This window comes from Pristis pectinata, chromosome 20, assembly GCF_009764475.1.
Source record: "Pristis pectinata isolate sPriPec2 chromosome 20, sPriPec2.1.pri, whole genome shotgun sequence".
Lineage (NCBI taxonomy): Eukaryota > Metazoa > Chordata > Chondrichthyes > Rhinopristiformes > Pristidae > Pristis > Pristis pectinata.
The window spans coordinates 27,239,004-28,235,346 of NC_067424.1; the positions used below are offsets into that span (position 1 = coordinate 27,239,004).

Consider the following 996,343-nt stretch of genomic DNA (forward strand, 5'->3'; position numbering starts at 1 on the left):
TCTCTAACAGAGTCCAACCACCACCTTTGTTATTCTCTTAGGTGATGTCATCCAGGTTTTGTGTATTGTTATTATCACAGTTTGAACTCCCTTCAGATGCTGGTGGAATGAAATGGAAAGCTGGAGAGTGGGTCTTTTTTCTTTGGATCAATCTACTGGCATGAGGTTCAGGATTCAGTGAATTGCAATGTCATTCTCTTTCATGGTAATTGTTTTTTTTCCGTTTCTAAGATTGGTTTTAAGGTATTCAAGCACCTGCAGAAAAATGGTTGTAACCATGATTAAGGGAGATATAATAGAAGTGCATTACCTGTTCCTTTTGGGAAAAGTGTTGACCTGCTGTTTTTCCTTAGTTGCATCAAGCTTGAGTCTTACGGTTTTTTAGCTTTGTGCTTATATCTTTTTTTCTTTGTAAAACATGGAGTCTTGTTCCTGTTCATATTAACACATTCTAGACACTTTTGTAGTTGCTCTATACCTGGAGGTTTGTGAGTTTCTCAGTGTACACATTTATGCAAGGGGCAGGGAAGTGATTGTTCTCCACTATTTCAGACTCTTAATTATTTTATAGTATCTGCAATGTTGAATAGTTAATGAAACGTGACTATGGAGACCCAGGAGGGAGTGGACAGGATCTGACACAATGACAAAAGAAGAGCATCTGCTAGTATGCCTTGAAGAAGCAAATACATTTTTTGTGCTTCCCATGCTGCGTTAGATCATAAGTTTCAGTGATATATTATTGCTGAGGAGAGTGCAAGACCCAGACAAGGAGATGGTGTGCTACTTATGCACACTATTCTGGGAAATAATACGCAGTGTGAAGGAAGAAATTATTTCCTTTTTCATTTAATCTGATACATTTCTCAGTGTTGTCAGCACAGTTGTGAAATGGTCACAAAGCAGCAAGTAAACAATTTCTCGGGAAAAGCTACAAAGTGGTAATGCAACAGAAGGCTAGCACTGACGACACTTGTCTGTCAAATGTTCTTTCCTTTTTGCAGGGAGTGACTTAGCAGCAATATCTTCTCCTGAACCATTTGTCCTCAGGAGGGATCTCTCTAGCCTTTTTGAATCAATTTCAAGGCAGCTATATTGCATTCATTGAAACACCTTCCAAAGTGCAGAAACACCTTAATGGTAGTATCAGAGGATCAAGAAAAGAGCCACCTACTGTATGTGCTTGTTCTAATTCCACCTATTTTCATAGGCAGAATACCCAAAACATTCACCACTCAATTCTCCTTATTACTGAAGAAGAAAAGAAAAACAACAGGAGAATGAGGTGAGCAGCTAGTGATGAAGATTCTTTAGTCTGGAATAAAAATCCCTTGATATCTGATATGAGCTGGCCTGCTTCAGAGTAATTGTTATCATCACCTATTTTTATCCCCCCCCCCCCCCATTAAGTTGCAGCAAACATTCTATCAATCAGAAACTTGCTAAAAGTTGTTATTGGTCACTCACCATCCATTTATCTGGAGCATAATTTGCATGAATTATTTGTGGGACCATTGACTGGAGAAGGCAAATATGGAATGGCAGTCATTATGATGCAGCTGTGATCTTCACATATCTCTGCATTCTGCTAATGAGATCCAGTCTGCCGCAGAAGAGAAGAGATTTTACTTCTGGACACTTGTCTTGGCAAATATAATGGAATCCTCCCTCCTCACAAGGGAAGCATCAGTGATCCGATGTGGATAGCATTGCACAGCATATTATAAATCAGCTCTGCATGACCTTGACAGAACCAATCATTTAGAAGATGGAAGTGGGCTAAGAATTTCCAGTCCAGGATGAGATTTCTGAGGACAAGACATGGGGCATCTCTGAAACGTGAATCTCCCAGTCAGAATAATTCAACTAATCTTTGAATATTCCTGAGCCATTATACACTGCCTGTTTACTTAGATCAAAGCAGATCTTTTGAGCCTAGACTTGATGCAGAATTTTCAGCTAAATCTTGATCTTCTTCCTCTGTCAACTCAGACCAATAATTCCCAAAGAAATATCTCCAGTTCTCCAGGGGAACAATCCAAATACCAGCAGGTGATAATAAAACAAAGACACAGGTAAATTCTTCACTTAATTCTCTGAGTCCTTAATGCACCAGTGTAAATGTATACTGATTCTTGGTATCAAATCAAATGAAAGCAGGTGAAAAGTCAATTTCATCTACTGGGTAACTTGCAACTTTTATGAAGCTAAGTTCTAAAGGCTAGGTGCTCAGTTTGGAAAGTCATTTACTTTATACAGGCTCACGGAAATGAAACAAATTGTTGGATCCATCAGTTGGAAAGCAAACAGGAGGGAATCTGCAGTAATTCCATTGAGACCTTTAAGAAGATTACCATGACACAGCAGAATAAGTTTGCTGAGCTCCTAGCACAACCTACCAAAACATGCCAAGAATGCTCATTTATTGTATTTTCATATTCAGCGCCCAATTTCCCTTTGTTCCCCTGCCCACCTCATTCCCTTCATATTGGTTCATCAAAAAAAGTTTTTTGTCATCTGCTCCCTTTTCCTACTTCAGACGTTTCAAAGTTAAGCCACAGGTTAAGAGAGTATATCTGAGGTCCCTTGTGTTTGTTTTCCTTAGAGCAGAGGAGGCTATAGGAAGACTTGACAGAGGTATCTAAGAGCAGAGGGCATACATTTAAGGTAAGGAGGTTCAGAGGGGATCTGAGGAAGAATTTTGGGGTCTGGAAGTGACTGCCTGAGAAGGTAGTGCAAGGAGGCACTTTCATAACATTTGAGAAGCATCTGGACGAGCATTCGAATTACTAAGGCATGGTAGACTACAGATTAAGTGCAAGTAAATTGCATTAGTACAGATAGGTAGTTGATGGTGGGCCAAAGATCCTGCTTTTGTGCTGTATGGCTAATAGAATTATAATAAATAATAATTATAATATAATAAAGATGAACTCTTGATTTCTCAACCTCCCTCGTCATGGCCCTTGCAACTTATTTGTCTACGAGCATTGCAATTTCTCTGTAACTGTAATACTATTTTCTGCATTCTGTTATTGCTTTTCCCTTTGTACTACCTCAGTATACTTATGTTTGGAATGATCTGTCTGAATAGCAAACAAAATAAAGTTTTTTTACTGTATCTTGGTACATGTGACAATAATAAACAAATTACCAATTTAATCCACAAGATAAAGCATCATTGAGGATTTGATGTGCCAAGCATCAGATTTTTCAATGCAGCAAGCAAAGTGTTACCAAGGCTAAACAGAATGTTGTAAATTCAAAAGACAGCATTTTATTCATGATTCTGCAGCTTCAGGAAAGGATCTGTCAACAAGATCACTTCACTGAACATCTTGACGCAACATGTTTAATCAATATTGGCACGTAAAGTAAGTACTGAACAAAAAAGTGACTTCACTAATGCAGTTTGCAGCTTGAAAGAACATTCCTCTTTGAGCCAGTTTAGTAATAGCTCCAAATATTGCAAAAACAGTTTCTCATAATGCAATGGGCAATACTTACAATAATAAGAGCGATATCACACTAATGAAATAATTTAGTATAGTTCTGAGATGCAGTGACATCACTCAACAGCAAATGTGACCGCAACAAAACATAATTATAGGGAAATTAATTTTAAAGATTGAAGTGACCCCAAGCAAAATGTTCAAACTTTACAAATTTGCTTTTCTTTCTTTTCATCACTAAAATCCAAAGTTTCTCTCAATCTTCATTCTTGATGGATTTTGAATATCTCAAACATCAGAACTTGCCTTTTCCATAGATGCTTCCAGACCAATTGTGCATTTCTGCTTCATTCAAGTTTTATTCCAGACTTGCAGTACTTCCCTTTCTTATTCACAAATGCTGAGATCTGTGTGCTTTTGTTACTAAAGAGACACCTAGAATGGAGGTCTGTGGTGATCTGCTCTCCAATAAAGTGTCATCCATGGTCATCCCATTCTTCCTTACTGTTTAAGAACCAATGCTGTTGCATCAGATGGATTGTAGAACCATAGAACAATACAGCACAAAACAGGCCCTTCGGCCCACCATGTTGTGCCGACCTTCAAACCACAGCGAAGACTATCTAACGCCTTCCTCCTACATATTCTTCTATTTTAAATTCCTCCATATGCTTATCTAACAATCTCTTGAACTTGACCAACGTATCGGCCTCTACCACCACCCCAGGCAACGCATTCTATGCACCAACCACTCTCTGGGTGAAAAACATCCTTCTGACACCTCCCTTGAACATCCCACCCATTACCTTAAAGCCATGCCCTCTTGTATTGAGCATAGGTGCCCTGGAAAAGAGGCACTGGCTGTCTATTCTATCTATTCCCCTTAATATTTTGTATACCTCTATCATGTCTCCTCTCATCCTCCTTCTCTCCAATGAGTAAAGCCCTAGCTCCTTTAGTCTCTCCTCATAATCCATACTCTCTAATCCAGGCAACAACCTGGTAAATCTCCTCTGCACCCTTTCCAATGCCTCCACATCCTTCTTATAATGAGGCGACCAGAACTGCACACAGTTTTCTAGGTGTGGCCTAACCTGAGTTTTGTAAAGCTGCATCATCACTTTGCGGCTCTTAAACTCGATCCCACGACTTATGAAAGCTAACATCCCATAAGCTTTCTTATCTACCCTATCCACCTGTGAGGCAACTTTCAGTGATCTGTGGATATGAACCACCAGATCCCTCTGCTCCTCCACACTACTCAAAATCCTGCCTTTAACTTTGTATTCTGCCTTGGAGTTTGTCCTTCCAAAGTGTACCACCTCACACTTCTCCAGATTGAACTCCATCTGCCACTTGTCAGCCCAGCTCAGCATCCTATCAATCTCCCACTGTAAGCTTTGACAGCCCTCCACACTATCCACAACACCACCGATCTTTGTGTTGTCTGCAAACTTGCTAACCCACCCTTCCACCCCCTCAGCTAAGTCATTAATAAACATCACAAAAAGTAGAGGTCCCAGAACTGGTCCCTGTGGGACACCACTAGTCACAGCCCTCTAATCCGAATGCACTCCCTGCACCACAACCGTCTGCTTTCTACAGACAAGCCAATTCTGTATCCACATGGCCAAGTCTCCCTGGATCCCTTGGCATCTGACCTTCTGAAGAAGCCTACCATGTGGAACATTGTCAAACGCCTTACTAAATCCATGTAGATCACAACTACTACACTACCCTCATCAATCTTCCTAGTCACGTCCTCAAAGAACCTTATCAGGCTTGTAAGGCAAGATCTTGCCTTCACAAAGCCATGCTGGCTGTCCCTAATTGGTCCATGATTCTCCAAATGCTCATAGATCCTATCCCTTAGAATCCTTTCTAACAGCTTGCCCACCACAGATGTAAGGCTCACTGGTCTGTAATTCCCTGGACTATCCCTACTACCTTTTTAGAATAACGGGACAACGTTTGCCAACCTCCAATCCTCCGGTACCATTCCTGTGGACAACGAGGACTCAAAGATCCTAGCCAACAGTTCAGCAATCTCCTCCATCGCCTTGCGAAGCAGCCTGGGGAATATTCCCTCAGGCCCCGGGGACTTATCTGTCCTAATATTTTCTAACAGCTCCAACACATCCTCTCTCTTGATATCTACATGCTCAAGAACATTAACCTTACCAACACTGTCCTCAGCGTCATGAAGACCCCTCTCCTTGGTGAATACTGAAGAGAAGTGTTCATTGAGAACCTCACCCACTTCCTCAGCTTCCAGACACATCTTCGCACCTTTGTCTCTAATCGGACCTACCTTTACTCTCGCCATCCTTCTGTTCTTCACGTACGAGAAGAAAGCCTTGGGATTCTCCTTAACCCTACTCACCAAAGCCTTTTCATGTCCCCTTCTCGCTCTCCTCAGCCCCTTCTTAAGTTCCTTCCTTGCTACTCTATATTCCTCACGAGCCCTATCAGATCTTTGCTGCTTACATCTTATGTATGCTGCCTCCTTCTTCCTAACTAGTTGTTCCACCTCTCTTGTCACCCATGGTTCCTTCACCCTGCCTTTCTTTCTCTGCCTCACTGGGAAAAATTTATCCCTAACATCTGCAAGAGATCCCTGAACATCGACCACATCTCCATAGTACATTTCCCTTCAAAAATGTCATCCCAATTTACACTCTCAAGTTCTAGCCTTATAGCCTCATAATTTGCCCTTCCCCAATTAAATATCTTCTTGTCCTCTTTGCTCCTATCCTTGTCCATGACAATGCTAAAGGTTATGGAGCAGTGGTCACTATCCCCCAAATGCTCACCCACTGAGAGATCTGTCACCTGACCCAGTTCATTACCTGAAACTGGATCTAATATGGCATTCATTCTAGTCGGCCTGTCCACATACTGTGACAGGAGTCTGTCCTGGACACACTTAACAAACTCTGCCCCGTCTAAACCTTTGGCACTAAGCAGGTGTCAATCAATATTTGGGAAGCTGAAGTCTCCCATGATAACAACCCTGTTATTTTTGCATCTTTCCAAAATCTGCCACCCAATCTGCTCTTCAGTATCCCTACTGCTACCGGGGGGCCTATAGAATACTCCCAGTAGAGTAACTGCTCCTTTCTTGTTCCTAACTTCCACCCATATTGACTCTAGAGAGGATCCTTCTACATTATCCACCCTTCCTGCAGCTATAATAGTATCCCTGACCAGTATCGCCACCCCTCCTCCTCTTCTGCCCCCCTCCCTATCCTTTTTAAAACACTGAAAACCAGGAATATTCAATATCCATTCCTGCCCTGGTGTCATCCAAGTCTCTGCAAGAGCCAGAATATCGTAGTCCCATTTACTTATCCAAGCTCTCAGTTCATCTCCCTTATTCCTGATGCTTCTTGCATTTAAGTAAATGCACTTTGGCCCATCCGCCTTTCTACTTTTATAACCTGTACTCTGCTTCTCCTTCTTCAAAGCCTCTCTACCTGTCAGATCTGACTTTTCCCCATCCCTTTCTTCCTCTGACCTACCCTTCTGGTTCCCATCCCCCTCACAAACTAGTTTAAACCCTCCCGAACCACCCTAGCAAACCTGCCTGCAAGGATGTTGGCCCCCCTCAGGTTTGGGTGTAACCCGTCCTCTCTGTACAGATCCCACCTTCCCTAGAAGAGATCCCAATGATCCAAAAATCTAAAACCTTCCCTCCTGCACCAACTTCTCAGCCACACATTTATTTGCCATCTCCTCCTATTCCTACCTTCACTATCGTGTGGCACTGGCAGCAATCCCGAGATTGCTACCCTTGAGGTCCTGTTCCTCAGCCTTCTGTCTAGCTCCCTAAACTCACTTTTCAGGACCTCATCTCCCTTCCTACCTATGTCCCTGGTACCAACATGAACCACGACTTCTGACTGTGTTCCCTCCCGCTCAAGAATCCTGTGGACCCTATCAGAGACATCCCGGACCCTGGCACCTGGGAGGCAACATACCATCTGGGATTCATGCTCACTGCCACAGAACCTCCTCTCTGTTTCCATGACTATCGAGTCCCCTATCACTACTGCCTTCCCCTTCTCCTCGCTTCCCTTCTGAGCAGCAGGACCAGTCCCAGTGCCAGAGACCTGGCTACTGCTGCTAGGCCCCGGTAGGTCATCTCTCTCAACAGCTTCCAAAGCGGAAAGCCTGTTATTGAGGGGAACAGCCTTCGGGGTCTTCTGCTCTATCTGCCTGTTCGTTTTCATTTTCCTTTTCTCTGCCCTGACAGTCACCCTTCTATCTATTTCCTGGACCCCAGAAGTACCTGCTCTAAGGGATGGTGACAGTCTCCTGATGTACAGTATCTACATAACTCTCTCCCTCCTTGATGCTTCGCAGTGTTTGAAGCTGCAACTCCAGCTCATCAATTCTGACCCGAAGTTCCTCCAGCCTCAAGCACTTACTGCAGGAGTGGTCACTGTGCACCCCAGCAGGGTCCACTAGCTCCCACATCAAGCAGCAGCAGCACACCACCATGTCCTCCATCTTAACTAATTCTTACCTAGTTTTCTACTAATTCCTACCTAGTTTTATTCTACTTAAAAATTTATAACAGATAACAGGTAAACCTTCCCTTTACATACCAGCTACTCGCCCACCTCGCCCCTTTACGCCGTAGCCCCTTGAGCCAAAGCCCAAAAACACTCTGCTCCCTCTCACTCAGCTGCACACTCTGACGCTACCCGCTGGTTATGGCAGTCTTCCTTTTAAACTGTTTGCGCGCTACCAACTAACGTCACGCGCCTGCGCAGTTACTCCCCGCTATCCCCGAACCGTTAGAAAAAAAACGTATCTTTTTGGTTCTCCTCGGCTGTTTCCACTCGCTTGCCTCTTGCTCTTGATTGAAAGCACCAAAGACTACCCTTCTCTTTTTATACTGTTTGTGCACTACCAACTGTCATCACGCGCCTGCGCAGTTACTCCCCACTATCCCTGAATTCAAGTCTCATACATTGGGGACATTAGTTTTTGATGTATTCTCACCTAAAATCCTTTAACTTGCACAATGCAATCTGTAAACACTTGGTACTCATATTTTACTAAATTTCTCTAACACTCATGAGCTAAACTGCCCTGGAATAATTGACCCATCTTTTCCAATGCAGAAAGTACTCTTCTGGGAATTTGGACAGAAACGAACAAGAGGACAAAATGGGGTAACATGTGGTATGTAATTTCAAAGCAAAGGAAGGTAATTCACCTTTTCTTCATCATTTAGGCCTTCTGTCTTTGACAATGAACACATTTAGCATTGACCCTTAAGCTGGAGAGGATCAAGACTCAATGTGCTGTCCAAATTCTACAGATAGAAGGCACAGCACATGGCTCACACTGCCAAGCACTGAAGTTTGAGAATAAATGGAGAAGACAGGAGTCTATTTCAAACACTTTACTGGGCCTAAGTGGAGACAGAGGAATGCTGGTCATTGTGACTGCATGATTAGAGAAGTGAAGCGGGTCTTGAACATAGCAGGACCCAATGAAAAAGCATAAATGGGTTTGGTTGAGTATAAAGCAAAGATAATTGGTTCTGAGCAGTTTGCTGGAACAGGCATTTGACACTGACAAGCTGCAACGGGTTTGCGCACAGAGTAAGGATAGCAAAACTCACTTCATGCATGTTCAGTTGTACAAATACAAGATACAGTATAATTATAGGGAAGTAGGGAAGTTGCAGGGAGGATGAAACAAGCATGGCTAAGGATACAGAGATCCTGTTGAATTTAATATTAGGACCTCATCAAATCTTTCCCATTATTCTTGTCAAAACTGTTTCATTTCTATCCATATCTGAAAGAAAATTATGACTGATCAGAAATTTTCTCCTTCTCAGTCCCAGGCCCTTCTGTGTTTATCTGTATCTTTCTCTCCATATTATTATCTTCATACACTGCTTTAATCCTGAATGTTACTACCGTGATCTTTTACCATAGCTTCACCTAATCTTCAGAGGTCAAGCAATTAAGCAGCACACTAAGGTTGATAGGTTAAATGCTGAAAGGTTATTTCCCCTGCTGTGATATCTAAATTGGGTCAAGCCCTTAAGATAAATGATTAATTATTTAGGACTAAAATGAGGGCACAATCCTTTGGATAAATAATCACAAAGCACTGGAATTTTTACTCTCTAATGGAACTGTAGTACCAAGCTGTTGACTGTTTAGATTTTTGAACACCAAGGAAATTGAGGGATAAGAGGGTTGGTTGATCCTGAATTGACCATGACGTTATTGCAGGATGTAACAGGTTCTTATGGCTGTATGGACAACTCCTGCTCCTATTTCTTATGTTGCTAGATTCCAGTGCAATACGTGGCTTGAGCACAAAACTAATACCCCACTGGATATTTTTACTAAAATAGATTATCTGATCATTATACCCCTCTATGTAAAAAGCAAATAACTGCTGATGCTAGAAATTAAAGTGCTTGAATCATTCAACAGGCTAGGCAGCATCTGTGGAAAAAGAAACAGTGTTAATGTTTCAGGTGGAGGAGCCTTTGATCTGAAACATTAACTCAGTTCCCCTTTGTTCATGGATACTGTCTGATCTGTTGTGCGTTTCCAACATTTTCTGTTTTGTTATCATACTTCCACCTGTAAGAGCTTGTTGTACGTAATTGTCTTCTGCATTTCCTATACTACATCAGGGACTACACTTACAAAATGCATTATTGGCTGGAAAGCACTTTGAAACTTCCTAAAAATAAGAAATTATGCAAATAAATATGCATCTCTTCTTCCCTTCTATCCCATGCCTGGAGTAGATGCTTTAGCACTGATGAACATCAGTCAGCAGAGTTTTATTCTAGCCTGAAGTTATATTACAGAAGAAATATTTGTCAATGAACTAAATGTAATGCTACTCTGTATACTTCAGTAATAAGTACTTAAGACCATAAGATAGTGGAGGATCACTTGAGAAGTCTTAAGCACAATGATTTAGTTGTATTTTCCAGCATGCCTCTTATATCTGCTATGAAGCTAACACAATCATGTGTCCATTTGATTGCATTTTCTCTTATCTCTTTTATTTTTTTAAATATATATTTATTTGCACTTGCAGATTTCTGCAATGTGCTTCTGTCACATTAAGGATATGAATAGATATACTGCTTCTGAGCCTTTATTGAATAATATGTTCGAGGATTCCAAAAGTTTTATTTGCAGATTGTTTTTTTTTTACTTCCTACTGCCTATGAGAAAATATCTGGATTCCAACCAGACTCCTCAATGGCAAAGTGACACATGGAAACATGCACTATGCATCAGATAAGCAGGGATGAGAGCATGTGGGATAAAATAATAACAGATAAATGTAGAAGACTGAAGATACAAGAACACATAACTAGAAAAACAAATTTATTACCTGCACAATATGGATCCTGGATATGTCAATGTTCCTTTTAATTGACATATTCTTCAGCTGTTCTACCAAGTCTTAGAAGACAAATTCTAAGATTATGTTGTATCCACACATGGACAATTAGCTCCCCATTATTGGTCATATCCTTAATAGTTTTTTTGCTATATTTATATTTGATTTTGTTCATACCTTCTCAGGGTCACATCAATCATTGAATTTTCAGTTCTCTTGAATCATCTGGATTACTCCCTCAATCAACTAAATATTCACAATTGTGGTAACTATATCCCAAGCCTATCATTATCATTACAACAGCTTTGCTGCATTATCAAAGCCTGCAATTTATCTGTCACATATTAATTAATTATATAAATGACCCCCACACACACACACACACACACACCCCTAAAAAAAAGATTGGTCAACTTCGGTTACGGTTAAATTGCTTTTGTTCCTCGTATAAATATATAAGATCCAGATGGCTCTTAATCCGGTGGATGTGGAGGGGATGTTTCCTCTTGTGGGAGGATTTGGAAATAGGGATCACTTTAACAATATTATTGCCCATTTAAGACAGAAGTGTGTTGGCATTTTTCCTCAGAGGATAGTGAGTATTTGGAACTCTCTTCTTTAAAGGCTTGTGCAAGCAGAATCTTTTGAAAAGTAAAAGAGTGAAAGGTTGTTGCTGTTACACTGAATTGCGGGAAGGTTGCAATGACATCAATCATGACCTTCCTAAATGAAAGAGCAGGGGAGGGGCTAAGTGGTCTCCACCAGCCCCTAATTTAAATGTTCACATGTAAACAATTCTAATCTTTCAAATCTTAAATAGTACATCTTTTACTGTGTTTCTTCTGCCTCAGATTCCAATGCTCATTAAGGAAATATAACCAAAGTTCTAAAAATTGGTCTCTTATTATACTGTAATGATTGGCATGACCACAAACACAAATGCATTTAATTTTTACCATTTTTTCAACTCAAATGTCTAAGAATTGCACTAGTTTGTTAATTTTGTATCTAAGTTCAAACCATTAAAATATAAAATGTAAATTGCTGGAGCTACTCAGCAAGTCATGCAGCATCAGTGGAGTAAGAAACAAAGTTAATGTTTGAAGCTGATACCATTCATGAGAGGAAAGTAGTGAGCAGGGGTCAGAATTATTTTTTATAATGTAAAGGTTACTGCAAAGGTTCGGTTGTTGATCTCTCACTCACACTTTCCAGAAACAACATTACTGTAAGCAATATAATATCACTCTAACCAGTACAGAGAAAGGTTAAAGCTTGCATTCCTCTGAGCAAGTAATAACAGAGGAAAGGAAAGAATTACTGAATGGTAGGGCAGAAGCACCTGAAAAGGACTACAAAATATACAGAAGAAGAAAAAGCATTAGAAGACCTTAGTAACTAAGTAAATATTTAGCAAGGAAAGTAGTTGGAATCCTAATATAAAGAAGCCGATACAAATAAGTGGAAGAGCAGCCTTTGGAGAAATCAGTTAAATGGTTTGATAGTAAAGAGAGGACAGAGAGGCTGTACTGGAAATTGAGCTGAATAATCTAAAATCAACATAATGAGTGGGTTCCTGAAATTAAAGGAAAATAAATCAATGAAATTGATGGCACAGGATCAATAATATTCAACGTATGCCGTACAAGCTAAAATCAGGTGCTAATAAAACTTGAAAGGAAAATATTTAGATTATTGGTAAAGAATAGCTGCCTGTAAGACAACAGATTCATTACTATGAGACTGAAATTAATGAAAGCAGACCAACAATGACACCACTCAATGATTTGAAGGTTAGACTGTTGTAAAGAGGTGGCTGGGTCTGAAGTATACAATGGCATCAACCACATTTGGAAAAAAATTGCAAAGCATCAGCCATAAATTACTGAAGTCGGTATTTTTCAATTGGTTTCCAGAGAGTCATTCTCCTTGTATTGTTCCTATCTGGGAAGGGAAAATGATTAGCAATCTGTTATGCCAGTTGTGCAACTCTATAATGCATGATGTGCACTTCAAAGAATGTTAAGGATGTGATCAGGGCACAGTGCTAGAGGTAGACACAGCCAACAGAATTTGCTTCTGTCACAAACTATGATATTTATCTATTTCTGTGCTTGCATGAGGTAGAGATTGTAAATTAAATTCACATAAAATTGATACTAAATGTTCAAAGTAAATTCTTTTGACGAAAGAGGAACTGCAGTGGTTTTAATTCCATGCTATACCTATTTTTGAAACTGCTGCTCAGTTTTCCAGTTTTGCCTGAAGCTTTATTCAGTATGCAAGGAGAAGGTACACTGCAAAGTGATTTGGAGCTCCATTTATTATTTGTTTTCACTTCTCTTGCACAGAGTATGTTCCCTTTGGATACCATTGAATTCCCACCACTAGGTGGGAAAGGTCGAGTAGGAAATTCTGGAAAACGACATGAGAGGTTGGCTCATGTCCAGAGGTTGCAAAGCAACTGGAGTAAATTAAATTTCTATTTTTTTCCCCTTTCTTTCAGGTAATAAAACACCATGGAGCCAGCCATTGGCTATTGTGGCAATTTGCTGTAAAATTTATTTACACACAAATTTTAGTGGAAGTTTTGTGGTGCCAGCAACCATACAGGCACCAGCTTTTCTCAAAAGACCTGCCTCAGATTCTAGGGAGTCTATAGCAACATCAATCAACTTGTAGCTCTTTGCTATAAAACAGAGACTGGTCCATTCTGTACTCAATTTAATAGCCTTATCATTTTCCCAATAGTCAAAGAGATAGGGAACTGCATACATGGTTTTTTTCCAGATTGGAGAACCCCTCAAAGATTTGAGTGCCACTGAGTGGACGCATCTAGCTGTACACATTTGAATCTATAGTGACACTTTGCAAATGAATTGTTTAATTAATGCTCAGTTTGCGTCTGATCATCAGAAGAGGATTTTGTACATGAAGGCCCACTTCCATGGCAGTAGCAAAGATATTTCCAGTTTATATCACTTTACCATGGATTCACATTCTGGGGTTGGCAGCTGCTAACCCCCTGTTACCTCTACATATGACCACACAGCAACAACCTGTTAGATCAGTAGAGAAGTAAAATGAAGTATATTTCTCGATAAAGTGCATGATCAAGAGCGGTAGAAGTATGTTTACATATAATTCCATTCATTAGATTATGAAGGGCTTCCTTCAGCACAATCCAATTCAAACAGTTTCAAGGATTATTACAATTCTCAGAATTTTTCTATAATCCTTTTGTTCAAAGAGTGATCCATAACTATAGAACAATACAGCACAATACAGGCCCTTCGGCCCACCATGTTGTGCCAAACTTCAAACCACACCCAAGACTACTTAACTCCTTCCTCCCACATATCCCTCTATCTTAAATTCCTCCATATGCTTATCTAACAATCTCTTGAACTTGACCAATGTATCAGCCTCCACCACCACCCCAGGCAGCGCATTCGATGCACCAACCACTCTTTAGGTGAAAAACCTCCCTCTGACATCTCCCTTGAACTTCCCACCCACTACCTTAAAGCCATGTCCTCTTGTTTTGAGCATTGGTGCCCTGGGAAAGAGGCGCTGGCTGTCCACTCTATCTATTCCTCTTAATATCTTGTATACCTCTATCATGTCTCCCCTCATCCTCCTTCCCTCCAATGAGTAAAGCCCTAGTTCCTTTAGTCTGTCCTCATAATCCATACTCTCTAATCCAGGCAGCATCCTGGTAAATCTCCTCTGCACCCTTTCCAATGCCTCCACATCTTTCCTATAATGAGGCGACCAGAACTGCACACAGTTTTCTAGGTGTGGCCTAAACTGAGTTTTGTAAAGCTGCATCATCACTTTGCGGCTCTTAAACTCGATCCCACGACTTATGAAAGCTAACATCCCATAAGCTTTCTTAACTACCCTATCCACCTGTGAGGCAACTTTCAGTGTTCTCTGGATATGAACCCCCAGATCCCTCTGCTCCTCTACACTACCCAGAATCCTGCCATTTATCTTGTACTCCTCCTTGGAGCTTGTCCTTCCAAAGTGTACCACCTCACACTTCTCCGGATTGAACTCCATCTACCACTTGTCAGCCCAGCTCTACATCCTATCAATATCCCTCCACACTATCCACAACACCACCAACCTTTGTCTCATCTGCAAACTTGCTAACCCAGCCTTCCACCCCCTCATCTAAGTTATTAATAAATATCACAAAACGTAGAGGTCCCAGAACTGATCCCTGTGGGACACCGCTAGTCACAGCCCTCCAATCCCAATGCACTCCCTCCACCACAGCCCTCTGCTTTCTACAGGCAAGCCAATTCTGAATCCACACTGCCAAGCCTCCCTGGATGCCTTGGCCTCTGACCTTCTGAAGAAGCCTACCATGCGGAACCTTATCAAACGCCTTACTAAAATCCATGTAGACCACATCCACTGCACTACCCTCATCAGTCTTCCTGGACAACTCCTCAAAGAACTTATCAAGCTTGTGAGGCAAGATCTTCCCTTCACAAAACCATGCTGGCTGTCCCTAATCAGTCCATGATTCTCTAAATGCTCATAGAACCTATCTCTTAGAATCCTTTCTAACAGTTTACCCACCACAGATGTAAGGCTGACTGGTCTGTAATTCCCTGGACAATCCCTACTACCTTTTTTGAATAAGGGGACAACATTTGTCACCCTCCAATCCTCCGGTACCATCCCTGTGGACAACGAGGACTCAAAGATCCTAACCAATGGTTCAGCAATCTCCTCCCTCGCCTCACGAAGCAGCCTGGGGAATATTCCATCAGGCCCTGGGGACTTATCTGTCCTAATATTTTCTAACAACTCCAACACATCCTCTCTCTCTATATCTACATACTCCAGAACATTACCCTTACCAACACTGTCCTCAGCATCATGAAGACCCCTGTCCTTGGTGAATACTGAAGAGAAGTATTCATTGAGAACCTCACCCATTTCCACAGCTTCCAGGCACATCCTCCCACTTTGTCTTTAATCGGACATTCTTCTGCTCTTTATGTACGAGAAAAAAGCCTTGGAATTCTCCTTAACCCTACTCGCCAAAGCCTTTTCATGTCCCCTTCTCACTCTCCTCAGCCCTTTCTTAAGTTCCTTCCTAGCTACTCTATATTCCTCACAAGCCCTGTCTGATCCTTGCTGCTTACACCTTATGTATGCTGCCTTCTTCTCCCTAACTAGTTATTCCATCTCTCTCGTCACCCACAGTTCATTCACCCTGCCATTCCTTCTCTGCCTCACCGGGACAAATTTATCCCTAACATCTGCAAGAGATCCTTGAACATCGACCACATCTCCATAGTACATTCCCCTTCAAAAATGTCATTTCAATTTACACTCTCAAGTTCTCGCCTTATAGCCTCATAATTCGCCTTTCCCCAATTAAATATCTTCCCGTCCTCTTTGCTCCTATCCCTGTCCATGACAATTCTAAAGGTTATGGAGCAATGGTCACTGTCCCCCAAATGCTCACCCACAGAGAGATCTGTCACCTGTCCCAGTTCACTACCTAAAACTAGATCTAACATGGCACTCCCTCTAGTCGGCCTGTCAACATACTGTTTCAGGAATCCGTCCTGGACACACTTAACAAACTGCGCCCCATCTAAACCTTTGGCACCAAGTAGGTGCCAATCAATATTTGGAAATTTGATGTCTCCTATTATAATAACCCTGTTATTTTTGCATCTTTCCAAAAACTGCCTCCCAGTCTACTCCTCAGTATCCTACTGCTACCGGGGGGCCTACAGAATACTCCCAGGAGGGTAACTGCTCCTTTCTTCTTCCTAACTTCCACCCATATTGACTCTAGAGAGGATCCTTCTACATTATCTACCCTTTCTGCAGCTGTAACAGTGTCCCTGACCAGTATCGCCACCCCTCCTCCTCTTCTCCCCCCCCCATCCTTTTTAAAACACTGAAAACCAGGAATATTCAATATCCATTCCTGCCCTGATGTCAGCCATGTCTCTGTAATAGTCACAATATCCTAGTACCATGTACTTATCAAAGCTCTCAGTTCATCTCCCTTATTCCTGATGCTTCTCGCATTTAAGTAAATGCACTTTAGCCCATCCAGCTTACTACTTTTATAGCCTGTATTCTGCTTCTCCTTCCTCAAAGTCTCTCTGCCTGTCAGATCTGACTTTTCCCCATCCCCTTCTTCCTCTGACCTACTCCTCTGGTTCCCTTCCCCCTCACAATCTAGTTTATACCCTCCTGAACCACCTTAGCAAACTTGGCTGCAAGGATATTGGCCCCCCTCAGGTTCGGGTGTAACCCATCCTCTCTGTACAGGTTCCACCTTCCCCAGAAGAGATCCCAATGATCCAAAAATCTAAAACCCTCCCTCCTGCACCAACTTCTCAGCCACACATTTATTTGCCATCTCCTCCTATTCCTACCTTTACTATCGTGTGGCACTGGCAGCAATCCCAAGATCGCTACCCTCGAGGTCCTGTTCTTCAGCCTTCTGCCTAGCTCCCTAAACTCACTTTTCAGGACCTCATCCCTCTTCCTACCTATGTCGTTGGTACCAAAATGAACCATGACTTCTGGTTGTTCTCCCTCCCGCTCTAGAATCCTGTGGACCCGATCAGTGACATCCCGGACCCTGGCACCTGGGAGGCAACATACCATCCGGGATTCATGCTCACTGCCACAGAACCTCCTATCTGATTCCCTGACTATCGAGTCCCCTATCACTACTGCCTTCCTCTTCTCCTCCCTTCCCTTCTGAGCAGCAGGTCTGGTCCCAGTGCCATAGACCTGGCTACTGCTGCTAGGCCCTGGCAGGTCATCTCCCTCAACAGATTCTAAAGCGGAAAAGCTGTTACTGAGGGGAACGGCCTCCGGGGTCCTCTGCTCTATCTGCCTGTTCATTTTCTTTTTCCTTTTCCCTCCCCTAACAGTCACCCTTCTATCTACTTCCTGGACTCCAGAAGTACCTACTCTAAGGGGAGGTGACTGTCTCCTGATGTACAGTATCTACCTAACTCTTCCCCCCCCCCCCCCCCAGATGCTTCGCAGTGTTTGAAGCTGCAACTCCAGCTCATCAATTCTGACCCAAAGTTCCTCCAGCCTCAAGCACTTACTGCAGATGTGGCCATTGTGGACCACAGCAAGGTCCACTAGCTCCCACATCAAGCAGCTGCAGCACACCACCATGTCCTCTATCTGAACTAATTCTTTTTCTTTCCCCCTAGTTTTTCCTAGCAAAAACCTTCTTATCAGGATATTACTGTGTCACCCTTGTCTTCAAATCTCTCCATTGTGTTGCCCTTCCTTTTCTCTGTAATTTCATCCAGCCATTTTATCTCCCAGTGAAAGTTGCTACTGTAATGTTTGACAGACAAACAATAGGCATGAATTCATCGTCTTAATCATCCTGGAATGCTTTTCTCCACACTGCATTTAGATGCTCGATGTACTGGCATTTACTGCAGCCACTACCTTCAGTCAGGCTTGTCAACATTGGACTTCCTCATTCTTTTGCCATCCTGAGGGAAAATAGAAACATCTGGGCAGGTCTTTCGGATATAACTGGCTGCTAGTCACTAGTCCGTTCTGTTTCCTTCAACCACTCTCAAACTCACCAGCTGTCATAGCTGTCACTGTTATATAATATCCTTAATATCTGCAAACATTCAAAATCACCTTGGACCTGCCAAATTATAAAAAAAATGTTCAAATTAAAGACTATTCTTTAATGATTTTAAAAGGGATGGATGACTTCATAGAGATAAGGAAGGGATTTGAAGACAAGGATGAGAGATTTTAAAATAGAGATAGCAGGCAAGCACTGGGCGATAGAACATAGAAGAGTACAACACAGGAACAGGCCCTTCAGATCAAAATATTGTGCCGAACTATTTAAACTAATGATTTAACTAATCCCTTCTGCCTGCTCATGGTCCATATCTCTCCATTCTCTGCATATTCATGTGCCTAAGAGCCTCTTAAGCATCTCTCTCGTATCTGCCTCCACCACCATCCCCAGCAGTGCATTCCAGGCACCCACCACCCTCTGCATACAAAAACTTGCCCTGCACATCTCCCTTGAACTTTCCCCCTTTCACCTTACATGCACGCCCTCTAGTACGAGACATTTTGCCTTGGGAAAAAGACACTGTATCTATGCTTCTCATAATATCAGGTTCCCCCCTCAGCCTCCACCACTCCAGTGAAAACACCCCTCGTTTATCCAACCTCTCATTATAGCACCTGCCCTTTAATCCAGGCAACATTCTGGTAAATTTCTGCACCACTTCCAAAGCCTCCACCTCCTTCCAATAATGGGGTGACCAGAACTGAATGCAATACTCCAGATGTGGCCTAACCAGAGTTTTATATAGTTGCAACATTATTTCCTGACTCTTGAACTCAATGCCTCAACTAATAAAGCTATACATGCCATACACCTTCTTTATCAGTTGATCAACAGTGTGCTAGAAACCAGACAGCAGAGTTTTGAATAAATTAAGTTTACAGAGAATTTTAAATGGATCAGCCAGTTGTATGTTGCAACAGTCTATTCTCGCAAAGGAGCAAGTGCTTCAGCAGCAGATGGGCTGAAGCAGGGACAGAGTCTGGTGATGCAACTGAGGTAGGCAGTTAAATTGATGGTGCAGATGCCTGTTTTAAACTTACCTTGCAGGTCATATATGACACCAGGGTCACAAATAATCTTGGTCAAACTCAAACAGTTATCAGAGGGAGGATTGCAGTTGCTGGCCAGGGAATACAGATTGTGGTAGGGACCAACGTCAATAAGGTTTGCTCTTCCAAATACTTAGTCAGAAAAGAATTTTGCTCAAGTAGATCATAAGATATGGGAGCAGAATTAGGCCATTTGGCCCACTGAGTCTGCTCCGCCATTCAATCATGGCTGATGTTTTTCAACCCCATTCTCCCACCATCTCTCTGTACCTCTTTACCCCCTTACCAATCAAGAACCTATCAAACTCTGCCTTAAATACATCCAATGACTTGGTCTCCACAGCCTTCTGTGACAACGAATTTCACAGATTCACTACCCTCTGTGAAGAAATTCCTCCTCATCTCAATTTTAAAGGGATGCTCCCTTATTCTGACGCCGTGCCCTTGGATCTTAGATTCTCCTACTAATGGAACCATCCTCTCCATGTCCATGTCTAAGCAGCATTTAATGTTAGATAAACAGTGATAACAACATAGATGCTGGAGAGGTGGAGTTGGATGTCACCAGCGAATACGTAGAACTGATGTTGGGCTTTCAGAAGATGTCATTGCGAGGCACCAGTGAAATAGTTAGAGGCAAGGATAACTCCCTAGATGGCAAGACACAGGTGCAGAAAGAAAAAATATTGCTGGTGATCCTCTAGATGTATTGGATAAACAAAAATAGAGCTAGGGAGTATGCAGAGGTACATACTACCTTTTTCACACAAAGAACGTTATCAGTGATGTTGATAAGAGCCATTTCAAGAGCTAATTTTATATTGATTCTTTATCTTCTGATAAATCCACTCATGACACATGACCAAATCCAAAAAACGTCTTTAAGTATAATCACTTGACCACAATGGCCAAGTGATTCTTGGAAGAGTACAGGAGGGGTACATTCTTTTACTTACAATATCACAAGCAATGGAAACAGTTAATTAGTATCTGCAGATCTGTGCACCTACCTTGAACTGCCTTGCATTACAGAGTACTGTAGTTTAATATTAAAGCCCAAGAGAAAGTGGTTTCCCTGAATTATACTAAAATCTATCTGGTATTACACATTCAAGGCCTCTTAAAGCGAATTGACCTTCTAGTTTCTCAGGGAAGTATTATCACAGTATCATTAGTTGAGTTTCTTCCAAAATCCTCTGTTCCTTTAGCATGTGTGGCTATCTAATTTGTTCATTATTTTCTTATTTTGGCCTAATTAGTTATCAGGGGTGTTTCTTTTCATTTTCCTGCTCTGTGCCAAAGCTCATAAAAAAAACTCATAAGCATGAAATTAACTCTGGCAGCAATCTATTAGCTGATTGAATATGGATACAATTAAACTTACAATCTCAGATCCAAAGCACCCTGTGATTACATATCTGGCTTCCTGAACCAAACTTGAGCTGCTTCAGTTTACTCTATCCTTAATTGTTATGCGTGAGCATCAGCCATCACGTCTGATTTTGGCTGAAGTACCTCTGTCCCCAGTGGGGTGAAATTAAGTTCTACTGTGATGATTTTTGTTGTGTAACAAGCCTTATTAACTTATGAAACTGTGTCTGTGGCATGAACACTCCTTGGATGGAAAGTACACCAGAGACAGTCATCATTAATTGGATGTTTCACACACATACTGACTGCCAGCAGCATTCAGATCATAATGTCAATCCTGTTTTGACAGCAGGAATGTCATTTTAACACTGCATGTTTTACTTTACATCATGTCTTAACTTCTCACAGGTGATTATAAATTCAACAGCCTGAAGAAAGCTTTTCCTTTCCCAACCCATCCAGCCTACTTAAAAGGAACATGAATTACTTATAGGTTAATTCATGAATTATTTCTCCTGTCTATCATTATAATTCTATAAATATATTGGGTTATTTTCCATATTTTTTGCTAGAAGCTCCAACAATGTACAAAATAAGGTCTAAGGGTCTTGATTTATAGGTTTCAACAGATGCTAGTTACTTGCAGCCGAGGATGGCTTCTTGTCCTGGATCATGACCCAAGGAATGTTTGGAGCGCATGCAGAGCAGAAAATGGTGCCAGAATAGAGAAGGTGAGGAGGAAAGTGACCAAGTGAAGTCCTAACTATTGAGATGCTTGGGGAACAATTCTCTTACTTGAATTTCAGAGGCAATTAATGTTTGAAATGTCTATCTTTCACTAAGGAGGTTGTAACCAAAATCTGTCAGTTGGTGCAGCCTGCACATTAAAATCAGAGCAAGGCAAGGAACACATTTCCTTTCTTGAAGGTGACTGTGTGGTGATGCACTTTATGCATCTGACTCCTTCCAGGTTATTACTAGATACATAAGCAACATCTGATAGCTTACATAAGAGTGCACATTAATGCTGAGTGTGCAGAGAAAACCTCATCTCATTTCCTTTTGCCGAAGGCAAGCAGGCAGAGTGAACACTAGGATTTGCAATGATTGCAGACTTGCCAAAGGAGTGGGATGTGGTTGACTTGCATACAATTCATGTGAACTTGGACATTTACCTGCAAAGTGGGGTAGAAATTCCTCAATGTGCAACTAGTGTAATGACAAAACACAGCACATCATATCACTCAGTGTCTAGTGTCCTGATTCATTAATTCTGCAACAGTCCTCTGTTTGAGGCAGGCATGGTAGCATAGTAGTTAGCATAATGCTTTACAGCACCAGCGACCTGGGTTCAAATCCGGCCACTGTCTGTAAGGAGTTTGTACATTCTCCCCGTGTCTGTGTGGGTTTCCTCCGGGCGCTCTGGTTTCCTCCCACATTCCAAAGATGTACAGGTTAGGAAGTTATGGGCATGCTATGTTGGCGCTGGAAGCGTGGCGACACTTACGAGCTGCCCCCTAAAAATCACTACGCAAAAGATGTATTTCGCTGTGTGTTTCGATGTACATGTGACTAATAAGGATCTTATCTTATCTTTAGTCAACAACAGACATGCTGCCTCAGGGAATCTTAATGAGCAAACCATTATTATTCTCCAACAATGCTACTGCTGCCTGTCCCTTTCTGAGGCAGCCTTACTGCAAGCACTCAGCTGAGCTAAATCTCAAATTTTGTATTGATATGGTGCATAATGTACAACCCTGCCATTATGAGAGAACTGGTCTTGCTACCTCCTATCAGGCAAAAGGAGCAAGCATGACTCAGAAGAGCTGATGAGAAATCAGAAGAGGAGAAGGAGGAATGGTCATTGAAACCTAGGTAACCCTTTATGCCTATGCTTACATGACCAAATAATTCACTAACAATATTGGTAACCTCAATCCTAGTTCACGATTCACCAGCAGTCCCACAGTCCTTGCCGTTGACAAGCACACCTTCTCTTTCCTCAAAGCAGATATAGCATCTAATACAAAATACACATTCCAACTTTAATGTATAAATTAAATAATTCCAGAGTCTAGAATTAAATGTACAGAAATAATCACACTTTGAATCCCCTAATGCCTTATGCAAATAGTATACCTTGAACCTAACTTCTAAGTTTAACCTGAATCCATCCAGGTGAGGAAAACTAGTTCAGGTTTACATAGCAGCACAATCCAGAACTCTTTTAAAAGTGCCACAAATCAAATAGTATAAAATACACAAGAACGAATGCTACAAGTAATGTTATATGAAATCACTGAAATGCTGCAAACTCTTATACACTGATATGACCTCTATATTCTGTACCTTACATAGTTTGAACCTTTAATTGTAGCTCATGCATATAATTCACATGCACCTCTCTCTAATTCTGTACAGGTGGTTAATTCTATCCATAGCTACCTTGCAAGCCATTCTTTAGTTTTAAATATTACTCACTCTTTAACTCTGCATGATTTTGGATAGAACTCACTCTGGCAATCACTTAGAATATTGGAAGGTTCTGGGTCCCGCTTCCAGCAAGTTGTCCAAGTCTTCCCCAAGCCCTGCTTACTTTATAATAAAAAAAACTCCCACCCATAAAATTTGATTGTTGTTCCAGTTGTTCCAGCACAACCTGGAATTGAAATTGGTTTATTATCATCACATGTACTGAGATACAGAGAAAAACTTAGTTTTGCAAGCCATCCATACAGATTGTTTCAAAACATAAGTATATTGAGGTAGAACAAGGGAAAAGCAATAACAGAATCCAGAATATATAGTTACAGTTACAGAGAAGGTAGACAATAAGGTGCAAGGGTCATGACAAGATAGATTATGAGGTTAAGAGTTCATAGCATACAAGAGGTCCATTGAAGAGTCTTATAACAGCAGAGTATAAGCTGTCCTTAAGCTTGGTGGTGCACATTTTCAAGCTTTTGTATCTTCTGCCCAGTGGAAGGGGGGAGAATAGAAAACATCCAGGTTGGGAGGGGTCTTTGATTATGCTGGCTGCTTTTCCGAGGCAGCAAGCGGTGTTGACAGAGTCCGTGGAAGGGAGGCTGGATTTTGTGATGGACTGAACTCTGTCCACAACTCTCTGCAATTTCTTGCAGTCTTGGTCAAAGCAGTTACCATACCAAGCTGTGATATCAACCTTCCCCTTAGGCCATACCATTTCCATCCTGTTTGCCTGCTACAAGACCTTGAATTCTTTGATGTAGAAATGTTGGGTGTCCAAGCATTAACATAAAAAGATGCTTTGATGGAGAAAAAAGGTTTGAGTTTATCTGCATTCCAAAAAGGTCATTAGTGAATGTTTTCCCCTTACGTTGAACTTTCAAAGCCTCTTGAGGACTGACCCAACTACACTGGAGCCATCTTGTCATTCACACTGTGACTTATAACTTTTAATGGCATTGTCTCAAAGCGTGGGTCTGGAAGAAAAGGTTGTGCTTATGTAAACAAATATTCCAGGATTTCCTTTCCAGCTTACAATTAAGTTCAGCACTGGCATTGGGTTCCCGATAGCAACTTGGCTTGGGAATTCTGTACAATTTTTGATCAATTTTGGTTCACCATGCTGATTGTGAGATGCATTCTTGCTGATGGCATCTGATTATACTTGTCTATGTGAGTTTGACTGTCCTTATGAACGTCACAGTGCTGCCTAATATCTGCACTGTCAATGGTGGAATGCAGCCGACTTTCAATGAAGGAGATTGACCCTTGGCTGGGCAACCACAAGAAGACCTAGGAGCAGTTTTGGATTATAACTGCTCAGAATGAGTGACAGCAACCTGAACTGGTTGGTTGATAAGGTGAAAACACATTATTGACCATATATAGTCGTTGTAGTCATGGTGGTTATTGTATTTCTATTATTTTATTTGTCAGAATTTTATTTGTCAAATTTTTAAAAGAGTTCTGGATTGTATTGTAGTGTGAACCTTAGCTAGTTTTCCCCAATTGGATGGATTCAGGTTAAGTTCAAAGGTTTGGTTTAAGGGAAACTACTTACTTAAGACAAATCTCTTTAAGCTTTTCAAGGTAAGTAAATAAATGCTCAAGTTAAATGTTGTAATTCATGATTATTGCACATAAGTGTAACACTTATGAATGGTTCTAATGCTATGCTTTTAAGCATTCATGTAAAATGGGCAATTGCTTTTGATTTGAGGCACACTGGTTTTCAGAAGCATACTAATAGCTGTCTCAGCTACCACAAGTCAAGGTGGCTGAAAATGAGTGACAGATGCACACTGATAATAACCAGCCTGGAAAATAAGCATCTTATCTGCTTTCCATTCACTGAGCAAGCTACTTATTTGTTTTTCCCTTCTTTTTCAAAACAAGTTTGAACAAGAGGTGAGGTATTCTATCAAACAGGTTTGACAGCATCCTAGGCCATCAATTGTCCAGTTCTGAAGTGAGAAGGATAAGGATTTGTGGTTCTTGTTAGATTTTTCATTGTCATTCTGCATCCATAGCAATATTGCACAAATCAGTTCCCTCCTTCTAGATCCAAGCATCCAACAGCTTAGTCCACATCATGCTCCAAGAACACTATTCCATTACTGAGCAGCAGCTTGGTTGATAGTGAAGAGATGTTACTGGAATAAGATCCAAAAATACTGTTAGTTACTTGGTTCCAGTATTACTTATCTTATTATGGCCAACAGGTATTTCTTTTCGGATTCTCATATGGCATCCCCCGGATCTGTCTTTGACATTATTCTCTTCCTAATCTAAATGTCATCGGCAGGTATGGTGACAGCTTCCACGTGTACACAGATGGCATCCAGCTTTACCTTTCTGCTGAAGATGTCACTGCTTCTGTGCTATCAGATTGTTTGTTTAACATCCAGTCATACATGGGGCTATTAATTTCCTCCGGATAGTCATTGTAAAAAAGAAAGCCATTGTCTTTGAGCAATGTTTATTTGCAACTATGCTATGGTCCCATTCGTAACTTCTTTCCCTTCTTCCCTTCTTCTTGTGTATGTAGCAGGAAGCTGCAAATTGATGCACATGCCATATATCAGGTGCCTTCACCTGGAATGATCCAGACACTAAGATCAGGTGAGTGTAACAAGGACCTCCATAAGCAGAATTCACAGTGGAGGCTTGGGTGTATGTCTGCAGCTATGCCTGTGCAAGGTGGCAAATCTCTGTTGCCACTGTCATGGTAAATCTCAGCTATCAGATGGGTTACTCACCCTGGTTGGCGGTCAGAGCATTACTCCCAGCAGATACTTTGGTAATAGGCTGTCCTACTGAAAGCCCTCTTCATTTTCCTCCCTTGACCACCTTTGTGAAGCAGGTCTAACTTTCCATCTCACTCCTCCTGCTCTGACCTGAAAAGGTAGAGTTAATTTTCTTGAAAAATCAGCTAAACTGTTCAGTCCTTTACTCTAAACTGCTATTGAAATAGGAACTAAGAATTTAAAAAGAGAACTGGATAAGTTTTCAAAAAGGAGAAATATAAGGGCATTGAGTATAAAAGTTGGGAGATCATGGTTCAGTTGTACAGGATATTGGTGAGGCCACTCTTGAAATATTGTGTTCAATTTTGGTCACCCTGTTATAGGAAAGATGTTATTAAACTGGAAAGAGTGCAGAAAAGATTTACAGGGATGCTGCCAGGACTTGAGGGACTGAGTTATAGGAGAGGTTGGACAGGCTCAAACTTTATTCCTTAGAGCATAGGAGACTGAGAGATGATCTTATAGAGGTGTATAAAGTCATGAGGGGCATAGACAGGGTGAATGCCCTCAGTCTTTCCCTCCCCCTCCCCCCCCCCCCCCCCCCCCCCCCCCCCAGAGTTGAGGTACCAAGAACTACAGGGCATAGATTTAAGGTGAGAGGGGAAAGATTTAAGAGGAACTTGAGGGGCAACATTATTGTTTTACACAAAGGGTGGCGTTTATGTGGAATCAGCTGCCAGAGGAAGTGGTTGAGGCAGGTAGAATAACAACTTTTAAAAGACAGTTGGACAGGTACATGGATTGGAAAGGTTTAGAAGGTTACAGGCCAAACACTGGCAAATGGGACTCACTTGGATTTGGCATGTTGCTCGACATGGACCAGTTGGGCTGAAGGGCCTGTTTCCACGCTGTATGATTCTATGACTCTATAACAGGCTGTGGACAAGGGCTTGTGTTACAGGAGAGAAGGCTCTCAGTCATCTCCTTCTATGCTATAATTTGTACATCTAAAAAGAACACAAAGCAGGATAGTAGATCGTTAAACATATAGTTCATCTTTGAGGTAATTATGTAAGCCATCAAATGAACTGTGAATGACATTAATTACCAAGTATGTAGCATTAAATTGAATCTGGATGCACGGTAGTAGGATATCCTTGCATGCAATTTCAAATTCAATCCAATTCTTACAACCTTTGCCCTGACCAGTAATGAGTAAAGATATTTAGCTGGAGGGAGCTTGTATTACATTAAAAAAAAACAAAATATATAATATAGTTCATTAAAAAGAGTGACATTATGTGTTTATTTGCATATCTATTAAAATCATTAGCAAGGATCTGATATTCTACCTTATCCACTGAAATCCAAAAAACACAGGGTTCAATTTGTCTTCATTTCAACAGCATTAAATGTAAGGCTTGACATTATACATCTCTTGTTTCGTAAAATAAATTAACCTAGGCTGTAAGGGTTAAAGTACATAGCAGCACAGTAATCAATTACACATAGCTGTGGTGAACTCTGATACAGTGTCTGCATTTAAAATGAAAGTGAACTCAAGCCGTCTCTCCTGTAAAGTATATGGAAGGTATTCCTGACATAATGAAGTTGTCTTCTGTTCACAGTGAAAATCTAATATGACTTTCGATAGTTGTGGAAAAATTCCTACACCATTAAAAATGATGATGGACAGCATAATAGTTTTTTGCTCATTAACTACATTGAAGATCACTTACCTTCAATTTGTATTCTAGAGGATTCCCACCCTTGTGTAAATTGTCTAATGATCCAAAGCAGCAAGTTGAGAAAAGCTGGAGTCTCATTCAGGTCATTGCAGTAAGGGTATTATGGGGCTTTCCATTGCTCTGAAAAAAAAGGTACTTCTGTTTTGTTGCAAGTCAAACTGGCATTAGTAGCTTTAACAAAAGGATCTTTCTATAGTTATTTCCTCCTTTCTCAGCATATCTGTTAATCTAAAACATTTTCCATTTCTGACAGGAGGTCAGTGACCTGAAGTAATGCTGCGGATCTTTGGCTTAAAAGCAAGCAAATCTGTTCAAGTCTGTTGGCTGTTAAGCACTTAAGCAAGCAGATCCCTGTGACTCCTGAACACAGACTGAAGAGCAGCCTTTGGCTGGTCCTGGGTCACATAGCCTATGTTGCTGCACTTCACATGGAGCAGTGCTCAGATATTTTTTTAGAACTTCCTGCTTTCAGGCTGGGAAATCTGCCCTCTGACCTTGCAATAGTAAGTACAGCAGCCCCATCAAAAGCAATGGGAGAAAATGCTGCCAAGAGAACATAGACCTTTTCATATGATCTTATTCAGTTAATTTAGCTATATTTAATTATCTTTAAGAATGTGTGCATGTTTTATAATGTTGTTTATGAAATAAAAATTAAACAATTCCCTCCTTCCATCACAAGGTCAGAAGTGGTGATGTTTGCTGATGATAGCACAATGTTCAATTCCATGTTTGCACAATGTTCAATTCCATGTTTGCAGCTCCTAAGCAAATTTACCAGTCCATGTGTGCATGCAACAAGAGCAGGATAACATTCAAGCAAGTAACATATGCACCACTAAGTGCTTGACAATGACCATCTCCAGGAGAGAGTCTAACTACAAACTCCTGACATTCAATGGCATTACAATCATCAGTTCCCCCACCATCAACATCCTGGGGGTCACCATTCACCAGAAACTTAACTCAACCAGTCATAAAAATACTGTAGTTACAATAGCATTAGAGGCTGGGTGACTGTGGTGAAGGTAATTGATAAAGCAGCTGAAGATTGTTGGGCTGAGGACACTGCCCTGAGGAACACTTTGGGATGAATTTATTGGCTTTCAACAAACCAGACAAAAATCTTCCTTTGTGTGAGGTATGAGTCTTGTCATTGGAGTGGTTTCCCTTTGATGCCTTCCAAGGGCTCTTTGATTCAAGGTCAGTCACTTTCACCTCCAGATACCCCAAAATGTTTGCCCTCTTTAAAGTTACAAGCTTCCCTAGGCTATTTCAATAGCCCCTCCCAAACCTGCTGGGACCACCAAGAAGAACAGGGACTTTAGGTTCATGAGAACACCTGCATGTTTCCCTCCAAATCATGCTGCATTGAACTTGGAAATATATCTTTGTTCATTCAGCATTAATGGGTCTACATCTGGGATTGTGGGAGTAACTTCACCTACAAGCCAGTCACTCATCATCACACCCTCAAGAACAATTGGGGATGGGCAATAAATGCTGCTTTACCAATGATTCCCGGACTGTGAAAAATGAATAAATACAGAAAGAACTTAGTGGCTCTGCAGAAAGCCAAACATATTCTATTTGCAGAGATAAAATAGAGGTTAAAAGAATATTTCAACCCACAGGCATTTGAAACAAGATAGAGCTAGGCATCTGGCACATATTACCAGAAAATGGGGGGGAACAACAAGCACTCACAGTGTTGAGATCAAAGACCTATCAAGGCAAGGCAACTTTCAAGAGATTTTAGATCATGCACTTAAAGCCAGATTTACGTGTGGGTCTAAGGGATGAAACTATTGAGTCTAAGCTGTTAGGCACAAAAAGCCCTGATTTGTAGATTAAGATTTCCACGGAAATGGTAAATAAAAACACCATGGGAAGCCTCCTTTGCCTATCATAAATGTAATATTAGCCCGCAGCCAAAATATGACTTCCAAAGATTTGGTACAGAAACAAGGACCACATCTTGTGACCCTCAGTGGCTTGAAACTGTGTAACCATTGCAACAGTAGTCACCTGGCTTGCTCCACCACCACCCCACCAACACACACACACACACACACACACACACACACACACACACACACACACAATTGCTCTTTTAAAGGAAATGAGTGCCACACATGCCAGAAGAAAGGATACATAGCAGCAGTTTATAAATCTAAACCAAAAGCAAAGGCGAACATGGTAGTGTCACGGTTAACGTAACGCTATTACAACCCCAGTGATCGGGGTTCATTTCCCGCTGCTGTCTGTAAGGAGTTTGTACGTTCTCCCCGTGAGTCTGCGTGTGTTTTCTCCGGGTGCTCCGGTTTCCTCCCACATTCCAAAGACGTACGAATTAATAGATTAACATGGGTGTAATTGGGCAGCATGGGCTCATTGGGCCAGAAGGACCTGTTACTGTGCTGTATAAATAATGTTTATAAAATTTTATTTATATTAGAGTACTGGCAGAAGGTGAATAGTTTTCTCATTAGAAGTTACCAAGAGGGAATCTGCCCAATATTGCCTGCTACAGATGACAAAATTCACTTTACATAACATATAAGATACAAGCAACCAGAGTGTGACATAACAGAACTTTAAGGTTGTTGTCCAAACTAATACCAATCTTTAGTGATGCAATTTGGCACACTATAAATTACTGCATTATGCAAAGGCAATTCAGTCAGCTACCCTTATCGAAGAGAACGGTCAGTGTCAAGACTTATTCAGGGCAAATTTTGGAAGAGTCAGGCAGATGCAATAAACAGTATGCCACAATAGTCAGAGTCTTGAGTTACCAATACCTGTGGCAAACTATGTTGGGCAAAGATTGGCTTTTTGAAAGTCAATTGGAGGAACATATTCAGCATTCACACTAATGCACCAAAGTCATGTTTAGGGACGTGGTTGTCCTAATACAATTACATCTTCAAAAGGATAAGCAGGTACAAAGCACATACACAGATTAAAACTGGTGTCAAATCAGTTTACTGCAAACCACAAGGTCAGTTTCTTATTCCTCAAAGATGAGAGTGAGAGAAGAGTTTGAGAAATTGAAAAGAAATGGTGTTTTGGTCAAAGTGGTCAACAGACATACCTAAGGCACGTTAAAAAGTTATAATACATGACGACAAGGCAAATTTAAATCAGTCAATCATGAACAAATGTCCTTTGCCAACTTCCCACATCTATACACACAGTTGCAGGATTCAAGACTTTCATTGAAATCAAAACTAGATCTGTCTCAGACCTGTGCTTCGATGGACCTGGACAAGGACAAGGACAGCCCATGATGTTGTGACAAACTACTCAGACTAATGACACCTAATCCCTTCTATCTGCACATGGTCCATATTCCTCCATCCTCTGTATATTTATGTGCCTATCTAAGAGCTTCTTAAACACCTCTATCATATCTGCCTCCACCACCACCCCTGGCCACGCATTCCAGGCACCTACAATTCTCTGTGCAAAAAAACTTGCCTCGCACATCTCCTTTGAACTTTCCCCCTCTCACCTTAAATGCATGCGCTCTAGTATTAGACATTTTGGCCCAAGGAAAAAGATACCAGCTGTCTACGCTATCTATGCCTCTCATAATTTTATAAACTTCTATTAGGTCTCTCCTCAGCCTTTGCCGCTCCAGAGAAAAAAAACAAGTTTATCCAACTTCCCTTGTAGCGCCTTCCCTCTGATCCAGGCAGCATCTTAGTAAACCTCTTCTGAACCCTCTGCATAGCCTCCACATCCTTCCTATAATGGGGTGACAAGAATTGAATGCAATACTTCAGATACGGCCTAAGCTGCAACATAACTTCCTGACTTTTGAACTCAATGCCTCAACGAATAAAGGCAAGCATGGCATACACCTTCTTTACTATCCTATCCACTTGTGCAGCCACTTCTATGAACCTATGGACTTGGACCCCAAGATCCTTCTGTACATCAACACTGTTAAGGGTCCTGCCATTAGCTGTATACTTTCCCTTTACATTTGATCTCCCAAAGTGCAACACCTCACGTTTGCCAGGATTAAACGCCACATGCCATTTCTCCGGCTATATCTGCAACTGTTTCCCCACCCATATCTGCAACTAAATTTCTTCTTGGAGTCAAATCCCCACCAGGTATCATCCAATCCACCGTGGACAAACATTTGCAGGATATTGACAATTATCTGTGCAGCCAAGATGGTTTTCTTATTGCCACAGCTTGTGCAAAGGATAATCTACACTATTTGAAGGGAGTACTGAAGTGACTCCATCGTGACAATGTAAAATTGCAAAGGTCTACAGCCGGGTGTGGTGTCCCTCGGTCTGAAGGCAGTCCCTAACATGGTGAAACCTGATAAAGACGAGGATGATGCCATCTCAAACGCTAGACATCCAGACAATGTAACAATCTTGATACCTTTCTGCAAGTGATGCAATATTATTTCAGCATCTGCCTAACTTAATGATAGTACAATGGTGTAAGCACTATTTCCTTAAGAAGAACAAGAAATGAAACTGGATAACTGAAAACATTTGATCAACACAAGCACAGTTTCAGCAGTAAATTTCTACACTTACACTACGATATGAACAGAAACCTAAAGCTGAAATGCGATGCTTCTTGTTCTATTGTAGGCACTGTCACAAGCTACATTATGAATGCTGGTCAAGAACAATAGCAAACAATATCTGCATGCAAATTGAGGAAGAGGGCTGGCAATTATCTTCAGTGCAAAGAAATTCATTCAGTTCTTGCATGGAAAACCCATTGTTCTTGTAGCTGATCACAAACTGGTATTGATGATCCTCAGTCCTAAAGCAGCAATTCCAACAATGGCAACTTCTGGGATGCACATTTGGCAATTTTGCTCTCACAGCATGATTATAAAATAAAGCATCATTCGCCAATGCAAAATTGTAAGTGCTGATACTCTGCACAGATCCTCACATGAATCATCTGATACAGATAATGAAAACACAGCTTTCACACTGCGTCCTGCAGATGAGGATTTTCTACTCACTGACACAGAGAATATTCAAGGCAACACAACACCAAGGAATCTTGAAGTCTACAAATACTCCCTCAGAGGTTGAAGCAAATTAAACAAATTAGTTGCCAAAATTAAAGCCTATAGCCATTCCTGTCCAAATGCAACACCATCTGGCATGGCAACTGCTCTGCCCGTGACCACAAGAAACTGCAGAGAGTTGTGGACACAGCTCAGCACATCACAGAAACCAACCTCCCCTCCACGGACTCTGTCTACAATTTTCACTGCCTTGGTAAAGCAGCCAACATAATCAAGGATCCCACCCACCCTGGATATTCTATCTTCTCCCCGCTCCCATCAAGCAGAAGATACAAAAGCCTGAAAGCACATACCGCCAGGCTCAAGGACAGTTTCTATCCCGCTGTTATAAGACTATTCAATGGACCTCTTGTACAATAAGATGGACTCTTGATCTCACAATCTATCTTGTCATGGTCTTGCATCTTATTGTCTGCCTGCACTTTCTCTGTAGCTGTAATGCTTTATTTTGCATTCTGTTATTGTTTTTCCCTTGTACTATCTCAATGCACTGGTGTGATGAAATGTTCAGTATGGATGGCATGCAAAACAAAGTTTTTCACTATACCTCGCTACATGTGACAATAGTAAACAAATTTACCAATTCTAGAACTGTGGATCTGAATACCCAAAGACCATGGTTGTTTGAGACAGGGATTTCAAGCAGTTATTTTAAATGTTATCACAAAGCAGATTTTAGATGAGCTTCACATGGAACATACTGGCATTGACAATGTGAAAGCCATTACCAGGAATTTTGTGTATTATTAAATATTGTTAAAGATTTGGAAAAGGTCATATCAATGTTCACAGATTGCCAGAATTGCAAAGCAATAACCCTCAAGACATTATTGCGACCATGGAAGTGGCTGACTTAACTATTCCAACAATCTCATATGAACTTTTGTAAAAAGGGAAACAACAACTCCCTTGTTCCCATTGACACAGACTTAAAATAGATTGAAGTCAGATTAGGAGGTATTCACCTGACTGCAAATGTTACTGTTGAGAAGCTGAAGTGGATCTTTCCAAGAAATGACTAACAACAATATTAGTATCCAACAATGGATTATCTTTCATCTCACTTTCACTCGAGATTGTTTTTCCCCCACAGTAAAATAGCATCTAAAGTTGATTGATGCTGCTGTTTCATCCATCTTCCACGAGGTAACAGTGAGATCTGTATATGTGTTAAAAGAAGCCTCAAAAATGCAAGTACTGTATCTCAAGGCTATTCTACCTTCACTATGCATTATTAATTGACTAGTCTTTTGCTTAAATAAGGTATGACTCCATGCTCTACAAGTTGTTTTGCTTTGGCAGAGCTGATACTGCATCCTTGATTGATGTATGCAATTGAACTTGATACAACAGAGGGGCGAATTAGACAGGTGTCAATTGAAGTAAAAGGCAATGACTCAAGGAAAAGACAAACAATTTAATTTGAGTGGAAGAGGCACCAGAACGTATATGAGCCTCAGCAATGGATCTCAGTGAAATAATTCAGGTTTGTAGAATGTAAAGTTATTTATTATGCATTGGAAATAATGGCAAAAATCTCCATGTTCATCAAATGATCACAGCAACTGGCACACTGAAGTGATGTGTGATGATGAATCTATTCCTGATTACAACATAGGATGAACTACTACTGAAGAGTCAAGGAACAACAGTAGGTTAAGTCCAGAGGTTGCAAGTTCTTCAAAAGCTAATACAACATCAAAGACAGGTGCATAACTGAGAAGGTCAAAATAACTAAGGAAGCTTGTCAACAGACTGAATCTGTAATTACTGTCTATGTTTATTGCATTTACATGACACTGATATTTGGTTATTAGTATACAGAGAACAAAGGTGTTGATAGACATGTGTGAAGGACTATGTGGGCTAGGATTGTTAATTTTTTTCCAAGGAGGGAGAACAGTGTGATATATATATCTCATAAAGGTAGCACCAAATGTTGTGCTATGCTAATAGACTACTTTAAAGTATACATCCTAGTTTAGAAGTTCCTGATGTTCTGTGGATATTATTGTGATGAGAACTTACCAACACTCCCAGCAAGATCCAAGGATAACCACAAATACATTAGAGTTAATAGTTTTCATTTCAATTCATGCTGTCTTTTTTGTAGAAGGCAGCAGGAAGCTTCATTTAAATTCATTTCAACTCATTTACTTCCACCAAAGAGGTCTCAGGTGGATAATTCCTTTCACTCTCCACTGCTGAGCTATGCATTGGTTCATTCCAAATTCTGTCCATTTTATGAACATTGTTTTTAAATGTCTTTGTTTTAACAAGGCTTTCTTGGGCAGAGTTATTGACTAATTGATTTGGATTTTGCAAGTGAGAGTACCAAATGATAATTACATTGAATTCCACTGTATGACTTTGTTGAAGTGTATATTAACACAACAGGCTCTGAAGGAAAATCTGATTAGGTTTATTACTTATGAATTGATTGGTTTGTGATTTGATCAGAAAATGTACTGAATCACGGGTAATAAAAAGGATGCTTTGAGGGGAAGATCTGAACCAAAGTGAAATCTTCAATTATTCTGTTACCTCTTTTGAATATGGTTTGGTCAGTTTTAACATAATCCACTCCTTTAAATGGCATTATATGTCAAATAGTTGGCAGTGTGTGAATGAGGGCAGAATAATCTCAGTATGTTATTATTGCATGCACTTCTGTTCCCACATTACAGAAAAGATGTGATTGCATTGGAGAGGGCTTGGAGGAGATTTACAAAGATGATTCTAGGACTGGAAAATTGTAGCAAAGAAGGAAGATTGAATAGGCTGGAGTTCTTTCCTTTGGAATAGAGGAGGCTGAAGGGAGACTTAATTTGAAGCATATAAAAGTATGAGGGGTCTAGACAGACTAAATAGGAAGGACCCATTTCCCACTGCAGAGAGGTGAAAAACCAAGTTCAAGTTTATATAGTCCAAAATGGTGTTAGGGTATTTCAGGTCAGTTCAAGAACCAGATGGCAGTGGAGAAGAAGGTGTTGTTAAACCTCGAGGTGTGGATCTTCAGGCTCCTGTACCTCCTGCTTGATGGTGGGGATCCCTGATGGGGATGTTGTCTTCTTGAGACATCACTTCTTGTAGATGTCCTTCATGGTGGGGAGAGCTGTTCCCATGATGGAACTGGCTTGAGTCCACTACTCTCTGTAGCCTCTTGTGTTCCTGTGCATTGGAGTTTCCATACCAGGCTGTGATGCAACCAGGCAAAATGCTTTCCACTTTACATCTGTGGAACTTTTTCCAGAGTCTTCGACTGCATGCCAAATCTCCTTAAACTTCCAAGAAAATAGAGACGCTGATGCACCTTCTTCATGGTTGCACTTAAAGGAGAAGGATCAGAGGAGAGATAAGGAAACTATTTTTTTCACCCAAAGCATGGTAGGGATCTGGAACTCATTGGCTGAAAGGATTGTGGAGCCAGAAATCCTCATCACATCTAAGAAAGTATGTGTCCTTCAGGGTCATAGTCCTTATGCAGGAAAAGGGGATAAGGTTGGGTAGTTCTTTATCGACAAGCTCAGATAAAATGTGTTGAATGGCTTCTTCTGTGTTGTAAACTTTCTATGATTCTGAGACTGACCACGAAATAAACAAAACACATAAATAGCTGCAATAATGTTGTATTCAGAGAGCATTGAGCTGGCATTTACCCAAACCAACAGCCATACTAAATATCAATGTAAACAATTTCAAAATCAAATATTCATTTTAAGTAACAGGAAGGATAGTCAAGTAATAAAAAGAATACATTTTTAACAACTATGTCTACGATCCTGGTCTACATGGTTCCATTTATATTTGTCCACACATCTGTTTTCTATCTGCTGGAGGTGAAATAATAAGATAGTTCCTCAAAAATTCTACAGCTATACAGGCAGGTAAAGCCCACTAGAAGATAGTCTAAGTTTCCCTATGCGCTATATCTGCTCACCTCACTGCTGCAAGAATAGTCATGGCACCTGACTTTAGCAAACATCACAACCTGTTTTATGGAATGTCACATCTTAAGCTGACTAATGAAGAGTGACAATATCCAAAGTGTTTTCAGTATTTGCTATTTGGAAGCAATTAGTGTGTGCAGTACAATATGAAACTGCCAGCTACAGCGTGAAAATGGATAGTGAAATATGCAGTTGCCTTTAAGAAGGTGAAAGCAGCTGTAAATAATGTTCAGAAAGGAGGTAAAAATTAATGGAAAAAACAGCAGCAGTGGAAGGAGAGTAAATTATCACTTGTGAAACAGCAGAGTAAAAGTGAAAATGTTTTTTGTCCTCTGAGTTAAGGCATATAGTCATTATTCACATCAGAATAGATGTGGTTAAGTGGGAAGAGGTCTTCCAATTCTGTGCTGTTTTACAACTCATGCTATTGGTGACACAACGATTGGACATTTTGCTCCTTATGAATCTAATGGGAACTAAAAGGCCAAACAGTGCAATTTGGAAAAAGGATAGAGTTCAAATGTAATATTAAACCATTTAATAGTTAATAGGTCTTCATGAGGTTATTTTTGACTTTATGTATTTAGTGAATCAACAGCCCATTTACTGTCTTTCATGATTTTTATTTCTACTGAAGTGCAAGTTAAACACAAAGACAAAATTACTTCCAATGTCATCAAAGTGCTAAACTTTGTTTATATACAGACCAAGTACAATGTAACGATCAAACTCCTTATAAAACTAGGTATTCAATTAATTATTGTGATGGAATGTCATTGACCTGAGATGTGAACTGTTTCTCTGTTTACAGATGCTTCCTAACTTGCTGAGTATTCATATTATTTTCTTTCTTTTTTTTAATATTGCAAAATTATACATTGCTGGAGCTTTCTGTTACTTTTGTTAACCAACTTAGGTACAGGAGCCATTGACAAATATCACGTTAGTATTTACAGCCAAGTTATGTGATCAGAATGATCTATTTATGTGTTTGTAAATATATTAGTGTGCATAAAGCTGTACTTTGTTTTACTTCATATTTTATCACACAGCCAGAAGGACAGACACAAACATATACAGAAATATTCAAGGGCAAGCCTTAAATATTTCATTCCCCTTCCAAGTGAGACAAGATGAAAGTATTGCACAGCCTTTGATGGGATAATCCAAGGCATCAACAGCTGTTGAAAATACCAAACTCTTCAATTGCCACACGCTTCTTGGAATTATTTCCTTTGTTACAGCTCTCTAAACCAGTGATTTATTGTCAATCCAATTCAATTCTTAATTATTTATCAAATCTGTTAAAATGTTAAAGAGAAATTACTTAAGGATGATAGCTGAGGGGAAGGCAGTTTTGTTTATGTTTCATTTTGCCAAGAAGACAAGGGAAAATCAAAAACAGTGGATAAATTATGGGAAATTCTAGTTTCAAAACCCTTTAAGTGGTAGGAAAGACTAAAGAATGAAAGAAACTTTTACAGTTTTTGGATTTTTAGAAATGAGCCTAAACCACAAGACAAGAGTTTAAATCAGCTTTTCAATATTATTTACTTTTCTTTGGCTTTTTTTCCCAAATATTTTTCCTTATCCTCCCAATGACATAATTTTCTTATTGGCAAATGGCTCCATGTCTGCTGGGTGCTCGACAGTATCTCAACCTAGCAGCCTTTACTTACAGGATCAGTGGTAAGTTTCTTGGGCCTTTCTACTGAGAGGATGATGTAAAATATCCAGCCCTTTATTTGCTGCATACTCAAATGTCCTGAGGTAGGATTTTCTGAAGAGTAATCAGGAGCATGAGCTCAAGATGACTCTCTACCCATTTAAAGCAAAACTGTAATTGGAGGTGAAAGATGCTACCAAGGTGAAAATAGATAGTCTTAGCTTTGGATGAGATACAGGGTTTAAAACCCTGATCAGGTTGAAGATAGGATAATAGCCCTAAGGAAGAAAGTCAGGACAGAGTTTCCCGAGGATTATCTGCAGCTTCAGAGTGTATTTGGGGTCTCATTTATTCCTTTGAAACAATACAACTATATATTTCCTAGTGATTTCCCTTGAACTTTATACATTGCATTGTTCCAAGTCAAAGAATGGAAACAGTTCTACAGAATGTGTCTTTTTTTCCATCATATCCAGGCTGAACATTAAGTTAGAGAAAAGAATAATTGTCATATTGTGCTAAATTACAAAAGCAGAAATCAGCTTGCCAAATATTCAAAACCATAGATTAAATCTTAACTTCTAATTGAGCTATAGACATTTGTAAGATTTCTGGGTGTTGCTGTCATTGTACCAGTCTTGGATTTCTGCATTTGTCTGACATTTGGGCTTCAAGAATAACCCTAGTATCTGTTATTATGTGCTATGAGTTCTCACATTTATGAGTCTTGGGTATCTACACTAACACATAGATATCACCAAGGGTTTAATACCAGCATGGCTTTGATTTCAGGAAATCAGATAATTTGCTGCTTTGGAAGGGCTAAAATATTGTACCATCCAATAAACAAGGTATATCTGCTGTTAAAATATCAGATTTTTATAGGATATGTGTAATGCTGGAAAGAACCATCCCTGGCATTCCTGAAGAACCAAGCTGCTGAAGTCCTTTAGGTGAAAGTACTACCACAGGTTAGTGTTCAGTAAGTACTTCCTTGACGCAATGAAGCAATGGTGATATATTTTGAGTCAATATAGCATATGACCTGGAGAGGCAGATGGTGACATTCTAGTGCTCCCATTGCTCCTTATTGGTCTGGGTGGTAGAGGTACACACGTTTAAAAAGAGCTATGGGAAAAGCCTTGTGATAAATTACAGTACATTTTATAGAAGATACATATTATGCTCCTATATCCTAAATCTGCATCTGCTCCTATATCTTATGGTTTTATGATGCATAGTCAAACAGGCACCTAGCATCCAATATAGTGGAAGGGCATGCTCTATGCACCACAGATGTACAACCCACCATTCTAGTGCAGAAAGAAACATTCAGGACATTACTTGATACAGATGTTTGAACTTTTTCACATTTACGTACAGGACAAAACACATGCTTGAGACCTTTCTAAGCAAAATTGGTCTCCCAAATGTAGTTGACATCATATTGGCTGTGGTCAGAAATGTATAATCTTCTTATGGCCCAAACTATTTTTTTTAAACCAAAAAGGCACTTTTTAAAAAAAAACCTATTTGGCTGTGAAGCACCAAAATCCAAGGATAATCCTTGTGTTTGCCTTTCAGTTTGGTAGATTCTGCTATTTCTTAATTGGTTTCTGCCAGCACTCTCTCTCTCTGCCAAGGACAAATTCACATACAGCCAATTGAAGCAATATCGAAACTCAGTTGTTCTGCCACAGTCTTTTAAAAAAAAGTTAGCAAGAGTTCAAGGACAGCAACTTCCATTAAGGGTGAAAGGAAAAGATGGCAAGATTAATTAACCTTGGATGACAAAGATTATTGAAGGTCTGATCAGGAAAAAAGGAAGCACAGACAACTACAATCAAATAAGTCCTTTGAGTGCATATAAAGAGTGTATATGTTAATCATCTGGAACATATCTGTATTGAGAAGGTAGAGGTCTTAGATGGCTTTTATAGTAACATAATGGTGGATAAATCCCCAGAGCCGGACCTTAACTATCCAGCAGTCATCTGGTAACTTGACACAGATACTTGACATTGCAGGATAACTAATGTTTTTCAGTTATCTAAGAAGGGCAGCTGGGATAAGCCAGCTAAATACTAGCCAGTAAGCCTTACATCAGTGGGAGGAAAATTATTGGAGAAGATTTGAAGGGGTAGGATTTAATTACATTTGGAAAGGCAGGAATTGATTAGAATCAGAATCAGGTTTATTATAAGTGACATATGTCATGAAATTTGTTGTTTTGCAGCAGCAGTACAACGCAAGACATAAAAATTACTCTGTTACCAAAAAATAAAATGAAATAGTGCAAAAGAAGAATAATAAGTTAGAATTCATGGGTTCATGGACCTTCCAGAAATCTGATGGCAAGGGGAAGAAGCTATTCCTGAAACATTGAATGTGGGTCTACAGGCTCCTGTACCTTCTCCCTGAGGGTAGTAACATGAAGAGGGCATGTCCCGGATGATGAGGGTCCTTAATGATGGATGCTGCCTTCTTGAGGCTCCGCCTCTTGAAGATGTTCTTGACGGTGGGGATGGTTGTGCCTGTGATGGAGCTGGCTGAGTTTGTAGCCTCTTTTGATCCTGCACATTGGAGCCTCCATACCAGGCAGCGATGCAACCAGTCAGAATGCTCTCCATCGTACATCTCTAGAAAATTGCAAGAGCCTTTGGTGACATACAAAATCTCCTCAAACTCCTAATGAAGTTGAGCCGCTGGTGCTCCTTCTTCATGATTGCATCAATGTGTTGGGCTCAGGATAGATCCTCTGAGATATTGGCACCCAGGAACTTGAAGCTACTCACCCTTTCTACCAATGGTGACTGGTCTGTGTTGTCCAGACTTCCCCTTCCTGAAGTCCACAATCAATTCCTTGGTCTTGCTGACGTGGAGTAGAGAGAGTCAGCATGCCTTTGTTAGAGGGAAATCCTGTCTCAATTATTTGATTGGGTATTTTTTTTTGAGGTGGTAACAACAGAGATTAATGAAGGCAGGGCAGTAGATTTTGCCTATATGGAGCATTTGGCAAGGCCCCACATGATAGGCTGTTCCAAAAGATTACAGGACATGGGATCCAAGGCAAGCAAATGAATTGAAACCAAGATTGGCTTGGTAGAAGGATATTTTTCTGATCAGGAGTCCGTAACTAGTGGTGAACCCCAAGAATTAGTGTTGGGACCCTTGCTGTTTGTCATATAGACAACATCTACTGCCCTGCCTTCATTAATCCCCATTGTTAACACCTCAAAAAAAAATCCCAATCAAATAATTGAGACAGGATTTCCCCCTGACAAAGGCATGCTGACGCTCTCTCTAGTCAACATCAGCAAGACCAAGGAATTGATTGTGGACTTCAGGAAGGGGAAGTTGGGAGAACACACACCAGTCCTCATTGAGGGGGTCATTGGTGGAAAAGGATGAGCAGCTTCAAGTTCCTGGTATGATTACTGATCATTTTAACAAAATAGGTGAAGCACATGCACTAAATAATTTCCAGCAACAAGTATGAAATTTCAAATTTGTCTGACTACCTCTCCACAAATCCTCTTTTGATGATTTGACACAGATAAAAAGCAATATTCTCATATAATTAACATTCTTGATCCCAGTACTTCCTTGGTTTTATGTGAATCTTATTTCTCTAAACTACAGGTTGCACATAAAGTCTCAATAAATAAAAAATATCAGTCTCAGCTGTTGTTCTCTCTTCCTGTCTACCCTACACTGAAGAGGCTTGCTGACAACCACAGTCAAGGGTCTTATACAAGCAATAGTTATTTTATAAGCTGCGGAGGGCTTCAACAGTAGTGAATCATATCTTAACAATGAGCAGCAAAATCTAGATACAGTAAAAATAAATAATTGCTTTCTAAACCTCATTACGGAAGGGCCACATAATATTAAAAACCTTAAAGAGCTTCAGATGCAATACTGACTCTAAATAAGGCAGACTTGTTTGGGATAGCTTATTTTGCATTACCACTAATATAGAATTTTATGTGCTCTGAATAGTTGAAGAACCCTTATGTTCCTTTACAAACAGAATACTTAAACAATACAAGTTCCAAGAAATTTTAAATCAGCAAAGTGGACATTCACACCTAGAAAGTAATAACAGTCAGTAACACAGTGTGGTTCTTCAGGTATTCATTGAATTGTTAGGTAATGGAGCATTGAGATGTCATTGGAGAATAAAACCTCATTCCATCATTTCACATAGAAAATCACGCTTTGAAACATTCAAGATAGCCAATTTCCAGAAAATAGACCAAGAATGAGCTTGAAACTAAATACTCTCTGGATGTGGTAAGCAACAGAAGTCATTACAGAGATTGCTGAAATTCTGAAACAAAAACAGAAAATGCTGCAAGTATTCAGCAAATCAGCAGCAACAGATGTAATTTCTTCATAAGCAGGATACAATCCACTCACCAGTATTGATTAGGATCAGCATTATTTACCAATTATTCCATTGCTGTCTGAGGAGAGCAGCTCATTTAAATTGCATTTACTTCAGCATTTCTGTAATAATACAACGAATTTCTGATGTTATCTTCATTATCTACACAGCTTTCATTTCCAATACAATGCTCAGCTCATGAATTATGGCAGCTTGCATTTATATAGCACCTCTAATGTACCATAGTGTTCCAAGGTGTTTCCTAAGAGCATTATCAATCAAATTCCCCTATAAGGAGCTATTAAAACATTGAAATCAGAAATTATGAAGAGACATCATAAAAGAAACAAAGGTGACAGCAACATACGCAGGTGACTCACAATTAAACTCTTCACCATCTGGCACAAAGTTTTTGGAGGTCAAGCAACTCAGGTCCACAAATGTACGAGTTCCTCATGGCAGTGTTTAAGGCCCAACTATTTTCAAGTAGCTTCATCAACAGTCTTCGCTCCAGCCAGATCGGAAGTGCAGATGTTTGCTGATGTCTGAACAACATTCAATTATATTCACAAGCCCTCCGATAATGAAGCAGCCCATGTCAGAATGCAGCAAGAGCTTATCAGCATTCGAGGCTGATAGAAGGCAAGGATTCATGCTGGCAATAACCATCTCCAACAAGACTCTTGGTATTCAAGGGTGTTGTCATCATTGAAGCCCTCACTACCTACATCCCAGGAGTCACCAGTGACCAGAACCTCAACTTAACCAACATAACTTCTGTGGCAACAAGAGCAGGGCAAAGACTGGGGATCCTGCACTGAAGGACTCACCTTGTGACATCCCAAAGCCATTCCATTATCTACAAGGTACATCAGGGGTGCAGTAGAATGTTCTGCACTTGGAAAATGCAGAATCCTCAAGAAGCTCAACACAAGATAAAGAGTGTATTTGATAGGCACCACACCCACTGACCTCAGTGTTCATTCCCTCTATCAGTGACACACTGTGGCCATAGTATGTATCATTTACAATCTGTAGATGGTCCTTTGGTTTTGTCAACAGCACATCTCAACTCAAAGACGTCTACCAGGGCAGTAAGCACATGAAAACCATCATCTCTAATTTTCCCTTCAAGTTGTTCATTGCCATTCAGATTTAATCCTGGGTGGTACCTACACAAGAACTGCAGTAGTTCAAAAGGATGGCTCACTATCGCCTTCTCAGATGTAGTTAGGGAATAGCAATGTGCTCACCTTGCCTGCACACATCTCTAATGAATACTATAAAGTGCAAGACAGTTTTAATTGGACCAGGGCAGGCTGACAGAACTGGCCAGCCAACAGCTCAATTAGCCTGGCTGGAGACTGTAATCATGGAAATGAACAGATAACAAGAGTCTGGTATGTTGATTGCATTTCCCTCCATGGTAAGGGGTGAATCATGCATTGTGATCCCTATGACTATTATTGTGGACTGTTGAATTCAGCCTCATCTGTAATTGATGCAGATATAAGCCCAGGTATTGATAAGCACTGTAAAAAGCATTCTATACCCACATTATGTGATTTGCCAGTGACCATTTTGATCATAGATCCACAACATTAAACTTTAGCAGCAGTGGGACCCACGAACTTGCAAAGCCAAACATGTTGCCTGGAACTAATGCAAGTTCTGGGGAATGCGGAGCAAAATTGTTCAGCTTTGGTATAATCAATTTGGATCTTTGGGAGTGGGTGCAGACATCAGTGGCTCATTCAGGACTTGGAGAGTGGGCGGGTTTCAAGTTATCAGAGATCTCCACCTTATTGAAGGAAGAGAAAGCCTGGTGAATACTGGGGCCTCAGTCCCAGAATTTGAAGCATTGGCGATCAGAGGAGGAAAGAGTTGGAAGATCAGAGAATTCAGAGCGTGGGCTAATTTTTCAGCAGAGTGTGAGCCAGGAGTAATCAAAGCAATAATGAGTCAGTGACTGAGGCCAAGGACACTCTGGGAAAGAAACCACTAGAAGAAGGATTGTCACTAACCCCAGCCCGGACACTGGTAATAAAACCTAATTGTTCAGGGAATTCCCAAATGAAGGATTCTTCAGAATACAGTGATATAATTTCCCTAGCAAAGCTTTGGACGTTTTCATGGGAAATGGTATCTTTTGATATGTGCCTGAGACAAACTTTGGCTCAGGTGGACAAGTACCAAGTTGAAATTCTGGAGTGATACGAACTGACCTAGAAATAGCTATTATCACATTTTATTCAATGAGAATCCGTTTTCAATTGTGTTGTTCCAAGATAAACACAGCTGGTTTTCTGGACATCCAAAAAAATTCCTGATCAGACTTGTACAAAATCATTTCACTTTCTATGCAGATAACATAAAGGACAGGCTGATTTTGCTCTCAGCTTCACCACACATGGGATATTAGTAGTTAATAATTCCAAAATTGCTTGTTTACATCCTTTCAAAATCTCTTTTTTATTTTACTGTAATCATTAAAAGTTCAAGCCAACAGTTCAGGAAGGCTGAAGTAGAAGTACACTGGATCATCCACCCTACAGGTGAACATTCTGTATTGTACACCTTTTCTGTTAAGTCTACCTGCTGGAACAGCTCCCCCAGCAATTGCTCCTGGCCTTTGCCACCGTCCTCTCTTCAAGTACCCCTGTCCCCATGATTAATGCTCTCCTTCATACCGAGCCTACTTTTCCCAGCTCCCTCTGTTTATCCGAGAGAAGCTGAAGACTGAGTACCAGGTGATCTTGGGCCTACTCCCAAAGGCCCAGCTAGAGAAGTACCAATTAGTCCCAAATCCACATACCTGAGGTTACCAGACAGAACAAGCATTTTTCATGAGTTTTTCCTCAGATAATTTTATAGATTTTACATTAATTTTGGAATGAGCTTCCCTTTCTATTATTTAAAAACAAATATGACCATCTCCCTTCATGAACAAGAGAAACACCTACCAAAAGATAAAAGTAAGGGAACTAAGTGAAGACAAGAAGACTGCATTCAACACATGGCCCTTATCATTACACGAGGGCTGCTATGCAAAAGGTCACCCCATCCTTGAAGGGGTAGTGGGGGGTGGGGGGGGGGTAAAATCGATAATCAACATGACTTGTAGATGGAAAAAGAACGTACTCAAAAACAATTCAAAAGCCTTTGATAACAATAGAGTTTTCAAAGTGTGTGTGGGCATTCTGAAAAAAGCTTCAGATTGACACCCGAAGTACTTGGATCCTTCTCCACATCATCAGATACCTGGTATGTGCTGATGATTAAGTTGTCCAGGCTTCTGCATCAGTACATACAATGTCCTAGAAATTTCCTTCTCCAGTGCAACATCTTACTTGTGTTTCACTCAGTTACCTCAAGCAATATTTCTGAACACCTACAGGAATCTACAAAGTATCACCACCAATAATGATTCACTGGTTTCTAGCCACTGCCTTTACTTGAACTGCAAGCTCAGCATTAAGCAATGAACTCATTTGCAGTTCTTCATCTTAGAAAGGGCCCATTATTATAACTTCTGTAAAATGTTAAGGTGTCTCTTATAAGTTATTATATCAAGTGGTAAAATCATCAATTCTTGTTTAAACCAAAACTGCTATCGGATCAGAACATTGGTCAGGCCACACAGCGAATACTGCGTATAGTTCTGGTCGCCACACCACAGGAAGGATGTGGCAACATTAGAAAGAGTGCAGAAGAAATTCACCAGGGTGTTGCCTGCAATAGAAATCTTTACTTGCAAGGAGAGATTGCATAGGCTGGGTTCATTCTCACTAGAACGTAGGGGGCTCGGGGCTGACCTTATGAGAGGTTAATAGATGAGGGGCATAGATAGGGTAAATAGTCAGAGTCATTTTTCAAGGGTAGGAGAGTCTAAAAGTAGAGGGAACAGGTTTAATAAGAGAAGGGAGAAATTTAAAGGTGATCTGAGGGGCAAGTTTTTCCACACAGAGGGTAGTAGTTAATATGAACAAGCTGCCAGAATAAGTGGTAGAGGCAGATACAATTACAGCATTTAAAAGGTATTTGGACTAGTACTTGGATAGGAAAGAAGTAGAGGGATACAGATCTAATGCGGGTAAGTGAGATAAGTGTAACATCACGGTCAGCATGGACAAGTTGGGCGGAAGGGCCTATTTCTGTGCTGTACAACTCTATGACTCTCCAGATCCCATATACATGCATCTGGCCTTAACTACACTAGCATTCCAGGGTGACCTCTGGCCAAATCAGGAAGTGTGAATCCTTGGTGCAATTCCTGAGTTCAGATTATTCTTTATACCTATGCCTTTACCCAAACCACTCATTCAACCTGTACAATGTGATATCCTATTGTTTCAAACTCTGCCCCCAAAGCTCTTGTGTCAGAGTGTCATCTTTCAAAGACGGACATCAAATAGCTTCCCGCCCCCCACTCAATATATGAAAATAGGAAAATGAAAGGAAGATATAGTTACTCAGATGGCATTCATTACATATCTAGTTTGGTATCTTATAAAATAAAACAGAAGCATCTTTAACCATCATTTGGCAAGTAAGCAAGAAATAGTTGTGGCACATATACAACAGCATTTAGCATCTGTAACTTTAAAACACTTTAGGAAGATATAATCAGACAAAAGGCAAGAAGTCAAAGAGGCAAGTGATGATATATCCAAACCAAAGGTCAAGGAGTCTTACAAAATGGGAAAGAAAGAGAAAGAGAGAGAGAAAGAGAAAGACAGAGAGAGGGAAAGGGAAAGAGAAGGTGAGAGAGAGGTTAAAATTCAAGAACTTATGATGAGAGCATGGAATCCAGGTGGCTGCAGATTCACCAACAGCAGGTAAGATGGGGGAACCAAGAAGGTGATCTTTGGTGAATATTTCAAGTATAGGAAGGGGCCTGAAAGAGAAGCCATTGTCAAATTTGGTCAAGTGCAACAAGATAGAGACTAGTCAGGGCAACACCTATAAACAACATAAGAACATGATATGCAAGCATGTGTGAAAGGTAGCACAGAGTGTAGAAAGGATGAGGAGAGATTATGCACCATGGTTAAAGCCACCCAAAGTTTTACTCATTTGCAACTTTGATGAGGATCAATTTGTTGCAGTGGCAGGAGAAGAAACAGAACTAAAAAATACAAACACGAGACCATAGTGGAAATGGCCATGGATTAGGGAGAACATCTAAGGATGCTGGGAGAAACAGGAGGATTGAGGTGAGTCAGCAGTTTGCAGAAGCAGAAAGATCAAGGCTAAATTTTCAGAGGAGTGACCATTGATAGCAGCTTTGAAAGAGATTAAGTTAAACTTGTGGAAATGAAGCCACTTACAATGTCACACAGCAAAGAGAATGAGAGGGGGAAACAACTGCAGCACAAACGCAGAGAATCAGAGGAATTCACAATTAAGAAAGGAGGCCATTTGATCCATACTGTCCATGCTAGATGAGAAGACCAAGCACCTATATTTGCTTATCAGAATGATTCTGGAGAGTGCTAGGTTTTGCTGAGGACAATGATAGTACATGAAGTTGTCCAGGCATATTGGTAATGGCCAGCTAAACCATCTGGGCATCAGATACATTCAAATCTGCATTCTTCGGAGGAGGATGTGAGCATGGGAATTATGTGGAGGAGATGACCAGGATAGAGTGGAGTAAAGGAGGAAAGAAAATTATTTAGTAGCATGACGATTTCAGAAACAAGGCCAAAGGCTAAACAATTGGCAACATGGTGTAAATAAAGTAACTTGGAAGAGGTGTTGGACAAGTCAGGGAATGGAATTAAAAAGGGATAGAGGATGACAAGCAATGTGACAAATTAGGCAGAAATGGCTTTCTATAAAATGGAGATTGGCAAAGTATGTGTTTATATAAGACCCTTTGGAATTCTTCTTTTGTGCCACAAGGAAAGAATAATAAATATAATGTCAACTTTTCCTCTCTTTACTGAAAACAAATGTACCCTTTGATAAACAAAATTTCAACTGACCTTAGGGTCAGTATGATGGGTGATAATAGATCTAAAGTTCTATTGTGCTGTACATTAATTTTTCAGTTGTTGAAAATGGAATCCTACATTGAAAAATGATATTCATGTGACAGATTATCACTTTATTTCCCATGTAATTTCTTGGAACACAATATCAGCCATTTGTAAAACATGACTTGGAATGAATTCAAATTATAATTTATTTGAAGGCAATCCCTATTGAGAAAATACTAACTGATCTTAAAAAGATCAGCTCAAAATCAAGATAAATTAAAATTTGTAGTATATATTCCTCATTCTTCCACATATATTTTGCTATTTGTTTAATTTAAGGAAAAACAATGTAAGCAATGTAAGAGGATCAATTTTATTTGTAGAAACTAGGACCATTTATTCAATGATAAGTTATTTAGATTCTTCATTTGGATCCTTGCTTTGAATTGTACAACTGCAAGGGGCAACTCAAATTACTCTACAGTCAGCCTCAAATAAGCCTTTACCATTGATGTTCTCCCCAGTATCTTATCCAATATTTATCTCTCAGCCAACACCACTAGAAAACAATTACCTGGTCATCATCAATTTGTTGTTTGTGGGATCTTGCTGTGCACAAGTCAATTTCCAGATGCCTTACAGCACGATAATATCGACACTTCAAAAAGTACAAAGTTGATCATTAAGCATGTTGGGCACACCGCTATCATAAAAAATGCAATACAAGTCTAAGTACTTGTTTTTTATTTCTGACAACCGTTTTCATTTTGGTATAGTGGCACTGAATCATTCGCATCAGCTGCCACTCCTTTGATTTTGTAGGTGATGAATGTCTTTGGACATTCCATTCCAAGTCCCACTTAATATTTGTGGTGATAAACAAGTTGATCTTTCAACATTTACGTCATTCCCCAAGTCACAGTGAAGCACAAAATATTAGTCAACAAAAATCAGTTAATTAAAGATACACAAGTACAACGAATAATTTAAACTGTCAACCAAAGTTGCAAGAAGTAAATCGTGCAAGGCATGTTAACTAACCAATCACATGTGAAGCACTTTGCTAACTTTAGTTAAATATAATGGATTCTCTGAAGCATCTAACAATTGAATTATCTTATCAGATCCTGGGTCTAAAGAAGTAAAGATAAGACAGTCAATGACATGACTAATACCTTCTTTTAGGATCACTTCCTAGGGGAATATTACCTCCAACTATAACAGATGGTCTAGGAACACAGGTAGGCCAAAATCAGAGAGTTAAAACAGCCTCGTCTATCACACTGGTGATAGTTTCAAAGATTGCAAGCAATCATGAACTTCAATTCCGATCCTTGTGCAACACCATAGGTGATTTCTTTCTCCCATACTGACTACCTTGTACTTCAACTGTTGCCTACTGTTACAAACATCCATTGCATTGCAGTGTACAGAGCTGCCAGCGCTTATCAATGTATCTGCCACCTTGGGGCACCAGTGCTCAAAGGACAATCCACATAGATCACAGTTACAACTTGTTAAATGGCAGAGGCAGAAGAGGAGAGGGAATCGGAAGATTTTAGTGGACAAAAATCAACTCAATGAGGAAGGTCCCTTGTGCTAAAGGGGCAAGGAGGTTGTCCAAGGCAGCAGCTAGGCTCTACTGGCAGGAGGTGGTGTGAGAGCTCACTTCTGGGAGCGACTTATCCCAAAATATGGTCTTTTAGAAAGAACCACGAGATATGTGCAGGATGTGACAGTCACTCCTTCACTTGTTACTGTCTTACTGCGCTGCCTTCAAACCAAGGTGCTAAAAACCAACTCATCATAGAGCTGAAGTTTGCTTCAGCCACAGTCATTAGTCATAGAGTCATAAAGTCATATGGCACAGAAAGTGATCCTTCAGCCCACTGAGTCTGCACCAGCCATCAAATATAGATTTATACTAATCCTACATAAATCCCATTTTATTCACCCCACATGTCTATCAACTCCCCCCCCCCCCCCCGATTCTACCACTTGCCAATACTGTCAGAGAAATTTACACTGGCTAATTATCCTATCAACCCACATGTCTTTGGAAAGTAGGAGGACACATGTGCATTCATAGGAGAAGGGGAGTACTGGAGGTCAGGACTGAATCCAGCCCATGGCAAAACAGCAGCTCGACCAGTTGTGTCATTGTGCCACCTCTTCGACAGCCACGCGGTGATGTTCACTCCAGTCTTCCTTCCCTCCCCTTCAGAATCCAACAGAGAGTAATGCTGACTCCTTTATTCTTCCCCTCCCCTACGCACCTTGACAGTCAGACAACAACATTTACTCACCTATTCCCCCACCATGCCCCCAATGCTCTGACAAACAGGACATCTTCATTAGGTAAGGCAAACCTTGCCATGGGTTCACTTCATTAATTTGACTTGTTTTACAGACCAAAATGACATTGAATCAACAACAATCACAGCACATCAGAGGTAGGGCAGAGATCTTCCTCAGCCTATGAGTCTGTGCAAAAAAAATGCCGTTCTTCTCCAGGACACCAAACCCCATTCCTCAAGGGCAGCAGGGCAGCCATAGGAGCTTCCATGTCGACATGTACTGTATGCATGTTCAACAACACTCTTCTTTATTGAAATTAAATCTCAATCTGAAGCGTATCTTACAGACTTTGTGAAGAAATCATGCATGTCTCATACCCTACTATTGTTTATATCTTTATCAATGAAGGCTCCCCAGAGAGAACCCATTCCATCCCCAATGGGTTATGAACAGGAGGAAGAGGAGAAGGCAGAGGAGAAGTATAAACAAGAGGAGGATTTTGCTGAGAAAGAGCTTCACTATCCCCACTGATAACCAGCTCAGATACCAGCACCAATAGGGCATAACATTAACCAAGGGGCCCTTGTGACCTGTAGAAGTACCTGGCACTCTTGCACTGCAGGCAGGCAGTAACGGAAGGAAAAACACAAGAAATTCTTCAGATGCTGGATGTATCTTTGCTTTCCCAGACGGTGGCCCCAAGGACTGGTAATGCCCCAGTGGAATCAGATGAAGACCATAAGAGTGAACAATTCAGAAGTAATCGAGCGGAGATTCGCTGTTGAATTCTTGTTGTGTCACTTGGCTGTATTGGCCAAATGTTGGAGATGGCTAGGAGCATGAAGATGTCCATTTCAAATGACTTGCAGAGCTCACATAGAACCTGTGGAGCATCACTCTGTTCTGGAGGTAATGCACACATTTGTGCATCCTGGAAACAGAGCAGCCATAGAGTCATAGAGCTACACAGCATGGAAAACAGGCCCATTGACCCAACTCGTCCAGGCTAACCAAGTTGCTTAACCAAGCTAGTCTCATTTGCCTGTGTTTGGCCTACATCCCTCTAAAGCTTTCCTATCCACATACCTGTCCAAACATCTCTTAAGTGCTGTTATTGCAACTGCCTCAATCACTTTCTCTAGCATCTCATTCCAAATACAGACTACCCTCTGTGTGAAGAGGTTGCCCCTCAGGTCCTTTTTAAATCTCTCCCCTCTCACTTTAAGCATATGCCCCTTAGTTTTGGACCTCCCTACCCTGGGGAATAGACTATGGCCATTCACCTTATCTATGCCCCTCATGATTTTATAAACCTCTATAAGGTCACCGCTCAGCCTCCTACACTCCAGAAAAAAAAGTCTAAACTGATCCAGCCTCTCCTTATAACTCAAACCCTCCAGTCCTGGTAATATTCTTGTAAATCTTTTTTTGCACCCTTTCCAGTTTAATGACATCTGCCCTGTAGCAGAGTGACCAGAATTGATTAGATTTTTACTTCAATGGAAGCACAGATCAATACAATTCAAATTCTTTGTTCTACCTTGGAATCTCTGTTTATGTGAGCCTATGGTAGGTCAATTTCCAACCTCTGTGGGAAAAGAAAGAGAAAACTCATTGAACCTCACTTCAGCTACCAAGAAGAAGATAGCTGCTCTGTGGGAGTTGTTCACTAGAGGTTATTGCAACAATAGCATGATCTGGGTCACACTGTACTCTGCCTGGTCTCATGAAAGTCCCAGTGACATTGCAGTGTTTAAAACTCCTGTCATCCCGCAGGATGTCAGAATTCCTCCTTCCACCACATCCTCTCAGGCAACCCCCTCACCATTCCTCACTAAAAGCTTTCCCAGATCGCAGACACTCCTCTTGGAACACACTGGTCAGAAGTTGGTCTTCCCATGGCAATAGCTCATCAGGAGTGACTGATATGGAAAACTGCTTCAGAAATTGGTAGCTCTCCAGCAACCAAAATGAAACATTGAAACATAGTGGAGAGACAATTAAGCTGTGTAGGAAATTAGACAATTAGAAGCCACTAGGATTTGTTAAATAAGTAGAGAAGTATTTCATTGAAATATAATTTTGCCTTTTACTTAGCATAAAGCCAAGATCTTTAAATTCAGCAAATAATAAGTTTCAATTAATATTTGATGATTTATATTCAACATGAAAGGGAAATGGTTGGTAGAGCACTGAGCAGAGAAACTCAAAGGAAGTAGACTGCTGCATTGAATTGTTCCCTTCCAACAGAAAGTGAGATGACAACTCACTAAAACATAGGTACCAATTTTTTCCTCATCATAATAAAAGATAAAGCAGTGGATCAACCTTGGGGACAGCACTGCAACAATTATATTCACAGTGACCATTGTAGGAAGAAGGTACTATTGTTTCCTATTGCACAATGATATATGGCATTATCATCACTCATAGGAACTCTATTTCCAATAGTCACAGACAGTCCTGTAAGGAATCGTCAATTTATTCTATATATTAAATCATTGACTGGGATGAGGGCCTCACTTACTAGGCCCAGAATGATTATCCCTGAGAATGTGATGTTGAGCCACTTTCATGAACCACTTCAGCCTTTCTAGTGACTGTAATCCCACAGAGCTTTTGAGAAAGGTGTTTCAGAATCCAGGGTTTAGACCATTCAGTATCTAGAATAATTATATTCAGTGTATTTGGCTATGAAAATAGAAGGTAAGATGTCATGACATGAATGATCACCAGACAAACAGAAGTTGTTTGTAGCTAGGCCTTGACATAATTTCAGAAGGAGATGATTCACGTCATGACATCTTACTTTCCATTTGAATCGCCACTTATCCTTGGTGCAAGATAGTAACAGAGGTCCAAGCATCAGAATTAATGGTCCATGATTCACCACTGTGGCTTCATTCCCAGCTTTAACTGATCATTATGGCCTTCTGCTTAGAGAAAGAGCAGGTCCTCAAATGTACTTGTTATTTCTCTAAGCAGAAGGCCATAATGATCATTGTAAGACCTACTGAGAGATCAGGTGGTCTCCTTCAAACGCACCCTTGATGAGCACAATGGTCATCTCCCTTTCCCCTTGGTTGGCTTAGAGCACAATGGCCTTGGTGTCTGCCTCTCTGGCACTGGCATTCAAATCAAGGTGGTGGCATGCAATACCGACATTTCATTAAGACTAAGGACTTTTAAATAATCCTATGGAGTTATTGAGGTTATGCATTTTACTGTTTAAGGGATCAATATTCATCCATTATTCCTCTTAATCTAAATAAGAATCAAGAGTACCATCAATTCACATCTTATTGGCTGCCACTACTACTGATCTATTAAGCTAATTTATAACAAGGCTCCTTAAATATTCCATTTGATCGACGTCTGCAGTGTTTGTTAATGGAGACCTATGATGAGTTGACCCTGAATGGACATTAATTACACATACAGCAGGCACCATGGACCAACTGAAATGAATGCAGCCTGACATTTTAATCAGCTCTGAACGAAGGAGTCAAATAAAGTATAACAAGAATGAACTGAATGTGCAAGTTTCTCACCATTCCTGACAAAGGGATTTCAAAAAACTATTGCTAGAACCTACACACTGAGAAAGATAAACCCCATGTTAAGATGATGATCACCTCTGAATTCAATAATATACTTCAGACAATAATGCATGAGCTGTTATTAACAAGTTAAAAGAAGGAACACTGCTGACTCCTTGAATTATGGTACCTTCCTCTTATCCGTATCGTAAAAATGTATTTTTGTAGTGAAGCAAGTGGACTGGAAATAATGATATTCAATATATCATGAGGATCGGTGGTCCATTAACCAGTCTCTCATTGCATATCCCTGCAATATTCCCTTCTCTATCCTTGTCATTGGGCTCTTTCTCTTGCAGTTGCTATGGGTCTGTTGATGGTGACCCAGATCTCTTTCATCCTCCTCCTGCTCCTCTTCCTGCTGAAGGATTCAGGCAAAGGCTCTGCATGTCTGTTCGCTAAGTAGTTCAGTATGCAACAAATAAATATGAAGCAGAAGTCCCTGTCTAGTGTATCGTAAAAGGGGACACCCAGAATTGATTTAAAGGTAAAACTTAAGGAGATCAGTAGTGTTCCCCACCAAGCTCTTGAGGTCCATAACTTTTATTTGGGGAAACCAAGTTGCAGTGATTTGAAAGCACATTTTAGTGAGAAGTGAGGTGAGGACAGAACAGCATTTATCCCCCCAATATCTATTAATCAGGGCAATAAACTGCCTGAAAGATGATAGGCAGCTATGACTTCTTTTGAAGGAAGGAGATGCTGATCTCCCACTTACCTGACAATGATTGTGAAGATGGTCCTTTGATATCCATTTACAACAGAACATTGACTGTGTGGAAAACCTTGCAATTTAGGAGGAATTTCAAATGCTGAAGTGAAGCCCAGGGAACTCCATGAGTACAGCCTTTAAAGGCCTGAGCCATGGGGAAGCTACCAATGCTGGTTAATCCTCAACTTCTGGACTAGTTGAAACATAGAAGAAGCCACCTCTCCTAGACAAGAGAGTGTCAGTGACCTCGATAATGCATGGAGAGTACCCAACTTTGGGCTTTGGCATAGATAAACTGCAGCTGCTTGAAACAGTCATGAAACTAAGGAGGTTGGATATGGCAGTGACCTCAATATCAAAGATGTCTAAACAGAGATAAAACCCTGTAGCTGAGAGACACAGGGTGCAGATCTCAGTAAGGACTGTCTTGGTAATTCTTGTCTCCAAAAACACTATTCCTCAGAAAGGTTGGGATAAGAATGCAGGCCCTGTAGACCCTAGAGGGATTAGGTCTTCAGAAGTGCCTTTCTATTACTCCTCCCACAAGAATTCACAAGGCTCCATTAAGCACTTAGTCCAGGTCCAATCCTTTCAGCAGTAGCTGAACAAAAGCACCAAGGTGGCTTTCAAGTTGCCTTTCAAGGTGGGAAATATAGTTGAGCAGAAACCAGAGGATGATTGGGAACAGGTCTCAGAATGAATTGACAGCTTTCAGGATTTTGTGGAACAGATTGCAGAAGTGGCAGGTGAAAATGTGTGCGCTGCTTTAGACTGTGAAGCTTGAGAGGAAACAGTGTATGCAAACCTGGTTGGTCTGCAAATGAACAATGAAATGTGTGTTTCGAGATTAAGTGACTGAATTTCATTTGAAGATTGATCTCGTTAAGGGCTAATCCAGTTTTGGAAATGCAACATTGATGTAAGCATGACTCACTCCATGAAATGCCCAGTTTGGGCCATATTCTACACGAATACAGTACAACCAAACTGGTGGTTATCACATTCACTCTGAGAAAGACTTTCAATCATTTTACTTTGAAATTAAACAACATGGTGTGATACCTTTCCCGATTTCTCTCAAATCAGTCAGACAGCTATGCATTTACTAATAAATTGATGGAGATTTTTTGATTTGAATCTATCATTTGCAGAAACAAGCATGTCCAATTTGTATTCATTGAAAGTATCCTCACACACTAATCAACTTTAAGCAAATTATAGGGATAATCTGTAGAAGAATTGCATATCAAGGGGACTTCACACTTAGACTCTGAAAAAATGGCTACAACCAAAAGTGGTGATTACAAAGAAAAGCAGATCTGTTATCAATTTGACTCTATATATGGAAGAAACTCTATGTATAAACGATATACGAGGCTGCTTCAGTGAAAACATACAGCTGTTAAAAATGGTGCTTTAGCCAAAAGTACAAACAAATGATGTCATGATTCCATTTTGATTGCTGAGGATATAATGATTCCTATGCAGAGAATGGTTCTTATTATTTTACCTTGAGGCATGAAGCACAATGGAACATTTCCTCAACATGCAGCTATTTATTAACAATTCAAAGTGAAAAAAATTATGCCAAGTCAAAAAAAATTAGAGACTACAGAAACCATCCACTTTGTAGTAACAATTGAAAACATTCCAAAAGTGTATATAAACTAAAACATACCTTCAACTCTCACAACCATTGCTGTCCATTCAAATAAATGAAGTTGGTTTTCCCATTCATGTCTAACTTGGTGTAAGGTGTTCAAAAGGATTTCTCAACGTAGGCAGTGGGGAAATCCTTAACATTATGTTCAACCGCTAGATTCCATGAGTAGACACACTGAAGCACAATCAAATATAAGCTTGCAAACAGACGCGAGGAAATTTGGAACTTCCACTTATGCATGCTCGGTACTCCAAATTTCCTTACAAAATCCAGGCCATTTCTGCTTACCTAAGTCACTGAAAGAACTGATCCTCACACGTTTCAACATTTAGAAAATATGTAAATTAAATGGATGGATTTCCAAATGAACAGATTTCATGGGAAATAAATATTCTGTTTACTGAATTCAAAGTATCCTTTTGGCACGCAAAGTAACTAGATTGCTGTGTCTTATTGATAGGGTCAAACTTTTAAGAAATTTTCAATAAAGTGTAACCTAATAGGAAAATATTCTGTTATATTATATTATATATCCCTTTATCCTTTCACATGTCAGGTTGGTATTTCTAAGTAATTCAGGGAAAAGAATGAATCAACTTACACAGAATTTTTAAATTAAAGTAAGTCACTATATTACTAAGGGTCTGGTGTTCTGAAAATGACAATTAAGTCACTGAAACTTTCACTTGCAGGCATCAAAGCCAAGTGCAAATTCTCAGTGGTGAAATTAACAGCGGGTTGCAGAAAATATAATTTAAGATCAACCTCCAGCAGGATAATCCCCAACAGCTGCTGACTGAGGAATTTTGTCATCAAAATAAATGTCAAAGAAATATTTTCTTGTATTATGTTCAAGAGTTATTTATTTATTCCATCAAAAGATACAACTAACCTTTTGTTGTTTCTTCCTAATTCACTTTAAAAAGGAGCTAATGTGTCACCTTCTTAAATCGGAATGGTGGGTGACTTGGAAATTTTCTTGGGACTTTCAGGGGATGGAGGTCATGGATTTGGTAGACACTGTCAAAGAAACCTTGGCAATTTTCTGTAGACAATTATATTGTAACCCCTTGATATTGGTGATGGAGGAATAGAATGTTTAAGATAATAAATGGCCAGTCAAGTGGGCTGTTTTATCTCGGATGATACTCAGTTTCTTTTTGATGGAGCTGCACTAACCCAGGTGAGTGTTTCATCACATTTTTGATTTGTTCCTTGTATATGATGGCAAAGGTTTGGGTGGAAAGCAGGTGACTCAGTTGCCACAAAAACTCCAGCCTTTTGACTGATATTGTAGCCACTGATATTGTGGTCCAGTTAAGTTTCTGGTCAAGTAAACTGATTTAGATAAACTTCTTGTCAATGGCGATACCTGTAATGTTGCTGGAGAGGAGTTCAACAATGGTAATGTAAATAAAATTAGCAGTAGGCTCTCTCTTATCGGAAATAGCCATTGCAGGCTCTTCAAATGAGCCCATGGCTGGATGTTGTCCCAATGTTGGTACATATGGGTGCAGTCTTCAATATCTGAGGAATTGCCAATGGAACTGAACAACGCAATCATCAGCAGTCAACACTCCCCTGGTCTTACGAAGGAAAGAAGTACACTGATGAAAAGGCTACAGATGGTTGGACCTGAGATAAGGTACGAGGAACATCTGGAGAAAAGTGCTGAGATGGAAAACACTGGCCCACAGCTACCACAAACTTATTTCACTGTGCCACATATTACTCCAGCAAGTAGAGAGATTCCCTCCTAAATTCAGTTTTACACTGAGTTGAAAGCTGTCTTGACCCATTTAATCTTTGTAATTCAGCTCTTTTGTCCATGTTTAGACTTAAGCTTTCATGAAGTCTGAGATTAAGTGATCTTGAGAATTCTCAAACTGAGCATTAGTGAACAGTTTTTGGTGAGAAGTACCACTGAGGACACTTTGCAACAATGGAGTTGAATGTTGTATAATCAGCAGTGAACCTTCCCAAGTAATGGACGGGAGGTCACAGATTAAACAGCTGAAGATTGTTAAGCTTTGGACACAGTCCTGACGAACACCTTCAGTACTGCTCTGGGGCTTTGAGGATTGACATCCACCAATCACATTTGTGCAAGATAAACATCCAGCCAGCAGAGCCTTTTTTATCCTTGATGCCCAATGGCCTTTTTTTAAACAAAGGTTCCTTAATTCCATTAATGTAGCTTTAATGTTAAAGGCAATCACTCTCATAAGAACATAGGAAATAGGAGCCTGAGTAGCCTACCCAGCCCTTTGAACCAGCTCCACCACTGATCAAGATCATGACTGATTTTAGCATCATTTTTTTCCATGATCCCCATATAACTTGACCTGCTTAATATCCAGAAACCCATCATTTCCGTTCTGAAAGAACTCAACAACTCAACCCCCAAAACCTCCGGGGTAGAGAACTTCAAAGATTCACCACACTCTGAGTGAAGAGATTTCTCCTGATCTCAGTCTTACATAGTCTATTCCTTATTCTGTGACCATGATCCCTGAGTCTAAACTCCTCAGCCCAGGAAAACATTCTCTCTGCATCCAGCCTGTTGAGCCCCACAGGTATTGCCTAAGTTTCAATGATCTCCCATTCTTCTAAATTCTAGAGAATACAGGCTTAGTCTACTCAATCTCTTCTCGTACTACAAACTCACCATCTCTGGAATCAGACCCTCATCCCACTTCTGGAATTCATTTCTTTGGTCCATGATTAGACTAAGACTGATGAGTTCTAGCTAAGTTGTCATAGGGAGATACAATATGGAAATAGGCCCTTTGACCCACCAAGTCCGCATGGACCATCAAGCACCCATTTACACTAATCCTACATTAATCCCATTTTTTATTCCCTGTAGTCCTGGTAAAACCCAAACTGAGCAGATTACTAGACATAAGAGACTGCTGGAATCTGGTGCAATAAACAATCTGCTGGAGGAACTCAGCGGGTCGAGCACCATCTGCGGCCGGAAAGAAATTGCCAAAGTTTCGGGTCGAAACCCTTCATCAGGGCTTCGACCTAAAGTGTTAACAATTCCTCCCCCCCTCCCCCTCACAGATGCTGCTTGACCCGCTGAGTTCCTCCAACAGATCGTTTGTTGCTGAGCAGGTTATTGTTCAGTAGGTGTCTCTTGATAGAATTGTCACCAACTTCTTCCATCGCTTGGCTGATGATTGGGCCTCAATTGAACACGCAGTAATTAGCCAATTTGAATTTGTCCCTCTTCTCAAGGACAGCAGCACTCTGGACAAAGTTCTGCATTGTCAAGTAGGTGGTAGTGTTGTAACTGTACTGGAAACTGGAGGTTTTCCTTGTTCTGGAGAGTACTACAACTGGGATGTCACCTGATCTTATAGACATTGCTGATTTCAGTGCTTTCTGGCATATTTTCACATCATGTAATCAAATTAGTCCAAAAATAATTTTTCTGAAGGTGGGAACCTCAGGAGAAAGCTAAAGTGGAATCATCCACGTGGCAATTCTGATTGAACATGGTTCTAAGTGCTTTAACCTTTTCTTGGCACTCACATGCTAGGTTCCAATAACTTTGAGAATGGAAATATTCTTGAGGCCTTCTCTGCCCTTAATTTTCCAACACCATTCAAGTTTGTATGTGGCAGCTTTGCGGGTCTTGGTTCTGAACTACAGGCAGTCCCTAGGTTACCGAGAACTGTTCATAACTTGAACTGTTCATAAGTCAGAAATGAACCAAAACATTGTGTGGGAGAAGATCACAGAAACGGCTGTGATGGAAGAGCGAGCAGGCACAAGGAAGAGCAGCCGCCAGCAGGTCTCAGTGGCTCAGTGAGTGAGTGAGTGAGTCTGCTCAGTGCTCCCAGCTCTACTCTGTTCAACCCAGCCCCCAGCTGTTGCAGCTCAGGGGAGGGGGAGGCTGGTGGGGAGAGAATACTCACAGCAATTCCTTGTTCCCACCCAGCAGAAGATGCCTGCAGCACATCAGCAGGCAGCAAATCCATCTCCATCCATCCCACCAGTCTCCCAACACTGTCTATAATCTGGGGAGGACCTGTATTGGTTGTGGGATTCCTCAGCTTTTTCCATTAACCGTTGTTTTTGCTCCCAAGTTCCTACGTATGCAACTTGGGAGGAAAAGGGAGAAGTGATCAGGGGACCAATTAACAAAATATGTCAATAAAAATGAAGTAGCTGAATGTAGTTGGACAATATCAGCTCTTGAATAGGCATACCGCAGTAAAGGAGAATTGTATCATTCAGTCGTAATCATGGGAGTCTGGTGAGAGAATAGTCTTGGGGGACAGAGGGACCTGGAAAGCCTGGTGAAGACAGTGGCTCAGTAGGCATGATCTTTATGTATGGGAGCCATAGAGACCTGGCAAGAGATCATCAGGAAATCCCCTGTAGAGGCATAAGTGTAGACAATAAATCTCTGCATATTTAGGGAAGCCTAGAAAGTAAATCAAGTCTTCTTTGCTTGAGATATGGAGCTTGAGTGACATCCCCAATGTAACAATGAGTGGCAATCTGTGGCATACAGCAGAAATCAGTGGTAACAGTGGGTAGGGAGCCAAGATTAACTCTGGACAAAGCAATCTAGGCATGTGAAGTTTTACTGGAAGAAGTCGTAGACCTCAGTGAGGACAAAGAATGAAACTTGAGTGCTTGCCTTTTAAATAGCACCATTTCAGGAAGAATGGTGTGAGAATAGCACCTAGATGGTCTGTGAGTACTAGAGGTTGAGAACTCCACAGCAAGTGAAGTTTGTGTGTTGTCATACTATTGACTTCATTTAGGGGAGTTTGATGTTGGCAAAGGTGGGACAAGTTCAAACAAAAGTTGTGCTCAGTTTCCCCATGGGACACCAACTCACTCAAAGTCAGCAAAATAATTCTATTCCAGATTCAACTCATTTTGAACTGCAGAGCATCGTTGTGCAAATTAAACTCTAGACCCTGGATGGCATGTCTGGCATATTTTTTTATTTGTTTGCAATAAATTTTGCCTTCAAGGTCAGTCAATTGAAATCTGTAGCTTGAGTAGAAGGATTCCAATACAACAGGAAAAGTCACAAATCACCCGCTAAAAGCCGACCATTCACGTTGCTTGCACAGGGAGCTGCTTCTTTTTGAATTGTTCATCAGTTTGCTGCCATCAAGTGGTGACATTTAGTAACAGTTACAAAATGGAAAAAAACGCTAATAACTCTCAACAATGCCTCAGTGTAAATTAATTTCATGTAGGGATGACTAGAGTTTTGGTATTAAACTGCAGCCATGAAATTATAGGCAGGTAAGGGTTGACAAGGATGTGTCTTTTATTCTTTGCCAATTGAACTGCAACTCAAATGCAAAGTATGCTTTTGTAGTTCATTCTAAGCTCTGTTGAAATCAGTATCTGATTCAGGTGTGCAGTTCCAACATGGCCTTCTCAGTTTTCTTCCAATTGGCTGCCTTTTTTCATGCATGAGCAGTTATGTAATCATGGTAGAATCACCTTCACTTTGGCAAAATTTATACAGTATGCAGTCGTTTACCAAGGGGAACTATGCAATGTATGTAGAATCTCTACCTTGGAATTTATTCCATGCAGAATGTACGCATCAGTGTCAATTATAGTTAGCAAGCACCGAATCCAACACAAGTCCTGCTCCAAAGCCTCAGCTCTAACTGCCACAATAACTATAATTGTTGTTCACACATTTCCACTGAGATGCTGTTAGCATCAGCAAAATGAAAGGTGATCACAAACCCAAAAATTCATTAACTGTTATGAGTCCCTAGTGCAGTGCTCACATTACAGATGAATCTTGTAAACCAACCCATCTGCATATTACACCTTTCAATCAAGAGGAGTGGTTGAATTGAGGAGAAAAGAGAGCAGCAATTATATGTCACCGTAGCAGTTTCTTCAGCTTGCAGAATCTCAGGACTACTATTCCACTTGCAGTACAGGATGGTGCATTTTAAATATAGTTACAACAATTATAAGGTAGCAAACCAAGATACCTTCAGGGTACAACAATTTGAAGTGCCAGAACTGCCAGAAAGTGTTTCTTTCTAACAGCATGGCTCTGTAGTCTTCAATCAAGAAAATACATCACTATGTACACAGCCTGGGCTTCAGGAAATTGAGATGAGAAAGAAGTTAGCAACTGAACTTGGCCAAGAAGTTTAGGGTGGTTGTAATTCCCAGAAACCATGATTTCATAGGGTGAACTAATTAAAGTAAATTGACTAAACTTTCTCCAATTTACTGAGAAATGATCTCATTAAATCAAACTAAATTCTTATGGGTCTTTTCAATGCATAGCAATGATGGTTCCCCTTGTTGGGGCATTAAGCAGCAGAGATCAGAGTCTCAGAATAAAGGGTCAGCCAATCAAGATGACTATGAGAAGATATTGCTTCACCCGGAGGGTAATGAATCTTGGAAATTTTCTATGTAAGAGCACACAGACTTATTTATTCAAGACAAGGTTCAATACATTTTTGAATATTAAGAAAATCAAGGGAGATGGGATTCATACAGAAAAGTATGATCTACTGGTATATGATTAACCAAGATATTATTGACTGGTGAAGGAGGTGTAAGAGACTGAATTGCCTGCTTCTGCTTCAAGTACTTGTGTTCCTCTGTTGATTTGTCCAAGATTTACAAGCGTGATAACAGAACTGAGGTTTATACCTCGCAGGAGTTCTACTTTCTTGAAAAGAGAAAGTTGGCTGGTGGCTTAAGTTCTCAATGGAATCACAATAAAGATTACCTACTCATTATCAAACTGCTGCTTGTGAGCTCATTGACTGCTGTGTTACTTCAGAAGTACTTAATTGACCATAAAGAGCTTTGTTTAACTTCATGTCACAAAAGATGCTCAGGCCATTTTTTGTTCTAACTCTGTCACCGACTTTCCTGACATCTCCAGCTACCTGCTAATCTCCCATTCCTAAATCTTCATCTGTATCCAAACATATGTCTCAAACTTGTTTGTAGATTCCTGCCAGTGATCTGTCCAGTAGGTCCTTTGGAGCATAAACTTGATGGAATTCCTCAGTATTATTCCACTTCATGAGAGAGGTTTTACAGTTGTGAGGAAGAAAATAAAAAGTAACACAGTTTATGTTGCTTTAATAGCTATTTATAGTAATGTTTTGAATAATTTCAAGGTATTGATAACTGTTTTAGAAGATCTGATGTTTAATCAGGTTACTAATGAAAGATAATTAATACATGCATTGATCACACTTATTAATGTCAAAAAGCACACATTTTCTAAAACATAAATTACAATAGCATACTGCTCAAGTTCTTCAGCCGGAAGCCATCTGATTGCAACTCTGACTGTATCTAAAGACTAGGCCCCAAAATTCACTCACTGGGGGAAACTCTTGCTTGAACAAGTTTCCATGTGGTTCTTATTCCATCCCTCTAAATTTCTAATTTCATTAACTTGCTCTAATGCATTGCTCTTACATAAAAATTACTTGTTACTCACTATGAATGCATGTGATTAATGCAAATGTGTTAATGGTGCTTATTAATATTAAAAAGGGCAAAAGATTAAAATTCAAAATAAAAGCTCCTCCTGCAGCAACACACACAAAATGCTGGAGGAACTCAGCAGGTCAGGCAGCATCTATGGAGGGAAACAAACAGTCGACGTTTCTGGTCGAGACCCTTCATCAGGACTGGACTGATGAAGGGTCTCGACGAGCCCCTCGACCCCTGAAGGGTCTCGACAAATCCCGGACGAGCCCCCAATTTTGTCACAAACCAGCAACAAAAGAAACACACTGAGCATGATTCAGTGTTAAAAACTATTTTATTAATCACTACTTATGATAATACGTAAAATAAAAGTAAAAAAAAAGTTAGTATGTTAGAATTCAAGAATGTTAAACCTCGAACGTTAACCCCAAAACTAAACTCTTCGTGTGTGTGTGTGACAAAGTCCAAAACTCCCAGTTCCGGAATGGTTCTTAAAGTTCAGTTCCGCAAGCCATAAGGTGAAACATGAGCAAGGGCTTCTTCAACAACCACCGTTGTCTGAAGATAAGATGTAGATGTAAAAAAACATAGAGAGAGTACATACGAAATCCAAATGTTCCACGATGGAACCCAAACGACACTTCAGTGTTTACTTGGTAGTGACTTCCTCACCCCGAAAAGCATCCGAACCGTGGTCGTCCACACACAAATACCTGTTTCCTTCTACAGGTCAGCAACAAAGTGAACTCCACCGGATTACTTCCAACTTCCATACATGGATTTCAGTGGCAAACACAGTTATTATTTCTCATCCATCGATAGAGAAAACAAGCAGGCTGGTGTCTCTCTCCCTTCTCTCTCTCTCCTTCTTCTTCTTCTGACCTTCAACAACGTCATTACGTCCTTTATCTTCTATTGACGTAAGCACGCCCCACACACACATACACACACACTCTCTATCTTAAAGGGACTTTCACTGAGTCCATAACACCTCCCACCTAAAAAAAAATTTTTCCCAAGAAAAATTCAACCGCGCATACAGTTAGTAATGTTAATAATTATCATGCTACACAACTACAGACTATCAGATTAGTACAGATACATGTTTCCCATTTAACATCGGGAAAGACAATCAGCAATCACATTATCTTTGCCTTTAATGTGAGTTATCATGAGATCAAACTCTTGCAAAATTAAACTCCAGTTTAACAGCCTTCTGTTCTTGTTTTTGACTCGGCTCAGAAACACCAATGGGTTATGATCTGTATACACAGTCAATGGTTTCTGAGCGGTGCAAACATATACACTGAAATGTTGCAAGGCTAAAACAAGCGACAGTAATTCTTTCTCTATGGTGGAATAATTCTTTTGATGCTCATTAAATTTCTTTGAAAAGTAAGCTACAGGATGGTCAATATCATCAAGGTCACCCTTCTGCAACAACACAGCTCCTGCAGCTTCATCACTGGCATCTACTGCTAATGAAAATGGCTTTTCAAAGTCGGGTGTTTTGAGCACAGGATGGTAGCATAAAATGGCTTTCAGCTTCTTAAATGCTTCTTGACAAGAATCTGTCCAAACAAACTTTACTCCCTTCTTCAGAAGATTATTTAGGGGAAGAACAATATCAGCAAAATTTTTACAAAATTTTCGATAATATCCAACCATTCCCAAAAATCTTCTAACAGTCCTCGTACCTGTGGGAATAGGGAACTCAGATATTGCTTGAACTTTTGCCTGAACAGGAGCTTGCTGGCCTTGACCTACAACATAACCAAGATACGTCACAGTGGCATGGCCAAATTCACTTTTAGCCAAGTTAACTGTAAGGTTAGCCTTGGAAAGTCTTTCAAACAACCTTTCTAACGCAGAGATGTGATCCTCCCATGTATCATTCCCAGTCACTAAGTCGTCAATGTAGGCATCTGTATGTTTTAACCCATGAATCACTGAATTAATCATTCTTTGAAATGTTGCCGGAGCATTTTTCATTCCAAATGGTAAAACATTGTATTCATACAATCCAGAAGGGGTTACAAAGGCTGAAATCTCCCGTCCTCTATCTGTTAATGGAACACACCAGTACCCTTTTAATAGGTCAATCTTTGTAAGAAATTTTGCCTTTCCCACTCTGTCTATGCAATCATCCACCCTAGGAATAGGGTAAGCATCTGACTTTGTTACAGCATTCACTTTCCTGTAATCTGTGCAAAATCTAACAGTTCCATCAGGTTTAGGTACAATAACACAGGGCGAACTCCAATTTGAAGTAGAATGTCTAATAATATCATTTTCCAACATGTATTTTATTTCCTGATCAACAAGTTTACTTTTTTCCACATTCATTCGATATGGGTGTTGTTTGATTGGTTTTGCATCCCCAACATCAACATCATGGGTAATTATCGATGTTCTGTTTGGAACATCTGGGAACAGATTTTTAAATTTTAAAATTAATTCTCTCATCTGTTGTTTTTGTGAAACTTGTAAATGGTCCAACTTCGTTTCAAGGTTCTCCAGGATATTTTGGTTTTTTAGTTTCGATGGAACAATATTTGGTCTAAATTGGCCTTCCTCAACATCAACATCAGGCATTCTAGAAACAACCTTTACACCATCCACCAAGGCCACCACTGAATCCCTCTCATAATAAGGTTTTAGCATGTTTACATGACAGAGTTGTGTTTTCTTGAGTCTATCTGGTGTTTTGATTATATATGTTAGATCAGTCACTCGAGATTCAATAACATAGGGTCCAGAAAAATGAGCTTGCAAGGGATTATTTTGGCTAGGGAAAAATACCAACACCTTTTGCCCCACTGCGAATGTCCTAGGCCGAGCACGTCTATCAAAATATGTCTTCATTCTTATCTGGCTTGTTTTCAGATTCTCTCTCGCTAGCTGGCAGACTCTCTCCAACTGAGTTTTAAATTTTTGGACATAGTCCAACAGACTCAAGTGAACTTCCTCATTAACCCATTGCTCTCTTAACAACTCCAAAGGTCCTCTCACCCTATGTCCAAACACAAGCTCAAACGGACTAAATCCTATTGACTCCTGGATCGATTCTCTAACGGCAAACAAAAGTAAATGGATACCTTCGTCCCAATCCTTGGTGTTTTCAAAGCAATAAGTCTTCAGCATATTTTTGAGAGTAGAATGAAATCTCTCCAGAGCTCCTTGAGATTCTGGGTGATATGCAGATGATACAATCTGCTTTGCTCCCAGCTCATAGACTATTTGTTGAAAAATTTTTGACATAAAATTACTACCTTGATCAGATTGGATTTCTTTTGGCAAACCAAACAAGGTAAAAAATTTTACAAGAGCCTTTGACACCGTCTTGGCCTTAATATTTCTAAGGGGTATTGCCTCTGGAAATCTAGAAGTGGCACACATGATGGTTAACAAATACTGATTTCCAGTCTTAGACTTTGGTAATGGACCAACACAGTCCACAATCACCTTCGAAAAGGGTTCACCAAAAGCAGGAATTGGTTTCAAAGGAGCCACAGGGGGTTTTTGATTTGGTTTACCTACCATCTGACATGTGTGGCAGGTTCGACAAAACATCACCACATCTTTTCTCAAACCAGGCCAATAGAATTGTTTCAAGATCTTCCCTACAGTTTTATTCACACCAAAATGACCACCCAAAGGCATACTATGGGCCAGGTTTAAAATCTCATCCCTATAAACTTTTGGAACAACAACCTGATGAATAACTTCCCATTCCTCATTAACAGGAACATGAGGAGGTCTCCATTTCCTCATTAACACTCCATTTTTGACATAGTATCCAGTTGGCACCTTTTCAATCTCCTCACATGAGAGTGCTTTTTCTTTCAATTCTGTCAACTCAGGGTCCTTTGTCTGTTCCACCATAAAATCCTTCCTTGACAAAGACAAATCTTTAAATTCAGGCTCACTATAAGGATGTTGATCCTCCAGTGAAGACAGAAAAGTCTCAGATAAGGCATCATAATTTTCTTCCTGTTTAGGACTGTCACAAGGAACCACATCAGACTGCACCGGACTGTCTGTCTTGGCTAATTCTCTAGCTCTAGCTCGAGTCACCGCACATGATGGGTAAACATCTGGATCATTCTCAGACTCATCAATCCTTGGTTTGGTTGTTAACCGTACCACAGGATCACTTTCTCCATTTGCAAGGTCATTTCCCAATAACAAAGAAACTCCTTCCACTGGCAAACTAGGTCTTATCCCTATCTCAACTGGTCCTTCTACGAATTTTGACTTTAAAATCACCCTGTGAAAAGGGACAGACATGGTCTCACCTGTAACACCTCGTACTAGATTTACTTCACCAGTGTCACTTTCTTCACCAAAATTTAAAACACTGTCCAGCAAGAGAGATTGACTAGCCCCAGTATCTCTATGAATTTTCACTGGCACCTGGGGTGACCCATCATTCAGTGAAACAAAACCCTCTGATACATACGAACGGAATTCCTTTCTCACCTCCTCCAACTTTTCCGCTTTTCCCTCTTGCAAGGACTGATCTTTAACAGCATCTCCTAAACCTTTTTGATTTTTAATTGCCTGAAAGCAAGCATTGGGCCCAGCTTCCTTCTTTTTCTTCAAAAGGGCACAATTAGATATCACGTGGCCAGGTTTCCTACAGTAATAACAAGTACGCTCAACAGGTTTCTCCAGCCCTGGCTTCTTTTCATCTTTTCCTTTTTGATTACCTCCCAATTTAATCTCCGGTTTACCTGGATTGTCCTTGTAACTCTTTTGAAAGGTTTTAGGTTGTCCCCATTTGGATTTATGGGTTAAAGCATAATCATCTGCCAACCTAGCAGTTTCTTGTAAAATTTCCACTGCCTTTTCATTTAAATATGTTGTTAATTCAGCTGGAACACATCTTTTAAAGTCTTCCACTAGTATCAATTCTGTCAATTTATCATAATCCCCATCTACATTTTTAGCCAGGCACCATCGTTCAAAACATATTCTCTTTCCATTGGCAAATTCCATATAAGTCTGATCTGCAGATTTCCTCAAGTCTCTGAATTTTTGTCTATAAGCCTCAGGGACCAATTCATAGGCCTTCAATATAGCTTGTTTTACCTTGGTATAATCAGCTGCATCCTCAGCAGACAAAGCAGAATAAGCTTTTTGAGCTTTACCTTTAATCACACTCTGTACCATAAGAGCCCATCCTTTCCTTGGCCAGTTTGAACTCACAGCAACCTTTTCAAAATGTTGGAAATACTGATCAACCTGATCTTCTTCAAACGGAGGGACTAATCGAACCTCCCCGCTGGCTGAAAAACCATCATCAGAATCAGATTCCAAACTCCTACTCTTCATTTGTAACTCATGCTGCCTCTTTTTCTCCTCGTTATCCAGCTCCATCCTCCTCAATTCCATCTGCTTCATTGCTAGATCAGCCTCTATCTTCATCTGAGTTATCTTTTGTTCAGTCTCTAATTTCTTTTGTTCGGCCTCTAATTTCTCTCGTTCGGCCTCTATCTTTAACTGGGTTTGTTCTCGTTCGGCCTCTAATCTCTTTTGCTCTCGTTCAGCTTCTAATTTATTTTGCTCTCGTTCAGCCTCTATCTTTGCCAGCTGCACCTGTGCCTCAGAAATTGCTATTTCACTGCCAGGAAACTGTTTTAACACTTCCTTCTCAAACACCTTCTTTTCCACATAATGGCCAGCTATCAGTCTCTGAATATCTGCCTTTCTCATAGACTGCTTTACTTCTGTAAGGTTTAGCCTTGTAGCAATCTTTATCAAATCATCCTTTTTCGCCACCTCCAATCCCTTTTGGGTTGGTGACTCCAAAAATGCCTTAATATCCATTGCTGCTGGTTTCCACACACACAAGCCAATTAAAAAGAATTTATCAGACCTCCCTCAAAAATCTTTGGATTGAATCCCGAACAAATCTCGTCAATCTGGGGTACAATCCCAGACGACACTCGTTAACCTTGGGAACTATCCCGGACGAGCCCCCAATTTTGTCACAAACCAGCAACAAAAGAAACACACTGAGCATGATTCAGTGTTAAAAACTATTTTATTAATCACTACTTATGATAATACGTAAAATAAAAGTAAAAAAAAATGTTAGTATGTTAGAATTCAAGAATGTTAAACCTCGAACGTTAACCCCAAAACTAAACTCTTCGTGTGTGTGTGTGACAAAGTCCAAAACTCCCAGTTCCGGAATGGTTCTTAAAGTTCAGTTCCGCAAGCCATAAGGTGAAACATGAGCAAGGGCTTCTTCAACAGCCACCGTTGTCTGAAGATAAGATGTAGATGTAAAAAAACATAGAGAGAGTACATACGAAATCCAAATGTTCCACGATGGAACCCAAACGACACTTCAGTGTTTACTCGGTAGTGACTTCCTCACCCCGAAAAGCATCCGAACCGTGGTCGTCCACACACAAATACCTGTTTCCTTCTACAGGTCAGCAACAAAGTGAACTCCACCGGATTACTTCCAACTTCCATACATGGATTTCAGTGGCAAACACAGTTATTATTTCTCATCCATCGATAGAGAAAACAAGCAGGCTGGTGTCTCTCTCCCTTCTCTCTCTCTCCTTCTTCTTCTTCTGACTTCTTCAACAACGTCATTACGTCCTTTATCTTCTATTGACGTAAGCACGCCCCACACACACATACACACACACTCTCTATCTTAAAGGAACTTTCACTGAGTCCATAACATTAGGAAGATGTGGGTTGTGTGGAGAGAGGCAAAGAGAAATAGGCAGAGGTTCTGCATGAAGCTTGAATTCTTTGTAATGTGAGGAATGAGAGGTAAGGGCTTCATGAGATGATTTCAGTCTTTGACTTTGTTACTGGCTTTGCAGCTCTTCCCCTACTTCCCAAGGCTATGCCTAAATGGACCTTTCCCAGTAAAGGCAACCTATTGTTATGAAAGTCAGCCCTACAAAGAAATTAAGGTAGTGACAGTACAATTATTCAGTATTCAGAACAGAAGCAAACTACAAAAACATAATGCACACTGTCTTGATGCAAGTTTGAGGGACAGCATCTCATCTTTTGTCTGGGTACGTTAGGCCTTCCTGACTCTGTATCAAATTCTACAACTTCAGGTTAAATCACTTGATCTGTCTATTTCAGAACTGACTGTTGCTGCCGTAAGAGATCCATCTGTGATATTGGCTCAGTTTCTCTCTTCTACATCAGCACAGTCTGACTTGCTGGGCATGTCCTACACCCCCGCATTTCACATCTTTTCATGCCTGTATTCTCACAGTCTAACTGCCTTCATCTCATAGTTTTTGAGATTTTTTTTTTCTCTAACCACTCCCATTAACTGGAAGACATCTACAACTTGCCCCACAGCAACCCTGGCCTCACCCTATTCCAAGATATTCTTCTTTCCATCTCGCCACTACTTGCTCTGCAACATAAAACTAGCTTGTTTTGTCCATTTACAAGTTCTGATGAAGGGCATTAAACCCGAAATATTAAATCTGTTTCTCCCTCCTCAGATGCTGTCTGACCTGTTTTTATTTTACATAAAGCAAGTAATGTTCACAGTGCCAATGTCACTTAGTAACTGGGCAAACAAATATTGAGCAACAGAGCAGGAAAGGGTGGAAGTGAGAAGAAGAGAGAGAGAGATGGGGGAAATAGAGAGTGAGAGAAAGGATTGTACAGAGGGCTGGAGAGATGGAGTAAAGGCTCAAGTCAGAATCAGACTCCTGCATAGGATTCCTCTGGCTGTCGTTTCAGTTTACTGTCCACCCACGGGACACCAACTCAAAACAGCACTGGGACTGTGGCATCTGGTTTCACTCTGACTTTACAGTCTTGACTAGATCTGGATCCGATGAAGAGGTCAATCATGTCTTTCGCCTCACACTTAAATCAATCCTGGATCAGTCATCAATATGCAGAGCAGGTGGAGAGCAAAGGTGGTCAAACCCAGACCTGCCCATCAAGAAACTTTACTGCTCTCCCCTTGGCCTTTTTCCCGAGTTCCTTTCCTCTTGCAGTACCTCATTGAAAACTTAGTGGTGAGTGCAACATAGCTATTTTATTGTGGATCACAATCACCAGTGGTAGGCAAAGAAATTTTGGAATGTGAAGAAGTAAGAAATAAAAGAATTCAGAGTCCTGACGCCAGATATGGCTTCACTAGGATCTGATCACAGGTAATGGCTCTGTCCTTCATGGTAGACAACATAATGAAATTCTCAAAAGTCTGTCAGTTTGATCCCTGGACATCATCACCTCACCCTCCACTGAGGAATGAGAAGGCAGGGAATGCTGTGAAGATGGCTTAGGAACTGCTGAATGGGGCCCAGACCCCTATTTGAGTATCCTAGCCTTCTGCAGTATACCGGCTCAAGGGATGCTGAGGAGACCTGTGGAGAGTATATAAATATACAGACTAGCAATGTGGTCCCAACCACAGAAAGGCTGCTGGAGCTAAAGTGGGGGAAGATCTCTGGAGGCAGCCAAAAGAAGACAGGTATATTACAATAAAAGCAGTGCAAAAGACCTGTCACTACTAAGATAGAGACACAGGGAGGAGCAAACCTACATCAGGCTGGCTGTGCCAACTTGACAGCAGCACACCTCAGATCACATAAGGTCATGATGAAGAAGTGCATCCCTTATCAGAGAAGTAGGTGTCATCCCAGGAAGACTATTGAAGAGGCTTGTTTTACAAAAACAGGCATGAAGATATCAGAGGCTGAACCCTGCAGAGTAAGAATATCACTGCTCAACATTAGGTTCCACATAAACCACAACCAGATGGGACCAGAATGTGAAGGACAGTCAGTCAACCCAAATATCTGGAAGACTTTGTGACAAAGGACACAGACATTAGAAAGTTATTTGGATGTATTTGTTCTTATGTAAAAGATCACAAGTTTGTCTCTATCAGGATGTAAAAGAGGTATATAACAAATGTGGCATTTGTAAAACTGATTGGTAGCACCTTAATAATTGTATCTTGTTACCAATGGCTTTATTATTGCAATATTGTGCAGTATGGAGCATATTAGAGTCTGTGTCACTGGACATATGCCACAGTATGAAAAAATGTTGTCCTGACTCTGTCAGCATTTCTTTTATTTAATAAAGTGCCTTCATTGGTAGTTTGAATTACTGACAATTTTCCAGTACCTTAGAGTTTGGAAAATTTTCAGACTGGGCACCTTGTACTGTGATGTGCAGCAATAGAATTGATGCCAGAAATAATTAAGAGAACTAAACTGATGTGCATGAGATAAGTCATTCATCAACTATTTCTCAGCTGTAATCTCAACGGAGGTAGTAGATAAAGTGGAATCTATCAATTCAATTTGCTCTACAATTACAGTACACTTCAACAAACCACTGGAAGGGCCTGAGCTGGCCTTTTCCCAATCCGGTTTTCCACTTCCCATGGCATGCCTTCAAAACTTATTTTGATAGATCAAGAATTCTTGAAATAAGTACTGGGTATTTTGTTTTATCTCCTCGTTACTGAGGTAATTGCCCAAAGGATTATATCACTTGGGAGTAAGGGTGCCAGATCAAGCAAATCAACAATTGTAGGTCACTTCCTAATCCTTCAGTCTTTAATACAAAAATATATTGCATTAGTGATTTGCACCTGCTGCCCAGGATACAAGCAATAAAACCTGAATAATGTTTCACCATCACGGATTTAGAGAATTCCATTTAAAATTGCTGTTTCCTTAAAAGCAATTCAGCACACTGTAATTGTTTTATTTTAAGTTCACTAGTTTTCTCTTGACTTTTATTTTAAACCAAAAATAACACCTCAATATCCTACAGTTTTTAAACTTATTTTTGTTGACCAAGGTTCTCTCTTTCTGCCTCTCTTGTAGGTGCTGATGTGGTGATAATTAAGTTTCGATAGAACAATGTCTGCCCATTTACCTCACCTGCATTGTTTACATGTGACATAGTGCATTGACAGTGAATATTCACAAGCTGGCCATCTACATCAGCACTTTTGTTTTACTCTGAGCTACCTATTTTCTCCCTGACCAAGTATTGTTGGGGCATCATTGCAGGAGTTCTTTCATCAACGCAGGAGTTCTTCAGCTGTTTCATCAACGGTCTTATCTGCAAAATAAGGTCAACAGTGGGGACTTTGATGGTCGATTGTATCATTTTGAGTTGTATCCACAGTTCCTCCGATCATAGAAACATTCATATCCATATGCAGAAAGACCTCGGCAACATCCAGGTTTGAGCTGGTAAGTAGCAAGTGCTATTTGTGGTAAAGAAGTGTCAGACAATGGCCATCTCCAAAAGAAAGGGTTCAAGTTGGGAAATTGGTTTATTATTGTCACATGTACAGAGGTACAGTGAAAAACCTTTGCTTTGCATGCCATCGATACAGATCATTTCATAACAACAGGGCATTAAGGTAGTGCAAGGGAAAACAATAGCAGAATGCACTTCCCTATGACAATTGCTAGCATTACCTTTGTCAAATCCATAATCAACATCTCTTGGAATACATTGAGGAAAAATGTAACTGGACCAACGACAGAAGTTCTGTTGCCACAACAGCAAGCCAGATTTTGGGTATTCTGCAGTGCCAGATCTTGCATTGTCTTGTTCACCATCTACCAGAGCACTGTAACAACTCATTTTGACAACACTTTCCAAACCATTGACTTCCACCACTAGAAGTCTGATTTTAGTAGATGCCTAGGACATCATCAGCTGCAGATTTCTGTCCAAGTTACACATCATCCAGATTTGACAATATATTCGCATTCCTTCACTGTCACTGGGTCAACATTCTAGAACTCCCTACCCAATATAATCTGAGGAGTATCTTCATCACAAAGACTACATTGAGATAGATAAAATATCCCAATCTGCAGGCCTGCAATGTACAGGAACTTCATGAGCAGGATTTCCACTTGACTTTCAGTCCCTCATGACACCAGATGAAATCTTCAGTTTTAAAGAATGTGCAAGTGAACAAGTGTCTCCTCAACTGTGAGAATGTCCAAAACCAGGAATTATAAATATAGAATGGCTACCAATAAGTTCAATAAAACATTCAGAAAATACTTCTTTACTTAAGACAGTGTTTTGAAAAGAGAGCTTGCTATCAATTGAAATAGTTCAACTGAAGAAAAATATAAGAGCAGGAAAAATAAGCACTGGGGAAGAAATGAATATTAAAAAAAGATGAAATCTAGGAAGAAGTTTTTGCTGTTCTGCTGTAAAAATAATGGAGTGCTGCGTAATTTGATAATCAAGTGCAGCATATCAATTATAAAACAAAATGTACAAGGTTTACAATGGATTTCTAATTTTATTGCTGAATACTTTTAATGTAATTTAATTCACAAGTAATCTCATAAATTTACCTGACATAAATTACTAGCTTGATCATTCCCAAGATTATGGCAGATAATCAGCTGTTTGAAAATAACTTCATCATTAGTGCAATATCCATAATTTTAGTTACAAAACCTTCCTTTTATTGATCTTCATTAAATGGACTACTCCTGTCCATTTGTGTAATGGGATTCTGGCTCACATCTTCATTGCCAGATGAGCCATGAAGCCTTATTATTATTTAGTTTAAATCAAATGTTTGGCAAAGTTAGAAAACAAGCAATGTGCATTACTACATGCACAAAACAGGCAGAATGCTGTACATATGTACAGACAGTACTTGTAATTCTCTCAAGAGTCACAAACAATTTGTTTTAATGTCTGCATCTACTGAACATTTTGAATAAGAGATTCAAGCAGGGAACTTAAATTACCATGCTATGTGTATCAATTCCTCATGCAAAACTGAAAATATTACAATTATCCTCAAATTTATCCAATTGAACTATAAGCAAATCATGAAAGGAATGTGACACATTTCAAAATACTCCGAGAGAGTCAAGGCATTAGTAGATTAAACAACTATTTCTCGTCGTTGGAACTATTCATTTATGGAGTAGCATTGTTAACTCACAATCAAACCTGGTTCAGGAGGTTCATTTGGCATGTAATTAAGTGATCATTTGGATTATATTATCACTGTGCTATAAAAGTTAAATAATCTTAAGAGATTGCAACAACAGCAGTACTGTTTACAAGTGTCCTCAGTTATTATTGCCAAATTTTGTACAACAAAAGAGAATGGATATGACAATGGATAATTTTTTATGTATACTGCACAAAGGTACAAGTTAGGATCATCCATGGACAGTGTGCACACATTAGTGATTTACTCATCCATACCCAACATTGGGTTTAATACAGAAATCTGAGAAATTTAACTGATCTGTTTGGTATGGGGGAGGAGAAGACGACAAAAACAGGGTTTGTTAAAAAATGTTCTTAAGGGTGATGCTGTCCTTCAGAATTCATTACATTGTAAAGATTTAATTTTCTATTAGGTAGAGTGTAAAAGAAACCAAAATGAACCAATCTGGCATCACTAAGGAATGTGCTGATCTTGCAGCAAGGTGTGTAGACAATTGTAGCTGCTATAACAAAAATGGTGTAGTCCAGATCTATAGGGACTTGTTTAACAAATGTGTGATGCTACATTCTTGTACTCAATCCTTATCCTCCACAAAAAAGCATGTCAGAGTTTCAGAGTTACAGCTGCAGTGCCCCAACAGATCCAGTATAATAATATCTCCACAGCAATGATGTTATGCTTTGAGTGGTTGAGAAGATGCAGGTTGAAATTTTTCTTTATGTAACATCAGGCAGGAGAGTTTTCAAATAATTCAATACCAAAACTCAACCCACATTCAGTGAACCTGTCTTTGTTTTAATGTGTGCAAGTAATTCCCTTCAGAGAGATGAATACTGATTATAATATTCAAATACATTTTTTATTCCCCCCCCCCACCTCCGAGTTCGAAAAAACCCATTAAAATAGAAACAAAATGAATCAGTATTTCATTGGCTAGTTAAATGCAGAGGTGTCAGCTCCATACATACAGTTGATTTCTTGGTTTTCCCCTGATTAACATTGCAAAATAGAACTCTCCAAGATTAACTATTTGCTCAAGGCATTGGTTCAATAGTGTGGTTGAAATACACTGAATTATTTGCAAATAATGTTCATATTTGACAAAAATGCTCATTGTGGATGTTAGAAAAATATTTCCCCCCCCCCCCCCCCCCCCCCCCCCCCGAGTAGCAACCGTGGAACAAGCTGGAGCTGGACAACAGAAAGCTGAAAGTTGCTGGAGACACGAACCAATGAGAAGGTACTCAGGCAGAACTACTGTTTTCTTGGCTTTACAGGTGAGTGTTCTGGGGGCAGCCCGCAAGTGTCGCCACGCTTCTGGCGCCAACATAGCATGCCAACAATTTCCTACCGGTGGGAGGAAACCAGACCACCCGGAGGAAACCCACGCAGACACGGGGAGAACGTACAAACTCTTTACAGACAGCAGCCAGAATTGAACCTGGGTCGCTGGCACTGTAATAGCATTACGCTAACCGCTACACTGCAAATAGCGTACTGTGGCAGTCTATCATTCCCAAGCTTTTTGAAGCTGGAATAACCCAAAAGGGATGGCCATTGGGAAACAAAGAGCACCTGGTTCAAACCTAACCGATGGGAGCTCTGAGAGATTCAACAGGCTACAACAGCAGCCACTGATGCCTAGACAAAGGCAAACAAGCCACTGGTGTATTACAATGCCCTTCAGGTGCCTAGCATTTGCCAGCAAGGATCTCCAGGATAATCAACATATGGTTCAGGAAGAACAATCTGCTTATAATTCATCATCTTATGTGGTATCAAATAAAAAGGAGTAGGAAGAAGGAAGGGAGGGCACCCAGCATCAGGCTGGTTGTGCAGAATGTTGCTAGGAATATCTATAAATCCATAAATGTTTGTAGGTTCATAGTCACTTGCACACTGTGTCTAACTCTCATATCCTAGAGGAGCTGGCAATGGATTTAAACCAGTGAGAAGCTGGGAGAGATCCACACGAAAAATATACAGCTCAACTAAAATAAAACAGGAATAGAAACCATGAGATAGAGTATTGTAGGATATTGACAACAGGGGAGTAGGTAGAATTATAGAACAGGATCCTGAAAATTGCTTAAGCATAAAATAAAAGGAAATCCTATTATGAAATAAATTAAATTATCTGCACTGCTGTGTCCATAATAACACAGGGAGGTTGAAGGCAATTGTGCATTGAAAAAAACGAGAAATAGTAAAGATAACCAAGACATGTCTACAGAAACATTAGTGCCAGGAATTTAACTTCGCAGGATATAATGTATTGAAAAAAAAGGAAAGAAGGGGAGATGGTGTCATGGTATATATTAAGAGTCATATAACAGCAACAGAAATAAAATAATGGGCATTTGTATAAGGAAGACAAGAATAGAATCCACGTGGATTAACATAAAATGTAATGAAGGATCAATAGCTGCAGCCTCCAGACTGCCCAACAGTGGAAGAGATGTGCTGGTAGATATATGCAGATTAATAAAGATGATGAGTAAAACCATAAAATAATAAGCAGGGGAGTCCAAGTGAATTGGAGAGATGGGTAAAGATGAAAATGGAATGGAGATCATACAATTGGAGTAGGATTCCTTTCTAAACTAAAGTGTACAGAAAAACAGTTAGGAGGATTAGGTAACAGGGAATAAACCAGGTCAGCTGGGAGAAGGTGGGCAATATCTAAGCAATAGTGGCCATAATATTGATCATGGTTACCTCATGGCATGGAAGAAGGTCATTTTAACCCATGGAGTCAATGTCTGCTCACAAGACAATCTCATTCCCCTACTAATTTTCTCTTTAATCTCAGTTTCACCCCCACCCCCAGATCCTACCACGCTTCTACACCCACAGGTTCTGTCACCCACTCACCGTTGGCCAATTAACCTACCAACACCCAGGTCTTTGGAATGTGGGAGGAAACTTGATTACCTGGGGGAATATCACAGGGAGTATGTGCAAAACTTCAGACAGACAGCGCCCAAGATTAGGTTTGAACCCAGGTGGCTGGAATTGAGAGGCAGCAGCTCTGTGCCACCCATATAATATGCTTTAACATGATAATACAGAAGGACATTAAAACAGAAATTGCTCGAAATATCAACAGATCAGGCAGCATCTGTGGAAAGATAAACAAAGTAGCATTGTGCTGTTTCTCTATCCACAGGTGCTGCCTGATATGTTGAGTACAGCACTTACTGTTTTTAATTTTAAATTTTCAACATCTGCAGTTTTTTTTCGATTTTGACTAGAGAACACAAGTACACTGGAAACTAGTTTAACAGATTGGTAAAAATTTGATTTTGAACCGTGAGCATAAAACTAGGGAAGAAAAAATGGGCAACAATTTTGACAGAAAAACAGGTGGAATAGCAATGGGAATATTTTCAATAGAGTGCAGAAAATCTATATTCTGATAAAATGAGAGAACAAAACACTTATGAGACTACGTGGATTAAAAAAAGTACAGAAGAAAAAATAATTGAGGGTAAGGAAAAAGGCTGTGATTAAGTACATAGTGGAGGAGTCCATGATCAGAAAGAACATAAAGGGTGGAGAAGTCAATATTAATCAGTAAGTAGAGGACCACAAGAAATAAGTAAAGTGCAAAATATTTTATGGACACATCAATAAAAAAGGTTGTGATGAGAAAGGATCATCAAAGAATAGATGGGACACAGATGAATACAATAAGAATCAAGAACATAAGAAACAGAGGGAGAATAGGCCAATCAGCCCTTTCAGTCTGCTCTGCTGTTCAATAAGATCATGGCTAATTCAGTCTTAGTCTCTGTGCCACTCTCTTACTTTCTCCTCATACCCCAGACTCCTTAATTGTTCAGATCTCTGTCAGTCTTTGTTTTTAATATATATTCATTGGCTCTGCTCCACAGCTCCTGTGGGTAGCGAATTCCAGAGGTTTACAACCCTCTGAGGGAAGAAATTCCCTATCACTAATTTGAATCACTGCCCTAGTTTAGAGAAACAAAACTCTTTTACTCACCAATCACCTCCCTCAACATCTCTTTCCCCCACTTCACCAAAATTCCATACTCACCAAATTCCCAGGTTCCATATTCATGGGAGCCATATTCCATGTGTTAGCAAAAGTTTTCTCACTAACTCAAATTCTAAATTTCATAGTCAGCCCTGCTGACAGCAATTACCATGAAAGGTGTTCTAACTGACGACATAATTAAGTGTGAAACTGCCACCAGTAATCAGCTTGTTTACCAGATACAATGAAATAAACTACCTGTTAATATTAAAATTAATTTAAATGCTCTGTGCTAATTGTTTAATTTATCTAAATTCTAGAAGGAGACACCCTTATTCATCAAAATCCAGTGCCCTCCTCTGTAGAAATGCCACTTCTGTACATTATCAAATATCTCCCTGTTTTTCAAACAGAAGTTCTCACAATTTGACCCAGCCCCTGCTGACAGTAATTACTAATTAACTAGTTCTATCTCAATGCTTACTTCACAACTTAACTGGGTTCTAGAAAGAAAGAAAATGTTTAAAGTACCCCCACTCACCAATATCTTGAGTTTCATTCCATGTGGAGGTAGGACTCAATGAAGTTGACTACCTCCTTGCATGAGCAAAAACCGCTATATTTATCTTCAGGTATCTGCTTTCAGTTAGATACTCTTGAATATTTAGGTTCTTAAATTCTTTTCTGCTACAATTTGCTGAAAACAAGAACCAATAATAAAGAAAACAGAGTATCTTGAAACGGAACAAAATAAGCAATAGTATTTTTGCTTAACCAATCAGAAGGACTGTGAGATCAACAACAGAAGAAATGAAGAAGTGTAAATGAGCGTGGGTGAATTTAATGTTTTGTCATGTTCAGAAAGATGGGTTGGATTAAGAGGAGAAAAAGAGTCTAAAATTTTTTTTTAAAAATCATATTTTTAAATTTTCACACTACAGTCAGTACCTGGGTTAATGAGATTCACTGTCAGAAAGAAGTAATTAATACATTTCTAAAGCTAACCAGGTACTTGGACAAGATGCAACCTTCTGCGATAAGTTTAGTTTATAACTATCCTGCATGTAATGTGCTTTAATGGTGAAGCAGTCACCATGTTTGTAAATCAACTTTCAGATATTTGAATTTAACTACATACCTTCTCCACACCTGAATCTGATCTTTCTTTTCTGGTTAAAATACCATTAGTCTCTCTGTTACTTCTAAGAACAAATTATAAAATAAAATTTAGTCAGAACATAGTGCCTGCATTCTTAATTCACCAATAATACCACTTACATGTTGTCTATGTGTCAGTGTTTATATTTTTTAATCTTCTGTACTGCATGGATATGTCATAATCTTTAATAAGATAGTTAGTTCAAGTTGCATCTGAATTTATATTGAGTGCTTTCTGGAAAGCCACCATTTCCAAGTTATTGAATACCATCTCAGCTATAAGAACCGGTTACTCGATAGGTAAAACATTTACACTGAATCAATAGAATCAATGTTATTATTTATTCATTAATTAGATATGGCTATTGTTAAGGCCATTTATCATCTACCTCTAATTGCCCTGGTGGCAAAATACATCAATAGAATTTTCTATTCATCAACATATCTGTACTTGTTACAACTTAAAAACTGTGCCATATAATTAGATTATATCCAGGATAGTTAATTTTCTATGAATTCAACAATAACATTCAGCTGAATTTTAGCAGTCAACATTTCAGGTCAGGACCCTTCTTCAGGACTGAAGATAGGAGGAAAAAACAGAGCAGTGATAGGTTGACAAAAGAGGAGAGGCAGGGTGGGCACAGGGTGGTGATAGGTAGATGCAGGTAAGAGCTAGTGATAGGCAGGTGTGGGGGGGGGGGAAGGGTGTGAGGAAGGGGGATGGGGATAACCTAAAGTGGGAGAATTCAATGTGCCTATCACAATCTCTTACCTGCATCTACCTATCACCACCTTGTGGCAACCCCGTCTCCCCTCTTTTGTCCACCTATCACTGCTCTGCTTTTCCCTCCTATATATTGGGCTTCCCCTTTTCCTATCTTCAGTCCTGAAGAAAGGTCCTGACCCGAAACGTTGACTGCTTGTTTTTCTCCATGGATGCTGCCTGGCCTGCTGAGTTCCTCCAGCATCATCCTGTTTTTCATCTAGATTCCAACATCTGCAGTCCTTTGTTTCTCAACTCATTTTTAGCATCCATTATTGATTCGATAACTTTTGTGGTGCCATCCTACTACTTTTAGGCATGTTTTCCAAAATGAGATGGTATTTTCTACAAAAAAAATCAAAGTTGATAAGGCCAAATCCATTTTCTTTGCTTTGTGGCAAAAATGTAGTACTTCTCTTTCTTTTTCCAAATCTGTCCCTGGCTGCTGCTTAGGAAATATTTACTACCTACATCTCCTCATCTGAGCTGCAACCCCCATTCCCAAGAAAACTTTATTGCATCCTCACTTGAAAAAAATTGAAATCTTCATTTACGCTCATGACTTGATTTGTTTCAGTAACCTGCCAATCAACTTTTCAATACCTCAACTTGGCTCAGTGGAAGCTTCCTCATCAGTCAAGTCGAGTCAAGTCAAATTTCTTGTCATATGCACAAGTACAAATATGCAAAGGTGCAATGAAAAACTTACTTGCAGCAGCATTACAGGCACATGGCATGAGAGGTACAACATTCAGAAGAAAAAAAACATAAATTAAGTATAAATTATACAAGGAAGAACATAATTAGAACCAGAAAAACAAAGCTTATCAAGTGGTCAAAGTGTTACTATATCTAGGTAGTGATTAGGGTTGTGCAGGTTGATTCAAGAAATGAATGGCTGAAGGGAAGGAGATGTTCTTGAACTTGGTGGTGTGGGGCTTCAGGCTTCTGTACCTTCTGCCTAATGGTAGATCAGAAGGGGGCAAAAAGTTCAAGCACTTATATTGGATCTAACCATACAAACCTGAGACAGACTCATATCTCTGAGTGAAGTATCTTCACAAGGTTCAAACCTGCAAATGCAACCAATTCACATTATAACCACCTCTTTATTGCAGGAAGCTTGATTTTAAGCTGTGGATTTTGCAAGGGACTTTATCAAATTCAACCTGATATTCCAGATAAAGACCAACTAGTTTGTCAAGCTTTCTCTACTCTCCTAGTGACTGGAAAGCCACAACAGTTGTCCAGAAATAATGAGCAGCATTATTAATCTTTCCTTTCAACATCTCTCAGAAATGAAATATTTGGTGGATTACCCCTGTTCTCCACTAGGTGGTAGTCCGTATTCATTCAAAGATGCTCATAAACCATTCAACTGGCTTCTTCCTTCTTTTTCTTTTAAAGTTTTTGGTGGTTCTAATAAATAATGGTGCTTCAGACCATAATGAGCTTTTTGCTACCTTCTCTTCAACCATTCCAATAAAACTTAAACAAAAGCACGCAGATGGTTTCAGTGACTTATATCAACTGAAATAGAAGGAAGTTTTTGTTCTGAAGTAGTTTTTGAACCTTCCTACACTCCAAGGGTCACCATTATGATTCATTATTATATCAAATGTTCTTTCATTTCAATAACATTAATTCACATTTCACATGGTCCCACAGTACTTAACATGAACATTATCAAACAGGTTTTTGCACAATTGTAAAGATATTAGAACATATTACTACAGGCGTCAGAGAGCTTAAAAACTAAAGCAAAATACTATAAAAGATGTCTAAAGCTAGACCAGCCAACAAAAATGAAGGGAAACATAGACAGGTGTCTATACTGCAACCCTAGACTTTGTTAAATTTATCAATGGCTCATTGTTTCTGAATATCCCAAAGATATTTAAAATTATTCAGAATCAATTAATAACTATCCAAAATTTAATTTAAATAATTTGTTTTTAATTAATGATATTAAAACACATTAAAGCAAATATTTTAAAGCTTACTAAAATACTGTAAAAATACATTGACAAATACTGAAGTCACTCATGTCCATGTTCCTCCATTGAAAAGAGATCTGTCAGAAGTATACAATATTAAGACAGGTTTACACCAGGTAAGTAAGAGGTTTGCTCTTCCATTCAGGAGATGGTTCAAGGACCAAGAGATAGTGATTTAAGGCTTTGGGCAAAGTTAAGAAAAGCTAGTCAGATACTTAAACAGGCAAACAGACCTAATACGGTCAAATGGGATTTGTGTAGATGGGCAAAAAAGGTCAGCATGGATATGGAGGGCTGAAGGGCCCATTTCTGTGCTGTTCTGTTTTGTGACTCTGTGACTTGAATGTGAGGGAAAACTTTATTACACAGAGTGGTGATAATCTGTAATTCACTCCCTGTGTGGTGAATCAATCAAAGGAATTGGATGGGTGCTTGAGCCCAAATAATTAGCAGGGTAATGCAGAGAATGGAACCTATGGGACTGCTAGGAACTGGCACAGAAATGATGAGAGAAATAGCTTCTTTCTGTGTCATTACAATTCTCTGGTTCTGCGAACTTCCAGTTTTCCATGTACACTTGCATAAATGTGGAGATGCAGTCCTTGAGTAGACCAATGTCAGCAAACTCTGACACTTTCATCAATGTTTCCTTGGAAAATTCGGTCATTGGCTTCAGTCTTCCCAATAATTGAAGGAAATTTCTGCTCATCCGGAATTGGAAGTTTGAAGTGCTGTTCTACCATTCCCTAGTTTTGTAGTGACTGCATTAATATCAAATGTGTAAGCGTGTGGAGATCAGGTGAAGAATAAAGTAGGGATGGCTGGATGGTGAACTTTCACATCCCAAAGTCCATGATGGGTGGTCATTTCAGCAAGATTCTAGTCAGTGAGCAAAGGACCATGGAACACTACCCTACCTTTAGTAAAGAGGGAGGTAAACAAGCACAGAACAATCAAAACCCAATAAAAATAAAGCCTATGAAGTTCTGATGAAAAATGATCTGCCTGAATTACTTTCTTCACAGACTTGCTGAATTTTCTGCTTTATATTGGTGAGAGAGACATGAAATAGATCCAACTCACCACTTGACTGAAATAAATGAGTAGAAAGTAGGGAAATTAGATTTGCTTTACATCTGAAACATTAAAAATAACTTGATTTTTGACAGGCTTGTGTCTGATGTACTGTAGACTCTTAAATAAGTTTCTCTCTAAATATAAATTATAACAAATTTTATGCAATTGGTCCACAACTGAGGTTCTCCAGAATGGTATTCATACCTTCATTGCTGTAATATCTTGTCAACACCCACTGGTAACTGTAAAACACTAATCTGTCTAATTGGGTGGTCTATTAATGGATACAATACTTGGTGTCCTTAAACTGACCTGTAATTTAAATGTGTAAATAGAAAATGCTAGAAACATTCAACAGGTCATGCAGCATCTGTGGTAAGAAAAACAGTTAACATTTCAGGTCAAAGTCCCTTCATCTATTCTGATGAAATGTCTTTGACATTCTCTTTCCACAGGTAGAGCCTGACCTACTGAATATTTCCAGCATTTTCTGTTTATACTTCAGATTTCCAGCAGCTGTAGTTTTTTTTTACTTTGAAATTAAAACCTCCATTTTTGACCTGTAACAGACTGTAAAGCATGCAAAAGCTGCAATCCACTTTGAACGGAATACCTAAAAGTGACTGCATGTATATAAGCAAATGTGATGCCTATGGGGTAATTCATATAAAATTACATAAAGGTATATGTATATTCCACACATGAATGTGAACAAATATAAGACAACATGATACAGAAAATGCATTCTGGAGTGCATACAAGACCAGGCGATGTGTACATAAGGATATTTTTTAACGTATTCATTCACAGGGAGGTATTTATTGTCAATCAGTAATTGCTCTCTGAACTCAGTGCCTTGCAGTAGGTAAGAGTTAACCTTATTCTTAGGTCTGTAGGCAGACGTAGGCTAGTTGATAAAGATGGCTGACTTCCTCTCCTGAAGGATGTTCGAGCAACAGGTGTTTTTTTTAGGACAATTCAATGTTTTCATGACAATTATTTCAGTTTCTTGAATTTAATTTGCTCCACTGTCACAGTGAGGTTAAAACTCATCTCTGGATCAATAGTGCAGCCTCTGGACATGGTTGCCCCCTAATGTATACTAATTTAAGGAAATATAGCATATATAATGAACCAATATGATTAACATATAATGCAAATCAGTTCACATATGGCATAATGATGCTTATATACTATATCATAGATTTGGGAAAGCGTGTTATACATAAGACCATGTGAAGCTATTAAAGGGAGCTTCACATGTAAAAGTCAATGTAATCTTTGTAAAGGCGATGTAAGGCAATGTAATGAATAGAAAGAGATTATTGAAGGAAATGTACTGCATATGCAGGACAGTGGTATGTCAATGGTGTATTTAAGAAGATGTAATATCAAATAATACAGGATTTATACTTTCATACACTTCCTTTTGCAGTCTGAGTAGAATGTCAGACCCTATGCTACGGGGAAGGAATCTTTCCCTAAGGTTCTTAAGAATGTGAAGCAAATTATATTAAATAAGGTGCATGTCTTATCATTGTATTTTAGTGGGACACACACTAAGATTGATTTGTTCTAATATAAATATAATGATGTAATGTAAATCAGCAAGAAATGTTTCAGTTTAAATAATAAAAGAAAACATGTTCTTACATGTACCAAGATGTCTTAACCAAAGGAAGGTTACAAATACCTACTCTTAAGCTTCATGTTTTTATTGCTGTCTGATTAATACTCGAATGTTTTCAAGAGGAAGAAGGAAGCATACACAAGGTTAAGGAAGCAAAAATCAGACAGGGCTCTTCAGAGTTATAAGGTAGCCAGGAAGGATCTTAAGAAGGGACTTAAGAGAGCTAGAAGGGGACATGAGAAGGCCTTGGTGAGTAGGATTAAGGAATACCCCAATGTGTTCTACATGTATGTGAAGAGTAGAAGGATGACTAGAGAGAGGGCAGGACCATTCAGAGATAAAGGGGAAAACATGTGCCTGGAGGCAGAGGAGGTAGGGGAGGTCTTCAATGAATACTTTGCTTCAGTGTTCACCAAGGAGAGGGACTTTGACGAATGTGAGGTCAGTGTAGAACAGGCTAATGTGTTGGAGCATGTTGAAGTTAAGGAAGAAGCAGTGTTGGAGCTTCTGAAAAACATTAGGGTAGTTAAGTCCCCGGGGCCGGATGGGATATACCCCAGGTTACTACGGGAAGCAAGGGAAAAGATTGCTGGGGCATTGACGATGATTTTTGCACCTTCCCTGGCCACAGGAGTGGTACCAGAGGATTGGAGGATGGCAAATGTTGTTCAGCTGGTCAAGAAAGGTAATAGGGATAATCCTGTGAATTATACACCAGTGAGTCTTATGTCAGTGGTGGGCAAGCTATTGGGGAGGATTCTTAGGGAGAGGATTTACAAGCATTTGGAGAAGCACAGTCTTATTAAGGATAGTCAACATGGCTTTGTGAGAGGCAGGTTGTGCCTCACAAGCCTAATTGAGTTTTTTGAGGAGCTAACAAAATAAATTGATAAAGGTAGAGCGGTGGATGTGGTGTATATGGATTTTAGTAAGGTGTTTGACAAGGTTCCCCATAGTAGGCTCATCCAGAAAGTCATGAGACTTGGGATCCATGGAAACTTGGCTGCGTGGATTCAGAATTGGCTTGCCACAGAAGGCAGAAGGTGGTAGCAGATGGAGCATATTCTGCCTGGAGGTCAGTGACTATTTCCACAGAGTTCTGTTCTGGGACCCCTGCTCCTTGTGATTTTTATAAATGACTTGGATGAGGAAGTGGAGAGATGGGTTAGTAAGTTTGCAAATGACACAAAGGTTGGAGGTGTTGTGGATGGTGTAGAAGGTTGTCGTAGGTTACAATGGAATATAGATAGGATGCAGAGTTGGGCAGAGAAGTGGCAGATGGAGTTCAATCCGGAAAATTGTGAAGTGATACACTTTGGAAGGTCAAATTTGAAGGCAGAGTACAAAGTTAATGACAGGATTCTGAGCAGTGTGGAGGAACAGAGAGATCTTGGGATCCAAGTCCATAGATCCCTCAAAGCTGCCACACAAGTTGATAGGGTGGTTAAGAAGGCGTATGGTGTGCTGGCCTTCATTAGTCAGAGAATTGAGTTCAAGAGCCATGAGGTAATGTTGCAGCTCTGTAAAACTCTAGTTAGACCACACTTAGAGTATTGTGTTCAGTTCTGCTTGCCTCATTATAGGAAGGATGTGGAAGCTTTGGAAAGGGTGCAAAGAAGATTTACCAAGATGCTGCCTGGATTAGAGAACATGTCTTATGAGGAAAGGTTGAGTGAGCTGGGGCTTTTCTCTTTGGAGCATAGGAGGATGAGAGATGACTTGATAAAGGTGTATAAGATTATGAGAGGCATAGATAGAGTGGACAGCCAGCACCTTTTTCCCAGGGTGGCAATAGCCAATGCAGAAGACGTTTGTTTAAGGTGAGTGGAGGAAAGTTTAAGCGAGATGTCAGAAGTAGGTTTTTTACACAGAGAGTTGTGGGTGAGTAGAGGCGAATACAATGGGGATATTTAAAAGACTTTTAGATAGGCATATAGAAGTAAGAAAAATGGAGGGTTATGGACTGTGTAGGAGGGAAGGGTTAGATTAATCATGGAGTAGGTTTATATAGGTCAGCACAACATTGTGGGCTGAAGGGCCCGTACTGTGTTCTCTGTTTTCATATAAGCTGAATACATTATTGAAAGAAGCGGTAGGAGGATTCAACAACCCCCCCCCAACATTGTTTGTGAACTCAAAATATTAATTAATTCAGGAACGACTATCAAGAAGTTCCCAATGTAGAAATCCGGATTGTTGGCCACGTGCTCTTTTAAACAAGAACTTCTGATAATGATACTGTGATAGCAGATTACTTACACTTCTGTTCAGAGTGGATTTTCTTCTGGAACAAAATAAACCTCAAATATTAATAAATAATGATCTTGTTAATTTATAACTGTAAATTTCAAATCACAGTCAGTTACCGGTTGGAAAGGACTTGCAAACTGCCTGTGTTTTTTAACATATATACCATTTTATCGGTTAAAGGACTACTGGCTGATTTCAGAGGTAAAATGCTCTCATACAAATATTTCAAGTTACTCCCTCTGCCCATCAATCTGGTGCTGGAAAATGTTTTGTAATAACCACAGCAAGGAAGAATTTGATCAGTGAGTGTACTAGAAATTCAGCCTCCTGCGGAGTGTTGCTGCATTTCGCTCAGTTACTGAGTGCTTTGGATGACAGCCTTTATGGAGATGAGCAGATCACAATATGTTCAGTGATTTTAAATGTATTTTCTATTATACCAAGTGACTCACAGACAATTTAACACTGTTATTTTTCTATTAAGAAATAAAAATTGTTCTATTTCAAAATCAAGATAAATCTCAAAAGAAAGGAAGCTATCTGTGCACTGGTAGTAAATCAGTCATTTGATTATTAATATATGTAGGTCAAGAGTAAGGAACCTCTGTCAATTGTACATTGAGTGGGTGGATATGTTGCAATATCTTTTCACTGATATGCAAAGGACATTGGATGGCATTTAGTTGCCTTGTATGGCCATCTGACTGATTTAACATGATGATACTCATATTAAATTAGGAATTAATATGGAGTTAATACATCCAATTAAAACTGCTTCAGTAACATAGCACTGAAGCTATCAGCATTATGCAAGAGATAAGCAATTTGACCAACCACATCAATTTGTAAACCCACACAAGACCTACCAGCTAGTGAGGATCCTTAATGGAACTATGCACAGCCCAACCCTTCTTCGCAGAGTCTTTAAGCCCTGGCAGTTGCTTGTTAGTTGTATTACCTCATTGTTTAGGAGCTTCAGTAATGAGTAAACCATATGTCCCTGTTGCCTGCTTAGAGTGAATAGCTGACGTTTTCCACATTCTCAAAATTAAGGACATGCTTTTTTCATCTTCTTTATTAAGAATATCATTCTGAACTACTCCCTTCTTGGTACATTCACTTCTGAATATTATTCCTAAATTTGAAAGAATTCTGTCCACTATCAATGCAAAAGTAATTGACTATAATATTTGCAGCTGTCCATACATATAATGATTGTGCAAGGACAAATATGTCTTAAATTTTCAACACATTGTGTAAACATTTGATACAGGACTTGCATCCAGAAAGCAGGAAGTAAGTTGTAACCATCAGGAAGAGGAAACTCTGCAATCACATTTAGCAAAAGTGTGTTCTGGGAAGAAGTGAGTACCGGATGGGAATGTTTCATGTAGTCTTCCCATTTTGAATTGTTTGCATGATTGTCATAGTTGTAGACAAAGCATATGAGAGAGAGCAGTGAAAATTGCAGGATTAAGTTTTTAAGACAAAGGGAAACTAATTTGTCTTGCCAAAAGTTTATACCCATTGAGATGTATGAAAATATTAAATGCTAGTTAAAGAAGGAAACCTGACATCCTTTCTCAGTTGGGTTTAAGAGTGGTGTGATTAACTTTTAACAGATCAGAATTGGGTTGGCCAAGCCAGTTAGCTGTTTCAAGGTGCTACAAAAAACACAAAAAAAAACATTTGACTAAGGTAGCAGAAAGAATAAGTGCACACCCAGCTCCCCACAACCTATAGGCTTGCTCACAGACAAATGAGGACTTATACCAAGATTGTGACTGCTATCCCACAGACGGGTTAGGTAAAAAGCTGACATTGTCATACACAGAGGATCTAACCTTTCAGCCAACAGTCCTGAATTGGCTTTCACAGACCCTGAGTAAGTTTTGTTCCTCTGGCGGGATAGGCCTATCTCAGATGGCAAAACAGGATTGTAAACATGGGAGGAATGTCCCATTGATTCCAGAGCTCGTGAAGTCTCACTTGATTGAATTATTTAAAAGGTAACAGGAGGGTCGATGAGGGCAGTGCATTTGATGTTGATTACATAGATGTTAAGCAAGGTTTTTGACAAGTTCCCAAGTGATAAGCCTATAGGATCCAAAGGAAAAGTGGCAAATTGGATTCAAAATTACCTAAGTGACAGAAAACTAAATGAGGTGGTTGGTCATTGCTTTTGTAACTAGAAGGCTATTACAAGTGCTACTCAGTCACTATATAAATTAGTGACTTAAATGTAGGGGACAAGAAGTTTGCAGATGATACAAAAATAGCTTTGTGATTGACAATGAAGAGAAAAGCTTTAGATCGCAGGAAAATTTAGATAATTTGGTGAGCTGCGTAGAAAAGTTTCAAATGGAATTTAATCCAGAGAAGTGTGAGGTAAAGCACTTGGTGAAGTGCAACAAGGGAGGAAAATAAATGGCTGGATATTGACAAGTGTGGAGAAACAAAGGGATCTTGGAATGTACAGCCACAGGTCCTTAAAGATAGCAGCACTTTAAATGGTCTGTGGACATATAGTCCAAGGTCCTTTGATCCTCCACCCTTGTCAATATCCTGCCATTTATTGTCTTGCCTTGTTAAACCTCAACCCAAAAGTATTATCTCACATGCCTCTGGTTAAATGCCTTTTTTGCCCAACTGATTAGATCATCCATATCTTCCTCCAACGTACTTATTTCCTCCCCCTGTCAACTACGCAGCTAAATTTTGTAACATCTGCAAACTCCATTTCAATAAGATGGCTAGAAAACCATATGAGATGTTTTTCTTTATTGACCAAAGAACAGGAAGGTCATGCTAGAACTGTGTACAACACTAGATGTGCACAGCTTGAGTTCTGCATTCATTTCGAGTTACCACATTACAGAAAAGATGTGATTTCACTGAGTAGTGACTTAGGAGGATGTGTAAGATAGAGTAAAAAGGAAGGACTTATTCCCCTTAGAGGGGTAAAATCTGGGGGGTATTGGTATTGGTATTGGTGTTGGTTTATTATTGTCACTTGTACTGAGGTACAGTGAAAAGCTTGTCTTACAAATCAGTTGTACAGGTCAATTTATTACACAGTGCAGTTACATTGAGTTAGTACAGAGTGGATTGAAGTAGTACAGGTAAAGACAATAACAGTCCAGAGTAAAGTCTCACAGCTACAGAGAAAGTGCAGTGCAAGAAGGTGCAAGGTAACAACAAGGTAGATCATGAGGTCATAGTCCATCTCATTGTATAAGGGAACCGTTCAATAGTCTTATCACAGTGGGGTAGAAGCTGTCCCTAAGTCTGGTGGTACGTGCCCTCAGACTCCTGTATCTTCTACCTGATGGAAGAGGAAAGAAGAGAGAATGACCCGGGTGGGTGGGGTCTTTGATTATGCTGGCTGCTACACCAAAACAACGAGAGGTAAAGGCACGGTAGCATAGAGGTTAACGCGACGCTATTACAGCGCCAGCGATCAGGGTTCGATTCCCGTCGCTGTTTGTAAGGAGTTTGTACGTTCTCCCGTGTCTGCGTGGGTTTCCTCCTGGTGGTCCAGTTTCCTCCCACATTGAAAAGACGTACGGGTATGTTTATCTGGGTTTAAAATGGGCGGCGTGGACTCGTTGGGCCGGAAGGGCCTGTTACCACGCTGTAAATAAAATTTTTTTAAAAATTTTTTAAAAAGACATAGTCCAAGTAGGGGAGGCTGGTGTCCGTGATGCGCTGGGCTGTGTCCACAACTCTCTGCAGTTTCTTGCGGTCCTGGGTGGAGCAGATAGGATGTTTAGTGGGTATAGATTTAAAGTAGTTAGTAGGAGAATTACAGGGGAGATGAGGAATCTACTTTTCATCCAGATTGTTTCAGGGATCTGGAATTCATTACTTAAAAGAATAGTGGAGATGGAGGACTAGTTCCATTTAAAAATATTTGGATGTGTACTTGAAGAGGTATGACTTTTAAGGTTATGGGCCTACTGTTGAAAAATGGGATTAAATTAGGTAACTTTTTCTTTAACCTGAGCAGACAGCATAGGCCAAATGACCTTCCTCTCTGTCACAAATTTTCTGATTCTATAATTTGACGTTCAGGTTCGATACAAGTAAGGAAATTGACTGTTGGTTACCATCTGCCTCATGCCTTCATCAGGTGAATCAGTACACTCCTACGTGCAAAACCAATTAGAAAAACACTGAGGGTCACAGGAATACAGGATGTATTCAGGGTGGGATCTCTAATCCATCAGCAAGAGTGGTTCAATTACACCACCAGTGATTGAGCTGACTGAGTCCTGAAGAACATGGATAATGGACAGTACCTACAGAATGCAAAGAAGGAACCAATATCAACAATCTATCTGTTGCGGATATATCTTTCCATGCAGGCATGACCACTGCATTGACCTGGCATAGACAAAACCTGGTCTTCAAGGTTAAGCATACCCACCAGCAGGTTGTGTGGCACTACCATAATGCTAAATGAGATGGACTCAGAATATATCGAGTGGCTCAAAAGTGAGCATTCAAAAAGCACCACCACAATCTGTATCCACCACCCAGTACAGTGCCCAATCTGATATTCCCATTCATCCAGGAGACCAATCCAAAGAGCAGTTGAGTATGCCAGGAGCAGCACTGAGCATCTCTAAGAACAAAATGTCAACATGCTCCAGCTGAAACGTGGAACCATGAGCAATTAAGTAATAGAGGGAACATTTGTAGTGCAAAATAATCCCACAAATGACAGATCAGACCAATGTTCTGCAGTCCCACCACTTTCAGTTAGAAAGAGTGGCAGACAATTAAATAAGCACATCATTTATGAACAGTGGCTGTCTTGGGTGGCACAGCACAGTTTAACCATGTGACATTATAGCTCCAGAGACCTGGGTTCTGACCTAGGATGCTGTCTATGCGGAACTTGCACATTCTCCCTGTGACTGCGTGGGTTTCCCCAATTACTCCCATTTCCAAAGATTACTAGGTGGTAGCTTAATTGGCTCTTGTAAATTGTTGGTGCAGGAGAATGGGGGCCAGTTGAAAGCAATGCAAGAGGGAAAATAGGATTAGTGTAAATAGTCAACATGGGTGGGATGGGCCGAACGGACTGTTTCCATGCTGCATTATTCTTCAAGTCTAACTGTTGGGAGTAGGAGGCTCTATGATCATTCCCATCCTCAATGATGACAGAGCCCCACTCAAAAGTAAAAAAGACAAGGTAATTGTTTGCTGACATCTTCAGCCACAGATTCTGAAGAATCAACTGGATAGACCATCAGACATAGGAGCAGAACTAGGCCATTCAGCCCATCAAGTCTGTTCCACCATTCGATCATGGCTGATTTATATTTCCCTCTCAACCCCATTCTCCTGCCTCTCCCTGTAACCTTTGACACCCTTACTAATCAAGAACCTATCAACCTCTGCTTTAAATATACCCAACGACTTGGCCTCCTCAGCCATCTGTGGCAAAGTATTCCACAGATTCACCACCCTCTGGTTAAAGAACTTCTTCCTCATCTCAGTCTTAAAGGGACATCCTTTTATTCTGAGGCTGTGCCCTCTGGTCCTAGACTCTCCCATTACTGGAAACATCCTCTCCACATTCACTCTATACAGGCCTTTCAATATTTGGTAGATTTCAATGAGATCCATGGCTTAAGATTAAGAGCTGCATCTTCTGGCTTTCTCACCAGATCGGTGACTTAACTATTCCTACTTACTGTGTAAAAAGCATACCAATCTAACGATATGTTATTGACATGTTTTGTTCACAAGTTTTCTGGAGATCAAAACAAGAAGATTGTACACTGTAAATTGTTCTATTGGCTGCTTGTCATACAACATGCCTATTGTTTGGTATAACTGCAATGTGTAGAAGTCAGCTGTAAAGGTTAATGCACACGGCCCAGGAAAAAATTCTCCTTATCATTTTATGAGTAATATTGCAATTTTAAGAATATTGAATATTAATATATTTCAGTACTGAAACTATCCAAAAAGTGCTCAAACTTTGCTTTGATAAGTGACATGAAATCACCAACATCATATAATAATAGTAAAATCATAAAATCTATACAAATATTTCTCAGACTTTTATTCCAATGAGTATTCTAATTGCTGAAGGGCAGTTGAGGAAATTTTAAAGCTATAAAGATATAAATAAATTATTACTAGTTTAGTTCAGTATATTTTGTTCTCAATTATTTTAATCTCTAATTTATATATTATATTTCTCATTGATCTAATTGAACCTGGACATGCAGTGTAAGACAATATTTAATTCCAAAGAAAATTCTGTAAGTAGAATAATTGCTAACCCTGGATCCATACATAATTGAGAAACAATAAGCCACAGATTTTAACTGTTAAAGATATGGCTCATGGACAGGAACAGTCAGCAGTCAGGGCAACAGTGTATAGAAGCCATAAACCAAGACATAAAATGAAAGCATCCAGTATTACAATTATTTCCCTTTATATTATTCTGTCATGTTACTAAATATTTCTGGCTGGTCCTGACTTTCCATTCCAACAGATCAATGGGCTCAATTTGCCAAGTCCATACTTCATGTCATATGTTTGGTTGATGAGCAATGTTTGGCTGACCCGAGGGATATTCCTGATGTGCATCATCTGCTTCTAATGTACCAAAGGCATGCTGTGGTGCTCAGTGGAGGCAAAAAAACACAGCTCCAAATAATTGTACCTCTTTGACGCACTGAAAATCTTTTAGAGGGATCAAGATCTTTACATTCTTCAACATCAGCAAAGTTTATTTTTGTCCTATTAAATGAAATGTTACAATCAGAGAGGGACAAATACAATATGAAAGATTGCTACAGATTTGAACATAAATACTACTACTGCATCTAAATGAAATTAATAAGATATATAATACATCAAGAACATAATAAATTATAAGCAATTTAATTATGTTAAATGGAGAAAGAGTATATAAGGAGGAACCAAAGGGCCTACAAAGAGATATGCCCATTTTGATCTCCCAAACAACCCTTCTTCACCACTTACCTGATCGCCTTCCCCAATCCATGGGTCTTATACCTGGGCCCCTTCCTAACTCTTGTCCCTGACACTAAGCCATGTTTGGCACAGTTTTTCCCACCCACAACTCAAAGTTTAGATCATTCAAGACTTCCCACCCCTCCCTTGCCCATGACTCCGGGTCTAGATTTAAACAATCAATCAATATGTAGAAAGATAGACATAATTTAGTCAATTTACCACTATTCATAGCTTATTTCTGACAAAGAATATATGGAAATGAGAAACTTGATACATTGACAGTTCTTTTAGAGTGCATGCATGAAAAGCAAGGAGCATAGAACTGTCCTGGTTCAGCCTTGCACTAAGCTCAGTTACTGAAATGGACACCATGTTTCCCAGACTAGAAGTAGTGGCCAGCACCATTTCAACAACTGCACACCTAATCATCATGTAGGTCTGATAATTAATGGTACAGTGTCTATTGCAGAAACCATCCAAAGTCTTTCTGGACTAGAGACTCAGATTTCTGCTAGTTTGGCTGTAGATTAGGTTGCACAGGTCTGTAGGATGTAATCTAGTAATCCATCCTCCAGGAAGTTATCATCATTTAAGACATCACGATGGGGGCATGATGATGGTCCTGTGGATCATGATCTGTTCTCTCTCAGAATGACAGCATTTGTGATCCCACCAATGCTACTCAACCCATAGGCCTATTGTGCCTCACAGCCAGGCAACCCACAGAGCAGTCTTAAACTGAGCCTTTTAGGTCTAACGCTATGCATTACCATCCTCCAAGGCCATGCTGCGACTACTTTCATATCAAGTCAGTGGCAACCCACCAGTTAAGCTACAGCCCATGAGGGAGCACTCTTTTGGAGAAGTGGAACAGGTAAAGGGCAAGAGTAATTAGTTGATGTTTGTATGGTTTTTGATATGATTGGATATGTGAATGTGCTCTGGAATGTTGTTATTGTGTTGCCTTTTATTCTGTCTTTGGGAACAAGTGCATGCTGTGATGATCAGATTCGGACATGATCTATTTAAGCAATGTGTACAAGGAAGCCATTCACCCCATTGAGTCCATAGCTGGTCCTAGGAGGAAAGCAGTCCCATCCATTCCATCTCCAGCTCTTTCCCCTGATCACTCCAAACTATTCTCTCTCAGCTTCCAATCCAGTTCCCTACCAATTGATTCAGTTTTTACCATCCCTACCAATAGTGAATTCTAGGTCATAATTCATTTAAATTTTACTTACTTCTTTGGAACAATGGCCAATGCTTCTGAATATGAGCACAGCAACTTAACCAGTCTATCACCGTACCTTACACTGTTGTAGTATTAGTGTACTGATTATACATTAAAATTAACTGTGCCAACAATGTAATCTGTCCCAATCCAGACCTTCCCTGCTTCAACTTCCAGGTCCATTACTGTAGTTCACCACAATACACACGTCCATGGAGGTCAATTTACTGCTCTACCCCATTCCCTTCCTTCTTTGTAACCACCTTCACTCCTGCCTGTTGTGCTAAACCCCAATCTCTTGCAATGTCCCAAATCAAATGAAAGAAGAACAAGGAGTTAATCGTCCAATAAAAATCTTCCAAGGGCACGTGGAAGCAATCATATCCAGAATAATCAGGTGGCAAATGCTGTTAATTAAAGAAGTGGCAAATAAATGAAATTGCTCAATATGATTTTTCAGTTTCAATTACTTTCTTCATTAAACTAGGTACTAACTAATGGAAAGAAATTAGTATCATATTAATAGCATCAAAAATCACATTTTCCAGGTAGATTAAATCTAAAGAACCAAAGAAAAAAATTCTTCCTCAGTCATTTGCTCTAAATATACAATATGGTAGAGCCTCTATCTTTTACTCCACCTCTGAAATTCAGTACTCAGTACTATATTGCACTAGAATTAATTTCTACCTCTTAGATTTGCCACAGGAATTATGTGGATTGCAGCCCAACTCCACCAAATATATCTGTGCAAGCATTTGAAAAATAATCTTCAATGAGGCTTCCTCTCAGTAATCCATTTCTTCAAAGAGAACCTTTTATAGCATAAGTGAAAAGTTTTCCTGATTTTATATTACTAAACATGCTGTGCCAAGGATCAGATGGTTGCCTGATTTACGCTCATTTTAAGATAGAGATAGAGATAGAGGATAAATGAGATTAGGTGATATTTGGACATAGCAATGTCAACAAAATGGGTGCATTTTAGGCTACTTTTTGGGTGTAACTTCTGAGGTTAGTTAATCTGCTCTCTCATTTATCATAGATCTTCAGATACTGCATGCACTTCAAATCAATAAAGGTGAAAGGAAAGAATAAAGCCTTGTTTGTTTCTGCCTTTCTTTCATCTTTAAATATTCAATGAACCACAACAATGTTTTATTTAAAGCCAAGTTCTAAAATAAAATTGAATATTTTCCGACAACCCAACCCACAGAGTGTACAGTTGCATTGATTCCAGCAGCATTCACAAGGCTATATATAACCACTACAGGCTTGGGCAAGTTTTAGTTTTTGTAGTCAGCAACTGGCTATAAAAAGTCTCTGAATGTGAGCAGAACAGCAATGTTTATCACCCTCTGCTGAAAATATTCTATAAGAGGTCACTGTTTGCATGTTTTTCATTGTGCTCAAAGCTCGAACAGATAAAAAGTGCCTTCCTGCTTATTCAGAGGCAAGATCCTATAGTTTGGTTTTGTGGAACACAGGATTGGGGGTTGTCAAGTCTCCCAGACGTCTAGGACTTCCAAAGGTTTATGAAATACTTCCGAATTCTTGCTGTGGAGAAACCAGGAGAAAAGTACTTTGTATGCTCAGCATAGCCCATTCCCTTAATTCCTGACTTATTTATGCAGAGGTGTCACATGCAGCATGGTGATATGGTGTCTGTTTGTAGCCTTGCAATTGTGCAGTAATGGTGAGATGCCCAATCCAAGAAACCATAACCTTAAAATAACAACAGAGGTGAGAACAAGAATCACCTTCAGACAAAAGTAGAGTAAATCTAAAGTATGGCACCCCCCCCCCCCCCCAAAAATACGGTTTAGGTGAGGAGACAATTAAACATTTCAAAACTGAGATTATTGTTGGGCCAAGATATTAAAGGTTACAGAACCAAAGTGTTCTCTCAGCAGGCATATGCCTAGAAGTAGGTAAGTCCAGGGCCAGGGCAAGGACAGGGAGTCAGGGTGGGCCTGAGTCCCTCTGGTGAAGAGGGTAGGTTGGGGATTTGGTTGGTGCCACCTGATAAAGAAGAGGAGCTGGATGATGGTTGGTGGGTGGCGATCAGGGCAAGGATTGTCTACTGGAAATTTTGAATTTTAAGGGGGCATGGCAGTAGACACTAAGTGAGGGTTAGAGTTGGGGGATTGATTGGTAGTCATGAAATGGAGGTAGTTGAGTCAAGCAGTCGGCAGGAGGAAGAGTGGGGGTGAGGACAGGAATGATTGAGGGGCCATCAGCGGAGAGGGATTCAATGTCAAAACCATCCTGACAAAAGGTCATCAGCCTGAAACATTCAGTCTGCTTCTCACTTTTTGATGGGCATGACCTGCTGAATATTTCCAGCTTACTTGTCATTTGTTTCTGAATTAAAATAAGGTGTCCTCTGATCCCAATTAGTTGAGTGATTTAAATTTCAAATAGTTACTTCAAAGTAAATATAGAATTTTCTGTAACTGCTCCTTCCCTTGAAAAATTATTCTGGTATTCAGATAATAAATGAATATCAAATTTCTGAAATGAATTGGTGATATATATGTATTGTTTTTTCATCCATTGTATTTAATTTAATGTAAATAACCTATTATCTCTATGTTCTGGGCTCATTTATAAGCATCAGAAAAACAATTAAATAGGATAAAATATCTGATATATTTGCATTAGGTTAAAAACTAATACATTTTCTAGCAAATAGTGTGATAATAATGTTGGTCTGGGAATCAATTCATCATCAATTGCATGATAACTTCTTGGGTTATACAAACCTGCCAAAGGCAGACTGCAGTTTTTGAATTTTAAGAACAAAGCATTTTGATTTTTGTCCACTGCATAAATATGCACCAACTATGTCTCGAGGTCACATGAAGAATCTGCCTCAGTTGAATTCACAGTGTGTTTTGCTCTTGTGTAAGCGGAGAGGCACTGTGGTCAAAAGATGCAGTAAGTCAAATAGTTTCTGCTTTCTACGAATGTCAACTTCTCAAACCCAGTCATATCACCCATCAAAACCCTTGATGAAACTGAATACCAGGCATACGTATGCAAAAATACATTTCCAATATTTGTGCAAATGTAGACAAAGGCTGCAGCTAATCCATCCACTTTCTCATCCAACTCCCATATCCCTTAGTTACTTAAAGTACCCAATGTTTTTTGGATCTTAGATTTGTATATACTTAATAGCTAGTCATTGACACCTGAAAATTCCAATGATTTAGCAAACTCTGAGTAAGGAGGTTATTCCTAAATGGCCAGCTGCACAACCTGAGACAATGAGCTCTATTCTCGTCTCTCATATCATGGAAAATAACTTCTCAACATTTACTCTGTCAAGGCCCCTAAACTCTAACAAAGGATACGGTGGTTCAACCCAGTCTTCTCCTGACCCTGTCAGCCTTGACTCTAGCATGACATTGGAAGAGCACAGCAGGATGGGTTTAAGATAAAAAGCCTATGTCAGCTCCCAGGTGCCCTGCATTAATCATCAAGGATCTTCTGAGTATTGTTATAAGCCAATAGAACAATAGTGCAATGAAATCTTAAGTCTTGAGGCTGTGGAACATTTCCGCATTGGTATTGGTAGTGGTATTGGTTTATTATTGTCACTTGTACAGTGAAAAACTTGTCTTGCACACCGATCGTACAGGTCAATTCATTATGCAGTGCCGTTACATTGAGTTAGTACGGAGTCCATTGACGTAGTACAGGTAAAAACAATAACAGTACAGAGTAAAGTGTCACAGCAACAGAGAAAGTGCAGTGCAGGTAGGCAATAAGGTGCAAGGTCACAACAAGGTAGATTATGAGGTCAGAGTCCATCTCATCATATAAGGGAACCATTCAATAGTCTTATCACAGTGGGATAGAAGCTGTCCTTAAGCCTGGTGGTACGTGCCCTGTATCTTCTACCTGATGGAAGAGGAGAGAAGAGAGAATGACCCGAGTGGGTGGAGTCTTTGATTGTGCTGGCTGCTTCACCAAGGCAGCGAGAGGTAAAGAGTCCAAGGAGGGGAGGCTGATTTCTGTGACGCGCTGGGCTGTGTCCACAACTCTCTGCAGTTTCTTGCAATCCTGGGCAGAGCAGTTGCCATACCAAGCCATAATGCATCCAGATAGGATGCTTTCTATGGTGCATCAATTATGTGGTAAGGGCATAGCCAGCTAAAATGCTGCACTGCCATGAAGCCCATGATGTTAGCTAATCTCAGAGCAGGTGCTGTCCACTATATTTTACTAAAAGAGATGCTTTTACTTATCCTTATGTAAAAAAAAGCCTCCTCTAACTCTCTAATGCAGTAGAATATCCTATGCTGTGACGTTGCTGATCTCCAGCCTGGAAGAACCCTAAGGAAAATAAACTGGGGACCACAGTCTCCTTGGTGGCTTAACTGGCCACTGGAGATTATTCCTTAGTGCAAGTGAATAACCAAAAGAATTAAAGGAGTGCTGGTGGGCACATGAGAGTGAATAAGTTGTAGGGTCTGAGGGACATAGGGGAGAAAGAATGGTTATGAGGACAGAGAGACTGATAGGATTGTTCGGGTGTGAGCTGGCATGAACCCAATTGGTTGAATAGCCTAATTCTGTGTCATAATAAGTAAGCTTGCAGTCACAAACAAAGCAGCTCCCTCTGTGGCTGTAGTTGAGGCTGGAGCTTCTGAGAGATCTTGGTCACCATCTCCTTGTTGAAGTGAAGTCTCTGCAGGCATTTCTTCTCACTTTGGTAGATGTAGGGCAAACGCAGCCTACGGATGCATTAAGGAAACACCCTCCTGTTCTGTGTCCCTTTGTCCTCCTCCTCCTTCCTCTTCTCAGACACTGCTCTGCTCTGCAGACCCTTCCCTTTAATGTTGGAAGCCCAGACGAATGGTCACTATTGCCCCACTGTTGCCAGGTATAGCAAGGGGTTCAATTTAAGTTAGTAATTTCACTCTGACTAAAGCATTTATCCTTTTAAATAATGCAGGTGGATGAGAAAATAGGTGGGGAGGTATTTTCCTAATCTCTCTGAATTGGCTTCAAATCAGCATTGCACCAGATATGATGTCACCATGTGGCTACTCAGCATTCACCCAGTGTTTGTGAGTAACGAATATGCTTCCTAATTTCCTAGAAGAACGTTATGCTGAAAATATACACTGACCATTCATAAACAACACTGATTACAAAATGACAAATGACTTGTTTAAGAAAAATGATGCTATGGAGCCTAATTTTGCAGCCACAACATTTGGGCCCCAATCATGGATCTGCTCAAATGGAAAATATTTTCATTTTCAACCTGTTGTAAATTTTGATATGAGCTTTTTGGCAGCTCCATCTCATTTAATTACCAGAGAAGACTGATTTCAGATGTTTGTGAATGATTATCCAGTCAAGGATAGCATATAACGATCAAATCAATTCCCAACCAGATATTCATCCAGTTCTCTTCTTAAAGCTTGAAAATTTAATTTTGTGACATTAATTTTATTCTGTATCATAGAGAATTCAATGGGCACGTCCTGAACTGAGTTATGCTTGTGACCTTGATGGGATTTCCATTTTAGGGATTCAAGCCCAATGCAGAGCTCCATTTGGAGGAATTGTGGGGGAACTTTAATTATGTTACCCCAGGAGGTGCCTGTTATTGTGTAAACCAATGTGGTCTTACCTGTGTGGCACCAAATGGAGAGTTCTTCAAGGTACGTAAATTGTTTGTCTTCATCCTTTGACACCAGCAATATTAAAACTACCCAATACAGAAAGTACCCTGACCCCTCATCTATATCTCCCACTCTTTCTGCAAGCTCTCCTCCCCCAACCCTAGAACTCGCAATCCTCCACCCTTCCCAGGCTTTCTCCTCACCTTTAATGTAGTGGGTGAAAGATCAAAACTCTCATTGGTCCATTCGATCTAAGCTATTCTCATACACCCTTCAGAGTGTACTACAGTTTCAAGACAAGTTTTCTCCCAACTTTTCAATGCGAATATTTCCCCCTGTTTCACTGAGATAGGATTTTGTTCTCCTTCTTTATCTTTGCAGTAAAATTACGTGGCCATTACATGGTTGGTATGGCCTTGAGATCATGCTTTCCAGTTGCATTTTGATGATAGCACAGATGGTGAACTAGCTGGTGAGTTCTTGTTCATCAGTTTTGTAAACTGCTTCTGTCAATGGTATTCAAGAAGCTGAGGACAATCCCTGTCAGAGGTAGATTAACGCAATTACATTCCCCCACATATACATAAGCAGTAAGAATATAAGCCTTTGAGGAGTAGGCCATGAAATCATAATGTTTTTTATCTCTAAACTAAATGTGTTACCTGTGAAAGTTCAGAATTTTATTTGTGCGATTAGATTATTGCCTCTTAGTTTAACCTCTGGTGCCCAGTATCCTAATATTTTCCTCAATTTCCTTGGAGCAAGTAATTATAATCACTATATATATTTAAACAATATTAAATTATGAGGTACATTATTAAAAGCCAAGGAATTGCAATTTCCAGTATCTGTATTTTATATTTCTATAACATTTAATAATTAAAGTGGACAGTCAGAGACTTTTTCCCAGGGCAACAATGGCTAACATGAGGGGACATAATTTTAAAGTGATTGGAGGAAGATATAAGGGGGATGTCAGGGGTAAGTTCTTAACACAGAGAGTGGTGGGTGCGTGGAACGCACTGCCGGCAGAGGTTGTGGGGGCAGATACATTAGGGACATTTAAGAGACTCTTAGATAGACATATGAATGATAGAGAAATGGGGGGCTATGAGGGAGGGAAGGGTGAGATAGATCTTAGAGCAGGATAAAATGTCAGCACAACATTGTGGGCTGAAGGGCCTGTACTGTACTGTAGTGTCCTATGTTTTAAAAATTAGCTTTAGGTGACATTGGGTGAACAAACATAAAAAAGGATATCAAGGCCAATAATATCGAAGTAGTGACATATATGACTGATATTGTATGACTCTGAAGCCCATCCACCAGTCCTTGAATGAACGACAAAACCTCTGCCCATGTCAGTTCAACTGCTTCACATCAAGCATGAGCAGTAACTCCTGAGGCCAGCTCAGCTATAGCAGCAGCATAGACAGATTAAGCAAAACTTGTAATGGAAAGACGTAAACAAAAGGGTGTTAATGCCTCCGATTAATTTCAGCTAACTTTTCTAAATTAAGGGATAAGAATGCCTGCACATTTTCTTTCAAAGAGTACCAACTTAAATCATATGGCTTTTATCAAACTCTTTCCTTTGATTATTTCCATCCATATTGTGTACTAAAATCATGTTGAAGTACATATATGTGATGTAATAACAATAAATGCACAACTTTTCCTAACCTTCCCTTCTCCCAAAAAGTAAGCCCAAACAAGAGATGGGTGAACAGTCTTTGAAGACAGTGCATGTCCTTTTCAGTGTATTTTCCAGCCCAGTTTAATTACAGCCGTATTTAGCAGAGCTCATTGGGGTGGGCATGCATTAATTTGCACAATGGTAAGTGACTAATTAATCACTGTGATTCTAACTGTTGCCAAGTCCTGTGAGTGCCAAACCTCCCCTTGTGCATCTGTTGCCTGTTGGGTGATTTTAAGCACCATGTGTGACATGCTGCACCTGTGTTGGCAGTTCAGCAGGCAAAGACCTTCTGAGGTAACCCTATGTAACAAGGTTGGTTGCCTGTATGTCATCTGGATTGTCTGCAGCTGTTCAAAAATTCACTGAAGCTAACAGGAGATTTCTGGGGGAGGGGGAGAGGGTATAGGGAAAGGGGGAAGGTAGTGGGTGGGGAACCCAGGCTGAACATTAAGAGGACCACTTCCCTTTTGCTGATTTCTGTGAGAAGTTATATTTGAATAGTTAGGCATTTCCTTCTTTAGATTCACAAATCAAAAATATTAAAACTAGGGATAGTTTAAGGCTTTGAAACGTATCCTTAAGGGAATAAAAAAAATCGTTTCTCTTTGCATTGAATAATCAAACCAGGAGGTCCAATTGTCTTATAGTCTGCCATCTATTAGAGGTAGTTCATGGTATTGAAGATCATGATCTCCAGCTGCAGTTTGCTGATAGAACAGACAGTTTAATCATCAGTCAGTACTGATTTGGTACTAGATGTTCTGCCCCTCAATCTTTCCTTCCTTACCTATTGACCTTTACAAAGCAAACTTGGTGTCTGATAATCACTGTATTTGATTTATCCCATCTTCTCTTCTACCTTTTTCAATCTTGTCCCATTATCAAAGGTTTGAAATTCTAACCATCGATGTGTCTAAGAAGTCAACTGTCCAGCCACAGTGAACTAGAAGAATCCAATGGTTTACAAATAACATAATGAATCCTCCCCGTTTTGGCACTTTCATTCCTCCCTACTCTGTAGAACTTCTGAATTTTCTGTGGCTAATGTTGAAGAAATGAACAATGATGAAGAGATTGATTAAATCATTGTAACACTACCAGTGCTATGATGTTTTATTATGAAGCATTTGGTTTGTGCCATCAATAACTATAATAGAAAATTACCAGTCTGATCTTGAAATCAATTTCAAAAATTTTCCCCAAGGGAAGAATGAGTAGAGAACATGCAGAGCAAGACAAGTTGCTCTTCAAGTAGGAGGAGGTCAGGGAGAAATAGCTCTCATAGAGTGATTACTTGACCAAGGTGCTCACAAGCAAATTTCCATTGTGAGTCTCAGCAAGGAACATTGTACAAACTGCTTGCAATATCTTGTAGTATGATTTCTACTGTTGCATAAGGGAGTTGTTGAAGCTCTCTACTTGCAGGGAGTAGACTATATTTAAATCTCTCTTGCCAGAGACTAGTAGCTGGAGGGAGCTAAGGTTACAAGCTCCCATGTGGTGCAGGTTGCCCTCAGCTTCACAAACATCCCGCTGCTAGCACCAAATATCAACTGCCATTGCTGCTGCCTGACAGCTCTAGAGACCCTGGTTCAATCCTAACCTTGAGTGCTACCTGTGCTGAGTTTGCACATTCTCCCCACGTGTTTCCTCCCACATCCCAAAGACATGCAGATTGGTAGGTTAATTGACCACTGTGTAGGTGAGTGGTAAAATCTGGCGGGTGTTGATGAGACTGTGGGGAAAATAAAAAGAAAATGGGATTAATGCAGGATGGTTGATGGTGTGCATGGACTCAGAGGGCCGATGTGTCTCTCTCTCTATAACATAAGAATGCAGGATTATGTAGGATGAACAGCACTGAAACAGGTCATTGGTCATACTGGCATTATGCTCCACTTGAACTCCTCCCACTTTTCAACAGTTAAATCTATCAATGTAACCCTCTGTTCCTCTATTCCCTTTTCCTTGACATGCATGCTCTCTATCCATCCTTGCCATTCAAGGAGAAAACATACAATTGCACCCATTCAGAGAGTGGACTTGCAATGAAGTCTTGAAGACAGCAAGTGTCTTACTGCATACGCCACACTACTTCCTGGAGGCTTTTATAGTTTAGAAGAAATATAGTAACACACACATGTACAACCATAGCAACAGCCAGAAGAAATTAACCAACAGCTAATTGGATAATCCCATTAAGAGCGCTATGGGGTGCTCCATTCTGCTACTGAGCAAGTGTTCTAGTGTGTGCAGTTAAGATGGGGCACTCATTGTATCACTGAGCTGCAAAATGGCAATTCTCCATGATCCGCCTGCTTTACATACTTTCAGCAGATGTTCACTGCATGAACTCAAATGCACTCACCAATATCACGCAGGGCAATATACTCCACATATGTGCCTGCTTGCCGGAGTTACCACTATGGAGCCCTATGACTATTTGTCGTACCCAAAACACAGCTGCTCTTGAGCCCAACTTCACCCCATTTGGGAAGAAACCAACTGCTTTCAATCCAAGTGAATATTAACTTCAAAACCCAATAACATAATTAACCATTTAGTTTCTCACTGCTCCTCTTTCTAGCTTACAAGCTGTGATCTGCATTACTGCTGGGTTTCACTTATTAATTATGCATCTTTACTTGTTACCAAGAATTGCATCAATTATAATGCAAGCTTGAGAAGAGAATCATACTCTGTGTTAATTTTTAGCAAGCAGTCAACATGATGACTGGTCAGGCATGTATTCATTGTACTGATATACCTAGTGTCCTACCCAACCTCCAGAAGGTTGAGAAGTCTCCACATTCTCTAATTACCAAATGAGGTTCAGATCTGGATGCAGATATGATAGTGAAAACATACCTCTTGTTCACTCCAATTTGCCTGCTCTCCATTTGTTGTTCCCCTTTTCTTCCAGTCATCTCAGGCAGAGATTTGCTTAAGATTGGGAATAGTAATGGCAGTAAGGAAGGTAAACTGACAGCAACCAGAGCAAAGGTTTAGGATTTTTTTTTATATAAAGTGTGATGTAAACTCATGACTCACCTGGAGGAATGAACAAATGCTCCTTCTGTCATTAGAATTTCCCTCCCAAGGCGTTCCATACAGCCACCAATCAAACTCGGATACCTTTGGATGTGATTGATTATCCCGTGCCCCAGACATTGGGAAATTGTTGCAGAATTTTGTTTTTACTTATTAATTATGACACTTAATGAGGCCATTCACCCTATTGGGTCGATGCCAGCTCCCAGCAGAGCAATCCCATCAGTCCCATTCCCTCGCTCTTTATATCCCTTAACCCTGCAATTCATTCTCTCTCATCTGTCCATCAACTCCCATTTGGTTTGTTTACCACTTCTCTACTCTGAGGGGTAACCTATAGTAACAGATAAACCTGCCAGAAGGTTTCTGGGAAGTAGGAGGAAACCAGAGCATCCAAAGAAAGCTCATGCGGTCATGAGAAAACATGCAAACTCCATGCAGACGAGGGATGTTCCCATTTACAAATGAAGCACTTACCTCCAAGGGATAGATACCTTCACCCCTGTTTCAATGTTCTCATAAACTGCATCAGCAATAAAACAAGTAAGGTCACAGCAACAAACTCTTACCTCCCCATTCCATCACTGTACTCCTCAGAGTTCAATAGTTTGAAAACAGGTAGGACGCCCAAGATGCACAGTTAACCTGCACCCTTTGATTATGTTGCAGGCTGCACACCAGCTTCATGCTGCCTGCTCATATTAATAATCTCCACCTATAGCCTGCACCATTGTGCCGTGATTATCCAGACCCATCAGTATGGGGCCAATGGTGTACACGACTAGTTCCACTTACAGCAGAAAGACAAGGTGGTTGAAACAGGCACTGGCAGTCATTTCACAAGTGAATCTGACCTAAGAAATACCAAAGAATGAGCCAACATGGGAGAAAGCCTCCTCCACAGTTTGCAGATTCTGCATTAGATGTCTTAGAGGCTAAGGTCCTAATTATAAGAGGTGCCCTGTAGACCAATGCAGCAGAAGAGAGTGGGAATAGATAATGGAGTCAAAGCCCTAAGGCTTCTGAATCCAGTGCAGCAATAAATTCAGTGACCTCACATCTTCAAAAGCCATTTCCTATCAAATGTACCACAATCCTCAGATGCAACTCAACTTGTCACACACCCATCATTCAGCTACGAGCAATCTCTGTTAATCAGGACTCTCACCTAACATTCGTAGGCTTTACCTTCCCTCACACACAGTGCTGCTGCAAGCCTCACATCTGTGTTCATCGAGTACACATACTGCTGGCAATGGCCACTTCATCCAGGATGCACAGAACTCTTCCCTCTCTCTTGCAGGACAAGCTGGTACAAAACAAGAGGCAGGATGAACTAACTGGAGGTTCATGCATGCATGTCCAAGCCCTATGGAGGAGCCAATGGTGATCATTATTGCAACAGCCATTGATAAGGCAGTAGCCAAAGATAGGTCAAAAACCTTTGAAAATAACAGTACTTTTCTAGCTAATCCTCCTCACATCCCATCTACCCCTCAACTCACACTCTCTCAAGTCAAATCAAGTCGAGTTTATTGTCATATGCACAAGTACATTGAGATTAAGGTACAATGAAAAACTTGCTTGCAGCAGCATCACAGGCAAGTAGTCCCTTCTGAGTTATAAGCTGCAGGTGGTATAAAAATGTGCCTCTTACTTTCCCTTCCGCCACTGCAACATTATCGTTTTTTTCTTTTTCCAGTTCAGATCTCCAAGTACTCAACTGAGCTAAGCAGTAAGGGAGCAGCAAGAAGGTTGAGATGATGATTACACCCAGTTTCATGTTTAATCACCCTCTCAGATGTTGACACTGTCTGTACTTTGGAGGATAGCATTGAGGCAGAATCTGCATGTAGTGAGAGATACTAATGGGTCAAGGATAGCACTGGTGTCAGCTCTTCAAAGGCTGAGGTCACACGAGTTCTGATGCTGAGAACTCAGGTTAGTTCATGATTATGGTTGGAACCATAATGCTCATTTTCCCAGTGGCAGAACAGCGGTGCAGCTATGGAACCCTTGCCTTACAGGGACAGTGACCTCATTTCCATCTTAACCTCTTGGGCTGTCTGAGTGGAGTTTCTACCTTCTTCCCGTGACTGCGTGAGTTGTCCCGGAGTGCCTCAGTTTCCTTCCATATGCAAGGGTGTGCAGGTAGGTTAATTGATTACTGTAAATTGTCCCTAGTATGTAGATGAATGGCAGAATTTGGGGTGGAGTGGATGGGAATGGAGGAGAATAAAGTAGGTTAGGGTTGGATTAGTGTAAATGTGGGTGCTTGATGGTCTGCATGAACTCAATGGGCCAAAGAGCCTTTCTCCACATTGTATCTCTCTCTGATTCATGACGAGAGCATCCAGCTCAATTTTTGAGCCATCCTTGACTTAATTTAGAGTCTGTAGCTATATCACCTCAGTCTAAAAGAAATTTTCCTCAGAATCATGATCAATATGAGACAATCATTGGAGAATTTAATCTTAATGAGCTCTCTTATTGATAAAAGTCATGGGAAGGTCAAATTGGCAGAAGTGTTTAAATGAATACTGAACATGCAAGTTGTCAGGAAACCAAAAAATTGTTAGTTTTCATTGCAAGATGGTTGGGTACATGAAAAAGAAAGTCTTTCTGCAATAGTATTGGGCTTTGGTGCATCCAAATATAGTTTTTGTCTCCATACTGAAGATAGAAAATATTTGCTTTGGCGATAGCACTACACAGATTGACTAAACTGATTCCTGATATGAAGGGGTTGTTAACTAAAGAGATATTGAGTACCTCAAACTCTACTTACCAGAATTTAAAAGAAGAAGTGATCTGATTCTGAGATGGAGTGCCGAGATAAATTCAGAATGGCCTTTTCCTCTGGTTGGAATATCTAGAATGAAGGCATGTGGCCTGTGTATAAGGATTTGGTCATTTAGGGGAAATACGATAAGGAGTTCCTTTACTTAGAGGTTCTTAGGACATTCCAGACCAAGGTAAGTTTATAGACACAAGGGGAATCAATGGAGATTGAGATCATGCAGGATAACTGGCTGGTATGTTAATGAATGGTGGAAGATACTCTAGGAGCCCCATGGCACACCTCTGGTCCTATTTCATAGTTTCTTCTGTTCTTATGAGTATTGTGATAGCTTACTGAATAAAGTGCACTGCGTAGGCCTCAGCTATAGAGATCTGGACTGTCCAGGTCCAATCCTGGTTCGTGTTGGGTTAATCAATTTTAACTGCAAATTGTGACAGTATTCCCATGCCAGAGAAGGAAAAAAAACACTGCACTCTCAGTTCCGATCGCAATTCTGTGATGATGATTTATTCATTCATAGGATGTGGGCATCATTGGCGAGACTAACTTTAATTGACGATCCTTAATTTCCTTTGAGACAATGAATTTCTGCAGTCTGCATTGGGAAGGTACTCCAACTGTTAAATCAGGATTGAAAGGATTTAGACAATGGAGAAACACCAGTGTATGTCCAAGTCATGTGGTGTGTGGCTTAAAGGACAATGTGCCAATGGTGGTGTTCCCATGTGACTGTGTCCTTATCCATGGGTTAAGGCGGTGGGATCAGGGAGGTCTTGGCAATTCATACTATGCATATGGGTGTTAATGGCAGGTGAATAGAGGATCACCTTGAGACCTGCTTGAATAGCTCGAGATTCATTCACATTTTGAAAGCTGGAGAAGTATATTACAATACTTTGCCTTTTAATTTAGGCATTTCTACCAAAGCTTCTCATATTATCCAGTTGATTTAAGAATGTGATGTACAATGAAACCTGATAGATGGCAGAAATGAATGGCAGGCACACTATGCTTAAGATTCAAGCCAACTTTAATCAGCCATAGCAACACATACCCTGCAACTAGCAGCTGTCGTTCTGTCACAAGAAATTATACAGGGATCACAGAAGTGTCATATCACATCTCATAACAGTCCAGAGGCTGTAAACCCTGAATAACTGGAGCCCAAATAAATACTAACACAGTACCTTTTACACTTAATTCATTCTGTTATGTAGCTTCTGTTTCCCTAGAATGATTGTAATTTACAATACAGAGGCCATTCTACCCATCAAGTCCATTCTTCACAGAGAATCATAGAATCATACAGCATGGAAACAGGCCATTCAGCCCAACTCATCCCCACTGATCAATGGGCACCTTGCCATATTAATCCCAATGCTCACCATTTGATCCATAGCCCTCTCTGCTGAAGCATTTCATCTAACACTTCTTAAATAGTGCCAACAACCCAGCTTCCAACACTCTCTCAGGCAGTTCATTCCAGGTATTTACCGCTCTCTGGGTGAAGAGGGTCCCCCTCAGATCCCCTCTAAATCTCTTACCTTAAACCTATGTCCTCTAGTTTTATCTACCTCTGATATGGGGGAAAAGTTTCCTGCAGTCTATATTGTCTCCAGCCCTCATAATATTGAATAGCACGACCATGTCCTCTTTTAATGTCCTCTGCTCCAGGGAAAACAGACCCAAGCTCTCCATTCTCTCTTCATAACTGAAATGCTCCATCCCTGGCATCATCCTGGTCAATCACCTCTGCACCCTCTCCATCACTATCACATCCTTCCAATACCTTGGTGACCAGAACTGCAAGCAGTACTCCACCTGTGGTCTGACCAAGGTTTTATAAAGTTTGAGCACAACCTCATTACTTCTGTATTCAATGCCCCACCTAATGAAGGCCAGAATTCCACAAGCCTTCCTAACCACGTTATCTACCCGTGTTGTCACCTTTGAGGATCTATGGACTTGTACTCTGAGGTCACTCCGTTCTTCAATAATCCCCAAGACCCCACCATTCATGGTGCATATCCTAGCCTCATTGGTGTTCCCAAAATGTATCACCTCACATTTGTCTGAATTACACTCACATCTGTCATTTTTCAGCCCATTTCAACAACACATTGATATCTCTCTGCAGACTAGGACTAACTTTCACACTACCAACAACTCTGCCAATCTTTGTGTCATCTGTGAACTTGCTGATCATGCCTCCCATATCCACATCTAAATTATTTACATATATTACAAAGAACAAGGGTCCCAGCACCAATCCTCATGGGACGGCACTAGTCACAAGCATCCAATTGCAAAAACAACCCTCTACCATCATCTTCTGTCTCCTATTGCCAAACCAGTTTGCCAACTTCCCTGGATCCCATGACCCCTAACCTTATAAACCATTCTTCCATGTGGGACCATATCAAACACTTTACTAAAGTCCATATAAATCACATCAACTACTCTTCCCTCATCGATACACTTTGTTACCTCTTCAAAGAATTCAGTTAAATTGGTCAGACAGGATCTGGCTTTGACAAAGCCATGGTGGCTATCTCTGATTAGTCCCTGCCTTTCCAAGTGATCATTAATCCTCTCCCCCAGAATTGTTCCAGTATCTTCCCTACCACTGATGTTAGGCTCACTGGTCTATAGTTACCTGTCATCTATCTAAAACCAAAGGAAAACAGCAGCTGGGCAACAGAGGGGAGCAGGAGGCATTGACGATGACCAAAGGACTGGGTCTTGGGTCTCTGGTAATTTGGGCTAAGCAAATTTCAGAAAGGCTACATAACTGGGAAATGACAAGGGAGCACACGCTAAGAAAAGCCTAACGCTTTCCCCAAGGAAGCTGGAGAAGCAGTTAATAGCTCAAGATCTCACAAAGAAAGTATAACAAAAGATCATCTTTCCAGTTTGGTGAAGCGGATTGTAGAACGTAAATTGAAGATAGTTGAAGGTACCACTCCCAGTGGTGGAGGTGTTAAAACTAGAGAGCCGAAGAGGTCAAAATTTGAGGATGCAAAAGGTTGTAGGGCAGGAAAAGGTTATGGAAATGGTATAGGCAAAGCCATTCATGGACAAATGGTCATCAACCTCAAACGTTAATTCTTTTTCTCTTTCCAAAAATGCTGCTTGACCCAATTCCAGGTTTTATTTCAGATTTCCAGCATCTGGCATTTTTTTTTTGATTTTTGAAGACATTCAGAGAGTTGAAAAGAAAGATGAGAATGTTTAGATTGAGCAATAATATAGGTCACCAAGCATAAGAGTGAAGGGTTGTTAGGAAAGAGGCAGCAGAATTTGGTTGAGAGGTGGAATAAGACAGGCTTGCCAGGAGTGCTGTAGAATAATCAAGTCTGGAGGTGCCGGGCTGGACATGGGGTTCAGCAGCAGATGAGCTGAAGCTGAGTTGGAGATAGACAATGTTACAAAGGAAGAAATAGGAAATATGTCACTGGGAAGGAGTTAATTTCTCAGCATCAAGCCTTTCATTTTAATGAGTACTATGCTTGCAAACAAAACTATACTTTTAAATCCAGCTCTAGTTTTTAATGAAGTCTCATTTTGTTGAAGTTGGTGAAAGTATACGTTTTGATCATTTGGATTTTATTTCAGAGAATCAAAACAATTATGTTGTTCTAATTGGAATTAGTCTAATCAAGCTCAAATCTGGGTAACTGACTAATAATTCACATTGCCATTATTTTATATATTTCCAAATTGACATTTGGAGCAGATTTTACATTAATCATAACAGTGAGGCAGACAGTTCTAATCAGTTTTAAGGACCGAATCATTCATTAACTTGCAATTTGAAGCAGAGATCTAAAGGTTACTGTTCATTTAATGCTGTTATTCCATAGGTTGTATGATAACAGTATTCTGGCATTGAAATCAATGTAAAGAGATAAAATTGTGGTTTTTACCAATTGGTTATCTACTAAGTACACTAGAAAAACTTATAATTGGTCCATTCAGACTTATGTGAACTGTAAACAAAAAAGCACGATAATTGCTCCTGAGCAATCTCTCTGATTCTAAAAGTTAAATTTTACTAATGTGGAGTCTTTAGAAGTTAAATAGAATTAGATTTTTTTAATTGTTACTTATTCTGTTTGTCTCTCTTTATCTCTTTCATAGTTCCATCTTATTTTCTGACTTTATTTTGCTTTCTGTCTATGATTTAATCTAATTAATGATCCTTGCTTCAATCTTACTGATTTAAACATTTTATACCTCAGTAAGGACTCTACAATATGAATGGTACAGAGACACAAGAGACTGCAGATGCTGGAATCTGGAGCAACAAACAATCTGCTGGAGGAGCTCAATGGATCGAACAGCATCTGTGTGGGGAAAGGAACTGTTGACGTTTTGGGTTGCAACCCTGCATCAGGACTGAGAGCGGAGAGGGAAGATAGCCAATATAAAGAGGAGAGGGGGAGTGGTGAGATAGGGGCTAGTAGGTGATCAGTGGACCAAGGAAGGATGAAGGATGATAGGCAGATGAGGAAATGGAGACAAAAACACACATCTGGTCCTCCCATTTTGTCCCCCTTCCCATACCCCCTCCAGCCCCCCATCACACATTTTCATCCCCCTCCCCCTCCTGTTTCTATCTACCTACTACCCATACATTTTACCCACCAGATCCCATCCCCTATTCCCTCCCCCCTCCCCATCTGATTCCATCTGTCCTTCACCTCTCCCCTGACGGTTTCCATTATCACATTCCTTACTCATCAGATTCCAGCACTGGTAACCTTTGTGTTCCCACTTATCACCCTCCCAGTTATCTCCACCTGCACCCTCCCTTCCCCCACCTGGCTGCATCTGCCTTCTTCTTTGTCTGCCTCCACCTATCATCCATCTGCCTCTGTCCCCCAACTCCACCCCCTCCCCTCCTCTACCTGGCTCCATCTGCCTGTCATCCTTCACCCCTCCTTGGTCCACCGATCACCTACTGGCCCTAGTTCTCACCACTCCCACTGTCCTCTTTATACAGCCTACCTTCCTTGTCCGCACCCAGACCTGATGCAGGTTTTGACCTGAAACGTCAACAATTCTTTTCACCCCACAAATGCCGCTTGGCTCCCTGAGTTCCTCCAGCTAATTGTTTGGTTGGTTACAGAACCTGATTGTTACTTGTCCTGCTTCCCCATGCCACTGCTCCCCTGTAGAATGAATTGCACTGATTTGGATGACAACGTCCCCCGACTCAGAAGGTTTATGAGCAGCTGACAGTGAAGTGTTTGGGAGCTCCCATTCCTTCTCAGCTGACCTCAAAATCCAGGCCATTGACAAATAGTCATTAAAAACCAAAAGTCATAAATTACATTCCAGCAGAATACAACAAAATGATTTAGTAAAGTCTGTGCCCATAAAAAATTTAAATATGGGTCATCAGCTGTGTAAGAAATACTTCTTGGAGTTTAATCCTTCCTATGTCTGATATATAATAATAAAAGCAACCAAAAATTCACAAGTATTCGGTCTCATAGTGAACTTGATGCCATTTCGCCAAATTCTTCCTTCGCTCAAGATTATGTTTAGGATACCAAGTAATTCAAACCCTATTTGTTTTTACCCTCTTTTTTTTACTATCTTTGTATTCTAATTTAAATAACTCAGTGAATATAAATCATTGAATATTATTGCATGTGGCAATAATTTTCAGTGGAACCTTTTGAGAAAAGAACAAATCAATCTTGTGTGGAAAGGTTTGGCTATCCGATGCAACAACCCTTCAAACAGAGGCATTACAGTGAAAGTGTAAAAACTTCTGTCCATTCCCTTCTAAAGTTACACAAGTCTGTGTGGTACAGAACATGAGCTGGATTATTTGTTAAACTTCCAGGGTTATAGAGTCCAACCTCAGCATGACACCACTTGTTCAGTAGCTTGAGCATTGTGACAGCTGGGAAAATCTCTACTATTTTGTTTATGAAACTGATTGTTAAATCACAATTTTTCCAGAAAAGCTTCAGACAACTGCTGTTTATATTAGCCATATATTTAAAACCCAATAATGTGCCAAGATAACAAAGATTTTATCGATCATTTGTGTAATGTGCCCCAGTCAGGTACAGCAGGAAAGTCTGAAGTGGTCAAAAATAACCAAAGAGATGCTGAGGTTCTAACGTCTGGTCATCTAGTTTTCCTTCTGTTATGTGTCTGGCAGCTGGTCAAACTGATGGGCTAAGTCATGTGGAGAAGGGGAAGAGCAACAACAGGAGGCTACAGGGGTTTCTTAGGGATAGTCACCAGCAGTGTGCGGCATGGTGGTGGAAAAAGGTCAGTCAGATCAAGTTATGGAGTGTTGGGTATTTCCTGAGAGTCAGGGTGGAAAAGGGCCATTACAGGAAGGGTGAGAAGTTTCTCAACTCCAAATAAACCACAGAATAGCTGTAAAGTTTGAACTGGGCTCCTAATTGCAAAGCAGAAGCCTTAGTTAATGAGCTGAATGAAGTCATGGAGGCATAAAGTCATAGAGTTGTACAGAACAGAAATGGACCCTTCAGCACATCACATCCATGCCAACCATTTTTTTCATCTACACCACTCCTGTCTGCCTGCATTAGGACCATATCCTTCTATGCCTTGCCCATTTAAAAGTCTGGCTAAGTGCCTCTTAAACATAGTAATTGTATCTGATTCCACCACCTCCTCTGGCGACGCATTCCAAATATCTTCCACTCTCCACTTACCCCTCAGATCCCCTTTAAAACTCCTTCTTCTCACCTTTTTGATGTCCCTACCTTGGAGAAAACAGATTTTGTCTATCTACTCTATCTGTGCCTCTCATAATCGTATATACTTCTATCAGATCATCCATCAGCCTCCTTCACTCCAAGGAAAACAAGCCCAACCTATCTAATCTCTTCCCAGAGCTAAAGTTCTCCAATCCCAGCAATATCTTGATGACTCTCCTGTGTGCTCTTTCCAGTACAATCAAATCTTTCCAGTAGAGTGACATCCAGAGCAGTGTCCTGCCATTTCACAGGAAGTCCCTTGGATCCCACAAAACTCACAACCATAAAGCCCACAATGGCCTTGTATGCAGTGGGTTAGGGCAAATTCCTCATCATTGATTTTAAATCTGCCTCCCCCTAATCCAAGTTATCATGAGGTGGGTGGGTTAAGAGAGTTATAATTTTTTTATGTGCATGCTGAGTTCATCTAAGCCGTTGATTTAGGGATCCTCAAACACTTGAGATCTAAAATGCAGCCAAACCCCCAGACAGAATAGTCAGTTCCTGGCTTTGTGCATGCATAGCAGATCTCAACCAGTATTGGCAAGAGGATCTTCAATTCTACACCTCATGTTAGTGAGGGGAAAATCATTCAAGTTCTACCTCCTGATCATTATCAACCTATTCCAATATATGCGGATGTTGGATAACAATAGTATCCATCCCCCACCTTCAAATGTCTTGCAAGCATTCACCATGAAGCATCAGATATGAATAAAGACCACAACAGTGATGAACCACAAGGTTACATATGCCCATGCACAATTTCTTCAGGAGAGCTGGGCTGCAGAAAACAAAAACAAGCCCTTAGCAGATGGCATCATATATTGATATTGCATTAAAATCTTCATCTTTGGACTACTGAGAAATTGGTGTGATGGCAAGTCATACAGTCATCCCATCAGGGTTAATTTCCTGATTGTTAATTTTCTCAGCCAAGATAGTAATAAAGGTATTGCAATTTTCCTTCTTCCCTGGGAGGCAGGAACCTCAGGCAAACTCCCTAACTTGATCTACATGCAGAGGGTGATGATGGGGCTGAAGACAGCTATAAACCTAGCACAGGGGAACTATCTCAGTAGTCAATATTGGATTATCCAAATCAGGTTTCTTGTCTGATAGAAATAAATTATATGAAAATATCTGAAAATTTATTTGGAGATGTTGTGCTTCTGAATGGTGTAGCTTTAACATCTGGCATGGAAGTAAATTATCACAGTGGATAGTCACATATTACACAATGATCATGGGGGTCAGCTGCTGCTGTCCAATGATCGTTCTGTTTGTCTGCAATGGAGTATTATGATGACAGGGGATGGTTGAACATGGCACAGTGATCGAAGTAGTGAGTTGTTTGTTGCACAATAACTTACCATCCTCTCTGTCATGCCATCCAACAGCAGAAATCTTTCCCAGGAGAAATTCCAGACATATAGGGGAAGCACCATGGTCAAGCTGCCTCATAGTTCCATCAGCCTGTCTCAATCCTGACTTCTGCTGTTGTCTGTGCAACGTTTGCACATTCTCCCTGTAACCGTGTGGTTTTCCTTTGGGTGCTCCAGGAATGTGCTGGTTGGTAGTCTAATTGGCCATTGTACATTGCCCTTACCGCACTCTGTGGTTTGAAGTGCCAGTTTCCATGCTGTATGACTATGACTGTAAAATGTCAATACAACTTTAGTTCTAATAACAAACATACGTGGTTTGGATTTTGTGCTTATTAATATTGTCTTTCTTATTATTGCCTATGTGGTTATTTCATTGGCATGAAGAATATACAGGGAGAAGTTTAGTTGTCGTACAATAACAGAAAATGAAAACAAGATAAAAATTTGTAAGATTTTGCACTATTGTAAAACCATCATTTACAGATTCAAAGTTCATGTAACACCATATTCAGATGGAAAGTATGTGGAATGACCAAGGCATCAAATAGGAATACTTAAAAGCAAATTGCAAAGCTATTTGGTTGCAACCTGGAAAATAAGTAACATGAGTCCAGTCTTTGAAAAGGTCAAACACATGGCCCTGGATACTACAAGCTGGTTAGTTTAATATTTGTACTGTGAGAAACAGGAGCAGATAATAATAGAAACAATTCAAGTGCATCTTTGAAAATCAATCTCAATATATCAAAGTTAACAGGATTTGTGAAGAAGTCACATTGAAACAAATGTGTTTATTGGAATAGTTTGAGGATATAATAAGCAGGTGAAGAGAATAATTTGAATGAACATGGACACTGCGGATTTCATAATCACCTGATAAAAGTCCAATATCAGACATGTAGATATAAAATGATACCTTGTGATATCAAGGAAGATGATTAGAATTTTCTAGAGAGCAAAAAGCAAAGAATGATCACAGACTGTTGCAGGAAGTGAGAATAAAGAAGAAACAGTTTTTAAAATATTCTTAGTAAAATGCTGAAGCCCCATAGTTCAGGGTGTTAAAGTTGTAAAGATCAGGAAAGCAATTGGACTGATTTAAAGGAACTAATCAGGTGCATGAGGGGAACTGTAAAAGATTGATCAGCTCAAACACCGATGTCCTTTCTCACCATGGAGACTGACTGCCTTCTCTGTGTTTACCGGCAGCTTTTATTGATTTCAAGAACTTCAAAGTTGTTTTCCTCCTCTGTTTGTTGGATCTCCCGATATTATGAAGAGAATGTTAAGTCCACCTCTGCAGGGCAGCTGGCAAAGGACAGATCAGTCCAAAGTTATGGTTCAATTTATCTTTGATCTTGGTTTGTCAGCCAGCCTTACAACTTGCATCCAAAACATCTTGTAATCTGTCCACTCTTTAAAGTTAATGTTGAGGAAAGCAATCTTTTAATACGGAGTTAACTTTAGGAAAAATGTTAGGGTCAGTTTATTTCAGGGTTTATTTGAAGGCCTCCTTGTGGTGAATGGATATGTTGGAGTGAGGGTATAGGGAAGTGGTTTTTCCAGTGAACACCTTTGTGAACATTTGTGTGAATTTCATGTACACAGTGGTTTTAGTGACAATCTGGCCAACCATGTTGCCAATACCCCACCTAAGTGTACAGGAGCACGGGAGGCTCATTGAATTTTTATTCCTTGCCAGAGAAAAAAGAGGATGAGGACAAGAGGAGGGCAGAGGGCAAGAGAGAAGAGAAGGTGCTGAGAACGAGAGATGGGAGGGTAGAATGGAAGGGTGAGAAGGAATGTTGGGGGAAGAGAGGAATGAATAGAAGTGAAGGGAGTGGGAGAGGAGAAAATGGGGGCAGGAGTGGAGGAAAGGCAGAGAGGAGTAGTAATGAAATGGGAAGAAGAGGCGTGAGAGCAGAGGGGACAAGAAGAGGTGAAATGGAAGGAGAAAGCAAGGGGAGGAAGAAAAAGCAGGGGAAGACAATGGGGAAAGAACAATGTTCACCCTCATCCCACAAGGAACAGTTCAGAAGGATGTTCAGTGAGATTCAGGGAAAGGTGGTGGTGGAAAAGTCATACTTATTCAAATCTCGTCAGGTGGGACAGGAAAAAAGCCTCTAGGAGTCCCTCTCCCTGTTCTTCTCCACAGCAACACCTGTTTCCAAAACTCTCTCCCAGGACTGACCAAGTGTTGGGCCCATTTCCTTAGGTCCCCAGTAGCATCTGTCTTGCATCATTCCCAACAGTTGGCTTACACGTACAAAACCCACCCTCCCACCCCTAGGAAAAGATGCAATGATTCAGGCCTCTCTCCCCTCTTGTATGAATGTAATAGAATCCATAGAACTTCCTTTGCTTCGGCTGTCTATCTACCCTGTTTTGAAATGTTAGACATTGGCATGTTTTATCTTCTGGTCTCGGATTCTGGCCAAGAATTCTTCAGCCCCACAAATCTACTACAAAAATACTTTTCTTCCTCTTTCTTAAATCTTGTGCCAGCCATAGATCAGTTGGTTGCACTTCATTATAGATATGGTTATGTGTAGTGAACTTGGACTAATTTAGAATCTTATAATAAAGGATCTTCTGGGGAAGAGTGATCATAATATAATTGAATTTAACTTTACTTTTGAGAGTATGAAATGTAGGTCTAAAGCTATTGTCTTAAAATTAAATCAAGACAATTATATATACAAGAAGCCAAGTCTGGCTAAAGTGAACTGTGAAAATAAATTAAAAGGTAAGGACAAGGCAGTAGAAGGCAGTAGATATTTAAGGAGATATTTCATAATTTTTATTGAAGAATTGTATTGTATCAAATTGTATTGTATAAGAGTCGTGTCAAATTGAAAACAAAAGGCATATAATATAGCAAAGACTTGGGAAATAATGAGAAAAATGAAATTGACAGACTTTGAACAAATATTTTGTATCTTCCTTCGGAGTGGAGGTCACTAAAATCATCCCAATAATAGAAGAAAATCGGGGGGGGGGGGGGGTGGGGAAGCAAAGGGTGCACTTAAAAACATTATCATAAGAGTAAAAAGTACTTGGCAAATTAATGGGATTCAAGACTGTCAAGCCCCATGAACTGGTGGCCTATATCCTAGGTCTGAAAAGAAGTGGCTGCAGAGAAAGTGGATTCATTAGTTGTAATTTTCCAAAGATCCCTAGATTCTAGAAAGTGCCGGCAGATTGGAAAACTGCAAATGTAATGCCTTTATTTAAGAAAGAAGGGAAACCAAAATTAGGAAACCAAAGACCAGTTACCTTAATATCTGTCATGGGGAAGTCTTGCTACAGCTGTACAGGACATTAACAAGAAACCAAAAATCAAACAAAGAACAGCGGATGCTAGAAAATCTGAAATAAAAACACAAAATGCTGAAAACCTTCAGCAGGTCAGGCCTCAGAAATATTAACATGAATGAGAGATAATCTGGAATATTGCATATAGTTTTGGTCTCCTACTTGGAATGAGAGATATATTTGCATTGGAGACAATTCGGAGAAGGTTCACAAGGGTAATTCTTGAGATGTAATATTTAAGATTCTACAGAGGTCTGACAGGGTAAATGTTGAGAGGATGTTTCTTCTCATGGGAAGTCTAGAACGAGAGGGCATGGTCTCAGAATAAGGGGTCACCAATTTAAGATGAGGATACATTTCTTCTCTCAGAGTTTGTGAATCTTAAGAATTCTCTACACTAGAAAGCTTCAAAAGCTGAGTTATTGCACAGTTTCAACACCAGGATGAACAGATTTTTGGACATAGGGAGTCAATGGTTATGAGTGATAGTGGAATTGAGGCCAAAAAGAAATCAGCCATTATCATACTAAATGGCAAAGCAGGCTTCAGCTCCTGCTCCTGTTACTTATGTTCTCATGCTCTTAAATCTTTCATTGATGAGCCCTATTGTCTTATCATAAGGATCTCAAATGACAGAATAATAGCAAATTTGGTTTAAGCCTCATTCCAGCAAACAATGTAGAAGAGGTATCTGAAAATCAATTTATTGCTTTAAACCATGCAATTAATAAGCAGTGGATATGCTGGTGTGAATTTTAATGTTCTGCTCCTGACATGCCCCCAGTACAATACCATATAAATGAAATTATATCTTTTTCTATGCAGGACGGATCTTCTGTTAATCTGACAACAAGATATCCTCAGAGTGTTTCTGTGTTGATTTATTGAAGGTAAATGCATTGATTTGTTATACATTATTCACTACAGGAACTAAATCTGTCCATTTTCTCTTTCCTAATATATTTATCCCTGTTATGCTGATGGTTTGTGAACTAAAGAGGTCAAATGTTATGGATATTACCAGTTCTAGTTAGGTCCTTCAAATCCTAGTGTTTTAGTGCTTTCAACACCATCTAGTAGACAAAAATTAATAGCTTAAATAACAACATTGGGCTGGCCAAGTTGTTCACATGCCCGGCACCAGACCCCCGAAACAGACACTATTCTGAGCTATCTCATAGGATAACATTACAACATTACTGAGGAAAAGATTCAAGCACATGGCCTAAGTCTCCTTTGAAGAAAAGCAACATTCCCTCTGACTCCTGGAAACCTCTTACCCATGACTGACCAAAATGAACGAGGACCATTTGGGATTTTATTGACAACGTCAAGGCCTTGCACCTGAAGCACACATAAGCCCTGTTTAAGTGGCAGAAGCAACGCATCACCTCACAAACCACCCACCCACCCCATTCCCCACCACCTGCCCAGTCTGCAGTTCCCACATGAGCCTCGTTTAGCCATCTCAGAACCAACAAAAGTAGAGTGAAGGTAAGTCATCCTCAATCTCAAAGGACTGTCTCAGAAGATGCAAGAAGGAATGTGTTAACAATGGGCAGCCATACTGTTTCTACCTCAATGTTTCTGAATAATTGAACAGAGGAGGACTATCTTCACCAGTCAAAAGAAATAGAAGCTTGGAAAGTGTGGGGTCTGGATGACCCTGTAGTTTCAACAAACAGGACAACATCATCATTACTTAGTGCCAAAGGCTGTTTGTAATTAAAGGAAAGCATTCACGTTAAAATACTCTTACTTTGTAGATTAAAGGATTAAAATCAATCAGCCCCAAGAATAAAACATTGAAGGAATGCTTTGTGTGCTGGAGTAAAACATTTAGAATGTATGATTCAACACAGTGCGCACCCTGTTGCAGCATTCTAAGATTGCAAAGAGCTAGAACAATGAAATACAAGATTCCATCAATATAGCAAATGAATCATCAGCATGTTCATTACTAATGTGTATAAATATTATATCACGTGCTTTTCTAGCTTGATGCTGTATCTACATTAATATAAAGGCATATAAAGAAAACTGCTGGTAACACCCAGCATATTCGATAATATCTGAAGAGATTTTGAAAGCAGACCTTTAATCAACATTGAAAAGGTGGGAAGCTGCAATAATGCCATGAATAACTCACTTTACCAGCCTGACAAATTATCATGCAGCCACAGCATTAAAATAACACTTTTTCCTTTCATATATCAGCTGATCTGTTATACAGTTCCAGTATTTTTGATCTTTTCTAAATTCCAGGTTTCTTGCATTTTCAGTTTTTTCTTTCTACTTATCAATGTACATAACTTTAGAAGAAAAATCATCAGCATTTATTAATGCAGTTACTAACTGACAAAATATTAGTTCAATGAGTTACCATCACTAAGATCAGAGGAGCCAAAGACTGGGACAAAAGATGTGGCATTGTTAAAATTTGGTAATATAACCTAAAAACTTCTTTAAATAGGTCTTTAGAGTGTCTCCCTGGTGAAATCATTAAACTCAGAGTTCAATTGCTTGCACACTCCAAGTGCCAAATTGCACATGGCTTTCTAAATCTCTTCCTGGGAGCTGAGATCTCATCAAAAGATTAATTCACTATCAGAGTAAAAGTTTAGAAGTGCTGCTCAAAAAGAACTAAGGCTGTCTTGCTGAAGGCAGCACCTGTCCCATGGAACAAATACAGAAGCTCATTCTGGTACTTAGTAAGTGGAGAAACTGTTATTATTCTAGGCATTAAGGGCAAAGTGGGATATGGAAGCAATGCATTCCTTGGCTAATGTGGCCACGTTCTAGACATTTCTTCACAATAAGTTATTCAGTGCACAGCTGCTCGAAGTCTGCTGCTGTATGTCACTGGCAGGGATTTAAATGGTGCAATTAAAGACCCAGCAGCAGGAAGAACTCACAACATTTTCCCTGCTCCTCAAAATAAGTTTCTTGGTGTAGCGCTTTATTCTTTTTCCTTTAATTCACCACTCAGGTGCATCATGAGTGAAGATCCAATAACGTCCTAAGATCTACCAATACTGGAAAATAACCTTGTTTTTAGCCATTCATTACTCCCCAGAGAAAATTATTACATTAATTCAACAACAAATTCATGTTGTGAGCAAAATGTCACAGAGTGCTTCATGCGAGTTGTATTAACCAGAACTTTCTCAAAAAGCACCAAGAAGATATTAAGGCAGATGACGGCACTTGGTCATTGTGGAAGATTTTAAAAGAGGAAAGAGAGGCAAGGGTCAGAGTTAAGCACCTTGGCAGATGAAGACACCAAAGGTGGAGCATTTAAATTCAGGGAGGATGAAGAGCTGATACAATTACAATGTTTAAAGGGCATTTAAACAGGTACTTGCTTAGAAAAGGGGCCTAACGTGGGCAAATAGGATTAGCATAGCTAGGCATCACAGTTGGCATGGACGAAGGGAGCTGAAGGGACCAATTTCTGTGCTGTTTGTTTCTGTGATTCTATGAGCACAGAGATTCTCCATCTTATTTCTTCAGAGCAATGAGTTTACCAATCTAGCCTTGAAGGAAGCCATCAGGAAAGATTTCTGCTAGAATTTTTTGGCTAACTTGATAGACAGATAACAGGAGACTAAAGCCAGAAAAAATAGACAATATTTTAAAAAGAATTTAAGCTGTACTTAGGGGTAGCCTTGCCAAAACACCAGGGTGCTGACGAGCAGCTTTCACAGTCAGAGATTCTCAAAGAATGTTGCTCAGGTTCTGTCCATTGAAGTCAATGAATGGGAATATCTGGGTCATGCACCTGCTATCTTTCATCATGTGCTGGCTGCCTGTAAGGCTCCATTGATGGCACTGGGTGTCAGGGAATCTACCTTATGCATGCTGCAAAACTGCTCCTGATTAAATTGTAACCAAGAAGTTAGTTAAGACAGTAAAAACAGTTCAAGCTTCAAACAATAATTGACAATGCATTTTTCTGTGTTTCACAAACCTATTTAGTGAGGAGAATCACTGTATTAAATCTATCAGAGCTTGGAACTTTTATGAATTTGCTCATTGCACAAGATGTTCTGAATCTTTGTACTTTGTAGCTTGGGCCATTGCAGTTTTTAGAGTTTTGGAAAAGAAAATAGAAAAGGCTGGAAATTCGTCAATTTTTCCATTGAAAACGCAGTTTTATCTTTTATCGCAAGACAGTAATAATTTAAATGATACCTGCAGCAATGTAGAAAAGGACTTAAAGTGCCAGGATAGAGAGGAGAAAGCAGGCTAGGATCCCATTCCTAATTATATTCAATGACATCTGTGTTGCCATTAGGATAGAAACAGCAAGAATATCCCCTGTAATCAAATGGCCCAATGCCTTTGAATGCTTCTACCTCAACATGAGTGACTATAGAGTGGCACTACTGCCTGGAAATCATACTGCCACAAGATGCTAATGTTTCCAAGGAGGAGAAACTTAGGAGTAGCAGAATTTAATAGAATACTGAGATGCTTTATAATAAGAGTTTACATTTTATTGTAATTGGAGACTTACATTTATAATATATGCAGTAATTTTGGTTCTGATGGGACATTAAAAAGCTAAAAATATGAACACAACCCATCGCAAAGATGGTGTTAAGAGAGATGGGATGGGGGTGGCTAATAAATTCACCCTTATGATTCAGGTTGATAATTTAAATGAGAGTTCACAAATTAATATAACAATGATATTAATTTTAAACATAGATGGTTTCCCTGAGCTCAGGTAAAGCAGTAAGTGAAAGGAGGTGAGAATGGTTAAATCACCGGCACTGATTATTATTCATGAAGGGCTGTGATAGGATGATGGAGCTTCAATCTGATTCATTGGTTGTTAGATTGGTTAATGCTGTCTGTTACATGATACCTTTGCTGATTAGCATGCATGTAGTCCTGTATTGCAGCTTCAATAGGCCAGCACTTCATTGTCTTAAGGTACTGTATGTCTATGTTGCCTCTGGCATGCCTTTGTGCACTCATTGAACTGAAGTTGACCCCTGGCTCAATTTACAGTTCCAATATACCAATCAAATTCCAGTTATTCCCATTTTACAATATGCAATTTCCTAAACACTTTGCAATGATTCTGATTATGCATAAGTAGCCTGGAATGTAAAAACAATATCCTACTCTAACTATTATGGGGTTGCAAAATTCTTCAATGTCAATGCAGTTAGTGGAATCTGCCCTGAAAAAGCAGAACCTCTTGGAATCAAGTCCATGAAAATATATCCTTTCTTAAGTAGTGATTAGTTATATTTTTAATAAATGTTGTATTACAAAGGGGAATTGTTAAAATCAGAGTTTATAGAATGACAAATCTCAAATCGTACTGATCTCAGAATGAAAAGTTCCAATTTTTTGTTAATCCAAACAGAATGAAGATGTGCACATAAGTACAGAGGCTATCCTTGCACCTCTCTGTATAATACAATGCACAAAGCCCAAAAACAGTCAGTTTGCTTTTCCAAATATCCAAACACAATCATCAATAATCGGGGATTGATGATGCAGTGGCTGGGTGACTGGACTGCTAATTAAGAGACCTTGACTAACAATACAATTTAAATTAACTTAAATCATCTCTAACTTGTAATTTAGGCAATCATTTAAGTGGAAAGCTGGTATTAATGAATTACTACAGAACCCAATTGGTTCACTAATGTTCTTGAGGGAAGAACCTGCTAACCTTACTTACTGTGGGCTGGATATGATGCCAGTGACTCACAAGCTCTTGGCTTTTAACAGTCCTCTGAAAGAGCCAAGCAGTTGTTTCAAATGACTACATGGAATAATCACAGTGATTCTAGAAGGAAGTTCACCAACATCTTCTCAAAGTCAAATAGAAATGGGAAATAAGTGGCTGGTCTTGCTACCAATGCCTACCTCCTAATAATCAATAAAAATAACATACCGTGATCATTTAGCAGGCCACATAGAAATATATCCATTCATGTTGATAAGTAATGTTTACAACTTTTAATCAAAAATACAACAGAAGTAATTTAGCACAACTTAGGGAAAACTTGAGCAAAGGCACATTAACACTTGGGCTGCATATCAAGGGTTGCTAAAAATCATCTTATTCTCTCTCACATATGCCCATCACCCTTTTGATTCTTTTTGCCATCAATCCACACTCAGGGGCAATTTGCAGGGGAATTAATCTTTTATGGTTCAGTGTCAAATTTTAACTGATAATGCTCCAATAAAGTACTTTGATACATGATCAACAATGAAAGTGCTGCATTATTATAAATCGCTGTTGTGTGATCAAAACAGATTTATAAAAGACAAAAATAGTATAAATGTATTTATAGGTACAGACAGCACACAATTATACCATAGCATTGTGTGAAAATAAATTAATATGAATCTTGGGAACAAAAAAAATGGCTTTAGAGTGAACCTTATTATGCTGCAACTGGAACAGACTGTTCATTAAACTAAATATAAAAAGATAGATTTAGCCAGTCTTATTTAGTAAGATGCCATAAGGAGTATCAAGACAATTAATAAAAGTAGGAGTGTATTTCAAGATAGTAATACATTTTAATATTCAGAAGACAGTAATAAACCTCTCAGAATTGTGTTTTATAGCATAATCTGAATTTAGTGATATTTTACTGTCACACAACTAACCCCAGGCTATTTCTCATATTTTATGTATTTGAAAGATGGCTGGAAATAAATAGAAAGGGTCAATCTATTCAACACATTCAGATGGTAATGCAAATCATCTTGGACAGATTTGCAACTATCAGTCAATATATAATTAGGATAAGAGGCATCTTTGCCTTGACAAACAATATATAGTACGTCTATTAAAGAAAGCCTGTTGTGATGAAAATTTTGATTTATTATATAACCACTGGCTACAGTGCAAAATAGTCTGATAATATGCTGAAAATAAAACACAAATACCAGTCAAAAACATCCTGTGTTAATGGAATTGTTTATCAGGTTGAACACTCTGTGAATTCCAATCTTAGTAGCAGAAAAATGTGGAAGAAATCTGAAGACATGGAAACTTAATCTTCTGTTTACTTTTTCATCTTTCTTTCCTTCTCATTTGGTAGTCTCTGCTATTACATGACCTTCTAACTCTTGAGAGAACATGAATAGCTGATCTGCCCTTGTCTCTCTATAACTGTAGATCTACAAACTATTGACATCAAGCTGATTCTCCACCTTCCATGGGGGTGAAAAGAAACAAGTGATTCTCCATGACCTAACTAAAGTTGGAAAGCATCTGCACAGAAAAGTTCTCTTCATATTGTCCTGTAACCTGTTTCTACAACACACCCATATTATTCTGTCTGTATCCCTGAGCTGCCAATGAAATTTTGCTGATTCTTTTACAGTGTAGTTGGTTTTGCAGAGCCCTGTAGATTTACTTACCTGTAACAAACAGTAGAAGACTACATCTAAACACCTACCTAAACATAATGTTTAAGGGGTCAGATGTACTTGGCATCATTCAGATGAGTTTCAGATCAGCCTTGAATTTTATCCTTTTTATAAATGTCATGTCATTTTACCGATATCATTCACCACAATCCATAGAACAGAATTCAGTAAGAGTGAAAAACAAATGATTTCAAAATCATTTGCATACAAAGCAAAATGAAACACCTGTACCTTTATAATAAGGTTTTATTATGTTATCTACCATACAAAGTATAACTTCTACAATACATCCCACAAAATGACATGAACATAAATGTATAACTCCTTAATAGCACATAATCCTTTCACTGTCCTATAAACACATTTATTTCAATGTAAAAGTTCAATGGCACATATATTCAGAACAAGAGTGATGATTACATTGAATTGCAATCAGGTTCCCTTCTGATTTGTATGAAAACATAAAACCTTTTGCAAGTTCAAAACAGTTTCGAGAGAATAGAAAGGACTTGTCATTAAATGATATCTTTAATGACATGAGTGTCATAACCTGGAAACAACACAGAGATGCAAGTAAAAGTTAAAAAAGCTGCAGATGTTGGAAATCTGAAATAACAGAAAATGTGGGAAACACTCAGAAGGTCAAGTAACATCCATGAAAAGAGAAAGATAGTCAACATTTTAGTTGTTGTCTTAACTATAAAAAGCTATCTCTCAATGGCAATACAGTTGTGGTCCTGCTCTGTAGTTACAGTTGTTACTGCAACATGTGACATATCTTGGTCAGCATCTATTTATAGAAATAGAGACTCCTCGAGTATTACTTCTTGCTGAACTGCATCCAGGAAAACTGCACCCAGACATTTGGAGGGGAGGGCCTTCTGCTGAGTCCTTTCATTCCCTTCCTCAGCCTCTTTTCTCTTCCAACAGATAGGTCTGTTCCACAGGCCATCTCATCATAGATTCACAAAAGGAGACTATTCATTGAGTCCAGGTCGATTAATGTAGCAGTCTATTCAATCCTATTTTCTTACACTTTCTCCATAGCACTGCAAGTTATTTTAACTCTGGTACCTATCCAATACTCTTTTAAAATCCCTGATTTACTCTGCTTCCACCACCTCTTTAGGAATGAGTTGCAGATCAAAGACACTCTCTGCAGAAAAAGACTTTCCTCACGTCCATTCTGTGGATTTCTCCATTGCTTTGAATCCATATCCCATTATCTTTGAATCATCCACTAATGGAAACAACTTCTCTCTATTTACATGATCTAAACTTGTTGTCCTCTTCTACACCACAATCAAATCTCCTCTCAACTCTCATTGTCCTAAGGAGGAGAAACCCAGATTTTTTGGTTTAACCTTCTACTTGAAATTCTCTTGTCCCTGGAACTATGCCAGCAGATTTTTTTTCTGTACCATCACTCATAAAGTGTGATAACTACAACTGGGTACCAATTGTGGCCCAATCACCATTTTATAGAAGTTCACCTTAAGCTTACTTGCTTTGTACTTTATCCCTCTTTTTATGAAGCCTAGGATCCCATATGCCTTACTAAGCTTTGAACAGGTCATGTAAACTTTCAAAGTCATATGCACTGTTCCTTCTTTCTGTACACCTTGCAGTACTGTATCATTTAACCAACATTGTCACTCCTCAGTCTTTCTGCCAAAAATACTGCTTCACTCTTTTATTTTGTAAATTTTATCTGCCATTTGTCTGTTGAATCTGCCAGCCCATCTTTGGTATTGGTATTGGTGTATTATTGTCACTTGTACTGAGGTACAGTGAAAAGCTTGTCTTACAAACCGATCGTACAGGTCAATTCATTACACAGTGCAGTTACAATGAGTTAGTACATCTACGTCCTCTTGCAGTCTATCACTATTCTGTTATACAACACATAAACTTGGCATCTACAGATCATGAAATCTTACTTAACTACCAACAACTAACATAGGTGGAAGTGCAGTAGTCCTGGCGTTGACCCCTGGAGGATACCTCCAACCCTTCAGAATGGACAACAATACTCTGCCACAACTCTGTTACTGAGCCGATCTTTTATCTTACTAACATTGATTTTTTTTCATTCCCTGCACCTCAACAGTACTATCCTGTGTTTCATATGGAATTTTTATAAATTCTCCTTTTCATTTTGAAGACCAAGAGAAATGGCTGCTAAAGCTCTTGTGTCTAGAGCTAACTGGGTTTGGCTGGTGTCTAGTTTTTGACAATATAGTCTTAACTTCAACCCACCATTCCCAGTGGACAAATCAAGCTGTGATAAATTCTTCGAACAACCAATTCCATCAAATCAATGACAATCAAATCTGCAAGCAACTGATGATCCATTAAAGAAGTTAATGTAGGGGTCTTCTTGACACTAAATACATTGAAAATGTTGCATTAGCTGAGATCCAATCTAACAATATCGGTGTCAAATCAGTGTTTCACCTTGAATGATGTCATGATTTGAGTGCCCTTCATTACAGAGTTTGAAATAGTTGCACATGCTGACAATCTTACCAAAATGGCAATCACTGCTAGACACTCTACAAATGTGTATAACAAAGTTGTGTAAAAAGTTCATGCCACATTGGCAGCTGTAACAATCAAAACAGCAAGCACTACTACAATTAATATCAGGGCCAAATGATCTGACAGTGGTTTTTCAAAGAAACATGCTATTCTCCCAGTATCCAAGCCGACAGATGTTCCTTGCTCCACACCAGTGAAAATGGAATAACTGGTCATTCATCTTAAGGTTGTTGTGATATCTTTCTCTGTGCAAATTGCATAAAAGCAACTCCATTTCGAAAATAATTTATCAGCAGCAAAGCTCTTCGTGAAAGCTTAAGCATGTGAAAGACTTTATAAAAACTGACATAACCTTTATGATTAGATTAAATTAAATTTCATGGATCATATAACTCAGAAATTGGTCATTTGGTCCAAGGTCACTATTGTTACTTATGCTGCACTGATGATTTATTGTAGCCTTCCTCATCACAAAAGTTCTCACTTCCTTTTTTTCTCATGTACTAATCAGTCTTCTGTGTAAATGCTACTTGCCTCAAGGATTCCACAGGCAGGTGAGTTCCACATTCTCAACTCTCTGTGGATAAAGAGATTTCTTGCAAATTCCCAATTTGACTTTTTATTCAATCAACATAAACCTCTCATTAATTGGGTGATTGTTACTTAGTGGTTGGTTTATTATTGTCACATTTACTGAAATACAGTGACAAGCTTATGTTTGCATGCCATCCAGACAGATCATCCCATACACAAGTACGTTGAGGTAGTACAAAAGGATAAAAAAAGAATGTAGAATATAGTGTTATAGTTACAGAGAAAGTGCAAGGCAGGTAAACAAATAAAGTGCAAGTCCCATGACAAAGTGGACTGAGAGATCAAGAGTTCATCTTTAGTGCATGAGGGGTCTATTCAAGATTCTTATAAAAGTGGGGTAGAAGCTGTCCTTAAGCCTGGTGGTATGTGTTCTCAAGCTTTTGTAGCTTCTGCACGATGTAAAGGGAAGAAGAAAGAATGGCCAGAGTGGGAGGGGTCCTTGATTATGTTGGCTGCTTTCCCAAGGCAGTGGGAAACGTAGACATAGTCAACGGAGGGGGGGGGCTGGTTTTTGTGATAGACTGGGCAATGTTCACAACTCTCTGCAATTTCTTGCAGTTTTGGGCAGAGCAGTTGCCATACCAAGTTGTGATGTTTCTGTAAAATTTGGTGAGAATCATTGGGGACATGCCAAACTTTCTTAGAATTCTGAGAAAGTAGGGGTGTTGGTGTGCATTCTTGACCATAGCATCCATGTGGCTGGACCAGGACAAATTGTTGGTGATATTTACACCTAGGAACTTGAATCTCTCAAGCATCTCCACCTCAGCACAATTGCTACATATGGGGGGGTGGGGGGTGTACTCTGCCTTGCTTCTTGATGTCAATGACTAGCTCTTTTGTTTTGCTGACAAAAAATACTTTAGAGGTCACCATTTTTTTTCCAAGAGGAAAAATATTTAGGCTGCCGATCATTTCCTGACAAGTATAACCTTCCAATTTTGGTATCGTTCTTGGGATATATTATTTCATTCCATGTGGTTCTGTTGTGTTCTTTTTTTATAATATGGCAACCAGGAACATACACTGTAATTAAGTGTGGCTTAATCAGGAATGATATAAGTTCAGCTATCTATTGGAATGGATAAGTAACTGTTAGTCAGGAGCAAGGGAAGGTAGAGAAAAGTGGTCCTTGCTATCGTTAACAATTAATTACAAAGAATAATTTACAAAATTGTTCTGTTGGAATTACATCTAAATATATTTCTACCCACTACCACAATGACCTCCTCAATAAATTCAGTTAGTTCTGTTGGACATTACAGTTCCATGAGCTCCTTGTAATCAGCTGTTACAGTTTTGTATTCCTTCTCAGTAAAATTTTTCTTATCTTGCAGATTAAAAACTGAATAATCCCCAGGACCAGATGTTTTCCATCCAAGGGTTTCAAGAGTGGAGATGGGGAAATTGCAATAACTTTAACAATAAAATGTAAATTACAATGCCTCCCTTGCAACAGATGTTAAACTAATAGGTCTGGTTTTCTGGTTTCTCTCTCTTGCCTATCTTAATTACTAAAGCAACAACTGGAACTTTTGAATCTAAAGAGAGTCTGCCTGCATTTAATACGCTTTGTCCAAAAGGTCCTGAAATTTTCAAACACACATTCTTTAAACCCTCAGGTGGAAAACATCTGGTCCTGGGGATTTGTCACTTTCGGTCTGCTGGGAAAAATAATCTTATGAAGAGGGAAAATATACTATTATAGACTGTTTCAACTATTTCAGTTTCTAATTAATGTTGCATAATTCTTTTAAAGTTATAAACTTTGCAAAAAAAATGAATGACTCCAGACAGCAGTGCCTGGCTTTATGGGGGAAAGGTGTGGAAGGACTAACTAGAGAAATGGATTTGAGCTTTAGTTATTTACAAACGCGACGTGTGGTCTTCTGTACTGCATATAAAGTATGGGTTTAGTGTTGTCAGATGGCGTGCAAAGTACACATTATGTGTTCGGGACAACGCCTGCCCCATGCCCCAGTAACAGGGGACCGCTGTTGGCGTGAGCCGACTCTGACTGATTCCAACACGTTCATTATAAATCGTGGCTACAATGGAGGCTTTGTGTTATTTTAACATTCGCCATCATCCATCACTGTTTAACTCGACACCAGGCATCACAGGGATCTAATCCTCGGGCAGGAATGAAACGCAAAGGCTTTGAAAAAAAAATTCTTGATTGGTGTGTATGAAGACCATCCTGGGTACGGCAGTAATGTTGAAATTCGATGCTGCCTCCGGAATAGTTGGGGACTTTCTGTGAACGTTTACAAGGTGCGAAGGCTGTCGGTGAAAGTGAAAACGGGTTTGGTTTGACCTTTCGCTGCCCGCATCCAGAGACACACGTGTGGCCAACATGTCAACGCACATCAACATAAAGAGCATTTCAAACTTCGCCGCATCCGTGCCCAGCTATGTCATTCATTTACCCCTTACATTGCCCCAAGTGTGCTGGTTACAAAATCCATCCCCAATATGTCAAGGGTGACGTTATACTTGGATCTTGAAACAGTGATGGCACAGTTAGCTGAACAACTTATGGTGCCGAGTCTCTGAAAGAAAATGTAAGCGACTATCGCTTTGAGCGTTGCATTATTATTCTCGAGAATTAAATATTTCTTTACCGAGTTAACACAATGAGTCAGGTTTTCCCGCCTGATCCTATGCAGCCTCCAGTATCAGACCCTACAGGAACTACTCCCCTTATTTACAGGTCCAATACATGAGACCTTTGCGGAAATTTGCAGAGCAGATTGACAATTTTATTCGCCATTTCACACCAAAGAAGCCGGGCGAGTTTCCAAAGCTGCCCTGGCTGGGTGGAGTAACTTTTCAGTTGGAAAACATCTAAAACAATATAATTTGGGTCTAAGTTTCGGTGAGTTCGTCCGCGCAACCAACACTCCTGGGAATCGGTGGAATCAGACTGAAATTTTGATGCACGTCGACAGCTAAGAGTTGGATAGAATTTCTGCGCCTTCTATATATATCCCAGTGATTTCATGCCAGCGGAGACTTTAAATGCCGCCTAACAGTTGGCGCTGCCATACTCTTGTGCAGTTGGCGCTTGGGATAACTCGAGAGCAAAAAAAAAGCCTCATTGATAATGGAGGTATTCGAAACCAACCCTTACTACTTCACAGACCAGCGGTTCTTCGACAATGAGAACCTCTTCCCTTCGCGCCTGCAAGGGTTTGAGCAGCCGGTGTACCAAGACCGACTGGGGACGGGTCTGGGCGCGGATGCCAGGTCGCTGGAAGCTGGTTTGGAGGAACACGTGTACCCAGTGGCGGAGCTACCGCAGCGGCAACTCCAGCAGCAGCAGCAGCAGGACTGCCACGGCCAGTGCTTGCTGTGGGCGTGCAAGACCTGCAAGAGGAAATCCGTGACCTTGGACAGGAGAAAGGCAGCGACCCTGAGGGAGAAGAGGAGGCTGAAGAAAGTGAACGAGGCGTTCGAGGCTCTGAAGCGAAGTACTTTGCTGAATCCCAATCAGAGACTGCCCAAAGTGGAAATCCTTCGCAGCGCCATTCAGTACATCGAGAGGCTCCAGGCTCTGCTCAGCACTTTGAACCAACAAGACAAGTTGCACTACAGTGGCAGCAACACGCGTCAAGGGGCAAGTATCCCGCGCGGCATGGGCAAACAACCCAGTGCGAACACCACTTCAGCTAACGTGGGTGACCTCACAGCCCCGGAGAGCCGACCAGAGGAACCCCATCAGCTGATGGCCTGGATACGGGCCGATGGTGTGGGCATTTGCGCCCCCATCGCCCATCTTTGCTCTGGCACTTTCTCCAGGATTGGGAAGGGGGAGGGGGGGGGGAAGGAATTGTGCTTCCCCCCCCCCCCCCCATGAAAAAGTTTTTGTCTCGCTGGTCGTTGTGGTTCTTTCAGTGGCTGGTACAGCTTGTTTGGTGAGGTTGGAACGAATTTCGTGCTCATAGCGGCCCCAGGGTCCCCTGGCGCATGACAACTTGTGTAGTCTTGTTTAAAGCGTTTTCGTTGTTTGAATGGGGGATTCCTCTGCAGAAACGTCCAGTGTTATCGTTCGCCAATGATAGTAGAAACTGGCGGACACTCTATTTACCTTCAATCACTGTTCTTTAGAAAGGAGACGTTAATATTAATATCAAGGTGATATTCTGGGGAGGTGTTAATCGAGGGCTGGATAGGTTTCAATCAAGAATTGAACATTATCGCCACACGTTAATGGGGCCAAATTAAATAGTTTAAACAGAAGTGGGACAAAAACTCTAGCTTGAAAAAATAGTGTAAAATGATGTTTTGGTTTAAGGACGCGGAGGGTCACAAGATCACAAGACAAGGGAGCAGAAGTAGGCCATTCGGCCCAACGAGTCTGCTCCAAAGAAAAGGGAAAAAAGAAAAAGAATGAGAAATGGTCCATGAACTTCGGGACTTACCAAAATGCTCTTCATTCATTTTACTGAAAAAAAACAAATGTACAAAGCTCGGCGCGGAATGTGCCAGTGATTTTTCTGGCAGATGGTAAATGGCCACTGCGCCCTTGAAGCCAGATACAGGCGCGGGGGAGGGGGGGGGGGGAGATCCCGAGTTAAATCCTCATCTATGCGAGGGATGTCGCGGGAGGAATAGGTGCTTTGCGGAGTTTTAGGAACAACTATAGAGACAGAAAATAAGGAACTTGAATTGTAATCGTTCTGCATGTGCGGAAGACAGTTGAAGCAGAGGCGGCTTGGACTCTTACTATAAATACCCTCTGTTAATCCATTCTTGCTCATTTTTTCCATTGTAATTGTAGGTAGGCGTAGCCAGTGAGTGTGGATCAAGCAGCGCCTCCTGTAGCCCCGAATGGAGCAGCTCCTCTGATCAGTGCAACACTCCGTACAACACTTCCAGCGGTAGGTACCCGCCTGTCTGCAGCAACAGGGCGACTTATTTCAACAGCGAGGAAACATTTCACCTTCAGTACCATGAAGCGAATTAGATGCAACCTTCCAAGTGGAAATGCAGCACCTTTGGAGGGAGAACCACGGTTGATGTTTCGGGCCAAACAGAGGATCTGGGACCTGAAACGTTCCCCCGTTCCTCTTTCCACAGGTGCTGCCTGACCCCCTGAGTGTTTCCACCATTTTCTTTTCTAATTTCAGATTTCCAGCTTTGGCATTTAAAAAAAAATTCAGTGGAACTCTCAGTCATAAGCCTTATTTTGTTTATATCTGTTCACTTATTTAAAACATATCAGCAAGGGAGTTAAGACAATCAATGAAACTGAAATATATTTTCTACTTCTACAGTTGTAACTAAGGTGGGCCCTAGAAGATTGGTTTCCCCAGTGACCTGTCATCTCACTGTTTTATCCAATGTTGTACTTTTAACCTTTCCAAGACCACAGATGCCTTTCACCAACTCCATTTAAAAATGGGCATAACACAATGTTTGATAGGCAATGACAAAACTCTTGAAAAGGAGCCACAGAACCTTGTTCAGCCAGGAACAGAATACAATCCAGTTTCTGGCCACCTGCACAGATTGCATCATTCCTGGGCTTGCCCATCAGGAAGTAAACTTCAGTGGAATGGGAAGTGAGCAGCTTCCATGCCAGATATCATTCCTTCACCCAATCACCCTGCTCGGGCCATTAAAACTAACCCACTCCAGGGAATTCTGGTAAAGCCCATCATTACCCCAGGGGGTTTTAGACATGAAATACAACATGTTTTAATATTAGTCCTTAAGAAAAGCACAGATAAATAACACAGACAAGTTTGCCTGGAAAATAACATGGATATGATTGGCTAAAGAAAATTCAATTTATGAACTAACTGCTTATATTTAGCAGAAATATAGAACATAGAACAGAACAGGCCCTTCGGCCCACAATGTTGTGCCGACATAGCTATTCCCTCCTATCTATAGAATGCCCATGTACCTCTATTTTCCTCTCATTCATGTGCCCATCCAAGTCCCTCTTAAAAGCCCCCAATGAATTTGCCTCCACCACCCTATCAGGCAACGCAGATTTGCTGTATTTGTTTATGTAGGCTGAACATAATGATATAATTCACAGGGCAATGTCAGGCATAAGAGTGATATACTGAGAAATAAACAAGTGTGCAAAAGAAACATATTGAAAATTATTTTGCAGGTGGCAGATGTAGTGAAGGAATAGTTTAGGAATATGCCCCTGCTATCAGTGGTGGAGCAGAGGATTTCAGTCAACTCTCAGAAGATGAGAGCTATGAGTGGGGACAAAGAAACCTGCAGAGGTTGGGAGCTGGAAACAACAGAGAAATTGAAAGAAGTACACCAAGGATTGGGGATCCAGTGGAGCATGAAGAGCAAACAGGATTTTTTATGCAATGAGGAATGGGCAGTAGAGAACTGAACGTTGAAGGGTGGGAGGCACACTAGATCATTGAAAAAGTTGAGCCTAGATGTGATGGAAATATGGGAAGATGTTCTCGATGCAGGTCACAGGATTTATTTTGGCTGTTGAAATGTGTAGCACTGGATATGAGGTTTAAGATTGAGCTTGGGTGATGAGGGCACTTTACTAGTGGGTTATAACAGGGTGAGTAATCATCATTATATTCCTGTTAGTGGCCATCTATGGTAAGATGATCCAGGTTGGATCTAAAAGGTATGGTTTTGGGATCTAGCTGGAGGAACATTTGTACCATCCAACGCAAAGATAGACAACTAGCCGTCATGGGAAAAGTTAGTTAAAGGATGGCAGAAAAAGACTACATTATTTTTGCTCCAGATCCCAGCATCTGCAGTCTCCATATTCAATGACTATCATCCAGTTGGCAATAAGTATGTGACCTCTGGGACAGCCTTTAGTCTCATACTCTCAAAGCCAGACATTCAAGATTAATGATCTATCATTTCAAACTTTGAATCTTAAATGTGGTGTGACATTGATTCATTATCTGTGTTGTTTCCTTTTAGATCACTTACTATCTGTGAATAAGGGCCAGTCCACTGGAAGTGCCAGCTTACGCTCGCTCTCCTCTATAGTGGATAACATCACTCCAGAGAATTCACCAAGCAGCTATTTGGAGAGCAACACCCAAAACTGACTGGAAATTGCTGTTCTTTCCATGCATCTTTTTATAATTGGAAGCTTTTTTTTATTTTTATACACTTTGGTGTGTGTTGTGCATAAGGTTTGTTGACTCAAAGGGTTGTTTTATTAGAAAAAAAATCATTCCTAATTCTTAAAAATGTTAAAAATGGCCAATGCTTTTTATAGAGCTTTATGACCAATGTGTGTTTTTGCAACTAAAGAGTCAGAAGTAATCGATGTAAATATAAATCCTTTTTACTGTTCATTTTTTGAGTGAGTTTGTTATTTGGATTTTTTTGCTAAATTATTTTGCTTTTTACAATAAAGTTATTATAAAATAAATCAATAGTTGCATTAATGGGAGAAACAATGCAAATGAATATATAGACATTTATTACAGTCAGTTTTTCTACAAGCTGAGAAGTTGTAGATGCAGATAACTTCTTTTTTGTCTATCATCAAATACAGAAAATGGTTTAAAACAAACATCAAGTCCCTTCACATCTGCCCTAATAAGAAGACCCGTACACTTCATGTGTCATTCCCCTTATAAACATTCTGATCACACTACACAGATAATTTATTGCAAATCCTAAATACTTACAGCAACATAGCACGTTGAGGCTGAGTAGGTATCTCATTATATTGATCATCACGATGCCTACAACATTTCTTTAAGTTTTAACTGGCATATAATGATGTTCTTTGAACTTTGTTTCAGTGAGTGTCTGGAAGAGAGATTCTATCAATTCACAACTATCTCTACACAGATGCATTTTATCATTAAGAGATTTAGATATAAACAATTTAAAATGTTTTCTTTATTAAATACTGAAACCTTTGATAAATTAATTTAGATTTCAATTTCTTCCATATAATAAAGACTAATTTCCAACATTAAGTCACTGTTTAATATATCCTGAAAACTCCTAAACCTCCTCTGGTCTTAATTTCCTCCTACAATCTATAAGGTTTAAAGATATCTTAACTCTTAGTAATATTGATAGTGTCTTGACAATAGGCCTTGACCTTCACCTTGGTTACTCAGTTTTATAAAAGGGGTTGTGTATTGGGAATGATAAGCCTCTATTCAATGAGAAACATTCTACTGTCATTTAAAGTGCACAAGGAACAATGCAGCATTAAGAATGTCAAGATTTCTCCTCTTATTAGAAGCTCTCAGGAAATGGCCTAACCTGTATCCCACAGCGAGCTCTCCCAGACCTCAGCCACTCCTGGTGGAATACATCAATCAAAAGCTGGTCTTTCGGGCGCAGGATTTCATTGTGGGTGCCCAGCACAGACTCCTCCTCCTTTTACCATATTCCTGTAGTCAGCTGACAGCCAAGGTATAACCTAATAGCAGGAGCCAACATGGAAAGCAGGCACAAGAAATAGACACTAATGGTTTCAAAATAGAGAATCAATTCTCCAGTAAGTTTAATGTTTGCACTCTGTGGTATCCTAATGTCATGCCATGTGCATTGTCCAATCCTAACCATTCTTCAGTTTTCAGGTGATCTCCAAAACAACAGAGTCTGAAGCTTGAGTTTTTTCTCTCCATGCTTCAGGTCAGTTTATCAAAGGCAGTTATTTAAACATAACTAAGGGCACAAACTTTTCCAAGAAAATGTAATTAATTAGCTGTTCTTAAGTATTCTGTTGCTGAGTTTGCCTTAAAAACTAGTGAAATATCTGTTGGTGAATTAGATCCAGGTAACTTAATCCCATTAAAAAACATTGGAAAATTTCCTATTTGTTATAGTAGCTTCTTCATTTGTGATTGAGAAAATATGATTAAAATTAATATTTCTTCTTATGCAGCTGCTCTGGAAAAGCTTTACTATTTAATACTTTTAAGACATAAAATATTTAAGACTTTAATCAGATATTCCCACAAGGTTTAAGTTACTTTCTTGTGATTAAGTCCCAAAAAATCAAATGTTTTACTATTGTCCTTATCAAAAATTAGTAACAAAATAATTTTATCTTCCAAGATACCAAATAAAATTATTCAACAGCTGCCAATTGTTAATATGTGGCAATCACATCCAGAATTAGATATTTTCACAAAATGCACAAAATTAATAAGTATTAGGCATGACCATTCTGGAATCCAGATCCTTATTTCCTCTTATGTTAACTCAAATAACAAGTATCATTCATTAAAATACAATGGTTTTAAAATGAGGCAGAAGGTAAAGGAATAAAAGAGCATGTGTTTGAAACAAGGAAAAAAATTAAAATCTTCAGCAACTTTTTGTAAATAACTGTAAAATATAAAAAAGTTAATTTGCACTGTAAAATAAAAGCATAACCATATGCTAAGGAATAAAGGAGAAAATAAAATAGGTGGAGCCAAACATTGTCCTCACATTCACACAGCTTCTTAAAGCAACACTGCCTCTTAAATATCAGAGAAGCATGTGTTCGCTGACCCATGATACTGGGGATGGAAGCAGGACCAAGACTGAAGTCACGCTTTCCAATTTAAAGAAAAATATTTTGTTGTTTATTCATAGAATGTTGATCACCAATATTTATTTCCCATCCTTAGTTAAGATGGAAGTGAGGTGCAAACTTGAACTGCATGATCTGTGTGGGCAGAGTACCACTTGGTGTTTTTGGGTACAGAATTACAAAATCTTAAACAACTACTAATGAATACATTGGAATGTATTTCCAAGTTAGAATAGTGTGTGATTCAGAAGGGAACACACAGTTGTCTGCGCTTAATCCTCTAGATGGTAGAGGTTGGTGATATGGAAGGTGCTATTTAGAAAGCTTTGGTGAATTGCTGCAGTCAATAATGTAGCTAGTACACACCAATGTCTATTGATTCACTCCAACAGAATTGAATTTCAGATGCAGTTTAATGCACATTCATTTCTATATCGGACATGTAGTTCTTCAAACATCCACATCTTTTACAAGTGAATGCTGAAGGACAAAATATATGTTAATTAGATGAAATCAGATATGAACTGTCAAGCTGCTTTATTTTACAGGCCAATGGTTAACATTGACTTACTCCACTTGGTTCCAAACTCTTTCTTTTTAAATAGAAAAGTAAAGGCTATTTCTCACTACAGTAAATTAACCAGGCTTTTCCAGTTAACTTGCTGATTCAGACCAGGTTTGAAGACAAACGAAATGTATTATCATTTATCAGGCTGGAAGCTGGGCTTACTCCCAAATCTAAATGAATATGAGCTTTCCTCTTTTTAATCACCTATGGCTGCAGCAATTAAGTGGATTATCAGCAACTTTTCTATTCAGTAATTTGGCAATAAAACTGTTAATTAGCTCAGCAACTCACAATGACCTGGAGTAGATGGCCAGCAATCGACACATTCATCCATCATTAAGATATTTTGATGTATATTGAAAATTCAAGACAAGAAAAGAAACTATTGTTCCTCCTCTTATTGGCCTTTTCTAATTAATGCTTATATTCTTTGTCTCGGTAGCTTCAGAGTATTAACGTAGGAGAATTCTACTTCTGGCAGGATAATTTAAATAAATCATGGTGTTTAATTGCAATTGATTTCTAAATAATTTCTGTAGGAAAAGAGAATCATGAAATTTGAGCAGCTGCTTTGGATTCGGTGAATCCATTAAACCAGCTTGGATGATAGCTGGATACTTATCTATGCTTCCCTTGGGATTTTAAAAAAATAGCTTTAGTGGACCAAGAAAAATATTCTTATCAAAAGTAATTCTAATTAAGTCAATAGTTATATTACCATTACTTAATCTTCTTCCTGTAATAAACATTATGAAATGTTCACTCATACTTTACCCACAAAACTCTTCCAATTTAAAGCAGTGTCATCTATTCACTTGACCTCATTAACAATCTGGGTCATGGAGAAATACTGCAGTGTGGAATACACAGTTCATGCTTCTTTCAGAATTTATGCAGCTGAAACAGCTGTTTGTTCATATTGCTGTGACTCCTTGGCCCATGATATGAAATCCAAGGGAGCTCACCTTAAATATTATACATAGGAAGATGCTTACTCAGTATACCTGGCTGACACATTGTCAAGAAGTAGCTGAATTACAAGCAGCATGCTACATACAAATCTCTGCACCAGAGCATCAAGCAATTCCAAATCTCCACCAGTATTTTTTAATATTTATTGTTGGTATAAGTGGCACAGATTTTGATACTGGATTACATTTCTGTACAGATTAATCATTGTCAAAGTAATGTTCATTCAACTTAATCCATCTTTGTTGTAACTCATTATTGATGAAAGTGTGCTTTGACCAAGTCATTAGTCTGGGTTTTGATGTCACTGACAGTAATAATCATATCGACTTGCCAATTATCAAGCAGCAATTTGATAGCAACTTCTAGCACCCAGATGCACACCCAAATGCAAAAATCCAGAAGCAACTGCTAAAGGTGCCCTGATCCTCCACAGGCACGTTATTCCTATCTGAAAGACTCAGCACTGAAACCAATGAAATTAAGGAAATTAGCCACTGGTTGCCCATAAAAAACAGTTAGAAATGTAAGGGTTAATGCATTCATAAGTGAGGGAGCTTTTAACAGTGTAGTTAGCATTAATTACTGCTGAACAATCTTCCTGGCATGAAAAATTAATTTGTAATTGTTGGGTTTTATTCTCTCAGAAGAAAATTGATATTGTAGCTTTTTTAAAAAAGTAGCTTTTGTTTTCATTTTTTATCTCATTCTTTCAATAATTGAGATAAATAAGTTGGATTATCTTGTTTTTTCCCATGATGATTTAAATGTAAGTAATATTTTAATTTCTTACTTTCTGAATTGATTCTTTTGTGCTGTAGTGAGGGTTCTTTGGTCTGATTTACTAGGCCTTCCTACTGCTGGGGCTGCTCACAGACCTCCTGTGGAGGGACAACATTAAATCATGTGCTGTATCAGTAGAAATCTCACCAGCAAACCAACCAAGTCTCTGGGCAATGGTCAACAAGTTGCTTTGTGAAAGCTATCTCTGCTATGAAAGCCAAATCTGGAACATTCCTTTAAGAAAATCCTATTTTTTATTTCTCTCAGTAATTCAGGGCTGGTGACTGTCAGTCAGCTCATAAAGCTACCTAAAGACTCTACATGGTTATCAGCAGAGATTTCCACCATTCCATCTTTTCTTTTAACCGCAGCACCCTCTGCAGGGAATGTGTGGTAAATGTGAGCAGGAACGCAGCAGAGTTTGTTAAATGCAACTTCTATTTCCACTTGTATCTTAGCTTAACAAAGGGTAGTTAAAAGCTCAGTAGTAATAATTTGCCACAATCAGGTTGACTCCTGAGTAATCTCTCCAATGGTCTGGATTCATCTAGTGAATTCTTTAAATACGCAAATGCAACCAGACCATTGTGTACCATGAAAAGCCAGGACCTTGGGGTTTGAAGCCTGATATGGAGTTCGCCTTTAAGAGCAGTCAGTCCAGCAGATCTGGAGCTAATACAGACCTGCAAATTAAATGGAGCAGATGTAGTGTTGATGCTGACTTGGAAATGAACATAAAGTTTGAAAGACAGTAGTGTTGACAGTTCAAAGCACACTTAAGGCGAGATAATAAGAGACACGCTTGGAACAATATCTACATTCCCTGAACAACCAAGAAAGAAAATCATATTACAAAAGCTAACCTGTCAAACCCAGGTACCAGTGATAAAATTAGCTCTGCCAAGTTATTTTTACACAGTGCCTGTGCTCTATGATTACACTGGTTATCAGTGCAAAAGGGGCTCCATGAGATCTGGGTAAATCAGGACCCGTAACGAAATCTGTATTCATCTTTACATCATCTCAAAGGTCAAGCCAACTTTGCTTCTGGGTTTGTCAGCTCCATCTTCTTTTACACTTCACATTTATTTCCAAGTCAGCTTGAAGAGGGAACACTAACATTTCACATTTAAACATTCTTCAGATTTTTTGTTGCATGTGTCAGGAAACTGGTAAAAATCAGTACTAGTTCAGACACATTTTTAACATGTATGACTGTCTGTTGATTCAGTATTAAATCTTAAAACAAATAAAATCAATCTCTTACCACAAATTGTAATGTGTATTATTTTGATCAAAACATTTCTAAATGTCTAACCACAAGCAGAAAAGCAAATGTGAAGAATACTAATATTTATGAGTTGTTAGGCAAGCAACATTATTTTACTTCAGTGCCTGCTTGTAAATCATCATTTCAAAGATAAAGACCATCTTTACCCTATAGTGTTAAGGTGAATGCTTTGGCAATTGAACAGTGAAAAGTTTCACTTTGACATACTGGGAGATATCTTGAATTGCTAAATTATCTCTTCAGTACACAGGGGGATTTATATTTTATCAAACTGAGACTTAATCTAAAAGCTAAATAACATATTCAACATTAATAGGTAAAAGAACATTACTTTATTGTGTACTTAGAGCATTTATAGTTCTTATTATTTGCATTGAAATACCAAAACAAGAAACACACATCTCCACACAATAAAATTGACTTCAACAACAGTCACTTACTTTCCATATAGCAGAAGGCATACTGATCTTGTTCAGTTTTCCCAATGGCTTCAGAATAACTGACAACTGAAATAAAGTCATACACAGAAATACAATTCAACATCTTTTGAAGATAGATTGAATCAAAGGAGGCAAAACATTCAAATCTCCTTTAATTACAAAGAGGTGATGAGTCGTTCACTGTTTGTCAATTGGTTGGAGCATTTATTCACACAGGTAGATCGGACATTTAAAGAAGATTTCAAAGACATTCACTCAGCCAGTCTGCAATTACCTACAATGTCAAACTAACTGAATTTACTCCAACAGAATAGAAATTTCAAATAAACATTTAGATGCCTCTTACATTCTATAGTGAAATAGCTGAAACTGCACCAGGGGCGAACTCAAATAAGTAAACTTGCTTCTGCTTTTTCAGAAATGTGGCGCAGTGGCACAGCTGGTAGAGCTGCTGTCTCACAGCTCCAGTGACCTGGGATTGATCCTGACATCTGGTGCTGTATGTGTGGAATCTGCACGTTCTCCCTGTAACCCTCTAGGTCCTCTGGACTACTCCCACAATCCCAAAGAGGTACAGGTTGGTGGGTTAATTGACCACTGAAAATTGCCCCTAGTGTGTGGGCGAATAGTAGAATCTGGGGGTGGGGAGGAGGGGGTAGAGTTCGTGGGCACGTGGGGAGAATAAACTGGGATTAATGTAGGATTGGTGTAAATGGGTGCCTAATGGTTGGCACGGACTCAGTGGGCCATACAGCCTGTTTCTATGCTGTATGACTATGACTCCAATTAATGATGCCACACAGTTTGAAACCTAATGGCCATGCTAAAACTATTAACAATAGAAATCAAAGGAAAACACTTGTACTACTTGGAGCCATACCTTACACAAAGGAACCTTGTTGTGGTCATTGATAATTAATCATTTCAACCTCAGTACGTCACGGCAGCAATACATCAGACCCAACATCCTCAGCTACTTCATCACTAACCTTCCTTCTCACATAAAATCGAAAGTGGAGATATTTACTGATGACTATACAATGTTCAATTCTATTTTCAACTTCTCAAAAAATGCCTGCAGACAAGGCCTAGGCAATATTCAGACTTGGACTGATAAGTGGCAAATAAATTTTGTGCTCAATGTGCCAGATAATCGCCATCTCTAATAGAAATGTGTCTGGCCACCCACCCTTGACACTTAATGGCATTTCCATCAACAAGTCATCAACATCCTGGGCGTCACCAGTGAAGAGAAAAAATAACTGGAGCAGCTACATAAAGACAGTGGCTATAATTGAAGGTCAGAGATAACATACAGCCAGTGGCTCACCTCCTGACATCCCAAGTTCTTTCTACCATTTACAAGGCACAAGTCAGTTGCCTGGATGAGCACAACTCCACAATGCTCAATAAACTTGTGACCATCCAGGACAAAGAAGCCAATTTGATTGGTGTCAAATTCACATCCTAAACATTACTTCCCTCCACCACCACTGCACAGTGACCACAATGCATCGATTTATTTTTCTTCTCAACTCTGGCAGCACTTCCCAAATCTGGAACCTCTACTGCCAAGGAGGACAAGGGCTACAAATGCATTCAAATATCCTAAGCTTCCAAGTCATGCACCATCCTGACTTGATAATATTTCACTATTCTTTCATCAATGTTTGGTCAAGATCCTTAAACACATCATGGCCTGGCAGAAGTAACATCATCTGCAGCAGCTTAAGGCAGTGGTTTACATCGGCACCTCAGGAGCAATGATGAGCTGGCAATAAATGCTGCCTTCTATTTAGACCTCTGTTAATGAATAAACACACAAAGACCACAGATCCCAACCCTGGGAGAAATTGTACATCTCTCCAATTTAAATACAGCATGTCATTATTCTGGTCCAGAGTTGGAGAACAAATCTGAAATATCATTTTGATTTTCACACATCTTTTGCTGATGTTCAACTTCTCATCCCTCTCCAGTAACTTAAGTTTGAATGCCACATATCATATTAATATTTATTTTGTTCAGCACCGAAATGTAAAATTCTGGCCATTAACACTGGAAATCAAAATTTATGCACAAGTTATAAATGTATAATTTTCACAGAAGAAACTCTCTCAAATGCAAAAGCACTTTTATTTAACTGCCTCCAAACTAGCAATATCTACTAGCAGGTATCCAATGTGCTTCTGTCCAATTTCTGAATTTAAATCACTTTAAAATGGTCAGTGTTCAAATAATTAAGTTGTAACTTCATTTATATAGTTTTGACAAGATGAAAAGAAACCTGGATGTAACAAACTATATAAAAACTGAAAACCTGGAAACTGAAATAAAAGCAAAAGAAATTCTGGAAGCACTATGTAGCTCAGGCAGTATCTGCAGAAGGAGAAACAGAGTTAATGTTTCAGGGCGAAGACACTTCTGACAAGGAGTCTTTCCTGCATTTTATTTTTATTATGTAACACACTGTTGTGTCACCATGTAATTCACGTAACTCTTAGCTCTTGTGATGAGAATGCTGAAGCAAATAAGTCAACGCATTTAATGGATAAGTATTCAATGTGACAAAAGTGTACCTTCATTTTCATTGGAAGTTGAATTTTATGGTCACTCTCAAGGATGATAGGTTGAAGACTGAGATGTTCATCAACTTTTGGTACCTGCTGTTATTAGCAAAATCCAGGCACTGAGAAAACACAACACAAAATCAGCAAAAAGCACCTTTGTTCTTTGAGGAACAACCACCACTGGATTAAATATACTTGTAAATAAGATTGGTGATTGTGGACACTTTTGCATTAGAACTCACCCAAGTCACAGGTAAATATGTTTCTGAAATCTTAGAATTATTAATCTAAGATAGATTCAAGACAAGATCCATGAAGTAAGAGTGTCAATTTATTGAGCCAGCTAGTCCAATAAAAATAATTAAGCAATGCAGTTACATTGCCTGCTACTGTGAACAGCACTGGACTGCACACTGAAATATCCACCATGATACCATTGTATAAAGTAGATACACCCTCAACGCTTAATAGGCTTGACTCCTCTGAGGACTTTCATCCTCTTCAAGACACTTTCAGATTTTGCTTTAGGTCTCACACTGCTGGTAGATCGATGACAAAGATTCTGACTGTTCAGGTAATTAAGAAGGAGAATTTATGAAATGGATAATGCAGGACGCCAGCCAGATCAGTATAGAAGTAGATATAGCTCAGTGCTGATAAATTTTGAAAGTGTTTTATTGAGTGTTAAGACTTAAGCAATGCATGTTTTAAGCACTCACTCAGGGTGAATAAAGGATGGGTTCCATAAAGTTAGCAATGGGACCAAAGTCCTAAGAGATTGAGTGGTGCCCAGCTTACTGTTAAATGGATATATGCTCTGTACCTATTTTACAAATGAAAAATGGGCATCATATATGACAATTTACCCCATCCTCTAAAGGGTCTATCATTCCCATAATCCAACTAATCATCCTGTGGAAAATGAGAACAAACCTTCCAATGCATGGGAATGCTTCTTAAACAATAGTTATGATTAGTTTTCTCATGGTTTGAAAGTTGCTTTTTTAAAAACATAATTAATATTGGATTGTTCATGAATCAGAAAAACACTTGAATATTTATAATAAAGGTCTTGAGTGATGACAGGCTAACCAGAGACTAAAGTTTGAATGACAATGAAATATTACAAACCCTGTTATACAGTTCATCTGATCTTGTGTAGCCACAACAAGCTGAACTCAGGCAATAGCAAAAACACAATAATTTGTGCTAGTGCCAATGGCATGTACTCACAATTATATTAGGTTCTAATCCCCTTTAAATAAACCAGTCAACTTGTAGGAGAGCATCAGAAAAAGAGACACTGATTAGAATAAAAAATAACTGGTTCACAAATAAGTTTTAGGGAAATACTATTGCTGGAAACTAATCCATAGCTCAACCACACTATGCAACATATAGCTGAAATGCAAACCATTACTTTGCCTCTTTCTGTCCTTGCTGAACTTACAGCAAGTACAGCTGAGAGATTAGCTTTGGCACACAACGCAATGCTTACCCTCACTCACAGTGATCTATGCTTTGGTTTAAGCGGCAATAAATCATCCCCATAGTAGATTCTACACTTTCCATGTCTTGAGGCACCGACTGAGCCAAAGACCCTGTTCTTTTCCAGGGTCTCCTTCAGTGAGAGGCTGTCTACCACCCAACTATCCAGGTGCACTGAAATATGTTGGTGTCAGCTGGATTGCAGATACAGAGGCTGTCTGCTGATACAAAGTCCAGGAGATTCCTTGTTCAACGGGAGCTCAGTGTGATGGCGAGAGATCTATATCTGGGAAAAAGGCAGTTCAGTGATGGGCATGCACCTCCACTGAGCCTCCACCCACTGACCCAAGCATTGATATGTTCCAGCAGCAATTGTCAGTCAGTGAGTCCGATAACCCAACCCTATGCGTTTGACCTTTAATTCTTTGTAGTTGCCTTGGAAGTCACCCAACCGCACGAGAATGTAACTCATTACCACCTTCTGAAAAAAAAATTGATTGGGCCAACTGATCAACACCCCATCACATCAGATCAACAGAATGAATTAATTTATAGATATTGCAAATTAATTTGTTCACGTATGTTAAACCAATGCAAAAGAGCAGCAGTGAGAGCAGCTATGGGACTATGCTCTCTCTCCATTTCTCTCTCTTTCCGTTGAGTCTAGGCAATCAAAGTTACAAGACTTGGTTAGCAGGGTTGCAGAGCAAAAGTTTATTTTTCTCGCCCCAACTTTTTATGCTCAATACCCTCCTGAAGAATTTCCCTATTTGGAGTGTACAGTTGCCACTCATTCCTGAAATGGCTGGGTGTGTGGATGATTGAGTGGTGGGCAGTGGTATGAGGTCATGGCCTGATTTAAATACACATATTTTTGGTTCTATGCAATATCAGAAATATATCAAATAATGCACTAATATCTTTACCTTCAGACTTCTAGTGTTTTTTTCCAAATATATCTCTGCAGAACATTTAAACATTCCAGTCAGGTTCAAAACTGACTGGTGGGAACCTTGAGGAAACTGACTGGTGGAAAGCTAGATACTTGTTTCGGCATTTAAACTCCCACTGCCATTTGAAATCATGAACTGTACCAAGTGTACCAATGGAGAGTTCCACAATGCTGGAGTGGATTTCCCATTCACTCTAAGTTGTTGGCTTCAAATGGAATATCAGAGGGAGTTGCTGAAATAATGAAAATCTCATAGGGAAGAAACATGGACTCCTGGTGGAAAATAGATCATGACTGTATTAGATAGATTCAATTGGGCTTCCTTGTGATGTTCAGCTTGGTTGAACAGTTTTGCCCAGGTTAACTATTTGAGATTCCACTTGAAGAATGGTAATCTAACTGCAGTATCAGAGGACAATTGTCCATGTAACTAAATCCAAGGAAAGAGTCAATATTTTAAGAAGAGAAGAAATGCTCTTGTTCCATTATAATAAGCTGGTTGCATCAGAACTTCTACTAATGCAAGTTTTTATAAAAGGCCAAGGAGGAAAATGAACAAAAGAAAACAGGATTTGTGGCGTCATTGCTGCAGTTTCAAGATTTGATTGAAATAATTCAACATTGTACACAAAAGTAAAAGGATGAAACTGGACACACATCATTTTTAGGATTTTTTTTATTGGCAGTGGAAAATAATTGTTTCAGTTCTAATGTCAACTGAAAGCAGGCAACAAATAATACCATGACAAAAGAAACAGAAGGTCTGAATATACTGTACAAAACAAGAGCATTTCAAGTGCAAAGACCACAATGTTATGTTCTTGGTCAGTTACTGAAACCAGCAAATAATTACACTTAATTATTATAAGCAACAGAAAGGAAGACTCTACTGTCAGGCACAGATGAACATGTCATTCCAAGTGTGCAGCAACTCCAGATCTAATCATCTGGTCTTTCGCTGAAAATCCTATAAACTTTTCTAAAATTAGTTCAGTCTTTCATCCCCCAAATTCCAAAAACATTCTGACTTTATAAAATGATGCAGGAACTATTCATGGTGCATAGAAGTGAAGTATTTAGAGCTATGCACCATCAAAACTGACTATTAATCATTTCCTATTAAATGTGGAACACATAATAAAGCCTTAAAACAGTATATAGATTGCAATAAGTTATGTACAGTGATGCAAAAGATAACAAATTATTGCATGAAATAAAACAGCTGGAATTTTGCTTCTGGAAACAGAATGTTTAAGACTGCACATCAAGTTCAGGATTTTATAGATTCCAAAACAAACACCACTGCACTGCACAGATTAGATATTATTTGCACTTTATCAGCACAGATTACTTTAAATTGCTAATTAATCGCATCAGTTCCACATTTCTTTTGGACTGTATTACCAATCTACCATAATTTTTGGAGGTTATCAATGTCATAAAAGTGTAGGATTCAATTTTTAATTTATCAGTGAATACTTCATCTGCAACTCAAACATTATGCATAATAATGAGCTCTCAAAATTACTCTGGCCTGAAACACTACTGTCTACAAATACTTGTCATTCACTGCATGCATAAATTGTTAAGATTAAATCTACACCAAGCCCAGCTCATCATCGTCTTTGGATCTCAGTGCAAGCCAATTGTTAATCCTTCCTTCTAACAGCATAATGTTAGATTGTGTGAATTGACTCTTCATAGCTATCAGCATTAGACAGCTCAGAGATCACAGCTGCACACTGAGACAAGTTGGCCATTGCATTAGTATTGCTCACATATAGATGATAAAGATATTTGTATTTTGAATGGGAACTGTCAACTGATGACTGCATAACAGTTCGCCAGATATGGAAATAAATGTTTTGCTAAAGACCATAACTCAACTTACTTCACCATGAGGAGGTAACCTATGAATTGAATTTACAAATGTTTATCCAAACACTGATTACACCTGTTCTGACATGTTTAAACATTAATCAAACCAACATCTTCCCCAGCTTCACTATTCCCCAACATAGTGTTTGTGGCTATACATATAAACACAAGGCAAAGGTGTTTTTTTAAATTGAGTTTTTAGATCAACACATTCCTGCCTATGTAAAACCTAGCATGGCACACATTGCTCCTTCAAGTGAGTTAAAGGTCTAAACAGCACTGTTAAACATCGGTTTTATTATTCCACCTATACATGCTGCAAAAACTATAAATTGCAGATCTGCATATGTCAAATAAGTTGGTTCTCAATCTAAAACTTGCAAGGTATATCCCTTCTTTCATCTACTTTAAAAAGGTGAAAATCAAATAGACAAGGAGGAGGAGAGTGGCAGCAAGGAGCTGAAAATGTATCATCAAGATAAGTGACTATGGAAACATGCACCCACAAAACACTTCAACATTGGGTATAAAAACTGAGAAAAATAGTCATGTTTTTTGGCCAAGCCAGTCACAGAAGGATTTATACGCATCTTTATAAGGGTGGGACTCCCCAAGAGTCTGCTTTATGTTTTGGCTGATAAGATCAGATATTTCAAAATAATGTGTCCTGAGCTGAGGATAATGCTCCTCAGATGTTAATACACCTTAAGCACGGTCGTGTAATGGTTAGCGTAACGCTATTACAGCGCCAGCAACTCGGGTTCAATTCCCACTGCTGTCTGTAAGGAGTTTGTACATTCTTCCTGTGTCTGCGTGGGCTTCCTCCGGGTGCTCCGGTTTCCTCCCACATTCCAAAGATATACGGGTTAGGAAGTTGTGGGCATACTATGTTGGCGCCAGAAGCGTGGCGACACTTGCGGGCTACCCCCAGCACAGTAACGCTAAAAGAGGCACGTCACTGTGTGTTTCGATGTACATGTGACTAATAAATAAATATCTATCTATCTATCTAAAATGTGGGCACTTGTGTTTAATAGCTTTAACATAATTTATTTAGTCTCCTCAAAAGTAGCTCATGTATTACAGTATGACGTTGTGAACCATCCTAGTTACATGGACACCAACATTTTTACATTCAGTGCAAAGCAGATCTCCAAGTATTCTTGGTACATCTCCAAGTTTAATCCAAAAATCACCTTAACGTGTTAAACAATATTTAAAGTGCATTGGTATTTGAAGCTCACAACCCAGCCTTTTTTAAGCACTATGTACTTGCTGAATGGTTTTGTGATAGATACAAAGGGGAACTGACTAACAAAGCTGCCAGAGTTGCAGAATTGGTCCATGTAAACTAATGGATATGCTTCTTTTCAAAAAGTTTCTTTGTTGACACTAATAAAAAGTGAATAATCTCGAAACAGATCCCCTTAATTTATGTTGAGTTCATCTTACTATGTCACAGTTTAATGAAATAGATGGTGTACAAGCATTCAATGATGAATCCCAGGAATTCAGATGTTTTAAAACTTACATTTATAATTTAAATACACATCCACCTGATTCAAAGGTAAGTAGACAACATTTTCTTTCAAGAAATCAAATTCCATGAATGTTCAACCATTTATAGTGTATTTATTTTGAGTACTACCATCACACTCCCTCCTCGTCCCAGCCTGACCTCTGTTCGTGTTAAATTAAAAAAAGAACTAGTAGATATGTGTCAACGAGGATCTGTACTATCACCACAGCACACTCAGAAGATATGTTCATTGTCAAAAAACAGGCAATAAGTTACAGAATGCTGTACAGTCAAATGATATCACTCACTTATCTCTTCATATGCAGGAATTTCTTTTTCTTTGAATTAGTACATTTGGTAAAAAGACAATTACCATATGACAAGGCAAACTTGGCATAAATAAAGGGTAAAATCAAGGACTGAGTACCAGAAAGAAAAGGGCAGGGATGATCTGGGGGGAAGTGATGATGGAAAGAGAGTGTTAAATAGAAGCATTAGATAGAATGGTGATTTTATTACAGAAATGAAGGAAAGGTGTTTCATTTTTTTCAAATGTATGATTAAATATGGTCATAATTTATGGACAGGAGTATGATGCAAATTCACATTAAATGATGTATTGTGTTATCAAAGAGATTTTAAACTGAATTATGGTATTTGTGTGTTAGTAAGAACAAAATTGGACTTTGGTGAGACACAATAGACCCACTCCAGTTTTTCTGGTTAACTACTTAAAACTTTGATCAACATGCTTCCTGAGCTGTTTATTCATAATCCACCTACCTGAAAATATTATATTTTAACAAAATGCTGCAATGTTATACTTCAAACAAAAGCAGCTGGGTAAATTGTACTGAATTGCCACAAGAAACCAAGTATCTCTTAAAATTAGTGTGCCTGTTAATAAAACAAGTATTATGTAAACTCAGTGCACTGCGTTAACAATAAATTTCATTAACTTGAGCACAGATACTTCTCAAAGATTGCCAATATATTCAGAGGGAAAATGTTTAAAAACAAACACCATGTTCAATTAACATAAAATAACATGATTTTCATATATTTTACTAAGAACATTTAAATCTAGCTATTAAATTATTTTGAATATGAAATATGGAGGAAAAAAGTTATTCAATGCTTTCCCATAATTAGAATAAGTTATTTTTAGGCATTTTTATTAAGTATGCTTTCTCTCATGAACTGGGAAAGGAACTGGAGACAATTTTCAAATTTACTAGTCAGGCGAAAATTGGATTTAGAAGATTCTGGTGACATTGTCCAAAATGCATTGGATAAATTCAATAAAACCTTGGGCTACAATATCACAGCTGTTACTAAGATAAGTATTTATGACTTCCTATTCTTTTTGGACTTCAACAAATAATTTTGTCCTTCACAGGCTGAAAATTATAACCAGAGCTTGGTGTCAGATCATTCTGTGGTCCTGTACATTCTCTGCACGTCACCTAATGCTGAACTCATTAAATAGGAAGAAGTCGTTACTTTATTTTTGCGGCACTTGGGAATTAAAATGCTAAAGTGAGTACAATTAAGTATTGTACTTGTAAAACACTCATGTCTGAGAAACATTTTGACTGCTTTCCACAAAGTGCTGAATTAAAAAGATGCACACTTCAACAGCTTTGAAGGACTGTATATAATATATATATTTATCAATTTATTAAAATGAATTTTATAAAATAGGATTAACATTTTGTTAACCTTCATAAAAGTTATCAATGGTCAACAATTTTCAAGGGATAGTCACAAAGACTCATGGAACAGAAAGTGCCAGTGCTTAGCCACTTTAAAGGAGCATGTCTAAATTCCTCCTGAAATATCTGGTATGGTAAAGTGTTACTTTGTTTTCCTATTTTGGGAAATCGTTTCCCTGTGTCCCAGGTAGTCTGGGTGTAATCAGTTTAACAGCACTCATCTGTCACATTTCATCAACTATTAGCTCGTTATATCCACTTAAAATAGGGAAAAAGACAAAATGCTTTGATTCTGGTTTTAGAAGTATATATTTAAAAGTGGGAATCACAACAGGAAATACTTAGTTTAAACAATACAAGGCATCTTTTGAGAAAATGCTAATAACTTTCCTTTGATCCTAAACTTTCTCAATATTTGAAGGCTTTGCAGTAGAAACCACCCATTTCAAAATATTGTGAATAGTTGAATTAACATCAGAGCTCATTATTGTATCTGAAATCAGAATGATCAGCACTGGAGGTTAAAAACGTGCGAATGCTGTGCTGCTTTGCTGCCTCAGAAGTAATATTCTAAAAAGGATGCTTTGCAATCAGGTCTGTACATTCAATAATGAATGAGGGGAAATAAGGAAGAGAGAAAACTATTCAAATCTGCAGTTTAAGAAAGTAAATTGAAATGAATACAGCAAATGATGTGCAAGACTCAGGAGTCCTAAAAACAAAGGGAACAAACCTTGTGTAACCAACCACAAGGCTAATTTGAAAACCAGTTGTATTCGTATCAGGAGTCAAAAAATATGTTTTTCAATGATCAGTGGAACAAGAGATTTTGGGAGCCTGGAACTGCTGCCAATTGGAAAATCAATGCATTACTTATAGGAGGACTCAGTTTAACAGTTGCCATTTCCACAATAAACGAAAAATAATGAATAAAGCTATCCAGTCATCATATCATGTGCTACAATTGGCATGGTAGACACATATTTGCACACATGATTTGTTGAAAATGAACAAATGCTCATCAAATAGAACAAGATGTCTTTGAAATATAGCAAGATAAAAATGGCAGCAACATCAATAATTAAGACAGCATTTAGGTAGAATCTATATTCTTCAAATTCCATTAAATTATCTAAAAAATGCTGTTACAGTCAGCCATATTTATATACATTTACATAAAAAACTTGCATTACTTCATGGCCATACGTTTACATACAGCAGATATGATACACTTGAAAAAAAATACAACCAATGAAACTACAACTGTACTTGAGGTTAAAAGTTGACAGAATTACTACATAATACTTGGATTATAACAATATTACAGTGAAACATCTCAAAAATGAAACCCTAAAATTCTCTACCAGCATTGTAAAGGATAATCCAATGAAGAAAGTCATTACCAGATAAATAAAATGATAGTGTTAAGTATTTTGTTGAACGTAAGTAAAACTATTGCCCATTTATATTCAACATACATTCAAACCATCTATGCCTTTCTAAGTTTTGTGCAACAGCATTTGACCTCCATTGTTGATCTCACAGAGATGTAGTGGATTATTCCCGAAAGGCAGCGAGCATGTGTCCATACAAGTAGTGGGAATGCACTGGAGGAAACAAGTGATCAATCATTAATTATATTCTTTCACAGCAGGCTTTCTCCTTTCCCCACCTGAAGGTGTTATTCCTTACTAGGAGATGTTTTACCACAGCAGTCTCCTATGCTTTTCTCAGATGGCCATGCTACCTTGACATGAAAACATCTGGAGTTTATTCAGTAGTTGCAGGCTTACTCAGTTCTGCTCTCACCTGACAAGAATGCACTAACATTGTGCAGAGGGAGAATCAATGGATAATGAACAGAAGTAAGAACATTGGATACTTGTAAGTTCTCTCCACAGTCCCACCGTTGATGGAGCAACTCACCAAAGGTCAAAATGCTGCAAACAAAATAGACAACACAGGACATCTATGCTCTTTTTTTATGGGCAAGAGGGATAGGATGGACCTGATCAAAAAGATTTATACATTAACTTCAAATAAAATTCAATTTAATGTTGAAACGTTAAAGTCATCAGGAGGTCTAATTCATGTTTACTGGTGGAGTTGCAAACCAGTAAACTAGTAGAGCTTTTTAATTGGTCACAGCAAAAGAACTTCAGCTTTCTAAGCTTGTCCAAATAACAAATTTGAGAGAGTGCAAGAGATCAGCATTACACAATCTTATTCTAGCAAATTCAGACAATGTGCCAGAACAAAACGGGTGGGTCAAGGAGATGGACTGGTAGGAAAGAATGGGAGAGGATCTGTAATCCTGATGGTGAACGAGAGACAGGTTTACAGTACACGTTACTCGTTGGATACTTAGTCAGTGCAGGCTGTGGCCCAGTGTAATTCCAGATTTATCCTCAAGTGAGAGTTACAATGGCTCTGTCACACTAAATGGCCCATGCTAGTTGCATTGCAAGCCTAATTTTTTTCAATTACATACGGATAAAGTCAAGAAGATTAAAAATAATATACTTAGAGTTGGAAACAGGCAGCTCTGTGACAAGCCCTTACAATATCATTCCCACACGTTCAATTTAAAGATAAGGATTATCTTTCTGGAACAAAAATCTTGCCACAAATTCTACCTGCAACTGCATTTAACTTTCCATGCAACTTTCCATGCACTGCATCGAAGTTCCCTTACTTCACTGTTCTATCCAATAGCCATGGGAAACAAAGAGAAAGTTACATACTCACCGGTAATCACCGCTGACTCCCTGACTGATCTAGATGTCAGCAGGAGTATGTGCGTACTGTTGATGTGTCTAACCTCTGTGTCCCTGATGTACCAACTGTGTTTCCATCAAGACAACAACAAAAAAAATCACACAACATGCAGTAAGTATGGCAAGCGATTCCTGCAGATTAGCACAAAGATAAGTAGCCACACTTCAAACGTTGGCAAAGGATCTCTGACCTGTAAAGTCAACTCTGTTTCTCATTCTACCTTCTGGTATCTGTGTTTTCTTTCCTTTCCAAGCTTACTCAGTCACCAAGTTTTTGTATGCAAGTGGGAAATGATGAAACAGGTTGTCCTGGAATGCAGACCTTCTGTGGTCAGCCCACTCCAAGTCCTTTGTACCTGCTTTCACTAATTCCCCACAATATCATTACAGGACTTGACACAGTTATTGCAGAGTTGGTACTTCCCTGGCCAAGGTGTCCAGAACCAGGGGTCACAGTCTAAATAGAAAGAGTTGTCCATTCAGGATGAGAAGAAATTTCTTCACCTAGGTGTAGTGAATGTTTGGATTTTCCCAACCAAGGTGGGAGTGGAGACTCAGTTACTGAGTATATTCATGTCAGGGATCAATAGGCTTTTAGATATTAAGGTCCTTGCCACTGACCTTGGCGAAAGAAAGCTGCCCATAGAGATCTAGGGAACTCTGTGGTGCGGACTTCCTCATTGCCTTTGTCACTGGCTGTCAGGTGTCAACTCAAAGCAATCCCTGGAGTCAACAGTTGTGATGGCATCAAGTTCAAAGGGTGATAGATTTGTTGATGTTAAGGAAAGCAATGGAAATGGGGTTAGTGCAGGAAAGTGGCACAGAGGTAAAAGATCATCCATGATCTGACCGAATTTTGTAGCAGGCATGAAGGGCCAAATAACCTATTCCTGTTTCTATTTCCCATGTTCTTATGCTCATCCGATTCAATGTCCAACTGTACAGTAGAAATTACATGAAGCTTCACAGACTGAGGTACTGGCACTTAATATCTACAAGCATAGTATCTGTTCTGAAGTCTTGAAACAGACAGTGATGTAAAACATTGGAGACCAGCACTATATTAAAAAAAAATCCCCCATATCCAGTCCAACTAGGTAGGATGCAAATTATTTGGCCAACAACTTTCTAGGACAAGCTACTGGAAATTACACTCAAATAAGTTCAGCTTTAAACATTATCCACCTTCATCCTTTCACAACTGTGCAGGACAATTTCCATGATTCCTCCTACTTGTTTTTAAAGGACCTTCCATTTAGATGGTGTGCTCAAAGAACCAACTGTCACTACTTAATTCTGGGATGGGAAAAGTAGATGAGTAAAGAGTATTAATAGCTCTCCACCACCAGCTGGCTCAGAGGAATGACTTTAGATAGTTCCACTCTGACCTAACCAATCACAGTCCAAGGCCAAGAAAGTACATCTGATACAGCAATATTTTTGTGTTAGGCAATGGAGTTTTATCTGCTTCAATGAAGTAAAAAGGACTTTTTTTTTTATAAATTCTTCAAAACCAAACTAGAAACTATTCACTTTCCTCAATAAGAAAAGAGCAAGTGAATGAGCTCCATATCTTTTAGTGTTCAGAATTTTATTTGATCATAAATATTTCACAGTGTTCAACAAAATGTTTTGTTTTTGAGCAAGATACAAATTTCTCTTGGTTAGCTGCACCATGTGAAGTCTTAATTTATGGTATACAATCAGGGTTAGATATTAATATCTTGTCATGATTGTCAATTAGTTCTGTACAGTACAACACTCAAGCAAAGGTTTCATATATCTGTTGCCAATGACATTCAGCCATACAACAAGGACTGTTGTACTTTGAATCTGACAAATGTTCCATTTGGCACTGAGAGAAGTCTGGTCCTATCCTGTTTCATGCAAGTCAGTGTTATGTTGATGCAACACAGCTAACAGACAAGTTAGACATATTACGGATACATTCAGATGCACTATTACTGGCTGTGACCTTTGTTTTTGCAATGACACTGTGTGGAACTGACTGCAAAGCATGTAACCAGTTACAACATGAATTAATGATGTTCCCTTTGTGAATTGATAACTGCCAATGTGATTGAAAATGACTGAGAGTTGGTAAGAATTTACCTTCTGGTTGAATTTTCTTCGGCTGCACTGACGGAGCTGGGGTGGACATTGCTGTAACCCTGAACCCTGGAGGTAGTGTTTCTGTAGACCCCGCCATCATTGTTATACCATGGACCTCTCGTGGCCGAAAGCGCTTTCGCCATGATGGTGCACGCCTGAAACTTTTGTCATCACCCTGTAATAACAGGAGAATGAAACACTGACACTACTAGAACAGATTTAGGAACAAGACTACTTTATGAACTTTAACAGTTAACACATGACTGTGGGGAAATTGCTACCCTACCGCTCTTTCTCTGACTTTGTATTCACCTGCCAGTTCCCAAGACTGGATCTCACTTGATTAAGTCTTCAGTTATTCTCTGGGTATCTTGTGTCATTTTCTAATGACACAATTTAGATGCCTCTGTTATCATCATCTACTAAGCTATATCTATATTAGGCCATCAACTGCTATAAGCCTAAATCTGCTTTTCTCTCTCAAGTTTTTCTTCCTTTTCCCCTCATGCCCTCTTTAAGCTTATATTGCCAATGAGATCCACTAGCTGCACACAACACTATGTCCATTAAACTGCTGCCCACCCAGTCATTGGCATTACAAATGGTATCCTCTTCTCAGTGACTTTCCTCATTGCTTTCAAAAATGTCAGCATCACCAGCTCTCAAAATATTCACTTATGATTCTTTTAATCCTACAAACTAAGGAAAAACGAGAGAAAAACAAAGGACTGCAGATGCTGGAATCTAGATGAAAAACATGATGATGTTGGAGGAACTCGGCAGGCCAGGCAGCATCCATCATCATTGTGTTTTTCTCCTACAAACTAAGGTCTTATTTCTAATTTACCTTCCCCCTCTAAAATTGCCAGCTCTTGTTGTTTTCTGTCCAGGTGTCCATCTTTCCTTCATTTCCATCTTTGAATACACACATCAGCTTTTCCCTCTCCCACAACACTGAAAAGGCTTGAACCAAAACGTATTCTCTGTGACTACTCTGCTCCATCATTCCACAGCCCACAGTCTTTGGCAAGGCCAACCATGCTATTCTTCTCAAATAGCTGTGCATCACTAGCCAGCTCAGCGGGAGTAAGTTCAGGTAGTTCCACTCTGACCCAAGGCAAGAAATTATATCCTGTGGGGCAACAATTTTATCTGGTCTGCAATAAAATTTAATCTAAAATTGAATTGTGAGGCCTGTGCCTGCATAGCGCACTGCCTGAAATCATAGCTTGCTATTCCAAGCATTTGGCACACGTATCCACAAAGGCAGCTGGACATGGGTGGTGCTGGAGTAGGCTTGCAATGTACAGGTGCAATTTTCTACCATGAGTACATAATTTGTGGTTGGCCAAGTTCTCAAGGTGCAGGAGAGGGACTTACCAAGAGGACAAAGAATTGTTGCTGCACTAGCCAAATAGCCAGAACTTATTTGGTTACTGCTGGGGAAGTTGGATGTGAAGATACAACTGATTCCTCTAAATGGTCCTGAGGCCTTCCATCATCAAGGCAAGTTCCTATCTCTGGCTAGGGGAGGGCGGGGAAGAGGGCACCACAGATGCCCACCACCAGCAACAAAAGTCCAATAGACCAGAGTTGATCCGTGGTATCCATCCCCATAACAAGCAGCCATTCAAAGATAAATCTACTGCACTCTAGTCCCACTATTTCAAGTTGGGAATCATTGTTGATTTGATGTCAAGGGCAGTCACTTTCACATGGAACTCTGATTTTTGTTCATGTTTGAACTAAGGCTGTAATGAGATCTGGAGCTGAGTGTTTCTAGAGAACCCAAACTGGGGATCAGTGTGTAGTCTATTAATATGTTCTGATTGGTAGAACTGTCACAATACTTTCCATATGTTGCTGATCATTGAAAATTGATTGGGTGGTAATCAGCTGGAATGGACTTGTCCTGTTTTTTTTTGTGGACGGGACCACCTTCCACATTGTTGGGTAGGTGCCAGTGCTGTAATTGTGCTGAAACAGTTTAGCTGGAAATGCTGTTACTTCGAGAGCACATGTCAGCAGCATGACAGCCGGGACGTTGTTTGGTCTCATTGCTTTTGCTGCCTTCAGTTTTTTTTTCCCCAGCTGTTTCCTCATATCAATGGAGTGGCTGAATGCTAGTCTGTGTGAGAGTATTGGCCTCAGGAAGAATTTGAGCCGGATCATGTAATCAGCACTTTTTCCGAAGATGGCTAGAAATGATTCGGCCTTGTCTTTCACAACTTCATTGCATTACGCATTATGTTTATTTTTTAGGATATCTCTCCCTGCATTCTCAGTCAAGACTTGCACAGGTCACCTGCACAGCACTAATTCAACTTGCATTTTATAAGCTGAAGTATTTTTAGCCTGGAGTATCTGCAGGAATAGTTTACCTTCCTTCCACCTGTGCAATCATTCTTTAATCTTTTTTCCTCTCTTTTTAATTCATTTTGGGATTTTAGCTTCACCAATAAGGTCAACATTTATTGCCCATCTCTAATTCTCTGCTCCACACATCCACTTGGAAATGTTATTTGAGTTGAACTTCCACACTAATGCTGACAGCATCAAACTCTGCCCTGATCCTTCCACAGGCTATGTACTGTCAGAATACCTGTCCAGCATTATCTCTTATAAGGTTTCCAGACTTCAAATGCTTTTCCAGGCTGTCTACTACTAAAAATCCTCATGCACATCTTTGTCAGTGAATTACACAACAGACCAAATGCTCTCTTTGTTGGTTTCCTTTCTTTTACCCTGCATAAACTCACCTAATCCAAAATTCTTTTCCCTATGTTGTGTCATGTTACAGGTACTGCACATGTATCACTCATCACCTCTCCTTGCTGACTTGTATATGCTCCTGGCCCCTCAAATTAGAACTCCCAGCATTATAGTTAAGCTTTCTTTGTGAGCTCAGCAGTTCCTAACAGCTCTCACTGTACAAACTCCATAAAATTCTGGTTATTTTGTGCTGGCCTGTTGTGTAGTCTCACTTTTTTTACTGCCAACTTTCATCTTTAGAATACCATCCAAAAACCCCTTGGCCGTTCATCCCATTTCCTCCTTTAAGGCTGTACATAACAAACATCTCTTGGCCCACTGTCCTTTTATTTAAGGCACTTGTCTGAATTAGTTGCAATTTGCCTTTGTTAGATTACACTTCCGTGAAACACAATGGGATAATGTAAATGCAGTTTTTTGTTTGGGCTATTGTTCCAGGAACAGCAAATGCCAACTTATGTGTGCATGTATATCAACTGTAAGATTTCAACAAGCAAATGCCTCTGATTGAAAATAAAGTCTAAAGTTCTAGCCTATTCTTCTCAATTCAAAACTCAAATAAGATGACTGCTTCTAAACAAACAAAGAACTTCTTCTGAAATCTATAAAATATTCATTGCAATCTCAATGTCAGTATGTGTGACAGTTCTTTTATAATAAAACAAAAGCTTGACTTCAAACATGTTTCCTGAGTGCTTATATTCGTATTTATTATTGTTGAGTTGGCTCAGTATTTTCACTCCAACTGCCATCTCTCTCACACATCAAATTCGGGAATTTATCCCAGAGCAAAGGTTTACTTCAGGCACTGGGTAGAAACTTCACGACTTTTCATCTTCGTAAAAGTTTTACCAGTGGTCAGTCATCTATCAGAATAAAACACATTAGCAGCAGTGCAGTCTCCTTCATTGGATTAAAGCATAAAATGGGTTTTAGATTTTAAAATACATTGATTTTTACTCATCAGCTTAGAATCTCGGGAAAAAATAAACTGCTGGAAGAACTCAGCGGGTCAAGCAGCAGCTGTGGAGGCAAAGGGGAGGCCAATGTTTCAGGCTGAGACCATGCATAAGTCCAGCAGGGTGTCCACACGAAATGTTGACCATCCCTTTGCCTCCATAGATGCTGCTTTACTGAGTTCTTCCAGCAGTTTGACCCACTGAATTCTTCCAGCAGTTTATTTTTGCCCCAGATTCCTGCATCTGTAGTCTCTTGTGTTGCCTTAAAAGCTGTAATTTGCTAATACAGATGTAACTACGTTTGATCAAAGAATTAACACTGACAGTGAGCTGAGGAGGACAAGGAGGGACAATGCAGCAGATATTCAAATGCAGCCCCTGCTGATGGGATGAACTGTCCCCCTCTCCGTTGAATCCAGCTCTTGGCAACTGTAGGCTAACAGCTTAACATAACCAGACAACACAAACTTGACATCTAACTTTCCCCTCAGGGAATTCTGAATGAATCCCTAATACTCACATCATCCAACTTCCGCTCAGTTCCTAAGGCCAACAGGTTGTTGAATTCACGCTCCAAGACCTGCCTTGCCTACAAGAGAGTTATACTTAAAATTTAATTTTCAGTTCAACAGTGGTGCAATTACTCAGAAATTCAGGAAATTAAGGAAGCCAAGGCATCATTGCATAGGTTACCTGAGTATTTTGTGTAGGAATTTGTAGTAGTAATGCCAGACTGCTGTAATCAAAATTTTCATCGAGGGCTATCAAGGCTCCATGTACTCCACTTTCAACTATGTTGTTTGCATACTCACGAAGTCCAATAGATTGCACCCAGTGAATGACTTGGTCGTTAGTCCACACCAACACATCTAGCCAAAGTCAAACACAGGTAATTGATTCACAGTAAAAGAAATGTAATTTGCACCATCCAGGATTTGTTTTAGAGGCAATTACATCAGTTCTAGAAATAGCCATTATTACATGCACAGTTGTGCATTCAGTACCACAGAAAATTTCTGAATAACACACAGTGAATGGCTTTGCTGAGGATTATTTCAGACTGATATACATTGTTTTTTTAAGAAATATAATTCAGTAATGCAACAGTACAAATTAGATGAATCGTGCCTCAGTAGACATAGCACAGTATACTAATTCCTCTAATTGGATGGGCACACCAGGAAGTAGCATCAGATGCCACAGGTGAATTAACAACACAGAAGAAAGTACATCCAATGGGAGCACAACTCCTCTGTCTGCATTTCAAAGTAGCTTTAATTAAAATTACCTTTAAAGAACAAAAACATATTGTCTCCCTGTGGAAACCCTTTTTTCGGTCTCTATATTCAAATAGAGCAGCTGAACCTATTATACAGATGACTTAGTGGTTTGGTATTCAAATTCAATATCAATGCTAGCTACAGTTACTTCAATGCAACAGTTCACCCTGTGACCAGAACTTGACTGTGCAGTTAAAGATCTAAAAGATTCATCCAGGAATGGAAAAACCTCACTAATTTGACAGTTTCTGTGAGAGCCAAGAAATAAACAAATTATTTTTTGAATACACACAAGGAATGCTTCAAACTGAAAGCACTGCTGCAAAACCTAATTATTTCACTATGTTCACCCAATCAGTTAATTAAAAATGGTTATACGACTAATTGATCACTATCTTACATTTTATGTACACTGCAGATCCCAATATACTGCTGCATTAAGTGGCATCAAATAACTGAGTAAAATGGCACTTGGATCATAAAAATGCCATAAAAATGTTTTTACGAAAGAAAGATTCTGAAAGTACAGCTCAGATGTGTAAAGTATTTAGCAAGGCAGTCTTCCTTTAGATTCTCTATAGTTCATCAATTGATCCAAGCTGAAGACAGCTCACAAAGTATGGCTGACCTTGCAAGTGCGCAGATCCACAGACAGAAAGTCAGTAGATAAAAAGGACTTCATTTAAGTAAGTGCACACTCAACTGTGTGTGTGTGTGTGTGTGTGTGTGTGTGCGCGCGCGCGTGCACGCATGTAAGCATGTGTGTGAGAGAGAGAGAGAGAGAGAGAGACTTGAGGTTTTGCTGACTAACCTAACAAACTATCCATTCAATGAAAAGCAGTGACATGTGTCCATACATGTGTGGTGCATGTTCATGTGTCTGCATCTCCACACATATCACATTTAATTACAAGCAATCTACAAAGAGAAAACCAAATAATATCATGCACTTGAAGGCTTGAAAGAAAAATTTGTAAATCTTTCCTGCTCAAAAGACTTGCGGCTCAATTTCCTTCACAAAAATTGAGCCAATTTATCTTCAAAAAACACATTTCCATTCAGCAAATTAGCTGAAACACCATCAGAAGAATTGGCAATATGAAAGTGACTCTCCAGTCCAAAACGATTCACTTAATTAAGTTTCTAGAAATTCTAAATAATCTATTAGTCTGGTCCAAATTCAAACCATCACCCTGTCATAGGAGGGCAGTGCTGAATAATTCCCTTGCACCCATCCAACTTCACTTGTGAGATCAGCTGGTCAATCTTTGAGTAGCACTCAGATGTTCTGTACCATAGGCAATCTGAGTGTCCATAATAAAATGGGATTCATCCTCATCATTACATGAAAGGGAACCGAAGAGAATACTGAAATAAACAGTGGCACGGACTTGTACAAACAATGTAGAGAAAATTACACTGACACTTTAGTACTCAGAATCCCTTCAAATACAATTTTGTATTTCAACAGGGAAACTGAACGACAGCAATATTTCTTACAAACTAACCTTTAATTTCATGTTGGCTTTCTTCTCTCCTCCGCTCTAGATCCTTTCTGTCATAGTTTAATCTCTTTAGACACATTATACCGTAATGTAAACATGTGCTGGGAACAAAACATACATCATTCAGTAAAACTGATAAGCAGGCCTTTGATTAATAACATTATGCCTCGGCTCTGTGGTAGCAGCCTCACTCTTGAGCCAAGAGATTGCAGGTTGAAGCCATCCTTCAGATGCATTAGGAGACAATCTACGTAAGTAAAAGTGAAGGAGTACGATGTTTTCAAAGGTAGCATGATTTGAATCAGATGGCATACCTCTGCCCTCAGAGGTAAATATGAAATCCCCTGGTGCTGCTTAGAGAGCAGAGGCATTCATACAGTGCCTGGCCAACATTTATTTCTTAAACATTGTCAATAAAACACATTATTTGATAATTAATCTCATTGATGTGAGTGGGATTTTGTATAGTGCAAATTGGTTGTCTCATTTGAACTGTATTTCAGAGGTACATCATTAGCTGGGACATACAATAGTTATCACAGTAGCTAATAAAAAAAATCTTCCTTTACTGGGATGAGTGTATTTCTGGCATCAAAGAGCACAAATCAATTAATTCAAAAGCAAACATTTCATTCAATACCCATAATGTATAAAATAGTGAAAAAGCAACATATTTAAACTTTGACCCCTTGGCTGTAATGTAGATCTAAAGGAAGGGTATAGTTTATATTTGCACAAGAATTTCTGAACACTACTAGTTTGAGAAATCTGACGTTGTTGAGCAGGACAACAATCTCCGTAATAAATGGTGACAATATCGTCTCAACAATAAAGCACAGTGTGATGTGAATAATTTCAATACAACACATCTTTTGATGGAAATATCAGTATATTCATTAGCTATCCCTAAAATAGGCTGTAAAAAAAGTCATGATTTTTAAGATTCAAATGCATTACGGTCTCTACCCTCTCATATGTTGCTTACAATTCACCCATTGAACTCCCCATCCCCTTTCACAATGCTTCATTTATCTCATTTCCCCCTTCTCATGGTCTGTCAAAGAGATGCTGCTTCAAGTGGCACTGTGACTGAAACTACCAACTGGACTCAGTTGGTATTTATATTTATTTAAAAGGGTGTACCCAAGGAATAGTTGGAGAAAAATAATTGTCAAATACTTGGACAGAGCAGCACTTAAAACATATTTGCAAGAAAACAAAATCACTATTTTCCCTTAATTTTTGTGGTCACCTCTTCAATTAAAGTAAACATAATCCAACAGACAAGTAGAAAGTTCCACTTGTCTGTGGTCGAAACAGAACTAGGATGATACACAGATCAGACTTTTTCTCTCTACCATTACTGACTTCATATTGGTAACAGGTTACACCAGTGTTTGAATGGAAAACTGCAACACACTAAGTCATGTGGAAAAGAAATATACCTGGCTTCATTATATAAAGGGATTCAATTGGAAGAAGAAAATAGCATGCATATGGACAGCCAAGTTTGAAACAAGGTCAATACTCCCTTTTACAAGATCTTTTTGCCTTCCCACATTTAAACTTACTTACTACAGGTTGTCCAGGAGATAACTCAACTGGAAGGCTCCTTTCTGGGGAGTACTGAGGAACAAAGGGAAACTTGCCTAGAGGTTCAAAGATCCCTGAAGGTGACAACAAAGGTAGATTGGGTAGTGAAGAAGGCATATGGGATGCTTGACTTCATTAGCCAGGACATGGAATATAAGAAAAAGGAGCTCTTGAAACAGCTTTATATAACATTGGTTAGGACACAGCAGGAATATTGTATGCAGTTCTGTTTGCTACACTATAAAATGGGAATGATGGTGCTGGAGAAGGTGCAGAGGAGATTCACCAGGATGTTGCCTGAGATGGAACATTTCAGTTATGATGAGAGACTGGATAAGCTGGGATTGTTTCCCTGGGAGCAGAGGAGGCTGAGGGAGGATCTGATAGAGAAATACAAAATTACAAGGGGCATAGATGGGAAGAAACTTTTCCCCATGGCAAAATATCGAAAGCCAGAGAACATAGCTTTAAGGTACAGAGTAGGAAGTTTAGAGGGGATCTGAGGGAGAATACTTTCACTCAGAGGATGGTTGAAGTCTGGAATGCACTACCTGAGAGGGGGGTGGTGGTAAAAAGTTACTCTCACAACTTTTAGGAAGTACCTGAATGAACATTTGAATCACCTCAGACCAAGTACTGTTAAATAGCATTACTATAGATAGCATTAACATGTTGAAGGGCCTGTTTCTGTGCTCTTTGACTCTATGACTGTGACCTCTTCTAATGAGTAAGCTGGCAATTATAAGTAAAGAACAACAGTTTACCGATGAAAGCTATCAACCATCTTCAGATGCATTCGCAGGTCTTTCTTGGTCAGATGGTCAAGCATCCGTGCATCCACCAAGCACTCCATGAAATAGCTGCGATACTGGGGCAATCCAAGGCTGGGAAGCCATTCATTACCAATCCACTCGTGGTTCATATCTCCATAAGCCAGGGTCTGGAAAGAGGTACAGTACAGAAGCAGTCATTTATGATGGAACCATATTGGGCTTTTCATCTGAGAATGGGGGATGAACTCTCTCAGCCACACACACAAATTCATATTATGAAACTGTTAACAGCAATACATAAAAAAGTAACCAGATTAAAGATGGGTTCTGGTTCAAGTATCTATTTATAGGCAGGTTTTGGAAATAGCCAGCCTCTGGATATCTCATATTTGTATAAGATGATCTAAGATCATAATCCAAAAATCTTGGGGTAAAAGTTTACAAAGAGAAATATACCCGGTTATTGAACCAACATGCAGAAGCATCAAGCATTTGCCTGTATAGACAAACATCCTAACAACTCTAATGTTTCATGTCATATTAAGACCATCTACTCTCCCCACAATCAGAAGGGCCTGAGCTGTGGCTTTAAACCTACATGCAATTAATTGGTTAAAAATTACAACCATGCTCAAAACCACATACGAAGTATGGAGATCAGCTTGCCTTCTAGAAGCCTCTTAATGGATGCCTTTAAAGTTAATGAAACCAACAAGTGAAATTTTCTAGTAGAATGGAAAAGCACAACACTGACAATGATAACTTGTGTGTAGTAACTTCTGTTGGCTTTAGTCAAAAAAGAAAACTGAATGTAACAGGCAAGCAGATTAGTGGTCTGACTGTGAGCACATAAATTCAGTCTGAAAGCCAGGCTGTAACAGCTGCTCTCATCCTTTTGGATTCCCTCCAAAAGTTTAACGCAGAATTTTATTAAGGTAAATGGCTCAAATATTTGAAGTCTTGAAGCTCTAGTTACGGATATTAGTGTAATAGTTAGAGAAGGCATTGTAGTATATTAGATTTTTATACAAAGGATTCAAAAATTATTGGTAATAGACTTGCTCTGTTTAAAAGAGGTTGTGGATGCTGGAATCTGGGACAAAAAAACAATGGAAGAACTCAGCAGGTCAAGCAGCATCTGTGGAAGCAAAAGGTGCAAGTTGATGTTTCGGGTCGAGACCCTGTATTATATCGGGACTATGAACAGGGTCCTAATGAAGGGTCTCAACCTGAAATGTCAGCTCACACCTTTTGCCTCCACAGATACTGCTTTACCCACTGAGTTCTGCCAGCATTCTGCTTTTTGCTGTGTTTGTGTGTGTGTGTGTGTGTGTGTGTGTGTGTGTGTGTGTGTGTGTGTGTGTGTGTGTGTGTGTGTGTGTGTGTGTGTGTGTGTGTACTTTGTGGGGGTCACCTTTCAGTGTTTTACATACATCCACACATAAACACACCTGCCCCTCCCACTCTTCTATTTCATCTCTCCTGAAGTTCTCTCTTTGAAGTTTGATCCACAGATTCTAGCTCACCAACAGTAATCCAACTACCCATCCTTCATATTTAAGGTTCGAAGCCAAGTGTCAGCAAGATGTTCTATTATATATATTTCACTTAATGTGCAATATTTCATCCTTGTCAGCATCACAACTTAATTTGCTAGTAGAATTCAAGTATAAATATAAGTGACTTTTCTGTTTTCCCTATTTACTTGACAATTCTATTATGAAAATCAAATAAATCTAAGAGGTTTCCAGAACCCTGTTGTGCATTTGGGCTCCATATACTTTAATACTTCAAGACCTGAAGGCTATGACTTTTAGGTTGTAGCTACAAGGTGCATTTAAAGATCTAAGTATTGGGATCTTGCAGTTGGATTTAAGGATGATGGGGGGAGGGATGGGGGATGGAATTGTCAGGTTACTGAAGGGACAAGGTGACAGTTCAGAAGGATTTGCTTAATAAACAATATAATAGTTACAAATAAAATTCAATTTATTTAAATATTTAATACACTCACCTGAGCCCAACTGCCCTCCTCATTCTCCTAATAGGTTAGCAAGTTAGTAAAAGCATTAACAGAAAAAGAGAGTGAAAAAGAATCTGATTAGTTCAATCAAAAATACCTAAATTCTTAGGCTAGAACATTATTTCACCTCATGAGCACTTCTTGCATAACAGATCACAAAGTCAATGTAGAATGCAAGGTTCAGCAGTTTGGGTTTTCAAACTTCATTACAATAAAGGAATGTGTTCTGCACACATAGCACATGGAGTGACTGGACAACCACAGCCCTAAAACTGCTATTCTTCCATTATATGGCAAACATAATACAAACAGGCAAGAAAACGGAATCTTGCTCCGGCAGACATAATTGTCTACATTTCAATAAAGGAAACATAATCAGGCTAATCACTGGAACTCCATGGGTTGTAAGGACAGCATTCTTTCACTACCGTATCAGAGTATTGCCCTTGAAAAAGTACGAAATATTCAGCATTTGTAAAATTGAACCATGTGGGATTAAAGAGGTAGTTGTTATATAGATAGAACATAGGCTGAGGAACAGAAAGCAGAGTGTGCTGGTGTCTGCTATTTATCAATATGTGGTAGTGTCTCCAGGGGTCACAATCACTTAACTATACAAAATATCTAATTATACAATCTGACTTATTAGGATGCAGCAATAATAATTGCAAAATAAGTTCACGTCAGTGCAGATAATTGCAGTTAAATTTATATTATTAAAACTCATCTGATTCACAATACAGATGAGTTGTACAATAGAGACCCTTACTCAGGCAATATAATCAGAAGCTTGGTTTACTATGGATATTAGAACCTCAAAAAGAATATGTGTTAGTTAAATATATTAAATGATTTTCTGTGCTGGAAATTTGCATCAAGTATTAAGTGCTTTGTTTAAAGTAACACTCACTAAAAATGTCCCTTTTTTTCTTAATCTATAACATTTATTTATCCAGAAACCACTGAGCCTGTAAATAAATATGCATAGCAAGTAGTAAAACTACTTGTGCAATCACAGTAAAATAAATAACAACTCCAAACAGCCAAGTGCTGCACGGAAGGCTATAATGTTAGAAAGCTTGTAGTAATAAGTTTCACTTCCATCTTGTTTTGAAGAAAAATCATTTTTAATTATTTAATTGTGGTCACTTAGGTAATGAACTAAAACAATCAACCCTGTTATAATCAATAACACCTGAACGAAATAGACGCTTAGGTTTGATAAAGAACACACATCCTTTCACTCTGCTACTGCAACTCCCAATTTCACAACAGCATCTATAATATAACAATCCAGTTTCCTATACCTCTCCTCCTTGACTGATGGTCAACTGGCCTGCAGTCTATCATAGAGGTTTACAGCGACTGCTAAGATCACCCTTACATCGGGCAGGTTGGAAAGATGTGTTAGTACTGGAGAGGGTGCAAAGGAGATTCACCGGGATGTTCTCTGGGATAGAGTATTTCAGTTATGCAGAGAGATTGGTGAGGCTAGGTCTGTTTTCCCTGGAGTGAAGGACGTTAAGAGGGGACATGATTGAGTTATATAAAATGATTAGGAATATAGATAAGAGTAGATAGCAGGAAACTTTTCCGCTTATCAGGTGTAGATAAAACTAGAGGACATAAATTTAAGATCAGGGGTAAGACATTCAGAAGGGGTCTAAGGGGCACTTTTTTCACCCAGAGGGTGGTGAGTACCTGGAATGCACTGCTTGAGAGAGTGATGGAAGTAGAATAACTGACAACATTTAAGAAGTGTCTGGATGAGTATTTGAATTGTCTGGAAGGCTACAGGCCAAGTGCTAGAAGGTGGGATTAATACAGAAGAGTGCCCAATGGTTGGCATGGACATCGTGGGCTGAATGGCCTTTTTCCATGCCTATGACTCTATTGCAATTGTTAAACCCATCATCCAGAGTTATATTTATTCTTAAATTCATGGATATTACTTGACACATGAGAGCAAATGGGATTATCCAGACATAAAGTGAAAGAGATGGTGTCCAACCCATTGAGTCACCAAGTCTTTCACTGTCCACCACAACTTAACAAAAAAATACATGAATTATTTGGGGACTTTGGTGTTAAACAATTCAATTAATTTTATTCATGGAAAATCTGGGGAAATAATTCACTCATTAATCTTTGCGTGTGCTGTTGTTATCTATTTCTCCATATATCGTACCATATCCCTGCACCATTCTACGATAAAAGGCAGATGACATCCTCCCCAACTCCACCAAACTCCACTCCTCAACCAATAACTATCGACGATGCTTTTAGTGAGATGTTTCACTGTGTGAGAAAAACATCTGGCTTTTGCTCACCGGCAAAAAGTGTTAATGCTAAAAACTTCTATCACACCATCAACATGCTATTTGCAGACATTTTCATTCAATCAGTGGTGCTTACCATATTTCTAAAATTCATTCCGCTCCCACTGTGAATATCAGGACTTTTAATTCACAGGATACTTCACAAATGGGAGTAGATGCCTCATCATAAAATCCATGTTAGCAAGAAGTATTTATTCATTCCTTGTTGGTGATACATTTCAAGTAGATAAAAGATGAGAGCTTGAAAAAGAGTTAAATGAAAATGATCACAAAGACACAGTTATACAATGCAGTGCATCAAAGCTGGATAGGGATAGACTAACCGTTTTTGCTGAAGCCGCCAGGTTTTCCATTTCCTCATGAGTCACCCAGACATTTCCAGAAGACTATGTAAAAGGCCCAGACAGCACAAGGACAGTCCAGTAAGCAGTTTAGAGGAGAAAAGCATTACACAAAAGGATGAAGTAAAGTAAGAGAAAGTTCATTGAAAACACACTTTCCACACATGGTCACTACCATAATAAATACCAAAAAACTATGTAGATTAAGCATTTTGGAGACCATACTCAGTCCTTTCTGCAATAGGGAAAAAAATACTTGAGAATTTGGACTGCAGACTTCATCAGTGAGAATCCTTCATGATCTACCTGCTGAAGATGTGCTTTCCTGGGCCTGGAATGATCAGCTCCCTCACCTCTTTCCCCAAAGGACATCTCGATAGCTCCAAATCCACCACAGCAGCACAATGGAGGTTCCCCAAAGCAATTTGGTAAGATGAGCAATTATTGGGGTTTGTATTTATATCCAGATTGACAGGAATGAGAAAAACCATACTCAATCATGAGCCAGTTAGGAAAGACAGGTTAAAAGGCTGTCACAATGTTCAGCATTGAAAGGAAAAGGAATCTTGGGTATTAGTTTTAGGATAACGTATGTTTTTTTAATATATGTAGAATATATATGTAGAAGTCAGCAGAAGTGCCTCCCTTTGAAGCCTGCCTTAACCTTACTGGCAATATATCAGTTCCCCAAGTGTAAACTGCACTTTCCTCTGCCTATTTTCAAGTATCAGCTTTAATTAGGTTTTAAGATTACATTGGAAGTCAGATTTCATAAAAATGTATTAATACGTAATAGCAATACTTCCTTCAAATGGAACTATACTGGTAAAATTTTTTTTTTACTTTGTATATCTGGTTGCCAAGTAATAAGTAATTGATCAAATCATCAGAAGGTACCACAACAGTTCTGCCCCGGTGCCATTTTCTGATAGCACAACCTAATTCAGAATTTTGTAGCATAGGCTTGTCTAAAGAGTAAACCTTCTGCCAATGTGTACTTCAGAACTCGTAGCTCAAGTAGAGCTTATATTGACAAGCAAATCCATGCAACCCATAGCAGTGAAATGGTGCACAAGACTTTAAAACTACCCTTCTGACTATATTATACAGCAAGAGGACTGGATATATACATAATCACATTTCAGAACTCCTTTCAAGGACTCCTTTAAAACTGCTGATGTCCTTTTAATTTATCATTTATATTTCTTCTCAGGGATAAAGCTTTTCAATATATCATAAACTGAAGCATATTGAGCACCTGTATGCATTATAAATTCAGTGCAATGGGAGGATGACATCATGAACCATAAGCTGAATGTAGTACTTGACATCATCTTGCCAAGATGAGTTTGTAGCTATGAAATCATTCCATTAATTCCATATTTATCAATACTAGAACTGTAAATTTCAATTGGGAGTGTTATTCAGTTTTATTTCAATTTATTAAGAAATAACATATCCATCATATAATAATAGATGATTCTATCTATAAAAATATTGATAATGAAACAGCTGCATCTCCCTAAAGCATTTTGAATATAGTTAAAAATGTGTGAAAGAATTAAAGTCACTCCATTGACGTACACTTAGCAATTACTATTTTTTATTTAATGGATAGTTTGGTGAATGATAAGGAAGCTGAACAAGTGTGTTGATTAAAACTTCTCTGAAGTCATCAGTATACTCACTTCGTAACCTTTCCTTAGTTATCTCAGTTGCATTTACTATTTCCTTGTCTATTAAGATCACTATTCAAATATTTGGTATATTTTGAACTACCATGTATTTATAACACGACATTGTGTTACATTCAATAATTCTATCAACAGTGGACTGAAAGTCTGTGGGATCTTGGAGTTCATTATTAATACACTTTCAGTTTATGTCAGCCAACACTCTTTATTTCTACACTGCCACTATCTCCGTGCAAGCAGATCCATTCATCACTGTCAAATGTACAATGAGAAGACCAGTACAGGTCACCATCACCATTTCCACATCACCGTGGTATATTGCTTTCCAGTCACATGTGGTTAATTAATGAGAAGTACTTCCAATAAAGAACAGCAATTCAATACTAGTAAATGGGAAGCTACAGAATGCTATTTAGAGCCCTATCAGCTAGCAGCTGGATTTGTTAACCTCCTATCTGCTATTGCAAACCTTAAAATCTTTAAAGCACACATATCTTGCTCTTCTCCTTATGTCAGCACAGACTTTTTTAAATAGGATTCCAATGTCCCTGTTCAGGTCGGGAACATGCAGAATATTTTAACTCTCCCCACTCCATTTTATCCAAGCGTGCTTCCAAACATTTGCACAGATATATTCAAAATATATATATATATAATGCTATTATGTTACCGTTCTTGATGTTGGTGGAGCTGATGGACTCGTTAATGACACCATCTCCTGTATTGCCAGTCGGAGCTTCAATCGATGAAGTGGATTGCTGATTCCAATCTCCCTCTGTATCTCTGTGTCAGACAAAGCTGACATGATAGCGCCACTCTTCACATTGGCTCGGCAGGCTGCAACATACCAGGCTGGCATTCCTACCCACAGCTGTTTAGTGTAACAGCAAACAGAGAAAATGAAAATTATTTATCATTTGTAAATGCTGTGTTCTATTCTATTGCAACCCAATTATGGTGAAAACTTGGTGGAACGCTTTGGTGGAGGATAGCTTCATTTTAAATGATGCAGAAAATCAAATTGCATGAAACTGGGTACCAAGGACAGCACTTCCCAGAAGACTTTCTGTCCAAGCAATTCTGTTCAGTTGAGTTTCTGGCACAGTGCTAAGTTGTCCAATGGTGCACTGCAGTAGCAGAGGGTTTACCTAGTCGACAGGCAACAGAGGAAACTTGTCAGACAAGAAGTCTACAAATTCCAGACTGCACAGTAGAAAATGGATACATGGCTGTGTTTCCTAAGAAATGTTTTTTATATATTCTCTAACCTGAGTGAGGTTATGTCAGTAGAACACGACTTTACAAAGGGAAAAACAGTAGTGTAACGGTTAGCGTAATGCTATTCCAGCACCAGCGAGTCGGGTTCAATTCCGGCTGCTGTCTGTAAGGAGTTGCACGTTCTCCCTGTGTCTGCATGAGTTTCCTCCGGGTGCTCCAGTTTCCTCCCACATTCCAAAAGATGAATGGGTTAGGAGGTTGTGGGCATGCTATGTTGGCGCCGGAAGCGTGGCAACACTTGCGGGCTGCCCCCAGAAAACTCTACTCAAAAGATGCATTTCACTGTGTGTTTCGATGTACATGTGACTAATAAAGATGTCTTATCTCTTATCTTCATCCTACCTCAATGAAGGGTTTGTCAAATACTTCTAAATGTAAATTTCTCTCTCTAGCAACATAAAGTGAAAACATGAGCTTCAGAAATGCCATGTTATGGAACTGGAGTGACTGCTGCAGCCTTCAAATTCCAAATGGTGAGCAAAAAAACTCAAAAGTTGCAATAATACTTCTGCAATTCATCTTTATTGCAGAAAAAAAAGGAAGGTGCAGGGAAGCACGTAGAAAATGGGCAAAAGATGGATTTGGAGGGCTGACAAGAAGCTTGGTTACAGAGGTGACTTTTAAGGAGCATTTTAAAGAAAGAAAGAAGTGATCTCCATGTTTGCAGATTATGCCAACACGGAGCAACATTTAAATAAGGAAGACATAATATCAAAGATAGGTCCTTGGAGAAAACAAAAGGATTGATTACAAGTAGAAAGAGTAGCTATTGCTGTAGATGTCCAGGCCATGGTTATTTCAGAAAACATAAATATCCTACAGTGGTTTAGAAAACAAGGCCAGATTTAACAATTTTTTTCTTGCTACTTTCCAAATCTAATATAGTTTTCAGGATGCTGGCCACAATCTTGACTAGAAAGTGCCATCAAGGAAAATCGACTTTTCCAAATAATTAAAGATCTGTACTACATGATTAGGATAATTACTGTAAAATTTGAGGCTAAGTATATGAGGGTTGAGAGATGGGGGAAAAGATATGAAGCACTAACACATTTGTGTTCTTAATTTTAATAGTCAGATGACTTTGTTTGTATTTACCTCTAGCCATGACACAACCGTTGGTCCATCCCATTGTGCAAAGGGCATACCTTTCCGCCGAGCGTCCTCCAGCAATTCATGCCTGGAAATAATTGTAATTAAGTTCAGCTTTTGTGTTTCTTTGCTTAATGCCTCAGCAAATGCAAAGTGCTGAATTTAATTCAGGGTGGAAATATCCAAACAGAGTGAAAAGATAACAATAATTAATTTCTAAAGGGAAAGCTCAGTTTTGATCTCTGGACTATTCTACCTGAAGGTCACCCTCCATGTAAAAGGCGCCGATTGTGCTCAACTAGATTAGCCATCTGCACTTGCGCCTCATTCTAGCAGCAACTTTTTGCAACTGTGCAACTTTCAACAAAGCCTTAGCTGCACAAGCATCTTGTGAGCTAATTGGGCCATGAGAGATGACCAGACTTCCAGGCTTCTTCTGCCCCAATACAGCCCCGATGGGCTTTGATGATTTATACTTCCAAAGACCTTCCCAGTTGACTTTTAAATGTCTCTAGTTGATTAAGATAATTTAAAAATTATCTTAATCAACTAGAGACATTTTAAAAATTAAAAAGTAATACATTGATTTAAAATCATTAAAATTATGGTAATTAACTAAAACACAAATATAAAATGAGATTAAGAAAAATAAACAGAATAAATCCTTTTCATGAACATCAGCAACCGCAGTCAAATGGGGGTGGTGTTAGATACACCAGCTATGGCTGTGGAAACTGAAGGGGCCAGATGTGGAGTGCATCCAGCTCCTCAGTTCACAGAAGAGCTATGGATTAAACGGAGCATCCAGCATGGAGCGAGCGGTCACGTGCACTCTCATTGGACCTCCAAGATTGTCTGTACTTTCACCCTACAGCGCACAGGAATGGAGATCTGCTGATTAGCTGCCAGTACAATCCAGCCTATGATATATTTATCCTCCATTCTGCATTTGTCTCATCAGTTGACATAAGCCAGCAATAAACTTACCCCTCCACCTTTCCCTATACCCATGCACTCTTTAACACTGGACCAAAGCATAGGTTGCTTGGAGATGAATGCCTGCTTTGCCCACAAATGCAATGGGGTTGAATTAGTTGAGTATTGCTAATATTCTTCTCTGAGATGATGAGAAAAACATCTCATCAAAATACATTAAAAATACACATGGCACTAAAATGCAAATTGTTGCTCACTGAAACAGCAAAGAATTTTGTAAATGAAGAAAAAGCCCTAAATCTCCAGATGTTCTGATAAGTGTACTTCAGTGCAATAAGTAATGTACAAGCTTACATTATGGTTTACTTTTGCTTATTACAAACAGGAATCTTAATTCTGATGATTATTTAAGAACTGTGAACAATAGCCCAAGATATTTAGGAACGCTCCATGGGAATGGGATTTGGAGAGCAAACTCAACTCCAACCATTAGAAAAAAACGCAGCACTTGAATCCGTCAGTATAATCCATAAAAACAACCTGAAATTCACCTGAGCCAAGAAGCAATGGAGGCAGAACTTCCCACTCAAATTACATTTTGTATGCATATATCAATTTCTATGCAGGTAACATTCAAGTGACAAGGACTCAGCTACTGGCAGCCTGCTACTTCCATTCCTCTACTGCTGAATGTGCAGAACTCCAAATCTGAAATATCAGTAGTGTGACTCCAACAGTCTTTTACTTCTATAAATGGCACAAGTACAATTTCCCCCTGTTCAGTTTTTTGATGTTCTTTTCTCAAAATACATGTTAGGTTTAGAGAAGCATCAAATTTACATACCAGCACAGCATGAAATCCTAATATAGATTAGATGACATTCTCAAGTAAAATTTCAAACAACTATTAAGAGGCGAGGTGTTGCATAAAACCTATACTGTGGTGCTATTCAAAGGTCAAAACAGATTTGAGGACGTCCAATTCTGTGAGAAGCAATTGGCTTCAAGGCAGGCTTGTAACAGTGAAGGAAAGAGAAATTACCTTCCAAATTACCTTACCTTTCTAGTACTGATTCATACTGGTAACTTTGGACCATCTTTTCTCTTTGTAGATGTTGATAGGTCATGTGTGTTTTTATTAGGTCAGAACACTTTTCTATTTTAAGAATTGAAAACTGGAGTAAAATCCTCTGTGAATTAATGTTGATACTCACTGTCATAGGTTATTTAAAATAGGAAATGCAAGTCATCCTGAACACCTCGTCAACTGAAGTTAAACATGTAGCATATTTGACATGAGTGGTGCATGATCCAAACTGTGAAGCAGAATCAAGACACAAGTACATAGTTATGTCAGACTGGAGGAAGTTAACCTGTCAACAATTCCCAGTCAATGTCCTCCAATCTGAACTACTGGCTGTGCAGAAATAACTCTTATCGAACAATGTTCTGACCTACTAAAAACACACATGACCTGTTGACATCTACAAAGAGAAAAGTACTAGGAAGGTAAGGTAACCAGGAAGTCAGTCAAATCTGTATCTGCATTGTCAATGGCAACAGATAAATTGGGTAATTTATGATCACTTTAATGACCCTGTGAGCTGCTACAAAGTAAGGCACTGTTAGCACTCTTCAAACTTCACTTCCAAGAGGCTAATAGAATTTGTCAACATTACTGCTTAGACATCACAGAACAGTAGCAACTAGATTTCATTTCATTTAACAGCAAATTTCCAATTTTTATTCTGTCATTGCTGAAATTTTCATAACTGGAGGTGAAGTACAAATAGAGGGATCAGGTCATATTAGACTTATATTGAGAGAATGCTCCCTGAGACAAGGTTAGACTCATAGTAATCTACAAAGGAAATGTAAAATCATTCCTTTTATTGCTGATGATTTAAAACAGACTGCAGAATTTGTGCGTATTCAGCAAGAATCAGCCATCAGGACGCAGTTTTTGATTTCTAAGCCACAATGAAATTCATCATAGAAAATGCTTGTTTATCAATAAGACAAAAGAAAAATCACACTCAAACTAAAATCAAAGTTCTACAGTCAACAAAGAAAGGAAGAAAAATGTACAAGGACAAATGGAATTGGTGAACAGAATTTCCCAGAAATTCATATGTAGAAAAGAATGAATGAAGAGGGAATTATATAAATATACTTATTAACATGTGACCTTGGGCTACTAGTTGACATGAACAATACACAAGCAACTTAAAATAAAATGGTGACAGCAAAATTATGAAAAAAAAACTAACATTTGGATTTCAAAAAGAAACATTAAAGCATCAAAATTTCTCATTTCATGTTGATTAATTCCCTTGGGTTGCATCTTAGGTACAGAGTAATGAAAGTCATTCAAGTTCCTGCAGTACACTAAATACCAGGCCACAACTCAAAAATTAAAGGGATTTTTGAAAAAATATTTAACTATGATAAAGTTGCGTAGCCCCAATCAAGTTTAAGTCTCAGTTAAGCTGCACTGACAACATGACCTCTCTTGGTCATGTTGTCAGTGCAAGGTGGTGAGTAGTGATCTGAAAGCAAAATAAGATGGCTGTAGCACGTGACCCATGCCATTTCACACCTCTTGCAGATGACTTCTGAGTGACATTGGCAGTGATTTGGCACTAGGCTGAGTGGATTGTTTCATACTTAGATGTACAATGTGTGCAGGAAGACAGGAACAAAATAGAGACTTACAAAGGAAAGAATCAAATTGTCTAGAATTTAGAAGCAGGCCTTCAGGAGTGAAGTTAGGATGATGGAAATCTGAAACTCTCTTCCAAAAATGGCAACTGGTTCTTGGAGAATTGGTAATGTAAAATAATCCCTGGACTGAATGAATGTTTGAATGGGCCAAAGGGGCTGAATGGCCAACTCTGCCCCTGCATTCCTAAGTCCTGGTACAATGGAGGCAGTAACTAATGGAAAAATGCTTTGAAACAGCAATATCACTGGGCTACAAAGAGGAACAGACAGTGCCTTAGCTCATAGCTGCAAGAAAACAATGAGGCATTCGGACCCAATCACTTGGATGAAAGGGGCAATGATGGATGACTATCAGCTGGAGCATTGACAGGGATGCTGAGAACTCTTGTATCATAGCGCAGATAGGCATTAGCTTAGAGTGAATAGCCGGCTATCTAACTACCCTACTACATGTGGAATTCAGTAAGGTGGGGAGGGAATACTAATGCCTGAACAAGAAGTGCTTTGCTTTAATGGAAAATAAATAATTGACTCAAGACTTACTTTTTCTTTAACCTTCGATCTCTCTCTGCTTGTGTTCCAAGTTTACCCAGAGTAAGGGAGTCCTGAATAGTCATTTCTGCATCCAATATGCCACCTAGTAACAATAAGTGAACATTGAGAAGTTTACTGTCACTTTAATCCAAGTTCCCACAGTTGAAAATAAATGAAACTGGGATTCTTAAATCTACTGGTTGCTTGAAGCACAAGGATATCACTGTAGCCAGAAAGTTACAAAAGCACTTGGGCTGCAGCAGTGGAAGATACTGATGCGCCGATGTTGCCTTGACATGATGGTGATACATGTTCACAACTTTCCATTTGGTGTGTTCCCTTTCTTGGTCATAGTGTTACAGTGCAAGATGGTGAGCAGTGGTGAGAAAGCAAAATAACATGCCTATGGCATGTGACCCATGCCATTTCACACCACTTGCAGATGACTCTGGAGTGACATTGGCAGTGACCCAGCACCAGGCTGTGTGGATGTTTTTCATACTTAGATGTGCAATGTGTGCAGGAAGACAGGAAGAATCAATCTAGGGCTCAAACAGTTTCCTAAGTAAAGATTTCATGTGGATTAACTGGAAGTAATATAAGTGGACCATTTTTCCACTAAACCATACTGTTCCTGGGCATTGTAAGTTCTTGTGAAATGATCATCCAATCCCAATTGTAAAAATAAAGCTTTCCATGAATTTTTATGCAATCCCATAATATTTCCCCATTTCTGTTCCAAAAGAGGAATCTAAATATACAGTTTAATTAAAAATGTCTCTCTTCCTCCATGGGACATTTAACATTTAAATTATTAATAAATAAATACAGAAAATACTGGAAAAGTTGAGTGATTTAAATTGGTACTATCGTACTTACCAAAATATCCATAACCTGTGAGAAGTGAGAGAAGTAAACAATATATGGATTTATTTGTATGCAAAGTAAGTAACATTTTTTAAAAATGTTTTAGTAAATACTTTAAAATGCCATTTTCGTAATCAGATATGTTACCTGCAATAGATCAACAGCAAAATAGGTAAAATTGCATGTCAGAGAAACACTTCATTCATTTTTTTTAAACAATTTTCCCAATAATTTCCTTTTCCCTATTACTAAAATGCTGCCTCTCACTAACTGCAGAATATTCCACTGTTAGTTGAAAACTTTTAATAACATTCCCAAGTGAGGGCCTGTACTGTGAGTACTGGTGATCCAATCAATCATGAAAGGTATCAAAATTTAACATATTTCACCCCATGCATACATATTTCCCAATGATTCACAATCAGTTCTGTGTAGCCAAGTTGAGGAGCAAAAAAGAAAAACTATAAATTCAGAGTATCACCTAGTCTGGAATCAGATAATCTGCACAATGAGAGTGAGCTGGAGAATCCTTGCTCTGTAACATTTATAATGACAGTTGGCAAACACCCAAGACTGTAGCCCTTAATCCAGTAGTCAACAAAGTAATGTGATTTGTTTATACATATATTTTGATGCAGATACAATTCTTACCTCAAAACCTAGACACTGAAAAGAGCCAAGTCATTTTAGATGTAGTATCTCCCAACTCCACACATAAAAAAAGGTCTATTTCTCTGGCAGCCCAGAACAGGTGTAGAAAATCACAAGTGTCATACATTCCATAAAGGGCAGAGGTTTCAGCTATGGGCAGCTTAACATGAATGAGGTGAAAAGCCACATTTGTGAGTGTTCCATCATGTCAGTTACCCCTGTCTTCCACCACAACCCACATCTGCCACTTCAATGTTCAGTCAGGTTGCTCAACATAGAAACATATAAATATAGCAAAATAGGAGTAGGCCATTTGATCCTTTGAGCCTGCTCCCCTAGTCAATACAATCATGGCTGATCCTCTACCTCAGGACCATATTCTCTCCCTTGCCCCATGCCCCTTGAAGCCTTTTGCATCCAGGTCCTTCTTAAATGTATTCAGTGACACGCATTATTTACTTTGAGGCCCTACTGGTCACCTCCTGTCACCATAAAAAGAGACCAATTTATTCATACTCTCATCCAATTTTCCATCCATCCCAGTATATTAGCACCAAACTAATGAGATTTCATCAAAGGCATTCTGAAAATCCAAATACGCCACAGCCACTGGTTCTCCCTCAGCTAATCTACCAGTTACATCGTCAAAAAAATCCATTAGGTTTGTTAAACATACTTTTCCTTTCATAAATCCATATAGAATTTGACTAATTCCATCAACTTTCCATGTTCTCTGATCCCTGTCACAGGTACCCCAGGCGCTTTAATCCAGCTCTTAATTTCAGATCACAAGGCACTGTAAGCAAACCTGAACCAATGAACAACATAAATACTATGGCCAACATCTTATCCATTTCTGTGATATTGTCACCAAAGGCCAAATAGAAAAGTAAAACTAAAGATATCAGCATGTCAAAGCAAAGAACAGCGTATTAGTAGAGGGTGGATAGAAATGCAAAGTTGAAACAGTGTGCTGTGCAATTTAATTAGCAATCTGGTTAGCTGCCAAAAATCACTTAATTTATGGCTGTGCGGGTAAAGTTAATCTATGCTGAGTTTTTCGCGATTTCCATTTTCCCTCAGTTTATTGGTGTTCATGGAATTTCTTCTTTGTGATTTCTAGTCTGCCTGTGTTAATTATATAGGAAACCCAACAAAAAATCAATCACCCTCCATTTTTTTTCTTGTTACACTGACTTGACAACATTATGCATTGTGGTTGCATATCTGTGGATTAACTGGAAGGATTAGTATTTCATTTAATCGACCTTAGCTTTCTTAAGTTATTACATCAGAGAAGGGAGCAGAAACAAGACCCCTCCTAATGATCAGTAAACCAATTGACAAGATGTGTGTATGTCTAAATTCTCTCTCCAACAGCAGTCAAATTTAGATTTCTGCCCACATCCATGCCTCATGAACCTTGAGAATTGACAGGCTTTGCATTGCTAACAGAACCTGATATCTTACATACACTTCCAACAAAAGCACAAAATCTGGCTGATCTCTCCTTTGAGCACTCAGCAGGCAGAACACCACTGCCACCTCGCTAACTTGCCCATTAATCAGACTTGCTGGCCTTTGTGGCATTAAATAAACTGAGTATATCTCAAGAGTTAATTCAAGTTTTGAAATCCAGCTGTACGTACCATGAACTGATGCCATTTCCTTACTGAGCTGGCCTAGCCGTCCCTTCTCCTTTTTGCCAAACAGACGGCCTATAGATGATTTGATGCCTTTCTTCTTTGAAGCCTTATGCAATGAGTCCTGGCTGCTGTTGTTGCTGCTGGGATTGCTAGCCAGCTCCTCTGCTGTCAATGTGCTGAAAATCAACCAATACAATAGCAATCAAACAAGCAAGTTAATCACAAGAGGCCAGTTAATGCATCTAAAGGACCTTGAAATCAATCATTAATAATCTGCTTCATTTTCCTGTAAATTATGTGTCCAGAATTTACCATTAAGTAATATTAACTCTGCTTGCAAGATGCATTACCATTATCTGGAATCGTATGGAAACAGAAGATACTTTAAATCTGCTATGTTTTTAAGAGACATGTTGATATATCGGGTACCCACTTCAGTACACATAACAAGTTGTGGAGAATCAATATCACACTTCAGGAAAAATCGATTGGCTTTGAGGGGAAAGAGCAGAATCATTAGAAAGATGCTAGGGCTAAAAGAATTAAATTATGAGGGCAGATTTCACTGAGAAGTCCTATAGTACCTCGAATATAGAAGCATAAGCAGTGATTTAATTTAAGTTCTTTAAGATGAATATAATGGATTTATTTGATAGTGAAGATGTCAGGAAACCGCTCTGATGGGGAGATCAGAACAAAGGGGCACAACATTAAAATTAGGGCCAAGCAGTTCACAGGCGAATTGGGAATAATTTCTTTACACAAGGACAGTGGAAATCTGAAACTTAACACCAAAAATTATTGAAGTTGTGTTAATTAATAATTTAAAAACTGTAAGTTATCTGACTAAATGGGAGAATCGTTACTCCTGTGCTTCTGCTCCTATGTAACAAATTCAGTTTCCATATCCACCTTCTATATCGTTCTTTGCTCGGCAGCAATGAATTCAATTCTCTGCAATCTTGAAGGAACTGGCTGGTAATGTTGTTGGGTTTTGGCAAAAGAATCAAAGACTTCAAACATTTGCAATCCAGGAATGATGCGGGAGCGAAACCACCACAGGAGGGCAAAGAGGGCACGTTTCACACAATCAAAAGCTCAATTCAAAATTGATGTCACATAGTGCTTCACACATACAACAGGTGATAACACATGAACTTCATGTGTTGTCCATGGATGATACTTGTATGTGAATAGCTTGTTATAACTTATTGGCCTCTTCCAACTCATAAAACTACTTGAGTGTTTAGAACAAAAACTAAAGTTCTCTCTTAAAGGCCCTGTGACATTTCACTATGTTAAAGGTGCAAGATGTTTTGGACACTTCCTTTTTAAAATGCTGATTTTAAAACTTATTTATGGTACAAATTAGTCATGAAAATACATGTGGTAAATTGTGAAAAACACCATTTTAACATTCAGAAGCAGTTCCTAGGGCCAACTGAAGGGAAAAATGTTTCCTGTTCTCACACCACTTTATTCAGGTGAGTTATTTTTGAATGGGAAACTAATAACTGTGTGTTGTGTAAAGGAAGCAGAATTTCTTCAGGTCTTAATGGGATACCGGTGCCAATCAGAATTGTGTTTCCCAAATCTATCAGAGCACATTATTGGTTTAACTTCTCATGACATCTGGATTCTTTATTTAATAACATGTCCAGTAACAACTTTATTTAAGAGAAATCAGAAACATTATTTTCTTTGCTACCAATGTTCAGGATTACTCTGTACTTTGAAACTCATTGACATTTAAGATATATCTTTTAAAACCTTAATATGGAAATTCTCCTCACCTTCGTCCTTCTTCTTGACTTGTTTGCTGCAGTGAGTGGGCAAGCTTTTCCAGCCTCATGGTCCGCGGAGACGAAGGAGGCGATGTTTCACATCTGATTGTCGTTTTATCTTCACGGTTGTCCTCCCTTGTCACTGGAGACTAAAGCACATGTTGTGAGGTGAACAAAGTGCATAGGTAGAATTGTTATACTGTAGAAAAATATTTGTTGATTCAACAGCAACTGCATAGATGTCAATTGAAACTCTTTTAAAACAGCCCTCTGTTATCTTCTCCCAAAGCAGTGTTGAATCCTGTAATGAGGGATTTCTGGGGAAGTGCAGAGAAAACAAAAACTTGTATCCTGGATGCAATTTTAAATTAGAAACCCTAACCCTAACCTCAAACTACATTGTCTAGTAGAAAACTTAGGACAGGAGTATACACAGCAAAAACAAGGAGGAAAGATCATTTAGGGAAAGGAGAGGGGCCAACACAACAGAGTAGCTGAATATAGGAGAGAAGATGCCTGGGAATAGAGAATAAGTTAGAACAGACTTAGCGCATTGCCACAAGTGCTGGTGGAGCCAGGGTGATGTGAGAACAAGGATAGATTTATAACCAGTAATGAGACTTCACATTTTGTAACTCAAGGCAAAAGGGATGCAATGGAAGTTAGTACAGATGGCAGTCAAATACGAATCATGATGCAGTAAAGTGTCAATAGAGCTTATGAGTTGGCGTATAGGTTGAGTGGAGCTTGGTATACTCATGAAGGAGTATGAGAGAATTTTGGAGACAATGAAGGTTTAGGTCATGTTTTCAAGGATGGTGGAACTAATATCAAACAATCCAGCATTCTTTCCAGTCCTGTGTGAGCAAAGAGTCCTGGACGGAGATGGAGTTGTGTGGAAAGGGGTGTGGGGCATGCAAGTGTACAGAAGCTGTGAAAGGCTAAACTGGATGCTTTGGTCTTCTCAATGTCCAACTCATTGACAATTTGACAACTCAATGGTAGATAAAAGATGTGGAAGAGAAATGATCCCTCACATTTTTATTTTTGTATAGGCAACAAGATTAAATAATGAGTTGATCTAATCAGACTGATAAAGTCCAGCACTGATTCACGGTTTCAGCTGGGATTAAGCAAGTGGCCTCAGTATCTCTGTTCAAGCAAGGAAAATAATTAAAAAATAATCTTACCAATGACTCCATTCACACTTGCTGGAAAGGTGCATCAGTGCACATTGCATGAGTATAGCAAGGACTCAGCTGTGTAGTCCACAATTTTGGAACAGCTCTCCCAATGTTCAAAGGTTCACAGATCAAGAACAATTGACTTGGATTTTATGGCCAGAAAAGTAGAGGTCCTTGCTGCTAACCTTGTAGAAAGAAAGCTGTCCAAGGTGTTGCCTGCCCTTTCCCTTTGCCACTTGCTGTCAATTGAAAATAATCCCTGTTGCTCTGCAGCTGTGATGCCTTCAAGCTCAGGGAGTGATACATTTTTAGATTTTAAAGGAACCAAGGGGTATGGAATTACTTCAAGAAAGTAGTGCTAAAGTAAAAAATCCATCAAAACCATATTGAATGAAGAGCAACTATGAGGGGCTGAATGGCTGACTCCCTGTATTTATGATCTTGTATCCTTATGGTAAATTGGCTGACCAGCTAATTGCACTAAAGGATTCTCAGTCAGCAAACCAGGAAGGAAAAAAGACACAATTTTCAGCTGATAATTTAAACATTTTACTGTGCTAGTAAAGTCTGGAATGCATTCATTAGATTAAGATAGAGGCTGATGTGGCATAACTAGACATATAAAACTAAAATAAATATTTTGAAAATTTTATGTTTCTGGCCAGAGAGTTAAGCAATAATATTGCTTAAAAAACATTTCAAATACATTTATATCTCATGCAGTAAAATGTAACATTACTGATGCATTTAACTACAAGACTTATTCATAAATATCAGGAATTTTCATCAATTCAGCCAATTTCCCTCAACTGTGCGGAGGTTGCAGAGCAGCACAGCCTGTGGAACAGGACTGGAAAATGGACAGGAACTTCAGGATTTCTGCACGAAACAATACAAGCATGGAAGTCACAAGGTTGCTGTCAGTTTCACAGTGAATGATAATAGATACTGATGGCTTCACTATCATCACAATTGCAAAATCCAGGCCACTGACTAGATAAAATACAAGTGCAAATAGTATCCATAAACGAAAATGTAGTGATAAGCAAACTGATTCAGACAGGAGGGAAAGAATTAACACGAGGCAGAGGCTAATTTGATACAAGATTGTATGAGGGCAAGGATTTCAACCTTGGCACAATTTGTAAATTTGTTCATTTAAATAGTATTTGCTACCCCATACATTTATAGTGAATGAAAATTACAAATTCCGGGCATTTCCAGCTGTAAACAGAAAGTTGAGAAATGCAGTGCATGTTAGCATCTGAAAAACAAAATATTAAAACCTTTGGATCCAATTACATCTGATGTTAATAATGATACCTGCAACTTTTATATAGCCAGATGAAGATCTGAAATAAAGAATGATTTGTATGCCTACATATGTAGATTAGAAATGTATGTCGGTATGAAAGTGCAGCTAAGAACAGATTAAGGGACATCTACCCCACAATAACCGTTTTCCACTGCACCACGACATAACCATGCCTGTGTGCTGTTACAAACAATTTGGACTTATTACTATGATCAACTGTACTATTGAGGTGATGCTGACAAGCAGTGAAACTCTGAACATTAAAAGTGCACTTTAGTTTGGATTTACAAAGCGTGAGTGATATTAACACAGAAAGAATGGAAAATAGAATCCTAACTATTCAAAATAATTTGTACATTTCAACAGCCGAAACAGAGAGGAAATAAAAGGAAGTTCTCCACAATTTTCAGCCACCCGCCAGACATATTGCCTCTTGCTATCTGGCAAGATTAAGGTAGAAGCTTACTGTATGTGACTAGGCAAAGATTTTATCAGAAGACAAGAACACAACTGCACAAAGAATGGGAATAACAATTTTCCCTTCAATTTGCAAGGCGACGAGACACAAGATGAGAAATTGCAGGAAAGGCAAGGGTTGGAATGGTTTGTTTACTGAGCCCCAGTCATGCAAGGGCATGATTACAGGGAACACTGACCAACCCATGACCTCCTGTTCAACAATGCTAATCCAGTTGGTCAGACTAATATTCTGTGATAGTTTCCAGAGATTTCTGCCTGTTAACTTGTTACAAACATATAAACAATAAAGGAAAATGATTTGGGAAATCAGAGTAATTAAAAAAGGAAGTGACTTGCTACTGGCTAATTCAGGCAATCCGCCAACTTTGTCAATGTATCTTGCTCTTTTGAGCTTCCCAGTGGCTCTTACCTAGGCTTGTCCATTTGAAGAAAGAAGGAATATTGATTTACATGTAGAGGGGGTTAAATAAAGGGACAACACCAAACAGAAACAAAATTAAGGGGGTGAGGAAAGTACCCTCCTAAATGTGGCATAAGCAGTCAGCTTTACTTAGCAAGGAAGAGAGCCATCGCCTCAGCAAGGTGACATATATGATCCGTCAACCAACCTGAGTTAGCTAACCTCAGTGAGCATCATAATGGGGTACTGCACCTGGCTGCAGGTTCCCAAGCCAAGGAAAGGCAGAGACATCAGCAATGGTTTGTACTTGTAGCTATTGACTCTTGGAATGTGTGCTGCTGGATGAGGATGGGATCAGACATTGTCTTGTGCTAATGAAGGATCAACACCTGAGTAATGTACAAGTTACTGATGCTTTCTACAAAACCACAGCCACGTCATAGGTAACCAGAAATGAATATAGCAAAGTAGAAATAAATTATGAAAGAAGTAGCACTTTAAAAACACCACTGCTAATAATCATGCCCATCAGTTCTATTTACCTTCCGACGGTGCTTCCTTAAGTCACTAGGCTGAACAGCAGTTGCAGGAAAGAGAGAAAGACAAGCAATAAGGTCAGAGAGGCAAATCACATAAGTACATTTGCTCATATAGTACAGATCTAATTTGAAGGAAGCTCGATAACCTGAGGGCTTTCTACAAGTACGATGGAAATACTGTCACAAAGCGTGACAGTACCTAGGAAATCAATTATTGAGGATGCATCAAAATCCATAAGACCATAAAATACAGGAGCAGGATTAGGCCATTTGGTCCATCAAGTCTGCTCTGCCATTATTTTTCAACCCCATCCTCCAACCATCTCCCCGTAACTCTTAGCCCCCTTACCAATCAAGAACCTTTCAATCTCTGCCTTAAGTACACTCAATAACTTGGCCTTCACAGCCCTCTGTGGCAATGAATTCCACAGATTCACCACCCTTTAGCTGAAGAAATTCCTCCTCATCTCAGTTTTAAAGGGACATCTCTTTATTCTGAGGCTCTGCCCTCAGATCCTAGACTCTCCTACTAAAGGAAACATCCTCTCCATGTCTACCCTATCCAGACCTTTCAGTATCCAGTAGGTTTCAATGAGATTCACCCCCCCCATCCTTCTGAACTCCATCGAGTACAGGCCCAGAGACTCATATGTTAAACCTTTCATTCCTACAATTATTCTTGTACACACATCACATCATTCAGACATTTTCTGATCAGTAAAGTTGCTTAGTTAATCAACGGTGATCCCTTAAGTTTTCAGTTGTTCTCTCTTACACTGAGCATTCAGCTTTTAACCCCACAGCACAAAATATTAGGTAGGAAAAGCAAGGACTAAACCTTAAAACAGTTGTTACCTGCAGCTGCTTCAAACATCTTGCCACGTTTTTGATTTCTAATTATTTACAAGTTACCTCTGTGTTTCAGTTAGAATACTTCTAAAATGTTGCTTTTACAAGCAGTGAATGTTCATCATATCAGCAAGGAAGCTGACTTGGACACATCAGAAGATCTGATGTACTCTGCATTTATGAGCAGCACATGGGAACCAGGTATAGGATTTGACGCCGATCAATGAACAAATGTGGGATTTGATAGAATGCTTCCCTGAAAAGTCTATTGCTTTCATGTGGACTCCTAACAATTGGATTACCATTTAAAAATACAGTTCAAGATATTTAGATTAGATGCTTATTTAATTGGTAAAAATTAACCACAAAAATTGATGGAAATCTGTACTTCAGCACAATCTTATAGCTTCCTTATGTGACTGCATCAAGATCTGTGAATATGTTTTCTAATTCCAGGGCAATTATTGAAATGGCAAGTATTTGCTCCTTTTCACATTCTATCTGGTACCCAGCAACATGATTGCACATGGGGAGGTTGCTGCTTCCTACAGAACTTGAGTTAGACATCTGCAGGAAGCACAACTCCTGGGAAGAACTAATTTGATGTTTGCAAGCATCGGGATCATATTCACTTGCAGTTCAACACGGCTTTAGAACCAACTTGTTTGTTCTTGTATCTATCCTCAGATCTCAGGTCTGCCTTTCCCATTCAACATGATGCTCACCAGTGTCATGATGCCCATACGGTCCAGGTCATGGGACGAACTGCGAGGAGTAAGCTTGGGTGTGGAGCGTCCACTAACGGGTGGAGAAGAACTGGTGAGAGATAGGGCAGTGAGAGAAGTTGGAATGGAAGTCCCCGTTCGAATGCGAGTTAAATTTAGCCCATCCATGCTTCCACTCCCCACACGGCATTCAATCTCCTCAGCTCGTTGCTCAGTGGACTCCTTCTCCTCTTGGATCATCCTGGCATGGAAAAGACTTGGTCATGTTAGTCTTAGCAAGTCAATGATTATTATAAAACTCACAACAATTATACAAATACAGCAGATTATAATTAAAAAGTAGGATAAAAGGTCTTATCTCGTTACTGCAACAACAACATTATGTAAATGGCAACAAGTTAAAACAGACAAATAAGTTACAAAGCACACTGAAAGAAGTTTTTAATGATAGAGAACAGTTTCAGGAAGCAAACTGTTTGCCATTGTAATGTCATCCCTACAACTGTCTTAAGAAGTTTCCTTGCACAGTATTTCACCCTACCTGATTTCTTTATTGATAGCATCAAGTTGTTCTTGTAACATCATAGCCAGAGTCTGAGCATCTGAGTGCCCACTCGGTGAAAGCAGATCAGCTGAACTGAACATCGTCTCTCCATCCTCATCGTCAATGTCGGACATTTCTGTGTCACTTTCAAAAGCGTGTGTGGCACTGGTCAGAACATTTGCTTGCTGAGCGCATTCCCAGTCCTGTTCATTTAGTGTTTGAATCTAAGTGGTCGAAAAAAAATGGCCAGTCACCAAATGCCATCGCTTGGTATACATCTTCAGTTATTATACTGTAATTCTTACACAGTTAGAATTCAGATGTGCATTAAATTCAACATGACCAGCTTGCTCTGTGAAACTGCAAAATTTACAATTGCCTTTGTCCAAATGCAGGGGCCTTGCTTTGGCCTCGATGCCAGGGGAAAATACAGGAGTACTGTTCACATTTACAGATAATATGAAAATGAATTAAATGATTCTGAAGATCAACAAGTACCTCCAAGGAGATCTAGATAAGTCAATGGAATGACTTAAATGACATGGTACACTTTGGGGAAAAGTAAATTAAAGTACTGAATATCAGTACAAGATTGAGTAATGCAGAAGACACATGGATTAGGCAATTCAGGCTCTCCATATGCTAAAAGCAGCATTGCAGATGAACAAAGCTATAAAAAAAAGCTCATAAAATACTGAGATTAATAGCAGGAGGTATGAAGTATAAAACTGAAGATGATGGTGAATCAAGTTATATCAAAGTTTGATAACTTTTGCAGTTTTGCAAGAAATGCTGTTGACGCAAGAGTAGAAGTGCAGATTCATTAGGATGCTGCCTGGTACAAGGTGTCATAAATACAGCATCAGGAGAAACATTATTGTTTGCATTAGAATCCAAGGTACTTTGGTAAATATTATTTTAGATTAGGAAGGGGACCACATGGACTGGTTATGCAACTTGGCCTATTACACAGTTGCAAATACTGCACAAAACAGTATTAAAAGCTGGATTTTTTCTGTAATAAAATACTCATTCAAGACTCCCTCACATTAGCATTCTGCCTGCCAAAATCCATCTTCCCAAAATATTACACACTAAAATAGAAAAATAAAATGGAACACCTGAAATAAAAGTTAATTATAAAATTGTAGAAGGACATTTGGCAAGATCTTAAAATTGTCTCAGCAAAAGTTGACAGTTATTAATCTGATCGTTGAGGAATTGCCTTATGGCACCTTCAGTAGTCAGATTGAATGCCAAGTAAGAAAAAGGCCAAAAGTAATTAAACCATAAATGCTGATATAAATGCTGCATTCTTTATTAATAACAGAACATAGGCCACCAAGGCAATCATGGCCAATTAACAGGGGCATAAAGTGTACTGTTTACTTGCACCAATGCATTATCCAAAGATGATCAAAGATCCAAGAAGTCAGAGTGACTTCATGCCTGGGTTTGCAGAGACGTTTCATTAGTTTGTCGATTACAGGTGGCAACAGGGCTTGAGGTGATCGACAGCAGAAACACTTAATCATCAAACATCAGTCAGATTGGTCAGTGGAATTCAAGAAATTATGGTTAAGTAAAGTCCCAGTTATGGTTCTAGCTCTTGTAGTGTCCTTTCAAGGTATAGGAGTTGTGTTTTAATGATATGTAGAAAGGCATAACAGTAAAATCAAAATCTGAATCTCTTGACAGACAGTAAGATTCTGCACTGGCATCACCTTATGCCAGTCTGTCACTTAAATGTGCAAGTTTCCCTGAGATCAAGGTAGGTAATAAATAAGCTAGCTATTCCAGTAACAGTTGCCAGAATGAAGGTGAATTTATTTAGGAAGAAAAGTTCTACCAAACAAGAAGGCACAGAGCTTCCCAACATGCTTTTCTTTGGTCACAGTAAAAAACAACATTGTTTTCCCATGTCTGACAAAAAAGGAATTAATTCACAGAAACAATTCCTACTGAAAGGACTTCTCTCCATCACTTTAAGACATTACCACTCAAGTAATCAGATTGAGGCTCCCAAGAAAACAAAATAACAAAATGTTGGTAAATGAAATAACAAACTCTTTGCTGGTTTCTTTGTACAAATGAAATACAAGAGTTATGTCAAAAACGAACAGAAGGAATTTACTGCAACACACACAAAATGCTGGAGGAACTCAGTGAGTCAGGCAGTATCTGTGGAGGGAAATGAACAGTCGATGTTTTGGGCCGAGACCCTTTATCAGGACTGGGAAGGAAGAGGGCAGAAGCCAGAATAAAAGAGTAGGGGCAGGGAGAGGAGCATGAGCTGGTGGGTGACAGGCAAGTCCAGGTAAGAGGGGGAAGGTAGGTAGGTGGGAGAGGGACTGATAAAAGAAGCTGGGAGGTGATAGGTAGAAGAGGCAAAGGGCTGAAGAAGAAAAAATCTTATAAGAGAGGACAGTAGACCACGGCAAGAGTAAAGGAGGTGGGCATGTTGTGAGGGCAGGGAAGGGGAATGAGAAGGGGTGAAGGGGTCACAGGAATGAGGGAAAACAAAGGGGGGGGGGAAGACAAAGGGGAATGGTTACCAGATGTTAGGCATCAGATTCTTTCTTCTTCAGCCCTTTGCTTCTCACATCACTCCCTTTTACCCCTTCTCCTCCACCTACCTACCTTCCCCCCGTCACCTGGATTTACCTATCACCTGCCAGCTCATGCTTCTCCCCACCACCCCCCCTTCCCTTTTATTCTGGCTTCTCCCTTTTTTTCCAGTCTTGATGAAGGGACTCAGCTGAACCATTGACTGTTCATTTCCCTCCATAGATGCTGCCTGACCAGCTGAGTTCCTTCAGTATTTTGTGTGCATTGCTCCAGATTTCCAGCATCTGCAGAATCTCTTGGGTCTTGGCAGGAATTTATTTATGCTTATCTAGCAACCTTCTTGCTATAGATTCTTGTTTGGAACATCACTTGCTTTTTTCCCTCCGTTTTCAATAAGCAGCAGCAAACTTTTAATTCATTCATGGGATGTGGTATTGCTGCCAACACCAGCATTTATTGCCTGTCCCTAATTGCCCTTGAGATACAGAATGGCTTTCTTGAACTGTTGCAGTCTGTGTGAAAAAGGTATTCAATACTGTTTGAGAGTAATTTTCAGGATTTAGACCCAGGGACCATGAAAAAGTGCCACATATTTCCAAGAAAGAATTGCATGCGATTTAGTGAGAAACTTGGAAATGGTGGCAATCCAATGCACCTGCTGTTTGTCGTTTTGGGTCGGAAGGTTTGCAAGTTTGGGAGATACTTCCAAAGCCTGGTGAGTTGCTGCAATGTATCATAACACACCAATGGTGGAGGAATGATTATGGTTATGGATGGGACACCAGTCAAGTAAACTGCTTTATTTTGGATGGTGTTAGGTAACTTGGTGAAGCTGCATTCATCTAATATTACATCACGTTTCTGATTTGTTCCTTGCAGAGAGTGGAAAGACTTTTAGGTGTCACTCATCTCAGAGTAGCCAGCTCTTGACTTGGTCTGCCCCTGGTAAATTTATTATTCATGTTATGGAATTTGAGCATTATTGACAGGGTTAGCATTCAAAGTCCATCCCTAATTGACCTCAAAAAGTAATAGGGTACTTTTTTCTTGAACCACTGCAATTTATGATCTGAAGGTATTCTGCAGTACTGTTGAATACCGAGTCTAGTATTTATAGTCAGCAATAAAAAAGGAATAGTAACATGCTTTTGAGTCAGGATAGTGTATAACTTGGATTGCAGATGCTGGCATTTCCAGGCATCTGCTGTTCTTTTGTTTCTAGATGGTTGAAGTTGTGGATTTTGGAGATGCTTTCAAAGAAGCAGCGAATAGATGCTGCAATGCATCTGTAGATGGTGCACCCTGAACCACAACATGCCAGTGTAGGAAGGATTGAATATTTAAGGTGAAGAATGGTGCTAATGAAACAAGTTGCTTTATCCTGGTATTGAGTTTCAAGCATACAAAAGCTACACTTAACCAGTGCAGAGCTGAGTGGTGGTTAAGGGAAGAGGTGGGCAAGAAATCAGGGGTTAGACAGATGATGGTATATCCTGGGGAGACTGTAGTAGAAAAGTGGTTTAGTTGGAGACAAGTAGAAGACTGGTGGGCTTCAGTAGGTAAAGAGAGTGAAATCCAATTGCAGGGGTAGAGGTGGGGAGGGTTGCGTGAGAAAAGCAGAAATGAATGAAGGATGTTAAGAAGAAACAGGAACAAGAAAGATCGGTTCAATCTGGAAAAAAGTGTACTTTTGCTCTTCCCCTTACTTAATGCAGGAACTACTTCTGCAGTCAAGACTTGCTTCAAATGTAAGCTGTGTACATGTGGTAAAAATTGCACAAGACATGCTCATCCTAGGCTCTCATCACCTCTTTCATGCATATTAGCATCCCTGGATGCACACCTAATCTAGTTGCCCTGGTGACACTTAATTGCTTGAGCTTCTTTCCAAAACGTTTTTACATAACTCCAAAAGCTGGAAAACCTGAGGACACACAAATGGATCACGTGCGGCTGTACATCTTTCAAATGTAAAGATTAAAATGAGGATTTCATATAATTAACTATCTTGAAGACCTAAGCAGGTCAGACAGCATTTATGAAGGGAGAGCTCATGTTTCAAGTTGATGACCCTTCAGTACAACTCTGATAAAGGATCACTGATGTGAAACTGACCCACTCCATACAGATGCTGTCTGACCTGTAGAGCTTTTATTTTGGATTTACAGCATCCACTGCATTTTGCTTTATTTGAATTAATTAACTTGCTGTTTCTCAACTCATCATAATATTTCTACCCAAGTGGAATCTTAAAGGACAAATACGGTTTCCAGAACAAGCTCTGCTATTGGATTGCTACAGAATATTGAACCTCTAAATGTTTTGCAGGTGCAGATAAAATAGCCTCCTATCTTTGCAGAACTTTTAATCAGCCATCCTTTGATGTCAGCCACTCTCTGCATTTTTATTTATCCCAGAAAAATACTATAAGGATACCATTTGCACTCTGCTCCTTAATACTTCTTCCTTCATCCTTCAAAGCTCTCATCCTGATGTAATTTTTGCTCTCATGTAACAGCACAGTCTCACTCACTCTAAATGATCATACTTGTAAATGCGATATTCTCATTGCAGACATCTGTAAACTTATTTTGTTTTGCACAAGTCATGTCTTGTTATTGGCTCCCCAATTACCAATGGTATGTTTAGCTCACCCATCAATTCCACCTCCTTAACTGCTGCAACACCTTTCTTTTTCCAGCTATATTTACTTCACTTACCTACGCTTTATTTTGATGTCATTCTGCAGATATGCAAGAAATTGATCCTCTTTTTCAAAGAACTTGGTGACAAAATCTGTAGCATGCAGAGCCTGTTACTTTGCGAGATATAGAGCTTCAATGTTATCCTTGGCATAATGGTAAAAAAAAACTCACCACAACACGTACAACAGCTGTTCCTAAACAAACTTGTTATTTTAACCAAGATGCCAGCATGGCAGTAACTTTTTCAGACCAAGTTATTGCTGGATATCTCAGTAACAGTCTGAGCCTGAGAATTCCATAAAGGAAATACCCACATCTTTAAAGAACACTTTGCACAGTGTTATGAGAGTTCTACCGATCTGTTGAAATGTCAGTCATAATAAGCTATCTTCTTACCTTAGGTTCATCCCGCAGGGAGGTGAAACGCCCTTTCTGAGGTCGCCTTAGCACTGCTGGGGTCCCATAGTGTTCAGGCTGTGCCTCCACCACAGAACTAAGTGTGTATCGCAAATCTGTTGCACTGCCCAAATGAGTTCTACAAGAAAGCACTGGGTTACTTTCATTAAAGTTAGATCATATCTAATTCAATACTGTCAAACATATGTACAAGAATGTGATTTGGCTTCTGGCTTATGAGTATAAATAGCTAGTGGCCTTTTTCTCAAATATTCTAACTTCATAAGAGGTCAATTCCAATGATTCTGAAATAACGTAATAGGAGTGAGTCTTGTCCACTTTATTAATGTCATCATAACTTCATGTACCTTGTTCGTCTTGAAAGGCCATTCAAAATTCTGCTGTTGAATAGACGTATTGGGAATATACATTCTATTAATTGGGGTATTTGAACTCCCAACTAGAATTGAAGAGTTGGTTGAATTCTAGACACTCAGCCATAGTTTATGTTTTATATATTCTGCTGTTTTTCCCTTTCTAAAATCATGGTGGCTACAACAACAATATTCAATGACTCTGAGGTTTGAAGAACTATACCCTTCCAAGTGCGGAAGAGAACCTGTAAAAAATGAGTTATTAACTAAGATATGCTTATTTTGTTTCATTATAAATGGGGTGACTGTTTAAAACTTTCCTCCTTTCAGCACTCACAATCTATAGCACTGGCAACTGTTGACAGGTTGCAATAAATCCAAGTCCTTTAAGTTTGTTTTTGTCTTCTGTTTTTCTTAATGCAATGCACTGAGTCTTCTGGTTACCAAAAGAACTAATTCACTACTGTGTATTAAGTAGAATGGAGCATAGATATTAACAATGGAAATAGCAACACCTGGTGTTGAATACATTAGCTCATCCTACCTTAGTCAGTAAAGGAAATAAACCAACAAGAAAATGACTTGAGAACGAGGTTGATGGAATTACCGTGGATGGACACTTTCTGCAAATGCCCCTGTCTTTAATTTCAGCTGCTCCACTTCTGTCCTTAACTTTCCTATTTCATTCGCCAGCCTCTCCTGTGTGAAATGGGACATCCAGTCAGAAACAGGAGAATTTATAATAGAGAACAAAAAAATTTGGCAGAATAACTAAACAAATGCTTCAGTCTGGTCATTCTCTCTTTTCCCCCATTCCATCGGGCAGAAGATACAAAAGCTTTAAAACACGCACCACCAAGCTCAAGGACAGCTTTTATCCAACTGCTATTACACTGTTAGACTGTTGAACAGACCTTTTGTATGATAAAGATGAAGTCTTGATCTCTTAATCTACCTTGCCGTGGCCTTGCACCTTATTAATCTATCTTCATTGCACTTTCTCTGTAATTGTAACAGTATATTCTGCATTCTGTTATTGCTTTTCCCTTTATACTATCTTGATGTACTTATGTTTGGAATGATCTGTAAGGACAGCATGCAAAACAAAGTTTTTCATGGTATCTCAGTATATGTGACAATAATAAACCAATTACCAACCTTTGTGTCCATAAATAACTTTCCACAAGTTCCCTCACAGTTATGTATACAAATAACTTTCTATAAATTCTAGGGAACCAAGATTCCACTGAATAAGAGGAATTAAAGGGTATTGGGAATAGGAAAATAATAGTTCTAGAGAACTTAATGGCATGAAAAGGTAATAAATGGATGAGCCCTCACAATGTGCACCAGGGCCCAGCCACTTATATTTACTATCTTTTTTTAATCTAGATTTCCATTACAATAATCCCCAAGGGAAAATAATTTGTGCAGTTCAGTGAATATGCAGGGGTGCTGTTATGTTAATGCCAGAACTAAAACAGCACAGAAGAAGTAAACTACATGAAGGATGGGGCATTTCCTAAAAATGACTTCACAAGGTGGTCAGGGATCCAGGCTAAATTCTGATAAACTCTGGATGCTCCAAATTTGTCTGAATGGCATTATAAAGCCCAAGTAAAAGGGGACTGTATTGGGAACAGCAGTTCTCAGTGCAGTCAATATGCAATTACAAATCAATCTGTAACTAAGAATCTAAAGCACCTTCAGGCTGTTAGACTGCACTAGCTATGTCAGCACAATAACATTTAATGGCTTTCGAGAGCAAGCCACATACTTCTATGTTGATTTAATATTCAAATAATGTGCACATTTAAAACAGGAGTTTTAACATTTTGTAAAACAAAAGATACAGATCTAAAGCAGCAAAATATTTTATTCTATCCAACTGAATATAAGAAAAAATATTTTACATTGAAAGTTAAAGTAACACATGTCAAAAGGTTCCGAAAGAGCTTCTGAAAATGGTGCAAGGTTCAGGAACTGCTAATGTTGGTTATTCTGTTCAATCATCTCCTTGGACTGGCTATCATTAAGTTATTAAAATCATGATGCTGAGAATATGCAGAAAATAACTCGCTCAGTGAACTCTCAGCCCTGCTGGCACTTGCCATCACTGTGGCCACACTGCTAGGCAGTGTTTATTACAACTCTACTTCTACAAGTCAAACTCCAGAAAATACACATTGAGAACAAGACGTAAACACTGATATAACACACACTGTTGCCTGAAGTATCATTGACAGTCATACCTTGTCCTGATGATATTCTTCAAGTTGTTTTCTTGTATTTTCAACTTCTTGTATTAATGTATTCTGGGAAGGGAAAGAATGTTTTAATGAGATAGCCATTTGCTATCAATGTGAATATTTTGGGCTGTTTTAAATATATTTCTTTGACTAGACAGTTAACATTCTGGGATAATGATATCTAAAGGTATCCTGAATGCAGCAATGAATGCTGCAGTATTGCAGAGTGTGATCAGTTCATATAAATTAGTTGGAAGTCATGACATGTAAAAATGTAGTTAATACTACAGGCTAATCTAGCAGAGCAATGCTACTCATCCATCCCCTCCAACAGTGAATACGAGAGGCCCATAGACATCTTTGTCATCGTTGAACTATCCAACTAACTTTTTCAAACACTATCCCTTCCCAATGGCCCCTTTGTCAAACTTTCCTCAAAATGCTTCTTTCTACAAAGTAAAGGCAACAATGCATTCTATTTTTCTCTCCCACCCTCCTCTGAGTCCATCTTAGCAACAGCTTAAGAAAGTGCTTGTCTAACATCTAGCCCTGGATGAGCTCCAGCTTTTCAAGTTAAACACTAGATTGCCAGCAGCTATCTTCTGTTGAAAGGTCTGTACCCTTGGCACAAGTTCCATCCCCTCCCCTATCAATGTGTCATGTTGACCTTCACAACTTGCAATCTTATTTGACTGAGTGGGTGGCTGCATGTCCTCACCTTCATAATGATCACCTTATTCCACTCTGTCACGTCATTCAGTTCTGCCCCTGCTTGAGCCCATTTGCTCCCAAAATCCTCATTTGTGCAATTTTTGCACTGAGACTTTACCACTCCAATGACTGCCACTAGTGTCTTCTCATCCCCCATCTTCCTTAGCATCTCTCTCCAAACTCTCTAAGCTCTATCATGCACCTTATAAACTTGACCATCAATCTGTGCTCTCTGATGTTCATTTAACTTTGAGTCTCTCAACACAACAACTTTAAATGTTTCATCCCCCTGTTTGAATACCTACAGGGCTTCAAACTTTATCTGTTTCAAGAACCCACCAGTTCAACGAGCCTCAGAGAACTCTGTTCTCCTCCAAATTCTGACCTATTATGCATCCTGAAATCTCCCTGTCCCACCACTGGTGTGCCTGCCTTCAACTGTCTAATCGACCCGGGTTCAATTCCTACCTAACACCTCTTTGCTGCTTTCCTCCCCATTAAGTTTCTCCTTAAGACTAACACTTTGACTAAAGTTTAAGTTACTCTTTTAAAATCTCCATCTTTGGTTCTGCAATAGTATTTTTCTGATAACTGTGGTGAGACATTCTCCTTTCTTTCTGTTAATCGTTTTATAAACTATACCAAATGTCTATATCATTGAATAAGATAACTTTAGCTTTATTTAGCTTGTGCAAAGTCAGAGGTTAGAGCAGATGGAATCAAACTGAGTAAAGGTTGGCTTGGGCTGAGAACAAGGCAGGGCAATGTTGGATGAGGAGAAGGAAGGAAGTGAAGCATAAAGAAAGAAATGAGGAGATTTGGAGTAGGAACTGGAGTAATGGCAAAAGAAGAGACAGAGGAAGGCAGGGAGGAAATAGATCAAGAGGAAGTGAATAAAGGAAAATGAATGGATATAGAGTAGGGATAAAAAGATGCTCCTCAGTTTTGGAGAAAACTCGTGTGGGGAAGAAATGCAATCAGGTGGTGGTGGGTAATGGGTAGTTGTAAAAGGATGCGTATTGTGTGTGAAAGGCAATTCAGGCAATAGAGAGCAGCAAAAGGGGATAGCCAGATGTGAATACTGGAAGATGAAATATAACTGTTTGGACAGAGGGAGACGACTTGAAATCCTGTTCATTTGTGGGGGGGGGGGGGGGGGGTGAAGATAGGGCAATGGGACAGGATTTTAGTGTTGTTCATCAGAGAGAAGGCCAAAACCTGCTCAATGAATGGGGTTGGGCGAGTAAAGGTTTGGACAGACATTATTTTATCAACATATTAGGTGTTAACGGGCATTAATGTCAAAGGGGTTGTTGTCAGGACAGCACTGATCAATGTCTTGCTTGAGGAAATGGGAGAAAGGGGACGGTTCAAAGATTTTATTGTCTATGGTGGCTGAACACTCAGTCATTGTCTGGGTTGAGTCATGGGTTGGAGGTTGGAAAGGGAAGACGAGGACTGAAATGTTACCACAGTTTGGAGGGTAAGTGTGCAGGATACAGGATAAGGACCTCAGAGAATAGTTATCAACTCTGAAATCCATCATTGTATATTAAATCTTTTATGTGGTTTACTTATGCAGACACAGTATCTTCACCTACTCTTAATCTCTTGAGATTGCTCTGCTGTTGTCAGATTACAATTTCTAACATTATTATAATCACTTGCAATAGTTGTCATTTATAAATGGAGCCATTCGTTGAACAATAAGAGCAAGCCTTAAAATTGTTTTGCATTACTTTTCTATTACTTGCATGTCACAATTCCTTTCAAACAGAAACTAAATAGTAGACAATCCTATGTTATGCCTGATAGGAAATGGCTGAAGTCCATTCTGCATTAAACAGTGATCAAATGCAAGATGTATACAGACAACCCTACTTCAGAGGACCAGATGGTCTTGTTTTTTAACATTCCTCCAATATTTAGGTGATAGAGAAGAAAGTACAAAGTCAATTTTGCTTGTTTCATATATCTTAAGTCCTTGGTTATCATAATTTGGCCCTACTATATAGATTTGCACACGCATTTTATAGAATTGCCATATTTATAATGTGAGGAACACTGGGAGTCAATGATGCTTTTTGTTAAATTCTTTGGATATGCAACCAGATGAACATGAGAATGAATACTCCATGCAGGTACTAAATGATAAGATTAGACAATTGGATTGTAAACACACTTGATAAATGGAAAGGAAAATTAGCAGTTAATAAGGAAAATAAACTGCTAAGCAGAGGAGGCAATAATCAAAGACAATTAGAGTTTCACATTTCTTTTCACTCTTCATAAATTAATTAGATGACAGCATCTCTTTCAACATATGGTGCTATTCAGGCTTACCTTGTGGCCAACTGATAGGAAGGTGAACAACATTCCAAGTGACTTGCAGCAATGAAGCACAGGGGCCACAAAATGTGAGATAGATTTTGACTTTAAATACAATCTTGTAAAACCTAAAATGGGAGACATTCACCGTTTTGGGTTCAAGATAGCCTACTGTTGAGGTTAAAGCAAATTCCTTTCCATGCCTTTGAAAGGGAATAAACAAGGAGTGCTTTTAAAATCCCACTTGACAGTTGTTGATCCCATTCCCCTTTTAAAGCTGTTAATACATCTTCACTTGGAGCCTGTACCATATGCAGCATTTGCTGTCATGAGAAGTTCTTTACTCCAAATCTCTCCCCTTCTCTACACAAGGCTCACAATATTTTTTTTACACATGTTCCTTCATCTGGTTGATGCTTATTGCTAAAATACCTCAATCACTTCAACCCTACTTTTTCTTAATTAGAAAGCCTGATTCATATGTCTTCCATCTTCTCTGAATTTTATGCATTTCAATCCTCTGAGGTATGCTGACCAAACTGTCCATCAAGAACAGCTACTTCCCTTCAACCACTCGGTTCTTGGGCCAACCTGCACAACCCTAATCACTATATCAGTATAGCAACACCACAACTACTTTGACCACTTGCACTACAATGGACTTTGGTTTTTTTGCTCTAATTATGTCCTTTCTAGTAAAAATTATGTAAAATTTATGTTTTTCTTGTGAATGCTGCTTATTTGATGCTATGTACTCCTGTTGCTGCTGCAAGTAAGTTTTTCAATGCACCTGTACATACATGTACTTGTGCATATGACAATAATCTCTACTTTTTATAATATTCCACAATCTATTTCACCCATATTTGATGCTGTATTAATAACCCATTTTCTATTTTTTAAATTAAATTGGGAATAGATTATACACATCAATGAGAATTCCAGTGATGGCAAGAAGGCATGAAGCAGATGGTGCCTAATTAACAGATGCTGTCCAATGTAAATAATTGCCAGAGTTAAACAGTTGTGATTTTTGTTGGAAAACTTTGTTGTGAAACTCCAATTCTAATCAAAAATGGTATATTTTGATGGAGTTATAGAGTCATACAGCACGGAAACAGGTTCTTTGGCCTGACTCATCCCTGCTGACCGAGATGCCTATCTACGCTAATTCCACGTTTCTCCATTGGCCCATACCCCTCTATTCCTTTCCTATCAATGTACCTGTCCAAATGCTGCTTTGAACCTGCCTCTACCACCTCCTCTGGCAGCTTGTTCCATATACTCACCACCATCTGTGTGAAAAACTTGCTCCTCAGATCTCCTTTAAATAGTTCCCCTCTCACCTTAAACCTATGTCCTCTAGTTTTAGACTTACTTACATTTGGAGAAAAACAGTGACTATCTACCCTATCTATGCCTCTCATAATTTTATAAACCTCTATAAGGTCACCCCTCAGTTTCCTGCACTCCAGTGAGAACAATCTCAACCTATCCAATCTCTCTGTGTAACTAAAGCCCTCCATTCCAGGCAACATCCTTGTGAATCTCTTCTGCACTTTTTCTAGTGCTACCATATCTCTTCGAACATGTGGTGACCAGAACTGCACACAATATTCCAAGTGTGGCCTAACCAATGTCTTGGACGTCTGTAACGTGATGTCCCAACTCTTATACTTAGTAATGCTGCATATGAAGGCATGCAAGCTAAATGCCTTCTCCACTACCCTATCCACCTGCGCCACCATTTTCAGGGAGCAATGAACTTGTACCCCAAGATCCCCCTGTACATCAATGCTTCTAAGGTCCTTTCCATTTACTATATATGTCTGGCCAGTATTAGATGATCCAAAATGGATTGCCTCCCGCTTGTCTGGATTAAATTCTATCTGCCAGCACTCCGACCAACTTTCTAGATGATCTATGTCCCTCTGTATCGTTAGGTGACCATCCTCAGTAACCATAACTACACCAATCTTCATGTCATTAGTAAACTTACTTATCAGAACATGGATATTCCCATCCAAGTCATTTAGATATAATGACAAATAACAAAGGTCTCAGCACTGAACCCTGCTGTACACCACTGGTTACAGACTTCCAGTCAGAATAACTCTTCACCACTACCACTATCACTAAGCCAATTTTGGATCCAGTTTGCCAAAACACCTTGGACCCCATGTGTCCAGCGTACTATGCAGGACCTTGTCCATTTATACCACATCTATCACCCTACTTTCATCAGTTTTACTAGCAACCTCCTCAAAAAACTCAGTCAGATTTGTGAGGCAGGATTTCCAGTGCACAAAGCCACGCTGACTTCCTCTAATCAGTCCCTGCCTTTCCAAATGATCATAAATCCTATCCCTAAAATTTTTTTCTTATAGCTTCCTTACTACTGATATAAGGTTCTCTGGCCTGTAGTTTCCCAGCTTATCCTTACCACCCTTCTTGAATATGGGAACAACACTTACAAACCTACAAGCATAATACACCACTAGATGCTATGTATCATCACTGCTGTAGGAAGTGGAAGTGATATGTTCAAACAAATCATGAATTCATGTCAATTACTCTGCCTGCGTTTGTTTCCAGAGCTAAAATAGTATTATTGCACTGTAGCATTTTCCCATGATTCACTCCAAACTCTGAGATCAATGAAAGGATGAAATGAGCATAATGTGGTTTACTTTTCCTTTTACATTTACGTCAGGATTGTGTTAAGATTAGTCAGGGACCAATTTTAAAATGCAGGCTCCTTGCTGATCACACTATTCACTTCAGAATAACGTTCACCAAACACTTAACAGTGTGTATATAGAGCATTCCTCCACGTACTTTCTCTTCCAGAGCAGCCATTCGTTCCTTCAGGTGAAGCTGGAGTCGTTCATTTGATTCTGACAACAGTCGATCCACAGTGTCCGACAAACGCTTGTTATGCTCTTCGTTCATCTTTTCTCGTTGTCGAGCCTGCAATCGGAAAAGGGGTTGTCATTAGTTAAATTCCCTTGGATGTATGGCTATTTTGGTTTAAACCAACCGCTCACATCTTGCCCCATCAGCTATATCCTCTAGTGACAGCCCACAAATAATTGATTTATCAGAATCAGTTTCACAACTTACCAGGCATGGATCCAAACACTATCTTTGGGTTGTTGGGAAGGGACAATTGTATAATCACCATGCTACTATACTCATAATAAATACCATTGCAATAATAATGTTCTAAATTTACCTGCAGTTTTAGCTCTACATAATTACTACTTTAAGACACTTAAAAATGAATGGTCATCTTGCCATACATATTTGCATTATTTGCTTTTCTTTATACCTCAAGCCTACATTTTTTTCTTAATGTAATCTCTTCTATTAAACTGGGGTAGTTATAAAGCTTTGTCCCTTTGATCTTTTCCTTGGCTGGCACTTTTAAGTTGCACAATATGAAAACAGTTTGTTTGAGTATATCCGAAATCTGGATATTATAAGTTGATATAGCTGCATTAAGATTGTGGCATCCAAATGTTTAAGAGCCTGTGAAATATGTTAAGCAACAACCAGTTGAATAAACTAGTCTGTATTGCTCCAATGTTCATTTTTATTTTGAATTGGAAAGTGCTTATAATTATTCACTTTTGAAAATTGATGTAATCACGGTGTTCTCACAAACCAAGCTTTGCAGGAAGCCAAGCATAATAGTTCATTTTTGATGTACATTGAGAATAGCTCATTGCCTCCATCTGTTTGGTAACTCAATTGTGAACAACTTACTGAGCAAACAAGGCCGGGAATAGATGAAAAGGAAAACACCATAGATGCTGAAAGTTTGAAACAAAAGCTGAAAAGTTCGGGAAGTGCTCAGGTACCAATTATGGAGAGAGGTTATGCTACCTAAAGTAGAATGAGTCCCTGCACTTTTATAACCAGTCCTTCAACCCCATCACCTAACGTTATGGGATTTTCGCCACTAAATTTGTTTCAATTTAAGGAACTAACCATTCTCTGCTTTGGCATTTTGTATTTTATCATTGAAAACCTGTCATCCAACCTTTGTCCTGTAGAACATTTTTGTTAATTATATTTTTGGGTTATACATCTCTCTGTCTCAAAAGACTCCAAAAAGAATATGGAATGGAAATTCATCCTCTTTATGGGTTGAACATTTAATATACTAACATTTGTGTGTTGAGCTATGCTTCCGAAATTTGGTTCCTGAGAAGTCACTATAACAAATTTTTAGTACATACAACAGAGGAAAAACTTTATGTTTGGTATCCTCCCAAATTCCTTCATTTTTATTTCAGTTTTCACTCCTTTTGCCCCCATGTCTTCTCCCAACAAAGTTTTGAGATAAAAGAAATTATTAACTGTATTAACTATAAATTAATATGGATGAAGACATAAGGCTTGCAAAATGATTTCCACCTAATGTAATAACAACATATTGGCTGCTGATTTCATATGGAAGCTGCTCAGTGTTCCAGTTTATGAAATAGTGAAATTCTTGTTCATTTATTCTGTTGTTCAATTTTTGTAAGCCGTCATCAATAAGATTCTTCAAGACCCTGTGCTTTACAACTCATTGTTGCTGACTGCCTACCAATATTACCTTCATTCCCCTTTTCTCTTTGCAAAACTACATATTAATCACTACTTTCTCAAGATGTAGGTTCAATAAAAGTACAGCAAATTGGTCCACTTGTGACAAACTTGTGCCAAATACCACAGACTGTGTTGACTTACGAGCTGTTTTATGAAACTCAGAAAGGCATCTTCATATCTCATATGATGCCCTTGAAGTAGGATGTCTGTTTTATTTTTAATGCATTAGTATATTTACTTAATACTTTTTCACAATCAGCTAAGGTGATTGAGTAATGAAAAGCTGACCTCAGCAGGGGGCCAAATGATTACCATGTAAGATAGCATCATAATTTAAATACAAATTTCTGCAAGGCATTTTCAGTTAAACAATGGGCCCAATTTTCATTCAGTAACAATATACAACCTACTCGTCCAAGTTCTTGATTTTTTTCTTCTAGCTGACTCTCCAGTTGTCTTAAGCGTTCTTCTATGCTCCCATGCCTTTCTTCTGCCTAACACAAAAAGAGGCAAAAGTTATCCTGCATTCACAAGGCTATTTTATCTGGTCAGAGGTGCATGAGGCAGAGTTTGCAGAGGTCAGAGGTACTTCATGACCTCTACTGATACTGGGTTCATGACACCACTCTTGAATCGAAACCATGCACTGAACAGAAATATTCCCATAAATATTATGGCTTTTCAGAGAACACATCCTCAAAATCAGTGTTTCTAAATCAAAGTACTTACATAACTTCGCTGACATAAATTTTGTCACTTCAAGCTGAATAGTAATATAACAAGATGAAACCTGAATAACCTCTGCACTCTTTCAACATTATCTATACAATTGAATATTCGTTTAACTTGAAAATGAGTCAAAATTATTGGCGGAAAGACACCTATTTCTGCACACTTTAAACGTTATTCGGGTATCAGATCTCCTCCTCTTCAGCTATATTTGTTTGCTTCACATTTCCCACTTGCTATGGAGCTGTTCCAAGCTACAACTGTACATCAGTGCAGGAAGTCTGATTTACTGCACAACAGAATATGTAACAGGGGCTGACTGATTCTAAGTGGGTGTTGTGCAAAGTGTTGTGGGACTGCAGCAAGAAATTAACACTGCAGATAATGCAATAAAAATATTTACATCATCACTTGCTCCATGCTCAGTTTCTATGTGTTCTGGAGAAAATTTGGCTTCCTTGAGGATGGTGGGAATTGGCAAACAAAAATCCTACAGTCTGTCTAATTCAATATTTGCCATTATCTTTACTGTTCTGTTAGTTACATGATAGAATAGTAATGAAAGTGTTCACTAATTATCAGTCTCTGATGTTAACAACAATCCCAAATGTATGATAAGGTAAACTCCCAGCATTGAAAAACTTTGGGAACTGCTGGGTCAATGTAATCTCTTCCTTTCATGCCATGCCTACCTCATGTTCTGCCTCAAATTATTAACGCACTGCATCTCAACACTTCTGAAACACAAGTTTTATATCTACATCATAAAATCAGTCATCATATAATCTAGTATATAGAATCATAGAACAGTACAGCACAATACAGGCCCTTCGGCCCACAATGTAGTGCCGACCTTTATATCTGTGATATAAAATCCTCTCTTTGTTAGTAAGGAGAAGTGATGATTATTTAATATCATATATGACTACATCCACTACAAATCTGACATGGAGCAAAGCAAGATTTAAACTATTACAGGACTTTGTAAGATTTGTACGCTGAAGAAGATTCATCAAAAACTGAACAATCTCGAATAATAATTTCGGATCTCCACAGAAACTATTCATTTCTAGTTTAACATCTAAACTCCTAATGCTGAATCAAAATCACATACTCAAAGCAAACACCAGGCAGGTGTCAACTTTTGGCATGCTTCTTTACAATGTCTGGCATCCATCCAGTTATACAATTCCCTTAAATTCAAACAATGTCAAAAGAAGAAATGTATATGAAAACTGAAGCAGAGGAACATAATCCAAACACAAGTTTAAATTAGCCAACAGTAATTACTAAGAAGTGCTGAGGAAAAGAGATAGAGAGATAGATAGTTTATCAAGATGTTATTATTAGAAACATAGAAATATTGTGGAATAGAGGAAAGGGAAAGGGTGGGGTGAAGAGTCCTTTCTTTCAATCATCTCTGTGCCATTTTTTGAAATAACTTATTGGTACAGTGACAAAAATTTAATTAATGTCCCCCAATACCAAATGGTACGTCATCAGCACCAAAGTGCCATGTTTTTTGATGAAGATATTCCAGTGAATAAACATGCAATAGAAAATATTCTAAAAATAAATTCAAAAGGCATAAATAAATATAATCCAGAAGCTGAATTTCACAATAACACACAATAAATGTTCCAAATTTTAGGCATTGCACCTTTACAAAATACAATTAACAGAGATCTTAGAAAACCTATCAAGCTTTGTGTTGTGGGTAAGCTGTGAATCTGACATGGTACAGAGTTGAATTTATCCTGCAGGATGATACTATTAAAATATTAGTTCTCAGGATATGGGCATCACTAGCTAGCCCATGATTCACCTCCTGACCTTGGTTGCCCTTAATAAAATAAGTACAAGCTTATTGAAAATTTGCAGCCCGTGTGTGGGAGCTGTGGTCATAACTCTGTCAAGATTGTAATGCAGAGACAATAAAGAAACGACAATATACTGTATGTTTGAGCTAGAAGTGTGTGTACTTGGAGAGGACATTGCAGGTGACAGCATTCGCACACAGTTGTTGATTTGTCTTTCAAATAGTGGGTGTTGTGGGTCTGGGAAGAGTTGTCAAAGAAGCCTTTGCAAATCACTACAGTTTTAACCAGTACTACTAATCAGACCACTCATACGCGGCAATCATTTCCTCCTTCAAAGAGGGTCTTGGCAATGTGACCTACCTTTGTGTAATAGTTTGTCCAATGCTGGGAAAAAAAAGACATTAAAATTGATTTCCTTCATCTATTTTTTATATATACTTTACGCTTCTTTCTCTTCCACATCCATCTTGGAATTCAAATGAAAATGAGGAAATTGCATTAAACACATCAAGCTTAAAGAAAGAGAGAAAAGGGTTAAGGATGTGAAATACAAGTGGAAATAGAGTGGGGATATAAACAATTTAAATACAGGAAAAGAGAAGGGACGAAATGAAGAGGTTTAATTCTCAGGGTAAGGGCACTATCGTTTTATTTAGTAGTTTTGGGTTAACTTTGCAATATGTCAATTGGCAGCTAGAAGAGCTGTTGTTTCACAGTGTCAGAGACCTGGGTTCAATCCTAACTTCAGCTACTGTCTGTGTGGAGTTTACATGTTCTCCCCGTGACAGTGTGGATTTCCTCTGGGACTTAATGGGGCGAGGGACCTGTTTCCATGCTGCTTCTCTCTAGGACTCTATTGTTTACTGCTCATCATAACATTCATAGCTTTTTGTGATTCTCACAAACAAAGAACTGACCAACCTTCTGTGTTACAGTTGTTTCTCTAATGCTTGCGTCTTACCAATACATTACAATTCAACATGCAATTTATAGCTTTCCCACTCAGGGAAACTCAGTAGTCTATCCTTTGAGATAAAATCAATTGCAAGACTGCTGCAAATTTTTCAGAGAATCAAGGAAGGCGTACAGCTTCAGAAAATTTGAGCCATCACATTTGGGAACAGAACTCTTGCCTTAATATTAAAAGCTGAAGATGAAATAAATTCAGTGCATGACCACAACACCAGCACCCACCACTGCTCCATTTTGCAGGTCTCAATGGCATTTGCACCATGAATTGCGTAAGTTAACAAAAAAATTGTGAACTATTATATCTATGTCATTTTTTATGAAGTCAATTGAAAAATCAATGAGAAAATAGCGGATTTATTTCTAAAATGATCAACCAATTATTTTTCAGCATGCAAATAAAAGTTTTTTTGCTCAGGAGCTCTGCAAGAACATGTACCTACTTCATATGCTTGGACTTGCAAATTTGTGCCATGTTCAAAATGATATCAGCTTAAATCTCATTTGATTGAAACAGTTCTTCTGAGCCAGAATTGTTACTAGAATCCATTGATGTGGCAAATTAGCAGTGAAAAGTGCTAACTTAAATAAAAATATCCAGTAAGGTGCCATTGTAAAAACCATTAGATGTCACATCTCCAGTTGTGCAGAAATATTCACAATCAGTTTTAAACAGGTGGTTTAAGGCTCATCCTAATAACAATGCTTTTAAAGATTTGACTGAAAGAAAGGTGCACGAGTCACAAATAATTAGTTAAGTGTTAAAGGGGAGCTTGTTTTGAGGTCATTGGTGAATATTGTCCCTTAACACTTAATGCAAAATCCAGGCCCACATAAAACAGCCACAACTCTGCATCCGCTTTATACGTCCATTCTGTAACATGAACTTCACTAGATTTTTGCATTACAGGTCCAAATATAAGGAACAAAAATTCAAAAATCTTTTGAAGGTATGGTAAATGTGCAGCTGATGAATCAAGATGCTCAATGGATACATTTAAAAAGTTAATTATAGTGTTTCCCTTCCATTTTGAAGACCAGTGAGAAGACACACCTTTGTCAGTGCTGCGACCCGTTGAGCAAGTTCAGCCTCCACCTCAGGCAAGGTCTCAGCCTTCCTCATTGTCTGTTGCAGCTTTTGCTCAGCCAGCTCCAGCAGTTCCTGGATATGTCGATTCTTCTCTTCACTCTTCATAAAAGGAAAGAGCATCATGTTGTAAATTGTGAGTGGTGCAGTAACATTCTTTCTGCTGAATGACGTTCTGACACGTCACATCTCTTCTACAATACTAGAGATAACACATCATATCTCACATTCTGTATGCAATCAAAATGAGCTGTGAAACAATTAATCATTTGTATCAGTCCGCTCTGAACTAACTGATTTTAATTTATAAAAGCTGCTCTATGTACTTAATACTACTCCACAATATAAAGATTTAGATTACCATACTTAAAATGTATACATGGAACTAAAATATTTACTTCAGAGTCACACAAGAGTCAAAGAGCACTGAAACAGGACCTTCTGCCCACTATCTGCACCCACCCTCAAGCACCTATTTAGACTAATAACATTTAGTCTAATTTTATTTCGACTAATCCCATTTTATTCACCCCACATTTCCAAAAACTCCCCTCCAGTTCCAACACTCACCTACCTACTAGGAACAATTCACATTGGAACCTGCACATCTCTGGAATATGGGAGGAAACTCACGCAGTCACAGGGAGAATGTGTAAACTCCACACAGACAGCATTGAAGGTTAGGATTGAATGCAGCTCACTGGAGCTGTGAGGCAGCAGCTGTACTATTAAATCCTTTATTCCTTATTTCTTTTCTCCCTTAGACTCCCTGCAATATTCATCTCTTCAGTGCACAGTGTGTGCCAAGAAAACTCATCTTCAGGAGGTTGTCAATATCAGTATTTAGTCATATGTATTGACCTGTTAGCACCTTGGCAAATTGACTTCGATATTTCTTTTGCCCTCCAGAGAAGCACCTTCCATCACCTTTGCTCCAAAATCAGAGTGAGCTCTTGATCCTTGGCATAAAAAATTATTACAAAGGTAAACTCTCGACATATGGCTTGTTAAACCAGCCTGGTCCACCTCCTTGAAGAAAAACACTATAACGCTGGAGGAACTCAGCAGGCCAGGCAGCATCCATGGAGAAAAGCAGGCAGTCAACATTGACCACCTGCTTTTCTCCACAGATGCTGCCTGGCCTGCTGAGTTCCTCCAGCATCATAGTGTTTTTCATCTAGATTCCAGCATCTGCAGTCCTTTGTTTCTCCGGTCCACCTCCTTCCTTCATATCTCACCATTTTTCTCAACATTTCAAGTTGTAAACAAAATTGACACTTCGTATAATAGCCCCTGAGGGAAACAATGGATTAGTGTTCTCACTGCATTCATCATAAGCACTCAGGCCTGGTCAGTACCGAAATGGAAAACCACTTGGGAACACCAGCTGCAATCAGCTCGCTGCCTAAGGAAATAAATGACCCAACCAGCAAACAGAATTCACGTCAACACTGCATAAGCTTAAAAACTGAACAGTCTACGTAATATAAACAGAATTTGAGTAAAAAATAAGTCAGCATTAAAAGAGTGGACTTGTGATATTCATAAACAATTAGCATCTATGCTTAAGCTGCACTTCATCACCATTAATAAAAGTTGCATTCATTTAAGCTAACTAATTCATCTATTACACATCGAGAAACAACAAACATTAAATCCTACAGTGCAACTCAATGTTGCTATGTTCTGCATTTTGTCTTTTAAGTTGGAATAAATGATGCTGATGGAGCCCTGAGCTGTGAAGCAAAGCACAACACATCATGTTTACTTTTTCAACTAACATTAGCATTCAGAGAAAAGCACATCCAGATGATTTTAAAAGTGCAGACCTATTTTGTCATATGCTTCATACTTGCTCATCATCTATTGTTGTAACCTTTAATGTTTGACCTTATGGTATAATAGCTACTAATTGCTATCTACATGCAGGATAACTAAAGGTTCATAGGTGTTTAAACCTTCTATGTATCAAACAACTTTTGATTTTTGTCTGAAGTTTAAGAAAATTGAAAGCAGTCTGGAAACAGAAGGTTGTCCGCTTTCCTGGAGATTGCAAATAGTGAGAGCATCAACAAAACAAGGCACAGCATTGGTTTCATTTTCAGAAAGAGCACAACAATGACTTGAATAAATAAGATGAGAGGGTTTCCTCATCCCCCACTAAATGCTAAGGACAACCACTGGAACTCAAACATAACTCCAAGCAAGCACAATCATATATCAATGCACTTCCTTACTTCACATCATATAAAAACGGACAATAATTCAGAAAATATTTTTGTCAATATTCAAAAGAAAATCAGCTGCATGATATGGTAACTGAATGATTTTGGGTGAATTAAAGTCATATCGTGGGTTGAATTCTGTGCAACTGACTCAACATTTCCAAGCTGGCTGTTCTATTCATCATACAGATTTAAGTAGAACAGTCCTGATATGCAGGATTTTATTTTAAATTAAAAGTGCTGCTGACTAGTCACCTTAGTGTCACAGAAGCTGAAGCCACTAATTTGCTGTGGTAGGCTATAGGTTCACACGGTGAATTACCATGCAGACAATTGGCAGTTATTAGGGAACAGACATGCATTTTCTCCCAGGGGATGGAATTAAGCCAACCCACTCCTGTGCACAGTCATCGATGAGGACTGTCAACCAACCACTCGCTCAGTATTTATCAGGATGTGGGTAAACAAGCAAGGCCAGCATTTATTACCCATCCTTAACTGCCTTTGAAAAAATGGTAGTGAACTGTCTTCTTGAACTGGTGAAGATAGTCTCATGATGAAGGAATGATGATATATTTCCAGGTTAGGATTGGGGAACCTGTGGTTGATGTTTTTCCTGTCCACTTGCTGTCCTTGAACTTTTTGGTGATAGTGGTCGCAAGTCTGGGACGTCATGTCAGAATAATCTACCTGAGCAATTGCAGTGCATCTTATAATGGTGGAGGGAATGAATATTTACAATACTTAATGGGATGCAAATCAGGTAAGCTGCTTTGTCCTGGATGGCGTCAGGCTTCTTGAGCGTTAGAACATAAAACAGTACAGCATGAGAACAGCCCCTTCTGCCCAGGATGTCTTGCCGAACTAATTAAATTAGTAATTAAACACCTAACTAAACTAATCCCTTCTGCCTACACAGTGTCCATATCCCATTCATGTGCCTATCTAAGAGCCTCTTAAACATCTCTGTTGTATTTGCCTCCACCCGGCAGCGCATTCTAGCGTCTCCGTGTTTTTGGAGCTGCACTCATCATACTCCTGGCTTGTGCCTAGCAGGTGGTGGAAAGGTGTCAGGTGTCAAGAGGTGAGTTGCTTGTTAACGGATACCAAGCTTCTGACCTGGTCTTGTAGCCACAGTGTACATTTGGCTGCCTTGCTTGAGTTTCTGATAAATAGTGACCCCAGGATGTGGATCATGCGGGAGCTGGCAAAAATATTGTAATTGATTGTTAAGAATAGGCAGTAAGACCTTCTCTGATTGAAGATGGAAAATGCCTGCCACAGTGTAAGAAACAGAATAGTGTACAGAAAACAGAGAAGGCAGTAAACAAAAATAAAAGACTGGTCTTGATACGCAATGATCTCCAACTTCTCATTGAGTACATGCAGAGTTCAATAGCACTTAACAATCCACTTTTATCTGTAAAGCTATCTTTGTTGATTCACTGAAGATGGTTAAAATGTCTATCGAAGTCAAAGTTGAATTTATAGTCATATGCACAAGTACATGTATATCAACAAGCTAAATAAATAGTTTACTCATCTGCATTAGCATATTTATCAACTGCAAACAGGTTACCTGGCGGTGCAAAGAATCCTTATTTGCAAGCTCATTTTCAAGTTTGTCATTAAGATCATGTACTGACGTGGACTCTCTTTGTGCAGCTAGATAACGCTTTTCAAGTGTTGTAATCCTCTCCTCCATGTCTTCCTTCTGTGCCATTGCCTAAAGCCAACAAAACAAGAGAGTTAAATGTAACAGTGGAATATAGAGTTCAACTCGAAGTAGCCTTTGCTTGGTTGGTGACATTCTTAGTGAGGAAGTTGTCATTTTAAGCCCCTTGATAAAGCTAGCACTTCAATGGATTACAGAAGGTACTTGAATGATCTGAACTGCTTTTCTGGTAGAGATAAGACTTTCTAAGGCACCATTTAAAGAAGAGCTTGAATGTTCCTCCTGAGCTAATGCTTAATCTTTAATCAGCATCCAGAGTACCGAAAGAGGTAGCCATGGAAATAGATGCATTGGTTGGTCATCTTCCAAAATTCTGTAGATTATGAAATGGTTCCTGTTGATTGGGGAGTGTCAAATGTAAACCCACTGTTTAGAAAAGCAAGGAGAGAGAAAACAGAGCATCACAAACCAGTTAGCTAAGTATCAGTGACAGGGAAGATACCTGAGTAGATAATAAAAAACGTGATAGCAAGACCCTTAGAAAATATCAATGGGATTAGACAAAGCCAAAATGGATCTATGAAAAGGAAATTATGTTTGATAAACACACCTGAAGATTTTTTAACGATGTAACTGATTTATTAGATAAGAGAGAACCAGTGGATATAGTTAATGGATTTTCATAAGGCCTTTGATAACATTTGACATGGGAGGTTAGTGTGCAAAACTGAAGCACATGGGAATGGAGGTAACATACAGGCATGGGTTGAAAATTAGTTGACAGACAGGAAACAGAGAGTAGAAATAAATGAAACTTTCCCAGGATGGCTAGTGTGATATGTGGTGTACTATGGGGATTAGTGCATGGGCCCCAGCTATTCATAGTATATATCAATGATTTGGAAGAAGCAACCAAATGCAGCATTTTTACATTTGCCAATGGCATGGAAGTGGGCACGGTTGTGAGGAGAATGCAAAGAGGCTTAAAGGCAACTTAGATAAGTTGAGTGAGTAGGCAAATAGCTGATGCAGTGTGTTGTGCACTTTGCTAGGCAAAATAGAAAAGCAGAGTATTATTTAAATGGTGATAGACTGGGAAATGTTGATGTACAAAGGGACCTGAATGTCCTTGCACACCACTCATTGAAAGCAAACATACACGTGCAGCCAGCAGTTAAAAAGGAAAATGGAATGTTAGTCTTCCTAGGTAAGAGGTTCTGAATACAGGAGCAAAGATGTCTCAGTATAATTATACAGGGACCCGACTTGGAGTATTATGTACAGTTTCGGTCTCCTTATCTAAGAAAGCATACAGTATACCTGTCATACGTGATGTAAAGATTCATCCCACTGATTCCTAGGATGATGGGACTGTTGTATGAGGAGAGATCTTATCAACCGGGCCTATATTCAGGTGAGTTGAGAGCACGAGAGGGGTCCAATTGGAAAGCACAAAATTCTAACATAGCTTGACAGGCAGAATATAAGGAGGATGTTTCTCTTGACTTGGTGGGTCTAGAACCAGGGTCAAAATCTCAAGATGCAAGTTAAGGACTCAGATGAAGAGAAATGTCTTCACTCCAAGGGTGGTGAGCCTATGGAGTTCTCTACATAGAAGAGATGGAGTTCTCTACATAGAAGAGACTGGTAGTCAATTCATTGAATATATTTAAGAAGGTCATAAATAGATTTCTAGACACAAAAGGCATCACTGGGTCGGGGGGGAGGGGGAATATAGCTAGAGGATCAGCGGTGATTGTACTGAATGATGGAGCAGGCTTGAAGCACCAAATGGCCTGGTCCTGCTTCGTTTTTCTTTGTTTCTATATTTCTAACACAGATTAACTGGTAATTTACCCTATTTCTCTCTGTGTGATTTTGCTACATGCTGGTCTGGATCAACAACTCTGAAAGCACATGAGTAAAAGAAAAGCCTACAAAGTCCTTGGAAATTTCCAATATCAGTTCCTTCGGTCAGACAAGAACTTTGACTTGATCAAAAATGTTCCCCAAAAGAACTGACTTGTTCAATTGATACCTTTTGTTACTTAAGCTCTGATGTGTGTTATTTTCATTTTGTGGTTAGCCTCAGAAAATTTAAGATAAATGTTCAAGCACAAAATACTAATATATTACACAATTAGTGAATTTGCACAATTCAATTCAAATCCAACAATCAGCTTGTTTTCATTTTTTGTTAAAGGGAGCTCATTGGTGTCTCATTGTACCAATGTCAGCTTTAGCCCTCGTATTTGAACGGTGGATGCAAGTTCAATCCAGACACTGGAGCGACAAGTTCATGTTTTGATCACATTGACATAGTTTGGAATATGATCAGAGCTGAAAAGCCAAGGTGCACAAAGCCATGGAAACATTTGAATACAAGGTATTCAAATGTTTCCATGAAGATAGGCATATTTCTGATAGATATGGAAAGACTGCAAATAGATTTGAAAAGAAAATTTCCACAATGGAGCATCCAGATGTTTACAAAAAAGCAACAGAATTTCTATTTGAAAAATTGCAAACCATTGTGCAACCTGTATAGATTTCAGATAAAAATATTTACTATTGTATATTGCAGGGATAAAGATAAGAATATTTGTAAATGATAGAATTTTAAATGATTACAATTTGGTCACATCTTACCTCCCTGATGTCTCTCTGGTACTTATTGTTCATCTCCTCAGATCTGATCAGATCCTTCCTGGCTGTATCCAGGTCTTCCTCCAGTTCTGCCACGCGTGCTGATAATGCAGACAGGCGGTCTTTCATCTGCGTCATTTCAAAGTTCTGTTTCTCCAGCAAATCCTGCATCTCCACAACCCGACTAACCTCATCATTGGGATCAATGGAACCATTTGAAAGTCTCTGCAAGGTTAACGGCAAAACAGCAGGCATTACAGTCACAATGTTCCACATGTATTCATAATAGGGAATCTGTCATGATTAGAAGTTACCACTTTGAAAATTAAAGTGAAATATAAACTATTAAAACAGCTTCATTTTAGAAAATGCTTACAGTAATCTGCTCAGGCATATTTAAATGGTCCTTATTGAGATGGGTTCCAATATAAGTGTGGATTCAAGTTGATCTGTACTGCTGGATGCAAATTACTGCTATAAAAGGGCTAATAAATTGTAACATTCATAACATGTAAATGTCCCACATAATTCTGCACTAATCAAGCACCTCAATTCCAAGAGCTGATGGGGTAAATAATAGATGTCAATGCCACTGCATACAGTGCAATCAGAAGTCTGTATAATTTTATTCAAAAGCATAATGTATAAATATAATTTGCAACTAATGACCTGTCCTCTTCTGTAATAGAACTCAATTAGTCAATTTGGAAGAAATTAATATGGAGAAACACAAGAATATATGTGAAATTATTTTTTGATAAATATAAATGTCAAGCATCTTAACAGGACACTCATGGTAAATGCTTCTGGGTACTGTGTGACACTGTCATATTTTGAGGCAATTTTCAATTCATCTACTCGACATGGCTGGTGATAGACAAAGTTACTGAAGCATTTGTGCCCGTCATGCAAAAGGCCAGCAAAGCAATTTTGCTCCTTCTGCCCATTAGGGATGTTTTTCAGTCAGTACAGATGAAAGGTACATTGTCATTGAAACAGAAAACATCTCAGCTTACTGGCAAAGGCCAACAGTAGTTGTTCAGAGCAATGATCTGGTCTAAACATCCTAACCAGGAAAGGTACTATATATGCTATCAAAGCCACTAATGTAAATGGACAACCCTGTTCTGTATTACAAGTAGAATAGATTCAGGACAGTAATAAATCATTATTAAACCATTTTAGGTTAATGGCTTTATTAGTCCAGGCACTGCTCAGGATAGGGTTGTTCTCTGATCCAATCTCTTGGCTGCCTAACTGGTGATTTCATAATAATGCTTCTGAGCAATTTCTCAACGTAGTTGCAGCTGAAGAATTAATAATAAGCATTCCATACACAGTTATAAAATGTTGCTAATCGGTCAACCCTGAAGAAGAACCAAAGCTCTCAGTGCGGAAAAATCGAGGAAAACTGTTACAGGGGAATCGAGTGTTCTGATGAGCTGCGACCAACCCTGGTTTCAGGTTTCAAATGCCTGAGAAGTTACCTTTGAAACTTGAAGAGTCCAAGGATCTAAATCTACTGATGGAACACGGATCAACTTAAAATAGGAGTGAGTGAGAAATTAATATAATACAATAACCACAATTTTAGATGAAAACCAATATATTTTCTTAATTAATTATATTAGTGTAATCAAACACTTTCACAAGGACTGCTTATTAACCTTTAAGCATTTATGAAAATCAGCAGCTAAAGATGTACAAGTCCAAAATGAAATAATAACCAATTTGCCACCTACATAGCCCTCATGTGGAGACACATGAGAAAGAATTAATGAAGTTACTTTGCATTTAATGTCAAAATTATACTATGAGTAATTATGTCTTCTTCAAATATAATTTGATCTATATATGAGAGGCAGTTGCAGATCAATAACAGTCTAATAGAAATTAACTAAGAAATAAAATTAGGATGAGGTGCTAATTAGAGTCAACTTCAAAGAAAGAAATTTAAAATCAGACTATTTAGAACCACTCATAGTTCAAACAACAGGTTAATTCTAACTCTTGGGGCTATACAATTAGTCTATAAATAGATGATTTCAGATTTCCAGCATCCGCAGTATTTTGCTTCAATACATAAATAGATCTCTGAATGACAAAAGGTGAGCATGATGCATGCAATAGGTTTGTATAGAGTTGATGTTAAATTAAGATAAAAACATACAATTCTAGCTTTGTGTTGGCAAATTACTGTGAAGACATTTTTGTAAGTTTCTTTTCACATTCCATAAAAATCTATTTTAGCCAGCTGATGTGCATGAATTTTCCATTTATAGTGAAATCAACATGAAGTATAAGAAATAGAATCAGCATTGCTTTCCCTAGCTTTTCTCTGCATTTTTATTACTTCAGTTGAGAGGGAAATGAACAGAGTCAAAATGAACATTAAAAGTTGCAAATTTTATTAAGGAGAACTGATAAGGTAGAAATGAAGTAATATGCATTTCTATAGTACATTACCTTATTTCACCAGATATGCAAAGGGTTTTTATTGAATCAATTATTTTTAAAGTGTGGTCACTTAGCATGGGAAAGATGGCAGACATTTTGTATGCAGTGTGGAGATAAATCATCAGTTATTGGCAGTTTGGGCAGAGGGAAGAATTTTGACCAGAAGTCCAGTTCTCCTTTGAATTGTGCCATGGCATCACTGAAGTGGATGAAGTCAAGGGCTGGCTTACTGTCTCATTCATACAGCTACAGCTCCAACAAATTCTGTGTTCAAGTCTGAAATGGGGTTTGAGTTCAAAACTGTGGGCTGAAAACTGGAGGCAAGGGTATATTGTCTGTGTTTCCCTAAAATTTCATCAACTGAACCCACCTATAAATGATATTGTCAAAAGTCATATAAATGCTGTTAATACTGATAAATGACCATTTTTAGGGATGGGCTGTAGCTTATTTTGCCCATCAAGGCCAAAAACATTAGTGCTGGGGAATGAATATTCTTCAAATTAATGACACCCCCTGTCATTAGCTTAACTAGTTTGGCACAACATGGTGGGCTGAAGGGCCTATTCCTGTGCTGTACTGCTCTATGTTCCACGTCAATAAATTCTCTCAAATCAGGCACCACACAATGAACTGCAATGTAAGACTTTCTCACTGACATTTCTGCATTAGAACTTTGACCAAATATTAATGTGAAAACCAGGCAAACATTTTACATCAATCAAGGTTGATTTTGTTACATTTGGTATTCAAAGATATTTTATCTAGGTATCTTTATGATAGCAGAAAAAGGAGACATTCACTCCATCCTTCAAATGGTATCCAAATTCAGCTTCAGAAGGTCAGTGTCAACCTAACCAAGCTAGATTCCAGAAACCCATATTACCCTTCGTTCTTAAAGCATCCTTCAATGGACATTTACATTTGATGCCAGCTGTGCATCAAGCTATGGAGGGAGTGAAGAGAAGGTTCACAGACTGATTTCTGGGTGGCACAGTTATTAGAACTACTGCCTCACAGCTCCAGCAATCAAAATTAGGAACAGGAGTAGGCCATTTGGCCCTGCAGGTCTGATGGTGCTGTCCATGAGGAGTTTGCTCTTTCTCCCTGTGATTATGTGGGTTTCCTCCAGGTGCTCCCATTTCCTCCCACTAGCCAAAGACATGGGATTAGTGTAAATGGGTGCTAGATGTTCAGCGAAGATTCAGTCAGCTTGAGGGCCTGTTTCCATGATGTTTGACTCTATGACCAATGTATGGAGATACCTTGACAAATGGGCTTAAATTCACAAGAGTTTGGAAGAATGAGAAGGTATTTCATTGAAACTTATAAAATCCTGATGGGATAAGATGCAGGAAAGATATTCCCAATAGTGGAGAAATTCAGAAGCAGCCGATGAATAAATAGTAAGCAACTTAAGACCAAGATAAGGAGAAATTTCTTCACTTACAGAGAAGTGAGCCTGTGAAATTCACTACCACAGAATACAGTTAAGGCCCAATATATTGAAGAAGGAGTTAGTTATAGGACTAATGCTAAAGGGATCAAAGGACATATGGAGAAAGCAGGGATAAGGTACCGAATTTAGATGATCAGACATGATCTTATTGGAGACACATAAGACTCTTGATGCTGGAATCTGGAGCAAAAAACAATCTGCTAGAGGAACTCAGCGGGTCGAGCAGCATCTGTGGAGGCAGATGGATAGTTGTTATTCAGGACTGTCACATTGAATGACGGAGGAGGCTCGCAGGCCAAATGGCCTACTCCTGTTCCTAAATTTGATGTTCTGTGAAGACTGACTTGGTGCATTTGGATCCCAAAGTCCATTTGGTTAGGCAAAATCTTGATGGCCTGGTCCCAACATCCAGAATCACAATCCATGGATGCTCCATGCCTATACCTAGCCAGTCTGTCTTGTGGACCAAAGCAACCTGGGCTTCAACCTCGATAACTACAGGGTCTCTGCTAATAGTGTGGAAGATTCACCCCCAAAATGGCCCTGAGAGCTTTGACAGCTGGCAAAGACAACTAAAAATACATAAATAATTAAAAAGGGAACTTCTCATTTTCCTCCAAATCTGAAGTTCAATACACCTCATCCAATGTACAGGGTCTTAGGTTCTGCACCCAGTTAGAGAAGGCACAGGATCCAAAAGTTGATTCCGCTGCACAATACTGCAGATTCTTAGCAAAGACTGGGTTCTGCCAAACCGAACATGTCAGAAAGTCTGGGACTTGCACACTTGACTATGCATGCAGGCACACACTACTGATTAAAGGCTAAATGCTGGTGATTTTGTTCGGAATAAAGTTCCAGCCTGGCCAACCTCTCCCTATAACTCAGGCCCTCGAGTCCTGGCAACATTCTCCTAAATCTTCTTTGGACTCTTTCCAGCTTAATGACGCCTTTTGACATCTTAAACTCACAATGATGTGGAGGGAAGCCATTTGAACTGTCGAGTTCATGTTAGCTCCTGGGGAGCCAGTCCTATTGGTTGCATCCCCCTCTCCTTCTCTGTGCCCCTTTTGTTATAAGTCTATGATGTAATTTTTTTTCCTCTTGTACAAGTGGAGCTATTATCCCAAGTCTCTCCTCATAATTATATTTTCCTATCTGATGAACATATATTGAAGAGGTCTATGATCTATTTTTAATAACAGAGTGTTTGATCTGCATAGAATGCTGCAAATGTCTACCAACCACTGTTCTATGATGAGAACCCTGACAGGTTGGCAGAAGCAATTTCACAATAAATTTTAGTTTGTCACTTCATCAGGATTTGAAAATGAATAAGGTGCTATGAATTAATTTAAAAGCAGAACAAATTCACCAGAGTGGAGAAGGAAAGGAAAAAAAAATCCAATCATGGAAAAGCATACTAAAGGAAATCAAATAGAACGAGCTGTGTGTGAAACTTTGTGAAAGCATGGCTAAATCTGTAGGAAGAACAGAAAGGATTTTCAATGCTCTAGCTGTTTCTACAACTTGAACTTGCTGTCTGGTTTGCTTTATTGTTAACATCATTGAATACATCACAAGAAAGTTTGTAATCCCCTGACTGCCTCCATAGTGCAACTGACCAGAAGTGCTCCAAGCACTGCGGGAGAATTTACTCACTGAGGCAGCATTGGGCTGTGGTAGAATTGACAAAATGCACATTGGCAGCTGCTCTTCTGTGTTAAAAAACATTTGAACACATCAAAAATTAACCTCATTATTCCTGTGAAGTCAGCACAGAGGTTTCCAGATTCCATGGGTTTTAGTGGGTGGTAAACCAGCCTATATGTAAGTGGAAATATGGTAAAAATCCATCAATATTTGTATATCTATACAATTATATCAATATACAGTCCCCCATATCTGAAAAATGGATGCTGGTAGTTGCAAAGGAATAAAGCAGTGAAATTGTGAAACCATGTAAACCATATAAAATGGCTAAATACATATTTGGATGGTGCAGAAAATTAATATGAAGAACTAAATAAAAATTAATGCAGAAGAGGGAATACAGAGGAGAAAATCAAAGAGGCAAAATTTATAAATATTTGCTTATAATGTAGCATTTTGCTTCGGGTATTTTAATAGCTTAATATTAATTGGATGAATGTAGTTCAAGTCACTTTAAGCCCAAATATTATTGTTAATTTCAATGTGAAAGAGTATAAAACTTAACAAAAAAATTAGTTCCTTGAACCATTCAGCATTTGAAAGAATAAAGATTTTAAAATATTTAATGAACATCATTTCAGCATCTCACTGCATATTAGTAGCCTTTAGAGGCTCTGGAAACACCAATACATTGATAACCACAATAGCAGCATGTATTCTTTACCCATGGAGGAACAACATGTAAATTTTCAGTGTAATTGGTTAATAATTTCATTTCAAATGTGTGAAATGGAGTGAATTAAAATCACTGGCTATTGAGTTTTATCAGGTGGAATCTTCACAGAGTGAAGGCCATCCTTAGAATATTCTGACATTTGTTAACAACAGTCACTCTTGATTTTAGCCTTGCAACACTAAAGGATAAGTACACAAGATTATGTGAAAATGTTTTATAAGGAATTACAAGAGAAAATGATCAAATATACCACATATTTATCACAAAAAATTAGTTTAATATCTGTGGGAATTAAATAAAATAAACTTTTATTTGTAACAATTCTGCCTATCCGAACCCTTCTTTTCATTACATCTAATAACTGATGTAATTTCAAAGTATTTTATTATTGACTTCAAACAGTGTTCTTTTCTATCATATATTTCTATTCAGCACTTCTTTTGCTCTTCCTGACCTATTGCATAAGAAGAGCTCCATGGATCTCATAAAACAGCAGCTTTCAAATATTGAAATTGTTAGTGCTGTCTTGGGAAATTAAGAAATAAACTACACCAGTCCATTTTTCTTGTCATAATAAGATGTAACTGACAGTGTTAAACTTCATTTCCCACCTACGCTGTCTAAGGAGACATATGGTTCAGTTCTGTTCTATTGTGGCTGGTTTGGTACGTTATTGCATTATGTACCACTTAAAAATAGCTCCATGAACACATAAGGTAATTTTAATGAGCCATCTGGTATTTTTTTCTGGTGTTATTTGACCTACCGATTTATTTTGTGTATGAACAACTAAACAAATGTCCAAGAGTTTCTAGTATACAAGGGCAGGGAAGAATACATTGCTGCAAAAGGAATTACCAAGAATCCCTTTCGCTTTATCTTTTCATTGAGACCTGTTTCAACTCCCATCAAAATAAGAGATTTTGAAGCATCCCTAAACCAGGAGGATAAGACAAAGTATTTTGATCTGCTTCCTCAATCTCCATGTTATTGAACTATAAGACAAATAAAGGAAGGAAGTCATGAATTGGGGATTATTTGGAAAGTGATACTAATGCTTTTCCCATTACAACCTCTCCATATATTCACCAATTAAAGTAAAATGACTATGATATTCATTGCTACTTTCCAGGTCCTTCTATAAACTAACATTTTACTTTAAGCCTAAAATGTTTTATTCTGCATATTACCACATTATTTATGGCTAAATTGATTACTACTAATAAAATCATTGAAACTGAACAGTGCTGATATGTCCATAGAAACAGTGAGATGGCTTCCATAGAACCCAAAGTTGGGAGTTCTTAACATTGATAATTAAGTTTCATGGGTTCATTCAGAATCAGAATCAGAATCAGAATCAGGTTTATTATCACTGTCCATTTTTAAATTAGTTTCTCTTGGGACTTGCTTTTAAATGATTGATGCAATTCATTGCATGGCAAACTAATTACAAATTAACCTGAACATGCCTGTGATACTTGGCATAGTTTTACAACCACTTGGAGAAACAAGAGCAAAAGTACATACCTTGTATATTTGGTCAAAACAGGAAAATCATAAATTATACAAAGTTCCTACAGCTAAAATAAGCTACCTTCCACGTTGTCTTCAGAGCAGCTTCTGTGCTCTCTGAGATTTGCAAATCTTCTGGACCCTCACCAACAGCTGTTTTCCTGTGTGTGTGTGCAGTTTGTTGCCTCAGTAGAGTCATCTGTTAAAAATAAAATACAATGGCAGCCTTGCAACAAAAGACAATTAATAGTAAATGCACAATGCAAATCTCATATTGCACCTTTTTCAGGCACAAAACTACAATGTGAGAAACCATCAACTCAGTTTTGCTAAAAGGGCTATGGTAAAATCGAATGTTACACATAATTATCAGATCAGAATGATCTCCTGGACAATGAGAAGGTAAAGATACCAAGAGATGAAGTGTACTCATTTTTTAGTATCATTGTTTGAAAGATTAGTCAAAAATGTTGAAAGTAGGTATCAAGTTATCTGCCTGACCCAGGGAAAATTAAAGGAGTCCAGCAGTGGCTGTTGAAAGATCAAAATGTTGCCACTTTCTGTCTTTCCTTTTGTGCTGCTTCCATCTCCAGAGTATGCAGCTCACATATCTCCTGATTACCACTTCAAGTTACAAAGATAATACTGAGTTGAAGGAAAGGTAAGAAGAATACAAAAGCATTTGTCCTTTCCCATTCTGGTTATACAATTAATCAATATTTTTATTGGCAAAAGCCAAGTACCCTTGCAGAGCTGCTACAATGGTCCCTGCAGGGATTGTTCTCAACAAATGTGCACCCAACACCATCCATTAAGTTGATGGATGACATTTCAACCCACAGGCTAACTTGTTCATATAAAATAAGAAAAAAATAATATTATCATACTAGAGATGAGAAAAGCTTGCACTTTTATGACCTCGGGTTGTCTCAAATCAGCCAATGAACCATTGTTTAAGTGTAATCAGTGAAGTAATGTAGGAAAAATTATATTCACAGTAAGGATTCCACCGATATCAATGTAATAATGACCAGATAATCTGGTTTTTGAAAAGCTCTGATTGAGGTATAAGTATTGCCGGGACACCAGAGATAATTCCCAGCTCTTCTTCCAAATAGTGCTGTGAGATCTTGCTCGTGCCACCAAGAGGGCAAACTGGCCCTGGCTCAATGTTGCACCTGGTAAGTTAGGTGCTGACAGTGCAGCATTGCGTCAGTACTGCACTTAATTATCTCCTTAGATTTTACACTCAAGTTTCTGGAGTGAAGTTTGAGTCGACATCTGTGTGACTCAGAGCAATGGCAGGATAAAAACTCATGTTTTACGGCATTTTTATGAACATCATTTGGAGAATAGTAAGTGGGCTAAATATAACAGAACTGAAAACAAAAGGCACCAAAGACAATAAAATAGATGACTGCTTCTTCACTGCAAAGTTTGAAAATGAAGATTGGCAGCCAACTCAACAGTGAATGCTGTTGCATCCAAGCCTAATTGTGGCATCCATAGACAATGATTCATGCACTCTTCCAAATGTTGCCAGAGCTGAACACCAAATGATCATTCCCACATAATCCAATGGTGCTGAGGCCTAGTTCAGTATCAACTCCCTAATGAAATTACAATATTCAGAACAGATAATCTGACTACTAGCTTCCCTATATCCAAGCTTTACCAGTGTGCCATTGTTTGGCTTCCATCCACCTTCCAATGGTCTCTTGAAGTTAATGCAGAATAAACACATGCTTAAGATATATATTATTCACATCTAGATTGAGATATAGATTTGAAAGGAGACAACTTCAGGGCTTTCATGGGGAAAGAGAATGGGGTGGGACTAAATGGATTGCTCATAAAGAGAGCTAGCACAGATTTACTGGACCACATACCTTCCTCCTTTCATGCCAAATGAATCTGAGATTCTATAATTTACAGAAAGACACTAATTTTTGTAAGAGAATCCTATTTTACAGTGTTATGTTAAAATCCAAGTCTTTTTTCTTCCTTTATTACCAAAACACACTTTATATCATTTTAATATTCTGTTTAGATTTAGAGTCACCATGGTCTCTTTTAGAACTGCAAATCACACTGAATCAAATAGGTAATGAATATGATTAAATCTCAGGAGTAATTGTTGACAACACCATTTTGTCAGAAATTAATGTTAACATAAATGATAGAAACTGCTGCTCAATGCTTTATCACAAGCAAATAATTGTGGCCAAGTGCTTGACTGGAGTTGGAAGATGGTTCAGGAAAACAATAAAGGTGTAACAGTGGAGATACTTTAACTCATTGTAGTAATATTTAGAAAACTGGTACTATGCAGTATCAGGTGATGCTTGACAGTGAGAAATAAACACAACCAGAGTTCCGGTGTTGCATCAACTTCATTACTTAAGAAAACAAGTTTAGCTTTCAGCTATCCATCTGGCAGCCTCCAAGACGCTTCTCCTAATTGAGAAAAGCAAAGGTAATAAAGTGCTGTCCAAAATCATGTGAGGCAATGAATTAGTACTCCAATCTGGGCCAGGATTGCAGTATTACATATTTTCAAATACATTATAGAGCATGCAAAATTGTCCATGAGTGAATTATTAAATGCAAGAAAACTCTATCATCAGAAATGAAAAATATTTGTTCCTTTCATTTGATCCATTTAGATCACAAAGTGAATCAAAATATTGCAGGATCAGTGTTAGGAGCTCAATAGTGGTATCTTCTGCACTTAAACCGTTAGTTTTTGCATGAAGGAAGTTTATTTAAGACACATATTGGAAACTATTTGAAATTCACAGAACAATATCCCAAAACAAAGCAGCTTGACAGGCCCAACTTTGTGCTGGTATTAATCTGTTACGTACTTTAGAGGACAGGCAATTCTCAGGCATTGGGTACATTCAAGGCTCAGGTGCATTTTTTTAAAACAAAAGGGGAAATCAGAGAATATTGGAATTGTGGAAACATGACAATTGGGATAAGGATCAGCTCTGACCTTTCTGAATGATGGAGTCAGCTTGAAAGGCTGCATGGCTTACTTCTTTACCTTTTGTTTCCTTGAATAGTATTTAAGTTGATCTTGAATAACCAATCAACAGTACAGATAGAATAGCTTACATTGTACCATATGACATTGTAAGAATATTTCATTGACAGCCTAATACTTCACATTTATAACTACTTAAACACCAGTTTGTATTAAATAATATGTTTGTAATTATTTTTTTCACCAAAGTAAATATGGTGAAAGTATTCTATTTAAGTGCTTTGAAGAATATTCTAATGGGCTGAAGGTGACTGAATGTGAAAACTGTGACAATTAAACTTTGTATCTCACAAAAATCTATTGGTTCTGTTCCACATTATTTAATTTTAGTTCACCAAAAATTATTTTTATGAGCTTTACAAATATCCTTCTTAAAATCAAGGAAGCATCCTGCCCATCATTTTAAAGCATCATTTCCACAGTAAGAAGACATTTAGCCTAATTAATATCTTTAGCATTAGCCCTCATTGCATACTAATGTTAAAATCCACAATGTATTAAATAATTTAAAAATGTTAATGAATATTAAATAGTTACACGTTAGAGAAATAAGCAAAACTAACCTTTATTTAGTATCACAGGGTAGAAATCATATATTTTTGGTTGAAGTTATATGATTCAAAATACTATCTAGAAAGTGAACTTATTCTGACTTCCTGAAATCTATTGTGCTTCATGATTTTACCTGCAGAAATAAAGTGTGGTATTGTGCCAAATACTAAAAAAGCATTTGCACCCTCTCCTTAATTTGTTAAGTGCTATAAAGCCAAATAATTACCAATAGTTCCTTTGGTGGGATTTGAATGCATTACCAATGATTCCCATTTTTGTCACCGACATGGAACAATTCAAAAATAACAACTTGCACAGATCAAGATTTCCCAGGAACTAATGTTACAGCACTTCATCTTCAATGAGCTTGGCCAGAAGCAACAAGATTAGAATTGTTTTATTACTTTGACATTGTAGTGGTTGCTACCGCGGAATAAAACAAGACTCTACTCGGAGGATTGCCAAACAGAACTGGTTTATTTTCCCGCCTTGCGCGGGCCCTTTAAGGGAGAAAACTCCCGCCCAAAAAAAACAGCAATGACGTAAGTCCTATGTCATCAGGACTTTCCCGCGCGCGGGTTCTCCCTGTCGCTCGGAAAGACGAGGCCCGCCGCCATCTTGGGCCTCGTCGCTCCGACGCCACGCGACCTGACTGCCGAGCCGGTTCGCCCGACTAGACGGTGAGTCGCCACACAACCCCCCCCCAGAACCGGCGAGACAGTCCCCAAGGTCCGTGAGCTGTGCTAGCTGCCGCTTAGGGGGGCGGCCTCTGCGTCGCGGCGTGGCAACCTCGACAGGCTGTTGCAGATCCAAATGGGCCGGTTTGAGGCGGTCCGCCGTGAAAACCTGTTCCCTGCCTCCAATGTCCAAAATAAAAGTGGATCCGTTATTCTGTATGACTCGGAACGGTCCCTCATATGGTTGTTGCAATGGCGTCCGAGGTGTGCCCTTGTGAACGAAAACAAACTTACAGTCCCGTATTTCCTTGGGCTGGCAGGATGGGGCTTGACCGTGCCATGAGGTGGGAATCGGGGCCAAGGCGCCAAGCCTCTCGCGCAGTCTTTGTAGGACTGCTGGGGGTTGTTCCCCTTGGTCCCGAAGGGCAGGTATGAAATCCCCGGGGACAACTAGCGGCGCCCCGTATACAAGCTCAGCTGACAAAGTGCGGAGGTCTTCTTTGGGGGCAGTGCGTATGCTGAGCAGGACCCAAGGCAGCTCGTCAACCCAGTTAGGACCCTTCAGGCGGGCCATCAAGGCCGATTTTAGATGGCGGTGAAAACGTTCCACCAACCCGTTTGATTGAGGATGGTAGGCCGTGGTGGTGTGCAGCTGCGTCCCTAGCAGGTTCGCTAATGCAGCCCAGAGACTGGAAGTGAATTGGGTGCCTCTGTCTGAAGTGATGTGGGCCGGAACGCCAAAACGTGAGACCCAAGTTGTGAGCAGCGCTCGGGCGCAGGAATCAGTTGTGATGTCAGTCAGGGGGGTTGCCTCAGGCCACCTCGTGAACCGGTCCACAATGGTAAGGAGGTACCGGGCTCCTCTTGAAACCGGCAGAGGGCCCACGAGGTCGACGTGTATGTGGTCGAACCTCCTACGGGTAGGCTGGAACTGCTGTGGTGGGACCTTGGTGTGTCGCTGGATTTTTGACGTCTGGCAGTGCGGACAAGTCCTGGCCCACTCACTGACCTGTTTGCGCAGGCCATGCCAGACAAACTTGCTGGCGACCAGTCGGACAGTAGATCTGATGGACAGGTGCGCCAACCCATGTACCGAGTCAAAAACACGTCTCCGCCAGGCTGCAGGGACTATAGGGCGGGGCTGACCAGTCGCAACGTTGCAAAGTAGGGTCCGCTGACCTGGACCAACCAAGAAATCTCGGAGCTGCAGACCCAAGACTGCGGTTCTGTAGCTGGGCAGTTCGTCGTCGGCTTGCTGTGCGTCAGCCAGGGCCATGTAGTCGACACCCAAGGATAGGTTGTGGATGGTTGGTCTGGAAAGTGCATCAGCAACAACATTATCCTTTCCGGAGACATGTTGGATGTCAGTTGTGAACTCGGAAATGTAGGATAATTGTCTCTGCTGACGAGCTGACCAGGGATCGGAGACTTTGGAGAAGGCAAAGGACAGAGGCTTATGATCGGTGAAAGCTGTGAAAGGCCTGCCTTCTAGAAAGTATCGGAAATGCCGGACCGCCAGATACAGCGCTAGAAGTTCCCGATCAAAAGTGCTGTACTTCAGTTCGGGCAGTCTAAGGTGTTTGCTGAAAAATGCCAAGGGTTGCCAGCGGCCTTCGAGTAGCTGTTCCAGTACCCCACCCACCGCGGTGTTGGACGCGTCTACCGTGAGGGCAGTCGGGATGTCAGTCCTGGGGTGTACCAGCATCGTGGCGTCTGCCAGGGCATCTTTGGCCTTAACGAAAGCAGCCGCAGCCTCGTCAGTCCAGGTGATGTCCTTGCCCTTACCAGCCAGCAGCGAGAACAGACGGCGCATGATACGGGCTGTTGCAGGGATGAAACGATGGTAAAAGTTGACCATCCCAAGGAATTCCTGTAGGCTTTTGACTGTGTCGGGGCGGGCAAAATGGCGGATAGCATCCACCTTGGCGGGTAGGGGTGTTGCCCCGTCGCTGGTGATTTTGTGGCCGAAGAAATCGATAGAGTCAAGTCCGAATTGGCACTTGGACGGGTTAATCGTGAGGCCGAAATCGCGGAGGCGGGAATACAGCTGGCGGAGGTGGGAAAGGTGTTCCTGGCGGTTACGGCTGGCGATCAGTATGTCGTCCAAGTAAATGAACACAAACTCCAGGTCTCGGCCTACCGCGTCCATCAGCCGCTGGAAGGTCTGCGTGGCGTTCTTAAGGCCGAACGGCATCCGAAGGAATTCGAACAGGCCGAATGGGGTGATAATCGCAGTTTTGGGGACGTCATCCAGATGGACCGGGATTTGGTGGTATCCCCTAACGAGGTCCACTTTGGAAAAGATGCGGGCCCCGTGTAAGTTCGCTGCGAAGTCCTGGATGTGAGGGATGGGATAGCGGTCTGGGGTGGTGGCGTCATTCAGCCTGCGGTAGTCGCCGCAGGGCCTCCACCCTCCGGTGGCTTTGGGGACCATGTGCAGGGGGGAGGCCCAGGGGCTGTCTGACCTGCGAACAATCCCCAGCTCCTCCATGTGACGGAACTCTTCCTTTGCCAGACGGAGCTTGTCTGGAGGTAATCGTCATGCTCGGGCATGAAGGGGTGGCCCTGTGGTAATGATGTGGTGTCGTACCCCATGTGTGGGCCTAGAATTTGTAAACGAAGGTGCCAAAATCGATGGGAATTTGGCTAGGAGCCTGGCGAAATCATCGCCAGAAAGGGAAATGGAGTCCAGGCGCGGGGCTGGTGGGCTGATTTCTCCCAGGGGATAGGTCCGGAGAGTGCTAGAGTGAACTAACTGCTTCCTTCGCAGGTCGACTAACAGGTTGTGGGCCCGAAGGAAATCGGCTCCTAGGAGTGGTCGGGCGACGGTGGCAAGGGTAAAGGTCCAGGTAAAACGGCTGCCGCCAAAGTGTAATTGAAGCGTACGGGTGCCGAAAGACCGTATCGTTGTACCGTTGGCGGCATTGAGTAGAGGACCTGGTGGCCTGTCACGAGTGTCGCGGCCTGTCGGGGGCAAAATACTGACCTCCACTCCAGTATCAACGAGGAAACGCCATCCAGATTTCTTGTCCTGAACGAAGAGGAGGCTCTGTCAGCGGCCAGCCGCCGTAGCCATCAGCGGCGGCTGGCCCTGGCGTTTCCCTGAAACTTGCAGGGTGGGCGGCATCGACGGGCCTCCGCACCCCACCTCTGATGGTAGAAGCACAGCTGGTCACCCGTGTCGTCGTCTGCGTTCCTGGGGCGTGGCTGTTCGGTTGCTGGGGCCGGGCGAGGCGGGCGTTGGGCTCGCGGCCTGGTGATTTGACTGACGGACGAACCGCTCTCGCGCTTGGCCCTCCACAGGACATCTGCCCGGGCGGCCACCTCACGGGGGTTGCTGAAGTCGGCGTCAGCTAACAACAAGTGGATGTCATCGGGGAGCTGTTCGAGGAAGGCCTGTTCGAACATCAGGCATGGCTTGTGTCCCTCGGCCAATGCCAGCATCTCATTCATTAGGGCAGATGGGGATCTGTCCCCCAGGCCGTCCAGATGAAGCAGGCGGGCGGCGCGCTCACGACGGGAGAGGCCGAAGGTCCGGATCAAAAGGTCTTTGAAAGCCGGGTACTTATCTTCCTCCGGAGGCGACTGGATGAAGTCTCCAACCTGGGCGGCTGTCTCCTGGTCCAGAGAGCTAACCACATGGTAGTACTTCGTGGAGTCGGAGGTGATCTGCCGAAGGTGGAATTGCGCTTCGGCCTGGTCAAACCAGACGCTGGGCCGAAGTGTCCAAAAGGTGGGCAGCTTGAGGGCCACTGCGTTGGCTGCTGCGCTGTTGTCCATTTTGCGGGTCCAAAAGCCGTTTGGACCGTCGGGGTCACCAATGTAGCGGTTGCTACCGCGGAATAAAAGAAGACTCTACTCGGAGGATTGCCAAACAGAACTGGTTTATTTTCCCGCCTTGCGCGGGCCCTTTAAGGGAGAAAACTCCCGCCCAAAAAAACCGGCAATGACGTAAGTCCTACGTCATCAGGACTTTCCCGCGCGCGGGTTCTCCCCGTCGCTCGGAAAGACGAGGCCCGCCGCCATCTTGGGCCTCGTCGCTCCGACGCCGCGCGACCCGACTGCCGAGCCGGTTCGCCCGACTAGACGGTGAGTCGCCACAACATTTTCATTTTCTAACCACTTAACACATTATACATACATGTTAGGTTATTATTGTTTTGTGTTGGTAATGTACAAAAAATACTGCACCTTTGAAGCACTTCTAATTCACATGACAATGCCTCAAAACATCTTATTTATTGAACGGTAGCCAGGTCCCAGAAGAGGGATATTCACCAGATTATTACTACCTTGAATCAAACCTCTGTCTAATCAATCACCTTTCCTTATTCATTAAATAGTGATACTTGACATTTTCCTTCTTTCAAAATGAGCTTCACTGTTTCATGCCTTGACTGACAATGTGACGGACATCATCAAACAAAAACAACAAAGAAATTAAAGACCAACTGCAACCAAATTGTCATGAGGAGATACACATTGAAATGGGCAGTGGCAGTCAGTGGCTTAATTTTAGCATAGAAAATTTAAGTCAATAACTCTGAATTGTGATCCACAGCATTAAATGCTTATACCTACTCAATGGGGACTGTAAATCTCTCAAGAAGGATAGATAATCTGAACAGCTACGAACATCAACTTTGTGTCTCAGCAGTGATGTTTCAAATATGCTAGGGTAAACAAGTGATAAAGATGTCAGCAAACACAGAAAGACACCTTCAGCACTCTACAATTATCAAAATATTCTGCAATGATAAAGCGAACAAGGAAAACTATTCCCACGATCTAGTGAATCAATGAGTATAAATTTGAGAAAGTCATCAAAAACATACAGGGCTGAAGATTAATTTGTTTAATCAGTGGTTTGTTAGGATAGGCAATAGCATACTGGAAACAATTATGAAAACAGAACAATAGCTTTTAGTAGAAACATTGATACATTATTTTATCAATAAAGCATTTTAAAGCATTAAAATATGAATGGAAACCACAAAGAAGAATGGGACCGAGTGGATGGCAATTTCAGAGTTGTCACAGGTGCTATCAGCTAACTGACCATCACAACTTCATGATTCTTTAATTGACTCCTGAGTCAAGGAATACTTTGGTCCAGCATAAGAGGCATTAGAGGAACTCAGCAGGTCAGGCAGCATTTATGGAGGGAAATGGACAGTCGATGTCCAGACACGAAACGTCAACTGTCCATTTCACCCATAGTTGCTGCCTGAGCTGCTGAGTTCATCTGGAGCCTCTTATGTTGCTCCAGATTCCAGCATCTGCAGTCTCGTGTCACTATACTTTGGTCTAAACTTGTAAAAAACAATAGCTTCAGCCATACAGTCTAAACCATTAAAGCCAATAATATAATTTAAAAGCTGATTCCGTCCTACAGTTTATCTTCACCACCACTCAGGAGTATGATGGGGCTAGTACCATAGTAACTTATCATTCTTAGGCAGAGTTTCCACTTCTAAGTTGTATGGTGTGGCTGTAGTATGTTTCACATTCCTGTAACCTACACTATATCTCATCACCTGGAACCATATTAACATCGTCATCAGCTGCAATTCCTTTCAGTTTGACTTGATTGTTAATACTCATCAGTGAGTTACTAACTCATGCTCCATCTGACTTCAGGGTGGGTCAGAACCCATGACAAGCCATTCAAACCTGTTGCTGACACAGGTATCAACTATGGATCAACCATTTCTGATGTCATTTTCTACCTGAACCTGTCCTGACAGCAGAGCCAAAATAAGGAAAAGTTATATTGTGGGAAGAGGGGATTCAGGGCAGCAATATAGTTGGAAAACAAACATTTTCATAGCCAGCTTAGCAATGAACCCAGACTTTGTTTGCAAACTATCAAACCTGTCAAGGTACATGGATGTTCTCAAAGTCTCTAATATTCAGAAGCATTAAAAAGTATTAAAAATCAATTAAACATTATTACAATCAATTAAAACATTCATTTTTTTAAAAAATAAAAATAACAAAAAAACATAAAAGTTCGAAAAACTCCTATCACTTACCAACACAGAAACACTTTTCAGTAATTCAAGCATTAAAGCAAATTCAAGTGATAGATACAAATGTAAATTTGCTTATTGCATCTTATGGTAATCTGCTCCTTCTAAATCAACACATTCACCATTCCTGCTTCAGATGTAAGATGGTTCATTGGGCAGACTTATCAGTGTGATTGGTGAGGAAATGCAGCACTCAGTTTCTGCTACTGGGTTCCATCAGGAGATCAAAATCAGAGTGTAGTCAGGTAAATCATCGGCAAAGCTTGACCAGCAAGTCTGACTATTTGATACTCACTAAAGAACTTCAAAAGTGGTGATACACTGAGAAGCTTGAAGCTGCAGGCACTTCCCAGAATCTTCCACTTCATAATTTTCTCTAAGTGTTTCGTCCAATGTTAAGGGAATGCCATATTGTCAGTATTATTGGTTTGTAAATAAGATGCCAAATCCATGTTACTTACAATTCAGCTGGATGTGAAAGAATTCTCCAAGCTTATTTCAAGAGTCAGATTATCTCACTGTTCTCTATTAAACCACCTCCTTCACCCAACACCATCACAAGTTATTATCTGGCAATCCATCTCTTTACTGTTTATGGCAATTTGCTTTGCACCAAAATAACCACCACATTGAACCACTCACAGTAACCATACAGTCCCTTCCATAAATCCTCAAAATGACACATTGCATATGGATGATGCAATTCCCAGTTCTCCCAAATCAGAAACAAAAATGAATTAGGGTTTTTAAGTGTAAGGGTTAGTTTTTGTTAGGGTTTTTAGTGTAAGGGTTAGATTTTTATAAGTTTTTTCTAACTAGTCGAGTGGGGGCTGGACTGCGCAGGCGCGGTGTGGGCAGCTTAAAAAGGAAACAGCCTACAGAGCGGGCTGCGTCGGAGCAGGCAGCGGAGTGAGTGGGAGCAGAGTGTTCTGGGCTTTGGCTCAAGGGGCTTCAGCGTGAAGGGGCAAGGAGGGTAAGTAGCTGGTAAGTAGGTAAAGGCAAGGTTTACCTGTTGTTCATTATAGATTTGTAGGACTAACTAGGGAAAAAAGAAAGGTAGTCATATGGAGGACATGGTCATATGCTGCAGCTGTTTGATGTGGGAAATCATGGACCTTGCTGCGGTCCAAGATGGCCACATCTGCAGTAAGTGCTTGAGGCTGGATGAACTTCGGCTCAGAGTTGATGAGCTGGAGTCGCAGCTACAAACACTGCGCAGCATAAGGGAGGGAGAGAGTTATGTAGACACGGTCCATCAGGTGGCAGTCACCCCCCTCAGAGCAGGTACATCTGAGGTTCAGGAGGCCGATAGAGTGGTGACTGTCAGGGGAGGGAAGAGGAAGAAGAAGTCAGGCAGGCAGACAGAGCAGGGAACCCCGGAGGCTGTTCCCCTCAGTATCAAGTTTTCTGCCTTGGAAGCTGTTGAGGGGGAAGACCTGCAGGGGCCTAGCTGCAGTTACCAGGTCTCTGGCACTGGGACTGGTACTGCTGCTCAGAAGGGAAGGGTGGGAAAGAGACATGCGGTAGTGATAGGGGACTTGATAGTCAGGGAAACAGATAGGAGGTTCTGTGGCAGTGAGCATGAATCCCAGATGGTATGTTGCCTCCCAGGTGCCAGGGTCCGGGATGTCACTGCTCGGGTCCACAGGATTCTTGAGCGGGAGGGAGAGCAGCCAGAAGTTGTGGTCCATGTTGGCACCAACGACATAGGTAGGAAGGGGGATGAGGTCCTGAAGAGTGAGTTCAGGGAGCTAGGCAGAAAATTGAGGAACAGGACCTCAAGGGTAGCAATCACGGGATTGCTGCCAGTGCCACGCGATAGTGAAGGCAGGAATAGGAGGAGGTGGCAGATAAATGCGTGGCTGAGAAGCTGGTGCAGGAGGGAGGGTTTTAGATTTCTGGATCATTGGGATCTCTTCTCGGGAAGGTGGGACCTGTACAGAGAGGACGGGTTACACCCGAACCAGAAGGGGGCCAATATCCTTGCGGCGAGATTTGCTAGGGTGGTTCGGGAGGGTTTAAACTAGTTCGTGAGGGGGAAGGGAACCGGAGGAGTAGGTCAGAGGAAGAAGGGGATGGGGAAAAGTTAGCTCAAACAGGTAGAGAGGCTTTGGGGAAGGAGAAGCAGAATACAGGCTATAAAAGTAGTAAGGTAGATGGACTGAAGTGTGTTTACTTAAATGCAAGAAGTGTCAGGAATGAGGGGGATGAACTGAGGGCTTGGATAAGTATGGGGGACTATGATATCGTGGCTATTACTGAGACGTGGCTGATGTCAGGAAAGGAGTGGATATTGAATATTCCTGGTTTTCGGTGTTTTAAGAGGGATAGAGAAGGGGGGAGAAGAGGAAGAGGGGTGGTGATACTGGTCAGGGACATGGTTACGGCTGTGGAAAAGATGGATGTTGTAGAAGGATCATCTCTAGAGTCCGTATGGGTGGAATTAAGGAACAAGAAAGGAGCAGTTACTCTACTACGAGTATTCTATAGGCCCCCCGGTAGCAGTAGAGATATAGAGGAGCAGATTGGCAGGCAGTGTTTGGAGAGAAGCAAAAATAACAGGGTTGTTATAATGGGAGGCTTCAACTTCTCAAATATAGACTGGAACCTGCTTAGTGCCAAAGGTTTAGATGGGACTGAATTTGTTAAATGTGTCCAGGAGGGATTCCTGACGCAGTATGTTGACAGGCCGACTAGAGGGAATGCCGTGCTAGATCTAGTTTTAGGAAATGAACCGGGACAGGTGAAGGATCTATTGGTGGGTGAGCATTTGGGGGACAGTGACCATTGCTCCATAACCTTTAAAATTGTCATGGACAGGGACAGGTGCAGAGAGGACAAGAGGATTTTTAATTGGGGAAGGGCGAACTATGAGGCTATAAGGAGAGAACTTGGGAGTGTAAATTGGGATGTCCTTTTTGAAGGAAAATGTACCATGGAGATGTGGTTGATGTTCAGGGATCTTATGCAGGATGTTAGGGATAAATATGTCCCGGTGAGGCAGAGAAGGAATGGCAGGGTGAAGGAACCGTGGGTGACGAGAGAGGTGGAACGACTTGTTAGGGAGAAGAAGGTAGTGTACATGAGGTATAAGCAGCAAAGTTCAGACAGGGCCCGTGAGGAATATAGGGTAGCGAGGAAGGAACTTAAGAAAGGGCTGAGGAGAGCTAGAAGGGGACATGAAAAGGCTTTGGCTAGTAGGGTTAAGGAAAATCCCAAGGCCTTTTTCAAGTACGTGAAGGGTAGGAGGATGGCTAAGGTAAAGGTAGGTCCGATTAAGGACAAAGGTGGGAGAATATGCCTGGAGGCGGCGGAAGTGGGAGAAGTTCTCAATGAATACTTCTCTTCGGTATTCACCAGGGAGAGGGGTCTTGATGACGTGGAAGGGAGTGCTGGTGGGGGTAATGTTCTCGAGGTTGTAGATATCAAGAGAGAGGATGTGTTGAAGTTGTTAAATAATATTAAGACAGATAAATCTCCGGGGCCTGACGGGATTTTCCCCAGGCTGCTTCGAGAGGCTAGGGAGGAGATTGTTGAACCGCTGGTAAGGATCTTTGAGTCCTCGTTGTCTACGGGGATGGTGCCAGAGGATTGGAGGGTTGCGAATGTTGTACCCATGTTCAAAAAAGGTAATAGGGATAGGCCAGGGAATTATAGACCGGTGAGTCTCATGTCTGCGGTGGGTAAGCTGTTAGAAAGGATTCTGAGGGATTGTACCCATGTTCAAAAAAGGTAATAGGGATAGGCCAGGGAATTATAGACCGGTGAGTCTCATGTCTGCGGTGGGTAAGCTGTTAGAAAGGATTCTGAGGGATAGGATTTATGAACACCTAGAGAATCATGGACTGATTAGGGACAGCCAGCATGGCTTTGTGAAGGGAAGATCTTGCCTCACAAGCCTGATAGAGTTCTTTGAGGAGGTGACCAGGAAGATTGATGAGGGCAGTGCGGTGGATGTGGTTTACATGGATTATAGTAAGGCGTTTGATAAGGTTCCTCATGGTAGGCTTCTTCAGAAGGTCAGGGGCCAAAGGATCCAGGGAAGCTTGGCTGTGTGGATTAGGAATTGGCTTGCATGTAGAAAGCTGAGGGTTGTGGTTGAAGGAGTGCCCTCGGATTGGAGGGCAGTGACTAGTGGTGTCCCGCAGGGATCGGTTCTGGGACCTCTACTTTTTGTGATATTTACAGATGACTTAGATGAGGGGTTGGAGGGCTGGGTTAGTAAGTTTGCGGATGACACTAAGATTGGCGGTGTTGTGGATAGTGTGGAGGGCTGTCGGAGCTTACAGAGGGATATTGATAGGATGCAGAGCTGGGCTGACAAGTGGCAGATGGAGTTCAATCCGGAGAAGTGTGAGGTGGTACACTTTGGAAGGACAAACTCCAGGGCAGAGTACTGGGTAAATGGCAAGGTACTTGGCAGTGTGGAGGAGCAGCGGGATCTGGGGGTTCATATTCACAGTTCATTGAAAGTTGCCTCACAGGTGGAAAGAGCAGTTAAGAAGGCCAATGGGATGTTGGCTTTCATAAATCGCGGGATTGAGTTTAAGAGCCGCGAGGTGATGATGCAGCTTTACAAAACTCTAGTTAGGCCACACTTAGAGTACTGTGTTCAGTTCTGGTCGCCTCATTATAGGAAGGATGTGGAGACGTTGGAGAGGGTGCAGAGGAGATTTACCAGGATGCTGCCTGGATTAGAGAGTATTGAATATGAGCAGAGGCTTAAGGTGCTAGGGCTTTATTCACTGGAAAGGAGGAGGATGAGAGGAGACATGATAGAGGTATATAAAATATTGAGAGGAATAGATAGAGTAGACAGTCAGCGCCTCCTTCCCAGGGCACCAATGCTCAAGACGAGAGGGCATGGCTTTAAGGTTATGGGTGGGAGGTTCAGGGGAGATGTCAGGGGGAGGTTTTTCACCCAGAGAGTGGTTGGTACATGGAATGCACTGCCTGGGGTGGTGATGGAGGCAGATACATTGGACAGGTTCAAGAGCTTGTTGGATAGGCACATGGAGGAATGTGAGATGGAGGGATATGCGGGAGGAAGGGGTTAGGTAGTGTGAGGGTGGTTTGATGGACGGCACAACATGGTGGGCCGAAGGGCCTGTTTTGTGCTGTATGGTTCTATGGTTCTATGGAATGGTGAAAACAGCATCATTACTACAAAATTGCTTAAGGTTAAAAGCAATTATATATGAACCAAAGTGAAAGGTTGGCAGGACTGTAGAGATGACATGTTCTGCCTGGCCATTCCAATTTCCCAAGTTCTATTTTCATCCAGATCAGTTTTCATAACTTGTAGGGAATGCTCCTCATAACACAATAATCATTGAACATCTACTGCACTGCTTGTCCATCTTCACACACTGGTAAATCAAAAAAAGTGTTCTTGTCAATAAAATTTCCATTAACTCCTGTTTTGACAGATTGGCATTGTCCCACAGATACATTAGACTCTGTTTCCGTTGCCTTCTTCAAAACCTTCAGTACAACCCATGTGACTTGGGTACATCATAGAACCATAGAAATGTAAATCTTAGAAAGGAGCCATTCCACAGGTTGTGGCCATGCCGGGTGATTAAAAGCTCAATATTTTATTTTCATTGTTTTTCTGTCTGCATCCTTAAGTTCTTTATCCTCAAATAATTTTAGAAGGAAGCTGGACTAATTTTATGAAATCAACTTCCATCATCTTTTCATGTAGATTGTTCCTGCTGTGAAAAAGTTTTTAGCTTTCCTCTAGATCTTCTGTTAATGATTTTGAAGCAAAGATCTCTAGTTATTGCCCCCACATTCCTGACAGAGTAATTCCTCTGTATCTACTATCACCCCTTGAACCTCTAACAGGATGCCCATCAGCATTCTCCATTCCAAGTAAAATAATGCCAACTCACCTTGTAACTGAATTCCCTTACCTCTGGTAATACCTTGGCATTTCTCCAAACCCTTCTCTATACTCCTCAAGTGTGCTGCCCAAAATTGTCCACAAAACTAAGTGCACCCAACTATTGAATTCACTTCTATTGTGTCTGTGCCATCTTGAAGACATTGGGCCACTATGCTGGCCAGGTGTCTCTGCTTACAATCACTGAAAGTGGTCCCTCCACCCCAGTGGGGATGGTACTTTGTCGGCTGTAAAAGTTGTAATTGACAAATAATGTTTAAATTACATTAAAGAATTTGAAATCTATTAAAATTGAAATCAAAAGGAAATCAAGAAAAATTTAAGATTTTGAAACAAAAATGTAAAGCTAACAAAACATATAAACTATTAAAAATATTGAAGCAAGATAAAATAACAAAATAATTTGAAAAAAAAATCTCACCCTCCCTCTTGTCTGAGGTTTTACCCTTCAATCCCATTAGAATCAATGGGATCTCCGACCCTACAGCAGATCTGACCCGGTGCAGGATCTAACAGCCGATTTCACAGCACAATGCTGGGGAGTCCCAGCAAGATTTGCTCTGCCTTTCAAATCTGTCAGTGTGTCTGGACATGTACATTGAAATCCAGGACTTACTTCCTTTTGAAAAGCTGAACACCAACAGTCCCAACTGGACCTGAAAGCACAATTTGACTCTTTACTATGGTCATAAAATCTAATACTCTGTCAAATTTTATAACATTTTTAAACAGGATAACAAAGTATTTTTATATAGTTTATGAAACGTAAATGACTTTAAGTTGAAATTGAATTGAAAAGGTTCCAAAAAACAGAACAACTTTGAATTGTTTTATTGATTTAACCAAATTGGAACACCTTTTTCATTGTTCTTTAACCAAATTGGAAAGCTTCTTTGCTGTTTGAGCTCAATTCAAATGTAGACATATTGAATAGCTTTTTTTGAAAACCAGTTTTGTAGGGGTGGCATAGTGATGCAGTTAGTTGAACTGCTGTCTCACAGTTCCAGTGACTGGGGTTCAACTCTGACCTTCAGTGCAGCCTGTGTACTGTTTTTACATGTTCCCCATTGTCTGCTTATGTCTCCTCTGGGTGCTCTGGTTTCCTCCTACATCACAAAAATGTGAGGGTGAGTCAGTTAATTTCCCCTAAGTAGTAGAATCAGGACAGATTGATAGGAATGTTGAAAGAATAAGAAAAAGGATTATTGTAAGTGGGTGCTTGATGCTTGGCACAGAATCAATGGACTGATGGGCCAGTTTCCATGTTGTATGACTCTGAAGTACTTCATGCAAAATGTTTACATGTTTAGGTGGAATTCTTTAATTATCTGATAATTACAGATATTTTGATTTATGCACCTCTCTGGGTGCGATTGCAGCTGAGAAACTTGTTCAGCCTATTTCATCCTTTGTTTATACTTGAAACAATCTTCACAGACACTAAGAAATATGGTGGAAATTCAGCTCACAGCAATACTCTTATCACTGGTGCAGAGCAGGAGATCACTTACAGCAGTTTGAAACTACTCAGGCTGATATTTTTCATTAAGATAAATATCTCTACAAATGTATAATATCTGCTGAGGTGGCACAATTCCTTTCTTTTTAATATATCTCTGCCTCACCTCTTTTATTGCTTTGTTACTTATGAAAAATAGCACAGTTTCTTTCGAAGAAAGATGACACTATATCTAAAATTCCAAGTACCAACAATTGAAATGGAACTTTATTCTGCTCCATCAGTTAAAGCCCATCGAAACATTATTAGTGGGATGACGTGAAGTATTTATTCTGCATTATGTGGGTAAATTTTCAAAAAGTGATTTGATTCACAAAGATACAATTAAATTGATCATATGACTTTCTCTTTCATATCAATTATAAAGATAAGTTTGGTCTGTTGCAGCACTCTCATTGCAATCTGAAGATTGTGGTTCAATATCTCGTTCCAGGCCACAAGGCCAAAAATCTTGTTAACACTTGAGTAAGGTCTGAGGCATTATCAAATGCAGCGTCTGTTAGATGAGCCAAATTTAGGTAGAAGGAGATTGCCATATGCTATTTAAATTAGAACAAACATTTATCCTGTTGTCCTGATGAGTAGTCATCTCTCAGTTAACACTGTGAAAACAGATTAATTGATCATTCACCTCACTTGCTGTTTGTGAAGCCATGGTGTGTACTATTAGTTTCCACATTTATAAAACAATTATAACTGTGATAAAAACTGAAAATGCTGCAAATACTCAGCAGGTCAGGCAGCATCTGGAGAGAGAAGAAGAGTTAACATTTCAAGTTGAATATCTTCCATCACAACTTGGAAAGATTTGAATAAAAACATGTTTTAAATTGCAGAGAAGAGAAAGGGATAGAGACAGGGAATATCTGTGATAGTGTGGAGACCTGTGGACACCGGATTATGCAAATGATGGTGGTCCCAGCTGAGAAAGGATAGTGGATGCTTGCTAGGTGTTGGAAAATGTGATGGCTGATAGGATAGTAGGTGAGGATGTGGGGAACTATATTATTGCTTCAGGAGGGAAAAGAAGGTACGAGAACACGTGCTTGAAATGGAACAGAAGCAAATGAGGGCTCTGCCAACTATGGTGGAGGGGAAGCCACTATTAAGGAAAAAGGAAGACATTTTGGAAATACTAGTGTGGAGATAGTCAGCATCAGAGCAGATACTAGAGAGCCAGAGAAACTGGGAGAATGGAATGGGTCCATACCGGAAGGGATACAGTCAAGATAGCTATGAGAACCTGTGCACTTGGAATAAATATTGGTCACTAATCTGTCCCCGCCAATTTCCAGCAACTACAGTGATATGCATCTCACAGTTCCAGTACTATTCTTCTCCCTCTCCACCGCTCTCATTCATTTCCTTCCATCAACATCTCTTCTAGCTTTTCAAACCTTTACCACACTCTCATAGCTGGCACCTCCACAACTTGCATCATTTAGACTTTCTTAATCTCTATCCTATTACAGAGATTCTCTTTCCCCATCACTCTTCCTCCTTTGCAACTTAAAACCCCATCAAAGTTACCATGGGTAAAAATGCTCAGTTTCATTGTTCTTGCTTTAAAAAAAAGCTCTCTTTGACTGTTCTGTGGCTAATAATAACTTTGTCATGTTTAGTACTGTCATGACCTTTGTTTTCAACAACTGGAGAGTGATGGGGCTAATAAAGAGTAATATCTTGCTGTCTGTTATTAAAAAAAATACCCTGGATATGCAACCTCCATCCTCAGAAGGAGCTTGGAATTTAGCCTGAGATTGAATTCTGGGAAATTATTGTCCACAATAGACATTGGTATATTCTTGGGAACTGTAGAATGTTATTTGGTTGAATCTCTCCAATAAAGGTTAGGATAATAAAGAAGTGATGAAGGACTCAAACTCAAGTATCTACTAAAAATGTAGCCCTCCAGACAAAAATGTTGCTGGAGATATTCCATCCGAGAGAGCCTACTGGTCACATTAATCTTTTTATTGTGAAGATAATTTCATATGTTTTATGATGTTACAATCCTTATTTTTCAGTCTATGCCCTCAGTTAACAGAAAAACCTTCCAATCATTGTCCCTTTTCTTATACAGCATCAATGATCACCACACTGCAAAGATCATACAGATGAAAAATACTGTCATTATTAAGTTAAAAAAAGATATGGCCTTGGTCTTCACAGAGGCTGCTAATAATAGTGGAAAGACTAATACAGCTAAATTGAAATAAGAAAAATGATGTTTCTAAAATGTTCAACATTTTTTTAAAAACATTCTAGAGGGTTGCAAGATCACATAAACTTACAGCACAGGAGGAGGCTATCCAATCCATTGTGCCCATATTGGCTAACAAAGAGCTTTTCCTTCCTTATCCCACAGCACCTGGTCTGTAGCCTTCTGGGTTACAACACTTCGAGTGCTCCCTCAGTATTTCTTGCCAGGAGGGCTCCTTTCAGGCAGAGATTTCCAGGTACAGTAATAACTGCACATTTTGCTCTTACTTCAAAACTAAATGTCAGAAGCAATGGAACCAAATTTTGTACAGGAGTACAATACGCAGGTGATACTATATTGCACAAGTGACTGAAACCAAATTTCAATTTCTCGGTTGCTTCATCCTGGAAAGGAGACATTAAGGAGTGGATTTTACTTGCAACTAAAGCACTAAGCAAAATGGAAAAAAGTTAATCTGGAATATTTCTTTGATGCAATTTTAGAGTTGAACAAGGTTTAGAGACGTGAAATTAAGGCTGATATCCACAGAGAACAATTAACACATGGAAAGGTCTATTATAGCTTGAGTGGTCACTGAGAAAAAGACAATAGTGAATAAACCAAAATCAATGACATAGACATAGAGACATACAAGATGGAAACAGGCCTGTCTGTCCACCGAGCCCACACTGACCATCACTACCCATTTACACTAATCCTACGTTAATCCCACTTTAATCTCCCCACATTCTCATCAACTTCCCCAGATTCTCTCTCATTTACATAGTAGAAGCAATTTATAGTGGACAACTAACCTACCAACCCCTATCTCGAGATGTGGGAGGAAACCGGCGCAACTGGGGAAAACCCATGTGGTTACTGGGAAAATTCCACACAGACATAGCGTGTTAAAATGTTCAATATGTATTAATTTAAGGTGGATAAACCAAAAATAAAGTTTTCCAACTCTATCTTTAAACACTAAAGGCAAACAATGTGATTGAAATGTTAGGGCACATTATATGCTGCTCTCCAAAATTCAGCAACACCACCAATATTGACACTGGGTGCATAAAAGGGAAATGCTGGATCTCCACACTGAGCACCAAGTTCACTTCACTAATACATTTATAAGGTCATTTTAACATCCAGAACAGTTGACCACTGAGCTCTATTCAATGACATTTGTATTTTCATTCTGAGGCACCTCTTCAGGTCTCAGCCCTTATTATTTTCTACTTGAAATACTGGGCTGAATCATGCTGGCTTTAGCTGGCATTCAGCCATTCAATCTGAAAGCTCAGACTCATGCACCAGTCCTGGTAAATACACATCCATGATTTATTCAGAGATTCAAGGTTCGACTCTTGGTGGGATTCTCTTGCACCATCCAAAACTCATTGATGGGATTTACAAGGTAAAGACTTGAGAGGCAAAATTATTTTGCTATTGTTTAATTTTTTTAAAAACAAAAGTTTTACTTTTTTAAAGTTTTCATTAACTTTTTAAAAAAATTATTTCAGTTTTAAGTATTTAACTGTCTCTGAATGTCAAAGATATTATATAACAATTAAAATATCTAGTATAACAATTACAGCTGACGAAGTCCCACCAACTTCACTGGCTAACAAAGCATTTTGGAAATGGGGCTTCTGTACTTCCCCACCCAAGGCCTGGTCACCATTCGTACACCACAGCTGGACTTCAAGCTGCAGACAGTCACCTAGACAAGGCCTTCACATACACCCAGGCAATTATTGATGTTCCAGAGATGTAGCCAGCAATTCTGAGCAGCAGGCTTGGTGCAGCATATTCCAGTACTGTTATGAAATTGGAATCAAATAGCATTTTCAACAACTGATGAAAGGAACTGGTCTCAATGGAAGTGTGACAGATGTCAGGGAACATGTGAGCCATTACAGATGATGAAGCCTTCTTGAACAAAGAACAGTACAGCCCACCACGTTCACCCCAACCTTGATGACAACCTAACTAATCCCATCTACCTGTACATGGTCTGTATTCCTCTATTTCCTGCCTGTTCATGTGTCTGCCTAAATGCCTCTTAAACATTTCTTTCATATCTGCTTCTACCACCTCTCCTAGCAGCACATTCCAGCCACCTACCACTCTCTGTGTAAAAACACTTGCCTCACAAATCTCCTTTAAACATTCCCCCTCTCACATTAAACCTATGCTCTAGGGAAAAGACTGACTACCTGCCTTATCTATGCCTCACATAATTTTACGTACTTTTAAGAGGTCACCTCTCAGCCTCCGATGCTCCAGAGAAAACAATCCAAGTTTGTTCAACTTCTCCTGATAACTAATATTCTCTAATCCAGGCAACATCCTGGTGAACCTCTTCTGCACCCTCCGCAAAGACTCCACATCCTTCTTGTAAGGTGGCGACCAGAACTGCACAGAAAATACTCCATATGTGGCCTAATTAAGGTTTTATACAGATGCAACATGACTTCTCGACTTTTATACTCAAGGCCCTGGCCGTTGAAGGCAAGTGTGTTCTTGATACATGGGCCTTCAAGGACTTCCTGCCTGGTGTAGATACAATCATCAAAAAATCCTCGCAGCAATGAGAATGCTGAATAGCATGATCTCAAAGGCAATTTTTCTCATTTTGTTTCTGAATAATACATCTAGATCCTGCTGCAATGTGCCTCAATGGACTGTTCCTTGCTGTCAGGAAAGCTTGAGGAATGGCACTTCATCTTCCATCAAGGCATGTTGCAGCCTCGGGGAGTGAAAACTAAATTCAAAATTTCAGATAACCAGCCTTTCCTGTTTGTATCAAAAACGGCCAATTCAGATGGAAGGTCATTGACCTGCAATACTAACTGAGTTTTTCTTTCTCCTCAAATGTTATCTGATCATCTAATTTGCTGAGTATTTCAGCATTCTCTTTTATTTCGGACTTCTAACAAGTGCAGTGCTCTGCGTCTCACAGTTCCCATGTTGTTTTCTTTTCTACTGCTCTTATTTATCTTTCTTTAGTAACACTGAATAAACAGGATAAAGATACCTGGTTTTCTTCCCTGAAGACTATCAGTGATTCCTTTTCCCCCCATTGACACTGATATCACCTTTTTATTTCTATGTTTTTTAAAAACTAAATCTATTTTTCCAAATAGCCCATGAAGCTTTCAACTAATAGGTTATTAGTCCAGTATTGTAATGGCAACACCATTGTACACATCACTCAGTGAAGAGTTACCAAATTAGGATAAAGTACTAAACCCCAGGATATTTGTGGGAAAATAAATTCAGGCCACATACAGATCTTAAATTCCATTAAGATACTGGATTGCAATTATCCAAATCATTTCTTAACTTAGCAATTGAATTTGTCCATGAACAATGCCATAGGGAATTAATTAGAATATTAGGAAGTTGAACTCATTAATTTGAACGTGAGATTAATTGGAATATCTTGAGTCCAACTCATTTACTTCCTCATACAATATTCAAGGGGAAGAGTTCTACCTTCACAACATAAATCTTCACTTTATAAGTGCATTTTGTTACAAGTCGTACACAAGAAAATCTTTCCTTGTGAACATACTGGAATAGTACCACAGGAATCATTGGCATTAATCCAGAATTATAAATACACTGATGATTCTTTGTTCCTAATGAGTTACTTAAATTTAGAAAAAAATGCATTGAAAATAAGTACTTTAATCTGAACCAATATAATCAATTTAAATGCTTTGTCTCGCAAATGACACAAAGATAATAAAAATAGGTGATTAATAATCCTATTGTTGACTCATTGGCCACAAATTCAACCTGATATGTCCAGGATTTCATTCTGCAACACAGACAAAAAACCTTTAATAGAATCATCCTGATGCTTTGGAACTACACTGCCATGCACTTGTAGCAGAAGCATCTAATATTATGGTCACAGGCTCTGCTCAATATGTGCACAGATCAACAACCCGAGAACTGAATCATTGGCCTGCAAATAATGCCCCCACAGGAGACAATCTGTCAGATTGTTTGCTGTTGACTTTGCGATGTCACTTGCAATACTGTAAAATGGACCTCAAGACAGCACCAAAAGCAGTCAAAAACCGAGTATGGATCACCAGCAGTGCTAGCAGCTCCATAATTATTACATATTAACAATTGCTTAAATATTAATCTTTGAAATTGATTGATTTTAGAGCCTCAGCTCATTTGTGCCAAGACTCTAATCCATGGCTTTCTCAACCCAAAGGAAATGAAGTCTTTCTAAACTTAGTTGCTCACACATACCAAGTCTTTTTCATCCAAAACTCCTTCACCCACCTGACCTGGTGCCAGCAGTGGCTCAGTTGGTAGTGTTCATGTCTGAGTGAGGCTGCTGGTTCAAGCCCGTTCCAGAGACCTGAGCACAAATATTATGATTGCTAACCCAGAACATTCTTAGGGGAAGCTGCTTTGTAGGAGGTCACATATTTTGGATTTGACATTAAATCAAGGCTCCATCAGCTTCTCTCAGGTGATTTTTGTTTATTTTAAAAATAGACCTATTCATAATAAAAAAATATATACAAAGGAAGAAACAGTGCAAAAAACTTCTACGTTCATGGCCGTTACATTCAGTAGCATAAACTTTCAAAGAAAAAACACAAACAAACATAGCACCATTGCCACTCATGTGGCTCCCTGAGGTGATACTCCTTTCATTGTTCGAGGGGCTTCCTCACCCAACTGCCCCTCCATGTGCAGTAGCGGAAGGAGCCTAGACTAGTCCTTCCCCAGAGAGATTTAGCATTAGCTGCACTGAGCATCAGTGCGTCCCTCAGCACGTACTCCTGCAGCCGGGACTGTGCCAGTCGGCAGCATTCCCTTACGGACACCTCACTGTGCTGGAAGACCAACAGGTTTCGGGCAGACCAAAGGGTGTCTTTCACTGAGTTGATGACATTCCAGCAGCACTTGATGCCTGTCTTGGTGTGTGTCCCTTGGAATAGCCCATAGATCAGAAAGTCCTCTGTTACACAGCTGCTGGGGATGAACCAGGACACAGACCCTTGTATCCAGCTCCACACCTTCTTTGGAAATCTACAATCTACAAAGAGGTGGTTGACCGTTTCTTCCCCACCGCAGCCGTCCCAAGGGTTGCGTGCATTGGAGATGATATGTCGTCTGTGCAGGAAGGATCTGAATGTGAAGACCCCTTTCACCACCAGCCAATTGAGGTCTTGGTGCCTGTTGGTGAGATCTGGCAATGAGGCGTTCTGCCAGATGGTTTGGACAGTCTGTTCAGGGAAACACCCCACCGTATCCATCGTGTCTCTGACCCACAGTATCTGCAGGACATTCCGCGCTGACCACTGCCTGATGGACTTGCGGTCAAAGGTGTTTACTTGGAAGTACTCTTTCATAAAGGACAGGTAGTGCGGCAACATCCAGCTTACAGGGATGTTGCGTGGTAGAGGGGCCAGGCCTTTCTTCCGCAACACCGGGGACAGGTAGAACCTCAGCACATAGTGACACTTGGTGCCCACGTACTTTGGGTCCACACATTGGCATATACAGCCACACATGAAGGTGGTCATCAGGATGAGGGCAACGTTGAGTATATTTTTGACCCATTCTCTGTGGACTTGTGCAACGTGACCCATTGGACTCGCTCCATTTTGGACCCCCAGATAAACTGAAAGATATCTCAGGTGATTACAGAGGCAGAGGAGTGGGGAGTGAGGAGCGTCAAGTACAGCAGCCCTGAGAGCATATTGCACCTGATAACCAAATTCTTCCCAGTTATTGACAGAGAACGCCATTTCCACAGACCCAATTTTTGTTTGACCTTCCCAATTTGCTCCAACCAATTCTTGTTACATGCCTCAGCACCTCCAAAACAGATCCCCAGCACCTTCAGGTAGTTGGGCCTGACAGTAAGGGGGACATTGGATCAGTCAGGCCAGTTAAGTCAAGCGAAGAGCATAGCCTCGTTCTTCTTAGGGTTGACTCTGGCCCCTGATGCCAACTCAAACTGGTCACAGATGCTGATCAATCTGCGAACTAACCATGGATTCAAGCAGAAGACGGCAACATCGTCTATGTACAGGGAGGTTTCCACTTGTGTGATTCCATTGCCTGGCAATGTCACCCCTCTTGTGCTCTCGTCCTTCCTGATGGATTCGGCAAAGGGTTCAATGCAGCACACAGACAAGACAGGGGAGAGTGGACAACCCTGACTGACTCCAGACTTGATGGGGAAACTATCTGTCTCCCACTCATTGATTTGGACTGCACTACAGATACCTGTGTAGAGCAGTTGGATCCAATTTCAGATTCCCCCCCCAAGATCCATTTTGGAAAGCATGTCCATCATATACGTGTGTGAGATCCTGTCAAAGATCTTCTCCTGATCCAAGCTGACCAGGCAGCCATCCACCCCCTGTCCTGCACCTAGGCGATGGTATCCCTGAGGAGCGCAAGGCTGTCAGAGATTTTCCTGCTTGGTACAGCACAGGTTTGAAACAACCTTTGAAGTCATGCTGTAGAAGAGCAAGAGCTTATAATTCTCCCTCTCCAAGACATATTCTCCAATCACTTTTAATATAGCTGAATATGGAAGATTATGTCGTGCAAACCAGCTGCCACATTTGCTACATTAAAATATTAACTATTCAAAAAGTATTTAATTGGACATAAAGCTTGTTGGGAGAATGTGAAAGCAAATATATAAATGCAAGTATATTTGTTATTAAAATTCTTTCATGTGCTATGATATGCATCCCAAATATCACTCTCCATCCCTACCAAAGCCTGTGTCTTCAGTTGCTCATTTCTTAAACTATAGGATTCTCCCAATGACAGTTCTAACTGAGTCTGGAGCCATGGATGGGACTAGTATTGGCCACACTACAGGATTCCCCTTTTATGCCATTTGGGATATTACTGCAAGGTTTTGCTGCAGGGAATCTCCCTGAAAGATCATGTTGGGAGGATCACTAAAGGCAGTGAAGAAAGTAGCAAGTGTTGCCAGATCACTGCTACACAACAAATTTTGGGCCAAGATGTCTTCACCTGTTGGAAATTTCAAAATTAAGGAAATTAACTATTAAAAAAATCAATAATAAAGAAATTAGTCACTGTGGTGAGAATGAATTAAATTCACATAGATGAAATTAAGGGCTATCTGGATCATAGAAAAATTATAGTAAAGAGGAAGGGGAGCTGGCCATCTCTATGTAAGACTAATCCAGTCAGTCCCATTCCCTAGAGTATTTCTGTAGTATTATAATTCTGTTCTCCTCGAGTATTCCCATGTGAAAGCGACAGTTGTAGCTGTGCCCCTTGTGCTTTAGGGAATTGAATTCCAGATAATGACAATTCACTGAGTGAAAGGGCATTTCTTCATCACTCTGATAAATAGTGCTCAACTAACTTGGTCTTTGATGACTTAGCAGAGTGGTTTGATGAGGGCAATGTGGTTCATGTTGCAGAAGTGGGCTTTCAAAAGGCATTTAATAATCAGCTTGTCGAAAAGTTGAAGTCCATAGAACAAAGTGTCACTAACAACATGGATTAGCAATTGCCCTTCCCTTTAAATTTATCTCCTCTAGCTCTTCATCCTTCCATCAAAGGGAACAATTTCTCTTCATTTTTGTCAAGATTCTTTGTAATATTGCACACCCCTATCAAATCACTTCTCAACCTCTAAGAAGAGCAATTTGCTTCTCCATATTTTCCATACAACTCAAACCACCCATTCTCAAGACCATGCAACAAAATCCTTTCTGCACCTTTTCTAGTGTCTTCGTGTCTTTCAAAATACAGTGACCATAATTGCACGTAATATTCCAGTTGTGAAACAATGTTTACAGAGGTGCAACAAAATCTTCCTTTTTTCCTCTCTACCTGGGCAGCACAGTAGCGTAGCAGTTAGCATAGTGTTATTACAGTGCCAGCAATTGGGGTTCAGTTCCCACCACTGTCTGTGAGGAGCTTGTATGTTCTCCCCGTGACTGCGTGGGTTTCCTCCCACATTCCAAAGATATATGGGTTAGTAGCTTAACGTGGGTGTAATTCGGCGGCGCGGGCTCATTGGGCTGGAAGGGCCTGTTACTGTGCTGTATAAAAGTTTTAAAAAGTTTTATATTTCTCTTGTATCCTTTTAAAAATACCACCTAAACCTGTCCTATCACCTTCAATATACAGTATGTGCTCTTCTACATTCTGACTCTGTTATTTTATCCCCTTCAGAATTGTAGCCTTTACGCTTCCCTTTATTTTTTCTATTCCTACTCTATCAATGTGCATTTCTTTGCATTAAATGTCACCTGTTTCTTATTCGCACATTTGACCACCTTGAAGAGATAGTCACATTGTAATTTCATACTGAACCTGGTGTAAGTCTTACAACTCCTCTATATTTTATATCATTGCAAAAAAATCCAAATGACAGCCAAGTCATTAATGCATTTTGAGAAAAGCATTGGACCTGTGATCCTTGGGCATAATTACTGCATGCCTTCCTCCAACCCAAGAATAGACTAAACCACTGCTCTTTTTTCCCCAATTTCACATCAATGCTGCCCATGCATTATTCCATGGGTTTATTACAGGTCACTTCAACAAAAGCCTTTTAGAAGTTCAAAATAACAACATAACATTGTCATCCCATCAAAAAGATCAATCAGGCAGCACTGTGGCACTGTGTGAAGTTTGCATGTTCTTCTTGTGACTGCATGGGTTTCTCCCAGGTGCTCCAATTTTCCCCCACATCCCAAAGATATGCTGGTTGTTACAATAGAGGCATTGAGTCATACAGCATGGAAAAGGGCCCTTCGGCCCAACTGGTCCCTGCCAACCAATGTGCCCCATCCAAGCTAGTCCCATTTGCCAGTGTTTGGCCCATAACCTTCCAAACCTTTCCAATCCATGTACCTGTCCAACTGTCTTTTAAAAGTTGTTATTGTATCTGCCTCAACCACTTCCTCTGGCAGCTGATTCCACATAGATACCACCCTTTGTGTAAAAAAGTTGGCCCTCCAGTTCCTCTCAACTCTTTCCCCTCCCACCTTAAACCTATGCCCTCTAGTTCTTGATTCCCCAACTTTGGGAAAAAGACCGAGTGCATTCACCCTATCTATGCCCCTCATGATTTCATACACCTCTATAAGATCACCCCTCTGTCTCCTATGCTCCAAGGAATGAAGTCCTAGCCCGTCCAACCTCTCCCTACAACTCAGTCCCTCAAGGCCTGGCAGCACCTTGTAGATCTTTTTTTCACTCTTTCCAGTTTAATAACACCTTTCCTATAGCAGGGTGACCAAAATGGAACACAATACTCCAAGAGCAGCCTCACCAGCATCCTGTACAACCGCACCATGACCTCCCAACTTTTGTACTCGACGCCCTGACTGATGAAGGTCAGCATGCCAAAAGCCTTCTTCACCACCCTGTCTACCTGTGATTTCACTTTCAGTGAACCATGCAATTGTACTCAGAGGTCCCCCTGTGCTACAACACTCCCCGGGGCCCTGCCGTTCACTGTGAAAGTCCTACCTGGATTTGACTTTCCAAAATGCAACACCTCACACTTAGCAGAATTAAAGTTCATTTGCCATTCCTCAGCCCACTGATCAAGATCCCCCTCTAATTTTTGATAACATTCTTCATTGCCCACTATACCACCTATTTTAGTGTCATCTGCAAACTTACTAACCATGCCTTGTACATTCATAACCAAATCGTTGATATAGATAACAAACAATAGGCCCAGCACCAACCCGAGGCACACCATGAGTCACAGGCCTCCAGTCCGAGAAACAACCTTCCACCACCACCCTCTGCTTTCTACCGTCAAGCCAACTGTGTATCCAATTTGCCAGCTCTCCCTGGATCCCATGTGATCTAACCTTCCAGAGCAGCCTACCATGTGGAACTTTATCAAAGGCCATATAAACCATGCCTACTGCCCTGCCCTCATCAACTTTTTTGGTCACCTCGTCAAAAAATTCAATCAAGTTCATGAGACATGATCTCCCATGCACAAAGCCATGCTGACTACCCCTAATCAACCCTTATCCCTTAGAGTCCTCTCCAGTAACCTACCCACCAAAGATGTTAGGACTTATTGGCCTATAGTTCCCAGGCTTTTCCTAGCCATCCTTCTTAAATAAAGGCACAACATTCACTACACTCCAGTTCACCAGCACCTCACCCATGGCTAATGATGATGCAAATATTTCAGCCAGGGCTCCCGCAATTTCTTCTCTAGCCTCCCAGTCTTCTTGGATGTACTGTAACTGGTCAGGCCATGGAGATTTATCTACCTTCATACCTATTAAGACATCCAGCACCTCCTCTACTGTAATGCAGACTATCTCCAAGACCTCCCCATTTACTTTTCCTAGCTCTGAAGTCTTTGTGTCTTACTGTACAGTAAAAACAGAGGAGAACTATTCATTAAGGACTTTGCCCACCTCCTGCGGTTCCACACAAAGGTGTCCCCTTTGGTCTTTGAGGGCTTCCCACTTGCCTGTGGTCACTTTGCCCACAAAAAACCTACTCCAATCAACCTATTTTAAAACTAATAGAACTATGGTCACTAGTCCCACAGTTACTTGCCCCACCCTATTACCCAAGAGTAGGTCCAGCTTTTCCCTCTCCCTATTTGGGCCCTGTATATATTGCCCAAGGAAAGTTTCCTGAATGCACATCAATTTCCATCCCATCTAAGCCCTTAACAGTATGGCAGTCCCAGTCGATGTTAGGAAAGTTAAAATCCCCTACTATGACAACCTTATTATTCTCACAACTCTGCACAATCTCCCTGTATCCCACCCATGAAGCCTCAACTGGATGATCCTTCAGTAATTTCATCTCTGACTACTGTTGTGACATTCCCCTTAATCAAAAATGCAACTCCCCCTTCTCTCCTTCCTTCGCCTCTACCCTGAAACATTTAGCTGCCAGTCCCGTCCCCCCCTTAGCCACGTTTCCATAATGGCTATAATGTCCAAGTCCCATGTAGCAATCCAAGCCCTAAGTTCATCCGCTTTACCTGGCAGACCTCTTGCATTTAAATAAATGCAATTTAAACCAATAGGCTTTCCTCACTCCCTGCCATTTTCCTGCCTGTCATACCTATTCAACTTGCTGTCACTGACTTCTGCATCACTTTCAAGCCTTTCATTTGGCTCCCTTTTGCTAGGGATCCCACCCCCTGCCAATCTAATTTATCTAGGATCCCACCCTAGCAGCACTAGCAAATCTGTCTGCCAGGATATTAGTCCCCCTCGAGTTCAGGTGTAATCCGTCCCTCTTGTACAGGTCACCTCTGCCCCAGAATAGGTCCCCATGGTCCAAAAATCTGAATCCTTGCCCCCTACACCAATTTTTTCAGCCACGCATTATTTGCCATATCCTCCTATTCTTTCCATTAATTGGCAACCACTGCCCCTATTGTAGATGGCAGATCAGAGAATCAAAGGGGTGTTCATGGGCGTACATGAGGGAAGAGGTTACAAGGAAATAGGTGAGGAATGGGATTGATGGGATTGCTCTGAGAGCCAGCATGGACTTAATGGCTTCTTTCTATGTCATAAGAAAAGGTAAGTTAGTTAGGCACAAATTGCCTTTAAAAAAATATGCTGGCTTTCCTTTAGCAATCTTCCGAAAATGACTATCAATATCATTTTCAGCAAAAATCCCCACATTATTCAAATTAAAATGACTGGTATGTGGTTGTTGAATTTATCTGGAATGAATACCTTAGGATAGCTGGGAAAAGCACGAGGGAGAAAAAGTACAAAGAGGCTTATGTGGAGCACAAATGCTAGCATGGATCTGTTGATCCAAATTGCTTTCTTTATTTTGTAAGACTGTGTAATCTTACGACTCCACTAATATTGGTCTCAAGGTAGTAGTTATTCCAGACTGTTAATGCATAAACATTCAGTGCACATATTTCTGGAGCATAAGCTTAGCTTGAATGACCAGCATCTTTTGCTGAGGGTACAGTCTGTAGAATATTTTAAACTTCATTTAGATCTTCAAAAATGCATTGGGATTCAAGAATTTTCAGCCCTCTGTGAAGATGTATGGGCAAATTTTGTTTATGACAGATCAACTCTCTGATTAGTCATATATTGGGAAATAGGCTGCTTTTCAAGGTTATATTGGCTATAGGAATTTCTGCAGGTGATAAATTAAATTGAAGGACTGCCTGAGAGTATATATACAGAAAGGATATAAAAACCTAACACTCTGCAAGCACATCACCACTGAATGCTAATTCACATGATGAACAGTTCATCTGGTGTATTTGGGGAAGATAAAATTTTATTTGAATACAAATGAGCATATTTTACTTTGAGTTACAACATAATATTCAGGTTTTAGCATAAGAAATGCTTTCATATCACACAGTGTTGAGTTGGCTACTAAATCTTCACTAACGCAGTGAAATGACTATGGTTGTGCACCAATACAAACCACATTGCATAATCGTGAAGGGAGTTTGTTCATGATTAGACAAATGCTCAGAACCTATCCTAGAGAGACAGTCAAATCCTCCTGTAGTTTCAAACTGCAACTGCTACAAGGCTTCAAGGTTTTGCATTATAGTGTTAGCATTGTTCCAAGTCGTTCCTCAGCTCTTCTCTGAAATGAAATCTCAACCAGTATCCTGTTGCAGTTGAATGAAGGCATGTAAATGAAAGCAGCTTTGTTCTCCTTAGGCATAAAGCAATGTGAACCTTTAAGTATAGCTCATATCCACCATTTAAAATACCAGTCTCAAAGCAGCAGCTGCAGAATAAATGCAGCCTTATGCAGTTAGCATGAATATGGCTGCACAATATTAATCCCCTCCACTTCTTTTTGACCAATGCTATCACTCATTGATAGGCAAAACTAATGCTTAGCCTAGAACGTAACACAAATAAACAGGAATAAGTCATAAAGCTCCTCAACCTCACCCCACCTTTCAATAAGACCTGATCTGATCCTGCCCCAGCTGCACTTCCCAGCTATTCCCTAGAAGACTCCACTTCCCTGCAGCCCAAAAATCAATTTCAGCTTTCAGTACATTCAATGACTCAGTCACGTTTCTTGTGGAGTGCGGGATTCCAAGGATTTACAACCGTCAGAGAAGAAATTCCTCTTAGGTCCAGCGTAAATGGGTAAATTCCTTACACTGGAACAACGCCCTGGCATTCTGAATTCCCTCATGAGAGGAAACATCCTCTCAGCATTTAACTTGTCAAACACACTCATAATATTATACTTCCATGTGATTAGCTCTCATTCTTTTAAACCTAATTGACTTTAGGCCCAACTGACTTCATTTTTCCTTGAAAGACAACTCTTTTATCTCGGGAATCAGTCTCATGAACTTTTTCTGGAATGCCTTAAATGCAGGAGAACATGAGTTCGAGGTGAGGTAACTTGCAGGAAGCAGTTTGTGCAGCCAATATTGAAGAATATCTTTCAGTTCTTCCAAACTAAGTGTAATGAGTCCATTCATCACACTGTCAACAGCATGCAAAAACTGAACACAGAAGCTGTTGCATTTCCTGTTCCAATGACTACATGCCAAACACTGCAGGAAAAAAACAACCAAAGGATATTAGTCAATGCAATGTTGAAACTACTTCAACTGACAAAATTGGATCAACCATACAAATACATTTCTGGCTGCCTTTCGTAGAGACAACATCAGACAGCCTCACACTGTTAATTTCTGGCGTGCAAGGCATCTATGATTTTGTTTTTAAAATATGGCTAGGAAGTGTTTTTGTTCTGAATGTCCTGCTGGTTTGGCATATTTACATTGGCATGATTGTTATGCTGTTGTTTGTTTGATGTCTGACACTTGGGACTGGACCAATTAAAAGAGTCTACTTAATTCCATAAGACTAATCAATCGAGTGAAGATTCATGTTGTACGTCCAGGTCCTGTACTTTGTCAGAGTTTGGTTTTTGGCTTTCTACAAATAGAGGGAAATCTGACCATCGTCCCTGGATTAACCAGAGTGAGAAAGTCACCAAGACAAAAAAGAAATGTTACCTTGTAATACTTGAACTACATTTGCTCTTCAGGTTGAATACATTGACATTACTAAGTTAGGTCCAAGCAAGTCATGTTGCATTTAGAAATCATACTTTCACCCTCTTTGTTGATGTTAATGCTAAACCAACTGGTGAGATCATTCCCCAACACTCATATCTTGTAAACTACAAATCATTGTCCTAATATTAGCTCACAATGAACATTACACAATGATTAAAATAGTTATTTCTTTAAAAGCTATGGGCTCTGGATAAAGGTACATGCTTAAAAGATTCAATTAATATCTTTATCTGATGCTTAGCCACACTGGCTAAGAACAATTCTTTACCTATGCTGGTCAGAAGTATCTGTTAAACTTTTGCTAAAAGCAAATCTTGACCACTGCGATGCGTTAAGTTACCTTCAGGTTTTGGTATCAAATTCTGAATCAGGATGCCAATTTCATCCATCATGTCACATCGAAATATAAACTGACAATGTAATGATACACTGATCAACAATCCTAGGTTATGTCATCTGAAACTGAGAATGAATTCCTAATTTTGCTTCATCAGAGACCAACAAACTATCATTATCATTTAATCCTGAACCATGCAGTGAGATTAATGTCATAATGTCCATAGTTACTGTTCAATGATAAAGACAAGCTATCAAAAAGAATTTATCACACTTCAAGCTTCTCAAGTACAAGAGACAGTTACCATTTACTTCGAGAAGAGAAAGACCAAATCCATTACTACAGTAAGAAAAACTGTAATTATAGAAATCTCCATAAAAGTACCCAAGATGCCAAAAATAATAAGCAAATATGATGTGTAATGAAAACCCATAAAACCCAAAATTCAGCAGCAATTAAAAATTATTATACCTCAATATATCTGGACCCTGTGCAGCTCTTTAGATGTTATAACAGCTTAATCCCAGTTGAAATCCATTCCAGACTGATTAAATGTTATAAATTAGAAAATAAGTAGTATTAGGAATGATGTACAATTCTGCCATTTAATATCCTTTGCTAAAATGGACAATTTTCGTTTGAAGCTCAGGCTTATTTATAAGTAAGGAGATGAGAGGACTCCTTTGAGGCAGCAGGGACAGCTTGACTCAATTCAGCCAAGCAGGGAAGTGCCTGCTGCAAATATGAAGAAAGCTGTCAACCAGGTTTATTTCACTTGAGTTTTGAAGAATGAGAGAGGATCTATGCAAGGGCGGCATGGTAGCGTGGGGCGGCACGGTGGCGTAGCGGTTAGCGCGACGCTATTACAGCGCCAGTGATCGGGGTTCGATTCTTGGCGCTGTCTGTAAGGAGTTTGTACGTTCTCCCATGTCTGCGTGGGTTTCCTCCGGGTGTTCCGGTTTCCTCCCACATTCTAAAGACGTACGGGTAGGTTAATTTGGGTTTAAAATGGGCGGCGCAGACTCGTTGGGCCGGAAGGGCCTGTTACCACACTGTAAAAAAAATAAATAAAATTTTTGTAAATTTTAATTTTTTAAATTTTAAAAAAATTTAAGGTGTTCCCAAGGCTGAGAGTCCAAAGCGAGGGGCCACAGTCTCTGTATACAGGGTGAAACATTTAGGGACTAAAATGAGGAGAAATGTCTTCACTCAAAAGGTGGTGTACTAGTAGACTACACTACCACAGAGGGCTGGCGGCCAAGTCACAACACATGAAGGAGACAGATAAATTTCTAGATGCAAAAGATATCAAGAGTTTAGGGAGAGGGAGTTAATATGGTATTGAGAGAGATGATCAGCCATGATTGTATTGAATGGCAGAGCAGGCTTGAAGTGCTGAATGACCTACTCTGCTCCCATTTATTTATATTTCTAATGCTCAACATGTTCTAAACTATCGCAAATTAAATTTCTCCTCCATGCAAATCAAACTGAATGGAGCATTGGATGGAATGAGGGAGTTCCTAATTTTCAGGATTGTCCTGAGTTCCCAGGGATCAGAAAGTAATATCCTAGGCGCTGCAGAAAGTTGCTAAGGAGAATATTCATCAGGGTATTAAAATAACTGTATGCATTACTTCCTTGGCACAATTTTGTTTTAGTTATTGAAAAATAACAGAGGTTGGGAAAAAATAACCAACCAATTGGCATAGTTGGAAAGAGGACTTAATGTGGTGAAATCAAGAATTTCTAGCAAGCCATAAGAAATAATTGCTTAGCTTCAGATTCTTCCTTTGATGCTGATGGAAATGTTATACCTTGCTGTATGAAGTGTAACTGAGTTTTAAATTATGTTTAAAGGCATAATTTCTTTAGCTCTAAAAGAAAACTGATTGTCTACGAATACCATGTGTTACATAAAAAATGTTTTGTATTATATTTTAAAACCTAATAATGATATTGCGGCTTATTCCATAATTTCATCTGGATATCCTAACTTTAATTTAATTCTCTGTTTATTAAAACAATGTGCTTTTTATTTTCTTGTTTGTTGGTTGAGAAAAATACTGGTTGCTTAGTCAGTCTGATGACAGATACTCTTTAGTTGACACGACTTCAGAAGAGATATCCACATTGCCAAGATCGTTCAATCTTTGTAGGCAGCTTGTTTTTTTTGAGTCAATGATGACTGGTGTTATGTTCCTGCCAATTGCAAAATCCAGGCCGATATGTTTAATTATTACCATTCCAAGACAGGTAAATAAAATCTGATAAAGTAGACTATTAACTGGGAATACAGAATCATCTGCACAGCTCACTCAATAGCTAATCAAGATTGCCAATCTACAATGCAAGAGAATCCCAGTAAACTTACTTTCACTTGTAGTACATTAAGTTCTATTTGCTACTTTATGGGGAAGAATTTAATCCATTAATACATAACTACATCATTTGAAAAAAACACATGCACAGCAAGATGTTCACAGCTAATAATATGATTGTTGGATCCATTTGATAGAGAGAAGAGGAAATGTGAGGCAGATAAATATGACAGTCGATCCTTTCCTAACCAACCAATGCAGAAATCAAAGAGAGGACCTCAACAAATTTCAAGTGTTTCACCAAAACTCAAATGTAGAGTTGAACTCAAGTAAGTTTGTAACAACAGGCAACAAACAACCTTGCAGAAATTTGGTCTTACCTCCTGGTTGGCTGAAGACAACTGCTCTTCCAGCGTTGATACTCTCTCAAGAGCAACTCGGAGTCGCTCACGAACCTTGAGGAATTAAGAATAGGAAATGCATTCAAGCACGTTGTAGTTCATCACCTTGGGTGAAATTAATAAAATTGGGCACATGGAAAGAGCTAGAATTAAAGTAAGAGTGCAGGAGCAACAACTTGTGCTGAGGAATATCAGGACCCAACTTCACACCAACCACCACCAACAATAGCAATTTACCTAACTCACCTGAATGCTGTTAAGGAGCAACTAAGTGGGTTTTTGGTTAGAAACACATTCTTTGTGCTCAGTTAGTCATTAACTTGCACAAATATGGGGTACCAATGTGTCCAGATACGGCTCTACTGAAAATCACAATGAATGGACTTAATAAGTACACAAAGCAGAATAGATATGGTACCTCCTGTCACTCAGAGATTTAGTTGGTGATTCCTCAGTTAACTTCCAGACTCTGAATAAGTGCACAACTGATACTTATATTTTATCACACCAGAGAACAAATACCATCACAGGAAAGTGTGCTTGATACAAATCTGACTGTGAATCAAAGCATAAGAAACTCTATTTCCGATGCTGTCACAAACTTGAACTTGATCTGAGAACTAAACCTGCTGGGAATTTTATATCAGCCTAAATCAAGAGCTATAGGACGGAATAGTGATGCAGTGGAGTTCATGAATTTCAGAGGGGTTAGTGAGGTTAAATCCACTGCAAATGACCGCATTCAGGAAACCACTCCAAAAATGTCAACTCTTGCATTCAATCCAAGCACATAGTTGGAAAGAGCAGACTCTGAGGTTTGGTGCTCTGCCTAACATTTCTCAGATGCAGGATGTCATCCATTACCCCTACAGCAAATAAGGCACTACCACATCAACCTGGTGCATAATAAACCACAAGGGTTTCCACTCCATCAAAATGTAGTGGTGAGCAACCACAGTAAGATCGTTCTGTATGTGTGTGCAAGAATCCTGCACAGCTACCATAAGTCCAAACCCCAGAAGCAGTCCACCCTCCCTTATACCTCTGCATCTTGAAGTAGACTTAGCAGCCAGTCACCAAAGAAAGAAGGGTTACTTCTTCAAATAGTGACTGAAGACACCTAATCAATTAGACCCAACAGCAATTCAGCAAAGCCCTTCACAAAGCTATGTAGATACGTATGAGCAAACCATCATCAAACTGAAGATATGATGCCTGGAGGCACTGTCTAAAGTACACCAGTCAGTGTTCCCAGAATGGTGGAACTGCGCTTTACTTCAGTGGTGAGGTCTAGACCTATAGCATGCATTTTATATAATCAGACAACTGAGAGAAAGAGAAGTGACCTGATCCACTTAATGCAGCGCATGTTGCTGGCTGGGATCTCCGCAGCATGTTAAGGTTCACCGAAGATCTATTAATCCAAGCAGCTCTTTCACAGTTCCCACCCACCTCCCCACTCACCAATCTTCACCCCCGACCCCCCAAAACCCTTGGGCATCAATTTATGTCTTACCATTTAATCTCATGGGGGATAAAAACTGGATATGAACCAAACATGGCAGAAAGTGGTGGAAAATAAATAACATTTTTGCCGGTCAAAACTGTGACTGAAACTTAACAATTGTGGAAAATACTCGTGTTCTTTATTCTTTCTCTTCCTAGGATTTCAGTGGAGGCCACCCCCAAAGCTTTAGAAACAGAAGGCAGGCTGTTCATGTCTCTGTGAAAAAGCACAAGATGCTTCAAGCAAGACTACGTGAGGACTCTGCCAAAGTCTGCTCCATTTACACCAGTGTAGGGGCAAACTCATCCATCAGGGAATATAGGAAAATAATGACTGAAAGTGGAGAGGTCAGTACTGAATGTTAGTTAGTGTGGGAGGCAATGGATTAGTAATGGGAGTCCTTCAATCAAAGCTTCACATGGCCCTTTCATCCTTTCCTTCTGACAAAGAGTTGTCAAACACTTTGCTGCAACTCATTTAATTGCTGCATTTACTCCATAAGGTAGCCATTTTTCATGGATGAAGTCGTACACAATTACTAATGTCTGCAACTTAATACCCCACATGCTGGAACAAAATTCTTCCAATCTTGCTAAGCTATACACAAGAGCAGCTGGGGATGCCTGCCAATCCATCACACATTCCCTGCTGCTCCATTCAGAAAGTATCCTGTTTTTCAGAAGTTCGAAATGTAGCATCTGTGCCCAGCTGAGCAGAGCTTGGAGCATCCTCCACCCCCTGATGCAAAGTTGGCATTGATGTCCCTAGCTCCACTATCCTTACTTGTGATATGTGAGTCACCAGTTGAAAACCCACCTTACTGTCCCCATCAGAGTGTGGCTGTCTGTGCTAATTCATGGTTTGTGACAGTGCATCCTTAGGGAGTGAGTGACCTGCTCTGAAGAGTTGTCATATTCATTTGTCACGTGCATTGAAATGCATGAAGCACCTGTGGGAGATTAAGAACAAGAATTACGTTTATTCAGATTAAAATTTGGTGTCATTATTCACATGTCGTATTTTACTAGATGCTGATCAAATCTTTGTGAGTGAATGTTAAATGCAATGGGTGGAATTGAATTCTGTCACCAGATCGCCAGGACCCTCTCATCTTCAGTTATTCCCTCCAATTTTGCTCTTAATTCCAGTGCCTCTTCCTCTGCCACGTTGAGTTAAGGTGGCTGGAAAGTCATCACTTCTGCTTCTTTTTCTCTCCCTAAAGCTCTCTTCAATTTGGGGCAGAAGCAAAGTATTTGAAATTAATGATATACAAATGTTTAGGTAGACGGACATTTTAATTGGTGGCAACCGTGAAGGAGAGGCATAACTTTACATCAAGATGAGGCCAATTATGAGTGGAGCTGGAGAGATGTGGAAGTGCAGTCAGGCAAGGATAAGTGTAAGATGAGTTGATGTGAGAAATGATGTGATGGAGCAGACGTTATAAGGCAAAATGATAGGTTTAGGTCAATGTACTCATCAGAATGATGTATACACCATATTCAGATGTCCTGCTCTGCTGAGATCACTGAATTGTCTTCAGCAATGAATCCAGCAGTACGGTAGCACAGTCCTGTTGCTTGCTTCCTCCAGACAGGCCTTCTTGAACACACTTAGTACCTATTTCCTTATCATATGTCTGTGTGCCCATCTGGCTACAGCATCACCAAGAGCAACACTAAAGAGGGACAGGCTTGGAACATAAAAAAACCCATTCTTTCAGTTCTGAGGAAGAATCTTCAAACTGAAATGTCAACTCCGTTTCCCTTTCCACCGAAGCGGCCTGACCTGCTATGCGTTCTGGATTTATTCTTTCAATTGTTTGCTTACTTTTTGCAATTCCATCAACTACCATGTCTACGAAGTCCTATTATACAGTGGAGTTGCAATGGATTCATACAATTCATCATCACACCCACTCAAGCTAACTGGTCAAGATATCTAAAAATAATGTATTACTGAAGTGACTCAAATCACCACCAACAGACATGCTGAAGAATATTCCAGATTTCCCACACACTGCAGGCAACACTGGAAGTATAAAATTCGGCCCATAATTCAAGTCATGCATGAGAAAGAAGTTGTTTTTTTTGTGATACAAAGATGACTGAATAACTGTAGGCATGGTAGCCATGATACTGGAAGACCAGAGATAAGGAATGGAGAAAACAAACTGTGCTGATCTTTAATGCAACACTATGAATGGTCTGCTTATTAAAAAGTCAGTGTGATAGCTCAACACACTTCAAAAGAAGCAGTCAATAAGGGCTTGTGACAATGAAAGCTTTGGGGATAATTCCAACACTATAAATATCGATAAGGGTATGAACTCTGAATATCTTTCTGGAGATAAAAGGACCACAAAGCAAGTGAAGAATCTGAAATAACACCATCAATGTAGGAAAGTAATGTTAATTGCAATCACAAATTCAGAACAAAGCAAGTTGCATTTTACAAATCATTGTTTGTTCTTTTCATCAATAAACTGATCAGTTCTGTTAAATAAAATGGATAATAATATAATCAATTGCTATGAAACAAAATACTGTGACAAGCAACAAAGAGCCTTGATTTCAATTCATGCTGTGCTCTCAAGCTCTATGGCAATGCTTCAGGAAGCTCCATGTGACGTTAACAGTTGGAGATCAATGGCAGTTCGTGTTAAGAACATAGCCTGCTACAAATGGCTGAGCACAGCCTCGATACATAGCTATCAGTCACATTTTATATTACCTCTTCTGTGGCGCATTTCAATTTTCTTGTATCATTACCTTTTAGGTTGCTGATATTCAGACAGGCTGAGTGCTCATTGACTAGGAACTTTCTCTGGAATATCTTTATGTGGGTAGATAAATAAGCCATTAATTTAAGCAGAATGCTGATGTTCTTTGTATGAGTCATGCTACCAGAGGAGTTACTCCAAAAATGTGGGAATTCATCTTTCTGGGAAGTGTAGACAGAACCTGACACTTCAGTATTCAACATCAGAATGCATCACTACACCAGCTCACCAGATCACAATTTGGTAACTGCCATGGGAACATTCCCACTGATCCTACGTTACATGAGCCAGTTCATTAGGCCACAGCTGAATCTGAAATTTGTCAATCTTCGTTGAAGAATTTATTTCAACATTCTAATTTATTACTCCTATTCTGTTTAATTAATGGAAAATAGCTCAGCAGCTGAACAGACATTCAGTTTAATTAAACTTTATGTACATATTTATGAACTTTCTTTAGTTCTATAAAATGCACAAAGATAGGCGTTACATTGCGTTCTTAAATCTTTGAATTTGGGAATTCATTTTAAAGACTGGCAGAAATAGAGGTCTATCTAAATGAAGTTATTCAGTCCATTGCAACACAATTACAGAACTTTGCACTGCAGAAAATAGGCCATTTGATATTGTGTCCTATAGACTCACTAAATAGGCCGTCTAGTCGTAATGGTCTCTTCCAAACTCCCCATTCATTGCAGTATTTGTCTTTTACAAATTATTACTCCCCGTTATGGGCCATGCTTCAATAGTAGTCTGTGGCTGAAAAATCTGCCATTTAATTATTGTTGTGGCTTGTGTTAAACTGGTGCCATTTGACTGAACAATGGAAACAATATTTACCCATTCATGGCACCTTAAATCTTGAAGGTCTCCCAAAGACTATTCCTAAGCTTCTGCAACTCTTGTAGAAATATCCTGATATCAAATCTTTTGTACAACTGTAAATCATATCTGATAAAGCCATAGTGAACCTATGTCTGTATTGCTTTTATATCCCTCACATAAATTGGGTGCAAAGCTGTTGGCAATGTTCCATCTGCAGCCTTTGTGATTCCCCAGTCTCTGATGCTAAAGGCAAAACTGAGAATTCAGTTTACTTCTTTTACAGCCTTATATAATTATGCTGTCACATTGACCAATCAACACCCTTCCAAACCCACTGTTTCTCTGCTCCTTAAAGATATTATTTAATGTACGTTCTGAATCGATTGAATGTTACCTGTCGCACTTACAACCCAATTATCAGAATGATGGCACGGCCTATACAAGAATAGTCTTTTTAATCTAGTAAATGAAAAGACATTAGCAGTATTCACTAAACCAAATACACAATTTAATGCAAAACCAATTTTGAATGGAAATGTTGACTTGGGGAAACTAGTCTATTAGAAATAGTTGGACATCAAAAGGTGTGGATAAATGGTGGATCGGAAGTTCACAGAGCAACATTAAACAGAGAATTGTGTGCAAGATGATAAAACCATTAATAAGGTCCAATAACATTTGGGTCTTAGAAATAGGGATACAAATGTAAAGAAGTAATGATAAATCACCACCAAACATTAGAGCATACTATGCAGTTTCTTGTATTTGGCCTTGGTCACAAAAGCTACATGGATAATACTGCAGTGTAGGCATGTTGTACCCCACTTATGAGATTCAGTTTCAGAGAAATCAATAAAATCCATTGAGTTTCCACAGTAAAATTTACCAGGATGATGCTGAGAATGAAACATCATAGTTACGAGCAGAGACTAAAGATATGAGGATCATTTCCACTGGAGCAGAGAAGACCAGAAGAAAATTTCTTACAGTTTTTTTTTATTAAGTTACAGAAGGTTTTAATAAAGTGATGAGAGAATGAGAAATCATGTGATATAGGGTCACCAATTTAAAAATATTAGGATAAATGTCTTTACACGGCCATGTAAAGCTTTGCAAGAGTAAACTACAGATGAGGAAACCATGTCAAGTTTGAGGGTAAAACAGGATAAATTATTTGAAACCAAAAGAATGGGGGTATGACGAGAGTCTGAAAGTAGGTTTAGTCTTGGTTACTTTAGTTAGCAAAGGACTAGCCAGACATAATAAACCAAAACTTTATGTGGCATGAATTGTAATGAAAGTAAATATAGTTACTTCAGCGATTTGTGTATAAATTTACTTTGACTTATAAACAAGGCTTCCATCATGGCCATGCTTCAAATTAGGGAGGAGAAAACGCTTGCTTTGGAGTTACACTGAGCTTTCCACATTTGTTTGCACAAATGCAAATTCAAAATGCATCACTCTCAACATAATGTAAGGGTGAATAATTTAAAGCTCTGCTCATAAACAAACTACGAAAACTAATCCCCTTATCAGTGAAGGTGAACAGATCGTATCATTTAAGAGATTAGATGAGTTTGGATTGACACAAATTCCCAGTAGATTGGTGACATCCCTCACAAAACTCATCATTGTGACTTGGGATTCATCTTTAACAGGAATTAGCCACAGGGCAGATTGGGAGGAAAATCAAAGTGTCACAGTTGTCAACCACTGAGATTTTGACAGACAGAAATTTGTGTCCACTGTAAGTGGGTGAAGAGTTTTTAAAAAAGCATCAGCCAAAGTGTTTCTATTATAGTTTACAATGCTACAACTATGTTATCTTATCAAGAAATGTCCCCAAATATATGATAAGGCAATCAGAACACCTAATTATTAAAATTCCTTACTTTAGGCCAAACACTAAGTGCAAACATTTTAATTAAATGCAACACAATTTATTCTTGTTCTTATGTAGAAAAGTATTCACTGAGCCACAGTACGTCAGAAGCAAAATGTATTAACAATGCATCGTGTTAAATGAAAACTGGAGAAAAGAAATAAACACAATGCCTCTTGGCATCTGTCAAATAGCAAATAATCAATTTCTCAATCTTCATAATTACAATGGCGCATTCAGAACTGCAAGTGAAGACATCTTCACATAACATCAAGTGTTTTCATCCAAGCATTTGAACAGATTTACTAAAAAGCAAATGCACATGCAGCAACTGTCAATCATTCTGTGTCTCTGCGGGCCAGTAGCAATTTTTTGGTTCAAGACCATGGTAAATAGTCATCAGTAATCTAAACTGTATACTCAGAGGACCATCAACCAAAGTATTTTGAACACAGTTCTTCATTTCCAGAACCAAAATACAGTTTCTAAATTTAGAGACATTTCCTAGCAGATCTCTAATTGTGATTTTAAACAATTGGAGGCTCATCCTGATATTTCTATTAATCAAACAGCTTGAATGGATTGACAATGGAAACAACCTTGATCTTCGGACATGATTCTTTTTTCCCAGACCGCCACAAACTCCTCACCTTTTCATCCAAAGCTTTATGATGTTCAAATAATGATTTCAATGCCTTTAAAACTTCAACTTCACTGGAAACTCCTGATGGAGACTGTGATTGTCGCTTGACCACAGTCATTCGCAATGACCTCTCATGTCTTGACACAAGGCACTCCAGATGTTCAAGTAACAGCTGTCAAATAATCATAAATTAGTAGGGCTTTATTTTGATCAGTATTTTATGAGGCTTAACTAAATGATTCTACATGTACAATTAATAATTCAGCTCCACTCTACATGTTGGGACACCCTTGTCAAAAATCCAAGTTGTAAAACACTGTTTCACAAGAATATTGTTGAACAAGCTATCAGAGACATGTGTTGGTCATCTCCCCATTAAGTCCATTCTTACCTGGGAGCAGGTCTCCTGGCACAAACTTCCAAGGGGAAGACAGCTGCAAATGAAGCTTAAGGCCTTTCTAACTGTAAATTACAAACCTATCCACTGAATTGACAACACTATCTATGAATGTCTATCTAGAAACTATTAAAAATTAAACAGATTATTAAAACACTTAAAATGATTAAGTACCTAGAAATGAACTCATTTAAATTAACTTATTTCACTATTCCTGTGCCAAGTTGCATCTGGTGGAGAAAAAGCAAGTAAATATTCCAGATAAGTGCAGGAAAATCAATGGAAGTTTGCACTTGATCTCTGGCCTCAAGGACTCAATGTTAAGAATAAGGAGGAAGGGTCGCTGGCCTGAATTTGGATAATTTCTCTTTCCACAGAAGTTGCTTAACTGGCTGAGTTCTTCCAGCATTTCTGTTTTTGTTAAGAATGTTATTGGGAAATGCCTGGTGATCAATTATGCAGAAGTTTAGGACCTAAATATTTGCATGGGAGTCCTAAACTTCAGGACACTTGAGGAAAATGTCACCGGTTCCATCTGGATTCATAACATTAAAATAAATTATCAAAAAGTTGGTCAAATAGGTGGACTTTATGGAACCCCTAGAAAGCAGAGGGGAAGGTAACAGCCCTGAGGAGGAATTCCAGAATTTAGAGCATTGACATCTACAGGTACTGCCAACAATATGGAGTGATTAAAACTGGAGACATAAAAGGCAGAGTGGGTGATCGGAGGGAGGCAGGCAGTAGTGGTGGGGAGGAAGGCCTTATGAGGGTGAGTGCAACAGTGAGGGGACAGTGCAAAGCAGGGAGGAGGCAACACAAGGAGGAAGTTAAATAGGAAGAGATGAAGCAGTGAGAAGGGTGGGCAGTGAAGGAGAGCAAGTGCACCAACCAGAGTCCCAGTGATGGAAAAGTATAGAATAGAATACATAACAGGAAGCTAAGTGGAGACTATCACCTCTCTGGATGTACTCCAAAGTTCTCTTTACTTGCACAGAGAAATAAACTGATTTAACTTCCTCTCTCCATTGCTCTTTTCTTTCTTTTTAATCCTGATCAAGCTTTAACTTCTGCCTGATTCCAATTTAATTTCCCTAATATATAATACAATAGAGCTTCTGATGCAATGAATTGTAATGTGGTGAACTAAATGACAAACAAAGTCCTTATTTTCAGAAAGAATTTAATTTTTTGGAAAACAAGCCTAGGGAACAGTAAAAGGCCATGAGTGACATCTTTTTAAATGGAATAGCTAAAAAAGAAAAGTGAAAATGCTTACATAAACTATTTGAGTGTAGAGGGTGAAACAAATGAAACTGAAAATTGGAGTGGTTGATTAGTGTCTTGCTGCAGTACACCAGTGCCTTAATACATTGCACCATGGAATGGCAGAATCATGGCTACTTCTTTACATACTGGCTCTCACCTTATTAAAATACCTTCACTGAAGTCAGTGAGAAGAGGAGGGGAGTGAAGAACAAAAAAGAATGGAAATTGACTCACTGTCAGTCTAAAACATCCAGCAGTCGAGTCAGAAATAATAAGGCCTAAGGCATGACAGATGGCAGCAGTCTTTTTCCTTTGACTGGGAATAAGGCCAGAGACATCCAAAGAGAGAAGGAAATGAGCTTAAAACTTTGAATGGTCAGTCATAAGACCTTATTTCTCCCAACTTTCTAAAACAAACGGAACATATATAAAGGAGCTAAAATAGAAATTGGTATATTTCACAAAGTAAAGGCTCTGTTAAATTAAAAAAAAGTCTTGAACAAAGGATCAACATAATGGGTGAACTTTGTTGTTATACCAATTAGTGAATCATGCAAAGCTTACACTGGTGAATTAGTCACTGGAATATGAAATGTTTAAATGGCAGAATGAAAATATAATGGGAGCTCAGAAGTGAACCAAGTTTTATGTAACATCATTTGAAATTTAAAAGAGAAGCAAATAAAGGTGGATGAACCTAACGTACAGGTATATCAAAGCCAGCATGTGTACAAATGCCTATTCTGCATTTTCTGATGATGATATATTGCAACAACTGTGTCTATAACATTGTCCAACCACTTCAATGCATCAATTCCACTAGTTGACAATTAGTGTTGAAACCAGATCCTTTATTCTTCCTTTCATCAACTGAGTTACCTTAGATGAAGCAAAATTCAACTCAATTTGGGTAGATGACAGAAAGAACAAATTGTCCTTACCATTTTATTGAAAGTAATGACATATTCATTTTGGATTATTAGCTGACATTACTTGGTAACATCTTCAAGCTTGTATCTCATGTAAAAATTGGGTTAATGCACTAAAAAGCCCACACAAACTAAAAGACAGGAAGAAATAGCTTATTTAAAAGATGCAGGGGCTCCAAACTTAATAATAGAAATGGAACTGTACAACAGATCAGTAAAATTTGAAAATGATTCTTCTACTCTAAGTTCCAGTTCTAGAAAGCAATAATTAGTAAGTAATAATTAGAAAGTAATAAAGATTTTTTTCCCTCAAATTCTACACTTAACATTTAAAAATAGTGTGTGAAAGCAGAGATCTGCATTGCATGCCTGGTGTGAGTGGGTCCCATCAACTTTTCCCCTTTTTTTGCTTCAAGGCATTGCTTTGCACTGGATACAATGTCACCAGTAGGATTCCACTACTTTCAGCTGCTGGCCTGGATCTGCACAAGCCACACTGTAATTACCCTTGAGCTGGATTTCGTAGGGAACCTCCTTATAACTGGCAGCGGTTTTTGCAGTTCCACACACAAAAATGTACTCAAAGGCGGAAATTCCAAAGATTTGGTTGAGTGGTGTCACAACAACAACCTCACACTCAATGTCAGCAAGACCAAGGAATTGATTGTGGACTTCAGGAAGGGGAAGTTGGGAGAACACACACCAGTCCTCGTTGAGGGGTCAGCGGTGGAAAGGGTGAGCAGCTTCAAGTTCCTGGGTGTCAACATCTCAGAGGATCTATCCTGGGCCCAACACATTGATGCAATCATGAAGAAGGCACACCAGCGGCTCTACCTCGTTAGGAGTTTGAGGAAATTTGGTATGTCGCCAAAGACCCTTATAAATTTCTACAGATGTACAGTGGAGAGCATTCTGACTGGTTGCATCACCGCCTGGTATGGAGGGCTCTAATGCACAGGATCAGAAGAGGCTGCAGAGGGTTGTAGACTCAGCCAGTTCCATCATGGGCACAACTCTCCCCATCATCAAGGACATCTTCAAGAGGCAGTACCTCAAGAAGGCAACATCCATCATGAAGGACCCTCACCATCCAGGACATGCCCTCTTCTTGTTACTACCATCAGGGAGAAGGTACAGGAGTCTGAAGACCCACACTCAATGATTCAAGAACAGCTTCTTCTCCTCCACCATCAGATTTCTGAACGGTCCACAAACCCATGATGACCTCATTATTCCTTTTTTTGCACTATTTATTTTGTAATTTATATAGTTTTTGTGTCTTGCACTGTACAGCTGCCACAAAACAACAAATTTCATGTCAAGTAAGTCAGTGATAATAAACTTGATTCTGATTCACTGCTGAAACCTTCATCTGTGCCTTTAGTTCTAGACTTGACTGCTCAAACACACTCCTGGCCAGCTTCTCTCGTTCTACCCTCTGCAGAATTGAAATCTTCCAACTTTCTGCACCCGTGCATATCCTAATTCAAGTTCACTTATCCGTCTTTACCAGTCCCTTGGGATCGAGGTGGATTGCTACTTCCACTGTTTATGCTGGGCTGCAGTGTGCTCCAGATGCACTAACTCAAAGTCTTTGACACCACCTTGAACGTTCCTTCTCAACTTTGAGTGGTCATAGGCTGGTTTTTCCCAAGGGTCTGGAGATGTTGCAGTTTTTCCGAGGTGGTTTTGAGCACAACCTTTAATCCTTTCCTCTTTCCGCATGGTAATCACTTTCCATGACAAAACTGGGAAAGTGTTTGTTTTGGGAACCTGGCATCAAGAATGCAAATAAAGTGGTCTGGCAGACAGAGATGACTGAACGTACTCATGGCATTATTGATGGGATTTTAAGCCTAAAACAGGACACTGACCTTGATTTGCTTATCTTTCCAGTGAATGTGGAGGATTTTGCCAAGAGGGCATTGGTGGTATAACTTATTTCCCCTGGCCTTGGTCACCATTCTTGACTCTCTGGGAAGTAACACCTTGACTCTAAAGTTCATAGCCCTGTTTTCAGATCTTCCATTACTTGACCACTTCTCTTCTCTGTCATTTTCCTCTGAGGTCTTTGCACTCCTCTGATTCTGGAGTTCTGATCTCTTCTGAACTTAAGTCCATCATTGGCAACCATGCTTTTAATTTCAAGGCTATAGGCCAAGGAATTCCCTAAATCTCTAGGCCTCTCTTTTGCCCTTCAAGATACTCCTTTTCCATCACCTGCCCAAATATCTCCTTGTGGCCTGATGTGCAATTCTGTTTGAAAACACACATATAATGCACTTTAGTTGTATTGTTACATTAAAGCACTTGATAAATGTAAGATATGGAGGAACAGAGGGATCTTGGGGTCCACGTCCATAGACCCCTCAAGGTTGCCATGTATGTCGATAGGGTTGTTAAGAAGGCGAATGGTGTGTTGGCCTTCATTAGTCGGGGTATTGAGTTCAAGAGCGTGAGGTAATGTTGCAGCTCTATAGAACTCTGGTTAGACCACACCTGGAGTATTGTGTTCAGTTCTGGTCGCCTCATTATAGTAAGGATGTGGAAGCTTTAGAGAGCATGCAGAGGAGATTTACCAGGATGCTGCCTGGATTGGAGAGCATGTCTTATGAGGATAGGTTAAGTGAGCAAGGGCTTTTCTCTTTGGAGAGAAGGAGGTTGAGAGGTGACTTGATAGAGGTGTACAAGATGATAAGAGGCATAGATCGAGTGGATAGTCAGAGACTTTTTCCCAGGGTGAAAATGGCTAACATGAGGGGGCATAATTTTAAGGTGATTGGAGGAAGATATAAGGGGGATGTCAGGGGTAAGTTTTTTTTACACAGAAAGTGGTGGGTGTGTGGAACGCACTGCCAGCAGAGGTTGTGGGGACAGATACATTAGGGACATTTAGGAGACTCTTAGATAGATACATGAATGATAGAGAAATGGAGGGCTATGTGGGAGGGAAGGGTTAGATAGATTTTAGAGCAGGATAAAATGTCGGCACAATGTTGTGGGCCGAAGGGCCTGTACTGTGCTGTAATGTCCTATGTTCTATGTTCTTGTTAATGTTTTGCTGTGCCCAGCAGTAGCACTCTGCCTCTGACTCAGCAGCAACTCCTCCCCAGATTCCTGACAGAGAATCTTGGCTCACCCTGAAAGATTTACTGATGGTATTGGTATTGGTTTATTATTGTCACTTGTACCGAGGTACAGTGAAAAACTTGCCTTACAAACCGATCGTACAGGTCAATTCATTACACAGTGCAGTTACATCAAGTTAGTACAGAGTGCATTGATGTAGTACAGGTAAAAAAAAACAGTACAGAGTAAAGTGTCACAGCTACAGAGAAAGTGCAGTGCAATAAGGTGCAAGGTCACAACAAGGTAGATCGTGAGGTCATGAGGTCATAGGTCATAGTCCATCTCATTGTAAAAGGGAACTGTTCAATAGTCTTATCACAGTGGGGTAGAAGCTGTCCTTAAGTCTGGAGGTACGTGCCCTCAGGCTCCTGTATCTTCTACCCGATGGAAGAGGAGAGAAGAAAGAATGTCCTGGGTAGGTGGGGTCTTTGATTATGCTGCCTGCTTCACCAAGACAACGAGAGGTAAAGACAGAGTCCAAGGAGGGGAGACTGGTGTCCGTGATGCACTGGGCTGTGTCCACAACTCTCTGCAGCTTCTTGTGGTCTTGGGCAGAGCAGTTGCCATACCAAGCCGTGATACATCCTGATAGGATGCTTTCTATGGTGCATCGGTAAAAGTTGGTGAGAGTCAAAGGGGACAAACCAAATTTCTTTAGCCTCCTGAGGAAGTAGAGGTGCTGATGAGCTTTCTTGGCCATGGCATCCACGTGGTTTGTCCAGGACAGGTTGTTGGTGATGTTCACTCCCCGGAACCTGAAGCTGTCAGCCCTCTCGACCTCAGCACCATTGATGTAGACAGGTGTATGTACACCACCCCCTTTCCTGAAGTCAATGACCAGCTCTTTAGTTTTGTTGACATTGAGGGAAAGGTTATTGTCATGTCACCATTCCACTAAACTCTCTAGGAGTGCCACTGTGTTGAACGTGGTATCTTTCAAATAAAAACTTAAGCTGAGGCTGACTTAAGTCATATAAAAAGACCAGAGAGCATTATTTAAAGAAGTAGGAGATTTGTACCTGGTGTTGTGGATGATACTTAACATCAGTGGTAAAATACTTGATTTAATAATTATCTCAATGCTACTTGTGGGATCTTACTGTGCATAATTTCCCTACACATTACACTGTGACACATTGCACACTACAGTCTAGATTACTTCTTTGAATTTAAACTATTTTCAGTGCTGAGGTTATAAATGTTCCTATGCAAATGTTCCTTTTCTTTCTATTAAAGTGGCATATTTTAAGTTCAGTGGGCCCCTCTTTTTCAATTAAACTGTTTGCTGATTATTACATTCTTTAACATCTTTCTTGTTATTGATGAACTATTATCTGCCCATATCTGCTCAATTGTGCTCTTCCAGCCAACACAGAGCTTTGGTCATCTTTCATTTTCTGTGCCTTAGAGAGAGTCTTGCACTTATATCGTGAACTGCTTTTTCAGTAGATTATTTAACCAGCCGCTCATTTCCAGAAATTTCTGCTTTTGATTTATATTTTAAGGATTTAAAGTAACTCCTTTATTTTTTGGCAGTGTGCATACTTGACTCTTAATGAGGCATTCAGGATAAAGAAAATGAGAAGCGAAGTGTCAAGGTGTCAGCAACTGTGAACAGAACCAATTTGTGCCAAGGGCCAGAAAACAAAATCAGAATAAGGAATACAATTGCATTTGGAACACCTAATTTTAATGAAGGAAAATTGGGGAAATAAAATATACTAGAAGAGGACATAAAATAAGGATTTATACCAACTGTGAATGAGCTACCACCGATATAATTAAGATACCTCTGTGTCCTAGAACAAACAATTTAATTGGGTATTCATCTGCTGGATTGTATAAATTTTAACCATGTCAAATGATTAAATGGCTCCTCCTTGACCTTCACTGTCACCATTGGTGCTACATTGCAAAAAAAGGTGTTTCATTTAAAGCTAAGTTCCTGAACAACGAGCTTTATAAGATCCCTCTGTTTTAGGTGCCAGAGTCAAACTAAGCCATGCTGCAAATTTCCCAAAGCATCTAAAGAGACTTCTTATAACTATATTTTAACCAAGAGATCAGTAGATAAATTCATTGCCTGTGTTGAACAGTATGGAATAGTAAGAATTTGTGCTCAGGCTGGGGAGTTATTAGGGGCTGGGGAAGAAGCAGAAAAGTCTCCATTTTCAGTAAGTATTCTAAGCCTTCTGGAAGTTATAATGTCGAGCAAGGATTGTATTAAGATTGACTGTGTTTTGCCTCACACACAGAGTGACTGCTGAAGAAAATGCCAAAGAATTATTGATATCCACAGACCCTTACTGCAACATGAGACAACATCAGCAACTATACAGCACCAGAAAACTCTGGAGCACTAACACATCAGCCCCAAATGCTTGATCCCAGCTGCTCAGACATGTTATATGCCTGGCATAAACTTAAAGTATTGGAAGAGAAGGGGAAAACTGAAAAATAAGTGGGACAGACCTCTACTAGCCTACTGACTAAAGCCTAGTTTCTTTGCAGGAGAAATAACATTGCTCGACTTTAATGAACTACTCGTGACAACTACCACAAATAGTCATTGACATGGTAAACAATGGTACAAAGTGACCAGTTATCATGCTGGTTTTCTTCTCTCTGCATAAATGCAGTGTTATTCATGTCCTTTAGTTGAACCTTGCAACAACTATTCTTTCAGTTGATCCAGTGGTGGGATTTTCATACTCACTCTGGTGTTGTTCCTCTCTGCTTTCAGTTCAGAAATCTCTTCCTCTTTCTCCAAAAGTTGTTCTCTGCAGGCATTCAGTTCCTTTGTCAGTGCGGCAAACTCCTGGAATACAGATAAATAATAGGCTCTTAGTTTGATAATAATTCAAGAAATGAACTGCTGTAGGTGGAGTACTATATTCAATGATTTAGGAATTAACTGCTGCGGGTCAGTGTCATAACTCAGCCCACTTTTTAATAACTGTTAAAGTTGTATGCTCCAAACTACCAGGGGAAAAGGATGTTATTTCGCTCCAAGTGAAAATGTTCCTGCCTTAATAATCCACTCCTGTTTTTGCAGTTTTAAGCTCTTTGAAATAGTTAGCTTCCACTCCCAGATCACTGACATCCATTTGATCTTAGCAAAACGGAAAGCACATGGTTAAAATCTTCATGGTAAGAGTGTATGTAACTGTTGAAGCATATGGAAAAGGAGTACATAAAAGCATCAAAGGCAGGGCTTTTTGAAAAAAATAATTGGCCTGCTTTTGCTGCTGCTTGTTTCTGAAAAAGAATGTGGAAACTGTTAGGATTGGAGCTCTAAAAGGAAATCACGAAAGTCAGACTTCAAAAGTACCACAGTGATTTTTACCATTGATGGTTACTGTCACCATGGACAGAACACCAACTGAAACAGGGAATTGGAATTGAGGACACAGTTTGAAGAGCTGGTAAAAAAAAGCTTTGTTTCTCTTTTAAGACTTTTAAAATCACTAGGAGGGTTGCAAAGTGAAGGCATTTTGGGATTGGTGCACCAGAGTGTGGGAGGGATGATGGCAGAAAGAATACCCACCCACGGTGATGTGAAGAGGGTAGAGTACGAATTGATCACTGTTATTATCACTGTCAGGAAGGAAAGACAGCAAAATGAAACACAAGGCTGCAGAAACCCAAAATGTCAGCCCATCAATGAGTAAATGCACCATTTGCTGCTGAATGATGAGACCAAGGGATATCCAGCTTTAGTTTCTGTTCTATATTGTAGAAATACAGCATTTTGAGTAAGTGTTCTTAAATTATCAGAGGAGGGGAAAAACCATGGGAAAGTCCATCTGAAATCTAATGTGATTTTGATCTTTGATGAGAGTTGAGTGTGAAGGGTTTTACATTTAGATTTTTTTTCTGCAGCCTAAGCAGCCTTCTGCAATTCACTAACCGAGCCCAAATATAAGCAGACCAGAAAGCTTCCAGCTTTGAAAGGATCAATTCTCCAGTGTAAATCACCAAGAGAAAGGGTGACAGCTAAAGAGGATTTAAAACAAAAGATCACCCCATTAACCAACCATCTTTCATAGAATACTCACTGTCAAACCAGTAATCCAATGCAGTTGAATACTGTTGGTCTGAAAAACTTAATTGAGCTTCTCAATGACTTTGAACATGTTAACTACATCAAATGCAAGTAAAGCAGGAAGAGATAATGCAAAGGGCATCTTAAACATATGGTAAGGCTGCCAAAAAATAAATAAGTTCCCTCAAATAAAATGAAAAGTTACTACTTATATTGGAATGCATTCTGAATACCTACAACAAAATGTTGGCAATCTTCTATGGATCCAAAAATGCCAAGGCCGATAAGAAACATGTCTGTGATATGCCAAAGGGTCAAGTAGCACAATTTTCCTTGCAATATTAATTATTCCAATGTGATGTATTTGCTACCATTCAGAACCAAATGATTCTAGAGAATATAAATTCTAGAATGCAAAGACCAGTCCTGACAATGGTCTCTAAGAACCACTGTTTTCATTTTTTAAAAAAAAGAGTCGTTGCTGTAGAATCTGGAAAATGCAGTGAGAAATTCTAGGTCAGCTTCACATTCAGTACCTCCAGCTGCATGACTAAGGTGACAATGTTTCACCAAACCATCCCAGTTGCCTTGGTTTTAGCTGAAGACTGTGCAAATGGTGAAGGAACTGACGCAAAAAGCCACAGTATGATGAACTTTAAAATCTCCATTCTAATGTTCTGTTGCACAGCTAGTAAAGGAACTTCACACAGAGAAGGTCAAAAGAATCAGTGGGGTTTAGTCACCCTGCACAGAGCGATTTCTGAACTCTAATTCAAAAACATCTTAGCCATACAAAACATTTCACTGCATGGCATTACATGGAACAAGGAATATTGGAATAAAACAAGTTGAAGAGAAATTACTTTCCACAACAAGAAACAGTTTCTAAACGATTCCCCAAAAAAACATTATAGGAGAAACTAAATGCTAATGACAGAGAAATGACTTGCATTTCCAATTGTACAACATTATAAAGGGCTAGGCATATTTTGCCAAGTTCATCAAATGGGATGACCTACTGTTCTCTTTCTACAATGAATATATTTTGAACTTCATTTAACCAACCCTAAAATCAAACACAAAATGCTGGACAAGAGCAGCAGGTTCCTTTCTTTATCATTCTTATTTTTCTCATACTAGGATACTAACTAGATGTATTAAATTTAATTTCACAGTCTGTCAGTTATGGTCAGGTTTGAACCAAAACTTTTATGTTGTTTGCTAATATCATAATCTCAAAGCTAACATAACCCAGTCCATTCATGAAAAGGAATGTACAGATTTCTTAAAACTTGCTTCATTTTCAATTATTTCTCCTTTATTAACTAACTACTACATGTGATTATTGATTTAGAGTATTGTAATCCTAAGTACGATTGAACACAATGTTTTCAGTAGTATTTTTACTCTCTTTCTTGATGCATGTACTCTTTATTTTTTTTCATGGATTTAATAAAAATATTGTAAAGAAAACTTGCTTCATTTCCATTCTTCACTACCTAACAGCCGGATGCAAAAGTCATGGCAAGATAGCCAAGATTGGATGATAGCATTTCAGACAGTCCACTGAAGCCCCATCCTTGAAACCTTCCAAAAATGTTTATACCTGGCAAAGCAGCATTCAAGGTTTGCTGGTTGTCATACCTGCCAAGATTTTTAAATAATTCTGAATAACTGAAAATAAAATCAGCTAAAAACAGCTAAATAATTTAAAAATATGAACAAAACTGAAGTCATTATAAGGAAACTTCCTTCCTCTTTCTTTCCTGCAACTCTGCGATCCCCACTGAAATCAGCAAGTTGTGAATCCTATGTCAATCTTAGGGCGCATGATCTGAGAGCAGGCTACACAAAATAGCCCTGTTCTCAACAATGGAGGAGCCCAGCGCTACAGTGCAAAGGAGAAAGCTGAAATATTTGCAAGAATATTCAGCCAGAAGTGGTGAGTGGATGATCCATCTCAATGTCCTCCAGTGGTCCCCAGCATGATAGATGCTAGTCTTCGGTAAATTTGATTTACTTCACATGATATCAAGAAACAGCGGTAGGCACTGGATACAGAAAAGGCTGTAGGCCCTGACAACATTCCAACACTGAAGTACTGAAGACTTGTGCTCCAGAACTTGTCGTGCCCTTGGCCAAGCTGTTCCAGTACAGTTACAACAATGACATCTACCCAACAATGTGGAAAGTTGCCCTGGTATATCCTGTCCACAAGAAGTGGGATAACTCCAGTCTGGCCAATTACCACCCATTAATCTACTCTTGATCATCAGCAAGGTTATGGAAGGGATAATCGATAATGCTATCAAGTGGCACTTGCTTAGCAACAACTTGCTCATAGAAGCTCAGTTTGGGTTCCGTCAAAGTCACTCAGCTCCAGACCTCATTACAGCTTTAGTCCAAACATGGACAAAAGAGCTGAACTCCAGAATTGAAGTGAGAGTAACTGCCCTTGACATCAGGGCAACATTTGATTGAGAATGGCATCAAGGAGCCCTGGCTGAATTGGAGTTAATGTGAAACGAGGGGAAAACCATCTGCCAGTTGGAATCATACCTAGTGCAAAGGCAGATGATTGTGGTGGTTGGAGGTCAATCACCTCAGCCACAGATCATCTCTGCAGGAGTTCCTCAGGGTCATGTCCTGGGCCGAACCACCTTCAGTTGCTTCATCAATAACTCTCCTTCAATCATAAGGTCAGAAGTATGGATGTTCGCTGATGATTGCACAATGTTCAGCACCAGTCATGACCTCTCAGATAACAAAGCAGTCCATAACCAAATTCCACAAGACCTGTACAATATCCAGGCCTGGGCTGATAGGTGTGGTGCGAATGTTACCTGCCACAAGTGTCAGGCAATGATGATATCCAACAAGAGAAAATCCAGCAAACACCCCCTTACATTCAATGGCATTACCATCACTAAATCTCCCACTGCCAATATCCTGGGGATTACCACTGGCCAGAAACTGAACTGAAGCAGCCACATACACAATGTGGGTATAGGACACCATGCAGGACTTAGCAGTGTGCTTGATAGGCACCCCATCCACAATCATTCACTCACTCCACTACCGACACAGGGAAGCAGCAGTTTATACCATCTATAGTTTGCACTAGAGCAACTCACCAAGACTTCTTAGACAGTACCTTCCAAACATATGTCCTCTACCATCTAGAAGGACAAGGGCAGCAAAAGCATAGGAACACCACTACCTGGAAGTTGCCCTCCAAGCCATGCACCATCCTGACTTGGAAATATATCACCACTCCTTCACTGTCACTGGGTCAAAATCCTGGAACTCTCTCCCTAACAGCATTGTGGGTATATCCACAACTCAAAGACTATAGCAGTTTAAGAAGGCAACTCACCACTACCTTCTCAAGGGCGACTGAATGCTTGCTCAGCCTACGAAGCCTTCATCCCTTGAATAAATATATTAAAAAAAAACTCTTCAGTGGTGAATGTATACCCAGTATCATTCAGTAGGTTTAGATTTCTATGTTTTACCATGCTTGGAAGTTCCAGACTTGCCGACATTGAAATGGGTGAATATAAGAGTTCTGTTCTGTTAGACATTTGTCAACAATATTCATGCCAGCGACATTTTCAAGGCTCAATCTTAAACCTATTATTCATCATTTGACACTTAGTTTGCACAGAGGGGGAAGAGGAGAAATGCAATATGGTGACAATACACACATGAAGCCACAACAGATGATACAATTATGCTGGGGACCACGATTCAGAGTGGGTGATTGCTGGACTGAAGCTTGCATTATGAACATCTCTTCATTAGTTCAACAGCTGGCCACAGAACACATCAAACAAAAACAAGAGGCACATTGGAGTAGATCAGCATCAAACATAAAAGGCATGTCAAAATTTATCAAATCTCAAGAGCCACCTCAGGATAGATGAAAATGAGAAAACGAGAAACATCAGAGAAAACTGACATCAAAATTGAAGCACAGTGTTGATCCACATATATACAAGCTGCAAGATCAGAAATAGACTTGATTCTTGTATAGTCAGTCAGCAATGTAACTGCGTTTTTAAATAATGCTCATTCCATCTACCAGTCTGCCAACATTACTCATCAAATGATAGCTAAGGTCTTTCACAAACTGTGCAGGTCAATATCATGCAGAATTAGAACAATGAGATAAATGTATCTTTCATGGCAAGATACCTCAAAATGTGATTTGACAATTTGATAAACTTCCTTGACCTGCAGAGTAATGTAGCACTTCACTTCAGCGCTGCCAGTAAGATGAGCATTTATCTCACTATTGGCTGATTATTTTTAGATTTGTCAAAGTTTCTAAATACAGACATTCACCAGTCCAAAAATAATCAAGGTACAGGTAAACAAACCCAAGGCTGGTAGTTACTAGACAGATACTGATCAGGCTATCTGAGTAACATTGCTGAACAGATATTCCCCATATCATTCAGCCACCTGACAAAAAAACACATGTAATGGCCATAATATAATTATTCTTGCTCTTTTGAGATGCAAGGTTCATTAAAAAAAAGACAGTGGAAATGAAGACAACATGATGAATACCAAGTACAAATTTCAAATCATAGCCATATTGTACTGAATACTGTGCACCAATATTAATATAAATTCATCTACTCCCACTCACAGCTATAATTATGATTAATTAAGCATGCTGTTCCACAGAAAACAATAAGATAGAAGACTCCATGAATGAGTCTTAAGGAGTAAGGATAGCAAGGTTTGCCAAGAGACGTGACATTAATTATTGATACAATCTTCTTTCTCTTTACTTGCTCTGCCTTGTTAAAGGACCTGGTTATGAACAAGATGCAGTTCCATGGATTTTGGAACTTCTCTGGTGTACTGTTGAAATATCCATTTATTTTCTTTGTGTACATAAGAACAATTCACAGGTCATTTCACTAAACCTAATTGAGTCCCACAAACATGCTAACTTGGCTCATCTATAACATAGCATCTCTCTTGAGGTACTAAGAACTCACACAGAAAAAAATCATTTTTTTAAATATGTAATTAATTTTATGGCAGATCAGGTTCTTTTCATGTGCTTGATTTTTCTAATTCACCAGTGTCTGCCCATTGGAGTGAACAAATCAATATTTTTTTAAGTTGTAGGATAATATAGTCGGTGTACAAGAATAGTTCCAAACAAAAGACCACACTGAAGATCAGAATTGTAATCCAGACACATTTTAATTTGAAATCCAGAGTTTACCTCCTGCAAAAATGCTTATTGAGGGAGAGTAGTGAAAGTTAAGACAACAGCAGTCAATATTGATTTCAAGAAAATGATCGATTAGCATCTAGCACTTCATATACAGACACAAATTGTAACCATAAATATTAATAGGGAAGACAATCCTCAATCAGTACATATAATTTATGTTTCAATATGTACTGGAGGCAGGCAAACAGAATTATCAAACATTGAAACACTGATACCAGAAACACTACAAATGACTTTTAAAAGGTTTCATGAATAGTAAGTTAAAAATAAATACTTGTTCCCCAACATAGGTTCTGTTTCCAATCACAAAAAAAATAACCAAGTAGAGGAAATCCATATGGCAGAATTTCAATTTTCACAAACAAATGCGTGTAATAATTGATATTGGGGTTAAAGACTCCCTCAAACTCCTTGCAAAAAAAAAGGTCCAATTGCAACAATTTTCATTCAAGTTTTTTGTTCACATCATGAGAGATTTTGGTTCAATTTCACTCCACGAGGAATGTATCTGAGATACAAAAAGATAAAATGCATTTCCCTTCTGTCTTCAATTCGAAGTTGACAACGATGCCATATTCAAGATTGACACAGATAAAAGTTTCAGAATCCACAGAAAGCAGTGTGAAAACAGATTTAAAGTGCACCCCTGATATAATTTGAACCTCCTGGACATCAGAGTTAAATGTTCACAGAACATGTTGCACACACTTTCTGAATCATTAAGCTGGTGGGAGAGGAGTTTTGTTTAGATTGTGTAATCACAGATCGATGAAGCTCTCCCCAGCTCAGAAGAACTAGCATTGTATGCAGGGTGTAGCATGACTTGAATGAACAAATGAATTCAAGAAAAGAAACTTGGATAGTATTTCAAAATACAGGCCATCCCTGGGTAACGAATGGGTTCCGTTTTTACAGATGTCCATAAGTCGATTTTCCGTCTGTAGGTCGGAAAATACACAAAAATCACTCGATGTAGTAACCACAGAGATTGAAATGAATGGTATCAAAAGCACATAAGACTGATAAGAAGAACAATTACTAAAAGTGGAAAGTGAGAGGAAACTAGTTCCACCCTTCAAAGGAATGGATATGTGTACGTACCTCAGACTTTTGAATAATATTATGGGAGCTCGTACCAATGTACAGGTTGTCCAAAAGTCAGGCGTTCTTGACCTAGGGACAGCCTGTACTCTTCACATAAGGAACTAAATTTGGACATTTCTTTTGTTACATCAAATGAAAGACTCCACTGCACTAAATTATGCTGATTATAACAAATGCCAGGGAATTTTTATTATTGATTAGAAGTATTTCCAGGTTTTTGCTTTATACTCTAATCTTTATGAAAAATAATTTGTCAGAAACTAGAGAAAACTGAACAAGATAAAGTTAACAAGAGTTTCATGGAAAAATACATCCATTCATGGAAACATAGTCACTAACATTTAAGAGATGTCTAACAGCTCTCCTGGTGAATTGTTGAAGGGTCACTGACTTGCTTCAGCAGTTTTCTTTTGCTGTTCAGCTACCTTGAAAACATTAAGGTGCTTTATGAAATAGCAAAGTACATGCAAGGTATTTGTTGCTGCAGACAGGCCAGAAAAGCTGGCAACTACAGAGAGGTTACATGCACAAAAACATGCCATCCTGTTCAACCAATTCACACCGAAGTTTATCTTCCATTCAAGCCTTCTCCTGTCCTCATGTAAAGCTGTTAGTGTTTTTGTCAATTCCCTTTTCCCTCATTTGCTTGACCAGCCTTCTTTCTGATGTATCTATACAATTTGCTCTAACTACTCTCAGTAATTGCATAAAGAAATTTCCTATGAATTCCTACGAAAGCAAGGTATGACCTTCGTAAAGCTATAAGGGATGCCAAGAGGCAATACCAACTCAAAATAGAGTCCCTGACCAGCCGCCAGTTATGGCAGGGCTTACATGCCATAACAGGCTACAAGACGAAGTCAGGCTGCATAGCTAACAACAGCGCATCCCTTCCTGATGAACATAACGCATTCTATGCACGTTTTGAACAAAAAGGAAGTGGATTGTCACCATCCACTCTGACAGCCACCAACGCAGCTGAACCTGTGATCACAGTGGAGGACGTAAGATCAGTCTTTCGAAGAGTGAACACGAGGAAAGCACCTGGCCCAGATGGTGTCCCGGGCCGCATGCTCAGATCTTGTGCTGATCAGCTGGCAGAAGTATTTGCAGACATACTCAACCTCTCCCTGCTTCAATCTCAGGTTCCCTCCTGTTTTAAGAAGACCACTATCATCCCGATACCAAAGAAAAGCAAGGTAACATGCCTCAATGACTACCGACCAGTGGCTCTGACATCCACCATCATGAAGTGCTTTGAGAGGGTGCTCATGGCACGCATCAACTCCAGCCTACCAGACAACCCGGACCCATTGCAATTGGCCTATCGCCAAAACAGGTCTACAGCGGATGCCATCTCCCTGGCCCTTCACTCAGCTCTGGAGCATCTGGACAGGAAGGACACTTACGTTAGACTATTGTTTATTGACTACAGCTCTGCCTTCAATACAATAATACCAAGCAAGCCTGTCACCAAACTCCGAGACCTAGGACTCAACACCTCCCTCTGTAACTGGATCCTTGACTTTCTAACAAACAGACCGCAATCAGTGAGGATAGGCAGCAATTCCTCCGGCACGATTATTCCCAACACTGGTTGCGTCCTTAGCCCTCTACTCTACTCCCTATACACTCATGACTGTGTGGCCAGATTCTGCTCTAATTCCATCTACAAGTTTGCAGATGATACCAGTGTTGTAGGCCGTATCTCAAACAGTGATGAATCGGAGTACAGGAAGGAGATAGAGAGCTTAAGTGGAATGGTGTCATGACAACAACCTTTCCCTCAATGTCAACAAAACTAAAGAGCTGGTCATTGACTTCAGGAAAGGGGGTGGTGTACATACACCTGTCTACATCAATGGTGCTGAGGTCGAGAGGGTTGACAGCTTTAAGTTCCTGGGAGTGAACATCACCAACAACCTGTCCTGGACAAACCACGTGGATGCCATGGCCAAGAAAGCTCACCAGCACCTCTACTTCCTCAGGAGGCTAAAGAAATTTGGTTTGTCCCCTTTGACTCTCACCAACTTTTACCGATGCACCACAGAAAGCATCCTATCAGGATGTATCACGGCTTGGTATGGCAACTGCTCTGCCCAAGATCGCAAGAAGCTGCAGAGAGTTGTGGACACAGCCCAGCACATTACGGACACCAGTCTCCCCTCCTTGGACTCTGTCTTTACCTCTCGTTGTCTTGGTGTAGCAGCCAGCATAATCAAAGACCCCACCCACCCAGGACATTCTTTCTTCTCTCCTCTTCCATCGGGTAGAAGATACAGGAGCCTGAGGGCATGTACCACCAGACTTAAGGACAGCTTCTACCCCACAGTGATAAGACTATTGAACAATGAGATGGACCATGATCTATTACCTCATGACCTCACGATCTACCTTGTTGTTACCTTGCACTTTATTGCACTAGACTTTCTCTGTAGCTGTGACACTTTACTCTGTACTGTTATTGTTTTTACTTACCTGTACTACATCAATGCACTCTGTACTAACTTGATGTTACTGCACTGTGTAATGAATTGACCTGTACGATCGGTTTGTAAGACAAGTTTTTCACTGTACCTTGGTACAAATCACAATAATAAACCAATACCAATACCAATTATTGGATTACTTTGAGACTACCTTGTATTGATGGCTTCCAGTATATCATTCCCACAAGTAGAAAGAATCTCTCCGTATCTATTCTGTCATAACCTTCCATCATTTTAAAGATCACTCTCCAAGGCCTATTTTTCTCAAGAACAGGGATGTATCCCGGGGTAAACAAGGGAAGGGACATTCTCCTGTTAATTGTTATGATTGAGCTGTCATCTGTCACAAAGGAATGTACATTTATCAATTTCTTTCAAAAAGTAAGCAGTTCAAGAGAAGATAATTTCTGATATCTGTTATTTTACAATAAAAACTGAACAATATAAAAACTGATTTCCTGTCAACAATCTCCCTTGTACATGGACTGCGATTGTTTGCACAAAAGGGTAACACTCATATTCTTTGAGCCCTTCGCTTCTCTCGGTTCAGGAGCTTGTTCTGATCTGTCCTTGTGTTCTCTTATGCAGTAGCTAAGAACAAACTTAATCAGGCCTCCAGCTATTGTTTATCAATTGTTTACGCAGTTGAGGTCGTAAAATGTGCTTATAACAATGATCCAATGTTTAATTCCATGTCAATAGAGCCAAATATCAGGAAGCAATTGTACATTTAGTACTAGTGGTCAAGCCTGAATTTCTCCCCTTCAATATCTGAACAAAGCAATGAAGATAAACAAGGTGTGATCTCTGGCAGATAACCTGAGATTAAGGCATTTCTCAGAATCTGAAAAACTATCTAATCAAAGCAAGGGCCAATTTTCAATTTCAGTGTCAACAGACATGTCAAACATGCAGTTTTACACAGATTACTGATTGGAACCTCAAGTCAGTGAAGTTCAAATGTTATTCTTTATCCTGCTTCTGTCACATGGCTACTGCACTCTGCCTCTGTACTTGGAAAATATGAACACCAAGTGAGGAATGAATTAAATGGATTATGGACCAGACTCAGTGTTTTTTGAAATGTTTTTTGCAAGATTTTTTTAACGCATGAATGAAGAAAGCTTGGCAAAGGTCATTGGCAAAAGAATATCAGAAAGAACAATGAACCATAGGGGGAATGAGAACTAAACTTGATCAGGAGAGCAAAAACTGAGAACTAGGATGGCAGTTGCAGAGATACAGTGATGCAGTACTGTTAAAAGTTTCTAAAATTGGTTCCTTAAAACACGGAGCAAGACAACCTGCCAAAGAACAGAATAATGCAAGTCCTGGCTTTAGCTGGGCAAAAGCTCAAAATGTTATGCAACAGAACGGAAGCATGAGCAAACCATTTGATAAGCTTATTACACATTGCATATAAATTGGAGTCTGAGCATTATGAGGAAGGATAAGTGGGTATAAAGAAAAGCAACCTCCAAATGGTAAAAGAATGCAGATTTGTGGAAGAGGAATTAGCTCCGAACAAGCACATTGACATAAAGCCTCATTAGTGTCTGTGAAATTAAGTTGAGGTTGCAGTGCTTGAGTTAAGAGTTTATGGGGCTGCTTGTAATCCTTCAGATATCATTCTGGGAGAATTAACAAATGGAGGGAGAATATGCACATTTATGGAACCAGATTCTACACCCGCAGAAGGGATGTCCCCAAGGAAAAGTCAGAAGACAAAGAAAATGATGGCTCAACAGAGCCTGGGAGCAGGGTCATCTTTAAAGAGAGACATGGGAGAAAACACACTTGAGGTGACAGAAACAATGGAATTAACAGAGCAAGGTGACAATTGTACATTAACGATTTGCATGATGGAGTAAATGGTTTTGTGGCGAAGTTTGCGGATGACACCAAGATAGGTGGAGGAGTAGGGAGTATTGAGGAGACAGGAATGTTGCAGAGAGACCTAGATAGTTTAGGAGAATGGGCAAGGAAATGGCAGATGAGATTCAATGTTGAGAAATGTGCAGTTGTACGCTTTGGAAACAGAAATAAATGGGCAGATTATTATCTAGAAGGAGAAAAAATTCAAAGTAAAGAAGAACAAAGGGACTTGGGGGTACTCGTGCAGGATACCTTAAAGGTTAACCACCAGGTCAGATCGGTGGTAAAGAAGGCGAATGCTATGTTGGCATTCATTTCGAGAGATATAGTGTATAAAAGTAAGAAAGTGTTGATGAGGCTCTACGGGGCACTGGTGAGGCCCCATTTGGAATACTGTGCACAGTTTTGGGCCCCATATCTTAGGAAAGATGTGCTGATATTGGAGAGGGTTCAGAGGAGATTTACGAGGATGATACCCGGAATGAAAGGGCTTACGTATGATGAGCGTTTGTTGGCTCTTGGCCTGTACTCACTGGAGTACAGAAGAATGAGAGGGGACCTCATAGAGACATTTAAAATGTTGAAAGGACTGGACAGAGTAGATGTGGCTAGGCTGTTTCCCTTGGTGGAGGACCAGAGGGCACAATCTTAGAATTAGAGGGTACAGGTTTAAAACAGAGATGAGGAGAAATTTCTTTAGCCAGAGGGTGGTGAATTTGTGGAATTCCTTGCCATGTACAGCAGTGGAGGCCAGATCATTGGAGGCGTTTAAGGAAGAGATAGATAGATATCTAAGTAGTTGGGGTATCAAGGGATATGGGGATAAGGCCAGAAATTGGGGTTAGAATAGTGTGTTATTTTTTGCGCCCCCCCCCCCAATTTCTCATTTCTTTTTCTTTTTTCCCTTTTCTTTGGAGCAGACTCAATGGGCTGAATGGCCTACTTCTGCTCCCTTGTCTTGTGATCTTGTGACAAAGATGGATTATTAAGAAGAGATGGACTCTACAGTAAATAACGCCATCAGCAACATTAAGAAGATGTAAGAGGATAAGGATGTGCAGGTATCTAGAACATCATCAACAAAGAGCAGTGCTAGCAAGTTGCAGGCAATGATCAAGATACATGGTTTACTGGCCAGCACTGATCTCTGCCCTCCCATATGCTACTGAGACCTGGACTACCTAGAGCAGATGCCTCAAGGCTCTGGAAAGATACTATCCACATCGCCACTGTAAAATCCTCCAAAATCACCAAAAGGATAAGCAAACCAATGTCAGCATCCTCACCCAGACCAACAGCCCCAACATGAGCAAAAAACAAACTGCTGAAGGAACCAGATTCCAGCATTTGCAGTTTCTTCTATCCCTAACCTAGTTAGAGTCAATTGGCTGCCCAAAGCAGACCATGGCATTCGTATGGAGGACACAAGACTCCTGAAACAGACATTCTATTCTGAGCTCTGTCACATGAAGGAATTACCAGAAGGGCAGAGGAAAAGATTCAAGGTTAAGCTCAAAGCCTCCTTGAAAAAATGCAACATTCCCACTGACTCCTGGGATAACCTGGTCCAGGATAACACAATGTGGATAGAGAGCATTTGAGATGGTACTGAGAACCTCAAGTCCAGGCATCAGGATCACAACGAAACCCTACGTAAACAGCAGAGGGAGTCTGCCATCTCACAATCTATCCACCCATCTGCAATGTCAAACACCTCTTATCATATCTGCCTTATCTGTAGAAGAGTCTATGGTTCCCACACTGGCCTCAGAATCCACAAGACCAGAAAGGAAGCAGGTCACCATTGACACTGAGCAAGAAGAAGATGAAGTGGAGGATGATGGGCAGGGCGTCCAAAATGATGGGCAGGGTGTCCAAAAGTAAACTTAGGGAACAAGGAGGGAAAAGAATAAAAGACACAATTTTAGAAAAAGGTGGATCAGGTAATTGACATGTAGGACTCCTAATGCTAGTTTTAACCACAGCTTCCAATAAAACCATCACAACAATGCACTTTCGTCTAAAATTGTATTTCTGCTAGATTAGTAGTCTGTGACACACAAGCAAGAGCTCAATTTTTGTCCCACATTAGACAAAAATTTCAAACAAAAAAATAAGCAGCAGCTGATTCTATATAAAATTTTCTGTGGGGGCTTGAAAGATCCATTTGAAAGTAAATTAAGAAACAAAATGGAGGGGAAATCTGTTGATATTGAACATAAAACTTTTTACAGTAACCATTATGCTGCACGATAAGAATTTTTCCAATTACTTTGACAGTTGAGCTGTGGGAACCATAACCTAGCTCTCTTCTTGATAGAAATAATTTTGATTGATGCTTTTAAATTGGAGGGGGCTTATGATGAGATACATTTTAAAGACTCATGCTTTAAGTATAATTGACCTCGAAGAGAGAGGTTAATAATTCTGTCCTGCATGGTCAAACACAAATGCCATCGGGTGCTGAAGACAAGAGCAAGTATCTTGCAAACCGTCAACTTCTGTGCCAAGGTACAGACAAACAACTGCAAAACACACTCAAGCCATTGACTTATAACTGCCCTCTGAAATAGCTGAGCAGACTATTCAGTTGTATCAAAACAACGACATTAAAACAGAATAGATTAAGGGACAGGAACAGAATTCAGACAATGCATCACATTGGTAGCATGATTTGAGGATTTTACAGCCGAACAGGAAGTACAAGCCAACAAACTAAATCATACTGGAGCTACAATTCAGCAAGTATTTCACTTTTCATCAGCAAATGCTCAGGTTCTTTGATTTTCTGTTACAGTAGTGCAGTGCCAGTGTCAGATTTAAGAAGAGTAAGTCACTTCTTATAGAAGACAGATTATATGATCCTAGAGCTCATTTCATTTGACAAGACTTGTGAAGGAGCACATTGTTCAGTCGAAGTGACCACCATGAAATGAGGATTTTATAGCCACACTCACTTTCAGGAACAATCTGCTTCAAATTCATCATGTACACCTTAAACCTACTGATAGCTGATAACATGCTGGGAATTCAGATTTTCTTATGCAAAACTGGAACTGTCTTTAGTAATAAATTAAAATTAATATTAATATTAATACACAGGCTGCCTCCACTTGTGCACGTGCATATATTGCATTGCATAATGCTGGGCAAAATGAGGATTTGAAGGACTCAGACATTTTAATGCATCAGTTTTAGAAATGGAGAGGTTATACCAATGTATTTGGCAAAAGGCAAGTACATAGAATTGGTGTTTAAGTGGGAATTAGTATTAGAATTAATATATTAGAATATTAGAAATATTAGTATATTTATTAGTACAGTATATTATAAAATTAGAATATTAGTGTATTTGAAATAGAATTAATATTTCAGTGGGATTTCCTTTCATATAGGAATATTTTCTGATCAGTAACTGTATCAAGAAATAAAATTGGAAGGCTGCACATGAGAAATTAAGCAACATTAGTTCATAATCGTGATTTGTGTGTTTCACTTCCCAAACATATGTGTGGTTACTGGTCAAAAGCTAACAATCCTGGGAAGTCCATCTCACTCAAGTTGTCCATTTATAAATTTTCATCCAAGCTTTGAATGTTAAACAGGGCACAATTTTGCAAGCTTTCCTAAAAACATTCCACTACTGGATTTAAAATAACTTGCAATAGTTAAATCATTCTTGCCACAATCATTTTAACAGGAATAGTAAATCTTCTAATCATGAAGGGGGATGGTCAAAACTACTCAAAGATGATGGTATTTCAACAAACTTTACAAGTTACACATATGAGTACATAATATTTAAAATTGTCAGATAAAGAGTATTATTTTTCTTCTTGCAGATCATTTGGGTGAGAATTTAAACCAAATCCATGGCTGCATCCAGTAGATACATTCTTACCTCTTCTTTGGCAGTCCCTTTGGATTGAGGATGACTTGCTTCCACCCCAGTTCTGTGGATTCTAAGATAACTGGTGAAGCCAATAAGGGACCCAAAACTCCACCACAGGTAGGCAGGTGACGCTTGACAAGGTAAACAGGAGGGTAGTTTAGGAGGTTGTACTCTCCTTCTGCTGTTTACACAGAGCTTCTGTGAACTCCCAAGCAAGGCACCTGAGTTCTCAGTGTCATCCCAAATGCTCCTCCATGTTGAACTATTATGAGCCAGGGATTCACAAGGAATTGATGAGGATGTTGCACTTTCTGTGAGCACCATTGAATCTTTTGTTCACCTGGCAATCTCTTACTCTGACAGAATTTGAAATAGAGTGTCCATTTCAGTGATGTTAGGCATTGTGGTCTGCCGAATGAGTTGACCGATTGCAATTACAGCCTTGACACAGGGAATGCTGGTGTGGGAGAGAAAGCTGATATTGGTTCCTGTATTCTGCCTGCATATTTGGAAGATTTTGCAGAGACAGTGATGGTGTTGTCTTTCCAATGCCTGTTGTGAGTGGTCCAAGTCTCAGAAGCATGTATGAAGGAAAGGATCACTGCTGCCAATTCATCCATGAATTTTGATCTCTTTTCCTCAGAGAGCCAACGAATGCACTTGTGCACTGGAAGTATGATCTTCCCTGAGAATCGACTCTCAAGACATGGAAAGTGCTTCATGTTCTCTAGGGTCCTGCAGTGGACTATTTTGAGGGAGGGTGGTACTGTACAGTGGGTGCAGGGTGGTAAAGTACCTCTGTTTTGCAGGTGCCAAGTGTAAAGTACTTTCCTTCAAAAAAAGTCAATGATGACTTCGAGCTCAACCTCTGAACATGCACATATGCAAACATCATGTGCATTCTGCAGTTCGACTATTGTGGTTGGGCTGACCTTGGTTCCAGTGTGGACATGGCATAGCTTAAACAGATTTGCATTTGTCCTGTAGCTCAGTTTCACTCCAGTGGAAACTTGTTGGAATTGGGGTGCAATATTGTGATGAAAACACGTGTAAAAAGCGTTGGTGTGATGGCATGATACCAGTCTGCACTCAGATTGGATCTATTGCTAAACTATTAGTTGGGATCACAGCTTGCATGACGTCATGCACTACATGTAAAATAGAGACACATTTGTGAGGGAAGTCAAATTTGAGGAGAATGCTTCACAGTCCCTCCCAGCTGATGGAGTCAAAGATTTTAGTCAACTCAAAACAAAGCCACATATAGTGGTTCATGTTGCTCCCTGCATTTTGAAGTTGCATGCACAGATCTCCTGTCACAATTCAAAGAGCAAGGTCGACAATGTTAAACCAAGGTTAACAAAAACAAATAAACAGACTAATCCCCTTTTCTGTTTGTGCTTCTGTTATGCAAAAGTAACTGCACTTCGGTAAATGAAAGGTAGCGGTAGGATTGCAGAAGAAAGGAAATGAGACTTTAAGAATTTTGCACCTGGAGAATGCTGTTAAAAAAATGTAATCAAACTGCAGTTAATTCCACCAGCCCGCCTTCTGCAGTAAACTACTTCAGAATTGTGGGATGGGAATTCTCACCTTCGGTACTTTGTCCATTGAGAAAAACTTCAACTTCCAAAGCTTTATTCAACACAAAAGGAAAAGATCTCATCTTGTTACCTCATTGTTAGCAACCTGCAAATAAGACCAGACAACAATTGCAGACTATGGAGCATTTTTTAAGGTGCTTCATTATAAAAAAGTACAGCTCACACTTAGTAAAATCAAGAGGGACCAATAGCATGGTTATTGTGAAATGTTGCTCAGAAATAATAAAATATTAAATTATTTTTTTAAGATTCTGTAAAAGTGTGACCCGTGCTAGGATGAGAGAGGTGATTCCCAATGTGTGATGATGGGGAACTCCAATCTGACAGGACTCCAGCAATGGAATTCATGAGGTATCCAGCATAGTGACAAATTTGGTCCTCCAGACTGTCAGTAAGCTCTAGACACTCAGTGCATGCACTGGCCACGGCCAGTATGTCTCGGCCCATTACCTTCTCACCCACTGAATTGACAGATATTTGAAAATGAAAGACTGCTGCTTATCCTTGGAAGTACATACAGAGAACTAACTCATATTAGGATGATTTTTACAGCACTATGCAATTGAAAACAGGTGCATCCCAGAATGGAATGCAATCACAGCCATTACCAGGCTGCCTTACGGCACTCTGGATTTTCAACAGGGCACTTCTGAGAGGGACACATGCTTGCGCATCCAACACATTTTCAGTATTAAGTAAGCACCTTGTGACATCAACACTCATAAAAGAGAATTTATCAACATTGCTGGTACCCCCACCATCCAGACCATGGCCTCAATGCTGCCATCAGGCAGGAGGTACCCTGAAGACCTGCACCTCAAGGTTCAACAACAGCTTCTTCCCCACTGCCATCAGGTTCTTGAACCCACCCTGAAAACCACTAATACTAACTCAGACTATATTTCTTTTTTTCTCTCATCTTGCACTGAAATTGTTATGTATATTTTAGTTTATTTTGATGTGTAAGTCACGTATAATTTATATTAACTTAAGTCTATGTTGACTTATATTTATAATGTACTGTGCTGCTGCAAAACAAAATTCATGGCATTTATACCCTGGGTGTATATGTCCATGGCAATAAACTTAAACTTAAAAACTAAGAAAAGTTAAAAACTTAAATAAATTTGATGACACTCATCCAAGTTACAACCGTTGTGTGGCAGTCACAAGTCAAGCAGTGTATCCATAGCACAATGTGAAAATTCACTCTGAATCAACTGCAGGATCTGTTTTTTTAATTCTGAACAGGATGTGGAAATAGCCAATAACTATTGACCATCCGTAACTGCCCTTGAGAAGATGATAGCAAGCCACATTCTTGAACTGTTGTTGTCCTTCTGGTGAAAGCACTCCCACAACACTGTTGAGAAGGAGGAATAGTTTTGTATTTCCAGGTTAGATGTTATGTGACATGGAAGGGAGCCTTCAAATGGTAGTGTTTCCATGTGCTTGCTGCCCTTGTCCTTCTTGGTGGTGGAGGTAACATTGCAAACTCTCTCCAATAGTCAATGCAGTGCAGCAGAAACACTGCACAGTCAAATTTCAGAAACTTATCTCCAAACTGCAAGAACTGAGCAATTCCACTTCAGTATAATGCAGAATTCCAATTGGAGTCCTTTTGAACATGAACTTTATATCCAGGGCCCTAACAGGATTACATAGCAACTCAATATTTCATTACTAATTTATGTAATTAGGGCAGAGGAAGGCAATGGAAGACTCTTTCATGCCAACACAGCTTTTCCAAACAAGCAATCCCTTTGCTCAAAGATATTAAATTTTTCATGCCACAGCAAGTCCCAGGGAAGCAACATCTCAGCCCATGTGTGTGTAGCTCTTGGCTACTGAAATGAACACTATATGACCATGACAAATTACGGCATCCAATCAAATCAACACCTGCATTTACACCTGATGCTAATGCACCAGGCTACAACTTTTCCAACATGCCAATTAAAGCAAAATCCACTCAATATTAAATCCTGAATTTACTGCTCAGGGGCCCATAAGGATTTCTGAGAGAACCTTGCCCCCAAATAAATAAATTACATTCTAATTAATACCAACAATGGGATCTGAAAACCAACTTACCCACACTGTGAAATATACTTCCACAGGGAGTTCAGAATCATCAGTTAAGCACTTGAATGCTTGCTGCCTCAAGGTTCTGATGGTGTCCAAAAACCTACAGGAATTTATTCGAGGTTTCTATTTCAGTTCCTAGCTTTCAACTCACCATTAGCCAAAAGCGCACTTCTATCCAGGCTGAAAAATCAGTATCTGGGAAGAGCAACAACAACTCTTCACTCCACGTGAAAGCAGTAATTGAAAAGCAAAGAACAGCACAAGCTGGAAATCTGAAATAAAAACAAGTGCTGGAGATATTCAGAAAGCCTCCACTCGACTTCCCGCACTTCTGCTCTTACTTCCTCTCTTCTCACCCAGAGCAGGGATGGGGTTCCCGTTATTTTCACCTTCCACCCCACCAGCATCTGTATTCCAAGAATGATTCTTTACTACTTCTTCAATGAGATGCAGATCTCTTCCCCTCTCCTCCCAGCTTTCCAGAGGGACAGTTCCTGCCATGAATCACTGTTTGATCTTCTAGCTCTACCGACACTTACCCTGCAACCAGAGGAGTTGCAACACCTACCCTCTTACCTCTTCCCTCCCCACCATCTGGGGACCCAAACCTTTCTTCCAGGTGAAGTAATGATTCACTTGCACTTCTTCCAATTTAGTACACTGCACTTGATGCTCACAATGTGGTTTCCTCTACACCAGAGGAATCAAATGCAGATTGGTGACCACTTGGTAGAACACAATTTACAAGTGTCACCCTAAGCTTCCAGTTGCCTGCCACTTCAGTTCTCCACCCCATTCTGTCCTCTCTGTTTTTGGCCTCCTACTATCTTCAATTCAAGCACCTCATATTGTGTCCAGGCACATCTTGACCTTGGGACTCAATATTAAATTCAACAAAGTCTGTGTCAGGACTGGCCAGTTTTGACGCAACGTCATCCACTTGTAACATTAACATTACTTTCTCTCTTGCTACAGTTGTTACCAAGATCTGCTCAGGATTTTATTTTTTTTACTTCAGATTTCCATTGGCAACTGCTGGGTTTTGTATCTCATAGCTCCAACAGTTTTGTTTCTTCTTCGGCTCTCATTCAGATCCCTCAATTTACATCTCCTCCAGACTGATAAGATATGATTAACAAGCATTCGTCATTCTACCTTGGATAGCACCAATGGCATTTGAGCCAACAGCTTATCACATACATTTTCTTTGTTCTCTATATACCTTCCCCTTTTCTGCAATTTAAAACTGCTTGCTTTCTCACTTTTCCAGTTCTGGAAGGCCATCAACATGAAATGCTTTACTCTCCACAGGGGTTGACTGACCTGAGCCAAATGAGTCTAAAGTTCTAATACCTGAAACATAACAATCTAATTGGAGAGTATCTAGCCCAAGATAGTATCAGGGCAGAGGGAGCTTCCAGCTACTGCCAAGGGATAAGCTTTAAATGTCAAGTTTATGGCCAGAATTTACAGATGAGTTATTCATTAGTCATTCCCCTTCTTGCTATTTGCATTTCTTTTACTTTAGTCCTTTCTCCCATTTGCTCTTGCATCAGGCTTCAATCATACTTTGTATTATTTGACAGTTCCACAGATACATTGCTATCATCTGTGTTATTATCATATGCCAGAACGTAAGCTAGAGTAATGTCATAAAAGTAATGGAATTTTGTTGTTTGTGCAATCAATGTGCAATTGACTCACTAGAATCTGAAACTGGTATTGAGTGCAAGTAAAAAGAAATATTCATTCTACCTTCAGTATTCCACAGAAGTTTCAGAACACTGCCCAGACAGGTCTCAGCAGTAACAGAAACAATCATTCTGCTTAACAATTTCCTAATGATACAAGGAAATATTCAAAACTAATCTGCATACCGTCCTCGGCACAATCACTTCATTCTATGCATTAAACACGAGTACTAAGCAAGTTAGTGACCGGTCCAGCAGAATCAACGGCTTCTGTAAGCATTAATCCATTTTAATGATAGATCTGTCTGCTGTGAAGTACCACCATACATCATAAACACCTGAAGACATCATCTTGCCACTGATTTCTAGACCACAGGATAATCTATCCTTGTATGGAACTAAATACAACTTTGGGCACACCGTCAAATACAAAAAGTGCCTCTGAAGGTGATCAGTTTTGATATATGTTAATATGAAACTGACAACTTAGCTTCAGTATTACTTTGTACAATCCCTAGGCCTGCAGTCTTTAGAAATTCCCTAATACCTCTGCTCATTACCATTCACTGCACACAGTTAATGAATCAGTATTTCACTATGTTGAACACAATATGGAAGTAGCATTAAGAATAGCAAGAGCATGTATTCTGAAAGGGGGACATCAAAGCCATCTTCAAAAATGCCTTGCTTACACTACTATTGACTGAATCTTCAAGGACCAACCCTTTGATAGGCATTAAGACAATCAAAATATGGAAAAATAAACTTCCTAACATTGGCATCCATCTGTTACAGATACAAATGTCAACAATTGAAATGCTTGAAATGACACTGAACCATGTTTGTGGAGGCAAACTCCCAGATTTAAATTGAAAACACCCTTCATCATGTTTGAGGCACAACCACATTGCTAAATGTGGCAGAATAAGGACAGATCTATCAGTTCCATGGGATATCAGCAAAAGCAGACTGCTTTCCTATAAATTCAATACACATTTAAAATACTGCAGAAACACAGAAAATGCCACAAATTTAGAGAGAGAAGTAGAGTTAATGGTTCAGTTCAATAATCTTTCATATAAACATTAGACCTTGTCAATTAAAAATACCTCTCTGCAAAGATGCAGTTGACAGTATCTATTAGCATCACAGATTAACCTCCACCATCACTATGAGCCAAAAGACTAAGACTGCAGACCGAATCCCCAATCTCCCACTCCAAACATCCCTCATACCCCCACCTCTCATCACTTCAATATGCAATAAAACCCTGATAATCTGGCATCCTTGGTGATGCTGGACTAACAGATGTTCCAGACTACTGGGTATTACTTCTATCAATACACCAACACACTTTTAACACGTTTTACAGGTTACATAGCAGTATAATACATTTTCACGGCTGATATGTTGCCTCCCTGGTGCTATGATCAAGGATATCTTGGAGCAGCTGCAGGACATTCTGAAAGGGGAGGGTGAACAGCTAGGGGTCATGGTACATGTTGGTACTGATGACATACTGTAGGTACGAGAAGGAATGGGGTTCTGCAACAGGAGTTTAGGGAGCTGGGTAGCCATATAAAAAGCAGGACATTATAGGTTTTAATCTCTAGATTGCTTCTGGTGCCACCAGCTAGTGAGTATAGGAATAGAAAGGACAAATGTGTGGATGAAGAAATGGTGCAGGAGGATGGGCTTTAATTCTCTGGATCATTGGGATCATTTCTGGGAGAGGTGGGACCCGTACAAGCGGGGCAGATGGGACCAACATTCTTGCTGGGAGGTTTGCTAATGCTGTTGAGGAAGATTTACACTGAGTTGGCAGGAAAAGGGGTCTCAGAGTAGTTGTTCATTTGGAGAGATACAATCACCCAGAGGAGAAATAGTAAGTCCATTAGGCAAAACAAGCGAGCAAGTACAACTAATAAAGTAGATGAAGTCAAAGCTTTAATTAACACAGGTGTCTATAATATTGTTGTAATCACTAAGACATGGTCAAAGGATGGGCAGGACTGGCAACTCAGTGTCCCAGGGTAGAGAATTTTTCAGGGTGAGACAGTGAGGGGAGTAAAAAGGCAGGAAGTAATGCACTGTTAGTCAAAGATTGCATGACTTCAGTATTGAGGATATCCGAGAAGGCTCTTCAAATGAGGCCATATGAGTAGAGATTAGAAACAAAAAGGGTGTTGTCACTTATCTGGGGGTGTATTACAGACCTCCCAACAGTCAAAAGGATATAGAGGAACAGATATGTACGCAGATATCAGAGAGATGTAATAAAAATAGGATTATTGTACTGGGGGATTTTAATTTCACAAATATTAACTGGAATTGCCTTAGTGTTAAAGGCTCAGAGGGGTGAAATTTTTGAGGTGTGTTCAGGACAGCTTTTTGATGCAGAAGGTAGAGAGACTAACAAGGGAAGGAGCATTACTGGACATTATCATGGGGAATGTAGCTGGTCAAATGGAGGGAGTGTCAGTGGGAGATCATTTTGGAGATAGTGACCATAACGCCATATATTTTAAAGTGGTTATGGAATAGGATAGGGATGGACTAGTAATAAGGGTCTTAAATTGGAGAAAGGCAACATAACAAGACCGGGCAAAGGTAGACTGGGAGCATCTACTTGCAAGTAAGTCATGTTTGCACAGTGGGAAGCATTCAAAGGAGAAACAACAAGAATTCAAGACCAACATGTTCCCATAAGGGTTAATACCAGGAATTACAAGTATAAAGAATGCGGGATATCGAGGGATACTAAGGATTGGATAAAAAGAAAAAGGAAGGGACAGGAACTAATGACAAAGGACATCTGTCATGAGTATAAGAAGTGTAGGGAAGTGCTTAAAAAGGAAATTATGAAGGCTAAGAGGGGTCATGAGAAATCACTGGCAGACAGAATTAAGGCAAATCTCAAGGCCTACTGTAAGTATATTAAAGGAAAAAGAATAACCAGGGCAAAAGTAGGGCCCATTACGGGCAACAGGGTCAACTTGTGCGTGGAGCCAGAGGGTAGGGTGAGGTCCTAAATGAATAGTTTTCATCGGTATTCACAAAGGGAACAGACTTTATAGTTGAAGAATTCCATGAAGGGGTAGGTGAAAGACTAGTACAGGTGTCCATAAATAAAGAGGAGGTACTGAATGCTTTGGCAGGCTTAAAAGTGGATAAACTCCCAGGGTCAGATGGGATTTATCCCATGCTACTCCAGGAAGCCAGGAAAGAGGGCTCTGGCTGAGATTTTTAAACCTTCACTGGACATATGTGAAGTACCAAATGACTGGAGGACAGCAAATGTAGTGCTCCTTTTCAAGAGAGGCAGCAGGGAAAAATCCTGGTAACTATAGATCAGTAAGCCTGACATCAGAGGTGGGGAAGTTTCTGGAAGAAATTCTAAGGGTGTGGATCAATGATCTCTTGGAAAGGGATCAGAGACAGCCATAGGGCTTTGTCAAGGGAAGATCCTCTTTGAACCAATTTGATTACATTCTTTTAAGAGGTAACAAGGTGTATTGATTAGGACAGGATAGTATACATGATTTACATGGACTTTAGTAAGGACTTTGACAGTGTCGCACATGGGAGACTGGTTCAAAAGGTTAGGGCCATGGGATCCAGGGCAAGTTTGCAAACTGGATTCAATATTGCCTTGGAAGTAGGAGACAGAGGGTGATGATTGAGTGTTGTTTTTTGCAATTAGATGCCTGTGATCCCTCAAGGATCAGTGCTGGGGCCCTAGCTGTTTGTAATATACATGAATGGGTTGGATGTGGATGTGGGAGGCAGGTGAACAGATGCTGAACCAATGGGATTTCTGAATAACAGAATAGTGGATTTTTGGAGTTTTACTGCAAAAGGCTTTCTGGAAACAGATCTGGGTATGAATGAGGTGCTAATCTGATGAATCTGAAATACATAACCACAGGCATGCTGAAAATCAGAAGCAGCACACAACAGAGCTAAGCAACTCCAGAATCAGGGGTTAAATCAAAGCTCCATGGTCCTGCCATGTCCAGTCATGAATTCTGGTGGACGATAATTTGGGGATGGGGGGAGGTGCACCATCGCGTCTTCATTACCAATGATACAAGATAATGTTGGAGAAGCCTGAAGAATTTGCAGCCAACTTCAGCACATAAACTGAATGGATGACACACCCCAGCCTCTTCCTGTAGTTCCCAGCAACACTTGAAAGCAGGATTGCGCCAATGCGTTTCACTTCATGGGATACCTAGAAATATCTAATTGTACTGGATAGATCAAAGACTTGGTCCTCAACAATTTCTAAGCTGCAATAAAATCAACAAATGTTACAAAATCATCAGCTGGTGGGCCAATATCTATGGAGATGGAGAAACTGAGTTAAATTTTCAGGTGGTGGACTTTTTAACAGAGATGGAAAAAAAATTAGGGATGACATGTTCCAAGTTACAGAAAAAGGTGGTGGTGGAGGGTGAGGGGGGAGGGGAGGGGAATGAAATCTAATTTACTGGTAGAGGAGAGAAGATTGGAAAAAATTGAGATACAAGCTGAGAGTTCTCCTGATTATCTGAAATTATTAGATTAAATTCTGAGTCCAGAAGTCTGTTTTCTGTCACATCACACGATGGGGTTTAAATCCTTATCTTAAGCTGAGCTTCATTGGTGCATTGTAGGAGGCTAAAGACGAAGGTCAGAGTCCTTGCTGGGTGAAAATCCTATAAGTTACTACAAATCCACAGTTTGGGAGTATTTCATCATGAGGACAACAGAGATTCAAGAAGGCCTCTCACCATTAAGCTTCAAAAGTAATCAGGATTGAGCAAATGCTGCCTTTGCCAGTGCCACAAGTGAATAGGTTACAAAAAAACTACACACAGAAAGCTGCTATCATCCACTGCAAATTTGAACACACATAAACCCCCTCAGGATTTGTACAATCACGTTGTGTTACAAGATTAGAAATACTTTCATTAAGCAATGCAGTTTAAGGACAGGGTCTCAAATTAAACTGCCCTATGAAGCTGCATTCATACTCCCGGGCAGCAGTTCTAATACAGTGCTAAGACAAGCAGATAGGAGCCTCATAGATTAATCTATTCTGCAGATTGTCAAACTGTTACAAGTTAATAAAAGGAAATTTAGTGATTTGGCACAATGTAAATGTAATATAAGTAGACAGGCAGAACAAAATAAAGGATTTATCTTTAGTGCACTTTCTGAGATTAAAGTAACATCAGCTTTTGTCCTTGAAATGATTGCACAAGTTTCATCCTGTGGCTTTGTGGAAATCCAGAGAAGCAGATCATGAATGCAACCCTGAATCATTTTCACACCACAGAGCGTAGTCTTCAGGATCAAGTTGAGAGATTTATCATATATTATCTTACAGACAATATTTTTACCAGTTTTTACGGTTAATGGTAGATTCTAAAAGGCACAAGAACAGAGATATCTTGGAGCTGTATCTGCTTTGTAGAGGTGTGAGGTATTCACAATGAACCTCTTGAAACACTGGTTTGGCTACAGCTGCTGTATTGTGTCCAGTTCTGGAAGTCACACCAGGTTAGATGTAAAGGCTTTGGAGAGGGCGCAGGGGATGAGGGGACCTCAGTTTTGTGGATAAACTGGAGAGGCTGGGGTTGCTTTTCTTGGGACATGGGAGGTTGAGAGGGGATCTGATGAAGGAATTCAAAATTAATAAGGATATACGGAGAAACTGTTCAGGAACCAGAGGACAAAGGTGATTGGTTATAGGACCAAAAGTGACATGAGAAGATCTTTATTGCACAGTGAATGGCTAGGATCTGGATTGCATTGATAGGGATACCATTAAGTTACAGAATAATAGTCGTAGAATTGTACAGCACAGAACTGGGCCCTTTCAATCCATCTCGTTCCATGCCAACTGTGATTCCTAATTACATGACTCCCATTTGCCTGGGTTAGGCCCGTATCCCTCTATGCCTTTCCTATCCAAGTACCTGTCCAAATGCCTTTTAAATGTTGGAAACAGTTTAAATTGTGCACTCAAGAGGTAGCCAGATGGGTATCTGAAAGGAAGGTACTTACAGGGCCTTGGGAAGTTGGACTAACTATATTGCTCTTACAAGGAGATGGCATGCACTCAATGGGCTGAACAACCTCTTTCTGTGCTGTAACCACTTCTGTGATCCTGTGCACTGATGGATGTAGCAAACCAGCAGGAAAACAGTTAAGAGGGAAAGTAATGGGGGCAGAGGGCAGGTGGCATTAGGGGATTATGAATAGGTCAAGTGGTTGATTATAGCCACTTGGTTTAATTGGAGATGCAGGGGGGGAAAAAATCTTACTTCTCACAGGCTGCAGGACTCTTTGAGCAAAATCCAGCTTTGCCAGTGGGAAATCTTGGAAACATCTGGTTAGGTTTTCAGTGAGGCTCATGTATATTAATAATTTGAGGAATCAGATGAAAGTGTAAATCTCAGCTAATCTCCAGTTTGAATCTGGGTGTTTGGGGTTTCAATTGTTTCCTGAACACATTGGAGTGCGGAAGCTGTAGGAAGTAATAGTGGTTACTCAGAGTTCAACACAGACTCTGGCTGACACTTTGTGGCTGTAGAACAAGATCGATTGTTCATATAGCAAAAATTAACTAAATCGCTGTGACCCTTCTCGCAACATAAGCCCCTCCCTCTCATCTTCTGTCTGCATGCTTCTTCCAACTGAACTGTGCTTTCTGTTGAAATAATCCATTAAACCTCTGGCTCTTAGTTTTGTGCTGGAAAGTTATCTGTAACTTTAGTTATTTTATTCTTCCTTCATCTAAAGAGCCCCCCTCTCCACAGACAAGCCTTTGGCAAACCTTGTTTTCCATAAAAATGAAATGGTGCAATGGGTCAGTGTATCACTGCATCCCTCAAAAGGCCTGTAATGTTTTAGGGAGTTGTGGAATGTAATCCCAAAATATTGACAAAGGTAATGCAGTATTGGGCACTGGATTTGGTCATCCAGGAGCTGGGTTTATTAAAAATCGGGCACTCTCTGTCCTGCACTTTGTATGGAGCACAGATCCCTATTCAGTTTTGGTTAGCTGTGACTGATCTGAATGCAAGAGTGCCAGTTTAACGCTATTGGTGCAAGAGCGTTGCATGGTTGAAGCTGGGGGAGACAATCCTCTGGCGAGGTTTTGTTAGGATCTCTGTGCGTTTTACCGCATAGATAGAGTAGACACTCAGAATCTTTTCCCTAGGGTAGAAATGTCAAACACCAGAGGACATGCTTTTAAAGTTTGGGGGGGTGGGTGGAGTATAAAGGTGACATAAGAGACAAGTGTTTTTTTTACAGAGAATGGTGGGTACCTGGAATGAGTTACCAGGTAGTAGTGGAAGCAGGCAGTTTGGAGTTGAAGAGGCTCTTGGATGGACACGTGAATATGAAGGGAATGGTGGGGATATATATGATACACAGGAGGAGGACATTTAGTATAAATTGGCATCAAGATTGGCACAACATCATGGGCTGAATGGCCTGTCCGGTGCTGTACTGTTCTATGTATGTAAACCCTTATTGTACTGCAGTTTGAATGCAATGTGTGCTAGGATACACATAAAATATATTCTGGAAATAGTGTAGCAACAGTGCAACAGAAAAATGTTATTCAGTGCAAACATCCATTATTAGCTATTTTGTCTTTAAGGAGATTATGAGAATTACAGATACGTAAAATACTTTAATTCACAGAATGAGCATGGGTACGGTAAATGTTTGAAATTTATTTAAGAATTAAATTGAATGACATTAAAAAGGATGTACATCACAGCAAAAGTACATACAGCACAAATAATGGAAAGTGCATCCAGGGTGATGAAAATAAGATCTTCTTTCAAAGAGCTGGCATGGAACAATTGGCTGAATATATGCAAAGAATTTGTGAAGGTATCTTAAGAATACCCACAGCTCATTATAAAATGAATCTAATACATAAAATTCCAAATATCTGTTCCTGTTGTCATGCAACAGAAGTATACGTGAACTGCAGTCATCAAAAATATTACCCAATGGATTTCCATTATCATACAAGTTAGTTAAATGAAGTAGATAATAACGGCATTCAACTTGAAGTTGCATATCAGAGAGTTAGGTTTGTGTGAAATAAACTGAATGGAACCAATCACATTTCTGGAACTCAACAGCTACTAGTTTGTGAAGGGACTTTTGAGTGCATTTTGAGAATATCCTACAATATATTTCTATATTAGGATTAAAATGAAGAGTTAAAAACATTTACAGTTTACTTAATAGCTGAGTTTGGTACAATAGTTAACTCTGTAAATATTCTGTCTATATTTTAATGTAAGAATGTTCTTTATTCATAGAAGATATGGCTAAATTAGACTTCCAAGATGGTCACAAGATATCTTACCCACACATCTGAAAGACGCTAATATTGTGTGCAAACTGAGCTTTTTCAATAGCAATTGCTTAAGTAGTCTACAATGCATCACACAACCATTAAATTTCCATACATCAGAATATATATATTAAGAAAAGGATCCTTAGTCAAGAAAATTAGCCCTCCTTAAACAAACAGCCTTGAATACCAACTGAAGCATTCATTATGGTGCCACTACTGCATTCTCAATGATAAGCTAAAAACACAAGAACAGACTGCATTGTTCAAGTGCACCGTGTTGACGTCAATGCAAGCCATTTCAAAACAATATTTACATACTCTATCCACGAATGAAGTCTTGTTTGCGACTATATTTCTTTTTTTAAATGGTGACAAAAAAATGAAGGCAACAGAGAATGCCACTAAAGTTCAAAAGAGTTAAGGAAATGAGAGAACGGTTTTGCTTGAAATAAACTGTGTTAGGTAATGATAAAGTCAAGATCATTTACTTCTCATCTTAAATAAACTATATGTGTGGGACAACAGTTGCAGAATGGCTTTACAATACAGAACAGCTTTACAATACAGAACATGTTGAATTTTATCACAATATCCCAGATGTTACATTTTGTGGGAAACATCAGAAACCACAAACAAAAGCTACATGGGTTATGTCATCAATGGTAGCAACACTGATCAAAATAAGCTTTGAAATCCATCTACCAACTGCATCTGTCAGAATGATAATTAAATATCAAATCATTGAATATCAAGAAGATTCAGAGAGTGTTCCAGAGAAATGATTCTATGCCAGCTCCCTCATTTTTGCCCCACCTGCCTTGGAATATTTCCCTTTTCAAGAACATATTCAATTCCCTTTTGAATATTCCAGTATGTTTTCAGACAGTATGTTACAGATTACAACACATACCCTTGATCTCCCTTTTGATTCTTTTGTAAATTAACTGAACACTTTCCTCCTCTCCTCCCAACCCATCCATCTGTGGAAACAGCATAATTAAGCAGAAACTATCAACATTCTTAAATGTTAAATACCATTATATTTCCTCTTCTGCTTTTGTTATCATCTCAAATTTGGAATTCCATAACATTGAAAGTGAGCTGCTTCTGCATCAATTATCCATCTAGAGACAAATACTAATGAATACACACTGAAATACAAGTTCTTAAGTAGACATAGCAAGTTTTTTTCTACTTGCTTTACATGTTTCCTTTTAATTCTTCCATTCTGTCAAGGTGGAACTTGGAGACTATCTTCAACGAAACTGTGAATTTAGTCCAGTACGTACAACTTTAGGAAGAGAAAAGGTCACCATGCTGATATCAAGAAAATAAAGAGAAATGGATTGGTTTAAATGTTTAAAGTGCTATCATGGATAAAACAATAACATAGAACAGTACAGCATAGTATGGGCCCTTCAGTCCATGATGTTGTGCTGACCTATATAAACCTACTCCACGATCAATCTAACCCTTCCTGATACTCAGCCTATAACTCTCCATTTTTTCTTACTTCCATGTGCCTATCTAATTGTCTCTTAAATGTCCTTATTGAATCAGCCTCTACCACCACCCCTGGCAGTGCGTTCCAGGCACCCACCACTCTCTGTACAAAAAATCTACCTTTGACATCTTGCTTAAACTTTCCTCCACTCACCTTAAACGGATGTCCTCTGGTATTGGCCATTGCTGCCCTGGGGAAAGTGTGCTGGCTGTCCACTCTGTCTATCCCCCTCATAATATTATACACCTCTATCAAGTCGCCTCTCATCCTGCGTCGCTCCAAAGAGAAAAGCCCTAGCTCGCTCAACCTTTCCTCATAAGATATGTTCTTTAATCCAGGCAGCATCCTGGTAAATCTCCTCTGCACCCTCTCTAAAGCTTCCACATTCTTCCTATAATTTGGCAACCAGAACTGAACACAGCACTCTAAATGTGGTCTAACCAGAGCTTCATAGAGCTGCAACATTAAGGACAACACACCATACACCTTCTTAACCACCTTATCAACTTGCATGACAACTTTGAGGGATGTATGGACTTGGAATAAAAAACCACCCTACCAACTTGCGCAGCAACTTTGAGTGAACTATGGACTTGGATAAAAGATAATACATTAACAAATTTGTAAAGCAACCTGTAAAAACTTCAAAATCATTTAGCGATGATCCTAAAATAAAAAAGCCCTTTATACTGCATCTAGAAAATGCTCAAAATATCTCTGGAGTCAATTCTAAACCATATTTGTGCAAATTAACAATTTATAATTTCGGATACTTTGATTTGCTGCACACAAAATTATTCAGCAGGCTGTGAATATGCAATAAACGTACTTCTCCCAACATTTCCTAAAGTTGCAATAGTTTATTTCTGTTGTTCTTCCAATATATTCCACTTTTGTACAAAATGGGACTGGCTTTGTTTTTGAGCGCTCACAGCAAAATCAAGATACAAAGGATGCCTCAAATGAAATTTTAGAATATTACATCATACTCATTAAAGGTCATTGACTTGCAAGTTTTAACTCTATCTCCGTCAATATAGATGCAGCTGACCTACTGAATATTTGGACCATTTCCTGTTTTCATTTACCTTTCACTGCTGCTTGCTGCACAAACACACACATACAAGCAGCAAGCTGGGTGCGAGCAGGAATCAATTGGTGAAAAGAGTGAAGTCTTTTGATGTGTTGAATACAGGAAAATAAACATTGCACCAAAAATTGATTAAGATGTGAACTATTCAGCTTGTCTGGGTCCCAAAACCTGGATATTCTATCCTAATAATAATCTATTGATCATTGCTTTTAAATGTTCAATTACCCCAGCCTCAACACAAACCTAGAAACATCCCAGATATTGTACCAGTGCCCAAGAAGAGCGTGGTGACCTGTCTCAATGACTACCATCCAGTAGTGCTTACATTAATCATAATGAGGTGCTTTGAAAGGCTGGTTATGGCGTAAGGCAACTCCTGCCTCAGAGATAACCGGGGTCCACTTCAATTTGCCTGTCGCTGCAACAGGCCAACAGCAGGTGCACTTTCTCTGGCTCTTCACTCTGCTCTGGACCATCTGAACAACAGGAACAGACACACCTGGCTGCTGTTCTTTGATTACAGCTCAGTGTTCAACACAATCATCCCATCCAAACACATCAGCAAGCTTCAAGACCTGGGCCTCTGTACCTCCCTCTGCAACTGGATCCTCATCTTCCTCATCGGCAGACTTCAATCAATGAGGATTGGCAACAACATCTCCTCCTCACTTACGATTAACACAGGTACACCTCAAGGCTGCGTGCTTAGCCCCCTGCTCTACTCTCTATACACGCATGACTGTGTAGCTAAGTGCAGGTCCAATGCCATCTTCAAATTCACCAATAACATGTTGGATGAATCACAGGTGGCGATGAGTCAGCTTACCGGAGCGAGATAGGACACCTGGTTGAGTGGTGCCACAACAACAACCTCTCGCTCAATGTCAGTAAAACTGAAGAGCTGTTTGTTGACTTCAGGAAGGGGAAGGAGGGTGAACGTACACCAGTCTACATAGGGAGATTGGCAGTGGAGAGAGTCAGCAGCTTTAAATTCCTGGGCGTTAACATTTCCGATGACCTGTCCTGGGCCTAGCACATAGATGCAATCATAAGGAAAGCGTGTCAGTGTCTTTATTTTCTTAGAAGGTTAAGGAGGTTCGATATGTCACCGAACACACTAACAAACTTCCACAGATGTACAGTTGAAAGTATCCTGACTGGTTACATCATGGTCTGGGATAGCAATTCGAATGCACAGGAATGCAAGAAGCTGCAGAGAGTAGTGGACTCAGTCCAATACAACACGGGCACATCCCTCCCCTTCATTGGTAGTACCTACACGAGGGACTGCCTCAACAAGGCAACATCTGTCATCAAAGATCCCCACCATCTGGGCCATGCCATCTTCTCACAGCTACCAGGAGTTAGGAGGTACAGAAGCCTGAAGTCCTACACCACCAGGTTCAAGAACAGCTACTTCCCTTCAAACATTCGGTTCCGGAACCAACCAGCACAACCCTAATTATTACCTCAGTATAGCAACACTATGATCACTTTGCACTACAATAGATTTTTTTTGTTCTAATTGTGTTCTTTCTTGTAAAAATTGTGTACAATTTATGCCTAATTTATGTTTTTCTCGTGAATGCTGCTTGTATGACACTATGTGCCTCTGATGCTGCTGCAAGTAAGTCTTTCATTGCACCTGTGCATATATGTACTTGTGCACATGACAGTAAAATCTACGTTGACTTTTTTTATTATTTTACAGACACTTCTGTACAAAGAAGCTGCTATAGAATGCAACTTTTCAATATTCTCTTGGTCAATTAAATCCAAACATTCCTTTCTTGGAAGGGGAAAGAAGAATATAAAAGTTTCAGATTTCCACGAGCTTTGTGTGAAGAGTATCAGAGCAGGAGTTGCTTGTTGAGCCCTTGAGCCTCTTCGGTCATTCAATGAAATAATGCCTGTTCTACATCCATCCATTAATCACGTTCACCAAAAAATTATCATGTTCACATTTAAAATGATTGAACTAGCACCAAAAGTTCTTTGTGGGAAGAAGCTCCACACTTTTACCATCCTCACTTTCCAGCTAAATGACTGTGAATTTAAGGTTATGCCTCTATCTTAGACCACCAGCAAAGTTTCCATTCACCCTATTATTATGGGTCAAAATTTTAAACTGCTCAATAAAATCACTCACAACTTACATCTCAGGGTTTTTAAGTCCAGTGTTTAAAATTGCTCCTTACCTTTTAGCTGTCAAAGTCCTGGTAACATTCTGGTGAATTTGTGCTGCTCTCCTTCCATGGCCAAATATGCCCAAGTCCAGGGTCCAGAATTATACACAACACCTCATGCAGTCTAATTTGGGCTTGTTTAGTGGCAGCAAAATTTCTTCTTCCTTATATTCTGGTCCTCTGGTTAAATAGATTATCATTCCAATTGCCTTGCTGATTAGATGTTTTACCAAACTACAGTTGTTTTTTTTAAATTATGTATACAAGGATTCCCAAATCTCTTCAAACCTCCAATGGTCTTAACTTTCAAGTATTTACAAAATATTTGGATTTATCCCTTTTTTGATGAAAAAGGTTGAACTCAGCCTTAAAAGTGTTGAAATCCATCTACCTCACCCTTGCCCCTTTGCTTAACCTATCAATATATACTTGCAGCTTTATATGCTCATTTACACATGTTATTATGCCATCAATATCTGTGTCATTGGCAAAATTTCACAACTTGGTAATGTGTCATGTATCTACATCATTAAAAAGTTTGGTTGAGGCCAGCACAGATCTTCACTATGTTCCCTCCAATTCGAGTATATACTCATTGTCTTCAACCATCAAGGAACTTTTACGCTGATCAATAATTACCCTTCAAAGGTAATTCGGTAGTAAGGAAAGCAAATGCAATGAGTATTCACTTCAAGAGGACTAGAATATAAAAGCAAGCATGCAATGCTGAGGCTTCATAAGGCATTGGTCAGACCACATTTGGAGTATTGTGAAGGGTTTTGGGCCCCATATCTAAGGAAGGCTGTGCTGGCATTGCAGAGGGTCCAGAGGAGGTTTACAAGAATGATCCTGGGAATGAAAGGGTTAATGTATGAGGAACATTTGATGGCTCTGCGCCTGTACTCGCTGGAGTTTCAAAGGATGAAGGGGGATCTCATTGAAACCCACCGAATATTGAAAGGCCTGGATAGAGTGGACATGGAGAGGATGTTTCCAGTAGTGGGAGAGTCTAGGAGCAGAGGGCACAGTCTCAGAATGGAAGGACGTCCCTTTGGAACAGAGATGAGGAGGAATTTCTTTAGCCAGAGGGTGGTGAACTTGTGAAATTCATTGCCACAGACGGCTGTGGAGGCCAAGTCATTGGGTATATTTAAAGTGGAGGGTGAAAGGTCTTTGATTAGTAAGGGTGTCAAAGGTTACGGGGAGAAGGCAAGAGAATAGGGTTGAGGGGGAAAAGTAAATCAGTCATGATCGAATGGCAGAGCAGACTCGATGGGCCGAATGGCCTAGTTCTGCTCCCATGTCTTATGGTGTGAGCTTTAATTTTACCTAACGGTTGATCATGTGGAAGCTTGCTGAATGCCTCCAAGAGGGCATTCAATAAGTTACATCCATAGACATTTCCTTGCCTTCCTTAAAAAATTCTATTAGCCTTATTTTGAAGTATTGGGGCAAATTGGGCACACAAGGATCTTTAGGTCATGTGTGTCAAACTGGATATTCATATTTATTTTCATATTTCATTTTGCAGCAGTTATTACTTTTTTAATTTTCTTTTTATTGCTCTTTACGTCTCCTTCATTTCTCTGGATTCACTCTCGTATTGTCTTTTTGATTTTATGGTAAACTCTTTTATTGACAAAGTTAAATCCTTTATTGCACACCACCCAAGCTTCATGTGTAGTTTTACCCAGTTTGCTTTCAACAGTATCCGTCTTATCCTCTTAAAGTTGGACAATAAGATCTGAGAACTTCATAACTGTGTTCTGTTAGTGCTCCTTTTCAAAGCCACAATTGAATGTAATTACATCATGATCACTGTTAAATAAATGCTCCCTTACAGTTAGATTCTTGAATGTCTGGCTCATTACTCATTAAACCTGGTATGTCCTGCCTTCTTATCAGTTCTGGAACACAGAAATATTCAGAAAGCGCACAAGTAAATTATTTTCTTTCTGAGAACTTATTCTATTCTTCCCAATTTGTATGAAAGTTCAAGTATTTCATTAAAACAACTCCATTTCGGTAATAATTTTTAATTGCTAACTTTATACACTCTTTACTCTCGCTGCTGTCATAAACCTTTTCATAATAGCCATTACATACATTTTTACATCCTCTCTGATTATTGAATTTTGTTTTTTTGATCTCCACTGTTTGGTGCTTTTTTACACATCTTCTCTAATGCCAAGACATGCTGCTTGACATCACTGAAAGCTTAGCACTAATTCCAAGGTTATGCTCCTTGTTCTCAATGCCATACTGCAGGAAATATCTAGCCTATCACATCCTTGACTCATCATAAACATTTTTCTCCTTAATCATCCATATTCAAGGAAAAGCAAAGCAATTCAATGCAACTTTCCCTCTTAATTTAATCCTTTCAGCCTTTGTTCATTTTGATGAATCTGTGCTGCCCCCACTTTTAGGCTAAGCAGTTAACTCTACGGCAATGTTATTTTACACATTTTATTTAACACAATGTTATTTTACACATACTATTCACACATTTATTCTGCAAACACTGGAGGAATCATGAGCGTTTCTAGTTTACAGGGTCTGTACATATTCTAAATGGCTTGATGCAAATTTTTGCAGATAATTGTAAATGCAGTTGATCAATCTTTTACACCAAACTATAAAATAGAGGATTCAGAAGTATGACCAGATGTAAAATTACAGCACACGTTTGGACGATTTACAACACTGATAGCTACCAGATACCCATAGGATAACAGCTTAATGTTAGTTGCAGTATCTGCCTAAAGTAGCATTGGCATTAGGATAGTTGTGCACTAGCTATAAAGTAATGGTCATTGTGGTTCCAACTGAGAAAATCCACTATTCCATTACCAAAAGTACAGCATGAGATAAAACCAGGTCAGGTGTGCAAAATGGACTTTGGATTCTGGAAGATACAAAGCCATTATATCACTTGGGATAGTGGGTCTTCTCTCCATCACGGAAATGATATTTGTCTCCTTCGCCATCCCTAAATTTATGAAGCCACATTTCTAAGCTTCCTTTCCCAGCTGAGAGAGCAGAACAGTTTCATTGTAACTGCCTTCAATTGATGGTCACAGAAGTCAGAAATGTTTTTGCAAAGAAGTCCTGAAGGGTCCCAGACCTGAAATGGTAACCGCTTCTCTTTCCCCAGATGCTGACTGACCTGCTGAGTGCTTCCAGCATATTCTGTTTTTATTATTAATGTTTTTACAAAGTTTGATTCCCTGATTTCTTTTTCTCCTTTGAGATGGACCACAGCAAGACACCATCTGGGAAACCTGGCCAAGCAACCAAATAGGACAGAAAGCAGGCCCCAGCTGTTAGCCAAACCTCTGATTTCAATGCCCAATGCTTACTGCTAACTTTGCTAAAACTCACCAGAGAGCAAGACATGCTTGACTGAAAGTACAAAGCAATATTTTTCTGGATTGGACAATGATATAGAATTACTGGCAAAGACTTCAATTCTCAGATATTTTGTGGTTTTCCTTTTCCCTTCTCCCTTATATCACACCATCACAAACCAACCTAATATCTCAAGTAAAAAAAAACTCATACCTCAACAATCTTGTTTATTGGCCTTTGTGGTCAGCACTGGAAGCTGAAACATCATTACCAGATAATTTAAAAGCTAATTTGATGTAAAGTAACTGTGTGCTAGGCAGTCATTAGAGACATTGAGACTGAACAGTTTAATTTTGTTACTGCTCATCACAAGGGAAAGGAAAACCCAGTCTTATAAAAAGTACACAGTCAAACCATTTGGAAAATTACTGGACAGTATTTGTGTAGTGTCTCATTTTTTACAGGACAACAGTTATTCTCTGTGACAGTCAGTCTGGAGAAAAAGCTTTCATCGCCCTAAGACAGCAATTCCTTACATTTACTCTTTTATGACATCTGTATGACCCATTTGTCATACTTAATGCAGCTATCAATCATTGCTTATTAGACAGCAGTGAACTTAAAAACCAGGAATTAATGGGCATAAAGATTGGAAATCTACAATTGAATGCACAAGAAAATGATATCATGGCCTTTAAAATGGTAGTAATAAAGGGAAATTAGGTCTACCTGAATTCTACAATAGAGCAATGTTATGCTTATGAGAAAAAGGGAGCTCAACATAAGTAGCCATCAGAGATTAGAAAATACAGTGAGCAGAGGGATGTGGGATGTGGAGGAGGAGAAGGGAGATATTTCTAGCAGCCAAATTAGAAGTTAATTTAAAAAAACTTTCTACCTCTATTTAATATTTAGTCTAAGCATGTGGTCTACTCGCTCTATTTGTAGGATATGATTATACAGGATAACAGGATTCAAGGCTATCTGTTATTTGAACATGTGTGCATCAGTCGGATAAGTTAATCACCTCTCATTTAGGCTGCCAAGGATGAGTACTAAATGGAATTTAACTTTTGAAGATTTTAGGGTGCTTTAATCTTCATTCAGATCAACCATTTGCCTTTTCAACCAATGATCATTCTGCTATTATTCTGTTTGAGGGGATAATATATTGAATTATTGGTAACCTGAGTGAAAGTCTCAAAGGTCCAGAGGAAACACTGCCCAATGACAACGCAGTGCATTTGGTTCCTTGTCAGGTAATGATGAGTGACAAATATATTGTGTTCCTGAACAACAGAAACACTGACTAAACAATGTTGCATCTTGAGGAGAAGCGAACCAACATCAGCTGGCATACTCTAATTCAACTGTACTTCCTGTCCGTTAATTGCAAGCAGCAACTTACTGGGAAATCCTACCACCCAATCCTCCTTATAGAAATATTCCCAACACTCAACTAGTGTCCCTAGAGCTCAGCATAGCTGCAATGCAGTCTCAGTTTAGGTGACGATATTTCCTCACATATTAAATTAAATCTATGGGATATGTTGGAATTTAAATTTGCTGACTTTGGGAAGGGAACATCCTTGTGTCCTTAATGTTCTGGCAAATGCGAGCAAGCACATCTCTAAATTCAGGCTATTACATGGGGATGCTGAGATGATTAGCAACATTCGTATTTTAAAAAAGAATCTTGCTAAATAGACATAACAGATTATCTTGAGAGGGTATGTTGAAGCAGCATTAAAGGAGACTCATGAGTACAAGAACTAGAGGAAGGATGTGAAGGCTTTGGAGATGGTGCAGAAGAGGTTCACCAGGATGTTTCCTGGATTAAAGAGTATTAGCTATACGGAGAGGTTGGACACATTTGGATTGTTTTCTCTGGAATGCTGGATGCTGAGGAGTGACCTAATTAAATTATTTTAAATTATGAGAGGCACAGACAGTGTTGACAAAGTCTTTTTCCCCAGCATGGAAATGACACATACTAGGGTGCATAGCTTTAAGGCGAGAGGGGGGAAATTTAAATGAGATTTACATGGCAAGTTTTATTTTACACAGAGCGTGGTAGATGCTTGGAATGTGCTGCCAGAGAGGTGGTGGAAGCAGATAACAAAATGTTTCTAAATGTTTAAGAAACATTTGGACAAACATATGAACAGGCAGGGAGTAGAGGGATACAGACCATGTGCAAGCAGATGGTATCATGGCCGGCATGGATATGGTGGGCCGAAGGGCTTGTTCCTGTGCTGTACTGTTCTATGTTCACAGGGATGGTGAAAGCAAAGGCCTTACTCCTGTGGTAATTCCTCAATTGTTCATCCACAAGAACAATCATTGATTACAGTGTGCTGCACAAAGAACTGAAACAAGAAACAATGGTTTTATAACTGTATGTCACTGACCAACATCACTGCTGTCATACGAAAGACCTGTACTCCATAACTAGCATCACCTCAAGCCAAGCTCTTCCAGTGAGCTGGAACACTGGCATCCACCCGCCAATGTGGAAAACTGGCCAGACATGTCCTGTTCACAAATAAAGCTAATTACCACCCAATCTTCTACTCCCAATTTTCAGCAAAGCATTGAAAACTGTCATCAACAGTGCTATAAAACAGCATCCACTCACCAATAACCCACTGATGCCCAGTTTGAGCAAGAGGAGGTCAGACACTGAGCATGCTGTAGCTACTGACTTGCCTCCTAACATTCCAAGGTCTTCCTGCTATTTACAAGGCCCAAGTCAGAGGTGTGATGGAATCCACTTGCTTGGAGGAGTGTACCGGTAACAACACTCAACATCAACACCATGAAGGACAAAGCAGACTACTACACTGGCATCACATCATCCACCCTAAACAAACATTCATCCCCTGAACCACCAAGCACAGTGGCTGCAGTGTGCACCATCTACAAATTGCACTGCAACTACTCACCTAGCCTACTCTGGTAACACCTCCCAAACCTGTGACCTCTACCACCAAGGAGGACATGGGCAGCAAGTGCATGGAAACAACACCAACTTGTATTCAATCGCCTCCAAGTCATGCACCACCCTGACTTGAAAATACATTGCCTGTTCTTCATCATCTTCACCAGAAGGACTGTAGTGGTTCAAGAAGGCAGTCCATCACCACCTTCACAAAGCCAATTACAGATGGCCTTGCTGGCAATGACCACATCCCAAAAATGAAAAAAGAAAAGTTCAAGAAAAAATGACTAACTAGGTAGAAAGAGGAAACATTTCTATGACTGGGGAAATTTTTTACAACATCCACATTATATGGAAGTGACAGTGCAATAGTTTGTCAGACTAAATTGAATTAATAAATAATCACAAAATTGAATGCTATTGGTCTAAAGTAGAGGGCAGTAAGATCCACTTCAGTGTTTTGAAAGTGTGTTGGAGGAAGATGAAAGCAAAAATTTACAATTACCGGTGCATACAAATCAATATTAAGAAAACACTTGGGAAGATTCCTCAAAAATACAGTTTCAATTTAATTCAATACAAGAATAAAACACGCGAAAAGTAACATATTCCACTCTTTTTATTCCTTTTCTGTGCATATGCACTCCTTGCATGACTGAGGTAATTACCAATGCATTTATTATCAGGATCTTTGAATTTAAAACAATAGCTTTGTGTCAGTGCACTCTTCTGAAAATTTTGCCTTTAGTATTGGGCTACAAAGCCCCTGGCTCTCCCTGTTTCAAATTATGAGATCCAATGATCCTGACCACTGAGTACCATTGACTATATAACCTTCTATTGAGTGAAGTGAATATATGGGAGATGCTTAGCTAGATGGACTGCTGAGGTAATAACTTAGAGTTATCTGTGCATTCGCTACCTTCAGACATTAGAGCTGAGAGCAAGAAGTTTATAAACAGCACAAAGCACATGCAAAGACTTTGAGACAGCTTTGATTTTCTTGTTTTGCATTCTTTTGAAGAGTCACAACCAGAACATTAACAAGTCTTTCCCTTTCAGACATTCACCAACCTGCTGTGATATTCAGCTCTTTTGCTGATTGTTACAGTGTTCACCATTATAAAGTGGAAAATCAGACTGCAGCATCTGAACTGTGTATATGTGTAATTCAGTGTGGAAACCCAGAAATTGCTGTTGCATTCTCTATTCTGCCAACCAGTGTGCTGTATTGCAATCTTCTGCAATGAAATTTTCAGGAATCAGTAAACTGATGAGAACAGGAATGGTGGTGACGCAGCAGTTAAATTACTGCGCTGGTACTTCAGAGACCTGAAGTTAGAATTCAGAGACCAAGTTCAAATCAACCCCACCCCCACCATGGCAGCCACAGAATTTAAATTTAGTTAATAATATGGAATTAAAAAAAAACAAATTAGCCATTATAAAACCATCAAACTTCAATAAACTTCCCACAGCTAATCTTCTGAACCAATGGGATGCTGTTCAACTGCAGCGACTACACTCCAGAACCAAGGTCATCCCAATCTCAGTAGTCGAGCTGCAGGATTCAGGCAATGCTTCAGCTCCAAGTTATCGTTGACTCGTTCACTTAAGCTCACAATAGGACAAGCTTTATACTAAACATCCACAAGACAAAGGTTCTCTACTAACCTGCCACCTCTTCAAAAAATTGCCCTGCGACAATAAAAGGCTCAAGGGAAGAGTGGATCACTTCCCATGTGTCGGAAGCCAGTTCTCAGGGTAGGTGGACATCAACAATGAAATTAACCAAGACCTTCAATGTGTCAGCTGTGGAAAAGGGTATCTGAAGATCAAAAACTCAGTCCTGGATCAAAACTTGGTACTGGGTAGCAAAGATCCCTGCCCTCCTATATCTTTCTAAGACCTGGACTGCTTACAGCAGGCAGATTCTAGAAAGGTATCATCAACACTGTCTTTGCAAAGTATCTAAATCCACCAGAAGCATAAGCAAACCAATGTCAGTTTCCTCTCACACGCCAACAACCCCAGCATTGAAGCCCAAATTACACTCAGCTGCTCCAAACATTGCCATCATTAGACTCCCATAACTAACACTCCGTTCCAAGCTCAGTCACTGGAAGAGAACACTGAGAGAGAGGAAATGAGAGAGGAAATGATTCAGGGATGTACTCAAAACCTCCCTGAAGCAATGTCACATCGCCATTCACTCTTGAGAACTTCTGGCCCATGAACACTCAAAGTGGAGAAGGAGCATTCAGGATGGTACAGAGAAACTTGAGTCTGTGCATCAAGAGTACACTGAAACACTGCGCAGAGAGCAGAAGGAATGCACTACCTCGCAGTCTATAAACCCTCCATGTCAGACACCCATGGAAGACTCTGCAGTTTCCATATTGGACTCATCAGTCACTTTCGAATCCACAAAACCAGTCATCCTCAATTCCAGGTCAAAGGAGAAGAGAAGAACAAATCTACCAGATAATGTCCTTCATGGGAGGAAATCTGCAATCCTTACCTGGTCTGGCTCTTAAGTGACTCCAAATGTAAGCAGTTTATTCTGAAGTATTCTCTAAAAAGGCCTAGCAAGTTACTCAGCTATGACAGTAGGAGGATGCAAATCAAACTCTGCCTTATTGCACCATGTCCTGGGCAGTCCACAGGCCTGCTCTACTTTGGAAAAACAAAACACTAATCAGGTGATCGCTTTTCAGAGCAACTGTGCAGAAATGACCCTGATCTTTCTATTGCCTGCCAAATGAATTCTCCATCCCACTCATATTCTGACCTATCTGATGGTGACTTTTGCATTGCTGTTATTGGCCCAATGTAAGCTTGAGGAAAAACACCTCCTATTCTTTCTGAGTGCACTGCAATCTTCTGGACTAAACTTCAGGTAACTTGCTTTCTCTATCTGTATCAGAACTGGCCACTCCACCTGAGATACAGTATGGTAGCTGTTCCAAAGAATCTTTGCTTAGTTCTACTGGAATGCCAGCTTGTGACAAAAACTTGGTTTCATGATGCTGATGTACCATAGATCATATTGGTTCAGGTTTTTTCCCTCCATTAGCACAGCTGAGCACATCCTACACTTCGCAACTTCATTTGCGGTCCTACTCTCTACCTACCCTCATTCCATAGTTTCTATGTTTCTTTGTTGGGGTCCCCCCTCTCTCTCTCTAACTGCCGTATTAACCCCTGGGCCAGATGACCTTGTTTACAGCCTATCCCCACAGTGACCCTGGCCTTGTCAGAGATACCTCCTTTATGTTATCCATCCCTCCTCTACTTTCCCTGCAAACTTAAAATCAACTTTTTTTCTTTCCAAGAAGGGTCTTTCACTTGAAAGGTTAACTCGTTTTCTTTCTCTGCAGATGCTGCCTGACCTCCTGAGTGTTTCCAGCATTTTTGCTTTTATTTCAGATTCACAGCACCTGCAGTTTATTATGGTTTTCATCCCAGTGGCCATTTTAGTTATTAAAAGAATGTCCAACTAACATTTGTAAATATCTCCAAACATGAAAGTGGGACAACAGCTGTTCACAGAGCCCAGCCAGCAGTTACATTGCTGCTGGCAAATCTTCAGTCTGTTTGAAGACCACAGCTTGAAGGTGGCTTCTTTTGGAACTATTCCAACATTTTAAGGATGGCTTCCAAACTCCATTGCACTTTTGGGATTGGCTTTATGAAGAGAGTGGCAGAATGCCATTCCCCAAAGTACGGTACATCAGCGTCATGAAACCAAGTTTTTGTCACAAAACGGCATGCCAGTAGAACTAAGCAAAGATTCTTTGGAACAGCCACCATACTGCACCTCATTGTAGTGCAGCATTAAAATCATAGAAAATAAAAGTTAATTTTCTGAGGAGGACCTTAAAAATAATAAAAAGGATTTAATCAGCATTAGCCCTGCACAAACAAATCCTGACAGACAAGATCAAAACAACCTACTTAAACAGTGATCACCGTAAAGCTGCTCTCATCCTACCTTTGAACTCACGTTCAGCTTGTTGGAAAAAAGAGAGGCAGAAATATTGAAAGCAGCAGCATCAGGTAAATAAATACAGACGAGAAACTGATGTTTAACTAAAGCCATTGGAGAACTTCCTTACCTCCAAGAAACCAAAAAAAAAAATCTTGCAAAGCTCAAAAACATACTGAAGAAAAGAAGAAATTCCAATAAACAAGACAATCATTTGAAATTTTTTTCACATTTTAATAAAGAATGAACTTGCATTTATAAACTACCTTCCACTACCTGAGGGCATCCTACAGACAATGAAGTATATTGAAGTGGCATTACTATTGCACGAAAGCAAACTTGACAATCAATTTGCACATGGCAAGAATCATTGAATAGACTTTCATGATGTTGACATACAGTACTTCAGGGAATGGCATTTGTTAACTGACATGAATCAAATAAATATTGACAGGAATATGAAATAAAACCTCTCAAATAGTGCCACGGGTTCTTATACATTCAAATGAGTGAGCAGACAGAGTCTTGGTTTAAATCTTTATCTGAACATTAGTATCCTGACAGTGCAGCACTCACTCAGTTCTGCACTCGAATACCTTCCTGGATTATTTGCTCAGGATTGAGTGGAACTTGCATCTGCAACCTTGTGAGAGTACCCCAAACCAGAGTGAAACTGGCTAAAAAGACAGTACTAGCAGTACTAACATTAAATCAAGTAATCTATAGAAAACACTGTTGTTTCTCTACAATAATACCACAAAATATCTTTCTCTGTTACTTTGAATCAAAATAAAGAAAATGAAAGGTTTTGGATTGTGATTTTTTTTATCACTAAGAAGCATGAATTAAGGAGATTTCTGTAACAGTTGTGGCATTTACCAAAAAAAAACATTTCTATGATTCCAAGTTATGAATTGCAAACACTACAAGTTGGAATGATTAAAATCAGCCAAAAAGGATGTGTTCCAGTTGGCCCATATTAGGTTGATGCAGCATGAAAAAGAAGGTTGAATCTTCTTCTCCTTTGCCTTCCATTTACACAGTGCTTCCTGGACCTTTAAAAATAACTTCCACACTTCAAAGAAAGTCATAGACTCGTACAGCATGGAAACAAGCCCTTTGGCCCAATTCGTCCATGCCGACCAAGATGTCTACATGAGCTAGTCCCATTTGCCTGCATTTGGCTCATGTCCTCTAGGCCTTTTCTATCCATGTACCTATCCAAATGTCTTTTAAGCATTGTTATTGTATCCACCTCTACCACTTCTTCTGGCAGCAACAAGTACTTGTCCGAATTCAATTCCACATACCATTCCTTGGCCCACTTGCCCAGTTCATCTCGATCCTGTCGTAATCTTAGATAACCTACTTCACTGTCCACTACACCACCAACTTTGGTGTCATCCTTAAACTTACTAACTGTGTTAACAATATTGTCATCCAAATCATTAATATAGATAATTTGCAGAAAATACTAAAATAGATGGTATCATAGACAGAGGGATCTTGATCAGCTCGGTAAGTGGGCCAAGGATTGGCAAATGGCATTCTATCCAGATATGTGCGAGGCATTGCATTTTGGGAAGTCAAACCAGGATAGGACTTGTACAGTGAATAGTAGAGCCCTGAGGAGTATTGTAGAACAGAGGGACCTAGGAGTATAGGTACATAGTTCACTGAAAGTGGCATCACTGGTAGACAGGGTGATGAAGGTGGTGTTTGGCATGCTGGCTTTCATCAGCCAGGGCATTGAGTATAAGAGTTGGAATGTTATGTTGCAGTTGTACAAGATGTTGGTGAGACTGTACTGGAGTACTGTGTCCAGTTTTGGTCACTCTGTTATAGGAGAGATGTCAATAAGCTGCTAAGAGTGCAAAGAAGATTTACAAGAATGTTGCCAGGACTCAGGGCCCTAAGTTATAGGGAGAGGCTGGGCAAGCTAGGACTTTATTCCTTGGAATGTAGGAGACTGAGGGGTGACCTTATAGAGGTATATATAATCATGAGGGACAGAGATAGGGTGAATGCACACAATCTTTTTCCCAGGGAAAGGGAACAAAATACTTGATGGCATAGGTTTAAGGTGAGAGGGGATAGATTTAAAAGGGACCTGAAGGGCAACTTCTTCACACATAGGGTGGTGCATATATGGAACAAGCTGCCAGGGAAAGTAGTTGAGGCAAGTACAATAATGATAGTTAAAAGACATTCAGATAAGTATACAAATAGAAGTTTAGAAGGATATGGGCCAAACGCAGACAAATGGGACCAGCTTAGGTGGGCACTTCGGTCAGCGTGGATAAGTTGGGGGGAAGGGCCTGTTTCCATGCTGCATAACTCTGTGACTCGATGACAAACAACAGTGGACCCGGCACCGATCCCTGCAGCAGGCCACTGGTCACAAGCCTGCAATCTGAATAACAGGCCTCCACAACCACCCTCTGACTCCTTCCACTAAGTCAATTTTGTATCCAGTTGTCTAACTCACCCTGGATCCCATGTGATCTAACCTTCCAGACGTCTACCATGCAGGACTTCGTCAAAGGCCTTGCTAAAGTCCATGTGGACAACATCTACTACCCTTCCCTCTTGATCACCTCTTCAAAAAAGTCAGTTAAATTTGTGAGACACAATTCCCCACACACAAAGCCATGCCGACTATGCCTAGTCCTTACCTTTCCAAATGCAGATAGATCTTGTCTGTCAGAATCCCCTACAGTAATTTCCCACCACTGATATTAGGCTCACTAGTATGTCGTTCTTTGGTTTGTCTTTGCAGCCCTTAAATTTAAAGGTGCAATGTTTTGTCCAGAAAAGGTGGTGGAACATGACCTGATTTTTATGATAGTAGTATGGACCACACATGACAAAATGGCCGACTTTGGAAGCAAATGCCATTGCTTGTTTGCAAACAAAAGTTATTTTAATACCACCTGCACTGGGCTACATTTAGTCAGTATACCGTCAGGTGGGGTAAAGAAATGTAACTCCAACTTAACGGTATATTTTTGGGAGGTTATTAGATGGTCATTACATGCAGCACCATAGGATCAGCCTTGACAGTAACAATATAAACTACTCATATTGTTAATAATGAAATCTGACATATTTTCAAAACGACAATCTGTTAAATAACAATAACAGCTCTATTTTCCAAGTCACCTAAATCAGGCTTGCTATAACCGCTCTTCCCTCGGATAAACTATTCCCAGTACCACTGGTACTGCACTTCACTTTGTGTTCCGAGTGCATTCATAGAAATAAGAGTGCTAATGGAATCAGCACCAAAAGGGGTCATTATAGGACTATATATAGAGAGATGTGTTCTTGACAGCAGTACTGTGCCAGGAACCTGGTGTTAACCTCTGTTCCCTCTCCAACTGCTGCTTACTGCTAAGCTGAGAACCTAGCATAAATCCAGCAATGAATTGTCCCACGGCTCAGTACGGAGAGGCTGCATCTAAGGACAAGTGGAGAGGGGACTGAGGTGGGAAATGCAGCTCCTGAGCACTGAGTTGTGGGGACCAGCGGCTGCACACTGGCCTGCAGTGAGTGTGGGCCGTTGCTGAGTTCTAGCAGCACCTGTTCCATGGGTTGACAGACTGCACTGATCCTACGGTCTCCCTCATTACCTCCTCTTGGATGTGATGGAAGCTGCTGCCTCCCCCTCTTTGTTTGCTTTCACAGCTCTCAGCAGCCAAGAGATTCATCTATGATAACAGGATCTATTGACAACAACCAGCATTGAGTAGAGGGAGACAGAGTACTCAATAGGTTGTGATCAGAGACTATAGGATCAGGGCAGTCTATCAATAGGTGGAGCAAATGCTGCCCAGCAATAATTAAAGTCACCTTGCCAGCCAGGGTGTGGTGTGTCCGACATCTCAGTGCTCAGAACTGTACAGCCCGCCTCTTCCCCACCAAGACGTGGGCAATCATTGCTGGATTTGGGCCAGGTTCCCAGCACAGCAACCTCCCAACATTGAGCTACGGGACAATTCATTGCTGGGGATGTGGCACCAAAGGGCAAGTGTTAACATCAGGTTCCTAGCACAACAGAGTGCAGCAGTGAAGAGGGCAAAGGTTTGTGCCAGGTTCCTGGCATAGCAGAACATAGCACACAGCCTGAGTGAATGTCTTCTTAAAGTATAAGAGGGTATGTACCACTGAGTATTCGGACTGGTGGATCAAGGACACCATAAAGCATCAGCACTCTGCTGGGTAGCACTGAACAGGATGCTGGTGTAGCAATTACTGAGTGATTTCATAGACAAGTCATGTTTTATTGACTGAGATCAATGTGTTTTGGTTAAACTACAAATAGGTTACTGCCCTTTGTAAAAACAAAGCAACTACTCTTGGGAAAAAAGGAAGAAAATCATTCACTTCAGCCTTTAAGTAAATCATAAATATATAAATCCCACTGCCGCTGGGAAGCTTCACAAGGTGCCCCTCCCAAAAAATCAATTCAGTCAATCTGCTTCTCAAAACAGAGCTCCAAAGTGAAATTCAAGAAACATGAATGCACCAGATATGAGAGTGGAGACTAGAATCAAAGTCAAAACTAGCACCAGATTCTACAATAATGTACTGAATTTAACTAGCTCACCTCACATCAGAAAATAATCAAACCTTTTCTAACTAATGTGCTGAGCTATGATGAAAGTAACACACTTTTCAATTCTTTCCCCAATTACCAAAGCAATCAAGTCAAAGTGCCTCTGGTTTGGTTTAATTTACTTATTTCAACAGACGTTGTTCATAAATAAGTTAAAAAAAGCAATCAGCACACTTAAGTATATCAGGAATGCATAAATAAATCATACAGAACTTTTGTATTAAAAGTGAACAGTTTAACTCCTTTACCAGACATCAAACACATAAAGGAATAGCCGCAGTCATGGTATTATTAAGCCAAGGTATAATTCTGTTTCAAAATACGTAGCTTTTATATACAGTGACAAGAAATTCTGCAGATGCTGGAATCTGGAGCAATACACAAAAAGTGCTGGAGGAACTCAGTAGGTCAGGCAGCACCTATGAAGGGAAATTAACAGTCGATGTTTCAGGCAGAGACCCTTCATCAGGACTGGAAAGGAAGAGGGCAGAAGCCAGAACAAGAAGCTGTGGGGAGGGGGAGGAGCACATGTAGGCAGGGGATGGATGAGATCCTGTGAGAGGGGGAAGGTAGGTGGGTTGGGGGAGGGGGAGAAGATGTAATAAGCTGAGAGGTGATAGGTAGAAGAGACAAAGGGCTGAAGAAGAAGGAATCCGGTGGGAGAGGGCAGTAGACCATGGAATAAAGGATGGAGGAGGGGAGGAAGGAGGAGTGTATTACTTTTTATATACATACAGGTACAGCAAGCATTTAGAAAACCAAGAGAATTTGAGTATTAGGGTAAAGAAGTCTTCCTCCAGTTATATAGATTCTTGGTGAGTGTCTTGCCGGAAACATTCTGTACAGGTCTGGGCTCTGCATTTAAGGAAGGATATGTTTGTGATGGATGGAGTGCAGTGAAGGTTGATCAGATTGATTACTGGCATGGGGGATTGCTCTACAAAAAGAAATAAAGCAGACTGGACCTATATCCACCTGGGTTTAGAAGAATGAGAGGTAATCTCATTGAAATTCTTATGTGTCTTGATAGCATAGGAGCGGTGATATATTCCCCTGGTCTGGGTGTCAAAGGTCACAGTCTGAAAATAAAGAGTTGTCCATTCAGGACAGAGAAGAAGTTTCTTCACTCAGAGTACAGTTAATTTTTGGAATTATCTACCTAAAAGGGCTGTGGGGGATCAGTCATTGAATGTAATTCAGAAACACATTAACACATTTTTTGAATGTTAAGGAAATCAAGGGATATGGGTTTATTGCAGGAAAGTGGCCAAGTTAAAATATCAGCTATCGAATGGCAGATCAGGCACTTGGGGTCAAATTGCCTGCTCATGCTATTGTCTTGTACAATGATTGGAGGAATTCCTAGTGTGCTAAATTTTATTTTTCTCATGTAATAAGCTTAATTTTGGTCCAATCCCTCTGTGCCCGACTTTCTGGCTCACCAACAACAAGCAGAAATCAAAATTCATTCTAAAAATGTCTTAATTTAAAATATTAGAATAATAATATGAAGAATGAAAGGCAGAAGAAAAGTCATCAAGAACAATCTATGATGATACCTGTCAAAAGACAGAGATACTGGTCCAATTATGATTAGTTTCTGTTTCTAAAAAAAATTCAAAAGCCTCAAGAAACTAGACATCTCTCTCAATCCTCCATTTTATCTTAACTTGTGCTGCAGACAAGCACAGTAACTGCTCTTTCCCTCTTTCGTCTTACCCCAGACATTATCATACTTGAAAGTTACTATGATAGCCAAGTGACCAAGACGAAAAATAAATTGCTATTCTCTGCATTAACTTCCATATCCAAGTTTCAAACCTTGAGATCTCACAGTATACTAGGAAGAAACCAAAACAATTTCTACTTAAGAAAGCCAGGAGGAATACCACTGAGTATGGATTGCTTACCACTAAGTTTGAAAGTTAAAGTGAGAAAAGATAAATTAAAGTGAGAAGTATTCACAAGATGACAGTCTCATCATTATTTCTACTGTCAAAAAACATGGTCATTAATTCCTACTTCACTCTTAAAAATAGACTCTTGGATTAATAATACATAACAGATAATTTTGGAAGTTGGTGGTTGGAAATTAAATAGGTATAATCAGTACATCTTACATGAAACTTGCAGAAATAAACATCACCAAAAGCAAGCTATTTAGTCAAGATACACTACTTTCACATCTCATCGGGTCTAAGAAGAATTGGTATTTTAATATGTGAAGTTAACCAACATACCAACTCCCTGAACAGGAATACATCAGCAAATATCTTTTCCTGTTGTGGACTGCTTGACATTAGCACACTTGCAGATCAAGGAAGTGTCAGTGCGAATGGTCTCTATGAACATGCCCTATGCTATTTTCAGCACCATTTGGGAATTGCTGCTTGTGTAAAACAAATCCGATACACCAGGAAGACAGTCCCAGCTGGTGCATTATTCTTTTTGATCTTTCAATACATTAATATTAAAAATCAAGACTTAAAAATACCCGACTTCACTCCAGCTTCTACTAAATCTGCACAGATGTTTGGCAATCTGTAGTCTCATGTTTCATTAAAAGAATTTTTAATCAAAAATCATTCTTTGTTTAAAAACAAAGTATGCTTAAAATACTGTACATAACATTTATTGTTTAGCTATTAAACACTACCTTGGACTAACATATGACATTAGTAGGAACCCTTCAGAAAGCCCAGAGTTTAACCACAAGGAGAAAGAGGTCAGTGAGACAGTTAACACTTGCGGAGCCATTTATCTTAAAAAATTATGCACCTTTATTTTAAAAAAAGTTGTTAAAATCCCTTCTATAATGATTGAACTTTAATATTTCAAAATGTTCTGTTGAAAAAGAAGTATTAGGTTGAAATAGAAAGAGTCTGCTTTTGTTAATTATTAACCATGGGGTACCTCCACATGAATTGAGGAGAAGCATTAGAATCAGAGTCAGAATCAGGTTTATTATCACTGACATATGTCGTGAAATTTTTTGTTTTACGGCAACAGTACAGTGCAAGACATAAAAATTACTATGTTATAAAAATAAATAAATAGTGCAAAAAAAGGAATAATGAGGTAGTGTTCATAGGCCATGGACCGTTCAGGTATCTGATGGCGGAAGGCAAGCAGCTGTTCCTAAAACATTGAGTGTGGGTCTTCCTCCTCGCTGGTAGTAATGCAAAGAGGGCATGTCCCAGATGCTGAGGGTCCTTAATGATGGATGCCGCCTTCTTGAGGCAACACTTCTTGAAGATGTCCTCGATGGCAGAGGGTTGTGCCCGTGATGGAGCTGGCTGAGTCTACAACCCTCTGCAGCCTCTTTCGATCCTGCACATTGGAGCCTTCATACCAGGCGGTGATGCAACCAGTCAAGAGTTCTCTCTACCGTGCACTTGTAGAAATTTGCAAGAGTCTTTGATGACATACCAAATCTCCTTAAACTCCTAATGAAGTAGAGCTGCTGGTTGTATCAAAATATTGGGCCCAAGATAGATCCTCTGAGATGTTGACGCCCAGGAACTTGAAGCTGCTCATCCTTTCCACCGCTGACCCCTCAATGAATACTGGTTTGTGTTCTCCCGACCTCCCCTTCCTGAAGTCCACAATCAATTCCTTGGTCTTGATGACGTTGAGTGAGAGGTTGTTGTTGTGACACCACTCAACTAGCCGATCTATCTCACTCCTGTATGCCTCCTCATCGCCATCTGATATTCTGCCAACAATAGCAGTGGCATCACTGAATTTATAGATGGTGTTTGAGCTGTGCCTAGCCACACAGTCATGAGTGTGGAGAGAGTAGAGCAGTGGGCCAAGCATGCATCCTTGAGATGCGCCTGTGTTGATAGTCAGTGCAGATGAGATGTTATTACTGATCCGCACTGACATTAATGGTTGGACATCAATTTTAGTGCACATAAAATGACTTGGCTGTGGCAAGACAATGCAGATTAAAGTGTACTGCATAGCAAATACATGAAAAGAGTCTTTGCCAAAGGCTGTTCTGAGCAGTGGTGCTGCAGATCCAGCTGAGTTTTCCATACCCTCACAGTAAACTGATATTTTTCCACTGCTCCCACTTTTGTATTGAAATTGCCCTGGGATGATATGAGTGAGAAAATATTTTATATAAAGATTCACAGCAGGTTTATTAAGAGGTCTCACTCCAGTGACAACGTCACTGTCTCATGCTCAATGAATCCACATACGAGAAACAAGGAGACACAAGCAATAAGTTACGCACACCAATAGAAGTATCTCACTTAGTAACTTCAGAGTCATTGGACAACTTGATAGGATGCCAGCCTCCTTTATATTCCCAATGACTGCTAAAAGACAGAAGAGTGGCATAATTACTGATGCACATATAATGGCAATTGATGCTTCACCACCCATGAAGTAACTTCAGGTGGATTCCTACATTCCTGGATGGTCAGCTTTTTCCCCACTAAGTATGAGCAGATAAAATCCTAAAAGCACAGATCACGCCAGCATGTTACAACACAACAATAAGTAAAGGAAAACAAATTAGCTTTCTATTGAAAAATACTTGTCGCAAAGATAGTGTTTAATCCACACATTGATAGCAACAATTCCACTGCATGAGACCTTTTTTAAGTTCATAGTACTTTTTGTACCAATCCAGCAGTACTCCTCAAATGTCCAATGTAAATTTTAATTACAATCTGATGGCAAAAGAATACTCTGATAATTCATAGAGCAGATAATCATAACAGAACCACATATTTTGGAACACAGCATACTTCGATTATAAACATCCCACTGAAGTAAAAACAGGGGTATGTTCAGGACATTAAACTTACCAACTTATGGAGGTGTACACTATCGATTCTTATGAAACAAGTTTGTGTGCACACTTCCATAACCACATGTTTGAAATTTTTGTTGAGTGATTATGATGGGGATAGGGTGGGGTAATGTGTGTCTGCTTCCGTTCCCCCCCTCCCCAATCCTGCTATTGCACACAACCCTGGCAGATTCTAATAGATGCATTTTGAAAGCTTTAACTTTTATTGTGTTTGTGTGTCAGTCATTAAAAAGGGACTTCCTTCTTAAGGTTCTCAATACATTTTATTGCCTGACAAATTTGTATCCATCATTCCTACAGCTCCATGTTTCTTGACTAATTTGCACAGTGCACACTCATTCAGGTTCTAACAGCTGAACAGTATTCAGGGATAGAGGGGAGTAGGGCTGGAGAAATCACATTAAAATTATTTTGACATTAATTATTTCACATTAGGTGATAGGTACTCATGATCTTACAGTAAAATTAAAGCTGATCTTTTCTTCACAAATTAGATAGGATTTTGAATTTTCATAAGAAAGTTAAAATTGAATGAGAACCGGTAGAATCTCCACTATTCAAGCACTGCTATCAAGGTTTATCATTGGCTATTTAATTCAAATTGCTTTAGTCAGGGACATATTTGAAAATAAGTGTCAAATGTTAATTTATTGAACAGTGAACACTGCCTCGAAGCTAATAAATAGCCAATTTAGCTTTATATATATTCTTCAATTAGGCAGCCTGACAAAAATGGTACAAAGTCACATTACTTAAAAGTACAAAATGCATTTGTCATCATCATCCACTTATCCTTTATCCACCTTGTCTACCTATCCCTGTCCTATTAAAAGACATTTATTTCAATCTTTTGGAGGAGATATAGGCCCAGATTTGTAGGGAAATGTGATCAAATTCAGCTGAGAACTGGCATCAGGATTTTCATACAGAAGTCCCAACATGCTGACCAGTTTTTGCCAGTCTTTTCCCGAATACATAGAAATGTTGGAGAACAGACTTGAGGCAGGGGAATTATAAATGCTGGGGAATCCAGCTACGGAATCTGTGCCAGGTTGGACTTGGCACAGTAACAACATCTCCTTTCACTTGATAGAAAGGAATGGCTTTAAAGAACAAAAGTCTATCTTAGATACTTAACATTTTTATCAATTAATTTATTTTACTTTTTTTAATCATCTTCAAATATTATGTCATTTGTTTTAATTTAATTTTTGGTAACAATTTTTATTTGATTTTTAAATCATTTTTGAATTTTGCTGACATTCAGAGACGACTGGCTAATACTGTTGGTATGATTTAGGCAGCCAATGTATTGCCTTAAGCTGTTCCTTTGGTAGAGCATGTTCTGCTCCCACCCCCAAGACAGCATTACAGTATTTGTGTACTTGGAGTCTTGCCACTGAGTACCTAGATGGCTTTGGGCATCAGATGTCCAAAAGGCAAGTTCATGCTTATCACTGATGTCAGTGAGTGCTCCATCTACACCCCCCGCCCCCCAGAAGATGCAAAAGATCCCACAGCACTACTTAAAAGAGAGCAGAATCCTTGCAAGCTTACTCCCTAAATCTGATTTGCTGTTGTCCTCTTGAAGATGTTAACACTGACATTTCTGGAGTTCCTCTAAAACTGATAAATGAAAGTAACCAGAATTGGGAAAGGGAAAATCCACAACACAGATGAGTAGATCTCTGGGGGCAGAGTTCTTTGAGGTTAGCTTTTGAAGACTACCTTTTCACCACTGACCACACATTAGGACCATGGCTGTATTTTGTTTTATAGGACCTTGCTGTGCTACCATGCAATTTATTTTCTCATGCCAATCATGTCTCAATTGTATTCAAAGGACTGCAACTCCTACAGATATTCTGAAGATACTATTTAAAGGCAAGCTTGATTTTCGCTTCTAACCCACTCAACTAACCCTCCACTTTCAAGGCTGTGAATTCTCCTTTCCATCTCCACCTGCTTAGTGCACTTTCCTTTCCAACTCCAACATTAATATCTTGGATTGCCATGTTCAAATATTGTACAGGGGGAACCAACATGCTTGAAATTGTCTATAGCTACAGTTTTGAGGCTACAGTCATGGCCATTACCACGAGGTGATAGATCACTGGATTAAGGATGAGTGGGACACGTGAAATGGGATTTAGTGCTCCACAAATAACATTAAGAAAAAAGTTTATATTAAGCACCACCGGTTCCACTTTCTTCAGAGCTTTAGAAGTTACATTTTTTCATCCTCTCTGTGGCCAAAGTGTTAATGATCACCACTAACCCATTTACATGTTTCAATTTTATTGTTTTTCCTTACAGAAGAACAGAATTACATTTCACTTCATGTTCAAGGAATTATTTTTAGGATATTGTCATTGTTATTAAAAAATGTAGAAATCAATAGGCGCAGTAAGATCCCCCAACTTCAAATAAGCAAAGGGAGCTAGAAATCAGTGTTAATGGTGTTGGTTGAAGTATGAATGTTGCCCATGAGAATGGCCTAATCATTTGGGACTCATGAAAAAGATGCTTCCTATCCATCTGAACAGGCAGGCAGAATTACAGCTCAATATCTACGATGGCAACAACAATATTACATCCCTCAATACTATACAAAATCATTAGCTTGAATTAGGTGCTCAAGTCTTATGACTGAGGCTTGAAGGATTGTGATTACCACAACAAAGCTTAATGAAATCATTGAATGATGGCATGGAGCCCCTAGACATTCTTAATTAGAGAGTTTCATCACCTTAAATCATTTGTGCTAACATATGACTTGAATTCCAAGCAGACCTTATCCATCCCTATTTTCTTGCCACAAGGACCATTATGGCAATATCTCCTGTTCACTCTTCTGTAACTTCACTCCCGTCTAATTTTCTCCAGGCACTTTACTTGGCAACTACAGCAGATGCAACATCTGTCCATTCATGTTTTCCCAAATCATTACCAAAGGCCTCAAGCATACTTTCCATGTGACATGGCAAACTGCATGCAATTCCTCTAATCCACATTGCTGCATTCACTGCCCACAGTGCATAGTAAACCACAGGCTTCCACTTCTACTTTACTACCATCTACTATGTGTTTATTCTGACAAGTAATTGCAGTTTGCATAAACTGAATGAATCAATAAACTAAAACTTCTGTTTTCTCTCTGGACTATTTGCAGGTTTAATAAACTCTGAAACACATATCTTATTCGCAATGTCTTTTATCACCAAAGAAGCCAAAGAACTCTGTAGGATGAACTGCCTGCTCAAATTTATTGTATTTTTGGAAAGAAATGAAGCAAAAAGATACAAGATCAACAAACACACTCCAATACCAACACTTCCTCCATCTATAAACATATTTGACTCCCAGGCCTAAACAGACTGTAATCCAAAATCCTTGCAGCTCCTCAGCAAATACATGGCAACAATCTCTGATTATGATTCTCTTAAAATGATTGGTCACTGCAGTTGTGTTCTGTATTATATGTGAAGGCACGTGAATAAAAGATTAATTATGAGCTGAATTGGAAAGGGTCTTTTTTCATGCAGAATTTCAACTGCAGTTGTTTTCGCTGTAATTAATCAATAGTGATCTAGTCACGAGATGGGCTTGCATCTAATATTTGCTTTCCAATCATCACCATCAAGATTTAAAATCTAGTTCAAAAATTAAAGGAATCAGATAGATAGATCAATCTACCTCATTATGCTCTTATTGTCTGCCTACACTGCACTTCCTCTGTAACTGTTACACTTTATTCTGCATTCCATTTTTGTTTTACTTTGTACTATCTTAATACACTGTTGTAATGAATTGATCTGTATGAATGGTACGCAAGACAGGGTTTTCACTGTACCCCGGTACATACAACAATAATAAACTAATTTAGATTCCATTTATGTGATTGTTCTAGACCATTTTGCAGAACAGCTATGCTCTGTTTGCACTTGCCCTCCTGAGCTCACAGTTGCATGCCATTTCTACTTCCCTTCCCATTCCCACACTGACCTGTCTGTCCTCAGCCTTCTCCCCTGCCAGGGTGAGGCCCAATGCAAACTTAAAGAACAGCACCTCATATTCCTCAATTTCAGGTAACCCACACTCCCCGTGCTCCTTTTTCTTCCCTTCTGGTTTCACTTCAACCTACCTATCACCTGCACACTATACATACTGGTTCTCCTAATCCCTTCCCAACGTGTTTCATCAGCCCATTATCCCTCCCTTATCTGGTTCCACTTATCACCTTCCTGATTTACAGCTACCGTCTCCTCCCCCACATGACTCATCTGTCCATCGTCTCCCTCCTCACCTGGTTCCACCTATTGTCTGCCAACCCCAGCCTCACCCCTCCCTCTCACCTTTTTATATTGGCTATCTCTCCTCTACACTCTTAGTCCTAATGCAGGGTCTTGACCCAAAACATCTACTATCCCTTTGCCTCCATAGATGCTGCTCGACCTGCTGAGTTCCTCCAGCAGTTTGTTTTTTGCTCCAGATTCCAGCATCTCCAGTCTCTCTTGTAATTCCATTTATCACTTGTTTGCCCCCTTGGAAGATAAAACTGAAATTTTGATCATATGTATTTTGAACATTTATAGAATGCATATATTTCTATTTCTCGCTGTAAACCAGTTACAGCAATTGCATCATTGCTCTTCATGTCCAGCTGTACAATCTTAACTTTGTTTTGTCTGGCTATTTGTATTCCTCTTGTCAACATTTCAAACCTTACAGCTTTGGGTTTTCTATGTGTCTACAATAAAGCGTCAAAAAAAGGCTGGTTAGGAATGAAGGCAAAGTGCTCACCACTATTTTCAAAAGATACTTAAACACAAAGATTCACTGCTGTAAAAAATGAGGTTTCCCCATTTTTCTTCAGGCTAACCTTACAGCTGAAATCCATCATCCCTGGGACATTTCCAGTAAATCTTTCCTGCACCCTCTCTAGGACCTTGACATCTCTACTAATTGGATGAAAGAGTCCAGCCGTGGCCTAATCATTTATTTTATATAAACGTTCAAAATAACTTTCCTGCTTTTAAACTTGACCTCTCTAATTTATGTCTCCCTGGATTCATATCCTTTACCATCCACTCTCTCAACATGCTCTTCAAACTTCAAAGGTTTATGCACACATACATTCAGGTGCCTCTGTTCCTGCACTCCCTTTAGAAGCGTGTAATTTAATCAATATTGTCTCTCTCTGTTCTTTTTGCTGAAGTGTATTGCTTCACATGTCTCTGTATTAGATACCATCTCCCTCTGGTCTCCTCATTCAGCTCTCTATGGCCCTCTGCTATCTTCCTCTCTGTTTACCACACTTTTAAGATTTCTGTCATCTGTAAATTTGGACATTTTTCTCACCATAGTCTTACTCGAGTCATGAGTAAAAATATATTTATGCATAACAAAAACAGAAAATGCTGGAAGCACTCAACAGGTTATGCAGAAACAGATTCAGCACTTTAGGTCAATTTCACTGGAAAAGTGAGAAACAAGTCTATTTTTAGTTGCAAGAAACAAGAAGGGTAGAGAAAACAGGGAATACCTGGGATAGGGTGAAGTCCCAAGTAGTCAAAGTCAACATTATTTTAAATACCAGCAGTTAGGGAGAGAAAAGAAACAAAGGAACAAATTGAAACTGAAATACCCAGCAAAAACAACTGTCTGGCTACCTGAAATAGTCAATTCAATGTAAATCCTATGGACTGTAATGTGTCCAGATGGAAGATGAGGTGCTATTACTCAAGTTGAGCAATATTGGAACAGTGTAGGAGACTGAAGACTGAGAGGTCCAAGGGAGATGGAGAATCAAAGTGACACGCTTTAAAGCAGTTCAGGGTCATCCTTATGGACTGAGCAGAAGTGTTCACTCAATTTGCACCTGGTTTCTTCAATGCAGAGAAGAATACATTGTGAGCACAAAATGTATTACACTGAATTGGAAGAAGTGCAAGGGAATTGTTGCTTCACCTAGAAGGGCTGCTAGGTCCCTTAATGGAAGAGGTAAAAGGGAAAGTATTGCATTTCCCATGATTGCATAGGAAAATACCAGGAGAAGGGGAACAGCTGGTGAGGTTGGAAGGGCAAACCAGGGAAACACAAAATGAATAATTCCTTCAGAATGCTGAAAGGGGAAGGGACGGAAGACATGATTGATGGTGGAACCTTGTTGAATGTGGTGGAAGAATGGCCCATTGACTGCAGAGGTTGGGGGCTGGAAGATGAAGACAAGAAGAACTCAATCTCTGTTCAGGCCTGGAAAAGAGGGTGCGAGGCCAGAAATGCAGAAATAGAGGAGATGCAGTTGATAGCACTGCCAATTGTGGGGGAAGGGAAGCCATGGTTAAAGAAAAAGGAATACATCTCAAAAGGCACTGGTTTGGAAAGTCTTTTCATAAGAATAGATACAAATGACCATGGTAGACAGTGGTGAAACTGAAAAAATGGAATAGAGTCCTTACAGAAAGCAGGGCAAGAGGAGATGTAGTCCCAATAGCTAGAGGAGTCTTCGGGCTGACAATGGATATTGGTCATTAATCTATCTCCTGAAATGAAAATAAAGTAGTCAAGAAGGCAAAGGAGAGTCAAATATGGACAATGTAAAAGTGAGAACAAGATGGAAATTGGCATACAAGGTTTGTGTATGAGTGCAGGAAGCAGCACTTTAAAAGCCATCAATGTACAATTCCAAAACAAATAATGTTCCACATATCCCACAAAGAGACAGATATAGCTTGGGGCCATGCAAATTTCCATGGATACATACTTAACTTTGAAAAAAGTGAGTATAACTGAAAGAAAAGTTATTCGATGTAAGAACAAGTTCAACCAGACAAATGAGTGTGGTAGTGAAGGTGTACTTGTTGGGTCTTCTGGTCATGGAAGTGAAGGACCCTGAAACCATCCTGGTATGGAATGGTAGTGTGGAGGGATTGAATGTCCTGGTGAAGATATGGAACCAGAAAACTGTCAAACTGGAAAGATCAAATACGTTGCAGATGTAAATGGGATGGGAGCCCAGGGAACACCACTGTCAACCTTCCAGAGTGGAAAAGCTACCATTTAATGTGACTTTCTGCCTTTAAGCCAATTGCCTATCCATGCTGCAAATTACCCTTTAATTCCATGAGCCTCAGATTTGCTAGGACAAATATCTTGAGTTCCGAAAGACGAATTGGACATATGTATTTGGGGGATGTTTTGTGTATTAATTATTTGCCCCGTTTTCCTACATTACTGCATTTCTACAGTGGCTGCTCTTCAAATGCCTGTGAAGTATTTGATATGCACTTTGACGATAAAGGTCGTCAATAGGAGATGATTATTTTGCATTCTCTGATGGCTTACCAAATTGGAGAACTTGTGAATTCCCATTGCATTACCTATCCTTGCACGTTGCAGCCAAGCTTAATTTGTGCTTTATCCATCAATGTCTCCACACACTTGAAATAGATGATCTTGATGCAATTTACGTTAATAACTTCTAGTTCTTGAATCTCATTTCCAGCCCACATAATCCATTTCTGAAGGTCTAGTTTATTTGAAATTCTAACATGTCTTTTGTTCTGCCCTCTCTTCACCTCTGATTCATCATTCAGCTTCTTAGTAAGAGTACTAATGAAGGATCTCAGCCCAAGCACAAAATTGATAAGTCTCCTATGAAACTACTTTAATAATATGGGGTGAGAGAAAAATGAATGCACCACAAAGAAAATAGCAAACACCTACCTTTATACTCAAGATGTAATACAGTGAAAATTTTAGAAACTATATATTATTAAGAGAATATTCAAAAGTTGCTTTTGAAGAACTATATTCAGAATTCCTTGGACAGATTTCTTATCTTTCTCCCCAAGGTTAGAAAACAATGGAACAAATGATCACGGATGTTATTACAGTATAAATAGCCCACATTCAAATATTAGTTGAACAGTGTTTGATTGTGTGATAATGCAACTTAAACACAGTTTTCTTCTAGGAGCACACATTCTTCTAAAGTTACAACATCACTGCATCATTGTTACAATGTGCAACTGTTAAAATAGTGGTAGAGCTTGCAATATGATACACTATGGCAAAATATCCCTGAACATTCTTGGGTTAAATATAAAACTCTTTCATTCTCTTAATACTTTGCCCCTTTATTCAAAACTAGATCTACAATGAAATAGCTTAAATCCAATTATGGGCTTCAATCTGAAACAAAGTTGGCAGAGAATTCTTGAAAAGGCCTCACTGGAGTCTGCTTCAATGGTCTTTTGGGTCTTGGTACACTCTTCACACTTTTGACCATAAACCAATTAAAATAAAATTAAATAATCAACCTATAGTTGGAAGTGGGCAATCCCCACTTACGCTAACAAAGAAAATTAAATGACCAAAAATACATATTTATGCTTTTCTCTCAATATTAAAGAGACATGTCAAATTTGGCCTGGTTTTCTTCTCTAAACATGAGCATTACTTACATCAATGATGCTATATAAAAAAGAACTTAACATTTCAACAGGGGGACATGGTTGATTGTAAAAACTACCATGTTGATTACCTCAGGAAAGTAGGTCTCTCAATATTGGAGAAATTAAGAATAAAATGCCTTAACACTGTAACTGCTAGTATCTAAAACGTAATGGATTTCCCTAATGGATTTCCATTCCCCATAAAACATAGTAGCCATGTTCAGGATATCAGGGCCCCCATTCTCCACACTACCAAGCACATTAAATATATTAGCAAAAAATAAAAATCTATGTTTTAAGGAATATCAATTCACCTTGGACAACTGTCACTGGACCTAATCTTCCCAACCACTAAACTAATATTATAATTTAAGTGCATTGATTGGGATCGATTTCAGTGGATATCTCATACTTTATTTCAAGTCACAAGGAAACAGGGACTTGAAGACTGTGCACAAAATTGAAGGAGATTGGCTTAAAATTTCATCTTCCTTGATACACATTTTTTTTCCCAAGAACTGTCTTTTGGAATAGGAGAACTATTAACAATTGTCTTTAGTTTTACTATAAACTGCATCACAATAATCACAATATTTTTTTCCATTCAGTGCACATGGAGAATCTTGGAACTATGCTACAAAACATTCATAATTCCCTCCATCAGTTTAGTGAATTGTCAAAAAAAATAACAGCCCTTTCCCTATACAAATAAAGTATGTGTACTCTGCCAATACCAGTAAAATTCCGTTAAATTTCTTTCTCCCCATGCCTCATGTGGAACTGATTTGCGCAGAATGTTTCTTAAATCTTTTAGAATCCAATATTTAAATCAACCAACAGGACTTGTTTCAATGTTATCACTAGATATTATGCAAAATAAATTGGCAATATTCTGAACCAAAAGAAATAACTTCATTCATCAGGAAACATAAGTGCTGCATTAAATTAACAATAATTTGCCAAGTTAAATACTTTTGAATAGGTTTCCTTTTATGGCTAAATACAGATTAAGCCATCAACTGCTGCTTCTGAGCACAGTTGGGGATTGTCTGTGGTTGCCAAGCTCTTCAATATAGTAGCAAAGGCAGCGGCTTTATTTCCTTTTCTTTTGCACTTGTGCTTTTAGAATTGGCAATGACTTGTTAGTAAACCATCTCAGAAGAGAGACTTGGTTTCAAATTAAAACAAGGGAAATTCTTCATAAAGAGAAATAAGGGCTCTCTTTCATATCGTTTTTCAATAAATCTACTTGCTGAATCAGATTTGAAGACCAAGAAATAAATACAGGAAGCATCGAGAAAGCAGTGAAATAAAAGAGGGAAAATTCAACATTAAATCAGGCACAGGAAGAATAGTTAAAAATGTTAAGAAGCAATGGTTTCAGGAATAAACAAAAAGACAAGTAGTAGAAATAAAATAAATTTGTTTAAAATGTTACATTTTAAAAACTCCAACAATTAATTACTTGAAGGATGGATTTTCCACATGTTTTAATCGTTTCTTGCTGAGCTGGAGCAGTTGATGATTAATAATTCCCCGTGGTCCGTCTCTGATGTTGATATTGATTCATCCATGGCCTTGTGCATGACTCAGAAATCCAAATCCCAATATATGGAGTTGGTTGTGTTTTCAGCATGAGAATTCAATAACCACAACATTTGATGCTGCATCTTTTTTGCTGCTTTTCACTTGCAACCTAGAGACGATCTTCTCAATCTCACAGGAAACTATTGAATGCTGTTTTCAGCCAAAAACTGCCCGGGAGTCCTACCATGAACTATGAATCTTAGATTCCAAAAACATGCACCCAATTACTCAGTCAGTCCCATTCAAATAAAAAATCTTTTGGCTATCCTTACTCTCATCTGAAAATCAAAACTGCATACAGGATTCCAGATGTCATAATTGGAGAATGACTTATTTTTTTCTTATATTCAAACCCTTGCTATAATGACTTACAAATAATCGAATCCTAAAGATGACAGGTCCCGGACCTCAAACATTAACTTTGCTTCCCTCTCTGTAGATGTTGCCTGATTTGCTGGGTACGTCGAGCATTTTCTATTTTCAATTCAGATTTTCAGCCTTAGCAGTACTTGCAATTTGGATCAAGACTAGCAAATCTATTCAAATTGCTTCATGCATATTCAGCTGAGCTTTCCTGGAGACACCATCACTGAATGGATATAAAATATTTTGGGACATCAAGGTCATGGAAGGTAGATTAAATAGAAATATCTCTTATCCCTTTGTTGAGAAGGCACAATAGAAGAACCATTTATCCTGATAATTCAGACTTATTAGGTCAACCAGAAAAGAAGCTGACAATTTTGTTAAAAAGTAAATTAATTTTTTCCTGGAAACTCAAGTAAAGAGCCATTTTTGCTTCATATAAGTGGTAACAGGAATTAATAAAAGAATATAAATGGAAAGCATCATGGGAAAAATAACAAAAGTCAAGATAATAAAAATCATTAAAATTCTACTCTGCACATGCAGACATAAAAGCATAAAGATAGTTAAATTAAACACAATACAACCTCATTACTTTAGATCTGTGAAGGGGAATGGACAGTAGTTATTAGATAAAGTTTTTAAACACAAGACCCAAAGTTGAATCATATACTGACAAAGATAAAGATCATCTTCCTCCAACTGTTGAAAGGCTGTAAGGCAAAATTAATTTGAGAATTTTTAATCTGGTTGTCAGAGAGCATGGGCCCATAACACAAAATCAACTCAATTTCACACCAATTTGCAGTAAGTTGACTTTATCACTCAAATGTACTTGATACATGAAAACAAAATGAAACATCTGTTTCAGCCAGTGGGTAGAATACAAGAGCTTTCTATATGGATCTCATATGGACTGATTCTCCAACACTACTTTTCAGGTTACCTTCTGACCAATTAAAATTCCTGTTTCTTCCTGTTAGTGAATATGTCTTCAGGATCTTTACATCTGCAAATAACTTTATATCAACCTGAGCCCTGTGACTCAAGAAATGCCTATTGATAAAAACCCAGAAAGAATAGTAATGAACAGAATATACATGTAAAAAAGTGAGATGTTGTTACTCTAATAACAAGATCAAAAAGAAGCTTTAAAAAATTCAGCCTGTGCTTACACACAGCCAGTTAAATGGCTGAGGAAACAAGCATAAAATGGAAATAAAATCTGTAACTGAAACAATGGAAATAAAGAATTCAATTATTTGCAACTGTCATCGAGTGGATTATATTTAAGATGGGCATTATTTGTTCACACTCACCTAGGACCAATTTGATATTAATACAGTATTCTTAAGGCAGTCTAAGTTGTTGCTAATCCAGAAAGCTATGTAACTGATAATGGGCAGAAATTCCAAATCAGCCTTCTTTTTGTTCAGGGGATAGGTCAAAGTCAAAGTCGAGTTTATTGTCATATGCACATGTATGCAGAGGGGCAATGAAAAACTTACTTGCAGCAGCATCTCAGGCACATAGCATCATATAAGAGCATTCAAAGGAAAAACATAAATCAAACATAAATTATACACAATTTTTACAAGTAAAAACATTGCTGCAGTGCAAAGTGGTCATAGTGTTGCTATACTGAGGTAGTGATTAAGGTTGAGCAGGTTAGTTCAAGAACTGAATGTTGAAGGCAAGTAGCTGTTCTTGAATCTGGTGGTATGGGACTGGTAGCTGAGAGAAGATGGCACGGCCCAGATGGTGGCGATCTTTGATGATGAATGTTGCTTTCTTAAGGCAGAGTGCCTCCTATAGATACTACTAATGGTGGGGAGGGATCTGTCCGTGATGTATTGGGCTGAGTCTACTACTCTCTGCAGCTTCTTACATTCCTGCGCATTCGAGTTGCTGTACCAGACCATGATGCAACCGGTCAGGATAATTTCAACAGTACATCTGTGGAGGTTTGTTGGAGTGTTCGGTGACAAGCCAAACCTTCTTAACATCACTAGCAATGCGGTTATTTATTGGCCATCCCAAATTAACCTTGAACTGGGGAATGCTGTTCCAATCACAGGTTCACACTGGTGAACCTGAAGTCAGAACAGACTTGGCAGCTCAAAGCTATGAGGCTCTGTCGACCATCAGCAGCAGCAGGAATGTACAGCTGCGTAACCTGCAACCTTGTCTTCTCACAGTCTACCATTATTACTTTCTCCAATAAAAGAAATTCTCATCACCTATACCATTATCATCACTGAGTCCCCCATTATCAACAGCCTGGCAGCTCATCATTGATCAGACAAGCCACACAGATACTGCCTCAGTGAAAGCAAACTGACCCACCTCTACCATCTACAAGGTACAAGTAAGGAGTGTAAATGAGAACCTGTCCAGTGCCTGGATGATTGCAGTTCCAACAGCATTCAAGAAGATTGACTTCATCCAGGAATAGTTGCCGTAATTAGTTCCTCATCCATCATCCAAACATTCATTCCCTCCATCACTGGTACACCATGTTTTTGTATGCAAAATCCATAAAATGCAACTTGCTACTTCAACACCAACACCCCCAAACCTGGACACCGCTACAGCCAAGAAAGACAAGGAGTGCAGGTGCAAGGGAACACCCTTGCCTGCCTGTCACCTTCCAAACTGCATTTCATCCTGAGTTGTAAATATATTGCCATTCCTTCACTGTTGCTGGGTATAAATCGTGGAATTTCTCCCTGCACTCCCCACCCCTCCCTAAAACATTCTGTGGAAGTATCTTCACCAGGAGTTCAGAGAGTGACTGATGGGATGATCTTCAAGGATAATATCACAACTCACTCTAACATGCAAAATTTCAGCATTTGTGTTGGGAAATCCACTTGAACAACCTTCATCCGATTAGCCCTCACACAGAGATTTGCAAAGGACTAAGCACTTTTCTTTGTAGTTATTTTTGAGTCTAATTATTCTTAAATGTTTTACATGTTTTTTAACATTCATTTTTTTTTACTGATTCATTCATTATGTTTAACCTTAAGTACCTGAATAACTTTTGACAGCACTTAAATAATTTTTGTACATTTCTAACCTTCAGTAATATTCAAAAACTGAGGGGTGCCCAGATGGCTGGTGGTGTTTTTTCAGCATTTCTGTGGACTGGCTGGTCAAGAACCAGCCACGTCTACCACATGACAAGATTTAGGAGTACGAAGACTCAACTTCCTAGCAACTTCACAGCAGCGCAGACTATACTGAATGAGTGTAATCTTTATTCACTCGTCAGTACAAAACTGGGCCATTCGGTTAGCCAAAGGTATTGAAGCATTTGGTTTAAAGGACTGCATGAAGTCAGCCATGAGCTCTTTGCATAGCAGAAGCTTGAGGAACTAAATGACTAATTCCCCTTTCTGTGAAGCTGCATAGGATCCAGCTGATAGAATAGGGTTGGATTTGAAAACAATGATCAGAATTTTGAAATCATTTCACTGAGGCAATATGAAACAGCAGATGCTAAAGAAAATAGTGGAGGTGGGTGTACCATTATTATTATCTTTTTAAAATGGAGTTGAGTATTGCGTGAGGTTGATACTTAGTGCCTACCCTTGTTTTTTTTCAAGAAGCATGTGGAGGGTTTTCCTCAAGAATTTCAACAGTCCTGAGCATGTGCAATGCATTGAAGAGTCCTGGAGGTTTTCCTGGCCACATTAGAAAACAGACATGTGTCAATTACTTTGGTGTGGGCCAGAGTCACATATAGGCCCACACCAAAGGACAACATGTTTCATTTCTTTAAGAAAGTTAGTGAATAAATTGAGCTTTTTTGACAACCAAGCAAAATCATGGCTCATTTTACTGAGAACAATGCAGGTTATTGTTTACACTGTCAAGAACTGAGCTGAAGAGGATTGAAGTGACAGGCTGCATGGCAGAGATAGAAATGAAAGAGAATGATGAGGGAGGAGAGTGGAACATTGGCAAAACTTGCATTCACCACAGAACAAAAATTGAGAGACAATCAAAGCACCTGTGTGAATGGCCTTGACCTTGAAAATTAGGTCATCCATGGTAACAGGGACAATGGATTTTAAAGGCCAGCACTGAAGCTGTTGGGGGAGGGTGGTATGATCCAAGCCAAGCAGTCCTACTAGCTCCTAGATCAAATAATAACTTGAGGAAGAACAATAACACTTCTATATATCTTATTTTCAATCTTAATACACCTCTTAATTATATGTTCAAAAATATTATCAATTCCATTCTTGTGCTTTCCATTTTACAAATCAGTCAGCTGAATTAATTCTAATGTTTTACAACCAGCCAGTGAGAGATTCCTGCTTCTCTCTGATTGTCTACTGTCGGTGGCAGAGAGAACAAATGGGATGGGGGCAGGGAGTGGTAGGAGGAGGGGGTAGGAGGAGGGGGGGGGGAAGATGATAGACAGGTGTACAAAGTGAAATGAAGACACAGTGAGAGTAAAAGGTGGGGTATAGGTAAGGGGAGAAAATGCAAAGAGAGCATGAAGGGAAACAGAGGAAGAGAGTGTGATGGAGTGATAGTGGGAAGGGTAGTGAATGTGGAGAATGGGCCAGCCTAGGAAAGAGATAGAGAGGAAGAAAAACATTGTAAAAATAGAATAGAAAACTGACATAGGGCCAAAAAAAATCTACTGTGCAGTCAGTACATTTTTGTACTACATGAACTATATTTGCATCTGATTGGTGAAGAAGCAGTGTAACATACTTAAAACAACTTAGATTTTGATTAATTTAATCACTGGAACTAGATCAGTAGAAATATAATGTGTGTAAAGCCAAACAAATCAAGCACACATTCATGCAAGAAATCATGCTGTTACAATGGAAGTGAATATTTCTTGTCTCATTGTCCCTTTAAATTCCCACCAGAAGAATAACATGCATACAACGAACTAAGTACAATTAAATTTAAAATTCAAGGATTTTGGCATTTTGAAGTGAACAGTTTATGAAAGATCTAGAATTCTATGTTGTGGCTACCCAACAATTTCAAGCCCAGCAGTCAAGTGAAAATATTGGTGTGATCCACTTTTCCAGGAGGGAATATGTTAAGTCATGAGTATCAATGGTGCAAAGGCTAAGTTACTCCACAAATACATGTATTCAGGTTCAACAACAAAGCTAAGTGCAAGAAGTGTAAACAGGAGGTTCCGGAAGGCAGCACTACCACATTCCCAAGGACAATTAAACTTGGGCAATTAAAGCATGCTTTACTAGCAACACACATGTTCAATATATTAATGAAGACCTCCTTAGCAAATGCTTCAGACAGTTTTGTCAATTTCCTTTGCAAGGTGGAAGATTTTAAATTCCACCTTCTCCAAACAAAATCTCCATAATCAAAACAATCATCTGTATTTGCTACTGTTCCTCTTACAAATACATCAATATACTTCCAAAATTATTTGTGGCAAGGGTACTGTCCTACTATTTTCTATTTATTGGAAAGTTTGTAAAGAAGGATGCACACTTCACCTGCATTCAAGCTTTTCATAAAATTGGACAGGGCACATGGCAAGTAGAATTGGGCATAAGGATAAATTGATCTATCAACATGCATCAACATGAGGAATCTACTAATAAGTCATATAAGGTTTAGATCTAGTTTAAAATTTCTAAATGTGTTCAAACTTTCTATAGTTTCATGGTCTTAAATAATTCATTGCGACTTTTATTATGGTATGAAGAGATACCATGCTTAATTTCACACATCTCTGCTAAAAATAGAGTTGCTCTACCACTTTAGGAGAAAAAAACGAGATTCTACCAAATTAAAATATTTTCAGCTGAGCCATTACTGCACATAATCACATGAAATCTTTAATTCCTTTATAACCATGCTCTGGAACTAAAACAAAATTCCCTTATTATACTTCCCTGTGAAATGAGTCTGCTGTAATGAGATCACGTTAGCTTTTCAATGTTGCTGCATTTCTGAGTTCAGCTGTTCATTTCTCAATAAGATAAGAACAAGATATCTTTATTAGTCACATGTATATGGAAACACACAGTGAAATGCATCTTTTTCAAAAGAGTGTTCTGGGGGCAGCCTGCAAGTGTTGCCACGCTTCCGGCACCAACATAGCACGCCCACAACTCCCTAACCCGTACATCTTTGGAATGTGGGAGGAAACCGGAGCACCTGGAGGAACCCCACACAGACACGGGGAGAACGTACAAACTCCTTACAGACAGTGGCAGGGGCTTATACAACTTATACATCCATCTGTAGAAAATATAACTACTCGTTGACGCTGAATGGCATAAAATATTGCATAAAGTCTGGTCCTCCATTCCAATGATTTCTTAATTTGATCTCTTAATCTGTGTTAACTGGCAAACACTGCAGGGCAAAAGTATAAGAGGCAAAGAAAATTTATTTTATACAACTTATCAGTTGTGCTTGGTGTAACAACCAGGGGAAGGACAGAAAATATCTGAAATGCACAGTAAATTGATCAGGATCTGTAAAAGAACAATGGAGTAACAGCTTAGGAATGGCATATCTCACCAGAGCAACACCTGTTATATCAGAAATTGCCAGCTGCGGGATTTTTTATTAATTCACTTCCCTTTCTTAAAAAAGATTAAACAAAAGCATCATTGATAGTGAAATGAGGGTTGTGTTTGCAATTTAATTTCAGGATTCAAAGACACCTGTAAATCAATCATAGCCTAGAACTATACCAACAACTAGTGGTGTAATATCTTTTGTTTTGCATGTCCAATGTTGTGGTAATTTCTGCCACTTCAACCTTAATGATGTAGAGCAGTAACCATACGCTGATTGCCTAAATTTCCCAATTAACAGAACAAAATATAGAGTTGACCTTTGCTGTAGTTAAGGATCGGAGGATTGGGTGATGAAGAAAGTGCAGGATTGGGTATCTCATTTATGCAAAATTATGAGCTGGTGTTTTATTCTTTTTTTAAGATACCATAATATATAATCAATAAAATACCATAATTTATAAGAACATAAGAAATAGGAGCAGGAGTAGGCCATCTGGCCCGTCGAGCCTGCTCCACCATTCAATAAGATCATGGCTGATCTGGCCGTGGACTCAACTCCACCTACCTGCCTTTTCCCCATAACCCTTAATTCCCCTACTGGCAAAAATCTATCTAACTGTGTCTTAAATATATTTAATGGGGTAGCCTCTACTGCTTCCCTGGGCAGAGAATTTCACAGATTCACGACTCTCTGGGAAAAGCAGTTTCTCCTCACCTCCATCCTAAATCTATTCCGAATCTTAAGGCTATGTCCCCTAGTTCTAGTCTCACCTACCAGTGGAAACAACCTTCCTGCCTCTATCTTATGTATCCCTTTCATAATTTTATATGTTTCTATAAGATTCCTCCTCATACTTCTGAATTCCAGCGAGCATAATCCCAGGCGACTCAATCTCTCCTCATAGGCTGAGCCCCTCATCTCCGGAATCAATCTGGTGAACCTTCTCTCACCGCCTTCAAAGCCACTAAATCCTTCTGCAAGTAAGGAGACCCAGAACTGCACTCAGTAATCCAGGTGTGGCCTCACCAGTACCCTGTACAGTTGCAGCATAACCTCCCTGCTCTTAAATTCAATCCCTCCAGCAATGAAGGTCAACATTCCATTTGCCTTCTTGATAACCTGTTGCACTTGCAAACCAGACTTTTGTGATTCATGCACAAGCACTCCCAAGTCCCTCTGCACAACAGCATGCTGCAGTCTTTCACCATTTAAGTAATAATCTGATCTTCTATTTTTCCTTCCAAAGTGGATGACTTTGCATTTACCAACATTGTACTCCATCTGCCAGACCCTTGCCCACTCACTTAACCTATCTATATCTCTCTGCAGACTCTCCGCATCCTCTGCACAATTTGTTTTCCCATTTATAATCAATAAATACTTTGATCTAAAGAATGATAATGAAAAGGAGATTAGTATTTAAAGTAATGAAGAAGACAAGAAATGTTGAAATCTGCAGTGCTCAACATATGGTAATGTAAATATTTTAATAAATTGCCAAGTGATGTGAAAATTAAGTTCAAGTTTATGTTCATTTCTCTAAGTCTGTGGATCTTCCATCGAATTGGAGAATGGGTCCTTTATTGTTCTCCCCCAGCAGTATGTGCATGTCAAACGCAAGAAGTCAGTGCAGCGGAAAACTTTCTTCATACGTCCTTTTTTTCTGCTATACATCCTTTAGGAGTGATCCCATTCAGCTCAAGTAAAAGTCGTACTTCAGAGGGATGGCACAAGAAGCCCGTAATTTACTTGGAGCTTCTTCAATATTCTCATGCTCCATTATTGAAAACAAATCCATATCTCTCAACATGAATGCTAATCAGTTGACTGGTTTCAAGCATCCAAAGAAAATATGGTATCTTAGTACTGAAAGCTCATTGAAATATCATCTGCAAACCTATTAATCAAACCTCCTACATTCATATCCAAATTATTAATATATATGACAAGCAGTAAGAGTCCCACCACCAATCTCTATGTTACACTATGGGGCACAGGCTTCCATTCACAATTTTTAGTTTGCTTCACCCAAGTTTTCTACAGCAGATTTTAAAAAAATATTTACTGACGTATATTCAAAACAACTCTGTAGATTTATCATCACAACTGAATCATGGAATTAACAAGTATCCCCAATTCAAGACAGTTGATGTGATTTCACACCCTCCATCAGTCCTTTAAAATAAGTGTCCTTCCCCCAGCCCACATCACCAGCATTAGATCTGCTTTCACAGCAAAGCAGTGGCAGTGGCAGAGTGGAACAGCTAGTAGAGCTGCTGCCTCACAGCGCCAGACATCTACCCGGGTTCAATCCTGACCTTGGGTGCTGTCTGTGTGGAGCTTGCACATTCTGTGGGTTTGCACATTCTTTGCACATCATGTGGGTTTCCTCCAGTTCCTCCCACATCCCAAAGATTAGGTAGGTTAATTGTCCCTGGTGTGTAACTGAGTGGTAGAGTCTGGGGAGAGTTGACAAGAATATGGGGAGAATAAAAATGGATTAATGTAGGACTAGTGTAAATGGGTGGTTGATGGTTGGTGTGGGCTCAGTTAGCCAAAGGGTCTGCTTCTGTATTATATCTTTCTATGACTCTATGAAGCTGTGACAAGTACATTCATTCAGTAGACAACTCACTCTACCATACATATTGGCAACAAACACTATTAAAATTTCTTACCAGCCTTACAAGACCAGCAAAATTTCTTTCTTAGATGGGTAATTTTATGCCTCAGTAGGTGAAACAATAGTCATTAAAACGTAAATACCAGAGTTCTGAATATCTGCAGATATTTTCCGACAAATATCAAATATCATCATTATGGAAAACTATTAAGAAATGCATCTATTTAAAGCAGAGAAAAATTAGTGTTCATGGCTTCTCATTTACCTCTTAATTGGACATATTTCATCCCACCTACAGAAAAAAATACAAACTATCAACTTGTTACCAAAGTCTCTGAAATATCATGATGCAAATCTGAAAAGACTCTTGAGATTCTCTTAGTCTGCAGTCTACATTACACCTATTATTAAGTTACAGATTACTCCAATTTCCCCCATGTTACACCTTAACCAAGTTCTAATAGACTTATAAAATTCTTTTATGGTTCTTGAAGTCAGGGTTACAAGTGGCCTTTAAAATCTGAATTTTCTTATCAAAAATCAGCTCAATTGATGTCATTGACATTCCTTCAATTGAAGGGATTTTACACTATTTTTTTAAAAATGTATCTTTACCAAAGGCATTATTTTGCATAACTTGAACTTTGTGTGACTGGCACCTTGCAATGGTCATGAAAATAATGACAGAATTTTTGGAACAATTGACAGCTTTTGGTGGTTGGAAATCCTTATGGCTGGACAACTTCATAAAGCCAGAATCAATCAACAGATCCGAAAACTGTATCCTCCTATATAGAGAGTGAATCTGTCCTCTGACTTTGCAGAAATTACAGTATAATCTTCCAAGTGTATACTGCACTTCTATTTTGCCACAATCTCTCCAAATGCGGGCTAATGGGGGTAGCGTAGATTTGCAAAATGTCCACATGGACGTGGTGGGCTGAAGAGCCCTTTTCTGTTCTGTACAACTCAATGACTTTACAAAAGATCGAATAGCAGTAATGAAGCAAGCTAAAAATTGTGAATGGAAGCCTGTGCCCTGTAGTGTAACACAGGGATTGGTGGTGGGACTCTTACTGTTTGTCGTATACATTAATAATTTGGACATGAATGTAGGAGGTATAATTAATAGGTTTGCAGGTGATATGAAAATTGGTGGTGTGACTGATAGTGAGGATAACCTTAGCTCACGGAATGATATTCATCAGATGGTGAATAGGGCAGAGCAAGGGCAGATGGAATTTAATCCTGATAAATGTGAGGTTATGCATTTGGGAGGTCTAATATGGGTAAAACAAACACCATGAATGGCAAGACTCTAGGAGTACTGAAGGACAGCTGGGCTTTTGTGTACAAGTCCATAGATCTCTGAAGACGGTGAAGGAGGCATGTAGGATGCTGGCTTTCATTAGATGAGGCATAGAAAATAAGAGCATGAAGGTTATGGTACAACTTTATAAAGTTTTGAAGCAGACAGTGCTGGCTGCAACACTACAGGAGTGATGTGATTGCACTGGAGAGGGTGCAGAGGAGATTTAGCAGGACGTTACCTGGGATGGCACGTTTCAGTGATGAGGAGAAACTGGATAGGCTGGGTTTGTTTTCCTTGGAATGGAGGCGAGTGAGGAGGAACCTGATTGAGAAATACAAAATGATGAAGACCATAGATAGGGAGGAGAGTGAGAAACTTTTCCCCTTTAATGGAAACCAGAGGGCATAGGTTTAAAATGAGGAGTAAGAGGGTTAAGAGGTGATCTGGGGATTTTTTTTTCCTGACCAGACAGCAGTTTCAATCTGGAATGCATTGGAATGCTACTGTACATGTTTCTCCTGGATGCTTCCATTTCATCCCATATGCCAGAGATGTGCTGGTTAGTAGGTTAATTGTCCCAAGATTTTCAGCATTTGCAGCTTGTTGATTTTCGATTACTGTGTATTTGCATATAAGTGACACAACTATGCCAGTTATGCCATGAATTTAATCCTTCTAAGTGCACCTTATTACTAGATTGTAGAAATATGAAGCAGATCACTGTAATTTGATCGCTGCAACACAAAACAATTTCCATCCCTGATAATGCTGCTTGATTTTTTGTTGAAGTAATTTGACGGTTTGAAATCAATAATTTCCTTGAATGATAACAATTGAAAAATTTCAGCTTTATTGCTGCATTCTCTTTTTTTTTGTTTACAGCTGCTACCTCCCCGACCAGGGTAAGCAACAAAGAACATGGGAAATAAAATTCCATTTGATTAGCTTTGACCTCATTTTAAAATATAATTATTACAGTAGAGATTACAGACTTATTAGGCATATCAGTCTGATTAAATTTAAAAATCTGCTGTAATCATGCACAAAAATTATAATTTATTTTTAAATTGAGCAGTAGTGCATTACATGGCACCACATGGCTTGGTGATAAGAGGCAGAGGATAGTGGCGGAGGGTTGTTTTTCTGACTGGGAGTTTGTAACCAGTGGTGTACTGCAGGGATTGGTGCTGGAAACTTCATTTACGACTTGGATAAGAATGTCTGTGGGCTGATAAGTAAGCTTGCTAAAGACACAAAGATTGGTGAAGTTGCAGATGGTTGATTAAGGATACAGAAGGACATAGATCAGCTGAAAAGTTGGGTAGAACCATGGCAGATGCGAGGCAATACATTTTGGGTCAACTAATATTGGCTGGACATATACAGTAAACAGCATTGATATACAGAGACACCTTGGGGTGCAAGTTCATAGCTCCCTGAAAATGGAAACACAGTGTATAGGGCAGTGAAGAAGGCATTTACCTTGCTTACCTTCATAGGCAGGGGTACTGAGTATAAGAGTTAGGACATCATGTTGCAGCTAGCTGTACAAGACATTGGTTAGGCTACACTTGGAATATTGTGTGCAGATCTGGTCATCACACTACAGAAAGTTTGTAGTAGTGCTAGAAAGAGTGCAGAAGAGATTCACCAGCATGTTGCCTGGAATGGAGGGCTTTAGTTACAAGGAGAGATTGGATGGGCTGGTATTGTTCTCAGTGGAGTGCAGGAGACTGAGCTTATAGAGGTTCATAAAATTATGAGGGGCATAGATAGGGTAGATAAAGTCTTTTTCCAAAGGTAGAGAGGTCTAAAACTAGAGGACAGAGGTTTAAGTTGAGAGGGGAAAGATTTAAAGGGGTTCTGAGAGGCAAGTTTTTCACACAGAGGATGGTGGGTATATGGAACAAGCTGCCAGAGGAGGGAGGTGTAGAGGCATGTTCAATCACAGTGTTTAAAGAGCATTTGGATAGGTATATGGATAAGAAAGGAATAGAGTGATATGGGTCAAATAGAGGAAAATGGGATTCACATTAATAGACATCTCCATCTCTGATGGACATTCACTGCCTAAGCCCAAGGTGCTTATTGCTAACCTCAGCTTTTTAGCACAGCACAAGAAATTGTCCAACATTCAAGATGCTTATTGATAGACTCAGCTTTTTAGCACATCCGTAATAAGGCTACCCAAGTTCCAAGATGCTTATTGCTAACTCAATAGTTTAAACTTCTAACGAGAACCCTTTGACAATCTGCTTGACATGATTAAAAGGAGTAATACTATCCACGTTGACTTGATTAAGAAAATGCTAACCAAGACTAATTATACCACGAAACACAGCAGCAGTTGCTAAACATAATATAGTGATGAGGTCATTACTAGATAACTACTAAAGACAACTGCAGTTGCAGAATATCACATACAGATGATGTTGTTATGAGATGACCAGTAATGTAAAAGACAGTATAAGGCATTAAGGATTGTTAGGAGTTACAGAGAAGAAGACATAGAGTTTACTTGTCAGCTTTGATCCAAGAAGGATCTCTTCTCAGAGCCTTCTCTCTGCAATGGACAACTTGTCCATAAACACAGTGGTATGTTTTTGTAGTTTGTAAGAATTATACTTGTATTTTGAAAATTCTTCATAAAATTATAATCTCCATGTGAATTTTCTATTCAAAATAAAACGTGTTTTATTTAAAATAACATAACTGTGTTTAATCTGTTTTGTTAACTGGAGGTATCTCCTCCTTGGTCAGGAGGATAGACTCACCACTTGAAATAGTGATTATTGACTGCTAAACCCCTTCATAAAGGAGACTAAAGGAGTTAAGTAAATTAGTCTGTGAAACATAGCTTGATATAGTATAATCCCCCTAAAATGAGGGTACTAATGGATACATGACAGAAAAGACAAAGTCTTGATCAAAGTTTAGGACTCTCTAATGGGTAAATATCATCACACTTCAGCATGGATGAGTTGGGCCGAAGGGCCTGTTTCCATGCTATACGATTCTATGAACATATGACCAGGTCATATCTAGCCCATGTTATATTTCCAACTCCCATCAAGGGTCTATGCTTGCTGTTCCCTAATTCACTTGCAATGGCAACTTGATCCCCAAAGTCAGCCCCTGATCAGCAAAGCCCTCTGGAATGTAAGGCCTTTACACCATAAATGACCAAACCCAAACGTGCTCTGAGAGTCAGTGAAGCTACATCCCGTGGTTACTAGCTGTCAAAACTATGAAAGGAATTTGAACATCTGTCATTATCTCTAACACTGAAACAATGCAAGATATTCATAATGTATTAAAAATAATTATCAAGGTATACTGACACTATAGAACGTTGATAAATATAGAGGGCAGCGGTGAAGTTAAAGAGGAATTTAAGAAGTCAAAATGTGAACACAGAAAAATACCTTGTCCTGTAAAATTAAGGAAAACTCAAAGAAGAAAAAGGGCAAGAAGATAACAAAGGAAACAGTAAGGCCTATAGGAGACCCAAAAATAGTAACTCAAATGTGGAGACATGAGAATGATTCTAATTCAATACTTTGTGCCTGTCTTCACAAAACAGGGGTATAATACAGACACTGCAATTAGGGAGGAAGAGTGTGGGATATCTAATATTATTAACATAGTAGAGGAAATATTAAGGGGGTTAGCATCTTCAAAAGTAAGTACATTCTCTGGCTCAGAAAGAATTTCCCCAGGCTGCTAAGAAAAGCAAGGAATAAAATGTGCAGACAAAGACCATATTTTACTACCCTCTTTGTTTGCTGGTTTGGTGCTGGAGGACTGGAAGACTGTTAATGTGGTATTGTTGTTTAATAAGGTGTTCAGGAAGGAATGGACAGATTAATAACAGGCCAGTCAGCCTTACAACACTTGTGGGCAAGTTACTGGAAAAAGTTCCAAGAGCCAGTATCAATCACTGTCCTTGATCAATAGGTGTCCTTCATTTAAAATGGCATAGTTTAATCAATGTCAATAAGTGTGGATTCGTTAAGGGAAGGTTGAATTGTTTTGAAGAGTGTTGGTGAGTCTAAGGCCTCTGATGTTATCTGTATGGATTTTAGTGAGATGGGTCAGAAATACAAAAGCCCTTGGGGACTAAGGAAGCATCAAGTTGGATCCAAAACCATTTCAGCAGCTGGTGTTTAAGTGACTGGTAGACTGCCTTCCATGATGTCCCCAGGGTTCAGTATTGTTTTTGTTTGTCCAGGTATATCAATGATCAAGAGTTATGTGTTGGAACCATGATTAGTATTTTTGCAGATGATACAAAAACTAACCATGTAAGTGATGGTGAGGAGCAAAATGTGGGAAGAACAGTGGACAATGGAATTCACCCCCAGAAAAATGCAAATAAATCATCTCAACAGGGCAAACAAGACTAAAATGATAGGATGTAGAGAGCGCAGACACAGGAGCACCTTGAAATGCAAGTGCAGGTCTCTGAACGCAGCAGGAGAGGTTCCACAAAAGCATATGAATTGCTTTTATTGGCTACGACAAAGAATGTAAGAGCAGGGAGGCCATGCTGGAACTGTAGAAAGCACCAGTTAGACAGCACTGAGAGTACTGTGTGCACTTCTGATCATTAAATTAAGGCAAGGATATGTTAACACTTCAGAGGCTACAGATGAAATATTAGGACATTATCAATAGAAGACTGATTGAACATAAAATTAAAAAACCAACCCAAGCCAATCAATTGAAACTTGACCTGAATTCATTTGCAGACAAGACGACAGGTAGGCAGCTGTGAACGGGTCAACTTTTCATTTTGAAACCCTGCTGATGTTTTAGCCTGAAGATACATAAAATTACATGAATGAGCAGGGTGGTTAAGTGGTATTTCTTTTACTTGGTAGAGGGATCAATACCAGGGACAGATTTAAGTTACTTACAGTGAAAATTAGGAGCTAAGGACAAATATTTTCACACAGAGGGAGCCAAGGTCTGGAATTCACTCCTTGAATGGGTGCTAGATACCATTATACCATTTCAAAGGTTGTTGAAGGATCATAAATGGCTAGGGACTAAGCATTGGCATGTGGGCTAAAAGTTTTTAGTTCTTTTCCAACCAATATGAATATGATGGGCTGAACGGCCTCCTTTAGTACCACTAATTTCAATGATGGTATAACTATATGAATCCAAAAGTATATTTGTAAAGTCAAATAACATTTTATTAAGCAAAGAGATTAAAGGTAAACTTGTCTTAATTAGCAGAATTTTGTTTGTTTTCCGCATCATTTCACGTCTCCATCATCATTTCTTGACGAATGTTCAGCCTGCAATACTCCCTTTATCTTTATGCTCAAAGTAATCATTCTGCCTTCATAATTTTTTTAAATTTCATCTTAGTAGTTAATAATATGTCTGTATTTAAATCATTTATTTTAGCAAAAGCATAAATTGTGAATAAATTAGAGTATTTTTAAGCAATCTGCCAGATTTTTGATGGAAAGACATGGGACAGAACTGAACTAGTGCAGTCTGCAAATTGTGGGGATCAGGATGGTGTAAACGATAAATAAGAAACTGAAGTAGGGACAGGGATGGAAAGAGGCACAGAATTGAGGAAAATGGAAGGAAAGGTTAACATCAAGATTCTCATGAGGAGTGACAGCAGGTTCAACCGATCTTCCATTTCAGAAGAACAAGCTTGGGAAAATTAATTATTAAAGACTGGAGTGCTGCAGGGAGGGAGATGCAGAAGAACTGAGACAAATAAAACAAAGAACATGAAAGACCAAGGTCTGATGTTGCAGTACTGAATTTCTTGAATCGAGTTTTCACCCCAAGCATCATACTGAAGAAGCTCTTATTAAAGTTAAATTTGCACTATATGTGGCTTACAGTGGCAAACATTTTTTAAAATAAAAATGGAGGTTATGAGAAAGGTTTCGTGAAATGGTTTGAAGGAATCTTCTTACATAGAATTCTTGGTGGAATATAATTGAGTTGGATTCATTTGGCAGTAGAATTTAAATTGAGAAAAAAATTACAAATAGGTTTATATAACCGATAAGCAATCAAAATGATAAAAATAACCAATTGAAAAGGAGTAAAGCACAAAAACTTAAATACTTATCCACTGAGGAAGAAAACTTAAACAAAATCCAGGCAGACAACTAGACTATCGGTCAAATCTAGTTAAACAACAGGTAGACTCACCTTCTTTTACCTTATGTTAGCTGTGTGATTTGTCACCCAAATTATGGATTTTGAGCAAACTACTTTGTATCTGACAGCCTCAAAACTCCATGGGAGTTCTGACAGCTTCCTACTGTGATTCCAGGGATAGAAATGTAATTAGCAGAAGATCTCATCAGGTCTCTAACATCCATTATAATTCCTTTAGTACCTTCCAAAGAACAAAAATTGTACCATATTTCAAATGATGACTGGGAGGCTGGGATGGAAACTCCTTTAAGTCAGAAATTCCTCTACCTCAGCTCAATGGAGAGCTGGTATTTTAATGCTTACCAGTGCATGAATCAATCGAAGACCCAGCAACCAACATGAGGGAATAAAGTCAAAGTCACAATTATTGTCACATGCACAAGTACATGTATGCACAGGTGCAATAAAATTTACTTGCAGCAGCATCACAGGCACATAGTGTAGGCATATAGGCAGGCACGGTAATGTAGCTGTTAGCGTAACACTATTACAGCACCAGGGACCCAGGGTTCAATTCCGGCCACTGTCTGTAAGGAGTTTGTACGTTTTCCCTGTGTCTGCGTGGGTTTCCTCCGGGTGCTCCAGTTTCCTCCCACATTCCAAAGACGTACGGGTTAGGAAGTTGTGGGTATGCTAATGTTGGCGCCGGAAGCTTGGCGACACTTGCGGGCTGCCCCCAGAACACTCTACGCAAAAGATGCATTTCACTGTGTGTTTCAATTTACATGTGGCTAATAGATATCTTATAGCATCAGATAAGCAGCATTCACAAGAATATAAATTAAACATAAATTATACACAATTTTTACAAGAAAGAACACAATTGGAACAAAATAACCCTAAATCCATTGCAGTATAAAGTGATCATAGTGTTGCTGTACTGATGAGGGTTGTGCAGGTTGGTTCAAGAACTGAACGGTTGAAGGAAAGTAGCTGTTCTTGAACCTGATAGCGTGGGACTTCAGGCTTCTGCACCTCCTGGCCCATGGTAGCTGCAAGTAGATGGCATGGCCCAGATAGTGGGGATCTTTGATGATAAATGTTGCCTTCTTGAGGCAGCACCTCAGGTAGATACTTTCGATGGTGGGGAGGGATGTGATGTGTCCATGATTGGAAAACTACAATAACCTAGCACCCAAGGAACTGTGGTGATGCCAGACCAGCAGATTTTCCAGGCTACTGGATGTTACTATTAATACCCAAACACACTTTGATTTCACTTCTCTTAACATGTAGACAGTGAACCCAGTGAGTTTAAAAGGAGCAGGAAATACACAAGCACTCCAGACCCCAATCCTGGCCACAAACCTACCCATGTTCTTGACCCCTGGTGTTCCGGACCCAACCTCAGTTCCGGCCGCATACACGGCCCACATCCCAGATCCCAGCCCTGGTCACACACACCATTTGCACGCTGGACCCGGCTTACATTCCAGACCAATGAGAGGGTTAGATGCCAAACTGTCAGAATTTCCAAACAATTGATTGTTGGACTATTGCTGTATGTGGTCCAACCAGGCCACAGTTTTTTTGGAAGGAAAAATCTGGAATATTCTCACTTGTTTCTCAAGGACAATCATTTCACCTCCATATCACTACTGGTCCAAAGTTCAATGCCAAGGTAACAATTTATGAATTAGGCACTACAAGTGCAACTTCAACGTACCTCATTCCCATCTGCTTCATACTGATGGCTCCCCACCTACGGGCCAAACTCTGGCAGGTCAGTGTCAGAGATCACCATGTCACACAATCTCAGCAGAAGCACCAAGGAATCCAATCCAAGGGGTTTCAGGATTCTGAGGAAAATTAGTGCTAAAAAAAGGAGGGAAAAAAAACACACCAAGGCTTTAACATGGTAGCCCTCAGACTGTCAGCTTTGGTAAGAGAGAGGAAAGTAAATGTTATTTTGTTTGAAGTTTAAGGGAGACATAGTGCCGTAAGTAGTAGAGCTCCAGTGATCTGGTTCAATCTTAGATTCCAGTGCCATCGATGTGGAATTTGCACAATCTCCTTGCGACCACGTGGATTTCCTCCAGTTCGTCTGCTTTCCTCCCCTAGTTCAAATGCAGGTTGGCAGGTTAACTGGCCACTGTAAATAGACCCTACAGCGCAGGTGAGTAGTAGAATCTGGGGGCAGTTGATGGAATGTGGGGTATTACTGGGAGATTCAAATCTGGAAAATATCTGAAAATAACAGCTAAATACAAGCTGTCCTCACCTATCTACCAAGGGCCACAGGATATTCATCAGGTACAAGAATTAATCCAAATAGCTTCATAGCTTGGCAATGCCTCAAATAACACTTTAAACCTCCCCTCTATCTAAAGTTAACTTACCCAACAAGAAACCAGAAGAAAAACACAAGACCTGTTTTTCTACAGTGCCTTTTATGACCTCAGGGCTTCCCAGAACACTTTACAGCCAGTGAAGTACTTCTTAAGTTTAATATTTACACTGCAATGTACAAAAAACAAAATCTAATCTGCACAAACAGCATTGTGATATTGACCAAGGCACCAAAGAGAACCATGCTGATCTAACAAACAGTGTGTCATGATTTTTCATATCCCCAAAAGAGCAGACAAGACCTTGATTAAATGTCTCATCAAAAGGGTAACACCTCCACAGTACAGTAGCAATATGTCAGTCTTGATTTTATGCTTAAGTGTCTGAAGTGGGACTTGAAGCCAAGCTTTAAATGTAACTGCTATCAGCCAAGTTACGGCTGACACATGGGGTCAAAAACTAGTCCTGGGTCTGTACAGCTCAGCGTTACAACAGACAGTGCATTTATCAACTGAGCATTTGGTAAACTCCCTTTGTAGCAGAGTTCCATGATTCATGTAATAATTTCTCTACTTCTATCAGTATTTCTACATTTTCCCTTTCACCCAGTCCAATTTATAATTGGCTTACTGGTAATTTTCTAAAGTTCCTCCATAATGTGCTTCTTCTTCATTCTCACAGAGTGGTAGCTTAAAAATCTTTGACACAGTCTAGAACATTTAATTTTCACAAGAAAATTGGCATCTGTACATTCTTAAGGTTCTCTGCATGAAATGCAGAATCCAAATCTCAACCAATATTGTTGATTCCAATTTATAGACAAAATAGGCAATTTGTACTGAATCACGCCAGCAGGCACTAAGCTCACCATTGACCGCAGTACATTGTGAACAGGCCCTGTGCAACACAATAAACACAAAATGGTCAGATGCGGAACTCTTCACAATAATTCTCAAGAAAAATGTTCAATCTGACATTTTGCATATGTTGAACACTGAGGCTGAATGAACAAAGAACAGCACCACCCCTATTAACTAAAGCAAACTACAATTATACTTTATACAAGAAAGTGTCAGTGAGTTAAAGGATCAACAATGGCTTTATTTGATGGCATAGCAGGCATGAGTGGCTTGTGTTCTTCTTAATTAAGATGCATAATTTAGTGGTAAAGGCTTTGGGCTGTGGATGCAGACTTGTAGAAACACATTGGTTGATGGGTTAATTCACCACTATAAGTTATGCCTAGATGCAGATGAATGGCAGAATTTGGTAGGGGGTGATGGAGAGAAACGTTTATGGAATTTGGGGAGTATAAATTGGTTAAGGTTGGATTAGTGTAAATGTGTGCTTAATAGTGGGAATGGACTCATTGGGCCAAATGGCCTGTTTCCATTTTACAACTGCTAACTGCTCATGCCAATTGTTAAGATAATTAGTGGCACTGAGCACAACTGGAGTTTATACGGTTCCACCTACTGACCAAGCTCGTAAGGGACAATAGGTGAGAAGAGTAGTGTGGTCTGCAAGAGGTTAAGTGATAGAGAAATGGGACTTTAAAATGTCATCATAACAAATTACAATTTCTGACCTAGCCTTGTAACAACAATGTTCTCATCATTCATCCTTCCATTATTTATGTTAATCATGCTCACTTTCTATAAACTGTTCAAAATATTGCATGCATTGTGGGAGGTTGGAGTTTGGAGGGGGATGGTGGGGAAGAGAAGAGAATATAATGCCCTAGATTTTGTAGTCAGCATGAAAGACAATCTTCCACAGACTGAGCCTTTAGGCAACAACTTAACCACACAGCAGCCTCTATTATGCCGCAGCATTTAAAAGCAGGTCAAGCAATAGAATAACTTTTCAACCAGAGTGAAGAATCCTCACTTAGACACAGAGTCTGAACCAAGAAGTATAAACTAGAATATTTCAATCATTAACACGTGTTTGAAAAATGAAATAAAGAGAAGGGAAAGAGGGAAAAAAGATAGGAATAAGACACAAAGTGAAAGAATTTTTTTTTTGATTTTTGTGCAAATACAATTAAATTCCAGTTAAAGATTATACATTTGCTAAATTAAACTTTGAGTACCAGAGAGCTGTTTGACTACAATTAAAATTGCACAAATATACTTAAAGCTGAATGTACATACTTTTTTTATAGTGTGTTTTGTAGATGAATGAAACAAATTTACAGCAAATAATGGCCCAGAAATGAAGACCAAATCAGACAAAAGCTTCTTGGTATCTCAGTTCAACTGCACCCATGTGGACCTCAGGAGCTGCTGACAGATTTACCTCACAGGTATGGTCAGCACCAATTGCCTTGCCATTTTCCCAACATAAAATTCTAGCTAATCACTGTGACGTGTTTCTGTTTGGGATGATGTTCTGCAACATAAATGAATTTAAGAATTGCTATAATTTTTTAAAAATCGACATCTTTAATGTTTTTACGAGCAATCCAAAGGGGAAAAAGACATTACCACATGTTAAATTCTCAAAACTGTTATAATAAAATATGTAAAGCATTCTCAGCAATAAATAAACAAAATTACAATGCCCTGGAGAATAAAATTTTCAGAGTTTCTATGCATACTGATGATCCTTCTTTCCCAACCATACACTGTCTCCACTCCAATCTAGTTTTAGACTGGCTGATTATTAAGTAAAAAGTTTCTATGTGGTGAAAAATATATTATGAACATTTTATTTATTATAACCAAGAAAAGAACATTAAATTATAGTTGACCAGATATAAACTTGAAAGATGAAAAATACATTGTTAAACGTTTAGGGTCCACTGGTAAAATGAGAGCCATTGGTAGTCAGCATCATATAAAGAGTACCTTAGCCTTCGAGCTGTGCCCATACTGATCAATTTCTAACCATTCTAAATGTAATCGAGCTGTGTAATTGTAAATTGTACACTCTTGTAATCTGAAAATGATGGAAGATTTTGCCTTTAACATTCCAATTTTTTCCCTCAGATGAAAAGGAAAAAACAATCACACAGTGGCATACATAAAGTATTAGGCTGCTTGATTTCATAGCAAATGAACACAATTATTGTCAGACTCGTACTATTCAATTACTGCTTTTTTTGTAATATTTAATAATGAATACATGAAGTTAATGAGTCATCTTGCTTGACTTAAAACTACCAACTAGATTTGAAGAATCAAAAAAGCTGCCAGATGCTGGCAATCTGAAAAACAGAAAATGCTGGAAACACTCAGCAGGTCAGGCAGCATCTATAGAAAGAGTGAAAAAAAGTAACAGAAACACTCAGCAGGTCCGGGAAGGAGAAGCAGAGCTGATTTGTTACATTCATTCTGTTACTCTTTCCATAGATGCTGCCTGACCTACTGAGTGTTTCCAGCATTTTCTGTTATCACCTAATTAGATTTCTCCAATTAAAATCTTTTTATCCCCACAAAATCCTCCATTTAAAAATGACCTACTCGCACTTATATGTACAGCACTGTCTTTTATTATGATTATTGTTTTTCTTCCATCTCAATACTTTTTATTTTACACACTGTGTTCAATTCATAACAACTCAATACAGGAAGGATGTGAAGGCAGCAGAGGTCAAAAAACAATCGTGAGGATGGTTCCTGGGAGAAGGTCCACACTTAAAAGGTGATTGGTGAGACTGGAATTGTTTTCTTTAAATAATTAAAAGCTGAGAGAAGATTTCAAAGAAGTATTTTAAATGATGAGTGGTCTGGACAGAGTGGAAAGTGGGAGGCTGTTTCAGTTGGTGAAGGGGTCAAGGATTAAAAGTCATGCTTATAAAACAAAGGGGAAAATAATTAAGAGTAACATGAGGAAAGACCTTTTCGTGCTTTGTGTGGTTGAAATCTGGAATGCACTGCCTAGAGGCAGGTTCCATTCTGGTATTCAAGAGTGAATTGGATAAATATAGGGTGAGGAAAAGTTTGTAAGGCTAAATAAAAGGGGTCATGGGTTGAAACCAGTAAGTTGCTCTGGATATGATGGGCTGAATCACCTCCTTCTGTTTAGAGATTCCATTGATTTTGTTACTACCTATGTTAATCTATCTGATTTATAATTCCCTGAATGTGTTCTATTATCCTTTTAAAAATAGATATTACATTACTTATCTATCAGTCTTTTTGAGTTTGATTAATTTATTTAGTACATCCACCTTTTCTGATTTAATTCATTTAGCTCTTTAGTCATATGATCTAATGTCATGACCACCTGGTCAAATTCCATAATAAATATCAAAACAAAATTATAATTTAATATCTCTGCCACCTCATATTGCGGTATTGCCCACATTACTCCTGAATAATCTAATTCTTATTCTAATCTTGCCTTTTTATTGATGTGGCTGTAAAATATTTGCCTTCATAACTTAATTTAATTGTTCCTCTTGGATTACTTGATTCCTCTCCTAATCCCTTCATGTACTCTTCAAATATACACTTGCAGTTTAAAGCGAAACTTGTACATTTTCAGATGTGTACAAGATGGCTCTGAAGTACAAGGGCATGGTCCTAAGCAACAAGACAATTATTGCTCATTTGCCAAGGCTGCAAGGGCCTTGGATCTGCTCCATTATTCTGCCAGAATATTAAAAAGTACTAAATGCCCTTCAATTATTGCACTTCATCAAAGTACATTGATCCTTTTTTTTGTAAGGAAACGATTTTGTGATTGACGTGGGCAAACACAGCAGCTATACAATACCAGAAAGTTCACAAGTCTCAAATGAAATAATCACTTTCTGTCTTGGGGCAAAGAGAACAAGAGAAATTCAATCATCTCCACTGCAACAACTGTTCCCTATACCTCAAATGAGGACAGAATTTATCACCTAGACAGGCATTTGGAACTTCAAGTTTCACAACTAATCTCTACATAGTAGATCCAATCTCACAGCATTTCCTGTGACAAACTGCCTTTCAGATTCTCCACAAGAGTCTTGATATGTTAATCATAACTTCTGATTAGTATGCATTTTACCTCATTTTTGAAATTTATAGGAGGTACCAACTAGATTCTTCCTGGTAGCCATTTTAAGTTTGTGATTCTAGTCAATAATTGATTAGAAAACTATTCACAACAATAAACAACTTTGCCAATAAAAGTGACAATAGTATGAGGAAGGTGCTATCAGATATTTAAATATAATTGACAGAAATAGATTTCCTTTCTTTAAGCCATTGTACTTTGGTGCTGACTGACTGACTCTCATCCAACTGTGGAAAAGAGAGTGACAAACAACCTGCTGAAGGAACTCAGCGAGTCAAGCAGCATCGGTGGGAGGAAAAAGAATTGTCAACATAGGAAAAGAGAGATTCGCTCTTTTTGGTGCAACAGAGGCTGCCCTGGATCTTGCAAAAACAAGAAGAGATGACATTTAAATAGGAGTACCATTAATGTTGATTTGGCTATCAGTACACCAATATTAAACATGAATATTTATTCATGTTCATGAATCGTTTATTTATGAAGGGCTGTGAGGACAAGCCAGGGAATTACAGACCGGTGAGCCTAACGTCAGTGGTGGGTAAGTGACTGGAGGGGATTCTGACAGACAGAACCTATCTGCATTTGGAAAAGCAAGGACTAGGGATAGTCGGTATGGCTTTGTGCGTGGGAAATTGTGATGCACAAATTTAACTGAGTTTTTTGAAGAGGTGACCAAGAGGATTAACAAGGGCAGTATGGTAGACATTATCTATGTGGACTTTAGCACAGCTTTTGACAAGGTTCCGCATGGTAAATTGATCTGGAAGGCAAGATCACATGGGATCCAGGGTGAGCTGTCCAATTGGATACAAAATTGGCTTGAGGAAAGGAGATAGACTGTGGTAGTGGAGGGTTGTTTCTCAGATCGGAGGCCTGTGACCAGTGCTGTGCCATAGTGATCAGTTGTGGCTTCCCTGTTGTCTGTCATATATATTAATGATTTGGATGACAGTGTAGATGGCAAAGTGATGAAGTTTGGAAAGTTAAACCAGGGCAAGGAAGTGCTGTAGAACAGAAAGACCTAGGGGTACAAATACATAGTTCCCTGAAAGTGGCAACACAGGTAGACAAATTGGTAAAGAAGGTGTATGGCATGCTTACCTTCTTCAGACAGGGCACTAGTACAAGAGCTCGGACATCATGTTACATCAGTAAAGGATGATGGTGACACCACACATGGGATATTCTATGCAGCTCTGGTCACCAGACTATAGGAAGGATGTAATTAAGCTAGAGAAGGTGCAGGATGTTGCCAGGACTGGAGCACTTGAGTTATAAGAGACTGGATAGGCTGGGACTGCTTTCCTTGGAGTGGATGCTAAGAGGTGACCATATAGAGATTTATAAAGTCATGAGGGACATAGATAAGGTAGATGGTCACAGTCTGTTTCCCAGGATAGGGTAGTGTAAAACTAGAGGGCATAGATTTACTGTGAGAGGGGAAAGATTTAAAGCAGACCTGAGTGGCATGTTTTTTCAAACAGAGGGTGGTGGGTATATGGAACGAGCTGCCAGAGGAAATGGTAGAGGCAGGTACAATTACAATGCTTAAAAGACATTTGGACAGGTCCATGGATTGGAAAGATCTGGAGGGATATAGGCCAAATGGGATTAGCTCAGGAAGGCAACTTGGTCAGCATGGACAAGTTGGGCCGAAGGACCTGTTTCCATGCGTAATAGCTCTATGACTCCATGACTTGAACTGCAGGGACTGAAGGCAACATTTTTGATATGTGGAATGGGGTTTGACCTGGTAGCAGAAGGCACCAGTCTCTCTTCAGGAAGTACTGCCTTCCTTCTGCAAAGAAATCCAGCAATAATCTGGTAAAGATGGAATGACACAATTTCAAGGGTTACATGAACACAACATAATTTTTCCTCAGAGATAAATTTGAGGTGAACTACTTTCCAATAAATTCCTTATGAAAACCAGTCAAGTATTCATATAACACAGTTGCCGCAGCAGTTTAACAGAAGTGATGATTTAATGACCATTTTGCACCAGCATCTGCTGATGTGAAGCAATCATACAAGCAAAATAAAATGAAGACAGATGGGAATTCACAGGACCATCCAGGAAATTCTCTAAGAGCCTCCAGGAGCAAACTGGCAAATGAGCAGGAAGGGCGAGATAACCGACATAAAGTGGCAGCCACAGCATAGTTATTTATTTGTTTGATTCGTCATCATGGATTTTGGGTGATGCTCCCGTTCGGCAACTGCAGTTGCTAACTGCATTCATCTCATTCCCGTTGACAGCATAACTGCTGGACTTATTCTAATGCGAGCGTGCAGAAGGCAGTTTCCTGTCGATTCAATATTGCAATGCCTTCTGATGAAGAGCACAAAATATTGTCAGAGACAATAGCAATAAATGCCTGCCTTTGATTTCTAACCTCGTGCATCTCCTGTCTAACCCAATTATTAAGACTGGCTGTCTGCACTACTGTTTCAGCATCCAATGTTCTACATCAGCTTTAATCTGTCAAAAATGCAGCACAGTTTATTTAATTTGATCGTAACTCTAAAATGTTGCACATTTTGGTATTATTGTTCCTATAGGCAGATACTATTGGCTCATAATTGGCTTAACTATGACTATTCCCTTTAAACTGGAAAAGGATTCATTACGCTCTATATATTTCACACCCAGTAAAATGGTCGTGCCTTGGAAGAACTAAGAATTTTTATTAAACTAATTGCCAAGTAGATGCCAGTTTAAACCAGTATGTACCCGAAGGCCATGATGCACTTCCTCTGCATCTCCTCCTTGTGCAAAGCACTTTAGCAAAAGCACTATTACCCACTGTTACACTGTTAAAAATACCACAGTATACCTGGTATATCAGTACTGTCAGTATAGTTTTTCAAAAATAGAATTAATTCTTAATGTGACAGAAGTCAGTTAAGCCAAGAACAGATAAATCCCACCAATCAGTTTAGTAACCAAACAAAATGATTCCCTGAAACTTCAGTAAAATCCTCTTAACATTGAATCAATCAGACCCTTTCTTCTGATTTCTATTGGGAGAATTCAATGTGTTGTCCCACTTTAAGTAATCTCTACCCCGCTTCCCCACAACACTCCCCCCCCCCCCACCAATGCTTCTTCACTTCTTCCTTTTCCTAGCCTTTCTCTTTTTCCTCTACCCCATTTTTTCCCTACCTTTGACCTATCCCCCGGTGGATGTGCTCTCCCCTCTTCCCCCGCACCTGCCTATCAGTATCTCTTACCTGCATCTACCTATCACCACCCTGTGCCCACCCTGTCTCCCCTCTTTTGTCCACCCATCACTGCTCTGCTTTTCCCTCCTATATATTGGGTTTCCTCTTTCCTATCTTCAGTCCTGAAGAAGTGTCCTGACTTGAAACGTTGACCACCTGCTTTTCTCTACAGATGCTGCCTGGCCTGCTGAGTTCCTCCAGCATCATAGTGTTTCTCAGCCAAATTTAATGCAGTTAAACATATCATATTTCATTGGCACACAGTGAACATATAACCAGCATTTTTTCTGGAGCTGGTTTTAATGTACGAAAATGAAGGAAGGAGCTAATCATGCACTGTGTATGCAATCTGTTCAAAAAAAACCTACCTAGCACTTTACTGCATATCTTAGAAACACAAACAAGCACATCACCATCAAATCAACAAATGCAACTGTTTTTCCACAAGAAGTGCTCAATGCAACAATAACAATGAGCTATTCATCTGCTTATGAAGCTGTTGCCTCCAAAGTCAAATGATGACTGGAACTTCCTGCTCTTCCTCAAATAGTGACACTATTTTAAGGTTAATCTGAACTAGAGGAGCAATTTGACTCTCATCCTTTCATCTCTTAGGATGGCATTGACACTAACCTAGATCACCTACCTAGATTAGGGGTTAAACCCAACCTTCACCATTTAATGATAATTTGCTACTTTTTTTTCTAGGAGGGGTTAGGATTTGAAAAAAATAAAGTTATTTGTCATCTTGTCTTCGATTTCACTTAAAATTCATTTCACACAAGGCTCCTTGATGCAGCTTGGTCTAAAGGATTTTGGTTGCTATCAGTGTGACAATTTAATTATAGACTGCTGCCTCAGCCTAGAATTTCAAATTATGACTGGGTCATTATAGTAATTTCTGTTATTCTAAGTATATAATTTCCTTTGCTGTATGTTAAAGTATTGATTTAATTTATGAAAATAAACATTAAATCCTGTGATGGCAGCAAGAGTGTAGGAAAGCAAAGGGGGCGGGGGTGGCAGTGGATTGGGAATTAAGGGAAGAAATGAGAGATACTCTGATTGTTATAAAGAGGTGGAGAAAGGAGAAGTGGGATGCTATTGACTCCAGTTTCATTCATTTGTCATTCATTCGCCCTTTCTGCCACTTCTTTTGACCTTCATCCTTCAGCAAACTCTTGCCCAACATTTAGTCTTCGGTAAGCTGCAAATTGTTCTGATCAAATATCAAAAGGACTGATCTCAATATCACCATTCCTGAACACAAAAATGACACCTTTGCCATCAACCCATGCCCTTCTCGAACTAAGTCTCAGGTTGAATGAGATAATCTGTAATGTTGGCTTTCCATTCAGTTGACTTTCAAACCCCATATCTTTTCTATCATTAAATAAATGTGTGAATTTTACTCACCTTCACTATGTGTACAGTAATGTCATTGTTGGGAGCTTTTTGAGATTCGTTTATTGTCTTGCATTCGAGAAAATCAATATGTATTATACAAACTTCACTTACATCAGAATAGTTGGGTATAGTCAAGACTTCAGGGAAACCAAATGTACACGTCTCAACTTATGTGGCATTGGACGTTAACCACATGGAATCACTTTTTCTTCCAAATCCAATAATTATCCATGAGATATGGTCACTCTTCTCTATAGGGGCCCTGCTATCCTCAAGTTTGAGATTACAAAAGCAATTAGTTCTGAACTTCCATCACCAGCTGGACTTCCAATGAAAATCCTCAAAACTCCAGCTTCATCCTGTCAAGGGTACTGCCAAGATGATCAATTCTACTACGCAGGGCTATAGCAAAAATGATACATCAGCTGCCCTATCAAGATAATCAGTAAAGATTGGTTTAAAACCAAGCCATTCCTCCTTGTGACAGTGCCCTCTACATGCAAATCCCCATCTCACATTAATTGATAACTCAAAGCTCAACCAAGAGGGAGAAATGTTAAATGCTATATATGCCATAAGCTTGAATAGCTTGGTCCCTATCATGTTCAAAACTTACAATACTAATTCTGACTCAGGAATTGAAAGAACAATTTCAAAACTGACATACAACACAAACTTGTCTGTGGTTAATGCAAGGAAAGAATGCCAAGAAATACAGGAAGTTATGAATATGTCAATAAATGAATTTTGACATTTTATTACTTATTCGTATTCCAAAATCTGAGCATCACTGGCAAGGCCAACATTTATTGTCCATCCCTAATTTCCCTTCAGCTGATAGGCTCATTAGACCATTTGAGAGTGCATTGAGGAATGAACAATATTACTGATCCAGCCAGAGAAGCACAGCAGATTTCCTTTCCTCACCTCACAAACATTAATGAACCAGATGGGTTTCTACATCATTACTACTGCCCAGTTTTCTTTTAACTTTTTAACTATAATTAAATTCCACAGTAAGTATGACAGTATTTGAATTCAGATATCTGCATTGTTAGTCCAGGCCTCTGGATTATCAGTCTGCCAATCTAACCACTGCACCACCACCACACCCTCTAATATGGGTTTTGAGGTAAGAATTAGCCATCTTCAGTGCTGCCTCAACTTCCTGAAGCTCGCCTTCAGCAGTTAGTGAAATGAATTATTTTGTGTTCTTTTATTTATTTCCATAATCTGCTCCAAATATATACATTGTACAACAGCTTTAGTTATAAATTACTAATATCGATGTTTTATGAAAAAATATTATTTTGCATTACACATTGCAGAAACATAGAAACATTATTTCTAGAAATACACAATTAGCTTTGATTTAAACATACCTTTACATCATTGTTTTTTTTGTATGCTTTGATTTAGAAATTGTGATTCATCACTAAATACAAAAGGTCAAATATGTTACTTGTGAGGTAAAGGTACTCAACTAACTTAGATGAGATAATATTTGCAAAGTGGAGTAATGTCACATCATTAAATGTCATGCAATTAAGCAGGGCAAGTGGTGTCAGGGGATCAAATGTTACAATGATGAAATCACCAAGGATACATCAAAGCAGAGTTGACAACAATAACATATGTACTTTACTCCCACTGTCCATGATCTGTATTTTTATCACCAGAATGGCACTAGTAGAAACCTCAACAATGTAGTAAGGGAAACCAGATGCTGCTGCTTCAAACTACTACTTTAAACAGTTCCTGTTATCACTACTGTGAAACTTCCATTTTTATACTAATCTGATGTTTTCCAATGTTCAAAGCTACCCGCAAAATAATTCCTCAACTCTTCAACAATAAAAACACAATTTGACATCCTCCTTAAGAAGCCAGATGGCTTACAATTGTCTTTTTCATTCCAGCATGGTTCGCTGTTATTAGGGAACTGAAATTAGGATTAGGGTTTGGGACTTGTCAAGAATCCAAAAACTGTCAGATTTCTGGAAGTATTTTGTTAGATCAAGAGTTGCTTAAAGGTTTTGATAGTGCTCTCAGCTGAAGGAGGAAACAAAAGCTTATTTGTGCCCCTTGATAGCACATAACTTCAGAATCAGATTGTATTAATAGCAGATCTTGCCAGCAGTCAACCTTCACCAGAAGGCTAAAAGCAGAAGCCTAGAAATAGCAAACATGCCATGAATAAACAGCACATCACCACCAAAAAAGGACGAACCACGAACAAGGGAACAGATATGTTTTGACAGCACAGATTTTTGCCCGGAGTTTGCGCTCAGATATGTTGCTATTTTTGCGACAGACCAAGCACAAATTTTTGAGGAATTTTAAGTGTGTATCAAGTTTCTCTGATTCCATGCACTGGTTTATCAAAAAACTGCACTAAAAGCAGGACCTGCCCGTGAAACTAGCTATGTTCCCAAAACAAATTAATCACTAATCACAATTTTCTGCTAATTGAGCGAAGTTACAGTCCTTGAGGATGCTCTAAAAAATAAAGTTTCTGTAATATGCTCATGAATAGGAATGCTTCTGAGAGATGAGCACAAGCCTGAGGATAGCGGATGGCCACATTGCAGGCTTGTTAGTACCTCAGATGTTATAACGTCTCACTAAGAACCCAGAGAACATGAAAAGTAAAACTTTAAACAGAGAAAATCTGCTGAACATGGCAAAGCACAACAAATGTCAGAAAGTGGTTTCATATGTTATGTAGACTTTAAGTTTGGTTTTGTTAAGGGCAATGAGTTTTGAGAAATACTTCACAGATACATATGTGCTGGAGAAGAAAGATCTCTGAAAGCCACAGTTTTTCGATTTGTCTATCCGAATGAGGTACTAACAGCCACATGACCAGTAGTAGATAGATTTAAATCCCATTGAGGTAGTACATAGTAGACCTGGGAATGAATGACTACAAATTTTTCAATTAGATAGTATACAGATATAGCCGATACAACTTGTACAGATACAACTGTGTGTTGCAGATATAGCCTAAGCGGCTGAATTTTGAAACAGGTAATTTGCTGGAGGAGGTTCTCAAAGCCTTTGAGAATTACGGCAATCCTCCACACAATAATTAATTAGATAGATTCAAGATTTTCAGAAGATGGCTGGCAAATGGAGGAATATTCAACACATACTCAACTGAAGAGAAGCTTCTGGCTTTAAATTGTGACATTGGAGATCTGAGGGAGTCATTCATCAACAATGGGATTGTCTGCTGAATTCAAGATGCAAGTTTAAGGGAATATATGTTGTGAAAAACAGATTTCGACCTGCTACAGTGTAACAAATCCTGCAGAGGCTTAAAGCTGTCCAAAGCCAAAAGTGATGAGTTGAATAGAGGATAACATAATTCTGTCCATTTAAGCAAATAGAAGCAAAAAAGGAAGGAAAAGTGACAATGTAATATATGCAAATGATAGAAAGCAGAAATGGCAGGAGAGGTACCAGTTTAAGAGAAGGAATGTCACAAATACAGTAAGATGAATCACTTTTTATGCAAAGGGAGGAAGACTGGTAGCAAGCAGAAGAGAATAGTAAAGGGACGGAGCCAGTTCACAATGTCACAGAAAACAACTAGTTTCTAGGAGTTGTAGTCAGAGGGAAAGTACAACAAAACCCAAATCATGACATTGAATCCAGGTAGTGGGGAAAGGGAATGCTAACAGACTTGGGGAGGGCAAATGCCAAACACAGTTCCTTATTACTATGTAAAAGGAAGTGAGGTATAGTTCCCAGTAGACAGTGGTGCAACATGTAACATCATTCCTAACAAGTTTGCAAGGATGCTTGAAGAGACCAGACATTGCTAACGATATACACCATCACAACAGTAGAACAACTGGGTAAATGCAAGCTGAAAATGAGATAGCCAAAAGAATAACAAGTACAAAGCAGAGTTCGTCAAACTTGAACAGAACTGTCTGCCAATTTTTAATAGCCATGTAGCCTAGCAAATGGAACTGATCACAGTACAAACAGAGAACCTAATGAAAGGAAAAGCTACTGAACATGCTTGTTCTACACTAAATACAAAGCAACTGCTAAATAAATCTGAGTGTTTGAAAATAAAACTGAAAAGCTTGAGGGAAAGAACAACTAGCACATGTTCCATGCAATATTTTAAGGTAACATCAAAAATTCTAAGACCCATGGGCAGTGAGCAAGACTGACTAAAATCTGTATTTTTTTGTCATAAACCTTTTCCACTTGCATTAATCAAACATTTTTAAAAGTTAAATTCTAAAGTGCTGCAGGATTTTGCTGGTACAAGGCAGATTTTATGTTTGGTGATATACAAAATGATTCTGAGTAGAAATTCAAAAAAGGATTTTTAAAACTGATGAAATTTTGGGGGAAAATCACACTTTTCTTGCCAAATATGCCCAAACTTTGAAGCCAACTCTTCTTCTGTTAAGACAAACATAGAAAATTTATAACTAAGAAAATATTCTTTTCTTGGTTCAGAATAGAAATTAGAGGATTGCAACCATGAGCAATGGTATCTGGATAACCTGGCAATTTTATGAGGAATGTAGGTGTGGTATAAATAATTACACTTAACCTCGGTTCATTGTAGTTCTTCTTCATCTAAATATTTTCATACTGATGATGAGTTTTGTTGATAAAAGTAAGGAAATATCCTAGAAATTAGTGGATTTGGTTAAGAACAGAAAAAATAGCAGGAGAACATCCAAAACACTAAGTGCATAATTAAGTACATATAAAATGTAGTCCCTGTTGTAATCAAAAAAAAACACAGCACCTAATTTGTGTAGGGCAAGGTTCTACAGACTTAACATGATAATAACCACAGAATCTATAATTAGATGTTAGTTGAGAGACAAATATTAGGAAGGTCAACAGGCAGAACTCCCCACTACCTTTTGAATAGTCCCTTGGAGACTTGCATTGTTGTGCAGTCTCAGTTGTATTACTCATCAGAAAGACAGCATCTCCAACTGCGCAGTGTTGCTTAGGATTGCACCGGAGCTTAGTCAGCCCAGACTATGTGCTCATGTAAATGGAGTGTGATTCTGACTCAGGAGAGGCTGACTGTACTAACAACCGAAACACTGCTGGCACCATATGAACATCTGTCTTACTGTTATTGCAAGATTTGGGATCTTGTATGCCACAATCCTTGATGCACTTTTCGCAATGAAAAGAAAGTGGAAAATTTCGTATGACAAAGAAATCTATGAGTGTTTCATCAGGAGTCTTAAGGTTCAATGGCCAAATTGTTACAACACACTGGAATTGATTTGCTGATGTTTATCAGTTTGGTCTGTGACCCCCTCCCGAATGGGAACAGTTTCTTTATCTTTCTACATCCGTCAAAATTTTACACCAAAATCTATCAGGCGTTTTACATAAAACAGCAGAGACAGAATGATTTTAAAAAACTTCCACATTGAATAGCAAGGGAAAATGCCTTAGAGACTTTTAAAGGACATGAGGCAGTGAACATTTTTATCAGGAATTAGAGGGATCTTGATCACCTGGGTAAGTGGGCTGAGGAATGGCAAATGGAGTCTAAGTCAGATAAGTGAGAGGTGTTGCCTTTTGGGAAGACAAATGAGGGCAAGACTTTCATGGGAAGGTAAACAGGCAGAACTCCCCACACTTCTTAAATACTATTTATTGGTATTCAATAATTAACAAGAATCAATTACGACAGGTTTATCATTCCAACAAATGTTTAATTCCAGTTGTTCCTTAAGTGAATTACTGCTGCAAAGATTTTTGTATAAGGAATCAATTGTTCAAGCAAATGCAATTGATCTTTGGTACTCTAGAAGTCAGAGGAACCATCCTAATAGAAAACTGCATACTTGGATTAAACCAGTTCTCAGATACCTTGAGGTTGCATATTTGAAGTCCATCAAAAAAGCTTCTAGCTAGAAATCAAACTGCATGTGTTGTGGTTTAATGTCCTTGAAACTACCAAACTACACAACAAGCTTTGTGCCCTTTTAAGATGAAAATCTAAACTTTATTTGCCCATCAAGTTTTATGCATCAACATCTTTGCTCTTTTGAACTGAATAACACATGTTTGAACTACATCGTAAAAACTAAGAAAATATTCTTTCGATGTGAAATACAATCATAATGTACGTTCTCAAAATTGACATCCCAGCTGGATGTTCAAGCACGGAAAGTTCAAACTAAACTTCTATTCATATGCAAATGTTTATTTTTGCTACTTTGTCAGATTTGGGTACACAGGAAAAAATCCTCCAACTATTAAAACAGTTTTATTTATAATGCATGTGATGAGAATTCTGTTTTATTTTGAAGTGTCAACATTTAATGTTCATGTCCAGAAATTTTAACAATTGTGAAGTGCCTAGAAGCTCTACATATCCAGATAAGAGATGCCTTTGTACTTCAACTCTATCCTACTGGCATTTTCAACATATACAGGCCGATGGGTAAATAAATTCCTTAATTTTCAGCAATTTTTTGCATGAATGCTAATAACTATACAACTCGCAATGAAGGAAATTTAAATATCCTCTAAGCAAAAATGATGTGCTTACTCACTAGATATTGTGGGGCATCTATGGATTGTTGCAGCCATGTTCTGTGGGTTCATGAGTTTCAGTAATGATACTTGCTGTTCTAAATCTTAACATTCTACGTCAAATGACCGGATCAGCCTTCACTGACAAGGTTTTCAATTTGCTAAAAGCCATACAAAATCCATTTTTTCTTCGTATGGAAAATTTATTTCCATACGAAGAAAAAATGGATTTTATATGGCTTTTAGCAAATAAATTTTCCATGTCAAATGCTAAGTGAGAGCAACTAGGCAGGAATAATTCAAATAAAATCCTTCCATGTCAGAACAAGTTAGATATTATTTTAAAAGGATTTAAAAAAGCAGACAGTTGAACAATATGTAGAAGTTTTCAATATTTGTTTACATTTTGTGTTATTAACTGACAGTGTAGTTCTATAATATACCCCCAACACATCCACACTGAATTGAAGTTACAACACACATCTCATCAATATGGGATTTTGACCCAGATTAGCAGATCGTGTGTGTTTAGTTTTAAGAAAGATTTGCCCACAAATTTACTGGAAGTGGCAACAGACTGGGCAGCAGGGACCTTGGAGTAAAACAAGTATAAAGTTTTAACCAATGAGAAGTCAACAGAAGGACTAAGTTTTAGATGAATGTTGATTAAGTAGAAGGCCAAATAGGAAAATTGGGAAATAGGAACAATAAACTATACTTTCCGATGAGATATGTTGGTTGGCAGTTATTAATAATTATCAGGTTGTTAAAAAGGGGGGTTTATACTGTTAATTAACAGACAATTTCCTGTGCTATTTAATGTAGAAATTAATGTGAAAATGCAGTAACTTCATACTTGAAGGGAGCTTCAGGGTGAGATGCCACTTTTGTATAGCAGATGGCAGGGTGCCTGAAGTTAGCCAGCAGCTCATAGCAGTTTGTAACTTATGGGATGCTCTTTCTTACCTTAGACTGCACACTAATGATGGCAAGCAGCATTCAAACTCCTTCAAAGTTCAAACCATAGAAATAATGACAAACTGTACACTGGTAGCTCATAAGCAAAGAAAATTAAAAGCATTTCCCAGTGTTTAATAGGAAATTAATTATTTATTGGTTGCTGAATTAAACTGATGATACTCATGGACTTTTCCGCATTACAAAAAGTGATACGTTGCCTCACTAAAATAACAACACCCACTGGGAACAAGTGAACCTCAGTTTCCTAATCATCCTCTCAGCTCAAACAATGAATTATCCTAAGCTAGGCTGGCATTCAGATTTAACTGTGTAGATACAGGTGCAATGTAGTGAATTGAAGCATTGTGCATCTCATCTAAAACAAAATAAAATTTACTCTGGAATCTACAGAGAACACAGTCGATGTTTTTAAGAAACTAATCAAAATCACAGGCACAACATGAGCAAGGCAAACAGAAAAATGCACATGTGTGAAGGCAGTGGCCTCAAGATTCCAAATTGTTAATTTTGGAAACCTCACAACTTTACACCCTACAATTCAATTTTGGGATAGATTTCCTTCCCGATTTCCTGGAAGCTTCAAATCTTACAGGGGTATATGTTTCTATAACTGCCTGCAATTTTTCACTGCAATAACAACCATCTGTTCTAATACAGTGCCTACTAGTGTCATCTCATGACAATGATTGTAAGCATTGAACATGGAGGTTACAGATGCAGCTAAGATGGAGGATGGCCAAATTATGGGCTTATAAAAAGCTCAGACATCTTACAGCCTGACTTACTGAGAACACACAAAATGTGATAAGGATAATGCAACCATTTTCAAACAACAGTCTGAGCATTTTATATCCAGTTGAAGTGTTTTCACTTAGAATGCTGAATCACTTTTGAAAAGTACCACACAGTTTGCTATAGGAGAAAGAGGTATACAGTGAAGTTGATAGAGATGGACTTTGAATTCATCTGCTACAAAGATGTGCTAACAGAATTGTGACCAGACACTACTTAGATACAACTCCAAGAGAACATGGATAACATGCAGCCAATTGACCAGATGCAACATACGACCTTATGACTGTGGGATCACTGAGCAAGTGCAAGCTGAAAATGAAAAATGTAAAGAATGAAAAGAAGTACAAAGCAGAATTTGTTTTATTTGAAGAGGACTGCTGCCCAGCAAGTATGCAGGAACAGAGAATCTGATAAAAGTGTAGGCTACTACAATTGCAAGTTCTACGCTCGACAGGAAGCAGCTGCGAGACGAATTGTAAGATATGTTGAAGGGAACTGGAAAACGAGAAGGAAAATACCATCTACAGCTTGATGAGAGTACACAGTCAGAGCCTCTAGGACACATTCCTTTTGCTATCAAAGAACAGCTGAAAGCAAAGCTAGAAAGACTGAAGCAGGCAGAAATCAGAGCAGCAGCAGATATTTCTTACCCTCGAGTTTCATGCTTAGTGTATGTAGATAGGCTAAACAACCTGAGGATCTGTTTGGGTTCACACTATTGGACAAGGATTCCTTTTCTTTGCCTTATTCACATCAAGGTAATTGAAGATATCTTTCCAGATCTAAGCAATACAAAATTCTTCAGTCCACGGAATTCCAAACATTTATTTTTTCCATGCAGAGCTCAACAGGAGGAGTCCATTTCTAATGACATTTGATCTACAATTTGGAAGTTTTAGAAGAGTGGTTGAGGACGTCTTTTACGATCAGAATCACATTAGAGAGTTTCTCTTGAAAGGCTTTCCGACATAAAAGGCGCAACAGATGATGGTTGTTGCTAAGGAGAAGGATGAACTTTTCCAGAGGCAGAGCCAGAGCCAGACCATGACAAAAAATGGAAGCCATTGAGAACAGATGAAAGGAGAATCAATTAAAGCAAAACATGCAGAAACTAAAGTACAAACTGCAATAGAATTATTTACGGGTTATATGGCTACCACAGAGAAATTCAAACCAGATCTGGCAAAGACAAAGGCAGTAATGGAAATTCCAAAGACAACAGATGTCGCTGAGATCCAGCATTTCCTTGGATTTGTCAAGTAAACAAAACTCCTGGTCCAGCTGAGTGAGGAATATTAACCACCAGAACAACTGACAAGGAATGATGTTGAATGGTGTGAGATGAACATCCAAGAGCAAACAAACTAATAAATCACAGTACTGCTAGAATTACACTACTTCAATGGTAAAAAGGAACCAAACACAACAAGCTACTTGGCGACCTGAAACGTTGACCGCCTGCTTTTCTCCATGGATGCTGCCTGGCCTGCTGAGTTCCTCCAGCATCATCGAGTTTTTCATCTAGATTCCAGCAGCTGCAATCCTTTATTTCTCTACAACAAGCTACTTACTTCCCTGTCCCTCTTTAACTTATTTGCTCTCCTATGTTCATGAACTCCCCCTTTGAGTCTTTTGCCTGAACGAGTGTAATTTATAATGGTAGTTAACCAGTCAGCATACCTTTGGGATGTGAGAGGAAACTGGAGCGCCCAGGGATAACACATGGTGTCACAGGGAGAAGGTGCAAACTTCACAGTGAGGTTTGACACAGGGGTGCATGGATACTTCATCAAGATTTCAGGCTCTTGCTGGTGGTCACATTCAGAGAATGGTTTATTTTGTTGATAGCATTTCATTCATCAAGGTTCCTCTAGCTGGCATTTTCTAGAGATGCTCAAGAATATGCACTATCTACTGTTATTAAGGAAACAGATTTTACCATCTGATTAGCCAAAGAAAACTATATACTTTTGTTATTATAAATTTAGAATTGAAGTTGTAAAATATTGAATTATACAGACATATTGATTGTACTTGCTTGCTTGATTTCTTGAGGGACTGCCACCAAAAGATGGGGCAGTCCAATGAGCACTGGCCCTGATTAGACATGGTCAAGATCAGTTTCCCTTTAAATTCGATAAATAGGGCTAATAGAGATACAAATTTAAACAAAAATGGATAAAGTGAGGTGGAATTCACCAATGTAAGAAAAAAAGTCAAAGCCACACACAAGTATTCTTACAATCTACATAATGGTAGGCAGATCACTGATGCAGGAAATCCAAACTAAGACAGAAAAATCACAGAAATATACAGCAGGGCAGGCAACATATATGGTGACAGAAACAGAGTTTCAGATCGTTGACTTTTCATCAGAACTGAAATATTATCTCTGTTCTCCCTCCACAGAGTTGTCTGACCAGATTATTTCTATCTTTTCCCATTATTATTAAGTAGAGTACAACAGGAAGAGACAAGGAGCTTACACGTAATAATGAAACAGCGAATAAATAAGAAAAAAGGCAAATGAGTTCATACTAAAGGCACCTTGTCTGAATGTACAAATCATTCGCAACAAAACAAAGAATGTTCAATGGGTCTGATTTGATCGCCATCACAGAAACATGATGGCACTGTGACCAAAGCTGCAAACTGAACATTCCAGTGTTGGAAGGATGTGCAAAATAGAAAAGGGTGAACAGTAAGGGAGAAAAAAGGCCTAATAACAGTAGGGACAGTGGTAAGGAAGGATACTAGAAATAATATGGATTAAGTTAAGAGTTAAACTGACATTAAAAGACAAATGGTTCACAGGTGTACCGGTCATAACATGTTAAACTGATAATGTATTAATCACAAAATAAGAGCTGCTTGTAAAAATGACAATACAATAATTCTAGGGGATTTTTATCTTCATATAATCTGAACAAATCTATTTTACAAAATTAACTTGGGAGATGAATTCATAGAAATTGTTTTGAAACAATTTGCCACAGAACCAAGGAACATGAAATATGACAAAGTTAAGAAGGAACCTCATGGCAAAGATCCTCCAAGGAAAAGAGATCATAATATGATAGATTTTTGCACTGAGTTAGAGAACACCATACATCTGTCCAAAACTAGAGTCTTAAACATCCCTGCGTTCAAAAAAGGTATTTACAAAGATAGTGGATGCATAAGCATCGATATTCCAAAATTTCCTCAATTTTGCAAAGTTCTCAGCATCAAAAGTAACACCACTATTCAAAAAGAAAGGAAACAAAATAAACTACAGGTTAGTTTGCCTGACATTGAATTAATTATTAAGGAAGTTATCACAGGGTATGTATAAAATCATAACATGAGTAAACAGAGAAAACAGCTTTTATCCCACTGTTATCAGACTCTTGAATGGACCTCTCATCTGCTAAAGGTGAATTCTTGGTCTCCCAATCTACCTCACCATGGCCTTTGCACTTTCTCTGTAGCTGCTATACTACATTCTGCATTCTGTTTTGTTTTCATTACCTCAGTGTACTTATGTATGGTATGATCTGCCTGGATGGCATGCAAACAAAAAGTTTTTCACTGTATCTCAGTGCACATGTCCATAATAAACCAATAATAATAAATGCCCTTACTACGCTTCATGTGCAGGGAATCCCCAGATCCCTGTGAATACCAAACAAAACAAAATGCTAAAAAATGTTGGGAGGAAAAATAGAAATACTATATTATTTTTAGGGATTCACAGTTATCTAGGTATTCCTTGCACATGAAATGCAGTAATTTAACAAAGATGTACGAGTTACTCGGGAGATGCATGATACATTGGCCTTAATTGCAAAGAAAATGGTACAAATGGTCAGGTATGCAAGTTTTGTGGTAGTATTGAAGGACTTTGGTTGAAGCACATCCAGTATATGGAATACACCTTTGGTCCCAGTAGGCATAAAAAAATAAACTTGCCTTGAAATCAGCACAGCATAAATTCACTAGATTGTTCCTGGAGAGGTTGTTTAATGAAAAGCAATTGAGGAAGCTTGGCCAAAGCTCAAGAGAGTTTAGAAAAATGACAGGTCTTATTGAAGCAAGATTTTGAGAGGAATGATAAGGGAAGTGCTCATAAATGCTCTGTCTGGTTGGAGAATCTAAGAAAATGGATTTGAAGTCTATCAACCATTATCTAATCGAAAGGAGCACACAGGAGGTGCCATTTGCTCACTCCTGTTTCTTATTTTCTTGTTGAGTACAGAAGAGTAAGGGTTGAAATCAAGGTATTTAAAGTAATTAAAAGATATGATAGGATATGATAGGGCAAGAAAAAACATTTGGTCTTACAAGACAATCCAGAACAAAGGAGTAGAACTTTAAACTTAGAGCTTAGGATGCCAGGAAGCACTTTCTGCACAGTGGAAATCTGATGCACTGTCAAAAAGCTGTTGAAGCAGAGAGTCAATTGAAAATTTCCAAATTAAGATTGATAGTCTTTTCAATCAGCTCAAGGATATTATTCAGAGATCAAATATTCATTGAACAAGAGTGGCTAAATGTTGATTTGGACAAAATTTCCAAAGTTAGGCAGTAGTTTTACACATTTGAAAATATTTAATCAGAAGGCCACCCAAGCCATGCATACAAATTGAGAGATCTTCATCTGAAGTCAATTGGCAATCCACTCTTATAAAACTTAATGTGCAAGGGCAAAATTTGCATAACTAATATTTGACTATATACAAGAGCAATATAATTAGATTTGGTTCCCTAAATGTTGCAAATAAAAGTGAAAATAAAAATCTAATCAGTATGAAAATGACAAATGAATGTAGCTAGGCCCAGGGAATTGGACACCACACATGGACTTGAAATGATATGAAACAGCACTTGTAAAAGGCAATTTGAGCAGGAGTATGCATTCCATTTCCCTCATCTACAGTTGTAAAAGAATATGGAGCCTCAGTTGGATAGCTCCCAAGGTCAGGTGCTTGGATCACAATGTTTGATTAAACCACATCAATTTCTTCCAATGCAGGCAATATACCAAGTTTTTACAGTTTGTTAATTAAATGAGAGTTGCACGTAGCCAGCATTTACTTCAATGTTCAATGCACCTCTTAGCAGAGGGCCAACATTGTGAATAGTGAGCACAAGTTAAAGCTAGACTACAACTGAAGTCAGTCTACACTTCAGCGGAGGTATGCTTTGTAGCTGTTGCTGGCAGTCAAGACACCACCACCTCACAAACTACCCACCCACCCATCCTATGAGACATATCCTGCCCCGTCAGAAGAAGAGTCTGCAGTTTCCACAATGGCTTCGTCAGCCACCCCAAAACCAACGGAGTATAAATCATCCTTTATCCTAAGGGATTGCCTAGGAAGAAGAAGGAGATTATGTGGAGAAGGGCACTTTTCTTGTTCAATTCAATACCAAAAACAATTAAACACCCCACAATTGTTATATATTGATGATTCAATACCACACCTTGTCTTGAACATAGATGCTTCGCAGTTTGATTCCGGAGATTAAAAATAAAGTTATGAAGTTTATTATTTCACAGTGACACACTTTAAATGTTTGTGTGCTATGCAACAAATCTGCATGCTGAGGAAGTGAAAGAAAAACTTTCCAAGTCTGGTTTTTAACCTAATATACAATTTTTAAAACCCGTCAGGTGGCAGATTTGTGCTCATGGATGGGTGGAAAAAGAAGGGAGATCTCCCATCAACCCTTTCAAAGAGAACCAGTCTCAAGGGATTAGGCAGAAATGAATCTAGTAAAATGATCCTTTATTTTCATCAAAGCTGTTACAAAGACGTGCCTTAAATCTATCCCGAATCAGAAAAGAAATTTTTTTAAAAAATCACACTCTACACACTGGTAATAATCACATCAATTAAAAATAATGACAGCTTCTTTCAAAGACTCATTATCAAGCCTGGAATAAAAGAAACACTTTGTGGTAGCCAATTTGAAACACTGTCTTGTGCCCAGGGGAAACCCTCCTGAGACTAGACCAGGCCAAGATACCCATTAGTGACAAATAGGTATGTGATCAGTATTGAAAGTCACAGAAGAAAGCAATTATCTTTCAATCAATCCTACTCTTACTTGTTGATGTTTCTGAACCCAGTTAACTACCTTCTGTACTAGAAGCTCCCAATTTGAAAACTTCATCCACATGACTAGCATTGACAATTATTCTGACTGAGTTTTTCTCGGAATTCTAATAATCTTCTCCGAAGTAATTCAGAGCATAAATCACTGGCCTTGTTTCGTAAATATGACCCATAAAAGTGACCTTCATGTTGGTGTGCATGCACAGAACACCAGTGTGTTGGATTGTTTACAATTCTTTCAGAAGTGTCCTTCAGTCAGATTGAAAGTGTCTCTTATATAAAATGGAATTTACAGAAGTTGCCTTATTTAAAAAAAAACAGGGGGACTTGAGCTTTAAAATTTTAAAGTAGTTAAATTTTACTGACATAGGTTTTGTCCTTCTTAACTTGAATTTTTACATACTTGTCTCTCTGCATCTTAAAACTTTGCTTCTAATCATTCAGTTCTGACAAGATTAGTTAACTTCGGTTTTTCCTCCTCTGATGCTGCCTGAACTGCAAAGTATTTCCAGAATGTTGTGCTTTATTTGAGATTTCAAGCATTTGCAGTATTTTGATTTTTATTTTTTATACTTTTGTTTAAGGAAGACACAAAGAAAAGAAGTGAATCAGATGTTTGTCTAAAATATATGCTATGTGAACGGTATTGAGGTGTACAGAATTAAATGTCAAATGCCACAAGTTACACCTTCCTAAATAAAGAATTAAGGGATATGCTGTAACCAGACCAGGAAGGTTTTTAATGCAGCACGGTAGTGACAGTACAGCATCCTATAACAAGATTGTCCTGAAAAGTATGCATGTTTGACAAAAATAAAACCTAATCATGAGTATATTGCTAACATCAGAGATGCTCATGATGTAACTTGGAGTCCACCTTGCCAACTTAGCCCATTGAACCCATGCAATTCAGTCATTTACACATATTTTAAAACTGAAGGTGCTTACAGAAAAGAGTAAGGTTATTCACTACATCTGTATTAACTCGTTACTTGCCCAATGTAAAGCAAACTACAGAGGGACCTGGGAGTACAAGTATATTGTACCCTGAAAGTGGCGCCACAGGTAGACAGGGTGCTGAAGCGGCTTTTGGCATTCTGGTCTTCATCAGTCAGGGCATTGAGTCGTGAAGTTATGCTCAATGTTAAAGTGGATGTTATGTTGCAGTTGTACAAGACGTTGGTGAGGCCACACATAGAAAATTATGTTCAGTTTTGGTCACCCTGCTATGGGAAAGTTGCCATTGAGCTGGAAAGAGTGCAGAAAAGGTTTATGAGGATGTTGCCAGGACTTGAGGGACTGAGTTATAGGGAGAGGTTGCCCAGGCTAGGACTTTAATCCTTGGAGTGTAGGACACCGAGGCATGATCTTACAGAGGTATATAAAATCATGAGGGGCATAGATAAGATGGATGAACTTTTTCCCAGGATTAGGAAATCAAGAATTAGAGGGCATAGGTTTAAGGTGAGAGGGGAAAAATTTAATAGGAACCTGAGGGACAAATTTTTCACACAGAGGTTAGTATGTATGGAATGAGCTACCAGAGGAAGTGGTTGAGGCAGATACAACAACAACATTTAAAAGACAAAAAAACATTTGGTACATGGGTAGGAAAGGTTCAGAGGAATATGGGTGAAATGCAAGTGGGAATAGCATAGATGGGCATCTTGGTCGGCATGGACCAGTTGGGCTGGAGGGCCTGCTTCTGTGTTGTATGGCACTATGACTCTACATCGTGTTCTTCCATATAAATAACTATCTGATCACAATTAGATCTTTATCCATTTTTCTTTTTAATACACAATGGTCTCTGCATCAAACACTCCCTGTGACAAGGTGTGTCATGCTCCAGTGTTCATCTTGTAAAAGATATTTTTCAGTGTCTCACTGTTCTTCATGCTATTTCTGAATTGATAACCCTTTTTATTCATGACTGCCCTACTACAGGAAACATCTTGAATACTAATTATCCAATCAAAACCACATTTATACCATCTCCAAACTTTCACCTTCTCAATTCCAATGGAATTAGTCCTAATATCATATATCAGCAAAAGTTATTACATTTGCTCTAACAGAGAATAATTTGATAATGTCAGATCATCTGTTATATTGTTTAAATATAAATATTGGCTTGGACATTGCTGGGAACTCCTCTACTCTCCTTTGCCTTGTGCCATGGATTTATTACCAACTAATGACAACAAATTCTCAAGGATCAGATTCTGTCCATCAGCGCCAACTAGCACTGGCCTTTCCTATTGACTTTCATTTCATACACAGTTTTCAGAACCCAAGCTTGTACAGTGTAAAGAGGTGTACAACATGGGCATTTAAAGTGTTAATGAAAACTCACATACTGCTGCTTTCAGCTCTTTGATTGACCTTGCTCATATAGTTTTAACTTTCCATTTATAAATGCTTGATTGCATACAGCTCACAACAAAGTCCCTACAGTTCACATATGATTATATCGTTGGAGCCAAGATGTGATTTAAAATGGACATGAGGATTCTTTTATTTTTCTCAATTTGAAAAAGGGAAGCTGAATCTTCTTTTATTGTTCTATTATGTAAATCCATTTCAACTGATCCTAAATGCCTCTTATCATGTTAGAAACAGCATAAAAGCCATTGGATAACATAAGGTGTCAGACAGCCATCAGATGCCTCCAGGACATTGGAGTCAAACAGCCACAGAAGGTTAGTATGGTTATTGTGATCCTGTAAAAGGCAAATGCAAGAAGCAGACTGGGTGAAGCACAATCTAACCCAGGATTTATAGCCACTACATTATGCAAGATATGCAGGAAAATTTTTCTAAAAAGACTTGAAAAAAAGATAAAATTCTACACATTCACCTTCAGATATTTCACATTATAATTCAGCCATTAGGAAATAATTTTGCACACAACATGATCAAGGGATTATCTGGCATATGGGAGAAATTACTTATAGATTTTCAGTTGATTTTGTTGAATTTTTTTAAAACTATTGAATGGTGGAGTGTGAGATACTCACAGACTAAATATTAAAAAATAAGTGCAGATGAGGTGTAGCTTAAACTGAATCTGGGGAAAGAACAGAATAGTCAACCCTTTGGTTGTGGACCCTTCAATTGAAAGGTAACCAGCAAGAGGATTTAAGTTCATTTTGAATACAGTATTGATATAGTTGGAGTTACTTTTATTACATGACAATCTACCTTCAACATGCTCATCCAAAGAACCTTCTTGCCTTTCTCCAATATTTTTAAATTTAACATGAGCTTAAAGGAAATGAAAAAATGTATTGTTTAAAGTCCCCTTGACTTGTTTTCTTTGCTGTGATGTCCTGAAGATTAATCTTTGATTCATGCAATCTCTGGGACACTCCCGAAACTCTAGAAATGGTATTTATTCTATTCTATGTAAAGTTCAATACAATTTCCTCACCAGTAATACACTGCTGGAACACTTGCAGAATTATACCGTGCCATCACCAAAGACCTGTACGATTTGAAATCAAATCATTATAGGACTCTCTTTAGGTCACAAAGTATTGAAAATGAAACATACTTCTGTGACCAATAAAAGTGACACCACAACCTCGAAATCACAATTATCAACCATGTTCTCTGGTCATATTTATATTGTGCTTTTGCCATTTGAAAAACCCAGAATATAATTCACAACTTTTTATTTCAGTTCAATTGACTTGAGTTAAGTTATCTCACAAAGGAGAACACCAAATATAGCTTATAGCCATATCAAAATACAACTTTACTCGTTATACACCAAAAGACAAAGTACTATTGTTCAAATCACTAACAGGAGTAGTGAAGGTCTGATTTAAATAACTACATTCATGATTGCCAGAGAAGGGAAGCTGAGACCTCACCATGGGATCATGACTGCAGTATACACTTCAGACCTGCAATCTCCTCAGGCGATAGCTTATAAATCATTCACTCATCTTCTTTGATATCTTAGCTACTATTGAGGAAAAACAGAATTAATCTGCAATGTCCCGTAAAGGGAACTGAATGTAATGAGGAAAAGCATTACATGGTCAAGTTCATTGGCCTCCACAGAAACAGTATCATCCCCAGGCCATTGAGCTTCTTGTTTTACAATTGGCTTGAACCAGAGCATCAGCAGTAACAGTTCTGTACCCAATACTCTGTCCCCACTGTTCAATTTTGGTTTGTGTCTCCTTTATTAAGTAAGACAAAGATAAAACTAAGGGAGGAAAGTACTATACGCATGACCGGATCACTGATTTATAAGCATAAGCTGACCTCAGCTTGGTGCCTCACTTTAACAGATCGGTTGAGAATGGAATCCTGCTGTAAAGTTGTAAATCACAGCTTGGAGCTCTGTTCAAACACACAACACAATTGCAATTTTGCATGTTATAAACTTAACTACGTCACTCGTGGTGCTGTCACTCTACGTAGAGGTGACATCAGCTAGTATCAAACTGCAGAACTGATGAGGGTGAGATGTGCTCCATTTCCAAGCCTTTTCAGGTATCTAAATAACAACCTGCATTTAGAAACCTTTTTAAATATGACAAAACCTTAAGATGGAGGTCAATGTTACAACGTAGCATTTATTTAATATAAGCTCCAAAACATTTTGCTTCCTGCTTTGCAAACAAAATGCTGATTTAAATTGCACTTTTTCAATAAATTTTAAGAACATAGATCTCTACAGCAGCTTGATGAGGGAAGTGGATTTCAAACTTTATAGTTACCATGCATGGTCTTTACAAAACACGAGAATATTGTGAGAAGGGAAAAGTACATTTGAATTGAAAGCCAGATCAAGTCAAAGCAAGTATGGTTATAATGAAAATCTGGAGATATACACAAATATATCTCCAGATTTCTTTTCTTTTGTGCTTCATCATTAAGCCACTAAACCAGTGGCAATATCAACAACAAAAGGCTAAACTAATTAATGAAACTAATAATGGTCCTTTTAACAGATTTTGATCAAAATCTGTTAAAAGGACCATTATTTTCTGTTTTTGTTCTTTGTAAATGATGATAATCATAAAAAAGTCAAGTTTTGTAATGTAGACATTTTGTTTTTTTTACTAATACTCTTGTCACTGACCATCAGACTATCTGGATGAATTGGTTTTTTTGGCATTGCAACAGTCAAATATTTATTGTTTTTTTTGGCATTGTAACAGTCAAATATTTATTGGGTTTTTTTGGCATTGTAACAGTCAAATATTTATTCCCAGTGTTATCCTGGGATTTTCCTCTCAAAACAAACTGGGCCACAATAAAAAAAAGCTAATGTTTACAAATTACTAATGATCAAGTCATTCTCAAAAACTCCCAAGCTGAGAAACAAAGATATGAAACAGAATTTAAAACAAAACCACCCCTTCAGTATCTCAAGAAAAACACCAAACCTTGAAAGAAAACAAGCATATGAACACCTTTTGATTTATTTTAACCAGTAAGTGTTGAATCCCTGAGAAAGTTAACTTGCTGCACAGAGACCACGGCACATCTCTGCCCAGTAACGACAACTGGTTAAATTGATTCTTCAGCATAGCAACAGGAGATCACAAGGCTTTTCTCAGCAGCAATAGATAATATTTGACATCAAGTCTAAAAATTAAATATTATGACAAATGATAAAAAGCTTGGTCAAACGGCTAGTATCAGGAAACGTTGCAGAAAGTCTCAGAGAAGTGAGGGAACTTAGGGAAAGAATTCCAGAACTTAGGGCCTAAGCAAATAAAAACAGTTGTCAATGATGTAGTACTGGAAATGAGAGATGGCTTTGAGGTTAAATGGCCTAGTGGAGCACATTTTTAATTTGGTATTGGAGGCAATGTTGGAAACTACAGAGATTGGGAATGGATTACAGGGCCATGATCATGTGGGAATTTTAAATAAGGAGTTGTCAGACCGGAATGCATTGTAGGGGAGTGAACCAGGCAGGCGACTCATATGGAATTAGGTTCTAGCAATAACACAGAAACCCAATTTACTTTCAATTTACCCACCAAAATCAATTAGACATTTTGGTTCACCAGCAAAGGCCCTGGGGAACAGTAGACAAGGATGAAAGGGGCAGTAAGTTCAGCACCTTCATTTTCAGTTTGCCCTCACCAGGCAATTAGAATCCCTCATGGAGAAGCAACATACGTAGTCTCTTCCAGAGTGCAATTCAGTTTCAGAGGTATGAGTGCTCCACTCTGCCAGCCAACAGTCAGACAAGACCAATAAATGTAAGACTGTGTCCGCTGACCCCAAGTTCTAACTCATTACTATAAAATTGCAATCATCTTTCCACTGACCTTGTGTCAAATCCAATAGACAGGCATCTGACTTGGCTTCAGTGGGAGCAGTGGAAACCACCACATGGATAGATACATGATAATAAAGTCTGCAACAATCAAGGGTGACTGTGATAACGAGCACCATCACAATGATAACTTTCAAATGACTGTCTTTTATTTTCCAAAGTGTAATCAAATATCCAACAGCTGATAACCTTGCTTCAATATAGACCTTATTATTTACTGACTATTACTTTGCACATTAAACAAAGATAACTAAGATCTGTGGCATTCAATCTATTCACCTTTAAACAAATTCAATTAAAATTTGCCCAGAAAAGCTGCCCTGATAACAGAATGCTGATAGATGATATGATACAGCATTTAGTCATCCTAAAAACACTTGACCATGAAGTAGGATTTAGCAGACATCTCGCAGTAATTCCCAGTGCTTCCTGCCTTATTATATTTTCCATTGTTTTTCCTCTTAAGCAATGAAAACAAACAAAAATTGCTGCAACAAACCTCATTACCCATTTCAATCAACTCTCTGCAGAGATACGTTTTAAAGTCAGTATCACATTAAAACAGAAGGATGTCCCCATCACATCTTGGGAAATAAAGTTAAGCTCAGAGACTTGAGCAATTTAAAGATTGGAATAAACAATGTGAAACAATGCACACCCATCAAATTTACAAGTACCTAGGTTTTGGTGGCCTAATGGATTTAAAACAAGTAAAACATACCGTCATAGAATGCACAGAACCATTGAGTCTGACCTTGTGGCTTAAACATGTGGCACTACATGTGAAGGCCTCAGGATCATTACAGCATAGGATACCATTCTACTTTAGCCCTGCAAGTTTATTTGCCTCAAGTGACTATTTAATTTTATTCCAAATCAATGGTTGTCTCTGCTTCCACACCCTTGTAGGTTGAGAGTACCAGGTTTGTGGTCACTGTGGACATACACCAATAAATCTCCCAAAAGTCAAAGACTTTTGCATCCTTCCTCAGGTGTGGTGATGAGGAGACCTAACTAGAACTCCATAGAGGTCAACTTAACCTCCCTATTTTTGTACTCAGTATTTTAACTTATGAAGTCAAAGATCTCATATACTGTATCATCCACTTTTCCGGCAGACTCAATGTTGATGAAATCATTTTACACAAGGGAAGAGCTGGATCTACAAACAATCTAGCTGATATTCAACCACTCTAATTTTGAAGTAAGATTTTCCCATAAACTTCACTCTTAAGTTCTAGATCATAAGGTGCTGCTTATTTTCCAAAGAAACAAACAGCAAGTTTTGTTTTAATATAATCAGTGACAAGTGACTGGGCCCAAGCAAGGGCTCCATCCTGATAAAATATTAAATGAACATTTAATATTATAATGATTTTTCTGGCGTTCCTGTATCATTCACATCCAAATCAACCATATCTAACACAGTAAAGCCATCACCATTCAATTGGTAATCACCAAAGTTTTAGGCAATTAAAAATCATCTATACTGTACATAAATTACTAATTGACTCTGTTTAATATCACAATATCATCACAATAATGACAATCCAGAAGCCACTTTATCCCCCCGCCACAGTATACAAACGATAGAGTAAATTTATTAATGGAGTAAGTGTTACTGATGATACAACTTACTTATTCACAGGTTAATTGAGCATTTATAGCACCAAGGTTCATTTTTGCCACAAGGTAGGTGCCGCATGTTGTGCCAGCCAAGCTGATTGCTGTATTGTATAAAAGAGTAACTGTCACAAATCCAAGATGTTGAAATGCAAAAACAAACGAGTTTCCTCCCTTGAGAGTATTTCACACACTAAACCACATGCTTTAACCTCAATCCACACAGAAAGTCATTCATTCTTCTAAACTAATATGGCTGTGTTGCTTGCACACCTCATAAATGAATAAATTCCAAAGCTATATGGAGAAATCCAGTTTGCAGAGATTAATATCTGTTTCATCCCTCCATTTCAATGTCACTATGTTTTGTAGTTTCATTTCCTGGAGAATACACAGCAATTCAGCAGTCTAAGCAGGCTGAAAAAAGTGTATTTTTAAACATTATTTCTTTAAATATCACTAATAATGGATTGTGCTCATCAGTTACTACAGCACTTTGTAGAGTTAAATTAAAGGAACTGCCAAAAGGTACTTTAAAAACTCCATCAAATGTTATCAGGATTTGAAAGTATTTTTAGAATATTTAAGCTTCCAACATCATTAAGACAGCACTAACTCTACTAATTGCAGTAGGGCGGTAGGGCATACTGCACGCAGAGTATTATCTGAACCTAACCAGGTTGACTAATGAGTTTCATTTGATACACTCACGCTTATCTAATAAACTCGACAGAGTAGGTGGAATCTTTGAGTCAACTATTGCAAGACCTGTCCAAGCAGCCAACTTATGTGTGAAAAATAACTAAAAGTAACTATTAAAATGAAACACCATGAACATAGCTCCTTTTCCTACATTCACACGAAATATCTAAAGGGCTAAAATTCTGCAACATTTTAAAAAGTTACTGGTTAATTATCCACATATGGGAAGAGAATTTTGGATTATATGTGTCATTCCTGAATTAAGTTTAAAAACTTACTATTTTAAATTCAAAGCTTTTTCCATTTGCTCTAGCAAATTAATCAACAGTAGACTGGAAAGATTAATTACAGATCACAACTCTCAAAGAGACTCTACCAATAATTATTCCCTTGCTCTTATGTGCTTTAGAAGGTCTGATGGTACTCCTCTGGTCTATTGCAGATGATTCAATTAAGTTCTATTCCATTGAGCTAATGGAGGAACAGAATGGTTTTAATTCATTCAGTACAATGGACAGCTCATAAACAGTAGCTAGAGGCTCAAAAGACTGGTAACCAAACAAAGTAGAATTCCAATTAGGCCAAATCCTTTTTATACAGTTTTACTTCTGCCCAGCTGCAATTTTAGATGGCACCCTTCACATGCACCTTACGTGACATGTAGAGACAAGATATCCTACATTCTCTGTACATTTAAAATAAGGTCAGAAGGTCTATTCAGTGCCTCAATATATTCCTCACATTTTTCAAATGTGGTTCAGCGTGCATTGGATTTGCACTCCTGGTGATGGTGAACTAAAGGGGTTTGAAACTACCTCTTCCATAACTTCTTACTCTTCTTTGCATTCAGGTCAAGTCACGAATCTATGTGTACACTGTTAGTTTAGTGCAATACAAAGAAGAAATTACTTTGTACTAAGACATAGTATCATAATTAATTGTTCCTTTTATTTTGGAGCATTCCACCATTCACCATTCACCAAACAGTAAGTACTGATGACAAAAGTAGTCTGAAAAAAGCTTAAAGATGTGCATCATTTGAAGTTTCAACTATATTCCCATCGGCGGTTCAATTTTGATACCAAATATGGTTTACAATTATATACTTTAATGCATTTAACCAAGTTAGGACCCATACAATATTCTGAGTAGTGCATATACAGAGAAATAATATTAGCATCTTCTCTGTGTGGAAATATTTCCTTCCATCCTTTGCATTCAGCTGTATTTACAATTTTTAAAGAAAAGCTCAGGATTATTCTGATCTGTTTCCCACTGTCAGTGATAGTTAATTATGGCATATTAAATAAAACATGCTTGTGAACAAGATCCCAGAGAAGATCAACTGTTGCTGAGCTGCCCTGTTATCTCTCTTATCTCATAGCTGCCTGAGCTACCTGATTCACAATGTGACCATAAAATTACATGAATCAAAGCTGATATTGTTTCAGCAAACACTTAAACTACAACATCAACTAAATTGCACAAAGATGCAAAAAAACCCTAGAGGCATGAGCACTGAACTACTTAACATTTTTATTAAATAAAAATCTAAACTTTTAACTATACAAGATTATACTAAACCTCAGCCTTGTACACAACAAGGTTATTTTACAATAGGATAAAGAGATTTTCCTATTTTTCACCTTTGAATATTCAAATCCCATATCAAACCAATCTCAGAACAATCTTGAATGTAGACTAAGATCATTTATTCAATCTGATATCACAGATACCATATCAGACACAAACCTTCTAGTCATCAGTTTCTTTGCCAAATATTAGCACTTTACAAAATTTTACAAAAATTTATGGTCAGACGATGATATTTCCTGGCTGTTGGTATTCATGATGCCCTGTGACTTTCCACTCAAAAATACAATGGACCATTTCAAAAAACAATGGGATAGGTGTACGTTTTCAGAACACATGATAAATGCATGTTTTGTAGCACACCATATTGAAATACACTTACAAAAAATCTTTGAAGTTTTTGGATCCTAAGAACTTTTCTGCCAAGGTTAATGCATTTCATAACTTTAATCCAAACCATAAGCATTTTGTTGTATAATTCCACACCTTCCAATGTTATAAGTTCTTCAGTTGCTTTTTACAAACAGTTTGGCAAAACATCCTACCGTCTGTTCAATCAATCTTTAAAAGAACTGTACACAATAGCTTGTATTTACATAATGTTTGGCACAGTAAACTTCCGCATGGTGCGACTATCAAACAACATTTGAAACTGAACCACACAATGAGGGTTTAAGGTCATAGCCATGTAATTTATCTTGTGTCCTCACAAAAGCTTTATGGAACAAAAAAGGAGAGAAGAACATGCATCCCAGAGTTGTGTGCATTTCAATAGAAGCCTGATCTTCAGAGCAGCCTAAATCAATCCTGACTTAGCTCAGAGAGACTAGGGTGATCCCAAATAATCTTCTTTACTGGCCCATATCTAAATACATCTGAACTGTTCCTTATTGAGCATCACAAAAGGGTTAACAAGAAGGCAATCCAGAATAGTCGCTTCACATTTTACACAAAAAAGTACTATATAGAATCCTAAAATTATTTTCATGGAAGAACTGCGGGTTTCATTCTTTATCAAATTTCAGAAATTCTAACATAAATGTAAAATTATATGATGAGTCAATGTACAGTAATTTTAGGATTATTTCTATTTCATATAAACCTCTGGACATATGTCAACTTAAATGATGTGTGCTAGATAACTATCTTAGAAAGAGACCATGTGTAAACTAGTGGTTCAGAGAGTCTGAATGAAGGTCTAAATGCTGGGTTTGCAATAACTGCTGCACTACCATAGTTCTAAACTGTCAAATACTACATAGCTGTCAGTACTAGCAAAAGAGGGTGTCAAGAGGGAAACAGTGAAATCTGAGAGGTTCCTGGATGATACCAGCACAGTTCCCTCAGAGAAAAGTGTACAGGTATAGGAATAAGAAAGGCCCAATGATTGCAGTTGTGAGACAGTTGCACTAAAGGAGCTGGTGAAGTTAGAGATTGTAGTCAATGAATTAAAAAGGGAATCTTTGTGCATTCTGACATGACATTATCAGTTTTGACAGATTTTTGCAGGTGTGGAATTCGGCCAAAGTAATACCATTGAATGTCAAAAGTAGATGATTAGATTTGCTTTTGTTGGAGATGGTCATTGCCTGACATTTTTGTGGGCATGACTGTTTCTTGCCACCTATCAGCCTATGCCTGACTGTTGTCTGGGCCGTGCTGCATACAAACGTTAATTGCTTCTTTTGTTGAAGAGTTGCGACTGGAATTGAACATTGTGAAATCATCAGCATAAATCTCTTACAGTGGAAGGAAGTTCATGAAGCTGCTGAAGATGGTTGGGCCTAGGACATTGCACCAAGGAACTCCTGCAGTGACATCCTGGGGCTGGGATTGATTCTAGACAACCAGAATCATCTTCCTTTGTACAAGGTAGGACCCCAGCCATTGGCTCACTGTATCAATTTTAGACAACATGCAGAAGATACAAAAGCCTGAAAGCACATACTACCAGGCTCAAGTACAGCTCTATCCCGCTGTTATAGACTATTAAATGGACCTCTTGTACACTAAGATGGACTCTTGACCTCACAATCTATCTCATCATAACATTGCACCTTATTGTCTGCCTGCACTGCACACTCTCTGTAACTGTAACACTATATTCTGCATGCTGTTATTGCTTTTCCCTTGTACTATCTCGATGTACTGATGTGATGAAATGATCTGTACGGATGGCATGCACAGCGAAGTTTTTCACTGTACATCGGTACATGACAATAATAAATCAATTTACCAAGTTTGTTTTGTGGAGTGAATTCAATTTTTTTAAGCACCCAGAATCTAACATTTGATCTTCCGTGTAAAATTGTGCTGATAATGGAAATGGCATCGAGCAACATTAAACAATTTTGTCTAACACAAGGTACAAATATGACCATGGCAGAAGCTGAAACACAAAACAACAAAATGCTTTAATGATGGAAAAAAGGGATAAATGCATGCAAGTAATGTGACTTCTTCAGAGATGGAAGTTGACACTGCAAAGAAGTCACATAATATTGAAACTAATAAGGACTTTGGAGAAATGGGTTTACATTGTAGCGGTTGCTACCGCGGAATAAAACAAGACGTTAGTCGGAGGATTGCCGAACAAGAACTGGTTTATTTTCCCACCTTGCGCGGGCCCTTTAAGGGAGACTGTTCCCGCCCAATGAAACCGGCAATGACGTAAGTATTACATCATCAAGACTTGCCCGCGCGCGGGTTCTCCCCGTCGCTCGGAAAGACGAGGCCCGCCGCCATCTTGGGCCTCGTCGCTCCGACGCCGCGCGACCCGACTGCCGAGCTGGTTCGCCCGACTACACGGTGAGTCGCCACACAACCCCCCCCCCCAGAACCGGCGATACAGTCCCCAAGGTCCGTGGGCTGTGCCAGCTGCCGCTTAGGGGGCCGGCCTCTGCGTCGCGGCGTTGCAACCTCGACAGGTTGTTGCAGATCCAAATGGGCCGGTTTGAGGCGGTCCGCCATGAAAACCTGTTCCCTGCCTCCAATGTCCAAAATAAAGGTGGATCCGTTATTCCGTATGACTCGGAACGGTCCCTCATATGGTCGTTGCAATGGCGCCCGAGGTGTGCCCCTGCGAACGAAAACAAACTTACAGTCCCGTAGTTCCTTGGGCTGGCAGGATGGGGCTTGACCGTGCCGTGAGGTGGGAATCAGGGCCAAGTTGACAAGCTTCTCGCGCAGTCTTGGCAGGACTGCTGGGGGTTGTTCCCCTTGGTCCCGAAGGGCAGGTATGAAATCCCCAGGGACAACTAGGGGCGCCCCGTACACAAGCTCAGCTGATGAAGTGCAGAGGTCTTCTTTGGGGGCAGTGCGTATGCCGAGCAGGACCCAAGGCAGCTCGTCAACCCAGTTAGGACCCTTCAGGCGGGCCATCAAGGCTGATTTCAGATGGCGGTGAAAACGTTCCACCAACCCGTTTGATTGAGGATGGTAGGCCGTGGTGGTGTGCAGCTGCGTCCCTAGCAGGTTCGCTAATGCAGCCCAGAGACTGGAAGTGAATTGGGTGCCTCTGTCTGAAGTGATGTGGGCCGGAACGCCAAAACGTGAGACCCAAGTTGTGAGCAGCGCCCGGGCGCAGGAATCAGTTGTGATGTCAGTCAGGGGGGTTGCCTCAGGCCACCTCGTGAACCGGTCCACGATGGTAAGGAGGTACCGGACTCCTCTTGAAACCGGCAGAGGGCCCACGAGGTCGACGTGTATGTGGTCGAACCTCCTACGGGTAGGCTGGAACTGCTGTGGTGGGACCTTGGTGTGTCGCTGGATTTTTGACATCTGGCAGTGCGGACAAGTCCTGGCCCACTCACTGACCTGTTTGCGCAGGCCATGCCAGACAAACTTGCTGGCGACCAGTCGGACGGTATATCTGATGGACGGGTGTGCCAACCCATGTACCGAGTCAAAAACGCCTCTCCACCAGGCTGCAGGGACTATAGGGCGGGGCTGACCAGTCGCAACGTCGCAAAGTAGGGTCCGCTGACCTGGACCAACCAAGAAATCTCGGAGCTGCAGACCCAAGACTGCGGTTCTGTAGCTGGGCAGTTCGTCGTCGGCTTGCTGTGCGTCAGCTAGGGCCGTGTAGTCGACACCCAAGGATAGGTTGTGGATGGTTGGTCTGGAAAGTGCATCAGCAACGACATTATCCTTTCCGGAGACATGTTGGATGTCAGTTGTGAATTCGGAAATGTAGGATAAATGTCTCTGCTGACGAGCTGACCAGGGATCGGAGACTTTGGAGAAGGCAAAGGACAGAGGCTTATGATCGGTGAAAGCCGTGAAAGGCCTGCCTTCTAGAAAGTATCGGAAATGCCGGACCGCCAGATACAGTGCTAGAAGTTCCCGATCAAGAGCACTGTACTTCAGTTCGGGCGGTCTAAGGTGCTTGCTGAAAAATGCCAAGGGTTGCCAGCGGCCTTCGAGTAGCTGTTCCAGTACCCCACCCACCGCGGTGTTGGACGCATCTACCGTGAGGGCAGTCGGGACGTCAGTCCTAGGGTGTACAAGCATCGTGGCGTCTGCCAGGGCGTCTTTGGCCTTAACGAAAGCAGCCGCAGCCTCGTCAGTCCAGGTGATGTCCTTGCCCTTACCAGCCAGCAGCGAGAACAGACGGCGCATGATACGGGCTGCTGCAGGGGTGAACCGATGGTAAAAGTTGACCATCCCAAGGAATTCCTGTAGGCCTTTGACTGTGTCGGGGCGGGCAAAATGGCGGATAGCGTCCACCTTGGCGGGTAGAGGTGTTGCCCCGTCGCTGATGATTTTGTGGCCAAGGAAATCGATAGAGTCAAGTCCGAGTTGGCACTTGGACGGGTTGATCGTGAGGCCGAAATCGCGGATGCTGAAATACAGCTGGCGGAGGTGGGAAAGGTGTTCCTGGCGGTTACGGCTGGCGATCAGTATGTCGTCTAAGTAAATGAACACGAAGTCCAGGTCTCGGCCTACCGCGTCCATCAGCCGCTGGAAGGTCTGCGCGGCGTTCTTAAGGCCGAACGGCATCCGAAGGAATTCGAACAGGCCGAATGGGGTGATAATCGCAGTTTTGGGGACGTCATCCGGATGGACCGGGATTTGGTGGTATCCCCTAACGAGGTCCACTTTGGAAAAGATGCGGGCCCCGTGTAAGTTCGCTGCGAAGTCCTGGATGTGAGGGATGGGATAGCGGTCCGGGGTGGTGGCGTCATTCAGCCTGCGGTAGTCGCCGCAGGGCCTCCACCCTCCGGTGGCTTTGGGGACCATGTGCAGGGGGGAGGCCCAGGGGCTGTCTGACCTGCGAACAATCCCCAGCTCCTCCATGTGACGGAACTCTTCCTTTGCCAGACGGAGCTTGTCTGGAGGTAATCGTCGTGCTCGGGCATGAAGGGGTGGCCCTGTAGTAATGATGTGGTGTCGTACCCTGTGTTTGGGCCTAGAATTTGTAAACGAAGGTGCCAAAATTGATGGGAATTCGGCTAGGAGCTTGGCGAAATCATCGCCAGAAAGGGAAATGGAGTCTAGGCACAGGGCTGGTGGGGTGATTTCTCCCAGGGGATAGGTCTGGAGAGTGCTAGAGTGGACTAACCGCTTCCTTCGCAGGTCGACTAACAGGTTGTGGGCCCGAAGGAAATCGGCTCCTAGGAGTGGTCGGGCGACGGTGGCAAGGGTAAAGGTCCAGGTAAAACGGCTGCCGCCAAATTGTAATTGAAGTGTACGGGTGCCGAAAGACCGTATCGTTGTACCGTTGGCGGCATTGAGTAGAGGACCTGGTGGCCTGGCACAAGTGTCGCGGCTGGTAGGGGGCAAAATACTGACCTCCGCTCCAGTATCAACGAGGAAACACCGTCCAGATTTTTTGTCCTGAACGAAGAGGAGGCTCTGTCAGCGGCCAGCCGCTGTAGCCATCAGCGGCGGCTGGCCCTGGCGTTTCCCTGAAACTTGCAGGGTGCGCGGCATCGACGAGCCTCCGCACCCCACCTCTGATGGTAGAAGCACAGCTGGTCACCCGTGTCGTCGTCTGCGTTCCTGGGGTGTGGCTGCTCGGTTGCTGGGGCTGGGCAAGGCGGGCGTTAGGCTCGCGGCCTGGTGATTTGACTGACGGACGAACCGCTCTCGCGCTTGGCCCTCCACAGGACATCTGCCTGGGCGGCCACCTCACGGGGGTTGCTGAAGTCGGCGTCAGCTAACAAGTGGATGTCATCGGGGAGTTGTTCGAGGAAGGCCTATTCGAACATCAGGCATGGCTTGTGTCCCTCGGCCAATGCCAGCATCTCATTCATTAGGGCGGATGGGGATCTGTCCCCCAGGCCGTCCAGATGAAGCAGGCGGGCGGCGCGCTCATGACGGGAGAGGTCGAATGTCCTAGTCAAAAGGTCTTTGAAAGGCGGGTACTTATCTTCCTCTGGAGGCGACTGGATGAAGTCTCCAACCTGGGCAGCTGTCTCTTGGTCCAGAGAGCTAACCACATGGTAGTACTTCGTGGAGTCGGAGGTGATCTGCAAAAGGTGGAATTGCGCTTCGGCCTGGTCAAACCAGACGCTGGGCCGAAGTGTCCAAAAGATGGGCAGCTTGAGGGCCACTGCGTTGGCTGCTGCGCTGTCGTCCATTGCGCGGGTCCAAAAGCCGTTTGGACCGTCGGGGTCACCAATGTAGCGGTTGCTACCGCGGAATAAAACAAGACGCTAGTCGGAGGATTGCCGAACAAGAACTGGTTTATTTTCCCGCCTTGCGCAGGCCCTTTAAGGGAGACTGTTCCCGCCCAATGAAACCGGCAATGACGTAAGTATTACGTCATCAAGACTTTCCCGCGCGCGGGTTCTCCCCGTCGCTTGGAAAGATGAGGCCCGCCGCCATCTTGGGCCTCGTCGCTCCGACGCCGCGCGACCCGACTGCCGAGCCGGTTCGCCCGACTAAACGGTGAGTCGCCACAACATCATATTTACACCTCCAGTAGCAATGGTGGCAATTAGAACAATATCAAGGCAAAGGTATGGTTAAATGGTCAGTACATCAACATGAGCAACAACAGAATAGCAGATTGCTCAATGATGGGTCAGAACTGGTATCTAACTCAGTTCATCTAGGTACTATGAACAAAGAGCAGAGTGAACTTGAAAATATGTTCAAGTGAAATATTGAACACCTTAGTTCAGATGGATCAAATAAAAACAAAGTGATTGCTTATGATTACACCAACAGGCCATCATCCTAAATTTTGTAAATCTCTATTTATATTTTTTAATGTTAGGAAGCACAAAGGGAGATGAAGAGTTTCAATTATTTATTGGGGTAGGATTGTGTTTTTTGGGAGACCAAAGGAACAACTGTAGCAACTGTGCTCAGAATATAAATTGCAGCTCGCACAGGGCCACACAGCCAAAATGCTGTAATGTGCTTTCCATACCACACAAGTGTGAATGATCCAATAAAGGTGGTGCCTATGAACAATATATAAAATTGTGAACTGTCATTTAATTGAATTGCATATTTCTAAGACTTTATATTGCTCCAGCTTAAAAGAAAAGAATTTTCAGGGTCCAATAATGATTCACAATCATATTTATAATAATATTAAATCATGTAAAGATAATAAGTTTGTACACTAATATACTACAATAGTCTTTCAAATGTGCTTAGACAGGAGTTCCTGGAACTATATATGAAAAAAAAACCTAACACTAAAGAAAACAGACTGAAGCATTAAAGAACAGTGGATTCTTTTGAAAGTTTTCTTTATTGTACTGGCTGACTGCAATTTCCTCCAATTCCATTAAGGAAAGTGAGTTGTCCCACAGAGAGCTCTTTCTGTGATTGATAGCAGTGTGGTTGGTTAAAATATTGCACTGTTCATAATGCTTTCACTAAATACAACTTTCCAGGATGTGATTCCAACCTTTTTTCATATACAAAAATATTACATTTGAGACTACACTCATCCAGAATGCAGCCACAAATAAAACTAAACTTTCTTGTGGGATTGCCTATTTTCATATATGTATTTTTTTTTGTGTAATTTTGCCAGTTTTTTTAAAATGAAAACTAAACGAAATACTGTGAAGTTAAATGGAACTTTCTCAACTGCTCTCTATAGCCTTGAGGTCTAGCTCAATATTGCTTTTTGCTAAACAAATAAAGAATAGCATGCAAGTTCACAAGAAATAATTCTTTGCCACATGTGTTTTGTTAGATGTTTTGACTTGTCATGAATATCCAGTGAGGTTGACAATTTATTAACTGCAAAGGGGATCCATAACAAAGATTGAAAGAATGCAAAACACAAAGAAATAAAGTTGCAGGCTCAAAATAAACTAAGATACAAGGAAATAGAATGGCGAAGTAGGGAACAGAGATTAAAGGCCATACAGCTGGGAGACAAATGCTAAAAGAGGACTAGAAATGAAACATATGAAAACTACTCAAATGTCTGCTGGTCTATTCAGTCTGCTCATGTAAATTGTTTTCCAATTTGACAATACTGCCTGCAATGCATTATATCACCAGCCCCAAATCTTCCAGAAGGTAAGGAAGTAAATAGGAAAAAAATGTCAGGGGGTTCAGGGTAAAAGAAACTCAAATTTCACTCTGACCCAGAAGAATAGTTAAAAAGGTCAAAACTGGCCACGATTCCTTTGGCCAAGAGGACAAAATCAGCTTGAATTTCCACTCCTACATTAAATAAATTCCCCTTGATAGAGACACAATAAAACTCAGATAATGCACTATTTGAGAAATCTCAATGGTTTGGTATTTGGCTCACCAGGTGATGTTTGCCGCCTTCTCTTCCACTCACTGGGGCCCTGGTTTCTGCACTCCCATTCACCAGACCCCACTTCCCAGTGTTTCTCTAAACTGATGAGCATCTCATTTCCCATGTTCCCTTTAAACTTGCTGGGTTCACAGGAAATTTATTATAACCCTGTGCAACGTTTAAAAAAGTTTATTAAAAAATGGTGCCGATGTATTAATGGGAATAGCATCCAATAGTCCAGAGAATCTGGTATTCCCGCACCACCAAATCCCAAGTATGCTGGATTAGCAGATTTCCAACAATGATGGAGTTTAAAGCTACACTTTGTGAATTTAGCAAATGTATAGTCCTTGGTGTTACAGTACTTCCTTCTGATTCAGCATCTCATGCGAGGAAAGGTTGGACAATATTTCAATCATTGGATAACAAACAAATATCCCTGCACAACTGAATGTCAGTAATAAGATACAATGGAGATCATTCTGTGTGCTTACTTAATGGTGTGTAGACTGTTTTTCCACTTTTAGAAAAAAAACAAATTATTGCAATCATGGCATTTTTTCCTGACGTTCCAACCCTTGTCAGTGAGTGTTCAATAATTACACAGCCCTCCTAGCCGTAAATGTGAATTTGATTGGTACATGGAATTTTTTGTTTACACTGGTCTTCATTTCATATTCAGGTGATGGTAACTCATGCTGATGTACAGTTTCACACCTGTTCCCCAGCACCTTAAATATGTATCCATCTTTCAAGCTCATTCAAACAAGAAGTGGGAGAATATTTGAATGTGAAGGACTTGATCAGTAGATTAAATACATCTTTCAATAGGAGTTATGTAAGTAGTATTAAGAGTGGCAATCCAAGCTGATGTCACCCTTCTGTGGCCCTGGGGCATTAGGGTTAATTTGTTATCCTGGCTTAAATAAGACAGGTTAATGCAAGTTGGATTTAAGCAAGGAAAGTTCCTTCTCCATTGCACACAGTGGCACATCGGAGTCAGAGCATTCGCTGGCTCATTCTCCTTGTGAATGATGGCAAATGACATCAATTGATCCAAATAATGTACTGAAGAAAAATAAGTCCCTGTGCACTGCGTCAGATCACCAACAGTTAGCACAAAACAGGCAACTGACAGAGGCAACTTCTATTCTTAGTTCTTGTACTAAGCTTGTTTTCTCACTTTGTCACCTTTTGTGAAAGAAAACTTAGCACATTTTGTGACAGGTCTAACCATATAAAACCTCCAGAAATGGCACCACAAATACCCAAGACCAGAACATGATTTATGTATAACATTATTTGGCTGTTTCATTGTTCTCCTCTATCAAATTAAACATGATTTTATCCAGGATCTGAAACTTTAATAAAGATTCTTGACCAGTGAATAATGAGGCAGAGGGAAGGGAAAGGGAAAGTTTTTTTATTATTTTACTTCCGTTTCATGTAGATATTTCTAAGCATGTGTTTTAATTGCCTTTATCTTCTACATTAAATAATTTTCACCTACCAATTTAAAACAGTATTTTGTTTTTGGATTTAAAGATTCTGCTATCCTTCTCTGGGTTATCAATATGTGGGAGCATAGGTCATGGAGGTCACCAAAACCTTATAAAAGTATAGAAATCATTTACACTTGTGAGTACAACTTAAAATCTATTAATCCAACTGCTTGCCTGTGCTGTTTAACACTTCAAGTTAAAGAACATTTTTCTGCTCCCAAAAAGGTAGTCAGAGAAAAGGAAATCACAAGATCACAAGACAAGGGAGCAGAAGTAGGCCATTCGGCCCATCGAGTCAGCTCCAAGGAAAGGGAAATAGAAATGAGAAATGGGGAATGGGGGAAGAAAAAAAAACTATTCTAATCCCAATTTCCGGCCTTATCCCCATATCCCTTGATATCCTGACTATCTAGATATCTATCTATCCCCTCCTTGAACACCCCCACTGATCTGGCCTCCACTGCTGTACGTGGCAAGGAGTTCCACAAATTCACCACCCTCTGGCTAAAGAAATTTTTCCTCATCTCTGTTTTGAAACTGTACCCTCTAATTCTAAGATTGTGCCCTCTGGTCCTGGACTCACCCACCAAGGGAAACAGCCTAGCCACATTTACTCTGTCCTTTCCTATCAATATTTTAAATGTTGCTATGAGGTCCCCTCTCATTCTTCTGTACTCCAGTGAGTACAGTCCAAGAGCCGACAAACGCTCCTCATACGTAAGCCCTTTCATTTCTGGAATCATCCTCGTAAATCTCCTCTGAACCCTCTCCAACGTCAACACATCCTTCCTAAGATGTGGGGCCCAAAACTTCGCACAATATTCCAAATGAGGCCTCATTAGTGCCCCGTAGAGCCTCATCAACACTTCCTTACTTTTATACACTATACCTCTCAAAATGAATGCCAACATAGCATTCGCTTTCTTTACCACCGATCCGACCTGGTGGTTAACCTTTAAGGTATCCTGCACGAGTACCCCCAAGTCCCTTTGTACTTCCGTGCTTTGGATTTTCTCTCCTCCTAGATAATAATCTGCCCGCTTATTTCTGCTTCCAAAGTGTACAACTGCACATTTCTCTACATTGAATCTCATCTGCCATTTCCTTGCCCATTCTCCTAAACTGTCTAGGTCCCTCTGCAACCTTCCTATCTCTTCAATACTCCCTACTCCTCCCCCTATCTTGGTGTCATCCGCAAATTTAGCCACGAAACCATTTATTCCATCATCCAAATCGTTAATGTACAAGGTAAAAAGGAGCGGTCCCAACACCGACCCCTGCGGCACACCACTAGTAACCGGTAACTGATCAGAACGAGATCCTTTTATTTCCACTCTTTGCTTCCTGTCAACCAGCCAATGCTCCACCCATTCTGTTATCCTACCTGTAATTCCATGACCTCTCATCTTATTAATCAGTCTCTTGTGAGGCACCTTATCAAAGGCCTTTTGAAAGTCTAAATACACAACATCTACCGCCTCTCCCTTATCCACCCTACCTGTGATTTCTTCAAAAAACTCCAATAGGTTGGTCAGGCAGGATCTTCCCTTCACAAAACCATGTTGGCTAGGACCTATCTTACCTTGTGCCTCTAGGTATTCCGTAACCCCATCCTTGAGGATAGATTCCAATAACTTTCCCACCACTGACATCAGACTAATAGGTCTGTAATTTCCTTTATGCTGCCTCCCACCTTTCTTATACAACGGAACTACATTTGCGACCCTCCAGTCCTCCGGAACCACGCCAGAATCTATCGATTTCTGGAAAATTATCGCCAATGCCTCCGCTATCTCTAAAGCCACCTCCTTCAGAACGCGGGGATGCACCTCATCCGGTCCGGGAGACCTATCAGTCTTTAGCCCATTTAGTTTTCCTAGCACCTTCTCCCTAGTAATCTTAACTGAACTCAATTCCATTTCGTGAGACTCCTGACTAACCGGCACATTGCTGATGTCCTCCACGGTGAAGACCGATGCAAAATATTCATTCAATTCCTCTGCCATCTCTCTATCATCCATTATAATAGCTCCTGCACCGTTATCAATTGGTCCTATATCAACCCATGTCTCTCTTTTACACCTTATGTATTTAAAAAAACTCTTAGTATCCTTTCGAATGTTATCCGCCAACTTCCTTTCATAATTCATCTTTTCTTTCCTCATGTCCTTCTTAGTTTCTCTCTGCAGGTTTTTAAAAGCTTCCCAGTCTTCTGTTTTCCCACTAATTTTTGCTTCTTTGTACGCCACCCCTTTTGCTTTTATTTTAGCCTTCACCTCTCTCGTTATCCACATTTGTGCCTTTTTTCCATTCAAAACCTTTTTTCTTGTAATATATCTATCCTGCATTTTCCTTATTTCCTGTAGAAATTCCTTCCATTTCTCCTCTGCCGTCCCTCCAGCCAGCTTACTCTTCCAATCAATTAGGGCCAACTCCTCTCTCATACCATTGTAATTTCCTTTGTTCCACTGAAATATTGATACACCAGTTATCAGCTTCTCCTTCTCAAACTTGAAATTGAACTCAATCATATTGTGATCACTGGTTCCCAGTGGTTCCTTTACCTTTAGTTCCCTAATCACCTCCGGTTCATTACACAGCACCCAATCCAAAACAGCCGATCCCCTGGTGGGCTCTTCAACAAGTTGCTCTAGAAAAACGTCCCTTAGACATTCCACAAACTCCCTCTCCAGAGTACTACCGCCATTCTGGATTTCCCAGTCCACCTTCATGTTAAAATCCCCCATAATTATCTTCACATTGTCACTCTGGCATGCTTTTTCTATCTCAAACTGCAACTTATCGTCCACTTGCTGACTGCTATTAGGGGGCCTATATATGACTGCTACTATTGTCCTTTTACCCTTGCTATTTCTTAGCTCCACCCACAAGGATTCCACCTCCTCTGACCCAATATCCTTCCTTTCTATTGATTTTATATCACCACTAACCATCATGGCCACACCTCCCCCTCTGCCTACCCGCCTATTCTTCCTATACACTGTGTACCCCTGGACATTCAGTTCCCAATCACATCCATCATAAAGCCATGACTCAGTGATTGCCACAATGTCATATTTATTAACCTGTAGTTGTGCCACTAGGTTATCTACTTTATTCCTAATGCTATGTGCATTTAAATATAGTACGTTTAGTCCGGTATCTGCTATTAATTTTGTTGTACTTCTATTGTTCAGCAGATTATCCTGGCTTTCCACCTGTCTATCCTTCTTACCATCTTCACTACATACTACCTTAGACATGTTCCTATATACCTCATCCCCTATCCTAACATTCTGTATCCTAACATCCTGACTTGTTGTACTTCTATTATTCAGCAAATTATCCTGACTTCTCACCTGCCTGTCCTTCTTGCCATCCTCATTGGACTTGTTTCTATAAACTTCCTCCTTTACCTTAGCATCTTGTAACCTAACATCCTGGTTTCCATCCCCCTGCCAGATCAGTTTAAACCGTCCCCTACAACTAAATTAAACATTCCCGCCAAGATATTGGAACCTTTGGAGTTCAGGTGAAACCCATCCTTAGTGAATAGGTCATGCCTCCCCCAAAAAAGGTCTAAAGGTAGGAATTTCAAAGTGATTCTCCTGATTCCTCAACAAAATAAGGGAAGAAAGAATCATAGCCGTGTTCCCTGATGTTTCATCCAATCTTTGTATTATAGCATGAGATTAGGGAAATACCGAGGCAAATTCCATCCTCATTCACATGGAAGCTGAAATAGCATCAATATCTTTATAGTATATTTACAGCAAAGTGGACTCAAAGGCACTAAAGCTGGAGATTATTCTGCACCTGGAATACCCTGGCAAATGAATGATGGTACAGAATTATATAGATTAAACTTTCTCTCTTTTGACTGTCTTTTTGCTCAATGGATTGACCTGGTGATGATAATATTACTTAAATGGACTATGCCATCTTCATAAAGTCCATAGAGTTATTTGCAACAAGTCTGAAAGATGTCTGTGTAGCAAAATGGTGAACGGTTACGACTGGCTGCTCCATAAACCAACTAGCCAAAAAAAAGGAAAAAAAACCTCTTCAATATGCTTCACATGTCAGGATTTATACTAATGGCTACCCTGTTGGTTAGAGGCACCTACGTAACCATGTAATGGATCAACCCTATTTAAACAATGGGAAAAAGAATGCTGTCAGGTTCATGGATGGAGTAAATAATTACCACTTACAATTATATATTACTTAAATTTAATAAAGGCTACATTATAAAAAGACCCCAGCCATGCTCAGAATTATAGTATTTACACCATACAAACAGACCATTCTGTCTGTATGACCTATGTTTGCACTTATGCTCCAAATGGGCCATGCACTCTCGTTAATATAAGCATTTCTTTCTATTTGGTTTAGCCTTAGCTAGGTTCAGTTGGAGGAAAAAAAATCATAGGTGACATTCCTAGGGAAAAGAAACTTCTAAAACAAAATGGAAATATAGAACTGCATAAGGAGATAATGGTAATCTTAAAATTCTAGTACAATAACTCTTTCTAAAAAAAATTCTCCCTGAATTTGATTGAACAAATAACTTCTGCCAACATTAATAAGAGTAAAAAGAATGCTTTGAAAAACAGCAAGTGAAAGATCAAGCCCACAGAACACCACAAAGATTAAATTAGTGCACAAAACTGCTAAGGTGAATCTGGTCGGTGAAATGCTTGCCAATCAAAAGCCTGCTGATTGCAGAAAAGAAGTCTAAGAGGGAAGTAAACTGGGATCTTGGATAAAGTGCAATGAGTCCCAGTGTCAATTTCAAACTATTTCCAGTTTTAATGTAATTTAAATGTATTACTTAGCTGCACAGGGATTCTCAGACAATGACTCTCTTGGGAACCAAGACGATACTTGTATTTTCTTCTCTCCAGCTCCACTCTCATTGCCACTTTTTACATGCACTGATGAGTCCCAATAAGAAAATACTTTGCTGAACCAAACTGAAAACATCGTCATGGCTTGCAAACAAATCCCTCAGCTCAGCTGCATGCTGCTCTGCCTAATGATGAGGATATTATTAATAATTCATGCGTTTCATCTCATGTTCAACAATATTAAACCCTGTCTGCGACAGAGGGAGGGTGGTAATGCTCTCAAACACAATTACAAATCTTCTCTAGGGTTATATATATGATAGAGAATCGTGCCAACTTCTGGAATATCCTTCCTTAGTCCCATGTAATAGATGATTTCATCCCCAGAATTACAATTATTTTGTACATTCTAGTCATCAATTAAAGGACTACAAGTATTAGTTACTAGTATGCAGAAATGAAAACTTCTGCATGGCATCACTACACTTTGAAAGGGAAAGCAACTGTAGCTCAACATAGCAAACAATTTGAGTCTTTGCTGGTTTTAACTTTACTAATCTGGTCAATCTTTTCTGATATAGGTTTAAATGTTCAGCATACAAAAAAGAAACACTACAATCTTTGCCGATGGAATAAATGGAGCAGCTTCATATCAAGCAATATAAATTGCACCACACACATTAAAAGTGAACTTTGAGCTGTTGATGAGAATCATCAAATTACAACACAGACTTCAAATAGTTTACAGATTTTATTTAATATTACATAAACTCAGTCACCCATAGGCTGATATTTCACAACTTTGGTCCTTTATGGCTGATGATTGCTCTGGCAGATGACGGGCTCAACCAATACACAACACACTGTTGACTGAACAACTTGAATAATTATTTGGTTTACCAGTCCAGAGTCACAATCAATTCGTCACTAGGACTCAATATAATCAATAAACACACAAAATATAATTAAACTTTGTGTTATGTTCCAGGACAGCAGGGAGATCGCATGTTCCAACATATACTACCATAGTGATCCTAAAATCAATATTTTTCTCTGAAAATCATCTCATAGATTGCATAATTCCCAATGAGCATAATGGAAATAGTTGAGTTAAAGACAGGGCTCACTTTGCTTAGCTCAGCATTAATTTATTTTTCCTTCTGATTCACTAATTGTTTTGAACTGTTGTACGGGTAACAGAGATTGCCTCAATCTGCTTCTCTGACAATCACACTCGCTGAATTAGTACCAGCTGGATAGGTAAGGGAAATGTACTGTGTATGAATTTTCAGAAAAGTTCAAAAGGCTTTTAAAATGATTCATATGTATAGTACAAAAGAGAATACAGCACATCAGATACAACGTTGGTTAACTGTCAAATGGTTGGAGAAGGGTTTGAAGTGGGCCAGTGCTGGGAGCATCGATTGTCCAGATATGATAATATGGACTTTGGTAAAGAGAACATGACATGACATTATTTTTTTCATATTTACTTATGACATAAAAGAAATACATTTTAGCCCATCAAGTATAGCCCAAAGCACCCAGGTAAAAGCCATGCTGTCACAGGGAGAATATGCAAACTCCACACAGACAGTACCAGAAATCAGGATTGAACCCACATCGCTGTGGTGAGGCAGGAGCCCAGCTAGCTGTGCCGCTGTACCAACAGAACGGCTGCCTCCACTAGCAGCTTTGTTAGGATAATGCAGAAATAAGTGATCTGACAAGAAATTAAGAGGATGGGGAAAGTCGGAAAATCCTTTCGAAGACAGAAATGCTGGAACAATGAACGGACAGATGGAAGGTACAATTTAATGGTGATATGAACAATGTCTCTAATCTTAACTTAGTCTCAATGTTTATCTGATTACGGTCCTGTGAATCATCTTAAGGAGTTTCCCACAATAAGGATGCAATACAAACACAAGCTGTTGTAGATAAATACAAAGTAATATTTTGAGAAAAAAATAGAGAAATTAAGTGTACATTCAATGAAAGAATACTGAAGGCATAAAATTAACAAAGAGCCCAAAAGATTTAAAACAGGTTCATGAAAAAGTGAGCACAGTTAAATAAAACAAAATACAAATTGATAGCATTTCAGATTTTGTAGAAGGAATCAATTAATGAAGAGTAGCAAAGTTGTACTTGTATCACACATTTCACATCTCTAAAGCACAATATACCTAATCAAATACAAATTCAACCAACTTCCAAGCAGCAAGGAAACTAATGTCCAGCTTATTTATTTTGGTGGCATTGATTGCCCTTATTCTTTATATTGTCAATGAGATCTTTTACTTCCATTTTAAAACAGGTGGCCCCATGTTACAGCTGTTTGGGAAACAGAAAGTCGCCCTTACAGAATTCACAAATCACTACCCAAAAATTTGAGATATGGAATACAATTTGCTCTCACGGAATTTCCGTGAAAGTAACTAAATAAACACAAAATGTAATTTTTTTCAACTCACATTTCTTGACGCATGCGCAGATGACATGGCTTCATATTACAGAAAATCATGATATGGACTGTTTCCCAGCCCATGTGTCCTTAATGACACAGGGTGAACATTTGAACATATCTTCATAACCTTATACACACTGTCTGGATGATTGTGGGAGGAGTGAGGAGGAAAGGCATGTCTCTGCTCATCCTAATCCCCATTTTGCATATTATCCTGCTGAGCAGATGCAGGATTATTTTTCTTTTTAATTTCCAAAGTTTAGCATCTTCTGGCAATACTCTCAATATATAATTACTGAATGATACCACGCAGAAAGAGACCATTCAGCCATCATGCCTCTTTAGCACTTTGGTAGGGTCAGCAATTAATTCCAATCCCCTTTTTTTTCTCCCCCATAGCTCTTTATGTTTCTCCCCCATTATGAACAACCATGTCAGGTTAGAGCACATGTTCAACTCCTGGGGTGGGATTACACCATTTCAACTTTTCAGTCAAAAGCAAGCACGTGAAGCAGATGGGGAGTATGTGGAGGAGTGGGATTGGTTTCCGATTGCTTCAGCAAGACATAATTCTATGCCATAATCTTCTAAGGTCCATCTGAAAGCATCCCTTATCAATAATGATTCAGCAGTTTGTAGATATTTATTCAAAGTTGACCATGAATTTTTGTGATGGAATTTCTCACTTAACTGCTCTAATAAAATATTCTAACTTTAAAGTAAAAGCACCAGATTAAACAAAATGCCTACTCAATTCAGATCAGTTGTGAAACTACTGCTTATATACTAAAGGAGTTTAAGGTGATAGAACACAGAACAGTACAGCACAGGAACAGGCCCTTCTGCCCACAATGTTGTGCTGAACCAATTACATTAGTAATAAAATGCCCAAATAAACTAATCCCTTCTGCCAACACAATCTCCATATCCTACCATTTCCCTCACATTCATGTGCCTATCTAAAAGCTTCTTGAATGCCCCTATAGTATTTGCCTCCACCACCACCCAGGCAGTGCATTCCATGCAACCACCACTCTTTGTGTAAAAAACTTACCCTACACATCTCCTTTGAACTTATCCCCTTTCACCTTAAATGCATGCCCTCTGGTATTAGACATTTCAACCCTGGGGAAAAGGATACTAGCTGTCTACTCTATCTATGCCTCTCATAATCTTATAAACCTCAATCAGATCTCCCCTCAGCCTCCACCACTCCAGAGAAAACAACCCAAGTTTGTCCAACCTATCCTCATAGCGCATGCCCTCTAATCCAGGCAGCATTTGGTAAACCACTTCTGCACCCCCTCCAAAGCCTCCACATCCTTCCTATAATGGGGCGACCAGAACTGAATGCAATACTTCAGATGCGGCCTAACTAAAGTTTTATAAAGCTGCTGCATAACTTCCTGACACTTGAACTCGATGCCTCGACAAATGAAGGCAACCATGCCACGTGCCTCCTTTACCGCCCTATCAACCTGTGTAGCCACTTTCAGGGAGCTATGAATTTGGACCCCAAGACCCCTCTGCTCATCAACACTGTTAAGGGTCTTGCCATTAACAGTGTACTGCCTCTTTACATTTGATCTCCCAAGGTACAACACTTCACATTTGGCTGGGTTGAACTCCATGTGCCATTTCTCCGCCCATATCTGCAACTGATCTATATCGCGCTGTATCCTTTGCCAGTCTTCTACACTATCCACACACCACCAATCTTTGTATCATCTGCAAACTTACTAACCCACCATGTACATTTTCATCCAGGTCATTTCTATACATCACAAACAGCAGAGGTTCCAATACAGATCCCTGAGAAACGCCACTAGTCACAGACCTCCAGCTAGAATAAGTCCCATCGACCACTACCCTCTGTGTCCTATGGACAAGCCAGTTCTGAATCCAAACAGCCAAATCACCTTGGATCCCATGCATCTTAATCTTCTGGAGGAGCCTCCCATGAGGGACCTTGTCAAACAACTTACTAAAATCCATGTAGACAACATCCACAGCTCTACCTTCATCAATAACCTTTGTCACCTCGTCAAAAAACTCAAAAAGCAAAACTCTCAATCAAGTTCATAATACTTCAGTGAAATAATTTAAATAATAATGGCCAAAATAAGGCTTTGATTTATTAAGGCAGTTCTGGATCTTTACAAAGAGCAGTTAAATGGATTAAGAATATTAAGGGAGATACGCTGAGATTCAGCAATAAAGATACTTCATGCAGTTGTCATTATGGCTTGGCGTGCCAGGACTAATTGACATTTCAATCAGGTACTCCCTGTATAATTTGCTATCTAACATTCAGGAGTTGGAGGGGTTAATGAAGTGAAAAGACAGACATTGTAAACCTTCTGTGCATATCTCTCACCAGCTGAGCAATGAGTGAGCTAGCTGCCCACTTCACTGAGGCTTCAATATGTACTCTCTGCTTTCTGCATAAAGTTCATAATTAAAGCCATTGGATCATACAAAGAGAAATAGAACTGTTAAATGAAGGAGAATTGGAGAGAATAAAATGTGTATTTAGTACTCCGGTTTTATTTCTTAATTAAAATTTATAACACATTCCAGTTTTCTCCATCTCTTCATTTTTTTAATCAACTTTGAACAGATGTACCTCAGTGGATATGCTTTTGGCAATTTTGGATAAGAGTAGAACACAAGTTTGTTGAAATATTCCTGTCATATACAACTTTATTACTGCAGAGAGATTCTCCATACTGTGCCCAATGGAGTCAACAAAATAATTTTCTTTGATAACTTGTCAACTTGCAAATAAGTGCGAGATATATATAGAAACACATTTGATTCACTGGTGACACAAGAAAAATTGCAGGGGATGCTGGAAATATGGAGCAATGAACACAAAATGTTGGAAGAACTCACCAGGTCAGGCAGCATCTATGGAGGGAAATGATTTGTTTGAATTTGATTCACTGGTGCCTGAATGGAAAATGACTACCTGCCTTCTACCCTTCTCCAGTCTAACCTACACCTGATCCAATCCTATAAGAAATGGGTGGCTCTTAATTCCCCTCTCAGCTGGTAAACCAAGTCGCAATTGGAACCGATTATCAAGTTCAAAATAAGGGTAATAAAAATAAGGGAAATAAAGAAAGGTCAATTAACAATGACCCAGACATCACATCCAACATTCAAGTAAGCTCAATACAGATGAGTCAACAAAATCCACCATAACATTCAGAGATAAATGCTCAAGTTGTGAGAAGCCCCACAGACAAGTTAAAAAGAACATTTTGAATCAATAGTAATAAAGCTTTGACTTTTAGCCAACAATCAACCAACCAGAGTGCAGCCCGCCCCAGCAAGGCAAATAAACTGGAGGTGACCACAGTAGTTTATAGTGAGGTGATAAGAGCCAGCAGAGCCCTCAGCCTTGACAATGGTCCACAGAAAGCCTCATGAATCAGGTTAACATCAAGGAAACCTTCAAATCATCACCTGCTATACATACTCCCAAATGATAAATCAGTACTCTTCTTGCTGATCACTGAGGATTTTTGGAAAGTAAGCTCAAACAATTCACTTAAGGTAAGGGACTTCAAAACCTACAACCAAGTGACACCTATTATTAATGAAAATCTCAAGACCGTAAGTGCCACACTGGGTTTGTCTTGGAAGATAGGGGCACCATGGTGTTGAGGTAGAGCTTCTGCCTTACAGCTCCAGTAACTCAGGTTTAATCCTGAACCCTGATGCCGTCTGGTTGGAGTCTGCACATTCTCCCTGTGACCATGTGGGTTTCCTCCAGGTGAAAATTAAAAAAAAAACCTGCAGATGCTGGAAACCTAAAATAAAATCAGAAAATGCTAGAAATACTTAGCAGGTCAGGATGCATATGTGGGAAGAGAAACAGAGCTAACGTTTCAAGTACTTGATATAATTTCCCAGTACCCACAAAACAAAAATAATTCATTTTAACCCACAGCAAAAAAGATGTTAAACAGATACTCTGCCAAATTTTAGCCTCTCTTTCACTAATTAAGTGGCAGCTCAATAGATGAGTTCATTCCCATCAGGATGATTCAATTCTCCCCAAGGGAAAAATACCAGGTCCTTCACCAGAAGCTCATTAAGGAGGAACTTAAGAGGCATGAACAAAACAGCAGAGTCTTTGTATATAAAAAAAACTATGTTAAAAACTAGTCTCTATTAGGTAATGATGGAAAATAGGTGGAAGCACAAAAACTTGGAGGCTGCATATAGTCGCAACACTATCATTAACCAGATTGGAGATGATTCAGTAACTCCTTTGTCAATCAAGCATGATAAATGACAGAATGATTTTAGCATATAATTTATATAGAACAATCCCTGCTTCATTTTCTGTAGAAATTGTCTTGCTTTTACTGGGAGAAGTTGTTCTAGTTAATTTCCTCTGCTCTTTGAACAGACTGTTTCCTGAGTAAATTATGTTTGCTGTACATTTGTCATCACATCTCCAATTCATTGCTAGACATTGCATTCCCAATGAATTCAAAATAAAATGAAAGTTTTATTTTCTCATGCCCTTATCATGCATCTCTGCTATTGCCATCAGATAGAGCAGGAGAAAAATGAAATGTGTATTATGTACCAGGATATTCCACCACAAACATTGCCAGTTTATGGGTTTGTGTCTGTGCTTTACCACTTAGCAAGCTCATTCTTTCAGATATTGTTGACTATTAAATAAGAAAGCTCCTCATTGAGATGAATATTGTCACTTGCATGGAAACATTGGGTTTGAACCAGTGATATCATATATACTGTATGTATTATTTAGAACAAAGAATAAATTCCTACATGGGAAATAATTTTTTGTTTTGAAAACCCTACAATTACCAGCACTTTGTATAAAAAGACTGCAGATCATGTAAATCTGAAATAAAAGCAGAAAATATATCAGATGAAAGGAAGGTTATTGATCTGAAACATTAATTATGTTTCTCCACAGATGCTGTCTGATCTGTTAGGTATTTCCAGCGTTTTCTGTTTTTCTTTATTTTAACTCCTTGTGTTGAGACTCTTTTGTAATATTAAGCTGTGATTATTCTAAAACAGTTAACTATCAGAATCACAAGTACATAAGTCACTGTACTCCACCAGCTCCACAGAATGATCATGAATATGAACATAGTGTCATCCCCTCCTCTTTTTGCCACCCAGCACCCCCACCAGCCACACCTCACTTATACAGCATGTTATTTCATTGATTAACATCTGGTCACCACACCAATTAAAAATAGGAACCATTATTGCAAATCCTTAACCTTTAAGAGCAATTGCATGCAGCCCCATTTATGTTTTCTCAACAAATTTAAAGTGTACAAAGAGACAACATTTCAATTTAGACCCTGGATTTATGATCATTATTTCCAGAATTATTTATAACCTTTAATCTAAATCTCCAGATAGCCTGATCATTTTCAATGGAATTCAGAACTATCTTTGCATTCAGTTTAAATTTCAATGTGATCAACAATCAAGCTTTCTTCTCCCTAGTCTCTATTTTTTATTTCAATGAGTCATGAAATTAAGGTCAAAAATATCAGCAAAAACAGACTTCCAGGCTACATGATTGACAACAACACTGGAGTTACTTGCTCCAAAGAAAAAAAAATCTATTAGAGATGAATCACATCTCATGTGTAATGCTTCTTAGATTCCACAATCATTGGAAAATCTCCACAAAATTCATTCTGCTAAGGGCCTCCAATACAAGTTGTATAGATTTGCACTAGATTGTTAAACTATAGTTTCAGTTCAATCTTTTTATCCAGCCTTCTAACATATACCAAAAAGTTACTCTTACAGTAATGAATCAGACTATTAATTATATTTTATTGGCCTTTAGGATTAAAATATACCTTTTAAAAAAGGAACTGAAAATATGTCACAATAAATTAAGTACATCCTTGATCAAATTTGAGGATTACATTTTATGTTGATTCAGCTGATATTCTTTTAGAAACATATTGGATCGTTGCATTCCAATATTATATAAAATGTACTCAATTCACTCATTTTGTTTTCATTCACAGAAACCAGTGATAATTTTTTATAATGGTTACAACTACTTTTTCCCCAGAGAAATGGTCCCTCCTACAGTGAAGTATATAATAAAATCATATTGTATTCAGTTGACAGTATCTTCCCTCTCATAAACTGCTGCACTTTTGTAGTCTAAACCCTTCAACTGGTCTTAGACAAGGATAAAGACAAACAAAAATTTCCAGTTGTCATGTTTATCCAACTGATTCTTCAACTGATTACTGGTCCAGAAAATATTGCAGATGAGTTAACCATGCACAGTGCATCAGCAATGCCATTTCATCAAGGATGCCATTTAAATGGATGGCACATGAGCATTATGGCAACCCTGGGTAATTAGCATAGCAGAACTCAAGAGTTTAATAAGTGTACAGGACACCTACCCTGTCCCTTCAGTACCACATCAACCAATTCAGTAACAGGTAAACGTCATTAAGTTCCTATTCTGTCCTGTTTGAAAATCACCAGTAGAATAACTCATTTTTGATAGTCAACAAGTTTATTATATAAATTATATGCCATGTCATGAACAAGTATTTCAATTTTTATAATTCTATGACTTTATTCTCATTTAATCTGGTCAGATCGTAAAACCAAACTTGATAACAGCATTTATGTTAACCTCATCTGCCAGATATTTTCAGAAAGAAAATTGTTTTTACGGTGTGGAGATGATCCTTAGTTTAAGCATGCTCTTAACTGAAATAGAAGCATCCTTGCACTGTAAATCACCGCTGAAGCAATGCTGCCACCAAATCCACTTCAGCAGTGAACTGCAGGAGCTCCTGACTCTCTCTCCTGAGAACACACACTCTGGAGGGCTTACATGGAGACTTCAGATAACAAATATATAGATAAAGGAAGCCTTTGTAAAAAAAAGATAAAAATCATATGAATCAATTGAGAAAGATTAAAGTACCCCAGTTGTCAAATATTTAGCAATTCTTCTGAGTACTGCATCCAAATAACTATACCTCAAATATATCTTTTGTTTTGACAATCCAAAATAATCAAATGAATCGATTCAATTTTGTGCCAAAACTATTACTATTGAAGAATTTTAAAACTGTGGAACAATCCTCTCTTGTGACCATACCTATACTGTAGCTCCTCTGTGCTTTTATTTACAGTACAGGAATTAGAGTTTTAATTATTCATCTTTATTCATGGAATTCCTAATAGCAGAGCTCTGGTGGGTTTGGTACGACGACTCACTAGTTTTAAGTCCGACACTCTGAATGAATATGAATCAGTTATATGACATACTGCATTACAAAATCTCTTCTGCAAGTACAAAGCTGGCTATGCGACAAAGATTTCTAATATTGTAAAATAATGAAAACCTGCCCTTTAAAATAGCCTAGCATATGGAATCCAGCTATTTAGAATTCCTAAGATGAAAAACTGCTCAGTGCTATTTTCATAGCTTTGTCACCCAAGTCTGCAATGTATCATGAAACCCACAATCAAGCCTTTCTAACAAAGCACTTTGTTTGATATATTCTCTCCACTAAATCCTCCTCCAAACACCCTGCTGAAGGAGAACAGTGATTTACCTGGTACGTGCTAAAGCGAATTCCATTCTGCAGCTGAATCTTTATGGAGTTAGTCCCCGAGTTCATGTCGCAAAAAATCATACTTAGGCACCACAGCAATCAAATCCACAAATGGCAGAGAGTTGCAAAGCTTAATTCCTTCTTCCTGTAATACGTGGGGGATCTCACAGAAACTGCTCTGTATTCTCTAACTTGGAGCAGGATAACCAAGGGAAATTTGAACTCCCACAAGCGTGGGTTAGCTTCAGCTGGAGCCAGCCAATAAGCTGCCTTGTCGTTGAAAAACAGTTCCTCACTGAATGGACGGCTGATGTAAAACATGAGGAAATTATAGCTGGGACAGAGATCATGAGAGAGCATGTCACAGTGAAGCAGTCAAAGAGCATAGGAGCTGCCCATCTGCTCCCACTGATAATCACATGCCTTTATAACAGCCAGGTGACTGATTACACCCTCCTGTCAGAAGCCAAACAGACCAACAACCAACGTGGGCGCAAGTGAGCACAATGTCAGACGGTACTTCAGGTCGTCAATACTGTTTTAGTCCCTATTATCAGGCCTCTAGTTAAACCCAGGATATGCTGTATGACAACTGATTTCAAAATTAATCATAAAGCGCTCTGTGGTTAACTGCTCCCATTATATTGTGAATTTTATAGGATTATATTGGCAGTGAAAAACATCGTTCTGGTTGTTGCACATTAGATCACAGCTTTAAATGTTCAAAGGCTTCGCTGAGAAAGCAGGTTTCCATCATTTTAAAGAAACTAATACTCTACCACAGTAACAACACTATCTACATTACGCATGAACTTCTAACACTAAAAATACAAACACTGCACTAAATCAATGGTATAATAAACCATTGAATATGCAAGCCACAAGAGATGATTTACTCCTTCAACATATGTTCATTTAACAATCTCAAAGTACTGATGCAGCTCTGCGCTATATTGTACAGAGAAGGATCTTGAACAATGAGATTTAAAATCCTACGCACATCCACAAGAAAAAAATAGCACAAGATTACTGCAGACTTAGACAATGACTGATGCATCCTCACAGCCTTTGAGTATTTACTTCCCTCTTCAAGAGTTCTGGAAAGTTTGCTTATAAATCTAGTGATAAAGGAAACCTCCTCTGTCAAGGCTGAGAAGAGAACATGGTGTGATTCTTTCAGTATTCCTGCTGAGCCAGGATTCTTTCAACCGAGCAACTATTGTTTACATCAGCAACAAAATGTGGGTCAGGCATGACTTGGGTTTGTAGCAGTCACGGGCTCTGAATTTGTTGCTGGGCCAATTTGCCTCAATCTAACCCACAACCAGACCACTAAATGTGCAGTATGGGCAAATAATAATACTTGCAAACGGTAAAACCAGAAGCCTCATCACGAGAAACAACTAATAGTCTTTCACAGGATACAAACAGTATTTGCTCATTATATCTACGAGGGATACAATAATGACTAACAGTAACCTATTATGTGAAAACAGCAGTCATACAATGACAGATCTAAAACTGAATTCTAAATTTTCACCTGTGTTTCAATTTCTAGTTACATTTTTTAAAATCATTCTACTTTAGTGTTGTTATCCATTAAATGTATGCTGTAAAATTCTCCATCTGCTACTAAGCAGCATGAATGTATTGTAACTTAACCATTTCACTGACAGCTGTGCTCCAGGTTAATGGCAATACAACTGTGTGTCCAATTTAGCTCTGATAGTAACCTTGTTGGCTCTGAATGAGAAGGTTGCGAGGTCAAAACCCACTCCAGAGACTCAAACACAAGTATATAGGTTGCTATTCTAGTACGGTGGTGGTGCTAAACCAGAGGTCCATTCTTCAGGTGAAACATTAAATGAAGGCCCATTCTGCTCTCACAAATGAACACAAAAGATCCCATTACATTATACTGAAGAGCATTAGGGGAGTTATTCCTCATGTCCCAACCAATACTTAGTCATCAATATTTTAAAAGTCTGGCGATTAGCACAAATTGGTTGTCACATTTCCCAAATTGCAACAGTGACCATATAACTTTGTGGATGACAAAGAATTCTGGGACATCCTAAGGTTTCGAAAGGCCCTGTATAAATGTAAGCCATTCATTCTAATTTCATTTAATGGAAGCTGCTAATCTAGCTGTAGCTCTCTATGACTCTATAATTAATAACACCTAGCTATGAATGGATTTATTTATTTAACTAGTATGTATTTAGAAACTAACTGTGGACTCAAGATACATCAATGACTAGTTTGCTATTCATTCACACATTAACAGAACGAAAAGGCTATTCAGCACATCATACCTGTATTGGTTCTTTGAAAGAGCTACCCTGCTATAATTAGTACTACCTTGCTCTTACCCCTAGTCCTGCACATTTCTACTTTATATGTATTTGTCTACTTCCGTTTTGAAAGGTTGTTGCATTTGATCCAACCACTCTTTTAGGTAGCGCATTCTGGATGATGATAACTCACTGTAAATTGTTCACTCGTGTCATCCCGGTTCTCTTGCAAATTACTTTAAATCTGTCTGCTTTGATAACTAAACCTGCTGCCATAGATAGACAGTTGTTACCTAGTCCATCAAAATGAATCAAGGTTTTGAAAACCCACCAAATCTTAGATTACTTAAGCTTTAGGTAATATTAAGCTGGTATACAATGCTCAAATAGCTTATAGTAAACATCAAAACAAATTTGCTCTTTTTTATTTGATAACAGTATTGTAGGCTTTCAGAGTTAAGAAGGATGTTGTCTTGCTGTGGTGACAGTGATGACATGTGGGCTTTAATACAAAGCAAGAGATGGGCCTTAAACTGGACGACAGAGGTTCTCAGCCAACCTGTCACACTACACACTGCCCCCACCCACAGCCACGGACTCTGTCACTGCACCCACACAACACACAGAGATCTTGTGAAAAGTGGATCACTTTCCATATCTTGGAAGCAACTCATTAGCAAAGGCAGATATTGAAGACAAAATTCATCATTGCCTCTAATGTGCCAGAATAACCTTCGGCCGACTGAAAAAAAAGCAATGGAAGATCAAAGCCTCAAAGCCATGGTCTGCTGAGCTGCAGTGATCCCTGACCTCCTGTCCGCTTTGGAGACATGGACAATTGACAATATGGAGCATAAAGCACTGGAAATGCAACCAAAGCTGTCTCAACAAAATCCTCCAACTCCACTGGCAGAAAAGATGAAACAAGGTCAGGATCCTCTCCCTAGACATCAGTCACATGCCTAATCCAGACTCCCATAACAAATACTCCACTCTGAGATCCATCACAGCAAGACACTTCCAGGATGGCAGACAAGATGCCTTGAGGATGTCTCAAAGGGATAAAACATAATACCTTCACTGACTTATGGGACATAACTACTCAAAATGGAGAAGGAGCTTCTCGGAGGCACCAAGCACCTCAAGGCTGCACAAGCACACAAAGGTCAAGTGCCAACAGTGAAAGGACCAAATAACCCACTTCACCCCCTATAAAGTACCATCCATGCACCTTTGGAAGAGTTTGAAGCTACCACACAGGACTTTTCAGTCACTGCAGAATCCACAGAACTGGAGTTGAAGCAAGCTATCCTGGACCCCTAGGGAATACCCAAGATGATTAGGCTTCATGCCAGTGCATATTTATAAGAGGTTTGTTAGCTGCATTATTTCAGTGAATTTATTACGTTTCAATCTGTGGGTAAATACCAATAAATTCAATATTCTTTCCAGTTTGCAAAGGCTGCAGTGCCTTTTAACCATGAACACATTTGATTGGCAACTGATAATAATTTTTCCCCTGGCCTGTCTGCTTATGTATCCACGTGTGATCACTGACTTCATATTAGTGTTTATGGACACTGAAGATGCCAATTCCAAACAGCTGGCACTGTGTGGAAATCCCTGGAAAATCTCTCCTGTAAATGGGAACGTTTGAATGCATTGGATTTTGAATATTTTATCAAATCTCTTTAACTATTTTGACTCCGAGGAAAGTAATCTCAGTTTCTCAGTCCTTTCCACTGGAAGGACTTCTCGGCCCTTTCCAAAATAATCTCGGCATCTCGCGTATCTCCCTGACAACCTTCTTACAGTGTGGCGCCCAGCAGTAAATGGGGTCTCAATGATGTTTTATGGCTAACTAACGACGACCATGCTCCACTAAGTGGCACTTCAAAGGGAATGCCCAGGCCAGAGCGACAGTGCTGAAAGAGAGCCTGGGCCAACATTGGGATAGTGCTCAAGAAGTATCCAAGCGAACACTGGATTAAATGGTACATTTTATTCAGCATCTGTCAAGTCTGACACTTGCTGGACCGAAGAGCTTTTGGAGCATTAAATTTCAGCATAACCTCCTTGAAACTTCTCTCAAGTCTTTATTAACCAAGTATCCTGCATAGCTTGCTAAACACCTTTAAGTGGGTGCAGGTGGGTAGCTGGGGTACGGTGGGTGGGAAATTTGGGCAATGAGCTTAGTTTAGCCACAATCCATCCCATGAGGTATTAAAGAGAGCATTACTCCCAAAGCCAACCTCCAGAGAATGCCACCAACAACTTTCCTCCAGTCTGAAAAAGAAACAAGAATTCTGGCTATCTTTTTGCCAATTTCAGTGATGTTTGTAAAGGAATGAGAAATGCAAACATGAACAATACCAACTATTCTTCCTGTCCTCATGTTCCATTGCTTTAATTTCTCTTGCTTCTCTTTGTGTGTAAGTTGTGCAAAGGCAAAAGTAGACAACTGAGATATCTTGACTATCACAGAATCCAAGAAAGGTGTTCTTTCTTCTTTTCCTCCTCAGCCTACAAGATTTCCTGCTTCAAACTGTCTTGTTAAATTTAGATATGATTTGGCCAAAGTTCCTTGCAGATGTCAATGGCAGGCTAGAGAAACCAAAGCACAGGTGGAGAGGAGGAATCTTCAGATGGCCAACCATATTGTTCAAAGTGCTGGGAATTTGGCAGTGGAACCCATCTGTTAAACTTCCTGGCTGGTCTCCAGACATCTGAAATATCACAAATCTGAGATGGTGTCTTATTCAATTTCAATGCCCTGCAGCCAATACAGAAATGACTAATTTGAATGGGAAATTTCAAAGGTGGTGACGTTGGACTGCATTTATGGATGTGACCTAGCAAATCCAGAGAAAAGGTTCTAATCATGAGGTGCCCAGTGATTAAATCGATGGAATAGATACAGCAGATGCCAAGGCTAATGGAAAAATATCAGACAGAGGTAAAAGTTGGAAAAGATTCAATTGGGGAAAAGCTTCTAAATGAATCACACAGCTACAAGTGGGGTGGATATCAGGGGCAAGACTTAGTCTATCCCTGCTGGCTCTACTAAGTAGAGCACAGCTTGGATGGATTACAAAAGAAGGTATTGAGAGGCACAATTATGAACAATATTATAACATTAAAGGTAATTATATATATTTTTAAGAAACAAATAACAATGTCCCTTTTGGAAGGCTTGAGGAAGTACTTGTAAAGGGAGAAGGAGGAGGGAACATTCAATGCTCAACAAAGCAGAGGCAGCTATTAAGAAAAATCTTTACATTTTAAAATAAAAACACTCAATCTCACATGGCAGATGGAGCTGCACAGAAGCCTTGGCTTTGGACCAGCGGGCTTACAACATCACGTGGTGCCATTGAATTAAGGATTAAAACAATTAAATAGTTTTTGCAAAATACATAGGGAAGCATCAACTTTCGCCATCTGCTGGGTCACAATGTTAAATCGCTGCTATTAAAAGTTCACTCTAGCTGTTATGGTCAGTGGACCAAAGCATAAATTTCAAGAAACTATTCAAAATAACTGAAAAAGTTAATTGATATATTTTAATGATAAGTCAAATTACACAAGGGAAAATACTTCGGGATAGATTTGAATATGCACGTTTACACTAAATTACAACAATAAAACAAAATTTGCTGCAAATCATGCACTGGAAGTTTATAAATTGAACAGAATATCACATTGAAAGTTGTATGAACAATCCATATCCAAATCTTGTTGCCCATCAATAACTGCCAATCAACCACATATTTATACTGTTCATTAAATTTCAATTCAGCTCATAAAATGTCTCCTACACTCAGTGGGATTCTATAATCATTCGAAGTGTAGTGTCTGAAGGCTCGTATTATTGATTGCATTAGTAAATATCAGAAGCAGACATGTCATTTAAGCTGCAGTGTCTGGTATATCAATGTATCAAGGTCATGCTATGTGGTACACTCATTCCTTAAAAACGGTACCCTTGCAATTTATCCACACCACACGATGTTGCTTGTGAATAAATGAACACAAATATTATCACTCTCTGCAAAATAGTTCATCAAAATTTTCAACACTCACATAGAAACTTTGACAATTTCTCCCTCATTTTAGTACACCATAGAACACTCTCCATGAATTTTCTCCCTCTTTTCTGCTTCTCCAAGCTATACTACGTGGTGCATTGTGAACTCTTACATTCTGCCCCAGCTTCTCCAAGTATTTTTTTGCTTTCTAATTGTGCTTCTGATTTTCTTATGCTGGAAACTTAAGCAAAAAACAATTCCAGTTGCTCAAGTTATTAAATGCTAATTTCAACAAAAAGTTTTTAAATGCTTTTTTCTCAAGTATGTTTTGGAATGAGTTCTATGTGCATATATATGGCAGTATAGGTTGCTTAATAGCAAATATGCCACAAAATGGAAATAAGAAATTCACCAAAATGCCCTTCCCTGGGTGTACACAGTAAGCATACAAGCAAATGGGGGCATATTATTGAAAATGCTGCAGAACTTGTAAATCTAAAATAAGAACAAAACATCTTGAAAATGCTCAGCAGGTAAAGCAGCAACATGGGAGAAAAAAATGACTGATCAACCTAAAACAACCCTTTCTCCATTGATGCTGCCTGATGTGCCAGGTATTTTCAATATTTTCTCATGTTCTGTTTGTTTTATTCAGAGAGGGTTACATTTAACAGGGAGAGAAAAATTGGGTGGATTATATCCAGATTCTTTGTGGTGCCTCCTGATGATCAGAATAGCTAGCCACCCTGGTCTGATTGCAAGTCTACTTCTGTCAGTGGCAAAGTTTTCAGCTCATGAATACTGTGCATCAGATGTGTTGGCAGGATTCTGATGTTAGAGGTTCAGAAGGCAAAGGCACAGTTGTAGTACGGAGATTAACAGCAAGAAAAACATATAATTGCGACATGCTGCGATCTAATCTGTTGGAGTGCCAACTAATGCAATGTGCATCCAATTTCTATTTATTGAGCACATTCATGACTCAAAAGAAAACACAAAATACATTGGCAATTCAGCCCATCAAGTCCAATGCACAGAGCATGTATTATCTCTATTCTCTGTTATGATCTCAGTATTACAGAACTTGGCTCCTACAATCCTCCTCATCTCCTGCCATCTTCAGGTTTTGAAGACCTCAGTTGATGTCAATGAATCACTTATCATTATCTATCCATTCTTTAGGTCACACTTTGTGAGGCAATGTGTTCCTTCCACCACTTGTACAAGGCTTCTGTGTACTTTCAGTGCATTACCTCAAGGTCTCAATACCACCCCATGATCCTTCTCTACTTTGAAAAGTCATGGGCCATAGGTTCCCAGGAGTCATTGGATATGTTGCATCTTTTCAAGGAAGCTATGAGCACATTTGAATTGTTTTTTTATCTGCCTCATAATCTCCTCCCATAACAGAGCTCAGTTTAGAATATCGCTTTACAAATTCTAGTGTTAGGCATGTGAATAACATGCCCTGCCCAGTGTAGCCAAATGAGTAACTAGGGCCTCAGTGCTGGGGATGTTAGCTTGGGAGAGGACACCAATGTTATTTCTCTTAATCTTCCAGGAATTTGGAGGACTTTGCAGTGACAGCATTAGTGGTATTTTTCCAAAAGCTGCTGTAAGTTATCCACCAGGTCTCAGAATCAGAGATTAACATTGCCCTGTAGACCATGAATTTTGTGCTGGATCTGAGGTCTTGATATAAAATACCATCTTCCCCAATCAACCAAAGTAAGCACTATCCACAAAACATTATGAATAATATGAGCTCAGTGATCAAAGCTTGGTGAAGTAATAAACTAACATAACCTGAATACTCAAGCTGGATTTCTGTCCTATTACTCAATAAATGGCATTTGCTTGTTTTGAGGATTCACAATCTTGATAAGTTTTTTTATCCTTTAGGCACATTGAATGCTTTTGGAGAAATCATACATTTCACAGGAAAACATCACCCCAATGCTTTGTCACTTAATAATCTAAAAACTGTTGACTTTGCATGACTGAGAAGGATATTACAAAGTCACTTTGTACACAAGTGGATGAGCAGTAACAAATTAGGTTTACATTATACATTTTACATAAGGAGTTTGTCCCAAGGCATCTGGAATCAAACAAGTATTGACAAGAGGATAAAAGTGGCATTAGGTTTTTATTTTAGATTTCCAACATCTACACTTCTTTTGATTTTCAAGGTATTAGGTTTGGTAATGCCTAATCAAGGTTAAGTATGGTCAGAAAGATTAATTTTAAGAAGGATCTTAAAAGAGAAAGGGGTTTTGGAAGAGATTTTCAGAACTTAAGGCTGAGGGAACAGATGAGACTACAAGAAACTGCAGAGATTTGTGCACTCAGCTCAGCTCATCACAAAAACCAATCTCCCCTCCATCGACTGTCTATACTTCTTGCTGCCTTGGTAAAGCAGCCAACGTAATCAAAGACCCCACCCACCCCAGACATTCTCTCTTCTCCCCTCTCCCATCAGGCAGAATATATAAAAGCCTGAAAGCACATACCACCAGGCTCAAGGAGAGTTTCTATCCGGCTGTTATAAGGCTATTGAACGGTCTCCTAGTACAATAAGATGAACTCCTGACCTCAAAATATACCTTGTCATGGCCATGCACCTTACTGTCTGCCTGCACTGCACTCTCTGTAACTGTAACACTTCATTCCGCATTTTGTTCTTGTTTTTCCCTTGTACTACTTCAATGCACTGATGTGATTGAATGATCTGTATGGCTGGCATGCAAAACAAAGTTTTTCACTGTACCTGGGTACATGTGACAATAATAAACCAATTAACTATCAGTGATGCTTAACTAGAAAGTGCTGAACGAGCATAATTTTTGAACAGATGCAGAGCACAATAAGGTGAAAGACTTTTACAATTATTACTTCCTAGGTTCTGACAACACTACAGTGGTGCAGTTAATATTACGGACACTTTGTTGGCTTCTTTCCCCATAGTTTTAAGTTTAATTAATTGTGTTCAATTGGCAATCAGAGATAATTGCTGAGTAGATGTCAATATAGCTAAAAAGTGTGCACCAAAAGATGGTGTGCATTCTAATCAAGTCTGCTTGTCAATGATCAAGTGCCTCAAATTCTTTGTATCAGCGACTACAGACTTGCTTCCACCATTACAAACAATACGACCAGGTCAGAACAGCTCAATGTTTTTCTTCCTCTACATTGAGATTCCAAGATGACCTCCATGGCTGATATTTTTTTTCGGACTACAAGTGACAAATGGAGAAATTGCTGTAAAAGTCTGGAGATCGAAGGAAAAATGGAAAGCTTCTCTTCAAACAACATGAATTTCAGTAGATGAAGCTTAAAGACTAACTGGTGCAGTATTTCCACACATCCACCGCAAGCTGAGTTACACGCATCCTCTACTTTTACAGCATGTGACAGGAAGTTATCACTTAAATGGCAAAAATAGATTATTCACTCAGGAATGGTTTGATAGACAAACCATTAGACAAGAAGTAAATACTTCAGGTAAATGTAGAATACTGTTGCTCTCTCAAAGTAATGAAGTAGCATTGTGGGTTCTATTCCATAAAGCAATTTTTTTTTAAAATATCAATTGAAAGATAAAGGTTCCTGTCAGTCCTTTCAGGGTGATGAATTAAAATCAGCACAGTCATTGGATTGTATCTGAGCAATACTGCTGGCTCCTAACTTTTGCTGCTGATGCAAAAATTGTTAGGGGAAGATGCCATAGTGATTATGTCAGCATTTTGAAGAAAACCATTGAACCATAGAAACATACAGCACAGAAACGGGCCCTTACGGTCCACCTCATGATGCCTATCTATGTTAGTCCCAATCTCACGCATTAGGCCTGTATCCCTCTGCTTCTTTCCTATCCAAGTACTTTTCCAAATGCCTTTTAAATGTTGCAATAATATCTGCCTCCATTATCTCCTCTGGCAGTTCATTCATTCCAAATATTCACCACCCTCTGTGTCAAAAACATACCCCTCAAATCTCCTTTATATTTCTCTCCTCTCACCTTAAACCTATGCCCTCTAATTTTAGACTCCGCTGCTCTGGGAAAAAGACTCTGACTGTCTATTCTATCTATGCTCCTCATAATTTTGTACAACTTTATAAGGTCACCCCTTAGCCTCCTACATTCCAGTGAGAATAATCCCAGCCTATCCAATCTCTCCTTATAACTACAGCTCTCCATTCCAGGCGACATCCTGGTGAATCTCTTCTGTACTCTCCCTATTACTACCAGATCCTTTCTGTAGTGTGGTAACCAGAGCTGTACACAATAAGTGCAGTCAAATCAATATTTCGTACAACATGACATCGCAACTCTCATACTCAATGCCTTGGCCAGTGATGGCAAACCTACCAAATTCCATTTTCACTATCCTCTCCACCTGTGTCACTACTTCCAGGTAGCTATGGATTTGCACCCCAAGGTCCCTCTGTACAACAATGCTCCTAATATCCCTGCCATTTACTCCATATGTCCTATCAGACTTCGACCTCCCAAAGCGCATTACCTCACACTTGTCTGGATTGAATTCCATCTGCCACTGTTCTGCCCAACTTTCCAAATGATCTATATTCTGCTGCATCTTTAAACAACCTTCTTTGTTATCTATGATTCCACCAATTTTTGTCTCATCTGCAAACTTACTAATCATACTCTCTACATTCTCATCCAAGTCACATATACAAGTCACTTGTATATCACCAATCCCTGTGGTACACCTCTTGTCACAGATTTCCAGTCAGAAAAACACCCGACCACCGAACCATTCCCTTTGCAATGTCCTGCTGTCTCCATCAACCACTCCACTTTGCATTGCATTTTCCCATGCAATTGCAAGAGATGCAACACCCATACTTTTACCTCATCTTCTCACCCTCTTGGGACCCAAACAGTCCTTTCAGGTGAAGCAACAATTCACTTATACTTCTTCCACAGGTAACTTGCTTTCTCTGTATCAGAACTGGCTCAGTCTTGAACATGCCAAAATCACCCTACTCCAGACCTCATTGAACGTAGTCCACACTTGGATAAAAGAGCTGAATCTGAAAGATGAGGTGAGAGTGCCAGACCTCAACATCAATGTAGCAATGTGGCATCAATGAGCACTCAAAAAACATACTCAGTGGGAATCAGGGATGAACTCTACATATCCAGTCTAAAGGAACTAAGCTGTGGCAGTTGGAGACCAGTCATCTCAATCAAGTCACTGAAGAAGCTTCCCATGGTTCACTTCCAAGACAATTGTCCAAAAATGCTGGTCCAAACAGCACCCCAGCATCCCTTGAATGATCAAAAATATGTTGGAAATGCTTTACAGCACACCTCAAAAAAAGATATTTTAATACATTTTGAAATGGATAGAAGGAACTTAGCAGGTCAATGTTATTATCAGGAAGACTTCTTATGATGTAAGTAACCATACTACCAGTAAATAGTCTGCTGCAAAATTAAAAGCATTGCATATGGATTTATTTCTCAATTTAGAAACAATGGAAGATAACAGAAGGCTAATTTGAAAGTTAAGGGAATAACAGTGTCCAAAAATATTATGTGATTTTGTGTTTATGATTCCACCAATTTGTACTTACGTTTAATGATTGTGCTATCGAGTAATCTACAGTTTAGATGAGAGAGGGAGCTAAATGAGACTGTTGACTGAGGTCAGAAAGCTCAGTGAACAAGAGCATAACTGCCAGGAATAAATAACTATAGACAGAGTCAGTCAATAAATCAAAAAAAAATACAGTCCTGCAAACAGAACAGAGAGAATACCCCGTTTAAATGTAGGCTTTGACCAGTCTTCAAGACCTAAAAGCTGCTTACTAACTTAATGTCACATCAATAATGCAAATCTTGTGCCAGATAATGATGGTTATTAAATACAATGTCTGTTTCTTCTTCGATTATTCTCAGAGTGTTTTCTCTCCAATAATTTTGCAGTGCCGAACAATTTTCAGCACTGTTTAACAAGCTCGGTTCATTGAGCTAAGCCAGAACAAGACATGATATAGGTTTAAAAAAAGGTAGAATTTCATGGCCATGTTGGTCTCTTTTTCAGCTTTTTAAAGTCTTCGGTCAAAGGCTCCTTGAAAACAGTACTTCACCCAGTCATACTCTTACAAATGATTACAATGACAATATGCCATGGAGGCTGGAACTAAATGGAAAACATTATAAGCGACCCCAATGGTACAGGTAACCCCTGCATGACAGGGGGTGAGGGGGTGGGTTGTGTTCCTAGAAAACTGTCCATTTCACAATTTTCTGTAACGCAAAGCCCCATCATCTGCGCATGAGTCAAGAAATGCAAGCTGAAAATGAAATAAAAATCAACACATAAATTCCATGAGAGTGAATGATTATTCCATATCTCAGATTCTTTGCTAGTGATTCATGAATTTCATTACCTGATACATGGGGGTCGCCTGTACTCAGCACTACAGGACGACTTGAGACTTAACTCTTCCAATGCATTCCCAACTGGCATTCATCATTCTGCTCTCTGTACCCTTGGTCATCCACAGCCTTGACCATGTCTTCCTGTTTGCTCAGACACAGTGCCTGTAAGCTTCTTTGAATTATCACCCCTGTCACAACCTCCTTCTCAGATATGTGTACATGAACTTGAGGGATTCCCAGATGGATCTGATTCTGTGAAGTACAGTTATCAAGGTTGAACAGTGCTGTTCATATGTTCTGGGCATATATTGGCCATCGGCTGAATACACTAGTATTCCACTTCACTATAACATTCTTGGTCCTCCAGTCCAAACATTAACAGCTATATACCCCCACAATTGCTTAGATTGCACACTGCTGTGTTGAGAGCCTGACATGAACCCCTGCCCTCACTGTTCCTGCATTCTGCTGTGTTGGGAAGATGGTACAAAACCCTACAATCCACTGCCCCTCTCAGAGCAATGAATCACCCAAAGCTCAGTGCAGAGAGGCTGGTACAAGGCAGGCCATGGCGAGGAGTGTGGCTGCTCTGCACTGAGATCTTGACAACAGAAGAGCCTCAAAGTAGTATCGTACCCTGAAACTGTGGACATTGTAGAAAATGATTACTAAGCAAAAGAGAGAAAAAAAACTTAATTAGTCTACCAATACTGATTTATGCTTTCAGCTGCTAACGAAGTTCTAGAATTTCCTCCCTTCAGCCACTGTCCACCCAAGTTTCAAGACTCTCCATAATTTCTTAAACCATAATCTTTATATTTTTTGAAGTATTGTCATAATCAATATGAATGCTATTAAATTCAGAGGTAAGGTCCAATTGCAATATTTCCAGCCATTCAGAAAGCATACAAAAAAGGTGCATTTTCTTTAAGCTACTGTCCATTTCTTCCACCTAAAGGCTAAACATTTCCCACTCCACTAATGCAGGAAGGATGGCATATTTCGTCCCTGTCCAACCTTAATAACTGTACTTCACAGAATCAGATTCATCTGGGAATCCCTCAAGTTCACATGCACATGTCTGGGGAGGAGGCTGTGACAGGGCTGATAATTCAAAGAGTCTTATAGCCCACTGTGGCTGAGCCAGCTCTTAATAAAAGCTCTGAAATTATAGTTAGTGCCAGTGAAAGACCTGCACCCTCTGTACTACATGCCAGTTTCATACAATGACAGACCCATATCAATGATTACTGTATGCACATAATAATGACAGACCTATGCACAGAAGTATGATGCCCTGAGTCTCTGGTTCCCAGCACCAGGCCAGTCCTTGAATCCAGGTCTGCAGTGGGTGGGCCCTGGGCTGACCAGATGGATCCCAGATACTGGGCAGATAGCTTGCCTGTAGCTACAGCCTCCAACAGCACCCCTCCTGGGCACCAGACACCTCTACCTGCATAACGTTGCAGGGTGCATGTTTGAAAGGTTAGAACTGTCTCAGGCATTCCCAGCCCTAACCCCTCAACCACTATTTGATAAGAGGAAACCTAGGCATCCAGAACCATATTGAGCTCCGAGGCCACTGTCCCTTCAGTTCCTAGGGCAGACCTCCCATGTTCTCAGGCATCTCTGGGCCCAGGTCCCAGGTATTAACCCATCTTTGCTAACCTTGGCTCGTTGATGAAGCAGGTCAATTAGATCCAGCAAATAGGTGGAAGGCTGATCCACTGAACCCAGAAATCTCTGCTTTCCTTTTGCTATGAATTTCCTTTGGCCCCATTTGGCCAGGGGTAAATTCTGAGTCACATAGATTCAGTATATGAATAAAGCAACCTGCCTCTCCCAACTTGTAACCACATTAAGCCACTTCATACTTTCTCTGGATTAAATTTCATCTGCCCCTTGTCTGGCCACTCAACCAACCTGCCACTCCTCACTGTTGCCACTCTTCCAAGTTTTGTGTCATCCACAAAAATGGAAATTTTGCACTGCTCACCCATATCTAACATTAAAATTCCAAAGAAAAAGCTGTGGTTACAGCAATGCCCTCTGGGCCATACCACTGCCTAATGTCTTCAGATCTAAGACAAAAAAACTTGACATGGCTTTCCATTTTCTGCCTTTAAGCCACTTTCTTGTTTCTGTTGCCAATGACCCTTTAATTCCATGGACCACAGTTTAGCTAACCACCCTTTTATGTGTGATTTTATCAAATGCCCCTCCATTGACAATGTGAAATCTTCATTGATGTTGCAACACTATTGGCATTTAACAAAGTACAAATATAAGACAGGAACAGCTGAAGTGACCTGATGCTTGCAGTCTCTGACTGTAAATACTTTCTAAACCATGACTAATATCCAAGAACAGCTTCACAATGATAAGAACATCCGATGGTTTTCTAGCCAACATTACATAGGAGTATAACTAGCTTAACTGAATGGTCAGTTTCCATGCTGTATGATTCTATGAAGCATTGCCAAATTTACTGAAAGGGAGCACATCTGTTCTGAATGTTTGATTTGAGATCTACTAGAAACAGCTTTGGATAGGAGTCTTCTGGTATAGATCACAACAAAAGGAATATTTAACAAATGAAATTTCTGCCTTCTCATAAGATATGTTATGGAGGCTGTGTGTGGGAGGGGGGAACAAGGAATTATAGGTAAATTATGTAATCTGCAAGGTCCTAAAAGTCCATCACTTTAGATACTTAAGCAATTATTTTGAAATGATGGGTTGATTCGTACTGACTGGTACCTTGCCTCAGCTGTTCGTGCCACAGGAGGTCTCAGACTTCCTCATTTGCAGAGCCAAACCTGGAAGTCTGTGAACTCTTGAAGGTCAGAAGCCAGCACGTCTGACTATTTGCTCTGTCACTGAGTTCACCATTCAGCGCAGCAGCAGAGCAGTGACTCGCTGAAGACATGATCTAGATGCATATCACACCTGGCCCTCAGCTTTACACTAGGGAGGGACTGGATTTGGATTGGTGACCTCATTCAGTTGAATGGAAAATGTTATGTATAGGTAAGTGCTTCACATATTTGACTTTGTTTTAATACTTTAAGTATTTGTTCATGTCTTAATTTGTTTTAACTACTTTTTTATATTTTATTTTAAGTCATATCTATTTGAATAGTTTCTCAATGTCTGAGAAGACATTAAAAACTGCTTAAAAGCCATTTAGAAGCGCAGATCCTCAGGATACAATGCCTGAGGGCTACGTGTCACTCAGAGCCTGCTTTGCCTTGCCAGAAGCCAATCAGGTGAGGAAGATCAATTCATTTAGCCCTCCATTTCTGGGAACACTGTAGATGTGCAGTGATCCACCTGATAAGTTCATAAGGTATGTTCCAGGGTTTTCTTCCTATACATTTTCTTGTCATGTGGATTTGTTACATAAAAGTGTTCAGGGTCATGTTTTTGTTAAAACAAAAATGCCTTCCCCATGCACCATTCCCAGACCAGCAAAACATCCAAGAAAATTATTATATTTCTATCCTTCCACAAACTAGAGTAAAAAAAGAATAAACTATGAAAAACATTTTTGCTCTGAACTGTCACAGCAATGGTCCCTGGGTCACACTACTGCCTACTATCCTTCAGTCTGAAGATTTGACACAATCTCTGCTTTCTACCTTCAGACTAATTTCCTATACACAGTGCTAATGACCCTTTAATTTCATTGGCTGCAATTTTGCTAACCAACCTTTTATGTGCAACTTTACCAAAAGCCTCTAACATTATACAATGCAAAATCTCCTTTGATGGTCCTACACTATTTAGTGTTTAACAAAATACAACATAAGGCAGCAACAGCTGAAGCTACCTGATGCCTATGAATAGTTTCTAAACCATGACGGATATCCAAGAACAGCTTCAACAATTACAAGAACATCCAAGGGTTTTCTGGCCACCATTATACATGAAACATTGCCAAATTTACTAAAAGGGAGCATGTCCCTTCCTAATGTTTTGCTAATGTTAACAGTGAGGTGATCCAATGGTCTTTGGCCTATCCTTCCATCAGAGAGAACATATGATTCCTCTTATGTACAGAAATTTATTGATCACTGTTTTGATTCAACAACTGAATCTCCAAAGTTGTCTGAGGTGGAGAAGTCTGAACATTCAAGCCTATGCGGATAAAATAAAAATTCTGCTTGATTCAGTACTAAATTGTCTATCCTTTTATCCTAAAGCCATGACCCAAAGGTCTAGACTTCTTAGCCAGGGAAAACATCCTCCCAGCATGTACCCTGTTGAGCTCGCTAAGTATTTTATACATTTCAATGAGGCCACCTCTGTTTCTTCTTAGCTCTTGAAAACAGAGGCCTAGCCAACTCAAACTCTCCTCACGTGACAGACCCACTGACCCAGAAACTAGTCCAGTGAATCTTCACATATTTCCTTCTTTTGATAAGGATATTTATATTGGTTGTGGTTTTACCAAGGCCCAATATAGCTGCAGTAAGGCCACAGCAATTCTAAGACCGTACATGCCTTGTAGTATGGTGATCCTGCTTTTACTGAACACAATCTATGATTCCAGTTACCACATGATATATTGAGAATAACCCAAGTATTTTACTAACAACATGAAAGTAGCTTCAGTGACTCTGCCATTCTTAGAATAATCAATGCTATAGCCAAACAATTTTTCAGAATATTCAGTCTTATTGCATTTTTGAGCAATTCCCACTTAAGACTTCCATTCTGTGCTCAAGACCCTCCTTTAATCACATGTTTTCATATCACATAGGAAGAAAGCATGTCGTTTCAAGAGTACTAAGCCCATACATCTCTAGTACTATAAAATGCTACATGTACCTTTGTGATTCACTTGGTTGAACAAAATTTGGCATTAGGCCACAAAAAGAGATACAGCAGATAAACAAAGGCTTGGTTGGAATTAGATGTTATGAGTTTCCTAAACAGAGGATAAAGAGTTATAAAGGCATAAAGATATAGGACAGAATTCATTGCTTAGGATATTGGCAGCTGAAGCCCCAGCTAGCAACAGCAGAGCAGAATCTGAGGACAGCAGGTTTCTGGGAATGTTTTGAGGCCAAAAGAGACTACAGAGAAAGGCTACTATCTGCTTCAACTAAGTGAATCAAAACTGCAGACACAGTTTTGCTGATGCAATCAGCCAATTATAAATTCAAGTGACTCTTTCCAACACCAGGTATAGAGATTCCAATCAGACAGCATTATCTTATCTATCTTAAAACAAATTGCAACCTCCATGTTACTGGCTCAGTGCTCAGTTTAGCAGCCTACAGACCTTTTCTCCACAGATGCCAGTTAAATTATATATTTTTAATATGCTATGTATAGCTCAGATTTATTGTGATAAGTGGATGTTGGGGAAGAAATCAGCAGCTCTATAAATACAGCAACATCGGGTGAGTGAGCTCTCAGATTTTAAGGTTGTTTCCAATTCTCTCAGCAACCTCTTGGGTAGCTGATGCCTTCCATTCCATTGCACAAAACAAAATGCCAAGACCTCATTTTGGAAACAAAGAATTTCAGCAATATATGTTATTAACTTGTATTTAAGCAATTCCACTAAATTATTTTCAAATCCCTTCATTAACAGCAACCATTTTCAGTCTTCCATGAACTGATATTGTATTTTTGGTGATGCGTGATTAAAGTCACCTCGAAAGACAATACCATGTTCCAACTATATTGAATTCTTCAAATGTAGAGAGAGATCCAGGCAAAATGTGCAGGGGAATGAGTTAATGTGCAGAAAGGATGTTGAGAAGTAGAATTTCATGAACACCAATAAATGTGCTTATTACGAAAAGAGCAAAGCTGGAAACACTCAGCAGGTCAGCTAGAACCCATAGAAAGAAAAGCAGAGTGAATGTTTCAGGTTGAAGATCTTTCATCAGAACAGTTTAGACAAAGGTCTTTGGCCTGAAATGTTAATCCTGTTTCTCCTTCCTCAGATGCTACCTGAAATGCAGAATGTTTCCCACATTTTCTGTTTTTGTTTGAAATACCTTTATTAACAGCAACCAGTTTCAGTCATTCATGATAAAAGTCAACTTGGACTTAATTTCTCTGCAGAAGCAACATCCAGTCTAAGCAGTGGGGATAACACCTACAAACATCCTCCAGGTTTAAATATGTAACTCCTGAAATTATATTACTCTAGAACCTGAAATGTTGACTTGGAGGGAAATATTTCTATTTGGGTATGGCTTCCTTGGCTTGAACAGCTGTCATTATGTAAATTAGAACATCAAAAAATATGTAGTGCCTTTCCAATCTCAAAAGGTCAGAAAGCTCTCTACAGGCAATTAAGAATCTTTGATGTGTAATCACTTCTGTAATATAGGAAATGCAGCAGCCTGTTGGTACATGTTACCACTTGTTGAAGTTTGCTTGTTATACAAATTGGCCCAGAGCCTCCAAGAATTCCACAAGGATCACATTGTATGATTCTCCTCCATGTGCTCTCTAAGTAAATAAAACCATCATCAGACAGCACAGACAATCAGCAGCCATCTTGCTGTCCATCTCTTGTTTGGTTGTCCTGTGAGGGTTTGATTCTGCATGATTTGTTTAGATGGAACAGACTTGGGCTGATAACGAAATAGGTAACCCAGGCAGTGTGCAGATAACAGCAAAATCCTCAACTTATGGCCATGAGGAACTGCTACAAATGTAAGAAAGAGGGTCTAGTAGTATTATGATCTGAGTGCTTTGTTGGTCACACATGTTGGAATGAGTCTGGGATCAAAGTCCTCAGCTGGAGTGGGCAGAGTGCATGCATTCGTAGCCAGGTTAATACCCTATCCATCCTTCATTGAAAATCATGTCATAGTCCAAAAACTTATCGACCAGCTCACCAGGAGAGTTGCAACAGAACCTTGGGCAACTGGTATCCCCAAAGGACGATTAATCGATATTCACAGACCTGGGTTCACTGTTGCCTTGGTAGTACAGACATACATTATAGCAAGATCCCATGTTTGGTTTCCTGGATTCGATTATGAGGCTCCTGAGTTAAGTCTGCATAGCATAATTAGTATAGACAGGGGAGTGAGGCAGATGGGTTGGGGAATGGGGTGGGATGAAAGTGGGGTGACTGGGTGGATGGTAGTGGGGCAAAGCTGGTAAATCAGCTACCAGAACCAAACCAAACCCACATCCTACATTGGCACATAGTTAATTGAGTATATTGATGAAGAAATGAAACCAACAGCGTTCACTTCAGTTGATCATGGAGCCCAGGGAAGTGAAATAGATGTTGCAACAAAATGAAAACTTGTATCAAAGTCTGTATTTTAGCCATTCAGATGGTAGATTTGTACTCTTTTAATTTTTTTTAAATTTAATTTGAAAGTGGGTAAGTAATTTAAAATCAATAATGAGATGCTGGCTGGATCAAAAATCTAGACTGTAATAAAGCCTCCAGGGCTGAAAAAGGCTTTAAAGATGATCAAACAAATTATGCCATCGTACACTTAAAAACATCAATCATATTTCCTGCATTTTAAAGTGACTGGAGTTAACATTTCAGGCTGAAGACGTTTATTAAAGCTTGGAAAGAGATTAAAACAAGTAAGGTTCAACTTGTAGAGAGAATAGGGGCTAGATCAGGCAAAGGGAATATCTCTGATAGGCTGAGCCTCAGGATGCTTTGTGATAAGCTATTGATAAAGCCATCTGGTCAATAAATCTACATGGCTTAATCAACAGCTTTTTCAACTCAAGACATTAAATCTGTTTCTCCTTCTGCGATGCTGCCTGAACTGCTGAGTGTTTCCAGCATTTTTTGTCTTTATTTCAGATTTCCAGTAGACTTTATGTATTTGGTCTTCCAGAATGCATTCAATAATATGTCAAATAAAAGATTACTGAACAAGGTCTGAGTGCATGGTGTATGGGTAATATAGTGGCATTGATAGAGGCATAGCTAACTAAGGGAAAACCAAGCAGGGATAAATGAGTCATTTTCAAAATGGTAATCAATAATCAGTGCAATGCTACAAGGATAAGAGTTGAGGCCTCAACTATCCTTATTAATGACCTGGATGGAGGGGATGAGTACACTGTAGCCAAATTTATAATGATACAGTTCTGCTCTCTCCACCCCAAGTAAGGATATTGTTGTCATGCTGGAGTACAGTGAAGGTTCACCAAGTTAACTCCTGGGATTGGGTGGGATTTATCCAACAAGAAGAGATCAAGCGGACAGGGCCTATACTCTTCAGATAGGAAGAATTAGAGGTGACCCTCCAATCTCTGCAGTGGAGAATCCAAAGATTCACAACCCTCTGAAAATTCCTGCAGGGCTTGATAGGTAAATACAGGGATGATTTTTTTCCCTGGCTGTGGTCTCTAAAACCAGTCCTTTTTTTTTTAATCAAAATAAACTTTATTCATAATAAAAAGACAAACTATATACAATTATAAAACAGTGCAAGCCTTACATTCTTGTACAAATCATTCATTAGTGTTACATTTTTATATTAAAAAACAGCACCGATGCCACATGTGTGGCTCCCTGGGGGCTACCCAGTCCAGTATTTACAATATTTAGGGGCTTTCTCCACCTGACCCCGCCCCTCCCTCTCTAGTGGCAGAAGAAACCCTAACTGTAGTCCTTCCCCACCGAGCCTTTGCGTTGGCTGTACCCAGCTTCAGTGTGTCCCTCAGCACGTACTTCTGCAGCCTGGAATGTGCCAGTCAGCAGCATTCCCCTATGGACATCTCGCAGTACTGGAAGACTAACAAGTTCAAGCCAACCAAAGGGCATCTTTCACCAAGTTGATTACCTTCCAGCAGCAGTTGATGTCCGTCTCTGTGTGTGTCCCCGGGAACAGCCCATAGATCAGAGAATCCTCTGTTATGCAGCTGCTAGGGATGAACCGTGAAAAGGACCCTTGCATCTTTCGCCACACCCTCCTCACAAACCCACAGCCCGCAAAGAGGTGGGCAACTGTCTCATCCCCAGCGCAGTCCTCCCTGGGGCAGCGCGCGCTGGGAGTGAGGTTCCGACCATACAGGAAGGATCTAACTGGGAGAGCCCCTCTTACCACCAGCCAAGCGAGGTCTTGGTGCTTGTTGGTGAGTTCTGGCGATGAGGCATTCTGCCAGATGGTCTGGACAGTCTGCTCAGGGAACCACCCCACAGTATCCATTGAGTCCTTCTCCTGCATTGTCTGCAGGATGTTCCGTGCTGACCACTGCCTGATGGACTTGTGGTCAGGGGTGTTGGTCTGGAAGAACCTTTCCACGAAGGACAGGTAGTGCGGCAGCATCCAGCTGACTGGGACGTTGTGTGGCCATGGGGCCAGGCCTATCCTTTGCAACAGCAGGGACAGGTAGAACCTCGGTACGTAGTGACACTTAGTGCCCATGTACTTGGGTTCCATGCACAGCCTGATGCAATCACAGACAAAAGTGGTCATCAGGATGAGGGCAACATTGGGGACACCTTTACCCCCATTGTCCAGGGACTTGTGCATGGTGACCCATCGGACCTGCTCCATCTTGGATCCCCAGATGAACTGAAAGGTGGCACGGGTGATTTCCAAGCCGGAGGAGCGAGGAACAGGCCACACCTGCGCCAAGTACAGCAGCCCTGAGAGCACCCCACACCTGATGACCAAGTTCTTCCCAGTTATCGATAGGGAGCGCCGTTCCCACAGACCCAGTTTCTGCTTCACCTTCCCAATCCACTGCCGCCAATTTTTCTTTCTTTTTCAATCTTTTTATTAGTTTTCAAATTAATACACATTGATATATAGCATCAATATTTATACATGTAATACAAAGAGATCAGGATAACAATCATAGCATATACAATCATAAAGAACAACAAAATATAAAAAAAATCTGTTGATCCAACGATCTCTTAGTAAATAAATATAATATAAAAGAAAGGAAAGAGATTTATTATATAAATTTTAAAAAAAGACCCAAATCAATAAAAAAAATTATAAACAATATAATCTAAACAAAAAAAAACTTTTCAAAAGAAAAACAAACAACAAAAAGGGAAAGAAAAACTGGGCTAAAATTTCTCAGTAGAAACAGAGCAATATTATGACGTCAAGTCCGTTTCTCCAAGTTGGAAAGTTATTGAAAGGGGATCTACATCATGTGAAAATATGAATAAATGGACTCCAAATATCTTCAAATTAAGCGAAGGATCAACAGTACCACTCCTAATTTTTTCCAAGTTTAAACATGATATAGTTGAGAAAACCATTGAAAAGTAGTAGGGGGTAATGGATCCTTCCATTTAAGCAAAATGGATCGTTTGGCCATTAATGTAACAAAAGCAATCATACGGTTAGCGGAAGGAGATAAATGGCCAGACTCTATCCTTGGTAATCCAAAAATTGCAGTGATAGGGTGAGGTTGTAAATCAATCTTCAATACGTTTGAAATAATGTTAAAAATGTCTTTCCAATATTTTTCCAGAAGAGGACAGGACCAAAACATATGTGTCAAAGAAGCCACATTTGATTTACAACTATCACATATAGGATTTATATGGTTATAGAAATGAGCTAAGTTATCTTTGGACATATGGGTCCAGTGGACTACCTTAAACTGTATCAACGAGTGTCTGGCACACATTGAAGATGTATTGACTAAATGAAGAATTTTCTTCCAAGTCTCTATAGGTAAAGATGTCTGGAGTTCACTTTCCCATTCATTCTTAATTTTGTCTAATGATTCTAGACGTATTTTCATAATTAAATCATAAATTATCGCTATCAAGCCCTTCTGATAAGGATTAAGACCTAAAATTTTTTCCGTAGTTTCAATTTGTAAGGTGTCAGAAAAGAGGGTATAGTAGTTTTTTAAAAATTCTAATCTGCAAATATCGAAAAAAGTGTGATCTAGGCAAATTATATTTATTAGACAATTGTTCAAAAGATGAAAAACAGTTATCAATAAATAGATCCTGAAAACATACTATTCCTTCCTTTTCCATATGGAAAAAAGCTGAGTCAGCTCTAGATGGATGAAAGAAAAAATTAGATTGAATGGGACTTGACAAATTAAATTTATTCAATCCAAAAAAATTTACGAAATGAAACCATATTCGTATTGTATGTTTTAACAATTGGGTTAGTCGTATGTTTACTTAACTTGGTAAGTACAAAAGGGAGAGAAGCACCTAAATAGAAGCTAATGAAAAGTCAGGAACTGATTGGTGCTCAAGGCATACCCATTTGGGGCATTGAATTACATCAGAATCTTGTATCCAAAAAATTAAATATCTAATATTAATTGCCCAATAGTATAATCTAGCCGCCAATTTTTGTTGCATGCCCCAGCTCCTCCAAACCAGATCCCCAGCACCTTCAGGTAGTCAGGCCTGATGGTGAAGGGGATATTGGATCGGTCAGGCCAGTTGCCGAAGAGCATGGCCTCGCTCATTGCGCGGTTAACTCTGGCCCTTGATGCCAATTTATACTGGTCGCAGATGCTGATCAATCTGCAAACTGACCTTGGGTCCGAGCAGAAGACGGCGACATCGTCCATGCACAGGGAGGTTTTCACCTGGGTGACCTCACTGCCTGGCAACATCACGTTTCTTCTTCCAAAAGGTGCACAGGGGGAGCTCTGTGATTCACAGCCTTAAGGAAGAGGACGGCTCAGTAGCATCCTCATAGACGGACATATTAAGGACCTGCAGATCCTTCTATGCCAGTCTGTACGACAAAAAGGCCACAGACAGCACCGCCTCCCAGAACTTCCTCTCCTCTATCACGGAGGTCTTAGATGACAGCAAGCAGGAGAGTCTGGACCAACCACTGACCCTGGAGGAGCTGAGTGGCTCCGTCCGTTCCTTTGATTCGAATAAAACTCCCAGAAGCAATGGCTTACCGGTGGAGTTGTACTCGGTTCTGTGGGACTGGCTGGGCCCGGACCTGCTTGAAGTGTACAACACTATGCTTCTGTCTGGAAGCATGTCAGAATCCATGAGGAAGAGCATCATAACCCTCATCTACAAGCAGAAGGGGGAGAGGGCAGACATCAGAAATTGGAGACTCATCTAGCTATTGAATGTGGATTATAAGATCCTATCCAAGGCCATCACCAACAGGGTCAAGTCTGCTCTGGGACAGGTGACCCACCTGGACCAAACCTGTGCTGTACCTGGCAGGAAGATCTTTGACAGCCTTGTGCTGCTCAGGGATACCATCGCCTACGTGCAGGACAGAGGGCTGAACACCTGCCTGGTCACCTTGGACCAGGAGAAGGCCTTCGACAGGATATCAAACATGTACATGTTGGACATGCTCTCCAAAATGGGGTTTGGGGAGGGAATCAGGAATTGGATCCAACTGCTCTACACAGACATCCGTAGCGCAGTCCAAATCAATGGATCGGAAACAGACAGCTTCCCCATCAAGTCTGGAGTCAGACAGGGCCGCCCTCTCTCCTCTGTCTTGTTTGTGTGTTGTATAGAACCCTTTGTCTCTAAAACCAGTCTTGAATAAGGTATCCGCCATCCAGGACAGAGATTACAAGAAATTTCTTCAACCAGAGAGTTGTCAGTTTCTGGAATTCACTTCTCAGCTGTGGAGACTCAGTTACGAAGTACATTCAAGATTGAGTTGGATGGATTTTTGGATATCATAGGAATCAGGGGATATGGGGTTAGTGCAGAAAAGTGACACTGAGCGAAAATATCAGTCTATCTTATTGAGTGTTGGAACAGGCATGAGGTACCAAATGACCCATTCCTGTTCATGTTCTTGTATTACCATCAACAGTTTATACCCTATATATTAAATGTCTTAAAAAATAATACTGCTGATCAACTTCTTAAGTAAATCAAGCAATACTATTGACTATTCTTCAATTATTATTATTCTACTATGAACTGATTTACTACACCATTCCTACCCACAACCTTTCCTGTCATAGATAACATTATATCCAATGAGGTATTCTATTATTTCAGTCCATAAATTATATCAAATCTCAATTTTATTTGCAGAATCTTTTGTTCTTCAATTACAAAACTAAAAGCTTGCATTAAACAGTAATCCAACAAATTCACTGCACGCCTACAAATCCACTCATCTTTTCAACCTTTTCACCCTCTTGGTTTATAATGCAGATTGAACCATTCCAAAAGCAACTCAAAACCTTCAGCCAGCTAAAAATGCTTAATGCACAAAAATAAAATGAAAATAAGTCATTTGTTCTGTCTCTAGCTACCAATGAAGTCATAAATGTCAAAAGTAAATAACATTAAAGTAACTCAGCTTGATTTTCATCTCACAAGTTAATTGAAGAATGGTTTCTCACTGATAGCCATTTATAATTGTTCAAGCTCTTCAGACCACATATAAATGCTGAAAATGAACTTCCACTGTATGTATTTTACTGTCAAGAAGTCATTGCTGTTGAACTCCAACAAACTCCAAAGAAATATGAATATTGTTCTTAGTAGCATTTTCAATCTAGAAAGTCATTATTCCTAGGAAGCAATTTTAACAACTTTCCATTTCATATCATTAAAGTACTTGAATCTTCCCAGCCAAAATTACTATATGCAAGGTAACCTTAAACTTAGGAATATATGTCAATGCTCAGTTCACCTAAAATGATGCATTATTGTGATCAATATATTTCATGAAACATGTTGAATAATAAAGCTCTGTGCAATATGTAAATGTACCACAATAAACTTCAGCATCAATCTTTGGAACTGTTCGGTAATTTGAATCCAGTACCAGGATAAAGCTTGGAAAAAATAAACACCCCCTACTGTGTTGCCAATCGTAATAATTTTCTCACAACTGATTGCTGGTGACCTTTAGAAATCATTTCATGCAGAGAAAATTCATTATAAATTGCAGTTTTAACTTCCTAGTAATTGCTTGCAACATGGAAGCTGTAAGGTTCAGAAGAGAGTGCAGATCATTTCTCTGGGTTGATGTCAGATCCCCCTGCATTCTTTCACGTGTTAAATACATAATTACCATTTCTTTCACAAATATGGCTGTATCAACTATTGAACAAAATGAATACGTATTTTGGCAGTAGTCTTGTGCTTGCGTAATTTTCAAATTAATGTCTTTCAATAATATTCTAGTGAAACAACTCACATTATTTCCACAGATGTACACAATTATGCACAAAAATTATCTTAAACAGTTCCTAACCGACTTTATATTTCTTCTATTTTCTCTGTCTTGCCAGCTATGGCTGAATTGCTAGCACAAGAGCTGATATCAGACAATTTTAGATTCATATCACATTCCAGAATTTAAGCATAAAAATTCAAGCAAAACTCCCTCATACTAATATATGTCAAAGGCTTTGTCTTTCTGATTAGGCATTAAACCAAAGCCTCACTTGCTCTCTTACAAGGATGTAAAAGATCCCTTGGTACATTTCTGATGAGCAGAGGGCTTATCTCAAGGGCCCTGGTCAATAGTTATTCCAGCCAACATTACAATGGTAGATTATTTGGTCACTAGCACATTGTTGTTTTTGGAGCCAAGTCATGCACAATTGGCTATGGCATTTCTGATATTGCACCAGCAGGTATACTTCAAAAGTGCTTCATAGGTTGTAGATTGCTTTGGGGTGTTCAGAAAAGCATGTGAAAAATCCTAACCCAGGGTAAACAGAGACCAAAGGAAAATACATTTACTTCAACACAAATTGAGACCAATACTTGAACCCTGGTCTCTCGTGAACTGTGAAACTTGTACTCTAACCAGCATAACAACTGAGCATTAAGTCCTTAGCTATATATTTATCTATCACAACAACTACATTATAATTATCCAGAGCTCATGGTCAACCATTCAGGAAGGAGATGAGAAGAAATTTCTTTCGCCAAAGAGTAGTGAATCTTTGGAATTCTCTACCCAAGAGGCCACAGAGGCTCAACTATTCAGTATATTCAAGATGGAGATTGAGAGACTTTTTAAATATTAAGGGAATCATAGGATTTGGGATTTGTGCAGGAAAATGACACTAAGATAAAAGTTCAGCTATGAACTTACTGAATTTTAGTGCACAATGGGCCTAATGACCAAGTCATGCTTCTATTCCATTTCTTGTATATTCTGCTAATGACCCCCTATATTCAACAGTCTGTCCTCAATTTTGCTGAGCAGCCTTTTGTCAAGTCTTCTTAAAGCCTAGAGACACAAGAGACTGCAGATGCCGGAATCTGAAGCAAAAATTGAGCTGCTTCGGTTCAATTTGTAGCGGGAAATGGACAGTCGACGCTTCAGTTCTTCATCTGGACTCGCTGTAGTCCCTTCATCAATCATTTTTGTTACTTCTTCAAAAAATTCAATAAGGTTAAGCAAATAGAATTTGCCTTTAACAAATCTTGGCTATTATTTATTAATTCAAAATGAGTAACTGTTATTTTTGCCCCTTTTGTTTCTCTTTTTCTCTTTTTTTCCAGTTAGCAGGGGCCGTGACTTGGAGTGAGAAGCAGGATTCTTGGTGTGAGAAGTGGGAGCCATGTAAAGAGGTGAGTGTCAGGATCCAGTTCTTTTCCAGGTATTTCCAGACAATACAAGAGGCACAGCTGCGAATTGTTAGGTGATAATTGAAATTAGCCAATTGGCAACAACCAATAAAAAGAAGGTAGGGTCAAGTAGAACAGCCATTGTTGGAGTGGACTAGTGTTAGAGTAGGGAGTTGAGGCTAAGGTAAGTTTCTTTCTTTGTTGATCACTACCTAGCTAAAGTAGTGACAATAAATCCAAGATCAGTGGTGTGTTCTCCCTGCCAGATGTGGGAGATCTCAAGTCTCCCTGATAGCTACTTCTGTGGGAGGTGCATCCAGCTACAGCTCCTTACAGACTGTTAGGGAACTGAAGCTGCAGCTGGATGACCTTCAGCTCATCTAGGAGAATGAGGAGGTGATAGATAAAAGCTATAGGGAGGTAGCCACACCTAAGTGCTGGGTGATTGTCGGGAGAGGGAAAGGGAATAGGCAGATAGTACAGAATATGCCTGTGGCTGTTGCCTTCAATACTGGGGATACTGGTGGGGGGGAAACTACAAGGGGAAAGTTGCAGCAGTCAGGTCACTGGCACTGAGTCTGGCTCTGTGGTTTGGAAGGGAAGGTGGGGTGGGGGGGGGGGGAGAAGAAGAGGAGAGCAATAGTGATAGGGGACTCGATAGTACGGGGAGTGAACAGGAGATTCTGTGGCTGTGAAAGACTCTTTGAATGGTATGTTGTCTCCCAGGTGCCAGAGTCAGGGACATCTTGGATTGCGTCCACAGTATTCTAAAGGGGGTGGGTAAGCAGCCAGAAGTTCTGGTACACATTGGTACCTGATGTAGGTGGGAAAAAGGATGAGGCCCTGAAAAGTGAATATGGGGAACTAGGTAGGAAGCTGAAAAGCAGGACCTCAAATTGCTGCCCGTGCCATGTGCCAGTGAGGGTAAGAATAGCTTACTTTAGCAGGTGACTGTGTGGCTGAGAAGTTAAGTAGGGTTTCAGATTTGTGGATCATTGGGATCTCTTCTGGGGAAAAGTGTGACCTGCACAAAAAGGACTGGTTACACCTGAACTGGAGGGGGAGAAATATCCTTGCAGGCAGGTTTGTTAGAGCTTTGCAGAGGGCTTAAACTAGTTTGTCAGGGGGATGGGAACCTGAGTGATAGGTCAGAGGATGGGGCATTTGGTGTACAGGTTGATGCAGCGCGTAGAGAGACTGAAGAAGGATAGGCAGTTGATAGAGCAAAATTGCACTCAGTTGGATGGGTTGAAGTGTATTTTAATGCAAGTATCAGGAACAAGGGTGATTAACTTGGAGCATAGGTCAGTACATTGGACTACAATATTGTGGCTATTACAGAGACTTGGCTATCACAAGGGCAGGAATAGCTGCTGGATGTTCTGGGTTTAGATGTTTCAAAAGGGATGGGAGGTGGGGTAGTGACATTGCTAATTGGGGATAATATCACAGCTGCAGAAAGAGAAGTCCTGGAGGGATTGACTACTGAGTCAGTGTGGGTGGAGGACTCCTTGGGAGGATTTTGGGAAGGTGCGAAAAAATAAGTGTTGTTGTCATGGGTAATTTCAACTTCTCTAATGTTCATTGGTACCTCCTTAGTGCAAAAGGTTTGGATGGGGCAGAATTTGTTAGGTGTATCCAGGAAGGATTCCTGACACAATACCTGGACAGGCTGACTAGAGGAGAGACCATTCTGGATCTGGTACTAGACAATGAACCTTGTCAGGTGTCAGATCTCTTAGTGGGTGAGCATTTCAGAGATGGTGACCACAACTCCCTGACCTTTACCCTTGCCTTGAAGGGATAGGAGCAGATTGTATGGAAAAGTATTTAATTGGGAGAATTATGATGCTATTAGGCAGGAACTTGGGAGTGCAAGTTGGAAGAAGATGTACTCAGAAATGCAAAATGGAAATGTGGAAGTTTAGAGATCACTTGCATGGGGTTCTGGATAGGTTTGTCCCATTGAGGCAGGGTAAGGATGGTAGAGTGAAGGAACCATGGTTGACAAGACATGTGGAATATCTAGTGAAGAAGAAAGAAGCTTGCTTAAGGTTTAGGAAGCAATGATCAGACAGGGCTCTAGAGTTACAAGGTAGCTAGGAAAGAGATTAAGCAGGGACTTTGGAGAGCTAGAAGGGAGCATGAAATCCTTTGCAAGTAGGATTAAGGAAACCCCAAGGTGTTCTACACCTTTGAAGAATAGGAGGATGACTAGAGTGAAGATAGGACTGATTAGTAATAGAGGAGGAACCGTGCCTGGAGTCAGGGGAGGTCATTAATGAATATTTTTCTTCAGTATTTCCCTGCGAGAGACCTTGACATTTGTGAGGACAGTGTAAAACTGGCTGAAAAGCTGGAACATCTTGATGTTAAGGAGGATGTGCTGGAACTTTTGAAAAACATTAGGACAGACAAGTCCCCAGGGCCAGACAAGATGTAAGTAAAGACACTTGTTTTAGACTATTGTTTATTGACTACAGCTTTGCCTTCAATACAATAATCCCAAGCAAACTTGTCACCAAACTAAGACTTAGGACTCAACACCTTCCTTTGTAACTGGATCCTTGACTTTCTAACCAACAGACTGCAATCAGTGAGGATAGGCAGCAATACCTCCGGCATGATTATTCTCAACACTGGTGCCCCACAAGGCTGCATCTCAGCCCTCTACTCCCTATACACTCATGACTGAGTGGCAGATTCTGCTCTAACTCCATCTACAAGTTGCAGATAATACCACTGGTAGGCTGTTATATCAAAGAATCCTGAGTTGGAGTACAGGAAGGAGAGCTTAGTGGAATAGTGTCATGACAACCATTTCCCTCAATGTCAACAAAGAGCTGGTCATTCCCTTCAGAAAGGGGGCAGTGGTACATGCACCTGTCTTACATCAACAGTGCTGGGGTTGAGGATTGAGAGCTTCAAGTTCCTGGCAGTGAACCATCACCAACAGCATGTCCTGGTCAAATTGGTAGATGCCAAGGCCAAGAAAGCTCACCAGCACCTCTACTTCCTCAGGAGGCTAAAGAAATTCGGTTTGTCCCTTTGACACTCAACTTTTATTGCTGCACCATAGAAAGCATTCTATCTGGATGTATCACTGCTTGGTAAGGCAACTGCTCTGCCCAGGACAGCACGAAACTGCAGAGTTGTGGACACAGCCAGCGCATCACAGACACCAGCCTGCCCTCGGACTTTGATCTTTACCCCTTGCTGTTCTGGTGTAGCAGCCAGCATAATCAAAGACCCCACCCACCTGGGTCATTCTCTCTCCTCTCCTCTTCTGTCAGGTAGAAGATACAAGAGCCTGAGGGCACTACCACCGTGCTTAAGGACAGCTTCTACCACATAAGACTCAAACAGTTCCCTTATGATGATATGGACAATGATGTCATGATCTACCTTGTTGTAACCTTGCACCTATTGCACTTTCTCTGTAGCTGTAACACTACTCTGTACTGTTATTGTTTTTACCTGTACTACATCAATGCACTCTGTACTAACCCAATGTAACTGCACTGTGTAATGACTTGACCTGTATGATTGGTATGCAAGACAAGTTTTTCACTGTACCTTGGTACAACTGACAATAATATACCAATACTAATCCCAGGATACTACAGGAAGAGATTTGAGCCCTTGGCAATGATCTTTGCATCCTCACTGGCCACAGGAGTAGTACCAGATGATTGGAGGGTGGTAAATCTTATTCCTTTAAGAAAGGGAGTAGGGATAATGCTGGGAATTATAGACCAGTGAGTCTTTCTTCAGTGGTGGGCAAATTATTGGAAAAGATTCTTAAGAACAGGATTTGTGAGCATTTGGAGGAGTATAGTCTGATTAGGGTTAGTCAGCATAGCTTTGAGGGGTAGGTCATGCCTCAAGCCTGACTTTTTTCTTTTTGTCATACCCTCAATGAATTCTTTGAGGGTTAAAGCAGTGGATGTGGTGTATATGGACTTTAAGGCATTTGATAAGGTTCTCCATGATAAGCTCATTCAGAGGTTGGGAGGCATGGGATCTAGGGAAACTGGCTGTGTGGATTTGGAATTGGCTGACCCACAGAAGGCAGAGGATGGTTGTAGATGGAGTGTATTCTGCCTGGAGGTCTGTAACCAGTGGTGTTCTGCAGAGATCTGTTCTGCTCTTTGTGGTTTTTGTTTTTTTGGTGTTGTGTATATGTATATATTCTTCACACACTTGAATGAGGAAGTGGAAGGATGGGTTAGTAACTCTGCAGATGACAAAGGTTGGTGCAAAGCTGGGCTGAGAAGTAGCAGATGGAGTTCAACTCAGAAGTGTAAAGTGATTCACTTTGGAAGGTTGAATTGAAGACAGAATACAGGGTTAATGGCAGGATTCTTAGCAGTGTGGAGGGAAGAGGGGGACCTTGGGGTCCAAGTCCATAAATCCCTCAGTTGCCATGCAAGTTGATAGGGTTGTTGACCTTCATAGTTGGGGGACTGACTTTGAGCATGAGGTAATGTTGCAGCTCTGTAAAACCCCGGTTAGACCACACTTGGAGTATTATGTTCAGTTCTGGTTGCCTTGCTATAGGAAGGATATGGCAGCTTAGAAAGGGTGCAAAGGAGATTTACCAGACTGCTACCTGGATGGAGAGTATGTCCTATGAGGATAGGTTGAATGCAGGAGGATGAGGGGTGACCTGATAGGTGTATACAACATAAGAGGTATAGATCAAGTGGATAACCAGAGACTTTTTGCCCCCAGGGTGGAAATGGCTAACAAGGGGGTGTAATTTTAAAGTGATTGAAGGAAAGTACGTTGTGAGGAAATCCACATGGCTGTCACGTGACAGTAACAACACTGACCCTGCTGACCAGAGGACAGCAATTGCTCCTCTGATCAGAAGTGATACTACTGTCAATCAAGGTGCAGCTCCACCCACCCCTCAGGTGTCGAGAGTACCCTTTGTCTCTGAACCTGCCTGACCACTGGCTGTGGCAGGAACCTTTGTCTTTGACTCCCACTCCATCGGCTTGTTTAAATCACAAGTTGAGGCTCCACAGCCTCCTAGCACCATAAAAAGGGCTGCATCCACTAGCCCTTCCTCTTTGACAACCCCAGGAGTAGTGAGACAACACTGCAGAGATCACTGGTAAGAGTGCATCACCACATGGTCTGGAGTGTTTCACTCAGACTCCTGGGTAGTATTAGAGCCAATGCTAGTGTGGGTCAGGCATTGAAGTGTTATATCCTGAAGTTGTACATTGTTGTTGTGTACTTTGTGAGTGGTATCCTAAACTAGTTGCAATCCCCTCTCATGTTTGTGGTATCCTGTGCATGAGTGAGCATGTGTCCCTTCCCATCCATTCTGTCCCGCGTTTGCCTTCGTGATTAAACTAGTTTTGGTCTACAAAGCTTGTGTTCAGAGTTCTTGATCCTTAAGACAAGAAAAGAATGATTTTACACAAGTACTAGGGATATCAGAGGTAAGTTTTTTTTAGTGCTGGGTGTGGAATGCAATGCCAGGGGTGCTGGTAGAGGCAAATGCATTAGGGACATTAAAAAGACTCTTGGATAGGCACACAGATAATAAACAAGATAGAGGGGTATGTGGAGAGAATGGTTAGATTGATATTTAAAGTAGGTTAAAGGTCAGCACAACATTCATGGGCCAAAGGGTCTGTGCTGTGCTGCAATGTTCTGTTCTAAAGCTTCCCCATCATAGGAGATGCAACACATTCTTGTACATCTTCCTTCCCACCATCCAGGGACCCAAGCAGACATTTCAGATGTTATGGCAATTTACTTGCACTTCCAATCTAATGTACTGCATTCAGTGCTCACAACTTTCAATCTGCAAGGATGATCCTGAGCTTCAGTTGTCTATCACCTTAATTCTCCTCCCATTCCAACCCATTTATCTGTGGCTGCCTATGCTGTTCTATTGAGGCCCACTGCAAGCTTGAGGAACAGCACCTCATCTTCAGTATGGGTGTGTAGCAGGTCTTCTAAACTCTATCAAATGTAACCATTTCAGATAACTTCTCTGGTAATCAACTGACTAGTTCAACCTTAGTTATCAACTTGTAATGTTAACTGTTTCTTTCTATGACACTAGTCTGATCTGGGTATTTCAAATGGCTGACCTGCATATCACATTTGTATAGTCCTCATTAACCCATCAACTAGATAGTTTCGTAAACAGGTTGTAACAGCATTGTCACTGATGATAAACTATCAGACATTCCCTTTGTCCTATTCACCTCTCACGCACTGTCAGTGCAACTTTCACTTTCCTAGTTCTGATGAAAGGTCTATGACCTAAAATATTAACTGTTTCCACAAATGCTAGCTAATCTGCCAATATGGAAATTCCAGCATTTTGTTCTCTGTAAACTGATTAGTATGTAGTAGTCTGCCACATCCTTAACACTGTTTTGAACAGGGTTGTCATATTTGCTGTTCTCTAGTCCTCTGGGACCTCCCACTTCTGGTTGAGGATTGGAAACCCCTTTGCAATATCCACCCTCCAAATTCAGACACCTCCCACCTGGATCAGGAAAGTGAGCAATTTCATATCACCCATTAACTCTATTTTCTCTGCTTCTACTGAGATATTAGCTGCATCCTTGTCACAGTACTAAGTGTTCCAGTCTTGCCTTCTGCTTCTGTATGGAAATTCCCTTCATCTCTAATTGGACCCATCCTTTCTGTTGCTACTGTCTTTTGCATTGTCTCACTTGGTCTGCTCCAATCCAAAATAATACTACTACCATCTCTAGTACTATTGTACTAAGAGAGTACTATATGGATAGTACTCTCTCTAGTACTACTCCCATTCCTGTGTACCTAATTCTTGCATGCTAGTGACTGTCCCACTGGCAATTTAATTGAAACTTTTCAACTACAGTAGTGACGACCACCACCACAAAGACATTCATCCCAGTCCTGTTCAGGTGCAATTCATCCATCATGGACATTGCCTCCTGCATTTAACTGGTCTCAGATTTCTAGCTTTCTCATACGATGACTCTATCTACACACAGAGCTGACTTATTTTTTCTATTTCTGCTGTTGCTGACTTGTGTCACTGGAAGTAATCCATAAATTACCCAAAGTAATAATTACCCATGGTAAGCATTCTTAACTTCCTGGTATACCACATTTTCTTTACAGCAGTGAAGGCTCAGGGGGGACTTTGATGGAGGTATACAAAATTGAGGGTCATAGTTAAGATGGATAGTAGTAACTTTTCTCCATAGCAGAGATGACTATAACCAGAGGGCATTGGTTTAAGGTAAGAAGTAAGGTTTAGAGGGGATAAAAGGAAGATTCTTTTTGAGCTACAGAGGTTAGAACACACTGCCTGAGAGTGGTGGAGCAGACTCACAACATTTAAATTTCTAGACCAGGCATAGAAAGATCAAGCACTGGAAGTGGGATTAGCATAAATGAGTATTTGATGGCTGGACATGCACAGGGTGGGTTTAAGGTCTGTTTCTGTGCTGTGTAACTTTTGCTCTGTAGTGAGACTAACAGATCCTTGAAGAATATAGGGAATTATGACACTACTTATTTTGAATACAAAGCAGAATTTCTTTCCCCCATTTACCAATTCCTTACCACTGAAGTGGCACTCTGCAACCACTCAACTTGGAACTGTCAAATAAAATGCAACTGTTGGGTTTCTAAATGATGACACAATAGTATAACTGCCAAATCATTGCTTCCAGAAAGGTTGGAGGATGGGAGAGGAGTTGGGTGGGGAGGAGGGTTGTAAGTGGAGTACAAAAGCAGAGGCTTTCTATTTGAATTCAAATGCTCAACATTACAAAGGAAATTTATAAATTATGCAAACCAAAATTGAGGGACAGGTTGATTGATGTCAGCACTAGCAAACAAAGTGGTGCTGCTTTTTTTTTTGTGTATTGCCAATGTGGGTCAGGCAATTGCCAACCATTTAGTGCAGATTTCTAACACTACATTCTTGACTCTAATGACTGCTGCACCATGCATTAGGGCATAATCCAAACATCTGATTCCTAGCAAGGATGTGCTAGATGACTTTTACGCCATTTTCTTTCAGATTTGATCAGAATGGGAAGTCAAGGTTGAGATAGTTTAAATGATTCACAAAGCACATGTAGATGGTTTTAAAAGGGGGGGGGGAATTGCAGTATTATATATTTAAATGGAGTAGGATTAATAGAACAGCTCATTAAAGATTTGACATAGTTACAATGAGTCAGTCTCTTTTCCAAGTTGTATGTTTATGGTTATTCTCTTCCAGTTTATGCTACCAGAATATTACCATGAGATGTGGGAGAACTTGATTGTCACTTTCCTTCTCTATACTTCTACCTTTGCAGGGTTCTACCAACTCTTCATGGAAAGTTATGCCCCAAGCCTTTTACATAATGAGACTTGAGAAAAGTACCATTGTATGAAGAAACCAATTTCAAAACACTTCCATTACTTGGTGTGAAGAGCTGAGATGGGCATACCTCGCTTACAATCAAGCCATTAATGAGTCTAAGGAACAGTCCTCCCATGGGTGAGTCCAGCAAAATGCATGTTGATAATACTCCAACTAAAGTTTATCATTTTGGTGCTATGAAGCTTGTGATGAACAGTGATTTAGTTTGGAGAAGGTAAAAAGACTGATGGAAAATCTTACCTACCATGTGATCTTTCAACTCCACCCATTACTATATCTACCATATGATCCTTAATTGCTAAAACAGTGCTGGTAAAAACAAAGTGACACATCTGTCTCATTTCATTGCATTATTAATGGCACAAGTACAACCTGAATCTCCTGACTTGTACAGTGGCTTCTGAATGAATGGAAAGGCAAATTAGAAACCAAAATTGGTTTTAACCCAGTAACTCTTCCCCTTATTACCAAATACAAATTGCCTGTGAGAAGAAAATTTAGATTTTAAGCAGAAAAAGATTTGCCATCAAATCTCTGAAAACTATCATTTCTAGATGTCAGTACACGGCAATAAGCTTCAGGATTGTGCATCGCACACTGGGCCAAGCATAAATTGAGGCACACACCAATGGAGTCAGCAGCTGCAAATCTGTTCCCTGTACAGGGTTTACGCTGCAATGCATAGATAGGTCACTGCAATATCAGCCTTTATGTTAACAATGATTTTAAAATGGGTCCTTGCAGCATATACATAAAAAAAACTGTTTGCAATTAACTATCCAATAGTTGTTTCTTTGAACTTGCAATATGTGTTTATTTCCCACACTAACAAAACAATTATTACTGGTAAAATACACCAAGTAGATATCAAAAGGGAAGCTCTCCAGAAATTTCAATAAATGATTCATAACACTGATTCAATGTGATTATCAATACATTGATGACTGAGGAGGGTTTGGAGGGAAGAGGTGAAGAAAATGTTTCATTGGCCAGTTATAGCAACAAGAAGTTGAACATGTTCATTAATCAGGTGATCATTTCACAATGACACTGTCGCCATCCTCATCTTACTGCAGGCAGGTTAAAGAGTAGTTCAGGAGTCTTTTGGAATAGTTCCTAAAATTCTATAATCTTTATTAGTCATATGTACATTTAAACACAGTGAAATGCATCTTTTTGCGTAGTGTTCTGGGGCAGCACACAAGTGTCACCACTCTTCTGGCACCAATGTAGCATGTCCACAACTCCTAACCTGTATGTCTTTGGAACGTGGAAAGAAACTGAAGCACCTGGAGGAAACCCATGCAGACACTAGGAGAACATACAAACTCCTTACAGACAGTGGCTGGAATTGAACCCAGGTCGCTGGTGCTGCAATAGTGTTACGCGAACTGCTAAACTATCATGCTGCCCCAAACAATCAGCCAATACTTGTATTGGTCACTTGAAAAAGAGCAGAAATCTAAGATTGCAAGTGTCAAAGAGAAACATGGGGGAAAATGGAGATGCATTAATTCTACTTGACCATTCCCTCTGGACTATTAGGTCTTGGCTTGATGAGTTTGACTACATTACAGTGCAGCTGAAAATCCTTACAACTTGTCTGCTGATGGATGCAACTCAATATCTGATGTGTGAGCAGAACCTTGAAGACAATTCACAGCCTTGCACAAGGGCCCTACATTAGCAGCACTTAAGTAACCAATTCATTAGTTTGAGATTTTTGTTCCAGCCATCAAAAATTGTTAATTTGACTTGAGATATCAAAACTTCACATCTGCTCTCCCTTTCAATAAAATTGTGATTAATTCTTCCTCTCATAACTCTCCCCACATCCTTCAATCCTATTAACCTGAAAATATCTATCCATCTCTGCATTGAATATTCCCAGCAAGTGAGTATCTGGAGCCCTCTGGGCTGGAAAATCCCAAAGCATCACTACTTTTTCTTTTTTAAAAAAAAATGACATTTCATTTGAGTCATGAGTGATCAGCCCTTTATTCAGTAACCAAGATCCTAGTGCTTGCTTTCACAGCACTGTGTCTCAACATCTGCCCTGTTATTCTTACAAGCTCTCAATATAGAAATACAGATCTACTCTTGTTCAATTCCAGCATCCCTACCCAATCTGTCCATCAAACCTTTGTTGCACTCCATTCCTTTCTTGGAAAAGAGATTAGAATTGTACTTGATTCTCCAGCAGAGTATAAGCAAGGCTGTATATAATTATAATAAGACCACTCAATTCTTGTACTTTAATTCTTTTGTTTTGAAGGTTGGTATACAATTTATTTTCCTAGTTGCCTATTTGCTGTTCTGAAATTTGTGAACCAAGATACCCAGGTAACACTGAAAACTGGTAATTCCTTATTATTCAATTAAAACTACAAACTTCACATTTCTCTACAATAAATCCTATCTGCTACATTCTTCATTTAACAAGCTTGTATCTCTGCATCCAACTCAGTTTACTTCATATTTACATCATCAGCAACTTGCATACATTACTCTATTCCATCTGAATGGAGAGTATAAAACCATCGATCCCCTAGCACCTATCCTGCCAGCACTCCGTTACAACCTGCCAATGAGGAAGTAACCTGTTGGTTTTTTGTCCATTAATTAATCTTCAATCCATGACATTAGGTTAGACATCATTCCACAGCAGTAATTTTGTGAAATGACTCATGGAGTTTCTTCACACACATTGTTTCATTTAAGGGTTTGAGAAAATAATTTTAACCTTTAGTTCTCCAAACAGATAGCAAGCTGTGAAAGTGAGAACAAAGTTTGAGAGAATTTTGTAGAGTAGACAGAAGGATAATGCAGATGACATAGGTGTCCAAAAGCAACCAAAAAATGGGAGTGATCAATGTGAATAAGTGGAAAAGCAGATGCATAATGTTCTGAATGTGCTTGTAGATAAAGCCTCCAAATATAGCTAAAATTACCACTTTAGAATGTATTGCTATATTAATCAATGTAAAGGCTCAATATTGTAACAGAATTGAGTTTTATAAACATGAGCAAATTTGAGTTTCTACAAAGAATTGGACTTGGTATTGTTGGAGCACTATGTAATTTTGACTGCATAGTTCAATCAGGATGATTCCAGGGTCAAGACTCCATGATTATAAGAGACTTCAGATAGTCTATTCTGCTCCAGCAGAAATGGAACTAAGGGAAGATTGTTTTTGATTTCTTTAAGTAAAGGAAAAATAGATTGGGAACATTTCTTTCACTTCCCCTTTTCAGGGTCAAAAGCTGCATATGAATCTATTAAATCTTAAACTTTTTGTTAAAGTTCTTTCAGTTGAAACATTCATTGAGCTAAGATATCTAACCAACTCAGTTCCAATTCACCTATGCTTTCATACTGACATCAAAGTACAAAGTGCATCACTGACATATGCTGTGAAATTTGTTTTGTGCCAGCAGTACAGTGCAAGATAAAGACATAAATTACAAAGTTACAAAAATAAATAGTGCAAAGAGGAATAATGAGGTAGTGTTCGTGGACTGTTCAGAAATCTGATGGCGGAGGGGAAGAAGCTGTTCCTGAAATGTTGAGTGTGGGTCTTCAGGCTCCTGTACCTCCTTTCTGATGTAGGGTAGTGAGGATTCTTAATGATGGATACTGCCTTCTTGAGGCACCACCTCTTGAAGATGTCCTTGATGGAGCTGGCTGAGTCTACAACCCTCTGCAGCCTCCTTCCATTCTGCACATGTCATTGGAGTAGGAGGAGTATACAGCAGCATATTTCTGATCCAATAAAGGACTCTGCTGCTGTGAGTAACTGCAAAAATCAATGCTACTTTGCACTGGATTAGGCCAAGGAAACCAGTTTGTGACATGGCAAAGGACATTTTATACTTTAGTACTACTGCTTGCTACAAATATCAGGAAAAACTGAACAGGCTGGTTGGTGCAGATTCCTCAAGAAGCTGAGGGATGGTCTGAGAGGATGGATATAGGTGTTTACATTTGTCAGGCTCGTAAATAAAGGAGTGCATCCATTAAGGACCTTGGGAGAAATGTGTTAAACTGGTGAGTAACTACAATGTGCTATTACAAGGAATAGTTGAATTCATTGGTATAAATGCAGTCAAGGAAAAGATGGGGTCATTGCATGAGCATTCATGTTACAATCCTGGGGATCTTCCTGACTGCCAATCCTGTTATCACCATTTGCTGACTAAACTATTGCCAACCAAGCATGCCTGAACACCAACAGATATTATGGTCAGCACTGACTGTTATATCTGCCAACTTTGAAGGCCTCTTCTCCCAATCAAAATCTATTTGGAAAGTTGTGTTCTCCAAACAAATGTCAGGTTCAAGCTTATTGTCTGCAGTAGAATACAACCAACCACAAATAATTGGGATATAGCTGGCAGTGTACAAGTGTGGCAGTGTTCTTCAGAACCTGCCTTTTCAAGATGTGGTTTCTCACAATAAAGTTCTTGGACAAGAGAGGTACATCACATTTTAGCCAGCAGTTTCAGTTCCCAGGAGAGTTGAGATCCTAATTGAGAAAGGTTGTGCAATAAATCTGCAGCAATAATGTGGAAAGATAATTTTTGCAATAGAGAGCAAAATACAAGTTAAATTTGTTTGCCATCTATAGATGACATTGATTTAACAGTTCTGAGCATTGCAGTGCAATGAGTGCACTGAATACTTCATGATTACTGAATGTGGGATCATTAAGACTATAACCAGACAACAGTTATTGGCCATGGTTCTAAAGGAATAGAAAAGTATATCAACAGGGTTGGATGAAATATGGTGAGAAGAGATTTGTGCAAACATTAGCATTGGCCTGCTGGGCCAAATGTCCTGTTTTAGTGCTGCAATTTGCATGCAATTCTACATAAGTTGCACGTGTAAATATTTCATAGCAGCAGCTTTCCTTTTTGAAATCCTTTTAAAAGAAATAATTACACAACAGGTAATACATTACCATTACTGCTGGTGATTTGTTTTATAACTACAGTAAAGGATTTACCATGGTTGAAAGGAGAATAAATCCTCAGTTCTAAAATTTACACCTGGGGGACTTAAAAGCTTATTCAAAGATTTTGCCCATCTAGACCATTACTTTATAATCAATGCATTAACGACAGGGTATGACGGATAAATTTCAACCACTGAAATTACATTCTCAATGCTCTTTGGCAGCACAATGATGCAGCAGGTAGTTCTGCTGCCTCACTGTTCCAGCACTCTAAGCTCAATTCAGACCTCCGCACAATCTGTGTGGCGATTGCACATTCTCCATCACTCTGACTTCCTCCTATATCCCAAAGATGAGGTCATAGCTCAACTGGCTAATGTAAATTACCCCTAATAGAGGTGGAGGATAGGTGGTTTGAGGGACATGTGAGAATTGGTTGCAGAGTTCAGGTGACCCCTGCATTATACCATTTTGGGTAACAGAATTCACAAATCACTACCCAAAAATCTGAGATATGGAATAAAAATTCATTTTCACAAAATTCATGTGGGGGAAAAAAAAACACTTTTTTAAGACGCTCATTTCTTGACACGTGCGTAGATGATGTGGCTCAGCATAACAGAAAGTTGTGATACAGATGGTTTACTCGAATAGCAAACACCCCCCCCACCCCCCCCCCCCCCGTGCAGGGGTTGCCTATAAATAAGTGGGAGAATGAGATAGATGGGATTTCTCTTAGAACAGCATAGACCCAGTGAGCAGAGTAGTTTCCTTTTATGTTGCAAGTAGCTATTAAGTAATATAAAAATAAAAACCATGAGATCTTTATTTAAAATTACTTAGTGATAAATCTAGGCAAGGGATACACATAGTGGCAGCCCCCCCTCACCTAGATTTGTCACTGGGTAGTGGTTGTTGGAAGCCAATTGTCTCTGCCTCAAAACACTCTTACAGGAGTTACTCAGGACAGAGTCCCAGGCCCAAGCATCAATCATATTCCATCTATCATCAGTGGGGATGCTCACTTTCATTCACAACTCATGAGAGAGAGGACATGCTCAATGCTGAGGCTTGAGTTGACAGATGGCAAGTGGTATTCTTATTGCAGAGGTACCAAACAATCAACATGAGTAGCAAGAGGGACTAACTACCATCCACAAAACCCAACTTAGATATTTAATAGAATGCAATCAGCTTGACATCATTCAAGATAAAGCAACCTGCTTGACTGGAACCTAATCCACCAATCTGAACTTTGACCCCATCCACCATTGGCACACTCCAAAATGCACTGCAATTAATCAAGGCTTTTTTGACAGCTTCTAAACATGATTTCTATCACTTTGTAGACTGGCAGCAGGAATATAGGAACACCACCGACCCAGGTCACACACTTAGAAATGCATCATCATTCCTTCAAAGCCATTGAATCAACATCCTAGAACTCACCAGCTAATATCATTGTAGGAGTACCTTCAACACTCAGACTGTGCTACACAAGGTAGCAGCTCAACACCACCTCAAGGGCAATTATGAATGGGGAATAAATAACCTGCAGCAAGTGAAAGAACATTTAAACAATGCTGACAAGTCCAAGACACTCTTCCTTTGTGGAAACTAGGGAACCTCTGTGAAAACCAGGATCCTGACTAACCAACCTCTTGGTCCACCAATGCAACTACAATCACAGGGCTCCACCCCCATCAACTTTAACTCTTAGATCTGTGACCCTATTTGCTTTTTCTTAAAACATATGGTACTTGAAGATTTCACAAACATTTTTTAATTTCCCAGCTAGAGAATGGTCCAAAATAAAATTTAAAACAGTTTGCACCGAACTGCAGTTCTTATGAAAATGAGGGAAGGTGGTTTCTTAAAAGTTGGTCAAAACTATTTGGCTTCAGAATACAGCGACCCAAGTTATATTGTGTGGCTTCTGGATGCAGTGGGAAGTGATAATATATTGTGAAGCATAATGCATCATATTTGCATAGGTCAGGCAAGAGTCTTCTCTTGTCCATTCTTAAATTTTCTCGAAATGAAGTCTTAAGGTTGTAACTAGAATGCAAAATCTTTATTAAAGAACATTAATAACCACTGCTCAATGGACAATAAGCAGTATTTGCACAGCCAACATCATCTGCATTGTATATTTGTTGTTAAATATCTCAATGATATATTAAGGTGTTGGGGGCTAAAAGAGTCAGAATGTGAACATGATGCACTCAAACCTGGGAGTACCTGGTCATACAATTTGGTGTTTAAAATGGAACATCCTATTGCCCAGGACAAACCTATATAACTCATTGCAATAATGATCAAAAGTGTCCATCTAGCATCCAAAACATGGAGTTGGAACTGTGCAGAGAGAAAGAGAAAAAAATTAATTGTCAGGGTTCCATTTCCTGTATCAGTTCAATCCAATATTTGATTCCCACATTTTGGCTCTGAAATTGCCAAATGTTAAATTACAGAAATTTCATAGACTAACATACATGAATATGGAGAATGGCTTTATACCTGGTGTCTGAGGTGTAATTGTATTGTATTACTGCTGTGACATAAGCAGTCCCTCTAAAGTACAGCCGTTCCTTCATCTATAAAAGGAAAAACGTTTCGTCAGGTAAAATTTTATAAATCGAAGAGACTGAGTGAAATGTATCAGGGGTATTATGATGCAATGCATTTCTGAGGGCAGAGAGGCACACTATTTGTTACAGCAAGATTAGTAAATCAAAGACATACTCCCAAAGGGTCAATGGCATCATAACAAAAAAATCATGAACTGAGTGTTCATAAATGGAGAAAGAGTTACATTTGATGTGAAAGATTCAGTTATTTATTTCCACTTACTCCCAAAACTTGCTGACAATTTTTTATACTTATTTAATATAATGAATAACTTGTGCATGTAACACAAGTTGATTTTTTTTAAAGCATAACAAATGCTACTTGACTTGTGTATTTCAGCCTTTAAGATTCCACTTCTATTCTTGAATAAGTATAGTTTTGGCTTCTGACTAAAACTGGGAAAAGTGCATTACTGGAAGCAAAATTGAAGTAGACATAGATGATTGGTGAGGAGTTTTATCTTCAACTCATTAAATTCCTGGAAAATGAAATGAAGTTCATTCTTTTAGCATTCAAAAGTCACAACAACGAACTACAGTGTACATCAGTGCAATGAAAATAGATTTTCTTTGTCCAAAACTGATATTGAAGTGGATCCCCTGTTGGAAAAATGTGTCATTTTAAGTCATGCAGTTATTATTTTATTAATTGGCTAGCAAGTTTGGGGGATTAATATAAAAAAATGCAAGCTGCAAGACACTGGAACTTGCTGATCAATTAACACTACTACAGAGGCAGAAGCAGGCTGGATTTGGCTAAAATAAAAGGGAGCTATACTGATGACCCATTAATCAAAGAGCTAGGTACAGATGTGGAAAATGACATTACAGACGGACAAGGAGGTCAAGGTGGAATAGATTATTTTTGTCACAGTTGCACAGAATGTCATTTCTAACTTTGAACAGAACTTTTCAGTTGCTGTGGTGGGGTAAAAACCTCATTGGAGATGGCACCAACAGGCAAAGATTTAATTAGTTCTGTTAGTTTAAGAACTTTTTGGATTTGCTCATTCGTTGTTTGCTAAAGTCAATGCAGGAAGTCATCTGGAATATCAGTACAAGCAACTCGTGAACACCATGATGATCATAAATTATAATGCCAACCTCTTTATCACAGTAAGGAATAATTTAAACAGGAGTCACTTTCTTCCCTCTCTTCATGGATGTGATTTCACTAATTCATGCTCCGCAGTTGTTCTTCTGTTTTTTTTTGTCCTCAGTTCTTTATTGTTAAGGGGGGAATTGGTTCTGCTGTTAACTGAGGTCTCAGATGGCCTATTTCACACACATCCAATAAATGAGAGAGTGTAAAAATAATTTTCAGCTGAAGGATGCAAGAAGTGTAACAGGAGATGCCTTGCTCCAACAAGATACTGCCCAAGACTGCTGATGTAAATTCAGTCAGAGTTAAGATCACCTCTGATGTTCAAATGTCACAGAAATTATTCCACATTTTTTTAAATCAGTTTACTGAACAAATGATCATATATGACCTCTAATTAATTGAGATTGAACACACATATTGCTTAGTAAAATGGAGTCAATGTGACTGCTTTGTTATTGCCTTGTACACGACTGCACATGCAAATAATCTACACAATATTATTTAAAAGGAAGAACAAATATTTCTTAAAGCAGATGTCATAAAATAACATCACAACAACATAACTAAAGAAATTTCAGAGTATATGGTCTTCATAATGTGGGCTTCAGTCAATTAGAGTTCTTGAGAGGTTAAACCAAGATGATATTTCCTCTACTGGGAGAATTTAGAACTAAGGATCACTGCTTAAAATTAAGTGATTTAATACAAAAATTGATGGAATTTATTCTCTCAGAACATAAGTCATTGTAAGTAATATTTCTTAAGACAGAGGAGGACAGGTCCTTGATAAGCAAGGGAATGAAAAGTCACTGTGGGTAGATGAGAATGTCGATTTGAGGTTACATTAAGGTTTGCCATGATCTCATTAAATGACAGAACAGGCTTGAGGGGCTGAATGGCCTACTCCTGCTCCCAATTCATACGTGCATATACATAACACCATAAAGGAGAACCCAATGATGGTTGCAGCCACCAGCTGCCCTTATCCTTCTCAATGGTAGGGACTTACTGTGGGAGTCGCCTTGGTGGGTAACCACAGTGCATTTTACATACTGCAACTGCGATACAATGGTAACAAAGAGTGAATGTCTGCAGTTTCAGAAGAGGTGTCAAGCAAGCAGGCTGCTTTGTCCTATGTGATGTCATGATTTGAGTGTTGCTGGAGCTGCATTCATCCAGGCAAGCAGGCAGAGTTCCATTATACTCCTGATTTGTCCTCATGGAAAGGCTTTGGGATGTCAGGAGTTGGGTCACTCGCCATGAGCCTTCATGAGCTGAAAAGCATCAGCTCACTGTGCCATTCAAGAAAGAACAATTCAGACTCAACTTTTGGTCTGGATTTTTGACCTCTAGTCTCCAGAGTGGATCTTGAATGGACTTCATTGTGAGATCTTTGCCATTGATCCCCATGGATGAGATTCAGTGCCTTGATCCTTATGAACTTAGGTGGTAGATTTTCTTCTAGGATTCCATCATTTCTTGCAGAACATATCTGCCCAGCTGATCGTTTGATCAAATTTCAACTCTGAGCTTAGCCCTCCACCCTTCCCATTATAGAAATGTATGGCACAGAATGCTCTGAGGCTCATTGCATTCATGCAGCCTGGAGTGGACTGGTTAAGTTAACCCCACAACACTTCCAGTGAGTGAGTTCTAGACTGTCACTACTTACTGGGTGAAAAACAAATTCCTCAACTCCCCCGTAATCCTTCTATGAACTAACTTAGTCAATACCTCATATTATTAGTCAATACCTCACATTAGGCTTGCTCAGGGAAATTGGTCCTTTCTGCTTCTCCTGTCTAGACCTTTCATAATTCTGTACACTTTTAATTAAATATCCCTTCAGTGTCCGTAGTTCAAAGAAAACTATGGCAGCCTAGCCAGTCTTACTTTATTGCTGTATGTCTCCAGCCCTGGAAGCATTCTTGTGAATTTCCTCTGCACTCTTTCCAAAGCTATCACATCTTTTCCAGGAATGTGGTGACCAGAACTGTACATAGTACTCTAGCTGTGGCCTAACTAGTGTCTAATTTATTTCAAGCATGACCAGAATCATCTCTGGAATTTGCAGAATTACCCAGATCATTACAGGAAAACTTATTAGGGGTCTCTTCCTTCCTGTATCGCGTCAGAACTTAAAATACTTAGCCAAATTAAAATGACGATAGACTGAATCATTCTATCTTTCTGAACTTGAACAAGAATGACTTTTGTTTAGTCAAGCATTACACAGGTGAGAATAGTGCAATTATATTACACTGCTTACTTCACCACAGTGTACAAACATTACAGGACTGTTTTTGACTGAGATTAGGCTGGAGGCCAATTAACTCCACAGCATCTACACTGAATTTTCTCACATTATTCTTAATCACTGCAAAGAAAAAGAGGATTAATCAAAACCTTTAAATGTTTCATTTAATATTGAACAACTAGATCAACAATTTTATAATATTTCTTCAGCTGAGAATAAGTGACATTAAATATTTTTAAAATTAATTTTACAGAGCAGCTTTCATGCTCACAGGACATCCTAAAATACTCCATAGCTGATCAACTGCTTCTGAAATGAAGTTTATTTATTTTTGCAGAGGCAAAAGCAATGATTAATTTGCAAACAGCAAAATCCTACAAACAACATCGATATGAATGACCACATCAGCTTTGGTGCACTGGTTGGCGGAGACAGATAGAACCCCACTCTTTGCATTACCCAAGGGCCTTGGTTTAAACTTTTCACTCAACAGCATCTGCAACAACACTGTTCTCTCAGACAATACCTTCATGTATCAGTCTAAATTTTGTGTGCAGGTGACCAAAATGAGCTTTGAACCCACAGCCCTTGATAGCAATGACAGAGCTATCACTCTAAGAATCAACTGTGATACTTTCCTGGGTGCAGAACAATCTACACTAAGTATTTCATTTCAGCAACAGCTGTTTCATCAGACCATTTGAAGTGTCCTTAGTCTCTAGTCATTGCCTCTCTGCAAAAGCCACTGCAGAGAACGAAGAAGCCATATTAGCACAGGGAAAATGCCACTCTTTTTTGGTGCATCAAATGCTTCATTTCTAAGGACGTATTTATAGGCAGCCACATAGAAATCCATTTTTATAGAAACATTAAATGCATAAGATGTGCACAAGTTACAGGCCAAAGTTACATTAGGGCATTTTTTGAGCATTAAAGTCGCAAATTAGAGATATCCTTCTAGGTTAAAAACAAGATGTGCATTTCCCACTTTTAAAAGAAAAAAAGAACTACAAACTTGATCTTAAATCAAAATTAGTTAAAACAAAGAAACGTTGGGGAAAAGCAATTTCCAGCATAATAACAATCTCATAAGCAACAGATAATGTGGATAGAGGGGAAATAAACCATAGAAACGAATCATACAACACATGCAGGGTATTATACAGTGCTGGCTCTTCAAAAGAGCCATTCAATTAGACAGATCTCCTTACTGCAGGTACTGATCAGGAGAACTGACACTGAGAGGGAGGGATTAATCCTGATGGCAATGACTCAGGTGATTCTTTAAGATCCCTAAAGGTTCCAATTAAACTGGTTGATCTAATGCTTTAAAACAGCAACAGATGAAATTCAGTAAGTGTATAGAAGCATTTAAAGCACTGGAGACAGGAAATACTGATCAGCTAAGAACCCATGAAGAGTATTAAAACAGTTCAGTGAGTTTAAAGAGACTCTTTGTTGTACCAGACTCTATGTCTCACAAGTGAACAGAGATACTTAAGACAAACAGAACACTGTGTGAGGTACTGAAATAAGTAAAGCACAAATGGAAGGAAATAACTCTTAAGATATACTGTACTCTGGTCAGACTACATCTTCAGTGCTGTGCCCAGTATCAGTTTCCTGTATTCATTCATGGGATATTACTGGCATTGCCCATCCCTAACTGCCTTCAAAAAGTGAAAGTAATTCCACAACCATATCGCGTCCAGCTTCATAGATTCAGCAACAATGAAAGGATGGCAATACATTTCCACTTTTCGGACATGTGGACTAATGGAGGGGTTTGCAGATGGGTGCCTTCCCTTGGTGTTCTTGTCCTTCTCGGTGGCAGAAGTCTTGTACTTAGGAAATTCAGATGAAGTATCCTTGAAATTGCTACAATGCATTCTGCACGTGTCATACACTGTAACCAGTGTGCCATGAGTGGAGAGTGTGAATGTTTAGAGTAAAGGATTGGGTGCTTAATGCATCGAACCAAGTCTTTTTGGAGCTGCACTAAGTCAGCAAAGTGAAGAGTATTGCATTATATTCGTCACTGATGCTTTACTGATGGTGAAAAGACATTGGTGAGTCAAGTAGATAGTTACACACCAAAGGACACCCAGCCTCTGACCTCCTCTTGTTGCCTATATTTATTTGATAATTTATTTATCAAAGGTGGGACCCAATACATTCTTGGTGGGAGACTTGATGCAGCAATACTGATGAATTCCAAGGCAAGGTGATTAAATGATTTTTGAAAGTGTGCACATGTCATTCAACTATGTTGAAAGCGTTTTTTTGCCATTCATCAGCCATACCTGAATGCTGTCAAGATCTTGCCACATGCAGACAAAAACTGTGTCATTATCCAAGGCGTAGCAAATGGAGCTGAACACCAGAATCAGCAAATATTCCTACCAGTAATATTATGATAGAACAAAAGCCATTGATGTAGCTATGGTTGGGCCTAGAACACTGCCCTAGGGTGGTCCAACAGCAATGTCCTACAAATAACCTCCAATAGTTATCTTCCTTTGTGCAAGGTAGGTCTCCAGCCAGTGCAGAGTGTTTCCTTTGATTTCTATTCATACTGTAGCAGGGATTCTCAATGCCAAGGCACAGAGGGACCAAGTGCAGGTAAATAGGATGAGTATAGATAAGTACTTGATGGTCAACACGGACAGGGGCCAAAGGGCATGCTTCTTTGCTGGGTGACTATATGACAAATGAATATCACCTTACCCCATTTCACCCCTGGTATTTAGTTTTTTTCCATCCAGCAAGGCTGCAGCGAGGTCTGGAACCGCGTGGTGTCACCCAGTGGTGCACAAGCTGACAATCAGAGAAATTATTTGTTACAAGTGCAAGGTCATGAAGTCATTGAGCTAATTTTTACCATCAGAAAACCTATCCTACAAATACAGGCCAGACTACAAGATTACATTATAGCGCTTCACTGAGACAGCAAAAAACTCTGCAAATAATTCAAATTAAAACACTTGGTCAGGAAACCACAGATTCAAATTTGAGTAAAATTGGTAAGTTGGAGACACAAGAGATTCTGCAGATGCTGGAAATCTGGAACAACACACAAAATGCTGGAGGAACTCAGCAGGCCAGGCAGTATCTATGGAAGGAAATAAATAGTTGATGTTTTGGGCTGAGATCCTTCATCAGGACTGGGTAAATTGGTAAGTTAATGTCAACAGAAATAAGGTGTTTTATATATATAAAAAACAGCTTTCACGAGGTAACTGTGGCCTGAAAAGCTTTAATGAAGTACATAACAAGAGGCAAAGCATGACATGGATATCTAGGCAGGACCACGAAGCAACAACTCCAAAACTCGTGCTGGAAGCAGAGATGGGTTGAGCACTGGAAGTCTCATTGCTGTGGATGAACGAGGATGGGCTGACCTTCCCAGCACCACCCTGTGCCAGGAATTTGGCAACAAACGATAGCCAAACGAGAGTTCCATATAAACACTGCTGCAGAATCCCACAGAGTGGCCTTTTTTTAAAAATTGCCTCAATATACAAGAAAAATAACCCATGTCCCTTTGTGTCAAGCTTGCATTATCAGCTTGCCTCAAGACCCTGCAATCCATAGAGAGCATGAGACCAGGCACCAACACAGTATGCTGATTAGTTTCATTTTGAGCTCCAGCAGCTTTTGTGTTTTTCAGTCAATTCTTATATTGAAGCAAGCTCACGGCAAATATCTAGTCCTTCAGCACCAGCTGCTGGTGAAATCAAAAACAGCTCAACACATGAAAAAACAACTGACTGTTTGACTCAAAATTCACAGTAAAAGTTAACCACTGGTGCTTATCATTATTAAAATCGAAATCAGACCACAACTGCAACTGTATAGCTAAACACAAAAATCAGGAGGTTGCTGTCAGATAAGGTTCACTCCTGTGTCTTGGAAACCATCTCTTGGGGAAGACAGACAGTGATGATGAAATTCATAATACCTTCTGTGTACCAGAACAGACTTTGGCCATCAGAGGAAAAGTAGACTTGAAGAACAAGACTCCAATACTGACCCAAAGCTCATGTTCTACCAGGCTGCAATAACCCCTACCTTCCTTTACGTTTCTGAGACACAGACCATCTGCAACAGGCACTTCAACACACCAGAGAAATACCAGCGCTGTCTCCACAAAGTCCTCCAATTCTATTGACAAGATAAACAAACTAATGTCAGCATCCTCTCCCTGCCATGGTGAAGTTCTAATTGCACTCAGTTCACTGTGTTGTGAAGGCAATTCTGCTCACTTGCCTGGCATTAGGCTCCCATAATTGACACTCGATTCCTAGCTTTGTCACAGCAAGTGATTACTAGATGAACAGAAGATTCCAGGATATTGTCAAGGCCTTGCTAAACTGTAACATTGTGGGAATCCCTCACCCATTCTCACTCAAGATGGAGAAGGTGCATTCAGAAGCACACAAAGCATAGTGTAAATGACAGATGAAGCGCTCCACCTCCCAAACTGCCCGCTTATATGCCCTCCTGTTCCATCTGTTGCAGAATCCGTGAGCCACCCAGAACCCAATGAACTAGAGTTGAAATAAATTCTCCTCAATCTTAAGAGGTTAAAAGGCAACTTCTGTGCCAAGTCTGCTTTGAATTAACTTCCTAACACACTAATATTTCATGTTTCAGACTCAGCCTCAGCAAAAGTTAAAAGTTGATTTCTCTGTCTAGAAAATCCTAGGTTCCCAGTAGAGGGCACTGTGGTGCATTGTTTTTATCATCATTGGACGATCCAATGAAAACTCCTACAGAAAGTCTGTCATCAAGGATAAATGTAAAGTACAGCAGGTGCTGTATTCACCATTGTCTGCAAAATCATGCCCATTGTAATTATGAATAAAAACTATCTTTGGGTCAATTTTCACACACAGAATAAAATTAGATTTAGTTCACTTAATTCCCACCCCTGTATCTGTTGGCTACTGGCTAAATACAAACACCTTAAAACTAAGAGATTTCTCCATTGAGCCTGGTTGCCCAGCAAAATACTTTGGGTTCATGTGGGTCGAGTACATCTACTGATAAATCATTTGGGTTTAAGATTGGACCAGGTCATTCTGATCTGGCTTAGTACTTTATCCATGCCAGATTAATTTGCTTAGTTTAACCGCATTGTCCTCCGTTTTTGATCAATGTTTGGGTTTCATCTTCAAACAAATCAATAGCATCCTTGAGAATAGTTATATCTAAAGAGATGATCCAGTCAGGTAGGCACTCAGGCTGAGGTCACTTTCAAGTTGGCCATGGCAGGGTCAATTAAGTTTATCCTGAGCAGATTCCTATTTTATCAAATAAATAAATGCCACTGAAGGTTAAACTATATTTGTAATTTTTTTGTCATTAAAAAAGCAAATTCCAAGATAACAAATAATATAGTAGAACAGTCTGAAAAATATAGGAAACTCTGATCATGAATTCCAAAAAACTAAAACATCCACCCCAATGTGAATGTTCTTGTCTATGTGGCCATTACCCCTAAATTTCTGAAAAGTGGAGAGCAGTCACTACAAGGTGAAAGATCTATCAAATGGTACAAATCTAAGTACACTAATTCCATTACCATGAAAGGAGCACTGCAACTATGAACCTACAATTTTCCAAATCCTGTGTGAAATGATTCAATACCCACCCACTTCCTTCTCAGCTTTGACAAATCCTATTTCACTGCCTTCAAATATTGTCTGCAGTCTTCAACATTGCATAAGAGGTCTTTACAATTTTTGTCCCATAACTGAGCTTGCACTTTTGCCAAAATTAACAGTTTAAGTCAAAAAACTAACAATGTCACAATTCATCCAAACAACTATTTTGGAGAAGGAAGAAATTTCTGGTACTTTCTCACCCTCATTTCCTCAGATTTTTCCCAGAAAGTCTGTCGTCAAGTATAAATGTAAAGAACAGCAGGTTCTGCTGCAACTATTCACAGAAAAATGGAAATTCAGGAGAAACATCTTTAAGATAAGATATCTTTATTAGTCACATGTACATCAAAACACACAGTGAAATGCATCTTTTGCATAGAGTGTTCTAAGGGCAGCCCGCAAGTGTCGCCACGCTTCCGGCGCGAACATAGCATGCCCCACAAGTTCCTAATGGTTCATCTTTTGGAATGTGGGAGGAAACCGGAGCACCCAGAGGAAACCTACACCGACACAGGGAGAACGTACAAACTCCTTACAGACAGTGGCCGGAATTGAACCCAGGTCACTGGCACTGTAATAGCATTACGTTAACTGCTACACTACCGTGAATGCCATCCAGAAAGCAATTAGAATATGGAACTTACGGCCACAAAGTGAAGTTGAGGCAAGCAGCAGAGAAGCCTTAAAGGGGAAGGTAAAATCCCAAGGGAGAAATTATCTTAAATATATAAAGGCAGCCTATGAGAAATGATTGGAAGAAATTTGTGTGAAGCATTGGCAGTTGGACTAAAAGACCTGTTTGAGCTCTGTAAACTCTATGTAACTGCAAAATGAATCACCAATTGATTAGTTATTTAACTAATTTCAAGTGCAACATTCTGGTCTATTAGGCAGATTGCAATAAGTGATTAATGTTCCATTTATAGAACAGTGGCACTTTCATCCTCCTCTTTCTTCCATTACCCTGCTTATGCTGCTAAGGTTGTTTACCCAGTCTGTTAGGAAGGAAGAGAAGAGTGAAACAGAAACTGCAGTCTCACTGCACCTCAACTCTCTATACATTAGCGAGTTCTTTCCGATAGGAATTGAATGGAGCATGGCTCCCCTGTATCAAATGATACAACAAGATGATACTGACCAGATTGTACTTTTTTAAATGACGTGACAATCATTCTGCACGTGCGTCACAAGGTTTACACATGCAGACTCATACTCTTATTTACATCTTCACACTACGGTGTAGTGAGAGAGACAGCTCGACGACAGGTCACATCATACGGAAGCAGCGCAGGAACTGAAGAATGACAGTTGTCATCAATTCCACTTTCAACATCACAACAATTTATAGCAGTGAGAGAACACAGTCAAGATCACAGTTACTGCTGACTTCCTGCAATGCACAATATTAGGTTTCACCAGAGCATCCTTTTACATGGGAAATGGAAAGACGCAGGATCAGCCAGTGATTCAGTTCACATTTCCATTCAAGGGGCTTACTGTTCAATAATCTTTAAACATTAGGAAGTTAATGCAACTCCAACATTTCAAATGCCAGAAATCTATAAGCATTGGTTGTAGATAAAGCATAATCTTTTCTGTGTTATGCCTTCTCTCTCCCTCCTGCGCCAAATCACTAATTCAGAAGGAATGACTTTATCCAGAAAGTAAAAACAGATTCACACTGAACTTTAAAATGTCATTACCTTTACTGCCATTTTCCACCCTATCCTCACTTTCACATGGCTCATATCTGATCCTTCCCTTCCGCTCCTTGACTTTTCTATCTCATCTCATGGGATAGATTAAGAAGCCAGTATCCATTACAAGTTCACAGATTCCCAATGAGATCTCCTCCCACCACCCTTTGTGTAAAGGTACTGTTACATTTTCCCAGCTTCTCTGACTCAATTATATCCGTTCTGATGACGAAACTTTCCACACCAGTGCTTCTGAGATGTCTTCCTTTCTCCTTAAATGTGGCTTCCCCTTCAATACAACTGACAGGGTTCTTAACTGTGTCTGTCTTATTTTGCTGCACTTCTGCTCTTTTTCCCTCTTCTCCCAACCAAAGGATAGGGTTCTCCTCATCTTCATCTTCCCACCAGCTGCAATATTCATCAAATCTTCCTCCATAATTCCCACCACCAACAGGTCCATGTTTCCCTTCCCTCTCTGCATTCTGAAGGATGCTTCCCTCCACAACTCCTTGGTTTGTTTTTCCCTCTCCACCAATCCCCTTGCTATTCTGCCAATTTAGCATAAGGCATTCAGTGTTCATGATGTGATCTTCTTTACATTGAAGAAACTAAACACAGATTAGTGACTGCTTTGCAGTACCCCTACTATCAGTCTATAAAGATGATCCTGAGTTTCCAGCTGTCTGCCACTTTGATTCTCCGTTTTCAACCCCCCCCCCCCCCCCCCCCCCCCGACCCCACCCTGCCCACTGCCAAACTCTTGTCTTTGGCCTCCTACGTTATTCCAAAGTACCACCTCATCTTCCATGCAGGCATACTCCCTCATGACTCAATACTAAATTCAACAATTTCAGTTAACCAACTTTTCCTGTTTGTGTCAGAAGTGGCTAGTACCAATGGAAGGTCATCCAGCTATAACATTAACCAGATCTGCTGAGTATTTCCAGCATTTTCTTTTGTTACAGACTTCCAGCAGCTGTGGGGTTCTGCACCTCAGTTCAAGCACTTATTTTGCACTCATTACTGCCCTCATTCATCTCCCTGTATTTACACCTCCCCTGGCACCGTGAGCATTTGGATCAATCGGACAATCTTGATCTTCACCCTAACACAGGCATCTTTGTTCTCCCTATCCATGCACCTCTCTGCAACTTAAAACATGCTTGATTTCTCACCTTTCCAGTTCTGATGAAATGTTAAATCAACCCAAAACATTTAATCTGCTTTTCTCTATCCATAGATGGGCCCTCTGCTTCGCAAAACCAACATCTTCTGGTTTTATTTCAGAGCTCCAGGATACGCATTTTTGGTTTTGTCCAGAGTGGTTGGAAATCTGGCACATACTTCCACGAAGAGTAGTTGAGGCTAACAGTATAGGTACCTTAAATAGGAAGCAAAAGAATCACGTAATCATGTTTTGATCCAGGAATTCTCCAACAACCATTAACACAAAGTCAGCAGCAATGCAAGCGGATGGATCACCACCACCTGTTCAATGGCAATAAATGTGGCTTTAGAAGAGAAACCAGAGAAAACAAAACCTGCATAATCCCTTCAGATTAAAGCAATTATCCACATAACTATGACAAGAAAATACAGTATGAAGCCCAACTTGGCACCACATTTATTCACTGGACCAAGCAGCATTGCCCATGAGAAAGGCAAAAGATTAAAAAGTATATAAAGTTGATAACATTACGATCGCTTTCACTGTACTGTCTCTGATGCCCTCTAGTGAATCTATAATGTAAATACATCAAAACAGAGGCAGATTCATTAGCCTTGGTTTTTATCGTGCCTCAATGTTTATAACCCAGTAAAACTAAAAATTTTCTTTTTAAGAAAAAATTATTTACTGAAGTACCAAACCAAAGTATGACAGCAGTAATTCACAAACTTGAATGGCTTTTTTACAAACAATCACAAAGCAGGTTGACGAGCAAGCAATTGGTCATGACTGGTTAAGTAATTTGGCCTAATTCTGAGAAAATGTCAACATTAGTGTTATCTAAATACAATCTGCAGCTGAATATCAATTACAAGTGAACACATTTTTAACATATGTTTGAGAATATCCCGGTTGTTATGGAATGGACAGAAGCCATTTGGCCCATTGAAACTATGTTTGTTCTAAAGTAGAACAGTACTCTCTGTCCCATTGCCTACCCATTCCTCTTGCAATTCTCTCTCAGGACTGCTAAATCCCTTTAAAACAAAAGCTGTTTCTGTTTCTACCACCACTGTAGGCAGCCAGTTTCCAATCAATGAGGTGCCTTAGAGTCAGGTGGAGCAACTAATCCCCACACCCCATTGACTAAACTGATAGAATTGAGTGCTGGTTTCATTGCAACAAACCAATCCATTGCACTGACCCAGGATCTGCACAGAATTCAATGCACAAGATCTGGGCTCACATCAGATTCCTTCACCGGACTGAGCTAGGCTTAGTGCCACCTTCATTCATTGGACTCTGCCAGGCTTGGCCAGAATGTCTGATCAACCCGGAGCATCTCTCATCTTTGCACTGAGATGAGAGGTTTGCTGCCAAGGAGATGCAGCAAGGCAAGTATTGCTGATCCTGTCAATGCTGCACCAGGCTGGCAGTTTTACTACTGGCTTTACAGTTGGTGGCCCCATTCCCAGGGCACTCTCAATACTTGTCCTACCAAACTTAGAGCTGCTTTTCAGCTCTCAAATGCACAGAACACCCTGGATATACTATACAATATTCCATATTCAGATTCCTGTGTGTCCAGCTCATAGCACAGTGTCACCACTGAAACCCAGGACTCTGAACATGTCAAACTTGTACCCACTCTGAGCCCAAGTCAGTGCCATGGCTTCCACCTTAAGTCCCCTACATTTTGCCAACTCCAGCCCAGCCAGGCATACCCTGCCCTGGTGGTCTTGTGATTGGCATCAGCTTGACCATTCAACATTATCGCTCAACTCAACGAACATATGGGCTTGAGTTGTGATTTGGGGACAGATCCTCTGCCTGTACCAAGTTGGGTTGTATAAGATCTTCTGGGTGTAGTGGGAGAGAGATTGGGGGTATGTGACCAGAGGAAGCAACACTACCACTTGAGGCCTTTGTCACATTTGTGTATTTACTTATAAGGAGCTGGCCTAGCCTGATCTGACCCAAGCCCGAGGATTTTTACAAAGCACACCCAGACTGACATACACAAGAGGGTCAAGTTAAGCTTGTGTAAGGTAGTCAGGTCATGACCACACCCACACTCACACTCATAAGTTCCACTGCATTGGTTCCTTTCACTTTCTGTCTGCTAAACCCAACATTTCCAATCTTTCATCAATATTTTTCAATTCATAGAGCCATAGCATCATAGAGAGAGACAGCACAGAAACAGGCACTTTAGCCCACTGAATCCTAACAAACAATTAACCACCAATTTATACTATTCCAAAATTAATCCCATTTTTTTTAATCTCCCTACACTTTCACCAACTCTCCTCAGATTCTAGCACTCATCGATAATTTACCATGGCCAATTAACCTACCAGCCAGTGTGTCTTTGGGGTGTAGGAGAAAACTGGAGCAGGGTTTACAGAGGATGCAGAGGAGGTTTACTTGGATGCTGCCTGGATTACAGCGCATGTGCCATCAGGAGAGGCTGGACAAACTTGGGCTCTTTTCTCTGGAGCAGCGGATGCTGAGAGGTGATCTGTTGGAAGTGTATAAAATTATGAGGGGCATAGATAGGGTGGACAAGCAATATCTTTTTCCCATTATTGAGCAATCCAATACCAGAGGGCAAGCATTTAAGGTGGGAGGGGGTAGGTTCAGAACAGACATGAGGGGTACGTTTTTTACTGAGAGAGTAGTGGATGCCTGGAATGCGTTGCTTGATAGGGTGGTGGAGGCAAATACATTGGGGGCTTTTAAGAGGGGCTTGGATGGGCACATAAATGAGAGGAAAATAGAGGGATATGGGCATTCTGTAGGTAGGAGGGATTAGCTACGTCAGCACAACATTTTGTGCTGTACTGTTCTATATTCTATGTTCACCCGAAGGAAACCCACATGATCACAGGGAGAATGTGCAAGCTCCATGCAGGCAGCACCTGTGGTCAGCATTAAACCCGGGTCTCTGGCACTGGGAGGCAGCAGCTCTACTGTGCCGCTCACATGCCCAAGTCTATGGTATGTCATCACTTGACTGACAATTTGACCATAGAGACTTTCATAGTCAAGTTCCATGAAGTTAAAAATGCATCAGGTTACCACTTAACAAATAGCAACACAGTTCCTGAGTGATTTTTGCCAGAGGCTGTCCTTTGAGGACAGAGAAAAGCAGAGGCAAGACAAAACAAAACAAAATGTTCTTTGAGGATAATTGGTTTTTGGAACCTTCTTCCTCAAAGGGTGATGGAAGCAGCCTTTGAATACTTTTAAGGCAGAGGAGGATAAATACTTGATAAACAAGAGGGTGAAAGGTTACCAGAGTAGACAGGAATGCAGAGTTGTGTCAGAAATGCGAACATTAATGAATAATTGATTGAATTCTTTCTCTGGAATTCAATAAACGGGGGTTAATTCAATCACCAGCATGAAGGAATTGTGAATTTAATGAAAGATTAAGATAATGTTGAACTGGCTAGCATAAAAATCTCTGGATAAGCCAAATTCCTGATCTTCCTCCTTCTGTGGCAGTCCCTCTGGGTCAAGGATGAGTTGCTCTAACTACATTTTGAGGGGTGGATGATGCACATGTGTGAATTCTTTTAACATTTGGTGGCTGTTGCACACCAGCTTGCTTGACAGAGTGAGGCCTTAGTTCAATGGCAAGATCCAAGACATTTGGGGATCAGGCTCTTCTGCAAAGACTTAGCACACATGCAGACATGGATATACACACACTCTAAGCGCAAGCAACTGCACTTTGACTACACATTCACACATGATCTTGTTCGCACTCTTTCCTGCCCCCCCCCAACAACTACTAACCCTTCATCTCCAATCCCCTTCCTCTCAGATCCCTCCTCTTTTTCTACCTTCATCAACTTCTCTGTTACTCTTTTCACAAATGCTGCCTGAATTGCTGAGTTTCTAGCACTTTGTTTTATTTCATTTAACTAGAGTTCGAAACAATGAAAACAGTAGTCATTTCTTTTGAATTTTAACAAGAAGCAAATGACCCTCACACCACCCGTAAGGACTGAAAAATCCAGAATAGAAGACAACAAACTAAGCTTGGTTGGTACATCAGTGTCTTGACATAATTTGAAAACAATTCTGAAACTACACTATTTAGATAAGTTCCCAATATCGTCAACCTCAATTGTAGCCCATTTTCTCCCTGTGCTACCTACTATTCCTAGAAAAGAGAACAATCAGAATTTGCTCCTAGATTCCATATCCCTAAATTAGAAATGCCTGTACCACTTGAGTTGCTCATACTTTTATCCCCCGTGTAGCCAGCACGTACATGTAGCTCAGCTTTTGCCCACAACTCATTACCGAGGTAAGGATCTCCGAGGGTTGCATGCACAAGCATTTCACTCTGGCCAATATGGAGTACAAAGTCCACATTCCGAAGAGGATGAGTTCACAAGGATAAGTCTCTTTTTGTACTTGCAACTTTTCAGTGGGAAATGGACCTGAGAAAAGCCTGAATTTGGTCCAGTCACATCAGAAGAAAGTTCAATGGTCAAGCAGGATAAAGGTGTATTTGGTAAAGAAATTGCATCAGCAGTTCACAAATATGGCAAAAATATTTTTCACCTGTCTGTCTAATGCCTATTTTCTGACAAAAAAAATGCCAATTATTGGAATCACACTATTTGCCTGAGATGGATAACATTCTGCAAAGAAATATAATGACAGTCAAGCACAACTCAATTTCTGATATTGACTTTACTGTTTATCAAAAGAAGTGACACCTTTGTAGGTATAAAATGAAATTATTCCCAATCATGGTAATGGATTCCCAATGGATGCTGATTCAGCATTACCTGATTCCACCTTAGAAATTTTCAGCTTAGACAAAGAGCTGTCAATAATACCTACGAGGAGAAGTGGAAAATTTAAGAATGAGCACAGACGTTTGCAACCAGATTCTGGCTGCAGCAAATTTTGTGGGAATTTTTGTTCTCCCAATTAACCCCCATTCCTTCTGCTAACTAAACTCTTTAATCAGGCATGGGGCACAAGATTAGTGTGAACTGAGGCATTCAGCAGTGAGCATAAGTTGCATTGTTGGAGGAAAAGGATCCGTAGGGGGACCAAAACCTCTTCTACCTCCAATCCTTGATCCGAAAAGGGCCTGCAGCTCAGCAGAGGCCTTTATATTAAACTGTTGATTTTTTTTTAGATGTGCCCTCTTTCTTTGTGTCTTGTGCTTTTTAACACACAGACAGGTGCATAACTGAGGTTTGCTCTCCATGGTAGCAGGTAGTCATTGGGACGTTGCTGTGTATCTGTAATGAAGCCCCTCTTCTGAGGGTACTTTGTACTCGTGTTGGTGTTGAGGCAGCAGGTATAAGTATCAGCCCAGCACATTTATGGTAATAGGTCTAGCCCCGCTGCCACCCAACAACCTGGTCAGTAGGACATTGCCGCATGACCTGTCCTTTGTGGAAGAGTTCTTCCAAAAAAATGTTGCAGATATAGGCAGAGAAATAGCAGATGAAGTTTAACAGTCAAATGTGAAGTATTGCACCTTGGGAGATCAAACGTAAAGAGACAGTGCACTGTCAATGGAAAGACCCTCAACAGTGTTGATGAGCAGAGGGATTTTGGGATCCACTTTCATAGATTCTTGAAAGTGGCAGCACAGGTTGATGCGGTGGTAAAGGCGGCATATTGCATGCTTGCCTTTTTTAGTCGAGGCACTGAGTTCAAGAGTCAGGAAGTTTTGCTGCAGCTTTATAAAACTCTAGTTAGGCCGTATCTGGAGTATTGCATTCAGTTCTGGTCACCCCATTATAGGAAAGATGTGGAGGCTTTGGAGAGGGTGCGGGAGAGGTTTACCAGAATGCTGCTTGGATTAAAGGGCATGTGCTATAAGGAGAGGCTGGACAAACTTGGGTTGTTTTCTCTGGTGTGGCAGAGGCTGAGGGGAGATCTGACAGAGGTTTACAAGATTATGAGAAGCATAGATAGAGTAAACAGCCAGTATCCTTTTCCGCAGGGTTGAAATGTCTAATACCAGAGGGCATGAATTTAAGGTGAGAGGGGGTAAATTCAAAGGAGATGGCCATGGCAAGTATTTTTTTATTATACACAGAGAGTGGTGGGTGCCTGGAATACGCTGCCTGGGGTGGTGGTAGAGGCAAATACAAAAGGGGCGTTCAAGGGACTCTTAGATAGGCACATGAATGTGAGGGAAATGGAAGGATATAGATATTGTGTAGGCAGAAGGGATTAGTTTAGTTGGGCATTTGATTACTAATTTGTTTGGCCCAACATTATGGGCTGAAGGGCCTGTTCCTGTGGTGTACTGTTCTATATTCTAAAACACCTTTGTCACAAATCCATCAGGCAGTGGTCTGCACGGAATGTACTGCAGACACTGCGGGACAAGGACTCCATGGATACTGTGGGGTGGTTCCCTGTGCAAACTGTCCAAATCATCTGGCAGAATGCCTCATCACCAGAACACACCAACAAGCACCAAGACCTCACTTGGCTGGTGGTAGGTGGTACCTTCACAGTCAGATCCTTCCTGTACAGATGACATATCACCCCCAATGCATGCTGCCCTCAGGACCGCTGTGGTGGGTAACAGACAGTTACCCACCTCGTTGCAGACTGTAGATTTGTTAAGGGGGTATGGAGATGGATGCAAGGGTTCATGTCCCGGTTCAGCCCCAGCAGCTGCGTAACAGAGGACTCTGATCTACGGGCTGTTCCCAGGGACACACACCGAGACAGACATCAAGTGCCACTGGAAAGTTAACTCGGTGACGGACACCCTTGGTCTGCCCGAAACTTGTTGGTCTTCCAGCACAGTGAGATGTCCGTAAGGGAATGCTGCCGACTGGCACAGTCCCGGCTGCAGGAGTACGTGCTGAGGGATGCACTGAAGCTCAGTGCAGCCAATGCAAAGGCTCTGTGGGGAAGGACCCTTCTACTACTACATATGGATAGGCTGAGTTGGGTGGGGAAGCTCCTGAAACAATGAAAGGGTGTATCACCCCAGGGGGGTGGGGCCACATGTGGTAATGTTGCTATGGTTTTTAAAAAAGTTAACGCTACTGAACTTAATGACTAACAATGTAAAAGTTTTGCACTGTTTCTTCTTTTGTATGTAATTATTAAGAATAAAGTTTATTTTTGAGATATAAAAATAATTTTTAAAAAGCACATTTATGGTGACAACACGAATCCTGAGCAAAATTCAGCCTTGTATTTTATAAGCCACAACACATTTGTACTTCTACTAAATGAAGTTATTCATTGCAAGTATAAACTTCCATTAAAGAAATAATAGATGGATCTGAATGAGTTAATATTTAAAGTGGAAAGAAGGCAAGGAATCCTCCACAATTTACCATGAACTGCAACTTAATCGACCCAATTTGGTATCATAGTGCTGACCATTGAAGAACCTCATAATCAATGACATCATTGAAGCAGCAATTTTCAGCAGAGCTGGGATGTCACAGATTTAACATTCTGCTTCCAAATGTGCTGTCAGCACAGGATATCTTCATGCATTAGTAACAATCTGTCACCACGCTGCAAGGACATCATCTGTGTGTCGAACAGGAAAAGGGGCTCAGCAATTCCTTCCACATCATTAACCAGGGCAAATCTATTGCATGCATTGCCAAGGTCAGAAAAGTCCCAGGGATGTCACCTTTGCATACAACCTAACACCATTTTAACTCAAAAATTGTTCTGGCAGCAGGCAATTTTATATCCAATTTAATAAAAAACGTTTTCAACTAAAATCAGTTCATTGGTGTTCTTCCTCAGTGCATGAATGGTCACATATGATCAGCTTTACACAATACACACAAAATGCAAATGCATGAATGTCAAATTTCATCCACGTTCTCTACTTCTTTCACAATAGCAGTGACTTCTAATTTTGAACTACCAAGGAATCAAAAAAGCTACTAATTGTAAAAGATGTAGCACCAAACAATATCACAACAGACAACCACACTGCAGGTTTGCAATCAGCTCAGAATCCTATAACATGACCCACCAAGGACATAAAATAAATGTGACGAAGAATACATTTAAAGAAAAAAAACAGGTTGTGAGGACAGCATAATGTAACACCGTCAGGAAGTAATTTGAGCATGCTAGTGTAGCTCTAAGAGTAGCTTTGCTTGGAACATTGACTAGTGGTTGAGAAATGCGACATGGATTGCAATAGGAGAAAGATGGTGCACGCAAGACTTGAAAGAGAAAGATTTGAGATCTGCAAGTACAACATGCCATGCAACCTGATACTAGATAGGCATAAACCCAATCAAGATAGCACATGACCAACAAGTAGCCACGTGAACGAAAATTCTAGACTTTATCTTATTCTATTATATAGGACATCTGTACATTGGGGGATACAGGCTGATAAAGCAGTCTCAACATCTGGACTTTGAGGCAAGCAACTCACCAAATGAATAAAACCAAAGGAGAAGGTATTTTCTCTCTTTATTGTTTTGGCTCTGACTAACAAGGAGAAAACAATAACTGGCTGGTCAGCAAGAGAATGCTATGGATCTATCAAGCGTCCAACAAGACATTGGAAGAAATTCTCAATGCTTTTGGAAATTTCTGCTTTCCAAAAGGTTTAAACGGGGCAGAGTTTGTTAAGTGTGTCCGGGGCAGAGTTTGTTAAGTGTGTCCAGAACAGCTTCCTGTCACAATACGTTGACAGGCTGACTAGAGGGAATGCCATATTAGATCTAGTATTAGGTAATGAACCAGGTCAGGTGACAGATCTCTCAGTGGGTGAGCATTTGGGGGACAGTGACCACCACTCCATAACCTTTAGCATTGTCATGGACAAGAAAATATTTAATTGGGGAAGGGCAAATTATGAGGCTATAAGGCGAGAACTTGAGAGTGTAAATTGGGATGACATTTTTGAAGGGAAATGTACTATGCAGATGTGGTCGTTGTTCAGGGATCTCTTGCAGGATGTTAGGGATAAATTTGTCCGGGTGAGGCAGATAAAGAATGGCAGGGTGAAGGAACCATGGGTGACAAGCGAGGTGGAACAACTAGTTAGGAAGAAGGCGGCAGCATACATAAGGTGTAAGCAGCAAGGATCAGATAGGGCTCATGAGGAATATAGGGTAGCAAGGAGGGAACTTAAGAAGGGGCTGAGGAGAGCAAGAAGGGGACATGAAAAGACTTTGGCGAGTAGGGTTAAGGAGAATCCCAAGGCTTTTTTCACGTACGTGAAGAGCAGAGGGATGACGAGAGTAAAGGTAGGACCAATTAGAGACAAAGGTGGGAAGACGTGCCTGGAAGCTGTGGAAGTGGGTGAGGTCCTCAATGAATACTTCTCTTCAGTATTCACCAAAGAGAGGGGCCTTAATGACACTGAAGACAGCGTTGGTAAGGTTAATGGTCTGAAGCATGTAGATATCAAGAGGGAGGATGTGTTGGAGTTGTTAGAAAACATTAGGACAGATAAATCCCCAGGGCCTGACGGAATATTCCCCAGACTGCTCCGCGAGGCAAGGGAGGAGATTGCTGAACCGTTGGCTAGGATCTTTGAGTCCTCATTGTCCACGGGAATGGTACCAGAGGATTGGAGGGTGGCAAATGTTGTCCCCTTATTCGAAAAAGGTAATAGGGATAGTCCAGGGAATTACAGACCAGTGAGCCTTACGTCCGTGGTGGGCAAGCTGTTGGAAAGGATTCTAAGAGATAGGATCTATGAGCATTTAGAGAATCATGGACTGACTGGGGACAGCCAGCATGGCTTTGTGAAGGGAAGATCATGTCTCACAAGCCTGATAGGGTTCTTTGAGGAGGTGACCACAAAGATTGATGAGGGTAGTGCAGTTGATGTGGTCTACATGGATTTTAGTAAGGCATTTGACAAGGTTCCACATGGAAGGCTTCTTCAGAAGATCAGAGGGCATGGGATCCAGGGAGGCTTGGCCATGTGGATTCAGAATTGGTTTGTCTGTAGAAAGTAGAGGTTTGTGGTGGAGGGAGTGCATTCAGATTGGGAGGGGTGTGACTAGTGATGTCCCACAAGGATCGGTTCCGGGACCTCTACTTTTCATGATATTTATTAATGACTTGGATGAGGGGGTAGAAGGGTGGGTTAGCAAGTTTTCAGACGACACAAAGGTCGGTGGTGGTGTGGATAGTGTGGAGGACCGTCAAAGCTTGCAGAGGGATATTGATAGGATGCAGAGCTGGGCTGAGAAGTGGCAGATGGAGTTCAATCCGGAGAAATGTGAGGTGGTACACTTTGGAAGGACAAACTCCAAGGCGGAGTACAAGGTTAATGGCAGGATACTGGGTAGTGTGGAGGAGCAGAGGGATCTAGGGGTTCATATCCACAGATCCCTGAAAGTTGCCTCACAGGTGGATAGGGTAGTTAAGAAAGCTTACGGGATGTTAGCTTTCATAAATCGTGGGATCGAGTTTAAGAGCCGCGAGGTAATGATGCAGCTCTACAAAACTCTGGTTAGACCACACTTGGAGTACTGTGTCCAGTTCTGGTCGCCTCATTATAGGAAGGATGTGGAAGCGTTGGAAAGGGTGCAGAGGAGATTTACCAGGATGCTGCCTGGTTTAGAGATTGGGTATTATGAGGAGAGACTAAGGGAGCTAGGGCTTTACTCTTTGGAGAGGAGGAGGATGAGAGGAGACTTGATAGAGGTATACAAAATATTAAGAGGAATAGATAGAGTAGACAGCCAGCGCCTCTTTCCCAGGGCACCAATGCTCAATACAAGAGGGTATGGCTTTAAAGTAATGGGTGGGAAGTTCAAGGGAGATATCAGAGGAAGGTTTTTCACCCAGAGAGTTGTTGGAGCATGGAATGCGCTGCCTGGGGTAGTGGTGGAGGCAGATATGTTGGTCAAGTTCAAGAGATTGTTAGATAAGCATATGGAAGAACTTAAAATAGGGGGATATGTGGGAGGAAGGGGTTAGATAGTCTTAGGCATGGTTTAAAGGTCGGCACAACATGGTGGGCCGAAGGGCCTGTATTGTTCTATGGTTCTACGGTTCTGTGTCTAATGAAACAGAAGGCAGCTTCCAGATTTTAAGGAATTTATGAGCAAATAGGGAGACGTTTGACACACACATGACAAAACTGGAAGTTGCTAGCTGCAAATTATAATTTGGAGATCTGAAAGACTTGATGATCCATGACAGGATTGCAGGTAGAATTTGAGATGTAGAATTGACAGTCTATTGCAAGAAACAGTCTTAAACCTGGAAAAGAGTATCAGATCCTGCAGGAACTCAATGTCCAAAGCCCAAATTGATGAGCTGGACACCAGGTAATGCAATTTTGTTCTTAAAGTTGAACAGAAGCACACAGGGAAAGAACAGAATCAATAGCAAATGAAATGCTCACCTTATACTAAGTAAGGTCACAAATACAATAAGATGAATCATGTGCGGAGGTAAGAAGACAAGATGCACACAGAAACAGACTGCTGATGAGACAATGCCATTCACAATGTCTCACACGCTGACTTAAATAGCAATAGTATCTGAGCGAGAACAGAACGAGATCAAAGTCTTGATGTTAAATCCAAACAGAGAAGAAATGCAACAAGTGAGCAGAGTAGAAGAGGCCAAGCAACCAAAATTCTTTGTTACCATGGATGTGTATGAAGCAGACAACTCAAAGTTCTGGAGAGATACCACCACTGATGCATCCATAAGATCCATAAATCAACCGGCAGGATAAGCAAGATTAGTCAGCATCTTCTCCAAAATCAACATCACCAGCATTAAGGCTCTAATTATACTCAGTTGGCTCTGATGGACAGGTCACATCATTCATTTGCTTGACACCAAACTCCCAAATGAGACACTCTGTTCTAAGCTCATCATGGTAAGGGATTACCAGGTGGACAGAGGAAGATTCTAGATTGTTCTTAAATCCTCCTTGAAAAAAATATAATATCCCAAACAATTTGCGGGAATGCCTGACTCATGACTAATCAAAATAGATTATAACCATTCAGGTTGGCATTGAGAATCTCGTGGCCTTTCATCAGCAGCAAACAGAATCCCAAGTAGGAGCGCACCACCTGCCAAACTACCCACCCACATACCATGTCAAGGACTTCCTGCCCCACCTGTGGCAGAGTCTGTGGATCCCACATTGGCTCCAGCAGCCACCTCAGAACCTACAGAATTGGAGTGAAAGCAAGTCATCCTTGATCCCAAGAGACAGGCAAAGAAAATAGAAGAGAAAGAACAGAGGTAAAGCTCCAGTAACATGAAATATTATTCCTAAGTTTACAAGAAAGCTTGAAAAGACAGAACAAGTGCTAACAAAATACCAACTATATGACTGTGGGAGCATTGTGGAATGCAAGCTGCAAAGAACAATTCAAAGAATGGAAAGAGGTACAAGTCAGAGTTTGTTGTACTTGGCGAACAGTTTGTTAATTCTTGATAACTGTGCAGCTCAGCAAATGGAACTCATTACAGTACAAACAGGGAACCTGATGAGAATGCAGGCTACTGCTGATGCAAGTTCTACACTTAAAAAGCAGCAGCTGTGAGACGAATTTGTGCATGTGATTAAAGAACAGAAAGCTACAGTGAAAGTACTGTCTAGTGCTAAACGAGTGTCTGAGAAACAAAGCTAAGCTTAGAAGTCTGACAGGGCAGAGATCATCTCACCAGTAACCACTTTTACCAGTTACATACAAGCCTAGTGTACGTGGATAAGCCAGACAAGCTGAGCATCTATTTGAATCCACATGATCTGAACAAGACATTGAAGAGGAACCATTATCCAATTAAGACATTGAAGGAGTCCTGCAGATCTGAGCAGAGTAAATCTCTTCAGTGTGCTGGATGCAGGAAGAATGTATTTTGGCCCATGGAGCTCTACAGTGAGAGTTTGTTTCTTCAACACATTGACAATGTCTTTTGGGATCAACCCCATACTTGAAGAGTTTCAACAAAGATTTGCAGCACAGTGATGCATTAAGTAGAGCTGCTGCCTCACAGCTCCTGTGACCTAGGTTCAATGCTGACCTCCAGTGCTGAATGTGTGGAGTTTGCATGTTCTCCGTGATTGCGCGAGTTATCTCCAGGGTGCTCTGGTATGGTAGGTTAACTGTCCACAAGTAAATCGCCAAGTGCATAGGCATATGGCAGAATTTAGGGGGGTAGTTAATGGGAACGTGGGGAGAATAAAATGGGATTAGTGTAAGTATTAGTTAATTGAGTGCTTGATGATCAGTGTGGACTCAGTGGGCCAAACAGCCTGTTGCAGTACTGTATAACTCTGTATGCTTGAAGATGTGTAAAGATCATGGCAGACAGCACTCTTGTCTTGGAGAAGGATAGACTGTTACAGAGGCAGAACTAGATTGGGATAGGAAAATGCAAACCTTAATGAACAGATGCAGGGAGCAGAAGTACAACATGCAGAAGTTAGCGTTCAAACTGAAGGAGGTTTCCTTCCAGGGTCATGTGGTCACGAGAGGCTCAAACCAGACCCCTAGCAAAGGTGAAGGATGAAGCATAACATGTGGAATTATTCACACGGTGGGAGAGTCAAAAGAATAGAATATGTTGTTGAGTGGAAAGTGGCTGCAAATGCTGCGTATACAAAGGGGATTTTGGTATCCTGGCACACGAAGTAGTTGTATACTAACTTTCTGCCTTTCAAGTGATTAGAAAGGCAAATAAAATGATGGGAAGGCAAACTGAATGTTCAACCTTTTTTTTCCCAAAAGGGTGTGGTACAAGTTGACAACTCTTGTTATAACCATAAAGGGTGTTGGTGAGACCACGCTTTGAATTCTGTGCACAGTTTTAACCTTCTTATTTATGCTGTACATACCTGCATTGGAGTAGATTCAGAGAAGGTTCTCTGGGTTGATTCCTGGGATGAAGGGGTTGACGCAAGGAAAGATTGATCATGCTGGGCCAATACTCAATGGAGTTCAGAAGATTGAAAGGAGACCTTTGTGAAACAGACGAGATTCTGAGGTTTGACAGTAAGGATGCTGACAGGATGCTTCCTTCATAGGAAGGATGGAGAACCAGGGGTATAGATTCAGAATAAGTTAGTTGGAGATACTCAGATTTTTGATCTGGGAGTCAAGGATTATGGGGCACAGTGTAGATAGGAAAGTGGAGAGGAGGCTAAAATCAGCTATTATTGAATGGTGAAACAGGCTGAAGCTACCAATAGCCTTCTCTTGCTCCTATTTATTACGTTTTCCTCCATGAGGTAATAATTGAAAATGCAAGCCCAACCAACCCATGCAAGATATTGCCTAGAAGAGATAGCATATCCAGGATGCATATACTTGTGAATGTCTGGGCAGCAGAAGATCTGCTCCATAATTGTTAATTTTTTTAAACTTCTTCCTTATTATTGAAACCCATCTTGACTACTTTTTAAGATACCTCTAGTTACTGGAAACATTTAGAAACTGTTGGAAAGGCCCAAGGCCTATTTGCTACTTGCCAACTGCTCAATTGGTGCACAAATTGCAGCCACGGGAATAGTGTGGACAGGGGAATGGGCTGGATCGAGCACTATACAGCCCCATCTCTCTTTCTTATCTGTTGATCTCATGTGGAGCATTTTCTGGTATTAGTGTTTTACTGAACTTGGCTTCATTAGTGGAGTAAAATTAGAGGACTGACCATATAGAAATGTATAAAATTATGAGGGGCATTGATAGGATAGGTAGTCAGAGTCTTTCTCCCCAGAGCAGTGGAATCTAGTACAAGAGGGCACAGGTTTAAGGTGTGAGGGGAGAAATTTAAAAGGAGATATGAGGGGAAAGTTGTTCACACAAAACATGGTGGTTATCTGGAACAAACTGCCAGAGGAAATGCTAGAGTCAGATATAATTACAACATTTAAAATGCATTTGGACAGGTATTTGGATAGGAAAGGCATAGTGGGATACAGGCCTAATTCAGGCAAATGGGATTAGTGTAGATAGGCATCAAGAGGTGGGCTGAAAGGGCCCATTTCTATGCAGTATGATTGTTTCCAAGATCCAAAGTAGTCAACTATTTAAACAAATTCTCAGGCAACTGAATGAGATATGTGAACTACTGAGGCAATTGACAGAGATTGATGTTCAATGGTGTTGGAAAGATATTCATAAGCACTCAATCCAATCAAAGAAATGGTAATAGCAGACCCAGAGCAATGTTATGTCAATGATATAAAAATGCTAACCCTACAAGCAGACGGCTGAGGAAAGGGTCATGGATCAGATATTATGCAAGACTCTTGATCAAACAAGTGGCCAACCAGTAGTATATGCAGGCAGAGCTCTGACAGAAGTCAAGATATGCTTTGGTCGCACTGAAAAGGAGCTATTGCCTGTGACATCTAAGCTTGACAGGTTCTCCCAGTACACATAGGAGTGATGTGCATCCCAATCACAAACTCTGTTTAATGAAAACACAAAATGCTGGAAATATTCAGTAAGTCAGGCAATATCAGAGGAGAGAGAGATTGAGTTAACATTTCAGTTCAATGAACTTTCAGATTTATAGTACCCACGGTCTTTTTACTTTTTTGCTCCAGAAACTGTGATGAAGAATCTCTACCAAGCCTTTAAGAGACAACAATGACTGATTCTGTGCTTACAAATGTGTGATACACAAATTATTTACCATCAGCTGACAAGATCCACATCATAGATGTACAGAGTCATGCACATCTGATGGGTCCCAAAATTAGAGGAAGGACCTACTGATACAAAAGCCATTAAAGAAGCAAAGGAAAAGAGACAGTAATTCAAGAATTGCATGAAATTGTTATGAAAGAATGAACATAGAGACAGCAGGACCTCTCTCACAGCCTTGCCCTGTTCTTCCAAATTCAAGATGAGCTCTGAATTTGGAGGTTTGTGCAGATCTATAGAACAAAGTAACAGAATCAACTAATATTTCAACATAAGATGCTAAACAAACCTTGGGCTTAGGCAGTAATGGATCTCTTCATATTTGAGGTCAAACCTAGCTGGCTGATTATTTTGCCAACACTGGGAATAGTCTATCTGGATTCAGTCACATCTTCAGCTGTCATTCTCAAGCTGAAGGCTCAGTTTGCCAGAAATATAATATTCTCAACATTTGTGACAGACACCACCCCTAATTTGCTGCAGACTCACCTGCAAAATTTGAGGCCACAGAGGAATTCACTCACACAACATTGTCAGCACACTATCCACAATTAAACAGAAAGTCGAAGAATGCCATGAAACAGCAAGCTGTCTTTGAGAAAGAAAAAAATCAGCATGCAGAGATGCACACCCCAGTACCGTGGGGCATAGAAATATACCAACGCCAAGGTTCAATAAGTGATCCAGTCCGGGGACTGGTGAACAGCTGAACCAGAGCAATGCTGGCAACAGCTGCAAAGCTACTGAGGCCTAAAATTCCACTAAGAATAAGATGATGAAGGAAGAGAGAAAAGGAAAAGCAAGCTTCCTGCTATAACAGGACAACTAAAGAGATGTTAACCCAAATATAAGTGACACAAGTTCAACCACAGCACCAAAAAGCAGGAAGTTACAGCCATCAGACAGTTGTCAAGGCCTGGATCTTATGGGATGAAGACTGAGCAAAGTGTGACATACCATAGGAATAGGCGTTATCTGAAGAAGACTGTAAAAGACATTCCATGGTCTAAAACCAATAACAAGATAACACAGGAGGCATCACAACACTTCCCACAAAATAAGAACACTGCAGCTCAACTGAGCCAAGATGAACATAAACTAGTGAGGATTGGATCCAGGAGGACTCTTCTCCAATTGAAGCATTTCACAGATTTATTGTATATTTATAAATATACTGTACACAAAGTGTATATATATTTTTGTATTGGAAGTTCTGAAATTTTATGCAGTTCGTGTTAAGAAGCAGTTTAAATTGTATGCACCCTAATTTATGTAAAGTTATCTGGGTTCATTGAATTCTGAGTATGGGCACTCTGTTGAAAGCCACAGTTAAGCCAAAATAAAAAGAATGTCACATACGTTGTGCTGTTCAGCATCATCTCATGGCAATAATACAGTAATAAGCATCAAACATTTCTAGATCAGATGGTTTTGCCAGAATGGCGCACAACCAATCTGCAGGCAGCTCAGAAATGACTCACCAAGAACCCACTGAGTGTGATATGGAGTTTTTAATATTTTAGAAAAAAACTGCAACTGGGAACAGCAAAACGTAACACATTTTGGTTGTGAGATTTATTCTTCACCGATATGCATAGCCAATGAGCACCATCAGTCTATTCAGCTATAGAAAGCCTCAACTGAACAAAACCTAATCCCATTACATAAAAACACACAGAACAGAGGAGTAGGCCATTCAACCCCTTTTGCTCATGGATGATCTTTTTCCTGCACTAATCATATATTCTTTGGTTCCCTTTATGTACAAATATCTGTTTTGAACACAGTCAGTGACTGGGCCTCTGCAGCCTTCTTGGGTGGTGAATTTCAAAATTCATCACTTTATGTGTGAAGGAATTTCTTCTCATCTCTGGCCTGAACCCCTACCTTGAAACCTGATCCCACGTTCTCAATATCCAAGTCAGAGAAAATATTGACTCCATATCTACCCCTGTGAAGCCCCTTAAAAATTTAGCATGCTTCATTGTTCTTTTCACTTTGGCCAATAGAATGCACCACAACCCATTCTCCTCCAATATATTCAACCAGGTTGTCTATTTATTAATATAACAATCTTTTTTGGATCACCCCAGCTGTTCTGGGTTATCTTCTATTCATTTTATTATCTCGGTTGTTTATTGACACCAAATACACATTACGCCAGTTCAGAAATTTTCAACCCTAATTGTGCTAATGTTTCTTAAACTGCATTCAGTCCATCAGCAAGAGACTCAGATAATTTCTGTCAGAGAATGATGAGCTGTGAGCCTGAGTGCCGGTTACCATAGCAACTGGCAGCCAGCCAACAATGATGTCACTTTTTGCCACAAGAATTCTGAATTCGAACTCTGTCCGTCTCAGCGATTTCACTTTCATTAAGAATTGCATTTCACTGTCCAGACATCATTCTCTGCCATACACCATACTGAGCCACACACTGTATTGTTCACTCCTATATAATACTTCAAGCTTCAAATCTTGCAGATAAAGCACATCAACTCTCAAAGCATTGTTTACTGGGAAAAGCTGCACCAAATTAATTCAGAATTTTAAAGTACTTTATTTAATTTTTATCTCATTACCCATGAAGATCCCTGGATTACATTTGTATATTGCAGACATTAAAAAAAATCAAATATTGGGAAAATGAAAAAATTTAAAACATTTTTTTAAATTAAAATGAATGACAGGCAATGAAAATGCAATGTACACAAGCTTCCAGATCTGTTCATGACATAGGCAAATCAGACGGGGGCATTCTGCCTAAATAGTACCTCATGTTTCAAAGGCCAGTTTAAAGTAAAATGCATGCATTTAACTTAAGTCTGACCAGAAAGACTGAGAGAAGCTCCCAAAAAGAAGGCATAATTTTGTAGTACTTAATTTCACCCACAAGAGGCTGATAAAACATTGGGGTAATCAACTTGGCTGTAGCTGGCAGTTCCCAATGTAGAATTCAAACATCCCTGGGGAATACGTCCTGGACTCACACAATCTCATTCGAAGACCAGGACGTGTTGTATGGTAGTTGCTGGTGGACTTCTCATTCTGTTCTGTTGTATGTAGAGTCGAGCATCGCATCCTGATTGTGACAATAACACCAGGGAATCCACCTGTCCCACCCTATACCAATCAATGATCTCATTCATTTTAATAACATTTCCCAGCCCTGAGAATTAAATGATGCAAGGTAAGCGAGGCCAGTGCAATTAAGTGTTTTAAACTTACTTTACTTTGTTTTAGTGCTTTAATCATGTATTAGTATTTTAATGTTTCCTTAATTGTTGTACATTTAAATAAGGTAATCATTTCCATTTTTATAAATATGGCTTTGAATATCGGAAAGCAAGGCCCCACCCTCAGCTTTGCCTCCAGTCAAATGCTGGTAGACTGTTCTGGGGGCAGTGCCTCAGAGATAAGTGAGCAGAGGACTACTCGCTATTGAGACTTTGCTGTGCCTCCCTTGATCTTGTGGGTCAGCTCGTTCAGTTGTGCCATTAAGAGTATGTGAATAGGGGCTGCAGGTAGAATCTGGGCAATAGGCCAAATCCAGATTGATTGGACCCATTGTGATAGTTTCCCACAGTAACCTCATCATTACACAAAGATTATTGCAATCTGCCAAAATACCATAATTATATGACTACTATCTCATATGCATTATCTCCATTGCATAAATATATAAAATTTAAAATGAGTGCTGCAATGAATAAACCTATTGCAAGGCACATTACAAAAAGGTAATCAGATAAAAACCCAAGCCAGATGAGCAAATTGTACAGGGGTTTAAAGCAGGGTCAGAGATATGGGACAAAAATACCTGGGAAGAGTAAGTGCTTAAAGAATGGAGGAGAGAATCCATCTAGCAATATACTGCAGTGTCAGAAGTGTAATCTTTCGGATAAAACATTAAACTGAAGCATCACCTGTTCAGTCATATGAACATGGAAGATCCTATGGAACTATGACAAAGAAAAGCAGACGGTTTTCTGTCAACATTTATCTCCCACTCAACATCAGAAAAGGAGATTGTCTGTTTGGTAAGTAGCACACTGCTGCTTGAGGGAGTTTGCTTCATGCAAATTATCTAAAAATTGTGCTTGAGTTAGGTTCTACCCATGAAACTATTCTGATGAAAGGACATAGATCTTCCCCTACCTAATCTGGTGAGTATTTCCAGGATTTTCTGCTTTTATTTCAATTCCTATTCAGCTCTCCCTCCTCTACCCATCTAAGTTTGATATCTTTTATGGATATCTTGTTCCCCAACAGAAAGCCTGTAAGAATGTGGAGGTGTTAGTCAACAGCTAACATCAAACCATCTGTGGTAACAAATTAAAAGGGGGAATAAAAACAAATAACATCTAAGCGACACTTCACTGGATAGTTAGAGAGGACAACACTGAATTGTTTTATAATCACAAACATAAATAGGTGACAGACAAATAAAAAGCATGGTAATTGCCTTTTACAAGCTGCTTGACAGCCCATTCACCTTGTCTGCCTCCATCTAATGTGTCTCCCAACCCTCTACCCCTCCCCTACTTGGCTTGATGTGCCCATCAGCCTTCTACAACCCCTCCCCTGCCATCAGTCCATCAATCACCTCTGGCCTCAGCCGCACTAATCCCCATCTCCCTTTATTATGGCTATTTCCCCTCTCCACTCTAGTCCTGATGCAGGGTTTCAACCTGAAACATCGATAATTGTCCCCCCCCCCCCACAAAAATTCAACTGAGCATATAGTTTGTTAGCCCATTCACCTTCTCTGGTAAGGAAGGCAAACAAGAATGAGCATTACAGGCAGTCCCCGAGTTACAACAGGGTTTTTCCTGAGAACTGTTCATAACCCGAGCTGTTCATAAGACAGAAATGAACCAAAACAGTGCGTGGGAAAGGATCACAGAGACAGCTGTGATGGGAGACTGGGCAGGAGCGGGAAGAGCGGCCACCAACTTGTCTCACTGACTCAGCAAACGGGAGGGTGAAACTGCTCAGTGCTCCCAACTCTGCTTGGCTTGGTTGGACCCAGCCCCCAATTGTTGCAGCTCGAGTGCAGGGGGGAGAAAAGGCAGGCAGAAATGCCCCATTCCCACGCAGCAGCAGATGCCTGAAGCTCCACAGCAGCTGGCAAATCCATCCCCATCCATCCTGGCGGTCTCCCAAACACTCGTTCATATGTACGGGGTGTCCATAAGTTGGGTGCCTGTAACCCGGGGAGGACCTGTGGTCCAAAGTAGTAAAGTGGGGAAGTGACACTTAACAACAAGTTTGTACTCTACTCTGTTGTCAACTAAAATTCTTGCATGCTCTTGGGGACATTATAGATGACAGTATGTTGGAAATGGCCCCAAAGCACCCAATGTCACAAGAGAAATTTGAAGCAGGTTTACCTTTCAGAAACTAGAAAGAACAGAAGCTGTTACTGTTTTTCTCACTGATACCACTAACCAAGGTGGAGAAATTAAGACACATTTTACACTTGTTGCTTTATTTTCACCAAGCAGTATGTTCAAGCCAATATTTCTCATGCAAAACAAATGCACACACAGACCAAAGTAGGTTTTTACATCTCTGAACATGGCTGTCCCCGCTTTATGCACCATTCTGTTGACTTACTTGGTTGCCATCTATGATGTGTGATTTTCTCTGAAGTTCACCTTTTTCATGCCACTTTGCGATGTTACACACTAGGTTACTATTAATGAATGTCCCTTTAAGATATAGCACTGTGTGTGTGTGTGTGTGTGTACACGTCCCTTTAAGATATAGCACAGTGTGTGTGTGTGTGTGTGTGTGGCATGATGACGACAACAGAAGATAAGGACGTAATGAGGTTTTTGGAGCAGACAGTCCGAGTCAGTCAGAAGAGAGAGAAAGAGAGACACCAGCCTGCTAGTCTCTATCGATGGATGAAAAACAATAACTGTGCCTGTCACTACAATCCACGTATGGAATTTTTGGAATAATCCAGTGGAGTCCACTTTGTTGTTAACCTGTAGAAGGAAACAGGTCTTTGTGTGGACGGCCACATCTCAGGTGCCTTTCGGGGTGGCAGATACTTCGGAACAAAACAGTGGAGTCCACTTTGTTGTTAACCTGTAGTGGGAAACAGGTATTTGTGTGGACAGCCATGATTCGAATGCCTTTTGGGGTGGCAGATGCTTCGGAGCAAAGCGGTGGAGTAGTCACTGCTGAGTAGACACTGGGGTGTCGTATGGGTTCCATCGTGGAACATTTGGATTTCGTAATATCTCTATTTTCTCTCTACATTTTGTCTTCAGTCAACGGTGATTTTGCAGAAGCCTTTGCTCACGTTCCACCTTACGGCTTGCTGAACTGAACTTCGAGAACTATTCCTGGACTTGGAGTTTGGGAATTTGCCACACACACACTTTGGGTTTAGTTTTGGGGTTAATGTTTAAGATCTACCGTTTTTACTTCTAACATTCTAACATTTTTACTTTTATTTTTCTTATTATCATAAGTAGTTATTAATAAAATAGTTTTTTAACACTTATACAAGTGTGTTTCTTTTGTTGCTGGTTCATAACAGTGAACCGCTCTCTCTGCAAAACTCTCAATTTGTGTCATAGCCAATAAATGTTCCCTCAAGTCCAGCTACCCCTGAGGTTTATCTGCACTTCATTGTTCCTGCCTGTGGGCTTCCTTCACTACCTATTAAAGTCAGTTCCTTTTAGCGGCATTACCTTTCCTTTACATAGTGTCTGGATAGTGACAAAACATCCCAAGGAGTATCCCAGGAGCAATATCAACAAATATTGAATGTAAACTACAGAGAGATTGGGATGATGACCTAAAGGTTTGCTCAAACTTAGGGTCTTGGGTGCCAAAGGCACAGCTTCAAAAGAAAATCAAAGGGTAATTAAATTCAAGGATGAACAAGATTTTGAGGAACACTGATATCTCAGATGGTTACAGGGCTAGAGGAGATTACTTAGAAGAGGAAGAGGGAAGGTGGTAAAGGAATCCAAAATCAAGACAAACATTTTAAACAATCTGTGCAGTGCTTGACTGGATGTTTTGGAGGTAACAAGAAAAATTGCTGAAACAAAGGAACTGAGACAGGATGATTTTACAATGTGGAAACAGGCAGTTTTAGCAATGATTCCATTATGGCATCTAAAGCTGACATCTGGGTTAAATAGTCCTGTTCCATTTCAAGCAATAGCCAGGGAGAAGGACTTAATTGGCAACAAGCAAAACGTGTTTGTGACGAAGACCAAAGTTAATGACTTCTCTCATTCCAAAATCTCCTTCAATTCAAGAGAGTGTATCTGACTGTCCCCTTTACATTCTTCACTATCTTTGCTTATTTTTCAGCCTATATTTCTGGGATTTCCCTTTACTCGACAGCAAAGTCAATTGAACAAAATATACATGCTTAAGAAACACACTAACATCTCTTCTGACTTATCATTAATTAAGTACCATTGAAAGGAACGTGCTTTGCATTAGGGAGGATTTATATGGAATAATTAGATTACTAGGAGGATGAGGTTAATGATTTCCATATCCAAGGTAATCTAAATTTCAAACTGTATTTATCCGACAGACAGAGAGGTCACATAGTGAAAATAGTGCAGAATTGAACTGAAGTATTCCAGCATGTGGTACATACAGGCAGAAATCAAATATTAAATATGAAAGCAATGTAATGTAGGTTCTGAAGAAGGGACATTGACTGAAGTGCTAACTCTGTACATCTCTCCACTGATGTTAACTGACCTGCTAAGAATTTTCATTTTCTGTTCTTATTTCAAAGATGAATAATTCTTATCTTTGTATTCTGCTGAGTGGCTAACATACTATTTTATTCTCCATAAAAAAATAAACAAAAACAAAACCAAAACCATACAGAACTCTGGCTGAGACTTGCTACATATCGTAACCTTTAGTTAACATTTATTTACACTGTCAGTATTCAGTAACTTATTATTTATAGTCGGGACTGAGGTGCTAAATAGCACCGCACAGCAGGACATACAAGAATCAGGACCAAGTTTCCATGTGATTTCAATTGGCCAGATCTTGCTGGCTTAGGCCACTGTCCACAACAGCCATTAAAGACCCCCCCTCCTTCCCCCCCCCCCCACTTTATTCCTTTATTTACCTGAACCAGATACAAGGGACCAAACCTTGTTGGCCCAAAGCATCTCAGATTCCAGTGGCACAGCCTAGACAATAGCAGGGCTTTAAGGAGGCGGTGAAATGCTGAAAAGGATTGTCAGCTGGTAAGATGCTGCTGTAAAAGCAGAGAGCAACATTTTGTTTTGTCTCTCACAGAAACATTTAAAATCTACAAAAATTAAGGTAATTAAAATGCTTTTCTTTTTTAAAAATGTTAACATCTAAAAACATTTACAAATATGTAGCAATTTTAAACTAAAGCAAAGTAATTATGCACAATTCCTTATGTCTTGTAGTTCCCAGCTCCACAAACCCTTTTGAAATCTGTAAGGTATCAGATCCTGCACCAGGTATAACGAGGTACAGAATCTGGAAAGATTTGGCACTGCTAATCTTTAATGAAGTCTGGAACTAATATCCCTGACACACACAAATGGATGTCTTGGACTTACTGATGGCTAAAACTAAATACCACTGGGTCTGTTCTAGAGCCAGCAAAATCTAGCTCCATGCCCATGCACAATCTTTCAAAATGAGTTGGCACCTACAGTTGTAATTTTAATTGAATAACAAACTCATACCAAACTGTGACAGGACTCCAACCCTGTCTAATCTTTTATTAAAGTCAGCTAATGTTCAAAATCCTATACTTGTTGCACAGCCAACACATGGGTTACATTAGCTAAGACTGATGAACATATTTAATTAACCAGAACATTGTGGATATAAAATTAAAATAACCACCAATATAATCAGATGCCAGTACAGAAAGGCCCATCTCCTCTACTGGGACAAGGTCTAGAATCATGCAACACCATCCATTGCTGAGCCAATTGCATAATCAACAGTTTCACACCACCAACTGATGGGCTTGTTTTTGCAGTACAAACATTTCACTGAAGTATGTCCTTTAACTATTAAACATAGCTAATTTCTGTACTAAGTTCCACTCAAGCATGATGTTCACAAATGGAATTCCAGCCTGTTCACTTCTAAGACACTATCTTCCAAATAAGAAAGCAATTCCCTTAAACTTTGAGACACAAGAGACTGCAGATGGTGGAATCTGGAGCAACAAACAATCTGCTGGAGGAACTCAACTCTCCTCTTTATACTGGCTATCTTTCCTCTCCACTCTTAGTGCTAATGCAGGGTTTTGACCCAAAACATCAACAATTCCTTCTCTCCCTCCCCCCCCCACCCAAAGATTCTACTTGACCTGCTGAATTCCTCCAGATCGATTGTTGCCCCTTAACTGTGATTTCTCTTTCATTGTTCATTCCTCATTCACTTATAGTCATCAGCAGCCTTATACCCCTGATGCTCTGCAATGTTTCCTTGTTCATTACCTTTAAATAGTTTCTGTTTCCATTTGGAAGAATGTTGCCAGAGACTTCTTGCTTGATAAGAGCACAGGAAATGGGAGCAAGAGTGGGCCATTTAGCTCTCGGAACCTGTGCCGCTATTCATGGCTGATCTAACTAAATGCCATTTTCTTGCACTATTCCCATTTCCCTTGATTCCCTTAATACCCTTATCAATTTAGTCAAAATAGAGTTGCTTCTCTAGTCTGACATGGACTTTACCTACTACTGCAAGTATGGTAAGGTTTAGGACAAATCATTGCTCTTAAATACAAGTAGCTGACTTCTGACCTATTCACCATTAACAAGGTTTTTTTTCCAATAATGGTAATATTCATTTCTGATGGAGAAAATAATTCTGTTTAAAGGGCAAAGTGCTCTTCTAAGGAAAAAAAAATCTGTATCATCATTTCATCACTCAATCTCCAACCAATTCCTTTGTCATTGACATTGTGCAAGTAAATGGAACTGCCAGTTCATGTATTTCTTGAAGTCACAGCAGCTCTAGACAGTAATTAATACTATGAACATGCAGCTTCATCATACTGCAGTTGCCAGTAAAGAGCAGAATTAAATTGTCATTTACAATCTCCTCCCACCCCATTATTAACAAGCTGCCTCTCAGTGAACATGTTGCATACTGTCAGCAGCACTAGAGAAATGAGATCACTTACAGAAATAACATGCCATCCTCATTTTTATATATATATATATATATATATATATATATATATATATATATACTGTGCTATTTTTGAGTGCTGAGCCACTGATGCAGAATGCAGTGATTGGTGTGCATGATTTCATCATGTAGAAACAGATGGTGTACAGTACCAAGATCTCTCTGTGGTCTCACCAGTGAAACTTTGCATTTAAAAGATCCCACATCTTCACTAGCCACAATTGGAAATACTCTACTACATTTTTCTATTTCAGTCACCACATCATGTGCTCATAATTTCGTTGAGTAGATCTCCTGCTGTCCCAGATATCATAACCTGACAGGTATCAAAATCTTTTGAGTTTCACATGCTGGTTAGAGCTTGGTTATATTGCTGGCTCCACATTGTTCTCTCATTAAGTAAACAGAACATCATACTGTCAGTTAAAAATGTTAAATTGAGGAGTTAGCAATTTACATTTCTGCAGCTCTTCCTTTCTTCTAATCAGTGTTCTTTCAGAGGAAGTACAAAGTACAGATCTTTGCTTAAAGAGGAGACAGGGAAGGCGGCAGAGGAAACTATTGAGGTTTATAGGGAACAGGTACATTATGATTGGCTGAAATAAATGATACAGAAGGAGGGCAATGACAAGCCCAACACAACAAGAAAGAATGGTATGTGTTATATAAAGCTGCAGGAGATTAGAAGAAAGTAAAGCAAAACAAAAACAAGTTTTAAAATGAGGACAAGAATTTTGAAATAAACTTGATGGCCAATGGGAGTAAGTGGAGATGAGGCTGGCTACCTGTGGGTATGGTGAGCATGAGGATTGCAGCATTCCAATGAAATCTGAAGCTGCTCAAAGTACGTTAACTGAGAAATGGATAGGAAAACCAAACTAACAAAGGATGGATTAAAAATTTGACTGTTGTGTTGGCTGAGGTGGAGGACAGGAGGGGAGGGAAGGCAAAGGAGAGGTCAGTGCTCCAACAGTCACTCAGCTTTCCAAAGTGGTGGAGGTAGTTGAGGTGTTGATGGATATTTTGCTTCTACAAATGCAAAATTCATGATATATCAGGATCTTCACCTTCGAACTTCATTTCACATTGCAGTTAACACAGAGCACATACAGTAGCATAGATCCAAATGGTGACCTAAATTTGATGCCGGTAACATTTAGTTATATTTAAAAAAATTGTTAGTGCAAATTCAAATGTGTTTCACATTTACAGAATCTTTCAAATGACATCTTTCCATGTACTTGCACAATGTCAATAACATGGGAATTGAATTGGTTGGAGATTGAGAATGGTTGAGCTATGAACTATATAATATAATGCCAGCAATTTAGCTTCATCTCAAGTTACATTGAAATACATTCATTCTCCCATTTCACCATAAAGGTATTACCATTTTAAAAAGTGCTGCAAATTTGAATTGTTTTAAAAAAAAATCAGAATTAACAAATTTTAAATGCCATTGATGGGCTGTTTATACAGGATCAGATGACGTGAAAACACTTTACATTTTAGCATAGTTTCTAATCAAGAGTAACCTGGCCACTTTCAAGCTGTGTTTCAATGAAGCTTTCGTAGGCATTTGGAACCAGTGCAATCCGGCTGATGCTCACTTTGATATTTTCTGACAGAACAATAGGGGAGAGTTTCAGCAAAACAAATTACACTGCTGACACAAATACAACAAACCCAAAGGAGTTAACAGAGGAAGAAGAGGATGGGGGGTTTTGTACAGTCTTCTTCTATTTCTACTTACAAAGAAAGGTCTTAAAAGAGGAATGTGTGATGTTACAAAGGTGGTTTGCAGTCATTGGCAGAAAAGATATAGTGTGGAGTGTTCACCTCAGGGTCAAATTAGATACTAAGATTGCTTCAATAGAATCTTAGAGCAAAACAGCCCTTCAGCCCCCAACTCATCCATGCTGACCAAAATGCCCATCTAAGCAAGTTGCATTTTCCCACTTTGGCCCATATCCCTCTAAACCTTTACGATCCATGTATCTGTCCAAGGGTCTTTTAAATGTTGTTAAAATCACTCAACCACTTCCTCTGGCAGCTCATTCCATACATGCACCACTCACTGCGTGAAGAAGTTGCCCCTCAGGTTCCTTTTATAGCTTTCCCCTCTCACCTTAAACCTATGCCCTCTAGATTTTGATTACCTTTCCCTGGGAAAAAGACTGTGTGCTTTCACCCCTGTCCCTGCCCCCTCATAATTTTATACACCTCTACAGGGGCAACTTCTCAGTTATTGTCTCTCATTTAACCAGACTGGTTTTGGTTACCCTGTTATGAATAAAGTCCTCACCTACCCTATAACTCAAGAATGGCAACATTCTCCTAAACCTTTTTACTCGTTCTAGCTAAATTACATCTTTCTTTTAACAGGGTAACCAAAATCAATCTGGTTAAATAAGAGACAATAACTGAGGAGACTTCTGAAATGTGGGAAAACGCAGTTTGTGGTGTGAGCTAAAGGTGATCATTTTGGATTTACCAAAGCTTAGTGGAGGAAATTACATCTTTCGAAGAGTGAAATCAAAAAAGCAAAGTGAAGTCAAACAAACAATACAAAACAATGGAGACATCCAGGGAAGCAGTGATAAAGTAAGATTGGATGTCATGTGGAAGTTGATCCAATGTCATGACCATGTTGCCAAAGGACAGCAGACAGAGGAGGAAGTCAGAGATTCCAGGGAACATAGTGTATGATTACGAACAGAAACTATTACTCTGAATACTCTGGCTACACTTGAATAGTGGAACAAAGTCAGGGCAGTCTCACAAAATGAGTGATTAAGGGGGTAGATTGTGAATTCTCTATTGTTTAACAGCTACAAAGAAGAAAAGTGTACCACAGAGGATGCAATTTGCCATTGATGAAGGATTGTCCAAGAAAATGTTTACTTAACAGCATTATGATCGTACTGCCGTAAAGGGACAGTTTCAAAACAGCAGCATAGAGAGGCAAGTGCATGAGGAGGTTTTAAATACTGGATAAAGTGATAAAGAGAAAGGCACATTAAAGTGCTTCAGGAATTAGGGGAAAATCTGGCTGATAATTTTGGAACAAAATGGAGTAAAAGTAATAATTTAAAAAAATAATTGTATATTGCTCAAGACAAATGAATCTGGAAAGTTCCATTAGAGCACTAACTACTGGATGTTCAGACAACATCAAAAACTTGACAGAGGAACAGTTAAAATTGAATATTTGTTTAATTTTGAAAAAATGTGGTAAACTAACAGGAATTTGTACTTAGCATGTGAAAATAAGATTATTCAAGTATCGCCTTGGTGTTTATGGTAGTACTCTTCTCAATATATTTTGGATTAAAGTTTGTAAGTTATTACCTGATAACAATAACACAAGAGAGAAAATAACACAGTTGCATCTGCACCCATTTTTATAGGATATCCACACATTCCAATCTCTGGAAGGACTTTTTTTGAACTGTGTTCATCTTCAACCAGACTGAAGTAAATAACGATCTTCTTTATGTTGCAGCATTCTTTTTCTAAAGTAAGCAACTCAGTTTGGGAAGTACCACCTGTCCGCCATGGACATAACACAGATGGAATAAGGGAGAGCCAGTTTCAACGTATTGTTGGCCACATCAGCTCATCAGTGAATAACTGACTTCCATCTAGAGCAGTAAGCCGGTATACTTATTTCCAAATACTGCTGCAGTGTGGTCAAAGGACTGATAGGTGGCTCTATAAATATCTTTGACTCAAATTTTGAAGTTTACTTAGCTTTCATGTTTGACCTTAGTTTCTAGTGTTATCCTTGAATTCCAAGGGGAAATTATTTTTTGACACAAGATACTCTATTTCCCCAAATCTAATGATGCTAATTCATATTCTTGCTAGGGCAAAGCAGATCCAGCCAACTCCAGGGTCATATCTTGTTCTAAAATCTGATCTAATCATTGCAAGATCGTCTCAGGAAAGCTGCCTTACACAACCATGGCCATACAAAAAATTGTCAAAAAAAACTCCAGTGCAGGATGAAGACTGGTTTAAGAAAGTGTTGAAGTAGTCATGTGAAACCAAGCAAAAAAAGTACCTTGGATGTACTTGGCAACCCACATATTCAAAGCCATCTGGGGTGGAAATTTCTGAAAAACTACAATTCTGAGCAAAGAAATTTCTCCTTATCTTGGTTCCTAGTGGACAATCCTAAATTCTGAGTTTTGACTTCCAAACTCCAGACTGCCCAACTGAGTGTTTGGCCAGATCATCCCTCATGTTGCCTTAACTCTGGGAAATATTGTTTGAATTTGCTCAATCAATCCTCCCAGGAATTAGCCAAATGAAACTTTTTTGGATCTCCTTAAATGCCAGTATTTATATCCTTGAATACAAGATCAAAAATGCACACTGTACCCCCTCACCTATTTCAGGAAACAGTCTAATGAATCTTTTTCTGCACTCTATCCTTTATCTGAAGGTGGTCAAAACTGTACATAACACTGCAGTAATGATGCTCTATGGAATTGTAGTAAGATTTCTTTATTCTTATATCCTAATCTTAATGTAATGGAAGCTAACATACTATTTGCTTTCCAAATTGCTTCCTGTGCCTGCTCATTATCATTCTGTGATTCACACGTAAAGAGTTCCCTCCAACACTTCTCTATCTCACCAGTTAAACAAAAATTATATTTTATAATAAAAGCAGAAAATGCTGGTCAGCTAAGTGTTTCTAGAAATTTCTGTTTTTATTTCAGATTTCCAGCATCTGTAGTTTTCTGATTTTCAAAAGCTGCTTCTTTTTTTTATTTTTCATCTGTCATTTAATGCCTTCTGACAGATTTCTGCCACTGACTTATCCTGTTCATTAAACACTGCAGCCTCTTTGCACCATTTCCTCAACTTATTTTTTTGCACCTAGTTTTAAATTACTGGCAAACATAGGTAAAATACACCCAGTTCACTCATCTAATTCGCAAAGCATGACAACGCAGAAAAGACCCATTTATTCTGATTATGTTTTGACCCGAAACTAATCATCAATCCTTGCCAATATATTCCCCAAAATTCCAGGTTCTAATTTGTTGAAATAGCCTCCAGTACCTATTAAATGCTTTTTCAAAACCCAACCACGTCCATTGGTTATTCCCTTATCCATGATGATGTAACATCAAAAAGCACTCAACTGATTTGTCAAAAACAATTCTCCTTTCATAATTCAGCACCGAGTCAGCCTAGGCATACTGTGATTTTCCAAGTGCCCTATTACTATACCTTGAATAATATATTCCAGTTCTTTGACCTGGTTAATAGGCCTAGGGTTCCTCTTTTTCCACTCTTCCTTCCCTCTTGAATGTTAGGGTTATGTTTAGTAAAGACCATTCAAAGCCTGAGACTATGTGGAAATTCAGAATAAATTCATCCAATATCTCTGTTGCCATCCCTTAAATTCCTAAGTTTTTGGATCCAGAGATTTGTTTGGTGTATTCATTTATATTATCCTATTCGTTCACAAATACTAATTTAAATTATTCATTCTCTTTCTTTTTCAATCTTTTTATTGAATTTCAAATTAATATACATAACATTAATAATTATACATACGATGTGAAGAGATCGGGATAACAATAATAACTGTTAATTTATACTCCAAGGAGTAAAATATGTAATCTGGACCTCCCGCTCTCTTGCTAAGTGAACATGATACAAAAGAAAAGAAATTGAAAAGAAATTTGATTATATGAAAAGGAAACCCCCAAAATCAAAAAAAATGTATAATAATAAACAAAAGCAAACCAAAAACTTCAAATAAAAACTGGACTGATATTTCTTCGGTTAAAAAAAACATTATTATGTCGTCAGCTCCGCTCCTCTATATTCAAAGGTTATTGAAAGGGATTCGAAAAAGGTCTGCTTATATTATATGGAAATATTGAATAAATGGACTCCAAACTTCCTCAAATTTAAGCGAAGGATCAACAGTACCACTCCTAATTTTTTCTAAGTTCAAACATGTAATAGTTTGAGAAAACCATTGAAATGTGGTAGGGGGTATAGGGTCCTTCCATTTAAATAGAATGGATCTCTTGGCCATGAATGTAACAAAAGCAATCATACGACAAGCAGAAGCAGATAGATAGCCAGAATCCATCATTGGTAACCCAAAAATTGCAGCAATTAAATTATTCATTCTCAATATAGTTTGTTCCATACTGTGTTAAGAATGTGTCTTTACATTTTCTTGCTGTGGAGAACACAAAGATCTGGTTTACTACTTACTTATTCTCCATTATATTTTCTCTTCCTGTAAGTCTCCCTTCTTTACTATGACCTCTTCTTATGTACATACCTATGGAAGCTTTTAAAATTTATTTTTGTGACTTTTGCCTGCATGAGTGGTTCAGATGAAAGTGAAAGCTCTTGCAATGCTCCTAAATAAACAGGCAAATCCCCCAGTACCTAAGTAAATACTTCTCATTCAAGCATCACTAGCAAAACAAACTTAACAATCTTTCATCTCTTCACTGTTTTTAACGTCAAATGGTAGCAGTATTATACAAGATCTTTGTATTCACCATAGTAAGAAAACACAAAGAGACATTATAATAACAGTACAGAACAAAGAGTCTATTGAGAATGAGAAACTTAATATCTGTGAACAAATATGATAATATTACTGAATACACGAATCTCTGGATCTGATGACATATTCTAGCAGTTACTACATTTCCAAGGTTTTACTGCATATAAATTTAGATGCACAATGTTGAATGCCCTTTTTCTAAAAAAAACTGTAATTCATGGTCACAAGAATCAGATTCTGTTCCAGCTAGGGCCATCTTGCAGCGATACGTTGAATGATATGATTCAGGAGGGATTTTTTCCAAACTGTAATACCTGTACGTGCTTTCCTTTTGCAGCACAGGTATTAGGTCGGTTAAGACCTCCATTCTATACATTAAGATTAGTCATGCTGATGATTTCATTTATTTTCTTTCTGGAAGATTATAACTAATATTGAATTAGTTCCATTGTACTTGGAAATAGAAGCACTGATCCACACAACTGTAGTCAAGACAGATCAATGATAGGGCATCTGCCCATAATTTCCACAATAGCAACTGAAAGGTGCCAGTTGCAAGACTCACTGATCTGTTTGCTGTGTGCATGTGCTAACCCAGAGGAGTTTCAAATTCCTGGACTTCAGTATGTTCAACAGATGCAAACAAAATAATTAATGTTATACTACACAGCAGCTGAATCTTGGCTAACGTTACAACCCACCAAAGTAATTCATCTTTAGTTCACTACCATAATCATCTGCTATTTGTCATCATAAATTGCAATTCTGAAGTAACATCAGAGAAACTCAAATCGGTTCATATATTTAGCAACATTGCCATGCTTCTTAACCGAGAAAACTATTAACTGTAATTTTGTCAAAAGATGACAATATAAATATATTGATTCCAATTTCTTTAATCAGTACTTGATCATCTTGACAGGATATTATCACACATAACCTGCATCCATCAATACTCAGGAGAAAGCCACTTTGATGATACCTCCTGGCAGCATATGCTTTGCACTGACGGCTGGAGAAGTCATTAAAGTATTATACACCAAATCTTCAGATATGTTTCAATAACACGAAATGCTGAAGACTTGTTTATTGTTTAGTCAGTGAGCCAAAGTTCCTGTCACATACACCTGACAGGGTGTAGGGAAGTTATGGAATTAGCAACAACATAGGTCAGGTAATTCTGAATATACTTGTGTTTAAGCTTGAAGGTTGGTAGGCAGCAAGTAGGAAGTGTATCTTCTTACTCAGCCATCACCTCCCTGATTCACTTGTCAAAAGAGCACCAAGAGGCAGGAAATTCTTTAATGTCAAATAATCTGAAGGGAAACAGGATTGGACTAGGTATGATACCTTAGAGCCAAATCAATATTGATCTTAAAATAATTAACACATTAAATAATATGTGCATATTGTTGAGGAAGGAAGGGAGGGAGGGAGGGTTGCGATGGAGGCAGGAGGTGGTGGTTGGCGGAAGAAAAATAAGCTTTTTCCTTTGGAAAAGATCATTGAACTGTGCTGCATATAGTATACCCTTGGCTACACCATCAATAACTTTCCAAGGAAGAAGTCTGAACTGAAGCACACTAACTTCCTATGACCATGTCATCCAGTAGAATTAGATGGCTGTGACCAAGTGGTCCAGTAGGACAGTGAGCAAATGAACCTGTTTTTCAGTGGATGAATAATTTCAAATTTCACAATCCTGTTTCTATTGTAATACATTATCCCTTATCAAGCTTCCAAAAGAAATAAAACAGAGGTGTGAATAGACTTACTGCGAAAGAGAAAAACCATGAATTACAATTACTAAACTTGCTTGTCACTAGTCAGGCCAACAAAAGAGACCGAGGCTAAAAAAGTATGCATCAGAATACATCAAAATCTTCTAGTTTTCCATGTATAAACTAAATGTTGCATTTCTGTTGACGTTCACTCACAGCAGCATTGCAGAAATACTCCTGCATTTAATGTGTCATGCTTTCAAATCTCAGAGGCAAGGTTGCTATTTTATAAACTGCACTCCCTCTGCTCCAGAGGAGTGCTGGTAATGGCTTGAAGAACATGAGACAGAATTGGGTGACTCATCCTTGCTTTAAATATCAAACACTGCAGAGATGTGCTGTAGCTAAAGCAGGAGATTAAGTAGACATGTAGGTATGTTGACAAAGCTCTGCTTTTCATCCAGTCACCACATTTAATATTCTAATTTCAAAGGCTAAAAGGGAAAAAAGTGAAAGACTTCAAATCATTTGCTTTACTATTATGCACTCAGTACCTGCCCATTGAAAATGGACATGTATTATCAATCTGAACAGGGAGATTTGAAATTTTGAATTTCCCTGTAACTATCATGTATCTGCACATGCTCAAACAAAAATCAGACCTTCCCTAAATTTAATTAGTCCAGCATTGGCAGCCATGCCTTCAGCTGCCAACACCATTAAGCTCTGGAATTAGCTTATTAAATTGTTTAGCTTCTCTTTCTATTTTAAGGCAATCAGTCCAGATATCCCATTATAGGACTTGCATCAAATTTTGTTTAATTTTTATTTCCTGTAAAGGTGCTATACAAATTAATGATTGTTATTCATACACAAATCCTTTAGTTGCAGGTAAAGCACCATTTATATGTGCTTACACTATCATAACTACTATGGGTTCTAGAGGTCATGTTACAGGGTCATCACTCCTCCCCTTCTATTGTCTATGGTGAAATCAACCCCAATAATAATCTTCCAATGCCTCTCATCCACTGTTCAGTTCAATGGGTCTGCATTGACCAAGTTCTACTCTTAAAATTCCCATCGAGTCTTATCAGAAAATTCACCTTATGATTTCTCCATTTCTCCATGATTTACACTATCCTAATTCTACAAGTTCCTTCTTGTACTATCAGCTCCTGTGCATTGCTCTTAAACTTCATCCCATTTTGAGGAGTACATTTCAAGTTCTGCTCTCTTGAATTAATCGAAAACTTTTTTCACTGCTGGCTCATTTTTCAACTTTCAACGTTTGCCCAAGATTTCAATCAACCAATCAAGCCAAACCAATCAAATCAAGTCAAAACAATTTTTGACTTGATAGAGGTATACAAGATGATAAGAGGCATAGATCGAGTGGAAAGAGACTTTCTCCCAGGGTGACAATGGCTAACACGAGGGGACATAATGTTAAGGTAACTGGAGGAAGGTATAAGGGGGATGTCAGGGGTAAGTTTTTTTTAAAAACAGAGAGTGGTGGGTGTGTGGAACGCACTGTTGGCAGAGGTTGTGGGGGCAGATACATTAGGGACATTTAAGAGACTCTTAGATGGACACATGATAGAGAACTGGGGGGCTATGTAGGAGGGAAGGGTTAGATAGATCTTAGAGCAGGATACAATGTCAGCACAAAATTGTGGACCCAAGGGCCTGTACTGTTCTATGTTCGATAACCTTCCTAGTCTTTCTCATGACGTGGCATTTTGCCACTCAGGAATATAGGGATATGCTATGTGTTAAAGATACTGGATAAAATGTACCAATCTTCCAGCATATGTGGACTGAAAAACAGAGGTAAGTTTTCAGTTTGATAAAAGGTCATCCCAAAATGGTAACACTAATTTCTCTCCCTCCACAGATGCTGAGAATTTCCAGCATTATATCTACTTTAAATCCAGCACCTGCAGTTTTTCACTTCCCACTGGCTATCAGGTTGTTCTGCACTGATTCATTGAAGACAGCATGTGACGTGTAATATAATTTTCTAGTCCACAAAGTTTTTTTATTTGTACAGTACAACTAAAATAGTCAGGAATCATAGAAAGCATAATTTATTATTCTTCAAAGTACTGTCAGGAACCTCCCTAAAAAATGCATTCTTGTTGGTACTTAGCCAAAAACATTTATTATACCTATTTATAGTGGTGGTGATTTAACCAGCCATCCAACCATCCCTATATTCCTGAGGGCAAAATGCCAACTCATGGGTAAGACTAAGACAAGTGATTTTGCAATTTTGGGCAAACTTTTAAATTAGAAAAATGAACTAGCAGTGAAAAGAGCATATCGAGAGTGTTCAAAAGTGCAGGACTTGAAACATGTGAGGCATGGATTTCCTACTCTCTGTCTCCATGAGTTTGAAATTCCGACACGGGGCAGACTTTCCGTTGCCACTGAGTTGCTGGATGCCTGTCCTTATGCCACACTGTTTGTTCCAGCATGGCCTCCGGGACGATCTTCCAGTGGAACCCCGCTCACAGCACTTTGGCATGGCTCAGTGCAGCACAAGCAGTTGGCTGGACAGCTGTTGAAGCCCTGCCCCGAGACTCTTGAGTTGTCATATTTCTCAAAGTGATCAGGCCAATTAAATTTTTGTGAGTGTCTTTGGCATAAATGTTTCTAAAAAACAAAATAACAAAATTTTTTTTGTTTAATAAAGCATAATTAAAACTTACAAATACACAATGAAAAGCAATAAGTACTTGTCTTCCTCCTGAAAGCCAAAATTTTTCAAGTAGCACGAAAGGAAATTTTATACGTACCTGCAGATGAATAGACAGGGCATAGATTCAAACTGCATTTGAAAGTCAACACATTCGACAGTGCAACACACCCTCTGTTTAATCTAGTGGTCTAGATTTTATGCCTATGCCTCTGGACATGATCTCACAACCTCTTGACTAAGAGCCAACATCACAATTGTAATAAATGTTTAAGATATAGTAGAAGTGGAACAACTGCATTAACCAGGGGTACTTAAACCTACCAAAAAAAATAGGTTACTTTGCACATCAGTAGGCACCAGCTTCATGGAGTTGCAACACAATTTAATCAAATTCCAAAATGTCAAAAGATTGCAGTATGGGCACAAAAATTATGCAATTTCTTCAAATTTAAGTGAATTTAGCATTTAACTGCTTATACAGAATGAACACTTAAACATCTGGAATAACTCACAAACAGCATGTAATCCCAACAGGGTACATGAATAATTCACAATGCATGAGCAACTTCAATTAATTATTCAGTACCACTAACACTGGGGTCATTAAGAAACTTAGAATTGTGCATTCTCTATCCACATGCCATCTTTGTTCCTCTTAATAAAAATCTCAGACTCTGCTCACAGTCCATTTAGTTTGAATCTATTTATCTCACAATTGGTAGTTAAACATCTTTTTAAAATGGGTTTATTAATTTTCAACAGATTCAGTAGAATACTGCCACACCAAAAACTACCTGAATAATCAACCTGCCTCTTAAAGAAGTCCTTTGTTACAATATCAGTCCCTGTTTCCAAATATTCTTTATTGAACAACTTCATTTCTTACTACTCTAGATGGCTGCACAATTTACTTCATTTTTTTTTACTCCTTCTTCCTCTCCATCCCAGCAACTCAATTTTGGTACACTTGGTATTCTTCTCCAGTATGGCCAGAGGTGAAACTTTCATCACTTTGCTCCATATATGGCTGCTGTCTCTGATCGATCACAGAACCAGCAGTACAGTAATAACTCCTGGAATGAAGCAGCACCAATAGGAAGAATTTGCAATTGCCACATTTGTGAGAACATAATTAAGCAGGGCACCAACCGTTTCCTGACCACATTCCTTCAGGCAACAAACAAGCTTTTTATTTTAGCACCCCAGGGAATTAAATGTGTGGAGATCTCTGTACAGATACCCTAATCCTTAAGTAAAAGTCCTCTAAAAAGACTAATCCCTTCAGCACTACTTCTCTGCATGCACCAGGATTTTAGTATAAATTAAAAATGGCAGTTTTCTTTTTAACTGCAACAGACAGCATGATTGCTAAACAGATGTAAATTTTCAGTTTAAGAGTTTCAGGATTCCTATATTGCAACCATGAAAACTATTCGTATACATCCAAACCTAGGTGCTTCATTTCCAGTTTTTGAATCACTAACAGAATATTTGTTCTTTAATGCAGTTGTTTCAAGTTTTATGTTGTGTGTAGCTCCCTTTACAAGAAGTGTGGGCTGGATTCCGTGAAGCTTTGAGAATGCAGGGTGAAAAATGGCAGAGTCGCAGATATAGGCATTGACATAGAAGGGTACAGCATGGAAACAGGCCCTTCAGCCCACAAAGTCATCATCAATTACACTGATCAACCATTCCCCTCAGATTCTACCACTCACCTACACGCTAGGGGAAATTTACAGTGGCCAATTAACCTACCAACCTACACGTCTTTGTGGGAGGAAACCAGAGCACCTGGATGAAACCCACGTGGTCACAGGGAGAACGTGCAAATTCCACACAGACACCAGTTGGGATTGAATTCTTTCTTGCAGAATCTACCAATCCACTCCATTATTCAAGGAAGCCAATTGAAAACTTAAGTACTTCTCAGCAACCTCCAAAACAACCATCACAACTTTTCTTGAGGTTGACTTTGAAGCTTCACAACAATCCAAATTAAGTACATAAATTTGTTTGTAAGTTTCTTACATTCTCCAAATCATAGGACCATCCTCAAGCTAAACAGCAGTATCTTGTACAACACTGTATCAAAGCCATACCACATGATCCACTCAGTTCTTAAAGTTCTGCTTGCAACAAAAAACACTGCTTTTTCCTTTAAAAGTAACAAACTCATGCAAACCAAATGTCTACACGTTAATTTCTACCATCAGATAACCATTTGAATATAAGGAATTAAGCCATTAAAAATTTACGGACTATAATGTATAGTTATAAATTTAACCAAACATAAATTTAATTAGTTTTTAGCCTTCTCAAGTACAAAATTTTTCTCTTCAAGCTTTACTTGTCATCAACTTCTTCCAGGCCTTGGCTTCAGAGTGTTCTTTCCTGTTGTCTCCATTTCTGGAGACAATGTTGGCTATAGATTAATCGTCACCCCTCTCCTCGCCCTCAGATTGAGCTTCCTTCATCAGCTTCTTCCTTGTCCAATCAATGTTGTTCATTTTTTGTCCAAGCCCTTCTCTGGTTCCAGTATTTTCTACTGTGTCATCATCACATTGGGAGTACATGACAGTGTTGACCTGTTCTCCCACAAGATGGCTAGCTCAATAGTGCTACAGGTGTCTCACAGCTGCCACCACCCAGGTTCAATTCTAATTTGTTCTGTGTTCCCCCTATCACTATGTGGGTTTCCCCTGGGTGCTCTGGTTTCCTACCACATCCCAAAGATATGCTGATTGTTAGATTAATGGCTGCATTGTAGGTTCAGTTGGAAATTCAGCAGGGTGCTAATGCGTAAGAGAACAAGTTGCAGCAAAATAAGTGGGGGGATGAGATTGCTTTGAGAGCTGGACCAGACTCAATGGGTCAAATGGCCTCCTTCTATGCTGTAAGGAAATATGACAACCATGGTATTCCATCTGCCATGTTCTCACCCACTCGTTCCACTTGTCCATAAAATGGTAAAAAAAAATAATGGCCTTATCTGATGTCTTCACTTGTGTCTTTGACTTTGTTGCTCAAGTTTCCATTTGGGCTTCCCCATATCAGCATGTTCATGTCTTGTGTCACTTCCATCTGTGCTCCAACAATGATACTCCACCATAATCACTTTCAAGGCACAAGTCCATTGTTTGGATTATCTTTACCACACTGGATCTTTGTCTTCTACTAGTCTCAAGCAACAACATCTCAAACATGTCACCAGTGTAATGAACATAGGTTTCTTTGGTGTGACTTCATGCACCATCATCATTCTCAAACTAAAGACAGTGCCTGGTACAGCAATATATCAAGAGTATACCATATGCTGCATTCAGTTCAAAAGATACACTTACTTTCATTGGTACTTAATAACAGATTTTCAAGTTACCGTTTACGTGGACCTTCAAAAGATGGTTGTTGACTTGTGAACAAAATTGAAGCCTTTGTGATAAAAGAGGCACCCTCCTCTGCAATCAAGAAAACACTTAAAATTTTTAGTCAAGGGAATACATTGTCGGGAATGTTATCAGCTGTGCCAAGGACCATAAGCAACTTCAGTGGCATATAAACAGAGGCTACAGCAGAGGTAGCTCAGAAATTTAATGCAGAGAAATCAATAGTGAGTCATTTTCAGAGAACGAAAGAAGAAATGCAATAAGACACTTTTTGGTAATACCTTAAAAGCAAGGGAAGGAGAGTGATAGAAGCTTAGTACATCTTTAAGAATGGACACCCAAAGCAAAATTGCATAAACCAAAACTCATATGGAATCAAAAGGGTTTATAACTAGGATGTATAGATTGTAAATGCACACAAGAATGGCTGAAGCTACACAAATCAATTGAGGCCATAATTAGAACATTGTATGCAGGAAATATGTCAAGGCCATGGTGAAGGAAATAAAAAGTTTTATCATGATACCGAAGATGAGACTTTGTAGTTACAAGGAGACAAATGAAACTAGGGCTATCCTGGTGCGAAAAAGCCTTAAAAGATCTAATGCATATGAAATTAATGAATTTTCAGATCAAATCTTATTTCATTGGTTGCTGAGTTATTAGGGCAACATAAATTTAACATCGCTGCTAAAGGAATAAAGGGTGGGGATAACTTTATTTTAATATATTTTGCACAGGGTTATATTATGCATATAGTTATATAAGGGTGCCTCATAAGAAACAATGATGGACATGGAATCCTTCAATTTTGTAAAAGGAAGGTTGATTATAATTATAGATTTAAAATGAGAAAACACGTAGAGAGTTGAGAGGCATACATTGCTTCACTGTGTAGAAAGTGCAATGGTTCTAGACTTAATATTCTGTCAAATGTTCCTTATTTTCATCACAATGGGTATGCCCAGCTGCAAGTGCTTACAAGTATGAAATGCTTTGCATTTTTAAACTACATCTTGCTTGCTTTTAGTGGTGAATGCATGTACAGTTTAAATTAGTCTACAGTTAATTTAATGTGGCTGGAAAAGGAGGGACTCCACTGGAGGTAAAATTTTATCTGTCAATTCAACTGTCAATACAAATTTCACAATTCTAAATTAAGCCCAATAAAATACTCCATTTACTGTTGTATATTTAGTAACTGTAGCTTAAAACAAAGGACATACCACATTTCTCTAATGACCTCGTAACCAACCAAAATGGAGAGCTACAGAATGAAAATCATAAGCTTATACTTCCAGTGTGATACTTCCAGTGTGTGTGTCACATTTAACAAAATAGTAGTGTTTACAAAAAACAGGTTTACTCTTTTGTTGCACAATAAACATATTAAGTTCCAATTTTCGTGAATTCAAGTAGCTAAGTGGTTGAAATGCATCTTTCAGCTGACATTCTCTTAATTTGATTTGTAGTTTGCTTAATATGAACATTTTATGGGGATCGCCAAACATTGAATGCTGCCAAAGGACAAGTAAAATCTAGCTGGAGAAGCAACTGTGAACGTTGAAGAGTTTTAAATTACTCATCACCTGCTATCCTCTGTTGTGAATATGAACCCATCTTGTTTTTTTTCTGGGGCATCAAGTAGCACAATGATTCAATAATTTCTCATCATTTGTGGGATCTGGACACAAATCACTGGATGAAAGAAACACTAGAAATGCAAGTCTCTTCTCCCTCACTTCTAACTGTAAATATCTTATTATTTTGTGCAATCTTAAGCCAATTCTCAAATGGTGAAAAGCATCAGTCACAAAACTGACCAAAAGATTAAACAAAATGAAAATGGGAGACAAACAAACTATCCAGTTTCTTACAGCGACCAAAGGCATGTTGCTCAGCACCTTAGAACAAAGCAAACTAAGATGCTGAATGAAGTGTGCAACTTCTAGCATTTTGCATGCTTTTGCAAAGCCAAATACAGAAGATGATCATGCTTGTGTCAGCAAGGGACCACTTGCTTCCAATTCTGAGTGCCATATAGTTACAGATATTGTTATTGTACATTGTAGTTAATTAAAAGGTTTTCCCAACCAAGATGTTCATCTGCACAGACAAAATCCAAGACAATCATTTGCATTATATTGGTACCATAGTTATCTGAAGAACCACCAGGTAGATTTATCCAACTTAGTTCAAATGCATCAACAAAAAAAAGGACCACCAGCTGTTTCCAATTTTGGTGCATTATTTCGTTCTAACTATCAGCATGAAAACAAAAATTAGAGTTTACCTTCTCTACCAGATGAAACATTTGACTTCCAATGCGAACTTCATCATCAACTGGTCAAGACAAATCACCTCCGTGGAAATCTTGTTGGATGTTGTGTAGACAATATGAATAAAAATATTGGTGTTGCTTAGCAAACTGGAAAATCAAGTATGGCAAAAACTGCAGGTCAGAGTTGGGAAAGATATTTAGTTTTGGCTCTGGTGATCACATTGTTTATAACTTCCACAAACAGCAGTTCTCTGCCTTCCACTTTTCCCACTGGTTATATGAAAGGAACAGAAAGACTTCAGCCATTTTCTGAGTCTTGAGTATTCCAAACTGCTGGATCACATGTGGTTCCTATCTCTTATGCCAATTGACAGAATAGATTGATTTTGGAGGTACTAAAGGTATATTTCCTATTGCAAGAAGAATTCCTTAAACTGTTAAGAAACAACTTCAATGATTCTTCCAGCAGGCTGCCTGCTTTTGATGCTAAACAAATAGCCACCTTTCAAATGATAGAGGAGGCTATTGAGAAAAATTATCAGCGACTGAAGTTGCACAACAAATCCATGGCCTTCAAGAAAACTTGCACAAGAAGCTCAACTGAGTGCAACTAATGTTCAATTTTGAAATGCCGCTCAAGATTGCTAGAGGTCATACTTATTCAGAATTTGCATTGCTCTTATAAAAAACATAATGTAAAGCACAATATTTGCCCCCCAGTCCCCTGAATCATGACAGGCACTTCACACCTTGTTCAGCTTAATAGCCATGAAACCTTGCCCACAAAAATGAAACAAATAGAAGCCAAAGATGCCATCCCATGCCATTGTCTGACTCAAGGATTTCTTGAAATATCTGCATATGACATATGGGATAAAGTCGTCGTAATGCTTGTGTGATTTCTTTCTGTACATAATGTAGTTCATTTCCATTTATGTTCTGTTAAAATGATCACAAAATGAAGATGATAGCTGTCAGATTTAAACTATGGAGACAATATAATTACTAAGGAAATTTAAAATTGAGAGAATAATTGGAAGTCCAATAACAGCAATGTTTGCCAACATCAATGGATGACCTGGCTCATCATTTCATTGTTACTAGTCTTTGTTTGCTAAAATGCAAATATTCGCAGGTATAGTTCAGAAGCTCTCTGGAGATGTCAAAGATTGAGTCATTTTACAAAGGTGTATAGATAGGAAAAGCCAAATGAAGGAAAAATATCAAATCTAGTTGAAAACTGATTTTTGTGATAACACTAATTTCCAGGATACTAACAAAAATCTCCTTTCTTGTATGTGTTACAAAAAAATTAACAATTCATGAAGGGTGAATACAAGGTTCTCTCATCAAATATTATCGCACTCAGCTGCTCAAAATGGCTTGGCAGTGATTACGCAAACTGTGTAGAGTTTTAAAAACTTTTAAACATATGCCCTTGAAAGGAGTCCTGGTTAATTACCAACAAGGTCTCAAGTAACACTGCCATTGCATGATGACACACAAATTAAATATAGATTCCCTGTTAAAACCTAGCACACACAAATGCTGCAAATGCTGCAAACAATTTCCCAATTAAGTTCAACCATCAGCAATGAGCCATTTCTCAAATTTAAATTGCTGAACTTCAAACATTTGTTCCATGAAAGAGTTGTACAAGTTGATGTAATAGAAGGAAACTTGTCTTCATTGTACTGCAAGATTCAAAATGTAATTGATTGCTTCTTGAATTTACTGCACATACTTCTGATATTTAGTTAAATATCAGAAGTATATGCAGTAAATTGGAAGCCAATTGTTTTTTTAAACCAACTTAGTCAGAAAAAAGGAAAAAAAGTCCTGATGTGAATACAGCAGATATACTGATACAAATTTGTAAAATTAGATTGTTGTTTTAACAATTGATACATCTGATATTTTTCACTATATCATCAGCTTAAATAAGAAACAAGGCATTGTATTTAGTGACAAATATCCAGCAGCCTGAACCATTGATCTAGAGAATGGAGTTCAAATCTCACCGTAGCAGCTGATGAATTTGAATCTAAGTAATTAATTTATTTATTCTGGAATAAAAAGCTGGTCTTAGTAATGGCAACCACAAAACTATTAAAATCTGTGTTAAACTGATTTTATTCACTGATGTCTGTCAGGGGAATGTCACGAACCAGCAACAAAAGAAACACACTAAGCATGATTCAGTGTTAAAAACTATTTTATTAATCACTACTTATGATAATACGAAAAATAGAAGTAAAAATGTTAGTATGTTAGAATTCAAAAATGTTAAACCTTGAACATTAACCTCAAAAACTGAACTCTTCGTGTGTGTGTGTGGCAAAGTCCCAAAATCCAAGTTCAGGAATGGTTCTTAAAGTTCAGTTCCGCAAGCCATAAGGTGAAACATGAGCAAGGGTTTCTTCAACAACCACCGTTGTCTGAAGATAAGATGTAGATGTAGAGAAACATAGAGAGAGTAATTACGAAGTCCAAATGTTCCACGATGGAACCCAAACGACACTTCAGTGTTTACTCGGTAGTGACTTCCTCACCCCGAAAAGCAGCCGAATCGTGGTCGTCCACACACAAATACCTGTTTCCTTCTACAGGTCAGCAACAAAGTGAACTCCACCGGATTACTTCCAACTTCCATACATGGATTTCAGTGGCAGACACAGTTATAGTTTCTCATCCATCGATAGAGAAAACTAGCAGGCTGGTGTCTCTCTCCCTTCTCTCTCTCTCCTCTTCTTCTGACTTCTTCAACAATGTCATTACGTCCTTTATCTTCTGTTGACGTAAGCACGCCACACACACACACACACACACACACTCTCTCTCTCTCTATCTTAAAGGGACTTTCACCAAGTCCGTAACAGGAAGAATCTGCCTTCCTTAACCAATCTGGCCAGTATATGAAAGTCAAAAAAACCTGCTAATACTAGAAATCCAAAATAAAAACAGAAAATGCGGGAAACACTCTCACCAGGTGAAATGGAAAGAAAAGCAGTTAACAATTTAAGTCAAAGACACTTTGTCAGAATTGGGAAAGAGGGATGGTTAGAAGTCAAGGAATAACTGTGACAGGTTCAGGCCAGAATTGCCATGGGGATCAGTTGTGGGGATCCTCCAGTCAATGGATTAATGAGGGCAGTGGGAGAGTAATGAAACAATAAAAGTGTAAAACACTGCAAAATGCAGGGCTGTGACATATGCACAGAAGATCAGGCTATGCCAAAGGACAGAGAAAAATTGAGCCAATATCACAGATTGATGACTTTGTCTGTCGATGATCACAAGTCATCGACAGAGAAAGCAAGTTACCTGAAGTTGTGGAATTTAATATCGAGTCTGGAAGGCTGCAATGTACACAGATGGAAGATGAGCAGTTGTTCCTCAAGCTTGTGACAATACGGGAGCCCACAGACAGGCGGCTCAGAGTGGGAGCGGGGTGGAGAATTAAAGTGACTAGCAACAGGAATCTCAGGATCACCCCTGTGGACAGAATGCAGGTGCTCTGCAAAGTGATCATTCAATTTGTGTTCGATTTCCCCAGTGTAGAGAAAATTAACAATGTGAACGCTGAATGCAGTACGTTAGTTTAGAAGAAATGCAAGTGAATCGTTGCTTCACCTGGAAGGATTATTTGGGTCCTCAGATGGTGGGAAGGGTAGAGGTGAAAGGACAGGTGTTGCATCTCCTGTGGTTTCATGGGAAACTGCAGTAAGGAATGGTTAGTGGAAACCAAATAGTGGACCAGGGAGTTAAAAAAGGGGATCGTCCCCTTGAAAAGTAAAGAGAGAAAGAAAGGGGAAGATGGGTCTGGTGGTGGAATCCTATTTCAGCTGGCAGAAATTGTGAAAGATGACCTGTTGAAGGTAGAGACCAGTGGGGTGCAAGATAAAAAGCAGAACTCTATTCTTGCTGTCCAAGAAGAGAGGGGATGAGAGCAGAGGTGCAAGAAATAGATGAGGTGGTCAGGGACTCTGTCCACTATAGTTGAGGGGAAGCTGCAGTTCGAGAAGAATGAAGACACTTCAAAGGCACTGTTATGGAAATTCTCATCATAATAGCAAATACGACAGCGACAGAGAAACTGGGAGAATGGAATGGAATCCTAACTGGAGCAAGGTGGGAGGAAGTATAGTCCAGATAGGTGTAGGAGCCAATAGACTATAAGTGGATGTTTGCAGTTAGCCTTTCCCCTAAGATGGAGATGGAGAGACACAAACGGAAGGGAAGGAGAAGGGAAGAGACAAAAATAGACCATGTAAATGTGAGAGCGGGGTGGAAATTGGCAGCAGAAAGAATTAAATTTTCATATTCTGCATGAGTGCAGAAGGCAACACCAATGCAGTTGTCAATGTACTGGGAGGGGTCTCAAGCTGGACTGAAACAAAAACCTTCCATGTATCCCAGAAAAAGACTGGCTTAGCTTTGACCCATGCAAGTTCAAATCCACACCCATGATCTAGAGCAAGTGAGTGGAGTTGGAGAAGCTATACAATACGAAAATAGCCTTTATGTATACACACCAACACGGCTGACTCTTAACTGGTCTCTGAAATGGCCTAGGAAGCTGTTCAGTTCAACGTATAAATTAAGGATTGTCAAAACTGCTGGCCTCTCCAACAACATCCAGATTCTTGCACAAATAATTACAAAATGTTTTAATAGTAATGAATACACAATTTATGATGATATATGCAATATAGCCATGGCAGTCCTTTCAGGACATTTGTTCTTGCCTTTTTCAGCATTTAGAAATTGAAATAAGTCTGCTTTCTCAGTCAAAATGTTTATCTTGCACAAGTTATGCTCTTGACTCCTCAATTACTCAAATCCACCATCTACAAATAAAAAAAGTGGTATGGTACATGCATAAAACAGTGAAGGTGAATGATGAAGCAGCTTCATGGAGTGTATCCAATTTGAATGGGATGCTAGCTGCTCCAATCATTTTTTTGACATAAAAATGGGAACAACCAGACATTGTGTTCCAGCTCAGCTGAAGGACGGCTTGTTCACAGATTAGTTCTGACAACTATTCTGTCAAGCATTCAAGTAGTGATTAAACAAGAGGACATTACAATCAACATTCACATTAACTGTTTAAATCATCAGTGAGATGGCAACCTATCTTCATACTCTTGTATGAAATTAAAAACTTGCAGATCTAATGAGTTCTTTGCTTTCAGTGACTGCTATTTCATCTGTCCAGTGAAGTAAAAGGCAAAGTTGCGTTCATGTTGTTGTAGAGGGCATGGTTATTGATGGTTGTCATTGCCCAATCTTAACTAATGGGAACTTTGGCAAGTTTATGCTCTGCCGATGAACTCCATGAAAAGCCCAATATTGCAGCACTGCCAGGAAATCAGCAGCAGAGCTCTGCTACCAAGCTTGGGACTTCCATAAGGAACCCAGAAAGTTCCAGTCCATTTTTTTTTCCTTTCCAATATTCAGGACTTCCATTAGATTGTCCAAATTTCCTTTGGTTCACTGACAAAGTCAGCATTTATTGCTCATCGATGGTTACCCTTGAGAAAATGACGATAAGCTGCCAGCTTCTTAAATAAATGCAGTCATTCTAGTGGAGCATGGTAGCTCTATGATTTATCTCCAACCATAATGAAGGAATACTGACCTATTCAGTATGGTCTGCAGATTATCCAGGTACCTGCTTAACATTATATATTTTGAATACAAATATTATTAGAAATATAGGAACAGGAATAACCTTTACAACCCATTATTCAACTACATCATAATTGATCTATACCTGACATCCACATACATGACTTGGTTCCAGAATGCTTAATACCCTTACCTAACAAGTCCTAGCAATTTCAGCTATGGCACTTTCACTTGATCTAGTACCAACAGTGTTTTAGAGATAAGTTTCCGAATTTCCACTACCCTTAGCTAAGGTTTTAAAACTGCCCTATCTATTTTAAAACGGCAGCATTTGAACTCCCACATCAGCACTTCCCTTTTTATATTATTCTAAGGCAAACAAAGGAAAGTTAGCTTTGTCAGCAACTTAAGTGACTACATATTCTGGTTACAAATTTATGATCAGGACTATTGTTCAATTGACAGCTTATGCTATTTCACTGAACTGAACAGCTGGATCATCTTTTTAGGTTGCCACATATGCTACAAGGCATGCAAAGTGCTAATATTAATCCTCCAAGCTGCTTCATTTTAAACAACAAACCATGAGTAGTTAAAGGCATAGACTTGTAGACAATTGCTCAGTGAAGATAAACTACACTGCACCTCAAACCTAAGTTACAGGTGAGTTATTGGGTCGCACATCACAGTTTTCAACTGAAATTGGACACAAGCATCAGTTTTTTCCTGTTATTCCCTTCAAAGGCACTTCTAAATGAAAAACTATGAATTTACACAATCCACTAACTAGCCTAAAGCGTATTTTATAATATACTGCAGCAGTTCTATTGTTCTCATCATTATGCTTCCTCTCCAGTATCCCATCTGACAAACATGATTTCAACCATGAAGAAAACCTAAAGCACAATTAGCAACTATTAGTTTCATTCTTGTAGCAAATTAAACTCTCAATTGTTTATGCCACAGGGAACAGAAAGCTATTTTGAACTAATACTCATAACTACTTTGCCATACTAATGCATCAAAGAAAAGCCAACCAGAAACAGTAAATAATTCTTAGAGCATTACAAGCCTTGCCAGCAACACCAACTCCTTTGAATGAGTAAACACTGGTATAATAACACCCACCCAGAATTTGTGCCAAATAACAGAGTCTCAAGATTATCACTATTATTAGTGTTCACGTCATCCAATTATTTTTTGCTGAAGAGAAGATATTGTAGTAATTGCAACTTGCCACAGTACTGCTGGGAAATATTTACTGCTTCACTATTTTGTCTTTCCACTGTTTGTGGCTTCTATTTCCAACAACTCACAAGGCAGAACGTCTTCCTATTTGAGGATGAGGGAGAAAAATGTCTAATGGACTACCCAGAAAATTTAAATTTGTTAGTTCTTTCTACAGTAGTTTGAAGCTTACATAAACAGCTGTTCATTTCAGTTAAAGCAGGTAGCATTACATGCATAAGCACAACATTACCTTTAACTTTCAATATATGATTAAAGTGAATATACAAGAAGTTAATATTTGCAAAGTCTGCATATATTACAAAATTCTTTAGTGAAGTGAAACCCCAGATTATACAATGCCAAACTGTCCATTCAAGTGAATAGATCATGGATGTATCAACCACCCTTCACAAAAAGCAATGAAGTTGTAATATTCCTTTTTATACAGTTCAGTCTAGAAGGTGCTGGAAAATAAAATTGGTCCAAATAATAAACTCCTTCAAATTTACGCTCATGCCTTTTTTTTTGTTAAACATACCTTTAAATGCATCATTTTTTACTCATTGAGAAGATGGCATTGCTTTATCTCCATTTCACATTCAAAGATATCAGCATCACTGAAGCTTGCACCATCAACATTCCAAGGGAGTTACCATCAACCAGAAAGTAACTCATCCAGCTACATATACTGTTACCACCAGTGGTTAGGGGCCAGGTATTATGCAGCAATGATTCATCTCCCGATTTCCAAAGGCACATGTCAAGAGTGTGATAGAATGCCTTTCATTTACCTGGATACATGCAGCTCTAACAACATCCAAAATGTTCAACACCTTGCAGGTCAAAGAGTCCACTTGACTAGAATCCCATCTACCACCTTAAGCATCTACTTTATCTACCACTGGGACATCGTGTGCCAGCTACAACATTCAATGAAGGAATTCATCAAGGCTTCTTTAACTGCACCTCCCAACACTATCTTGATTTGGATTTATATTACTGTTCCTTGATCACTGTTAATCTGAACTCCTAGAATTCGCAGAATATCTTCAACACATAGCATTGCAAAACATTCAGTTCTCAAAGGCTGGGGCAATATTCAGTCTTAACTGTTAAGTGGCAAGTAATATTCATGCCATACAAGTATCAGGCAATGATCATCTCCAACAAGTCTGTCGATCTCCTCTTGACATTCATTAGTATTTCCAACATAGGAAGCTTCATCATCATCCTGGAAATGGATCATCAGTGACTAAAACATAACTCCATGCTTAATGCTGCTCAGTTCCTGATTCCCCGGTATCTAAAATCCAACACCCTTATTGCTGAACCAGAATAATCCTGGACACCAAGGTCTCATATGATCCAGGCAGATCAGACAATGAATCATCAACTCAAGCATGCATCCCTTTGATTGATGGAGGTGTGATGAACACCATAACAGAGGGAATGGTCAGGATGTCAAAGAAACCACAACCACCAATAAACATGCCCTCTGCAATAAAAATGGCAACCAGGACATCTAAGATGTTGGTGGGTGTGTGGTTGGCAAGAACAGCAACTGCAATCATGTTGTAATGAGTGAGGAGTTAATGGTACAATTCTTATAAGTGAATTGGAAGAATATTTTCAGTCTTCTGGATCAGACTCAAAAGGAGATAGAGTCGAAAAGAAGAGGGAGAAGTTAGATGGAGAGCAACAGATCAAAATGATCAGAGATGACCTCATCTATGGTGTAATGAAGGGAATTAGGGAAGCCATGCAAATTAACAGGGTCAACAGGGTGGCTGTGATATGGACTGTTTTAAGAAATGTTATTGGAGATTAGAGAGACAGAGCTTTGCAAATTCAGTTTATGGTTGAGATCAATGATGAAACGACTTTCATTGGGGAGACTGTTAAGTTGCAGGTGTGAGGAACTGGGTATGAAGCAGGGTTTGATTTAATTATGGGGTGGAGCAACCAAGGTAATTGCTTATATGGAGGAATTGACAGGAATTTCAGAGTGTGAAAAATGCAGTAAAGATGGAAACAAAAGGCTTTCTACGAAAGAGTTAAGCCTGGGATGACAGCAGGAGATGAGAAAGGCTGAGATGTGCTAAAAATTTTGTACAGGGATTTGGGAGCGCGGAGTATCTGCAAGGAGAGAAATGAAAGGACATGTTGTGACAGTAGGCAGGGTTTGAGAGGCTACAGGGAAAAGAAGTGGAAAAGGAAAAAAAAGTGGAGGTGGAACTGATGGGCTCAGGTCCAGCACAGCAGTCAAAAAATATATGTGAAAGGGGAAAAAACTCAAGTTATAAGGGTCTGGTTGCAGAGAAGTCATTAGGATACATACTGTCAAGGAGAAGCAGCTATAATCAGAAAATATGTAGGATTGAAGACCAGGAGTGTGTAGAACAATGGAAAAAGAACTGGTCAACCTAGAAGGGGCATAAAAATGTACTTTGCCTTAAAAGCATGAAACTCCAGCCAAGAATTAAAATTGTTTGAAACACAAGGTGCATCAGAAATATCCACATTTGAGGGTTGGTGTGGAGGACCTATTTGGTCACCAATGTTGCTTTAAAATTCAAACTGAGCAGAAGTACAATGCAGAAGGGTAATATTGATGGTCAAAGTCACAGGTATTGGGAAGCCAAACTTGAGGAAAAAATCCAGAGCTCACTTAAAACTTGAAATGACTAATTAGGGCAGAGTTACAGTGGTAAAATGTGAAATAGAGCAGTAAAATCCTTTGGCTTTCCCAGAGGAATCCAGGAGTTTGGAAGAACAAGCAGGGCCATGCAATTTCTAGCATTTCCCGTTAGTTGTACCACATTCCCTTAGTTGTATTCTCTCTTTCTAATTATCCTTTTAATCCACTGAGCAGACATCACAAAGACAACCCTGAGCTCATCTTATCAGAGATATCCATCTCTCTCCCATCCTCTTTGCAACTTGAAAGTAACCTGTTTTCTTACTTTCCCAGTCCTGATGAAGTGTGTTTAAGCGGGAATTTTACCTTTGTTTCTCTTTCCACAGATGCTATCCGACCTGCACATGTTTCCAACGTTTTCTGTTTTCATAAGCAGGGGCAAGGACTGGGTGGATAGATTCAAGTACGCAAATGAAGATCAAAAAAAAAATTGCAGATGAGATGCTGTAAATCTAAAACAAACACAGAAAATGCTGGAAGTAATCAGCAGGTCAGGCTGCATCTGTGGGAAGAGAAACAGAATCAATGTTTTAGGTTGGAGACCCTTCATCAGAACACAGATTTAAGCACACACCTTGAACTTGTGATCTAGGCCAAACATATCCACCATCAGAGCTGGAAGAAAGGAGATCGCAAAAGAAAAGAGAAACCATGACAGAGAGTTGGGTCACATCAGACATAAACCAGGCTCTACAAAACTGAAACTTTCAAACTTCCTTATAGCTTAAATGGGGTAAGTCTTGTACCTTAAGTCCACAAGATGCACCAAATAAAACTGAACAAGTTTTTTGGGTCTATCCACATTAGGGCATGAGTTTTACTGTCTATAGTTGATTCACTTACGATGCAGAATGCAGTAATCTGAGAATCAGGAGACAAATGGAGTGAGAAGCAGCAAGCTGTGAAGGGTACTGAAGCTCCCAGAAGGGAGGCACTTTTTCTATTTAGTTTCCAAGTCAGTTTGAGCTTAAAAACCAATATACACTCCACAAGTTCAGTGTTGGAAGTAAAAAAAAATTAACCCCCTGGTGAAAGTCCAGTGCAGGTATTTTTTGAACAAAATATTATGAAGCACAGCTAACTTCTGTTGGCTTTTCAAACCTTGGCATTCAAGCTTTCTCAACTGCCTCCCACATGATCTGGACAACAGAAGTCTACTCTTCCTACCAGTTCCCTTCACTAATTAATTTGTCTTCTTTGTACACTTAGAGCCACGTTTCACATGTGTAATACTGCACATTTACCACAAAATTTAATTTCCCACTAAGCCTATTGGTATCTTCCGAATTGGACCTTTCTGAATCTTCCAGAAAATCTTGTGTTCTCTATTTCAATGACTGCATTAACATGAACCTTAACAAAACTTACCTCCCCCTGCCCAGTCACCAAGGCTGAGGAAGGAATAGGGTGTACATCTGAAGAACTTTTTGTTCTTATTTGTGGATCAATTATCAGCGTTTTCCAACAAGGGACTGTCTAAACCTTATTCAGTGATCAAATAAAGGAAATATTTCTATTGGAGCAATAATAAGCTCCTCTCTCCCTCTCACACACACACACATTTTATTTCATTTAATATATATTTATTATATATATATTACATATATATACACATTATATATATATATATATATATATATATATATACACACACACACACATATACACACACACACACAGACCCTGTTCATTGTTACCTCCAAATAGTAAGTAAAACCAAATGAACACTTCGCTGTTACACTAACTATAAAATGCTAGTGCTTTAAGCAAGCCCAGACTATGCAGTCACAATAACAATAAACCAAAGGATTGTCAGTATCAGTTTAAAAAATAAATAACTCAGATTAATCTACAGCCTGCAACAGCATATTAAGCATTTCATTATAGATAATAACACACAGTATTCAGCATCTTCTTTTAATAACTGATCTTTGAAAAACCAAACCACTAACACATTTTCAGAACTCTCTTGGTTCACACATTACTCACATAATAATATTGGCCAAGACATTAACATAAGTATAATTATTCCTCCCAAGTTACCAAAGTTAAGGATGTTTAGGAGAGACAAATGAAGAACTTTCCATAATAATTCTAAATGTCAATTTTTCACACTCATGAACTAAAAAGTTCATTAGAATTGAGCAAAATCTCAGAGGATTGATACAGATTTGAAATATGACAGAGAAATAGCAGAAAGTCCTTAATTACTTTCAAGGCACACAAGCCTCACCTCAAATATTAATTAAAGAAGTAGGAATATAGACTCAGAGAGATGGTATCACTCAAGAATTCTGAATCACGCCATGGGATTCGGGTTCTTGAAACCTTCGCTAACAATACGCTTCCCTGAATAGAAACACACATGACTTGGCCTCTCAAAAACACATCCCAATATATCAGAGAGATTAAAATACACACTGTATCAGGGTTATTTAAATATAGTGTGGTGAAACTAAAATCTATAGGTATTTTTAAAGATGGGAAGATTGAAGAGGTTTTCACTTGTTGCAACACTAATACTTTTTCCCTTGTCTTCATCTGCTTTTGTCCACTTTTGAAGGGTTTGCTGTTATGCAATTCTACAATGCCTAGTCATCCTCCAGTATTCCATTCAATTGCCATCAATTGTTTGTGTTGTCTGCTGATACCATCAATGGGTTATTCTGCCACAGGAATCACAGCCAACTTCAATATTACCTTTACTTAATATCTCAGTGGCCTTTCTAACATGAAGCACAAAATTTCACACCTAAACGCTGAGAAAAATATTTCAAAGTCAACCTGATTGAAATTTGTTTTGGAATATCCTTCCACTTGGCTACATAATTCAAAATTTGCTTTAACATTTTGATTTTACTTTTTTTAGAATATGTTACTCCATTACCATACTATACAACAAAAAATAATTTCCAATTTAGTTTTCAAATTTAAAATCCAAAGACACGTGATAAGATGTCAGTGAGAAGAAAGAACATGGGACATAAAGTCCTAGTCCAAGTTATTTTCTCCGACTACAATGAATGAACCATTTTGAGTTGGACTCTGAGATACAAATAAGTTTTTCTCTGTATTTGGAAGAGAGACTTATCTCAAAATCAATTTCTTTTTGGAGTGTGGGAGGAGAATAAACATTTGTTTAAAAAGAAAGTTTATAATTAAGAAGTCTCTTAGATTTATTGTCCAGCTTGTTTTCACATCATTTACCCAAGACAGAAGATTTACATGCAAACAATTTCAATTGGTCATTGGTCAGAAAGCAAAAAAAAAGGGAATAAATGGATCCTTCTCAGATTGACAGGTTGCGACCAACAGGATTCCACAGGATTGTTACATGAACCCTGCCCATCCACACTCTCCATCTATGATTTGGCCTACGAGACAAAATTTCCCGGTAATACTGAACTAGGCGGGATTGTGCGTACAGAAGGCTTCAAGGAATTCTTGACAAGTTGAATGAGTGAGCGAGATCATGGCAGATGGAATATGATATAGAAAAATGTGAGGCCTTCCACTTTGGTGCACGTAACAGAAAAGCAGAATATTTGTTAAATACATGAGATTGCATGGCTTTAAAGTTCAAAGGAACCTGGTATGCCTATATGAAAATCACTGAAGCGCAGCACACAAGTGATTAGGAGGGCAAATGATAGGTAAGCCTTTATTACAAGAGGATTTGAATACAGGGCTATGGAAGACTCACTGCAATTCTACATGGCCTTGGTGACCTCACCTGAAGTGTCGTGTAGAGTTGGTCTTCTTACCTAAGAAAGGACATACTTGTCACAGAGGGATTGAAGTAAAGATTCACTATTCTGGTTTCAGGATAATGGGCTTTCTGAATGAGGAAAGATTGAGTAGACTGGGGCTACATTCACTGGAGAAGAATGACATAAAATCTCATAGAAACTTACAAAGTTCTTCAAGGGCAATAAAGGCTAGATGCAGGGAGGAAGCTTCCACTGACTGAAGAATCTTAAATCAGAAGGCACAGTTTCAAAATAAGGAAAAGGTCATTGTGGAGTGAGATAATAAATTTCCTCAATCAGGCAATGGTGAACCTTTGAAATTCACTACCCTGGAGGGTTCTGGAGGCTCAGTTATGTATTCAAAGCACAGATCCATACATTTCTGGAGCATTAAGGAAATCAAGGGATATGGGGAAAGTGCTGGAAAATGGCACTGAGTTCAAAATCAGCCAACATCTGATGAAAAAGAGAGCAGGCTTGAAGGTCCAAATGGCCAATACTGCTCCTATTTCTTATCTTAACTCTTTCACAGAGAATTTGAACTGCAGTTCCAATAAATGTACTGTTGCTCACCCCCAAACCAGGAAACCATTACCCAAGTGCATTACAATAATCCACACACCCTCTCTACATTTCCAATGAAAATTCTTCAAAATCCAAGGTCAAACTTAGAACCTTTTAATTTGAATTTAATATCAGTAGGCCCATTATACAAGGAATATTACCAGCCAATGAATGGCAACTAAGGCATATTTCAGAAATTATTTGGAGTTTCTCTAAATGTAAAATGTTCAATAATTGAAGCACAGATTAGTATAGCACCAACTTCAGGTTTATCCAGTCTGTTCTGTCGTAAAACCTTGATAGTTTCAGCTACTTCTAATGTTCATGAAAAAGAAAGCTAACTAGGCAACCATCTCCATCCAGCTGATACCTGTAGGGTGCATTCCTCAGTGCATGTCCAACTCTCAACCATCAGAACAAATTTCACACTCCTATCTCAGTCACAGCCAGAGATCATGTGGTGGACAAAGAAAACATTACAAAGACTCACTGAAGACATCGCTCAAAGAAAACAGACAACATGAGCCAAGAGGACCAACAACTAATTTCTATGTCAACAAAACCTTACAAAGAGAAACACCTTTCCCTCAAAGCTGAAAAGAGGGAGCATGAAATGGTAAGGGAAAGTACCCATTACGTCAGTAGGCAGCAGACTTTCATATAAAAATCTGCAATTTCTGCAGCTGGATCTGTAGATTTAAGATTTGGGAACTGAATCACCTCAGGTTCCATCAATGAACCACAACACAAATGATCCATCAATTGAACAATCACCAATGTGGAGTAGAACCAGAGCTGCTGAAAAACGATGGGGGAAAGCTTCAGGTTTCTTCAGGAAAAAAATATCATATAAAACATTGGCACAGGTTAAAATCATGGCCTCTACATGGAAGCTCTAACACACAGAGGACGATATGAGGTTTTGGCTGCAGAGTCCATTTGAAGCACAGCATTCAAAGAGTCGTAATCTAGTGATGTCTTAGAATTGACTGCACCAGTCTTTGGAACAAAATAAGTGACCATGCCAGCAATGTTGTGAGGCGGAAACCACTACAGCTGCATTTTTTTTGCTTCCGACAGCTATCACCCATATTCCCAGCCAGATTTGACTGAGATCCCATTCCACAGTTCCCAGTACAATTTCAACATCTCATTAAAGAGGCCATTTTGGATTATGGGCCATGAAAGATGATGTTAGAATTCCTGCAGAATATTAACTGAATATGGCATTAATTCAACTTTGCTTAGAGCACAAAGTGAAGTACACTAGACATACAGTACAAATAAAACGAAAGAGTAGAAACACCTCAGTAACAATCCTTCCATTCTTCAGCAACTAATATGACCCATTAAATGATCAATTAAGATTCACTTCCCAAAGTTTAAACTAAAATCTTCTTAAGGAGGCCAGTGCCAGATAATTGTGAAACTTGCTGCAACATTTGTGCAATTTAAATCTTCCAGCTTTCCATTCAGCTGGCATCTCAGCTGAGCTGACTGCATGTGAGAACTAAAAGGCACTATCGGCAAAAGTGTAGAAGATGAAACATGTTGCCAAATACAGAAGTAGAAGGCACTGCAAAGAGTGGGACTAAGACACTCATATGACAAACCAATTTTAAAATAGAGTAGTATATATTTTTTTAAACTATTAAATATGAAACTCGAGTATTCATTGTTTATTCTGTTTAGAGAAGCAAATTCATTTGTTTTTGTTTCTTCACAGGCTAAGGAAAGGAACATCAGAGCCAAGTTGGACAGAAATCCATCCAATTCCCCTCCCCATACCCTTGAAAACCCATTCTTTCTGACGTCTTTTGAAGGATATAGAAAACCTATATTTCAGTGAGCTAACACTGCACAGAGCAGAACTAAACCTTCCTGGTCTGTGCAGGTCAATGCATTATCAGTGATTTATCCCTTAAACCCATTCTCAGTACTGAAGACAGGCAACTTTCATTCCATACAATATAGTTTAGTGAATTATCAAAGTTCCACTCTCATTAATCTGGGATATGGTGAGACTGAGGAAGTGTAAAAATGATTTTAAAAATATGATCTAGTTACGTTTCATGGATTAGATTTCAGATGGAGCATTTGATCCCACATTCTATGAGACAGCGGGACATTTTAGTGGTCCATTTAAGAAAACTATGTTTTCATTTTGAACTCATGACAAGAGCGTTGAGTGAATGCCCAAAGTGAAACAACACCTGCTGGCCATCTGCAGCTCAGAAATTTAGCTGAATATTTACTGTTGAATGCCATTTGACATACAGTAGCCAACAATAGCAGACTATTTCTTTTTTGAAAAGGGAATAAAACAGAGGGTTTCAGAAAAATTCAGCATCCATTTTGAAATGGCTGTACGTATTGCGATAAATTTCAGATTTACATTTTCAGCTTTATAAAATAAGGAATTAAAATCATGATGTCAAGATGACCTCAGATGCAGTGTAAACCAAACAGTAATATTACATTGGTGAAGTGAGTTAAGTACTGCAATAGCTATTGTCCTTTTGACCATTTATAAACATAGCAAATGCATTCAATTAGTCTTTCACTGGAGTCATAACACTCCACTTCGATTTGAGGTCAAACAGAAATCCTGAAACAAGGATAATCACTAATTCTCACATATCTGCAATGATCCAGCATACTCTGTTGTTGTACAGAAGGACATACTCCACCCTGTATTTCCAACAATTTTGAACCTTTTCTACTTAAAGGTCACCAAAGATTGCATCGACCATAAACTCAATTTGTTCTGATACTGTGTTGGAAGGTTTAATTGCAATATACCACAAAACAAGCACACATATATTTTCAGCCCATTGCATGACACTTCTGAATAAATTTGATTCAACCAAGTATTTGAGTTCTAACAATGGGCCTTCACTCAATATATTACAGTGCTTTTCTCTTCAAGTTATCAACGATCTGTATATTGCAGTGCTCAGTTTTTATTCTCATCTTTTATTATTGAGGTATCCAGGTTGGCACAAATTGACCTAAAAGTCAATGATAGCCATTCTAAAAGTGTTCTGTGATTCAGCATTCCCCTGCATGGGTCAACGTCAAGGACTCATAACTTCAAGAACTCACTAAGATCCTCAATTTTTCAAACTGGTTTTCAGTTGCGTAACGCAGAGTGCAACAGTTTCAATAACTCAATGCTGTCAACTGATCCTTTTCCTAAAACTATGGAACATTGGTCTGGAAATTCAATCACACAACTTTCTCCCCAGTACTGTTCAGTGGAAAATTAACTTCACAAAAAGTAAAATGCATTACCATTTATTTCAGGGTCATTTTATATCAGTACAGAAATATGACCGGGTACATCCATGTTGGTCATAACGGTGATGGCTTCATTCAATGCACTTTTGGAGCAAAGTGGGGGATAGATTAGCAGGGAGCACTTCTGGCACAACCATAGTTTTATTAACACAACACTGGTTCGGCCCCCTTTAAGCCACTACCAACTATTGATTCTTTGTACTAATCATCACCCTACACAGAGCACCAAACCTAATCTCAATTCCAATACCGTAAGTTTCAGACTTCAACTTCCCAATTTCCTAATGTTCCACCCTCCCCCACACACGAAAAGCTCTGATAGCCCATGACTCAAGCTCCTTGCCTAGGTCCATGTCTGTTTCAGAATTACCAACAGCATGCCCCCACCCTCAATCTGTCAGGCAGATGTTCTCCACCCCAGAGGGCATGTTTTTCACTATAAAAAAAGTGATATGCCTATCAAAGTCTCAGGTGCAACTGGAAATTGAAGTGGCAGGCTCATTAATTTATTACACCTGCTTTAAACATTTGCAATTATTATCTACTGAAGAATGGCTACTTGAGAGCTGCAAATGCAAAGACTATTACAAGAAGCTAAGTTACAAGTGTTTATAATTGTGTAATAATTGGCAAATTCAATAGCTTTGCCATTTGTCACAATTAAGATTTAAAAAACGGATTACTTCAATTTACACAGACTCATTCTCCTATTCATCATACGTTTGTTCTTCAATCTGGACAATTCCCTGCTGTGATCTATCAAATCAAAATTGACACACTTTCTGCTTGTTATTACATTCTCGCTTAAGTTTCAAAACTTGCTCTTGCATTGCTGGTCAGCTAGAATGATAGCACATGGCAGGTAGCTTGCCAGGGTCTTGCTTACAGCTGCCTGATACAGAAGGCTTGATCTGGGACCGGTACACATTTAGGAAGCTCCAGACAACTACAACAACAGACCTGTTATTCAAAAGACCAAACTGTCCCTCCCCCCACCCTTATTACCATACCGAATCCATCATTTCAAGTTAGAACAGATACAGAATTCACCTTTAAAAAGAAATGGACCAAAGCACATCATATTCAGAGATATTATTTATACCCACACATTATAAATGGAGAAAAATCTCTTGGAAAAGTACATCATAAAAATCAATGAACACAGCAAAAATGAAAATGTTCAGACACAAACCAATATTAAAGCTCTAAATACAAATACAAAGATAAAATGCAGCTTCTCCACTCTTTTGCCAAACCAGCTGTAAACAAGACCCTGGCAAGCTACCTGCCATGTGCTATCATTAAAGCAGCCACGTACACCAACCACAAGGTCCAGTTACACATACCTTGTTCGATGAAGTCATAGAATAATTATTAACTCCTTACCAAGGAGCTTCTTTTGTTTTCCTTGAGCAATGAAGCACTCAGCATCACAGCATGGAATCACAAATTGTTATTTTTAAGAATGAGATAATCAAAGATAGAGGCCAATCACTTTCTCATGTTCATTACATCATTGAAATTCAAGTTTGATCCATCCCATAACACTACCTGCCTGGGCACTATTATTTCTTATCCTTCTGTAGCAGAAATCCTCAGAGGCTTAAAGCTATGAAGTGACCTGGGATCTTGCCTTTTTTTTTAATTATATGGCAAAGTGCTCCATAGTTCCATCATCTTTAATGTTAGGAGTTTCCCAACTTTGCTCCTGAATGGCCTTTGGAAGGAAAATCACGCAGTAAATTGTTGGGACAATTCACTATGAAAACTTTGGGTGAGAGGGATAAAGCAGTGCTCAAACAAGAAGCGACCAAGAGGGTGAACACTGATTTCTGCAGCTGAAAACAAAGGAAACATCCCCATCATGTCAAATATCAAATCATCAAGACCACCTCAATCCTAATTCAATTAGTCAGGTCAGTCATCCATCATTTATGTTTGGTGGTCTTAATTAGTATTTTCCACCAACTACTCATCAATTTAAATGGATTTTTTTCCCCAGAAGTCCAGAACAGCACTGAGAAAATTATAAAGTGACAGAGCATAAACATTCCCATTATTTCCTACCATTGCTTCAGAGGAATGCAACATCACGCATTGCTGTCTTGGTGGGCTCGCTGCCTTTGAAGTAACAGAGTAGTTGAACACACTTGTATCACTTAGGAACTTCTGCACTTCCCCTAGTTCAAGATCTGTCCAATTTACAAAAGATCTCTTTGGAATATGGCCCAAGGATAAGACACATAAAATACAAAGGCATACAAATTCCAAACCTAAATCATTCAAATTTTAAAAGGAAATCAAATGACTGGAACTTGATTTATCAGCCTGATTTTAAAAATAGCCCAAGTTTGAAGGCCAACAACTGTTAGAAGCCAACTCTATGCTGTTATTGACCATGCTAGATAAGCATATGGAGGAATTTAAAATAACGGGATATGTGGAAGGAAGGGGTTAGACAGTCTTAGGTGAGGTTTAAAGTTCGGCACAACATTGTGGGCCGAAGGGCCTGCATTGTGCTGTACTGTTCTATGATTCTAGGATTATCCTGCAAGCTCACAGATTTCAGTCTAAACAAGCAAATCAACAATAAAAACTGCAGTATTTCATACAGGTTTGCAATAAATCACTGAAATACAAAACCCATTCCACAATGCCTTTCCATTTCAGGTTTTCTTTAAACAGAGTGCCATGCAATTCCATTTAAGTGAAATACATTCACAGGCCTGCATGAAATAACAAATGAAGCTACAGTATATGACTTACCAAAAAAAAGGGATATGAACATTATACACTGGGCAGGAGTATCCTCTCTGGGTGCTATACCATGAAAGTAGGCTCAAAATTTATTAGGATTCAGGTTGAATTTCTGAAAAATCATTTGCACAAGCATAAATGTGAAACCTTTCATGCATGACTTAGTACAAATAGACTGCACAATAGAACATAATTGTTTATTTTACTTCCCCTTCCATTAAATGCCTTGACCTATTTAAAAGAGTTGACCTTGTGCAGTTTCATTATTGCAGCTGAAATTTTTGTAGCAACTGATCTGTTCAACCACACCCTCACCAACATTTTGATGCCCTGGTCCCCATTAAAACCATTAGTCTTGGTCACCTCACCCACTGCCCCAATAGGCAGCTCATCTTCTCTGCTTTGGACACATACTTGAGTGGATATGGTAAATAACTAGATTTTGTTGTTCAATACCAAATGTAGCTGGACAATGTACAGCAATCAGGCATGACTCTCACCTGCCAAAACTGCTTATTATTCCAAGATCTTGGATGGCAAAGATAGTCACAAGCTTTTTTTCTCTTCTGTAGACCATCTTCTTAAACATTTCCCCTATGTATCCTCCACTCTCTTCATCAATAAATTGTTTTTTGTTGCTCTGCTGACCAGAAAATTGTGTTGACATTTGGTTACTTATTTAATGACAGTCATTGTGAATTAGCAAGTAGTAGTATGCAGGTTATCACCTGAACATCTCATATAACTTGTTCTGGATGTGTGCTATATCAAGCCATGACTTCTTGGCTTTAGGTGCTTAGAAAATCAACGGGAACAAAATAACCACTGAAGACAAATGCCTCGCAGATTCAGTAATAAATCCTATCTTTTGCAAATATCTCAGGAAGGAATGAAGATTGCTCGTTTGAATACGAACACAACAAAGAAGATGCATGTATCTTGCCCACATGTAGAAGACTGAAGAATTTCTACTTTGCTGATGTAGCAAAGTTCAAAGTACCCTAAACTTCACATCTAAATGAACCTATTCCTAATAAACCAGCTATAAAGGAAACTTGGTAATCATAATCATAGTTTTTTTTCTCCTCACATACTGAAACCTTTTTCTGAAATGCTGTCATCACATTAAAAGTAAACTTCCAGGCCTTGCAAACCACCACCCATTATCAACGTCAACTTCCTCTCCCAAGCCTTTGAATATAGCCTGCCAAATTCATGCCCATCTTACCTGTAACTCGAGTATGTGAATCCCTCCAATCCTCTACTGCTGCAGCAGCACTCAAGCAGCTGATCAAATTTAAAAAGGAATCTTACACAATTTTAACAATGATAATCCTGTTCCTTCTCATTTTTCTTGATCCGTCTGCAACCTTGGATACAAATAACTACAATATCTCCTCCCAACACCTATTCACTATGATCTGTGGAGAGAAATGAACAGTAGACATTTCGGGTTGAGATCATTCATCTGTTTAGTCCAGTCACCAGGCCAGATGAAGGGCCTCAACCCAAAACATCAACTGTCCATTTCCTTCCATAGATGCTGCCTGACCTGCTGAGCTCCTCCAGTGCTTTGTGTTTTGCTGCAGATTCCAGCATCTGCAATCTTTTGTGTCTCCACCTATCCACTATCATCCAGCTGGATGGACTGCACTCACCTAGTTCTTACCTATACAGTGTTAAAGAACCACTGAGAAAAGCTTCAACTCCTTTACGTGTACCATTGCATTGTGTGTTTCCTATGAACATCATAAAGTCTTTATTTCACCACTTCAGGCTGCCCTTTGGTAACATCCACCAAGAACAAAGCATCAACTTCCACATGTAAGCTGACCACACCCAGCCTTTACCTCACCAATACCTCTCCTGACCCTTATGCAGTTTCTAAATAGTCAGACTCTTTGTATATTGTTCAGGAATTTCCTCCAATTGAATTACGTTGACACCAAAGCTCATACCTTCATGTTTTCTCTCCCTTTATATTTATTTGCTCCTCGGATGTAGAAGTCACTGGCATAGCCCATCTATCCCTAACAACACCCTGAACTAAGTGGCCTTTTCAGAGGACAATTAAGAGTTGGCTAAATTGACTGATCTAAAATTATAAATGGGTCAGAAGTGAAACTTTTCCTCACTGAAGAACGTCAGTGAAACAGATGGGTGTTTGTGGCAACCTGATGATGTCATGGTCACCATCACAAGCAAGCATTATTTATTCAGATTTACAATAAATGTCCGATAATATGGTATCGAACCATTTGGAAATTTTGATGATTAAGCATCTGACCCACCAGGTAGTACTTGCTATGATCCTTTCTGATTCACCAGGCCCCTGTGATCCTGAACCTTTTCATATCACCGAGGTCCTGGTTCCCATCTTCTTTCTTCTTCACTAGGGCCCCATCACTTCAGACTCACAAGAGCTCTGGTTACCATGTACTCTTCGACTATATGGGGCACTAGTTCCCACACTCAATTCTGACTTCCCAGAGCCCTGCTTCCGCATTCCCTTCCACTTGCCGGCGCCACTTTCCAAGCTCCCTTCTAACTAACTGGGGCCCTGAATCAAAGGCTCCCTTCTGACTCACTAGAGCCTCAGTTCCCACTCTCCCTTTCCACTCACCAAGGCCGTAGTTCCCATTCAACTCATTGGAGCCCAGTTTCCCATGCTCTTTTCACACTGACCAGGGTCATATTTCCCATGTTCTCTTTAAACTTACCGGGTTCACTGGGAAATGTATCACAATACATCTAAAGGGAGAGAATTAAATATGTATTCGTTTTTGCAACAGCAACACACACAAAATGCTGGAGAAACTCAGCAGGTCAGGCAACATCTATGGAGGGAAACAAACAGTTGACATTTCAAATCGAGACCCTTAATCAGGACATTTGTTGCTCCAGATTCCAGCATCTGCAGAATCTCGTCTCTCTGTATTAGTTTTTTTGTTTTTTTTAAATGAATAACATCCAAAAGTCCAGAAAATCTGCTAGTCCAGTACCACCAAAATTCCAAGCATGACAGATTATTGGAGTTTTACTACATTTACTTATTTGAATTTAAATTCCCCAGATGCCTTGGTGGGTTTTAAACTGGTGCCTTGGGATCAAGTGAGACATCTAGGTACTAGCCCAATATCTTAACCACAATGCATCATCATAACTAGTCATGCCTCAGCTCATCTTGGTAAATAGTCTCAACCAATTGAACAAATTCCTGGCTGACCTCCGCCTTACTCTATTCCCTCTGAACAAGATAATTCAGAGCTCTTCTACCTATGTCCTAACTCTCACCAAGTTCTGTTCACCTATCATCCCTGTGCATGCTGAGACACACTGGTTATACAAAATTTTGAACTTAAGATTCTATTCCTTTGTTTTCAAACTCTTTCATTGTGTCATGCTTAAAAATCCCTGCAATATCCTGCAAATCTTTAAGCCTCTGACCTTGTGCTCCTCCAATTATGAACTTTTACCCATCCCTGAATTTAATTGTTAAACCATTGGCATTCATTCTTTCAGCTAACAAAGCCTTAAGCTCCAGAATTTCCTTCCAGAATCTGTCTCATACCTCCTTCAAAATCTGAGTCTTTAGCTATCTGCTATAATATTGTGGCTCAGATTCAATTTCTGCTTTTTCAATACTTGAGGTATTTTTTGCTCCGATAGAAGTGCCACATAAATACAAATAGTTGTTTACATACTACTCAAAGGCAGTAACTATTGCTATTGGTCCTTCAAATTGGGCTAAATTAACAAAAAGCTGATCTTTAGTATATATTTATGATAAATTATGATTCCTCTCAACAACAAAAAAATAATTCCAGTGTCAAGAGCAAGAGACGTCTTCTGAAGAGCTGCGTCAAGGTAGAACTAAGGAACGAGTCCTGTGAGAGGGCTGAGGTAGCTGGAAGAGGGGATGGCTAAAAGGCATGTATTATTTACAAGTCTCTCTTGCTCTAAGTTGCACTTGTGTGTACATGCCTGCCAGCGTACGTGTGATAATGCTCGAGCACTTCAAGTCTTCTCTTCCACCCACCTCCCATCACCAAATGACCTTGCTTGCTCTGCAGCCTTGCTTTTAAGAAAGAATTCACCTGTCAGATGCAATGGATTAGAAAGACAGGAACAAAGCTGGATGACTTGCATCCTGTCTGAATTAAAGTGGAGGAAATAAAGTGAAGCTACATTTAAATTGTTTAAAGCAAATGGATGTCTGATACAAGAATTGGCAGCATTTGCTGGCTCTCAAGTATTTCAAGCCCATTTCCAATGCAGGATATCTTCATGTGGACATTGGAACAATTACAATGTGAATAATTATTTCAATTATCATTTCAATAATCAATATGCAAATCAATATTTTACCTTGAAAATTAATTTAAGGAAAATTCAGTATTGACTTTGATTGTAATAAATATCTGTAACATTATTGCACTTGCAAATGCCCTGCTTCAGCAACTCAACTTTATATTCAATGCATTGACTTCTTATAAAAGATTTGCTTCAATTGGTGAGGTAGAGAGCAGCAGTGGCTACCAATGGGTCAGGTGCCTTCTTGTAGAATAGTAGGTGCTTCTAGAGCACTGATCCATTCACATGTTTATGAACATACCACAAAACGAGGGAATTTATATTCAAGTACCTAAATCAACCTAAAATTAAAAGAAGAGCTAGTCCTGAAACTACCAGATTGTGATAAAAATCCTTCTGTTTCAATAACATCCTACAGGGAAGGAAATCTGCCATCTTCACTCAATCTGGCTGAATTGTGATTCAACATCCACCAGTGTGATTGACTTTTATCTGCCTCAGGGATATTTAGGAATGGACAATAAAAGCCACCATTGCCAACAAATCCATGAACAGATAGATAAACTGTTAAGTATTGTAGTATTTTCTGTAATTTTTCTTTTCTGGGAAAAAGAATCGGTAATGATGCAATCCCTTAACCAGGTAGACATTGAATTGTCCATTTAAGATCAGATAGTCTAACCTGTATTCATGGCAAGTTCTTACTTTACTACTCTAATTCCAATGTTAGCAAAATGTGTATGATTTGATTATACAAATCATACACATTTAAACATTATACAGTCAAACATTAGTTTATTAGGATGAGATGATATTAATTCATTAGGATGAGATGTTACACAATGCAAGATTCAAAATGGAAGTTCTAAAGATATAAACATATCCAAAAATATTTATCTTGACTAGAATTTTCTCACAACTGTAATTAGAAGGAAACAAATAAATCAGAATTTCACTCTCAAGGGCTTAAAACAAGCAGCTAAACAGAGAAACATGGATCCTCAATTTAAGGTAAAATCTAATACCCATGCAAGGATGGCTATAGAGTCAGTTTAGTCTGCTGAACACTCGCCTTAAATGTAAACTGATAGGATTTTAGAGGGCTCACAGGAGATACTGTAGATGCTGGAAATCTGGAGCACCACACGAAAGGTGCTGTGGGAACTCAGCAGGTCAGGCAGCATCTATTGAGGGAAATGGACAGTAGTCGTTTTCAGATAGAGACCCTTCATCTGGACTCAATGAAAATGAACTTTTACAGCAACATATCCCTGACCACAATAAGTTGATTTTCAATTTTTTATTTCTTTTGGAAACAAGCCTATTTGGTTCAATTTCTTGCTGATCTTAAAAAACATAAGAGGTAGGAGGTTTAGGGTGGATCTGAGGGGCTTTTTTCCCCCCAACACATGGAATGTGCTGCCTGAACAGGTGGTAGAGGCAGATACTCTCACATTTAAGAAGCATCTATATAGACACCTGAATTGCCAAGGCACAGAAGGCTTTAAGCCTAATGTAAGTAAATGGGATTAGTATAGGATGTATGCCATGGTCTACATGGACATGGTGGGCCAAAGGGCCTGTTTTTGCATCCATAAACTCTACAACTCCTTCCAAAATTCTACGCTGCAGATCATCAGGTCCTGGAGGTTTAATGCCTTTCAGTTCCAGAAATTTTTCCAATATTTTGTTTTTACTAATGCTAATTTCTTCAGGCTCTCCGTTCACTCCAGACTTGTCTTCCAGAAGGTTTTCTGTGAAAACAGAGGCAAAATATTTGCTTAATTTCTCTGCTATGTCTTTATTCCTAATATAACTTCACCTGTCTCAGTCTGTAAGGGATCCATGTTGAGTTAAGCTATTCTCTGTTTTTTTTAAATACACATTTACAGAAGTTCTTAAAGTCAGTTTTACTGTTGCTCACTAGACTACTCATACATTCTACTGCCCTTCCCCTTTCAATACCTTGGCCACCTTCTGCTGAAGTTTAAAATATTTGCAATCTCCTACTTATTGCTTTCTTTGGTAACATTATATGCCGTTGTTCAAGTTCAAGTTACTTTATTGTCATTCATCCATGCTATAAAAACACACGGCGGAACGAAATGTCATTTCCCCCAGACTCTCACAACAGAGGACATGCATAGAACAGAAGACATACAATAAACACAACAAAAAACAAAAAAAATTCAAAAAGAAGTGCAAGTACAAATAGTGCAAAAAACTGTATATACAAAATACATATTTAGTGCAGAGTTAGTGTAAAACTGAATTGGACAAGAGAATTACAAGCTCAGTGTGTTGTACTCATTGTATAAACATGTTCAGCAGCAGCCAAAGTTCTTATACGCCATTGTGCAAACCAGAGCTTTTGATGCGGCATTTGTCTACCAGGGTATTCAGGAGCCTGACAGCCTCGGGGAAAAAAACTGTTGAGCAACCTAGTAGTTCTGGCACGGATGCTCCGGTACCGCTTGCCAGACGGCAGTGGGACATTGCTTTTGAACTAATATTATCTTCTGAAGAACTTTGAGCATGAGACAGATTGGTCAAGTTTGCTTCAGTAGGAGTGTGCATCACAATCAACAGGCACCCAAGAATAACATTTCAGATACGAGTTCAATGTTTGTTTGTCAAAAGCATCATTGAAACACCAAGATATTCTCCATTAGGAGTGTATCTGGAAAGGAGATCACATTTCAAATTCAACCTCAAATATATGATTATCGTTCAATCATTGACTCTTGTGTAAATAATCTAAAATCATCAATGTTACACAATCATCAGCATAAACAACTGCTGAACAACATAGGCAAAGCACCAAGATGATGAGAGTAGAGGAGGTGGATCTTTCCTCCATCGGCATTAAAGTACCGTGCAGAAGTTCAATCTCAATATCATACAAAAGATATAAAGGCACTGAGAAAGCAGCAAAACAGATTCCAGTATGAGGAATTATGAGCTTCAACATTAAAAATGAGTTTGATAGGTTAAATGTAGGTGAATACATTCCACATAAAGTGAGAGACAGAACAAAACAACGACCATAAATTTAAGTATTCACTAATAAGCCCAGAAGGGGAATACAGGAGAAATACTGAGAAGAGAAGGATGTGGAACTTGCCACTGCAGGGAATGATTTTAATAATTTACCTCAGTGCTAAGAATTAACATTGTTTATACTTATAATTTCAAGTGTTAAATTAACATAATCATTTGCCAGCAACATGAACCATACAGATTATGAGTTGTGGATGTACTTTGAGAAACAATGCCAGGGATTTATGAATAACCTTCCAGAAAACCATTTTCAGCTGAACTTTTGAACTTTAGCTATTCTGAGAGAGCAACATAAATGAAAATATATTCAATTTTGGTTACCCCTAGTAACCAGAACATAAATCCAGCAACAGAATATGTCAGTTATTTTAAATTGAGCAGTAAACTAATTGACAATGAAATTTTAAGCCTTCAGTCACCAAAGGCTGACAACAGCTTTTTTATTTTCAACCTTTATTTTTCTTTTAAAATTACATTATTTTAGCTAGCTTGTATGGTTGTGATCACTGCCTATGTTCAGTTTGTTCTTGAAACTGGCAAACCCACCATGATCTCCTAGAAACTAGCAGAGGGGATTCAAAGCCCAGTGGACAGGAAGGACAGCAGCCATAGGGGATTTCTAAGCCCAGTGGACCAAAGCAGGCAACCCCACCCCCCCCTCTCCTGGTATTACTGCAATTTGGTGTATGATTATTGCAGCTGTTCACTGCAACGGCAAGTTATTTCCAGAAATCTAAACACTGAACCTGAAGGATGCTAGCACCTTCTCCAATTAATATAACCTTGGCGCTGCATCTGTCCTTTCTAATTTATGTCCTTTCCAAGTGTCTTTTCTGTCTTTTTCAATGCAAGTTATTTAAAACAATAAAGTGACGATATTTTGCAGAAAACTTATTTGTTTGGGAAACAAATTTCAGGTTTCAATCTGAACAGCATCCTTAAACAGTCGTAACTATCTTGGCTATACAAGATTTTTAAGTTCATCTAATGCACATTTGAAAAAGTGGTCAAGCATTGCGAAAGACTGCTCTTCAAATCTTCAAAGCACTTCTCAAAAGTGTTGTAATATTAAGCTTACAGCTCAGATTTATATCAAGTTAAGCAATTCATGCAGCCAAGACAAAAGAAAATGAATTGGAAAGTTACACAAAGTACAAAGGCTGGACAAGAATTATTGCATGAAAACAAATATAAACATTTGGCCTTTTAGTTTTTGAACAGCATGATATATAAACTTTGGCTCAAACCAGAGCAATGCTGAGCCCATTCACTGCAAGTCAATGTGAGTGTTTGTTGAACAAAAGATCATTCATCTTCTCTTTATCAATACTTCCTGTAAAATCTCCAATGAGGCTTTCAATAAATCAACAGTTTGCTTCTTACAATACTTCTTGCCAACAAACTGTTTTACAGTAGAAAAATAAAGGTACAGTTGTAAACTGTTGTCACTAGGATTATTTATCTAGACATCCAGACTAATGATTTGGAGATGCTTGTTCAAACCTCACCATAGAAGCTGCTGGAAATTTTATTTCAATTAATTAAATAAAAATCTGAAATAACAGTCTAATATCAGTAATCATGACCGAGAAATCTAGTGTTCATTAATGTCTCCTTATCCATTCTGGTCTACAAGTAACTCCTCTGAAATGACTTAGTGTGCCACTTCATTCAAGACCAGTTAATGATAGCCAGTAAATGCTTGTCTTGCCATCGACATGTGTAAATCAAAGAAAAAAAACAAAAGTTAAAGATAGTAAGTTGCTAAACCCTTCAGACGAATGCATGATGAAGCTGTATCACGTTTCAGCTGTGCAATATCATTTGTTCTGTAAACTACAAATATGCCAAGGTTGTTCATGTTGCCCATAAACCTGTTAAGTAAACATAGTATCTATTATTTAGAAAAGTAGATGGCAAAGCCAGTGTTCCTGTCATTACAATGTGAAATTGACAGCAATTTCAGAATTGCCAAACTTGGTTTAACACAGAAATCCCAGAATTTCTGCCAGTGATTCTGTGCTCCTCCAATGGCCGTGCTATTTAGTATCCTTCTCCTGTGTAATCCAGGGAATTCAACCATCAGGCAGTTGGGTATTTCCATGATTTATTGCTATTATAAAATTCCCTGTACTGTTGCATGAAGTGATTTTTTTTAAACCGAGTACCAATTTACTGCTCAGCAGATATTCTGGCCCTAAATTATACTTCTTGTTTCAGCTTCAACCCTAACATGGCAAATTTTTAACCTCTACTTTCATGTATATTAAAATAATTATCACAATTAAAAATTGTACTTTTATTTTCCAAGGGCTTTCTTGAACAAGTGCCTGATAGCAACCAATATTAGAGAAGAGAAAGTTCACACCACAAAGATCCCCATCTTCACGGGCAATCACAAGAAAATTAAACCAAAATAAAATTCATCTGCTCATCAACGGCTCATTGGTTTGCAAACCGTGGGTTGCATTCTACAGCACTGGACAAAACTGAAATGTTAGGCAACTGTGGAGCAATTCACACATCTACTATAACTTGTAGCAATTTTGTTTTCGAACATAGAACAGAGTAGAACAGCCCCATTTCAGCCCACCATGTCCGAGCTGAGCAGAATGCCAATCTAAACTAATCCCATCTGCCTGCACATGGTTCATACCCTTCCATTCTCTGCCTGTTCACGTGTCTGTCTAAATACCTCTTAACATTACACGTTTCTACCCCCACCCCCTCCACACTGTGTTCCAGGCACCTGCCAATCTTTGTGTAAAATGCAAGCATGCCACACACCTCTTTCACTACCCTATCCACTTTCCTCTGGCATTGCCACTTTCAGGGGGCTATGTACCCCAAGATCCATCTGTACATTAATGCCCCCAAGGTCCTACTATTTGTTGTATACTTTCCTCTTTCATTTGAGCTCCCAAAATGCATTACCTCACACTTGTCCAGATTAAAATCCATCTGCCATTTCTGCATCCAAATTTCCAACTGATCTATATCCTGCTGTATCCTTTGGCAACCTTTCTTGCATTCCACAACTCTGCCAATTTTTGCGTCATCTACAGACTTACTAATCAGATCACCTACATTTTCATCCAAATCATTTGCATATACTACAAACAGCAGAGGTCCCAGCATTGATCCTTGCAGAACACAACTGGTCACAGACCTCCAGTCAGGATAACACCCTTGTACTACTACCCTCTGTCTTCTACAACCAAGCCAATTTTGGATTTAATTTACCCACTCACCATGGATCCCATGTGACTTACTGCTTTACTCAACTCCATGTGGACAACACCCACTGCCCTACTCTCATCAATAAGCATCATTTCCTCAAAAAAAAGATCAAATTTGCGAAACAGGTCCTTCCTGCATAAAGCCATAAGACTATCCCAAATAAGTCCATGATTTTCCAAATGCAAATAAATCTTCTCCAATAATATCCCCACCAGTGATGCAATGCTTACCAGCCTATAAATTCCCGGTTTATCCCCGATGCCCTTCTTAAAGGAACAATTCTGGCTATTCTCCAGTCGACTGGCACCACACCCGTGATTAAAGACACAAAGGACTCTGTCAACGTCACGGCAATCTCCTCCCAAACTTCCCTGAGTACCCAGGGATCGATCCCATGAGGACTTGGGGACATATCCACCTTAATGTTTCTCAAGATACCCAACACCTCCTCCTTCTTAATAACAAGAATGGCCTAGAATATCAACATACCGCTCCCTAATCTCACCATCACCCAAGTCATTCTCCTTGGTCAATACCAATGTGACATACTCTCTAATGATCTCTGGTCCCATGCACGTCCCTTTCTTTGTCCTCGAGTGGATGTACCCTTTCCCTAACTACCCTCTTGCTCCTAATACAAGTATAAAATACCTTGGGCTTCTCCTTAAACCTCCCTGCCAAGGACATTTCATGGCCCCTTTAGCCATCCTAAAGTGTGCCATATTCACTGTTCACCAGAGGAATAAATTCAGATAGTGAGATCAGTTTGCAGATCATTGGCTTGGTCTGCACGTCTGATGCCAAACTTCTGGTCATTCATCAGATCTCAACCCCACTCCATTTTTTCAGTCCTTACCCTCTTGCATCGGTCTAGTGAAGTTCAACACAAGCTCAAGGAATGGCTCATCATTAAACATTTTGGAATCTTCCATCCCAAATACTAACTTCAGCAATTTCAGAATACCTCCAAGATGGGATTAAAATGCATCTTTAACATAAAGACAAGGTGCTTCAAAAATAGGCTTAACAAAAATGCTGCCAAGCAAAATTTGAAGAGATTAGATGAGATAATTCGAAGCTGAGGTCAAAGAAAGGCTGTTTAAAGCTGGAGGGATGTAGAGACACACATCTTAGAGAAGTCACTGAAGCAACTGAAAACATTTGCATTTATATTTGAGTGAAATGGTAGAAATAGTGTTGTCGGCTATGGGCCAGAGGGTAAAACAAAAACCCTGATAAAGTCGTAGCTATAACACTTATTGTGCGATGTTAAACTGATTTAACATGGCAGTAGACTGACAGAAAAAAAACTGGGTGCTGATGCATCTACTGGAGACACTTATTTCAATGCCTTGAATAAAATTTAAAGCTGCTTTTCTGCCCAACCATATTATATTTTTCTTCAAATAAAGTATACCAAGGTTTCTCAAAAATGTTCTTTACTGATATAATTTGTAGCATCATAATACAGTGCATTCTTATGTCACCTTTCTCAGTACAAGCAGAGCATTCCATTTACATGCAAGGTTTACATTCTATGAGCATAACCTCTCTTTTACATAATTTCAATGATCGAACACGAGCAATTTTTAAACTGGGCTCCAGCCCCTCAAAGTGCAATAGCAGGAGGGCCTTAAACAATGGCTTTCCCCCCACTGAGCTGTGTGGCAGCTGCACCAAGCATCAGTGCATCCCGAAGAATGTGGTCCAGGACTTTGGAATGTGCCCGCCCACAACAATCAGTCATGAACACCTCCTTGCACTGTAAAACCAACAAGTTTTGGGTGGGCCAAAGGGCATCTCTGCATCTCTCCTCAAACTGCTATCCTTACAGCATCAACTGATGTTAGTCTCGATGTGCACCTCTGGAAACTGCCCACAGAATACTGTTGCAGATCTGCATGGGCTGAACCTCAACAAAGACGCACTGCATCCCTTTCCAGACCTTCTGCGGGGAAATGCATGTGGTACTGGACCTGACAGATCAGGAACAAAAGCAGAAAATGTTGGAAATACTCAGCAAGCCAGGCAGCACTGTGGAAAGAGAATCAAAGTCAACATTTCAGATCTGAGACTCAGTCTGACAAAGGGTTTCAAATCTGCAACATTAACTTTATTTCTCTTTTCATGGATACAGCCTGGCCTGATGAGTATTTCCAGCATCTGCAATTCTTTTTGATTTCCATTTGCTAATGAGTCTGGATCTTCTCACATGAGCCAAGCAAGATCTTGGTGCTTATTTGGAAGTCCTGCCAAATAGCTTTGATAGTCTCCAACAGAATCCAGGTTCCCAAGGGCCTCAAGGATATGGCATGCAGACCACTGCTACATTGACCTGTGATCAAAGACGTCCTGAACAGGTGGCACAGCAATTGAATAGAACATTCCGTCATAACAGTGGCACAGCAATTGAATAGAACATTCCGTCATAACATTTGCAACAACAGCTGCAGATGGAACCTTAGCAAATAGTGACACTTGGTATTTGGATACCCAGTCTATGCACGGCTTGATGCAACCCAACACTAAAAAAGCTATCAAGATAATGAGGAAGTGAAGGGTTAAGAATTGCAACCATACCTATAACTGGTAAACAAAATATATATATATATATTATATATATATGCATTTACATTTCTTTAGCAAGGACTAGCAAGCTGCTGACCCACTAGTTAAATTGGAATGTTAAGTATGTTAACTGCCTTTGTTTCGGGTAATGTACCATTCCGATATGTCAGACAGTGGCGATACTGAGTGTAATTAACATCGAGGTGAAGGCTTGGTCTGAACAATGAAGGGTGATACCTGCCTTTGAAAGCCTTGATTATAACTCAATTATACTAAGACAAGACGTGTGATAGCTGTCTCGGGATCTCTATAGCTTGACCGAAACTCGCGGCGCCGTTTGCATGGGATGTGCGTGACAATTCCTGTATAAATGTCCGTCTGCCCTTTGTGCGGGGAGAACTCGGGAAGCGACTCTTAGTGAGTGCTGAAGAGAATTCTCCTAGCGGTGCACTGCTAATAAAGGTATTTGTTCGAATCGACCTCGTGGCACTGTGTTATTTACAGCGGACAGAAGGGGAAAATTGATTTCGGGACGACAATAAGGGCCACATTCAGTACAGTTTTCTGCCTTTCTCTGGAATTTGTACATGGTTGATATAATCCATTTCTGAACTCAAGACAATGTGGGAAACAGCTCAGGTGACTGCTGCAGCACAGGAACAGACTATAGGTCTCAACTATGGCAGCATCAAGAGCACCTCGCATATGCTGACCAGGTCCTTTTCCAAGGGGGAGCAACATGCCTACAGTCCCAGTTTATGCTACATCGTTGTGATATGCTCCTTCCAGTTCTTGACATATGCCCCAGTTCCTCTGGCCCATTTTCACAGCAGCTCTGCTAATTGGATCTGACAATGAAAAGGACAAAAGATCAATTGAACCAACTGCGATAGAAAATGGCCTCATTTTTGCTGCAATTGACTCTGATTGGAGAGGCCAGTTTGACCTGGCTGCAGATACGCGATCTATAGACTGAGAATGGAGGCACGCAGAAGAACACATCATCATCAAATGCCCATCCTCCTTGATGAAGCCTTTGAGGTAATTAGTATCCTATCAAAAATCCAAGCTGCAATCACCTGACTTACCCAAATTGAATTTTCTGCTTCCTTTCTACTCAAGAAGGGCAATAGGCATGAACTCATGCTAGCAGTGACCCAAGAAGAAAATTCTATTGTGGCAAATCTGGAATAAAAACTACAAACTGGGTAAATGCATAACGTGCCTACATGCTGTATAACACTGCGCTAACATAATACCATTCTGTGCAAATAAGTAGCCCTAAAATTCTGGAGATGCATTCCCTGTCCGTTTACCTGTTCCTTTTCTGGAGACTCAAACAATCTTTTCAGGTGAAGCAGCAATTCACTTACTATTCTTCAAATCTGGCATAGATGGGCAGGCACAGTAGTGTAGCGGTTAGCGTAACGCTATTAGAGCACCAGCAACCCAGATTCAATTCAGGCCACTGTCTGCAAGGAGTTTGCACGTTCTCCCCATGTCTGCGTGGGTTTCCTCCCACATTCCAAAGATGTACGGGTTAGGAAGTTATGGGCATGCTATGTTGGTGCCGGAAGCGTGGCGACATTTGTGGGCTGCTCCCAGAATACTCTATGCAAATGATGTATTTCACTATGTATTTTGATGTACATGTGACTAATAAAGGTATCTTATGTTCACAATGTGTTCTCCTCTACAAGAGGAAAACCAAACACTGACTGGGTGACCATTTGCAGAGCACATGCATTCATTCCACAGGGGCAACCCTGAACTTCTTGTTGCCTGCCACTTTAATTCTCCATCCCACTCCTACACTGATGTATCTGCCTGTGGCTTCCTGCATCATTGTAGCAAGACCCAATATAACTTGAAGAACAGCTCTTCACCTTCTGCCCAAGTACATTGCAGCCTTCCAGGTGCAACATTAAATTCTAAAACCTTGGGTAACTTGTTTTTGCTCGCTGTATCAGAACTTCCCAGTCAATCTATGATATTGGCTCAGTATTTTCTCTTTCCATTAGCACAGTCTGACATGTACTACAGCTCAACATTTACATTCCTTTGTTTCCCTTTCTAAAAATAAATCACTCTCTGACTGACCGTGCTTTTTAACGTTCCTTCATTCAGATTCTCTATCTGCACTAACCTGACCATTAACCAGGTGACGTCCTTTACAATTTATATCCACGGTGACCCTGACCTCATTCCACCAGAAGTGATCTCTTTTTCCTATTTGCCCCTCCACCACATTCTCTGCAACTTAAAATCAATTTGTTCTTTTGCTTCCCCAATTCTGATGACCTTTCACATTAATGTTGTTTCTCTTTCCACGGATGCTACCTGACCTGCTGAGTATTCACAGCATTTTCTGATTTTATTTCAGATACCCAGGAGTCAGTGGAGATACTGCATTTTTTTCAAGGACGCTTTGAGATTCTTTTCCTCTGTATGCTTGTGGATTTCTTCCTATGATGGAGCTCTGTAAAGAATGTCTGTTTGAGAAGGATGGTGTTAGGCACATGAACATTGAGATCTGCTTAAAGGAGCTGACTGATTGCAATTAGGGCCTCAATTGCAATGGCTGTTGGCCGGAGAAAGGATGCTGAATTTGGTTCACTTATCCTTCCAGTAGATTTGGAGGGCTTTACAGAGACCTGTATTAACACCACCTCTTAAAATTAAATCTTACAAATTACCTTCATTTCCACATTTAAAGCAAATCTCCTGCCATAATATTTTCAGACAGTGTGTCCTCAAATAATGAGTAATGGAGGGGGATAAGCAAACTGAACTACTATTGATGTAATTTGAGAAGTTTTTCACAAGGCTGAAACAGCAATATAAAAATTGTTTGCATGCGTGTTCAGCCATAATTCATAATTACATTTTGCACGTGAGCTCCATGCAATTTAGCAATTATGGAGCGACATTGCCCAACAGAATTTTGAGTAATTTATATTAGCTCTTTCCATTAACACAACCTTGTTTTTTTAAATCTTTTTACACAATCATTTATGGAGATCCATAAGATATAGAGCCAGTATAGAAAGATTTACCCAACCAATTTTTAAAAGTTTACATTTTAGAATGAAGGATTTTTTAATGGTTTTTCACTGGTTTGCCTTCTGAATTTCTGTATTCCATGTTGGCACAATAATGAATGGACTAATTCTCTTACCCTTCAAAGGAAGATGAATTGACTTCAAGGCTCTTTCAGACCTATCATCTGCCAATAATTTATTAACTGAAGCACAATTATTCTTTGTCAGTTGCACCTGAGACAAGTAGAGATTAAGTTCATGAATTACCTAATGGCACTAATTAAATATTTTATTTTAGTAGATGGAAAGAAACTGTAGACACTATAATTTTGAAATAAAGTACTGGAGATGGGAGTATCCAATAAGGAACACAAATCTACTCGGGTTCCATCTAATGACAATCAAAATGCTGTGCATTTGCAATGTATAATAATGACAAAATCAAAACATACAAAGTACGTCAATAGTTAGCACCAAACTCACAGCAGAAATTCCAATAAGAAAATTACCATAAACAAGCATATGTAACAGGATCTTTCTGTACTAAACTTAAAAATACTACTCTGAAGCTATAACTGTACATCACACTGCAGGGGAATTGCTGAGTCACAGTTCAATATTCCTATTCATTTCCAATGGACTCAACTATAACCAATTTCCCAATAGCTGAACAGATTCACACCCACTCATTAGCTAAATCTACAGCTTATTTCACCATATTTTCTTTCAGAACATGTTCATTAGCCAATGATGAAGATCTCAATTTATTTTGGTGCTCAAAACATTATGATTAGAATGATATTATTGGATATTACAGTGTCTACAACTACATTTAGCATTTCAGTCTCCTACACAAGGGTCTGAACATAAAGAGAAAATAGTTGATGTGCAACTGAAGATGTTTGCTTACTCTATAAGGTTTTGGAGACCATCTGCATAACGCAAATTGAGATTGATAGAAGCCTGTGAAAAATGTTTATAGTCAAACCAGCTCTTCACCATTCTACTTAAGTACTCCAATCAGAATCAATTGCAACCCAACAAAATAAAAGTCAAGAAAACCATTGCATGGATATTTTGATAATTCAAACCAAGATGCTGCACAAGAAATGGAATTATTAATGGTACAGCTTAATTATCAATTAACTTGACCTTCATTAAAAAACAGTTACTCCATCACACTGCCATACAATTATAAGAAGATGGCAGACAATGGCCACAGCAGATTCAGGGGCTTTCACAATTTGAGTCATTTGAACCATTGGATTACATGACTCACTCTGCAGCCATAGTCAACAATAGAGAAAAAAAATATTGCATTAATGACTTTCAAAAATTGCTTGCCATCAGCACGTGCTTGAATAAAAATAGAAAACGTAAATGGTATTCACCTGGTCAGGTAGCATGTGAGGAGACAAAGATTGTGCTATTGTTTCAGACTGTTGACCATTTATCAGAAATGAAAGAGATATGAAATGGATTTTTAAGGCATAAAAGTGTGATCTGGAGTAAAAAATCAAAAGGGAAAGGTCTGCAAGGATAGAAAGGAGTAATTCAAAAGGCAAAATGAATGATGGTAATGAAGCGAATAAAGAAACCAAAGATGAGCCCAGAAAAACAATAGTAGAATCATTACCAACAGCTGCTACCCAAAAATGGAAATTGTGGTTATGACCTAAAATTGCTGATACCATTGCAAAGTCCTGAACACTATAAAATGCCTGAATGAAAAATGAGATGTTTCCTCAATTTAATATTGGGCTTTATTGGAATATAGTGGAAGGCCAAGAACAGAGTGGTGAGAGTGAGAATGGAGCAGAAAATTAAAATGACAGAAGACCACAGCACTGGGCCACAAGAGGCTGAATCGTGAGCAACAAATATAGTGTACCAAATTGAAAATGGTCTACGTAAATCTTTTTCATTTGGGAGTGTTCAGTGCCCTGGAAGGTGGCAGAAAAGGACGTAAAAGGACAACTGCTGCATCCGGAGGGTACCAAATCGAGCATGGGTGTTGGCAGAGAACAAAGACTGCACCAAAGTATCAAAGCGGGAATGGCTCCTTTGTAGAATACAGGAAGGAAAGTTCATTTTGGTGGTGGCATCATGCTAGAAATGGTGGAAATAGCAGAGATGATTTCTCAATTTTTTTTTAAATCAAACATTTGTCTGGAACAACAGTGGATTTCCATGTCCAAAAATCTCTTACTAGTTGCATGAAATGACACACAAAATGCTGGAGGAACTCAGCCAGTCAGGCAGCATCTATGGAGGGAAATGGTCAGTCAACATTTCAAGTCAAGACCCTTCCTCAGTTGCTCCAGATTTCCAGTATCTGCAGTCTTTCTGGTGTCTCCTTATGAAATGAGTTTGCCAACTCTGCGTGGATTTCTGTCCACGGCACAAACCAGTTTACAATGAGTAATTTTAAATCAGTATTCGAACTGAGAGGGACAGCAAGACCAGTGGTCATATAAAAGCAGTTATCGTGTACATTAAGTGATTATTGAAGTGAAAGCACTATTGAGCACATCAGAGGGAGCTCTTTTCTGTATACATTCCATGACATACCTGATTTGGGAGTGCCTGCTTCAGACAACAGGTGACAAAAACAAAGTCATCTTCCACTTTCCAGCAATTGATATGCTCATCTTGACAAGCTCTAAACAACTTCTCTTAAGACTACATTTAAGAATTAGATTACTGTTCTTAAGACATGTTTGCAGCAAAAACAAACTATTTCCATGTTTCATATTGTTCACGTTAGATATCCAAAAGTTATGGCATCTACTTCTGCAAAATCTGAAACTGCCAAGATAATCAATTCAGGTTAAGTTATTTGCCCCATGCTGCCACATGTGATAGGATTTCATCTTAACAGCACATCCTCCCAGCCAAATATTAAGATGAACGTCAGGAAGAAAGAATTTTGTTTGCAGGTATTCTTATTCCACAAATTTTTGACATTACCCATAATACAAAATTGGGATTTAAGTTAAAAATACAGGCACTTCACAAAGTTCCACTGCACTTATACTATTCAGTTAGAAATAAAGTTTATTTCTGTGCATATGAAACACCCATATTCACAGAAGTAATGGCATGAATATAATTTGCAACCATTCCTGAAAGGCTGACTCATACTTAGAAAGCTGAATACAAGGCACAGCTGACAGCTCAACAAGCACAGCTGCAGTAAATATTCTAACATATATACAGACAGAGCCTACCTAATTATCAATTGCATTTTTAAACTCATTCACTTCAAGTCAAGTGGATTTTTAAGTACTTAAACCCAATTTAAGTGGGCATAATTATAAAATAATTAAAATTCACATCCTTTTTGATCCAGACAGGTTTGTTGCATTTGTGTTTTCATTGTAAAGAAATTCATCATATACATAGCAAAATCTAGCTGATTCAAGCCCAAATGCAAACCAATTGTTTGCCAAAAACAAATCAGCAGCTGTGTGATTAGCCTAATAAATTTACAGAAACATCTGCAGAAAGCCTAGTTGTTTTGCTTCAAAAAGTAATTGACTCAAAAGTGAATGCAGCAGACTAAACAATGCAAAAGTGTTCCCTTGAATTGAAATGTGTATTCCCTGTTCTCTTCAAATAATTTCCTTTCTATCCCCATTAGATCTCCAGTTTGTATCATAAAAAGTTGAAAATGCCAATGATTAAATGCAGTTCCATCGAGAAGTTTATGATCTTCAATAAAATGACCCAAAAATTTGACGAAGTCATTGGAAACATGCAGCATCAGACTGTTGTCAGTTTTGACAACAGAGATACTTTCAACACTAACCCATCTTTTCTCTCTGAGATGCTACTATTGTATGTGTATTGCTGTTTGGGCTTCCAGGACTTAATAGCATTTAAAATGAAAAATAATGATTCACAACACAATGAATGCAGGTCTGCTTATCAGGACTCATGGCAAATCTTGCCAGACTGACAATCCTAACTGTATAGTTGTGAAACAAGTCCATTTTTTTTTAAAAGTGAGAAATACGTTTCTCATTGATGTGCTCATACAGTAACTGACAACGTGAGCCCTGGAATTTCCAAACTACTAAGAGCTCATTGCCACTATCATTCTGATGCTGAACACCCCATGGAGACCAGCAGTTGAAGGGTAGCTTCCTGCAGCCTCCCAGCTATTACAACAGAAAGTCTATTGGCTGATGATCAGCAACTCCATTCATCTCAATGGAGAGAAATGGCTGCAATGGATAAAGGCAAGCTTCACATAATTTACAATTTTAATTAGTCTATTGAAATTGTTTTTGAAATGTATAACTTTTAATATTTAAAGGAATTTGATCTTTCACATTTTTTCCAATATGTTAGAAAAATTCATAAACATTCCAAACTTTGTTTTGACATCAGCTAAGCCTGAAGCATGGCTTAACAGGATGTGAAATATCCCACCATTTACATTGGGAAAGTTTTGCCCATTGATCAGGAACTGACTTTGGGAACTTGCTAAAGAGAGGAGCACGCAGGCTACTCAGCATTCACATCTGACAGCAACATCTAGTGGAGCAGATACAGTCTGCAGACCAATATTGTACCTTACTGACTTGCTAACAATACTGACCACCTTCCCATTGCTATCAGGTTTTCAATTTGTTCCACTTTAACATCTGGTTATTTACAATGAAAAAAAAAAGGACCTATAGGTATAAATGTTTCTAATCCTACATTAAATAGGATATTATATAACTATACAGCAGTATATTGTTTCATGAATTTCTGACACCCCTCTCCCTTTTCTGGATCTGTCTCCATCTCCAGAGACAAACTATCTACTGACATTTACCATGAACTCATGGACTCCCACAGATACCTTGATTACAACTCCTCCCAGCCAGTCTCTTATAAGGATGCCATCCCGTTTCCTCAGTTTCTCCATCGTCACCAGATCTGTTCTCAAGATGAGGCTTTCCACTCCAGGACATCTGAAATGTCTGTTTCAGGAAACATGGCTTCTCCTCTACTGTAGTTGATGTTGCCCTCACTTGCATTTCCTCCATTTCCCATACTTCTACTCTCACCCCTCCCCCACCCAGATAGAAGAGACAGAGTTCCCCTGATCCTCACTTTTCGCCCTACATGCCTTCACATCCAACACATCATCCCTCATCTCTTCTGCCAGCTGCAATGGGATCCCACCACCAGTTACATCTTCCACAAAGACCAATCTCTCTGCAACTCCCTGGTTCACCACTCCCTGCCCCCAGCACTTTCCTCTGCAATTGTATGAGGTGCAACGCTTGTCCATTCACCTCCTCCCTCAGCACCGTTCAGGGACCCAAACGGACTTTCCAAGTCAGGCAAAGAGTCACATGCATCTCCTCCACCCTTGTCTACTGCAATGTGGCCTCCTCTACATCGGCGAAACAAAGCGTAACTAGATGACTGTTTTGCAGAACACCTACACTGTCCATGTTGGCCATCCTGACTCCCAGTTGCATGCCATTTCAATTCCCCTTCCCATTCCCACACTGACCTGTTCATCCTTGGCCTTCTTTACTGCTAGGGCAAGGCCAAATTCAAACTAGAAGAACAGTACCTTGTATTCCACCAGGGTAGTCTACCACCAATGGCATTAACATTGAATTCTACAATTTCAGGTAACCCACACTCGCTGTGCTCCTTTCACCTAGTTTCAACCCCGTCCTCCTCTATCACCCACTTTCATTCGTCTCCCCCACCTGGTTCCATCTATCACCCATGCACTATACCTTCTGGTTCTCCTATCCCCTTCCCCAACTGGTTCTATCTGTCCATCATCCCTCCCTTATCTGGTTCCACTTATCACATTTCTTATTTTTCAGATTCCAGCATCCACAGCCCCTTGTGTTTCCACTTAACACATTCCAGCCTCTGTCTACCTCCACCCTCCCCGACTCCATCTGCCCCCTTTTCTCTCTGTCTCTACCCATCACTGACCACCAACTCTCCTCCTCCCCCACTTGACTCCATCTGCCCATCATCTCCCTCCTCACCTGGTTCCACCCGTCATCTGCCAGCACCCGCCTCACCCCTCCCTCTCTACTGGCCATCTCCCCTCTGCACTCCCAGTCCTGATGCAGGGTCTCAAGCTGAAATGCTGTCTCCACAGATACTGCTCGACCCACTGCTCAAACCCAGCAGTTTGTTTTATTTTTGCTCCAGTATTTTATTTCAGTTTTCCTTGTGTGTCACTTTTCTTTCCTTTGTAATTTACTGCTAGGACTTTGATTAGGAGGCTGTGTTATTTAAACATCATGAACACAGCCAACAAACTTCATGATAAACCGATTAAAAAGATTCCTGGTTCAGAATACATCCTCACTAAATTAAGAATCTGGGTAACCCTGTACTTTTCTTGACAACATATCCTTGAAGACTTTTGTTACTGTGCAATTACAACAAGTTACTTTGGTCTCAGGAGAATTAATTTTCTTAATACCGTGAGCTAGAATACAATGATGTGTTGTTTGTTAACTTTTAAAAACATTTAATTTTAAAAGTAGGAAGTCGATTTCAAAATATTATACATCCAAGTAGATGTTATAATAATCCATTCCTTGAATTTCCAAAACATAGATTCATAAAAGCAATACAATAGCAATATCCTCACTTGGATAAAGATGTCTAATGTATTAACTTGATGTTTTAACAGCTCATACCTGCATTATGCTTAAACGTGTACATAAAGTCTTTCTTCTGCGCAAGCTTGTTTTCCAAGTTAGTCTGCTGTTGCTGGTTTGAGTTACAGCTTAATACAAGAGGTTTTATTGGTTCGAAAGAACCCTGCTTGTGGTTATATATACGAGCATGGTTTTAAATAGTTAGGAATCAGGATGCCTGCCTGCACTTTCAACAGTTAATTTTGGCTAAGTTCATAAGCATCCAGAAGGTCCACTGGGCCTCATGACATTAGACACCATACAGTATCAAACCTATAGGGTGAGACAAGTCCATAAGTCTCAATGACTTGCCCAGAGGTTAGTTTGGGGCCAGAGTTTGGATGTGCATTGCAAATTTAGTGTCTGAGCAACACAAAAGTTGCAATATAATAGCATTATATTTTTTTAAATACAAGTTCAAAAACCAAAGTAGGATTATTTCCATTCAACCAAGGTATAAAGGGAGAGTGAAAAATGTACATACTAAAATGTGATTTGCATTCATATTGACCTTTTTATTCCTGTGGCATTGCATGAAGACTTAGCCAAGCAACAACATCCATAATGACCGAGTGGTAGAAAATGTTGAATCAGTCTTTGGATCAGAACACAACTACAACTTGGATTGGCTCAAACACACCAAGGGTGCGAGCTGGCAACAGTTGCCCAGTCCCAAATTATATGAGAATGGTGGTAGGATAGAGTGTCTGGGGGAGGAAGTGGAGGACAAGGGAAGAGTCATGGGCAGGCGCACAGGGGGAAAGGGAGCCAGGTGGCCACAGAGAAGAGATAGATGAGATTAACAAGATTGTCCAAGTCCAGCACATTGGAAGGGCTGGGCATAGACACTGATACCAGAACACAGAGGTGGGTTTGGGAGAGATGTTTGCAGAGGGAGGGAGACATGCATGCCTTTACTAAAATCTTTCACTCAGCTTTATCATCCCTTTTATCTTTAATTGACTGCCCACCAATCTACAATAGATCTGTGTTCTCTCCTCTCCCACCTGCAAATCCAACTCCTCTCTGCATCATAAAACCTGCTTTAACTCCATCAATCCAAATGTAACACTAGATTACACTGATCCACTGTGCATTTCACTGTCACCACTGCAGCTGTCATCATCATGCTCTGTCACCACTCTGGCAATCTGATAGGAGCAGTGGGATTCAAGGGACAACTGGACCATGGTCAGTGGGATTCAAGTCCTCATCCACAGAACCTCTGACAGTTCACATTAATTCATTAGAAATAAAGAAACTGAGATAATGAAAAATACTGAAATTCTGGAATTAATACTGCTGCACACACTGCAACAAGGCAACATGTTATCCACGGAACCAGTGGTTGACCATCAGACCATTCCACTCAGTTAATTACTTCTCTTCTCTCAAATGCTGCCTGACCTGCTAAGTGCTTCCAACATTTGCTTCATTTTAACAGGCAGCTGTATTTTTGCAGGCTTGAAACAAAAGCAGTTGCAAGATGCCTCCAAGGTAATAGGTATAAGTTATATGTGAATAGTTCAGTGAAGAATTAGATGAGGACATGGGAGCAAAGGTTAAATAATTATGCATGGATATTATGCAACATTTTATAGAAAATGCTGGAAAAATACAGGCCTTTATTTTCTGAGAAATTTCTCATTCTGTGCCTAAGAATCAAACAAATTTTACAACATACAGGAGGCTATCAAGCTATTCCTTTATGCCAGTTCCATTCCAGTTTCTGACACTTCGTTACCCTACATCTTCTATGTTTCAAATGTTCATTTGCTTCGGTATGCAAATATCCCCATCTCATATCCTCCCTATGTTTCAGGTAGTTCCATTATCTTAAATTCTCACAGTAGTCAACCTTAATCTCAAGGGACTGCCTAAGAGAATCCTTTACATCATCCACACTGTATTTTGCTGTGGCTTAAATATCTATAAGTCAATGCTCAAAACTGCAGACTGTTCCAAATATAACCCAACAAACTACGGCCCTACATTTTTACTGTGCCGTTTAAAAATAAATCCAAAATGAAACATAATGGCTTTATCTACGTACATTTGCATCTCTACGTATAGATTTAAAACAATGCCATTTCTTCCCAAGTATTCTTCAGAGACTTTGCATATCTTTCTATTCCCATTCCTTGTCTACTCCCATCTTTGCACCTGTTGGATCTGCCAATATAAACATTACTCATCAACCCTAACCCTTGAAGTGCATTCACTCATCAAAACTTTCATCCATTTCTCAATTGTTTATGGCTTCTGAAAGCATTGACATAATGGGAAACATTGAGAATTCATTGCCAGCCAGTGGCCAAGGAATATTCCATTCCCTTCGTCAATGAGATGCAAGTGATCCCCTTTTGCAAAGAATCGTATGGCAGATGTATCCAAAGGGTCCTGTAGCATGAAGGTACAAGTTTGCCCCTTGACCTTTGCACTCAGCAGAACTGTAGTTAATGTTGGTCCTGGTCCTGATCTACTACTGCTAACTCAAGTTCAGGTTCATTCCTGACATTTGTTCAGTCTCAGCCTTGGGCTGAATGGCAGCAATGCAAATGCCACTGCAGATATCCTGTAGTTTTTCGATAGCACAAAATTCTTCAGTTCAATGTTTTATCAGATGGCTGTATAAACCGAAGCTCCTCTAGAACTTGTCCAATTACATGGCTAATCAGCTGAAAATCATGTTGAGAACTGGCTGTAATTCAAGCACAGAAGACGGTTATTGCGAATTACATTAATATTATGGAAATTGCATGTATTGGCACATCAATCATTGCAGCTGCCTGAAAGAATCCTTAATTAATGCGTTTAGTTGAAATCCATAAGGATCCTTAATGAAACCAAATGCTTGCAATGATTGAATGTTCTGATGGGGTCATAATAACCACAAATACAATAAATATAACTAAATATGGTCTTGAACTCCGAGTACGATCACCCATCACAGACTAGCCTCTCAAAGCATAGGAACTTTGAAAGGTTGGAAAACTCAGCATCCATCCCCATTTTATCTTCTGTTTGCAACAGGGGACCAGCACTGGCATGTCTCCAATTTGAAGGTACCCACAAATTACATCTAGCTCAGCTAAATACTTCCCTACAAACAAGACTGAGACTTCAAGTTTGTTAAAATTGTGGGAAGGCTGGCTGTACATTGACCTTATGGGTCTTTAGCAAAAGATTAGCAATAGTTGTTGTAGGTGCAACCTGTTCCGTCCACATAGGACAATCTTCATGACTGAGTACAGATCTCAAGATTCCTTCAGAAGAATCTGCAGAGGCTTTGAGAGCTCCAAAGGGCCTACTTGCCACAATAATCATCCTCTTCCACTAAGTATTCATGTTATTGCTCCTCCCCTTCATCTAAGCCCTGGATTCTTCTATTGGATTGATTATGCAGGTGGCAGTAGATGACCAAGTATGAAAGCTTGCCTGGTGTACACCCCATGATTGGTTCAGACAGTGAAATTGGATTTTGAGGGGAACACTAGATTCCTCGTGTTCCCTTGACTTGCATTGTAGAGGCTCTCAGTTACACACTGGTGCCTGAAAAGAAGTCAAAAGGAGGGCAAGCTCGCCTCTCCAAAATGGGACAGTGCAACACCTGAAGAATGAGAGGCAAATGGAAAGTATAAGAGCAGAAATGTCTTCTTTCAATTTTATAGGGGCCCGCTGTACCTGAATTCTAGAATACTTTGTAAAGGTCTGGGGCCCTTTATCCAAGGAAGGATATACACGAAGAAGGGAGTAAAGGTTCACCATATTGATTGATGACAAGCTTGCTTCATGAGACATTAATCAGATTGGGCTTGAACTCCCTTGATATAAAAATGAAAGAGATGTCATCAATTTTTTTTAAAAAAACAGGACATGACAGGGTTGGAGCCAAGTTGATATTTCCCCTCACTGAGGTCTAAAATGAAGGTTCACACAGTCTCAAAATAAGGATTCAGCCATTCAGGAGAGACGAGAGGAAATTTTTTCAACCAGAAGATCATGAAAATTTGGAAGTCTCTACTCAAGATGGCAGTAGAGGTTCAGTTGCCAAGTTCATATGAGGCAGATAAATAGTGTTGTTAATGCAGAAAAGTTACACCACAGTAAATAACATTTAACCATAATCTCACTGAACAGCAGAGCAGGCACACATAGCCCAATGGCCTATTCTCGTTTCTATTTCTTAAGTTCTAATACCCAAGAATAGAAGTCGTGAGACCACCACAGAATCATCCAATGATTAGCAGGCCTTCTGATTAAAGGAATCCAAAGAGGAGTCCAAAGAACCATACAAATACAGTATATGCCAGAGAATGAAGGTCTCCTCCAAAGGAAAATTGGACAAGATCACTTTCTTCTCAAACAGAGCACATCAGTAGCCTTACTAATGCTGTAGTGAGTGACAAACCAAGGCACAACACTAATTAGCCAACTAGAATAATTCACAGGCTAGGAAACGAAGGGTGACATCTATTTTGACTTCCCAAATAAAATAAACATAGATTCATATTTATTCTAAAGAAAAGAATTTGAAAATTATGTCAAGATTTTAAAATCACGTGCAAATTGTTTAGGCTGAAACATAGAAATTTTCAAATTAAGCAACCTAAAGGTGAATAAACATCTACCCTAATGCAATAAAAATCTGTCATGGGATTCTACACCGAAAAAGAACAGCAACAGTAAGAGGTTCAGACTTCTGAATTTTTTTTCATTCAAATGGTCATTTGATCAGTGATTTACATTAATTATCCAAAGCTAATTTGGAAAGGTAGATCTAAGTGTAATATTATATGAAACTTTGCAGGTTCTATGATGAATGTTTTTCTTTCAATATGCTTAAATTCTGACTGAACAGGTTACTTGCCTCACTAGGTTTTTAAATCACAGGCATCAAAACCAGCTTTCAATACCTTAACCTGAAAATCAATGATGACACTACAAGTTATGATGCTGATGAGCCTAATTTTCACACTGTATATCATGCTTAAAATATGACAACTGTGACTACAGTTTTGATTAAAAACTAATATTACTATGGAAACAAAAAAAATCTTAGCGCGACACTATTATAGCGCCAGCGATCGGGGTTTGATTCCCATCGCTGTCTGTAAGGAGTTTGTACGTTCTCCCATGTCTGCGTGGGTTTCCTCCAGGTACTCCAGTTTCCTCCCACATTGCAAAGACGTACGGGTAGGTTAATTGGGTTTAAAATGGGCGGTGCGGACTCGTTGGGCCGGAAGGGCCTGTTACCACGCTGTAAATAAAATATTAAAAAAATATTTGGGTCTTTACAATGACAAATTATCCACAGTGCAAAGTTATCCAAACGGTTATAAAATGTCTAAAGTTACTTAACTGAAGTACTCAAATGAATACTCAAACCAATATTGAAGGTCTCTTAAACTGTCTCTGGAATATTTACTTTTGCTTTCAGCACTCTGCTTTATGAAAGCCATTTTTTGAGGTTTTATTGTTCACCAGAACAAACTGACAAGAAACTAGCTCACCCAACATAATTGTTGAATATGAATGCCTACTTTGTAATGCTAAACACCTACAGCTAACACTGTAACCTACAATCAGTTAATAACCAAACATGGAAAACATCAGCTAAGTAGAGAGTCAGCATTGAATCATGAAGACAGAGTTGTATATCTATGTCATCTTTGTGACAAAATCACAAGCATGTAAACCCAAGAGTTTCAAAGATACTGATTTCTATAAGACATCTTACAAGAGGACTTGCAATAGAATTTTTTAAAGCAAAAATTAGACATAGAATGGAAACAGTTTTATGACACGTGCCAGAAAATTTCTGGAAGGTTGGAGACAGTCAAGACAAACTTTCACCAACTGACATTTCATAATGGCATTTCCCAGTGATTTGTGCTGGAATCTATACATACAATAATTATTTGAGGTGTGTAAGCAACCTTTCAGATTATAGGCAAGGAGACAGATGGAAGCAAGAAATTAAAATGGGCCATGGATTAAGGGCATGGGTAGACAAGTCAGATGGAAAACACTAGAAAGGTGGGATCATCCACTACGCATGAAAGGAAACTGCACTATTTTCTAGAGCTGTGGAGGAACCAAGGAATCTACAAGATGACATACACAAGACAGTGAAAAATCTATTTATGTACAAAAGTAATCACAAAGACATATGGAACGTTGGTCATTATTTCAGGATGAAAGAATACAAGAGCGAGGAAATGCTTTAGCTGTACAATTGGTCAGATCACAACTGTAGCTCTGGGCACTAAACATCAGGAAAGGTATTAGTTTAAGAAGGTAGCTGTGCAGATCTACCAGGGTTTCAAAGATTCTATTAGGATAACTGGGCTTCTACTCCCAAAAGAGCGGGTGACCTAATTCAGCACTGAATCAAATAGATATGATGAAACTACTTAATCTGGTGAAGGAACCCAAAACATGAGATTATAATCCTAAAAGTAAAACTAGGTCATGCAAGACCAAAATCAAGACCAGATTCTTTAACATAATAGGGTTCTGGACGTCTAGAACAAATTCCTCGAAGCAGCTATAGATGTTGAAATTTCTAAGACCAAGACCAATTAATTTTATGGACAGCAAAAATGGTACAGATAAAACAAATCATTAAGCACATTTAGCACAAAGCTGAGCCAGCTGTGAAACACTATCAATTAGCCCTGTTCCTCCCTTAGCCCTAAAATGTACTTTTTCTATGTACATTTCCAATTCCCTTCTTAATGATTTTTGAACACTCCCTCAGGCAACAACTTTTCAGATCATAATCTGTTGCTCCTATGTCTACCATCTTTTATACATATCCTTTGGTTACCAAACCACCCAGGAAAGTGAACAGTTTACCCTTATTTATTCATTCATTCAAAACCATACCTAATTCATAACCTCTTGAATCATCCCTTAATCTTGGGGATATGCTAAGGGTTCTTACATGACCACTTGGAAGCCACTACAAATTAAATGTTAGCATAGCCATAATCTAACTGAAGTGCAAAACATTGAGAGGCTAAATGCAATCTCTTCCTTTTGTCTCAAAGAAACTAATTACGATCTGTCCAATATTTTCACCTAGAGAAATTTCTCTCTCATCATAATCACCTTAAACATACCTGAACTTTTTATCCTTGACACCCTCCTAATCAGGATTATTCTCCAGATTGTACATGGAGTCAGTTTTCTTAAGAATGCCATGAAATCACCTTCCCCCTTCTCTGACTCAACGTTGGAACTGTCCAAATATTCTTCAGATACCAAACTGGTGCATGCTGCATTTTATTTTCAACTTAATATTTTCAAGACTGAAATCACTCAGTTCATTTCCACTTTAGTCCCCTCTTCATGTTATCACAGGTCTCCAATTATACATCCAAGACCTTATTTCAATGTGAAAAGGCCTTCTGCCCCTATGACCCTTTCAGGCAGTGAGTTTACAGATCTCTACCATCTCCAGGTAAAAAACCTTTTCCTTATCTTCCCTCTAAATCTTCTACCAATTACTTCAAATCACTCCCTGATTTTTGACCCCTCTGTTAAGGGAGGTAGGGCCTTCCTATTTACTCTATCATGGCCCTTCATAAAATTAAACCTCAAAACCACCCAGGTGTCCTCTGTTCCAAGGAAAACATCCTCAGTTTAATCAATTTTTTCTTACAGCTACAATTTTTCAATTTGGCAACTTCCTCGAAATTTCTTCTGTGCTCTTTCCTGTGCACCCACTCAACCAGTCAATCTATCTCACTCCCGTACGCCTCCTCGTCGCCATCTGAGACTCTACCAACAACAATGGTGTCATTGGCTAATCTATAGATGATGTTTGAGCTGTGCCTAGCCACACAGTCATGAGTGTAGAGGGAGTAGAGCATTCACTCTGTTCCTCCACAACACTCAATACTCTGCCAGTTACTCTATATTCCCTTTCCTTTGCTGCACCTCACCAAAAACATTCCCTCAAATTTCTCAACTAAATTCCATTTTCCACTTTTCTGCCCAACATACCAGACCATCTTTACCTTCCTGCAGTCTGAAGCTTTCCCCCTCCCTATCTAGCTCACAGCCAGTTTTTGTATCTGCAAAATTTCTTCATATCCCCAGTCATTCTAAATCAACACACATCTCAAAAATTAAGGGGGTAAGTACTGAGCCCTATAGAACACCACTCATAACAGACTTCCAGTCAAAATAAATATATCCCTGTTCATTTTGTTCTACACTTTCTATATCTTCCATGCTTTCTCCTGTATTAAGCTCCTAGTGTCTCAACATATCCCTTTTTAAACACATCTTATTCCCTATGCTCCTTTTCATCTGGGGACTCTAAATATGGCTGTCCCATCTTTTTTCTTTATGGGATCTTGTGTACCCTAAACCCCTCAGATCTCATTAAGTGCTTTCCACCTGCTGAGATGCATTTACCTTCAAGTGGTTGTTTCCAGTCCACTTTTGCTAAATCACTTCTCAGTCTGGTAGAATTGACTTTACCTCAAGTCAGAAGCTATTTTGTTTTTGTCCGTTTCCTCAACCATGCTAAACCTAACTTAATTAAGATCACTAATGTTAAAATGCTCCGCCATTGATATTCTGTTCACCTGTTCAGGTCCATTCCCTAGAACTAAGCCCAAAAATGTGCCCTTCAGCCACCACCTTTACCCCTCACTCCACCCTTACTGGGCCTGCCGCATACAGACCATAAAGAAAGGCTTTCTCAATGCAGATTAGAAATTCTGTGTTCTCTACAGGTTTTCTATGGAGTGTATGGGAGTTATTACAAGGGTAACTGAAATCCATTACTATTACTGCCCAAGTGTTTTAACACTTATCAGAAATTTGCCAATAAATTTACTCTATCTTCCTCCAGCTGTGTGATCTACAGTACACTTCCTACAGTGTGGTTGCCATAGAACCATAGAACAATACGGCACAATACAGGCCCTTCGGCCCATCATGTTGTGCCGACCTTCAAACCACATCTAGGACTATCTAACCCCTTCCTCCCACATATCCCTCTAAGTTAAATTCCTCCATATGCTTACCTAACAATCTCTTGAACTTGTCCAATGTATCAGCCTCCACCACCACCCCAGGCAGCGCATTCCATGCACCAACCACTCTCTGGGTGAAAAACCTTCCTCTGACATCTCCCTTGAACTTCCCATCCATTACCTTAAAGCTATGTCCTCTTGTTTTGAGCATTGGTGCCCTGGGAAAGAGGTGCTGGCTGTCCACTCTATCTACTCCTCTTAATATTTTGTATACCTCTATCAAGTCTCCCCTCATCCTCCTTCTCTCCAATGAGAAGGGCCCTAGCTCCTTTAGTCTTCTTTGTTCTTCAGTTCATCTCATTTGGCCTCATTTGATGAATATCCTGAAATGTAGCTAATCACAGAAACTTTCTGAAAAATCACATGCAGATTTTTCATTGCTATCATGACCATCTATAATCCAACCACACAAGGATCCACTGTACTGAGAACCAAAAACAGAAGGCAGCATATCAAGGACAGAGAGGCAACCAGCACACATTGGAAGGAGCACCTCAAAAGAATTCCTTGACCGTGGCTCTGTCCCTCATACAAGTGTTCTTAATTCCATCTGACAAGAAACTCTCCCGTCCGCTCTCACCATCACACCAGATTGACAAGAGGATGAAATGGTCACATGTCATCTGAAAAACAACGAAATCTCTGAAGCAGACAACCTTGCTGATGTTCTGAAATTGGACAAGAAACTCTCAGCCAAGTTCATAACCTCGTCTTTCTCATCCTTAAGGATACAAAACTAGATGGTATTGTGAGTAGAGATGAGGATGTAAAGAGGCTTTAAGGGGACAGAGACTTGGAGTGGACAGGAATGTAGCTGATGTAATTTAACGTGGAAAAATGTGAAATTAGCTATTTTTGTGCACAAAACAGAAAAGCAGACTTTTTTTTTAAATTGGTCAGAGATTGGATGCTGTTGATGTTCAAAAGGGACCCTAGTGACACAAGTCATTGAAAACCAACATACACATATAGCGAGGGATTAGGAAGGCAATTGGTGGGTTGGCTTATATTATCAGAGGGGAGGAGTATGAAAGCAAAAGGTGCGCTACTGCTATTATAGTTTTGGTCTCCTTACCTACAAAAATTATACTTGCCGTCATAAAAATGCAGTGAAGATTCACTAGACAGATTCCTAACTTGCCACATGAGGAGAGATTGCCTAGACCAGGTCTGTATTCTCTAAAGTTTAGAAGAAAGAGGAGATCGTAATAAAACATACAATATTCTTAAGGGACTTAAATAGCTAGATACAAGGAAGATGTTTCATCTGGCTGAGAATTTCAGAACCAGGGAGCACTGTTTCAGAATAAGGAGCAAGCCATTTCCGACTGAAATCAGGAGGAATTTATTCACAAAGGTGGTGGTGAATTTTTGGAATTTGCTACGCTGAAGCTCTATGGAGACTCGAACATCGTCCATTTACAATAGAAATCTGGATATGAAGAAAATCAAGGGATATGGGGATATTGCAGGAAAATAACAGAGAGAAAAGATCAGTCATGACTTTGCTGAATGGCAGAACAGCTCAAACTGCCACAGACCTACTGCTGCTCCCATTTCTTAGAAATTCATTTCTGTTCTACATCTGTTACATGATAGTATGCATGCTATGATTCTCATGATTCAACAAGTTCAACACAGACCTAATCCCAGTGCAGACTGGAACAAAGCTGTGTAATCAGTGCAACCCTCAATCTTTCTTGCAGCTACATTACACCTCACATCCAATAAACTTCTCACTGCTAACCTACAGGATGAATGGAAAACTATTCAATCTCCATCATCGCCACTCCAGTACAAAATTCATTCCAACCTCAAAAGTTAATATAGTGTTGCAGAGATCACTTACATGTGAGCATATTTGGAATTCAAGCTCCAAGCCATCAATGACTTTTTCACAGATACAACTGAGAAAGTGGGCCTCACACTAAACATCTGCAAAACGAAGTTCCTCTACCAACCTGCCCCTGCTACACAACATGCAGCCCACCAAGGTCCACAATTAGACTTTGGATTAAGTGGAAGCACTTCCCACAACTTTGCTTCCACATCTAAGCAACTGCTCAAATTCACTGCTCTAGCACAGTCTGTATATCACTTCTGGAGCCAACTAGAGAGCAGACTCTACTAGGCCTGATATTGCAAAACAAGATAGGGTTAAATAATGAATTCATAGTGTTGGCACTCCTAGATTGTAATATGATTGAATTTTACATTCAGTTTGAGGGAAAGAGGAATGGGTCCAAGGTTAGCATTTTAAATTTAAATAAGGGCAATTATGAGGGCATGAAAGCAGAGCTAGCTGAAGTGAACTGGCAAATTAAATTACACGATCAGTCAATCAAGATGCAGCAGCAGACATTTAGGAGATCTTTCAGAATACACAGAATAATACATTCCAACAAGAAAGAAAAAAATTCAAGGGGACAATCTGTGATTAACTAAAAAAATGTAATGAACGCAAACTGACAGAAAATCTATAATTATGCGAAGATGAGCAGCAGGTCACAGGTGGTGTCCTAGAGGGATCAGTGCTGGAACCTCAACTTTTTACAATTACATGAATGACTTGATGAAGGCACCAAAAGTACAGTTGCTAAATTTTATTAAGATACAAAAGAAGTTGTGAAAAAGACACAAGAAGGCTACAAAGGGATATAGATAAATTGACGCAGCAACAATGTGGCAAATGGAAATATAGTGTGGCAAAATACGATATTTTCCATTTTGACAGGTTAAGTAAAAAAAATCTAAATGGTGAGAGATTGCAGACCTTTGAGATGCAGAGGGATCTGGGTGTCCTGCAATATGATTCACTAAAGGCTAGTGAGCAAATATTGCAGGTAATTAGAAAAGCTAATAGAATATTTATTGCTTGGGGAATTTAATGCAAAGGAAGCATTTTTAAACTACTAAGGGTGTTGGCAAGATTACATCTGGAGGACTGTGTACAGTCATGGTCTCCTTACTTAAGAATGTAAATGCATTGGAAGCAGTTCAGAAGAGGTTTACTAGGCTAATACCAGGAACGGGTGGATTATGAGGAAAGGTTGTAAAAGCTAGATTTGTATCCACTGGAGTTCAAGAGAGCGAGAGGTGACTTAATTAAGAAATACAGGATAGTGAGGAGTTTTCACAGGGTAGATGTGGAGAGGACATTTCCTCTGCTTGTTGAATTTTAAATTAAGGATCACTGTTTAAAAGCCCATTTAAGACAGATAAAGGAAACATTTTTTCCGACAGTCACGAACATTTGGAATACTCTTTCTCAAAGCAGAATCTAAATATTATCAAGGTGGAGTTGAATAAGATTCTTGATCAGCAATGGGGTGAAAGGCTACCACAGGTAGACAGGATATGGAGTTGAGGTTAAAATTAGCTCAGCAACAATCTTACTAGCTGGCAGAGTCGGTTTGAGAAGCCAAGTGGCCTATTGCTTTTTAATATTAATGCAAGCAAGGTAGCTCGCAGTGGAAAGTGTGGAAAAGGAAGAGTTGCATCAGGGAGGCTTGGTAGCTTACAGACTTGGTTGCTGCAGCACTCCCTAAGGGAACCCTCTTCCCCCCATCAGCATTCAGAAATGTTTAGTGAGTAAGAATGCCCTCAGGAGTCTCCTGAACTACTTCATGTGCTTTTGTCTGTCTGATGGTCACCCTGTCCCTCTCCTCCTCCACCACTGAGTTGCTGATGAGGGGAGATTCGGTTAACTAGACCTGCATTAACTAGAGTTCAGAAGAATGATACCATCTCTCATTGAGATATAGGATATTTTGGAGGTCACAGTCTCAATGGAAGTTTTTTTTAGGACTGATCACTCAGTGTTGAATTTGTGGAATTTTCTACCACAAAAGGATTTGGCACTCAAGTCACTTAATCATATTTAAGGAGCCAGACAGATTCTGGGAGACAAAAGGCATTAATGAATATAGAGAGATAGCAGGAACGTGATATTGAAATCAGCCATGAGGGTATTGAATGGCAGGGCAAGTTCAACCTACCAAATGGCCTAATTTTGCTCCTATTCTTCTACTTTCTGACACTATCCACTTTTCCCTTGACTCCCTTAAAATCCAGAAATTAATTTATCTCTATTTTGAAATAACTCAATGGCTGAGCCGCCATAACCCTCTTGGATACCGAATTCCAAAGATTCACCATCCTCTTTACGAAGAAATTTCACATCTCAAAACAAAATGGCTTACCCCCTTATTCGGAGACTGACCACTGGGTTCTAGACTCCTTAGCCAGATTAAACATCCTTTTTACATTCAGCATGTTGAGCCCTCTTAGAATTTTATACGTTTCAATGAGATCTCCTAGTCTACTCAATTTCTATACACAAACCCACCATCCCTGGAAGTAGTCTAGTAATTCATCACTGTAATCCCTCCAGACCGAGTATTTCCTTTTTTAAGCAAGGAGACCAAAACTCTACACAATACTCCAGGTACTGTTTCACCAAGGCCCTACATAATTATAGCAAGACATTTTTACTCAAATCCTCTCATAATAATGGTCCAAATATCCTTTATAGTACTGGTATGTTGACTTTCAGTGACTTGTGTATAAAGACAACCTGGTCACTCTAACCATTTAACAATAATAACGTTTTTCTGCTTCATGCAGTAAAGTGAGTAACTTCACATTTTCCCCATATTATATTTCACCTGCCAAATTCTTGCCCACTCTCTTAGCTCATCTCTCTTAGCAGCCTTTCAACATCCTACTCTCTAATCTCATTTCTATCTTTTTGTATCATCAAGTTTTGTATCATCAGCAACCTTGGAAATATGCCACCTGGTCCCCTCAGTGAAATCTTTGATATGGATCATGATCAGCTGGGACCTGAATACCAATCAATGTGGTACCTACTTGTCACTTGCAAAAGATCCATTTATTCCCACTCTTTGTTTTCTGACCAATGAGTAATCTTCAACAAACAGCAACCATTATCCATTTGATTTGTCTTTCCCCATTTATTTTACCAGATACTTTGCAGAACAAGTTGTTGGAGTGGTGCAATGCAAAAGGCTTGGCATTCTCCAGTGGAATGAGACAATACACTTTTCATTGTCACCAATATATATTAACAGATGACACTAGGTGAAGCAAAATTAACAGGTGACAAAGGATTTAGATTTCAAATGATACAATTTGATTTTTAAGCTTTTACTTGATATCTGTCCTGCAAATAAAAGAAAGGTGCCATTCAATTTTGGGGGTGCAGACGGGTGTCATTTCCTTGAAGCTAACATCCTCTGAGACAGCTTCTATTTCTACATTTAATCAAACATCCACTTTTGGCTGAAGTTGCTGGAACATTTGCACTTGAATGATGATGATGATGCTATGAGCCTCACTGTTGCCTTGACAGCAAACACAGGCTCTTGAGCATAAATATAGTTTTATGCTCAAAAATTAACTGGAGCCTTAATTTTTTTTTAAGATCACTTAATTTTTAATTAGTGGCAAAAAATATCAAAATGCTTTAAGTGCTTGGGAAGACAAGAAAACACTTGGACAAATTTAAATTTCCTTGATACTGTGCTGCTGCAATATGGCATAATTTTGGAACACATTAGGGCTGTCATTATATGTTCCTTCATTAATACTGGACATCCAGCTGGTTTCCTGCTTATTATTGACTGAGTGCATTTTCCAAATTGAAAAGCAATGAATACTTCAAACAAAACAGTTGTACATAAGGCGTGAAGATGACTACAGCACTGCTATTTTTCACAGATGCTACATCCTTCCTCAGTTCATTTTTCTGGATCTTGGTTACTTCGAAGTGATAAATGCTTCACCTTCCCACGCAAACAGCATGGCAACATCGAGCAGTTCTGGGCAATAGGACAAAAATAATCCACAATATCACAATGTTAAATTCCACCCAATCAGCCACACATATGCTGCCATGGAAACAAATGTTTAAATTTCCACATACACATATTCAAAAACTTGAGTTAAGCCGAATAGCTAAATCAGAAGTTACCCCTTCAACACAAAACTTACAAAAATATATTTAGAAGCAAATTTGGGCATTCAGCCTTCGAAATATATAAGAATGGACCATATACCACGTCTGGATTACAACTAGTTTTCCACACTGCCTTTGAATAACTTAAATATATAAAACTCCATTACAAGCAACCAATGCCCAATAGGTACAGTATATACATTTCCTCAACCTACCCTGGCATTGAACGTGAACTCAGCAATACGCTTGAAAACACTGCAATTCATAAAAACTCTCCAGAACCAAATGATTTCCAAATAATTTGCTGCACAGAATCATCTAATATAAAACTTCACACAGCATTAGAGGGCAAGAAGATAAGAATTGCCCCATTCAGATCTGCTCGTTTTATTGCAAAAGAGCACCAGTTCTGCAATGAGTGAATATCTTCTATGCTCATCAGCATCATGCTATAACTGATGCCTTTATAACTAAAACGAAACGTCCACATAAATTACACCCAGGGGAAAGTACCGCACGAGGAAGGTTTCATTGACAACTCACTTAATCTATGAAACTTTAGTGTGATTCAGATTTTACACAATGCTTCTTCCACAGCCCCCCGCCATCCAACCCCACCTTTTAAAGTCACTAATAACTTAATGCATGGAAATTACTCGATGCATCTTCAGCAGAACACATAGTTAAGTGATTGGAAATTCATCTCAAATCAATCATGGCTGTGTGTTCTACTCTGCTTCTGAAAGTTCATTCCTCTGACTTAAATAAATAGCCTAAAATGGAAATGCTTAGCATTGATTAAATACTATTTGCAGGATTTTGTAGGTCTATAGCAGCTTCAACTATACAAGTTAGCATGTATCTCATAAACTGCTGTAAGAACATCTGTGGAAGCTAAGGGATGGTTGACATTTTGGGTCCAGACCCTGGGTTCTCCCAGCAGTTCATCTTTTGCTCCAGATTCCGGCATCTGCAGTCTCTTGTTAGCATGCATCTACTTTTTATCTCATCACAACATTAGGTTTATTTATTATTACGTCATAAATGACCAGCTAAGCACTTCCAAAACTTTGTCTGTGTTATTATTATCCACTGATTTCACCTTTAAATTAAATACGTTCATAATTATTACATCCTGTACTTGTTACCTGTATTTATCCACATACAGAAAGGATGTGGAAACTTTGGAGAGGGTGCAGAAGATGTTTACCAGGTTGGTACCTGGATTAGAGGGCATACGCTACAAGGAGAGGTTAGACAAATTCGTGTTGTTTTCTCTGGAGCGGTGGAAGCTGAAGGGAGACCTGATAGAAGTTTATAAAATTATGAAAGGCATAGATAGAGTAGACAGTTGGTATCATTTTCCCCCCGCCCCAGGGTCGAAATGTCTGATACTAGAGGGCATGCATTTAAGGTGAGAGAGGGAAAGAGGTGGTGGAGGAGGCAGATACGATAAAGGCGTTTAAGAGGCTCTTAGATAGATGCATGAAAGTGCAGAGAATGGAGGGATATGGACCATGTGCAGGCAGAAGGGATTAGTGTAATTAGGCATCATTAGCTTAAATAGTTTGGCACAACATTGTGGGCCAAAGGATCTGTCCCTTTACTGTACTGTCCTATGTCCTATACCTGCTAGTTTAAAGTTTAGTTCAGATGCTTTAGTGAGTTTTTTGGTTGCCCCAGACTTATCCACAACATTTCATGATGCTTTGCATTAAATGCAAATTATATTTCAAATCCAGGGCATTTGTAAATCATGAACAATAGATTTCTAACCCACATGAACCATCATATAGTGCATCTTCTCTTTATGTACCTACTTCAGCATGAATAACCCAGGTCCTGAGTATGGATACATCAATTTCCATGCAATTGCCTAGTAGTCTGGTCAAGTTACATCATAAAGTGTCAGAGTCTGCACTTAGGAGATCTCGCCTTCAAAAAGTGCTTGATCAATCAGTTGAAAATCAACTTCATAACAGCCATAAACATTCAAACTGCACCCTTCTGTTTGAACTCATTTCTAGTCTTTTTATTTGATACTATTTATATTTTGTATTCTTATTTTTCCCCAGCAGTTTCCTTTTTTTTAAAAAAAAAGAGAATATAGTTTTCCAGAGTTTATTTTTGTTATTGATTTCATTTAGTGGTACCTAGTTAATTCACTTCAGGTTTTTTTGTTAGCTGTGTTCCAAAACCCTAGCATGCTTCTATTTTGCATATTCCTTCATGTGCCTGCAGAATCAATCTGATCATAATTGATCTTTCAAAACTATTAAATCTGTTTGCCAGATTCAAGCAAAATGTTCCATTATTATTTGAATTAAAAATCCCTTGAGAGAGCTCATCAAAGCCCTGAAGCATTAAAGCACATCAGCACCTCTACTTCTTCAGAAGGCTAAAGAAATCTGGCACATCCCCATCAACCCTCACCAATTTTTATCGATGCACCGTAGAAAGCATCCTATCCAGATGCATCATGGGTTGGTATGGCAAATACTCTGCCTATGACCACAAGAAACTGCGGAGAGTTGTGGACACACCTCAGTTCATCGCAGAAACCAGCCTCCCCTCCACGGACACTTCTCACTGCCTTGGTAAAGCAGCCAGCATAATTAAAGACCCCACCCACCCCAGACATTGTCCCTTCTCCCTTCTCTCATCGGGCCGAAGATACAAAAGCCTGAAAACATGTACCACCAGGCTCAAGGACAGCTTCTATCTCGCTGTTATAAGACTATTGAATAGTCCCCTAGTACAATAAGATGGACCCTTGACCTCACAATTTACTTCGTTATGACCTTGCACCTTATTGTCTGCCTGCACTACATTTTTTCCATTAACTGTAACACTTTATTCTGCATTCTGTTATTGTTTTCTCTTGTATTACTTCAATGCACTGATGTGACGAAATGATTTGTATGGATGGCATGCAAAACAAAGTTTGGCACTGTATCTCGGTACATGTGACAATAATAAACCAATTTACCAAGCTGTCTTAAACTTCATGGCTAATAAATTCTGTACACACTGATTCAATTGTAAGATTATGCCATCTTAAAGAAGAACTAGTAACCTTTTCAATGATAAATTTGTGATCTAATGAACTAGTTTCTGTTATAAACACAATAAAATACCCAGTGGTCAGATGGCACCTGTGGAGAGAGAAACATAAATAACGAATGACCTTACATCAGAACTGATTACCATTATGTGGTCTGAAAACAGCAATTTGTGAATTTTTTTTGAAGAGAAAAGATTCCAATCAATGCTTCAAAATTAAGGTACAGCTTAATCATTCCTTCTTAATAATTTTCATTTGCACAGTACCCAGTATCAGTCCAGGGCTGATTATCCACTATCCACACAGGGCTTCACTGGTCTACAACATGTTTGTAATTCATCATCTGAAAATCAAAATATTGGCTGGGATTCTGCACTAAGAGGTCAATTGATACTCATTTTTATACTGCAACTAAACTGAACAGAAACTTCTGGAGTCCATACTTGAACAGATAAAACACAGAAATCAGAAAACTGTTGCCTGTTTTACCCTACTCCTCCACAGCCGCCCTTTACTAGTATCTTGTTGAAAGACTTGGCACTGAAATCCCAGTCAGGTTGTGAAACTGCTCTCCTAACCTACTAAACAAAAACAGACAAGTTAAAAATAACACATTTAGAGTTGACTGAATTTTTAGTGGTCCAATTGTTCATAATAACTGTCAGGCAACCTTCCTAAGATTAAAATTTAGGAATTTAAAAGTTCCTTCTGTATTGTTACTGAAAATTTAAAATAATCATCTCCATTGCCTTTTTCTCCCCATTTTTCTTACTCTCGTTTCATTTTGCTGCATGATTTTACAATAAAAAGATTCCAATTTCTCTCTCTTAGAATAAGCTCTATTTCAGTCAGGAATCTTCAAAGCTTAGTTGGTTGAACAGCCAATCTGTTGCCTTTCCTGTTCATATGTGCCATATATCAGATGCCTATGGACAGCAAGTCATACATGACTGTGAAACTCCAGCAAGTTGCGACTACAGTTTCTCATTTCATTAAAGCTTTTGATGGATTTGTTACAATCTGCAGCATCCTATCAGGAGCAGGATGCTCAATGTAAATTCTCATTGGTCAGCTGCTTTTTCATAAAAAGGAATGCATTATGTGGTATTAATTTAATGAATATACTGCTAATCTATACAACATATACTGGAACTATGCACCTCACTGAAAATCTGTTCAGTAAAAACCAACATCATTGCAGGATGTGGAATTAAAGACTTGCAGAGAGACAGGGCAGCCATTCACACAGCAGATTAACCTTGAGTGGACAAATGATTTTGTCCATTTCAAAAATTTTATTCAGAACAAATTGAAGGCAAGTAGGAAAGGCCAAAGTCAAACTGAAAATGTGTCTGTCAATATTTATTCTTAGTATGGATGTATCAAGACCCTTGTGGTTCTAAAAGTCACCTCCTAATACTATATGCCAGAGACAAGGACAATTGCCCTCTCGCACAGTGAAACAGCACTCTGAAATTTATATATTATCATCAATGTGAATCTTTCCCAGAAAGTAGGAAATGTCATATTGAAAAACCACTTTATTTGTGAATTTTCAAATAATTATAAAACCAAAAGATGTTAAATCAATATTATACTGCACAAGTTTGCAAGAAAAAAAAATCAAGCCTCCTATATTGTTCCAACAAAGCTCAACATAAAGGTCAGGGAACAGTACCAACCAAATGGGCACCTTAGAGCCTTCCAGACTCTACGAGTTCAACAATTTCCGATAATCAACACCTTCAATTTCCTGCAATTGCACAACTTTCCTTTTACAATTTCAGATGATGTTTCTTCCATTTACACCTCCTCCAAAACTGATCGTGAAGGTAATGTAAGAAGCAATTGGCCTATATAAAGCTCCACACGTGCCCTAGGAAAGGCAGAGGGAGAATGCAAAAGGAATTACTTTCACCAGTTTCTTTGGGGGAAAAAAGCAGATGTGCTCTATATTCTGTTAACAAATAATCGCTCAGCCTTCCATCTTTTTAAAACTGTCAAAAAAAATGTTATTTCTTGGGTGATACAATCTGTAAAAATAAAGACAGTTCAACAATTTGTAAGCAATTTGATACAAACAAAAACTACTGATGCAGCTAATCCTTTATGGACTCTTCTTTGAGCTAACATAGCAGATGTTTTCCTGAAAATGAACTTCTAATCATGTTGGGGTTGTATACAAGTTGAACATCTATACATTAGTAGTTATTGATCAGATTTCTGAATGCCCCACTATAAATGTTAAGAATTTACTTTTTAATTTAAATCAAAGTTACTTAAATGAAATTATGAAATAAATATTGCTGGTAAAATCACACACTCTGCATAATCTCCCTATAACCATGCCAGTTTCCCCACTGACGCACCAGTTCCCTCCCACATCCCAAAGACATGCTGGTTGTTAGTCAACTGGCTACTGTACATTGCTCAATGCGAGGTTCAGTAGTTGGAGAATTGAGTATTAGTAGCCATGTGTGATGGAATAGATTATAGAGAAAGGGAGACATTGTAGAAAATGGGAGAACTTGGATGACAAATTCCCTAAGCACAGGATTTTATGCTCTAAAACTAGTTTACTTGATTTACTTTAGAGTTGTGTGTTGTTAATTTGATTGTTGAGAATTCAATACCTAGAGAAGTTTTGATTGTCATTGCTAACCTTTGCAATAAATCAAATTACTTGTGATAATCATATAAAATAATGCACATATCTGACTTGTTTATTTCAAATTGCAATGTACCTTGTAATGTGAAAGCTAGTCATTAATGTTATACCAGCTATCAACTGATAATAACGTGGAAATTAATACTTGCTCCTCTTTTATCACCTGGATACTCTGTTCCACATCAAGACTGTTGAAAGTTGAGTTCACAGTTTAGATCTGTAAGTAGACAGTCACTTCCAGCTTGCTAACTCATCTTTGCTTCAGCATATAATTGGTGCTATGAAATTTCTGAGCAAATGATAAAGCACAGGCAGAAAGAACCCATTTACCATGATTGCATTTCACTCATCTTGTTTAATACATCAACTCAATTAAGGCACGACACGAAAGCCAGGGGTTAAACTATAAATGACTCGCCTGTGAAATGATATAAAGATACTAGGTGGGGTGGGGGCAGGAAGAGGCACAACATATATATACAGCTCATTTCAAAACAGAGAATACATTTTCCCCTTCAATTTAATAGTATTCATTAGAACAGAATTGTTTATTCTCTCCAGCAGTAAACCAACACTTGGTTAAGACTTGACAGTGCAGTCAACAGCAAATCACTTACAAGCTCAGCTACTAAAGACCTGTGAATTTAACTTGATAGAAAACTTGTGGAATGAACCATCATGCTTCATGAATTCATTTTATTAAGAATTTATTGCAAAATGTTTTTGAATATTTTTCAAATCCATCTTATATCACATTTGATTTCAGCACACACATCCTCTTTGTCACATTAGTTATGTCTAAGTTTTCAGTTCTGTTAACTAAGAAAATAACATTTCCAAACTATTTTTACAGCTTTTGCAAACAGTCATTTCATATATGTTTGTACCAAAAGAAATGCTTCTTTAATCAGCAAAAGTAAAAATAGGAAAGGGGAGCTCAAAAGTTTTATCTATAATCTTGCATGTTTCCAATGGCCGAGTTATTTCATTTCCGTTATTCACCTTTTAGCACCTTTATGTTGAAATAAATCCCTCTTCCACCTCTGCTATTCCTTCAAGCTTCATTTGTCTTCTTTGAATTCTTCATTATTATCTATGTCTTAATCCTACATTGGTTTCTGTTATCCTTGAAACAATACAATATATTTTGGGTCTACTTGAACTGATTAATAAAGTTGTATCCTGCAATTTAAAAACAAAGTAAATATAGATAGTGCAGCACATGGGAAATATGAAAATATGGTTTATTTTACTAAAACGCCATGGAGTCAAATTTGCCATGAAGGCATCACATAAATAATTTTACTTTCGATATGTAACCATTATAAAATTAAAGCAACATAACCAAAGAACAATGAACATTTCAGTTCGATTTGTAAACTATACTGCAGGAACATCATCCAGTATGTTACAGCTATTTGGAAATGCTTAATCTATTGCAAACCAACTCTAGACCTAGACATAAAAAAAGGATGTAATAGCTATAAAAGAAATATGTTGCAGGTACATGTCAAATAAGTGCAAAGAGGTATTACAGTGACAAAAAGCACCAAAGGACACTTTATTTGTAAGGAAAAGCAAAGATTTTTTTCTCATTAAAACAAAGGAGTAAAATAAAATTTAACATGGCTAGTAGAATTTGACAACTTTATAAGACTATTTCCATTTACTACACTATAGGAAAGGTGGAAAAGGCTTAGAGGGATATGGACTAATTGCAGGCAAATGGGACTAGCTCAGACAGACATCTCGGTCAGTAAGGATGAATTGGGCCAAGGGGCTTGTTTCAACAATTATTATTTCTTCATCTTCAAGACAGAAGTGGTGATCTTCATTTGTGACAATATATTTTAAGTCATTTACAATTCCGTAAATAATGAACCAGTCTGTGCCTGCAAACATCAAGACCTGCAAGTACTTTGTCCATATTTGACTGAACTGTCTTGTGGATTGTCATTAGCACATATGGATCCATAACAACTCTATGATACAAAACAAATAAAAATAAATGCACAACATTCCCAGTACTGAAAGAGGTTAAGTTTGAAATTCAAGTGAAGAATTTCCCATATGGAAATATCCAAATTCCAGTAAAATTATTCTTGTACGTTCTGAGCATTCTCTGGGATTGACTCAAGTGAAATACGTACTAGATGGATCATCAATGCCATTTTTTCCAAATAAACTTTTTTTTGTCACATTCTTCACTATAACTTCTCACTATTTTTAATTTGGTCTGACTTAGTCAGCTATTTAGCAGACAATCTAAAATAGTGGTGCATGTTATTTGATCCAAACATGAACTTTTTGCCTAATGGCGTAATTAATTTGGTGCCTTAATTTCATAATAGACACAAGACCCGTAATTTAAACAAAAATAAGTACTAAATTCTACTCAAGAAACCCCAGTAATGGAACAACTAATGTCACAATGTTTTGCCCGAGATCTCATAGAAACAACAGTGCAGCCTCTCAGGCTACTTCAACATTCAGTTAGAATACAGCTGCATCTCAACCCTATCAACCTACCATGTTGCCTAATGATTACCAAACAATCCTTCCAATCTGCTTTCACATTTAGCCCAATAGCTGCTTGGAAGACTTCCTGGACTACAAAAGGATGTTATTCAGGCTATTGAATTGGTTATTGGGAAGCCTCAACTAATGATCCCAAAGTAAAAATTCAAATCATTTTAAATTCAATGTTTAAATTTAAAAATTCAAATTCAGTTAATTGAATAATTCTGGAATACAAAGATGGTACCAGTAATGGTAATGAAGAAATGCATAGAGTATGGTAAAAATCACTACCAAAATAAACCTTTCGAAGACAATTAACAATGGGCAATTACTACCAGTTTTGTCAGAAACGTCCACAAATTATTCAACCCATTGAGGATAACGTAAACTGCTAGCTTAGCCTCTCCCTTCTCACTTTGGCCATCAAAACTGATGAAAGGTCATTGACTTGAAATTGTTTCTCTGCTCACATATGTCACCCAAGCACTTCTAACATTTGGTCTTATTTCAAACACTTGTGATGTAGTTACAATCCATGCTATCTATAGTTTGCAATGCAGAAAATCATTAAACTTAGTTCAACTTGATCTCTTAAGACCTAAACTAATAGGAACAGTAAGATCATGGCAAGCTCCTCCCTTGGTCTCTACTATCCTGACTCAATGCCTTCAGGTTATGGAATTCACGATCAAACACCAATGCAAGAATACCATCATCCCAATTTTAGTGATTCTAGAAAATCCACCACAAAAGTAAACATAGCCTTGCCAACATCCCTAAGAACAAGCTTTAATATATCATAATTCAGTCAGTAATACCAAAGACTGATTGGTGATTGAAGTTTTCCAGTACAGTCTGCAGGCATCGCTTTCAGAAGAACTTTTTGCAGCAAAGTCAAAGAAGATTATTTACTGTATTCCCTCAACTTCTAAGCAGCAATAACTAACTTTACCATACTTATATTGTATATCATCCCATTATTTGATGATGTTGGGAGCACAGTCTTAAGCAAATGAAGGAGCAATCACTGATGCTGAACACTTCTTTCACTTTGCTAAAAATTGAAATCATCAGCCCAGCATAGAATACAAAAGGGAAGAAGGCAAGTACTACATAGCTGAAAAGGAATCTTAAATTAAGTGTGCTGTCTCAAAGTTCTTAAATTTTAATTTAGGACAAGATACAAGCCAGCGAAAACTAAAAATTGCAGATGCAGAAAATCTGAAACAAGACAGAAAATGCTGAAAACACTCAGCAGATCAGGCAGCATCTGTGAAAAGAGAAATATTTCAAGTCAAAGACCATTCATCTGAACTGAGAAAGGGGAAGAAAAGTTGCAAAGAAGCTGGAGGGAGGAAGGGATGGATCAATAAATGGATAAAAGGGACAGTTATTAGAGCTGCTGCCTCAAAGCTCCAGCGACCCTGGTTCAATCTTGACTTCTGGTGCTGTCTCTGTGTAGTTTGCACGTTCTCCCTGTGACCATGTGGATTTCCTCCCACATCCCAGAAATTGTGTAGGTTGATAGGTAAATTGGCTCCTGTAAATTGCCACACCTGTATAGGTGACTGGTAGAATCTAAGAGGAGTTGATGGGAATGCAGGGTGAATAAAATGGAGTTAGCGTGGATGGGTGCTTGATGGTTGCTATGAAGACAGTGACTGAAGGGCCCATTACTGTACTGTATGATGCTATGACTTATGATAATAAGTATCAGGATGAGCATTTAAATCAGCAAGGTATAGAAGGCTACAGGCACCCTAGGCTTTAACATACAATTTGACCAAAGTCCATTGTGTTAGTTTTTTTTCCCCTAATGCATAACGTGTTCCTGGTATTTCATTGGCAACATAATATCATTACTAAGACAATGCTTGAGGTAACTTGGACCCAAAAACTGGAATTAATTCAAGCTGATGACAGAATGGGAAATTCTAATAATATAATCTACAAGTTGACAGTAATAGTGCATTCAATATATTCTGTTAGCATATTCACCTCATTATTAGAATAATATTTACAATGATGAAAAGGAGAACAAGCTTTATTCAAAACAGAAAACATCACTGAAGGAAAAATTATACCAAACAGGTTTGGCAAATATTTGTGCAATCAGGCCATAAATCTCTGGGAAACCAAGAAAATGTCCATGGCTGAAACAGGAGCTAGCAAATGTCCAAGACAACTGTGTCAAGTCTTTCAGCAGATCAGCAAATCTTTGTGAAGTCCATCTATATTCTCAGAAGGGCAGAAATTGTCATTCAAGGGGAATGCAAGGGAAATTAGGACAGCAAGAGTCAGCTGGTGCATGGCCTCCTGGTACAGAATGAGTATGCAGTAGCAAATTATGCAAAGGGGCAAATGGAGCTGATAAACATAGATGCTGGCCGTGGCAGTGACATTCATCACATGAATTTTGAAAATAATTTCTGTGTGGACCATCAACAATTCAGGCATAATAGCTGCAAAAATTGATGCAGAGTACAGGTGGCTGTTTGGGTAATGGAAATTCGCCCTTACAGAATTTACAAATCACTACCCAAAAATTTGAGATGTGGAATAAAATTTGCTCTCACAGAATTGTGTGAAGTAACTAAACATATTTTATTCAATTCGCATTTCTTGACACATGCGCAGATGACACGGCTTTGCGTTACAGAAAATCGTGATTCAGACCATTTTATAGGAATGCAATGCCCCGCCCCCTCACCCCCTCCCAATATCGCGGGGATCACCTGTATTTTGTTCACAATTGCGTGGGCAGCAGCTTTGGGAGAGCTGTGCTGGGAGAGATTAGTGTGCTCTACAGCTCCACCAGGTGGCTAAATGATTTGTTCTTTAGACTGATTAAAAAAAAGTGCTTTAACAGCAATTTGTAAGTTTTGACTGTCTAAGCAAGGAATGTAACCGATCATTTTAAGGCTGTGCATTCCATACAAATGTTTACATAGCAATTTACCACCTGATTTGGATAACAATCTTATCTTAGAGGGATTGTGCTCCCATTATAATCTCTGACACAATGTAAAGAACATTAATCTCTTCCTTTCTCTTTTCAATCTTTTGGTAATTTTAAATGACATTAGATCCGATCGTCTTATTTAAAATAAAAACAAGTTATATTCCAGAAGCAGGCTTGAGAGGGACAAAATATATGGAGAAAGACAGCAATATACACAAATAAGAAATCTGTAACAAAATACACCTAGCATAATAAACACAAACTCATCAGGAAGATTATGAACAATAGCCATTGCATACATCTAGATACACAACAAACATTTCTGGCAATTTAAGACTTTAGGTTCAATAGAATAGAAAAGGAAATTGAGAACGGAAGAGTAACAGCAATATATGTTCATATAAATTAAATGAAGTCAGCTCAGCCCGACATGTGTGCTTTATCATTTAATAATTATGGCTGACCTGACTATTACATCAACTCCACATTCTTGTCTCCCTGCAGTAAACTTTTACCCTATTGTATGCCTACCGCTGCCTTAAAAATATTTAAAGACTCTGCTTCCATCACCTTTTGAGGAAGAATGTTCCAAAGATTCATGACCCACAGAAAAAAAATTTCATCTCATCCATGTCTGAATCCTCATTCTTGAACAGTGACAAGGTCACTGGACAGCAGAAACCATTCTCACCACATCCATCCTATCAAGACCTCTCAGGATCTGACATATTCCAATCAAGACTCCTTTCACTCTTCTAAACTACAATACAAGGCTAACCTGTCCAACCTTCCTTCAAAAGACAAAACACCACCAGCCTAATAAACCTTCACTGAAATGCTTTCAATGTTGTTATATCTGTCCTTAAATATGAAGACCAATGCTCTATTCTGTACTGCAGACGTAATCTCACCTATGTATTATATAAGCGAAGCATAACTTCCTTTGCTTTTATGTTCAATTCCACTAACAATAAATGATAATAATCTATTAGATTTCCTAACTACTTGCAGTACCTGCATACTAGCATATGATGAATGACGCACTAGGAGACCCACATCCCTCTGCAATCTCTCACCCTGTAATACTTTTTTTTAAATTGGCCATTTTGGCTGGAAAAATTACACATTTTCCCTCATTTTATTCCATTTAAAATATCTTTACACATTCATTTGACCAACCTATATTCTTAAAATATCAAATTAAACCAGTGAGTACAAACAATCTCACATTCAAGCAGTGGAATCTATCTGAATACAAATAAATAACTCCAAAGACTGTTAAACTTCCTGCTGAGAGCTTGGGATGAGAGAAGCTTGGAAGACAAGCAGCATAAAGCAACAGAACACAGTAGAACTGGCCAAATTAAACATTGGGAAGTGTAATGAGCAACTAATAATAAAACAAGAATCATAACCATATATAACTGAAATGTACAAACAAGTTATGAGTATTCAGTAGAGTTGTGGTCTGATACAAACCCAAGTGCATACTCTAAAAGGCATGATTAGTTAAGTAACTATGGTCAATAAACAAGTTAAGATGCATTTTCAAACTAAACAAGCTTTTCCAATTGCAAAGTGGACAGAGTTAGAAGCAATATAGAAAAAATAAAAATGTGATATGAAAGATACTCATGGTACATCAAACCCACAGCAAAAATCTTAACAGATGAGCAGAGATTCAAACAAGACTACTGAACAATAAGGAAAAGACAGACTTGCAAAATGACTGGCTTGTAGTGGTCATTTTCAGAGTGATAAAAGTGGAAAAAAGATCAACATACATGTTGACTTAACTTCATAAATGGAGGCAGAGAGTACAAAAGGTGTGCTAGTTTTTCCTTGAAGTTCAAAATGGAATTGAAAATATAAAGGGGTTTTAAATAGACCTCATCATTTCCACCAAAGGGCTATAAAAGAATTGGACAAGAAAACTAATGATCCGTTCTCTGAAGTTTCCTACCATTGGAAACCCTACTTTTGCATCAGAAAATAACAATTATCGTTCCATTATTGTGGGGGGGGGGGGCGGGGGGGGGGGGGGGGGGGAGAAGATCACTAACGTGGTGATTAAGGGAGTGTCTGCATATCAAAGACCCAACAGAGTTTTCACAAAAACACAGGAGATGGAACTAGCCAATTAGCCAATTACCAACCTATGTCACCAAACTAAGTGAAAGATAAAGTAGTGATGCATGCAACATATGATTACAGTAAGAATGCATGAAATGGTGTTCTCCAAGCAACTGAGTCCTCAGCTTTTCATTGTGAATGTCAATGTTTTGTATTAAGTTTTGATAACTATACATCTCAGAATGCAAACAGTTAAATGATAAGGCACAATAAAATGGAAGCAAGTAATGAAAAGAGGTAGAAGCTGATCATGAGAGCTGAAGAGAATGATTTAGAATAATAGAGTTTAATCCACTTTGGATCCAATAAAGAAAGACTAGAATAACGACAGAGCAGAAACTTATCAGAAACAAAAAGATATGGCTGTCAGCTGCACAAATCATAAATGCATGGGAACAAAATGTCAGAAGAATGCTCATCATTATTAAGGAGGTCAAACCTCTCTCTGAAGGGGCTATCAAATTAGCCCCAATTCTCCAAATATTCCCAAAACACCATTCCACTTCCATTTACCTCAATATTTTAAACTTCATGAATCTGATATCATCAACTATTCTGGCAATATATTCAAGACCTTCACAGCTCTTTCCATACAGTAATTTTTTCCTAACATTACTTCTGTTGTTCTTTTGCTTAATTCGGTATCCTCTGATTGCCAATCCTTCTGCAACAAGCAACAGACTTTCCTTACTTGGTCTACGAATCAACTGGATCTTGAACACCTTTAAATCTCCAGTTAACTTTCTCTAGGTAAAATAATCCCAGTTTCTCTGGGTTCCCTCCCCCCACCACCAAGTAAATAAACGTTTCAAATGTCTTGAAATCTTCCCTAATATGTATTATCCCAGGTTGGTTACAATACCCTTTCTGGGACCTAACCAGTTTTAAATAAAGCTTTGACATATCTTTTGTAAGCTGTGCCTCTATTTTATAAAATCAAAGATCACAGTTCACATTAACAGATTTCTCATGTATCTTCCAGCAAACGTGTATACAATCCATACTCCCAATGTCTTTGCTCCTGTACTTTGCTTAAAATTGTATCATTTAGTTTATTTCGCCTCTCCTCAATCCCCATAATAAGTTATTTTTTCCCACAATTCTCTTGGTTAAACTTCATCTGCCATTTGTCTGTTCATTTCTCCAGTCTATGTCCTTTCAATGGCTGTTGCCAATATCACTATTTACAACTGAAAATTCAATTCTATCTAAAAATTCAAATAAAATTACAATTTAACAACTAAAGACTAGATAATCCTCATAATATACTTTTTGGCACCAGTGAGCAACACCAATGATTAATTCACCCATCTAAGCCAATTACCCACATGCACATTCTTAGGTAGTTAATCTGTTATAACTGCCTCACTCCCAAATTGTTCTATATTCATGCTGGTCATAGAGCTTAGCCAAGGGCACCAATGCTCAATACAAGAGGGCATGGCTTTAAAGTACTGGTGGGAATTCAAGGGAGATATCAGAGGAAGGTTTTTTTTAACCCAGAGTGTGGTTGGAGCATGGAATGCGCTACCTGGGGTGGTGGTGGAGGCAGGTACATTGGTCAAATTCAAGAGATTGCTAGATAAGCATATGGAGGAATTTAAAATAGAGGGATATGTGGGAGGAAGGGGTTAGATAGTCTTAGGTGAGGTTTAAAGGTCGGCACAACATTGTGGGCTGAAGGGCCTGTATTGTGCTGTACTGTTCTATGGTTCTATGAAAAACAAAACAGTGGTAAAGACAATTAAAAATTATTTCCTTCATCTATTTTCAACCAACAGTATTCAGACACACACACACACCCCAATAGTTCAACTAAAATAGACGAAGGTAATGCACTTAATTGGCACATTCAAGTACTGGCAAAATTCAATTTTGAATCCAGCCATTAAGGAAATTACTGCTCTTGTTTGCTAAACACAATAAAGCCATTTAATTCACAATGGCCTATCAAGTGCAGGAATAGCAGCCAGTAGTTATAAATCAAATCAATTTGAATTTCCTGCTAGTTTGCCCCATAGATTATATTTAATGTACATAAGAAAAACAATTTAAAATAATTTACTCTTCTAAATATTGCACACCCAATGAACTGAACTGAAACTGCAGTGATATCTTTCTAAAGTTTTTAATGGATACATGTTTTACATCAAACTTCAATGTGCACTTAACTTCTTCCCTCACCATCCCAAGTGAAATTTAGGAGATACTCCCAAATTGTGATTTAGCAATTAAAACTACTGCATAAACATTTATAAGGCGAGAGACACCTTAGAGTGACAATGCAGACATTACTCAGTCACAGATAAACAACACAATGCCAAAAACCATTAACATTTGCCTGTTACCATTAAGTACATGCACTGAATTCCTTTGCACTGTTCTACATTCCCAAATTAAAAAAGAGCTAGAAATTTAAATTCTGCCAATTCCCAAATTAGCATTCACTTTATAATATTCACATTATGATCCCTATGGGTCATGAGTTCAAGGAGGAATGTCAAGAGCAGGTAGTTTAATATAAAGTCTACAAAACATTAAATTAAGAAAAATTAAACCATTTACAAAATTTTGCAAACCACTTCAAATTTTAATAGACTTACATTTCTAGTTGTGTAGAAGACAGTCTGAATCTAGTTCGGACTCAAACTGTGTCTCACCCCACACCCCAACCTCACCCAATTTTAGCCTGCTTACATGATTTAGGATATATGAACCACGTTGATTTAAAGTGATTACTGAAACAAGAGTATCTGTGAATTATGGTTATAGTTTAAAGAGAAATAAAATTAATTCCCTCTTTCTCCCCTTACCCCGTGCTCAGAGTCCCAAGCAAAATCCTTTCGATCATCTTCAAACAACAACTTTATATAATTCCTTCAATGTAGCAAAACACCTTATTGTGCTTTATAGGAATGTTATCAAACAAAATTTGATACTAAGCCACATAAAGAGACATTATCCCAGATGACCAAAGTCTTCAACAAACAGCTTTTAAGAAACATCTTAATGGAAGATATGAAAGATTTCAGGTGGTCAATCCAGAGCTGAGACCTTGCAAATTCTCCTAACCTGCAATTTCACCAAGAACAGTAATAATAGTTGGAGGTCAACATGGAAACACAAATTAGTGCAGCATCAGGTGATCCTCAGTGTACAAGAAAGTTAATTATGCTTGTTTGTGATTAGTGCTGACAGTAAATAACTCAAGTTGTTACATCCACCAGCAAAGGCATCATTCAGTTTCATCAATATAAAAATAGAATTTTATAAGTTGGACTTCCCTTCAAAAATGAAAGAAGGAAGTCCTGATTTTGTTCATCTGTTTGTATTTTAAACTATTACTTCAGTCTGAACAAAGAGCACAGATGTCATCACGGCAAGAAACTGACAAGCAATGATTCCTCAGCCATTCGGACAAAGAAGCTAAATTCAACACAAACCTATGTGATGTAAATCAACCAGCAAGATTCGGAAATGCATAATTTACAAAAAACCTTAATCCCTTGAATTTTCTAGTTGATTCACACCTAAATAACACTGCACCATTAACACATTTTTCCAGCAAAATTTGATCCACTATACAACTCCCTCTGTGCAAGTGTGGAAGACGAAAATTCTCACTTAAGCACTCGCCACACGGTGCTTTGTGCTATCTAATGATATTGATTGATATTTATTTATTAGTCACACGTACATCAAAACATACGGTGAAATGCATCTTTTTGCATTACTGAGAATGGGCTGGGAGGAAGCCTGCAAGTGTTGCCACTCTTCTGGCGCCAACATACAAACTCCTTACAGACAGTGGTGGAACCGAACCTGGGTCGCTGGCGCTGTAATAGTGTTACGCTAACTGCTGCACTACCGTGCCACCCTTAATAATAACCAACACACTTGTGCGTTTGTTATTCAAGAATACAACATATAGAGGCAGAAGTAAGCCATTTTGCCCCTCAGGCTGCTCACCATTCAATAAGATCATGGCTAATACCTTACCTCAGCAACAGTTTCCTATACCAATTCCATTTTCCTTGATTCACAATCTCTGTCTTGAATATACTAGAACTAAGCCTAGTATATTCAAGACAGAGTGTAGCCTAAAGAAAGGCTTCTTTGATAGAGAAATCTGAAGATTCACCACCCTCTAGGTGAAGAAGTTTCTTCTCATCTCTGCTCTGAATGTCCAGTTCCCTATTTTGACACCACAAGCCCCCGGTTCTAGACACTCAGTATGAGGAAACATCAACTCTGCAACTATCTTGTTGTGCCCTCAAAGAATTCTCCATGCTTCAAGGACATTTTCTCAATGTTCTCATTTGTTTTCCTTTTATCAATGCCCGCTTCTGGAAATAAAAATATAAGTCTATCTAAACTATTTTTACCATTAAAAAACTGACACACAAGATTCCTACTCTCCCTTCCTTAACTTAAATATGGAGAATATTAGCCAATAGACTCACTTCATATAGGATTATACTACTGAATTGTAGTCAAAGCTACATATTCATAAAAGCAGAATTACATGGCTATTTTACAGCACAAGTGTAATTTTACAATGAATATAGTGGAATTACTTAAAGAGGCTGTTTACTCATCTCCTCAACCAAATTCTTAAAATGGCAGCATTTCCTCCTGCAATGCATAGTCACCAACCTAAAAGAACTTGTTGTACCCTAATATGCAAGACAGATCTCATAACCATACCAATTTGCTTCATGGTTCATTGTAAAGTTATACCCATGTACTTTTGACAGCAAAATTTCCCATTTTCATAGCCAAAAAAGCAGTTTTTAAAAAATGTAGAGAAAACACATTAAACACTGTTAACACAAAGTGACAGTCCAATCTCTCCTCATATGCCTGTTCCCTATCTAAACACGGGAAATGTCCAAGGAATCAGATGATACCAAACATGCACATTAGATGACAAAGTCAAAATTAACTATATAATTATGGGTTACATTGGAATCTCTAAGCAAAATGCCCAAATATTTCCTTCCTGTTTTTGGAGCCCTCTACTATACTTATCAAATCTCCGGATTAAATAACACAAACAAGTCTGATTTGTAATTCTGTTTGATTTGCTGCAAAGTCAATTCTTGATGCTATACTTGCAGCACCACCTTTGGCTTTACATATACAACCAAATGTAATAATGCACTTGTCTGTTTAGTTGGATGAACAGTTTCTTCCACATTAATAGAAGTATAGCAATAAGAGGCAGTTAATCTTGAGCCATACCTCCAGTCTTATAGCCACATCATTCCCAAACTCCAAATACTTACTTTTGTCACAGAAAGCTAATATTTTTATCATCTTCAAGGCTGAACCAAGATCAACTTTATCCCATCAAAATCCTGTCGGTCTTTCATCCTACTATTACTCTCATTTTACTGTCATTCCCTGGGTCACAGAATCATTCTAATCAGTTTACAATTTTCATATTAACTTACTTTTCCATATTCTACCTGCCCCTTTCTCAATTCTTCTCAACCCCATCAAACCTATCCACGTCCATCTACATCCTTCTAAATACCTAATAATTTTGAAAAATCTCCCTGCATAACTGTTTAGCAAACTTCTACATGTTGATACTCCTTTTCTCTTCCTTGTAAAAGCTCTTCAAAGTCTCATGAGTGCCTTAGGTTATCCTCCAGCTCTACTTCTCTTCCCAATTATTTACACTATATCTTCTTGGAGATATATCATCCATCTCCAAGTACTTATTTATAATGAGTCAATTTAGCTTTTAGGATTTCATTCACTTCATAATAGTTTATATTACTTGGAAGACATTGTCCTTTGGAGAAATCACATTTCCCCTTGTAAATACTTGGACGGAGAAGAGTTTCACAGTATTTTCCATGTTATACTTACCCTGAGATTTGAATCCAGTGAAAACAGACGATATTCTAATTACCAAGACAAAAATAAAATTAAAGAGAAAAAATAGTAAATCATTCTCCTCTTCCTCCCACCCACCAATAATGGACTCATGGATGTAGTAAACTGTTTTCAGATATCAGAAATTTATGTTCTATAACCACTGACACAGTCCCCCAACCATTTATTATTTTCTATCTTTACTATATGTGTATTGTGCAATTACTTTAATTTTAAGTTTTCATAACAGTTGTTTGCGCTGCTGCTCCATTTGGTGCAAGCTATCATCAGGGATTCATTGTAAACACCGTGTTCCATCTCAAAATGATATCTTAATTAATTCTGCTTTCAATAATCCTTGCACAAAATAACTTATTCAAAGGATAAAGTCACAATTATATTGAAACAATATTAAAAATAATCTATTGTACACGAGATATTAGACTCCATTACTGTCAGTAACTGCACAGAAAATGTTTCATTAAGATTATATATAAAAATGACACTGCAGTATGATCAATAGGATGGACCTTGATTATCTTAGTATCACAGATACATTAAATACTATTTTAAATCATGGGTGCACAAGTAGGATTTTTTAAAACCACAGGTTTAAACATATCTAAACAAAAATGTAAAAGAAAATAAACAATAATTTGTAATCTTATAAATAAATCTGTTCTTGTTCTCAGATTCAGCCCCCTGGTGGTGGCGTGCAAACATACTGCGGCCAGGTATTTAACAGTTTCAAAACCGTTACGTCTCATCCGCTCACTCATTTACCTGAACACAGGTGCAAGACTCATTGAAACCGCGTTCAGAGTTTCCTACGTCTTTTGGGCTTCCAAAAAAACAGGTTCTCTTATATAATTAACCTAGAAACCGCACTCTGTTTAGCAAAATAAATCGGTGCTGTCTAAAAAAGGTAAGCAAGCACTGCTTTATTACATCCAACACCCACGTTATAGCCCCACACTGATTAGACTGTGAACTGTAATAGGTGCAACACAAGATCATTTAAAGTGTTATAAAATTAACAACCAACACACAAATAACAAATGAATTCCCTCGCGATCCGAGCACCCGGTTGCAATCCCAGGAGAAGGTTTTACTTAAGAGAACTCTGCAATGTTTCCGCTTTTTAGAGACGTGGGGCTGGTTGTTTTTTTTTCTGGAGACACACCGGTGCCTTTACGCCCATTACCTGGGGTAGAGCCGAATTCAGCTGGCGCTGCAGCAGATCCCTTTCGTGAGCCACCTCTTGCATCTTCTCCTGAGTGACGGACAAAGTTTCCTGCGTTTCCCGCAGGGTCTCCATCAACTTGTCCCGCTCGTCCAGCATGTTGACCATCAGCTGCTCGAAATTGGCGTCCTCCGAGCCGTTCTGCGAGCCCCTCTGGTGGAGGGTATCCTCGCTGATGGTGGGCATCACCTCGCACATCATCCTCCAGACCCACTCGAAGACTAACCAGGTGATGCTTCCTTCGCACGATAAAGATGAATTGGATCACAAACCCGGAGGCTCTACATGAATTCAACCGCCGATCGATGACCCTCCCGCCAGCCGCAAGGCCGCCGATGAAGCGCCGCTCCCAGTCGCTCCGGTAACCGGGACTCGCACTCGTGCTCTGCCGGCACCAACTGTCACTGCGCGTGCGCCCATCCTCCATCCGCGCGCCTGCGCCCCCCCCCCCCCCCTCCCCGGTGCGTCATCACCGCCCTCTGCGCAGGTCCAAAGCTTCACCTCATTCACTGTTCAGCAATGCAAGTGAATTGGTGAGGAATATTCTCATTGACTTGTAGGGGGTGACATGCACTTGCCAACTGGAAGCATAAAATCAATATGGTAAGTCCAGGGCACCGCTGCTAAACAACATAGAAGCAGAAACAATCCAATTAAATTTTTATTTGTGTCTGTCTTCTGTTTAAAAGTCACAGTTTTCAATTTTCCCTGGAGTGGAAATGCAAGAAATTCAATGGAGGTGTATAAATCGTAACTGGTTTGGATTGGCCACAGAGGGAAACTAATTCCATTAGAATCAGAAGGCAAATTTTTAATATTTGGAGTAAAGGATACAAAGTGGTTGTTGTCAAAAGAATCAACCAGTGCCTCCATAAGGGAATTGCATAGATACTTGAATGAGAATAATTTGCAGGACAGTAGGGAAAGCATATGGAGAAGGGACTGATAGGATTGCTTTTCTGGGAGCAGGCATAGATTTGATGACCTGAGTGGCCTCTTTCAGTGCTATAACAATGCTATAATTTTATTCTACTTCAGAGTCTGTCTTGAAATCCAATCCCCATATCCCTTGGTATCTAAGAATCTATCAGTGTGGGCATGACATATACTAAGGCACTGAAAATCCAAAGTCCTCTGTGATAGAGAATTCCAAAGGTTTATAGCCTTCTGAGTAAAGAAATTTTTCTGCACTTTAAGTTGCCAATTCCTTATCCTGAGACATCATCTCATTTCTAACTTCTCCAACCTGAGAAAACAACCTCTCAGCATCTACCCTGTCAAATCCTGGTATGCCTCTTCCTCCAAACTCCAGTGAATTTAGACCAGTCCAACTCAATTCTTCTCCCAGGATGACACCCTCGCCCCAGGAATCAAACTGAAAAATCTTATTTACATTGATTCCAAGGCTAAAGTAGAGTGTGTGTGTTGGGGGCGGGGGGGGGGGGGCATTGAGTACAGCATAATGCCTAAAAATTCACTTAAGCAAAAGCAGTACAGGGTTGCATTCACAGGACTATTCATTGTAAAATTAAATATAGTATTATTTTCTTATGTTAAAACTCACCTGGAAAACTGTCTAGTTTTGGGCTCCTCACATAGCTATGGAAAGTATTAATTGGAGGGTCACAAAAATGCCTTCCAGGTCAAAGCAACTTAGCTAGTAACACAGGTTTAAAAGTTTGATCAATGATATTCTGAGAATCCTTGGGAAAATTTATTGAAGTCTATTTCCCCTTCTCTGGATGACAGTGACATGCTGAAGGTGAGTCCTTTGCTCCTACAATACTTCTCAGAGTCATTTTTTGTATTTGATTCCAGACAAGGGGATAGAAATTCTTCATCAGTTGCTTGCAATGATATGTCCAACACAGTAGTCACTGTAGGTTGCACCTTGTTCTGAAACGTAACAGGTCCTTCTATGGCCTTGTTCCTTTCTACTGTTAGAACTTCCACCAAGTCTATAACCCTTAGAACAGTCTTTGTTCGCCACCTTCTGGTCCCTTGTGCAACCCCTGTTTTTTTTGAGCTCCATATCTCCTTCCCCAACTTATCCTCCCTTCCTTGGAAAGAACCAGACCCTTTGATTTGGTTACCTAATATCCTATGTTTTCTCTCTGTCCATCTAATTATTGTCTTAGAAACACCATAAGATGTTTTGTATGGAAAATGTGAAGATTTTCACTCAAACCCAAAGTAGTACTTCAAGCATTTAATCACAACTACATTTCCAAGCTTGAAGTGAAATAAGAACTGAGGAATAGCTATTTTGTCTTCTTTGACCTTCTACAAAATAACAGTTCACATACTTGCTAAACCTTTCACAAAAGAGCTGGATAAATTTTTCGTGATGAATGGAATTGAAAGATTTGAAGATCAATATGGACAAAAATAGTGACAATATGATCCATGAAACACAGTAGTTCCTCAGTTCATAGCCGTATTTGAAAATTTGCTGTTTTAAAAGACATCAAGTTCAAGTTTATCATCCTTGGCATAAATACCCAAGGTATAAATGCCATGAGAATTAGCTTCATGCAACAGCAGCACAGTACATAATAAACATGCCAGTGCATATCTGAAGCCTACCTACCTCATCCAGGGAAATAAATGACTTGCATTTATATAGCATCTTTCTTGTTCTTTGAAAAGATGCATAGTACTTCAAAGTCAATGAAGTACTTTTGAAGAGTAATCACAGTATCAGTCAGTGCAGGATGAACGAGAGCTAATTTTCTCCCTTGCATAGTAACTTGATAATGGCCAGACAATCTCATCCTCAGGTTTTGTGATAAACATTGACCTGGATACCAGGGAGTATTTCCAAGGCTTTTTCAGAAAAAATGTGGTGGGAGCTTTTACATTCATTTAAGGGAACCATAGGGACTCAGTTAAATGACAGATCTGAAAAAAGTCACCTCTCACAATATAGTACTGCATTGGAGTGTCATTCTAGTTTTTTGAGCTCAAGTTATATAGGCAGAATGTTGCACCCACTTGTAATGGAAAGGAAGTTTACCACATCAAATAAGTAAGAAATTCTCAGGCAGGAAATCCAATAAATTTTGGTCCCTTAGTTTATATGAAATAATGATCCAAGACTAACAGATAAGTTCCATTTGCTTAATATTTCAGTTCTATTTATTAACTTTGAGAATTAGAAAGTTTTCACATTAGTGTGATAAAAATTCACTATTGAATGGATTGTACCTAGTCAGGGAATCTTTTCTTAAAGCTGTCATTGATGCACACCTAATGTAGAAAAGATTCAAGTACTGAAACCAATAGCTAAACATGGAAAATGCTTACAATACTAGGAATCACGAGCAATTAAAAATTAATTATAAGCTAGGAACAAAAATTATTTGCATTTTTCAGAGACGAAAAGAAATTTTAACTATGATAACATTGATAAAGTTAATAAAAGTTAAAACAATCTGAAAAATGCTCATTATTGCTATTTCCAGGCTGTTCAGCTTTGACCATTGATTGCTAGAGAAGACTAATTATTTTAATATAGTGCAGGAAAATTTTCTGCATTTTACTAAATCACATAGAATGAAGTGCTTCAGGCTCACTAAAAACATATGATTTTTGACAAAAAAGTTGCATTTCCATATAGTTAACGAATGTGGTCAAGTTCTAGGGAGAAAGAACTAAAATTGAGTGCTAGGTCAATATCCTTGCATGGCTACCATTTCATATCATGTGATTACAATTTTAAATTAGTTGTTTTGCTACAAAATGTATAAACAAGGAATTTAAGAATATCAATCTATATTCACAAACTGGCTCTAACTTCTTTTAAAAAAATTCATCCTTTTTTTTATATATGATCTGTCTCCACCTCAGTATGCACATTTCCTCGTTCAGACTATGAATAGCACTCTACTTCAAGTTTGTTAAATGACTCTTTAGATCCATTGATGATGATCAAGAGATTATAGAAAAGATTCACATCATATCATCAGTACAGGCAGGCATACTTGTGATTACTTGACTACAATTATAATATGTGTGACAAATATAACATTTAAGCCTATATCCAAACTATGTCCACAACTGCTTCTAAAGTATTTCTAACTGAACAGATTGAAAATAAAATTCCCATATAGAAAAAAGTGTACAGGTAGAAAACTTTACATTTAAAAATGCCTAAGTTAAAATAAGGAAAACTTAAGATTTTGAGGTTAATGGTTTAAAAAATTTCAAAGCAATTTCAGGATTGATTCACTAATCTACAGCTTCAAATTGTGTTCATTATAGGAAATAACAGCTGGTGAAAACATTATTGTATTATTCAAGGAATAGTTAAATGTAAGGAAATATCTACAACACATTTAGCTAGATAGCCTCCAGTAAGTGTGTACTTTCTAAAACCTTGAGTTATTTATAATGTTTTTTTTAATTTCCGGATTTGTACATCAGCTAGGCTAGCATTTTATTGTCCATGAAAATCAAAGGACTGCAGATGCTGGATATCCAAAATAAAACAGAAAATACTGGAAACACTCTTCAGGTCATGCAGCATTTGTGGAAAGAGAATCAAGATTAAAAGAGTCAGATTCACATTGTCAGAGCTAAGGAAGAGATGCAATTGTGGAAGAAAATTTTGGTCACACCTTATCAAACACCAGAGGGAAACAGAAACCACTGAAGAGACTGACAGAAATCAGGTTGGAGAGAGCGCAACTTCTTCAAGGCTAGCATTCCCTGGAAGAGAAATGGCAGTGAATTCATCAGTTAATTAAAATCAAACAAATGCCAATGCTGGAAACTGCAGATGCTGACGAAGCATTTTTGACTTTATGCATTAATTCTGTTCTTTCCACAGATGCTGCCTGACCTGCTGAGCGTTTCCGCCACTCTCTGCTTTTTATTCCACATTGCTAGCATCTGCATTCTCCTGACTCTCATTTCCTGCGCATGCGGGTTGCCCCGAGAGCCGGGGCTGATGGGAGTCTCACTTCCAATATGGCTGAAGATCCCGGAGGGTTGTATTTTATTCACCGAACAATTTTCTCTTTTCTTTCCGTTTTTCCTGTTGGCTTTGCAACATGGAAGGACTCTCGATAGCGTGTTTCGGTTCCGTGTCGTCGCCGCCGCCGCCATGCCAAAGAAAGGGAACAGAAAACGGCTGAAATACCGGGGAAACATTTCTTCTGAAGCAGGTAAAAGCGACCCAGGGAAAGCGAATTGAATCAGCGCGGCAGCGCAACCTAACTTCCAGCCGCTGTCCTGCTCTGATTGGTTCCCACTCGCTTCTCTGTCCGAGCGGGCACCTGATTGGCTCATAGACATGTCAGTCTCGGAGCTGAGCCGTTATCAAGTTAGTTCGTGCTAGGTTAGACCGTCCATTTGTCACCAAACGGTGGTCCCATTCTGACCTGTCAGCACGGCTGTGACTGAACCATTGAATGTTGCCTCTATCGACCTTCACGACAATCGCATTCGGATCTAAAACGTTGCCGTAATTGGGAGGATTGAGCAACAAAAGATCAGTTTGAATGCACTCTCCACCGGGAGTGTCTGAGGCCGCGCCCTTCTACCTGGTTGTCCAGTAGGACGTGAAAACATAAGAGACTGCAGATGCTGGAATCTGGAGCAAAACACACACACACACACACACACACACACACACACACACACACTGCTGGAAGAATTCAATGGGTCAGGCAATACCTGTGGGGGCAGAGGGATGGTCGACGTTTCGGGTCCAGACCCTACATCAGAACTGAGCGTGTAGCCAGTAAACAGAAGAGAGGAACAAATCGGACGTGTTGAGGGGAGAGAAGCTGTTCCTCCTTCCTTGCATTAAGCAAAGTTTTCATGGAAACTTTTTATTTATATTATGGACTTATTACTTATTGTTGACTTTACTATTGATCAGATTATAACTAGTAAAAATAGTTTGTGTTTAGGGGATAGGGACAATATTTGCACAGATTGATAATGTTCATATTGAACGTGTTTATGAACATTAATGTCTTTAAATGCTACTATCGTGGAAATGTGCAGTTTGACAGTGAATGATTTCTATACATTTCCTTACGATCTAGACTCAATGACCTAATGGCTTATTTCTATGCTGGCTCTTAGAGTAATTCCATTTTCTCAGTAATTGCCCCATAACTTAATCTCCACACGTTCCCAACTCTCCTGAGATTTTCCTACTCACCTACACGGTAGGATCAATTTACAATGGCCAAATAATCTGACAGCCTGCCTGCCTGCCTTTTGGGATGTAGAGGAAACTGAAGCATTCGGCAGGTTGGAGGGGGAGCCCACACTTTATAAAAAGGGTGTGCAGACTCCATGCAAGCAGACAGCACCGAGGTCAGGAGTTGCTGGAGCTGTCAGGCAGCAGCTCTGCCTACTGTGTTACCCACAATTAATTTCCTTTTCTGTTTTTACTCTACCAATCAGATTTTTTTTTCTTAATGTGCCCTTGGCATTGTGGCTTTATGAATAACATTATCTCAAATTGGGGTACAGTTCATTTACGTTAAGGCAAATGAGTGGCTTTAAATGCTGGCACAGCCATCCAAAGAATTGGCTGGTTATTGAAAACTAGCATTGAAAATTTTCTGCTTTAGAATTTCAATTCAGTTTCACTGTGGTGGTGGCACTATCTGGGTGCTGGTTCAGTGGGCCAGATTATACTGCAGCAATTCTATCAGTCTTAAGGTGCTGTATGAAAAGAGCTTGGGTAGCCTTTGTTTAATGAAACATGCCAAGGTAGAAGGAGATAGTGTAATGTAGATGGTATGAAAAGCCAAATGTTAAGATATGGTTCTATAAACTTCTGCTGGTATTCTTTGTGGCAAGTTTGGATGAGAGCTCCTAATTGCACTTAAAAATTCTCATCTAGTGGCAACAAAGAATGTATGTTTCCATTTTTCTTATTTTACAGATCTACTTATAAGAGTTTTTAAAATGTTTTAACTTTTGCTTTTCAGTTACTGTGGCAGATTATGCCGATTCAGACCCAGCTATTGTGAAGACTGGTAGAGTAAAGAAAGCTGTGGCGAATGCAATTCAAAAAGAAGGTTTGCTTTGGAAATATTTTTCAAGTTACTAATTGATTAAACTTTTCATGCATAGTTTTAGGTTTCCAACCAGGCTTTTTACTGCTAATTGCCATATTTCTGCCTTCTATTTAATGTTATTCAAGCCCTGAAACGTACATGCAGATTAATTCCATTTAACCATTTTATGCACTTAATGTCTCGTGTTGTGCCAAAATTGAATAAACAGACTATATACCTGATAAGTATTCAATGTTAACTTATTGCAAAGAATCAACTTTTGGCCAAGAAAGAGGCAACCTGTATTCATTTAGGATTTTCTGTGATCTTGAGGTACACCATGTACTTAATTGAATGTGAAGCATTTTTGGAATGTAGGCATAGATAAGTGATAAGTAAGAAAACAAACGTGGTAAACAATTTGGGCAGAGCAAATTCAATCAGCTGTGGAGTAATAACTGAATATATTGTAATGATATTACAGAATCAGAGAAAGATATAACACCAAAACAGGCTCTTCCATCCACTGAGTCCACGCTAACTATCAACTATCTGTTACTCTTAACGTTACATTAATCCCATTTTTTTTATTCTCCCCATACTTACATCAAATATCCCCAGATTCCACCACTCGCCCATCCACTAGGAGCAATTTACAGTGGCCAATTAACCTACAATGTTAAAGGGATAGATAATGCTTAAGGCTAATCTGTTAATGCTTAAGGCTAATCTGTTCTTTTTTTTAATTATGTTTTGAGATATTTGCATCCACGTGATGGGGTCTTGCTGTATTCCATTAGTACTGCACTGACAACTTGTTCAAGTCTTTGGACCAGGCTTAAATCCTGCATATGTGACCACCTTATTCAAATGAGTATGCTGCAGCTTGGCAATTATTGACTGACTACTGACAAAAACACTTTTAGCATTGTTTTAAATTAATGTTGTGAATTGATTTTTGTAACATAAGAATGACTTGTTCTTCCTATTCCTACTACTTCCAGTCAAATGTTGTGAATAAAACCAGAAAACTTGGGAATGGGGCATGATTGGTATGGACATGTATTTGCAGTGCAGTGTATCGGTATATAAGTGTGTACCATTGTGCAAAGCTGAATTTCCCTTAACACCGTTAAAACAAATCTGCCAATTTCTCCTGCCCCACAACAATTGATGCCAAAATGTACGGAGGAGAGCTTTTCGGTTTTTGGACATTTCCTTAGCTTTGGACATCATTTGAAGGCCAAGGTCTTTGACCAGCAGCAGAATGACACTGCCATCCTTGAACACGACATGAGTGACTTCTGGTCTGTTCTAGACCTTTTTAGAAATTTACCGGTGTAAATTTTACGTTGCTCAGTGTCAAAGACCAAAGTGCACATTCGGTTTACAAATGACCATATGCCCTTCATCATGGAGAACTTGACGACAATCAAGCACTACGTAATATTCATAGTTATCTTTGCTTATCAGTAAACATTGATGATAAGACTCTATACAAGATTCAAAGTCCTACTATCTTCTTTGGGAAGCTGCTGCAGAGTGTCTTTACTGTCGACCTACAGAATGACACCAAGATCCTGCTGTGAAGCTGAGTTATCTTTCATAGACATGAAAATTGGATTTAATACCATCTAAAATTTCTGGAAGCATCAGCCAATTACTCTGGAAATTTCTCCAAATCAAGTGGAAAGTTGATTGCATAATGGAATGGTCGTCAGCTATCTGCTCCACTGGAATGACTGGTCTATTTGGAATACCAGCACTTCTCAGACAACTTATACTCTTTGTTTGTGACCACAGGTTCCATGACAGACACAAAAGCAAAGGCACCTTGTGGGCATTCAGTAGGAAGAAAGTACATTGTTGTCTGCCAGTTACCACTAATCTCAGTGGCAACACAGTTTCCATCTAGCAGTTGAAGAGAGTGTAGAAAAGAAACCCAAACAGTTCTCTCATGTGAAATCAATTTCTGCAGATGTGTCTGTAGCTCTAGGATCACATTACTGAACAAACTTGCAATTCTTTGATAAACACTAATAGAGGTAATTGAATAAAGGAATTGCTCCCAATGCTGGTGGGGAGACCTCTTGATTTGGGAACTCCATGGGATGGGCTGTTGAATGGCTTTATGGCATAGACTTGAATATGAAATAACTTTTATTATTTAACTGCTTTGTAATGTTAGTTTAATTCTTCCATTGTCTACATAGAACTTGTAAGTTCTCTATTTCTGCAGTCAAGGTGATTGGGCCTAGTTTCATAGATTATAGATGCGCAGTGAAAGTGAACAGATTTTCTTGAGGGGAGATGGTATTTGCATATATGATTTAAGAACAAAGATGTAATAAAATAATGGGTGAAGGTAAAAATAAATTATTCTAATTGATATATTATCCTTATCATAATTCCATAAGTTCCTTGCCAGATTTACACTATGCAAGGCTAGTCTAGTGAAACATAACCAATCCACACGCAGATCTCAATCCAAGTCAGATGTTTGTTTGGAATAGGTGTGTGTAAACCAGGGATGGATTATTGCTATCTATCCTTTTATTATAGAGCCACTCTTAAATTTTCTTTCATAAGCTCCTATTATGAAATGCAGTTGACATAGTCTAATTTATTGTTATTGTTCTGGAGTCATGTGGAATGGAGCTCAGTACAGGCAGTCCTTGGGTCATGACAGGGTTACGTTCCAGAGAACTGTTCGTATGTCTGAAATGAACAACAACAGTGCATGGAAGAGGATCACACATGGCTGTGATGGGAGAGCGAGTTGGCATAGGAAGAGCAGCTGCCAGCCGACCCCACTGACTCGGTGAGTGAGCAAGTGGGTCTGCTTAGTGCTCCCAGCTCTGCTCGACTCAACCCAGCTCCTGATTGTTGTGGTTCAAGTTGGAGGTGAATGGTGGGGAGAGAGCAGTGTCCCGTTCTGTTTCCCCTGGCACGTGATGCTTGCAGCCCCGCAGCAGTGAGCAAATCCATCTTGCCAGTCTCCCAAATGCTTGTTTGTATGTACAGGTTGTTCATAATTCAGACGTTCATAATCTGGGATGGACACAATTGAAAGGTCCCTGGGATTTACTGGATTTGGTATTGATCTCTTAATGTCATAAGTGTTAGCCTCTACCTAAAATTTAAGAATAAACTTCAATATTTCCAGCTGAGTTGTGGATAAGATGGACAAAACTGCAAAAAAAAAAATGACTAGTTTATTAATTATGTTAATTTGCAAGTCAGCCACACCCTGTTCGTTTCTGGGTGATGGAGAAGCTTTAGCTAGATAACACATTTTATATTGGTTAACAAAATCATTTCCTATTAGCTAATAATGGTTTGGTGTCTTCTATCAAGAGCTACTGCCAACCATTCTTGCACAACTGTCAGTCACAATTTCTCAATGAGGATTAGAGTAGAACTTGGTACTGCTGTGATGGGGGGAATGGGTGGGGCAGTGCGGGCTGCTTTGCTCGTTGCAGTTGGGCACCATCAGGAACAGAGAGAGTGTGTGTGTGTGACAGTAAATAGGTGTGTGAGGGAATGAGCAGGATGGCATTGAGCATGTAGCCTGGCCAAAAGAAAAAGTTGCACAAGAAGCATATTATTGTGGAATCTTCTTGCTTAAATGTTACCAAGTTTTAGAAGTTTCCATATTGCTGTGGATGAATGTTTTAATTTTATCGTATTTAATTACTTTGCCATCACCAGTGATGGTCCCACTGTTTCTGAAATTTGTTATTGTAGTTTCATATATTCTCTCCAGATTGAACCCGGGGCCATGGGAAGGGAATATTTTGAATTGCACTGTTTTACACACTTAACATAGAAGCTTTGTTGCTACCTCTCATTTAACGTTTTCTAAAATATTTCATTATTACAAAGTATCGTTATCTCTTGGAATTACAGGTCTGTCTCACTTAATGCCAAAGAAACATAAAAGACTAATTTTGGTAATTTTGTTTTAGTAAAGTTGCTATGTGGTTTGGAGGCATCTCAAGTCCCTGTAACAGAAGAAGCTCTTTCCTCTGTAGCTGAGGATCATTTGGACTGTGACAGCAGTGATGAAGTAGATGCTGATGGTCACTCCAATGAGTTGAAGGTCTCTAGGAAAAAGAAAAGCAAAAGACAGCAAGGTAAAAATTTTTGCCATTTTAAGTTGTATTGTTAATTATATGCTGCACTTGGCAGTTACTGTTCAAAATGAGTTGTCGGCTTGACCACTACCCAAAACTGTCTTTTACAATATTCTGTACATTGCATGAAAATTGTTTTGCATTTGTACTTGGTCATCCTGTTGAGTCAATTGCCTTACTTCTGTCATTCTTGCAACATAGTTTGAGTAACAACAGATGTTGCAAATTTTTTATTCATATACCATTACTTCGTATTTCTCTCTGTAGCTGAGAATTCAACATTATGGGAATACTCAGAAATGCATTTCAGGAATATGGATTAATTTAATAGATACCGCTGTTTATTCTCTTAATTGTTACAATAAAACTGAATGTTTGGAAATCCTGATGGTTCAGCATCTGATTCACAGTTTCCCACACTTTCCTTAAATTCACTGAGGCCCCATTTCCCACACTCCCCTTAAAAAAAATTATATTACTGTGCAACATCTTAAAAAGAATTACAAGTGTGTTAAATAATAGGATTAATAAACAATCATCTGGAAAAACTGTCAATCTGGTACCACCACTCTGGGTTTCACTGCAGTTATCTCAGGGCGATACTCTGACCAAGCAATTGTTACGCGTGTATCACTAAAGTTCTGCCTCAGCCGTATAAAGCTGATATTCAAGTTGTGTATTTCTTTGGCAAACCATTTGCTGTAGGTAAAATGTCTGTCGAAGAACATAAATCATTCCTGCGAGTTTTGCCCTTTTACTAATTCCATTGTCTAGTGGTTTTATTTTGTTCAGTTTTAACACTTAGTTTTCCAATATCTTCAAATCCCATGTGTTCCAAAGATTGCCACTATTATTACAGATTCATGAGATTGGGAAAATATGAATGATGCATCACACAATCAGTTTGTACATGTGGTATAATTATATAATCCCAGTATTCCATCTTTTTACTTTCATTTATATCTAATTTTAATACCTTTTTAAGAATAAAATGCATGAAGTAGTTTTCCTATCAATTCCATTTGTCCCGCGTTTCAATTGCCCAGATCAAATTTCTGTTGTACTTCAGAAAAATATAAATGAACAGGAGTGATCTTTTGACTGGTGATTCAAAGCATCTAACTACTGAGTGCCTAACAGTCACAGTTGGTAGTTCTGATTTACAGTTGGAATAGTAACTAATTCCAGTGTTAACCAGGATGGAATTCATTTTATTATTGTGGGAAAAAAAATGCATTTTGACTCAGTTTCCCCAATTGTATTTGCTAAAATGAGCTTTTTTTCTCTCCTTTCCCAGTGGAGGATGCAGAGGACTGTGGAGAACAGTATCCTATAGATATTTGGTTATTTCTGGCATCTTACATACGCCCTGAAGATATTGTTAAGTTTGCCCTCATTTGTAAAAATGCTTGGGCTGTTACCTGTACAGCTGCTTTTTGGACCAGATTATACAAGAGGTGAGTTTCTTTGTATACTTTTTTTTCTGTACATTATTGCCAGCTACAGGTGCTAATTCAGAAGCGAACATTTATCATAGGTGCAGCAATGAGTCTGAAGGTATCCTTTTTACAGATGAACTGTACATACTATTTACGAACAATAAGCTTAACCATTCATTGCAGGCCAGGAAACGTACAAATGCAGTTGGAAGTTATTTCCTTGGTTCACCTTTGCAAATCATACTTTGGTGTTCTGAGCTGAAATCAAACCGCAGCTATAGTGAAAACTGTAATGCTGCCAGGTTCTTCATGTCCACCGTTTTCATAGATTCCCAAGTTAGGATGAGAAGAGATTTGTTCGGTAATTCTCAAATCATTTTGGTTTGGTTTCTTATGGAAATGTGAGATTATAAACTATAGTAACTGCATTGTACTCTTAAACCAATATAAGATGAGCAACTTGGAATAACATTAGATATCTTTTTCTTTCTGTGTCTTCAGGGTTCACCATAAATGTACTTCAATCCACATTATTTTTAACGTGTCCATATCAAAGGCACATTTTGCTGCATTCTTAACTGATCCATAATCCTGCTTAATTTATAGGTATTACTGTCCAGATGTGTACTTGCCTGAACGTTTGCAACGTGAAGTCATAGGAAGGTTGAGTTCGCTGCGTGCCTGTGTGATTCGTTCTTTGTACCACATGTATGAGCCATTTCGTTCTCGTCTGTTAGAGAAACCAGCAATTCCCGAGTCAACTCCAACCACGTTACAGAATTGCAGTGTAAGTGGATATTTAATGTCCTGTAATTTTCCATTGTTTGGACTGGTGAATTCTGATTAAACAAATTAGAAGTCTTTTAATTGCAGTAAATAATCCCAAATTTACTCTTGACGGGATCAGTGTTGCACAAAGAATTGTGGAATGCAGATTTCGCAGTCCTACACCAGAACATAAAAGCAGGAGTAGGCTATTTGATCCATTGCACCTGTTCATGGCTCATGCTTTATGTCTGCCACTTTCCTGAATCATATTCTTTGATTCCATGAATATCCAAAAATCTATTGATCTTTGATTTAAACATACATTGAATCGCTCACAGGAGTAGAAAATCAACTAACCTCTGGGTGAAGAAATTTCTCACCTCAGTCCTGAATAGGTAACCCCTTACTTTGAGACTCTGACCTCTGGTTTCAGACACTGCAGCATTAGTAACAATCACCTCTTCATCAATCCTGTCAAGCTCCCAAAGAATTTTGTTTAAATGAGATCTCTAATTTTCTCTTCAGTTTAGAATTACAAGACTCTCTGCTTCAGCTCTCACGTAACAAACCTACCCTGTCAGGAATCAGTTTGGTGCTCCTTTGTTGCACTCTCTATTGCAAGTACGTGAAATAGTCATTCAGAACTTTACAGGTGTTCTGCATCCACACCCCTAGTTGCAGTTTTGGTCTCTAAAGTGTCCTGCTCTTTCCTTTTTAATCCTCTCTTTCATATATTTAAAGAACTTAAGGTTTTTCCTTGATTTACCCTGCCAATATTGTTTTCATGCAACATCTTTCGCATCCTTATTTCCTGTTAATAACCTCTGCATCTTCTATATTCTGGTGTTGAACTCTTGGTATCTGTCACAAATATTCTTTAGCTTTATTGTGCCCTGTATGTCCTTTAACATCCACGAGATCTAGGACTGAAGAGCTCCCTGTTTCAGTGACTACATATTCGTTCTGAATGCTTGCTATCTCTTCCTTGAATGTTTCCTGTTGCACTCATACTGATGTAGCTTCTAGTTGCTGTTTCCCATTTACTTTGCTCAATAAAATTGGCTTTGCCCAATTGTAGGACTTTTATTCTGGGTCCATCTTTGTCCTCTCTGTCGTGCTCTCTGGCTCTCTCTCTGGCTCTCTCTCTCTCATATATTAAGTGTGTATGTGTGTGTGTGTGTGTGTGTGTATATATATATATATATATATATATATATATATATATACACACACACATGTGTGTGTGTGTATGTGTGTGTGTGTGCGCGCGTGTGTGTGTGTGCATGTGTCTGTGTGTGTGTGTGTATAGAGAGAGAGAGAGGGAACACTAAAATAAATTTAATTAAATAATTATCTGACTCTAATAATTTCTCCCAGTGCTGCCTTCACTACTTATCTTAAACCAAGTCTAGTTCCACTACCATTTTCTTTCTTTATTGTTAAATCCAAATTTTAATAACATTTTTCATTTCAAGAATTTTGCTCTTACTCTACCTGTTTGCTCAGGTTTCCCAGTTAATGTCAGCATAGTTAAAATTTCCCAACTCTCACAACATTGTGTTTTTTGCCTTGCTCAGTGTTTTACACTTTGAAATATTTGCTACTTTATCTCCTATTTTGTAAGAGGGCCTATATATAAAGTACACAACCTTCTAGGTGATTGTCCTTTCTGGTGCCTCCAGCAGTAGTTGTTTCCTTAGCCAGTATGACTATGCTACCACCTCTTTCACCCCTCTGTACCTTGTCTAATTTCGCCTTGTCATCGATAATGTTCAGCTGCCTTTCCTGATCATCTTCAAGTCATGTTTCAGTCATGACCACCCTCGTACTTCCACATGTCTATCTGTGCCCTCATTTCATCACCTTTATTCCTGTAACCCCAGGTTCCTTATATTAAAAGTATGAAGGATGGAGTTCTGGCCCAAAACAAAACTTCCTTTTCTTACATTTTTGATATAGATGGAGGCCATTTGGACCATCAATTCTACACCAGATCTGAGCAATCCCCCACTTGGTATTCCCCCACTTTTTTTTCTGTAACCTATTCTCTCTCGTGCTGATCAACTCCTGATTCTTTTGCCAACCACCGACACTAATGGCAGTTTAGAGCAGCCAGTCATCCTACAGGCACATCTTTGGAATGTGGGATGAAACTAGGGTGTCTGCAGGGAACCCATCCAGCCACTGGGACACACAATACAAAATGCTGGAGGAACTCAGCTGGTCAGGCAGCTTCCATAGAGGGAATAAACAGTTGATGTTTCAGGTCGAGACCCTTCATCAGAACTGGAAAGGAAGAGGGCAGAAGCAAGAATAAGAAGGTTGGGGGAGGGGTAAGAGCACAGGCTGGCAGGTGGTGGGTGGGGGAAGGGGGATGAAAGGGAATGATGCAAGAAGCTGAGAGGTGATAGGTAGAAGAGGCAAAGGGCTGAAGAAGAGGAATCCGGTAGAAGAGGCAAAGGGCTGAAGAAGAGGAATCCGGTAGAAGAGGACAGTAGACCATGGAATAAAGGGAAGTCTGAACATACATTAGTCAATTAAATGCTTTAACTGCAATCTTGTAAGATAACCCACAAAATTTGCGAGATACTAAATCAGAGGCAATGTTCAATAGATCCGATGAATGTGGCTGTGAAGTAAATTCAGCGGCAGCTAAAATCAAGGGTTGGATTTTGGACTTCCACAGTTCCCCCAATAAATCTGCAAACTCCATACGGACAGCACCCTAGAACAGGACTGAATCTGGGTTGCTGGTGCTGTGTGGCAGCAACACCACCTGCTGCACCAACATAATGCTCTTTTATCCCAGTCTTTACTAACTCTGCCTTCCAGACTGGTTTACTAAGCCCCTATATTCCACGTCCAATTTTGGCCGTCTTCCTCCTTGTATTGCTGTGAAGAACCTTACCATGAAGATATTATCCCTGACTATTGAAGCTCATCCTATTTACCTTGAACAGGTGCCACCTTACTGCATATTCTCTTCAGCCACATGTTCATTTACATATCTTCCAATATGTGTACTCACTGACACGTAATACTGCTAGTAATCAAGTCTTTGCCCTCCTTTCTACCTCTGTTTAGTATGGAGGCAATTGCCATCAGAATCTAGTGTGCACAAGGTACGTTGAAAGTTTTAAATATCTCATTGGATTGTGCTTTTGCAAATGCAGGTGGATGACACTGCTAGTTTGAATAGGTTAGCTATTTTGAAACATGCCCATTTAAATTACATATATCTGCAGTCATGGAATTGCACCTGAATATTTGTTTCTATAGCCGGTGGATTGTTCAAACAATTAATGTGTGGAGTAGTTTGTCTTGGGCAGCTGTTTAGATTTCTGTTGTTGGGATAATCCTTAGTAAATGGAGTAAAATTAATAATGCAGTTACTTAACTGATGTATGCTTTTATCTGACTGGTAATGACAATTTGCTTTATAAAAATGATGGAAACGTGCAAGTATATTTGTGCCTTTAATTTGTATATGACAAATCTTGCTGGCAAAACATTGTCTGCTGTTACTGAAGTCATTTTTAATTCCAATTTCCTACAAAATTTGTGAATTTTTATAAGTAATATGTGACACTGAATGTTTGACCATTGAGCATAAATAAGTGTGTTTTTTCTAGTGCTTGCTGTACTGGTGCAAGAAAGGAAGTGGAAATAGGTCAGACCAAAGATGGGAGTTCAACTACAAATTCAAAAAGCAGGTTTGCACTAAAGTTTGAAGTTGATAATTAGTGTTTAGTTCTAAGTATGGTACCATTTTGTTTTAAATGTTTTAACAATATCACAGATGTTTATTTCAATTTATGGAACTACATTGAACCTGCATTCTCACTTTTATTGGTAGATGCCAAGCTAAGTCCAATTTGTTCCCACAGATATATAGTTTGCTTCTATTAGACCCTTCCTAAGGACAGCATATTTGTGGTTAAACTATTTGCACTTGGGGAAATCTCAAGAGTAATAAAATACATGCTTTAGGTGTAATTAAGATGATCAAAGTGGGTGGAAAGAGACAAAATTGAATAGTAAAAATAATAGACCAGGAGAACTTAACTAATGCAAGGAAGTTTTCTATGGTAGATATCCTTTCGGCATCCTGAACCCCTTGTTAACTCCAAATAAAAATCTTAAACACTTTATTCTGTCTCCTTTCTCAATTGGTTTAGGCAGGCTCCAGGTTTGATGAACCAAGTCATAATTGATCCCACCTTGTCTAGAGTAAAAGGGTTATAAGGTTGGTTTTGACTTCCCTGAGGAGGTAAAAACTGCCTTTTGGTTTCTTATCTATAGACAGGAACTGTAACTAGTGAAAATTTTGGTTGCAGGCAAGATTGGACTCTTATTACTAAAGAGCTTGGAAATGTTCATGAAGGCCCATGAAAGCATCAGATTGCTAGAGGGTGACTTATACCTGTGGATTGCTAGCACAGCAAAGTATCCATACTTTAAGGAGAATTGAGAACTTCTTGGTGGAATTTAATAGCTGGCATGCTTTGTAAAAGCTACAATCTAATTCCTGTTTTGTCTCCCATATTTGCTGTCAGAACTGTTTGCTATAATACAATAGATGAGTCTGTTTGTGGTGGAAATGGTTTATTTTCAACTAACTTGAACAATTTGTATCCATCAGTCTCCTAAGTTGAAGAATGGCTGTCGAAATGGACTTCAGTTTCCCAGACAGTACGAACAAGTACACAAGAACCCTGACCAAGACTGCTACTTATTACAGATCACTACTTTCAACTTCATCTTCACACCTGTGGTTATGGGAATGACATTAGCTTTGGTAAGATCAAATCTGAATGTTCTAAATGTATTATAACACTAAGTAATGTGCATAATTTAAGTGGTTTAAATTTGCTCTGCTTCCTATCTCATCCTAGTGAGGTTTTATTGGCAGCATCACATGGGCTAATGCAGGGGATAGGGTGGAGTGGGACAATGACTTACAGCAGCTTGTTTGATGATAGAAATTCCCATCAATCATTTCTACTCTGGATGCCTATATCATTGTAGCCATACATCCTTAATATTAATCAAAATAGGAAAAATAAAAGATAGATTATTTATCTGGTTACAAATTTGGGGAAGGTTGAGGGCAAGATGTAGTTAAAAACATTTTCAATTAAGAACTTTTAATCATCTAGCTTATTTCTTTATCACTCAGGGGTACTATTGTTTCAGGAATAGGCAAAAGTGGAAACATTACTGATACCTCATGTAAGCATGGAGTTGAAAATATTTGTCTCATTCTAATCTGTGGAATAAACTCTTCTGACTAATATTGTAGAAGTCTTCCATGAACAATTTTGTTCATAATTTGGCATAGTATCCCAAATTGTATATGCTTAAAAATATTTGTAAGAAGTATAGGCTTCTGTTGGGACTGACTTTTGTTGGGGGAACGATGGAAGTCCAAAATCCAACCCCTGATTTTAGCTGCTGCTGAATTTACTTCATAATCATGTTCATTGGATTTATTGAACAGTGTCTCTGATTTGGTATCTTGCAAGTTTTGTAAGTTATCTCACAAGACTGCATTTAAAACATTTAATTGACTAATGTCTGTTCAGACTTCCTCAGGTTGTTAAAAATTATTTTTTTTTGTTCCTTCCACAGTTTACAATAAATGTGAGCACTGATATGAGGCACCATCGAGTCAGAATGCTCTTTCAAGACTCCCCACTTCCACAAGGCAAGAAGCCTAAAAAGGACCAAGGACTCCAAGTTATTTTGGATCCTGTGCATAGCGTGCGTTTACTGGACTGGTGGCATCCACAATATCCCTTTTCTGCCAGTATTTAATATTATTTCCCTTTAAAATGACATAAAACTGAAAGGAAAAATATTGGACACTAAAATGAATTGCATGTTAGATATGGAGAATGAATTCAGTTTTTAGAGGAGTGACTTATGGAATGTAGAATTTTGTGATTCATAAATGTCAAAGGTATTTGCCGCTGAAGTGCAAATATTGAGGGCTGAAATGTGAACTCCATTTGGAGCCCCATATCTGAGAATCAGGGAAAACTAATCTTGTCTGAAAAGTAATTTATATAAAGGTAGTTCAACTTCACATGTTTCTCATTATTTTATACATATACATTTTGCAGAATGCTTGATGTTGCGGGGATTGGTTTTCTCTTGCTTGATTAGTATGAAATTGTTAAATACTTGCAGTGATGTACAAAGGGTAGGAAGCTGCATGCACAGAGTACCCGTCACTTGTGACACATTCATGTAGTGTGCATTGTTTTTAGTTGGTATTGACAGTAACCAATAAAAACATTGCTCTCTTTATAATGTATTTCCACAAAAGGTTATTGCAAAACCAGTTTTCTGGACAAGCTTGCAATAGTACTTCATTACCATTAAACACACTTCACTCTAGTAAAACTTACAGGGCATCATGATCATCATCATGAATCATTAGAAGACTTTGGAGCCAGAAGTTAACTTGTTACAAAGAGAATCTTTGTATGGAACATTATTTTGAAGTTCCCATTTTTCTCTGATCTTTACATACTATTTTAATTCTGCTCAATTAGAAACCGATTAAAAATGTAAGACGTTAGTTTTGTTCTGTGTAATTTGTTGATGGGATTTTGATTGCCAGTGGGGCATTGATTGACACAACTTTAGAAATGCACAAAAGAATTTTGAATTGAACTTGAAAAGCAAAAAACTGCAGGTACTGAATTTTGAATTTTAAGTTGATAATTTAAACCTCACCCATTCAGTTTATCTGGGCCATTTTTGAACCTCTGGAAAACTTAAAGTCCATTTATGTTTCCAATAATCTGATAATCCTGTCACATTTTTGTATATGGGATTGCTAATAGTTTCCTTCATCAGTCAAACAGGTTGCATTTAAGGATTCGCTTCTTGCTATCTGAGGACAGAAACTGTCGTGCACAATGCATGAAAGGTACTGATGCTTTTTAATGAAGATCTTTTGGGAACACTAAAAGTGACTGATCTTGTCAATCACAAATTTTGTTTGTTTCAGTTTCATACTCCTTGCTGCAGTCCAGTTTTTGACTAAGCAAAACTGCAGAGCTTGATTTGTTTTGAATTAGTCTCCACTACTTTTAACATGCTACCTGACTCCTTTAAAGACCTTAAAATGGTGAGAGGTTGAGCACTTCATTGGTCTATCTTGGAAGGCAAACATGCTACGTTAATGAAGTAAAATAATCCCAATCCCAAATGAATCTTAACTTGTTTAGCAAAATAAATTACTGTTCAAGTGGAATTTGAAAAAAATTAGAAGTATAATTGATTACAATGTCGTGGATAGATACAGGTCTTGTGTTTCTGATTGACCAATTTGATTATGGCAGGAAATTGTAGCAATACTGATTTTTGCACAGCACATGGCAATTTATTTAAGTTTAGTGGCACATATTTTACTGTCATGTGAAGCTGACAGAGCAGTGTTCATTCCAATGTAGGCACTTAAGCCAATGTATGAAAATAATATTGAAGATTTTGAGTTTCTTTCATTAGTATTTTACAAGAAGTACTTTGTATTTGAGCTTTTTGCAAAAACTTTTTTCAAATGTACACGTACAACATGTTTAAACACAGTTTAGGAGTTGAGTTTGTAGATGCATTGGTTCTAAAATGGCGCTGCATATGCACAAAATTCAGACATTTACAGCTGAGCTTAAGAAAGTTGCAGATATTTTAGCTTTTGGGAAACCATTGGGACATTGCTAATATTTTACTTCAAGACTTTTTTCTTGAAATTGTTGGAATAAGCCTTTAATTATGACTGTTTGGTTCAAATTTACCATCTGGTACATTAATTTACTAGTATATGTATTCAAACAATAAACCATTTGCCAACTTTGTTTTAAAACTTGTATTTTAACCATGGAATGTAAAGTTAAATGTTCAATTTTCAACTGGGAATGATACATTCGTAGATCAAAATTAACATGCTGTGAAAATCCTAGCTTGCTATTGTCCCATATTACACTTCGTTTATCTTTTCTAAAAGCAAAATCTAGTATCTTTCATGAAATGTAACTGATTATTCACTAATGCAGGTACCATACATTTGGTCCATGTTCCAGATAATTGAGAAATTCTAGGTAACATTGAAGAAATCTTTCGTTAGATGTGAAAGTGATTTGTCTTCTTGGAATGTTGACTTTTGTGAAAATCAGCATCTTGTGTATAGTAGCATGTCCAGGATAATGTATTTCATCTGAAGTTTGTTTCACCTTAGAAACCTATTTGCTTTGAGATTTCTTTTATATAATAAACTTTATTTCACCAAGCCTTCTGGCAGTACACACAAAAGGCAGGCAAATGTTTAATGAATAGTAATCGAAGTTTATATTTGGGTGATGCATTTTTTTTTGACACAGGTATATTGATAGCCTAGTTTTTACACAGATATTGAAGATCATCTGATATAGAGATCAGGTATTGAGCTATCATTCAATTTTTTGGATATGTATTGAGACCATTAATTCTTCTCCCTGGTAATTTTCAGAAATGCAAAAGTCCAGGTACTGCTGGTTACATGCATGCTACTGAAGTACAGCTGTAATGAACTAGATTCTTCCCATTAGATTCAAAGACACTGGACAGAAGTTAATGATTTATCCGTCTGTGTTCTGAGTAGGAAATTTTAATAAGTAGTGGATCTAAATGTTGCTTAAAAAAACTTAATTTTCTGATTCTGGATTTAGTCCACTTGTGGTATTTGAATTAATACATGCCCAGTTAGAGATATGAAGATATTGGAGGAAAGTAATTAAGCTTCACCGTCAAATATAACTAAATCTAATTGTTGGCATGTTATTATGATGTGATTTAAAATTGAGATCTGCAAAGTTATGTAAATATCCTATTTTGAAACTAACGTCTATTAAGATTAAATATTTAAAGTACCACTGAGTGGACAAAACAGATGTGGATTTATTCATGTGAAGTGCTGATATAGTCAAAATTTCACTGCTATTGAACATGTACTATAATTGCAGCAAGCCAGAAATCTTTGAATTGTACTCTAAACTGGTCAATTCTATTTGAGCATTATGTTGAAATTGTACGGCTAAATATTATTCAAATCAACTGAAATTTATCATGGTTACTTTAACTGGACTATGTAAGTGTTGAACTTGATGTAGGTTGACAACTGATGAGCATGATTTCCTGCGTTCATTTCTTGAAGTTTCTTTCATTGGACTATTAGAATTTCCATTTTAAAATGTAGAACGTAAATTTTATGGAAATTTAAGTAGCATATTTGCTAAACAAATAATTTTTCGAATGGCATTATTTTCATTTTTAGACTAGAGTTTCAGACCCCAATAAAGTTCATGTAAGATCGTCTGATGTTATAAATTCTTTCTTTGTTACAAGTTGTGTTGATGAATTTCTAAACTGAACACCATGTTACCAGCTTCATTGGGAAACTAAAGTGAAACCAATTTTTCACTTTTGAGTTTTGTTTAAACAAGGACATTTTCATTTATGGGGTGAGTAAATAGATGTTTGTATTCTCATAAAACAATTGGAGAGCCTTTTCAACTTCATTTGATCACCGGCCATATGTGGCAATATTTGGGTGATTCAAATTTTAAGGGGCATTCAAGAGAAGAGTGGGTGAAATTTAGGGGAGGAATTGCAGAGATAGAAACTGTTAACTGCATATCTCAATATTGCTGGTGGAAATATTAAGATCTGGGATTATCAGTAGGACAGAACTGGAATATAGATAACTCATTTGGTGTTTATGGCTATTTTGCAAACATTGTGACCTCTGTGTCCCTTGCAAACCTGCCAGTTTCAAAAATGAACACTTTATAAAACTGAACATTACTTTGAAGTGTTTTAATGTTACTGATATTTATCTCTAAATTGCATAACTTTTTCTGATTGTACACTATTGCTGAATATACATTCAACAAATAAAGATAAACCACAATCTTGAAGTGACTGAACTATAGTCCATAGTTTGCTTTGTATGTTGACAACAAATCAACCAGTTACTAACCATGGCCAACAGAATTATTGTAGATTATTGTAGTTTTTAACTTTTACCTTGATAACATTGTATGTGTAATCTATCTGCTGAAAAATATAAATTGTGAGGATCCAAAGTTTGATCCTATGGTCAATGTTCATCTCAAGTGGTTGATGGGTCAAGGCCCTGAATTGTCTTCAAGCACTTTAGGTGTAAGAGAAAATTGGTATGGGTTCCTGCTGATTTATTATCCAGTATATCTTGCTGAAAATCCATATATAGATGTTGGATGAGAGTGTTTGGCTTGGATGTTAATGCACTGGCAGATGCTCACAGTCAAGTTTTGTTCATTTGACCAATGGGTCAGGGTAATTTAGGGTGATTGACATTGTTGAACTGTACACCAGTTACAACTGTAAACAAAATGTTTATTTACTGATTCAACCTATTCAGAGGTTCTTTAAGTCACTTTGATTTTAATCAAGTCAGAGAGATGCAGCACAGAAACAGGCCCCCTGGCCCACAAAGTTCATACTGACCAGCAACCACTTATTTACACTAACCTGACACTAATCCCAATTTTTTTAAATTCCCCAATTCTCATCAACTCCCCCTAGATTCTATCACTTGCCTACACACTAGGAACAATTTATAGTGACCAATTATCCTACCAAGCTGCACATCTTTGCAATGTGGGAGAAAACTGGTGAACCCAGAGGTAAAAATGTGCAAACCCCATGCAGATTGAACTTGGGTCTCCGGCACTATGAGGCAGTGGCTCCACTAGCTGCACCACTGTACCGCCCTCATGGAATTTTCATTGTTGGTGTTTTTCCATCTTGTTGACACGTACATTTTTAACCCAGTGGGAGTGCAATCTATTATGGAATGTGAGATCATTCTGCACTTCAGCAAAAGGTTTGGCAATCGATATCTTGTTAAACTTGAGCAAACTTGTAATTCTACTTTGAGGACCTCCAATTCTTGCTGATCTCTCGGTTTGATAATATAGTGGAAAATGTGAACAATGCAATTTTTCGAAGTGGCCAAATAGAAACAGACAAAACTAAAGGCTGTATTTTAAGATTCTTTCAGGTAAGAAAGGACATAAGAAAATGAATCCAATTTTCTTCTTTAGTTTTCTTTTATTGTGATTCAAATCCAGTATGTTTTGCCACAATCCAATTCAAGTAACTATGAGTTCTAAATTACTAATCCACTTCTCGTAATGATGTACTCTTTGGAAAGATCTTGATGGTGATTTCCAACGTTATTAAAATGTTTTTGCTGGTTTGGATCTGCAGTCTTGATAGCACACATATCTACTAGTTTTTCAAGATCTTTATTTAATTCTGGCAAATAAACAAAGCTTCTGCTCAATACCAGAATGTTTAGATTGAGGCTCTCGCAAAATCAAATGTCTTGAAAAGTCAGGACAATTCACCCTTTCCATATAAGTGAACCTTGTGCCATCATTGACTCAAAAAATTGCTGGTTGTAAATATGGTCTTGTGTCTTCACCTGGGTGTCTGATTCAGTCCAACCTTTTCAAAATCTTTCAGTATACTCTTTTTCTGTCTTGACAATCTCTACTGTTACAACATAAAAAATCATCTATTTTCTACATGATCATACTTTCACTTCCTCTTTCTGAATGTTTATATGGTAATCTTGACAATGCATTCACAATAATTTGTTTTCAATTTTTATCTTCAACCATGCAATCATATTGAGAAAAGGGGATTGCTCACTGTTGAATTCTCACAACACCAATATTCAGTACTGCTGACTTATGTCTAAGAATTGCTAGTAAAGGTTTATGGTCTGTGACCAAAGTAAAGGTCCAGAAATACAATACATTTTTTTCAATTCAAAGACCATTCCTAATGCTTCATTCTCAATTTGGTCATAATTTCTCATACTTTGTCAATATGTGTAATGTGAAGATGATTTTCTTTTTCTCCTGACCTTTTGCCCATTTTTTGGCTAATTACAGCTCCTAATCCAGAAATCAAAGCATGACATGCAAACTTCAACACATTATTATGATCTAACAAACACTTGCATGGTATTCAGTGCAAGAATTTGGGAAGCAAGGGTTTTATTAGAGCACAGCCAGGATTCCTCACGAAAAAAATCTTTTTGGCAAATTTCAAGAGCAACAAACTAATTAGAGATATCTAATTTATCACTTCCGAATTTTGTTTCATTGAAGGTTGTTGAAATTTTGTAATACTCATGGAGGTGTTGGGTACTTTTTTAAGAACTGGCTTGTGATATGCTTCTGCTGTGTACTTGACACGGTTAGTCTGTTTAAAGGACAGTCTGCTTATACCTCTACCTTTATCTGATTGCTTATGTTTGCAGCAATATAAAAGAAACCCCCTGCCATTACAATTATGGGGGAGAATGAGTGGATGTCTTTGAATGAAAATAGAAGAGAAATTTCAGTGTTACAGAACAATAGTTTGCAGTTATATTCTCATAACATATATCAACTAATAACATCACCCCCCCTCCCCCACTGTACTTTGATAAGATAAGATTTATTTGTTAGTCACATGGACATCGAAACAATGAAATCTTTTGCATCGAGTGTTCTGGGGGCAGCCCGCAAGTGTCGCCACGCTTCCAGCACCAACATAGCACGTCCACAACTTCCTAACCCATACATCTTTGGAATGTGGGAGGAAACCAGAGCCCCCGGAGGAAACCCACACAGACACGGGGGGAACATACAAACTCCTTACAGACAGTGGCTGGAATTGGACCCGGTTCACTGGTGCTGTAATAGCATTGCACTAACTGCTACACTACTGTCTTTTGACACCTAAGCAAATAATTAGACATACAAGCACAGTGAATCAGGGACCTCTGAGCAGAAGGTAGTCATACCCATCAGTGATCACTTCATAGTGTGCTCCAACCTAGCCAACCAAAGACGGTGGTCAATGCAGGAGCAGTAGCAGTATTGCTATTGCTACCCAGAAGCTGCAGGAGTAACAATATCAGACCAAAGGCAACGGCTTACAGGGGAATGTCCCAACTTACCATCCATGGTCTCATCTCCCAGCTGAGCAGATGAGGCAGGCATCGTTTGCATGGGATATGAAGGACACTGGTGGGAGTTGCTTTATGTAAGGACTCTGCAAGATCATTGTACATAAAGTAAACCGAATGTCCCTCTGCAATCCAATGGCTGCAAGTACACCAATATTAAGGCAGGAAGCAATGGGTTGGGGTGTGCAGGATACCCATTAGAGCAAGCATAAGAAGAATCTCGTGGCTCCAGTTGTCTCCTCCAGGAGTGAGAATTCCCATCCACACCCCATCGAGCAATCCACAAATTAAATTGATGCCCTCACAAATGGTCTCTTGTTCTACTTGCAATAAATTAGCCTGATGCTACATTTTCCCACCTAAATCTATCCAACTATTTTACTTCAAACAACAATCTAGTCTAATCTTGATTGTATGATATCATTTCTGCTCCAACTACTAACATTGGGAAACAATGTTTAATGATCCCTCGCAAACTGTCTAACTGCACTGAAAAGCACATCAATAAGTGAATCACTTATCCAATGACAATGGCTTGCTACAACTTTCTCAATGGTCTGCACTTTGCCCTGATATTTTTTTCATGGATTATTTGATTGAGGAGGGGTTTCTCTTCTTATGATGGCCGTAATGAGCCTCCAGCATACCCTAATTGGCACACAGTTTATCTCACTGGTGAAAATGTCCAGGTGTCTTTCACTAAATTCAGGATCTCTTTCCTGCAGCCTTTCTCCCCTGTGACAGTCAGTGTGGTTGCTGTAGTTGCATTGTCATGGGCAGTGTGCCTTTTCAGAATGATGTGCAGCATATTTATGGGTGTAAACCACTCTATTTCTGGTAACGTTTTGGCCAGTTATATCTTTTTATCAAGGAATCTGAATGGACTTTGGCGCTAAACCTTTAAAAATAAGTGAAATCCAATTTATAGGCAAAAGTTTTATAATGTTACAGATATGACCACTAGGTGGTAGTCTATTACTGCGCTACACATCTTGCATATCTGGCCCAGATTTTTCTGCACTGCTGAATATGCATTCAACAAATCCAGCTGAAGTGTGATTATTTAATCACTATTAAAGGACTGGAGCATAGTCCATAATTTGTTTTGTATATTGTACCAATCAACTCGCCAACATAATATGGGTAATTCGATGCAGATACTGATACCCAATGCATAAAATTGATAAAACAGCCAAGCATTTCATTTGATCTCAAGTTTCCTGCCATGGGAAAATACAATAAAAGCACCTGAAAAATTTGGTCTTATTCCTTTAAAATGGGGCTTGTTAGGGAACGTGATAGTACTCAAAACTATGTAAGAAACATATCAGATTAGATAGAAGGAAAAGTTAATATTTGTATCATTAGATACAGGATTTTAAGAAGTAATAAATTTAACACTTCATTATAGGAGAAACTTCATTCCCAGATGTAAGACTATAGAATTTTCTTCCAGTATTAGTGATTGAGGCAGAAGTGATATAAATATTTAAGATTAATTCAGCCAGCTGAATTAAAATGAGTTGGATGGCTTTGGGAGTTTAGTGGGATTAAAATTTGGTGATAACATTTTGGTTTGTTGTACATGGAAATGGAGAAGGCTATTTGACCTATTGAGCAATTAGTAATCTAATCTTGTTCACTCCCTTCCCTTCATTCAAGTTCCTTAATAACCTGGCTTCTACATATTGGATGATCAACCAATTTAAACACTCAATTAGTGAAGCAATTATACCTTTCACCCTCATCCCTATTTTTCTGAGGTTCTCTATCCCTATCTATCTTCCCTTGATCCCTATCTATCTTAAAGAAGAAGCTTATATTTGTGCAGCATTTCTTACTGCCTTGAATTGTCTCAAAATGCATTACAGCCAATGAAGTACATTTAAATTGCAGTCACCTCTGAAAATGTCAATTCTTTTCCTTATTTTTTGCTAGTGAATGCAACTTATTTTCAAAAGAGTGTATAAAGCAGCAAGAAGCATGATCCTTAAATATTTGTGCATTTAATTAAAATGAACACCTGTATACAGACAATTGATCAACACACACCCAGGTATCAAAAATCGCATTTAGGTTGCTTTCTTTGCATGTGAGGGTTACAGCTAATGGTTTGCAGTTTTGTAGGATGTTCTCAGGAAACTGGTTACTTTTTTTGTGCTGTGAGAGTGAAATATAGTCACAATTTGGATTAAATTTTAATTTGGCCTATGTAATTAATTCTTAAAATACAATAACTTGAAGGGGAATATTTCCAATATGGAAAGGAATTGGTCCAAGTGCTTGCTTGTTTTGATGATGTGTGAAAATGACAGGCTGCACTCAAGAATGGGACTGAGTGTGCATCTTATAAACTTTGAAGAAGTTCATGTTTCCACAAGGAAAGAAATAAAGTGTGATTTGCATGACAACCAAGAGAATAAAGTTCTCCATTGCAAATACAGGAAGGCTGTTATATCCTGGCCCCCTACTGTAACTACAGTCCATGAAATTGCAATCTTAGAAATAAGGATTTGAAGCCACTCTTCCTGTAATTTTATTAAGTGGGTAGTCAGTTTCTAGGAAAAATGCACATTGTTCTGTTGAGCAGGAAGCAATTGTGCAGACAATGACCTCAAATAGTTGCAAATGTAAAAATAAAACCAAGTGATTGTAAAAGAAAATAGAAGAACAAGATGGTAGGAGACTTGGGGAAAGCAGAAACAGGGTAATAAATGAAAATTGACACTAAAATGAACACATGAAAAATATACCAGCAATAATCTGATGGAATTGTACAGCCACTTAATTAATTGAAAGGAAAATTCTATTTGCCTGACACCACCGTCATTTCCTCTCTCCACCAATGATCCAAGGGCAACCCAGTCTGCAACTTTGAGTGTCGATAATAAGGCTACCTTTGAAATTGAGAAGAGGATCAAGCAGTGCAGAAGCTGAGTAGGGAGTGAGAGGGTGGGGTGGGGTGGGGTGGGGTGGGGTGGGGGGTGGTGGGTGCGGAGGGAGGGAGGAGCAAAAGTTATTTCTGAAAAACTGACTGAGGCTCTATACTGGTTTTCATTTTCTGCTTGGGGATTCAGACTTGGTGAAAACTGGGGCAGGTGCATGAACCATATGAGGGACGCTTTTGAAATGGGGAAATAAAACACAAGGAAAAAGAGAAAAAAATGATATCTTTTTAAGTGCCAAGGGATCCAATATTGATTTTACATGGAGTAAATCATGCTAGCAATCAATTCTGTGTGAAATCACACCAATTGTAATCCATGTTAGCACATGTGATATATGCACATCTAAAGATGTCATCATTTGTGTAATGCACATTTCTGCCCATACTGACCCACACTGAAGCTCAACGCTCTATGAAGTGATTGTCATGAAACCATCCCTAGGAGCACATCACACTAAGTTCTTGCTTTACTCGCTATGTAAATAGATGCTCTGCTGGCATTGGGTGACCTGACTGGGCATCTTCACAATTTACAGCAGTCTGCTCAAACACCTTCCCTACCTGGAGCTGATTGGCTAACAGACCCCAGGTCTCAGGTGACTGATACTTGCTGTCTTCATTCTTTTCCTTGGAGTCAGCTCTCAGTGCTAACTCATCGGGACAATGAAGCAATAAGCATGTGTGGGATATGTCTCTACCTCTGCAAAGGAGAGATGAGTTCATTCGTGCCATGCCTCGTATCTGTAATACGTGCCACAGGGGAAGAGCAAAGTAGACAAGAGGCTGCAGGTCACGGGCAAAACACCAGACATGAGTGGGCTGCAGTCTGGCAAAAGGCTTAGGGAATCTGTGCCAGAGGCTAGGTCAGTGTATCCATACTGCCCCAGAGGACTTGGGTGAGGAACACAAAGTGGAAGCTTCCTGACTAGGTTTACACATGTGATCTCTCTGCTCACATGTGTGCAGCATCTTTCGCAGGGAACAGCTGGCTGCTCATGGGGAGTATTCCTGTGGCTATTGAAAGCAGCAATCAGTTCATGAGAAGCAGCTCACTGCTCAGTGAAGACAGGACTTACTTCACAGCTGGCAGCTCTCTCCTTTATGACAACATCAGGTTGCTCCCTGGTGGCCTGTTGCTGCTTCTCTATGACAGAGACGGACAACTGATTAGATTAGTGTGAGAATGCATAGAAGCAGAAAGACTCTGTGCCTCCAGTACCAGGATCTGTGCCAGGAAGTGCTGTATGGCCAATGGCCACTGAGTCTTTGCAAAAAAAAGTTATGCATGATTTCCAGGGTGGAGGTGAAGGAGGGAAGAGTGGAGAGAGAGGAGGAGGATGCAGATGATAACAATGGCCAAAGTGCAGAAGGTTGATATGGAAGCACAACATTATGGTTAGCTTGGAGGTCAGAGTCTCCTAGTTCTGCACAGCTTCCTGCAAGATGTAGGAGACCTCCAAAGGTATGGAGATAGATTCCTCCTTGCTCTTCCTCATTCCCTGTATTCAGTGAGGTAATCCTAATAGCATGCAGACAATTTTGTTGTATATCCAAATAAATCTAGTAATTAAAATTCCTAGTTGTGATCCTCATCCAAGTCCTCTGGGGCAGTACGGATGCATGAACCCAGCCTCTGGCAAGTCTTGCATGGATTCTCTAAGCCTCTTGCCAGAAAGCAGCCCCCCGTGCCTGGTGTATTGCCCATGACTTGCAGCATCCCCTCTGGTGCCAGGCCCTGAGGTGTTAAGGGGTATCAATGACAATTGCACTTTGCTCATCATTATCATGAACATTACCATTATACAGTTTGTCCTCTCCCTCTCACTCCACGCTTCGTTCCTCTTGCTCCACTTTCTGTGCTCCTGCTACTTCATGGTGTTCTGCTGAAGGGGAAACAGGGAGCCTCTCCTGACACTCCGTAAGGACAAAAGAAAAAAAATGAACAAGGAAGGTAGTTTTTCATGATCAGTATAAAAGAATTCCATTCTTTCCAAATATTCATTCCATGATTTGATTAAGTTATTGAAAGAACGTTGGATTCTAAGTACTGGTTTTGGTCATCTGGACTTGTACCATGCCACAATGATGTAAGCGCAGAAACCCAAATCAGTGAAATCCAACTCGGTCGCAGCAAACCAAAAAGGTCCAGAGAAAACACCCATAATCAAACAAAAGGCAATTATTTATGACTTTTTCCTGTAATGATCCTGGTTAATCTTCCCTCATCCTCTGTGATTAATTATCATACCAGGATCCTTCAATCAATGAGAAAATCAAGTAAAAGCACACTCATAATCGAACAGTATAAGCACCATCTTGTTTCTTTGTACAAAGCAACTTAATTTTCCTGATGTCATCCAACCACTAGAGGGGGTTGATAACAATACAAAGGAACCTTAACTTTCAAAAGGATATTGCAGAGGACATTTCAGAAATTTCTGTAAGTGCTTCATCAGCAATATGGGACTTCCATGCTTGCACCGGAATACCAAACTTCCTTACACTTATAGGATGGGTGGACGTAAGGAGTTCGGCACAAAACACTGGAATTTCCTCGCAAGTTCCGGCTATTGCAGGAAAAGCTTTGTTAAATTTGTGGGTCAGATGAGGATTTCAGGAGATCAACTGGTATATTATGGAAAGAAATGTTACATTTCAGTGTATCTGATCTGCAGAATAAAGTTACTCAATTTTGTTAAAAAAAATCTTTTAATATCCGGAGTAAACTATATGACAGAAGAGCTGGAAAACAAAGTCAGTGTAAAGGAAATTGAAGTGCACACACAAACCAGTTTATTACCACATCAGCTGCTGCTAGGAACATTCAGCAATTAGAGGACGGTACGATAGTACAATTTGAATGATTTTAATCATGACGAGTTTTATGATATCATTACATTGGAAATCTAGCATTAAATTGTTCACCTTCCTGATTATCCTGGTAATCATTAACACTTGGAATCAGTTATAACTACTACTTACACATACTAAGTTAAAGATAGTATTGCTGTGTTTGCTGAGAGAAATGAGAAAATTTAATAAAGCAAAAAACTATCTTTAAAATATCTTAAGTGATGAGGCTCCTGTCATACTGAACATACCTTCTTCAGACTGGGAACTTCAGTATTAAAAATGGATAAAGAGCATTGGATGATAATGCTGCAGAAAATGTTCTACCCTCTTCTTGCTGTGATCGGAATTCCATGTGAGTACATACATGTATTTTAGAGTCATTGAAGTGATTGAAAACGCAATACCGATATAACATTGTAGCACGCAGGTATGTTTATCTCAGACTTTGTGACAGTATTAGTCTATTTTTGACTGTGTGTGGTGTCACGATTTGTCTTTATCTTTGATTCTAAAGTGAACAATAAAAGCATGAAAATGACACAATAGTGCTGCAGATAATATCTGCTGCAAAACGCAATGTCAGAGAACACATATGGGTCAGCTTTAAAGCAGGGCTGTAAGGATACTCCTCTCTGCATTTCAAGATATTAACTCCACACTATAAGGAGATGCCATCTAAAGCTTTTTGGATAAAATTATCTCAGCTACATAATGAATCATTAATACAAATGGGTAGAATTATAGTATTAAATAAATTGCATTAATCAAATAGTTCAATTAAGCAAAGATTATTCTCTGGAGATATACTTTTAATTTAAGTGTCTGGTGACGAGACTGCAGCAGGGAACTTGTGTTCAAAAATTATTAAGCAATTGAAGTAATTTAGGCATGAATTATAGATGCATTTCATTATTAATACTGTTTTGCTTAAATATTATAGAAGTCATATACATTCTTTCAGTACTATAACATTGCTGAGAAGATCTCTTTAATCCTGAGAGACTGTTGAAGAAGAGGTTGAAAATGAGAAGAATGCATCATTGATTGATCGTGTGGTTTCTTGAGGACCTGATGTCTATTGCATATCCTCTGATTATTTCATCTAAAAGGAACAATGCCTTCAAAATAGTTTTAACTGATACAAAATCAAAGACAGATCTTATCAAAACTAATTTTCATCAAAGGCAAACTCATCCAAAAAACTAATAAAATTCATACACATACTGGTAGCAGTAATGGTAAAAGTACAAAATGTGACAATGGGAAATACCATTTATTCCAATTCAGAATTATTTATGCCTTTTGTTTAGGATGTTGCAAGACACACTGATAAATTTTCAGTCAATAAAATAGCAGGTCGCATCTTATCACAGTCGACTTATGCTGAATAAAACCCTTCATTGTTTGGCATTCTAAAGTTATTCTGCATGATAATATTTTCATGAAAAATATATTCAGAAGACTTTGCACTTCGGAAAAGTAAGTAACCTAGCAGCAAGTCTTTCTGATAAACTTTTATTTATATTGGACCACATCATGTTTCCTTTAAATATCACAAAGTATTTCACTTAAGTTCATTGACACTTTTTCCATACAAATACAGTAGTCATTTTCCTCCTTGAAATAACAAGATCCAAGGTAGAAATGTCAAATACCAGAGGCCATGCACTTAAGGTGAGAGGGGGAAAGTTTAAGGAAGAGTGCAGAGAACGGTAGGTGCCTGGAACAGGCTGCTCGGGGTAATGGTGGAAGCAAATGTGATGGTGGCATTTAAGAGGCTTCCAGGTAAACACATGGATGTGTAGGGAATGGAAGGATCTGGATCATGTGCAGGCCAAGGGATTTAGTTTAATTTGGTATTGTGTGTGGCACAGACATAATAGGCTGAAGTTCCTTTCCCTGTGCTGTACTGTTCTATGTTCTATGATCCCACAAGGAGCTATCTGAGTAACCAACTGATCCTCCTTTTGCTGGTCTTGGTGGAAAAATGTTGGTCAGGATGTTGGAAAAATGCTGACTCTTTTTCAAGGGGTGCCATGGCATCTTCACATCCTTCTGAACTATTAATATAACCTCAACGGTGTTTGATATCTCATCCAAAGATATCTATCTCTGGCAATAGAGTACTCTTTCATTTCACAGGCTTCTTGACTAAACTGTGCACTCGAAAACCTGGAATGTGGTTTGATTTCATCCCTTAAAATAATCTAATGGAAGTTTTTAAAATTTAAATTGCAAAATGTATGTCTATAACAATGAGACTAATAGTAACCGTGGTGTTAATTTTTACATTTTTTTTATTTTTCAGCAAACATTATGACGTTCCTAGTTTTCTGGCAAAGAAATTGTATGATTTCCAAACCAAGCACTTACTACATAATGGCAATATCAGTTGCAGACACTCTGGTGCTTTTACTAATTGTAATACTTGAGCTGGTCCTCCGGTTCCATGTCCCTGAACCATTTTGGGCAAGAGATCCATGGTGCACTATGAGAGACATTTTCAATTATGGTGCGTACAATGCTTCCGTCTGGCTTGTGGTAACCTTCACAGTTGAACGTTTCATTGCCATAAATAGCTTTAGACTCAAAACAAAATCATGTACCTCAAGATGTGCCATCATTGCAATAACTCTCACTTTTGTCTTAAGTTATTTGCTTGCTATTCCTTATTATTGGTCTAATCATTCTCAAGCTAGACCTCAACCCATCAATGTTACTGAAAGTCACAGAATTGTATATGTATGTGTTTATAAACAAAATATCTCGCATTTCTTTGTACATGGTCTGGTGTGGTTTCAAACCGTTTTAGATTACATTGTTCCACTTATAATCATTTTTACACTAAATGGATTGACACTAAGGCTGATTGTTCAGAGCAATAAGATTCACCACTCAAATGAAGTGAAGGGAGCCGGGAACTCGGCAAATTCTCTTTATTTCAGGGCACAGAAAAGAAAATCTGTTGTCCTCCTGGTTACAGTTTCAATGAGTTTTGCTCTCCTGTGTGTTACAAGACTGGTCACTCAGCTTATCCTTCGTATAGCATATTATGATATTGATCGGGGAGACTATTCACACACCATAAATATTGTTGCTGATATTGGTTCAATGATTAACTTGACTAACATGGCCATTAACATGTATCTGTATGCATGCACACAATCCAAATTTCAGAAAGAGCTTCTATTTTGCATAAAGGCTGTGATGTGCCCTTGCAAATATTGCAGGCAACAGAACACTGGATTCCCAACTGCCATCTATAAACTGCAATGGCATGGATGAAACACTGCAAAGTGTAACATATTCTAATTGAATAGCAAATTCCAAGGTAGTTGTAAAACAGGGTCTTTATTCAAACTGAGATATGGTAGTGTAAACCTGAACTTCATTCCTCAGAGAATTTAGTGTCGGGGCTTAAGAAGTGAGTTGGTAACAAAGCAGATTCAAGACCATTGTAAAATCTATCTCTGTATAATATCGAGTCATAGTGATATACAGCACAACATGTCCATGCCAACCATCAGATACCCAACTCTACTAATTCTATACTAATTCCAATTACCAGCACTTGGTTCGTGGCTTTTATGCCTTGACAACCCAAGTGCTTATCGAGAATCTCCTTAAATGTTGTGAGAATACCTCTCTCCACCAACTTCTCAGGCGGTGTGTTCACTGCTGGGTGGAAATTGCCCCTGTAGTAGACTATCCTTCCAAACAGTCTTGCTAATAGTGATAGAAACATACAAACATAGAAAAGTGCAGTACAGGAAAAGGCCCTTCAGCCCACCATATCTGTGCTGACCATGATGCTGATCTACTATTGCCTGCACATGGTCTATATCTCTCCATTCCTGGCCTGTTCATGTACCCATCCAAATACCTCTTAAACATTACTATCTTTTCTGCTTCTACCACTTCCCCTGGCAGCATGTTCCAGGCATCTACCGCTCTCTGTATAAAAAAATCGCCTCCTAAATCCTTGAGGAGTGACTGAAACGTTTAACTGGTGGATTTCCCAACATTTCACCTGGGAGCAACTTCAGTCTATTCATTCTTGACATGTTGTGAAGAGAAGGTGAGTTTTTTTTTAGTTTAAAGTGGGCTACATTGCTTAGATGGCTTTAAAACAACATATTATTTTGCTAAAAGAGGTGAACTGTCAGCTGAGAGGCCACTGACCATGCTGATCTGAGGCCTCCCACAGCCAATTACTGGCATCTTCCACAAATAGGCAGGCTCCCTTGCAGAGTCTGGGGATCCTTCCACAGTTTCTGAAATAACTCTCAGGACCCCAGCCAAACACATTCAACTATATAACTAGAGTCAACCAACGGTTGATGTAACTTAAACATCAGTTTTATCTTTAGAAATTCAAATAAATCCACAAAACTTTGTAAGAGAACATAAATTGTAAACATAAATATTTTTAACCATTTACTATTGTTATAACTAATGACTCTACAGTCATCACATCTCAGTGCTATTCCTTAGCACTGTGATGTGGCAACTTCAAATTACTTGTGCATATTACCAATAATAATGGATGACAAGAGACAAAGAGCATATTAGATGAATGCATGTTTACGGATATTTTTACTCAAGATACATTATTTTTCAAGGTGGAACAGGCAAAAACTTTGAATTAAAAAGTGCAAAATGTTTCTTTGTAGTTAACAGTACAGTACATTGATTGATTATCTTACATGCAGATTAAAACAGTGTATCTGTGAGAATGTACAGTTTGATATAATCTATTTTAACAGTCCCTTTCAACATGTAATTTCATTACAAATGTACATAGTGATGAATGCAATTTGTTTTTTTTTAATTCTGTATACAGGTGAAATTTTGTAACTTTTTGATTTTACATTGATTGTCAGAAAGATTACTGCATAAGTTTGGTAATACTCTGTGAAAGCCAATCAATGTAGACTAACAAAAGGTTTAACAATTGTGTGAATTCCATTTACCAGCATTAATAATTTATTGTCTGACAGCAGTTATATTATTCAAGAACATTCTGTACAAAAGAGGAATTGCTCACACAACATATTTCATCTATAATCATTAATTCTGGGCAGAGCTACTCTCTAAGTATATGTAACTAGGTTACCAAAGAACAAATTTACAACAATGAGATTAAACACTTTTATTACCCGTGTCTTTCATTTAATCATGACAAACAAATAATGAGTGTGCTGAGTTCTGCTTCTTCATGTCCTTTTGTTTTTGTTACAAGGCATCGGTGCCCTTTGGTGAATGTCAATTTGCATCACAGTCAGAGGTGCTCTGACTGCTACTGGGCATAGAGAGTGCTGGCAGCTGCACAAACAATGCCTAAAAACTGAATTCAGAATAAAGAATTGTGTTTTGAAGAATACAATGATGGTGGGGCACCTCTATCCTCCTGGAATTCAGGCTATCATTATAAACTGGCCAGAAATTCACATAATATGTCATCTGAAGCCATTAATTGGTATTCAGGGACTTCATTTAATTGACGTATTTTCCCATTATTTCACTATTGTATTGCCACGTGCAAATTAAGTCTATTCATAAATGGCACACTGTAGAGAGACGGTGAGCCTTTAACATTTAATTGGGGCTAGCTCAGAATCCATGGGTACTATCAGTAATTGCCCAATACAATGTTATATACCTGTTTTCCTGTTTGGAATTATTTCAGTAATTGTGGTAGGATCCCTAGACTTTGTGAGGGATCCCCCCTATTTGTGGGAAATGCAAATGACTGGCTTTTGGAGGACTCAGAGTAGTGTAGTCAGTGACCTCAAAGCTGACATTTCATCTCTGTTAGCAAAATATTATTTTGTTTTAAAGCCTCTCCTAGACAATCAATTAGCACCAATTAAATCCTAAAGACTCACCTTCTCTCCGAGAAGGAACAGATCTAATTTGTGTCCAGCAATCAACGGTGTAATGATGGGAAGATGTGTCAATAAAATACTTACCTGATTAGAATATTAATATGACATGCTTACAATTTTTGGCCTTGCATTTTGTTTGCCGTACGATGCCATTGACTAAACATAGATGGTGATCTGCAGGACTGGTTCTTCACTATCCCATGTCACCCGTCTCAATTCAGTCAAAAATTGGCAGAGAGAGCAAGAACAATTTACCCTCAGATTTTAAATATTTTTTCAATCTATTTAAAGGTTTATAGATTTAACGGCGATGATTGTTGTATGTGATAGTTTAAAGAGTTGAAATAAATTAGCGGAAATCAAAGAGGGACAGATGTAAAATGACTGCCTAGTCAATGTCAACTGAACTATTACAGAAAGTCAAAATCTAGTCCAATGAAATAAAATCTCACTAGCCTACCATTTTGTCTAAGGAAAGGGCTGCATAGTAGTTCAGTAATAAATCACTAACAGTACAAGATGCACAAATCACTTAATGAGGTGACATAAACTAATAAAACAAACAAAAAAAAAGCAAATATTGAGGTTGTTTCTTATCTCGTAATGACATAGAAGAAGGCTATTCGGCTCAGCAGGCCAATGCCAGCTCACTAGTGGAATGATCTTATTAGTCCTATTGGCTAGGCAAATCCCACTTGCAGCTGCCTTGATGTTGAAGGACTGAAAATAATCCAGTGTGAAGCACCAAACCTAAAAGCACTTTATAGCCTTATTGTTGTGATGGACAGCCTTGAAAATCCTAAAATGAATGGATGAAAGGTTGTCTACTAATCAACTGGAAGCATATTTGTCTTTATATTTAGATGTTAAATGAGCAATGATAAGGTTCACAGCTCCTTAGCAACCAGCAGCCTTTGACATTCTCCTTGCATAGCGCTTCTGACTGCCTGAATCTCAACCAATGTTTCACATGCCAATATTATGTGTGCAGCAATGTGAAAACAATTTCAACCATATGGAATGACCTTATGTTTCAATCTGATTATATCTGAAATTAGTTTTCACATGATTGCATAGTTTGATTGTAGTATGTAAATTGACAGAATTATTATAGAATGCTGGAGATATGAAAAGCACAACAAAGTCAATAACTCACAAATGGATATAGATAGACCACACCACTTGCCACTGCAACTGAAAAGGTCTAGAGACAAAAGCACCTTCAGTTCCATCATAGCATCCATCATTATAATTGAGGCTTGGTTTCTGAGTTATAAATTACTATTTCTCTAGCATTCCCATAACTTGATTTACCATTGCACGCTGCATGACTGTACCAGAAAAATCTATCCATACTGAAGATTTATTTGTAATTAAATGTACTTTTATTTGATTGAGCTCCCATTTTGAACAATCTATGTTGATTATTTTTTGTTTCCATTATAGCACTGGAGAAACCCCCGACATGTATTTCAGATACTTATGAATTAGCCCCCAGTAAAGTACCCCGAAAATCTAATACTTATTTAAATGAGGTCTAAAGAAATACTTCTTAATTTGCTAAACCATATTTACTGCTCAACAAACAATCAGGTTCCAAAACCTATGTTTATGAATATGCATTGTGGTGAACTGATGCAAATATTTCAAAGTATGAGAAATGGTAACATTTGTAAAAATATGATTTTCAAGAATTTTATTAAAGGCCTTCAGCTTCTGGTATAATCACACATGCATGTTTCCAATTTTACTTTAGTACTTCATATAATATTTAAAACATTAATTAAAAATAGTTATTCTTATTTCTTGGAATGCCTTATGTGTGAATTCTGCAATGTGATTGGCTTGAAAATGTTTTAGGCATTCCTTTGAATGGTGCTTGACAGGAACAAATGACAAAGAAGAGTCCTTGCCGCAAAAAAAGGTCCTTGCCGCAGAGGCTGCCAGATCTTGGTGGGCAACTTTCTTCAAAGCCACTGATAAGAACCACTGACCACAAATTCTAGGTCAATATTTCACTACAGTTCAGATCAATAACTTTGTGAGTTTAATGAGTGGAAAAGCTTTTCAAGTATTACTGACAGAAGTGAATAGTACATTAGGGATTGTATTGGAGGGATGGTTTGGATGATTCCAATGGAATTACAGTTGGAACATCCAATAACAACACAGTTTCTATGTGTTAAATTGAAGTTGAGGCAGTGTCCTACTTCAATACCACCACTGGCTGAAAAAACATTTTTTCCTCTTACTTACTTCAAGCCTAAGAATCACAAAAAAAATTCAAACCTTCCAACGAAACAAAAGTCAAGGGATGATGGGCAGGCCAAGATGCACCATATATTTGCTGTGTCCATTAACCAAGATCATCAAATCTGTACCCACTGTGCAAAATGTGCTTTAGCCATGGACACAATGGAAGGAAAGATGAGAGTATTAGAGCAAAAAATTACAGATACTGGAAATAGGAAGGAAAAACATAATGTCATGCAGCAGGTCAGGCAGCATCAGTGGGGAGAGAAATTGAGTCAATGTTTCTGGTCAAAGATCCTTCAAGAGAAGTGGAAAAGTGAGAAGACAAGCAAGAAGATAAGTTACAGAAAGGGGGAGGTGGAGAGAACAGAAGGAAGGTCTGTAATAAAGTGCAAAGTAAAAACTGGCAGTTGGAACAAAATAATACAGAGATAAATTGAGACAAAGATACAGTCACATCTGTGGAAAAAAAGGGTTTACATGAAATTGTTAAACTTTATATTAAGCTTCGAAGGTGCTAAGTCAGAAGATGTGGTGCTTTTCCTTGAACTTAAACTGGGAATTGTTGGAGGAATATAGGAAGCTGAAGACAGAGAGGTTTGAGTGGGAACGGGACAAAGGAATAAAGTGACTTTGCTGACTGAATAGGGACGTTCTGTAAAGCGGTCACCCAACTTGTGTTTGAATTTTCCATTGCAGGGGAGACCACATTGTGAGCACCGAACACAATACAGTAAACCCTTAACACACATATGACGTTTGCACTTTTGCAAATATTGATGCCAGGTAGTGGACCTCAACGCCTAACTCATATCAAATCTCCTATCATCAATGCCACATGAGTCATTAGTGACAGGAACTTAACTGGACCAGGCATTTCAATTTTAGAGCCACAACAGTTGGCAGAAGCAGAGTATTATGTGCTGGGCGGCTCACCTCTTGACCCATTAAAGCACTCTCCACATCTACATGTGGAATATGTTAGTATATGCATCGTATATCTTTAATTGTCAAGCTCACCATCATTTTCTTGACAGCTATTACAGTTGAGTTAAAATTTCTGGCATGCCAGCGTCACCCACATCCCACAATCAAATTTACCTTGGTAACTCTTTTTTACCCATGATCTCCAATACCATGAAGGACAATGACAACTAAGTCATGGCAGCAGGTCTCCCTGAAGTCACAAACCATCCTGAATTGAAGATTTATTGACTGTGCTCAATGCATTAATTGATCTGCATGCAACAGAGTTCCTTCTGAATTAAAAACACAGAATATTGAAGGGCTCAGGATGTCAGATTGCATCTGTGGAAAAAAGGAGTTAGTGGTTCAGGTTGATAACCCTGCATCAAAACTGCAAAATATTAGAATACAATATACAGGCAAGGAAAGTGAGATGATGAAAGAACAAAATGGGATGTTATTCTTCTTGTAGTCTTAACTTCCTTTACACTTGCTTATATGTTTGTATAATCACCTGTTTGTTTGTAAATTTTCAGTAGATTTTTAGTCATTTGTAGTTCCGTAGTTTCTTTGTCTTTAAGCCTGAGACGTCATGGCAGCGTAAATCAAGTAGTACTCGTTCACAGCCAACCTTTGTTGTTCACAGACAGAGCATGAGGACAGGTTCTTTGTCTTTTCCTTTTACTTGCTGTTGCTTGCTGCTGCTTACTGTTACTTCTCTTTTTCTTTACTTGCTCTCCTTGATGCTACTTACTGTTACTGTGCTGTTACAAGCTGATACTGCTTGACCTGTACTTTGACAAACTTCTGAAAAAAGAGCTGTAACCCTAAGACTTGCGCCTCATTCTTGACTTCTGAAGAACCTTCTGGACAACGTCATCTCCAGATCCAACAGTGCTGAGCAGAGAGGGGAAGCTAAGGGAATAGTAAAGGAACAACACATGGACCTGCAGTAGTGTGATGGAAATAGCAGAATTATGATCAATAGCTGCCCTCCAAAATAAATGGTTATGAATTAAAACTCATTACATAAAATTAGTGGGCTGTTCCTCAAGCCTCAGTTGAAGGTGGCCACAAACAGAATGGAACTGGGGCAGTGAAGTAACGTGGTAGGTGTCTGGAAGCTTGGAGTCACGTTTGTAGACTGACTGGTCTGTACTATGAAGTCATCACCCAATTTACTCCCGGTCTGCCCAGTATAGAGGAGATTGCATTTGAGCAGCAAATGCAACATACTATATTGAAAGTGTGATGTATCCCAAGGAGGAGTTTGGATATTACTGGAGTCCCAGTATATTCTACTTACAGTAGCTGTTACATGACATAGGAGCTTCAAACAAGGAAGTTTTCTTTAGTCTAACAACAGAAAGGAATTCACCATACATGATGCATAAATCATCTATGTATACATATAATGGCATCACTGAAAATCTTTTATTGGTAAATACTTTCTATTTTACTATTAATGTGTATACAGTACATTCAATTTACTTATCCTTCTTAAGTTCCATTCTACTTTTATTTCAGATTTCCAGTATCTGTAGTTTTTTTATTTGCATGTCTCATTCAGGTCTATTCTTGGCATCTCCCTCCCTGTTTTTGTGCTTTTCCTCCATTATGTAGGTCTATAGGTGAGTTTCCACAGGTTTGCTAATGACACCCGGTCATGGATTCTATGTACTCCCTCCCTCTCTTGTCAATGGTGGGAGAGCCTCTTGTCTCCCACCACCGACAGGAGTCTTCATTCTTTAGTTCTGCTCTCAGCAACTCCTTCTATAAAACCCATTACCTACCTAACCATGTCTAAGTTCTTTCAAGGCTAGAAAGAATATAACTTTTTTTTTAAAAAGCCTCTTTCATGACCTCAGGAAGCCATGTGGCAGTTCACAGTCAGTGAAGTACCATTGAAATGTAGTCACTGTTGTATCATAAGAAATGCATCAACCAATTTCCACACAATGTCCCAGAAGCAGAAATGCGATAATTAAGATCATTAATAAACATAAAAGACAGCAAAGATCCCAGAGTCAATCTCTGGGGTATTTCATAGAGTGAGGCTGTAAAGTTAGAATTAATTGCTCAGTTCCCCTTGCTTGTAAGTTGATTTATCACCCAACTTCTAACTTGCTGCTTTATCTCAAACTTGTACTTCAAAGTTTATTGATTTATTTTATCAAAACTCTTTTGCAGGTCAAGATCTAAAACATATACCACATAATAACTGCTAATTATCTGAAAAAGCTGTTCAGCATAATATGTTAACACATGCCGTGTGCACCAACATTATCCTAGAATTATTGCCTTTGCATTAAAAGTGTTTGAATCATTAAAAATTGCTTTTAATATTGTTTATTATATAATACTGTAGTAGCTTCTCTGCAAGTGTGTGCTTCAAACGTGTTGCTTCAAATAAGTGTAAAATTCACAAGTTATAATTTTTTTGTAATTTGCAGATTTGAATTATAGTGCTTTGTATTAGCTTGTTTATGTTGTGTAATAACAAAATGCTAAAGGAGGAATTTCTTCCATAAGTACTGGGAGATATATGGAATGTCTTTCACAGTCTTTGGAAGACACTAGCAAATAGAAACTGGTTATTCTAACAGTCTGGATGTCTGTTTTGTATGACTAGATTAGAATTAATGAGCAACCATTGCAAATGCTCAACTATATTTGATAAAATATAAAACATGCATTTTCTGTTTTATCAATGTTTTATCTGAGTTTCGAGCAGGGATGATCTCTACTGATTGCAGTCTTGAGTGCTAGTCAGTCTAATATGTGTGTGCTGAGTTCACTTCTTCAATGGATTTGAATTAGGGATTAGTTGGATGTGAATCTTCTGTCATCCTCCAGCAGTAGGCACAATTTAAAGAGATTGAAGTTTCCAGTCCAATCTACTTAATTCTTTCATTCCCACCTAGTGAGTTATTCTGCTAGTAAGCTGCCACGCATAAGGATTTTCTTCTGGGGTGTATCTATCCAATACATATGTGGTTTTTGTAAGGGAAATGTAATCAACATTCAGTAACTGTGGGTACAACTAAGTAGATCACATGACCAAAACAATTTATCTCTCTAAACCATGATTCTCTTGTGTACTCAGTTTAAGCTATATCAATGTGGAATGAATCAGTATTATGTTAAAGTGTTGGTCCTTTAACTATAATGCCCAAGAAAATAGCCCCTCAACATCCACTCTTGATTAATCTCTCTCAGAATCTTCCATATCTCCATGAGATATCCTGTCATTCTTGTAAAATCCATTGAGTTTAGTCCTTTCATACTTAATCTCTGCTCACAGGACAACTCTCTTATTGATAAAATAAACCTCCTTAACTATGGAGACCAAAAATGAACATAATATTCAAGAAATGGTTTCAACAAAGCCCTTTGTAAATACTGTATGTTTTCCATTCGTTTATCCTCCAAACCATTTGCAACAAGGGCTAGCGTTCCATTTGCCTTCCTAATTACTTGCTTTACCATAATAATAATGTTTACTTCATGAGAGTTGACTGCCAAACTAAGTGTACTGAGAACTCTCACACACACACACACACACACACACACACACACACACACGAAGATAACTAAAGAATAAGGAAAAATGACAAAGAACAAAATAAACAGCAAGAGTGAACTGACATTAATCTATTTGGAGTAGTAAGATTATAATGGGCCAATTATGAATCTCTTTGAATTTGTGGTTTGATCAAAAATCTTATGGTTCCAAAAAGTTGCATGTTTCTAATCTTGAAAGCAATTCAAGTGAAAACTTTTATTTGTGTTTAATATCAGTAATATTTTTGTTGTGGACCAAAAGGATAAGATAAGATAAGATAAGATCAGATCAGATCAGATCAGATCAGATCTCTTTATTAGTCACATGTACATCGAAACACACAGTGAAATACATCTTTTTGCGTAGAGTGTTCTGGGGGCAGCCCGCAAGTGTCGCCACGCTTCCGGCGCCAACATAGCATGCCCGCAACTTCCTAATCCGTACATCTTTGGAATGTGGGAGGAAACTGGAGCACCCGGAGGAAATCCACGCAGAAATGGGGAGAAAGTACGAGACAGCAAGTTGACAATGAGTTGTTTCAATTCACAATCAGTTTTGAAGGGCAGAAAAAAGTTCTCAAGGAAGGTTAAGCATAATCAAAACATTCCATCTCATTATAGGAGAGCACAGTTTCAGTTTTACAACCAGATCAAGAAAGAGAGGTAAGTACATTACATGCTTTGGAGAACATGGCCAGCTTTCCATGGAGAACATTATTACAAAATATGAAATAGAAGCAAGATTAGGCCATTCAGTCCCTTATGCTCAATGCACAATGCAATGTGTCGATTCCTGTCAATTATTGTCAATTTCCTGTACTCACCTTAACAATGGAAAATCTATTGCTCTCTGTCTCAGTATCTAGCCTCCACATTATCCCTCCATCTACTATGTTAGGCCCTGTAAGAATTTTATGTGTCTCAATCAGATCGTTTCTCGTTCTTCAAAACTCAAGAGAGTATCGGCCAAGTCTACTTAATCTTTCCTCATATGACAACTCCCTATCCTAGTAATCAATCTGCTGAATCTTCATTGTTCAAGGAATGTGAAAGAAAAACAGGGACTATTTTATCAGAGACAGAATGTATGAAGCACAAGGCTTCCTGCCTTACTTCATTAATTACCACAATCTGTCTTAGGAACTCTCTGTCACTGATTGAGGCATCTTGTTCAAGCCCCCACCTCTCACCCACGAATGGACATTGTCTTCATCTGGTATGACTCCTCAAATCAGTTTACCTCTGCAACTTATTCTCATCCTTTACAAACTCTCTTATAACCTGTTCCTTTTAGCAATCTTTTAGACATTCCTCTTTGGCCTTGTTTTCTTTGGAATATAAACAAATTAAGTTAAAATTCTGTCACGGTTGTGTCCTCAGTACTCTTCTTTACGGTATTGAAGGTCAGGTCATGCTTTCTGAGCAAAAGTGGAGATTGAACAGCTTTGCCTTTGCTGTGTCAGAAAAATCTTTGGAGTCACGTGGGAACAATGGATCGCCAGCAACATCCTCAACTGAACCAGCCTGCATTCTATGCAAACTCCCCCTAACACCTGTGTGTTATGCCGACTGGGACATGTGGAGTGTATGCATTGTGATTGATTGCAGAAGAGTGTGTCCTCTTGTCACCTCAAGAACCAGCCACGATATGCAATGGAAAGTCAAGACCAAGCAACAGAGACAAGGCCAAGCAATCTCTCAGGAAACTCCACTGACATCTATGAGGACTGTGCTCAGAATCACACATTCTGGAGGTTGGTCAAGCCTGGTGCTATCACTTCATACAGCCACCAGGCACCCCAGGCTGAGGCCAACGAGTGGGCCAAGAGGCAGATTATGCTCTGTTCTAAATCTGGCAAATGGACCAGTTCTTCCTATGAGAAGACACGAGAGATGCTGGAATCTGGAGCAATAAACAAACTGCTGGAGGAACTCAGTAGGCCAGGCAGTATCTGCAGACCCAATTCCTCGTCTACACACCCACCCTCCCTCTCCCCTCCCCCAAGCCTCTTATTTCCCAGTCTCTTTCCCCTCCTCCAAACACTTCTCTCAAGGGGTTCCCGCCCCCCTACTGCCCCCATTTGCCCACATCACCTCCCTTATTTGGCTCCATGCTCCACCTTCCTTTCCTATCGGATTCCATCATCTGCAGCCCTTTGTTGCCTCCACCTATCACCTCCCAGCCTCCGTCGCTATTTCCATCCTTCCCTCCTCCATCTGCCAATCACCCCTCCTCACCTGATTCTACCTATCGCCTGCTTGATCATGCTCCACCCCTTCCCCTCACCTCCTTATACTGGCGATCTCCCCTCTACTCTTTCAGTCCTGATGAAGGTTCTCGACCCAAAATGTCAACTGTCCATTTCCCTCCACAGATGCTGCCTGACCCATTGACTTCCTCCAGCAGTTTGTTTTTTACTTCCTATGAGAAGTTTGCTCTTGCAAACTAGGCTATTCTCCATTGTGCTGTCAAATTGCAGTGTCTGACCAACCTCACTGATTCTCCTTTCATTGCCAGGATTTTGAATAGTTTTCTTTGTGTTTCTTTTCTCCCTTTTCCTGCCCTGTGGTGAAGATTTCGTCTATGGCTCAGGCAACTCACCTCTGAGTCAGAAGGCTGTACAGTTCCACTCCAAACACTTCAGCAAAAGATTCAAGTGAATGTTCAAGTTGTGCTGAGAAAGTAACACTCTGTTAGAAACTATGGAGTAGAAATTTATTCCTCATTTCTATTGCGTTGGAACCAAATGTTGGAAGCAATGTACAAGACTACACATGCAATGAAGTGAAATTTCTACTCTTCTGTTTTTCCAATCAGAGCTTAAACCAAGTCTCCATCTCTACTCACAAATTGATGTAAAAGATCTCATGGAGCTACTTTGAAGAAGAGCAAGAAGTATCCTGGTCCATATTCAAGTGTCAACAAATATTACTTAATAAACAGATTATCTGGTCATTATCACTGTTGTGGGCCATTACTGCTCACAATGGAACTGCTGCACTTCCCTATATCACAATTATGTCTACTCTCCGAAGTACGTCATTTAATTCCTGAGGCCGTGAAAGATGCTTTACACAGTAGATAAGTTTTGTTTTAAGATCCATCTTCTACTTATGAATGCAAACTCTTCCTGTTCCTTTGGCAATTTCAATTTTATCTGTGGCAATTTCATCTCCCACTCCAGGTCATATTAGAGATTCAACGTGTCCATTGTCGAATGTTCCCTCTCATAGTTACTGCAGAGTAAACAATGTAATCACACACTATAAGGTAGTCAATATAGTATTAAGGATCATTGATGAATATCAGTGTATTTTGCCCTCAAATGATCAATCCTGCTGGGCATCAATTGAAATAAAATGTAACCAGTGTAAAGGACACAATAAAAAGAGAAAAGTGTTTATTATGAAGCAGACATATCCTGATAATACAGGATTATATTATTTTCATTTTCAATGGCAATCTCTTTTGATGTCTGGTAATTGACAAACATCACAGCCCATTCCAAACTAATTCCTGATTATATTAGCCTGGGCACTAGGGATTCTCACACCTATAAAAAAATTGTGAGCTTCCATTTCAGTCCAGAAAAAATATATAAGGTTTGCTTCAACTTTCCAATTCAATCAACTTGCCCTTTTGATCAAATAACAAAGTAACTTGGGACGTATACCACTGGATCTAAATTTTGTAGTTTAAGAAATGCAGCTGGGAGCTTCAATTAAAATTTATTGTGTAAGCAAACAGAGTCACGGTTGTGTGTTTGTGTGGAGGATGCTCTGATTAAAAAAATGTATCTTTCCAGTGCGGTTCGTGATAATCAGGCTGATCTGATGAAGTTTTGACGTCACCCTTAACTGAGTGGGCACATCACCAGAGAATAGAAATTGAACAAAAACATTTTTGAAAGGTTATGCAATATTGAGAACTTCAATTTAATTAGCTGATTTTGGTTACTTGTTCTAACTAATTTGATGACTAATCTCTGGGTGAAATGGATCATTCTTCCTTTGTGCGCTCTTCCACTGAAGCAATGTTTTGTCAGAACAAAAGAATTACTTAGTTATCCCAGCGTTATACCCATTAGCAGAAAATTGTAAACCAGTGCTGTTAGACTTAACTTGATCTGCCTGGGTTTCCCTAATAAGTTGGTGTGATGGGAATATTTTTCTTAACTATACTTGTTTCAGCTTCATGATTTAATGCCCAAGGCTTGCTTCCAGTTGAAGATAATATGACCACTGGTGTTAACATTCAAATCCTTTTTTATTCAGCACATATACCGAGACAGATTTTACTTAGTACCTAACTCTCAGATAGTAAGACAAAGATAGGTCTAACAATGAAACCAATACTGACCGTTCTAATTTATGTCGGAAAAATCTGATAATCCACCATCCGATTGTTCAGAAATCCTGATGGTTCGGCGTCTGGCTTACCAAAGCCCTGAATCCTGTGCTCCTTTTAAACTCAGCCAGGCCCTTTCACTGCACTCCCTTTAAGCTCATCAAAGCCACGTTCCCTGTGTTCCTTTTACACTCACTGAGGCCCTGTTTCGGTTCTCCTGATGAACTCACCAGGGTCCTGTTCCCAAGCTTTTAAACCCACATGGGCCCCATTTCCCACAGTCTGTTGAACTCACTGCAGCCTCATTCTCAAACTTGTTTTAAACTCACAAGGACCTCTTTTCCCACACTCCTTTGAAAGCTCTTTGGGTTTTGTTTCTCACATTCCTTTTAAACTCATGCGATTCACTGAAAAATGTACTAGAAAGAAGTGAATTAAAAATGTGTTGGAGTTTTAATAGGAGTAACATACATTAGAGTCATAGAGTCTTACAGCATGAAAACAGTCCCTTTGGCCCAACTCATCCATGCTGACTGTGTTGCCCAGTGAGCTAGTCCCATTTTCCTACATTTGGCCCATAGTCCTCTTATCCCCTCCTATCCATGTACTATCTAGATGGCTTTTAGATGTTGCTAATGTGCCCGACTCAATCACTATTTCTGGCAGCTCATTTCCAAATACACACCACCCTTTGCATGAAGAAGCTGTCCCTGATGCCCCTTTTAAATCTCTTGCCTCTGAATTTAAACTTATGTTCTCATGTTTTTAGCACTCCCTCCCTGGGAAAACAAAACTATGTGCTTTCAGCCTGTCTATGCCCCTTATGATCTTGTATACTTCCATCAGGTCACCCCTCAATCTCCCACATTCCAGGGAATAAAGTCCTAGTTTACACAGCCTCTCCTTGTAACTCAGGCCCCCAAGTCCAGGCAACATCCTGGTAAATGTTTAATAACATCTTTCCTTTAACAGGGTGACCAAAACTGCACACAATACTCCAAGTGTGGCCTCACCAACATCTATATTACTGAATATAACTGCAACATAACTTGCCAACTCCTATACTCAATGCCTTGACTGATAAAGGCCAGTGTGCCAAATGCCTCCTTCACCACCCTATCTACCTGTGACTCCACTTTCAGCGACCTATGCACCTGCATTCCTAGGTCCCTCTGTTCCATAACACTCCCCAAGGCCCTACCATTCACTGTATAAGTCCTACCCTGGTTTGATCTCCCAAAATACCTCATATTTATCTGGATTGAAAGCCCACATAACTAGCTGATCAAGATCCCCCTGTAATTTTTCATAACCTTCTACACTATCTACAACACCACCTATTCTGGTGTCATCCACAAACTTACTAACCATGCCTTGTACATTCACATCCAAATCGTTTATATAAATTACAAACAACAAAGGTCCCAGCACCGACCCCTGAGGCACACCACTAGAGATAGGTCTCCAGTCTGAGAAACAACCCTCGACCATCACCATCTGCTTCCTAGCACTGAGCCAATTATGAATCCAATCTACTATCTCCCCCTGAATCACACGTGATCTAGCCTGCCATGAGAGATCTTGTCAAAGGCCTTGCTAAAGTCTATATAGACAACATCCTCTACCCTACCCTCATCTACCTTCTTGGTTACCTCCTTGAAGAACTCCAAGAGATTTGTCAGACATGACTTCCCATGAACAAAGATATGCTGACTGTCCTGAATCAGACCCTGTCTCTCCAAATGCTAGTAGATCCTGTACCTCAGGATCCCCTCCAGCAATTTGCCCACCACCGACATCTGCCCCACTGGCCTGTAGTTTACTGGCTTGTTTCTGCTACCCTTTTTAAATAATTGTACCACATAAGCCACTCTCCAGTCCTCTGGAACCTCACCTGTGGCCAGAGATGAAGCAAAAATCTCTGCGAGGACCTCCACAATTTCTTCTCTAGCTTCCTACAAGGTCTGAGAATGCAATAGGTCCGGCCCTGGGGGTTTATCCACTTTAATGTGCTTTAAGGCCTCCAATACCTCCTCCCTGCTAATTTGTATGTGGTTCAAGACAATACCACTCACTTCCTCCATTTCCTTAACTTGGAAAATCTGCCAGTCTGGCACCTCCAAAGTTGTGAGGGTGCCAGACTATTGGACATTTGCTGTACCAGGCATGATACTGCCATCTTTGATCAGTTCAAATAGTTCCTGTTAGTTTCTCATAATTTTAATGAAAATTATTTGATTAAAGGAAAGTCAGTATTGTATTATCTTGAAGGGATTTTCATCTTCCAGTGGGGTATATCTAAATCTCACTCTTCCCTATCACTGTAATTTCATTCATGGCTTCTAAGCATCCCCAATTTTAATTGCCCACCATGTTCAGCTAACCCTTCAGCTGCTAAGTCCGCAAGGTTTCATAGGACATAGAACATTATAGCACAGTACAGGCCCTTCGGCCTACAATGTTGTGCTGACCTTTTAGCCTTTTAGCCTACTCTAAGATCAATCTCACCATTCCCTCCAACATACCCCTCCATTTTTCTATCATCCATGTGCCTATCTAAGAGACCCTTAAATGTGCCTAATGTATCTGCGTCTACCAGCTCCTACACTCCCTGTGTAAAATACTTACCTCTGTCATCCCAAGGAACATATTTGAGTCTGATATGTAAAATGACTGCTGTTCTCCCACTGAAACTCGCAATGCCCTCTGACGAGTGATTAAGCTCGTTTAAGCACTTTATGCTTTCTACAAATCTGTTCTGAATTAAGTCAACCCGGGGACTGTACAAACATAATTTGCACATATTTACTTAAGTTCAGCAGTTTTATTTTTGTAATCATAAATACTGCTCAAATTTCCTGTTGCTTGTAACTATCAAGCTCAAAGGTTTCAGCCATAGAACCATAGAGTTATACAGCACAGAAACCGGTCCTTCAGCCCAACTTGTCCATGCCGACCAAGGTGTCTTCCTGAGCTAGTCCCATTTACCTGCATTTGGCTGATATCCCTCTAAACCTTTCCTATCCATGTACCTGTTCAAATGTCTCTTAGATGTTGTAATTGTACCCACCTCTACCACTTTCTCTGGCAACTCATTCCATCTACTCACCACCCTCTGTGTGAAAAACCTGCCCCTTTCAGTCTTTGCCCTCTCACCTATGTGAGATAGGGCATAGCTTTAAACCTATGTATAATCAAGTTTTAGACTGCCCTACCCTGGGAAAAATGACAGTGGCAATCCATCTTATCTGTGATTTTGTAAACCTCTATAAGGAAATCAGTTTCAACCTATCCAGTCTCTCTTTATAACTCAAGCCCTCTAGTCTCAGCAACATCTTTGTGAATCTTTTCTGCGCCCTCTTTAACTTAATCACATCCTTCCTATAGTACAGTGACCAGAACCACACACAATATTCCAGGTGCAGCCTCACTAATGTCGTGTACAGCTCTAATATAACGTCCCAACTCTTGTACTCAATGTCCCGTCCGATGAAAACAAGTATGCCACATGCCTTCTTCACCTCTTTGGCACTTCCAGAAAACTATGTACTTGTACCCCTAGGCCTCTCAGCTCTACAACACTCCTCAGGGCCTTGTCATTCATTATGTATCACTTCACACTTGTCCAAGTTAAATTCCATCTTCCATCCGTTTGCCCATTTTCCCAGTTGATCTGGATCCTGTTATAAACCTTAGTAAACCTTCTTCACTGCTCACCACACCACTAATTTTGATGTCATCCGCAAACTTACTAATCATGCCACCTACATTCTCAACCAAATAGTTGATGTAAATGACAAACAACAGTGGAATCAGCAACAATCCCTGCAACACACCACTGGTCACAGGCCTCCAACCTGAAAAACAACCCTCAACTACCACCCACAGTCTCCAAGCCAATTTTGTATTCAACTGGCAAGCTCAAACTGAATCCCATGTGATCTAACCTTCCAGACCAGCCTACCATGCAGGACTTTGTCAAAAGTCTTGGTGTTTTGGAAACGCATATTCCAAGTAAAATGTGTAGACTGACATTTTCTACTGCAGTTTGGTGCTTTAACAGCACAAATAGTAAAACGATATATTTCTCATACTGTGATGGGGTTGATGTATCACTAGTATAACTCACTTCAATTGATCACCTTGGGTCTTTCTAACAAGTTGGTCCAATGTGAATATTTTTTATTGTTTACATTTGAGTGGTCATCCTTGGGTACACAGAAAAACCAGGTTTGAATGGCTTTCAACAACCAGAGTTAATGACGAGTTACTAACTCTGCTCTTTTTTTTGCGTTATACTCAGCATGGGCATGGACGCCAAAGTGCCTGTTTTGTGCTATGTCTCTATGATTCGATGATTCTATTTGTTTTTTTGGAACTTGGGCATCACTGACAAGGCCAGTATTTGTGTGCATCCTCCAATTGCCTCTGAGGAGGTGATGGTGAGCCACCTTCCTGAACTGTTATAGTCTTTGTGGTGAAGGTAGTCCTGCAATACTGTTGGGTAGGAAGTTCCAGGATTTAGACCCAGAAGGAATGATGATGCGTGTCCAGGTAGGGACAGATGGAACTTAAAGTGGAAGGTGTAGGTGGTGGCGTTTCTGTGCAACAGCTGCTCTTTTCCTTTTTAATGACAGAAATTATAGGTATTGTTGGGGTAGCCTAGGTGAGTATGGCAGTACATTTTGTAATGGCACACATTAACTATTGTGCATCCAAGGTGGAGGAAATCAGGGTAGTAGAAGAGGTCCCAATCAAGTGAGCTGCTTTCTCCTGAATGAGCTTGAAGTATCAATTGTCCTGGAAACTGGAGAACATTCCATCACACCCCTGATTTCTTCCTTGCAAGTGTTGGAAAGGTTTCAGGGTGTTGGTTGTCTCAGGATACCCAACCGCTCAGCTTCTCCTATGAGCCTGATGGGCCAGATGTGACCTATCCCAGGTTGTTGAGAGGGGCAAGGGAGGAGATTTCTGGGGCCTTGACAGAGATCTTTGTATCCTCCCTAGCTATAGGAGAGGTCCCAGAGGACTGAAGAGTAATTAATGTTGTTCCTTTGCTTGAGAAGGGCAGTAGACAAAAACCAGGAAATAATACTCCAGTGAGCCTTACATCAGTAGTAGGGAAATAATTGAAGAAGATTTTTAGGGATAGGATCTATTTGCATCTGGAAAAGCATCGACTTATTAGGGACAGTCAGCATGGCATAGCACCAGAGAGGTCATGTCTTACAAACTTGATTGAGGTTTTTGAGGAGGTGATAAAGATTATTGATGAGGCAGGGCAGTGGATGTTGTCTACATGGACTTCAGTAAAGCTTTCAACAAGGTCCCTCGTGGTAGGCTGATCCAGAAGATTCAGGCACATGGAATCCATGGAGCCTTGGTAGATTGGATTCAAAACTAGCTTGGCCATAGAAGACAGAGGTTAGTGGTGGAGGGTGTTATTCTGACTGGAGGTCTGTGACCAGTGGTGTTTTGCAAGGATCAGTGCTGGGACTTCTGTTGTTTCTGATATAATTTGGATGAAAATGTAGGTAGGCTGATTAGTAAGCTTGCAGATGACACAAAAATTGGCAGAGCTGTTGTTAGTGGGGAAGGTTGCCAAAGGATTCAGCAGGATATAGATCAGTTTCAGTTATGGATGAAGAATGACCTCAATGTGAAGACAGGACTTTGTTGCCAAAAGACTCTGTGTTGGTCACTCCCGCAAAAGTGTATCAGCAAAGGGTGAATGTACTGTCAAATAGCTTTATCTCTTGTGTGGATCACTCAATACTTGTCGTAAGCCTAGTCTGGCGGCAATGTGATATTTGTTGAAGCTCCCCCCTCCCATCCCACTACATTCTGTGTACTTGCTTCTTCCAAGTGTTGTTCATATTTTAACTTCCCTCTAATACTTAGATCACTGGTTAATCCATGCTTGTACTCAGATCACTGGTTAATCCATGCTTTTGGATTACTGGTTGGATAATTGAACCCCATTGGAATTAAAAATGAGAACAGTGAAAAATAGCAAAAGAGTAAAATATATTCATTGCACCAGAAAGCTATTTAAGATAAATGAAAAGATTATTTTAATATTCAGACAGATAAACAGATGGGAGTTATAATCAAAAGCTTCAAATACCAGAAAATGCTGGAAATACTCAGCTGGTCTTCTGTGGAAAAAGAAACAGAGATAACGTTTCAGGTCGAAGAACCTTCATCCTTTCATCAGAACTAACAAAGAGACTTTGACTTGAAACATTAACACTGCTTCTCTTCCTGCAGGTGTGCCCTAACTTGCTGAGTATTTCCAGCATATTCTGTTTTTATTTTATATTTGCAACATTTGCATGCAGTATTTGTGAGCTTTGCTTCGAATAAGCTCATGAAATTTATTGACATCATCTGAAGCTCAAGTGCAGACCTGATTTTGACAGGTTTTTTTGCTCTTCAGAATTTGGGGTTTGTTCATGTAAGCCCATGCAGAATGGAGTTGATTTAAAATACCTTCAGCCAGATGGACAAAACCTGAAGTCAGGCCTCTGGCATTTACTCATGAAGCTGAAACAAACTTCCAGCAATTCATTTGCATGTTAAATGATTTGACATTCAAACTTCTGGCAGACTGTGTTTTAATCCATTTGTTATTTGGTTTCTTGTTGACATTATGAACCTTATTATTGACATTTGGTGAAACATTTTCATAGTTCACCACTTGAGGGAGCTGGTGATTTGATTGATACCATATAACGAAAACAGGTCAAGACACATCTTTGAGAAAGCTTGCTTATTCCAAACACTTGTTGCCAATTTTGAAATATTATTTTAACATAGGCAACGTTATTTCAAAAGGTTTGAGAACAGAACATTTATTAGATTGAAATGTGTAAAGCAAACCAAGCAAGTAAGGCGAATGAGTTTCACATGCAAGGGTTCAAACACCTGCACCATCATTGCAGCTTAGCAACTGATAGTGATTTCTGAAACTAACATTTCCTCACACGCCTTAGGCAAGATGTGATTCTTAAGGCTGCAATGACTTAGATACCAATTTACCATCCTTTGCATTGTTGATCTAATTGCATTTGTTTGGTTAAAATGCAACCTTCATTAGTATTTGAACTAATTAAGCCCCCAGATCTCTGGATGACCCCGTAGTTTCAGTCTCTGAGGCCGACCTCCGGGCATCCTTCAAGAGGGTGAATCCACAAAAGACACCTGGTTCAGATGGCATACCTGACCAAGAACTAAAGATTTGTGCAGACCAACTGGCTGGAGTATTTGGAATTGGAATTGGTTTATTATTGTCACATGTACCGAGGTACAGTGAAAAGCTTGTCTTGCATATCGTTCATACAGATCAATTCATCACACAGTGCATTGAGGTAGTACAAGGTAAAACAATAACAGAATGCAAAATAAAGTGTAACCGCTACAGTGAAAGTGCAGTGCAGGTAGACAATAAGGTGCAAGGTCATAACGGGACAGATTGTGAGGTCAAGAGTCCATCTTATTGAATTAGGAAACAGTTCAATAGTCTTATAACAGTGGGATAAAAGCTGTCCTTGAGCCTGGTGGTACTTCTTTCAGGCGTTTGTATCTTCTGCTTCATTGGGAGAGGGGAGAAGAGAGAATGTCCAGGGTGGGCAAGGTCTTTGATTATGCTGGATGCTTTACCAAGGCAGCAAGAAGTATAGACAGAGTCCATGGAGGGGAGGCTGGTTTCTATGATGTGTTGAGCTGTGTCCACAACTCTCTGCAGTTTCTTCTGGTCACGGGCAGAGCAGTTGCCATACCAAGCCGTGATGCATCTGGATAGGATGCTTACTATGGAGTATTGATAAAAATTGGTGAGGTTCGATGGGGACTCGCCAAGTTTCTTTCGCTTCCTGAGGAAGTAGAGGCACTGGTGAGCTTTGCTGGCCGTGGCGTCTATGTGGTTGGACCAGGACAGGCTATTGGTGATGTTCACTCCAAGGAACTTGAAGCTCTTGACCCTCTCGACTGTTGATGTAGACAGAAGCATGTGCACCGCCTCCTTCCTGAAGTCAATGGCCAGCTCTTTAGTTTTGCAGACATTGAGAGAAAGGTTGTTGTCATGACACCATGTCAATAAGCTCTTTATCTCCTTCCTGTACTCCAACTCATCATTATCTGAGATACGGCTCACTACAGTGGAGTCATCTGCAAACTTGTCGATGAAGTTAGAGCGGAGCCTGGCCATGCAGTCATGAGTGTATAGGGAGAAGAGTAGGGGGCTGAGGACGCAGCCTTGTGGGGCACCAACTTTGAGAATAATCGTGGCATAGGTGTTGCTGCCTATCGTTACTGACTGTGGTCTATTGGTCAGGAAGTCAAGGATTCAGTTACAAAGGGAGGTGTTGAATTCCAGGTCTCGGAATTGGTGATGAGTTTGCTTGGTATTATAGTATTGAAATTATCGTATTTACAGACATATTCAACCTATCACTTCTGTAGTCTGAGTTTCCCACCTGCTTCAAAAGGCTTCTATTGTACCGGTGCCCAAGAAGAGTGTGGTGTCCTGCCTCATTGACTATCATCTGGTAGCTCTTACATCAACTTTAATGAAGTGCTTTGAGAGGTTGGTTATGGCGTGAATCAACTCCTGCCTCAGAGACGACCTGGATCTACTCCAATTTGCTGACCGCCACAACAGGTCAACAGCAGATGCGATTTCTCTGGCTCTTCACTCTGCTCTGGACCATCTGGGCAACAGGAGCTCATACATAAGGCTGCTGTTCATCAACTACAGCTCGGCATTCAACACAATCATCCCATCTAAACCCATCATCAAGCTTCAAGACCTGGGCCTCTGTACTTCCCTCTGCAACTGGATCCTCGACTTCCTCATCGGCAGACCTCAATCAATAACAACATTCCCTCCTCGCTGATCATCAACACTGGCTCAAGGCTGTGTGCTTAGCCCTCTGCTGTACTCTTTGTACATACATGAATGCGTAGCTAAGCACAGGTCCAATGCCATCTTCAAATTTGCCAATGACAGTACTGTTGTTGGACAAATCACAGGCAGTGATGAGTCAGCTTACCGGAGCGAGATAGGGCATCTGGTTGAGTGGTGCCACAACAACAACCTCTCGCTCAACATCAGCAAAACTAAAGAGCTGATTGTTGACTACAGGGAGGGGAAGGAGGGTGAACGTGTGCCAGTCTACGTAGGGAAATCAGCAGTGGAGAGGGTCAGCGGCTTTAAATTCCTGGGCCTTAACATATCTGATGACCTGTCCTGGGCCCAGCACATAGATGCAATCATAAGGAAAGCGTGTCAGCACCTTTACCTTCTTAGGAGGTTAAGGAGGTTTGACATGTCACCAAACACACTAACAAACTTGTACAGCTGTATTGTTGAAAGTATCCTGACTGGTACAGCAATTCGAATGCACAGAAACATAAGCAGCTGCAGAGAGTAGTGGACTCTGCCCAATACGTCATAGGTACATCCCTCACCACTACTGGTAGTACCTACAGGAGGTGCTGCCTCAAGAAGGCAACATCTATCATCAAAGATCCCCACCATCCAGGCCATGCCATCATTTCGCAGCTACCATCGGGCAGGAGGTACAGAAGTCCCACACCACCAGGTTCAAGAACAGCTACTTCCCTTTAATCACTTGGTTCTTGAACTAACTGGCAAAACCCTAATCACTACAGTTTAGCAAATCTATGACCACTTTGATCACTTTGCGCTAAAATGAACTTTTTTTTGTTTTAATTGTCTTCGTTCTTGTAAAAATTGTGTATAATTCATGTTTAATTTATGTTTTTCTTGTGAATGCTGCTTATCTGATACTATGTGCCTGTGATGCTGCTGCAACTAAGTTTTTCATTGCACCTGTGTATACATGTGCTTGTGCATATGACAATAAACTCGACTTTGAAAATGAGTTTAAAATGGTTCTGGTCTAACCAGTGCAATTCCAGAGGGACAAGGGAAGGATTCCCTCATGTACTGTGGCACACAAATAGCAGCTATGCCACATCAGCTCGATATTTTAAACATTTAGTCATTCAACATAGAAACAATCCCTTTGGCCAACCGTCCATGCTGACCATCAAGCACCAATTTGCACTAATCCTGCACTAAAACCATTTTATTCTACACACATTTCCCCCCAGATTCTACCACTCTCCTCTGATTCTCCCACTCCCTTACACACTAAGGACAATTTATAGCGGCCATTTAATCTACCAACCTGAAATTCTTTGGGATACGGGAGGAAACTAGAGCACCTAGAGGACCACACATGAGATCTCCAGAAAAAGTGCAAACTCCACACAGACACCACTGGAAGTCAGGAATTAACCTGGATCACTGGAGATGTAAGACAGCAACTCTACTGGCTGTTCCACCCTAAGAATATGAAAAAATTAGAGGTTGGCCAATCCTGCCTTTTGTAGATAGAACTCATCACCATCTTGTTACCTCATCTCTCATTCTCTTTCCTTCCCAGAAGGATATCTAATTGCCTCTTGAACTGATTAATTTGCATTGAATTGTCCTTAGTAATTCAACAAGCCTAACTGTATTTTGCTGCTAAGTTCTTCTACCAAGTTCACATCTCACTTTTAACAATTCAGAATTCCTTCAACTGAAAAGCTTTGGGTCACAATTTTATTCATTGAAATCAGGTTTCAATTCAGGTCTTAATCCAAGAAGTTATACAGAACAGAAGTTCATCATAAATTGGAAATTTAGCCTGAGAGAGATAAAATTAGCTGCTGTAGGAAGTGGAGAAATTGTCACTGATGCCAAGACAGTATTCTTACTTGTCTAATTAAAAAAAGGTTAGAAAATACTTCAAGCAGTATCTGGCCACAATAGGAACATAAGAATCTACAAGTCCAAAGTAGACCTTTTAGACTACTTTTGGCCAGCCTCAGTGCCTCTCTAAGGCATGGACTGGAGTAACTCACATAGCCTCTCAAATTACCAACATTATTCAAAATGTCATCACAGTTGAACTTCCAAATTATGTTCACTGTTCTATCCAATCCCAATCCATGTATCCCGATAACTCTATTCTCTCAGTTCTAATATCATCCTTGTCAATGGATTTACACCCACTCCATTGCCTCAAAACCATCTTAAAATATGGAGACCAGAACTGTGCAGAGTATTTTGTGAGGACCAAACAAGTATCCTTATTAGCATGGTTTTCTTTTCTATTCACCTAGAAATGAACCCAAGCCTGGTTTGCTTTATTTTTAACTGTGTATAGTAATATAGTAATTGTATATAGTAATTTTAATAGTAATTGATTTGTTTAACATGCAGCAAAAAGTGAACAGAATAACATTTTTCAGTGAATTTTGGTCACCCTTTTACAATTACAGATGAATATGGAAAATACTCATGCTCGAGGATATAGATTCAGCTGCTTTCCCCTGCTGGTTTGTTGATGTTGTGTCATCTTCTCCCATAAGACAAAGTGTGTTATTGAATGTTGCAATGCGTTGATGACTTACCTGCCACAGAGGCTGCGAGATGTGGGTCAGTGGCTTAGAGTGGAGCTAAGAGTGTGCAGGTACCATGGGACTTTTGGAAGATGGCAAGAAATTGTTGATAGACGGCTGAAGGTGTGTGTTTTGGCTACAGCCGTACGTGATTGTACCAGTGTAGTTGTTGGTAGATGTGATCTGATTAAATATTCACTGATCTTGACCACATGTATGAGAGGATTACACATGTTGTGGCAATGTATCTATGTTCTTGGTGCTTGTTTTTTCACATTCTTATCAATTGACTGCATCTTCCCACTAACCATGCAAATTTGTCAGCTATTGGAGGTGCATGAATGTGTGTCTTAATGTCATGGCCCAAATATTTGTTTATGTGCCATAACAATGTGCTGATTATCTTTTGATGATGGTCAGTGGGTGGAGGAGGGGTCTCCTTTCTACCTCTACCTTGAGCACACACCTGCTATTAACTATGTGCCAGGAGGGCTTCTTGGCTCTCTGCCCTTAAAGAACCTCTTTCCTCCTCTCTGTCTAAAATATTAAAGGCCTCTAGAGCCGCATTGGAAGATAGAAGCCCTGTTCTGTCAATTCTTCTGCCATGGTGTCAAGATATCCAGAGTAACTTTCACCAGTTTCCAGACACATGCACCTCCCCTATAAGAAGTACAGGCTGACTTTAACCATGGGTCTCAGCCATTCAGAAAATTGGGCAGAATGGTAATACTCCCAAAGTGCATTGTTAGTACCGCCAGATTGCTGAAGTCATTAATCATGTTGTGCATTTGTATGCATTCTGCATTATGTCCAATGATTGCCTGTCTATTGTGCATTGTGATCCCTGTGCCCCTGTTTTCTAATGCTTTTTCAACTTAGCCCCTGAACGCTGGAGCATGGATTGAGGTCATGTAGCTCTCAGTACTCTGCCTGCTCTTTGGAAAAGCTATCCACTTTGTCCAACTCTCTGCTCTTTCCCTTCAACCCAGCAAACATTTCATTTTTCAAGCATACATCCAATTCCTCTTTAATGTTGAATAAGGTCCAGGCACATTTTTGGGAGTCAAGGCAACAGCACTGTTTGTTTAAAAAAACTTCTGCTGAAGCTTTTGAATATATCCTCATCAAGGTTCATACATCATTGTATTTGCTCACTAATTAATTGTTTCAAATTGATGCAATTAGTCACTTCATTTGGTCCCCTAGCTGAAGGTCCTAATCAATATCCTAAATAGTTTTCACGTTGCTAAGGATTAAGTTCTTATTTACCTTCACATTTCAAGTTAATAGAAAAATAATGCCAATCTTAACATTGTTTCCAATCAAAGCAGACAAAAATATCCAGAGAGAACAATGGGGTGAATTGCAGTGACTGATGGCTGGTAGTTCCAAAGGCAGCTTCATGCCACACCTCAGACTTCTATGTGGGGTGTGGTGAAAGGTAGAAGTCTAAGGCCAACCATTGGTCAGCTACTGGCTCACTGGACACACTATTGAAACCAGTGGCAGAGAAGTGACTCACTGAAGAGAGAGAGAGAGAGACTGAATGCACTTGCTTTATACAGGAGAGGGCTGTCTTAGCAACAGCAAACTCAATTCGAATGTGATCAATGACCCCATGGAAGTAGGTAGGTTTGGATTGCGTTGTGGTACTTTTATTTCAATACTTTTAAATTACTTGTTGCTATTTTAAGGTGATTCTTTCTTTAATTGTTACATTTTTAAATGTGCTTGGATAGTTTTCAAATGTCTATGACTATTAGAAATGGTTAAATACTACTCAAAGGCCTGTGACAGTCAGAAAATACAGGTAGACTTGGGTGAGCATTACAGGCAATGAGTCTGGACAGCAGGCTGGGTCCAAGATGATCCAGTCACTTTCTTTTTGTCTGAGTGCTTCTCCAACTCTGAATTGTCTAATAAATCAGTCCTGCCAACTTAGCAAATCATTCCATGTATTTACTGCTATCTGCATAAGGAAATTAAATCTTATCCCTCTTGTGAGTTTAAGACTTTTACCTTTTTGCTAGAATATCTGCAGTGTGGTAAACATATTGACATTTACCTCGTCTGTACCCTTGAAGATTTTAATAAAATCACCTTTAAGCCATCTGTTATCCTGTGTCAAAATCCAGACTCTTCTCATCACTCAAGTGCCCAATTCAATAATTCAGTTTTCCCTTGGTTGTATCATCTCTGTCTTTCACATGAGAAAGACATTTAGGCATTGGCGACATAGTCTGTCAAGCGAAGCCAAACCAGCACACTGCACAAATTGAAAATAGCTTCCTGAGTTTTAGCTCTGGCTAGACAGCCCAAAATTTTATTTGCTGCATTTAATACTTCCCTTGTATTGTGCAGATGGCTCTGGTATCAATGCACCAAAATGTTTTATCTTCCTTGTACAATAATATCACTCTACTGGTATTTTCATTGTTTTTTATACTTTCCTAATAGCACTTTAAATTACCATGCACTTTCATCTGCCAGGAGAGAGGACAGTGGTCAGAAGCCAAGCAATTTGATTCTAGGGAAGGGGCAATCAGGTCTGGGAATGGAGAGGGATCATTAAATCAGGCTTGGGGATTCAGAGGGCTTCAGTTCTGATGAAGGTTCTTCGACCTGAAAAATTAACTGTTTCTCTTTCCACGGATGCTGAGTGTTTCCAGCATTTTCTGTTTTTATTTCAGATGTCCAGCAGCTGAAATTTTTTAAAATTTTCATTTATTGGTATATTGGAGTCTGGGAGTAAAGAGGGGTCATAGATCAGGGCCTGGGGGGTCAAGAGGGGCTATGAATTAAATTTGGGGTTGTGAAGCTAAGCGTGGAGATTGAGAGAGGGTGTGGATCAGGGACTGAGGATTGTGAATGAGGCCTAGGAGATTGGTGGTGGAGGGGAATGGGCCAAGGGTAATGTACTGGGGAAGGGAGACCAAGAGAGTGCAAGTAGTTCATTACTTTTTAAGCGTGCCCATCAGCTGACAACCAACGTTGCTCCAGTTAAATTTTGGGCATTAAGGAATTATTGAATGACACCAGTATTTTGTCACCTAATATTCCTCTGGCATTAGATTTAAGAAATACTTCAACGACAACCTTTCCTGTAATTTGGATTTCTGACATTTTTTATTCAATGATTCTCAAAAGCGAGCAACTAACGGCCACATATGTTTGAGTTGAAATATTACCAAGTAGACTTAATCACAAAATGTACTGTTCATCTTTCAGGGCCGAGAAATGCTTATTGATTTCCCCCCCCCCCCCCCATTTTAGAACAAATACCACTTCATGACTTGCATCTCAGAGACAGGAACGTTGCTTTTCCTGAGACGTAGATAAGATGAACTGTGTGCAGAGGATTACTGTCTACAGGGAGATGCTATGATGGAGGTGATCACCAGTGGAAGTTGCATCTGGACATGGGATGAGCTATTTATCTGGCTATTTGTCTTGCTTATGCCAATGAATTTGTAGAAAATGCTAGAGAATGGCCTGAATTAAATCACAAAATAATTAAGATTACAGCATCTGTTTGACTCACTTTGATACCTTCATAACAACAGTTTGTTGTTATGGCTTTTCTGGATCTCTCTGTTGTGACTTGTCACTGATGTCATCTATAAACCCACTGACTCCCACAACTACCTTGACTATACCTCTTCTGGGCCTGCCTCTTGTTAAGGATGCCATCTCTTTTCTCAATTTCTCTGTCATTGTCACATCTCAGGAAGAGGCCGCCTTCTCCAGAACTTCTGAAATGTCCTCCTCCCTGAAGCGTGGCTTCCTGTGCAGTGAATGTGGTGGGGTGAAGAGCCTATTACTCTGCTGTATGACTCTTTGACTCCAAGACTCTACAAGGGAGAGCTCTTGCTACCAGCTGTATGGTGAGCAGGAGGGTGATGGGAGGGTAGCAAAATGGACATCCTTCCACTGCCTGAGCTGCTTCTGAACATTCATCCTGGGATAAATGCTGTCTCAGCCCCCTATTAACAAATAATGCACAATCATTCCTTCACTCGGCTGCTGTTTTTTTATAAAAGGAAAAACAAAATGCTACAACCACATATTCGTTCTAAATCAAATTTGTAAATCAAAACGTGCCAGATTGCTCCCACTCAATGTTACTCAAGTGACATGGCTGATGGAAGAATATTGACTCCCAGTGGAAGACACTGCATGTGGTCTTGGAGAATGACTTTAGGCAGCCCTGGCTACACCACCTGGGCAAGAGTCAGTAACTGCGGGTTGGCTGGTTGATAGACAGCAGAAGGGCATTTGCACGTGGTAATGGTGGAAGTATGAAACCTGTAAACCTGAGCGTAATAAATGTGTCATTAGTTTGTGTAATTGGTAGTTGGTTTATTATTGTCACATGTACTGAGATACCATGGAAAAACTAGCACTCCATACAGATCATTTCAGAACATATGTTGAGGATAATAACAGGATGCAGAGTATAGCATGACAGTTACACAGAGAGCCGTGACGAGGTAGATTGAGGTCAGGTCTTATAACAGCAGGATAGAAGCTGTCCATGAGCCTGGTGGTGCATGTTTCCCAGCTTTTGTATCTCCTGCCCAATGACTAGGGGGAGGGAAGAGAGAATGTCTGGGGTGGGAGGGGACAATAATTATGACTTTAATGTTGATACTCCTTTAAGGATTGTGCCACATGTCTGTCTGACAGTCCTCTCATGATAGTATCATCAATGGGTCAGCGGTGGAAAGGGTGAGTAGCTTTAAGTTCCTGGGTGTCAACATCTCAGACAATCTATCCTGGGCTCAACATATTAATGCATTCAGGAAGAAGGCACACCAGTGGGTCTACTTCATTGTGAGTTTGAGGAGATTCAGTATGTCACCAAAGGCTCTTACAATTTTCTATAGATGTACAGTGGAGAGCATTCTGACTGATTGCATCACAGTTTGGTGTGGAGGCTCCAATACACAGAATCATAAGAGGCTGCAGAGGGTTGTCGACTCAGCCAGCTCCGTCACTTGCACTCCCCTCCCCATCATCGAGGATATCTTCACCATCCGGGACATGCCCTCTTCTCGTTACTACCATCAGGGAGGAGGTACAGGAGCCTGAAGACCCACACTCGATGATTCAGAAACAGCTTCTTGCCCTCCACCATCAGATCTCTGAACATTCCATGAACACGACCTTGTTATTCCCACTTATTGCACTATTTATTTATTTATTTTGTGATTTGTAGTAATTTTATATCTTTGCTCTGCACTGCTTCTGCAAACAACAAATTTCATGTCATATAAGTCAATGATAATAACACTGATTCTGTTGTGCAGCCTGCAACAATGTAAGTAGGAAGTTCTAGGGTGAGTTGCTTGAAAAAGAGCCATAGTAAGAATGCTGTCTAACACTTCTGCCCTTTTCCTTAATAAAGTACTTTTGTTGATAATTTGAATTAACATTGTGTTAAAGAGCAATTGAAAGAGATGCTGAGACAAAGGACAGAAGAACTGTGCACCAGGAAGCCAATTCTTGTCCCTTATGATTGCAAGATCATAATTAGTGGACAATGAAGAAGTTTATCTGAGATTGCAACAACAGTGGACAGTGAAGAGGCTTATCTAAGATTACAATGGGATCTACATTAAATGGGGAACTGAGCCGAAGAATAGGAGATGGAATTTAACTCAGACAAGTGTGAGGAGTTGCAGTTCGGTAAGTTTTAACCAGGGCAGGACTTGCACAGTAAATGGTAGGGCCTGGAGAGTGTTGTAGAACAGAGAGACCTAGGGGTACAGTTGCATAGTTCCCTGAAAGTGGAAACACAGGTAGACAGGGTGTTGAAGAAGGCATTTGGCACGTTTGCCTTCATCAGTCAGAGCAATGAGTGTAAGAGTTGGGATGCCATGTCACAAATGTACAAGTCGTTGGTGAGACCATATTTGGAGAATTGTATGCATGTTCTGGTCGCCCAGCTCTAGGAAGAATGTCATTAAGCTGGAAAAAATTCAGGAAAGATACATGAGGATGTTACTGGGACTGGAGAACCTGAGTTATAAGGAGAGGCTGGATCGGCTGGGACTTTCCTCCTTGGAATGTAGGAGGCTGAGGGGTGACCTTATAGAGGTTTATGAAATCATGAGGGTCACAGATCACTGTCTTTTTCCCAGCATAGAGGAGTCTAAAACTAGAGAGAATAGGTTTAAGGTGGGAGGGGAAAGATTTAAAAGGGACCTAAGGAACAACTTTTTCACACAGGATGGTGGGTATGTGGAACAAGCTGCCAGAGAAAGCTGTAGATGGGAACAATTACAATGTTTAAAAGACATTTAGACAAGTATATGGATAAGAAAAGTTTAGAGGGATATGGGTCAAATGCAGGCAAATGGGACAGGCTTGGATAGACAACTTGGCCAGCATGGGTGAATTGGGCCAAAGGACCTGTTTCTGCGCTGTATAACTCTGAATCCAATTAGACTGAAATGTAACTAAATTCCCCCAGCAACTCATTATGTAAATTAAAAATAGCAGTGTAAAGGAACAATTTTCAGACTTCAATCTCATGTTGTGATTCAGATGACATTTGTCTGACTGCAACACAAAGAAGCTTTAGCTTAACTGTGTTCACTGCAGGGCATGGCAAATGCCTCCAGTGACTGGTGTCAGAATTGAAGATGGTTCTGGTTTGTTAGAGGTCAGTCATTGCAGGAGTTCATCAGGGAAATTCCTTTGGCCTAAGTATTCTCAGGAGCTTCATTAATCACCACCTTCCATCATAAACTTGGGAGTTCTCGGATAATATCAGCATTCATCTCCATTTAAAATTCTTCCAATAACAAAGCAGTTTATGTCAGTCGATAGCGGGACATGGATTGTATCCCAGTCAGGGCTGGGAAATGGCATTTAAAATCATGGCACACAAGTGCTAGATAATGATTATCTTCAAAGTGACACGACACATTATGACAAATGTCCTTGAGGTCACGGTTGACTAGAGGGTTAACTGGTCTGGCATGTAAAGACAATGGCCACAATAACAGAACAGAAGTTGATCATTTAATCTCACACCTCTTGAGTGCTCAAATCCTCAACATCTACAGGCCTCAAGTCAGGAAAGTAATTGAATATTCAGCATGCACCTTCATGGCTACAGTCCTAAAACTATTGGAGCAAGATGGAGTTCTCTTCATCACGACTCATATCAGTGACCCAATGAACAGAGAATCTTGAAGTAGGAGCACAGTTCAAGTGGAAGTGCAGATGGAGAAAGTGTTTAAAAGGCTTGTATGATACCATGCTTTATAAATAGTGACATAAAAATACAATGCAAGGAAACCATTATGTACTTTTAGCAAACACGAGCATGGCCTCGGCTGGATTGGGATAAGGGATTAGGCATTTAGGACAGATGAGAAATATCTTTAATTGGGAGAAGTAAATCTTGGAATTCTCTACCACATATGGTAAAGGATGCTTGTATAATAATGTTTATATTTAATACTCGAGACACTTGGGGAATTGAAGAGTATGGGAATCTGATGGGAAGGTGTACCTGAACAAGTCAATCCTGTTCTCACTAAATGGCAGAACAGCATTTATGTCCTACTCCTGCTATTTCTTATTTTTATCTTAACTGAATAACTACATCTCCATAACAGTTATAGAGCAGCTACAGTATATGAAATCTACAGGAAGAGTGGTAGGAATTCAAGAGGATTACTATGACATCCACTTCCAAAACTGTTATTTTTGCCACCTATAAGTTTCCCTTCCCTTTACACGCCAACCTGACTTGGGCGTGGAATCACCAATTCTGTGTAATTACTGATTCAGATATCAAGGCTTCTCAGCACCATCATCATGTGGCAAACAAATTTATACAAAAAATGTGCTATATGAGACTTGGTCCCAGTTGATGGTGTCACCCCAACCTTCACTGATTACTGGCCTTTACTTCTGTTTTTCCTTTCAATCAGATACCATGCATGTTTGTCTCAAGTTTGTGAATTGCAGAAGTGAATGTCAGAGACATATCACAGAATCACCAAATAGTTACATCATGGAAGAGACCTTTCAGCCTGAGGAGTACTTACCAGCTCTCTGTATGAACAGTATATATCATTCCATTCACTTGCTTTCTCCTTGTGACCTTGCAAATTCTTTCCTTTTAGCTAATTATCCAGCTCTCTTTAGAATACTGTACTTCCCCCATGTACTACCACTGGCAGTGTGTTCTGGACCTTAACCACCTGAGACACAAAAAATAATTCTTAGTGTCATTTTTATTGCTCTTGCTAATCATCTTCATTCAATAGTATTTGACTCCTCTGCCAATGGTAACAATTTCTCTCTACTTTCTCACCATCTCCTCACAACCTCTGTTCCAAGGAGAACAAGCCATTTTTTCCAGATTATTCACATAATCCTCAAATCCATCATCCCCAGATTCATTGTTGTCCTGGTGTAAGGAACAATTGCTATTACTAAGAAGCATTAAGGCACTTAAGTAGGCAAGGCATAGAAGCATACACAGTCAATCTCTTCTGCAGCCTCTCCAAAAGCTTCACATCTTTCCAAAGGTATGGTGCCCAGAAATGGACACTCTGTTCCAGCTGAGGCAAACCCAGTGTTTGACAAAGGTGCATAATGATTTGTGCATTTGTACCATGTATCCCTATTTATAAAGCTCAGGATCCCATATACCTTTAAAACCCTTGATAAATCTGCTCTGCCACTTCCAAAAATCTATGCATGTACCCCCAAATCTCTCTGTTCTTTTTGTCCCGTTTAGAACCGTGCTCACATGTTCTTTTCATTCTCCCTGCCAGAAAGGAAAATTTGACATTTCTCAACAATAATTTTCATCTGCTACTTACCCACTCACTTCACCAGTTTGCCTATATCTCTTTGGTCTATTATTATCATCCTTACAGTTCACTATGTCTGCAAATTTTGTGTCACTTGTATGATGAGTTAACTATTTTTGCATTAGATCCAAGGCTTTATGAGACAAAATAAACACAAGCATTCTTGCATGTAAAATGCAGGGGAATGTAAAATGGTTGTGCAGAGGGAAATGGTTGCAGGATATGTCAACATATCCTGTGATGCCTCCTGTGTCTGTTGCTCACCCTGCTTTGCCTGCTCCAAAACACAAGACCAGGAAGGCAAAAAGCCAAAATCAACACAAAAGCGCTGAACATGCCTAATTCACCAGTCGAAGATCACAAAGTCCATGAAATATTTACACTTTCAAGCCAACCATTTACTTGCTGAAACTTCTCTACAATCATTGTAATGGTAATCTTGTTTTTTTAATATAATTGCCATGTTCAAAGAGCTCAAGAGGTTGCAGGAATTGAGAAGCAAATGATCAGGCCATAGCCTGAGACCTGAAAACCTGAGCAGTAGGTGCAGGAGGATCTCTGTGCTGCAGAGAGAGAAAGCCCAACAACTCATTTCCTTCAACAGTCTGCTGCTCTTTACACGTTGGAGTGCTTGGGAATAACTGACCATGTATGATAAAGTAAAATGGGTGACCAGTTTCTTGGACGTTAACTTTAAGGATGAGGTGAGATACTAAAAGCTTGTTGATTTACTAATGCCAGTTTTGCTATGTTGCAGAAAGTCAAGAATGCTGACATTGTGCCATAGCTCCAAGTGCAATTCTGCTAGATTTATCCTGGGGCTGTCTTTCTTTGCTTCCTTGTACACTATTTGCCTTGGGATAGTCACAGCTTTATTTTGTGCAAGGTTTCTATGGTTTGGTTTGCAATGTAAAAGCCATAGAGTCATGCAGCACAGACATAGGCCCTTCAAGTAACCAAGTCCGCGCTGACCATCAAGCACCAATTTACACTAATTCCATTTTTTTCTCTTGCATCCCTGTCAACTCCTGCAAATTCTCCTGTGCCCACCTACACTACGGGCAATTTACAGTAGCCAATTAACCTACCAACCTGCACAACCATCAAACAGTTTGCCTTCAGGTGCATTATGTTATGGTTGAGGCCATACAAGATGAAAGGAGAATTATTGAGAGATTAGCAAGTGGTAGCCCAGATTATATAAGCAGCTCAGGTCCAAATCAAAAAAACAGAACTACAAAAGTAATAACCTCTGGATTTGTACCTGATCCATATGTAAATAAGTACAGGTAAATAAGATGAGTGCCTGGCTCAAAGATTGGCTCAAAGGGGAATTCAATCTATGGGCACTGCCATCAGTATAGGAGGAAAAGGGAACTGTTCCATTAGTGTGGTCTTCAATTGAATTAGGACCAGTGGACTAGCAAATTGAATATCCTAGGCTCTAAATAAAGTTTTAAATTAAATAACTCTGTGTCTGTGTAATAAGTCTGTGCAGAGGAGCTTGCTCTCCAATCATATTGGGCCTCCTCTCCACTGGACCAGGCCTCCACTCTGTCAAGACTATGTGATAGCTGGTGTACAACAGCCATCCCACATTAAAAGAATTCATGCACTATCATCTTCTGCTGCTCAGATGTGGAGTGGAGCAAGTGATCTTTGGCTTGAGTAGAAGAATGGCCCAGATTTACAGATATTAACACAGCTATCTGCCAGTGATGAAAGATAAAAGCTTCAAGCAATTTGGTTACACGGTTGTGGACCTCCCCTGCAGACAACTTGCAGCACTTGCACCGGACTGCCAATAGATAGAAATGTCACTACTGCACATTTTATGCTGTGCAGTTCCGAGAAACATCACACAGAGTTTGGTCATTCAGCATGGCCAGTGTTTTCATCCACTTTCTCATTGCATTGAATGGTTTAGTTTGGCTTCTCAATATAACTGTGTTGTTGTACAGGAGGTGTTGCCAAATGCCCAAACACATATTCTCTGGACATCAGTAAATGGCAAAATTGGAAAATATGTGTTTGACAAGGCCTTCAGTCAAGCTTACACACTGGTAACTCCACATTACAGTATTACTTTTCATCAGAACTAAATTCATTGGTACAACTTAGTCTGTTGAGGATTTCCAGGATTTTCTGTTTTTATTTCAGATTTCTAGCATTTATGTTTTGTTTCTCGATCACAATGTTATCTGTTGTCACTGCATGAAGACCATATAATCAGCCCCAATACTATTTCATTGTGAGTTAAATGAAAATGTTTCAAACTTACTTCAAAATGTCCAAGAGTATATAATGAATAATCAAAGTATAATTCAACATAAAATGCAATCTGCCAGCTAATCTTTTTATTACATTGTAGTCCATGGCTAATTTTTTGATACACCAAGTGGGAGTCTGAGCTGAATCTAATTTCCAGTCACCCATTGGTTCTAGTCTTGTGTCCTGTTCTCAGACTAAGTCCATGTTCATTGTTTCCAGTAAGATGTAAGTCCCTGAGCAATGATGGAAATCACTGCCTACGACAGCATTTCTGGTTTTGTGGAGCAGGGTCTTTTTTTTTTTGCAACTGATTAATCACGTCAACAAAGAGCAACAATGAATTAAAAACAATCTTTTAACATTTAGTACCGCACCTACAATTGGTGATGCTGAAGAATTTGAATAAAAATGAGTTAAAGAAGGATTCATATTAAAGCAGTGGAGAATTAATCCATATCTGTTAATATGGATTGCAGGTTAAGGTTTTAAATGGTTCAAGGTTTCATCTATCACTAGTAGATGATGAAGATATTAATTAAGAGAAGCATGCAAGAAGCTGAACGAGTTTTTTTATTACCCTTTGCCTTTTATTAAATTTTCATCTGAAATGTTCAAATTTGCAATAGGATGCAAATTTTTCCAATGCACTCTGTGAGAGATTAAAAAGGAAGTGACAGAATGTCAGCACTGTAAAATAAATCTACCCATCAGTGGAAGTTTTGACTTTGGAATTAAATCTCTCAGTTTAAAGACAAGACTAAGGAATGGAGTTCAAATGAGTTTTATTTTGTGTAGGGTGTTTATCCTGTAAAAGGGTGCAATTTATTTCAAGAATAAACACTCTGCATTGGATGGACTCTTACGTTGGGAACAACGAAATCCATCAGGCTTTGGAAGGAATGGTGGGACAATCACAAAAAAAGTTTCTGTTATACTTGGTATTTCTTTTGAGACTGTGTTACAATATATAACAGCAACAGTCTACAGTTTTCACTTTGCTAGTAAAGTTTGTTTTTCAGTACTCTGATATATAAGTATATATAAACTCATGCTAATCTATTTTATTATATTTAGCTTTAATAGAATGATTCTTCAAGTTCCTAAATACTTGGACTTCAAAACCATGAGGCAACATTATGAGCGTTGGAGGGTTTTATTAAAGAATTCTTTCTTACTTGTTGGGATATGGTTGTATACTGGATAAGTTGCTGGATTGGTAGCTGAGTGTCAAGGTCACTGATCCAAAATTATGACTAAGTCCCACGATGGAAGCTGGGACATTTAAGTTCAAGCAATTAAATAAAATCTGGAAGTCTCTGGATGTTGTTTATTTGGTTTATCATTGTCATATGTACCAAGATACAGTGAAAGGCTTTGTTTTGCATGCCATCCAGAGAGATCATTCCAAACATAAGTGCATAGAGTTAGTATTAAAGGAGAAACAACTACAGATTGCAGAATATAGCGTTACAGATATAGAGAAAGTGCAGTGAAGGTAGGCAGATAAGGTGCAAGAGCTATGACGAGATAGATTCTGAGATCAAGGGTTCATCTTTATCATACAAGAGTTCCATTCAAAAGTCTCTGATCCACTAATGTCCTTCAGGGAAGGAAATCTGTCTTCCTTACCCAGTTTGGTCTATATGTGACTCCAGACAAGCCTGTGCTGTTGACTATTATCTGCCCCCTCAGTTTAGGGGGCAATTTACGATGGTATTACAAATTGGAATCAAATCCTCCAAATTGATAAAACAGACATTTCACAATGATGAGGAGTCATTATTTCCCATCTGCTGTTTGGCTCACTCTTTGATCTTCTGGATCTCTTTGTACAATATTGTTTGCTCTAATAGATTAAGTGTGATGATCAATCAGCAACTTTTCTTTTTATCTTCCTAAATTGACATTGGATGATCAAAGCACATTAAAATTTTGATATTCTTAAATCTTAAACCCTGATGCGTATTAATCAACAGTGGATGTGCAAATTTATGCCATTAATTCACTAATATGCAAAGCTGGTCATAATAATGATTCAGTGCTCTCTATTCTTCATGCAGGCTTTAATCTTCCTGCTTAATGATTTGCTGAATATCTGCAGGCTTCAGCAACTGTGTAATATGTTTTGTTTCCAATCAACCTCTGTGGCTTCAGGAAGGTCAGATAACCTCATCATTTTCTTTAAATTTTATCTCTAATCCACACTGGATCATGGGTAGGCACCGACCATTCTATGATGGACTGCTGTCTGGTTGTTTGTGGTTTGTACCTCACTTTAAGGGTTAGCTATTACAATTGAAAATGTGGTTTTACATTGTACGTCACCAGCTATCATTTTCAGAAGGTATGTGATTTCCCCCTGCCTCCTCCCTTTCCAAAAAATAATGCAGAAAAAATTTGGGACTCTACCCAGATTACAAATGTGAAAGGTATCAGCATTTGTCCACTTTTCTCTCTTGGCAGCATGTTCATCTGGGGGATTGAAGGCTTTGCATTCAACCAGGATGAAAGGATTGTTCTCAAGTTCAAGTCAAGTTCAAGTTCATGTTTATTGTCACAGGCACAGGGTATAAATGCCAATGAAAATGGCTTTTTGCTGCAGCAGCACAGTACATTACAAACATGACAAACATAAGTTAACATGCACTTAAATTAACATAAATTATATGTAACCTACACTACAAAATAAACATAACTACAGTAGTGCAAATTGAGAGAGAGAGGAAAAAAAGAAAATAGTCAGAGATAGTGTTAGGATTTTTCAGGTCAGTTCAAGAACCTGATGGCAGTGGGAAAGAAAGCTGTTGTTGAACCTTGAGGTGTGGGTCTTCAGGCTCCTGTATCTCCTGCCTGATGGGAGAATCGAGAAGCGGGCACGGCCCTGATGGTAGGGGTCCCTGATAAAGGATATCATCTTCCTGAAACATTGCCTCTTGTAGATGACCTCAATGGTGGGGACATCTGCACCCATGATGGAACTGGCTAAGTCCACTACTCTCTCTAGCCTCTTGTACTCCTGTGCATTGGAGTTTCTACACCAAACTGTGATGCAACCAGTCAGAATGCTTTCACTGTACATCTGTAGAAGTCTGTCAGAGTTTTCAATGATATGCCAAATCTCCTTAAACTTCTAAGAAAGAAGAGATGTTGGCACATCTTCTTCATGGTTGCATCTATGTGCTCGAGTGTTTTAAAGGATTCAACTGAAGTGACAATTCAAATAATACCTTAAATTGAGATTCAAGGGTGGGATCTCCAAATTTTGGCCAATATGTCTGGATTCTGCCAAATGGTGCAGAGAAAGTGTATGAAGAGCCTCCCTGCCTGGAAGCCCGAATCTTGGCTCTCTGCTACAGGTCTCAAAAAGTTAGGTGTCTTGCTGCTGGGGTTGGGAATACAATGGGGAGGGGTTGGACAGATGCTTCGTGCTGTGGAGGCTTAAGGTGTGAATTTGATCAGAGAGAAATCATGGGCAAAGACAGTGGGTTCTGATTACAAGGAGGGAGCAGGATAACTTGGTATTTGGGAGAAATAGACCCACTCCTACTGGCTCACAAGCAGCGCTGGAAAATCACTTGCCCTTTCTGTGTGTAGTTCAGTGACTCAGCTGTTGGAGCTGCTGCCTGACAGTACCTGGGTTCAATCCTGACCTCAGGTGATGTCTGTGTGGAGTTTGCATGTTCTCCCTGTGACCCCTTGGATTTCCTCTGCGTGCTCTGGTTTCCTCCCACATTCCAAAGACGTGGGTTGGTAGGTTAATTGGCCACTGCAAATTGCTCATAGTGAGTAGATAAGTGGTAGAGTATTGGGGAGGTTTTGTGAATGTGGGGAGAATACATTGGCATTAGTGTAGGATTGGTGCAAATGGGTGCTTGATGTTCAGCATGGACTCAGTGGACCGAAAAGCCTGTTTCTGTACTGTGCGACTCTATAAGTCCATGTGTCTTGTTTTGTACCCTTTCAGTTGCAGACAACTGGAGATTCAGGAATTCTGACCAGACAGTTTCTAAGATGGGAGAGAAATAAAACCTGAGACACCCAGCTTTCTTAATATATAATAAGAGACCAATTTGCAGTCTCTGTTCTGCCTCCATTAACATTAGAGTGCATAGGTTAGGTTCATTTTACCACCTCTCAGTAAATTTCACCCTTGTCTCCCTGTTCTGATGGTCGCAAACTATTCTATCTTCATAGTTGGTGAAGAGCAGGAAAATATTAATGCTGATTTTTTTTTCAAAAATAGTCACAAACAGAAATATGAGACATAAAAGACTGCAGATGCTGGAATCTGGAGCAACAATCTGCTGGAGGAACTCGGTGAGTCAAGCAGCATCTGTAGGAGGAAAGGAATTGTGGATGTTTCGGGTTGAGACTGCATCAGGAGGGTGATGAGACACAGAAATGAGAGGTTTCGCATCACATTTGCTGTCTGTGGAATATTGGTTTTGGTTTATTATCGTCACATGTACTGAGATACAGTGAAAAGCTTTTGTTTGCATGCCACCCAAGTCAGATCATGCCAGACTAAAGTACATTGAGGATACCTTGTGTAAATTGGTATGCAAGACTTCCTTTCATATCATAGCTTTTAACAAGTACAGCAACATGATAATTAAACAACAATTTTAACAAGTACCATTAAATAGAAATGGAATTCTCAGAGGTTTCATCACTTTTACAGTTACAGCTGTACTGCAACGTTACAATTTCTGTGTTCTAATTTATTGCAGATAAAACTTTAACCTCTCTCATTGTATAAGTGGGGTTAACACCATCCACGCATTTGAGAAAACACATTATCAGCCATTGTTCCATTTTAAGTGAAAGTATGTAATCCATAAAATCTTGTGATTAGAACATGAATTAATTAGCAGGTCTTGGTGCTGCAATGACACCATCTGTTTCAGCTGGACAGTATGCATGCAACTAGCTACTCAATACATCTGGAGGAGATTTCCATGTACACCAATTGCCAGAGTTCAGGGTTATTAACCTTCTCTAGTGAAGCTCAGTGGATTATCCTATTGGTAAGAATTAACAGCTATTTTTACAATGATTAAGCAATGGAGACCAGCATAATGATAACGGAATCTTGATATAAAATTTTAATTACCGCTGTGCAGTTCCAGACTTCTGAGAAGCTTAACTTTTCAGCTGTGGGGATAGAAATAATTTGCATGAAATTAAATCAAGTCAAGAATCTTAGCCTTTGGGTAATATCAACTAATGAATCTAATATGATCCTTACTTGATATGCAGTTCTGTTTCTGCTACCAAATAGCCCAGCCCCTTGGAAAGCAAAGATTCCTTGGTAGCTATTTAATTTCCTAATCATCTGTTATTCATCCTCACAGTCAAGATTCTTACTTTATTATCAGTGTCTGCTGTAAATTTATAGCTTTATTTGGTATTTTAATGAAAAGGCATTATTTCTAATAAGTTCAAATGAAGTGATTTCCTCATCTTAAAAAAAGCAATTTGGTTTGCTCTCGAGTGCAGTGGAAAAGTTTTATGAAGATCAGTGCATTCTTGCTGGATGAACAGGCCCTATTTTAAAACCCAAGTCTGCTTTGATTGACCCTATCAGACACTTTTATTCTGTCCTCATCCTAGTCATCTTGTCAACTGCAGCTCAGTCTGACAAGCAAAATTGAACCTGCTCTGAAGGAAAGAGAAAGGTCCCTGAACTCCCTCTCATTGCACAGCTCTGTTCAAGGTAATGGAAGACAGTTATCCACTGAGGATTGGGCTGCTGATCTTCAAGACAGGAGCAAAGAGCCAGCGTGCTAAGAATAACAGAAGGAATAGTAGCTGTGGCTTTTACATATTTAATAAAATAGAAAACATTTTCTTCCCTCGGTACCACAGACATATTTGTTTACCAAGTTGAAAAGTAAATGTTTGGCAAAGCTTTACAAATGAAAGTGCTGAATATGAGATTGGTTGATTTTGACAGTCCTGTATTGCTAATAAAGTGGTGGTATGTCACAAATGGAAAGACCGAGGACTAGAAATTGTATCACATAGTGGTACTCAATTTAAAAAATATATATAACTGCAAAGAAGACTTGTGGATTTACTGTAGGTTCCATGTTCTGTGCCTTCTGGATCCTATCTTCATTTGATGGGCTAACATATTGAGGGGAGCCCAGATCCACCCTTGGAGCTCATCATTGTGATTCTGACCTGCACATGAAGGACCAGCAGAAATAAACCTTCATTCTGTTTGTGAGGTCTGTTTTGATGTGACTTAAAAGGGAGCTTGTTTGTGCACATCCCAACTTGGGGAGTCTTATATCAAGGCCTCAGGTGCCCTAATGTGGATATACGTCACTATTTTGAATGGAACTTTGACTGTTATTTATCATTCAACCAGAATCACTTAAAAACAAGTGATGTACATTAACTAACCGCAGTTGAGAGGACATCACAATGCACAAATTGCCCAACTGTTCCCTACATTCTATTAGTGACTACACTTCAAGAAGTGCTGTGGGGCATCCAGAGGCCATCAAACGTAGTACAGTATATCATTTAGGCATTTCTTTATTTAGCCTAGATGTGAGTGGAATGGTGCCTGTCACTTTTTAAAGGTTAAAGGAATTTTTAGTGAGTGTTTTATATGCTTCAGCCTTGTTTCAAAAAATTACAACCGTACTTTTAAGAGTTCAAATATAATTGTAAAAACAATCTATTTTCCTTCTGGTGAGAAGTTGGGCTGAATCCCCTTCATTATGTGGGCTTTTCACCAACCATGTTCGGTGCTAATCACCAACCCTTCAAATTTTCAAAGAGCACATACAGAACCTGAGTGGGTTTGGCAGGAGCTCCTTCAACGGTATTTGTACAGCTCTCCATTGCATGTTCAGCTCTGCTGTTTTCTGCCCTCTCTCCTTGTTCTGAAGGAATCTGATCAAATAAAATGATTAAATCTCAGCAGATTTTTTAATTGTAATGAAATTATATTGAAGTCCAAACCCATTTTAGCCTACATACCCAATGGGAGAGATTCTCAGAAATTCAAATGATGCCACCTCCACATCATCCTCCCTGCAGCAGAAGGTAGCTCTGCACAGACAATGCATCAAATCTGCATTGGCTCAGAGAGATATTTCCTCTGAGAACTTTGGATGGCATCAAAGAAAAATTTAGTTGTATTGCAGTGGCCTCTGGAAGCTTATTAAAAGACATATTATTGAAATATTTATAGCTTTATTTCATCTCCAATTTCTAAATTCCAGGGTTTTACTTCATAGAAGATAACTACTTGCATTTCAAAGGGAGAATGTATTTCAAAGTTGACTGACATGTTGGATTGGGGCGGTGTTTGTGGCCACGTTAGGATTCAGTGGTTTACTTCCAGAAATCTGTGACTCATGAACTCACTTTAGTTAGTGCACAAGATCATTGGAACTAATGTGTGTTATCAGCATTGAGGGGACTTTAGTTCATTTAAACATCGGCACCCTTGTGCAGGTTTACTGCCTGTCTCCCTGAAGGAGCTGTTACCCGGTCCAGTTGGAGGTGTGGCTTTACCAGGGAATTCCTGAAAAATCATGGAATAGTCCCCTTGAACTGACTTGATGGTGGTCCTACTGTTAGCATGCCCGGTGTCCTGAAGACGTACCAATATCCACCAGATTAAGTGTGGAAAAATAACCCATCCTGCATGTGTTTAACTACAATCACTCCCATGCCACCAACCCCAACAGTGGACTATTTCTTTTGGAGTTACAGTCAAAATATACCAGAGAGTGAGGAATGTAGAAATCGAGTAAAAACTAAATTTCCATTTTGATCAGAACTATTGCCTTATATCTTGAACCACTTTCATTAGCAGGATTTAGTGTTATAATTCATTACTTCTTAAAATTTTTCCCTCGCCTGAAGTATTTGTAATACTGATATATCAAAATTCTTTTGATAGACCTATGACAGATAATCAGGTTGAGGACTACATTTTTAAGAATAATTTTCTCTCCAAAGCACTGACTTTAATATTCCAGCCTCCAGTACCTGGCACATTTGTCAACATTGCCTCATCATTAGCATTCATACTTCAGAAGCCAAAACTTTCCAAGCCCCATTCCAAGAACATGAACATTCGATCTATGCTGAGATTTCTGAGCTATTGCCTTTCAATGAAACATTAAACCAAGGCTCCACTCGGTCTCTTAGGATATATGAGATCATGTCACACTGAGAAAAGCAGCAAAGTACTGCTGGGTTCCTGGTATAGCACTTGCCCTTGAAGAACAGATTAGCTGGTAATTTTTCCCCTTCCAGGTAGGTGATCTGTGTACCAAAATAGCTGTGGCACTTCTATACCACATTTCTTCATTGGCTGCTGCTCAGTTTGGAACATCCTGAGAACGTGCTGGTGTAAGCCTAGAAACATGTAAGCCTAGAAACAGGACCCATTTGCTCCAGATTATTATGTGTAAGATTCATTTTGAGGATGTTTTGCCACAATTTTGCCATTTCCAGTGGTTGTCCAGCCCACCTTGAAAATGGCCCAGGTACTTTCAGTCAAAACTCAACAGAGTGTGAATGTCATCTCCTTGCCATCGCTCCTGCCTGTCTGAGAGAAACTGGAGCAAGATCATGTGACCTACATTGTTAGCTCTTTGTGAAACAAGGCACAAAGCATACAGAGAGTAAACAAGCAGACATTATTAATAGGAGTAGTGCAGTTTTGATCTATGCTTGCCCCTGAGTTGAGCCTCCTTACATTTGAAAGATTATTGCTGGGTCTCATTGTGAAGGATGCTCACAACCAATGCATGCAAGCTTGCCATGACTTTCGCAGGCTCACAAGCCCATTCCTCATGGTGGTGAGCAATTACTGTAGGCATGGTGGAGGTAAAAATGACAGTAGGTGCTTGGAGGAGGTAGGACTAGGGGTTGTGGCAACAATTTCTGAATATATGTAAAAAGAAAAATGTTTGTTTCCTATACATTCACCAATAAGTTATTTTAACCATGAATTAAGTCAGTAGTTAGCCCTGTGCATGATATCCCATACATTATGAAGTACAGAGGTGCTGGCTTTGGGGCATAAGGGAGATGGAAAATTCATGACAAGTTCTAAACACAAAAGGCTAGAGCTGCAACAATGGAAGACTTGACACTTTATCCTCAATTACCGGATTAATGGTTCAGTATTAGTCAGGGATTTTCCATCTATGAATGAAAGTGAGAAGCTGAGGAATCGAAGCCATGATGATGAAGCTGGAGGCAAACCAAAGGTTTCTGTGACAAGAACAGAGCTGTTGGATGGAAAATATCTCTCCTTCCCTCACTCACTTACAAGACTCTCCATATCGTTGACACCCCTTCTGGTTCCTGTCTGCTCATCTGTTGATGTCCATTTCCTTCCTGTTCTTCTCTGGGTAACCTGCTCCTCTGGAAATTGTTTTTGTCCGGGCCTCAACTTTGACCCAACACTTTCTTCAACAGAACCCCATCTTATGCAGAAATTGCAACAGAGAACAGCAATTTCATCTCACTCGGTTCTTCCATTTTTTTAAGCATAGTCAGTTACAGTACTTTGAAACATTGCCAGCTGATATACTTCAGATAATTTCTGGAGAGAGAGAAAAACAATAACACAAGGAAACAACACCTTTAGGAAAGAAGGAGGCAAAGGAAAATTTGTAATTAAAATATATTGATAGTAAACAAAGCTAAAAAACATTTAGTTACTATAATTTGTATCCTGTATTGTTAAACCATTAATTACTTCATCTATCTTATTGGATGTGCAATACCTGCCAGGTATAAACTTCTCGTTGTTTATTGCAATTTCACCATCTGCAATAGAAAGCCTCCCAGCTTGAAATTTATTTTGCATCCATTTTCTGTTTCCTCCTGTCTTGAAGGCATTGACACTTAGTTGGAGCATGATGCCATTCTGTAAGAAGGAATGAACAACTGGAAGGATCAACAGAACCAGACTTATTTCCCAAAAGAAAATGTTGTTTAGTAAATGTAGATGGGACTCACAAACACCTTTTTCTTTATTATGTACACTTAACTGATAAAGATTAAAAATGTATTCCTTAATATTTACATGGTATTGAATCATGTAGTTACTGATCCTCTTCTATCATCATACTTTTATAATTCAGGTCTCCTCAGGAACAGTAGGTATTGAGATAACTGAAGCACATCTTCAAAGATATGGGCAGGAAATAAGTTTGCAATTAGTTTCCCTGGCATCATATTGTTTTGAGTACCATTTGTTGAACTGAGTGGATGAGTAACATATCTAATGATGACTAATAAAAGATAACAGATTGGGGTTTCACGCTAATAATAACTCAGCTGCTTCCTATCAGAGCCAGAGAAGATTGTAAAAGATGGAAGTGCCTGGGGAATTTTACAAGCTCATTTGTTATGCAGACTCAAGAAGGCTTGAAGAAATTTGGAATGTCTTTCCACCTGGTGCAACCCAAAAATGTAAATTGAACATCAAGGGGTTGAAATTCTGGCATTGGTAGAAAACATGAAAAGCTGAGTTCTGTTTGGAAGGGATTGGAATTTGAAGCAAAACTAGTCCTTGTGACAGCTAAAGAGAAAAATAATCATTCAGAGAGGGAACTGAATGCTGTTAAGAAACAATCTTTTTTCCAAAAGTATGTTCATAAGACTTGCAGTATATTACAGATCATTCTCAAGCACCATCTTGCATTGTGAATGCTGACTTCCCATTTCTGCACAAAATTCACATGACTTAAGTTTCTTTTTACTTAATTTCCCTGACCAGAGGTATTTTACATGAGTTCTAACCTGTCAGCACACAATGATCGGAATGCCTTAAACTGTGGACTTTATACTTAGAGCTTTTGCAGCAGCTGAATTCAGTGTGTCCCTGGACATTGTATGGAAGACCACCAAGTTTCAGGCAGAACAGAGGATATTTTCCAATGAAATGATAAATCTTCCAACAGTAGTTGATGTTTGTCTCAGTGTGTATCCCTGGGAACAGGTCATGGAGCACAGAATTCCATAGTAAGCAACTGTTAGGGATGAACCTTGATAATGACCTTGCATCTCTTCCAGACCTACTTAGCAAACACATATTCCAGAAGAAAATGGAGGACGAACTTATCTCCCTCAAAGCCACTGTAAAGGAACAAATAATGGCCATTTACTCCCTTAGGAGATGGGAACAAATTTTTGGTTTTATATCTTTAGCTTTTGCCAGTCCCCTGAGCCCACAACAGAGTGGACGTACCTGTACAGGTGCTGCAACTGAGGGGATTTAATGGCAACAAGATGTTATGTCATTGTTTGCAAGCATTTCCATTGACAGAGTGTGGAGCCCAGAATTGTGGGGTGTTTACAAAAATGAAAGAAATCCACTTAATTAGTCCCTTCAATGTAGTAAATGACCAATGGTATTACACAGGAGCATTAACAAAAGAAGATTCAAAATAGTCACTATGATTTCAGGGGAAAACAAAACTGACAATTGTCTTACTCTCACTGTCTAAAAAAAACAGGAGGAAATTATCAAGCACTTGGCAAAACAAACAGTGTCAATCAAATTAAGTCATGCTAAACTGAGCTCACGGTATTCCTTTGAAGAAAATAATCTAAGGGTCCTATGATAGAACTGCAGCAGAAATGCCTCTTATGTTCCTGGGTATTTACATTATATGTGCATCTTATCTTCGACATCAAGGAATACTCTCATAAATGAACGTCTCGTGCTGTTTTAATCAATCCTTTCCTTCCCATTTCAAGATTAATCTAACAGCTGCCTACCAAAAAGACCTGGTACTAAATTCTGATTTACAGGAAGTAACTATGTAGGGATTGGATTGCATATATTTTTGGTGCACTAAAATCTGGCTGCTTTAAGATTAAACCCCAGTCAGGTCACCAACAAAATTTGCAAAACTGGCCAAAATTCAGTGGGATATCAGTAGGATGTCGGCACTCAGAAAGGAGAACTAAAATGGGACCCACAGTTTTTGGCACCAATGCGCCAAAAGAGCATTGAATTATGGAGAACTGCACTCTCTGTGTACACGACACAGCAAACATTGCATCTACGTTACAGTGTACTGTCTTCAGAAGTACCAGAGTGCAGGTAGAATGTCGTGCTATCAGGGATTCATGCAGAATATTGACAGTTCTTTGATGTAAATCTAAAAACATCTAAATTCAGTCACAATATATTAAAAATATGTTATATTTTGGAATAAGATGATGATAAAGATACATTTGAAAGAATACGAAAACAAAGAATTTACTGATGAAGTTGTACAAGGCCCCAATTAGACTGCATTCGAACTGCACGAAAACAATGAAAGGTTATGGATTGATTGTAATGATGCCATAGTTATGAAGGGTTACAATAATGAAGGAAGACTGAAGAAATTGTACTTTTTGCCAGTGAAGCTGACAAGATTGATGGGTGACCTGATAAGCCTCTTCAGGATTAAGAATGGATATGGTGAAGCAAATAGATTGATTGCATTGGTTCACAGAATGGAAATGAGAGGGCATAAATTGAAGATAATTAGAAAAGGAATTAAAGGAGAGTTTAGCAAAAGAATTTCTTTGCTCAGAGGTTGGCTTGAACTTGACTTTCTCTGCCACAAGCAGTTGGTAATACAGTACTAACTAAAACTGAATAAGATATTTGCTTGAAATAGGAATTATTAAAGGGTATGAAGAACAAGCTGAGGAGTGTCATTGAGCTCAGTAGCTGGCTCATCAACAAAAATGTCTTCAAGGAATTATGGGTCGAATGGCCTAGCTTCATGCTGTAATATTCTGTGATCTCCACTGATGTCAGTTACAGTATGCAGATTTTGAAAACATGAAGAGTTTTTTGTGTTGCTTTGACACAAACATTGAAGTGTATTGAAATAACACAGATTACAAAAACAAAGAGGGTAATCTTTGTCTTTTTCCACACCAAAAACATGAAATATCAGCTGGGTCTATTTCTATACCTTTTTTAGAATTGGTAAACTAAACCAAACAAAAGTATTCACATGATCAGAAGTAGGTCATTTAACATCTCAAACCTATTCATTGAGATCGTCAGTGATATATGTGATATGTGACTTAATTTCATATACTTTCTGCCATATTCCCAAAAGCCTATGGTTAACAGAAACCCATCAATCTCTATCTAACATTAGTTACCATTCGCAAAAGATTTATCCCACTACGTTGGATATTTATCTCTCTCCTGAAAGGCTTAGCTGTAATTTTTAGACAGTGCCCTGATCAGGCACGGTAGTGTAGCTGTTAGCGTAACACTTTACAGCGCCAGTGACCCAGGTTCAATTCCAGCCACTGTCTGTAAGGAGTTTGTACGTTCTCCCCATGTCTGCGTGGGTTTCCTCTGGGTGCTCCGGTTTCCTCCCACATTCCAAAGACGTACAGGTTAGGAAGTTGTGGACATGCTATGCTGGCGCCGGAAGCATGGCGACACTTGCAGGCTGCCCCCAGAACACTCTATGCAAAAGATGCATTTCACTGTGTGTTTGGATGTACATGTGACTAATAAAGATATCTTATCTTATCATATCCTGGACTCCCTGACCAGCAGAAATAGATTTTCTTGTTTCACCCTTGTCTACCTTATCAGTCTGCCTTTTATTTTTAAACCTCAATCAAATGATCCTTAACCTTTCAAGCAATGCAACTTTAATTTGTGTTGTCCCTTCTTGCAATTTAAACCTTGGTGATCAAGTCTCATTCTGCTGAGTTTGTGCTGTAGTCCCTCCAAGGCCAATATTTCACCATATCTCTAGAGCTCTAATATCTCTAGATGTGGTTTAATTTAGCCTTTGTGAGTTGTAGTGTATCTTCAACCCCCTCATGTTCTGAATGTAAAGGCCAGTATTCCATTAGCTGCCTTGATTACTTTCTGGGCATATTCATGACCTTTTAATGAACTACATACAATGTTCCCCAAGCCTCTTTGGATCTCCCCTTTTCCTGCTTTTCACCATTTAGAAATCATGCTATTTTAATCTTTTAAAATCAAAGATGGATAACTATCAGTTTTCATTGTGATCCCTTTATCATGGTTTTTGCCAAATTGGTTAAGCAAATAGACAAAGCACAGCATAAAAGCAACCACTTGTGTGGGACATTTTGACAGTCTGGAAGGGTGGGTATGTTACTCTTGTCAAATTAATCCCATTCCACTACTCTTTCCCTTCCCTGCCCCATATCCCTCCAGATCTTTCCTTCACAACTTTTTATCTAATTCCCTGTTAAAAGTCATTATTGAAAATGATTACACCACTTTCCCAGGCAATGCATCCTAGATACAATAACGTGCACGTTAAAAAAAAGATCTTAAATTTGCACTGACATTTTCACCACCTCTACTTTGTCAATGAAAATACTTCCTTCTTAATTAGTTAACACCTAAACCTTTCACCATCTTTGAACATCTCTACTGAATCTCCCCTTAACCTTCACAGACAAGGAAAATGATCCCAGTTTCTTTGGCTTTGCCAGATACTGAAATCCTAAATATTTGGTATCATTCTCATAAATTTCTTCTGCACTCTTTGTTAATTTTTGCAAATGTGTGTTGCTCAGGATTGGATATGAGAATCTAAGTCATCCAATTAGGTGCTCAATTTCAAGGCTTCCGCCAGAATCAATGGACAAGGTATAATTTTGTTATGACTCACGTTGGGTAAAAACAAGAAATATGAGCACTTGCAAGTGGGAGACCTGGTCACCCAACCAAAATTGGCTGTTTAACTGTGGAATCAAAGCAAGTAAAGAACATCAGGAGGGAAAAAAAACTACTTGTGACATACTTAAGATATTGATTTCTCTGAAACCCCTGCTCATTAGATTTGATAACCATTAGCAGTTAATTGACTTGAAATTATGTACCACTGTTTGCATTCAGTGAGCTTCACTTGGTAGCTCTTTGCCCATCTACAAAGTGTCAGTTCAGGTGTCAGAACTGTTGGTTTTATTGCTTCCAGCTGCATAATGACAAATGATAGAGTTCTTTTTTAAACTCAGCTCCAATTATGCCGTTTCTGTACAGAACTGCGGTGGAGCTTTACTTGCTCCAGTGGTTCTCTGCATACTACTGCCGCCCGATTTCAACAAGAGGATTGTGGAGCTGTGGCAGCGGCAAGAAAGGAATTTTTATTTTACAGGTGAGATGTTATTATTTTGCACTAAGAAAAAAACATTAGGCCTTTGTCAAGTCAAATTGTTTTCACAAGTTTAGCTTGTTAACAGTACACATTTCAATCAGATGCCAAACTGCTTCATGTAATTTCCAGGTTACTAACCTTTCAGACAGTAAAAGTAAATGGATTAAAGGAGAATAATTAGAAACTGTTGATTGCTAATTCATAAGTACATTACTCATTTATTACATAATTTGTGATGTATTTATGCTCCAGATGGCTCTGTCCCAGTATAAACAGATGACCGACCTGAATAAAACTCAGGAGGGGTACTGAATGTGGGGATGGATGGAAGGAGAGGGGGATCAGCAGTGTGGATAGATGGAGGGGAGGGGGATCAGTGGTGGGGATGGATGGAGGGGGATCGGGGGTGGGGATGGATGGGGAGGTGGGGATGGATAGGGAGGAAGTAGGATCAGAGGAATGAATTGGGAGGGGTCAGGGATGGATGGAGGGGGGGATCAGAGGTGGGAATGGATAGAGGGGTGTGGAGGGGGAGGGGAGAGGGACTGGAGGTGGAACGGAGGTAGGGGAGGATGGGGGGGATCAGAGGTGGGAATGGATAGAGGGGTGTGGAGGGGGAGGGGAGAGGGACTGGAGGTGGAATGGAGGTAGGGGAGGATGGAGGGGGTCCGGAGATCTGGACAGGTGGAGTTGAGGGACAAGGGAGGTGGGGATGGACAGAGGGGACTGGAGTGTTCATTAGAAATTGGATTGCATTTACTATTGATATGCTGAGGTGTTGTTGCACTTGGCCCTACCTCCAAATTGCAAACAATCACAAAGCTGACCAGAATCCAAAGTAAAACAGCATTAATGGTTCGAAGTCCGAAACAAGCACTTACACAGGAGATGAATGATTTCTGACGGATCCCACAGTGCAGCACAGCTCCTGCACAGTATTTCGAGGAGGCCATCGCCCCTTAAAACCAGGATCTTTACAAGAAGTGTAAGGACCTCTAAAAGGGTATTCCATAAACTCTGCCTACACTGCTTCCCTTCTCTGCTCAGCTGCAAGGTGAGGTTGTGGATGTTTGGATGAGACATCCCCCTGCCTTCCTTGCACTCCTGCAGGTCTCCAGGTTCTCTTTCATTGCCCTCTGGTTCGGGGACCCCTAGCTGCTCTTCCTCTGGGACTGAATTTTGTGAGGTTAGCACCACAAAAGTGGAGGCTACGTTTTCTGACCCATGGTGTCTCAGGATCAGTGTCAGCACTGGAGGTGGAGTGGATCAAAGGGGATGAGGAGGGAGAAGCACTGGAGGTTGTTGAATAGATCAGGAGGAGGGACAGTACTAGATGCAGAGTGGGTGGTTCTGGAGCAGAGATCCCGACTGGAGATAGTCATACAGCATGGAAACAAGCCCTTTGGCTCAACTCGTCCATGTCAACTATGTAGCCCAGCAAGATATAATGGCTCTCAAGCAATATGGAAAGACTTGTTTGCATGCTGACCTGCCTTGGCTGTCTTTGTGGCCACTGATGCACAATACAAAAGATGTATGGACTGTATTTTTGCATATGGATCTGACCTACTAATGACTATCCTCCTTTGTTTCAGTTGCAACATAGATATTGAAACTTTACAGGTTTTTTTTACTAAAACTTGCTTATGTTTTTTGCAGCAAATTTTGTATTCTTGTTTTGCAATGGATATGGCAAGGCTGGAGATACTGAATGTATAAACTGAAATGGTTACTTCTAGGTAGAGACCTGATGGGGGTGGGGGAAATAAATTTTGAAAATGACTTGTTTATGAAATAAGATGGTACAGGCAAATGGTGTTGTTCTGTATTTTTCTTCCAATAATACGCCTATATGCATGTTGTTGGGTGATAGCATGAAAGGAGATTATTTAACTTATCGTACATGTGGTAATGTACATGTCATTATGGATTAAATGACAGATAAATCTTTCAGTGGATGCCCACACAGAGTCCACACTGACCATCAGCTGCCGATTTACAGTAATCCTACCCGTCTACACACTAGGGGCAATTTACAGTGGCCAACTAACCAACCAACCCGCATATCTTTGGGATGTGGGAGGAAACCCAACTGCAAACTCCACACAGAGAGCACCCGTGATTAAGATTGAACCCAGGTCTCTGGGATGTAGTGACTCTGCTAGCTGTGCCACCCAAGAGGCTTTCAGCTTATTTTGGGGTTGGTTCTACTTTTGTGACCCGAACACCAGGCATCGTCAGAACAAATCTGCTTTATTTGCTCTTCCTAATGAAATTAGTAAATGCATGTTTAAAGAATATCTTTGCATTTAGGTCAGGTGGAAACCATTCTTTGACTAAGCTCATTTCAAAGCAAAACCTTTGGCTATGGACCAACAGCTATGGAGTCAAGAACAATGTTTGGATCTGGTTTCAGAAACTTTACTGTAACTTTTGTGTGGGGAACAGGGGTTCAGTAGGAAACTTGACAAATTGTAAAATCCACTTGTTCTTTGCAAGGGAGGTCTAATTGGCTTCAAATTCCTGTGTCCCATTTTGTGGTGGCATAAATGCAACAGAATGGGAGTTGTTTTCAATCACATTACAGAAAACGGTGCTTGTCACAAAATCTCAGAGATGGATAAAATTATATAATGTTGGTTAGACATAAACATGAGAGCAGGTATGGTGCAGTCAAGGATGAGGGAGGGGATAGTGGTGATGTGGAAGAAGGTATGGATTTGGAAAGAGTGGAAAAATGGAGGAGCTGTGTATACAAAGACCTGCATGTAATTAAATGGCTCAGTTGTCTTTTGAAAGGTGTTGCTCAAGAATGAAGACAAGCATCTAACTTTGAGCTAACAGAAATATTGCTGGTATTGGTTTATTATTGTCACATGTACTGAGATACAGTGAAAAGCTTTTGTTTGCGTGCCACCCAGAGAGATCATGCCATATATCAGTACACCAAGGTAGTAAAAAGAAAAACAGAATGCAGAATGGAGTGTTCCAGTTTTACAGAGGAAGTGCAGTGCAGGTAGACAAATAAAGTGCAAGGGCCACAGCGAGGTAGATTGGGAGTTCAGAGTTCAAGGGTACATCTTTTAGTGTATGAGAGGTCTGCTCAAGAGTCTGATAACAGTGGGATAGAAATTCGGGGAAGGAGATGTACAATAGTTGCAGTTTCTGGGGTGAAGTCATTGAGGTGGCCGTAACCTGGACCTCCATGATACCAAGAAATCCTTTCCAGTATAGAAGAGGTTTAATGGCCTTGCCAGGTCAGGGAAGATAACAATGTTTTTTAAATAATTAACAAATGATAAGTAATAAAAGTCTATGGTTATGTTCACCACAATAAGCAAAGATTGTTTTCCTTATCTCGGCAGCTGTCATCTGGCAGAACCCATATCATATACCTCCCATTCTGTACTGTATCCAAATCTCTCAAATAATGTCCTTGCTTTCTTTTAATTAATTCCAAACATTTTGTGAAATTATTGGTAGTAACTGTAGAATGTGGACACTGCCGGACCGAATTCCAGCCATGCAGCCTTCCTGCTGGAGGATGCCAGAAAATACTGAGACTTTAGGGGATGATATGCCAGTAATACATGAAGGGAAATTTATTAATGTGGGCATCGGCTCTGGCCTTGTAGTTAAGGTTGGGCATGTCAATCTTGGTGGCTTCAGTGGGCTCATGTACATAACTTTATAATTTAATGTTTCCATATTTTCTTCACTCTCTGCTCTTTTATGTGAAATCCACAAAGCCAATAATTAGGATATAGGAGACTATATATGGAATATGTAGTGGCACACGCAGAGTCCTGGTTGATTTAGCAATTCAGCAGCAGTGATGGAAAGGTTAAGATACCAGATTAGTAACCCAGAGGCCTGGATTACAACCCAAAAACACAAATCAAATCAAATCAAATCATGGCAGATGTGAAATCTGTTCAATTAACAATCTGGAACTTTTTTTTTACAATTACCCAGTAGTTTTTAATTTTTAAAAAGTCCATCAGCTTCCTTCAGAGGAACATACTGTCCTGGCCAACGTGACTGCAGTCTGTAGCAATGCGATTGACACTTAACTCGGAGGACAGTTAAGAGTCAATCACATTGCCACAGACTGCAGCATATCATTTAAATTTGTTTGGGGGCTCACCACCAAGGGGATAAATGTTGGCCTTGTCAATAATACCTACATCTTGAGAAATGAATAAATAACAAGAAAATACTGAAAAAAAAGTTTTAAAATTGGTAGTGTTGATAGACCGTACAAATTGAATTGCCCTGACAAAAAAGAATTTGGTGACACTTATTCTTAGAGCAGTCCACATGGAATTAGCTCATCGTTCAATAGCATCATGCTCACTGAAAAGAGCTTGCAGTTTGGGGAAAAAAAGAGCTGTGGACATTTTGTCTGAGTTGTCCATCTTTATTTCAACAATGATGAGCTTCTCCAAAACTTCATTATTGAACAGAAGTTTGTGAGAACCAGGAAAGGTATTATTTCATTGGTCCAAAATTTGAAAACCACAACAAGGTATTTTCTGCCACACATAATTTGGATTTGCCTGGTGAAGTTGCCTCTGCAGGTTCATCCCCTTCCAAGATGGAGTAGGACCACTCAGGTGGCCAGAATAAGCCCCAGTGACAAACTTGTTGACCGAACGTTGACAGCTGGCTAAACCACACTCCATGGCTGTCAAAACTGTCAAGTATATGAATGCTTCTGACATTCAGAAATATTTAAAAACTTAAATATGGTATTAAAAACAATCTTCAGAGAATCTAACTATGACATGGCTTAGTCTTTCCTTGCCATTCCTTAGCCTTTCCATGAAGAATTGTTCCCTGTGATAGTCCAACCTGGTTCTGAGATATTCGTGTGGAACCCTCAAGTTAACAGTGATTTGCCCATCCTTGTGCTTCCATATTGAACGCAAGTAGGCGTGCATTCAAAAAAATCAAAAGAAAAAGTTGATTGCAACCTTAGGGTTTCTACATTTACACAGAAATCCCTGAAGGTGCTGAGAGTCATGTATGAAAATGTCAGCTGTACACAGGGAAGTGCTGACATTTCTTCACATTATGTTTAATCCAATCAGTTGTAAGTATAATATGCTTTTGAATGCAGCAGGATTTCTTTGGACTTCTTATGAAGTAATGTAAACAGATTGATAACAAAGGAATGTCAAACTAGAAATTTGATCCCTTAGGATAGTTATTTCAGCACTATACAAAAGAAAATTGACTTTACCTGGTGTGAAATGCAGCAATGCCTATTCTTTGGTTGTTTTTCAGTTCAGAAACTCAGGTGGGCACTTCCTAGAATGAATCATACTTATTGGGGCATTATGCCTGTTGCTGAATGTGCACCTAATGTGAATCTATTTTTTTCTAGCTAGATAAAGTTGTGACCTTTTTACAAAGTACCTGTGTTTGGTATGTGCTGTACCAATCACATTTTCATAAATTAAAAAAAAAGAAAAGCCGTGGAAAGAGAAACCTTTTTTAACATTTCAGATCATCCGAACTGGGAAGTTCAGAGATTAATGGGCTTCCCACTGGGATGCAATTGCTATGGAGCATACTTATTGGTAAAATGGTGGTGGAACCGCTGAACACCTGGTAGAGCTCAGCAGTCTTTCCCTCTAATTGATCCTGTAGGCACGTTGGTCTGTAAGAGACGTCACGTGATCAGCTCTTGACTGTGCTGATGAGACCAGCCTTGAAAGCACAATCCTTCCCCACAAAGGTGCAAGTTTTTCATGTACTATGCACATTCACGCTGGATGTCCTGAGTGAGCACACTTAATCAAATGAGTTGTGGTTCTTCTTGTTCCTACCTTTCATGACATCATTCTCCACATGCTCCAAAAACTACAGGTGCTGAAGAACTGAAATAAAACCTGAAAATACTGGGAACACTCAGCAGATCAGGCAGCATCTGTGGAAAGAGAAACTATTAGTGATTCAGGTCAGAGACCTTGAACAAAGGGTTCTGGATCTGATCTCTTTCCACAGATGCTGTTTGACAATGGTCCAAAGCTGTGCTCAGAGTTTTCTGAATGTGGACTGGGTGTCATAGATCTGTCTGTCTAGATATTAACACACAGAAGGCTGGGAATTGGGCTTGCTTTGATTAATTGCAAACAACTAAATGTTCAGCCTGGCCATGGAGTGAGCAGTATTACAGATTACAGCATTAAAACAAAGTGCAGAAATTGTGAAAGATTGAAGTCAAGAGAATGGGCAGGTTAATAGAAACACATTTCAGAAGCAAAGAGAGGGATAAGAAATGCACCTTAAAGGATGAGATTGTAAATACAATAAAAAATGGCATTGGATAATGGAAAGCTATAGCTGGGAGAACAGAAAATAAAACCCACGCTGGAAGAGTTGTGTGGATACAGCTCAGAAGGTTATGTGGTATTGTATAGTTTTGAATGCCTTGTTACAGGGAATTTAATGTCATAGTGTGTAATTTGGAACAGCCTATTCTTTGAAATGTTATCATGGCAATTAGAAAGGTACAAAATTACTGGAAAAATAGGGGTTTACCTTGATAAATGACAATTTAAGGAGCTGGGGCTCTATTATTCTGAGAAGTTTATTTTCATTGTTGAGTGAGCTTCAGAATTACAATGAAATGGAGTAGGTCCATTGAGACACATCGTTCCCACTGTTCAGCTCAATGTTAATGGGGGAACCACAAATGTGAGCTAATCATGAAAAGAATTAAATAAGATAAATCTTAATTCTTTATCTAAGCCTCTAGATAAAATTTTAGAATTTAGAATTGCACAAAGCTGCTGATATTTAGAGCCCATCAACTTGTTTAAAAGACACTTAAGAAAAACAATATGTGATGATGTTATGATGCTGTTAGACACTAGGCAGTAGTTGTTGGAGTACTCTTTATACCTGCAATATATCATCACATACTAGTGGGCTTCCAAGTAATTGCAGAACCAGTATTTTTTTTAAAAGTGTCTAAATGGACATAAGCAATTAACAGCTAAGAAAACTGAGGAAGGGTTGGGATTATTTTATGCTAACAATATGATGACACAATTAAGAGGTAAAAAGCAGAAGCAAAAGTGCAGGACAGAGAAGACAACAGAAAATAGGTTAAGGTTTTGAAAGATATCAATCAGAGAGAAATAAAACCAGAAAATGCTGACACTATTCAGCAGGTCAGGTGGCATGTGTAGAGGAGTAGTGTAAATGTTTCCGATCTCTGGAGGAGTGTAATTAGAAGCAGATGAATGAGAGCAGTAGAGAGAGGAAAGCACGTGCTGGCATCACAGTAGTTGCTGGGAATCTGAAATAAGACGGCTGAAGTGCTTAGCAGATTGGGTGAAAGTAGTGTAGCGGTTAGTGTATCACTTTACAGCGCCAGTGACCTGGGTTCAATTCCCGCCACTGCCTGTAAGGAGTTTGTACATCCTCCCCATGTCTGCGTGGGTTTCCTCCGAGTGCTCGGGTTTCCTCCCACATTCCAAAGGCGTACGGGTTAGGAAGTTGTGGACGTGTTATGTTGGCACGGGAAGCGTGGCGACACATGCAGGCTGGCCCCAGAACACTCTACGCAAAAGATGCATTTCACTGTGTGTTTCGATGTACATGTGACTAATAAAGATTTCTTATCTATAAAAATAAGTTAGTGCTACAGGTGGATGACCTTGCATCAGAACTGGCCTGTTCTGGCATAAACAGGAATGGCTGGTTATCTGAAATTATTGAATTTGATAGTGAGTCCTAAGGTGTGTAACATACCAAGATGGAAGGTGACATGTTGTTCTTCAAGCTTTCATTAGGCTTTGTTGGAACATTGTGTGACTGAAGCCAGAGTGGGGTTGGCGTAGAAATTTAAAGTGACAGGTGACTAAAGTTTGGGACCTCCTTTGAGAACTGAACAGTGGTGTTCTGCAAAATGATCATCCAATCTGCGTTCGATTTCTCCAGTATAGATGACACCACATCCCAAGCACCGAACACAGTACACTGAATTGAGAGAAGTGCAAGTAAACTGCTGGTACACTTGGTAGGATTGTTTGGGTTTGTGGGTAGTGGGAATCGATGAAGTGGTTATATCTCCTGCACTTGCATGGGAAAATGCCGTGAGAAGGGGAATGGCTGATGAAGGCAGAAGAACAAACCAGGAAGTTGCAGAAGGAACAGTCCCTTTGGAATGCTGAAAGGGGAAGGGAAGAGGCGTCTGGTAGTGGGATCTCTTTGAAGGTGGCAGAACCATTGACTAGGAAGGCTGGTGTGGTGGAGGTGAGGATTAGGGAAAATCCCATCCTTGGTTGAAGGAGAGGATATTAGAGCAGAAGTGCTGGAACTAGAGACCTGATTGAGAGCCCTGCCAGTTATGGTAGAGGAGAAGACAGGTTAAGGGTAAAAAAAGACATCTCAGAAGCATGTGTAGGAAGTCACATTATCAGAACAGGTGGAGACAGACCTGTCTGTAGAAAAGGCTGCCATGGAGATGAGTAAGAAAAACACCAGGAAGGAGGAACTGCATATATTAAGGGCGTGGCCACGCACTGATTTCCCCACCATAATCACCATCATTGGTCTTCTTCAGTGCAGTGAATGGTCCCACACCACTAGACACTATAGCATGATGTATGCAGTCATTGTGAGCATTCTCCAGAATGGGACACAGCAATGAGTTTCACATGCAAGGAACAGTCCCAATTCGGTCAGACACATGCATATATTAAAACAGCAACAATCTGACACTTTAAGATCTGTTTGTCGACTTTCAGAATGGTTTGCTCTTTGTTATAATAGGACTTAAAAGCACAAGTTGTACAATCTTGCTCCAATTTTTGTTGAAAAGAAAATGGACTATTATGCATGCTGATGACATCATCACATGTGCCAATGACCCCATGGAAATGGCACCCTTTGCTAAAGCGAATAGTGACCACAAGTCCCCAACTCGGTTTTCCAATGGGCAGGACCCAGCAGAGATGGGCGCAATCAGTTAAAATCAATTTAGTACAGCCTGATGCCATTAATGTTCATATTTAACATGGCTGTATTCTTTATTGGGAACATGAAGGTGATTCATTTACTTACATGGAATTACTAAATAAATGCCTGCAGAATCGTCTTAGTCTCCATACAATAGCAAGAATATCTGTGCATTCTGGGCCAATGAACATATTGTTCAAGGGCACAACACCCTTAAAATTCAGTAGCATGAGGTCAGGCTGACTGGTGTTATCGGAAAGACCACACATGAAGAAAAGGTCTGGGATGGGGGTGTTGGGTATACAGTAGGGGGGCCATGAAGGATAGGGGATTGAATTGGGACTTGGTAGAGGGTGCAGAGAAAGGCACTCTGTACCTGGTTAACAATGTATTTATTCATGATAGGTTAGAAAGAGAACTATTTGGCTACCAAACACCTTGTACAAGTAAAATAGTCACTTTCAACACTCCTTAAACTCCTACATTACCATCTTGCTGGATCAGAGGTAAACATTCTTCTTATTATGCAAATCAAACAAAACAATTTAGGGAATATAGTGACCTAAATGATGAAAGTACTGAATGAGCAAATTACTTAAAAATATACTTGCATTCAGATATTGAAGGATTCATTCACTGTTTTCGTTTTTAAACAAGTAATTGTGTATGTAACTCTGTTGGGGTTTTGCATGTACATATATATATGTTCATGTCTCTGTCATTCTGCCTTTGTGTATCTTTGTGTTTTTGTCTTTGTGAGCTCATCACCCTGAAGGTGTTATAGCAGTGAGGCAGTTCCACTCTAAGATACTTTAGGCTCATATCAAACTCTTGCACTAAGTATAATGTAGCAAGCAGGCTGGGATATTCTTGAAACCAAATTCTACTAGTTTAAGTCCCAAAGCCAGCAAAAATTAATCACTGTAGCCTCTGCAGTGCTAACTTCACTGAATAAAATTTAGCAATGTTAAAATAGAAACTTAAAATAGAAAGTCATATTGAATTTGGAAGAGGTCAACTTTCTATGAATTGTTACATCTACACTTTGCTATCAGAAATGTATTATTCTCCGAGCAGCCAATGTATTTGGAAACAAGCCCAGTACTTAATGAAACAATGAATAGATCAAAGATTCCCATGGTTAATTAAGTGTAGGGGTTTATTGGGGGGAAGAATGTCAGCAAATAGTGTCAGAAAAATATACTGCAGTATCCAACAGCACATTAATTCAGTTGATCATTGGGAAGAATTAAGTTATAGAACATGAATTTTGTCAGTAAGATCCGAGAACAGCCTGCAAGGTGTTTATTGAGTTCTGCTTATTGAAAGGACATCCAAATAACTTAAATTTTTAAATCCATTTGCTCTAGATATTTGCCTCAGTTCTGCAATATGCACTTGCAATAGTTCAGCATTTTAGGAAAAGGATAACTTGACTTCAAACTAATGAAAAACCTGCTGTAAGTGTCCATTTCTGTTGGGTGGGCAATTTTTCTCTAAGTATTTTGGTATTTATAAGTGAGGTCGGATAAGATATTTAGATTAAAATGTTCATGGTTGGTCTTTCTGCTGTAAATTAGCAATTATGTTTTAGCAGATCATTTGATTCTTTTTAATCTAATTTTAGAATGTGCTTTATGTTGATACATGCCAGTACTGGGGTTGGAGCATGCTCTCTGAAGTTGGGGTCTGCTGGCTTAGCTTCAGAAATGAGTGAAAACATCCATTAACAGTGATTTATGCCATAAGTGCAGCAGTTGTGGTTTTGCATCTCCCCTAAAGCTGTGTAAATCAGATTTAAGGTCTCAAACTGAGTCTGGTGCTAAGAGAAACATGTATCATTCCACTTTGCTTGAGGAATGAGACACAGCCTGACTTCACATTCCAGATATATTTGTACTTAAACTGTAGGATTATATTGCAGTTCCAGTGCTATGCTGCCTGATGTTCTTTTTTTGTAACTGCACACTGTTACTGACATGACAGCGATTAATAATAGTTTGCTGACCTTAAATATCTTAAAGTGAATGTGGTCAGAAACCTATGTAATTTTTGAACAGTTTTGCATTTTGTTTTGTGGACTCTGATGTTAAGAGTGATTTTTAAAATGCACCACTTATTATGATCTTCCATGGTGTCAATTAAAGTTTGACTAGGATCAATTTAAATGTAAGCCTTTAAAGTAAGATGGTTATTAACATATGAGCAGAATGCTGCTTGTGCCTGAAGTGTCTTGATGACCACAATGGAATTACTGATGTGTACGGCTTCTGTTGTATTGTTGCTGTTAACTGAGCATACTGGTAACTTTTGCTGCAAACTACCACAATTGTGTTACTGCATGAGCAGAACTTGAATCAACATACCTCTTTAAATGCTGTCCAGCTTGACTTAACTTGGATTATAATGGCAGTCAAGACAACGTGGACATTGAAGTTATTTTCTTTGGTCATAGCTTGGCACAGGATAGAATCAATGGATGGCAAAGATGGCCTGCAATTGTGCCTAAGCATTGTGAACACTGGACATTTAGGACCTAGTGGTTAATAACATACTCAAGAATGCAGAGAATTTTAAAAAAATGGTTTCTTGACTTAAAAGCTTGATTGGGCTGATAAAGGTTTTAATTAAAAAAATCTTCCTCTTAAAGGCAAATCCAAATGCTACTGAACTTGTCTTCGACCATAAGAAAATGAAAAGCAAAACCATTTCAGCTCTTAAAGTTCACAACCAACACCAATATTATCTACTAATGCTGATTTTTGAGATTGAAGTGCATACTAAATTCAGATTACACAATCTTCATTAAGTTTGGATGTCTGTTCTTTCACTGGTACAGGATGGTTCCATGTGTGTTTCTCTTTTCTTTCTCTCTGCCTTTTCTTTCTCCCACCATCCCATTCACCATGGTGTATAATTTGTGGCAGAAATTGATCTCATTCCACACACTAGTTCAATTAACCCCATCCCCTGGGATTTGTAGTTTTGAAAATACTTCCATTTTTTCCATCTGGAATGTATTTGCATATGATCTGAAACTGGGTTAATAGCATGTGGGAGAATAAATATCAACTTTGACAGGTGGGCCAACATCTCCATTCTGCTCTTTAATTTCTCCAAACATTGCAAAATGTGTATTTTGATGTTTGTGTTTTTTTTCTCACACTTCAAATATATCTTATGAAAACTGAGTGACTTCAATATATCTATGCAGCATTAATCTGTTCAAGGTATCTATGTAACATTTTTTGTTCTGCTCCAAAGCTGGTCTGCATTAAATAGCCCCCAGCCATGTTAGGCAATAGAATGTCTATTCCAAATGTGCTTTTAAGGTATGCATCCCTGTTGTGTTGTCGACACCCTCTGCAGGGGCACTTCAATTGAATACTCGTTTATGATATCTATCTTTAAAAAGAAACAGCATTTGCTTCATCACATTTCAAGCACCATTATAGCTGTCTCCATCTTACAATGTGATAAGATTCCACCACAGTGAACAGTAAGAACAATGCATGCACACTGGAACTGTAGTATGAGAGAAGAGAAAAAAAGCCTTAAACTTCAAGCAACTTGACAGAATTTCTATGTCACAACTTGATGACATTTCATTGGAAAGCATGAAATATGACCAGATACCTTCTGTCTGGTTTGGAAAGTTGGTGATGTTCCTTTCTGGGCAAGAATGGCCCATAGTGTCTGTGGACCATGTGTCAGAATCAAAATTATGAATGTGGTGTCCAAGAATTTGTTATATATTGTGTGTTCATCGGTTCCTCTTAGCCCATCAGCTTATCACACAGAAGACCCAGAAGGAAAATTGTAGACTTCCTGGAGCCTTTTGCCATCCCTAATTTTACCTTTTCAATTATTTTCTTTGATTAAGATTGTTTTGCAAAGCTCACAAGTGTTGCATAATGTGAAAAAATTACTAGGCATCTCTGCCTTGTACATCACGATATATGAAGTCTCCACCCAACTCCTGGAAAACACTTTGGTTATCTATTCCCACCTTTTAATATATAATCCCAATATTTTTTCTTCCAGCATTAATCACATCACCCGTCATGAACTAACTATTACAACCTCATCACAAAGCTACAAAGACTGCAGCAATTTGCTTTTAATGCAACAGAATGTTCAAATGTGCTTCGCAGAAGTGTTATTAAATGAAAGTTGATTCTGATCCGCCATCAAAAACTGATGCCTGCAAGAACTAGCCAACATTCAGACATGGACTGGTTATCGACATGGACTGATTATTGCCATGTAATGGTTGCACCACAATTGTCACTATAGGTACTTAGACATGTAGACAAGTATTTACACTTGGGTATTTAGATATTTAGTATCACTGTTGCTGAATCCCTAGCAACATCCTAGGGATGGTGAGGTGATTACCATTGACCAGAATCTTAATTGGGTCAGCCACATAGATACCATGACTTTGAATTTGGGTTAAAAAACTGGGGAATGGCTCACCTCTTGATCCTTAAGACTTCTTCACTATCTACAAAACACAAGTTAGAACTGTGTTTGAATATTCTCCACTTGCCTGACAAGGGTAGCTCCAACAGCACTTGAGTTGACTGATTTGGCACCTCATCAACTTAAACATTCACTCCCTGCACCGCTGGTGCACAGTGGCTGCAGATGTACCATCTGAAAATTGTACTTCAGTTATTCACCAGGTCTTCTTTGACAGTATTGTGAACTTCTTGACATCTGCCACCAAGGGGGACAAGTGCCACTGATGCAGGAAAAGTTCAATGCCTCAATTCCCTCCCAAGTCATACATCATCCTGGTCTGGAAACTTGCCACCATTCTTTCATTGGCACTCATTCTACATCCTGGAACAATCTCTCCAGCAACATTGTGGGAATAACTTCACCAGAAGAACAGCAATATTTTAGGTAGGAGGCTCACCACCACCTCTTTAAGGGCAATTAGGGACAATCAATAAGTGCAAAATTAGCAGAAGTGAAATTGTGTTTTAACACTGTAATCTTGTAGCCTGGCTTGACCTTCAATGTTACCACAGAACCAAGAGGTTCAGTGAGGAGCATTTTGTTTTAAACTGTTTTGAACAGTACTTGATTTCCTTCAAGATGAGGTTCCATTGAAAACAAATCAAAATATATAAAAAGCTGGGTGCCGTAAGGTGTATGACTTGGATGAGAGGATAGGACAAAGGTAATAAATGAGACCCCCAAGTAAGAGGAAGGATTAGAGGATTGATTGGGTTGACTTACCCTGGATAGGTGCCCCCTTACCCAACTGTTCTAAGTATGGAGGGCCAGCTAAAATGATTCTATGTACCTGAGAGAGAACCCCAAGTTTCTGTACTCTGAATGAGCCTCTGGATCCCTGTTTGGACTACCTAAAGGCCCTTGACAATCTGTCAGTTCAAAACCATTCAAGTTGTTTAAATAATTTTAAAAACTAAAATCAGGAAAAGAAAAAGAAAATAAAATTGCAATTAACAGGACCTGAAAATGATAACAAGTAATTAAGACTATTAAAGTAAAATAACCAAACCATTTGCCTTGATTTACCTCCTTTCACAGGATGAGTAACCCCTTTCAAATGAATAAGAATGTAGTTCTTGTGTCACCTTGACCTGGCATAAAACTGGGGCTAGATGCAAAATGCTTCTGACCTCTTGTCTCCACACATCAATGTTCCACTGCTGGTCTTGGTTGTGAATCCAGTGGCACATTGAGAGGTCAAACTTCCACCTTTTTGACCAGATGTGCACTGAAGATTGGGAAGATGTTCTCCATAGACTGTAAGTGTCTGCCACTTCACTGCAGTTTGACTCAGTCTGAGACATCTTGTCTGTCTAGATCTGTTCAAATGGAACAGTTAATCATTTAACTTTTTCATAACCAGAAGCTGGACAAAAACCTGAGTATGAATGAGACTGTAGATACATTTGTAGACTGAGATGACTGAAAATCCAGATGTTGCTCTGCAGAATGCATTCAGGCGTTAGGGCTGGCAGTGGGCTGGAGGTGACCAGTGCAGATGTGGAGTCAAATACTGTAACGGGAAATAAGCAGGTCTCGAGGATTCAGATCAATGAGGGAGAAAGAACACTTCAAGGTTGCTACAAGGTATTTATTTAAAGTATAACAAGAGATAAGAAAGATATATATAAGATACACAAAACAATAAGTCTGAAACACAATGTAAAATGATTGATGAAGCAACAAGTCTCACGCCCTTCTGCTCGTCGGGGACTCCAATTTACGACGACTGGTCTGGAGGTCCACTGTGACTGTGGAGAATCTCACAGGTCCTTGTTTTTTAACTCTAGTCTTTATTTATTTTTCAATAATAAACTTTATTCATAACAAAAATATTATAAAATACAAAAGCTTAACATTCATGATTGTTACATTCAGGTCCTTGGCACCAATCGCGATTCTGGTCTGAGGAGAAGTTCGATGAGCTCATTCACTACTCACACTTATATAATCAAGAAATCCCACATTTCTTTTTCTAATCTACCCATTCCAATCAGCTACAATTCTAAAACTAATTATTTCTTAATGAATTTCACATTGTCAACTGAACCAGTCTCGCTCATCTCCAAGAAAAAACAAGTTATCTTTTCATTTCACATTCCTTAATGTCTTGTGTCTGCATGCTTCAAGGCCTCAAGGACCCTATGAATCAAGACCTTTTGTTTTACTTATCTTCCTAATTAATATACCTGCTCATTGTGGAGACTGTGGGCTGACAACTCCATTTTGAGTAAAAAGATCTGCTTTTAACCCTCTCATTACACCGATGCATTCTGTAGATTTGCTCAACATCTTATTAGGAATGAAAACCGTTTATGTTTTGTCTCACAGAAGTTTATTGCAGGTCTATAGTTTGGAGTAGAAGTTTTTGATAGAGACACTTCTATATTCCTTTTTAAATTTCAGGATCCTTGTACAACATGAATTCGTTTGTGTGCAACCAATTTAACTTGTTCAGCATCAGATGATGCAGAATGATTTGGTCATGTTTGGAGATCAGATATAATCCACACAATCATCATCTTGAGTCATATCACTTCAGTCTGACTTGGTTCTGTGTCTGTTCCAAGTAATTAAAGCTTGTAAGCTAAATTCCTCTCGTCATAGTTATTGGCATTTGTACATCTTAATTACCAGATCTCACTCACGTACCATGCTGCGAATGGATATTGAAGGTACAGCAAATCGACTTTCTTATCTACTAAAATCTCTAATTACTTGGCCAAAATGTGATAGAATATCCACATTAAATACTTCTTCTGTCTCAGTAAACAGTTACCTCATGGAGTATTACGACAACTGTATTTTCACAGCTGAATATGTAATCTGGTTGTATTTGCAGCTCATGGTCTACAGCCACCCCACTCCAAGAAAGATCCATTCCAGGCCCTGAGTTGTATTGAGCCATATAATGGCAGCAATCATTTTGCAGATCAGCAATAAGCATTGTAATTGACGATCACTCTGCAACCATTCCTGAAAACCAATGAACTACGTTTGAAGTGCAATCACTGTTTCAGTGTTGGGAACAAACAACAATGGACTAAATTATCATCTAACCTGTTTTTATTGGTTGACTGAGGAATAAGTGTTGGCTAGGGTTTCAGAACTCTCTTCTAAATGCTGAAGGAGAGGTGAGAGGAGGCTCATGTAAGTATAGGCACTGATGTTGAAAGTTTGCCTGAATGGTTTGTTTTCTGGGCTAAAAGTACTCTGCTTTCACTTTATAACTAGTGCCAAGGGATCTTCTACAAGTACTTGTTGGGCAGATGGGTATTTTAATCTCCAACAATGAAGCACTGGACCAATATATCAGCCTAGATTATATCCTTGATCTTCTAATGGGGCTTAAATTTGATGACTTTCTAATGGCAAAAAAGGCCTCAATGGAGAAACAAATTTGAGCAGATGTAGAATACATGGCATTTTGTTTGCTATCTTTTAGCAAAACAAGGAATAGTACAAGAGTGGCACATACTAAATAGCCAAAGATGACAACTATACTACACAAATGAAGCCAGAATTTTTAAAATTTACCTCAACCCTAGGATAACCTTGAATCCATCCAGTTACTTAATGGGATATTGTGCAGTGACTACTCAGGAGAGTGTAGAGGTTTTTTATATTCCTAGAAATAATTTCAAGTAAATTGCCACAGAAACACTACATTCAGCACATGAATCAAATTAACTAAGTGCCATTAATTATCACTTAGCTGTCAGTTTTGGGAGCGTGTTTCCAATTAACTTTTAAAGAAGCTTAGATGACATGATGTTTAATAGGTAAGAGGTTTAGTTTTTAGATTTAATTGGCACAGTTCAATTTTCCTAACGATGGAGATCAAAAGTTTCTTTCAGTTTTTAATTGGATCAACCTAATAAATTTTGATCAAACTTAAATCACAGAAGCGAGCCTAGGAGGGGTATCCTGTCACAAGTGGCTAAAAAGTTAGACCCGTATACTTTAGAGTTTGGAAGAATGATAGGTGATCGTATTGAAACATACAAGGTCCTAAAGGGACATGACAGGAATAGATGTTGAAATGTTTCCAAAGTGGGAGTGTCTAAAAAGGGGACATAGTTAAAAGATGAGGAAGCAGTCATTTAAAACTCAGGTGCATGGGAATTCTTCTTGCAGTGGATAATGAATGCCTAAAATTCTCTACCCCAGAGGGAGGTATGTAAAGAAGAGTTCGATAATTTTTGAAACGTTATGGAATTGAGGGACACCTGAAACTGACACAGAGGAGGAGTTGAGGCCTGGGAAAGAAATATTGAATGGTGGACCAGGCTTGAGGGGCTGGGTGGCCTACATGTGCTCCTATTTTCTTGTGTTTGAAGGTCATTCTCAGTCTTTACTCAGTCCTTTTCCTTTCCTGATAAAAATCTTCAGTTAATTTCAAATGCCGGACATTTGTTTCTATCCTGGGTATCAAAGCCAGCCAAAGTGTGATTTTATTTTTAGATGCATGTAAACTACCTCAGCCCTAATCTAGAACATTGACTTTTCAGTGGCTACATAATGACCTCCTAAATCAAATTGTCAACTAATAACCCATTAAGGTTGACTATGTGCTGTGGACTATTCTAAATGACATCTGGATTGAGAATGTCAGAAGCCCATTTTCCAAAGCACACTTACTTACAATCAGTGAGTAGGTTGTCAAGCAATTTTCATGCCTTCGCTCTGGATTGCCTTGAAGTCTGAGTGTCTAATAGTGAAAGGCTATGTGATTCATAAGAGCCATGGACAAATAACCCTGCAAATGTAAATTGATACAATTTCAGTATTACAATTTAGTTTAAAAATCTTGAAGCAAAAGTGGACGTGAAGGTGCTATTTAAAATAAATAACAAATGGTTCACAAATGTCTCTAATTAATTTACCCACTCTGGTCCATATGTCACTCCAGTTACTAAAGTAGCTGGCATATCCCTTGTTGCATGCTCAAAATGGGCAATGTTGTAATGTAATATCGTGATGAATTCTGCTGCTGAAATCTGATTACATTTCTGCATCTTGTGTTTAGCACACAAAGCAGAGATTGAATTTGTACACCATTGACCAGTTAGCTGTCTTCTGAACTAGCCTAGTGATTAAAACTCCCTTGACTCAAACTCAGACAGGTAATAATTACTGACCTCCATAACATCATAGAGTTATCTTTATAAAATAAATGCAACTTTTTCACTGTCAGAACACACAATCATGAATACAATGCTGCCACAGGGATGAAGACTTCAATGGAGCTCAGTAGACCACCCACTGCCTTCCAATAATCCCCACTAAGCTATTTGTCTATTCTATTTTTTCTCTGAGCATTGTGGGTATTTTGCAGCAGCAGCACATTTTGCCCCTTATGTTAATAAATTGCTTTGCTGTGCCCCTTAGGATTCTTGCATCGCAGTGTATTCAATTGCCTAACACCAATGCATTTTGAGAAAGAAGCTGTTTAATAAGCTGTGTGATTTACTTAAGCATATAGATTATTTATGTGAACAATGAACTCCTGCTGTCAGTGAAAATGGTAATAATTCTCTGTTTTGTGAAATGACGTTCTTCAAAACACAGGCTGAATAATTGTAGGCATACCAAGGAGCAGCATTTCTCAATCCACTGTTCAGTAGGATGCTGTACTAACTTCAATCTATCATTTAAAATCACTATTGCAAAAGTATATTGCCAAAGAAGCATTCATTTGTGACAGCAATGTTTCTCCCTTGAATATTTTTATCTGCACGTGTGCATACGTTCATCCACACACTTGTTCATACTGTCTATACCATCTTAGACTCAGAACTTTTATTGCATCAATATAGATTCTAATTGAAACATAGAGTGAAATGAATGTCACTTGCACTGTCAGAATCAATAATTCAATATCCCTTTAATTCTGCACTTGCAAAGTCTGATAGAAAGCAAATGGACTCCTAGGTATACTCACCAGCATGGTGTTAACTAGTAGAACGGCTACCTCACAGCTCCAGCACCCCAGGTTCAATCCTGACCTCCACTACTGTCTGTGTAAAGTTTGCATGTTTTTTCTATGCCCCTGTGGGTTCCCCTAGGTGCTCCAGTTACCTCCAGCATCCCTAAGACGTGCCAATTGGTAGTTTAATTGGCTACTGTAAATTGCAACTGAGTTGGGGTGGGGAGGTGGGGGTGAAGAAACAATGACAGAAATGTCCAGAAACTGGTTACAAGGAAAATGAGTGGGTTATGGGATTGGTCTGATAGCTGGCATTGACTTGATGTGCTGAAATAGCCTTGCTTTATGTTGTATGGAGATGGTATATTTTCCTTTTACAGTAATGCTAGAACAAAGATTAACATGGGTTCCAATATTTTTGCTCAATTTGGGGGTGGGTGGGTGGAAGAAATAATCTCTTTTCAACAGCTCTATTAATTTATAACATTCTTTCATTCTCTTTCACTATAACCTGAGTTCAGCTGATTTCAGGTTCTTATAGCTTTGGAATAATCATAAAGTTTGAATCTTGCAATTAATAAAGAGATCCAGGGATCTGTATTTTGGAAACAAATCACAATAGAATCTTAAAAATGGCAATGGATATTTAATTACTTTCGGTATCCTGTACAGTTCCAGTAACCATGAAAGAAAGGCTCACATAAACATAATGGCTTATCTTGTCTCAGAAATATCTCATAATATTTCATTTGCACTGAATTATCATAGCATGCATGCAAATGTAAGACCTATTATCAAACTGCAGTCAATGAGATGAAGTGCAATTCTTTCACGGTGATATCAACTGCGAGAAAAATATTTCACCTTGTTGTTAGTGTCTATCTCTCTGAATCCAATAGAGGCATGATGCTTGTATTGTTACAGAAGAAGTTTAAGACTTTTCCTGGATTTCAACTGATTAATCTGCAGAACCATGTAACTATTTAGTTTTGCAAAATCAATAACTTAGCATTGAGTCTTTTCTTTTTCAATCTTTTTATTAGTTTTCAAATTAATACAGATTAATATATAACATCACTGTTTGTACATGTAATACAAAGAGATCAGGAGAACAATCATGGCATGGATAATCATAAAGAACAATAAAATATAAAAAATCTGTAGATCCAATGATCTCTTAGTAAATGAATATAAAATAAAAGAAAGGAAAGAAAAAGATTTATTATATAAATATAAAAGAAAGAAAAAAAGTCCCCAAATCAATAAGAAAAATTATGAACAATATATCAAACCAAACTAAGCTAAACAAAAAAAAATTTCAAAAAGAAACAAACAGAAAAAAAAACTGGACTAAGATTTCTCAGTAGAAGCAGAGCAATATTATGTCATCAACTCCATTCCTCTAAGTTGAAAGGTTATTACAAGGGGATCTATATCATGTGAAAATATTGAATAATTGGACTCCAAATATCTTCAAATTTAAGCGAAGGATCAACAATACCACTCCTAATTTTTTCCAAGTTTAAACATGATATAGTTTGAGAGAACCTTTTAAAAGTAGTAGGGGGTATTGGATCCTTCCATTTAAACAAAATGGATCGTTTGGCCATTAATGTAACAAAGGCAATCATACGGTTAGCGGAGGCAGATAGATGGCCAGACTGTATCCTTGGTAATCCAAAAATTGCAGTGATAGGGTGAGGTTGTAAATCAATCTTCAATACATTTGAAATAATGTTAAAAATATCTTTCCAATTTTTTTCCGAAAGAGGACAGGACCAAGACATATGTGTCAAAGAAGACACATTTGATTTACGTCTGTCACATATGGGATTTATATGTTGATAAAAATGAGCTAGCTTATCTTTTGACATATGGGTCCTGTGAACTACCTTAAACTGTATCAACGAGTGTCTGGCACACATTGAAGATGTATTAACTAAATGAGGAATTTTCTTCCAAGTCTCTGTAGGTAAAGATGTCTGGAGTTCGCTTTCCCATTCATTCTTAATTTTGTCCAGTGGTTCTGGATGTATTTTCATAATTAGATCATAGATTATTGCTATCAAGTCTTTCTGACAAGGATTAAAACCTAAAATTTTTCCCGTAATTTCAGTTTTGTAAGGTGTCGGAAAAGAGGGTATAGTAGCTTTTTAAAAATTTCTAATCTGCAAATATTGAAAGAAGTGTGATCTAGGCAAATTGTATTTGTTAGACAATTGTTCAAAAGATGAAAAACAGTTATCAATGAATAACTCACGAAAACATACTATTCCCTTCCTTTTCCATATGGAAAAAGCTGGATGAATGAAAGAAAAAATTAGATTGAATGGGACTTGACACATTAAATTTATTCAATCCAAAAAATTTAAGAAATTGAAACCATATTCGTATTGTATGTTTAACAATTGGGTTAATCATATGTTTACTCAATTTGGTAAGTGCAAAAGGGAGTGGAGCTCCTAAAATAGAAACTAATGAAAATTCAAGTACTGATTGGGACTCAAGGTGTACCCAATTGGGGCATTGAATTACATCTGAATCTTGTATCCAAAAAATTAAATATCTAATATTGATTGCCCAATAATATAATCTGAAGTTAGGCAAGGCCATACCACCATCCTTTTTTAGTTTTTGTAAATATTTCTAACTTAACCTTGGGTTTTTATTCTGCCAAATATATGAAAGAATTTTAGAATCAATAGTGTCAAAAAAAAATTTCGGGACAAAAGTTGGAATCGCTTGAAATAAGTATAAAAATTTTGGTAAAATATTCATCTTAACTGCATTAATTCAGCCTACCAATGATAAAGACAGTGGGGACCATTTAGTAAATAATTGTTTAACATGGTCAATTAAAGGTAGTAGATTAGCTTTAAATAAGTCCTTATGTCTCTTGGTAATTTTAACACCTAAATACATAAAATAGTCAGTTACCAATCTAAAAGGTAATTGTCTATAAATTGGGGTTTGCATATTTAATGGAAAAAGTTTGCTCTTACTAAAATTTAATCTATAGCCAGAAAAAGCACTAAACTGATCTAATAGTGATAGTACTGGGGGGATAGATTCCTCCAGATTAGAAATATAAAGTAACAGGTCATCTGCGTGAAGAGATATCTTATGAATCTTCTGTCCATGAGTAATGCCAGATATATTTGAAGAATCCCGAAGTGCAATAGCCAAGGGTTCTAAAGCAATATCAAATAATAAAGGGCTTAAGGGGCAGCCTTGTCTAGTAGCTCAAAAAAACCTAAACAAAGGAGATCTTTGATTATTAGTAAGTATTGAAGCCATAGGTGCATAATAAATCATTTTAATCGCAGATATAAATTTAGGGCTAAAATTAAATTTTTGAAGTGTACTGAACAGATATTCCCATTCGACTCTGTCAAACGCCTTTTCAGCATCTAGTGAAACAACACATTCTGGAATTTGGGATGAAAGGGTATATATAATATTCATTAATCTCCTAATATTAAAATGTAGATAACGATTCTGAATAAATCCTGTCTGGTCTTCAAAGATAGTTCGTGGAAGAACCTTTTCCGATCTAAAGGCCAATATTTTAGAAAATATTTTGGAATCTACATTTAATAAAGAAACAGGTCTATAAGATGCACAATCAGTGGGATCTTTATCCTTTTTAAGAATTAAAGAAATAGTTGCATCATAGAAAGATTGTGGTAGTTTACCCACTGATAGGGCAACTTTAAAAATTTTCGCTAACCAAGGAACAAGACTATCAGAAAAGGATTAAAAAAATTCAGCTGTATATCCATCAGGGCCAGGTGCTTTACCCGAATTCATTGAAAATATTACTTTCTTTATTTCTTCCTCCAAAGTGGGAGCATCTAATGTAGAGCGTTCATTTAAAGATAATTGGGGAGTCTTCAAATCTCTTAAAAATTCATGTATTAATGTAGGATCCTCAGGGGATTCTGATTTGGTATAAAGAAGAATGAAATTCTTGAAAGGATTTGTTAATTTGAACTTGATCTATTGTGTAGGTACCATCCGGTTTACGAATTTTACTAATCTGACGTTTAGATAAAGTAGCTTTCAATTGGTTGGCCAATAATTTACCAGATTTGTCACCATGTATATAAAATTGACTTTTTAAGTAGTAGATTTTCAATTGAAGATGTTAATAATAAATTATGTTGTAGTTGGAATTCTGTTCTCTTTTTAAAAAGCTCCGGATTAGGAGTAACAGAATATTTTTTATCAATTTCTTTAATCTTGTCAGCTAATATACGTATTTCGTTATTAGTTCATTTTTTCAATCCAGCGGAACATGAAATAATTTGACCACCGATGTATGCTTTAAAAGTATCTCATATTATCCCACTGGAAATTTCTTCAGTAAAATTAGTTAAAAAGGAAAATGAATCTGTTCTTTAATAAATTGAACGAAATCTAAGTCTTGTAATAGCAAAGGGTTAAATCGCCATTGTCTGACATCAAAGGATACATCTGGTAATTTAATTGAGAATCACAGTGGTGCATGATCAGAAATGGCAATTGCATCGTATTTGCAGTCCATAGTAAGTGGAGCTAGTCTAGCATCAATAAAAAAATAATCAATCCTCGAGTAATTATGGTAGACATGAGAAAAGAATGAAAATTTTTTATCATATGGGTGTAGAAATCTCCAAACAGCTAAGATTCTGGATTCAACTAAAAAGGAATTAATAAAGACAGTGGATTTGTTTGGGAGTTTAGGATTTGACACAAATCTATCCATCGAAAGGCGTAGACAGCAGTTAAAATCTCCACCCATAATCACAGTGTATTCATTTAAATTAGGAAATAATGCAAACAAATGTTTAAAAAATTCAGGGTTATCTACATTGGGTGCATAAACATTAACCATAACAACTTTTTTTTATTATGAAGTAGACCAGTAATTAATAAAAATCTACCATTTGGGTCTGATATTGTCTCATGATGGACAAACGAAATTGAGGACTCTATAAAAATAGAAATTCCTTTCATCACATTGAGTCTATCAGAAATTTTCAAGCCACATTAGCTACTCTATCTCTTGCCTTACAACCATGGTTACACTTCAAATTTGTTTAACTGTTGGTAAAATTCTTTTGGAACGATGTGAGACCATGAAACATCTCAAATAAATTGCCAAGCCGGCTATCATCAACATTCTGGGAGTTGGAAGGGAACTTAACTGGACTAGCCATATAGCTACAGTATTTATAAGTTAAATACAATAGTTTTCTGTAGTAAGTAACTCACCTCCTGACTCCCGATGGAGACACAATAGACTGCAGGTGCTGGAATCTGGAGCAAAAATTAAACTGCTGTGAAGGAACTCAGCGGGTTAATTAATGTAGGGTCCTGATGCAGGGTCGCCACCATACCTTTGTCTCCACAGATGTTGGCTGACCTGCTGAGTTCTTCCAGCGGTTTATATTTTTTGCTCCTGATTCCCCATATTATTTTCACTATCCACAGGGAACAAGTCAAAAGTGTGATTGAGCACCCTCTTGATAAGTGCAGCTTTATCAACACTCAACAAAGAAATCTGCTTATAAGGAACCCCATCCACCATCTGAAATTTTCTTTCGTTCCACTTCCAGCACACCATGGCTGCAGTGTGCACCACCTACAGAAATGCACCACAGTTACTCAGCAAAGCTAATCTGACAGGACCTCTCCAGCCTCTGACTTCTACCGCTTGAAGGCTGGTCAGCAAGTTCATGGGAGCATCATAACCTGCATGTTCCCCTCCCATATTCTAGTGTTCCTTCTTTACCACTGGGTCTAACTCCTGGAGTACCCTACCCAATAAAACTGTGGTAGTATCTTCATCAGAAGGACTGCAGAGTTTAGGAATGAGGCCAACCACCAGAGACAATTTGGTGTGGACATTAAAGGCTGACTTTGCATGCAACACCTGTATTTTGTAAATGAATGTTAAAATCTGTCTTTCTGTTTATTTCTCTCATTTTTCGATTTGTCTTTTGTGTGACATCTAACATGTATTTGTGCCTTGTGTGTCTATCTATTCCAATTGGATGGATTTGTTTCCTTCTGGGCCTACTAATTTCTGGAATATCCTGAGAATTTGTAACTTATTATTTTTATTATAAGTTTTTCTTTTTATGCATTGTACTACCTGAAAGAACCCGTAAAAGCTTTCAATAACCAAGTAGAAGACTGAATAGAAGAATCTCCTGTTGAGTAGAGAATATTGGTGTCCACCATTGTATGGATAAATTATTGTCTGTACCTCAAAATGACCCTTATCTCGAACTGAACTGGGTTCATTGCTCTGAGTGATCTTCCTAAAATCTGATACTTCATAAATGTGAAATTTATACTGCGTACTTGGTACCTATGGGATTTGATAAGACCTTCTCTGATTCTCCCAAAATCTAATGTGTTCTGTGGCAGAATTCTGAAAGACTGGGAAAATAATTATCAAAGTGTCCATGATGCCTTCTATATCACGAAGGGAAATAGTTTCACTTGGAAGTTTCAGGAGATTGAATATGATCATCATATGACTTGTTTTCATTTAACCATCTCAACACCTCTCCCCAAGGGAAAAGTGCAGTTAATATTTTCCTTGTGAAATTCTTTATGGTGTACTGGAAATTAATTTCAGAATAGAGAGCTTTGTCAACAGAGCCCAATTTATTTTTAATCCAGTATTTGAAGACCTATTATGTTGAGATGCTTCTCTATGTCAGTGTTTTAAATCAATGGAGTTTAACTAGGAGGCAGTGAGATTACTAGGTAGCTCTGCCATGGATGTGCCTATCAACCCAAAGTGCTTCATTGATTTTTGTATCACTGATTTCTAAGACGTGTTGCTTTGTCTTGATTTTGATTCCCTTTCTCTCTCCTCCCCTCCATTTTTGACAGGCACCTGATGCAGTAGCCTATCAGTGGACAGTTACGCAAACAGTGTGATGTCCTTTGATAATTATCTTGTCAAACTTATTACTTCTGACTTGCTGAGATGGATGTATTTCAATTATTCTCTCTGATCTTAATTGATGAATGTTTGATGAAAACCAGGTGGTATACCTGTAATTGAAGGTTTTTAAACTAGGCCTATCAATGGTGGGTTCTGTGTATTTTTTTATCTTGAGCAAAAGAACAAAAATAAAGTCACATCTGGTGGCTCTTGACTGTGGAGCTGTTTATCACAAGTACTACAGAGAATTACATCTTTCATTTTCAGACTGACTCATGTCTTTCATTTATTCCTAGGGTAAAGGATCAAAGATTGTTTGTCCATGCAGTGTACAGATTACCACATGCAGTATGATTCAGACAAGTCTCCCAGACTCATTTGTACCCAATAGAACTGCCAACAAATATTTCTCTGGGATAATGGTATTTGAAAATGACTTTTTTTAAATCTTAAATATGTTTGAGAAAGCAACCAGCAATAATTTGATTTTATAGTGCCTGCTGCTTCCCTGTACCATATATTAAAGTGGACAGAAATGTGCCAAAACATCATACTGAACAGAATGCAATCATTTCTAAAATGTTTACTTCTTTAATCCTTCTGCACAATAGAGAACACTGTTTTCAGTTACGAAAGCTTGGCTATCCAGATTGTTTACAAATTTCCAAAAATTTCTCCATATATTTTTGAAAGATCCTTGTCCAAATACTTCCAGGTTTTGCTATATTCAGTATACGTACGATACCCAACATTGGGTAAACAGAGAATTATTTGATAGTAAGGCAGCTGAGTAAATACAGTAATGCTCAAATAAAGGTTCTTCCAAAAACCTCCCAGAGTACTGATTAAAGTCATCAATATCATTCAGTACAACCAAAAACCTACAATGACTTTGGCCGAGAATATGCATCATAATTCCTATTCTATTGTCACGTGTGGAGAAAATGGTTGCACGTGAATGTGCTTTACATTGCCTAACATAAGACTTTATCCAATGCTTCATGTCAGAAGTTTGCAGGTTAACCAACTGCATCATTTTAACTTGGGGTTGTAGGATTAAATGATTGATTAATGCTAAGGTATGTGTAAAGTAATAATAATGTTTCATCCAAATTAATTAGAGATTTCCCGGCAACATTATTGAAAGAAATTACGTTTCAGTGCTTTTTTCACTCTGAGGTGTAGCTTCCAACACAGCTCCTAATTGTCGGAGGCTCAAGAAATTAATGCAAGCTCAAGATTCAGAAACATGTGGTCCACATAGCATAAAAACAGTAGGTCAGGCAGGTAATGTGGAAAGAGAAACAGAGTTAATATTTCAGGTTAAAGACACTTTACCAGAACTGGGAAAATGGGAAAACAAGTTGGTTTAAGTTTCCAAGGAGGTGGACAAAGGGTTGCTGAGGTGATTTCAACCTTTATGGAGCCAGCTAGCAGTTGGAGAGGTGAAACAAAGGGACAGGTTAAAGCTGTGAAATGCAGCTCAAAGCTGTTGCTGAACCTAAAACCAGAAGGAGAATTCTGGAAATGCACAGGCCAGGAAGTATCTTTGGAGAGAGGAACCCCAAGTTAATATTATAGATTACTGGGCTGTTCTATTAGACGGTTATCTGCTACAAACAGAAAAAGTGAGTTAACTGAAACTGTTGGATTTGACATTGGGTCCTGAAGCAAGATGTTTTTTTCATGTCCAGTAGTTGTGACTCGAGCATTTCAAGGAACGAGAATGACTGCGTTTGACCCCAAAATATGTCATCTTGATTTGAGTCCTAGACAAGATGGCCTTCTCTTTGGTAGGGAAGTTAAAATATATCATTGTGTGACAATTGGTCAATGCATTGGGTTGTTCCCTTGCAATTTAAATGTTGGTGTTTTTCAAAAATAACTTTCAATCAAGAAAAAGGGACCATATTCTGCTAAATGAAAACAGACCCATTGCTCACACTTTACTAATTTCTATTTGTTTCTTTTGGATCTCTTTTCTTAAAATAAAGTGTTAACACTAAGGTGACTTGACACCAATCTCCAAAACTAACCGGAGAGGACAATAGACTTTAGGAATACTGTTCAGTAGTATTGCAGGATAGAATGAATAATCTTTTACAAGATTGCAATTTTTTTTCATCACATATAATCCTAAGGGATATCTCATTTCAAATCTGGTGTACAATGAGAATCAAGATGCTCCCTGCTTCAACTAAAGGATCTATACAAGGCTCTTTTTATACCAAGACATTGTATTCTTGATTAGCTGCAGTGATTTTGTGAAATAGAAGTTTTCTTTACAACGGTTCTGTGCGGTTTATCAAGCATGATTATACATAGGTTTTAATGGTAAATAAGTGCAACGTAAAGTCAAGGCAAAAATCATTTGTTGTTCTCATTTGTATAGGAAAATTCCATCCTGAAAGTAATCCCAGAACATATTTAATAAATGGACTTGGACATTTATATACATTTATTATACATAATAAGTTAATATATTGGCGAATGTTCTGCTACTACTATGTCAACCTTTTCTGCTTAATTGCTGCACCCTCTGATATGCTTTCAGTATTAGTTTGAACAGTTTATGGGAAAACTTGTCTCACTACATCACTGTTATAGTGGTTCCAGCAAATGGGGGTTTGGATTGAATGAAAATATATAATGAATGCAGAAATGCGCAACGAGTTCTCTTTTGTAATGTTATGTTGGTTATTATTTTGCAATTCCTTGTAATGAATTAAGCATTTTAAAGGATTTTGATTCAAAAAAAACTGTTGCACTTGGGTAACTTCAGCTATTTAATGTCTCTAGGCTCTACATCTTGCAATTGTCCTACTTCCCAAGTGTTTTAACTAAAGACAGGCAAAGTTCCATTAAAAAGCAGCAGTTCAGTGTGGAACTTCTGACCTTTCACTCTGGACCTACATTAGTTCGTGATTAGCGTGAGAAATGGGAAAAATCAAACTTCAGCATCGACAACATGGGACTCCCAATTACGCTGCCAATGTGAACCTATTGATGTGGAATTGATAAAACAACAATAAGAGGGAATTTAAGCTACCTTTTGGATATTTAATTGACTGAAATGTATTTTAGACTTCAAATGGTAATTTTGTTATTTTCAAATATTTATTTTTTTTACATTTGTTAACAGTATTCAATTTGGATAGTTATTGATTTTTTTAATGGAAGTGTTAGAAACGTTCACAAACAGCTTGTAAGCTTGGAGCAAGGTTTAAATAGTTGTTAATGCATTTCATGCGATTGCTAATTGATGGAGCCTTGCTTTGGTCTCTACAATCAGACTGAAACTGGCTTCTTTTTACAGGAGTTTACACTGGACACAGTCCTGCAAAGAATGGTTAGCAGAAAAGTGATTAGTCACCCTAGATTGCAAATCTCAAATTAAAAACATTGACACTTTCTGATAGGAAGCATCTTCATACTTTCTAAACCTGATGTACTGCTAAGTTTGATGAAGCTTTTAATTTTATAGTAAATGGCAATAAAATAAATTGCAACATTTGCCAAATTAAGGTGCTCAGTTTTATTGTGTTGAGCGACAAAAAAAAGAAATGTGTTGAACTCCATTTTGGTGATGGACTACAACACACTGCCATTATATAGCACATTTGGTGCTGCCAGCTGGGGTTGAATTTCCTGCCATTTGTGTTTTGCCTGAACATTGTCAGCACAAAACCCAAGACAGATGGTCTCAGTTTGAGAATACAAATAAATTGTTTGATAAGTGTCAGTGAACGGCAATGCATAAAGAAAAATGTACAGTGCTGTTTCTTTCAGGACTCTGCAATCTAAAATGGATGTAACCTGGAGTAAAGAGCATTTGTGATCATTTACGAATAAAATTGTGGCAATTGGACCCTGTACGTCTGGTCGGGATCCATGCTTCCTTGCCTGATGTTTCCCGGTGTTGGATCTGCACTACATGATGACAGTCACCATACAATATGCATGTGAGGCCTTCCAGATATAACCTTTTGAACTTCGCTTTACAGAAAATGCTGGCCCTTTGATAGTCACACAAAAACAAATACCATTTGAGTTCTACATTTGGACATGATTTATTGGGCTACTTGGCTCACAATAGGACACCTCACAAGGCATTCCAAATGCTGGAGAACACTGAATCGCCTCTCAAAATGCACAGACTATGCTTCAACTAGCAACGGGTGCTGTTTGGCGAGTTTAGCTGCAGAGGAACTCGTTTGTTGGTGCTCTCTGTGATCTCTGTCCATGAGGAGGAGCAATGTCTCCTCTAGCCTGATGAGGCAGTGTACCTGAGAGAGTCCACCCCTGTCCTGGTAGCCCTGTCTCCTCTTCCTAGCAGTTTTCTGCCACATTACGGGATATGAACCTTTTGAGAAAATAAAACATAGAAAAGTACAGCACAGAAACAGGCGCATTGAACTATTTAAGCTAATGACACCTGTCTGCACATGGTCCATATCCCTTCATTCTCTACATATTCATGTGCCTATCAAAGAGCCTCTTAAGTGCCTCTGCTGTATCTGCCTCCACCACCACCTCTGGCAGCGCACTCCAGGCAACTACTACTCTGTGCTTTTTAAAAAAACTTGCTCTCCACATCTCCTTTGAACTTTCCCCCTCTCACCTTAAATGCATGCCTTCTAGTATGAGATATTTCGACCCAAGGAAAAAGATACCAGCTCTCTCTATGCATGTCATAATTTTATAAACTTCTATCAGGGAAGCAAAGGACTGCAGATGCTGGAATCTAGATGAAAAACATGATGATGCTGGAGGAACTCAGCAGGCCAGGCAGCATCTGTGGAGAAAAGCAGGCAGTTTTTGGTTTTGGTTTATTACTGTCACTTGTACCGAGGTACAGCGAAAAACTTGTCTTGCATACTGTTCGTACAGATCAATTCAATACACAGTGCATTGAGGTAGTACAGGGTAAAAACAGTAACAGAATACAGAGTAAAGTGTTACAGCTACAGGGAAGTGCATTGCAGGTAGACAATAAGGTGCAAGGTCATAACAAGGCAGATTGTGAGGTCAAGAGTCCATTTCATTGTATAAGGGAACTATCACTTCCTCTTTTCCTGTCTTCAGTCCTGAAGAAGGGTCCTGATCCAAAACGTTGACCACCTGCTTTTCCCCATGGATGCTGCCTGGCCTACTGAGTTCCTCCAGCATCATCGTGTTTTACAGCTTCTATCAGGTCTCCCCTCAGCCTCCACTGCTCCTCAGGAAACAACTCTAGTTTTGATCACATATTTGTATCAATGCATGGTAGGCATAGGGGATGGGGGCTGAAAGCATCATCTATGTGTGTGCCAACATTACACAGGGTATTTATGGTGGTTTAGAGGTCACTGTAATATTTTTTTCAGTGTTGGAGAACAGCTCCATTGTGATGTCCCCTTCCTGTCAAGTATCACATCCACCAGCACGTCAGTGTTGCTCTCCAAGAACCTTGGTTGTCTCTCTGGGCTCTGCATTCTGCCATCTCTCACTCTCCCCCATGGCAGATACAATGCACGTTGCTTCGGTCCAGCTGCCACAAGGTGTGTGCCTTTTGGAGCTAACACCCTTCTCCGATTGCTGCACAACAACAAGCTGGCAGCTGTGATAAACTGAAAGTGCTTCCCTCAGGCCATGATTTAACACATTGTTTTGTGTGGAAGCTATGCTAATCCCGTTGCACGCTAGTTTGCAGCCAATTTCACAAATATGTTGAGGGCCTTAATTTAGTGGTGCAACAATATTTTAGTGCACCAAAAATAGTGAGATCTCATTTCTCAGTGCTTGCTGATAAGGCAGCATCTTATAAGTTCTACTTCTAAAAATTGGTCAATCAGTTCTTGATTTCTTGTTTAACTCCCAAGGCCAAAGTGGGATACATGCTCGATGAATGGAAAAAGAGTTTTGGAATGAGTTTGATTAACACCAGTGTATGGTTCTTTCTGATACCCCAGTATATTTGTCAAAGCCTTGAAATTGTAATTGAAAATTGACAATGAAAAGATAAGGATCACACACAAATATGCTGTTACCTGAGCTAACAATCACCTACCAGACAAAATGAAGGATACGTCACTCTTCCACTACAATCTGAGTGATGGTCAAGAAAATGGAGTGTGTGGTTACTGGTGAAGGAACAGTGCCAATCACTCACTGCACTGACAGCTGCCCATGGAATTTTTACAGGTTCCCTCAGAAATTCGCTCACCTCCTGAGTACACCAGCTCTTGAGTTTTATGCTGTGGTAGTGGGTGTGCAGCACTACTTTTCACCACTACATTGATTTCAGAACTGAGTTTATCAGTGAAGTTTGCGGACCAGCATAGTTCCTCTGACAGACACTTCTGGATCTTTGCATTTAAATATATACATGCAAATGCTGCCTGGTGCTGACCAATTTAATTCAAAGTAGCAGGGAGCACTGTTAGTCCCACCACTGTTTTTACCTGCTGTTATCTTTTACAGAGCCCAAATGTCTTATATCACTTGATGGTTCAGATGTTTATAGCATGGAACCATAAAGCCAACTTAGAAGCCTCCACTTCCTCAGGAGGCTAAAGAAATTTAGCATGTCCCTGTTGACCCTCAGCAATTTTTATAGATACACCATAGAAAGCATCCTATCTGGATGCATCACGGCCTGGTATGGCAACTGCTCTGCCTGAGACCGCAAGAAACTACAGAGAGTTGTGGACACAGCTCAGCGCATCATGAAACCCTCCAAGGACTCTATCTACACCTCTCGCTGCCTCGGTAAAGCAGCCAACATGATCAAAGACCTCACCCACCCCAGACATTCTCTCTTCTACCCCCTCCCATTGAGCTGAAGATACAACCACTGTAAGCACGTACTACCAGGCTCATGGACAGCTTCTATCCCATTGTTAGAACACAAGAACACTACAGCACAGTACAGGCCCTTTGGCCCACGATGTTGTGTCGACATTTTATCCTGTTCTAAGATCTATCTAACCCTTCCCTCCCACATAGCCCCCTATTTTTCTTTCATTCATGTGTCTATCTAAGAGTCTCTTAAATGTCCCTAATGTATCTGCCCCCACAACCTCTGCAGGCAGTGCATTCCACACACCCACCACTTTCTGTGTAAAAAAAACTTACCCCTGACATCCCCCTTATACCTTCCTCCAGTCACCTTAAAATTATGTCCCCTCGTGTTAGCCATTGTTGCACTGGGAAGACTATTGAATGGTTCTCTTATATGATAAGATGGACTCTACTTCATCATGGGCTTGCACCTTATTTTCTGCCTGCACTGCACTTTCTCTGTAACTGCAACACTTTATTCTGCATTCTGTTATTGCTTTTCCCTTGTGCTACCTCAATGTACTGATGTGATGAAATAATCCATATGGGATGGCATGCAAAACAAAGTTTTCACTGTACCTCAGAACTTGTGACAATAATAAACCAATTTTACCAAATTAGAAGGCAAGCACCATGAACCCACCTTGGGACTCATAAGATAGATACATAATTGTGTGGAATTTAACAGTAGGACAGCTGTCCAACAGCTCCAGTGACCCGAGTTCCATTCTGACCTTTAGTGCTGTCTGTGTGGACTTTGTACATTCTTCCTGTGAGCGGGTGAGTTCCCTCTGGATGCTCCAATTTCCTCCCACATTCCAAAGTGTAAGTTGGTCGGTTAATTGGCTACTGAAAAATGTGCCGAGTGTGTAGATGAATGGTAGAATCTGGGGGGATCTGATGGGAATGTGGAGACAATAAAATGAGCTTGTGTAGGACTCATTTACATGGGTGCTTGATGGTCTGCACAGACCTTGTGGGCCAAATGGTCTGCTTCTGTGCTGTATCTCTGACTCTATATGTCATAATTATTTTAATACTGTCATATATAAAAGACATTTTGCTCCAAGACAATTGTAATTTAATTTTATTTATGTTGAATAAAGAAAATTTATGTAGCCTTCATATTTCACATGAAAGCTAAAGGTCGCACCAGAGTAACGTGGAGAAGCTCCATAGATTTGGGCAAATGCATTGTACAACATAGCCTTATTGTCACCCAAAGCCCAGACTGACCCTCACAAGATGGACAGAGAGATCACAAATCACTGGAGCACAGACGCTCTCATTTGCTTTTGTCATTAGAACAGGAAAGGCTGTGTCCGATTTTGAAGGTAACAATGCAGCCAGTTTCTTCTGGAGAGAGGGTCAGTTGTCTTCCATTGACTGAAGGCTCAGGAGATAGTGTGTGTGCTGACAGGAAATGCAATCTTGCACATGCTTATGTTGAACCTTGCTTGCTGTCTTCAGAGAATCATTAAACTTCTATCAGGAATATTTTTTCTTGGCTTGAACAGTAATAACTCAATGTATAAACATTGAAGTAGCTTCAGACATTTATAGAACTAGTTTTAATTATTTAAAGAATTTAAAGAACTGACATTTGACCTGAGCATCGGAATGATGCCGTGGTATCTCTCATTCCATTTGCAGAGCCCTTTATCTTTGGTAAAAATGTGGTCCTAGAGATCAAGGTTCAGTGGTACATGGTTTGCTACAGTGACTTTGTTTTTCAGTGTAGTTTTGTCACAGGACATCCAGATGTCAATGTCGGCAGTGCCTCAATGTGAGCAAACCTTCGGAAACAACTCATTTCTATGCAGCCATGACTAGCACAAGCTTCAGCTCTTATTTCCCTTGCCTGCCTTGGGGCATGTTACTTCTGTGGCTGCCTCCCAATGCAAGGATCCCAATGCAATGGCTTTTCTGCAAATGAAGGCCAATATCTCAAGGTCTTAAGGTCTTGCTTCTAAATGTAACTGATCCCATACAGTTAATAAGGTTAAGCACTCTACAATTGAAAGCACTTGCCCATACCTAGACAAGGCATTTAACTAACAGAGAAATCAGATCACTTATAGCTGCTGCTTTACTTGTGAAATTGATCCTGGTAAGGTATCCACTGAGCTGGATGATTGAAGCCTCTTTAAATGTCCCAGGTGATAGAAATCTGCAAGGCTGCTTAATGGAAGAAGCTGTTTGCTGTGAGAAGCTGGATCGAGTTTGGAGAGCGATTTTTTTTAAATAACAGCTGTGATGCATCCAGGCTAACGTGAAACTTGGCTGACAGTTTAAGCAGCCATCACAGAGGAAGCCACAGTATAATAATCTAATATTGAGACAAAAAGAACATCCAAGAACACCTTTGTCAAGTTTGAGTCTATCATTGTATAGCTGGCAGGTATTTCCAGTCTGTTGACAGAGGCCTTACATGGCAAAAGATAACCTTGTGTTCAGACAGTGAGCACTTTGGAGTTGATCTATAGAATGAATGGGAAACTGTCAAACCTATGTCACCTGCATACTAGAAGCAAAAGCACTCCAACCTCTGTCAACAGTAGACAGATAATGTTTCCATATGTGCATAACCAGAGGTTGAGCAAATTATTGATGACTCGTTAACTGAACCGTACTAGGAAATGGAACTTGCATTGAACATCCACAGAGCAAAGGTCCTCTTTCAAACTGCCCCCTATGGACAACACTACCTCCCGACAATAAAGCTCTGTTACATAGACCTCTTCCCGTAGCTTTGGAACCACCTCCCAGCAAAGGCAGACATTGGTATTGGTATTGGTTTATTATTGTCACTTGTACCGAGGTACAGTGAAAAACTTGTCTTGCGTACCGTTCATACAGATCAATTCATTTCACAGTGCATTGAGGTAGCACAGGGCAAAAGCAATACTAGAATACAGAGTAAAGTGTCACTGGTACAAGGAAGTGCATTGCAGGTAGACAATAAGATGCAAGGTCAAACAAGGTAGATTGTGAGGTCAAGAGTCCATCTCATCATATAAGGGAACCATTCAATATTCTTATCGCCATGGAATAGAAGCTGTCCTTGAGCCTGGTGGTATGTGCCCTCAGGCTCCTGTATCTTCTGCCTGATGGGAGAGGAGAGAAGAGAGAATGACCCGGGTGGATGGGGTCTTTGATTTTGCTGGCTGCTTCACCAAGGCAGCAAGAGGTATAGACAGAGTCCATGGAGGGGAGGCTGGTTCCCATGATGCACTGGGCTGTGTCCACAACTCCCTGCAGTTTCTTGCGTTCCTGAGCAGAGCAGTTGCCAATGCCATTGATGATGAAATTCAACACCACCTCCAGTGGGTTTACACAGCCTTTGGTTTTCTGAGGAAAAGAGCGTTCAAAGGTCAAGACATAAAAACCTAGCGTAATGCTCATGGCCTATGGTGAAGCAGTCATGTTTTCCCACCTGTATGCTTCGGAGCCATGGACAACCTGCAGAGAGGACCTCAAAGAACTAGAGGAGTACCACCAATACTGTCATAAATCTTTAGAATTCTCTACCTCAAAGTGGGTGAGATGTCAATAGACAGGAAAGTGGAATTGAGACCTGGGTTCAATTCCGGCCACTGTCTGTAAGGAGTTTGTATGTTTCTCCCCGTGTCTGCGTGGGTTTCCTCCGGGTGCTCCAGTTTCCTCCCACATTCCAAAGACGTACAGGTTAGGAAATTGTGGGCATGCTATGTTGGCGCTGAAAGCATGGCGATACTTGCAGGCTGCCCCCAGAACACTACGCAAAAAGATACATCTCACTGTGTATTTCGATGTACATGTGACTAATAAAGATATCTTATCTTATCATATCTGAAATTGGTAATGAATGTATTAAATGGTGGAACAGGCTTGAGGGACTGAGTGGCCTATTCTTGCTCCTAATTTGTCTGTTCATATTTCCAGGCCTTGATGTTCTTTCAGCATATGAGCTGGTTTTTGAATTAAATTAACATCTGAGTGTGTGGATCTGAATCTGTAACAGCTGAGCTGGCCGACTTTAGGACTTTTAAAATAGATGATGAAATGGCTTGACTCCAGACTCTGAATTTAGTTTTATGCTTTTCCTGCTGAGTATTTGTGGCTCCCATGGTGACAGGCTATCTTTGTACTGCAGAAAGTTTAGTCTAGAGCAGTGGAACTGATGTAAATCCCAGATTAACCCAGCAGGTGTGACTTAAATTACAAACATTCATAAACCACCAATTATTGAAACTAAAAAGTGAGGAGTCCGTCTAATGATATGTTGATATGAGTTTGTTAAATACCTTTGCTATTTGGTGTGTATAGCATTAGCTTACTGAATGTTCTTGTTAACTGACTATTCAGGAATGTTAGTTCAGTTTTTACTGCATAAATGGAAACTTTTCCAGCTAAGTGATTTCAGCTGTTATCACTGTTATAAATACATTGAAGATCTTAGCACTTGCCCATTCATTTTGCACATATCTTATCCAGACATCTTCACTTTGAAAGCTTACCTTCGTTCCAGGTCAGTGCGACAGAAATCGGCGCATTTCTATATTGCAAAATGTAGATGCTAATCCAAAGAAATATTGGGGAGAAAATGTTGGTTACGCTCAGCAGATCCGGCAACAGCATAGACAAAGAAAGAGTTAATGTTTCAGTTTAAAAACCTTTCATCAAAGTTAGGAACATAATGGTCTAGAAATTGAAGTGCACCCAAACAAATACATTACATTAAGGCATTCATGATGATTTTAATCTTGGGCCTTCTGATGTGAATTAAATTAGTGCCCAAGACCTATATTTGAGACCTATGATCTAACCTCACTGGGGGATTGGGGGAAGAGAGATGGGGGGGGGGGGGGGGTGCAGGGAGTGACAGTGGCCAGAGATGATCATTGGTGCATAAAGTTGGGTTGCCAAGAAATGTAGGTAGCTAGGGACGATGAGGGAGGAGATTTCAGGAATAATTGAGCCCTGTGATCTGGGATGAGGAGGGATACTTCAACTAATGATCAGTGCTTGGAAAGGGAGGAACTTTAACCAATGATGTGGGTGTGGAGGAGGATTTTCTCCGAGGATTAGGACCTGGGGTTGGGAGGAGTGATCAGGTAACAGGCCACAGACAGGGAGTTGTGGGTGGAAATTGGATCCTACTTCAGAGCCTGGGAAGATAATTGGTTTTGAGGGAAGAAAAGTTGATGGAGGTGGGATCTCACTTATGGGCATCAGGGAACCAGTGGATTTCAGAACATTGGAGGATCCTAGAGAGTTGGAACGATTAGCAAGTGTTCAGAGTTTTGGTGCTGTGAGTAGCTCCTCTATTAGAGAAATGAAAAAAGTTCAGAGGGTCAGGGTATCAGAGGATGGGGCTGTGTAGGGTGGACACAGCAAGGGGATCAGAGAGTCGGGACAATTAGGTGATCGGGTGGATGGTTTGTAGAGTCGGGAGTGAAATCAAGGTAGGGCTATGGTGTTGGACAGTGAGCCACTGTAAGTTGCCCCTTATGATTGATAGATTCAGAGGGAAGTTAATGAAAATGTAGGGATAATAAAATGGAATGAGTGTAGGATTAATTTAAATGGATGCTTGATGGTTGGCAGCAACTCAATGGGTCTATTTCTGTGCTGTATGATTCTAAGAATTTGAGCTGGATAGGGTAGCAATGGCACTCTTGTAGCCAGTAATTATTAACATTAGGGGAATCTGCTGGGGTCAGACATTATGTTAATGCCATTTCCCATAGTATCAGTATGGATTAAAGTACCAAAGGGACAGTTTGCAAGGTCAGAGGAATACAATGTTGTAATTAGGTGTTTGGATCTTAGACGGAAGAACAGGTCACTGATTTAGGTGTGAAGGGAGGTCATTCTGTGTTTGATGGATGTTATTCTTTATGTTACATTTTTACATTGTTACATTTTTGGTGAAGGAAAGCCCTGGAGAAGAAGTGTTGGGTCATAATGCATAAAGTGCTCAAGGCTGGTACAAATGAAAATAAGGTCATAGGAATCAAAATGCAAAAAACTGCAGGTGCCGGAAATTTGAAATAATAACAACAATTTCTGGGAATACTGAACAGGACAGGCAGTATCTGGGAAGAGAAGCAGAGTTAAGATTTCCGGTTGATTTTGTTTCTGATGAAAGGTCATCGACCTGAAATGTTACTTCAATTTCTCTCCACAGATATTGCCTGACTTGGCGTGTATTTCCAGCATTTCTGTTTGTACTTTAGTATCTTAGGAAATCTGTCTGAGCACAAATCCATGATCAGATTTCAATGCGCTATAGAGGGTGCAGAAGAGGTTCGTCAAGATGTTGCCCAGGATGGGGCATTTCAGTTGTGAGGAGAGTCTGGAGAAGCTAGGTCTGCTTTCTCTGGAGAGGATAAAGTTAAGAGGAGACATGATTATAAAATTATGAGGGATATGGATAGGGTGGACTGCAGGAAACTTTTCCATTTATCAGCAGTGAATAAAACTGGAGGACGTGGGTGTCAGGTAAAGGGGGGAGATTCTCCCAGAGAGTGGCAAGAACCTGGAGTGCATTGCCAGAGGGAGTGGTGGAAGCAGAGTCGCTGATAGCATTTAAGAAGTGTCTAAACAAGCACTTAAATTGCCTTGGCATAGAAGGCTATGGGCCAATTGCTGGGAGATGGGATTAACATGGATGGGTGCCCACTGTTCAGTGCGGAGGTGGTAGGCCGAATAGCTGGTTTCCATGCTGTATGGCTCTACATCCCATTTTGATTCTCTCCCATGGTAGGAGAAAACGAAATGACTCAGAGGAGAATGGAAATACAATACAGAGAATGATTTCACTGATTTACAAAAAACAGGTAGAAGCAGAGGACATAAGTATGACTTTAAGCAATCGATAAAGTAGGTTCGATACCAGGGGGTAGTTTTTGTGGAGAGTTACTTCCTTTATTATTGCAACACAAAAGGAGGCCAATCAGTCCATTGGGTCAATGCTGTCCCCCATCACTCCCATTCCCTGCATCCCTGCAACCTATTCTCTGGCATATGCCCATCAACTCCCCCCAGATTCTTATGCCACTTACCTTCTCTAGAAGTAATTTCCACTGAAAGATTAACCTATCAAAGGTTTTTTGGGGATGTAGGCAGAAATTAGAGGACCTGGGGAAACCCACACAGTCACAGGAGATCATGCAAACTCCACACATACAGCACTGGTAGTCAGGTTCTAACCTGTGTCACAAGAGCTGCGATGTAGCAGCACTAACTACTGCTCTTTGGTTATTAACCTCTGATAGCATGTGCAGAAAATGCAAAGTCACCAAGTTACATTCAACAGAAAGTTGGTTATCCTGATAGTGACTTTATATGCGTAAAAGTAGTTGTGTCATGGTGTTTGCAGTGTATTTCCATATAATTCCATGCAGCATTCAATTGGTTAACAGCAGCATATTGTGGTGTACATACCACATTTGGAGATGCCACTTTGATTGGACATGTGATGTACCTGCTCTGTAATGGAATGTACACAGAGAGGTCAGCCTCTCCCAGGAGCTTATGTAAGGCACAAGACTGAGTGTACAATTTGAGTGCTCAGCCTTTTGCAAATAAACTATTATCACTTAATATTTATTATTGAGTTTGTATTTAAGTTCAGACATGTTCTTTCGCCAATCATGGGTATATGACAGTTTGTTTCACTGCTTTGTGTTTGGGGATGAATCTCCCAGAATATTATCTACCTCTTATTTTTTATGGCCCAAGATTTGTTTCTTTCTTCCCGTGTTTTATTCCCAGGTGATTTAATGGATGCTGGGAATGGTGTGTAGGGCGATAGGGTGAAAGTGTTGGTGTGTCAAAACCATACAGAGAGATGGGCTTCTTTCTTATTTTGCACATCTTTGAATCCCCAGATGCGCAGTGTAATTTATTGATTTTTCTAACAGTTTATCTTGAATGGGAATAATGATTAAGCGCCAAGTGTTAATCTTTCCATATTGAAACAAAAGTCAAAATAATTTCCTTGAAAATCTGTCCAGTTAACAAAGAGATGTTTGTATTGCTCAGCTTTTAGACTCGGATCTTTGGACTCTGGTGAAAGTATAGTAGTCTGATCTAAAAGTAGAAAATACCAGAAAAATACAGCAGATCAGGCAATGTCATTTTTCTGAATTGTTAATACTGTTTTTCCTCTCTGAACTGCTGAATATTTCTAGTATCTTCTGTTTTGTTTCAGACTTCCAGCATCCATGATGTTTTGCTTTTGTATTAGTGTTCTGATATTAGACATTAATTCACTTTATTGGCAATTCTATATATGGCTTTAATCAGAATTTTCATTATCTTATGCTTGTGTCTATCTTTCATTTCAGCCCTCGAAGGCAGAATTTGAATGCACAGACTCACCAAGGAATGGAGATATTTAATTCATTCTTTTTCTTTCTCTTTCTTAATTTCCTTTAATCACATTTTCTGACTTCCTGCCAGTTTTATAATTTTGTAGATCTTTCTCCCAAAGGCTCTTCTCAACCTAATTCTGTATTCAAGTCACTTCCAGGCATTTTTAGCATTAATTTCCATTGGTTAAAGATCAAGCAATCGATTTTGGGAAGTTAATTAAACATCCAGCTTGGAAGCGAGTACAAGATAGTACGTTGAGCCTATCTGTTTTACGTTATTATTATATTATGTTTTCACAACTAGTTTCAAATCCAACACAGACTGACAGCAAGATGCAAAAGGACAACAAAGTTCTTTTGCATCCTGATGCGGGGTTTCAACCCAAAATGTCGACAATTCCTTTCCTCCCACGGGTGTTGCTCGACCCACTGAGTTCTTCCAGCAGTTTGTTTGTAGGACCACAAAAATGGCTACAAGGGATTAGGCACAGGAAAACTTAAGGAGGAAGAAAGATTAAGCTCACTGTGGGAGAAGAAGAATAATATTTGCACATAGAAACCTACTCTTGAGGAGAATGTTGTGCAATTTTCTCCTTTTGATTAATGGATTAGACACCATCTCTAATCCATAAATCTCAGTCTAACACTTAAGCTTATATGAGTATTGCTTTTCTATCTAATTGAAACAATATTCACCAAATCCAGTGAACTATATTCAACAATGAAGCAGTAAAGAACAATTTAGAACAGAGTAACACAAGAGAGTAGGAGCAGAGGGAAGTTACTTGGCCTCTCAAGCTTGCCCCATCAGTCAATGTAATCATTGCTGATTTACCCCAGGTCCCCTCGCTTCAGTGCCAGTTCTCCGTAGCCCTCAGTTCCCTGATCTTTCAAAAAATCATCTACTTGCTCATTAAATTGCCCCAATCACCTGGTCTCCACAACCATCTGGGGCAGCGAATTCCAGAGATTCACCACCCTCTGCAATTAGAAGTTCCTACGCAACTCAGTTTTAAATGACCATTCACTAGCATTTGAGATTCCCCCACTGGAAGAAACAATTTGAATTTAAAATCTTGATCAATTCTTTCTGTTGCACATTATCAGTGTAATCATATATTCAGGAAAAATGATATACATCTGTTAATACAGACTCAGTCCCTAAGGATTTCTTTCATGCTTCACATAACTGTGGTCTTTCATTGTCAACAAGTTTAAGAGCACTGAGTTTGACTGTGTTTCGAATTGATCATGCCTAACAACAAGTCCTTGGCCTCTATTACTCAGCTGTAAAACTGTTTGCTGTCCCCAGATAAACTACTGGAATTTCCACAAGCTGACCAGAGGTCACTGTGTAGGGATCTCATTGACATTTATGTCAAGATCAAGATATCTTGAAAAGAAACTAGTTCTTTACACAAACAGGATTGTCCAAAATTCCTTTATAGACAGTTTGGCAGGGCTGGTGTGGAGTCGTGTTAATTGAGACCTTGATCTACCCACCTGCACACTTTTAATGTTATTAGCTGTCGAGGTTGGTTGCCGTGTAAGAAGTGGCTTGCCAGCTGTGGAGCCCAATCAATAGCATTATGGAATTGTATTTCACATCACTTTTTTGAATTCATGACTGATTCTGACATGAGGCACATTTGAACCTTTACCCAGCTTAAACATGCCGAACTATTGAATCTGGAAAAATCCAGATAATGTGGCAAGAGCTTTATCATTTCTCTCCAACTCAGCTGTGGAAATTATTGTCCAATTTCTGTCGAGGTAATCCCTTATTCTGGGCAGAATCAAATCAAACAGTGCAAAAAACTGTAGAATTTTAAATATGTGAGTTCTGTCCATGCCCACTTTATGCTTTAATTTCCTGTGCTACTTCAAAATTTCCCCCATAGCTGTCTCCTTTCACAAAATTGATCTCCCCCCCACCCCCATATCCTATCCCCACCGCAGGTCAGCATGATGGTTGCATTACTGATTATGTTCAGGAGAAAAGTTAGTGGGGTATAGATATGGGTTATTATTTATTTTATGTCCAGTTTCTCAAATGCACATGCACTGAGTTCAGATGTACCGAACATTAATCATCTGACCTGCAGTGACTGACCCTGGCTTGTTTTGCTTGTTTCGACAATTGGGTTAAATACAGAATCAATTCTATGAATCCCTCCTATTTCTCTGATACAGATTCCCTGTGCTTAACACATTTAACTATTCTAATAAGGGCAGGCACAGTAGTGTAGCAGTTAGTGTAACGCTATTACAGCACCAGCGACCTGGGTTCAATTCCGGCCACTGTCTGTATGGAGCTTGTACATTCTCCCCGTGTCTGCGTGGGTTTCCTCCGGATGCTCCAGTTTCCTCCCACATTCCAAAGACGTACGGGTTAGGAAGTTGTGGGCATGCTATGTTGCTGACGGAAGCGTGGCGACATTTGCAGGCTACCCCCAGAACATCTACGCAAAGATGAATTTCACTGTGTGTTTCGATGTACATGTGACGAATAAAGAAATCTTATGTGGTGTTGAGCTATCTAAAGATTTGTGACCTTCTTTCAACTGATGCTACAGATGTGTCCTGTACTCATTCAGTAATTGGTTGAAGGCAGAAGATACCAGAAGTCAATTGTAGCAACAGATCTACTGCCGCAGAAAACATCATAAACATGTTGTATCCTAGCAATTGCACCCCATTAACCCAGTTGGTATGGAATGCAGAGCCAATCTTACAATTAGGTCAGCTATTAAATGACCAAGCAGACTCTTGGGGTGAAGTGGCCAACTCATGATCCTAATTCACAGGTTAGTCAGGGGGTAGGAGCAGCAGCTGGGGTATGATTGGCTATCAATGGGTAAGATCAGAATTTGGGTAACGGGATTGTTAATCAAGGGAGGTAAGATTGTTAGTGAAGGAAACAAATAGTTAGCCTGGATAGGACTGGTAGTTGGGTGTGATCCAGGGTGGAGGTCTGGAAAACGATTGGTGTTTGAGGGGGGTTGGTGGTCATTTTCAGTGGTGGCTGTGGCCTTTGTTTGGCAGATTGGTTGAAGGGATGTTGTTGGGGCAGAATGGCAGAGAGGGTGGCCGGGCATGGGGTAGTGTCAGGTGATGACTGCAAGCTTGGCTTGTGGGTTGGTGGTTGGAAGGGCATTGCTGGGATTGGCGTGTTGATAGTGGAATGTGCATGAAAATAGTTGCCTTAAAGAGAACCTAGCTGAGTCTGAGAGCTAAGGGATTACATTTAAGTGGATAGACTAGAGAAGTTCTCCTTAGAGCCAAGAAGGGTAAGAGGAGCTTTGTTGAAAGTGTTTAATACGATGAAGACTTTAAATTATTTTTCTTTTTTTCACTCTTTCTATTGACACAAATTCGAAAAGATTACTAAAAGAACCAGAAGTGACATGAGGAAAATATTTTTTGCCATAATTTGGATTTGGATTGCACTCTCTAAAATGTGGTAGATTAAATTGTGGTTTTTAAATAAAAAGTTATTTGATTTGTCCTTGAAGAACAAATGGGAAGGTGGGCATTGTGGGACCAGCTGGTTTGTTCTTGAAAAGGTCTATTACTGTCTTCAACCTGATGAAAACTTTAGGCAGTTGCAAAAAGTTATTGATAAAGTGAAGTGAAAGCAGGGGATGTAATGATGAAGCATGGTGAAACTAAAAAGATATAAAGGCTGGACACTGGGCCTTCAGAATTCAACAAAATATGATCTGGATTAAAAAGTTCAAACACAAAGTTAATGAGTGTGAGTCATCTGATGAGCTTGTAAGATTTCATAATAATTACTATCATTAAGTATGTCACGGTCAATAATAGTTATGAAACTAAATAAAGCAGTGATCCCTATAATAGTAAAGAGTAAGATAAGTCAGCATATTAATGCTTTAATAGGTCATTGGAAGAGTTCCTCACAGAAGCATCTTCAACCCAACAGCCTTCAGCACTTTGATCAATGACCAATCTTCCATGATAAAGTCAAGAATAGATTTATTGACGGACTCTGAGTGTTCAGTTCCATTCACAACTTCCCCAGTAGTACATGACATCCCTAGGCAGGACCCGAATTGATAGGTAGCAAATTACATTAGGCATCACATGCATGAAAGCCATTGATCATCTCCAATAAGGGAAAGTTCAGTTGAGCTCCTGTGATCAACATCTTATGCAATGTTACTCAGACATTTAACTGAACCAGCCTTGTCAGCTCTATGACTCAAAAGCAAAATAGAGGCCAAGGCCACAATGATGCTTCACAATGTGTCAAAGAATGTGCTATTCTTTTTCCAATGAACTTTTTCATGTGCTGACTTAAAAAAAAATAGAATAGGCAGATGAAAAGAAGCTCTAGCTATCTGGAAATATGAAGTTGTGATATTCAGTTTCTAAAAACTTTTTTTCAAAAATACTGCTTTAAAATTAAACTCATAGTTGATTAAATGTGAACCCTGATGCTATAGCTCTGCATGTTGTGACCCAGCGATGAGTACATTACTCTTTTAGCTTTGTTTCTGTTGCAAAGTAAGACAAAATGGTTGCTGAAGTGGGTATAAATTTTGTGATGCAACCTGTGCAGGAAAGTAAGATGGCAGGAGATAAATGGCATTCAGCAATGAGAGGGAAGCTGTTTGAAGTTGAAGCACAGCTCCAATTTTTGCTATTACTTGTTCCTTGGAAAATAGTGGGTAGGGAGTTGGGGAAAAACATCTTCCACATTAATCGTTATGTCGAACCCAATTTTCAATCCATGGATGCATTTTGCAAAATCTCTCCATTCTGTTTTTGGTATTCACTGTATTTAATATTAAGTTTAACTAATGCAACATTCATACTTCTCCTATATTGCAAAATTTCCAAATTGAACCTTTCAGGGAACTAGATTTCAGAGTATTGAGGCATTCTTGCTAAACAGCTGAACAGAAAATCTTGGAAACAAGCAGCAGTCAGGTAGCATCTGTGGAAAGAGAAATAAAATCAATATTTCATGTCAGAAGCCCTTCATCAGAACTGTGAAAAAGAGACAAAAAGGTAATTTTAGGTTGTAGAGAATGTGGTGGGAGGATGGATAGGACAAAGAGAATTTAATTCTTCTCCGCACTCTCACTGTGACATGCCTGTGGCCTTCTGTACTGTTACCATGAGTCCCAAATTAAGTTTGTTGAACAACACATCATCTTCTACCTGGGCACATAGTAGCCTTCAGGATTCTGTATTGAATTCTCCAATGTTATGTAACTTGCTCTTTCTGTCTGTATCAGAGCTGGCCATATCTGCTGTAAGTCATCGATTTGTGAATTTATTTAGCTCAGTTTTTTTCTTCATTAGTACAGCCCAATCTGTTGGGTATGTCCCACATCTCAGCTGTAAGCAACATAATACAATGGTAAAGAAGCATTAGCTCCTTCAGCTGCTCCATTAACCCTGTTGACCTGGTCTCATCCTATCACAGATATTTCCAGTGTCCCTTTTGGTACCCACCTCCTCTCCATGTGTGAACGGTCATCCCTCATTTGAAAAGTTCTTAGTCTTTTTGAATCCACACACCCTATTCATCCAGAATGACCCAAACAGCCCTTATCAACCATCTATTTAGCTCATTCAGTAAAATAACTCTGACCTCTGGTGTACAGAATTCCAAAGCACCACAAAAAATTCCTCCTGAGATTTAAGTGGTTAACCCCTTATCTTGAGAGGATGACCCCGGAATACATTCTCCCACCAGGGAAAAAATCATCACAGTAGCCGACCTTCCAATCATCCTCACAATGTTATATTTCAATGAGATCATCTCTCATTCTTCCATATTCCAGAAACTATGGGCCCAATTTGCTCAATATTTCCTCACAGAAATCAATCTAGTGAACTGTGGCTGCATTGATTCCAAGATACATATCCCCTTCCTTATATATGAAGATTAAGATGTATGCAGTACTCTTGGCATAGACTCACCAAAACCCTGTATATTTGCCTTCTTACTCTTGTTCTCCATTGTTCTTGTGTTAAATTCTATTTTCCTTCTTCATTGCTTGCTCTCCTGCATGATAACTTACTGCATTTATTCTGTGAGAACACCCAGATATTTCTAAGTACCGATGTTAATGGTGTCACACTGTCTATTTTTATAATTTTACTTCGAAAGTGGATGACGTTGCATTTCCCCTTATTTTAAATTCTAACCACTGTTTTTGCCCACTCGTTTAACCTGGTCATATCCCTTTGCATAATCTTTTTCCTGGAAATTCATCCCTGTTCAGTAGCACTTAACAGGCATTGAGTTCTACTCTGCTTCCAGAAATCATTCCATTGAAGTAAATGGAACTGAATTTTGAATGGAAACAAACATGCGATCACTGTCGTATGGAACATTTAATGCTACTGACCAGGATTCAATTTCCAGTCTCCCCCTCACAACTTAGATTCCCATCTACTTGTATACCATCAGAAAAGCTGAATATATTGTAATATATTATTGTTATAAATCTACAGTATATTATAGATAAAGATTTTTGTTAATTGAACTTTATTCTGATGGAACAGACTGCAAAACAACGCATTCTGTGGGAGCATGTTAAATTGAAAAAGCAACTTTGGAGTTTCAGCAAGCAATATACAGGCAAAGAAATTTCAAAGTTCCTGTTTCACACCATAATGGTGACAAATAGTGATGGGTTCATTGTTGTTATAGTCACAAAACCTAGCCTATATGTTACTGATATTTTGTTGCCTTGTAGATTTCTAGTATATTCTAAGCTAGGCAGAAAGAAGTGCAGGCCCAGTCATAAAGAATGCAATATCTGGAATGCCATAAAACTGGATTAAAATAGCCAACTACCACACCATAAAACTGCAATATAAGCAAAGTATTCATTTTACCATAAAACTGAGCTATAAAACCCGAGTCAATCAGGCAATATAAAATATATCAATTTTATAAAGTTGGATTGTAAAACCCAAAAGCAATTCCATAAGACGGTGTACAATCCAACAGCAATGCCACAAACGGTATTGGAAAACTCAATAACACTGCAATTGTAGTGGGCTATAATCAATTCATGGAGACCATTGACATTTCCCACAGTGTTGTTAATCTTTCGGCATTTGCTGATGGAAATCCAAACTTGTTTTTTCACATAGTGTGAGACCCATTGGTGTGACCTCACATTTGACAGTGGGTAGGATTTAATTGAAATTTTCTCTCCATGTAGGGATTATTACTTTAAGAAACTAATAAGTCAAGAGACAAAAAGGAAATCATCAACTATCAAAATTAAAACAAAACACTTCTCGAACCCCTCAACTGTCTGCATTTTATCTGTTCTTTTGAAGAGTCAGCTGCACCATCAATGTAATTTGTTTCCTCTTGTACTTTAACAGCTGCCATAGCTCTCACAGAGTCTATCCTTATGTTCAGATTGAAGAGGGTTCCTCAGAGTAGCATCATGCTCCATGATCAGGAGAAAATTTATTTACCTGAGAACTTTGCATGTTGGCAACAGATTTATCTTGGTTCACAAATGTGACTGAATTCTCCTTTTCTCATCAATGGTGATGCCTATCTACAGATTTTCCCCTTGCATCTTTAACCTGATGTTGTTTGAAGTGGAGAATTTTACTTGCCAGTTTGCTCTGATTTCTGGCATTGTTTTCTGTTGCATCCATACATACATGTATTAAATTCTCTAAGAACTCAATGACAATTGTTTATGTATCTGTTCTTTTATAATGCAATTCAATGCTGCCTGGTCACCACTTGCTGCAGAAATTCAGTACCTATCTTCTCACGGTACTTAATAGTCACACAAGGCTAATTTGAAATGTCCTTGGTTCTGTCTAGAGTTGCCTGAAATAAAGGACCCTTCTGTTTGCCATGCATGTATCCTTTATGGCCTCTGTGAGCATGGAACATCCTTCCATCTATCTCTCGACAACCTATTTTGAGGAAGCCTGGGGTACTTGATGGTGGAGAGTTGGGATAGACTTTACTAATTTACAACATAGTGATTGAACCAACTGGATCCTCGGAGAGAAGCTTTTGAGTTTCTAAGTGTTAGAAATTCTATAGCACCTGAAAGGGCAAGTTAAAGCCAACTTTGTGCTGGCCACTAGCAGCGAAATTCTATCATGCAAATAGTCCCAAGCATTGTGTGTAACGGACTGGGGCTTTACCAGTGCAAAAAAAAGAAACATCAAAAGGATTTTTGTGGTCAGATTATCTTTATGAGCTGGAGTCCTGATATCAGTTTGTGCAAAGTTGGTTTCACAGCTCTTCGATGTTCATTGAATAATGAGTGCTCAAAATGCATTGATAGAGAAATAAAGGCACTACACAGATGCTCTGTTGTTCCTAGATTAGCCTACATGTCCATGATGCCATACTCATCATTTTTGGCTTCACAAAATTACAGTAGGTATTAGATCTACCAATAAATGCCAAAACCTAATGGGATCATACCCTCAATCACCCTCTGATAAATAATTCTCCATCAGAGAGCAATTCCCTTTCAACCATTTCTAATTCCTCCATTGCAAAACTCTCATTTTCATTCATTTCTGCATTCTGTCCCCACAATATAACTTGGAACATTAGGCACATGCTCTTGCACAAGGAACATGGGGTACACTTTTGTCACATTTAATTGTCAGAAAATTCCTAGGCCAGTTGGTTTATACAAGGTCACTCATTGTTAGCCGTGGGGTAACTTTTCACAGATCTTCATTAGATTTTGTCATATAGTTTCATGTGGTCCTCTTGAAAAACCAAAGATGGGGAGTGCAAGTTCTAGTTTTGCATTTGATCTCCTTTGTAGGTTTCATCTCCCAATGTGCACAGAAGATTGGATAGGAGAGCCATAGAATCCATCTCTCTCTGACTTTCTGGATTAAAGCTAGGCTGTCTACACCCAGTAATCTTATACTTATAATGGAGGAAGCCATTCAGTCCATTGGGTGCAGACCAGCTCCCGTGGGAAACACTCCCACTTGTCCCATTCCATCTAATTTCCCTGTACGCCTGCAACTTATTTTCTCTCTACTTGCCGATTACTCCCTTTAGAATATTTTTGTTATTAACCTACTTTAGGCGGTAATTTATAACAGCCAGTATGTCTTTGGGATGTGGGAGGAAACCAGAGCACCCAGAGGACACCCATGCAGTCACAGAGAGGATGTGCAAACTCAGCATGCATTCAATGTCAGGATTGAACCTGGGTCCCTGAGCTGTGACGCAACAGTTCTAACTGCTTGACCATCATTCCACCTTTATAAAACCTGCAACCTGAAATGATAAAATGTATAATGTTTTTATCAGCACTGTTGGATAGCATCATCCTTTTCACCAAAAGATGCTCTGTTGTTCCCAGATTCACCTTTGAGTCATGATGCCATACTCATCGATTTGGGCTTCACAGAATTGCAGTAGATGTTAGATCTCCCAATAAATGCCAAAACCTAATGGGAACATACCTTCAATCACCCTAAGTGCTAAAAGAAAAACAAAACAAAAACAGAACGCTGGGAGAACTCAGTGGGTCAAGCAGCATCTGTGGAGGTAGAAGGTGTACGTTGGTATTTCAGGCACTAAATCAGGACTGAGAGGGAAGAGGAAAGATTGCCAGTGTATAGCAGTATGAAAGGAGTGGGTCTGGGATAGATGCTGGTAGGTGATAGGTGGAACTAGATGGGGAGGGGATGATGGACAGATGGATGCAGGTGGTGGGAGGGTATGGGAGAGGTTGACAAAGGGAGAAGAAAACCAGGTGGACAGGTGAGCTTGTGTAGGAGGAGAACACCAGTGGTATGGGTTACCTGAAAGTAGAAAATTCAGTCTTCATACCATTTGGGTTGTAAGCTACCCAAGTGGAATATGAGATGCTGTTCTACCAATTAAATGTCACTCTAACTCCCTCTTCCCACTCTCACACCAACCTGTCAGTCCTTGGCCTTCTCCATTGCTGCCTTGGCCTGAAACATCAGCTTATACCACTTGCCTCCACAGATGCTGCTTGACCCGCTGAATTCTTCTAGCATTCTATTTGTTTGTTCTCGATTCCAGCATCAGCAGTCTCTTTTGTCTTCACCTCAAGTGATAACTTATGCTCCATCACCTGTAAATCCACCAATTGCAAACCTTCCATTTTCAGTTATTTCTGCTACATGTACCCACAATATAATTTGAAGCATTAAGTAGATCTACAAGTTTGAGCATAGCTACAGCTCATGCTAAAACGAGCCTCTGTCCTGGTTCTCTCTCTGATTTCATTTCTCATGGAAAAATTGCAAAGTCAAAAGTCAAGTTTATTGTCATATGCACAAGTACATTTATGCACAGGCGCAATGAAAAACTTACTTGCAGCAGCATCACAGGCACATAACATCATATAAGCAGCATTCACAAGAAAAACATAACTTAAACATAAATTATACACATTTTTTTACAAGGAAGAACACAATTAGAACAAAAAAAAGTCCATTGCAGTGCAAAGTGGTCATAGTGTTGCTAAACTGAAGTTATTAGTGTTTTGCAGGTTGGTTGGTGAACTGAATGGTTGAAGGGAAGTAGCTGTTCTTGAACGTGGTGGTGTGGGACTTCAGGTTTCTGTACCTCCTGCCCGATGATAGCTGTGAAAAGATGGCATGCCCCGGATGGTGGGGATCTTTGATGATAGATGTTGCCTTCTTGAGGCAGTGCCCCTTGTAGGTACTACCAATGATGGGGAGGGATGTGCCCGTGATGGATTGGGCAGAGTCCACTACTGCTTTCAGCTTGTAAAATGTTCCGAGAAATTTATTAATACTTGAGGTCCAATGGAATAAAAACTTATTTAGTATATGCAGTAAGGAAATAGTTAGTCAGATTGTTCTAATATTTTTTTCAAATTATAATGAAGTAAACCTTCGCCTGTTGAGCTGGGAAGTACAAGTTACAGAACTTCTGGAAGGACGGGCTATGGTTTACTCTACATGGTTTTAGGATGATGTAAGCGAGTTAAAGATATGCATTCCATACTACTCCTGAAGTTTCAGAAAAGTTTAATCATTTGATTAGTACTGGGGAAGTTAATTCTACAAAGGAAATGATCTAGGAATAAATAATTTTTACTTGATATGAATTATACAGAAACTGACAGATTATAATTGAAGGTTTCACTTGGTAGAATAGCAATTATGTGGAACAGTGCAACTGTTGATAAGATTGCTCAGCTATATTTGTTAGGTCACTGGAAATGATCATAATAAGTAAGGAAAACTAAAGCAACATGTAAGGAACATCAATTTTCTAGCCCAATATCTTGATGGATGGGGCATGGCAATGTTAGTCAGTCACTGGTGATTGACAGTAATGTAGAAGAAAAGACTGGTGCATGAACAGCAAACCTTCCCACAGTGGTAACAGGTTCATTCAACAGATGAGGTCTGGAGCACCTCCAGTTCCTACTTCACCTGTGGGCCTCATTCTGGGCTCTTCACAGTGAACATAACAAAATAAGAGCAGGAACAGGCCATATGGCCCCTTAAGCCTGTGCCATCATTCAATGTGGTCATGGCTGATCTGCCCAGGTTGTATCTCCTTTTCTGTGACATTTCCCCATAATTCTCAATTTCCTGACCTGGCAAAGATATATTTATTTTGTCTTTAAATATCCCCATTGATCTAACCTCCAGAGAATTCTCTGGCAGAGAATTCCAGAAATTCATTACCCTTTCTGAGAAGCAGACTCGCCTTGTGGAGAATTTATTTACTTACAAAAACCTTCACTACTGTAAGCCAGAATGGCACATAAAAGATTCTGCTGAAAACTAGCTGTGCCTCAGGGGTGCTCTCCCACTTCAGAGTTCCATGAGGGAATGAAGCCAAATATCCAGTCTGAGAATGAAACATCATTCATGTTTATGAAGCAAAGCTGCAGCTGGTTGCCACACTGGCTATTGCACCTTCTTTATTCATCTCAAGGGTGGTTTACAAAGTTGAAGGGGAGGGGGCAAAGAAGTCGCAGATAGAATACAGCATAGGGAAGTGTGGGGTTATGCACTTTGGTAGGAAGAATAAAGGTGTAAACTGGGAAAAGAATTCAGAAATCAGAGGTGCAAAGGGACTTGGGAGTCCTAGCTCAGGATTCCCTTCAGGTTAACTTGCAGGCTGAGTTGGTAGTAAGGAAGGCAGATGCAATGTCAGCATTTATCTTGTGAGGACTAGGATATAAAGGCAAGGATGTACTGCTGAGGTTTTATAAGGCATTGGTCAGACCGCATTTGGAATCGTGTGAGCAATTTTGGGTCCCGTATCTAAGGAAAGATGTTCTGGCCCTGAAGAAAGACCAGAGGAGGTTCACAAGAATGATCCCAGGAATGAAAGGATTAATGTATGAGAAACATTCGATAGCTCTGGGCCTGTACTTGATGCAGTTGAGAATGATGAGGATCTCATTGAAACCTACTGAATACTGAAAGACCTGGATAAAGAGGATGTTTCCATTAGTAGAGAGCCTAGGACCAGAGGGCACAGTCTCAGAATAAAGGAACACCCCTTTAGAACTGAGATGAAGAGGAATTTCTTCAGCCAGGTGTTGGTGAATCCATGGAATTCATTGTCACAGAGGGCTGTGGAGGCCAAGTCATTGGGTGTATTTAAGGCAGAGACTGATAGGTTCTTGATTTGTAAGGGGGCTAAGGGTTACGGGGAGAAGGCAGGAGAATGGGGTTGAGGCCTAATTCTGCTCCTATATCTTATGGTCTGGTTTCTTATGGTTTGCCTTCTAATTGAATTGGTGTTGGATTGCAACTTGTTCACTGTAAAACTATTTCTAAACAACCTACGTGTCGCTCAGCTTCTGTTCTGGATCTGCTGCTTGTAGAAGATACTACGTTCAGGATCAAGTTTATTATCACTGACATATGTCGTGATAATAAACATTTGTCTCTATCTCGTCTGATGAGTTGTATGTCATGACGAACAAGTTCTCTGTTGCATGCATCAAGTTCAGCTTGTCATTCAGTATGATGAAAACAGCTCATGCCACAGGCTGTCAATATCTTACCCAAAATCCACTCCAATACATGGGTTCAAGATGGTGTGGATCAATTCTGCTATCTTGGCTTAACTCTTAACAGGTCATGAAATGAAAATCAAAAGACTATAGATCAACACACACAAAATGCTGGAGGAACTCAGCAGGTCAGGCAGCATCAGACTGTACATGCTGGAAATCTGAAATAAAAACAGAAAATGTTGGAAACACGCAGCAGGTCAGTTGGCATCTGTGGAAAGAGAAACGGAGTTATCGTTTCAGGTTGAAACAGAGTTATCGTTGTCTCCCACAGATGCAATGTGAGCTGCTGAGCATTTTCTGCTTTTGTTTCTTAACAGCTCCCATAACTGTGATGGACAATTTGATGTGAAAATCAACAGTTTCCTTTCATAAACAATGCATTTTAACATTGATATAATTATGTAGTGCAGGAGAGTGTATGTTACCACATGGTAAGAAAGAGAAATGCATAGAAATTGTTGTGTTTTTCTCATTGATTTGCTTAGGTCTAAAAACGTGAGTTCTAAACCGTTATGTTTAAATTCTAGCCAACTGTCTATTTAATTAACCACAGCTGTCAAACTTCCTTTTCAATTTGTGGAACCGTCTTTCACTGTTATTTGATCATTGGAAAAGAGATCCTCTTTTTTGCATTTCCCCTTCTTTGTGCCTGTAGTGTATCTTAAAGTATGGACGTCCCCTGTATCTGTCTGTATTCGTATTGTGGTCTTATTGACCAGGTGAGTCATGTGATGTGCCTGTTTTACAACGATGCAACTTTGTCATAGACAGTCTTGAAAATTCAGTCTGCCAGCTTAAAACCTCAACATGTGTATAGTGGAAGTGGTCTGCCTTGCAAATTAGGCATTACAGTTTCCTTACAGATTAGCATTTGTCACATATTTGCTAATGAAGCATTGGACATGTCTAATCAGGGATTCTCCAGAATCAGAATCAATTTTATTATCACTGTCTTATATGACACGAAATTTGTTGTTTTGTGGCAGCAGTACAGCGCAAAACATAAAAAACTATAAATTACAAAATAAATAAATAGTGCAAAAAAAAGGGACAACGAGGCAGTGTTCATGGACTGTTAAGAAACTTGATGGCAGAGGGGAAGAAGCTGTTCCTAAAACATTGAGTGTTGGTCTTCAGGCTCCTGTACCTCCTCCCCAATGGTAGTAACAAGAAGGGGGCATATCCCAGATGGTGAGGGTCCTTAATGATGGATGCCGCCTTCTTGAGATGTTATCACTGATCCTTACTGACTGTTGTCTGCCGATGCAGAAGTCGAGGATCCAGTTGCAAAGGAAGGTACAGAGGCCCAGGTTTACAAACTTGGTGATTAATACTGAGGGGATGATAGTATTGAATACCAAGCTGTAATTGATAAACAGCAGCCTTGCATATGTTTTTGCTGATGTCTAAGTGCTCGAAAGCAGAGTGGAGAGCCAGTGAGATTGCATCCACTGTAGACATGTTGCAGTGGTAGGCAAATTGCAGTGGCTCCAGGTCCTTGCTCAGGCAGAAGTTCTAGCCATAACCAACCTCTTGAAGCACTTCATTATAGTAGATGTGAGTGCTACTGGGCAATATTCGTTGAGGCAGCTCACCCTGATCTTCTTGGGCACCGGTATGATTGAAGCAGGTGGGAACCTCAGACTGCAGCAGTAAGAGGTTGAAGATGTCTTTGAGCACTCCAGCCAGTTGGTCGGCACAGGTTTTCAGTACCTGGCCAGGTACACCGTCGGGGCTTGATGCCTTGCGAGGGTTCACCCTCTTGAAGGACGTTCTGACATCGGCCTCCGAAACAAAGATCACAAGGTCACTGGGTGCTGTGGGGACTCGCACAGGTGTAGTGTTCTTCTCCTTTTCAAAACGTACATAAAAAGCATTGAGCTCATCGGGGAGTGTGGCATCACTGCCATTTATGCTGTTAGGTTTTGCCTTATAGGAAGTAATGGCATGCAAACCCTGCCACAGCTGTCGTGCATCCGATTGTGTCTCTAACTTCACACGGAATTGCCTTTTCACTCTCAAAATGACCTTCCATAGGTCATACCTGGACTTTTTGTAGGATTCTTGATCGCTGGTCTTGAATGCCACAAATCTAGCCCTCAGCAGATTGCAAATCTCCTGGTTCATCCAGGGCTTCTGGTTTGGGAAAACTCGGAATGTTCTCGACGGCACACAATCATCCACACAGGTCCAGATGAAGTCGGTGATGGCTGCGGCATATTCATTCAGATCTGAAGATGATTCCCTGAACATGTTATCATCCACTGAAGAGACATCTATTTAAATAGTTGCAACATAGGAATATTATTCACTGTTCTTTATGTTTGATTCGGAGCAGCTGAACATCTCTATTATGGCAAAGTTGTCAGACTTTAAATAGTGAAATTGTCTAGCAAACTAAGTCCAACAGAAGTAAGCAAGGAGGAAAGGTGGGCAAGAAACCTGCTTTAACTTTCTTCATAATATTCAGTCTCGAGAGCTACTACTGTGACTACAGAACTATTTTATTTGCAGCTTTACTACAAAATTACTCCAAGATTACATGAACAAATGGCAGAGATGTCACCTCTATTGTCCTGGTTCAGTATAGGAGTGTTACTTTTTATCCCAATTTATTATGTGCAGAACACTTGAGAAAACAAGCACAATATTGGAATGGGTAATGGATTTACAAATAAGTCAATACTGAAAATGGAGCTGCCTAATGCATTGGATCACCGATGCACTGGGAAGATAAATATTGTGCCTGGGGATGCAATGACTTCTTTACTTTTATGGATTGATGCTGAGGTGCCCTGTTCAGTAGAACACACTCAGGTTTTGTTAATATTCTATACTGTTTGCTGTTGGATTTAATTATAGATGTCCTAATCTCTCCTTTATTTGTTTCTGTCATTTTTTTTCTGAAGCACTTTTTAGGACATGATACTGAGGAAAAGGTATTATTTAAATATGTGTTGTGGTTGTTGTAAAAGATTTATGGCAAAGCTTTTAGTGAGTTTAGCCCATGTTCTAAAGAGACCATGCAGTAGGAATCATATCTATCTACTTTAACTGTCTGTTGCTATATTTGGTGAGTTTCCTCAGTTAAGTTGAAGGTACAAAGTTTCCCTTGTGTTGGCCTACATTTATGTTTAAACAATATAGTACAACTGAATGGCTTGCCAGGCCATTTCACAGGGCACTTAAGAGTCAATCACATGGAGTTCCCCATAGGCCAGACCAGACAAGGATGGTAGATTTCCCTCCTGAAGGTCATTTATGAATCAAATGTGCCTTTATGACAATTTAGTAGTTTTCATCATCATCGTTACGGAGACTGGTTGGTGTATACTTTCCCCTTCCGAATTCAGATTATTAATTCAAGTTTAAATTCCATAGCTGCTATGATGCAATTTGAACTCCGTTATCCAGATTATCAATCCAGATACTAGATTATTAGTCTGGTAATTTAACTGATCATCCTCCACTGTATGTCATGCTAAATGAACAGATCTGGAATTTCAAAACTGGGCATCCAGGGGGTGCCATGGACCATCAGCAAAAGCAGAAATCTACACCACCACACTCTGTAACCTCATTGACTAACATATCCCTCACTCTACCATTACTATCCTGCGAGGGGATCAACCTTGGTTTGATAAGGAATGCAGAAGGGCAAGCTGAGAGAAGCACCAGCCATACCTAATGATGATAAGGTGTCAACCTAGTTAAGCTGCAATAAAGGACAACTTGTGTGGTAAACAGCATGCAATGTACAGAGTTAAGTGATCTCGCATCTAATGAAGCTCTGCAGTCCCAACATTTCTAGTCAAGAAATGTGGTGGACAATTAAACAGATAATAGAAGGAAGGGGCTCCAAGAAAATTCCATTCTCAATGATAGTGGGCCCCAATATATGATGACATGTTCACAGGTGTGTTGAGTCAGAACTGCTGAGTAGATAAGAATACAAGATAAAGACTTTCTGGCTCTTCAATACTGCTCTGTTATTCATTAAGGTCATGTCTGACCTTCTACCTGGACTCAAAGCCACTCTCCAGCACTACGGCCCATATGACTTGACAATGGTACTGAGGTAGACGATTACCCACAATCTTCCTGCTTCCTCTTGAAAGCCCAACATCACAGACAGCCTCTAGCCAATCTGATTCATTCCACTTGATATTAAGAATTGATCGAGAATGCTAGTTACAGCAAAGACTATGGGATCAGATAATATCCCAGCTTTGGTACAGAAGATCCATGCTCCAGAGGTAGTATTGCCTCTTGCCAAGATGTCACATATCCCAGTTTGCTACCCAAATCATTAGGATGGTCACCTTGTCTATGTTTTCTTGACATTTCTCAGAAGACAGCAGGCTGAGAGGGTACACAACTCTGTGAGAATCGTTGGTTCCCCTGAGGTTCAGGGAGTGACTTACAGCACCCGTGGTACTTTAGGCTCCCCTTGAGAACTCTGAGCTCAACATGAATTGCAAGAACTGCCACGATCATAATGTATAACTGATGAATGACAATGAATAAGGAAAGTGTGCAAGGTCCATTGATTGGTACCCGAAAGTTTGACCCTTGGGTACAGCTGATCAACAGGCACATGGCGACACTGATCATTGGACAGCCATGCAAGTCTTCTAGTTGGACTCTCCAAATCTCTCGGTCATTGTGTCCAACTTACACTGCATTGTTAACTATCAGGCTGAGCAGACACACAAATTTGTAAGGATAGCTATGTTCCTTCGGGTTCAGGGAGTGATATACTGCCCTGCACTGTTTAACCGTGAAGCATTGGTTGAGCTCTCCTATTTAAGAGAGATCTCATTCCTTGACATTTGTGCACACAATGCCTTGGGCCTTTGGCTCAAAAGAACTTTGCAACTGGAGACCAAGCGCAGTTTCTGCATCAATTGACTGGCATTGCCACTTAATGCATCTTCTTTATTTGTGGAGCAATTTCTAGGCCGAAATTATTACTTTTAAAGCTATCTAATGGAGAACCTCTTGGAGATTTTGGCAGATTAAAGGTTAAATGTAAAATAATATCCAGTTTCACTTGTTTTGTTGGAATGGTTGGGAGGGTGTGTGATGGTGATAATAGCATTAATGTTTGTAATTTCTTAGTTAGCTTGCTCTGCTGTACCTCATGGACGAAGCCATAAAGATTTGGAGCTGAGATTTGTTGAGTGATTGCTGTGCACTGAAAATCCTATTCCAGTGAGATGGGATGATGAAAACAGGAATAAGTAAAATGAGGCCAGAAGTAGCATTTTAAGCCAAGATTGAACCAAGGGGTGGCACAGAGATGCAGCCAGTTGAGCCACTGCCTCAATCCTGACCTTGGGTGCTGTCTGTGTGGCATTTGCATGTTCTCCTTGTGATCATGTGGGTTTCCCCTGGGTGCCCTAGTTTCCTCCCACATCTCAAAATGTATTGGTTGGAAGGTGCAGGTCCCTAGTGTGTAGGTGAGTGGTCAATGGGATTCAATGAGAAAATGGGGACAATTTTTTTTTAATGGGATTAATGTAGGAATAGTGTAAAAGAGTAGCTGATAGTCAGTGTGAACTCAGTGGGCTGAGGGGCCTGTTTCCATGCTGTATGACTCTATTTCAATTTTATAGACTAAGATAAGATGGTATATTCCTTTCCTATCTGCCTTGTCCACTTCCATTGGCTGCCCACAGCATTGCAATGGCCCAGATTTTGATGAGTTTTGTTGGCACTCTCAATGCCAATGTCAGCAAGTTTGGCACTTCAGCACAAGTATGTGGAAATGAGAAAGTCCAGACCTATCTGATGGACTTTGCATGGTGGCAGACTCACCACCTTGAGTCCACCAGATAGGCCTGGACTCCCTCATTTCCAGTAGAGTACAGACATGCTGGAAGTTCCCAGCATTTACTGAATGGACCTGGTGCAGAATCTGTGAACCCATTCACTTGGATGGAGATTCAACAGCTGCAAAAATGAAAGGTAAGGATAAGGTCTTTTTTTAACCAAATGTTGTAGTTTGTAGTAATGTGTTTAATGATTTTAAAATGTTTATAGGGTTTATATTATTTTTTAAATTGATTTTATTTTAATAGCTCTTGAATGATCTTTGCAGCTTTGACAGACAGCAGAGCCATGAATGTGGCATTGCTGTCAAAGGTTGCCTCACTCTTTGGTGGGTGGGCTTTGTTCCGGCCACACCATGACTCAATTAGCTGGTGCAATTCCCTGGTACCATGGGTTCCAGGTGGTTCTCCTGTAGAAAGTTCTTTATGGGAATGCATAAGGATAGAACCATAAGCATGGCTTAGCTATGGGTGTGGATGGTAGTCCATATTGAGCAAAATCCAGGCCACATTTTTAAAAGTTTTGCAATGCCCAGTGCAAATGTATGCAACAGCATCTTAACTACAAGTAATATCTTTAGAAATTGGGGTTACTTGTGCAGGATACCCTAAAGGTTAACCACCAGGTCAGATCAGCGGTAAGGAAAGCGCATGCTGTGTTGGCATTCATTTCGAGAGGTATAGTGTATAAAAGTAGGGAAGTGTTGATGAAGCTCTACGGGGCACTGGTGAGGCCCCATTTGGAATACTGTGCGCAGTTTTGGGCCCCATATCTTAGGAAGGATGTACGGATGTTGGAGAGGGTTCAGAAAAGATTTACGAGGATGATTCCCGGAATGAAAGGGCTTACATATGATGAGCGTTTGTCATCTCTTGGACTGTACTCACTGGAGTACTGAAGAATGAGAGGGGACCTCAGAAACATTTAGAATGTTGAAAGGACTGGACAGAGTAGATGTGGTTAAGCTGTTTCCCTTGGTGGGTGAATCCAGGACCAGAGGGCACAATCTTAGAATTAGAGGGTACCGGTTTAGGACAGAGATCAGGAGAAATTTCTTTAGCCAGAGGGTAGTGAAATTATGGAATTCTTTGCCACATGCAGCTGTGGAGGCCTGATCATTGGAGGCATTTAAGGGGGAGATAGATAGGTATCTAGTTAGTCAAGGTATCGAGGGATATGGGGATAAGGCAGGAAATTGGGGCTAGATAGGAATAGCATTAGTTTAGCTCATGGAGCAGACTCGATGGGCCGAATGGCCTACTTCTGCTCCTTTGTCTTGTGATCTTGTGTGAAATTTGCAGGTAGCAGATATGCTTTACCCACATTGCCACTCAATCACCCCTTAACCAGACCCTCTCCCACCCAAATTCACAATACCAATGAGGAAACCATCAAATGGAATCCATTAAGCTTGTTTTGCAGCCTCTCTATAATGTTTCCGTTGCTACTGATTTACTGGCAGACATTATCGCCTGATAGATTGGGTAATGATTGCCATGTGAAAGATTTCCCCTGCTGATCCTTTTTTTAAACTGACACTCAGTGACAGAAGATTAAAAGCCTGCTAAGAATTGTACTGTATGATGATGAGTCTTCTCTGTGATAAATTGGTGAGTACAGACCTTGACTTCAATACAGTCGTTCTTTCAAAGGCCCAATTATGTCATCCCATTTTTCTGTTGCATTATGTTTTATCGTTAAAACATAGGTGATAATAGTTACCCATAGATTCTTTGCATCAATCAATCTTTATAACTTTTGGCTGCCTAGCTTTAAAAATAAAAATTATGTTAATTGACCTACAAGGCCAGCACAACTCTGAAAAACTAAATTTCTGTTTCATATCTGCCATTGTTTGAATTTTCACAAAATGTTTTTTACTCTATTCATGAGATCCAAATCAGAGAGCACACAAATTTAAAAAAAAACCTCAAATCAAAGGCACATATGGTTTGATATCGGGATTATGGAAGATCAATTGATTGGTTATAATTGATGCTTCTGAGTTTTCCTCAATGGTTCTGCTTGAGTAATACGGGGAGTTTTGATTGAGGACAGGAATGGGATCAGGCTGGTGATTGGCCTCTAAGAGAGAGAGTGAAAATTGTAGGGAAAGGATAGAGCTGAGGTCAGCTCTTAAACTTCAATGAACATTTAATCCTGTGAAAAATGTACAAGAAACAGTCCAATAGAAACCAAAACATTTCCAGAGTAGATGGGTACCAGGGTAAAAATGAAAGTGAATATAACATTCTTTTTGGAACCATCAAGCAACGTGATGGTACAAGCTAGGTCTGGTGAAATGTTTACAAGAGCAGAAACAAAAACAAGATTAGTTTTTGGTGTGCTTTTTAAATTCATGATGTTCTAATGGATGCCATTAGCTTGCTAATACATGATGAGGTGCAGAACATCATCTATCATTTACTAATCTCAGAACCTTGAGAAAGTGCACTTTTACATTATCTTTCTGACCTTCTGTTGCTGGCAAGCAGTATTAATCTCCATTAATTTAATTTCTAATGACTGTGTGAAGTTTTATAGAAGACAAATGGTCTGAATGTCACATACTGCTGGAAATCCTGACTTTGAGGTGAATTATCTTTCTGTATAATAATGTGATTTAGTATTAATGTCTCTGCAGATTTTGCTATCATCTGGATGTATTTATGTAACACAGCAGATTCTCTCCAGAGTGTGGTTACTAATGGCTTCCAGGCCATTAGTGAGAATTACATAAAATTAAAAGCACGTTACCTCCTGTGTAGATTAAAGAGTTTTAATCTCCTCAGTTCTTAGCATTTCATAGACTGCATGTTGGTCACTCAGTGATTTAGCTGTTTAAGAATAAAAGAAATAAATCTGCCTGCCACAGGGGCACTTAAATTTATTCACTCCAAACTGAGGCTGAGAGATTAGAAGAGCAACAGCAGTTCCATCCATTGGCTACATTGATAATGTGTGCCCATTTAGTGAAATGAGATTCAGAGCAGTGCCCCTTGACATTGCGCTGCCAAGAAACTTGTGTGTTTCTCAGATACTAAACGGTCACCGTATATTCCAATATAGAACCATAGAACCATACAGCACAAAACAGGCCCTTCGGCCCACCATGTTGTGCCATCCATCAAACCACCCTCACACTACCTAACCCCTTCCTCCCGCATATTCCCCCATCCCACACTCCTCCATATGCCTATCCAACAAGCTCTTGAACCTGTTCAATGTATCTGCCTCCACCATCACCCCAGGCAGTGCATTCCATGCACCAACCACTCTCTGGGTGAAAAACCTCCCCCTGACATCTCCCCTGAACCTCCCACCCATAACCTTAAAGCCATGCCCTCTCGTCTTGAGCATTGGTGTCCTGGGAAGGAGGCACTGACTGTCTACTCTATCTATTCCTCTCAGTATTTTATATACCTCTATCATATCTCCTCTCATCCTCCTCCTTTCCAGTGAATAAAGCCCTAGCACCTTAAGCCTCTCCTCATATTCAATAGTCTCTAATCCAGGCAGCATCCTGGTAAATCTCCTCTGCACCCTCTCCAACGCCTCCACATCCTTCCTATAATGAGACAACCAGAACTGAACACAGTACTCTAAGTGTGGCCTAACTGGAGTTTTGTAAAGCTGCATCATCACCTCGCGGCTCTTAAACTCAATCCCGTGATTTATGAAAGCCAACATCCCATTGGCCTTCTTAACTGCTCTTTCCACCTGTGAGGCAACTTTCAATGAACTGTGAATATGAACCCCCAGATCCCTCTGCTCCTCCACACTGCCAAGTACCTTGCCATTCACCCAGTACTCTGCCCTGGAGTTTGTCCTTCCAAAGTGTACCACCTCACACTTCTCCGGATTGAACTCCATCTGCCACTTGTCAGCCCAGTTCTGCATCCTATCAATATCCCTCTGTAAGCTCCGACAGCCCTCCACACTATCCACAAAACCGCCTATCTTAGTGTCGTCTGCAAACTTACTAACCCAGCCCTCCACCCCCTCATCTAAGTCATCTATAAATATCACAAAAAGTAGAGGTCCCAGAACCGATCCCTGCGGGACACCACTAGTCACTGCCTTCCAATCCGAGGGCACTCCTTCCACCACAACCCTCTGCTTTCTACATGCAAGCCAATTCCTAATCCACACAGCCAAGCTTCCTTGGATCCCTTGGCCTCTGACCTTCTAAAGAAGCGTAGCAAGCTGGAAGAAGCGTACATTTCCATCTGCAGTTTTACACCTGCCATATTGATGCAGATGGATCCTTTGGTGTCAGAAGCATACCCATGGTAGGAACATAACAAGAATAGTTAGATCAAGGGCAGAACCAATTTCTATTTTACTCTCCCTCAGCGCAATACCCAAAATAAATATGTCGCGATCTGCCAAGAAGTGTGCCAAGCTCATGATACATAAAGGGATTATTAAGCACTGATAAGTTAGTTGCTGATTTCTTGATTTAGGCAGCTGGGCATTCATTTATTTCATATTTTGTATCTTATATCTTTATTTTCTAAACAAAACAATGCATGTAAGGGGAAAGAAGGTGCTGTATTGTCATGCAGCTTTACTTTTGAGTTCTTCAAACTTCAGAAAGCATATTACACAAAATGTCTTTGATTCTAATTGGGTATAATGCCTCAAAAATGGACTCAAATTTTGTAGTGAATAAACTTTTTAGATCACCCTATTTTACAGAGAAATACACTTGTCAGTGCTTTTGTTGTGGGGGTACAAGTGGATATGCAATGGGTCCCTCCTCAGTTTAATTTGACGAGTAGGTCAGAGGCAAGAGGTGACAGCATGTGATGGTAGAAAGAGGTGTACAGAGTGATATATAGAAAGGATACAATGGGAGCCAGTGAAGTCTGCCAATCACATTGCCCTATCACCTGCAACATGCAATCAGCATTCCTTGGTAGAAAATTTCCCTGCCATCCTTGATTTTGAATCCACCTAATTAGCTCTCCCTGGATTCCATGTAACCTAACCTTCCAGACCAACCTACCAATGTGAGACCTTATCGAAAGCCTTGTTAAAGACCAGATAGATAACATCCACTGCCCTACTTTCATCTACCTTTTTGGTTACCTCTTCAAAAACCTCTGAAAGGTTCGTCAAACATGACTTTCCACCCACAAAGCCATGCTGCCTCCTCCTAATCAAGCTCTGTCTATCCAAATGCTGGTAGATCCTGTCCCTCAGAATTCCCTCCAGTAACTACGCCACCACTGATGTCAGGCTGACCAGCCTGTAGTTCCCTGGCTTGTCCTTGCTACCTTTCTTAAACAACAAAACAAAATTAGCCACCTTCCAGTCTTTGGGAACTTCACCAGGGGCTAACAATAAAGCAAATATCTCCGCAAGGGCCTCCGCAATTTCTTCTCTAGCCTCCCACAAAGTCCAAGGATGTAGTTTGTCAGGCCCTGGGGATTTATCCACAGTTGCAGCCTTACAGCGCATTAAGGTGGATAAATCCTCCTTCCTGGTAATATGAATTTTCTCCAAAACATCTCCACTAGTTTCCCTTATCTCTTGAGCAACCATGATTTTCTCCCCAGTAAACATTGAGGAGAAATATTCGTTAGAAATCCCTCCCATCTCCTGCAGCACAAAACATAGGCAACCCCGCTGTCCTCTAAGGGGACCTACTCTCTTCCTAGTCACTCTTTTATTCTTTACATAGCGATAGAACCTCTTGGGATTTTCCTTAACCTGACCTGCCAGAACCATCTCAAGACCTCTCTTTGCCCTCCTGATTTCCCTCCTAAGAGTATTCTTAATCTTTTTATATTCATCAAGGGATTCACTCGTCCCCAACCTCCTAAACCCAATGTAGGCTTCCTTCTTTTCTTGACCAGAGCCTCAATATCTCTCATCAGCCAGGGTTCCTTAAACTTGCCAGGTTTACGCTTCACCCTAACAAGAACATGCTGCTCCTGGACTCTTGATATCACACTCTTAAAAGCCTCCCACTTGCCATTTATTCCTTTCCCTTCGAAGAGGCTCATCCAATTGACCTCTGCTAGATCCTACCTAATTCCCCCAAAATTAGCCCTGCTCCAGTTTAAGATGCTAACCTGTGGACCTGTCCTATCCTTTTCCATCACTATCTTAAAACCAATAGAATTATAATTACTAGAGCCAAAGTGCTCCCTGACTGCCACGTCAATGACTTGCCCTACCTCATTCTCTAAGAGGAGTTCAGCATTGCACCCTCCCAAGTAGGGTCCTCTCCACAGATGCTGACTGACCTGCTAAGAGTTTCCAGCATTTTTGTTTTCATTTCGTATTTTCCAATATGAAAATATGATAATTCAAAGCTGTATTATCACTTGCTTTCCAGAAACCCACAATAATGATTCGTCTCAATGCAAGTTTTTTTAAAAAACCATTCGTTTATTTGTCACTTTAATATACAACATTCAGTCGTTTTTCAGGAGTAAGCACCTGCGCATCAGTTAAACAGCAGTCGTTATGGATTCAGAAAAAGGCAGATCTGAACTAAATTTTTTCAACTCCTTTGAGCATGGGCCATCACAAGTGCACTGTGATGTCACTGCCAAAACTTTTGAAACAAGTTGCACAGGAAAATCTATTTATTATGTGGAAAACTGCAGGAATTCAAGATAAGTGGTATAATAAATAGAAAGGCTTTGCCTGCATTAAGTTTTATCTGATACTGTTTTGCGCATCCAATGTATAATTTCTGAGCTGCTTCTCCCTTTTTAAATCATTTCTATCTGTACTTATTATTCACCTATGATTGTTCTTAAGGAGGCAGTTGTGAGCCACTGTGCTAAATGACTGAGGTTCTTATGGTGAAGATACACCAGCAGAGCTGTTGGATAAGAAGTTCCAGTGCTGAGACTTGATGATGATGAAGGAACGGTGAATATTTCCAATCTAAGGCTCTTAGTGAGTTAGAGGGGAACCTGCAGGTGGTGCTGTTCCAATGTACATGCCAATCTTTGCCACCAAGGTGATAGAGTTTGTGGTTTAGGTGAATCCTATTGAAGAAGCCTTGTCTCGTTGTAGCCAGGGAGTTTGCGGATGATGAACAATACATTAACAGAGTGCCAGTGGTGTAGAAAAGGAACATTCAAAGTGGAGAATTGCATGATAATCTGGTGTGTTCTTTTTCCTGGATTATTGAATGCTATTAGAGGTGCAGTTATCCAGGTAAATAGTGACTTGTTTCTTGTAGACGGTGGGAAGACTTTGATGGTGAAAATCAAAAAAAACTGATGATGGAAATCTGAAATGGAAACAGAAAATTCTAGAAACACTCAGCAGGTCAGGCAACATCTCAGGAAAGAGAAACATTTAATATTTCCGGTCAGGGACCTTTCCTCAGAAAGCAATGGAAATGATAGTTGAGTAACTTCCCATATATATATTCTTTTAGCCACACCTCATTATGCAAGCAATTCATTTTCTCCAGGATATTGATAGTAAGGGATGCAGTGGAATTAAAGCCCTAAATGTGAGTAGGAGGAGATGCTTATCTTGTTGGAGGTGGTCATCATCTCACACTCACCTATGTGTGAATGCTACTTGCTGATTATCATCCCAAGCCTGACGCTTATACAGATTTTGCTCCATGCAGGAATGCACTGCTGCTGCTGCTTTGCAGTAGTTATTCTGCTCAGATGTCTCTTCACAGAAAAGAAAAAGCAATCAGTCTTTCTCTGCTAATGTGTCATCTCCCTCCTCTTCCTTTTCTCTTTTCCTCTTTCTCCTCATTTCCCTCCTTGTTTTCCCCTTACCATCCTCTCCTCCTGCTCCTCAGTCACCTGGTTGTGGAGGAAGCGACATTGATGATCTCTGCAGTGTACTATTGTATGCCTCCAAGTAACCTAGGCAGTGGAGATGTTGTGTGCAATGCTGAGCTACTTGATATGTTACAAGTGGTTTTGTGTCACTTTAAGGTTATAGAATCCATGGAAATATACCACAAGAAAGAAGGTCTTTCACTCCAGCATATTCATAAGTGTCAAAAATGAACTATCTAGATTTCTCCGACTTCCCAATTCTAAGTCAACAGCCTTGTAATCTATAATTCATCTGGGTACATTTGAAATGTGGGAAGGAAGCAAGTTCCAGATTCATGCTATCCGTTGAGGGAAAGTTTATTTTGCTTAACTCCCCAAAATAATCCTTGTGTCTGCAAAATGAAAAAAGAAGGGCCTCCTATTTACTGCTCTCCTTAAATGAAATAACTCCTTCATGTTAAACCTGTTTCAATTAAGTTTTCCTTCAGTTTCCTATGCTAGAGAAAATAATCTCAACCAGTTGATCCTTCCTCATAAATATAATTTTCCAGCCCTGGCAACTTTCTTATCTCTACTGCTACCAGAGCCTTCCTATCAACTGGTGGACATGATCCCTATGCAGGACTGGAACTTGGTTTAACTAATGTTACATACAATTCAAGCATGATCTCCCTGCTCTTCTGTGCTCTGCTTGACCAACAAAGATAAGCATCCAGCATGCCTTTTCAGTCCTTTTATCTACCTGCTCTGCTACCTTCAGGGACCTGTGGACATGTATTTCAAGATCCTACTGTTCCTCTACACTTAATATCCAACTACTTATTGTATATCCTGAATGTCATTGTTAGAGCATTTTCCTCTTTGCCATGGTGTGTCCATTGGTGTCTGGAGTCAGGCAAGTTTGATAGCCCTGGTTCCCAAGCCAGCTCTCTTTAATCTGAAATGGTGCATAAGAGGGAGCTGCCACAAGAAGACTGCATTCTGTGAGCATCCTCTATATTTTCATGATTGGAAGCTGATTGCAATGGAGGTTCGTAAGACATACTGCTTCGTCCTTTGTTGTTTCATTCAAAACACAAACTTTTCCATTGATCCTTTTGTCCCTGAGTGTCTTGCCGTCAGTTGTTTACTTTGGTTTTTGTCTAACAACCATCTTCATTACATTTCTTATTGTCCCTTTGTAATTCTTTATGCCTCTCTCAATCTGAGAGATTTCTGGATTTGCATAAACCCTATCAATTGTATTTGATTTAAATGGGTTAATGCTTCTGTTAAAATGGCAGGCAGAAAAAATCTCCAAACAAATTGGTTTTGAGTAATTTGCAGCACAATCTGAATGGCAAACTTTCCCCCTAAGACCAAGAATATTGCGCAGCTGTTTCAACTGCAGAAGAACCAAATTACACAAAGTATAAATAGCACAGTGGAGTGGGAAACCTTTTGTCACTTCCTTGTACTTTATAACAGTTAATTATTCTATATGTAACCATTAATGCTGGAGGGAGTGAGTCTCTAGTCTATTAGTTTAAACAGCCTTTGCTGAAATTAGGAATAAATGACCTGAAGCCTTCAGGTAGAACCTAAAATGTTGCCCAGTCATTTTATTTGTAACCATTTAACTGCAGTTTTTATTCTTGGCATTTCACATGGTAATTAAACAATACATTTTATTTATTAAGGGTTATTATAATGGTGTAAAAGTCATGTTGGTAATTGCACTGTAACAGGCATTGAATATTGTAAGGCAAATTGCCCTCAATCTTACATATATTCTACATGCTGACTTTTATACTAGTTTTGTAATTCAAAAACTACTTTGCTACTTGCATTTTTCTTTGCAAATGATGTACTTGTAAAATATATTTTTAAAACTGTTAAGGTCTAGATCAATTTGAACTGTTCCATCAGTATATCTAGTGATTATGTTCAAATCTAGGCCTGAGCATGAATAATTTCTCTAATTAAAAAAAAACATTCAGTAGCTTAAGATATAGCGTGAATCTGATATAAATATTAACTAATTACTTCAGAGTTCATTTTATACCCCCCAGATACCAATCTAAATGTTATGTCATCTAAACAAGAGGTGATTAAGCAGAATGTTGAAATTAATATTGCAGTAAAGAGGTTTTTCAAAGGTAACTGTAGAAAATATTATCAAGAGCAGTGCAAAACTGATATTGAACTAGAACTGAAATACTTAATTGAGTAGAGTTCAGATGAGAAATGAAGGACCTGATTCATAAGCCATCAAAGTTCAATCAAAAAGTAACAGAACTTATTCAAGATGTCTTGCAAACACCTCCAATTAGTTGTGTGAAATATATTGATCATGGTAAAATTAATTCCATTCAAAATGGACAGAAACCTAAAGAGTGAAAAACTCAGAACACATTGTTGGCCTAGAAATTGTGGTCCATTTCAGTTAAATTGCCAGTTTAAACTAATCCCAGCTAGCTCGTTAAAAAATAAAACAGGCCAAGGTCTGTTCTACCCAGGACTGTGGAGAGGGAGGACTGCAGCTCAAAGCATGATAAGGACCTGGGGCCTTGGGTTAGGGTTGGTGATCAGAAACATGGCTGGATTGTAGGGTTACAGATATTAAGGAGAGTTATGAGCTGGAAATGTTGATCCTTGATGTACTGTATATCTGATGCAGAAATCATGTCAGATGCGTAAGGAAGTGCCTGGTCAAAATTTGCAGACATGAAATGGTTGTTATTACCTTTGGCTCCATGGTAACTACATTTCAATTGCATGGTACTGTAATAAGCAGCCCTGCACAATCTAATTTCTCGCCACTGTTGTCTCCCTACTGAATAAATTAATGATTCAGCAAATGATCTCTTTTAGCTTCGTGGGTGAGGGGTGGAGTTCAAAACAAATCTGACATAATTCATTTAAGCTAAATGAGTTTGCAAGAACGACAGGACTGGGAGTCGCAACTTGTAATATTCTGGCTAAGTGTACAGTCCTGCTGTTTAACTGCAGGCCTGCCCTGAAGCACCCATCACATCTGTTTACTTTGATTAATGTTGTTTCAAGGAATGACATTTGCGTGAAACAACACCCTGCACCTATTCCTCAACAAAAATAATGTATGTACGTATTTCTGAAATAATCTATACCTGAATGTATACTTGTTAGATAAACACTATGCCATCAGGAGTTTATTTCTGGCATGTATAGCTGCTTTGTATGCTATTATGCTTTAAATAGACAGTAGCACCTCTATATTGTGGCCAAGATATTAATATGCTGCATGCAAGCTGTACAACAGAATTTTTTACTGCTGTGGAGAGGGTTAAAGGACTTTTTTTTAAGGCTGGGTCCAGGAAGTTAATGGTGAGAAAGGACCCAGTCAGTGCGGAAGAAGGTGGAATGATGGCAGCTGGCTGGACATTGAGGGGCCCGTTGGAGCCTGAGTTTGGTGCAGTTGATGGTGACTGGCACCTTGGAACATAGAACAGGACAGGAACAGGCCCTTCAGCCCACTGTTTCTGCGCTGACTTTGATGCTACTTCAAACTAATCCCATCTTCCTGCAGATGGTCCATTTCCCTCTATTCCCTGCCTGTTCATGTGTCTGTCTGAATGCCCCTAAAATGTTGCTATTGTATCTGCTTCTGTCACCTCCCCAGCAGCATGTTCCAGGCACCTACCACTCTCTGTGTAAAATAGAAAACTTGTCTCGCCTATCTCATTTAAATTTTTGCCCCGTCACCTTAAATCTATGCCCTCTATTGTTTGACATTTCCACACTGGGAAAATGACTCTATCTACCCTAATCTATCCCTCTCATAATTTTATATACTTCTATCAGGTCATCGCTTGGGCTCCAATGCTCCAGAGAAATCATTCCAAGTTTGTCCAACCTCTCCTTATATCTAATGCACTCCAATCCAGGCAACATCCTGGTGAACCACTTCCTTGTGGGAGGAGATAGTGGGGGAATTTGTACAATGCAGAGTGAGAGAATTGGGGGTTATAGATCAGCAGGGGTCAATGATAGGGTTATGTGGTTGGTACCATAGTTGAGAGAGTCCAGAAGGAGAGGAGCCAAGTAATGGGACTTAGGTACATGGAACACAGCCTGCAGTACAGTCATTAAAACTTGGTTGTTCCAGATGTGTCCCAGACACTCCTTGCAACAACGTCACTGACTTCCTTGTTGCTTGGGGACTATCTTTATTTGATGTATGCAATTTCCAGAGTGGGATTATTCCACCAGGAAATAGTTGCAATTGCATCCCCCTATGAAAAAAATCAATTTTCAGGCACATGGACTGATAGAACAGAACCGTGAGGCCATATTTCAAAGCCTATCTATTTTGCTTACTTTTCCTCTTCCACTAGGAGCACATTTGATCTTTTTTTATTACATCTTTTTGAGTTAGTCTGCAAACTTACAGTTCATTCGTTTCGGTCTGTTCGGAGCACTTGAATTCACCTTGAAGATTTCCTGTAATTTTGAACTTAATACTTCCTCTCGACTTTGAAGAATGTAACTTGCACAAACTTGGCCACATATTTTTACATGACTTGAAATTTGTCAATTCAATAGGATTGAGGTTTGTCAATAAGGAAGCTGAAATTTTGTTCCTGAAATTGAGGCAGATTTTCTCAATCTAGTCAAAATGTGAAAACTGAGTCAAATCCTAAACAGAATAAGGTGAGTCATTGACAATAATTCAACTATGACAACAGCCCTCTCATCCCCTATCAATGAGGCCTTCTTAATCTTGCATAGCTGTGGGAAATACTTCATAGAACGTTTAATTTATTTATAAAGAGAATCAGCTGTAAAAAATAGTACTTTGAGAGATGCACTGTGACACTATTGTCTTTTTGAATAAATTCTGTTTATTGATGAAGGTTTCACCCCTAATACCTTCCTGTTTAAAACATACAAGGCTGGAAATATTCAGCAGGTCAGGCAGCATCAGAAATTTGTTAAAAGATCATCAATTTGAAAGGCTAAATCTGTTTCTCTCTCTACGGATGTGGCCTAGCCTATTGAGTACTTCCACCATTTCTGGTTTAGTTGAGATTGCAACATCTTTACAGTATTTTCTTTTGGACATTGCATTTTCTTGGTTCTCATGTTCAATGTGCAACTGAACTGCCAGTCTGCAATAATTGCACTGGATCGTGATTCCAATTCCCTAATGGTTTGCCAGCTACTTTAACAATAAAGCAATCCAGCAGTTTCGAAAATCAAATTGGAGCATTGTTGGAGAGAATGATATAAAGAAAGGTCCATTTTGTTGATGTGCTTCAGATTATTGATGGATACAGTTGCTTGATGGTAAGGAAGGAATGATCTTCAACAGTCAAAAGGTTGACCTAACATTAATCATAGCCTCCGGCAGATATTGGAGACAGCAACAATGTGTGCTAGCATAGTCTTTATCATCTGCTGCATTGTTGAGACATGTAAAGGCTATATGTAATTGGAAGAGAAGTGCAAGATTTACGTCACTGTCAAGGATGTTATGTTGCTTTACATGATTCTCACTGTCACTTATCTTTCACTCTCTTTCTAAGATTAGAAACTCCCATGTGAATCATCATGAGCCTACTAGTACTTTCCAGGAAGACATCAATATAAAGTTCCCATAAGTTTAAGTGTGGTGATTATCAAACAAACAACAGGGAAATAGTAACCAGTTGCATGAGGGACAAGAAATACCAGGAACATTTCTTGGAGTCAACGTTCTGGGAGATTTGGTGCTGAAATCCCCGATGTTTTCAATTTAAGTGCGTGCCTAGACTTACCTACTAACCACATGAAGACACAAAGTGGAGGAACAGTCCAAGTTCAAGGAATCCATTAAGGACTTGGCTTAAAGTCTGGCAAATAATAGTGACTGAAACTTTAATAAATGAAGGGTAAATTACTATTCACTGTTTGCTAAGGTCCTGTCCCATGCCTGCACTTGCCAGTGCTCACTCAAGGGGTTATCACCTGTTATATCCTCTGTAAGCTCCAGAAATCCATGACAAAAACCTGACTTTAGAGTTTCTCACTCTAAAATATCTGAAAATATTATGCATTATTTTGCATGAGACAGAGCAGAGTTTTTAATGGCATACTAAGCAATAATTTTTGTTTAACATACACATTGACTCTAAAACAATTAGTTTTATGTTTGTGAATTGTAATTCCCTCTGATATATATTTTAAGTAATAGTTATTTTAAAATTAATTTTAAAGGATTATGGCATTTCAACCTCTACCTTAATCTGCATGTTCAAAATTTTATTTTTCTCCCTATAAAATATTTACTGTATTAGCTTAGTCTTGTTCTCCATCTGTGAGAATTCTTCAATATTGCCAACTGTCCATAAAGATTAAAAGGTCTCTGCAGTATGGATTTTGCCTTCACCAAGGTGAATTGCAATCAGGCATCACTTTCAGAACATCTGTGGTGTCCTGCAATGGCAGTGAGCAACTAGGGATTCCCTTGAATTAAGGCTGACAGCAGCCAACATTGGAAGAGGGGTAGTTCGTGCTACAGACATCAGCAGATATTTGTACACAGATCTGTCACTTCACTGCTAACCATAAAATCTGGGTCAGTGTTTTTAGATGATTAATTATTTGTACATTGTGAGTCTTTTGATTATTAATGTTGAAGGTGAATGATGGAAAGGATGTGAAGTAGGGCATGTGACATCATCTTTTTATACTGGCAAGGTTGTGTGTTAATTGTTTACAGTCTTCTAATTGGTTGTAATGAGCACATGCAAATATATGCATAAGGGTGTTACAAAGAATATTTCCTGTTTAAAGTAGGTAGTTCTAATCTCCTTGATGTTGGATAATCAATGTGCTATTTCAACATCGAGCAGATTGGGAGACATCAAATCAGTAAACATCAAACAAGATGTTTGTTATCAGACTCTCAGAAATATGCAGATAAGGATGTAATCCTTCTTGATTTTAGGAAAGTATTTCAAAGATGTATCAAAAAACTTTTCATGTCCATTGTAAAACATATCCTATAGTATCTCAAAAAACCGAATATTGTTTTTTATAGCTAAGCACCATCATACGCAAAAGATCAAAAGCGGCACGGTAGCGTAGCAGTTAACGTGACTCTATTACAGCACCAGCGATCGGGGTTCGATTCCCTTCGCTGTCTGTAAGGAGTTTGTACATTCTCCCGTGTCTGCATGAATTTCCTCCGGGTGCTCCGGTTTCCACCCACATTCCAAAGACGTACGGGTAGGTTAATTTGGGTTTAAAATGGGCAGCGCGGACTCGTTGGGCCAGAAGGGCCTGTTACCATGCTGTAAATAAAATTTTAAAAATTTAAAAATTTAAAAGAAAAGATTCCTTTAGCTGCAAGTTAATCTGCTTTATAACATAACCATGTCCTTCTGTTACCTGTTACAGGTTTGCTGCAGAAATACTGTATTAGCCAAATTTCAAAGTAAGTATAATTTGAGGGACATTTGCTTGCGTTTCCTAAAATTCAGCGTATGGCATTAATTTCTTATAATTGTAAAATGTTGCGTTGTAAGAATTAGAACAAGTCCACAGTCAGCTTTAATATATTAAAGGTCTGTTTATAATGACGATAAGGAAGGAGTGGCTATCTGTCAACTCGCTTACTGTAAATTTAACACCCTAGCTAAATGGGCTTGTCAACACCAACCTTCAGCTGAAAGTCCATTTGTGTAATGTACACATATAACAGAGCCACATGTTTTGTTAAAGGGGAAATTGCATCACCAATATCATCATTTTACTTTTGTGACTAATAATATCACAAATTTTGTTTCATGCTCCCTATTACAAAATAGTACTTTCTGGCCTTACTGGAGAAAATCACCTCCTTATTCACATATGTCCTGACTTTTTTGCAAAAAGGAAACTGTGCTCAGTCTTGCTGGACAGTAGTCTGGATTTGATTTTTACTGAGTTCAACAATTTGCAAGTAGATTGCATAACCCATATAGAAGACTGGATGGAGCATGTGGTGTGACTAACACTTTATGCTGCTTTCAGTCAGTATCTAACATGTATCTGTGTTCTTGGAGAATTTGTTTTGGCTGATAGTGGTGCATTAATTGGTTATCATGGCAGATTTCACCACTATGCAGGGTGATAGATTTAAACATAATCCACTGGGCAGACTCTGTATATGGTGAAATCCCAATAATCTGGCACCCTTGGGACTTTGGTAATGGCAGACTAATAGATTTTCCAGACTATCGGATGTTACCCCTAATAATCCCCCAACACACTTTAATTTCCCCTTTTTTTAAACATGATACACAGAAGTATAATCTTTTTTTGGTGAACCCAGTGAGTTTAAAGGGAGCATGAGATTTACAAGCACTCCAGCTGTAAACCTAACCATGTTCCTGACTCCTGGTGATCTGGACCCCGACACCTGCTCTGGCTGCACATCAGGCTCACAGTCTGGATACTGGTCCTAGCTGCACACCGGACCTCGGCTCTTCCCATTCTCACTGCTTGCACTTTGGATCCTGTCTCGCACTCCAAACTAATGAGTGATCCAGTTACCGAATTATCAGGATTTCCGAACAGTCAGATGCTGGATTATCAGACATTTACCGTACATTTACCAACTATCTTATGAGAGTTTGACTGTCTTTGAAAGGAGTTGTTCTCCTGATACAAGTATTAGCATAACTAGCATAACGCTTTACAGCGCCAGCAACCCGGGTTCAAATTTGGCCACTGTCTGTAAGGAGTTTGTACTTTCTCCCCATGTCTGCATGGGTTTCCTCTGGGTGCTCCGGTTTCCTCCCACATTTCAAAGATGTACAGGTGAGGAAGTTGTGGGCATGCTATATTGGCACCGGAAGCGTGGTGACATTTGTAAGCTACTCGCAGACCACTACGCAAAAAGATGTATTTCACTGTGTGTTTCGATATACATGTGACTAATTAATATAGCTTAATCTTAAATTTGCTGGCATCAACCATGTTATAAGCATTGATACCAAAAATATTTGCATAATTCTTTCCAAAGAATTTATTAAATCAAAGTCCAAAGGCACTTTGGCAGGAACTAGCTTTGCATGTTTATTTCAGTGCTAATTGCCAGCATTCAGCTAAACCAGAGCAAAAAAAAATGTGGAATTTTAAACACAATTTTTTGTCCTGGTATAAAGAAACATTGTCATGGCAACTAACCTGCCCCCAGATCAAATTAATCACTGTTGTAATCTTCAGCTAACTTGGTCTGTTCATAGGTCTTCAAAGAAGTTCTAAAAATTAAGTAAACAAAAAGCTGGAGGAACTCAGCAGGCCACACAGCATCTGTGGAGAGCAGTAGACGTTTCGATCTGAAACTTTGACTGTCTGCTGTTATCCACGGATGCTGCACAGCCTGCTGAGTTCCTCCAGCTTTTTGTTTGTTTCTCGATCTGGATTCCAGCAGCTACAGCCTTTCGTTTCTCTTCTTGAAACTAAGCTTGTTTAGCACAAGAATACTACTGAGCTCAACTGAAAGGCTTTTAAGTATTTATTTTCACAAATACAATGTTTTTATGTGGTTTCTTAATCTTATTTTCAGTTATTAAAAATCAGGTTACTTATAGGTGGTGGATTGGTATTCTAATTAAAAGTGCTTACTTTGAAGGTAAACTCAATTTCAACACTACTAATCAAACTGCAGGCAGTCAGCACTCTTAAATGCTGCTTTAAAAAGAATTCCTTCATTTATTTTTTTAAATTATGTTCTAAATCACAGGGTAGTTGCACTGGACCATGACAGAATTTCAGTGTGATGACATGAAAATGGGATTGAATGCAAACTTGAGGGAAAGAACTTCATTTTCCAAGCCAACATAACTCGCATTGTTGGTTGAACCCAAAGTTGAACGTGTTGCCCAGTGTGTTTATATGCTTCCTGAGGTTGCAGTATATGCACTCTCAGCATGGCTCAAGATCAAAATCAAGAAAAATATTCAATACAATGCATTTTTTTCTATATTAGCAAGCAATAGAGTGTTATTTGGTGGTGATTTGATTCTTGCCACATAGGTTAGAAGACTCAGAGATGACCTTGATGAAATATACAAAATGGTTAGAGGGATCAACAGCATGGATGTGGGGAGGATGTTTTCATTGGCTGAGGAGTTTAGAATGAGAGGTTACAGCCTCAAAGTAGCACACTTTATGAGGAGAAATTTTTTCACTCACTGGTGATGAATCTATGGACTTCTCTACTCAAGACAGTTATGGGGGCTCAGTCATTGACGGCACTCAAAACAAACATTGATAGATTTCTGGATATTGGTAGGAAAATAGTGTTTGAGGTTTAGGATCAGCCATAATCTCCCTGAATTATGGAGAAGGCTTAAAGGGCTGAATGGTCTGCTGCTGCTCCTGTTTCTTACGTTCTTTGGGTTATTCATTATTTATGCAACAAAATGCGCTCATGGAGATGTTGCTTTGCCACACATCTCTGCTGACCAGGCGAACTGCCGGCTTGATAGAAGTATTCGTGCCAGGCTTGGCCCAGCCAGTATCATTCACCACTGAATTAATTTGTAACTTCAAATCCTGTTTGGACACCAAACACATAATCTAGACTGTCATTTGATTGCAACACCAGTATCAAAATGTTTGAAGGCAACTCTCCACATGTGATCTTGTAATGCTTAAACATAGCATTTCTATTATGTATGTTTTGTACTGACCACTTCATGATGGACAGTACCAAATTTGTACTGTATTTGTCAACATTTTAATCTTTGACATTTTTTTTCTTTATACAGTTTTATAAGATGGCAGAAATATGGTGCAATTAAACCCTGGTTAAATGAGTTTACCTCTTTCGGTTACAGTATATAAAGCAAGAGTACATTTTGGGTCGAAATATATGTAATTTCTCAAATAGTTAAAATCTTTTGTTCTGATCTAATTATCTCTTCCCTTTTATTTGAGACATGTTAAATAATACTTTAGAAACATAGCCAACATATTTAAAAATTACTGGTGTATTATGTTTTCTTGGAGAATGATATGCTTATTTCCTGCTGTACTGGTTCTATCATCACCTCAAGTACTGTCTCTGTGGAGTTTGCAAGTTCTCCCTGTGACTGAACATAGAACATCGAACATTATAACACAGTACAGGCCCTTCGGCCCACAGTGTTGTGCCAACATTTTATCCTGCTCTAAGATCTATCTAACCCTTCCCTCCCACATAGCCTCCATTTCTCTATCATTCACGCGTCTCCCTAAGAGTCTCTTAAATGTCCCTAATGTATCTGCCCCCACAACCTCTGCAGGGAGTGCGTTCCATGCACCCACCACTCTCTGAGTAAAAAACTTACCTGTGACATCCCCCTTATACCTTCCTCCAATCACCTTAAAATTACGTCGCCTCCTGTTAGCCATTGTCACCCTGGGAAAAAGTCTCTGACTGTCCACTCAATCTATGCCTCTTATCATCTTGTACACCCCTATCAAGTCACCTCTCATCCTCCTCCTCTCCAAAGAGAAAAGCCCTAACTCACTCAACCTATCCTCATAAGACATGCTCTCCAATCCAGGCAGCATCCTGGTAAATCTCCTCTGCACCCTCTCTAAAACTCCCACATCCTTCTGATAATGAGGTGACCAGAACTGAACACAATACTCCAAGTGTGGTCTAACCAGAGTTCTATAGAGCTGCAACATCACCTCGCGGCTCTTGAACTCAATACCCCGACTAATGAAGGCCAACACACCATTCACCTTCTTAACAACCCTATCAACCTGCATGGCAACCTTGAGGGATCTATGGACGTGGACCCCAAGATCCCTCTGTTCCTCCACACTGCTAAAAGTCCTGCCATTAACCTTGTATTCTGCCTTCAAATTCGATCTCCCAAAGTGCATCACTTCACACTTATCTGGGTTGAACTCCATCTGCCATTTGTCAGCCCAGCTCTGCATTCTATCAATATCTTGTTGTAATCTACAGCAATCTCCTACATTATCCACAATACCACCAACCTTTGTATCATCAGCAAACTTACTAACCCACCCTTCCACATCATCAGTCAAGTCATTTATAAAAATCACAAACAGCAGGGGTCCCAGAACAGATCCCTGCAGAACACCACTGATCACCAACCTCCAGGCAGAATACGCTCCATCTACCACCACCCTCTGTCTTCTATGGGAGAGCCAATTCTGAATCCACACAGCCAAGTTGCCCTGGATCCCATGCCTCCTGATTTTCTGAATAAGCCTTCCATGAGGAACCTTATCAAACACCTTAATAAAATCCATGTACACCACATCCACTGCTCTACCTTCATCAATGTGCCTGGTCACATCCTCAAAGAATTCAATCAGGCTCGTGAGGCACGACCTGCCTCTCACAAAGCCATGCTGACTGTCCCTAATCAGCCTATGCTTCTCCAAATGCCCATAAATCTTGTATCTAAGTATCTTCTCTAGTAATTTGCCCACCACTGAAGTAAGACTCACTAGTCTGTAATTCCCAGGGTCATCCATGCTTCCTTTCTTAAACAAAGGAACAACATTTGCCACCCTCTAATCATCTGGCACTACTCCTGTGGCCAGTGAGGATGCAAAGATCATCGCCAAAGGCGCAGCAATCTCCTCCCTTGTTTCCCGTAATAACCTTGGATATATCCCATCTGGCCTTGGTGATTTATCTATCCTGATGTTTTTCAATAGTTCCAGCACACCCTCTTTCCTCACGTCGACATGCCCTAGCAAATCAGCCTGTCGTACGCCATCCTCACAAATGGAAAGGTATCTCTCTCTGGAATACTGAAGCAAAGTATTCATTAAGGACCTCCCCTACCTCTTCTGACTCCAGGCACATGTTTCCTCTTTTATCCCCGATCGGTCCTATCTTCACTCTAGTCATCCTCCTATTCTTCACATTAGTGTAGAACGCCTTGTGTTTTCCTTTATCCTACTTGCCAAGGACTTCTCATGCCCCCTTCTAGCTCTCTTAAGTCCATTCTTAAGCTCTCTCCTGGCTACCTTGTAACTCTCCAGAGCCCTGTCTGATCCATGCTTTTTAAACCTCAGGTAAGCCTCTTTCTTGCTCTTGACAAGATATTCTACATCTCTTGTCAACCATGGTTCCTTCACTCTACCACCCTTACCCTGCCTCAATGGGACAAACCTATCTAGAAACCCACGCAAGTACTCCCTAAACAACCTCCACGTTTCTGCTGTGCACTTCCCCAAGAACATCTGTTCCCAATTTACGCCCCCAAATTCCTGCCTAATAGCATCATAATTCCCCCTCCCCCAGTTAAATACTTTCACATATTGTCTGCTCCTATCCCTCTCCAAGGCTATGGTAAAGGTCAAGGAGTTATGGTCACTATCTCTAAAATGCTCTCCCACTGAGAGATCTGAAACCTGATCAGGCTCATTGCCTAGTACCATGTCTAGTACGGCCTCTCCTCTAGTCGGCCTGTCCACATACCGTGTCAGGAATCCTTCCTGGACACACCGAACAAACTCCACCCCATCTATCCCCTTTACACTAAGGAGGTGCCAGTCAACATTAGGGAAGTTGAAATCACCCATGACAATAACCTTGTTATTTTTGCACCTCTCCAAAATCTGCCTCCCGGTCTGCTCCACAGTGTCTCTGCTGCTATTAGGGGGGTCTGTAGAATACTCCCAAGAGAGTGATCACTCCCTTCCTGTTTCTGAATTCCACCCACACTGACTCAGTGGACGATCCCTCCAGGACGTCCTCCCTTTCTACAGCTGTGATACTGTCCCTGATCAACAAAGCCACTCCTCCACCTCTTTTATCTCCGTCCATGTCCGTTTTGAAACATATAAACCCCGGAATATCCAGCAGCCGTTCCTGCCCTTGCGACAGCCAAGTCTGTAATGACCACCACGTTATAGTTCCACGTACTTACCCACGCTCTAAGTACATCAGCCTTATCCCGGATACTTCTTGCATTAAAGTAGACACACTTTAGCCCATCCAACTGACTGCAATTTTGCCCTTTCAACTACCTATCCTTCCTCACAATCTTTCTGCACTCTGCATCTACTTGTACACTAAATGAGCCAACCTCTGACCTATCGCTCCGGTTCCCATCCCCCTGCCAAACTAGTTTAAACCCTCCCCAACAGTTATAGCAAACCTGCCCGCAAGAATATTGGTCCCCCTCCAGTTCAGATGTAACCTGTCCCTTTTGTACAGGTCATATCTTCCCCAGAAGAGATCCCAATGATCAATAAATCTGAAACCCTGTCCCCTGCATCAATTTCTCAGCCACGCATTCATCTGCCAAATCATCTTATTCTTACCCTCACTGGTGCGTGACACAGGCAGCAATCCAGAGATTACTACCCTTGAGGTCCGTGGGTTTCCGTCAGTGCTCTGGTTTCCTCTCAATTGGTAACTGTAAATTAGGCCTTAGTGGATGTAAGTGATAAAAAAGAATAGAAGAGAATGAGAGAGAGAATAAGTTGTAGAGCTATGGGGAAATAAAGAGGAAGGATTGAGACTGATGGGAACTGTTCTATTGGGAGCTGGCATAGACTTGATGGGTTGAATGACCAACTACTGTGTTTAAGTTAGTAACTGCACATCTGGTAGTATTCCAGTTCTAAAATCAGTTCAATCCACAAATCTCAGAATGACTTGGATCTACAAAACAAAATTTCCAGTGGAATCCATGCTTACGATGTATTTGTTGTACAAAATACAGTTACAATTAAGTGCAATATTGATGATAAATATAAAATAATTTTCTTTTTATTCATCAAGTGGCTTTCAGAAGTGCTGTGTAACCACTGGACTGAAAATACTTTAATAGAGTCTTTGCTTTTGGGCTTTGCAGAATTCCTCACTGAGTTGCCTCTGTTCTTTTGTTTCCTATGAACTATTGAATAAAACACAATATACAGCCACATCCCTAAAATGTAATCAAGAGACACATTCCTGTTGCTTCATACTGAGGCACACTTCAATTACGTGGCAGCCTTCCAGCCTCTTTCTCCCTCATCTTCTCATCAACCAGAGGTATGAACAGCAATAACAAGGTTTACAGTTTTACCGGAATTCCTCACTTCTGCATTTTTTAACCATTCAGCTGCGTATTTGTTTTATTTTGTTTGAATGTTATTAGTAGTTTGGTTATGCATGGCTGGTGTTTTATTGTGTGGATCATTGTAGCTGCTGCCACAGAACTCTGCCTGTCTTCTTTTAAACATGAACTGACAAGCTTGTGGAATGTAGGAGATTTCAGTTTAATTCCTGATGGCTCAATTAATACATCTAGTTACTGGTTGGAAAGAGTGTTATTACATCATGATGTGAGATGTACTTTAATCACAAAAATAATACTTAGAATTGTGGTTGGATTTTAACCCTGAGTTAGAATTTAAAGTCTCTTTTTGCTTAATTACTCCCTTCCTCTAACCTTCCCAAGACATTCTGTCTTATTGTTTGTTTCCTTCTTAAATCGGAACGCACATACTGTTTAAGATTTGTTTTTTTTGTGGTCACGTCCAGCCATAACAAAGCCACCAATTAGATTTTGACCAGGACAAGGACTGATGTGTTTCCAAGAGCCTCTCCATGGATTGATGCAACATCTGACAAAGATTTAAAACATCGTATAGTTTGGAGTGAATTGGCATTTTTTTTCTTTTTAATTTCTGGCATGAGTGCATGAACTTCAGCTTGCTGTGTAACAAAGGGGCTTGCCAAACCTGCCAATGTGACTCTTCTGAGGACAGATATTGGCATGGTGTCATGATCCATCAGGAACGTCAGAAGCTAATGAGCTGTAAAGCTATCAGCAATGAGCTCTGTTCTAAGCTTCAATATTGATGTGTGGATGAAACTCACTAGCCCCTGAAGTTGTGAGTTTTAAGCCCTTGTCAGAGACTTGAGCACAGAGAACAAGCAAACAAAAGATCAAAATTATTACTATTGGATGTGTTTTCTTGCAGATGAGATATAAAACTGAACCACCATGCAGGCATTAAAACAGTTCTTTGGCACCTTTCAAGAATTAGCATGAAAGTTGTCTGTGGTGTTGGTTTCCTGAAGCAGATGACTTGGGCTACATTACTCCAGTCCTGACCTGCGCCATGTGGACCTTAATATCCTGCCATCAGTGCTACTGTGGCTCTTTAGTGTTCTGATGGTGACCAGGCCCCAAGGTGTGAGTAGTCACAACTGCCCTATGAACAGGGATATCTGAAAATTGTTGATAAATGACTAAACATCACTTACCAAAGATAAAAAATTATTAAAGCATATGTAACCACTATTAATTAATTAAAACATTAAAAAAAGCTCTATGACAAAAAAAACTTGCGTGAACTTGCATTTTAAATGAAATTCAGTAACCCTGTCCAAATGGCTTTGACCTTTGCTAGGTGCTCCAGCTCAAGGTCCAGATACAAAGTGTGCCTGAGTCCTCAGCTCATCAATTTAGGAAAGTGCCTGGACTTCATGGTTAGATCAGGGCAAAGTGATAGGTCAGATGCACGTGCATCGGACTTCCAGCGCATTCCAACTTCTGCCCCGCAGTGTACAGGCACAGAAGTCCATAATGTGCTGTCATATACTCTGCAATTCTCCACTGGTAGCTGTAGAGAACCGCCGTACTCCTTGATCTTTATGGGACTTTGCAGTGTGCAAATTAGCTGCCATTTTTCTTACCTTAACACAAATGATGGAATTTTCAGTCATGTATCACTAAAGCAGATAACCTGGTCATTAACCAGTTTATATTTATTGCAAAGGTAACATTTATGGTGGATTGGCTATGTTTATTAGATTGCCCTGTACCTAAGGAGTTTTTGCACAGGGAACTGGCCACTGGTTTATGACCAGCTGCACATCCTTATCTCAATTATAAGGACAGTTAAATGTGATGTAGCAGGTATTGACAATCGTGAAATGGCCACCGATGATTGAGACCCCTGGAGTCTGACTGTTTAGGGAGGGGTAAGGAGAAGTGGAAAGCTCAGTTGGTTGAGAAGAGAGCTTAGAGGAAATAGCACATCAGACTTTTTATACTCTGAGCCCAATGTCTTCATCCGTGGGAAGTGCAACAGGGACTGCATATCAGCGTGGGGGTCCTGATCCCTACCATGGTCAACATGGAGTTGACTACCAAGGTGCAAAGTATCATCCTTCAAGGCAGATACCTTATTGAAGTTTGTGAGGCTTTGCCGTATGCAAATCAGTTTCCATGAATTTCCAGTCATAATGATAACGGAACTATTATCTTTCACCGTCAGCTAATCTATAAAACCTACAGGAACTTCTTGCATTTACACAATTAAGTGCAAAGAAATCTAAAAGTTCCTGAGAGTGATACACTTCTGTTCTTCATGCTGCATTATTTCCATCTTTGCAGAATCACTGAACTTCTGCGTTTTGCACATGATACTCAAAGTAAAAACCATAAAGTTGAATTCTTGTTGAAAGAGCTGTAACTGTACCTATAATGTCGTAATAACCATTGAACAGTAAACAACCTCTCTGGCCCAGAAAAACACTTGCAAATTCTATGCTTTGAAATTTCATTTGATGATTTTATTAATTTGAAGATGTTTGTTTAAATATTTCAGTTTCTACTTTATTCCCTTGGACAACTCTTCATATTTATTTTGCTTTGTGATTAACTTAATGCCCTCGAGCTAGTGTATCATTCCATCACAGTTATGCTCTCTTTCAGATGTGATTTGGCTTCTGCACTAGCTATTTTTATTTCGCATTTATTGATTTCCTTATCTGTGGGAAATAAGAAACAATTCCACAATCCCAGAGGTGTACAGGTATTTTTTTATTGTGATTTCTTTTTTTCATCAAATGGGACAGTGTTTCAGTTTTCCTTTCCCATCCATAACCGGTAAAATAGTTAAAACAACAATGAGTGTTTATTTTGTGCCCTTAATGTAGTAAATCTTGCCAAGAAGCTTCACAGGAGTGGCATGAAACAGAACAGAACACTCTCGGTAACAACCATTTATGACAGAAAGTTAAAGGAGTAAATTCTAACTATCTTAATGAGGAGAGGAATGAAAACTTCTATTCATATTGGATCTTTAACATAGAAAATTGTCGCACAGGAGCGCAATCATACAAAATTTGTACTCAAACCATATAAGGAGATGCTTTAGCAACAACACTAGTGAGCTGCCTTGAAGATTGATTCTTTATAGACCACTCTTGCCTCTGCTTGTTGGGCATTATCATCCTCACTAATCTGTAGCCCTTCACAATTTATCTGCTGCATCTGGTCATTTTGCCATCTATTTCTGTCAGATGTTGCGGCCAATTCTGAATGCTTTCATACCTCTTTTGCAAACCTCGTTGAATCTCAACTGTGATCTGTCATTTGGCAGCATACCAGATGCCACCTCCCCATTAGAATGCTTTTAGTGGTTTAAATTACTTAATTGATAAATTGCTGATTGTTAGAAATTTGAATCCACACCAGGAAATAACTCAGACTCCATGGTTTCAGTCTGTTTGTCACTTGTTTTGATTACCTCCTGTTTGTGAAGTTGACTTTCACTGTTTTGTATCTTTTTATAGTGGTCGTAGAATCCAAGGAGAAGGGTATCAAACAAATACCCTGTGCTTTAAAATGTGCCTTTGATACTGAACTACAAGTATATCTTTTTAATCTGACTGAAGGTGGACTTTATAAACAGTGGATGTCATTAAAGTTGGTTTTGCTTTATTCCGCAGTAAGGCAGATATAAAGGAGATTGAGCTTGAAGTGAAATATCACTTGATACGATCAGTTCAAATGCTCTTCACAAGGATAATGAAAATGTTATTATTTGTTTTCTTGCTGCCTGGACTCTCTGATCTTTGTGCAGATATTAAAGAAATTTGCCAACACCAAGATATTGAATGAGTCCTGTTGGTTCAGGCATTGTAAACAAATAGGTTTTTTCATGGTCTTTAAGGGGAAAACATTTCCTTTCATGCAAATCTCTGCTTAAACTTGTATTTGGACAGCTTCATTGGTAAGACACAGTCCTGATTTGGGTTGACATACCTGGTAGTAAGCAGCTGTCCAGCAATACTCTGCTTAAAGTAAAACCTTTCTTCCACTTTCCTGAGTTGTCTCTAGTAAACACTCACGCTGCAGAATCAGACTTTTGTTGAACCACTGTGGAGCAGATTTACCTGTTAATTAGATGAGAAGCAGCGTGTAAAAGAAAATGAAATCTAATGTAAACAATGTACTTAATCTGTAACTATACATAAATTATGGTTAAATTGGGTGAAAGTGAAATATTCATGTCTAAAGAAGAAATATACTGGTGCAAATTCAGTGTTCCCTTGGGCTTTATGTTGATAAACATTTTGATTTGTGCTACTTTAAACTCAAGTTTTGGGAGGATATTTAGGCATAATTTGACCCCAGGCTCATTTTCAGTCTATCTTTTGGGTTGTGCCCAAGCAGAAAACTCCAAACCAATGTGATTAAGTCTCTGTGTGGACCCTGAACCTTGTGACTCCCTGGGCAGAACTGCTGCCACTGAGCCAAGGCTGCTATCTGTAGGCTTGAGTGCCACCTCTTATACTACATTCATAATTTTGATCAGTTTTATAAAGTCGTTCTCCTGAAGATCATTGCAGTTATGACAAAGGTTCCCATACGAAATGTTCACTGTCGTTCTTCCACTTCAAAATTGCTATTAGCGCATTTTCAAAACTATTCATTGTCAGGTTTGGTGCTTTTCTTTCTCTCAACTTAAAAAAAATGCTATGCGTAAACACTTCTTTTCATTTATCAAAAACAGTTGCAACATAACTGAAGCCATGTTTTTTTCCATTTAAGTGTATGTGCAGGGGATACGAGTCAATTAAGTGGATGAGAGAGGAGCCTCTGCAAATTAATTATAAAAGACCAGTCTTCAGTGGAAACCTGCTGTTCTTAGATAATTGGTATCCAAGATCTATTTAAACCATCCAGAGTGATTCCAATTATAGCATCTTAATCAATGGAAGTGCTGAGAAACTTGGAATTGAATACATTCTTCTGGAATGGATGTATTGTTATTATTCTATGTCCAAAGGAAGAAATTGGTAAATTTGTTTATTATTGTCACAATAAGATACAGTGAAAAACTTTCATACCGTTCATACAGATCAATTCATTACAACAGTGCATTGAGGTAGTACAAGGTAAAACAATAACAGAATGCAGAATAAAGTATCACAGTTACAGAGAAAGTGCAGTGAGGGTATACAGTAAGGTGCAAGGTCATAACAAGGTAGATTCTGAGGTCAAGAGTCATCTTATCGTTCAAGGGAACCATTCAATAGTCTTATAACAGCGGGATAGAAGCTGTCCTTGAACCTGGTGGTATGTGCTTTCAGGCTTTTGTATCTTCTGCCTGATGGAAGAGGGAGAAGAGATAATGTCCCAGGTGGGTGGGGTCTTTGATAATGCTAGCTACTTTACCAAGGCAGCGAGAAGTGTAGACATGGAGGGGAGGCTGGTTTCCATGATGTGCTGAGCTGTGTCCACAACTCTCTGCAATTTCTTGTGGTCACAGACAGAGCAGTGGCCATACCAAGCCGTGATGCACCTGGATAGGATGCTTTCTATGGTGCATCAATAAAAATTGGCGAGGGTCAAAGGGGAAAGGCCAAATTTCTTTAGCCTCCTGAGGAAGTAGAGGTGTTGGTGAGCTTTCTTGGCTGTGGCATCTACGTGGTTGGACCAGGACAGGCTATTGGTGATGTTCACTCCCAGGAACTTGAAGCTGTCAACCCTCTTGACCTCAACACTGTTGGTGTAGACAGGAGCATGTGCACCATCCCCTTCCTGAAGTCAATGACCAGCTCTTTTGTTTTGCTGACATTAAAGGAAAGGTTGTTGTCAATGACACCATGTCACTAAGCTCTCTATCTCCTTCTTGTACTCCAACTCATCATTATTTGAGATATGGCCCGCTACGGTGGTATTATCTGCAAACTGGTAGATGGAGTTAGAGCAGAATCTGGCCACACAGTCATGAGTGTATAGGGTGTAGAGTAGGGGGCTGAGGATTCTGCCTTGTGGGGCACCATTGTTGAGGATAATCATGGCGGAGGTGTTGCTGCCTATCCTTACTGATTGCAGTTTGTTGGTCAGGAAATCAAGGATCCAATGCAAAGGAAGGTGTTGAGTCCCAGGTCTAAGAGCTTGGAGATGAACTTTCTTGGAATCATAGTATTGAAGGCTGAGCTGTAGTCAATAAACAATAGTCTAACATAGGTGTCTTTACTGCCCAGATGCAGGGTCAGGGAGATGGTGTCCGCCTTAGACCTGTTTTGGCAGTAGGCGAATTGCAGTGGGTCGAGGTTTTCTGGGACGGTGGAGTCAATGTGTGCCATAACCAGCCTCTCAAAACACTTCATGATGGTGGATGTTAGAGCCACCGGTGGGTAGTTATTAAGGCATGTTACCTGGTTTTTCTTAGGCACCAGGATGATAGTGGTCTTCTCAAAACAAGTGGGAACCTCAGATTGAAGCAGGGAGAGGTTAAAAATGCCTACAAATATCCCCACCCTCATCTGCGCAGGATCAAAGGATACGGCCAGGGACACCATCTGGGCGAGATGCTTTCCGCGGGTTCACTCTCAGGAAGACTGATCTTACGTCCACAACAGTGACTGTGGGTTCAGGTGCATTGGAGGCTGTCAGGGTGGGTGGTGACATACCGATTCACTTCTGTTCAAAGCGTGCATAGAATGCGTTAAGTTCATCGGAAGGGATGCACTGTTGTCGGCGATGCTGCCCAACTTCGTTTTGTAGCCCATTATAGCATGTAAGCCCTGCCACAACTGGCAGCTGGTCTGGGACTCGATTTTGGACTGGTATTGTCTCTTGGCATCTCTGATGGCTTTATGGAGGTTGTATCTCAAATCCTTGTAAAGGTTAGGTTCACCTGATTTGAATGCTGCAGTCCTAGACTTCAGTAGTGAGTGGATCTCCTGGTTCATCCATGGTTTCTGGTTTGAGAATACATAGATTTTCCTCTTTGGTATACAGTCCTCAACACTTGCTGATAAAGTCCATGATGGTGATGACATACTCATCTAGGCTGGCAGCTGAGTCTTTGAACATGGACCAGTCTACCAAATCAAAGCAGTCACATGGAAGCTCATCTATTTCCTCAGACCAGCAACGTATGACTTTCTGTCCTGGATCCTCACGTTTCAGCTTTTGCTTGTATGCAGAGAGAAGGAGCACAGCCTTGTGGTCTGATTTACCAAAGTGTGGGTGGGGGGTGACTAAGTAGGCATCTTTGATGGTTGTGTAGAAATGGTCAAGGGTGTTTGGGCCCCTGGTGGGACAGGAGATGTGCTGGTAGTATTTTGGTAACACAGTCACAGTTGGCCTGGTTGAAGTCACGGCTATGATGAAGAGGGCCTCAGGGTATCCTGTTTTAAGGCTGTTGACCATAGAGTATGGTTCATTGAGTGCAGGTTTCACATCCACCTGGGGTAGGGTATAGACTGCCATCAGGATAGCTGAAGTGAACACCTGAGGCAGGTAGTATGGCATGAGATGGAATAGAACAGATGATATATTTTATATTTTCTATATTTTCCCAATGGTTGTCCACTAATTGTGCCAAACGAAGTTTAATGATGTTACTAAAATGTAAGCACACATGTATAATAACATGATGAGTGGTATTGACCACCAAAGACACTGGCACAGAAATTTAAACTATTATAAGCATGGATTTTCACTTCTTCATTGCTAATATTTTTTTTAATTTTATAACTTCTTTTTCCTTTACATTTTTTTCACTGTGTTCCTTTCCTTTCTTCCTTGTTCCATTTTAATTTTCATACCCTTCTTTTCATTTGTCTTTCTGTACCTGCTGACGTTGAATTCACTCCTTTTACTTCATTCTCCCTCTCAGTCTTTCTCGTGTTTATTTTCCAGTCTTTGGGTCTCCTTGGTTAAGAAAATGCCCTGCAGCTTGCCCATTTACTGAGGTCCCAGATACCCAGTTTTATTCACTATATCATCATCAGCTTGCACTTCCAGCAACTTTTTTTGAACTTAATATATAGGAAAAGTCTATCAGACAGTAGATGTTATTAGATGTCCTGTTACAGCAAATTCTTGCCCATTAACTTTCAGCTTTTGTAGTGTAGTGGTTAGCGTAACACTATTACAGCGCAAGCGACCTGGGTTCAATTCCAGCCACTGTCTGTAGGGAGTTCTCCCTGTGTCTGCGTGGGTTTCCTCTGGGTGCTCCGGTTTCCTCCCACATTCCAAAAGACGTATGGGTTAGGAAGTTGTGAGCATGCTATGTTGGCGCCAGAAGCGTGGCGACACTTGCGGGCTGCCCGCAGAACACTCTATGCAAAAGGTGCATTTCACTGTGTATGCTTCGATGTACATGTGACTAATAAAGATATCTTATGTTATCAAAATTCTTGCTCATTAATTTACAGCTTATCAGCATCAATCTCCACTCAGAACTAAGACATCTATAGTTCAGCTTCAAATCACCATAAGACAAAGTTATGGGACAATTTTTTGTACTTTTTACAAATTTATGAGAAGCTAGTGCCTGAAGGCTGCTGATAAACTCAGAGGACATCAATCAATCACTTATAGAAAGGATGGTGTAAACAGTGGCATTAACCTTCATAAATATATTCAGACATTCCTAAGCTAAATCGCTCGGGGTTGAGGGTTACTGATGCATGGCATCTACTAATAGCTGAGACTGTTCCTGTTCTGAAAACAGCCTTAAAAAAAACTTGGAGACTTCCAGGGATTGTGCTGGAAATGCAAGTATAATTCATCTGAAATTAGCCAGACGCCATAGCTCCATAGCAGGAGATGGCAAATTTTCTCAGATGAAGTTAACTACCATCGCTAACAATGCTCAATCATGTGTCTTTCTTCAAAGAGATTCTTAAAATTAAGTGGGTTCTTGATTTAAGAATATTAAAAAGGTCCTATAAAATATTAACTCATGCTTAGTTTATTAAAGCTCTGACTACTGCAAAATGGAAGTGGTAAATATTAGCAAAAACAATCTGTTACAGGAACTTAACAGGTTGGGCAGCATCTATGGGGGAGGGGGAAGGAACTGTCAACGTTGATTGAAACCCTGCATCAGGACTAACAGTGGAGAGGAGAGGGGAGATGGCAAGTATAAAAGGGAGAGGGAGAATGGTGAGACAGGGTCAGAGGTGATTGGTGGACCTAAGAGTGAGTGGGGAAATGAAGGATGATAGGCAGATCAAGCCAAGAAGGGGAGGGGTGGAGCTGGGAGACAGAGGCAGGTGGATGATAAATGGAGGCAGTCAAAAACAGGAGGCAGCTGGAGTGAGGAGGGGGGAAAGAGGAGGTGAAGATGGAGACAGCAATAAATTAATAGCTATAGTTGGGAATAGTATTTTAAAGTAATTTCCAGTTATTAATGTTTGAGACATTGTGATTAAAAATAACTTGCATTTTACACTAAGCCTGTTTTCAACTGTAATGTCAAGATATTGCTCTTACTTTATGCTGAAGTATGTTTTAATGCAAAAAGAAAAATAATACATTATAAATGACTGGTTAATTGTACTGATTGATTGCAGGTTTTAAATTCAGCATTGTGCAAATGTTTCTGAATGGAATCGTAGCCAAAATTTCATTTTGGGAAAACTAGTGGAAGGCTTAGACCTAAAAACAGTTATGGCACAGAAGGAAGATATTTGTCCCATTGAGTCTACACCTGGTCCTAATAGAGCAATTGCATCAGTCCTCCCTCGCTTCCTACCCATAGCCCTGCAAATTATTCTCTTACAAGTGCCTAACCAATCCCCTTTTGAAGGCACTGATTGATTCTGTTTCCACGAACCCTCCAGGCAGTGAATTCCAAATCAACTCTGGGTATTTTTTTCCCCTTCTCTTGTAACTTTTGCCAAAAAAAATTAAATCTGTGCCCCTGGCGCTTGAACCATTCACTAATGGGAATAGTTTTATTTACCCCACCAGGTACAATTTTGTATGATATCAAATCTCTTCTCAACCTTCTTTGTTCCAAGGAGAACAACTCCATTTTCCCCAGTGTAACCTCATAATGGAAATCCCTTACACCTGAACTGAAAGGATTCAAGTCCCTGAATCCAAAGTGATGGTGTATGACACCTGTAGGCATTTATGTGGATTTTTTTTAGAACTGTACTTTTGTAACATTTTCTGTTATTCTTTTAGATAGGAACATTGACCTTACTGAGGGAGGAAAGAACTTTGTGTTATTTGAGTGTTTGGATTTGTTTAATTGGTTGATCATGATTGATTGATTGATTTATGTATCTGACTCTATTTCAGCAAATTATCTTAATTAACCAAAGTAAACCAATTAAGTGCAAAAGACTGTGGGGATGTGGTGAACACTTTATTTACACACTCGACACTTTGAACGTTAACGTAGAGATTCTAGCATTGTATTTCAAAACTATCTGTAAATTGTCAACTTAATTGACCGAAAAACAAACTTTAGTCTTTTTTCTAATCTTCTGTTCAAGCTGCATTGCTCATCCGCATTTATGAGATCATTAAGCACATAAATGTTCTGTGAGAAATGTCGGTGGACATATCATCATCATCATCGTCTTCTATGTCTTTGTGGCAACAATACAAAATCAAATGCCTGCACGTGTTAAAATTATGGCAAAAGATTTTAAACTTGCTTATATATGTGAAGATATACATTAAAACAAATATTTCAAATACTGTCATCTTGTTGGAGGACTACAGTGAGCACAGGGTAGGGAGAAGAGACAGGCAGTTAATTTGCTTAATCTCTCAAGACGGCTGATCTGTGGCCTAACTGCAAATACCTGTCTTTTTGTATATCCTTTGCTACCTTGAGTTAACATAAATCAAGATAGAGAATCCACAATGGGATTTCGGTGATATTGTCCTAGTCTGTAGTCTGAAAAGGTATGCATTGGAAATAAGGTCAAAGATATTCATGGGCTGGATCTTATGGAGTTTTGCTAGTGGTTTAGAAGATTTGAGAGATGTAAGAGACAGCAAGAGATGTACATCAAGATACTGAAATGATGCATGATGGTGAATCTATTCCTGGTGTTAACATAGAATCAATCATAGTTGAAGTGTCACAGAACAGCAGCTAGTTAAGACAAAAAGCTGCAAATTATCTTAATCAAGGAGCTAAAGCAATGTTAGAGACAAGTACACAGCTAAGAAGGCCAAACTGCCTGGAGAATCCAGTTAACAGATTTTTTTCTTCATAAGTGGTCCCACAGGATTGAGAATGACTTGCTCCCACCCATTTTTGTGGGTTCTGAAGTGACTATTGAGGCCAATGTGGAAACGGAAGACTCTTGCACAGATGGGGCAGAAGGTAGTTGATGGGGCAGGTGGGTGAGTAGTTTGTAACATACCATCATCATGTGGATTTTTGACATAATGGCATAATTATATGTATAGCATAAGCACCACGATGGTGCATCCTGGTACCTTGGTGATATAGGTTGAAGACACCCTTGGGACCTGACCAGTGTCAGACCACAGAAATTGGCCCCTGAAGAACTGTACTTTTTAACACAGTTCTTTTAGACACTCTCTGGGTTACGTAAGGGTTTCTATAAGTTGGAAACACTGTCGACTAAGATCTCTGTCTGCTGAGATCACAAAAGTAGGCTAATTATTTACAGATTAGTACAATTCTTAGTTAATTTTAGATCTTAGTTAGAATTAGTTAATTAATACAGATTTGTAATACAGATTTGGACTACAGATTCTGAACCACGGGAGTTTGCTGGACCAGAGTTTCAACCTGTAGATCCAAATCGTCCTTGTTTTAAGCTGCTGATGGGCTGCAGATATCATTGTGGTTTTTGCTTACCAACACTCACATTTTGACCCCAGATTCACCCAAGGATACATTACGGTTCACTGTGAAAGTTGTAAATTACTTTAATAGATTTTAAATGCCTCTGACAGTCAGCATCATTTAAAATCTGGTAACTTTAAGTAAATCGTTTTTTAAAAAGTCAAATATTAAAAGAAGTTATTTAATTAAAAACACTTTTAACACTTGTAGTTAAAAATATTAACCTGAAGTGAAATGATTAAAAAAAAAGGGCTTTGCTGCCTTTGCCTCTTAATCCACAAGCTGGGAATTCTCATTGGAATCTCAGACTTCCCATTATAGTGCTGGGCAATCCCATCTAACCTGGGCTCCACTGTGGAACTCCGTGTGGAATTCAGCCATGAAACTCAGTTACTATGCAGTACCTTATATCATTCTATATATCTCAGTTTTCCATGTTTGAAAGTGAATGCAGGGTTTTGTGGACATTCAGAGGGCTGAGAACTGATGGTTTCAATTGGAACTACCACCAAACCTCAGTTGGATACAGACCATTGTTTCCAGGTATACTGGTTAAAATGTGCCGACATCAAAATTGGTTATGCATTTTACCGTACCGTTTATTTCTTATTCTTTGTAAGTCATGGTGGGATTTTTTTATTAGATAAATCTAAGTTGTCACTTTGTTGAGTGTTTCTACATGAACCCTTGGCATCTGAATTCGTTGCACTGTGTATCATGCAGTGGCTTATGTCAAGAGTGAAAACTTCTATCTGATGTGACGAGACTCAATTTCTAGATGGTTCAAGCAAAAAATTAAATGGATTTGAATGTGGGTCCCATTCCTCAGAAATGGACAGTGGACCTAGAAGGCACACAAAGATAAATGAAGGATTAAGATCAAATAGAATGTATACATTAAAGTTCAGCTATTCTGGCATTCTTGAGACTTTGGTAGTGCCAGACTGAAAGATTTTCCAGACGATTAAGTGTTATTTCTATAAATACCCCAACACACATTTAATTCACTTTTTTTAAAGATGTTAGATCATAGATGATGCATTTTGGGTAGTCAAATGGGATTAGCAATTGTACAGTAAATGGTAGAGCACGAAGGAATGTTGATAAACAGAGAGACATGGGGGTCCAGGTCCGTAGTCACTTGTAAGTGTCAACACAGACAAGGTGGTGAAGAAGTCATATATCATAGACTGGGACATGAAGTATAAGAGTTGGGATATTAACTTATAATTTACAAAACACTAGTTAGGCTGCAATTGGAGTATTGCGTACAGTTCTTTTTGCCACATGATAGGAAGGGTCTGATTGGGCTGGAGAGAGTGCAGAGAAAGCTCACCAGGATGTTAGCTGGATTGCAGGACTTTCATTATGGGGAGGGATTGGATAGGCTGGGCTTGTTTTCTCTGTAGTGAAGGAGGTTGAGGGGTTACCTGATAGCAGTATATAAGGTTATGATAGGGTAGATAGTCAAAATATTTTTCCCATGGTAGGGTATCAAAAACAAGAGGGGATATTTTTAAGGTGAGAGGTAAGAAATTTAAAGGGGATCTGAAGGATAAGTTTTTTTTATATACAGAGTGGTTGACATCTGGAATGTGCTGCCACAGGAGGTGCTGGAATCAGATACAATTATTATGTTTAGGAGGCATTTAGACAGACACGTAAAGAGGCAAGGCATGAAAGGATGCGGTCTTAATGTGAGCAAATGGTATTTGTGTAGATGAGAAAATATAGTCAGCAGGGTCATGATGGACAACGGGGCCATTTCTGTGCTGTACAGCTCTGGCTCCAGGACTACACAGTATTATAATACATTTTCAGTAAGTTTAAAGGGAAAGCAGGAACCGGTGCTCTGGGGAGTAGAAAGAATGTGTGGGAACTAGGGCCTTGGTGAGTTAAAAGGGATTATGGCAAATATCACCTGGTGAACCAGATGCCAAACCATTGAGATATCCCAACAGTCGAGTTCTACTGTATTGTTATGAAAGAAATGAAACCATGAATAGGAAAAGCAAGTTATTGGGGCTGTATGTAGTTAGCATTACGTGGTTCTTCCCAATTCCTTCGTTTACTTTTGTTAATAGTATGGAAGTTTTCACTTCCTACACTGATGCCCAACACAGGATAATAGAAAGTTACATTTTTTTTTAGCTCATACATCATTTATGTTCAGATTACTTTAGAATGCAGCTCTGAGCATTCAGGCAGTAAGAAGTGACAAGAGGAGTTTAAAAGAAAATCTGTGGATGCTCTTAACACACAGCATGTGTACGCAGCAGGCTGGCTTATACAATTAGTTTTATATTGTTTTTTTTAAACTCCATTTTATAATGTCAAATTTACAATCAGTCACTCCCTGGGAGACTTTTTAATGGATTTTCAGGCTAACAATGAGGAATTTCTTAAATTTTGTATGTCTACAATGATAACATGGGGTGTATATGAACTAGGTGCCTCAGAGATTTGAAATAGCTTTTCACCATTGGTCCATTGTATGAAGGTTCTTTGCTGTGTTTGTGGCATTTCTGCATGAAATGAGCATGGACAGATTTCAAACCACACCCCGGTACCATCAATTCCCAATTGGCATTAATCCCACATTGAAGGGCCACAGGATGACTGGTGTGGGAAATAAAAAAATGTGGCACATGCATTAGAAGCTGTTTCTTGGGATAGAATGAAGAAAAGGGCTTGCTCTTTGTGTAATATACTCTGCATAACCTTAGCTATAGTGGCCGACACTCAGGGGGATTTTAATCCTCAGGCAACGGACAATAGAAAGCAAGGTAGTGATTAGGAGATGCAATGAGACACCCAGCCTATTTTAATGGCTGATCTTCATTTAATATGACTGGAGGATGTCCTGAGGCATCTTGCCATTATGTCACACATTCTGAAGGACCCTCTCTAACATTCAGGTAAGTTGTAGTATAGAACCATAGAAAACTACAGCACAGAAAAAAGGCCATTTGGCCCTTCTAGTCTGTGCCGAAACATTATTCTGCTAGTCCCATTTACCTGCCCCCAGCCCATACCCCTCCAGACCTCTCTCATCCATGTTATCTATCCAATCTACTCTTAAAAGTTAAGAGCGAGCCCGCATTTACCACATCAGATGGCAGCCCATTCCACACTCCCACCACTCTTTGAGTGAAGAAGTTCCCCCTAATGTTCCCCCTAAACCTTTCCCCTTTCACCCTAAAGCCATGTCCTCTCGTAATCTCTCCTAATCTAGGTGGAAAGACCCTACTTGCATTAACTCTGTCTATGCCCCTCATCATTTTGTAAACCTCTATCATATCTCCCCTCATTCTTCTCCGTTCCAAGGAATAAAGTCCTAACACGCTCAATCTTTCCCTGTAACTTAACTCCTGAAGACCCGGCAACATTCTTGTAAATCTCCTCTGCATTCTTTCAATCTTACTGACATCCTTCCTGTCCTTCCTAGTGTGGGAAGGTATGTATTAGAAAGGTCTTGGAACTACAGAAGGAAAGGAAGCATGGTGTGACTGTGTCCGAAACCACATATGAGTATGATCCACTGGAACATGTTTTCTCTTCCTGGCTCCATAAAAAATAATCTTTCAATCACTAAAAGCCTCTCCCGCATACTTGGCAAAAATGAGTGACTGTAACAGATGCTCTTCCTTGTTTCCAGAAAGCAGCTCTGGATACCCAAGTTTGTCACCTGACCCCAAATTACAGGTATTCATTGAGTCATAGAGTCACAGAGAGCCAAGGCATGGAAACAGGCACTTCAGCCCACCCAGCTGATGCCAACTATTAAGCATCCATTTTTACACTAATCTTACCAACTCATTTTATTCTCCTTATACTCCCAACAACTCCTTCCACATTCTGCCACTCACCTACACACTAGGGGCAATTTAGTCCATCAAGTTCATACCAGCTTTATGTATGAGGAATCCAAATAGTCGCACTCCCCATCCTCCCCCCTTGGCCCTGCAACTTTTTTTTTCTCTCAGTGCTGATCCGGCTCCTTTTTTTGAGTGTCCCTATTGCTTATATCGCCACTTCTGATTCTTCCTATCAAAATGTAACATTTCAAATTTCATGTGCCACCTGTCCACTCATTTCACCATCCTGTTTATATTTCCTTGAAGCTTACTGCTAACCTCTTCACAATTCACTCCGCCTTCAAGTTTTGTGTCTTCTGCAAATCTGGAACATGTGATTTGTACACCAAGTCACTAACACATGCAGAGCAACAGTGATCCGGGACTGATTCCTGGGGAACTCCATTGTATACTTACGTTGCAAAAACAATCTTTCATTACTACTCTGTGCTTTTTATTAATTAGTTAATAATCGATCACTACTACAGCTCCCTTTGATTCAATGGGCTTCATTCCAGCCTTTTTAGTATCTCTTTCCCAGGTTTTAGCCCTTCCAGAACCTCAAACAGACCTTCCTTTGCTGAGACTTCAACAGCATTTTCTTCCCTGGAAAAGAATGTTATAAAGTACTCCTTTAAAACCTCAGCCATGCACTCTGCCTACAAGAGTATATTTCCTTTTTGGTCTCTGATCAACTTCATCTCCCCTCCCATAACCTTTTACCTGTTCACATGCCTATAAAATACTTCTGGATTCCTTTTCATGTTTGCTGTCAGTCTTTTCATTTTGGGTTCTGACTTTTCCTCTCATATTTCCTTTTTTTCCTTCCCCTATGAACACTCTGTAATCAGCCTGGTTTTCATCCATGTTAACAACCTGGCATCTGTCATAATCTGTTTTGTCTTGCACTGCTCTAGGCTCTATCTTTTCAGCAATCCAGGGACAACTGGCTTTGATTTCCCTCCTGTTCTCCCTCATGGGGATGTACCGAGGTTAGAAATGAAATACTTCCGTCTTAAAGGCTTCCCATTGTTGAATTACAGTTTTGCCTGCCAAGCTTTAATTACTCAGTTCTATTGTCAGCCTATTGAACTGTCTTTCTTCAGTAGATTATTTTTTTCTTTGGAGTAGTGTATGTTCTTTTCCACATCTATTTGAAACCTTATATTATTGTGATAAATGTTTCCTGAATGTTACCTAATTCATATTTCCACCACTTGTCCTGCCTCATTTCCCAAACCATATATCCAGCAATGCTATCTTCTTCACTGGGCCAGAAACTGGATGAAGAAAGTTCCCTAAACACATTGTGAAAATGCTGTTCCTCTTTGTTCCTTTTGTTAATGCTGTTCCAAGTTATATCTGGATAGTTTAAGTTCCCCCTTTATAACAACACAGTGGCTCTACAGACATCTGTTTAATTTTCCCACACGTGTGCTCCTCAGTATTCTTCCCAGTAGTCGACAGCTTTTAGAAGAGTCCCGGTTGTGCAATCATACCTCTACTTTGTCTTAACTCGAAACAGATAGATTCTAATGTTCATTGTTTCAGGATATTCCCTGTCTCTCTCTCCAGCACTGCCATTTATCCTTAGTCAATACTGTCATATCCCCTGCTTTACTCCCTTCCCAATCTTTCCAGAGCATCTTGTATCCAGGAATATTTAGAACCAATTCCTGCTGTTTCTTTTAACCAGACTTCTAATATGACATCATAACCCATGGTTAATTGTGCCTGCAGCTCCTCAAAGTTGTTCAGTACATTTCTTGTATTTACATACATGCACAGTAAGCTATTTTAGACCTCCTTCCTGCACTCTCTCAGTCTGATCCTGCCTAAAACCTTTGTATTTTCTGCTCTGCTCCTATTTACCTTGTCCAATGCTTTTTTTATCTTTGTATTTCCTTTCCAATGCTACCGTATTGTGTCCATTCCCCTCCCAAATTTAACTTCCCTCCTGGTACTAGTCAACTACCCTGCAAGGAAAATTGTACAGGTCTCACCTTCCGCAGAACTGGTTTCAGTGCCAAAGAAATCTAAAACCCTCCTTCCTGCACTTATCTGTGCAGTCCTCCTGCTTCTATACTCACTGGCTTGTGCCACACTGTGTAAATTAGAAATTACTTCCTTTGAGAAGACTTGTTTCTTATTCTCTTGCCTAACTCCTTAAGTCTGCTTTAGGTCCTCCTAGATTCTTCCCTGTTTAAGTCATTGGCACTGATAAGGATTGCAGTCTTTGGCTATTCGCTTTCTGACTCCAAAATTTCCTGCAGCTGCTTGGTGATATCCTTACCTCTGGTACCAGGGGGGCAACATACCATCCTTCAATCACTCCCACAACTATAGAAATGTCTATCTGCTTCCCTAACTATAGAATCCCCTGTAACAATTACTTGTATGACATTTCACCAAGATCCCTGTATACTTGTTGCTATGGTACAGCAGAAACCTCTCCCTATCAGTGCGCAGAACCAAATAGGGACGAGATGTGCTCAGTGGCCTCCTGAACTACTGCCTACTTTTTAATCTGTCTGGTGGTCACCCATTCCCTCCCTGTCTGCATCTTCTTGGGCCAAAGGGTGACTACCTCCTGAAACTCAGTCTCACCGGTGAACTGTATTGATCTCAGCAGTTGCTCAAGCTCTCCAAAACTTGGAGATCAAGCTCCTCCAGTTGACACTTCCTGTGTCTGTAATTTTCCAGGACAAAGGAACATTGGACATGGAACCTAGAACAGTACAGCACAGGAACAGACCCTTCAGCTCACAATGTTGTGCCGAACTAATTAAACTAGTAATTAAATGCCTAACTAAATGGATCCCTTCTGCCTGCACAATGTCCGTATCCCTCCATTCTCTGCACATTCATGTGCCTATCTAAGAGCCTCTTAAACGCCTCTGTCAAATCTGCCTCCACTACCACCCCAGCAGCGCATTCCAGGCACACACTACTCTGTTAAAACAAAACTTGCCCCGCACATCTCCTTTGAACTTACCCCCTCTCATCTCAAATCGATGCCCTCTCCTATTAGATATTTCAACCCTGGAAAAAAGATACCAGCTGTCTACTCTATCTATGCCCTTCATAATGTTATAAACTTCTATCAGGTCTCCCCACAGCCTCCAGTGCTCTAGAGAAAACAACCTAGGTTTGCCCAACCTCTAAATGCCCTCTAATCCAGGCAGCATCCTGGTAAACCTCTTCTGCACCCTCTCCAAAACCTCCACCAAAGGAAGTGTCCAGGAGTTCCCATATGGCATGGGATGTGTGTCCCTCCATCAGAGGTGCCCTGGCATGCCCCTGTTAAATTAACTCAACTTATAGATAAAGGGAAGATTTAAAATATTCTTCCTGTTTAATTAATGCCTATTTCCCTTACCCTGAATGAATATTTTTAATTCCCTTGCTCTTTGTTAAAACCAAGTCCTTGTTTAACCTCTTTAGAGCTCAGCTCTTTGTTTTCCTTTTACTTAACTGGGCCTGACTTCTGCTCTCCTTTTCCTCACTGAATGTTTCTCATGCTACTCTTAAACCCGCTGTCTGTCTCCTGTGCTGCACTTAAACTCACTGGAACACTGTTCCCTGCATCCTTTTTATTCAACAGCCCTCTCCATAATTCCTTTAAATTCACTGGGACTCTATTTTCCATGCTTCTTTTAAACACAGTGGATCTCTGCATTCATTGCTCCTTTTAAAGGGTGGTGTCAAATGCTTTGGTTTGATCTGCTTGTCTGCCTGGTGTGAGATCGTTAAAATTGTCTGCAAGTGTTCTGATTCCCTGCTTCAAACTCCTTCACGAACATAGAAATGATCAAAACATTTTTGAAAGGATTACAAGAGCAATTCTTATATTTCATTGTCATTTTGTTCTGGAGATACAGACAGAATGTTTAAACTTTCTTGGTGATCGTTTGTGCATTTCCAGAAATTTAGTTTTATTTTTGCTTTGTTCTGACTTAAGAACAGAAACCGTTCTCCTGAGTTACTAACTTTGTTTACATACATTCTTAACTTACAGTGCAACTCAGATTCACCCCTTGGGGAAGCTCCTGATTTTTTTTGTCTACTGATTCTGTCACTCAGATTCATGACATAGAACTGATTTAAATTGACATCAGCTCTTGAGGGGTTATGGTATTCTTTCCTGTATACCTCTATACAATCCAAATAGTCAGTGAGCAGAACTTGAAGTCATAAATGAACAGGAAGTGTCTGCCATTTCCAGTGATTTCTCTGAAGCATCTGTTTGGGAAAACTAGCAGCCTCTGTATCTAAACTCCCCCTTCCCCCCTCCCCTCACTCAGTTACGTCTGCCCATCACCTGCATTTTTTCTCCCTTGGCCTATCCTTCCTATTCCCTCACCCATCATTGCCCCCTTGTCTGATTCTGCTTATCACTTTCCAGCCAATGTCTCTATCTTCCCCCTCCCTTGAGTACATGGATTACTGCATGAATTTTGGGGTGGAAAGACTACCAAAGACTATTAGTATCCACAAGTGAATTGAATGATGTATCCTGTCGCACACCTTTCAGCAGTGGACAGGAAAGTTTTAATTCTTAAGGGCTCAATTGTCCTCATATATAGCAAGGTGCCCTGAAAATGGATGATTATCTTGAGACATGACCTAGTTATGTTATTTTTTTGCTTACTACCTAATTCTGATCTGGCACTGCTCAAAAGAACAGATATATTTTTAAAAGTTTCTTTGTAATTAACTTGAGTGAAAATGATGAATGGTTTGCCTGATTTGCCTAGTGTAGGCTACTGGCTGCCTATGATAAGCTTTGATGGTGTAAATAGTGGGAACAGTGGAAAGGTGCCCAATGAACACAATTTGTCACATCAAACAAAAGACAGATTTGTTCCTACTCACTAACCCTAGCTTTTTTTAAAACAATTTTAGCCCATATGCTGTTTACTTCCAATTCTATTTCTAATTTTTTCCAGTAATTTCTTGTGGAAAACAGGATCAAATACCTTTCACATAAACCACATCCATTTTATCACTTTAGACGCCTACTCAAATATTCAACTAGATAAGTCAGACATGACCTGTTTTCTCTCTCTTTCTCTCTCTCTTTCTCTCTCTCTTTCTCTCTCTCTTTCTCTCTCTCCTTCTCTCTCTCCTTCTCTCTCTCCTTCTCTCTCTCCTTCTCTCTCTCCTTCTCTCTCTCCTTCTCTCTCTCCTTATCTCCCTCTGTCTCTCCTTCTTTCTCTCTCTCTCCTTAATACATCCAAAAACTGTTGCTGTTTCTGATAACGGATTCCAAAATTATGCCCTCAGATGGCTTTAAATTGATAAAATCTGTAGATTCCTGGATTTTCTTCCATTCCTTTCTTTAACAATGGAGTGCAATTTTTCAATCTGAATCTAGTGAACTTTAGAAAATGCTGATTAATACATGGCAATCTTCTATCCATTTCCTTTATTATTCCAAAGTGGAAACCTAGAGTTTTGCATCTCATAACTCTCATATTTTCTGCAATACTATTTTTTTCCTCTATCTGAAGCCAAATACTAATTAATCATATAGCAAGGATAATAAATGAAATGCAGTGGATTTTGTCCAGATGGATTTTGAGAAAGTATTTGGCAAATACCAGATAAAAGACTGACCAACAAAACCAAGGCTCATGGAACAGGAGGCAAGTGTCAGTTTGAATTTTAAAAAATGGCTTAATGACAGAAGACAGTGAGTCATGGTAAATGGTTGGTTTTCAGATTGGTGGTGGTAGACAGTGGTGATGTGAAGGCTAGGATCATTGCTTTTTTGGTATGTGCAAATGACTAGGATTTTGGAATGAAGAGTAAAATTTCAAAATTTGCTGAGGGTACCACATTTGAAGGTGGAACTAACAATAAGGATGATACCAATCAACAACAAGAGGGCATAGATATGCTGGCAGAATGGGCAGATAATTGAAAAATGGAGCTTAATACAGGGAAGTGAGAGGTGATAAACATTAGCAGAAAGCGGGTAAGAAACAATAAATAATATGCAGAAACAGAAGGGCCTGGGGATTCCTGTGCAAGTGGCAGGAGATATTGAGTACAAAATGTATGAGATCTTGGGCTTCATAAATAGATGCATTGAGTACAAAAGTTATGTTGAATCTATGTAATGCTATGGTTAAGCCCCCAGACTTTAGTAAGGATGTGAAGGTCCTTAAGAGGATGCAAATAAGATTACCAGAATGATTTCAGGGATGAGATCTGGTTGGAGAAACTGAGGTTGTTCTCCTTCGGAGCAAAGAAGGTTGAGGGGAGGTGTGGAAAAAGATGTACAAGGTTATGACAGGGTTAGCTAAGGTAGACAAACAAAAAACAAGGACTGTGGAGATAGATGTAAGATTAGGCAAGCGATAAAGAGGGCGGTTAGAAAGAACTTTTTTTTCTGTATTGAGTGGTAATGACCTGGAATTTGTTGTTTGACTTGGTGGATGTGGAGATGATTAATGATTTTAAAAAGAAACCTAGTAAATAAATGAGTGGGACAATAAGATTGATCGGATTGCTGTGCCAAGAGCTTATATGGACCAAATGATCAGAATAGTTTCTTCCCTGTCATGAAACTCTTTAACTCTGTAGCCAAGAAATTGAATTTAAATCTTATGTTGCGGAATAAACTGTTGCTGCATTTAGCCCAAATGTCCAAGCAGAGAATCAACAAACAAAATACAAAATTTGGAAGTTTACCTCTGAAAAAAAAATCAATAGGTTGGTTTGTAATGGGAGGACTTTGTTAAATTCAGTCCCCATTGTCCCAGATGACAGCTTCCTGCAGAGATCACAGCAGCTGTTGGGAGTTTGCTGCTATAATCTCATGGGAGTTGAGACAGAGCCTTGGCAGTCTCCAAGGCAATCAGAGCAGCAGTAGCAGACGTGGAGGTGTGTGTGGTCCCATGTCCCCACCCTCCAATCTCCCTTACGGATTCACACCACCATGAAGCACAGGGTCATTTCTCAGAAAGGGATTGGAACATTTTTGTGCTCTCATGATTTTCAAAGGTGGTGATAAACATTGTTAGATACAGTGGATATTTTACAGTTATGCTCAGTGGAAGCTCAGACAGGCAAATGCTGGCAGCATCGATGTCCCTGTTGGGAGCTTTTAATTCACATCTCCCTGCTACCTCCTTTAACTGGGAGTTAAGAACGAGGGTCATGGGTTGCACTTTCTTGCTTATTCCTGTCTGTAAGGCTAACTTGAATGTCACACACACTGATGTTGTTGATGGAGGTATATTAAAACATGCACAAAAGGGATATTAATGAAAAAGCAGCTCCAATTTCCAATTTGACTGTCTGACATTTCATTATATCAACATTCAGTTAGCCTGCGTTCTACCATACCACTCTCTTTTTAATTTATTAAACGCTTTTACTTTTGCTTTTGAGCTTCTTTGCAAGTATATGCCTATCACATTTTAGCCGTGTTTATTTGTACTTTCTGTACTTCTTTATAGCATTTCCTGGCTGCTGAATTTTCACCTTTCCCTGTATTTGTGGAAGCGTTTTTTTTTCTAGCTTTTTGTTTGCTTAAATAGACTAGTGAACCTATTTTTATGGGTGCATCCTGATTTTATATCATATCAATTACTTTTTTGAACATATTACAGTCCAACAGTTTACTGAGGTATTTTGAGGGAAATAAACTGTAGCTGTTTAATTTCTCATCTCTTCCATGTTAACTGGAAGATTTACAGTCATGGTTTATGAGCCTTCTTACTACCTTCTAAATCTAATATCAATCATATTATGTTGCCATTCAATTTTTGTTTCCTTACTGTCAAATTGTAAAGTGAGCTGGTTTTGTACACTTGACTGAATCCAGTACGGTATGTTTCATGCACAAGAACATAAGAAATAGGGGCAGGGGAGGGCCATTTGGCCCATTGCGTGTGCTGTACCATTTGATAAGTTTTACCTCAACACCATTTTCCTGCCATATCCCAGGATTCCTCTAATACCTAAGAACATATCATCTCAGTTTTGAATGCTGACTGTCTACAACCCTCTGGGACAGAGAATTCCAGAGATTTACCAGCTGTCAAGTGAAGAAAATTCTCCTCAGCTCAGTCCTATAACATGATAAGTCTAACAGCCAGATTACCTCACTGATTCTATAATGTACAGGTCTAGGGTTTGTTCTACACCCAATGGGTACTGTTCTAGATGGGAGTTGTGTTAGAGTGCTAACAACCATTTTGGTCACTTCACTGGGGCCAGAGGCATTTTCCAAAATGGATATTTGTCTGTATGTGACCAACACTGGGAGTTTTGAAGGGGAAATATCCTTGTGGAGAATGTGGTACAAGGTCTGAGATGAAATCACTGAGGAAGGTAAATGGCTGTGAGGGGAAGATACTGAAAGAGGATTGGGCCTGTGGTTTGGGGGCCAGTAGGGGGTGAGCTTTCAAGACAGATAAAGCTTGAGAGGAGCTGGGAGGTGATGGGCGTCTTCAAAGATAAGAGCAAGAGATGCTAATCTGGTAAGTGACCCAGGCTTCCATCAATGGCTTCAGTATTTGAGGGATAGACTGATGTTTGGTGTAACTGCAGCAAAAGCAGTGTAGGGAGTAGCAATAACCTGAAGCTGCCCTAGTTTTGTACTGAGCATCTGAAATCTTTGAATGTCTACAGCAAAATCGGAACACAGTCGTGGGAACAAAGGTTTCTGAGGCTGCATACCTCAAAAGAACTTGCAGTACTTTTCCAAGGTTGGCTAGGACCAGATGAAAGCAGTTCAATGTGTATTTTAAGTGAACCATGTTAATATAACAATCTCAACAGACTGTGGAAGGATATGCCTCAAAGTACATTTCACCGCAACATATATTCTAAAGAGGATTTGTTTGATAAACGGGTAAAATTTATCTGAAGCAAGGCAGAATAACTGAAATTTTAATCACAGTAAAATCTGTAGCCTGTGATGGGAAACCACTTCAGAGAACAGATGAGAGAGTGCAGCAATACTCTGCTGTCAGGGGCCTTTAGAAGCCTGGTGTCCAAGTGCCATGTTTCAGATGTTCCTGTGCAATCAAGTTCCAAGAATGCAGGGAGCTACATTTCAGCCTGTAAAGTCCATTTTGAAATGAAACTTCCAAACAGTCAATGAATTCAGTTTTCATGCTCAAAGGTGCTTCATTTGAACTAGTTCACAATAATATAAAGTGAGAATATGAAGGCAGACTGAAAATTTAAAATTGTTTTTCACACTTAAAAGTCTGATAGCTGGTGTGAAACCTGAGTCACTATGTAGTAAAACTTGTGTTATGTTACACCTTTTTATTTTGCATACCCCTCTCATATCCTGCACCAAATTTGTACTTGATCATCAAAAGGTCTGGCGGAGAATCGAGAATGTTACATGATGTTTGAAAGTACAGTACTTATCTAGCATAAGTAGCATCAGAGAATCCCACGGTTGTACAGCCCTTCTCCCACCATGTCCAGGTCAACCTTTTTGCCCATCTACACTAATCTCATTTGCCTGCATTAAGTCTATATCCTTCCATGCCTTGCATGTTAAGCACCTATTTAAATGTGTCTTAAAAGTAATGATTGTATCTGATTCCACTGCCTCCTCTGGCTGCAAGTTCCAGATATCAACCACTCTCTGTTTAAAAAAAAACCTCTGCCCTCAAATCCCCTTTGAAATCCCTTCCTTTCACCCTTACCATGAGAAAATGATTCCCTCTATCTACTCTATCTCAGCCCCTTATAATATATGCACCTCTGTCAGTTCACCTCTCAGCCTCCTTCGCTCCAGGGAAAACAAACTCAGACTATCCAATCTCTCCCCATAACTAAAAGTCCTCCAGTCCAGAAAACATCCTGGTAAATCTCTGCTGCACTCTCTCCATTGCAACCACATCCTTCCTATAGTGTGGCCACCAAAACTGCACACAGCACTCCAAGTGCAGTCTAATCAGTGTTTTGAAAAGCTGTAATATAACATCCCAACTCTTATACTCTAAGGAGACACAAGAGACTGCAGATGCTGTAGTCCAAAGCAAAAAAACAAACTGCTAGAGAAACTCAGTGGGTTAGGCATCATTTGTGGAGACAAAGGGATAATCGATGATACAGGGCCTTTGCCTCCATAGATGCTGCCTGACACGCTGAATTCTTCCTGTAGTTTGTTTTTTGCTCTTTTATTCTAAACCCCGACCTATGAAGGCAAACATGCCATATGCCTTCTTCACCTCCCTATCCACCTGTTTTACCACTTTCAGGAACAATGGATTTGGACCCCTAGGTCTATCTGTTTGTCAACATTTCTTATTGTCCCAGAAGCAATCCCAATGATCTAAGCACTTAAAGACAGCCCCCACCCTACATCCCCGCACCAGCTCATTAGCCATGTATTAACCTGTCTTATCCTCGTATTTCTACCCTCACCAGCACACGGCACGGCATTATCCAGCCTCCATATCATTGCTACACTCTAATGTACCTCCAGGTGTCTCTGAAATGATTGACATTTTAGCACAGTTGAGAGTGTAAAACCCACAACTCTGTCAGCACTGGGGAAAGGACAGTTACAATTTAATCACGTAACTTCTCCATTGAATCACACTGAAAAACCAGTAAAATGTTAATGAACCAGTTGAGTAGTTGTAACCATTAACTAGTGAATCCCATGTGATTGCTAGCTGCATACCTCCCAATATATAACAACAGAGGAATAAGGTTCCCCACTGCTTCGAAAGTATTTCATTTTTTTTATCAAATTATGATTCTTACACTGTCAGATTGACTTTCTTCACTTCCATTTGCTGCATCCCATGTAACAGAAACAATGAAAGAGAAAATATATAATTACTGCCACAAATTCCTCAGAATTGCTCTGGGAAACAAGACACTTGCCTCTCATTGTGTTTCATAGTTTTAATCTTCTGGCCAAAGGCAGTTTGGATGAGTGGCTGGATTTCCTTCACAATATCTGCATAATGCAGTCCTTGGCCTTCTATTCCGATCTATAATGTTACTGATTAGGAGCTTTTATGCATTGCTTCCAGGCTATATTTGACTAGCACCTTAAAAGCACTGCTACATTTAAGAATTGTCAAGATCAGGCTCCAGCCTCTAGTCTGGCAAGGACATTCTTCCAATACCTTTCCCCTCCCAAAACTACATCCGGAAATGACAACTATTGAAAACTGCTTGCCCACGCTGGTGTATTCGATAGATGAGCATGCTATGGGACTGTGGTCCTTTTACTGCAGGCTCTTACACATATTGGTATTGGTATTGGTTTATTATTGTCACGTACCGAGGTACAGTAAAAAACTTGTCTTGCATACCGTTCGTACAGATCAATTCATTACACAGTGCATTGGGGTAGTACAGGGTAAAAACAATAATAGAATACAGAATAAAGTGTCACAGTTACAGGGAAGTGCATAACGTGCAAGGTCAATTCCTGGACTTCCCCAACCTTTTACTTGAGAATGAGGAAGGGAAAAGAAATATTTGCAACTCAAGCAGACTTTCTCCCATCATGTAACCCTGAGATATCTGTATTTTGTTCTATTATCTCCACACCTATTTCCACTGCCTCACTATTGGTGACCACTTGGTCAATTATCAGATTCTCCGATCACTCGTGTTAATAAGGATCAATTATTTTGGATGAAATATTGTGATGGAAGTGGAGAGTGATGCAGAGATGCACGGAGAGAGAAGCAAGGAGCCCAGTGGGTGGATCTTCTGGGGTTGACTCTGAGAAGGGACAGAGTGAAAACGGAGATGGAGAGTGGGGGGAACAGAGAGGTAGAGACGGGCAGAGATAGATGGGGAAATTAGATGAGAGATTTCCATCTGTGCCAATGCCAAAGTTCACTCCTCTGCTTACTCTCACCTAACTTTCCCCCTCCCCCTCCCCCTCCCCTCCCCTCCCCACCTCCCTCTCCTCTTTCTCACCTTCCACTCCCTCCACTCTCAACTCCCACTCTACCTTCTCATTTGTTCCTGATAAATCACCAATCAAATTGCAGCAGGAGTCAAAATTGACGTCTGTACAGCCTTCAGACCGGCAGAACAGGTTGGTTAGGTTTATCCAACATAGAAGCAGTAAGGAGGGAGAGGGAATCAGAGGGCATTTCTGATGTCCTGATCTGAGGGCTGACACATGAATATTTGTTGTCAAGACAACGTACCAGACCAAAAATGGACCAAGGAAACTTTTATGAAACTGATAACTCTTTTGGAAGTTCCATTTTCCTGGTATGGGGTTAGATTAATATGTTAAAACTAAAACATATTAATGTATGCAATTAACCTACTTGCTACAACTCAGGAGACCATTTGACCCATCGAGTCTGTGCCAGTCCCCAGCAAAGCATTCCCATCTGTCCCATTTCCCCTTTCCCTATAACCCTGCAACTTGTTCTTTCTCAGTTTTGCCATCAGCTCCCCTTTGATTCTTTTGCCACTTACTCGTACGACAGGCAATTTATAATTTGCCATTTAACACACCAGCATGTCTTTGGGATGTGAAAGGAAACCAGAGCACCTGGGGGAAAACTCATGCCATCACAGGAAGAATGTACAAGCTGTCCAATTAATCACATGTGCTAGAAGCGATCAATTACAGCACGGACAAAAATACTTAGAAATAACAATAAACCCCAAAGTAAAAATATATTGGAAAAATTTACTTTTCTTCCCTTTTGCATCTTAATCAGCAGGCCTGAACTCTCCATTGCAATTAATGCACTCTTGAATTCTACATTAGATATGACCTAGTGCAGGTTTGGAGAAGTAATGCTTTAAGGTGCACTGGGAAATCACAGGAAATCTGGGCTCCACCACCGAATGTCTTGTGGAATCCAGTGGTATTGGTATTGGTTTATTATTGTCACTTGTACCAAGGTACAGTGGAAAAACTTGTCTTGCATACCACTCGTACAGGTCAATTCATTATACAGTGCATTGAGGTAGTACAGGGTAAAAACAATAACAGAATACAGAGTAAATTGTCACAGCTACAGGGAAATGCATTGCAGGTAGACAATAAGATGCAAGGTCATAACAACGTAGATTGTGAGGTCAAGAGTCCATCTCATCGTATAAGGGAACCGTTCAATAGTCTTATCACCGTGGGATAGAAGCTGTCCTTCAGCCTGCAGGTAGAGAAGAAGGGAGATGAATCGCAGTGTTACTGGACTAGCAGCCAGACTGATGGGACAATTGATCCAGAAGGATGTCTCTGAATGTCACCATAACAGATGGGGAATTCAAATTCTAGTAAACAAATAAATAAACCTGAAATTTAAAGAAAAATACTCTCATCTGTAAGACCCTAATATCTGTGAGCATAAAGTGATTGGTTTGTCATAAAAATTTATCTGATTCACTTCAGTGACAGAAATTTGCAGTTCCTACCCAGTTTGGCCAGTATGAACTCCAGATGCGTCAATGTTTTTCACTTTTAACTCCCTCCTTATGGATGCTGGTGTTGTCAGTGATTTCTACAATCCGTGAGTGACTAAACAAAAAAAATCTGTCAGTCAGTATACCTCTGACTTCCCCATTCAACAGCAAGTGTTCACAAGCCTGACACTTCCTGACGATTCAACAGCTGAAAACTGGCCAGCAGGATTTGCTCCAATAAATTACTGAAATCTATTGAGAGTTCATTCTTAGCATGAGTATTTCACTTGTGGGCCCAGTGAAGGAAAACTTTCAAGGCCAAAGGTCCAGTGCACTGGGGAACTTGGAAAGCCAACTGGTTTGCCTTGGCGGAGCATGCAAAGAAAACCTGGTAGATTCAGGGCTCAATCCAGAAGATCCCAGCAGAGAGAGGCAGAGCAAACCAGAAACAGGATTGGTTCTGATTGTTAGGTAGCGGGGTCAGTGCTGTGCTCACTAAAGTAATCGGACTGGGAGGCTGAATTGTCAGAGGGGTTGGGGCAAAGGATGGTAGGTGGGTCAGGGCAAGAGTCACTTGGTGGGGATTGTGGGATGAGGCCAGTAATTAAGTGCAGATTTTGATAATCTGAGTGGGGATCGGTATTTGAGAGGGTGGAGTTGTTTGGGAGATTGACAGATAGGGTGGTTGCAAGTTGGCAGCAATCTGTGGGTGGGTGGGATTGCTTTTGGGGAGGAGATCCTGAGGAAGTACCTGGTAAATACATTATTTGAATTGGATATACCTGAAATAAGTTCCTAGTGCTGGAGTGGGAGCTGCTTGGGCAGATCTCTTCCAAGCAATGTGGAAGTAGATCTCACGGTGTTGTAATGGCTACTTCTGCTCGTTGCTCGCAGAAAGTGGGTCACACAAGGGTGAAAAAAAAACTGAAAGCAATGTCTAGACAGGCATTGTAGGCTATGGGACACCACTCTGTATGCCTGGGAACTTCCATGCATTGGCAAGGCAGGTGCACTGAGCAACCAGAAAGGAAATAATGGAGCATGCAACCTGTAGTGGGTTCCTGTTTTTCCTTTACATTTTATTTTTCATTGCACTTCAATCACTCACTAGACAGAAACAAGGTACCACAAAATCTAATCTTCAGGCATAAGCTCATTTAAAAAGCTCTGTCATTTATTTTTTAAGCAGTTTCATTCAGCTGTTTACACCTTGTGGAAGAGCAGTTACTTCCTTGATGAGATTCCAGCTGCAGCTGTTAACAAATAGAGGATGTTATTACTAAATGAGATCTCCTGTTTTTTATTAATTATATTAGTTAGCTTTGCTTTTCCGCTCTGCCATTCACCGTTTATAGCAGGCACGTCATTTAGATGCCAATCCATCAACCACAGAAGCTTTTGCTAGTGAAGAAATGGCCATGACTACATCTACAACTTTTGGAAGGTCGGATTTCTTATTGCTTCTCCATCAGACTCCTCCCATTAAGGCCAATAGTGAAAAAGATGATTTATGCAAATCCAACAAAATGTACATTCACCAGAAATGAGGAGAAAGAGCTTGGGCCCTCCCTAATTATTAACACCACTTCAGTTCAGGAGTAAGCTAAATTCCTCCTGGTTATTTCTGGTTTCCAATGGAAAGTTGGTTCCCCAATCTCTGAAACCTAAAGCTGACCAGAGAACATACACCGTAATTTTTTTTACATCAATATTAATTTTTTGGGAGGGATAGATAACAGGTACTTCTCACTTTCTGCAGTACTCTGTGGCTGATGTCCCTCGCTTCCCAATAGTTTTAGTGTCACCTCAGAATCAGGTTTATTATCACTGACATCTGTCATTAAATATGTTGTTTTGATGGAGCAGTTCAGTGCAAGACATAAAAATTACTATAAGTTACAAAAATAAATAAACAGTGCAAAAGAGGCATAACGAAGTAGTGTTCATGGGTTCATGGACTGTTCAGAAACCTAATAGCAGAGGGGAAGAAGCTGTTCCTAAAACATTGCGTGTGACCAATAAGTAATTCAGATACTCAGCCATATTATTCACAGAGTTTAGAGAAGATGGTAAGAATGTAAGAAACTGAAGCAAGAGTAGACTTTTTAGTTCCTTGAGGCTGTTTCATCATTCAACATAGTCATGGCTGATTAGGCCTCAACTTTACTTTGCTGCCTGGTCTCCATAACTCTTGATACTCCTAAAATCAAAAAATCTACTTCAATCTCAAGCATACTTAATGATCCATTCTCCGCAGTTCTCTGGGTAGAAAATTCAAACCTGCTGAAAGAAAAGCTCCCTCCTCACGCTTATGTACGCTTTGAAAGGGAAAAGAACACAACACCTGTATGAATCCCCACAGCATCCAACCACCCTGTGATCACTGTCTCAGAGGCCAACGTCAGAACATCCTTCAAGAAGTTGAACCCCCACAAGGTGTCAGGCCCTGACGGTGTACCTATCCAGGCACTGAAAACCTGTGCCGACTAACTGGCTGGAGTGTTCAAGGACATCTTCAACCTCTCACTGCTGCACTCTGAGGTTCCCACCTGCTTCAAAAGGGCAGCAATTATACCAGTGCCTAAGAAGAGCAGGGTGAGCTGCCTCAATGACAATCATCAGTAGCACTCATATCTACCATACTGAAGTGCTTCAAAAGGTTGGTTATGGCTAGAATTAACTCCTGCCTGAGTAAGAACCTGGACCCACTGCACTTTGCCCACTGTCACAACAGGTCTACAGCAGACACAATCTCACTGGCTCTCCACTCTGCTTTGGAGGACTTAGACAACCACAAAACATACATCAGGCTGCTGTTTATCGATTACAGCTCAGCGTTCAACATCATTATCCCCTCAGTACTAATCAACAAGCTTCAAAACCTGGGCCTCTGTACCTCCCTCTGCAATTGGATTCTCGATTTCCTTTGCAGAAGACCACAGCCAGCTGCTCTACTCTACACTCATGACTGTGTGGCTAAGCACAGCTCAAATGCCATTATAAATATGCCAATGACATCACTGTTGTTGGTAGAATCTCAGATGGTGACGAGGAGGTGTACAGGAGTAAAATAGATTGGTTGGTTGAGTGGCATCACAACAACAACCTCACACTCAACGTCAGCAAGACCAAGAAATTGATTGTGGACTTCAAGAAGGGGAAGTTGAGAGAACATGCACCAGTCCTTATTGAGGGGTCAGCGGTGGAAAGGGTGAGCAGCTTCAAGTTCCTGGGTGTCAACATCTTGGAGGATCTATCCTGGGCCCAACACATTGATGCAATCGTGAAGAAGGCACACCAGCAGCTCTATTTCATTGCGAGTTTGAGGAGATTTGGTATGTCACCAAGACTCTTACAAATTTCGATAGATGTATGGTGGAGACCATTCTGACTGGTTCCATCACCGCCTGGTATGGAGGCGCCAGCATGCAGAATCACAAGAGGCTGCAGCCAGCTCAATCAGGGACACAATGCTCCCCATCATCGAGGATATCTTCAAGAGGCGATGCCTCAAGGAGGCAGCATCCATCACTAAGGACCCTCACCATCCAGGACATGCACTCTTCTCATTACTACCATCGGGGATGAGGTACAGGAGCCTGAAGAACCACACTCAATGATTCAGAAACAACTTCTTCCCCTCCGCCATCGGATTTCTGAAATGGTCCATGAACCCATGAACACTACTTCGTCATTCCTCTTTTATTGCACTATTTACTTATTTTTGTAATTTAAAATAATTTTTTGTCCTTTGACTGTGCTGCTGCTGCAAAACAACAAATTTCATGTCATCTAAGTCAGTGATAACAAATCTGATTCTGATTCATTGTCAGTCTTAAATGGGCAACTCCTTATTCTGAAATTATCCCCTCTGGTTCTTGATTCCCCCATAAGATTAAACATCCTCTTACCATCTCTCCTATCAAGTCCTTTCCGGAACTTATGTGCTTCAGTAAGATCACCCCTCATTCCTTTAAACTTCAAACAAAATAGATCAAATCAGCAGAGACACAAGAGATTCTGCAGATGCTGGAATCTGGAGCAACACACACAAAATATTGGAGGAGCCCAGAGAGTCAGGCAGCATCCATGGAGGGATATAAACAGTCAACGTTTTGGGCCGAGACCCTTCATCAGGACTGGAAAGGCTGAAGCCAGAATAAAAGGGTAGGGGGAGAGCACAAGCTGACAAGTGATAGGTGAGTCCAGGTGAGAGGGGAAAGTGGGTGGGTGGGGGAGGGGGGATGAAAGGGAGTGATGTAAGAAGCTGAAAGGTGATAGGTAGAAGAGGCAAAGGGCTGAAGAAGAAGGAAAGAGAGGACAGTGGACCATGGAATAGAGGCGGGGAATAGGAGGGAGGTGGTGGGCTGATCATGAGATCAGAGGAGGGGAAAGTAAAGGGGTGAGGGGGTCACAGGAATGAGGGAAAACAAAGGGGGGAAGGGGGGAAGGGGGGAAAACAGAGGGGAGGGGTTACCAGAAGTTAGAGAAATCAATGTTGATGCCTTCAGGTTGGAGACTCCCAAAATGGAATATTGGAATATGAGGTGTTGCTCCTCCAAGCTGCATCTGGCCTCAACGTGGTAGTAGAGGACGCCATGGATAGACATGTCAGTATGGGAATGGGAAGTGGAATTGAAGTGGCTGGCCACTGGGAGATCCTGGCTGTTGCGGCAGATAGAGCAAAGTTGCTCAACAAAGCAGTCACCCAATCTGCGTTGTGTCTCACCAATCTAGAAGAGGCAGCACCAGGAGCACCGGATGCAATAAATGACACCAATCTGCTTAATTTTTCAGTATAAGATAATTCCTTCATTCCTGACTCAACCATATGAACCTTCTCAGCACTGCCTTCAAACCTGGTCTGTCCATTCTTAAATGTGGAGAGCAAAATTGCATGCAACAGTCCAGGTGCACTTTCAGTATAGAGCTGCATATTTACAGCAAAACTTCCTGACTTTTATGTTCTGTTTCCTTTGCAAATAAGGCCAGAATTCCATTTGTTTTTCTGATCATTTGTTGTACATTCATGCCAACATCCTGTGTATGAGAATAACAAAGTCCCTCAGCTTCAAACATAGATTTTATTTTACAAACTTGCCTTATTTAAGGTGACCCAGAGGACAGCATTTGGAAAAAGTAATCTGAACCACTTCCAGCTGATGAAGACCAGGAAATTCATTTACTTGGAATGAAACTGGGCTTGTTCTCCTTGGATTAGAAATGGTTGAGGAGATTACATATAGGTGATCAAAATCTTGAAGTGTTTTGATAGAGTTAAGAAGCTGCAATGATTTGCACTATAGGAGAATTGATAAAAACATGATATAAGTTAAGCTAGTTGGGAAAACAACTTAAGGAAATAGGAGGAGAATTTTTTTTTACACTGCGCTTTGTCATGATCAGGACTGTGCTGAATGAAAAGCTGAAAGAAGCACATTCAACAATAACTTTCAAGCAACTTTCTACACATGCTCAATTGTTCTTCTTGTGTCACTGATACTGCTAAACCCATATGATACAAACCAAATTTCAAAGCACTAGCAGTCGCAGATTTTGGCAAAGCTTTTTTAGTGAAGGATTTGCATAATAATTTCAGATCTGAACAAGAGATAAACTGTCAAAGGAAAAGAATTAATAACGAAAATACATGAACGAGTGAAAATTCCAATTAAAGTAATCCATACATAATGAAACTATATATTGGGCAATGCACATAAAGGGAAGCTGATTCAAGAATGAATGCTTTGTATTGTTAGATTGGGTAAAGTTCTACCTCCATTTAGATTTGATATTTTATGGGTGATATGCCGCAAGATAAATACTAATGCAAAAAATGACCTCTGTTAGGTGATGGATCTAACTTGTTCCCAGAGTAGTAGTTGGCAGGTCCACTGTATTCTGAATGAGTTCAGTGTTCTTCTCAAACTGGAGCACAACCTTTTTAGATTACAAACAACTTGCATGTAAATAATGCCTTTGCTGTAATAATATGCCTGAGGGACTTCATAGGAATGTTATCAAATGCAATTTGTCACAAAACCAATGAAGGAGAAATTTAGTGACAATAATCTTATTACAAATGTTGGGATCTAAGGATCATCTTAAAGGAGAAGAGGTGGAGAGGACAACAGAGAAATAACTGCCTAGGCAGCTGGAGATGGAATGTGGGGAAGCTTTAGAAGGTGGAATTGGAGGATCCAAAGGCATAGTATGTACTAAAGTCTAAAAGGAAATTCAACAATGCCAGCAGTACAGCGACGTGGGCTCAATCCCAACTCCTGTGCTGTCTGTGTGGAGTTTTCACTTTCTCCCTCTGAGAGTGTGAGTTCCCCACAGATGCTCCAGTCTCCTCCGACAACCCAAAGGCATGCAGGTTAGTAGGTTAATTGGCCACTGTAAATTGCCCCTAGTGCGCAGGTGAGTGGGGGGGGGGCGTGGTTGAAATGTGGGGGGAATCAAATGGAATTACTATGGGATTATAGTAGACAGATGCTTGATAGTGAGTATGGAACCAGTGTATAGAAGAGCCATTTCCGTGTTCCTTGACTTTATCACCTTTTCGCATCTTTTATTACTAAAAGTATTGTCAGTTTAGTCGGGTGAAGAGCCATCATTTAAAACTGGAAACTCAACAATTATTCAAGGAGATGAGTGGGAAGCTATTACATTTTAAACCTCTTCTTGTCTCTCTCCGCATGATTGGATCAGCCTTTTGAGTGCACATCTCAAGCAGTAAGACAGTGCAGAGTAAAGATACTCATAAGTTTCTTCCATAAAAGAAACAAACAAATTCAACATTTGATATCTGGAAAGAGTGGAATGGGAAGCTAATGGTTTAGAAAAACCAGCGGTGGTTCATAAAATGGTTCAGGAACTGAAGCGGTATACTTTCTCATGAAATATTCAACAAAACTCCAATAGTCACTCATATTCAGCAGGATACAAAGGCATTTTGTTTTGATAAAGGAAAGGTTAAAGGAGATGCATTCTGTACATTATACCAGCAGGTTTTATTTTTATCTTTTCATGTGATGTGGGGATCACTGGCGTGGCCAGTATTTATTGCTCATTCACTGAGTGTCATATCAGAGTGCAATTAAGACCATATTGTAGCAGGTCTGGAGTCATAAAGGGAATAGTCCAATAACTTCATGATCACTATAATTGATACCAACTTTTTTTGATACATGATATATTCAATCAACTGATTAAGATTCCTCACCTGCATTGGTGGAATTTGAAATCTCATCTCTGGGTCATTGATCTGGGCTTTGGGATTGCTGATCTACAAAAGTAATCATTTTGGTACTGTACCTTCTTGCTGATGTAATCCCCACACTGTGTTACTATAGCTGCACTTGAGTATTTTGTTTTGTTTAGTATTGCTTTAGAGTCCATTGCTTGCAGATCCACTAACTGGCTGCTGTAATTCTGATAGAGCCTGACTTAGCTGAGTTTACAAATTTATTTTCAGCCTAATATCAGTAGTAGTAAAAATATTTATGCATATAACATAACCAGATGCATGCAAAGACAACTGTAACAAAAGCTGTTACCTCAATAAAGTGATATTAGTACTTAGAATAAAAATAAAGGGAGTCTAGGCACATGTTTTCACTGTTAAAAAGAAATGTTTACTGGTCCACATTAGTTTGGACTGCATTGGCACTAGGAGAAATGCATTTTCTCCTCAGTCCATCAAATAGCAATAGATTCCAACATCTGGCATTTGTAGTGAAGTAAAAGTCAGTAAAATTTTCAGACAACACCAACTTTTAAGATATCTTTTCCAATCACCTTTATTTGAAAGCACTCTGAAATATCTAGATCTTGTTTGCCTAGAACCAAACTATATGTTGTTGAGGAAAGGACCTACAGTTACATGTTTGTTGTGTCATTTATCATTAAAATCCCACAATCAAAACCGTTATCGATCACAAAATAATTGATAATAAGGGGTCAATCATAGTTCAATGTTACCTTTCTTAATGAGTCAGAATATTATGGATTCAAAATCCACTTCAATGTAAAACGAAGGGCATGCTGCATTGATGGAGGTGCCATAATTTTGGATGAAATGTTAAACTGGGGCCTTCTCTGAATGCACAGATCTACGGTGATGTAAGAACAGCGGACTTCTTCCCAATGTCTTGGAATATCTTTTATTCATAATCAACATTATTAAGAACAGATTATCTGGCAATTTATCACACTGCTTATAGGACCTTCTTGTGCACAAATTAGCTGCTATGTTTCCAACATTAAAACAGTAACTACATTTTGAAAAGTTTTTTTACTTGCTTCAAGAAAGCTAGAAACATTGCAAATGAAATCAAGTTAAATTTGACTTGATTATTTTAAAGAGAATACAATTTGTTTTTCTCCACTTATCTCAATCCTCTTTTTAATTCCATCACCACTATAAGTCGGTATTCTCAAGGGAAGAAGAATGAACAGCATCCAGTGCCAAGTCTTCCCAATACTTGTGTGATAAGAGGTAAGAGATTCAGCACGTCATTGTTTTCCCATCTCATTCCATGGCCACACAGTGTCATGCTGGATCCTAGTACATTGGCTGATTGTCATTAATGAATAAAAATGTACATTGACCTGAATTCAGTTTGCTTGGTTTGATTTGAGATAAACTTAACTGCAAGTAGAAATATAATCTTGTTTGTTGCTGATTTAATTTCAATGAATATAATTACAAAATGCAGAGCTATCCTGAATCCTTCAAAGATACACGTATTTCCTTCGTATTCTTAGCCAACATTGCAGCAGCAAGATCCTTAACCCGTCTCTTATAGTAAGATATGAAATAGCTGAATTTTTCATCAATGTAGTTTCTTAATAAAGAGGCATAAATCCAATCTCAGGAGTCGTTCCATCAAAAATCCCAATGGACTGAGTAAACAGGGTCACTTTCTACTTTCAAAATTATATTTGTCATAATGACCTAAGCCAGGATCAGAAATACCCTTGTCCAAATCAACAATAGAACCAGAAAATTGAATCAGCCCCATTGTTTTGTCTCTTGTGGTTTGTTTCCTAGTGAAAGTAAATTTGCCCAAAGGCTGTTTCAATGAGTAGAGGTATATTCACATTATTACAAATTTAATTACTGAATAATTGAAATAGGCCAAGCAATTTATGCAATTATAAAGCGGATTCTCTCTGGAAGATTGCCTCTGGGAACTATGCAAAAAAGATGCTGTTTTGTGTGAGATTCCCTGCTAGCAGAGGAGCAATGTGTGCTGTGTTAGAACGGGGTGTTCTCAGCCTTCTGCATTTCAGTGACCAGAATGCACCCATTTTGTTAATTTCTTAATAAAATATCACAAAATTACATTTATTTAAAGCATCTCATCTGCTTCCTCATAAGTAGTTAATGGAAAATCACATTTTGGCACTGTGGGTCATCAGTGGTTAGCACAGGAGCCTCATACAACAACAAGTCTGCTCAGACAATCAGGTGTACTGTTCAATTCCCTGACATCTAATTATTTTCATTTGCAAAATCAACAGCCAGATTATTCAAAGGCTGTCAGTGGATCTGGTGATCTCAGTATCCAATTGTTCAGCTTCCCTGTACTGGCTTGCAACTTCACCCCTTAAGAGCTACTTCACAAAATTTATTCCTACCTGGCTGGTTTCTTTGCATTGCAAAGTCATAAACACATCCCTTTTTCTCCTTGCAGATAGTGAGGGCAGAAACTGCTCCTCACAATGCTTTAACTCCTGCCTCACTTACTGTACCAGTGTGACTTTAAGTATCAGCCATACTTAAAAACTGAGTTGTGTAAGGGGAGGGGGGAGGGGGGCAGGGAGTGAGGGCTTGCTGTTTTGAACATTGCCATATTCACAGCTTATTTTCTTTATATTTTTCCATCCTCCTTTACCTCCCCGCGCCCCCCCCCCCCCCCCCCCCGCTCCTGTTTTGGAACTGAGTCCTTGCTTCAGTACAGCTCCACGAGTAAGTTCTTGTCTATGGTACCTCAGCCAACTGGTTGTTGTTCTTACATGGGTTTTGTCAGTTTCTAAGGCTACATAGGTCAGTGTTGTTCTCACAACACCCGTGGATATGAATTTATGAATTGGAATCTTGACCAAAAGTTCTTTCTCCCCATTCCAGATGGACTGATGCCTATTATCACCCTGGCTCAATCCAGGTAAATTGTCCACAGACTGAAGATCAACTCCTTTACCTCAATACCATTGTGCAACTCTGTTCCCATGCTCAACTCACCCACTGCTGAAACATTTGCTAACCAATGACTTGATTATTCCAAAGCTTTCCTGGTCGGCTTGCCATCATCAACCCTCCTTAACTTTCCAGTCCATACCGTAATTTGTGGAAGCAGTCATTACAGTGCTAGCTGACCTTTTTTATTGGCTCCAAGCCAGCTAGGCCACAGTTGAAATATCCTCACCCTTGATTTTAAATGTTTCCGTGGCCTTGTTCCTCACTACCTCTAAGACCTCCACAATCTCTGTGGTCTCCTAATTTTAGCATCTTTCCACCTCTGATTCCCTTTCTAAACCTCCCCACCTCTCCATCTCTCTCTTTCTTTTAGATGGCTAAATGCCGGCATTTCTATTCAGTGCCATTACTCTGCAAGTCCACCTTATTGTATTTGGTATAAACAGTGACATGGTTTGGTGCGACTGAGCGAGGTTGTCCTTTTCAGAGGGCTGTTAAGAGACAGCCACTCAGCTACACTCTGGAGTCACACAGAAGTTAAACCAAGGAAGGAAAACAGATCCCTTTCCCTAAAGGACATTAGTGAACCAGCTCTTTAAGACAATTGATCACCATTTCTGATACCATCTTTGCTATTGCAAATTATTTAATGAATTAGTTTTAAATTTCTGTTTTAATAATGTGATTTGGACTTCTTAATGCAGTTCACTGGATTAGCAGTTCAGTAGTTTATTGATTATATTATTATTGCCCAGGTTGACAGTGCTGTTGTGAGTGTTGTGGAGATATTTTACTGTTTGGAGTAGGAATGTAAATGCAAGTTTTTGTTGTTTGCCAAAGCTTCTCCCTGTTTTCAAACTAGTAAACCAATGTTTATCTTGTCTGAATGACTTTTCAACTAGCCAGCATCACATATTTTGTGTGCCCCAAGCATCTAGTTTTTGACCATTATGTAGTCCTTACCTCTCTGGATCTAAGCATCAATTTCAGAACAGACAGATAAGATGAAATAAAACAGAAAATGCTGAACTACTCAACAGGTCAGTCAGCATCTATGGAGAAAGAAACAGTCAGTGCATCAGGTCAATGAGCTTTTGTCAGAAATGGGAACATTAAGAAAACAGGCATACTTCAAACTGCTGAGGAGACCCCAAGGTTGGGAAGAACAAAAGGGAATGTCTGTGAAAGGGTGGAAACCAACCAATGATGACTCAGATCGGTGCCAATTGAGAGGGGGGCAAGGGGGTGGCTTGTTAATGATCAGTAATCCATCTGAATCAGAAAGAATGAAAAAATCCTCTTTGTGCTGAGTTCCAAGTGTCCTCTGTTAAGTGAGGTAAGATAAGATATCTTTATTAGTCACATGTACATCAAAACACACAGTGAAATGCACCTTTTGCGTAGAGTGTCCTGGGGGCAGCCCGCAAGTGTCGCCACGCTTCCGGCGGCAACATAGCATGCCCACAACTTCCTAACCCCTACGTCTTTGGAATGTGGGAGGAAACCAGAGCACCCAGAGGAAACCCATGCAGACATGAAGAGAACGTACAAAGTCCTTACAGACAGTGGCCGGAATTGAACCTGTGTCGCTGGCACTGTAAAGCATTATGCTAACCGCTACACTACTGTGCCTGCCACAGAACCATTTCCATTCAGTTCACAGTTAGTGTCGACCCACAACACAAATAGCAGTTCTGGATAACTAATTATATTTCCAAATCAGAATGGTATATGACTTAGAGCTTACTGGGGGTGGGATTCCAACGTACCTTATGCCCTTGTCCTTCTGGTGGTGGAAGTTGCAGAACTGGGAGGTGCAACCCATTTACAGCCAAGGCGGTACTCCTGAACTGTGGTGATGCGGGAAGTGTGCTACTACAAACTCCAGTCTAATATCAACTGGAAAATATGCTTTAGTGATGTTGATTGTGGGCTAGGTGATTTTCAGGACATAGAAGACAACTCAATGGACTTTTTACATCCACCTGTAGAAGCAGAGACAGCTTCAGTATAACGTTCATCTGAAAAGTGTCCTTGACAGTGGAGTGCAGTACTGCTCTGGGAATGTTGATCCAAGTTAATGGGTTGGATCATGCTGGACTGGGACACACCACCGCACTTACCCAGGCCTCAGTGAAGTGGGTCCATTGAACTGGCCCTCTGCGTCCTTGAGTCAAGTGGTAAGATCCATATGGTGACTAGACTACAGCCCACCAAGATCCTGTCAGTGCTGGGGGCAGAGCTTTGTTTTATTTCAAAGCCATTGTTGACTTTAAACAGCTTCTAAATGCTTCTGACTTTCAGAGACATCTTAAAAACTAAGATAATTGAAGAACATGATTTAGAAATTAACATTTTAAAAATTAAAACTTTATATATAATTCTATAATGAATAGTGACAAGGCTGGGATGGCAATCCATCTGTCCTTTACAAGAGTTAGAACAACGGGAAGATATGCAATAAAAATGATGATGTATTTTTAATGCTAAGTAACACCAGACAATAACAAGTGGAAGGGACTCCATGCAGATATCATCAGAGCTCAGGTCTAGCTCAGATACAAAGCCAGGGTATGGCTTTGACTTCACTCCCATCTGAAGGAGGAGGAGATTAATGAGCTTGAGCTCTGACTGCAAAAGTGTTAACACTAGAATGATGTAGATGCATTGTAATCAGAATAAAGATTGCTTCAAAGTATAGAGATGTTGTTTCAGTCAACACCAACAACAGGTAGCAGAATGAAATATAGAGCCCTGAAATTTCTAGTTTCGTAACACATTTATATTCTCAAATATAAACTGATGTTAGTCTTGAAGAAAACTCACAATAATGAAATCATCACCAATAATTACTTTATGACTACAAGGAAGAGGTTGTGTTGCCAAATATAAATATGCTTGCCCTTCCAGTAGAATGGTGTTATTACTCACTCGTGCTCTTGGTGACACAGAAATCATAAATCATTTCTGGCTAGATATGGGGTATGCATTCAACCTAATGATATAGGACATTAGTGCAATTTTTATTTTGTCGGGCTATAAAGACCAACCTGCAAGAGGAAATTTCCATGGTAAACGTAAGCTAAAATTTCCCCTCTTGAGCAACTGTATAATACAAGCTTCCAAAATTATTTTTAATTCTGTTAGTACTGTGATGTCTGCCAGTAGAACGGATTAATATTCTGGCATTTCTTCCCTGGGTTCGTGTGAGGTAGTCATGCTCTAAAATGAGTGTCAGATAGAGATAGGGTTGCAGGGACTCTGTGTTAACCTGATGCTTCAACTTGTGCTCTTGAAAACCATGGCTCCTCACTGTGGCATTGGATCAACCTTAATGAGAAGCAGAGACACTTCCAAATAAGGTGGCTTTCCACAGCAGAAATACTACAACACAACCAATGAAAATACATGCACTAATTTGCATGTAGTTCTGCAAACTGTTGTCCTTCTATGCTGTCTTAATAGAAGCCCAGTTTGCTGAAGCCCTTCTGCCACTCTTGTTAGCTGCAATGAGTAACACCTACTTTAGTCCTCTGACCCAGCTGAGGAGAGATCCAAATTTCACAGACACTCTCTGAGCTCACACTTAAAGAGTGACTACTTATTTGAGATATCCCAACACCAGCTACCTTCTCAGTAATTTTGCTTCCATTGCACTTACTCTGCCTAAATACCTTCACTGAATCAGGAAAATAATTATATTATCAAATGGCAATCAGTGGTTGTGCTCAGAATATGATAGAGGGAAAATGCTCACCAATACATATATCTAAAAGATATATTGTGAGATCCATGCCTGTACATAGCAGCAACACCGTGTCACTGAAAGTGTGGGGGTGCTGGGGAGAAATTTGCATTTGACAACTAGGACTAGAGAAATACATGGGCACTGGCTGACTGTTGTAATAACCTACCACATGTTTGTTCCACAACTTCAATGGACTGTGTGCACACATTTAGCACTGGTGCTGAAGGTAGGTTTCTCCCACAAGTTCTGCAGGCTATTAACCTTCAAAACAGTTGAAAGAAATTGCTTGTTACACCAAAGGAAGCATTGGATCTATACTGGGTATCATTGACTATTTGACGCTGTCCTCAAATTTTGTTTGTAATCTGTATTCATGGCTTTCTTCCAGAATGAGCTACAATGACAGCTAGTTTGCTGCAGCTGAACAATTGCTGAATATGAATGTTGCACTGAGCTTCAAAGGTTTTCTATCTTATCTGTCATCTTGAGGGATTGCCTTTAACAACATATTGGGGTTGATTTTGACACTGTGTGATGGTGCTCAATGAGTGATGTTCAATTGTAAGTTATTGAGGTCAGTAGAAGTAAAAATCAGGAGAAATGTAAAATAGTGTCCATTCGCTAATGTCTACCTAACATCATCATGATAAGTCAATGTCTGCTCTGTATAATCTAGAATTGGTACCTGCTATGCAACAATTTTAAATTAATAATTTGCTTTAGAATACAGTTTATTGTTGGCCTCACTTTGATTAGAATGCGTCACCTCAGTACGTGTACGAAAGATGATGTATTATCACCATGACAACATGAAACATTGGCTGGTTGGCAGCCATGAAAAGATTCTGGAGAAATCATTGCAAACAATTCCTCAGGATGAAATAATCAGCTCGTGAGATGCAAAAAAGAATTTACACTTTTGTAACAAGGAGTCTGAGGCAAGATTTAGTCCTTGCAAAACATGCTTTGACTCATGCAAACTGCTGAAGAGTAACTCTGCCGACTATTGTACCCTCAGGATCCAGACAGGGCATATTACTAGACCTGGCTGGAACCACTACTTCCAGCCCCAACAATCGTCTCAACGAATGCCTATATCTATCATTTTGGAAGGGCATTACTAGTTGCACCAAAGTATCCCTGAAAAAATTTGGTTCCATGTTAAAGGATTCCAAGATCACTCAACTAGAAGGAATATACAGGAGACACAAGGAAACCTTTACCATTATTCTTAACATTAATTGGGGAGGATGAAACATCAAAAATATTCCTTGGTCAAATTTCTCATCCATTTTAAATTATTATCCAAAGATTTATATAAAGTTCTAAAGTTTAGTTTTGTTCCTGCAGGCTCAGTTGTTAAGCTGCTCCAATGCAGTCATGCCTGTGAAGTTTATTGGCCAATAAGAGTTCATTAACTTCCTTCATCTTCCACTCTAATGTATTTTTGAACCAGATCATGCTCCATTACCACTCTTAAAGGAGATTTTCTGGCAATTACCCTATCGTTTTCTTTCACGAGATATCCAGTACCCAACAAATTGTATGCCCTGGGACATGAAGTGCTATTAACTATGATGCCTACACTGGCCATTGAATGTTTTCTCCTTGAACACTTATTTATGTATTATTATTTTGCTCACTTTTTCATGGCAAGAACGTCATCTCTGAAAGCTAGATATAAATTAAAATAATAAATATAATGGATTTCTTTCCACTTAGAATGCAAATGAAGCCCAAGGATGAATAATGTTGTCTGTAGCCTTAATGTTCATATTTCCCCTTTGCTCATAGTCATTTACATTCATTTAAGTCCTCTCTGTTGACTCTCACCTTTTACTACTGCAGTCTCTTAATATGCTAAAAAGCCTGGCAAGGATAGAATTTGAATGCTTCATCTGACAGCATTAAAAGTTCATTAACCTCAATAGGGATCCACTATTGCCTCACATTAATATCCTTCTGTCCTCCCATGATCCTGTGGTCACCCTTTCTGAGGTGTGAAGACCCCCCTCAATGACCACTTCCAGTTTCAAATATATAAAAAAGGCAATTATAAATTATCTTCATTCTACAAACCCGAGTCTTACAAAATCTGCAATGTATCATAACATAGTGTATAAACATCTTGCACAAAATATTTTAACAATGTGTCGGTGCTTTTCTCAGTTTGAATTGGAGTACCTCTTTATAAATAATAGACATGAAGGCACTGTCTATTATTCTCTGTTCTACTTCACATGAATTGATTTTATTCAAGGGAATTATTTATTCCTCAAATGTTGCTAAGGGTCTGATCAGTTCTAAGTATATGGATAACATATTTGGCATTTAGTGTTCTGCTCTGTGGAGGAAGATGGATGTCTGCACTTCTGGAATCAGAATGGCGATGGACGTCTCCTTCCCTGTTTAGTGATGCAAATGCAAGATCAGGATTCCAAAGGTAAAACCATAGTCAAATCTAAAAGACCACCAAATTCTCAATCCAGTTAACCCCATTCAATACAGAATAATGAAACCTCTTTAGGATCTTTAAATTTAAAGCTGATTATAGCTAAGATTAGCAGTATTTTGTTTATTTTAAAAGGTCTTCTCAGTTCGCCTAGCTCAAAATGCTTATGTGCATGAAAATCCACCATAAATCTGTTCAATTCAAGAGGCAGTGTAGGAGTGATGCTTAATATGCCTGATGTGCAAAGAAACAAATTGTGGATTATGGACCCTTGTAAGTGAGCACTGGATAAAATGGGTGTCGGCAGCAAAGTGGTCATGTACTCATAATTTACTTGGCGTGTTGTAGTATAAGCAGAAGACCACTTTTGAGACTACTGAAATCAAAGGGACATCAGCAAATATATTAGATGGATGCTTGTCCACCAGTGACTTGGTGCATGATATACTTGGAAGATTGTAAGGAGGTATTCAGTTGTATGCTGCATACTGAATCAACAGCCTCATAAGATGTAGAGTCATAGATTCATTGAGTTGTAAAGCACAGAAATTGGCCTTTTGGCCCATCGCATCCATGCTGACTCTTTTGCCAATCTGCACTAATCCCAATTGTCTGCATCAGAACTGTATTCTTCTATGTCTGCCTAAATGCCTCTTAAGCATAGGTATTGTATCTGGTTCCATCACCTCCTCTGGAAGCATGTTCCAGATATCAACCACTCTCTGTGTAAAATACTTGCTCCTGGTTAGTAAATTTGCAGAACTAAAATAGGTGGTGTTTTTGGCAGTGAAGATGGTTATCAGTCAGGCATTGAGTATAGAAGTTCAGATGTTATGTTGCAGGTGTACAAGACATTGGCGAGACAGCATATGGAATGTTGTGTTCAGTTCTGGTCGCCCTGCTATAAAAAAGATGCCATTAAGCTGGAAAGAATGCAGAGGAGATTTACAAGGATGTTGCCGGGACTCAAGAGACTAACTCGAGAGACTCAAGAGACCAGAACTACACACAATATTCCAGTGGGGCCTAACCAGTGTTTTGTAAAATTGCAACTTAACATCCCAATTCTTATATTCTATGCCCGAACCGTTGAAGGCAATCATGCTATACCGTATGTCTTCTTCACCAACCTGTCCACCAGCATTCCCGCTTTCAGGGAACTATAGACTTGGACCCCGAGGAATCTCTGTTTCCCAACGTTCCTTAGTGACCTTCCATTTAATGCATATATCCTACCCATATATGATTTCCCAAAATGCAGCACCTCGCACTTATTAGAATGGGTACATGAGAGGTACCTGGATATATTCAATGACATACTCCACAGGTCCCTGTGGTAGAAACTTCCAAACATTTCACAACACTCTGAGAGAAGAAATTCTTCCTATTTTTATCTTAAAAGTTTACTCTTTATTTTGAAACTATACCCCCTGGCTCTAGACACCACCCTCCCACCCAAGAACTCACCCTGTCAATCCCAGGCCATCTTGATTATTCTAAACTCCAATGAATATTGGCACAAACCACTCAACCTTTCCTCATCGGCCAACTCAGGAGTCAACCTGGTGAAACTTTGCTGAAACTCTTCCAGTTGTACATCCTTCCAAAATGTTGATTCCATGGAATTCAATGGAATTGAATTTTTGGAACAGTCATATTCAGAGGAGTATGCAGTAATTTAAATTTGACTTCTTTAGAACGTGCACTTTAAACAAACAAATATTACACATTGAAGCGTATATATTTGTCTACCTGCACTACACTTTCTCTGTAACTGTAACACTACATTCTGCACTCTATTTTGTTCCCTTTTGTACTACGTCAATGTACTTGTATATGGAATGATCTGTCTGGATGGCATACAAACAAAAGCTTTTCACTGATCTTAGTACATGTGACAATAATAAACCAATAATAATCAGGTCCTTAATGAACTTTATGATTATTGGGAGGGGACACAGGGTTGTAATCTGTCCCTCTCGGAACCTTCCTGTGCATTCTCCTCACCACTCATCTTTAGCGACGGGAATGAATTTCAAGGCAGATGCATTCCCATCTGTACTCATATAAATCAAAGTCCATTTCTCCCATCTCTGTATGTGTACATTGTCCTATTATCACTCCTACACAGTAGCTTTCTGCTCATTTGTAATTCAGAAGATTGCCCTGTCTATATTTTGGTTCACCTATAGAAATTAGCTTTTGCAGTATTTACTGTGAGTAGAATTTTATACAAAAGATGAGCTTTAATTGTATTTTGGTGTGATTTGAATAAATTATCAAGAACAATAACTACAGCACTTAACCAGCAAAAAAGCTGCTTTAATTTGATAAAGCTCGTCTATAATTAGTCTCACTCTATGCTGCCCATTTAATCCAGCCTACAGGGGAGAAATTGTACATTTTGGATTTTAGACTGCAGAACAAAAAATATTACAAAAGGCCACCTGAAGTATTTTGTCCAGGAGTCTGGTCCAAATAAACTGAAATTGAATTAAAAACAAACCCTTTCTGAGAATGTAATGTTGGTACTAAAAAGGTGCAAATGAGCTTGCTGCTAGTTGTACTCAGCTGCATTTATGCATCTCCTCTGGGTGTAACACCAGCAAACAAAGTCCAATTTTTGCCCCCTTGAACACAGAACAGTCCAGCACAAGAACAGGCCCTCCAACCCACAATGTCTGCACCGTACACAATGCCAAATTAAACTAAATCTCACTCCCCACCCTACAGTTCTTTTCCCCGGTGCATGCTGCCAATTATTAATCCTAAATTTTTGCATATTTTATTCATAAAATATTCAAAAAAATGCCATGAAGGATATTGTATTGTCCTCATTCACAATACAAATACCTACACTATGTCAACATAGTATCAATTTTTAAGTCCCAAATATATCATCAGCAATAGGTTTGTACACAGATTCCAGCCCCTGAGTATCCAGTGGCAAGAGGACCCTATACTGTGACCTTTCCCACATAGCACCAGCTTCAGTATCTCCCTCAGCACTTTGGAATATGCGGGATGGTCCAACGTTGACTGATGGTGATGCAGCAGGACAGCATGGTAGGGCTCAATCCTATCTCTGGGTGCTGCTTGTGTGGAGTTTTCACACTGTCCCAACAGGTGAGCTTGCGGCTAATGTTCCAGTTTCCTCCCTTGCCCCAAAGATGTTCTGGTAGGTTAAATTGCTTCTGTAAGGCAAGTGGCAGAAGAACCAAAGGGGACTGGGTGGGTATGTAAGAATAAGGCATAGAGCTACATTGAAGTAAGGAAACCGATGGGATAGTTCTGTTGAGAGCCGGCATGAAAATGCTGGGCTGAATGGTAAGTGCCAGTCTGCAGCATTTGATTGCTCCAGTCAGTTTCCATCAGGGGTCTAGCTTTAACCAAGCTCATCTGTCGATGTTTGTCTCAATAAGCATTCCTGGGAACAGACTGTGGAACACAGAGTCCTGTCTAACGCAGCTGCCCCAAATAAACCTCAGCAAAAACCACTGCATTCCTTTCCATACATTCTTGGCAAAAACACACCCAGGAGAGAGTTGAGCGAGAAGCTCATCGGCACTGCCGGAATGCAGTGGAATCGAGGCTCTGGCTGTGCATGAACCCAAGTAGGCTGATCTAATAGGTGAACCTCAATTTTATGGAAAGCTACAGATATTCCCTAACACAACTGCAGTAAATAGCAGACAAATACCTTTCCTGACTTTGGCTGAACTTGGAAATCCAAAGAATCCAATTCTATTTGCAGTGGAAAACAATGTTACCATGGATATTGTGAGCTAACTCTTGACTCAAATCAATTTTCTTCTCACCTATGGATGCATGGGTAGGACAAATTTATTCCATGTCATATGTCATGCATTCAAGCAGCCAGATAAAATACCACAAATCGTTACCAAGGTCTATTATTCTATTACATTTGGGCAGAAAATTGGTCTTTGTCTTCTTTCTCCATAAAATGTTCCATTTGGATTCTTTACTGCTGGTAACAGCAATGGTTAAAACACACAGTTTCTACTGGCATTTCTAGAAGAAAAGTCCACAAGACTGGAAGTCAAACAGGTTAGTTGTACTGGCTTTCACAAAAAGTGAATTGTTAATGAAATCAGAATAGAAAGTCTAAGGTATGAGTACTTTGGAGCAGGGTTTATACTAGCGAGGAGGGTCAGGAGGGAAATAAGCAAAGCCGCAAGTAGAAGTTAGAAATGTAATAAGCAAAATATATAATGGAATCAAAATAAATAATGGAATCAAAGGCAGACAACAAGTAAGATCAGAGTATGGAAATTGTTGAAAGGCCAAAGTTAAAGGCTTGAGAGGGATCAAAGGATATGGGAATAGGACTGGAAAACTGAGTTGAGGTATAAGGTCAGGCAGGATCTTATTGAATGGTGGATCAGGCTCAAGGGGCTAAATGGTCTATTCCGGCCCCTGTTTCTTGTGCTTATATATACCTAGTAGGGTTAATTGGCAGATTTCACTGGGTGTGACAGCCATTAGCAAAAAACAATTGGATGTTCAACATTAACAAGATCTTTTGTTTTGGTATAACTTTTAATGGATTTGGAATGTTATCCTGTGGAGTCATTTCATAATTCACAGTGCTCTTGCAATAAAAATATGAAAACTTTCAATCTTCTGATACAGGGTATAGCCGCCACTCCCTTGGGTAAACATTGTAGATAAATGATTTACACTCCATTCTCTAGCTCACACCACACATATTTGTTCTGTTCAAGTGGGAAAAGAAAAAGAGAAATTCTATTACATTGCACATGGTTTTAATGTGCTGGGTGACGGTTTTGAAGTACAAACTTGATTGGTAAGGACAATGAGCACTTACATACAATATAGAACGTATCAGGCTAATCCTCTGAGTGCGTGGTGCTTACATACAGGGGCCATTAGCAGTGAAGGTGTAAATTGGCATGCATCTCACATTTGACATCACTGCAGCAGCAATACAGTGACATATGTGCTGAAGAAGTAGTGTGGCCTTAAACGCAGGAGGATAGAGGTCTGCTTCTGCGTTAGTTAAAGGGTCTGCCCTTATCCGAACACCTGTCAGGAACCTGCCTCTGAAACAAGCTATGGAATCCTTAACAATCATCCCTGATATTATTGTGTCTCAAGTACACTGATATTAACCTGGTGCCTACCTCTGATGGCCCTGTCATCTGTATGAATACATTCATTATTGATCTTGAAGGGAAAGGAGAGTCACAAATCAAGCTTATGGATATATGAGTGGTATGGTGAAGGAAGGATGCAGTAATAATCACTGCTATAATGTAGGAAAGTTTGCTGGCAACTTATGCACAATAAATCCCACAAGAAATAAAAGCTGATGATCAGATAGTTTTAGTACTACTGACTGAGGATTAAATATTGATTAGGAAGATGCCTTAGCTCTACTTAGGTTGGAATCTATTGGTTGATAAATTTTGTAATCTGTTCAATTAATAGAGCAATTCCTCAATTTATGAAAGGAATGTTTTATTAAGCAAAATCCTACAAAAACGGAGGGCAAAAAGCATTGTGGATAATTTGGGCAAGCTATTCCTGTTAGCAGAGGGTGTCCTATCTGTTGTAGCTAAAAATAAATTTGTAGATCAACAACATGCATCCCAAAGAGTCATAGATCGAGTGGACAGTCAGAGACTTTATCCCAGGGCAACAATAGCTAACACAATGGGACATAATTTTAAGGTGATTGGAGGAAGGGGGATGCCAGGGGTAAGTTTTTTACACAGGAAGTGGTGGGTGCATGGAAAGCACTGCCTGCAGAGGTTGTGGGGGCAGATACATTAGGGACATTTAAGAGACTCTTAGGTAGACACATGAATGATAGAGAAATTGGGGGGCTATGTGGGAGGGAAGGGTTAGATAGATCTTAGAGCAGGATAAAATGTCAGCACAACATTGTGGGCCGAAGGGCCTCTACTGTGCTGTAATGTTCTATGTTCTATAAGAGTCAATGACATCATGGCAAGAATATGTAAATCAAACATTTGTCCAACAGGAATACCAAGTTTACACCCCTGAAGGGCAACAAGAAATATGTATTCAACAATAGCTCAGAGTCGTGTTTCACATAAGGAGAAGCAAAGAATAGTGTCAAGAAAGTGAGCCAGAAATAATTATGAAAAGATGATGAAATAAAGGTAAAAGGATGCATGGAGAAAACAGCAGATTGTATTAATGGTGATGATAATGGTTTTCATGAGTACATCACGAGTAAAGGAAAAGATTAGCCTAATCTTCAATTTTATTTTAGAATTATTCCATTATTTCACCAGATGTTGTTCAATCTGTAATTGCCCTCGATTGCTTTGCCAACTTTTTTTGCCACTGGGCATGACATTTGCCCATTTCCAATCTACACCAGTACCTTCCTGGTGTTCATTAACTTCCAAAAATATACTGAAATCATGTAGGAGTACAGAAGACAAGGGCTATCACTCCAAGGCACAGCCAAACTTCATTGGGAAGTCAAGGACTACCTTGGGTTGCAGAATTTTTAATTATCCTAGACTTTACTACAATGTATTTGATACACTACACAATAACAAAAATGTAATGGCATGTGTTTAATCATACTAAGAGGGAATGGGGCCTGGTACAGATCAGCCATGATCATATTGAAAGGTAGGGCAGACTTGAAGGACCGAATAGCCTACTCTTGCTCCTATTTTCTTATGTTCTAAATCTGTGGATCACTTTTCACAGATGAAGCTGACAAGGCTGGGGCAGGCCACTCATGCAGAAGCAGTCCTTTACAGTGTTAGTGAAACCTGCTTAAGCATTTCTTAAAGGGGACCTGCCTGAGCAAATCCATGTTGAATGATGGGACTCTACCTCACATGTCCCTTTAATTAATGTTTACCCACTTCTCCCTATGAACCCCCATCCAGCCAAGCTCACAACTACTGATGTGCCAACCTAACACAAGCATCCTGACTGCTGACCTTTACTGACTGTTGACCCTATCACCTCTCACCCACAGCAACCAATTCTCCTCCACCATTACTGCTTTCTACCCTCTACGCCTCCCTACCTTCACCAGTCCCTGGCAGCTGACCCATACTGACCCCATGCTATTAGTCCTTGCCTCAACTCCTCTGCCAATGACTCTGCCCAGCCCTTTAGTGATGGCCCTGATCCTAAGCTTGCTGACCAACCCTGATTTGAACATAGAACATAAAAGAGTACAGCACAGGAGAAGGCCCTTGGGCCCGCAATGTTGTGCTGAACTAATTAAATTGGTACTTAAATGCCTAACTAAACTAATCCCTTCTGGCTACACAATGTCCATATCCCTCCATTCTCTGCACATTCATGTGCCTGTCTAAGAGCCTTTTAAACACTGCCTCCACTACCACCCATGCGAGTACATTTCAGGCACCCACCACTCTCTGTGTAAAAGAACCTTGCCCTACACATCTCCTTTGAACTTACCCCCTCTACTCTAGTGTTAGACATTTTGACCCTGGAGAGAAAGATACCAGCTGTCTACCCTATCTATGCCTCTCATAATACTATAACCTTCTATCATATCTCCCCTCAGTCTCTGCCGCTCCAGGGATTCCGTTATTGAGAATGACCTCCCCTGCTTCTGGTCCCAACACACTTCCAGGCATCTTTTCTATGCAACTGCTGGTGCTGGCACTGCTCCTGAACTAACTACCATGATGGAGCTCAAGAAGGAAAAGCTTTGGGATTTTTGTACCACTGGACCCATTGAGCATTCATTGCTCTGACATTATCCCACTGAGTTATCTTTCAATTTCTAGATAAACAGTATGTAAAGCCTCTCCCTGACTTAAATTGTGACATCGAGGAATAAAGGTTAATTGGATGGCCAGCTACTTTGAACCTGAAAAATACATAGCCTGGTGTTGAAAGGTGGGGAGGAGTTGACTCAGCCACCCTGTTAATGCTTAAATGCCCAACATGATTTAGGCAGTCCTGTAAATGAGCAAGCTGCCCATTGGTCTCAACCCACGTGATAACCAAACAAATGTTGGGTACACATGGCTGGAACTTATGGTACACAAGCTCTGACTGCAGGTATCAGGTTGCAACTGGTCTCACTAACAGTCCTTAAAACGACCATGAATGCCGCACAGAAATCAGCCAAAAAACAGGAAGCAGAAACTCTATCTAGCATTGTTTAGTGTGAAATATGAGCAGAAGTCACTTAATTAAAAAAAATTCCTGTTGGTCAAATATCTCCCATTAGTGATTGCACACATAGTATACAGGAACAAATGTTTACAGGAACTGCTGTGTTCCATATGCATGTTATCATTCTAGATTCAACCATGCCTTTTATAGTTGATGCATTGCTCAAAGTCGTTTGGGGTTTATGTGAACTGGTATCCTTTAAGAATAAAGGTGGCATTACAAAGCTCACTAATAACAAAGAGTAGAATAGTACCTGCCATGTCCAAGTGCTGCATTACTCACTGAAGGCATAGTAACCAGAGAAGCAAGAAGAGCCTCCTGAACTATAACAAAAGCAGAAAATGCTGAAACACTCAACAGGTCAGGTTGCATCTGTGGAAAGGGAAACACCTAATGCTGCCTGACTGGATGAGCATTTCCAACTTTTTCTGTTTTTATTTCAGTTTTGATTTTTGTCCTCTTAAACCGTGTATGGCTTAAATCCAGCTTCTTCTGATCAGATCAAAAACCTTTATTTAACCAATTTTAGTGTCCTGAGTTCAATAAACATTTGTAATTTCAGTCCAATTCCAAGCAAAGGTAAAGGTGAAGCTATCATAAGTGTACATAATTTGTGTCAAGGTGTGGGGGGAATATATAAGATTTCTGTTTAGGGTTCATCTCTGGAGAAGTATTGAATTTTGCTCTCCATTATGTAAGAACATAACAAAATAAGAAAAGGAGAAGTAAGGTGTACAACTCTCGAGCTGGCTCCAATGGGATCATTCAAATTTAAAGCTAATTATCAATGTTCAATCCCATTTAATAAATGAAGTATTTGCATTAAGATTGGAATTTGCTGTTTTCATGGCAATCAGAGCCACAGGAAAGTATCCTTGGAGGCTCCAGAACAAATCAAACAGTCAAGCAAAGAATTTTTTTCCCCACTCATAAGTTGCATGTGGATTTGAAGCTGAAATTGTAAATTGAATTAATAGCTTCTAAGCATTACATTAATAAGAATCCACAGTGCTTGTCCACAAAATAAAATTATGCATATCAATAATACCATGTTTTCCTGAACATAACTTTCCAGGTCTTGTGCCAAGGTTAATTTGCCTCAAGACTAGTTGGAAATGCTTTTTAAGATGAGGATGATGTTCTTTGGTACAAAAACATAAATTCGTTTATTTTCAGCAATTCTGTCAATGTCCTAACAGAATGTTTGTGTTTGGAAATGAAGTAGACCAGGTTGCTATGGTGATAGGCTTTACTTAATTTTTAAAATGTCATTGATTCCCACTTTTGAGATTTTACTTCACTATATTATGATGAAGCATGACATTGACTTTTTCAGGTGGCGACGGGGCTCCCAGTTACATTTCGTACTTTGAACTTGGGTTTCAGTTTGCTTTTGAACTCATAGTGGAAGCCACTTTGTTATAACACAGCAACCAGCCACATTACACTCGTCGATTTACAGTAACATGAAGAGAACCATTAATAATCAATGAGTACAATTAATTGCAGATCTTGGACTGAAGGTTTTCTGTGAAATTCACTTTGGATCTCTCTGTTCCAGAAACACACAGCAGCATGCATTTTATTTCACTTTTTAATGATAGCAATATGCAATGGGTTTTATTTAAACATTTTTGAAAGGGTCATCAGAGGAGCATTGACTGAAAATGACCTTTGCATTAGGCCAGATATTTTATACTTTCATGTGACAATCCCTTGTTTTTAATTTTTGATTTTAGCATGCCAGCTATTCAGTTAATGCATTCATAAATTTTCCATACCACTGTCACTGACTGTAATTTCCAATCTTGTGCTTCAGGGTTTTAAAAATAGAAAACATATGAAATGCATTGAATCAATGGGACTGAGTCACCAGCATTACAAGGAGCTCAAGTTGGGTTCTGATGAAAGTGCACATGGAAAGTTAACCTCTTTCTTTGTATTTAAGCTGATCAATTTTGCAGCTCCATCCCAAAACTTGTTGACCAACCACAGTGCAGCATCTGTTGCCTGAGGTTGCAACTTTCAGTGCAGCAAGGCACAAGTCACCCAGCCTCTGAGTGGGACAGTTCAGGAGATGGTCTGTTTCTGCCATGCAGGTTCATGTTTTGGCCACCATGGCTCTAGATTGCAATGATTATGGGGTCTCAAAGATTTCACAGCACTCCAGCAATCTGCTTTCCAACATTGCTCAGTTTGCTCAAGAACCACCCTAGGGAGTCACAACAGCATCAGGGAGACAAATCTGCTGTCCTTCCTCAGGATGACAGCAGTCCTGGAGTCAGACAGCATGGAAACTGGCCCTCTAATTCCATTCTAATCATCGTACACCCATTTACACTAATCCTATGCTAATTCCATTTTATTCTCCCCACAAATTCATTAGAGCCCACAGATTCTACCTCTTTACTGCACAAAGGACAAATTACGGTGACCTATTAACCTACCAAGCTACATGTTTTTGGGACCCACTTGTCTTTGGGATGCATGAATAAACACAGCGTAACTTGGGGAAACCCATGTAATCACAAGGAGAACATGCAAACTCCACACAGACAGTAGTACAGACTAGAATGGATCTGGCCTCCTCTACCCTCTGGGGCAGAGAATTCCAGAGATTCACTACCCTTTGAGAAAAGAAATTTCCACACACCTCAGTTTTAAATGACCAGACCCTTATCTTGTTCATGACTCTCCTACTAAAAACATCTCAATTAGCTCTCATTCTTCTTAATTCTAAGGATTACAACCCCAAACTGTCCAGCCTCTCTTGATAAGAAACCTTCTTGTACCAAGAGTTAGGTGAATCTCCTTTAGACTGCCTCCAATGCTACTTTATCCTTATTTGAGATAAGGGGACTAAAACTGTGCACAGTATTCCAGTTGTGGCCTCACCAACACCCTGTACAACTGTAACACCTCCCAATTTTTTAAACTCTAACCCCTTTGCATTAAAGGCCAAAATGCAATTTTCCTTCTTAGCTACTTGTAGGTCCTGCCTGCTAACCTTGTGTGATTCATGCACAAGAACACTTAACTCCCTCATTCATTTGCAGTCTCTCTCCACTTAGATAGCAATTAGTCTTTTGATTCCCCTTAACTAAGTGCATTACCTCACATTTCTCCACATTACATTGCATTTGCTAGGTTTTTGCTCAAGCTCTCAATCTATCGTTATCCTGTTGCAGAATCACCATACCCTCTTCACAATATGCCCTTCCGCATATTTTCATATCATTGGCAAATTTGGAAACCTTACATTTCTTTCCCTCCTCCTGGTATTTAATGTAAACAGCAAACAATCAAGGGCCAAGAACCAATACCTGGGAAACCCCACTAGTTACATCCTTCCACCCTGAAAACAATCCATTTAATCCAACTATCCATTTTCTATGTGACACCTACTTTTCAATCCATGTACACACACTCCTCCAGTACCTTGGACTCTTAATTTTTGCATCAGCCTCTTATGTAGCACCTTATCAAATGCCTTTTGGAAATCTAAATGCACTAAGTTTCCCCCTCTATCAACTACCCCGTCACATCTTCAAAAAATTCAAGCAAAATTTGTCAAACATGATTTACCTTTCATAAAACCATATTGACTAGGTTTGATTATGTTCAGCTTTCCTAAATGATTAGTTATTTCCACCGTGGTTAGAGATAAACATTAAGGTGTTACATCTCCCATGGTTGCTTGTGAAAGTTCCCTGAGAAGGGGAGTATGGTTGATGGACACCAAAGACTGAACCATTTGACTTTCACACCTATGTCCCCCAGCACAGCCATTCCCATTTTCTCTTAGCTCCTACCCTTTCTCTGCAACTTAAAACATGTCAGATTTCTAACTTTCCTTAGTTCTTAAGAAAGGAAAAAGATTAGGTTGATTAAGCTATGTTCACTAGACTTTGGAGGATCGAGGAGGATTCTCACAGAAATGTACAAAATTCTAACAGTACATGATGGACCATATGCCAGAAGGATTTTCCTGATGATGGGGAGTCCAGGACTAAGGGTTATAAGCTAAAGATATGAGATAAGTCACATATGACTGAGATAAGGAGAAATTTCTTCACCCAGAGAGTGGTGAATTCTCCACCACAGAAAGTAGTGGAAGCCAATCATTATATACATTCAATAAGGATTTAAATATAGTTCTAGGGCTAGTGAATGTCTGCAGTCTGTCATACTCTGAACATTTGGGAGGTTTGTTATCTGGGCCAACTATGAGCCCAAACTGCCTGCTGCTGTGTATTCACGGAGAAGGAGATGAAATCCCTTCAGTGGCTGCAAAACGTTAGATGTGGCATACTTCAACTGACCAAAATTATCCAAAAGTAAGAAGATCAGGGAGACAGTGAACTTCACCTCCACAGGAAGCATGGTCAAAGCAAGTGATCAATTGCAATCACCATTTGTTTTGTGAATCCAGGCCTCAGGGTACACCACTCCCTCCAAAATGTGGAGGTAGTAGTGCGATGCCCAGAGGACTCTGGGAGGATAGGCTGGCCTAGTCAAAGCCCTTCATTCCATTCTCTTCAGCCTCCTCACCTTTAAACCTACTCCACCTGCTCCTGGTCATTCTGGAAACCCAGTGGGACCACAACTAAAGCAATAAACAAGTTGCTGATGGAACTCAATGGGTCGGGCAGCATCTGTGGAGGCAGATGGATGGTCGACGTGTTTGGTCAAAACTCTGCATCAGGACTTCCACCAGCAATATTTTCAAAGCATTTTTTTAAATATCTTAGTTCAAAGAAACAATCTCTGAGGAACTCGCCCCCAGCTCAATCTTTAACAAAAAGGTAAGTAATTAAGGGTTTTTTCACATTGTTCGAGGGGAGAGGTTATTCCTACCTTTCAGACCTGCATGGGTCACATTATGTTTTAATTACATTTAAATGACCTAATGTGACAGAGTAGGCAAGTAAACATTGTGCAAGGAATGACATTTTTGATGCCTACTCTTCAGCCATTCACAATGAAAATTGTGCACAAATGGGGACTTGTCTCTGCAAAAGAAAAGATGCTGAGTGATTAAATTTCTGAGCCTTGATTTCCTGATAAACAGTCCATTTTCTCACAGTGTCTTAGATGGTTAAAAATGAAATTACTTATTGACCACTCTCATTCCCAATTCAGGAATAATAGAATAACGAATGATAACAAATTGAGGGAATCGGGTGGCAATTAGGAGCAGCTAGGTTAGAAGTGGATGGCAAATTATATCAGATAAAATAACAATATTCTGTAAAAGTTGATTAGATCTGATTATAAAAATGTTTTCATTTATCTGGGCACAATTCCCATTGCTTTCTTGTGTATGCCATACATTCACCTTGATAGAATTCGAAAAGGCAGAACCAACCTGAACAGCATTTCATACTCTTGGAAAGAAAAATGCATCTGGAAGTTCTGAATCAAGCAAAGATATTTCCAGTGGCAGTTATGTATTGGTATTGGTATTGGTTTATTATTGTCACTTGTACCGAAGTACAGTGAAAAACTTGTCTTACAAACTGATCGTACAGGTCAATTCATTACACAGTGCAGTTACATCAAGTTAGTACAGAGTGCATTGATGTAGTACAGGTAAAAAAACAATAACAGTACAGAGTAAAGTGTCACAGCTACAGAGAAAATGCAGTGCAATAAGGTGCAAGGTCACAACAAGGTAGATCGTGAGGTCATGAGGTCATAGGTCATAGTCCATCTCATTGTATAAGGGAATTGTTCAATAGTCTTATCACAGTGGGGTAGAAGCTGTCCTTAAGTCTGGTGGTACGTGCCCTCAGGCTCCTGTATCTTCTACCCGATGGAAGAAGAGAGAGAGACAATGTCCTGGGTGGGTGGGGTCTTTGATTATGCTGGCTGCTACACCAAGACAACGAGAGGTAAAGACAGAGTCCAAGGAGGGGAGACTGGTGTCCATAATGCACTGGGCTGTGTCCACAACTCTCTGCAGCTTCTTGCGGTCTTGGTCAGAGCAGTTGCCATACCAAGCCGTGATACATCCTGATAGGATGCTTCCTATGGTGCATCGGTAAAAGTTGATGAGAGTCAAAGGGGACAAACCAAATTTCTTTAGCCTCCTGAGGAAGTAGAGGTGCTGGTGAGCTTTCTTGGCCATGGCATCCACGTGGTTTGTCCAGGACAGGTTGTTGGTGATGTTCACTCCCAGGAACTTGAAGCTGTCAACCCTCTCGACCTCAGCACCATTGATGTAGACAGGTGCATGTACACCGCCCCCTTTCCTGAAGTCAATGACCAGCTCTTTAGTTTTGTTGACATTGAGGGAAAGGTTGTTGTCATGACACCATTCCACTAAGCTCTCTATCTCCTTCCCGTACTCCGATTCATCACTGTTTGAGATACAGCCTACAACGGTGGTATCATCTGCAAACTTGTGGATGGAATTAGGGCAGAATCTGGCCACACAGTCATGAGTGTATAGGGAGTAGAGTAGAGGGCTGAGGACGCAGCCTTGAGGTGCACCAGTGTTGAGAATAATCGTGCCGGAGGAATTGCTGCCTATCCTCACTGATTGCAGTCTGTTTGTTAAAAAGTCAAGGATCCAGTTACAGAGGGAGATGTTGAGTCGTAGGTCTCGGAGTTTGGAGTTTGGTTCAAAAACCTGCAACACAGATTGTGCAGGAACTAATCTGATAACACTAATTCACTATCTACTTAATCTATTTGTCAGCAACTATTTCCCTGTGTGCAACAAGAAAATGTAGCAATAGCATGGGAGCTTCCTGGGAAATACCAACTATAAGCCAGCGTGTCATTATTTCATTTAGCAACATGGTCCCTTACTACATCAGCGAGTCATTTCTCAACTATTTTAGAGTCTATCTCTCGGTCTGTAATAAAGTCTCTGCTCCATGTGCTCTTTTGAATTCCTATCCTCCAGGTGCTTTATGAAGCAGATTAAAAATTTAATTCTTGACCTGATTGAGAGATGATCTCCATCATTCACTCTACTTGGACTCATTCCAGAGCTCATTTTGAGTCCGTTCTGGCTTTATCTTTCAGGGCCTTTTTTCCCTAGACTCACAAGTTTTGGAGATCAGTATCCATTGGGATGTAGGAATGTGAGTAGACCATTCAGCCCCTCAAACCTGTTCCACCATTCAATGAGAATTGTGAGTGAACTTTGACCTAACTCTACTTCCTTTCCCCCATATTTATTAATCTCTTTGGTTAATAAAGATCAATCTCAACATGAAAATTAACAACTGTGATGAATCAATTTTTGTTTGTGAAAAATAACTTGCTGATAACTCATTTAACAGTATATGGGCATCGCTGGCAAGGTCACTCTGCAACTACTGGAAACATTTTTTTTGTTTTTCTTTATCTAGTATATCAGTTCCTGTTAATAACCGTTAATATCTTTAAATCAGTTAAATTATCCCTTAACCATGTAAATTTCAGTGAACACAACTCATCTTATTTTATCTCTCCTTGTAATTTAAACCCCAGAGGCTAAATGTTATTCTGGCTATTTGTGCTGCTTGACCTCCTAGCCCAATATATCCTTTCTCAGGTGTGCTGTCCTAAACTGCTTGTCGTGCTCCAGAAGTGGTCCAGTCCGGTTTTTGTAAATCTGCAGCATAACTTCTACGCTTTTGCATTCTACTCTTCTGGATATAAAGACCAGCATTCAGCATCCTTTCTGGTTATTTTCTACTGTAGTCCATGACATCTTAATGACTAACTTACATAAGTTCCCAGTCTCTTTGGACCTCCTCTGAGTCTAGATATTCGTGATTTAGAAGGTACTCTGTTCTACTGTTTTTTATCTGGTCAGTTTGTGTGAACAACCACATCTATAATTAAACAGCTTTTTCATTGAGGCTTGGAAATGATTACAAGAAATTCTGTCATTCCATGCAAATGTTAAATACTTAATCATTACAAATGCATGTGACTAGAATGGAGACATTGAAACTCAAATGCAAATTATACTCCAAAAAAGTCAATTAAAAAAACATATTGTTTAATTCCAGAGCACAGTATGGATGCCCAGCTTATCTTATACATCAAATGTTCTTCAAAATACACAAGTATGTGACACAAATCACACTATTGAACTTGACAAACAATGGTAGTGTAAGAGACATTAGTGAGTTGGACTGTGAATTGGCAGTACAATTATTTTTGACAAGAAACTAAAATCTTTAGAGCCCATTCTTTTGGAATTTGAGAGAAGCATAAGAGCTCCAAGAATGGTGTTGCTTGCATGTGCTCTTATCTCTAGGGTGAATCATGCCAGTGCCATGTTGGTGTTAGCAAGTAGGCAGTGAATGTACAGAGGAATTGGTAATTGGTGATTGGTTTATTATTGTCTCATGAACCAAGATGCAGTGAAAACCTTCTGTTTGCATACCACCCAGACAGATCATTCCATACATAAGTACATCAAGGTAGTACAAAGGGACAAAAAGCACAGGATGCAGAATATAGTGTTACATTTACAGAGAAAGTGCAGTACAGGCAGACAAATAAAGTGCAAGGGCCATAACGAGGTAGATTGAAAGATCAAGAGTTCACCTTTATCGTATAAGAGGTCAGTTCAAGGGTTTTATAACAGTGGGATAGAAGCTGTCCTTGACCTGGTGGTACATGTTCTCAAGCTTTTGTATCTTCTGCCCGATGGAAGGGGCGAGGAGAGAAAATAACCACGGTGGGAGGGGTTCTTGATTATGTTGGCTCCTTTCCCAAGAGTGTAGAGAAGACTCTACACTCTTCTGTGTAGAGTCAACAGAGGGAAGGCTGGTTTTCATGATGGACTGATAGGAAGCAACTGGACACAGGAGATCATGACATCCACTAAACTGGAACGCTGCTTTGATGTTGCCACCATCATTTTGGAGCTCAACGCCTTCTTTTAACCTCACCAGGTTAAAAGAATAGCACCAGGAAAAGATTCCCACCTCTTTTTAAGAGATTGTTAATTCTTCTGAACTGGTTGTGATTGATGTCTGGTTGTTGCTACAGGGTTGCAAGTGTTTCATGCTTTCCCCCTTGTTTCAACTAACAAAGAACTCTTGGGAGTGTTTGGCAGGAGATGAAAGATATATCATTGACACCAAGGCTTCCAAACAAATTAGTTTCTCTCAGATGTACATTATTAAACTTTCCACCTAAAACACGGCATAATTGGGAAAATGATCAGAGGACAAGCTCCTCAAAGAAAATGGAGCTTGGTGGGGGTGGAGGAGGGGAGGCGGGCAGTGTGGAGGAGGGTTCTCAACACCAGGCATTGGCTGTCCTGGACAAACAGCAAACAATTTGTTTATACTTCATTTCTTTTTCTTTCACACAATTAGGACAAACAAGGATGGGAAAGACACAGATGATTGAAACTTGTAGAAGTTTGAAAGTAAGAACAGTGCTTTCCCTGGATATTCTGGTGATTGTCTCTGAAATGTTTACCTTGTTTACCCTCACCACTGACCTATTACCAGCAATTTCAAGGTGTGAAGTCAACCTAGAATGAATGCAAGGAACTGTGGCTATCTGTAGTTCATTATTTTCAGATCTTCAGAACTGTAGAATAAGTGTTTTATATCCCTGAATGTTGTTAAAATGGAATAAGGATATGTCCATCTTAGCTGTATTAGATTTAAATGCCTAAATGTTTTGCAGAGAACATTTTCTGTTCTCCTTGTGCGGCTATAGCTTCAGCAATAACGTCAACGTAAACAAATTTATGCAAGGATGTCAATGGGATGACGCCAGTACATTTAGAACATAGAACAGTACACCACAGAACAGGCCCTTCGGCCCACAACGTTGTGCCAACATAGCTATTCCCTCCTACCTACAGAATGCCCATATCCCTCTCTTTGTTGGAAAGTATCAGAGACAGGAAAGACCTCTGAGGGAGAAAGTCAGTTAGCACTTGCTGGAAACGCTGGAAGCTTGGAAACCAGCAGTCACAGTGGCAGCTTCTGGGGAGCATACACCCCATGTCTGAAAGCCTCTTCAAGCCACCCAATAATGACACAACTGGACACTGCTGTCCTCAAGTTGTTGAACTCAATGCAGCAGTAACATAAAATGGTCCAGAAGCTTGACTTTACAAAGCCAAAGAGCCAGGCCTGGTGCTGCAACCCTGGCAACATACCTGCCATCCCAAGTGACAAAACAAGGGTCACCATCATCTCTGGCCTTGCAGCTAAATCAAAAACGCCATTGATCAAAACAGTGATGCAATGTGCCCATACATGGCAGCCCTGATTAAGTCCAAGATCATTCCACTCTTTTCCAACTCTTTCACAATGGAGTAACTAGTCAAAGGATCTACAGCGGCAATGTCAGGGACAGTGAGTGGTCCCTGATGGAGTATATCAAAAGTTTCTTGGGAACTTAGGAATAGGAACCTTTGGTTTGTGAATATTTTCAGCAACATCTGTACCATGAAGGTCCATGTAGAAAATCACCACATTCAGAAAGCTTCCAAATCCTGCTGTTGTACCCAATCAGCTGCAGGACAATGTCTCCTCTGGCTCTGAAATCCAGCCTGGAAGACACTACAGCCAAAGAGCAAGGCAACTTCTGTGATCAAAAAATAACAAAATAACACGAACTGGTCGTACTGTGGCTGGATTTCAACACGTTAATAACAAATGCTGCTATGTATAGGCACATTGCATCACTGTTTTGATCAATGGCGTTTTTGATTTAGCTGCAAGGCCAGAGATGATGGTGACCCTTGTTTCGTCACTTGGGATGGCAGGTATGTTGCCAGGGTTGCAGCACCAGGCCTGGCTCTTTGGTTTTGTAAAGTCAAGCTTCTGGACCATTTTATGTTACTGCTGCATTGAGTTCAACAACCTGAGGACAGCAGTGTCCAGTTATGTCATTACTGGATGGCTTGAAGAGGCTTTCAGATATGGGGTGTATGTTCCCCAGAAGTTGCCACTGTGACTGCTATTTGCCAAGCAGTTAAAGTGGCAGGTCTTTCCTCTACATGTAACACTGCCTTTTGCTAAAAGCTGGCCAGACATCAAATGTGGGCCTACTAATGTGCTAATAATGACATTCCTTTCAAACCATAGTTTCTGGGTACACTTCAGTCAAAACTTCTGCCAGCTTCCAACCTCAGAGCAGAAAAAGGAGCATATTGCCAGTGGCTCTCATGTTGACCTTTTAACCAATTGATTCCTTCCAAACTGGAGCTGGGGAATTTGCATTCTACCGAACACTATTCCATAAGTGAGATCATTTTTCAAAGAGGATTAACTTCAATTCATTCTACCATGCTACAGGTAGCAGGGAGAGTTAGCACATGACTTCATTATGATGATAAGCTTGCCCATGAAGCACGCTACCATAGACTACAAGCTTTCACCTTGTTGGTCCAGACATGTAAACTCTGCTGCCTGTACCAGAAAACAAAGGAATTCAAATTCCTCACTGTCCAGCTGGTATTTAGGCAACAGGTCATGGAGCTGAGTGACAGGTAGCCTAGCAACCTGCTGTGCCAGCTGTGTTTGCATAATCTTGCAAACAATGGATGATTATTGGGTAACGAAGGTTACCTAGGTACAACATAGCTGATAACCTCATTACACACACCACGCAACAGGCACACAATGAAAACCATGCTACCATATGAAACGTGATAGAGCAGACATTTGGTGTGATGAAGGAAGTGCTCCTGCTGCCTGGGCTGCTCTGGATGAGCCCTGTAGTATTACCATCATGAAAAGACATCCCTGGCCACCAACTCTATGGCAATCAGCTGAGGAGGATTGACATGAAGAACATGAGGAGGTGGAGGAAGAGGACTGGATGGCCAAAGTGCCCAATCAATAGCTCACCTGAGGGCGATCACATAAACACAACATATTTCTCCTTCACCAACAGTTCCTCGTATAACCTTCCCTTTGATGTTGACAATTACAGCAGCTGCTTAGACCCAATACAAAAATAAAAGCCAGCACAAAATTAAAAAAACATGTTAAACCAAAGATATAAATCAAACCTGATGGACTCCATTAGTGTGTCTTCCTAGTGCCTTTATACCTTGTCCTATGCCACTCAGTTACTGCAGCCCAGCTGGTGATGGCGACAGTGCAGCAGACTGCAGATAGCCTTAGTGTGGAACGTAGCATAGTGATTATTTTACTGGTCAGGTAATGCAGTCGCTATAACTTTGAATTCCATCACAGTGACTGGAGGATTCACATTCACTAATGAAATAAGTCAGAAAATTTTAAAAGAAACCAGTATCAGTAATGATGACCACAAAACTAAGGGATTACTGTAAAAACGCACCAGGTTCATTAACATCTAGGAAGTCTGTTGTCCTTACCCTGTCTTGTGGTTGACTCTTAACTGTCCTTGCTATGGCATGTCAAGCCATTCAGTTCAAGGGACGATTAGGGATGACCAATTGATACTGGCCTTTCTATTGATGGCCACATCCTGTGGAAGAGCAATAAGAAGAAAAGCAAAATTTCAAATAGTTCTGGGTTAGAAGTTATGACTTGGGACTCCGTCTTCCTAGTGTGGGTGAGAGCAGCCTTGACTTCCTGGCTGAGAAGCAGCAACAAGAAAGACCCCTGGCAATGGCAAGAGAGGGAGAATGAATGTGAAGGAAGCTGCAACATCAACCATCGATGCTACACCTCAAATGTGCAGAGGGAATGGCCACCACTTCCATGCTGGGAAAGGATGAGCTCCAACGCTCTGAACAAAACTCTGTTCAAGGTTCTCTCTTCCATGGGGGCTGGGATATGCAAGCACAAATGTTCCCCAATGTCTAACCCCTGATGCTTCTGTCCACAAGGGAACAGAAAGGTTTCACTGAATGTTATGCAACCTATTTAACCTATCAAAGTTGAGTTTATTGTCATATGCACAAGTATATGTATGCACAGGTGCAATGAAAAACTTAGCTGCAGCAGCATCACAGGCACATAGCATCAGATAAGCAGCATTCACAAGTAAAACATAAATTAAACATAAATTGTACACAATTTATACAAGAAAAAAACATAACTACAACAAAAAAAAATCCATTTTAGTGCAAAGTGATCAGAGTGTTGCTAAACTGCAGTGGTGATTAGGGTTTTGCCAGTTGGTTCAAGAACAGAATGGTTGAAGGGAAGTAGCTGTTCTTGAACCTGGTGGTGTGGGACTTCAGGCTTCTGTACCTCCTGCCTGACGATGGTTGTGAAAAGATGGCATGGCCTGGATGGTAGGGATCTTTGATGATAGACGTTGCCTTCTTGAGGCAGCGCCTCCTGTAGATACTACCGATGAAGGGGAGGGATGTGCCTGTGATATGTTGAGCAGAGTCCACTACTCTCTGCAGCTTCTTACGTCCCTGCGCATTTGAATTGCCGTACCGGACCATGATGAAACTAGTCAGGATGCTTTCAACAGTACATCTGAAGTCAACAATCAGCTCTTTAGTTTGCCGAAGTTAAGTGAGAGGCTGTTGTTGCAGCACCACCCAACCAGGTGTCCTATCTCGCTCCGGTAAGCTGACTCATCGCCACCTGTGATTCATCCAACAACAGTAGTGTCATTGGCGAATTTGAAGATGGCATTGGAGCTGTGCTTAGCCACAGAGTCTTGTGTGTATAGAGAGTAGAGCAGGGGGCTTAAGCACACAGCCTTGAGGTGCCCCTGTGTTAGTGGTCAGCGAGGAGGAGATGTTGTTACCAATCCTCATTGATTGAGGTCTGCCGATGAGGAAGTTGAGTATCCAGTTGCAGAGGGAGATACAGAGGCCCAGGTCTTGAAGCTTGATGATGAGTTGGATGGGATGATCGTTGAACGCCGAGCTGTCGTTGATGAACATAGGAGTAGGATTAGGAGTTCCTGTTGTCCACATGGTCCAGAGCAGAGTGAAGAACCAGAGAAGTTACATCTGCTGTTGACCTGTTGTGGTGGTCAGCAAATTGGAGCGGATCCAGGTCATCTCTGAGGCAGGAGTTGATTCACGTCATATCCAACCTCTCAAAGCACCTTATTACGGTTGATGTAAGGGCTACCGGATGGTAGTCATTGAGGCAGGTCACCACACACTTCTTGGGCACCAGTACAATAGATGCCTTCTTGAAGCAGGTGGGAAACTCAGACCACAGAAATGACAGGTTGAATATGTCTAAAAATACTGCAGTCAGTTGGTCCGCACGGATCTGTCGGACACGGCCAGGTATGCTGTCTAAACCAGGCACCTTTCGTGGATTCACCCTCTTGAAGGATGCCCGGACGTCAGCCTCAGAGACTGAAATTACAGGGTCATCCAGAGATGTGGGGGCTTGTGTGGATATGTCATTAGTTCTCCCTATCAAAGCGTGCATAAAAGGCATTGAGCTCATCTAGGAGTGATGGATTGTTGCCACTTATGCCGCCCGATTTTGCCTTGTGGGAAGTAATATTGTGCAAGTCCTGCCACAGCTGTTGAGCATCCATCTGTGATTCCAGTTTAGTCCGAAATTGCCTCTTTGTGCTCGCAATGGCCTTCCAGAGGTCATACCTGGACTTCTTATATGACTCTGGGTTGCCAGCCCTAAAGTCCATACAACTAGCCCTCAGCAGATTACTAATCTCCAGGTTCATCCAGGGCTTTTGGTTGGGGAAAACTCGGAATGTATTTGTGGGTGCCCTCTCATCCATGCATATCCTTATGAAGTCGGTGACAACCGCAAGATATTCATTTGGGTCCATTGACGAATCTTTGAACGTGGTCCAGTCCACTGACTCGAAGCAATTCCGCATTTGCTCCTTCACCTCTGCCGTCCAGCTCTTCATAGCCCTCTTCACCGGTGCCACACTCTTCAGTCTCTGTCTGTGCGCAGGCAGAAGAAGCACAGCCAGGTGGTCTGATTCACCTAAGTGCAGGCGAGGGATGAAGCGGTCGGTGTTCTTGTGCTGCAGCAGTGATCGAGTGTGTTGAGTCTTCTAGTATTGCAGGCGACATGTTGATAGTAGTTAGACAGAGATTTCTTCAAGCTGGCCTGATTAAAGTCTCAGGCCACGATGTGACAGGCGTCAGGGTACGCTGCTTTGTTTGTGTTGATTACAGCACTCAGTTCCTCAAGTGCTGGCTTAATGTCTGCCCGAGGTGAGATGTAGACTGCAGTCAGGGTGATGGCGGAGAACTTCCATGGAAGGTAGAACAGTCGGCACTTCACTGCCAGGTGTTCCAGGTCGGGGGAGCAGGAATGGGACAAGGCCGCCATGTCCGAGCGCCACGACGAGTTTATCAGAAAGCAGATGTTGCCGCCTTTTCCCTCACCCGACACTGCCATCCGGTGTATCATAAATCCCTCGGGCTGGAGCGCCACATCAGGAAAGTTGGGGGTGAACCATGTCTCTGTGAAACAGAACACACAGCAGTCCCTCACGTCCCTCTGGTAAAGCAGTCTTGCTCTGAGGTCTTCAATCCTGGTTTCTAATGACTGCACATTAGCTAGGAGCATACTATGGAGGGAGGGGTCCTTAGGACCCTGCACTTCAGTCTTAGCTGAAGCCCTGCTCTGCAGCCACATTTACTGAGTCAAAGGAGGCCTCCCTGTTGTTTCCAGCGGCTGTGTTTACCTTCTGGGTGGTCTGTTCCACTGGTTCTGTATAGGGTTCCTATTATTGCTAATTAATTTAATCGGCTTAAAAATACATTGTTTACTGCAGTAGTTTCCACTGCAGTTTTCAGGTTTAAAAGGTCAAATCTTGAGTATGAAACTCTGTTGCTGCTAGCTGCCTGCAAAGTGTCGCCTCTCTCTGGTGCCACCTTAGATTCTTAGAGTGACATGCAGACATGAGTGACATGACTTATGTTTCCATGGGATAAGATTTCTTTATTAGTCACATGTACATCAAAACACACAGTGAAATGCATCTTTTGCGTAGAATGTTCTGGGGGCAGCCCACAAGTGTCGCCACGCTTCCGGTGCCAACATAGCATGCCCACAACTTCCTAACCCGTACGTCTCTGGAATGTGGGAGGAAACCGGAGCAGCCAGAGGAAACCCACACAGTCACGGGGAAAACGTACAAACTCCTTAGAGGCAGCGGCCGGAATTGAACTTGGGTCGCCAGCACTGTAATATCATTACCCCAACTGCTACACTACCGGGATAGTTGTGAAATGTAATTGCCAACATTAAATTTGTGTGGGTGTGGTGGACCATATGAACTGTAGAAATGAGTCCTAATTGCCACCGATTGTTAGTAGGTTAGTGACCTGGCTGTGAATGAACTGAGCATAGTGGGTGTTCCAGTGGTGAAGTTGCCAGGATGTGGCACTTGAAAATGCATTTACTTCTTTGCGTCATTGCACCTCCTGCAACACTGCCTTCAGATTATTGTGGCTTAGCTCCTAGCGATGACCTCTATGTTTCTCTGCTCCTACTGCATTTTCAGCATAAAGCAACTGTCCCAAAATGGACAGAGTATATTTCTCACTCTACTTAGGCCTCCTATGTAGAGCTACCAAACATTTGGAACCAGCTCTTTCCCATTTTGTGCCATCCTTATTCTTTCCCATTTTGTGCCATCCTCATCCTTTCCAAGGTGGGATTCACTTCTGACATAACTCCCAATACCTGCTCCAGCCACAGAATGCCTTCCTTTAGATGACAAAATCAATTAAATGGGTGGATACATGAGATTAGGGTGCAGTGGGTGATCAGGTGATGTAGGTTAATTATGTATCACGTTCCTCATCCAGTTCTATCCAGTTGTACCAATGCTTTTGTTAATCATGTTTACTCGAAGGCAGAGGGATGAAGAGGGCATGGATCACAGGGTGAGGTACTAATTCATAAAAATATGTTCTCCTTGTAGCAATTTGCTTTGCTTGCTGACGAACTTCTCAACTACTTTAGTTTGCTTCAGTATGTGAGGGATTTTATCCTCTCAGAAAATACAGTGGCCACAGTTAAATCTTAGAAAGTTATCCAATATGCTCCACTGATGTCACATTATGGAGTTCTTTTGTGAATTTAGAAGGTAAAGTAAAGCTTTCCTCAATATACTGTTTACTGCAATCAACCATATGCCAAACACAGCAAGGAGTATATGTCAAAATACAGTTAAGGCCTCACTGTAAGGCCTCCCAGAACCACATGCCCATAAATAATTTCTCATTCACAATGGAAATAACTATTTTGGTTGTAGCCATGGGACGTGTATTTTTTACACATATGAAACAACAATGACACTTCTTTTATCTAATGTGAGTAAGCTCATATGTGGGCTAGTGGTTGGATGGGACGCAGTGCAAGTTAGGATACAGCAAGCTGTTTTGTATGAGTCACCACAGGGAGAAGTTTTCTGAGGACAAAGTCTCAGATTGAAAAATGGTAAATGCTTCTTTACTGCACCCCCAGGACTTACATTGTGAAGAAGCCACTGCTTTCCCCATGCTGGTCTCTGCCCGGCTCTTTCTTCAGCTTTCTCTTGTAGCTAATCAATGGAATCTGAATTATCAAACACCAGCAAAATCTTGCAAAGTCTGCACCGCACACTGCCAACTCAGGAGGGCTCACAAACATGTGGGTTCATCTCTCTCAATCGGAAAATCAGTCCTCCAAAAGAGAAGGTTAATAGTTAAGATGAAACCAAAAATAGTTGGAACAAATAATGTTATTTGCAAAGCTTAAGTAATGTTTGGATCACAGTCCCAGCTTGGACTCTTGCATGTCTTGGCCCCAATTCTTCTGTGTGCACTTACCACTGAGATATGCAGTTACGTCCCTGATGAGGTTTTGGCTGACTGTGTCTTGACCCCATCTGGTATGGTCCTGAGCTGTGCCAGGGCCTCACTCACACACTTGGGTCACATGGTTGGGCCAAAACAAGCCTCACCCACAAAACTGCTGAGGCAACGATTGAAAGGAGGTAAAGCTTTGCTGTCAGTGTGTTTCTGAACATTTCTGTTATTCAAACGCATTCAAACATCAATAGAATTAAATGTGCAATTGCTATTTTAAGCATTTAGAAACAATCTAAAAAATTACCCCAAAACATTTCTAACTTCAAAATAATTAAAAACATCATTGTAAACATAACTAAATAAAGAAATTGTCGTCTCTCTTAGAGGCACTAAAAACTGCAGATTCCGGAATCTGTAGCAAAAAACATGCTGCTGGAGGAACTCAGCAGGCCAGGCAGCATCTGTGGAGGGAGATGGACATTTTGGGTTGAGACCCTTCATCCGGACTGAAAGAGTAGAGGGGAGGTATGTCACTATCTCCGCTCTTTCCTCACCCACTTGACTCCATCTGCCAATCAACCCCTCCTCACCTGAATCCATTTACTGCTTGCTACCTCTTTCCCACCCCTCTCCCTCACCTCTTTATTCAGGCTATCTCCCCTCTACTCTTTGTCCAGATGAAAGGTCTTGACCCGAAATGTTGACTGTCCATTTCCCTCCACAGATGCTGCCTGGCCCGCTGAGTTCCTCCAGCAGTTCAGCCTATATTATTCTTCCTTTCTTCCTTGCAGGTGTAATATCTCCATTGGAACGAATAAGCTTATGGAACCTATTCCAGATCAAACCTGGTACAGGGTCCAAGAGTGCCAGCATAAGTGCTGGGGAATATCAGCAAATTCGTGCTCTGTCGTTGGACTCCAAGCAGAGCACAGCCAGCATATCATTGGTTGAGTTGGGCCACCAAGCTGGGACTTCTGCATTCTAGCTGAAGTCCCGTGCTAACCAGCAGTTTGTTGCAAAATTATCAACAAAATCCAGAAAAATTCACGACTGGCAATTTGCATGATTTTTCACCAGCTTAAATTTATGACCAGAAAATAGTGTGTGGTGTGAAGTTAAACTTTTGATTTGTGATCCCTACTGTACTTGGAAAATTATTGATCTTGTGTTTTCATAGAAATAATTGATTTATTCAGATAATTTATACTGAGCAGAAGTGCAGGAAGCAAATCTCTACAAGTGAGGCTGATTGATTAAAGTTTCATTTTACCAACATCTATCTTGTCTCTGAACTTGCCATGGGATATATCATTTGCTAGCACTTTACAGTGTGATTCTTGTGTCAGAGTACATTTGTATGGAATTATTAATGTGAAAATAATAATTTCTGGACTATAAAGTGATAGTAAATTTCAATAATTCTGACATATTTGCTGAGTTGAAGCTTATGTCTCATTGAGCAAGGCTGCTGAATAAATAAGCTCCACTTTATTTCAAAACTTACTGAGATGTTCATAACAGCCCACAGGAGAACAGAGGCTTAGGAAAAAAGGAGAATGCCAAATGGATTGTTTGGGTCTGACTGGAAGGAGAGTCTTAATGAAAAAAAGGGCAACAATCTTTTTTCTTCAATCATTAAAATATTATTTGGTGATGTAGCTCTGATAAGTTCCAGTTGGCCCAACAAGGTTTTTTGAAATCTGTGAAACTGAGTCTTGGTAATAGATTACAATATACAGCTATTAATATGTATGCATGTTTCATGCAAGTTTTTTCCATATATAATCCCACCTAGATTGTCTGACCTTACTAATACTGATATAAAATTTTTAAAGTGTGCAACGGTCAACAAATAACAACTACAATATTCATATAGTGCCATTAATGCAGTAACATGTCCCAAATTTCTTCATAGGAGTCCTATCAAACAAAATGCTACCCTAATTCCGTAAATTATAAGGGTAGATCACGAAATGATTGGCCAAAGAGGTATATTTCAAGAAGCAACTCAAAGGAAGAGAGAAAGGTAGAAGGACAAAGAGGATCAGGAAGGAAATTACAAACCATCAGGCCCGGGTGGTGGAAGATATGGATGCCATTCTGGGAGTGATTGCAGTGGGAACCTTCAGGAGCCTCTTACATTAAAGAATTGTGAAGTTCCTTGATGTTTGTAGGACCTAAGGAACTTACAGAGAAAGGAGTGAGAGCAACACCGTGGAGCTATTGGAAACACAGAGTTTTTTAAATTCAACAAAGCAGCACATTCTCCTTAGGCTCCAGGAATTAGGGTGGAGGGGGGTGAGGGAGTCACTTTCCCACCAGATGCTGCAATGGTGGTTGTATGACTGGTTGGGGAAGAAAACTGACCAGATTCCAAGCGTGTGCTGAATCACAGTCTATCCAGAGCTTTATACTACAGTAGAAGAACATCCAGCCCTAAATCTGAATGTGGTTACCACTACAATTATCATCAATGTGCTGCTAACATCACTAACCTGTGGGGGGCAGCTCTAGGAAACATCTTGAAAACATTTGATTCTAACAGCACATTATGAATTAGGTTAAGAATTTGAGTGATCCTTCAATGCTTGAAAATCAAATATTACCAAATGATCACGGCAGAGGTAACATAAACACGCCATTCATTGATTTAAATTTACATTCTGATAAGAACATTAGCACACACCAGTTCAGTTCACTAAGATCATGAATGATTTGTGACCTAAAGCCTACAGCCACCTTTTCCCTATACCCCTTAACAGCTTAAATTAAAAAGAAATCTCAAGTTAACAATTTTCCCAGCGTCATTTGTAATTTGTGGATGAATTCTAAATTCTTACCACCCTCTGTCTGTAGAAATGTTTCCTAACTTCACTCCTGAAGGCTCCACTTTTCAGACCCTTGGAAACTACAACAAGTAGAAGTACTTTCTCTTTATTTAGCATATGAGTTCTTAATACTGTATTCTGAACATTCAACTCAACCGTTACTTAATTTTCTAAATTCCTGGGGAATATAACCCTGGTTTTCATAATGGTCCCTCATAATTTAAACCATGGTGATTGGATATGATTACTGTAAATCTCAGATGCACACCCTTGCAAGGCCAATTTATCTTTCCTGTGGTTCCTGCATGATGAATAAGTTTCTTCAGAAAAATATTTTGACCTTTTAACTATGTTGAAAGTACTCTTTTTAACATACTCAACTCCAAAGTGGATGAAATCCATTTGCCCATTCAATGCATCAATCAATTTTTTTTTGTAGTTTAAATCTTCCATTTAGACAGTTACAAAGCATTGCGTTATCAGAAATTTGGATATGATGCTTTCTATCCCAACAATGAATGTGGTGTGCAACTGAGGCCCAAAACAGACCACCACCGGACACCCCTTGACAGACACAGCAAGATGAAGTACCTAGTCATGATCCTTATTCTGTCTCATCACTCATATTTTGGACCTTTATTGAATTACCTTTGTAAATTTTGCTCTTTGGATATTTTCCACAAAAGGTTTGATTCACAGTGACCACATTTCTACATTTCTCTCAACAGCTTAAGTACTATCCTCTGAAACAGATCGTTCCATTTGTACTTGTTCTACATTCCTGTGCCTTAATTCCAGACTCTGAAATGTATTCCTGAATAAGGACTTGTGTGGGATTTAAAATTTGACTGCTTTAGGAGGACCATGTATGAATGTCCTTAATGTTATCAGAGGCACATGTGCATAAACATCCATTTCTTCATATTATACATTTTTCTTTCAGATTATTGAGAAGACATGTCCCTGTTTTCCCTATAGCTCCTCACTCCTCTATTGGCGAACCGTAATAGTGTGAGTTGCTCTTGTTCTCATAACAGCCACACACTCTATCAGTTATTCATAAAATAAAGCAATGGATTGGCTTAAAATGGCTTTTATAGGAAAATTCCCTTTGCTCCTGAGATGACAGGACTCCACACAGTTTATTTCATATTGTAGTCATTAACATAAATCTTCACTGATTCACACAGATTGTAAGATAATTTACAATGTCCATTTGATCTTCATAATTTCAGTTATTTTCCCTCCTTTATAGTTTCTTAATCCATTATACTTTTCTAGTTTGATTGAACCAATCTGAGAGATTTCTCCTGGGAGTGACAATTCCACCAAAGTGGAGCTCTGTGCTAAAATCTACATATTGGTTCTCTGCGTACCTTTTTTTATTTCAATTACTACAATTTTTTTTCTGTTTGATTCTCTAATCACTGCCTCTATTTTCTCTCTTTTTAATAAACCTTTTCTTGGTATGCAGGTAGTGGTATGGAATAGTTCTGATTTTTAGAGGAACTTTTATAGCACTTTGTAATCTAAGAAAATGTTGCATTTGTATTCAAATGTTAGGAGATCTGCAGCAAAGCAGTGGAAAGGTCACTATTAACTTTTATGAATATCCTGACATTTCAAAGAATACATTTATTTACAATGAAATTAGTTCTAAAATATTGTATAAAACAATCTACTAGACAGAAGGGCACACAGCTTTTTTCAGAATGGGTTAATCTGCTTAGAACATAGAACAGTACAGCACAGAACAGGACCTTCAGCCCACAATGTTGTGCCAACATAGCTATTCCCAGAATGCCCATATCCCTCCATTTTCCTCTCGTTCATGTGCCCATCCAAGCCCTTCTTGAAAACCAGCAATGATCAAAGCAATGTCACCAGTGAGAGTAGGGACAGTACTGTCAACACCTACTGGCCTTGATTTTGAATAGAGGGCACAGTATATGGCTATTGTATTGTGTGCTAATAACTGTTTCAGCCCTGGGCAGTCATGGGTCAGGATGTTGGTGATCAGGGATCAGTGAGTCATGGGTCAGGGAATTTGTGGGCTTGAAGGGCGAGATCAACAAGGTGAGGAGATAATAGTACCATAAGGATGGGTGGGGCAACCATATAATTGAAGAGAAAGAGTAGATACCAGGTGATGAAAGGTTAGAACGTAAGTGTTGATATTTATTTTGGTGAGATCCCTGCCTGGATTAGTGATAAAAACATATAGTTGTCCTGGGAGTGCCCAGTGATGGGGATTGAAGCCATTTGATGCACAGCAGGACACATGCCAGTTGAAGTTCTGGAGTAATGCAAAATGATCCAGAAACAGCACAACACCATCGAATTTCTAAGCTGTTCCTTGCTATCCATTTTAATATTAACATGATTTCCTGGCCAAATATGATGATATAAACATGATTTACCTACTCTATATACCTAATAATAAAACCAAAAAGGTAAACAAACATCCAGGAAATCTTAGAAACAGCACATTCCAGTTGCTATCAGCTTCATCTAGAATTCCTTTAACAGGATGTAATCATGAGGGGTATAGATAGGGTGGGTGGTCACAGTCCTTTTCCCAGGGTAGGAGAGTCTAAAACTAGAGGACATAGGTTTAAGGCGAGCTGGGAAAGATTTGAAAAGGACCTGAGGGTAACATTTTCACACAGAGGGTGGTAGGTATATGGAACGAGCTGCCAGAGGATGTGGTAGAGGCGGGTACAATTACAACACTTGGACAAGTGCATGGATAATTGGTAATTAGTTTATTATTGTTATATGTACCAAGATACAAAGAAAAGTATTGTTTTGCAAGCCATCCAGACAGATCATTCTGAACATAAGTACACTGAGGTAGTACAAAAGGAAAAGCAATAACAGAATGCAGAATATAGTGTTACGGTTGCAGAGAAAGTGCAATGCAGTTAAACAAATAAGGTGCATGATGAGGTGGAATGAGAGATCAAGATTTCCTATTTATTGCACAAGAATCTTATAACAGCAGGATAGGAAAGGTTTAGAGGGATATGGGCCAAATACAGGCAAATAGGACTAGCTCAAAAAGACATCTTACTCAGCATGGTCAAGTTGGGCCAGAGGATCTTTTTCCATGCTGTATGGCTCTTTGACTTTAACAGCTGATGTTGACTTAACAGCTGAAATCGATTTAAGGACGCTTGTTTTTCTGAAATCAAAAGATTTTGTTCAGGGCATACTTACAGGCTGAGAAATGACTAAACTGTCCAAAATAGTCAGCATGATCAATCCATTATAAGTTTCACTTCAGCAAATAACCCTTTGATAATCGTTTGCATTATTTGCCCAATGAGGGAAGCTCCCGAAGACAAGCATCATTTTTTAATTTATTTATTCTTCAGGGTCTCGCTGGTGAAGCCAGCACTTATTGCCCATCCTTCATTGCTTGAGAAGATGGCGGTGAGCTGCCTTCCTGAACATTGCAGTCTTTCTGGTAAAGGTACTCCTACTGTGCTTTGGGTAGAGAGATCCAGGATTTAGATCCAATAACGATGAAGGACCAGTGATGTATCTCCAAATCAGAATGGTGTGCAATTATAAGGGGAACTCGCAGGTAATCATGTTCCCAGGCACCTGCTACCCTTGCCTTTCATGTGGTAAAGGTTACAGAGTTAGGAGGTGCCATTGATTAGCCCAGGCAAGTAACTGCAGGGTAGTTTGAAAATGATGCACAATGTGCACCAGTGGTAAAAGGAATGAACACTTAGGATGGTTGATGGGCTACTTTTTCCTGGATGGTGTCAAACTTCTTGAGAGCTGTTGGAGAGGCAAATGGAGGGCATTCCATCACACTTCTGATTATGCTTTATAGATGGTGGAATGGTTTTGGGTGCCAGGAAAAGAGTCACTCACCACAGGACACCCAGCCTCTGACTTGCTCCTGCAGTCATTCTATTTATGTGGCTGGATCAGTTGAAATTCTGGTCAATGGTGACCTGCAGGATATCTTTGCTTGGACAATGCCATTGAATGTCAAGGGTAAATAAAGTCTCTCTCTTTGGTGATGGTCATTACCTGGCACTTCTGTCAGCCCATGCCTCAATATTGTCTAGTTCTTGCTGCATGCAGGTGTGTGTTGCAAAAATCCCAATTCCTAACCTTATGAAAGAAGCAGCTGAAGGTGGTTGGGCCTAGAGCACTTCTCTGAAGAACTTTCCACAGTGATGTCCTGGGACTGGGATGATTGACCCCTAACAACCCCATGCTTGGACCAAAGCTGTAATGAGATCTGGAATGGAGTGTTCCTCATGAAATCAAAGCCTACAACAACCTTTTTCCTATGCTCCTTAAAAGCTGGGCATAGGTGAGCAGATTTTTGGTAATTAAATGCTGTTCCAGAGCATTGTCGATGACACTTTCCATCACATCTTTGTTGTTTGAGTGTAGATTAGTTGAGCCAGATTGGATTTGTCCTGCTTTTGGTGAACAACACAAATGTAGTCAATTTTCCATATTGTCAGGTAGACGCCAGTTTTGTAACTGCACTGGAATTGCGGCCTTGAAGGCGTGGCTAGTTCTGGAGTGTAGGCCTTTAGTACTACAGCTGGGAAATTGTCTCACCCTATAACCTTTGTTTTCTCCAGTGCACTCAACAAATGCATAGAGTGAAATTGACTGAAGATGTCTCCCATGATCATGTGGCTCTCAGGAGGAAGCAAGGTGGATCATCTGCTCCTCCGGTTGAACATGATTGTGAATGCTTCAGTCTTGTCTTCTGCACTCACATGCTGGACATCACCATAGTTGAGGATGGGGATACCCTTGGTGTCTCTGCCATCATTCACAACCAGATATGGCAGGACTGCAGAGCTTCAATCTGATCCATTGGTTGTGAGATGCACCAGGTCTGTCTATTGCATGGAGTGTCCTACTCTTTAATAGGGAGTTAGGTTGTCAGAGTATAAATGACCATGGATGCATAAAGCAATAAAAGAGAATCTCATGATCAAGGGAGCTCAGAATGTCCCAAAGCATTTTGTACCCGATGAAGTACTTGTGAATTGCAGTCACTATTGCAGTGAGATCATGAGATCACCTGTTTCTTTGTGTGATGTTGTTTAAAGGATAAATATTAACAAGCAATAACTCCCGAAGTCTGCTTCAAACTAGAACTCCACTAGAGAGAACAGTTAGAAGCTGGGTTTAACATTTCATTCAGAGGACAATCCAGCAGTGCACCACACAGTACTGCATCTAGGTTTTAGTGGTCAGATTCTGAAATGGGACTAGGATGCATAACTTTCTAACTTGGAAGTGAGATTGTTGCCAAATGAACAATGACAAAAAGTATGAGGCACTTTGTCATGTTGCTCTTTTTATTGTAGCTTATAGTAGCATCTTATTTTCTTAAATCAGAATTCCAGGTCAAAATGAACCTCATTCCATGTCATGAGTAGATTGGTATCAGGATCCTTCTAAGGTTATATTTACATTGTAATCAGCTTTGCTGTGAAACTGCTAAAATTGTAAAAACAGGGCTAGATTCTCCTGGAAAAAGCAGTGCGAAACCACCTAAATGGCTGTGTGGGATTCCCCCGGGTGCTCCGGTTTCCTCCTACATTCCAAAGACGTACAGGTTAGGAGCTGTGGGCATGCTATGTTGGTGCCGGAAGCGTGGCGACACTTGCGGGCTGCCCTCAGCACATTCTCAGTAACGCAAAGAAACACATTTCATTGTGTTTCGATGTACATGTGACTAATAAATATCTTGTATCTTATAAATGTTACTTCAGTGGACAAATCTGGATTAAAAATTCAGACGGGATGTCTCTTGGTAATCCCGGTTATTTTGAGACTTATTTGCAGCAGGTTTAAAAGTATAATTTCTGCACATACTCTTAACTGATGTAATATAAAATTTTATTTCAGATTTCCATCATCTACAGTTCTTTTAATATCCATTTGATTTAAAATTTAGCTGCAGGGCAAATTGTTCCACCCATGGTATGTAAGCATACATGAAGGCAGTACATTGATTAGTGTAGGATTTCCCACCTTCCCTCAAATACCTCCCACTCCTACTCCACCATTGCAATCTTCAGGCCTCAGTACCTTCTGCACGTACATAGCAGCTGACAAACCTTAATGCCAAGGGCCAGAAGTACAGGCAAGTGTCCTTCATGCATGCAGCTATTGTCCCATTGCCACAGCTGATCCCAGCACAAGGTTCACCAAATAGCCCAGAGACAAATACATATTGCAACGGACTTTTTCCTTCCTCACAGACATAGGAACAAACACAGTTCACCACCAATATACAGCACCAATAAAGAGCACACTCAGTTCTGACTCAGAAAGCTCTGGGATCAAGTCCCAGTCTAGGGGTTTGAACATAAAAATCTAGGTTGACACTCGACAAAAGTGCTGCAGTGCGACAGGTTTATCTTTTGTGTGAGAGAACAAGCTGATGTTTGGGGCTACATTTCAAAAGTACTCATTTGTTTGTAAAGTATCATACTGCATATTAATTCTCTTTACCAATGTAGCCACCATATTTGAAGCCAAGAAGGCAGTTTACTGCCCAAGAAACAGCCATGACAAGGCCAAATTTCCTGGCCACAGTTTGGATGGAATAAATGCTGCAGCTGCCTCATGGAACTTTGTGCTTGATCGGACTGCATGATCTACATTCAGCTAGCAGAGACGTAGCTCTCAGCACAAGTAGTTAGTCGGAGCTCAGGCTGGGAAAGGCCAGGGTCTTCATGTAATGCCTTTCAATAGAGCAGCTGAAAGACTCACAAGTCAATTCAGTGGGCACATTTAATAGTATTATTGAGATTTGTGGAATTTCTTGATTATTTTACAAGACAAAAAATGTTTCAAAGTGTGTTTTCAGATGTAATACTCTTTTAATTTATTTAGTTGCTAGTGTTAATGATTAAAGATTGGTTGCTTTTGTAAGTCTGAAGCAGTTTCTCTCATTAGCTTTCTCTTTTCCCTCTTTTTGATTTGTTCTTTTCCCCTTTCTTCAGTTCTCATTTACTGCTTTATTTTTAGAGAAATAATTCATACGTGATAATAAAAGTGTGACAGCAGAAGGTAAATGTGGAATCAGGTGCAGTGTGCTAATTGTAAGACTTTTAATATAAATTCACAAATATAGACCACGCACTGTATTGTAACAACATTCCATGTAAAAGATACTTGATTGCTTGATAAATACAGAGTTACCTATTTTTGAATTAGTTTGTCTTTCACACAGGACTGATTAACAGGAACTATAAGCCTTACTGTAGGAGATTTAATTAATTGATTTATAGTTAGTTTTGGTCTATGATGGAGACTCCATGGAAAATCTGAATTATGGTTTTTAGTGCAACCTAGGAATCAGAAATGCCTGCTTGGAGTGTGTCACTGGTGCTATAGAGATGTTATTGGTTATTATCATAGATGTATATAGCTATTTCTCCTTATATCACATAATCCCTCAGGGTGAAAAATTGCATTACAAGCCCTGGTTGAGCAGATGCAGCTGTTTATCTGATAACAACACTACAGTTTCTGTGGTTTAAGAGATCAGCAGACAAACGACTAAGTTAACAGATGGACAGCACTAACAAGCTGCACAGTGCTTTCTAATTTACACAGCAGCACAAAAGGCCCAAGGAAAATGCAGGTAACCCATGCTGCAAACAGATGCAGATGGTGAAGATTCCTCTCTGGGCTCTCGGGAGATCCTCCCTCTCAAGCCGCCGAGCAGTTATCAGCGATTTTTTTTCCTGGACTGCTGTTCCTGCAGGGATCTGTGACTTTTCTTCCCCCCATCAACATTAATGTGTCTTGGCATGTGTAAGAACATAGCCTTGCCCACATACAGACACACACTGACACATACACACACACACACACACACACACACACACACACACACACACACACACACACACTCGCACACACACAAGCACAGAGATACATTGAAAAAATCAGACTGTTATTAGATTATGTGGGCACAGCAACAGCACTGTGCTTTCTCCAATCGCCCGACAAGGATTTACAAACCTCATCTGAAAGCCACAGAGAAGAGATTTGAAATGTGGTGCATCGCAAAGGTAAGAAGATTATGTTTTAACAAGTTTAACTCTCTGTTTACTGATATTCACTGTTCAATTTACACAGTAATAGTGGGGTTTCTCTGATAATGTCCATGTACAAAAGAGACAATTATTTCCTGACTCTTTGCTGTTTAGTACAATGTCACAAATTTAAATTTGAGAAACATGGGTCAAATACAGCCTGATCTCAACTCAGGTGGACTCTCAGTCGGTCAAAGTGCAGTTTCTGTGTCCAGCTGAATAGGAATATGAGAATACAGGATCCTGGGCTCTATACGAGAGCAAGAAAATCATAATAAACCTTTACAAAACAGTGGATGAGCCACATTGGGAACATTATGTCCAATTCTGAGTGCTGTGTTTCAGGAAAGACAGATCAGTTTTAGAGTGGGTGCAGAAAAGATTTACTAAAATGATTCCAGGAACGAGGGAATGAGGGAGTGAATGGATGAAATGAAGAAGCTGGAGTTGTCCCTGTGAAAGTGGGAAGGGATCTGAGGTATTTAAAATCATGAAGTGTATAGACAAAGCAAATAGAAAGATTTGCTTTCGTTGGAAGGTTCAAGAAGTACATGGCATAGAATAAAGATGACTGGCAAAAGAACTGAAAGTGACATGAAGAGAAGCTTTTTTACACAGTGACTGGAATACATTGCCAGGGGATTAGTGGAGGCAGATTCAATAGTAGAGTTCATGAAGGAGCTGGAACAGTATCTGAAAGGAAAGAACTTGCAAGACCTAAGAGAAAGGGCAGGATGTGTACTTGTGATGTGTAACAAGAGAAAAGCTTAAGATTTGCTGTTTAGTCCTCAATCTTGCTGCATTTCTTGATGTTAACCATATCTATGAGAGAGAGGGTCTCTGCTTTGTTTACCCCTTAAGCATAGCAAGATGATTGAAAGTTACCATTTTCTCATACTTTATCTAGTTAGAAAACTGCCTGAAGTGTGAAATAATTGTTAGAATCAAGCTTTATGAAATAATGAGTTGTCAACTGTTGTCAAATAAATAACAAAAATATTCAAGAACAAAATAATGGTAATTAACTTCTGACATTGTAAAGAAAAGTAACGATCTTCATTAGTGGAACATTTCAAATATTTCACATAATAGAGAATTTCCAAAGTGAACAAAGGACTTATTAAGTAAACCCATTGAACTGATAGTGGTTCAAAAGTAACTTTGCCACTGGTGTGATTGAACTCCATGCAATTATCTCTCTTTAACAAAACATAACTTTAGAATAAAATGACTCATTTGGTTTGTGACATTTGCTTTTGAGATAAACACAATTTGCAGGCTTCAAAATGTTAAGACTTTGGGAGCTGGGGATATCCTGAATCTCACCATATAATTGATGTCAACCAGTAGAGATTACTTTGAAATGAAATTCTTTTGAAATACAATACTGAAGAAACTTCAGTTTGCTCAAAAGCGTTTTTATTCTCTGCCAGACTTTTCCTTCTCCCAAAGGCATTGGGCTGCTGAAGGAGAAGAATTCTAATGGGTGGGGGGTGCAGGGGTGTCCTGTACTTCAACAAAATGACCATGCAATATTTGATTCTAGCTAGTTAATGCTACCAGAAGGGAGAGGAATGTGAAGGTCAATTCTGCCCATACTGAGTGTTCGGTGCCTACTTTGCTTTCGATTGCTACCTGACCATTTCATCCCTCTCCCCCTCCCTCCACCCCACTCCCCAATCCCCACCTTTCAAAATTCAATATAACTAATATAACCATTATTTTGAGAATTGGACTTTCTGGTCTAAATGGCTCATCTACATTCTTCTTCAGCAAGTGAGTCATCAGAGAATTGAAATAAATTATTTATAGCACAGTAGCAAAAAACATTGCCATATCTAGCTTCCTGTGTAGAATGCAAAGCCTTTAACTCTAATTCTCAAAAGATTTATTTGGAATGTTAACTGAAATTATTACAGCTAAAGAAAATCAAATGGATCTGAAAATTAACTTATATCCCCACCCCCCCCCCCCCAAATCTTAGGGGAGACAAACTAGTTTTATGTAGAAAATTGTGAATTTCATGAATTTCCTTATTCTCAGAGGGAATTTTGGCATGTCGGAGGAGGATGGTGCCTTTTTTATATATTGCAACACAGGTGTGTACTGACATTTAGTAGCTAAAGGCAGGTTTATTATAAACTGCAGTACTGAATTATGGCTGTGTCCAGTTCTCTGTAGCATTCTCTAATAGGTGTGTGTTTTATCTGGAGTACCAGCCATCCAAAATCTGTAAGCATGTTGATGAAAGCACTGTCATAATCTGCAATATAACCAAGCATTTAATAGTACATGGAGGAAGTATTTTAATATTTGTCTTTAAAATGCTGACTATTTGATTTTCATCATCCTATTGTTAATGAGATTTTGACAGAAATTAATAAAGGTGGAAGTTATATACGATGCACGGTCAATTTTCTTCCATCATTTTCAGTGTGGTTGTTCTAAATTATAATTTAGCACCTAATTTAGGAAAAAAATGAATTCATTATAGTTATGAATTTGGTATGAAAGTATATTAAAATGGTTCTTAAGGGTTGGGATGGTTTCATTAATAATTAAGCAGCACAAAGCAAAGTTGAGACTAAACTGGTAGAAGTACCAAACAAAACATAAGTGAAACAGACCATGTTGGAAATATTCAGTGGGTCAAGCAGCATCTGTGTAGAAACAAACTTGTTGTTTTATGGCAATGCTAAAGCAATCTTAAGATTCAAAAAAGGAAAGCGAGAAATAACACAGAAGAAGCTCTGTGATTGGGAGGAAAGCAGTAGAGATTAGAAGAAAAAAGGGTGATAGGACAGGGCAAGAGAAGGTCAAATTAGGACAGTGTCCAGATGCCTGATTGAGGGGGTGGGTTTCAAGCAAAAGTTTTAAGGAGGGTAGAGTTTTGGAGGTTTAGTGAAAGAATTCCAAGGTTTAGAGCTCGGGATCCTGTAAATGTGACCTGTCATGGAGCACAAATGAAAATCAAGAGTTATCAAGAGGGTGGAATTGGAGGAGCGATGAGATCTGGACTGGTTGCAGGGCTTTAGGATCTTACTATGTTGGGGGGTGTGGAGGAGGACGAGGCCTGGGTGCTATTTGGACTCATTCATGAGTTCCAAAATCAGGCTGTTGGTGGACAAGGATCTGGTTTAGATCAGCAGGAGCAAGGGTAATGTGGACTGTGTCAGTTGAGATACTGGCCACAGAATTTTGGATAGGCTTATGCTTTTGAAGCAACAAACAACCTGTTGGAGGAACTCAGCAGGTCGAGCAGCATCTGTGGGGGGGGGAAGGAATTGATGACGTTTCAGGTCAAAACCCTGCATCAGGATTGGGTCTCAACCTGAAATGTCAACAATTCCTTTCCCCCCACAGATGCTGCTCAAGCCACTGAGTTCCTCCAGCAGATCGTTTGTTGCTCCAAATTCCAGCATCTGCAGTCTCTTGTGTCTCTTGTGTTTTTGAAGAGTAGAGGATTGGAAGCCAGCCAGTGGAGATTTGAATCTAAGGGTAAAAACAAACAGATCAGGATCACAAGAGCATGGACGAAGATTTTAGCAGCTGACAGGCTGAGGAAAGGACAAACCAAGGCAATGTTGCAAGTACAATGAAGACAATACAGGCTCAGAAGTTGAGCTCAGTGTTAGGTATGACACAAAATTTGCAAAGAGTGATTCAGCTTAAGACAAAAACCAAGGAGAGAGCTTCAATCAGTGACTAACGAGCAGAACATTTCCTCATTCAACCCACACCTGCATGCAACATGACAAAACAACATAAGAAAGGGATATGGAGTCATTGCAGGAAAGTGGTCCTGAGAAAAAGATCAGCCACAATTTATTGAATTGAAGAGCAGGCACAAAGGACTAAATATGTCTTCCTGCACTAACCCCATATCCCTTGCTTTTCTTAATATCTAAAAATCCATCAATCACTGTCTTGACTGAATCTCCACAGGCTTTTTGGGTAGTGCATTCTAAAGATTCGCCACCTTCTGGGTGAAGAAATACCTTCTCATCTTTGAGGCAAAAACCGAAAATGCTTCAAACACGCAGCGGGTCAGGCAGTATCTATGGAAAGAGAAATAGAGTTAATATTTCATGATAAAGAACCCTTTCTCAGGTCTTCAACCTGAAACATTAACTATTTCTCTTTACACAGTTATTGACTGACCTGCTTTGTGTCTCTAGCGCCTTTTGTTTTTGTTTCAGATTTCCCACATTTGCAGTTTTTTATTCTTATTATTTGTTGAACGGCCAGCACCTTGTTTATAGAAGTGAACTCTGGTTTTAGACACCCAGCAAGAGGAAATGTGACTCCATATCTACCCTATCAAGTCCCTAAAGAATTTTGCAGATTTCTAAGTCATTGGATAAGACCTTGACAACTTGCAGATTTGGCCTAATAGATAACACTAATTTCACATTAGTGTCACTTAATGTACATTTTCAACGAAACGGCCTGACCACCTCCACTTGACATCCAATGACATTACCCATACTGAGTCCCCAACTGTCCTTTGACAAAAAATTCACAAGGAAATACTACAGAAATACAGTGGCTCCCAGAAAAGATCGGAGGCTGAATATTTGATATTGAGAGGCTCACCTCCTGACTTCACACCTGATGCAATACTGTCAAACTATGCATCAACATTCCAGCTCAACACCATTAACAACAAAGTATTGCGTAGCGGTTAGCGTGATGCTATTACAGCGCCAGCAACCTGGGTTCAATTCCGGCCGGTCTGTTAGGAGTTTGTATGTTCTCCCCGTGTGTCTGCGTGGGTTTCCTCCGGGTGCTCCGGTTTCCTCCCACATTCCAAAGACGTGCGGGTTAGGAAGTTGTGGGCATGCTATGTTGGCTCCGGAGCGTGGTGACACTTGCCCCCAGAACGCTCTACGCAAAGGTGCATTTCACTGTGTGTTTCGATGTACATGTGACTCATAAAGATACCTTACCTAATGTCCAAACATCCATCAATACTATGTGGTTACTCAGTGTAATATTCCACAAAATGCTCTGCAGCGACTATCTGAGGCTTCTTTGCCAGCACCTCCATGGCAAAGAAAGTGAGTATACAGTACGTAGTATCAGAGAGGAAAGTGCTGTTGAAGTAACCTTTGTGACCCGCTGGAGTTGATCCAGTAGATCTTATTAATCTTACCCTGAAAGTGGCGTTACAGGTAGACAGGGTGGTGAAGAAAGCTTTTGGCACACTGGTCTTCACCGCTCAATGTATTGAATATAGAAGTTGGGATGTTATGTTGCAGTCATGCTAGATGTTGGTGAGACCACATTTGGAGTATTGTGTTCAGTTACCGTCTTCCTGCTAGAGGAACGATGTCATTAAGTTGGACAGAGTGCAGAAAAGATTTGCAAGGATGTTGCCAGAACTTGAAGGACTGAGTTATAGAGAGAGGTTGAGCAGGCAAGGACTTTATTCATTGAAGTGTAGGAATCTGAGGGGTGATTTGAAAGATGTGTATAAAATCATGAAGGGCATAAATAAGGTGAATGCACACACTTTCTCCCAGGATTGGGGAATCAAGAACAAGAGGGCATAGGTTTAAGGTGAGAGGGAGAGATTTAATAGGAACATGAGGGGCAACTTTTTCACCCAGAGGATGGACCGTATATGGAATGAGCTGCCAGAGGAAGTTGTTGAGGCAGGTGCATTAACAATATGTTAATAAGTACATGGGTAGGAAAGATTTAAAGGGATATAGGTCAAATGGAACTCGCTTAGATGGGCATCTTTTTCGGCATGGAAAGTTTGGGCCGAAGGGCCTGTTTCTGTGCTGTATGACTCCAACTGCAGCTACACTGCTGCATTGGCATGGGGATGTATATTGCATCTGATGGCAAAAGCACCAATCAAGTAAATTAGTTCACCAAGCGTAAGTGTTTTTTTGCAGATGCATTTAGCTAAATAACTAATGAATATTTCATCTTACTCCTGATTTGAGTCACATTAATAACTTCTGTTCATTCATTCACAGCATGTGAGGATTACTGGTAAGACCACTTTTATTGCAGTTTTGCAAGTGACCTTGGGAAGATGGTGGTGATCTGCCTTCTTGAACAACAACAGTTTCTGTAGAGAATGTACTCTAACTGTGCTGACAGATAGGGAGTTCCAGGATTTTCACCTGGTTATTATAAAAAAGTGGTAACATATGTGTTGGTCACGATGGTGCATTTCTTGAAGGCTGTGTTGTTCTCATTTTTATACATGGTAGAGGTCATAAGTTTGGAATGTACTGGGAAGGAAGCCCTGGAATGTCACTGGGTACATTTTGTAGATGATGCTCACTGAAGCCATGTTGCATGGTGGTGCAGGAAGTAAATATTTACACTCATGGACGGGGTGCAAAACAAGCAGTTAACTTGTCCTGAATCATATTGAGCTTCTTCAGACTGGTAGATGCAGAGTTCTAGGCAAGTGAATGTTATTCCCTTGCACATTTGATATGCTGCACAGATATTGACTAAGCTTTAGGGTGTCAGGAACTAAGTCACTGCAGAATACACAGTCTCTAATCTAGTATTTGTGGCTGGTCCATTTAAACTTCTAGTCAATGGTGTTGTCCAGGATATTGAAGTTAAAGGATTCAGTGATTAGAATTACATTGAATACTAAGAACAGTCAAGTGCATTTTCTCTCACTGGGATGATTATGCATGCACTTGTGGGACACAGATGTTACTTGCCACTGATCAGTCACTGTCTGAGTATTGTTCAAGCATGGAGTGCTTCATTATCTAAAAAGTTGGGAATGGAACTGTCCAATCATAAATGAACATCCCCAGTTCTAACCTCATGGTGGAGGGAAGCACAGAATGATTGGACCAAGGACACTGCCCTGTGGAAACTCTGCAGCAACATTTAGGGACTGGGAATGATTGTCTTTCACTATGTACCAGTATTGACCTTTGTGCATAAATCAACTTCATGGAGAGTTTTTCCTGATTCTCATTGACATCATTTCTTACTGCAGCTCCTTAGTGTCAAATGATACCTTGATGCCAAGGGTAGTCATTCTCATCTCACCTCTTCTGTCCATGCTTGGGCCAAGGCTGCAATGAAGTCCGACGCAAAACATTCTGGCAGAATCCAAAATGAGTTTGCAAGTGCCACATGGATTTGAACTGTGGTGGAGTATGTTCAGCTGCTGCTGACCTGTCTCATGGAAGCCCAGCTTTTGAGCTGCTAAATTTGTTCTGAATCCATCCTGTTTAGCATGGTATCCTTGGTGTGAAGATGGGACTTTGACTCCACAAGGACTGTGCAGTGGTCACCATTTCCACAAGACTCATGGTTCGATGCATTGACTACAGAGCTGATTAGTGAGAACATCAGGGACCTTTCTCTTTTGTTGCTTCTTTCATTACCTTCCACAAGTCTAGTCGGGCTGTTGTCTTCTCTGTGACCATATCAGCTTTGTTATAAATGGTGCAACCAAGCCATTCTTGGTAATGAACATTAAAGTTCCCCAGCAAGAGTACGTTCTGTGCCCTTGTTGCTTTCAGGTGGGACCATTGCTCACTATAAGCTACTGAAGGAGGGGATCACCTGGCATAGCCCCTCTTCCCCATCTGAAATCTCCAACTCCAGAGACTTCTATCCCATTCCCACATATGCAGCACTCGAAATGGAATCACCAGGAAAGCATCGAACTCATGGAGCATCACTGTAGCTGCTTGGACTTCTCTTCTATGGCTACTGTCACCTTCCAATCTCCAGTGCAGCACCTTGCACATCTCAGTGAAAAGTGCCCATGTTTCCCATTAAATGGCACGGCTGCTGTGAATAAGACACTGTGAAAAGAAAGCATCAAAATTAAAGATTCACAGAATCGTGCAGCACAGAAGCGAGTCCTTTCAGCCCTTCTCATCCATGCTGACTGTGGTGCTCCTCTATACTCATCCCATTTACCTGCATTAGGCCAATATCATTCTACGCCTTTCCTATTCAAGTACATGACCAAATGCCTTTTGAACGTTGCAATGCTATCTGCCTCTACCACCTCCTCTGGCAGCTCGTTCCAGATAACCACCACCCTCTGTGTGAAAAACGTACTCATCAGAAATATTAAAAATCAGAAGCTGCATGCTCAGGCAAGGAAGTAATAACTGGGCAACAAAGGCACATCAACATATATAACTTTGGGATTCTGAGGTAAATGGCAGCAATGTATTGTCTCACTGGGAGCATCTAGTTCAAGTTTAGTAGCCATCCCTCTACAAGAGTTTATCCAAATCACTTCCAATGTCAGCACTCCATACTGCATGCATTTTTGAGGAATCTGAGCAGAGAGCGTAACATCTACCAAAAAAAGCTTCTGATTGATCAGAGCTCCATGAAGCTGTAAATATGCAGCAGAGATAGTATCACTTACCTTGATTATGTCCCTCAAAGTCAATGAGAAAACAGACATCTCCAGCACCTGTTTTGCATCAGGAAGATTCATTAAATACAAACACTTGTCCTTATTAAGACTTTATTAAACATCAATAAGATTAATGAAGATGAAACACCTGGTGGTTGACTACCATCTAAACAGTTGGCTTTCCCAATGCTGATCACAACAGGAAAAGTCTTTTACACCAACAATGTCAGATTAGTTCCAGTGTCATTGTGGTCCATCAATCACTCCTGAAGACTCGAAATACTTTCTCAGACTGAGCAACAGAATGTGACACTGTCAATCTTGTCACTTTTTGAACACGTCACATCTCATGGCACATTGAGCCACTTGCTCAGTTCAGCCACAGTTATGTGTTCAAGATTTCACTCATCTTCCCACAGTGTAAAATGTTCAAGGCAGCAAACTAATGGACTCCTTAATGGATCAGACTCCTTTCTTTTAAAGGTAAACTTTGAGAATATTGCTGTAGCTGAATGACGAAGTTATAGAATGGCTGAATACACATATCCTTGCTGAAATAGCCCATGAACCAAAATCCTGGAAAGGCAATCTCCGGGATGTGTTTTCTCCATAATTCAAGTGTTCACCTTCACTTCTCAGTCACAATCTCTCCTATCTGGGCTGTTAACATGGGAGAAAAAATTGCATGGACTTTTGATAAATTAAGCTTGGAGGACATCCTTAGCAAATGTCTCTGGGGTTATGCTGGCTCTGTATTATGTCTATTTCATTATTATGCTAACCATCAACTGGTCCTGATAATGTTAACCTTAAGCAGAGGCCATCAACTCTATACTATGATCCCATTTGTTTTCGGTACATTTATGCATAATCCACTCCCTTGGGTTGTAGTTTCCAGTCACTTGCCTCATTCTCAGTTCATCCTCACTAATTCGGAAGCACACTTGTTGATAAAATTCTGAAAGGAATCAACACAGGCACAGCACAGGAACATATCAATCCCTAGTGGCTTAGATCCCCTAACGACTTTTTCCCTCAACCATAGCAAAATGTATTTTCCTTATTTAATCAACAGCACTGTAACAGTTTGGCACAAGCAGCAAGCTTTCAGCACATCATCTGCAGGCTTGCAGTCTTTGAAAGAAATTGCCTGTCTGCCCAGCAAAGGAAAACTTTGATCAAAAATGCTGGAAGCATTCAACAGCTCAGCCTGAGAAAAAAGAAACAGAGTTAACGTTTCAGGTCCAAGACAGAACTAGGAAAGAGAGAAAGTGAGTTAGTTTTCAGTTGCAGAGAATTTGGGGGAGACTTAGGTAGGGCAGAGCCAGCCATCCACGTGTGATTTGGCACAGTTTTTCTCTCTCCATTAGCATAGCCTGACCTGTTCGAAACATCCCATAGCCCTGCTGTCAGTAACACATTACACAAACAAAGAAATATAATCTGCTTTTAACTTCCACATTAACCCATTTGGTAATTTATTTAAAAATCTAATAAATATAAATAAATGCTATTAAAGTTAACGGAAGCTTACAAACTCAACAATCAAACTGTGCCTCCCTTAATGTCAGTTTTCAAAGTGGGTTTGGTGGGCTGACTAACTCTAGACTGTGCTCCTACTGTGGTTGCAGCTAGGCTACTCTCTTTCATTAGTGGACAGCAGAGGTGTGGTGGGTGCAACCAGCTCTGGGTCCAGATGTCCACACTGGGGGCAACAATGTCTTGGCTTCAGCAGGTTGAGTGTGGCTGGATATGGAGAACTTGCGAGCATATTACCAGGAAGTTCAGATGCTGACAACAACAACCTCGCACTCAGCGTCAGCAAGACTTAGGAATTGATTGTGGACTTCAGGAAGGGGAAGTTGGGAGAACGCACACCAGTCCTCATTGAGGAGTCAGCGGTGGAAAGGGTGAGCAGCTTCAAGTTCCTGTGCGTCAACATCTCAGGGGATCTATCCTGGGCCCGACACATTGATGCAATCACAAAGAAGACATGCCAGAGGCTCTACTTCGTTAGGAGTTTGAGGAGATTTGGTATGTTGACAAAGAATCTTGCAAATTTCTACAGATATACGGTGGAGAGCATTCTGACTGGTTGCATCACAACCTGGTATGGAGGATCCAAATCCCAGGATCGCAAGAGACTGCAGAGGGTTGTAGACTGAGGCAGCTCCACCACGGGCTCAATTCTCCCCACCATCAAGGACATCTTCAAGAAGCAGTGCCTCAAGAAGGTGGCATCCATCATTAAGGACCCTCACCACCCAGGACATGTCCTCTTCATGTTACTACCATCAGAGAGGAGGTACAGGAGCCAGAAGACCCACACTCAATGATTCAAGAACAGCTTCTTTTCCTCCGCTATCAGATTTCTGAACAATCCATGAATCCGTGAACATTACCTCATTATTCCTTTTCTTTTTGCACTATTTATTTATTTTTGTAAGCTATAGATTTTTATGTCTTTGCACTGTACTGCTGCCACAAAACAAAATTTTCACATCATATGTCAATGATAATAAATCTGATTCTGATTCTGATTCTGACAGCTTGCTGACTTCCTTGCTCCAGAGAGCCATTGGCACTCTTCTGGGATCAGGAATTCAGTGGTGTTGTAATCTGCTGTGAGTCAGATTGCACCATAACCATCTCCATCGCCAGACCACTCCAACTCACAAGATCCACTTGCTGATGACAGCTGTCTGCTCCCTACTTCCAGCTATCTTCTCCTGGGTGGTAGCTCTCAGTTCCTGTGTCTCCACTCAGCAATGTAGATTCTGACCGATGCCTCAGTGGAAACACAAACCTGCCCCCTTAGCCATTGCACTCTGGGACCGTTACCGCTTGCGTTAGTGTATCCACCACTTCCGGGCTGGCAATAATGTGTTCCTGGCTCTGCTAAAAGTCCTATGAGAGGCTGGTCTCCTCCAGACTTCTTGACATCTCTCACAGATTGCTCAAACAGTCAGTGCCCCAAGCATTTCAAAGCACATCCACACTGGCCTTCTTCCCTGTCTCTGTGCCCTACCTGCAGCTGGTGTGAAATAAGAATGCAAGCAGGTGTTGTAATTATGGTGTGCCCTCCTCCTGCTCGTTGGGGCTGGGGTCTTCCTCCTCCGAGGTGAGGGGATGTACAGGTGGTGTCCTGGTGTATCTCTAATGATGGAGGCAAAATAGGAATTTTTGTATCGTTGTTAGCCACAGAGGAGGTACCGAAAGACTGGAGGGTGGCTAATGTTGTGCCATTGTTTCAGAAGGGCTGAAAGGACAAGCCAGGGAACTACAGGGCTGGTGAACCTAACATCAGTGGTGGAAAAGTTACTGGAGGGGATTCTGAGAGACAGGATCTACCCGCATTTGGAAAGGCAAGGACTGATTAGGAATAGTCAGTATGGCTTCGTGCCTGGGAAGTCATGTCTCACAAGTTTGAGTTTTTTGAACAGGTGACCAAGAGGACTGATGAGGGCAGGGTGGTGGACATGGTCTATGTGGACTTTAGCAAGGCCTTTGACAAGGTCCCTCATGGTAGGCTGGTCCAGAAGGTTAGATCACATGGATCCAGCACGAGCTAGCCAATTAGATACAAAATTGACTTGGTGGTAGGAGTCAGAGGGTGGTAGTGGAGAGTTGTTTATCAGATGGGAGGCATGTGACCCTTGGAGTGCCGTAGGGATCGGTGCTGGGTCCACTACTGTTTGTCATCTATGTTAATGATTTGGATAAGAACTTAGCTGGCATGGTTAGTAAATTTTGTGGGTGACACCAAAATTGGTGGTATATTGGACAGTGAAGAGAGTTATCCAAGATTACAATGGGTTCTATGTCAACTGGGAAGTGGACCATGGAATGGCAAATGGAATTTAACTTGGACAAGTGCAAAGTATCACATGTTGGGGAGTTAAACCAGGACTTACACAGTAAATGGCAGGGCCCTGGGGAGCATTGTAGAACAGAGAGACAAAGGGGTACAAGTACATAGTTCCCTGCAAGTGGCGACACAGGTAGACAGGGTAGTGAAGAGAGCATTTGGCATGCTTGCCTTCGTGGGTCAGGGCATTGAGTACAAGAGTTGGAAGGTCTTGAGTTATAAGGAGAGGGTGGATAGGTTGGGGCTGTTTTCCCTAGAGAGTAGAAGGCTCTGGGGTGACCTTACAGAGGTTTATAAAATCATGAGGGGCATAGATAAGATGAATGGTCACACTTTTTCCCAGGGTAGGGGAGTCTAAAACTATAGGGCATAGATTTAAGGTGAGAGGGGAAAGATTTATGGAGCACCTGAGGGGCAAGTTTTTTACACAGAGAGTGATGGGTATATGGAACAAGCTGCCAGAGGAAGCTGTAGAGGGAGGTACAATTACAATGTTTAAAAGACATTTAGACAGGTACATGGGTAGGAAAGATTTCAAGGGATTTGGGATAAATGCAGGTAAGTGGGGCCAGCTCGTGTAAGCACCTTAATCGGCATGAACAAGTTGAGCCATAGGGCCTGTTTCTGTACCGCATAACTCTGAGTCTAAATAAGAATGTGGGTAGGATACTGTTAAGATGAAGCCTCAGCAGACATTTACTTGGGCAGACCATTCAGTGCTACGAGGGGAGATGGCACCTGACAGCCAGGTTGGTGACCTGTATGCCTTCACCCGTGATATTATTGGTTTCACATACTTTGCTCCTTTCTTCATTACCATGTCACCAGTTGTACCATACATGGGTGTGTGTGTGTGTGTGTGTGTGTGTGTGTGTGTGTGTGTGTGTGTGTGTGTGTGTGTGTGTGTGTGTGTGTGTGTGTGAGAGAGAGTGTGTGTGTGTGTGTGTGTTTGTGTGTGTGTGTGTGCCTGTGCGTGAATGTGTGTGTGTGCCTCTGTGTGTGTGTGTGTGTGTGTGTGTGTGTGTGTGTGTGTGTGTGTGTGTGTGTGCACGCGCGCGCCTGGGTGTGTGTGTTCGTGATGCAACAGTGATGAGGGTGCGACAAGGCTGCATATGTCAGCTTGGTTTTGTGGAAAAACACAACTAATTGTGACCACATGAAGAAGGTCATGGAATTTCTTGCAGCATTGCTTCCAGGTCTGTGGAGACCAGCTCCTAGCACTTATTTCCCAGATGTCCTTCTCCCAGCCTCTTGCCACCTCAGCTCAACTCCCAGAACTCTCCTGGCATTCCTCCGTGTTAACTCTCCACCTAATCCAGTGAGATACTGAGGTCACTATCCGTAAATCTGATGCACAGATCAGCCTCCCTTCGGCTCCTGCCGCAGAGAGAGCTGGAACAACATCCATCAGTCAGGTGCTTTAGTGGGCAGGTGCTATGTAAGAGCTGGGTCCCTGACTTTGGTTGGCAGAGGATGAGGTGCACACTGCACGGTATTTAAAAAATCTAATAAGCACTTACCGTGCAAAACAAAGAAAATAATGCTCTGTGTGCTGAAAAGGCAGACATGTATTTGTATGAAGAGAAACAAAGGACTGCAGATGATGGAATTGAAATGAAAAACACTACGATGCTGGAGGAACTCAGCAGGCCAGGTAGCATCCGTGGAGCAAAGCAGACAGTCAGCGTTTTGGGTCATGACCCTTCTTCAGGACCGCCTGCTTTTCTCCACGGATACTGCCTGGCCTGCTGAGTTCCTCCAGTCATAGTGTTTTTCATGTATTTGTATGAATATTGCAATTGAAAATCAAGCCTCAAAAGCATTGGTGTAGACAAGCACCGGTTACCCACACAGCACTAGTTTAGCATTCCTAGTTAAGGGCAGAGCAATTTCTACCCCAATGATTCTATGATGCAATTTTAACTTTGAAACTGAGTTATTTCCCAATATAATATTGTAAAATCTTGCATATAGCTTGAGCTTTCTGAATGACGTCAAGGTAACTAACTGTAACACTTCTTTAATCACATTTGGTTTAGAACTATACGTGCTTCTCAATGTGACCTGCAGTGTCTCAAAAGATCTGCCGTACCTTATAAAACACAGCTTCAATGTGGAAGAATTTAATAATTGCAAGCACGACCTGTTCATTTTGAGGGTTGATTAAAGTACATTCAATTATTCATGATGTCTGCAAATCCTTTTGCATTCAAATGTTAGCCCATTGTTTGAGGGTGAGATTAAAACTAATGAGCCCTGTCGGTGTTTTGAACAGGGCTTCCGGTGGAGAGGTTGATGAGATGGAGTTAGCTCAAAGAAAACTCAGGGTGAGCCCACCAATTGGAAGTTGTCTGATTTGCTTAAACATAGAAAAGGCCAAGATGTTGCTGAGAACATTAAATACTGTACTTGTCGGGCTTTACAATGCAAGTGTAACCACATGACTGACCCAGATGTGCCCTGGAACAGGGATATTCTGCATTTGCCTGGGCTGGGTGCATCTAATTGCAACAGTGGCACAGATGCTACTCTGTTGGCAAGATACCTATAAATACATGGCAGTCTATCACGCATAATCTCTTGGTACCTCTGCCCTATATGTTGTGATGTGTTGCTGTGACATGGCATCAAATAATCATTTAACCTGCTGCAGTGGTTTACGAGTAGTGAATTCTAAACCTTTGGCCAATCGTGGTTTAGGCTAAAACTGGCCAGATTTATTTTACATTTTAAGGCATTCAGTCCATGAGTGTAATTTAAATTGATTGAGAAAGAAAAATGGTTCTAAATTATTTTTAAGAAACCACGTGTGCTTCATGCAGAAAAATTGTCAAATACCAAAGAAGTTAAAGGACAGTGGCTTTATTTGATGGCAATACACAGGTGGCAAGTGAAAAGTGCACAGAGTTAACAGAGTACGAGTTTTACAGCAATCCTTGAGTGGACAAATATTTCCACTTCTATCAAAGTGTTGGGCAACAGGCTGGTTCTCTCTCCTCAACACTCAGTAAGTAACAGAAGCAGTATAATCAATCACAGCGAAGTGCCTTTGGCAGAAAGCAATGAGTACTTAAGCAGTAAAATGAACAGACAGTCAATCGTAGGATGTCAACAGCTAGCACAATTGATTTTTGTTTTTAAATCCTCTTTAATGTGACTGTTTCATGAAATGGCCAGTTGTTGATGTGAATGTTAAAGACTGTAAATCTGAGCTTTGCGTCCAGGATTCAGACCTGGATCGATTGCTCTTATTTTTCTGCTTGTGGATAGGTTTAGACTTTTTACAATAGATCTGGATTGACATGGTTCAGTCCATTATGAGTCATTACCTTACTTACTCTAATCATTTGTAGTAAACTAGACATGTTCTCATGCAGGGTTAAATGGATTTTAACTTTGGCTGAGATGCAAAGCAGATAAGGGCAAAAGGCCATCTGTTATACATCTGCTGAATGTTTATTTCTACTGTTTTATGCTTCTGCCCAGACTGAATGTTCTGTCAATAGTAACTAAACAACAAGTTGAGAAGGGTTGACTTGGGTAAGGGCCAAAGGGTAATCCTGCCCCATGAACCATGTCATCAGTGTACATCGTGTTTTCAGAATGTGAGAAAGGGGGAAGAAAAACATTTAAAGGCCATCTCAATAATCGACGTGGCAATTTTAGCTTTGATCTTTATTTGAGAATCCTTTTACCGAACCTGATCTCAGGTGCGGTCTGTGTAGCATTTGCATGTTCTCCCTGTGATCGCACGAGTCACCTCCCACATCTCAAACACGTGCTGGCTGGTTAATTGGCTACTGTAAATTGCTGTTGTATGGGTGAGTGACGGGAGAAGCAGAGAGAGTTTCGGGGCAGTGTGAGAATAGATTACTGGGAAATATGCAGGGAAATGAGACTGATGGGAAAGTTTATTCAATGTGCTGAACACCTACATCCTATGTTGCAATGAAATATGAAAAATAAAAATAAGTGTTAACATTTCCATGTGTGTTAAGAATGATTTGATGGGTAATATGCTTGTTCTTAATAATAAACTGAGACAAAATATGGAATCCTTTTTATCCTATGTTATCCAATCAACCTCACCATGAAGGTACTTTTCATGCAGTAAAGATGCTGTGATATGTCCTAACGGCACAAGTTCACGTGTGTACTAATTTGCTTTAGTGCTGGCCCTGGCTGTATCACTCAGTACTTCTCCTTGCTCAGTGTAAATGAAATAGATATCCTGTGTTTAGGGAGGAGGGGGAAAATGAATCTGAAAATACCACCTTGATCACCAGTTGACAAGTTCACAACCATTTTTCAGATTCACCAACAGAGTGCCAACAGTTTCATATATAGGAGCATAGCCATGGCCCACTGAACTTTCAGTATTATTATATATGTTCATCATCAGGGTTCTTTGAGTTGCTAGTAGCTTTGCTACACAGAACATGGAACATAGAACAGCACAGGACAGCACAGGAATGGGCCCTTCGGCCCAAGATGTTGTGCCGAACTAATTAAACTAGTAATTAAACACCTAACTGAATTAATCCCCTCTGCCAACACAATGTCCATATCCCTCCATTCTCTGCATATTCATGCGCATATCTAAGAGCTTTTTCAAGTGCCTCTATCAGTCATGCATCCAATACCTGTGTATTCCAGGCACCCACCACTCTCTCTGTAAAAACAAACTGTTACAGACAAATTTGTAAGTGCAAATAAAAATCCTTATCAAGTGAGTTTTGAATGTACAACTTGTTAACACGAAGTTGAAGTGAATAGTAGAAATACATTTAAAATAAACTTAAATAATACATAATATTGCATGGAATAGAAGGCTTTATTGATGGGGCTAGATGAAGACATTTGGGTGCAGCATTAAAAGCAACATAGATAAGTCAAGTGTCCTATTGCTTTACTGTAAAATCTGTGTGATAGATGACTCACCCCATCAAACCCATGCTTTTGGACAAGGCATGACAATTTGTAATGTTATTGACTCCTACTGCTTCATTTAATGTCCTTAGGGAGGCTGGTAACCACAGGAAAGATTTGTAGGCAATCTGGGTAAATATGATTTTTCCATTCTTAGCTGTCCGTTGGCATTTAGTAAAATTATATGATATTTCCAGAGCTTCTTGATGGTGCTTCACAAAAGGAAATGAATTGCTTTAAGACTAGCCTATGGCTGGCCTGATATAAAAATATTTAATTTAATTTTCTGAGTATTTCAGTAGAAACCTGGTAATCAGTCCCTGCACTCTCTCTGGCAGTACAAGTGATGTACTTCTGAGTAAGTGCTCTTAAATACATTCATTAAAATTGAGAATGAACTCGCCAGCCTCCTTTTTAATGTGGTAGCAGAGACTCATGGAAAAACTGAAAACCAGAGTGGTGCACCTGCTGCTTAGTAGCAAGAAGTTTGACATTTTCTTGTGCTGTGGGTTAGGACCTTGCTCATCTATGATATGCTGTTCCATTAAATTTTCTACATCCCTATAACCCACAGAGTACACTGGCATGAGGCTGTTCCCTGCTCTGCTCCACTGATTCAAGTGTACACTTCCGATTTTCTATTTATGTTGATTGCTTTAATTTAGGATGACAAGGCTAGGGAGTTGGTAGAAAGAAATAATTCATACCCTGCTGTTGGATAACCTTTCCTGCCAACAGAATTATTGATAACCCATTATTTTTAGACATGTTTGTGTGAGACCTCATCACAGTGGCATGAAAATTCTGGAAGTGTGTATAATAAATACCATGAACAGCATTCAATTTGTTGAGGGACAAAGATGATTTTTGTCACACAGTACCATGAGACATTTTAGTTGTTGAATTTATCAACATTTTGAAGTAAACCTTTCATAATTTTGCAAGTTTTTAAAATCCATTCTCATATTGTGAATATTCAGTTGCAAACCGACTATTTAGTTGCCTTAACTCTTTAGATACTTCGGGCACTTCAGACAGCAAAATGGACTTAGAAGATATTAATTTAGCAATGGTGTAACTTACTTAACCCAATTCAGTAAAAGTTGCAAGTTAATTTTACAAAAGACCAATTTTTTGAATATCTAATGATATTCCATTTTTCAAAAAAACTGAATTCAAATTATTAGGGCTGCCACAGATTTCACTGTTTTGTGAACTAAAACCTCTGGATTATAATTCCAGTGATGTAACCACTGCATTACTATACTGACCTTTTGCTACGTTTTGAAGCTATAAAGAATGCTATTGGTCCAAACTGTGTTGACCAATAGCCAGTGCTTCCAAAGGGAACAGTCAGCTAGTTTCTGCTCATGTCTTAGCACGTCTGGAACTTCCACACATGCACTTTGAAAGGCAGAAGTCTAAGTGGAATTGGAGGATAGGCTACCTGGACATAACCATCCCCACCATCAAGGACATCTTCAAGAGGCGGTGCCTCAAAAAGGCAGCATCATCACTAAGGACCCTCACTACCCGGGACACGCCCTCTTCTTGTTACTACCATCGGGGAGGAGGTACAGGAACCTGAAGATCCAGACTCAATGTTTTAAGAACAGTTTCTTCCCCTCCGCTGTCAGATTTCTGAATGGTCCAGGAACACTACCTCGTTATTCCTCTTTTGCATTTATTTTTGTAACTTACAGTAATTTTTACGTCTTGCACTGTACTGCAGCTGCAAAACATCAAATTTCACGACATATGTCAGTGATAATAAACCTGACTCTGATTCTGACTCTCCACTCCTTTGTCATTGAACTCAGTGGTGGAGCACTGATGCAATGAAGAGAAGTGTTCAATGCACCTGGCCCACAGAGTTTCACTGGGGAGAGTTGAGTTGGTGTACGGAATGAATGGGGTTGCTCACCTTATGGACAAAAGTGAGTGCAGGTGAGTGCTTGTCTTACTTTGCTTCATTTTAATGTTCTTAACTATTTGTTGATATTTTAGTGCCCTTCAATTAAATCTTCATTTAATTATTTAAAATTGTTCTTAAACCTTTGTCTGGTGAGCTGTCAAAGGCAACATGAGTATTCTAGGCTTGGGCTCTCAGAATGCAGTTGCTGATGTGTAGTTGCCTCTTGGATGCTGATCTGCCTCACTGGGTACATGTCTGGCCCTCTGAACCTGTTAAGTAGGTGCAGGCAGGGAGGAACTGTGGACAGCAAGTCCAGTCCTGTACCAGGCCCAGGATGGTCCAGCCCATTCTGTTAAATTATGCACATTGTCATATTTAAAACTTTATTTATACAGCACAGTAACAGGCCCTTCTGGCCCAACAAGTCCGCGCCGCCTATTTTAAACCCATGTTAACCTACCTGTACGTCTTTGGAATGTGGGAGGAAACTGGAGCACCCGGAGGAAACCCACGCAGACACGGGGAGAACGTACAAACTCCTTACAGACAGCGATGGGAATCAAACCCTAATCACTGGCACTGTAATATTGTTGTGCTAACTGCTACGCTACCATGTTGCCCTGGTAACAAAAGTATGTGTCCCAGCATTGTTTAGTTGTTGTTACTTGATCATGTTTCAAACCCTAAATATTACCATTGGCTTTAAACAGATGAATTTTAGTTTACATAATTTAAGTTTGTCCTCTCTGTAATGTACTGTGCTGTTGCTGCAAAAAGCTCATTTTATGACATTTATAACCTGTGTATGTAGGCCTATGACAATAAACTTGAACTTGACTTGCATATTACATCCTTTGTCCATTCTTAGTGCCTGCTTTAACCCATCAATTTTAAAAGGAAAGCAATAGATCAAAGAATTGGCAATAGACACTTGTGAGATTGGTGTACCAGAACAAGCTGCTCCCTAGTGCAGTGGTTCCAGTATTGTTATAATAATGGCATTTATCCAGCATCCACCTCCACCAGCCCTGGCACACTGAGGCTGTTCCATGTACAATCTATAATATAGAGCGTTATTCAACAGCAGCTCTCTCCACCCATCTATTGTTTGAGTCCTGTTGCTACAAAGACTGCATCAGTTCACTTCCTCGGGGGAACAAATGTGGCAACTACCCACGTCCTGAGAATACTGTTTTTAAAAAAGAATTGCTAATACATAACATTTGAAAGATAGCTGCTTATTACAATAATTAGTAGAGATTCTTAATTCTCATTGGAAGATGGCTGTGTGCATCACCTTGGCCTGGTACCTTTTGCTATCCTATGTGCTTCTGATGCCAGGCTGCATTTCATAAAAAGGAAGTGGTCAGAACATGAAACCTGCCACGTTGTGACGAAGCACTACAATCGTGCGATCATTTATCTTTAGGATTGTGCTGCATTCATTAAATCATATTTGAAGCAATGAATGGGCAATTCTATATGACTTGATCTGAATAAACCCACAGTGAGAATCTTAATTAAAGAAAAACAATGTTGATGTAGCCAAAAGTGAGTTGTCTCCAGTTATTAAAAGCATGACAAGGATTCAGCAGTGGGTGGAGATAAATCAATGATTCACCAAACACAGTTAATAGTCCACCACCACTTTCCCGTAAGATTAAATTTATCACAGAAAAGGGAAGAAATTATGTAAAAAGTGAAAACTTGCATTCTGGAAGCAAATTTTACAATCTCAACATCCTTTTACTAAGGGTATCGCTGTTACATAGCTAAATATAGCAACCAATTAATTGCACAGCAAGGTCCCATGGACAGTAAAGAGGCAAATAACCTGATAATTATTTTGTGTGCTGGTTTCACAACAAATGGTCAGGACCCAAATCTTCAACAGATCTTTTTACATCTTCACTTGGTACTATGGCAAAGGGAAACTTAAACTGTGGGATTGGGTTGAAAACACAGCAGAAGAAAAGTCCGTAGGAGGATTTTCTCCTGGGGTAAGAGATTTCAGGAGGTAGTTCCAGACAGCAAAGGTTTAATGATTGAACAGCCTGTTGTCAAGGGTAGTCCCTGACGAAATGCGAAACCAGGAGAATAGTGGAGAAATGCCAGTTGGGATCTATAATTAGTGACTCTGTGCCTTTCCAATATTTCATCCAAGGTCATTTGTAAAGATTCTAATTTTATGGTCATTGTCCGTTACTTTAGGACTGTTTCTAGGCTTGTGACATAGATACAAATGTAATTACTTTCCTGTGTTTAACACTCTAAAATGCTGTCCAAAAAGACAGTCAGTAGTCCTCAGTGTATGGCAGGATGTACTTACGTATGGCAGGATGTACTTATGTGTTGTATGATCTGCCTGGATGGTACACAAATAAAAGTTTTTCACTGTATCTCGGCACACCTAACAATAATAAACCACCACCAATACCAATAGCTAGTTTTGATGCAGGATATACTTTACCAGAGTCAAAGTACGAGTGTAGCCATCTACAATGTGACATTTTCCATTTACCACATCAGCCTCCCTCGAACTCTATTGGTGAAATTAATGGTTTTGAACAGAATTCTGTATGTTTTTCTGTGAAAGACTGCTATTCAATGTAATGTGAAATTCAAAAAAACTGCTGATGCTGGATAACACAAATAAAATGAGAAAATGCTGGAAACACTCAGCAAGTCAGTCAACATATGTGATTAGAAAAACAAAGTTTACATTTTACCATTCACCTTCATTCACCAAGATGTGTCTCTGATACAGGAAAAGTAAATTACATTTGTATCTCCGTCACAAGCCTAGAAACATCCTAAAAGTAACAGTTTCCTTAACTATGGCTGCGCCTCTACCATTGTTGATGGACCCTCAGGCGTTTCTTATTTATCTTCCACACCTTTGCTCTCACCCCCTCACCTTTCAGACGGAGCAAGGAGAGGGTATGCCTGTGGTCACCTTTCACATTCTTTGCATTCAACAGATCATCCTTCATAATTTCTGTCACTTTCAATGAGATTCCACCACTAGACACATCTTACCCCTCCCCTTCAGAATTCTGAAGGGGTTGTTCCTGACCAGTCTCCACCTCCACAGACTACTTCACTTCTCACTGCACTTTCCAATGCAGACACAGGAGATGCAACACGTGCTCTTCTACCTCCTTTCTTCCCACTATCCCGTGACCCAAACAATCCTTACAGGTGAAGTGGTGGTTCACTTGTACATCCAATTTAGTGCACTCAATTTGAAGTCCATGATGTGGCCTCCTCTACAATAAGAATGTAGATTACATGACCACTCTGCAGAGCACCTCCATTCAGTCCTAGGGTGACTGATCTTCCAGTTGCCTGTCACTTTAATTCTTCATTCCAGTTCCTGTCTGCCTGTGGCCTCCTGCACTGCTCCAGCAAGCCAACGTAAGGTTGAGGAAAAGCATCTCCTCTTCTGTCTGGGCACGTTACAGCCTTCAGGCTTCAATATTGAATTCAAACAATTTCATGGTAACTCACTTTCTCTGTTTACATCAGAACTGGCCAATTCTGCCACAGTTATCCTGCAGTAATATAGGATAAGATAGATAAGATATCTTTATTAGTCACATGTACATTGACAACACACAGTGAAATGCATCTTTTGCGTGGAGCATTCTGGTGGCAGCCCGCAAGTGTTGCCACGCTTCTGGCGCCAATATAGCATGCCCACAACTTTGGAATAAGAATGTAGATTCTTACCTGTACGTCTTTGGAATGTGCGAGGAAACCGCGAGCACCCGGAGGAAACCCACACAGACATGGGGAGAACATATAAACTCCTTACAGACAGTGGCCGGAATCGAACCCAGGTCACTGGCACTGTAAAGCGTTACATTAACCGCTACACTACCGTGCCTGCCCTTCACTTTCTCTCTCACCACAGACACCGTCTGACTTGCCAAGTTTTCCCGGCATTCTCCTTTTGGTTTCAGGTCTGCCTGATGGAAGAGGAGAGAGGAGAGAATGTCCCAGGTGGGTGAGGTCTTTGATTATGCTGGCTGCTTCACAAAGGCAGCGAGAGGTATAGACAGAGTCCATGGAGGGGAGGCTGGTGTCCGTGATGTGCTGGGCTGTGTCCACAACTCTCTGCAGTTTCTTGCTGTCCTGGGCAGAGCAGTTGCCGTACCAAGCTGTGATGCATCCAGATAGGATGCTTTCTATGGTGCATCAATAAAAATTGGTGAGTGTCAAAGGGGACAAACTGAATTTCTTTAGCCTCCTGAGGTAGTAGAGGCACTGGTGAGCTTTCTTGGCCATGGCATCTACGTGGTTGGACCAGGACAGGCTATTGGTGATGTTCACTCCCAGGAACTTGAATCTCTCAACCCTCTCGACCTCAGCACCATTGATGTAGACAGGTGCATGTACACTATCCCCTTTCCTGAAGTCAACGACCAGCTCTTTTGTTTTGTTGACATTAAGGGAAAGGTTGTTGTCATGACACCATGTCACTAAGCTCTCTATCTCCTTCCTGTACTCCGACTCATCGTCATTTGAGATACAGCCTACTACGGTGGTATCATCTGCAAACTTGTAGATGGAGTTAGAGCAGAATCTGGCCACACAGTCATGAGTATATAGGGAGCAGAGTAGAGGGCTGAGGATGCAGTCTTGTGGGGCACCAGCGTTGAGAATAATTGTGCTGAGGGTTTTGCTGCCTATCCTCACTGATTGCGTTCTGTTGGTAAGGAAGTCAAGGATCCAGTTACAGAGGGAGGAGTTGAGTCCCAGGTCTCGGAGTTTGGTGATGAGTTTGCTTGGAATTATAGTATTGGAGGTGGATCTGTAGTCAATAAACAATAGTCTAACGTAGGTGTCTTTACTGTCCAGATGCTCCAGAGATGAGTGTAGGGCCTGGCAGGTGGTGTCCACTGTCGACTAGTTTCGGTAGTAGGCAAGTTGCAGTGGGTTGAGGTTTTCTGGGAGGATGGAGTTGATGCATGCCATGACCAGCCTCTCAAAGCACTTTGTGATGGTGGATGTCAGAGCCACCAGTCAGTAGTCATTAAGGCATGTTATCTTGTTTTTATTAGGTACCAGGATGATAGTGGTCTTCTTAAAACAGGTGGGAACCTCAGATTGAAACAGGGAGAGGTTAAATATGTCTGCAAATATTCCTGCCAGCTGATCAGCACAATATCTGAGCACACGGCCAGGGACACCATCCGGGCAAGATGCTTTCATCGGGTTCACTCTCTGGAAGACTGAACTTACGTCCTCGACGATGACCACCGGTTCAGTTGTATTAGAGGCTGTCAGGGTGGGTGGTGACAATCCACTCTCCTTCTGTTCAAAACGTGTATAGAATGCATTAAGCTCATCAGGAAGGGATGCATTGTTGTTGACTATGCTGCCTGACTTTGTTTTGTAGCCCATCAGAGCGTATAAGCCCTGTCACAACTGATGGCTGGCTCAACTGACGGCTCTGTTTTGAACCAGTGTTGTCTCTTGGCATTCCTGATAGCTTTACGGAGGTTATATCTCAATTTCTTGTAAAGGTCAGGGTCACCTGATTGGAATGCAACAGTCCTCGACTTCAGTAAGGAGTGGATCTCCCGGTTCATCCATGGTTTCTGGTTGGGAACACCCGTATTGTCCTCTTTGGTACACAGTCCTCAACACACTTGCTGATAAAGTTCATGATGGTGGTGACATATTCATCAAGGTACAATGTTAAACAGGGAAACCCAACAATGCTGTTCAGGGGACCACACAGTAAAAGATTGCTTTATTTATGGGACATTTAAAAACAGCATTAGAATATCCCACAGTGCTGCTCCAACACCAATAATGGCATTTTCCAAGCCATTATGTGAAAATTGCACTACCATTTTAAAGGAGTTTTGGGGCTATTTTTCAAGATATTGTGGGTGAGATAGGAATAAAACTAATATTCTTTGAAGTAGATAATCAACAAGTCCATAAAAGAACCTTTTTTTTTGTCTGAAATGCTTTACATCAATGTTTTTTTTTCTCTCTATGGACTTTGTTCTTTATCCACATGTTAATTGGGAGCATAGATTGGCAATCCAAAAGGAGAGTAATAGAGGGCTGAAGGACTTAAATGAGCACAACATCATACTGTGTCTGAAAAAGCAAATTACGTTGGTATAAAATAACACACCATATAAATGTAAGAAGGAAAATTATTTGCCTGAACTGTGTTAGTTATCAACAGATTTAGATTAAAGGTATTTTACTATGATTTCAAAATCAATAGTGTAATCTTCTTTAGTTCTGAGCAAATCACTTCCCAGATTTTCCTTGTATTTTACATCAGTGCAGCAATTATATTTTTCTATGCAGCCTGTCATTTCAACATTAAATATGTTCGGAAAACCATACCCAGGGAATCTTCTGTTGTATCATTAACATTCCCACCAATAGAAAACAGCTCTATTGTTCCAACTCTACCATTAAACTCTGATTACAGACATTTGCCCAGAAATTTTAGTACATCCAAATGCACTGATGAGCACTGTAGCCATGCTGTAGTAAATTTCTGTATATCTGAGGCCAACTGAAAATATATTACACGTTGGTTAAGATGTTCTGCCCGGAACCAGAGCTGCATCCAGGAATGGGGAAGGGAGAGGGCTGCCAGTATTCAGTCAAGGATTTGGTCCTGGGGATGAGTTGGTAAGGGTCCTGCAGGGCAGATTGTATGGCAGAATGTTAGGGGGTGGGAAGAGAGGCTAGAATCGGAACGTGGAGGGTCAAAGGATCCGAGGTAAATATGGTGCATACCTCACAGGGTTCCCAAACTAACGCTGCCATATTAAAACCTAGTTGCCTCTGGAACAACAGTCAGTAGTCGCTGGTTGGACTACTTGGTCTAATTTACTCCATGGTGCTTCTAAAGGAGCATTTCATTGGGAATGAATTGGATGTGAACTTGCACAAAGGTGAATTAGTCTGATACACTCTGAATTTCCAGAGTGACTCAAAATGATCCAGAAATGGTCACTATTGTGTTTTACTGTGAGAAAAATCAAATTTCAGTCACATAGTGTTGGCAAAAAAAAAGCAAATGTGATTGACTCTCCAGGCAATTATCTTATACTTTCTAATTATTCAGCAGAATGAAGGTTTAATGGATCTGGTTTTACTGACGTACATATACAGTGTCACATTTAATACTGTTGTTCACACTTTCTGCCAAAGCAAAAATCATTTTGTTAACATGAGACCAAAAGCACGGCTGTTACCATAGTGGCTAAGGTTAGAACAGTTATTGTTGTATTAAGTTACTCACCTCACTGCTGTCGAGAGAAATAAGATTTCATGTTGTTAATTAGGCCAACAAAGGAGAAATTATCACAATGGGTTAAGGATAATTACTGAACATAAGATGGAAGTCGAGCCCGAGGGAGGATGGGAGCACTAATCTAATAGGACAGCAGCCATATTACACATGTTAGCTATTGTAATAATTGCACTGTAGATTATATTTAAGATATTCTATAATTATAACTAATGCAGATATTAGATGGGGGGTGCTAAATTGGATGGTGTGGGGATCATACCCACGCCTGTTGGATCCAGCACAGGCAGTGCACTGAATCATCCTACCTGATAATTTTAATGATTTCAGAGTCCAGCCAATGTTAACTACTGTTGCTTGCCTAAATCCATCAGAGAGAGGACAGCTTCAAATCAGTGTGTACTGCTTAAAGCTGTCCAGCAGTTGTTAATCTGAAGGTGCAACAGATGTGTCAGATCGATTTAGAGGTATTTGCAACTTAAAAGATATGGCACAAGAGGGAAGAGATTGGGCTCTGTTATTCTCTGACACAGAACTGCAGAGAATAACGGTGGAGAAGGCAGAGTGGAAAAGAGATGTGCTCTGCCTACAATGGATTGGGAGACCCACACACCCACCCTGCAAAAGCAGTGGGAGGAAAGAACTGTGGAGAAGGATGCCAGGAAAGCAGCCGAAGATGTGAATGCATAAGAATAGCAGGAGCAGACCATGTGGCCCTTTAAGCCCCATGTGCCCTTCAATGCAGCATCTCAAAAGACTCAGTGACCCTCACCCACATGGTTAAGGAGAGTGACTGTACCTTTATGTCCTACCAACTGTTCACTCTACTTCTAATACTGTTCAATGCACTGCTCCCCAGTCTATGCTCAATTACACCCTTGCCCCCACACACGCCCCTGCTCCAAGTCTCACATCCACAGATTGCACATGTTACCTGGTTATCATCATGGTGGGAGTGTCGACCAAGCACATTGTATAAACTAATACACTTCTGTCTCTTGTGGTGGACAAGGCAACACTTAACTGGTTCCACCAGCAAGAAACTGGCAGGGGACAGATGCAGTTCCATCACCTTATCCTGAACATAGGTCCCTTGGAAGGTGAGAAGAGGGAATTAACATTGGGTAATGTGGGAATGGCCAAGGCCTTGAATGACTATTTTGTGTCAGTCTTCACGGTGGAGGATGCTTCTAACATGCCAAAGAGAGATGCTATGGATGCGATGAGAGGTGAGGACCTTGATACAATCACTATCACTAAAGAGGTAGTGATGAGTAAACTGGTGGGCCTAAAGATAGACAAGTCCCCTGGTTCTGATAGGATGCATCCCAAGGTACTAAAAGAAATGATGGAATTTACAGTAGAGGCATTTGTGATAATTTACCAAATTTCTCTGGACTCTGGGCAGGTCCCAGTGGATTAGAAGACAGTGAATGTCACACCACTGCTTAAAAAAGGATGTAGGCAAAAGGCAGGTAACGATAGGCCAGTTAGCTTAATATCTGTAGTCGGGAAAACGCTTGAAGCTATCATTAAGGAAGAAATAGCGACACATCTGGATAGAAGTTCTTCCATCAGGCAGACACAGCATGGATTCAGGAAGAGCAGGTCCTGTTTGACAAACTTACTGGAGTTCTTTGAGGATATAATGAGCGCAGTGGACAGAGGGGAATAGGTAGATGTTTTATACTTGTATTTCCAGAAGGCATTCAATAAGGTGCCACATAAAAGACTGATCCATAAGATAAGGACTCATGGAGTTGGGGGTAAGGCATTAGCATGGATAGAGGATTGGTTAACTATTAGAAGGCAGAAAGTTGGGATAAATGGGAGTTTCTCTGGCTGGCCAACAGTGGTGAGCGGGATGCTGCAGGGGTCGGTGCTGGGCCCACAAGTGTTCATGATATATGTTAACGATTTCGAAGAGGGGACTGAGTGTAGTATATCTAAGTTTGCTGATGACACTAAATTGAGTGGAAAAGCAAATTGTGCAGAGGATGCAGAGAGCCTGCAGAGAGATATAGATAGGTTAAGTGAGTGGGCAAGGGTCTAGTAGGTGAAGTACAATGCTGGTAAGTGCAAGGTCATCCACTTTGGAAGGAAAAATACAAGATCAGCTATTATTTAAATGGTGAAAGATTGCAGCATGCGATTGTGCAGAGGCACTTGGGAGTGCTTGTGCATGAATTGCAAAAGGCTGGTTTGCAGGTACAACAGGTTATCGAGAAGGCAAATGGAATGTTGGCCTTCATTGCTGGAGGGATTGAATTTAAGAGCAAGGAGGTTATGCTGCCACTGTACAGGGTACTGGTGAGGCCACACCTGGAGTACTGCGTGCATTTCTGGTCTCCTAACTTGAGGAAGGATTTGAATGCAGTGCAGAGAAGGTTCACCAGGTTGATTCCAGAGATGAGGGGTTTAGCCTATGAGGAGAGATTGAGTCGTCTGGGGCTATACTTGCCGGAATTCAGAAAAAAGAGAGGGGATCTTATAGAAACATATAAAATTATGAAAGGGATAGATAAGATAGAGCAGGAAGGTTGTTTCCACTAGTAGTTGAGACTAGAACTAGCGGACATGACCTCAAGATTCAGGGAAATAGATTTAGGATGGAGATGAGGAAAAACTGCTTTTCCTAGAGAGTAGTGAATCTCTGGAATTCTCTGCCCAGGGAAGCAGTAGAGGCTACCTCATTAAATATATTTAAGACACAATTAGATAGATTCTTGCATTATAGGGGAATTTAGGGGAAAAGGCAGGAAGGTGGAGCTGAGTCCACGGCCAGATCGGCCATGATCTTATTGAATGGTGGAGCAGGCTCGGAGGGCCAGATGGCCTCCTCCTGCTCCTATTTCTTATGTTCTTATGTAAAGGTGAGAGTGATGCCATTACTGAAGAAGCCACAATGGAAACTGCAACAGCAGAATGAGATAATCAAAAATGACATTTTCTTTGTATTTAATCCTCCTCTCCCACTCCCATATGTCCATCAAGACATAGTCTCTTCTGGGTCACCATCTGCACATGGTGGTAACCATGCATCTCTTGCTCCCTACTCAACTTGTTCCCACCCTCCCGCATCTCTTCCCCCCCAACATTCACACACACATAATCACATACGCGTGCATGTGCACACACAGACATACACACACACACAGAGACACACACACAGACACTCACAGATTCACACACACATACACACACACAGACATACAGACAGACAGACACACACACACACACACACACACGCGCACACATACACACACACACACGCACACACACATACACACAGACCTTGATGCTACCCTTCTTCCTTTCTCCTTTCAAACAGCAAAGAGGGAGTGCAGATGTCACACAAGCTGGCCAGGCAGTGGTAGAAAAGTAAGAAGAGACTGATGCTGAAAACATCTTGCACCCAACAGTTCAGGTACACACACTTCATATACCATGGTGGTTAATTAGGGTTGGCATCTGGATGCAATAGATCACTGGGCATAACTAGCAGTTGAGGAAAGGTGCCAATTCCCCAAAGGACAAGTCTACCTATAGGTTCAACCACAGAAGACTCAGGTGAAAACTCGATAAGGCAGATTAGAGAAATAGGCTGATGAAACAATTGGTGCATTGGAAAGTTTGCCTTCAAAGTCAAACAGCTGGAGGAGAACAGCATGAACCTTGGACAGGGCATTGTACAGAGGTTGGAGCCTATCCTTTCTGACATGGAAGCTCCATTAAGTCAGCTGAGGACCCAACAATCCTGCTGCATCTAATGGCCTATTGTCCCCATGTCCAAGATGCTGCGGTCCAAGAGGAATGTCAACAAGTGCCCATGTATAGAAACATGAGGTATGACAGATTACATAATTCAAGATAAACTCTACCAGCTCCCAGTATTCCACTCCCTTTAAGCCTTAGCAACTCTAAAGAAAGCTAGAAACACCAAACACTAGTTGACTCAAAGCCACACATAGTAGAAATCAAATCAACAACTAAATTGTAAGCACTTGATGATGTATTGAAATGGCACAGAAAGGAACTCATTCCTACTGCTGAAAGCTTAATCCTCCACAAGTGTTAAAATCAAGCTGCTAACTGCATCATGGAATTCCAATTTGACAATGTTGGCATTAGCATTGCACATTGATTGACGTAATGATCTGCCTACTCTAGCAAATCTTTTTTGGCAGGTTATATCATTCAGATAAACTAATTTCCATTGCAATATGGTGCACCTTGTATCTCATCCTACAAATGTATGGGCACACACATTGCATAACAATTTAATCAATCCTTATCAGAAAGCAATCCTTATCAGTTGTCAGAACCAAAGTGAATTCCAATTCTGTATTGATTTAGATTTAAGATGTAGGAAAGAAAGAGGGAGGAAGAAAGTTTAAGGATATTCAAATATTATCAACTTATCCTGATGTAATTTCAGTCCTTGAAGATCATGGTTAATAATAAAAGGAATATAGAACACTTATCCACAGAGTCGAAGCCTGTGGCGAATGATGCCGTAACTACCTAATGTATTTCCAGATTCATTGTTTAATAGGATATAAAGAGACCTCGGGAATTAAAAAGTATCTCTGACACAAATTTTGGTCCCTTAATGTTGATTATCCATGACAGGCATCCTTTGGAGATCTACATCCTTGGCTAGCTGACATGATGTTCACTGAGTTAATGCAGCAGCTGAGCAGCTATGACTGAAGAGAAATGTGCTCATTTTAAACTAAAACACAGCAGACTGAATAAAGACATGTTTAAGAACAAACAAATATCTTCCAAGGGCAGAATATCTGACAGACAGAAAACTTTAATTAGCTCTACCTCCCAGTACAACTAATTCAGAAAAAACTCACCTATGTTATCTTGACTGTCCAAACACCTGTCACATACTAACAATGTATAATATATATATTCCCCAGCTAGTAACACATTTGATAGCAAACTAGCTGGAATCAACATGTTTCCCAACACATGTCATCTGCATTGCCACATAGAACACGTTGAAAAGAAAAGCTTCTTTTCTTACTTTGCAACCAGTTTTTACAAATGACCAACTAAAATGGTGATAGAATTTGCACATAACTCAGATGAAATCCAAATTCCTGTTTAATCTTGCTGTTTTAATATTTATGTGGATTAAATCACAATCTATTTTTTAGAATTCCTTACAGATCACCCCCACTGAATTGCTCTCCTTTCACTCCCATGCTGCACAATTAACATTGAAAAAGATCACGCCTATAAAATTGAATTCCAATGAACCAAGACACATTTAATTGCCTATTGAAGAGAATTCCAGCTTACCTACACCAAATCACTCTCTCATCACACAGAACAAGATAGTGGAGAGGGGAATCCAATATGTTCTGCTTTGACCTTCAAAGAGTATTAGAGGTACAATGTCTCTTTCAAGACTTGGAGCTCAGATGAAGCCTTGGGTGGAGGAAATAATTACATGAAACATTGGCTGGGTAGAAACAAAACTGTAAATTGTGACGTGCTGATTTGCGGAGTTCCACATTCTCAATCTTCATCTTTTTAAGGTTTTCATTAATGACCCAGATGAAAGGATTAAAAGTGAAATAAATTTGTTGAGAACATAAAATTGTGTAGGTTAGCAAAAGGCATACCATTCAAAGGATTTGAAGCTGCTTCAAGTTGCCTAATTATTTGTAAAATATGTCTAATTTGAATAAGTACAAAGTATTTTGTACAGATGCAAAACTCATAGAGAAAACAATATCACCTTAGGCTGGTATATTTGGTTCTTTGCCTTTTTTATCTCAGGTCATGATTTATTTCCTGGAAGTTTTTTTGCATTTTAGTAAAATTGTCAAACCTATTGCTCATATGGAGATGATCTGGTGGGTCTGATCACTCCCCTTGCTTTCCTGCTAGGGTGTTAACTACCAATTGGAACATTCCCAGAGCAGCAGCTGATAAAATAGCAGGGGATCCCACTTATATCTGCCTCTCAGCCATTCCTCTGGCTGAAAGTACAAGATTCTAATTGAATGCTGTTTCATAAGAATTCCCATGCTGTCTCCAAAAACGGCTGCATAACTTGACACTCCTAGTTCTAGCCAGAATGGAGGACACTGAGTGATTCCTAAGTCAAACACACCAAGTTACTGTAGGACTGTTGTCTTCCCCTGCCTATCTATGTTGACAAAGGGCCAATAATGGAACTGTAAAAATTCCTGAACTGGGATTTATTAAATGACACAAGACCAGAATTCCATATTCTGTAGTGGTATAGTGTAACATAAAGTTGAGAGACTACAGTACTCCTCATGCAACCAGTTGAATCAAAAAGACCCTTTGCTTCCTTTCTAGTGCTCTATACTACAAGCTGAACCCCATATAATGGGATAAAATTCAGTCTGGCAACATGCCTTATTTCCTGGTGACTGACCAGGTCATCCTTCCCAAACTGCAACCTGTGTCACAGTGGTCCACCTGTTGGCAATTGCTGCTGACTGACTAGACCACCTTGCCCTGACTGCAGTACCCTCATGATTTGGAGGTCTTACTCTAAAGACAATACCCCATGAGTCTCTACCTTGAGTAATCTCTGCCAATGGAGTAAACTGGTGGTTTTCTATAATATCCTTTTGCCAGTTCTTTTACTTTTACAGGTCCTCCCCTGGTTACGAAAGCCCAACTTGTGGACAGCCTGTACAAATGAAGGAGCTTTTGGGAGACCAGTGGGATGGATAGGGATGGATTTTCTGGCCACTGCGGAGCTGCATGCATCTTCTGCTGCATGGGAATAGGGCTATTCTGCTTTCCTTCTCTCCACCCCTGCCCCCCAGCCCCTCCTCACCTCCCAAGCCACAACAATCAGGAACTGCAGGAACTGGGTCGAGCCAAGCAGAGCTGGGATCACTGAACAGTATCACTCACTCTCTCACTGAGTCAGTGAGGCTGACTGGCAGCCGTTCTCGTCGTGCCTGCTCGCTCTCCCATCACAGCTGTGTCTGTGATCCTCTCCTACACATTGTTGTTGTTCATTTCCAACTTACGAACAGTTCAGATTACAAACAGTTCTCAGGATCGGAACCCTGTTGTAACCTGGGGACTGCCTGTATGTTATACATTTAGCTGCGAGTTCGCCTTCCAACTCATTACTTAATGCAGTGTTGTCATGTTGCCCAACACCTGCTACATCCAATGGAAACATCCAGAAACACTCAAAGACACCTCTTACTAGTTTTGTCATTTTAAAGAGGATTACTAGAAAGATAAGATTTATCAAGGATCTTCAAGAATATTCATTTTTTTTGTTATATAAAAGAGAAAGAACCTTGAGATAAAAAGAGAGAATTCTGAAAATACTCAGCAAGTCATGCAGCATTTGTGAAGACTGAAACAATTATTATTTTTAAGTCAGTAACCTTTCATCAGAACTAAGAAAAGTTAGAAATCAAGTAAGTTTAAGTTGCAGAGAAGTGAGAGGGTGTTGAGTGGTGAAGAGATAAAAGGGCAAGTGACACATCTCCTGGAAGCTACCACGAGAAGGGGAGTGGATGTTGAGGAGAAGGAAGAGTGTCAGAGCATGGCTGAAGGAACTGCCCCTTCAGAATATTAAAGGGGAGGGGAGGGGAGGGTAAGGTGTGTCCAATGTTGGTGGAGGCTGTGGAATCCCACTGAAGCTGATGGAAATGATGGAAAATGATCTGTTGAACGTGGAGGCTGGTGAGGTAAAAGTTCAGGACAGGAGGGACTCTATTCTGGCTCTAATTGGAAGGAAAAGATAAATGTGGTGCCATTCAGATTCCTGTCGCCAGTGTTGGAGGGGAAACCACGACTGAGAAAAAGGGAAGACAGTTAGAAGTACTGGTGTGGGAGGTGGTGTCTTCAGAGCAGATAAGGCAAATCTGGAGAAACAGAGAGAATGAATTGGAGCCCTTACAGGAAGCAGGTAGGGAAGAGGCGCACAACATGACTACTGGAGTCCATGGGCTTGCAATGGATATTCATTGGTCATCTATATCAATATATGGAGACAGAGAAGTTGAGGAAAGAAAGGGAGGACTCAAAGATGATCATGTGAAAGTGAGAGCAGAGTGAGATAGTAGCAAAAGAATTGAAACTTCTCAGTTCTGCACAAGAGCAGGAAGCAACACCAATAAAGTCATCAATGTGCCATAAGAAGTTGTTGAGGGATAATCTTAAACAACTACATCCCCTGGATTTCCTTCCATTTTATTTCCTTGGGCTTTAGTTCCTTACACATAGCTATCATTTCTAATGGATAGATACTAGTACCCAAATAATGGCCCAGAATATGTTTTATTGATGAATTCTTTCTTTCTTTCATATCACAGTAATTTTGAAATTACTTCAAGACAAGGAATAACATTTTGTACTGGATTCTTGAGCAACCAGATACCCAGTTCAATTCAATCAGTGGTGGTATGTGGGTTCTTTTGAAAGCAAACCTGTCCAATCTCTGTTACTGAGAGGCTTAAATTTGAGCTCAAATTGTGAGCAATTTAGATGAAGGTTTGAGATATTGAGTGTTTTTAGGATAACCCTTAATGGGTGCTATCAATTCCCTTTGAATATAATGGACATGAGATTAGCATGTGTAGTTTATGATGCATGCAGTATCACCCAATCCCCACCCTCACATTGAAATGAACACAAATCATGTGTAAATTTTGTCAGCTAAACCTAAACTCCAATTACGTTTGTCGTCACTAAGACAAATAAATAGGGTGATTTATTTTTTCCTACAATCTCCTATTTACAAGATTCATTTATAGTCTGGTTTTCAAACATAATTATTTTGTGGTTTGCATTTGATTTACTTCTGCTTCTACTGCTAGGTTTTATGGTGAGAGATTGTTCTGCTATAAATCTTGTCAACCAAATACTATGCGCCATTTCAGTTAATCACATCTGATTTGAGCAACATTTTTCCATGCAGATGGTTCTTATTCATCTTCCTTCATATTGAATTCCTATTGAAATCAAATGCCAGGAATTGGAGTTCATCCTTTTTGGTGTGTTAAACAGTTGGTGCCACTGGTCAGATGATCCATGAAATATTGTTAAGTTGGTTTTCACCCTGATGTGTGTGTTTAAACTTTACCTGTATATTTCCCGACAGCACTTGCCTGCAGGGCTCAGAGCCACCATACTGACCACTGGGGATCCTAATGTACATTCTCCACGGGAGCTGGGCAATAGCAGGATAAAAGCTCCCTTGGAGATGAAGATAAATGGGGGAAAGGAGAATGGGAGTCTTGTTGCTCTCTTGAACTGATCCAATTCAACCCTGTGCTGTCAGTGACCACTACCCACTGTGAGATATGGGCTCATCAAAGGGTCAATGATGGCTGCATAATATAGAGGTGCTGTAATCAGTGTTAATAATGCATGTGGACCAAAGTGAAGTACAGAGAAATGAATCTGGCGGAGGCCATGGTCTAAACATTGATATCCCACTGGGAATCCTGTAATTCCCATCTCTTTGCCAATTTAATGATGGGTTTATTCCTTGTATTACTGTGAGTGAAAAACATAGTTGACTGCCAATTTCAGTCGGTAAACGTGGAAATGGGTGTGTCACAGTGGATGGCACCATTGAGAGCATATCCAAGGCCAGGCAAAAATCAGATGCACTAAGGCAAATCATGCATAATAAAAACATAGGAAATAACTCCTATTTTTAGGTGGTGTCTCATTTATTAACATTATTAATTTTCATCCCTTTATCCATGTTAACCTAGAACCTTTCCTACTGCTGCGCTGATGACACCTGAACTCCAGGGTGAAAGTGGGGAAGTAAATAAGGTTAGTATTGATAGTGGTATTGGTATTGGTTTATTATTGTCACTTGTACCGAGGTACAGTGAAAAACTTGTCTTGCATACCGATCGTACAGATCAATTTATTACACAGTGCAGTTACATTGAGTTAGTGCAGAGTGCATTGAGGTAGTACAGGTAAAAACAATGACAGTACAGAGTAAAGTGTCACAGCTACAGAGAACGTGCAGTTCAATAAGGTGCAAGGTCACAACAAGGTAGATCGTGAGGTCAGAGTCTGTCTCATTGTATAAGGGAACCGTTCAATAGTCTTATCACCGTGGGAAAGAAGCTGTCCTTGAGCCTGGTGGTACGTGCCCTCAGGATTCTGATTCTTCTACCTGATGGAAGAGGAGAGAAGAGAGAATGATCTGGGTTGGTGGGGTATTTGATTATGCTGGCTGCTTCACCAAGGCAGCAAGAGGTACAGACAGAGTCCAAGGAGGGGAGGCTGGTTTCCATGATGCGCTGGGCTGGTAAGGGTCAATGGAGACATCCCAAATTCCTTTAGCCCCCTGAGGAAGTAGAGGCACTGGTGAGCTTTCTTGGCCATGGCATCTATTTGATTGGACCAGGACAGGCTATTGGTGATGTCACTCCCAGGAATTTGAAGCTCTCAACCCTCTCGACCTCAGCACCGTTCATGTAGACAGGTGCATGTACACCGCCCCCTTTCCTGAAGTCTGTACTGAATACATGTTCCTGAAGGTTCATGCTTCTGAAAGTTCCATCACCCATTTAAATATGAAACTTCCCTTGTTGCTGTCAGTGGTGCTAAACATTTGGCCAGAGGTAGCTGAGGACCTTGGTTACTCATACAAAGCTGGTCTATATGACCTCTCGAACAAATGGAGAAAATTTGGCACTCAGAAAGTAAGTTAGACTTAGGAATGAGTGATGATCATTTTCTATCTGTTGCTTCAACATTGCTTCAGTGTGTAGTCCACTCCATGCTACAGATGGGTGAATTCGCTGAAACTAGGATTCCAGGGAAGTAGAGAAACATTTCAATTTGAGGGACATAATAGCTGACAGCTAACACAGGTCTCAAAGCTCCCAAATCCAGATCAGTGTCAACCACTGATGTAAATTTCCTACATTATAGGTTCGTGTGTATGAATATGTCAGCAGCATACTTGAGCTATATTTGTAGATGTAACTTTCTGATGGGTCATTCATGCCAATATGTTCTAAATTGTTTTGAAGTTGTCAGACTGATTCTCTGCCTATTTTTGAGAAAGTGACAACAGTTAAAAATGCATAACTTGATTAATCAGAATGGTTTTATCAAAGGGAGGTCATGTTCAATGAATTTATTAGAGTTCTTTGTGCATGGAACCAGCAGGTTAGATAAAGGAGAACCAATGGATCTGGTGCACTTAGATTTTCAAACGGTGTTGCATAAAAGATTACATACAATCAGGATTCATGGGGTTGAGGGTTATATATATTCATACAGATTGACGATTGTTTAACAGAGAGGAAACAAAGGAAAAGGATAAATAGGTCATTTTCAAGTTGGCAAGCTGTCACTGGCACGGTGCTACCGGGATCAGTGTTGAAGGCTCAGCGAGTTACAATCTATATTAATGACTTGGATGAAGGAATCAAGAATAATCTAATCAAGTTTGTTGGGAAAGTAAGTTGTGAAAGAGATACAGAGTCTGCAAAGGATATGGTCAGGTTAATATGGCAGACGGTGTATAATGACAGAATTGTGAGTTATTCATTTTCACAGAAAGAACATAAAAGTTTAATTTTAATTGGCATAAAATGACTAAGTATTAGTATTCAGAGAGATTTGTTTGTCCTCATAGTGTGCTCGTACGGCAAGTGTTGAAGACGGCAAATGAAAGGCTTTTATGATAAAATGGATGCAGTACAAGGTGTAAGGAAATTTTGCTACAATTGTTGGGGCTTTAGTGAGATCACACCTGGAGTATTTTCAGTCTTATTTAAGAAAGTATACTTTCTGAGATAAGGGGATTTTCTTATGAGGAGGAAAGATTGAGCAGGATTAGCCTGCATTCTCTGGAATTTGGAACAATGAAAGGTCATTGAAACATAAGATTCTGAGGGGACTTGACAGGGTAGATGCTGTGAGGATATTTTCTTTGGTGAGGAATTTAGAACAGGGGGCTAAAGTCAAAGGACAAGGGATCAACTGCTTAAGACTGAGATAAAGAGGAATTTCTTCTCTGAGTGTTGGGAAGTTCTGGAGTTCTCAGCCCAAGATAGCTATAGATGCTGAGTCATTAATTATATTCATGGCTGATATTGACAGATTTTTCTATCAACAAGGGAATCAAAGATGATGGAAATTGGGGAGGAAATTAGAATTGAGGTCAATGATAAGATCATTCATGATCTTTTTAAACAATGGAAGTGGCTCAAGCGACTTCAAGGCTTGTTCCTTTCTCTTATGTTTTTATGTTACTGCCACCAATTAAATTGCATCAATGTTAGGCATCTGATAGAAAAGGCATTTACAACTTTTTGAACTGCTTGAATGATTGTAAAGTGTTAAGGAATTCAGGATGCCAGCTAGGTTTAGCACCTCAGATCAAAGTCATATTTACAGGAAAGACATCAAATGTTCAGGTGGACAGAACAAACAAGGAATGAATACTTTTATCTAGATAATTACTGGTCATTCGGTACAGTTATGACACTGTACTGAGAAAGAGCATGAATTCAAAAGAAAATTAATTTTGAGGTTATGTTCATTTATTCATTAACTTGCATCATGCATGGAAATAAACCACTGGTGCTAAAGCAGATGATCATGTAACACCCTTATGTTCATTATCTCTTAATTAGTGCATAAAAGTGCTGTTATTACTCCAGGAGTTAATGGTAATGTATAGTGTTGAGCCCTGCAGCTGAAAGCATTTTATCACTGATAGATGGGGTTGTGTTTGTATCATTAATTCATTTTATAAATAGCTACAGAATCATTTCAGTTCTCTCCTTTACATAACAACAGCAGTTGTTGAATATACCCATTTTGTCAGAGGTTTTCAAGTCTGTGTAAACATAATTTTTATTTTCCTTTACACTTTTTATGAGAAGCTTCTTGTTTTTTTAAAATGGCAATTTTTCCATTCCGGGAAGCACTGACTTTTGCATTGGCCGCCTCTGGTAATTCACCACAGTAGTTAATTTTGACATATTGGATAACGTAATCATTTAACGTCAATTGGTTATTCTTCCATAGTGTGCAACACGGTCAAACCAATGACTTGCTAACCAAAGATCACCAACACCTATGTTGCAGTGAACAAGGACAGATGCTAAGACAATGTGTTCATTGGTAGAGTGTTTAGAGTTATGGGGCATAGTCAAAGAATAAGGGGTCAATCACTCATGGTTGAGATAAAGAGGAATTTCTTCTCTGAGTGTTGTGAAACTTGCTGCTTATATGATGCTATGTGCCTGTGTTGCTGCTGCAAGTTAGTTTTTCTTTGCACCTGTGCATACATGTACCTGTGCACATGACAATAAACTTGACTCTTAACTTTGAAGCTCTGTCTGCATGGAATTTGCATATTCTCCCTGTTACTGTGTGGCTTTACCCTGTTGCTCCTTCCCATATCCCATGATGGACTAATTGATAGGTTAATTAGCTCATTATAAATTACCGCTAGTATAAGTGGATAGCCCGAGAATCACAGATGAGAAAGAATAGGTTACAGGGAAATAAGTAGAGCAATGGTAATAATGGGAATACTATGACAGCCAGCATACACTCAATGGGCCAAATGGCTGCCTTCAGTAAGATAAGGACATTTTAAAATAGGAGGTTAGCTAATCTTAATAACTGTTATTGCCAAAACATAACAAAATATTTCAGCCTTGGTATTGGCAATGTCAAAAATCTACATCTGTTTGGCAACTTTGTCAAAACAAGTGAATCTTGTTACTATCCTGCCTGATACTGGCTTGGATTGCAGACCCCATTTTGTTCTCTGTTTTTCATCTATCGTGAATTGCATTGGCTGTATTGTGGCCTAATTTTGTCCATGGCAAGGGCCCTTGCTGTCAGGGGAAAATCTCACTGTTGGGCCTTTCATTCAATTATGATGAATAATTGCAGAATCTGGCAGTGAGTTAAACAATTTTGTGAGTTAAACAATTGTAGGGTTCAAATCCCTCTTGAATGAACTGAGCCCCTAATCTAGGTTGATTCTCCCAGTGCAGTACTGAGGGAAGGCTGAAGTCTTGTAAAATATATCCTTTAACTGGCAGATGTTACGACATAAGAACACAAGGAGTAGAAGCAGGAGTAGGCCATTGCCCCTCATGCCTGCTCCACTTTCCAATAAGATCATGTTTTTGCCTAACCCTTGATTCCCTTAATCCACTGAATATCGTTAAAGCAAACTGACCCAATGGAGTAACCAAAGGTTTGAGTGCCCTATTGGAGAAACAGGAGTGAGCATCTTCACTGTTTATTTGCAAGGTAGCTGCTGATTGTGGACAATGTCACTAAGAGGTAACGTGCAAGTGATAATGGGAAGAAGTTGTTCACAAATGTATTTTTTGGCAACGCTGAGGATGAGAAACCATTGCTGCAGATATCCTGCCGCAAAGGCACAAATTAAACCAGGCTAGGCTTATCTCATTGTTCAATCCAATGCTGAAAGTATTGTCTAGCACTTAGAATTAGGCCTGAAGTTGCAGCAAGTGAGGGAAGGAAGTGGATAAAGGAATAGTTTTTCAAATAATTAAAACTCATGGTCACTGGCCACCAAACATAAAACTCTCAGCAAGCGTATGAAGAATTCTAAATAGTTTGCAGTTTCATAAGCTTCAGGAAATAAATACTCCCTCGCACCCCCACACATGACTGAACAGTGGAAAGCTCATCCAACCTGCAGTGTGAATCAGACTTTATCTTGTAATACTATGATGGTACAGCGAAGCATTTAATGCACGTGTTTTGCAAAGCAAATATAATCATGCAAGTACCAGGAGTGATGTGAAGCAGGACATTCTGTAATAGTACTCACATTTCATGTGCCTTGATCTCAATGACTAGGAATCTATAGTGTACCTCATCGTACATGGTGGTGGTCAACCAGAGTGAACTGTCAGTGAATCAGTGGAACTGAGGGCTGAGGCTCTGGTTTTGGCAAGTCACAGAGAATGGCTTCTCATGCTTAGATATTTTTTCATGATCAGAAAATAATAGAGAATCAACGCCAGAAACTGAATATTAGAGCTGCGTGCTTTTAGCATGCATCGGAGAACAAGAATAAAAACAAATGAGTCAGCCTGAAGAGCCAGTTATGTCATTGCTGATGGGTATCTTAATTCCAATTTGATTTTATGACCTGTACTGTGGCCTAACAAAATCTATGGATCCCAGATTCTAAATTTTCAATTTACTTAGCCCAAGCATACTTTTACTGGAAGGAATTTCCACTACCCTTTGTCTGAAAAAGTTTTTCTCGATATTACCCCCTGCATGGTACAACTCTAACCTAAAGACTTCCCTCTTGTTTTGGAATCTCTCGTCATATGAAAGAGTTCCTCTCTACCTAATAAATTCCTTTCATTATCTTGAACATCTCAATTTGATCTGTCCTTCAAGGTACTGACAGCCCCCATGATCTTGGCCACCTAGTAGGTCAGGGACATCAGGTTCATGGGGACACTGCAACATGCAGTTTCCCTCCAAGTCACACTCTGTGCTGATTTGGAAATACATCAAGGTACGTTTATCACCACTGCGTCTAAAATCTGGAACTCCTGGGATAGCACTGTGAAAGATTGAGAAGACATTAGCTACCACATTCTCAATGATGAGGACTTGATGTTGCTAGATTTACCAGAACAAGCTCTGTCCCATGAATGAATTAATGTCATCAGTATCAATTAGTTTTTCTTTTCAGCCCTGATTTCAAGCTGACAAATTTGCACTGCATCTTTTCCTTCCTGAAGGACCGTGTCCAAACTATTTGCAGTATTCTCAGTGGAGCCTAACCAGCACTTGGCATGTCTCTGTTCCAATCTCATCTGTTTCATTTTGTTCCAATCCAGCACTCTACAGATAAAGTCCTATCTTTTTATTATATTTTGAACTGCCCTCAAGTTTTTCAAGGATTCTGTAGTTGGACCCCTCAGACACTGCTGATCTGCAGTGCCAAGCCACTCACCATCTGGGAAATACTCTGACCTGTCTTTCTTGAGCCCAAAGTAGATGATGTAACACTTATTACATTGAGCTCCATCTGCCACAGTTTTTCCCACTCACTTAATTACCATTTTGCTTTTCCCATCTCCACTATTGTGCTGGCAAATTTGATATAAATTTAAGTATATATTTCCACATTGTTCATCTGTCAGTTATAAATATATTGAAAAGTTAATACCCCAGTAGAAATCTTTAGAGGGTGTGACTAATCACAACTTGCCAAATTGACTACAAATAGATTACCCTGCTGTTTGTGTCCTGCCTCCCAAGTAATAGGAGCCTGAAGACTCACACTTAATGTTTTAGGAACAGCTTCTTCCCCTCCGCCATTAGATTTCTGAATGGTCCATGAACCCATGAACAATACCTCGTTATTCCTCTTTTGTACTATTTATTGATTTTTGTAACTTACAGCAATTTTTTCATCTTGCGGTGTACTGCTGCCACAAAACAACAAATTTCACCACATATGTAAGTGATAATAAACCTGATTCTGATTCTGATTGTTTGGTGAGTGAATCAAGAGATATGGCTCCATGGAAGTTTATAAGGATTGAAGTACAGGTCAGCTTTGATTTAATTGAATGGCCAAATAGGGCTGAAGTGCTGAACGGTGCACTGCAGCTCCTAAATTCCTCATTTTATCTTATTAATATAAACAATATTACTTGGTTTGAATTGACAAATGTTTCTCAAAGGTTTCTGAATATTGCATACTGTAATAAAATGTTGCCAGGGATTTCTAGGGGCTGCTTTTATTTCCCAGAGAATAACACTTGCAGAAAATTGAAAAACAGGTACAATTAAATAATCTCTTGTAAACTACACCATCCATGAACTAATTCTCATAAAGGTCTTACATGATTTTGAAACCAATTTTTTGAAGTCTGTATGAAAAGTCCAAGGATTTGTTCCATTATCAGAGTCCCATCGGGAGAGATTTTCCAACATTTAAGCTCGCCTATTGCATGTTGGTTATATTGCTTTGTGTACTGTGCAGATGTGCAGTGTTTCCAAAAAAATGCTTGCTGATAAATGACCTGCATGGTTCAGAGAAAGGAACAAATTTTATCTGCCTAGAAAATAAGTAAGATGTTACAATGCCTTTTAGTAACATTGAGCACACTCTTTCACATACTATGAGACAAAGCTTCCTACAGAGAGATGAGAAACACGATTCTTCCAAGCCAGTTGCACAAAACAGGTGAAATTGAAGTGCCAGTCCATTCTGAATGCTGCCTTTTTTGTCACTGATTAGGTTTAATTAGGCAGAAGTGTTAGCTTTTGGCCATCTTTCCACTCATGGTAAAGTTCATCTCCATAGTCTTTCATCTGAGAGTTTCACTACGTATAAATTAATTTAAAATGTCAGCAAATTCATTCCTGGAAAATAAACTACCTATTGACTGAAAGAGAAAACTATTGAAAGAGATCCAAAAGATTTTATCTTAGAGTCTTGACATTTAGAGAAATTCAAAATAGCCAAACATTGTTGCATCAGTTGTTACCCGCATGTATGTAATGAAGCTAGATCATGATGAGATCATGTATGTCATCTCAAGTATGTAATGAAGCTAGATCATGATGAGATCATGTATGTCATCTCAAGTATGTAATGAAGCTAGATCATAATGAGATTGGTATTCTAGACCTCTCCGAATCCCCAGATTAAGGAGGCTCAAATAAATTAAGAAGTGGAAATGTGAGAGTACTGCAGAAAAACTGATAAGTACTCCAGTTAACCAACTTTCAGCCAAGTCACATTGATCCTAAAGGTAGACACAAGAGATTCTGCAGATGCTGGAATCTGGAGCAATACACAGAAAATGCTGGAAGAACTCAGCAGGTTAGGCAGCATCTATGGGGGGAAATGAACAGATGACATTTCGGGTTGAGATCCTTCATCACAACTGGAAAGGAAGAGGGCAGAAGCCAGAATAAAAACATCGGGGGAGGGAGAGGAGCACAAGCTGGCAGGTGAAAGGTGAGTCCAGGTGAGGGGGGAAGGTAGGTGGGTGGGAGAGGAGGGATAAAGGGGAATGATGTGAGAAGCTGGGAGGTGATAGGTAGAAGGGGCAACTGCTGAAGAAGACGGAATCCGATAGGAGAGGACAGTAGACCATGGAATGAAGGGAAGGAGGTGGAACCAGAGGGAAGTTGGGTAACCAAGCTCCATCTCAGATTGGGGGACCATTTTGTCGAGCACCTTCGCTTCGTCCGTTGCAACAGGCAGGATCTCCTGGTGGCCAGCGTCTTCAATTCCACTTCCCATTCACACACTGACATGTCCATCCATGGCCTCCTCTACTGCCACTTTGAGGCCAGATGCAGGTTCGAGGAGCAACAGCTCATATTCCACCTTGGTAGTCTCCAACCTGACAGCCTCAACATCGATTTCTCTAATTTATGGCAACCACTCCCCTCCGTTTTCCCTTTCACCCCTTTTTTTTCCTCATTCCTGTAGCCCCCTCACCCTTTCTCTTTCCCCTCCTCTGCCCTCACAACCTGCCCAAAACACCCCTCTGGTTCCCCACCTCCTTCCCTTTATTCCATGGTCTACTGTCCTCTCGCATCAAATTCCATCTTCTTCAGCCCTTTGCCTCTTCCACCTATCACCTGCCAGCTTCTCACATCATTCCCTTTTATCACCACTTCCCTACGCACCTACCTTCCCCCTCTCACCTGGACTCACCTATCACCTGCCAGCCTGTGCTCCTCCCTCCCTCCACCTTTCTATTCTGGCTCCTGCTCTCTTCCTTTTCAGTCCTGATGAAGGGTCTCAACCCAACATGTTGACTGTTCATTTCCCTCCATAGATGCTGCCTGACCTGCTGAGTTCCTCCAGCATTTTGTATGTGTTGATCCTAAATGTATTTGATCAGCCTGTATTGCAACCATCCTTACATAACAGTTACCATTTTCTAGAATAAATTCTATTAATAATGTCATCTTGAACAGCTGTAGTATTATATAAGTTGATTTCTGTATAGTGCCTGTCATGGCTTCATGCGTAACAGTCTTGCCTCTTAACCAAAATGCTGAGGATTCATAACCTACTTGAGACTTGAGCACAGGATTAAGGCTAGTGTTCTTATGCATTGACGATGGAGTGTTAAATATGTCAGACATTAGATGCTGTGTTAAACGAAGGCTCCTTCTCCCCTCACCCACAATTGTGATGGAAAGATTTGTCCATTGGCTGGCAATAATACACAAGTCTAATTCTATTAAAGATAGACTTTTATTAAGAGGCTTTCAGTTACATTGACTCCCTGAATGAATTATTAAATTAGCTGTTTTATATGAACCTTATGATTGGCTTTTCTAATCTATAGGTTCTAAAGAAACACTGAAAAAACATAACATATCATACCTAACTAGTTGTACATGTCTCAGATTTTCCCCATGCTGCTCTTGAAGCTAGTGACTAGTGATTCACAGGAATACCGCTGCGAAAAGGCATCAAGTTTAATTACTTTTTCTTCCTATGACAGTGAATAAGAAACAGACACAGTAGAGATAAAACATTGAATTATCAATTCCCAGCGTGTGCTGAAAAGTAGGATTAATATTTACTGATCTCTGGGCTGCTATGAATATAACCTGAAAACTGTATACATCATGTCTTCAAAAGCTGGAAAAAAAATTGTGAATTGCTCTTATTTTTGAAGGAAAAAGGAATATCTCACAGACGAGATTGAATATCTCATTATTGACAACACATCACAGGCTACTCTTTATTCATGAAGGCAGGCTACTTTTCATTTATGAAGAAGATCAAAGTCATTCATGTTTGTGACATTGTTGTATTTGTCTTCTAGCCAGTTTTAGAGTGGTTTTGAAACAAAGTGACCTTTCAATATATTTTAAGGAAGAGTATATTCATATATTCTTCATAAAGACTTGATCTATCACCTGATAGATCATTAAAATCCTAATAATATAGCATTTGTTTTACTTTTCCCATTGCTTCTAATCTTTTAAATTCATTTTATGGGATGTGAGCATTACTGGATTTTTCCCAGTCCCTATCTGTCCTTGGAACTGTGGTGATGAATCATCTTCTTGAACAGTCCAGAATTTCGGTGAATGTACAGCAGTAGAGAGTTCTGGAATTTAGACTCAGTGATGAAGAAGAAATGGAGATATGTTTTCCAGTCAGGAATGGGGTGCAGCTTGAAGGGAAGCCTGCATATGGTGGTGTTCCCAGGGATTGGCTGCTCTGGTCTGTCTTAGTACTTGGGGTTACAGGCTTAGCAAGTACTGTCAGTGTGGCCCTGGAGAGTGTCTGCAATGCATTTTGTGGATGAAACACACTGCAGCCTTTGTACACCATGGTAGAATGAATATTTAGAGTGGTGGATGAAGTGTCAATCAAGTTGGCTGAAGATGGGTGGGCTGGGGAAGCTGCCTAGAGGAAATCTGGCCATAATGTCCTGGGTAGTAATGATTGACCTCCTTCCACAACCATGAACCTTTGTGCAAGTATGACCTTGACAGGGTGTTTTTCCATTGATGCTGCCCTGGTATCAAAAGGAGTAATCTTCAACTCACCTCCAAAATTCAGCTCAGAAACTGCTTCTTCCCCTCTGCCATCAGATATCTGAATGGTCCATGAACACTACCTCATTATTCTTTTTTATTGCACTGTTTATTTATTTTTGTAATTTATAGTATTTCAATGTCTTTGCACTGTACTGCTGCTGCAAAACAACAAATTTCATGTCATTTAAGTCAGTGATGATAAATCTGATTCTGTTTCTGATTCTAATTCTGATTCTTTGGTCCATGTTTGGACCAAGGCTGTTAATGAGATGTGGAGCCAAGTGGTCCTGGTGAAACGCAAATTTGGCATCAATGGGAAAGTACTGCTTACCAGCCCTGTCGACACCTTTCATCATTTTGTTGATGATTGAGAGTACACTGATTGGGCAGTAATGAGTTAGTGTGCATTTGTCCTGTTTTTCATGGATAGGACCTTCTAAATAAAAACGCCTCATTAACCTGGCTCAGCAATTAAAATACCCAGCACACTTATTATGCTGGAAATCCCATGACATCTTTCCAAGTGAGGTAAAAGACAAAAGACCTTAAGCAAGTCAGTTAGGTGTTTGAAACCGACATCAACGAGGCAAGCAAACCTAGGAAAAGCTGCCTGAAGCCAGATCCTATTCTGAGAATAAATGTGAGGCCAAAACAACCTGAAAAACTCAAAAAAAATTCAAAAGTTAGATAGTTACCCATAGTTGCCCAATTAATGGATTCAGATACAAGTAATTTTCTTGAACTTAGCCTCTGACTCTGAGGTTTCACTCCTTCAGAACTTACTTAGGGTTGGAGATTTCAAACAGAATTAAAATTATTACTTTTAATATATATTTTTGTCTTTAATTCCAGCTTTATTCCTGAACATTATTTTGCCTTCTCTACATGATTTGAATTGAACTTCTGCTTTGTGATTTTATGCTTATTGCTATAGACTCTGATGTGTTCAGTGAGGATTCTTCAGTCTGACTGGTTGAAGAATCCCATTGTTGCTTGTCTTGCTACACAAGCAACAGATTCCCTGTGGAAGAGACCAGCCTGGATTAATCACCTGATTGCAGCAACCTTACATTCCAGAAAACTCAGAAAATAAAAGGTCTAGAGATGGGGAAACAGAAGGCTGGCGCTGTGATCGATACCAGGGTTGGTGGTGGGCATATGGTTTGGGCGACTGCTTTATTCTGAGACCTGGGAGAGAATTGCTGACCTACAAAAAGAGCGAAAAGGAACTGATCTTCAGTTCTCACTGTAGGCAGGCAGTGTCTCCTGTTGTAGATCCATTGTCAGACGGGTCTCCTCCAATCCACAATTAAGTAGTGGCTTCAATGATGACAGCCTTTCACAACTATTAGTGAAGCTCCTGCCTACATGGGTTTGTAAATACAACAGAAATAGGGATCAGATTACTCAATCCTGAGCTGTTAGTTCACTAACCTTCTCCCTTCCCATTTTGGGTGGGTTGTTAAATTGGCATTGGGCTTTTGGCAAAATTCATTGTAATTTTTCCTACATACCAAGGATAAAATAAGGAGAGAATATCTGTCAAATCTGCCAATTCTTCCCTATTGAGGAGTGAGATTTTGTCAGGATGAGCATGAAACAGATTGGAAGCGCTTTCAAATTCATGCAGAAGGGGCTGTTTTTCCAAGAGTGAGGCAACATGCACAGAATTCTCCAACCAAAATAATAAAATCTGACACATAAATATTTAGAAAGCACAGCATAGACCCCAAGCACTACTGGCATACTTCTGCGTACGTATAGAGCTGCCATAAGACACTGGTACATGCAGTCCCTGTGAATTATGGATTATTCACTCCCAGGAAGGAACACTGAAAACTGACTGTCATCTGTTGAAGTATCACTTATTTATTCCATTCCAATTCTGAATATCTTTGGATGTATGATGTTATTAATTGCTCCCATCCAACTACCCACCCACACACATCACATATAGACACACTCTGGGCTGTGAGTTATGCAGGAAGCTGTTGTTTTATTCCAGTAGTTTAGTGATTAATGAGATGAACTTTACACAGTGCAAACCAAGGGCTCGACACTTGTTTTTTGTTATAACAAATGCTTCTGACAGCCAAATTTGACACTGTTTTTCAGTGAATGGATGTTTCATTACATCAGTGAACAAAACCTCACAAACAGCACACACGCATAGACACACCTTAAAAAAGCACCGTTCCATCAGCACAACTCTGGTGGAAGTGCACTTTTGCATTTGCAATACATATTGATCACAATGGAGTAACATCAGTACATGGTGACAGAGAACAGTCAAGTCACATCGTCAGGTACCCCCACCATCAAATTCCTGAGATCATCAGTGACCAGAAACTCAATTGGATCAGCCACATAAGTACTGTGACTACAAGGGCTGATCAAAGGCTAGATATTCTATGTTGAGTGACTTGTAATCTTCCTCAAAGCCTTTCCACCATAGATAAGCCACATAAAGAATGTGAAGGAGTGTTGCAATAAAAATATGACATCGTTGCAATCACTGAGTCGTGGCTTCATGATGGATGTGATTGGGAACTGAATGTCAAGGGGTATACAGTATATAGGAAGGATAGGAGGGTAGGCAGAGGGGGAGGTGTGGCCATGATGGTTAGTAGCGATATAAAATCAATAGAAAGGAAGGACATTGGGTCAGAGGAGGTGGAATCCTTATGGGTGGAGCTGAGAAATAGCAAGGGTAAAAGAACAATAATAGCAGTCATATATAGGCCCCCAAACAGCAGTCAGGAAGTGGACCATAAGTTGCAGATTGAGATAGAAAAAGCATGTCAGAGTGACAATGTGAAGATAATTATGGGGGATTTTAACATGAAGGTGGACTGGGAAATGCAGCAAGGTGGTAGTACTCAGGAGAGTGAGTTTGTGGAATGTCTAAGGGATGTTTTTCTGGAGCAACTTATTGAGGAGCCCACCAGGGGATCGGCTGTTTTGGATTGGGTGCTGTGTAGTGAGCCCGAGGTGATTAGGGAACTAAAGGTAAAGGAACCACTGGGAACAAGTGATCACAATATGATTGAGTTTAGTTTCAAGTTTGAGAAGGAGAAGCTGATAACTGGTGTATCGATATTTCAGTGGAATAAGGGAAATTACAAAGGTATGAGAGATGAGTTGGCCCAAATTGATTGGAGGAGTAAGTTAGCTGAAGGGACGGCAGAGGAAAAATGGAAGAAATTTCTACAGGAAATAAGGACAATGCAGGACAGATATATTCCAAGAAAAAAGAAGGTTTTGAATGGAAAAAAGGCACAGATGTGGATAACGAGGGAGGTGAAGGATAAAATAAAAGCAAAAGGGGCGGCGTACAAAGTAGCAAAAATTAGTGGGAAAACAGAAGATTGGAACGATTTTAAAAATCTGCAGAGAGAAACTAAGAAGGTCATTAGGAAAGCAAAGATGAGTTACGAAAGGAAGCTGGCGGACAACATTCGGAAGGATTCTAAGAGTTTTTTTAAATACATAAGGAATAAAAGAGAGACACGGGTTGACATAGGACCAATTGATAACGGTGCAGGAGGTATTATAATGGATGATAGTGAGATGGCAAGGGAATTGAATGAATATTTTGCATCGGTCTTCACCGTGGAGGACATAAGCAATGTGCCCATTAGTCAGGAGTCTCACGAATTGGAGCTGAGTTCAATTGAGATTAATAGGGAGAAGGTGCTTGGAAAACTAAAGGGGCTTAAGGCTGATAAGTCTCCCGGACCGGATGAGGTGCATCCCCGGGTTCTGAAGGAGGTGGCTGTGGAGATAGCGGAGGCGTTGGCGATTATTTTTCAGGAATCGATAGATTCTGGCATGGTTCCGGAGGACTGGAGGGTAGCGAATGTAGTTCCGTTGTATAAGAAAGGTGGGAGGCAGCACAAAGGCAATTACAGACCTATTAGTCTGACGTCAGTGGTGGGAAAATTATTGGAGTCTATCCTCAAGGAGGAGGTTACCGAATACCTAGAGGCGCAAGGCAAGATAGGACCTAGTCAACATGGTTTTGTGAAGGGGAGGTCCTGTCTGACCAACCTATTGGAGTTTTTTGAAGAAATCACAGGTAGGGTGGATAAGGGAGAGGCGGTAGATGTTGTGTATTTAGACTTTCAAAAGGCCTTCGATAAGGTGCCTCACAAGAGACTGATTAATAAGATGAGAGGTCATGGAATTATGGGCAGGGTAGCAAAATGGGTGGAGAATTGGCTGGTTGGCAGGAAGCAAAGGGTGGAAATAAAAGGATCTCGTTCTGGTTGGTTACCGGTTACTAGTGGTGTGCCGCAAGGGTCGGTGTTGGGGCCTCTCCTTTTTACCTTGTTGTCACAAACCAGCAACAAAAGAAACACACTGAGCATGATTCAGTGTTAAAAACTATTTTATTAATCACTACTTATGATAATACGTAAAATAAAAGTAAAAATGTTAGTATGTTAGAATTCAAAAATGTTAAACCTCGAACGTTAACCCCAAAACTAAACTCTTCGTGTGTGTGTGTGACAAAGTCCAAAACTTCCAGTTCCGGAATGGTTCTTAAAGTTCAGTTCCGCAAGCCATAAGGTGAAACATGAGCAAGGGCTTCTTCAACAACCACCGTTGTCTGAAGATAAGATGTAGATGTAGAAAAACATAGAGAGAGTACATACGAAATCCAAATGTTCCACGATGGAACCCAAACGACACTTCAGTGTTTACTCGGTAGTGACTTCCTCACCCCGAAAAGCATCCGAACCGTGATCGTCCACATACAAATACCTGTTTCCTTCTACAGGTCAGCAACAAAGTGAACTCCACCGGATTACTTCCAACTTCCATACATGGATTTCAGTGGCAAACACAGTTATTGTTTCTCATCCATCGATAGAGAAAACAAGCAGGCTGGTGTCTCTCTCCCTTCTCTCTCTCTCTTTCTTCTTCTGACTTCTTCAACAACGTCATTACGTCCTTTATCTTCTATTGACGTAAGCACGCCCCACACACACATACACACACACTCTCTATCTTAAAGGGACTTTCACTGAGTCCATAACACCTCCCACCTAAAAAAAAAATTTTCCCAAGAAAATTTTAACCGCGCATAGAGTTAGTAATGTTAATAATTATCACGCTACACAACTACAGACTATCAGATTAGTACAGATACATGTTTCCCATTTAACATCGGGAAAGACAATCAGCAATCACATTATCTTTGCCTTTAATGTGAGTTATCACGAGATCAAACTCTTGCAAAATTAAACTCCAGTTTAACAGCCTTCTGTTCTTGTTTTTGACTCGGCTCAGAAACACCAATGGGTTATGATCGGTATACACAGTCAATGGTTGCTGAGCGGTGCAAACATATACACTGAAATGTTGCAAGGCTAAAACAAGCGACAGTAATTCTTTCTCTATGGTGGAATAATTCTTTTGATGCTCATTAAATTTCTTTGAAAAGTAAGCTACAGGATGGTCAATATCATCAAGGTCACCCTTCTGCAACAACACAGCTCCTGCAGCTTCATCACTGGCATCTACTGCTAATGAAAATGGCTTTTCAAAGTCAGGTGTTCTGAGCACAGGATGGTAGCATAAAATGGCTTTCAGCTTCTCAAATGCTTCTTGACAAGAATCTGTCCAAACAAACTTTACTCCCTTCTTCTGAAGATTAGTTAGGGGAAGAGCAATATCAGCAAAATTTTTACAAAATTTTCGATAATATCCAACCATTCCCAAAAATCTTCTAACAGTCCTTGTACCTGTGGGAATAGGGAACTCAGATATTGCTTGAACTTTTGCCTGAACAGGAGCTTGCTTGCCTTGACCTACAACATAACCAAGATACGTCACAGTGGCATGGCCAAATTCACTTTTAGCCAAGTTAACTGTAAGGTTAGCCTTGGAAAGTCTTTCAAACAACCTTTCTAACGCAGAGATGTGATCCTCCCATGTATCATTCCCAGTCACTAAGTCGTCAATGTAGGCATCTGTATGTTTTAACCCATGAATCACTGAATTAATCATTCTTTGAAATGTTGCCGGAGCATTTTTCATTCCAAATGGCAAAACATTGTATTCATACAATCCAGAAGGGGTTACAAAGGCTGAAATCTCCCTTCCTCTATCTGTTAATGGAACACACCAGTACCCTTTTAATAGGTCAATCTTTGTAAGAAATTTTGCCTTTCCCACTCTGTCTATGCAATCATCCACTCTAGGAATAGGGTAAGCATCTGACTTTGTTACAGCATTCACTTTCCTGTAATCTGTGCAAAATCTAACAGTTCCATCAGGTTTAGGTACAATAACACAGGGCGAACTCCAATTTGAAGTAGAATGTCTAATAATATCATTTTCCAACATGTACTTTATTTCCTGATCAACAAGTTTACTTTTTTCTACATTCATTCGATATGGGTGTTGTTTGATTGGTTTTGCATCCCCAACATCAACATCATGGGTAATTATCGATGTTCTGTTTGGAACATCTGGGAACAGATTTTTAAATTTTAAAATTAATTCTCTCATCTGTTGTTTTTGTGAAACTTGTAAATGGTCCAACTTCGTTTCAAGGTTCTCCATGATATTTTGGTTTTTCAGTTTCGATGGAACAATATTTGGTCTAAATTGGCCTTCCTCAACATCAACATCAGGCATTCTAGAAACAACCTTTTCACCATCCACCAAGGCCACAACTGAATCCCTCTCATAATAAGGTTTTAGCATGTTTACATGACAGAGTTGTGTTTTCTTGCGTCTATCTGGTGTTTTGATTATATATGTTAGATCAGTCACTCGAGATTCAATAACATAGGGTCCAGAAAAACAAGCTTGCAAGGGATTATTTTGGCTAGGGAAAAATACCAATACCTTTTGCCCCACTGCGAATGTCCTAGGCCGAGCACGTCTATCAAAATATGTCTTCATTCTTATCTGGCTTGTTTTCAGATTCTCTCTCGCTAGCTGGCAGACTCTCTCCAACCGAGTTTTAAATTTTTGGACATAGTCCAACAGACTCAAGTGAACTTCCTCATTAACCCATTGCTCTCTCAACAACTCCAAAGGTCCTCTCACCCTATGTCCAAACACAAGCTCAAAAGGACTAAATCCGATTGACTCCTGGATCGATTCTCTAACGGCAAACAAAAGTAAATGGATACCTTCGTCCCAATCCTTGGTGTTTTCAAAGCAATAAGTCTTCAGCATATTTTTGAGAGTAGAATGAAATCTCTCCAGAGCTCCTTGAGATTCTGGGTGATATGCAGATGATACAATCTGCTTTGCTCCCAGCTCATAGACTATTTGTTGAAAAATTTTTGACATAAAATTACTACCTTGATCAGATTGGATTTCTTTTGGCAAACCAAACAAGGTAAAAAATTTTACAAGAGCCTTTGACACCGTCTTGGCCTTAATATTTCTAAGGGGTATTGCCTCTGGAAATCTAGAAGTGGCACACATGATGGTTAACAAATACTGATTTCCAGTCTTAGACTTTGGTAAGGGGCCAACACAGTCCACAATCACCTTCGAAAAGGGCTCCCCAAAAGCAGGAATTGGTTTCAATGGAGCCACAGGGGGTTTTTGATTTGGTTTACCTACCATCTGACATGTGTGGCAGGTTCGACAAAACATCACCACATCTTTTCTCAAACCAGGCCAATAGAATTGTTTCAAGATCTTCCCTACAGTTTTATTCACACCAAAATGACCACCCAAAGGCATACTATGGGCCAGGTTTAAAATCTCATCCCTATAAACTTTTGGAACAACAACCTGATGAATAACTTCCCATTCCTCATTAACAGGAACATGAGGAGGTCTCCATTTCCTCATTAACACTCCATTTTTGACATAGTATCCAGTTGGCACTTTTTCAATCTCCTCACATGAGAGTGCTTTTTCTTTCAATTCTGTCAATTCAGGGTCCTTTGTCTGTTCCACCATAAAATCCTTCCTTGACAAAGACAAATCTTTAAATTCAGGCTCACTGTAAGGATGTTGATCCTCCAGTGAAGACAGAAAAGTCTCAGATAAGGCATCAAAATTTTCTTCCTGTTTAGGACTGTCACAAGGAACTACATCAGACTGCACCGGACTGTCTGTCTTGGCTAATTCTTTAGCTCTAGCTCGAGTCACCGCACATGATGGGTAAACATCTGGATCATCCTCAGACTCATCAATCCTTGGTTTGGTTGTTAACCGTACCACAGGATCACTTTCTCCATTTGCAAGGTCATTTCCCAATAACAAAGAAACTCCTTCCACTGGCAAACTAGGTCTTATCCCTATCTCGACTGGTCCTTCTACGAACTTTGACTTTAAAATCACCCTGTGAAAAGGGACAGACATGGTCTCACCTGTAACGCCTCGTACTAGATTTACTTCACCAGTGTCACTTTCTTCACCAAAATTTAAAACACTGTCCAGCAAGAGAGATTGACTAGCCCCAGTATCTCTAAGAATTTTCACTGGCACCTGGGGTGACTCATCATTCAGTGAAACAAAACCCTCTGATACATACGAACGGAATTCCTTTCTCACCTCCTCCAACTTTTCCGCTTTTCCCTCTTGCAAGGACTGATCTTTAACAGCATCTCCTAAACCTTTTTGATTTTTAATTGCCTGAAAGCAAGCATTGGGCCCAGCTTCCTTCTTTTTCTTCAAAAGGGCACAATTAGATATCACGTGGCCAGGTTTCCTACAGTAATAACAAGTACGCTCAACAGGTTTCTCCAGCCCTGGCTTCTTTTCATCCTTTCCTTTTTGATTACCTCCCAATTTAATCTCCGGTTTACCTGGATTGTCTTTGTAACTCTTTTGAAAGGTTTTAGGTTGTCCCCATTTGGATTTATGGGTTAAAGCATAATCATCTGCCAACCTAGCAGTTTCTTGTAAAGTTTCCACTGCCTTTTCATTTAAATATGTTGTTAATTCAGCTGGAACACATCTTTTAAAGTCTTCCACCAGTATCAATTCTGTCAATTTATCGTAATCCCCATCTACATTTTTAGCCAGGCACCATCGTTCAAAACATATTCTCTTTCCATTGGCAAATTCCATATAAGTCTGATCTGCAGATTTCCTCAAGTCTCTGAATTTTTGTCTATAAGCCTCAGGGACCAATTCATAGGCCTTCAATATAGCTTGTTTTACCTTGGTATAATCAGCTGCATCCTCAACAGACAAAGCAGAATAAGCTTTTTGAGCTTTACCTTTAATCACACTCTGTACCATAAGAGCCCATCCTTTCCTTGGCCAGTTTGAACTCACAGCAACCTTTTCAAAATGTTGGAAATACTGATCAACCTGATCTTCCTCAAAAGGAGGGACTAATCGAACCTCCCTGCTGGCTGAAAAACCATCATCAGAATCAGATTCCGAACTCCTACGCTTCATTTGTAACTCATGCTGCCTCTGTTTTTCCTTCTCCTCTGCCTCAAACTTTAACCGAATTAGTTCCCGTTCCGCCTCTAACTTCATCCGAGTTATCTCTCGTTCGGCCTCTAATCTCTTTTCCTCTCGTTCAGCTTCTATCTTTAACTGGGTTTGCTCTCGTTCGGCCTCTAATCTCTTTTGCTCTCGTTCAGCTTCTAATTTATTTTGTTCTCGTTCAGCCTCTATCTTTGCCAGCTGCACCTGTGCCTCAGAAATTGCTATTTCACTGCCAGGAAACTGTTTTAACACTTCCTTCTCAAACACTTTCTTTTCCACATAATGGCCAGCTATCAGTCTCTGAATATCTGCCTTTCTCATAGACTGCTTTACTTCTGTAAGGTTTAACCTTGTAGCAATCTTTATCAGATCATCCTTTTTCGCCACCTCCAATCCCTTTTGGGTTGGTGACTCCAAAAATGCCTTAATATCCATTGCTGCTGGTTTCCACACACACAAGCCAATTAAAAAGAATTTTCAGACCTCCCTCAAAATCTTTGGATTGAATCTCGAACAAATCTCGTCAATCTGGGGTACAATCCCAGACGACACTCGTTAACCTTGGGAACTATCCCGGACGAGCCCCCAATTTTGTCACAAACCAGCAACAAAAGAAACACACTGAGCATGATTCAGTGTTAAAAACTATTTTATTAATCACTACTTATGATAATACGTAAAATAAAAGTAAAAATGTTAGTATGTTAGAATTCAAAAATGTTAAACCTCGAACGTTAACCCCAAAACTAAACTCTTCGTGTGTGTGTGTGACAAAGTCCAAAACTTCCAGTTCCGGAATGGTTCTTAAAGTTCAGTTCCGCAAGCCATAAGGTGAAACATGAGCAAGGGCTTCTTCAACAACCACCGTTGTCTGAAGATAAGATGTAGATGTAGAAAAACATAGAGAGAGTACATACGAAATCCAAATGTTCCACGATGGAACCCAAACGACACTTCAGTGTTTACTCGGTAGTGACTTCCTCACCCCGAAAAGCATCCGAACCGTGGTCGTCCACATACAAATACCTGTTTCCTTCTACAGGTCAGCAACAAAGTGAACTCCACCGGATTACTTCCAACTTCCATACATGGATTTCAGTGGCAAACACAGTTATTGTTTCTCATCCATCGATAGAGAAAACAAGCAGGCTGGTTTGGATGATGGAATAAATGGTTGTGTGGCTAAGTTTGCGGATGACACCAAGATAAGTGGAGGAGTAGGGAGCATAGAGGAAATAGAAAGAATGCAGAGGGACCTAGACAGTTTAGGAGAATGGGCAAGGAAATGGCAGATGAGATTCAATGTTGAGAAATGTGCAGTTGTACACTTTGGAAGTAGAAATAAGCGGGTAGATTATTATCTAGAAGGAGAGAAGATTGATAGTGCGGTAGTACAAAGGGACTTGGGGGTACTCGTACAAGATACCTTAAAAGTTAACCACCAGGTTGGATCGGTGGTTAAGAAAGCAAATGCTATGTTGGCATTCATCTCGAGAGGTATAGTGTATAAAAGTAAGGACGTGTTGATGAGGCTCTACGCGGCGCTAGTGAGGCCTCATTTGGAATACTGTGCGCAGTTTTGGGCCCCGCATCTTAGGAAGGATGTGCTGACGTTGGAGAGGGTTCAGAGGAGATTTACGAGAATGATTCCAGGAATGAAAGGGCTTAAGTATGATGAGCGTTTGTCGGCTCTTGGACTGTACTCGCTGGAGTACAGAAGGATGAGAGGGGACCTCGTAGCGACATTTAAAATGTTGACAGGTAAGGATAGAGTAGATGTGGCTAGGCTGTTTCCCTTGGTGGGCGTGTCCAGGACCAGAGGGCACAATCTTAGAATTAGAGGGTACAGTTTCAAGACAGAGATGAGGAGAAGTTTCTTTACCCAGAGGGTGGTGAAATTGTGGAACTCCTTGCCACGCACAGCAGTGGAGGCCAGATCAGTGGGGGTATTCAAGGAGGAGATAGACAGATATCTAAATAGTCAGGGTATCAAGGGATATGGGGATAAGGCTGGCAAATGGGATTAGAATAGTTTTTTTTTCTCTCTCTTTTTTCCCACCCCATTTCTTTTTCCCTTTTCCTTGGAGCAGACTCGATGGGCCGAATGGCCTGCTTCTGCTCCCTTATCTTGTGATCTTGTGATCTTGTCTGGATGAGTGTAACCCAACAATACTCAAGAAGCTTGACAATTTCTCCATCATTAGCTTGTTTAGTACCACATCCATTTCCCCAAATATTCAACCCCTCCATTGGTGCAATATGGCAATAGTGTGTACATCTACAAACTGCACTGTACTTATTTGTCTAAGCCATTCCAAAAGCACCTCCCCAGCCCCCAATCTCTACCACCAAGAAGGACAACAGCATGAGATGCATGGACACACTAGCATCTGCAGGTATGGTACAATACGCTGACTTGGAAATATATCATGATTCCTTCATCATCACTGTCTCTAAGTCCTGGAACTCTCGAGCCAACAGCATTGTGGGATTACCTGTACTTAAAGAGCTCAGGAGTAATTAAGGATGGGCAGTTAATGTTGACCACCAATAGTGACCTCAAGACTTTGATGGTGGTGTAAGGGTGGGGGGGGGGGGGGCGATGATGGTGGTATGACATCATAGAGACTGACTGTACACTGTTACCCTGTACTGACATTACTCCATTGTTTTTACTGTTTGTGTGTTGTTGAAAAACACACAAACTACACTTCCACTAGCGGCTGGGCTGATGGAATGGTGCCCTTAAAGGTGTGTGTGTGTGTGTGTGTGTGTGTGTGTTTGGGAGGTTCTGTTCACTGAAGTAGCAAAACATCCATTCACTAAAAAGCATGCTAAAAATAAAGAAAGATTTTGCATTAATTGACCCTCTGCCCTTCCTTCTAGGTACAAGTAATTTTTTGAGCTATGGTGTCAGTCGTACTTAACCTGTGGCCCTGTGGTTTAACACGTGGGGTCTCATTACTTCAGAACTTAATTAGTGTTAGAGATTTCAAACAGAATTACAATTATTACTTTTTAAATATATTTTTCTCTTTAATTCCAGCTTTTTTTCTGAACATTATTTTACCTTCTCCACATGATTTGAATCAAATTTCTGCTTTGTGACTATGCTTATTATTTTTCAGAGATTCAGAATCAGAGTGCCTCTCCAAAGCAGTTGAACCACAAGTAGGAAGACTGGGCAGGTTTCACATATCTATAAATTAACCCCTCACTGAAACTTTCTAGTACATCGAAATGTGCAAAACTCTGTAGAATTTATTTCTAGAACTTCACTTCTCATCTGAAAATAAAAAGTGGAACAATGTACAATTATCTATTATTCAGGTCATCTGACAGAAAAAAAATGCTTATACAATTGGCAAGTGCAATTCCATCATAACAATGGGCCAGACCTTTCTCATAAATTTGGAATTGCCGGCTTCTAACAGTTTAAATAAAAACTAATCCAGGATTTCCATGAATGAACTTCTCAAAGATTCAGAGTGCCAAATCTCTCATTTCACCCCACCACTACAGTCCATATGGAATTCATTGCCAGAGCTCAATCTTGCTGAGATTCAAAAGTTCAAGAAGTTATTTCTTGGATCATGCGCCAAATTGTACCTGACTTAGGATCTGAGACCCCAATGATCTCAATAGGAATTGTATGGCTGCATATACAAATCAAAGTGGAAGATAATTTTTTTCTTAATTATTTCCATTTACTTTAATATGCTTGATGAATTCTACATTTTTAAATTTTTAAAAATATGTTGATATGAATTAGCATCAGGAATAGGCCACTGTGTCCCTGAAGTCTCCTCGGCCATTCAAAAAGATTATAACTGATCTGATCTGATTGTAAACTCAACTCCACTTTCCTGCCTCTCCGTGATAATCTTTCATCCTCTTGCTGACCAAGAATCTATCCAACTGTATCTTAAAAATATGCAGAGATTCTGCTTCCAGCTCCCTTTATGGAAGAGAGTTCCAAAGACTCATAGCCTATGAGACAACAAATTTCACCTTGTCCATGTTGTAAATGGGCAAACTCTTATTATTAAACAGTGAGTTCATGATTCTTCCACAAGAGGAAACGTCCTGTCCATATCCACCCAGTCAAGAGTCTTCAGGATCTTTCATGTTTCAATCAAATCCCTTCTCACTCTTCTAAACTGCAGCAGATACAAACTTAGCCTGTCCAACCTTTTCTTATAAGAAATCCACCCATTCTTGGTACTAGTCCAGTAAACCTTTTCTGAAGTGTTTCCACTGCATTAATAACCTAGAGAAACAAAGGAGTGCAGATGCTGGAATCTACATGAAAAAACAAGGAGATGCTGGAGGAACTCAGCAGGTCAGGCAGCATCCGTGGAGAAAAGCAGACGGTCAACATTTCGGGTCAGGACCCTTCTTCAGGACTGAAGATACGAAAAGGGGAAGTCCAATATATGGGTGGGGGGGTGGAGGGAGGAAATAGAGCAGTGATAGGTGGACAAAAGAGGGGAGGTGGGGTGGGCACAAGGTGGTGATGGGCCAATGCAGGTAAGAGATAGTGATAGGCAGGTGCGGGGGAGGAGGGGAGAGCAGATCCACCGGGGGATGGGTCAAAGGTAAGGAGGCAGGCTGACTGGGGTAGGGGAGGCGAGGAAAAGGAGAGAGAAAAATAATGCTTCGTAGAACACCTACGCTCCGTCCGTAACCACGATCTGCATCTCCCAGTTACTAGTCACTTCAACTCCCCCTCCCACACTATCACAGATATGTCAGTCCTCAGCCTTCTCCACTGCCAGGAGAATTCCAAGCGCAAACTGGAGGAACAGCACCTCATTTTCCATCTTGTGACTTGCAGCCTAACGCCATGAACATTGAATTCTCCCACTTTAAGTAAACCAACCCCCCCACCTTGCCTCTTCTCTTCTTTTCTTCCCATTCCTAGCCTATTTCTCTCCTTTTCCTCTCCTCCTCTCCCCCCATGCTGCCTGCCTTTATACCTCTGACCCCTCTTTTGTCCACCTATCACTGCTCTGTTTTGCCCCCTATATATTGGGCTTCCCCTTTTCCTATCTCCAGTCCTGAAGAAGGGTCCTGACCCGAAACGTTGACCGTCCGCTTGTCTCCACAAATGCTGCCTGGCCTGCTGAGTTCCTCCAGCATCTCCTTGTTTTTGCATTAATAACCTTCCTTGAATATGGATATCTATACTGTACACAGTACTCCAATGCCCTACATAACTGAAACATAACCTCCCTAGCAATAAACGACAATAACTCCCCTAGCAATAAACAACAGCACCCTTCTAGCTTTCCTAATTATATGCGGTATCTACAAACTATTCTTTTGTGAATCAGGTACCAGGACACCCAGATTCCTTGGCACCTCAGAGCTCTGCAATCTCATTATTTAGATAATATGCTATTATTTGTTTTTGCTATCATAATGTACAATTTCACATAGTCCCAAATAAGACTCAATAAGACTCCATTTGCCAGACCTTTGCCTATCTCACCTCCCTTTCCAGCCTCCTTCTGTCCTCTGCACTACATACTTTCCTACCTATCTTGTATGAACAGCAAACAAGCAACCATACCTTTGATGCCTTCATCCATGTTATTTATATAAAGTGTAGAAAGTTATGGTCCCATCACCCATCACTGTGGCATGCCCTCTCATTTCATCTTGCCAACCAGAATAGAGGTCATTTGGTATTGGTTTTAGTTTATTATTGGTATTGGTTTATTTTTGTCATATATACCAAGATACAATGAAATGCTTTGGTTCTGGATGCCATCCAGACAGATCATGCCGTACATAATTACATCGAGGTAATAAAAAGAAAACAGAATGCAGAATACAGTGTTGTGATTACAGAGAAAGTGCAGAGCAGGTAGGCAAATAAAGTGCAAGAGCCACAACAAGGTAGATTGAGAGATCAAAAGTTCAAAGTTGAGTTTATTATCACATGCACAAGTACATGTATGCACAGGTGCAATGAAAAGCTTACTTGCAGCAGCATCACAGGCACATAGTATTAGAGACATGACATTTACAAGGAAAACATAAATTATACAAAATTATACAAGAAAGAACACAATTAGAACAAAAAAACAAAGTCCATTGTAGTGCAAAGTAGTCAAAATGGTCATAGTGTTGCTGTACTGAGGTAGTGATTAGGGTTGTGCATGTTGGTTCAAAAACTGAACAGTTGAAGGGAAGTAGCTGTTCTTGAACCTGGTGGTGTGGGACTTCAGCCTTCTGTATCTCCTGCTCTGTGGTAACTGTGAGAAGATGACCTGGATGGTGGAGAGCTTTGATGATGGATCTTGCCTTCTTGAGGCAGCGCCTCATGTAGATACTTCTGATGTTGGGGAGGGATGTGCCCGTGATGCATTGGGCTGAGTCCACTCCTCTCTGCAGCTTCTTATTTTCTGCACATTCGAATTGCCTTGCGAGACCATGCAGCAACCAGTCAGGATACTTTCAACAGTACATTTCTAGAAGTTTGTTAGAGTGCTCAGTGACATACCGAACCTCCTTAACCTTATAAGGAAATAAAGACACTGGCACACCTTCCTTGTGGTTGCATCTATGTGCTGGGCCCGAGACAGGTCATCTTTTAGCATACGAGAGGTCCATTCAAGAGCCTTTACTTATTTATTTATTCTTTTCTTTGCCTGCTCTCTATTCTCTGTGAGCTAGCCAATCTTCAATGCAGTCCAACATGCTTTATCCTGCCTCATCAACTTTCATGTTAAGATGTGGCACTTTATCAAATGCCTTCTGGAAACAGTACATCATCCAGCTCCCCTTTATTCGCAAGTCAGATTACACATTTAACTCTTTTGTTAACATTTTTAAAGAAACAACTTAAGGGTCTGTAAGGAGTTTGTACGTTCTCCCCCTGACTGCGTGGATTTCCTCCAGGTGCTCCGGTTTCCTCCCACATTCCAAAGACGTGCGGGTTAGGAAGTCGTGGGCATGCTATGTTGGCGCCGGAAGCGTGGCGACACTTGCGGGCTGCCCCCAGAAAATTCTACGCAAAAGATGCATTTCACTGTGTGTTGCGATGTACATGTGACTAATAAAGAAATCCTATCTTAATCTCTGAAAGTTAGAAATATTTTTTTAAAAAACTATTGATTAATACAACAGAGTGTGGGGCGTTAACGCTTTAAGAGGGTTCGGACTGCTGTTAGACACGTGGTTGCTATTGGAAAGTCCTGGATATTTCGCGGCAACAGGATCAGCTCTCGTGAATAAGGTTCAGGAAGAAGACGGAGGATCCGGCCCATTTCCAAACAGGATGTTTCTCAAGTGCATTTCCTTACAGACTGGGAATACTCCTCCAAACGAGGGTAACGGGGGGGGGGGGGGTGAATTGGACTCAAGCTTTAAACTGACGTCCGAGGGAGCTATTTTAGTCCCTAATGGGGTTCAGCGCAGCTGCCCGTTTTATACCCAGCTCGGTTTTACTTCCTGCTCTGTGGCTGCCCCCACTTCTGTTAGCTGGGCTGCGGATGCATGGGCGATGACAGAGAAGCAACGCTTGAAGTAAGTAGTTGATTGTCCCGCATTACAGAAATAAGCCAGTCTTTTCATACACATCAACCGAGCTACAAATGATGTGCTTCGTACAGAGTGGTGCCTTTGCCCAGCGATGAAAGATAGTGTACACACTGACATGAATCCTATAACCTGGGGTGTGCAGCGTTTTTCGCTGTATGCTGAATGCTAACCAGCCGACTGTGTGTCAGGTTTACCGTGAGGAATGTAAATCAGACTCCGCCCCGGGATTTTATAACCAGACACGAAGACTGTAACTTCCTTATTGGAAATACTGATGAATGTGTAACCAGGAAGGAAATACAAGTTCTCTCCACGGCGGAGTTTACAACGCACGGCAGCGCAATAGGATAGAAACGAGTTGTTTCAACGTTTCGGTGCTACAGATTACTCGGTATAGGCAAACTCTCTGACCCAAAGTCGATACTTGAAAGTTTCCGTAATGTGCTCTTCCGCTAGCATGGTTTTGAATACAGGAACTGAAGTAACAGCCGGGGTCTCAGGTAGGCAAAAAGTTTTGTTTGCCTCGCTTCTGAAAATGGCAGATGACACAGGCTGTTTTGAGCGTGATGTGCGGACACCCGGGTCTTCTCATGCTGGTACGGGGAAACTGTTACCGACCAGAATTAGTAGATCTATTTATTTACAGTAAATTATTTACAGAATGCAATTTACCTATAAGCCAGATTTTTGAACCATTGTAACGACATTATGACAAGTAACTATGCCTGAAGTTGTTAATCAGGCATGAAACAGAAGAAATAACCTTTTAAATCCAACTTTAAAAATACTGTTTCACTAAAGATGTCAAAGAAAGGACACGTTCGTTGGTTTTAAATACAGTAATTAAGATTGATTAAAGAAGAAACATTATTGAAGGAATCCTGTCCACAGATTTGGATTAAAGTTAGTGAAGTGTGCTGGCTTCCCTGTCTTTTCCCTGCAACTCTTGTCTTTCCAGTTGGTAGGTAGTGTTGAAGAAGCCTTGGCGAATTGAATTGCTGTTGCATCACTGGTGGAGGGAGTGAGTGTTTAAGATGGCGAATAGGGTGACTGTGAGATGGGCTGCTTTGTCCTGGATGGTGTAGAGCTTTCTGAGAGTTGTTTGAGCTGTGCTCACCAGGCAAGGGCAGATTGTGCCATCATACTCCTGGCATGCCTTGTAGAATGCAGAAAGGGGTGTCAGGTGAAACACTCGCCACAGGATACCCAGCATCTGACTGACTTTTGTAGACGCCGTATAGAGTTCATTGGGTTAAGTTTCTGGTCAATGTTGACTGCCGCCCCCTCCCCCACCATGGGTGGGGGGGGGGGGGAGTGGGAGAGAATAAGACCCAAGAGTGGGTGGTTAGAATTGGCCTCTCCATGTCATCTGAGTGGATAAAAAATATTCCTGAATTCTTATCTTCCTGTTCCTTGATTTCTCAGAAGATAGTATCTAGAGGCTGTGGTTGTCACCTCAGGTAGTGGCAGAAATCAGCAGTCACCTGGAAGAAGGTCCCATTGCCTATCATTATCAGTGGCTGTGAAAATGACCATTGCCTTCAAATTTGTGGCCTTTGGATTTGTCCAGCCCACTGCTGGGACATATTCAGGGTCCCTCAGCTGGCTGCACAAAAATAGATCAGACAACTCACTGACGAGTGAAACACAAACTGCTGGAGGAACTCAGTGGGTCAGGCAGGATCTGTGGAGGGAAATGGACAGTTGACGTTTCGGTCAAGGCCCTTCATCTTCACCCGCTGAGTTCCTCCAGCAGTTTGTTTTTTCTTGCTCCTGTTCCAGTATCTGCAGTCTCTTGTGTCTCCAAGTCACTGAGCTGTTTGCCTATATTCGCATCCCCACCCGTTCCCCTGCTCAAAGTGAAGGAGTACTTGTGATGGTATAAAACCTCGAGTCCATCCATTGGTGCACACTGAAGCAGGTGTACACGGTGGAAGGAGTACACTGCCTCACATATTACCCACCTGACCACTCTGGGTGCCTCCTGCTCCACCTGTATCAAGTCTGCAGTTCCAACAAGGGCCTCATCAGCCACCTCCAACCCAACAGGACCAGAGTAGAAGTGAGTCATCCAGAGGAAGTGCCTAAAAAGTTGTTTGCTAATGTTAACAATTATCTTAACCACCTGTAATGATGCCAGATAGATTGAGAGAGGAGCCATTCCCTGGCTTCCCAGATACAGTGTTACATCAATTGCATTTTCTTAGCAGTCCCTGCACCACTGTACTAACCAGAAGTACTTGTAAACTGCAGGCTTTCCAGTTCAACTGTGTTCAGTTAACATGGAACCAGAAAAACGTTGCACAGCAACAGACACTGGAGTTGCCTGAGGCATGAAGCACACATCACATGTAGATGCATCAGAGTAGGAACTTCAGCCAAACGTTGCTGCTTGGGATCTTATTATAGCTATTACATTATAACTAACATAATTATTGTAATTACCACTGGATTGAAGTTACAATCACATCCAGTGTCTCATCCTTCCCCCAAACCCACTAACATAAAATGATCCTGCTGCCAACTATCCATTCCTCATACGTTATTCCTAACCTTCAGGTCCACATTGGTTCCCATCAGTGAACAACTGAAAAGGCCAGTTGACAATCAATAACCAGAATCAAGAAAGACAAGGGAGACTTTACATTTTATGTAATTCTACTGATTCGTATTCCATACACACATGATTATCATGGTGCAGTGCCAGAATTTAAGTCTTCCTTTATCTAAAGCTCATGTCTGTGCTTCAAGTAATGGTGGAGTGGAGGCTCTCCTGATCCCTGCTCTGGCTGCTGCCAATGACCTCCTGGTGCAGGGCCCGTGAAGGCAACACAAAGCTTGCTCCATCTGCATCTGAGTAGTCAGAGTTATACAGCATGGAAACAGGCCCCTTGGTCCAACTCGTCCACCAAGTTGCCTACCTAAGCTAGTCCCATTTGCCTGTGTTTGGCCCATATCCCTCCAAACCTTTTCTATCCACATACCTGTCCATATGTCCTTTAAATATTGTAGTTGTACCTGCCACTACCACTTTTTCTGGCAGCTTGTTCCATATACGCACTACTCTCTGTGTGGAAAAAGTTGCCTCTCCAGTCCCCTTTAAATTTTTCCCCTCTTACCTTAAACCTCTGCCCTCTAGTTTTGGACTTCCCCACCTTGGGGAAAAAGACAGTGACCACCCACCTTATCCATGCCCCTCATGATTTTATAGACCTGTAGCTACCCCTCAGCCTCCTTCGCTCCAGGGAAAACAGTCCCAACCTACCCACCCTCTCCTTATAACTTAAGCCCCCCACTCCAAGCAACATGCTTGTGAATCTTTTCTGCCCCCTCTCTAGCTTATTTATATCCTTCTTATAGCATGGCAACCAGAACTGCACACAATACTCCAAGTATGGTCTCACCAACATCTTGTACAGCTATAACGTGACTTCCTAACTTTTGTACTCAGTGCCCCAACTGAGGAAGGCAAGTGTGCCATATGTCACCTTCACCACCCTGTCTACCTGTGTCACCACTTTCAGGGAGAAATGTGCTCATACCCCAAGATTTCTGTTCTTTAACACTCCCCAGTGTCCTGCCCTTCACTGTGCATGTCCTGCCCTTGCTGAACTTCCAGTAGGGAAATTGTGGACCCAATGAGCAAGGCATGAGCCATTGCAGGGACTGGGGCCCTTTGCTCTGTTTTGTGTACATTAATGACTGTGCTGTTCTGTTCATGGGCAGAACTCAATTTTTTTTTCTTTCAGCACAGTACAGGCCCTTCAGCCCACAATGTTGTGCCAACACAGCTAATCCCTCCAACCTACAGAATGCCCATTTTCCTCTCATTCATGTGCCCATCCAAGCCCCTCTTAAAAGCCCCTAGTGAACTTGTCTCCACCATCCTGTCAGGCAACGCATTCCAGGCATCCACCACTCTCTGAGTAAAAAACATACCCCTCACGTCTTTTCTGAACCTACCCCCTTTCACCTTAAATGCATGCCCTTTGGTATTGGATCTCTCAATAATGGGGGGAAAAAAGTCATTGAAAAAAAAAATGTCACCGTTCACCCTGCCATCACTTTCACATGTCTATCTGTCCTTTCCCTTTTTTGATATTTCTAATTCCACTTCAGGGGTAGATTTACAACTAATGTCCGTTAGAAGAAGCCCACTGAGTTCCACAACTATCCTAAATGCATCTCCTCCTGTCCTGCTTCCTTTAAAGACTTCATTCCATTCTCCCACTTCTGCTGGCTTCACCATGTATGTTCAGTTGAGACTGCTTTCCAGTGCTTCTGAAAAGTTGTCCTTTTTCCATGGTTCCCTCTCCAGCATTGTTGGCAGGGCTCTCAATGGCATCTGTTTCATTTCCCAGCTCCTCTCCTCCCAAGAGAGCAAGAAGAAAAAGGATTTCCTTGACCTACCCTTCACTCCACCAGGTTCCACATTCAACAGACCATTCTCCGGGCCTTCAACGTGATGCCACTATCAGGCACATCATCTCAACCCCTCCCTTGCATTCTGTATTCCCGAGGGACCATTTCCTCCACAACCTTGGTTAACTCTTCCATCTTAACTGATACCCATTTCTTTTTTATGGCACATTTTCATGAAGCTATAGGAGATGCTGCACCCATCCTTTCACCTCTTCATCCCACCGTCCAGCAACCCAGGCTCACTTTCTAGATGAAGCAATGATTTGTTTGCTTTTGATACAATTTACCATACTGCATTGGATGCTCATGATGTGTTCCAATTTACATTGGAGAAAATAAATGCAGATTGGGTGACCGCTTTGTAGACAGTCTCCATTCAATCTGCGGGGGCGACCCTGAGCTTCCAATTGCTTCTCCCTTTAAATTTTCACCCTACTTTACTCTAACCTCTCTGCCCTGATAAGACTATTGAACGGTTCCCTTATACAATGAGATGGACTATGACCTCACGATCTACCTTGTGTGACCTTGCACCTTATTGCACTGCACTTTCTCTGTAGCTGTGACACTTTACTCTGTACTGTCATTGTTTTTACTTGTACTACCTCAATGCACTCTGTACTAACTCAATGTAACTGCACTGTGTAATGAATTGACCTGTACGATCGGTATGCAAGACAAGTTTTTCACTGTACCTCGGTACAAGTGACAATAATAAACCAATACCGAATGATGCCCAGTGTAAGATCAAGGAACATTGGTCTTACTTCCATTCAGGCATGTAATAGTTCCCCAGAACACAAGGGTGAATTCAACAATTTCAGATAACCAGTCTTCCCAGTTTGTGTCAGAACAGGCCTGTTTTGCCATAAAGTCATCCACCTGTAAGTTTAACTCAAAATTATTTTCCTCAAATGCAACCTGATCTGTCGAGTATTTCCAATGATCTCTTTTACTTCATATTTTCCAGCAACTGATATGATTGGCATCTCACAGTTCTGGCATTCTTTTCTTCTCTGCTCTCATTCATCTCCCTCTATCCATTTAGTCGTGGTTAACAAGATTCACCATTTTTTTTCTCAGCCAGCACCACTACCATGGGCCATTTAGACATTCCTTTGTCTCTACCCTATCACAGACACTCCCTCTTCTCTCCAACCCTCCCCCTTCTCTGCAACTTAAAGCTCTGTAACTTGAAATCCTTGTTCTGATGAAAGTCATCAACCCAATGGTCGGGGATGCCAAAACTGCTCCTGATCTTCAGTGCATCACCCTCTGCCATTATTAACAGGGAACTCTGCAGAGGAACACTTGCAGTTCTCTCCCTCTTCCTGGTGTTCTGTGTTCTTACTGTGGTAAAGGAAGGGAAAGAGGAGACTTATGAGCTAATGTCACAGCATGTACTGGCCCAATAGAATGGAAGCATTTGGAGTGCATAGTTGTCAAGAAGTGGAATCAATGGTACAATGATAAGGGTGGATAGCTAGGGTTACATGGAAACACAAGCCTTTGGCTTACTACATTGTTCCAGCAAAGTCCACTGTAAGCTCCAGGCAAAATAGCTCACCTTTTTTCTCTGCATGTTGAATTAATGTTGTGGACACAGCCCAGCGCATCACAGACACCAGCCTCCCATCCTTGGACTCTGTCTTTACCTCTCGCTGTCTTGCTGAAGCAGCCAGCGCAATCAAAGACCCCACCCACCCGGGTCATTCTCTCTTCTTTCCTCTTCCATCGGGTAGAAGATACCACCAGACTTAAGGACAGCTTCTATTCCGCTGTGATAAGACTATTGAATGGTTCCCTTATATGATGAGATGGACTCTGACCTCACGACCTACCTTGTTGTGACCTTGCACCTTATTGCACTGCACTTTCTCTGTAGCTGTGACACTTATTGTTATTGTTTTTTTACCTGTACTACCTCAATGCACTCTGTACTACCTCAATGCACTCTGTACTAACCCAATGTAACTGCACTGTGTAATGAATTGATCTGTACGATCAGTAGGCAAGACAAACTTTTCACTGTACCTCGGTACAAGTGATAATAATAAACCAATACCAATAATGTATGCTGCAGAGTATATTAATTTCAGATAGCCAACCTTTCCTGTCTATGTCTGCACAGGACAATTCTGATGTAAGATCATCTACCAGTTACTTTATCTCTCTTTTTCTTTCTCCATAGATGCTGCCTGATGTGCTGAGTATTTCCAGTGTTCTCTTTTGTTCAGGTTTCCGGCAACAGCTCTCTTCTGCACCTCACAGTTCCAAAATATTCTTTTGTCTCTTTTTTTTTCTCTCTCCAACAACCACCATTCAAATAGACAGCTCTGAAAGAATTGTGTTACCTGAACAAGCCAGGTCCCATCTCAGAGATTGCTTTTGTTCTTTCCTCCTCTCTCCCTCTCTGCAACGAAAAACACTATTATTTTCTCACTTTTCCAATTCCAAATGAAGGGTCATTGACCTGAACTGTTTATTCTGTTTTCCTCTCCATGGAAACTGCCTCATCTGCTGAGTATGTCCAGCACTTTTGGTTGTTATTATAGAAGAGAATGATAGTTGTGCTTGCAAGATAACGTTGTTTGAGGCGTGGTCACTGGAGTAGCAAAGGGTGTTTGGTGAGGCATATCCTATGCTGTTTGTCACTCTGCAGCTGCACTCTGGTTTCCTGGTGTACAGCTTCTTGCACAACCCAGGAACATTGACCCAGTATAGTTGCCTCACTGCTACTAAATTCGAAGTTATGTTTAGTTATTTAATTACTTTATTGATAGCTGCTGTTGAAGCTGCCATCGTCCAACAGCAGTAAAATATGGATTTGCCAAACAGTGCTGGAGTGGGAGCAGTCAATAAATTCCTGCTGCTGATAATTTTATCAAAAATAGTTAAGTGTAAGAAGCCAGTTTCTACTTGTGTATTTTTTTTCAGAAAAATTACTGAAAAGCATCATTTCTTCCCCTAATGTTGTGTCGACGTGTATTTAACCACTAAGTTAATGGCTACCTCCCATGCAGAAAAAATGTAAAATGGTAATTTTTCTTTGTCTTTATCCCTTCTGTCAAGTGTCCCTACTGAAATCTATTAACATTTTAAGTAACACTTTAAGTGTTAAATTTTTAAATTTTAAATCTTATTTACAGCATGGACAAAGACTGTGAAGTTCACTTATTTTTATTTTTTTTAATATTATTTTCTAGGTTCTTCACATCTCAAACCACAAATTCAAAGTATTATAGTGTCATTTTTGTTAGGAAGGAAATGATAGAAATGACAAGCCCCTTTCTATATTTGTTCATCTTTAATATACCTTTCCCGGGACTTGGAGAGAGAGAATTTAAAAGAAATAGATCTTGGGACTATTTCACTTAACAGGAGCCTAAAAGAGGTACATTTGCAAATTGTTAGTTAATTAGTTGATTGACTAATAAGCTAATTAACAGCTGCCAATAAAAAGTAGTCAGGGTCAAGACAAGTGGTCATTTTTTTTTGGAAGGGGTTGCTGTCTTGTCTAAGTGGTGCTGGTTGGCTAAGTGTGGGCTTGGGTGAATACCAGGCTTCAGTGAGGAGGGCAAGCAATACTAAGGTAAGGTGGGCGTAGGTTCTTTCCTCAAATCTTTTTAGTCATGGCTGATGAGCTCAGACCTGTGACATAATCATCCTGTGCAATGTAGGAACTTCAGGGAGGCTGCCAGAGTCCCTGATGACTACGTGTGCAGGAAGTGTGTCCAGCTACAGCTCCTGACAGACTGCATGATAGCACAGGAGCTGTGTGTGGATTCACTTTGGAGGATCTGTGATGCTGAGCATATTGTGGATAATGCGTTTAGTCAGTTGGTCACACTGCAGTTTAAGGGCCTAAGGAAAGATAGGGAATGGGTGACCAACAGGCAGAACAGTAGAAGGGAAGTAGTGCAGGAGTTCCCTATGGTCGTCTCCCTCCAAAACAGATATACTGCTTTAGATACTGTTGGAGGAGATGGCTCATCAGGCGAAGGCGGTAGTAGCCAAGGTCACAGCACTGTGAATGGCTCTACTGCACAGGAGGGCAGGAAAAAGAGTGGCAGAGCTCTAGTGATAGGGGATTCCATGGTAAGGGGGATAGATAGGAGTGTCTATAGTTGCAAATGAGACTCCTGGTTGATGTGTTTCCTCCTGGGTGCAAGGGTCAGGGATGTCTCAGAGCAGCTGCAGGACATTCTGGAAGGGGAGGGTGAACAGCCAGTTGTCGTGGTGCATGTAGGTACCAATGATATAGGAAAAAAGTGGGATGAGGGTATACAAGCTGAATTTAGGGAGCTAGGAGATAAATATAAAAGGTAGGACCTCAAAGGTAATAATTTCAGGATTACTATCTGTGCTAGTCAGAGTAGGAATAGCAGAATAGTTAGGATGAATATGTGGTTTGAGCAGTGGTGCAGGAGGGAGGGTTTCAGATTCCTGGGGCATTGGAACCATTTCTGGGGGAGGTGGGACCAGTACAAACCAGATGGCCTACACCTGGGCAGGACTGGGATCAATGTCCTAGCAGGATTGTTTGATAGTGTGATTGGGGAGGTTTAAACTAATATGGCAGGGGGATGGGAATCCATGCAGAAAGACAGGGAAGCAAAGCAGAGACCAAAGCAAAAGTTAGAAAAGAGTAAAGTAAAAGTGGAGTACAGCAAAGTCAAATGAAAAGGACACAAAGATTACTAGATTCTAAAATGACAAAGTGTAAGGGCACATTATCTGAATGCCTGTAGCATTCAAAACAAGGTCAGTAGACTTGTGGCACAAATCAGTTTAAAGGGGTATGACTTAATAGCCATTACAGAAACATGGTTGCAGGGTGGAGATGAGTGGGAATTAAAATATCCAAGGGTATCAGGTAATATGGAAGGATAGGCAGGAAGGCGCGGTAACACCCTTAATTAAGGATGAGATCAGGGTGATAGTGAGAGATGATATAAGATCTCAGGAACAGAATGTTGAGTCCATCTGGGTAGAGATTAGGAATAGTAAAGGGGGAAAAAAAATAGCTGGTGGGAGTTGTCTATCGGCCACCAAATAATAACATTACAGTGGCATAGGCAATAAACCAAAAAATATGTGATGCATTTAAGAATGGAATGGCAGTTGTCATGGGGGATATTGACTTGCACATAGATTGGGTGAATCAAGTTGGTGGAGGCAGTCTTGAGGAGGACTTCATAGAAAGTTATCACAGATGCATTCTTGAATAGCATGTTAGTGAACCTACAAGGGAAAATGCTATCTTAGATCTGGTCCTGTTCAATGAGACAGGTTAAAATTAACAATCTTGTAGTTAGGGATCCTCTTGGAAAGAGTGATCACAGTATGATTTAATTTCTCATTCAAAAGGAGGGTCCAATAGTTTGATCTAAAACCAATATATTATGCCTAAACAAGGAAGACTACAACGGAGGAGTTGGTTGGCGTAGACTGGGAACACGGGCTATATGGTGAGACAGTTGAGGAACTTTCAGAGCTTTCAGAGATTTCTCAGTGCTCAACAAAAGTATATTCCAGTTAAAAGCAAAGACAGTAAGGGTGGGGAGAGACAGCCTTGGATAACCAAGGAAATAAAAGGAGGCATCAAGCTGAAAGCTCATGCACACAAAATTGCCAAGACTAGTGGGGAAACTGGAAGATTGGGGAAAATTTTAAAAAGCAACAAAGAACCATTCAGCAAGCAATAAGGAAAGTGAGGATAAATTACGAAAGTAAACTTTTACAAAACATAAAAACAGATAGTAAAAGCTTTTATAATTATATAAAGCAGGAAAGGGTAGCTAAAGTGAACGTAGGTCCCTTGGAAGATGAGGGGAAATTAATATTGGGTAATGTGGAAATGGCCAAAGCTTTGAATGACTATTTTGTGTCAATCTTCATGGTGAAGGACACGTCTAACATGCCAAAGAGATGTTATGGATGTGATGGGAGGTGAGGACCTCGATACAATCTCTATCACTAAAGAGGTAGTGATGAGCAAACTAGTGGGCCTAAGGGTAGACAAGTCCTCTGGTCCTAATTGGATGCATCCCAGGGTACTGAAAGAAATAGCGGAAGTTATAGTAGAGGGATTTGTGATAATTTGCCAAAATTCTCTGGACTCTAGGCAGGTTCCGGTAGATTGGAAGACAGCAAATGTCAAGCCACTGTTTTAAAAAAAGGATATAGGCAAAAGATAGGTAACTATAGGCCAGTTAGCTTAACGTCTGTAGTGAGGGAAATACTTGAAGCTATCATAAGGAAGAAATAGTGAGACATCTGGATAGAAGTGGTTCCAACAGGCAGACACAGCATGGATTCAGGAAGGGCAGGTCCTGTTTGACAAGCTTACTGGAGTTCTTTGAGGATATAGCGAGCTTAGTGGATAGAGGATCAGGTGGATATTAAATACTTGGATTTCCAGAAGTCATTTGATAAGGAGCTGTATAAAAGATTTATCCATAAGGTAAGGATGCATGGAGTTGGGGGTAAGGTATTAGCATGGGTAGAGGATTGGTTAACCAATATAAGTCGGAATGTTGGGATAAATGGGTGCTTCTCTGGTTGGCAATCAGTGGTGAGCGGGGTGCCGCAGGGGTTGGTGTTGGGCCCGCAACTGTTCACAATGTACGTTAATGATTTGGAAGTGGGGACTGAGTGTAGCGTATCTAAGTTTGCTGATGACACTAAATTGAGTGGAAAATCAAATTGTGGAGAGTCTGCAGAGGGATATAGATAGGTTAAGTGGACAAGGGTCTGGCAGATGGAGCTAGAGGGATTGAGGGAGGGATTTAGGAGCAGGGAGGTTATGCTGCAACTGTACAGGGTACTGGTGAGGCGGCACCTGGAGTACTGCGTGCAGTTCTGATCTCCTTATTTGAGGAAGGCTATACTGGCTTTGGAGGAGGTTCATCAGGTTAATTCCGGAGATGAGTAGGTTAGCCTATGAGGAGAGATTGAGTTGCCTGAGACTATTCTCTGGAATTCAGAAGAATGAAAGGGAATCTTAGAAGCATATAAAATTATGAAAAGGATATACAAGATAGAAGCAGGAAAGTTGTTTTCTCAGGTAAATGAGACCAGAACTAGGGGATATAGCCTGAAGATTCAAGGAAATAGATTTAGGATGGAGATGAGGAGAAACTGCTTTTCCCAGAGAGTAGGGAATCTGTGGAATTCTGTCCAGGGAGTAGTAGAGCCTACCTCATTAAATGTACTTAAGACATTTTTTTTGCATCGTAGGGGAATTAAGGGTTATGGGGAAAAGGTGGGTAGGTGGATCTGAGTCCACAGCCAGATCAGCCATGATCTTATTGAATGGCAGAGCAGGCTTGACGGGCCAGATGGCCTCCTGCTCCTACTTATGTTCTTGTGTTTCTTTGAATAATATTGGAAAAATGATTAATTTTCTATTGTCCTCTCACTTAGAGTGCCAGGCAAATGTGTGTGCAATATCATGTGGTTATCACTGCTGTTAACAGTTTAAAGAAGCTGCATTGTTTAATTTGTGTTGGATACAAAGCCTACACTCTGCACTTAATCCTCGTTTAGTAAAATGAACGTTATTAGTTAGTACAGGTGACCCCACATTACAGCCATTTGGGTGACAGAAATTTGCCCTTACAAAATTCACAAATCACTACCCAGAAATTTGAGATGAAGAATAAAATTTGCTCTCTGTGTCAGTGTGTGTCAGTTTTTCCAACTCATTTCTTGATGCACGCACAGATGATGCGGATTCACATTAAAGAAGGTTGTGATCGGCCTGTCTTGTTAGGAACACAACCCTCCCATAACGTGGGGGTTGCCTGTATGCTCTCTTTGTTGCAGAGAGGAGTGATAATATGGTTCCTGAAAAAACTTGAATATTTTGCATCCAGCAACTGCGTGCTATTAAACATGGTAGCGTCAGTTCCAATAGAGAATTGTCTTTGTTTAAACAGCTGCACCTGTTGATTTCAAAGCCGATTACTGCTTGCCCGAATCAATACCAAGCTGAGATTTTATGATGCCGTGGAAGTAACTGATTCTTGCTTATATCAATGATTTGTATGTCATATTTATTTTGAGAGGACTAGAATATTAAAGAAAGGATGTACCGCTGAGGCTTTATAAGGCTTTGGTCAGACTATATTTGGAATATTGTGAGCAATTTTTGGGTCCCGTATCTAAGGAAAGGCATTCTGGCCCTGGAGAGGGTCCAGATGAGGTCCACAAGAATGATCCTGGGAATGAAAGGCTTAACATATGAAGAGTGTTTGATAGCTCTGGGCCTGTACTCTATAGAGCTCAGAATGATGAGGATCTCATTGAAACCTATTGAATACTGAAAGGCGTCGATGGAGAGGATGTTTCCATTGGTAGGAGAGTCTAGGATCCGAGGGCACAGTCTCAGAATAAAGGGATGTCTCTTTAGAACTGAGATAAGGAGGAATTTCTTTTGTCAGAGGATGGTGAATCTGTGGAACTCATCTCCACAGAGGCTAAGTCATTGGATGTATTTAAGGCAGAGATTGATAGGTTCCTGACTGGTAGGGGGGTTAGGGGTTACAGGGAGAAGGTGGAAGAATGGCATGGAGGCAAAAAATCAGCCATGATTGAATGGCAGAGCAGACATGATGGGCTGAATGGCCTAATTCTGCTCCTGTATCTTGTCTCTCCTCCCTAACAGTGACTCTATATAATATAGATATAATAAATCTATATTATGAATAAAACAGGACTAAAATGATAGATGGTTTATGATAGTAATCTTGATACCCATATTGTGTTGATACAGGGGACAGCAGATGCTAGAATCTGGAGCAAAAAAACAATTGCTGGAGGAACTGTGGTCAGGCAGTATCTGTGGAGGCAAAGGGATAGTCGACGGTACAGGTCGAGACCCTGCATCTGGACTCCATCTGCAGAGTCTTCACCCGAAACATCAGCTGTTCCCTTTGCCTCCACAGATGCTACCCGATCTGCTGAGTTTCACCAGTTGTTTGTTTTTCACCTCATTGTGTTACTGCCTTTAACTCCTACACAATTAGTTTTAGATAGGATAATCTGGTATTAGGCTAAACCATACCCCTCTAAACCTTTCGTCTCCATGTACCTACCTAATGTGGGGGGAGGTGGTATCATTAGAGAAGAAAAGAACAGAAGAGAAATCTTATGGGAGGTGCAACTAAATATCAAAAGAATTGTTTGTGGAAAATTGATTGGTAGTGGGGCAATAAAGGAGGAAAATCCTATGAGCTTTGTCCTTGAGCTTTAAAACTTTCAACTTTGTTTACTTAATCGCTTCAGATTTTATCTCAACTCATGAAGGCTCAATATGTATAAAGGTATTTAGACTGCCTGGACCTGTTCTTCTGACTATCTGAATCTAGATATTTAAAAATGTCACATGTACACATTCAAACATTGAGTCATCTCATTAATATCTTAAAAGATGGAAACCTCAAGTCATTTCTTGGTACATTTTAGTTTGTATAATGTGACATTCAATTCAAACAAGGAGTTGTTTTCCCTCTATGGGTTTCTTGAGTAGAGCATGACTTTACCATCACACTTTCCCTATTTTTTTTACCCCTAAGTTTTCCCTATTGAAAATACAATGCAATCTTATCACCCATTCCTCTACACCCTAATCTAAAAATCCAGTCTCAGTATTGGATGGTAGACGTGGAACAACAATAACTTTCTATAAGTTTCAAGTTCAAGTTTATTGTCATGAGCATACATACCCAGGTATAAATGCCATTGTAGCGGCTAGCTACACACTACAAAATGAAGACACAGAGTCGCTGGTTCGAAAGCAGAAGTTGAGTGAACGACAGGGGCATGGTGCGCCTTTAATATCCCAAAAACTTCCCGCGCTAACGTCACACGTGGGTCACCTTACCTTACCGCATGCGGGCTTTCCTAGCCCGATGATGGGGAAGAAGGAGGGCCCTGCAATGAGAAGAGGGCAGGGCCAGGATGGTGGGGAAGGCTGTACCTGAGACGGAATTTGCTGGGTCCACCACTTTCTGTAGCCTCTTGCATTCCTGTGCATTGGAGTTCCCATATGTAGTAGGAGAGCACATGGCTATCATGTGACAGTAGCAACACTGACCCCGCTGGACAGACGATAGCATTGCTCCTCAGATTGACAGTGGTGTCACTTTCAGTCAAGGTGTGGCTCCACCCCACCTATCAGGTGTGGGCATAGGGATTGGCTTTGAAGAGGCACCTTTGTCCCTGAACCTGCCTGACCATTGGCTGTGGCAGGCACCTTTGTCCTTGACCTCCAAACCACTGGCCTGTCTAAATCACCGGGCCAGGCTCTACCCAGCCTCCCAGCACTATAAAGAGTGTTGCAATCCCCTGGTCTCTCTCTTTTGACTTCCCCAGGAATAGTGAGACAATGCTGCAGAGACCACTGGTAAGTGTGTGCACTACCATGTGGTTTGGGAGCATCTTAGATTCCAGGGAGTGTTAGGGCCAATGCTTGTCTGGGTCGAGGTATTCAGGCATTCAAGTGCTTATCCCTTGATAAGCTGTACCTTGTTTATTGTGTGTTTGTGTGTGTATCTCATCCTTGTTGCGATTTCCCCCTCACGTTCGTGGTCTCGTGTGTGTGTGCGCGAGTGTGCATCTGGTCCCATTCATTCTGTCCCCGCATATGCCTTTGATTAAACTATTTTTAAAATCCACAGCCTGTCCAGAGCCCTTGATCTTTAGGATTCCAAAAGAACCTTTTTCACACAACACCATACCAGGCCATGATGCAACCAGTCAGAATGCTTTCCACCAGACATCTGCAGAAGTTTGTCAGAGTCTTTGATGATATGCCAAATCTCCTTCTACTTAAGACAGTAGAGACGCTGGCACACCTTCATGGTTGCACCTATGTGTGGGCCCAGGATAAGTCCTCTGAGATCTTGACAACCAAGAACTTGAAGCTGCTCACCCTTTCCATGACAGACCCTTCAATGCAGATTGGTGGTAGTTCTCCCAACTTCCTCTTGCTAAAGTCCACATCAGTTCCTTGGTTTTGCTGACATTGATGGCAAGGTTTTTATTATGGCACCACTCAAGTCAATTCAAAAAATAATGTAACCGAAATTATTTAAACATACTGAACTACTTTGGTTTCCAGTATAAGATCAACGACACAATCTTGATTTAAATTTAGTTATTTTACCAAAAGGTCTGTTTTTTGGTTTCCCCCTTTCTCTATTTCAGGATATTATTAGCATATTATTATTTTCAAAATCTTGCACCTGCTCTTCAAAGATTTGAGAAGAGAAGCTTAAGCAGAGTATCTGGGAAGATTAAGAAAAAGAATGCTACCAAATGAATAATTACATGTACTCAATGTTAATTGCCTGATAATAGATAAAATTCAAAATACTACATTAGTGTACATTTGGAGAATCAGGAATATACTGAAGCTAAGAATTGCACTGTAGTAACTGTTTCAACAGACCAGTAGGACTGTTGGTAGTGTTGCAACTTTTAAGAACAAATGACTCTGCTTGATTCTCCATCAATAAATGCTGCAATCTAATCTTTAAACCTCAAAGTACTAACACTAGCAAGCCACTCCACATAGAATTCACTGGAAATCTTCTGTCCTGACTCTAACATGTATGTGCACAACTGTCCCAGCCATTATATTTTGGCCAAATGGTGCATTTACCTTTCATCCTAAGTAACCTTTTTTGAAAAGAATTGAGGGTTAAGGCCCTTGGTATATAACAAAGATGATATTGGCTTGTGACCAGTTGAAACGGGTGACTTGATCTCACCCAGTAGATCTATAACCTTTGAACATGACAGAATGTGTATAAACACTAACTAAACACAACTGGATAAAAATAGCATGGCTTGTCCCAGAATAGAAGCACACCAATTTACAGTTCTTCCAACTTCCCCAAAAATGACTTTGATAATCTCATGATTCAATCTAAGTCCACACATTCCCACATGGAACCTCGTAGCTCTCAATTCTTTATTTCTTTTCATGCATCATTAGAATGAATAGGCAAGGACAGTGCTGAAAGTGGCTAAAGTGACATTTGGCTGAAATTATTCTAAAATGTCCATGAAAGTAAGTAGGCAAAGGAACTAGTGAATGAGGCTACTATCAGTGTTGGCTGATGGTTTGTGAAAAAATTGTTGTAATTGCAGCTTTTTTAGAAGTTGGCATGGTCAAGAATGATGAGTTTAAATTAACCAATTCAATGTTCACTTTGGAGAAACGTGCTAATCAGGAGCAGAGCCTGCAAGATCTGGTGTGAAGTATTTTAGGTTTGGCTCAAACCCAGCTTCCTTTAATTTGCATCTCCTGATTGGGAATGCAGGATTAATGGATCTGCCATATAATTTTGCATCTAACATTAGTATGGTCTCAAAATTACATTAAGCCTCAAATCTGAGTATCTGCTTTATTTCTGATGTACAATATGTGCATGATCCCATTGAATTCCAACACATACATTCAAAAGCAGGGTTTCCTAATGCCTGTATTACCACAAATATTGAAAAGGAACAGGAACTAGAGAATTCTTTTACTTGCAATTCAGGCAGAGAATTAGGTTCACAATCCTTATTTTCACTGCTGTATTATAAGTGTCAACATAGCTCAGTTGGTAGCCCTTCTGCCTCTGATTCTGTCATTTGTGGGTTAATCCCACTATAGTGATTTCAGGACAAAAATGTAGGCGTACTAGGCAGTTCTGCACCGAAAGTGCCATCTTTTGGAAAAGAGAAATTTAAATAATCCTGGGGTGCTAATTTTAAAGACAGTTGTTCCCAGTGACCTTTGACTTTCAATATGTATCCTTCAATATACTTCACAGTTGAAGTATAATCTGATCATTATCACCATAGTGTTGGTGGGAGTTTGCTATGTGAAACTCTTGTGTGAAGACACTTAGCTGACTCAAAGTACCTTTTGACCCAAGATGATGAGGTGCTGTACAAATGTAAGTCTCTCTTTCATCTGTACCACTGCAAAATTTATCTTTCCCCACTTGACTCTGATTTTAAGATTATCAGAACTTTTGAATTGTCATTTGACACAATACATCAGAACTAACTTTTTTATACTGTCCTGTAAAAGAGGAATGGTGGGAATCTGTGCTGTCACTGAGGAATGCAGTTTTAAGGAATGAAAGCTTGAGACACTCCCAGGACTCTTGATCAGGGAAGGGAGGTAAACCAGCCAAACATCTAGTATTCCTGCTGCTCCCATGTTCAAGTGTTGCTCTGTTAATATTTGCAGATATTTATAGCTGATGAAACTAAGAAAGAACTGTCTTGTCTATGCAGGCAAATCTCTTAGGAATCACCATTTAAGTCATTGTAAAGATGCAAACATTTACACACCACTGTCATTTCTACATACTACTAAATCTGTTGAAATCTCCAAAGTTCAGCCAGATATTGTAGGATTTACTATTAAAGTGGCAAAGTGCCAGGGAAAAATAATGTTTATTTCTCATTTAAAAATAAAGAAATGTTAAGTGTATCTGAGCTCAACTTGCTTAGTCTAATGAAGTGGTGGGGGGGAGGGGAGAGGGAGGTGGAGAAATAAACAGATTAGGTCAGGCTGTGGTTTATACTTATCCTGACAAAACCCATTCCTCTGGTTATTAAGAAATACATTCATCTGTTTCAAAGTGCCTATGTTATTCAGTCATGCTGTTACCATAATCCACTTCTCACACTATGTACTGCTTAAAGACAAAATAGGGATCATGGCTTGGTTGAATTTTTGTGTGAATTGCTTATTTTTATGAGTATTTTACACAAAATCAGCAGACCACTTTTTAATGTTCTGATCTAGAAGGCCGGTAGGAGTGTGTGTCCTTCAGACACTCCCAGTTTAGGCAGAGGTGTGATCCTAATCTGATAATGTAGTAGTGCTCAACTGTAGTATAAAAAGAAAAAATAGTAATTTAACATTTCTTATTTTTAGAGGTCTTTTTAGTTTTGTTCCAAGTTGTGAAGATTTTTTAGTTACTTTAACTGTACCAATTTGCTTGCATCAATGTTTGCTGCTGTCAGAAAGAAAAACATATCATCCTATTTCTCAATAAAATTTAGAACACTAAAATGGAAAGAATGTGTTCTTTTTGCCCAGTCTTCCCTTGGTCAGTGCAGCCAACCTAATTATATCACATGGCTTAATTTAAAGTGTTTACCCAAATGCAGAAGCATCTTGCTCATCAACTGTCATGCACTAACTGTTGCACAGTTAAATCCAGATGTTTGAAAATAAAGCAAAAATTACAGGCTGACTGCTTGCAGTCAAGTTGAAATTTTCCCTGAACAGACTTTTTTAAAATAGTTTTTCTTTATGCTCATTGTCTAAAATTAATTGAATACCAGTTGCATTTCAGCACCAATAGTAGTCAGTGGTTTTACTACCATTACATTTTCCACTTTCCTTCAACAGTATGCTCTTTTGGGAGTAATAAAACAGTGAGCCAAATATTGTTTCTTTTTTAAAATGATTGAAGAATGTATGCTGCCCTTCAGAGGAAATTAGAAACCTCTTGGATATGTATTTAACCCCATCACTGCAGTACAGTTGCACAGCTCATAGAGCCATTGACTCTAGGTCCAGGAGATCAAGGTTCAATCCCAACCTCAGCTGCTGTCTGTGTGGAGTTTGCACTTTCCCTGTGATCAAGTGGGTTTCCTCCCACAATACGATGACTTGCAGGCTGTTAGGTTAACTAGCCACTGTAAAATGCCCCTAATGTTTAGGTGGGTAGATAGAATCCAGGGGAAGTCGATGAGAATGTGAGGAGAATAATAAATGGGATTAGTGTAAATGGGTGGTTGATAGTCAGCACAGACTCAGTAGGCCAGAGGTCCTGTTTCTGTGCTTGTCACTCTGACTCTGTAAGAAGCCTCTCACCAAACAGGGCACTTACAACTCCACTGTCCTTCATACTACATTCCACTGCAATCAACTTGCACATCTTCAAATTATTTTCGGTCAAAACTTGAACACCTACCTTCGATTTAGAAATCTTACAAATTGCCCTGCATAACAAACCATATTTTGACTTGTTTCAGTGACATCCTGTTAAAGGTGCCAGGAACATGATTAAAAAGTCTCAGAATGCCAACTAAACTGGGAGAATACAAAGAAGCAATAGTTATGGGTTTGTGTTGCTTTATCTTCATTTTAAGTGAAACTGAAATTGAAGTATGCAGATAGTTTTGGAAAGATTGTAGTGCAGTAAATATACTATTTAACTGAATTAAGCTTAGCAAGGCATGCTATGAGGCAACTCTGCAGCACAGTAATGGAGCACATTATTTATACATGTATGCAAGGTATTAAACTGATTTTTATCATGTGGCATGACTCATGATAGATTGTTGTACCCAACTACTGCAGTTTAGTTGAAAATTACTGCCTTTGATAAAGGATATTCTGTTTTGTAGCTCTGTATCTGGTATTTGTTCATGCGTCATTACAGCTTGCATTTCAGAATTTTCAGTCCTGTTTCTGCTTTTTGGCTGCAGACACCTACAGTGAAGCTGGTTTATAAAAAATGGTTTCCTTTCCCATGTTAAAATCTTCACCACATTCTGCTGCAGCCTCTTAGAGTTCTCTTCCTGTGGGTGAAATGTTGGTTTTTCAATATCCTGTTACGTGGGACTGTACTTATCTACTTGTTTCCTGAGTCATGGCCAGAAAGTAACCAGTAATGGCTTCTATTCAATTATTCTTCCTCCCCTGAGAAAGAAATACTGGAGAGCAGGTGCCAAGCATCACATGGCAAAAATATTAAATTTTAGGTGTTCATTAAGGATCTAACCTGGGCCTCCAGTTTCTCATTTGTGTGCTACCCCTCAGCAATTTCAACCAAAAATACAATGTCCATCTCCACAGGAATGCTCACTACACCCAGCTTTACCTCATTGTTATCTGCCATGCCCCATCCAATATCTCTAATTTTTTCCAGAGTGCTTGTCTAATATACAGTACTGGATGAGAGAATTTCTACCAGTTAAATATTGGGAAGACTGAAGCCATCTTCAGTAGCAAACTCTGTTCCCCAGACATGGTCCAAGTTTGACCCTGGCAACTGTCTGAAACTGAACCAAACGCTTCACAATTTCCATTTTATAATCTTGCCATCTTCTGTGTAAACAATATCTTATTACAGTGTTAAGTTATTTTTCTGTTTTAATAATGCTATAATATCTTGTTATAGTACTAGCTAGGAGAGTACTGAAGGGGAGTGGAAGTGGATGGGGACAGATGTCCACAACCACCACTCAGCAGAGCTACACTTGAGAGAGGAAAAAAATAGAAAAGATGCTTCAACCTATTAATTTGAGCTCTATGGGCCCAAGTTCAGATTTGTACTGAACCTGTCAACCCCAATACGACAGTAAAGGAGACTGTAGCAGGCCAATATTCCCAGGTTAAACTATAACTCCTGCTTCTGATCAGTGACTTCAGGAGTGGATGATAGGTGAACTGCCCATTGTAAGCGACCACTAGTGTAGGTGTGTGGGAGGAGATTAAGGCTGGAGCTGATGGACATGAGGGAGAATATGTTACAGTGAAATAACTGGGAGAAACTGATTGGGCTTGCTCTGGAATGGGCCAAATGGCCTCCTCAAAATTATTGGGGCTAGGGGGAAAAGAATAAAAATAAGCTTTTTTTAAAAACTTTGAAATGTATGAAAGGGGATAATTGTCAAGAGGTCAGTACAGATTAGTGTGTACTGCCTAGGAAAATCACTATTCCACACAAGGGAGTCAATACAAAACATCATGAAGCCATTTTGGAAGGATACCTTAAATCAAAGCTACAATAAAATTTCAGATTTTGTTCAGTGCTACAGTACATAATAAACAGCTCAATCTTCCACTGACAGCAGGGCTTGCTCTGCTCCATCTGGCATTAGATAATCAGACCTCACAGATTTCAAACCTTTACTTCTCTCCTCTCCACACAGACTTATCAATACACAGCTTGTCAGAAAAGAGAGCACTGAGACTGGAACCACCAACAGTGCAGAGTTGGTGTTGCTTCACCTTTTCACTGTGGTCCAAATAGCCATTTAAAGATACAAGATGTAATTCTTTCAAAGTCACCACTTCTTAAATTTGGCAAGGAATGCATTAGGCACTGATCTGACTCATTCACTTCCATATTGTGAACATCAGGTTAAGTTGAGGTGAGGGGAAAGTTGGTGGGACCATTCTGTGGGTAGTTTGCATTATGACTGGCATTTCCTGTTACCAATGAGGCTCTCCACATGAAGCAATGGTAAAATGTGGACAGAAGTGGACCTGAAATAGATTTTAATCACAGTGAGATTTACTGAACTGGAAATATTATTTGAGTGCAAGCAGTCAGTGTTACTGTTAGCTTTGCTGAAATAATATTGGTGATGGTTATACAACTTGCAACACCATCTGCAGTGCAGTCTTTCTCACAATATTTGGGTTTTCTAATTTTTATTCATTTTACTAGATGTGGGTGTTGATGGCGAGGTCAGTACTTATTGTTCATCTTTAGTCAACTTTGAGAAGCTGGTTGTGAGTCACCTTGTTGAAATGCTGCACTGCTAGTAAAAGTACAATACTGAGCAAGAAACACTGCTGGAGGAACTCTGGGTAAGACAGCATCTGAGGAGGTAAAGGGATAGTCGATGGTTTGGTTTGAGACCCTGCATCTGAATTATTTGTGTCTCCAAAGGTACAATATTGTTGAGCAAGGTGCTGCAGGAGTTAGACCCAGCAATGATGAAGGAAAAGGAATATATTTTGAGTCAGTATGGTGTCTGACTTGGAAGGGAACCTGAAGATGGCAATGTTCCCATATATCTACTGTCTTTATACTTGCTGGTAGATGTCATGACCTTGTGAGACCTGACTCATTACTTAAACATTGGAAACCTCCCTCAGACTGGTCTTTAAGAAAGTTGTTTGCCATTGTATCAGCTCTTCCTTTGATCCCTACTCTTCTTGCAGCCCAGTTACAATGTTCAACCCCTCCACACTCATCTGCAGCCTGATATTTTTTTCAACCAACATCAACCATAAACAGTCCCCCACTTCATCTACCAATCTCAGACTCCATCTTCGTCACCAAGATTTCTAGTCTGAATCTCTGCCCACAACCACTCTGAGTTTCAGCCCAGCTGTCACTAGTGACCCACTATCCCTCCTGTGACCTGACCCTCTAAGTCCAAATCAGTATGGTGCATGACTTGAAGGGGAACTGGTAGGTAGTGCTGTTCCCATATGTCTGCCCTCCTTGTACTTGATGGTAGAATTGCAGCTTTGAAAACTGATTAAAAGATCCTAACCAGATGATTACAGTGCGTTTTGTAGATACTGCAGCTATAGTTGGTCCGTGGTTGAATGAGTGAAATTTGCAGGTAGGGATAGGGTGCTGATCAAGCAGGTTGTTTTGTCCTGGATGGTGTCAAGCTTTGAGTATTGTTGGATCTGCACACATCTAGGCTAGTGGGGAGTATTCCATGTCACCACTCTCTTGTAATGGAGGCATGGTTTTGGATGGTTAGGAGATGAGTCATTTCCCATGGGATACCTAGCTTCTGGCCAGCTCTTGTAGTTACATTATCTATGAGGCTCGTCCAGTAATGATTCCCACACTGAAGACAGTGCTGCTGATTGCCAAAGGAAAGTGGTTAGATTCTTTGGAGGCTCTTATTGCCCGGCACAATGAGCACTTCATTGGTGAACGTGATCTCCTCTGTCCTTATGCATATCTGATCAAGAGATGTTTACACTGACACTGTCCTGGACTTATGAAGCTGACCTGAAGGACTGCAGTGTCCTGGAGCTGAGATGATTCACCTCCATCAGCAATAGGCGTTTTCTGCAAGCTGCAGCGATTTCCCCTGACTAGTTTCTTCAATCCTGGCCTGTAAGAATCAGATTACATCCTGCGTAGGTTGGTGAAGAAACACTTAAATACACCATGTTAATTTAATATGTTAATATGTCTTACGATCACAATTCACAAGGAAACAGCAAAATTAGTAAGTTTAATTTGAAGAATTAGTACAGAAGTAGTACAACAGTGACATCATTCTCCTTAACATATTGAAGAAATAAAAGGTCTTGTGATAGCTTTAGGTAAGGTCTACTGTTGCAGGTCATGAAAGTTCTGTTGAGGAACAATGGAACAAGAGAATTGTGCTGCAAGAGCTTTGCAGTGTTGTGAAATGATAATATTTCCTTTGTAGTTCTAGTAGAATATTAACTGCCCTCTATAACTGCAAGCATGTTACAATTGCTGTTGAGGAATATCATGCATTTACTGCTGAAACAGATTGTCTGTAAAGGTAAGCACAGTTTCTTTAGATGCTGCGATTTATTTGATGGAGGTGATGGTTTCTCCATTGTATACAGTGTAAGCTGCACATACTCTTCCAACTGTGAAAAACACATTTTGGCATTTTACCAGGAAATGCAATTTGCTCTTTTGTAAAAGTGTCTGTTCAGACCTCTTCAGTGATAATGATTTTCTTTTATTGTGAACACTGTAGGATTTGTATAATTAGACAACCTAAATGGCTTTTTGTTATAAACAGTTGGTCTTGAACCATGTATAATACTTTTTTCTTCACCGGTCTGATAATAGAGGATGGAAGTTGCAATTATGTTCAGTGTGAGAAATTAAGAACCTTTTATTAAAGCAATAATGTTTCCATTTTCTTGACTTCATGTCTCAAAGACTTGCATTAATGGGGATTAGCAGTAAGAATAACAGTGAGGCTATCACATCTTGCGGTTATTAAGGAATAAATCAGACTCTAAATTCCAGTGTTCGCACTAATGCAGTAGGTTGGAATGCAGTCAGAAAGTTGTCTGAGTTGCTAAGTTTCTCCACGACCTTAGACAGGAGGTAAGCACCTTTCTAAAAGACAGTATTGAAACACATGGAAGGGCAAGAAGTTGGTGTAATTACCTTCGAAAGGGTGGAGTCTCATTCCTTTAGCATTTAACTATCATTGGATTTTTTTTTTACTACTTTTGCATTTCCTTCCATCTCTTTTATCTATCTCACTTGATTCTATATTTTTTCCTTTTGTTTTCAATTTCTGAACATCTTATAATAAAGTTCATACATTTAGTTCAAACGGCCCACCAAGTGGCTATTTTACCTTTTGTTAAGATAATTACATTTACTGTTTATTGTATTCCAGTTTGATATGACCACCAGCTTCAGTCACCCATCAAAATGGCTGTGCATAATAATTAGTGGTGTTATGATTCTATAACATTAGCATAGCATTTAGCAGTTACTTCATAAAGATCAGCTTTACATTGCCATTTAAGCATTCAGCAATGTAGAGCTTATCTATATGAAATTGTCTGAATTTCTAATACAACATATCCCATATTTACTGTTAAACATACTGTTCTAGTTTTATGATAAACCTTTCTTCCTTTGCAGCAGGATGTAATAGACATCTGGAGATCTTGATGGTCTAGTTTGAATTAATGATGAGATCTGTTTAATTTTTAACATCGTGCCTAGAGTTGAACAGTCTCATGCAAAGTTATTAATTGCTAACTTGAATTAGTATAAAGAACTGTCAATATTAAGGCCTCATTAAATATTATAGCAATGCTTTGAAAATTATACACAATTGTGGGTTGAATGATTATGGCCCCTTTTACTGCTGAGTATTATCAGGGCCATTAATTTCTTAAGCATTGCAATTAAAAATAACAGTGTTTGGGCCTTGATGGCTCAACATCATGAACAGCATCAGTTTCAATTGGTGGTCCCAGCCTGAACTGAGTGAGATCAGAGAGAGCAACGTGCTGCAATATTCCAGGAGAGAAATAAAATCACAGGAGATCCCTCCACCTAGTGGCTCCTCTCAAAGTTTACATACTTGTACAATGTGATGTCTTCTGTCTCCCTCAATCATCCTCATTACTAGCACTTTTTCTCCTACAAGTATAAACTAATTGAATGACAGAACATACCAGAGGAGGCAAATGTTTCATTTTGCCTTCCTCTCCAGAGAGCAATGGATACTGAGTCATTAGAGAGAGTGACTGGGGTGGGTGGGGTACTTGATTATATTAGCTGCTTTCCTGAGGCAGCAGGAAGAGTAGATGTGTCAGCGGAGGGGAAGCTGGTTTGCGTGATGGTCTGGGCTGAGTTCACAACTCCTTGCAATTCCTTGTGGTCTCAGGCAGAGCAGTTGCCATACCAAGCTGTGATGCATTTGGGTCAAACTTGAGGTAGGCATAAAATATTCTCCCTAAACAGTATCACTAAAACAGATTATCTAGTGTTTATTGCATTGTTGTTTATCGAAGCTTGTTTACACACTGGCTGTAGTATTCCTACAGTAAAACAGTGACTACTCTTAAGTACGTAATTGGCTTCATTGCATTTGAGGCATCGTGAAAGAAATACATAATGTTTTATAAGGGTAGGTTGACCGAGCTAGGGTTTTTGTCTTTGGAGAGAAGGAGGATGAGAGGTGATTTGATAGAGGTGTACAAGATGATAAGAGGCATAAATCGAGTGGACAGTCAGAGACTTTTTCCCAGGGCAAAAATGGCTAACACGAGGGGGCATAATTTTAAGGTGATTGGAGGAAGGTATAGGGGGGATGTCAGGGGTAAGTTGTTTTATTACACAGAGAGTGGTGGGTGTGTGGAATACACTGCTAGCAGAGGTGGTGGAGGCAGATACATTAGGGAGACTTAAGAGACTCTTAGATAGGCACATGAATGATAGAAAAATGGGGGGCTATTTTGGGGGGGGAAGGGTTAGATAGATCTTAGAGTAGGATGAAATGTCGGCACAACATCTTGGGCCGAAGGGCCTGTACTGTGCTGTAATGTTCTATGTCTATGTTAAGTATATTCACAGCTGAGAAATTAAAGGATATGAGGACTGGGCAGAATGTGGAGCTGATACTTTGTTCAGTTCAACCGTGATCTTATTGAATGGGTTAGCAGATTTAAAGGTAGTTTGGCATTTTCTCTACTCCAATTTTGTGTGCTCTTAAAGAGTTATACAGCCCAGAAACAGGCCCCTCAGCCCAACTTGTCCATGGTGACCAGATGTCTATAGAAGCTAGTTCCATTTGCCTGCATTTGGCCCATATCCCTCTAAACCTTTTCTATCCATGTACCTGTCTAAATATCTTTTAAATGTTGTAATTGTACTTGCCTCTACAGCTTCCTCTGGCAACTCGTTCCACATACCCACCACCCTCTGTGTGAACAAATTGTCCCTCAGGTATCTTTTAAATCTTTCCACTTTCTCCTTAAACCTCTACCCCCTAGTTTTAGATTCCCCTACCCTGTGGAAAAAGACTGTAACCATCCACCTTATCTACACCTCTCATGGTTTTATATACCTCTGTAAGGTCACCCCTCAGCCTCCTACACTCCAGAGAAAAATGTCCCAGCCTATCTATCCTTCCTACAGCTGGGTGACCAGAATTGCACACAATACTCCAAGTGTGGTCTTATGGTATTTTTATGAATGGCACATTAGCCATGTATAGTGAGATATGACGTGGTCAGTAAGTTATGAATGCAAGACATTTTATGGAAAAGCTGGTAGCACGAGCTCTAATCAACTCGGCCAGTGAGTTTACCAGTATTATATTGAGCCACGTGGAATGGAGTGATCCCAAATATGTTGGTCTTTGCTAGGTTACATAATCCCAGCTGGAACAGTTGTAAGGCACTGCAAATGACCTTGGGCTTTGAATTGGTGGTGTGAGGCAGCAGAGATGAGGTATCTTTATTAATCACATGTACTGTACATTGAAACACAGTGAAATGCATCTTTTACATAGAGCATTCTGGGGGCAGCCCGCAAGTGTCACCGTGCTTCTGGCACCAACATAGCATGCCCACAACTTCCTAACCCATATGTCTTTGGAATGTGGGAAGAAACCAGAGCCCCTGGAGGAAACCCATGCAGACATGAGGAGAACATACAAACACCTTGCAGACAGTGGCCGGAATTGAACCAGGGTCACTGGTGCTGATTGTGGTAGACTCCCATTGAGGATTAAGATCAGTGATGCCAACAGGTGGTGATACACAGTCAGCTGGTCCAATAGCTCCCTGGGCACAGTGAAGTTGCTAGAGTTTGGGTGAAGAGCAGATTGGGTTTAAGGGTGTTTGACCCAACAGGGAAAGGACTTGGGGAGATTCACAATTTAAGCCAACTAAGCATACTTTCAACAGTAGCGGCCTCCCAGTTTCTCTGGAAATGCAATTAAATAAATGCTTACACTTTTCATGACCTCATAATGTCCCAAAGCACTTTATAGTCCAGACATTAACTATAAGTCAATTGCAAATTAGTGCCCAGAAATGTGATAATCACAGCATTGTGATAATAATAGGTATGTTTTACTGACAGTGGTTGTGGAATAACTGTTGCCCAGAATACTGGTCTCTTTTGCTTCTTTAAAACTGTCCTATGAAGTCTTGCGCAACACACACAAATAGTACTGGAGGAACTCAGCAGGTGTTGCTCTACCAGCACTGTCTGTGTGTGTGTGTGTTGCTCCGGATTCAAGCATTTGCAGAATCTCTTGTGTCTCCATGGGATCTTTCACAGACAAGGTCAGCCTGATGCACTGCTCAAGTGGGTACCATGTTGTTGAAGAATTCAGTGACAAGTGCTCGCAGTTCCATCCCCTCTATACATCGAGGCAAAGATTAACCACTAGGGGGGGGGGGGGGGGGGGGACAAAAAAATGTAGATACCAAACCTCTTAAACGCTGAAAATGCAGGCAACAAACAGCAGATTAAGCAGCAGCTGCAGAGGGAGAGAAAACGACAAGTTGTCATTCTGGTTTTTGTTTTGTAAAAAGGTTCCACTTCTGAAATACTGGGATGGATCTGTCCTGCTCCTTGGAGACACCTTGCACCCTCCACTACTGCTCTACCATCCTCCCACTCTCCCCTGTCCTCCCAGGCTTGGCCCACGGTTGCACTAATCTTCTGCAGCCATGCAGTTCCAAATAACATCAACGCCACAGTCCTTGTGATGTGGAGCAGAAGCCTGTGCTGTCAGTTTGCCTTTTCTGTTTCTACATGTTTCCATTAATCAGAGACATGTAGAAACATTGGGGAAAAATATTAAAATTAAATCTAATTCATGTAAAACAACTAATGTAAATTAGATATAGCATTAATATTAATTTAACTACATTTTTAGAAAACACTTGGTGTCACACCATTTTAGTGAAGGTCTGTGACTTGTTCAAATGAGTGCTGACATTCTACCAGCTATGGCTGGTGTAAGGATAAATGGCCAGATACAGTGTCCAGCTCCTCAGTTCAGGGATAGAGCCGGAGGGCAGGCGCGTCCACATCTGATCTCCAGTGCATTTCATACTGCTCCACTCCAGGGCGCAGGAGCCTGGAATGCACTGATACATGTGTTGCAGCTAGTCTTCTCTGCCCTATGGACCTGCCACCTACCTACCAGCACAATCTGGCCCATTAGCTGCTTTCTTCTCATCACCAATGCTGCCTGACCAGCTGAGTGTTGCCATGTAAACTGGACACCAGTGCATTGATCTCCATTGACAATTTATCTCTGACATCTTTTTCATGATTTTTATTGCCTGTAATAATACAATGACCTAGTAGATAATATTAATACTTATAGTAACCAGATATTTCTGTTGCACTACTGAATCTGTACTGCTGCTGTCGCATGTTAAAATTTTTATAAGCGCAATGGGGATTGTACCTTTTACAGTTGTCAAGACTCAATGGGCTGGGCATAATTCCCTGTGGTGTGTTTCATTATTTAGCTTGTATCTACTTCTGTTTCTCTATTGAGTAAATGAGATGAAGAGCCAGTCACTGCAAGGCATGGCCAAGGTTGGAGGAAAACAATGTGGGTCAGTCAATATGTGATATAATTCTTGAACTACTGGAGGCTTAAAACTTGTTGAAGGAAGGAAAGACGGAGAGGCAGGAAAAAACTTGCATTTCTGTATATCTTTTCGTGACTTCTGGGCACAAATGTTGTGCTTAAAATCATCTGAATTGGAGTCACAGTTGTAACCATGGGAACACTGCAGCTGATTTGAATACAGACAAGGTGGTCATGATCAGAAAATTTTGTTTAATATTGTTTGAAGAATAAGTTCCATGTTTTTGAAATGTGATTTGAGAGTTGATTTTGACTTAAACACACTATCCCTTTGGACATTCCTACCATGCATACAAATAATTATTAGAACTTAAAGGAACTTGAGAGGAAAGCTTGGAGGCAGTGTGATCACGATTGTTACAAGGCAAGTTAAATACATGATGCAATTAATAGCAGATCAGGCAGCATCTGTGGAGAGAGAAACCGTTAATGATTCAAGTCAAAACCAGGAAAAACTAACAATCAAAAAGTTTTTTAAACTCCAGGGAAGGGGGAGAGGTGGAGAGAACATGAGGAATGGGCCGGTCATAGGGTGGAGACCAAAGGACACTGATACCTGGTGGTAGAGCCAGCTGAGGGTGCATTGTGAATGCTGCTTAATTGCAGCTCATCTGTCTGAAGGGAAGGTAAATGGCAGGGGATAAATGAGATCAGAAGAGAGAGTAAAATAAACATGGGATACAAAACACTACAGTACCTGGAAATCTGAAATAAAAGATGCTAGAAATATTCAGCCATCAAAACATTTGTAAAGAGAAAAAAATGGAATTAACATTGCAGTTAATGACTTTGTTAATCAGGACTGGCCAATTCTGACACACATTGATTTCAGACAACCAGCCTTTCCATTGAATTTCTGTAACTTGCCCATTCAGAATATGAAATAATTTTCCTCAGATCTACCTTTGACATTCTTAAGGAGGTCAGAATGGGATGTTAACACACTGGAGAAACCAAAAAAAAATTAATGCTTTGCAGAACGCTTTTGCTCAGGTGACCCTCAGCTTCCAATGGATGGGAAGCCACTGAATGCAGGACAGTAACCTGGAAGAAGCACAAATTGAAATGCTGCTTCCAAGGCAAATAAGAACTTGGTGATGACTAGAAAGAACTTGGACAGATCATACTATGCACAGTGCCTGCCTGATGGATTTCAGCTGCGATTATAGCAGCTGAATTGGATCTGCAATTGACTGTAGGTTTGCAGTCTGTCTCCTTCCTCTTGGAAGGCAAGGTAAAGCACAAAATCAAACTGGAATGTCATATCAAATTCGGTCCAGCATGAACTCTTTGCCCATCAAGCAAGGCTTTGTATTACCATTATACAATATATATTATTCAACTCTTTAAAAACTCATGAGCAGTTAATATTTTATAAACCAAACATTCATTCATAGTCATTTTCTTCATGACATAATTTGTATCTCCTTATTTCTAAATCAATGTACTAAACAGCATTGATTTACAATGTAGTTGAAACACTTGGTGAATAGTGTGCTGCACATCTCAGTATTTTCCCATGCATTTGTAACTCAATTATTTTGTGCAAGACGTTGTACCTTCTGCAATTACATGGCAAAGTGCCATGAGGGGGTGGTTGTTGGACATGAAAGAGTGGTCCAGGGAAGTTACAAAGGGAACAATTGCTTTGAAATGCTGGAAGGGGAGGAAAAAATGTGTCCAGTGATAGAATCTCTTTGAAAGTGGTGGAAGTTGTGAAGGATGAATTGTTGATTGTGGAGGCTGGCAGGTGGAAAGTTAGAAAGAAGGAAACTATCCTTGCTGCAGCTGGGAGGAGAGCAAGTGAGACCAGAGGTATTGGAAATAAATAAGGCATGATTGAGGGCTATGTCAACTGTGGTAAATGGGAAGCCACAGGTAAAGTAAAAACCTTGTTTCTTCTGTTTGCATCAGAACTGGCCAGTCCTGCTTTAAGGTTATCCATCTGCAATATTAACTTTTTTTCTCTCTCTTCCCCCACAAACACTGCCTAATCTGCTGGACAACTCCAGCATTCTTGTTTTGGTTTCGGATCCCAACAGCACCTCTGACCTGCATTTTACAACTTTCACAAGGTCCTCAATTTTCTCACTCTCAAACTATCCTCTAATCTATCAACCAGACAGCTCTGTGAATAATGGAATCACCTCAGCAAACTTGGGCTTCCCCTATACTGTAATTTGCATTCCATTTGTTCTATCCAACCCCTCCCTCACCCACTGCAGGCACATTGGCACCATCAATGTCCAGCAGTTCTCTTCCAAGACAACATCCTTCAGAAACATTTTTGTTTTCATTTCATTTTGGATAAACTCCTGGAATTCCCTACTTGAAGTGGAATGATGTTCCTCACAGCATCGGCCTTGGTTCACCATTACCTTCAAGGATGGTTAGAGATGTACAATAAATGCTGGCCTTGATGGGTATATCCACTCACTACGAATTCAGGTTTTTTTTAAAAAATTTGAAGTTCACAAGTGAAGGAAACTCAATCCTCTAATACCACAGAGGCAATGTCAATATGGCTCTTTATTTTAAAATGTATAAACATTTAATGTTAGGATTTTTTTTAGATTTCCAAATTTCTTGTTAAGTCCACTTGAACTATGTGTTCTCTGCAGTTGCCCATGTAGGACCCTGCTCTGGTAGTTATGAAATGTTTGGCATTTCAGTTGAAGCTGCTAACTTTCCACGATTGCTAGGATAGGTCTTTAGTATTCTGCTTATCTCTTTAACATCTCACATTTTGTTGCATTTGCATTTGCATTTGACATCCAATTTTAACATATTTTCCTGCATTGACAAAAAACATTCATGAGGTGTAATTATAATGTCAATCCGATAATATTTCAAGAACTGTTTTGCATGAAAATGATTGTTAATTTGTTCCTACGGATCTTAATAATAAATTGAAAGAGCATCAATTCTTTTTCTTGCTAAAATTGTGCATAGATGCCATGAAGTCATTGGTTTGTTTTGATTCATGATTTATTCTATAGCCATAATGGTCGTCAGCTTAGAACCAAACTTCCCTTTAGAGACAGACTGTGATCTGGTACCATTAATAATTGTTTAGAATCACCTTGAGTTCTTAATTACATAGCCTGGCATGAAAGGGAAGCCAAGTTAAACAAAACCGCTCATGATTACAGGCTTCAGTGTACAATTATTTATCTACTATTTTATACATTATCAATTTTCTAGAAATTTTTAATTTGATTATATTAATTGAACAACTGGGCTCGTACCCTGTAACCTTGAAATCCTATTACTAAATTTTTTCTAGCATTAGAACAACATTACATTACTATTCTTTTTAGAAGTTCCATAAAAAGCTGATTCCAGAGAATAAGTTAAGATTGTGGAAGAATGGGTGTGACATATTTTTAATTTTGGGTGATGGTGTTGAAAAGTTGATATTAGTTAGACGTCCATTACAACCAATATTTTGTCTCCTGTTGAAGCCAATGGAAGAGAAAGCAGATGTTAGATGTGTAATTAAGAGCCAATTCAATTTCACCTATTTTACTCCCCTGCTTATGATAAAAAATTACCCTCCAGTCAGAAGCCAGGGCCGCTGCTTCAAAGCTATTTTCTGAGTGTTCACGTCCACAAAGTTTCTTGCCTCTTGCTATCCTGGAGATTGGTAGTCATCTTGTCTGGTGACCAGTGCACAATGCAGCCAAATTCAACATGTACTTGCAGAGATTATGTAATTTTTGGGCTATATTGTGCAGTGTGGAGAGCTGAGGCAGAGATGTGTCAAGAATTGCAAATATTCCCATTGCTCTGAAAATGCTAAATCACCATCCAAGTTGTATTTTGAAGTTATCCTCATGGACCCTATGTCCTCAGCCCCCCTATTGCAATCATTGCCCTTTTTGACTCCAACGTCATTTCCCCTCAATGAGAAAGCTTGCATTATCATCACCCCATCTTCAATCACACCTCAGCCCATCCACTTGAAAACTATCATGAATGATTTCACATTCAAACTTGGCTCTGCCTAGCTTGTTCTCTAGACTGACTCCCAAATTTCATCCTTTATCAGTCAGCTCATTGCAAAGCAGATCACTTAAACTTAATTAAATGATTCCTCATTGTTCAAGCTTGTGTGTAATCCCAATGCAAATTTGTATTGGGATGGCAGACTTGCAAAAACACTGAACTTGAAGTTCATCCTTGGTCAGTAGCACTGAACATACTACACAGCAGTGACAGCTCTATCTTCAAAATTCAGTTGCAATTAACTTGTATAATCTGCTTTCCTGCACACCCAATGAAGTACGTAGATACAAATGAAAAGTGTCCCTATATGAATTGGGTGCACTATGTGGTATGGGTTTTAATATATTATACCATCCACTATTCTTTTTGAGGGCTGACTACTTCAAAAAAGAATGTTTTGTTGGTAACTCCATCCTTGTTACTTAACTAAAAGCTGAATGTGAGGTGTTACTGGAGGAGGCAACCCTGAAACTGGGCTTGATGCATACATGGGTGGGAAATCAAGCAATGTGGAGCCAAGGCTTGTGATGGAATTGCACGGCAGTGAATGGAAAGGTGAAAGTCCCAGAAGTGGAATTTTAGTGCAAGTTGGCAATATTAATGAAGAATGTACTTTTAGTAAATAATACATGTTTTTAGCATTCTGTTAGAAAGTAGTGTAATTGTTTGGCTGTGTGTTGCAAGAGTTGTACATGTTTACTTTTCTAAGAGGCGGTAAGAACTCAAATGTAGCTTTACAATGGTAGTGAGATACTTGGGCAGAAAGAGGCCTTCATGAGGTGGAAGATCACTACTGCAAAGTGTAGATGAGCTTGAAAATTAGACTATGGTGAGATGTTCCAACGGTGGAGGGCAGCCCATTTTTTTTTAAGAAGATTAACCTCAACATTTAATTTGGGTGGTGATTTAGCATTTTCAGAGCAATGGGAATATTTAGAATTCTTGAAAGCAAATGTGGAAGAAAAGTCTGATCCATTTGGACAATACAAGATAATTGGTTCATCAGAGTCAGGATCTGACAGCTGTACCATTGCAAATAACATTGATGGCAAGTAGATTGATTCAGCATGCTGTAGTGAGGTCATTTTTAATTATGAGACTGCATGGGATTTGGGAAACAGTTTGGTGTCTACAAAGTTACTGAATGAACTAAACCAAATCCAAATTGAGCTGATGCTTTAAAGGAGAAATATCATGTATTGTGGAGGCAGTTTAAAAGTTCTGAAGGTCCCATGAGAGACCTTACACAAAGCATAATACTAACTGATATAAACACAATTAAGCCAAAGTGCACAAAGGGATACTGAAAACAGTTATGATGAAACTAAGACCAGAGGGGAAATGTCAGAGATGGCGATTTTCTAACTTCAACAGGGGCAGCAAGAAAGAGGAAGGTTCAGTGTCTAGGGTAAGTCTACGCAAGATTGAGTGAAAGCAGAGTGACAAAGGGATTAGAGTAAAAAAAATTATGATGGAGTTAATGATATTTGGCAATATACTGAAAACTCTAACTACTGTAGTGGTTAATAAGTGTTGTTTGCTTGTGTAAAGCTTAGTGTTACAGTTGATGTTTAGAAAATATGTAACAATGTACAGTACTGGATTGGTTATGTATGAAGCATCTGGAGAAGTGATCCTTGTGAATTATCAGTATCTAGAATTGATATTGAAGAAGTGTAAAGTTTAGCTTATAGGCTAGAAATTTTTAGTCAAAAGGACTAAAGCAGTGAGTAAATTAATATAGTTAAATTTATAATATGTGATACATGTTGTATCAGCCACTCGAGTTGATAAAGTGTTGACTGTTCAATAGCAGATGGTTTGCTTGTGTCTCTACCTTGTTACTTACCTTAGTGAACAGCAACATGAGAGCCCCTGGATATCACATCCAGAATAATCAAGGTTTGGCCTTTGCTGGTGCTGGACTTCCTCAGAAATATGCTATCTTATCTTATGAATCTTACTTTTCACTCAAACCAAAGTTTGAAAACCCCTTTAATGTCATTGTGTCACATGAATCTGCAGTTGCTTCCTCTTGATTAGATCTCCAGACTTGATGTCACGGTTGTCTTAATATCTCAACTGCTAATCAGTTTAACCTGACATCTGTTGCTTGACAGCACAAAGGAAAAGGAGTCGGTTTTAAAATCAGTTTGCTCACAAGTGGTGTAGTAGACCCTATTTTAAAATGCTTATTTTGTGTGATAAACCTATTTTTAATAAAATTATGCTATATTACCACTACTACATATGCCAAGATTTTTCCAGAAAAAAGAAATAATGAAAAATATTCTAAAACATTGACATTCACTGGTTTGTAGCAGATTTTATTTTTGATGTGCAAATAGGTTTGTTTAGAAATGTGTAAAATGTTACTACTGAAAACTAGCACGACTAATACCTGGATTGATGATTACATCCACATTAGAAATGCATAACATTTATTTTCCTCTTCATTTTTAATGGGCCTTCCCTAGTCTGCTGCTTAACTATACAAGTTATTAAAAAATAAGTAAATGAAAATCAAAAACTGTAGATGGTAGAAATCAGAAACAAAAACAGAAAATACTAGAAGCACTCAGCAGGTCAGGCAGCATCCATGGAAAGATAAACGGTCATTGTTTCAGGTTGAAGACCTCTTCTCAGAATTAAGAAAAAACGTGGTCTTAAATTTGAGTCATAGAATGCTACAGCATGGAAACAGACCCTTCAGCCCAACTCATCAATACCGACCAAGATGCCTATCTAAACTAGTCCCTGTTGCTCGCATTCGGCCCATAATCCCTCTAAACCTTTCCTATGCATGTACCTGTCCAAGTGTCTGTTAAATGTTATTATACCTGCCTCAATCTCTTCCTCTGACAGCTTGTTTCATTTGCGCATCACCCTCTGAGTGAAGTTGCCCCTCAGGTCCCTTTTTAAATCTTTCCCCTCTCAGCTTAAACCTATGCCCTCTAGCTTTTGATTCCCTTTCCCTGGGTAAAAGACTGTGTACATTCACCCTATCTATTCCCCTCATTATTTTATACCCCCCCCCCCCCCCCCGTGAGTTTACTTCTCAGTCTCTTACACAATGAATAAAGTCCTAGCCTGCCCCAACCTCTCCCTATAACTCTGGCAATATTGTCATAAATCTTTGCACTCTTTCCAACTTAATGATGTCTTTCCTATAAGAGGGTAACCAAAACTACAAAACAGTGAAGGTGGTGGAGAGATGGACAGCAAAAGAAAATATCTCTGATAGAATGAGGACAGAATTGTGGTGAAGTTATGTGGTTGATGTGTTAATGGGGGCCATTAGAGAGAGAACACAATCAAAGGAACGTCAGAGCTGTAGGCAATGTCAAGTAAGTTAGGCCACACTAGTAGAGAGATAAAATGAGCTAATGTCCAGATGGCAGCAGAACTGGGCAGTTCTGATACAGAGAAGGCAAATTACCTGAAGTTGTTGAATTTGATGCTAAGCCCAAAAAGCTGCAGCCTATCCAGATAGAAGATCAGGTGCTGTTTTTCAAGTTTAGCATCTTGTTATAACAGTGCAGATAACTTCACCAACTGCTTATCACTACAACAAACCTGGCCTCGCCCTATCAGAGAGATTCCCTTTGACACGACCAATCATTCTCGCCCGCTCTGCAACTTGAAACTAACTTGCTTTCTCAGTTCTGATAAAGGATCCTTGACCTGAAACATTAACTCCATATTTCTGTTTTTGTACAAATTATTGGTTGGATAAGAGTAGGCAGGTGACCGTGATTCTAAGTCATCGCTTGTAAGCGTAGAAATTGGTTGGGGAAAGGGATTAACACTTTCCTGCAATAAGTGCACACCCTTTTGCTCTCTACTTCCTCCATCAATACATAAATCATTGAAGTTCACTATAAAAGTATTTGCATCACCAGAGGCCATAACTTAGGCATTGTCTGGTTTTATTTCTGATTTACAATCTTGCTTTCCCTTCTACACAAGTTTTGCATCTAATGTATACCTTATCCTTACAGGCATACTGCACAGGAGCCCCTTTTTTATATTAGCAAAAGTTGTTAGCCCTCAATACTGATGTATCTCCCACCACTTGTTCCCCCAATTGGAAAAAGGTGATTTTAATTGGTAAAAGTGATGTGTTATAAAGGAAACTTACTGTTGCAATGTGTTAACTGTTAATCTTTCATGGTGAACACAGGTTTTTATGATTTGAAAGTTTATTAAAGGAAGCACATATTATTTGAGAGTTATTCCTGTAGTTGATTTATGGTCAAGTACATTCTTTATTCAAGAAGAACCTTTGACAGCTCGTTCAAAGCAGTAATGTCCCTATTGAGCAGCCTGGGCCACAGTGGATCATCAGGAACACAGATGTTATCTCTATGATCAGGTCAATTAATTTCACAAAATACTGTACATAATTGAAAAGGGTTGTGAATTGTGTGGGCTGTGTGCTTTCAACTGGTTTGTAGGTGCAAACCTTTCTGGTCTGAACAAAATGCACGCTAAGTAAATTCATTTACATTTCTATTTTTGCTCTTCATTTGTCTGATGAAACAATATTTTACAGCCCAATAGCTTTGCATACAGAAGTCAAAAGTATTCATCTATGGTCAGACTTTTATCAGCATTAAAGTTAGCAGATATTCTATATATTTTGTCTGTTTTATGGGTAAATACTTATGTTTGTTTTCCCAAAGGGAGGTCTAGAAAGTCTGATCCATCCATTAAGCACTGCCTAAAACTTCAATTGCCATCTAAGCCCTAGGCCTCATTTGCATTGTACAATTTTGCAGATCCTCCTTTTCTGAAACTTGGGTTTGGGAGACTGGGAGGGAGGAAAGGCAATCTTCTTGACAAGGAGCTGGGGGAAGATGGTGCAAAGTTCATTAGATTAGTTAGAGGTTTCAGGATGGAGTTCACAGGGTTGGATGGGATAGCAGGTCAGAGGACTTGGATCAAGGTCAGGAGAGTCACCTAGAGATTATGGGGTGTTGGTGGAAAGCTACAGAGGATGTATTTATCCCAAGGACCCAAGATGTAGGTAAGGAATTTGTCTTGTTTATGTTCTAGATTGAGTCATAGAATAATACACCATGGAAACAGGTCCTTTGGCCCAACTGGTCCATGCTGACCAAGATGCCCATCTAAGCTAGTCCCATTTGCCTGTGTTTGGCCCACATCCCTTTAAGCCTTTCCTAAGCATCCACCTATCCAAATATCTTTTTAAATGTTATACCTGCCTCAACCACTTCCTCTGGCAGCTCATTCCATGTACACACAATCCTCTGCGTGAAGTTGCCTTTCAGGTCCATTTTAAATCTTTCCCCTATCTCCTGAAACCTGCACCCTCTAATTTTTGATTCCCTTTCCGGGGTGGGTGGGGGGGGGGGGGGAGGGAGAGAGCAGGAACTGTATACATTCACCCTATCTATGTCCCTCATGATTTTATACATCTCTACAAAGCCACCTCTCAGTCCCCTACGCTCCAGTGAATAAAGTCCTAGCCTGCCCAGCCTCTTCCCTATAACTCAGGCCCTCAAGTCCTGGGAACTCTCTTAAATCTTTGCAGTGGGTTGAGCAGCATCTGTGGGGCACAAGCAATTGTTGACATTTCAGGTCGAAACCCTGCGGCATCTGCAGCCTCTTCTGTCGTCTTTGTACTCTTTCCAACTTAATGCCCAGCTTACTTAGTGCTGTGATTTTAAGACTATGCTGTCCTAGGAGTGCCCAACAAAAAAAAATTTCCCTTCAATACCCCAAGGGTGGACACATCCAATATGGAAATCACAGCAGGGATGCAAGAGTGACTGATAACAGAGAGCAACATGACATAGAAATTATCATTACCATTTTTTCACTATGGGGGGGGGGGCGGAGGGGGTAAACGATTTTCAATTACATAAGCACTGTTATGCTATAGAATTTCCTGGTAGGAATTCCTAATCAATGGCCGAAAAGGAACAGGTCAAGTCAAAGCTGCCACAACATTGCTACAAGCAATGCCATAGGAGATTTTCCATTATTTTACCAATAGACGAGAAGACCAGGTTGTGGAAGGAATTTTCTTTCTCTTATTAAATTTTGGATAGGCAGCACAATTAGTTATTATGTGTTCTTTAATTGTGTATTTAAACAAATCATTCCACTTACCGATGTTGCTACTTTGTTCTTGTGTATTTCTTCCAGTTTCCCTAAAGGAGCAGTGTAATCATTTATCCAACTTTGCACCTCAGACCTGGTTTGTGGGGTTTAATACAACGTTGATAGAATCAGTGGAGGTCTTCACAGCCAATTGTGTACTTTTGAGGCAGAGTCATGACTGCAGTACAGATGCTAGTGGACAGAGTTCTACATACTATGTTGCTCAGAAATATTGTTCAACATTATTTTACATTGCCATTCTGAGCCAGTTCATGAAAATCTTTTTTCATTTTACTGAACTTCCCATGAAATCGTGTTAAATCCACTAATAAAGTATCAGTTGAATAATGCTGATAAAGCAATGAAAGAAGATGAGGAATACAGATCAATGCCATATACAAGCTTATTCCAACTTCAATATTGCTTTGTTCTAGTTAAACTAACTTTACATTCCATCTTTTCCATGTCCTATCCCATTTCCATGCCATGTGTGTATACTTTCTAGCAAATGTCATTGAACCATGATCAGAGCAGGGATGCTTGCTGATAGAGTGATTGGGCATAAATTTGGCAAATGGAGTTTAATGTGGGGAAGCTGGTAGTTGGTAGGAGGAATCAAAATGCAGATTGTTATCTAAATGGAAAGAGACTGCAAATGGGTAAAGGTCAGAGGAACCTAGGTCTTCTAGTTCATGAATCACAAAGTTAGCAGGCAGGTCCAAGTTAAGACGACGAATGGTCTTTTGGTCTTTGCAAGGGATTTGGAGTTTAAAAGTAAGGAGGATTTGTTACAACTATACAGGGTGATGGTGAAGCCACACCTGGAATACTGCACGTAGTTTTAGTCCCCTAACCCCAATAAAGGATATTGTAGCATTGTAGGCATTACAAAGGCGATTCGCCAGGATGTGAGTGTTGTCCTATCGAGAGACGCTGGTGAATCACCTTTGCAATGCTTAGGTCAGTATTCCTTGGAGTTTAGTAAGACAAGGGTGACCTTTTGAGATGTATGGTCCTGAGGGAGCATGACAGGGTAGATGTTGAGACACTTTCTCTACTAGTAGAGTCTCAAATGAGAGGATATTGTTACAGGATTAGGGGTTGGTCATTTAAAACTGAGGTTCAAAGAAATTTCTTTATACTGAGGATAGTGAATTTCTGGAATTCTCTACCTCACAGTTGTGGAGACCAGGTCATTAGAGTATTTAAGGTGAGGTAGGTAAATTTTTGAAAGATCAGGGAAATGGTCAACTGGCACAGAAGGGGAGTTGAGGTCAGTGTAGGTCTGCCCTGCCATTCAATATGACCTGAGAGATGAGGTGGCCTACTCCTGTTCCTAGTTTCTTCAGTTTTTGAATATTTCTCAAATTTCCCACTGACTGCTAAAGGAGCAGCACAAATGTTTATCCAGCTTTGCCCTTAGACCTGGTTTGTGTGGTTTAATATAACATTGATAGAATCAGTAGAGCCTTTCATGGCCAATTGCATACTTTTGAGGCAGAGCCATGACTGCAGTGCAGCAGCTAGTGTACACAGAGTTCAGCAAACAATAAGTTAAATGACGTGGCATTGCATGAAGAATGGATCTTGGGCAGGACATCATCTCTCTCACACTTCTTCCAGAAAGTAGAATGGAAAATTTTGTTCCCCTGCCAAGGAACCTGCAAAAGTAAATCTCAAATGGTATAGCATTCTTTCAGCACTGCAACTGAACTCTCTGCTGTATTTTCTAGAGTCTTCACTTCATTCAATTCTATTTTGGGCAACACTATGACCACTGAACCAAAGGTATCCTTAAAATCACATTCATTTACTCCTGGTGACTTAATGGTAAATATTTTTACTTCATTTTGGGTGTCACACACTTCGTGAGCATGTTCAGGACATGACAAAAAGTTGGAATGGAGATCACAAGACAAGGGAGCAGAAGTAGGCCATTCAGCCCATCGAGTCTGCTCCAAAGAAAAGGGAAAAAAGAAACCCCAATTTCCGGCCTTATCCCCATATCCCTTGATACCCCGACTATTTACATATCTGTCTATCTATCTATCTCTTCCTTAAACACCTCCAATGATCTGGCCTCCACTGCTGTACATGGCAAGGAATTCCACAAATTCACCACCCTCTGACTAAAGAAATTTCTCCTCATCTGTTTCAAACCTGTACCCTCTAATTCTAAGATTGTGCCCTCTGGTCCTGGACTCACCCACCAAGGGAAACAGCTTGACCACATCTACTCTGTCCAGTCCTTTCAACATTTTAAATGTCTCTGAGGTCCCCTCTCATTCTTCTGTACTCCAGTGAGTACAGTCCAAGAGCCAACAAACGCTCATCATATGTAAGCCATTCCCAATCCAAAGGTTTAGTCCATTCAAATACAGCAAAACCTTTTTGTATTATTGGCTTAAAGGCAGGAGTGCCTGTCAAATGTTTTGCATCTGTAATATAGTAAAACAAGGTCTTAGTTGCCGGAGGCTTGGCTGTTGGAATGGAAAGAAACTTAATCCCAGTCCATGTAGTTAATGGCCTCAATCCTTCACCACTCTCAATAAATAATTGTACAGTTCTAATTCCTATCAGTTAAAATAAACTCCACTATTATGAAAGTTTTGCTATATTTAAAAGTTTGGAAACACTCCTTGGATAAAGTTTGTCCTGAATCTAGTGCAGTTCCTGTTAAAATTAAACTGGAGATTTTTGAGTTATTGTGCCACAGACATATACTGACATATTAATTGGGACAAGAAAAATGACTAGCACAGGATTAGAGTCAAATCATGGGCTGATTGTGTTGAGGAGAATACTCTGTGGACACTATTGCAAGGAAGGCTATGACTTTGGTAGGGTGGGGGTTTATACAGTTCATCAGTTTAAAGACAGGAAGGTATGTAGTGGTCCTGTTATCAATCTTCTGAGTGAAGAAGAGAGTGAATTTAGCTACTTAGCTGTTCTTTTTTCTTTAGTTTGGTGACAAGTGCTTTGAATACATCAGAGATGTCAGTCTCTGGAGGTATACCACAGAGAATTATTGATTGTCCTTCCATACTATCAATCACCTGTCCTGGAATAGAATAGAAATTACAATGAACACACTTGCATTAAACAAGTTTCCAATCTACAAGGGTTTCTGGTTCAGGGTCTATAACATGGTCAGAAATGAATCTATCTGATGGATGCTTTTGCAAACCATTAGTGATAGTTACAGTCAAATTAGAGTATTGAATTTTTACCCATAAACAAGGCTAAATTGTTCAACATTGCCTTTTGACTAATACACTTTGAAACATAAAGTGTGAATGCTTCAACCAATAAGGCTGCTTTTAATAAAACTACAAAACTAGGGATCAAAGTGTGGTTTGATTCTTTGCTGAGGACACAGCACAGAAAGGAATGTAACATTGCAATATGAGACGGTCTGGTCAGTATTTGGTCAGTATTTATCTCTCAAAAGTCATTTTGTAGAAAATGGCCTCAAGCTATGGAATGACTTTACTGTGAGTAGTTTGGATGCCTATCTACTCCCACTTATTCCAGTTTGTCTGGGTTGTTCCTTTCTTCTGCTGACAGTGTGGTGCACCTTCTCCTCCCTTATCTGTGCTAATGCCATTGAAAACCAACACAGGTGAGGCGTATAAATACAGAAGGACCATTGGTGGCTGCTATCCACATAGCAGAATGTGGCTGATAACTGAGTGTTAAGAGACCTTCTTCAAATTTGCACCTACACACTGTCTCTCAACGTAGCAAAGATTTCCCAAACTCAAATAATAATTCATCCCATTCAATCCCTTGAAAGCAGCAACTCCTCTATGAGGAAGGTTCCTTGGATCTTGGCACCATGGTTTCTCACCAAGTCACTTTTCACATCAGCAGTAAATATCCCCGAGTTATTTAAACATATGCTCACCACAGTGAAGCCTCTGAACCTTCCTCCATCTGTTCTCCCATGTTAGTCTCTGTGAAAAATGATGCAGATGTTGCTTGCTGTTTACCTGAAGATTCCACTTCCAATTCATAAGTATCTGTGTATTTTTCAGAGCAAGACTGAAAACAACCCCGTCTCATGATCAACTTGGAAAGCTCCTGCTGCAATGAGATGCTACTGGAAGCGATCAGTCACTACTCTTGGTTTCTCCCTACTTCTTTGCTTTCTTGTGTATCTTTGTATAAAGGATGAAGAAGGAAGTGTGTTGGTGAGTATTTTAGGTGGCACAATGTGAGCGCTGCTCACTCTGCACCAATTGTTGAAAGTCTTGATACTCGAGTGCCAAGGGTAGTTGAGTTAACCCTGTTTTTCAACAAATGAGATTGGGAGTTCTGTCATTAACCTGGATTGTTAACTCTGTTTCTCACTCCACTGATGCTGAGTACTTTCAGCATTTTCTGTTTAAATTTCAGTCGTGCGGAGAGTCAATTAAGTTTGACAATTCTTACCTTCCAGCATGGCTTCCCTATAATGTGCCATATGTCAGGTGGCTGCACATTTCTATAGACACAAAACCAGTCTCTGCATCATAGCCAAGGTCTATTGTATTAATAGTGAGAAGGGCCCAGTCAGGTTGCCTTTCCAATGGTAAAAGAGGAATAGTTAATTCACCCAAACCCAAACTGATGTCTGGCTCAAATTTCCCTCCTGTTATATTGATGTACCTGAGCTCTAAAATCCTCTCTCAGAGGAATATTTTAGTAGTCCTGAACATTCTGCTGGCATCTAGACAAGCAGGCCAGTTAATATCTTGTTCTTCATAAGACATTATCCTGAAGAGATTTCAGAAGGATTGACCAATGATTAGCTACTGGTCATAATAGTTCCATTTGCAACTGCAGACATATCCAAAGCCATTTTTGCCTTCAGTTGCACACAGACAGCACCTGAGGTCAAGATTAAATCCTGGTTGCTGGAGCTGTGAGGCAGCAGCTCTACTTGCTGCACCTCTCTGCTGCCCTGAGTGTTGTCAGTATTACAAAGCTGGTGGCAAAACCAAAAACAGATCTGCACACAAATGTATTCCATATTGTGCTGTTATTGCTGAAGCACAGAATTAAATCCTAAGAAGTAGAATTCAACACAGGTATAATTTGCTTTTTCTGATGGAGAATACTCTTCTTCTCAGGCAGTCCCTTGGAATCAAACTTGACATTTTTCCATTTCAGTTTTGTGAATTGAGGAGACCTGAGGCTAGTGTGGGATTCTTCCACAGGTGGGGCAGGAGGTGCCTGACAGGGCAGGTTAGATTGTGAGGTGGTGTGCTCCTTCCATTGCATATGCACGGCTTCTGTTTGTTCCCAATACATGGATTCAAGGTTCTCCCTACAATCTGAAATTCTCCTTCTCCATTTTGAAAAGTCATGGGTCAGAGATTCCCAGGAATCAACGAGGATGTTGCAGTTTGTCAAGGGGGAGTTGAACACATCCTTGAATCTTTGTTAGGCTGAACTGAATCCCTCTGAACTTTTAAGCACAAGAAGTGGAATCTCGGCAGAGTACCGAGAGTCTAGCCTCTACTGAATTTACATCAATCAAGCTAACTCAACTAGAGTAGGCTAAGAACAAAGTACTGCAGACAATGGGAATGCAAAAGGCAACAGAAAATGATGGGAGGTCATTGACATGAAATGTTAACTCTGTTTCTCTCTTCATTGGTGCTGCCTGACCTGCTAAGTGTTTCCAGTATTTTCCTCCTTTATTTCAGAGGATGATCATTTAAAAAAAAACAACTAATTTCCAATGTCCCTGCTTCAGACAATCATATAAATCCTAAACTTAATCAATCAGTTTTGCTTTAAAGTTAATTCATTTACAGCTGGGTTTAACTCAAATGCAATGTGCCTTTTGAATGCATGTTCTTCATTCATTTAAATGGACAGGAAATTGGAAAAGGGGAAAATATTTTTTTTAAAAAAAGTCCTTCAGCATATGTTACAAACTCTGAACACTGGCATTGCCATAGGCACAGCTGCTTCCACTGTAGAAAAAGTTATATAAATGGTTCACATGGCCATGTTGAGCTTTTCTGTATGTAATGTCTCATTTTAAGCCAAGATTACTGATATGGCCCATAAAATAAACATCACTGGAGCATGCATCTTTTTGATAATTGTCTGATTTCTTACTCCAATTTCCTGTTGTCTTTCAGGAAGAAGAACAGCGATTGGCCAAGGAAATAGCCGTGCAGCAGCTATATTCCGAGAGGAATGTGCAGAACTTCAGGGAGCTGATAAATCTTTCTTCACCCATTAATGTCACCTATCAATATTTGGCAGGATACCCTTTGTTAAAAAAGAGTAAGAGAAAACTTATCCTTAAAGTTTGCCATGAATTAACTGTAAAATGGAAGGATTACAATGAACTGATAAATGTGTGCCAGTTTATCTGAAGTCTAAAGCAGGAACCTTTGCTTAACGTGCAAATGAACTAAAGTAGGATATTTTTCTGTATTTCTATTGTTTTTGGGGGGAAATGATGTTGCTTTCATGCAAACAAAGGATTCTACTGTTTCCAGAAAGCATTTGAAGATCTGCCATCAGTTTTATTTCCACTTGAGACACAACTATTAGCTGAAGAAATGATTCTCGAGACACATGATAGCACCTTGGGTTATTTATACCATGCTATTTAATTTCAAAGAGAACACAATTGATAAAAGGACTTATTGCATAGATTTCAAAGTCCAGAACTTGCCTTTCTGGAGGAACACCATGCACATCATGTAATAATGCATGATGACACAGACATGTAGTGGCTTCCCATGACCTACATCTGGATGATGCTTAGCTCATGCATGTTCTGTGGGCAGTGCTATCATTTACATAGTAGCAGGTCATTGCACAGATGAGATTTAAAGGAGCCCTGCACAAATAGATCTCAGCCACTGTGGCTGGGTGGCTTCCGGTAGGTTTGCTTTAAAAGAAAATGTCAGGTTAGATTGTGATGGAGCATCTTTGCTCCATCTACCACAACAGCCAGGACCTCCTGGTGGCCACCAACATCAATTCCACATCCCACTCCCATACTGACATGTCTATCCATGGCATCCTCTACTGCCACATTGAGGCCAGACACATTAGAGGAATAACACCTCATACTCTGCCTTGGGAGTCTCCAACCTGATGGCCTCAACATCAATTTCTCTAACTTCTGGTAAACTCACCCCTTTTTCTCTCCCCCCCCCCCCCCTCCCTGTCTTCCCTTATTCCTGTGGCTCCCTTCCCCCACCTTGACCTGCCCATCTCCTCTCCTCCTCTTTCTCCCCCCCCCCCAATCCTTTAGTCCATGGTCCACTGCCCTCTCCTACTGGGTTCCTCATCCTTCAGCCTTTTACCTCTTCTACCTATCACCTCTTGGCCTATTATATCTCCCCACCCCAAAAACCTACCTTCCCCCTCACCTAGACTTGCCTATCACCTGAACTCTCCTGCCTGTGTATGCTCCTCCCCCTTCCCCACCTTCTCATTCTGGCTTCAGCCCTCTTCCTTTCCAGTCCTAATGAAGGGTCTCAGCCTGAAACATCGACTGTTTATTTCCCTCCATGGATGCTGCCTGACCCACTGAGTTCCTCCAGCACTGTGTATTGCTCCAGATTCCAGCATCTGCAGAATTTCTTGTCACCCCTGTAGTAGCTCACCCCTGAGCCACCAATACCTCCATTCAACCTAGCATGAAACAGATGTCTTTCTCTCCCAATGGTTGATCACTGAGACTGAGATCTCTTGGTTTAGTGTTATTGAGAAATCATCAGCCCCTTTACAGTTTGATAGTAAAATTACATACAAGTGCTCCCATCTCCAGTGCACATTATAAGAAGAGATGACTCTCCTGGTGTACACTTGCTTTTTTCCTTCATTACTGACTTTCCCAAGACATTTTTCAAGCTCTTTATTTAAGCCAAGGGTGAACTAATTGCCTTCATTGATTTTTACCCTTGTAGGTTACACATGCAGAAAAATCTTCAGTCTTTTTAATTTTAGAATTTAAAATTCAGAATTCTCAAAATATAAAATTTTGCACAGTTGCTAAGTGAATAAATATTGTTTACATTAACCACCCCAGGCATCACTCTTTATCAGTAATTCTCATGTTAGCAATGGCGTTGGCCCAGGGTAGTGTCAAGTACCCTCTGCTGTACACTAAACAACAAGAGAACAACGCTTTCCTTTCATCCACAAATGTGATACTTTTATTTGCTGTGCATTCCAGTGAGACTGCTAATATAGTTTCATGTAAAATTATGGGCTGGGATGTCTAAATCCTTTTTACTTAAGACCTTTGTAACTGGAAATAGGGTTGTCATTTTGCCTGCTTCAGATTTGACCCAAATAACGAGGTAAAATAAACTCCAGTTGACTGCATCATCGATCTTTGCTCCAGAATACACGCAGTCCATAGGTTACGTAAGGGTTCGGTCCTGGGAACGATCCATAAGCCAATTTCTCCATGTCAGAAATGTTTTCTATAGTAGCCCATATCGTAATGTTCTACATACACCTGCTATAATTTAATCTCAATCACTCTGACACAAACCATAATTAAACTAATAGAATACATACTATATCTAGTCATTAATGAATACCATGAAATGTATTATTATTAGCTTGAAAAACACTTTTTAAAAATGAATGGGAGACTTTACATGAAGTCAGATTTCTGTAAGTCAGGTCATTCATAACCTGGGGAGATCTTGTATTTATGTTAACAGATGTCGAGTATAAGGATTGTAAGCCTGGAATAAATTGTGGGGATTTGGATCATGTTTTCAAGACCCCTTTTCATGTTGTTCTAAAACTGAATGTGCCTGCCACAAACCAAGCAAAACAAAATATCCAGATTCATCATTTGGAAGCTGCACAACTCAGTTATTTACTGCAAAAACAAATTGATTTCATCATTTGTAAATTGAATGGAAACAGTTGGAGTAATTAACTTCAAACATGTTCTTCAGAACTTTTCCACAATTGTACAAACTTGTTTCTGTTTAATTTACAGAATACATTACAGTGGGATTGTCTTCTGTGAAACGAAAGCGAGGAAATTACCTTCTTGAGACACTGAAGTCCATATTCAAACAATCTACCAATGAAGAGCTCAGTGAGATGGTGGTGGTCGTCCACCTGGCAGACTTTGACATGGTGTGGAATATGCAAGTGGTTCAGGACATTGCCACAAAATTTGCCCACCATATAATCTCAGGCCACTTGATCATTATTCATGCCCCTGAACTATACTACCCACCCCTAAAAGGCTTGAAAAGAAATTATAATGATCCAGCTGATCGCGTGACTTTCAGGTCAAAACAAAATGTGGACTATGCTTTCCTGCTCAACTTTTGTGCAAATTTATCAGATTATTACATAATGCTAGAAGATGATGTTCAATGTTCCCACTCTTTCTTAACCTCAATTAAGAAAGTCCTTGCTTCAAAAGAGGGCTCCTACTGGGTAACGCTGGAATTTTCCAAGCTGGGCTATATTGGAAAACTTTACCATTCAACTGATCTTCCAAGGCTGGCCCACTTTCTACTGATGTTTTATCAAGAGATGCCATGTGACTGGTTATTAACTCATTTCCGAGGCCTTCTCACTCAAAAAGATGTCATTCGTTTTAAGCCTTCCCTGTTTCAACACATTGGATATTATTCTTCTTTCAGGGGAACAGAAAATAGGTTAAAGGATGATGACTTTGAAGAAGACTTCTTTGATGTTCCTGACAACCCGCCAGCAGCAATCTACACAAGCCTCAAAGTTTTTGAAAACTATGTTCCCAGCAAAGCCTACAGTAATAGTGATGAGTACTTCTGGGGAAAATCACCCTCGACTGGAGATTTTTTCACTATTGTGTTTGTAAAGCCAATGAACATTACCAGAATCCATATAGCCACTGGCTCTGAAGAAAGGCATGGTGATATTCTTCATTCTGGGATCGTTGAAGTTGGAAAGAATCCAAAATTAACACAAAAGGGGAAAGATTGTTTGGAATATGTTAAACTAAAGGAGTTTCAAAATGGACTGTTTGATCAAAAAGATATAGGTACCATTATAAACTTCAGTGCAGAATGTGTACGAATATATATTACAGACAGCCAAAATGACTGGTTAATTATTCGCAGCATTGGTATTTGGGCAAAGCAAGCCAACCCTTTATGACAAAGTACATTAATTGTACCCCTCTTGTTTTCTGCCTTCCTCACCTCAGTGACCTGTATTGGGATGTTGTTCTGTGCGTGTATCTCATAAAGCAGTCATTTTTTGAGAGTCAACCTGATCAGTGAACTTGTGGAGCTTGTCCAATCGGCCAGTCCCACAGCCATTCTCACCAATCTCTTAACACATCCCCAGCTATCAGGATTGCTTAGTGATTGGTGATTAGGAGAAAACCCTGTACAGATCTGGAACCCCTTCCTCTCATCCTTGTCCAGGGAAATCACATTAGACTGCATCAGTTCTGTAATACTGAAAAGAACTGAATAATTAGTGAATAAGCATTTTTTAAGATGTACATAATCTTTCAATATACCATGAAAATTATTCCAATTGCCTACAAAAATCTCCTGATTGGCAGGCTACTTGCTAACAGGCCGGTTACTTAATTCCCAATGTATCATGCAGCATAATTGTTAGCTATTTTGAAAAGAAGGTGTAAAACTGTATTCTATGCTGATGTTGAAATATGCCAACCCAGAATTACAAAATCAGGTCAGAGGTTTAAATGTCATGTATTCAGTGGGCAGATATCTCATGTCCTCCATTTACTCTTTGAATAATATGATAGGTTGTGAGAAGAAGTGACCGGGTCAAGTAGATTGTGCCAGAGAGCATTATAATTGAACTTCAAAGCTCACATGAAAATTTTAGAAAGCTATCCCCAAAATACTGAATATCTGATCACTTATTTCTTCTGCATCAAATATTAATAAGCACAATGAGAATCTGGCATATAAGTAGAATCAAAAGCATAGTTTTTGAGCAAGAATACTTAACTATGTTCAGATCAAGTGAATATTAGATTACTGGACCTATCTTTTCTGATAAGGCCATCAAGAGTTTAAAATCTCTATAGTCATCCCCAAAGTGGAAGACTTGAACATTCTGATTCAGGTTCACAATATAATGAAAGGGCAGTAAAGTGGCTTTGAGTGTCCTGCCACTTGTTACCTGAACAGGACTAGCCATGGCTAGGAATGTCCCCAACTCAGTGTCTATGTCTAAGTTATGAAGGATTAGTAGGGGACTAATGGAGGGAAAATGAAATTAATCTGTTCTTTAAGAATGATTTTACAGTTCCTCATCAAATGGTCCCAGGTGAGCTTTGTCTTACCTTAGGAAGGGGATCAATGGCCTTTACTATAGGTGTAAATATCTGAAAAATTATGTATAGTTTGTACAAGCATTTGTACCACGATTCAAAGAATGCCTTGATATATTGTATTCCATAAATAATCATTGCTGTTTTCAAGGTAACTTTGCAAGTTGACATCTTTATTCATGATATCCCATAAATAAGGAATTGTTTACCTGTTGTTTTTAATGAGATGAAGTGTGGTTCAAATATTTGGATATTAAATGCAGCTATGGTTCATTAATGTTAGACATGCTGCATTCTATTATAGTTAACGTTTTCAAGATGTACCTCTTTTGCCTCATTTTCTACTGTTCCATAGAGTATAAGCTATAGATTGACAGATACTGTGGACCGAATGCATTCAATCCAATACACAATAGATTTTCTTTAACTTTTGCTGTTAGTCAGAAATACGAAGGGTGTTGCAGACACATGAAGTATTCTGTGGTAAGTGAAAGTAACTAGGAAGTGTTTACCCTTACAAGAAGGTACCAAGATTAATTTTGGTTAGCATGAAAATAAGCTAATGTTGTTCAATAAAAACATTACATTTGCTCATGCAAACACTGCCAGGGAGGTGTTCAGCATCTGGGGTCAGATTATCCAGCATTAGATCATAATCATGCAAATGATTATTTAAAAATGGACCGTGTCACCTAACTAAAATAGATTACTTTTATCTTACTTTATCTAAACTCTCCACTGCTGGGAGTGGGTTTTCCTCATGTCACATACAGATCTGTTATGGACTAAATAGCAGAACGAATTGAATGATGAGTTGACACTCCATGATCACCATACAATTCAATGGCTAAAGTGACTGAAGGTGAATTAGGTAAATCTTGGTGTTCCTTTGTTTAGTTGTTCTTCTGTGATGTAAGATTTCAAAGCACCTTTAAAGTTACTTTTATAATGAGTCTCATAGACTCGTACAGCACAGAAATGGGTCCTGTCAACCCACCTCATCCATGCCAATTGTGATGTCTATCTGCACTAATTGAATTTTCCCACATTATGCCCATATTGCTCTATGCCTTTCCAACTGTCCAAATGCCTCTTAAATGTAACTATCACCTCTACCACCACCTCTGACAGTTTGTTCCAGATAACCAGCACCCTTTGTGTGCAAAAACTAAGCCATCAGATCTCCTGTAAATTTCTTCCCTCTCACCTTAAATCTATGCCCTCTAGTTCTAGACTCCCCTGTTCTGGACATAAGGTTCTGACTATCTATCTGATCTATACCCCTCATAATTTTATAAACCTCTATAAGGTCAGCCTTCTACATTCCAGTGAGAATAAATCCAGCGTATCCAGTTTTTCCTTATAACTACAGCCCTCCATTCCTGGCAATGTCCTGATGAAAACCTTAGTAAAGTCATTCATGCTACCAGCATATAAGACTAGTGCGGTTGGTGGCAATCTCAAAGTGAACCTGATGAACCCTTCAAGGATGCCCATTATCAGTTTTAGCAAATCTGGTAGGTAGTCTTTGGGATTGGAATCAACTGCAAGGGAGCTATGTATTGGGAGCTAGTGGAGGTCTCAGATTTATAAGGAGATTATGCTCAGAGGACTGGCAGCATTTACACTCCAGGCTTCAAACCCATTTTGCAGAGCAATCCAATGGCATTGCAATGCCCCGGTTCAGGTGGATCTCTGCAGGATGAGCTTTACCGGACCTGGAGTTCTAATAGATGCTCAATGAATGATGTCTTAATTGACCTTGGAAAACAGAAAGTAACTAGTGTTTTTAAAGGTTATAAACAGGTCCATTGATTTACATCACTAAATAATGCAAACTTGTATTTTAAATTTTGGGATTTTTATATCCATTTTGAGAATCTTATTTTGCAATTGATTCTGAGTTTTTCCATGTAAATTCTTGGCCATGACTACCAACTATTTGTGCTCCCCTGAAGTTTGCATTGCATTTGCATTATAAACCTATTATCTTTATTGATACTCAAACAATACATCAATTGTTAAAGGTCTGTAATTAACAAATATTTATTTAAACAAAATTGACAGCAAAATACTGTTTTGGGGTTTGAAGATGGGTAAAGTGTAGTGAGAAGAAAAAAGTGCTTTATAAAATTTTATAGATTGGATCGATTGGCCCAGAAATTTATCCTCAATCAGTAGCACTGACAATACTAAATGCAGCAACAGCTATTATAGTCTACCTCCAAAATTCTTTCCATTGACTTCAGTGAGCTTTGACTACAATTGACTTCAACAAAGTGTATTTTGGAGTGCAAGGATCTGTAATTATAATACAGCACATTTAAGTCTATGCACCAAGGATGAATTTCTAGGCCTTGAGGGTGTCTGCAGTATTTCAAAGTACATCACCTGCATTTAATCTTTCATCCCCAGTCAATGTTCTGTCCCTTCCACTGTGCTTCTGCCTTGGTGTGTTGAAGGTACTAGGAAAATTTGTCTCTATTTTGACTAGAAATGAGTCTGGTTATTTGGAATCATGTTGACCATTGCTCCATTAGTCTTTTTTTCATCACAACTTTTGACATTTTACAATCAAATGTATAAAATGATAAATATTGACTAAAGATCAAAAAAAAGTAAACAAATGGCTTTTGTTAAAATAATGCCTTGAGCCTTCACATTGGGAGGTGATCACTTAATTATGTCAAGTGGCTTCAGGCCAGCAATTTCACACCAGATCTTCCATTTGATTCCATTATTTATGTCTTTTATCACGTAAAATTCATCACGGGTGTCTAATGAAGCCTAGCCTTAATCTAAAGACCACAACGGCCTTATTATTCATAAGCTATGACCCAGAAGCAGTAGACTCAACATTGCCATCAACAGTAATTTCATATTTCATGGAAAACAATAAAGTGAACTCATACTATGACTGAACTTGGAAACGGTTGGTTGGTAAATAATAGCATACAGAATGCAAGATTACTTATTGACGTCTAAGATTCTAAGATTTTCACTTCAGACAGTCAGGAGATGGTTAGAATCAGGATGTCTGGAATAACTCTATCCTAACCATGTATAATTCACTATTTGATTTATTTTTATGAAGAATGGAATTGAACAACTGGAGTAACATGTTACCAGGTGTCTAGGGGTTTTAAGCTCTAATTTATCATATTCAGTAGAGAGATTGACCATGAAGGTTGTATTTTTTTAAGCTTGCTCTGCATGTTCTCAAAACAAACATAAACTCCTGAAGTACATTGATTTTTTTTTTGGTTGCACATCTCTGAAGTTTAATAGTGAGGAGTACACTGAATTTTAAATTAGTTTGCATTGAGAAACTAATCTTGATGGACTTTCTGTAACAGAATTGTGGCAATGTTTCTGCAACATGTTTATGGTTTTGTTTAGATTCAGCAGCTATGATCTGGCTAATTCTGGCAATCCTATTCCAGTTGAATCATGGATTTTTTTAATATCAAAACAAATTGTTGACTTATCAGAGCTTTTCTTTGTGTGCAGGCAGAAGCAACTGCTACACTGCAACCTATTTGATAGCCATAAATCTCCTTCAATGAACCTGCATGGAACTAAGTCTCACACAGCTCTGGACCACTTTGTTTAGTGAATCAATTGGCACCTTCCTGAAAATCACACAAAACATGACAGAGGCTTCCCATGTGTTTTCAACTCTATTTTAAGATGCAATGGTGACAATCATGATTGATATGAATCTTTACATTTCACATTCTTATGGAAAGAACACTTTCTTTTGATAGGGTTAATGACCTTTATTGGGTTTAAGTCAACAGACCTGGTTTTGAATTGGAAAACAAGGGGCCAGAAGGCCTATCAGGATCAGCAGGGAAAAGATTATATTTTCAGATTTTTTTCAAAATCCTAAGTTTTAACTTTAACCATCCTGGCAGATTCACTGTGTACTTCCAACAGGTGCGATGTTCTTTAAATAGTGGTTCAAATTGCCACTCTTAACACTGCTCCAACCCATTTCTTCATTAACCCTCAAATAGCCATCAGTTTGCACAGTAAAAACAAAAATTGGAACCACACAAATTGGGCTTTTGTGTAAAGGATATGTAACAGAAATACAGTATACTGTTTCATCAGATTTATTCTAAAGTAAAGCCCTTTATTTTCCATATGGGGGACCTGTTAAGTACTAGGAAATTATACTATTGAGATTATTATGCAATGACAATGTTCTTTGGGAGACATGTATTCTACCATCATTTGCACTATTGCTATGTTCTTCCATGGATGAGCACAACTAGTAAATGCAATTGTTCAAATGCTCTAAGATTGTTAATTTTTTTCACTAGTTATTCTGGTTTTATTGTCCTCTATGATTCTGAATAGATTTTTACAGAAGTACTTTAAGACTCATGCTTTTGTTTCAGTTATCCAGTAAAGTTTTTATTATGTAGAAGACTGTGACTTTACTGTCAGTAATGTATTTGAATAAACTTATTTGCTTAGTATTGTGTATGTAATCCTTTCCCAAGTTGGTAGGCAAGTTAGTCATTCTTGAATAGTTGTCTTCAGTTTGAGATTTTATCACATTGCATTCCTAGCTAATGACTACAACTGCATCACGTTGACAGTTGAATATGGTGAGCTGAGTCACAAGTTTCACAATAAATGTCCTTCACTAGGACAGTAAGTGTGCTTCAAAAACAGAGGTAAAATTTCTATAACTTTTGCTTGACAAACAAAGTATTTTTCTAATAACATAGTCTAGAACTGGCAGCCTATTGTTCTTTGCATCCATCTATCTATGGAGGGAAAGTGGACAGTTGACATTTCGGGTCGAGACCCTTCATTGGGCCTGGAAAGAAAGAGGGGAGACAGCCAGTATAAACAGCTGGAGGGAAGGGGTGGAGCAGACACTGACAGGTGATAAGTGGATCCAGGTGAGGGGGATGATAAGGGAAGGGGGAGAGTGGGAATGATTTAGGAAGCTGGGAGGTGATAGGTGGAAGTGACAAATAGCTGAAGAAGATGGAATCTAATAGAAGAGGATTGTGGACTATGGAATATAGGGAAGAAAGTGAGGAGGGGAACCAGAGGGAGGGATGGGGCTGGTGGCATAAGGGAAAAAATGGGGGCCAGAGGGGCGTGGTTACTGTACTGGAAGTTAGAGAAATCTATGTTCATGCCAACAGGTTGGAGACTGCCAAGGTGGAATATATGGTGCTCTGAGCAATAGATAGATCCATGTGATGAGGGGTGGTACAAAGATGGAGGAAGGGAAAGTGGAAATAGCGACAGATGCTGGGAGGAGGTAAGTGGGGGTGGCAAAGGGCTGAAGATGATGGAATCTGATGGGAGAAGATGGTGGAGCATGGAATCGGGAGGGAGGTGGGCAGGGCAGCTAGGAATAGTTGGGGGGGGGGGGGAGGGACCAGTGGGAAAAGTGTGTGAGTGATGAGCAAATGGAGGGGAAAGAAGCAGGGTGATGGAGGCTGAAGGGGGTAGATCAGGAGGAAAGTGAAAAGGGACAGAAGGGGAGCAGTTTAGCATAAGTTGGAGAATTTAATGTTCATTGCAACGCTGGCTGTCCGTTACCCTCCACAGCTGCTCCCTGACCCACTGAGTTCCTCCAGCATCTTGTGTGCTGCTCCAGATTCCAGCATCTGTCTCTTGTGTCAACAATTTTCCACTGTCTTACAGATACTGAGGCAGATACTGCCTCATTATGCCTTCGCAATATAAGGAGTGGTGTCTTCAGCCTGAATAAAGATGATAATGGATTGATAGCTGGTAAAGATAAGGCTGTTTTCTTGCAAGCCAAGAATCCAAACAGTGTTACAGAGCTTCACTCTTCACTGTGAGTGATTCTTGTCTGGCCTAGTGATGGCTCTAACTCATGGAATTGCACTGAGGTGCTGCAGAAAGCATTTGATTAATGCAAGTCCAATAAATGCACTCTGTACTAACCCAGTGTAACTGCACTATGTAATGAATTGACCTGTACGATCGGTATGTGAGACAAGTTTTTCACTGTACCTCGGTACAAGTGACAATAACATACCAATACCAATTCCACTGATTCACTATGATACATTGAGAACCCTAAGGCTAACATGCAATATTTCTAGTTATGGTGGAGGCAATGTCATCAGCTATGTAAGTTTAACAAAAACTAATATAACTACATGCAAATTGAGAAGAAAACACTAGCAATTATATTCACTATGAAGAAATTCCATCACTTCCTGCTGGGTAAACCCTTTGTTTTTGTTACAAATCCCAAATTATTACTGGTAATCCTGGGTCCTAAAATAGCAATTCCAACAATAACAACTCCCAGATTGCAAAGGTGAGCAATTTTGCTGCAACAGTATGAGTACACAATCGTAATAACATAATTGCTGTCATTCTGTTCAGGTTACCACATGAATTGTCTGATGTAGATAGTGAAAGGTGAGCTCTTATGCTGTAACTTCAAGATGATTATTTCCCAATCACACCCACAGTGATTCAGCAACAGGTACTCCTGAGGCAAATCTATGAACCCAATCCAAGGAAAAGGATCAGTCTGAACAAATTAAAATTTATGGCCAATCAGTTTTGAACTGTCAGCAGACCAAAGCTGTTCGAAGTGCAAATGTCAAGTAGTTATAGAGTCATAGGGTGATATAGCACAGAAACAGGCACTTCAGCCTGACCATCAACCACACATTTACACTAACCCTACACTAATCCCATTTTATTCTTGCCACATTCTCTTCAACTACCCTCAGATTCTACCACTCCTTACACACTTGGAGCAATTTATACTGGCCACTAAACCTACTAACCTACCTGAATTTGGAATGTGGGAGGAAACCCACGTGGTCAAAGGGAAATGTGCAAACTCCACACAGACAACACCCAAGGTCAGGATTGAACCTGGGTCTCTGGTGCCATGAGGTAGCAGTTATGCTAGGTTTATTCCAAATATTCTTGGAAAATGGATTTTGTGTAACATGTTAGTATCATTGCCAGGATGTATGTAGCAATGCCAAGACATGTACTGAAGAGGTTGTACCAACTGAGGAACAGACTGAACTTGTAATGATTGTGCATACATGTGAAGAGTGTTCATACACTTGTTTTCACGGGGGAAGCTGCATGATGTATTTTTGCATGATACGTAAATAAGTCATGGATATCAAACATAATAATGTCATCAAGTGTATATATGATGTAAGCACTAAGGGTTGCTGTGTCTTGCTGATAGGTCAGAATAAAGTACATACCCATGAGGTTCCTGATGGCCTATAGATATTATCGTGATTAGAGTTTACTAGCAGTACCAGTACAGTTCAAGGTCTGTTCCGAAACATATTACACCCCGTATGGCTCTTACTCCGCTTTTATTCCCTGTACGAATGCAAAAACTACTTTGACATATTTTTAAACCCACCCTGCTAACCTGCTGCTGCAATAGATCCATTAAAGTAAGATCATTAATCCTGTACTCACTATTAATGAATTTTACATCTAGCATTACTTTGCATTTATCTGAATTAATCACTACTTGCCAATCATTACCCTGTGCTAAAACCTTCCATAACTCTTACTACCACTAAAAATGATTCCAGTTTTTTTGTAATTAATTAAAATCCTATCAAATTAGAAGCACTTAGAAAGAAGTCCCATTGCAATTTGTGACTATATTGAGTGATGCTTTGTAGTTCTCATATTTAATCTTAGATTTATAAAATGAGGTAGAGAAGGCCATTCAGTCTATCATGCTCACACTAACTTTTTGAAAGAATTAATCCCACCTCCCTGCAATTATTTCCTCCTCAAGATTTAACTGAATCTTCACATCCATTCTGTTTTTCACTTTGTTGGGCTCCCTGTCAAGTAGTTTGCTGAGCAGTCAGTACATGTGTTCTACATTGCACTTCCTCAGGATACCACCATAATCCTCATCATACAGAAAACTGGTTTGCAACTGCAACACAGCCAGAGGATTCCTTCTCTGCTGGCTCTTTCCTACCCTGCTGGATGCCAGTCACATACAAACTCCTGAACTCTGTGCAGTTGCAGGTAAACAGGTGATTGTGGGAACTTTATGACCTGTTCCAGCTTCCTAACAATCTCAAAAACCCTGAGCTTCAGCTCTAACAACAGGAAACACTTTCCATGGGGGCAGCTTCCACCACATCCAAAAGGAAGTGATGTGATGAGAAACACCACAGGATGTGGCCGGACCGTCGGCACACGGAGCAGGTGCTGCCGGTCCCCAGCAGTGGCCCTTCACACACTGTGCCAGCCAGGGTGCAGCACTAAGCCCCACAGCTCAATGGCTGCACAACTTGCCCCAGTCTGCCCAACATCAGTCTTCACTGCTAGCCCCTCTGTTCTGGACTGTGGATGATTCTTTGTTGCAGGAGCACCAGCAGGAGGCTGAGTTTTACACCCTATTCCCGACATAACAGCAGGGTGGGGGTTTGTGTCAGATTCCTGCCACAGTGGTATACACACTGAGCAGCTGTCTTTTTTGAAGTTCAAGGGGATCTTGCCTGTGAATACTTAGACTAGAGAATCAATAACGCTATAACTCCAATAGTGCTCTGCAAGGTAGCACTGTGGGTACCAGTGTACACGAAAATCATTAGACCAAGCAGAATTCTTTTCATAATAAAAGCTCTAAACTGATTTGTCTAGGTGACCACGATCTGCCCATTGCCAGTCACTTCAACTCCCCCTCACACACCATCACAGATATGTCAGTTCTCGGCCTCCTCCACTGCCAGGAGAATTCCAAGCGTAAACTGGAGGAACAGCATCTCATTTTCTGTCTTGGAACCTTGCAGCCTAACAACATGAACATTGAATTCTCCCACTTTAAGTAATCCCCACACCCCCAACCATTCTTTTCTTCCCTTTCCTAGCCTATCTCTTTTTTTTCTACCCTCCTTTTTTTCCCTCTCCTTACCTTTGACCCATCCCCCTGTGGATCTGCTCTCCCCTCCTCCCCGCACCTGCCTATCACTATCTCTTACCTGCATCTACCTATCACCACCTTGTGCCCACCCCGCCTCCCCTCTTCTGTCCACCTATCACAGCTCTGCTTTTCCCTCCTCTGTATTGGGCTTCCCCTTTTCCTATCTTCAGTCCTGAAGAAGGGTCCTGACCTGAAATATTGACTGCCTGTTTTTCTCCGCAGATGCTGCCTGGCCTGCTGAGTTCCTCCAGTATCATAGTGTTTTTCATCTCAATTTGTCTAGGTGATTTTCTTAATGTATCAGTTACTAACTCAAGGACATTCAAACCAAAAAAGTGTAATGAAAGGTTTCAAATTTTCAAAGCATGATTATTCAGGAATTCCCCAACCATATTCCAACACCTCAACTCAGGAAGTGATAAGAGGTCAAATCTTCAGAAGTTCAAATGGGTTTTTCCAGGAACTCATTGCTAATTCATGTATGTGAGTGGAAAGATTGTTTAATGTAATTACAAATTCAGCAAGCACCAAAATCCTCAGCATCTTTTATCAATATGCAAATCTGATAATTAGAAGACTATTAGAATTCAGTTAAGGAAGCTCATGAATTTTAAACATGACTTTCCCCAACCCATCCTTTGCACCCTTCCCATGTATGAACAGTGTAAACAGACTACATTGTGGAAATGGACATTCTGCTGAGGGCCAGCCTATACTTACGCCTCTTGGTGAATGTGAGGGCTGAAACTGATTGCAAATAATTCCAGTGTCGACGATATTGCCCTGAAAGTACTGATGCTTTCAACACAGGGTGCAATTGAAGGAGGTGAAGAAATTAAAGCAACCTTGGTTATCCTGAGTGAAATTCAGTGCTTCATGATTCTCCTTCTTCCAGATCCTGTTTAAGAAAATATACCTGGAAAAATCATGGAATACAGAGGATACCGATGGGGACAGGCATGATGCATCTTTTGTTTAGAAATAGGACCTGAATATTTCTTCTACTGAGAGTTTGTTTCAAACTGTTTGAAAGTAAATAAACGCTGATACAGGAGTTCTGCTCTAGGTTATCCATCTGTAATATTTCGCTCCCTCTCTCCATGCACATTCCCTACAACTCTTCAATTGGTAGGTTTAATATTCCATTGTTAATATTCTCTCTAACTTCCCTCAATAACCTACCAATCATTTGACTTCATCTACAGACTATCCCCATGTCACCCCTGTCCTTACCCTTTCAGGTATATTCCCTTTGTGCTATCCATCCCTTACCCACTCTCTGAAACTTAAAACTAACTTGTTTTCGCTCTTTCCCAGTTCATACAAACGGTCTTCAACCTGAAACTTTATCTCTGTTTTTTTCCTTCTACAGATGCTGCCTGACAAGCTGAGTGTTTCCAGCATTTTCTGTTAATATTGCCTTCTATTTGTTTACATTCAATGTTTCCTTCACAGTAAATTGCAACAAACAGAGCATGAAACTAGACAAATAACTAATCCACCATGTCTTTTCTTCTTTAGATTTAGGAGCGATCCTTGAGTCAGTTTGCTGCACAGTCCTTACACTAATCACATCATATTAAATTTAACTTTTGGTGTTCAACCTTCAATTAGGATATCCCTAGGCTGAGTGAGTGAGCGAATCATCATGGCAGTCAGGCAATCTGTCTCATTCTGGACATATTTATCAGTAACAATGTCAAAACCTAAAGGTGAAATCTGGTTACACAAAAAACATTAATAAATTTGAATATAGATGCAGTCAGAGTTACCTCTCAGTCTGAATCAAATGTCATTAATGGAGAGAGTTGGAATTACACAAGCAGTTAGGTGTTTCACTGTAAATCTCTATGAATGGATAATGAGAATTAATTATAGCAATGATGAGAGTCTGATATTATAACAGTTGGCAATTATTTGCAGGATAAGTCCCTAAATGGCTTTAAGTGATAACAGGTTTGTATACCCTAACAAACAGATTATCATAAAGCCACAGAATCATAACATTGTACAGCATGGAAACAGGCCATTTGGCCCAACTCATCCATGCTGATCAGTGGGTACCCTTCTGTATTAACCCCATCGCCCAGCACTTGGTCCATAACCCTGCGCTATTCAAGTGCTCATCTAGAAACTTCTTAAATGCTGTCAGCAACCCAGCTTCAACCATTTTCTCAGGCACTGCATTCTAGGTACTTACCATTCTCTGAGTGAAGAAGGTCCCCCTCAGAGTCACTTCCCCCTTACCCTAAACCTACGTCCTCTAGTTTTATCTACCTCTGATATGGGGTGGTTTCCTGCAGTCTACACTATCTATACCCCTCATAATTTTATATACCTCAACCATGTCCCCTCAGAGAGAACAGACCTAGCTGCTACAGTCTCTCCTCAGAACTGAACTGCTCCATCCCATATCATTCAGATTAGCGATAAACTGCCAGCTTTTACAACTTTTATTGATGGAAGAGAAGTGTATGGGTCTAAGTGTCTGTTTACCTATCTTCTAACTGGGCTCCAGTTGGTCCTGCAAGGCCTCCATGGTGATGTTGAGCTCTCTACAGAGCTCAGTGTCCTGGTAAAACCCCACTCCTTGTGACAGCAGGTTGTCTGCACTACCAGTGATCCAGGCAGCATTGGTCTGAGGCAGTGGACCTGGAAGGTTGGATGTTGCAAAGTACACCTGTGTTGCTTTATTATCAGACCAGAATGACCCAGGCTTAGATGTGAGTATCCTGGGCTCAGACCGAGGATATCCCGTACCTTCTGGCCAGGAACACGAGTACAATAGAGCTGAATTTATCCTGATATTCATTGGGTACACCAGACCAGACACAGTTCCCTGGCAATAACTGAAGGTCACTTCCTTAAGAATTTGAGAGTTCAATGACAGAAACTGGCTGTTTGCTTCAGAAAGATTTGCAAGCAAGTTCAAATGATACCATTAGAATGATCAAATCCCTTACATTTTTCTGCATCTGAAGTGGGGAGAAGGATGGAACACAGCAAGGAAAGGAGAAGCAGCAGGGCACTTGGAGGGAGCAGAGGGAATGACAATTCTCCTCACAAAGCAGAATGTTTTACTCAGGGGAAAGAGGATAAGTCATGTAGAAATTGGTATTGGTATTCGTTTATTATCATCACATGTAACGAGATACAATGAAAAGCTTTTGTTTGCATGCCATTCAGACAGATCATTCCATACATACAGTGGCATGCAAAAGTTTGGGCACCCTGGGTCAAAATTTCTGTTACTGTGAATAGCTAAGCGAGTAAAAGATGACCTGATTTCCAAAAGGCATAAAGTTAAAGATGACATTTCTTTAATATTTTAAGCAAGATTACTGTTTTATTTCCATCTTTTACAATTTCAAAATAACAAAAAGGAAAAGGGCCCAGAGCAAAAGTTTGGGCACGCTGCATGGTCAGTACTTAGTAACACCCCCTTTGGCAAGTATCACAGCTTGCAAACGCTTTCTGTAGCCAGCTAAGAGTCTTTCAATTCTTGCTTGGGGGATTTTCGCCCATTCTTCCTTGCAAAAAGCTAGTTCTGTGAGATTCATGGGCGGTCTTGCAGGCACTGCTCTTTTGAGGTCTATACACAGATTTTCGATGATGTTTAGGCCGGGGGACTGTGAGGGCCATGGCAAAACCTTCAGCTTGTGCCTCTTGAGATAGTCCATTGTGGATTTTGAGGTGTGTTTAGGATCATTATTCCTGTTGTAGAAGCCATCCTCTTTTCATCTTCAGCTTTTTTATAGATGGTGCAATGTTTGCTTCCAGAATTTGCTGGTATTTAATTGAATTCATTCTTCCCTCTACCAGTGAAATGTTCCCCATGCCACTGGCTGCAACATATGCCCAAAGCATGATCGATCTTCCTCCGTGCTTAACAGTTGAGAGGTGTTCTTTTCATGAAATTCTGCACCCTTTTTTCTCCAAACGTACCTATGCTCATTGCGGCCAAAAAGTTCTAATTTAACTTCATCAGTCCACAGGATTTGTTTCCAAAATGCATCAGGCTTGTTTAGATGTTCCTTTGCAAACTTCTGACGCTGAATTTTGTGGTGAGGATGCAGGAAGGGTTTTCTTCTGATGACTCTTCCATGAAGGTCATACTTGTGCAGGTGTCGCTGCACAGTAGAACAGTGCACCACCACTCCAGAGTCTGCTAAATCTTCCTGAAGGTCTTTTGCAGTCAAACTGGGGGTTTGATTTGCCTTTCTAGCAATCCTACGAACAGTTCTCTCGGAAAGTTTTCTTGGTCTTCCAGACCTCAACTTGACCTCCACTGTTCCTGTTAACTGCCATTTCTTAATTACATTACGAACTGAGGAAACGGCTACCTAAAAACGCTTTTCTATCTTCTTATAGCCTTCTCCTGCTTTGTGGGCATCATTTATTTTAATTTTCAGAGTGCTAGGCAGCTGCTTAGAGGAGCCCATGGCTGCTGATTGTTGGGACAAGGTTTGAGGAGTCAGGGTATTTATAAAGCTTTGAAATTTGGATCACTTGACCTTTCCTAATGATGACTGTGAACAAGCCATAGCCCTAACAAGCTAATGAAGGTCTGAGACCTTGGTAAAAGTTATCTGAGAGCTCAAATCTCTTGGGGTGCATGGTGCTCCTTTCCTTTTTTTTCACTCTAAAATTGTACAAAACAAAAATAATACACTAATCTTGCTTAAAATGTTGAAAAGAATGTTTCATCTTTAACTTTATGACTTTTGGAGATCAGTTCATCTTCTACTCACTTAACTATTCACAGTAACAGAAATTTTGAACAGGGGTGCCCAAACTTTTGCATGCCACTGTAAGTACAGTGAGGAGGCAAAAAGGAAAACAGAATGCAGAATATCATGTGGCAGTTACAGAGAATTGAACTGGTTTATTATTGGTTTATTAGTATCACTTGTACCAAGGTACAGTAAAAAACTTGTCTTGCATAATGTTCATACAGATCAATTCATTACACAGTGCATTGAGGTAGTGCACTGTGTGATAAATTGATCTGTATGAACATCAAGGTAAAACAATACAGAGTGCAGAGTAAAGTGTCACAGCGACAGAGAAAGTGCAGTGCAGGTAGGCAATAAAGTGCAAGGTCATAACAGGATAGATTGTGACGTCAAGAGTCCACCTTATCGTACAAGGAAACTGTTCAATAGTCTTATAACAGCGGGATAGAAGCTGTCCTAGAGCCTGGTGGTATGTACTTTCAGAATTTTGTATCTTCTACCTGATGGGAGGGGGGAGAAGAGAGAATGTCTTGGGTGGGTGGGATCTTTGATTATGCTGGCTGCTTTACTGAGGCAGTGAGAAGTATAGGTAGAGTCCATGGAGGGGAGGCTGGTTTCCGTGATGTGCTGAGCTGTGTCCACAACTCTCTGCAGTTTCTTGCAGTCTCGGCCAGAGCAATTGCTATACAAAGCTGTGATGCATCCAGATAAGATGCTTTCTATGGCGCATCGATAAAAATTGGTGAGTGTCAAAGGGGACATGCCAAATTTCTTTAGCCTCCTGAGGAAGTAGAAGTGCTGGTGAGCTTTCTTGGCAGTGGCATTTACGTAGTGGGAGCAGGACAGGCTATTGTTGATGTTCACTCCTAGGAACTTGAAGCTCTCAACCCTCTCGACCTCAGCACCATTGATGTAGACAGGTGCATGTACACCGCCCCCTTTCCTGAAGTCAACGACCAGCTCTTTTGTTTTGTTGACATTGAGGGAAAGGTTGTTGTCATGACACCATGTCACTAAGCTCCCTATCTCCTTCCTGTACTCTGACTCATCGTCATTTGAGATACAGCCTACTACAATGGTATCATCTGCAAACTTGTAGATGGGGTTAGAGCAGAATCTGGCCATGCAGTCATGAGTGTATAGGGAGCAGAGTAGAGGGCTGAGGACACAGCCTTGGGGCAGCAGTGTTGAGAATAATCGTGCCAGAGTTGTTGCTGTCTATCCTTATTGATTATGGTCTGCTGGTCAGGAAGTCAAGGATCCAGTTGCATGCAGGTAGATAAATAAGGTGCAAGGGCCATGATGAGGTAGATTGGGAGTTCATTATTAGCATATTAGCGGTCCATTCAAGAGTCCGATAACAGCGGGATAGAAGATGTCCTTGAACCTGATGGTACATGCAACAATCATGAAAGTGTGTTGTTCAGCAAACTGAGTATGTTAGAGATCATCAAACCAAGTGGCAAGTATTGAAGCCAATGCAGAGGTCAGCAACAATTGTGACAATTTCAAATATACATTTGTTATTCACTGTTCTTATCAATGGACTTAGCCATGAGTATAAATGAACATTTGTGACGCAAAAATCAATATGTCAGTTGATACAGGTGCATCTGTCAGTGTGATGAATGAACAAACTTCAGCAATCTTCACTGTTGTCCTACTTTAACACAACAACGAAGTCCAAGATATTTCCCTACGATTCTATTACATTTTTGACAACTCTTGGATCATTTGCATCTCACACAATATTCAAATCCAAGAGTGTTTTCACAATGTAATCTCAGGTGACTGTAATACTCTTCCCAAGTTTTGATTAGCTCTTCATATTGTAGAGAACACATATGCAATGCCTAAAGCAAAGATACTGAATGAAAGTGAATTTGCATCAAAGCAAGCTGATGTTCTATCCTTGGGTTTAATAGCAATTGTCACATAAATTAAAACAGGTCATAAAAGATGCAGCCTCTAGTCATGCTGCACATACATTGCAAGTTTGGCTCAATGTCTGTGATGAATTTAGGATTGCATCTACTTCAGATCTTGTACTGAGAGCTAATCGCATTGTCTCTAATGGAACACATTATGGACATTGCTAATGAAGGCCATCAAGGAACTGTAAAAGACAAACAATTGTTAAGGGAGAAGGAATGGATTGTTTGGTTGAACACAAAATTGAAAAGTGTCCAGCAAACATAATGTCAAATCTCTCAGAGTTGATTCAACTGTCAAAATTACCCAAAAGATCAGGGGTTAACATTAGTGTTGATATTGAAGATCTTTATTTTGATGATCATTTGTATGTGCAGTAAATTCTCTGCTGTAGGAATTGTCAGTTCTATCTCCACAAAAGTCACCATTCCAAAGTTTGATTCAATCTTTGTGCTGTTTAGTTTACTGCAGATAGTGAGGACAGATAATGGACCGTCATTCAACAGTAATGACAAGACATTTGAAATCCACTTAGGTTCCACACATATCAAGGTAACCCTTCACTGCCCTTGAGCCAATAGTGAGTTAAAGAGAATTATGTGAATGCTAAAGAAAAATGTGTACTGTTCATGTTGAAGTGACAGCACGAAAGCAAGAACTTTATAATTTTGCTTTATGGAAATACAGAGCAGCACCACATTCAAGACAGGAATACCTCCAGCTGCACTTGGTTTTACATAACCTACAGATACACGTCTTCTGGAGATACCCTGTGAGATAGACCATCAACATCCACTTGAATGTGACAATGCCACAAAGAACACTATGAAAGGTGGTGCAGAGAAACTCAAATCTATGCCATTACAGTGCAAAATGATAACCTTACAGGCAGGGAGGCAACTCCACATAAACACAGCCTTTTGAAGCTATTGCCAGAACTCATCCCTTGATTACAACATGGTCATGGTTTGCAACTCATCACACAAGTCACACTATTTCTCAAAACACTCAAAATATCACATTTGGTGACACTGGAATAAAGTCAAGGTTAAAGGTTGAAGTAAGCAAGAGAAACGAGACTGCAGATGCTAGAATCTGGAGCAAGAACAAAATGCTGAAGGAACTCAGCAAGTCACGCAGCATCTCTGGAGACAAAGGTATGGTCAACATTTTACATCAAGACCCTGCATCAGGAAGCAACCAACAGCTAATGCCCTTACTTCAAGAAATCACAGGGACTAGCCATCATGTGAGTGGAATCATCCTTTATATCTGAGTGTCAATGTAGCAAAAGCGAGAGAGGACTAGAATCATTTTTTCAGCTAAGATGGGCAGGGGTTATTGGTTGCTATGTCAGCACATTTCATTTTTAAGAATTCTGAAATGGCAGGGCATGCGTGAGGAGCCAAGTGGCCTAATCCTGCTCCTATTACCATGTTTTATTTTATGATTGTGTATAGTATGTCCCGTATCTTGGGGTGGCAATAAAGAAGGTAGCCATTTATTCTACACAGTGCTGCAATGAATGTCTATTTAATCATTCATATCAAGAATTTGCCAGTCACAGTTTACACTATTAAACAGGAAAAGAACTAAGATGTTTTATTCCATTGGAATATGTTATGATTTCCTTTAATGCATCATTTCATTTGCCATAGCCACAAAGCACTGAATGTTGCAACACTTATATATTGCACACAAAGATTCCAATTTATGGCAAAAGGGAGCAAATGAGTGATATACAACTATCAATGCTTGTAGGTCTGCATCTGATGATGGAGAAGCATTTGGTTGGCAAATTTGAATTACACACAGAGTGCTCAGGGTGATTTCCCAATGGATGTATTTTCACCCTGAAAAATGTCTTTTACGGGAGTATCGGATCCAATCACTAGTTACAAAAGTTTAATGCAGTAAGGAATGCCTTGTATATACACGTTCTTTAATTGGATCATTCGTTGGTGCCTTTTTTTGTCTTTAATTTCTTTCCTCTAGCTTTTAGCTCAGAAGAATTTTACAGGCAAATTATCTGGGAACTTCCTCTGCTGGGAACTTGTGTGATTGTTTAAATGCTTGACAAATCATGTTTAGCCATTTCTCACCATTTAGTTCAGAAGCTGAGAAAGCACTCTCAAACTACATTCCTTTTTTGGCAATTTGTGCAATTTTGGCAATCTCTAGTGAATTTTGATGCCAATCTTCGGGTAATTATAGGGCCCGGCAACTCATTTTTATATGCGATAAGGCAAGTTCTTCCGTTTCTTTCTCTCATATTGGTCATTGCTGTCAGTGATCAAACCTTTCCCAGCATTCTGCATTTTCCGTATGGGCTTAGAGAAACTCACGCCATATTATTGATGGTGCGGTGCTGCATTATATTACCAGATGCCAAGGTGCATTTTGGAAGGACCCTGAGTACTGTTGAAGTATCTTCAATGTCACTGCATAGCTATGTGCAGCAGACAGGAATTCAGATGTACTGTTGGTTTAATGTAAAATCTGCTGGATTACCTGGGGGCATAAGCAGGAGTGGTATACTTAAACAAATTGGGAAGGTATTGACATATGATTATGTACATTTGAAGTGCTCAGAGTTGAAAGAGCACAGAGATCTCAGAGAGTTCTATGATTGAGGACCATACAGAGATAGATTGGAGTCTCGTTGTGGAGAGAGATTAGAAAACATTAAGAAAACATTAAAATTGAATTGCTTTAGGACTTAGAGACAACTCCAAGTTTGACTAATACAGTGGCGCTGAGTAAGTTGGTCTTGATGCTAATTAGAATGACTCATTAGGCAGGAAGGAGACAGGAAGGTTGCAGAGAGATCTAGATAGTTTAGGAGAATGGGCAAGGAAATGGCAGATGAGATTCAATGTTGAGAAATGTGCAGTTGTACACTTTGGAAACAGAAATAAACAGTAAGATTATTATCTAGAAGGAGAGAAAATTCAAAGTACAGAAGTACAACGGGACTTGGGGGTACTCGTGCAGGATACCTTAAAGGTTAACCACCAGGTCGGATCGGTGGTAAAGAAAGTGAATGCTATGTTGGCATTCATTTTGAGAGGTATAGTGTATAAAAGTGAGGAAGTGTTGATGAGGCTCTACGGGGCACTAGTGAGGCCTCATTTGGAATACTGTGCAGTTTTGGGCCCCATATCTTAGGAAAGATGTGCTGATGTTGGAGAGGGTTCAGAGGAGATTTACGAGGATGATTCCCAGAATGAAAGGGCCTACATATGATGAGCGTTTGTCGGCTCTTGGACTGTACTCACTGGAGTAAAGAAGAATGAGAGGGGACCTCATAGAGACATTTAAAATGTTGAAAGGACTGGACAAAGTAGATGTGGCTAGGCTGTTTCCCTTGGTGGGTGAGTCCAGGACCAGAGGGCACAATCTTAGAATTAGAGGGTACAGGTTTAAAACAGAGATGAGGAGAAATTTCTTTAGCCAGAGGGTGGTGAATTTGTGGAATTCCTTGCCAGGTACAGCAGTGGAGGCCAGATCATTGGAGGCATTTAAGTTAGAGATAGACATATATCTAAATAGTTGGGGTATCAAGGGATATGGGGATAAGGCCGGAAACTGGGGTTAGAATAGTGTGTTTTTTTTTTACCGGCCCCCCCCCCCCCCAATTCCTCATTTCTTTTTTTTCCCTTTTCCTTGGAGCAGACTCGATGGGCCGAATGGCCTACTTCTTCTCCCTTGTCTTGTGATCTTGTGATTAAAGTTTTGGATGAGCTCTAGGTTACAGAATGTGCGAGGATTGCCAGGAGGGCATTGGCACCGGGTACAACACGATGAAACCACTTTAGTAAGATTAACATGGTGGAAGTTGGCTCACTTTATATTGGGGCTATCTGTGGTCTTCTGCAGTGTTGTCTCGGGCCAAACCATTATCGGAAAAGGTCAGCCCCAGTCCAATTTGTCTGGATGTAGATTTGTTATCCACAAGTAATGACGGCAAAAGGAAAGATCCAGCTAATCCTTATTTTAAAAATGTCAGCAATTCCTTGTGAGGGGGCACAAAAATTCCCTTCAAAGCCTTGCAAGGAGCCGTCAGCCTGCCCCCATCACACACAAGTTTTTCCTTCTCCCCTCTGCACACACAATGTTCACCAAGCAGGGGTCTGTCTCTAAGGGCAGCAACCAGTTGACCTCTCAACCACCAACAGTGCTGACATTACCATTAGCTTCAGGCCAGATTTGGTATAAGGACAAATAAACAACGCTCAGGAGTTTAAATCTCCTGGGTTCCAGGATTCCTGAGGGTTTATTGCTTGCATAAATCCTCACAATAGACCCCGGGTCCTCACAAACTCCAAGTTAAAATTGCCCTTCAAGGCTGATTTCAGTCTACCCCCTGCTGGTATCCTGCTAACATCAACTGTGCAGGAGAAATAATGCTAGTGTTGTTCAAGAATTCATTAAAAGTGTCATTTGATAACTTTCACCTGACATTGTTGTGTTTTATGGTATGAATAGAAATGAATAATTTACCTTTCAGAAAGCATTCAGTCTCTCACAATCAACTTGTTTGAATAATATGGAGACATTTTGTGTGTGTTGTTTGAATAATACCACAAGACTCTGTGTCTCCCATTTACTTTTGCCAAGATAACAGTGTCCCTTTAATACTTAAGTTTGCTGGCGGGAAGGATTAAAGGCTATTATGCTGCAATTCTAAGTCAAGTTATCAATCTCATTTAGTTGCTAAAGGCAGAAAAGATTAATGTCTTTCGCTAAGATGAGACCAAGAATTTGCTTACAGTCTGCTGACAATAAATGAGTTAAACCATTGACTGGAGTCTTGGTGTGGGCAGATTTACAATCAATCAAAGGCTGATTTCAACCTGCCCTCTGCTGGACTCCCTGTAGCATAAACCGTGCAGAAGAAATGATGCTGGCAACTGACACTTTCCAACATCGCCCTTACAATAACTAAAAGATTATTCTAAATATGGAAATTCCACACAGATCTCCCTTTTTATAGCACAGACAGAGAGGGCCAGAAATACAGCAGTGTCCATATTCCTTTGCCTTACTTGCCCTGTGCTTACACGCCACACAGAAAGGAAGAGATCTGAAGAGCCACAGACTTTGCGGGTGCTGTGGGCAGGGTTCATACATGTTAGTGCTCCTAGGTCAGAATAACTGATTGGTTAAATTGTGTATAAAGATTGGAATCAGATGTGAGGCTGGAGATGCCAGAACAAGGGCCGCAGTGGGAAGTAATTATTTTTTTTACTTCCACAAAGTTTATTGACATTTGCTTCATCAGAACTGGCCATGGCTGACTCAGTGCAAACCAAATTAGCAGATAGGATCAGAAGCAGATGTTTGGACAGCTACTTGCAAAGGTCTGCTTCAGATTTGGTTGAAGGACGTTGTTATCTTTGTTCTTTACCCAGTCAGGACTGGAGTGATTTGTGACAGAAAGGGAAGCATGTACTGTACATCGGACATCAGTTTGATTTTCAAGCAGCACCTGTTATGTTCAAACAACTGGCACTACTGATCCCAAATTTGTTACCCAGGGTTCCTAAGAATTTACTTGGAGAAACATGGGCAGTTAGGAAGCTAATGTATCAGTTGATCTCATTTTTTTGCTATAGCTTCCAATCTGCAGGTCTTGGAAAATCAGCCAATCTCAGCATTTGTTTGACTTCACTGGAATCTGGAAGCCAAAGAATGCTTAGGATGCAGGACAGACTGGAAATTGCAGGTCAAAACTGGAGCTGTAGGCAGGAGCCAGAGGGTCCTGCGGTTAAAACTGAGGTGGTATTCCAAAGTCACGTCAATGTATGTCAAAATGTTTAATGTAGAGGATTACAATCACCACCAGCTCACCTCGCCAGACCATCGCCTGGACAAGTTTCTAAGATTGGGTCATCACTAAGTGAAATTTCTTTTTTATTACATTCACATGCATAGAGTGTATAGTTCTCCAATGTGCTTAAGTACATCAAGATAGCTCATCGTACTGTTAGAAGAAATAGAAATGTCCATAAATTATTGCATTGGAATATGAAATAAGTTATACCATATGTTTTCTCACTCCTGCTGGTGTCTATTCCCATTTCCTGTCACCATCTCTCCACTTTCTCCACCCTACACACATACACACCACTTTGACCATAATTTAGTGGCTCCTGTACATGGGAGCACCAACCTCTAAATTCTTCCTTTCATGTGTGTTTTCAGCTAGTGACCCAGATTAGTTCCAATCTGTGACCTGGAATAACACATCTCCTGGCATTCAATACCAGTAGTGCTGGAAACACAGCAAGAGGAGTGAAAACGGTCCAATATATTAGCTACTAGGCTCAGAAAGGGCAAGAAACTTAAATCTTTTTTCAGCATAAGCAACATTACCAGAGGAAGAATTCAACCACCTTACAAGTGGAGGCTAAATTGTAAAAGTGGAGCCAGATTGGAAAAATATGGATAAAGTAAAAGGGAAGGAGAGTGCAGGAGAGGTTACCGAAGTCTCCAGAATAAAAAGAAGACAGAAAGTTTAGAAAAGGATAAGAATTTAACTTCAGGCAGCATGGAGACAAATCTGAGAAGTGGGGTGGTAAATACAGGACTGAAGGTGCTACATTTGAATGCACGCAGTATACAACACAAGGTAGATGAGTTTATAGTGCCGTTAGAAATTGGCAGGTATGACATTGTGGGCATCACAGAATTATGGCTGAAAGAAGATCACAACTGGGAGCTAAACATCCAAGGATACACGTTCTATGGAAAAGACAGGCAGGTGGGCAGAGGGGGTGGGGTGGCTCTGTTGGTAAAAAGTGAAATCAAATCCTTAGCAAGAAGTGACATAGGGTCAGAAGATGTAGAATCCTTGTGGGTAAAGTTAAGGAACTGCAAGGGTAAAAAGACCCTATGGGAGTTATATACAGGCCCCCGAATAATAGCCAGCATGTTGGGTACAAATTACAACAGGAGATAGAAAAGACATGTAAGAGAGGCAATGTTACAGTGGTCATGGGGGACTTCAATATGCAGGTAGACTGGGAAAATCAGGTTGGCACTGGATCCCAAGAGAAGAAATTTGTAGCATGTCTATGAAATTTTTTTTAGAGCAGCTTGTGGTCGAACCCACCAGAGAAAAGGCAATTCTGGATCTGATGTTGTGCAATGAACCAGATTTGATTAGGGAGCTTAAATTAAAGGAACCCTTAGGAGGCAATGATCATAATATGATAGGATTCACCCTGGAGTTTGAGAGAGAGAAGCTAAAATCGAATGTATCGGTATTACAGTCGAGTAAAGGTAACTAGAGAGGCATGAGAGAGGAACTGGCCAAAGTGGATTGGAAGGGGACCCTAGCAGGGAGGAAGGAAAAGCAGCAATGGCAGGAGTTTCTGGGAATAATTCAGAAGACACAGGATCATTTCATCCCAAAGAGAAGCAGCAGTCTAAAGGGAGGATGAGGAACCGTGGCTGACAAAGGAAGTCAAAGACAGCATAAAAGCAAAAGAGAGGGCATACAATATTGCAAAAACTAGCAGGAAGCTTGAGGATTGGGAAGCTTTTAAAAAACAACTGAAGGCAACTAAAAAAGCAATAGAAAGCAAAAGATGAAATATGACGAAATGTGATGAAAAAGATGAAAAAATATGAAATTTATTCCCTGGACCGCAGGAGAATGAGGCGAGATCTTATGTATACAAAATTATGAGGGGTATAGATAGGGTGAATGCATGCAGGCCTTTTCCCCCAAGGTTGGGTGAGACTAGAACTAGAGGTCATAGGTTTAGGGTGAAAGGTGAAATATATCAGGGGAATCTGAAGGGAAACTTCTTCACTCAGAGGGTGGTGCGAGTGCAGAATGAGCTCTCAGCAGAAGTGGTAGATGAGGGTTCAATTGTAACATTTAAGAGAAGTTTGGATAGGTACATGGATGGGAGGGATTTGGAGGGATATGGTCCGGGTGCAGGTAGATGGGACTAGGCAGAAGATCAGGTCAGCATGGACTGGATGGGCCAAAGTGCCTGTTTCTGTGCTGTAGTACTCTATGACTCTGTGATGATAAGCTAGCTAATAATATAAAAGAGGATACTAAAAGTTTTTTCAGATATATAAAGAGTAAAAGAGAAACAAGGGTGGACATTGGACCACTGGAAAATGTCACTGAAGAAGTAGTAATGGGGAACAAAGAAATGGCAGACGAACTGAATAAGTATTTTGCACCAGTCTTCACTGTGGAACACCAGCAACATGCCAGAAACTCAAGAGAGTCGGAGGGCAGAAGTGAGTATAGTCACTATTACTAAGGAGAAGGTGCTTGGGAAGCTGAAAGACCTGAAGATGAATAAGTCACCTGGACTGGATGGACTACACCCCAGGGTTCTTTCAAGAATCACTAAAGTCAGGAATGGTTCCAGAGGACTGGAAAATCGCAAATGTCACTACTCCACTCTTTAAGAAGGGAGGGAAGCAAAAGACAGGAAATTATAGGCCGATTAGTATCACTTCAGTGGTTGATAAGATTTTAGAGTCCATTATTAAGGATACTTGGAAGCGCATGATAAAATAGGCCAAAGTCATCATGGTTTCCTTAAGGGGAGATCTTGCCTGACAAATCTGTTGGAATTCTTTGAGGAAGTAACAAGCAGGATAGACAAAGGAGAGTCAGTGGATGTTTTTTACTTGAATTTTCAGAGGACCTTTGACAAGGTGCCACACATGAGGCTGCTGAACCAGATAGGAGCAGGAAAGGTACTAGCATGGAGAGAAGATTGGCTGACTGGCAGAAGGCAAAGACTGGGAATAAAGGGGGCCTTTTCTGGTTGGCTGCCAGTGACTAGTGGTGTTCCCCAGGGGTCAGTGTGGGTCTGCTACTTTTCACGTTATGTGTTAATGATGTGGATGATGGAATTGATGGCTTTGTGGCCACATTTGCGAATGAATCAAAGATAGGTGGAGGTGCAGGTAGTGTTGAGGAAGCAGGGAGTCTGTAGAAGGGCTTGGACAGGATGGGAGAATGGGAAAAGAAGTGGCAGATAGAATAGAGTGTAGGGAAGAGTATGGTCATGCACTTTGATAGAAGGAATAAAGGCGTAAACTATTTTCTAAATGGGGAGCAAATCCAGAAATTCGAGGTGCAATGGGACTTGGGAGTCCTAGTGCAGGATTCCCTAAAGGTTAACTTGCAGGTTGAGTTGCTAGTAAGGTAGGCAAATGCAACGTTGGCATTCATTTTGGGAGGACTAGAATATAAAAGTAAGGATGTAATGCTGAAGCTTTATAAGGCATTAGTCAGACCACATTTGGAATATTGTGAGCAGTTTTGGGCCCCATATCTAAGGAAGGATGTGCTGGCATTGGAGAGGGTCCAGAGAAGGTTTACAAGAACGATCCCAGGGATGAAAGGGTTAATGTATGAGGAGCATTTGATGGCTCTGGGCCTGTATTCACTGGAGTTTAGAAAAATGGGGGGGGGGGGGGGGTGGAATCTCATTGAAATCTACCAAATATTGAAAGGTCTGGATAGAGTACATGAAGAGAATGTTTCCAATAGTGGGAGAGTCTAAGACCAGAGGGCCTAGCCTCAGAATAAAAGGACGTCCCTTTAGAACAGAGATGAGGAGGAATTTCTTCAGCCAGAGGGTGATGAATCTGTGGAATTCATTGCCACAGACAGCTGTGGAGGTCAAGTCATTGGGTATATTTAAAGCGAAGGTTGATAGGTTCTTGATTAGTAAGGGTGTCAAAGGTTGCGGGGAGAAGGCAGGAGAATGGGATTGAGAGGGAAAAATAAATCAGCCATGATCAAATGGCCCAGACTCAAAGGGCCAAATAGACTAATTCTGCTCTTATGTCTTATGGTCTTATGGCCTAAATCAAGATCATGAAATTTTCCAGTAAAACAACAAAGTGATTTTTCAGAGAAGAAAGACATCAGTTAAATGGAGGGACTGGAGACAAAGGTCCTTCAAGCAAGGGAAGTTCTGACGATAGGTCAATGACCTACTACCCTCTCCTTAACTTTACCTAACCTGCTGTTTATGTTCAATAATTTTTGTTCCAGAACCTACAGCCCTTTTCTATTCCTGTTTCCTGCTTTGATGACTCGTAACACAGTCACAAAGATATACCAATGCTAAGTCCAGATACTGTGCTTATAGCTGCAATATTTACTGAAGCTGGGAGACGACACTGGCTTCGTTCACGTATCCTTCCAGTGAATTTGTAGGATTTTGCAGAGACATTCTTGGTGGGCCTTTCAGGTGTCTTAAGATGCCTGCTGTAGATGATCCAGGTCTCAGAAGCATATAAGACTGAGTCAACAGTTGCAAAAAGAAGAGGTAAAAAGAAATGAGGGATCAATATTTTTAGTGCAATTATTCCTCATATTTGAGTTGATTCCAAATAGTTGACCTTGATCTTTCCCAAAACAAACTTCGGTTCTATGTGAACTTTGGTCTATCTTCCCCCCTCCTACCACCACCATCACCCCACCATACCTCCTCTGTATTACAAGGCCTAAGAACTTTTTAAACTGTCTAACGTTAGTAAAATTCTAGCTGACAATACACAAACTGGTAACAATGCAGTTTAAATACCATTTGGGCACATATATGAAGGAACATATCTCCTAGATGAGAACATTTAAGATTGGATCAGATTAGTGAATAGTGATTAAGGAGATGTGAAAACAAAGTGGATAAATACAGTAAGAAATGCTTGCTTGCACAGAGTGTGAGAGGGATGCTGCACAAAAGAGAGAAGTCTTGCTACAACTATACATGGTGTTTGTGACACAAGACCTGCACATTTTTGGTTTTCTTCTTTAAGGAGGGATATATTTGCATTTGAGACAGTTCAGAGATGGTTCACTAAGTTAATTCCTGGGATGAAGGGGTCTCTAATGAGAAAAGGTTAAGTAGATTGAGCCTA

General features: G+C 39.7%; 4 protein-coding genes and 1 long non-coding RNA gene across 19 annotated transcripts; 3 read left to right on the top strand and 2 right to left on the bottom strand.

The window, feature by feature from the left end:
* Positions 1 to 23,779: 23,779 nt before the first annotated feature.
* LOC127580933 (uncharacterized) lies at positions 23,780 to 28,297 on the bottom strand. The gene is made up of 4 exons (XR_007957908.1): positions 27,877 to 28,297; positions 26,989 to 27,144; positions 26,150 to 26,287; positions 23,780 to 25,543 (listed from the first exon to the last, which is right to left on the bottom strand). It is a non-coding gene; the product is annotated as an uncharacterized LOC127580933 (long non-coding RNA).
* Positions 28,298 to 136,122: 107,825 nt separating this feature from the next.
* On the top strand, positions 136,123 to 140,118 carry myog (myogenin). The gene is made up of 3 exons (XM_052034663.1): positions 136,123 to 136,639; positions 137,804 to 137,899; positions 139,953 to 140,118. Exons 1-3 carry the CDS (start codon positions 136,123 to 136,125, stop codon positions 140,081 to 140,083), a joined length of 744 nt encoding a protein of 247 aa, XP_051890623.1. The 3' UTR covers positions 140,084 to 140,118.
* A 12,134-nt stretch (positions 140,119 to 152,252) lies between these two features.
* ppfia4 (PTPRF interacting protein alpha 4) lies at positions 152,253 to 602,857 on the bottom strand. Of its 14 annotated transcripts, none has more exons than XM_052034511.1 (31): positions 602,490 to 602,857; positions 282,503 to 282,604; positions 274,070 to 274,234; positions 266,400 to 266,474; positions 229,403 to 229,519; positions 221,504 to 221,725; positions 218,759 to 218,905; positions 214,922 to 215,056; positions 210,760 to 210,843; positions 208,589 to 208,720; positions 202,715 to 202,777; positions 201,070 to 201,161; positions 200,089 to 200,227; positions 194,417 to 194,643; positions 193,876 to 194,116; positions 192,305 to 192,334; positions 188,393 to 188,532; positions 186,603 to 186,775; positions 184,315 to 184,329; positions 183,445 to 183,538; positions 179,248 to 179,329; positions 177,542 to 177,742; positions 175,160 to 175,222; positions 172,489 to 172,515; positions 170,466 to 170,641; positions 168,112 to 168,209; positions 166,017 to 166,192; positions 165,844 to 165,912; positions 161,593 to 161,767; positions 159,452 to 159,546; positions 152,253 to 158,310 (listed from the first exon to the last, which is right to left on the bottom strand). In XM_052034511.1, exons 1-30 carry the CDS (start codon positions 602,727 to 602,729, stop codon positions 159,488 to 159,490), a joined length of 3,759 nt encoding a protein of 1,252 aa, XP_051890471.1. In that variant the 5' UTR covers positions 602,730 to 602,857; the 3' UTR covers positions 152,253 to 158,310; positions 159,452 to 159,487. The 14 variants fall into 14 exon arrangements, with proteins under 14 accessions (XP_051890471.1, XP_051890470.1, XP_051890481.1 ...); XM_052034510.1 differs by having other exon boundaries at positions 193,876 to 194,131; XM_052034521.1 differs by lacking the exon at positions 602,490 to 602,857 and adding an exon at positions 425,563 to 425,865 and having other exon boundaries at positions 193,876 to 194,131.
* A 4,607-nt stretch (positions 602,858 to 607,464) lies between these two features.
* tmem183a (transmembrane protein 183A) lies at positions 607,465 to 625,866 on the top strand. Its single transcript, XM_052034998.1, has 8 exons — positions 607,465 to 607,696; positions 609,485 to 609,574; positions 613,522 to 613,689; positions 614,987 to 615,146; positions 615,735 to 615,915; positions 619,529 to 619,609; positions 620,539 to 620,694; positions 621,528 to 625,866. The coding sequence occupies exons 1-8, from the start codon at positions 607,480 to 607,482 to the stop codon at positions 621,711 to 621,713; spliced, it is 1,239 nt and encodes a 412-aa protein (XP_051890958.1). The 5' UTR covers positions 607,465 to 607,479; the 3' UTR covers positions 621,714 to 625,866.
* Positions 625,867 to 918,630: 292,764 nt separating this feature from the next.
* Positions 918,631 to 974,293, top strand: LOC127580946 (alpha-1,3-mannosyl-glycoprotein 4-beta-N-acetylglucosaminyltransferase C-like). Of its 2 annotated transcripts, none has more exons than XM_052034940.1 (4): positions 918,631 to 919,511; positions 962,547 to 962,702; positions 964,647 to 964,794; positions 967,493 to 974,293. In XM_052034940.1, the coding sequence occupies exons 2-4, from the start codon at positions 962,601 to 962,603 to the stop codon at positions 968,647 to 968,649; spliced, it is 1,407 nt and encodes a 468-aa protein (XP_051890900.1). In that variant the 5' UTR covers positions 918,631 to 919,511; positions 962,547 to 962,600; the 3' UTR covers positions 968,650 to 974,293. The 2 variants fall into 2 exon arrangements, with proteins under 2 accessions (XP_051890900.1, XP_051890901.1); XM_052034941.1 differs by having other exon boundaries at positions 918,631 to 918,996.
* Positions 974,294 to 996,343: the final 22,050 nt, after the last annotated feature.

Coding starts and splice junctions, on each gene's coding strand:
- tmem183a (XM_052034998.1), top strand. CDS start 607,480: ATGGGAGTCTCACTTCCAATATGGCTGAAGATCCCGGAGGGTTGTATT. Junction 607,697..609,484: donor AAACATTTCTTCTGAAGCAG/GTAAAAGCGACC, acceptor TTTGCTTTTCAG/TTACTGTGGCAGATTATGCC. Junction 619,610..620,538: donor ACTACAAATTCAAAAAGCAG/GTTTGCACTAAA, acceptor TGTATCCATCAG/TCTCCTAAGTTGAAGAATGG.
- ppfia4 (XM_052034510.1), bottom strand. CDS start 602,729: ATGATGTGCGAGGTGATGCCCACCATCAGCGAGGATACCCTCCACCAG. Junction 188,533..192,304: donor TAAGGAAGCACCGTCGGAAG/GTAAATAGAACT, acceptor CATGTGCTTTAG/TCTCCAGTGACAAGGGAGGA. Junction 172,516..175,159: donor TGGCGGCTTCAGCAAAAACG/GTTAGTCTATCC, acceptor CTAACCTATTAG/GAGAATGAGGAGGGCAGTTG.
- LOC127580946 (XM_052034940.1), top strand. CDS start 962,601: ATGAGATGCTACTGGAAGCGATCAGTCACTACTCTTGGTTTCTCCCTA. Junction 962,703..964,646: donor ATGAAGAAGGAAGTGTGTTG/GTGAGTATTTTA, acceptor GTTGTCTTTCAG/GAAGAAGAACAGCGATTGGC. Junction 964,795..967,492: donor ATACCCTTTGTTAAAAAAGA/GTAAGAGAAAAC, acceptor TTTAATTTACAG/AATACATTACAGTGGGATTG.
- myog (XM_052034663.1), top strand. CDS start 136,123: ATGGAGGTATTCGAAACCAACCCTTACTACTTCACAGACCAGCGGTTC. Junction 136,640..137,803: donor CAACACGCGTCAAGGGGCAA/GTATCCCGCGCG, acceptor AATTGTAGGTAG/GCGTAGCCAGTGAGTGTGGA. Junction 137,900..139,952: donor TCCGTACAACACTTCCAGCG/GTAGGTACCCGC, acceptor GTTTCCTTTTAG/ATCACTTACTATCTGTGAAT.